The 1,035,408-nt window shown below is 39.2% G+C and overlaps 6 protein-coding genes, 2 long non-coding RNA genes and 1 pseudogene across 14 annotated transcripts; 4 read left to right on the forward strand and 5 right to left on the reverse strand.

Annotated features, from left to right (window-relative positions):
* Positions 1-1,010: 1,010 nt before the first annotated feature.
* LOC124523522 (uncharacterized) lies at positions 1,011-17,845 on the forward strand. Its single transcript, XR_006965006.1, has 3 exons — positions 1,011-2,309; positions 10,758-10,820; positions 17,039-17,845. It is a non-coding gene; the product is annotated as an uncharacterized LOC124523522 (long non-coding RNA).
* KBTBD2 (kelch repeat and BTB domain containing 2) lies at positions 14,960-39,525 on the reverse strand. Its single transcript, XM_047095285.1, has 4 exons — positions 39,249-39,525; positions 27,288-27,798; positions 20,062-20,227; positions 14,960-17,680 (listed from the first exon to the last, which is right to left on the reverse strand). Exons 2-4 carry the CDS (start codon positions 27,455-27,457, stop codon positions 16,145-16,147), a joined length of 1,872 nt encoding a protein of 623 aa, XP_046951241.1. The 5' UTR covers positions 27,458-27,798; positions 39,249-39,525; the 3' UTR covers positions 14,960-16,144.
* Positions 39,526-64,965: 25,440 nt separating this feature from the next.
* Positions 64,966-98,386, reverse strand: LOC124524943 (retinitis pigmentosa 9 protein-like). Its single transcript, XM_047097395.1, has 8 exons — positions 98,235-98,386; positions 93,968-93,998; positions 92,083-92,212; positions 86,796-86,887; positions 79,988-80,049; positions 78,916-79,277; positions 71,540-71,624; positions 64,966-65,111 (listed from the first exon to the last, which is right to left on the reverse strand). Exons 1-6 carry the CDS (start codon positions 98,384-98,386, stop codon positions 79,082-79,084), a joined length of 663 nt encoding a protein of 220 aa, XP_046953351.1. The 3' UTR covers positions 64,966-65,111; positions 71,540-71,624; positions 78,916-79,081.
* Positions 79,986-272,160, reverse strand: LOC124524942 (retinitis pigmentosa 9 protein). Of its 3 annotated transcripts, XM_047097392.1 has the most exons (8): positions 271,998-272,160; positions 259,342-259,372; positions 258,163-258,292; positions 255,236-255,327; positions 253,452-253,513; positions 252,380-252,740; positions 93,968-93,998; positions 92,172-92,212 (listed from the first exon to the last, which is right to left on the reverse strand). In XM_047097392.1, the coding sequence occupies exons 1-6, from the start codon at positions 272,147-272,149 to the stop codon at positions 252,542-252,544; spliced, it is 666 nt and encodes a 221-aa protein (XP_046953348.1). In that variant the 5' UTR covers positions 272,150-272,160; the 3' UTR covers positions 92,172-92,212; positions 93,968-93,998; positions 252,380-252,541. The 3 variants fall into 3 exon arrangements, with proteins under 3 accessions (XP_046953349.1, XP_046953348.1, XP_046953350.1); XM_047097393.1 differs by lacking the exons at positions 92,172-92,212; positions 93,968-93,998 and adding an exon at positions 79,986-80,049; XM_047097394.1 differs by lacking the exons at positions 92,172-92,212; positions 93,968-93,998 and adding an exon at positions 231,516-231,539.
* On the forward strand, positions 108,071-150,218 carry FKBP9 (FKBP prolyl isomerase 9). Its single transcript, XM_047097386.1, has 10 exons — positions 108,071-108,297; positions 121,151-121,296; positions 121,683-121,872; positions 122,526-122,671; positions 125,917-126,106; positions 133,000-133,145; positions 139,633-139,819; positions 143,780-143,925; positions 146,431-146,594; positions 148,840-150,218. The coding sequence occupies exons 1-10, from the start codon at positions 108,071-108,073 to the stop codon at positions 149,014-149,016; spliced, it is 1,719 nt and encodes a 572-aa protein (XP_046953342.1). The 3' UTR covers positions 149,017-150,218.
* NT5C3A (5'-nucleotidase, cytosolic IIIA) lies at positions 155,424-208,765 on the reverse strand. 5 transcript variants are annotated; one of them, XM_047097389.1, is made up of 11 exons: positions 208,592-208,606; positions 175,705-175,800; positions 171,929-171,983; positions 165,825-165,923; positions 163,384-163,453; positions 162,473-162,519; positions 161,459-161,544; positions 159,991-160,080; positions 158,209-158,371; positions 157,297-157,497; positions 156,043-156,815 (listed from the first exon to the last, which is right to left on the reverse strand). In XM_047097389.1, the coding sequence occupies exons 3-11, from the start codon at positions 171,962-171,964 to the stop codon at positions 156,714-156,716; spliced, it is 894 nt and encodes a 297-aa protein (XP_046953345.1). In that variant the 5' UTR covers positions 171,965-171,983; positions 175,705-175,800; positions 208,592-208,606; the 3' UTR covers positions 156,043-156,713. The 5 variants fall into 5 exon arrangements, with proteins under 5 accessions (XP_046953343.1, XP_046953345.1, XP_046953344.1 ...); XM_047097388.1 differs by lacking the exon at positions 208,592-208,606 and adding an exon at positions 176,522-176,619; XM_047097390.1 differs by lacking the exon at positions 175,705-175,800 and having other exon boundaries at positions 208,592-208,631.
* A 6,789-nt stretch (positions 272,161-278,949) lies between the features above and the next one.
* Positions 278,950-732,743, forward strand: BBS9 (Bardet-Biedl syndrome 9). Its single transcript, XM_047097119.1, has 24 exons — positions 278,950-279,629; positions 296,550-296,670; positions 305,607-305,757; positions 308,136-308,200; positions 315,238-315,351; positions 390,818-390,992; positions 401,626-401,710; positions 410,989-411,172; positions 411,829-411,958; positions 460,159-460,340; positions 465,709-465,785; positions 469,757-469,810; positions 475,703-475,805; positions 483,275-483,379; positions 485,691-485,705; positions 492,685-492,825; positions 509,733-509,828; positions 524,275-524,447; positions 528,184-528,336; positions 643,984-644,166; positions 667,702-667,924; positions 731,059-731,169; positions 731,379-731,917; positions 732,553-732,743. Exons 2-23 carry the CDS (start codon positions 296,559-296,561, stop codon positions 731,408-731,410), a joined length of 2,664 nt encoding a protein of 887 aa, XP_046953075.1. The 5' UTR covers positions 278,950-279,629; positions 296,550-296,558; the 3' UTR covers positions 731,411-731,917; positions 732,553-732,743.
* LOC124523449 (NADH dehydrogenase [ubiquinone] 1 beta subcomplex subunit 10-like) lies at positions 286,458-287,015 on the reverse strand (annotated as a pseudogene).
* Positions 732,744-765,405: 32,662 nt separating the features above from the next.
* On the forward strand, positions 765,406-772,343 carry LOC124524920 (uncharacterized). Its single transcript, XR_006965346.1, has 4 exons — positions 765,406-765,441; positions 767,718-767,823; positions 769,638-769,682; positions 772,293-772,343. It is a non-coding gene; the product is annotated as an uncharacterized LOC124524920 (long non-coding RNA).
* The last annotated feature ends 263,065 nt before the right edge of the window (positions 772,344-1,035,408 follow it).

The following is a 1,035,408-nucleotide window of genomic DNA, read 5'->3' on the forward strand; positions in this document are numbered from 1 at the left end:
AGAAGGAGCCTGAGATGCATAGCAACCACCCCGAGTTACTCTTGGTGAGAATACAAGGCTTAAGGAAAAGAGAGTGAAAACCCCAAGCGGCAGATACAGGAAGGAAAAGAAGTACAGTTGACCCTTGAACAACGGGATTAAGGGCACCCTTGCAGTCAAAAATTTATGTGTAACTTTGGACTCCCCCAGAACTTTAATAGCCTACTGTTGCCCACTGGCCTTACTGATAACATAAACAGTCGGTTGATGTATATTTTGTGTGTTATATGGATTCAATATGATATTCTTACAATAAAGTAAGCTAGGGAGAAGAAGATGATGTTATTAAGAAAATCATAAGGAAGAGAAAATATATATTACAGTTCTATATCAAAAAACCCCACATATAAGTGGACCTGACAGGGGCCAACTTCCTCTCTGAGGTGGGAAACTGCTCAAAGTCTCAGATGAATGATGAGTAAGGCCACTCTGACAGAAGTGGACACCCTCCTCCAGCACTTGACCATTTATTCCTTCCTTAGTTGGGTATCCATGCTTCCCGTGGTCTAGCAAGCTCACCCATTCCAACAGTTTTTTCGAGTGTGTTTGAACGTTAAGCTAATACTTGTTTCATTGCTTTAAAAGGTGCCCTTTTAAAAAGCAGGATCCCAGTCACTAACACAGGAATGAACATTTTTATGGACCTGTACCTTAATTAGGGGAGAGCATCGAAGTCATTTTAAATGGACTTAATCTCATCCTAAGCCTGGCCAACATTCCATTCCTAAGGGTTTACATCAAGGAAGTCATCCAAAAGGGGGAAAAAGGTATGTGTATAGAGTTTTATGTCACTGTAAAGGATAATGAAAAATTGGGAACAACAGAAGGATTGCTATGACGCTTAAGAGTAATACTAACAATGCGCACCTGGTGGCTTAGTAAAGTGTCCGACTCTTGGTTTCAGCTCAGGTCACATTCTCACGGTTTGTGAGATCAAGACCTGCAATGGGCTCTGCACTTGTAGCATGGAAATTGTTTGGGATTCTCTCTCTCCCTCTCTCTGCTCCTCTCCCCCTCAAAATACATAAAATAAACATTTAGAAAAACTAATACTAATAAATATGCTCACTTGTAATGTTAGCTATTAATCACTGAAAAGTGAGGTAATGTAGAGAGGAGGAAAATACAGAAAAAAGATTATACGAATACAGGCGGTTCACGGGAGGGCAGGAATCCCAACTTGTTTCCCTCTGCACTTCTTCTTCCTTTGTCTTTTCCCAGTTTTTCCCATGCTGGTTTGAGAACATGGAAAAATGAGTTGATTTTGGAGATCAATGACACTTTGGTGATTTTCTTCTGCTAATGAATGGTAATGTGTTGGAGGGGACAATCCAAGCAGTGATCAGGGTAGAGAAGACATTACACATAAGTAAAAGCCTCTCGCTTTGCCTGTGTCTTTCTTTTTTTCCCATTAGGCCCTGAACACATCTCCATCACCACTCTTAATGTTCTGGGGGTAATAACTATCTAGTATTATAATGGATGGTGCGGGGGAGGGGCTGGCACATAGTAGGCACTTGATGAATATTGTGACATCCCTTCCAGTGCAAGCCTCTCTGGTTACAGTTTACCAACCCCAGGGTAACTGATGTACGTACTGAAACAGCAAAAGGAGCTAAGGAAGCAAAATAAAGCAGCACTTTCAACTATTTCTATTTTACAAAGTGCTTGGTGAAACTGTAAAAGGATATTTAGTACCACAAAAAGTAGGCCAAGGGTAAGAAAAACTCTCCATACCCAGGAGAATTCAGCTGACCAAATTAAGTCTGATCCAGAATAAACAGTTCTCATCTGGAAATCTAGCAGTTCCAGAAAGTACTGTCCAAGTGGAAAAAGGCCCACGATGCTGGTCTGCATAATTATGTAACCCTTTAGGAAAGGGGAAGGAAGTGCCACCATCCTGGGGTACATGGGGAAAAGCAACCATGAGAAAATAATAGTACTCAGGCCTCAAAGAAGGGGATTGTGCTACTAGAGAAACCAGGCCCACAAGCCCTTTCTCATGAACTTGACCAACTTTGGTCATTTTTCCCTGTGCCTACCCGGTGTCCAAAACCTAAAACAAGGTTCCTATTATCCAATCCGTCCAACAGAAATAACTGTCAAATAGGCACGTGAATAGCACTGCACATGAAGGAACCCGTTTGAAATGAGACACGAGCTCAGCTGCAACGGTCAAGACCAGTCACGTCTGTGCTTTCTCTGGAAAAGCGTGATCATCGCCCCTTTGAAGATCACTTAAAAACATCAAACAAACGAGATCCCAGATGGTAAGAGGAATTTAAAATATAACTCTCTTTCCCTAACAAATTGTAAAAATCCAGGCTTGAAATTAAAAGCAGGGATTCAACGAGCTCATGTACACCATGGTCACAGCAGCATTTTTCACAGTAGTTGGGGTGGAAACAACCAAAGTGTCCACAAACAGAGGCACAGACAAACAGAATGTGCCGTGTACAGACAATGGAGTATCATTCAGCCTTTAAAAGGAAGGAAGTTCTGACACCTGCTACAGCACGGATGAACCGTGAAGTCACTGTTAAATGAAATGAGCCAGGCCCAAAAGGACAAATACTGTGTGACTCCACTTGTATAAGGGACCTGGAGTAGTCCTAGTCACAGAGACAGAAAGTAGAGGGGTGGTTGCCAGAGGCTGGAAGGAGGGCGAGTGGGGAGAGGAGATAGTGTTTACTGGGCACAGAGTTTCAGTTTTGCAAGATAAAAAGTTCTGGAGATGGATGGTGGTGATGGTTATGTAACATTGGGAATGCACTAAAGAAAAAAAAAATTTTTTTAACACTTATTTTTAAGAGAGAGAGCATAAGTAGGGGAGGGGCAGAGAGAGGGAGACCAAGGATCCGAAGCAGGCTCCACGCTGTCAGCACAGAGCCTCACATGGGGCTCGTACTCATGAACCATGAGATCATGACCTGAGCCAAAATCAAGAGTTGGCCGCTTAACCACCTGGGCCACCCAGGCGCCCCCTTAAAAATATTTTTTTTAATGCATTTAAAAAGACCATAGAACTAGGCACTGGAAGAGACACTTGGGATCTTTAACTTTAGTTCTCTTACACTTTACCGCCGTTTATTATGGAATATTTCAAATATATACGAAAGTAGAAGAGTTTAGTAAACCTCCTTTTACAATATACCATTCAGCTTCAATAATTGTCAGCTTACAGCCAATTTTATTTCATTTTTACCGTTACTTTTTCCCCTCAATCCCACAGAATTTTTATCTTTTAAATTTTTATTTGGAAATAATTTCAAGCATACATGTAAGGAACAAAAAATGAAAATAGTAAGACAAAATCAAATACCTATCACCCTTTACCCAGATTCATCCCTTCATCTCTCTCGCTTTCACGCACACACACAACCCTCCCCCAAACACTTTTTTTCCACCTATTGAGGGCAAGTTATGTATATCATAGCCCTTTACCCTTAAATACTTCATTATGTATTTCTTTAAAATGAGAATATTCTCAGGGCGCCTGGGTGGCTCAGTCGGTTGAGCGTCCGACTTCAGCTCAGGTCACGATCTCACAGTCCGTGGGTTCGAGCCCCGCGTCGGGCTCTGGGCTGATGGCTCAGAGCCTGGAGCACACTTCCGATTCTGTGTCTCCCTCTCTCTCTGCCCCTCCCCCATTCATGCTCTGTCTCTCTCTGTCTCAAAAATAAATAAACGTTAAAAAAAATTAAAAAAAAAATAAAATGAGGATATTCTCTTACATATAGTACAGTCACCAACTTCAGTAAATTTAACACTGACTCAATTATATCTCTGTTCCACCTTTCGTATTCCAATTTTGTTGATTATGTTCTTTATAGCATTTTTTCCCTTCCAGTTCAGGGCTAGGTGTTGTATTCAGTTGCCAGCCTCCATTTCCAGAGACTTTCTCTTTTATAGCATTGACATTTTGGCAAAATAAATAACCTCTTCCTTTTTTTTTTTTAATAAGATGGTCCTCACTGGGGATTTGTCTACCATTTTCTTATGATTAGATTCCAAATACACATTCTTGCCCAGAATACTGCCTAGTTTATGTTGTGTTCCTCTCAGGATATCACATGTGGAGGCGTATGTCTATCTGCCCCTTATTGGTGATGTTGATCTTGATCACTGGTCAAGGTTGTTGCCCAATTGCATCACTCTACAGTTACTGCCTCCCCCCTTGCAAATAAGAAACAGTCTGTGCGGAGATGCTTTAAGATCATGCAAATAATCTGCTTATCAGCAACATTTCCCTTAGATTCAGCATCTGTATTTACCTGTTGCTGCATAATACATATGTCAAAACTTAGTTGTTTAAAACAGTATTTATGATCTCAGTTTCTGTGGGTCAGGAAATTGGTAGTGGTTAGCTTGATGTTTCTGCCTCAGGATCTCTGGTGAGATTACATTTCAGTGTTGGCCAGAAGTTGCCATCATCTGAAGGCTTGCCTGGGGCTGGAGAATCCATTGCCAAGACAGTTCATTCATATACCTGGCAAGTTGTGCTGAAACTGTCAGTTCCTTGCTTCACAAACTTCTCTCTAGAGTTGCTTCTGTGTCCTCGTGGCATGGACTGGTTTCCTCTAGAGCAAGTGATCCCTGAGAGAGCAATGCCTTTTGTGACCTACTCTTGGGACTCATACACTGTCACTTCCGCTACAGTGGACTCATTAGGAGTTACTAAGTCCAGGGGCGCCTGGGTGGCTCAGTCGGTTAAGCGTCAGACTCTTGGTTTCAGCTCACATCATAATCTCGCAGTTTGTGGGTTCGAGCCCTACATCACATTCTGTGTTGACAGCATGGAGCCTGCTTGGGATTCTCTGTCTCCCTCTCTCCCCCCCTTTCTCTAAATAAATAAACATTTTTTTTTTAAGTGACTAAGTCCAACCCACATTACAAGAAACAATAAGCTCTAAACTTTTTTTTTTTTTTCCCAAGCTCCAATTCTTGAAGGGAGACTATCAAAGAATTTGTGGACATATTTTAGGATCATCACAGCATCTACTGATAATTCTTGCCTGATACAGTTCTTTCTCTGATACCTGGAAAATAACGGTTTTCCAGCTATATCCTATACTGTTTTTGAAGCAAACCCCAGTAGTATATTTCATCTGTAAATATTTAAGATGTATCTCTAAAACAAAGATGTTGTAATGTTATAAGCTGATAACTTAGTATTATCAAGTAACAAATCAGTATTTAAATTTCCATTTGTCTCATGAATGCCATATTTTTTGACATACAATTCACATCCCATAAAATTTATCCATTTAAAGTGTATAATTCAGTGGTTTATAGCGTTTTCACAAAGGTGTACAGTCATGATCACTATCTTAATTCCATCATCCCAAATAGAAAACCCTGTATCCAATAGCAGTCACTTACCATTTCCCACTCATCCCTTGGCAACCACTAATACACATTCTATGGATTTGCCTATTTTGTACATTTCATATAAATGGAATAATACCATATGTGGTGTTTTCTGTCTGACTTCTTTCACGTAGCATAAAGTTTTCAAGATTGATCTATAGTGCAGCATGGATCTTTTTTTACTGCTGAATTCCATTGTACGGGTATACCACATTTTTATTTATCCACTTTTTGGCTATTATAAATAATGTTGCTATGAACATTTGTGTACAAGTTTCTGTGTGAAGCCATGTTAATTTTTGGTTGAATCAGGACCAAAGTAAAGTCTACATAATGCTATGAGTGGATAAATCTTTTAAGTCTCTATTATAGGTTCCTCCTTCTACAACTTTATTTTTTTAATTTGTTAAAGAAATGGAGTCATTTGTCCTGTGCGGTTTTCCAAAATCTGGATTTTGTTGATTGCATAATTTAACGCGTTCTTCTAACTTCTATAGTTTCATAAATTGGTACTTGGGTATAGAGACTTGATCAGGTTTCCTTGATGGAGAGAAGAGGCAAGATGATTATAGGTAGGCTGTCATCCTACCAACCTAATTCTCTCTCTCTTTTTGTTGTTGTTTTCCTGATATTTTGATATTAATGATTATTGCCTAGGTCCATTTTGGAATAAGAAGTAGTGGTATCTCGGGGCGCCTGGGTGGCTCAGTCGGTTGAGTGTCTGACTTTGGCTCAGGTCATGATCTCGCGATTTGTGAGTTTGGACCCTGCGTCGGGCTCGTGCTGACAGCTCGGAGCCTGGAGCCTGCTTCGGATTCTGTGTCTCCCTCTCTCTCTGCCCCTCCCCTGCTCATGCTCTGCCTCTCTCTGTCTCTCAAAAAGAAATAAATGTTAAAAAAAAAAAATTAAAAAAAAAGTAGTGATATCTCATTCTGTCATTCCTTCTTTATCTGTTAGCTAGAATATGTATAAAGAAAAAATTTGCCCCTAACTCTTTTATTATCACATGATTCAGTTTGCATATAAAAGGAAGGATAAAATGCTTGATTCTTTCCCTTTATTTTATCCTCTAATAATGATCAACTATTTGTAGTTTTAAAAATGAACTTGTGGGGGCGCCTGGGTGGCTCAGTCGGTTAAGCATCCGACTTCGGCTCAGGTCATGATCTCACGGGGTTCGTGGGTTCGAGCCCCGCGTCAAGCTCTGTGCTGACAGCTCAGAGCCTGGAGCCTGCTTCCGATTCTGTGTCTGCCTCTCTCTGGCCCTCCCCCCGCTCATGCTCTGTCTCACTCTCTCTCTTAAAAATAAACAAACATTTAAAAATTTTTTAAAAAATAGTAAGTTTCCATATTTTGGCAGGAACACATGAGTAGATATTTTGACATTCATTATGTTAGATGATTAATGACATTTCTTTTGACATAAAGTCCTCTTATTTAGGGTTTAATAAATCAAATATTCTAATGGGTACACTTTTTCCACATAAAAGTAAGAGAGTTTTTGAAAATTTTCATGCTAATGTTTTTATTTTTGAAGAAGATAAAAAGGTTAAATATTTAATAGACCATTTCCAGGGAAAAAAAAAAGGCATTGACCTGTTTTATGTGGTATCCACTAGGAGGTTCAGTAGATTAAGGGTAAAATTAAGGTCCCTTTATGTACCATTAAACAGCTGGCACCCTCATAGAGAGGAATATTTTCAGCATAGAAGATATGTGACACAACATGTGGTTCGTATTGGAAAAAGATCTACTTTCAAATACATATATTAATATTTGCATTTTACTGCCCCACCCCCATCCCCCGCCCAAAATACTGCTTCTGGCACAGTGATGAAAGGCAGCGAAAAGTAACCACAATAAGTGAAGGGGAGATGTGTTATGATTCAGAAGCTTTAATTCGCGAAAAATTATTAACGTGTGTATCTTCTTCTTGGAGTTATTCTTACTGTTGCTCACATTGTCCTCTCTTTGCAATGGTTCTTTTCTTTTTTATTTTATTCTATTTATTTATTTTTTTAGAGAGAATTCCAAGCAGGCTCTGCGCTGAGCAGAGCTCAATCCCACAACCCTGGGATCGTGACCTGAGCCAGAAGCAAGAGTCAGAAACTCAACTGACTGAACCACCCAGGTGCCCTTTTTCTCTTTTTAAAAGAATTCTGTGCATGCTGTCAGTCCCTACAAAGCCAGACTGGGGACTGATCCCAGGGAGCCTGGATGCTGAGTCATCCATCTCTCACAAGTGCAATTTGCTCCCCGCACCTTCCCTCAAGCATTGGGCCATCCTGGCCTGTTGGATGGGGCCTACCCTCACCCACCAGGTCATATTCCTGTGGCCAGCAGTTCCATAGCACTAAGCCATTGAGGAAAAGGTTTGCATGGTGATTACTGTCACACCCCATATGCCTCTGCTTCCCTTATGGGCCCTCGGGCCTTTCCAGCAATCTTGAATCTTAGATGTTTCCCATCCGACGGAGCCCTGGTCAGGCCTGGCCAATGGTTCATGTTGGCTAGTTGGTTCCTAAGTCTTTTGACGTCACTGTAACAGCCTTCGATAGTTTCCTTGGTAGCTGGTATAAGGTGTTTCTAGCCTCCTTTGTACATTTCTTGCCTCATATCTAGAATCAACCTTTTCTTCCAGAATCTTTGGTTCCTTTTATTAGGAAATATTATCTCCAAAACTACAGTCCAGGGGCTAGGATGCTCCCTGCCATGATTGGTAATTGTTTCCAGGCCTTTTCAGTAGAAAGGAGGAAAATATGTTTTGTTCAAGATGTATGGTGAGTATCTACAGATATTTGCACTGCAAACTCAGGACCACAGGGATTTTTTACTTGCCCTCCTCTGTTTTACGTCTGGTTCTCCTTTCCTCCACGCAGAGAATCCCAGTTCTAAAGAGATTCTCGTAATAACAGATTAGATTATTATTCATTTGCTTGAACACACAGTATGTCTCGGGATACGGATACCAACACTACCACTAACAATGTGACTGACAACACTGAAAGATTTTTTTTCCTTACGGTTTGTTCCATTAGGGATGCACAAATTACTGTGTGTAATTTTTTGTGTGGTTATGCCACCCACTGGATACTAATTTAGATTCATTAGCTTCATCCTAAATTTTTAAAATTTAATTTTGCCTTATAATTATGTAAAAGTTTACCTAGTTCTAGTCAGATTTACCAAACAAGATATATTCAAAGTCGAAGAAGACTTTTATTTTTGGCCCTCATTCTGTTCCTTCCCTCTCCCTCTAATTAACCATTTAAAAATGTTTGTAATTTCTTTTTCTACTTTAAACACATAAGCAAATGTTATAGATAAAATAATATATATTTTAACACACACACACACACTTTCTACCTTGCTCATTAATTTGGAGATCTCTGTGGATTTGACATTATTTAACCAATCCTCTCCTGATGGACATTTGGGTTGTTTCTGGGTTGGGTTTTTTGTTGTTGTTGTTGTTGTTTCTTTTTTTTCTTTCTTCCTTTTTTTTTCTTTTTCTTTTTTTTTTTTTTTTGCTATCGCAATTAATGTTCTAAGGGTAACAGCCTTGTGCATATTTACAGTTAAAAATATTTTTTTTGCCAGGTGGAAAAATACATTTTGTCATTTTGTTTTGGGGAGAGATCACTAGATATGAGACTGCTGGTTGAAAGGATTGGTAATTTTATCGGTATGGCCAAATCCCCAACAACTATGATAATAATTTGCAGGACCATTACGAATGTGCCTGTTTCTCCACTAACAGTATGTCAATCTTTTAGATTTTTGCCAATTTAATATATAAGAAATAGTATCTCAGTGTTGGTTTTGTGTGTGTGTTTCACTTAATATGAATGAGGTGAGCATGTTTCAGTTAGCCATTTCTTTTCCTGTTCATTGTTTATCTCACAGAACCGATTTTCTGTAGAGTCCTTGGTCTTTTTATTTTTAAAAGCTCTTTAAAGATATCAGAGATAGTAACAATTTTAAATATTCTCAGATACCAGCAGGTGTCACAATATCACATAGAGGAACTCATCCATGTTTCTTTTAGTAATTCTATGAATATTCATATGTATAAAAACATGAACACATTTTTCAGGCAGCATTTGTTGAAAAAACTGTCTTTCCCTATTGAATTACCTTGGCACTTTGGTCAAAAAATTGATCATAAACACATGAAAATATGTCTCTGGATTCTACTGTATTGTGCCTATCTACATCATCATGTAGTACCACACTGTCTTCATTATAGTATAATTTTGAGATTTAAAAAATTGTTTAATGTTTATTTTTGAGAGAGAGAAAGATCGTGAGTGGGGGAGGGGTAGAGTGAGGGAGACACAGAATCCAAAGTAGGATCTAGGCTCTGAGCTGTCAGCATAGAGCCCCACATGGGGCTCAAACTCAAAGGCTGGGAGATCATGACCTGATCCCAAATCAGACGCTTAACCAACTGAGCCACACAGGTGCCCCAAAAGATTTTAACTAATCTCTACACCCAACATGGGGCTCAAACCTACAACCCTGAGACAAAGAGTCACGTGCCTTACCGACTGAAGCCAGCCAGGCACCCCTGAAATTTTTTGTGTAAGGGCTCTAAATTTGTTCTTTTTGTAAAAATGGTTTTGGCTATTGCAGATCCTTTGCTTTTCTGTAAACATGTTAAAATCAGCTCTTCAATTCTGAGAAAAAAAGTGTACTGGCATTTTGATAGAGATTGCATTAAATGTGTAGAACAACTCAGAATTGCTATCGTAACAATATTGATTCTTTCAATCCATGAACATGCTCTATCTGCACTTCTTTAGGTCTTTAATCTGTCTCAGCAATGTTGTATAGTTATCAGTGTACAGGCCTTATACATCTTTTGCTAAATTTATTCCTAATTTTGTTATGTCATTGTTAATGATTTTTTATGATTGATAGTATATAAAATACAACTGATTTTTGTTAATATGTATTATTCTTGTATCCTTGCCTAAGGATACTTGCTAAGTTTATTCATTCTAGTTGCCTGTTTTTTCCCCCTTTAATTCTAAGCTGTATGACTTTTCCTTTTCTTGCCTTATTGCCATGGCTAGTACAATTCCACATAGAAGTGATGAAAGCAGACATCCTTGTCTAGTTCCTGATCTTAGGGGGAAAGTTTTCAGTCTTTCACTATTAAGCATGACATTAGCTGTATGTTTTTCATAGATGTTCAGTATCAGATTGAGCAAATTTCCTTCCCTAATTTGCTGTTTTTATCATAAAAGGATATCAGATTTTGTCAAATATTTTTTCTATGCCTACTGAGATCATATGATTTTTCTCCATTATTCTGCTAATATGGTGTATTATGTGATTTTCAGATGTTATACCAACCTTTCATTCCTGGGATAAAATCTCCTTGGCCAAATCCTTTTTATATGTTGGTGAGTTATTTTTTTTTTCTTTTTTAAATGCCAGTTCATTTGATGTTAATTTATTTGATAAATCCTTTCTCCATAGTGTCAGATACTCCACGACTAATTACTGCAATTCCAAACTAGTGGTCTGAATTCAAATTCCCTTTGTGACCTCTGCACTCCTTTGTATAGATTTTTATTTTGTGTCTACTACGTGCTAGGCATTTAGATGTTGAGGATACAGAAATAGAGGGTAAATAGCAAACCCTTGCCCTCACAGCAGTGGTGAAGACAGTCAAAACAAATTATAAGATAGCTTGATGAGTGCTGTACAATATTGGGTACAATTGAGATTTAAATAAAAGGAACCCAAGGTAGAATTTTTTTAAGCCACCTAAAGGAAATTACTTGACATGTGAATTGAATTTAACCAGGATCACCATAGCATTTACCATCCAAACAGGAATTTTTAAAAGTCAAAGGGAGAACAAGTATAAACGAGGATGTATGGTTATCTTTGATCTAACCAAAGGGGAAGAGTGTTTGAGGAAGAAAAAATTGTATGTGAAAGAGGACAAGGCCTATTAAAATAACTAAAAAAATCTCAATTTAGTGAGTTTATAAACTGTAAGGAAGAAAATTAGGCTAGGAAAGCAAAGAGATCAGATTCTAAAGTCCTTGTAAATCAGAAAGGAACCTGCAGCACTGTATTCCAAAGACAGTTAAAAGTTCAAAGCAAAGGCATGACATAATTGTTGGAAAAAGATAAGTTGATTGTGGTGTGGAAAAAGTGTGAACAAAGAAGGGGATCAGCAGCAATCATTTGGGGAGAAATGGAGAGTATGTATGGGTTTTTGGAGTCATGAAATGTTTTATAATTGTGTTGTTTGCTATTTGAATTACAGCTCAATAAAGCGGTTTTGTTTTTTAAACGATTTAGGAAATTAAGTTCTCAAGGTGAAATGATAGGGGCTTTAGATTGATGTGTTAGGAATGAAGATGAGTTCAAGAGATATTTAAGAGAAACTAGAAGGCCCTGTGACTCACAGGATATGGAGATGAGGGAGAGAGGAAAGTCAAATTAACTCCCAAGATTCTGGCCTAAACAGCAGGATGGATGATGGTGCTGTTTACTGAAAGAACCTGAACCAGATGCATGTGTGAGGTGTGAGTGGGGGGTAGATCTTAAGACATGTTGGGTGTGAGATAACTGAGATAAGCTAGAGATTTGTTTTGGACTGTTTGTGTCCCTCCAAAATTCATTTGCTGAAACTCTAATCTCAGTGTGATGGCATTGGGAAGTAATTAGGTTACGAGTGTGGAGCCTTCGTGACTCTCATTAGTACCCTTATAAGAGGCCAGAGGGCTTGCTCCATCTTTTTTTTTGCCACGTGAGGATACAAGAAGTCAGCAGTCTATATTAGCCCAGAAAAGGGTCCTCATCAGAATCTGACCATGATCTGACTCTGACCTCAGACTTCCAGACTCCAGAACTGCGAGAAACAAATTCCTAAGCCACCTAGTCTATGGCACTTGGTTATAGCAGCCCAAGCTAAGACAATATCCAAGTCAGGCTCTCAGATGAAGGTCTAGGCCGAAGGAAATCAACAGAAGTCACTGAAGTAAACAGTACTGGTTAAGGCATGTGTGAATATACAAAATCAAGATGTAAAAGAGGTGAAGTCAGCTTCTGAGGAAAGGCCCCAGAGGTAGGAAGAAAACCAGGCGAGTGTAATGTCACAAGTCCAGTTTAGAGTCTTTCAAATAAAGTGTTCAACAGTGTAAAGTGCTATTATGTGTCAAAGCAAACCAGCAGAGTCCAGTCTGGACTTACAAAAAAAAAAAAAGGAAAAGAAAAGAAAGAAAAAGAGGGGCGCCTGGGTGGCTCAGGCAGTTAAGTATCCAACCCTCGATTTCAGCTCAGGTCATGATCTCACAGTTCTTGAGTTCAAGCCCCGTGTTGGGTTCTGACAGCATGGAGCCTGCTTGGGATGCTCTCTCCCTTTCCTTCTGCCTCTCTCCCGCTCACTTGCATGCTCGTGCTCTCTGAAAATAAACTTAAACAAAACAAAGTTCAAGTTTCAGTAGAGTGATAGTGGCAGAAACCAGGCTCACATGGTTCAGTGGTAAATGGTGAGATACGGTTTGTCAAAGGCAATTCCAGGAAGGAATTAGGTTTTGAAGGGGGAAAGAAGGAAGGGGGTGAGGAGGAAAAGACTGTTTTACAAAAAGGTTTGGTCATGTTTAAAGAGAAAGGAAAAGAGCCAACTAGGGAAGTTGAAGGCAGTGAAGGGATGAGAAGGCAGCTTCAGAATCAGGGAGGATTGCTTCAAGCTTAAGGTTTGGGTAGAGTCCGGGAATCTGTATTTAATCCTGACAAGATTCTGGTGCACAAGCAAGTTTGGAAACCAGAGTAATCATAGAGCAGACTTTGCAAGAAGCTTGGAAAAGATGGTATCTTTAATACAGATCCTTGACTCTTTTCTCTCTGAATAGAAGAGGAAGAACTTGTAGTGGAGGAAGGTACAGATTTAGTGATGCAGTTCAGAGTCTGCGCTCTATCATTTTCCTGTGAAATAGTAATCTGCTCACAGAGTTGGGGAAGGTGAAGATTTCCTAAGACTGGAGGTTTCAAATTGCTTCGAATACTGAAGGGTAGCTTGCTACTATTGAGGATCTAGTGGTTGTGGATGGTGACCGCAGATGATACAGTGGCACCAATCTGTGCCATCATGTGGTTTCCTGTGGCAGTGCTCAGCAGCCCAACAGTAATCAGGCAGAGAGCTGAACTCATCGACGATTCAGGTTTTGCCCCACAGTGACAAAATAATGACAGTAAAACAAAGGAGTTTAGGATATTGCCAAGAGAGTGGCCGGAGCATTAAGATGACAGACCTAAACTGGATGGAGAGCTAAGTGAAGAAAAGAGATGACTACTAGTGGAACTCCTAATGAGAATAATTTGGGTTTGACTATTTCAAACTCCAGGCCCTTTACACGTATCAGCTTTTGTTCAACATTTTTATCACCAACTATGCTACACTGCAAGGGGACGCAGCTGTACATAAGAAAACCCCTCCCCTCAAAAACTTCGTTTTGTAGAAGAGTGCCAGTAAGAGCACTCAACAGAATGGTACAATTAACAGGTCAAGGTACAAGGTACTGAGGACGTGTGAGAAGGGACTCTTTCCAGCCCAGGGGAAAGAGGTGGTTAGCAGGGAAGCATTCATTTAAAAACTGCCCCCAAGCCAAATAAGATAAAAACGGAGAGGGGGCAAACCATAAGAGACTCTTGAATACAGAGAACAAACAGGGTTGCTGGAGGGGTGTTGGGTGGGGGGATGGGCTAAAATGAGTGATGGGCATTAAGGAGGACACTTGAGATGAGCATTGGGTGTCATAAATGATGAATCACTGAATTCTCCTGAAACCAATACTACACTACATGTTAACTAACTTGAATTAAAAAAAAAAAACACAAAACAATACCCTGCCCCAAGTAGATCTTAAATACAGAAAGACAGCTACAGGCAGAATAGAGACAAAAAGACCACTGTGAGTAGAGCAAGTAGCATAAGCAAAGGCAGGAAAGAATAGCAAAAGCCCGATTAGGAGTTAAAGTATAGGGGAAAACAATGTTAAGATAAGGCTGTAAAAGTAATTTAAAGTCAAATTACAGAGAACCTTAAAAGTGCTAAAGAATTTGGGACTTTATTCAGTAGGCAGTGAGAGGCAAAGTTCGTAAACATGATTGGCAATGTGCTGTAGGAAGACTGGCAATCCAGAATGAGATCCTTATTTAAGGCCTAAACCAAGGGTTCTTTTTCAATGTGACTGCCCGAAAGAATCACCTGTAGTGCTTTGAAAGACACTGTTGCTTGGGTCCTTGAGTCCACCCACCAGAAATTGTGGTTTGTTTTGTTTGGGATGAGGCTCAGCAATTTAAAAGTACTCCAGATGATCCTAATCTGGGACCAGGGTTAAAGCCTTGTCTCTGTGTCTCTAAAGTTGATGTTGATACAGTAAGGTTCAAATCAGACAATAAAGGAAAGCCAAATGTGTGTGTGTGTGTGTATGTCAGAATGCTGGAAAAAAACAAAAAACCACTTGTAACAAGTTAAACTGCCCCAGTAAAATTAAAAGCACACCGTTGCCATCACAAGAGATATCGTATATATACAATTTATTTAATAAATTAATGTCATTCAAAATACAGTGCCAGAACATGATGCAGTTGAACATGCTAGTGATGTCGTCATGAAGCACCTGTGCTCATGTTAGGTTGGCGGCGCCCCCGCTACTGCTAGTGGTTCCTGGGATTAATGCCAGAGCAGCACTAGTTATCTGCTCTTCTGCACAGCTAGTGCAGAGAATTCCTGAACAGTTCACCTTTCTAATCCTACCCCACCCCCCCACACACATGACAGGTTAAAAAAAAAAACACACCCTGACAGCTAATGGATATCTATACACAATCACTCTACAGTAATGCTTGTTATTAAATTAAGATGTAATGACCTGGTTAACCCACTCTAAATCTTTAAGATGGAGAAATACAACAGCAGCAGGTAGTTATACGCATGAGCCAATGTTAATGTAATACAGAGAGTGGAGGCATTTATTGATTAAAGCTCCACACAGACCCGCACAACAAGGGACTAGCAATTCTTATTGCAAGCCCAGCAACTTAAGTCCACACCTGGTAAATGACCAGCTGATTGGAAGACCTGTATTCTAGATAGACAAGTATAAGTTAGTGAAAAGAGAGTACATGCACCTAATAGTATAGTTAGACTGATCCTGCAGTCATAGCTCTCCCTGTGCAATACCATGAAATGGAAGATCTTCCTCAACTATAGTATAGGATTTAGACAACACTTCTATACCAACATGGACACTAGTGTTAAGTGCAGCTGAATTAATTACACTGAAAAAACAGCTGTATTTCAGGACTTCAGAACAGAAGCACGGGAATGAAATACATATACTAAAAATAACCTCAGCACAATCTGTGATATACCACACTAGAACAGGAAACTAGTAAGTGAACTTTTTGAACTGTACATAACACAGGGCTAACGATGTTAGATAATCCAGATTCTTATGCTCTCATGATACATGTAAAAGTTTCTCAGTTATTGGATAATCTATTTCATATTATGGAAGCATATCTTTCTGTAAGACTCACTGATATATATTATACTGATGCAAATATTAAGTAGGGCATAAAAATAAAATTTATCAAAGATAGATTTTTATGTACTCATATTTAGTCCTTTCATAGCCTCTCTTGTTTAGCAAAGAAAACGACAAAGCACATAAATCAGGCGTGCACTCCCTAAACTCCCCAACTATACAGGTGGTAGTGCAACCATTTCTCCATCCAGTTCAAACTCCTCTGTCCCATCCGGTGAGAAAAGGTAAGTTGGTGGTTTCCATGGAGATTCTTCAAGGCAGGATGGATAAAGTTTCCCCACAGTGCACCGGAAATCTCTCCCTAAGTCCCACAGTACACGTTCAGATATATGCTGCCGCAGAGACCACCGGTCAAGTTCCAGATCATACTGGTAGGTGACGTATTTAGCTCTCTCATTTAAGTGGGTTTCTCGCATGAACACACAAAGAGAATTTGAGATCACAACAGCTCTAACGCAGGGGTCTGAGTACCTCTTAGCAGGGATGTTGGCTGCCATTTTCCACTCGTTTTTATTCACATCGTAAATTTCCACAGTTACTGAAGACCCATCGACAGTGCCAGAGGGGAGTCTTATGCCAGAATTGGTAGCAATGTGCAACCCTCCAATATAGAAAATTTTATCACCAAAAGCTGCAGCTGAAGCAAAAGACCTGGTAGTCTGTCTCATGGCCATTTCCACCCATGAATCAGACCTTGGAAAATAACAGTACATGAGGTTCAGTGTCATCACATAAATGCAGTCATGAACCACAACTGCTGCGCTCCACTGCCAAGCACAAGGCAAAGGGCTTACCATTGTCCACTCATCCTTCTCAGTATCATATCGTTCCACGGTCCTCCGATTAAGTTCTCCACCTACACTGTCTCCTCCAATTGCATAGATATAGCCTTCACAGCAAACCAAAGATGGCTTTATGCGGACAAAAAGCATTGGGGTCTTTGGAAACCAGGTATTTTGCTGTGCATCAAACCAATAAAAGCAATTCACAGTTCTGAAGGCAGTCTGAAGTTTGCTTGTTTTACTGTGATTTGTTTTTGTGTTTTTCAGAGGAACTTGACCACCTGCTATATAGATGTCATTATCAGGAGTTACAACAGTCCCAACCTTCTGCAAATCAGCTGGTGGGCTGCACAGCTTGTAAACTTTTTCTGCTTGGGGGCTGTAACAGACAGAAGAGTAAAGACTACAAGGATTTTCTGAAGATGCCTCAATGAAAATCATCATCTCCTCTTTAGTCATTCCAAGTCTTGGTTTGAAAAACTTGGGCATAGACTTATACAGACCTTGAACCACTACAGACTTGTCATTGGGTGGGAGGCCTTGGAACCAAGCTCTCTGCGTTACTTCTGAAAGTGCATCAATTCTGATTTGGCTAAGAACTGAAGACAAATACTGGGATCGTGATTCTGTGTTGTACTCTAGCCACAGCATAGCAGCTTCGCGAACTGTCTCCTCCTTTTCAACATTTAAATTGTCACTACTGAGGATGTCTATCAGTAGGTCATGTGACAGCTGCATGAACGCTTCCTGGTGATACACAGCAGTGAACTTGTGCTCTACCATTCTTTTAGCACTTTGCTTTAATTCTTCACAACTGAACAGATCAGCAAAACTCAACAATCGCACACAATTCTCTGCATTGATTTTCTTAATTAAGTATTCTCGACAACGCTGTAATACATCTTCTACCTAAAATGGGAGGAAACAAAAGGTTGATAAAGACAGGACAAATTTTACTTTTACTGTAAAACACAAGTATATTAATCAGCTCCCTATACTACGGTTTGTTTTTAGATATGTATGTTTGGGCTAAGAGATAATGCCTTCCAGTAATAATAAAATTATAAGATTATGCATAGTTTTGTATTTCTTCTTGTCCAGTGGCCTACTTAAGTGCCCTATTTAAGAGCTAATAATGTAACATTAAAAAGGCTCTTAAAAATAGCCTTACAGGAAAAGAAAATTTCTGCATAATTTTTTAGGCTTTAAAAAATATATGATTGAGAAAACCAAAGGGAAAACAATGTAAATATATCATAGTACATAAATGATTATCATTTATCATCATAAATGGTTACTGAGGAACCAGAATCTGGTTTTCTCAACATGGACAAGATAGTCATTTATAAAACAAGAAAATCATGCACAATGACTAAGTACCTATTTGCCTTTCTTATCTAGAGAGGTAACAATAAACACATTCATGTGCCGTTGTAAATTACCTACATTTAAATGACCCACCATAGCCATTCTGTTTCCCAGATTTGTTTTTTCTTAAGGAGGAGAAGTAGATCTTGGCTGAATCAGAACTGCTACCTACTATACTTATTCACACAGCACACTAACTAGAAGCAGCTTAGACTGAGAAGTCAGGTTGCTAAGATTGGATGGTCAGTACTTGTATAGTATTAGGGAGCTTTACTTCTCCAAGCTTCAGCTTTCTCTTGTATACAATGGGGAGATCCTTACCAACGATCACAGTAAGGATTAGATGATATCTATATGTCATCTATATAGATAAAGCAGGATATATATCTAAAACATTATACATAACCTAGATAAAACAGTATGTGGCATATAAAAACACTACCACTCCCTGCGTCTAATAATGAAGATCATGTTGGTGTCACAAAATGCCCCATCCCAGGCCTGTCAGGGCAACCCAGTAAAAGAGACAAGAGTCCTGTTTTTCATTTCGTGAGCGTATGCATATGAGTTCACTAACATGTTAGGGAAAAAGTTAGGAACAGTGTTCCTACCTCCAGTAATAAAGTATTCTGAAATTCGTATTTTTTAAATTCCTGGCTTTAAAAAAGGTATTGAAAACTTACAAACTACAGAAAGACAGTGCACATATTGTAGCATTTCCCCCTTTCATGTTTGGATCTAGGTTATGAATGCCCTTGATTCTAAAGCACCAGTGGGCGCCCTGGGTGGCTTAGTCAGTTGAGTGTCCGACTTTGGCTCAGGTCATGATCTCACGATTCATGGGTTCAAGCCCCACATCAGGCTCCACACTGTTGGTGCAGAGCCCACTTGGGATTCTTGCTCTTTCCTCTCTCTCTCTCTCTGACCCTCCCTTGCTAACACTTTCTCCCTCTTTCAAAAGAAATAAACTTAAAAAAAAAAAAAAAAAAAAAAAGCACCACGAAGCTACTATGGCTTCAGTTTCCCCAGAGATGTAGGTACAGTGGGACAATGCACAATTTTCTAAGGAAAAAAAGAGTACAGAATAAAAAAAGGAAGAAAGCTACATAAGACATGGACTATACTCTGGTTCCCAGAATTTCACCCATGTTGATGTTCAGTGTCACTCATACTCATTCACATACGTATGAAGTACCTACTTTTCTAAGGCTTTACAAAAATAAAAAAAGGGCACTTAAATTTAATAAACACTTTTAAAAATTACTTCTACTTAAAATCTAGATTCTCAGGTAAACCAGGCAAAATATGAAACCAGTATGAAATTTTCACCCATCTTTTTAAGTTCCCATCATAAAACTAAAGAAGTTTATTGGCTAATCAAATCCTATTATTTTTCCCATATGCATTTTTTTCCCCTTACACATTTTTTAAAAGTTTTATTTAAGTAATCTCTACACCCAACATGGGGCCCAAACTCAGAATCCCAGGATCAAGAGCCGTCTGCACTTCCTACTGAGCCAGCCAGGCGGAGCTCCCTTATATGCTTTAAAAAGAGAAAATTTGGGGCGCCTGGGTGGCTCGGTCGGTTGAGCATCCGACTTCAGCTTGGGTCATGATCTCACGGTCGGTGAGTTTGAGCCCCGCGTCAGGCTCTGTGCTGACAGCTCAGAGCCTGGAGCCTGCTTCCGATTCTGTGTCTCCCTCTCTCTCTGACCCTCCCCCATTCATGCTCTGACTCTCTCTGTCTCAAAAATAAACATTAAAAAAAAATTTTTTTTTTAATAAATAAAAATAAAAAGAGAAAACTTACCTTCTAAAATCTGCAATAAGAAAATTACATCAATGGAAGACATCACTGATGAAACAATGTTTCTTGACAAAATAAACCAGTTTATGTATATAACAGAGGAAAAACCGCTTACCTGCAGGAAGCAAGCGGTTTCATAAAGCTGTTCGACAGTGCTGTCATTTATTGCCAAGTTACCCGTGTATGCGTATGCTATTATTATCTGTAAGGTGGCTGCATCCACATTCCTCAGGTGCACGTGTGTCTGTTTGCTTTCACTGAGTCCACTCATGAACATGGCCCTACATCAGAATGAGAAACAAAGCTGATGGGTTTAGTGTAAAACCAGCGTAGACCTAAGAAGGACAACTAGATAACATGGGATGTTTATTTAGGGTATTTGCTTATGGACACATTATAAGGAAAGCTTTTGAGGGACACAAGAGAAAAGCATAATAATTCAGTGCCAAAGATATAACTATTCCACCATCTGAGTGGAAACATCAAACTCCTTTATATTCATACAATGGAATACTACTCAGCAATAAAAAGGGAGTACTGATATGTATTATAACACAGATGAACCTCAAATACGTGCTCAATGAAAGAAGCCAGATACAAAAGACCATATGTTGTATGATTCCATTTATATGAAATATCCCTCCCCCAAATAAATGCAGAGACAAAAGGGAATTAGTAGTTACCTAGGGCTATGGGTAAGAATGGTGAGTCATTGTAAATGGGCACAAGGTGAGTGCAATGTTTCAAGTTAGATTGTAGAAATGGTTGTGCATCTCTATAAATACACTAAAATGCATTTAATTATACCCTTAAGATAGGTGGATTTTATGGTATGTAAATTATATCTCAATAAAGCTGTTAAAATTGTGATTTACTCAAATTGATTTCCTAAAACTATATGGGACAATTTCCTAAAAACCTATTATATACAATACATACAATGAAGTATAACTCGGCAATCAAAAAGAATGAAATCTTGCCATTTGCAACTACATGGATAGAACTAGAGAGTATTATGCTAAGTGAAATCAGGGAAAGACAAGTATCATATGACTTCACTCATATGAGGACTTTAAGAAAGAAAACAGATGAAGATAAGGGAAAGAAAGCAAAAATAATATAAAAACAGGGAGGGAGACAAAACATAAGAGACCCTTTATATATTTTTTTTTTAATTTTTTTTTTCAACGTTTATTTATTTTTGGGACAGAGAGAGACAGAGCATGAACAGGGGAGGGGCAGAGAGAGAGGGAGACACAGAATCGGAAACAGACTCCAGGCTCCGAGCCATCAGCCCAGAGCCTGACGCGGGGCTCGAACTCACGGACCGCGAGATCGTGACCTGGCTGAAGTCGGACGCTTAACCGACTGCGCCACCCAGGCGCCCCGAGACCCTTTATATTTAAGAGAGCAAACAGAGGGTTGCTAGAGGGGTTGTGGGAGGGGGGATGGGCTAAATGGGTAAGGGGCTTAAGGATTCTACTCCTGAAATCATTGTTGCACCATGTGCTAACTAACTTGGATGTAAATTATAAACAATAAATAAATTATAGAAAAAAAAAAGAAAAAAAAATCTATTATATACAGGAAACAATGCCAAAAGGCAATTAGTGTTGTAGAGAATACAAAACATAACACCCAAACGTAGGTGAGAGATGAAAAAACAATGCAAAGAGTATTACCGTATGCATAAAAGAGAAAAGTCTGTGGTGATCAAAAGTGGGTATGACAACAGCACTAGCTTGGGCCCCTGAAGGACAAGATGAGGAAGGCCTTCACCAATGGATAAAACAGTGAGGGCAGAACATAACTGTTTTTTTCAGGGGCATGGCTGAACATAAGGGTTCATGCAGGAGACTGGAAAGCAAACTGGAAAAATGAGTGGCAGTCAGATCACAGAGGGCTTTTAGAGGCCTAGGAGGGGCGTGCCTGGGTGGCTCAATAGGTTGAGATTCCTGACTCTTGATTTCAGCTCAGACATGATCCTAGGGTCGTGGGATCTAGGACTGCATCAGACTCTGTGCTGAGCGTGAAACCTGCTTAAGATTCTCTCTCTCCTACCCCTCTCCCTGGCTCACACTCTTTCTCCAAAATAAAAAATGGAGACATAGGAGTCTGAGATTTTTCTTATAGTGAGAACACTGAAGGGTTTTGTGCATGAATTTATCAGTATAATAATATGTATTGTAGAATGAATACTCTAGTGACAGACCTCAAGTGGCCAAAGGGTAGAGACAGGCAAATGGGCTATGAGTCTACTGCAATAATCTAGATGAGGAGTAAGAAGAACCTGACCCAGGGTGGCAGAAAAGGATACAAAAGCTATCACAATGAATCAAGATCTGGTGATTTTCTGAACATAGGGAAAGGAATAGAGTAGGAAGTAGATAGGGAAATAAAGCTACTTATTTTCAAATCATTGCCTAAAAAAATAACTGCTAGCCACGGAGAGAAAAATTTTAAGATCACAGAACTGTAAGTCAAGTTAATCCTGGGAAAAGGAGGAGTTAAATTTTGGATTTAAGGTAAGGGCACTTGAGTCAAGTGGAAATAATACAATAATCGGTTAAGTATTTAATATTAATGAAACTCTGGGGAAGATTAGGAATTAATACAGTAAGCAGTGGGGGTGCATGGTGGTTCAGTCGGTTAAGTGTCCAACTCTTGATTTCAGCTCAGGTCATGATCTCAAAGTCGTGAGACTGAGCCCCACGTTGGGCTCTACACGGAGCATGGAGCCTGCTTAAGACTCTCTCTCTCTCTCTCTCTCTCTCTCTCTCTCTCTCTGTCTCTGCCCCTCTCCCCTGCTTGTGCAAGCTCTCTCTCTAAAAATGCACACAAAAAAATTGGTGGGCTGTGAATTCTCCACAAAGTGACATGTGTTAAAGATGAATATCTGAGGGTGACTAAAAACCTCAAAAGAAAAATGCATCCAGAATCCCAATGACCAACCTGAGGTAAAGTTCAATTACGATAAAAAAAGAAAAAAGAATGACAGAAGGTCAAGAAAAGATTCATCAGAGAAATAAGCAGTCTGGTACCATGCTACTTAGGACAAGAGAGGTGGGGTGTCAAAAACTAGAATCAAGGACCGCAAAGTCACTGGTGACTACCTAATTGCTTTCATGGTATAGCTCAGAATGAGGAGGAAGGACAGCAGCTAAACTTCAGGCAGTGAAGGAGAGGAAGAGTGGCACAAACAAAATCAATCATGGTAGCTAATGACATCCTCCTCAAAAATACAGGATGACCATAAATAAGCCTGAGTACTGGAGAAGAGGAAGTGTTCTTAGAAAATATCCAAGACGTGACGACAAACTCTTTAAAAACACACACACACACACACACACACACACACACACATATTTAATGTTTACTTATTTTGAGAGAGAGAGAGAGAAAGGCAGAGAGAGGGAGAGAATTACAAGTAGGCTCTACACTGCTGGTGCAGAGCCCAACATGTGGCTCAATCCCATGATCCATGAGGATCACAGCCTGAGCCACAGTCAAGAGTGGGATGTTCAATTGACTCAGCCACCCAGGCGCCCCTAAAAACACCTATAACTAACTGGCTTCACCTGTTTGACATGAGAATGGGAGATAACCAAAAGAAGCCTGAAAAAGAACTGTAAGAGCTCTGAGTAAAAATGGAAGACTAGGGATCAGGTGGTTTATATGTCTATTCCAGCAGAAGGCAGTAATTTTGGAAAAGAGAAAGGGCAAGAGAACAGCTGACTATACAGACAACATTGAGACTGGCTATTTCTACATCATGGTTTTATAACACCAGAAATACGGACATCTGTGAAGGAGCTGAGCTTGCTGAAGACCAAAGATAGAAGCCTAGCCAACTGATTATAAAAATTTTCTTTTTTAAAGTTTGTTTATTGATTGATTGATTGATTGATTGAGAGACAGCACTCAAGCAGGGGTGAAGCAAGGAGAGAGAATCTCAAGCAGTCTCAGGCTATCACTGCAGAGCCGGACATGGGGCTCAATCTCACAAACAGTGAGATCATGACCAGAACTGAAACCAAGAGTAAGCTTAACCGACTGAGTTACCCAGGCGCCACATGAAAATTTTAAACGTTTTTAAGAAAGAGTAAATACTGAATTACATATTATATATGAAATATGGAAAAGTACCACAGTGGAAGAGGTGCTGAGTAATTCTCAAGTTAATCTCTCATTTGGGGTCTAAAATGAACTGTAAATGTTACTAAGACGTACTGTTTCAGAGGTTCTACTGATTCTTGGTGGGATGTAACTGGTAACTTAAACTACAAGGAAAGATGTATGTAACCCAAAAGGAAGAATTTCCAATAGTAAATTTCTACGGACTAGTATTATACATAAAGATATACTAAAATCAACGAACCTGAAAGAATCCAACTGAAGAACACTTGGGAAAAGATCAAATTATTATTGTGGAAATACAGGATAATCTACCCACTCCAGAGGAAAGGTATATATGGGAGGAAGAAATATAAAGGACTGTTTTCATCTTGGGGATTATAAAAGCAGCCCAGACACAGGATTTTAAAGATGTGTGGCTTTAATCACAAATATGTATCAGACTATTCCTCCTACTTATAATTATTTCTACTTAATTCTACTTCTTATTATCTGATTTGCTTTAGAGAGAATATATTTTCTCACAAGACCAAGGATGCTAAAAAAGGGAACTAGCCATTGAAAAGGAAATAACAGTAGCCTTAAGAAGACTGTGTTGTCTTTAAGACTGTAACGTTATTGAGGGGCACCTGGGTGGCTCAGTCGGTTGAGTGTCCGACCTCAGTTCAGGTCATTATCTCATGGTCTGTGAATTTGAGCCCCTCGTCGGGCTCTGTGCTGACAGCTCAGAACCTGGAGCCTGCTTCGGATTCTGGGTCTCCCTCTCTCTCTGCCCCCCCCCCCGTCTCAAAAATAAATAAAAACATATAAAAAAAATTAAAGACTAACATTATTGAAAGATTTAAGTCTCCTGGTCTTCAGGAAAATCAATTCTAACCCACTTAGTTAAAGATAAACAGCCTCATGACTAGAGAATTTAAAGAACAGTGTGTTACCTATCACAAATAAACTTAATGAGAAAGGAAAAAAAAAAAAGGGAAGACATCTACAAAAACGCAAGTTTACTTCCTGATCAAGATGATGACCATACAGAGAATATTATAGATGGAATTTCTGCACAGATTTAAAAATCAGACTAGATGACTGCTAAGGTCATTACCTTTACAAAAGATTCTGTTCTATGATTAAAAATATCAATCTGAAAATCCACAACTAAGGCATAAAACTCTTTCTAATAATGGGTAATCAATTTATAATTAATGGCCATTAAAAAGGGACAGCTAATAACTCTTGGTATTGACTGAATCTGTAACTTCAAATTTCTAACACCATCTACTAAGCCAACAGATCTGAAAAAAAACACTGACCATCACAATCATTTGGTAAGTTTTTAAATATATAAAAATTCTTGAACTCTAACCCTGACTCACTGAATCAGAATGTCTAGGTTTGAAATCCAAGAACCTCTATTTGTAGAAGCACTTGAGGATTCTGATGATCAACCAAGTTTTAGAATCACTGTTTGCAAATATGCTAAGCTTTCTAAGAAAATCAATGTCTGAAATTACATGAAAAATCCACAGCTTAACCTGAAACAATCGCAGGCACAGGAAAGATAAATAGCATTGGGCTTTAACTTCGGGAATCATCAGGAGATGTGCCACATTAAGAAATGTAAAGTTCTGAGGCGCCTGGGTGGCTATCGGTGAAGTCTAACTCTTGATTTCAGCTCAGGTCATGATCTCACAATTCGTGAGATCAAACCTTGCATTGGGCTTTGCACTGGCAGTGTGGAGCCTGCTTGGTATTTTCCCTCTCTCTCAAAATAAATAAACATTTAAAAAATGTGAAGTTTCTACACCTTCAAGTATGTTAACCTTATAAAGTCAACATTAAACCTGCCCTGTCTATAGCTGACACTAAAGAACAGCAGAAATTAACTTTCACAGCTGATCCCCACTTATGACTACTAATATTTGTGGTAGTATTATACTGGTCCACATTTAACTCATCTTTATTGACCCTGTCCCTTTCAAATATTAAGTAAAAATTCAACCTAAGGGCAAAACACAAATAAAAGAATTTCTATGACTGTGCTTCCATTCTTCTCACAAAACACACAATAAAGAGAAACCTACTAAAAAGGTTAAAAGTTGCAGAAGATCATAAAAATGAAAAGTTAAGCTTTATTTACTTGCTATTACAAATAAATCAGCTTCTAAATTTTGATGCATAGAGAACAATAGTATTAATTACTAAATATTTAAATCTGGCAAGGAGTCTGGTAAGGCTAAAAGGATATCATAAATGATAATAGTAAACTAAGAGTGAGAAAAAGAAACACATTTTTGCAAAGGAAATAAAGTCGTTAACACGCCTAAACAGCAACAATTATCCTCGAAAAGTTATCGTTCAGCCTACTACAACTCTTACATCAATGACTATTCTTTTCTTTTTTTTTTTTAATTTTTTTTTTTAACATTTATTCATTTTTGAGAGTGAGAGAGACAGAGCATGAGCAGAGGGCAGAGAGAGAGGGAGACACAGAATCCGAAGCAGTCCCCAGGCTCTGAGCTGTAGCACAGAGCCCGACGTGGGGCCTGAACTCAGAGTGTGAGATCGTGACCTGAGCTGAAGTCAGACCCTTAACTGACTGAGCCACCCAGGTGCCCCTGACTACTCTTTTCTGAATGTAATATTTTAAAATCTCAACAGCAAATAAAAATTATTCATTTCTTAAAAAAATTTTTTTTTAACGTTTATTCATTTTTTGATAGAGACAGAGCGTGAGTGGGGGAGGGCTAGAGAGAGACACAGAATCTGAAGCAAGCTCCAGGCCCCGAACTGACGGCACAGAGCCCGATCCGGGGCTCGAACTCACAGACTGTTGAGATCATGACCTGAGCTAAAGTAGGACGCTTAACTGACTGAGCCACCCAAGCGCCCCTCATTTTTCTTTATCTTTTAATGGCAAAACAGCATTCTGAATCTTTTTGCCTCCCCACAATGAAAACTTTACCGGAGTTAATTTCAACAAATTTCTTGTATTTAAACCTTTGCAAAAACTTCTTTTTCCTGTCCTTTACTTAAACATGCAAGGAAGTGATTTGGCAAGCACCATGCCATTGGAATAGAAAGTTTAAGCAAAACATTAAGATGTCGTTTTTTTTTTTAACTGAAACGTTTAAAAGAATTCCCATTAAAACATTAAAATAAGCTAACATTCTACATTTGAAATTACAAGCCAAGCAAGATTTAAGTACTTACCTAAAATAAGAGCTACATGTTGCAAGAACCATCTTATGACAAGGGAATTCAGTGCCCTCAACAATTAACACTATGTCAGTAAACAACTGCTGTTCATAAAACAGTTTTAACTGTTCCAACAAGGACACAGCATATTCAGTATTGATCTGCCTCTCGTCTTGAGTGGACATGACTGTATTCCATTAATATCTCCCGGAACAGATTGGAAAAGTCAGTCTTACTGATGGAAGGTCAAGTGAATGCTTCAGAAATAAAGAAAGGAGAAACTCTGCTTGCTGTTATCTGTAGCATTCAGAATCAAGACTGACACATTCACTAATGAACAGTTTCTTGTTATAGGCTTAGAATCACTCCTAGGTCATCCTGTGTTAATTAGGTTCTTCAGTTTTCCAACAGTCTGCAGACGTCTTGCTCAAATTTACAATTGTTGTGCAGCTCATGAGTTAAAGAGAGTAACACACGAGGTAGATTTTGTGGTGACATCCTATGTTTTGTGGATCCTCTGGAGAAACTTAAAAAAAAAAAAAAAAAAAAAAAAAAAAGTTCAGTTAGAGTATGTAGGCCAGTACATTTTTAGAATACAATGCTTAAAATAGCAGATTTAAATATAAATCATATTTATTCAAAGTTCAACTTCAAACATTACCATAAAAACGAAACATGACAAAAGGTACATTTCTTGATTTTTTTTTTTTTTTCCGAGAGAGAGACTGCACACAGGAGCACAAGCAGGGAGGGGGCACAGAGAAAGCAAAAAAGAGAAAGAGGGAGAGCGAAAGAGAGAGAAAGAGGGAGAAAGAGGGAGGGGGAGGGAGAGAGGGAGAGAATGAATTTCAAGCAGGTTCCATCCTCAGTGCGACACCCAACACAGGGCTTGATCCCATGACCCTGGGATTACGACCTGAGCTAAAATCAAGAGTTGGATGCTCAACCAACTGAGCCACCCAGGGCCCCCTTGAGAAAAGGGATATTTAAAGTCTATTACATTTAAAATTAAAAAGACTGGGAAAAAATAATATTTATAGTCTTAAATTAACTTTTTGTCTTCTCTACAAAATACAAACATCCTAGAAAGTAAGCAGCATATCAATAAGCATATATTTTAAAGTTACTTAAAAATAAAGAATTACCAACAAAGCCAAATACACTAGTTATTTGTTTAGTGGCAATACATGACCATAATTTAAGAGAAAAAGAAAACAAAACAAAACCCTTTCTCTTGCGTGGAGAATCTCATTTTGGGAAATATATTCTAAATATACTTACAAACGCTTTATATTTAATATAAATTAACTATATGGTAAACATTCCATTTGTTAATTTCCAAACTATATATATATACATATATATACGTGTGTGTGTATTTTAAGTTATTATTTATTTATTTTGAGAGAGACAGCATGAGCAGGGGAGAGGCAGAGAGAGAGAGAGAGAGAGAGAGAGAGAGAGAGAGAGAATCCCAAGCAGGCTCCAAGCTGCCTGTTATGGGACTCAACCTCACAAAAGTGTGAGATCATAATCTGAGCCAAAACCAAGAGTCTGACACTTGACTGAGCCACCCAGGCACCCCAAAACTATATACTTTTTAAATCTGTAGTTCAGTTCAGTAAGGGTAGCATAGGGAGTATATCTCTTTGTCCAGTGGTGGTTCCTTCCTAGAAATCTTTTTAAGAGTATAGAATTTTCCGGGGGGGGGGGGGGGGGGTACAGAAAACCCTTTTTGAAACCAAACATGATAAAGAGACATGTGTTCCTACATGGAAGACTCTATATTATACGAATATGAATGTTCTCCAAAATGTATAAATTTAATACAAATCCAACCTAAATCCTATTTGCAGAAAATTCATCTGGAAGAATGCACAGCAGTTGCCAAGATATTTGAGGGGAACGGAAGGCAAGTTTTTCTTTGTGACTCTTGTCAATAGTAAAATGTATTAAAAATCTACAATAAACCCAAGTAAATATAAGAAATTAGATATGCTAAACACTGGCATTTTAAAATAGGAAAACTGGCTTATTTCAACAAATAATGTTGGAACAACTGGCTAACCACTTGAAAGAGGGGGGAAAAAAAACCTCTACATTTTAGTCCTATTGCATACCATTCATCAAAAGAAATTCCAACTGAATTAAAATTTAACTTTGGCAAAGGAATTACAAATCAGGAAAAGAAGAGATAAAACCCACACAGAATTACTAAATAGCTAAAACTATCACTTCTTTTCTAATTAGATGACTCTTAGTTCCCATAATGAGAAAAATCAAGTACTATTGACATGAAACCTATAAATAATACCGTGATTGGAACCACTAACACTTTTTCTCACAAAGTATCTCCCATATGTCAAAGAGAAGATCACATTGTACTTCCTGCCAAACTATACTATTACACGAACTGCTAACTTGATATACACTGTCAAATTTCCAGCCAACTTAACTCTGAACGTAACTAAAACAGGTGCAAAGGCAGAGAGAGACTTTGGGTCATTTAAGGTAACGACTTTGCTCTTCCAGATTTGAAAGTTACACTATAAATCTAAGTTCTACTACTATAACCTCTAAAGCTAGTAATACCTAAAATCACTGGCTATTTTCACATATCAATAATGCAAGGCCCAGTGAGGGTATGGAGAAAATGAGCATTCTTACACAGAAGTGTAGGTCAAGTCATACCTACAAGCTCTTATTCAAAACTCTTAGGGCTAGAGAGGCACCTGGGTGGCTCAGTCGGTTAAGCATCTGTCTTCAGCTCAGGTCATGATCTCGCGGTTCTTGGGTTCAAGCCCTGCACTGGGCTCTACACTGACAGCTCAGAGCCTGGAGCCTGCTGTGGATTCTGTGTCTCCCTCTTTGCCCCTCTCCTGCACGCATTCTCTTGCTCTCAAAAATAAATAAACATTAAAAAAAATTAAAAAAAAAAAACTCTTAGGGCTAGATATGTTCTGGAATTTAGAATTTTTCAGGTTTTATAGAGATAACGTGGTACATGTATCATGTATTACAAGACTCTCTCAAAGAGTCTGGCACAACACTCCATAATTGAACATACTACTATCTTTACTGTGGGAAATATGAACAGTGTGAAAATAATACTATAAATAGCCTCGTGTTACTTCAGGTTGAGTTCTGCTAGTTTTTCTTAAAACTTGATTTTAAGAGTTTTCTGAATTTCAGAACTGCAAGTGAACTATTACAGAAAGCATAGTATTTGGCATTGTAAATGCTGACTATCCCAATCTATTAATTCTACCTCTAGAAATTTATCTTACAGAAATGCATGCATTGATAAACTGAAAGTCCTAACCATAGCTGCAAGATCCAAAATCATCCTCATCCATATTTAAATCAGGTGACAAGAACTGGCAGTCTGGGCCAGGATGGATTTGGATCCCACTGCTAGACCCCAGAATTCCTTGCAGGCTAGCTGTACAGACTAGACTCACTCTGGTTATTTCTTTAACTTCATATTATGACTTGATTTTTTTGTAGTGACTTGATTTTTTGAAAGGACTTTTTTAGGCCTGTTTTGTTAAGTCTCTTACTAGATTTAATTTTTTTTTTAATCATACACATGATGCCACAGTAAAACAACTGAAGATGCTTTTAGAAAATTACACCATGAGCCAGCTTTATGTAATCCTCAGTATGGCTGCATTATACACCCCTAGTCCCCACACCTTACTTTGTAATCTGGAGTACATTTTCTTCCTGATAGGGCATTTTTTATTTAGGATATCTTAATATTAAAATAGGCAGAAAAAAGAGGTACCTAGGTGACTCAATCAGTTAAGTACCTAACTCTTGATGTAGCACAGATCATGATCTCACGGTTTTGTGAGTTTGGGTCCTAAGCTGGGCTCTGCACTGGCAGCACGGAGCCTGCTTGGGATTTTCTGCCTCCCACTCTCTGCCCCTCACCTGCTCGCTTGTGCTCGCTCTAAATAAATAAATAAATAAATAAATGTTTAAAAAAATAAAGTAGGCAGAAAAAGTTATTTAGATATATTAAATAAGTGTAATAATTTGAACACCTGTATCTAGTACAATTCAAAATAAAACTTCTCTGAGACCAGAGACTTTAAATATGTGAAAATATGTAAAAACGTGAAAAGTTGCAAAGTTTAAGATGACCAACCAACAACCTTCAAACGCCCGTAACATGAATATTTACAGAATCCTTTTCTCCTAGAAACAATACTTGAAATCAATACCCTAAAAATATTTCACAAAGCCTGTATTGTATTACTTAACTTCACCAGTGATTTAACATATTTTATGAATTTTCTTTTTAATAAATATATTGTGTCATGTATCACTCTATGTCATACCTAAAATTAGCTTCAAAGTAAGTCACACATCTTGTTATCTGCAGAAGTTAGCAGTTAGTTACCCACAGACTAATTCCCAGGCATCAGGGAATTATTTTTCTATCACAAATCAATGGCTACTTAAATTTAACTCAACAAATGTTTACTGAGTATTTATTAAGTGCTGGTCATTGTACTAGAAATACTCAGACGGAGGGTTGCCAACCACTAGAGCTCCAAAATACCATATGCGTTTATTCTTACTATAGATTACAGCCAAAACCATGATTATCATTTAAAAAAATGGTGTTTTAAAGACCAGTTATTGTAGACAAAAGCTAAAAAGGTGCAAATGGGTAAAGTGAGCTGCGTATAAGAAACGCTTTTCTTAAAATCCACCTGTCTTGATCTTTCATTTCAAAACTTCTGATAATACAAGAAATTTTATTCTTTACCATAAGAAAAACTGTAATACAAGTAAAATGAGCAAAGGAGGTAGTTGGCATTTGATTCCACTAACAGTGGTTCATGTTGCAGAAAGAGGAAAAAACTTAGTGAAGACTTTTTTCAATCCTTCTGTTTATTAACATATGCAATGATTATCTAATTTGAAAAAAAAAACTTTTAAAGGGTATACTACTTTCTCTTATCACGAAGACAAAATATTTCAGAGGCTTTGTAAGTTATAAAGCCTCTGTCCCAAATGCTTAACTCTGTTTTTGTAGTGTCAAAGTGGCAAAAGGCAGCATGTAAACAAATTGGCATAAAACTCATTTCCAAAAACAGGCTGCAGACCACATGTACCTATCTCTGCTTCAGACTGCTTCTTGATCAAATATTAAGAATCAGTGATTAAAATACATAACTCAGGTTGTTATCTCCTAGAAGGTCTTCCCTTTAGATCACAATAACAGGGGGAAAACATACACCTTAAATGCTTAAAAGTTGAATTAAATGTAATTCTTAATCTAACCTGTATATGTTCCACTTTCTCTTCAATAAAAATATTTTAACATCTGTTCCCTAACACACACCTGCTTTCCCCGCCTGCTTTTCCCCAGGTTCAGTGGATTTCTGAAACACTTTCTCTTTTATGCAGTGTGAGTACTCTTTATTAAGGTTAAAAACAAACAAGGGGCACCTGAGTGGCTCAGTTGGTTAAGCAAGAGACTTCAGCTCAGGTCACGATCTCATGGTTCCAGATTCCAGCCCTGCATAAGGCGTGCTCCTGTCAGCATAGAGCCCTCTTTGGATACTGTGTACCCCTCTCTCCCCTGCTCATTCCCTTGCTCTCTCTCTCTCTCAAAAATAAATACTTAAAAAAATAAAAATAAATAAAAATAAAGTACATTCGTCTACAAGATAATCTGCTAGGAAAAAAACACAGTGAGAACTATATAGTCAAAATCACTTATTTTCTATTTTATCAACTACAATAACTACACGCAGTTGAGAAATAGAATATGTATACAAGATAATTTTTGTGTAAAGAGATACATTTTAAAGTCCTATATTTGAGGGGCGCCTGGGTGGCTCAGTCGGTTGAGCGTCTGACTTTGGCTCATGATTTGGCTCAGGTCATGATCTCGCGGTCCGTTGAGTTCGAGCCCCGCATCAGGCTCTGTGCTGACAGCTCAGAGCCTGGAGCCTGCTTCGGATTCTGTGTCTCCTTCTCTCTGCCCCTCCCCCACTTGTGCTCTGTCTCCCTCTGTCTCTCAAAAATAAATAAATGTAAAAAAAAAAAAATTTAAAGTCCTATATTTGAAAGCTGGTCATAAGAAATATTCCACGGCGAAAAATGACGAGAGTAAGAAATGGGAGTTGTACAAACACGATATAAAAAAATTCAGAATGTACTAAAGTGCACTGTAGTTTGACATAAAAACTATGGATATTCTAACATTTTCTTTAAATGTCTATTTTTTTAAAAAAATTTTTTAACGTTTATTTATTTTTGAGACAGAGAGAGACAGAGCATGAACGGGGGAGGGGCAGAGAGAGAGGGAGACACAGAACCGGAAGCAGGCTCCAGGCTCTGAGCCATCAGCCCAGAGCCCGACGCGGGGCTCGAACTCACGGACTGGGAGATCGTGACCTGAGCTCAAGTCGGATGCTTAACCGACTGAGCCACCCAGGTGCCCCTAAATGTCTATTTTTTTTTTAATTTTTTTTTCAACATTTTTATTTATTTTTGGGACACAGAGAGACAAAGCATGAACGGGGGAGGGGCAGAGAGAGAGGGAGACACAGAATTGGAAACAGGCTCAGGCTCTGAGCCATCAGCCCAGAGCCCGACGCGGGGCTCGAACTCACAGACCGCGAGATCGTGACCTGGCTGAAGTCGGACGCTTAACCGACTGCGCCACCCAGGCGCCCCCTAAATGTCTATTTTTGAGAGAGACAGACAGAGGGCAATCAGGGGAAGGGCACACACACGCGCGCGCGCGCGCGCACACACACACACACACACACACACACACACACACACACACACACACAGAATCTGAAGAGGCTCCAGGCTCCAAGCTGTCAGCACAGAACCTGATGCAGGGCTCCAACTCACGAACTGCAAGATCATGACCTGAGCCAAAGTCAGACGCTTAACCGAATGAACCACCCAGGCACCCCTCTAAATTCTTTTCCTAACTTATGGGTTCATTTCAACGTTTTTCAGTGATCTACCTGACAGCAGAGAACAACAACAATGAATAATGTTAGAATGCCACGTACAGGAGATCTTTTCTTCTACTCTCTACCCATGGACTTTCTGCAAAAAATCAGGGGACAAAGTCCAACTTATTCTTAAATCTAAGGACTTCCTATAAAAGTAGGAAATTTATATTATGACTGAGAGAGAAAAAGGAAAGCAAAAGTTTTGGTTCTAATACATTATTTCTCTAGGCTACCCAAGCTTCCAAGGTACTTTGAGTGGATTCCACCACACAAAATAGTTTCAAAAGGAACAAGCACTGCTATTACATGATCATCAGAATTAAATCAGTCAGCAATTCATATTAATATGCACAATTCTATTTAAAAATGTGAAACACCTCATGAGAAATTATTTCAACAGATTTTCCTCAAATAATCAACATGACTATAAAATAAACCTTCATAGAGCCAACCTGTTTTATACTTTCATCATTAAATCAGAAATATAGAAAATCCAACTTTAAAATTACTCGTACTCCAGAAGTTTAATCTAGTTGTCTGAAATCCTCACTTCATTTTCCTAAAAAAATAACAGTATTACAAAAAAGGTGGTTAAGTCATGAGGCTCCAAAAGCCAACATATGCCCCAAAATGTTATCTATAAAGAAAATCTACACAAAGTACACGCTGTAATAATGACAATTAAAGAGATAACAGTAACAATAGGGGCGCCTGGGTGGCTCAGTACTTCTGCTCAAGTCATGATCTCACAGTGAGTGAGTTTGAGCCACACATCCTCCAATATGTGCTGTCAGCACAGAGCCCACTTTGGATCCTCTGTGCCCCCCCACCCCGCCGTCTGCCCCTCCCCTGCTTGTCTGCTCCTCCCCTGCTTACGCTCTCAAAATAAATAAACTGGAAAGAAATAGTAGCAATTTATATTGTATAGATTCTGAACATTGACTTTAAAGGAACAGAAACCAAGATTAATTGGAGAAAGGCTTGAAATATTGAAATTTTAAAAGTTAACTCCAAACACTCAAAAGATTTCAGAGGTTGATGGCAAAGGGTTCTATTAGGGGGAGAGGAGCTTTCAAATTTCACTCTGAAACCTAGTTTTCAACCCCACAGGTGTGTCATTTGCAGTACCCTTCCACTGAGTAGCTAAGAAACACAAATAGAACATTTTCCAACGCTAACCAGGCAAAACCGAGAAGATAAAGGAAAGAATAAAGGATTAAATACCTGCTGCAGGTGAAAATGAGACTGATTAGCAATTAAGTGAGTTGTGTATGTTAAATGAAATTAAAAGATGGAAGGAGGTTGCCAACAAGGACTACACAGAAAATACATAAAGGATGAAAGAGGAAGGGCAGTGAACTATAGATCATGTATGAAGCACTTTCCAGTTTTATATTTTTAACTTAGATGGTGCTGCATCTTCCAATGCCACAAATGCCAATACAAAAGATTGAAGACTTCTTGGAAAGGATCCAAGGCATTCTGAACGCCAAGTATTGCCAAAAAATTAAGAGCATGAACTGTGGAGCTGTGAAAGCCCAATTCTTCAACTAGTTGTGTGACCTTTTGTAAGTTATTTACTTTCTGTGCCACAATATGCTAATTGGTAAAATGGAAGATAAAAACAAATCTCTTCTCAGTGAGCTGAATAAATTAATTTCATAAAGATCTTCGGATGATGCTTGACACAGAACCCTACCACATAAACCTGCAGTTATATTATTAATGCAGTCACTGGCCAGGCTTTTTGTGGCACTTTCCCAGCTCCTGAATCTCCACACCTATACAGGTCCAGGCGTCCCAATTACAAAGTCTCAGTACTCAAACACGGTTCTCTTTTTACCAGGGGTGAAAGGGATCTTAAAAAACATTCATTCAAAGATTTAGGGAGTGTTTTGATGGTACAAATCACAGAACAAACTGGCTCAACAAAGACTAATCTTGAAAGGGCCGATGCCAGTGCAAAAAAACTAAAGGAGAACCAGGAAGCACCAGTCACAAAACAAAACTTTGTTGGTATCAATGAGGCAATAGATTTCTCCTCAGGGAGGACAAAAAAGATTGGTGCCAAGAAGCTCGCTTTCAAGTTAACAAAACCATCCTGACAGTTGAGAATATTTGGAAGACCGCTTGGTCTTTAGACTGATTGTCAACCACTACACAAACAGTATTTTTTGGAGGCGTGACAAACATCAATTAAAAAAAAAATACCTTGCCTTTTAAAGACTTTATAAAGTTTGATAAATTTCAGTATAGCTTCCCCTATTCTAACCAAATTAAGAGCTCAGGTCTATTCCTTTCCAACCACAATGAAAAGACTACAGGACTCCACCAAGTCAATTATGCTCAGCACCCTAAGTAAATTCAGATCACAAGTATAAGCTCCTATATACTACATTACGATTAGTAAGTTACTTCACTTTTTAAAAATTAAACAAGAACAACAAAATATTAAATGAGAACATAAAGGAGATGCTACCTGTGATAGAATAATCATATGAGTATAGTATGTCCTTGTATTTTGGATATCATTTTTCGATTTTTCCTCTCAGCTCTACATAGTGACTTAAGAAAGCTGGAGAAATACAGGCTAAAGAAAAACTGACCTTAACTTTTTCACTAGGATTTCACTTTCCATCAAGTCAAAAATATTTTCAATCACAACAGAAGAAAATATTTCCCAGACATTCAAACATACTCATAAGGTCATTAAGGGCACAGCCAGTTTATGATTATGACTACTGAAGTTTCTCAGTTTATATCCCAAAAAATAAACTGAGGAATACTTAGAATCCTCTGCCTACCATGGAAGCCACCGCCATGTCACCATTTGTCAGAGGTGTGGAAGTAGAGCAAAGAAAGTGAAGAATTTTAAAAGCTTCTCTCATTAAATTATATTTTCTCCAAATCTTCTACAACAATCCCTTCTCCTCCCACACTGAGAAAATCTAGGTCCTGCAAATTCTGGGCAAAGGAACCAGGAGTAATCTTCAAATATTTAAAAAATTATTTGCAATCAACCTGTCATTTTTTATACTGAGTTAAATGTTACTTGCTGTATTCAAACTGCACAAAAGTGAAAACGATAAAGCTGATATATAATGAAGAACTCTGATATTTTCATTCATATATTTTATGACAGTAAGACAAATCCTTTTTCCTGGCCTTAGGAAAGTGGGCAATGAGAAAAACAACTCTTGTCTAAATAAATGTGTAAAATCTCTTGGCTTTTCAGACTGCATTCAAATTTCTAGGAATTCAATGTTCAGTGTTTAAAATTTACGAAATAGTTCATCATTTCCATTAACCAGGAGAAAGAGAATCTATAGAATTGTGTGGACTTAAGCACTATGACCCGCTATTCCAACCCACCTCCTTAGAGCCCCATGAATAACTAAAGCTAACAGATCTTATTTATGGTAACGCTTCCTATGAGAGCAAACAAAAAGGGGAGAAGTTACTGTACTTAAAACTCCTTCCTACAAAACTCCGTGTAGAGAAATTAGCACTAGGTGTCAGGGTGTGAAGATAAAGCATGCACAACAGAAATGCTACAGTCCTGTATAGCTGATCAACAGACAACTTCTTGAGAATTTCAGGGCCCAATGTAAAGGGTTTTCAACAAGCAGCAGAACAACAAAAGATCAGTGTGAAGAATACGCTTAACGTTAGTTACCAACCAGATGAGAAGAATACCAAATATCACACGGCCAAAACTAGAAAATAACGGCCTAGTTGGATTCTTCAATTTATTTCAGGTCAGAAAAAAAAAAAAGTCCTCTTGAAAAAACGTTACCAAAGGTTAACTAAGTCACTCACAACCGCAAGAGATTTGAATACTCAAATTCAGGCAAAAATTCACAACTCAGAGGGAAGGAAAAAACAAAAAGAGAAGAAACAAACCACCCCGGTAATTAGTTGCTTCAATAAAAGAAAATATAATTTTGGTCAGACCACATTACTGATAGGGTTTTGTTTCTGAATGCCTGAATGTTCAGTGAGCCAGACGTACAGATTCATGTATAAACAACACGTGACCAGTCCTGTACCCTACATTTTTACAAGGCTAAGTGATCTAGAAGATAAATACTGCATACAAACGTGCCCTTTTAAAGTTAATTTTACATTTGTGTTCTTTTTCTATTTTCACTTGAAAGGACCACAGTAGTAGCGGACAATTCTAGGGATCTGTAGCCCATGGAGTATGTACTCCTCTCCCTTTAAGGTCGCTGTAAAAGGAGATCTTAGATTGCTAAACTAGAATACAAAAGACGTTAACTCCGGAATAACTGCTCCAAATCAAATCAAAGGATATTCTTCTACTTCACGGTTTGTCAATTCATAGGGAGAGGGAGGTGGTCGAGTTCAAATAAGTTAACGATTTCACAGTCTAAAGTAAACACGTACACAATTTTGTTTCAAAGGGCAGCTTCTGCTTTCTTTTTAAAATCGTTAGATCATAATGGGACCTCTGCTAATTTACACATCTCCTGCTTACTTCAGATATACTGGGAAGAAACAAAATGCAAGGAAGGGCTTGCCCTTCTCCGGCCCACCACCTCGCGAACACGTCGCGAGGCATTAAGGGAAACGGTTTTATTTTGGCAAAGGCGGGCGCCAGCCGGGGCCAGGGAGCCGCCTGGGAGCCCCGCAGCGCCCCAAGGCCGGGGCCGGAAACGGCCCCGCGAGCGGCGCACCCGGACACCCCAGCCCCACACACCGGCCCGGCTGCGGAGGGGCCGCCGCGGGGTGCGGAGGGCGGCGCCGGCTGCCCGCGCCCCTCCCCCTACCGCGGCGGAAGCGTCTCGGGTTTGAAAGATGCCGCCGCCGCCGCCCCCCGCACCCCCCCCGCCGGCAGAGCCACAAAGGGCCGAGCCCCCTCCCACTGCTGCCCTCCTTCCCCAATTCCTCCACAGGTCTTGGCGGGCTCCCCCCGCCCGCCCCTATCTCCCGCCCGGCGTTGAAGACGCCTGCTCACCCGTGTCCCCAGGTTCCAGGGATCGGGATCCGGTGCGGCCGGCGGCCCCGAAAACACTGGGCCCCTCGGGCGCGGCGGCGGGGGCGTGGCCCTCCCGCCGCGGCCAGGGCCGGGGTATCGCCTCCGCCTCCCCCGAGGAAGGCTGGCGCCGTCGCCTCGTCTTCCTTCCGGCTTTCCCTCGCGCCCTCCCTCGGTCGGTCCGTCCTGCGCGGAAAGCAGCGTCCTCTGCGGGCGCCGCCGCACGCTCCTTAGGGCCCGACCACCGCCAGACTCCTCCCCCGGGAGCCGCGCCGCCGGGCCGCGAGACGCCCGGCTCGCCGCTCCCGCCCCGCCCCTGCGGCGCGCGCTCGCCCCCTTCGCGGGCCCCTTCCGCGGCCCGGGAACGCGCGGGCAGCGGACGGCGGGCCAGCCTTCGCCAGGTTTTAACTCCCGCCGCTTGCGCCCGCCTAGCGGCACAAGCGGCAGTTTTGCAGTTTCCCGGGTTCTTGAGACCCCCACCCCTTTCCCGCGCCCTTCCCCTAGCTTCCCCCGCCCTTTTCCTTTGCTGGATCCCACCGGAAAGCCAAAACAATTGGGTCCGCGCAGGCGCAAAAAAGGAAGCGGAAAGAGGAGGAAAGGAGGGGGCGGTGCGAGGTGACGGGGAGGTGCTTTTGGAGGGGTTTCCCGGAGAAGGTCAGCGGATAGCCCGCGGAGGGCGCGTGCGCGACCAGGCGGTGGTCGCTTCCTAGAAGCGCGGGCTTGGGGCTCAGGCTTAGCCTCTCGAAAGGAGAGGCCCGAGAAATTAAATGCTAGGAAATCCAGACCCCAAAGCACCAAGTTTTATGCCGGAGGCTGTTTTTCCCCCCTTGAAACACAGAAATTTGTAGGCTGGATCGGGAATTGGGAATGAGGAGGGCTAGACATCAGACCATAGGAAGAAGGGGAGACGTTGGGGGACTGGCTGAGTGGGCTTTGTCTCAGACCCTGCTCTCCAAACGCGCCTTCCACTTTCAGAGCTTGTTCGGTTTTCCCGATCTCATCAAGAGAGGCTTCGTGTCCGTCTTTCAAGGCCAAGGAAAACCTAAAAGCAACACCTGAAAGGGCCCACAGTTCTGGGGAGGAAGCAGTTTACAGGGTGCGGGGTTGGGGAGGCAGCCGCATACGAAGACTTCAGATAGGTTTGTGCTGCAATGCGGCGGCTACCTGCTACCCCGCCCCCCGCAAGTTCCAAAGGAGCGCCTTCTAGCCTCACAAGCGAAGCTTTTGTAGCAGCAGATGGCTGTGGCCCACGCTGGTTTGGTTAACTTGGTACATACAGCTTGCTAGCAAGCAGAAAGTTGTAGATTTGCTCTCTCATTTGATAGAAGTTATTCATGGATGCAAAATTGTCAGGAATGCCCACACAGACTTCACCTACCTTCGTAATTTACACTCTCGGCACAAACCCAATCTGGAAAATGTACATGACTAATTATAAACTAAAAGCATGTAAGTTACCAAAGAGCTTCTTCCTGTAGGCTAGGTTAGATCAACTGAATGCACGCCAAGATGTGTGTATTTGGGAATACTGGTAAAGGATTTTGCAGTAGAATTTAGAAAATAGATTCATTCAACAAATCTTTATTGAGTGCCACGTATGCTGTTTTGATATTAACAAAAAAAAAGCTATAACAAAGATTCAGTCACTTTGCAGGCTTGAGCACCTACTCAGTGCCAGACAAGAAAGCACAAACAATACTTAGAGTTTGTGTTTCATCCTGCAGACAACAGAGTCATTTAAGATATTTAAGAAGAATATCTTGATAAGATTTTAGAAAAATAATTCTGAAGGATGGTGGATAATCAGACTGGAAAGTGGGGAAACTAGTTAGAAGGCTGTTAAAATAATCCAGGTAGGAGATGGGGAGAGTGTACAAACTAATTTAATGGCAGTGAGAATAGTGAAGCAGAGATAGATTTGAAACCAGCTAGATAGAGTCAATAACACTTGTTTACTAAGAGGATGAGGGAAAATAAGAAGTGAGAGAGGGCTGAGTTTTCTAGTCTGGGTGGTTAGAGAGCAATATCAGTAACTATAGGAAGAGTAGCTAATTGTGAGGATGAAAAAGAGGACTAAAAATTTGTCGTTTTAATAACTGTACAGTTAGGAATACATTTGGCTGCAAGTAAAAAAAGTATTCCATTGCAATGGCTTAAGTAAGGGTCTATTTGGTCACCTAAGTCTGTAGGTCGTCAGTTACCCTGATTTCAACAGCTCAGAAACAGCAGAGCCATAATTTCTGTGATTCTCTTGACATTTCTGGTTGCAGGATTGGCTGTAGCAGTTGTAAGCTTCACACCTTTGTTGAAGGCAGGAAGATGGGGAAAGGAGTGGCCTCAACCATCTATGTTTATTTCTTTTCTTTTCTTTTCTTTTCTTTTCTTTTCTTTTCTTTTCTTTTTTCTTTTCTTTTCTAAGTAGAAGCCTTCTCAAGATAAATACCTCATACCCCCAACTCAGCAGACTTCACATGCATTGCATTTTCCAGAACTGTAATTTGGCCAACGGCAGCTGTGAAGACTTAGTTTTTCCAGGCTCTAATACGAGGCTACAAGGCAGACAAGCATTGGGAATGGATGTTGGGTCAAATAGCAGTCTGCTAGTTTGTTACTACTTAAAGCATCAGTTTTAACATTTAACCAGAGATAGCAGGCTGGATTGATGTTTCTAGAGTTTCAAAAAAAGTCCAATCTTTTTGGTGTTTTAGCTAGGAAAAGAACAGGTTGAACATTTATCCTCAAATTATTTCTACTTGTTTGCCATTTTTTTTCCCTCAAGGCTGCCATCCCTTTAAGTCTCAGAGGGGATTAGAACAAGAAGAGACTTGCTGCAGTCAGAGAAGGCTGACTTCTTGTTTAGCTTTCCGTCTACAGCTGCTATTATACAACTGTAGGATACTTGACATTATTAGTATCAACACCACCTTCATTTTTTTACACATCCTGCCCCTCAGCTTGGAAAGTGAACAATCACAGCTAGTTACAGTGTCTAGTTTAAGGAGATAATAAATCAGCATTTCTAGCAATTACGCTAACTTTTTTGGAATGTATAGCAGGTCCCATGTGATCTATATCCAAAAGTAGGCACATGACATTGTTTTAAGCTCTCCTTTTTAGTTAAGAAGGCATTTTCTTCTAACTAAATGCCAAAAACCATGAAACAGTATCCTTTTAAGACTGCATGTGAAACATTATGATTCTAGAAAACAAATAATGGAAAACCATTATTATAACAACCATTTCTGGATGTTATAAATCATAATAAGTTAAGATAGTAAGGTAATCTAAAATATTATTAATGTTAATTTTAACATTTTAACCTATTTAAAAATCTTGGATTTGGAGAGGAAGTTACCAGGGCCATCTCTGAAGGGGACAGTGCATTCCAGAGCTAATATACAATATATCCTCTCCATCTTGCTTCTCTGTAATAATAGAGAGAAAATCTAGTTAAAATGGACATCATTATTACAGGGGAGTACAAAGGAGTTCTTTGTGGTAACAGAACAGTTCTGTATCTTGATTGTGGTATAATCACGAATCTATCTATATGATAACATTTATTAGAACTATATATAAAACAGCTATTAAGGTGATAAAATCTGAGTAAAGTCTGTAGTCTAGTTAATTTCATTGTGCCAATGTCAATCTCCTATTTTTTATAATGTCCTATAGTTATCTAAGATGTTACCACTGGGGGAAGCTGGGTGATTAGTACATAAGGAATTCTATTATTTCTACAACTTCTTCTGAGTATATAATTATTTCAAGATAAAAAGTTGTAAAAAGTGGATACCATTTGTTCAACAAAGATTTATTTTAGTATCCTGGGGTACAGAGATAAAACATTCATAGAGGAAGAGGAATGTTGTACGAAAAGACCCAAGCAAACCAAGAGTGGAATAAATTCTGTGAAAGCAATATGCTTTCAGTATCTGAGAGCAATATGTATTAGGAAAGTCTATCAGAAGAACAAGCAGGTCAAGAAAGGCTTCTCAGAAAAAGTAGAGCAGGATAGGTGGAAAAAGAAGGGATCCAGCAAAGGAACACAGCATGGGTCAAGGCATAGAGGTTTAAATGAGCTCTGGTAGGTTTCACTATTATATGTTTTCATTTCACAGAGCACTTTTAATCTCATAGCCCTTATAATGATTATAATTAAATGTTTTGTAATGAAAGCTCCGTGAAGGCAGAAACTACTTCTATATCTTTTTTTTTAATTTTATGTATTTATTTTGAGAGAGAGAGAGAGAGAGGTGCTAGTGTGAGCGGGGGTGGGGAGTGGGGGGCCGGGGAAGAGAATCCTAAGCAGGCATCGCACTGTCAGCACAGAGACTGACGCAGGGCTCAAACCCACAAACCATGAGATCATGACCTGAGCCAAAATCAAAAGTCGGATGCGTAACCAACTGAGCCACTCAGGCGTCCCTACTTTTATATCTTGTTGACTCTTCAGTGCTTTACATAGTTCCTGTCTAGGCACTCATAACTATTTGTTGAATGAATGAGATCATTGGCCATGGGAGTAAATATGGGGGAATGACAGGATATCTAGAGAGGAAATCAAGAGATAGATACAGATCATGAAGGGTCTTATGTATTACGTTTGGACTCTATCCTAAAGGTAATGGAAAACTATCAGCAGAAGATGATTTCTTTTGGGTTATAGAAAGATAATACAAAGGATAGTATAAACAATACAAAATGTAGCAATGTTCCGAAGAGGCAAAATGTAGTGTGAGTAGTTTGTATGTTACCAGAGGAAAACAAGATAGGCTGTTAATAATTGCAGATCCCACTCTAGGGATTATATGTCTACCAGCCTCTGGGTGTCCAAGGATTTTGTTTTGCCCCAATAACAACAACAACAACAGCAGCAACAACAACAACGACAAAACAATAGCTAACACTTGGTGGGTGAGTACTTACTTTGTGCCAGACACTGTATATATATTAACTCATTTAGTCCTCACAACAACTATATGAATTTGCTGTTATTGTCTCTACAGTTGAAGTGACTGAGGTGCAAAGAGATTAATTAACTCACTCTAGATTATACTAGTAATAAATTGACAGAGTTAGGATTAAAATCTAGGCTGTCTGGCTCCAGAGTCTATGCTACTCTGTTTTCTTTCCTCCTAGCCAATCGCTTCCTTGATCACTTCAAATATTAGGAACTACCAGTATGTCAGCAACATGGTTTAAGTAGTATGAACAGGAAATAAAAGAAGGTGATATTTCTTTTCCCTTCTCTTGGGTTATCAATAAAAATATTTCCCAAAATGTTCAGCAAAGTTCCTCTTACATCTTCTTGGCAGGAAAATCAGATTGCCATAATTGGTTTCCAGTCATGGGTTGAAGCAGAAGGGGCAAAATTCCACCTTCTCTGAGTACATTGCTTTTCTTTATCTGGACCAAATGATGGTTCTCTTAGCAAGGAATAAGTGGATGAGCCCATTGGTAAGACCACCAACAATGTCTGCCACAAACATAATCAAACCATGAGACCAATGCAGTCAATGAGAGTGTACTTCAGGAAGAGCACTGGACTGGATTCTATTCTCAATCTGCCGTTCAGTAGCTACATGATCTCGGCAATTTATTTAGCCTCTCTGAACCTATTTCTTCATATAAAACTTGTGCATACTATACCTTAAGATTGTATAAGAATTTAAGACAATACAAAGTGCCTAGCACACTGTCATTTAATAAGTTACAGTTGTTAAAGTTATGTTACTTTCCACATGTTAAATATAAAATTACCATATGATTACATCAATTCCATTCCCAGGTATATACCCAAAAGAACTGAAAGCAGGGACTCAAGCAGATATTTGTACACTCATGTACATACATAACAGAATTATTCACAAGAGCCAAGAGGTAGAAACAAATGTCCATCGATGGATGAATGAAATGTCATGTGTACATTAGAATATTATTCATACATATACCACTGGAATATTATTGCAATAGAATAGAATATTATTCAGCCTGGAAAAAGAAACTCTGACACATGCTACAATATGGGAGAAGCTTGACGACATCATGCTCAGTGAAATAATAGACACAAAAGGGCAAACATTATATAACCCCACTTACATGAGCTACATGGAGCAGTCAAATTCTTAGAGACACAAAAGCAGAATGGTGGTTGTCAAGCGCTCGGGGGAGGAAAGAGTGAGGTTCTTATTTAATGGACACAGAGATTCTGATCTGATTAATAAAAGTTCTGGATATGGAGAGTGGCAGTGGATGTGCCACATTGTGAATGTACCTCATGCTACTGGATTGTATGCTTCACGTGGTTCAAATGACAAATTTCATGTCATGTATTTTTACCCCAAAAAAGTTAAAAACAAAACAAAAAGAAAACATTGAAAAAAGGCCTTTGTCACTTACTAGATCTGTGACCTGAGGCAAATTATATAACCTACTCAAGCCTCAGTTTCCTCATCTATAGAATGGGAAAAATAATAGTACCTACTTCCTAGGTTTATCACGCAATTAAAATGAGATGACTTGGTAAAGTACTACTTTGTCTTAAGTTTAATTCTTCCTAGCTTCAAAGGAATATTCTAATATTCTATTCTAATTCTAATTCTAGAATATTCTAATTCTAAAACTTGTGGAAGTCCTTAGTACTTTACTTAGCAAAATTGTTACTAACTATGGCAGAGAGAAAATGTGCATTTAAAAATTTTTTTTAATATTTATTTATTTTGTGAGAGAAAAGAGAGAGAGAGCATGAGCAGATGAGGGGCAGAGAGAGAAGTAGACACAGAATCCGAAGCAGGCTCCAGGCTCTGAGCTGTCAGCAGAGCCCAACGTGGGGCTTGAACTCACGGACTGTGAGATCATGACCTGAGCTGAAGTCGGATGCTTAATCAACTGAGCCACCCAGGCCCAAAATGTGCATTTTTAATTTGACTGGATCGTATGCTAGGAGTATGTTTAGTTTTATAAGAAATTGCCACAGTTTCTTCCAAAGCAGGCATACCATTTTGCATTCCCAGCAGGAATGAGTGAGAGTTTCTGTTACTCCACATCCTCTCCAAGCTTTGGTGTTGTCAGTGTTCAGGCTTTTAGCCATTCTAATAAGTATATAGTGGTATCTCGTTCTTTTAATTTGCAATTCCCTAATGACATAATGATGTATAGCATATTTTTACATTTATTTGCCTTCTGTATATCTTCTTTGGTGGGGTATTTGTTAAGGTCTATAGACTATTTTTTTTTTTTTAGTTTATTTATTGAGAGAGAGAGAGACAGCACAAGCAGGGGAGAAATAGAGAGAGAGGAGAGAGAGAATCCCAAGCAGGATCTGCACTGTCGGCGAGGAGCCTGATGCGGGGCTTGAGCCGGCAAACTTTGAGATCATGGCCTGAGTCGAAACCAAGAGTCAGACACTTAACCAACTGAGCCACCCAGGCACCCCTGTAAACTATTTTTTAATTGGGGTGTTTGTTTTCTTAGTATTAAGAGTTCTTTGTATCTTTTGGTAACAGTCTGTTACCAGATATATCTTTTGCAAATGTTTCCCCCAGTTTCTGGTTGTCTTTTCATTCATTTGATTGTGTCTTTCACAGAGTTTTTAATTTTAATGAAGTCAAGCTTATCAATTCTTTCTTACATGGATTGTGTCATTGGTGTGGCATCTAAAAAGTCTTCACCATACCGTCTTGTGTTATCTTCTAGGAGGTTTTTTTTTCTTGTTTATTTATTTTGAGAGAGAGAGAGAGTAAGCCTGTGTGGGAGGGGCAGAGAGAGGGAAAGAGAATCCCAAGCAGGCTCTTCCACGTCAGCACAGAGGCTGACTCAGGGCTCGAAACCAAAAACTGTGAGATCATGACCTGAGCCACAAATCAAGAGTCAGACACTTAAACCAACTGAGCTTCCCAGGAGCCCTGATCTTCTAGGAGTTTTGTAGTGTTTGCATTTTACATTCAGGTCTGAGATTGATTTTAACTTAATGTTTGTGAAGGGTCTGAAGTCTGTGTCTAGATTCATTTTTTTTTTTTTTTTGCATGTAGATGTCCAGTTGTTCCAGGACCATATCTTTGCTTCACTTTATTGTCTTTGCTCCTTTGTCAAACATCAGTTAACTATATTTGTGTAGGTATATTTGTGGAATCTCTGTTCCATTGTTCTTTTTGTTTATTCATTTGTCAATACCACAGTGTCTTGGTTGCTGTAGCTTTATAGTAAATCTTGGAGTAAGTCAATGTCACTTCTCTAACTTTGTTGTTCTCCTTCAACATTGGTTGACTATTCTGGGTCTTTGCCTCTCCATATAAACTTAAGAACCAGTTTGTAGATACAATAATTTGCTGGGATTTTGACTGGCTTTGCACTGGTTCTATACATAAAGTTTGAGAGAAAAAATTGACATCTTGACAGTATTGAGTCTTCTTATCCATAAACATAGAACATCTCTCCATTAATTTAGTTCTTTGATGCTTTTCATTAGAGTTTTATAGTTTTGTACATAATTTGTCAGATTTATACCTAAGTATTTCATTTTGGGAAGATGTTCATATAAATAGTAATGTGTGTTTAATTTCAAAGTGAACTTTTATTTTATTTTAAATGTTTTATTTGTTTTTGAGACAGAGAGAGAGCAGGGGAGGGGCAGAGAGAGACACACACGCAGAATCTGATGCAGGCTCCAGGCTCCGAGCTGTCATCACAAAGCCCGACACGGGGCTCGAATTCATAGACTGCAAGATCATGACCTGAACCAAAGTCAGACATCCAACTGACTGAGCTCCCAGGTGCCCCAAAGTGAACTTTTAAATTGCCGGTAAATGTGAAAGTGATTGACTCTTACAGAATAACCTTGTATCCTGTAACCTTGCTATAATCACTTACTAGTTCCAGGAGTTTTCTTGTCCATTCTTTCATATTTTCTACACGGCAGATCACGTCATCTGCAAAGACAGTTGTGTTTCTTCTTTCTAATTTAGTATACTTTTAATTTCCTTTATTCATTTTATTGCTTAGCGAGGACTTCCAATATGACATTGAAAAGTGGTGGTGAGAGGGGATATCCTTGCTTTGTAGCAAATATTAGTGGGAAAGCTTCATGTTTCTCACCACTATCTATATAATGTTCCATGTGAGCTTGGAAAGGCTGTGTATTCTGCTGTTGTTGAATAAAGTAGTATATAGTTAAACATTTTATTCAGGAATTGAGAATGTTGTTATCTATGTCCTTATGATTTTCTCCCTGCTATATTTAGAGGGGTATTGAAGTCTTCAATTATAATAGTGGATTCATCTATTTCTCCTCACAGTTCTATTAGTTTTTGCCTTACACAGTTTGACACTTTGCTGTTACACACATATATGTTAAGGATTGTTTGTTTTCTATCTTTGTAATGCCCCTCTTTATCCCTGATCATTTTTTCTTGCTCTGAAGTCTGCTCTATCTGAAATAAATATGGCTACTCCTGCTTTCTTTTGATTCGTGTTAGCACAGTACATCTTTCTCCATCCATTTACTTTTTTTTTAATTTTTTAAATGTTTATCTATTTTAGAGAGAGAAAGACAGAACACAAGCAGGGGAGGGGCAGAGAGAGAGGAAGACACAGAATCTGAAGCAGCTCCAGGCTCTGAGCTGTCAGCACAGAGCCCAATATGGGGCTCGAACTCATGGACCATGAGACCATGACCTGAGCCGAAGTTGGATGCTTAACCAACTGAGCCACCCAGGCACCCCTTCATTCTTTCTTCTCTTTGCTTCTCACTTTTTGAAATCTCTATTGTTACATCCTCAAGCTCAGAGATTCTTTCCTCAGCTCCGTCCAGTCTACCAATGAGTTCATCAAAGGCATTCTTCATTTTTTAATTTTTTTTTTATCTCTAGCATTTCTGTCTTAAGAATTTCCATCTCTCTACTTATGTTACCCATCTGTTCTTGCATGCTGTCTACTTTATCTATTAGAGTCCTTAGAATATTAATCATAGTTGTTTTAAACTCCCAGTTTGGCAATTCCAAGATCTCTGCTATATAGGATTCAGATTTTCATTCTTGTTCTGTCTCTTCAAACTGTTTTATGTCTTTTAGTGTGTCTTATAATTTTTTCTTGATAGTTGGACAAAATGTACTGGGTAAAGTACATCATGGGTACTGGGTGAAGAACTGCTATAAATAGGCCACTAGCAATGCAGTAGTAAAATGTGAGGGTAGGGTAAGAATTCTATTGTCCTATGATTAGGTCTAAGTCTTCTAGTGAGGCTGTAACACTGGTGAACTTCACACATGCTTCTTTGTCTTACACATACCTCCCCAACCCCAACCTTTAGGTGGTATAGGACAGCTAGCACATGCTGGAGTTGGGAATTTTCCTTCCCAAGGATACTATAAGCTCTGATACAACTCCAGCAGATTAGGCACTGGTTAGATAGTTTCTCCTGAAGGAAGACATTGTCTAAACAAACAAACAAACAAACAAACAAAAACCCCAAAATGAGCAGGTATACTTAAAAATGGTTCCTTTTTTATACGAAAATACAAATTCAAAGGGGCACATGCATCCCAGTGTTTACAGAAAAATTATCAACAATAGCCAAATTATGGAAAGAAATCAAATGCCCATCAACCGATGAATGAATAAAGATGTGGTGAGTGTGTGTGATGAAATATTACTCAACCATCAAAAAGAATAAAAGCTTGTTATTTGCAATGACATGGATGAAGCTAGAGTTTATTATGCTAAGCAAAATAAGTCAGTCAGAGAAAGACAAATACCATATGGTTTCACTCATACGTGGAATTTAAGAAACAAAACAGATGAACATAGGGGAAGGGAAAATAAAAGAGAGGGAAACAAACCATAAGAGACTCTTAACTGTAGAGAACAAACTGAGGGTTGATGAAGGGGAAGTGGGAGGGAGACGGGCTAAATGGGTGCTGGGTATTAAGGCGCACACTTGTTGTGTTGAGGACTCAGTATCATATGTAAGTGATGAATCACTAAATTCTACTCTTGAAACCAGTATTACACTATATGTTAACTAACTAGAATTTAAATAACATTTTTAAAAATAAAAAAAATAAAAAATAAAATAAAAATCGTTCCTTTTCCCTTGCAGAAAGCACCTAGGAATTATTCTCTAATGTATACTTATTGGAAGCTGGTAGACCTGCAGAAGGTAAAACTGCCTAAAGGTTGGGGGCCCTGCCAATGACTGGGTCTCCCTGGAGTTCTTGGTTCTCAGATGTGTCAACCCTGAGCCTCCAGCAATTTTTCAGTTACAATTCAGATTTCCTTACTTGGTCCTGGTTTCCACAAAGGTTGCTACTCTTGAGTTTCTACTCCTGTAAATTATAATTCTCTGGATTAGCCTGTCCTAGAATCAACCATTTCTCCAAGTTCTGATTCCTTTTAGTGGAGAATGATATTTGGAAAGAAGATCTGAGGGCTGTGCTCCTTGGTCCTGAGGTATTGTTGCTTTAGTCTCTCTCAGAAAACATATGTAATTATATCCACACACACACACACACACACACACACACACACACACGTATACATGAACATACATTATAGCTGTCCATGTACATATATGTGAAAAACATGAGTTCACACTAATATCTCTAACTCAAATCTCCCATCCAAGTACTAACAAGGCCCGACCCTGCTTAGCTTCCAAGATCAGACGAGATCAGGTGCGTTCAGGGTGGTATGGCTGTAGACTGTCTAACTCAAATCTAACACCACTGGGTTCAATCCCCCTTTCCATATTTGTAACTCACTCCCCTGCTAGTGAGAAGTCTGTCTCATAATGGGAGATTTCAAAGACATGTCACTCAGTTAATTAAGTAGACCAAAAATTAATAAGGGTATAGAGAATTTGAACAGAACAAAATTTGATCTAAAGGGTATTTATAAATAAAGAACATCTAAAGTAATTAGCAAATAAATTTGTCAAATGTGGAGCACCTGGGTGGCTCAGTCAGTTAAGTGTCCAACCCTTGATTTTGGCTCAGGTCATGATCTCAGGGTCGTGAGATCAAGGCCACCATCTGGCTCTGGGCTGAGCATGTAGCCTGCTTAAGATTCTTTCTCTCTCTACAGTTCATGCTCTCTCTCTTAAAAAAAAAAAAAAAAAAAAAAAAAGGAAGAACTTGTGAAATACAGCTATAGTATTTAAAAGGACATTTATAGCTTTAACATATATATGGGGGGCTCCTCGGGGTCTCAGTCAGTTAAACATCCAACTCTTTTTTTTTTTTAATTTTTTTTTTTAATGTTTATTTATCTTTGAGACAGAGACAGACAGACCATGAACGGGGGAGGGTCAGAGAGAGAGGGAGACACAGAATCGGAAGCAGGCCCCAGGCTCTGAGCTGTCAGCACAGAGCCCGATGCAGAGCTCAAACTCACTAACCATGAGATCATGACCTGAGCCGAAGTCGGAGGCTCAACCGACTGAGCCACCCAGACGCCCCTAAACATCCAACTCTTGATTTTGGCTCAGGTCATGATCTTGCCATTTGTGGATTCGAACCCCCCATCAGGCTCCGCGATGACAGGCGAGATGTACTTGAGATTCTCTCTCTCTTTTTCTCTCTGCCTCCCTTTCTGCCCCTCCCCACTCATGTGTGTGTTCTCTCTCTCAAATAAAAATAAAACAAAAATAAACATATATGTGGATATGGATATGGAAAATTAATTAGTTAAATGTACAACTCAAGAAGTTAGAAAAGCAAACAAATAAGAAGTACAAAAATATTTAAGGATGGGAATAAAAGAATAGCAATTTATTACACAGAAAATAGAGGAACAACAAAAGACTGATTCTTTGAAAGACTAATTAAACAGATATATTTCTGAGCACAATGATCAAGAAAAAATACAGAAGAGGAGAAATATTAAGTATCAAAATGAGGGGTGCCTGGCTGGCTCAGTTGATGGAGCATATGGCTCTTGATCTAGGGTTGTGGGTTTAAGCCCCATGTTGGGTATAAAGATTACTTAGATAGATAGATAGATAGATAGATAAAAACTTAAAAAAAAAAAAAAGAATCAAAATGATGAGCCACCTGGCTGGCTCATTTGGTAGAACATGCCACTCTCAGTCTTGGGGTTGTGAGTTTGAGTTCCACATTGTGAGTAGAAGATACTTAAAAAAAAAAAAAGATCAGGGGCGCCTGGGTGGTGCAGTCGGTTAAGCGTCCGACTTCAGCCAGGTCACGATCTCGCTGTCCGTGAGTTCGAGCCCCACGTCAGGCTCTGGGCTGATGGCTCAGGGCCTGGAGCCTGTTTCCGATTCTGTGTCTCCCTCTCTCTCTGCCCCTCCCCCATTCATGCTCTGTCTCTCTCTGTCCCAAAAATAAATAAAAACGTTGAAAAAAAATTTAAAAAAAAAGATCAAAATGAGGACATATTTACAGATATCACAAGCATTTTTAAAAATCAAAAATTATGAAAAATTTTATACCTAAGAATTGGGTAACATGAACAAAAAGGACAATTTCCTTGAAAAAATCGAGCTATCAAAACTAAATCAAGAAATGGAAAAAAACCAAACAAACTTATGAACATTGGATAAACTGCATCAGTAGTCAAGTGTACCTACAAAACAAAATACACAACACACTCTTTCAGAGAAGTTCTACCTAACTTTCAAGGAATAGGTAAATAATACTTCTCTTACACGAACTGTTCTAGAAAACAACAACAAAAAAAAGATAAGTTATCTAACTTATTTTGTGAGGCTGGGATATCTTGAAACCAATAAAAGACAATATAAGAATTGAAAATTGTAAAACAATTCCATTTACAATCTTAGATTAAAAATTCTAAGTAAAATACCAGCAAATGGAATCCTACAATGTATATTTAAATATCAAGCCTAAGTTGGGTGTATCCCAGCAATACAAAGATTGTTTAATGAAAGAAAAACCTATTAAGGAATCTACTTTGTTAGAAAGGGGAAGGAGAAAAAATAGGATTATTTCAATAGATTCAGGAAAACCCATTTGCTAAAACTCAACATTCATTCAAAATTTTAAAACTTAAAAATTTTCAGCCAATTTGGAATAAAAGAGACTCTCCTAACTTGATAAAGGGTATCTAGAAAATAACCTACAATAATTCTTTATGGCAAATCATTAGAAATGAAGAAGTGTCTGCTATCAGTCTTTTTTTTTTTTGCCTTTGAATATTTTTAAATTTAATCATTTATGTTTTCTTTGAGATAGAGAAAGAGAGAGAGAGAAGGGCAGAGAGACAGAGAGAGAGACAGAGACAGAGAGACAGAGACAGAGACAGAGTATCCCAAGTAGGCTCCTCACTGTCAGCATAGAGCCTGACTGGCGGATTGAACTCATGAACTGTAAGATCATGGCTTGAGCCAAGATCAAGAGTCAGACGCTTAACTTACTGAGCTACCTAAGTGCCCCTGTTATCAGTTTTTAAAATTGAATATTGTGCTGAAGTTCTTAGAAGATTAAGACAAATGTGAGAATACATTCATTGAAAAGGAAGAAGTAAAACTGCCATTATTTGTAGATGATTCAAGTGTCCACATAAAAAATCTGGTCAAATCTACCAAAAATCTATCTGAATGGTAGATTCAGAGTAATCTACCATTACTTTGAAACTAATGAGAGTTCAGCAAAGTTGCTGGAATAAAAATATCAGTAGATGGGCTTAGCGGGTATTATGTTAAGTGACTAAGTCAGACTGAGAAAGAAATACCATTGATTCCATTAATAAATGGAATGTTAAGGAAAAAAAAGAATAAACAAAGAGCAGAATCAGAACTATAAACACAAACTGATGGTTGCCAGAGAGGAAGGGGCAGGAGGTTGGGCAAAATGGGTGAAGGGGAGAGGGAAATACAGCCCTTCAGTTATGGAATGAGTAAATCACGGGAATAAAAACAGAGCATAAGGAATACAATGGTATTGTACAGCAATATAATGGGACAGATGGTAGTTACACTTGTGGTGAACTTGTGGTGAACGTATAAGCTTGTCAAGGGACACCTGGGTGTATCAGTCAGTTAAGCATCTGACTCTTGATTTCAGCTCAGATTGAGCCCCATGTCGGGCTTGTTGCTGTCAGTGCAGAGCCTACTTGGGATTCTTTCTCTCACTCTTTCTCTCTGCCCCTCCCACACTCTCTTTCTCTCTCAAAAATAAACATTAAAAAAAAATACCAATTTGTCAAATCACTAGGTTTTACACCTGAAACTAACACTGTGTGTCAACTATACTCAATTTTTAAAAAAAAAAAATTTTTTTTTCAACGTTTATTTATTTTTGGGACAGAGAGAGACAGAGCATGAACGGGGGAGGGGCAGAGAGAGAGGGAGACACAGAATCGGAAACAGGCTCCAGGCTCCGAGCCGTCAGCCCAGAGCCCGACGCGGGGCTCGAACTCCCGGACCGCGAGATCGTGACCTGGCTGAAGTCGGACGCCCAACCGACTGCGCCACCCAGGCGCCCCTCAACTATACTCAATTAAAAAAAAAAAAGTCGGGGCGCCTGGGTGGCGCAGTCGGTTAAGCTTCTGACTTCAGCCAGGTCACGATCTCGCGGTCCGGGAGTTCGAGCCCCGCGTCGGGCTCTGGGCTGACGGCTCGGAGCCTGGAGCCTGTTTCCGATTCTGTGTCTCCCTCTCTCTCTGCCCCTCCCCCGTTCATGCTCTGTCTCTCTCTGTCCCAAAAATAAAAATAAACGTTGAAAAAAAAAATTAAAAAAAAAAAGTCAATAGTATTCCTATATACCACCAATACAGTTAAGAAATGTAATTTAAATGAAAGAACTAACTTTCAATAGCAAGGAAATTTATAACTCTAAAAGATATTTATAAAGGAAATTATAAATTAGAAACTTGTACTTAAGGTTTATCCATGGATGAGTGCCTGGGTGGTTCAGTTAAGCGTCGGACTCTTGGTTTGGGCTCAGGTCATGATCTCATGAGTTCAAGCCCAGAGTCAGGCTTTGTGCTGACAGTGCGGAGCCTGCTTGGGTCTCTCTCTCTCTCTCTCTCTCTCTCCCCCCTTCCCTGCTCATGCTGTCTCTGTCTCTCTCAAAATAAATAAACTTAAAAAAAAAAAAAGAGAGATTTATCCATGGAGACAGATGTGATCCTAGTTCATTTATTTAACTCCTGTGTACTACACCATAATTTATGTATTCTCTTGTTTCATGGACATTTGGGTGGTTTTCAATTTTTTTATGTTACAAGCAATGCTACTGCAACAAGATTTTTTTTTAATATTTATTTATTTTGAGAGAGAGAGAGAGAGAGAGAGCGAGCACGCGCATGAGTGGGAGGAGGGGCAGAGAGAGAGAGGGAGACCCAGAATCTGAAGCAGGTCCAGGCTCTGAACTGTCAGCACAGAGCCCAACTGCAGGGCTTGAACTCATAAACTGTGAGATCATGACCTCAGTCCAACACTTAACTGACTGAGCACCCAGGCACTCTTGCAACAAACAGTTTTAATAGATGGCTCCTTGGGATCATATGCAGAATTTTTTTCTAGAATATTTCTAGATGTACAATTGCTAGTTTATGGAGTATGACCCTTTTTCAACTTAAGAAAAAGTTGTTTTTTTTTTACATTTTATTTATTTTTGAGAGAGAGACAGACAGAGCACAAGTGGGGGAGGGGCAGAGAGAGAGTGGGAGACACAGAATCCGAAGCAGACTCCAGGCTCCAAGCTCCAAGCTGTCAGCACAGAGCCCGATGCAGGGCTTGAACCCACAAACCATGAGATCATGACCCAAGCTGAAGGTGGACGCCTAACCAACTGAGCCACCCAGACACCCCAACCATTGTTCAACTTTTTGATATTGTCAGCTTGCTCTCCAAAGTGATTTGAAGTATCACCAGCAGCAGTCTATACATGTTCCTACCACTTCACTTCTTCCTCCTTAACTCTCGTGTTGTCAAACTGGTTACATTTTCCCCCTCAGTCTGATAGTTATAAATGGCATCTCACTGCAAATCCCAAAAGAATGTAGACTCCCTAGGAATTATAATTTTTTCTTCCCTGCTGTTTCCTTAGGGTTACAGTTGTGCTGGTCCCTTTGTAAATATTTGTGGAGGAAATGAGTGAATGAAGGTTCACTAGTAAGGCTGAGCATCCATGATGTGTTTATAGCACCAATATGTTAAAGAGGAAGCTCAAGGTATGGAAAACAAGACTATTATTATTATTACACTTGGTGTTTAAATTTTCAATATAAAATCCAGTGTGTCAACTGAGGGGAAAGTATAAATCAGGCTGCTTTAATGAGACAGAGACTGTCAGACTGTCAAAAGGAGAGTAACAGGGACCGCCCAAGCAACAGAAAAGGCACTGGGCCTGGGAATCCAAAGACCTTAGCCCAATCTCCTTCCAATTTAGGATTGAAACTTCATATATATGGTTAGATTACTTAACCTCCCTGAATCTCAGGTGTCGTCATCTTAAAATAGAGACAATGATAATAATACCCGTTTGGAATCCTGAGCAGAGAACACAGAGTTCACTAACTGGACCTTAACATAAAAATAGCAACCACCACCTAACCTCAGACACCCCACCCCACACAAAATGCCTCAGTTGGCACAAAAACATTTTTATATTAGAGGTCTAGTGGAATCTATGAGCCAGATAGTACCACTACAGACCAAGTAGTACAAAACTGGGTAGTTTCATCTGTGACATCTTCCAGCACAGCCTCAAATCCAAAGCTTCCAATTAGCTGGCATTTCTGGAACACTCTCATTCCAATCCTGCTCCCTGCTGATCTACCTACGAACCCTCTCGATTATGTAACTTGGAAGCCCTGTTTGGCTGAACACAACCCACTATATCCCTCAACCTACTTCTGAATAGTTGCTGAACTTTGTTTCCTCCCAAGGACACTCCTGTTCTGAGCTGCCCTCATAAGGAGGTTCTTCTTTCTTTCACTGTTCATGCACCCCAGCACTGAGATATGGCCACTAGCTTGTGGAAAATCCCAGTTTTCTGGGGACTGACTATTATAAATTTTGGGGGGTTATCTTCAAGAAAAATATTATAAAATTATAAATGCAAACATCTTCTGATACTTCTGTCTGTCACCTTGTGGGTCACTGTGCCACATTCATTGAGGACATAGGAAACCTCTACATGACCACGATATGAAGGAGGGGGTGAATCATCCAAAACTCCAGCTTCCAAGATCTTTTCCTTCCTCAGTGCCAATGACTCTCACCACACAGCATCTGAGCAAAGCACTACTTGATCACCCGCTGGACCTTGTTATAATTAGCAACAGTTCCAACTCTGAAATCCTAAATTTAAACTGTCCATTCTCTGACTACAACTCCCTGTCATGTAAAAGATTTCCATTAATTTTTTCTCCATTTGATCAGCTCCCCTCTGACATTACTTCCTTTCTCTTCCTGACTATATACTAGGCCACTAAGTAGGGTGGGGTGAGGCACCTAGGGTAAAACTTTAAGGAGGCACTCATGTTCACGGTCATGCAAGTACAGGGTATACATTATGTGTCATGATGTATTAATTTCTCACCATGACACTGAACTTTCTTGAACCCTTGCTCTTCTGTCCACAAGCTCTGTAAAACCACAGTCCTTGGTTTGGATTCATGCAATCATTCAAGGTCTCTCCCAAGCAACTGAATATGACTGAGCAAGTGATACACCACTACACATGAGGGAAAATACAAAGTACTGATCCTCATTCCAGGTCAGCCCTCAACTCTACCAGCAATCCTTTTGCATGTTTGTAGAAGACTGTTTTTTCCCTTCCCTGCAGCAGTATGGCAGACATTGTTAGTTGTCAGCTCAATTAATACCCATTCTCTTCCTTAGTCATAGCATCTCAATTTATTGCAAGTGGCAATACGCCTAGCTAAAAGACAACTTCATTTCAGCCATGGGAAGCCATTGTGGTATAAGCTGAAGTTGGGTAGGTCTTCTAGTAAAGCTCCTTAAAAGCAATACTGATGACAGAAGAGAAGCTGCTGTGTACCTGTTGTGCTCTTTTTTACCCTTTCCCTTCTCAACCCCCTGCTTTCTGCCTGGAACAAGCATCTTGGAACATGTGGCATTTTGAAGATGGAAGCCATTGTAAGGATGGCAGAACAAAACGAAAGGAGACTGGGTTCTTTGTGACAGCAAGGAGCTTCCAGACCTGCCCTGGAATATCTCCATCTCTATGTGAAAAAAAAAAAACTTTATCCAGTTTCAGGCACCAGTATTTCTGCTCAAACACAACTTGACCTGGTAATGCAGACAGTCATCCCAAATTTTCAATGTTCCCTTAAAGTCTTTATTCTGCCCTCCATTGAAAAATATCAAGAGTAGAGCGCATGGGTAGCTCAGTCAATTAAGTGCCAGACTCTTGGTTTCAGCTCAGGTCATGATCTCACAGTTTTGTGAGACTGAGCCCCAGGTCAGGCTCTGTGCTGACAGCAAGGAGCCTGCTTGGGATTCTCTCTCTCCCTCTCTCCTCTCCTGCTCCCTCATATACACACACACACTCTCTCTCTCAAAATAAATAAACTTTAGAAAAAGAAAAATATCAAGGTCATCACATGCTAAAGCACTGAAACTCCTGCCTTCAAAGACTTCATTTCCCACCTATCTCAGTAAATTTCTTCTGTCCAAGGGAAAGCATTGTAACCAGGCTTAGCTAACCTCACCTTGCGCTTCCTCAGAACATCCTAACATCCCTTCTCTCTCCACTATAGGTAACATCTCCCTGTCTCTCCATTCTGGCCTTACAGATACCTAAATCTCTCGCTTTAAAAACAAAACAAAAAACTCACAATAATCCTTGCAACCCCACAACTCCCATTAACTACGATCCTAGGCCTTTCCTTTCTTTCCCATGCAAAAAAAGCGGAGTCCGTGTGTGCCAGCTTCTCTCTCCAACTGCTCATGTACCAGCCCACAGACGACTTCCCCAGGCCCTCTGTTCCTCACTCTCCCAACCCAGGGCGCCCTAACTGCCAGAGCCTCTGCACCCCTGCTTTTACTCTCCGCAGCGGTAGGGGCTGGAGCGCCCCTCCCTTATGAATCGCCCACTTTCAGGTCCACACGGTCCAGGCTAGCCTCCTCCTTCCTCTCTCCTTCTCCTCCGTCAGCTCCTCTTCCTTCGTGTCAGCGGTGTTAGGCCCAAGAAGGAAGGAGACCAGGGGCTCAGAGCAGGGGAGACAAGCTGTCTTCACCGAACACACTCAAATGGAAGGGACAGTCCGGGAGAGCGAATGGGACAGGGAACCGACCCGTCCTCTGGAAGCGCCAACACCAGGGCGTCCAGGCGCCGAAGCGAGCATGGTGCCGAAAACTGCTCCAAGGCTTCTCCAGGTGTCCTTGGGAGGAGCAGTCAGGCTCCGATCCTCGCCCAGGGCGCATGCGTGAGCCGTCTGTGGGGGGCCCGCACAGCGCGCGGAGCCTATGAAAGTGGGAGCCAAGGCCCAGGTGTCAGAGACGTTCCGGGTTGTGGAGGTTGGCTTAGAGCAGGTGGGCGTACCGAACACGGTGAGTGGTGGGGTTGGGTGCCGAGGGAGTGGAGGCGACTGACTTGCAGGACAGGGAGTGGGGTGTGAGTCGTGGGTAAAGAGAGGCTGGCTCCCCCGGGATGGGCTCCTCTGGACCGGGGAAGGGGCGCGGTGGGCACGCCCGAGAGGCTGAGGACGAGGGCGCTGCAGGCCAGGCCTAAGTGATGGCCCTGGAGTGGAGCTCCTGGGCACAGCCCGTCACGTTTGAGGCGCTGCGGCAAGTTCTCTCCTGGCCTCAGTCTTCACTCAGTGCTGCTGCTGCTGCTTGGGGGAGCCGAGACTTGTTTGTGCGAGATGCGGCTCGGGCTTGTGGGCAACGCTGCCCGGGTCCCCAACGCCGCGCAGCCCTGTGTCCGCGATCCCAGGCCAGCCAGAAGAGGTGAGGACCCTTCCACCCAGACTTGGAATTCTGAAAGGGAAACAGGAGAACTTCTCCGTTAACTGTACTGTATGGCACTTGAGTGCGACTGCCCCTTCCTAAATATGAACACCTGTCTTTCAGCCTAGGACATGAACGCCTCTTCAGAAAACGCACATTTCGAGGGGCAGTAACGCCAGACCCTTTTTTTATGTGCACGCCATGGGCCAGCAGCTTTACCTGAGTCCGTGGTGCCAGAGTCCCACCTATAATCCATTCTCTGTTCCTGGGGCAGGTAAGAAATCCAAGAAGTTCAGTGCGGTTAGAAACCCTACCCCCTAAAGCAACGCCTGAGGTTTTCTAATACTTGAATCCATGATCTCCCTTTCCTCACTCTGTCCTGACACAGAAGAGATTATGGCAGCACATAGGGGCAGTGTTTGAAGTTCACCATTTTAATAGGTAACATTTGACTTCTAGCTATATGCTGGTTATTCTGCTAAATACTGGACGTAGGTTCTCTCATTTGACCTCAACAACTTGATGGACTAGGTATTACTGCTGTCTTTGTTTCACAAATGGGGGAACTGAGGCTCGGAGTCTGGGACTTGCCCAGAGTTACACAGGAGTCAAACCAAAATTTTATTAAACTAGTCTAGTAGAGGGACCTAGAGCTCCTAGTCCCTATAATTTTTTTTTAACAAGGCCTAAAGATTCTAAAAGCTATTATGGTAAGGTCAAAAAAAAAAAAAAGTACTCTGGGAGAAATATGGCAAAACTTAAAAGTTTGGGAGGTGGACATCTAGGATTTCATGCATTACGGGGTGGGAGAGGGCTTTAGGCAGTGCAGGAGAATCCATGGGGTGATTCTCCCTTCTCACACCTCCAGTAGCAAAGATAATGTTAAACCTATTCTTCTGTGTACCCTGTTGTAGATAAAGCATGTTGTGTATTTTATGCAACTGTTTTCCAAGGAGAAAACTAGGTGTGATAAGGATTTCTTTTGAGTTCATCAGTCACTGATCCCAATTGAGTAGAATTTTTAGTCCAAGGAGCTCCTGGTGGCAGCCATTTTATAGCTGTAGTCTGAGCAATAAGGAATTCTGCCAGCATGTGGTCTACGGACTTCAGCTCCTCACTGTCTCCAGCAAGACGGCTTACTTGACATATTTTGGACTTGTACGTCCACATGAGCTTAAAGAAATTTTTATATATAAGCATTCCGTTAGCTCTATTTCTCTGGTGATCCCCTAATTAATACAGATGTTGAAATGTGATTTTGGAATGGTAGATGAAGGAATTATATGAGGAAAACTCTTGAGGTCAGAGGGTGGGAAATTCCTAAAAGACATGCATATTGTACCTTAAACTTTCTTTGAATTAAAAGGCTGAGATTCCATACTTGTGCAGTTTGTTCATGTGATTCACTTTCAGGTTTGTTTATTTATTTAAAGTTTGAGAGAGAGTGCCCATACAAGCAGGAGAGCGGCAGAGAGAAAATCCCAAGCAGACTCCATGCTGTCAGTGCAGAGTCGGAGGCAGGCTTGATCTGGCAAACTGTGACATCATGACCTGAGCCAAAATCAAGAATCAGACACCTAACCGAGTCACCCAGGCGCCCTGCACCTTCAGGTTTAAAATATTTGTCCTAAGAGTTGTGATTTAGAATTAAAGTGGTGAGTACTGGAAGTAGGACTCAGATTTGTATTGCTTATTTGCTTGTTTTAATTGCAATCAAACTCAGAGATTTTAGGAATTACTGTCTTGTGTAACCTAGAACTGCAAGAAAGAAGCCACTGCAGGTTGGCTAAATAGGGAATCAAAAGATATAATCCATATTAGTACTTATTTCCCTTTATTTCTAGGTTTTGACTTTCTCTGTATTAATCTCATACTTAGCCATTTCAAAGTGGCAAAGATGGTTACAGCATTCCTAGGCCTGTAATGATTTTATGGCTAGGGGTCTCAGAGAAGAGCCCGCTCTTCCAGCAGATTCAATGAGTTCCAAAGCTCACTGTCAGTGGTCTGGCTTTGTCACATGCCCTCCTTGTTCTACTTACCAAGCCAGGAATATGGACCAGTCTCCTTAATCAGTCTAGGTTATATGCCCCATGTTGAAGGTGTATAAGCCAGTCATATTCCATTTGGACATAGAAGGTCTCTCCATTTTCAAAGGAGCTTGAAGGGCCTATTGCCAAGAGACGAATGGATGCCAGTATGGAAAGATAAATGTTGACTATAGATTCACTGAAGATAATTTACATCATTTTTGGATAAAGTTAAGTAGGAAATGAGAGGAATGTATTAGAACTTGTCAAATAGCTGGATAAAATTGTGTATTAAACACATTTGCATTTCCTTGATGACAGATGATGTGAAGCATGTTTTCATATGTATATTTAGCAAGTTTTGTCTGTGTATTTTCTTTGGTGAGGTGTCTGTTAAGGTCTGAAGCCTCTTTTTTAATCAGGTTCTTTTCTTTTTTCTTTCTTTTTTTTTTTTAAGTTTATTTATTTTGAGAGAGACAGAGGCAGCATGAGCAGGGGAGGGGCAGACAGGGTGGGAGAGAGAATCCCAAGCAGGCTCCACACTGTCAGCACAGAGCCTGATGTGGGGCTTGAATTCATGAACCACGAGATCATGAGCTGAGTCAAAATCAAGAGTCAGATGGATGTTTAACTGGCTGAGCCACCCAGGCACCCCCTAATTGGGTTATTTTCTTAATGTTTTAAGGGTTCTTTGTATATTTTGGGTAACTGTCCTTTATCAGTATTTTCTCCCAGTCTGTGACTTTTCACTCAGTTGACAGTATCAGTATCTTTTGCAGAGTTTTAAATTTTAATGAAGTCAGCTTTCAGTTCTTTCTTGCATGCATCATATATGCCACTAGTATTTTGTATAAGAAGTCATCACTATACTTAAGGACATACAGGTTTTCTGTTATCTTCTAGGTCTTATAGTTTCTGCATTTTGCATTGAGGTTTGTGGTCCATTTTGAGTTAATTTTTGTGAAGGGTGTTTAAGGTCTTTTTCTAGAATCACTTTTTCCACGTGTATGTTCAGTTGTTCCAGGATGGTTCGTTGAAAAGACCATCTTTGCTCCATTGTTTTGTCTTTGCTCCTTTGTCAAATATCAGTTAATTACACAGGTCTGGGTGTGGGCTCTCCAGTCTATCCTATTGATCTGTTGGTAACTTCTTAAGTGTTTGGTAGTCTTCAATGGGCCCTTCTGGGCCTGTACTTTTTGTTCTAGAAGGTTATCAGTTGATTTTTTCTTTAATAGATATAGGTCTATGCAGATGTCCATTTCTACTTGTATGAGTCTAGCAAACTCTGTCTTTCAAGGAATTGGTCCATTTTGTGTAGGTTATGAAAGCTGTGGTAATAGAGTTCATAGTATTCCTTCCATCTTTTTAATGTCCATGGGATCTGAAGTGGCACCCTCTTTCACTTCTGATACTAGTCGTTTGTGTCTTCCCCTTTTTCACTCAGTAAGCTGGCTGGTGGTTTATCAACTTTATTGATCTTTTCAATGAACCAGCTTTTTTATTTTATTTTTTTATTGATTCTGTTGTCAATTTCATTAATTCTGCTTTAACTTTTATTTTCTTATTCTTTGAATTTAATTTGCTCTTTATTTTCTAGTTTCCGAGATAGAGACTATATAATTGATTTTCAAATCTTTTCAATTTTGTAAATTTCCCTCTAATCATTACTTCCATGTCATCCAACAAATTTTGACAAGTTCTATTTCATTTAGTTCAAAAATCTTTTTTTTTCTTTTCTTTTTTTTTTTGAGTAGGCTTTGTGCTTATCACAGAGCCCAGTGCCAGTGCTACTCATGACCCTGAGATCAAGACCCTGAGGTGAGACCAAGAGTTGGACGCTTAACTGACTGACTCACCCGGCACCCCTAGCTCAAAATCTTTAAATTTCTCCTGAGATTTCTTCATTGACTCAGTGTTACTTAGTATTTAATCTCAAAGTATTAGGTGATTTTACAGCTATCCTTGTTTTCTATATTCAGTTGTAGGCTAAGAGCAGACACTGTATGATTAATATACTTTTTAATTTGTAAAAGTGTTTTTTTATGGCCCACAGTATGTACTGTCTTGGTGAGTGCTCCATGTGGGTGTGAGATGTGTATTCTGTTGAATAAAGAAGTCTGTGGATGTCCATTATTTCCAGTTGGTTAAGGGTACTGTTGAGTTCAGCTGTCCTTACTGATTTTGTACACCTGCCACATCTGTCCTATTCTGATACAGGAGTATTAAAATCTCCTAGTGGTAATAGTGGGTCATTCTATTTCTCCATGTATTTCTATCACTTTTGGCCTCACATAGTTTCACCCTCTGTTAAGGGCATGCACTTTAGGGAGGGATTGTTACGTTTCAGTGAAGAATTGATGTTTCATGTAATGCCACTCTTTATCCCTGATCACTTTCCTTGGTCTGAAGTCTGCTCTGTCTGAAAGAAATACAGCTTGTCCCCTTTCTTTTGATTAGTATTAACATGGTACATCTTTTTCCATTCCTGTCTTCATATTTAAAGTGAATTTTTTTTTTGTAGACAATACAGTTTTTGCCTTTTAGGGTGTCTTGTAATGTTTTATTAATTGCCAGGCATTCTGTACTGCATAAAAGGAAGTGCTCTAAATAGGCTTTTAGTGACATGGTAAGTTGTGGAGGTAGGACAGGGACCATAGTGCCATGGTTATAGAAGGACTGTGATTTTAGGTCTCAGTCTTTTAGTGAGATTGTGCCTTTGGACTATGAACTATGCCTTCTGCCATTGGGCAGGGAAGGGTGGTTAGGGTGGTTTGAGATAAGTATTTGCTTACACCCTGATCAGTTAGGCTCTGGTCAACTAGCTTGTCCTGAGGTCTGGTGTTAGTGTTGGCTGGAGTTCTCCTTGTGTATGTCACAGTGGTTCCTCTTCTCTCCTCTTCCTGTGGGATCTTTCTCCTAGATTTAATGTAAGAAACTGGTTGAGCTACTGTAGATAAAATTCAAAAAAAGCAAAGGGCAGCAGGGGATGGGGGAGGATTCCCTATGAATGGATCCCCTTGAAGTTTTTAACAATCAGATTTGTTCTCCTTGAGCCTGCAATTTGTCAGTAACAATAGTTCAGGCTTCCCTGTCCCACTACTAATTCCCATGGAATTTTTATCTCTTGGGTTTATACCCCTCTAAGTTGCACTTATCTGCATTCACATATCTCTCCAACACTGGGGTAGCACTTTGCCTGTAACCTACTGCTATGAAGGGTCTGGGAAGAATTCTTGATTTTTTCAGTTCACCTTTTTACTTTGTTTGGAGTAAATGACTTCCAAACTTCTTACATATCCAGAATCAAACTCTACCAGCTTTTAATATTAATTAGACATGCAGTACTCATAGGTGTGCAATTGAAATAGAGGGACAAATTCATGCTTTTATAAATAGGCTGATTTTGATTCAATAGTAAGTTCTCTTTGCATCCATTCCCTCCTTTGTATAACAAGATGAATTAATTTTCTTTTGACATTGGCCAACATCTCCCCATTTCTCCCACCACCCAGCCCCTGGCAACCACCATCCTACTGTTTCTGAGTTCATCTTTTCTAGATTTTACATATAGGTGAGATGATATGGCATTTGACTTCCTTTATTGAACTGACTTCTCTTAGGAAAAGCCCTCAAGGTCCATCTGTTATCACAAGTGGCAAGATTTCCATCTAAAAAACAAAAGGTTGGGGCACCTGGGTGGCTCAGCAGGTTAAGCATCTGACTTTGGCTCAGGTAATGATGTCATGGTTCATGAGTTCAAGTCCCACGTCAGGCTCTGTGCTGACAGCTCAGAGCCTGGAGCCTGCTTTGGATTCTGTGTGTGTGTGTATCTTTCTCTGCCCCTCCCCAGCTCATGCGTGCGCCCTCTCTCTCTGTCTCTCTCTCTCAAAAATAAATAAACATTAAAAAATTTTTAAGAAAAAAAAAAGCAAGGGGGCATGGGTGGCTCAGTCGGTTAAGTGTCTGACTTTGGCTCAGGTCATGATCTCACAGTTTGTGGGTTCGAGCCCTGCATCGGGCTCTGTGCTGACATCTCAGAGCCTGGAGCCTGCTAAGGATTCTGTGTCTCCCTCTCTCTCTCTCATCTCTCTCTCTCAAAAATAAATAAACATTTAAAAAGTTAATAAAAAAAAAAAGAAATGTTTTAGGGCACCTGGGTGGCTCAGTCAGTTAAACATCGACTCTTGATTTCAGTTCAGGTCTTTTTTTTTTTTTTTTTTTTTTCTACATTTATTTATTTTGGGGACAGAGAGAGACAGAGCATGAACAGGGGAGGGGCAGAGAGAGAGGGAGACACAGAACCGGAAACAGGCTCCAGGCTCTGAGCCATCAGCCCAGAGCCTGACGCGGGGCTCGAACTCCCGGACCGCGAGATCGTGACCTGGCTGAAGTTGGACGCTTAACCGACTGCGCCACCCAGGCGCCCCTCAGTTCAGGTCTTAATCTCAAGGATGTGAGTTCAAGTCCTGCACTGGGCTTTGTACTGGGTGTGAAGCCTACTTAAAATGTGTGTGTGTATATATATGTATACAGATACATATGTGTGTATAACATATATACATACATATATATATATTATACACACACATACAGCTGTATACAGATACAGATGTATCTGTACACACACACACACACACACACACGCGCGCGCGCGCGCGCACACAAAAGATTTTGGTAGCAGTTGGAAGAAGTAGGGAAGGAGGGATTTCCAGAAAAGTGAAGAGAAGTTGGCCTGTGGGGAATCCACATATGGCTAGAGCCTACAGGCTTAGTGGGACAGGGAGATGATACAGATACAAATCAGATAATAAGGGCCTTTATGGTACCCTAAAGAATGGGGTCATTGTTCCTCATTTCCTGAATGGCAGTGATAAGCCCTTCAAATACTGTGCTGGAGTGAGGAGGGGTCACAGTTGAGTCAGAAATAAAATTCTGGGGGCACCTGGCTGGCTCAGTTGGTGGAGCATCTGACTCTTGATGCTCAGGGTCATGAGTTTGAGCCCCATGCCCCACAGTTGGGTAATCTCTACAGTTGGGTGTAGAGATTACTTAAGAAAAGAAAAAGATAATTCTGGAGGTAGTATGGACTACAGACCTGTGAATGTCAGGGGGATGGGTAAAGGAAGTTACTAGTAGTTACTGAGGTAAAAACATAGGAGAGGACTTCAAAGTCCTTCGCATGGTAGAAGAGGGAAGGTATTACAAAGAGTAGCCATGGATTTTGATTAGTGAGTGACAAAACTTTAACACCTATGTTTTTGCAGTAAGTGGCTGAATAGGGTCCTGTGGTAGATTCTACTGGCAGAGATCTGCTATTATGGTATTTTGTTCCACTGTATGATATGGTACAACATATGGTAGGAAGTTATCTGAGTCATGAACTTCATTCTGTTGGCTTCTAACCTCTATAGACAGTGTTGAACTCCCAACGTGAGACTTATCTGTTTACTTTCAATACAGGAAGAAACCCATGAGCTTGTATGTATAAATACATCAGGCCAGGTCTGACAGGCATTTTGATGCAGTCTTAAACAGTGAAATTGAGTTCATAAGATCAACCTCACTATATTGAGTAAACTGCCTCATAAATACTGATCTGAGTATAATTACTGCTTTTATATACTAAGTAGAGGTTTTATCTTAACTTTGTTAATCGTATACATTTGTTTTGCAAAAGCAAATGCCTTTCCTTAAATTAATTTGTATGAGAGAAATGTGTCTGTCATTCCTGGCACCACTGCACTGTTTACCCCTAAAGAGTGGAAAATGGGGGAAGATGTGTGTATGTGTGAATGAATAGTGCTGAATGAACAGGTTTAGAAAGGCTTGTACATACAAAGGACTTTTGTTCTCCTTTGCTCTATAAGAGCTGACATAATTATTCTTTCTTCAGCCACAACAATCCGGAATTATGCTTAGTGGGTGCTTGGTCTCTTTGAAAAACCGCCACTACTAAGTAGGGGTGATTCATGATATGTTATCTGATGGTCTGGCAACCAGTCAGAACAGATGCCTCCTCTTGTAGTGAAGGAGGGTGCTGGAGGCCCCACTGTTCTGGTCATTGCCCTTTCACTTGTTGAATCCTGAGGGGAGAAAGTGGGGGGCCATTAGCTACCAACTAGCATGGAAGAAATGCCATATTTTAACACTTGGTGTGGCCACTTGGCTGTGTACTGGCTGAATGTTGGGACCAGCTGCAGGAGACAGAGTGACTACTGTATTCTCTTTCCAGGTTTCAGAAATGGAAGTCTGTATTTTCCATATTCAGTGGTACTCAGTGAGTATCCTGGCTTCCTTGTTCCTCAGTCACCATTGCCCACTACACTTAACTGACGACCTATGTTTTATAACACAGCACATTTCCAGCACTGTAGTGGTTATAGAAAGAAAAAGAAAACAAGAGAGACTCAGACTGAACCTCAGCAGGCTGAGAACATGACTCAGAAACAAGGCACCCACTCAGAAGGTGATATGGTGACCAGTATCCCTACTTCTAATATTGACATAGAAATGGACGACATTCCTGAAGAAACAGATGGCGTTTTGTCTTCTGTTGCCCAAAAGAGGGAGCTACACGGTAAGAGCCCTTCTAATAACAGCCTGTATAGGACATCACCTCAAGGAAGCTATGCATCTGAGAAAGAGAAAATGAGGCTAGAACAGAGCAAAGGATCCCTTGTAACGCAGTTCTGGAAGACTCTGAAGGAAACTATGCGTTTGTATGACCTAGCTTATGGTAAAGCTATGCCAGAGAAGATGGTGCAGGACAATAGGATTTCACAGAGTTCTTGGGAAAATAGAACTTTCCCTCATGAGGGTACAGAGGGCATTACATGTAAAGATGAAGAAAGCACTGTCTGGTTGGAGCAGTGTCATGATGTAAGACATGATGATGTGGTAAAGTTGGGCTCCATCATGAATATGAACTTGTGTAAAGAAAAAAGCTATGCAGCTGCTCCCCAATTCCTATCTTCTCCAGATGAAGCAAAAGACAGAGATAGAATCCAGGATACCCTGAACTCAAATCTGTGCCTGTCTTCTGGAGATGGCAATAAGCTCCAGCAGGAAATGCCGGTCTGCCCCAGCAATAAAGCCATTGAGGACCTGAGCCTACAGTCCAATCCCAGAGTCCCCTTCGCATTGAGGAAAGCATGCTAGACAATGGTAGTGGGGGCCATGGCTTCCCTGTGAACATAAATGAAGTTGAAGTGATACAGAGCAACAGCTACCCTGAGAATTATGTCCCTCCTCCTATCTCGCTGGCCAAGTTCAACCAGGCTAATGGAGGCATTCAGTGTGATATGAGCCAGTGGCAGGATGCAGAGCTGGAGCAATCCCCTGAGCAAATGCTTTCCAAAGATGAGTCATGACTAGACTACAAAACTAAGGGATCACAGAGAAAGTCAATCAGGAATAGGAAATTGAACACAAATGAAGAAAAAATGACCATAAATGATGAGATTGAGGAGGAGTATCATGAGAACTTCAAAAAGTGTGCCAAAATTAAAAAGACTGTGAAAGGCAGAAAGCAGAAAACCCTGAGCAACTTCTTAAGTGGTAACATAGTGTATTTGTTGAAGAAAATGCTGCCTTGAACACTGTTCTTCCCGAGGATTCAGAAGACTGTGAGTTGGAAGAGGAAGCTGAAGGTGAAATGTATGAGGTAGAATGCCTCTTTGAAGAAGTTAGTCCACCAGACCCTGTGAATTCCTCAAAAAGAAGGATTTATTAAAAAAAAAAAAATTAAAAAAAAAAAAGAGGGGCGCCTGGGTGGCGCAGTCGGTTAAGCGTCCGACTTCAGCCAGGTCACGATCTCGCGGTCCGTGAGTTCGAGCCCCGCGTCGGGCTCTGGGCTGATGGCTCAGAGCCTGGAGCCTGTTTCTGATTCTGTGTCTCCCTCTCTCTCTGCCCCTCCCCCGTTCATGCTCTGTCTCTCTCTGTCCCAAAAGTAAATAAAAAACGTTGAAAAAAAATTTAAAAAAAAAAAGAAGGATTTATTGCAATGCCAGCAGGATAATCAGGATGCCACCTGAGTGGTCTCTCCCTCCTCAACTTATCGTCTGGCCCACCAGAAATAAGGACAGGTTAAAGCATGTTGAATATGAGAGCATCCCTATGGTATATGAAGTGACAGGACAGGATGGCAGGATCCAAAGGGAACGTATGATGGCCATGCAGAAGGGACTGGAGTCTAAGAGAGCCTCTCACAAGTCATGGGAATGTAAGTGACTAATGGGCTGATCCTATTTGGTTGTCTGTGGTGGTTCCATACCGCATCCTGGAGGCAAAGGCAGCCGTACATCAATAGTATTTCTCCATTTTGAAAGTATGTTCTTAAGCAATTATAGATGCCCATGTGTGCAGGATTGGCAGAGATCCCAAGTCTGAGGTCCTGCATTCCAGGAAATTGTAATGTAATTTGAAATAAAGAGCTGTAGCAGATGATGGAGAGCTGGTTGGTCTTAAAGGACAGTGGGGTTGAGAGAGAAAGGAGAGATGGACATTGAGGTAGGTGGTTGCTGAGAATGGGCAGTCCATGTGGAGGCAGTGAATTGTGATACAAATTTGGGGACTGTGGTTTGAAGAGGGAATGGAGACAGCAGCATGAGCTTATCAAAAGGGCAGCCAGGGCAGGTCAAGTGTGTTCCAGGGATTGAGCTTGAGACCAGCCAGGCAGAGGGGAGACCTGTGATGAGTTTAGAAGGTAGGTCTAAACAGAATGGGCTAAAGTAGTAGATATTTTCCTTTCTAGATGTTTTTCCTCTAGGCAATAAGGAGGTGCCAAAGCAAACTGAATAAAGGACAGGAAGAAGTATGCTCTAGGAATCGTCAGCTGGCAGTACAGTGTAGGAGGAATTTGAACTCTGCCTATATGGCTGAAACCCCTGTATAAAGTCAGTTTAAGTGAACTTTGAATATAAAATGATGAGGGTCTTAACTCTCATGGCAGTAAAAGTTTTACATCTCAGAGAATTCATTAACGAAATTGACTCCTTAAGAATAGAAGGCTGGGTTTTGAACTTGAGTACCTAGAAAAAATGGTAACATCTGTGGTAAAGTAAACTTGTGAAGGGAATTTGTTTTGCTTTATGTGTGGCTGTCAGTGGGAGGACTGGACCAGCAGGTCATGCACACCTGGTTGAAGCTGGAGTTTGGATCACCGTATTTTTAGGGAGGGGGCTCAAACGAGTGGGAAGGGTCCAAAGTAGAGCCTGGGGGATGATTGTATCTGGGGTGCAAAAGTGAAATGAAGCAGGTAAGGGTTGAATGGGATACATAAGGACCCGCAGGAAATTTAATTAAGCTCAGTCTTAGCTCCTAAACCAGAACACTGGCCATCTTACCTTTAGTCTTCTTAAAGTCTCATTTGCCTCTGCTGTCATTTCTCATCAGTGTGTAGGAATCCATTTTTTCCATCCTATCACAGCCCTGTGAAGAAGATAACCTCAATTTACTCTTGGTTATGCAGTGAAGATGGTAATTTTCAGGGTGAACCTCTAGATTATGTCTGTTACATTTTTTTATTGCTAAGGACTGTAGAATGATATAGAATAGGATCTTGAAAAATAGGTTTTCTTGAAAGATGTATTATTTATTTATTTATTTATTTATTTATTTATTTATTTATTGCCATTGTTTTTTTAAGCAATTTGGGTTATTTGCTGTATGAATCACTTCTTCCCTCAGGTAACTGTGAGAGATGGAAAAGCAAGGTACCTTACAAAGTTTCAAACAGATTCGAGGCAGATGCTGTAAAGTTTAGGAAACAGCCAGCAGGTATAGAGTTGGTATCTATCCTGTGTCTGGTTTTCAATGTCATGATTAGCTTTTAGGGCTTTGTTTGGGGTTTCCTACTCAGTGCATGTTCTGTCCTCTAAAACTAACACTGCTTGTGGGCAGTGAAAAATGGCAGCATTCTAACTGGGTAGTAGACCTGTATCTATATAGATCCTTGCTCACAAGCAGATTGGAGCCTAAGCCTTTTCATTCTGTGGAGTGTCATTTTTATGTCAGTTTTCCACATTTAATTCACCAGTGCTGTTATGGCAGTGTGTTGTATGTTATATGGGATTTTGTAAGTTATCCTGCTGGTTCAAAGTGTCCCAGATTAGAGCTAGTAGAGCTGGGCACTGGAAGTTCAGGATCTCCCTTAAAAGTTCAGGATCTCCCTTAAAGGTCTAGTAGTTTGACAGGCTTCTCTTCACACTGGGTCTTGGCATTGAGTATCCCTGCCACACCTTCAACCCCTAGGCCTGGGGTGTCAGGGAGAAAGTGCTTATTGGCTTTTTAAATGGGCCATTCCTGCCTTGCAGCGGTCATAAAGTAAAGGTTGATAATCATGCTCCAGCAAAATGTTAAGACCTTTAACTTTATCCTAAAGATGAAAATTAAAGATATTAGTAATGATTCTTTGTATAAGATATCTTGAGTTTTACAGCTGATTTAAGGAACTGTATTACTCTATTATTTTATAGGAAACAAATACTGAGTTCCAGCTACATAAAAGAACTAAATATTGCATCATTATGGTGGTTTAGAACATGTGATCATCCATTGATTTAATCTAATAAAGCTGTTACACCAACAAACAAGAAAATATGACATTGTAAAGCCTTTGCAATTAAAAGATATAAAACAGCAAATAAATTGAATTGTGTATGTGTGTGATTCTCAAGCATTTTGTTCCCGTCTCAAAATGGCCACATCACTGGTAACACCAACTGAGTTGGGTCATTCCTGAATACTTCTGCCATGTCTATTACTGTCTTATAATCTCAGGGACCTTTAAATATGGGGAAAAGGATGGCAGAGTTGAGGACAGACTAAATAGATGGATTCCCCATGAACAGGAACTACCCTGAAGAGAGAGACAGTACCTTTTTCATTTTTTATAAATGGAAACCAGGCATATAGTAGGTCCACTGATGGGTATGTCCCATGGTGGTTTGTAGTATGTTACTTACTTCCAGTATACACTTGTAGAAACAAGGGAAACTTTAGGCAAACAAGAGTTCCTTATACTCGGAACCTATGACCTAGATGGTAAATTTGTGGAACCAGTCTTCTCCCAATAAAAGATACAGGTTAAGTCTGTGGCTAGGTGCCAAAATGTTTATATGTGGATGAAGGCTGTCCTAAGAGTAATTATAAGATATAGGTATTTGGCAGATATGGAGAGGCTAGGGTAACCTCTTGGAAGGGCTCTCTGAGTGATCGTATCAACAATATTTTGATACATATGGATGGATCCACTCAATATTGCCTCTAAGTTGTCCAATGATTTAAACTATATATATATATATATATATATATATATATATATTTGACTATATTTTTATATTTTTAACTCCATATGGTAACAAAGTATCTCTCAAGATAGATTAAGGAGATGGTAAAAAGTGATGGCACTGCATGTTTTCAGATGAGATGCAAAAAGGCAAGCAAAAGATGATACGGTTTCTAAAGCTGGTCTTATGAGAAGATCTGACTTATTTCCTGCCTAACTCCTATTTAAAAGATGGAGTAGATATTCTAGGAGAATATCTGTGACCCCTATCCCCACCCGTGGCTGGATTATGTGACTCTCCTATGTGTCTTCTAGTAACACCTGCATTTTCACTTTCATAGCCCATTATGTGACATATCACAGGACAGTTACAACGTTTTCAACCTTGAGACCATGTATTCCTTAGGGCTATAGATTATTGTCTCCAGTAGATTATCTCCATGGCATAGTTAGTATAGAGCCTGGAACATCATATGCACTCAAGTATTTGTGAATGAATGGCTTAGTGTCAATTTAAATGAACAGTTTTGTCCTTGGCACTGTTCCCACCAACATTCCAAGCCCAGCACATAACTGAAATGGGAAGGCTGGAATAACTGAACAATAAGGAACACTTGAGTCCAGATGATCCAACTTCTGAGCTTATTTGGGAACTACAGGAAGGCATTCCACTACTCTAACTCCCTACCAACAGTTCTGATTCATTCAAATTCCAACAGTCTGATTCATTCACCTATAAATCCCCATGAGAAGATTAAAGAGTGTGGTTTTTCATTAATGTGTTAATAGGGGTTGAATCCGATTGCTTTTTTGACACCTGTGAAATAGGAGTTTGAAGTGTGGGTAAACTAATTCAAGGCATTTAAATGGACCATAACTGGGGCTCTCTGGCTAGTAGGAAGATATTGGACCCTAGAAGTTAGGAAAGATGGTAATGCCGGTATATGGAAGAGGAAACAGAAAAAGAGGACAACTCCAATGAACACTTCCCTGCTTTGTAATCCTTCCCAAAGTCTTTATTCTAGAGGCCAGATGAGAAGTCAAGCATAGGTTTGGAAACTGGAGTCCAAAATGAAGGGTACATCCTGATACCACCTTCTGTTTCATTTTCCCAAGCAGTTATTATACCCCATGGCACAATGAGTTCCTTAGGGTCAGACTCTGACATGAAGATTTGTGTGCAGGGAGTGCTTTAATGGAGAGTGCTTTGGGGAGTAAAATCTCTGAAGGGGCAAAGAAAGGATGATTAAGCATAGGGAAGAAGTTTGGATATGATGCAGCAACAACAAAGACCTCAGCCAATCCAATTGGGAGCTCCTGAGCTGCAATGATCCTGCAGAATTTTCTCAACTGGGGTAAGAGGACACACCTATACCCGTGCACTGACCAGTCACTGATACAGGATGACCCTTAGAAAGGAAGCATGACCTTGGGTACTGTGGCTTTCTTCAAGAAAGATCAAATCCCTGGATAGGGGAAGTCAGTTGTAAGTTGTCAGTTGTTAGCCATCCCAGCAGGTGGGAGGGTAAATATTTTAGTCTGAAAGTCAGCAGTGGGAACTAGGCAGATACCAGTAGCACAACAAAGCATCCACTACAACTTCCAAATCAGGTTCCAACTGGAGCATGTAACCATACTTCTAATAAATTCACATTCTGTTAGAAGTCTAGGGGCACCTGGGTGGCTCAGTCGGTTGAGCATCTGACCAGCTCGGGTCATGATCTCATGGCTCAGAAGTTTGAACATTGGGCTCTGTGCTGGCAGTGTGGAGACTGCTGGGAATTCTCTCTCTCTCCTCTCTCTCTGACCCTCCCCAACTTGTGCTTTCTCTCTCTCAAAAGAAATAAACTTAAAAGAAGTTGAATCTAGAGGTGCACCTGGGTGGCTCAGTCAGTTTAGTGTCTGACTCTTGATTTTGGCTTAGGTTATGATCCCATGGTCATGAGATTGAGCCCCAAGTTGGGTTCCATGCTCAGCATGGAGCCTTCTTGAGATTCTCTCTCTCTCTCTCTCTCTCTCTCTCTCTCTCTCTCTCTGCCCCTGCCCTGCTTGCACACGAACGTGCACATGCAACTCTCTCTCAAAATAAACAAAGTTGAGACTAGAACATGAAACAAGACGGTCTCTGCCCAAAAGAAGCTTCCAGACATGTCACTAATTTCAACAAACGTAGTGGCTTAAAACAGTAACCGTTGACTTCCGGTTTCTGGACTAGCATATGAGGAGATAAGAAGTCTTTTTATTTAGATTCAAGTTAGTTAATATATAGGATAGTATTGGTTTCAGGAGTAGAAGGGAATCTTCACTCTGTCCTGAGAAGTAAAAAGAACTAAAAAATTACCAAATCTCCCCTAAATTCATCAAAGAATGGAGGTCATGACAAAACCACTGATCCAAAAATTGGAGAGAGAGGCAGACACGGAAAATCACAACCTCCCATGGCAGAAGCCTCTGTGGGAGATAGGTGCGCTAGGGTAGGATATCGAATGTAACAAGTGGACCATTCTGGTGTTGATGTGAGAGGTGGGGTTGTGGGTATGTGAGGACACAGAATATATGGGTAATCTCTATAGTTTCTGCTCACTTCCATTGTGAACCTAAAATGGCTCTGAAAAAAATAAGTCTGAATTTTTTAAAAAATGAAAAATAAAAGCATCACCCATTTATCATCTCATAGGTCTGTAGGTCAGAAATCTGGGTAGAATAGATTCTCAGCTTAGCACTTTGTAATGCCAAAATGAGGTGTGGGCAGGGCTAGGCTATTACCTGAAGGCTGTGGAGAAGAATAGTGCCCAAGGTCATTTTGACTATTAGCAGAAGTGAGTTCCCTGCAAGTACTGTAGGACTGAGGTGACCATTTCCTTGCTGGCTGTTGACTACGATTGCTTTTACCTCTTGGAAGCTGCCCCATTTCCTTGCTATATGGCCCCTTCCTTTTTTTTAACTTTTTTTTTTTTTTAAGATTTTAAATAATCTCTACACCCAATGTGGGGTTTCAGTTTACAACCCCAAGATCAAGAGTTGCATGCTTTACTGACTGAGCCAGCCAGATGCCTGGACCCCTTCATTTTAAAATAAATCCACCAACAGCACATCATGTCTTTCTCAAACTCGGAATGTGACTTCCTCTTTGCTACCTGTCAGAAAATTTAAAAACTTCTGGTTTTAAAAACACCATGTGATTTGGTTCTGACCATCCACATAGTTACGAAAAGATCAATTGTGTATTATAATCTAATCATGGGAATAAAATCCATTATAGTAACAAGTTCTACAGATTTGGGCAAAAAATCTTGGAGGTTACTTTATAATCCTGCCTACCACAACCATGATGACAGGTTGATATATACCTTGGTAGAAGGAGTTCTGGTGACTTCTCTTAATTTTCTAAATAGGACTGGAGAGTACTGAGTCTGAAGGGAGAGATTTCAGGATGAAGAACTTTTGATTGATGAGCTTTATGGGCTCAGCGGTCTGGGAATTGGAACAGAGGAGGAAGAGGTTAGTTTGAGGTTCTTCTGGGTAAACCGGGCAAAAAGACAGGTCAAGGGATATGACAGACTGAAGGAAAGGACCACAGAATCTAGGCCAGAAACAGAAGACAGAGAAACCTGGAGTGAGAGAGGAGGAATTAACTTGCAAAGGCTGCAGTGGATGGCAAGATTCCAGTTACAGCAGGAAGTGGAAGAAGGCTTCAAGAAGAGGTTTAACATTTGGAGCAGTGGTTCTCCAAGTCTGGCCCCCAAACCAATAGCGTCAGCATCCTTCGGGCATTTGTCAGAATTGCAAACTCTCCAGTCCACTCCAGACCTAGTAAATCAGAAATTCTAAAACTCTAGGAACAGGACAGAGGAATCTATTTCAACAGCCACTCCAGGTGATTTTGCTGCTCCGTAGTTTAAGAATCATCGATATTATTCTCCCATATTGTAACAGAATATGTTTATCAGGAATGGGTTTCCAGCAGGAGAAAGGAAATTCCTGGAAGGAGAATTTTCCCATTGCATGCTCAGCTAGGATGCCTAGGGTAAATGTAAGACACGGCTGAATGAACTGGCCTTACAGTTTTCAGAAATAACAAATCCTGGTCATTCTAATCTGGGCCAATTGTGTTACTGAGATAAACTTTCTAAGACCAAGGCTAGGAACAGTTACTGAAGGGAGCTAGAGAAGGAGCCAGACTGGACTGCATCAGCCACTCTTTAGAGAGGGGAAACCTCAGGGAAAGTGGCAAAAAGTAGGAATAATGTGTTCCAGGGACCCTGAATGATGAGAGCAGCAACAGATGCTAGTGGAGAGGGAGGGACACCTGCTTATGACCAAGATCTGGCTCCACTTTGGCTCAGCAAAGAACAGACACTCTCCCCTAGCTGCAGGCACCACCCCAAGCAGCTGAGCTGCCTCAGCTGCAGCTGTTCGTAGGTGGGCTGTGCTTAGCCAACAGGATGAGGATGTATTTGAGGATGTGGGTAGCTGACCCAGTACAGTAATCTGGATCACCTTATAATTTTTCTGAATCTACTACTCTAGAAATAATAATAGTTGCGGGAAAATAGCAGTAAGAACTAAGCAAGTTAAATACATAATTTTTCAATGTTATTACAGGGTATCCCACCCTTCCAAAAAACCCTCAAGCAATCATGCCAGGGTTTATGAGCATAGGTCTTTTGAGTGCAGGAAAGCCCAACATGCTTTATACTGTTGAGTTAAAAAATGAAAAAATGGGAGCACCTGGTGGGCTCAGTTGGTTAAGAATCTGACTCTTGGTTTTTGGCTCTGGTCATGATCTCATGATTCGTGAGTTAGAGGCCCGAGTGGGGCTCTTCACTGACAGTGCAGAGGCTGCTTGGGATTCTCTGTCTCCTCCTCTCTGTGCCCCTCCCCTGCTCCTGTTCTCTCTCTCTCAAACATTGTTTCAAAAATGAAAAATTGGTGCCGACAAATGTTCATACCATGCTAAAAAGAGAAAAAACTTTTTCTATGATACATAAATATTTCCTGATGACTTCACAATAAATTGGTAACATTAGACACTGGGGAAGGGAACTGAGTTGCTGGGGGAGAAAAGGAAGAATTGTCATGATTAAAAACCTTATGTACCTTTTAAATTTGGAGCACATGCATGCATTATTAAGAAATAAAAAATTACTACACTTAAAAAATAAATAATGAGCTTTTATTATCCTTGACAACAGAGAAAAGCCATGCCTGGAGTCTCTGGGAATTCTGGGAACGCTCCCAGGGGGAGGGGAAGGCTGCAAGTAGCACCTGGAGCTTCCTCAGAGACTCATTCCCTCAGTCTCACCCCCCTGGCAGAGGCAGCTGGAAGGAATCACAAACTGCAAGGATCAGTGGGAGGAAGACAATGAACAACGCTTTCCTGCCTGAAATCAGCCGCTGTCCAGAGCCAGCACCAGGGAAGACACAACTCACCCTCCGGGGGTCACGTCTTTGCTGGAAGGCAGGTGAGATTCACACGCGTGACACCGAATGCCCTGCTCTCTTGGGGTCTCCAAGTCCTCCCCGATTCCACACCCTCTGGTCTGGGGCCACAGTGTCTGATTTTTGAGAGGAGAACATGGAATAGGTCAAGTCCTTGTCAGTCCGAGTCTGAACTCTCATTCGACTTGGAAGACTTATGCTTTTGTTTTTTCTTCTTCTTTTCTTTTTTCCTTTTCTTATGCTTTTCTTTCTTCTTCTTTTTCTTGTGTTTCTCTTTACATTCTGAGGAGCTGGAGCTGCTCCCATCTTCATCGGAGGTGGAATCCTCCAGTAACTGTTTTAACTGCTGTATCCTAAACAGAAGTTTGACCAAAGAACCATATTTTAAAAAAATTGTAGATAAAAATGATGTGAGAGCAGCAGTGAGGGTAAAAAATGTCATGAATAACCACCTTGAGAAAGATGGTACTTATTTTTATTTGTGCATGTCTTCCCCGTTCTTGTCCACGTCCATGCCTATTTGACAGGACTGTAACCAGTATATGAGCCATTCTGTGTTTTCATTGTCCTAAATATTTCTGCATGTTTCTCGAGTCCTTACCACAGAACTTGTAACAGATGCCTACTTTCCTTACTCACCGCCCCCAACTGCTCAAGTAATCTACCTCCTCAAAACAATTATTACTCAGCGTCACCAGTTTTGGGAAAAACAAACTCTCCCGTTTCTTCACCCTATCTTTGTTCATGTCTAAGGATCATTTTTCACAACAGCTCAGACCCTTAAAGACACTGGAGAAGATAAACTAAGCTATGGTTGGTTGCCAACATCAACTATCAGTGGTATGAGCAGGCTGGGCCAAACACACTGCTTTAAGCCAACCCGGATAGAACAAGGCTGGCCTGCTCATTCCCCACATACTGGCCTTTCCAGTGGTTTCTCCTGCCTTCCACACATTTCACAACTAAATTAAAGTACCATATTTACCAAACCACTCATCTAATACTGGAATAGATGTTTCCAACTTTATATAAGAGGGTATTGTTATCACCAGGACCACCTCACCTTACATCCTTTTCATGTCTTTTATTCTCTCGTATGATGTCATACATGGGATCTTCATGTGCCTTGAGGGTTAGAGAAGGGTAAGGTTGGATTAGGGCTTCATGGACTATTTAGTTAAATTAAAATTAAATCTCTATTTCACTGAAACCAGGTTTTTTTCTGTTTGGTGTAACATTTAATATGTTCTAGGGTCACCTGGGTGGCTCAGTCAGTTGAGCATCCAACTCGATTTTGGCTCAGGTCATGGTCCAGAGATCATGGGATCGAGCCTCAAGCTGGGCTCTGTGCTGAGCACTGAGCATGGAGGCTACTTGGTGTTCTCTCTCTCACCCTTTGCCCCTCTTCCTGCTTGCACATTCTCTCTCTCTAAAATAAAAATGAAAAAAAAAAGTTCTAATCCTTCTTAAGGGTTACCGTCACTGCAAACCTATTGAGGCTTTTTAAAAAAAAAATTTTTTTTAAACGTTTATTTATTATTGACAAACAGAGAGAGACAGAGCAAACAGGGGAAGGGCAGAGGGAGAGGGAGACACAGAATCTGAAGCAGGTTCCAGGCTCTGGGCTGTCAGCACACAGCCTGACACAGGGCTCGAACTCACAAATCGCGAGATCATGACCTGAGCCAAAGTCTGATGCTTAATTGACTGAGCCACCCAGGCGCCCCCCTATTGAGGCTTTAACAAAGAATTTTCTAATTAGAAAATACAGATTGTAATTTAAATATCCTTTACAAGAATATACACCATGGCAGAATCATGTAATACTACTCAAGGTAGAAATATTGAGGTAATTTGCTTTGTTCTGTTTGGAAAGGTGATTAAGAAATGGTATTAAGGGGGCGCCTGGGTGGCGCAGTCGGTTAAGCGTCCGACTTCAGCCAGGTCACGATCTCGCGGTCCGGGAGTTCGAGCCCCGCGTCAGGCTCTGGGCTGATGGCTCAGAGCCTGGAGCCTGTTTCTGATTCTGTGTCTCCCTCTCTCTCTGCCCCTCCCCCGTTCATGCTCTGCCTCTCTCTGTCCCAAAAATAAATAAACGTTGAAAAAGAAATTAAAAAAAAAAAAAAAAAGAAATGGTATTAAGAAAAGCAAGTGAATTACAAAATGATACATAAGAATGGAACACTTATAGGTACACAAAAATATATGTTAAGTACCTCAAACAAAGTCTTCAACTATACCAGAAGTACAGATAATTTTTTTTAATGTTTATTTATTTTAGAGACAGAGAGACAGAGCACAAGTGGGGGAAGGGCAGAGAGAGCCGGAGACAGAATCTGAAGCAGGCTCTAAGCTGTCAGCACAGAACCCGGCATAGGACTCAAACCCACGAACCATGAAATCATGACCTGACTTAGACACTTAACCAACTGAGCCACCCAGGTGCCCCAGAAGTCCAGATAATTTAAAGTGACTTGAATTACTTAAAAATAAGAATACATGTAGGAGGAATGTTACAGTATGTAAACTATCTCAATTTTAAAAAAGAATAAATCTAATTTGTAGAAATTTTAAATGTTACCAAAAAATTATGTTAAGTTTGGCTCTGGAAAGTCCATTCTGCTAGTCTTCTGGCAGTTTTCTGGGTTAGTCTGGAAAACCTCCAAAAGCATGAAGGTTAAAGAACACCCTACTAAAGAATGAATGGGTCAACCAGGCAATTAGAGAAGAAATTTAAAAATATATGGAAATAAATGAAAATGAAAATACAACAATTCAAACGCTTTGGGATGCAACGAAGGCAGTCCTGAGAGGAAAACACATTGCAATCCAGGCCTATCTCAAGAAACAAGAAAAATCCCAAATACAAAATCTAACAGCACACCTAAAGGAAATAGAAGCAGAACAGCAAAGACACCCCAAACCCAGAAGAAGAAGAGAAATAATAAATATCAGAGCAGAAATAAACAATACAGAATCTAAAAAAACTGTAGAGCAGATCAATGAAACCAAGAGTTGGTTTTTTGAAAACATAAACAAAATTGATAAACCTCTAGCCAGGCTTCTCAAAAAGAAAAGGGAGATGACCCAAATAGATAAAATCATGAATGAAAATGGAATTATTACAACCAATCCCTCAGAAATACAAGCAATTATCAGGGAATACTATGAAAAATTATATACCAACCAAGTGGACAACCTGGAAGAAATGGACAAATTCCTAAGCACCGACACACTTCCAAAACTCAAACAGGAAGAAATAGAAAACTTGAACAGACCCATAACCAGTGAAGAAATTGAATCAGTTATCAAAAATCTCCCAACAAATAAGAGTCCAGGACCAGATGGCTTCCCTGGGGAATTCTACCAGACATTTAAAGCAGAGATAATACCTATCCTTCTCAAGCTGTTCCAAAAAACAGAAAGGGAAGGAAAACTTCCAGACTCATTCTATGAAACCAGCATTACTTTGATTCCTAAACCAGACAGAGACCCAGCAAAAAAAGAAAACTACAGGCCCATATCCCTCATGAATATGGATGCAAATATTCTCAATAAGATACTAGCAAATCGAATTCAACAGCATATAAAAAGAATTATTCACCATGATCAAGTGGGATTCATTCCTGGGCTGCAGGGCTGGTTCAACATTTGCAAATCAATCAATGTGATACATCACATTAAGAAAAAAAAAGAAAAGAATCATATGATCCTGCCAATCGATGGAGAAAAAGCATTTGACAAAATTCAGCATGCTTTCTTAATAAAAACCCTTGAGAAAGTCAGGATAGAAGGAACATACTTAAACATCATAAAAGCCATTTATGAAAAGCCCACAGCTAATATCATCCTCAATGGGGAAAAACTGAGAGCTTTCCCCCTGAGATCAGGAACATGACAGCCATGTTCACTCTCACCGCTGTTATTTAACATAGTGTTAGAAGTGCTAGCATCAGCAATCAGACAACAAAAGGAAATCAAAGGCATCAAAATTGGCAAAGATGAAGTCAAGCTATCACTTTTTGCAGATAACATATTATACAAGGAAAACCCGACAGACTCCACCAAAAGTCTGCTAGAACTGATACATGAATTCAGCAAAGTCGCAGGATACAAAATTAATGTACAGAAATCAGCTGCATTCTTATACACTAATAATGAAGCAATAGAAAGACAAAATAAGGGGCGCCTGGGTGGCGCAGTCGGTTAAGCGTCCGACTTCAGCCAGGTCACGATCTCGCGGTCCGTGAGTTCGAGCCCCGCGTCAGGCTCTGGGCCGATGGCTCGGAGCCTGGAGCCTGTTTCCGATTCTGTGTCTCCCTCTCTCTCTGCCCCTCCCCCGTTTATGCTCTGTCTCTCTCTGTCCCAAAAATAAATAAATAAAAAAAAAAACGTTGAAAGACAAAATAAACTGATCCCATTCACAATTGCACCAAGAGTCATAAAATACCTAGGAATAAACCTAACCAAAAATGTAAAAGACCTATATACTGAAAACTATAGAAAACTTATGAAGGAAATTGAAGAAGATATAAAGAAATGGAAAAACATTCCATGCTCATGGATTGGAAGAATAAATATTGTTAAAATGTCAATACTATCCAAAGCTATCTACACATTCAATGCAATCTCAATCAAAATTGCACCAGCATTCTTCTTGAAGCAAGAACAAGCAATCCTAAAATTTGTATGGCACCACAAAAGACCCCGAATAGCCAAAGTAATATTGAAGAAGAAGACCAAAGCGGGAGGCATCACAATCCCAGACTTTAGTCTCTACTACAAAGCTGTAATCATCAAGACAGCATGGCATTGGCACAAAAACAGACACACAGACCAATGGAATAGAATAGAAACTCCAGAACTGGACCCACAAAAGTATGGCCAACTAATCTTTGACAAAGCAGGAAAGAATATCCAATGGAAAAAAGACAGTCTCTTTAACAAATGGTGCTGGGAGAACTGGACAGCAACATGCAGAAGAATGAAGCTAGACCACTTTCTTACACCATTCACAAAAATAAACTCAAAATGGATAAAGGACCTGAATGTGAGAAAAGAAACCATCAAAACCCTAGAGGAGAAAGCAGGAAAAAACCTCTCTGACCTCAGCCGCAGCAATTTCCGACTTGCCACATCTCCAAAGGCAAGGGAATTAAAAGCAAAAATGAACTATTGGGCCCTCATGAAGATAAAAAGCTTCTGCACCGCAAAGGAAACAGTCAACAAAACTAAAAGGCAACCGACGGAATGGGAGAAGATACTTGCAAATGACATATCAGACAAAAGGCTAGTATCCAAAATCTATAAGGAACTCACCAAACTCCACACCTGAAAAACAAATAATCCAGTGAAGAAATGGGCAGAAAACACAAATAGAAACTTCTCTAAAGAAGACATCCAGATGGCCAACAGGCACATGAAAAGATGCTCAACATCACTCCTCATCAGGGAAATACAAATCAAAACCACACTGAGATACCACCTCACGCCAGTCAGAGTGGCTAAAATGAACAAATTAGGAGACTATAGATGCTGGAGAGGATGTGGAGAAACAGCAACCCTCTTGCACTGTCGGTGGGAATGCAAACTGGTGCAGCCCCTCTGGAAAACAGTGTGGAGGTTCCTCAAAAAATTAAAATAGATCTACCCTATGACCCAGCAATAGCACTGCTAGGAATTTACCCAAAGGATACAGGAGTGCTGATGCATAGGGGCACTTGTACCCCAATGTTTATAGCAGCACTTTCAACAATAGCCAAATTATGGAAAGAGCCTAAATGTCCTTCAACTGATGAATGGATAAAGAAATTGTGGTTTATATACACAATGGAAGACTACTTGGCAGTGAGAAAGAATGAAATTTGGCCTTTTGTAGCAAAGTGGATGGAACTGGAGAGTGTGATGCTAAGTGAAATAAGTCATAAAGAGAAAGACAGATACCATATGTTTTCACTCTTATGTGGATCCTGAGAAACTTAACAGAAGATGTTGGGGGAGGGGAAGGAAAAAAAAAAAAAGAGAGAGGGAGAGAGCCAAACCATAAAAGACTCTTAAAAACTGAGAATAAACTGAGGGTTGATGGGGGGGGTGGGTGATGGGCACTGAGGAGGGCACCTGTTGGGATGAGCACTGGGTGTTGTATGGAAACCAATCTGACAGTAAATTTCATAGTAAAAAAAAATTATGTTAAAAAAACCTATTACCTTCTTACCTGGGGATAATTACTATGAACATTTGTCTCTTTCTTTCAATCAATATCATTAAATTTATGAAAAATTATTAATCATATTACATGTAGTTTTTTACTTGTGTCTTCATGAACATTTTTCATGTCTTCTAAAACATAATTTCTGGGGTACCTGGCTAGCTCAGTGGGTAGAACATGTGACTCACGATCTGGGGGGGGTTGTGAGTTCAAGCCCACACTGGGTGCAGAAATGACTTAAAAATGAAATCTTTTTTTTTAATGTTTTATTCATTTTTGAGAGAGAGAGAGAGAGAGCAAGTGAGCAAGAATGCACATGTGAGTGGGGAGGGGCAGAGAGAGAAGGAGATGGAGAATCCCAAGCAGGCTCCTGCTGTCAGAACAGAGCCCATCACAAGGCTCAAACCCACGGACTGTGAGATCATGACCTGAGCCAAAATCAAGAGTCAGATGCTTAACCAACTGAGCCACCCAGGTGCCCCTAAAAATAAAACCTTTTTTTTTCTAAAAATAAAGTCTTAAAATAATAATTCCTAATGACTGAATCATTTGTATGTTACAGAAATTTATGTTGATATATTAGACTATTAAGTTTCCAATTTTTCTTCAGTTTCCATCATTTCAATGATATGAGAGTTATCATTATGCATACATATCCTTAGTCATAAACAGTGTGTATATGTTGATGTTCTCTTATATCCTTAAAATAAATTCTTGGAAATGGGGTTTCTGGTCAAAAAAAAGGAAAAAGAATATGTTCAAAGTTTTTGAGATTTATCATCAAACTATGTTCTATACTATCTGTAAAAACCGACTTTCCACTTAAGTGGAATGATTGATCAAAAAGAAATTATTTCAGATTATTAAAATTAAAACACAACATCTTAAACTCCTTAAAACCTTAAATAATGTTGACCCCAGTTTGACATATACTGATAACCTCAGTATATCCAGACAGTAGCATATTTCACTTGGCAGAAGCAGTTACTGAATGGTTAATTAACACCTTTAGGAGATGACTCTATTAAAATAAAGTGAGGAAATGATAAGTCTATTTTACTGTCTAAAGAGCATATATAATTTATATATACACTTATAGCTTATAAAGACATCTACTCTTTAAAAACTGGGAGGGGTGCCTGGGTGGCTCAGTTGGTTAAGCATCTGACTTCACCTCAGGTCATGATCTCAAGGTTCATGAGTTTGAGCCCCGCATTGGGCTCTGTGCTGACAGCTCAGAGCCTGGAATCTGCTTTGGATTCTGTGTCTCCCTCTCTCTCTGCCCCTCCCCTGCTCGCACTCTGTCTGTCTCAAAAATAAATAAACATTAAAAAAAAATGGGAAACTAAAACCCTAATTATAGTTATGATGTTTTTATATAACTGAAAACAAGTAATTGAATAAATAAAAATGTCTGCTTTAGAAAAAGAATCACGATTCCCAAGGTATAAACAAATAACACTTTAATAAAAAGTTAGTTTTTTGTTAACTAATCTGTCACACAAATGTAATTTAACAAGAGATGTAGTCAATACCGGATATTCTGGCCAAAAATCTCTGAGAATGTGTTCTATGTGAATTTCCAGTTCGCTGATTACTCCCTGGTTCGTTAATATTCACTACTTCTGAAAAATGTAAATTGACAAGGTGGGGTTCTACTTACTACTCTGAACTGTTCTAATTTTTGGTTGCCTTTGATAAAAAAAGGGCATTCTTTGTCGCCTGTTCGGTGACCATACCGCTTACAACGCCAGCCTAAAAACAAAGAAAAAAGGAAATATTTCTGTAAGTAACAGTTTCATTTAATGAAGATGAAGAATCAGTACATCATATTAAAGTTTTTCTTCATTAAACTCCAATTCTAAAAGCAAATGCAATGACTGGATGAACCATGTACAATCCTAGAAAATAAAGGGAAACTGATTACTTCCCAAGCATCGTTTAATCGTGTAGCTTTGGGAGTAAATATTACCTCACCAGATAAGTATTAAGCAATCCAGTGTAAAAGTATTGTGAAGAGTGAATTTTTTTTTTGTCTGTAGCTTACTGTATTTTTCAAAGAGAAGGTCTTTTCTATTCATCAAGTGACTCTGATCCTCATTTACAATTTCAGACACTAGAGCAAATAGCTTCTTCCTCTGATTGAATCAAAAACTGCACAATCCCTCCCCTTTAATTAAACCAAATCACAAATTATCTTAAAATGTTAATTTCATTAGCACTCTAATATGGCTTCACCTGCTGAACAGGGAAATTGTCCTTTGTAAAAAGTATATTATTTAGAAGCAGACAGCTGTGATGAGGAATGGGGAAGAAACACAGTAAGAAAATACATACACATGTTCCAGGACAACAGAGGGAAGTACACAACTTCGTGGAATTTTAGTGACTATGGACATGGCATCAGGCATTGAGATATAGGGAAAATGAAGTGGTGAACAAAGCAGGAATGGGTGAGATGCTTATTATTTCTCTCACCTGGTCCTCTTAGAACCATCTAGATTTGAGGTAAATCAGGAAGTCATATGAGAACAGTGAGTTAAATGTTTGGACATTAAGCAACTCCAACCAAGGAAGTCAGGAAGCAGGTAAAGGGATTACAGCTAAAATCAGCCAGGTTTGCTTCATGCTGACAGCTACTAAAAGCGTGAAGTGAATGAGAAGGGAAGTTTTTCCTTTTTAATTTTGAGGGCTGGAGGCAGGAAACCATTGAAAAAAAGTGAAGTTTGGAGATTCTTTATTGATTGCCTCCGAGCTGTCCCTGTCTTTCATTAACTCTCCTAATTAATTTAAAATTCAGGAAAGAAGGACTATACTCCTTCAAACCAAAGCCTTTTTTTGTGTTCAAAATTGTCGTATCATTAAAGGAAAGGTGATTCTTGCTATTCAAAATGTGGTCATGGACAAGCAAAATCAGCAACACATGGGAGATTGTTAGAAATGTATACTGTTAGGTCCACCCCAGAAATACTGACACATATTAGAATTTTAAAGGATTAACTGGTGATTTATAGACATGTTAAAGTTTGAAAACCACTGTTCTAGATAACACTACAATCAACAAAATCAATGAAAATATGTACATGTACATGTGTCTTTCATCCTGTCTGGGAGGAGTCCAAATTTTGTGGGGCCTGAGCTTAAATTATGGGTTTGTGGAAGGGGGCTCTTTAGAAAGAAAAATACCTTGCCTTGGCAAATTTTGCAAAATCATATGACCGTATCAACACATCACTGGAACTTCTGCAGGTCCTTGAAAATCACAAGTGAGTAAAACTGGCTCTGATCCCAACTCTGACACTTATTTTCCAAGTCAATGTACATAACCATAAAATGGTAATTGAAATGTAAGTAACTACCTCATAAAAGACAGCAGTGGTTTTCAAACTTAAAAAAAAAAAAAAAAAAGCTGTAGACTTCTGGGTAAAGATGACAGACTAAATACATTTACCTGTTTTCACTCCCTTCCTGACAAGTCATAAAAATGAAAATGAAGAGAATTCTTTCCAAGGGGAATAAGCCAAGAAGCACTTCAAGAATGGACAAGTGACAGCCTCCATAAAAGCACTGAAAATAGTTGCAAATTTGCCCACATCAATTTACTTGAAACCCTGTAAATTAATCAAAGGTTTGCCACAATCTGAGGACCATTAATTCAAGAAAAGCTAGTGAAGTTTGGTAAGAACAGAAGGGTTTCTGGCATTTTAACCAGGCCTACTCCCAACCCTCTCTCCTGATTGCCAGAATAATCTTGAAAACTAGCAGCCTTGCAACCGTGACAACTATGAAAAGCAGCAATCCTGCACTCTCAATGGGGTAAGGCCAGGTTTTGAGTCTCTCAAAAATCCCTAACCTCAAAGCACAGAGCCACACTGGCAGGGTGTTGTTGCTATTTAACCAGTCATGTAGTTTACTCTACAGTAAAAGCCCAATCCCTCAGGATATTTGTTGAAAACAATTACCTGCAATTGTTTAATATCACAGCTCCCAACAGCTGTGATATGGATAAATAAGAGCCGAGCTAAAAATTTTAATGATCCAGGTAACGAGATGTCCACAGAGGGCTTTTAAAAATTCTGACACAAACCTGGGAAGCTAGAAGGCTGTGCACATGTGCCAACATTTATTTTGTTTTTTTTTCTTTTTAAGTTTTTTAAATGTTTTATTTATTCTTGAGAGAGAGAAAGAGAGAGACAGTGCATGAATGGGGGAGGGGCAGAGAGCAAAAGAGACACAGAATCGTAAGCAGGCTCCACGCTTTGAGCTGTCAGCACAGAGCCTGATGCAGGGCTTGAATGCACAAACTGGGAGATCATGACCTGAGCCAAACCTGGATGCTTAGCTGACTGAACCACCCAGGTGCCCGTTTTTTTGATAGTAGCCATCCTAACAGGTATGAGGTTGTATTTCACTAATTACTGATGCTGAGAATCTTTTCATGGGCTTACTGGATACCTGTATATCTTCTTTGGAGAAATGTCTATTCAAGTCCTTTGCCAAATTTTAATCAGGTTGTTTCTTTGTTGTTTTTAGGAGTTCTCTATATATTATAGATATAATCCCTTATTAGATATATGATTTACAAATATTTTCTCCCATTCTGTTAGTTGGCTTTTTACTCTTTTGTTAATGTCTTTTATTCACAAAATTTTGTGGTTTTCATGAAGTCAAATTTGTCTGTTTTTTCTTTTGTTGGCTGTACCTTTGGTGTTTCATCCAAAAAATCATTACCAAATCCAATTTTGTGCAGCTTTGCCCTGTTTTCTTCTAAGAGATTTTATAGTTTTAGGTATTATATTTAAGTCTTTGATCCACTTAGAGTTAAATTTTATGTATGATATTAGATAAGGACCCAACTTCATTCTTTTGCAAGAGGATGTCCAGTTTTTTTTAAAAGACTGCTCTTTCCCCATTTAATGGTCTTGGCTCCACCAAAACAAGAAATTAAAACAACAAAGATGAGTCAACATATAGGAAAACAGGAAATTCAAGACAAGAAAGAAGCTAAGGGAAACTGCAGAATGAGTGTCTTAGTTCCGGCTCCCATAATATAGAGTGGGTCACCTACACAATAGGAATTTGTTTTCTCATAGGCTAGGGACTGGAGATCTAAAATCTGGGTGCCAAAAGAGTTGGTTTCTGATGATTACTGTCCTCCTGGCTTGCAGACAGCTGTATCCTCTCATGGTGTGTCCTTACACAGTAGAAAGAGAGCAAGCTCTCTGGTCTCTTCTTAAAAGGAACTCATCAGGGGCGCCTGGGTGACTCAATCAGTTAAGCCTCCGACTTCAACTCAGGTCGTGATCTTCTGGTTTGTGGGTTTGAGCCCCACATCGGGCTCTGTGCTGACAGCTCAGAGCCTGGAGCCTGCATTGGATTCTGTGTCTCCCTCTCTCTCTGCCCCTCCCCCCTCACGCTGTGTCCCTCTCACCTTCAAAGATAAATAAACATCAAAAAAAAAAAAAAAGGAACTAGTCATATCATCGGAGGCACCCTCAATACTTTATCCAATCCTAATTACCACCCAAAGGTCCTATCTCCAAATACAATCCTATTGGGGATTAGGGCTTCAACATAAGAATTTATGGAGGGACACAAACATTCAATTCATAACACAAAGTGAGGCGTGCCTAAGTGCCTCAGTTGGTTAAGTGTACGACTCTTGATTTCAGCTCAGGTCATGATCTCGTGGTCCTAAGATTGAGCCCTTGTCAGCTTCCATACTGGGCGTGGACCCTGCTTAAGATTCTCTCTCTCCCTCTCCCCTGTTCGCTCTCTCTCAAACAAACAACACAAAGTGAAGGGAGATTCCTGGATGATAAGCATGGGAGCAACCATTTTCAGAAGAATGTAATTAATACAATGTCTCAGGCATTTAGAGGTCTTAAGATTCAATCTTTAGAACAATTTGAGACTTGAGTAAAAAGAAATCAGTACATGGAAACCAAAAACAATAATAATAAAACACATGCACATAACACACACCAAAAACAAGATAACTGTTAATCTGGGGCGGGAGGGAGAGGGAATTATTCAGGATGCATAAAGGAAAAGTAATCACTTTACTACATGACTCAGCTCTGAACATAATTATAATAAAGTAAGTACCCAGGATTATCTAACCAAAATTATGAAAAAACTATTTTGGGGAAGATGTGATATAGTAAGGGTACATATGTGTAGTAAGAGCTAAATTCTCATCTTCCATTGTATGATGTTAACAGATACCACCTAAACCTGAAAAATCAATGCAATGTAAATGTGATCTTAGGCATATGAAGATAAATATCAAAATAACCAACTAAAAGAGCTAAAAGTGGGAATGGAGAAAAAGAGATTGGGAACTATTTTAATTATGTGCATGAAGAATCTTTGTACAAACAAACATCTTTAAACGGCAGCAGTACCCTTTCTTCAAATACCAAATACCACTTAAGCTGGATGAAGGTGTTGCGGCTCTGGTGGGGTGGGGGTGTGCACACACAGCACTCCTGCTCTGGACCCCCCCCCCCCCAGGTCACATGGATGAAACCTTAACATCACTGATCACTGATGGCGGGGGGGAGGTGCAAAGGACTGAGGCAAGACACAAAGGGATCTGCCCCCTCCAATGTATCCCAATGTACCTCCTTGTCCCTCCTGGCATTTCTACAATAGAGTATCCTTTCTGTTACTTGAATATTACCAAGGGGTGTACTCCAAAGGCAGCTACGGTCCTGTGGGCAACCACTGCCCTTGGGAGTCAGAAGCCCTGGAGTCAAAGCCCTGCTCTGCCTCTTAGACACTCACTAACATACGCAGCTCAGCTTCCTTAACTATAAAACAGACATCACGCCTTGGCTTAACAGGTCTCGGTGAGGGAAAAAAAAAAGAGGTAAACACTCTCTGTGAGTCGTAATATATAACTTGTGTGTACTGAGGAGTGTTACCTGAAACTCTCCCATACTCACACTGCATAACTTTGACTTCTTTCCCGAGTGGCATCCAAAGTCCTTTAGTTGGTGCGTGAGCCAGAAATTCCCTGGCATGTTCGTTGCCTGGTACATCTGGTATACAGTCTTCCGGCTTAGTCTCATCTTCCTAAAAAAGGAAACAACATGTACACGACGTGGCAAAAGAGCACTGGAATTCTCTCCTACCTGCTTCAGAACACAGCACTGCCTGGCTTTCACATGGGCTGGAAATGCCCACGTCCTGTTACCCTCTCCAGTACTAGAAAGACAAATTATACCTGACACAAAAACCAGAAATAAATATACCAGAAGGACTATATCATGAAAACAAAGTAGTTGTTCTTAGAGAAAAGTTACTAGTAAAGCAGAAATCTGCCCTTCATATAGGAATGATCTGTGAGCTCCAAATTCTAACGTAAATCAGATTTAAAGATCAAAAAAAGGTTCCATGACCACAAAATCTTAGTGGAATGAGGCAAGGTGTAACAATTAAAGTAGGGGCACCTGGCTGGCTCAGGAGATGGAACATGCAACTCTTGATCTCGGGGTTGAGGTTTGAGCCCCACGTTGAGTGTAGAGATTACTTAAAAACAAAATTTAAGGGGCATCTAGGTGGCTCAGTCACTTAAGCATCCGACTTCAGTTCAGGTCATGATCTCACGGTTTGTGAGTTCAAGCCCTGTTTCAGCTCTCTGCTGTCAGCACGGGGCCTGCCTCGGATCCTCCGTCTCCCCTCTCTGCCCCCCGCCGCCTCTCAAAAATAAATAAATGTTAAAAAGAAAAAAATTAAATTAAAAATATATAAATTTGCCTGGCTGTTTCACTTGCTTAAGCATGTGACTCTTTGTTTTGGCTCAGGTCATGATCTAATGGTTTGTGGGTTCAAGCCCTGCATCCGGATCTGGGCTGACAGCGTGGAGCCTGCTTCGGATCCTCCCTCTCCTTGTCCCTCCCCTGTTCTTGTGTGCATGCTCTCTCTCGCTCTCTCTGAAAATAAATAAACTTAACATATGTTTCAAGAATTAAAACAGGATTATCTAGAAAAAAAATGTTATGTTAAAATAGCTTATTATAACTTGAAGACCATTGTCATGTTTTCTAGTCACACACATGCTATCTATATCTGTGAGTTGCATATTCACCACTGAATATATGCATTTACAATTAAATAGGGTTTTTTTTCAGTTTCCATGAATATTTAATCTATAACAGAAGAACATTTTCTAAAACTCTTTTAATTTAAAATTTTTTAATATACATTTTTTATTTTAGGTAGGCCCCACCCCTAACGTGGGGCTTCAACTCATGACCCTGAGATCAAGAGTCTCATGCTCTACTGACTGAGCCAGCCAGGTGCCCCTAAAAATCTTTTCTTTTATTTGAAAGTGAGCATGCATAAGGTTGCTCTGGCCTCTAAAGAGCCCTGTAAGTCTCACTCTCACAGACACTGGACAACATGGCCAGGTTGGCAGGAGTGGTAGGGGGTGTCCTGCACCAGGGGCTGGACTAGAGGAGTTTCCAGTCTCCACACAGACTATTGTTCTCTGAGCTGACACTCAGGAAACCAGCAGTGAGTGAGTCACAGATGGAGCAGAGCGGTGAGAAGATGCAGCCACAGCAGGAGACAGAGAAGGGGACCGATCGCTGAGGAACACGTGGGCCTGCCACCGTTTCTTAGGGAACAGTCACACGGTTGATCACATTTCTACAAAGACACAGGCTGGAGACACAAAGTGTATGGACTGACTGGCAGGGAGAAGCAGGGTTATGAAAAAAGATGTTCCAAACCTTATATAACAGTTTTTCATAACAAGTTACTGAGTCTGAGCACTGAGTCAAATATGTCTGAGAGAATAACCAAAGGTACAAACTTCACACTGACCTTGATAAGCCCCGGAGGAGGTTTTTCATAACTAGAAAGGAAAAGAAAAACTGCCGTCAATCATGTTAACAGGAACACAATACGTTTTAATGAGCAAAAAGCAACTAGAGGTCAAAATGAAAAGAGTATCTTTAGTAAAACCTTAAAACTGCATTAGATCTAAAGCAGTTAGTAAAATATGCCCAGCAGTCAGAGATCTTATAAGTAAACTGATGCTACACCACATCCTGCAGAGATCTAGAACTAAAATTCACTGAAATGATAACTTGGTGTTTGAGCACAATGAATTTATCTTCGAAGAAGAGAGCAAGAGATTGCAGGTGAAATGTCTGGGAAGACCCATGAGCTAATCATGCTTCCAGACTGTCACGGTTGTCAGGTTATTTACCTACCATAACTTCCACTTACTCAGCATGGAGGTTCATGTGGGGAAGGCTGAGGAATCTGTTCTAACCTGAATGGAGGCAGCGCAGGGGGGCAGGAACAAAACAGGAGGGAAGGGCCTGTTGCAGGGGATGGAGGCGATGGTGATCTGTCCTAGAGGCTTCCTTTCCCATATCCCTGCAGCTCTCAGTTCAAATCCTGCCCACTCACCCTGCCCGCAGAGTGAGCCATCCATTCCTCAGTTCTGACAGCCCGCTGTGCCCGTACTGACCTCACTGGACTCGGGGTGTAGGACCCCTGCATGGTGCCTGGACGACATTCTTTACTGAATGCTGCTAGAGCAAGCAGATGTATGATGTGTGGGAATGTACGTTCCCTTGGAGCTCACAGACTCCCAAGGGTCCTAAGGGTACATACGCATCATGTCTATGCTCCCAATTCATTTTCACTTCCTATCACTCTGCCGAAGTGCCCCAGAAGGGTTCTGGATTCCAAATCTGGAAAATCAACACCAAATGCTCATGTTCATTTTTAAGTACTGACACACTACTAGCTATAACACACACTGCGTGGGTATTTATTTGGCTTTTAACTGTGAATGTTGATAGGACCAAAAGCAAAAATAAGAATGAAAAAAAGAAACATTATAACCAAATATCCTGGGCCTATTCAACGCCTGCAAAGCACATTTTACTGAAGATATCTGGCCATAGCAGCTAGCTAGTTTAAAACTGTGAAGACTCCAAAAGTTGTAAATGTGAATGCTTTAACATTGCTGCACCCAAATGGTGAAGCAAGGGTGACTAATTAAATTTTCTATAATGAATATATATTACTTTTATCAACCGATAAACACTGATAAATCTTAGAAGAGTGAATTAGATACTGATATGGAACAATTTCCATTATAGTTTTAAGTAAAAAAAAAAAAAAAAGGTAGGGGGAGGGCAGAGGGAACAAAACAGTGTATTTGGTAAGCTTCTATTTGTGTGTATGGGAAAAAGGAGACTATATGTGGCCACGTGCATGCGATGTGCCTGCGCACACACGCACACACACCAAGTTACCTCTACAAGGATATCTAAGAAATTGGTTACATGCCTGCCTGTAACCAGGGAAAGGAACTAAGGTTCATTAATGGCAGAGACCTGTGTTTCACTGTATTCACACCTACATGTACCAACCTACAAAATGCTTTTTAACTGCAAAAGAAAAGTGGTATCAGTGGTATCTACAGCAATGTTGGTATTAGCCCAGGTTAACGTATCTCTGAGAGAAAAACCAAAGAGAAGTTGGGACTAAGAAAGAAAAATGGCGCCAAAAATATGCTATTAGGAGTTCATATCAGCTATAGAGTTATATAGGCTGCATTTCTCTTTTAACAATGCTGTTTCTGTAATTGTTTCAGGAACATAATCCCCACCCCAGCCCTAACCAACTTGATAGTTTCCTCCCACAAAAAGGGAGCAGGTACAATAGGCAAAACTAAATTTGATATTCAGGTAATATTAAGTGTTCAACATAAAAACTTGCTCCCTGTCGAAGTAACCAATCAATTATTGTCCCAGGCATGTTGCTAGGTACTAGAAGGGAGAACTAAGAGCATAACGATATAACTAGTTACATCCAAAAAAACACATAAAATGAAAAGTACTCTCATAAGTATCAATAGCTCTTTATAACTGCCCTGATAAAAGGAGATGGTCTATCTTTTTGGAGTATAAGACCCCAAATTCTAGTAGGAGTATTTTTCAGTTCCAAATCAGTTGAATGAGAATCCTGTAGAAGTGAAGCAAGGCAGAGCAGAAACTTCACGGGCTTTGGAAGTAAAAACCTTTGAATTATGATTCATTCTCACTGTGTACTTGGGGCATGTTACTTAACCCCCAGGGCCTCAACTTCCACATGGGTGAACATATCACACCATACACTTCACAATGCTGGCTTTTGTCCCTTCTGTTGAAGACAAGTCCATGCTCTCAAGAGCTTCATGAAGCACCTCAAGACTGGAGGGAGCATTAACATCACAGAGGCCGAGATCTGGACCAGCAGAGGTAGAAGAAAACAACGTGCCAGGTGGTAAATGACAAATGCCAGAAGACTATTCTAGAGCTTTTCTGAGCAGAGGAGGATCTGCCCCATGAAGATTACATAGTAAACAACTAGGCATGAATAGACTTAGCTTTTTAGGTGTGCTACAGTTATTTTCCAAAGCAAATGCTTAAAATATTTTCAAACACAAAGTGGTGGCATAACCTAGCAAGAACAATGTAAATCTGCACAAACTGGGGAAATGATACAGTTCATCTGCAGTCATTCATTAGAAATATTGATGCAAAGAGACCAGGGGCGCCTGGGTGGCTCAGTGGTTGAGTGTCCGACTTTGGCTCAGGTCGTGATCTCCCAGTCCCTGAGTTCGAGCCCCGCGTCTGGCTCTGTGCTGGCAGCTCAGAGCCTGGAGCCTGTTTCAGATTCTGTGTCTCCCTCTCTCTCTGACCCTTCCCCATTCATGCTCTGTCTCTCTCTGCCTCAAAAATAAATAAACGTTAAAAAAAAAATTAAAAAAAAAGAGACCAAAGGGAGTTTGGTGGTACAGTCTATGAACCCAATAATCCAGTAACACCTCCTTTGAGCCACAAGAATTGTACAAAAACAACAGATGGCCAAACGCAAATCCAAATTCCTGAAAAATATGTAATTGTTATTGCCAAGATGAAAAGGAGTGTGATGGAACTACACATTGTGAAATCTATTATTAGCAATGACATTCCCTAAAAAAAGTCAATTTACAACTGTTTTCACAAATTTAAAGGAAGGTAGTTGATGGCTGAAGGGTCCCATTGAAAAGAGCAGGCCAGCCTCCAACAACGCAATGCATTTTGCGTCAAAGGATTAATTACAAAGGATTTGACTCCTTTGAAGACTTTTCTTTACATGATCATCTTAGTACAGGTAACAGAAGTGCCTGAAAGAAAAACGTGTCATTTATTGAATAACTCAGGGAACAGCAAACTTATGTTTGCCTTCTGGAGCTCATTACAGAGTGACAATCACAGAAAAGCACCGAAAGGCCATAAATGCACCTCCCGCCTGATGTTTCCATCTCCTCTACAACCTGCCCTTCTCCCACAGCCATGGGCACTCTCCTCCAACCCGCTGGAGCTGGCCTTGCACGGGGCCTCTTGAAGTCAGGCCACGCTGACCAGCAGGAACGGGAGACCCCGGTCCTCATTCTTTCTGCTCAGCTGGAACCGGCCTCTTCGTAGCCCCCACCCTTCATGCTGCTCAAAATCCTCAGGACTAAAGAGAACAAGTCTCCACGCTCTTCCACCTGACAGCCACCTTCGGAATCTTCAGGGACAGTCCGTCACCCCATTCTCCGGCCCTCCCCTCCGGGCCGCACGAACGGTACAGGACGGCTAGTTCTCGTCCCTCCTTTCGCAGCAGATGAAGAGAATGCGGATTTGACCCGGTCCACCGGGGGCCCTCTGAACCGACACCGTGAAAGGGCACGACCGTAGCGCTCACTACACTTGGCCGCGCGTTCAGTCCCCAAATCGCGCCCCAGCGCTTATTAAGTGCCGCCGGATCCTTCGCACCCGCCCCGCAGAGCCCCGGCCGCACGCCGACCTCGCGCGGGGGACTAGAGCCCGCGCTTCCCCTGCCGGCCCCGGCCGCTCGGCGCGCGGGGGGAACGGCCCTTCCCTCCCCGCGGAGGCGCCACTGGAAGTCGGGTGGCCGCGCCGCGCGGGGCCGGAACTGGCGGTCGGCTTGGCCGGGGTCCCGCTGCCCGCGCCCGGGTCCCCCGGGGACCCAGCCTCACGCGCCCCCGCGCCACCCCGACCGCACGCCTCGCGGAGGAGCGCGGGCGGCGCGGACTCACAAGGACTCCAGGTGCTTGAGCTGCTGCAGCTGCTGCGCGTCGTGCCGCCGCCGCTTCTGCTCTCGGCGCCGCTGCAGCTCCTGCTCGGCCGACTCCCGCGGCCGCCGCGCGCCGCCGGCTCGCGCGTCGTCACGCCCGGGCCGGGAAGACATCGCGGCCCGCGCGGCTGAGGCGACCCGCGGCGCGCCTGAGGCGCCTGAGGCGGCCGAGGCAGCGAAGACGGCACTTCCTCCGCGCCGCGCCCGGGCCGGCCCCGCAGCGCCCCCTCCCGCCGTCCGCCCGGGCAGCGCCCTCCGTCTCCGCCGAGGCCTCCCGGTCCCCGTCTCCCGCCAGGCCCTCCGGCCACCTCCCCGGGCCGCGGCCCCAAGTCGGCGCTCGGAGCTCTGTGAGCCCGCCACCTGGCCGGCCGGTGCCGGAGTTCGGCGCGCGACCCCTGGCGGTGGCGGCCAGGCGGGCGGAGGAGGCCTGCGGGGCAGCCGGCAAGCCCCGCCCCCGGGACCCTGGGAGCGGGTGCGAAGTGACTTTGTAGTCCCGGGTGGGATTAGACTATGAGCGCTGCTGCTACGTGGTGCTGGGATTCAAACAGCTTTGAAGAAAGCAAGACTCTCCATAGAAATTCTCTAATTTTCCGGAGCATGGTTAAAACATAGCGTACAGTGTATTTAGACGTTTGGGTGCTGGACGAAAAGCTGTATATACTGAGCGCTTTTTATGTGTTGGTCATTGAGCTAAGCCCTTAAAAACGGGTGATTTAATCTTTAAAAAGCAATTGCTGTTATTATCCTTGTAGATAGGAAGGAGCCCAGGGAGTTAAATAACATGCACAGGCAATAAGTCGTGGAGCCAGGATGCAAAGTGTTAAGTGCTTAACTAGGTTACATTTTGAAAATGTGTCTGATATGTGAAGTTATGATAATTGTTTTAGCTTTAACATAATGGAAGAAACCACAACGGAAGTAAAAGTAACAGCATAGGGGATATATCCCTCAAATGTGGTGTTCAATATAGTTAATACTGAAAATATATGAAGAGTGCCTTCATATTTATTAGAGAAAATCCAAATAAACAAAGGCTATGAACACAAACATATGTTACACTGATTTGTCCATTTGTCCCATAACTTGGAAATCAAGTTTCCCTTAAGAGGGAAAAACTGGTACATATACCAGTCCAGCTGTTGATGTAAGCTACCTGGCCCAATAAGTACCCTGTAAATACCTTGCAAGACATCTTCATCTAGTCAAGAATATTGTCTAAGGAAGAGATGTGACTGAGAAACAAAGAAAGTGTAACTTAATCGTGTTACAGAAGGAAGATGGTCTCTAGAACCTAGAAAAAGAGAACCAAGGTAAAATAATCAGGTAGTGTTTATCCAGTATTGTCCACTAAAGACACAAATTATATAAACACACATGAATGTTCTGATCGCTGGAGAAATACCCACCATGTGGAATAAGGCATGAAATTGACCAAACGTGGCCTCATCTCTTTTTTTAGTTGAAGTGTAGTCGACATACAATATTATATTAGTTTCAGGAGTACAACATATTGACTCAACATTTATGTACATTAAGAAATGTTTAGGGGCACCTGGGTGGCTCAGTCGGTTGGGCGTCCGACTTCACCTCAGGTCATGATTTTGCAGTTGGGAGTTCGAGCCCCGCGTCAGGCTCTGTGCTGACACAGCCTGGAGCCTGCTTTGGATTCTGTGCCTCCTTCTCACTCTGCCCCTCCCCGACTTGTGCTCTGTCTCTGTCAAAAATAAATAAATGTAGAAAAAAAAAAAGAAAGAAATGTTTAGGGGCACCTGGGTGGCTCAGTTGGTTGAGCGTCTGACCTTGGCTCAGGTCATGATCTCACAGTCGGTGAGTTCAAGCCCCTTGTTGGGCTCTGGGCTGACAGCTGGGAGCCTGGAGCCTGCTTCAGATTCTGTGTGTGTCTCTCTCTCCCTCCCCCGCTCATGCTCTGTCTCTCTCTCTCTCTGTCAAAAATAAACACTAAAAAATTTTTTAAAAATGTGTATCTTGATACTTGTTGTTACCATCTGTCACCATGCAAAGTTATGGCAATATTATTGACAATATTCCGTGTGCTGCACTTTTCATCCCTGTGACTTATAGCTGGAAGTTTGTGCCTTTTAATCCCCTTCACCTATCTCACCCATCCCCCCATCACTCCCCTCGAGCAACCGCCAATCTGTTCCCCATTACACTGTTTCTGTTTGTTAGGTTTTTGTGTTCTAGATTCCACATGTTCGAGAAATCATGGTATTGTCTTTTTCTCTCTCACTTATTTCACTTAGCATAATACCTCTAAGTCCATCCATGTTGTCGAAAATGGCAAGATTTCATTCCTTTTTATGGCTGAGTGATTTCACTGTATGTATGTGACACATCTTCTTTATCCATTCATCTATGGATAGAGACAGGTTGTTTCCATATCTTGGTTGTCGTAAATAATGCTGCAAAAGTTGGCCCTATCTTAGGGAAATACCTTTCAAGACTAGCTAAGCTCCTCTGCTCTGATTCCATTCCCACCCAACAACATCCTGACAGTGTATTATACCAGATCCTAATATGAGGAGAAAGGTGTTTTTGTCAGATTTGAGTACTGGGGTGAGTAGAAAGGTAGTTCTCCTACTGTAGATCAATAACTTGACATTGCAATTTGTAATTTAATATCTTATGACATGACTATAGTTATTGTGGCAAATGGTATTATTCAAGTCACCTACAATAATCTCTCCCATGTCACTTGTTTTCTACAAATGACCTTGATACTCTTCCCATGGAGAGGTGGGGTCTATGCCCCTTCCCTTGAATCTAGACCAACCTTAGTGATTTGATTGTAACCAGTAGAAAGTAGTGGAAGTGATGCCTCATCATTGTAAAGATTAGGTCAGAAAAGATCCGATTGTTTCCACTTGGTTCTCGTTGAATATGTGCTCCTAAAGCCTTAAGAAATGTAAGCTGTTCAACTGCCCTGAAGCCACCATACTGTGCTGAAGCCCAAGTTAACTCAAGAGGAGAGATCACATGAAGTGATCTTGAGACTCAATAAACAGAGGAATGCTAGGCCACACCCCAGTGGCCTAACCACCCCGAAACCCTAGTCAGATGAGTCCATGGTACATAGCAGAGTAAATCCAAGTGTCTCACACCAACAAAGCTGGAGCAGAATTGTTCCTCCCCTCCTCAAGAAGCCTTGTTGATGGCCAAGCTATGCTCCTAAATTAAAAAAAAAAAAAAAAAAAAAAAAAAGGAAGAAGAAGGAAGAAGGAAAAGATAAAAATAAAAGACATCAAATGTTCTCCAACCATAACCGGTGATCTTATAGCAATCCAGCAAATAATCTGAATACCTTGGGATATACTTCTAGGCAGAAACCAATTGGGTTGGGTTTCTGTCACTTGCAATCGAAGGAATCACGACCGATTCAAATATTTGCTTAACACAATGATTTGATCTCTCCCTGTAGGGTGGTACTAGGGGAGATGGATACAGGAAGATCCAGGGATTGATAGTGCCACTTTAGCAAGTATCAATCAAGACTCTTTGGAAAATACCAACAGATCAAAATCCAAATCAAACTGTTTTAGGGGGAAAAAAATGAAGGAATTTATTGAGTCATATATGTCAAATGTCATGGGGTTGAACTTCAGGAATGGGTGCATGTAAGGGCTGAAATATTATCATTACAGCTTCTCTCTCTTCACTTTTCTTTTGTATTGCTTCAATTTCATGTTGTTTCTCTCACTGTGGGGGCAAAGATGGCCACTAACTTAGCAGCCCCAGATGAAAGAAACTTTCTCAGTTCCAATAAGACGTCCGTGTATTATACTCATTGGCTTGGTAAGGATTATGTAGCTGTTATGGAAACGGTCACTGTGATCAAGGAGATGTAGTACTCTGGCCAAACCAGTATCATACACCCTCCTTAATTCACAGGGGCAGGATTAACAGACTGGGAAGGAGAGTTCCTCAAAGTGAAATCAAGGTTCTGTTAACAAGGGAGAGAGAGACAGAGAGAGAGAGAGACGGAGTGGAAAGGGATTCTGGACAGGGAAAAATAGCAGATGTACAGTTCGGTAATCTGACAGCCTCTCCCAATACCACCTCCTAGTCTGCATTCTAGGCATCTCTGTTTGATGATTAACATGTTAGAACTTATAAAGCAGTGAAAATCTTTTGATCCTTCCCTCTATGCGAGTCTGGGTTCTTTGTGTATTTTGACACCAAACAGAATTTTCCTGGTCATTAACCCAGTGTGATATGCAGGGTGTTGCAGTCACTTCACAAAGGCCTGATGGACCCCCATCCACCCAAAACTGGTTCACTGTCAAGACTGATGATGCCACAAATGCATCAAGAAAGTAGGAAGAAATTTATTATTCACATATTGATACTTTCTGGAAGAGCAGTTCAGACACCTAAGCTAGTCCAAAAATGACTTCAGCAAAAGTAAGGTGACTGGCCCTGGGTTTTATTGTGTTTAGGGGGTGAAACTGGGTGAGTGTTCAACCCCACACACAGCCCAAGACTTTGTGTAATTTGAACTCCCCACCCCCACCCCGGTGCCACTTGGACTTTCCTATCAGCTCACCCACATGTGGGCCAGAAGCAGAAAGTGGAGATGAGGCTTGAAAATTGCCAGTGGTCAGCATCAAAACTGGAGTCAGATGCTTTATTACACAGCACCACCTCTCAGACTCAGTCCTGTTTCCTCGTTGTGATGATAGACTCAACGTAGTAGCATCTCATTCATTAACCAGGGAAACAAACAGGAATTCTTTCCCTATTGCTTATAATTCTAAAACATTATTCTTACCTTTCCCCCATTATTTGCGCCTGTAGAATCTGGAGGGGTGTGCAGGTACAGTTTCTTTCCAGAAAGAGAGTAAAGTGATTATTACCCAACCATGAATATGTAGGGAGTCAGCCTTCACTTTGTACCAAAGCACTTAACCCAGGTGAGAGATGCTTTATTTGTATTCCCTCCCTGCTGTACCCTCTGCCTCAGTTTTTTGTAACCACTACTCCATCCTAAGATACCATATTCATTCTCAAGGCCATCCAAAGGGCCTCAGTGTGGGCCCAGTTGTGGAGGGGTGGCTGCTGACTCTGTTTTACTGGTTATGTGTTAAGCCTTCCAGACTAGAACGATGTTAAAAAGACTGGACTTTCTCCTACTTATATCGATCACCTTTCGCAGCATAGCTTTGATGCCATTATTTTGCTCACAAGGTGTATTATTTTACCTACCTATTTTTTGCCAGAAGAATCTAGATGAGTGTATTGTCATTCAAATAATTCATAGAAAAAGGAATGTAGCGATAGGTTCAGGGTAGTATGAAAAGAACCTGCAGGTTTGGAGATGTTGCTCTATTTACATCAGAGAGGAGGGTCTCCCTGACATTAGGCACAGCTGCTGCCTTGTCGGATGCCCCTTTGCAGATGCAGCCCTGGGCACACTTGGCACAGCCCGTGGAGCAGCGGGAGCAGGAGCTCTTCCTACAGGATGTGCATTTGCAGGAGCTGGTGCAGGTGTGTGAGCCCCCGGTGGGGCAGGAGGAGTTTGGGTCTATTATGGGGTCCAATGCAAAGTGGTGAAGGGAGGCACTTGGGCTGGCTGGAGGTGTGGTGGTCCACAAGGTGTATTTGTCTAGTTTTTATCTTACTAGTGACCTTTCTCCACTGGGAAGATGGAGGAAGGTAAAAGGTGAGTAAAAGAGAAAGACCACATTCTGTTATATATTAAAGAAACACTGCTAGCTTAGAGGGTAGGATGCAAATCCGTCTTTTTAAAAATTAAAAACACCAGATTTCAAAGAATTCTCTTGGTGAAGTAGGCAGTAAGCTCCCAGGAATACATGTTCACCATTCTCTGCAGCACAGTGGAAACATGTGAGAGACCCTGCATTATTTCTAATAATTTTAACTGGTATTCCAGTAACAGTTTAGTAACTAGTCGGATTGCAGGAAGAATGTCAGACAATATGCTTTATTTGAGGCTTGCAAGTAGAGAAGACTGTGGGAAGAAGGGGAGACACCAAATGTAATTGCTAATCTGTGCCAAACCTTGTTCGTTGCCAACCCAGTTGTCATTTCCCCTTTTCTTCCTTGCTGGAAGCACTCTGATTTTGTTCAGGAGTCTAAGGTAGCTGTCTACTTCAGGGGAGGCTGGTTAGAGAGTAGAGACCCCTTCCATCCTTTTTGGAGGTGAATCTTGATTAGTCTTAAAGCAAACGTAGTAACCCTGTTCCTCTTCCATTGATTGGTTTAGCAATGGACACAAGATTCAATTTTAGCCAATGAGACGTGAGGGGCGGTCTTGTCCGAGGAAAGCTTTATAGAAAGTTCCTTGATCTTAATAAATGATACTTGGAATGATACTAAATGATCCTTCCTCCCTCAGGATGGTTCTCCCTGCATGTGGTGGCTGGATCTGGGGCAGCCATGAGGGCGCAGCAGTGAAACCCCAGGCTGCCTGAGGAGAGGAGACCATTCAGCTCTTGAGGATGTTTTAGAGACATTTGATTAACCAGTCCTGGAGCTGCTTTCCTATTCTGAGAGACAGTATACTTCTTTTTGGGTTAAGTGATTTTGTGTTGGGTCTTCTACTACTCATAGATAAATATGATTCCTCACATTTACATCGTATTTTGCAGACTTCTGCCCCTCATATACTGCTTCAGTTGATCTTTACAGAAACTCTGTGGAAGTAGGCAAGACATTTTACAGATAAGAAAATTGATTGCTCAGAGAGTAGGGGAATGGGTGGCCCTACAACCAAGGGCATCTGATTTCTAGTCTAGGGCTTTTCATCAGAGCATATGGTAATTCCAGGAGTGTTGTCATTACAGCGGGTGGGATAATTTGCTGTAAGCTCTTGGGGAGGGAAGAGAGAGGGCGCTGCTGCAAGCGAGTTTCTCCTGCTTCACATTTGCCTCAGGCCAGCTCAGATGGACTTTCCAGTGATGTTTTTCTTAATGCTGGCCTTTTCTTTATCCCTGCTTAGTGTGTGCCAAGCTAAAGTTAACAGCTTACTTAGCTTAGTCTCCAGGGTTTACTACTCTTGGAAGATCTGATTCATGAGACTTCTTTATTTCAGGCTCAATGAAAAGTGGAATTCTCTCTTTATTGCCTAGCTTGATTTTCCCGATCAACTTCCTGTATAGAGGAGATAGAACAGAACCTAGTTTTCTGACTTTCATCCAGACCAACCCTTTGCCAGATGTCCCTTTTCTTCCTTCTCTTTGCTGTTCCACGCCTCCATTGACCTCAGACCTTTTGGATGTTTCTATTATTTTGTCCTTTTCTTTATTTAAATATTTATTTACTTTTTTATTTACTTATTTATTTATTTATTTAGAGAGCAGGGGAGGGACAGAGAGAGAAGGAGAGAGAGAATTCCAAATAGGCTCCACACTGTCAGCACGGAACCCAGAACAGGGCTCGAACCCACCCACCGTGAGACCATGACCTGAGCTGAAACCAAGAGCCCGATGCTTAACTAAGCCACAACAGGCACCCCATTGTTGACTCTTCTTGAGTATATATTCAGTTTTGAGACATGGGAAGTCCTCACAAAGTCACCCTCAGAAACTCAATGGAAATATATATTTTTTAAGTTTCAGCTTGGGGGCACCTGGCTGGCTCAGTCAGGTAAGCATGCAACTCTTGATCTTGGGGTTGTGATTTCAAGCCCCAAGTTGGTGGTAGAGATTACTTAAATAAACAGTTTAAAACAAAGTTTCGGCTTGATTTTAATTAGGTCTTAGGATAATGCTATCACTAAAGCCAAGAGGTAAATTTTCTCTTTGGTAGATTGCTATAGAAATCCAATGCAAAGAATATGTTGGGATTTAGCAATGTTAAAAAGCGCACATGCTGTTTGATTAGATAATTAACTTTTTATAGTTTTTTTCTTAAATTTTATTTATTTTGAGAGAGTCAGAGACAGCATGAGCAAGTAAGGGACAGAGAGGAGAGACAGAGAATCCCAAGCAGGCCTGGCACTGTTAGTGCAGACAGAACCCGATGTGAGGCTCAAACTCACTACTGGTGAGATCACGACCTGAGCCGAAACCGAGAGTTAGAAGCTCAACCAACTAAGCCATCCAGGCACCCCTAGATAATTAACAATTTTAAAGGAATGACAAGAAATCAAACCGCCAGGAAGCCCTAAAAGGCATAATGGAAGGGGCAGTCACCACTTAGCCTACCTCTTCCTACATCTGTCTTCTATTCTGTCCTGAGTGTTTGCTCTCTCACACTATCGTAGGATTTTAGAATTGGTGGAAGTCTTAGAAATCAACCACTTCATTTTACATAAGAAGAAACTGAGGCCCAGACAGGTGACATGTGTCACCCACAGTCACAGGAAGGGGGTGGAAGATTCCTGTTTGTTTCTGTGTAAACTGGGTTATTTTGATAAACGTGTAATGCAGTCATTAAAAACCAACAAGGAACACTGAAAAGTACAAAGAAGAAAGCAAATCATCACCCCAAATACAACCACTTACAGATAACCAGTGTTAATAGGATGAATTATATTCATAGGTTTTCTATTTCCATAGCGTTAGCTCTGTTGGGAACAATGAACATTTCCTCAGCGCTACATGTAGTTTCTCATTAGATTCTGGGATCTAATGAAATCCATAATTATCTTCTAATTACCATGTTTTATCTTCATCTTACAGAGCACACAGAGACCGTTTATTAATTTGCAGAAGGTCACCTAGGTAGTGCATATAACGGTGTATTATTCCCTTAATAAACTGATGAATTCAATTTGCTCACATTTTATTATTTTGTACTTGTATTTATAAATTAGATTGGTGCCCAGTTTCTCTCTCTGTCTCCCCCTGTGTTGGCCAGATCTTGGTATCAAGATTGTTTACTTCCAGAAGAAGCTGAGAACCCCTTGGTGATTTGCTCTCATTAGTCCAAAATTTTAATAAATAAGAACAACCGATCCTAAGAATTCATTTAAGTACTCTAATGAATTTCTTGGGGCTTCTCGGTCTCTATTGTGAAGGCCAATCTAACTTAGTCACGTGTGGGGGGCCACGTGAGATGTTTGCTACTGAGTACCAGCTCACAGTGCATTCACTAATGGCTTGCGGGAACACTCACAGTAACTTGAAACTTTCTCGTGACAACTGTCAGGGGAGTATCACAATACATGCCTCTCCCTTTCTCTTTAAGTATAAAAGACAATCCTGAAAAAAAATCCTGAAGAATGGTTTCAGTCTTTTTCATGTAGAATACTAAGTAAAAAACAAAACATAATCATCTAAGATTCCCTCCCTTCTCAAAGCAGCCAGAAGTAATTGGATCCGCGGCCACGTAGGAGCCTCTGGTGGCGCTAAATCTGGGGAGTCTCCAGGGACAGGCGGAGACGGGCCAGTCTGCCGGGGCAGTAAACGCTTTTCTCTTCCAACTTTGGGCCAGAGCCCCGTCCCGAGAAGTTCACGGTTTCTCCCCCGGGGACAGGTTCCCTCTGAAGTTGCCAGGCTCTTCCCAGGGCGGGCCAGTTCGCAGGGCAGGGCAAGGTGGGGCGGGGCAGGGCAGGGCAGGGCCAGACCAGACCCGGGCAGCGCGGGGCGCAGCACACCAGCTAAGGCGCGCGGCTGCGGCTCCTCCCCTCGCTCGGATGTGGCCGGGGGGCGGGGGGTGGGAGAGGGGGGTGGCGGCTGCCGCCCGGGGAGGGCCGGGAGTCTTTTCCACGTTTGCAAACGCCGCGGCGCGCCCAGCCCGGACCCGCGCTGCCGGAGCTCCGCACTCCCTCGCCGGCTCCACGCTGCGCCCCGCGCCCGCCCCTCGCCACCCCTGATGGCATTCAGAGCCCGGGGCTGGAGGCCTCCGCCGCCGCCGCTCCTGCTGCTCCTGCTCTGGGTGACCGGGCAGGCGGCGCCCGTGGCGGGCCTGGGCCTCGACACGGAGCTGCAGATCGAGCGGCGCTTCGTGCCGGACGAGTGCCCGCGCACCGTGCGCAGTGGCGACTTCGTGCGCTACCACTACGTGGGGACATTCCCCGACGGCCAGAAGTTCGACTCCAGGTACCGCGCCCTGGACGCCCGGCCGGGCCTCCGAGGCTGCAGCGCCCACTCTCCCGTTTCCTTCTCTCCGGACAGGCCTTTCCCTCCCGACGGACCTCCCCCAGCTCCTCCCAGCGAGCCCCGCGCTCCTCCCTCTCCCTCCTCCTACCCAAATGCTCCGCGACCCTAAATCTGTCCTCCGCGGGGTAAGTGTACCCGCCTTAAAGCTCGCCTTGCCCGCCCGGCCGCCCGGCCGGGACCGGAGCCTTGGATAGGTCCTGGCACAGAGGGGTTGGAACAGTTCCCGTCCTCCCAGCGCATTCACACAACGCGAAATCTATGTAAAATGGCAACCCTGCAAGTAGACCCCCCTCCCTCCAGGAGTAAATGTTGATGTCTGCTTGTCCCTTGAGTCAGACGACGTCTCTCGCAGTTGATGATGATGATGATGATGAGCTGACGATAGCAGTCGTTACATATATGGAGCTATTACACTGTGTGCCAGGGTAGTTCTAAGTGCTTTGCGTATCATGAACCCATTTAATTCTTAACAACAGTTCTCTTAGGTAGCTACCACTATTTTGCCAGTGAGGTTACTTGAGGCCACTGAGGCTAAGAAACTTAAGTGGAGTCCAACTGAAAACCAAGTGACAGTCCAAGGCCAGGGTCTGTGCATAAAGCTACCAATGTCCTTCCTTCTCCGCCACTGGGCGTAGGGTAGTCCAGAGCAGGTCCCTCAGCTTTGCGCTGGGGCCCTGGGCCATGCCCAGGATTCCTTCCCTCAAACTCTGCCCCGGGATCACAATACCTGCCCCCCAGCTTCTCTCCAGTTGAGCTTTAGGGTTAAGAGGTCTCTTCCTCCAGCTACAGTCAGCTCTCCTCCCCAAGACATTGTTCCAAACCCAGGTCTGTGCCTGCACTTCTCTCAGTGAATCACCGGACGAGACAAAGAGAACTGTTTGTTGAGTATTTGCTGTGTGCCCTTGGCTGTGCTAGGCTCATTCCAGAAGTTATCTTAAAAAAATACTCTTACCTTTCTTGACTTTGAGTCAAGACAATGAGTCCAGACAATGAGTGCATTTACAAAAGCTGTTTAGTATGCAAGTGGCACATAGCAAATGCTTAGAAATAGTCATGTTTACTATTGTTTCAGTTGCTTCTTTTTATTTTTAACAGCTTTACTGAGCTATAATTCACATACCATACAATCCACCCATTTAAAGCATACAATTTGGTGGTTTTTAGTGTATTCACAGGGTAGTGCAACCATCACAGCTATCATTAGATAGCTAGAACGTTTTCATCACTCTAGAAAAGAAATACTGGACTCATTAGCAGTCACTCCCCTCCCCTCCAGCCCTAGGTAACCACTAATGTACTTTCTGTATCTACGTGGAATCATATAATTTGTGGTGATTTATATCTGGCTTTTTCACTTAGTGTAATATCTTCAGGGTTCATCCATGTTGTGGCATGTACCAGTACTCCATTTCTTTTTTATGGTTGTATAATATTCCACTCTATGGAGGTTCCACGTTTTGTTTATCCATCCATTAGGGTTTTTTTTTAAGTTTATTTATTTATTTCGAGAGAGAGTGGGAGAGGTAGAATTAGCAGGGGAAGTGTAGAGACAGAGGGAGACAGAGGATCCAAAGCAGGCTCTGTGCTGATAGCAGACAGCCCGATGCGGGGCTCAAACTCACCAACCACGAGATCATGACCTGAGCTGAAGTCGGACAGTTAACGGACTGAGCCATCTAGGCACCCCTATCCATTCATTAGTTAAGGGTCATTTGTATTGCTTACACTTTTTGGCTAATGAACATTTGTGAACAGGGTTTGGTGTGCCTATATGGTTTTCTTGCTTTTGGATATATACCTAGGAGTGGAATTGCTGGGTACTGTAGTAACTGTGTTTAACTTTTTGATGAACTGCCATACTGTTTTCCAATGTGGTTTCACTATTTTACACTCCTGGCAATGGATGAGTGGTCCTAGTTGTCCACATTCTCCTCAACAACTGTAATTGTCTATCTTTTTTATTCTAGCTCTCCTAGGGGGTGTGAAGTGGTATCTCATCGTGGTTTTGCTTCACATTTCCCTAGTGGCTAATGATGCTGAGCATCTTTTCATGTGTTTATTGGTCATTTGTATGTCTTCTTTCATTTGCGTTTTTAGTTAGAAAATAAAGAAGGGGCGCCTGGGTGGCTTAGTCAGTTAAGCGTCCGACTCTTGATTTCAGCTCAGGTCATGAGCTCATGGTTCCTGAGATTGAGCCCTGCATTGGGCTCTGCGCTGACAGTGCAGAGCCTGCTTGGGATTCTCTCTCTCTCCTTCTCTCTGCTCCTCCTCTGCTCTCTCTCGCTCTCTCTCAAGATAAATAAATAAAACTTAAAAAAAGAAAAGAAGGAAGAATTTCCTCCTTGTGCTGATGATAATTAATAATTCCTACTAGAACAAGCTGATACTTTCTACCCTCTAGCTTGGCAGCCACTGTGAGGCAGTGTGGGACAATGGAAGACATTGGAAAGAGGCACTACCATCCCTTCAGCCAATATGCAGTGTCTGCCCCTGAAGGTGTCCTTCCCTGTCCCTACAGCTTATGGTCCAGGCCATTACACAGTGTGATATGTACAGAAGGGATAATAGCATACGCTTTTGTTTCTCGTGTAGAGTTCACACAGTTCTTACCACATACCTTTTGATATATGAATTCATTTAATGTCAAATGAATTCATTTAACCTCACAAACAGTGAAGTAGGTAACTCAACAACAAACGAAGAAACTGAGGCTCAGAAAGTTCAAGTAATTTGCTCAAGGGATCTGGCTAGTAAGTGGTAGAGTGAGGTTTTGAACCTAGGCAGTGTAATGTCTATGGCAGTATATATAGTCTATGGCCTGTAGTCTATGCATATATATAATGAAAAGAAGGCAAGGAGCTGTGGAAAACACACAGAAAGCTTAACTGTATGTTGTGTGGGGATGGAGAGAGAGAGAGTGGTTGGGATGGAGTTCCAGGATTGCAAAGATAAGACCTGAGGATGATTAAAATTGACCGGGGCTGAGCTGAGGGGTGAGGGCTGTGCAGAGAAGAGAGGGTGTGGCTGATGGAGGGAAGAGCCTATGCAGAGGTTTGGCGGTGGGAGTGTTGTGTAGGGGGACGTGAAAGCTGTTCACAGTGGCCTCAGCTTGGAGTGGCAGTGGGGGAATGACCGAGGGGGAAAAGAAAAGGCCAGAGGAGTCTGGGGAGGAAGGCTGGGCCCAGCTTTGAGAGATCTTTTTTGCTTGGCTATTGAATTTGGACTTTGTCTAGGACAATGGAAAGCCACTTAAGACTTTTAGTCATGGGGGTGAGGGGTCAGACTTTTCTGTGGCTGCTGTGTGGACAGTGGAGTGGAAAGGGCAGGATGCATAGTAGGTGTTTCATTAGTGTGAGTTTTTCTCCAGGGCGTCCATTCCTTTGGGAATTTATGAAGTATTAAGGCACAACTTTGCTATTCCTGCCCAACGAGCTTAGGGAAGGAGAAATCTAAGGTGTTTTGGGTTCTGGCTACTGATTTGGAGGTTTTGCTCAGAAGAAAATGGCTGTCACCCTGACCAGAGTCGTAAGTCACAAAGGGCCTCTGTTTCCACAGAGCTTTCTTCCTCTGGGCCACTGGCTCGGGCATGGTTTCATTTTATTTTGGAGCCTCCGTGGGCCTGTTAATATGTTCCTGTGGCTGCAGCTCCAGATCGAAGTCGACAGCGGCTTCCCAGCTACACTTTTTAGGGGGCTCCTACTCTCACTTTCCAGCTCTTGGGAGCTCCTTGTTAGCCACTCCTGATTCAGCATTTTTAGAAGTTCTATAGCATTCCTAGCAATAAAGGTGAGGGGGATGGTCTCTTTGCTCTGATTTCCTTCTGGAGACTGAAATTTACCATGTTGCTGTTACCGTTAGCAGGCAAAGCTAGCCTCTCGTCAGTTCATTCACAGCCTCCGGGCTTGTTTGCAGACACTCAAGGTCCCGATATTCAGTAAATACTATCGTGTGTCTACCACATGTCCTGTCGGGTGGGCTGTTTTAACGCAGTGGTGTTCAAACTGTACATGCATCGCAATCATCTGAAGAGATTATTGTACACAGTTCCTGAATCACTAGGTCTGGGTGGGGCCTGAGAATGTATTTGCCTTTCTAAGTGCACAGGTGATGCTTTTGCTGCTGGTCTGAGGACCACACTTTGAGAACTATTGCTCTAGGGGTGCCTGGGTGGCTGAGTTGGTTAAGCGCTGACTTCGGCTCAGGTCATGATCTCGCCGTTCGTGAGTTCAAGCCCCGCATTGGGCTCTGTGCTGACAGCTAGGAGCCTGGAGCCTGCTTCAGATTCTGTCTCTCTCTCTCTCTCTGCCCCTCCCCCACTCATGCTCTGTCTCTCAAAAATAAACATTAAAAAAAATAGAAGAGAACTATTGCTCTAAAAAAATCAAAGACTTATTAACAGACATCAGATTAATTTTATATATTCATTCATTCATTCATTCCATTCACTCAACAAATATTTATTGAGTACCTAATAGATCGAGTATCTATTGAGTACCCCAACAAATATTTATTGAGTATTGAATGAAGGGATGTTAAGGCTCACCTTCTCTGCAGGATTGGTTCTGAGAAGAGCCAGGGAGCTGGGCAGCATGCCAGATGGTGTCAAGGTGTACTGGAGGAGTTAAGTAGTGACAGGGAGACTAGTCAGGTCATGACAAGGCTCACTTAGGCAAGGAGCTTTTTATTTTCCCAGAGAGAGAGAGACAGAGAGAGAGAGAGGAACTGCGCTCTCATGCCTGAGTTGGGGAGAAGGGTAGAGGGAGGGGGGAGGGGAGAGAGAGAGAATCCCAAGCAGGCTCCACTCTCAGCATGGAACCCCATATGGGGCTGGATCCCATGACCCTGGGTGGTGATCTGAGCCAAAATCAAGAGTCGGTCGCTCAGGGGACCTAGGTGGCTCAGTCAGCTGAGCATCCAACTCTTGATTTAGGCTCAGGTTGTGATCCCAGGGTCGTGGGATCGAGCCCTACATCAGTCTCTGTACTGAGCGTGGATCCTGCTTGCAATTCTCTCTTTCCCTCTGCCCCTTGCCCCCACTCCACTCCGGGCACTTTCTCTCTCTCTAAAATAAATAAATAAACAAATTTTAAAAAAGAGCCATATGCTTAACTGACTGAGTCACCCAGGCGCCCCAAGCAGGGAAATTTTAAAAGTTTGAATTTAAAAAAAAAAAAAAAAAGTTTATTTATTTATTTTGAGAGAGAGAAGGAGAGAAAATCCTAAGAAGACTCCCTGCTGTCGGTGTGAGATCATGACCTGAGCCAGAACCAAGAGTGGGAAGCTTAACAGATAGAGCCATCCAGGTGCCCCTAAAGTGTGAATTTGTATGGCAGCTCTTCCTCTGGAAAAGCCATGTGATGAAAGGGAATCTGCTGCTGGAGTCTTAGCCCAGTGTGGCTCTCCTGACTTTAGGAAAAGAGCCTACCCTCCAGGCAATTCTTCTTAGGATCTCCTGAGGTCATTGGCGGGCTTACTTAGCTGCAAAGACTTGATACATTGCTTTTAACTTTCATTTGTGAGTCATTGTGAGCGACTGTGCATGCATATTGATCATTTAATTTGGCTATATTTTACTCACTAAGAACTTGTGTAGAAGAAGATTTATAGAGATCTAATATTTTAACTTCAGCAGTTGCTGAAAGACAAAACTCCGCAAGAGCAGTGCAATGATTTCACCTTGCAGAGGTTTTCTCAATCATATTTTAACGTGCCAAAAATCATCCAGGCCAACGGCTCACATTTCAGGGTCTGATCCTCTGTGAAGGTAAGAATGAATGTGTTCTTTCTCATTTCCCTCTTCTCCACTCTTACTCCTTCCTCTCTTGTCCCTCACCATCTCTCTCTTCCTCCATTGCAGTGTTCTTCATTTTTCCATCTGGTAGTGGAACTGGTTTGCCAGTTCATTAAGGGCTTGCCTTTTCCCACTGCCACGGCTCATTAGCAGCTGGTAGAGGTAGTTGTTTGGGGGAAATAATCTTGGACAAAGAGTCTGGGAAGCACATGGTGTGTGGAGAGAGACGGGAGACAGAAAAGTCAGACTTGGCTTCCCCCACTTTTTTTTTTTAATTTTTTTTTAATGTTTATTATTGAGATTCAGAGAGAGACAGAGCATGAGCATGGGAGGGACAGAGAGAGGGGGAGACACAGAATCGGAAGCAGGCTCTAGGCTCTGAGCTGTCAGCACCGAGCCCGATGTGGGGCTCAGACTCACAAACTGCAAGATCATGACCTGAGCTGAAGTCGAACGCTTAACCGACTGAGCCACCGAGGTGCCCCATGGCTTCCTGCATTTTCAAGTCTACACTGGGGCCCAGGCTCCTTGGTGGAACTCAGCCAGGGAAAGGTCTTACCTGGCTCATTCCAGAGCTAGGCTAACAGCTGGGAGGTGTCTGCTTTTGTGCATTTCATGCATTTTTCAATCCCATTCACATATGGCTCTGGCAGGACCACAGCCCTTCTTCAGGCAGGTCCCGTATGAGCCAGTCGTCTTGAGTTGGCCTGAGACTGGACCAACTTTGAGGCACCCAAAACATGGTTCCCATGCCCCATGGGCTGGCTCTTTATTATCTTGCTTCCCTCCAGTTACAAGTTCTTAAAATATGGTAGTGTCTTTAATGTTCAAAGAAATGAATTCAGTCTAATATATAGTATTGTGAATGTAGTTAAGAATAGTGTATTGTATGCTAAAATTTAAAAGTACACTTTATTTACACTTGAAATTTACCGACAGGGTAAACCTTAAGTGTTCTCACCACAAAAAAGAAAGAAAATGTTAACTGTGTGAGGTGATGGATATATCAATTAGCTTGATTGTGGCGATTATTTCACATTGTATACATACATCAAAACATCCGATCATACATTTTAAATGTATGCAATTTTTATTTGGCAGTTGTACATCAGTAAAGATGGGAGGGAAAGTAATGTATTCAGCTTTTATTTGTCTACGCTGAATCTAAAATTGGCATACAGAGCCAGCTGACTGGTCCTGTCATAGCTGATCAGGACCTCAGTTCTAACCTGAGGGCGGTTTTCTCTCCCTTTTGTAATGGCCATTTTTCCTTTTTTTCTGCATCTGAGATAAAAATAACCTCAGCAACAAGTAGTGTAAGTGTATATAAATTTTTGTCAATAGTTTTAAAATTAATTTGTATTTTTTTTTTAGTAAAAAAATTTTTTTATTGTTTATTTTTGAGAGAGAGAGACAGCGTGTAAGCAGGGGAGGGGCAGATAGAGAGGAAGACACAGAATCTGAAGCAGGCTCCAGGCCCCGAGCTGTCAACACAGAGCCTGATGTGGGGCTCGAACCCACAAACCATGAGATCATCACCTGAGCCGAAGTCAGACATTCAACCGACCGAGCCACCCAGGTGCCCCTAATTTGTATTTATTTATTTAAAAGTTTATTTATTTTGAAAGAGACAGCGTGCCAGCGGTGAGGGTGGGGTGGGGGGAGGGGCAGAGAGAGAGGGAGAGAATCCCAAGCAAGCTCAATACTGTCAGTGTAGAGCCCAATATGGGGCTCGAACCACGAACTGTGACATCATGAGCTGAGCCGAAGTGGATACTTAACCAACTGAGGCACCCAGACACCCCCAGGCTCCCCAAATTTTTAAAAGTAGTATCATATAGGGGCGCCTGGGTGGCTCAGTTGGTTAAGCATCTGACTCTTGGTTTCGGCTCAGGTCGTGATCTCATGGTTTCGTGAGTTTGAGCCCCACATCAGGCTCCAAGCTGACAGTGTAGAGCCTGCTTGGGATTCTCTGTCTCCCTGTCTCTCTGCCCCTCCCCAACTCGTGCTGTCTCTGTCTCTCTCAAAATAAATAATTAAACTTAAAAAAAAGTAGTATCATATATTATTTTTGCATATGCACAGAGTCTTTAATACCAGTTAAATAATTCCATAAAGCTTAAAATTGTAGTTGCAAAGCTGCTAGGAGTGGGGAAGGGGCTCAGGGTGGGGTGTAGCAGTTTTGGATGCAGACTTAGCTTTAGGCTTCCTTCTGCCCTGCCACCTGCCACTCTTCACCTCTACAGACTCTGGGATGCACAGGGCTTGGCCAGATCCCCCTTTGTTTCACCTAGACTCTGTTTCTTCCCTACTAGGTCAGATCCTACACCTGTTCCCTTTCTGTCTTCCAAAATTTTGTTGCCAGCTCTTGACAGCAATGGTCTCCTCTCCTTTTCCTAAGTTGTTTTTGTTTGTTTGTTTTTTCACAAAGAAGAATGTAGGAACTTTGGGAGGGAATGGGCTTTGGGGACTCTAGGGAGGGAGTGCATTCAGTTTGATATATGTTCTTTTATTTATTTATTTTTAATACTTATTTATTTAAAAAAAATATTTATTTAAGTAATTTCTACACCCAACATAGGGCTCAAACTCACAACCACAAGATCAAGAGTCAAACGCTCTTCTGACTGAACCAGTCAGGCATTCCATAACATATGTTCTTTTAACAGTTCATCCTCGGGGCGCATGGGTGGCTCAGTCAATTAAGCATCCAAGTCTTGATTTCGGCTCAGGTCATGATCTCATGGTTCATGAGATCAAGCCCCGACTCAGGCTCTGTGCTGACAGCATGGCCTGCTTGGGATTCTCTCTCCCTCTCTTTCTGCCCCTGCTTTGTTTGCACTTTCTCTTTCTCTCAAAATAAATAAATAAATAAACATTAAAAATAAGTCCATTCTCATTGAAGATTGAAACCTAAATTTAGAAATAGAGCCACAGTGGGGCGCCTGGATGGCTCAGTTGGTTAAGCGTCCAACTTCGGCTCAGGTCATGATCTTGCGGTTTGTGGGTTCGAGCCCTGTGTCGGGCTCTGTGCTGACAGCTCAAAGCCTGGAGCCTGCTTCGGATTCTGTGTCTCCCTCTCTCTGCCCCTTCCCTGCTCATGCTCTGTCTATCTCTCAAAAATAAATAAACATCAAAAAAAAAAAAAAAAAGAAATAGAGCCACAGTATTTATGCTTTAGGAATGCAGCCACAGAGTTAGTTACTTATCCTGAGGAATATCCTGCAAGTCATGTGTGTGCATGTGTAGACAGTTTCATGAATTGGTTATGATGGGTTTTATGTGATGTCTCCTGTTTTAGTGATCCTTGGGCTGGTAAACTTGAAGACCATCACTGGAGGATGCTGTAGCCCCACCACCTCCCCCCTTCAGGGCGGGGAAAGTAGAAAGAAGTGTCAGGGATAGCAATCAAAGGGTCTATAGCAGTGAATGAGCAGAGGAGAAAAATAAGCTGATGGAGAGGAAAGGGGGATTTTGGACGTGCTAGATGATTTCCATTTGCCTTTCTAGGTCCTTCTGTTCCACTTGGCTTTTTGCTGTGTGCATACTATGGGTTATATAAATGACTCCTCGTCACCTGGCTTCTGGTTGGGTTCAGTCGGTGGGGCATCAGCAGGAGATCAGAGGGAGGAGAGTGAGGTGGAGATATTTATTCCCTGGGCTCCCTGCCTGTAGGTCTCCACCATTTGTGTCCCTGGACCAGAGGTCCTAGCTAAGCTTGTCATGTGGCCCTGAACCATCACCTTCTCTGTACCTGGATCCTTCAAGCCCAGGTCTGACAACAGCACCCCCATACTTGTCCCCGAGGTACTACATTGTCCCTTGTGTTGTCTGCACTCTGCACACTCCTTTGCACACAGCCCCTTTATTAAACTTTCCTGGAACTGCCTAGTTTGGATGTATCATTTGTTTCCCACAGGACCTCAACTGGGACTTCTGCAAAAGGTGTAAATCAGTCAGATACTGGGACAGGCCATATAAGTGCTTATTCCAGAGCTTGCAGAAGTAATTTTCATAACCACTTCTGGGCTTGACTCTGCAAGTGAATTTGTGCCAGTTGTGCTGATCAGCACAGATTTACTCAGAACGACTTTATTTTTCCAGATGGTCAGAGTTTTAAGCAGGAGATAAGACTAGTCTTGCATTGTTAATTTCTCACATATGTAAATTAAAACTTTTCTTTCAGAAAGTTTTTTTTTTTGTTTTTTGTTTTTAGCACTTTGCTTAGGTAGTCATCAAATGAAGAAATTAATACTGCAAGGCAACAACAGTTAAAAAAAATTTTTTTTTAATTTGAGAGAGAGAGAGAGCACAAGTGAAGAAGAGAGGCAGAGGGAGAGAGAGACAGAGACAGAGAGAGGGAATCTTAAGCAGACTCCATGCTCAGTGTGGAGTCCGACATGGGGCTCAATCTCATGACCCTGGGATCATGACCTGAGCTGAAGCCAAAAGTCAGATGCTCAACCGACAGCCACCCAGGCACCGAAACAACTGTTTTTATATACCATCTAGGGCCTGGCCCCATGTTAGGAGGTTAAGGGTCGGATAGACCTGTGTTCTCGCTTTTTTTCCCCAGTTGGCTAACTTTGTGAGCTTGGAAGATTCTTTCCCCTCCAGAGAGCCAGAGTATCAGCACCCACCTTGAAGTGTTGTCTGATGATTAAATGGGGTAGTATGTGGAAAAGCTTATTTTGCCACTGTACCTGACACATAATAAACACTCTAAATAGTAATTATTATTAAAAACTCTTATTAAATTTGGGAACCATATTCAGGTTCTATGGATGAAAAACTTATTTCTAAGGTAGTTTCCAGCCTGTGCATTGTAGCTGTTTGCACATGTTCTGTACCTGGGATGTCTTTGAAGCTTCGAGTTTTGGTCCATTATTAATATAAACCCACCAGTTGGATGATGGTTCAGGGCATGGCAAGGCCCCAGCCAAGTGAAATTAAAGAGCTGGCATTCCAGGGGGCGGGTGTTGGTCCCTGGAGGTAGAGGGTGGAGGTGTAAAGCTGTCTTGGGCACACAGTTGACCATGTGTTTTTGTCCTTTGGCTTGCTGACCTGAACTTGGAATTTTGCTTTCTGTTCACCGACCTTGCAAAAGGAAAGTTATTAAAATGGGTTATAAAACTAGGAGGAGGAAGCTTAAGAAGGGCGGGTCTGAGGAAGCTGCCCTGATGGGTGGGGAAGTGGACTGTGCTGCTCCTCCAGGTTGTTCATTAAGGAAAATGAGGAAAAGGTGGCAGTAATTTACCAAATGAAGAGAGCACATCCCAATGAGGTAAATTCTAACAGCTCTTAATATTTTATTACATGTGTCTTTCATGATCATTTTGAAAATTAAGAGAGAATTAAAGAGAAAACAAGTTAAGCCACCTGAAATCGCCTACTCGTAGAGTACCATTGGTAATGTTTTTATGTGTCACCCTGTGGATTTCGTATGCATCTATGTATGTCAGTTCAAAATGGAATCCTTTTACGCTGTGGCTCTATAGCCTGTACTTTTCTGTTACTGTATATGTCCTCCTGTGCCAATGGACATAAATCTGATCTTTTTAAATGACTACAGAACGTTTTATTGCACGACCTTGCCTTAAATGCAATCAGTGCCATACCTTTGAAACTTCTTATTTCCAGTGTTTCATTGTTATAAACCAAGCCCTGTAGTTGTTTTCTTCAACATAGTATTTGAAACTCTCTGGGTATCTCTGCTGGTTTTTTTGTAATAGGCAAAATCCATGCCTTGGACGTTTTTATATCTCCCAAAGCACCTAGCACAGTCTCCTAATAGGCAAACCCTTGATGGTTGTAGAATTTGACATAAAGAGGATGAGATCATAGATGTTGGTCACGGTTCCATTATTTATCTTCCAACCTAAGGCCATCACCAATCAGCCTTTAAAACACATGTATTAGTGATTCTAAGACTGTATCAGACTTTCTATGACCTGTAACAATTATAGTAATATTGGCATAACTCTTCGGTTTTCAGAGCATGTTACCGATTGTAATATCATATATATCTTGGGATGACTATTATTGTTACTCCCATTTTGGTGGTGGAGGAAATAGGTTAAGAGAGTTTAAGTATCCTTTATTCTATCATGCTACTTCTCCAACTTACAGACCTAAAGATAAAAAGAAAAATCAGGGGCGCCTGGGTGGCTCAGTCGGTTAAGCGTCCGACTTCAGCTCAGGTCACGATCTTGCGGTCCGTGAGTTCAAGCCCCGCGTCGGGCTCTGGGCTGATGGCTCAGAGCCTGGAGCCTGCTTCCGATTCTGTGTCTCCCTCTCTCTCTTCCCCTCCCCCGTTCATGCTCTGTCTCTCTGTCTCAAAAATAAATAAACATTAAAAAAAAAGAAAAATCAGATAAATATGGTAATGGAGCATTAGTATCTTACGTTGTTGCTTTTAAACAATCACATAGGGGCGACTGGGTGGCTCAGTCGGTTAAGCGTCTGACTTCGGGTCAGGTCATGATCTCATGGTTTGTGGGTTTGAGCCCCTCATCGGACTCTGTGCTGACAGCTCAGAACCTGGAACCTGCTTCGGATTCTGTGTCTCTCTCTCTTTGTCCCTCCTCCACTTATGCTCTCTCTCTCTGTCTCTGTCTCTCTCAAAATAAATAAACATTAAAAAAAGATTTAAGCAATCACATAGAAATTGAATAAACTATTTTTAGTGGAAGACTTGATAGCTCTTTTGCAAAATAGACTTAATAATATAATATATTAAAAATAATATATTTTTTTTCTAGGGAGAGTTACATCACTGCTTATCTAACTGGATTTACTGGCAGTATTCACAATAATTAAAAAACTCCAACCCTGAAAGTACTATTGGTGAAGACATTTCCTGTATCAGTAACTCCTCTACAGGCTGATTTTGGGTTGCATTGACCTCACTCTATCCAGGGGTACATTTTCACTGGATGACTTCACTAAGGGAAGGATTAATTTGTACTTTTCTTTTTCTTGTTCTACCTCTTGGGTCTTCAGCTATGACAGAGACTCTACTTTCAACGTGTTTGTGGGAAAAGGACAACTGATTGCAGGGATGGACCAAGCTCTGGTTGGGATGTGTGTAAATGAGAGGCGCTTTGTGAAGATCCCCCCAAAGCTTGCCTATGGAAGTGAAGGAGTTTGTAAGTTTTGTTCCATATTTGTAAACATATCTGCAGATACAACCAGAACATTTGAAGGGTGTTCAGTCAAGCAGACCAGAGGATCTGCAGAGACTTTAAATTGGGGGGAAATGAGAAGCAATGAACACATACACACACAGCACTAAAATTTCATCTTCAGTTAATTTCTTCTAAATATAAAAGAAGTTGTTATTAACACTGGTATATTGAATGTCACCCTTGTTGAGAGGAAAACATTTTTTTCTCTTTTCTATTTCATTTGGAGGAAAGAGAGAGGGAGCATGGCCCATTTTAGAATTGTTCAGCGACCCCCTTGAATCCTAGGTGTTTATTCATCTGGCCCGAAAGGCAGCAACCTCTCAGTGTGAATTCTCTTTAATTTTTAGCTGGTGTGATCCCCCCAGATTCAATTCTTCATTTTGATGTACTTCTAATGGATATTTGGAATTCTGAAGATCAAGTTCAGATTTACACTTACTTCACACCCCCCAGTTGCCCTCGGACCATCCAGGTGTCTGATTTTGTAAGGTACCACTACAATGGAACGTTCTTGGATGGGACACTGTTTGATTCAAGGTAAGTCCTGCCATTCAAGGTAACATTAGTGAAATGCCCCTTACTTCCTTCTGTCTCACCTGCTTTTTATGCCCATCAAGAAACCAGAAGACAGACTCTTCCCAACTTCCATCAGCACCAACCCCTTTCCTTAATGCTTTTGGTAAATGTTTCATGCTCCATAAAGCCAGATCAAAACTTTAATATATTTTACAGAAATGTAAGAACAATGTTTCTCTAAATTAACAGTATCTTGAGAGCTCATCAATAAGTGAAGAGCCCTATTTCCAAATAGGTTGATGCATTTTTTGGTCCATTTTTATAGTTTTCCCATGGAAGGAAGAGGGGAAGGCTGAATGTATGTGAAGCTATGGAGAACTGCCAAGAGTAGGGTGCTAAGCCAGAAACAGTGAACCTTTTGGGCTTTCCTGTCATTATAGTGTATTTGGTTAGATAGAATAGCAGGCCAATTAGACCACTGTGGTTTAATTAGATGGTTTCTCAATTTGAAGACTGCTGCTGTCTTTGGGAGTGAAGATCCAAAAATGCCTGTCTTCAGAGATGGGTATAGGTTCACTATTTAGCTGATAATTGGGTACCTAAAACATTATTGAGGGATGAGTTGGAAACACCCTCATAGCATGGAACTTTTCCCCTTTCTCATTGGTTTTCAGTCATAATCGCATGAAAACATATGACACATATGTGGGCATTGGCTGGTTGATTCCTGGAATGGATAAAGGGCTGTTGGGGATGTGTGTGGGGGAAAAGCGCATCATCACCATACCTCCTTTCCTGGCCTATGGAGAAGATGGAGATGGTAAGTCTTTCTCATTCTTCAAGCTCCTCTCATCTCTCCTTATTTTTATTGCCGTGATTAATTCAATTTACCACATGAAACCCGCCAGACCTTTTGGTCTAGACTTGCACTGTCCAATATAGTAGCCACTAGCTCCGTATGGCTATTTATATTTACATTTAAAATAAATTAAAACTAAATAAAATCTAAGATTCTGCTCTTTAGCTACACTGCCACATTTCATGTACTTAAGAGCTGCATGTTGCTGAGGGCTACTATCCTAGACAGTGCAGGTATAGAGCATTTCCATCACTGTGGAATGTTCCGTTGGGCAGTGCTAGTCTAAATCATCTAGTGTCTCATCACTGAATTGTAGAATCTTCCACTTATTCATGGTCATTGGCTTTTCATAAGTAAGCATCTGCCACTGCCCCATAAACTGTAACCTTGGGCACCAGCCTCTCCAGCCTACATTTTCCCATCTGTGAAATGACAAGTGAACTAGAAAGTCTAAAGACTGTAGATATCAAGGTATAAATTTAGTATATGATGCCAGAATTGCCATTTTTCCCCCTGATTTGTTCTTTCATGGTGGGCTTTACCTGTGACATTAGTTCCAGGTGGACAGATGCAAAGCATGTTAGAAAAAAAACATTAATTTGAATTAGTGTCCTTTTTGTAGAGAGAAAACAGACTATTGTTTGGCAAATGGAATTTCACAGTGACTCATATTTTAATTTCAGGCATATTTAATCACCCTGGCAGGCTAACACAACAAAGACAACCTCCCGGCATTTAAACAAGTAGATATAGGGGCACCTGGGTGGCTCAGTCCATTAAGTGTCCAACTCCTGATATTGGCTCAGGTCATGATCTCACGGTTTGTGACATTGGGCCCTGCATCAGGCTCTGTGCTGACAGCACGGAGCCTACTTCTCCGTTTCCCTCTCTCTCTGCCTATTCTTCTACTTGTGTACTCTCTCTCTCTTTCTCTCTCTCAAAAAAATAATGAACATTAAAACTTCTCTTTAATCAAGTAGATATACGTAGCGAAGAATTGAAATGATAAAATGATACATCTAAGAGTTTACTGACTGTGGTACCTGACTTATAATAACCCTAAAATAATGTTTTCTAAGCTATGTTTCCTGGCTCTGTATATCTACAGAGCAGGAGGAGAGAGAAGGAAATGGGGCTCAGCCTTCTCTCCTGTCCACTTCTACTTTTATTGCTGGGGATCTGCAGACAGTCTCTTCAAAAAGCAGGGGTAGGGATTCCATGCTAAAAGAAAAATAAAATTTGAAAACAACTATAATTGTAATCTGTAAATACAAATTCTCCAGTCTCCAAGACATGTTGTTATTCTTATTACTCAAATGGTCTCATCCTTAGCCAGGGGGAGTTTATTTCCCAGGGCTCTCAAATCCTTTTGACGTCATCCAGGTGCATATGTCATACATAGTAAAACTAGATGCCTGGCCTAATTTGAGGAGTATTATTTATTTATTTTAAATAAATACTGAAGGGGTACCTGTGTGGTTCAGTCAGTTAAGCGTCTGACTTCACCTCTGGTCATGAATGATCTCACAGTTCATGAGTTCGAGTCCCGCATTGGGCTCTGTGCTGACAGCTCGGAGCCTGGAGCCTGCTTTGGATTCTGTGTCTCCCCCTCTCTCTGCCCCCCTCTACTCACTCTCTCTCTCGCTCTCTCTCTCTCTCTCTCAAAAATAAAGAAAACATTTAAAAAAAATTGAAATAGTTATTATTTGGTATTTTAATACTGTGCTCAACTACCTGGGTATGACTTTAAATAGGTGAATTCTGTGGTATGGAAATTAGATCTTGATAAAGTTATTGTTAAAAAAAACATAGATACAATTAGTACATGATAATGCTAGAAAAATTTAAACTCTGGAGTTACATTTAAGGCTTTCTTTTTTCTACTAAATTAAAAAATACAGGAAAGTACAAAAGATTAATATTCTGTCACACCCATACACACACTTCAGGGATTGACCACACCTTGCATTCCAGAGTCTGACTCAGCAGCTGCTTTCAGAAGATTTCATGATTTCCCTGAGGGGAAGGAATAGGGGTGGGCTCTGCCAGAGCCATTGAAGGAGCTCAGGCTTAGTGTACTGTCTTACTCACTTGCCCAGGCCTACTCCTTTGCAAGGTATAACAAATGGCAAGTAAGAGTGTGGAGGTAGGTGGTTTTTGTCAGTTAACTTCCTTTATCTCAAAGTACTGGATTGAGTTATTTATTGCTTGATGATCTTTGCAGGAAGAGTTAGTGCCCAATAATCTCTTCGTGTAGATTATCATTTTGCAGATACTCAGTAAGTCCCCACTGCTGGGAACATCCAAAAGAAGCAGTATGATCCAGAAGTGAGGTGGAAGCGATTTGAGGATTTGTATTTTGTATTTTGCAATGTGGGTGCCATTTTTTTCCCTCTTAGCTAGCTTTAGTTTTATTTATATCTTGTTTTAGATGTAGTTAATACATTGAATTGTGCATGTTGCCTCTTCAAAAAATTGGCTGTTGGTTCCAAAGAACAAGTCTGTGTCATATTCTGCAGAACCAGGTCCAGGGTTTGGAATTTATACCTTTAAATGTCTGTGATTTGCATTTGTATGCAAACAGAGACCCACAGAAGCATTTGGGCTTGCATGTGGGTACATAACCACCCACATAGCACCTTGATTTGTCAGCACAAGCATAGAAAATATGGTTGTAGTAGTCTCGCATGTCATTAATATCGGTTTGCTCCTTTTCCTGAAGAAGTCAGGCTTCAAATATACCTGCCAGCCCATGGTTGGGCACCATGGACACAATGGTGACAGAACATAGTTGGACACCAGGAGGATCACCCAACATGCAGAAGAACATTTATTCCTTTGGCTTGAAAACTTTAAGGAATCAGTAACACCAACACAGTGGGAATTGAGTTGTAGTTAAAAGTACTTTCTAGGGGCATCTGGGTGGCTCAGTCGGTTAGGTGTCCGACTTCGGCTCAGGTCATGATCTCACAGTTTGAGTTCGAGCCCCGTGTCAGGCTCTGTGCTGACAGCTCAGAGCCTGGAGCCTGCTTCAGATTCTGTTTCTCCCTCTTTCTCTGACCCTTCCCCACTCACACTCTGTCTCTGTCTGTCTCTCTCTCAAGAATAAATAAACATTAAAAAAAATGTTTTTTTAATAAAATAAAATAAAAATACTTTCTAAATCTTGTGTCCTGATTTCATCAGCTTCCTCCATTCCCCTCTAGGGAAAGACATTCCTGGACAGGCATCTCTGGTGTTTGACGTTGCGTTATTGGACCTCCATAACCCCAAGGATGGCATTTCCATTGAAAATAAGGTAGTGCCTGAAAACTGTGAGCGGCGAAGTCAAAGTGGGGACTTTCTCAGGTATCATTACAATGGCACGCTTCTGGATGGCACCTTCTTTGATTCCAGGTAAGGAAATAACTGGAGCCTTTACTCATCAGAATGACTTATTAAATACAGTCTACCTCTGGCTGGACCATGATCTGAATACTCTGTCAGTGCTGATTTGTAGTTAGTATTTTCATCTCCAGTATAGACTTCTGTTTTCTGACACTGAATTCCTTCAGAGGCTGTTGGAACAGTCTCCTTCTTGGGGCCTGGGGCATAGAAGTCTACAGGAAAACAGGAGAGGCTCAGCTTACACTCCCACCATCCCCCTATAGTGTCCTTGACTATCCAGTATGAACCCAACTATGGGATCCAGGATGGGAAGTGGCCAGGACTGAGGTCTGGGTGGTAGGAGGAGGAGAGAACGGACTTGGTGCCAGGAGATCTGGGTTCTAGCCCCAGTGTATGGTCTGGCTTCCCTGAACTTCAGTTTTTTTTCCCTGTTATTAGCACCTTTCTCAGAGATGGTTAAAGAGATAAGGGATGTGAGAGTGCTCTGTGAACTTCAAAGGAGTTGGGTGCAGGAGGCCAGTTGGGTGCATTCAGCTTCCTTCTGGTTGCTTCAGAGGCTAATTACCATGCCTCTGTTGTTATTCAGAGTCCTGTTTTGTTTATTGGGCTTAGCTTGCAGTTGTGCCAGTGGCTGGAGCAGGCAGTTGCTGTGTCTTGCTCTTTCAAGTGGTAGGTATGTGCTCTTTGGAAACCACCTCTCTAGCTTCCTGTAGAGCAAACAGGTAGTGACAGCAATCTACCTGTCTCTGTGAGGTAATAAGCTTCTAATTTCTTGAGTCATCCAAAAACAGTACAGAAGAATTTTTATATGGTATTCCTTATAGGGTATTATTTTGTTTGAATAATTTATCTTTCCTATTCTTAGGGTCTCTTTTACAACTTTCATTTGATTTCTGTGGAAAAAGTAATAGCCACATGGTTCAAAATTAAAACAAAGTATGTATTAAGGTATATCCTATTACCTACTCCTGCCTACCTCACATATCCCTCCCCCCTCCAGCCACTTAGAATTAACTACTGTTACTTATTTACTTTTTTTAAAGTAAGCTCTATGCCCTATGTGGGGCTTGAACTCATGACCCTGAGATCAAGAGTTGCACACTCTACCACTCTACTGACTGAGCCAGCCAGCCACCCCTAGAATTAACCACTTTTTTTTTTTTTAAGTTTATTTACTTTCAGAGTGAGAGAGAGAGAGAAAGAGAGAGAGAGGGAGAATCCCAAGGAGGCTCTTCGCTGACAGGGTGGAGCCCAGCATGGGGTTTGATCCCACAAACTGTGAGATCACAATCTGAGCTGAAATCAAGAGTCGGAGGCTCAACTGACTAAGACACCCACTTTTATTAATGAGTTTCTATTTGATTCTTCCAGTGTGTGGATTTTTTCCTAATGCAAATATAAAGAAATACAACTACTCTGCCTCTTGCTTTTTTTTCACCTTGTTTTTTTTCCATATGTAATACATAGAGAGAAATTATTTATTTTTTATGTCTGCCTAGGTTTCATTGAGTGAATATTCCAAACTTACTTAACGTTACATTCCCCTATTGATGAACATTTGAGTTGTCTTTAGTCTTTTTCTGTTACAGAAAACATTCAGTGTGTATGTATTATTGTTATATGAGCTTGGTTCTGTCACACACACACACACACACACACACACACACACACACACACACACACATTTTTTTCTAAGCCCCGTGTGGAGCCCAACATGGGGCTTGAATTCATAACCCTGGGGCTCAAGACCTGAGCTGAGATCAAGAGTCAGACACTTAACCGACTGAGCCACCCAGGCGCTCCTCTGGAATTATATTTCTAATTAAGACCATTTTTTCTATTGTACACCATATTTCTTTCCATATTAGAACTATAATTTTATTAGATTTAAAAAAAGCTTTCCATTGGAGTGACTGGGTGGCTCAATTACTTAAGCATCTCGCTCTTGATTTTGGCTCAGGTCATGATCTCACATTTTGTGAATAAGGAGTCTGCTTGGCATTTTCTGTCTCCCTCTCTCTCTGCCCCTCCCCTGCTCATGCTTTATCTCTTTCTCTCTCAAAATAGATAAAGAAACATAAAAAAAAAAAAAAAGCTTTCCATTTCAGTGCATTGGGATCTAGTCTGTCTTAATAGCTACATAATATTCTTTATATGGATTTGCCTTAATTTAGGTAATCAATCCCAATTGTTTTCTACCTTTTACTGAAGTATAATTAATGTACAGTGTAGTTTCAGGTGTGCAACATAATGATTCAACAATTCTATATATTACTCAGTGCTCATCACGATAATCATAGTCCCATCTGTTGCTTTCTACCTTTTGATATTCTTTTTAAATTTAAGGTTTATTTATTTTGAGAGAGAGAGTGAGAGAGAGAATCCCAAGCAAGCTCCACACTGTCAGCCCAGAGCCATGGGGCTTGAACTCATGAACCATGAGATCATGACCTGAGCCAAAATCAGGTTGGATGCTTAACAGATTGAGCCACCCAGGTGCCCACCTTTTGACATTCTATGTAGGGCTGCAGTAATTATTTTTGCAGCTAAATCTTAACGTGTAAGATTGTTTCCTTGGGATACATTTCTAGAAGAATCTCTGGAACAAAGGTATTTGGGGTTTTTTTTCAAGAATTTTTTTAAGTTTATTTATTTTGAGAGAGAGATGTAGAAAGGGGCAGAGAGAGGATCTCAAGCAGGCTTCCTGCTGTTAGGGCAGAGCCCAGTGTGGGGCTTGACCTCATGAACGGTGAGATCATGACCTAAGCTGAAGTTGGACCCTTAACCGACTGAGCCACCCAGGCACCCCTGGGTCAAAGGTATTTTTATAGTTTTTGTATACACAACCAAGTTTTCCTCACCAAGTCTTTACTCACCATCACTATCTAAAAATGCCCCATTCCCTCAAACTCAGTGACATTGAGAATCATTTTTAAATAATCTTTGCGAATTTATAGGAAAAAAATGGAACCTTATAGATTTCATCTGTGTTTCTTCATTGCTACTGAAGTTGAAATTGTTTTAAATGTTTATTACTAGACCATTTGGATACCTTCTTTTATGATTTACCTGTTTGTGTCTTTTGTCTGTTTTTATGTTAAAGATACTGGTATTTGTCCTTTTCTTATCAGTTTGAATATATGAAGACCTCTATACATTAAAGATAGTAACCCTTTTATGGTTGTATATTGTTGAAGGAATATTCCTTATTTTTTTGCATTTTAATTTTTGTTATTGTGATTTTGGACCTATTTAAATGTAAACTTTTTATGTTGTTAAACACATTTAACTTCTTTATTCTTACATAAATTCTTATATATTCTGTCTTTGGGGGCTTGGTAAAAATAAAAAATCTGTCCCCTCCCCTGGAGTACATAAACATTTGTCTATATTTTCCTTAAGCCTTTTTAATGGTTTTAACGTTTTACCCTTTAAAGCATTTGGGGCATCTGGCTGGCTCAGTTGGTAGAGTATGCGACTCTTGATCTTGGGGTCGTGAGTTCAAGCCCCATGTTGGATGTAGAGCTTACTTAAAAAAAAGTATTATGTTCTTATTGTATAAGTGAAACAATACAATGATGTGTAATAAAATGTAGTAATTTCCCATTAACCCCTTTACCACCCTGAGGTAAATATTAATAGCCTTCCACAGTGTCTCTCCATGCTCATAAATGCTTTCATGTTTAAATCTTAAATCCATCCAGAATTTTTTGTGGTATTCAGTGTGACAGTAAGAATCTAACTTTATTTCTTCCAGAAACGCTATCTTTCCCTCACTCATCTAAAATGTGACTTTTATTGTGTACTAAATTATTTTCCTTTTCTTTTTTTCTTTCTTTTTGTTTTTAGAGAGAGAGAGAGAGAGAGAGAGACAGAGAGAGGACAAGCAGGGGAGAGGGACTGAGAGAGGGGAGAGAGAATCCTAAGTAGGCTCCACCCAGAGCCCAATGTGGGGCTCAATCCCACAACCCTGGGATCACGACCTGAGTCAAAATCAAGAGTTAGATGCTCAACTGACTGAGCCACCCAGGCACCCTGATTATGTACTAAATTCTTACACATACTTTTGGGTCTTTGTCTAAAATTTTTACCCTTTTTTATTGACCTAGCTATGTATAGGCCAATATCACACTTTTTACTATTGTTGTTTGTTAGTTTGTATGGTAGAGAGTATTCTTTTTTCCTTTTCCTTTTTATTTTTATTATTTTATTTGAGAGAGAGAGAGAGCACAGGCAGGGGAGAGGGGCAGAGGGACAGAGAGAATCTTAAGCAGGCTCCACACTCAGTGCTGAGCCTGATGTGGGGATCAATCCCACAGCTCTGGGATCATGACCTGAGCTGAAATCAAGAGTCAGACGCTCCACCGAATGAGCCACCTAAGTGCCCCTCTTCTTTCCTTTTTAAATATCAGGTTTTTAAAATTAAGTGATACATTGACGTGGATCGAAATCCTAAAAGTACAAAAGGGTGTACAATGAAAAATTTCCCTCCTATCCTGTCCCTTAATCACCCAGGTCCCCTCTCCACAGGGAGCCGGTGTTTTTAGCTTCATGTCTCCACATGTACACAGTGAAATACTTATACACATTCTCCCATTTTATTTTTTTACAGGAAGGAGAACTTGCTATATCCTGTACCTTCAGAACATTTTATTTATTTATTTATTTAAAAAAATTTTTTTTCAACGTTTATTTATTTTTGGGACAGAGAGAGACAGAGCATGAACGGGGGAGGGGCAGAGAGAGAGGGAGACACAGAATCGGAAACAGGCTCCAGGCTCTGAGCCATCAGCCCAGAGCCTGACGCGGGGCTCGAACTCCCAGACCGCGAGATCGTGACCTGGCTGAAGTCGGATGCTTAACCGACTGTGCCACCCAGGTGCCCCCCTTCAGAACATTTTAAATAGTTTCTTTTTGCAAATGAATTTTGGAGTCTCTCTTCCCCTCTCCCCCCACCACTCAGATTTTGGTTGAAATCGTTTCAAAATTCATAAATTAGTTTGGGGGAGCATTGACAACTTTCTAGTCCTCAACTTTCCCATTGGGGAAACATGGTACTTTCCCTTTTTTAAAACAAAAATTTTTTAAATATTTATTCTTGAGAGAGAGAGAGAGAGAGAGACAGACAGACAGACAGGCAGACAGACAGACAGACAGACAGAGTGTGAGCAGGGGAAGGGCAGAGAGAAAGGAAGACACAGAATCCGAAGCAGGCTTCAGGCTCTGAGCCGTCAGCAGAGAACCCAACGCGGGTTCGAACTCACGCACTGCAAGATCATGACCTGAGTCAGATCATGACCTGAGCCGAAGTCGGATGTTTACCTGACTGAGCCACCCAGGCGCCCCTCCCCCGCCCCCTGCTTTTATTTAAGTCTTCTTTTAAAGATATTCGAATTTCTCTACGTGTCATGGCCACCCTGCTCATCCATTCTCTTCTTCTGAGGCTCTTTTCTGCCTCTCATCCTTGGCCTCTTTGTTTCCCCAGTCCTTTCCCCTGTGCAGATCCCGCCTCCTCAGTGTCCACTGTCTCCCCCACCCCATGGAACCTTTGCTGACTGTCCCACCCAGTGGCTCTTCCTGCTCTGAAGCACCTGCCATCTCTCCCACTGCTTAGTGTCCCTTTATAAGGGACCCTGTCTGGCAGTTGTCCTCCTCTTCCCTGAATCCCTGGTGGTGGCTGTTCTCTGCTGATGATCTCTCAAGTACTGGCTAGGGAGTAGTAACCTGGGGAAGGTGAGAGGTTGGCTCATGGCTAGAGGATGCTAGGGAGCCAAGCCTGGCTTCCTTGATGGCTGTGTTCCCATCCTGGCCCTCCTGGCTCATGTGAATGGCTGCAGTCTGGAGTTCCTCAGTGTGGGGGGAAAAGGGTATTTCTCCATAGCCTCTTCTGAGGTGTTATGTAGATAATCTGCTTCCTGAGTGAGGAGAATCGTCTGTTATCCTTTTTCATGTCCCTTGACTTTGTGATTGGTCTCTGGGGGTATTGAGAAGGGAGAGACTCTGACAGAGGGTCTTTTCATCCCCCTGGCACCATTCGGCTGGCCATGTATTCTGAGGTAGTCATCATGTTTGAGGTAATGGTGGAACTGACTGGCTCTTTCAGGACAGACTTTTTGCCACATCTGCACTGGGTGGGGGTGAGTAATGAGTGCAGATTACCGTGGTTCAGACTATGGTAGTAGACGTGGCAGATGAAGTTTTATTATTTTATCCTAGAAACATCTGGCTGTGAGGACTTGATTCCTGTCCTCACCAAACTCACAGTAATCGGCTTCAATTGGCAGTTTATACAAAGGCTGGATCTCTCCACTGAGCAGAATGCTTGGGCCTCCTGCCAGTGACACTTGGGAAACCCAAGCACTCATCAGAGGGTAGCTTGGTGAGCAGAAATTACAGGAGGAAGGGTTCATCCAGCTCTGGTAGACACTGCACAGTTAAATTACTGTCTATATGTTACTTTTCAGGCAATCCAAGTATTCATGTCTGACATACACAGATATTCTCTTCTTTAGAAACTGGAGACATTGCCCTTGTGACACATTCTTAGCTTCTAATAAGATGCTTTCTTCATTAACTTCACATGGTTACCAAGCACATTTCAACTTATGTTAGCTGCATTTCTGTGTGTTTGCTTCTTGTCACTGCATCTCATCCATAATCTGGCCAACCCAGAGGGCTGGAGGGCTTGTTTCTGGGAGTGTGTCTGTACGTGGCTGCTCCCACGCTGTGTGTGGGTTCTCGGGGGAGCATGTTTCCAGGCCGTGTCCTTACATTCTAAGGTGTGGTCTTTTCCGGGGTCTGGAGGCCTCTGCGTTCCTGATGCCTCATGGTACTGACTGATGCACACAGCTGCTGTGGTATCGCTCGTGAGGAACCTCTTTCTTCCCTTCCATCTTTTCCAGCTACTCGCGGAACCGCACTTTTGACACATACATTGGGCAGGGCTACGTGATTGCTGGCATGGATGAAGGTTTACTTGGTGTTTGCATCGGAGAGAAGCGGAGGATTGTGGTTCCCCCTCACCTCGGCTATGGAGAGGAAGGAAGAGGTGAGTGCTGGCTGCTTCTAGGCTGGTTTCAAGTTATCAGAGCTTCTTGAGAGCCAGAATATGGAAGCTGAAGTCCCATTTAAGACTTAAGTGTCAGGCGCCTGGGTGGCTCAGTCAATTAAGCCTCCGACTCTGGCTCAGGTCACGATCTCACAGTTCATGAGTTCGAGCCTTGCATTAGGCTCCGCAGTGTTAGTGCAGAGCCTGCTTTGGATTCCCTCTCTCTCCGTTTCTCTCTCTGCCTCTACCCCACTTGCATTCTCTCTCTCTCTCTCAAACCAAATAAATAAACTTAAAAAAAAAAAAGACTTAAATGTCCAAATAGCTTTGGTTTCTAGACATGCTCTATTCTTTCCTCTTGTCCCCACTACCAGTTTCCCTCTGAAAATTCTTAGTTATGCCAAAGTTGGAAGAACTTTGCCATGAACTCTTAGATTCATCAATTGTTAACATCTTGCTATGTTTTTTTTTAAGTGTATTTATTTATTTTTAGAGAAAGAGAGAGAGGGTGAGAGTGTGCATGATGGGGAGGAGGGACAGAGAGAGAGAGAGAGAGGAAGGAGAATTCCAAGCAGGCTCTGTGCTCTGCATGGAGCACAGCTTGGGGCTTGATGTCATAATCCTGAGATCCTGACCTAAGCCGAAATCAAGAGTTGGGCACTTAACCGATTGAAACACCAGGTACCCCAACATCGTGCTATGTTTATTTTCTCTCTCTCCTTACATTTGTTTGTTTGTTGTTGTTGTTGTTGAGCCATTTGAAAATATATTGCAAACCTCCCCTTATCGATTTTTGGTTTTTAACGATTTTATTGATGTATAATTCATATGCCTTAAAATTTACCCATTTTTTAATTAAAAAATTTTTTTAATGTTTATTTATTTTTGAGAGAGAGAGCATGAGCAGGGGAAGGTTAGAGAGAGAGGGAGACACAAAAACCAAAGCAGGCTCCAGGCTCTGAGCTGTCAGCATAGAGCCTGATGGAGGGCTGGAACCCACAGACCGCAAGATCATGACCTGAGCCGAAGTTGGACCCTTAACCACTGAGCCACCCAGGTGCCCCCAAAATTTACCCATTTTAAGTGTACAATTCAGTGACTTTTAGTAAATGTAGTGAGTTGTGTAACCATCATCCATCTAATCTAATCGTAGAACATTTTTGTCACTCTAATAGCAAACCCCCTTTCGAACATTATACAAATGATACATGTTGAGTTTAGAAAAAAGAAAATACAGATAAAGAAAGAAAACAAAAATCTCCCACAATCTCAGCATGCAGGAATAAACACTGTAATGTGGTAGGCAGAACAGCAGCCCCAAAGATGTCCCTGTGCTATCCCCAGAACCTGTGAATATGTTACCTTTCATGATAAAAGGGATTTTGTGGATGTGATTAAGATGGGGATGTGATTAAGATCTTGAGATGGGGAGGTTATCCTGGATCATACAGGTGGCCTTGATGTACTTAAAAGAGCCTTTGTAAGAGGGAAGCAGGAGGTCAGAGAGAGGGGAAAATGCTCAGCTGCAGACTTAGAAGTTGGATGAAGGGGTCACAGGTCAAGGAATAAGGGCAGCCACAGAAAGCTGGAAAAGGCGAGGAAACAGATTCTTCCCCAAAGCCTCCAAAAGGAAAGAGTCCCTGCCAATACCTCGAATTTAGACCTTTGACCCTCCAGAGTTATAAGAATAAACCTGCATTGCCTTAAGCCACCAAATTTGTGGAAATTTGTTATAGTAACAATAGGAAACAAATGAAACTAATAGGAAACAACCATGAAGTGAAAATATATATCCACCTAACTAATAAATACTAACAAAAATGGGATTACCTAGGGGCACCTGGCTGGCTCTGTCGGAGGGGTGTGCAACTCTTAATCTCCATGTTATGAGTTCAAGCCCCACGTTGGGTGTAGAGATTAATAAAAAAAAATAAATTAACTTAAAAAATGGGATTATCAGAGTGCCTGGGGGCTTAGGGTGGCTTTCTCAGTCAGTTAAGCGTCTGACTTCGACTCAGTTCATGATCTCATGGTTTGAGAGTTCAAGCCCTGCCTCTGGCTCTGTGCTGACAAGTCGGAGCCTGGAGCCTGCTTCAGATTCTGTCTCCCTCTCTCTTTGCCCCTCCCCCACTCATGCTCTGTCTCAAAAATAAACATTAAAAAATTTTTTTTAAATGGGATTATCTATACATATTTGTAATTTCTCTTCTTCACCTAATTTGTTGTAAACAACTATCTATGCCAACAGGTATTTTTTATGATTGCATAGTATTTCAAGCCGTATTTTTCTTAACTTTTTTCTCATATATATATATATATATATAGGCATACTTCATTTTATTTCTCTTTGCTTTATAGAATTCCACAGATAGTATTATGTTTTTTTTTTTTAAACAAATTGAAGTTTGTGGCGACCCTGCATCAACAAGTCTATCAGTGCCATATTCCCAGCACCATTTGTTCACTTCACGTCTCTGTGTCGCATTTTGGTAATTCCTGGCAATATTTCAAACTTTTTAATTGTTACTATATTTGTCATGGTGATCTGTGATCGGTGATTACGACTCTGAAAGCTCAGATGATGGCTTACGTTTTTTAGCAATAAAATACTTTTAATTAAGATATGCACATTGTTTTTTATAGACATAATGCAATTGCACACTTGATAGGCTGCAGTATAGTGCAGACAAAGCTTTTATACACACTGGGAAACGAAAACATTCATTTGACTCGTGTTATTGCGGTATTTGCTTTATTGCTGTGGTCTGGAACCAGACCCACAGCATCTTAGAGGTATGCCTGTACCATTGTTTGCTAACCTGCTTAGGACTAGTGGATGCAGTATTAATTTTGCTTTTGTATTATTTTTGCTGGTGGGATTCTGCCTGGTTTGGCTGGCTGTATACATTAATTTTGTTCTTCCAACCACTACTGATAATATGTATCTTCAGAATTTTCTTAGTAGGGTTTATTCAGAGGATCTATGAAGTATCAGGTTGGCTGGAAGCTAGAGTGTACCATGGAGAAACTTTCTTTTTTTTTCTCCCGGACTTAAGTTCCTGTTTTCAAAGTAAACTCTACCCCCAATGTGGGGCTCAGACTCACCACCCCAAGATCAAAAGTCACATGCTCTACTGGCTGAGCCATCCGGGCACCCATTAAATTTCTTTTCTTCTTTTTTTAAGTTTATTTTATTTTTTATTTTTTTTATTAAAAATTTTTTTTTAACGTTTATTTATTTTGGAGAGAGAGAGAGCATGAGTGGGGTAGGAGCAGAGAGAAAAAGAGACCCAGGACCAAACCAGGCTCCGGGCTCTGGGGTGTCAGCATGGAGGCCAGTGTAGGACTCGATCCCACCAACCGTGAGATCATGACCTGAACCAAAATCAAGAGTCGGACACTTAACTGACTGAGCCACCGAGGTGCCCCTAAATTTCTGATTTATAAAGTCATACCAGGTCACAGCTTAAGACACGTTCAACAGATCTTGCTTCATGTCCTGTTTGTCAAGTGTCTTGATGCTGTGTTGTTGTGTATCATGTAAAATTCTGTTCAGATACATACAGAAATAGACAAATACTTTCCGAGTATTCGTGTTTTGTTATGCCCTCAGGATTAATCCTTCGTTTCTCTAAAAATAATATATTGATGGAAAACATTTGCTTAAATTATTTTTTTCCTTTTGGCTTTCTATCAAGTATGAGACAGAGCTCTGCAAAGAATTATATAAGGCTCTGGGAATCATCGGAAGGCTCATAAATTCTGTGGTTATGAGGCTGCTTCGTTCCAAATCCTATGTTGCTGTGGGGCAGGGGCACTCAGATATGTACTGTCTAGATGCTCTTGCATGGGGGCAGGGGAGAAGGGCAGGGGGTAGGGGGGCAGCACCTCTGTCTTCTTTTAAAATTTTTTTTTTTTTCAACGTTTATTTATTTTTGGGACAGAGAGAGACAGAGCATGAACGGGGGAGGGGCAGAGAGAGAGGGAGACACAGAATCGGAAACAGGCTCCAGGCTCTGAGCCATCAGCCCAGAGCCTGACGCGGGGCTCGAACTCCCGGACCGCGAGATCGTGACCTGGCTGAAGTCGGACGCTTAACCGACTGCGCCACCCAGGCGCCCCTTTTTAAAAATTTTTTTTTTTTCAACGTTTATTTATTTTTGTGTCTTCTTTTGAATAGCATCTCCCTGGCCTCTTGGTGATGTTTGCCTAGGGCCTAATGCTAATTCCTCAGGGACTGACCCAAGAAAGATGTCAGGACATAGAGGAAATTTGGGGTTTCCTCATCACATACCACGGGGCCAAGCACATAGTAAACATTCAATAAATATTTGTGGAAGGAATGAAATACTGGGCCCTCTGTGGGGTTCTCCAGCTCCATTCTTGGCATTTCATTTTGTTGAGGCCATTTTGCCCTGCAGGATTGGTGGAGGGGAGGGAGTAGGCCTTCTGGAAAGGCTCTGGTCCTCTCTGCTTATCTGCTCTGTTCCACAGGGTCAGCCCTGAACTTTTGATGCTTGACTATGTTTGCAGCCCTGGAGGGGAGAATGGATTCTGCCTGAGGGCTTGTGGAAGCATCACTTCATGATCTTTCTTTCTTTCTTTCTTTCTTTCTTTCTTTCTTTCATGTTTATTTTTGAGAGACACAGAACACAAGCAGGGGAGGAGCAGAGAAAGAGGGAGACACAGAATCCGAAGCAGGCTCCAGGCTCTGAGCTGTCAGCACAGAGCCCGACGCAGGGCTCAAACTCACAAACCGCGAGATCATGGCCTGAGTGGATGTCGGACTCTCAACCGACTGAGCCACCCAGGCACCCCATCACTTCCTCATTTTCTGTTCCCCAACTTTCATGTTACTTTCCAAGTACTCTTAGATTGGGAATATAGGATTATAATGAGAATTAAATAATTACATATAAAGCACTTAGAAGAGTGCTTGGTACTTAATAAGCATCATGTGTGTCTGTGTGTGTGCGTGTGTCTGTGTGTGTGTGTTACAGAGAGCAACCAAAAATGGACACAGAAAAGTCCATTGCAGGGATGGGGGGAAGGGCTATTGGTGTTCACATATCTCTGTTTGAATTCTTTCTATAGCTGTGTTATTTTCTTCAACAAGTTATATGTGAGTTGGTTTTCTTATCTGTAAAACACTAATGAAAGCATTATACATCCTTGATTCTAAGTAATACTATTTACAAAGTTTTACATTTAATCTTCTTTGAAATGAGGGGTGCCTGGGTGGCTCAGTTGGTTGAGCAGTGGACTCTTGATTTCGGCTCAGGTCACGATCCCATCCCAGCGTCATGGGATCAAGCCCTGCTTCAGGCTCCGAGCTGAGCTTAAAATTCTCTCTCTTCCCTCCATCTCCCCCTCCTTTCTTTCTCTCTCTCTCTCTAAAAAATATAAATAAATAAATACATACACACATAAACAAACAAACAAATAAATAAATAAATAAATAAATAAATAAACAAACTTCTCTGAAATGATCTGGGGGTGTGTTTAACCACAATGCATATGTTTAAGGTGTCCCTCTGGCCCCCTTGAGCCTCCTGAGAAGCTGCCATTAAATTCATGGAGCATCTGCTAATGCTGGGTTTATAGTAATACCCCACAAAGTGGTTGCAGGGATTTAATGAGATAGTGTATGTGAAGAATACATTGTAGACTGTAAAACATTATTCATATGTGAGGTAATGTTTTCAAAAGTGGAGATAATGGAAAAGAAAAGTTTACTAATAATTTTGTGTAGAACAGATAGGATGTGTTGTAAAAGTACTTTGTGAACCGTTAGGCCCTATCACAAGGGGTGTGTATGGGCCAAATTTGGCTGGGTGTTTTTTTCCCTCTGAAGTTTCTGTTAGTTTAGTTCCTCCTGCACAGTGATAGAGGACTGGAGTGATTTTTGACTCTACAGCTGGTGTTCTCACTTCACCTCTTACTTCTGGTAGGAGCCAGGCAAGCCTTAGTTTCCTCATTTGTGATGAACTTAGCCATGCATCTTTCAGGCTTAGTGATTCCATGGGGCAGTAGCTCATCATCTTGAATTATAGTCCAAACTGTGTTCTTAAAGTTTATTTATTTATTTATTTATTTATTTAGAGAGAAATCCCAAGCAGGCTCCAAGCTGTCAGCACAGAACCTGACACAGGGCTCCATCCCAGGAACCGTGAGATTATGTCCTGAGCCGAAATCAAGAGTTGGACGCTTAACCGACTGAGCCACCCAGGCGCCCCTCCAAACTGTGTTCTTAACTGGTTGCATGACCCTGGGCAAATCTTTGCCTCAGTTTCCCCATGTATAGAATGAGGGTTAGGTTACTTCTGACCGCCCTTCCAATTCATTCTCCCAGTATTCCCTAGATTTTCATATTTAGGTCCCTGTGTTTCTCACTGGGGGTCTGTGAGGACGTGCCTGGTGACACTGGGGAGGCACATGTGCTGCCACTTGGAGGACTTGCTCGTTAATTTCTCTGTCTGTCCTTTAGGGAATATCCCTGGCTCGGCTGTGCTGGTGTTTGACATCCATGTGATTGACTTCCACAACCCTTCAGACTCCATCAGCATCACCTCCCACTACAAGCCCCCCGACTGCTCAGTGCTGAGTAAGAAGGGGGATTACCTCAAGTATCACTACAATGCCTCCCTTCTGGATGGGACTCTGCTGGATTCCACGTAAGGACCACTGGGGACAGTAGAGGAGGGAGCTTGGAGGATAACAGCCATAGGTTCCCATGATTCTCCTTTTCTTTCATCAGATACTGGTTGACAGATTTTCTCTCCATGCTTCCCCACTGCAGAGAGCTAGCCTACATCACTGCTCAGGTGCATTATTCTAAAAGTTCCCTATGAATGGTCTCACCTTGCTCCTGTGAAATTGTCTTTCTGAAAAACGGGTATCATCTTATAACTGCTTTCTTTAAAAATTAACCCGCAGCTACATTACAAACTCCTCGGTCTGGCACATCAGCCTCTATTTGTCAGCTCTGTTCTGCTTAAATGGTCTTATCTTGTGTTAGGGCCCATCTTTTGCATCTAGGGCTGCCATGTGCAGTGGTGCAAGATGTGTACTGCTTAAACCCTTCCTTCTGACCAACTTCTGCCCTGGCAAAAATGTCCTCCCTTTTCACAAAATTTTTCCTTAATTCCTAGGAAGAATCAACTGCTCGCACTTCTGTGTCTCATAATGTTTTAAGATACTATTTTTATTAGCAAAAATTATTTATTTTTCATTATTTATTTTAGTTTCTGTCTCTGCTGCTGGTCTGAATACCTTAGAGATGCCCAGCATGCTTATTCACATTTTTATTCTTTTTTTATTTTTTTTTTTTTTTTAAATTTTTTTTTTTTTTTCAACGTTTATTTATTTTTGGGACAGAGAGAGACAGAGCATGAATTGGGGAGGGGCAGAGAGAGAGGGAGACACAGAATCGGAAACAGGCTCCAGGCTCCGAGCCATCAGCCCAGAGCCTGACGCGGGGCTCGAACTCACGGACCGCGAGATCGTGACCTGGCTGAAGTCGGACGCTTAACCGACTGCGCCACCCAGGCGCCCCACACATTTTTATTCTTTACACCTAGCCCAGAGTCTTAACACGAAGGGAGCATTTTATAAATGTTAACTGATTGAGATGAATCTGAAATTTTATTAATAGGAATCAACAGTATAATCTAATATCATTGCCAATTTTGGTAAAAGGAGCTTTGCTTCTTATGTTTCTGAATCTTTAGGTATAGCTGTAAGTTAATAAAATATTCTCTGGGAAAGAAACATTTTCAGCCTTTCTTTATATCTCCATAGAAATCTATCCATTTTCATACCGAGTCTGACTTAGACTCCTGAGTTGGGGCTTGGGGAGAAAGAAGGGCTTCATAAATAAGTATGGGTTGCTGCATTTATGCTGCATGAGGAAGGCCTTCTCTGCCTCGCACCTGCCCCTCTGCCTTCTAGCTTCAGGCAACATTGTGTGTGGCTGGAGAGAGCGAGCCGGGCATGGAGACAGAGCCCTAGGGACACGTACTCTTCAGAGCATTCTCTCTGGGTGCTATGAGATCCCGTATACTAATGCACTTTGTATATTTCATGCAATCTAAAACGTATTGGTTATTAGAAGCATCATGTTATGTATCTCTAAGAAAGTAAAAATGCCCCCAAATTAACATGCTGTTAATTATGAAGTGTATCCCAATTACAGAGATGTTAAAATGTGAAAATGTGTGCATTATAGAATCAGTGAAGTGTATACTAGCTTCCAGAGAGCAGATTTACGCGGACCTGCTTTACAACAAACCTCATTGCATTAATATGAAAAGACTTTGGAGGGCAGTGGGAAAGAAGCATGCCTTGTTGTTTGGGGGGATTAAGCCCGCGCTTATGCACGTTTATGCACGCTTATGCACGTGAAAATGGCCCACAAGGTTAGAGTAGTCTAGAAGGTCAATGGCTTGCTGTTATTGTCTTGCTAATGTTCATATTCTTGTCTGGTGCTCTGACTGCTGGGTGGGGGTAGGTGGGAAGGGGAAGTGGGGGTGGAAAACGAACAAAGGAATTCCTTCTCAGTGGGTTCAGGATATGCTTCTCATGTAGGGTGGGGAGAATCAGCCTTCCTGCCTTCTAATGTGTTTGGTGGATTCACAACATTCCTACAGAGCATCCGGTAGCCATGTGAGGCTCCTTCCTTTTATCAGACTCCATTCTATACCATGAGAGTCGTTTGTGGTACGTGTAAATCTACAATGAAGAGCAACATCCGGCATCCCCGATGGTCTGTTCTGGGCGTAAGCTTCAGAGTAATGGGAAAATGGGATGTAGGGTGGGATGTGTGTGGGAGAGGAAGGGAAGACCTGGTCCCACCCCGAGCCTTCCACGGGCGTTGTAAACAAGGAGGCAGGTGCTGCTGCGGGCGCTTTTTCATCAGCACGGAGAGAAACTGGCTGTGGAGAGGATGGAGGGAAACGTGGGCGGAGAGCCAGAGAGGGCAGCCTACAAGTGGGAAGCAGGAAGCTTGCAGTGGATGGGAAGCCAGGAATGCACAGAAAGAATGAGAAGAATGTCAGAGGAAAACTGGCAGGAAACAAACAAACAACTACACAAGCGGTTGATCTGAGGAAAAACAATTAGTGGGGCTTTCAGAGATGACACGTGAAAGCAAAATGTTTGCTTGGAGGATTTTCTTCATGTGTGTTTAAACTGGCCTCAGAGAGGAAGAATAAACATTTGTTATTTGATAGCTAAATGAGGTTTTTGAATATTCGGGAAGACTTTGAAACAGAGTATTCCCATGGGAGGTGCCAGTGGTCCCCGGAGAAAGGCAGGGTGAAGGTGCCTCTGTGCTGCTGACAAAGGAGGAATTGTGTGTGGGGCAGGACAGAGGATGTCCTGCTCCCTCCCACAGGCCTTGGGCCAAGGCATCTGGTGCCAGAGCTGGCTTTGTTTTGGTTTCGTCCCAGGTAGGACAAAGGCAAACCCTGTTTTGGTTTGTCAGTGCCAGAGAGCCAGCCTGGCCCTGGGAACCAGCTTGAGAAGAGAAAGTAGCCCTGCACCCAGGGGAAGCTGGGAAGCCTGAGAAGGGGATGTGACCCGAGGGGGCTGTCCCCTCCATGTTGCCACCATCCGGAAATGGGCATGAAGGGAGCCCTAAGATACTGGGGAGGTTTTTCTTCCTTGACATTGAAGAAGAAAGCGGTAGTGCCATACTTTCTGGAACTAGATTTATTTTCGGTAGTGAGGGAGGTGATAGAGGCAACTCTCTTGTACGTGGATGTCTCAGGGACCGTGGACATCAAGCATGCTTTAACTGTGGCTCAAGTTAAACTTTCGGTCATTTTTTTAGAGTCAAAAACTATTGCAGACACAAGCACTTCGCATACTCAAGGCCATCCATTTTTTGAGCTCTTTATACTTGTTCTCCTCCGTGCCAGCATCATGAGTTATTTACTGTTGAGAATATCCCTGTGAGATAGCTATTATTACCACCAGTTTATAGATGAGGAAATTGAGAGGTTTTATTTTTCAGCATCCAATCAAGTGGCAGAAGCAAGATTCAGAGTCAGGTCTTGATAAATCCGAAACACATAAATCCAAAACACAGGGTTATGCATTTTTCAAATTCTCATGAAAACTCCTTACTAGGGTATTTATTAAAATATAGAGAAAAGTTGTAAGAGCAGTACGAAGGAAGGACTTCTTTTTTCCCCGAATCACTGGGGATAGGTTGCCACCATGATGTCCCATCACCCATTTCCTACAAATGTCGACATTGTCCTACATAATTCAACGCATACTTTATAACCAGAAAGTTAACACTGATACGTTATCATGTTTTAATCCCCAGACCCCACCTAAGTTTTGCTACTTGTTCCCAGAAGGTCTTTTATAGCAAAATGATCCCACTCCATATTCTCCAATACTCTGGACTGGTTCCTCAGCCTTTCCTTGATTTTCACCTTGACACTTTTGAAGATTACAGGTTCGTTTTTTGCAGAATCGTTCTCAGTTTGCTCTTGTCTGATGTTTCTTCCTGATTAGATAGGGGTTCTGTGTCTGTGGCAGAAGAGATGGTCCTTTTCATGAAAACGCTTTCAAATATCGATGGGTTGATGACCTAACGAGGGACTCTTCTGTTTCATTTTCAGGTGGAATTTAGGCAAAACGTATAATATTGTTTTGGGATCTGGACAAGTTGTGTTGGGAATGGATATGGGTCTCCGAGAGATGTGTGTTGGAGAGAAACGGACAGTGATCATCCCACCCCACCTGGGCTATGGGGAGGCTGGCGTGGGTGAGTAAGCACCAGCATTAAAGGGTTTTGGGGCACGTTCACAATCTGAGTGTTGTGCTTTTGGGGTACCATATTTAGAGCCCCAATATGCTTCTTCCATTTAAAACCCAAAGAATCAGGGGCGCCTGAGTGTCCGACTTCGGCTCAGGTTGTGACCTCACGGTTTGTCAGTTCAAACCCTGGATTGGGCTCACTGCTATCAGCAGAACCCACTTCACATCCTCTGTCCCCTCTTTCTGCCCCTCCTCTGGTTGTGCAGGCTCTCTCTCTGTCTCAAAAGTAAATAAACATTAAAAAAAAACCTGGCACCTGGCTGGCTCAGTTGGTGGAGCATGCAACTCTAGATCTTGGGGTCATGAGTTCAGGCCCCATGTTGGGCGTAGAACTTACTAAAAAAGAAACAAAAAAACAATAAAGTGCCTGCTACTTCCTCCAGTCCAAGAAGAAACACTTCAAAAAATGGGTACCCTATAAGACCTTGTGATATATATTATAAATAATTATAACATAATAATTTTAAAAAAGATATTATATATACATGCATGTATATATATTCATATACTTACATTTGAGCCCATACTACCCATACTATATATACTGTTCTCAAATTTGTGTTTACAGTCATATCTTAGGTCAGGATTTTAAGGCATACTGTTTTATTCTTAAGGTTCTGCTGTAGGATTTATTCAAAAATTCTACCATTGTGGTCTCTTCTAGTGCTTTTCAAACTTTTTTCACCGAGACATACAGTTAAGAAATACTTTTTATCTCCCCATCTGTGTTACACATAAACATGCAATTTATACATATACTCATACACAATTAGTTCTGTATATAAAATTTAAACTCAAGTTTTATGAAACCATACCTATCCTTTCTATGGACAGTGTACCCTGATCTATTTTATTCCTGAATTTAAAAAATTGGTGGTCACCATGCTGTAAATAGATTTCATGACTTACTAATGGTAAGTACCTACAGTTTGGAAAAAACCACTTGCTGGTTTTGAACTTTTTTGTTTTTAATTTATTTTTTAATTTACATCTAAGTTAGCACGTAGTGCAATAATGATTTCAGGAGTAGATTCCAGTGATTCGTCCTCTATGTATAACACCTGGTGCTCATCTCAACAAGTGTCTTCTTTAATGCCACTTACCCATTTAGCCCATCCCCCCCCCCCACAAACCCTCCAGCAACCCTCTGTTTGTTCTCTATATTTATTTTTTTTGTTTTTTTTTTTTTTTTGGTTTTTGTTTTTTTTTAGCGTTTATTTATTTTTGAGACAGAGAGAGACAAAGCATGAACGGGGGAGGGTCAGAGAGAGGGAGACACAGAATCCGAAACAGGCTCCAGGTTCTGAGCTGTCAGCACAGAGCCCGACGCGGGGGCTCGAACTCACGGACCGCGAGATCATGACCTGGGCCGAAGTCGGCCGCTTAACCGACTGAGCCACCTAGGCGCCCCTGTTCTCTATATTTAAGAGTTTCTTATGTTTTGTCCCTCGCCCTGTTCTTATATTATTTTTGCTTCCCTTCCCTTATGTTCATTTGTTTTGTATCTTAAGTTCCTCATATGAGTGAAGTCATACGATACTCGTCTTTCTCTAACTAATTTCACTTACCAGAATACCCTCTAGTTCCATCAACGTAGTTGCAAATGGCAAGATTTCATTCTTTTTGATTGTCGAGTAATACTCCATTGCATATATATATACCACATCTTCTTTATCCATTCATCCATCGATGGACACTTGGGCTCTTTCCATACTTTGGCCATTGTCAATAGCGCTGCTATAAACATGGGGTTGCATGTGCCCCTTCGAAACAGCACACCTGTATCCCTTGGATAAATACCTAGTAGTGCAATTGCTGGGTCGTGGGGTAGTTCTATTTTTAGTTTTTTGAGGAACATCCATACTGTTTTCCAGAGTGGCCGCACCAGCTTGCATTCCCACTAACAATGCAAAAGAGATCCTCTTTCTCTGCATCCTTGCCAACACCTGTTGTTGCCTGAGTTGTTCATGTTAGCCATTCCGACAGGTGTGAGGTGGTATCTCATTGTGATTTAATTTGTATTTCCCTGATGATAAATGATGTTGAACATTTGTTTATATTATAGTCTGTTAGCCATCAGGATGTCTTCTTTGGAGAGTGTCTATTCATGTCTTTTGCTCATTTCTTCACTGGTTTATTTGAATTTTTTGGTTTTTTTTTAGTTTGTTTGTTAGTTTATTTATTTAGAGCACGAGCAGGGGAGGGGCAGAGAGAGAAGGAGACAGAGAATCCCAAGCAGCTCGATCCTACTACCCTGAAATCATGACCTGAGCTGAAATCAAGAGTTGGATGCTTAACTGACTGAGCCACTCAGGTGCCCCTGGTGTTGAGCAGGAAATGCTTGCCATCTGTGAGGCAGCTGGAACCTTGGGTGGGGTGGGGGGGAGGTTGAGATGGGCATGCCTGCTGCCTGGTGGTGCTAACCCTGTTTCCTCCCTTATTGGTGAGGCAGATGGAGAAGTGCCCGGCAGTGCCGTCTTGGTGTTTGACATTGAGCTGCTGGAGCTCGTGGCGGGTCTGCCTGAGGGGTACATGTTCATATGGAATGGCGAGGTGTCACCCAACCTGTTCGAAGAAATTGACAAGGATGGTGATGGAGAAGTCCTCCTCGAAGAGGTAACCGACCTTCAAAAGAGAGTGGGACTAAATGAGCTGGGGCAGCCTTATTGGGGCAGGGGATCCATTCCAGATGTGAAGCCTTCTCAGAGTGAGGAGGACGCACTTTTGTACACACTCTCTAAATTGAAGCTCACAGTTCCTCTCTGGAGAAACTGAGGCCCTGAGAGGTACAGGGCTTGATCCCAGGGCTGACAGATCTAGATTTGGTTCTCAGTTCCTGGGTGCTCACTGTATGCCTGCATTATGTTGAATGTTTTTCATATACATTCTCTTGCTTGGCCCTTGTGGCAGCCATGTAATCATCATCCCCGTTTTTCAGAAGCAGCAGCTGTACGCAGACGAGATAAATGATTTGCCCGAGGTCACAGAGCTACCTAGTGGTTTGAGCCATGGTACATATCTCCATCTTGATCATCTAGGTCCTGGGTGGATTCTTCTGTAGCAGACACCCCTTCATGGAGCTAGAGAAGAGTTGGCTGTCCTGTCACACCCTCCTCAGTTCCAGTATCTGCCTGTTCCACATCTGCTTATTCAAGGACACGGCTCCAGCCTTCTCCCCTTTCTCTCTTACATCAGCCACATTTCCCTGGCTACTGGATTGCTCACATTAGCATAAAAACATGCTATTATTTTCCCTTTTCTTGGTGCATCTTCTCATTTAGTTTCTTTGCTCCCTTTACAGCGAAAATGTCAAAACTTTTAAATCCACTCCTGTCAGACATTTGTCCTTCTGTGTCACTGAGCCTGGTCTTGCTAAGGTGACCAGTGCCTTTTATGTGGCTGCCGCCAGTGGTCACTGCTCACTGTCCTCACTCTTGGACACAGCTGACTGCTTTGCAGGACACCTTCTTTCCCTCGCTTCCAGACCACACTTTCTTGGTGTTCCTTCTACCTCACTAGTGGCTCCTTCTCAGGAATCTTCTCCCTCTCTTCATGCTGGAGTGTCCCCAGCCTGAGTTTTGAGCTTGTTCTCTCCTCCATCTCATGTCACTCCCTTGGTGATCTCAACCAGTCCAGTGGCTTTGTCATCCGCATGCCATGACTGGTCTGGTCTTCTCTCTCTACCTCCTACTCAGACATCTAATTGCCCACCTGACATCTTCATTTTTTGAATGCTGCTGCTACCTCCCTCTCCTGAACTTGCCTCACCCAAAGCCTTCCTCATCTCCTCTGATGGCAACTCCGTCCTTCCAGTTGCCAGGTGAGAGCACTCAGTAATCTTTGACGCCTCTCTTTCTCACATGGGCTATAGTAAACCCACCAGGAAATCATCCTAGCTCTATCCTGAAAATTTATCTACATCTCACCACCTCCAGTTGGTAGCATCTTGGGCCACTGTCTGCTTGGTCTTGCTTGGACCTCTACGAAGGTCTTTGTGCTTTTCAGCCTTGCCCCTCACGGCAGCCGGAGTGATCCTTCTGAAACTTCAATTGGATTATGGCTTGTCTCAGAACCCTGCAGAAGCCCCTCTGTTTCCAGAGTCCTTACAGTGGCCTGCAAAGACCCCAAGAAGGTTCTCCACGACCTGCTCGCTGTAACTTCCTCTTCAGCTGCTTCTCTCTACCAGGCATTGCACACGCTGGGCCTTTGCACCAGCTGTCCCTCCACCCAGAAGACACTTCCCTGGATAACTGTTTGGCTCATTCCCTCCCTTCCTTCAAGCCTTTGCACAGGTCTCTCTTTTTCATTAGGGTTTTACTCTGACCACTGGATTGAGACCTCAACCCACTCGCCGACCTGTACTCTTGATCCTCCTTACTTGACTCTACTCCTTTGTTTTCTGGAGCATTGCACTTTTGAACTTAATATGTGACTTACTTAATTTTTTATGTTCTTTTCTAATTGTGTGTCTTTCCCACTAGGATATATGCTAGAATTACAAGGGCAAGGTTATGTTTTCATTGTATGAAGGAAAGAAGGGAGGGAGGGAGGCAGCAGTGTTCTCAGAGGCAAAGATGGTTAGGGCTTCAGCCTGTGGTGGAGAGCTAAGTGTTGATTTAGGGAGAAGGGATAGCTCCATTCACTGCTTCGTGGAGCCTAGGAACTTCTGGAGTTATTAGTCATTACGGTTATACACCTGCATCTGGAGGGAGAAACACCAGGCAGGTTGCGTAGCTCACAAAATTGCGTCTGTTTTGCAAGCTTAGACTCAAATTCCAGCCCCATTGCCCTCGGGACGCTCTGTTCAGACCCTGGCTCGGCTGCTGTATCTCATGGTCTGTCCTGTCCCCTCTCTTTCCAGTTCTCAGAATACATTCATGCCCAGGTGGCATCTGGCAAAGGGAAACTCGCTCCTGGTTTTGATGCTGAGATGATTGTGAAGAATATGTTCACCAACCAGGACCGGAATGGAGATGGGAAGGTCACGGCAGAGGAATTCAAACTCAAAGACCAGGAGGCTAAACATGATGAACTCTAAACCTGCCTTGGGCCACCTGCGTGATACCAAGCCCCCAGTCATGGCTGAAAGTGAAGCGAAGGCCCGCGGGTCTCTCAGAAGGTGAATCGTCCACAAGTAGTAGATGGTCACATAGTATGTGGGGCATATGTCAGGGATGGGTCGATACACATGGTGAGAATTTTAGGCCAAATGCCAGTGATATGAAAATCAGTGTCAGGTGCCTTAGCAGGGGCTGTGTAGAATATTGAAGAGGCTGCACTGTCAACCATTGTTTTGTGAGCCTTCTGTGTAGTTTTGTTATTAAAGGAAAATAGTGTCATACAGAAGTCATAACCATTTTGGAGGGAACAGAAGAAAAAGCGTCCAGGAGGTCTACATAAAGAGCATTAAAAAAATTTTTTTTAACTTGCTGGTGTTTTAAAAGTGTTCTCCAGATGAGCAGAAAAGACAAACGGCCTGCCCCAGCAGTATTTCCTCAAAAGCCCCAGGATGGGGCCCTTTTGTCAGTGGCCCGTACAGGCTCTGGTAATGCCCAGCTTCCACTTTCCTGCTACACACACACACACACATGCATGCACATGCACACACACCTACTTGCACATGTGTGCTTTGATAGTTAATCATGCTCTACCTGTTGTGGTCTTCCAATTGGCTGGGTGACTTGGAAGTTAAGAAGAAAATCAGTGGACCAAACAAGAGGCATCTTGGACTATGAGTAGAGAATTTGATTCTATGTTTGCCACATAAGATTATCTGCTTCACCCTTTCTTATTCCCATTGTCTATCCTCCCTGAATCTTTTGATCAGATAGATTTGTATAGGGCTTGTGGCTAATCCATGCTCCAGAGTATGTGACCAAGATAGGAAGTATCATCTCAACAGATGAGCATACACAAGGTGACATATTTCTGCTCATTTGTGTCCTGGAGAGGGAGGTGCCCTAAAGCCCATGGGCCTCTCTCTGTGTAGAAAAACAAGGACACTGTTACCTGCCCCCATGTTACGCAGTAACCAACAACCTTGCTGCCTTATGTCCTCTGTTCCCAAGTGGTGGTGGCGTCCACCCTGAAGTAATCAGTAATTTTCCTTTTGAAACTGCTTTATTTTTACTAATTTAAACTGTTTTGTACTGATGTAGCCCTGAGATAGTTCATGAAAATGCTGTGCACTCCTTCAATGGAATAAATGTTGGAAAACTGAACTTTTCATATATAAAAAAATTGAATGATAATATCAAGTGTTGTGGAGTTTTATTTGAAGGCTGAGAGGGTCCTATGAGAATACGTCTTGATTATCCATTGAGAATCGCCTCAAGGTGGGCTGCATCTCATTGAAGGTGGAGGAGTGTGACGGATAGTGTATGGGGGTGTGTCAGTCAGGTCCTGGCAGGAAACACACACACATACGGGCCTTCCAAAGAGAAGCTATGTAAAGGACTTTACAGATGTGTGGACAGGGCCTAGAGACCTAGTTAGGATATCAAGGTACCATGATAGATGTTGGCCAGCAGCAGTAGGGGGCTCTTCTACCCCCCTGGGGCTGAAAGGTTAAAGGGGAGACACAGCCACGCCCAGAAGTGTGGCTGGCGCTGCAGCAGAGGAGGGCAGAGACACCCCATTCTCTGTCCTGTAACTCGTTCCCATTCGCTGAACCCAATCTGAAGCTAAAGGAAGAGGAGCTTAGTGGCTGGTATTCTGAGTCAGCTTTTTGGGGTGCAGAGTAAGGTGAAGGGCTGTAGGCATTGGAGTGGGAGCAAATAGAGGATAACTGGCACATGTATAGAGAAAAATACGTTTTTTTAAAAAAGCAAATGTTACAGTTTACTCTTTGCAGGAGCAATTTCAGGGACTCTGTATGCTTTTGGAAGGCAAAGGAGATGCCTGCCCATGGCCTTCCTGGCTGTTGCTGTCATGGTAACTAACATTCCTTAACCGTCTCCTACCTGGCACATAGTCACTCAAGATTTTTTGTTTAACAGAATTCCTTAAGTGCACGAGATAGGTTAATAATTTTGCTAAATGGAATTGCCCTTTGGAATGCACTTGATCTGTAACACCTCATTATCCTTACACATCTTCATGAAGATAAAAACCTTGTGCTTATTCTGTCCCAGGTTTTTAGTTGGTCCTGTCTGAATTTCTTCACTGGTTGTTTTCTTTGGTGGTGGACAGGTTTGCTGAATAAAAGATATGCTTCTCTGGGGAAATTAAGCACTGTGGGCCTTAGAGCTTCAAGAATAGAGGGAACATTTAAATTTTTTTTTTAACTTTTTAAAATTTATTTTGAGAGAGAGAGAGAGAAGAGAGAGATAGCACTAGTGTGGGAGGGCAGAGAGAGAGGGAGAGAATCACAGCCAGGCTCTATGCTGTCAGCACAGAGCCCGACTTGGGGCTTGATCTCACGAACCAAAAGATCATGACCAGAGCCAAAATCAAGACCCTTAATCAACTGAGCCACCCAGACACCCCTCAACCAATTTTTTTAAAAGTAATCTCTATACCCAACATGGAGCTTGAACTCATGACCTCGAGATCAAGAGTCTTGTGCTCCACTGACTGAGCCACCCGAGAGCTGGGTAGCTTGTTTTTGTTTTTTTTTTTTAATTTTTTTATTTTTTTCAACGTTTATTTTTTTTGGGGACAGAGAGAGACAGAGCATGAACGGGGGAGGGGCAGAGAGAGAGGGAGACACAGAATCGGAAACAGGCTCCAGGCTCCGAGCCATCAGCCCAGAGCCTGACGCGGGGCTCAAACTCACGGACCGCGAGATCGTGACCTGGCTGAAGTCAGACGCTTAACCGACTGCGCCACCCAGGCGCCCCGCTTGTTTTTGTTTTTAAACTGCCTGCTTGACTGCTGAACTGGAACCTTGGTCTTTTTTGGCCTTCAGACTCAGACGGAAATATTGGCTCTTCTTGGTTCTCCAGCCTGCCACCTGTTGTGTTTTTTTTCTTTCCTGAGGTGTAATGAACAAATAAAATTTTAAGATACTTAATGCATATGTGATGATTTGATATATGTACATGTTTACATTGTGAAAGGATTTCTCCATCTATCACTTCACGTGTGTGTGTGTGTGAGAGAGAGAGAGAGAGAGAGAGGGAGAGAGAGAAAACATTTAAGTTCTACTCTTAGCATTTTAAAACTATACAATACAGGGTTACCAACTATGGTTGCCATGTTATACATTAAATCCTTAGATCTTAATTATCTTATAGCTGGAAGTTTGTACTGTTTAACCAAACTCTGTTTCTCCCATCCCCCTGCCCCTGGTAACCATTTTTTTTACTCTATTTCTGTAACTTCAACTTATTTTTTTTAATACCACATATAAATGATGCTGTGTAGTACTTATCTTTCTAAACCTTTGGCTTGTTGTTGAGCGCTACTGGGGCACTTTGATTCTTCCTGCTGCTAAGGAAGGCATTCAATTATCTGTGACCATGACAGAGGCTTTAATCTCTGGCTCAACCAGCTGCTCAGATGGCCTCACCTCATGATGCTGCTGCAACCCTGTTTCTATCTGCGTTATGATTAAGGGTTATAGCTCTGTTGGCAAGACTGTGAGTACTCATTAGGGAGCCAAATACAAGGTAGGGATGCCACAAAGCATTTTTCTCAATCACATCGTATACTCATTTTCTGTGTTGCTGCTTGAGGCAGTTTGGATCGGCTGTAGATTGGGATCACCTAACTTATGACTCATGCAGATTTTGGACTTTGGGCCCTAAAGATGAAGTAGGTCATTGATGCCCAGTGGGAGATTAGAGTATCTCAGAGAACATGACATCTGAGTATGCATGTGACCTGTGTGCTTGAAACACCACTTAAGCTATCTTGCGAGCGTAAGCAATCTGCATTATTTTGTTGAAACCTGGTGAGTTTTGATCTCTCATTACTTAGGAATTTACAATACCTTTCAAAATTATTACTTAAAAGACAGAAAAAAACATTTCATTTTGGCAACAGAGTGGGCCTGAGTGCAATTACACGTAAGTGCTTATATATAGCACTTCAATGTCTTAGGTTTCTAGGAACAAGTTTGCTTTCTTTGAAGTCTTTTTCCCTTGGCTTTCTTGGGGATCTGGTGTCTGTTTATAAACTAAGAATACTGCTCCCAGTTACTTATTGCTAGTTGCAGATATCACACTTTCATGCTTATTAAAATAGTGTTTGAGGGGCACCTGGGTGTCTCAGTCGGTTAAGCATCTGACTTCGGCTACACGAGGGCAGGAAGCATGTCTGGTGTGTTAATTGTTTCTCTAGAACCTAGCCCACAGTAAGGACTTCAATCTTTGGTGGGATGAGTGACTCTTCATTGAATCAATCTTCACCTCAAATTAATACCCCATTTTAGAGATGAGGAAACTAAGGCCTTGAAAAGGTAGAAACTTACGAAATGTTGTAGTTAGAATCTAAGACTCAGATCCAGGTTTGATTTGAAGGCCTGTACCCTTTACACCTCAGCCACACTTTATCTTACCTATTAAACTTGTACTGAAATACAAAAATAAGTATAAAACACAGCAGGACTGGTGAATCTTGAGGTAACCTTGGATAAGTCTCCAAATTATTCAAGATCCCATGAAATTTTTTCTTCCTTTTTAAAAAATATTTATTTATTTATTTTTGAGAGAACGTGAGAGAGTGCAAGTGGGGCAGGGGCAGAGAGAGAGGGAGACAGAGAATCAAAGCAGGCTTTAGGCTGTGAGCTGTTAGTACAGAGCCCGACATGGGGCTTGAACTCATGAACCATGAGATCATAACCTGAGCCGAAGTCAGATGCTTAACCAATTGACTGAGCCACCCAGGCACCCCTCTTTTATTTCCTGATTCTCCATGGTGTATGCCTTGAACCTGAAGTCTGGTTAAAAAAAGTGTTCAATAATCTACCTAATTAACTCTGGTCTTATCAAACATATCATGGAAAGCAGAGTTCCTGTGAAATCACTCTGGAACAAAGTAGTATCTCTGACAGTTTTTGTTTTTCGGTTTCATCAAAATTGTTCACCTCGGCACTCAAAACTGCTTTACCTCCTAAAGTAAAATTCAAAATAAAAAACAAAAAACAAAACTCTTAACAGCTAATGCTTAGACTCTTAAGAAAATGTGGTAGTTACCACACTGCCGGTGTTCACTAGGGCTACAAAATAACTTTGTTTCTTCAGTTCACCCAGACTGTGCTCACACTTTTGCGGACAAATAGCCAGCAATACTGAATACTTGCGCTAAGCCATTCTAAATGGAAATACAAAATTTAAATGCATACGTAGATGTAGATGAGTACATCTCATTCTCACAGGGATGTATCTGGAGGACGTATCATTACCTTCACTTTACAGATGAGCAAACTGGGGCACAGGTTAAATAATCTGTTCTGGTCACACAGCTACTAAGTGGTAGAAGGAAGATCCAAATCACAACAGTCTGACTCTATATTGGCTACATTAAACTGCTCTGAAAATGGAACTTGAAAACAAATTATTTCAAATACCAGTAGAACAGGGGGCAGTGAGAGGTGATAGGGTCCCAGGGATGCAGTGGAAAAGGCAGGGGCCTTGGCTTGATATTCAAGTTATCCTGATAGTGGCTATAAGGGGCTACAAAGACTGCATGCCCTCAAGGCCTTTGTTAGATGGGGAGGTGCCTGACTTCTATAGTCTTAGTAAAGGGCTGAACCAAGACTAGAATGGAGGTCATACCTTCAGTATTCTTTACATTTATACCATGACTTATGCTTATTTGTAGAAGCATATTATAAACTCCTTGGAAAACAGTCTATATGGCAAGCTCTAACTGCAATATGGGATAAAAAGTTCTCATTAGATCAGAAATGCCCAACTTTTTTTCTGTATGAAAAACTCCTCCAGGTAATTCTGATACTCTCATGTGACGCTAATCTGCTTTAAAGCAAGAAGCTTGGTTTCTTCTTCCTCTCTCCCTCTCTTCTTCCTTCCTTCCTTTCTCTTTCTGAATCTTGGTTTCAAGGGGTGCCTCCCTCCCTCCCTCTCTTTCTTTCTCTCTCTTTCTTTTAGAATCTCGGTTTCGAGGGGCACCTGGGTGGCTCAGTCAGTTAAGTGTCCGACTCTTGGTTTCCGCTCAGGTCATGATCTCATGGTTCATGAGTTTGAGCCCTGCATCAGGCTCACTGCTGTCAGTGCGGAATCCACTTCGGATCCTCTGTCTTCCTTGCTCTCTGCCCCTCCCCCACTTGCACTCTCCCTCCCTCTCTCTCAAAAATAAATGAACATTAAAAAAAAAAAGGAAGCTTGGTTTTGAGTTTGATTTTGGAAATACTTCAACAGAGAATAGTCTACTTCTGGCCATTATAAACTTTGTTTCATTGTTTATTATAAAAAGGAGTAGTGGTGGAGGGTAAGGATGGGCAGCCCCAGGGAAAAGGTTTTCATTGTAAGACCTCACCTACCTGCCACATCAAATGGGACTAGAGATTGCCGACCACACTGAGTGTCCGGAACCAGCTGGAATACGCTCTGTGTGTATCAGAGCTCAGATGCTTTATGGAATTAGTGGCTCGGAGACTCTGGAGTGAAACGGTTAGAGCCAGGGTCAGATTTATCACAATGGCAAATCTAAACTTTGTATGAACCATTTATGGGGCAGCAGAAATTTGGAACAGGAAGTCAGAGTGCAAAGACAAATGTCGGTTTAACTCAGCAGTACTCGGTTTCAGTTACCATGAGAGCCAGCTCCACTTTGTTCCCTGCCTGTGGCTATTTCTGAAACTATTAGACCTCCAACAAAGTACCCTCTTTTACTGATATTTTCAATGAGGGAAAACAATTTTCCCAGTCCCTGGTATTTTCTGAAGGGCTGATTAAATTTTCTCTGCAACTATCTTTTCATCCTTAAACTTATAATACGTAAATTTAAAAATATTCAATCTAAATAGCTACTATGACAATGACATAGGATTCATCTCTCTCTCTCTCTCTCTCTCTCTCTCTCTCTCTCTCACACACACACACACACACACACACACACACACACACACAAGAAAAACACTGCAAGAGCTTAATAAATATTTGTTGAATGAACAACAATGGTCTTGACAGTACAATTTAAAAGGTTTTTCACTTCATGTGTATTATCAGTGCATCAATATAGAACATTTTGTAATGATTAGTGATATGTGGATACCAATGGTTTTTCAAACACCAAGTGCCATTATTTTCTGATAAATACTGACTTTCAAGAACAAAATAACCAAACATAATACAATTTCAGGAGATGGTGATATCATCAGCATAATTCACCCACATGACAAAAACAGCAACACTTAAAATCATGCACATTATTTCACCATTTCATAAAACTTCTTTTTAAACTTATACAGACTTTTTTCCCAGAGTAAAAAGTTTCCTCAAAAACCTCATGATAACATTAAACTACAAAATTCACTCTGGAAATTAATTCATGGAGTTATTTTTCAAATTTTACCTTTAAGGTTTTTTTGTTTTTTTTTTTTTTAACTGTTAAAAAAAATATAGTTGAGGAGTGTGTTGAGAGAGGTGAGGAAAAAAGGAGTTTCCAGTTGATGGATTCAATATGTCTGAAAATACCTCAGTAACGTAGAGAAAAAACTTCAAGAGCAAGAATGTATTATAAATAGAAGTCTTTCAGCAAGATGAACAGGTGAGCAGTTCCTGCATCAATTGCACCCACAGCACAGAGGTCTTCTTGAAGAATGCTTGTTTATAGAATCTTCTGTAAGATAGAGTTGGCTACGTCCAGTGATTCGTCTTTTACTAGAACAATATCGTAAGAGTCCATGTACTTTTCTAAAAGCTCATCCACCTAATCAACAACAACAGAAAAATTAAAAGGATATACAGGGAGGAGAAGTAAATTGTTTCAGTGTGGATCTCATTATTACATTCGATCTTTTGGGCTAAAATGAAGTAGATCAAATTTACTTTCATAAGACTTTTGAACATAGCCACAGGGTGGCTTTACTCCCAAAGTCACTTCTCTCTAGTCCAGTGGCTCTCAACTGGGGAGACTGCCCAAGCAACTCTCTGGCAATGCTGGGGACATTTTTGACTTTCATGACTTGGGGGTGCTAAGGTTTCCGGTAGGAGAGGCCAGAGAAGCCACCCTAATACCGATGGCATACAGATGTACATCCCAATTCCCTTAATCACACCAAAGTAAAAGGATAAAGAGCAATCAAACTGTGTCTAACTCCTTTTGCATGTACCTTTAGTAACAACTGCCTATTAAGTTCCATCCTTATTTTTTCTTATAAGAAAATTAAATGACAGACCTGTATACTTACTCTATCATTTAGATATCCAATTTTCAGGATGTGTTCAACATTGGCTACTCCATCTGCCATTCTTATATCTCCTTGGGAATCTCCCAGCAGAATTATATTGCTATTATCTTTTAGCCGATTGAAGTATTCTGTGTTCTTCAAGGCACCATCATGTTTGTTAAATACATGAATTAGTTCGCCTTTAAATCCTTTGAGCACCCCCTATAAAAACATAAATCCTTTGAAACAGTAGGTTCCAAACTGCAAATTCTGTTTGTTCTATTTTCACATTTATGATAGGTAAGAAGGGCTCTGAGAAGTTAATGACTTTCTAGAGAGTACTTTAAATGTTAAACACAGTGAGCTGAACATCCAATTCTAACTTTTCATTTGTTTCCTAACCAGAGGTCCCATTTTATGTACTTCATAATTGTCTTGAATTGAATTCAATTCAATATTGTCTTGAATTGAAAAATTTATTCAAATAAAGTCAGTTCTAATTTACTTTTTTTCCACCTATGGGTATTAAGTCTTCAGAGTTGCTGCACTGAGTTACATTAAAAGAACTTTTCCTAATTTTAATATTAGTCTATAGGTTGGGAAACAAAAGTTTAAGAAAGGCATATTATTTTTAAAACATGGATACAGATAGAACACTGGGAGATGAGCCCCAGAGTAGGCCTATTGACCTGACCTAATTTAATATACGTTATATATATGTTTTATATATATATATATATATATATATATATATATATATATATAAAGTAATATACCTTAAATAATAAAAACCAACTGCATTTACATGATTAAAATATATTCAGATTTTAAAAGTAATTATGAAGAAAAATTACTTATGAAGAAAATAATTATGAAGAATTATTTAGAATGATATATTCAGATTTAAAAAGTAATTATGAAAAATGTTCTTACATTGTCATCAAAATCCATGAAGTTGGACACTACTGTGATGTTTGGGTGATAAACGCCAGCTTGATGGATCACCTCCTCTAGTATATCACCGATACCAGCCGAAAATATGAACACAGGGATACCGTATTGTTGGAGCTTATCAAAGAAATTCTCATACCCTTCCCTGCAAGATGGAGGTAGGAATTGATTGTTAAAAAGCAAGATATAGATATATATCCTTTCACCTAGAAATGAAAAAAGCAAAACATTTCTACCTAATTCCATGGCCCATTTATATTCCCTTTCCAGAATCCTGCCTCAGAGCAGGGTTACTGATGTATATGACAATTTTAGTACAAGTTTTTCCAAATAGTTCACTCTTTGCCTTGCTTTTAATAAATTCTAATGATACAAATTAGATGATTTTAGACTCTCATTAAATATGGACATAAGCCTACAGTTCACAATGTATACCATTTAACAGCAAATAATTAACCACAACTGGAAAAAAGCACACCCTGGAAAACCCATTGAGAAATGGGCTGAAACACTTCCCGCTTGCCATCTTGCTCAACTATTTCCTCTCAGGAAAGCGGAGGGGCAGGAACTGAATGTATTCTCTTTACAACTGGCATCTCTCCTGCTTAAGGCGTGGCTGTAGGTAATGTTTTTAACTTATTAATCTAAGTTTCTTCCCTTACTCTTCCTGGGCTATATGTTAAGCTGCCTACAAAGGAATGAAATGCTTACTAGCTGTCTTCACACTCTTTCTGACATTTAATACCTTCCTCCTTAGAGGTAGATCACCTTAGAGGCATGCCTGGGTGGCTCAGTTAGTCGGTTGAACATCCTGAGCACCTGACTCTTATTTTCAGCTCAGGTCATGATCTCACAGTTTAAGGGATGGAGCTTTGCAAGGGATCCATGCTGACGGCGCAGAGCCTGCTTGGGATTCTGTTTGTCTATCTGTCTCTCTCTCTCTCTGCCCCCTCCCCACTTGACTGTGTGCACACCCTCTCTCTCAAAATAAATAACTGACAAAAAAAAGTAGGTCACCTTAAAATGTAGGTCATTAAAAAACGAAACAAAAAAACCCCCATGACATCATCATATTTACCTAATAAGTCGAAAATTTTTAGAGGTGGTAAACAGTATTGAAAAGAAGCTTAAAAATGTTTCTATCTTATCATTCATGTAATACAAATATTTTTATCATTTGCTAAATCATATTCACCTTTCCTAGAGATAGTTTTCAAGGAAATTTGAGAATTCAGAAAGTAGATTCATGTAATTTTATAAACAGGGTATGAGCAAAAAACTTCTTTTCAACTTGAGTTATAAATGTTCCTTTTATATTTTATGTCTTTCAAAAGAATTTTGCTAAAAAACTCTACAATGGTCCTGGTTTCATAAATTTCTAAGTTAGTCTTAAAAAATATTTTTGAAGTATTTTTTATTTAAGTAATCTCTACACCCAACAGGGGGCTTGAACTCACAAACCCAAGATCAGGAGTCGCACATTCTTCCCACTGAGCCAGCCAGGCACCCCAAGTCTTGAAATTTTTAATGTAGAGAAAGGAAATGCAGATTAGAACTTAAATCTCATAAGGCTCTTACTTCCTACACCAAGATCTAATATATCATTCTAAATTCCTCATCTTATCATTATTTTGTGATAGGTGGCATATTTTGGCTACATTTTTATAAGTAATATAGTTATAGATTATTTTAATATAAATATACACTTGAGTACATATGTAAGTCTGTAGACAGTTAACAGCAAAAAACACTCTAGAAACTTACTTGAGCATAACATCAGATTCTGCCACGATTTCTTTAAGTTTAGCTTTTGGTAAAGCCTGTTCAATAAGCAAGCCATGTGCTTTAGTATACCTGGAGTTCATGACCAAAGAAAAAGAATATTGATTCAAGCAAATCAAAACCATCATCTTTATTAAAAGGCATTTTTCAGTGACAGATAATGCAGTATTTCATTCATCATATTTTGGACTTAAATTTTAGAAATTTAAATTCATCACTAATGAGCATATACCCTATGGTTCTCAAATCAATAGACCATCTTCTTATTGTATTTCCCAGTTCACCCCAAAGTTTTAGTTTAAATGTGTTAATGAGACAATGAAAGGCTACTACGTGTACACCTTTCCTTAGTCTTCAAAGAACTAAATCCAACTGAGAGGCATTCTCCGATTATGAGAATTAGTGCAAAGCCATTTGTTTCACCTGTTTGTAGTCTAAATTGTTGTGAAACACCTCAGTACTAAAGATGCTCTCTAGCACACAAGAGAGAAAACCCTTGTTTTGACAAGTTTGATAAACACATGATTTAAAATTATATCAAAGTACCTATAATCAAAGCATCTCCATAACAGGCCTTTAGAACCTCTCCACCTGATACCCAGTATCATCGTGCAATATTCCTAAGGGACCCCCCACTCTGGATCAGCTCCCATCACGTTGGTGAGCTCATTCTTCCAGGGAAGCTTGTATCATTGCTAGAAAATTCTAATTACTAGGTAGTCCTTTCTTTCATCAGGCTGAAATTGGTCTTCTTAAACCTTCTAAGTCTGCTTCCAGTTCTGCTTCCACAGAGGTCCAACTTTTCAACATTTTGTACCATAAACATTGATTAAGTGTACAAGGCATTCAGTTTAGGTCATAGGATAATGAAGATAAAGAACATCACTCCTGTCCTCTTAAGATTCAAAAACCATAGTTGTTGCTTCTCAAATCACAGCTTTCTCTCTTCAGTGAAATCTTTCCCAAATGGGATGGCTCCAGTTCCTGTGATTTTCTTAGTGGACCCATCTGACACACTCGAAGTCTGTCAACATTTCTCTTAACAGCATTCTCTCAGGACTCAACACAATGCTTTCTGTGTGGTCAGCTTGAAAGGCTCCATTTCCACGAACACAGCCAACATCAAGAGGCCCATTTCTTACCAACTATGTCACCTGCTGGCTCCAAATGAGTTCAGAATCAATTTAAATCCCAATTCTTTTTCTTTACACATGCAGCCCACATTTTGTCCATTAAAAAACAAACAAACAAACAAACAGAACAAAGCAAATTCTACACTGAGTGATTAGAAAATTAGGTTCATTTTGTTGTATTTATTCACTGCTATAACTCCTTAGATAATTTATGAATCTATTTATATACAGCATAGGGAAAAAAATAAGCCATTAGTTGTAACTGCAGTGTTATGTTATTATATTTTTAACCCTCCCCTTACCCGATACATACTTACCATTCTACCATATAGGGGTACTTCTCTTCCATGGTAAGAACAGGATCAATTTCAATAGCATAATATTTTTCCTTTAGTTGCATTAACTAGAAATAAATGAATAACTTAATTATGAAGATGACAGAGTTGTCATTAAATTGCATAGTTTTATAGAAAGCAAAACAATGTCAACAAATGTTTGCCATAAATGGCTGTTAAAAATTAGATCACGAGCACTTAGCTAATATATATATCAACTAAGGAGATCTTTGTTGACCTTGGTATACATGTAACAAAATGTACCTGCAAAAAACTACCTTTCTTTTTTTAAGTACTTTCAGGTCAGCAATTCAGTGAAATCGACTAATAATCAAATTATTACTACAAAAAAGCTTCTGTTCTCATATCAAAGTATTAAATTTGATTCACACCTGCAGTCCTAGATAGACACATACTCAAGGAAAGCAGAGGACTGAGGCAATTTCCTGATTAATTTAAAGGAGCAAAACTGGGGTGCCTGGGTGGCTCAGTTGGTTAAGCATCTGACTCTTTATTTTGGCTCAGGACATGATTTCACATTTTGTGGGATCAAGCCCCACATCGGGCTCTGTGCTAACAGTGAGGAGTCTGCTTGGGATTCTCTCTCTCTCTCTCTGTCTTTCCCCTTCTCTCTCTTTCTCTCTCTCAAAATAAATAAACTTTTAAGTTTAATAAATAAAGGAGCAATATCTACACAAAATCAAAGTACTTTTGTTTTAATGTACACTTAATGTAAGGACATCAGAATATTTTGATAATCAACTAAAAGTTTCTCATGTTAATTTTATTGTCTTTGTTAAAAAGTTAATTTTTTCTTTAAAATAATGTTGAGTATGTATAATCCACACAATAAAATATTTATTCATTGTTTACTATGTGCCAGGTATGGTGATAAGCACTTTATATCCATTGTTTGTGTGAATGAACCTGAAGAAATTCTCAGGCAAAAAGGCTAATGAAGTCTTTGAGTAACTCTGGATTACTGTTAGTGTTTACCTTTTTCCGACATTCATCTGTAACCAGCTTACTGTTGTCAATGACATCTGAAGAGTGAAAGCAAACTAGCATTAAAAGAAATATTCTGATTGATGCTACCACTACTTTAAATAACTCACTACTTTTAAGTTTAAATGCCAAGTCCACTAGCATGGTCATTACAACTTCTGGTCTTAGTGCTATGGTACAAGTGACATTGCTAGAGAATCTGATGGCTTTAAAATCCAAACTGTGACATTGCTAGAGGATCCAATGGCTTTAAAATCCATACCTTGGATCTAAAGCTTTTTTCCTACATTTAGAAGGACTTCATTAAAAATTTTCCAAGAATCGGTGGGCCAAAGGGTATGATTTCTAGTGGTTTTAATATAAATTATCAAAACAATTTCTCAAACTACACATGCAGCGCCAGTAAATGAGAGGACTTGTATCACTGCTTGTCAGGTTGAAGAGGATTATTTTTAACACTGACTGCCAAGTTTGGAAAACACATAACTTGATATTTATTTAGTCACTCTTTTACTTAATTTATAAATCAACACTGCAAAAATTCAGTGACATTCTTAGAAAACAGTAGTTGATAAAAATGCTATTTCTAAGAAATATTAGGTTAATCCAAAGTTTAAAGTCCATTTAAATATTTCTTGATTAAATAATGAACAGACCACATTTGGAGAAAAATTTCAGAAGTCTTCATTCCTTTTATAACCAAAACCATACCTGATAATACCCATTTGTATAACATGGGGGAAAACAAACCCTCGAAATATAAGAAGAAAAAGGCAGGTCCTCTTATTTTCAATGTCCAAAAAGAAGAGCAAACTGCAGTCAATCTCATAGATAATACAGATAAGAGTGGATCTGAAAACGGAATCACTTTCATGAAATTTGTTTATGAACGCCACACTTACAATGACATGTTGGGCATCTTTTGCCTTCGTAGGAAAATCTACTCAGTGTCATATCAAAGTCTGTTATTATCTGTAAAAAAAAGGGGGGAAAGGCATGGAAAATACAGCCACCAAGGCTAGACATGTACTGCACTTAGAGGCATGGGACTGTGCTCAGTCCCTAACATCCACTATTGGTTATTCGCTGCATTCTGCTTTCTACTGCAGCTCTTGATCAAGAATAGCAGCCCCATCACCTGCAAACTCAGATCCCTGTACTGATTAACCAGGTTTTATCTGGTGGCAATGCCAGGGCACTGAAGGTATTGCCGTGCAGTTAAGTCCTGGGAGCTATCTTAACCACAGAGTGATACCTTCAGTGCTCTAGCATTGTCACCAAATAAAATCTGATTAATTGGTAGGGGAATCTTCAGTTACAGGTGATTGGGCTACTGTTCTTGATAGAGATAAAATGTTGCAAAATTTCAAACTACTTAGTCAATGTACAAAAAGGCAGTGGAAGCAATTAAATTATATGAGGCTCTCAACTAAAAAGAAGGACATCCTGTCATACTATACAACATGGATGAACCTTGAGGGGACATTATGCTAAGTGAAATAAGCCACTTACAGAAGGACAAATACTGCATGATTCCACTTATGTGAGGTATTTAAATTAGTAAAACTCATAGAAGTGGAAAATAGAATGGTGGCTGTCAATGGCTGGCGGGAGAGGGGTGTGGGAAGGGAAAGAAATGAGGAATTGTTGTCCTGTGGGGATTGAGTTTTAGTCACACAGGATGAAGAGATTTGAGAGATCTGCTGTACAACAATATACATAGAGTTAACAATACTGTACTGAACACTTAAACGTTTATTGAGAGAACAGATTTCATATAATGTGTTTTACCATAATAAAAAGCATATACTATCTGTGCAAAATAAGTAAATAAATAAATAAATGATATAAAGTTCTTAGTTATTGATACTATCACATTTTTTATTTAACTTGCTATGTAGTTAAAGCATACCAATGAATGAATGATACTGATACATGGAGATAGTTTACCAGCTCTTGAAACTTAGGTGACTGGGTTAAATACTTTTTCAGAAGTGTTTTAAAAAGGGAAAAATTTTGGGGGGAGCACCTGGGTGGCTGTTGGCTGAGCATCCAACTCTTGATTTTGGCTCAGGTCATGATATCACAGTTTGTGAGATCAAGCCCCGGCTCTGTGCTGACAGCACGGAGACTGCTTGGGATTCTCTCTCTCCCTCTCTCTCTGCCCCTTCTCTGCACACCCCTTCTCTCCCTCCATCTCAAAATAAATAAATAAATAAATAAATAAATAAATAAATAAACATTTCAAAAAAAGAGAGAGAGAGAATGAGGGGCCCCTGGGTGTCTCAATCAGTGGAGCATCTGACTTTGGCTCAGGTCATGATCTCACGGTTCGTGGGTTCGAGTCCTGTGTCGGGCTCTGTGCTGACAGCTCAGAGCCTGGAGCCTGCTTCTGATTCTGTGTCTCCCTCTTTCTCTGCCCCTTCCCCACTCACATTCTCTCTCTCTCTCTCAAAAATAAGCATTAATAAGTTTTTTCAAAGAATTAAAAAAATCAGTTATTCACTAATAAAGTTACATCTTAATTTGAACTTGATTTGAAATTTGAGTATTATTCTTTTTTTTTTTTAATTTTTTTAATGTTTATTTATTTTTGAGACAGGGAGAGACAGAGCATGAACGGGGGAGGGTCAGAGAGAGAGGGAGACACAGAATCTGAAACAGACTCCAGGCTCTGAGCTGTCAGCACAGAGCCCGACGCGGGGCTCGAACTCACAGACCACAAGATCATGACCTGAGCCGAAGTCAGACGCTTACCGACTTGAGCCACCCTGGCGCCCCTTGAGTATTATTCTTACAATGGTTTGAAACTGAAGTGCCTGGGTGGCTCAGTCGGTTAAACATCTGACTTTTGATACCGGCTCAGGTCATGATCTCACAGTTCGTGAGATAGAGCCGTGCATGGGGCTCTGCACTAATAGCGATGAGCCTGCTTGACACTCTCTCTCTCCCTCTTCTCAAAATAAATACACATTATTTTAAAAAAAAAAATGTTTTTTAATATTTATTTAGTTTTGAGAGAGAGGGAGAGAGAGTGAGATAGAGTGTGAGAAGGGAAGGGGCAGAGAGAGAGGGGGACACAGAATCCAAAGGGGGCTCCAGGCTCTGAGCTGTCAGCACAGAGCCTGCTTCAGATCCTCTGTCTCCGTCTCTCTGCCCCCCTCCTTCTTGGGCTTTCCCCCAAAATAAATAAATATTTTTTAAAAATGGCTTAATACTTTTGCACAGCATTAATTAGCTTAGTACTTAGTATTACCCAGATTTTAGCAAAACGAGATGAACGCGTGTGCCTGAACATTAAAAATAAAGGTTTAATAGTAAAGACTTCTTGATAATTATTCACCTGAAGTTTGGCAGCTCCTCCCTTAATAAGACCGCAGATAATTTCTTCTACTCTTGCCGGGTTCTTGATTCGAACTGAACTTCTCTGGAATTCTGGCATCTAAAAAATTAAAAGAAGTTAATTAACTACTTTTAATTCCCCTTTTCCCAGGTTCTTTTGATACCAAGCAGAAGCTTATATTAAGATATAAAAACGGTGAGGCACTATTAAAAAAAAAAAAAAAAAAGCAAACCATCATATCAAATTACCATTTATACACACAAAATTTTTTGAAGCACATCAACAGTTTCCATCTGGAAGATTAAAACAAAATTATGTTTGTCAGAAAGTGTAATCCTTCTAATTATAAAAGTTGTGCATGGTTACCACAGAAATAACAGAAAAATATAAAAAAGAAAATAAACATTGGAATTCTATGACCTGAAGATAAGCTAGTATTATTGTCCTCAAGTGTACCTTTGTATAGGTAACTAAAATATTTTTAAAATATATTTAACTTGAAAAGGTGCTTCAATATCTTTGTGCCTTTATATTGTGCTAAATCCTAAATAATTTCATTGTTCTTGGCCTAAATTTTACAAAGTATTTATTTCAAGTTAAGACAACTACTAAAAGGTATGAGACCACCAGCAGGAGACTCTTGATCTTGGTGTCGAGAGTTCAAGACCTATGTTGGGTGTGGAGCCTACTTAAAAAAATATATATATATATTAGACCACCTGGGCTTAGGTTGCTACTAAGCGGTTTACTAAGGATTTAGTGTTGCTCAACAGTGTAACATTAATTATTATTTCTTTTTTCTACCCTATCACAGGGAGAATGAAACTGACCAGAGTAAAACGCACAAGCACAGTGCTCTTACAGCACATGTATAAGAAGATGCAGGGTGTGTGTGTGGCGGGGGGGGGGGGGGGGGGGGGTGGGGGGTGGGGGGGGGGAGTGGGGGGGGGTGTTGTGGTTATGGGGTAGTTAATAGCTCCACAGTATGAAAAGATAGTAAGAGAACCTCAAATCAAGGTTCCATACTGGGTTGTATCCAGTAACCTTTATTTACTTCATATGCTATTATTCTGGGTATGTTACCATCAATAGTAGCATATTTCATGTGTATCTCAGATATGGTCATAAAAAATTCCCTAGACCTTACATCTCTGCTCCAAGAGCATGTGACCAGTTAAGTTTCTCAGGTCCTCTGCTCTCTCTACATAATGACCAAAATTAGAAAATCAGAAAAGGCTAAAATGTTTTCCTAAGACTGAAAGATAAATGCAGAAGTGCACAGGAAAGAGAAATGCTAACATTAACACTTTTTTCCACTAATGAAAGATCCTACAATATGCTTAATTTTTAAAATCCATATTTAGGGGCGCCTGGGTGGCTCAGTCGGTAAGGCGTCCGACTTCCGCTTAGGTCATGATCTTGTGGTTTGTGAGTTTGAGCCCCGCGTTAGGCTCTGTGCTGACAGCTCAGAGCCTGGAGCCTGCTTCAGATTCTGTGTCTCCCCCCTCTCTCTGCCCCTCCCATGCACATGCTATGTCTCTCTGTGTCTTTCAATAATAAATAAATGTTAAAAAAATTTTTTTAAAGCCATATTTAAATAGAATAGGATAACCTGCAATGCAACTAACCTACATACTGAGATTCTTCAACTTAATTGGACGTTAAAGGTGTCAACAGAATAAAGGTTACCTAAATATTCATTTTATAGTGATTTTTCAATAGATGAGAAAAGCAAATAGGCATTTATTCCTATATTCCTTTTCTTCATTTGTTAATCATTTAATTTGCTTAACAAATATTTACCTGTATCTACTTTTTGTCAGACACTAGATGTCAGAGATATGATAATCAACAGTACTTACAACGCTATTGCTTTCCCGCTGAGTTTTAGAAACTGTTGCTGTTTTGGAACATCATTTCTGTAGCTCCCTTACAAATACTTCAACTAGTATGTTCATTTCCTAACAACTAAATTCTGCTCTTACATCTGCCTTAACTGGCAGATGTGTAGTAGTCAGCCCATGTTTGACTTAATAACTAACCCATTACTGAAAACAACAGAAGATATGAAAGCAACAGCAGATATATGCCACTAACTATATTTTCACCAAGAGAATTAAACATTTCGGTGTGTCCATACTGACAAAGATGTCCTGTCTCATGCAAATCACATTCTACAATACATTAATTAAAAAAACACATTTTTTTCCAATAGGATAGTATAACCTGTTTCAGATAACGGATAGGAAAAAAGTACCAAGGCTACTTCAAAGTAAGCCCGTTTCTGCCAGGTTAAAAACTATTAGAAAGGCAACCAGAGGATGGAGGCATTGATATCCCTGCTTCTGTGCAACACAAAGCCATTCATTTTCAGATAAATAAGTAGGAAATACCCAAATAACACCAAGGTGAAATCACAGTGATGAAAACAGACGAAAGAGCAGCAACTTTCTCCAAAGAACACAATAGGAAAGAGGGTATAAGTGTAAGAAATTTTAAAATGATAATTACATCTCTGCTTTGGGTTATATGGCAATAATACCTACATCCCTCCCTCCCACTTCCACGATACACATATAATGTCACCAAAGCATATCGTAAATATCTCTCAGGAACTTGAGATACTGGGCATTTTACTCAAATATTTTAGAATTCTACCTAAGAAATATAATTTTAAAACACTATATGAAATGTGTCAAAGAATATCAGAATACCAGAACATTAAGAAGTATACTGCAGGAATATACATTCATCATACATCACACACTTTTGGTACCTCCTCAAATCCCTTCCATATTCCTCTTGGACAAAAACACACCTATTTGGTAGCACTTAAAATAATGATACTTCAAATCTGAAAGGCGAGTTATTTTGAATTGTCTGAAAACTTCTCAACTTAATTTTATGGAAAATAAATAAGTGGCTAAAAACGTCCATTACGTACAAACAAAAGAAAATAAATTCATTTCATAAGGCCATAATGTAAAATGCTGAAAGAGTAAAGTTTTCCTGACAAGAATCAGGGCATTTTGGTTGACTGGAGCCAAATCTGAATCAATCCTAAAGATGACCTCACAAAAACCTAAAATACACGTATTCTGGCTGATCTTTAATAAAATGTATTTGTACAGATGAAATGATCTCCTAATCATTAGTCTACTTCCTTACTCAAAAAAGCAGTGATTTCTGAAGAAGTTGATTTCAAAGCTATACAGTTGTATTCACAACTCTACAGAAATATTTGATTATTTGATATTATCTTTATCTTGCAGATACACTAAGACAAGATATAACAGAGATCTACATGGTATAGTTACAAAAGTGTCCTAATTTTACCTGTATTTTCTGAAAATGGCCCAATAAAAATTAGTTTAAATGACTTAAAGATCTCTGTCCAAAGTTCTCAGGGGAAATATTTTTTGTTTTCCAGTGTTCATATTGGGTACAAGCAAAAGATTTCATTACTACATTGATACAAAGGAGGGGGCACTACAATTTTCATGTAGCTACATAGAAAGTTTAGATCCAAAGTCACCTATTCAGACTGGTACATTCACCCTCATACATAGATGACTCTATGATTTATTTGGAAGATTATGCATTACTAAATTACAGTGATTGCCATCTCCCCCTGCCTACCATATATTTGGCCTGTCTCTATATTAAGGGAGGGTAGGCCAAATTCTTTGATTCATTCACCATTTAATCATTAAGTACAAGGCAGCTCTGTAAGAAATACAAAAATTTTAGTAAGATAAACATTTTATGCTCCAAGTGCATGTTCTCTAACATGGTCTGTAATATAGGAGCCCAAATAAGAAATCCACTGCCCAGATGTCCAGATAAAATGCAAGAGGAACAGAAGTCACTGAGATTATTTCCGCTGGGGCCAAAAGAAGAACCAACTGAGCTAGGCTTTCAAACAGAAGCAGGACTTGTATATGCTGAGATCAAGAGTCAAAGTGGAGGGTCTAATGTGGGAAAAAGATAAATAGCTCTCTTTGTTTAGAAGTTTAGTGTACATGGAGGGGTGTGTGTGTGTGTGTGTGTGTGTGTGTGTGTGTGTGTGAAGTATGGAAAGAGATTTGGAGCCAGATCATAAGAAGTTAAGAATAACATCCAAAGGAGCTGTCAACCTAAAAGATGTTACCAACATTTTTAGAAAAGCAAAACCAAAGGTAAAAACTGTGCAAATTAATGCAATGAAAAGTAAAAAGTAAATAAATATGTACCTGTTTTTGGGGCTTGTTTTCCTTCAACAGTCTCTTTGTGGGTTGACTACAGTGCTACTTCCAAAGAAGACACGCTAGAGGGTTTTGGACCCAGGTAACAACACATTATACGGTAGGACATTCCTACATCACTAGTATTCATTTTGGTTAAAAAACATCAACTCAATGGGGCGCCTGGGTGGCGCAGTCGGTTAAGCGTCCGACTTCAGCCAGGTCACGATCTCGCGGTTCGGGAGTTCGAGCCCCGCATTAGGCTCTGGGCTGATGGCTCAGAGCCTGGAGCCTGTTTCCAATTCTGTGTCTCCCTCTCTCTCTGCCCCTCCCCCGTTCATGCTCTGTCTCTCTCTGTCCCAAAAATAAATAAACGTTGAAAAAAAAATTAAAAAAAAAAAAAAAAAACAAAACATCAACTCAAGCAAAAAAAAAAAAAGTTTGGACTGACTTAATTCTACATATCATAAACATTCAATAGCAAAGAATCAAATGCTAACCAGGCAATGGAAGCAAAGACCATGCTGAATGATGTATCTGGCTGAACCAATCAAAACTGCCCATGTTGGACTATTCAACATACAAAAGCACAGCAATTTCATATGTTCTATCCTAATAGCAATAACTACACCGATGGCAGCTTAATCAGTACTTTGAGGCAGCCTTCCCTTCGTGTTGCACGCTGGATGAGGACAGCTAAGCTGAACATAGAGATTTATTAATTGTGACACAAAGCTGTTTGCATGCTAAGTCGTGTTCTGGTTTACAGACTCAAATGAAAAAAAAAAAAGAAAGAGGAAGAAAAAAATAGAGAAGAGGAAGAAGGACAACAAAACAGATAAAGAAAATATAAGGTGATCGTGGGACAGTTGTCCTCTTTAAAAGAGAGGGGGAAATTTTGATTTTTAGGATTTTACCATGGTGAATATGCAAAAGATATAATTTTTTCCACACATGCAAATAAATGCTACTTACATAGTTAATTAACATTTACTGAGTGCTTACTTTGTGCTATTAGGCACTTTACATACTTTTCCATTAAATATAAATAAGAACATTTCATTTATAAGATGAATAAGGTCTAAAAATCCAATGTATGCTACAGTGACTATAGTTTATAACACTCTATTGTATAACTAAAATTTGCTGAGAGTAGAACTTCAATGTTCTCCTCCCCACCCCCGAAAAAGGTAAATATGTGAGGTGATAGATGTATTAACGAGATGGGTTCACAATGTATATCAAATCTCAAATCATCACATTGTATACTTTAAATATCTCACAATTATATATAATGTCTATTGTATCTCAATAAAGCTGGGAAAGAATATGAATAAATCAACAAGAGTTTGGTGGTTTCATACCATTTCTTAAAGGTGAGACTGTTGCCCTCATTCAAGGGTATCACAGCTCTTATGGACTACATTAAGATCTGAAGCCAGCTCTGACTCCAAAACCTTTATTTTTCCTTCCTTTTCCTAATGTCTACAATGCAATGAACTCTACTGTGACACAAGAAGTTTTTTTTTTAATTTAAACATTTGTTGTTTTAATTCAGATGCTGAATATAAAACAACTCATGCTGTGTGATTTAAGTGTGTTTTTGCTGAGCAAGGAAAATTTAGCACAAAAAGGAATGGGGTAACCATTTCATATGCTGAGAAACACTACAATACACATTATATTTCAAGCAAAAATTTTTTCAAAGGTAAGGTGAAATTCAATTCAACAAATACTTGAGGTTCTATTGTGTGTGAAACACTGTGAAGGGAGATCTGGATAAAGTTACAGTCCCATAATTAATGATCTGGTTAGAGACAGAGGTAGAAGTGGTGAAGATTCACCATGAATAAATGGAACTGGGAATACTCAAATACCCACCATTTTCACATGCACAGCAGAGTCTTGATTAGGCATTTCTTGGTTATCCAATCTTCTGGATTTCCCCAGGTGATGTCACAGTAAAGGAGAGAGAAAAAAAGTACACGTGACATACATATATTTCAGGCTGTTCCTGCATGTTAATGACATAGTAAGGTGGTACTTTTGGTTTGATTTAAATACCAAGTTACTGAAGGCAACTTTTTTCCTTTCCTAAGAAGCTCAGCAAAGATTTTCTCTATCTCACAAAGGCTGGAGTTAAAAATCTGTATGAAAAATTTGTAGCTCTCCCGTAAGGACTTATATAGTGTTAATGAGATTTGAATAAAGAGTTCAAGTGAAAGTCTACATTTACAAGAAAATACTTTATTACAAGAATATTTTACCAACATTGTCTCTACATAGAAAGATGAAGTTTGTGGGAAAATTACGCATTACTATTACTGAATCAATGAAGGAATATATGAATAGAACTTAAGGAGAAACATAATACACAAAAGTCAAGTTTATTTTTTAATTGTCCCATATTAAACTCTTTAATTTTGTGAAATGATGTGACTAATATCTGAGGTGTGTCTGAATCTAGCACAGTGTCTGGCCCAGAATAAGTATGTGATAGTGTTTGTTAACTGAATGATCATTTTACAGGTTTGGGTGGAATTTATACATATCAGTTTGTTAAACCAAAAAAAGTAGTTTTTAAAATATCTCTTAATAAAATAAAATACTTATCATTATTCTTTTTTTTTTTTTTTCATTTTTGCAGTATCACTCTTAGGGAAATTTACTACTTTTGTTCCTCAATGACTTTACCTTTACTTTAGGTAAGTAAAAATTTTTAACAAAAGCAGTACTTAAAAAGGCCAGTGTTAAGGGCGCCTGGGTGGCTCAGTCAGTTGAGTGTCCGGCTCTTGGTTTTGGCGTAGGTCATGATCTCATGGTTCATGAGTTTGAGCCCCATGTTCAGCTCTGTGCTCTGACTGTGCAGAGCCTGCTTGGGATTCTCTCTCTTAGCCCCTCCCCCACTCACGCTCTCTCAAAATGAATAAAACTTAAAAAAAATTAAAAAGTAAATAAAAAGGGCAACTTTATCAAAAGGGGAAAAAACTTTTTTCTTAAAAGTTGGACATTATATATGTGTTCTTTATAATTAAAATTTATTGTAGCATTTTCTCAAATTCTAAAATTCATTCCTCCCCCTTTCATTTTAAATGCATTAAATTAGGAAATGTCTTATAAAAAGGTATTTCTTGCCCCCCCCCCCGAAAGGCTGTTTGTAAGCTAATGGTTTTATGATTGGTGGCATCTTAGAGCTAAGTAAACAGTATTTCCAAATAGTAAGATACTTCCAATTTTTCACATCTGAAAAATAATGTACTATTCTGCAGAAGTATCTATAACTCATAAAAGCTTTGATCACTACCCTGAAAATGTAATTGTAATGGTAGTTTGGGGGTTAGTAGTCTTTAGATGATCATAGTCAAACTGAAGTAACCCTTCCTTTCTGTCAATCCTTATATAAACAAAGAAGATGTCATGGAAGTTGCCTGCAAATCTGTTTCTTCATTTATAGAAACTAAAGCATACAATATGCTTATGGTTTTCCTTTGATGTTTAATATTGAAAAGGAGTCTACATTTGTCTGAAGGCACTATTTAAAGTACAGTAGAGTTGGGGTGCCTGGGTGGCTCAGTCAGTTAAGCATCCAACTCTTGATTTCAGCTCAGGTCATGATCTCACGGTTCATGAGTTCAAGCGCCACATCGGGCTCCACACTAACAGTGTGGAGCCTGCTTGAGATCCTCTCTCTCTGCCCCTCCCCTGCTTGCACACATGCTCTCTCTCTCAAAATAAACAAACATTAAAAAAAAATAAAGTACCGTAGAGTTTACAAAAACACCACGTACCCTGAAACATCTGAAAAACCCAAAGGAAAAGAGAATTCAAGCAGTGCAGAATACATTTTAATATCTGGGAATCTCAGATGTTTTTGTTACACAGAGCCAGGCAGCCCATTCCTCTTCACCACCCCACCCCCCAATTTTGCTCTTTTTGGAGCATTTATGTTTAGTAATAAAAGAAAAGGAAAAAAAAGCCAGTGTTATTTGAAAAAGTAAGACCATGTCTTTCTCATGGTCTCTTCGTATTTTATTTAAAAAAACACAAACAAATTTGACAATGGCCAATTTTAGGACATATTTTTGATAAGTAAACCTAATAGTTTATGGATACCATGTAAATTTCAACTGAACATCCTTGCTCTCCCCAATTCTCACTGGCAATCTGACCAGAATGTATCCTTGTTGAGAGATAATATCACATAAAGTGATACTGTTGTCCTAATACAAAAATCACCCCATTGTTTCTCTCATTACAAAAGTGTAAAGACTAAGGCATAAATGCCAGCATTCTGGCACTATTCTAAGGAAGACATTGAAAATTAGGGCAGGGTATTTTTAAACCAATAGGCTTGTAAGCCTATACTTGGTATATAATGTTCTGGCTTACTTTGCCAACAGTCATCTGTTGCAGATGCTTCAAGAGAAGAGCTGTTGGAAAAAACACATCAAGTGTAGAAGACATGTTCAAAAATAGAAAATACTACCCTGCGACTATGAACTCTCTTCACGGGAAGTTTTGAAGTTTCAAAGTCTTTGGAATTTTAAATGTGGACTGGAAAATGTGGAAATTGGAATAATTACTTTGTGTGCCTTCACTATGAGGTTAAGGTCTCTGCGCTAACAGTGTTTATTACAAAGAATCTGAAGCAAGAGGTAAGAACTTCGCTTGAATAGCACAAACTGGGTAACTGAATTAGCTATCATGGTTATTTCCTTCTGAGATCATTAACTTTACCTTGAAAAGATATTTACAAATCAATGACTGAAAATTTCTACATCTATATGAAAAAATTTACTTGCCTTTATACAAGTTTTAAAGTATCTGAAGACAAACTGAATACTTTTTAAAGGCCTACTTGACTCTTACGGGAAAAGTGAACAAGATTAAATTCATTAACATTGGTTTAAAAAGTTGTGAGGCTGCTTTAATTGTGATACTTGCAGAAACATTTACACTATACAAGAATAAGGTAAAGAAAGTTTGAATGGTAAACTGCACACTACTTACATAAGATGCGTATGACTATAATATGGACAGGGTATCAATCAGCAACAGTACTAAATTTCCAAATGAATCCATTTTTGCTACACTTTTCCAGCAACCTGTATTACTTATGATATAGCTTACGCGTTTTTAATAATGACACTTTCATAGGACACGGAATAAAACTGTAAGTTTATTATTTCAGTATTTAAATAATTCTCCCTAATTAGATTTTCAAGGCAGCAGTGAAAAAAAATATATACAAACTAGAAAGTGAAACTTTCTCGATACAGACATAAACCAAAAATGAAACTGAACATTCTCAGGTCTTTCCTAAGCCTGTTGGGAGAAAGAAAAAAGAAACGGAATAGGAAAAGGTGGGAAAGGAAGAGAAGGAGATAGAAGAAAAATAGATTTCAAAGGCTAGTTATTTAAAAATTGGGAATTTATAACAATTTCCTTAAATAGTAAAACTTGGCTTCTCGGTCAGACTTTTATGGACACTTAAGAAAATACACAATTTCAAAAAAAAAAAAAAAAAAGAAAATACACAATTTCAGAGCTTAGAATTTATTCATATATCCTCCCACCCCACTGCCTTAATATCTAATAGCATTTTTCAAGAGGAATAAACCAAGGCACATGGAAATTAAGTAATTTATACTGATTACCCTAAGGGTACTCTGAGTTCTTCTGTCCTTGAATTTGTCCTAGAACAACAGCATAGGTGGTAAGCAATATCCAGGGATGCAGGGCTTGGATATACACTGCCAATAAAAACCAAGTAAATTGCTTTAAGAAATGGTGTGCTGTATTACCTAATTTTCCTGATTAAAAAAAAGAAAAAAAACTATAAAAAATAAGGTAAATTCAATTATTTAAATCTAAGTTAACCATAACATTCTAGGCTTTTACAGTAATATATGTTTGAATCTTAATTTTCAATATACAATTTGTTATAAACTTTAGAGATTGTGATCCAGCTTTTATCAATTCCTAAAACACACCAATATAATTACACTCCATGATATCTTGGCTAAAACTCACAGGCATGTAATAAAAATTATCTTTATTACTAGCCATAATAAATGCTTCCTAATCCTAGGGACACAAAGCATAGCAATCAGCAAAATTAAGTCACAGAGCAACTAAATGAACAACAAAATTGGATCTTACAATGTTTTTTTTTTCCCCTTTGAGAAGAGATTTCTGAGGGTACTTTGCTTTTAGTTAACATTTATATGTGAAACAAGAAGCTCTTAAAATTAGATCCTATAAATTGTAATTTCTGAGACCCAAAGCACTGCAAGGTTATACATATTCATATCTTTGCAAATGTTAAAGTTTTGCATTATACTGTTTTATTCTATTTTTATTTCCTTAATTTGTATTTTTAAATGCCTAAAATTTCACCAAGATACTGAACCAAATAAAAGATAAAGTTAAACAAAAGAAACTCATTTGTTTCCATGAACTGTACACACTTACCCTGAAAGTAACCGGACCAGCTGCACCAGCGAAAGAAAATTCTTCCTGTCTGAGAAGTACTAATATAGCACAAGGTGCAACTGAGGGCGGTTCCAAAAGCCTTGGCTAAGCTCTATGCAAAAACAGTCTTGTGACGCATTACTACACAGTGCTTTATTATGCTCTGGGTGACACTTGCTAGCTCTGAGCTAGTCCCCAGCCAGTCAACAGAAAATTATCAACTGAAATAATGTGACAGTTAAGAGAAGGTAAATCTGTACTGTTAGAGCTGGCAACTTGCTCTGCAAAGAAAAACAGAGCCTCCATATTAACACTTACAAATACTCCCTTCCTCATCCTGTTTTTTGGTTGCCAGTGTACTTGTGGTATATGCACTTTTATGTATGAAACTATAGTGCAACAGAAGGTAAAACAAAATAGGTTGTGGTTGCCAAGGACTGGGGGAGAGGAGAATGGGTAGCCACGGCTCAATGAGTACAAAGTTTCAATTTGGAAAATGAAGAGTTCTGGAGATGGATGGTGGTGATGGTTGCACAACCTCAGTGTATTTAATGCCACTGAACTGTACACTTAAAAATAGTTAAAACAGACAGGGGCGCCTCGGTGGCTCAGTCAGTTAAGCATCCAGCTTCGGCGCAGGTCGTGATCTCGTGGTCTGTGAGTTCAAGCCCTGTGTCCGGGCTCTGTGTGCTGACAGCTCAGAGCCTGGAGCCTGCTTCAGGGTCTGTCTCCCCCTCTGCCCCTGTCCTGCTCAGTCTTTGTCTCTCTCTCTCTCTCTCTCTGTCTCTCTCTCTCAAAAATAAGTAAACGTTAAAAATATTTAAAATAGTTAAAATAGTAAATTTGATGTTGTATTTTATCACAATTTTTAAAAGATTACCTCATTTAAGACACATGAAAAAATACATGATGCATTTAAGATACATGAAAAAATACATGATGCATGCTAAGTGGTCACTAGAATGTTATGAGCCTTTACTACAGGGCACTGGGATTTAAGTGATTTTTATTTTTATGTTTTTCTTCATATTGCCTACACTGCAAATTTTATCAAGACCATGCATGGATTTGCTAAAAAAAAAATTTGAACACAATGAAAACTAAGTTTCATTGAAAATTTTGTTAAAAAATGGAAAAACATGCCTTTCCTGTTGGAAATAAGTGGTCAATCTTTTGTGAAGAAAAATATTTTTAACTTTTAAAGAGAACAAGTCTTGTTTTTAACTTGACTAGCAGGACTGCAATATGCTAATGCCATATGTCAGGGCCTCATAGATAAGTTATGCTTACCCCCGGGGAAGCTTTATCATTAGGAACATGAGGAAGCTACACTTTCGTAAATAAATTTTTATATCTGCCCTCTCTTTTCTATGTTCAAGAGAAATCGAACTCACATAACATTTCAGTAATCAAATTTTGTGAAGTAGCATGCTATATTAAAAACAAACTCCCAATTTTTGTTAATGAATTTTAAAAAGGCCACTAACAAATTATCCAAACTTGGTATCTACCAAAGGTTAAAAATTTGGCACAGCTATCTTATTTTAATAAGATGAGAAGACTTACAACAAAACATTCTTCTACAAGGAAAATCTTTTATACTCTACTAATGGAGGCTCAAGGGCAACCAGATGATCCTTTTTAAAAATACTCTGTATTATATATGAATATTATGACTTAATTGTCCTGTAATATATCAATGTAGGTAGCCATAATAAGAATTTTAAAGATACCACTTAGAAAGATGACTCAAGATAAGTCATTCTCAACAACAATACAGGATGCTGGAGTCAGAGTTCTTTTTTGGAGGGCTATTTAGAAATACTATTAAAAACTTTAGAAATATACATTCCTTTTGACACAACAATTTTATGCCCTAAGGATTTTATCCTAAGGAAATAAGGCAGTACACAAAGATCTAGTCGCCAAAGATATACAGTTGCCATCTAGTACACAAAGATACATACTACAGACTTGTTTTATAATACTGAGAAATTGTAAACAACCTAAATGCCCAATATCTAAATTATCATTAATATAAAAGAGGTGAATACACTGTGGTATACACATAAAATACAAGATTATAGTTCCCAACATTATTATTAATTGTTAAAATTTATTGTACGTTTACCATGTGTCAGATACTTCTAAGTCCTTGACATACTTCATCTCATATAATACTCATAACCCTATAATGTATGTGTTATCATTATCTTCATTTGATAGGTGAATTAATTAAGGCTATAGCTGGCAAGTGACAGAAATGGATTCAAACTCAGGTCTCTGACTTCAGAATTCATGCCTGTAAATCACTGGACAGTACTGCTCTATGAGATCAATATTTACTCATGTACTGGAGATGTACATGGTCTACTATTGAGTGAAAAAAGTTATGAGAATATCTACAGCAAGAGTCCAATTTGGGGGGAATTCTTTACACAAGCATAGTAAAGTCTAAAATAGAACACATAAGACAGTATCTGTGATGGGATTATGGGACCATTTTTTTTTCTGAGCTTTATACAATGAATTTCATGGGGAACAAAAAATGATTTAAAATGTTACAGTAGTAGCACAAATGTGTATAATCAGAAAAGAACGTTAAAAAATAAATTAAAAAAACACCTGGAGCTAGTCAATATCATGGACAGATGATTTGAAACAGTATTTTCTTTCTTTTTTTTAACTTAAATCCAAGTTAGTTAACATATAGTGTAATAAGGGTTTCAGGAATTGAATTTAGTGATCCATCACTTACATAACCCAGTGCCCATCTTAACAAGTGCCTTCCTTAATGCCCACCACCCATTTAGCCCATTCCCCCCATGCAACACCTCTCCAGCAATCCTCAATTTGCTCTTTGTACTTAAGAGTCTCTTATGGTTTGCCTCCCTATTTTTATCTTATTTTTCTTTCCCTTCCCCTATATTCATCTGTTTTGTTTCTTAAATTCCACATATGAGTGAAATCACAGTCAACTAATCTTCAACAAACCAGGAAAGAATATCCAATGGAAAAAAGACAGTCTCTTCAGTAAATAGTATTGGGAAAACTGGACAGCCAAGCAGATAAATGAAACTAGACCATTTTCTTACACCATACATAAAAATAAATTCAAAATGGATGAAAGACCTAAATATAAGACAGGAAATCATCAAAATCTTAGAGGAGAAAACAGTCAACAACCTCTTTGGACCTCGGCCACAACAAGTTCAGACTTGACATGTCTCTGGGGGCAAGGGAAACAAAAGCAAAAATGAACTATTGGGACCTCATCAAGATAAACAGCTTCTGCACAACAAAGGAAACGATCAGCAAAACTAAAAGGTACCTGACGGAATGGGAGAAGATATTTGCAAATGACATTTCAGACAAAGGGTTAGTATCCAAAATCTATAAAGAACTTATCAAACTCAACACCCAAAAAACAAATAATCCAGTGAAGAAATGGGCAAAAGACATGAATAGACACTTTTCCAAAGAAGACATCCAGATGGCTAACAGACACATAAAAAGATGTCCAATATTACTCATCATCAGGGAAATGCAAATCAAAACCACAGTGAGATACCACTTCACACCTGTCAGAATGGCTAAAATTAACAACTCAGGAAAAAACAGATGTTGGCGAGGATGTGGAGAAAGGGGAACACTTCTGCTGTTGGTGGGAATGCAAACTGGTACAGCCACTCTGGAGAACAGTATGGAAGTTCCTCAAAAAATTAAAAATTCAGCTACCCTATGACCTAGCAATTGCGCTACTAGGTATTTATCCAAAGGATACAAAAATGCTGATTCGAAAGGACACATGCACCCCAATGTTTATAGCAGCACTATCAACAATAGTCAAATTATGGAAAGAGCCCAAATATCCATCAAATAATGAATGGATAAAGAAGATGTGGTATATATATGCAATGGAGTATTACTCAGTGGTCAGAAATAATGAAATCATGGGGTGCTTGGGTGGCTTAGTTGGTTGAGTGTCCGACTCTTAATTGCAGCTCAGGTCATGATCTCAGGGTTTGTTGAGTTCGAGCCCTGCGTTGGGCTCTGCACTCATAGACCAAAGCCTGCTTAGGATTCTCTCTCTCTCTCTCTCTCTCTGCCCCTCCCCCATGCATGCTTCCTCTTTCTCTCTCAAAATAAATAAATAAAGTTAAAAAAAGAATGAAATCTTGACATTTGCAATGTAGAGGAACTAGAATGTGTTATGCTAAACGAAACAAGTCAGTTAGTGAAACAGTATTTCTAATGGGGAGACAAAAGCAAGGAATTCACCCAGTTTGCTCTAAAATAAAACAAAATACAGGGGCGCCTGGGTGGCTCAGTCGGTTGAGCATCCGACTTCGGCTCAGGTCATGATCTCACAGCTCGTGAGTTCGAGCCCCGCGTCGGGCTCTGTGCTGACAGCTCAGAGCCTGGAGTCTGCTCTGCTTCTGTGTCTCCCTCTCTCTCTGCCCCTAACCCACTCGCACTGTGTCTCTGTCTCTGTCAAAAATAAATAAACATTAAAAAAAATTAAAAAAAAATAAAACAAAATACAGTATGAAAAGAAAGATGACTAGTATATTATCAAAGAGGTAGAAGATAGCTTTGGTGCCCTGGTGTTCTGTCCTGCTAGTCTAAGGAAAGGAGAGAAGAGAGGAAATAGGAGTATGGCTTCCTGACTACAGGGAACTTTTCCCACAGTTTAATTCCACCCAGTGGGTATATGAACTGGGGGTTGGATGGGATGTCTGGTGGGCTATCCCTCCAAATGGGACTAACATTTTTCAAGCACTTTCTTACCTTGTGTGTCAGAGTCCCAGAAGCATGCAATGGCCTTTTATATATTGTGGGACCAAGGGCAGGGGCTACCCTAAGATGGCCCACTTTAGAATAAAGATTATTTTGAGTTAAAAATAATCAAGACCCAGTAGATTTAGGAAAAGCTCTTTACCTCCACCCTCCTACCCCTTACAACTGCCTATAATAATTCAGATAAAAGACCTTCTCCAGAAAGACAGCTATCATCATAGATAACTACACTACTATAAATTAGGTAGAGTGGACAGAGAGGAACCTAGCAAGGCCTCTTTGATCCAAGTTCTCTCTTTGTCCCACCATTTCTAAGTGGCCCAGCAAATATTTGTTTATTCTTCCTCAGGCTTGCATTCCTTCCCTTTGAAGACCCAGACCCCTTCTCCTTGTTCACAATGACATACATACTTCATTCTGCCTGTCTTTGGAATTTCCATGTCTTTGTGGGTTCTCCAGATGTATGCTATTAAGTTTGATTTTTCCTCCTGTTAATCTGTCTCATGTCAATTTGATTCTTAGCCTAGCGAAAAGGACCTTGAGGGGACAGGATATTCTTGCTCCCTGGTAACATGTTCCATTTTAATTTATTCAGTAAAGCCTTACAAAAAAGATAATATTCCCTCTTTATTGTTGATAAGAAATCTAAGGTCTGAAGGGGTTACTTACTACTTATATGACTTTTATTACATCATGCTGTTTCTAGGCAATAATATACACATAACACACGAGAGGGCTAAAGATGTCTGTGAACAAGAATAATGTTTTGAAACTGTGCCACAAAAAAAAAAAAAAAAAAAAAGAACAAGAACACAAACACAATCAAAGTACAGAGAAAAAGAAAATGAATTTTGTTTGAAATCGCTCTCAGATACGATGTTTTGTTTTTGAGAGGGAATATAAAGGTTTTAGAAGTAAGAAGTTGGAGGCTTTTTAGCAGCACAATGAAGACCATTCAGTAGTGGACTTGATGACTGGTCCCTGTTGCCTTGGGAGTTTCTTTACTCCTGGTCATAGAAACAGAAATCACTCATGAAGCTCCTAAAGGAAACTCTACACTTGCAATTGATATGCCAAAGAGCACAGAACTTCTCGTACAGGACTCAAATCGGTGGAAGATTTGTCTCCCCTTATAACACTGAAACTGGCTGTCTATCAATGAGAGAAAAAGATACCCATTTGTACTTCTGAGTAACTAGTTACAACTTTTCAGATACTGTCAATTATTCAATCAATGTGAAAAGCTAAAAATGATCACTTCATATTTGCCATCAAAAAGTTTCTCAAGATTTTGAAATAATGAAAAAACAAAAACTCCACAGAAAATCAAATCTATCTGTTTAAACCTTAATAACTTATTGATTGATTGATTCATTTTCCCTTTAATCTTGGGGCTGAGAAGTAAAGGGAATAAAAGTACTTCATTACTTCATAGTTGTATGTGAAAGAAATCCCTTCACAATTCTACATAAAACCTGTAGTAAGTATACTTTATTTCTCAACTGTTTAATCTAAGACATAACTACTAACTCAGTTTACCATAATCCTATAATTTGGCTATGGAATGTATTTTTAAACTCCAATCTGAATGTGACTGACACCCTAGGAAAGTATTCCAAACAAAACAATAAAATCATATAAGAAAGACCATTCAGTAGGAGGTGAGATGCAATACTCTCTGTAAGGATTCTTGCAAAACTTGTTCCTGCTAATTCCTGTAATTGCTGTATGATATACATAGAAAGATGATTTTTTAAACATGTAAAACATCCATCTAAGCATTTGACTTCTCTTATAACTCCTCTAAAGAAGGCAAGAGTCAACTAACTTCAACACTGTGACTGATCAACACAGAATTGAAACAGATGTTGTTAATGTTTATATGAATACGATTTTAAATGTTTAAGGAGCCAAATCAGAGATGGAACAATGAATGCTTCCATTTTGGGATGAACAGGAAGTAAAGATCTTCTGTAAGTTTCTTCTCATTTAAAATCATTCCAAAAACTTATCCTATTAGGTGACTGTTAGTGAAGTTGACTGCTGCATTTATGAATTTACAGGCATATATGCAAACTGAGGAAAACCTATGGTTCTAATCTCAATGCATTTCCTTTTTTTTTTTTTTAATTTTTTTTTTTCAACGTTTATTTATTTTTGGGACAGAGAGAGACAGAGCATGAACGGGGGAGGGGCAGAGAGAGAGGGAGACACAGAATCGGAAACAGGCTCCAGGCTCTGAGCCATCAGCCCAGAGCCCGACGCGGGGCTTGAGCTCACGGACAGTGAGATCGTGACCTGGCTGAAGTCGGACGCTTAACCGACTGCGCCACCCAGGCGCCCCTCAATGCATTTCTTAAAAACTCTGCAAAAATCTAGGATTGAGTAACTTAATTTTCAGAAACTCAAATGCAGTTCTCAAACATGGTTTATAACTTTTTTAACTTAAAAAGTAATAAATTCTGTAGTTTAAACTCCTTTAGAGGAAATGACATGTATGTTGCAACAGGTAGGTCAAGTTCAAGAAAATTGGGGGCACCTGGGTGGCTCAGTTGGTTGAGAACCCGACTTTGGTCCCCTGTTGGGCTCTGTGCTGACACCTCTGAGCCTGGAGCCTGTTTCGGATTCTGAGTCTCCCTCTCTGCCCCTCCCCAGTTCCTGCTATCTCTCTCTCTCAAAAATAAATAAAAACATTAAAAAAAAAAGTTCAAGAAAACTGGATGTAATACTGTATCATTAATGAAGGGAGTCTTCACTGGCTCTCCTCTGAAAGGCACTATGTTCTAATATTCCAAGATGCTTAGCACTGAAATTGTTGTTTCCATTTTATTATATCTGATCTCTGTACCTGAAATGGAACAAGAAGAAAAACTTTGTTTTAATTTTGGACTCCTTCCACAATCACACAGTTGGTATTCTGTCTGTTGAAAAGAAACAGTATTGTTTAAGATTGTTCTTTTGGTACGGGTTATACTAAAAAAATAGCAAAAATGGTTATGTTATTTATGCTTTTATAGTTCATGTTATTATATCCAATACCTCTAAATGGAGAGTACAAAGACTTAACTTACTATCTTCTTTTTGCTCTGCAGGATAAACTCATTTAAAAAATAGAAAGGTAAGAAAATGATGAAGAAACTTATTTTGAAAGAGATTCAAGTTTATAAATAACTTATAGCAAAGGATTACTTGAAATTATACAGAGGATGAGTGAGAACTTGAGTTTTAAAAGTATGTAAATAGAAAAAAACCACAAAATATAGTCCTAAAAGGACTAAAAAAACTTCCTTAAATATTAATAAACTCAGTATGTTAGACCAAAGTACTTAATTTAACCTATGAAAAGTTTTGGTAACATATGTTCAACAATGGAAAGTGTTCATCAGAATGGAACTTATAAAAGTAGGTTTATCAGAGAATGGCCTTCAAAGTGCTTTATACTTTATAGTCAGGCGTCATACTGGTGATCTCTTTCAAACTTTTAAAGGCCTCCATGCTAGATATAAACTGCTTAACAACACATAAAAAAGAGGTTAAGCTATCCAATTCCATTTATGAAACTAGTATAAAACCCTGAAACAAAAGCCTATCAAAAATAGTACAAAAAGGGGGGGGGTACCTGGGTGGCTCAGTCAGTTAAACTTGCAACTTCGGCTCAGGTCATGATCTTACCTCTGTGGGTTCAAGCCCTATGTCAGGCTCTGTGCTGACAGCTCAGAGCCTGGAGCCTGCTTCGGATTCCATGTCTCCCTCTCTCTCTCTCTGTCCCTCCCCTGCTCATGCTCTGTCTCTCTCTCCCTCAAAAATAAATAAACGTTAAAAAAAATTTTGAGGGGGGGGCGCCTGGGTGGTTTAGTCAGTTAAGCATTCCACTTCAGCTCAGGTCATGATCTCGCGGTCCGTGAGTTCGAGCCCCGCGTCGGGCTCTGTACTGACAGCTCAGAGCCTGGAGCCTGTTTCAGATTCTGTGTCTCCCTCTCTCTCTGACCCTCCCCCATTCATGCTCTGTTTCTCTCTGTCTCAAAAATAAAAAAACGTTAAAAAAATTTTTTTTAAGTAGTACAAAAAAGGGATACATAACCTAAGTTCACGTATGAATATAGATACAAAAGTCCTAGGGGTGCCTGGGTGGCTCAGTCCGTTGAACGCCGGACTTCAGCTCAGGTCATGAACTTGCAGTTCATGGGTTTGAGCCCCGCATAGGGCTGGCTCTGTGCTGACAGCTCAGAGCCTGGAACCTGCTTCAGACTCTGTGTCTCCCTCTCTTTCTATTCCTCCCCTACTTGTACACTATCTCTCTTTCTCAAAAATAAATAAAAATTAAAAAAAAAGTAAAAAACAGTCCTAAATAATAATGCAGTAACAAGCTAAATTCAATAGTATAGATAATTACTCAACATGGCTGAATCAAATATATCATAAACTCAATTAACAGTCATTACAGAGGAATAAAGGATCACAGCTGACTGTATTTTCTTCTTCATATTCTTTGGTATTTTCTAAATTTTCTGTAATAAACCTATCTTATGCCCAGAAGAAAACAAATATTATTTTTAAAAAGTTACATGGCCTGGGGCGCCTGGGTGGCTCAGTTGGTTAAGCATCTGACTTCAGCTCAGATCATGATCTCATGGTTCATGAGTTCAATCCCCAAGTTGGGCTCTGTGCTGAGGCTCAGAGCCTGAAGCCTGCTTTGGATTCTGTGTCTCCCTCTTCCTCTGCCACTCCTCACCTACACTGTCTCTCTCTCTGTCCCCAAAATAAAATTAAACATTAAAAAAAATTTTTAGGGGTGCCTGGGTGGCTCAGTTGGTTAAGTGTCTGACTTTAGCTCAGGTCATGATCTCGCAACTCGTGAGTTTGAGCCCCACGTCAGGCTCTGTGCTGATAGCTCAGAGCCTGGAGCCTGCTTCGGATTCTGTGTCTCCCTCTCTCTCTGCCCCTCCCCAACTCATTCTCTCTCTCTCTCTCAAGAATAAACACTAAAAAACTTTTTTTTTAATAAAAAAAAAGTTACATGACCCAAAATGTAAGAATGAAGAAATACATATAATGCTACTACATCTTTGGACAAAATGGGCATGCCATATGTTAAGCCATATTTATGAAGGTAAAATGAAAATTATCTATTGAGGTAAAATCCTACCTTACTACTTTTTCTGGAGTAGCCTTCCTCATTCTTTGGCTGGGAGGATAAACTAATGAGTAAGCTACACAAACTATTTAAACAATATGTTAGATTCTCCTCCCACTCTGTATATCGAATGAAGTCATAATGTGTAAATGAGGAGTCATATACAAATTAAGCTCCGTAAAGCATTATAAAGAATTAGTACATTGGTTTAAAGAAGGCATTTAGGTGGGTGGGGAATTGGGATAAAAAGATAAAGGGGATTAAGAAGTACAAAGTGCCTGGGTGGCTCAGTCGGTTAAGCGTCCAACTTCAGCTCAGGTCAAGATGTCACGGCTTGTGGGTTCAAGCCCGTGTCGGGGCTCTGTGCTGACAGCTCGGAGCCTGAAGCCTGCATTGGATTCTGTGTCTCCCTCTATCTCTGCCCCTCCCCCATTCACGCTCTGTTTCTCTCTCTCAAAAATAAATAAACATTAAAAAAAAAAAAAAGAAACACCAACTGGAAGTTATGAAATAAAGTCACAGAGATGAAAAGTAGGGCATAGGAAATATAGTCAATAACACTGTATAATCTTGTATGGTGAAGATGACGACTACACTTATCATGGTGAGCATAAACTGTTGAATCACTATGTTATACACCTGAAACTAACAGAATACTGTATGTCAACTACACTTCAATAAAAAGAAGCAGCAGCAGTCAATAGCACACATTTAAAGATTTGAAAGGAGGGTCACTCTTAGACTACTCAAAAATGGAAGTGAAACAAAAAGACTTGGAAAAATACATTCCTAACATACTCTCATGGTTAAAATCATTATAAAACCCCTTGCAAATCAAGAAAAATAACTTAGACAATTCAGAAAAGAAGAAAATAAATGGCCACTACTATTTTTTTTTTTTAACGTTTATTTATTTTTGAGACACAGAGAGACAGAGCATGAACGGGGGAGGGGCAGAGAGAGAGGGAGACACAGAATCGGAAGCAGGCTCCAGGCTCTGAGCCATCAGCCCAGAGCCTGACGCGGGGCTCGAACTCACGGGCTGTGAGATCGTGACCTGAGCCGAAGTCGGACGCTTAGCCAACTGAGCCACCCAGGCGCCCCTGGCCACTACTATTTTTAAAGGTTCAGCTGAATATTTAAAAACATATTATTTGGTAAAAATGAGAAAAAAAAATGACACCTCTTCCCAGGAAAACAGGGAGCTAGGTACTTATATATACTGCTGGTGGAAATGTAAATTGGTACAAACTTTTCAGGGGGTAACCCGAGAGTACATTCAAAAGCCTTAGATTTGTGCATGCCCTTTGACCTAGCATTCTACTTAAACAGTCACTGATTTGCAAAGATGCTACATGAATATTTACTGATCCATTATTTACCATAATGAAAAATGGAAAACAATCTAAATGCTCAACAATGAAGAACCTGCTAAAATAAATTATGATATAATAACATAAAGGAATATAATAATCTAAAATAAGTATAGACCTGGTAAGGAATAAATTAATAAATGAATAATCTTATTAAAAACAATGTTACAGGGGCACCTGGGTGGCTCAGTCCATTAAGTGCCTGGCTCTTGATTTTAGCTCAGGTCATGATGTCATAGTTGGTGAATTCAAGTGCTACATTGGGCTCTGCACTGATAGTGCTGAGCCTGCTTGGGATTCTCTCTCTCCCTCTCTCTCTGTCCCTTCCCTGCTAGTGCTATAGCTCTCTCAAAATAAATAAGTAAACTTAAAAATATAAAAATAAAAACAATGCTACAATATAATCTCATGCTGGGACAAAGGACAATAGTTACATGCATAGAGAAACAAAGGAGTACACTAAAATCTGTTGTTTTTTTTTAAGCTGGTGAAAATTGCTGATTATTTCTTTCTGTTTATCTAAATGTAGTAATTTTTTTATATCAGCATGCATTATATCATATAAAATAAAAAGATAATCAGGGTAAAATTAAGCTTAAAACAGGTAAATTAAAAGGGAGAAATTCTTTATAAAAAACTGGGTCTAATTCAGGTACTCATGAGTCCTTAACTATTAAAACTTCCCTAAAACAGAACCATGACTGGAAATCCACACATGTGAACTTCATGAATAAATTTTTAAACATCTATACTCTATCTATCATATGATATGCTTGTTTTTAGTGTATTAGAGGGGATTCAAAATTAGTGAAATACATGTAGAAGCTTTATTCTTTATAAAAGCCCATGTTTCTCATACAACTTCAGTGAAATTAAATTTCAGTAACTGAAAATGATATTATAATTATATATGCCAAGCCTGTAAGTATGCTACTCAGGTCAATCTAACCATGTACAAATTATGATTGCAGGCCAGCAAGGATTAGGCCCTAGAGGGCTAGGTACTCAGGTGAAAAACTGTTGCTCAACATTCTCTCTCCATTCCGAATCTTTTTCTTTTTCTTCTTTTGAGTTTTATTTATTTATTTTGAGAGATGGGGAGGGCAGAGAGAGAAGGAGAGAGAGAGAATCCCAAGCAGGCTCTGCAGTGGCACTGTCAGTGCAGAGCTCGATAAGGGGCTTGAACTCACTAACCATGAGATCATGACCTGAGCCAAAATCAAGAGTCAGATGCTTAACCAACTGAGCCACCTAGGTGCCCCTCCATTCCCAATCTTTTTAACTTTAAGAAAGATGTATGATGATATAATTAGACATTCTGATTTATCTCCAGGCCTGAGAGCTCAAACAGAATACTGTTTAGAGACAATTATTAAATCATTACTTAGTATGAACCTCCTATAAGAGAACATCATGTCTACAAGACAGCTGTGAAAAGAATTGCTTTACTTCAAGAAGGAAGAAAAGAGGATCAGCATTTATTGAATAACTACTATGTGGTAAACACAGTTTGGCACTATATGCTTATCATCTCTTTTTTAATCTTAACAACCCAGGGTAGATATTTAGAATGCACTGTTGGAATTCTCCTAAAGGCATTATTTAAAATACCAAGTAAAATAAACAATACAAACACAAAGACAGAACATATTCTTAATATAATACCCTGAAAGAAACAAGGGGGCAGAAGAGTTTCTGGTGAATCTTCTCCATTCTGGAGAACTGGAAATTGAGACTTAGAAATTGTCCAAGGCTAGGGGTGCCTGGGTGGCTCAGTCGATTAAGCAGCCGACTCTTGGTCTTGGCTCAGGTCATGATCTCACAGTTGTGAGACTGAGCCCCACATTGCGCTCTGAGCTGAATGTGGAGCGTGCTTGGGATTCTCTCTTCTTCTCTCTGCCCCTCCCCTGCTCATGCTCTTTCTGTCTCTCTCAAAGTACATAAACATTTTTTTAAAACCACAAAATTTTCCAAGGCTAAACCATCAGAATGTGGCAGTGCTGAGTCTGAACCAAGGATTCACCAACTACTACACTCGCAAACATTATATGTTATGACTTCATTCCCTTACCAGATACTCTAGAGTTCAAGTCAGCAATTATGAAACTTGTTAAATAAATTATTTTATCTTTACTATATAAGATACAATACTTATAAATTACAGAATAACTGAATTAATTATTGAACACTAGATTTCCCCATCCTACCAAAACTAAGCCATGTGACAAAACCATCAAAAAGATGAAATAGAGGGGCGCCTGGGTGGCGCAGTCGGTTAAGCGTCCGACTTCAGCCAGGTCATGATCTCGCGGTCCGGGAGTTCGAGCCCCACGTCAGGCTCTGGGCTGATGGCTCGGAGCCTGGAGCCTGTTTCCGATTCTGTGTCTCCCTCTCTCTCTCTGCCCCTCCCCCGTTCATGCTCTGTCTCTCTCTGTCCCAAAAATAAATAAACGTTGAAAAAAAAAATTAAAAAAAAAAAAAGATGAAATAGAATAAAGTATTTAACTTGGAAAGAGAAAAAATTTTTTTAAAAAATTTTAAACATTTATTTGTGAGAGACAGAGAGAGACAGCATGAGCAGGGAAGGGACAGAGAAGAGAGGGAGACACAGAATCTTTGAAGCAGGCTCCAGGCTCTGAGTTGTTAGCATAGAGCCCAGCGCAAGATCATGACCTGAGCAGAAGTGAGACGCTTAACCAACTGGGCCACCCAGGCGTCCGGAAAGAGATAAATTTTTAAAGATCAGCAACACAATAACACTTCATTAAAGCAATTCTTATTCCCAAGTGGGAAGCAGGCTTTCTTTAAGCATACTGAGGGCTGATCTGCTACTTACTAAGCTAGTTCCTAAGCAAATTAATACATATTATGACAATATTATTAGCTGGACTGTGTTTTTAAGGATTAAATAAAGTAAACATGCACAGTGAATTTAGCCATAAGTAGACACCCCCAAATTTTAGTTCCTTTCTCCTAGTCACAGGATGATAGGGCAGTGCCCAGCTAACCCAAATGGGAATCAGTTTCTAAGTGTTTTCTAGTGGTAGCCCCAGGGTAGCCCCCTGTTTTCTTGAAGTCACTTCAGTGGGTTTCTGTTTTGTCACTTTTCACTATGCTGTTATGCTTAGGTTCTCATGCTTTTCCTATCTCCCTCCATCAAAATCGACTGAGGGTCTCATTACCTTAGAACACTAATGGTGTCACAGAGAAATCTAGATAAATTTTGGGTTTTTTTGATGATGGTGTTTTGAACCCAGGCTCTGAGTGGGGCATTTGATGTAAAATAAATGAGAGGGCTGTGCCATGACAAGGCTTCAGAGATAAAATGGGGACAGGAAGGATCTTGCGGGAACCCACATCATGTTAAACATGTGACTATCTATTTCCACCCACTTACAAGCAGGAACTTGCCAAACTAATTAAGCAACCTTCCAATCAACCACTAAACAAAACGCTGTAATCTACTAGCACCTTGCAAATGAGGAAAATAAACAACATATAGGGAAAAAAAATAGACAATGGAATTTACATCTATAATGGCAGAAGAGTGTCAGTGGTTTAAATTTTATAGATTAATGGTTTGTAAGGGCAGAACAATAACTTTCCCTCTACCCTTTTATGTTCTTTGCTGAGACCACCTACACTAAAAAGATTAACAGAAAAGAAATCCTTAATTTCACTATGGGAACTCACAAAGATAAGAGACCTAAAAGCAGTCAGGCAATTGAATCTTATAAACCATCCTGAGCTAAGGAGAAAGGGGTAGAGGTCTGGGGCTTCAAAGGCGAGGAAGGCAATTCCAGGAAAATGAGAAGAGCAATATTTGCCTCCATGCAGGTAAATCTCTCAGATAAAAGCGCAATCTCTGGTAATAGCTCTCTTCCTGGTACACGCCCCTTTCTAAATTCTTTTAGGCAGGTAGAAGGGCAGTAAAAAGCTTTTCCTGACCCCTCTGGGTCTTGACTGGCTTCAGTTCACAATAATTCACATGACAAAGTGGCACATTTTGGGGTGGCAAACCTTTAGGTTTAAGCAGCAATGAGAGAGTAAACATAAAAATGTATAAACAAGAAAGGTAATTTAGAAAGCCAGCACTAAGCCATAGCGGAGAGAAGACTGCCACCTGCTGACACAAAAATGGAATTGTGTAGATTTCCTTGATTGACATTTTTAAAGGTGGGGGGAACCTCAGATAAGGTTCATGGCACTGGATTTCAAATAACTTACTGTACTGAGGAGACAAATTACAATCCCTAATTTAAAAGAGAATAAGGATTAAAATTGGATTTCAGGTTCTTTATAGGCTTAATTCAGTACCTCTAAATAAGGTGATGTCTGAATTATTTTAAATGCAAACAAAAAAGAAATATATGGAAATGATTTAACAAATTGTAGGAAACATTCAAACTGCTATGATGAATTAATGATAATCCAAGATACTTTGTAAAAATTACAAAATCTGTGGGGGAGGAAAAATAATTTTGCCTATACCCTTCTAGGTTCTTGGCCAAAACTCTCCTATAGTAAGAGACAGATTAATAGGAGAAAAACAAACACAAGTTTAATAACATGCATACTTCCTGTATACATGGGAGATACCCAGGAAAACTAAGTAACTCCCTGAAATGGCCCAAACCACCATCTTCAATACCATCTCGAGTTAAAGCAAAAAGAAGATGGCAGATTTTGAGGTTACCAATCCTGTTCCCTTTTAAATCCTACAGATTTCACCTCTGCAATCCACCAATTTTCTGTCCCCTTTTTACTACTACGCCCATAGCAGTCTAGGGCTTCATTCTCTTTAATCCAGGCTTATTTTAATTCCTGCTCCTTGAGTGTGACAGAATATCGCCCCAACATATGCCTCTTTGGCACAAGGATTATTTTGAGCTGATAATTTCAGAGAAACTGTAGACACCGGAGAAGCTCTGAAAAGAGCAGAAGTTCTGTTTTGCAAGGGAAATGTACGTTTATAAAGGAAATCTCCATTTCTGTGTGTGTCTCCATCTCGGTACCAAAAGAGAAGGAAGAGAAAAATGATGAAAGCACCTCAAACTCAAATCAATGGAGAGAATGCATTTAAATCTGCACATCAACCCTTACTCAAGTTTACCATACTTTTCTTCCACCCATCCCATAACAGGCCTCTTTCATGACCTTTTCTCTTTTTGTCTTTAGCTGTAGATGGTATAATTTTAAAGCACCCAGGAGAGTTACTCATTTTTCCCAAGGTATCTCTCATGTACATGTGCTAATAAAACTTGTTTGTTTTTCTCTTGTTAATTCTAACTTTTGATATAGGGTCCCAGCACAGAACTTAGAAAGACAGAGGGAAAATTATCTTTTCCTCACACTGCTCATCTCTTGATTCTAGTTATGCTAATTTCATATACTTTAGTTACCAGATTAAGCACACTAAAATGCATTCCAGATCTTACCACTGATTATTTAAAATGAATATAACACACTCAAAGGCTCTTCAGCAAATTAATTACAAATACCTTACTACTGATAATGAAGATGCTTCTACACTGTGGTCCCAACACAGGTTTTAAAAGGTTTCTTTCAATTAACCAGTTTTTAAAAAAATAAACATGGTCATGTACTTCAAACACTACAGAACATTAAAGGATGAAAAAGTAGAAATCTCCTTCCCCAGTCTCATCCTCCCAAGTTCCACCATAACTAGTAACAACTACAAACAGCTTCTAGTACAGTTTTTCAAGAATTTCAAGTGACATACAAGCATATACATGTGTATCTCTGTCAGAACCACAACTGTTCTAGAACATGCTTTTCTCCCTAGTTACTATCTTTTAAGTTTTTTTAAATGTTAACTCATACAGATTTACTTTCTTATTTTTTAAGCTGCAAAAATATTTTATTATACAAATGCACCATAATGTAACTGATTTTGGAGTGGTGGGAGTCCAGAGCTGATGGCCAAGAAAGAATTCTTGTGACGTCTTTGGTGCAAAACGGTGATTTTCTTTATTCAAAAAAAAATTTTTTTTAATGTTTATTTATCTTTGAGAGAGACAGAGTGCAAGCAGGGGAGGGGCAGAGAGAAAGGGAGACACAGAATCCGAAGCAGGCTCCAGACTCTAAGCTGTCAGCAAAGAGCTTGATGCAGGGCTCGAACCCACGAGCTGTGAGATCATAACATGAGCTGAAGTCAGACGCTTAACTGACTGAGCCACCCAGGCGCCCCCAAAAAAGGTGATTTTACTAGAGTACAGGGACAGGACCCGTGGGCAGAAAGAGCTGCACTGGGGTTGTGAAGAGTGACTGATTATACACCTTCAGGTTGGGAGAGTGTTAGGCATAGCATAAATCTCTAAGGTATTTTGGAAACAAGGTTTCCAGGACTTCAAGGGGCTAGCTGCTATTAGGAAAAGGTCATTTATTACTGTTTAGTAAAAATTCAGTCTTGAGACCCTTTAGATGTTTATTATCAGTGGGCCACATGATTGCTATCATATATCTTGGGGGGATGGGTTATAAAGGAGGGTTCCAAAGGAATTTTTATATGTAAAGTAGACTTACAGGATCCTGGGGTGGGGGGTGGGGGAGCTGCAGTTGGGATAATGTTAAGCTAAGATTGCCTTTTGCCCTGAGCAAAGTGTCATCATTGAGGCAGCTGAATTCTTAAAGGAATGTCACTGCCTGTTTCAAGACTTGTCAATGCATTGTAGGCAGTAAGGAAACTTAATTTTTCATTTGCCTTTCTTTCCCAAAAGTAACCAATGCACTATAATTTATTTAACCAGCGTATATATCATTTCCAACAGAGTAAATGAAAGTGCCCATTTTTCTAAATGCTCCTCACTGATTTCTCTTTCCACATGGTAATTGTTTGGTAGCCCTTAATTGTGACTATTTGTGAACAATTAAACTGGATTTTTTTTTTTTAACAAATTTTGTAAACTTTGAAATTTTGCTGGGGACAAAAATTTGAATTCTTTAACTTCTATGATTCTCAAACTTTAGCTCACATTGGAATCACCTGGAGGGCTTATTAAAGAAAGTAAGGGGTGCCTGGGTGGCTCAGTCGGTTGAGCGGCTGACTTCGGCTCAGGTCATGATCTCGCGGTCTGTGAGTTCGAGCCCCGTGTCGGGCTCTGTGCTGACAGCTCAGAGCCTGGAGCCTGTTTCAGATTCTGTGTCTCCCTCTCTCTGACCGCGCCCCCCCCCATTCATGCTCTGTCTCTGTCTCAAAAATAAATAAACGTTTAAAAAAAATTTAAAAAAAATAAAGAAAGTAAAAAGATCTACGGATATGATGGTTTTTAGCTAGAAAAGATCATTGGTTCTTGGATAATTAAAGTTCTTGGATATTAAAGTATCAGGGCTCCTGGCTGCCTCAATTGGTAGAACATGTAACTCTCGATCTCAGGGTCGTGAGTTCAAGCCCCACAATGGGCCTAGCCCTTACTTAAACATAAAAACAAAAAAACACCCGAAAGGTATTATAGTATCTGGTTCAAGGGTGGCTCCATCTGTTGTGTAAATGAATTCACAACAAAAAGAATTAAAAACTCCAATGGTATCAAGAAGTATTCTGGCTAACATAAAAACAGCTCACTAGATTAGAGCTCACACTTGCTGAAGCTGATGTGGTGAAACTTGCTACATGAGGATAACACATAGGTAACATGGCAAATGTGATTTGAAAAGACAAAGTCATATGCCTGGTACAAATATCTCCACACTTGCAAATTTGGGATTCAAAATGATCTTGGACATATTCTTTGCCAATGTCAAGAGTTTAATATATTCCCCTTATTTTACAATATATATTTTATTCAGACTGGATCAATCATGATTGTCACTCTTCAAATAACACCACATCCATCAAACATTACCCAATGTAATCTCCTATTCCTTTGAATTCCACACAGCCTTTCCTTGCTATCTCTTTCACAAATTTATATTTATTCATTCTAGAAGTACTGTTAGGACTCTAGCTTTTAAGCTAGTTGTGGCACATAATTGGGAGACTAGCTTCTAAATCTTAGCATGCATAAACCCAGTGTGATGTCTCCAGAACTACTGAAGACCTAGGTATTTCAGGTATGAATGAATAAATCTTTATGCTTGTGGTGGACAGAAGAGCAAAGCTATTCTGAGTCTGTATTCTGGACTGCCGTCCAGAATGGCCAAGGACTTGTAGCAGTTGGAATGCTCTGTTTTTCCACCAGCCAACTGACCACCAGTAATCCTAGATTATATACATGCATTTATATTTGATCAAATTTTAAATCAATTTACTGAATGGCAAGTAATACAGAAAAAGAATAGGGAGTATGGTATAGTACAGTAGACTGCTTATTACCTAATTCCTCCCTTTCTTTCTTACTAATAGAATCTTAATTTTATTGCGGGGGGTGATTTCTCAGTCAAAAAAATTCCTCAGCTTCACAATTAGGGTGGCTATATGACACTGTCCTCTCTAATGACAAGTGAGGAGAAAGCTCTGCTTTACTGAAATGAGTATTCTCCTCCCTGGAAGATGGACATGTTGGGCAGGACTACAGAAGCCATTTTGTCACCATGAGAAGAGCCAAGAGAATTTCAAGGACCTCTGTCTTGATACCCATGTGCCCCCTAATTAACACCAGCAACTGCCTATTTTTTGGACTTCTTACATTAGAAAAATAAAATGTTTATTGTTTATTAAAGCCACTGATTTGGGGTCTCTGTTTCTCTTAGTTGGGTGCAACAAATAAAAAAGGCAAATATGTACCAATCTAGACCCTTAAAAACCACACATAACAGTAAACAATACAAGACAGTGTATAAATTGCTCCTTTATGAGAAATCACCAGGAAACGCCACAGGAGTTCAGGGAATATGCTTTACAAAACAAGTCATTAATTCAAAACAGGTCCTAAAAGGTCATAAATCTGTGTACTGATGTAAATTAGACAAAAATTGAGATATAAAGATATTTTCAAAAGCCTATGCAACAGCTGAGCCACTAAAGCAGTTGTGTTTAAATCTTCATTCCCCGCCCTCTCCCTTTTCTAAATATACATTCAATAGTGGGCTTTACACTTACTCAGTATAGTACCCAGAGAACATCTGATGTTACCTTAAAATAGAAGAAAGGAAGAAGTTTTTGTTAGAAGTTTATCTCCAGGAAGGAAACTCACTCAAGTTTCAAAAACACCACCAGCTATTTAAGGAGTAATTGTTGGTGTGTAGAAGGAAGCCGTGAATAAATGGGGTGCCTGGGTGGCTCAGTCGGTTAAGCATCGGATTCTTGATTTCAGCTCAAGTCATGATCTCGTGTTTGGTGGATTCGAGCCCCAAGTTAGGATCTGAGCTGACAGTGTGGAGACCTCTAGAGACTCCCTCTCTCTCTGCTCCTTTCCCACATGCTCTCTCTCTCAGCCAACAAACAAACTTCAAGAAGGAAGCCATAAATAGTTGAGATGTGTTTAAATTAGAAATCACAGTTTTAACTGGCTGTGGAGCTTCTAGTGAGGGGGAAGCCAGTGTCCATCTTGTCAGTCCAGATGAAAGAATGAACACTAGAGGGAGGTTGTATCACCCAAGGAGGCTGAACAAGCCAAGGAGGACACAGAACACATAGGCCTAGACTCAAGAAATGGGAATGCTTGCTTATCATTCAAAAGCATGTAGGAGTCCAGGGCAGGCCGCCCTGAGATGGGCCACTCTGGCAAGAAGATTATTTTGAGCTGAAGGCAAGCGAGACCCTGTGGGCTCAAGAGAAACTTTTGTCCATCCTTTAACCACATAGAAGAACTCTAAATTGGGGGATCTTTCCCAGAATAAGGAGACAAATTTTACGTGAGTGACTCATCTACGTGGCAAGGCAAACGTCTAATTACCATACAGCTGCTCTTCCTTCTGTCCTGTGAAGTGCATTCCTCTCAAGTCTCAGACCCCTATTCCCTTCTCCTGAGTTCAGAATGACATGTACACTTCATTTTGCCTGTCTTTGGAATTTTCATGTCTGGGTGGATTCCCCATACGTACGCTATTAAATTTGATTTTCTCTTGTTAATCTGTCAATTGATTTCTTGTTGATTCTTAGTCCAGTTAGAACCTTTGAGGGGTCACAGTTCAGCCCATAACAATGAGTAACATCTAAAAAAAATCATAGAATGTTAACCTTATGTAATAGGATATTAACTTAGGAATCTTCCTGTTTCGGTTCAATTCAGGGACAGGTATCATACCAAGGTGAGGGGAGAAAAATGGGGAGAATTGGCTTGATGACTCTTGGGCCCTCACCCACTTAAGAAATACAAAAGAGTGAAAAGAGTGAAGAGTTGTTGCTGTGCCCTCTGCTTCTAAGGGAATGGGGATGGTGGAGTGCTACCTTCTCACCAAGCAACAGGGGACTCTCGTGGGGTCTCCGGGAGAACCTGAAATGTGTTTTCCACCTGACCCAAGCTACAAAAGATACTCAGTGGGACAGAAGGGGCTCTGCTATGCTCCACTGGCAGCACATATACTAAACTTGGAACACTAAGGAAATTAGCATGGCCCTGTTACAAGGATGATGGCAAATTCATCAAGTATTCTATCTTCTTTATAGTTGATAACACTGTACTATATAATTGAAGTTTGCTGAGAGTAGAACTCAAATGTTCTTAGATGTTCTCACACACAAACACACACACACACGAAGATAAATAGGTAAGGTGATGGGTGTATTAATTAACTAGATGGGGGAATCCTTTCCACAGTGTATATTATATCCAATCACAATGCACACTTCAAATATTTCATAATTTTGTCAGTCATAACTCCGTAAAGCTGACATTGTTAAAAAGTGGCTTTGTTGTAATAGCCTGTACTCCTAGAGTTTGTCAGAGCCAGGGATAAGTGAATGTTTCCCACAGAGTAGAAGAGAGACCATGCAGGAGGGAACAAGCCAGAAACCTATTTATGTCCAGCCCACAAGAGCCACCTGAGAGGGAGAGACTTCAAAGGCATGAGCCTGTATGGAATGGATCACTTAAAAAAAAAATCAGGTTGAGGTAGAGTGGGGTACCAAAAAAATTAATTGCCCATATTATGGGGCTACAGTGGAAGAAGAAAAAGCCAACTTTATTTAAAGTTTATTTACGTAATCTCTACACCTAATGTGGGGCTGGAACATGACCCCCAAGATCAAGAGTCACACACTCTTCCAACTGAGACAGCCGGGTGCCCCGAGAAAGTCAACTTTAAATATCTTGCAGGCCCAGAAAGCACAAACCTATCGAGTCAAATAAGAACTCACATTTCATTACTTTCTAGTAAAAGACAGCCTTCCTCCTACCCTATTAACCCAAAAGTCTGAAGCAATGGCTAGCAGGGGAAGGAAGAGCATCAGGGAAACAGAGAGGGTGACTTCATCCTCCCATCCAATCTCAGATCACTCGCCACCATTAACTAGGGAGGGGAGGAGCCACCTGCAGTGAGCCATTGCTTTGGGGTAGTGAAGAAGTCTGTGTTAGTCAGGATAGGGTATGGGGCTATAACAACACAAAAATCTCAGTTCCTTACCACACAAAAAAGTTGATTTTTTCATTCACACAAAGTCCAATGTGGGTTCAGAGGGCTCTCCAGGGCAGCTGTCCTCCACATATTGGCTCAGTATTCCAGGCTGCTTTGATATTGTGTTGTCTCCACATCAACATGATGCTTCAGGGTTTACTCTAGTAGTAGGAAAGACTAGGGACAACTGTGTAACTGTTCATAACTATACTGGCCTGGAAGTAGCCATATCATCTCCAGACACAGTCTATTGGCCAGAATAGCAAAGCTTGCCCAAAGGCAAAAAGGGGAGAAGACTAAAAATACTGGTGATACTAGTAATGTCCATTTAGAAGTCTCACCACAGAATTAATATTGAAATCATGACTACTATATGACTAGACATTTGTATTTACAGAAATGGAACTGACTCTGACTTCGGTTCAGGTCATCATCTCACAGTTCACCAGTTCGAGCCCCGCATCGGGCTCTGTGCTGACAACTCAGAGCCTGGAGCCTGCTTTGGATTCTGTGTCTCTGTCTTTCTCTGCCTCTCTTTCTCTCAAAAATAAACATTAAAAAAAAGGTTTGTTTTTTTTTTTAAATAAAAGACTGTCTTTTACCTGAGAGTAAGCAAAAAATCATAGGTTCATCAGCATTTTCACCACTGGCAAGAAAGATTACTATTGAAAGAGGCCACAAGAAAGAAAAATAAAGGCATGTTCTATTTACATCCCTTGCATCATGTATAGTCCACATGCCAATCACATCTTTAGAAGAGATCACAGAAATCAAATTTAACTCCATTTTTCATAATAAAACCTTTAATCTTTGTCTAATTTAAAGATTATAATTCTATTTCCCTCAGTAAATATGTGAGGCTAGAAATGTTTGGTCTCCTTAGCCAGCTCTTTCTGTTTACTAAATAGTCTAATCAAATGAAGCTGTTCTCTTCCAAGAACATAATTTATTTTAGTTTTTAAACTCTACAAGGAAAGGTCTGTTTTCAACTTACTTTAATAGCAAATAGAAGAATAAATCAAAAAGATAGGCCTTAAATTTTAAAGTCAGTTTTCAACAGTGTGGAGGTTCCTCAAAAAACTAATGATAGAATATCCCTACAACCCAGCAACAGCACTACTAGGAATTTATCCAAGGGATACAGGAGTGCTGATGCATAGGGGCACATGTACCACAATGTTTATAGCAGTGCTTTCAACAATAGCCAAATTACGGAAAGAGCCCAAATGTCCATCAACTGATGAATGGATAAAGAAGATGTGGTAGATATATACAATGGAATATTACTCGGCTATGAAAAAGAATGAAATCTTGCTGTTTGGATGGAACTGGAGGGTATTATGCTAAGTGAAATATGTTAGTCAGAGAAAGACAGATATTATATGATTTCACTCATATGTGGAATTTGAGAAACTTAACAGAAGACCATAGGGGAAGGGAAGGAAAAATAAGATAAAAACAGAGAGGGAAGCAAACCATAAGAGACTTTCCAATATGAGAAAAAACTGAGGGTTGTTAGGGGTGGGGGTTTGGGGGGCTGGGGAATATGGATGATGGGCATTGAGGAGAACACTTGTTGGGATGGGCACTGGGTGTTATATGTTAGTGATGAATCATGGGAATCTACTCCTGAAGCCAAGAACACACAGCATGTAGCTAACTTGAGAATAATAATCACTAAAAAGTCAGTTTTCAGTCTTTCAATACTTTGGATTAAAAGATACACAGGGGCACCTGGGTGGCTCAGTTGGTTAGGCATCTGACATCAGTTCAGTCATGATCTCATGGTCCATGAGTTCAAGCCCTGCATCAGGCTCTGTGCTGACAGCTCAGAGCCTGGAGCCTGCTTCAGATTCTGCATCTCCCTCTCTCTCTGCTCCTCCCCCGCTCACCTCTGTCTCTCTCTCTCTCTTAAAATAAAAAACATTAAAAAAATATATGTAACACATGAAAACATACTCAACATCAGTCATCATCAGGGAAATACAAATCCAAACCATAATGAGATACCACCTCACACCTGTCAGAATGGCTAAAATTAACAACTCAGGCAACAACAGATGTTGGCGAGGATACAGAAAAAGAGGAACCCTTCTGCACTGTTGGGAATGCAAACTGGTGCAGCCACTCTGGAAAACAGTAAGGAGGTTCCTCAAAAAATTAAAAATAGAACTACCCTACAAACCAGCAATTGCACCACTAGGTATTTATCCAAAGGATATAGGAGTGAGGATTCGAAGGGGCACATGTACCCCAACGTTTATAGCAACACTACTGACAATAGCCAAAGTATGGAAAGAGCCCAAACATCCACTGAATGATGAATGGATAAAACAGATGTGGTAGATATATATACAATGGAATACTACTCGGCTATGAAAAAGAATGAAATCTTGCCATTTGCAATAAGGTGGATGGAACTAGAGTGTATTATGCTAAGCAAAATAAGTCAGTCAGAGGAAGACAAATATCATATGGTTTCACTCATGTGGAATTTAAGAAACAAAACAGATGAACATATGGGAAGAGAAGCAAAAATAATATAGAAAGAGAGAGGAGACAAACCATAAGAGACTCTTTTTCCTTTTTTAATGTTTATTTTTGAGAGACACAGAGAGACAGAGAGTGAGCAGGGGAGGGGTAGAGAGAGAGGGAGACACAGAATCTGAAGCAGGCTCCAGGCTCTGAGCTGTCAGCACAGAGCCCGATGTGGGGCTCAAACTCAAGAGCTGTGAGATCATGATCTGAGCTGAAGTCTGATGCTTAACCAACTGAGCCACCCAGGCACCCCTAGAGAGACTATTAAATACAGAGAACATACTGAGGGTTGCTGGAGGGATGTTGGGTGGGGGGATGGGCTAAATGGGTGGAGGGGCATTAAGAAGGACACTTGCTGGGAGGAGCACTGGGTGTTATATGTAAGTGATGAATCACTAAATTCTATTTCTGAAAAATTATATATATATATGTGTATATATAAGCATATATATACTTTTCTTATACTGAGATTCTTAAAACTGTAGGGAAGTTCTGTGGTGGATCACTGTAGGACAGGAAAGCTAGCATTCATTCAGAAATAACTAGTAAAAACACTTGCAAGATTTCTCCTAATATAATCCAGAAACGGGGCGCCTGGGTGGCGCAGTCGGTTAAGCGTCCGACTTCAGCCAGGTTCTGATCTCGCGGTCCGTGAGTTCGAGCCCCGCGTCAGGCTCTGGGCTGATGGCTCAGAGCCTGGAGCCTGTTTCCGATTCTGTGTCTCCCTCTCTCTCTGCCCCTCCCCCGTTCATGCTCTGTCTCTCTCTGTCCCCAAAAAAATAAACATTGAAAAAAAAAATTTTAATATAATCCAGAAAGAAGACGAATTCTTATAAAACAGCCTATGTGTATATAAACATATATACATCTGATTAAAATGTTTTTACTTTAAAATAATTGTCATTTGAAAGTGGCTGCATCTTGTAAGGAGTTTCATCGGTGCTGTCCTAATGCCCTGATGGCTAACCGCATACATTTTAAAATTCTCTTTTTTTTAAAAGCCACATTTAGCACTTAAATTTGTACACTGCTGTTTTTTTAATCACTAACACTTAGCTTTATTTAGTTTCAAGCACTGGGTTTTACTTTTATTTATTTTTAAATGTTTACTTATTTTTGAGAGACAGAGAGACACAGAGAGAGAGAGAGACAGAGAGAGAGAGAGAGAGAGAGAGAGAGAGAGAGAGAGAGAGAGAGAGAGATGGTGAGTGGGGGAGGGGCAGACACAGAATCTGAAGCAGGCCCAGTCTCTGAGCTGCCAGCACAGAGCCTGATGTGAGGCTTAAACTAATTAACTGCAAGATCATGACCTGAGCCAAAGTTGGATGCTTAACCAACTGAGCCACCCAGGCACCCCATGGGTTTTACTTTTATAAAGCAAAAATTACAGTTCCTACTATTTCCCTAAAATTTGATTAGATTCCTTAACTTACAATGCTTTGACTTATAATTCTCTGACTTTACTATGGTGAGAGACTGATATGCATTTAGTAGAAACTATACCTTGAATTTTCATCTTTTCCTGGGCTACTAATGGGTGGTACAATACTCTCTCCTGATGTTGGGCAATGGCGGTGGCCACAGCTCCGTCAGCCATGCAGTCACAAGGATAAACAACTGTTACACGGACAACCATTCTGTTTCATACAAGTATTTTGTTTTTCACTTTCAGTAAATTATATTATATATTCAACACTTCACTATAAAAAAGGCTTTGTGTTAGATGATTTTGCCCAGCTGTAAGCCGATGTAAGTGTTCTGAGCATGTTTAAGGTAAGTTAGGCTAAGCTATGACATTTGGTAGCTATATTAAATGCATTACAGACTTATTGTAGTTTCAACTTAACAATGGGTTTATAGGAACATAACTCCATTGTAAATCAAAGAAGACGTGTATTGTTAATGCTTTTATATTTACGCTAAATGAATATGAAAGTAGGTAAGTGCTGTCTGAAAAGAATAAAATATGGAAGCAGTGACGATGAATAAAAATCAGCCAAGTAAAAAACAATAAAGCCATCATGTATCATTCAATTTAAAAAAGTTGTATGGAGGTGCCTGGGTGGCTCAGTCGGTAAGCATCCCACTTCACTGACTTAAGCTCAGGTCATGATCTCACGGTTTGTGAGTTCGGGCCCTGCGTCAGGCTCTGTGCTGACAGCTCAGGGCATGGAGCCTGCTTCGGATGCTGGGTCTCCCTCTTTCTCCCCCTCCCCCGCTCGAGCTCTCTTTCTCTCTCTCTCTCTCTCTCTCTCTCTCTCAAGAATAAATAAATATTAAAAAAAAAAAAAGTTGTGGGGCACCTGGGTGGCTCAGTCAAGTTAAGCACCCAACTTCTGCTCAGGTCATGATCTCATGATTAGTGGGTTTGAGCCCCACATTAGGCTCTGTGTTGACAGCTCGGTGCCTGGAGCTTGCTGTGGATTCTGTGTCTCCCTCTCTCTACCCCTCACCCACTCATGCTCTGTGTGTGTCTCTCTCTCAAAAAAAATAAACATTAAAAAAAATTTTTTTTAAGTTGTATATAAAAAAAACCTGTATGAAAGATATATATGTTTACATTTCCCTCCTTCAGAGTATATCTCTCAAAGCCTAAACATTGTGTTCAAATGGGTTTCTCTGGCTGGTAGGAAACTAGCAATAAATACTTAAGCTTTATTCCAGAATCTTTTTTTTATTAGGAGTAACCAAAAGGGCCGCAAAAAGAACAGGTCCTATCTGAGCAGGAATGTTTGATTAGAATAGTGAGTTAAAACTCAGTAGCAAGTGGTAAGTGATGGTCAATAGCAATGAGGAAGGACTTGAAACCTGCAAGAATTTAAGAGAGGTGGGGGAATTCTTTCCTTAAAACAATTCATCACCAATAGTAGTTTCATTTGTGCAAAATTCTACTGCATATGTATCAACTTCTATACACATGCTTGGCAACTTTAATCTTTTCAGTCCAGTTTATAAAAATTCAAGCCATCCTTACTGAGGATAATTAGAGTAGTTTTTACAATGAAGGCTTAGGAGAGATAAAGATAGAAAATAATACCAGTGGTTAGAAATTATGCCCTAATTGAGTTCATAAGGAAAAAAATGTAGGTTATGAGAGTGGCTGATAGTCTGTGTTTTGGTATAATAATTACATCTACTACTTATTAAGCAGTTACCATGAGTTGGATATTATTAAATTACATTTATCTGTTTTTATAAACACTTCTGACCCCAAATGTGTGGGTTTTCTTCCTCACACCAACAATCTTCCAACTCTTCCAACAATTCAATACAATTCTGACACTATCTAGAGTTAGTGTCTGATCCCGCGAGATAAGGACTTAGTCCACAAGTCTGTCCCCACTTCAGATGCCAGTCACGAGTCCCAGGTTGCCAAACATACTTCCGATGGACTGGGTGTAAATTTGAGGATTTTTATTTATTTATTTATTTTTTTTTTTTTTCAATATATGAAATTTATTGTCAAATAAATTTGACAGTGCTCATCCCAAAAGGTGCCCTCCTCAATACCCATCACCCACCCTCCCCTCCCTCCCACCCTAAATTTGAGGATTTTTAAAACCACCTCCTCAGGTTCCATAATTTGCAAGAATAACTCACAGAACTCAGGAGAGTGCTTAATTACTATTACAGGTTTAATATAAAGAATTTAACTCAGGGGGCGCCTGGGTGGCGCAGTCGGTTAAGCGTCCGACTTCAGCCAGGTCACGATCTCGCGCTCCGCGAGTTCGAGCCCCGCGTCAGGCTCTGGGCTGATGGCTCAGAGCCTGGAGCCTGCTTCCGATTCTGTGTTTCCCTCTCTCTCTGCCCCTCCCCCATTCATGCTCTGTCTCTCTCTGTCCCAAAAATAAATAAACGTTGAAAAAAAAAATTAAAAAAAAAAAAAAAAAGAATTTAACTCAGAACAGCCAAATGAAAGAGAAGCATAGGGCAAAATACGAAACACTTAAAGTTAGAGGTCTCTATAGACATCTGGTATGTAGGTAGGTTTGATTAAATAAATTATTGGCCAGGAACTCCAACCCCTTCTCCTCACAGAAGGGAGAGGGGGTTAAAAGTTCTACTGCTCTAATCATGTCTTGATCTTTCAATCAACCAGCCCACATCGTGAAGCCATCTTGGGGGCCCCCAGCTACCAGTCCACCTCATTAACATAGAAAAGACTGTTAAAGCTTCCCAGAGTACAAGTGTTTTAGGAGCTGTGTGGCAGGAACCTGGGACAAACACCAAATATATATTTCTTATTGTATCACAGATAAAACAAGAAAAATCCGAGAAACTGTTACAGTCAAGATAAGGACACATGATGACAAAATGTATGCGGTGCCCTGGATGGAATTCTAGGACAGAGAAGGACATTAGGTAAAAACACAGGAAATCTGAACAAAGTACGGATATTTAAAGATGTATGAATATTTGTTCATCAATTTCAACAAATGTACGATACTAATGTAAAATGTTAGTAATAGGGGAAACTGGTTGGGACTCTACTTATTTGCTCAATTATTTTGTTAATGTAAAATTGTTCTAAAATAAGTATTTAATAATGAAGTATATTGACTATGAGAAATGGTTTCTCTTCTCTCTTCTCTCTGAACATCCTGAGCATGTCTTCTGACAGGCTTCCTCTGTATATTTATCTCGCTGCCCTAAAGGACCTTTCAGCTGTAGCAGTTTCAGCCCACTAGCCACACCTTTGTGTCTTTTAGTTAAAAATTCTTAAGGCAATGCATAATCTAAGCCCAGTGCCAGAAGTCATTTGCTTACCTACCAGCTAACAGGCCCACCCTGCTTAGCTAGTTACTGCTGGTTCCATTATTTGTGACCAGTTTAAGCTATGTCCACTAGACATTCACAGGTTTGTACAGATTCTCTAGGGTGGGGGTTTGAAAGATGGGGTAGGGGATAGGCAGAACATGACCCCTAAAACACAGCTGTTACAAAGAGATAAAACTAAGATTTGAACCCAAATTTTCAGAATCCCAATCAAATGTTTATTCCCTTTGAAAAAGTAACCTATTAAAATTACAAATTAGAAAAAGAGCTCTTTCAACGTTTTCCTTTTAAAAGCTACTAGCAGGCTGCACATATATCACACTCTGAATTGATATAACATATTATGTATACATACGTATATGTAAAGACTAATTTCTATACTACAAATCATAAGTTGGTCTGCCTGATGGGCTTTTATTATTTTTCACAAAGACAGCAAATAGTTCTTAGGATGGTATCACTGTGGGATTTTATGAAAGCATTGATTTTTAACTCTACTTGGTTTAGAGAAGTGATATAACAGACCAATCCATAGTTTACACACAGTAAGGTATGGCAGTTAGTTCCCCTCCCCTACCACATGGGTTATAAATTTTTGGTTTGGAACAAAAGGAAACTCCCACAGTTCTATAAGCAGGGCAGCAACAATAAAATGAAATTTCTGAAATAAAAATATTTGCTGGGTATAGAGGTGAAGAAAAAAAATAGGGGTTCCTGGGTGGCTCAGTCAGTTAAGCATCCGATTTCAGCTCAGGTCATGATCTTATGGTTGGTGAGTTCGAGCCCTGCATTGGGCTCTGTGCTGACAGCTCAGAGCCTGGAGCTTCAGATTCTGTGTCTACCTCTCTCTGCTCCTCTCCAGCTCACATTCTATGTGTGTGTGTCTCTCTCTCTCAAAAATAAACATTAAAAATAATTTAATTGTAGCAATAAACAAAACTTATCAATATTAGTGGCATATGAGACATGGGAATTGACATATCTTATAATGTTAGTTATGGAAGAATATTTCTGAATTCAATCTGGGGCCAGCAGGACAGTTTCCTTAATCAATTAGAACATGTAACTGACGCTGAAGTATTCCAAGTATATGAACCTAAAATGATCTTACTTAATATGGTGGTAGACTGTCAACTTAACTTTTCATGAATATTTGACCCCAGATGTTCATGTGCATAGCACATTATTGTGAGTAAACATGGGATTATGCACTCCAGTAAGCACGTTAAAACGCAACTCGGTGAGTAACTTGTCTTGGCGAATGGGTTTTAAATAAAAACAACAACTAAAAACATCCCCAATTTTGAAGCAAATATTGTTTATAATGTACCTTAAATAGGTACATTCTTGAAACACTCTTACAATAAAATTGGAAATAAATTTCTAAAAAAATATTATGCAAGAGGTTTGGGGGAAAAAACGAACACAAAGATACTTCCTGGCAGTTTGAGACAAGAAGAAATAACACTCAAATACAAAATAAACTATTCTGAATTCCAACTGGGTTAACTGGCATTGTTCCAACCACTGAGAAGTTACACCTTTTCATAATTTAAGTCATTCTAGCCAGGGTGCAGAAACAACTCTGTCCGAATTGGATTAGTCACAACGGTTTGGCTGCAGGAATTAGGGAACAACCAGTCTAGAACGTTCAGTTTATTTCTTGAGAAACGGGTTTGGCGGCAGGAGGTGGCTTATTTCCGAATCACCTATTTGCTGCCTTTCTGTTTCAAATGGAGACATAGCCAAGGCAAGAGGAGTGACACCACGGAGGGTCCAGACCGGGTCACTGGCCCCCGGGTGGCCGCTCGTGGGGTGAATGGGTCCCCAGCGTGCCCTGTGCATTCCAGAAGCGCCCGCGCGGGAAGGTAAGGCCGGACGGAACACCCTGCGGCCCATCAAGCGCTTGGGCGCACCGAGCCCCGTACTCACCATCTCGATGATCTTGGTCTTCCGCCCTGTCTTCCTCTTCAAGGTGAATATGTACTGGGCCAGTACCACCCCCGCCACCAGGGCGCACACACTGGCGCTCGCCACCGCGCCCATCCTCGCCACGGCCGCCCGGTCCATGAATGGGGGTGTCCTGCTTATCCGGGCCGGAAAAGAAGAGGTCGCTGAGCTGCTGCGGTCCGCAGAGAAGCCCGGACGCCCCGCCCGGCCTCTCTGCAGGAGCCCCGCCCCCGCCCCCTCCTGCCTGAGCTCCGCCCCGCGGAAAGCCCCGCCCCTGTGAGCGGACACAGGGACGGGTAGGCTGGGAGGGGCGTGGCCTGCTTCCCCAGCCGAGGCGCCGGGTCGGTTTTCCTCAGACACTCCGTTTGAGGAAGTATCCTTGAGAAAAAGGAATGGTATTAATTATATCTCTGCTAACGAGGACCAGCAAGTCTTGGTTCACTCCAGGCCCGTCCGGTAGAAATCTGATTCTAACCACTACCCACGCAGAAAAAGTCTTCTGCCTTCCGCCCTCCTCAGCCGTTTAGGACTACAGCCCCCAGAAGGCCTCGGCAGTGGTATGTGCTATGACAAACTGCTGAACATCAAAAGAAACAGTAAAAAGGCCACCTATAGGGGCGCCTGGGTGGCTCAGTCATTTGAGCATCCGACTCTTGATTTTGGCCCAAATTATAATCCCAGGGTTGTGGGATGGAGTCCTGCTTCAGGCTCAGAGCTGAGCCTGGAGCCTGCTTAAGATTCTGTCTCTCCCTCTGCCCTTCCTCCCCTCCCTGCACTCTCTCTCTCAACAACAAATTCAATTTTAAAAATGGGACAAAAGACTGAAAAGATGCTCAGCATCACTAACCACCACGCAAATGCAAATCAAAACTACAATTAGATACCACTTCACACACATTAGGGTAACCATTATTTTTTTCAAAAGACAATTACAAGTGTTGGTGAGAATGTGAAGGAATAGGAACTCTTGTACACCGTTGTTGGAAATGTAAATTGGTGCAGCTACTATGGAAAACCATAGACATTCCTCAAAATTTTAAACTAGGAAAAAAGAATAGAATTACCATATGATCCAGCAATGTGGATATATATCCAAAAGAATTGAAAGCAGGTACTCAAATATCAGCACTCCCATGTTCATTGCAGCACTGTTCAGAATAGCCAAAATGTGGAAACAACTGAAATGTCCATCAACAGATGAATGAATAAAGAAAATGTGGCATATATATTGAATGCTTTGCTATTCAGCCTTTAAAAAGGAAGACATTCTGCAGTATTCAGCAATACTGATGAACCTTGGGCACATATGCTAAGTGAAATAAACCAGTCACAAAAAGACAAATACTTCATTGTTCTACTTATATGAGATAGTCAAACGGTTAGAAAGTAGAATGGTGGTTCTGGGGTTGGGGAAAGCAGAAGACAGGTAGTTGTTCAATTGAGTACTGAGTTTCAGTTTTGCAAGGTGAAAAAGGTTCTAGAGACCTTAGACAAACAAAAATAGTTAACACTACTGTATATTCTAATATGGATAAATCGGTAAATTTTATGTGTTTCATAGCACAATTTTTAAAAAATTTTTTTTTCAACGTTTATTTATTTTTTTTGGGACAGAGAGAGACAGAGCATGAACGGGGGAGGGGCAGAGAGAGAGGGAGACACAGAATCGGAAACAGGCTCCAGGCTCTGAGCCATCAGCCCAGAGCCTGACGCGGGGCTCGAACTCACGGACCACGAGATCGTGACCTGGCTGAAGTCGGATGCTTAACCGACTGCGCCACCCAGGCGCCCCTCATAGCACGATTTTTAAAAATGTGCAATGACAACAGGGTAAAGATGGTTTGAAGTTAGGCAGTGTCCGCCTCTGCTGTCCTTTTCTGCTACATTCCACTCACTGCCTCTTCAGTCATTTCCTCCTTTTTGTAAGCATCAGGACTTATTCTCACCTGCCTGGTCTTTTGCAAGGGACTGATGCAGTTTCCTCTACTGATCTCTATGGGTGACACAGAAGGGATCCAGAGAGGTTCTTTGGAGCTGGTGGTGCTGCCTGGTGAAGCTCTTTTTTTTTGCCTGGGACGTGGAACAAATTGGAGCAGGGGAATAAACAAGAGGGAGCAGTGAAGCTACAGGTTGCTTTTCTCTGTGCCCTCCATTCCTGATCTGGGACCCTGGCAGGAGTTCTTAAAGGTCAATTTGTGGGAAGAGCATTCTTAGAAATGTAAAGGAGGGCCTACCTGATCAGGCATCTGGTAAGAAAGCAAGTCTGGAATTAAATATCAGGTACATGAGTGTGCTTTCTGTGTCTTGTTTTGTGGGAAAGATTAATTCCCTGATGCCATAAAATGATTTGAGGGATATAGAGTGATCAGTTTCTCAGGAAGGATGTTAGCCTTTTTGTTCATTTTAATATAAGCACAATATATGTGAGACCCTGTAACTATATCTGAGAAAAAAATGACACAAATTTTAAAGTATTCCATTGAGGAGTGTATGTGCTGCTTGAGCATCCTTCCCTGTGACCTACACTCAACAAGTCCCCAGCAAATGGTAAAGCAAATTTCATAGGCTGAAAATTTCCTTTTGTGTACAAAGGGAAAATGTTTTGTGTTTGCTTTGTTTGAACCAAATTATCTTTATTAATCCTGTTAAAGACAAGGATATTTAGAAACCTTCAGTAAGTTCTTTCAGATATACTATCAGTTCCATCTTGAAGCCAAAAGGGAAATCTATGTTGTGATTTTTAATTTTTAAATTGTTATTATTTTTAATTAGGTAAGCTCTACAACCAACATGGGGCTTGAACTCATGCCCCCAAGATCAAGAGTCACATGCTCCTCTGACTGAGCCAGCCAGACACCCTATGTTGTGATTTTTAAATCTACCAATTTCTTTTAAGTGTAGTTTTATTTATTTATTTATTTATTTATTTATAACGTTTATTTATTTTTGAGAAACAGAGAGTGAGTGAGCTGGGTAGGGGCAGAGAGAGAGAGGGAGACGGAGAATCCGAAGCAGGTTCCAGGCTCCAAGCAGGTTCCAGGCTCTGAGCTGTCAGCCCAGAGCCTGATTTGGGCCCAAACCCATGAGCCGTGAGATCATGACCTGAGCTGAAGTTGGATGCCCAACTGACTGAGCCATGCAGGTGCCCCTAAATCTACCAATTTCTTTAAAAAGGAAATTAATGGTACGAAATCTTTTAACAAATGAGATTTTGTTATTTCTACAATTACCATTGTAGTCTTTGATTGGGTTAATTAGCTTCTGAATGAAACCAAAAGTAACTTAACTGTACACCAAAAAAGTAATTTGGTAGCCTGATGGAACACAGATAATGATATAAATAGGGTAAATAGGAAGGTTGACTTAAAATTTCATCTCCCTTGCCAACTTTAAGTTCCACTAATTTCTGCCTTGTCTTACTTTTTTCTAATGGCTTCATTATTTATCACTCTTTATATCTACCCTGGCTAATGTCATGGAATACATTTGAACTGGGAGTTTGGTTGCTGCAAGATTCTTGAACATTGGTTGGAATGGGTTTGGTAATTCTATCTCAGTTTTAAATTACACTAAAAGAGCCCAAGTGATTTGAAGTGGGTCCAGGGAAAATATGAGAATATCAACATTGATTCTGCGTTATCAGAGGATTCAGAGTGAGCTAGGAGATATTTCAGGCTGGAAAGTTGGGGAACATTCTGGTCTGGGTGGCAAGGGAATGATGTATATTTGGTGGTCCAATAATAGCACATATTACAATGTTCCTATGCATCTGGAGTACACAAATGAGAATATGGGGACATTAAATACTGGTACTTCTCTTTCAAGTAGTTGATCTTAAAAAGATCAGTAAAGGTGTATTTTTTAAGTTTTTTTTTTTTAAGTGTATTTATTTTGAGAGAGAGAGAGGGAGAGAGAGAATCCCAAGCAGGCTCATCCACTGTCAGCTCAGAGCCCTATGCGGGGCTCGATCCCACAAACTGTGAGATCATGACCTCAGCCAAAATCAAAAGTGGGACACTTGACCAACTGAGCCACCCAGGTGCCCCAATAAAGGTGTATTTTAAGGGTTTATTGCATTTAAGACTCATTGCCAGATCTGAAAGTTTAATCATCTGCTGATCTGCATGGTTATATAACACAATTAGCAATAATAAACAATGCAAATGTTTTTCAGAAACTCTTCCATATATGTTCATATTCATTTCACATTTATTTATCTGCTATGTATTTTTTCTTCAGTTCTACTTCTTAGCATAAAGAGAAGACATTGGTTGGAAGTATCTTGGAAGTAAAAACTTCCTTCCTTCCTTTTTTCTTTCATTTTTTACAGTTTTTTTCTTTTAATTTTCATTTTGAAATAATTTTAGACTCCTATAGAAGTTGCAGACATGGGGCGCCTGGGTGGCGCAGTCGGTTAAGCGTCCGACTTCAGCCAGGTCACGATCTCGCAGTCCAGGAGTTCGAGCCCCGCGTCGGGCTCTGGGCTGATGGCTCGGAGCCTGGAGCCTGTTTCAGATTCTGTGTCTCCCTCTCTCTGCCCCTCCCCCGTTCATGCTCTGTCTCTCTCTGTCTCAAAAATAAATAAACGTTAAAAAAAAATTTTTTTATAAAAAAAAAAAAGAAAATATCCATTTAAAAAAAAAAAAAAAAGAAGTTGCAGACATAGTACATAGAATTCCCTTGTGCCTTTCACACAGGCTTTCCCCAGTGATACCATTTTACAACTATATCTTATAGCCCAATTAAAGTAAGTTGACATTGATATAACTTGGATCTCATCAGTTTTCACGTGCACTTTCTTTTGTTGTTGTTATACAGTTCTAAGAAATTTTGTCAGGTGATAGGATCCAGAAGCAGGATCCATCATCATCCCAAAGAAGTTCCCTTATATGACCACTTTATAGTCACATTCTCACCCAAAACCAACCCCTGGAAACCACTGATATATTTAGTGTAATGTCCTTATTTAGGCTTCATCTAATTTCTGTGTATCAGTGCTTCATTTTTTTTTTTTTTTTTTTTTTGCTGATTTGTATTCCATGATATGGATATACCAGTTTCACCATATACCCGTTACACACTGAAGGGCATTTGGTTTTGTTTTTGTTTTTTTTTTTCTTGAATGTTGCTTTCGAAAAACCATGAAAAGGACATAGCATCAAGAATTAACATTCATTGGGTACGTAATAGTGCCAGGTTGAATAGTTTTATTGAACTCAATCTGCAGCCTTACTTTGTCTCCCCTCCCTGGAGTCTGTGCGGTACGACTGAAAGTTCCAACTTTCTAAATACCAATTTGGTCTTCTAGTGACTAGCCTTCATCCGTACTATCTAGAGGCTCTATCCTGAGCCACTTCATTAGCATACACTTTTTGTGTGGTTCAAAGGGGCTTGTTATGAATAACAAAAACACTCTTCGCTAAGGAAATAACTAGAGTGTTTAGGAGCCAGAAACCAGAGACAAAGACAACATGTATGTTTTTCTTTAAGTACTTTTTTTTTTTAATGTTTTATTTATTTTTGAGACAGAGAGAGACAGAGCATGAACAGGGGAGGGTCAGAGAGAGAGGGAGACACAGAATCCGAAACAGGCTCCAGGCTCTGAGCTGTCAGCACAGAGCCTGACGCGGGGCTCGAACCCACGGACTGTGAGATCATGACCTGAGCCGAAGTCGGACGCTCAACCGACTGAGCCACCCAGGCGCCCCTGTATGTTTTTCTTATACAGGCCATGGATCTGTAACAAAAAAGATTATAAGAATTAAAAGATACTAACATATTACTAGAGTCCATTCAATAATTAATAATTAGTCCAGTCCATTATCCTTTCATTTGAAAATGTCTCCCAGGGCGAGGCTTCTCAGGTTTATAGGCACACATTCTAGATCTTAACTGTTGTAAAACCAGAAATGGCTTCATCCTTTCAGGCAACTAGTACGTGTAATGGAGCTAAGAGACAAGGTTATCTTTTATTCTGATCTACTTTCCAGGTATTAATGTAATATTGGATTTCCGTCACTTACACAACTCATTTACTCATTTATCCTCAGCTACTGTTCCTCCTTCTCTCCATTTATACCCAAACTTTTCCACCTTCTGAAAGTTACGTTGGGTCACTGTGCCAGTCTGTACTGCAGGCAGCAGTTCTGGTTTGGTAGGCACCTCCCCATCAGTCCATCCCCATTCATACCATAGGGTATGAAGACACTTGGAGCCCTCCAGCCAACCTAGTAGTTTACTAGCTTTTGTAAACATCCTTAGCCTGTATGATTGACTAATTAAACCTTTCTTTCTATATCTATAGATCATGCATTCTTTCCTAAAAAAAAGAACAGAGACCTTCTATACATCACCAGACCCTGTTGTACCACTCCCGGGCAACAAGGAACCAGACTCCCTTGCACAACCTCTGAGCACCAAAATAACATCTGTAGCTAGTACCACGAGTCTGCACATAATCAAGAATTGTTACAGACCACTGCACTCCCTTAACTGATTAACCGCTTTAAAAAATCTCTGGGCTGGGCAGAAACCTCAGAGTTGGCATTTGGACAGGTCTGCCTTCTCTCCAGGTGGCCATTCTCTCCTGAATAAAGCTCATATTTCTTTCCAATCAAAACTAGTCTCTTGTGTATTGGCTTTTTGAGTGAAGGGCAGTTGAAATTGGGTTTCAGTAACAGGTAGAGTTACATAGGTACAGAACTGGTGGACTATTTTTACCACCAGGGAATATAGCTGCATTCACTATTAACCTTAATTTTGCCAGACAGAATGAAAGCACAATCCTCCCCTATCAGGCCCTTAAGGAATTCTAACATAATACCTTAAAAAATTTTTTTTAATGTTTTATTTTTGAGAGACAGAATGTGAGCAGGGGAGGGGCAAAGAGAGAGGGAGACACAGAATCTGAAGCAGGCTCCAGGCTCTGAGCTGTCAGCACAGAGCCCAACTTGGGGTTCAAACTTGTAAACCGTGATATCATGACCTAAGCTAAAGTTGAACACTTAACCAACTGAGCCACCCAGGCACCCCAATAATGAAAAAAATATAGTTCTAGTCTTTTGCCTTGGGAAGAATTGCACAGTCCTACTAGCATCCTCCCTCAGATGCTCATAGCCAGATCTACCAGAAAGACAAAGGAATCTATCTAGGAGGGATACTCCCCTTCATTTTGAATGTAAGCACACACTCATGCCTATCTTCCTTCACACCCCCTGATTTAAACAACCAATTTTCAATTGCGAATTCCAATTCTCTATTCACTATTTGTATGTTTAGTAAGTAAGTAAGCTCTACACCCAATGTGGGGCTTGAACTCATGACCTCGAGATCAAGGGTCACATGCTCTACCAACTGAGCCAGGTAGGTGCCCCTCTCTTTGCCCATTTTAGAGATTATGGGCTGTAAAGCATTTTCTTTGGTCTGAAGAAATATGATTCAAAAAAAAATATGATTCAGTGGTCCAAATTTGGTGTAATATCCTCTGTTCAGATTCTATTACTCTGATACATTTGCTTTGAACACTGGTTAAGCAAAGTCCAGCCCCAAAACAGTGTCCATTCTTATCAAGACCCATCTGTAGCCCCAGGGGGCTGGGCATGTCTGACTTGTCAGCCATGCTCAAGGCCTTGCCATTGGGAATCTGCCACATAGCTATCCGCAGTCTCTGACTCTTGGTTGGCAAACAGAACAGTCCTTATTGACATTTCGTACCTCAGAGGGCATGAAGGAATAGGTCTACATTCAGCCCATCTCTGCATTGCTGCAGTCCCCTCAACACCCACTCATTGACTCAGGTGGCCACCACAAGCAAACACACAAGGATATCTACTTGTCAATTTCAATTACTTTCAGAACTTGGAACCCTCTGGTTTCAATGATTTACATTTTTTGCCCTCCTCCGGTGTGCACTACTTTCTTGGTGAGCAGAGGTTTTAGAAGTACTTTCTAGGGGCATGTGGGTGGCTCAGTTGGTTAGGCGTCCTACTTAGGCTCAGGTCATGATCTGTGAATTCGAGCCCTGCGTTGGGCTCTTTGCTGACAGCTCAGAGCCTGGAGCCTGCTTCAGATTCTGTGTCTCCCTTTCTCTCTGCCTCTCCCCTGCTTGTACTCTTTCTTGCTCTCAAAAATAAACATTAAAAAAAAAAAAGTACTTTATGTTGTTCCAGAATAATTATTCTATTTGGGGATGGCTTTGAGCCTATGGACTAAGCTGGGACCAACTAATATTTGAGCTTGGTCCAGCATCAAGGTCCAATCCAGTATTCTCTTTTATTTTCATTTTAGCTATTACAGCTGACAACAACCAAGATGTTGTATATTTCGCATTTTTCTTATTAGTCTTCATTTCCTTATGCATCAAGTGAGCCAACTCCCTGGAAATTGAGTCCATCCCTAAATCCCACTGGTACCTTTTAGTTTAGCAGGACAGCTCTGTTCTGTACCACAGGTGACCATATGGTCAGTCAGGAATCAAAGATAGCTCATCACTGACATTTTGTGCATTCTCTTCCCAAACTGTAGGTTTATCTAAGTGAAGGAAGTTCTAGTGAATCTCACCTTTTTTTTTAACACCAAACGTATATTTTTATTTTTTTTAAGTTCATTTATTTATTTTGAGAGAGAGCGAGAGTGGAGGAGGGCGGAGAGAAAAGGAGAGAAAGTGAATCCCAAGCAGACCCCGTGCCGCCAGTGTGGAGCCTGATGCGGGGCTCAAACCCACAAACTGTGAGATCATGACCTGAGCCACCCAGACATGCCCCCCAAATATATATATTTGAAACAACCAATTCTCTACACCAACTAGGTTCAATTGAATTGGACAATTCAATTCTGACAACACCCAGAGTTAGTGCACTACCCGTAAGACAGCCCATAAGACTGCCCTGACTCAGATGCCAGTTTTGAATGGGGTGGCCAGGCCACAAAACTTCTGCCCAGCCAACTACCAATTTGGTAGTTCCTACCACCACCTCCTCAGGTTTGCAAATTCACTAGAACTCACAGATCTCAGTAAAGCACTTTACTCATATTTACCAGTTTATTATAAAGGACACAGCCAAATGGAAGACAGAGCTAAGAAAAGGTATGGGGTTTGGGGATGGCACAGAATGCCCATGCCCTCTCTTGATGCATCACCTTCCTGCCATATCAGTATATATACAAATAGTCAATTTTTCTTCATATCATTTCTCTTGCCTACTATGAACAGAGTCGAATTTAATGGAAAAAGGATACACCAACCCCAAAGCTCTCTCAATCTCCTGGTTCAAGTTTATTTTTTGTTTTTGTTTTCCCACTCAATCTTCAGCAACCTTCCCCCTCCCCCCTGCCAGGAGGTGGAAAGGGAAATTTAAAGCTCTAATCTTGTTTGGTCTTTTTGGTGACCAGCTTTCACCCTATAGTTATCTAGGGACCTTACTCTTCTCTAGAGAGAGGTATAGGTTTGTGTTGCTTCTTACACATTAGTTTGCTGGAATTCAAAGAAAAATATGAGGTTTGGCTTAATTTGTTAAAAACCTACATCTGGTGAGGGTAGAGCTAGTAAAAACATTTTGAATTAAGAAATTTTATGTTTCATAATACTGTACAAGAATAATCATATTCCCTTTTGTTGGACCAATCATACCAGAAAGCATGAATTATGCTGACTTATTGGATGGCTATAAAAGTTGTTTCTTTTTCATATTACTGTACTGAAACATACAACACACTATCCTATTTTTATATTAACTGCTTCTGCATTAGTTTGCTAGGGCTGCCATAATGAATACTACAGATTGAGCAGTTTTGTTTTTTTTTTAATTTTTTTTTTAACGTTTATTTATTTTTGAGATAGAGAGAGAGACAGAGCATGAATGGGGGAGGGTCAGAGAGAGGGAGACACAGAATCTGAAACAGGCTCCAGGCTCTGAGCTGTCAGCACAAAGCCCTACGCGGGGCTCAAACTCACGGACCGCGAGATCGTGACCTGAGCTGAAGTCGGCCGCCCAACCGACTGAACCACCCAGGCGCCCCCAGATTGAGCAGTTTAAATAACAGTAATTTATTTTCTCATAGTTCTGGTGTCTACATGTCCAAGATCAAAGTTTTGGTAGGTTTGGTTTCTTTTGTGGCCTCTCCATGACCTGCAGATGGCTGCCTTCTCACCATGTCCTCACACTTTCTTTCTGCCTCACATCTCTGGGTCTTTATTAGATCACCAGCTATACTGAATTAAGGCCCACCCAAATGATCTCATTTTACCTTAATTACCTCATTAAACGTCCTATCTCTAAATATTGTTAAATTCTGATCTCCTGGGGGTTTGACTTCAACATACGAATTTTAAGGGGCGCTTGGATGTCTCAGTTGATTAAGCATCTGACTCTTGATCTCAGCTCAGGTTAAGATCTCACAGTTTGTGAGACTGCACCCTGCCTCGGGCTCTGCGCTGACAGCAGAGCCTTCTTGGGATTCTCCCCCTCCCTCTCTCTCTGCCCCTTCCCTGCTGGCCTCTATTTCTCACTGTCTCAAAATAAATAAACTTAAAAAAAAAACATGAATTTTAACAGGACATGAGTCAACTTAATATCTTTTTTGCATTTTTTTATGTTTTAAAATTGATCTTTAACATATTTTAGTTCTTAGGGCACCTGGCTGGCTCAGTTGGAAGAGTATGTGACTGGATCTTGGTGTCGTAAGTTTGAGTCCAATGTTGGATGTAAGGATTACTTTAAAAAAATAAATAAATAGGGGCACCTGGGTGGCTCAGTTGGTTAAGCATCTGACTCTTCATTTCAGCTCAGGTGATGATCTCACAGTTCGTGAGATTGAACTCTGCATTGACAGCATGGGGTCTACTTAGGATTCTCTCTCTCACTCTCTCTCTGCTCCTTCCCTGCTTGCTCTCTTTCTCTCTCTCAAAATAAACAAACTTTGAAATAAATAAATTAAAAACAATCAAAATATTTTATTAAAATTTTTTTAATGTTTATTCATTTTTGAGAGAGAGAGAAGGAGAGGTAGCAGGGGAGGGGCAGAGAGAGAGGGAGACACAGAATCCCAAGCAGGCTCCAGGCTCTGAGCTGTCAGCACAGAGCCCAACATGGGGCTCAAACTCACAAACTGCAAGATCATAAGCTGAGCCAAAGGTGGACACTTAACTGACTGAGCCACCTAGCACCCCAGAAATAATAAAAATATTTTAGTTCTATATCCTTGTTATTTAGAATTTGTATTTGCTTTTTATTAAAATTTACAGGCATAAGTTTTGTTTTTGTTTTTGTTTTCAAAATGCTCAAAGTAGTTAGATTGAATCCAGACAGCTCTCTGGCTACTAAGAAAGCAAACTGATAACTCTGTTGTTCAATGTATATACAAATAGTCCGTTTTTCCTCATCCATTTCTTTTGTTTATAATGAAAACAGCAGAATCTAGGGGGGAAACTGAAAAAATAAAATTAAATAGGGAAAGAAGAAGAGTAAGCGAGATTAAACTGCACTGAACACTTAATACATTATTTCGAAGTATAATCTGGACTTTGAGTTCCTACCGAGAGAAGGTGGAAAGGCCTTCTATTCAGACAGTATACGGTTTCTCAAGGACTGGGTACTCTGTCCCCATACCTAATGATTGTTAAACATTATGGTTCCCCAACTATTTGGCAACATAAAGTAGTTATACCTCAGATATACTGCCAGAAAACAATTTCAAACCTACAACAACTCCACCTGCTTGGCTGGGTTGGATATAACCATCTAGATAACATATTGCCTACGCATACACACCTAAAAAAAGCTTCTCAACTGCTATGCCATGTGTGGAGGTTAACGGTATGCTAGGATGTTGCTTTCTCCCAAGGATGTAAACAAGAATCATCATTAGTGCATGTCCTAACAATAACAAAATCTTCTACTGAGATGTAAAGGTCTGGTAGATACAGTGGAGATTGAGATTTAGGATTGAGCAGTCTGCTAGTTGTATTTGATGCCCTGAGGATGTGTGAAAATGCAGAGAGAAGGTGGAATAAGAGAGAGGAAACATAAGGACCGTAACATAGAGAATGTGAACACTGAAGACAGAAATTTTAGAAGAGAAGCCAGTAAAAGACTTTAAGAAGGGCAAGCAGGAAAAAAGAAAAAAAAAAAAAAAAGAAGGGCAAGCAGAGAGGAAGGAGAATGAGGTGGGCTGGTACCTGAGAGGCAAGGTTTAGTGACATGAGGACTGAAGTTTCCATGCCATTAGCAGCAAGCGGTTCATTAGTGTTCTTGGTGAGGGTGGATGAGTGCACACGGTGGTAACAAAATCAAGATTTGCAGTGAGTGAAGGAGCAGGAGGTGGAGAAGCCTGAGTGTTTATGACCTTTTATAAAGAAATTTAGCTGTGAAGGGAAGAAGGGATGATGATGATTGGACTCCATATAAGTGAAGGGAAGTGGGAAATTACTGATTCTTCCATTAACTAAAGCAACATATAGCAGTTATTTACCTAATTAGTACCTATTCTCCCCTCGTTCTTGGGGACAGCATCCCACCTTATTATAAGTGACAACATGCCCTGCTAAAAGATAAGAGCTCCTCAAAATCCTTTCAGCTGTGGGTAACTAGTGAGATAGAAAATGATCTGAAACTGCAGGAGTTTTCTAGTATTACTCCTTCAGAAAAAGATCAATGACAGAGCAGAAGTTGCTGTGTGCACCATCTGCTCTGCTCTTTATCCTCTCCCATTACTTTCCCTACCTTTGTACTTGGAGCAGGAATCTTGGATCATGATGCAGGTTGAAGAAGGAAACCAGTGCTAAATTCCTAGCACTTAGTTGGAGTAGAAAGAGAAGACATTGGGTACTTTGTGATGCCAAGACACCACCAAACCAGCACTCAGGCAGTCTACCTCCAGAGTTCTTCATGTGAGAGAAAAATCTTTCTTCTGTTTCACCCACGGCAAATTCTGTGAAACACAATTTCTACCAAGTAATGCAGTCATCCCAAATTGTCAATGCTCCCAGCAAGTCTTATTCCTGCCCTCTTTTGAAAAAAAATCACGGTCGTCAGATGCTAAAGCACCAAAATTCCTGCCTTCAGGACTTCATTTCCCGCCTATCTCAGTAACTTTCTTCTGTCCGAGGCAAAGCATTGTAACCAGGCTTAGCTAACCTCACCTTGTGCTTCCTCAGAACATCCTCCTAACATCCTTTCTCTCTCCACTATAGGTAACATCTCCCTGTCTCTCCATTCTGGCCTTACAGATACCTAAATCTCTCGCTTTAAAAACAAAACAAAAAACTCACAATAATCCTTGCAACCCCACGACTCCCATTAACTACGATCCTAGGCCTTTCCTTTCTTTCCCATGCAAAAAAAGCGGAGTCCGTGTGTGCCAGCTTCTCTCTCCAACTGCTCATGTACCAGCCCACAGACGACTTCCCCAGGCCCTCTGTTCCTCACTCTCCCAACCCAGGGCGCCCTAACTGCCAGAGCCTCTGCACCCCTGCTTTTACTCTCCGCAGCGGTAGGGGCTGGAGCGCCCCTCCCTTATGAATCGCCCACTTTCAGGTCCACACGGTCCAGGCTAGCCTCCTCCTTCCTCTCTCCTTCTCCTCCGTCAGCTCCTCTTCCTTCGTGTCAGCGGTGTTAGGCCCAAGAAGGAAGGAGACCAGGGGCTCAGAGCAGGGGAGACAAGCTGTCTTCACCGAACACACTCAAATGGAAGGGACAGTCCGGGAGAGCGAATGGGACAGGGAACCGACCCGTCCTCTGGAAGCGCCAACACCAGGGCGTCCAGGCGCCGAAGCGAGCATGGTGCCGAAAACTGCTCCAAGGCTTCTCCAGGTGTCCTTGGGAGGAGCAGTCAGGCTCCGATCCTCGCCCAGGGCGCATGCGTGAGCCGTCTGTGGGGGGCCCGCACAGCGCGTGGAGCCTATGAAAGTGGGAGCCAAGGCCCAGGTGTCAGAGACGTTCCGGGTTGTGGAGGTTGGCTTAGAGCAGGTGGGCGTACCGAACACGGTGAGTGGTGGGGTTGGGTGCCGAGGGAGTGGAGGCGACTGACTTGCAGGACAGGGAGTGGGGTGTGAGTCGTGGGTAAAGAGAGGCTGGCTCCCCCGGGATGGGCTCCTCTGGACCGGGGAAGGGGCGCGGTGGGCACGCCCGAGAGGCTGAGGACGAGGGCGCTGCAGGCCAGGCCTAAGTGATGGCCCTGGAGTGGAGCTCCTGGGCACAGCCCGTCACGTTTGAGGCGCTGCGGCAAGTTCTCTCCTGGCCTCAGTCTTCACTCAGTGCTGCTGCTGCTGCTTGGGGGAGCCGAGACTTGTTTGTGCGAGATGCGGCTCGGGCTTGTGGGCAACGCTGCCCGGGTCCCCAACGCCGCGCAGCCCTGTGTCCGCGATCCCAGGCCAGCCAGAAGAGGTGAGGACCCTTCCACCCAGACTTGGAATTCTGAAAGGGAAACAGGAGAACTTCTCCGTTAACTGTACTGTATGGCACTTGAGTGCGACTGCCCCTTCCTAAATATGAACACCTGTCTTTCAGCCTAGGACATGAACGCCTCTTCAGAAAACGCACATTTCGAGGGCAGTAACGCCAGACCCTTTTTTTATGTGCACGCCATGGGCCAGCAGCCTTACCTGAGTCCGTGGTGCCAGAGTCCCACCTATAATCCATTCTCTGTTCCTGGGGCAGGTAAGAAATCCAAGAAGTTCAGTGCGGTTAGAGACCCTACCCCCTAAAGCAACGCCTGAGGTTTTCTAATACTTGAATCCATGATCTCCCTTTCCTCACTCTGTCCTGACACAGAAGAGATTATGGCAGCACATAGGGGCAGTGTTTGAAGTTCACCATTTTAATAGGTAACATTTGACTTCTAGCTATATGCTGGTTATTCTGCTAAATACTGGACGTAGGTTCTCTCATTTGACCTCAACAACCTGATGGACTAGGTATTATTACTGTCTTTGTTTCACAAATGGGGGAACTGAGGCTCAGAGTCTGGGACTTGCCCAGACTTACACAGGAGTCAAACCAAAATTTTATGAGACCAGTCTGGTAGAAGAAGTACCTTAGAGTTCCTAGTCCCTATAATTGTTTCAACAAGGCCTAAAAATTCTAAAAGCTTTTATGTGAGGTCAAAAAAGTACTCTGGGAGAAGAATGAAGAGGCTTAGCAGTTTGGAAGGTAGACATCTGGGATTTCATGCATTATAGGGTGGGAGGGATCTTTAGGCAGCACAAGAGGATCCATGGGGTGATTCTTCCTTCTCACCTCCAGTAGCAGAGAATGTTGAATCTACTCTTCTGTATGCTATACTATACATAAAACATGTTCTGTACTTTATGCAACTTGTTTTCCAGGTAGAAAATTTGGTGTGACAAGGAGTGCTTTTGAGTTTGTCATTGCTTCCAGCTGGTAATAGAATCTTTTTTGCTCTGCCTGTTAATGACTCCATCCTCCCTAACCCTTGGCAACCACTAGTCATTTTACTTTCTCCATAACTCTGCTTATTTCTGAAGTAATTTCAGTGAAGAATTGATCTTTCATATAATGCCACTCTTTATTCCTGATCACTTTCCTTGTTCTGAAGTCTGCTCTGTCTGACAGAAATAAAGCTTGTCCATTTCTTTCAATTAGTATTAGCATAGTACATCTTTCTCCATGCGTTTACTTTTCATTCCTGTCTTCTTATTTAATGTGAATTTTTTTGTAGACCACAGTTTATGCCTTTTAGTATGTCTTGTAATGTTTTCTTGATTGGTAGGTATTCTGTTGTAGTGCTCTTAAATAATTTAGGCCTTTAGTGATGTGTTAAGTTGTGGAGATGGGACAGAGATCATAGTTTTACAGTTATAGAAGGACTGTGATTTTAGGTTTGTGCCTTTGGACAATGAATTACACATATACTTCACCTTCCTCCTCCCATTGGGTAAGGAAGGGTGGCTAGGGTGGGTTTGAGATAAGTATTTGCCTAACCCCAAGGTCATTTAGGCCCTGGTTAACTAGCTTGTCCTGATATCTGGCTTGCTAAGAGTAGAGTTTTCCTGGCAAATGTCACAATGCCTCTTCTTTCCCACTCTCCCTGGGGGAAGCACAGAGAATTTTTCTCCTAGATTTACCATGAGAAATTGGTTGAGCTACTGTAGATAAAATTCAAAAAAGCAAAGGGTCCCCTTGAAGTTTTTAACTCTCAGATGTATTGACACTGAGCCTGAAATTGACAATAACAGTTCAGGTTTCCCTACCCTATCACTAGTTTCTGCAGAGTTTTTAGCTATTGGATTTGTGTTCCTGTAAATTGTGGTTATCTCCATTCACATCTCTCTCCAGCATTGGGGATAGTACTTTGTCCTATAACCTACTGCTGTGAAGGCTCTGAGAAGAGTTCTTGGTTTTTCAGTTCAGCTTTTTATTTTGTCCAGAGTAAGTGATTTCCAACCTTCTTACACATCCAGAATCAGGTGTCTACCACCTTTTTTTAATTTAAATTTTAGTTAAGATACAGTGCAGTATTGGTTTCAGGAGTAGAACCAAGTGATTTCATCACTTACATACAACACCCACTGCTTATCCCAACAAGTGCTCATTAAAAAAAAAATTTTTTTTTACTTTTATTTATTTTTGAGAAACAGTGAGACAAAGCGTGAGTGGGGGAGGGGCAGAGAGAGAAGGAGACACAGAATCTGAAGCAGGCTCCAGGCTCTGAGCAAGCGGTCAGCACAGAGCCTGATGCAGGGCTTGAACCCATGAACTGTGAGGTCATGACCTGAGCCGAAGTTGGACACACAACCGACTGAGCCACCCAGGCGCCCCTAACAGGTGCTCATTAATACCCATCACTCATCTAGCCCATCCCCAACCCACCTCCCTCCATCAAACCTCAGTTTGTGTTCTACCATTAAGAGTCTTTTGTGTTTTTTTCCCTCTCTCCTCTTTTTTTCATCCCTTCCCATATGTTCATCTGTTTTGTTTCTTAAATTCCACATATGAGTGAAATCGTATGGTATCTGTCTCTTTCTGATTGACTTATTTTGCTTAGTATAATACATTCTAGCTCCATTTATGTTGTTGCAAATGGCAACCTTTCATTCTTTTTGATGGCTCAGTACTATTTCATTGTATGTATATACCACATCTTCTTTATCCATTCATCAGTCGATGAACATTTGGGCTCGATGCATAGTTTGGCTATTGTTGATAATGCTGCTGTAAACATTGGGGTACATGTACCCCTTTGATTCTGTATTTTTGTATCCTTTGGGTAAATACCTAGTAGTGCAATTGCTATATTGTAGGGTAGGTCTATTTTTAGTTTCTTGAGGAACCTCCATACTGTTCTACAGAGCAGCTGCACCAGTTTGCATTCCCACCAACAGTGCAAGAGGGTTTCCATTTCTCCACATCCTCACCAGCACCTGTTTTTCATGTGTTGTAAATTTTAGCCACTCTGACAGGTGTGAGGTGGTATCTCATTGTGGTTTTGATTTGTATTTCCCTGATGATGAGTGATGTTGAGCATCTTTTCATATGTCTGTTCACTACCTGGATGTCTTCTTTGGAAAAGTGTCTGTTCATGTGTTCTGCCTGTTTCTTCACTGGATTGTATTTTGGGTTTTGGGTTTGATAAGTTCTTTATAGATTTGGGATACTAATAACCCTTTGTCAGATATGTCATTTGCAAATATCTTCTCCCATTCCATTGGTTGCCTTTTAGTTTTGTTGATTATTTCCTTCACTGTGCAGAAGCTTTTGATCTTGATGAAATCCCAGTAGTTCGTTTTTAGTTTCCTTTGCCTCTGGTGATGTGTCTAGTAAGAAGTAGTTATGGCTGAGGTCAAAGATTTTGCTGCCTTTCTTCTCCTCTAGGATTTTAATGGTTTCTTGTCTCACATTTAGGTCTTCCATCCATTTTGAATCTATTTTTGTGTATGGTGTAAGAAAGTAGTACAGTTTCACTGTTCTGCATGTTGCTGTCCAGTTTTCCCAACACCATTTGTTGAAGAGACTATCTTTTTTCATTGGATATTCTTTCCTGCTTTTTTGAAGACTAGTTAACCATATAAGTTGTGGTGTCTACCACCTTTTAATGTTAATTAGATATGCAGTACACAGTACTGTACAATTGAAATAGAGGGCTAAATTGACATATTAAGTGAGATATACAGCATTTGTTTTTCTCTGTCGAACTAATTTCTCTTAGAAAATGCCCTCAAGGTCCGTCTATTACAGAATGATGGGCTTTCTTTTTCTTCTTTCCCTTCTTTCCCTTCCCCTCCCCTCCTTTTCCTCACTATCTTTCTTTCCTTCCTTCCAAGATTTTGGTGGCAGTTGGAAAGGCACGTGGAAGGAGAAGTCCCAGAAAAGGGAAGAGTAGTTGACCTGAGGGGGAACCCACATATGGCTAGAGCCTATAGACTTAGTGGGAGACTGAGATGATACAGTGACAAACCAGATAATGAGGCATCCTAAGGGATGGGGTCATTGTTCCTCATCTCCTGACTGGCAGTGATAAGCCCTTCAAATACTCTCTGGAATGAGGAGGAATCACAGTTGAGTCATAAAGATAATTCTGGTATGGGCGCCTGGGTGGCTCAGTTGGTTAAGCATCTGACTCTTGATTTTAGCTCAGGTCATGATCGTGAGATTGAGCCCCACATTGGGCTCATGCTGACAGTGCAGAGCCTGCTTGGGATTCTCTCTCTCTCCTCTCTCTCCGCTCCTCTCTCTGTTCTCTTTCTCTCTCAATAAATAAACAAACTTAATTATAAAAAAATAATTCTGGTAGTAGTGTGGATCACAAATCTATGATAATATATCAAAGAGGTGGGTCAAGGAAGTTACTAGTAGTTACTGAGGTAAAAATGTGGGAGATCACTTAGATTTTACTGGTTACTGGGAGACAAAAACCCAATTCTAACATCTATGTTTTTGCAAAGGGTGACTCCTGTGGTGGATTCTGGTGGCAGGGACGTCCTATTAAGGTATTTTGTTCCACCATATGCTACAGTACAATATGTATGGTGGCAAGTTATCTGTCTCTTTAGGTATATGAACTTCATCCTGTTGACTTCAAACCTCTGTAGACAATCTTGAACTCCAAGCTGAGACTTGTCTGCTTCTTTTCAATAAGAGAAGAACCCTTATATGAAGGTTGTATGTATAAACATACATTATAAAAATGTATAAATACATTAGGCCAGGTCCAAGAGGCATTTTGATGCAGTACAACAGTGAAATTGAGTTCATAAGATCAATCTCACCATATTGAATAAATTGCCTTGTGAATGCTGATCTGAATAGAACTATTGCTTTTATATATTTAGAAGTTTTTTTTTTTTAGAGGTTATATCTTAACTTCATTTGTCATTTGTATATACCTTTCCCAAAATGAATTTATACAAGAGAAATGTGTCTGGAATTATTGGCACCATTGCACTGCTTACTTCTGTAGAATGGAAAATGGGGAAAGATGTGTCTGTGAGGGAATAGTGCTGAATAAATAGGTTTAGAAATGCTCATACAAAGGACTTTTGTTCTTTACCCTGTAAGACCTGAAGTGAATTATTCTTTCTTCAGCAGTGACTATGCTGAATTATGCTTAGTGGGTGCTTGGTCTCTTTGAAAAAGAGCTGCTCTAAGTAGGGGTGATTTATGATACACTATCTGATGGCCTGGCAACCAACCAGTCAGATCAGATGCTCGCCATTGTAGCGAAGGAGGGTGCTGGAGGCCCCACTGTTCTGGTCATTGCCCTTTCACTTGTAAAATCCTGAGGATATCCAGGGAGAAAGTGGGGCCATTAGCTGCCAAAAGACATGGAAGAAGCCATATTTTAATCACTGGTGTGGCCACATGGCTACGTACTGGCTGAATGTTGGGACCGGCTGCAGGAGACAGAGTCACTGACTACTGTATTCTCTTTCCAGGTTTCAGAAATGGAAGTCTGTATTTTCCATATTCAGTGGTATTCAGTGAGTATCCTGGCTTCCTTGTTCCTCAGTCACCATTGCCCATTACACTTAACCGACGACCTATGTTTTATAACACGGCACAGTTCCAGCACTCTAGTGGCTATGGAAAGAAAATGAAAACAAGAGAGACTCAGACTGAACCTCAGCAGGCTGAGAACATGACTCAGAAACAAGGCACCCACTCAGAAGGTGATATGGTGACCAGTATCCCTACTTCTAATATTGACATAGAAATGGATGACATTCCTGAAGAAACAGATGGTGTTTTGTCTTCTGTTGCCCAGAAGAGGGAGCTACATGGTAAGAGCCCTTCTAATAACCGCCTGCATAGGACATCACCTCATGGAAGCTATGCATGTGAGAAAGAGAAAATGAGGCTAGAACAGAGCAAAGGATCCCCTGTAACACAGTTCTGGAAGACTTTGAAGGAAACTATGCGTTTGTATGACCTAGCTTATGGTAAAGCCATGCCAGAGAAGATGGTGCAGCACAATAGGATTTCACAGAGTTCTTGGGAAAGTAGAACTTTCCCTCATGAGGGTACAGAGGCCATTACATGTAAAGATGAAGAAAGCACTGTCTGGTTGGAGCAGTGTCATGATGTAAGACATGATGATGTGGTAAAGTTGGGCTCCACCATGAACATGAACTTGGGTAAAGAAAAAAACTATGCAACTGCTCCCCAATCTCCCAATGAAGCAAAAGACAGAGATAGAATCCAGGATACCCTGAACTCAAATCTGTGCCCATCTTCTGGAGATGGCTACAAGCTCCAGCAGGAAAGGTCACTCTGTTCCAGCAATAAAGCCATTGAGGACCTGAGCCTACAGTCCAAATCCCAGAGTCCCCTTAGCATTGGGGAAAGCATGCCCGACAATGGTAGTGGGGGCCATGGCTTCCCTGTGAATGTGGATGAAGTTCACATGATACAGAGCAACAGCTCCCCTGAGAATTATGTTCCTCCCCCTATCTTGCTGGCCCAGTTCAACCAGGCTGATGGAGGCATTCAGTGTGATACGAGCCAGTGGCAAGATGAAGAGCACAATAAATCTCCCGAGTCTTCACCAGAAAGCAGAAAGGCAACACAAGAAAAGTCAGTCAGGTGTGGGAAATCGGATGAAGTGGTGGAGAGGGACAGCTACACAAAGTATGTCCCTAGCCCTGCTAGGTTGGCCCAGATGTACAGCAAAGGGATGGATGAAGGGATTCAGTGTGATATGATCTGGTTGCAGGATGCAGAGTTGGAGAAATCCCCTGAGCAAATGCCTTACAAAGATGAAGAGTCATCACCAGACTGCAGAGCTAAAGGATCACAGAGAAAGTCAATCAGGGATAGGAAATTGAACACAGATGAAGAAGAAGTAACCATGAATGATGAGATTGAGGAAGAGTATCATGAGAGCTTCAAAAAGTGTGCCAAGATTAAAAAGACTGTGAAAGACAGGAAGCAGAAAACCCTGAACAACTCCTTGAGTGGTAACAGAGTGTATTTATTGAAGAAAAATGCTACCTTGAACACTGTACTTCCCGAGGATTTAGAAGACTGTGAATTGGAAGAGGAAGTTGAAGATGAAATGTATGTGGTGGAATGCCTCTTTGAAGAGGTTAGTCCACGAGACCCTGTGAATTCCTTGAAAGGAAGGATTTTTTGCAAGGCCAGCAGGATAATCAGGATGCCACCTGAGTGGTCTCTCTCTCCTCAACTTATCGTCTGGCCCACCAGAAATAAGGACAGGTTAAAGCATGTTGAATATGAGAGCATCCCTATGGTATATGAAGTGACAGGACAGGATGGCAGGGTCCAAAGGGAACGTATGATGGCCATGCAGAAGGGACTGGAGTCTAAGACAGCCTCTCACAAGTCATGGGAATGTAAGTGACTAATGGGCTGATCCTATTTGATGGTCTGTGGTGGTTCCATACTGCATCCTGGAGGCAAAGGCAGCCGTACATCAATAGTATATAGATGCCCATGTGTGCAGGATTGGCAGAGATCCCAAGTCTGAGGTCCTGCATTCCAGGAAATTGTAATGTAATTTGAAATAAAGAGCTGTAGCAGATGATGGAGAGCTGGTTGGTCTTAAAGGACAGTGGGGTTGAGAGAGCAAAGGAAAGATGGACTTTGAGGTAGGTGGTTGCTGAGAATGGGCAGTCCATGTGGAGGCAGTGAATTGTGATACAAATTTGGGGACTGTGGTTTGAAGAGGGAATGGAGACAGCAGCATGAGCTTATCAAAAGGGCAGCCAGGGCAGGTCAAGTGTGTTCCAGGGATTGAGCTTGAGACCAGCCAGGCAGAGGGGAGACCTGTGATGAGTTTAGAAGGTAGGTCTAAACAGAATGGGCTAAAGTAGTAGATATTTTCCTTTCTAGATGTTTTTCCTCTAGGCAATAAGGAGGTGCCAAAGCAAACTGGATAAAGGACAGGAAGAAGTATGCTCTAGGAATCGTCAGCTGGCAGTACAGTGTAGGAGGAATTTGAACTCTGCCTATATGGCTGAAACCCCTGTATAAAGTCAGTTTAAGTGAACATTGGATATAAAGTGAGGAGGGTCTTAACACCCATGGTAGTAAAAGATTTATATCTAAGATCTGGGGCTCCAGCTTGAGTACTAGTGAAAGTGGTAACATCTGTGGAAAAGTAAACTTGGGAAGGGAAGTTATTTTGCTTTCCTGTGTGGTTGTTGGTGGGAGGACTGGACCAGCAGGTCATGCACACCTGGTTGAAGGTGGGATTTGGTCCACCGTATGTTTAGGGAGGGGGCTCATATGAGTGCGAGGACCAAAGTAGAGCCTGGGGGATGATTATATGTGGGGTGCAAAAATGAAATGAAGCAGGTAAGGGAGAATGGGATGCATAAGGGCCCCCAGAAAATTTAATTAAGTTCCAGTCTTAGCTCCTAAACCAGAACACTGGCCATCTTACCCTTAGTCTTCTTAAGGTCTCATTTGCCTCTCCTCAGTGTGTAGGAATTCATTTTTTCCATCCTATCACAGCCCTGTTAAGAAGACAACTTTTTTTTTAATGTTTATTTTTGAGAGAGAAAGAGAGAGAATATGAGTAGGGGAGGGGCAGAGAGAGAGGGAGACACAGAACCTGAAGCAGGCTCCAGGCTCTGAGCTGTCAGCACACAGCCCAACATGGCGCTCAAAATCATGAACCGCAAGATGTAACCTGAGCTGAAGTCGAATGCTTACCAACTGAGCCAGCCAGGTGTCCCTGAAGAAGATAGCTTTAATTTACTTTTGGATATGCATTCAAGATGGTAATTTTCAAACTGAATTCTCTAAATTATGTTTACTATTGTTTTTGCCAAATGATTTATATTTTCTGGCAAAGGATGTAGAATGATCTAGGATAGTATCTTGAACAATAGGTTTTTCTTGAAAGATGTGCTTTTGATTTGTTTTTTCCATTGGCTTTTAAGCAATTTGGGTTATGGTATGAATCATTTTTTCCCTCAGGTAACTGTGAGAGAAGGAAAACCAAAGTACCTTACAAAGTTTCAAACAGATTTGATGCAGATGCTGTAAAGTTGAGGAAACAGCCAGCAGGCACAGAGGTTGGTACCTATATTCTGTCTGTTTTCATGTCTCATTGATAGGGCTTTGTTTGGGGTGTCATACTCAGTGTGTATTCTTTTTTTTAAAAAAAATTTTTTTTTTCAACGTTTATTTATTTGTGGGACAGAGAGAGACAGAGCATGAACAGGGGAGGGGCAGAGAGAGAGGGAGACACAGAATCGGAAACAGGCTCCAGGCTCTGAGCCATCAGCCCAGAGCCTGACGCAGGGCTCGAACTCACGGACCGCGAGATCGTGACCTGGCTGAAGTCGGACGCTCAACCGACTGCACCACCCAGGCGCCCCACTCAGTGTGTATTCTAACCTCTAAAAGTAACACAGCTTGTGGGCAGTGAAAAATGGCAGCATTCTAACTGGGTAATAGATCCTTACTTACATGTAGTTTGGAGCCAAAGCCTTTCAAATCTGTGGAATGTCTTTTTTTTTTTTTTTTGAATGATTAATTTTTATTTGAGAGAAAGCATGAGCAGAGGAGGGGCAGAGAGAGAGGGACAGAGAGAATCCTACATAGGCTTTGCACCATCATCACAGAGCCTGATGTGGGGCTTGATCTCAGGAACAATTGATCATGATCTGAGCCGAAATCAAGAGCCAGACACTTAACTGACCCAGGTGCCCCTGTGGAATGTCATTATTATGTCAGTTTTCCACATTTAATTCCCAGTACTGTTAATGGTAGTCTATTTGGATTATATGGGATTTTGTAAGTTATCTTGGTAGTTTCACTCAAAGTGTCCCAGTTTAGAGCTGGTAGAGTTAGGTACTGGAAGTTCAGGTTCTCCCTTAAGGGGCTAGGAGCATGACAGGCTTCTCTTTACACTGAGTCTTGCATTGAGTATCCCTGCCACACCTTCAACCCCCGACCCCTGGGGTGTCGGGGAGCAAGAGGTTATTGGCCCTTCGACTGGGCTGTTCCTGCCTTGCAGTGGTCATCAAGTAAAGACTGATAAAAGCAAAAATGTCATGACTTTATCCTTAAAATGGAGTGTTAAGACCTTAGCGATGACTCTCACTATATCTTGAGTCTGTTATACAACCAATTTAAGAAAATGTATTATGTGATTTTTATTTCATAGGAAAGAAATTTCTGAGTTCCAGCTACATAGAAGAGCTAAATATTACATCACCACGACAGTTTAGAACCTGATTATCCCTTGATTTGAACTAATAAAGCTATTATAACTAGAAGCAAGAAAATGTGATATTATAAAGTCTTTAGAATTAAAAGGTATAAAATAGCAAATAAATTGAATTGCTTATGTGTGTGATTCTCAACATTTTCTTCTCCAAAAATGGCCATATTATCAGTAACACCAACAATAGAATTGAGTTATTCATGAATATTCCTGCCATGTATATTACTGTCTTATAATCTCTAGGGACTTTTAAATATGGGGAAAAGTATGGTAGAGCTGAGGACAGAATAAATAGATAAAAGATTCCCCATAAATAGGAACTACCTGAGGATAGAGACCATACCTTATTCATTTTGTATAAATGGAGAATGGGCATATAGTAAGTCCACTGATGTGTATATCCAGGTGTGGTTTGAGTAGTGTGTTCTGTAGTTATGTCCAGTGTATTCCTTGAAACAAAGGAACCTTTAGGGAAATGATTTTTTTTAATGCTTTTAAAATATAAGACCTATCTGGTCAACTTATAATCAATATTCTGTCAATAAATGGTGCAAGTTAAATATGAGTAGGTATCAAAAAGATATATATGTGGCTGAATATTCCCAACTTTTGAAAGAATAAGGCATGGTAGCATTTATGGTGTTGCAGATGTGGGATTTTACTGATGTGTGACCAAGAATGCCTCCAGATAGGCATATATGAGGATACATGGATGGTACCATCCAGTGTTGTCTCTAAGGTAAGCTCTATGAACATGTACTTCCTGTATTTGTAATTCCTTATACTAACCTAATACTTCTGTAGATATCATAGTGGAGGTAAGCAAAAGGTAGTTTTCCAAGGGCAGTTTTATGTAAAGATATGTGTTTGCATAATTTCCAGCTCAGGACTGCTTTAACTCCAGCTCTGGCCTGTGTACCCACTCATGGCTGGATAAGGTTATCTGCTTGTATACCCAATGTGCTGTTATCTCATGGTATTATACATGAAGTATAATAACAGGTGTACTTGTTGCACCTTAGAACCATGGCATACATGTTTTGTGCCACTGATAGTTGCTATATCCTCTGGGGCATATCCCCATTAAGAAGTTAATTTTTTTAGGTAACTAATACAGATAACAGTTTTCTATACCCCTCCCCCCAGCACACAGATTGTGTCATGAGGTCTGCTACATGTTAGAGCCTTTGACCTCACTACAGTGCCCTCTGTACATCCCCTCACACTATAAAATCTGTGGACTGAGGTCTGGACTTTGTGGAGAGTAGTTGTGTAGCTCCCTGGATCATTCCTTACTTGATCCCCTGTCAGTCAGTCACCCTAAGTAAAACTCTGTAAACGGTATGGTGTTGCTTGCTTTGTTTTTTGGTTTCAAAGTACTTTCTCAGTTTTGGGGGCTAATTTACTGTCCCTCCTCCACCTTCTAACACCATGGGTGGGGTTGGTACTGGGGTGGTTGAGTGGATGGATACAAGTGGCGCAACTGGTACTTCCAAATCATGTTCCAGCTGGAGAATCTACCAATTCAATAAAATTGAACACCAATTTGTCGTTCAGTGTTGGAGGCTGAGGATACAACAGGGAACGTGGTCTGTGCCATCAGGAAGCTTCCAGATAGTGGGCAGTCAGGCAAGGAAATAGTCACCTTAGAGTGTGATATGTGCTTTGGGTATTGAGAAGCACACAGGAGGAGCAGCTGAGGGCTTCTGAGAGGGATCAGGCTAGGCTTCTGACTCAGAACTGAGGTGGTTGGTGGCACCATTTTTAGAATGAAAAAAATGCTGATGGGTATCCTGCTTGAGAACAGGATAGAATGATGGAATGCTCACAGGATTCTAAGTGAAAAAGTCTAGGGCTCAGGAGAGTGTTCAGGGCTGTCATCATCAGAATATTGACACTTTAAGGTCATAAAAGTCAATGATAACACAGAAGAGTGAAGAGAAGGTCTAAGTCACAACTATGAGAAATAGTGATATTTAAAGGACTGAGGCCAAGAGTTACATGGGAGAGGAAGCAGGAGCAGCCAATGAGATAGAGCATCTGGAAAATGTCATGAAATCTTTTGCTAAGGATCTTTCATGAAAAAGTGGTCAACAGTGTCAAATGCTAAAAAACAAAAAAAAGAGAAAGGATTTGTTAGATTTGATAACCATGGCAGTGCTGATGGTCCTAGCGAGAGCACTGCTAGGGATATTTTGTACTGAATTGTATACCAAGCTTCATATGTTGAAGTCCTAACACCCAGTGTGACTACATTTGGAGAATAGGATCTTTAAGGGAGAGATTAAAGTTAAACGAGACCATAAGACTGGGTACCTGATCTAGTAGAACTGTTCTTATAAAAGAGCAAGACATAACAGAGTGCTCTCCCCATGAGGGCATAGAGGAAAGGCCAAGTGAAGGCTCGGAAGGTGGCTGTTTACAAGCCAGAAAGAGTCCTCTTACCAGAAATCAATCTGCTGGCACTTTATGTGGAACTTATAGCTTCCAGAACTGTGAGAAGATAAATCTCTGTTGTTTAGGCCACCCATTCCTTGGTATATTGTTATGGAAGTCCAAGTGGAATAATCTAAGAGGTACATCCAAGACCACAATGGGTAAGGAAAAAAGAAAAGTACGTAAAAACAGCAAATACCATTGACCTTTGAACAACACAGAGGTTGGGGTGCCAACCCTCTTTGCAGTTGAAAATCTGAGTATAATTTAACTCCCCCAAAACTTAACTACTAATAGCCTACTGATGATTGGAAGCCTTAACAGATAACATAATTAACATATTTTATGTTGTATGTATTATATACTTTATTACAGTAAGACAGGCTTAAGTGTTAAGAAAATCAGGGAAGAGAAAACACATTTTCAGTACTGTATTTATTGAAAAAAAATCTGCATAAGTGGACCCACAAAATTCAAACCCATGCTGTTCAAGGGTCAACTGTATAGGCAATTCTTTCAAGATACTGCTCAAGCAATGACTACCAACTCAGGCTGTTTCCATAGATTTTATTATTAAGCCATTTTATTGAGGTATGATTGGTATACAAAAAGCTCTACATTGGTATATAATTTGATGAGTTTGGAGATAGGTATACACCTATGAAAATATAAAATACTCCCCACGATCTATGCCATAAATCTTCAAAAGTTTCCTATTTTCTTTCAGTATACATATACATACACAGTATGTTAAAAACATAAGATCTAGGGGCACCTGGCTGGCTTGGTTAAGCATCTGAATTCAGCTCAGGTCATGATCTCGTGGTCCGTGAGTTTGAGCCCCGCGTTGGGCTCTGTGTTGACAGCTCAGAGCCTGGGGCTTGCTTTGGATTCTGTGTCTCCCTCTCTCTCTGCCCCTTCCCTGCTTATGCTCTGTCTCTGTCTCAAAAATAAACATTAAAAAAAACATAATATCTTCCTTTGTAAAATTTTAATTATATAGTATTGTTAAGTATTTGTTCTGTACTATAAAGTCAATTTCTAGGACTTATTCATCTTATATAACTAAACCTTTACTCTTTAATATCTTCCTTTTGTCTCTCACTCAAGCCCCTGGGAACCACCATTCTACCTTCTTGTTTCTATGGGTTTGACTATTTTAGATTCATCCTGTAAGTGGTATTTTGTCATCATGTAGTATTTGTCTTCAGTGTCTGGCTTACTTCAGTGAGCATAAAGTCCTCCTGTTTCATCAATGCTGTCATAAATTGTAGGATTTTCCTCTTTTTTTTTTATGGCTGAATGATACTACTTTGGATTTATCCATTTATCTGTTGATGGACATTTTTGTTGTCCATATGTCTTGGCTATTGTGAGTAATGCTGCAAGGAACATGGGAGTGTAGTACCTCTTCAAGATCCTGAATCTACTATCTTTGGATATATACTTAGAAATGGGATCACTGCATCACATAGGAACAGTAGTTCCTATATGGATTTTGGCAGCAGTCTCACCCATTTACATTGCCACCAAGAGTGTACAAGGGTTCTCTTTTCTCCATATCCTCACCAATGTTTATCTTTTTTCTTTGATGATAGCTATCCTAAGAAGTATGAGGGGATACCTTTCTGTGCTTTTGATTTGCATATCATATCCCTGATCAGTGATGTTTTTGTGTACTTGATGGTTATTCTTTGGAGAAATGTATATTTAATTTCTTTGTCTATTTTTAAAATCAGCTTGGGGCGCCTGGGTGGCGCAGTCGGTTAAGCGTCCGACTTCAGCCAGGTCACGATCTCGCGGTCCGTGAGTTCGAGCCCCGCGTCGGGCTCTGGGCTGATGGCTCAGAGCCTGGAGCCTGTTTCCGATTCTGTGTCTCCCTCTCTCTCTGCCCCTCCCCCGTTCATGCTCTGTCTCTCTCTGTCCCAAAAATAAATAAACGTTGAAAAAAAAATCAGCTTGTTTTCTTGCTATTGAGTTGTAGGAGTTCTTTATATATTTTGCATATTAGCCCTATATCAGATATGTGGCTTGTAAATATTTTCTCCCGGTCCATAGGTTGTGTTTTCATTTTGTTGATTGTTCTTTTGCTATGCAAAAGCTTTCTTACTTGCTTGTAGTAGGTGTCATATCCAAGAAATCAGTGTGAAGGCTAATGTCAAGAAGATTCTTCCTATATTTTCTTGTTTTCATTTAATGTTTGTTTGTTTATTTAGAGAGAGGGAGAGAGAGAACCCCAAGCAGGCTCCATGCTGTCAGCCCAGAGCCCGACCTGGAGCTCAGTCTCATGAACTGTGAGATCATGACCTGATCTCACAAGAGTCAGGTGCTTAACTGACTGAGCCACCCAGGTGCCCCATTTTCCTATGTTTTCTTTTCTTTTTTAATGTTCATTTATTATTTTTGAGAGAGTGTGAGAGTGTGCTCAAGTGGGGGAGGGGCAGAGAGAGAGGGAGACACAAAATCCAAAGCAGGCTCCAGGTTCCACACTGTCAGTGCAGAGCCCAATGTGGGGCTCAAACTCAAGAACCATGAGATCATGACTTGGACAGAAGTTGGATGCTTAACCAACTGAGCCACCCAGGTGCCCCTCCTATATTTTCTTTTTTCAATTTTTAATTAATTTATTTTTTTAATTTACATCCAAGTTAGTTAGCATATAGTGCAATAATGATTTCAAGAGTAGAATCCCATGATACATCACCTACATATAACACCCAGTGCTCATCCCAACAAGTACCTTCCTCAGTGCTCCTTGCCCATTTAGCTTATCTTCCCACTCAAACCCCCTTGAGCAACACTGTTTGTTCTCTGTTTAAGAGTTTCTTATGTTTTGTTCCCCTCCCTGTTTTTATATTATTTTTGCTTCCCTTCTCTTATGTTCATCTGTTTTGTATCTCAAATTCTACATATGAATGAAGTCCTATGATATTTGTCTTTCTCTGACTGGCTAATTTTGCTTAGCATAATATCTTCTAGTTCCATGTTGTTGCAAATGGCAAGATTTCCTTCTTTGTGATTGGTGAGTAATACTCCATTGTATATATATGCCACGTCTTCTTTATCCATTCATCTGTTGATGGACATTTGGGCTCTGTCCATACTTTGGCTATTGTCGATAGCACTGGTATAAACATTGGGGTACATGTGCTCCTTTGAAACAGCACTCCTATATCTTTGGATAAATATCTAGTAGTGCAATTGCTGGGTCGTAGGGTAGTTCTATTTTTAGTTTTTTGAGGAACCTCCATATTGTTTTCCAGAGTGGCTGCACCAGTTTGCATTCCCACCAGCAGTGCAAAAGAGATTCTCTTTCTCCACATCCTTACCAACATCTGTTGTTGCCTGAGTTGTTAAGGTTAGCCATTCTGACAGGTGTGAGGTGGTATCTCATTGTGGTTTTGATTTTCATTTCCCTGATGAGGAGTGATGTTGCGCATTTTTTCATGTGTCTGTTAGCCATCTGGATGTCTTCTTTGGAAAAGTGTCTATTCATGTCTTTTGCCCATTTCTTCACTGGACTATTTGTTTTATTGGGTGTTGAGTTTGATAAGTTCTCTATAGATTTTGGATACTAACCCTTTGTCTGAAATGTCATTTGCAAATATCTTCTCCCATTCCACCGGTTGCCCCTTAGTTTTGATGATTCCTTTGCTGTGCAGAAACTTTTTATTTTGATGAGGTCCTAATAGTTCATTTTTACCTCTGTTTCTCTTGCCTCCAGAGACGTGTTGAGTAAGAAGATGCTGCAGCCGAGATTAAAGAGGTTTTTGCCTGCTTTCTCTCTAGGATTGTGATGGCTTCCTGTCTTAGGTTTATGTCTTTCATCCATTTTGAGTTTATATTTGTGTATGGTGTAAGAAAGTGGTCCAGGTTCATTTTCCTGCATGTCGCTGTCGAGTTTTCCCAGCACCATTTGCTGAAGAGATTGTCTTTATTCCATTGGATATTCTTTGCTGCTTTGTCAAAGATTAGTTGGCCATATGTTTGTGGGTCCATTTCTGGGTTCTCTGTTCTGTTCTATTGATCTGTCTGTTTTTGTGCCAGTACCATACTGTCTTGATGATTACAGCTTAAAATTTTTTTTTAATGTTTTTATTTATTTTTGAGAGAGAGACAGAGTACTAGTGAGGGATGGGAAAAGACACACACACACACACACACACACACACACACACACACACACACAGAATCTGAAGCAGACTCCAGGCACCAAGCTGTCAACACAGAGTCCGACATGGGGCTCAAACTCACAAATTGTGAGATCATGACCTGAGCCGATATTGGATGCTCAACCAGCTGAGCCACCAAGGCACCCCTAAGATGATTATAGCTTTGTAATACGTCTTGAAGTCCCAGATTGTGATGCTTCCAGCTTTGGTTTTCTTTTTCAGGATTGCTTTGGCTATTTGGAATCTTTACTGGTTCCATACAAGTTTTAGGATTGTTCTAGCTCTGTGAAGAATGCTGGTGTTATTTTTATAGGGATTGCATTAAATATGTAGATTGCTTTGAGTAGTGTCGACATTTTGACAATATTCTTCCAATCCATGAGCATGGAATGTTTTTCCATTTTTTGTGTCATCTTCAATTTATTTCATAAGTTTTCCGTAGTTTTCAGTGTATAGATTTTCGCCTCTTTGGTTAGGTTTATTCCAAAGTATTTTATGTTTTTTGGTGCAGTTGTAAATGGGATCGATGCCTTGATTTCTCTTTCTGCTGTTTCATTATTGGTGTATAGGAATGCAACTGATTTCTGTGCATTGATTTTATATCCTGCGACTTTGCTAAATTCATTGATCAGTTATGGCAGTGTTTTGGTGGAATCTTTTGGGTTTTCCATATAGAATATCATGTCGTCTGCGAAGAGTGAAAGTTTGACTTCTTCCTTGCTGATTTGGATACCTTTTATTTCTTTGTGTTGTCTGATTGCTGAGGCTAAGACTTCCAATACTATGTTGAATAGAAGTGGTGAGAGTGGACATCCTTGTTGTGTTCCTGACCTTAGGGGGAAAGCTCTCCGTTTTTCCCCATTGAGGATGATATTAGTGGTGGCTCTTTTGTATATGGCTTTTATGATCTTGATGTATGATCCTCCTATCCCTACTTTTCTTGAGGCTTTTTATCAAGAAAGGATGAGTTTGTCAAATGCTTTTTCAGCATCATCTATTGAGAGGCTCGTGTGGCTCTTATCCTTTCTTTTATTAAGTGATTTATCACATTGATTTGCAGATATTGAACCAGCTCTGCATCCTAGGTATAAATCCCGCTTGACTGTGGTGTATAATTCTTTTAATGTATTGTTGGATCCAGTTGGCTAGTATCTTGAGAATTTTTGCATCCATGTTCATCGGGGAAATTGGTCTATAGTTATCCTCTTTAGTGGGGTTTTGTCTGGTTTTGGAATCAAGGTAATACTGGCCTTGTAGAATGAGTTTGGAAGTTTTCTTTCCATTTCTATTTTTTGAAACAGCTTCAAAAGAATAAGTGTAACTCTTCTTTAAATGTTTGGTAGAATTCCCCTGGAGAGCCAGCCAGTCCTAGACTCTTGTTTGTTGGGAGATTTTTGATTACTGATTCCACTTCTTTACTGGTTATATGTCTCTTCACATTTCCTATTTATTTATGTTTTAGTTTTTGGTAGTTTATATGTTTCTAAGAATTTGTCCATTTCTTCCAGATCTCCCAATTTGTTGGCATATAATTGTTTGTAATATTCTCTTATTATGGTTTGTATTTCTGCAGTGTTGTTTGTAATCCCTCCTCTTTCCTTGTTGATTTTATTTGGGTCCTTTCCTTCTTCTTTTTGATAAATTTGCCTAGGGGTTTATCAATTTTGTTGATTCTTTCAAATAACCAGATCCTGGTTGATGTGTTCTATTGTTTTTTTTATTTCAATATCATTGATTTCTGCTCTAACCTTATTTTTTCCTGTCTTCTGCTGGTTTTGGGCTTTGCTGTTCTTTTTCCAGCTCTTTAAGGTGTAAGGTTAGGTTGTGTATCTGATACCTTTTTTCGTTCTTTAGGAAGGCCTGGATTACTATATACTTCCCTCTTAGAACTGCCTTTGCTGCATCCCAGAGGTTTTGGGCTGTCGTGTTATCACTTTCACTGGCTTCCATATATTTTTAAATTTCTTCTTTAATTTCCTGGTTAACCCATTCATTCTTTAGTAGGATGTTCTTTTTAAAAAATTGTTTTTAATGTTTATTCATTTTTGAGAGAGAGAGTATGAGCATGGGAGGGGCAGAGAGAGAGGGAGACACAGAATCTGAAGCAGACTCCAGGCTCTAAGCTGTCAGCACAGTGCCCGATGCAGGGATCGAATTCATGAATTGTGATATCACGACCTGAACTGAAGTCAGAGCTCAACCAATTGAGCCATGCAGGCGCCCCTAGTAGGATGTTATGTAATCTCCAAGTATTCTGTAATCTCCAAGTATTTGGTCTTTGCAAATTTTTTCTTGTGGTTGATTTTAAGTTTCATAGCATTGTGGTATGAAAATATGTATGGTATGATCTTGATCTTTTTGTACTTGTTGAGGGCTGATTGTGTCTCAGTATGTGATCTATTCTGGAGAATGTTCTGTGTGCACTTGAGAAGAATGTGTATTTCTGCTGCTTTAGGATGAAATGTTCTGAATATATATTAAGTCTGTCCAGTCCAGTGTGTCATTCAAAGCCATTGTTTCCTTGTTGATTTTCTGCTTAGATGATCTGTCCATTACTGTAAGTGGGGTGTTGAAGTCCTCTACTATTATGGTACTATTATCAATGAGTTTCTTTATGTTAGTGATTAATTGATTTATATATTTGGGTGCTACACGTTGGGGGCATAAATGTTAACAATTGTTAGATCTTGGTGGATAGACCCCTTAATTATGATATAATGCCCTTCTTCATCTTTTGTTACAGTATTTTAAAATCTAGTTTGTCTAAGTCTGGCTACTCCAGCTTTCTTTTGGTGACCATTAGCATGATAGATGGTTCTCTATCCCCTTACTTTCACTCTGAAGGTGTCTGTAGGTCTAAATGGGTCTCTTGTAAGCAACATATAGATGGAGACTGTTTTCTTATCCATTCTGATATCCTATGTCTTTTGATTGGAGCATTTAGTCCATTGACATTTAGAGTGAGTACTGAAAGATATGAATTTATTGCCATTGTGTTGCCTGTAGAGTTGGGAGTTTCTGGTGGTGTTCTTTGGTCCTTCTGATCTTTGCTGCTTTTGGTCATTTTTTTTTCTCTTGTCTCTTCTACCCTTAGCGAGTACCCCTTTAAATTTCTTATGGGGCTGGTTTAGTAGTCATGAACTCCTTTAATTTTTGTGTGTCTGGGAAACTTTTAGTTTCTCCTTCTATTTTGAATGACAGCCTTGCTGGGTAAGGAATTCTTGGCTGCATATTTTTCCGATTCAGCACATTGAATATATCCTGCCACTCCTTTCTGGCCTGCCAAGTTTCTGTAGATAGGTCTGCTGTGAACCTTAACGGTCTTCCCTTGTAGGTTAAGGACTTTTTTCCCTTGCTGCTTTCATAATTCTTTCCTTGTCTGTGTATTTTGTGAATTTGGCTATGATATGCCCTGTTGATGGATGGTTTTTATTGAATCTAATGGGAGTACTCTCTGCTTCTTGGATTTTTTTATGTCTGTGTCGTTCCCCTGATTAGGAAAGTTTTCCACTATAATTTGCTCACATAAACCTTCTACTGCTTTCTCTCTCTCTTCATCTTCTGGCACTCCTCTATGATTTGGATGCTATCCTTTTAAATAAGTCATTGAGTTCTCTAATTTCTTATATCATGTCTTTGCCTTAGTTTCCCTCTTTTTTTCTGCTTCATTATTCTCCATAATTTTGTCTTCTATATCACTGATTCGCTGCTCTGCTTCGTCCATCCTTGCCACCGTGGCATCCATTCAAGATTGCATCTCAGTTATAGCATTTTTAATTTTGTCCTGATTAGATTTTACTTCTTTGATCTCTGCAGAAAGGGATTCTATGCTTTTTTCAATCCCAGCTAGTATTATTATGTGGTTCTAAATTCTAGTTCAGACATCTTACTTATATATGTGTTGATTAAGCCCCATCATGTCTTCCTGTTCTTTCTTCTGGGGTGAATTTCTTCATTTTGTCATTTTGTAGGAAGAAAAAGAATTAATAAAATAAAAAAGAAAATTTTAAATATTAAAAACAACAACAACAAAAATAAAGGAAGCTATATCTTAGGTGTGTTTTGGTCTGGTTGTTGAAAGAAGCTTGATAGACTAGAAAAAAAAGGGAAAGGAGAAAAAAAGTAAAAACTTTAAAAATTAAAAAAATGAGTAATAAAAGAATAAAATGAAATGAAGAAAGTGAAACAGAATTAAACATTTTACAAAAAAAAACATAGTAAAAAGAATTAAAACTTTTTTTAAAAAAGAAAGGAAAATAAAAATAAAATTTTCTTTCTGTATCTGAGAAAAAGGAGAAAAAAAAAAAAGAAACAAATAGACCAGCAAACAGAATAAAACCCGAATGAAGTTGTATCCAGTTTCCCCTGGAACTTAAACTATGAATATGAAGCACTTTATAGTCCATACATTAAACAGGCAGAGGGACTTGTGGTGGTCATGTAGGGCATGTGCTAAGAGGGCACAGTTGGGCAGGGCTTGGTGTAATGGATCTGTTCTCCTCTAGGTGGCCCTGCTTAGCTAGGGTAGATCAGTGTGGTGTGCATGCACATGTATGTGTATGTATGTGCATGTGCAGGAGATGTGAAAATGGTGTCACCCAGCTTCCTAGTTTCTGGCACTGGAACTCTGTGCTCTCACTGACCCACAATCAAGCACCCCTCCTTTGTCTCAGGCTTCTTTCCACTCCCTGCTTCTACACTGTTTGTGTCCAAGCCATCAGCCTGCCAGGTGGCACCTCCTTCCTGAATTTTATCTCAGATGGTGCCGTGTTTCCAAAGCCCTCACTTCTGAGAACCCTGCGGCTTGGCCCCATTCTGACCCTCTGGGAGAGGGTCTTGCTGAGCAATGGCTGGGTGCCAGCTTGCCCCAGGGAATGTTGTGTCATCACGCTATGGCAGAGGTTCAGAGACTATGGACAGTGCTGGCTTGCCCCAGAAAAAGTTCATGCAATTGCACGGCGGCAGAGGTTCTGAGATTTTGGCAAACCACAACACACAGCTGGCATCAGATTTCACTGCACTCTGGTGTCTGTCTCAGTACCAGCAAACATGGCTGCTTTCTGGGGTCTGCTGGGACCTTTGCCTGTGGGGAGGATGTATGGCCTCTACCAAATGTCCTCCAAGCAGGGGAACTGCTTCTCCCTGTGTGGCCCACGAACCCCTCAGACCTAGCTGCTTGCTTCTGGGGATTCACCCTTCTTCCCTAGCAGAGCACTGTCAGGTATTGTGCTCTGGAATTTCCTACTCTGATCTCCCGTGTATAGAGTCGTAATGGTATTGAAACCCTCTCCTTTCTCCCAGACAATGGTTTTGGGGAACAGATTTCTTGCTCAGTCCCTTGTGAATGTTTCTACTCTGTCTCCAACTACTTTTGAGGGGAGTGCTTTTCCTACACTCTTACCCCCCTTTCTCTGACCTCTGCAAAAAACAGCTCCCTACCCTGTGTGGTTTCTGTCTCCTCCAGTTCACCTCTTCATGCCACGTACCTACTGAGTTTTGTGGCTCAAGTTATGCAGATTGTTGTGTTAATCATCAGATCAATTTCCTAGGTATGCAAAATGGTTTGGTGCTGCTGTAGTTGCATTTCAGGGATGAGAGAGGCTGAGAACTTCCATTTGCTCCACCATCTTGTCCCTTCCCACCCCTCCTATGTTTTCTTATAGGAGTTTTAAAGCTTCAGGTCTTAACATCATTTATCTATAACAATAATAATAATCATTATTATTACTATTATTTTAAAGTAAACTCTATATCTAATGTGGGCTTTAACTCACAACCCCAAGATCAAGAGCCAGTTAAGTGCCGCTCAGGTCTTAACATTTAAATATTTACTCCATTTTGAGTTGATTTTTGTGTGTGGTAGAAGAGTCTAATTTTATTCCTTTGTATGTAGATATTTAAAAAAAAAATTTTTTTTAACGTTTATTTATTTTTGAGACAGAGAGAGACAGAACATGAACAGGGGAGGGTCAGTGAGAGGGAGACACAGAATCTGAAACAGGCTCCAGGCTCTGAGCTGTCAGCACAGAGCCCGACGCGGGGCTCGAACTCACGGACCGCGAGATCGTGACCTGAGCCGAAGTCGGACGCTCAACCGACTGAGCCACCCAGGCGCCCCTGTATGTAGATATTTTTAGTTGTCACAACTGAGGGGTGGTAGTGCTAGTGGCATCTAGTGGGTAGAGGCCAGGGATGCTGCTTAATATCCTAGAATGTACAGAATAACCCCCCACAAGTAAGATTTAGTCCCTGAAATCAATAGGGCCAAGGTTCAAAAACTCTGCTATAGGGGCGCCTGACTGGCTCAGTTAGTAGAGCATACAACTCCTGATATCTGGGTTGTGAGTTTGAGCTCCACCTTGGGTGTAGATAGTACTTAAAAATAAAATCTTTAAAAAACAAAACAAAACCCCTGCTGTAAAGGAGAGGAAAGAGCTAGACAGAGATATGGGATCAAAGGAGGAACTTTTTGTTTTTGTTTTTTTTCAAAAGATGAAAGAACCTTGAGGTTGCTTGGTCAGTGAAATGGGCCCCTTTAGACAAGGTAAGAGGTTGTGAAAATTGGTAGAGACTTTCTTGGAGGGCAATTTGGTAGTACCTGTGAAAATTAAAAGATTTCTACTATCAATGACCTATTCTATTGAGATACTTGCACATATACACTAAGATATTTACTCACAGATTTTCATTACAATGTTAGTAGCTAAGTGAAAGTTTTTGAAACCAATTCCAACGTGTGTTTCCCCACACATCCAAGGAATTCTTGTGACACCAGCAGGGTGTCCTACAACTTACCTAAATTCTCATACTACCTGGAAAGAGTATCAGATTCCACAGGTTAAGGGCTCAGTCCAACAAGACTGCCCCACCCCTCTTCAAATGCCACTCACAAGCCCTGTTCTTTGCCAGACCGACTTGCTACAGGTTGGAGGTTCCAATGCCACTTGCCTTGGGTTTGATTAATTTGCTTACAGCAGCTCAGAGAACACCCACAAACACTTTACTTACTAGATTATTGGCTTATTATAAAAGGATGTAAGTCAGGAACAGCCAGATGGAACAGATGCTTAGGGCAAAGTATGTGGGAAGGGGTGAGGAACTTCTATGCCCTATGCAGGCGTGCCTCTCTAACAGGACTTCCATGTGTTGACCCACCTGGAAGCTCTCCAAACCATATGAGAAACTCCATATTACATGGACATGATTGATTAAATCATTGGCCACTGGTGATTAATTCAACCTCTGGACATTTTTACCCTCCCCTGAAATCAGGAGGTGGGACTGAAAGTTCCCTTTGCTATTCATGGTTGGTTCCCCTGGCAACCAGTCCTCATCTTTAGGTCCTTTCCAAAATTCACCTCATTAACATAAGTCTAATGATGGTGGAAAGGGGCTTATTATGAGTAACAAAACACCCGTTTTTGCCTTTATGGTTCTGAAGTGATTTCAGGAACTGGGGCTAGGAGACCAAATGTTAAAAACAAAAACAAAAAACAAAAAACAAAACCCTTATTGCTCTTATCACTCATGAAATTCCAAGTATTTTAGAGAGATATGAGCCAGAAACTGTGGATGAAGGCCAAACGTACATGAGAAATATATTTTGGTCATCTGAATGACCATGTAGGGGCCAAGGCCAGGCTACCCCAAGATGGGCCACTTTGACATGAACATTATTTTAAGTTAAAAGCAATCAAAACCCAGAAGATTCAGGAAAAGCTCTTTATCTCCTCATCAACTGCCTGCCTATACCAGGAAGAGAACTATTGAGATTCTTCTTTTTCTAAGATATTTATTTGTATAGTAGGATCACCTCTGTTTTCTAAACATCTCTCACCTCCCTGCTAATGTTTTGCTCAGCCTCCTACCCCTCTCCTAAGCTCATTTATATTGCTTCACTGTCTTTGGAATTTCATACATAGGAAACTATATTTGATCTTCTCTTGTTAATCTGTCTCATGTCAATCTGATTCTTAGTCCAGCTAGAAGGACCTTGAAGGGCAGAGAACATTCTTCCTCCACAATGACCAAATACATAATTCTCATAAATCACCATATCACAGAAGATAAATAGGAAAAAACTGTACTACACAAAGAAGAATGGTTAAATGGTTATGTGGTACATTCCAACCAGGAATTTTGTGGCCACTTAAAGCTTGTAGTAAGCAGTAAGACTGCCAGGATATAGTGAGATGAGGTCATAGAATGGTGTTCATAGTGTTAGTCAGTTATATAAAACTAATTAAAAAAAAAAACTGTATGATTGTGTTTGGTAGTGTATTTTTTTTTTAATTTTTTTTTCAATGTTTATTTATTTTTGGGACAGAGAGAGACAGAGCATGAACGGGGGAGGGGCAGAGAGAGAGGGAGACACAGAATCGGAAACAGGCTCCAGGCTCTGAGCCATCAGCCCAGAGCCCGACGCGGGGCTCGAACTCACGGACCGCAAGACCGTGACCTGGCTAAAGTCGGACACTTAACCGACTGCGCCACCCAGGCGCCCTATGGTAGTGTATTTTTAAAAAGATCTTGAAGGCTCTACCAAACTATTTTCAGTAGATAGACCCTCCTTTCACTTATTACTCTCTAATGGCTCTGAATTGGGAACTTTTTATGAACATATATTACTTTTATAATTTTATTAAAAAAATTTTTTTAAGTAGACTCCATGCCCAACCTGGGGCTTGAGCTCAAGACCCTGGCATCAAGAGTCACATGCTCTACTGGCTGAGCCAGCCAGACACCCCTGCTTTTATAATTTTAAAACAGCTTTTAAATGATGGTGGCAACAGAGCAGTTGAAAGGAAGAAAGAGTCTGAAGACAAGAGTGATGGGAAAGGAGGAAGATCCCAGAGGGAGCAGGAACAGATAATGATCGTAGCATAAGTAGCAGCAGGAGCAACTAACATTCATTAAGCAACTGAAATATTCCAAACTGTTGTAAATTCTTGATGATTCTGTGAGGTATATATTATCTGTCAAGGAAATGGTAGCACAGAGAGATCAGGCAACTTGCATAGTCGGATAGCTCACATATGGTACAGCTGGGATTCAATTTTTTTTTTTCAACGTTTATTTATTTTTGGGACAGAGAGAGACAGAGCATGAACGGGGGAGGGGCAGAGAGAGAGGGAGACACAGAATCGGAAACAGTCTCCAGGCTCTGAGCCATCAGCCCAGAGCCTGACGCGGGGCTCGAACTCACGGACCGTGAGATCGTGACCTGGCTGAAGTCGGACGCTTAACCGACTGCGCCACCCAGGCGCCCCATTTTTTTTTTTTAATTTTTTTTTTCAACGTTTATTTATTTTTGGGACAGAGAGAGACAGAGCATGAACGGGAAGGGGCAAGTACAGCTGGGATTCAAAACCAGGCAGTCTGGATCGAGAGCCAATGCTCTTTTTTTTTTTTTAAATTTTTTTTTTCAACGTTTTTTATTTATTTTTGGGACAGAGAGACAGAGCATGAACGGGGGAGGGGCAGAGAGAGAGGGAGACACAGAATCGGAAACAGGCTCCAGGCTCTGAGCCATCAGCCCAGAGCCCGACGCGGGGCTCGAACTCACGGACCGCGAGATCGTGACCTGGCTGAAGTCGGACGCTTAACCGACTGCGCCACCCAGGCGCCCCGAGAGCCAATGCTCTTAATCACTGCCCTCTACTGCTGGCTGAGTTGGGGTCCAGAGCACAGGTGGAAGCTGGCCTGACAAGAAGAGAAACTTGTTTAAACCACTGTATTCATTTTCTATTGCTGGATAACAAATTACCACAAACTTAATGGCTTCAAACATATATTATCTTACAGTTCTGTAGATCATAAGTCTGAGCAGACTCCGCTGGGTTTTCTGCTTAGTGTCCCACAAAACCAAAATCAAGATGTCAGCAGGGTTGGAGGCTCTGGGTAAAGATTCTTTCCTTTGGCTGTAGGACAGAGTTCCCCATCTTCTTGCTGGTGTTTGTCAGGGGCCTCTAATTAGTGTCTACTGCATTCCTCACCTTATAGCCCACTGTAGTCCTGTCATCTTTAAATCAGCAATGGTACGAAGGAATGGAATCTGAGTTCCTATATTACTACCAGCCAGAGAAACTCTGGCTGTTATTTGTTTAGGAACACACAGATAATGTCCCTTGCCTTGTGCTTGTAAAATAATCTAATCATGAAAGTAGAATTCATCATATTAACAGTCACGGAGATCAGTGGGGAGAAATGTTGGGACCATTTTAGAATTTTGTCTGACACAACTATTACGATGAATTTGTAGGATGTCTTGGTGAAGGGAGGTCTGAGGGCTTGTAATGCTTTCCTGGATGAGTGGAAATGCTCCATTTGAAGGTAGATGCTTGAAAATTAAGGTTTGAGTAGGTGACTAATACGTTTTTGCTTGCTGGTCAGCTTTATGGGCTCAGTTGAGTTTGAAGATGATGAATTTGTGGGGGTACCAATCTACAGAGCTATGTGATTTTTCTCTAGTAGTCTGGGTATAGATGCAGAAGAGGTTTTTGGTCTTTCTGAGAAAGCTGGGCAAAAGGACCACAGGTCAAGGGAGATGACAGGCTTAAGTGATGGACTCTGGGATCCAGGCCAGAAACAAAAGACAGACAAAACCAGAGTGAAGGAGTAGGGACGGTAGTTGCCTTGCAAGGGTTGTAGGAGATGGCCCGACTTCCAGTTATAGCAAGAAGTGGAGGAAGGTTTCATTAAGAGGTTAAAGATACAGAGCAGTGGTTCCCCAAGTGTGGTCCTCAGACCAACAGTGTTAGCATCATTAGGGGTCTTATTAGGAAAATTCCCAGGTTAACCACAAACCTACTGAATTAGAAACTCTGGAAGTCTGGGAGCACAGGAATCTGTGTTTTAACAAGCACTGCAGTAGGTATTGATGCCCCAAGGCTTGAGAATCATTGACGTAGTCTTTCATATTAAGAGTGCTTTTAGGGGCGCCTGGGTGGCTCAGTCAGTTGAGCGTCCGACTTCGGCTCAGGTCATGATCTCATGGTCCGTGAGTTCAAGCCCTGCGTCGGGCTCTATGCTGACTGCTCAGAGCTTGGAGCCTGTTTCAGATTCTGTGTCTCCCTCTCTCTCTGACCCTCCCCCGTTCATGCTCTGTCTCTCTCTGTCTCAAAAATAAATGTTAAAAAAAAAAAAAAAAAGTGCTTTTATGGTGAATAGGATTCCCGAGGGACAGTAAGAAATTCCTAGAAGAAGAGTATGAGACTGGTAGGAAACACTGAGATATATGGGAGAGGACAAATGGCCTATGTTCTGCATGCTGACCTAGGATGCCAAGGATAAATGTAAAGGATGCCTGAATTAACTGGCCTTAGAATTTTCAGAAATAACAAGCCTTAGCTGGCTGATTCTAATCTGGACCAATGTGTTATTGAGGTACTACTATTCCAAGGCCAAGATTGGGAGCATTTATTGATGAGTAGGAAATGGGTCCATTCTGGGACTGGATTGGCTGTTCTCAACCTCCAGGGAAAGACTCAGAAATGGGAGAAGAGTTACTGGGGCCCTGAAAACCGCAACAGCCCCTGCTGAAGAGGGAGGGATGCCTGTGAGCAAGCTCTATCTCCATATGGCTCAGTAAAAAACAAGATTTACTCTCCCTTGGCTGCAGGCACCACCATGATGGGCTGAGCTGCTTTTGCTATGACACAAAGATAGAGGAGCACAGGTAGGTTGTGCTTAACCAACAGGAAGGAAGTGTGGGATGTATTTTGGGATGTGAGTAGCTGACCCCATATAATAATTCCCCTATATTCTTAACAATTTTCTGATTCAATGACTCTGGGAAAAATCTTGGGACTCAGTAAGATTTAAACACGTGAAATACAATGTAGCCACGCAAGATTTTTCATTGCTGTTACAAGGAACCCTTCCTCATCAATTAACAAACCATCTCAGATGATTATACACACACCTTTTGGTGCAGCAATGCCAAAAGAGATTAAACAGATTAAAATAATCTGTTTTATACTGTTAAAAAAAAAAAAACCAATGTACAGATGAGTGTGTATGTCATTCGTGTAAAAAAAAAAAAGCCCTATATTTGTGATATATAAAATACTTCTGGAAGACTAAACAAGCACCTTGTAAAACTGTACCTTTTGGGGAAGGGAAATGGGTAGCTGGGGGAGAAAAGAAGGAAGAATTTCCATGATTAAAAACCTTATGTACCTTTTAAATCTGGAGCACATGCATGCATTATTAAGAAATAAAAAGTTACTACATTTAAAAAATAAATAATGAGCTTTTATTATCCTCGACAACAGAGAAAAGCCACGCTGGAGTCTCTGGGAATTCTGGGAACGCTCCCGGGAGGAGGGGAAGGCTGCAGCAGCACCTGGAGCTTCCTCAGAGACTCATTCCCTCAGTCTCACCCCCCTGGCAGAGGCAGCTGGAAGGAATCACAAACTGCAGGGATCAGTGGGAGGAAGACAATGAACAACGCTTTCCTGCCTGAAATCAGCCGCTGTCCAGAGCCGGCACCAGGGAAGACACAACTCACCCTCCGGGGGTCACGTCTTTGCTGGAAGGCAGGTGAGATTCACACGCGTGACACCGAATGCCCTGCTCTCTTGGGGTCTCCAAGTCCTCCCCGATTCCACACCCTCTGGTCTGGGGCCACAGTGTCTGATTTTTGAGAGGAGAACATGGAATAGGTCAAGTCTTAGTCCGAGTCTGAACTCTCATTCGACTTGGAAGACTTATGCTTTCGTTTTTTCTTCTTCTTCTTTTCTTTTTTCCTTTTCTTATGCTTTTCTTTCTTCTTCTTTTTCTTGTGTTTCTCTTTACATTCTGAGGAGCTGGAGCTGCTCCCATCTTCATCGGAGGTGGAATCCTCCAGTAACTGTTTTAACTGCTGTATCCTAAACAGAAGTTTGACCAAAGAACCATATTTAACTTAAAAAAATTGTAGATAAAGATGATGTGAGAGCAGCAGCGAGGGTAAAAAATGTCATGAATAACCACCTTGCGAAAGACGGTACTTATTTGTGCATGTCTTCCCCATTCTTGTCCACGTCCATGCCTGTTTGACAGGACTGTAACCAGTATATGAGCCATTCTGTGTTCTTTTCATTGTCCTAAATATTTCTGCATGTTTCTCGAGTCCTTACCACAGAACTTCTAACAGATGCCTACTTTCCTTACTCACTGCCCCCAACTGCTCAAGTAATCTATCTCCTCAAAACAATTATTACTTGGCGTCACCAGTTTTGGGAAAAACAAACTCTCCCGTTTTTTCACCCTATCTTTGTTCATGTCTAAGGATCATTTTTAACAATAGCTCAAATCCTTAAAGACACTGGAGAAGATAAACTAAACTACTGTTGGTTGCCAACATCAACTAACAGTGGTATGAGCAGGCTGGGCCAAACACACTGCTTTGAGCCAACCCAGATAGAACAAGGCTGGCCTGCTCATTCCCCACACACTGGCCTTTCCAGTGGTTTCTCCTGCCTTCCACATATATCACAACTACATTAAAGTACCATATTTACCAAACCACTCATCTAATACCAGAATGGGTGTTTCCAACTTTATGTAAGAGGGTATTGTTATCACCAGGACCACCTCACCTTATGTCCTTTTCATGTCTTTTATTCTCTCGTATGATATCATACATAGGATCTTCATGTGCCTTGAGGATTAGAGAAGGGTAAGGTTGGATTAGGGCTTTGTGGACTGTTAGTTAAAGTAAAATTAAATTCATATTTCACTGAAACCAGTTTTTTTTTTTTTCCTGTTTGGTGTAATTTTATATTTAAAATTTTCTAATCCTTCTTAAGGGTCACCATCACTTCAAACTTGTGGAAGTTACAAAAAAGATTTTTCAATTATACAAATACAATTTGATAAAATATAATCTGAATAGCCTTTTTAAGGATATAAACCATGGAAGATTCATTATTAAATATTACTCAAAGTTAGAAGTATTGAGGTAATTCTATGAGGACAGATGATCAAGAGATATTAAAATAAGTTGGAAAACGATACGTAAGAATGATTCATTTATAGGTGCACAAAAACATATGTATATGCCCAAAAAGAACTGTAGAAGTATACTTATCAAGCTACTTAATGCATATTCACTCTGTAGAGATGCAATATTGCTTTTGAAAAATCAATTGTGAAAAGCCCTAATGTAAAATGTCAAGTTAGTTAAAGCAAATGTATTCTTGTAACATTTGTGTAATTAAAAAGTACTTGTTTAGAATGACTACACATAGACTGAACTTTGTGGTATGTCAAATATCTTTAAAAATATCTAGTAAAAGTTTTACATATGTAAGATAAAAAAGAAGCTAAAAATGTCTATATTTGTACCATCCAGAGATATCCACTGCTAACATTTTAATGTGGTTGTTCCAGTCATCATTCATAATTTACAAAAAATTATAATCATATTATATATACAACTCTATTCTCTTTTTCACTAAGATTTTATTTTTAAGTAATCTTTACACCCAACGTGGGACTCAAACCTACAACTCTAAGATCAAGAGTGGCACGCTCTTCCAACTGAGCCAGCCAGGCACCTCTTTCTCACTTATGTCTTCATGAGCATATTCCTATGATACTACACATATTTCTAAAACATGATTCTTAAAAGCTATATGACTTCTATGTTACAGTACTTATGTTGACGTGCTGGCCACTGCAGTTGTTTCCCAGTTTTCTTTAGTCTATTTTTCAGTCATATAAATAATTCTAAATAATCCCTTATACATTAATAAAAATTTGTATATATTGATTTTTGTTATACCCTTAGGATCTATCCTTAGAATTTGGGTTTCTGAATTAAAAATAAATGAATTTGTTCATTTTTTGAGAGTTATGACCAATTTATCTGTTATAGGAATTGTAAAAATTGTCATTCTAGGTAGCATTGATTTATCCAGAATATTTTCTTCAAATTTTTTAAATGAAAGCACAATTTTTAAATGTCTTAAAATCCCTGGCAAATGTTTGTAGTAGTATAAACTTCTACTTTATAATAGAAAGATATTTAATCTTTAGACAAAGACTGGGAAACTAGAATGATGATTTTAGTTATGAAACAAGATTTTTTAAATATAATAAGTAAAAAGTGACTGAATACATAACAGTGTCTTTTGGAAAAAGAAATCAGTGTCCCCAAGGCATAAGCAAATAACGCTTTAACAAAAGTTAAGTTTTTGTTAATGAACTAATCTATCACACAAATTCAGTTTAACAGAGATGTAGTTAACACTACATATTTTGGCCAAAAGGCTCTGGGAATATATTTTATGTTAACCTCCAGTTCACTGGTAACTGCCTGAGTCACTTGACATTCCCCATCTCTGGTAAATGTAAATTGAAACTCAAGAGTTTTACTTACTACTCTGAACTGTTCTAACTTTTGGTTGCCTTTGATAAAGAAAGGGCATTCTTTGTCGCCTGTTCGGTGACCGTACCGTTTACAACGCCAACCTAAAAGAAAGAAAAGGGATATATTTCTGTAAGATAAAGCAGTTTTACCTAATTAAGATAAAGTATCAGTAGATCATACTAAAGATATTTTTCATTAGATTCCAATTTCCAAAGCTAATGCAATTAGTGGATGAACCATGTAAGATACCAGAAAACTGAGAGAAAACAATTGCTTCCTCAAGCATCCTTTCTTTAATCTTGGGTTTTAGAAATGAGCCAAGTAGGGGCGCCTGGGTGGCTCAGTCGGTTAAGCGTCTGACTTCGGCTCAGGTCATGATCTCACTGCTCATGAGTTTGAGCTCCGAGTCAGGCTCTGTGCTGATAGCTTGGAGCCTGGAGCCTGCTTCAGATTCTGTCTCTGTCTCTCTGCCACTCCCCTGCTCATGCTCTGTCTCTCTCTCTTAAATATAAAATAAAATGTAAACAAACAAACAAACAAACACAAATGAGCCAAGTAGTTACTAAGCAATCCTGTGCTAAAAGCAAAGTGTGATTTTGTTTTAATAGTGTGTTATGGCTTGAACGGTATTGCTCCCTCCACCCTGTCCCCCCATTATGTTTAATGTTCTAACCGCTTGTACTTCAGAATATGACCTCATTGCGAGATAGGATCTTTAGATCCCTAGGCCTGGGACAGATCCTTCCCTCACAGCCTTCAGAAGGAATCAACACTTCTCACACCTGGATTTCAGACTGATAGCCTCCAGAACTGTGAGACAATAAATTTCTGTTTAAGTCACCTGAGAGCCTCTTCATGAATGAAAGACAAGGATGCAAAAAAAAAAAAAAAAAAAAAAAAAAAAAAAAAAAAATAGAAAAGACCATTTTGGAAGAAATAAAAACATAATGAGAAGAAAAAATTAATATCCTTAGAGAACATATTGCAACAACAGAATTAAAAAAATCATAGAAGAAAATCACAGCTTTTGGAATTGAAATAAAAATCTTAACTGAAGGACTGGAAGATATGTTGATGAAACAGTCTAGAAAGCAGAAAAAAAAATAGGACAGGAAAGATCAGAAATTAGAAAATCAATCTAGGAAGCTCATCAGGTGAGCTCTAGCCCCACTTTGGGTGAGCCCCACTTTGGGTGAGCCCCACTTTCTCTCCCTCTCTCTTCTGCCCCCTCACTCACTTGCGCCCTCTCTCTCAAAACAAAACAAAATTCTTCTGTAGTAAGAAGTCAACAGATAATGAAGAAACCTGAAAAATCAAAAGGCAGGAATATAATCATATAATTTAGATACAGAGATAAACTTGAAAATATGTAAATTTTATTTAAGTAATCTACACCCCATGTGGATCTCAAACTCACAACCCTGAGATCAAGAGTCACATGCTCCTGGGGCGCCTGGGTGGCTCAGTCGGTTAAGCGGCCGACTTCAGCTCAGGTCATGATCTCGCGGTCTGTGGGTTCGAGCCCCGCGTCAGGCTCTGTGCTGACAGTTCAGAGCCTGGAGCCTGTTTCGGATTCTGTGTCTCCCTCTCTCTGACCCTCCCCCATTCATGCTCTGTCTCTCTTTGTCTCAAAAATAAACGTTAAAAAAAAAAAAAAAAAAAAAAAGAGTCACATGCTCCTTTGACTAAGCCAGCCAGGCACCCCCCAAAATAATCTTAAAAGAGGTTTACAAGGTTACCTTTAGGGTGAGGTGAATGGGGCAAGGAACTAGGAACTGCTATTTTTTTTTTTTTAAGATATTTGTTGTATTCAAACAGTTTTCTCTATTTAAAAAAATTTTTTTTTTCAACGTTTTTTTTATTTATTTTTGGGACAGAGAGAGACAGAGCATGAACGGGGGAGGGGCAGAGAGAGAGGGAGACACAGAATCGGAAACAGGCTCCAGGCTCTGAGCCATCAGCCCAGAGCCTGACGCGGGGCTCGAACTCACGGACCGCGAGATCGTGACCTGGCTGAAGTCGGACGCTTTAACCGAATGCGCCACCCAGGCGCCCCCAGTTTTCTCTATTTTTATTTTTTTAAGTGTTTAAAAAAAAATTTTTTTTAATGTTTATTTATTTTTGAAACAGAGAGAGACAGAGCATGAATGGGGGAAGGGTCAGAGAGAGAGGGAGACCCAGAATCCGAAGCAGGCTCCAGGCTCTGAGCTGTCAACACAGAGCCTGACACAGAGCTTGAACTCATGGACCATCATGACCTGAGCTGAAGTTGGACGCTTAACAAACTGAGCCACCCAGGCGCCCCTAGGAACTGCTATTTTTAATTATGTACATGAAGAATCTTTGTACAAACAAACGTCTTTAAATGGCAGCAGTACCCTTTCTTCAAATACCAAATACCACTTAAGCTGGATGAAGGTGTTGCGGCTCTGGTGGGGTGGGGGCGTGCACACACAGCACTCCTGCTCTGGACCCCCCCCTTGTGGCCGTAGCTCCTCTCAGGTCACATGGATGAAACCTTAACACCACTGATTGGGGGGAGAAGGGGGCAAATCACTGAGGCAAGACCCAAAGGGACCTGCCCTCCAATGCATCCCTTGTCCCTTGTGACATTTCTACAACGGAATATTCTTTCTGTTACTTGAATATTACCAAGGAGTGTACCCCAAAGGCAGCTACGGTCCTGTGGGCAACTACTGCCCTTAGGAGTCAGAAGCCCTGGAGTCAAAGCCATGCTCTGCCTCTTAACTCAGACACTCACTAACATACGCAGCTCAGCTTCCTTAACTATGAAACGGAGATCATGCCTTGGCTAAACAGGGCTCGGTGAGGGGAAAAAAAAAAAAAAAAAAAAAAAAAAGTAAACACGCTTTGTAAGTCATAATATATAACTTGTGTGTGCTGAGGAGTGTTACCTGAAACTCTCCCATACTCACACTGCATAACTTTGACTTCTTTCCCGAGTGGCATCCAAAGTCCTTTAGTTGGTGCGTGAGCCAGAAATTCCCTGGCATGTTCGTTGCCTGGTACATCTGGTATACAGTCTTCCGGCTTAGTCTCATCTTCCTAAAAAAGGAAACAACATGTACACGACGTGGCAAAAGAGCACTGGAATTCTCTCCTACCTGCTTCAGAACACAGCACTGCCTGGCTTTCACATGGGCTGGACATGCCCATGTCATCCTGTTACCCTCTCCAGTACTAGAAAGAAAGACAAATTATACCTGACAGAAAAACCAGAAATAAACATACCAGAAGAATTATATCATGAAAATGATATAGCTATTCTTAGAGAAATATTACTAGTTATTGTTCACATAGGAATGCTTTGAGCTCCAAATTCTGACTCTAGATCACAAAAATTAGATTCTAAGATTACAAACTGTTCTGCTAACTTAAAAGCCTTGTGGAATGAGACAAAGCATAGAATTAGAAAAGATTTCCTGAAATAATAAAAATAACCTGTTAAAATTAAAAAAATTATTATACCATGGAGATCACTTGTCATGTTTTACAATCTCATACATGCTATATTTGACATGTGCTCTCATCACCAAATAACTTCAGTACACAATTCAGGTGTTATATTTATATTTTTTTACCTTCTGATTTTTTTCAGTTCATGTGAATATTAAATTTATAATGAAAGAAGGTTTTCTAAAAATCTTTTCACTGAAAGGGAGCAAGCAGAAAGTTGCTCTGGCCTCTAATGAGTCCTCTAAGTCTCGCACCAGGGGCTGGACTAGAGGAGCTTCCAGTCTCCTCACAGACAGTAGTCTCTGATGACGCTCAGGAAACCAGCAGTGAGTGAGTCACAGATGGAGCAGAGCGGTGAGAAGATGCAGCCACAGCAGGAGACAGAGAAGGGGACCGATCGCTGAGGAACATGTGGGCCTGCCACCGTTTCTTAGGGAACAGTCACACGGTTGATCACATTTCTACAAAGACACAGGCTGGAGACACAAAGTGTATGGACTGACTGGCAGGGAGAAGCAGGGTTATGAAAAAAGATGTTCCAAACCTTATATAACAGTTTTTCATAACAAGTTACTGAGTCTGAGCACTGAGTCAAATATGTCTGAGAGAATAACCAAAGGTACAAACTTCACACTGACCTTGATAAGCCCCGGAGGAGGTTTTTCATAACTAGAAAGGAAAAGAAAAACTGCCGTCAATCATGTTAACAGGAACACAATACGTTTTAATGAGCAAAAAGCAACTAGAGGTCAAAATGAAAAGAATATCTTTAGTAAAACCTTAAAACTGCATTAGATCTAAAGCAGTTAGTAAAATACGCCCAGCAGTCAGAGATCTTATATAAGTAAACTGATGCTACACCACATCCTGCAGAGATCTAGAACTAAAATTCACTGAAATGGTAACTTGGTGTCTGAGCACAATGAATTTATTTTCGAAGAAGAGAAAGCAAGAGATTGCAGGCGAAATGTGTGGGAAGACCCAAGAGCTAATCATGCTTCCAGACTGTCACGGTTGTCAAGTTATTTACCTACCATAACTTCCTCTTACCCAGCATGGAGGCTCATGTGGGGAAGGCTGAGGAATCTGTTCTAACCTGGATGGAGGCAGTGCAGGGGGGCAGGAACAAAACGGGAGGGAAGGGCCTGTTGCAGGGGATGGAGGCGATGGTGATCTGTCCTAGAGGCTTCCTTTCCCATATCCCTGCAGCTCTCAGTTCAAATCCTGCCCACTCACCCTGCCCGCAGAGTGAGCCATCCATTCCTCAGTTCTGACAGCCCGCTGTGCCCGTACTGACCTCACTGGACTCGGGGTGTAGGACCCCTGCATGGTGCCTGGACGACATTCTTTACTGAATGCTGCTAGAGCAAGCAGATGTATGATGTGTGGGAATGTACGTTCCCTTGGAGCTCACAGACTCCCAAGGGTCCTAAGGGTACATACGCATCATGTCTATGCTCCCAACTCATTTTCACTTCCTATCACTCTGCTGAAGTGCCCCAGAAGGGTTCTGGATTCCAAATCTGGAAAATCAGCACCAAATGCTTGTGTTCATTTAAACAATTATTTTTTAGATTGAGATACAATTGGCATATAATATTATTATTTTTAGGTATAATCACGTTGATTTTTAAGTACTGTCACACAACTGGCTATCAAACACACTGGACACACCCCCTTCCCTCTACAAAAAAGCAGCAACTGCAAAATCATGTGGGACAACTGAACATCTTAGGTCTTGTCAATGACTCTATAAATAATATTTGGAGAGGGCATCTGGGCAATAGGCTGTTTACAGTTGTGATTTGAGAGGCGTCTGAGTGGCTTAGTCAGTTGAGTGTCTGACTCTTGACTTTAGCTCAGGTCATGATCCCTGGGCAGTGGTATCGAGCCCCATGTTGGGCTCTACACTGAGCATGGAGCCTGCTTAAGACTCTCTCTCTCCCTCTGCCCCTCTCCCCGAAGCTTATGCAATCAATCAATCAATCAAAATTGTGTTTTGACCCTAAAAGTTTGGAAATGTGGGAGTCCCAAAACTGCTGCACACAGGTAGTGGGTTCAGAGATGATTAATTTTCTGAATTTTGTATAGTGAAAATGTCTTACTTTTAGCACCAGGAAAACATTAATAAATGTTAAAATGGTAAATCATTTATCTAATAGTCAAATAGATATCGACTATCCCAAAAGGAATGTAGGACAATACTGCAAACAGTTTAAGTTAATAAAAAAAATGAGTAGGGTAAAGTATTTGGTGTGCTTCCATGTGTATATATGGGGAAAAGGAGACTATATGTACATACATACAAACACAGATATGCCTTGTTATGAATAGCATACCTCTGGAAGAGTACCTGAGGGAGGGACCTTTAGTTTTCATTACATTTATTTATATGCAAATATATCAACTCAACGTTTTTCATTACAAAAGAAAAATGAAATTAATGGCATTTTCCTTATACGTATGCTGGCATAAACCAAGGAAAAATTAGCCTCTGAAGGAAAATCCAAAGGTAATTTGAGATATGAAAGAAAAAAGGGCCAAAAATATGCTATTAACAGCTCCCTTCTGCTATAGAGTTATATAGGCAGCATTTTTGTTTTACAGTTATAGTGTTATTTCTGTAATTTTTTCCCACGAATTAAGTCTTGACTCTAGCTCTATTCAACTTGGTATTTTCCTCCTAACAAAAAAGAACGGGTAAAATAGGTGAAACTAAACTTAACTATCAGGCAATATTGAAGGTTCAACTTAAAAACTTACTCCTTGCAAAAGTAGCCAGTCAACAATTATGCCAGGCATGGGGCTAAGTATCAGAAGAGAGAACTAAGGGCATAGAAAACTTGCTTTTGCCAAAAATTCCTAGGAAGAATGAGGCATGGTACTCAATCCATGGATTTATTTCCCTTGAGTAAAGAACATCAAACTCATTACTAAATTGTATTATTTTTGTTACTTGATTCTCTGTATAACTGTGCAACTGTCTTGATGGAGAGGTTTGGTTTTTTTGAGTAGAAAACCCCCACATTGCAGGTAGAACATTTTTTAGTTCAAGATCAGTGTGAGTGGCCTTTGGAGGTGTTAAAAAGAAAACCACAGGCCCAAAATGGAGCCAGTTAGGCCAGGTCACCAAACTGGGCCTTAATACAGACTCTAGTTACAGTTTCAACCTCACCCATAAATGTAGTCTTCACCTTCAGCAGTAATTTTCTGATCAGCACCAATAAACTAATCTGTCACATGGGCCCTCCTACCCCCCAAGAGAAAGATGAGGTAATTTGCAGGATAAAACTCCCTGCTCTTCCAACTAAGGCAAAGTGACTTTGCCTGGAACAATTGTTTCTTTTCTTTTGCTAATAACTTCATTCACCACCCTACTTATAGAAATGTTCCGTTTTATACAACTCTTTGGAGCACCTCTCTACTTGCTAGATGAGATGCTGCTGGATTCATGAATCAATTAATAAAACAAATTAGATTTTCAAATTTACTAGGATGAATTTTTGTTCTTTAATACAGGTAAAAAAAATTTTGGTTTGAATGGACTCATTCTCACTGCTGTGTACTTTGGGACAAGCTATTTAACCCTTCAGAGCCTCCATTTCCTCATGGGTGAATATGTCACAGCACGTATGTAAAAGGCACTTTGCAGTGGTGGCTCCTTCTGTTGAAAGCAAGTTGCTCTCAGCAGTCTCATGAGGCAGGTCAAGACTAGAGCACTCGCATCACAAAGACCAAGATGTGGACCAGTAGAGAAACCTGGCCATCCCAAGCCAGACTTCACATCTTTGTGTAGATCTGTAGCTTTGTAAGGATTTGCCAGCTGCTTCTAAGTGGAGGTGGGCATCAACCTGACAGTGGACTTCCCAGACAGCATCCCCAGCTGGGTTTACTGCCTTTCTTTTTAAAAATAATTTATTGTCAAGTTAGCTAATATACAATGTAGTCTTGGCTTCGGGAGTAGATTCCCGTGATTTATCACTTACATACAATACCCAGTGCTCATCCCAACAAGTGCCTTCCTCAATGCCCACCTCCCATTTTCCCTGCCCCCACCCCAACCTCCCACCCCCATGATCCCTCAGTTCTCTGTATTTAAGAATCTCTTATGGTTTGCTTCCCTCTCTGTAACTTATTTTTCCTTCCTTTCCCCTATGGTCTTCTGTCAAGTTTCTCAAATTCCACATATGAGTGAAAACATATATCTTTTTCTGATGGACTTATTTCACTTAGTATAACAGCCTTCAGTTCCATCCACGTTGTTATGAATGGCAAGATTTCATTCTTTTTCATTGTCGAGTAGTTTCTAAAGCCATGAGACTCAGAGACTCCTCTTCCATATCTGGCTTCAGGGATCACTGCCTTTTCCCCATGCAGGTGGTACATCAGCATTCAGCCAAGTCTATCGTCATGTCCTGTGAGGCTCATAAAATACGCCTTATTATAGTTATTAAACTATCTTGATAAAATCACATAAGAAAAGGGCAGGCCAGGGACTCTGACCGTCAGTTTTTTCAGTATCAATTCCAACATTTTCCTTCACTGATTCCAACAACTGAACACTAAGCAGTAAGCAGCTGAATTGGGACAATCATCCAGACCTCGTGACATTCGGCATTCTTTCACTGAGTTGCAGCCACTGTTCTGGGCCAGCAGTGTATCTCCTGTATTAATAACTGTTCCTGGGTTAAATAAATTGTGCAAGGGCACACAGCCCAGAGTCCATGTGCTCACCTGTATATGACTATCAGTACATGTTTAGCTGAATCCAGTAATCAGTCTAGCACCATGTTTATCACTGGAAAACAGAAGACTCCAGTAACACTTTAAATTCAGAGCTTCAGTACAATTTGATTTAGGCATAGATACTATTGTGAATCCAGTCTTCCCTAAAAATTTCCCCCCACATTGCTTATTTATCCTTATTTGTGTAAAATTTACATACCATACTTCCCTAGGTTTTGACAACACTCTCCTCCCCAAAGCAAAATACCATGAGGCTGTGGGAGGTAGTAACAAGGACAATGACCTCACACTCTCTCTGAGGCAGGGATCGGGTTGAGTGTGTGCAGATATTAAATGTATATGCACTTGGTTGTTGATGCTAGGAACATCCATGTGGAGGCAGATAATTCTAAGGAGTTTGTGAGGGGAAATGTCAAGCTACAAGGCAACATTTGAGCTACGCCCTGACATATATACCAAGTTAATGGGAAACTGAGCTATAGGGTTTTTAATCATGGATTTTAGTAAGGATAAGCTTTCATCATCTGGTTTGCAGACCAGGAATCACCAGTGGAAAACATACCCTGCCTGTGCTCAGCTGCATGGACTGGGGAGGCCCTCCTTATTTCTGGCCAGGGGCTGAACTGAGAGAGACCCAGAAGCCTGAGAAAGAGGAAGCAAATTCTGAGGCTGGGTGTCTGTGTACTCAAAGAGCATCTCAAGCTCTTAAAGGGATTTGTACCTCTTCTATAAGGAGTAATACATAAAGATTTTAGCTCAGATCTGTACATTAATGTTGTAAATCTCCAGGGAAGGACTCATTTTAATACTTCAGAATGGCTGCAAAGTATAGAAACACTTAATGATTTAATGTTTTCTTTATCCTGACCCTCTTCTTATGCACCAACTTTAAAGATCCTTCAGAACAGGGGCACCTGGGTGGCTCAGTCAGTTAAGTGTCTGACTTCAGCTCAGGTCATGATCTCATGATTTGTGAGTTTGAGCCCCGTGTCAGGCTCTGTGCTGACAGCTCAGAGCCTGGAGCCTGCTTTGGATTCTGTCTCCCTCTCTGCCCCTCCCCCACGTATGCTTGCTCGCTCGCTCGCTCTCTCTCAAAAATAAATAAAACATTAAGAAAAAATAAAGATCCTTCAGAACAGGGTGAATATCAGAGGTTACAGGGGTTAGGGAGAATTGACCAAGGGAAAAGTGAAATGCTTTTTCTTTGTCCCTTCTCTTAAGATGTGAAAGAAAACAACTGTGGTGGATGTTATATTATGGCTTATAATAAGACTTGTAATTTCCTATATAAAGGTTATAGGAGCATCTTATGTTTAGTTTTGTTCCTAGTTCCTGAAATAGGTCCAAAACTATAAAGGTGAAAAGTTTCTTTTGTTAGTCATAACAAGCCCCTTTCAACCAAACTGTTTATATTAACGGAGGTGACAAAGCTCCTAAAGATGAGGACTGGTTGCCAGGGGAATGGATTCTGTGATTAGAGAATTGGAACTTTCAGCCTTACCTCTAGGGAGACTGAATTAATCACCAATGGCCATTGATTAAACAATCATGCCTATGTTATGAAGTTTCTATAAAACCCCCCAATAATGGAGTTCAGAGAGCTTCAAGGTTTAACACATGGAGGTGGGGTGTACCTGGAGAGGACATGGAAGCTCCATGCCCCTTTCCATACACCTTACCCTATGTATCTGTTCCATCTAGCTGCTCCTGAGTTATAACTTTTTATGATAAATCAGTAATCGAGTAAAGGCAGTGTATTCCTGAGTGCTAAGAACTGCTCTAGCAAATTAACCAAACCGGAGGAGGGTGTTGGGGGAACCTCCGCTTCACAGCCGATGGGTTAGTAGCAACCTCCACTTATGAGTGGCATCTAAAGTGTGTGGAAGGGAGCAGTCTTGTGAGACTGAACCCTTAACCTGGGGGTTCTGATGCTGACTCCAGGTAGGCAGTGTCTGAATTAAATTTATAAGACATTTACTTGGTGTCCTCTGAGAATAGGAGAACTTCTTGGTGGTGTTGGAAAACTCCCACACAGACTAGTGCTGTGAGTGTAATATGAATGTATAAAAGGAAAACAGGAATGTTTTTTCCTTCGCAGCAGATTAAGAATGAGAAATGCCATGAATTGTTATAGCAAGGAAAACTTCCCTTTGACTTCATCTCTGGATGCTTCCAAATAAGATTGGGATGGAGGCTTCTCTGCTCTCATCCTCACCATTATTAACCCAAAGCTTTTCTAAAGGGAGGACTTAGAGGACTCAGAGGAGGACTTAGTCCCTGAAGATTACATGGTAAATGACTGGGTATAAACAGAATTAACTTTTTAGATATGGTATTTCCAGAGCAAATACTTAAAATATTTTCTGATGGAAAGCTGTGACATGTCATATGCCCAGGCTTCTCTTAGCAAGAATAATGGAAATTTGCCTGAATTAAGCAGGTGATACAGTCCCATCAGCAGCCATTCATTAGAAACATTGATGCTATCTATCCCTTATGGATTGGGACTTAAGGGAGCTTGGAAGGGAGGAGGTAACATTTACATAAATACCCAGTAATCCAACAATATTTTCTTTTGCCATAGGAGGTGTACAAATAACAGATGGCCAAAGTAAAATCCACATTCCTGGAAAATATGTAAATGCTTTTGCATAAGTGGAAAAAGAGTGTGATGAAACTGACTACACATTTTGCAATCTGTTATTAGCAACATTTCCCTTCAATGATTCCAACAGTTGAACACTACACCAAAAAAGTAGTCTTAAAAAGTCCATTTTACAACTGTTTCTCCAAATTTAAAGGAATGTGGTTGATGTTTTTTCCTAGGGCTGCACAATTCATTATTTTATGTAACACGTTAAAACAATATTTCTGGGGCACCTGGGTGGCTTGGTGGGTTAAGCGTCCGACTTTGGCTCAGGTCATGATCTTGTGGTGAGTTCGAGTCCCATGTCAGGCTCTATGCTGACAGCTCGGATCCTGGAGCCTGCTTTGGATTCTGTATCTCCCTCTCTCTGTTCCTCCCCCACTTGCACTCTGTCTTTCTCTCTCAAAAATAAATAAAGATTAAAAAAATTTTTTAAAAATAAAAAAATTAAAAAAACACAATGTTTCTCAAAATCTAAAGTAATATTTAAAAATAACAGATGTGGGGGCATCTGACTAGCTCAGTCAATAAGCATATGACTCTTGATCTTGGGATTGTGAGTTTTAGCCCTAAGCTCCACGTTGGGTGTAGATTTACTTAACAAACAAACAAAAAACCAGACCTGGAATAGGAGTGTGTTTATTGTGTAGGTTGGCTTCTGTGCTGTAACAGTTAAGAAGTCTGCACTCTTTATAGTTAATCCTGAGGAAAAAAAAAAAAAAAGTTGGTGGAGGCCCATTATTTTGTACCATCTGTGAAGCCTTGCTATTATATCATTCAGATTGTAATAAGTTTCTCTGAGCAGTGTGAAGGCTAAATTTAGATAAGAGAGGAAAAACTTCATCTTCCCAACTGGGTATGGAGAAAGAAATCTTTATTTTGCCAAGTACTTAAAAATAGTCTTGTATTTCTGAGTGCTGGCATAGGATTTCTTTTGGAAGAGTCCTTCATGTAAGCATACTCAATTCCAGGTGTTCCCACAGCTTGTTCCTATGGTGTGGAAGGCAGAAATGAAACTACCATATACCTACAGAATCTCTATTCTGTTATGTCCAGCAGACAACGGACACTTGAGTAATACAGCTGGAGCATGGGTTAGAGCACAGGGTGGAAGACTCAAATGCCCTTGGGGTCCTGGCAGGTTTGGTGAAAGGGTAAAAAAAGGTAAGGTCAAGTGTAAGAAACTGATTAGAGGAGTGGAAAGGGAACTAAAGAGGGAATACCAGGGGGTAAACGAATTTGAATTCAATTTGTAAAAAACCACTATGGAGCTTCCCATTTAATGTGGCTGGCCAGCCAACTTGCTTGTTTGCCTTCCTTTTCCACACTCTTTTATTTATTTATTTATTTATTTATTTATTTATTTATTAAATTTTTTAACGTTTATTCATTTTTGAGACAGAGAGACAGAGTATGAATGGCGGAGGGTCAGAGAGAGAGGGAGACACAGAATCTGAAACAGGCTCCAGGCTCTGAGCTGTCAGCACAGAGCCTGACGCGGGGCTTGAACTCACAGATTGCAAGATCATGACCTGAGCCAAAGTCAGACACTTAACCGACTGAGCCACCCAGGTGCCCCTCCGCACTCTTTTAAAAAAATGACAGTAAAGAAATAAAAAAGGTAAGCACCCACAAAAAAATCTTGAGAGGAGATACTAGCATTGAACAATTTTGAGACAAAGCTGGGAAGACCATGGAAAGTGGAAGAAAGGGACTGACTTCTTTAGCTGGAAGAAGTTATAAGCTTTGGAAGACAAGGGTTAGGAATATGAACACTGAGTGGTTGAAACCACCAGTGTTCTCGTGCCCCACAGCCAGGAGACTCTGTGTGCCCTCACCCTTGAGAGAGACTGCAGGTGTAGTCCCCTGTGAAACTTAACTGGAGAGGCCCAGATGAGAACACTGGCATAGCTCAGAATGGGAGTGAGGGTGAGCACTAGATGAAAAATGAACTCTGGAATCAAAGCCCCCTCCTTCTCCATTCCAATTCAGGACACTTGCAGGCAGGCATATTTCTGGCACCCAAGCCTGAGAATGAAGGGTTCTTTGGACAAGCTGAACAGGCCTCAGAAACCCTCTACCTCCTGATACGTGGGTGTCTCCCCATGTAAAAGGCAGATCACAGTCTGATATCCCTATGGTGAGACTTACCAGTCAGTAAACCAGCACCTTTGCATTCTCCCTCTCTCTCAACTGCTCCTTTCAAAAGAGCTTTATAATGCCTCACTCTTAATGGGGGAGGTCCAAGGATCCCTACACATTAGGAAAAAACCTCTAAGTGAAAAAATCACAGGAAAAGGCAAAGAAGACACAGACAAAAGGAGAAGAAAACAAACAAAAATGAGTATCCTCAAAGATGACAGATTTGTTACTGATCAAACAACAGGATGCTATGAAAAATAGAATTCTCAGGATAAATTCTTTAATGTTAAAAATTGAAACTTAGGGGCGCCTGGGTGGCTCAGTCGGTTAAGCGTCCGACTTCAGTTCAGGTCACGATCTCGCGGTCTGTGATGAGTTCGAGCCCCGCGTTGGGCTCTGGGCTGATGGCTCAGAGCCTGGAGCCTGCTTCCGATTCTGTGTCTCCCTCTCTCTCTGACCCTCCCCCGTTCATGCTCTGTCTCTCTCTGTATCAAAAATAAATAAACGTTAAAAAAAAAAATTTAAAAAAAAAATTGAAACTTAAAAAAAAGTGCAATGGTGGAAGGATAGGAAGATAAATCTTATAGGATGAAAAGACAGAAAATAAGAGTGAAAAGAGGATCACAGAAGTCTTAGAGTAAGAAAAAACAAAATGGTGGTAAGGAAATTAAAACAGAGTTTATGTATGTATAGTAAACACCCACAAAGTATCTAGAAAAAAAAATCTGAAATCCAGTGAGAAAAATTTCACATCATGAAACAGCAAAATACTAGAAATAAAGAATTCTTTAAAGCTTGCAAAGGTGGGGGAGGTAGAACAAGTTCCTTATAAAAGAAAGGGAATCAGAGTGACATCAAATTTCTCAGCAATACTGGGAGCTAGGAAATGGTAGCATATCACCTTTGAAACCAAGTGAAAATTTTTCTAGCCTAGAATTCTATACCTAGCCAAACTACCTATCATGTTTGAGGGTAGCATAAAGACATTTCCAGATATGTAAAGACTCAACATATTTACCCCTAATGCACTTTTTGTAGGAAGTTATATAATGTATTTCAACAAAATGAGCTAAAGAGAGAAAGAGGAAGACATGGGGTGCAGGAATGGGATCCAAGACAGGAGACTGATGAGGGCAGTTGTACACCAGGTCTAGAAAGCAACCAGAGTGTACTGGAGGAAAGTAGAAGGAAGATTTTAGGTTTTAAAAATAAACCTGATAAACCATATCAGATTGTCCGATATATAGGAGCATGGAGAAAAAGTACCTTCAGCTTTTAGAGGCTTTGGAATAAAATTAGCAGGCGAGAATAAGAAATCAAGCAAATGAAAAAAATTGAGGCTCTAATTAACTAGTTAAAAAATACAGTTGTACTAGAGAGCTAAAGAAATCACAGAATACCATTTGGCTCAAAAGTAAACAATATTGGCGTGCCTGGGTGGCTTGGTCAGTTAAGCTGCATACTTCAGCTCAGGTCATGATTTCATGGTTCATGATTTAGAGCTCCGTGTCCGGCTCTGTGCTGTCAGCTCAGAGCCTGGAGCCTGCTTCGGATTCTGTGTCTCCCTCTCTCTCTGCCCCTCCCCCGCTCGTGCTCTCTCACTCTCAAAAATAAACATAAAACAATTAAAAAACAAGTGGGGGCGCCTGGGTGGCGCAGTCGGTTAAGCGTCCGACTTCAGCCAGGTCACGATCTCGCGGTCCGTGAGTTCGAGCCCCGCGTCGGGCTCTGGGCTGATGGCTCGGAGCCTGGAGCCTGTTTCCGATTCTGTGTCTCCCTCTCTCTCTGCCCCTCCCCCGTTCATGCTCTGTCTCTCTCTGTCCCAAAAATAAATAAACGTTGAAAAAAAAAAAAAATTTTAAAAAAAAACAAGTGGACAATACTGAATAGTTATAATAATGCTAATACCAACTGAACCAATACTGATTGAACAAAAATTATAACGAAACTATATTGGAAGGATGGACGCAAGAAGGGTAGGGAAAGAGAACTAAACCCTCATTTATGTGACATTAGGTTTATAGGTAATGTCTATTGTCCAATCTAAAAGGGCAGTATAAGCATATCATTGAGAAATTAGTTAAGTCCCAGAAGAAAAAACTAAGTTTCCTTGTTGAAACCTTGGTGCTGGGAATGTGTGGGTGACTACAGAACAGGGATGCAAACCACTATTTCTTGAATTCAGTCTTTTAGTACTATGTGATGTTTAAATTAAAGTATTACTCTAAACATTTTGACTTAAAAGCAAACAAGTCTCTAAACTAGCCAAACCAAATATGGCAACAGTCCAGAAGGTTTAAATCCCTGAAGTGGAAAAATCCAACCAATCTGGGTATCAGATGCCTGGGTTTCTCTTTGGTTTTGCTAGTTTACAGGTCAGTGTATCCTTGATCAGGTTACTTAACTCCTGAACCTGCATTTCCTCATCTGCAAAAGGAGATTATAGTCTCTCCAATGTCTACAGGTGCTTTGTGAGTTACAAAATAAATGTATGGTGTTAACCAGGATCTGGTATCCCACAGTTAAAGACAATGTTTAACTTAGCCCTGCTAAACTCAAGCTTATTCTAGGCAAAGGATTTTGAAAATCTGCGGTGCACAGGACAGGGCCACTGAGGGCAAGAAGAGGCCAGGACTGTACCTGCTAACAATACAGGGCCTGTATCCTGCAACCACTGCCTTACTAAGGTGAAATTCAGCTCAAGGGTCACGATGAAAACAGCTGGCCAGCCTCCAATAATGCAATGCATTTTGTGTCAAAGCTCCCAGGTTAATTACAAAGGATTTGACTCCTTTGAAGACTTTTCTTTACATGATCATCTTAGTACAGGTAACAGAAGTGCCTGAAAGAAAAACGTGTCATTTATTGAATAACTCAGGGAACAGCAAACTTATGTTTGCCTTCTGGAGCTCATTACAGAGTGACAATCACAGAAAAGCACCGAAAGGCCATAAATGCACCTCCCGCCTGATGTTTCCATCTCCTCTACAAACTGCCCTTCTCCCACAGCCATGGGCACTCTCCTCCAACCCGCCGGAGCTGGCCTTGCACGGGGCCTCTTGAAGTCAGGCCACGCTGACCAGCAGGAACGGGAGACCCCGGTCCTCATTCTTTCTGCTCAGCTGGAACCGGCCTCTTCGTAGCCCCCACCCTTCATGCTGTTCAAAATCCTCAGGACTAAAGAGAACAAGTCTCCACGCTCTTCCACCTGACAGCCACCTTCGGAATCTTCAGGGACAGTCCGTCACCCCATTCTCCGGCCCTCCCCTCCGGGCCGCACGAACGGTACAGGACGGCTGGTTCTCGTCCCTCCTTCGCAGCAGATGAAGAGAATGCGGATTTGACCCGGTCCACCGGGGGCCCTCTGAACCGACACCGTGAAAGGGCACGACCGTAGCGCTCACTGCACTTGGCCGCGCGTTCAGTCCCCAAATCGCGCCCAAGCGCTTACTAAGTGCCGCCGGATCCGCCGCACCCGCCCCGCAGAGCCCCGGCCGCACGCCGACCTCGCGCGGGGGACTAGAGCCCGCGCTTCCCCTGCCGGCCCCGGCCGCTCGGCGCGCGGGGGGAACAGCCCTTCCCTCCCCGCGGAGGCGCCACTGGAAGTCGGGTGGCCGCGCCGCGCGGGGCCGGAACTGGCGGTCGGCTTGGCCGGGGTCCCGCTGCCCGCGCCCGGGTCCCCCGGGGACCCAGCCTCACGCGCCCCCGCGCCACCCCGACCGCACGCCTCGCGGAGGAGCGCGGGCGGCGCGGACTCACAAGGACTCCAGGTGCTTGAGCTGCTGCAGCTGCTGCGCGTCGTGCCGCCGCCGCTTCTGCTCTCGGCGCCGCTGCAGCTCCTGCTCGGCCGACTCCCGCGGCCGCCGCGCGCCTCCGGCTCGCGCGTCGTCACGCCCGGGCCGGGAAGACATCGCGGCCCGCGCGGCTGAAGCGACCCGCGGCGCGCCTGAGGCGCCTGAGGCGGCCGAGGCAGCGAAGACGGCACTTCCTCCGCGCCGCGCCCGGGCCGGCCCCGCAGCGCCCCCTCCCGCCGTCCGCCCGGGCAGCGCCCTCCGTCTCCGCCGAGGCCTCCCGGTCCCCGTCTCCCGCCAGGCCCTCCGGCCACCTCCCCGGGCCGCGGCCCCAAGTCGGCGCTCGGAGCTCCGTGAGCCCGCCACCTGGCCGGCCGGTGCCGGAGTTCGGCGCGCGACCCCTGGCGGTGGCGGCCAGGCGGGCGGAGGAGGCCTGCGGTAAGCCGGCAAGCCCCGCCCCTGGGACCCTGGGTGCGGGTGCGAAGTGACTTTGTAGTCCCGGGTGGGATTAGACTATGAGCGCTGCTGCTACGTGGTGTGGGGATTCAAACAGCTTTGAAGAAAGCAAGACTTTCCATAGAAATTCTCTAATTTTCCAGAGCATGGTGAAAACATAGCGTACAGTTTATTTAGATAACTTTTGGGTGCTGGACAAAAAAGCTGTATATACTGAGCGCTTTTTATGTTGTGGTTATTGATTTAAGCCCTTAAGAGTTGATTTAATTTTTAAAAGCTTACTCAGTGCTCTTAATTACCCTTATGTACTACCCTTACCTTATTGTGTAGATAAGGAAGTTTAGGGGCGCCTGGGTGGCCCAGTCCTTTACACATCCTACTGTTGATTTCCACTCAGGTCATGGGCTCCTGGTGCCTGAGATCCCCCAGCCCTCCCCCAGCCCTCCCCCAGCCCTCCCCCAGCCCTCCCCCAGCCCTCCCCCAGCCCTCCCCCAGCCCTCCCCCAGCCCACTAGGCTTTGTGCTGACAGCAGGGAGCTGCCTTAGGATTCTCTCTCTCTTTCTCCGCCTTTCCTCCACTCATTCTGTCTCTCAAAAATAAATAAACAAATTTTAAAAAGGCCCAGAGTTAAATAACAGGCCCAAGGATGCAGAAGTAATTCCTGGAACCAGGATGCAAAGTGTTAAGTGCTTAACTAGATTGCATTTTGAAAATGTGTCTGATATGTGAAGTTATGGTAATTGTTTTAGCTTTAATGGAAAAAACCACAGAGGAAGTAAAAACAGCATAAGGGAGTATTTCCCTCAAACGTGGTGTTCAATATAGTTAATACTTAAAAAATATGAGGAGCTCCTTTGGATTTATTAGACAAAGTCAAAATGAATGAACGTATAAAGGCTATGAACAGAAACAGAATATTAACACTGGTATGTGTTAGATCTTGGAAATCAGATTCTCCTCTGAGAGGAAAGAACTGGTGCATTAACCAATCTAGTGGTTGATGCAAGTTGCCTGAACCAGTAAGTGCCCTGAAATACCTTGGGTGTGAGGTGTTAGAATCTGGTTTTCTGGGTTTGATGAACTACTTGATTGCCTTGAAACTAGTTTTTGTTTAAATCAGCTAGAGTGGATTCTATTGTCTATGACTAAAAATTGTCAGAAACAATGTTTGCGAAGTTAGTTTTTATTTTTTTAATGTTTACTTTAAAAATTTTTTTAATGTTTATTTTTGAGAGAGAGAGAGAGAGACAGAGAGAGAGAGAGAAAGAATGAATGGGGGAGGGGCAGAAAGGGAGGGAAATACAGAAACCAAAGCAGGCTCCAGGCTCTGAGCTGTCAGCACAGAGCCCGACACAGGGCTTGAACTCACAGACCACGAGATCATGACCTGAGCCAAAGTCAGACGCTTAACTGACTGAGCCACTCAGCCACCCCTAATGTTTACTTTTTGAGAGAGAATGTGAGCAGACGGGAGCTGGAAGTGGGGAGAGAGACAGAGGACGCAAAGCAGGCTCTGCCCCGAGAGTGGAGAGCCTGATGCAGGGCTTGAACTCACAAACGGTGAGATCATGACCTGAGCCTAAGTCAGATGCTTAACTGACTGAGCCACGCAGGCACCCCACAAAGTTAGTTTTTTTTTTTCTATTTTTTTTAACGTTTATTTATTTTTGAGACAGAGAGAGACAGAGCATGAACGGGGGAGGGTCAGAGAGAGAGACACACAGAATCTGAAACGGGCTCCAGGCTCTGAGCTGTCAGCACAGAGCCCGATGCGGGGCTTGAACTCACTGACCCCAAGATCATGACCTGAGCCGAAGTCAGCCGCTTAACTGACTGAGCCACCCAGGTGCCCCACAAAGTTAGTTTTTAAAATGAACATGGATAGGGGTACCTGGGTGGCTCAGTTGGATAAGTGAATGACTTGATCTTATGGTCTTGAGTTCAAGTTCCCCCCACCCTGCTGCCCCCCCCCTTTGCACTCTATGCTGGGTGTGATGCCTATTAAAAAAAACCAACCTGCATGTCCTGATAATAAAGAAATATAATGGTAGTATAATTCATTATTTAGAAACATAAAGTTTCCTTCTTACATTTTACAGCAACTTCTTATAGTTCTCCCACATGAAAGGTGAGGGTACTCAGTAACTCAGTCATTTGAAAAGTGGAGTCCCTGGTCCCGGCTTGTGTGGAAAGCCCCTGCTACTAGTGTGATTCTGCATGTTTGAGCACATCTAGTCAATGTTTGTGGTGAGCTTTCCAGGATCCTGACAGTATCAGGGCCCATGGAACCTCCTGAGCAAGAACCACCCATAGGTCATAGGCATCAGGCACCCAAGTTTGGCCAGCAGCAAAGTCACCTCAGGAGGGAAGGAATAATTCCAGTCATTTGGTTGGTGTAAGCCACTCAGATTCATCTCTGGTATGCACCATGGAGTTGTCTGAACTCTGGACAGAGTGCCAGAAGCTGTGAAGTTACAAAGGTGGAGGAAAGAGCTAATAAGAATTTCAAAAAACGTTCATTTATTCATTTATCAAACAGTAAATTAGACCTGCTATGTAAATAATGTTCTGAGTGTAGGGGAGAAAGCAGTCTTTGCCTTTGTGAAGCTTATATAAGAAAAATGTTGAATTGACAATTACCCACATATTAAAATTTCAATTATGATCTGTTCTATGGAGATATATGGGGGTATCTATTCTGGTGGTGGTACAGGAAGTCTTCCCAGGGGAAGGGGCATATCAACAGAGGCTTAAAGGATTTGTAGGAAGTGGTGGAGCAAAGAAAGGAAAGCATCCCAAGAGGCAGAAGAACAGCCTGTGGAAAAGAGGCTTCATGTACAGAAGAAACTGAGAGAGAAGGCCAGTGTGGGGCTGGAGCCTGGGGAGCAAGAAGAGCCATGAAATGAGACTGGAGAGGTAGACAGGATGAGATTGTCCAGGTCTTTTAGACCTTGGGAAGGACCTGGATCTCAAAGTAAGTATGGTAGGAAGGTAATGAAGAAAATAAAATTCGAAGAAGTGATTATCATATTTGAATTTTAGACATTCCTCTAGCTACCATCTGGTACCACACTGAGTGATGCTACACATATTCTGCAGCTGTTGATGTGCCAAATCTGCCCTTATGACATTCATTCATTCCAGAAACATTTATTTGGACTGCTAAATCCTATATTCATGTTGTTCAAACTTTGGGTCAAGAGTCATTAGAGGATTGTGAAATCAATTTAGGGAGTTGCCAGCGATATTGTAAACTATGAAATAAAACAAAAGAATAGAAAGAAATATCAGAGTGCATCATACATAAATAAGTTAGGTATTATCTTTCAAAATTAATTTTGCTTTATGAGTGAAAGCAAAAAGTTGAGCAATTAGCTCAATAAATAATTGGTCTTGGTGATGGGTATAGTTCTTCATGTCTCTAACATGTATGAGGTTTAAAAAATAATATCTGGGCACACCTGGGTGGCTCAGTTGGTTAAGCGTCCGACTTCAGCTCAGGTCATGATCTCACAGCTTGTGAGTTCAAGCCCCGGGTCGGGCTCTGTGCTGACAGCTCAGAGCCTGGAGCCTGCTTTATGTTCTATGTCTCCCTGTCTCTCTGCCCCTCCCCCACTCATGTCTCTCTCTCTCAAAAATAAATAAACAGTAAAAAAAATTAAAAAATAATGTCTGTTGGGTGGGCAGTTCTGCTTTGGGTTGGCTTGATGGATCCCAGCTCTGCGGGGCTTGGTTGGTCTAAGGTGACATCACTTATGTGTCTAGTGGGGCAGTGGAGATGACCTGACAACATGTTTCTCATCATTCAGCAGGCTTCTACAGGTCATTCACAAAGAGGTGGTGGCAGTATTTCCAAGAGAAGCATGAGAGGGAGAAGCACTTTTTGTGGCTTTGCTTGCATGTTTACTAATGTCTCATTGACCAAAGCAAGTCACGTTCAGATTTAAGGGTAGACCTGCAAATTCATATTGTAAAGAAATGAGCAAAAAATGCAAAAAAACCCCTACAGCTATTTTTGTAAACTATCACACTCGTTAAGAAGAATTATGGCACCAGCTGCTGAAAATAAACTTTTCATGCTACAAATGATAAATTACCTTAGCTTTCCCAGCAAATAGTATTCTTTCTACTATCCTATGTTGTCACTGAAATAGTTTGAATTTGGATATCACAAGCTTTCAGAAGCTTCTCCTGTCACAGGGAATATGTATTAAAAAAAAATTAAGCAGTTACATGGGGGCACCTGGATGGCTCAGTCGGTTAAGTGTCTGACTCTTGAGCCTACTCCCATGGTTTGCAGGATTGAGCCCTGAGTTGGGTTCTGTGCTGATAGCATGGAGTCTGATTGGGATTCTCTCTCCCTTTCTTTCTGCCCCTTCCCCACCCATGCTTGCTCTCTCTCTCTCTCTCTTTCTCTCAAAATAAATAAACATTAAAAAATTAGGCAGTTACATATCCTAGCAGGTTGAAATATAAATTACTAATTCAAGATAATTTTCATTTAATTATTTTACATTATTTCATTCTATTATTTAATGCTTTTATTTATTTTTTTGAGAGAGAGAGAGAGGGAGAGAGAGACAGAGTGTGAGCGGGGAAAGGGGCAGAGAGAGAGAGGGAGACACAGAATCTGCAGCAGGCTCCAGGCTCTGAGCTGTCAGCACAGAGCCTGACATGGGGATCGAACCCACAAGCTGTGAGATCATGACCTGAGCTGAAGTCAGACACTTAACTCTCTGAGCCACCCAGGTGCCCCTTATTCTATTATTTAAAAAAAACTTTTATTCTGGGGCACCTGGGTGGCTCAGTTGATCACGTGCTCAACTCTTGGTTTCAGTTCAGGTCACGATCTCACAATTTCTGGGGTTTGAGCCCCGCATCAGGCTCTGTGCTGGCAGCCTGGAGCTTCCTTGGGATGCTCTCTCTTTCCCTCCCTCTCTCTGCCTCTGTCAAATAAATAAACTTAAAACAAAAAAAGAAAACTTTTATTCTAATTATAAAGTTAATGCATGCCATTGAATGAGTAATGGAAAACAATGAACATACAAAGGAAAAATCAAATCACTCCTAAGCCCATTGTGTGGCCACAGTAAAGGTTTTTGTGAAAATTCCAACATTTTTCTTATGTTTTTCTTTTTTTTTTTTCAACGTTTATTTTTATTTTTGGGACAGAGAGAGACAGAGCATGAACGGGGGAGGGGCAGAGAGAGAGGGAGACACAGAATCGGAAACAGGCTCCAGGCTCTGAGCCATCAGCCCAGAGCCCGACGCGGGGCTCGAACTCACGGACCGCGAGATCGTGACCTGGCTGAAGTCGGACGCCCAACCGACTGCGCCACCCAGGCGCCCCTATGTTTTTCTTTTAAAAAATAATATCAAATTGCATACATCTTTTACACTTTTTCTCACATTATGAACACTCAAGCCAAACGTTCAATAATTTGAATTTTAATAGTGGAATAGAATTTCATCATAATTTGCCTAAGCTCCTATTATTGTCAATCCAAGTAATTTCCATTTTTATTAAAAAAATTTTTTTTGAAGCTCCACGCCCAACATGGGGCTTGAACTCACTCATGATCAAGAATCAGACGCTCCACCAACTGAGACAGTCAAGTGCCCCCCCCGTTTCTTTTTTTTATAACAAATGTTGTGATGGTTTAATAATATCAAAATATTAAAAATTAATGATCTTGATGATTTTCATGAAATTCTTTTAAGAACTGTAATAACTTAGAATTATATTTTCTAGTCAGAATGTGAAAAACAAGTATGGTGAAAAACAGGAAAAAAATCCAGTGGAAAAAACAGTAAGTTTCAAGGTTGGTGACTTTTAGGGTATTACACCTATAGTGATTTTGAAAGCACAGATACAAGTTTGAGAAATTGGCATAATTCTTATGTTCAATTGTAAAGTTGAACATATATATACCTATATTCCAGGCAATCCACTCCAGGGAATAGACTACAGAGAATAGCTGGTGTGATCAGGGAATAGGTACAAATAACCTCATAGTAGCACTGTTTCTACTAGGAAAAAATAAACACCTGAAAATTGTTTAAAGGCTCCACCTCTTTGACGATTTTGATCTTTAGCCCCGTCTTCCTCTTCAGGGCGAATTTATGTACTGGGCCAGCACCACCTCAGCCATCAGGGCTCACACAATGGCGCTCACTTCTGCGGCCACCTTGGCCACCGCTGCTAAATTCAAGGTCTGGGCCTGTTGCGCCTCAGGGCGGGAAAAGTACCGGATCCCAGAGGCTCGGAAGCGCGTGCCCGCGTAGAAGCCCTGACACTCCGCCCCTTCTGCCGGAGCTTCGCCCCCTAGGAAAGCCCCACCCCCGAGTGCTGACACGCGGGACGGGAAGGCGTGGAGGGGGTGTGGCCTGCGTCCTCAGCAGAGTCGAAGGCGGGTCTTTCTCAGAGCCTAAGTCTGAGGAACAGTCAAAAGACGCAAAAAGGAATGGTATTAATTATCCCTCTGCTAATGAGGACCAGGGAGTGGTTCACTCCAGCCCCGTCCGGTAGAAATCTGATTCCAACCACTACCCACGCAGAAAAAGTCTTTCGCCTTCCACCTCCTCAGCCACTCTGGACTACAGCCCCCAGAAGGCATCGGAGCTGAACCATCCGACTTGCGCAGCGGCGTTCGTTGTAAAGTGCTATGACAACAGGGCGAAGATGGCTTGGAGTTAGGCAGGAGTGGGGAGGTGTCCCTTCCGCCGTTGGTGTCCTTTATCTTCTACATCCCGCTGACTGCCTCCCTCACCATTTCCTCCTCTTTGTGAGAAGCGGGACTTGCCGTTGTTCTGGCCTGCCTGGACACTTCCAAGAGATTGATGCCGTTTTCCCCGCTTGTCTCTGGGCTTGACACAGAAAGGATGCAGGTTTACTCCTCGTGGGTGTCACTCCAACTCTGTGGAGGTGGTGGTGCTGCCTGGTGAGGCTCTTTCTCTCTGCCTGGGACGTGGAACAGGTTGGAGCGGGGAAACGACAGGGAATAGTGAAGCGAGGGGTTGCTTTTCTCTGCACCCTCCATTGGTCTCGTCGTTCCAGCCCTGGGACCCTGGCGGGCATTCTTAAAGGGAGATCTGCAGAGAGTTGCCGGAAAGGTGGAGCAGGACCCACCTGATTCGGCATCAGGTAAGAGTGTGTCTGGAATTAAACACTGGGAGAGTGAATGCCCTTTCTGTGTTTCGTTTGGGGGGCAAGATTGATCCCTGATGCCATGTAATGGTTTGAGGGGATATTGGATGATAGGTTTCTCCAGAAGGATGTTTGCGTTAAAAATAAGACAAAGAGCAAATACGACACAATGTGTGTGAGATTTATGGACATTTAAGAGAAAGGGTGATAAGAAATTTTAAAGATTCCAGTCAGGAATGTCACGTGGTGCGCAAGCAGCCTCCTCCCCTGGCACTTCAACAGGTCTTGGGAGCAAATGGTCAAAGCAGTTCTCAGCCTATGACTGAAGTAGGATACATGCACTAATACCCTTTAATTCTTCTTGCAATAGGATTATTGCTTCTCCTTCTCTGTGTATTGCAGACCACAGCAGTTTAGATGACCTGAGCTGATTTTTATCAGCATCTCCTTTCTCCAATCCAGTCCTGCAACTGACTTGAATTTCCTGGAGAGATTCATAGTTTTTCCTTTTTTCTTTTTTCCATCTCACTTATACTTTGAACATGAAACCGTATCACACACACACACGACTTGAAGATGCTAGGGGAAAACTATGGGGCTTCACTAAAATCTGCCAGCATTTAGAGTGGGATAGATTTTCTAACTTGTTAGAAATATGTAAATAGAATAATTGCTGAGATTTGTGTGTGTGTGTGTGTGTGTGTGTGAATATTTAAAAGAATTAAAAAAAGCTTTTCATTTTGCAAATAATTTATAAGTTATTTATTAGAGTTTAAGGAATTTTTCTTTTTGTGCAGCTGTGTGTAATTGCTCTTAAGTTGCAACTACACACTTATGTTTGTGGTACAATTTCTTGATGGAAACATTCACTGAGGGGGAAAAATCCAGTATCAATAGTATATAGTATTATTTATTGATTTTTAATGTTTATTTTTGAGAGAGAGAGAGACAGAGTGTGAGCAGGGGAGGGGCAGAGAGAGGAGGAGACACAGAATCTGAAGCAGGCTCCAGGCTCTGAGCTGTCAGCACAGAGCCCGACGCAGGGCCCAAACCCACAAGCTGTGAGATCATGACCTGAGCCAAAGTTGGACTTTTAACCGACTGAGCCACCCAGGAGCCCCTATATAGTATTTTTAAATCTTTTAAACCTTTTGATGTATGTATCAAATCTCATCCCTCAGAATAAAGACTTTCAAATATTTTTCAAAAATTATTGAAACACGTGGAGTTACTATAAAACATCTCTGCCAACTAACATTTCAGTGAAAGGTTACTGTCAGTTTTTTGAATATCCCATTTAAATATTCAGTCCAGAGGTTCAGACTGGCATTTGTAACTTTGTCTTGCTCAGGATACATTCCACCACCACCACCACTTCTATTACTACTACTAGGTTACTAGTGACATTTATCTGACATTTATTGAGTACATCCTATGGGTTGGGCATTGGGTAAGCAATTACATGTGTTAGGTCATTTTATCTTTCCGTTCCGCAGAACAGTTGGGAGACTAGAAGGTGAGGGACTTGTCCAAGGTCACTCTGCTAAAGTGTGAAATGAAAAAGGGAACCCAAATCTGTCTAACTCCCTTTCCTGTGTTTTGTCTTCTGTGTCTTTTATTGAAAATTCCAACACTGATCTCTTATATTATCTTCAAAAGCAGCATTCTTCTAATTCTACATACACTTGTCATCTTTCTTGCACTGAATGCCCTGATTCCTACTTTCCAAAATTTGAGGCAGCACTAGCATGACCTGGAGAAAGCAAAACTCCAAATACGAACAACAATAGTGTTAGTGTGCCTTCTAATTCCAGGATCTGCCTTCTTTCCACAGGATTCTTGGGGTTATTGTTTCAGTGATTGTTCTAGTCATCCTTCCTTATTGTAGGACTAGGCCAATCGGGTGTGAAAACATCCATATCTTAAAGAAAAACTAAATCTGAGTAAACTTGGTGTGGAAGATAACATATATATAAGCAAGTATTAAAAATTAAAAAAAGTGTCAAGTGATAAATATGGAAAAGCATTTCTGGAGTTGAGGGGATAGAGAGATTATTTTCTACTTATTATTCTAATAAGGCATAAGAAATCAATCTTTTGTGGCTCTTTATAGGTATGGACCTTTTAAAACCTTCGAATTATTGTTTTCTAGTCATCCTTTAAAAATTTAATTACGTGTATAAAATACTTTCCTGCAGTTTGAACTTGCAATGATTAGAGTTAATATTAACAGTATAGCTTTTTGGTCTTTGTGGAATAGTTGCACTTGTTTAGGGTTCTGGAGTAGACAGAATGGTTTTGGATGCTACTTGTTACTACTTACTAGTTGTGACCACTTGGGCAGGTTTCTTAATCTCTCCATACCTGAGTAACAGTACCTACCTTCTGTTTTGAAGATTAAAATAGAATACTTGCAAAGCACTTAGAACACTGCCTGGGACTTAGTAAATGATTAGTAAATGTTACCTATTTGGGAGAAGAGATAATAGCCATTGAAAATCTTATCTTTGGTTTTTGTTTTTCATTTACTTAAAAACAAAACCACTGAGGAGCTGGAAATCAACATTGAATGAAGAGTGGATAAAATGCAAATTCTTGTTTCCTATTTTTATTCAAGACAGTTAACTAAACCAAATAAGAAAATCAATTTATATATATTTAATTTTTTGTCATTCAGCATACTTTTTGTTTTTGTAGTAGAAAAACCAGGTTTCACAGCTGAAAAATGTCCCATGTTTCTTAGTTTCCTTCTTCCTAACCTGCCGGTAACTGACCTTCCCTGCCTACTACTTGCCTTAATATCTTAAAGTCAAGGCCTGTATCTCTTTGAATTTGGAAAATGAATCAGAATTTTATTTATTTATTTATTTGTTTAGTAGGCTGCATCAGGCAGGTGCCCCTAGAATTTCATTTATGTCTTAATTTCTGGTTAAATTTTTTTTTTAAGTTTATTTATTTTGAGAGAGTGCGAGTGTGAGCAGGGTATGGAGAGATAGAGAATTCCAGGCAGGCTCTGCACTGACAGTGCAAAACTTGAGCTCAAACCCATGAACTGTGAGATCATGACCTGAACCCAAATCAGGAGTTGGATGCTTAACCAAGTGAGACCCAGGCACCCTTGTAGTTAATTTTTCTTTCTCTTAATGGGGTGGGATGTCCTTCTAGGAGAAAGGTAGGGTTTATTTTGCTAACCTTCTGAATTTAACTTGCTATCCTTTTGTTCTGCTGGAGTGGTAAATGGGGCCAGAATATGGGAATATCCTACTTTAAAAAAAGTGAAAGTTTATTATTTTTTATTATGGGATATTGTACACATAAGCAAAAGCATAAAGAATGGTAAAACCACTCCTCATATGTCTATCACCATTTATTCTTTTAAAAAAAATAATAGCTTTATTGGAATATAATTTATAGGGCCGGGTGGAGAAAGGGGCGGCGGCGGTGGACGGCAGGCAGGAGCCCAAAGGGGACCGTGAGAGGAGAGCCCCTTTCTGCCCGGGTAATTTACCAGATTAAATATGGTTGATGATGGTTCAGAACAAATACAGCTTTTATTTGAGGTATGCCATTTTGAAGACTGAGACCATGGAGTTTTATCCTTGAGGATAAAGGAAATATTTGCAAAAGTCTATTTTATATAGCAAAAATGTGAATCCTGAGACTGAATTCTCTAAAGGGCCTATACAACGTAATAGATGTTGGTGGAACCATTTACACCCAGTCAGCTTGAAGAGTCTCAAATGGACCCTACCACTGAGAAAACAAGATGGCAGTCCACTATGGGGAATTGAGGAAAATGGATTAATACAAGAGTGCTGTGATAATATACAACCAAGACAGGGTTCTTTTAACATGGATTTCATGAAATGAATGAAGACATAGGTTTCTTACTCAGCACAAATGGACTTTCTAAAGACTTTTTGTATCATTAAAATAAGTACATTTTTGACATTTGGAGAAGAAAGATGGCACATTAACACAGATGATAGTTTGTATGCCTGGAACTTTTGGCAGTTTGATTTGTATGAGTATGACCTTGTGAAATGTTAACTTTAATAAAATTTCTAACACTTAAAAAAAAAGAAATATAATTTATAGAACATACAATTCACCAATATAATTTGTACAACTCAACGTTATTTTTGTATATTTTACTTTGTATATTCACAGATATGTGCACCCGTCACTTGCGCTGTAGCCAATTTTAGAATATTTTCATCACCTCAGAAAGAAAACTTGGCACTCTAGCTGCAACTCTCTTGTCCTTTATTTCCCACTGGAATTTATTTTCTTCCTGTATGGATTTGACTATTCTGTACATTTTGTCTATCTATTTATTTATTTGTTTGTTTGCTTATTTATTTATTTTTAGTTGAAGTAGTATTAACATGCAGTACTTAGTTTCAGGTGTTTTCTATATATTTTACATAAATGGAATCACAAAAAAAAAAAGGTCTTTAGTGACTGGCTTCTTTCTCTTGCATAATTTTTCAGGTTGTAGCATATATCAGTACTTCTTTTTTATTGCTGAAGAGTATTCTATTTTATGGACATGCCAACTTTGTGTTCATATATTCATTAGTGGATAGACCTTTGGATCATTTCTACCTTTTGGATATTATGAATGATGCTACTATAAACATGCATGTATAAATTTTCATGTGGACATATGCTTTCATTTCTCTTGGACTGGAATTGCTGGATCATATGATTACTCTGTTTAAGTGTTTGAGGAGCTGTCAGATCACTTTCCAAAGTGGTTGTACCATTATATTCCCAACAGCATTGTATGAGGACTTTGATTTCTCAACATCGTTGCCCAAACTTGTTTCTGTCTGACTTTTTGATTCTAGTCATCATAGTGGGAACAAAGTGGTATCTCACTGTAGTTTTGATACGCATTTCTCTGGTGGCTAATGATACTGAGCATCTTTTCTTGTGTCCGTTGGCCATTTGTATATCTGACTTGGAGAAATATATATTCATATCCTTTGCCCATTTTTAAATTGGGTTTCTGTCTTTTTATTATTGAGTCATAAAGAGTTCTTTGTATGTTACAGATAGGTATCTTTTATCAGAGATATGATTTGTATTTTCTCTTGTTCTATGGGTCATCTTTTCATTTTCTTATTTGTGTTCTTTGAAGTAAAAAGTTTCAACTCTTGGTGAAATCCCTTTATTTTTTCTTTTGTTACTTATGCTTTTGGTGTCAAACTTAAGAATCTGTCACAATATCTGATATCATGAAGATTTACTTTTAAGTTTTCTTCTAAGAAGTCTTCTAGGAGTTTCTAAGAATTTTATAGTTTTAGCTGTGTATTAACATACATAAAGGTCTTTGATCCATTTTGAATAAAAATTTTTATATTGTTTTAGGTAAGAGTCCAACTTCATTCTTTCACATGTGGCTATCCAATAATAATCATTTGTTGCAATTTCTCATTGAATGGTCTTAGCATCCTTGTTGAAAATCAATTTACCATAGATGTGTAAGTATATTTTCGGACTCTCCATTCTTTTCAATTTATCTATATGTATATCCTTATGCCAGTACTTACTGTCCTAATTATTATTGCTTTATAGTTAGGTTTTGAAATGGGGAAATCCTTCAACTTTGTTCTTCTTTGTGAAGATTGTTTTGGCTATTCTGAATTGCTGGCAATTCTATATGAATTTCAGAATAAGCTTGTCAGTTTGTACTAAGAAGTCCTATGGGGATCTGATAAGGATTGCAACGAATCTGTAGATCAGTTTGGGAAGTATTGCCATCTTAATAATGTTATGATTTCAGATCCATGAACACGGGATATTTTCCTGTTTATTTAGATCTCCTTTAGTTCTTTCAACTATATTTTATAATTTTCAAGGTATACGTTTTACACTTCCTTTGTTAAATTTATTCCTAGGTATTTTATTCTTTTGGATGCTATTGTAAATGCAGTTGATTTTTGTATATTAATATTATTGTGTCTTTCAACTTTACTTAACTTGTTTATTAGCTCTCATAGTTTTTTACTGAATTTCTTAGGATTTTCTATCTACCAGATCATGTCATCTGTGAGTAAAGATAGCTTTAGTACTTCCTTTCCAATCTTGGAGCCTTTTAGTTCTTTTTCTTACCTAATTGCCTGACCTAAAACCTCTGGTACAATGTTGTTGTTTTTTGTTTTTGTTAATAGTGCCTTTTGTTTATTTCTCTTACAAGTTTAGTAGTAGCTGGATTTGAAGGGAGATGGGGACAATACGATGAATTGATGAAAGCTCATCAATATGTCAAGGTTGGGGGCTGAAGGAGACACCAGAACAGGTTTCTGTTACTCTTTTTTTTTTATTTTTTTATTTTTTTATTTTTTTAAAAATTTTTTTTTTTTTTCAATGTTTATTTATTTTTGGGACAGAGAGAGACAGAGCATGAACGGGGGAGGGGCAGAGAGAGAGGGAGACACAGAATCGGAAACATGCTCCAGGCTCTGAGCCATCAGCCCAGAGCCCGACGCGGGGCTCGAACTCACGGACCGCGAGATCGTGACCTGGCTGAAGTCGGACGCTTAACCGACTGCGCCACCCAGGCGCCCCTTCTGTTACTCTTTTTTTAAAAAAATGTTTATTTATTTATTTATATTTTATTTTTGAGAGAGAGAGCGAGCGAGCAAGAAAGCATGAGCAATGAAGGGGGAGAGAGAGAGGGTAACATAGGATCTGATGCAGGCTCTAGGTTCTGAGCTGTCGGCACAGAGCCTGACATGGGGCTTGAACTCATGGATCGTGACCTGAGCCGAAGTCGGATGCTCAATGGCTGAGCCACCCAGGCACCTCTGTTACTCTTTATTTTAGTAATAGTTGTGTGAAGGGGCTCAAGTTACTGCCAGAGGCAGCAGCGGCCTCTTTAGTGGCTTTTCTCTCTGCCAGCATCTGCCGCTTCTGTTTTGCCAGGTACTTCCTGGTAGAATAATGGGCCCTAAATCGTGATTGTGGTCCTGGTAGGCCTTGGCCACCTGGGTGAACCACTCCAGCTCCTTGACACAGTTCTGCCTGTAGTTCTTGCCTTCCCTCTGCTGACAGGCCTTCAGCCTTTCCTGGATAATGTTGACAATTTCTTGGTCAACTTTAGTGTCTCTTCTCCATTGCATTTCTGCTTCAAACATGCACAAGACATTCTTTTCCTGGCACTCAGTGATGTCTGGCACATGGCTGAACTCCTGGTGGTAGTAGTAATACCTGTTCTTTACATGCTGCTGTCTCTTAGGTCATGGGCCGGTCCACGAGGAGGTCTAAGGCCTTCGTCAAATATGTTATGGGGTTGGGCATTGAGAGCTACGGCGAGGGCAACAGTGTGTGGCATGATGCCTCCGGGTACATGTCCTTGTCCCAACTGTCCAGCATGGCATGGCGGTGGTGTGTGGGGGCCTCTGATCTCTGACACTCGAGCCTCGCCTCTACCTGGGTCCCACACCTAGGTTGGCACAGTGTAGCAGCCCCTCCAGTACAATGTTGAATAAAAGTGGTGAATATGGACATCCTAGTCTTGTGTGTGGTCTTAGGGAGAAAACATCTAGTTGTTCATCCTTAAGTATGATATACGCCATAGGTTTTGCAGTTTGAGGAAGTTCCCTTTTATTACTAGTGGTTTTTTTAGTGGAAGAGTGTTGGATTTTATTTTGTCAGATGCTTTTTTCTGAGTTGAGACGATAATGTGGTTTTTAATTTTTGTTTTATTGATATGGTGTACTATTGTAATTCATTTTTGGATGTTAGACTCACCTTGGATTCTTGGAGTAAATCTCATCTGGTCATGGTGCATAGTTCTTTTATATATTGCTTGATTCATTTGCTAGTGTTTTGCTGAGAATTTTTACATCCATATTCATTAGAGATATTGGTCTGTAGTTTTCTTGTGTTTGCTTACTTTTGGTATTGATGTAACACCAGCCTTATAAGAATGAGTTGGGAAGTATTCCTTCCTCTTTTATTTTTTGGAGTAGTTTGTGAAGAATTGTTATTTGTGTTTGGTAGAATTCACCATCTGGGCCTAGTCTTTTCTTTGTGGGTAGTTTTTTTTTTTTTTTTAATTTTTTTTTCAACGTTTATTTTATTTTTGGGACAGAGAGAGACAGAGCATGAACGGGGGAGGCGCAGAGAGAGAGGGAGACACAGAATCGGAAGCAGGCTCCAGGCTCTGAGCCATCAGCCCAGAGCCCGACGCGGGGCTCGAACTCACGGACCGCGAGATCGTGACCTGGCTGAAGTCGGACGCTTAACCGACTGCGCCACCCAGGCGCCCCTGTGGGTAGTTTTTTGATTACTAATTCAATCTTTTTACTTGTTGTAGGTCTATTTAGATTTTCTATTTTGTTTTTAGTCAGCAACAGGTAGCTGGAAGCAAGATGAATAATGCTGATGTCCTGCTCCTCCAGGGAAAATAGTTCTCTGACTAGGAGCTGTGGGGAGAAGGGTGCCTTATTCTTGGCTGTACCAGTCTGGAGTGGAGTTTCTATCTTGTGAGCCAGGAGTGAGGAGAGAATGAGTGAATCTCGTTTTTTAAAAATACTATAGACTTTTAATTTTCTTACTGAGTTTTAGGAGGTTTTTAATGTTTCTTTATTTTAGGACAATATCCAGAGACTTTAAATGGTTGTTTTAAAAAATAATTTTCACCAATTTTCCTGGGGAGTGGGTCCATGGAGCTTCTCACATGTCATTCTAAAAGTGAAATCTTCTGAAACTTTAAATTGCATAGCATAATGGTTATGGGAGACATACTTACGTTATCAAAAGATTTGGTGGGGCGCCTGGGTGGCTCAGTCGGTTAAGCGGCCGACTTCAGCTCAGGTCACGATCTGGCGGTCCGTGAGTTCGAGCCCCGCATCGGGCTCTGGGCTGATGGCTCAGAGCCTGGAGCCTGCTTCCGATTCTGTGTCTCCCTCTCTCTCTCTGCCCCTCCCCTGCTCATGCTCTGTCTCTCTCTGTCTCCAAAATAAATAAAACGTTAAAAAAAAAAAAAAAAAAGATTTGGTCAGAGTTCCTTTAGGTATCAAGGTACTCTATCTAGTGTTTGTAAAACTGTTAAAGAGTAAGTTAAAAAGTTATTATATACATGCTTATTACGAAACCAACTGCTATGTGCAAAGATAAATTTTTTGTATGTATGTTTTATTTGAGCCATAGGATTAAACCTTTTGTAGATAAACAGGGATATTCAGCAATCTTAAATTATTCAGGCTTGCTGTGGAACTCATCTTTGAAGCCAAAGTGGAAAGGAGCTCCTTTTTAAAATCTACTGTTCTTCATGGGGCACCTGGGTGGCTCAGTCGGTTAAGCGTTCAACTTCAGTTCGGGTCATGATCTCACAATTCGTGATTTTGGGCCCCACGCCGGGCTCTGTGCTGACAGTTCAGAGCCTGGAGCCTGCTTTGGATTCCGTGTCTCCCTCTCTCTCTGCCCCTCCCCTGCTCGCACTCTGTCTCTGTCTCTCTCTCTCAAAAATAAATAAACATTAAAAAAAAAAAATCTGTCTTTCAGCTTAAGTTGTTTTAAAATCCACCAATTTTTGCAAAAGGAAATTAATGGTATGCCAACTTAGCACAGTTCGTGGTTTCTTAATTTCTTGGGAATGGGCAGCATGCCTTTCTTTGCTTCTGTCTTTAAAATCAGAGAGAGAGAGAGAGAGGCATTTGGGAAGCACATACTGGCTACTGACATCAGCTCAAATTGTTGGTTTTCTTATTGTTTATTAACTTTATAGAGATGTAAGTCCTTACAGTTCAATACATTATTGTCCACAATGGTACGTGATAGTGCCTGGGACATGGAAGAACCAGTATGTAGGATTTTGATGTAATGGAATTTATGCAGTTCTGCTATGTATTACCTTATGTTTGCCCTGGTAGGAAAGTCATTTGGTCCGAAATAATTAAATAGCTATGGTTCTGTGAGGAAGAGCCGTTTGTTGGACCTGTGTTTAAAATCAGCACCCTTCGCCCCTCTTAAGAATTACAACAAAGCAAAACAAAATAACCCCTCTACTGACTCATGCTTTTCAATTTTTTTCCTGATATTAAATTGCAGGCAGTGGCAGCCTGAAAAGACAAGGATCTAGAGACCAGGGAGAGGGCACACAGAAACAAGTTTCTGCCAGTAGCTGTGTGACTTAGAGGAATCCTACAACTAACCTTTCTGGGCTTCTCCTACAGAATGAGAGGACCAGCTGATTACTAAGTACCTTCTAGCTGTTCATGCCCTTTGGCTTGAAAAATAAGTCTTTTTTTCCCAAGCTTTGGAAAGGTAACTTGTAGCACAGGTCCCAGGAAAAAAGGAAGTGGTAAAGTAGAGCCCTAATATAGGAAAACATTTACTTTGGCTATCAGGTATCAGGTCACCTGGTGCTTTTTATACTTTAAGGTGCATGTGAATCATCTGGGTATTTTGTCTGACATGAGGCTGAGATTTTGCATCACAAGTTCTTGGGTAATACTGATGCTGGTCCAGGGACTACACTTTGGGTAGCAAGGAGCTGAACAGTGTAGAAAAGGAGGGCTTTCAGCAGCTAGTGAAGTAAAGGGTGACTAAGGAGAAACTGAGAGCAGGAGAAACAGAGTTGCCTGTGTTGTTTTGTTAGTAAGAATAGATCTTAAATTCTATGCTAGAAGTCCTTGAAAAATAGTTTGATGTAGAACATTTCCATTTACAGACAACTCTCTATGTTGGAGAGTTAATTTTTCATATAGGAGGGTTTTTTTGTTTTTTATTTTTATTTTAGCAAGTTGAAAAAATTTGTTCATTAACTCAGGATTTTGAGGCCATTTTCACATAATAGCTATTTCAGTCATGTGTGTTTATATTCAAACAGTAGCTCTGTCTTTTGTGGTCACTTATCTTAGCACTTTGATTTTTTAAAAATATCATTTAATAGCATTGATGGAAAAAACTCTTCTCTATGACCATCACTTAGGCATTTAATCTGTTCTATAGAAAACCCATGAGGTTTTCTCTTCTGCGTGCATGAGGTGAAAGTGACCCTTTTGGATGCTGAACATATAGATCTTCCCTTTCTATTTTCTCACTGTAAGAGTCCTTTGAACTGGCTGATGCTGAATGTGTGCAAAGGATCTCACACTTGTTGGTTAGCCTATTGATTCTGTTTTTGGCTATGTCTCCAAATGGAGATTGTGCCTCTAAGTCTTTATTCTTTATGATATTATCAGCAGCATTTCATATAGCTGGCCATTCTCTTTTTCTAGATATACCTTTTTTCATTTCCTTACAGGTGGCTCACTCCTGGTTTTCCTTTGGTCTCATTTGATGCCCCTATTCAGTTTTCTGGCCATCTTGCCTTTTTTTCCCCCTGGCCTCTGACCACAGAGCCCAGGTTTTCTACCTTGAAAGCTTGTGTCTGATTTCCTTTCAGCTCCCCCACACCCTCCTCCCATGCACCTTTTCCTTTTTCTGATTATACTTTGTATTCTTTTGCTGTAATAAATCATAGCCATGATGACAACTATATGATAAATGCTGTGAACCCTCCAAGTAAGTCTTTGAGTGGTACTGAATTTGGGTAACACTCTTCTCTGGGCTGCAAGAGAATGATGTATCTTTATACTGGTAGTCTAATGATATGGTATATTACAACTTTCCATATATTTCTGAATATATAATGAGAATATATGGCACTTATTAAGTACTGTTACTTCCCTCTCAAATAAAAAAATCTAATAAAAGTATAATAAAGTGTTTATTACATTTTTTGTATGCTTGCTGCCAGATTTGAAGTTTAGTCATCTGGCAATTTGTATGGTTATATAATGCCATTAGTAATAACAAGTGATGCAGATGTTTTTCAGAAACTCTCCCACATATGTTAAAACTCATTTTAAGTTTATTTACTTATTATGTATTTTTCCCTTCATGTCCATCAACACCTTGCCTTTATCTGATTTCTTTTTTAGTGTAAATAGAGGCCTTGAGTGAAGCTTGCCTTTTCTTTTCTTTTCTTTTCTTTTCTTTTCTTTTCTTTTCTTTTCTTTTCTTTTCTTTTTTTCTTTCTTTCTTTCTTTCTTTCTTTCTTTCTTTCTTTCTTTCTTTCTTTCTTGTTGTTTGTTTCCTTAAACTGGTCATTGAAATAATATTATACTCACATAGAAGTTGCAAAAGTAGTGATTTCCTAATAATAACAGAACAATTATCAAACTACTAAATTGACATTTATACAATGCTATGACTAAACTATAAGTCTTATTTAGATTCACTAGGTTTTACATTACATACACTTTTCTTTTTGGAATATGGCTCAAAGAAATTAAAATTTATCCCATGAAACCACCACCAAAATCAGGGTACAGAACTTTTCCGTCATCTCAAAGAAATCCCCTTCTACTAGTCTGTTAAAGTCACGCCCTCCCTTAACCCTGGCAACTGCTGATCTGTTTTCCATCAGTTTAATTTTGTCATTTTGAAAATGTTATAGAAATGGGATTATTTAATATGTGATCTTTTGGGATTGGATGTTTTTAAGACTTTTTATTTGTTTTATTTTTTTATTTTAGAGAGATAGAGTGTGAGCACAAACGGGGAGAGGCAGAGAGAGAGGGAGAGAGAGAATCTTAAGCAGGCTCCATGCCCAGTGAGAAGCCCTCTGCCAGGCTTAATCTTGAGACCCTGAGATCATGACCTGAGCCGAAATCAGGATTCAGACACTTAACTGCCTGAGCCACCCAGGCACCCCTGGGATTGGGTGTTTTTTTTTTTTCACTCAGCATAATGCTCTTGAGATCCATCCAAGTTGTTACTTCATTTAAAAAAATTGCTGAGTTTTATTCCATGGTAAGGCTGTACCATAGTTTGTTTATTCACACATTGAAGGACATTTGTTTCTTTTCTTCAATGTAGGTTTTAAAAAATATCATAAAAAGGGTAAAAACCATAGCAATGGCTAACGTTTATTGAGTGCTTATTTGTGCCAAGTGTTGTGCTAATAAAACCGTGTTCCTTTTTTCAAACTAAGTTTTTATTTTTTATTTTGAATTGTGAGAAAATATACATAACATAAAATTACCACCCTAACCACTTAAAAATATTTTTAAAGTTTATTTATTTATTTTTTGAGGAAGAGAGAGAGAATCCCAAGCAGGCTCTGCGCTGCCAGCACAGAGCCTGACGTGGGGCTGGAACTCACAAATCGTGAGATCATAGCCTGAGCCAAAATCAGAAGTCAGGTGCTTAACCAGCTGAGCCACCCAGGCACCCTACTGTCTTAACTTTTTTATTTTTTATTTTTTTATTTTTATTAAAATTTTTTAAAACTATTTTTTAAAAAGTTTATGTATTTTGGGAGAGAGAGTGAGAGAGTGTGTGAACAGAGGAGGGGCAAAGAGAGAGGAAGAGAGAGAGAGAATCCCAAACAGGCTCTGTGCTGTTAGTGCAGAGCCTAATGTGGGGGTTGAGCTCAAAAGCTGTGAGATCATGACCTGAGCCAAAACCAAGAGTCAGATGCTTAACTGACCGAGCCGTCCAGGTGCCACATCTTAACCATTTTTAAGTGTACAGTTCAGTAGTGTTAAGTACATTCACATTTTTGTGCAACCAGTCTCCAAAACTCTTCACCTTGTAAAACTGAATCTCTATACCCATCAGCTAAAGCTTCCCATTCTCTCTCACCCCAACCCTGGCAGCCACCATTCTACTCTCCATGAATTTGACTACTCTAGGTACCTCATATAAGTGGAAACATGCAGTATTTGTCTTTTTGACTGGTTTATTTCACTTAACATAATGTTCTTAAGGTTCATTCATGTTGCATGTGTCAGAATTTCCCTCCTTTTTAAGACTGATAATACTCCATTGTATGTATATGCCACACTTTGTTTATCCACTCATCCACTGATGGACAACCCAACTTGGGTTGCCTCTACCTTTTAGATATTGTGAATAATGCTGCTGTGAACATAAGAGTGCAAATGTCTCTTTGAACTCCTGTTTTCATTTCCTTTGGATATATACCCGGAAGTAGAATGAGTGGATCATATGGTAATTTATATTTTTAATTTTTTGAGGAACCACCATACAGTTTCCATAGTGGTTGCACTATTTTAGATTTTCATCAACAATGCACAGGGGTTTCAGTTACTTCACATCCTTGTCAACACTTGTTATTTTCTGGGTTTTTTGTTTGTTTGTTTGTTTTTTTTTTTTTTTTGTAGTAGCTGTCCTAATGGGTGTGAGGTGGTATTTCATTATGTTTTTGATTTGCATTTCCCTAATGATTAGTGATGTTGAACATTGTTTCACATGCTTTTTGACCATGTAACTCTTCTTGGGTTAAATGTCTATTCAAGTCCTTTGCCCATTAAAACGTTTTTTGTTGATATTCATGAGTTCTTTATGTATTATGTATATTAATCATAATTAGAAAGATAATTTGCAAATATTTTCTTCCTTTTCATAGGTTGCCTCTATGCATTCTTATTTATTCCTCTTTATTTTATAGATGAGGAAGCTGAAGTATGGGGAGTTTTGGTAACTCTTAGTAACCTGTCCTTGGTTTCTTGGTTTGTATGGAACATATATCCAAATTCACACTGACCACCTCCGGAGTCTGTACTTTTCACCACTGCATGATTCTCAGCTGATTTCTTGGCCAACTTAAGGAAAGCAAGTGGTCTTGCTTTCTATGATTAACCTATGTGGAAGGCATACTTTAAGAAGCAGATTGATTTACATTTTTTATTTTTTATTTTTAATTTATTTTTAATGTTTATTCTAGAGAGAGAGAGAGACAGAGTGTGAAGGGGAGGGACACAGAGAGAGAGGGAGACACAGAATCTGAAGCAGGCTCCAGGCTCCAAGCTGTCAGCACAGAACCTGATGCGGGGCTTGAACCCAAGAATTGTGAGATCATGACCTGAGCTGAGTCAGATGCTTACCCGACTGAGCCATCCAGGAGCCCCTGATTTACATTAAAAAAAATTTTTTTTTTAATGTTTATTTATTTTTGAGACAGAGAGAAACAGAGTGCAAGTGGGGGAGGGGCAGAGAGAGAGGGAGACACAGAATCTGAAACAGGCTCCAGGCTCTGAGCTGTCAGCACAGAGCCCAATGTGGGGCTCGAACCCACGAACGGTGAGATCATGAGCTGAGCCAAAGTTGGACACTTAACCGACTGAGCCACCCAGGCGCCCCTGATTTACATTTTTTAAATGTATAGTTGATCCTCATTATTTGCAGATTCCATATTTGTGAGTTTACCTGTTTGCTAAAATTTATTTGTGATACCAGAGTCAATACTTATGGTGCTTTTGGGTCATTCATGGTCATACACAGAGTGGCAAAAAAATTTAAGTCACTTGACACACATGTTCCTGGAAGATATCAATCACAGTGATTCTTTGCCTTCTTGTTTCAGCTCTTATACTATAAATTTTTTTTTTTTTAACGTTTTATTTTTATTTTTGGGACAGAGAGAGACAGAGACACAGAATCTGAAACAGGCTCCAGGCTCCGAGCCATCAGCCCAGAGCCCGACGCGGGGCTCGAACTCACAGACCGCGAGATCGTGACCTGGCTGAAGTCGGACGCTTAACCGACTGCGCCACCCAGGCGCCCCCAGCTCTTATACTATAAATAAGTGTCCTTTTTGTGGCCTACTTAGTGCCATGTTTTCCACATCTTTGTTGTTTGGATTTGTTTATTTATTTATATGCTCTGATTTTTGTTTAAAATCGTCCCCATATAAAATGCTTAAGTGCTGTGTAATGTTTCTAATTAGGTGCAAGAAGGCTGTGATATACCTTACAGAGAAAATACATGTATCAGATAAGCTTCCTTCAAATATATGAGTTATAGTGTTGCTGACTGTAGAGTTGAATGTTAATGAATCAACAGTATATTAAATAAAGTAGTTTTAAACAGAGAAACACAAAAAACAAAGTTATGTATTGATTGGTTGATGAAAAAGTTGTGACTAGAGGCTCACAGGAGCTTCTCTATTTCCCCTAGAGGCAATAGTTCAGTATTTACTAACTCAGTGTTTGCTGTGACCTTATAGAATGGAATGTCTTTATAAATAAGGAAAATTGACTGTATTTCTTATTATTTAAATCAGGGTAGCATGAAGGAAAGGCTTATTTATGTTGGATAAACGAACTTTCATAGAATCTCAGGATATGTGATGTTTGTGTTATAATTTGGGGTCCAGTGGGCATTCACATTCACCCATGTCGGTAACTTTGTGGTAGATGTTGCTGGTATACCCTTATTCTAGATGAGAAATCAAAGCAGAGAGAAGTTTTATGGGTTGCCAGTGTCACAGGTGGTTAGTGGTATAGTGGTATAAATGCACCTATACCTGGTTTTCCTGGTTCTTTTTTGGTGTGCATTTTCGTCTTCCATTTTGCCTTTCTACAATTAGAATGGGGAAAGGGTGTGAATGCTTTTCGAGTCCTTGTAATATACTAGTTCCAGTGTTAGCCATTTGATACGTTTGACTTCATTTGCTTTTCTCAGCAACTCATTGTGGCATGAGATGATGCAGTCTTTTCAGTGACCAAACTGTAGGAAAATTGGGTATTTTGCTAAGGAATTATGTACTAACAAGTGCTATTAGAATTTGAATCTTGATCCTACAAAGAATATTTTTTTTGTTACTGTGTGTCATTGTCTACTACATGTCCCAGAAGAGAGAATTGGCCCAACATACACGTATAATTTTTCAGACTGACTCTCCAATGGCATTGCAAAATATTTGATTATGTTTCTAGCCATTTGATTTGTGGTTTCACATATGTTTGCAAAATACAAAATTAAAGTGAAATTCAGAAATGTTTTAGTATTGTCCAAGTTTAATTTGCTATGCCTTAAGAAATAATTAATTCATAGTTCATGGTGTGAAGTAGATTTTTACTATAAATAAATGCTTTCTTTTTATAGTGAACGAAAATGTCTTTATTTAAAGCCCGGGATTGGTGGTCTACTGTTCTGGGAGAAAAAGAAGAATTTGATCAAGGCTGTTTGTGTTTGGCTGATGTTGACAATACTGGAAATGGACAAGGTAAGCAACTTATGGCCATGCATCTTGGAGCAAAGCTTTACAGAAATAAAATAAAAATGACTTCCTTTTTAAAAATGTACTTTATAGAATGTAAGTGAACTATCGAATTATGCCCTAATTTTTAAGGTAGTTTTCCTTATAAGTAATATTTAGGTAGCAGGCTAACAAGGCTAACAAAGATAGTTTTTACTTCTGTTTTGCTCTTTTTTTTTTTTTTTTTGATTTGTGTTGATTCTGTCATATTATTTGGAAGTAGAGCCACTAAAATATTTTAATTAATTAATTAATTTATTTTGAGAGAGAGAGAGAAAGGAGGCGGAGGGGCGAAAAGGGAGAGAGAGAATCCCTAGCAGGCTCCATGCTGTCAGCACAGAGCCAAACATGGGGCTCAATCCCACGAACTATGAGATTATGACCTGAGCCAGAATTAAAAGTCAGATACTTAACTGACTGAGCCACCCAGGTGTCCCAAAATATTTTTAATTTTGAAATTTTTTAGAAATTGTTTTCAAGGAAAATTATATTTTCTTTTTTTTTATTGTTTATTTATTTTCGAGAGACGAGACAGAGCACAAGTGGGAGGGGCAGAGAGAGAGAGAGACAGAGAGAGACAGAGAGACAGAGACATACATAATCGAAGCAGGCTCCAGGCTCCAGGCTCTGAGCATTTAGTACAGAGCCTGACGCAGAGCTCAATCTCACAAACCGCAAGATCATGACCCAAGCTGAAGCTGGACGCCCAACCGACTGAGCCACTCAGGAGCCCCAGAAAATTCTATTTTCTAAAAGTTGAATCTGAAAGCCATTCATACCAGAATGGAAAAATTTTTCTAGTTCTATTGGATGGTAGAAAAAATAATTAAATCATTACTTTCATTTTCATATTATGATACTGAAAACAACATTCTGTCTTATTCTTATATTGATTTGCTCCTCTTTGCATCTTCATATTTTTTGAAGCAGTCTTTAAAACATTTTAGTTCTATGTCATTGCTATTTGGAAATTGTATTATTATTTTTTTTTTAATTTTTTTTTTTTTTAGAGAGGGAGCGAGAGCATAAGCTGGGGAGAGGGGCAGAGGGAGATGGAGAGAATCTTAAGCAGACTCCATGCTGTATGGAACTTGACATGGGGCTCGATCCCATGATCATGGGATCATGGCCTGAGCTAAAATCAAGAGTCTGACGCTCAACCGGCTGAGCTACGCAGGTGCCCCTGTTTTAATGATTATAGTCATGAGCTTTTTCTTTTCTTTTTTGTGATCCAGATAGTCATTAGCTTTTTTTTTTTAATTTTTTTTTTCAACGTTTATTTATTTTTGGGACAGAGAGAGGCAGAGCATGAACGGGGGAGGGGCAGAGAGAGAGAGGGAGACACAGAATCGGAAACAGGCTCCAGGCTCTGAGCCATCAGCCCAGAGCCCGACGCGGGGCTCGAACTCACGGACCGCGAGATCGTGACCTGGCTGAAGTCGGCCGCTTAACCGACTGCGCCACCCAGGCGCCCCTAGTCATTAGCTTTTTAAAAAACAAACTTATTATAATCATTCTTTTGTTCAGTGTTTATAAATATTGTTCCCTTACATTTTTTTGTTATTTTATTTCCCTTTCCTGTAACAAAAACAATAGAATCTTGGGGACAAGGTGAAAGGAGAAAAAAAATTTTTTTTTAATTTACATTTTAGTTAACATACAGTGCAATATTTGTTTCAGGAGTAGAATTCAGTGATTCATCACTTATATACAACACCCAGTGCTCATCCCACTATGTGCCCTCTTTAATACCCATCACCCATCTAGCCCATATCCCACCTATCTCCCTCCACTAATCCTCAGTTTGTTCTCTGTCGTTAAGAGTCTTTTGTGGTTTGTTTCCCTCTCTCCTCCTTTTTTTCCCCCTGAAAGAAGAAAATTATATTGACAAAGAAGAATGGGAGGTACTAAGCTGTACTGAGCACCCAAATTATTTCTAAGGAAAATCTGGGCCCTGCCCTTCCACTGATAGGATATGGGAAAGTCTTCTACTCAGAGGGTGTTCTGAGAGTTTCCTCAAACATTATGAACCTTATCTCCTGCCTGTTTGTTAAAACTTATGATTCCTTTATTATTTGGCAGCATAGAATGCTGAGACTACAAAAATATATGCCATAGAGAACAATTTCAAACTCATTTATGCCCAAACTATCTGAAGCTCAACTTGGTTGGAAACTATCCTGATTGATTGTCTTAATAGGCTACTGTTCACTCATTTCTTTTAGAGCTCTTCACTGAGGTGCCACCAGTGGGTTACCAGTTACTAGTTTGCTTCTTCCCAATTTTTGGCCAGCTGTGAGCAGTTTCCTCTGTTTTCCCAAGGATACTATACAAAAATAATTTCCTGTGTGTGTCCCACATAGGAAAAAAAAATCTCCGATTATTATTTCTCAAAACTTGGACCACCAGCATTATCATATTCTGGGGGTGATTATTATATATGAAGATTTTCTATTTCACCTATATAAAATCCTATAAGGTCATGTTTCCTGGAGGGAGGTGGATTACAGGGGGGTGTAGGTATCTGCATTTTTTTTTTTAATTTTTTTTTCAACGTTTTTTTTATTTATTTTTGGGACAGAGAGAGACAGAGCATGAACGGGGGAGGGGCAGAGAGAGAGGGAGACACAGAATCGGAAACAGGCTCCAGGCTCCGAGCCATCAGCCCAGAGCCCGACGCGGGGCTCGAACTCGAGGACCGCGAGATCGTGACCTGGCTGAAGTTGGACGCTTAACCGACTGCGCCACCCAGGCGCCCCGGTATCTGCATTTTTGACAAGCTCCATTGTTGAATGGTGGTACACTACAGTTGAATAATTATTGTTGATCTTAGGGAGTGGAAGGTAGATGAGAGCAGTTTGGGACCTGCTCTGTTTGAGAAAGGAATGTCTAGTAGGCAGAATAGAGGTAGTGATTTTGAGGTGAGCCGTATGCTGGTTGTATTTGAAACCCTGGAAATGCATGAAAATGCACAGGGAAAGAAGGTGGAATAAGGGGGCAGGAACCTTAGGACCATAACCTTTAGCATACAAGCATTAAAGGGGGAGGTTTGGGAAGGGTAGATAGTAATAGATTCTGAGAAGGGCAGGCAGAGAGGAAGGAGAACCAGTTGGGCTGGTACCTGGGAGGCAAGGTTTAGTGACCTGAAGACTGAAGTTTCCATGCCATTTAGCAGCAAGTAGTTCATTAGTGTTCTTGGTGAGGGTGGATGAGTGGGCACAATGGTGACAAAATCTAGATTTGTAGTGAGAGAAGGAGTGGAAGGTGCGGAAGACTGCATGTTAATGGCTCTTTAAAGAAACTTAGCTGTGAAGAGAAGAAGGGAGGATAATAACTGGGGGGCAGCGTAGGGTAAGGAGAAGTGGGAAAAATTCAGTGTATGGCATGGAGGATATAATAGAGCAGGGACGGGACACCTGGCTGGCTCTGTAGGTGGAGTGTGTGATTCTTGATCTGGGGATTGTAGGTTTGAGCCCCACGTTGAGTGCAGAGATTACCTAAAAGTAAAATCTTAGGGGCGCCTGGGTGGCTCAAGTCGGTAAGCGTCTGACTTCGGCTCAGGTCATGATCTCGTGGTCTGTGAGTTCGAGCCCCGCGTCGGGCTCTGTGCTGACAGCTCAGAGCCTGGAGTCTGTTTCAGATTCTGTGTCTCCCTCTCTCTCTGACCCTCCCCGGTTCATGCTCTGTCTCTCTCTGTTTCAAAAATAAATAAACATTAAAAAAATTTTGTAAAAAAAATAAAATCTTAAAAAAAATAGAGCAGGAATTCAGAGAAGATAGAGATGGGATCAGGTGTGCAGAGGGAAGAGTTACCCTTAAACAGGTGTGAGCACTTTTTTTTCCACTGTGACAGAAGGCGAGAGGGTAAGAATGGATACAGATGAAGAGAAATTTGCAGGTCAGGTCAGGAAGTTGAAACAGTAATGACCCCTACTTTCTTTGGGGTGGTCAGAGAGTGAAAAGATGGTATTAGGCATCTTGAAATCATTGTAGGCAAAGCCAACTTGATATATAGAAGGATTCCTTCCTAAGTCTTGAGATCCCTGTTGAAATCGGACACCATGCATTTAAAGTGTTTTTCTTAATTCAAGATTCCGACTCGTGAGAGAGGTAGTGAGAGGCTGAGAGGGAGACTCTGAGTGGGTCAGCTTAGGTTTCATGCTGGCCTGTGGTCAGGCAGGAGAGTTAGTTTCCTGTAAGAATCCTGAGTAGAAAACATAGGGCTGACAGAAAAATAGCTACTATGTTTATCTTTTAGCTACTCAGCATTGATACCTCACCTGTGGCAGCTGTCCCTATATAACTGCAGAAGCGTGTGTTCCTACCCATCTGCAGTGGGAGATAAACCATGTGCACCTACTGCTTCAGAGACACTTTCAGGGAGCCCTGGCTCTGCAAAAGTCCAGGATCTTTGGGTGATATCCCTTTCTCCTGTCATTGAGTCATTACCATGTTCGGCCTTTAGACTAAGTGGTATGTATGTACAATCTGTTCAAAACCTATACGAAAAGAAGAGAAAGAAAAATTTTAAAAATTAAGATTAAGGAGTAGAAAAAATTGTATGGTAACTTAAAGAAGTCATAATGGGGAAATACCTTCTGTTTTGTGTCTGGTCACCAGGCTATGTAACTATGCTTTTTCTTTTCTTTCTTTCTTTTTTTTTTTTTTTTTAACTTTGACCAGCTTATTAGGGCTCTTGGTCTTGAGTGGAGATTAAGGAACTGGAGATTTGGTGTAGGCCTTCATTCCTGAGGGATCTAGAACACTAACTAATGCTCTCCTGAAGAGGATTGTAGTAGTTTCATTTATTGCTGCTCCCGATAGTATGGGTGAGGGTCCTTGGAGATTCCTGGGTTTCACTCAGATTTCTTTCAGTCCTATTTGGCTGTTAAGAGGTGATGAGGTAGTCCTGGTTCCTGCAGATTGGGTTGTGGCAGTACATTTAAAGATAAATGCCTTTTCTTGTCAGGTGAAAGCCATCTGTTTCTGTTGTTCTGTGTTTACTGGAAAGGAAAAAAATGCATTATCAAGATCTAGAACTGTATTCAAGCAGATGAGTCGTATCAGTTGGCTCCAAGAAAAGATAAGATGTGGAATAATAGAAGAAATTGGGATTGCCAATTTATACAGATCAACCCTAACTCTTTCTATAAGACCCATTAGACTTCAATATTGGCACATTTGGTTATAGAACATGGATGTGATGGGAATCACCACATGTGCATATTGAAGCTTTTTGGCATTGAATTTTGGAAACTACCCCAAATCAAGCCTAGGAGTGGTATTGCTTTTGATTTTCTCCCTAACTGGGAGATAGAGTTCCAGTGGTTTCCATAGAGCTGTCCCAATATAATATCCCTCATGTAAATGTTGGGGAACCAAATGGGTGTTCTACTGTTTTCTGTGGAAATAAATTTCTTTTATTTAAAATCTAAAAAATTTTAATGTTTATTTTTGAGAGAGACAGAGAGACAGAGAACAAGTGAGGGAGGGGCAGAGAGAGGGAGGGAGACACAGAATCTGAAGCAGGTTCCAGGCTTTGAACTGTCAGCACAGAGCCGGACGCAGGGCTCGAACTCATAAGCCATGAGGTCACGACCTCAGCCGAAGTCGGATGCTCAATCAACTGAGCCACCCAGGTGCCCGCAATACATATCATTTAAACTCTCAGAAACTGGGTGAGAGAAATCATAGGCTGGCTTTGCTCTCTCACTGGTTGAACTAAGTTAAAAAATTCATTTATTACCTAGTCTCCATAATTAGAAACAATAGTATATTTCTGGGCTTTGAGAGTTAGTAGTAACTTGAGCCAATATTCATCATTCTCACACAATTTAGGTATTTCCCTTCCCTCAGTGCACCTGAATAAATGACTATTGGTCCTGTAAGGAAGGATCTGAGGAAAATTTATATTAGGAATGTGTGGTGTTATAGCAACATCTATACACTGTGTTGTCTTTATTCAAGGGGCTGTGAATCTATAAATTGACTTAAGTGTGGAAATGAGTGAGATGCCATGACTGTCTATATGGTGGCTTGAGTTAGTCCTCTTTTTCATGGACCTAGAATATTTTTAGTTATAGATTTCAAAAAAAAGACTTGAGTTTAAATTTTTTTTCAACGTTTATTTATTTTGAGAGAGAGAGAGAGAGGCAGACAGAGCACGAGTGGGGTAGGGACAGAGAGAAAGGGAGACACAGAATCTGAAGCAGGCTCCAGGCTCTGAGCTGTCAGCACAGAGCCTGATGCGGGGCTTGAACCCACAAACCATGAGATCATGACCTGAACCGAAGTCGGATGCTTATCTGACTGAGCCACCAGGTGCCTCCCAAAAAACTTGAGTTTAATAAACATGTTATACGACATTCTTACAATTGAATACTACTTGGTAATAAAAAAAATAAGTGAACCACTGGGAAAAAAAGGGTTTTAATGAGTTGCCTATTCATTTCATTCCTGGGGATCCCATTAATCATAGTTAGAAATTAGACTATTACCAGAGATCTGGTTACTATAAAAGTCCTGCTGTTTTAATTATCATACTTACACCTTTTGATTTTAGGGGTTAAATTGTCGTTATGTGGGCTTTGCCATCCTGCCTTCCTTTTATCTCTGAAGATAGGGCTGTGTTGAAGTTGAATCTTGGTTATTTAGTGCGTGAAATAGGGATTAGGGCATGGTGGGATACATAGCAAGCTCAGTGGGGGAGTGTTTTAGAAAAGTTTGGAGGTTTAGGTATATCCAAGACTTTGCCAGTAACTCATTATGTAACATTGTAGTCACCCTCTTTCTGATGAATGTCTTTACTCTTTTTTTTTTTTTTTGAGGGAGGGGGAGAGAGAGAGAGAGAGAATGTATAAGTGGGGGAGAGAGGCAGAGGGAGAGGAGAATCTTAAGCAGGCTTCACACTCAGTGCATAGCCTGACTCGGGGCTCAATCCCATGACCCTGGGTCCTGACTTGAGCTGAAACCAAGAGTTGGACTCTCAAACTGACTGAGCCACCCAGGCATCCCTGTCTTTACTTTTATGCAGGAAACCTGAAGAGACTGTGAACTCACTTGTTACTGTAACTTAAAACCTATAGAAGCAATCCTTGAATTAGATTCTTAGTGGTTAAGCCCCACTGATGTAAGAAGTGAGAAATTCTTTCTGCAGCGTCCCAAGGACCCAGAGTTTTATTCTTTACATTGAGATGGAAATTTTGAGGTTTAAACTTATCATTCTCTTATTTTAACTTATCCAGTGCCTTTATAAAAGCCATCTTATATATGGTTTGGCATTCCTTCTTCCTGTTCAGTTGGCCTAGGCCAACAGCTATCCAGTCCACTAGAGCGCCACCTGCAATGGGCACAGAGTCTTAGATGCCCATTAACTGGAGGTGTTAACTTGATTGGCCATTCTGTCACTGTGTACAGTGTCTTTTAACCCTGTTTACAATGTGAACAGGAGTCTTACTGCTTTTGTGCCCCAACTCAGCTAAAGAGCCAATTTCCAAATATCCCTGTAGGAATCGATACCTGCAATTTATTCTCTGCTGCCAATTTTTAAAAATCTATTATTATTATTATTATTATTATTATTATTTTTTGGCCATAGGTTACAGGAAACAGCTATGGTAAATACAAATGAAAAGGGATTGGAGTAAGAGTGACATAGATCTTCCAAATGCAGGAGGAGTTGAATTGGCCAAGCCTTAGTGGGGGATGGGAACAGCATGGCTCTAGAGACTTTGTAGACCTCCAGGGGGCTGCCATCAGATCATCGAGCAGCAGATTCCTGGTGTCTCTATTCAGGATTGAAATTCCCAGGATAGTACCTCTCTCACTGGGTTATTATGAGGATTTAGTGAGTTAGTACATAAAAGAACTTACTTAGACCATTGCTTGGCACATAATAAACTCTCAGTAAATAAGTATATAGAACTCTTACTTTTAAGTAGATGAGAAAAAGTCAATATTCTATACTAATACAGCACTTTCAAAACCCAAAGTATTAGTTTCCTAGAGCTGCTATAACAAAGTACCACAAATTGAGTGGCTTAGAGCAACAGAAATTTATTCTCTGACAGTTTTTAGAGGCTAGAAGTCTGAAATCAAGGTGTTGAAAGGGCCATCCTATCCCTAAAGCCTCTGGGATCCCTCCTTGCCTCTTCCAGCTTCTGGTAGTCCTAGGCATTCTTTGGCTTGTGGATGTATCATTCTAATCTCTACCTCCATTGTCACATGATCATCTTCTGCTTGCATGTCTTCACAGGACATTCTTCTTCCCCCGCCATCTCTACTTCCTTTTCTTGTAAGAGAGTCCTGTTGCACACCTAATTGAGTGTGACCTCATCTTAACTTGATTACGTCTTCAAAGACCTAATTTCCAAATAAAGTCATGGATACTGAGGGTTAGGACTTCAATATATCTTTTTTGGGGGACACACTTCAACCCACAACACCTATCTTAACCATTTCTCCCTCTTGTGTCCAAGTGTAGACTTTGTTAATCAGAGCACTCTACCTAGTGAGGCCTCAGAATCCTTCTTACAACCAGCTGTAGAGTTGATACTCTATGATGAAATCAGTTTACAACCTTATACTAGTCTTTTGTAAAAGGACTTACTTTGACTGAGTTAAATTATAAACACTGACACCAAAGCAAGGCTTAGGAAAAACATGTAATATGTTAGTATGTGTGAATATTGGTGATATAAAAAAATTCTTTTTGAAAAACTATGTTATTAATATAAGTTCATTTTAATTACATCATCTGTTGGCAGATTGGCCATTGTATATGAAACAAGACTTGATTGTTTAATTTTTAAATTTCTTTTTTAGACATTAGAAAGTTTATTTCCAAAGAAATTTGTTGGTAATGTTTGTTTCTTCTTATATCTTTTAAAAAAATCTCTCCACAGATAAAATAATTGTGGGTAGCTTTATGGGATACCTAAGAATCTTTAACCCCCATCCTGTAAAAACAGGAGATGGTGCTCAAGCTGAAGATATGCTTCTAGAAGTGCATCTACGAGATCCAATACTACAAGTGGAAGTAGGAAAGTTTGTTTCGTAAGTACAGCCCACTAATCCTGGCATTTTATCTTACTTAGAGTGTCATTTCCCCACTGTGTCATTTTTGTGGATTCTTAAATGAAAGAAAGACCATCTATAAGTTAATATATTTTTTGGATATTTTTACCTGGGTGTGTGTTCCTCATGTACTGAACTTTTTTTTTTTTTTTAATATGGAAAACAGCACATTTAAGAGAATGATTTAGGAATTTTTTTTTTTTTATAGAAACAGACTAAGATCCCTGACACATCAGAGGTTTAAAGGAAAAGAGAGAAGCTTTTGAAAATAACCAAATAAAGAAAGTAATCACTTACTTAAAGCACTAATTGTACAGATTATATAAATGTCTGTTTAAATAATTAGACAAAGTAGCAGTTTGGTATTTGGTAAATAACTTTGAAGCTTTAAAGTCAATTAGTACTTATTTGGTGTAGAAAGGTCCTTAGTTTCTTTTATTTAATTTTTAAATTAAATTAGTTAATTTACTTTTGAGAGAGAGAGAACATGCGTGTGCACAAGTCGGGGAGGGGCAGACAGAGAGAGAGGGACAGGGGATCTGAAGCAGGCTCCATGCTAACAGCAGAAAGCCCAATACAGGACTTGAACTCATGAACTATGAGATCATGACCTGAACTGAAATCAGATGCTTAACCAAATGAGCAACCTACGTACCCCTATCTTTCCATTAAAAAAAAAAATAATGTTTATTTATTTTTGAGAGAGAGAGACAGAGCGTGAGCGAGGGAGGGGCAGAGAGAGAGGGAGACGCAGAATCCGAAGCAGTCTCCAGGCTCTGAGTTGTCAGCACAGAGCCCAAAGCAGGGCTCGAACCCACAAACAGCGAGATCATGACCTGAGCTGAAGTCAGACACTTAACCGACTGAGCCACTAGGCGCCCCTTTCTTTTCATTTTTTAAAAGAATGAAGTGCTGTTATGATCATTCTGTTCAGTAGTTCTAAGTAGGGCTGTTATCTACATGGTCACTTGTTGGAAGAGAGGTTAACATTCATGAGTGGATACTGAACTGGCATTAATTAACTGGTACTATTTCATTAATCTTATCTATACGATGTGATCTGTATTTAAAGATAAGGAAACTGGCTAGAACTCAGAGCTTTAGGTCACACAGCCTGGATTCAAGACCCAGGTCTATTGACTCCATACTCTATTACCTTTCCATGACATCATGTTCTTTTCCTGTGCATGGTAGAAAAATTGTTTTGAGTGTTCAGGGCAATAAAATTTTTTTGAAGTCAATATTGAGTATGCGATAATTGTATATATTTGCATTTTCTGGTAGTAGAGTGAATGGTGAGCATTTATATTCATTATAATGATATTTTTCAGGTATTATCTAATAGAATTTATATTTTGTAAATGAGAGACTAACACCCTGAAAGGTTAAATGATTACACGGATACCAAGGTGCAGAGTCAGGACCCCACTCCAGGTCTTCAGATTTCAATTATAGTTCTTTTAGTTTAGAACAAACAGAGTCTGTATCAGAGGTCATGCCTTGGAGGATTGCTTGCAGATGTGTTTTAAATTTAAAAGAGTTGCTGATATTTAAGAACCAGGGATTTCACATAAAATCCCTGCTTTCTTGCTTTTCTTGGGGAAAAAAAAAAGTGGAGATTTGGCCACAAGCCCAGAACTGAGTGGTGGGTGCTTCCTTTAGTCAGGCCCCACTCTGCAATGGACCACACCATTTACACTCTTCACTCATTTCCATCTACTGACCTGACCCTTGAAGACTGGATTTAGGATTTCTAGACTGTATTATGTCTTGGAAACTAGTTGATAGGGGCTGAGAAGTATATTGGTGACAGTGGCAGTTTAGTCCAAACTGACATATTTTCAGTGCCTTTAATAAAATTTCTGAGCTGGAAGTGACTTATACCATTTACTGATAATGATTAGCATTCTGTAGTGCTTTATACTTTACAAGGTACTATCACGTGATTTCATTTCATTTAATTGAAATGTCTTATTTTCCAGGATGGGAAACAGGTTCAGAAAGATTAACTTACTTGCCCAAGGTCACAGGTTAGTTAGCCAGAGAGACAGGTCCAGAACTTGGATCTCTGTATTATGAGAGAGCACTTATGAAGCGGCCTCTGCTTCTACTTTTTCTTGGAGGCTCTATTGGCTTCAACTGAAGGAAGTTCCATGAGGCAGAGTCCTTGAGCCTCTGGGGTTGCCAAAGTGGTGTTTGTTGTTACATTTATTTTTCAGTTTCTAAAATTATCTAGTAAGTTTTTAGTTAACTGATTATAGACTGTGGTTATAATCTCTTTTTAAAAGTATTTTGTATCTTTTTGGGTTACATCTGAAGTTAACATTTAAACTTTTAAAACTTTTCCTATTTTTCAGAGGTACTGAAATGCTTCATTTGGCTGTGTTGCATTCTAGAAAACTTTGTGTCTACTCTGTCTCAGGTAAGAAACATGTTTTTCTAATGTAGAATTTGTATTAAAAATGGCTTCTTAATATAAGAATAGATGCTTGTTTATGTTCACTTGCTAGAGAACACAAAACATTTGGTTGAAGATTTTCTTATCTGGGTTAACATTCATTTATTTTTTCAGGTACTTAGGCTATTGCCTTTTTTTTTTTTTTTAATTTCTAGTAGAAGGTTCCTTATAATCTCCTTCCCAGGAATTGTGTCCAGGATTGCCTATGACTATTGGGGCCAATTCTGTATACTTAGGACACTTGAGTGTTTTAAAAGACTTTTGTTTATTTTTTTATTTAAGTATAGTTGGAGCTCAATGTTACATCAGTTTCAGGTGTACAGCATAGTGATTTCACTTCTCTGTATGTTATGCTATGCTCATCACAAGTGTAGCTACCACCTGTCACCATACAATGCTATTACAAGATCATTGACTATATTCCTTATGCTGTACCTTTTATCCAGGACACTTGAGTCTTAAGAAATGTTCAATAGCAACAACAAACTTCATTAGGTGCTGAGTCATAATGGTTTAAATTACCTTTTCTTTGGTGAACCTCAAGTGTTGTCTCTTTACACTTCAAATTTCTTGGCTTTTGGTTGTTTTTACTCAGCCTGACCTGAAGGCACTTATTTGAGGCTTAATCAGATTTCATTCCTTAACATTTTTCTGTGGGCACAAGTATGATAGTTAATTGTAGTTTGGTTTTAGCACTTTGATTCTTATTAAATACGAAAGGTAACTTTAAAAAATTTTGTTTTAGTTATTAGATAAATTTTAGTTCAAGCTGAGTTACTTTAATAGATATCAATATTGGGGAAATTTTTTATTGGCACAATAAAGCTAAGTCTCTATGGGTCTATTCCTTATACAAGAAGTGTTCTTTGTAGTTTGCTGTAAAATTTAGCTTTAGGATTTGGATTTTTCACACTCATTCTCTTTATTTGGGCTTTATTTATATTTTGCATTTAATTTGAGTAATGATTTATATTTATTGTCACTGAGCTGGATATTCTTTTTTTTTTCTGGGTTATTATTATTATTACTATTGTTTTGGTTTCAGGAGTAGAATTCAGTGATTCATTACTTACGTACAACACCCAGTGCTCATCACAACAAGTACCCCCTTTAGCCCACCACCCATCTAGCCCATCTCCCACCCACCTCCCTCTGTCAACCCTCAGCTTGTTCTCCGTCATTAATAAGAGTATCTCTTATGGTTTGTTTCCCTCTTTTCTCTCCCCCCCATGTGTTCATTTGTTTTGTTTCTTAAATTCCACATATGAGTGAAATCATATGGTATTTGTCTTTCTCTGACTGATTTATTTTGCTTAGCATAAGACATTCTAGCTCCATCCACGTGGTTGCAAATGGCAAGATTTCATTCTTTTTGATGGCTGAGTATAATATTGCATTGTGTGTGTGTGTGTGTGTGTGTGTGTGTGTGTGTGTGTATACATATATACCACATCTTCTTTATCCATTCATCAGTTGATGGACATTTGGGCTCTTTCCATAGTTTGGCTATTGTTGATAGCACTGCTAGAGACGTTGGGGTGCATCTACCCCTTCAAATCTGTATTTTTGTATCCTTTGGGTAAATACCTGATAGTGTAATTGCTGGATCATACGTTCTATTTTTAATTTCTTGAGGAACCTCCATACGGTTCTCTAGAGTGGCTGAACCAGTTTGCGTTCCCACCAACAGTGCAAGAGGGTTTCCCTTTCTCTCCATCCTTGCCAACACCTGTTGTTTCTTGTGTTGCATATTTTGCCATTCTGACAGGTGTGAGGTGGTATCTCACTGTGGTTTTGATTTGTATTTCCCTGATGATGAGTGATGTTGACCATCTTTTCATGTGTCTGTTAGCCATCTGAATGTCTTCTTTGGAAAACTGTCTATTCATGTGTTCTGCCTATTTCTAAATTGTATTATTTGTTTTTTGGGTGTTGAGTTTGATAAGTTCTTTATAGATTTTGAATACTAATCCTTTATCAGATATGTCTATGTCATTTGCACATATCTTCTCCCATTCTGTAGGCTGCCTTTTAGTTTTGTTGATTATTTCCTTCACTGTGCAGAAGCTTTTTATCTTGATGAAGTCCTAATAGTTCATGTTTGTTTTTGTTTCCTTTGCTTTCAGTGACATGTCTGATAAGAAGTTGCTATGGCTAAGGTCAAAGAGATTGCTGCCTATGTTCTCCTCTAGAATTTTGATGATTTCCTGTCTCGCATTTAGGTTATTCATCCATTTTGAATTTATTTTTGTGTATGGTATAAGGAAGTGGTCCAGTTTCATTGTTCTGCATGTTGCTGTCCAGTTTTCTCAACACTATTTGTTGAAGAGATTGTCTTTTTTCCCATTGGATATTCTTTATTGCTTTGTTGAAGCATAGTTGACTATATAGTTGTAGATCCATTTCTGGGTTTTCTATTCTGTTCCACTGATCTATGTGTCTGTTTTTGTGCTACAAAAACAGTAGTATACTGTCTTGATGACTACAGCTATGTAATGTAGCTTGAAATCCAGAATTGTGATGCTTCCAGTTTTGTTTTTCTTTTTCAGGATTGCTTTGGCTATTTGGTGTCTTTTGAGGTTCCATATAAATTTTAGGATTGTTCTAGCTCTGTGAAAAATGCTGGTGGTGTTTTGATAAGGATTGCTGAGCTGGATATCCTAAAGCAGTGTCTTTTTGGGGTTGAAGGTCTGTTAGCTTTCTAAGGCAAGCTTGATAACCTGGCCTATGGTGTATGGTAGGCATATGTTGACTGCACAAGTGAACTAATTTCTGGGTGGGGCTGAGGTAATTGGTAGTGGCTCTTTATTACTCTGTTATTTTTCTTCTTCCTTCTTTTTTTTCCCCTCTGTTACCACTATCATTTTCTTTTCCACTTTTTTGTTTACATCAAAAGCCCAATATAGTACCTCTCTGTGTCATTGGTAAACCGCTCCCATTGGTTTCATGGTAACAGATGTTGTTCTTCCTAGTGATAGGGCAAATATTTAGTTTTCCAGAGTAAATGGAGAAGATGTGATATAGGTTACTTTATTACATGAATCTAGTTATTTCTCCGTTAACTGTGAGGTGATACTATTAACTGAGTTACACAGGACATGGAACAGAGGAAGTTGCACGCAATTATCCCTGAATACTTCCTGGGGAATTGGTCCCTTCTGAAGGCTCTAAGAAGGCAGGAGAGGGAAGGATCCTACAAACTAAAAATTGGGTAAGACTCTTGGTCTTCTCTGGTCCCATTTGAACGATGGCTCAGAAAGTCAGAAGCTTTTGAGTTTCCCTGGGGTGTAAGGCATAGATTAGTGATAAAATGTGTGTTCATCAAAAAGGCCTGCTTAAAGAAACTGACATGTTTGGTCACAACTTGTTTATGAGACATTGGTATTTTCCTTCAAATTAGTGTTGAAAATGAAAGTTATTTGTCATGGGAATGGTGATTTTTATTGCTCTTTTATTCTTTGTATTCATTTACAAACTTTGTATACTCTAGGGACAAGGAGTTCTCCAAACAACGTTCCCTTATGCCCCATCTCACTTCCCTTTTCTGTCTCTCATTTCTTCAGTCTCTTATTATATTCGGAAGCTGACAGTTTGTGTATTTTTTCTGACTTGGCTTAAATTGAGAAGCAGAGAAGTTAATGTTTTTGTTCTCCTGAATATGTTTCTTGAAGTTCCAGACTGAATTTTTATTTAGATTTTACTGTAACAGGGGAAGCATAAACATTTTTTAGTTTAAGTAAAACCACTGCTGTCAACAGATGAAAGTGTTAGCTGACTTGACATGCTCATTCTCAACTGTCTCTTCCCCACATATTTCTTGTTTTCTTTCATGTGCTGTGTGCTTCTAAAAAAGATTTGAGGCAAACTAGGGGAGACCTTCTGGACACACCAAACAACCTTAATAGTCAGAGGCTGCTGTGCTGACTTCTTTTTGGAGGGTGATATGTCATCAAATGCATGCTTAATGTAGAGAAATACCAAGGTCTTGCTGAGCTGAAGTTAGCCCATCTTATCATACTTTGGTAAAGGAAAAGCATCACATAGCCTCTCAGATTCCTTTCTGATGGGCTTCAGTTTCTAAATAAATGGTTACAGATGTGTGAGCTTAAGTCATCCTGATGATGTCCTCTTAAATATTCTTTTCCAAATATTGTGTACTTCTTTTTTTTTTTTAAGGTTTTTTTTTTTTTTAATGTTTAATTATTTTTGAGTGAGAAAGAGAGCATGAGCGGAGCAGAGAGAGAGGGAGACACAGATCCGAAGCAGCCTCCAGGCTCTGAGCTGTCAGCACAGAGCCCGATGTGGGGCTCGAATCCATGAACCATGAGATCATGACCTGAGCCAAAGTTGGACACTTAACCGACTGAGCCACCCAGGCGCCCCCAAATGTTGTGTACTTCTCATCAAGTAATTGCTAAGCATTTGACGTATTTATAGAATTTTAATGTTTGCTGTGATTGAAAAAAAAATGTGGTTTTTTACTTTTGATAGGCTTCTATAATCTGATTATTTAACACAGTGAACCTTTTAATTGTCTCTGTAACGGCTTTTATTTCATTTAACTTCATTAGATTCCTTGGCAGTTATCTAAAATTGCACCGAAAACTGTAGTTGGTGGCCTTTGATTTTTCCAGAGAATTTTTTGTTTAAATCAAATCTTCTTTAAACAAGGCCAACCGCATCAATGTTCTGATACTCATTTAGTTTCTAATTGCTGAAACTTTATGTTAATTTTAGCTGTAAGTAGACTATAGATACTATACTCAGTCTGTATATCCCAGAACAAAGCCTGTGTAAGTTATTTTAATCTTGTATCATTGATACTTCTCTAGAAAAAAGTGGTCAGAAATTTTAGATTTTTCAGATACTACCTTTATTTCAAAGTAGTATCTAAGGAAGATAAATTGTCTTTTGTTCTCCATAGTTGCACTATTAAGTTTGAGAGTGCTATTACCTGAAAATTGAAAATTACCAATGCCTTTGCAGCTTTTTCAGAACACAAATCCTAGTGTCATTTCATGCCAAGTTTGTGAAGTATTGACTGCTGACCCCTGTGTTCACTGACCGTCAGCTAGTAGGCATGTGTAAGTGCATTTCTTACTCAGAGGGGTTGATCTGGTTTTAGGTATAGGATGAAATTTGTAATTTCTGTAGAGACAAACCAAATGTTTCTAGGAACTTCTGTTTCTGGTTTCTTGGAGGCTAGACCTCTTCTTAGGTTGGGGCTGTGAGTTATTTAGTGTGTATGTTTTTCTTTTTCTTTGGCCCATGTGGTTGTGATTACCCCTCAGTTTCCCTGGACCTTACTGATTTTGCTGCCATTTAGATTCCACAAAGCTTTCATCTCCTATCAGGGTTAGCTGGCAAATTTGAGTCTTTTTCTTTCTTTCTTATTCTGTTGGTTTGTTAGGTCTGTTGTTACCATTCTCAGGGGCATAGATCTGAGTAGAAGTGATTTTTCTCCATGAAATCCTCCCTTATTCGTTTTCTCTTTCAACCCTTCACCTTCCAAATGAAGAAGAAGCCAGGTTGAGAAAGGTGGAGGTGGAAATGATGTTTTTGATGGCTGGTTTATTTAGGGAAATTGTCATTAGCTTACCAAATTTTTTGAAAGTTTGAAAGTTGTGAAATGATGGACAACTAAGTACCAGGATATATAGTGCTAACTCTAATAAAGACTTAGTTTGAGTACTTTGTCCTTTATCAGCTGTGTGATTTGGGGGGAAATTTCTCAAACTGTTTTTGAACTTAGTGTGCCTGACTTCTAAAATGGAAATAGAAATATTTTGGTACTTACAACCTCCATGTACATTGGTAAATCCTTTTGGGCAAGAACAAATAAATGCTCATGTATAAATATGTATGCACATATGTACATACAGACATTCTTAGATTGTTTTACTGATCTAGTATCCAGTTTGGGGACTGCTTTATATTTAAAATTTTTCTTTAAATTTTCCATTTTTGAATGAAAGACAAAGATGCTTCTTAATGGAAACAGTTGCATTCTGAATCTTTTTTCTTTCTATCACCTCTTTTAACTGTAATGTTCTTGCCTGATTACTGGGGTATAGCTCCAACTGTAAACTACTCTAGAAAACCTAACAACCAGAGTGTAAAATATGGATAAAGAATCTTTTCTTTTTTTTTTTTTTTAATGTTTATTTATCTTTGAGACAGAGAGAGAGACAGAGCATGAACAGGGGAGGGGCAGAGAGAGAGGGAGACACAGAATCTGAAACAGGCTCCAGGCTCCGAGCTGTCAGCACAGAGCCCAACGCGGGGCTCGAACTCACGGACTGTGAGATCATGACCTGAGCTGAAGTCGGACGCTTAACCGACCAAGCCACCCAGGCGCCCCTAAAGAATCTTTTCAAACTTGGAAAGAAACAGAGAGTGAATATAGCACATATGATCTATTAAATGCAGAGAAAGTATTTCTCTTTGTTTTGAAGGAGATTCTTCACAGTCTTCAAATAAAACATATTATCCTATTTACTTGTTAAGGCAAACTTAGAATATCTCTTCATTAAATTAGAATATACTGTACTAGGGGCTTGAGTATTTTGAGAGTTTGGACAGGAAACTGAATTGCTTGAAAGTGTGGGGAATTTTTTCTAAGACACTTTGAATCATGACTTTGCTCTATTGTTTAAGTATAAGGAACTTAACCTCATTTATTTTGGAACTGAAATTGGATGGTTTTGTTTTTATTTAAATAATTATACTTTACTCAGATAAAATGGAAATAGATAATAAATGTCATCCATGGTAGTATTTCATCTAATGATGTAATCTAGCCAAGACTTAAATTGTTTTAACTGTGCTGGCACTCTATATCATCAGTGTGCTAATTGTTTGTAATACATATTGTTTTAGTGCTTTTTCATTTTAAATTTCACTGAAATTGAATTACTTAGAGATGGTATAGAGGATGAGAGGAAATTAATACTTTTAATGTAAACAAATAACAAAGCAATTCTTTAATTTTTCCTCCTTAGGAACCTTGGGTAATGTGGAACATGGGAACCAATATCAGATCAAATTAATGTATGAACATAATCTTCAGAGAACAGCCTGCAATATGACTTATGGATCATTTGGTGGTGTAAAAGGTAATTTGCATTAGTCTTGAGTATGCTATTGCAAGTACCAGATTTTGGGTTTTGGCCATATAAAAATGGAGGATCACGAGGTATGAAATCTCAGTTAAACATATTTTATCGAAACCCCTATATTCAAATAGTCAAGCAAAATAACGAAGAAAGAAAACGTTAAACAACAAATGTGTTTGATTTTCACATAGTCATTTTTGTATGGTCTACAGAGATATTTCTAAAAGTGTCTTTTCATCAAATTTTGTCTTCATATCCTGAGCTGACTGAAATTGAGGTTTTTTGGGTAAACTGTGTGATTGCCTCTCTCAGTGGAAGAAGGGTTAATCTCACTGATAGAGTCCCTCTCCTACTTGTGATAGGCAGGGTGAAGCTGCAGAAAGAACACTCTCCCCACCTCACCCACCTCCAGGGCCACAACCAGGGTTGTGCTGGTGGTTGTGCTGGTTGTGCACGAGGGCACCTGGACTAAGGATAAGTGGAGACTGAAATGCAGACCTGATCCTGCTCATCAAGCCATGTGCCTTGGCCAGGAATAAACCTCTCCAGAGGAGGGGTGCCTTTTTAAATTTCACAACAGCATTATATTTACCAGTGAGGTTGGGTTCCTCCCACCTTGGGGGTATCTTTTTCTAAGTAGCATGCAGCCACGTACAGCCTGCCCACCCTAATCCCAGAACTTCCTGAGTTACTAGGGCTTGATGCTTGCTTGGGTACACTGTTACTGTTGGCACGGGAGGGTTTTTATTTACCACCTAGCTCCTCTCACTTCACTGTGACAAGGTCATAGAGAAGCTGCTGGTACTGGAGTGAGGACAGGAAACCAGGTAGTGACACTTACCTGTGTGGTTTTGTGTGTGTATGTGTGTGTGGCACATGTGGAACATGAACTAGGGATTTCATAATATTTTAGCTCTTTCTGAGCTCATATTTTTTATGAGTTTATTGTTTAATCATTGTATTAAAAATGATCTGTGTTAGATCTGTCTTTAGTGATGTGAAAAAAACAACTATTTTGGAAGTATCCTTCATTTGTGTGAATTCAATTCTTTTCATACATAGAGGTAAAGGTGAGGAAGAATGAATTTGAGCATATCAATTAACAGGAACATTTCAGGTGGTGGTGTACAAATAAATATTTTGCATAAAGTGATATGAAACAAAACACTTGGCTGGATTGCAGAATTGCTTAAGTTGAGTAATAGGAATGTTTGGATTGTTTAAGGAATATGGAAGATGTCCAGAGTTGGATGAAGAGGGGAAAGAGCTATAATTTGATGAGAGGCTAACTTTTATCAGTGAAGTATCCCTTCCTAACCTCAGCTGTTAGAACTGATTTTCACTGTTCTTTAAACAAGATGTCTGACATGATCAAGGGACCTAGGTCTCTATTGTTTAATAAATTGTTTCAATTATTTTCCTCCTACTAAATCTTTTTTTTTTCCTACTAAATCTTTAAAAGGCAAATTGCTAAATTCTCTGCATCGGGGGTCCAAAAAATTATGATATGATAAAAAAGTGCTTTGGCTAAATGAAAGTTTTAATTTTTTTGATAGCAACAAGACAATTCTTTAAAAAAATTTTTTTTAACATTTATTCATTTTTGAAAGGCAGGGAGAGACAGAGTGTGAATGGGGGAGGGGCAGAGAGAGAGGGAGACACAGAAACAGAAGCAGGCTCCAGGCTCTGAGCTGTCAGCACAGAGCCCGACACGGGGCTCGAACTCACGGACCATGAGATCATGACCTGAGCTGAAGTCGGCCGCTTAACCGACTGAGCCACCCAGGCGCCCCAACAAGACAGTTCTTTAGACCACAAATCAAATGTTATATCGATTGCACTGTATTTTTTTTTTAAATCAGATCAAGTTAACCCAATTAAAATAAAGTTTTAAATAAGTAAAAAGGGATTCCTTGCTTTTGTGTGACATTTTTGCTGGATTTAATAATGGTCTTCCAAAGTAACGATAGTTGCTACTAGTTTAGAAACGAATGTATGACTTTGTGCTTATATGATACCTCTCTTAGTTCTTAAATTATGCCTTACACTTAAAAAATACCTTTTGAGGGGTGCCTGGGTGGCTCAGTCCGTTGGGTATCTGACTTTGGCTCAGGTCATGATCTCTTGGTCCATGAGTTTGGGCCTCATATTGGGCTCTGTGCAGATAGCTCAGAGCCTGGAGTCTGTTTCAGATTCTGTGTCTTCCTTTCTCTCTGCCCCTCCCCCGCTTATGCTCTCTCTCTCTCTCTCTCTCTCTGTCTCTGAAAAATGAAGAAATCTTAAAAAAAATTTTAAAAAGTACCTTTTGAAAAAACAGGATATTCTGACATGCTTTACTTTCCTATGGTTAAGCAGATCATTTCACAATTTGAAACAAAGAAATGTCTGAGTAGCAGAATTAGATATTCCATTTAATGGGTTTGAAACACTTATGTAATATCACTGAGGCATCTACAAGAAAATACGAAAAAATAGTGGGGTTGGTAAATTAGTAAAAATTAGCCATATTGGGAGGTTGGCAGAGGTAATAGGGGGTTACTATTAATGGGTACAAGATTTCTTTTTGGGATGATGCAAATGTTCCAAAATTAGATTATGCTGATGGTTGTACAGTTCTGTAAATATCCTAATTACTTAAGCTGTATACTTTAAAGAGGTGGTATATAAAATGTGTCTCAATAGCACTGTTAAAAAAATTAGCCATGGGATAAAATCTGATGCTAGAGAGGTGATAGTACAGTCTGTATATCCTATATATGTAAAATGACACAACACTCTTAAAGGAGGTTGGTTATTGAGAACCACGAAAATATTCTTGGATGCTGATATGTGACTTACAGGGATGTATATTGGGAAATGATCCAAAGTATAGAAAATAGAAAAATCATATCAAGTTACCATATATTTATTTCTTTCCTCTTTTTGTCATTCCTTTCTTCCTTTTGTGTGTGTATGTGTGTGTATGTATATGTGTGTGTGTGTGTGTGTGTGTGTGTGTGTGTGTGTGTATATAAATTAGAACTGGTCTAAATGAGTAATAGGGGAGAATGACTAGGTAAGTTTTGATGCATAGATTTAGTGGGTAATTATGAAGTTACTAAGATTGCTGAATTGTACAACTTTGTACATAATTCTTTGTCCACATTTCTCATTATTTCCTTAGGATAGAATGTGGAAGTGGAGATTGAGTCAGAAGGTTATATAATTTTTTTTCTCAATCTGAAAACTTCCCCCAGCAAATATGAAATAAATAAATTGTAAAAAGTACAGAAGTTAAAAGGAAGAAAGTAAAAGTGACTCCAAGGTATTCACATTTCAAAACGAAGCCCATTTTCTAAGCCTGTCATAACTGTGTGTGCCTAATATGCACTTTTCCAGGATTGAGTGGGTCAATCTTTTAATTTGAAAACCTCCCTAGAGTTGATCTGAATTTAAAAAAGGAAACTTAAAAAAATTTTTGTCTTCTATCTTCCTCTGTATTTAAGATGCCTTCTTGTGGAATTTAGTTGTGGAATCATGTCAGTAGTCCTCAAGAAAGGAATTAGGCAAGAAGAAACCCTGGCCCCATTTTAAACAAATGTGTTTATAAGGTATGGCAAGGCAGAGTGAGTTTATTTTGCATGTGCACCAGAATGAACTACCACTAGATGGCAGTCCTGTACAACCTTGGACTTTAGTTGGTTCCTCCTTTAAATAAAGTTTGCTAAGAGATCACCAATGGAGGAATTTTGAGTCCAAATAATACTTTGCCTTTTATTAAAAATAAATGTAACTTCTGGGGCGCCTGGATGACTCAGTCCGTTAAGCGTCCGACTCTTGATTTCGGCTCAGGTCATGATCTCATGGTTTGTGAGCTCAAGCCCCAATTGGGCTCTGTGCCTTCAACACAGAGCCTGCCTGGGATTTCTCTCTCTCTCTCTCTCTCTCTCTCTCTCTCTCTCTCTCTGTCTCTCTGTCTCTCTCTCTTCTCTATCTTTTCTCTATCTCTGTCTCTCTCCTTCCCTGTCTTGCTCACTATCAAAAAAAAAAAAAAGCATTAAAAAAATAAATGTAACTCCTTCATGTTGCAGAAAAGTAATGAAGTAGTTTTTAAAAATTTTAATTATAATAAGTGATATCTTAGAATATAAATTGAAAATGCTTTCTAGCTGTGCTTCTCAAACTTGAAGTTGCATTTGAATCATAATGGAATCTTGATAGAAATTCAGGTTCTAACTCTTTAAGTTTGTAATTGGAGAGTTTGAATTTCTGAAACTTTCTTCGTTGATGCCAAGTCTCAGAGATCTAGAGATATGTTGCTGCTCTGGATCTACCGAGTACTGTTCTATATGTTCTAAGTACTTTGCAGGTTGAATAACTTAAGATATACTAAGCAAGTGGTAGAGGAGAGATTCTAACTCAGACTCTGCTTCTAGAATCTTGTAGTGTTAACCATACTAAACTTCTTCCTTGTCTGGACTGTGAGTAAATTAACCTTCCTAAATCAGAAAAAAAACTTTCCTATCAGAAAGGGGTGTATTTTGGTTTGGCTGAAGTTAGTGCATAACTTTGATTCTTCATAGATTATGGAAAACATATTGAGTAACTGCCGTTTCAGGTACTTGCTTTTTCAGTTTGATTTTTTGGTTTGGTGCTTTGGTTTCTAAGAAAAGTCCTCCCCCTGCTCCACAATAATAAGAGAGGTTATATATGGGAGGGTAATATATGATTTGAAATTAGCAAAAGAGTCATTACTGTTTTTCTTTAACCTTTTTTTGTTTGCTCGTTCATTAAGAAAATCTTTCAAAAACACCCTGAATACATTTGCAAAAACTCAAAAGGTGCATTCATTTGATGTGGTAAGGCTTGGCTTTACCTCAAGCTACATGCAATGTCTATTAATGAGAAAAAAATGGTAAAGAAATAGGAAATCTAGTTTTATGAACTAGTTAAAGAATATATGCTTAATATCTTCCATTATTCAGACTACTACATACCATTCCAGAATTTAAGTTAAAATTCTTTCCATATTGTACTTTTTAGGGGAAGTGACTGATAACAAAGACTATATTGGATCCTTTTTTTTTTTTTTTTTAACACAAAAGGATGTGGGAGATGTGCTTGGAATTAAAGAATTTTTGTAGTTTCTCTAAATCTAAAGTACTGTTTTGAAGGAATGACTTCGGGTTTTTATAAAAATGGTAGTTTAAAAAAATGGTAGTTTATCTTTGCCTTTTATAATAATGACAAATTAATGCTTGCAAAATTTAGTGAGTGGTATAAGCATGGACAATCAAATTACAGTTTGGAAATATATTAAATTAGTTTTGAAAAGGTGGATTTGAATTGATCTAAAAATATGTTATTAACATTGATGGAATTTATTTGATTCAGTAATTTGAACTCTACTTGTTTTTGAAAAAAGGAATAAAGAATATCCCTGCCAGATTTTCCTCTGCTTTAGTTTCATTATGTCACTTCAACTTCCAATGGTTGTTGATATGGTACTTTACCTAGTTAAGATAAGCTTTCCAATTCAGAATAGTATTCGGAAAAGGACAGCATTAATATTGACTGACAGAATGCCAGTGGTAGAGTGAAGAAAGAATGTTACTGTTTTGAGGTCAACAATTGCAAATACTTAGCTTAGTAAAATAAGATACTTTATCTAGTTTATGTGATGTATCTTGCTACCATCAAGATATTTGAGCTAAAACTTCCTTTTCTCATAATATGATTTAGGGACCTATAGTTAGTTTACTTGCTCAGTTACCACAAATTTGTCCTGTAGAGCTGGGACAAGTTGACAAGCCTTATAATGTATATGGCTCTTTCAAGTGTGTGAAAGGGACGTTGGAAAGAAATAGTTGATTTATTAGAGATGTATGGGGACTTTCAGGGACTAGAGAAAGTCTGGTGTTAGTTCTTCCTTGCATCATCTTTCTTCCTCCATCCATCCATTCATCCATCTATCCATCCATCCATCCGTCGAATGTGTATTTACTGAGAGTCTTTTGAGTACCCAGGCACTGTACTAGTTTACTGGAATAGAAAGATGAATAAAAGACAGTTTAAGTTCTCAGGAAGCTCACAATGTTGGGTACAATAAAGACTAAGAATTAGCTATGATATAATGAGGTAAGTTGTAATAAAGATGGATATGTACGAAGTTAAACTGAAGCCTTGAGGAAGGAGCAGCTTCCTTAGGCTGAATAAATATGTGTGCATGTATGTATTTGTGTATGGGGAGGGCAGTACTTAAAGGTGAGGGAATGTGCTGTTACCTATTTTATTTCAGCTCTTCATTTTTATCCACTTTAATCTAGAGGTCACTAGCCCCAGTTTCCTATAAATGAACAGTTTCATAGTTTTCAGTATAAAGCTTTCATTGCTCATAGGCTGAGCCATTCAGATTCCCTCTGGGATAGTTTGTTCCTCTTGAGAAGATTATTTTTCAGACTTTGGAGCACTTAAAAATTATTTTGCTTTAAAAAACCTTGGCATTTTCATGCTACTAAATGGACTTTCTTACCTATAGTTTAAAGCCTTCAGTAAGGCAAAATTATCTTCTTTTGCTACCAGCTGATTAAAAAAAATTTTCTTTAATGTTCTTTTATTTTGAGAGAGAGAGAGAACATGAACAGGGGAGGGGCAGAGAAAGAGGGAGAGAGAGAATCCCTAGCAGGCTCCGTGCTATCAGCATAGAGCCCAATGTGGGGCTTGAACTCATGAACCATGAGATCATGACCTGAGCTGAAACCTCCAGTTGAGTTGGACGCTTAACCAACTGAGCCACCCAGGTGCCCCTTGCTGCCAGCTGATTTTAATGGAGGATATAGTGCTCTAGAGACAGATAGATAGAAACATAGTATGACTATGTTTATTAAGTATGACAAATTTAAGGGTAGGGATAGGAGATGAAGTAACACAAGAGATTAAGAGATATAAATGGAGAGACAGAGCATGTCATGAAAGGAGAGGGAAGAGAGTTTCAAGAGGTGGGAGTCAGGAGAGTCAGAGGTTAAGCAGCTGGAGTGTTGAAAAGAAAATACTGGGTTTAGCTGCTTGGAGGTCATTGGTGATCTTTGGGAGAACAGTTTTAACAAAAGGATGGGCACACTGGTCCAGTTGCCTCAGAATGAGGACTTCATAGAAAAGAAATGGAAATCACAAAGGAAAGCTGTTCTGTGAAGAGGTAAGAGAAGGGTAAGAGAATGATATGGCCACAGCTGGAGGGGAAAAGGTTTTATAAGGAGGGAGAAATCTTTGAGGAGGTAGGATGGAACCTTGATCTGATGAACAAAATGCCTTCCATAATCTTTTGTTGAAAAAATTAACTTGAATATATTTTTATTTGAAAAATTATGCTGTTTGGATTATGATGGGCCAGTTCTTTAAAATTTTATTTCTTATCACATAATTGGTGCTTTATAGTCATGTTGAATTTTTGTCTTCTCTTCATAATGAATTTGTGGTTTATGGGAAAAAGGCTTTTTAATACTTCAGTAGAGATTATCAGCACTATCTGGTTCTTTCTTCAATTTTTACCCTTCTCTGACATTTTTTGCTTCTTTACTCTAATTTTTTGGCTCGCTTGCTTTCTTTCTTTCTTTCTTTCTTTCTTTCTTTCTTTCTTTCTTTCTTTCTCTTATCTATTTGTCTACCTACCTATCAGCCTACCTATAATTTTACTGTGGTAAGAACAATTAACATGAGATCTACCCTGTTAGCAGATTTTTAAATTGAGGTACAGTTGACATACAATGTTATGTTAGTTTCATGTGTATAACATAATGCTTTGATATTTGTATCTCTTAACAGATTTTAAATTGTATAATATTGCTATTTATGGGCTGTTCTAATTAAAAAAAATTTTTTTTTCAACGTTTTTATTTATTTTTGGGACAGACAGAGACAGAGCATGAACGGGGAGGGGCAGAGAGAGAGGGAGACACAGAATCGGAAACAGGCTCCAGGCTCCGAGCCGTCAGCCCAGAGCCTGACGCGGGGCTCGAACTCACGGACCGCGAGACCGTGACCTGGCTGAAGTCTGATGCTTAACCGACTGCGCCACCCAGGCGCCCCTAAAATTAGTTTTCTTGATTATAAATTTTTGGTTTTCATAGAGATGTTTATATTTTGAGCTTACTGGGTAACAGACAACTCAAGATTTAAAGAAATGTTACCATAAAAAACCAATACCACTCAATTTCTGTATATGCCACTATTTTGCTTTTCCATTGGGTGTGCTTCTTTTCACTTTCCAGCCTTGCCTTTGGTTAACTAAAGATCCTTTTCTTTTAAAGATTTTATTTTTAAGTTACCTGTACACCCAAAGTGGGGCTTTGAGTTCACATTCATGACCAGCCTGCTGTGAGGTACTAAACAAGGGGCCAATATATAGCGGCCACCTTTAACCAATGTATGTAACATTAACTGAATAGGGCAAAAGAGGTGCTGGGGAGCCAATACACTGTAAATGTCCATCTTCCTTTTGCCTTCACATTCTCTCCTAGAGCCTTCCTGGGGTGCTCTTTTAGAAGTGACAGAAGAGGCAAGCAGTGGTGATTTGAAAGGTGTTTGTGGACTGGAGGAGGCAGGGGATGAGCAGTTGAAGAGTGCTCTGGTTTGGGCTGCATGCAGTCTCATTCTGGCCACACTGTAGGGGATAATTGCTCCGAATGTTTGTTCGTATTTAGAGATTTGTTGCAGTTTCATTTAATTGAATGCATTTCAAGGTCATTTGTCACGTTTTTAGTTCTGGGTTTAGTCCATGTTAGATTTGGTGGCATGTTCCAAGTTCTTTATAGATAAATTGAAACTCGAAATGATGTAGGGCATGATTTTTACTTCATCTTTTTCTCTTTCAATGCTCTCCACACCAAAATGTATATACTTTTATTATAAAAGTAATCATGTTCATAAGGGAATATTCTAAACATATGAACCTGTAGACAGGAGAAAAAAATGATTTAGCACTATCTCCTAAATAGAACCACTGATTACATATCAGTGTAGACTATAACATAGAATATTTCAACCTTAGTTAACCCAGAGTAATTTTATATTTCTGGAATTTAACTATCTCACCATCAAAATGGCACTATCATTGAAAAAATATGTTTATCATGGGAAGTCTGGTGCTATATGATATGGGATGTATGTAAGTAATGGCAATAAATATGTGAAATAGACATATTTCTTAGCAAAGCTTTTACTTCATACGACTATAATATCTTGGAGTCAGTTGAAGAATTTGTTAAATATTGGTCTTCAGCTTGTATCAGTTGAAAACATGATGGATTTACTAGCAAACAGAAAAAAACCTCATATTACTTGTGTTTAGCTATAAATGGAAAAAATAGCATGGTATATGATATTCCCAAATATTTGGTGATGGATATATTTCACCTGTCAATTATTTTTTTTTAAGTTTTATTTATTTTTTTGAGAAAGTGAGAGCGTGAGCAGGGGAGGGGCAGAGCAAGGGAGACACAGAATCCGAAGCAGGCTCCAGGCCGTGAGCTGTTAGTATAGTGCCTGACGAGGGGCTCGAACCCATGAGCTGTGAAATCATGACCTGAGCCAAAGTTGGATGCTTAACCAATTGAGCCACCCAGGTGCGCCCCAAACTGGCCTTTCCTTTAAAATGGCAAGTAATTTTTATACAGTGATTTTAATTAATCAATTAATTAATTAATTAAAAATGTTTATTTATTGGGGTACCTGGGTACTGACAGCTCAAAGCCTGGAACCTCCTTTGAATTCTGTGTCTCCCTTTCTCTCTGCTCTTCCCCAGCTCACATTCTGTCTCTCCTTCAAAAATAAATAAACATTAAAAAAAATTAAAATATTTATTTATTATGAGAGAGAGAGAGAGAGAGCTAGAGAGCACAAGCAGGGTAGGGGCAGAGAGAGAGAGGGAGCGAGGGAATCCCAAGCAGGCTCCACGCTATCAACACAGAGCCCAAAGGAGGCCCAAATTCACGAGGGGTGAGATCATGACCTGGGTCGAAATCAAGAGTCAGATGCTTACCTGACTGAGTTACCCAGGTGCCACCATACAGTGATTTTAAACCTCTGCGCATTTTATATTCTGGGGAAGCCCTCTTGAGCTGCACATAGGGTATGTCCAGTCACAGCTCAGGATGTCTGGTAACAGTGTCTGCAGGAGAATGGGGAGTACCCTATATCAGTACTCCAGGACTGATGGGGAGTATCCTGTGTCAGTACTCTGGGACTAATGGGGAGCATGTATAATAGCACTTCTGCTAGTCATCAGTGCCTTTTGCTTGTTCTTGCTACTTTGCCTTTTCAGGTTCCGTTTTCAGCCTGTATACTTGGACCATCACTTGTAAATGACTTTGTTCAATGAAATTTGAGATTTCCTTACATGCAGTCATCTCTGAGGGTCTTTTTGGATCTTTTCCTTTTACATCCTGGTCGTATTATGTGGATCATCCACTGATTACTTGAGATTTGGTAGATGACACCATAACCATGTCTCAGTTGATAACAAATTGTCTCTCAATTATGATAATGTTGTATTTCATATATATGTATATATTGCTAGGGTTTTGTTTGTTTCTGTTTGTTTCAGTTTTGTAGCCTCCTGTATCACCCTGTCATTGATTCTTGTTTTGTTTAATTCATACATTTATTATATTGCTCAGTAGTGTGAAATGTTTTCAGAGGACTTTCTTCTGACTCTAGGTTTTGTTTTCTTTCCATGTATTGTTTGTATGTTATCTCTCTCTCTCACTCTCCCTGCTATTTTCCTATACTGTGTTTGTGGATTTACCAGGCCAATCTCTTTTTATCTTGCTCAACCCTAGCCTGGCCAACTCTGTCTGGGCCAGCTTGCTTTTTTTATAAAAAAATTTTTTTTTTCAACGTTTTATTTATTTTTGGGACAGAGAGAGACAGAGCATGAACGGGGGAGGGGCAGAGAGAGAGGGAGACACAGAATCGGAAGCAGGCCCCAGGCTCCGAGCCATCAGCCCAGAGCCTGACGCGGGGCTCAAACTCACGGACCGCGAGATCGTGACCTGGCCGAAGTTGGACGCTTAACTGACTGCGCCACCCAGGCGCCCCATGGGCCAGCTTGCTTTTTATGGTGCTGGTGAATTTTCCTTCCTTTTGCTCCCAACCAGTCAAAGACAAGTTTGTTTCCCTTTTTCACACCCTGATTTGAGAGCTATATATTGCTCAGTGTCTCTGCCTGCTTCTTGTCTGTGGGGGAAGTATGGATGGGAGAGGAGGTGGAGGGGGTATCTGTGGCTATGGAAGCCTTCCTGGACAATCTGGCTTCAGCCCTGTCTTTTGTGGTTTTCTGAGGTATCTTGAATCACTGTTCCCTCTACCTGGATGGTCTGTAACTTGTTATCTTGGAAGGTAGGGAGGATGTTCTCAGACTTTGGATCTTCTCTGTGGCTTCCTCACCAGGTTTCCTCAGAGTCAGCTCCATTTGCTCCTTCTTCTGTTTGACTATCTCACCAGGCTCCATTTCCATTCCCCCCTTTCTTTCTTCCTGTCACCCCCTTCCCCCTTTTTATTCTGGTTCCTTGTGGGTGTGTGTGAAGCCTCATGTGGCATTTCCATCTCTAGCCTGTCTTCCACTCCTCATCATTGTGGAGATCTTTAACCTGGCTGCTGTTTTTATGGTCTGTGGCTTTTACTGTTACCTTTATTTTTGCACAAAAACACCAACATGGTAAAATTTATTTTTCTTATCTCATGGAAAGGGACTGTAGTGAAGGTGGTTGTTTTTCTGGGCATTTTGATTTCTCCAGGCTGTCTACATCCCCTCTGGATCTGTCTTTCTCTAAATTAGAGAATTTTAGTAAGGTTTTCAGAATTTTGGTTATTCATGACCTCATCACCCCTCCTCTTTAAGTGGAGTCTAGTTAGCACCTTCACAAAATGCACAAAGTCTAGCCCTGAAGATTCTTGGAAACGTACTTTTCTTGATGATCATCATTTTTTGAAGATATGGGATGAGGTTGGGTCTTTTCCCTTGTTTCACTGCTGCTGGTGTATATTTCTTATGCTTTGTCATTGGCTTATTTACTTGTTTGTTTAATCCACAGTGTTATATTTTTGAAAGTGTTTTTTGAAAATAGTCCTTGGGCTGCCAGATTTGAAAAATGGATGTTTATCCTAAAAATTCTTGTGGATTCAACAGTTCAATTGTTTGGATGATGCTGGTAGACATCTGGATAGATAGTCTTTTATTTTTATGGTGTGGGCTATTTATTTAGTACAGATTATTTTTTGTACATGATGTGAATGTCTTTTCACCATATTATTCTAGGGTTTTATGTTGTGTGTGTGTATTTTAATGTCAAATTGTTCCTTTCCTGTATAATTTATTCTGTTTCCTCTAAGCTTAGAAAGTTCTGTCATCTGAGTTTTAATGTTTTTGTCTCCTGTGGATTGATCTTCTAGCAGGAATGTTTATATTTATTTATAGAGAAGACTATGTGGAGAGAATGCTACTGTTTATTATCTCCTATATGTTGTGCTATTGTATTTAACCCTGTAAGATAGGTAACTTAATAATATTTCCCACATTGGGAAATAGAAACTCAGATAAGATAAAGATCTTGCTGCAGATCATACCTGGGCATAGAGAGGCTTTGAATCCAGAGTTGTCTGATTCCAAAGCCCATGTTCCTTGTAATACATTACCACTTATTCGACTGCCTTCCAAGTCAGAAAGAAGGTCGGTGTGAATTCTTTGAGAGGAAGGAGAGGGTGGCTTTTCTGTAAGCTTAATGAGGGCAGAGACCATTTCTTTTGTTCATCATGTGCTAATGTCTTGTGCAGTGCTTGGCACATAGTGGGATAAGTAGTATTTGTTGAGTGAATGAACCAAAATAGACATGTGGTTGGGCAGAACTGATGTTATACACATCAGGTTTTCAAGGTTACTTTTCAGAAACAAATGTTACCACAGTGCACTCATTCTAATCAGCTTCTGAGTTTTGTTTTCTTCTTTAGCAAGCACATGTTGACTAACTGCTACAGTGCATGGGTTATAGTTACCGTAGTGGTAAATGTGGAGGTGATTACTTGGGCCTCCTGGATTCACCTTTACACAAAATTATTTCCCCATATGCCAGTGAGGCAGTATTTATACCGGCCAAGCTTACCAGTAGAAATACTGACCTTTTTCATCGATTTGGAGTTTTGTTTCTATACATTATTCATCCTTTTGTTATCAATATGTTTTTTTTTTGCATAAAATGTGATATTCAGGATTATTGAGTATTAATGATAATATTCACAAATCAAAAAAGGTTTTGGTTTTTAATAATTCTTTAAATTCTTAGATATTTAGCAGAAAAGACATTTGTCTCTTTAACTCTCTTTATCTCTCTTCTCTCTGTGCCTGTGAGAGCTTATTTTCCTTGAATTCCTCCAGTTCTCTTATTATACTTTGCTTTTCTTCACCTAATGAAACTTCAGAAAAGTAGAATTTTTATCAAGGAAAGTTTAAAGTTAGATTGTAGACATAATATGGGCATGGTATGGACTATAAAGGTCTGATAGCACAGTAGTCCCACATTTGCGATTGAAGTGGAAAGAAAATGCTGTATATAAAAGGTTCAGTATGTTTGGATGTAATTGTCAGTAAAGGAGGTGAACAGATTTTACTAATAATATATACGAGCATGGTGGAATACTTTTTAAATCGTCAAATGACTTCTATAAGCTTGTATGGGATTATATTGTCACATAAATAAAAATTCATGCATTCTTTGGAATAAAAAGCCCGCCAAAGAAAACAGTGAACTGAAGAATAAGTAAGTCACCTTTTGCCTCATCTTGAGGCAACCCTAGATAATCAGATTCTCAGCCTTCAAATAACTTCTAATTGTCTAAACTGAAGCTTTTTTTCTTGTCTGCTAAGGAAATGTATTAGTGGCCACATGTGGTTGCTGAGAGGCTGTGCTTCCCAGAGCCGTCTGGATTCTTTGATAGTCATCCAGAGAGTGAATTGATATGCTCAGCTGGGGTGAATGAACAGCCAGAACACAGTCTTGCTTTTTTGTATAGGTATATTAGTGCTAATAAAAGATTAATGCTATTTTTCTTATAGGGAATCAACAGATAATGTTTTGATAACCCTTGTCTCACCAGTGAACCATATGGCCCTTATTTTCTAACAGATATGGTTGAAATGTTAGAGAATAATGTTAGAAAAGGATCCCTATGGCGTGCTGGCTCCTATTCCTTGCCTAAGCATTAAAGTGTAGGTGTTTTATAATATTGGAGAACGTCCCTCATTTGTTTTTAAGATCCTTTATGGATCCACAGTGAGAAGTCGGAAGATCAAGGGGATAATAGGATTGATTCTCATCCTGTGCTGGGTTTTCTCATATATATGGTATTCATTTATAAAATCTTTGGTCCAAGACCCATAAAACAATGTTACTTTCAAATAGCGTCTTCCTGTATATTACATTGTATAAAACCTTTAGTTCCTGGGGGAAAGTTATAAAGAGGGTTCCCTGTAGTCTGCAAATTCATTTTTTACGTGATCATTTAAAGTTGTTACTTTTCCTGAAAGGTGAATTCTGATTCCTTCTATATATATATGCTATAGAAATTGGTGGTTAAATGTCTCCTTGCCTACTGTGGCTAAGAGGGGAAGGGCTAAAAAGAATATTTTAAGTTTCTTAGTGTTGTTTGAAAAAAACAATAATTTCTTTCATGGTGGCTGAATGCCAAGGCTGGAAAAGTGTTATGGAAATGTTTGTGGTCAGGACTGCCTTTGACAAGAGAAAGGTTAAATATGGTAGTTTTGATAGGATTTGACAGCCATTTTTGATATCTATATATCTATATCTATATCTATCTATCTATCTATCTATCTATATATATATATATGTTTCATCATGATTCCCTTCTTAACAGTGGAGTAACTGAGCTATTAAATATTTTACTCAATTGAGAAGGAGAATGATTACCATAAAACTACTTTACTTAAATGACACTATGATATAAAATGTTCCAACAGTTTAAAATATTCATCTACAAAACTTATTGCCATGGGAAATGAACAATCCTCCTCTACCCCCCAGTCTTTCTTGAATTAAATTGATTCAGTAACCCTTTTTCATTCTATCTGGCAACTCTTGCCTGCAGATTTAAATTCTAAAACACAGGGTAGAGATATACGTTAATGCTTAATATGAAAAACAAATGTTTTTTGGCTACTACCAGGTTAAAGTTATTTTAAGAGTACATTAGTAGTACTCTGGGTAGAGGATATCTATCTATCTATCTATCTATCTATCTATCTATCTATCTATTGACATACGTGTGTGTGTGTGTGTGTGTGTACATATACGCAATAATATATGCAATAAACTTTAATTAGATTATCTTTTTGATGTACCTTTGGGTGGTTTCCAGTTTTCTACTAATGTGAATAAAATTGCTGTGAACATTCTTATATAATTCTTTATGTGGACAGTATAAAAATTAGGTGTTTACATATGTAGGATGATATAAAAATTACATTGCTAATTTTTTTCAATTTTTTCACTGTTATAAAATTTTAAGTACTCAAAAATAGCAAGAATAGAGGTCTTATATTAGTGGGCATGCTTTGCATGGAAAAATGGTATCATATGTAATACTTCTTAAACTTCTGAAGATCTAAAATTTGCACCATCAGTATTTCATACAGTACATAACTTAAGTCACTTCTGCCTAATTTAGAATATCAGAAATGATAAGCTTGGTATATCAGAATAAGTCCTCCCATATTATATTAATTTCAACTGTATTTGTGCCTAAGCTAAAAGCAAGCAGGGTTTTAAAGCCAAATTTCCTTACATTGAAATTTGTGAATAAGAAACCATTTCTAGATCTTTGCTAAAATAAGACAGTATTATTTAATATGGAAACAATAACTGAGAAACTAATTTGGAAAGTTATATTCATGATTTTAGAGTACTATGAATATAAAATGTATGAATGGAAAATTAAGATTTCATATGGCTTTTTGCAGCTGGTTGATTAAGTCCTATACAGTTCATTGTCTTAAAGATGAAATTTGTACAAGGTTTTGGAAGGCAGGAGTTGTATATTAAAAGTTCTTGTTTCAAAGGTAGTACAAACTGGTTTTTAACAATCTATCATCTTTCATTTACCAAAGGAAATATGTAAAAAGAAAAGGAAAAGGTTCAGTGGGAACAAAACATTGAGATGATGAAAAGCTACATGGAAAGTAAAAAGACTTTGGAAAGACTACTAAAATGAAACTAACTTTTTTCCTCAACAATCTGTCTGAATTCATTTTGCTTTCATTATATATCTAGCCTGGAGGCAAAGTATGTTGAGCATTACAACAAAGAGGGTGTTATAAGGAGGGCTTTAAAAAAAATAATAAAGTATAACATATGTGTAAACCATGCAACTTTGTAACAGGAAACTTTATAATAAGGGAGGACTGTGCTTAGCTTTTCCACAATTTTGGAAGAATGAGTTTTATTAGGTGTTAGACAAAGAAATTATCAACTGACTTTTATGCTGTAAGGTTGAAAGATTTGTTATGACCATTCCTAGACTTTAACAGTGGTTTTAATGTGGGTCCTGATATATTAGAAACAGTGCCTAGCACTGTTAATATGTCTACCGTTGCTAGTTCTCTTAAGGAATATGATGTTTAACTTTGGCCTTTCAGTGAAAGATTATTCAAAATCCTGTTATTCTGTGGTTTTTCTCAGCAGTATTAGGCTGTTCTTGAATTGATCAACACATAATATAATTTGGGAACCCAATCAATGGTTCTTTTATTTTTGAAAGATGGTGACAAATTCTTTTGAAACTTGGGAAATTGGCTCCATCATTCATCCCTTACTCTTTGCTTTTCCTGCCCAACTTCCTAAAAACTATTGTTTTGATGTCAATGTGTAGAATAGATTATCTATAGGGGAATCAGTGTGTATTAATTATATTGGAATAAATGTAAGCTTGACAAATGATATGAGTTAGTAGGCACTGTGCCTAATAGGTTATTCAGTTAATGAGGACACTAAAATTAGGGACCTCTAACATGCCAGAACCATATTTCTTGTAAATTTCCCCCAGTTTTGAGATTAACTGGCAATGGCTATATTTTTCTGGCTTTTTAAAGTCTAATATATTATGGTAGAGTTTTAGGATTTATATAGTGCTTATTATAGAATAGTTGAGCTCTTTGTATTTATCACACTGTTATTGAAGTGAGCTAGAGGAGTAGAAATAAGTCTTTTACCTTTTGGTTTTTCAGTAATCTATCTTTTAAAATATTATTCCATACTCATTTTCCTGTCTTCTCTCTCTCACTTAAAAATGATTACATACCATGCACATTTATGTACTGTTTTCATTGAAGGTGGGGGACTTTAATGACACCCTTTAATATCCAATCCACTGCAGGGATGTTAGAAAATCTGGGTTGAAGTTTCTAGGTTTAGGAGAGAGATGTTAGAAGTATGTTAGCAAGATATATTATTACATATTTAAAAATAGACCATTTATTTTAAACCTTGTAAGATCACAGAATAACTTTTAATCATGTGCAATTCATTTGACAAAAAGTCAAATAGTACAGACAAGCTTATGAAGGCATCATTTCCCCCCATCCCCTGCTTTTTTTTTTTTCCTCATGGTTAACTCTTTATCTCTAAATAATGTGATTACACCACTGTTATTGGATTCATCATATTTAGGTTTTGTCTATTGATGTACCACAGTGATCAAGAGTTTTGATTAATGACACATCCTTTCTCGTATCCTTTTTCCAGTTAGATCACTATCTAATTTCCAATGCTGCTCTCACTTCAACTACAAACAGGATACTCAAACTCCTATTTCTTTTTTTTGTTGTTGTTGTATTAAAAATTTTTTTTATAAAATTTTTTTTTAACATTTTATTCATTTTTGAGAGTGAGTGAGAGAGAGAGAGAGAGAGAGAGAGAGGAAGTGAGAGAGTGTGAGCAGGGGAGGGGCAGAGAGAGAGGGAGACACAGAATCTGAAACAGGCTCCAGGCTCTGAGCTGTCAGCACAGAGCCCAACGTGGGGCTCGAACCCACAAACCGGGGGATCATGACCTGAGCCGAAGTTGGCACTTAACTGACTGAGTCACCCAGGCACCCCAAACTTCTATTTCTTATTCCATCAGCTTTCAATCCCTTGATTCCACATTTTGTAAAACGAACACGTTAGCTATTTTATCTATACAATTATTACTGTCTACCTTAAGTCTCTCAACTTCTGTCAACTCCACCTTTATTATTCTTGCTTTGTCAAGAGTAGTAATATGTACCTACTGGTCTGTAATTACAACTAAATCTTCTGTGACTTGTCTATAGATGATTCTAAAAGTTAAAATACATACTTTTATGTATTTTATGTAAATATTGTTCAGTATAGTATACCAGGATCATATTTCCTTCTTTATGATTACAATGTCCTGTGCTACTCAAAGGAAAATGTTTTAGGGGATTCTTTTTAAAAAAATCCTACATTTCACTTCATAGCCTTGTAATTTCTCAAGTTTTCTAGGTTTTCAGTCATACTGTTGAATTTGAATCTGTCAATTCCTTCTGCTTCCTATCTTCCTGTTATCTGGAGGTATGAGATTTTTCTTTCTCCTGGTTTTTTACTTTTGAATTATCTAATTTTGTCCTGGAGTAATTTTTATTTGGTGGTGGTGGTGGTGGTGGTGGTGGTGTGTGTGTGTCTTGGGCTTTTCTTATTGCTGGCCTTCCTCAAATATCTTACTGTCAGTTTTTCTTTGAGGGCTAATCAATAGAAAGAGTAGGTACTATGAAAGTTGGGTTGGGCTTTTGACCAGCTGGCTTAGCTTTAAAGTGAGGGGATGAGGAGCTAGTGTAAATTAGGGATCTTCAAATGTCAGAATGAGGAGAAAAGGCCTATACATTCACAGGAACTAGCACCAGTATTAATTACTATAGTTCTTCTCAGGCAGGTCAATATTTCTTTCTTTCTTCTTTTTTTAGGTTTATTTATTTATTTTGAGGGGGTGGGGAGGGCAGAGAGAGATGGAGAGAGGGAATCCCAAACAGGCTCTGTGCTTCCGGTCTAGAGCCCCATGTGGGTGGGCTCAACGCATGAACTGCAAATGAGCCAAAATCCAGAGTTGGATGCTTAACTGACTGAAGCACCCAGGCACCCCAGGTACATATTTCTTTAAAGAGAAAAACCCTTCTCTCTCTCTGTTTTGTTTTGAGGACGATGGGCAGTAAATACCTAGTTTCTGAATATATGACAAGTGGAAAGAAGGAAGGAAAGGAGACAGTTGGCTAGCTGGCCATCCTTGGCTATCTACATATTTAGTCTTTTTTTCAAGACATTTTTAAAAAAATTTTTTATTTTTTTATTTTTATTTTTATTTAAAAAAAATTTTTTTTTTTTACGTTTGTTTATTTTTGAGACAGAGAGAGACAGAGCATGAACAGGGGAGGGTCAGAGAGAGAGGGAGACATAGAATCTGAAGCAGGCTCCAGGCTCTGAGCTGTCAGCACAGAGCCCGACGCGGGGCTCGAACTCATGGACCGTGAGATTGTGACCTGAGCCAAAGTCGGCCACTCAACCGACTGAGCCACTCAGGCGCCCCTAAAAATTTTTTTTAATATTTATTTATTTTTGAGACAGAGAAAGACAGAGCATGAATGGGGGAGGGTCAGAGAGAGAGACACACACAGAATCCGAAACAGGCTCCAGGCTCCGAGTGGTCAGCACAGAGCCCTACGCGGGGCTCGAATCCACGGACCGCGAGATCATGACCTGAGCTGAAGTCGGATGCCCAACCGACTGAGCCACCCAGACGCCCCCAAGACATTTTTATTGAGCTATAAGTTACGTACAATTCACCTATTTAAAGCACACAATTCAGTGATTTTTATTATAGTCGCACAGTTATGCAGCCATCACCACATCGATTTTAGAACATTTTTACCAATCCAAAATAAACCTCTTACCATTAAAATGATTTTGAGACTCAGTGGACTGTGTGGAGTGGGGATAGGGTATGGTTCCCACGCAGTACCAAATGAATCTCTAGATACCAGCCTGGGGTACTACAATTCAACTCAGTTCTGACACTGTCTGGAGATAGTATCAGATTCTACAGGTTAAAGGGTCAGTTCTATAAGATTGCCCCCCACCTCCATCCCACCCAATCACTTCCCCACTTCAGATGCTAGTTGTAAACTCATGTTGGTACCTGTGCTTCTGACCCACCAGCTACAGATTGGAAGTTCCCACCACTCCCTTCTTAGACTTTGGACACCAGTCCCAAGCCCAGGTTGGTACTTATACTTCTGATGGCAGCTATAAATGAGAGGTTCCCATGACCTCCTCCTTAGATTCAATTAATTAAGTTGTCAGAGAGACAACTTACTAGATTACTGATTTTTGTTTGTTTGTTTGTTTGTTTTTGCATAAAGGATATAACTTCAGAATAGCCAGATGGAAGAGCTGCTTAGGGCAAGGTATGGGGAAAGGGCTTGGAACTTCCATGTCTTGCCCAGGTGTGCCACTCTCCCCAAATTTTCATGTGTTCACCAACTCGGAAGCTCTCTAAACCCTGTCCTTTTGGGTTTTTATGGAGGTTTCATTACTTAGGCACAATTGATTAAATCATTGGCTGTTGGCTATCTATTCAACCTGCAGCCCCTCTCCCCTCCCTGGAGGTCAGGGGATAGGAATGAAAGTTCCAACCCTCTAGTCATATGGTTGGTTCTCCTGAAAATGGCCCCCATCCTTACGTGAGGTCCAAAAGTCACCTCATTAACATGACAAAAGACACTTTTTATTGCTCCCAACACTTAGGAAATTGTGAAAACCTTTGGACATTTCACATAAATGAAATCATACAATATGAAGTCTTTGTGATGGCTTTCTTTCACTTATGTAATGTTTTCCAGGTTTATCCATACTGTAGCATGTGTCAGTATTTCATTCCTTTTTAGTGCAGAACGGTATTCAATTGTATGGATATACCACATTATATTGATCTATTCACCAATTGATGGAAATTTAGATACTTGATGTTAACCAAAAGTCTGAGAAGAGATATTTGATGGACATTTAGATTTTCTACTTTATGGCTATTGTGATTAATGCTGTTATGAACGTTCATACACAAGTTTTCATTTCTCTTTTGGATATAAACCTAGGAGTAGAAAAGCTGGGTCTTATCATAACTCTATGTTAAACCTTTTGAGGAACCGCCAAACATTTTTACAAAGTTGCTGAACCTATTTTCATTCCTACCTGTAATGTATTAGGGTTCCACCCAAGAATGAGGTTCTCCACATCCTGGCTAATACTTGTTATTGTCCATCTTTTTGATTATAGCAACCCTGGTGTGTGTGTGGTGGCATTGCACTGTGGTTTTGATTTGCATTTCTTTGAACTGTGTGTTCCTGGGGCTAGGGCTTGTCAATTGATGTCCTTTTCTTTAGGGGACTGCCTAGCTATTTTACTGGGTACTCAGATATCTGTAGCTGTAGGTCTTTGAGGTTCTTCTTTCTCTATAGGTGGTCTTCTTTCTCTATGAGTTTCCTTAACTTCTTTCTGGGGAATGTGAGCCTAGTTTCATGGTTGGGGAGGGAATTAGAGAATTGACTATTCAGGATGGTAGATTTTTTCTTCATCCATGTATTTTCAGGTACTTGCCCCATTCCCACGCTATTCTATGTCTGGTTCCTCTAATCTGGAGTCCCTAGTTTAGTTCAACTTCTCTAGAGATTATACTTTCTTAAAAATTTTATTTTAATGTTTATTTATTTTTGAGAGAGAGAGTGCGCGCGCGAGTGAGCATGAGCAAGGGAGGGGCAGAGAGAGAGGGAGACACAGAATCTGAAGGAGGCTCCAGACTCTGAGCTGTCAGCACAGAGCCTGTCATGGGGCTCCATCTCAAAAGCCATGAGATCATGACCTGAGCTGAAGTCAGATGCTTAACCGTCTGAGCCACACCCAGGCACCCTGAGATTAATACTTTCTGTTTTGTATTACTTACATAGGTTTTTAAATAACTCTCTTGTTTTCATATCCTATCTTACTCAACTTTCTCTGGTGCTTTTACTTCCAGAGTAAAATTCCTTTTTAGGATTTTATGGACCTTGCTGTGTCCTTTTGTATGCTTTACCTTTTCTCTGTTCACTTCGCATCTTCATAGATTGTGCTTAGGCTTACCACAGGTCTTTTGATTTCTTTGAAGGAGTTTATTTTACTCTTTGTTGTTTGGGTTTTTTTTTTTTTTTTTTTAGAGGAGAAGAGGACATAATAGTCTTTAATTAACAATCTTGAAAAAGGAAGTCATACTAGTTCTTTTGATATAATGCCTTAGAGTCACTAGTCAGGTAAAGAAAATGTGAGTGGCTGTCTCCACAGGCTCTTAATTTCTGCCCTGAGTGAAATAATAATAAAGGGGGTCAGAATGCTTGCCAGGTCATGATTACAGAAGCTTGGCTGTAAGTCATGGGCAAAAAGCTTGGTTGTCTGCCCCCACAGTTGAGTGAGTTATTTCACCTCTGGGACCCAGTGAATGTTCAGACGGTTGAGTAATCCCACCTCAGGCACACGGTTGGCAGCAGGGCAAGTAATATCTGAATACTTGGCATGATAATTAATGGGAATATGGGGGAGTATAAACATTTGACATGACTTTGTCTCTTAGTTTCTTACAGCTTCATTTTCATTGCTATCAATAGGATTGGTTTTACTGAGAGAATGAGGGTATTCTTAATTTTGGCAGATGCAAGGATTGCTATCATTCTAATATGGTTTCTCGAGGGAAAGGAGATGAACATTATGTTAGTCCATGATTACTATAAGAGCATTTTTTTACCAGTTTATTTTTATTTTTAATAAATTCAAAACATTTTAAACTTTTTTTTAAATTGAAGTGTAGTTGATATACAATGTTACATTAGTTTCAGGTGTGCAAGATAGTGATTCAGTAACTGTAAAATTATGCTGTGTTCACCACAAGTATAGCTATCATCTGTCACCATACATTGCTATTTCAGTATCACTAACTGTATTTTCTATGCTGTGCCTTTTATCCCCAAGACTTATTCATTTCATAACTGGGATGAACCCATCACTAAAGTCAGAAGATGATATACTTTTATAGGTAAGGTCTTGGTTAAGTTCTTAGCTCTTTGGTAGATGTTGTGGATTGAGTTAGTCCTGTTTGGATCATATAGAATTTGGGAGCAGATGTTGGCTGACAAAAATCACATGTTTGCTATACAGAGAAGAGACAAAACTCTAGAATAGTGGTTCTCAAACTTTAGTGTCCACCAGAATCTCCTGGAAGGCTTATTGAAACATGGATTGATAGGGCCCCTCTCAGTTTTTAATTTAGTAGGACAGAGGTGGGGCCCAAGAATTTACATTTCTAACAAGTTTCTACATGATGCTGATACTGCTTGTGTGGGGAACCATACTTTGAGAACCACTGCTTTTGAACAACGGTTCCTAAACTTTAATGTGCAAAGAATTTTCTGGGAAGATTTACTGGAAATGTTGCTTCTAGGGCCTTCCAGAAATTCTGATTTGGAAAGTATAGGGTGGGGCCCAGGAATCTGTATTTTAAAGTATCCCAGCTAATTTTGGTGTGTGTATGTGTGTGTGTTTGTGTTTAAATTCCATTGTATGGATATATACCACATTTCATCTATACGTTCATTAGTTGATGGACAACCCCAGATAATTCTTATACAGTAGTCACAGGAGATGAGCATACTATACTATGAGAAATGCTACTCTGTAGGTTTCATGTAACAAAGATTATAAATTAATTATCCTGGGGCCAGCCTGGCTGGCTCAAGTAGAGTGTGCGACTCTTGTTTTTTTTTTTTTTTTTAATTTTTTTTAACGTTTATTTATTTTTGAGACAGAGAGAGACAGAACATGAACAGGGGAGGGCAGAGAGAGAGGGAGACACAGAATCGGAAGCAGGCTCCAGGCTCTGAGCTCTCAGCCCAGAGCCCAACGCGGGGCTCGAACTCATGGACTGCGAGATCGTGACCTGAGCCGAAGTCAGACGCTCAACCGACTGAGCCACCCAGGCACCCCTAGAGTGTGCGACTCTTAATCTTGGGGTTGTGAGTTCGAGCCCCATGTTGGGTCTAGAGATTTCTTAAAAAAAATCTAAAAAATTAATCACCCTTATTTATTTTTACTAAATTGAAACGCTACTTGTCTAATTTCCATACATGCTTTTGTATCATTCAGTATCCCAGCAGGAAATAGAATTTAGATGGTTTGAATGAAGATATTTTAGTGAAGGGATCATTGACAGGTGTAGGCAGAGTTAAGAAAGAAATAATGAAGCATCTAAGTATTATCAGCAGTGGAAGCTTTTACCATTTCTAGGGTTGAAGGGACAGGAGGAAGTAACGGTATTATTTTGAGGGTTTATTAAGAGCAGGAGCCATGGAGAAGGGTCCTTTCTTTTATTCTTTATTTAGACAAAAACTTCTCATCCCCAGACAGAGGAGACACAAAGTTTCATCAGTCACCTTTTGTTATAGGGCGATATTTTAGTCATTTTCCCATCTGAAATCAGATTTGCAATGTAGTCATCACCAGTGCTCATCATATAACATAGCGGCAAAGGGATGGGATGGGTGGAGAAATAATTGATTAATATAAAATATGCTTAGCTGTAACATTCTCCATGTTTGTAGTTGGTCAACAGACTGAGGTTGATAATCATAACTTACTTTCTCCACTACATGTTTTATATCCTCCTTGTATTTTCCCAGCACATTGGCTAGTCAGACTTCTTTGCCTTCATATCCCAAAGATCTGAGTCCTTAAGTATCCTATGTTTATTGGATTAACCTAGTTTTTCATTAACTTTATTGTTGGACATAGGAATACTAAGAGGCTGCCCAGTGAATCCCTTGGATTTTAGATGTAGTTTACCTGGTCCTGTTGTATAACACCCCCCACTTTCCGCTTAGTAATAGAGAGAAATTACTCTGTCAACACATTACTTTTTTTCTTTTCTTTTCTTTTCTTTTCTTTTCTTTTCTTTTCTTTTCTTTTCTTTTCTTTTCTTTTCTTTTTTTTTCTTTTGCCTATCCTGTGGTGGTGGAATCTCAACAGGGGCAGTCTCAGCTTGAAATTTAATAGAACTGTGACTGTGTTCCTTGCTGTAAGCTTTCTTTTCCTGGGAATGAGGGTCTCTAATATCTTCACAAAGTATGTCCATTATGAGAAATCTTTCCACACAAATCCTTCTGGACCTCCTTTTTATCAATATTTCAGTCTTGATTCCAACCCATTAACTATTACCCATGTATCATTGTAAATGTGAATCTCAGGCTGTCTCACATCCCCAGTAAAGTGACAATAAGATACATTGCTCAAAATTAAACTCATTGGGAAGATTTTCATTTGTTACTGTTTTTCAAGGATACCTTGGAGTAGGAAGCTGATGTTATAGCTTACCACTGGTGACAACATATCATGTAGACCCATCTGTAAATCAAGTCTGTGGGTTTTTTCCTCTTCTGTTTATTGGTCATGGGGAACTCCATATGAGGTCATGGGAGAGGCAGTGAAGCAGCTGGAGTATGTACTATGCGAATTTGAGCCATTGACTCATTCAGTTTATGCTTTCTTTTCTTATTCATATATTTCGTTTCTCTTCAATGATGAAATACTGCTTCACATACTTAATCTCATGACTCAGTAGATTGGGTAACCCATTTCACAATGGGTAGCTCTGGTCATGAAGTTACTTGGTGTCCTATAACTAGATGTTCAATCTGTATCTTTGCCCTGTAGAACTAGGAGCTATTTCTCAAATGGAGAATAATTGTTGACAGAAGACCCAAGGGTCTGTGCAGTGACTCTTCTTTTGGGGGTTTCCAGAGGCTATATAGAATAGACCTACCTAATTCGAGTACCACTGGGTCTGCTGGGCCCAATGACCTGTAGAAGATCAGTTTACATTGCAGCCTTTATGAACCTCAGAGCCCTATCTTGCTCTGGGGTCTACTTAAAAGTAGCAACTCTACTTGAATGTGCTATATATTGCTTCTAAGATTCAAGGACACTCTCCGAGTTTCATGCTTTTTTCTTTTTGGAAGGCAGTGCAAGGTGAAGCAACATCTTTTTTTAGAGGGCATATTCTAACATGCCCTAGATTTTCCTGGAAACTTCACAGTGTGGCAGACTCTTGAATTTTTATGGGGTACTTGCCACTTCCTGCTTACCAGATTTATTTATAATGTCATCAGCGTATTGGACCAGCACTAAAAGAAGATACCCTTTTTAAAAAATTTTGCATGATAAAGAGTTTTTACTTGTAAATGCTTATCAGTACATCAAGCAATAACATGTAACAAGTTTTTTAATCCCATCATCTAGTAATTTTGATTAAGAGAAACTAAAAGTGGCCCAAACAATTATGCTAGTATTCTTTGTGCTAACCTTATCCAGAAAGGACTATTTTAAGGCTGGTTGCTGCTCCACAGATTATAAATAACTATTTATCACTTTTTCCTAGATGAAGCAGTTGACCTTCAAGAAAGATTTAGGGGAAAAAAATCTCTTTCTTTCTCTTTCTTTCTTTCTTTCTTTCTTTCTCTTAATTAATTAATTAATTTTAAAATTTCCATCCAAGTTAGTTAGCATATGGTGCAACAGTGATTTCAGGAGTAGATTCCTTAATGCCCCCTACCCATTCAGGCCATCCCCCCTCCCACACCCCCTCCAGCAACCCTCTGTTTGTTCTCCGTAGTTAAGAGTCTCTTATGTTTTGTCCACCTCCCTGTTTTTATATTATTTTTGCTTCCCTTCCCTTACGTTCATCTGATTTGTATCTTAAATTCCTCATATGAGTGAAATCATATATTTGTCTTTCTCTGACTGGCTAATTTTGCTTAGCATAATACCCTCCAGTTCCATGTATGTAGTTGCAAATGGCAAGATTTCATTTGTTTTGATTGCCCAGTAATACTCCATTATATATATGTATATATACACACACATACCACATCTTCTTTGTCCATTCATCCATTGATGGACATTTGGGCTCTTTCCATACTTTGGCTATTGTCAATAGTGCTGCTATGAACATTGGGGTGCATGTGACCCTTAGAAACAGCATACCTGTATCCCTTGGATCAATACCTAGTAGTGCAATTGCTGGGTCGTAGGGTAGTTCTGTTTTTAATTTTTGAGGAACCTCCATAATGTTTTCCAGAGTGGCTGCACCAGTTTGTATTACTACCAGTGTGCAAAAGAGATCCTCTTTCTCTGCATCCTCGCCAACATCTGTTGTTGCCTGAGTTGTTAATGTTAGCCATTCTGACAGGTGTGAAGTTGGTATCTCATTGTGGTTTTGATTTGTATTTCCCTGATGGTGAGTGATGTTGAGCATTTTTTCGTGTGTCTGTTAGCCATCTGGTTGTCTTCTTTGGAGAAGTGTCTATTCATGTCCTTTGTCCATTTCTTCACTGGCTTATTTGTTTTTTCGTTGTTGAGTTTGATAAGTTCTTTATAGATTTTGGATACTAACCCTTTATCTGATATGTCATTTGCAAATATCTTCTTCCATTCCATCGGTTGCCTTTTAGTTTTGCTGACTGTTTCCTTTGCTGTGCAGAAGCTTTTTATTTTGACGAGGTCCCAATAGTTCATTTTTGCTTTTGTTTCCTTTGTCTCTGGAAACGTGTTGAGGAAGAATTTGCTGCAGTCGAGGTCAAAGAGGTTTTTGCCTGCTTTCTCCTCGAGGATTTTGATGGCTTCCTGTCTTACATTTAGGTCTTTAATCCATTTTGAGTTTATTTTTGTGTATGGTGTAAGAAGGTGGTTCAGGTTCATTTTTCTGCATGTTGCCGTCCAGTTTTCCCAGTATTATTTTCTGAAGAGACTGCCTTTATTCCATTGGATATTCTTTCCTGCATTGTCAAAGATTAGTTAGCCATATGTTTGTGGGTCCATTTCTGGGTTCTCTATTCTGTTCCATTGATCTGAGTGTCTGTTTTTGTACCAAAAATCTCTTTCTTTCTTAAAAATTGTTTAACTATATCTAAGAAAGAAAATGCCAGATATATATGTTGCTTGTGTTAAAAGGCATGAGGCAATGTATACTTGCTGAATTTCTATGACATATGAGGTAAAAAGATGAAGACTTTGGATAAGCTCTAAGTTTGTACCAAAAAGCTAGATTTGCTATTCTCCAAAAGGTAAAGGAACCTATTATATCATGTACAGCAATAATTTAGTGCCTTTTTTAGAAGAATATAATTTGAGCTTTGCTAAAGCTAGCTTCATATTCCATGAAGGCATCTGAAATGCCAATCCATGGAACAGGGTCTTCTTTCTTTTTCCCCTAAGCATTCTTGGGGCAATTTCCATGGATTTCTGGTTGGATGTGGTAGACTAAGAGGTTATCCATGACTTTATCCCTGTTCTGCTGGAAGTAGTTCTGGAGGATGGTTATTCCCTGGGTCTTCTCCACTTCAGTGCTGCACTTGAATCCCAGACCTCAGCTTCCTCGGCTTTGAAACTCTTTCTCCCTTTATAGGTGAAATTGTTTAATTGTAGCCTGAGCGTCTTTGGCCTGCTTCAGCCTGAGGTTTTTTTGCTTGTGGGCCACAGGCATGTTCTCTGTGGCCTGCTTCTTGCTTGCAGCAAACAGTTGTTGGATGTGCTGGGACTGACTGACTGTGGTGGCAGCCTATACTATCATCTTCTTTTTTTTTTTTTAAACTATACCTGCACCCAGAGGTTTCTTTCTTCTTCTTCTTCTTCTTTTTTTAATGTTTATTTATTTTTGAGAGAGAGAGGGAGACACAGAATCAGAAGCAGGCCCCAGGCTCTGAGCTGTTAGCACAGAGCCCGACACAAGGCTCAAACTCATGAACCGTTGAGATCATGACCTGAGCTGAAGTAGGACGCTTAACCGACTGAGCCACCCAGGTGCCCCTGTACTACCATCTTTTGACAGGCAAAGGAAACTACTTGTGATTGTCTTTATTCATTTCTTTGTCATAAAGAAATGTAATAGATTAATAGATTTGCACCAGGTTTCATGAACTGTGTTAACCTTTTCCATTAAAATATACCTTATTTTTGAATAGCAGCTGTAATTGGAATCTCTCCTAAGTTTATGATAATCCATAGTCGTTATCCAAGATCCATTTGGCTCTTTCACACACCAAACAGGGTAATGAATGAAGATGCATCGTAGTTGTGTTTTTTAAGTATTTGATGGTGGCACTAATCTCTGTAATTTCCTTAGGGATGAGTTTTGCTTTTGAGAAATATGTTAGTTTGGTGGGTTGGGGGCAGTTCCAAGGGATTCCAGTTAGTCTCTGGTATCATAATAGCCTTCATAATACTCTTCCTTAGGTAGAGGCTAAGGTAGGGATTCAGCTAGTTTATGAGTATATCTGTTCCAACTTTTAATTACATCAGTGGGAAAATAATGGCAGGATGGGTCTATGCACCCACAGAACTTACTGTGAGAAAAACTTGGGTCAAGTCTTCATTGATCACTGGAATTCCATAAGCCCCACTTTGAGTAGTGATCACATGGCATTTAACATTCTCAGATATTAATGAACCTAGAACCTAAAAGCTTTCTTTTGTGTACCATCACCCTATTCATATGGCCACCATAGATACTTTTAGGTTCTCTGCCTGTACCTTAATTTGGAAGTTCAAGGTCCTTTTTTTATTTTGTAAGTGCTTAAGCTGTGTAGGTAGCCGACTAAGCAGTCTTTATAATTACTGTTTTCATCAAACAATCAAGTGCAATAGCCATTTATCTCTCAAATCCATGTCTTCACTGGCATTTTATCCCACACTGCACTAATAATATTTTGAACAGTTGTGATTCCATTGTATGCCATGTATTTCTTTTGTTTTCTTTATTTCCCCTCTGCATGGAAATCACCTGTGTGTTCATCAGATATGTGAGCAAACCAGTCCTCAAATCCCTGAGTACTATATCTGTTAAGATCCCAGCAGGAAACAGAATTCATGGCAGATGGTTCAAACAAAGGGACTTTCAGGGAGTAGGATTACTTATATAGCTGTGGGAAGAGTTAAGAAATTGTCTCTATCGTAGGCAAAATAAATATAAACTATCTAATTTAAGTAATTGTATTTTGGGGTATTTTTGTTACGACAACTTGGCCTTTTCCTTAACTAATACAAGAATTTACATTATTATAGCTGTGTAGGCACTACTGACATCTGAGGCATAAGTACATTGCTTCTCTTTGTTTTCTCTGAAGTTAAAGATAATTTAAAGAACATTTTTACACTCTTTAACCAGATTTCTCCATTGTTAATATTTTTATCTAATTTGTTTTTTTGTTCTTTCTTTCTTTTTCTTTTCTCTTTTTTTTTCTTTCCTCCTCACACTCTCTCATGCATACACAATTTTGTTTTTCCTGAACCATATGAGAGTACATTACATATATCATGGCTCTTTATCCCTGAGTACTTTAGTGTATATTTCTTAAGAATAAGAATATTCTTATGTAGCCACAGTACAGTTGTTAATTTCATAAAATTACATTGATATAATAATTTTATCTATTCTAATACCCAAATTCTGTCAGGTGATCTAATAATGTAAAAATGTGCTTTATAGCATTTCTCCTCCCTCTCCCCCACTATTACAGGATCTAGTTTAGAGGCAGGCACTGTATTCATTTGCATGTATTTTTAGCCTTTTTTAAGCTGTGAAATTGCCAAAGCCTTTCTTAGCCCTTTATGACATTGACATTTTTGAAGAGTCTCCGCCACCACTTAAAAAATAAAACATTTCTCAATTTGTTTATCAATTGCTTCCTTGTAACATTAAGATTATACATTCTTTTAGCCAGAATACTGCTAAGAATAGCTAGAATTGCATTTTCCTCACAGTATCATGTATAGTCACCTTCACTGATTAATTTTTTTTAAAGTTTATTTTGAGAGAGAGAGAGAGAGAGAGAGTGAGAGAAAGAGAGAGAATGAGTGGGGGAGGGGCAGAGAGAGAGAGAGAGAGAGAGAGAGAGAGAGAGAGAGAATCCCAAGCAGGCTTCATACTGTCAGCGGAGAGTCTGATGTGGGGCTTGAACCCACAAACTGTGAGATCATGACCAGAGTTGAAATCAAGAGTCAGATGCTTAAATGACTGAGCCACCCAGGCACCCCGGTGATTAATTTTGATCTGCTGGTCAAGAGGTTGTCTGATTTCTCCACTGTATAATTACTGTTTTTTTTTTCCTCCTTGCTACTAGTAAGCAATGCACATATCTTGCTTTTCATCAAAATTTCCCCTTAAATTTATCATTCATTGATGATTCTTGCCTGATAAAATCTTTACAGTGATGGTTGCAAAATGCTTCTTCTACCTCAGTACTTCCTTTATATTTATTATTTGGCCCTTAGTGTTCTATTAAGCAGTAGATATCCCTTCTCCCTCATTTATTCATTTGTTTATTATTATTAGTGTGGACTCATGAATTTCTATTTTCCCCAATAGTTTATAACTCAATATTGAGCTTAAGAGTTTTGGTTCTTAAATCATTCCAGATTTGGCCAATGTGAAGCCTCTTTAAGCTAGCTCCTGTGTCCTTGTGACATACCTTCCCCTACCCCTGCTCCCCTTTTTTTGTTAGTACTTTTTAAACTTTATAGCACAGCAGGGTGTTCCAGGATCATATTATACCTATCCTGCTCTACCCATGGAATAAGCTATATCTCCGAGAAGCCCTGGTTCCTTTTAGTGGGAAATGGTATTAGAGACTGAGATCTGAATGCTGGGTGTGCTCATGTTCCATGGTGTTTTTGCTTTTAGAGGACAAAGTGACAAATATGTACATGTAAACATACTTACACGTACATACAAATGTGTAAGCACATACATACAGACATGTACAGAAATAGATATATGCACATCAACTTAGACATATACATTATTTCGATATCGTGAGTTCACACCAGTGTCCCCAATTTCACAGTTCTTTCTTGGCTTTCCCATTCCATATTTATATCCCTTCTTTCAAAGTGGATGCTGGCTCCCAACAACATTCATTTGCTCATTCCTATAATACATGTAGTAGTTTCAGAGTGTCTTCTGACCATATCACTACAAGAAACAAATCTCTGTTCCTTCTCTTGGTGGATAACTCACTCCCAAAATCAAGCTTCTCTAAGACTGCCACTTGGATCCTGCACACTTTCAAGCTCCTTCCCTGTAGCCAGACCCATGAACTCCTAGTCCCAATCCATGTTGAGTATTTTTACATTTATTGTTTCACTTTTTTTCTTGGATTTTTGTCTGTGTTTTCCCTAAGATCTCTGCTTCCCTCTGTTCCTTTACACAGAATCTTATCCGCCTTTCCTTCTCTACTTTCTATACTTTCAGGTCTCTGGTAGTAACAATGGGCTGATGGTGGAATTGCTGTTGGAATTCCTCTGCCTACATATGGTGGAGGTTGCAGTGTTCTCTTTATCCCAGTAATGTAGAAGGTACAAGGATAATGTAGTTTTATGGTTTTTTTTTTTTTTTTTCCAGGAGAGTAAAGGAGGGAGGGTTTTGGACTTAGGTGACCACCATTATTCTGTGTATCCAAAAAACTCTGTTTTTTAAAAGATACTTTTAGATCTCAGACATGTTAAAATGAATATAAAGGGACATTATGAACAACTTTATGCCAATATTTTAATAACTTAGATGAAATAAACAAATGACTTTAAGACCACAATTTACTAAAAACTGACTGAAGAAGAAATAGAAAGTTTTAGTAGCTATGTATCTATTAAGATTTTTGAATTCATAATAAAAATCATTTCAAAAAGAATATTCCTAGCTTAGATAGTGTCACAGATGAAATACAGTAAATGTTTAAGGAAGAGATAATCCCAATGTTATATAAACTCCAAAAATAGATGAGGAGGTAATGCTTCCCAACCCATTTGTGAGGCCTGAATGGCCTTGATACTAAAGCTGTCAAAGATATTATAAGAAGGAAACATTACAATCAGTCTCCCTCATTAACACAGATGCAAAAATACTAAAATAATATTAGCAAATGGAATCTAGCAATATGCAAAATGGATAACCTGTCATGAGCAATTGGAAATTTATTCCAGGAATATAAGATTGGTTCCACAATTGGAAATAAATCCATAAAAAACAAGAAAAACTGTAATACTTAACATAAAATGAGTTATAGACCTAAATTTAAAAGCTGAAACTATGAAACTTGTACAAGAAAAAAATAAATATTTATTTTTATAGAGAAAATTTTTATTACCTCAGAGTAGGCAAAGATTTCTCAGGCATACAAAGCACTAATCAGAAAAGAAACAAAATGGCAAATTATACTTCACCAAAATTAAAATCTAGTCTTTGAAAGATAACTTCAAAAGATAACATTTTTATAAGAAAATGAAAAGGCAAGCCTTAGACTGAAAGAAAATATTCATAATGCATATAGGTGACAAATGAGTTGTATCCAGAACATATGGACTCTTAAAACTCAATAAGAAGCTAAACAACCCCAATTTTTAAAAATGGACTAGTATTTGAAGAGACATGTCACAAAAGAAGATATACCAATGGCCCAATAAGGACATGAAAAGATGCTCAGCATCAATAGGCCCCAGGGAAATTCATATTAAAACCATAACGAGATAGCTCTGCATATCCAGCAAAAAAAGCCAAAATAAAAAAAGACTGAGGGGCACCTGGGTGGCTCAGTTGGTTGAGCGTCTGACTCAGGTCATGATCCCAGGGTCCTAATTCTGTTTAGAGTATCATGCTAAGTGTGGAGCCTGCTTAAGAGTCTCTCTCTGTCTTCCTCTGCCCCGCCCCACTGCTTGCGTGTGCTCTCTATCACAACAAAACAAAAAACAAAACAAAACAAACAAAAAAGACCGAAAATAACAAGTTCAGTTACTGGCTGATCACATTGAACTTGTGACAGCTTGATTTTATGTTCTTGTATGTAAGATGTGTGGGAAGTCCAAGGTACGTAAAACCTTGGATTGCAGGTAACTTGTTCTGTGAGTGTTCTGCAGATGGGCAAACATTTCTAATACATTTTAACTTGATAAAAGACGTCTTGCAATACAAGTAGTACGTGACACATGATCACAAGTGAGTCAATGGTTCTTAAAATTCGCTTTGATACACAAGTGCTTTGGATAACAAGCATGTTTCCAGAATGAATTATGCTCACAAACCAAGGTTTTACTATATTTCCTAAACTTATTTGACTTGAGGTATCTTAACTCCCATTCCCTGTGGCTCTTGTTACGGCTTGGTTTTAGGCTTTATTAGGTGAGTCTAGAGCAGGGTTTACTCTAGGGCATCGTTCTTACTTTTAAAGGAGCAGACTTTCTCAGTGTGTTTACAAGGTGTTAATGAAGCCTCTCCATATCAGCTGGGCTAGACCTCTAACTAATCGCCCAGCACTGCTTGACTTCTGGTATCTGTTCCATTCCTTCCCCTGTAGCAGTCATCCTTTGGTAAATCCTGTCATCTCTCCATGTGCATGCTCAGGTCTGTGCTCAATTATGGACTCTCAGGAAACTATCTCACAGCCTTATGCTTTTCCCACTGTAGGGCTCCTTTCTCTCTGCTCCACAGGTTCCAAGTTCCTCCCCCAAGTGTGACTTCTGCCTCCTCAGTGTAGTGGCCACTGTGCTCTGCTTGAGCTCCAGCTTGCTGTGCTGCAGTTGGCAGTTGTCTCTTGACAGCGAGCTTGGGCAGTGGTGGCTTTGACCTTATGAGTTTCCCTTCTCTTGGAATCATAGGTTTGTGCTACCTGTTGTCAAATGCTTGCTGACTGTAGTCTGATACATTTTGTTCAGTTTATGGGAGGTTATGGTAGGAGGGTATATTATTCCATTTTAGCTGGAAGTAGAAATCCTCCCAGAGAGTCTTGACTTCCTAATACTTGGAAAACAAGATTATTCTTAGTTTCCTGAAGGAGAATAGAAAAGCTATAAGATCTGCCTTAAATTTCCTCCAGGAACAGGGAAGCATGATTCCACAGAGCAGATTTAAAGGGACAATATGAGAAAGAATAAAATTGTGTCCTACTTACACTCTGCTGAGTTCAGGTAGGAAGGAGATGTTATCTTTTCATTTGGTACTCTTCTGACTTCTCAGTTTTACTACTTTATAGTTTTAAATGGTTAAAAGTGAACCCAGTTTAGAGGCACCTGGGTGGCATGGTCTGTTAAGCATCTGACTCTTGATTTTGGCTGAGGTCATAATCTCACGGTTCTTGAGTTTGAGCCCTGCATTGGACTCTGTGCTGAGAGTGTGGAGCCTGCTTGGAATTTTCTGTCTCTGGTCTCTCTCTCTTTCTGCCCCTCCCCTCCTTCTCTCTTTCTCCCTCTCAAAAATAAATAAATAAGTAAACATTAAAAAATAATAAACCCAGTTTAACAAGAAGAATTGATTCCTGAGAATAGTCCCTTCCAAACCCTCAAATATCATATGATAGGCCTCTATGACTTCAGAGGTGGTTTTCAGTCAGCCCTTTGATAAACACAAAAATTATGTTTATAATCATTACATGGCTTTGCCAATGACAAAAGATAATAATTTGAATTTTTTTGTTATTCTGAGTATTTGACTTCTGGTGATCTTTCCATATAACTTCTTTCTTTTTCTTTTAATTTATTTTTAAGAAAGAGAGAGAGAGAGAGAGAAAGAGAGAGTGAAAGAGAGAGTGAAAGAGAGAGAGAGTGTGAGCAAGGGAGGAGCAGAGAGCGACAGAAACACAGAATCTGAAGCAGGCTCCAGGCTCTGAGCTGTCAGCGCAGAGCCTGCTGCGGGGCTCGAACTCGTGAACCACGAGATCATGACTTGAGCTGAAGTTGGCTGCTTAACTGACTAAGCCACCCACGTGCCCCTCCATATAATGGGGCGCCTGGGTGACCCAGTCGGTTAAGCATCTGACTTCGGCTTAGGTCATTGATCTGGCGGTTTGTGGGTGCAAGCCCCGTGTAGGGCTCTGTGCTGACAGCCTGGAGCCTGCTTTGGATTCTGTGTCTCCCTCTGTCTCTGCCCCTCCCCCACTCACTCTTTGTCTCTCTCAAAAGAAACGTTAAAAACAAAAAAGAATGTTAGACTTCATAGGCTTCATAAACATCTTTCATCACTTAATTTTTTTTAATGTTTTACTTATTTTAAGAGAGTGTGTGTGCTTGTGCATGAGCGGGGACAGGGCAGAGACAGAGGGAGAGAGAGAATCCTAAGCAGGCTCATTGATAGCACAGACACAGGGCTCGATCTCACGAACCATGAGATCCCAACCTGAACCGAAATCAAGAGTGGGATGCTAAATAAGTTCCTGGCCTCAAGATCAGTTATATATTTGTCGACTATGTACATGTAAATAAGAGCATGCTTGTGATTTTTTTTTCTTCATTTTATTTTTAGTGTTTTTACTTGGAAGGAAAAAAAGAACAAATGTTAACATTTAGTTAGACCCCTGATAGTCTCTAGTTCTTAAGATATCAGAATACAAATAGAAACATTTTTAAGTGGGTAAATTATCACTCTTCAATGCAGGGTGAATTTAAGATGAAAATAATATCAGAATTATAAAATAAAATTCCTGTTCTTTGATGAATTGGATAAATCACTTTTTTTCTCCAAGTAATATTGGATGTATTTAGAAGGACAGTTTTTTGGGAAACTGCATTAATAGTAATCAATTTAACATACAGATTTTCAAATTATATGTTTGCTAATTAAGTTTTCTCCCTTATTTTCCTATTCCTTGGCTTCCCCTTAGCCTTTTCTTTTCTATCTTATATCTAGTCTTCTTTTAAAATTTCATCCACTTATATGTGTGCAAATTCTAAAGGATGCCACGATGGTAGGGATGTTTGGTATAGGGGAATAAAAGTGCTTTAAGAGTCCGGGGTACCCAATTCAAGTGGTTCTGACAATGCTATACCTGTAGGTGGGGCTAATTAACTGCACCTGTCTAATTTTACGAATCCATTTTTACCATTTGGGGATTAAGTAAAAGGTTCTGTTTGGTGACATAAAAACTTATTCTCATGACCAGGGAACAGTTCAGAATGCATTTATTGCTGACTGGATCCATACTGTTATATTCATTTGTGAATGGAGGTACCTCTTCTCAAATAAGCGGCCTAACATGTACCCAGTTTGCTTTACTTTCCCATTCCTCTATTTGCAAGAGGAATTAACTGCATGTTTTTCTCACATTTGTTGGAGCCAACATGCTGAAGCTATAGAGACGATAGAAGCTGGAGGAGAAGAGAAGCTCTGGAACCATTTTATCATTAGATTAAATATACATAAATACAAATTATGAGATATTTTCTCTTTGATATGTATCCCATCTCTTTTTCTTGAATTTTCTTCTTAGAAAAGTTTCATGTTTTAGGAGACTAACCACATAAAAGGGAAAATCTGAATGCTGATTTCTGCATTAGACAAAGAAAGGGTTGTTATTACCATCTGTAATTATTGTTACTAGTTTTCTCATTCTTGCCCATTTGAGGATCAAAGGTTTTGTTTAATGTCATTGAACTCTGATCCCTTACAAGGCAGCATACACTTCGGACACTAGGCCATCAGGCCTTCTGTGTTCTTGTTAACATGTACATTGTCAAAATGTACATAGTGTCCTTTTGGCTGGTGTAATGGCATCTACACTTCTGCTTTTAATAAGAATAAGAATGACCCTTTCTGAATAATGCCATTAAAAAGAGAAGAGGTTCTCCATTAGTTGCAGAAGTTCTTCACTGATGGTTGGCACAATTTTTTGGTTCCTAAACCTAGGCCTCAGTCCTATCCTTGCAAAAGGCCAAGCTGTTTACTAAGGAAAAGGATTAGTATCTGTGTATATAAAGAAATTATTTTCCATGTAAGAAAAGTATGGGTACTGTATTCCATTCAAGGGAACAAACCACTGAGGTAAAAAAGAATTATCTTTTAACAAGCCAATTAATCCTTGATCTTTAAAAAGAAAAAAAAGGTATTGGGAGTATCAATCAGGTAATAAACCTATTACAAATCAATTTTTTTTAAGATTTTTTTAAGCTTATTTATTTATTTTGAGAGAGAGTGAGCAGGACAGGGGCAGAGAGAGAGAGAGAGAGAGAGAGAGAGAGAGACAGATAGATAGACAGACACACACACAGAATCCCAAGCAGGTTCTGCACTGTCAGTGCAGAGCCTGATGTGGGACCCGTACCCATGAAACACGAGATCATGACATGAGCCTAAGTCAGATGCTTAACTGACTGAGCCACCGAGGTGCCCCCGAAAATCTGTTTTAAGATCAACATCAAGTTTGCTATGCTTGCCTTCTTCACATGGTGGTAGTTTGTGGGAGAACTTTGACTTTGATGGAATAGATGTGTGTGTTTGCCTAACTTATTGCTGTGTGTGAAAGAAAGGATCTCTTGGATGGACCAAATTGCTTTCTGTTTTACTGATTTTTTTTTAATGTTTACTTATTTTTGAGAGAGAGAGAGAGAGAGAGAGAGACAGAGCATGAGTGGGGAAAGGGCACAGAGACAGGCTCCAGGCTCTGAGGTGTCATCACAGAACCTGATACGGGGCTTGAGCTCATGAGATCATGACCTGAGCTCATGAGATCATGACCTGAGCTGAAGTCGGAGGCTTAACTTACTGAGCCACCGGGTACTCCTTATTGATTATTTTCTGAAACTGAGATTGCCTTATTAAAACTAAGGAGTATGTTTGGTGAAATTTGATACTTCATTTTTAATAATTGATATTTTCTCATATATTGATTTATTTATGGTAGTTTTTATTAAAAACAGGCATTTGTTATGGGACAGAGAATAGCATACTTAAGATTATTTGCAGTTCCTAATTTTTAACGCTAGAAGTGATTGTTTTGACATTTAGTATTTCTGATCACATGAACCATTATTGTATCTGTGGAGTATTTGGGGCTTCCGCTTTGAAAACAGTGGAAATGATTAAAATTCAAAAATTTTAGTTCCCCAAATATTATCTGTTGGTTACTTAAATTTTGTATTGACTTCATACAATGTTTATAATGCAGATACATTCCAATTATCTTTTGATACAAGATAGCATTTATAATCCTCAGAATGTACATATATCCTAACCATGCCAAGATAACACTGATGTTCAAACAACAGTAGCTGGTCTGATGTTTAAAAGAAACACTTGCTAGCTGAAGGACATTCCTCTTGAGGCATGGACTGGAAACCATGTTGAGTATGTTAAGTGATTCCATCTGACCTGCAGAAAATCACTATTGGTTACATTTTCACTTTGCACATATGTCACTGACAAAGCCAACTGGCTGAAGTAAGTTTTTTGCAATGGACATTTCTGGCTGAGCTTTTGGAAGACTGCATTTTAAAATATGAAACATAAAAAAACATACCATTCACTGGCTGCACATCAAAAGCAAATGGCCAGAGGAAACAAGATAAACTATAAAACTCGTAAGATGAAAACATTAAATTTTGTGTACAGTTTTATTATTTGTAGTAGGTTTAAAAATAATTACACTTAATATAATCCAATGCCCCTCATAGAGCAAAAAGATATGGAATCAACCTCAGACATTGCAGCAAAGGATATATTGGTATAACTTAATAAAGAAAAGATTTTGACATTGTTCCTTTCATGAATGTTTAATCACAACTGTATGTAGGTTTTATATGCACTGAGTGAAGACTTGGAAAATTGATGTGAATCAATGTTACTTTTGTCCTTTGAGGAAATTCAATCTGGGCTGGAAAAAACTATCAACTTGAGGCAAAAATTTTGGAGTTTGAGTCTTTGTTTTGCCATTGAATGACTTTGTCAGCATAAAACATATCCTCTTTTTAGCCGTGGTTTCCCTTAGAATATGGTTGTGTATTTGTCTGATCCTGTCATTGTCAGTAATGAACTATTGTTTAGAAGTGGCTTAAGCTCCTGATAAGAAAGCCACTTTTTGTAAATTCAGAGTATTATTTTTATAGCGCACAGTAACTGAACTGATGAAGCCAGAGCTATGAACCACAGGTGACATTCAAAGATTGCTGAATATTTAGAAGTAGTTACGTCTTATTTAGTTAGGATTTATACAGGCTTCTTCTGGGAATCTCTTTGTTAGATACTGTTAGAGTTATAAGGTAAATAAATGCTAGTGTCCCAGTCCTAAGAAAGGAAAGAAACCAACATCAGAAACTGACATGAGTTACATGCTGACTTGTGCTAAGTGCTTTATTGGTGATTAACTGACCTCATGTAATCACCTGTATCAGTTGAAGGTCTCGTAGCAGCATTTATTTAGTGCTTCCTATTGCCACTTATTTTGCTGAGAGTTGTATAACTGTAATGTGTTTAATGAGGAAAGTAAGGTTTAAGTAATTTCTTTAAGGACATATAGCTGACAAATGGCAGAGTGCACATTTCACACCTCTGTTGCTTTTTGGGGTCAACATATCTTCAAATAAGAGTGTGAGTTGGTGTCATGACAGTTTCCATGTTGAGTGATTCAGAATGGCTGCCAATGATACTTTTTGACTGACCCTGTATTGCTGAGTGTGAAAAGCATTGGTGGGTTGGGATGTTGGGGCTATTCCCAATTGACTTGCACTTGGCATTTGCTTTGATATTAGCCAGTTTGTTGTGGTTAGACTGTCTTCACCATTGAGGTGATTTTTGTTATATATAAAACTATGTTGTACACAATTATGTCCATAAACATAAAGGTTGGATTTAAGTTGTTTTGAGCGCAATCACGTTTATGAAATGTGAAGATAGTTGATTCTCAGGCATACTATGATTTTATTAGTAAAGTAATGAGATGTAGGTGTTACCTTCTTTTATACATATATTATTTGCCTATTGTAAGGTACCCAGTTCATGTGTTTACCAACTTATGTTTAATCTTATACCAACTAGGGCAAAACAAATGCCAAGGCCCTTCTTAATTCTGAAATTAGCATGAAGTAACAACAATAAAAAGAAACATTCCAAGCCCAGCTTTTAAATGCAAATTATAAGATTTCACTTGGCGAAGAGTAGGGGAAAGAAATCATGTTTTATGGTTTTGATTTAGACTAAGAAATTTGTTTTACAACTACAAAATTAAAGCCATGTACCTTTTCTAAAGTGTAAGAGAAAAATCTAAAGCCTCTCTTACAAGCTTAGCAGTGCTTTTTGTGTGCTGAATTTCTCCTGTCTGAGTTGCCTTTACCAGCTGATGGCAGCCAGAGCCTTTTTGAAGGTTCACCTCTGTTGGTGTCACTTTCTCCATGAAGCCCTCCTGTCTGGCTTCTGGTTTGGTTATTTCTGCTTCTTTATTTCTAAGGAATTTGTTTATACCTTGCCTTTAATTATTGCATGTATTAAGTTATGGTGTAATGATTTGTTTCAATATTTCTTAATCCCAGTATTTCTTTCTTGAGATCAAGGTCACTATATTTTATTCATATTTTAAAATCTCTATTACATAGCCCAGTTCCAGACATACAGTAAGTAATCAATGTCTGGAATGAATGTATATGCTAATTATATTTTAGTTTTTAAAAATATGTATAAGATTGAAGTCACCAAATACAGTGAACTCCATTCAAAAAGTAGTTATTTTAAAATAGTTTCGTTTGGGTGGCTCAGTTGGGTAAGCCTCTGACTTCGGCTCAGGTCATGATCATCCAGTTTGTAGGTTTGAGCCTCTTTTTGGTCTGTGTGCTGACGGCTCAGAGCCTGGAGCCTGCTTCAGATTCTGTGTCTCCCTCTCTTTCTGCCCCTCCCCTGCTCTCTCTCTCTCTCTGTCTCAAAAATAAATAAACGTTAAATTTTTAAAAAATAATTTTGTTTGGAATTAAAGTGTCTTCTGTTTATTTCATTTTAATAATAAGAAAAAAATAGGGGAAACTGCTTTCTATTGTGGGAGATTATGTCCTTCATGAGATAACTCCCTTGCTTTTAAATTAACAACTTTGCGGGGACAAAAACAGACACTCAGATCAATGGAACAGAATAGAGAACCAGAAATGGGCCCATAAATGTATGGCCAAAATATTTGACAAGGCAGGAAAGGATATCCAATGGAATAAAGACAGTCTCTTCAGGAAATGGTGCTGGGAAGACTGGACAGCAACATGCAGGAAAATGAAACTGGACCACTTTCTTACACCATACACAAAAACAAACTCAAAATGGATGAAAGACCTAAACGTAAGACAGGAAGCCAGCACAATCCTACCTAAATGTAAGATAGGAAGCCATCAAAATCCTAGAGGACAAAGCAGGCAAAAACCTCTTTGACCTTGGCTGCACATTTCTGGATGCAAGGGAAACAAAAGCAAAAATGAACTATTGGGACCTCATCAAAATAAAAAGCTTCTGCACAGCTAAGGAAACAGTCAGCAAAACTAAAAGGCAACCGATGGAATGGGAGAAGATGTTTGTAAATGACATATCAGATAAAGGGTTAGTACCTAAAATCTATAAAGAACTTAACAAACTCAACACCCAAAAAACAAATAATCCTCTGAAGAAATGTGCAAAAGACATGAATAGACACTTCTCCAGAGAAGACATCCTGATGGCTAATGGACACATGAAAAAATGCTCAACATCACTCATCATCAGGGAAATACAAATCAAAACCACAGTGAGATACCACCTTATACCTGTCAGAATGGCTAACCTTACCAACTCAGGCAACAACAGATATTGGTGAGGATGTGGAGAAAGAGGATCATTTTTGCACTGCTGGTGGGAATGCAAACTGGTGCAGCCACTCTGGAAATCAGTATGGAGGTTCCTTAAAAAATTAAAAATAGAACTACCCTACGACCCAGCAATTGCACTACTGAGTATTCATCCAAGGGATACAGGTGTGCTGTTTCAAAGGGACACATGCACCCAATGTTTATAGCAGCACTATCGTTAATAGCTAAAGGATGAAAAGAGCCCAAATGTCCATCGATGGATGAATGGATAAAGAAGATGTGGTGTATATATACAATGGAGTATTACTCGGCAATCAAAAAGAATGAAATCTTGCCATTTGCAACTATGGGGATGGAACTGGAGGATATTATGTTAAGTGAAATTAGAGAAAGACAAATATCACATGACTTCACTCATATGAGGACTTTAAGAGACAAAACAGATGAACATAAGGGAAGGAAGCAAAAATTATATAAAAACAGGGAGGGGGACAAAACATAAGAGACTCTTAAATACAGAGAACAAACAGGGTGGCTGGAAGGGTTTTGGGTGGAGGGATGGCCTAAATGGGTAAGGGGCATTAAGGAAAATCCCTGTTGGGATGAACACTGGGTGTTATACATAGGGGATGAATCATTGGTATCTATTCCTGAAATCATTATTGTGCTATATGCTAACTAACCTGGATGTAAATTAAAAAAAAATTAATTAAAAAAATAAATTAACAACTTTGTTGCTAGACAGAAATTGTAGAGCATTTTAATTTTGGAGTAGATCTAGAGTGCTTCAGGTAATTCATGTAACTGAAAATAAAGCTTTTGTATTGTTCATATACTAGAGTGAATTGCTTATAATTGCTTATAACCTCTTAAAAATTTTTTTGGTACAAATTGCTTATGTCATTATAGAATTTAAGTCCCATTTTTTTTCTTTTGTGAGAGCGAGAGAGCGAGAGAGAGAGAGAGAACATGTGCACAGGGGAGGAGTAAAAGGAGATGGAGAGAGAGAGAGAGAGAGAGAATGACTCTTAATCATACCCTACACCCAGCTCAGAGCCTGAAGTGTGGTTCAGTCTCACACCGTGAGATCATGACCTCAGCTGAAATCAAGGGTTAGATGCTTAACCAACTGAGCCACCCAGATGCCCGCTCTTGAAAAAATTTTAACAACCTTAGCAAATCTTGCCAGAATTTACTCTACTTCACTGAGGTATGTGGCAAGTTTGAATTTGGAAATGCATTTGTATTTTTGTATTTTAAATAAGGAGAGTATTTTAAATGGCAATCATGTTTATATTTTAGGAAAAAACAACCATCTCTGTTTCTATCTCTATGTCTGTCTGTCCCAATATATAATGTATATATATAAAGATACATATATATACACATATATATATATGGGGATATATACATATTGTTTTATATATATATATATATATAAAAATCAGTAACACTTCTTATATATATATTTTATTTATATTTATAGTATATATATTTTATTATATATATTTATATATATATAAAAGAAGTGTTACTGATTAAAGATCAAATAACAGTATAAGAATTTGAACCCTAAGAGGAAAACATTATAGTATATACACAGTGAAATGAGGGGGTCTTTGCAAATGAAAGGAAGCCGATGTATGATTAGCAGTAGCAGATGTTGTGGTGCATATGACTATAACTTTAGTCTCTTATCTATGTAGCATGGACTCTGTTGAAAATGGAAAAATTTTCTCATTTCCAGTTGTAGGTCTTTATGTGTTTGTTTCTTTGTCTAAGAAGTCAAAGACTCATGCACATGACTTTGGATAGGGATGATGGAGATTATATGGAATTCTGTCTTTAAAATTGTTTTCTTTCTGTTATAATCAAGTCATCAAATTGTTTTATGGTTGAGTTTCAGAAAAAAATTGGGGAATAGTTTCTAGCTATTCCCATAATAGCTAACATAATGGATGGGGTTGGGTGACATCTTTATTACCCCATGAATTGAAGGGTTAGGGTTTTTGGCCTTGATTTCTGGTGGTTCTGCAGGTTCCCCAACAAAGAATTCTAATCACATAGAAAATGGAGGAATAATGGGGTGCCTGGCTGGCTCAGTGGAAGAGCATGTGACTCATGCAACTGTTAATCTTGGTGTTGTGAGCTCAAACACCATATTGGATGTAGAGATTATTAAAAGAAATAAATAAACTTAAAAAAATTGAGGAATAAGTTGCCTCATCATCATTTCTACCATCATTGCCTTAATTTGGATTTTCTGTTTCTCATCTACATTAAAAGAGCCTCCTTACTCTGTGCCGCTTATCTTGCACTCTAGGCTCCCTGTTTATTCCTTCCTTCCAACTCTCCATTCTGCTGCTTTAAGGTAATCTTTCAGAGCACAAACCTGATCATGTCTTTGCCCTGCTTAAAATTCCTCATGGCTCCCATCACTTGTAAGAAGAATAAGAGGGCTTATATGAGTGGCTGGCCCTTCTAAGCTCTCTGGTCTGATCTTACTTCAGATACTTTCTTATACTTCTGCATACACAGTGAAATACATCATCGTCCCTCAGTTTTTCATTTAACCAGATCCCACTCCTTCAAAATTTAATTCAGGTTTCACTTTTTTTTGGTAGGAGGACTTGGAAATCTGTTACACCTACCTTTGCCCTCTTTCTCCAGTCTTAGGTATGCCTTTTATGTGAAACTCTAAGACCATTTGTGTGCTTCTATATAACATATATCATACTGTCGTGTAATTTTTTGTCTGTTTCTTTCACTAGACTATAAGTTCCTTGAGATCAAGGACTTCTTTTCTCTCTTCATCTATGATGCCTGACATAACTTCTGTTAGTTTAGAATACTAAAAACTCAAGTGGTTATTTAATATTTATTATAGGTGAGTCTGTTTTGCAGATAGCTTTTGGTCCAAAGGCTTGTGCCACTTAATAGTGAACTAAGTAGTAACAATTATCAATTTGATTTTCTAATCTCTGTAGTTAGTGAATGTTTGTCCCTATCCATTAACATAGATTTAAAATTGACTGAGGCATATTTAAAGTTAATTGTTCCTCTCTCTTCATGTTTTCTTAAATGGATCTTAGGTGTGAATGTGGTATTTACTTTTGAATACAGTTTTGTGATTATTTAGATTTGTATTTTAAAAATTCTAATATGAGACATTTTTTATTTATAGTACTGCTAATAATAGCTACATTATTAGGCATATTTTATGAAGGACTCTGTGTTAATGTCTTTGTATGCAGTGTCTTATTTAATTGCCCAACAATCTTGTCAAATCAGTGTGATTAACTTCATTTCATAGATGAGGAGACTGATGTTTATCAATCAAAATTTCTTGCTTGAGTTTACACAGCTACTAAGTGCAGAGCTGAAGTTTGGACCTGAGTGGATAATACCAAGTTTTATTGGCTTTTATTCCTTTAAATATCTTAACAGGTGAAAATTGGGTTCTTTGTCTCTTGTCTCTCTCACTCTCCTCTATAAGATATTTGTTGAGTAGGTTAAATTGTTTGTCCTCTTAATTCTCACAGTCTGGATATTGCTCCTTGTGTCCCATAGTGTCTTATAGATTAGTTCCTCTGTCCTTCATGTTTATAAATTTGTGATTCAATCTGGAAGGTTTATCAGCCTCAGATTAGATTTTTTGGCAAGACAGCTTCACAACTGGTATGTGAACCTCTGTAAGGAGGCACAAGATGCCTGGTTGTCTCTCTTTTTGTCTTGTCAATAGCCATTGATGATCATTGCCTAGATCATTATTTTATTAGGGATTCTAAATGGTTATATTCTGATTTTACTATTCCTTAATTATATATTAGCTGAAATACATCTAAAAGAATAAGTCTTTAATAAATTATCAATAAATTAACCAACTCTTTGGTTACCCACAGGTACATTTCATGTAAGAAAGCCAGGATAAATGCTTGGTTCTCTGTTTTGAAATAGAGTTGGCTCCCTAGCATCCTCCAAAGATGATAAATTAGTTGTTGTTTTTGTTCTTTGCATATTATTATGAACTCATGGATTTAAATATTTGAAGCATTTTCAATTTATTGAAGTTACTATTTTTATTGATGCTAATAATCATCTCATGTTTGGCCAAGGGAGCTTCTTCAAGTTGGCCCCTGAGCCCTTTGACATAGTACCAGTAGTCTTTGTCAGCTTTCTTTCTTCCTGTTATGAGATGTCCCAGCCTCATCTTCCAGAACTGGAATCAATAATTTTTTTTAAAGGAGGCTGTTTCTTTTTATCAAATGCCATTTGAAGATCACAGTCTGGGCACAAGGGGTACTCATTGTGCCTGGTTGGTTATTGCTTTTCGGTTGTTTTGGTGCATAGAGCTATTTTGGAAGATAAAATATATCACAGGTTCATTTTTTAAAGTTTATTTATTTATTTCGAGAGATTGTGCATTGGTGTGCACTTGCTAGGGATAGGCATAGAGAGAGGGAGAGAGAAAATCCTAAACAGGCTCTGGGTTGTCAGCACAGAGCCCAACATGGGGCTCGATTTCACGAGCCATGAGATCATGACCTGAGCTGAAATCAGGAGTCCGACACTCAACTGACTGAGCCACCCGTGTGCCCCTAAACTGTTTTAAAAAGTAACTAGTGTAGGTGCTTGGAAAATCTGAACTAGTGTGTGCTTCAAAAGCAGTGGATAAGAATGACTTTTTAAATGAAAATTAATTACTGTTGTCATTAGGGTTTTGATTTATAATTTAAACATAAGAGGTTTATTTTCTCTACTTCAGGGTTTCTTACCCTTGGCACTGTTGGCACTTTGGTCTAGATGATTATTTGTTTTGGAGGCTGGCCTGTGCCTTTGCAGGATGTTGGTCTTTACCCATTAGATAGTAGTAATACCCACCTCCTCCCCCACCCAGTGTGACAACCAACCAGGGAGCAAAATCACCCTTGCTACTCTACATTATAGGATTAATGTTAACAAAAATTAAGGACTACATCTTAGGTATAACTTATACCCCTCCTTTTTTCGTTTAATTGATTGATTGATATTTATTTTAATTCCAGTATAGTTAACATACAGTTTTATGTTATTTCAGGTATACAATATAGCGATTAAGGAGTGTACTTGTGATGAGCACCGGCTGTAGTATGAAGTGCTGAGTCACTGTATTGTACATCTGCAATTAATACTACAGTCTATGTTGACTAAGTGGAATTTAAATAAAAACCTAAAAAAAAAGTGATTCAGTAATTCTCTATATTACTCAGTGCTCATCAGGATAAGTGTACTCTTTTTTTTAATTTTTATTTTATTTGAGAGAGAAAGAGAGAGTGAGCAGGGGAGTGAGTGGGGCAGAGGAAACGAGAGACAGAAAATCTTAAGTATGCTCTATGTTCACCACAGAGCCTGACATGGGGCTCATTCCCACGACCCTGGGAACATGACCTGAACCAAAATCAAAAGTCAGATGGTCAACCAACTGAGCCATCCAGGGGACCCAAGATAAGTGTATTCTTAATTCCCGCCCCTGTTTCACTCATCGTACTTACCTCTCCTCTGGTAACCATTAGTTTGCTCTCCATAGTTAAGAGTCTTTTTTAATTTGTCTCTTTTTTCCTTGTTCATTTGTTTTGTTTCTTAAATCTCACATATGAGTGAAATCATATGGTATTTGCCTTTCTCTGACATAGTTCGTTTAGCATTATACTTTCTAGATCCATACATGTTATTAGAGATGGCAAGATTTCATTCTTTTTTATGGCTGAATAATATTCCATTGTGTATGTGTATACATATACACACACATCTTCTTTATCCAAATCTATTGATGGACACTTGAGCTGTTTGGCTATTGTAAATAATGGCTATTTATTTTGGCTATTGTAATTTGGCTATTGTAAATAATTTTGGCTATTGTAAATAATGCTATAATAAACATAGGGATGCATATATCTTTTTGAATTAATATTTTCATATTCTTTGGGTAAATACCCAGTAGTGGAGTTAGTGAATCATGTGGTAGTTCTATTTTTAATTTTTTGAGGAACCTCCATACTGTTTTCTTTAGTAGCTGCACCAGTTTGCATTCCCACCATCAGTGCAAGAGGGCTCCTTTTTCTCAATATCCTTGCCAACACTTGTTTCTTGTGATTTTGATTTTAGCCATTCTGACAGCTGTGAGGTGATATTGCATCGTGGTTTTGATTTGCATTTCTCTAATGTTGAGTGATGTTGAGTAACTTTCCATGTGTCTGTTGACCATCTGTGTATCTTCTTTGGAGAAATATCTGTTCATGTCTTTTGCCCATTTTTTAATTGGATTATTTGTTTTTTGGGTGTTGAGTTGTATAAGTTCTTTACATATTTTGGATACTAATCCTTTATCAGATATGTCATTAGCAAACTTATTCTATCTTCAGTAGGTTGTCATTTAGTTTTGTTGATTGTTTTATTTTTGTTGATTCTCCTTTGCTGTGCAGAAGCTTCTTATTTTGATGTAGTCTCAATAGTTTATTTTTACTTTTTTTTCCCTTTTCACAGGAGGCATATTAGAAAAATGTTGCTATGGCCAGTGTCAGAGAAGTTACTGCCTGTGTCTTTTCTAGGATTTTTAGGTTTCAGATCTCATATTTATGTACGTATGTATATATGTATGTATGTATGTATGTTTGTTTGTTTGTTTTTTTTGAGAGAGACAGAGAAAGAGAGCACACGTATGAGTAAGTGGGGAAGGAGTTGGGAGAAGGGGAGAGAGGGAATCCCAAGCTGGCCTTGCACTGTCAATGCAAAGTTCAATCTCACGAACTGTGAGATTATGACTTGAGCTGAAATCAAGAGTTGGATGCTTAACTGACTGAGCCATGAAGGTGCCCTGCAGGTCCCACTTTTAGGTCCTTTATCCACTTTGAGTTTATTTCATTCTTTTGAATGTAGTTGTCCAATTTTCCTAACACCATTTGTTGAAGATACTTTTTTCTCTCCCATTGTATTTTCTTACTTCCTTTGTTGAAGATTAATTGACTATATAATTGTGAGTTTATTTCTGGACTCTGTTCTGTTTTTTTAATCTGTGTGTCTGTATTTGAGCCAGTACCATACTGTTTTGATTACTACAGCTTTGTAGTATAACTTGAAATCTGGGATTGTGATATTTCCAGTTTTGTCCTTTTTTTTTTCAAGATTGCTTCAGCTATTTGGGGTCTTTTGTGGTTCCATACAGATTTTAAGATTATTTTTTATAGTTCTGTGAACAATGCTGTTGGTATTTTGATAGGGATTACATTAAATCTGTAGATTGTTTTGGGTATTATGGTCATTTTAATAATATTTGTTCTTGCAATCCATGAGCATGGGATATTCTTCCATTTGTTTGTGTTGTTTTCAATTTCTTCCATCACCGTTTTATAGATTTCAGAGTAAAGGTCTTTTACTTCCTTGGTTAAGTTTATTCCTAGGTATTTATTATTTTTGGTACAGTTGTAAATGGGATTGTTTTCTTAATCTCTTTCTCCTGCTTCATTATTAGTGTGTAGAAATGCTATGGATTTCTGTATATTGATTTTGTATTTTGTGACCTTACTGAACTAATTTATCAGTTCTAGTAGTTTTCTGGTGGAATCTTTAGGGTTTCTATGTATATTATTATGTCATCTGTAAATAGTGAAAGTTTTCCTTCTCCCTTATCAATTTAGATGCCTTTTGTGCCTTTTTCTTTCTGATTGCTGTGTATAGGACTTCCAGTACTATGTTCAATAAAAGTGGTGAGAGTGGACATCCTTGTCTTGTTCCTCACCTTAGGGGAAAGGCTCTCAGTTTTTCCCCATTGAATATAATTTTAGCTGTGGGTTTTTCATTTATGGCCTTTATTATGTTGAGGTATGTTCCCTCTAAGCTTGCTTTGTTGAGGGTTTTTATCATGAATGAATATTGTATTTTATCTAATGATTTTTCTGTATCAATGAAATGATCATATGGTTTCATCCTTTCTCTTGTTGGTTATACCCCTCTTTCATTCTTCTATTACAACTCTTAGATCTGAATTAGAATTTAATATATGTTACTTTTGACAAACTATGACAACTATTAAATTCATAGGTTACCCCTTTGGTATTGCACATTTTCTTTTGAGAGAATGACCAATAATAAGCTTTTTGATTTATGTTTCACATTCAAGTGTTTTAACTATTGCTTTAAAATTACTTCTTTTTTAAATTACAGAGGTCATCTGTAATTTGAAGACAGTTTAGAGGAACACGGAAAATTATTAAGAATAAAATATAAATCACCCTTAATCCTAAAATTTAGATATAAACCAAAATATGTAGTTGTAAATCAAGTATTGATAAAAATGCAGAGTGATTTTGGTGAACTGTTAGAGAAACTAGATTAAAATAGAATCTCCCTTTCTAGGTTAAAAATGACAAGCAATGACTATAAATAGTTCTTGAATTTTATTTTATTTATTTAAAAAAAATTTTTTTTTTTCAACGTTTATTTATTTTTGGGACAGAGAGAGACAGAGCATGAACGGGGGAGGGGCAGAGAGAGAGGGAGACACAGAATCAGAAACAGGCTCCAGGATCTGAGCCATCAGCCCAGAGCCTGACGCGGGGCTCGAACTCCCGAACCGCGAGATCGTGACCTGGCTGAAGTCGGACGCTTAACCGACTGCGCCACCCAGGCGCCCCAGTTCTTGAATTTTAAATATAATAAAGGTGCTAGAGCTCACTAGTATTTTCATTTAACTTGATTTTGACGGGGTGCCTGGGCGGCTCAGTCGGTTGGGCGTCCGACTTTGGCTCAGGTCATGATCTCGCGGTTTGTGAGTTCGAGCCCCCCATCAGGCTCTGTGCTGACAGCTCAGAGCCTGGAGTCTGGTTGGGATTCTGTGTCTCCCTCTCTCTCTCTCTCTCTCTCTCTCTCTCTCTCTCTGTCTCTGTCCCTCCCCTGCTCACGCTGTGTCTCTCAATAATAAGTAAACGTTAAAATAAATAAATACAGTACCACTAAAAAAAAAATTAACTTGATTTTGACTGAGTTGTGTAAATAATTTTGATAGCATGTATTGAGGATATCTGTGACATTAAAAAAGGCTTGTTTGTGAATGAATTATCCATTTGAGAGATTAACATTAACTTCCTCATATGTGTGTAAAGTACCTTCTTATATAGCACATAAAACCTTTCAACTGTTCATATATAATATATAGCCTAGGTGCCTATGTTTACCTATGTGTGTGTCTATATGTTTCTATATATATCTGTATCTGTTTCTAATTTTATAAACAATAAAATCTAGGTTTGAACAGAAGCCATAGTCTGGTATATAATTGGAAAAATGTGTAGGGAAATCTAAGGAAAGTAGTAATTCAAACAATTCATCTGTTTAGAAAATGCTTTCAGGACTTTCCATGTTAAATCCATAATTCTATTATGGTTATTGAATTTTGTTAGAAGAAGCATTTATTCATTGACTTAAACTTGCAACAGAATTTAACAATTAGAAATTTCCCTGAATGATGCATGCCATGTCTATTGGAGAAATAGAGGGGATTGAGAAGTGAGACATTATCTGGAAAACTGAAGTAATCTTATAGGTTAAATCTGGATCTTGGCGTTGATAGTTTAGGTGGTTAATGATGCTGCTGAAATATTTATTTATTTTTGCTTTTATTATTTTCTGTTAGAATCTACTGCAGCAATTTTGACTAATTTCAGTAGTTAGTAAAATGTTACCAGGTTGCAAATAGATTTTTTTTAGTTTCAAATAATCTGTTCAAGGTTGTATGTTATTTATTTTATCTAGGAAAGGGGAGCTCTCATTATTGACTTTTTGCTATCTTTTTTTTGGAGTCAGTAGAGATTTATTGACTAATGGCCTATTTTATTTTGTGTGATATTAAAGATAGATACTTTCTATAAGAGTAACAACATTTGTGTTTTACACATTTATGTTTTTGTTAGACCAGCCGTCTTTTTTTTTTCCTTAAGAAAGCTTCTGGTATTATATAACTGGCATCCCAAAATGTAAAGTCAATAGAGAACCATTAAAATATCTTAGATGGAGAGTGTATTTGATTTAAGAAGGAAAACTACAGATTTTTTTCTTTTGTTAAAGATATTTTTAAATCAAGACTGTTAACTTCGAAATTTCTATTGTTTTTCCAAAGGCTAAGAAAAACCAACATTATTTTTGATTTCAGGCTGTAGTTATGTATTGGGTATTCTGCCATGTGCCTTCATCTGTTTCCATTTAATTTTTCTAACAACCTGCAAAGTAGATACTTTTCCCATCCTACAGATAAGGAAATTGGCAGTCAGAATTCTGTGTATCTGTGTATATTGTGTATATGTGTGTGAGTATATATACATACATATGTGAAAAAATGTGTGTGTGTGTGTGTGTGTATATATATGTATATATATATAAATACATATTAAAAAGTTTGAAGATTTCAGGGTTTAAATAGTATAATGGCAATCTCAAGGGAATAGAGAAAAAATAAAGTTCTTGGGAAATACTAATGTTTTTTTATATTCATGGTATCATCAGAGGAATTCGTGTGAATGGATGATAATAAAAGTAGTGGTTTTATAATATAATCTTTTTTTCTCCTTGATTTTATCATTGCTGATATATTTTGGTTTTAAATTCGACATATGACAAGTACATTTTAATATTTTCTTAGAGGGATGCCATCAAGTATTTTACTATGCCAAAGGATTTTACTAGTTCTCTCAGAACATGGACGCAAAGAAGAGTATGTTTTACTTTTTTGGAGAATGAGAATTTTGCATTAGGCAGCATTGAGGAGGTTAAGTGACTTTGCTTACCTTTCCACATGAAAATAAATATTTTTCTTTTCTCCTTCCTCTTTCTTTAAGACAGGATTCAGATCTGAGATCTTTTGAAAGTCCACTGGAGGTAGATCACGAAGGACTTGACTTTCTTCAGTAGGAGGTAGCAATCTTAGCACATTTACTTGTAATTAAAGCCAGGGCCCAGTGTTTCACTAGGGAATTTATTATTACTTTTAAGCAATGAGAATTTAAAACTTGGGAGTGGAGTTTTCTCTTATAAACCTTACAGTACATTTGGGCCTCAGGATTTAAAAAAACTGTTGACTGCCCATGGTGCATTAAAAAGATTGAAACTCATCATTTTAATAGTTTTGTGGCATTTTCTTTCATTATAATCCTTATTTTATGCATTTTTATAAAGGTCCATTAGAATGCAGCAGCTTCTGTTGGAAGGACATGAAATTAAATTCTTGGCTTTACTGGCAACTTTTTTATCCTTGACAAAATTGATTGGTCTTTTAAAGTCTATACATGACTGGAGATGGAAACGTTTTGTGCACTGATGTATACAAAGTAACAGATTGTGTGTACATATACAGGAAGTGAAGTGGAAAAGCAGAGGTGCTCACCTGGACAATTCTTACTCTTAATGTTCTTTACCTGAAATAGTTGGCACTTGGCTATATAGGTATATAGTGTATACATATATACAATTTTATTTTTCCTTTTACTTTGTGTGATTGTAAACTATTAGCAATTACTTATTCATGAACTTTAGATTTATAGTTCTTTTATATAGTGTAATAAAATTGCTGTAAGGAGTATTTTTCCTTATAATTATTTATAAATCGAATGAATAAATGAATAAAAAATGAATAAAAAATGAATAAATGAAAAAATGAATAAATGAATAAAAAACAGTTACATGAGTGGGTTAATACTAAGTTTTATGATTAATTGTGCTTATTAATTGATTTTATAGATTAATTTATACACACATGAGCTATACTGTCCAGTCCTAGCTTTTTTGTGTTATAAATTCTTTCCATGTCAATAAATATAAATATAAATGTACATCATTTTTAATGGCATAGAATTCATGTTTTATGCATACATAAAAATCATAGTTAATCTCTCTATATATTGCTTTTAATGTTTTTCTTTTTATAACCTTTTTATAAACTTTTTTGTAATTCTTTATATATATTAAAACATAAAACTGATATATTCTTTTAAAAAAATTTTTAATGTTTATTTTAAAGAGAGAGAGAGAGAGAGAGCGAGAGCGAGAGCGAGCATGACTGGGGGAGGGGCAGAGAGAGAGGGAGACACAGAATCTGAAGCAGGCTCCAGGCTCTGAGCTGTCAGCACAGAGCCCAACACGGGGCTCGGACTCATGAACCATGAGATCATGACCTGAGCTGAAGTTGGACGCTTAACTGACTGAGCCACCCAGGCACCCCCAAAACTGGTACATTCTCGTAAAAGAAAGAATAAGAACTGAAAGCCCCTTTTTTATTTGCTTGCCGCCTATGAAATTTCACTCTTCTCCAAGGGTAAATAGTTTGCTGAGCAACCTTGCACTGGCATACCTTCAATGAGCATACAAACATATTTGTTTTTGTTTAATGTCAATGGGATCACTGTGTATAAGTTTGTACCTTGCTCATTTCATTTACATGGACATCTTTCCATGTCCAAACACAATAGACTTACCTTGTTCTTATATGAGCTTCATGGAATTCTGTACATAGATATTTCATAATTTATTTAGCCATCAAGATTTCTTCCAAAATTTACTGATGTGGACACTTTTTTTTTTTTTTTTGCATCCACACAGTCTACTTTGATATACAGACTCAGAGTAACGTTCACAGGTGACTATATGATTGAACACACTGCGACATGTATTTTAGTAGCATTTATATTTTGTTTCACTTAGGAGTTCAGCTCTATGTATTGAACTTACTGTGGAGAGCAGAAGCAGTTGGCTGAGCTAGGATGAAAGTTTGCAGAGAATTTGATCAAATAAGCAGAGCATAGGAGTTTCCTCGCATTTACCACATTTATCTAGTACATCCTTTAATAATCGTTTTAATTAACCTTCTCACTGAAAGCCCATTTGAGTCATGGAAGAGTTCTGGAAGAGTCATGGGTTTCCTACTGAAGGAAAACCATAGCAAATTGGCAGGGATGAAAAATGTAACAAGATTCAGTGAGACAAATATCTTTTGAATGATTGTTATTCCTTCCCCAAGGATCTTTCCACATGGCTGGAGATATGAGAGTAACATACATAAAGCTGATATGATAATGAACAACAGAAGTCATTGCGTAATGTTTCCTGCTGATTAATTTTGAACCTAGTCTTGTCTTGAGATGCTGGAAGTTTGAAGCACAGTTATTCTACTCTTGATGGCCCTCAGCGTATTTATCATCTTTTAGAGAAATAGCAATGTTAGGACTTATTTTCTGACCTTTGTTGATTTTTACTCTGTGAAAAGAAATGTATCAGTTCTTTCTAGGTAAGCTACTCAGTAATTAATGCTTGTTCAAATCTTTCTATTTTTCTTTTAAAAAAAAATTTTTTTTTAACGTTTACTTATTTTTGAGACAGAGAGAGACAGAGCATGAACGGGGGAGGGTCAGAGAGAGAGACACACACACAGAATCCGAAGCAGGCTCCAGGCTCCTAACTGTCAGCACAGAGCCCGACGTGGGGCTCGAACTCACGGACCGTGAGATCATGACCTGAGCCGAAGTCGGACCCTTAACCGACTGAGTCACCCAGGCGCCCCTCAAATCTTTCTATTCAATGCTTTTATCCTGGTGAAGAAGATCAGTAGGAATCTGGCATTTTAGTGGCTCAGATGACATTTTACAGTGAGTAGAAACAGGGCTTCTCTAGAAGTTGTATTAAGTACTTTTTGATGAGCTGAATGCAAGATCTCTCTGTTCTCTCTGCAGTTTTCTTCCCTCCTCTCTCATCCATAAGAATAAAGAGATATTTCATAGACAGAGGGCATTATTTTATTTCATGTAATAAGAATAGCCTTGTTAGGGCCAACTGCTTATTGTTTACTTATTTCTGGAAAGAATATAAATCAGCTATTTTAAAATTTAGGTCGTCCTTTTTGCCCAAAGTCTTCTAACATATTTGCCTTCTTGCCAGTGTTCAACTTATGTTTGGACATGTGTTTTTTTTTTTTTTTTTTTATGTTTGCCTGGTTTATTTAATCAAGTAAATTTATTTCCCTTTTAAAATATTTTTATTTTGTTTTTTAAAAATATTTTTATTTTTTATTTGAGAGAGAGAGAGAGAGAGAGAGAGAGAGGCAAAGGGAGAGAGAGAATTTCAAGCAAGCTCCACACTCAGCATGGAGACCTACGCAAAGCTCTATCCCACAACCCTGGTATCATGACCTGACCTGAAATCAAGAGTTGTACGGATGCTCAACCGACCAAGCCACCCAGTTGCTGCCACCCCCATTCCCCCCCCCGCCCCAGCCCAAATTTTATTTTAAATTCTAGTATCATTAACATATGTTTGCCTAAACTTTAATTTTTATTCTCCACAGCAGAGCCAGTCATTGGTGATACTTCAGCTTCAAGAATGGTAGAACATTTGATGGATTCCTGCCTCTTCTAACTTTTTAAAAAATTTTTTTAATTGAAGTTGCATTTTAATTGTAGAAAACTTTGGATGAGGTTTATTTCAGGAGGGAAATGAAATAATCTCTACTCTTGCCACTGAAAGCTCTCTAATCATTAAGACTATGTTAGTGTATTTATTTCATCTTTTTTACTCTTGAGTTTTTATGCCATAAACCTGGATTCATATTGTTTTTCCTTTTTTTTAAAAATTTTATTTATTTAAATTCAAGTTAGTTAATATACAGTGCAGTATTGGTTTCAGGACCAGAACCCAATGATTCGTCACTTACATATAATACCCAGGCCCGACAAATTCTTTCCTTAATGCCCATCACCCACATCCCATTCCCCCACCTATCTCCCCTCTGGCAGGCCCTAGTTTGTTCTCTGTATTTAAGTCTCTTATGGTTTGCCTCCTTCTCTGGTTTTATCTTAGTTTTCTTTCCCTTCCCCTATGTTTATCTGTTGTGTTGCTTAAATTCGACATATGAGTGAATTCATATGATATTTGTCTTTCTCTGCCTGAGTTATTTCACTTAGCATAATACATTCTAGTTCCATCCACATTGTTGCAAATGGCAAGATTTCATTCTTTTTGATTGCTGAGTAGTATTTTGTTATATATATTCACATCTTCTTTATCCATTCATCAGTTGATGGATATTTGTATTAATTGTTTTAAGATCTTTTTCCTCACTTAACAATATCATGAGTATTTACTAAGTCAATAAATGTTCTACTGTATATAATTCTGAATGATTATAGAGTATTTTATGATATAGCTCTATTGGTGGAATTTTTTCTAATATTTTGCTTTTAAAAATTCTGTGGTCAGATTAAAATGTGTATGGATCTACAAAAGATCCTGAGTAGCCAGCAGTCTTGAAAAAGAAGAACAAAGCTAGGAGTATCATACTTTCTGATTTCAAACTACATTAGAAATCTATAGTAATGAAAACCATATGTCATGGGCATAAAAATAGATACATAGATCAATGGAACAAAATAGAGACTCAGAAATTAATTTATGACAAAGGAGCCACGGATGCGACTGACGAAAGGATAGTCTCTTCAATAAGTAGTGTTGGAAAAACTGATTGTCAGATGCAAAAAAATGTCTTATACCATACAAAAATCAACTCCAAATGGATAAAGACTTGACTGTAAGACCTGAAACCATAAAACTCCTAGAAGAAAACATAGGATATAAGTTCTTTGATAGAAGTGTTGGCAATGATTTTTTGGATTTGACACCAAGAGGAAAGGCAACAAAGCAAAAATAAACAAGAGACATACAGTACTGTATAAGTTTAAAGTGTACCGCATAAATTATTTGACTTACATATTTTATGTAATGCTATACTATTAAATGATATATTATGATATATTGATATGATATAAATGATGTATTATGATATATTATGATATATTCATATACTATGAATGATATATTATGAAATGATTACTAAAATAAGTTTAATTGACATCTGTCGTCTCATATAGATGCACAAAAAATAAAAACAAAACTTTTTTTCCTTGTGATGAGAACTCAGGATCTGTTCTCCTAACAATTTTCAAATATAATTTCTTAATAAAAATAGAAACAAAAAAGAGAACATTTTAGCACCACAAAAATCAGAAGAGAAAGAGAAATACTAGAAATTTTATACTCAAAACAAAGTTGCTTAATGAGCAAAAGTGAGCATTAGTAAGAGTAGTGGAGAGTAGCTAGCATACATTTTTCTTTTTGAGAAAATGATGACCATCCAGATTTATTTGTGACATTTTTGATAAACTCTGGAACTCATTTTATTTTTGTTCTCAAATTATATCTTGTTGTCCAAGCACCATTTATAATTTGTTTTTTTAAATTTGGAATGCCACTTTTCTCATTTGCTAAATTCCTATATAGTCATTAATTTGTTCTTAGGCCCTATTCCTTGTCCTTGGTTTATTTGTCTATAAATATTGTATCTATAAGGAGTGCCAATACCATATTTGAAAAAGTTAACATATAGTATGTTTTGATGTGTGGGAGGGCTAACCATTCTTCATTGCTCTTGTTTGAAAAAATTTATAGCTTAAAAAAAATAACAACAAAAAAAGGGGTGCCTGGGTGGCTCATTCGGTTAAGCTCACAGTTTGTGAGTTCAAGCCCTACATTAGGCCCTGCTTTGACAGCTCAGAGCCTGGAGCCTGCTTCGGATACTCTGTCTCCCTCTCTCTGCCTGTTACCCACTCATGTTCTGTCTCTGTCTCTCAAAAATGAATAAACGTTAAAAAAATAAAAAATGTGTGGCTTATTTTTGCTGTTTTTCACTTCTGACTCGTTAAATTTTTTTTTTTTACATTTATTCTTTTTTGAGAGACAGAGAGAGAGACATGAATATGAGCGGGGGAGGGGCAGAGAGAGATAGAGACACAGAATCCAAAGCTGGTTCTAGTCTCTGAGCTGTCAGCACAGAGCCCGACGTGGGGCTCGAACCCTCGGGCTGTGAGATCATTACCTTAGGAACGCTCAACCGACTGAGCCACCCAGGTGCCCCACTTCTGCCTCAAGTTTAAAAAATAGTTTATTGAGTTCCATGAAAAAAATCAAACTAGAATTTTGTTTGGCATTGTATTAAATCTATAGATTATTTTACTGATGGATTGATTTTTTAATTTATTAATATGAAATTTATTGTCAAATTCATTTTCATACAACACCCAGTGCTCATTCCAACAGGTGACCTCCTCAGTTCCCATCACCCACTTTCCCCTCCCTCCCACCCCCCATCAACCCTCAGTTTGTTCTCAGTTTTCAAGAGTCTCTTATGGTTTGCCTCCTTCCGTCTAACTTTTTTTTTTCCTTCCCCTCCCCCATGGTCTTCTGTTAAGTTTCTCAGGATCCACATAAGAATGAAAACATGGTATCTGTCTTTGTCTGTATGACTTATTTCACTTAGCGTAACACTGTCCAGTTCCATCCACGTTGGTACAAAAGGCCATATTTCATTCTTTCTCATTGCCAAGTAGTATTCCATTGTATATATAAACCACAACTTCTTTATCCATTCATCAGTTGATGGGACATTTAGGTTCTTTCCATAATTCGGCTATTGTTGAGAGTGCTGCTATAAACATTGGGGTACAAGTGCCCCTATGCCTCAGCACTCCTGTATCCCTTGGGTAAATTCCTAGCAGTGCTATTGCTGGGTCATAGGGTAGATTCTATAGATTATTTTAGTGCATAACTGACATGTTTATTATATTGATTCTTCCCATCCAGGAATATAATACGTCTCACTATTTATTTAGGTGAACTTTCATGTCGTTTAGTACAAATTGTACTTTCTATCTCTTTTAGTTATTAATTTGTTGGTTAGATCCTCCCTACCTCCTTCCTTTTTTTTTTTCTCTTTCTCCCCCTCCCCTCCCAGCTCCTCTCTCCCCTCCATCTCTTCCTCCTCCCGCTCTCTCCTTTCCTTCCTTCCTTCCTTCCTTCCTTCCTTCCTTCCTTCCTTCCTTCCTTCCCTTTATGTGCTAAGCACCCTGGTGGATGGTATGGATACAGTGGTGAGTCAAATATAGAGATCTGTGGCCTCATTAAATTTGGAGAGAGAAACATTAAGTAGATAATCATAAAAATAGGTTTAAAATCACAAGTGCTATTAAGGAAAAGATGCCATGTTAATGACGATCTGTTTTAAGGGTATATTGCTTTGGTAACTATTGTGAATCGAATCTTTGTTTTATTACATTAAAATTTTGGGGGGTAGATGAAGGGAAGGCTGGGTATATAATGCTTTTTTTTTTTTTTCCCTGTTACACAGGAGATATTCTGCTTTTCTGGTTTCCACTGGTGTTAAGTTAGTTTTCAGTCTAGCTGTTATTCTTTTGCTAATCAGTCTGTTCTCTCCATTGCTTTTAAGAGAGTCTTTGTCTTTGTGTCCTGCAGTTTCTCTATTGGGTATCTAAGGGGGGATTTATTTTTACTTCTCCTAATTAGAATTTATTTGGCTTAAAACTAGATTTTAGGATTGGTGCCTTTCAACAGTTCAGGAAAGACCTCTGTCATTATTTGAGTATTGCCTCTTCCATATTCTCTCCAGTGTCTCCTAATGGAAATCCAACTAGGTATATATTGGCCCATCTTCCTCTATTGTTTATGTCTCTTAAGTTCACTTGCATTTCTGTCTCTGTGTTTCTCATTAGTGCATTTTAGATTATTTCTTTATTTTCTTGTTTCCTAAATCACTGCTATTTAGAGACTAATTTCTATTGAAACTACTTTTGGAGTTCTGTTAACTTTGTTAAGTCTAATTATTATATTTTTATTTTTCAAAGTTTATTAAAAAATCTTCTTGGTCATTGATAGTCCCTTAAGCACATTTTTACTATCTGTTTTTATTTCTTTAAATATAAAATATAGTATTTTTATATTCTCTGTTTATAATTTTAGTATATGAAGTCTTCATTGTTCTGATTGTGTTCTCTATTTTTGCTGTCTTTTGCTCTTATTGCCTTCAATTCCTTGTATATTGTGATTTTGCCTGTGAGGTCATATTCTTTGGAACTTTATCCATGGGAATGATTGGTGTGTTCATTCAGAGATTTCAGTTTTCTTTTGTCAGGTACTTGGTTGTTCTGTTAACCCAGGATCCCTTTATACTAAATTCATAGATTAAGGCTTCTTGGGCAAGCCAATAGAGTGAATTTGGTCTGAAAACCCACATTAAGATCAGGCTGGGGGTTATGAATTCTTAGGAGAGATTTTTTTTTTCCTTCATCTGATTCCAAGTTTTTAGATGTGCATTTTATTTTGCTTTCTCTTTGGCTTGAGGGGGAATGCTATTTCTAAGTTCTCCTTACATGGAGGGTAGAGCCCTGTGTGGTTTTAGCTTTCTACTGCAGGGAGGGAGATAATGTACAGGATCAATTAGATTCCCTACATAGAGTCGGCCCCAAGGTTTTTCTCCTTTACCATATGTCATTTGAGACCTTGAAAACTGAAGCTGAAAGTTATCTAGTTTAGGAAAATGCCCACAGGCTCTGTTTACCTTTTTCGGTTCTCACTTTCATTTACTGTTTGGCTTCTGAATTTTATTTCCTTTTTCTTTGTTTCTTTCTTTTTCTTTTTTTTTTTTTTTTTGGGCAGCGTATTGATGTGCTTAAAAATACTGTTTTAACAAACGTTTTATTCAATAATTTAATGGGAAAATCAGGGTTTTATCTGTTACTCTCATATACTTACTTAATAATTTAATTTTATTTATCTTTGCAAGCAGTTCTTTTGTAAATAAGACAAGAGTGAAGGAAGATACTATATCAAAGAAACAGCAAGTGGTTATATCAAGCTTTGTCTGCCAAAGTGAAATAATTGACATTTTGTATTTAAATGTGATGAAAGTTATAAGCGTACAAAGTGCAGTTGTGATAATAGGCCATATTGAATTTGTAATCACAGAGGGATTTAGAGATTATGTCATTAGAGTATTACTTTTTGCTTAGTTTTCACTTGGAGGAAAAAGACTAGAGATAAGATTTATAGGGTTGTGTTCCTGTCCCGCTACTTCTCAGCTGTACGTCCCTAACAAATCATTGAACTTTCTTGAGCCTTTAGTCTGTCCACAGTGACATGAGAAGGATAGTTCTTGACCTTCCCTAGTTACAGAATAGTTGCTAAAGTTGGATATACTAATTATCTATGTGTCAGCACTTGTAAACTGCTATCATTGTTGATTTTGAAGTTTTTAATTTGCTCCTATTAATTTAATGAGATTTCTATGAGAGGTCATCAATGAATTCATACACTGCTTCCTTTTTTCCATATAACCTCTTGAAACCCTCAATTCTTTATCTTTCTTTGTTTAATATCCTCTTTGTATGATGTTATAGTTCAGTTAACCTTTAGAGTATAGAGCAGAAACCAAGAAATTTGAAAGCTGGTTTAGAAAGATTTATTGAAATACTCAGTGTTACCTAGTTATACATCTCTTTCATGTTCATATCAGATGGCGTTATATTCCAGTGTTTTAGGGCATAGAGTAAAAATTAGTCTTTGATAAAAAAAATAGTAAGAGCATGCAATATCCAGTCAATGTTGGGAAGATTTTTAAAAAGTCAATTGCCTTTTGATAGGATTAGATTCTTTTCTACTTGTCAGCAGAGGGAGCCTTTGCCTCACTTATGGATTCCAGAAGCCTGATAGTGGTGAGATTATAAAAAGCCAAAATGTCTTTGGAAAACGCTTGTTTCCTCACCTAGGTCTTAATAGGTTTTGGAACAAGTTTTTCCTTTGTTCTTGTAAAGGAAAAACTTTCTGTGCTTGTTTTTCTGAGTTCTTTACAATAGCGCCTGTTAAGTGCTAGTGTGGGAAGTTCTTTAAAAATGGTTAATGCTTGGATAAAATAGTCGTTCTCAAGTACTATCCTGTGTTAAAGTTTTGAATGATTTTAAGGCAATGAGAAAAATAGCTAATGAACTAAATTTTTTTTTTTTTTAATTAATTTTGGGACAGAGAGAGACAGAGCATGAATGGGGGAGGGGCAGAGAGAGAGGGAGACACAGAATCGGAAACAGAGTCCAGGCTCCGAGCCATCAGCCCAGAGCCCGACGCGGGGCTCGAACTCACGGACCGCGAGATCGTGACCTGGCTGAAGTCGGACGCTTAACCGACTGCGCCACCCAGGCGCCCCCTAAATTTTTTATAAAGCTAAAAAAATTGCTCAGTTAAAGGCTGTACTTAGTGCTAACATTTTCTCATTTTGTACCTCCTACTTATTTGTATTATATTGTCTTTTTAAAAAAATTTTTAATGTTTATTTATTATTATTGAGAGACAGAGACAGAGCATGAGCAGGGGAGGGGCAGAGAGAAGAGGAGAGACAGAATCTGAAGCAGGCTCCAGGCTCTGCACTGTCAGCACAGAGCCCGATGCAGGGCTCAAACTCACAAACCGCAAGCTGAAGTCGGATGCTTAACCGACTGAGCCATCCAGGTGCCCCTGTATTGTCTTAATAGAAAAATGTTCGTGATAACAGTCTCTGTTTTTAAAAATATCTTCTGATTGGGCAGTTCACAAGGTTGACAATCTATGATGATCAGTGAAATTCAAGAACCTGGAATCACTGTTTTTAGCAAGTAGTTTCACAAATAGAGATTGGAATTTCTGAACTGAACCATTTCCAACTTCCTGGTCACCTTTTGTTCTAACTTTCCCCTGAGATGTTTTCTACCCTTTTGTATCTAGGAAGTGAGACTTAATGGCTAAACTATCTGAGATACAAGTAAGTGTAGATACTAAGGAAAGTTAGTTTTTTAAAAAAATTATTATTATTATTTTTTAGCATGCAAATTTTGGGATTAAGACTGGCATAATTCCTACCATGTTCCAGATACTAAACTGGGTATTTGGCATATGTCCCCTTTAATATTCATAGCAACCCAATGAGGTACAGAGGTTTGTGATAAGGTTTATTTTGCATTTGAAGAAACAGACTGAATTAAGCAAAGTAGTCAAAGCCACATATCTAGGTTGTGTCAGAGTCAGGATCCAAAACCTTATCATTTTTTTGTTGTTGTTGTTGTTCAAAATCATTGCTCTTTCCACTATATATTAATACTTTAATCTGCATTTGATACTTTTTCCAATTTGTTGTTTTATGGTATACAATCCTGCTCTGGGAATAGGGAATAGCCAGAGAGTCTCCTATTTACTATCCTTTTTTGGGTACTTTTCCTCTGGTAACAATCCCTTGTTTCATATTACCCAGAAAAAGACTTTGTACACAGAATTCTAATAATTACTAAAACTTTAGGGCTTAATCTGTGTATGTTTTTGAAGTTAGAGATTTATGAAATACTGATGGATCCAAAGATCATTCTATTCCTTTGGTATCCTCTTTGGGCTTCCCCAGTTCTCTATGGTTGAGTGTTTTTCACATTCATTTACATATTTTCCTTTTGGGGTCCTCTCAACCCTACCTTTATTTCCTGTGCCTTTCCATTAGAGTTTTCCTTTTTTTTTTTTTAAGTGTGTTTGTTTATTTATTTAGGGAGAATGTGCACGTGTGCACAAGCAGGGAAGGGGCGGAGAGAGAGGGAGAGAGAGAATCCCAAGCAGGCTCTGCTCTAACAGTGCACTATTAGTGCAGAGTCTGACTTGGGGCTTGAACCCAAAACTGTGAGATTATGATCTGAGCTGAAATCAAGAGTCAGGTGCCTGACTGAGCCACCCAGGCACCCCTAGAGTTTCTCTTTCTTAGGAGCTAAGTTATCCTTAACCTTTTCTCTTTCTTCAATATTTCTTAGTATATCTAATGTTGGACATACAATGAGTACTGTGATTTTTTACCATAGTACTAAGACCTAAAATAATTTAGAATTCTGGGGGCACCTGGGTGGTTCAGTTGGTCAAGCATCCGATTTCAGCTCAGGTCATGATCTCACAGTTTGTGAATTTGAGACCTGCATCGGGCTCTGTGCTGACAGTGCAGAGCCTGGAGTCTACTTCAGATTCTGTGTCTCCCTCTCTCTGCCCCTACCCTGTTCATGCTCTGTCTCTCTCTCTCAACATAAATAAACACTAAAAAAATAAAAAAAATAATTTAGAATTCCAATTATTATTATTTATTTAAATATTTATTTATTTTGAGGAAGAGAGTGTGCAAACGGGAGAGGGGCAGAGAGAGGGAGAGAGTGTGAGAATCCCAAGCAGGCTTCGCACATCAGCATAGACCCCGATGTGGGGCTCGACCCCATGAACTGCGAGATTACGGCTTGAGCCGAAACCAAGAGTCAGACGCTTAACCGACTGAGCCACTCAGGTGCCCCTAGAATTCCAATTATTAAATGTCACATATTAAAACTATTTCAGGGCCTTTACTATACCATTTTTACTTTGGCACCATTCATTCATTCATTCAAATATTTATTGAGCTGTTGAGCTGTACTATATACTAGGGACTGTTTGGGGTAGGGAGATGTGGTAAATAATGCATACTGCCAGATCTTAAGGTGTTTTCTTGTGAATACGGTGATATTGTTAAATATCTTGGCCCACTTGAGGATCATTGGCATTCTGGTACCTAGTACTACAGTCTGACATGGGTTTTTAATTTTGTGATGGTTTAGTTGATTTGAACAGATGTTTTGGGTCCCAACATATAAGGGATTAGTCTCAATACTGTGAACTAGATAATGAAAGTAAAATATCTTCAAGAATTTTATGCTTCGTTTATGGAAGTTTGATATGGGAGGGAGAGATGCCAAATTTCACCATATCACCAGGAAAAATCTTGTTAGTACTAATAGTGAGTGATGCAGAATGTACTGAGGATAGAGGGAGACTGGGTTATTTATGCCTAGAAGGGATTGGAGAAGGCCTCAAAGTGATGGGGATGTGTCCTGAGATAGAGGAGGTGTAGAAGGATTTTGTGATGTTAAGGAAGAGAGTGACACCTGAGATTAATTGAACTACACTAACAAATGCATAAGGACATTTAGGGCAGGCTTATGTTACCTGAAGCGTTTGGTGGTTGGGACTGGATGAGAGGGAGTAGTCAAAGTTCATTTGGCAGACACATTAAAGAGTTTTTTGGATTTCCTGCTTTTTAATTTATACTTATTTCTGGAGACACTGGAGTACCTTTGAAGCTTTTGAATGGGTTGATAACATGATTGTATATGTATATTAAGATGATGGCTTTGGTATATTTGTTTTTATGAGTTTTATTAAAGATAAGGTATTTTAGCTGCTTCTTTTAGAAGAATCCAAGGAAATTTATTAGACCAAACAATGGTTAAATGGCACATCAAACTTTGTGATAAGAATTGACAGTTCAGGAAATTTAAAGTTACCATTGTCTTTATCCCTAATTCTTTTTTATTTACTTTTTAAAAATTGTATGAGTTTAGATGAAGCTGAACCTCAGCTGGGAATTTCTTGCCTTTAGTTATTTTTTTCACAACCTAATTTAATTGGCTTGACTGACTCTAGTGTAGACTATAGTTTTTTTGTTCTTTCTTTGGATACACTCATGATTTTAGGATTAAGAGAGTTAACAATATATAAAAAGCAAATGTTTAGCTTTTGGGGTTATTGCTTTATGGGATGGATAATATTGCAAATGAAGAATATTTGTACAAAATGAAGAGGTATTTAAAATGTTTTCTGTTTGTTAGTATTTTCTTTTGGTTTTGGTTTCCTATCATGACTGACAGGAATTGCCTTGAGACATCTACCTCACTTTGAAACTAGTTACTTAAAAATTTTATACCCCCAACATTATATTCTTTAAGGTTTTTTTTTTTTTTTTTAATGAGAGAGAAGAAAAGAATGCTGCTAAGAAGCATCCTGTATGACATCATCTGTCTTGTCTTTCTTATGTCACTCAGGGTAATCCTGCATAAAACATTAATAAAAGAGGTGAGGGAAGATTATAGATATGTGTGTGTTGGGGGAAGGATGCGGAGGCAGGGACAGTGCATTCCCAGATAGGGCTTTCTGGCACACTCATAATACGTTTCTTTTCTTTTCCTTTAAAAAAAAATTTTTTTTTAACATGTATTTGTTATTGAGAGACATAGAGACAGAGAGAGACAGAGCATGAGCATGGAAGGGGCAGAGAGAGGGGGAGACACAGAATCCGAAACAGGCTCCAGGCTCTGAGCTGTCAGCACAGAGACCGACGCAGGGCTCGAACTCACAAACCACGAGACCATGACCTGAGCTGAAGTTGGATGCTCAACCGACTGCGCCACCCAGGAGTCCTTCACACTCACAGTACATTTCTTTAGAGATTTTAATGTGAGGGAAATTGCTGTTTTGGGGAAAGTAAACTTAAAATAGGCAAAAAATCATCTTGAATAGCCAGTAGTTCACACAGACCTAAGCTTTGAAAGATTTTCCATAGTTTTTAAATTCTTAAAGACCCTTTGCTTTGACAAAAAGGATAATTTCCCGATTGAGTACTCCTTCTTATATTAAACTTGCCCTTTTTGCTCTGAAGCACCTTTTTCCTCTCAGCTTAAAGGTTTTTTTTCCACATGATTTGGTCTGTAAGGAAGAGGGCAATCCAATAATCTTACTTACTTACCACTTACTGAATGCTTATCAGGATCAGGTGCTATATATTTTCATTGTATTTTACCTTATAGCAACATCATATAATCTTTTCATACCACTACTTTACAGTAAGGAAACTGGCAGAGCTTTCAGGGCTAAAATAAGGATGCAGCAACTCTGGTCTCAAGTTGTGGTTGTGACTTTGCCATCAGTTCTGATGAGCATCCCTGCCGTATTCATCAGCAGTCTCCCTCCACTTAACACCCTCCCCCAGAGTTCACTGTTCTCACTCCTCTCCCAAGGTAGTTCTCTTATGATCCATGTGTTGTGCAGTGTGCCCTCTCTGCTTTTGTTTCTCTGATAGTCTGGCAAACTTTCTCAACCTGCAAGACCCAGGTGTTATCTCTGTTTTGAGGCTTTTCTTGATTCTTCCAGACGCTGTTAATCAAGTTGCATTGCCTGTTAACTTAGTCTAATACGCCTCTGTTCTTACATAATTATAATATTTAACTGGCTAACTCCCATATTCACTGACCTTTCTGAGGGTGGCAGCTGTGGCTCTCCTAGCATGTACTAGGTGTAACAGTGAATGTTTGTGGAATTTGTTCAATGAATGTGAGTTCTGGAGAATGTTATCAGACCTTTCATGATCATTACATTGGACAAAGTAATTCACCCAATATCTTATGCAAGTGATAATATAATGTTTAGGGCCTTCATTTAAACTCTAACATTGCATTCATATTGAATCCATCACATATAATGCTAATTTAACGAATGGTTGTAATTTCGTTATAATATGTTATTAAACTTGTTCACAGTTTAAGGGGAAAATTGTGATAAATAGCTTGGTCGAACACACACTAGTGGTCTTTGTAAGGCTATTAAAGTACCTATTAAAATGAGACACATTAAAATGTCAAAAGGCAAGTTCATAGGAAGAGTTAGTATGTAGACTCAACTTTTATTTTCTTGAGTCTTAAAGTAATTAGTCTCATGAAGTTATTTATTGGGGGAAACTCTTGAATAATAGTTGAGAATTTGTGTAATTTTTCCCTGGTACATATTTAAAAATATTAGCTATTTAGCTCAACACATGTGTTCTATTTGTTGATTTCCTCTGTTTGGTTAGGGCTTTAAATTTTATTTATTTATATATAACTAAGGTTTTAAACTTAGAATCTCCTTGAATATTACATTATTATCAGACACTAATTGCTTTTAGAATGCTCAAATAAAAAAATATGAGGGAGAAGGTAATAAGAAAGAAGCTAGCTATTCTTTCATTCAATTAATTGCCAATTATTAGTTATTAAGCATAATCAAATAGTATCATGTATTTCAAAATTATGGTAGTTTTATTTATATGATGATATGAATTAAAAAGTACAAAAATGCTTTAAGAAATAAAAAATAAAACAGGTTAAAATAAAAAAAAGTACAAAAATGATATTTAATGGTGAATTTAAAATCTTGCAAGCTCTAGGGGCTCCTGGGTGGCTCAGTCGGCTGAGTGTCTGACTTCAGCTCAGGTCATGATCTCACAGTTCGTGGGTTCGAGCCTCATGTCGGGCGCTGTGCTGACATCTCAGAGCCTGGAGCCTGCTTCAGATTCTGTGTCTCCCTCTCTTTCTGCCTCTCCCCTGCTCATACTCTGTCTCTCTCTGTCTCAAAAATAAACATTAAAATTTTTTTTTTTTTAAATCCTGCAAGCCCTAGAAATGCATCCACCATTTGTTTTTAGGTCAGTATCTGTTGAAATTCTACCCTTAACATTTTTATGTCCTTGCTCATAGCAAGCATGTTGTATGATTTTTGAGTTAGGTTTGCAATAAAGATTAATGAGTTAGTGTTTCAGTTTTTCTGTAACAACAACAACAAAAATTTTTCCGTGTGTGCATGTGTAAAAGGAGCAAGCGGAAGTTCCACAGACTGTTGGACTCTTCTGTTCTTATGTATCAGTCTCTTGATGTTTCCTGTCTGCCTTTTTGACTACCTATACAGCTGTTTTTCATGTGTTTTTCAGGCTTGGAGAAAGACCAAGTATTTTTGACAGCTGCACACTGAAGTGCAATATATGCTTGGCCACAGGTCACGTTTGCATTTCTTCACTTGTATTTTTACTCAATGTGTAAAAGAAATATGAGCATAGAGAGATTCAGAAAACATATAGCATGCTGAGTAATGGTAGTCTTCTTTTATGTATGCCATTCTACTTTGCTGTGTAGATTCCACAGGAAGAAAAAGACAGCAGAGAAATGGAGGAAATGGTGTTCAGGACTGCCCACCATGGGGCCCTTGTTGCTATAATAGTGAATGATGGAAAGTGCTCTGGGTCATGCATGGTAAAAAGAACTTGTGAGCATGGGGACACACACACACATGCATGCATGCATGCACACACAGTGCTACACACCACTTTAATGAATAGATTATAATTTAGTAGAGAAAACTGTTAATTAAACAGTCAGTTCAACATGTTTGTGCATCATGTTAAAGCCTTGGCTACATGATATTTTAACACCAGGAAATGAAACACAGTATTTATTGTGTTCATTTTGCAAGGCTGCCATAATAGAACTTTCGTGCCTCCATCTCCCCATCCCCACAGACACGAAATTTTTCTTTGCCTTTGAAAATGAAAAGAGAATGATTTTTAATACCCTTTCAAAATGATTTTGCTAAGTCCTTTCTCAACTCTTTCCCAGATCTCGCAAATAAGGTTTGAAATCACAATGGTTAGTTTTTTCTCATCATGGTTAAAGATCAATAGGATAAATATCCAGATTTTAAATTCTGATGAAATCTCCAACCTTCCTAATTATTTCAACTTTAAAAGCTATTTTATTTTTCTCTGTATAGTTAAGTCATCATTTTTGAGGAAGCATCATTAAGATATTGTCATCTTTTCAATCTACTGCTTGCTTTTATGTTTCATGCCCTGTTGGTAAAACTTGTTGCATTGCACTAGGTCAAGTCTAATTGCTTCTGCATCTTCTTCTAGTATGTTCCTTTTCCCTCCCCAAAACTTTCTCTACTCATACCTTTGAATGCTCTTCATTATCCCTATCCTTCTCAGTCTAGGGATACATCCTACCTCATGAAATCTTTCTCAGACTGTTCACTGTAATGAAGCTCTTTGATGGTCTGTAGTACTTAGTCTGTTTCACATCACTTCGATTTTATATGTTAGCTTATGTTAATTTTTAAAATGGATCTAGTGTGGTATAATGGAGCCTCCTCGGGAACATGTAAGATATAACAGAGTGAGATTTCATTTGAGTCCTAGCTCTGTCATTTTCTCACTCTCTGGCATGAGGCAAATTATTTAAGCTCTGTGGTTTTCAGTCTTCTCTTGTCAAATGGGACTGTTGTTCGCCATTTGGAGTTATTAAAGATTATAGCTAATTTGCTGGGTAAATGTTTAGTACAAAGGAAGGAATAGAACAGGTGCTCAGTAAATGTCAATAGTAATTTTTATTCCTGTTGTTCTATATTTCTTACAGCTCCTAATAGAATACTGAGCATGTGGTAAGGACTCTTTGAGTACAGTTCAGGGCTAGGTCATTTAAATAGCTCCTGAAATCCTATCGGTTTTATGAAGGCTTCCTGTTGGCTGTGTTTTATCAGAACTACAAAACTTTCATGGCTTCTCTGGACTGTTCTTTCTGTTCCCATTATCTGTAAGGGGAGCCTTTGGTATGTATTCTGAAGTGGCTTCCAAAGCAGCGATTTGAAGGATTTATTTATTTATTTTTGAGTAATGTTTTGGATTGATCCCTACATTTTTCTAAATATCAGCAGCCAGGATTGTAATAAATAAAGCATTTTTCACATACTTCAAATGCAGTATGTGAAACACATAGAATAAAATCTCAGCCAATCTGAACTTTAGATGAATAAATTATTTTGCCTAGCTTACTTCAGTTTAAGAGACATTTATTAGTGCATCTGTTATGTGCCAGGCATTTTATCGCTGTTGGATTTACAAAGATGAGTAAGACATGGCTCCTGCCTTTGCGTTTAGTTTAGGGTGAACAAGAAACACAAAAACAGATCATTTCAATTGATGATTAGTTGTAAGATGGAGGTGAGGATGGGATCACACGTGGAGGGTGGTTGAGGGGGAAAGAGATGAGCCTAATGTTGTGATGTCTCTCAGAGGACAAATGGGTTGATTGACTTGATTCAGGGACAGAGTGGCTCAAGGTGGCTTCAGTATTTATGGAATTTATTCCCTGAAATGTTCCCAGGTAGGTTTGGCTCCAAGTGAGACCTGATACTGTGGCTCAAACATGTCTTCCATGGCCTTCTCTTAATTGTTCCTTTGCAAAAGCCAAATGACCTCTGTGGTTTGAGACTTTTATCTTCCTCACATATTCCTCAGGGGGAAGAGTACGTTTTTCTCTAGTTCTAGCTAAACCCAGAAAGTTAATTTTAGCTGTAAATTATACCTATCTCTGAACCAATCACTGTGATTAGTGAGACACTAATTGGTAAGCCAGGGCCTATTGTCAAGCTTAGAATATAGTCAGTCTTCTTCATATCTCATGACTAGAGATAGGAAGAGAGGAGAATGGATGACCAAGAGGCTGCCAGCAGATGTTCATTACACCAGGAGAATAAATGTAAGAATTTTTTTGGGAAAGGTCATAATATAAGCAAAATCAAGGAACCATACACCATTATGATGTATGTGGGAATCAGCAGGTAGTTAAACATTAATACACATGTAGTATGAGACTTAGAAAATACTTATAAAGTTATAATGTGATGGAGTATTTGCCACCTGCTGGATTTAGTTTTCATCCATTACTTCATTTAATTCTCACAAAAGCTAACTAAGGTAGGTGTGCCATCTTGCAGATAGGGAGACTGAGCCGGGAGCCCACAGCTAATAATTGGTGGAGTTAGACTCAAAGCCCAGATTATCTGACTCTGGAGGCAGCCCATGTGGACATTGCAGTATAAACACTCTCTTCTATATTGCTAGAATTTCAGGAAATAAGACTTCATATAGTGCCATGCTAAGGAGCCAAGTTTTCTCTGGGTCTCAAGTTTTTTTCAAGCTCTAGCTCTTTGTTTTACCATGCTAAGGCAGTGGTTGTCAAACTTTAGCATGCATCAGATAGCCTCTAGGGCTTGGTAAAACCTAGAATTGCTGGACCCTATCACTAGAGTTTTTGATTTAGTAGAGCTAGAGAGGAGCCCTAAAATTTGCATTTCCAAGATGATGCTGATGCTGGTGGTCTTGGAACCCACATTATAAGGACTACTTCTTTTAGGTCTTTGGGAGTCTGAAGATTTGTAGTTCAGTGACATTCAACATACTGAAATGAATTCAAATTTTGTTGGCACTTCTACTTGGAAATACACATACTCTGACCTCATATTCTTTAATAATACAGACATCAAGAATACATTTTGGTTACAGTAATATTCGCCATCAAAGGTCAGAGTCATTGCATAAATTTTTTATTGATTGGATTTCTTTTGTCTCTTTGATTCCTTTTTTTTTTTTTTTGTCTCTCTGATTCTTGACTTATTAAGATTAAATTTATTGTTCTCCTCCCCGGTCCCACTCAATTCACTAATGTTCAGTTACCTCTCTGATTGTTAAGAAAGTGCATTTATATACAAAAGGTATATATTTAAATGCTGTATTTTGTTTGTCTATATTTTTATTGTGAAGAAATTTGAATTCCAGAAAAAGTAACATGAACACCATATTTCCACCATCTAGAGTCAATAGTTGTCAATGTATATATGCATGTGTATACACACACAGATGTTTTCTAACGAACCACTTAAAAGTAAGGTACAGATCTTGTGCTACTTCACTCATAAATATTATAGCATATATCTCCCAATAAAGAACGTTCTCTTTCATAATCATAATACCATGATCACACTTAAGGAACTTAACAGCCTAATTTTTTTTTTAACATGTGGTCATATTCCAATTTCCCCAGTTGTTCCAATGTCTTCTATACCTGGTTGTTTTTTGGTACCAGGATCCAATCAAATGAAACTAAATTTTAAGAGTCAGCAATGCTGATGGATCTTTAGGTTCAGGTAAGTTCTGTGTTATTTACAATACAGACATTTGAATGCATTAACAAAGATGCAAAATTAATGATGGTTTAAACAAGAAATAAGAAAGATAAGGAGATAAAGTGGTCCAGGGCTGTAGTGGGGGTTGGGAGGGGGAGGAGTCTGTTATCTTCAATATGTGGCTTCTTTCTGTGAGGCCAAGATAGCTATTCCAGCCCCACCGTCATGCTGGGAACAGCAGAGAGAAGTGTATACTCAGTCCTTTTAAGGGCATATCTGGATGTTGTACTTCTCACCTCTGCTCCTATCTCACTGGCAAGAACATAACCATATAATTATATCTATAAGAGGCTTGTATCTGAAATAGGAAAGTAAGCTTGTGTGCTGCATGACCATGTGTCTAGTGATAATTCAGGTATCAAAAGAATGGCTACTAGAGGAAACAGCATCTCTGGCACAAGTTTTTTTTTTTTTTTTTTTTTTTTGGCAAATGACTGAGCAATACCAAAGTATATTAAATCCATTTAATAACTCCTAATACCTTATAATACGACATTTCTCTTTTTCAGATGGATAGGGCTAGTAATTGCTCCTACTCGGAGCCCAGACTGAGCCCAGACTGTTAGTCTTTTTTGAGTTATTTGATATGTATTTTATAGATGTTTTGTCTGTTTCTAGGGCAGGAAACAATTCAATCAGTGAATGGTATTTTTCAATATTAGTATTTTTCATTTCTATTAGTAGTTAACACTGTGATTTGTGTACAACTTGTGCCTAATACATGTCTGTGGATTTGGTCTGTTGTGTTTAACTGATGTGTAAGTCATTTGAAAGTATGAGATTGACCTATGAAGAAGAGAAGTAGCCTCTGCTGAACAGTTTTATTTCTGATTTTGGAAAAAATGATATCTTACAAGGGTCATGATTTTTCTTAGAGGTTATCTATCTTGAGCTAGAGATTTTAGCATTATAGTAAATGAAAATAAGTATACTTAAAATTATAGACATCTGAATAATTTAAAAATTGGGAAATGTATATATACTGATATATAGTAATCTGATAGCTTTATCAGTTTGTAATTTAAAATTTAAGCTGCTTGTATTGACCCTGGGGATAAATTAACTATGACATATTTGTGATGGATAGTGATGAATGAAAACCATTATAAAAAGGTCACCTAATTTCCTCTAATTTTTCTTTAGGTCGAGATTTAATTTGTATCCAGTCTATGGACGGGATGCTGATGGTGTTTGAACAGGAAAGCTATGCTTTTGGGAGATTTCTCCCTGGTTCTCTTTTACCTGGCCCTCTTGCTTACAGTTCTCGTACTGATTCCTTCATTACTGTCTCTTCCTGTCGACAAGTGGAAAGTTACAAGTAAGTTTGGATGTTGAATCTTTGGAATCATGACTTTTGGTGTGTATATTGCTGATTATTTTTTTTTTTTTTTTACAAAAAGCTGAATATTAAAAAAAGACTAATTTCTTTGATAAAATTGTAATTGTGGTGATTTAGAGGATATCATTTATATGTTGTAAAATATTTGAAAGGCAGTATAGTGTAGAGATTGATAAAGGATTTGGAGAGAGGTCGACCTGAACTGGAATCCTCATTTTGCTATGAGCAGCTGTTTGATGGTCAGTGTCCTTATCCTGGCTGTAAAAGGGATAATAATGGCTATTTATTTATTTATTTATTTTGGCTTTTAAAGTTTTTCTTACAATTCCAGGTGGTTAACATACAGTATTATATTAGTTTCAGGTATATAATATAGTGATTCATCAATTCGTGCATCACCCAGTGCTCATCACAAGTGTACTCCTTAATCCCCATCACCTATTTAACCTGTCCCCCAACCTCATTCCCCTCTGGTAACCATCAGTTTGTTCTCTGTAATTAAGAGCCTGTTTCTTGATTTGTCTCTCTCTTTTTTCCCTCTGCTCATTTGTTTTGTTTCTTAAATTCTGCATATGAGTGAAGTTATATGGTATTTTGTCTTTCTCTGACTTATTTCACTTAGCATTTTACTTTTTAGCTCCATCCATGCCATTGCAAATGGCAAGATTCCGTTCTTTTTATTTTATTTTATTTTTTATTTTTTATTATTTAAAAAAATTTTTTTTTTTTCAACGTTTATTTATTTTTGGGACAGAGAGAGACAGAGCATGAACGGGGGAGGGGCAGAGAGAGAGGGAGACACAGAATCGGAAACAGGCTCCAGGCTCTGAGCCATCAGCCCAGAGCCCGACGCGGGGCTCGAACTCATGGACCGCGAGATTGTGACCTGGCTGAAGTCAGACGCTTAACCGACTGCGCCACCCAGGCGCCCTATTCCATTCTTTTTAATGGCTGAATAATATTCCATTGTACATCTCTCTCTATACACACACACACACATACATATATACATACTGTATCTTTTTTATTCATTCATCAAAAGATGAACACTTGGGCTGCTTCGATATCTTGTATATTGTAAATGATTCTGCTATAAACATAGGGTGTATGTATCCCTTTGCATTAGTGTCTTTGTATTCTTTGAGTAAATATCCAGTAGTATGATTGCTGGATCATAGCATAGTTCTATTTTTAACCTTTATAAATTTTTTTTGACTTTTTGAGAAACCTCCATACTGTTTTCCAGAGTGGCTGCTCCAGTTGGCATTCCCACCAACAGTGCAAGAGGGTACCTTTTGCTCCACATCCTTGTCAACACCTTTTGTTTATTGTGTTGTTGATTTTAGCCATTTTGATAGATGTGAGGTGATATTTCATTGTAGTTTTGATTTGCATTTCCCTGATGGTAAGTGATGATGAATATCTTTTCACATGTCTGTTGGCCATCTGTAGGTATTCTGTGGAGAAATGTCTGTTCACATCTTCTCATTTTGTAATTGGATTATTTGTTTTTTTGAAGGTTGAGTTTTATAAGTTCTTTATATATTTTGGATACTAAGCCTATCGTATATGTTATTTGCAAATACCTTCATCCGTTTTGTAGGTTGCCCTTTAGTTTGTTGATTGTTTCCTTTGCTGTGCAGAAGCTTTTTATTTCGATGTAGTCCCAATAGTTGACTTTTGCTATTGTTTCCTTTGCCTCAGGAGACATATCTAAAAAGAAGTTGCTACAGCTGATGTCAAAAAGGTTACTGCCTTTGTTCTCTTCTAGAATTTTTATGGTCTCAGTCCTCACATTTAGGTCTTTAGTCCATTTTGAATTTATTTCTGTGTATGATGTAAGAAAGTGGCCCAGTTTCTTTTGCATGTCACTCTCTAGTTTTCCCAACACTATTTGTTGAAGAGACTTTTTCCCATTGGACATTCTTTTCTGCTTTGTCAAAGATTAATTGCCCATGAAGTTGTGGGAATAATGGCTATTTTGACAAGCTTGTTAAAAGGATTGAATGTATGTCAAGTTGCCACCCCATAGAAAATGCTGATTAATTGTTGTGACTATCCCTGAATTAAAAATAATAGGGTACAGTATGAGTGAAAAAAGCCAGATACAAAGATGCGTATATGGAATGATTTTTATAAAAAATATGTGACATAGAAAGAATACTGGCAAGAAATACAAGTGTTATTATGAATATTTTTAAAAGAATAATTCATAGTAGAAATGAAGTACGAAAATGACCGTATGAAAACCAATGATCGTTTTTGCTAGAAATTCTTACTGATTTGGGGGAACTGTGTTGGAGAGAGACTTTTGTCTCCTCTACCAGCTAAATTTCAATGAAAATCAAGATTTTGAGTTTTTGGAGGGTGTGTTTTTTGTTGGAAGGGAGAATAAGGAAACGAAAGTACAAATTCATGCTGGGAAAAGAAACAGACTTGGAGGATTATGGTATCTTCAGTAACTTTATTGTTGTTATCGTACTGATGGCAATATTTAGAATTTAACATCTAGGCAACACTTCATTATAGATTTTCATTTTATTATTTTTGGTTGCATGATTTTTCCCAAGGAGGGAAGAAAATGTAAATTCATCAGGCAACAGCTATAAATTTTTGTCTACATGTTTCAATATTGTGCAAATAGCAAGTTAATGTACTATCCTGTTCATAAGTGGCAATCTACCTTTTGTGAATTATTGTCAAGGTTTCTTAGATTCAAAACTCTGAACATAAGCAAATGTTTGTGACTAAGCAGAAGTTAACTGATGGAGGTAGTATATCATTATATTATATTCCTTCTTTAACTTCTATGGCTCTTGTCCAAAGGGGACGAATGAATTGTGGCATTGCTACTGGTAAGAAATAAAATATACTTATTTTGAGAGGTTGAGAAAAATATCTGTATAATTCATTCAAGCCTGCCAGAGCTTAAGCAATATTGAGGAGATCTGCTTTTCAGTTTTCCACCCAGGTCTCTGCCTCAACTCCTGCCAAGTAGGGATACTGGCAGTGCTATGCTGGGGTCACAATACAAAGATTTGAATGCTCCATGACTTAGTCTTTGAAATATGTGCCTAGGAATTCATTTGGTAATAACTCCAGGAGTGACTGGATGAGGAAGCAATGTGTAGGTTTCCTTAATGTGTAAGTTTAATCTCAAAGAAGCTCACTCTCTTTGAACTATGGTAATTTACCAACATACCAATCTATTAAGTCTATCTCCATCTAGGACTAAAAATGCACACCATATCCATTATGTGGATCTTTTATAATGGTAAAAATGCATGGGATATGTGATTATTGTGAAATGATGACAATTAAGAGGATTTATAATGTTAAATAGTATATCACATTTATATATGCTTTCAAGTTTAATAGGTTAAATTAAATGATAATCACTGGTGCAATTTAGGATTGGAGGAAGCTTGAAAACTGTATGTTTGTTCTTTTGAGGCTTCATCTATTTATACTCAGTTAATAGAATGTAATCAGTTAATATGAAAGGCTTATAAGACATAATTTGTTTTCACTTTTGATACTGATATTTAATTACTTTAAAGCAAGCTCAATTATATTCAGATAGGAATAATGAAGGCTGTGAATCTCAAACTTTAGTCTGCATGAGGATCACGTGGTCAGCCTGTTACAAAATGCATGTTTATAGATTCACAATTGCCAGTACACTCGATTTTGATTTAGTAGTTTTGGAGATAAGACCCAGGAATCATCACTGCAAACACTTACTCTAGGTGATTCTAATTCAAGAATACACTTTGAGCATTGTTTTTCTTTTGAAGTGAGAGAATTGTTTGCTTTTTAAGGGGGGTGGAAGGGGCTTAGGTACCACCATTCTCTTAGCAATGTTTGTCTAAATTTTGGATTGTCTTTTTGGATTATCTCTTTTTCTTTCCTTTACTTGTCAGAGTTATTTAGTCAGTAAATCCTCATGCTTCTACTTTTTTCCCTTTTGTATTCAGCCTTTGCTTCCCATTTCCATGGGCATTCAGGCCTTTATTTCCTCACTTGGATTTCTGATTTTCTTCTGATCTAGACTTGGAAGGATCCTTCTCATAATCTACCCTTTTAAAATACCTCTTTAAGATAAGTTTTGTTTCCCATTAAAAAATTGAAAGCTTCATATCTTGACATTCAGTGATCTGTATGATCTGGTCACATTTTTCCTTCATTGATGTGGACATTCAGATTTGGAAGCGACTTTTAAAGTTAACTGGTTCAGTTATCCTCATTTTTTTCACCTCCTTGATATATTATTGCCAAAAACACTGATTTTTGCCAAATACCATATATTGCCTTCTTGTATTCTGCTGAAATATTCCAGAGTATGTCTTGCTTTATCAGATTCCTGAGAGCAGAATCTATCTTAAACATCTGTTCACTGACTGAATAAGTTAGTTCATTTATTCAATTATTCATTCAGCAAATATTTTTCTTTTTTTTTTAAATTTTTTTTTCAATGTTTATTTATTTTTGGGACAGAGAGAGACAGAGCATGAATGGGGGAGGGGCAGAGAGAGAGGGAGACACAGAATCGGAAACAGGCTCCAGGCTCTGAGCCATCAGCCCAGAGCCCGACGCGGGGCTCGAACTCACGGACCGCGAGATCGTGACCTGGCTGAAGTCGGACGCTTAGCCGACTGCGCCACCCAGGCGCCCCTCAGCAAATATTTTTCAAGAGGCTTCTTTGTGTCAAACACTATGCCAACTACCAGAAATGCAGAGTCAGATCAGAGCTCTCTCTTGTCTTCAAACAGTATGCAAGCAAGTGTGGGAGGTGGCAAGTCAATCAACTGAGTTTACTGTGATAGAGGCTCTAGTGAGCTGTGCATAGGATACTGAGGAGGCCTAGAGGTGGGACCTCTCAGTAGGAGTTCAGTGGAGGGAGGTTCCCTGAAGAAGTATACCTATGATGAACTTTATTTTCTCCTTGTCTTTGCTACACATCTTTCGCCACACTCCTACATGTACCTAGTACATTGCTAAGTAGATGAGAGGCTTTAGATAAGTGTTTTAAAATGTACTTGTAGTTAGACCAATGGAAGAGAATAGAAACGACAGAACTAGACCCACAAAAGTATGGCCAACTCATCTTTGACAAAGCAGGAATGAATATCCAATGGAAAAAAGACAGTCTCTTTAATAAATGGTGCTGGGAGAACTGGGCAGCAACATGCAGAAGAATGAAATTAGACCACTTTCTTACACCATTCACAAAAATAAACTCAAAATGGATAAAGGACCTGAATGTGAGACAGGAAACCATCAAAACACTAGAGGAGAAAGCAGGAAAAGACCTCTATGACCTTAGCCGCAGCAATTTCTTACTTGACACATCCCCAAAGGCAAGGGAATTAAAAGCAAAAATGAACTATTGGGACCTCATGAAGACAAAAAGCTTCTGCACAGCAAAGGAAACCATCAACAAAACTAAAAGGCAACCAACGGAATGGGAAAAGATATTTGCAAATGACATATCGGACAAAGGGCTAGTATCCAAAATCTATAAAGAGCTCACCAAACTCCACACCCAAAGAACAAATAATCCAGTGAAGAAATGGGCAGAAAACATGAATAGACACTTCTCTAAAGAAGACATCCAGATGGCCAACAGGCACATGAAAACATGCTCAACATCGCTCCTCATCAGGGAAATATAAATCAAAACCACACTCAGATATCACCTCATGCCAGTCAGAGTGGCTAAAATGAACAAATCAGGAGACTATAGATGCTGGAGAGGATGTGGAGAAACTGGAACCCTCTTGCACTGTCAGTGGGAATGCAAATTGGTGCAGCCACTCTGGAAAACAGTGTGGAGGTTCCTCAAAAAATTAAAAATAGGGGCGCCTGGGTGGCGCAGTCGGTTAAGCGTCCGACTTCAGCCAGGTCACGATCTCACGGTCCGTGAGTTCGAGCCCCGCGTCAGGCTCTGGGCTGATGGCTCAGAGCCTGGAGCCTGTTTCCGATTCTGTGTCTCCCTCTCTCTCTGCCCCTCCCTCGTTCATGCTCTGTCTCTCTCTGTCCCAAAAATAAATAAATGTTGAAAAAAAAAATTAAAAATAGACCTACCCTATGACCCAGCAATAGCACTGCTAGGAATTTACCCAAGGGATACAGGGGTATTGATGCATAGGGGCACTTGTACCCCAATGTTTATAGCAGCACTCTCAACAATAGCCAAATTGTGGAAAGAGCCTAAATGTCCATCAACTGATGAATGGATAAAGAAATTGTGGTTTATATACACAATGGAGTACTACTTGGCAATGAGAAAGAATGAAATATGGCCTTTTGTACCAACGTGGATGGAACTGGAGAGTGTGATGCTAAGTGAAATAAGCCATACAGAAAAAGACAGATACCATATGTTTTCACACTTATGTGGATCCTGAGAAACTTAACAGAAACCCATGGGGGAGGGGAAGGAAAAAAAATGAGGTTAGAGGGAGAGAGCCAGAGCATAAAAGACTCTTAAAAACTGAGAACAAACTGAGGGTTGATGGGGGGGTGGGAGGGAGGGAAGGGTAGGTGATGGGCATTGAAGAGGGCATCTTTTGGGATGAGCACTGGGTGTTGTATGGAAACCAATTTGACAATAAATTTCATACATTAAAAAAATGTACTTGTAGAGTTTAATTGGCAATATTATAGAAAGAATATTGTATTCTTCACTAGCCTTAGGCTCTGGCCAAATTGAAATGTTTGTTTTCCAGATATGTTTACGGCTTTTCTCTTTCTCCTCTTTTGCTCACGCTACACTCTGAAGTTTTTCCTTTCTTTTCTGTATATGGAAATTGTGTCCGTAAGCCTCCCCTCTCTCCTTCAGTTCTTTCCTGACCTAGCTGTAACACCTCTTTCTCAATTCGCGGAGTAGTTTTTCTGCTCTTTCCACAAGTAGTCATTACACTTTAACTGATATTACATATTTGCTTCTTTTTCTCATTGACAGGGCTGATGGCAGGGATTTTGTGACTCCTGTAATGCCTAGCATTGTACATTGCCAAACATAGATGTTTAACCATAACTTGACGAAGGAGTGAAAAGTTGTAAGGAAAGTTTCTATTTTGTTGCTGGTATCTTTCAATTAAAGTGATCCTGGCATAACTAAGAATGTTTTAGGTCTGTTTGTAATGAATTTAGTAATGCTCTGTATCCGGAGCTTCCATTTCTAGTAGAGTTCTCTGGGTTAAATATCAAGTTTCCAAAATCTCCTGGTACCTTTGAGGTATATGTTTCATTTGAAAATAAATGATTTTGGAGGGTTTACTTTTGTATTCTGTGACACCTCAATCCATATTTTAGTTACTTGCTGCTGGTTTTTACGATGTGGCATGGAAGAGCACTAAATTATATGGTTGAGTTTGTCATTGGTGCTCCACAGGATCTGCTAAGCCTTTGTGGCTATTCGGTCAAAAAGTGCTACCATTCATCTGGACTTGATGTATTTGTGATTAGTGCCTTTCTGTTGAGAAACACATAGGACACACTCTTTCGTGAAATCTTACTACACTGTGCCTGATTATTCTCTCAGCAGTCACAACAAGGGAATTTTATTCTTCAACTTCTATCACTGAACATTCAAGTGGTAAGAAAAAAAAACACCAAATGTTTTCTTTATTTTGAAATTTCCTATTCTGCCTGGAATTGTTTGGTTTTGGAAATAAGTTTCCATGTACATTATTGGTCACAGAAAGAGGATTTAGGGAAGAACTATAAAATAGATGGTATTGTAAGTTTGTCATCATCTAAATTTACTGTCAATTACGTTTAGTAATAAAATGCTCTTGTGAGTTGTCTTCCAGGAAGAGAAATGGTCTGGATTTGGAAATCAGGAGTCAATTTTGGCTGTGTCTCTGCCTGCTGTTTGATGTTAATGAGGCCACTTTAGGGGCTCACTTATTCCTGGATGAAATAATAATGCTTTGTAGTTCTATAAGAAGCTTCAAACAGCTCAAAAGCTTTGGATGTTTACGACAATCTCATTAATATCCATATCTTCCTCTAGTAGGTTGGTGTGTGCAGGAAATGAACCGCCTATGTAATTAATTGCCTGAGGTTGGATCTATAGCAGGCCCAGGTCTGGGCTGATGTTTTAGTCACCAATGCATACTATTTCTGATACTGTGAACTGGGAAGAGTAAAACAACCCTATATGAAGGTTGGAATGTGAGGTCTAATTATTTGGCACTGTTGGAGACTTAGGGATTTTGCAGGTCACTCTCAAATGGTATGGACATATTTGCTGAAACTGCCCATGGAATTTCTTAGCATGGTTTTACAAGGCTGAGATCTTTACCCTCCTACCTTTTTAGTCTCGTTTCCCATGACTCATTCCTCCCTGCCATGCATCTCTCCTAAACTCCTGTTGTGGCCTTTCATGTCTCTTTTACTGCATGCCTTTTCATGTGCTGTTGGCTTTGCCATAATGCCTTTACCCCTTTACCAGTATGATGGGTTTTCACTCATTCTTTAAAACCTAGCTTTCTTCTCCTGAACCTATATCAAAAACATACATATTTCCTCCATTCCAATTACTTGTGTCTGCCATCATGTTCCCATGGTACTATGTGTATATCTTCTATTATTGGCACAGGGCACTCTGAATTGTACTTATTTGTATATGAATCTCTACAACTACTTGGGAGGTCCTGATGGATACAGACCATATAATAGTTTTTTTCTTTGTCAGAGCTTAGATATATTAGATGTATTGGATCACTACTATATCTTTGCTAAATTGGTAAAATTCATATACATTAAGCTTTCATATTAACCATAGGACTGATTTTAATAAATACCTTGCAAGATCTGCCTTAATTCATAGTCATTCTGCATCCAACTGCAAGTAAAGGCTTTTTTTTCTTTACAAAGTATTCCTGATTGAGATAGTTTAAGAGTTAGTATATGACATTTGCATACCAGTGTACATTTCAATGCCTATTTAGGTATTCCATGTTGCTTTTATTCATTCAGGGCCCTGAGTTTTATACTTTCAGATATCTTTCTCTTAGACAGTATGAGATGTCCAGATATATCTACTGATTTTCCTCTTAGCTGCGGAAGAACAATGTAAGAGTTTTGATTCATAGGAAAGAAAGGAATTTGTGAGCCTAAACTTTCTTCATTTAGAGTAGGATTATTTCTTTAACAATATAACATTATATTATGGGAAATAGGGAATTTAAATTTTATTTGTTAAATTAATCATTTCTAGATCAAATGATATTTATAATTTTTTTAAAGTTTATTTATTTTGAGAGAGAGTGTGAGCAGGGTAGGGGCAGAGAGAACGGGGAGAGATAGAATCCCAAGCCCAGTGTTAGGCTTGAACTCAACGAATCGTGAGATCATGACCTGAGCTGAAATCAAGAGTCTGATGCTTAACTGACTGAGCCACCCAGGTGCCCTGTATAAATTGTTTTAAAGAATGCTTTGAGGGGCGCCTGGGTGGCGCAGTCGGTTAAGCGTCCGACTTCAGCCAGGTCACGATCTCGCGGTCCGTGGGTTCGAGCCCCGCATCAGGCTCTGGGCTGATGGCTCGGAGCCTGGAGCCTGTTTCCGATTCTGTGTCTCCCTCTCTCTCTGCCCCTCCCCCGTTCATGCTCTGTCTCTCTCTGTCCCAAAAATAAATAAACGTTGAAAAAAAAAATTTTTAAAAGAATGCTTTGAACCAAATGTTACTAATGAAATAAAAACTATAAAATACTTACAGAAAGTCATAATGTCTGTAATGCCCCCTATTGAGAACTTATTACATACCAGATAAACTACTAGGTGATTGATCTTTATATATGTGTAAATCTGTATCTGTCTGTCAATCTGTTGGGCACCTAATATATGCCAGTTACTGTACTAGGCACTAAATTATTTTTAAATTCTTTTATCCATGTTTGAGTTAGAGACTATTATTCCCATTTTATAGATGGGGAAGATAAGACATGGAGTAATTAATTTGCCAACTAGTAAGTGGCTTAGCTGGGGGTTAAACTCCGGTCTTCTGGGTTCCATAGAATATCTATTAACAGTTTCTACTACACCTGGCTGCTTTGAATTATTTACATTTTTTTCTATGTGAAGTTTTGGTGCCGGATCTTTCTTAGCTATTGTTGTTCGTCATATAAAATTCTAATGGAAATGCTTTGACCGTTGGCAGAGCTCTTTACCCAATATTGAATTTTAGGATATAGTTATAATTTCTTTATCATGACAGGTTTACATAGTCTCATGTCACAGTGTCATTCAAGAAGAATTCGATCTTAAATTTCAGTTTTTTAAAACCAAGAAAAAAGCAATTAATTTTTTTTTAATGTTTATATATTTTGAGAGAGAGAGAGAGAGAGAGACAGAGAGAGAGAGATACAGAGAGAGAGAGATACAGAGAGAGAGGGAGACACAGAATCCAAAGCAGGCTTGAACCCACGAACCACCAGTATCATGACCTGAGCTGAAGTCAGACACTTAACCCAGTGAGCCACCCAGGTGCCCCCCAGAAAAGCAGTTTGTAAAGTTTATAGATTATGTGATTTTAAAGTTTAAAATAACTTATGCTTTTTAACTGTAAAATCATTTATAATTATTCATGTCTTTCAAACAGGTACCAGGTGCTTGCTTTTGCAACGGATGCAGATAAAAGACAGGAGACTGAACAACAAAAACTTGGTTCTGGAAAAAGACTTGTTGTAAGGCCTTTTTTAATATATAAAAATTTCAGTAATATTGTATCTAATCACAGATTTTCTTCAGAATGCAGATTCTGGAAAGAAAATTTTAAAAAATATTTATTTTAGCTATTTTTCTTTTCTATGTTATGATTCTATCAATGGGAAAAAATTCAGTTGACTATTATTGAGCAATGGAGACACATGCCTGGCTGTGTCATAATTTATCAGATTTAAAAACAAAGTTTATTTATTTTGAGAGAGAGAGAAAGACTGAGAGAGTAAGGGAGGTACAGAAAGTTTATTTATTTTGAGAGAGAGAGAGAGAGAGGGTGAGACAGTGAGGGAGGGGCGAGAGAGAGAGGTAGAGAGAGAGAATCCCAAGCAGGCTCCCCTCTGTCAGCTCAGAGTCCAACAGAGGGCTTGAACTCACAAACTTTGAGATCATGACTTGAGCCTAAATTGAGAGTTGGGAGCTTAACTGACTGAGCCACCGAAGCACCCCATTTTTCAGATTATAAAGTTGCACTACTAGAATTATAAATGTCCAGATGGAGTTGCTTTTAACTGAAGTGTTTATAAACTAATGTAGGAAAAGGAGAAAAATTTAAAGAAACCTTTAATAGGCAAAAATATTGCTACTAGTAGGCGTGTGATTAAATATATAAGTAAAAGATAAAAATTCACAGCCCACAAAGATAAAATTGGCCAAATGACAAGGTGGAAGTTTGGCAACTTGAAAAATAGTTTGAGGAAAAATTGTAAATGGTAAATTCTCCATTTAATGAAAATTAGGGGATAAATGATGATAGGGAATTCTTTATCTGGAGAACCACCATCGACAGGAAGGCAAAACAGAAGGAACTGAAAGTTATGATGGAAACAGTAAAGTGAATTTGAAATGGCCACATATGAAAGAAACTACATGAAGAAATAATGTGGAATTTAGAATACCAAGGAAGTAAAAATATTAGAGAAAATCAATTTTCTATATTAGGATACAGAAATTAAGATAGGAAGGCAGGCCAACTTGAAGAGCCAAGAATGACATGAAAACATTTTCTTAATACTAATAAAAAGTGAAAGAGAGCACAACAAATACAAATATGGCATATTTTTTTCACAGAATTTGGAGGCACCATACTAATAATAGTTCAAGGATAGACTTTGGAGTCAGATCTTGAGAGCTGTATTTACTACTAATTTTGAGCAAGTTTATTAACCATGCTAAGCCTTAAGTTTCTTAGTTGCAAAATGGTGACGATACCTATTTTACAGTGTTGCCTTTGGAAATATATATATAATGCACTTAACAAAGATGTCTAGATGATGAAGATGACAATGATAATGATGATCAATTTGTCCTTGACCTCCTCCTCAATAGTAGTTGTCTTCCATTTGTCCCATATATTCTGCACTTCAGCCACACGGTCTTCTCTTGTTCTAAATATTCCATGGCTGTTCTTGATTCAAGGCTTCTGCACATAGTTTTTATTTAGTCTGGAATATCCTTTACTCATTTATTTGTACATGTTTATTGATACTACTCTGTGCCTTGCACTGAGAATGTGTTCTGAAAGCAATTACAGATGAGTGATTTTCCCATTCTCCTTTAATTAATGAATAGAGTAAGAAATAGCAGTAAAACTTCCTTTCGTTACACCACAGTCACTTGGCAGGACTGTGATGCCATGGAACATTAAGTATATTGCAGAGAAACAAAATTTATCCAGTGGAATGCTTCTAATAAGGTAGTTGTGGGAAGGCAGTTAAAAGCTGCCTATGTTAGAGCTACCTCTTAACTACTTGTTGATTTCTAATTTATTTCTTTTGTGGTCAGAGAAATACTTTGTATGACTTGGAATTCTTTCAGAGTTTTTGAGATTTGTTTTATGACCTAGAATATGATCTATCTTGGTAAATCTTCATTGAGCACCTGAAAAGAATGTCCTTTTTTTTTTTTTTTTTTTTTTTTTTTTTGCTGTTCTTGGGTGTTCTATAAATGTCAGTTAGTTAGATTGGATGATAGCATTGTTGAAATTTTCTATATCCTTGTTAATATTATGACTAATTTCTGTCAATTATTCAGGCAGGGATATTGAAATCTCTGACTGTAATTGTGGATTATCTGTTTCTCCTTGCATTTTTATCAGTTTTTTGCTTCATTTATTTGAAATCCTTTTATTAGGTACATAAGCATTTAGGATTGTTATGTCTCATGGTGAACATATCCCTTTTTCATAACCCTCTTTACCTTTTTGAAAATAACCCTCTTTACCTTTTTGCTCTGATAACATTCTTCTTTTAATTAGTGTTATTCTGATATGTTTCCATATTTTTACTTTTATCCAATTTGTGTCTTTGTACTGAAAATGCATTTCTTGTAAGCAGCACATAGTTGAGTCTTGCTTTTTTTGTTTAGTATGATATGCTCTGCTTTCTAATTTGTGTTTTAGACCATATACATTTCATGTGATTATTAATATGGATAAATTTAAGTTTGTCATCTGGCCATTTGCTATTTGTCCCATCTGTTTTTATTTCCATTTTCCTGTTTTTCTGCTTTCTTTTGGAGTTATTCAGTATTTTTTATGATTGCATTTTATCTTTGTTGGCTTATTAGCCATAACTCTTTGTTTTGTCATGTTAGGAGTTGCTTTAGAGTTTACAATATTTAACTTACCATGATCTACTCTCAGGTGATAGTATACTATTTCACATATAAGAGCCATACTTCTGTTTTTCAGCCTTTGTGCTAATTGTCATATGCTATATTTTTACATATACTATAAACTCCATATTACATTGTTACTATTTTTTGTTTAAATATTCAGTATCTTTTAGTGTGATTTAAATGAAAAGAATAATATATTTTTACCCATGCAGTTACCATTTCTGGTACTCTTCATTAAGTTATGGAGGCCATATTTCCACCACATTTCTTTCAATGTGAGTTCACTGGTAATGAATTCCTTCAGTTTTTCTGTGTCTCAAAAAATATTTTTGCCTTTTTGTTTGAAAATATATTTTTGGCATAAGATTTTAGTTTGACGGTATTTCCTTCCCTGGTATTTTAAGAGGTTGCTCCACTGTCTTCTTGCTTCCATTGTTTCTCATGGGAAATCTGCCTACATTCTTGTCTTTGCTTCTTTCTTCATCATATCTTTTCTGTGGCTGCTATTCAGATTTTCTCTTTTCATTTTTTTGAAGCAATTAGATTATGATGTGCTTTGTGTAGTTTTCTTTATTTTGTGCTTAGGATTTGTTGAGCTTCTTGTATCTGTGAATTTATAGTTTTCATGAAAAATAGAAAAAAAAATTTTTAAAAAATTTTTTTAATGTTTATTTATTTTTGACACAGAGAGAGACAGAGGATGAACAGGGGAGGGTCAGAGAGAGAGGGAGACACAGAATCCGAAACAGGCTCCGGGCTCTGAGCTGTCAGCACAGAGCCCGATGCGGGGCTCGAACCCAGGGACCGCGAGATCATGACCTGGGCTGAAGTTGGATGCTCAACCGACTGAGCCACCCAGGCGCCCCTAGAAAAAAAATGTTTTAAGAAAGAGAAAGAGAGCATGAATGGGAGAGGGGTAAAGGGAGAGAGGGAGAGAGAGAATCCCAAGCAGGCTCCGTGCTGAATGCAGAGCCTGATGTGGGACTGCATCCCATGACCCTGGGATCATGACATGAGCTGAAATCAAGAGTAGGTTGCTCAACTGAGCAAGCTACCCAGGCACCTTGAAAATTAGAAAATTATTGACTCTTAATTCTTCAGACTTTTTTTTTTTTTTGTCTTCCGTCTTTCTCTTCTCTGGGGACTGCAGCTACACATGCATTTAGGATACTTGAAGTTGTCCCACAGCTCACAGACTTTATTTTCTCTATTTTGTTTTGGATGACATGTACTGTTGTGTTTTCAAGACCAGTAATCTTTTTTCTGTATGTCTAACCTGGTATTAATTCCCATGGGTTCCATCTTTATAAGTTCAATTTGCTTTTTTTTTTTATTATATCTTCCGTGTCTCTACTTAACTTTTTGAAGATACAGAATACAGTATAGTTATAATAATTGTTTTAATGTCCTTGTTTTCTGATTCTAACACCTGCATCAGTTTTGAGTCAGTTTCAGTTGATTTATTTATCTCTTTTTTTGTAAATCATATTTTCTTATTTCTTTACATACCTGGTGATTTTTTATTAGATGAGAAATATAGTCATTTTACTTTTGAGTGCTGGATATTTTTGCATTCCTAGAACTCTTCTTGAGCTTAGGCCTGGGACACAGTTAAGATACTTGGACAGTTTGATCCTTTTGGGTTTTTAGATAGGACCAGAGCACTGCTCATTCTGGGGCTACTTATTCCCCACTCCTTAGGCAAAATGCTTCTGAGTGCCCTGCTCAGCTCCCTTTGAATTATGAGGTGTTCCAGTCTGGCTAGCAAACACAGGCAGTATTCCAGGCAGTATGAATGCTGGGCACTGTTACCTCTAATCCTTTTGGGTAGTTCTTTCCCTGGCTTTGGGTAGTTTTCTTACATGAATGTGCTGATAAGTACTCAGATGAATATTTGAGAGGATTCTTCACAGATGTCAAAGTTCTGTCCCTGTGCTGCTTTCTCCCCTTTGGCTTGCTGTCTTATGAACTCCAGCTGCTCTGGTTTCTCTGAACTCCCAGCATCCATATCCTTAATTCAGGGAGTTTGCTGGGCCTTGCTTGCATTGCTCCACCCTGCGCCATGGCCTGAAAACTCCTTCACGGATGGAACAGTCCTACTACTCACCTCATTTGTTTGGTCTTCAAAGGGTTGCTGTCCTTTGTGGTCTGATATTCAGTGCCTCGCAAGCTGTTGTTTCATATATTTTGTCCATGTTGTGTTGTTTCAGGTGTGATGGTAAAGTCTTTTCCTATTACTCTCTCTTGACTGGAAGTAGAAGAACTTTAAAATTATTATTCTTAGTAAACTTCTGTGTTTTTTGAGACTCATTCATTTAGAATGTGGTATATTTCTCTAAGGGGAGGTCACAGAGAGGGGCGCTCATACCTAGTGAATTGAAAGAATTTAATGGCTAGATGTCATCCTTCAGTCTCAGAAACTTGATTTGCCTGAATCCTGAATGAATCATCATCTCAGAATCAGGGACACATCAGCCCAAGTTACAGATAGTGATATTTAATGCTAGAATGCCAGCCTATTAAAATGCAATGAGGGGCACCTGGGTGGCTCAGTCAGTTAAACGTCTGACTCTTGATTTCAGGTCATGATCTCACGGTTTGTGAGATCGAGTTCTGTGTCAGACTCTGTGCTGACAGTGCAGAGCCTGCTTGGGATTCTCTCTCTCCCTCTCTCTCTGCCCCTTCCATGCTTGCTTTCTTTCTCCACCTCTCTCTGTCTCTCTCTCTTTCAAAATAAATAAATAAACTTAAAAAAATTAAAAAATAAAATAAAGTGTAATGAGAAGTGTGATTGTCACAGGACTGACATTTATGTTTTGTATACAGTGGAATCTTTTTATATAGATAAGTTACACTTGAATTTAACAGTAATGAAATGATTTCTTGGTGTTGAATCCTGATTAAGATCCAAGATAATCTTATTTTTTTTATATTTTTTTAACTTGTAGAAAATCCATTTGGATTTCATACTTTCTGCAGATATTTTAGTAAAGTAGATAAATATCTCAATGATATCTTGATGGCCAGAAATTTGTTTGTATCTTTAATGTGAGTTTTCATATCTCTTCTTTGATCCATTATTTGTTGATTATAACCTAACTTTGAGGACACTCTTATTTCCTCTCTGTCCACATGCTTTTGTGCAGCCATCTCACTGTTACTGCCATTTTCAGTATATGTCTGTCAGCTGATGCCTTTGCTCTTTTTTTTTTTTTCAATTAAAAAGCATTAATTGAGTGGGGACTGAATTCTGAAAAGTATGTTAACTTTAAATTCATTCCTTCATTACTTTAAGAAGCATTGTTTGAACATTGACCGTGTTCCAGAGATATGGAGTTACCCTGGTATAGTTCTTAAGGTGTTGAGGGTCCTGCCTAGGCAACTGGGACAGCTTGTTGGCTGCTCTGTGTGTGTGTGTGTGTGTGTGTGTGTGTGTGTATAGATAGATAGATTGATAGATTTTTAAATTGTCTTTATGGTAAAACATTATAGTTACATAAATATTGGTTAGGTTTTACTGCTTATTAAATTTGATTTGTAAAGTAAACACAATATGGAAATTTTTCTTATGGAAATTTTGCAGTGAAGCAGATAACTTCTTTATGTGTATTATTATTTTTTGAACAAGTCACGGTCCCTCCTTTTCTGTCATAGGATCTTTGTACAGCCAGCTCACTTTGCATAGGGCATTCTCCCACCCAATCCTCTGCCTGTCTTTTTTCTGCCTCCAGCTTTATTGAGGTATAATTGACAAATAAAAATTATATAAATTTATGATCTTTTGATATATGTACATTGTGAAATGATGACCACAATTAAGCTAATTAACATATCTATCACCTCACATAGTTCTGTTTTCTTTTATGGTAAGAACATTTAAGATCTATCTTAACAAATTTCAAGTATATGTACAAAACAGTACAGTAATATAACTATAGTCATTAGACTGTACATGAAGTCTCCAGAATTTATTCATTCTGTGTAACTGAAACTTTGTACCCTTTGACCATTCAGTATCTTCTCATTTACGTCTTCCCTCAGACCCTGGCAACCACCATTATACTCTCTGCTTTTATGAGCTTGTCTTTCAAATATATTTTTTTAAGTATTTATTTTATTTTTGAGAGAGAGAGAGAGAGAGAGAGAGAGAGAGAGACAGGGTGTGAGCAGGGGAGGGGCAGAGAGAGAGGGAGACATAGGATCCAAAGCAGGCTCCAAGCTCCAAGCTGTCAGCATAGACCCTGATGCTGGGTTCGAAGTCATGAACTATGAGATCATGACCTGAGCTGAAGTCTGCGCTTATCTAACTGAGCCACCCAGGTGCCCCTGAGTTTGTCTTTTTTAGATTCTGCATATAAGTGAGATCATGTAGTATTTGTTTTTCTGTGCCTGACTTATTTCACTTAGCATAATGCCTTCCAAGTCCATCCATTTTGTCACAAATGGCAGGATTTTCTTCTTTTGAAGACTGAATAATATTCCATTATATTATACACATTATATAGTATATTATATAGAATATCTCACACATTCTGTTTATTCGTTTGTTCATCAATGGACAATTTGGTTGATTCTATATCGTGGCTATTGTGAATAATGCTGCAATGAACATGGGATTGCAGTTATCTCTTTAATATTCTGTTTTCATTTCCTGTGACTATATGCCCAGAAGTAGGATTGCTGGATCATATACTAGTTTTTAATTTTTTGAGAAATCTCCCTATTGTTTTCCATAGTAGCCGTACCAATTTATATTCCCACCAACAGTGCAAAAGGGTTCCCTTTTCTCTACATCCTTGCCAACAAACTTGTTATCTCTTGTCTTTTTAATGATAGGCATTCTAACATGTGTGGGGTGATATCTCAAGGTGGTGGTTTTGATTTGCATTTCCTGATGATTTAGTGGTTGGGCATTTTTTCATATAATTGTTGGCCATTTGTATATCTTCTTTTGAGAAATCTGTTCATGTCTTTGCCTATTTTTAAATCAGGTTGTTTGTTTACTTGCTACTGAGTTGTCTAGTTCCTTATGTATTTTTAGGTGTTAACCCCTTATTGGATAGATGGTTTGCAAATATTTTCTACCATTCCATAGATTATCTCTTTACTTTGTTAATTGTTTCTTTTGCTGTGCGGGAACTTTTTAGCTTGATGCAATCCTTTTTGTCTATTTTTAGTTTTGTTGCCTGTGCTTTTGGGGTCATATCCAAAAATTCGTTGCCTAAAACAATGACAAAAAGCTTTTCCTTATGTTTTCTTCTAATGGTTTTACAGATTGAGGTCTTATGTTTAAATCTTTATCCATTTTTGAGTTGATTTTTGTATATGGTGTGAGATAAGGGTTCAATTTCATTCCTTTGCATGTGAATATCAAGTTTTCCCAATACCATTTTTTAAAAAAAGTATTTATTTATTTTTGGGAGAGCACAAGCTAGGGAGGAGTAGACAGAGGGAGACAGAGGATCTGAAGCTGGCACTGCACTGACAAGCTGACAGCAGCAAGCCCAATGTGCAGCTCAGATTCATGAGCCATGAGATCATGACCTGAGCAGAGATCAAGAGTCAGATCTTCAACTGAGTGAGCCACCCACTCCAGGTGCCCCTCCCCCACCACAACACCATTTATTAAAGAGACTGTCCTTAGTATGTGCTCTTGATACCTTTGTTGAAGATCAATTCATTGTAAATGCATTTATTTCTGGGCTCTGTTCTGTTGCATTGGTCTAGATTTTTTTTTTTTTTTAAATGCCAGCATGGTGCTATTTTGTTAAGTATAGCTTTGTAGTGTATTTGAAAATCAGGTAATTTAATAAATTTGATGCTTCCAGCTTTGTTCTTTTTGCTCAAGATTGCTTTGGCTATTTGGAGTCTTTTGTGGTTCTGTATGAATTTTAGGATTTTTTTTCTATTTTGTTGAAAAATACCATTGGGATTTTGATAGGGATTTGAATCTGTACATCACTTTGGGTAGGGTAGTATGGGCATTTTAATAATAGCAATTCTTCTAATTGATGAACATGGCATATCTTTCCATTTATTTGTTTTTCAATTTCTTTTATCAATTTTTTGCAGTTTTTGTTTTACACATCTTTTTATTTATTTTTTTTAACATTTATTTATTATTGAGAGACAGAGAGAGAGCACCAGAAGGAGAGGGGCAGAGAGATGGGGAGACACACATTCTAAAGCAGGCTCCAGGCTCTGAGCTGTCAGCACAGAGCCTGACGTGGGGCTCAAACCCATGAACCACAAGATCATGACCCGAGCCGAAGTCGGATGCTTTACCGATTGAGCCACCCAGGTGCCCCAAGTTTTGTTTTACACATCTTACACCTCTTTGGTTAAATTTGTATGAGTCTTTTTTTTCCCTGCCCCACTCCCCAAATTTATATGAGTATTTTTGAACCACTGAATAGCTTATATCATCTGGCAAAAGATGGGACAAAACCTGTTAGAGTATATAAAATATCAGAAATACGGTTATCGCAAAAAAAAAAAAAAAGGGAAGACTAGCCAATCTTTCTGTCTGCTTTGTTGCGAAGCAATTTCTTAATTGTATTGATATGAAAGTAACTGAAATGCTTTGTTTTTAGCAACTAAATTGATTTTAGCCTTTTCTTTGTAGGTGGATTGGACTCTAAATATTGGAGAGCAAGCCCTTGATATATGTATTGTCTCTTTCAATCAGTCAGCATCTTCTGTTTTTGTTCTTGGTGAGAGAAACTTTTTTTGCCTTAAGGATAACGGACAGATTCGATTCATGAAGAAACTTGATTGTAGCCCAAGTTGTTTTCTCCCATATTGCTCAGGTGTGTAGAAGTATTTTTCTTTTATCTTTTCCATATGTCAAGGCTAGTGATATACATCAGAAAAAGCCTAATTCACACGCATATATTTTAAACATCTAGGAAAATAGTTTTATACAGAACATGTAATGGAAATTTTAACTTCAGAGTTTGAATAGAGGTTTGATATAAAGCACACATTTGGTTTTGTCAGTCATTTTACTTTGTACAGAATGACTTGGAGAATTGGCCTCAGATATACATTTATGCTTTCCAAAATGTGGCTGTTCAAGATGTTTCCTAAAGAACACCAGACTCTTAAAAGCAGAATGAAGCATATAGTAATGTCCAATAGAATGACTTATCTGTGGCTGATGCTCGGTAAATCATTAGCTTAAAGGTGTTAAATATTAATGAAATTCATACTTTCTAGATAAAATGCAAAAGTGTTGGCTACTATCTACTTCTAGTTCCCAAGTCTGTAAAATCATTGTGTAATTTTTGATATTTGTGCTTGAAGTTAAAAACTAATGTGTTACTAAAATAAATGCTTTTTTACTTTAGGCATTAACATCAAGACATTAGAATTAATTTGTATACTAAATCCCTTAAAAGTGATTCAATATACTGTTGCAGATAACTGTTTTCTTATTATCTTCTTTTCTGTCTTCAACATACAGTTTCTGAAGGAACAATAAATACTTTGATTGGAAACCATAATCACATGTTACATATTTATCAGGATGTGACACTGAAGTGGGCCACTCAGCTTCCCCACATTCCTGTAGCAGTAAGAGTGGGCTGTTTACAGTAAGTGATTTAATGTTTTTTTTTTTTTTTTTGATCTTAGTCAAGGAATTCTGTAGAAGTTTTATGAAATAATAGCAAGTGATTTTACTGAAGAATGACAATTGACATTGTAGTGTGAATATCAACAATAGAAATAATTTAAAATATAACTTGTATTGGAAAAGGATGTAAAAAAGTCTTACTTAGCACCATCAATCATTTTTATGTTATTTTAATTCCCATGCAGTTAACACACAGTTATATTAGTTTCAGGGGTACAATATAGTGATTTGACAATTCCATACATCACGCAGTGCTCATTACAACAAGTGCACTCCTTAATTGCCTCAATCATTTTTATTTAGTATCTCTAGGAAGACATCATTTGTAAATTAAAGATTTAAAGAAAATGGTTTACCTGAGAGATTATTTTCTTTAAAATAGAAAAGGATTTCTTCAAGCATGTGATGGGTCCCATTGAGAGCATTTATTGTTAGACTGAGAGTACTACACATGGAAACTTGTTTCAGACCTTATTATGTCAAGTGGTGCAGAATTGCTGATTGTGTTTAAGACAGTTTAGATTATAGTATATGTGCTGCCGAAGCGAGCACAAGACAGTTTAGATTATAAATTGGGCCAGTATGCATTTAAAATGAAAGATAAAACACATGTCCTAAATTTACAAAATTTATCAAAAGGAGAGAAATGAGACATAAGTGTGTAATTTTTCTAGGTTGTTGGTATAAAAGGCAAGAGCCTGACAAACTTTTAGGATTATGTTTAGGAATTGAAAATCTCAGTGAATATGTAGAAACACAACTTTTTTTTTTTTTTAAGGTTTTACTTTTATATAATCTTTATACCCAATGTGGGGCTGGACCTCACGGCCCTGGGAGCAAGAGTCGCGTGCTCCACTAACTGAGTCAGCCAGGTGCCTCTAGAAACACAACTTTCTATAAAGCTTTACAGATTCCCTAGATCTATTCAGTTCTACTTATTTAGATCATTTGATTGAACATTTAAAAACCATATGTAGAGTTCTTCAATGGCACCTATCGTATCTAATCAGAATGCCTAATTCCCACGAATTAAGATACTGGATGTATAATATTGTTGAAGCTCAATGAAGGGTATTCATACTTGTATTAATGGTTAATCTAAAGCCTGAATATTGGGAAAATGGAAACAGTGTTTTTAAAACATCAAATATTTTAAAAAGAAGTTGCTTTCTCATGTTTTATGAGAAAATATCATCATACTTAACACAAATTATGGTTATTTTGTATCTGAAGAAAAATTTAAAATTTGAGATTGGCTTTTACAACGTCTACCAGATAGTCTTTTAAGTTCAACCTAACACTTAGACACCCCAGACATTTTAAATCAGATTTACTTAGGAGGATTTAGAACAGGAAAAACATCTTGCCAGCAGGGCAACGTCAAGTATTTCTCTTCTGGGAGAGTCATTCTTGCAGCAGTCCATATATCCATCCAAGAGCTGTTCTCTTTGGCTTCCCAAGTGACAGCTCAGGTGCAAGAAGACAGATCTACACTGGTGGGTATGTGGCCCATCTTGGCTTATAATCCCCATGCCCTTCAGTTTTAAATACTAAGAAGTCATTGTGGTTTTTGTGTGTATGTGGGGCATAGGAGGTGATGGATAGAAAGACCTATTGAGACTATTTAGTTGAAATACTTATTTTACACATATATTCTTTACTGAGACATGCCTATTTCAAGCGTCCCTATACTCAGAAGCTCAAAGATAATGTTTCTCAGCAGATATTTATGGTTAATTTATAGTTCAGATGTCCAGATGCATCTTTTATAAGTCAAGGGTCCAGAAATAACTGAAATTATTAGCAGTGAAAAACCAAATTTCCATAATGTGCATCGAGATGTTTCTATTCAGAAGTAGTCTGTCGCATCTAAACTTAGGTATTAGTGAGTGAAACTTCCTCTATCTCATAGCTTTTTCAAGATCAGGATTATAAATAATTAAATGCAAATATTTCCATTAATGATTTCTACGGTTAATTTATAGCAATAACTTTTAATTATTTGTTGGAAGATTTTTCTTATTTTTCTGTAGTTTAGCATTAAAGTATATAGTTAGACTGTTCGAAAGAATTTCAGTATAATTTTTATTAGAATTTTAAAAGTGATTCTTACTGACTTAGCTCTAGCATATTTATGTTTAGAAGTTATTATTTGAAATTAGAAGCAGTGAAATAATTTTGCTTCTGCTTTTTATTACATTTAGAGTTAAACTTTTTGGTGGAAGCTTCCTTGGCTGAGTGTGTTTATTTGTAAAGGAAATTGCTGCTATTTTAATATGTTTCTTTTCAATGAATAAGAAATACTGGATTTGAATCAAGTTGATGCAATTATACTTAATAACAGTATTTTGCTCAGAAACTAAGATGCTTTATTTCCTCCCACTCCCATCTACTTGGCAGCCCAAGTCTTCTCTACCTTGTTTATTATAAACCGATTCTGAATCTGTTTCCTTCTTTCAACGACATTCTTGATTAGAGAGAGTTCCTTTGGTTTAATTATTTTAATTTTTGTGGATTAGACTATGGGAATGTGAAATAAGAATATAGTGACATGTGTGCATGTTATAATGTTCTTCAAATTCTCTACTATTAACTATTTTCCTCTCATTGCATGAAGTAGCTGTGGAAGCCTGGCCAGTATCTTACCTCTGCTGTGGTCAGTCTCCCAAATGGCAAATAAAGATCATTATTTATCGGTAATGTTACTCTCTCGAGAGATATGAAATATACCTCAAAGTTGAAGTCTATTTGAATGAATGTTCAAAGTGATGAGAGTCTTTCCAAACTTTAGCTGGCAACCACAGCCATTGTGCCTTAAAATCTTATTGCAGTTCATTTTTTAGCATAAACAGTTTGGTCTAGTATTTGAGTGTATTTCTTCCTAGGCTGTATCTACTATAGTAACTTGTTGTAACTGTCAGTATTTAACTGTTTCATTCTTTAACCTTCATGGTTGTAGTATTCTTTACTAGAATGTTTTCCCCATTTCTTCTCTGGATTCTCCAGTCTCTTTTATCTCTGAGTCCTACCTGAAGTCACATAAAGAAGACTTCCCTCCCTGCTTTGGTCTCCTCTTTCTCTGAATTTCTATAATATTTACATTATTTTGGTGACTGCTGTTTGATTTTGCTAACTCCTCAACTCAGTCACACACTCCTTTAATGTGGGGGACCCTTTCTGCTTTTGCATATCACACTGAATCATCAGCCCCAAAGCTGAATATATAGTATATACTTGGTAAACTTGTAAAAAAACCTGTGATTTGTGCATGTCAGGGGGAGGAATGGCTAAAAACACCTTGTAAGAGCTTTCAATGGAAGTTCCTTTTCTTAAAAATATGAAACAATTGAGAGTCCTAGATGGAAGGCTATTATTTTTTGAAAACAGATTTATTGGGAGAGTTTTCAAATTTCAGTGACTTTTTTTTTTTTAAGTTTAACTTTTGCTGTTACTTTGTCATTTCTCTTTTTGTGTGCTGTGTAGAAAGGGAACGTGGACCTATATATACACTTTTTACTCTGTTGTATTTTTAAGGATTTACTTTGTGGCTTAACAGTACACATAAAATTTGTAAATATTCCTGGAATTACGGTAAAGCATAAATTATGATTTTAGAGCTTCTGCATTCCTTTTGATATTTTCCCCTATTAATCTGTTGCAGTTCAGGAATGGAATGTTAGTCTTTCATTTCCATATTTTTCTGTCTTTTTGTTGCTGTTGAATATCTAAGCATTTTGATTTATATAGTCTAGTTCAATGAATTTGCCTTGTGTTTATGATATTTTACTTTTTTGGTGAGTTAAAAAAATTTATCAATATAAAATGACCTTCTTTGTGTTCTCATTTAATATTTCTTTGTTTTTGTTTTGTTTTATTTACTGTAAGTACAGTTTGCTATTCATTACTGGTATGCCATGGTCTGTGCTTTTCTTTAATCTGTAATTTTATCTTGGATGTATCTCGTATACACAGAATTTCATTGGATTTTTTAACCCATTCTGAAGACCATTGCCCTTTAACTGACCCATTTATAATTGTTATAATCCATATACGTGGCCATTTTTCTTTTATGGTATGTTGTAGTTTTAATAGTATTTCCTTTGCCCTCCATCTCTATGTGAGTTAGAGTTCTCTGTACTTGGATATCCCATGTATTGGATAGTATATACACATACGTATCTCTTTTCTTTATTTCTATTAGTGTCGACTTTTCAGTTTTGCCATAATCCAAGAACAAAATGAATCTTTCTCCCTGTGATAGGCAAGGGATTTAATACAGTTTCTTTCTCCTTTCCTATCCCCCACCCTGCTGTCTGTACCAGCTCCACGCATAGGCCTGGGTGTAAACGTGAGCTTGTTCTCACACATATCGCCCTACACATCCACACACCCACACACACTTTGTTACTGTTTGTTCTTTGCTACAGTAACATAAGGTTTTAGCTATAAATTATTGTTAAACTATTCTAGTGCTTTTTTGGAGAATGTTTTCAAATTTGTATTCACTTTTTATCTAGACCTATACTAATTTTTGTTATTTTTCTATATCTATTAAAGGTTGTAAATCTTTTTATATTACAAATTGCAATTTTTAAAATTTATTAATTTCACTTCATCTCTTAATATGCTAATTTAATACTAAACTAATGGTGTAGGGTGTTAATATTGCATGGTAAAAATGTATTGTCACATTTCCCCCTCAAACTTTATTGATGTTGCTCCTTTATTTTTTAATTTATTATTATTATTTTTTGATTGTTTAAAAAATTTTTTAAATTTTTTTACATTAATTAATTAATTAATTTTTTTAATATATGAAATTTATTGTCAAATTGGTTTCCATACAACACCCAGTGCTCATCCCAAAAGTCCTTTATTTTTTTAAAAAGAACTTTTGTGAAAAAGAATAATCTTGTGATTTTTATAAAAAGCATAGAACTGAACTATTTAAAACTCAAGAACTATTTGAAAGTGCAAGTAAAAAACCAGAAAAATAAACTAACTCTGCCACCAAAGTTATCTCAATATTACCACCTAGAATTAACATGTGTTAGCACCTATTAAACGTGAAGCTGATATTTTTGTCTACACATATGCATATTTAGGCATAAAATAAAATTTCCAAAGCAGAATAATTTTTTTTAAGTTTTTACTTATTTTATTTGTACTTTTAAAAAAGTAAGCTCTGTGCACAATGTAGGAGTGGAACTCATGACCCTGAGATCAGGAGTCGTGAACTCTACCAACTTAGCCAGCCAGATGACCCCGGAATAATCTGTTTTTTAAACATATATTTATTTCATTATTTAATTATATACACACACACACACACACATATGTGTATATATATATATGTGTGTGTGTATATATATATATAATTCTAACACAAAAGGAATAGATGAAATGGAAGGAATAAGTGAATTTCATGTAAATGTTTATTCACAACAATATATTTTAGTTTCTAAAAGACCCTACTAAAGAATAGAAAAAAATAAAAGGTTATTATTATTTTGTTTGTTTCAAGTAATAAGTTTATGTTTGTAATTTGTTACAACAGACAATTTCAGTTTTTTTTCAAGCTGCATTTCAGTGTTTGGCAGTGTGCATTGACTCCCTGTTATCAAAGATAAGGAAAGCAGCATACTTAATAATGTACTTCTTATTCCTCTCTTTTTGCCAAAATTGGTTATTGTCGGTATACTATTATTGTTCATTTTGTCAAAGTTTAAAACAGTTGCGTATATTTTAGTAATCACAATTTTCACAGTCCTTTCATCTTATCCATGTCTCTAAAAAAGCTTACTGTCAGTGTTTTTTCTTTGTTTCTTTCTTTATTTCTTTTACTGTTCCTGAATTATCTTGATTCACTTCTTGGTTGGTTGAATTTAATCATTCAGCAGTCTTGAGGAAAGCCTCTAAGTCTTCCTGCATTCTTGAGAGTTGTTTATTGCTGTTATACTTGAAGATTATCTTAGCTTCCCTCAGAAATTTGGACATTCCATTTGGTGTTGACAGTTGCTGTGGAAGGCCTGAGTCTGACTTAAATATATTTTTAAACTTCTTATTGAATGAATACTTTTTCTGTCTAGATGCTCATGTCTAGCTTATATATTTTTTTAATCCTTAAAGGACCGTAAAATTGACTAGCATTACTGACAGTTGATTAATTTTGCATTAATATTGTTCTGGGACAAGGTGAGCTTTGGTAGATTCATGTTTTTATTCATTTCAGGAATATATTATTCCATTGTAACTTTGAATATTGGTTCTGCTCTACTAGTTTAGTTTCCTTAATATCAGTGTTATAAATGTTAGCTCTACCTTGTCTTCCAAATCTAGCATCTCTTCATTAATTATTTGTATATTATTTTCTTTCCATTTTGATTTGTGTGATTTTTTTCCATGTCTGTCTATCATGTTCTTGAGTTTGTTTTTATTTTATTTTATCTTATTACTACTTTTAATGTGGCCTTCATCCCTATAGCTTTTGTTTGATCTTTTCAAATGAAAAAATTATGTTGATAATTCATTGATACAGTGCTATTTGATTTCTCCTTTTGTTTTCTCAGGAAGTTCTTGGTATGGATATTTTCTGCCTTTTGCTTATGTTCCTATTTTCTTCATCTCTTTGTTTCACCTCTTTTACTTTATTTGCAATTTCTATACATAGGTCCCCTGTTAATTACTCTACAATTATTACTTTCTTTTTTTTTTTTTTTTTTTTTAGATGGAGATAGTGCGAGTCAGGGAGAAGGGCAGAGGGAGAGAGAATCTTAAGCGGGCTCCACCCTCAGCAGCATGAGGCTCAGTCCCATGCTCCTGGGATCATGGCTTGAGCCGAAATCAAGAGTCAGATGCTCAACTGACTGAGCCACCTAGGCACCCCATTGTTACTCATTTTAAAAAGGGTGATAGTCATTTGCTGAAGAATCATGTGGGAAAGAGGGGAGAGACTAATGAGCTCAGACCACCTGAGTCTTTTTTACCTTCTCACTGCATTTATTTTTCCTTTACCCTAGTGACCCATTTCACTCAGCTTTTAGGGTTTAAGAGGTTGGTCAACCTAACAGAAGTCCCCCTAGATCCTCAGTCACAGGCCCTTGGTGCTAAGAATTAGTGGCTGCTGGTTGTTTTGTGATCTTCATTGGTTAAGAAATGAACTGATAGATAAACGCATCTTTTATTTACACTGCGTTTTTGTGATGTTGCATCTCCTGCATCCCACCTATGGATTTGGATCCCATCATGCTAGTATAGGACCTGACCATTCTGTCTGAGGTCTGAGGAGCATGTGCCAGCTCTTGCAGCCTTGTTATTTTGGCCCACAATTTGAAATGTTTGGCAGAATAGATGTGTCTCAAAGTTTGTTAATTGTGATTATACTTATTTCCTTGTTCCGCTTTCCCTTTTTGTGTGTAGGGGGTGAGTGGTTGTTATTGTCATACTTTCTGATGTTTTTTGTCAGTTTTGAGGAGTTCTGCTATACTGTTTTTGAATGGAAGTTATTTCTTTTTTAAAAAAATTTTTTTAATGTTTTTACTTATTTTTGTGACAGAGAGAGAGCATGAGCAGGGAAGGGCAGAGAGAGAGGGAGACACAGACTCTGAAGCAGGCTCCAGGCTCTGAGCTGTCAGCACAGAGCCCAACGCAGGGCTCGAACTCACAGACTGTCAGATCATGACCTGAGGTGAAGTCGGATGCTTAACCAACTGAGCCACCCAGGCGCCCCTGGAAGTTATTTCTTTATCAGTTAATGTTTATTGTTGCTGGGGAGAGGATTGATTTTTGGACAAATTTGATTTTTGTTCTGTTAAGAGTAACTAGTTCTTTATGTCTGATGACTTATAGAATGTTTATCATTTTTCTCTGTAAATGTCACATTTGCCACTATATATTTGTCTGATATTGTTTTTCTTGATTTAGTTGGGAATGTAGTGAATTTAGTTTGTTTAAACCATTTGTTTAGCAGTTAAAGAAAGCTTCCTTATGTTTTATCTTTGATTATTCTTTCAGTTCTGTTTGATGTATTCTTTATTCGGGGATATTAATATCTTTTGGTTGGCTATTTTCTGTTCCTAATATATGCTATCTTCTTCCTGATAATTTTCATTTCTGCGTCATTTTATTTCCTGTTTTCTAGTACAGTGTCTGTATTTTGTGTTCTTAATCATTGGTTTGAGTTTCCACAGCATTAGTTTTGTTCTTTTCAGTGTCTACCATTGGAGATTTTTTTAGTCTACTGAGACAATATCTTTCTACTTCTCATGCCTCATACCTCCTGCACCTTTGTCATGAGTACCCATAGTAGTACACAACAGGCTACAATTTCCATGATGCCCTTGTACCCGGTATGTCTTATTTTGAAACATGTTGATAGTGTTTATTTGAGGACTCTATCTCTGAGCATATTAAGTACTACTACTAATATCTGTCCCTTATGTGGCCAATTGTTTTATAGAATTTGTTACCCCTATATGGATGTGGATAGGTAGTATAGGGGGGGTCAAGGGCAGTGGTAAAGGTGGGAAAGGTTCAGGTGAGTCGGGTTAAAGTATATTACTTCAATCATAGGTCAGATTTGAGTAGTAAAAGATACCTGCATAGTTTTATTGTTCACGTAGAACCTGGGTTTCTGAACCAGACTGAGTCAGGGATGGGGATTAGGGAAGAAGAAACATCTTCCTCTCTTTGTTCACATGGTCTTTATAAAATGAAGCTGGCGTGTGGCATGAGCTAAAATAATACTGTTGGCTTCATCTACCTGGTAACCAGTCTAAATTTCTTTTGGGTTCTGGATTTATAATTTATGGGGTTGTTTTTCTCTCTCTCTTCCCATCTTTCTGCCTTTTTCCAATGACTTTTGTGTTGGTGTCTTTGTCTCTTTTCAGTTCTTGCTTGGTTATTTTAGTTAGGTATTGGAAAGCTTGCACTGAAGGCTGTTGCTATATTGAATTGAATATTTCAGGAGAGCCTTAGGATCATATTATTCAATTGAAAAATCTATTTGGGAAATAGATTGGAATAGTACTGAATTTAGGAACTCTTTTGGAGAAATTGGCTCCCCCCTCACCCCCCATTCTAAGTGCCTTTTAATTTCCAGAAATAATTCTGTTCAAGCTAGACATTGCACAGTATAGTGTTTTGTTATTTTGAAAAAAAAGTTAAAATAAAATGTCAGCCTTTTTGGACAGATGTGATCCTTGAATGGTGGCTGAACTCTTGAGTTTACACAGAAAATATTACCATCTTTAGTAATTAGATACCCCACTATCCTCCCTTCCCAGTTAATATTGGTCTTACTTTGTGCAGTGTTCATTATAGCGGAATTCTTGTTCAATGAAAGAATTTGTATCCTTTCACGAAATTTGACATAGTGGGTTTAATATTAATATTATTATTTTCCTAACTTTCTCATCTCCCTATCGTAGTGTAGTATTTATATTCCTTTGGTGGTTTTTAGAAACTAGTGTTTTGGTTGTAACTGATGCTTTTGGCTTTGTAATTAAATTAAGTTTATTTAGCTCATTTTACTGTTTTAAAATACTGAATTTCAGTGTTTTCATGATTATTTTTTTCCTGAGAAGTCCATCTTCTTCCCCTATTTTTTGTTTGTTCATTTTTTATTTTGTTTTGTTTTGCATTTTCATTCTATTTGGGAAGTCAAAGAATATTTTCTTTTCTGTATTAATAGTGGCAAATCAGTTTTAAAGAAACCCATTGTAACTTAAGTGGCATACGGTTATAATTGGGTTTTTAGCCAGAAATGTTGAATAGGATAAGAGAACCCCCAACCAGAAAATGGGGGCTTCACTTGGGGCCTGGTGGGCCTGCTAATGCAACATAACAAATTGTTACTTAACAAATATAAGGAGTTGTGGGGAACAGAAGAACAGAATTGATTATATTTGCTATTTTTTTCTTCCTCTTACTGTTAATACCTCACTAACCATGAAGTGGATAAGTTGTTTATGCCAATTGTATCGAAAAATTTTTGGAGTAAAATGAATTGCATTACTTTTGATGGTTACCATTACTTGCATGCATGTATTTCCATTGTGTGAGGTCAAAGCTTTAATGAGGTTATCTCTAGGTTTTATATTGATTGGATTTCGTGCTGCTTGAACAAAAATTGTGCTTGTAATGTCTTTATTAACCATGTGGCTAAGCCATGGCCGACATATTGCCTGTGATATGGTATGCTACTTTTATGAACTTCAGTATTGCTACTTTGATAAGTGTTTTATTCACATGGAAAAGACTTGCACTCATCTTGTCAATAAATTAAAAAGCCATGTCTTTGTTGTTATTTGTCAGTGGGGGTTATAACCCTCAGAAAAACTCTCCTTATGAAAATTAGAAGTCTTTTGCTTGGTCTCATGTTCTCATTATCATTTTATTTTTTTATGTAATAATGTAAAACACAGCCTCCTCCATTCTCATGAAAAGCTTAATAGTAATTACAGTTCCATATTGTTTGACTTCGTTACATTCCATAGTAAATGTTTAATTTGCCTGCCAGAGGTTTTAGAAACACTGTATAGCCAAGGATAAGGAGTTGCACTTAGAATGCTAGTTGGGTTTGTATTTTTCTGTTTTATAGATTAAATGTTTCAATGGTAGAATTCTTCTTATTACCATGTATTTCCACTGAAACATTTCTCTAGACATACTATCATTCAGACTATGAACTTGTCTTAAAAATGAAGCCCTCAATCTGAAAGAAAATAATCTCTGTGGAAAAATACCTTTGTGTTTTGGGTATGATTCTCTGTCCCCTGATGGATATAGGAGCTAGTTTGATAGTAGATATGGGGGATATGGGTGGAGGTGGGGGAGTCAGTTGTTCAATAGAGTTGTAGCCAGCAGGAAAGTATTTTGCTTTTTACTAGTTATGGTGGATTTTGCTTTTTAGCAAGCACATATCTTCTTGACTCTGGTTCTGGGAGATCATTTGTATCAAGTTGGTGACTTGCTTTTAGCTTTCTTGGAAATCCATGCAATTTTACGTAATCTCCCCTCACGTCAAGAATTCTGGTTTCAAAGATAGAGTGAGGCTGTTTTGGTGTGTGTGAGGCTTTTTTGGGGGTATGTGTGTATGTCTGTGTTTAACATCTCTATTTCCCAGGGAAAAAAGGTTATGGTTTTCTAGGTTGCTTACTGGAGAATACAAGAGTGAAACGAAGTGAGTTTTTGGGTGACATTAGGTTTATATGCTGCTAAGAACTTTGGAACTTTGGATGGACTTAGTTCCTTTAGCTCGTTAACCAACGTATGGCCTGTATTTCGGAACTCGCTTTGGCATATAAATCTGGGTTATTGCCAAAATAAAAAAATATGTTTGTAAATGTATAAATCTTGCTGTGTAGACTAAAGCTGGATGAATTAAAATTAGAATCTCTTGTTATCTGAAAGGAAATGCAAGAAATATAGCAGTATTTTATTGCCTGCTGTGCACTGGCATCATTGCATTCTTAGAATCTTAAATCTAAAAAGAACTGTGTTAGCAGCTAATCCAAAACTGTTGATGTGTTTCCTGTATGAGGTTTAGTAGTTTAGAATCTTTTATTAACTGCCTACATCTTCAAAAAACAGATTTAGGAGAGTGACAGTATATATTTTTTTAATTTCCAGAGAACAGAATATTAATTAAAATGATTAAAAACAAGGTTAAAAATATAATACAGTCAAATAATCATGTCATCAATAAAGTCTTTTTTGTAACATTAACTTGAAACTTGTAAGTAAATCAAATCTTACCTGGTAAAATAGGGCTTTAATTCTCAATTGTCCGACCTCTGTGATCATCAGGATATGCCACTGAGCAGATAGGACGGCTTGCATATAGATTCTAATATGGATATTTGTGTTCAGTGGTTTTCCTACCTGTAGGCAAGAGAAAATCTGCTGCCTTTTTTTTTTTTTTTTAAGTTTTTATTTTTATTTTTGAGACAGAGAGAGAGACAGAGTATGAACGGGGGAGGGTCAGAGAGAGGGAGACACAGAATCTGAAACAGGCTCCAGGCTCTGAGCTGTCAGCACAGAGCCCGACGCGGGGCTCGAACTCACGGACCGCGAGATCATGACCTGAGCCGAAGTCGGCCGCTTAACCGACTGAGCCACCCAGGCGCCCCTGCTGCCTTTTGTTCACTACACTGCAGTTTACTATTTAAGTGTAAAATAAAAACAGGGTTACTACAGGTAGTAGAGTACAGATACCCATGTACTTTAAGTGTATAATATTTAAAACAATACAGGAGAACTGTACTAATTCAAAGTTTAAGTGTTTTTGTCTTATTTAAGTAAAAGGTGATAGAATGCCAGTAGTGAACATCAATTCATTAATGTAGAGCCTATGTTCTAATTAGAATTTATATTCAAATCTTGATAAGGCTTGGTTAGATAAAAACTTGGCTTAGTATAGAGAGAAAGATTTATTATCCTTTTATTTTCCCTTGTAGTTCATCAAAAAATGTCTTCAATTTTTAAATGATTTTAGAGTGAGAGCATTTTAATATTTGTAGCTAGTTATAATGTATTATATATTATGAAGATATTTTAGAGCATACACTAATTAGTAATGTGCTTTTACACCATAACACTGTTCTAAGAGTACAAATAATAAGAGCTAATATTTATTTCACATACTGTGCACTGGGTACCATTCTAATTCTCTGAAGAACAGTTACTGTTACTGCAATTATTACCATCCCTATTTTATAGATGATGAAACTGAAGCTTAGAAAGATCAAGTAACATGCCCAAGAGCATACTCAAACATGTGAACAACTAACTATAGTGTAAGTGGGTTAGTGTTATAATATAGAAAAAAAGAAAATGTTAGGTCCCTTCAGAGTGTTTTGTCCATCATACAGGTAGAAGTAGATGTCCCAACTCTTTTTGTTTCTACTAAAAAACTCTCATACCTTTCTTTTCTCTAAAACAATTGCTTCCCTTTTAGATTAGTGCTACCCAATATTCAATCTAATGAGAAGTATTTGAAGTTGTAGTTGGTAAACATCTGGAAAGCTAGAAAGCAGAAGCCTAAAATAAGTGATTACTTTCAGAGGGGTGGAAGAATCTGGATATGTTCTCCAAATATCTTTAAAAAAGTTTCAGGTATCCTAAAAATAAACTCCAGTCTTCGGAAAAATAATGATACTGCCAAAACTCTTTCATTTAATTCTTAAATAATTAAAAAAAAATCTTGAATAGCTTATATATGTTAGATTTAAAGAGAAATCTTTTGGTATAAATGAAAAATGAAAGGTAACTTAGTAAACATTTTAAGAATAGTGTTGTAGAAAATTATTCCTTTTTTACTTAAAGGGTAATTATGGTTTGTAAATTAGAAATTACTAGTGTTTCAGTAGTCAAATAAAATACAAAATAGTACCTTTTGCTATTGGATGCAGCATTTTAGAATGCTATTTTTAGAATGCTTTTATCTTTCATTTATATTAATTTCCAGTAACAAATTACTCTCTTCTTATACCATTTGTTACCTACATATTTTAAATAAGTAAGTACAGTTCATGTTAATTGAACATTTAAAAATTTTTCTTAGAAACAAATTATTCTGATTTGGACCATATAACAATTTACACTTAGCAGTGAGTTTTGTAATAATTTTTAACATTAGGAGTATAAAATTTTGTATTCCCTTAAAAAAAAAAAGGCAAAAAACTGTAGTTGGAGGGGCGCCTGGGTGGCTCAGTCAGTTAAGCATCTGATTTTGGTTCAGGTCATAATCTCATGGTTCGAGTCCTGCATTGGGCTCTGTGCTGACAGCTCAGGGCCTGGATGGAGCCTGCTTCTGATTCTGTGTCTTCCTCTCTCTCTGCCCCTCTCCGCCTTATGCTGTCTCTCTCTCTCTCTAGATATATATATATATATTACATATGTAAATATATAAAAATATATATAAATTTATTTTTATATATGTAAATATATAAAAATATATAAATATATAAACATATATATAAATATATATCAACATATATAAACATATAAATATATATATAAATATATATATATCTTTCTCTAGATATATATATATATTACATATGTAAATATATAAAAATATATATAAATTTATTTTTGTATATGTAAATATATAAAAATATATAAATATATATAAACATATATATAAATATATATCAACATATATAAACATATAAATATATATATAAATATATATATATCTTTCTCTCAAAAATAAATATTATTAAAAAAAATTGAAACTTGTAGTTGGAAAAAAAAAATTCTCTCTTTTCAGAGCCTCAGCTATGCCCATACAGTGTGTTTGTAGCATGGGAGTAGTGTATTATTAGTGAGTAAGCAGCAAGAACAGTTTCTTTGGAAACAATATCCAGAGTACTTAAAGTTAGTGGAAATATACGAAAAATTAAAACACAGTCACATTGGAGTAATGGAGGAATGGAGTCAAAAAAGGTTATCTTACTGGTTTTTCAATTTCTGCAGGCTTCCAGATGGTAGGAAATGCTTTGTTCTGCCCTCCAGCCCATCTGTTGTTCTTTAGTGTAACTGACATCACCACCAACTGCAACCATATAAGCATCACCATATAAAAATGGTAAAATTTAGAACTTAGTACACAGTTTTATGGAAAGAAGATTACAAGAATCAAAGTTATAGTTTGTTGAAAGATTCGCTCTTTTATTTTTTATTGTTTAGTGTGTGTGGCATAGTGGTGTGATAGAAGTAATGCCCAGGAATGACGTACTCTAAGATTAGAACAGATTTCCCTTACTTGAGATGGTCTAGAAAATTTTTCATGGCTTAGAATTAAACGTAGGGATTTCTTTAAGTACCATGGAAATGAATTACTTACTGAGTAAGGGAAATAGTATACGTGATTTGCTAAACCTATGCATTTGTTTTATTTCTTTTTTTTTCCCCAGACTATTGTATTTTTGCCAGAAATGAAAATGTATATGACTGTTTTCTACACAAAAATTACTTTTACAAAAGTAGTTATAATGATGGTTATTTGTGCCAATTTCAGTTCAGCAAATATATCATTTTTGTAGTTTAAACATTTTAAAAAATAGAGTGTTAAGCAAAATAAATATCTTTTTGGATAACATGAAATATTATAACATGATTTTTATTTATTTGTGCCTACCCAGATTCAGACCTCATAAATTCTATTTATTAATATTTGGTTTATAAATAGAACTTGTGTTTGCTAGCATAGACTTTAGACAGTGAATCTGTATTTTAATCAACAGTTAGATGCTTGGGGTAATTTTGGATTGATTATTCATCTTAAACTTCTTTTCCTTTTCTATTCCTTAATTACTTAGGAAACTAAGTAAAAACTCATCTAAGAAAAGTTAAATAATGTTTTGTTAAAATCAGAGTAATTCTTATCTGGATTACTTTTACCCATTTGTATGTACCAAAATATAAAAATACTTAAGAAGAATCAAGCAATACAGTACTTATCTGTTGCTTTCAGGGAGACCTTTGTCATCTTTCTTGTGTTATGAAAATGAATTAAGATAGGACCTCCAGTTTTGGCAAACCTCATTTTTAAGCCATTTGAACCATACAAGTGACATTCTGATTTGCAGTGAAATTCACTAGCCCCTAGAAGCCCAGTGAGTTCTACAATGTTTGGTTTCTTAAAGACCAGCTAAACCAAATAGCAGTGGTAGATGTGGTTCATTCAGAATGTCATGTAGCACAGAAACAAAGTATTTGTTTACCTGTGTGAATTCTATTATGTTTTAGCTCCCTGACTGAGGGTCTCTCTGTGGCTAGGATCAGGGTCCTGTGATGTGTTGTCTTAGGGCCACTCTAGTTTCAAGTCTGGGGAGCCTACATTCTCCAGCAGAGGCTTTCTCTAGGGAATTGGCTTATAGAGTGGGCATTTCTGAGAGTTGAGTGGGGATCTTGGGGGTGGGGGAAGGTGGAGAGATGCAGGTTAAAGGACACAAGTCTTCAGATATGAGATGAATAAGCTCTGGGGATCTAATGTACAGCATGGTGATTGTAGTGATTAATAATATATTGTGTACTTGAAATTTGCTAAGAGACTAGATTTTAAAAGCATTCTCACCACAAAAGGAAAAAAAAAAGACAAATATGTGAGGTGATGGATATGCTAGTTAATCTGATTGTGATAATCATTTCACAAAGTATTTGAATGTCAAATCATCGTGTTGTGTACTTTAAATATATACAATTTTATTGTTAATTACACCTCAATAAAGCTATAAAAAGAATAGGTGTTTGGCCTTCTGCCCTAGGGACCTTTCTTACTCAGTTTTTTCATGCTTAGCAGTGAGTTGGTGTTCAGTGAATGCTGATTAAATGACTGAAGGGATTAGAGAAGGAGTGGCCTAAAAAGGGACTCAGAGGGACTTCAGAGCCTGAACACTTTGGCTGTGGGAAATTAAGATAATTTAATTTGGCTACCTAAAATAATTGTTGACCGTATTTCATTTGTTACAGGTGTAGGTTAAAACTATGGCCTAAAACAAGGGTTTTCGATTTTATGGGAATTTCATTTAATTTTAGAAATCTTGTCACTTCTTCTGCAGATGATAAGGATTTGTTTGTGGAATATTTGTTTCAGTGAAACATTTTACTAACCTTTTTTATTTCATCAGACATAGATGAATACCTCATGAAGAGTCTTAGATCCATATTTCATAAAGGGCCTGAATGCAAGTTGAATTCTTTGTATGTACAATTATTCACTATCCTAATAGTATGCCTGTACTGTACTTTAGATTGCAGAAAAGAAATTTTAAAATAATTATGTTTTTATTGGCATTGACTTTATTTTGTCAGCAGTCATGAGTTCAAGTATTTCTTACGTACAAATGTCTCATATCACTTTATAGAAAACACATTTGATTGTCTTCTAGTGGATTATGTAAAAATTTCTTTTACTGATATATTTTGCATAAAAATATTTAATATTCTTTATCAAACTTATATACATTTATATCAGCACTGGCCACTTGAATTATATAATTATAAGAAAGTGAAAATAGAAGGGGTTATAGCAAAACAAAAATCAGAAGTACATAGTACTCTGTGCTACTTGGGAAAAACCTTAAGAGTTTTTAAATCATGAATTAGGGGATGCATAGAGAAGGACAAAGGATTTGTAATTTGTCACAAGAGAGGAGATGAGTCAACACAGGTCAGAGAATGTTTAGATTTTTACAAAGGCACAGAATAGTTTCATTCCTTATAATGTAAACCTCTATTGTTTCTATTGAAATACTGTGTCTTGAGGTCACATAATATCATCTAGGAAACAGTGTAAGTAATGCATATTTATAATAAAATTAAATATCTTGTAGGATAAATAACACTGATTCTTTCCATTTTTCCTTCTTTGTGTGTCTAAATAATGCTGTCTTAATCAGTAGATAAAAACCTTTGTCTGTAGACCAGATCATAGTGATTTATATACTTTTAATTTTTGTATTTAATAATGAGTTATTATTAATTTCATTTTCCCCCAATATCTTCTTTTATTCTCCATTATATACCTCTTAACTTTTTCCCCCTTTATGAAGAGATCTGAACAGAATTTTACATGTGGCTTTAACTTAACTGCTATAAATGTTTTCATGCTATTTCATTTCTCAGTGGAATACAAGTTACATTGTCCTAGTATGGAGGTGTCTTAAAGACATTTTCTTTCTTTCTCTCGAGTGGCCTAGAACCTCTGAACTGAAAGTACAGAAACATAAGACTGTGAATCTTAGTTTAATATATATTTTCTTAGAAGCCACTACAGGTAAGTAATTTATTTGGTCTTATAGAATGCTGTTTAAGTTTGATCTGGCCAATTAGTAGCAGTAAGATTACTTCTAAATATCTTTCCATTTGGAGATACTTACTGCTATCATCATCAGCAATCCCCTCCTCTTCCACACAGAAAATAACTTCCCCCACAAAACTTAGGTACATATGTGTATATGTGTGTATGTATGTATGTATGTATGTATGTATTTCTGTATCTGTCTTCCTCTTCACAGTTGATGGGATGTGGGTGGCTTTCTGGAGAGGGGTCGTGGAGAAAGGCCTTGGTTGGGGGCTGCTGTTGATTTAAGGCAGTGGGCATTCTTAACAGGCAGCATCTGCCCTCTCGCTTTGGGTAATACAGCTGACCCTTTTAGCTGCTGGATACCAGAGCTGTAAGTGGCAACTTTAATGCGGTACCTTAGAGTTATGTTCTTACTAAATAAATCACATTTGGAAGCTTTTATGCAATCATAGTCATGCTTATATTTTAAAAAGTCTAAACATGATAAACATTAAAAATGAATTCATATTCATGAAGCCAAATTTGATTTTCTAGGTAATGACCAATTCATCTAGAAATTCAAATGATTGCTTTTAGTGTTCATCTATGTAAAGTGACACAATCAAAAAAGTAAGCTATACAAAAAAGTGATACCCCGTGTTTCACTGCAAGTACCTTTCTTGATGATAATTTTGTCTAATGCATTTTTCAAATAGTCTCTTCTCTCCTAAGCAGAACTTGCTCTAGTTGGAAGTTACAATGTTTACTGTTAGAATGAGACCAATATGATCTTTTGCTTAGTCTTTTATTTAGGGGCTTTTTCTTTAGCTAGTACCACCTGAATGGGCAAATGTAATTGTAGATTAAAGGATTTACGGAGACTTTATGTAATCTCGTAGATTTCAACCTTTAAAGCAAGCAGTGTTGGAATTCGTACTTAAATGATGTTGGATCTAAAATTGGGTTACAAGGGGCGGAAATTCAGACGCATTTATTTCTCCCTAATTCATAGTGAGAAAGAGAGAGAGAGGAATTGCCGCTGAAGTTTAACAGTAAAATTCTTAACTGTAAAAGAAAATTTCCTGATCTTTTTCTTTTTGTATCATTCTCTCATTGTTATTCACACACAGCTTTTGGTATTTAATTTTAGATTTGAAATGGGAAATTGCCAAAAAGCATTTTTTAAATAGAACTTCAAAGATAATAGACTACATACTGAAATATTTAAAAAACAATGAATTGGGCAAAATTAAGAAATAAAGTTTTTAAATGTTTATTTATTAGAGAGAGAGAGAGAGAGAGAGAGAGAGAGCAGGGGAGGGGCAGAGAGAGGGGGAGACAAAGAATCCCAAGCAGGCTCCGCACTGTCAGCCGGAGCCTGACGTGGCCTTGAACTCATGAACCTTGAGATCATGACCTCAGACAAAATCAAGAGTTCGATGCTTAAGTGACTGAGCCACCCAGGTGCCCCAAGAAATGTATTTTTAAAGGAATCAGAATTTTATGTGATACCTAAATTTTAAAATTTACTTCTGAATTTGCTTCTTAATTATATTTCCAGTTTTCCTCATCTTTTGGAATTTCCATAGTTCCCTCCCCCAACCACTAGGTTTTTAAAGTAATATCTATTATTATTTCAGCTAATAGAATTAAAGAAAAAAACATGGTCCCAGATAATTTTGGAATAGAATGACTTTCTGTTTCAGAAAACACGGACATGGAAAAATAAATGTGAGAATTTAAAACACAACTAGAGTAGTCAGATAAATCAAGAAAACTGTATCTGCCTACCTGGAAATACATTGTAATGTGATTTTTTTTTTTTTTCCAACGTTTATTTATTTTTGGGACAGAGAGAGACAGAGCATGAACAGGGGAGGGGCAGAGAGAGAGGGAGACACAGAATTGGAAACAGGCTCCAGGCTCCGAGCCATCAGCCCAGAGCCTGACGCGGGGCTCGAACTCACGGACCTCGAGATCGTGACCTGGCTGAAGTCGGACGCTCAACCGACTGCGCCACCCAGGCGCCCCCATTGTAATGTGATTTAATAACCACACCCAAAGTGTTTAATTCAAAGTGTTGACAAAATAGCCCAGAAAATATTATGATTGCATTTTTTTGTTAGTGACTCTTGATCGTAGTTTTCTGAGTGTATCTTAGAATTGAATAGAACTTTTAAGTTACAGATCTGTGGGAAATTTTATATACTATATATAAAATACTGACTGTGTCATTAGAATGTAATTTGTGAATAAATAACATTTCATTATATTTTGATAAAATTTTATTGATATTATAAACAAACTTGACACCCAGTTAACTTAAAGCAATTATTTAATGTTCAAAAATTGCATTATTTGGCATACTTCCATTTTGGATTTATAATTCAGAAATTCTTTTAAGTCAGGGAATGATCACCTGCTTCATTGAGGTTACGGTAATCTAGAAGAGCAAGATGGACTCGTACTTAAATTAGACCTCTGACCCAAACTTGGCAGTTCTCTCCCGCTTGCCAGGGAAAACACTTGCAGTGTTCATTACTTTCTTCCGTCATCTTGAGAGATTCTACCAGGTTTTTCTCCTTCATTGACTAACCTTTGACTTCCTAGAAACCTGCATTTCTTTACAATAGAGCCGAATAAACACTTCTGGTATGTGAAGATTAAAGGTCCATGGCCCTTATAGGTGCCCTGAAGCAAATTTGTTCAGAATTAATTTGGCACCTCCAGTTGTGGTTTGTTTAGGATAGGAAGCCAGACAGAAGTCAATAGTGTATCTTGAATCTTGGGGCTTAGTACTTTTGTTACAAACAATAGGGGTAAAAAAAAAGGCCAAATGCCAGCAACATTTACTCTTCAAAAGAAAGTTTTTGTCTTTCTGTGCCTGGTTATCTTCAAGAATTGCAGAGTAAAAGAGAAAACTTCAGTGGAAATGTATTTGTTCCTCTGATACAGAAAAGACCTTTAAAAGAGTCATTGTTGACATGAAAGGGAAAACATTCTGATTTTCTGGGATGTAAGCCTTAGAAAACAAGCCAGAATAAAAGAACATGTAGAAATGAAAAACTTACGACTCCACGAGGTGACTTGTTGTGAATTATTTCAGAATTCAGTGGGTATCTCAGATGGTCAGTTTTCCTCTACATTCTTGCTCCTATGAACTTACCTTGCTAAGCAGGTAGCAGCTTTGTTTTTGAGTGACAAATCACTGTAACGAATACCACTGTTATGAATATATGAAACAATTGCCATAGGACATACTGTAAAGTATGTAGTATAAAGAACAAAATAATCTTCTATATGACTAAATGAATATAAGGGAGAATTTCTCTAAGAAATTGTAATTATTAATTGGTCTTTAGTAGTAGGTGACTTGGCTAGCAGATCGTAGAATCTAAAACTCGTGTCTGCATTTTGCCAATTTCAGTTAGGTACTTCTGGCATCATATATGGTAATGTGGAAGCAATAGAGGAATCAAGAAACAGAAGAAAAGAAGGAATAGACCCTTTCTTAGGCACATTTTTCTACTTTTTTGTTAAAGTGGGCAACAAGATATATTTCACAGTACTACCAATGCAGCTGACTCTTGGAATTTAGTTGATTATGTTCTGTTTAGGAACAGAAAAGCTAAAAGCAGGCATTTGATAATATATTTGATAAGTTCTGAGTAGGGTTGGTAAAATAGTACATTCAGAATCACGAAGGGATGCTTCTCTTTAAACATCTAGCATGGGAAGAATCAGTTTGTTAAATATAAATATTATCATGTTATTGAAAACTTCTTGAATAGTTGGGTAGCTTATAGTTATCAAAGACAGTTTCTCAATCTCTACAGTTTACCATTTCTGAAATTTCATTGGATAGAAATTATATTATGTCCTTCTCTTATTTTAGAAGAAGTATGCTGACTTCTCTTTTTTGTTTGTAAATCTAGGCTTTGAGTTGTTAATTTGATAATAAATAGAATAGAGAGGAGAGACTAGAGCTTTAGAAGAACCCTAATCAGTAATGTCATGGTTCAGGAATATTTTTAAAAGCCATGGTTTTATTGCTGGGATATCATGATGGTTAAATCAGAGGACTCTGGACAACATACTCACTAGCCTTCTCACTAGCTTTGAGACCTTGAGCAAGGTATTTAAATTCTCTTTGCCACAGATCATCTTTCTGTGCAATGGGGCTAATAGTAGTACCTACACATGAAGTTGTTATGAGGATTGAAAAAATTAATATAGGCACTTAGAAGAGTGCCTGGCAATAGGACTCTGTATGTTTTAGCCAACATTATTATTAGATTTGGTGCATTTGCCAATTTGTTCATTTTGGCAATTATTTTGCTTAGGGGCCTATAACTATAGTTATTGAATTAATTTTTTTTTTTTCGCAGAAATACAGTTGTCTTTGAATTATATCCCTCTTAGAAGATTGGACCCAAGGTAGGAAGGCTAGGCAAAGAGTTAGGTACTTCCTGGTAAATATATAATGGGTCACTTAGTCAGCAACATCATTTAGTGCCATGTGTACAGAGTTTTGTTTTAGCCCTCACTGTTTACTGGATTGCATGAAGTTCAAACGGTTCAAAACAGAGGGATTTGGAAATTGTGTTTTTTAGAGGGATTTGATTTTAGGAAGGCAACTAGTTATGGTCCCTAAGAGCAAGGATCTGAACTGTAGTCCACATGGAAGCCACATTGAACTGGTATTTTGACGCAGTACAAGGGAGTATGTAATGGTTTTCTTTTTCTACCTATTGAACTGGTACTATAGCCAACCTGAAAAAAATAGTTTTGTTTGTGGTTTAAATAGCATTCAGCACTCTTCTATTGTTGATAAGTGTTTTTCACTTAGAGAAAATTTGGAAGATGGTTATCTGTTTAGTGCTGCCAAATATATTGTTATTATGCAGACCCTGCAGGCACCAGCTGCAGTTGTTTTCCAAAGGACATGCAACCAATCTAGTTATCATGCACCCAGCTGTAGTATTTCTGTGGCCTATATGTGGTCTTTTTACTCACAGTTGCATGCATACTAATAACACTTATGGTTACAAAATTAAAATTGAAGGATGAATACTGTATTTTGATGTTGTTGATCTTCTTTGCCATCTGTTCTTTGGTTTAGTTCCTAAATTTCCTGCTATTGATCTTGGGCATTTCTGATCACAAGTATATATTCATATTCTATCTCATATACCCTTTTTTTTGGGTTCAGGGCAGTTATGTAAGCATATGATATACTGAAATGATTTGCTTTGACGTGACCCAATTAGAATTTACTTTAGCCCTGAGCCAGCTCAAATAAGATTGAGCTAATTTATGCCACTATTTTTTCCAGTAATGTTGAACTGGAGCAGAACCACTTATTGTGCTAATGCTCTCTTCTGAAATGTACAGATGTGTATTTACACAGACAGAAAACTTATGCTTGCTACTTGCATTTTAATCTTGTGGTAGGAAGTGTTTTGTAAAAGGCAGAGTTTGCATCTTTGACATGATTTTCTTGTATGAAACATGAAGTATTAAATATTAATCAAAATAAAAAGCTGGAATGGTATGGATATTTTTATTCCATAGTTACAATCATGTGGTCAATTTTCTACCAGAACTGTGAAGCAAATAGTGGTAATCCATAGTAATAATAATAATGATAATAATAATCATTGACTATTTATTAAGCCCTTACTTTGTACCAGGCACTGGGTTAAGCTGTTTACGTTAAATAATTCACACTAAAGAACAATTTTTGAAGCAGGTACTAGTATAATTTTTTTATTTTACACACAGAGGTAAAAGGGGCTTAGAGATGTTATCATACTTTTTCAAGGTCACACACTTTTGGAGTAGAGATCTAATTCCAGTTGTTTTTGACTTTAGAGTCTGAGCTCTCAGTGTCTGTTCTATTTTTACTGCCTTCCATGTTACAAATTGCCATGCAGACTATGTAGATCAATGTCTCAGCAGCAAGTAGATGGCACCCTCAAATGGGGTAATTGAGAGAGTAGTTGTGAACAAGGGTAAGAGATAATAATAAGAGATGGTGAGGCTAGTAACAGTGGGAACTATTATCATCCCTAGATATGAAGGGACAAAATAAGGGATTGGTTACTGGATCTTGCAGAGTGTAGCTGTAGTCCATCTGATAGGAACTCTATTGCCTTAGATTGAGGAACACAACCACCTTGGTGACCTAGGAGGGAATGAGTTGAGGAAATAAATACCTGACCCCACTTTCCTCCCTCTCTCCAGTCTCTTGCCAGTGATTCTCAATGGCCAAACTCAACTGGAAGCCAGAGGAAAAGGGATCCTTTGATGCAGTGGTCCGCTGCTTCTGGCCCAGAGCAGATTGGAAACAGATGGAAAGTTTTCAGGGCAAATGGAAAATATCCAGTTCATAGATGCATTACCAAGAAAATAGTTTCTCAATGTCAAAGCACCAGTGAAGCCAGGATTTTTTACTTCTGTCTCTAATCATTTGACCTGATTTTTTTTTTAATTTTAATTTTTAAATTTTGTCTTCTCAATTACAGATTTCAGAAACAGCATGAGTTGTTAGGGAGAATGTAGACTGAGATTTCCAGAGTTACCTTTAGTGAATTTAGGGTATTCCTCTCCTTGTTTTTTCCTTCTTCTTCGAAATATGAATAACAATACCAGTACTATTCCTGTTCTAGATAGATACAATAAGGGGTTGTGAGATAGTAATAAACCTTGGACATTTAATAACATTGATATATCTACATATTTACCTTTTTCATAGATCTTCTTCCTAAATTTTCAAACTTCTATCTGAGATAATTTTCTTTCTCTGACTAAAAAATACCTTTTACTATTTTATTTAGTATGGGTCTGCTGGTAAGTAAATCTTTCAATTTTTTCTTTGCCTGAAAAGACTTACTTATGTTCATTTTTGAAAGATATTTTTGCTGGGTATAGAATTCTAGATTAGCAGTTATTTTCTTTCAGTGCTTTAAAAATATCAGTCCTTGGTCATCTGATGTCTATAGTTCCTATTGAGAAGTTAGCTATGTTATTATAAGTATTACTTCTTTAAGGGTAGTCTGTCCTTTTTTGGTTTATTTTAAGATTTTTCTCTTTTTGATGACACCAATTTTAATATTCTAGGCTTAAAGTTACGGATTTATTCATAACTCACTTCTTTGTAAGCTCTTATTTCAAGAGGATCCAAGAGGTTGGGTGCTAATTAATGGTTACTTTTTAAAAATGAAATTGGTGACAGAAACCAGTAGATAGTGTGTGTTGATGTAGGTAAGTTAACAGGTGTCTGTTTTAGGTACTTTTATATATTCCTTCTTAATATTTCTTCTCCCCAACCCCCAGCTGTATTGAGCTATAATTGATAAATAAAATATATATATTTAAGTTGTACAATGTGATAGTTTCATATACATGTATTGTAAAGTGATTACCACAATCAAGCTAATTAACACATCCATTACCTCACAGTTACTGTGTGTGTGTGTGCATGGGTGTGTATGTGAATACTGGTTTTTGACAGAAGATGATGGTAGTACAGGAAATAAGGAAAGTTCAAAGAATCTAACAAGCTTCTCTTTTTCCCTTATCTAATGCCAGAAAAGTAGAAGAAGAGAAAGAAAGCATAGACATCCTCCCTGTCTCCCCTTTACTCAGAGTATCAGGAAAGAAGACAGAAAAGAAGCAGGTGATTGTTTAGGATCTCATTGCTTATTACAGTGTATTATAGACTTATTAGCATTCTCTCCTGTCTTTGTCACTTTGTCACTAATGAAATAATACATTGGAGGGACAAATGCTTTCTAATGAAAAGCATATCAATTGAGGAACATTATACAAAATGAGGATCTTAAAAAGGGTAGGAGATTGTTTATTGTAAAAGACAAATTATTTTATCCAGTGCATGTCAATCTGTAGCAAAGGCCATCATGCTACTGAAGCATTTTTCCTTCCAGACAACAAGTTCATTTTATATTAGCATCAGTGAAAATCCAATAAATAAAGATAAACCAAATAAATAAGATAAACTCAGTGAAGTCTCCCATAGACAATTCTGTTACTTAGGACAATGTGGAAAAATGAAAAAGAATTTTATGATTTAAAATGCAAACATCTTTTTTAATCACCAAACTCTATCGGAGTAAAAATGATGAAATACTTTTCTTTTGATAGTAATCTGAAAAAGTTTGTGTACTAAACCCTGTAAGCCAGATATTTGAGTTATTGGATTGATATTGTACAATGGAAAGTATCTGAAGCATTTTTATTTTTTGAAAGGTTATGTTATGAAAAATTTGTTTTGTAAGAGTAGATATACAAAAAGCATATGCCATTGTTATTACCTAGAATCCAATAAAAGATAGCTTTTGCAGATTATTACCACATGTGTGTAGGAGTTGCTTTCATAGTTAGGTTATTTTAGATACCAGAGTAATTTGTTTCATATTTTAAGCATTGAAATGCTTCTTCAAATTCAGTATTCCTGTGACTCTAGCATGATATGTAATAGAAATAGCACAAAGTAAAATACCTCAGCAAGTAATTGAAATAACGAATTCTATGGGCAACCCACTGAATGAAATGATATTTGCAGGGACATTTTGTGAGTGCAGTATCTCTGAGGAGCTTCCCAAAAAGAGAGTCCTTAAACCACATAATTCAAAAGAACAAAAACACAAAGCAGTTTGATTGAATGACAAGCAACATGTTCGTGACCACAATATAGTATACTTTTTAACTTTCAACTAGTAACATATTTGCTTATAAAGTATCACTTAGCTGTGTACATGCAGTAAAAAAATTAGGATTTCTTCTTGGGGTCTGTATTTATTGGATTTTAAGTGATGGTAAAATTCTGAATTCATTTGAACCCTAAGGTCATTTACAATCAGTAGTAATAGTAGTAGCAGGAATAATTAGTAATTATAAAGAAGGCCATTCTCATTTCCCACTTTGAAGGGCATGTGCCTTGTGTGGATTGTTACTATTAATGGGTTATCATACCATCTAGAATGAAAATAATTTTTTTAATTAGCATGAAATGTTTTTAAAAAATGGCTGTCCAGTATTGGACTACAGTTTTTGCATTATCTCTTGCATTTCTTGTTGTGTCCCTAGTAATTCCTCAGTTGTAGAAGCTAATAGACATTAAGGAATATTTTGCTTTTATAACTTAAAGATGTTGCTAACTTGGGCTAAGTTCCAGTAGATTTAGATGATTTGTTTATTTTTAATGTGAGTGCAAAGAAGTAAGTCTTGTAGACCTACATAAAAGGAGACAGATTTGTGCTATAATGAAACCATTCATGGAAGCTATTCAAATTATATTATTTTTTGTTGCAGTATTGTCACTTTACTTTACTATTGAGGTTGAATTATTAACATTAGCCTAAACACTTTGGAAGGGTAACAAATACTTAGAGACTGAAGAACATCCTACTAAAGAATGAATGGGCTAACTAAGAACTTAAAGAGGAAATTAAAAAGTATATAGAAGCCATATACCCAAAACCTCTGGGACACAGCAAAGGCCATCATAAGAGGAAAGTATGTAGCAATCCAGGCCTTCCTAAAGAAGGAAGAAAGATCTCAGGTACACAACCTAACCATACGCCTTAAAGAGCTGGAAAAAGAACAGCAAATAACACCTCAAACCAGCAGAAGACAGGAAGTAAGAAAGATTAGAGCAGAAATTAATGCTATCAAAACCAAAAAAACCAGAACAGATCAATGAAACCAGAAGCTGGTTCTTTGAAAGAATTAACAAAATTGATAAACCACTACCCAGTTTGATCAAAAAGAAAAAGGAAAGGACCCAAATATATAAAATCAAGAATGAAAGAGGAGAGATCACAACCAACCACAGCAGAAATAAAAACAATAATAAGAGAATATTATGAGCAATTATATGCCAATAAAATGGGCAATCTGGAAGAAATGGACAAATTCCTAGATACATATACACCACCCAAACTGAAACAGGAAGAAATAGAAAGTTTGAACAGATCCACAACCAGTAAGGAAATCAAATTAGTAATCAAAAATCTGCCAAAAAACAAGAGTCCAGGGCCAGATGGCTTTCCAGGGGAAGTCTACCAAACATTTAAGGAAGAGTTAACACCTATTCTCTTGAAGCTGTTCCAGAAAAATGGAAGGAAAACTTCCAAATTCTTTCTATGAAGGCAGCATTACCTTGATTCCAAAACCAGACAGAGACCCCACTAAAAAGGAGAACTACAGACCAATTTCCCTGATGAATATGGATGCAAAAATCCTCCACAAGATATTAGTCAACAGGATCCAACAATACATTAAAAAATTATTCACCACGACCAAGTGGGATTTATACCTGGGACTCAGGGCTCATTCAATACCTGCAAAACAATCAATGTAATTCATCACATCAATAAAAGAAAGGACAAGAACCATATGATCCTCTCAAGAGATACAGAGAAAGCATTTGACAAAAGACAGCATCCTTTGTTGATAAAAACCCTCAAGAAAGTAGGCATAGAAGGAGCATACCTCGAGATCATAAAAGCCATATATGGAACACCCAACACTAATATCATCCTCAATGGGGAAAAACTGAGAGCTTACCCCCTACAATCAGGAACAAGAAAAGGATGTCCACTCTCGCCACTGTTATTCAGCATAGTATTGGAAGTCTTAGCCTCTGCAGGTAGACAACACAAAGTAATAAAAGGCATCCAAATCAGCCAGGCAGAGGTAAAACTTTCACTCTTTGCAGCTGACATGATACTCTATTTGGAAAACCCAAAAGATTCCACCAAAAAAACTGCTAGAACTGATTCATGAATTCAGCAAAGTTGCAGGATATAAAATCAATGCACAGAAATCAGTTGCATTCCCACACACCAACAATGAAGCAACAGAAAGAGAAATCAAAGAATTGATCCCATTTCACTTGCACCAAAAACCATAAAATACCTGGGAATAAATCTAACCAAAGAGGTGAAAAATCTAGACACTGAAAACTATAGAAAGCTTATGAAAGAAATTGAAGAAGGCACAGAAAAATGGAAAAAGATTCCATGCTCCTGGATAGGAAGAACAAATATTGTTAAAATGTCGATACTACCTGAAGCAATCTACATATTCAATACAATCCCTATCTAAATAACACCAGCATTCTTCACAGAGCTAGAACAAATAATCCTAAAATTTGTTTGGAACCAGAAAAGATCCTGAATAGCCAAAGCAATCTTAAAAAAGAAAACCAAAGCAGGAGGCATCACAATCCCAGATGTCAAGCTATACTACAAAGCTGTAATCATCAACACAGTATGGTACTGGCACAAGAACAGACAGTAGAGCACAGAATAGATCAATGGAACAGAATAGAGAACCCAGAAATGGACCCACAAACCTATAGCCATCTAATCTTTGAACAAAGCAGGGAAGACTATCCAATGGAATAAAGACAGTCTCTTCAGCAAGTGGTGCTGGGAAAACTGGACAGTGACATGCAGAAGAATCAATCTGGACCACTTTCTTACACCATACACAAAAATAAACTCAAACTGGATGAAAGACCTAAATGTAAGATAGGAAGCCATCAAAATCCTCTTGGAGAAAGCAGGAAAAAACCTCTTTGATCTGGGCTGTAGCAACTTCTTACTCAACATGTCTCCAGAGGCAAGGGAAACAAAAGCAAAAATCAACTTCTGGGACCTCATCAAAATAAAAAGCTTCTGCACAGTGAAGGAAACAATCAGCAAAATAAAAGGCAACCGACAGAATGGGAGAAGATGTTTGCAAACGACATATCAGAGAAAGGGTTAGTATCCAAAATCTATGTAGAACTTATCAAACTAAACACCCAAAAAACAAATAACCCAGTGAAGAAATGGGCAAAAGACATGAATGGACACTTCTCCAAAGAAGACATCCATATGGCCAACCGACACATGAAAAAATGCCCAACATCACCATCATCAGGGAAATACGAATCAAAACCACAATGAGATACCACCTCACACCTGTCAAAATGGCTAACCTTAAGAACTCAGGCAACAACAGATGTTGGCGAGGATGTGGAGAAAGAGGATCTCTTTTGCATTGTTGGTGGGAATACAAGGTGGGGCAGCCATTCTGGAAAACAGTATGGAGGTTCCTCAAAAAACTAAAAATAGAACTACCCTATGACCCAGCAGTTGCACTACTAGGCATTTTTCCAAGGGATGCAGGTGTGCTGTTTTGAAGGGACACATGCACCCCAATGTTCATAGCAGCACTATCAACAATAGCCAAAGTATGGAAAGAGCCCAAATGTCCATTGATGGATGAATGGATAAAGAAGGTGTGGTATATATAAACAATGGAGTATTACTCGGCAATCAAAAAGAATGAAATGTTGCCATTTGCAACTATGTGGATGGAACTGGAGGGTATTATGCTAAGCGAAATTAGTCAGAGAAAGACAAATATCATATGACTTTACTCATATGAGGACTTTAAGAGACAAAACAGATGAACATAAGGGAAGGGAAACAAAAATAATATAAAAACAGGGAGGGGGACAAAACATAAGACACTCATAATTATGGAGAACAAACAGAGGGTTACTGGAGGGGTTGTGGGAGGGGGGATGGCCTAAATGGGTAAGGGGCATTAAGGAATCTACTCCTGAAATCATTGTTCCACTATATTCTAATTTGGATGTGAATTTAAAAAATAAAATAAAGATTAGCCTAAACATTTATGCAGGAGTAGGTGAGAAAATAGACATCAGTGAGTTTCTGAAATTCTTTGTCTTAAGTGGTTTTTTGCTAAAGAATTATCACGGTTAATATGTCCATCCAGTCATTAGATATGGTCTAGCCCAAGTCATTGCCAAAGACCTATGTCAAGGAGTTTACTACCTGTGTTTCTTCCCCCCCCCCATGAGTTTTGTGGTCTTGTGTTCCAGTCTTTCATCCTTTTTTGAGTTAATTTTTGTGTATGATGTAAGATAGTGGTTGTGGTTTTTCATGTAGCTCTACAGTTTTTCTAGCACTATTTATAGAAGAGACTGTCCTTCCACAATGTACATTCTTGGCTCCTTTGTTGTAAGTTAATTGACCTTGTATGTGTGAGTTAATTCTGGACTCTCTACTGTGTTCCATTGATCTATGTGTTTGTTTTTATGCCAGTACTGTACTATTTTAATTTCTATAGCTTTGTAATATAGTTTGGAATCAGGCAGCATGATGCTTCCAGTTTTGTTCTTCTTTCAGAAGATTGCTTTGGCTGTACAGGTTTTTTTCTGGTTTCATATAAATTTCAGAGTTATTTGTTCCATTTCTTTGAAAAATGCCATTGGAATATTGATAGGGATTTCATTGAATCTGTAGATTGCTTTTGATATTATGGACATTTTAACAATATTGATTCTTCCAATCCATGAGCACAGACTATCTTTCTATTTATTTGTGTCTTTGATTTTTTTTCATTAATGTCTTGCAGTTTTCATATACAGATCTTTCATCTCCTTGGTTAAATGTATTACTAGGTATTTATTCTTTTTGATGCAATTATAAATGGGATTGTTAATTTATAAATTTCTTAATTTTCTTTTTATAGTTTATTAGTGTGTAGAGATACAACAGAAGTTTGTGTGTTGATTTTGTATCCTGTAGTATTCTTGTATTGAATTTGTTTATTGTCTTTTGATGGAGTCTTCAGAGTTTTCTATATATAATATCATGTCTTCAGTGAATAGTGAAAGTTTTATTTCTTCCTTTTCCATTCAGATGCCTTTTATTTCTTTCATGCCTAGGACTTCCGACACTCTGTTAAATAAAAGTGGCAATAATGGGTCTCCTTTTCATGTTCCTGACGCTAGAGGAAAGGTTTTCAGTTTTTCACTGAGTATGGTATTAGCTGGAGGCTTGTGATATATGATGTGTATTATGTTGAGGCACATTCCCTCTATATCCTCTTTGTTGAGAGTTTTTATCATAAATGGATATTGAATTTTGTCAAATGCTTTTTCTGGTGCATTTGGTGACTTTTTTTTTTTTTAAAATTTTTTTTCAACGTTTTTATTTTTGGGACAGAGAGAGACAGAGCATGAACGGGGGAGGGGCAGAGAGAGAGGGAGACACAGAACCGGAAACAGGCTCCAGGGTCCGAGCCGTCAGCCCAGAGCCTGACGCGGGGCTCGAACTCGCGGACCGCGAGATCGTGACCTGGCTGAAGTCGGACGCTTAACCGACTGCGCCACCCAGGCGCCCCGCATTTGGTGACTTTTAATATAGAGCCATGAAGCACAGAAAGAATTATGGTCATTATTTGGGACATGATGGTGAGGTTAATTGTAGAAATATTGAAAGAGATGGAAAACTTAGAAAAAGAACCAGTTTTATGAGAAAGAAAAGTTTAGTTTCAGCATGTTGAATTAAGATGACTGAGGTATATAGTTGGAAATAAATGTATGCAAAGGTCCTTTTTAAGCTGTAAAGACTCATACACATGTCAGTTAATATAATTCAAGTAGAAATATTCAGAAGCATCTGGCTACATGATTTTTTAGATTACGGCTAGGAATAAGGCTGGCAATTGTTAGCATGGTTGTAATAGCTAATAGAATTTTGAATTCTCAGAGTTCACAGTGAGTGGGAAGAACAAAGGTATATGAATAGTGTTTAGGGAATCTCTTAATTAGGAGGCAAGAAGAAGACTCTTGAAGAAACCCAAATAGTAGTTAGAAAAGTAAAGGAGGTCCAGTGGCAGTAGAGCCAAAGGAGTGGAGTGGATCATGATAAAGATCTGTGTGTCTACAAGACTGTTCTTCCACACGTCTGTGGGGGCCGGGGGGGGTTCACCTGAGTATTGAGGAGGTGCCTCAAAATGCAGCCTTGCTATCTATTTCACCTCCCCATTTACCCCACAAAATGCAACCCTTCTTCTGTTGTATATCTAGTCTTCATAGATGGATTTACACCCAGCTTTCCCAGGCTAAAACTTAGAAATCTTCTTTGACTTCTCTCATTCTTTTTCTACACTTGATTAATTGTCATGTTCGATTATACATTCTGTCCCTGTCATATTTATTTTGTCCATTGTCATTATACTGTTTCTATGAATTCCAAACCCTACTACATAGATAGGTTTTTTTTTTAATGGTTGTTTTAAACCATATTTGTTGGAAATAATGTTAATGATATCATTTCTGCTGTGTTAGAAGTAAAACCATGGTCATCATGCACATAATAGTTCACTTATTCTGGGCAAGAGAACCCATAAAGATACATCGAGATAAGATGACAGTATAACTTATCATCCAAACTGGGATATTCTGAGAATAAACATGGGTGCTATTAATAATTTGAAAGGACTTAAAATATTGAAAAAAAGGGGTGCCTGGGTGGCTTAGTTAAGCATCCAACTTTGGCTCAGGTTATGATTTTACGATTTGTGGTTCAAGTCCCATGTCGGCTTGACAGCTGACAGCTCAGAACTGGGAGTCTGCTTCAGATTCTGTGTCTCTCTCTCTCTCTCTGCCCCTGTTCTGTTTATGCCCTATCTCTTTCTCTCAAAAATGAATAAACATTAGGTTGGCTATATGTCTCGGTTAAGTGTCTGACTTTGTCTCAAGTCATGATCTCCCGGTTTGCAAGTTCGGTTTGTGAATTTGAGCCCTGCATCGGGCTCACTGCTGGCAGTTTGGAGCCTGGAGCCTGCTTCAGATCCTGTGTCTCCCTCTCTCTCTCTGCCCCTCCCCTGCTCTCTCTCTCTCTCTCTCTCTCTCTCTGTCTCTCTCTCTCTCTCAAAAATGAATAAATGTTAAAATTTTTTTTTAAAATGAATAAACATTAGAAAATTAATTTACCAGGACAACAGGTATAAACAGAGACTGTCTTGTACAAAACCAGGATGTATAATCACCTACCTCAGTGGTTCTCAACCGGGAGAGATTTTGTCTTCCAAAGGACATTTTTAGTTGTCATAGTGAAGGAAGAAGAGGGGTGCCTGGGTAGCTCAGTCAGTTAAGCATCTGACTTCAGGTCAGGTCATGATCTTAGGGTTTGTAGGTTTGGGCCCCTAGTTCAGCCCTGTGCTGACAGCTAGAGCCTGCTTTGGATTCTGCATCTCCCTCTCTTTGCTCCTCCCCTGCTCATGCTCTGTCTCTCTCTTTCAAAAATAAATAAACACTAATTTTTTTTTAAAGTGGGGAAAGGAGAGTTATTACTGGTATTTAGTAGGTGCAGTCCAGGGAAGCTGCTAAACATCCTGCAATGCATGGGATAGCCCCCACAACAGAATTATTTGGCTTGTCTTCATTTAATTAATTCAGTGGGTGTTTGTTTAGCGTCCCTCCCTCTCTTTGCCACTTACTGTGCTAGGTTCTGGGGATGCATTTATGAGCAAAGCAATCATGGTCACTGAATTCATGGAACTTGTAGTTGGGGAGACCAAGATTAAATTTATAATTACAGAAATAAATATATTATTTCAACAGCAAAAAACTCTATGAAGGAATAGGTAGTGCTTGGTACTTTTGGAGCATATAACAAGAGGCCTGACCTAGAATATGAGGTCAGGGGAAAATTTTCTGACATTCGGGTTGAAATCTGGAGAATGAGTAGGCTTGAACTGGACAAAGATACTTCATAAGGAGAGGGGAGGAAGCATGTACCAGGCACCAAAAGGGCATGGAGAATGACAATCCCGAAGAAATGGAATAAGGCCTGTGTGGTGGAAGGCTGGGGTGTGTGTGTGTGTGTGTGTGTGTGTGTGTGTGTGTGTGTGGTTGGAATGGGGGATGGGAGAGTGGATGGGGGAAGGAGCTGACTAGAGAGGCCAGTGAAGTGAGCTGGGGTCAGATCATAGCTTTGTTTATAGGATTTGAAGTTTAATTGGGAAGCAAGGCATAGGAGGTTTCTAAGCCAAGGAATGTAGTGATCAGATTTGCATTTTATTTTATTTTCCATTTATTTAGTAAAAAAAAATTTATGTTTACTTATTTTTGAGAGAGAGAGAGGGAGAGCACGCATGCGAGCAAGCATGAGTCAAGGAGGGGCAGAGAGAGAGGGAGACACAGGATCTAAAGCAGGTTCCAGGCTCTGAGCTGTCAGCACAGAGCTGGAAGTGGGATTCAAACCCACAAACCGTGAGATCATGACCTGAGCCAAAGTCAGACGCTTAACCAACTGAGACACCCAGGTGTCCCTATTTTATTTATGTGAGAAGCGAAGGGGCAGAGAGAGAGGGAGATGGAGAATCCCAAGCTGACTCTTTGCTGTCAGTGCAGAGCCTGATTTGGTGCTTGAACTCAGGAACCAAACTGGAACCTTGACATCTTGACCTGAGCCAAAACCAAGAGTTGGATGCTTAATCAAAGCCCCTAGATTTGTATTTTACTGGAGATTCCATTTCGAAAATGCCCTCTAATTGTGTTACTGCCTTACTAAGAGACAGTGCTCACAGCATTCAGGAACTATCCTGGTCTGGCCCATTTGCATTTGTAGTCTTCCCTTTGCTCTGCACAAGTTTCCTTACACACATACCCTGCTAACTGCATGAGCTATTAGATAGCTGGTATATTTTTCTCCTCAAAAAACAAAAACCAAGTATTTGTATTTTAACATTTCAGTGGCTTAAAAACAGTGACCATTATTCCCGCGCCCCCCCCCCCCCATGACATTCTTCTGTTCAATAGAATGCTAATTTAAATAGTAAGAAATATACTTTCCCCCATGGGGCATATTAAAGCTATTTTAATTTTGAAAGAAGAGTAATGTGGCCTAGAAACATTTGCATTTTTTCTGAATTAACTCTTAGGCAAAAAGTTTCTTGCCATGCTTTACCTATACTGCACTTGCAATGACATGATTGTGTACCTCTAAACCTCTGCTAATGCTGCTTCTCTACCCAAAATACCTTTATTCTGTCCATCCCTTTTTGTTTGAAAAAAATTTTTTTTTAATGTTTATTCACTTTTGAGAGAGAGACAAGTAGGCAAGGGACAGAGAGAGAGAGGGAGACACAGAATCTTAAGTAGGCTCCAGGCTCTGAGCTGTCAGCACAGAGCCTGATGCAGGTCTCAAACGCATGAGCAGTGAGATCTTGACCCGAACCAAAGTCAGGCACTCAGCCAACTGAGTGACCCAGGCACCCTTGTCCATCTCTTTTTGTTTAAATTCTGTTTGTTTTTCAAATTCTCCATGAAGCCTTTTAGCTTCACAAGATTAACTTAGTATTTTGTGTTCAGTGACTGGACATGAGCCACACCTCTGTAAACTTTTATGATGCATAATACAGTGTTACTTTAAAAATATTATTTTTGACATAGTATCAATAGCTGCACAATGAATGCCTATTGAGTGAGTGAATGGGAGGGACACGATCAGTTCTGTCAGAAATCACATGGAAATTGAGGGAGACTGAGAAAATTTGTTGTTTTTCCTCCGCTGCAATCTTTCAGTGGCTTTCCATTACTTGTGAGGTAAGACCTACAATTCTGTGTAAGACATTCAAAGCTACCTTTAATTTTTATCATCATTTTTCTTGCTTTCTTCTTCTTCTTCGTCTTTTTTTTTTTTTTTTTTTTTTGGTAAACACTTGATTTCTTTTTTTAAGTTTTATTTATTTATTTATTTTTTTGAGACAGAGCAAGCGAGTGAGTGCAGGGGAGGGGCAGAGGGAGAGGGAGAGAGAGAATCCCAAGCTGACCCAGCACTCTGAGCATAGAGCCTGACCTGGGGCTTGATCTCACAAACCATGAGATCATGAGCTGAGCCAAAATCAAGAGTCAGTGGCTTAACAAACTGAGCCACCCAGGTGCCCCTATCAACTACCTTCCTATCTGAATTCTTTTAGGGAGAAATAGACTTTCTGGCTGATAGAAACAGGGGCATTTTTATACTTATGCTCATGCTATTCCACTTTTCTGGAATGACCTCCCTGGTCTTAACACCTGTGAAGATCATGCCCTTCCTTTTAGGTCCAATTGGAGTCTTAACTTTACTTGCATTCTTTTTCCCCATAGCAATTGTCATCTTTGAACACACTCTTTCTTTCTTTCTTTCTTTCTTTCTTTCTTTCTTTCTTTCTTTCTTTCTTTCTTTCTTTCATTGTATTTCTCTTTACTAGAATGTGAGCTCCTGGAAGATAGGGATTTTTGTGTGACTTCTTCACTGATTGTCACTCTGAGAACTGTGCCTGGCATAACTTTGATACCAAATAGGTACACATATTTTTTTTTAATTAAAAAAATTTTTTTTTTTAATTTTAGAGAGACAACATGAGTGGGGAAGAGGGGCTGAGGAGAGAGAGAGAATCCCAAGCAGGCTTCATGCTCAGTGTGGAGACTGACGTGGGCTCCATCCCATGACCCTGGGATCATGTTTCCATGAGCTGAAATCAAGAGCCGGCCACTCAATCAACTGAGCCACCCAGACACCCCATGATACTCAATAGATATTGAATGAGTGATTCTAGTCTTACTAAAACACTTTTCTTGAATGTCTGGTATTTTGTGCTGTGTGTATGTCTCTTTCATCGAGAGCATTTGGCTGTAATGCTCTGCTCCTTTTCTTATCCAGTTCCTGCTTGTGTTATTTCCTCTAGGAAACATTCTCTCACTATCTGATTTGATGTTTCTCATTTGTTTCTTTTTTGTTTTTAAATTTGTAAAAGTTTATTTATTTATTTATTTAGAGAGAGCAAGTGGGGGAGGGGCAGAGAGAGGGAGAAGGAGAGAGGATCCCAAACAGACTCCTTGCTGTCAGCAGAGAGCCCAATGTGGGTCTCAAACCCAAGAATCCTGAGACCATGACCTAAGCCGATGTCAGACGCTTAACCGATTGAGCCACCCAGGTGCCCCTCGGTTGTTTCTATTGGCTCCCTTGCTTACATCCATTATCCATCAGAGTGTGCCTTGTACATTCTTGCTTGATTTACGTGTCTGTATTGCCCACTGTACTCTAAGGTCTTTGAGGGGAGTGACCAGTGTAAACTGCTTATCTTTAACATTTAGAATGGTGCTTGAATATAGTAGGTGCTAAATAAATACATATTTTTTTCAGTAATGAAAGAAGTTAGAGTTGAGTCAAATCCTTATAAATATAATTTGCTTCCCCAGTGCAAAATAGGCACTTCTAAGGAGTTACGTCTTTTTTTTTTTTTTTTTTTTTTCTGGTTAGCAATTTACTTGTTTAGTCTGTGAACATAATTAGATTCAGTATGTAGTCTTGTGTTGACTTTGTAGTAAGTCTAATAAGAATTTGAAAGAAGTTTTGAAAGAACAGGCTAATCTCTTGAGTTCTTGATGCTTTGAAATTACTACAGGAGATATTTTGTTCTGTCTACCCAGTGAAACCTCTGTAATTTCTGCAATTTGCTGTGACAACTTATTTTTGCAGAGTTTTTGCTACTTTGATATCTTTGGAAGCTGGCCTTGGCTCCCACATTTTACTTGTTCTTCTCTTAGACACTCTAATTACCATGTCTCTCCCATTAAATAATTGAGCTCTTGATTATCATGAGGCTAATTATAGATAGCAATAACTGAAAACCATTTACATAAACCTCAAATTGCCCCTTAGAAATTGTTTTAAATTTTTCATTCTTCGGAAGTCAACATGGAATGGTGGGTAAAAAAATACCTCATTGTGAGTTGGGAAATTTATATTCTACATTTGATTCTTCTGGGACCTAAATTTTCATATGCAGTATGAGCTAAGTATATCAAAGTATATTGGTATGAATCTTTGCCTTAGGAGCATCTGGCTGGCTTACTTGGTAGAGCATGTGACTCTTGATCTCTAGGTTATGAGTTTGAGCCCCATGTTGGGTGTAGACATTACTTAAAAATAAAATCTTTAAAAACAAAAAACAAACAAACAAAAACAACTGGCAGGTATGAAGCTTTGCCTGAGAGACAGTCATGCAGGAAAGGACAAACAAGGCATAATTATTTTTAAAAACTGAAAAATTAACTCCTCAGCACATATGTGCTAAAAATACACAGGTGGTTTGTTTAGTGCCTGACTTAATTCCTGTAAGGGCTTAATACACTGGAAAATCATGGCATAGAATCATGTCTTTTTTCATGTGTCAAGGAAGGACTCCAATATCTAGTTTTACTTATGGAAAAATTTATTGTGTTAAACTTGTTGTTTAGAAAACTTTCTTCTTTTCCATGGGAGAGAATATGTTTGCATACTAGCTTTCTTGGTGTGTCCACACGGAGGGCTCAGTGTCAGGTGGCAGCTACCACCTGCATACTGTATCTTCCCACTACTTTTGGCATTGCTTTATTATTTGATAATTAGAAGGAATATGGAAGGGATATTAGAAAACCATAATAAAACTGGAAATAAAAAGTTGGATATATTCTATTATTTGACAGAGAGGGAGAGAGACAGAGACATAGAATCCGAAACAGGCTCCAGGCTCTGAGCTGTGGGTACAGAGCCAGACATGAGGCTTGACCTCAGACGGTGAGATCATGACCTGAGCCGAAGTCAGATGCGTAACCGAATGAGCCACCCAGGCACCCCTCAAGAGTTTCTTTTCGTAACTGACTGAGCCACCCAGGCGTCCTCAGCTTGTTCGTTTCTTAAAAAAAAAAAAAAAAAAAAAAAAAAGCTGAGGGATTTTATAGGTCGTTTTGGTGAGAATCAACCTTTCTGTTTTTAAGCTATATTAAGTCTTTTAAGATATATCTTTTTAAAGCATATTTTTGCTCAAAATGCCTTCACTTGTTCCACATTCAGGCTTCGTGTTCTTTCTCATATGTAGTCTGAACTTTTCTCCTTTCGTGTTGTTATTCCCTCATGTCCTTCATACTTGATATTCTTTATACCTACTCTCTAAGTTTAATAGGTTCAAATATTACAAGTGTTTATGTTTTAATGTCATAAATTACAAATTAGCTGCAAGAAGTTTTGTTTTTTTTTTTAATTGTGGTATAGTTGATACACAGTGTTAACATTAGTTTCAGGTATACCAGTAAGAAGGTTTTAAAAAATAAATTTTCATGAGACGAATCACTTAAAATTTATATAATTTTGTAATTGGAGCACCAAAAAAGTCAGCAAAACAAAACCCACCAAATGAAAAAGAAAAAAAACAAACCATAATAATAATCATAATAAAATAGGACTTTACTTTTAAATAGAAAGGTGAGGGTAGCTTGAAGGAAGTGTTGAGGAGACCAGAGCAAAGTGCACACTGATCTTCAGAACCATAGGAAACACTGTCTGTGCAGGACATGTGTGCAAACTGGGCTGTGAAGGACAGCAGAAGAATGGCGCATCGTGTGCCGACACGTGCTCTGCTTTCTTGTGGCTGCGTGGAGGTTCAGAGCATTCAGGTAGCAACAAAAATTGAGTATGAACCAACCTCAGGGTTCTATTGATATCATTTCCTTGCTTCCAAATCACAGTATGAATTAATTCAGGTTTCAGAAAACAATCACTGAAGAATAAGCTATATTCCAGGGCCTCCTGGGTGGCTCAGTTGGTTAAGTGTCCAACTCTTGGTTTCGGCTCAGGTCATGATCTTGGCTCAGGTCATGATCTCACAGTCTATGATTTCAAGCCCTTGTCAGGCTCAGTGCTGCTCTTGCAGAGCCTGCTTGTGATTCTCTCTCCCTGTCTCTCTATCCCTCCCTCGCTCTCGCATGCACTCTCTCTCTCAAAATAAATAAATAAACTTAAAAAAAAATAAGCTATTCCAGTGTTCCAGATTCAGTTTCATTTTCCATCAATGAAATTTCCCTGATCCTCCTGGCTAGAAACGACACTGCTACTTTTGAATACTAAAGTACTTTATAATTGTCTTATGACACTTATGTCTTCCATGTCATATTATTCTTATCAGGGAGCATGTTTTATTCCTTTATAGGCTTGCAATTTTTTTGAGCTAATTTCTGGTTTCAATTAATTTGTGCATGCTCTGTAGCACCTCAGATGGTATCCTGCATATAGTAGGTGTTTGAAGATGTTTAATGAATGAATGTCTAGTAAATGAAATACAGTAGAGAAATGAGAGGTAAATAAGAAAGAAAGTAGAACAAAATTGTGCGCTCTCTGCTTTTGTTTTCTGTTTCATTGTTAGTTTGGTAGAGGCACTAAAGAATCTAAAGCTGGTTTAATCATAAGAGTAATTATAATTTGAGGTATCTCTAACATGAAAATTATTTCTTTTTTGTTTAAGACATCCTTGTGTTCACAAAAACTAATGAGAGAGCCACATCCCTGTTAGATTCTGTAGATATTCATTCATCTACTTTAAAACTCAGATAATTTTAACAATTGGTAACTTTCATCAAGAGATTTTAAATTTTTTCTGAATGTACAAAGTCAGAACCTGCTGACAATAACAACTTCTAAATGGTATCAAATGTGCTCTTGCTATAGAATTCAACCAGGTGTGTCAGCTAATTCCATTTCAACATGAGGAAATAACTATAATCATTTCATATTTAACTTTGTAGATTAAAGGCAAATATCAGTTACATGACATTTTGTGTAGAATTGGCCTCTTTTCCTTTTATATTTTCCTTATTTTATTTTATTATTATTATCATTATTATTATTATTTTTGAGAGAGAGAGTGCTTGTGTGTGTGCATGTGTACAAATGGGGAAGGGGCAGAGAGGAGGAAGAGAAAGAAGATCCCAAGCAGTCTCCACACCCAGCACAGAGCCGGACTTGGGGCTTGATCTCACAATCTGAGCTGAGATTAAGTCAGATGCTTAACTGATTAAGCCACCCAGGCATCCCTATTTTTCATATTTGATTCTTTAACACTTAGGTATATGCTTAGAAAAATAATGAAATGAACCCCCTTCTGTAGTTTCTGTATTTAAAACACAATTCTGTTAAATACATTTAGCATTTTATATGTGCTGAATGCATAGTCTACTCTAAAAAAAATCATTTGTATGAAGCATCATTGACTATCTATTGTGGGCCACTATGTGATAGTGCATTGCTTCTGATCTGAAGTGAGACAGCCTGCAGCTTTCTGCTCCTCTGCTTCTCTGCTTATTATCTCCAGGTAACCATGGTCTATTATTTTCTCTTCTCTGGGTTTCATTCTTTTTTTTTTTTTTTTTTTTTGGTAAAGTAGAGGCAGTGTTTTTTCCTCATAAGATTATTGGGGGGATTAACTGAAATGATGTGGTCATACCTCCTAAATATGTTTTGATCTATCCCCTTCTCTCCATTTCCATCATTTTTCCGTGGGCCACCACTTTCCTCACCTAGACTTAGTATATTAACTCCACTCAGAGTGGTTTCTCCACATTGCAGCCAGAAGAGATCTTTGTCAAAGATGAATCACTCCTCACTCCTATACTTAAAAACCTTTTGTGATTTGCCATTGCTTGAGGATAAAATGCACAATTTTTAACAAAGTTTACAAGAGACTCTATGATTTAACTCTGTGTAATTTCTTGGCCCCGTCTTTACCTAATCTTCCTCTGAACTTTCTTTGTTCCAGCCACTGTGGACTTCTTTATTTCACTGAATGTTTAATACATCTCCTTGTCTTGGAAATATGTAAGCTTGAGGGAGGGACAGGTTTGAGTTGGAGGGGAGGAGTCAAAATCAGGAACTCAGTTGTAGCCATGTTCAACTTCAGCTGTTGTCTGGCCTTCCAAGTGGAGATGTCACGTAGGCTGCTGGATGTATACAGCTAGACTTAGAAACAGTTCTGTCTGGAGATATAAATATGGGAGCTGGCACAAAAAGGGTATTTAAAGTAGTAAGACTGAGTGAGTTCACCAAAGCCAGAGTCTGCCCTTTTTGGTTTGTTTTTTTCCATGTCCCAGGATTTACTTGTAGGTCAGGATTCAGCTTCTGTGCCTTCTACCTTTGTTTTGCTTCCACATGCATATTAACAGCACTGTCTTCCAACTGTGCCATAGCACCTGCAATGTTATATCGCAGTTGACCAAATCGATCTCTCTCCATATATCTATATATAGATATCTATATATAGATATATATAGCTATTTAATGGCTTCCCAACTTTCCATTATATATACACTATGCTTTAAAAAATATTTCCTCTTTTTCCTACCATTTGGGTTGTTTCTAAATTTCCTTAATAACTGTGGAAGTCGATTACTGTGTAAAAGGCAGTGAACATTTTTAAGGCTTTTGATTTTCTTTTCTTTTTTTTTTTTTCAACGTTTATTTATTTTTGGGACAGAGAGAGACAGAGCATGAACGGGGGAGGGGCAGAGAGAGAGGGAGACACAGAATCGGAAACAGGCTCCAGGCTCTGAGCCATCAGCCCAGAGCCTGACGCGGGGCTGGAACTCACGGACCGTGAGATCGTGACCCGGCTGAAGTCGGACGCTTAACCGACTGCGCCACCCAGGCGCCCCAAGGCTTTTGATTTTCTAAAATGAACACTAACAGCATATTTAACAAATTTACATTTACATTGGGAGTGTATGAGAGTTTTTATCTTCGTGTACCTTTTGTAACAGCAGGACTGATTATTTTTTTTTTTTTTAAATTTTTTTTTTCAACGTTTATTTATTTCTGGGACAGAGAGAGACAGAGCATGAACGGGGGAGGGGCAGAGAGAGAGGGAGACACAGAATCGGAAACAGGCTCCAGGTTCTGAGCCATCAGCCCAGAGCCCGACGCGGGGCTCGAACTCACAGACCGCGAGATCGTGACCTGGCTGAAGTCGGACGCTTAACCGACTGCGCCACCCAGGCGCCCCACAGCAGGACTGATTATTAAACACAATGTTTTCTAGTTTAAGGTATTCAATAATCAAATACAGCTTTTTAAAAATAATTTTAAAAATATGTATTTCTTTAATTTTGAAAATTTTTCATCTATTGACTTATTTTTGTTAAAAATTTTTTTTTTACTTTTTTATTAAAAAAGATTTAATGTTCATTTATTTTTGAGAGAGAGACAGAGCATGGGGAGGGGGGCGTGGGGATTGCAGAGAGAGGGAGACCCAGAATCTGAAGCACGCTCCAGGCTCTGAGCTGTCAGCACAGAGTCCACTGTGGGGCTGGAACCCACGAACTGCAAGATCATGACCTGAGCTGAAGCTGGACACTTAAGGGACCGCGCCACCCAGGCACCCCTGACTTATTTTTAATTATGAATTGTACATTTCCTTTTACCTATTCCTTTTGGAACATAATCTCATTTTCATTGATTTGTAAGGTTTTTTTTGTGAGTTCTTTAGATATTAGATGAAACATATAAGATGGTTTTTATAGGTCAAAAACGAATATTCACAATGTCATATGTTTCAACTTAAATTATGTAGTTTTCATTGGTTGCCAATGATTTCCCAGTTTGTTTGTCTTTTGTTCTTTTTTACTATATTTTTTAAAGCATGTAACATGTTTAAATTTTTTTTTGTTGTTTAATTTAGTGATCCTTTCCTTTGTAGTTTTCCTCCATTGCTTTCTTGCAGTAAAAGGTCTTTCCATCCCAAGGGCAGATAAATATTTTTGTAGTTTCATATTTTAAAATTTAACTTTTAAAATCCATCTGGAATTTTGGTCAAATGTATTGTTAAGGCAGGGATCTGTTTACTGAGTGATGAAACAATTACTTTCAGATTCCTGAGCAAACTCTGTTGTTTATTTTCATGCCCCATTGCTAAATACACAAAATTATTATGTGTCCTAGGAATATAACATCTTTGACCTTGGTTCTTCATAAAATACATTATTTTGGTGCCTTGGGTTAGCTGATGTGCTTCAAGGACCAGTAATGTGGGGACCTTAGTTTTGGCGATGTTAACTGTTAAGATATAAGTAGTAGTGTACTCATTACTTGATTTACTTGATGACTTCCTCCAGCATAATATTCCATCATCCACAGAACCTTACATATTAACTCAAATGGATAATATTGTTAAACAAAATGTTCTTTAAGTAGATTGTTAAAAAATCTTGATTGTGTTTTTCTTTTTTCTCTTTATACTTAAATTTGGCTTAGTTTTAGGAATGATACATATATTTTAAAATTTGTTCTTTGATTTAAGATACCAAGTGATGACATTACTTATTTATTAAGTAGTGCTATAGGCCAGAGTCAAAGTGCCTGTTCCATCATAGGTGTTTTAGACAGAAATTCCACTCATTTATTTTAGAATTTTTAGAGCTTATTCTAGTTCCTGTGGAATAAACTGTGCAGTGTTAAATGAATTCATCTGAAGTCTAAATTTCTGTTATTTTATCTAAATTATATGTGGTGAGTCAGATGCGGTTGAAGAAAAAATAAATTGCTTTAAATTTTATAATTTATTGTTAAGACATTCTGGTGACCTTTGTTAAATTCTTCCCATGAGGGAAAGACCAAGCCTGGCTCCTCCCTTTTATATTTGGGCAGGTTGAGTGGTAGTAATATATGTATTTTTTAGAGTCTGAAGAAAGAAATGTATGCACTACTATTCAAACTCTTTCTATCTGGACTCAGAAACTTAATAGGTTTAGATGCATTTTTAGATAAATCTCTTGTGTCAAAATTGTTGATACTTGCTGTGTAAAACAATGGAACAAAATTGATTCAATAATAAGCTATTCAACTTAAAGACCAAATAAATTTGGATACTGAGGGATACTTGTATTGGGTCATACTAGGTTTCATATATTATGGACCACTCAAAGGGTGAAGATAAAATGGAAATACTCTTTTGCATTAAGAAAACTGATGATCTCATTCTCTGAGAAGCCAGCCAAAGATCTTGTCTTTAGTGTTCTAGAGTTTCCTGAAGACTCATTGAGTTTCCAGACCTCAGTGGGGTTGGAGAATGGGGAATAGACCACAGTCATAACTCAGAAGGGACAGAGGGTTGCCCTGTTGAAATGGGCTCCTCAGAACTGGAAGGTAGGATTTCTGTGGCCACTAGGTGGCTTCAGCTGCCTGCAAAGAAAGAGTACAGCTCAGAGGTACTATGGGGTTGCTTTTCACACTATATTTTGGAAAATAATTTTATGTTGGGAGTGCTTATTTTCTGAGCTAGATTGACAGAACCAGTTCATAAGACTTAAAGATTTTTGAGGATCATATAGTCTCACTTTCTCATTTTAGAGATAACATTTAGGAAGACTTCTCTAAGTTGACTCTGCTATATAGGGGCAGAGCCAGAATTAGAACCCTAACCCTAAGGTCCCTGACTCTTTTCTAATATTTTAGCTGTTGAGTGTATGATACCAATTTATTTTTTGTTTCTCTGAAGTCATACCAGAGGACTATGTGGCACTGACCATGCCTAAATTAAATCCTGGAGAAAGTATATATATAGGAATGTTGTATCTAGAGGGGAGGTAGATGGGGAGGTGGGTAAAACAGGTGATGGGGATTAAGGAGTGCACTTGCTTAGATGAGTGCCAGGTATTGTATGGAAGTGTTGAATCACTATAGTATACACCTGAAAGTAATATTACAGTGTATATTAACTTACTGGAATTTAAAAACTTAAAAAAAAATGTTAGTTCTAAGCAGAAATAACTTAAAGAAATAGAGGTAAAATTGAGGCACTTTTTGACTTCTGTGTCAAATATAAGAACTGGGTATACATACATAGTATTTAAACGTTTCAAAAAAAATAATAAAAAGAATGTTGTGTTGAAGACAGGTGGTAAAGTGGATGCTGGTGACTTTATAGGAAAGACAATATCTACTTTAAACCAAGTTAAGCCTTTAGAGTAATGAGCTGACCCCTTGCCATGATCCAAAATTGAGGAGTTTTAAGATTTCATACTTATTCTGAATAAGGCTTAGACTTGTATAAGTCATCCTTTTTTTTTTTCAGATGAATTTGCAACATTTTTTTCAAGTTATTTTTCTCTCAAATTTTCTGTTAATTTTGATTAATATTTAATCTTTAGAACAGGGTTAGAAATCTTTTTTTAAAATTAATTTATTTTTTTAATTATTTTTAACGTTTATTTACTTTTGAGACAGAGAGAGACAGAGCATGAATGAGGGATGGTCAAAGAGAGAGGGAGACACAGAATCTGAAACAGGCTCCAGGCTCTGAGCTGTCAGCACAGAGCCCGACGCGGGGCTCAAACTCACATACTGTGAGATCATGACCTGAGCTGAAGTCGGTCGCTTAACTGACTGAGCCACCCAGGCGCCCCAGAAACCTTTTTTTTTTTAAATCAAAGACCATTAGAAAACAAAAGAAAATCAGACAAATTCCTTATGTATCACCTCAAAATGACATATGACAATGTGACTTCTTTTTTCTTCTGAGTAGGCTAGGGAAGAAGCAAATTGTGTTCATTTTAATGAAATTCTTTTAATAGCAAGTTCAGGAAAACTTAGAACTTTTAAAAATAGTATCCTAGCTTTATGTATAATTTATATATTTGGGCTAGTTTCTAGAGTAAAAAAGAAGGGCCCCTGGGTGGCTTAGTCTGTTGGGTGACTGACTCCTGGTTTCGGCTCAGATCATGATCTCATGGGTTCGTGAGATAGAGCTCCTGTGCTGTCAGCATAGAGCCTGCTTGGGAATCTCTCCCCCCACCCCCTCCACAAACCCTCTCTGTCTCTTTCTCCTCTCTCTCTCTCTTTCTCTCTCTCTCTCTCAAACTAAATATTTAAAGTAAAATAAAATAAGTGGTGTCATACATTAAAAAAAAAAAAGAAAAAAGAGATAAGGGAGCCTAATGAAGAAGGAAGAGTAAAAGAATGAGGAGGAACAGAGATAATCAGGATTTGAAGAGTGGTGGAGAAAGAGCCATAAAATGAGAAAATGGGATACTTCTCCCTCAGAGTCGAGAGCAAGAATGACTGTGGCTGCTTGAGTAGCAGTGTGTGTAAAGGAAGCTATGGTGGGGTCCCGGGGCAAAGCACAAACACAGGTCCCCAAGGTATAGAGAAGGAAAAGGAAAAGATCAGGGAGTGCATTTCTCTTCAAGGTCTTGGAGGCCTTACTTCACTAGCATTTTTCACCATTTCCCGGATTGTCTTGTCTTTGCTCCTGTGCCTCAGCCATGGTCTTCACCAGCCCGTAGACCAGCTCTTGATCCACTGTAGTTCCACAAGTGTTCACATGATTATTATGAATCTGCCAAGTGAAAGCTGGAGCGAGGATTAAATGATACAGTTACTTGAAAAGCTCTTGGAGCATGATTTATCATGTTGTTAGGTCCCCCAAATTGACAGCTATTATAAGAATTGTTAAGGTTTTCTTCTCCCCCTGTAAAATGAATCCTAACATTGGGAGTGCTTATATAAATATAAATCATGTTTAAAACATTTGAATTGAGTCTTTGATATAAAACTTTAGAAATAGATATGTGGTCATTTTCTTAATGGCATGTTGAAGCTGAATTGAATAAAAATATTGCTGGTCAAGTCTAAATACACCAAAAATTTGAATTATATCTCATTTTCTCTTTCTCTTTGTAGTGATTTAAAGGGAGTGATAGTCACTCTGAGTGATGATGGTCACTTGCAGTGTTCATACCTGGGGACAGACCCTTCTTTTTTCCAAGCTCCAAAAGTTGAATCTAGAGAACTACACTATGAAGAACTTGATATAGAATTGAAAGAACTTCAGAAAATCATCAAAGATGTTAATAAATCGCAAGGTATCTCATTTGCAATTCTGTATTATGTGATTTTAGTATTCATTATAAAATTTATATGTGGATAATGTTTTGAATATATTAGTTAAATTTCTCCTCCAGGCTTAATTAAAATCATATTTGTAAAAACAGTATTGCTGTTTAGCATACGAGGTCTTTGTACTTAGTTTGTATTTTATAGCTTGTGAAAAAAAATATCCTATTTAAGGTAATGTTTTTGTTAGTGTGTTTCAGGGACAGTACTATCTAATTTTTTTCTTTAAACTCTTTTTTTTTTTTTTAATTTTTTTTTTTTTATCAACGTTTATTTATTTTTGGGACAGAGAGAGACAGAGCATGAACGGGGGAGGGGCAGAGAGAGAGGGAGACACAGAATCAGAAACAGGCTCCAGGCTCCGAGCCATCAGCCCAGAGCCCGACGCGGGGCTCGAACTCACGGACCGCGAGATCGTGACCTGGCTGAAGTCGGACGCTTAACCGACTGCGCCACCCAGGCGCCCCGCTTTAAACTCTTAAGAAAGGAACAAAGTATTTATTTGGGTAGTGGTTTCAGGACATGAGAAGAGCATTATACTCTAGGGTGGTCACTTAGTAACTTCTAATATCCCTGAAAACATTTTAGTTGCTTCTTTTAAAAGAAACCAAAGCAGTACATGAGTTACCACTTGGTTGCTAAAATGGTGGTCATTTGTAGCTTTGCGATATAATTTAGCTCTGCAGTTAATTAGCCATCTAAATGGCGTGTAGCCTGCAGTATGCTGATTTCTAATGAGTCAGAGGCTGATATTTTCAGTTTCTGGGTTTTGAACAACTCAATACTATCTTACTTTGAGATTCACAAGGGTATAATTTTATTGTAAATTAAAAGGAGAAATAAAATACCAATCTTGCAGTTTAATTGGACATGTGAAAGACATTATTTTAAGTTTTCTTCTCACAGTCAGGTAAAAGTATTTTTTTAATGAGAAAAAATATGAACTATTTTCACATAAGAAATGTTAAAACAAGTAGTTACAATAAAAGCGCAGGGCATTAAAAGCCAGTCAAAACACCAGAGCCAATCTTAATCCTGATCCAATCACTTTACTAGATTTAACTATTTTTGAGTCTGCATTACCAAGACAGATTTAGAGGAATTTAGATAATATACTTTAAAAATATGATTATTAAAGTCAAATTATTATGCCTTGGCTTCACAATGTCCTTTTAGAAGTTTTGAAAGTAAACCAGTGAAACTTAGGTCTCTTAAGTACCTCTAATTACAGAAAACCTGTTTGTTGTCTACAGCCCCCTGTCAAATGGAGAATGGTTAACATTGGATGTGTCACATTGCAATATACAATCCCCCCCCCCCATTTTTGATACTGGTGTTTTGGGGATTAATGAAATTATAAGTCTCTTTTTGTCATTTAAAAATATAATTGGAGAAGAGTGGCATATATATGAAATGTGAAATTTCCAGAGTTCATTAAATAAATTTAATGTGGCTTTTCACATTAGATTTTGTGTCTTGAGATTTTGCCCTTCCCATAAACTATGTGCTAATGATATTTTGATTAACACTCAATTGTGTAAAAGAGTTCTCAGAAAAATCCTTTACAGCTAAAAGTTTTTTTCTGTGACCATAGTGATACCCTTGAGTGAGAAGGGTTGGGCTACTTTTAAAGTTGTCATTACCTTGATCCTTCTGTGTACTTGAAATAACTGCTAATTAAGCTAGGGATGTGCCCACAGACTTGGTGTAAAGTTCATTATTTACATAACCTCAAATTTTACTTAATATTTAAAGTTTCCTGCCCCTTCTTTGCCATCATTTAGTCGTACCAAAAAAACAAAACAAAACAAAATAAAAAAGCCAACAGTAACAACAACAAAAAAACCCAAAGAGAAACTTGTAAGAAAGAGGACTTTTAAAATATACTATTTCCAGATATTGAAAACATTTAGTATTGTGTAACCTTATATAACTGTGGTATATTTGTTTATTAAAATACCTGTAATTAGGGGCACCTGGGTGGCTCAGTCGGTTAAGGGTCCAACTTCGGCTCAGGTCATGATCTCTCAGTTCATGGGTTCGAGCTCCGCGTCAGACTCTGTGTTGACAGCTCAGAGCCTGAAGTCTGCTTCGGATTCTGTGTCTCCTTCTCTCTCTGTTCCTCCCCTGCTCGTGCTCTGTCTCTGTCTCTCTCTCTTTCAAAAATAAAGGTTAAAAAGTTTTTTTAAAAAAACCTGTAATTATATAAAAGCACCAAATCATTTCATTGCAGAAGATTATGAGAAGTTAAAACTCTGAACTTTTTGATGACCTCATTATTCGTTTAAATGCCACTTATTTTAGTATAGTGACTTTAACTTGCAAAAATAAGTTCACAGTCTTGTGGATTATTTTCAGTACTTAGAGCTTTTTTATTTCTTCAAAGCAAGAGTTTCAGCAAAATTTAAAGCCAATTTAAAGAGTACATTTTGTTGTACACATGGTGTATATTATCTACTGTAATAAAAGTGTTTTTGAAGCTGATTTTATGTGTGTAACTTATATGAGGAATGTATGTTGTAAGCATGAAATTATAGTAATAATTTCTGTATGGCTCATGGGTTTTGAAGCTTTTCATACTCATTAGTGTGAATCCTGCCTAACATTTCTTTTACCAGTAGTCAACAACATCTGTCGGTAGGCACTTTCAAAGACAGAAGTTTCTTATGATTTAGCCAGTTGATCATGTTCTCTGCTGGGGTGGGTGTGAAGGAATGGGTATGGTATTGAGATAGCCTCCTACACAGTTGTGTATTCAGGAAGGGAAAGAGAACAGTAAGAACGGGGCATATAGTTTGTGTGTGTTTTTTAAGTTTTTAATGTTTGAGAGAGAGAGAGAGAGAGAGAGCTCAAGTGGAGGAGGGGCAGAGAGAGAGGGAGACACAGAATCTGAAGCTGGCTCCAGGTCCTGAGCTGTCAGCACAGAGCCAGACACAGAGCTCGAACTCAAGAACTGTGAGATCATGACATGATCCGAAGTTAGATGCTTAACCGACTGAGTCACCCAGGTGCCGCAAGAAAGGGGCATATAAATGAAAGTCTGTACCCCATTGGAAATAAGTCTAGGGTAACTAAATTGTCTTTACCATTGAGTACTAGAAGTATTTGTGCTTGGTGACCTTGTTGGGAGATGTATTGTTTAGGGCTATGTCTGGCTGCACGTAATACCATACTCAAATAAGGTGGCTTAAACAAGGCAGAGGTTTATTTCTTTCCCATGGAAAAGAAGTCCAGTGATGGGCAAACCAGGGTTGGTTTGGCAATTCCACTGTCATCAGGGACTCCAGTTCCTTCTATCCCAGGGTCATCTATTGGTCCAGGAAGGCTTCTGGAACTCCTGCCCTCACATCTGCAGCTGAGTCAGCCCCCTTAAGGATCTTTCCTGGAAGCCACACCCTGAGCAGCTTCTACTCACATCTTACTGGCCACTCCAAGCTGCAAAAGAGGCTGGGAAATACAGTGTTTCAGCTGAGCACTTTGTTGCTTAGAATAAAATTGGGCTTCCTTTAGTAAAGAATTAAAGAGTGGCTATTGGGTAGGTGGTGAACAGTCTTTTGTACTCTCTGTGTAAGGTATGGAAATTCCTACACCGAATATTGCAATACTGGTGGGAATGCCTGATGGCAGTCGTAGGCAGTTCTTCTCTTTGTGAGACAGCTGATTCCTGTGGCATCATCCAAGAACTTTCCATGTTTTTAGTCAGTCATCCTTGGTGAGTAAAGGACGTTTCCTCTCAGGGTCACAGGGTAATTTCGGCAGTTCCAGGTATTATGTGCAAATATGATTTCCAGGGAAAAGAGAGATATTTCTCCCAGGTCTCCCATTTTATTATGGGGAAATAGCTTTCCTAGAAGCCTGTGCCAGCATCCCCCATTTCTAACTTCCCTCACCTCATGTCTGCCAGGATTAAGCCCCACACTTATGCCTAAAACAACAAATGGTCCAGGGGAATGAAATCACCATGATCGGATCTGACCAATCCAGTGACTTTGAGGTGAAAGTGAATGTCTCAGCAGAATTAGGGCTATGCCACAAAGGAGGAGGAGTGGAAAGTGCATGTTAGGTGGGAGCCAGTAGTTGGTTTTATACACACACACACACACACACACACTGTTTTTAAAAAACAGACTATATTGTGTATATGTACATACATATATATATTACATATATGTTACACACATATACATGTGTGTATATATTGTTTCCTGTTTATTTAGGATCTCTGTCACTTATTCATCATATCTCATTGTGCACTGTAAATATTTTTTTAAATTGTGAAATTTTAAGTTGTGAAAAAACCATGAATATGGTGAAAATAATTCTAATCATACTAAAAGGGTAAACCCCCAGATCCTGGTTCCACTAGATTATTTAAAGGTAACCTTTATCAAGAGTGTTTGTGTATTCTTTAAAAAAAATTTCATGTTTATTTAATCGTTTTTACATGAATATGTGCATGTTAGATCCATTGTACTACATTACAATGTAATTGCTTTTTGTAATGAATAGGCACATCTTGGAGTTCTTTTCTTATCAGTGTATAAAGTTGGATAGCACTTTTACTTATACCTTTGGGCTTTGGATCATTGCACATTGTGGATAGTCCACCATTTCCCTATTAATAGAAATATAGAGATACAGGTTGTTTTTGTTTTTTTAAAGAATTTATTTTTAAATGATTTTTTAATTTTTTTTTTTTTTTTGAGAGAGAGAGACAAAGCATGAGTTGGGGAGGCACAGAGAGAGAGAGGGAGACACAGAATCCTAAACAGGTTCCGGGCTCTAAGCTGTCAGCACAGAGCCCAATGTGGGGCTTGAACTCACATACTGTGAGATGATGACCCAAGCTGAAGTTGGACGCTTAACCAACTGAGCCACCCAGGTGCCCCTGTTTTGTTTCTATTAGCTACTAGCAGCCGAGAACCTCCTTGAGAATGTCTGTGAGTATTAGATAAATGCTAAGGAGTAGAATTGTTAGGTTACAGGATATATATGTTTTACATTTTGATGGTTCTGACCAACTTACCTTCAAAAAGATTGTACTAGTTTGGCTTCTACCAGCAGTGTTAAGGAGAGGGCATTGAAATTCCCAACACTGGTTAGTCACTGGGTCACATCTTAGCTAATAACTTTGAGAAAGATAATTTCTCTTTAAAATATTATAGCCGGGGAAGAATTATCATCAGGTTTCTAATTCTGTAATGTATTAGTTTTCAACTGTGACTATGTTTGTGGGATTGCTTTTTGATAATATGATATAGAGAAACCTTTTTTTTTTTAACTATATACAACAGGTTTACTTTATGATTAAATGTTATTTTTCTTTTTAAATTACAGGTATCTGGCCCATGACTGAGAGAGAAGATGACTTGAAAGTTTCTGCCATGGTTTCTCCTAAATTTGATTCAGTGTCTGTAGGTTTATTTGCAGACTTTAAAAGGGTTTATGGTAGTGTTGGACTCTGCTGATTTGGGATCAATGTGTATTGATTCAAATTTCTGGTCCCAGATAGAAACTTTAAGGAGGATAACAACTTTTAGTCTTTATTATTTTCTGGAACAAACATTTCCAATCTCTTAGCGAGGAGTTCCTTAGGCAGGATTTTAGTCTAAAAAAGGGGGAGGAAGGGACAGAAATAGAAGAGCTTTTCTTACTCTACTCAAAAAAAATTTTTTTTTTAGTGTTTATCTATTTTTGAGGGAGAGAGACAGAGACAGAGTGCAAGCTGGGAAGGGGCAGAGAGAGAGGGAGACACAGAATTCAAAACAGCTCAGCTGTGCTGAGCTGTCAGCACAGACCCTGACACAGGGCTTGAAGTGACAAACTGTGAGATCATGACCTGAGCTGAAGTTGGACATTTAACCAACTGAGCCACCCAGGCGCCCCATTTAATCAACTTTTTAAAAAAACTTTTCAGTACCAGAATATTGAGATAATCTCAATCCAGGTGAATAATACCACACAAGAGATAATGTCCATGAAAGGCCTAGCTCAGGGTTTGCTAATGTACAGTCTGTAATACATTATAGTGGTTATGTTGGTGGTGGTGGTGGGGGGGGGGAGAGGGGTCTTTGTGTGTTAGTTTAACAGTAAACAGTTGGACCAGGAATTATTTTTCCTTATTTCTATCTGTGTGACCCAAGGCAAGGTATTTAATTTTCTTAGTCTCAATTTTTCTCATCTGTAAAATGGGAATAATAATAGAATCTACTTTGTTGAATTGTTATGCTAATTAACCCCCACAGCAGCAGCAGCAGCAGCAGCAGCAGCAGCATCATCAAATTACATTTTAGTTCTAGCATTATCATTATCATCACTACCACCACCCCACCATGCGTTCCACTAGTCTTGTCCACTGCCATATCCTTAGTGTCTGTCACATAATGAGTGCTCAGTGTATTTTGCTATATAAATGAATGGAGATGAGAAACCAGAAGCATGAAGGAGGGCCTGTCCTTTGTTGTGTTGCCCCATCTCCTTGTTTAGTTTTCTGTAAGTACTCGTTAGATTATAATTGATTAGGTCTCACTGCCTGCAGTTTGGGCAAATCTATTATCTGTGTCTAAACCAGAAGTTGATCAATTTTGGCAAGTGATCAAACTCACTGGTTTTTACTGTATTAGGAGTTCATGTCCTATAATTTTACCTAGGAAATGACTTCGATATTTAGGTATCAGAGCATAATATAGTAAGTACTTGTCCTAAGTTTTCAAAGATTAATCTTAGTATGAAGAGCCAATCCAAGCAGTGACAAAAATCACGTTAACATTGCCATAATATAGTAAGTTGGGTATACTTAAAAAAAAAAAGTACTATATATGAAAGAAACATTCACCCAGCTGAGTCACATAGTAGAGGCACTGTTTTAAACATTGGCTATTCAGCACACACCATTTCTCACTCTACCTGAAGGGTGTAGTCTAAGTGGAACATTTTTGCTTAGTTAGCTGACGAATGTACACACATTTTCTTGCCTTGGAAATGATTCCTATTTTCCTTTGGGCAACTTACATAATTTTTTCTAGGTTCCCTTAAAGCAGGCTCTTTGGTAGGAGGAATTCCCTTTCCTTTCTTTAGCAACTTTTGATCTTTGTAGGAAAAGGCCTTAGGTAATAGCACTATATTGTAATGTATATTTCCCTATTGGTAACTCAGAGTACTGTTTCCTCTTAACTAGGTGTCTCTTTCCAGTTTCATTTTCTGTGTCTTACTGTTTTTTTTTTCTTAAGAGATTCCTGAGAGTATCATGTTCATCCCATTGGAAAACACTAGCCCAACGATTTATGTGGCTATGGTGCCATGGTGTCTTTGTGTAGCTATTTCTCTTTGGCTATAATTTTTGGTTCCCAAAGGACTGCTGTCCTTGAAGTATCTGGGTGTTTAGACATGGATTGAAAAGAGCAAGAAACAGGAGAATGTTGGTTTCTCTTCTAGATCTGTGGACAGCTAAAAGTAAAACATTTCCTGGATTTTAGGTTATACTAGAGCACAAAGCTTGGCTAAATATTTTATTTTGTCATTATTATCAAAGCACACATCTAAAAAGTAATGTAATTTATAATACAATGAGGTCTTTTATAGAGGAGACAAGCATTGCTATTCTAGCTTCTGGATTGAGAAGATGGATCAGAGTTCATATATGGTTTTCTGTGGAATCATATATAAAATATGAGCCTCCCAGCTCTTTTTATAATAAGAGCAGTAGCGAGCCTGATGTGGGGTTCAAACTCATGGACTCATGAAGTCATGAACCATAAGATTATGACCTGAGCTGAAGTCAGATGCTCAATCAGCTGATCCACTGAGTCACCCTGAATCTCTCAACTGTTAATTATGCTGGTACCCATTACACTGAAGCAATCCCTGTTGCCTAGTAGTGGATTAGTTTTTCTTAGTAAAACAATTTCAAATAAGTTAACTAAAAACACAATGGATCTATTCATTGGTTGGATTAGTGATTTTATGATCTTAATTGTTCCCCACAAGTGGGTATTATTAGAAAATGTTACCCCTTGTTCTTATTCTGTTATCGAGTGAGCATTTTTTCCTCTCAATCTAGAACTCTAATATATAAATTATAACTTATAAGGAAATGTTTGCTTCATTATATTATGCTCTGAATTATTTAAAAGGTAGGATCAAGTAACCCAGGCTGATGCTGAAAGAGTGACCTAGTTTATGATATGAGCTCATAAACAAATAGATTTATTTTCTAGGTGTAAGGCTGCTGAAGCTTTATATCATTAGTTATATGTCTTACATATGATTAGTATTTTTTAATTTTTTTAATGTTTATTTTTGAGAGAGAGACAGAGTATGATCAGGGGAAGACCAGAGAGAGAGGGAGACACAGAATCCATAGCAGGCTCCAGGCTCCCCACTGTCAGCACAGAGCCTGATGCAGGGCTCAAACCCATGAACCGTGAGATTATGACCTGAGCCAAAGTCGGACGCTTACAGGACTGAGCCACCCAGGTGCCCCACGTATTAATCAGAATAAAACATACCTTTGGCAAGTTGAAAATACAAGGACCGGGGCACCTGGGTGGCTCAGTCGGTTAAGTGTCCGACTTCAGCTCAGGTCATGATCTCACGGCTCGTGAGTTCGAGCCCCGCGTCGGGCTCTGTGCTGACGGCTCAGAGCCTGGAGCCTGTTTCAGATTCTGTGTCTCCCTCTCTCTCTCTGACCCTCCCCTGTTCATGCTCTGTCTCTTTCTGTCTCAAAAGTAAATAAACGTTAAAAAAAAATTAAAAAGAAAATTCAAGGACCTAAAAAGAATGGCATAATGCTTATCTGTGAAATACAAGGAACCCTTCTGCATAATATAAAGAATGAATTAATAGAATTAGTTTCAACATTTAAGTAAATTTGGCAAGAGAGTGGTTTGACAAAAATACTATTGACAAAATATGTGACCTTCTCTTTCCTTTTTTGGAAAAGGTTTTTATCAGTTCATTACTTTGCAGTTGAAGGCATTCAAAAAGCCACATTGACCCTTTTAGTCTGCCATTAGAGTGATAAATCCTTTATTGTTCCCTATTTTTTTTTTTAAATTTTTTTTTTCAACGTTTATTTATTTTTGACAGAGAGAGACAGAGCATGAACGGGGGAGGGGCAGAGAGAGAGGGAGACACAGAATCAGAAACAGGCTCCAGGCTCTGAGCCATCAGCCCAGAGCCTGACGCGGGGCTCGAACTCCCGGACCGCGAGATCGTGACCTGGCTGAAGTCGGACGCTTAACCGACTGCGCCACCCAGGCGCCCCTATTGTTCCCTATTTTGATGGTGGGAAGTATATATTGCACCCATTGTGTTTACTCATTGACGGACGTGTTAATTTGAATCCATTCTTTCCTCTCTTCTTTTCTCAATTCTGTGTTTACAGCAAGCTGCTGATGTTGAAGTGGGAACTGACCTTGTCCCTTCAGTCACAGTGAAGGTATTGTGCCATGATTCTAGACTATAATGTGCAAACAATGTTACACATTTCATCACATCTGTCAATGTTGTCACTCTATAAGTAGCTTTTGGAAATGTAAAACAAGCACTTGAAATTTGTACATTTCCCTTAGCTTTGGGTAGCAAAGATAACCTTTATTGTTTCCGATGAATATAAAACTGACAATTGTATTCATAGTAGTGTTATGTAATATTAATAATTCTTATGACTTATGCTTACTATTACATTTAAATGATGCAGGGCCTTTTTTCTGGAAACAAAATTAACATTTTGAATATGTTAAAGGACTTGTGTCATGTGCCTACCATTTATGATAGACCAACCAGTTGATTGCATCATTATATATATTTTGGGGGATTACATGAATGCTAATATCTTTCTTGTATGTGTAATTATGTGTGTGTTTGAGAAGAATTTCCAGTCATCTACCTGGCATAGCATTAGCTTTAAATGGATGTATTTATAGCAAGAAAATATTAAATGAAGAAGCCACAAAGTAGGGTAGTGACAAATTGATAGTACTAAAAAAATAGAATATGAAGGATGTGGTTTTGGTTAAAATTTTTAGTCCTGTCGTTGTAGAATTTTAGAACTAGAACTCAAATGTAGAACCCTCTTAAGGCATTTAGATTAAAGTGTGGTAATCAGTCAGCACATTATTAAGCTGAAAATATTTATCACTGCCCAGACGTTGGAGCCAGGAAAAGTTGTGGATCTTGGCGATTTGCTTAGTCAAAACTTGGACGGGGCTTTATATTTTCTTAGATTATGGGTTGCTGTCCTTGGAGGAGCTTGACAGGGCACCAGGCTTTACCAATTGTGTTCGCTTACACTGGACCCAGCGGGTGGCCCAAGTGTGGGGATCTTTGGTAGAAGTTGAAGGGAGCCCAATCTTGTAACAGTTTCCTAAGCTAATTTTTTTGGATTCTTGCCACTGGAAACAAGGGTGGTCTTTCCCCAGTTCTCCCTCCCCCGTATCCAATCAAAGCCTCTATCTCATTAATACTTTTGAGTCTGGAAAAGTATTAGTGGCAAGAAATCAAACACTTAAGAAAAAAAAAAAAAAAACCCTGCAGAGTTCCAGGAATGATCTATAGACTTTTGTGTAGAGAAACTTCTTTTATATCTTTCTACTGATACTGTTCATACACACACATAATAATTTAGGAACACACTATAAATCGCAAAAAGAAATCTTGTACTTAAATCAGATGATGTTGCTCATGCTAATTCCACCCCCCTCCCCCCCCCCCCCCCCCCCCGCCCAACTACTAGTTATTGCTATAAGTAAATACACCTTTCTCTCCCATGCAGTTCTTAGGCTTTAATGTGTAATAATAGCCATCTTAAAATGATGGTATGACACCACTGGAAAATTCTCCTTCGTTAGTGGAAGTTAAACTGTATTTGAGAATGACTAAGTCTCCACTCTTTTCCTTATTGCCATTATAAGAGTATGAGAAAGAACATAACACATGAGGATTGCATAAAATCAGCTGGGCTTATACAGCAGACACAATGACTTCCTGATTCTGTCTGACAGTTTCTATACAAATTTTGCTATAAATCTCTCCTTATAGCCTTTTATAACAACAGCAGCCAAGATATATAACCATGCAAGTTTCCATCATAATAAATCCTGTTAATTGAGAAAATTTTTCCATCCGTTCCAAGTGAATGAAGATGTGGCTACCTTGAGTATGTGTGCATGATGCGTAACCGTCTATTCCAGGCAACTAAGGCAGAGTGGTTGCTCATACCTGGCCTTTGGAGCCATATTTATATATCTAGGATAAATATTTGTTATTGTATTTCCTAAGGATGATATTTCATTTTGTTAGAATCAGAAAACAACATGGAAAATTCTTGTATTAATGTTTTATATTTTCTCCTTGATATTCTGTAATTATTTTTCTCTTAAAATATGAGGTTTATGATCTAGCCAAGCCTTTAACTCTCTTTTTTTTTTTTTTTTGGCTCAAACACAGGTCTTCTTTGTTCCTCTAGGTGTTTTTTTTTTTTTTTTTTTTTTTTTTGTTACACATCTCCTTGATTCACATTTGAAAGTGCCTAGCCCATTGTTGGGATTTAATAAATCTGTGCATTAGAGATATCATGATCTTGCTAACAATGTAAAATTGTGTGATCATTGTCTAAGTCCACATTGTTATGCCAGGTAGAGTCAGAATGTCTGTTTTCTTACAAGTGGCTTATTACTACTTTAAGGATTTTTTATTTTCACTTTTAAAACTAAGCTCTTATGATACATTCCTGGTGATGGTTTTCAACTCTCTTGCACATATTGGCTTGTTGATCTTGGGCATGTTATTTCTGAACCTCATTTTTTAATTTTATTACTTTAATTTTCTAAAAGTTTATTTTAGAGAGAGAGAGTGTAGGGGAGAGGAGCAGCAGAAATGAGAGAGAGAGAATCTTAAGCAGGCTCCATGCTTAGCTCAGAGCCTGATGTGGAGCTCAATCCCATGACCCTGGGATCATGACCTGAGCTGAAATCAAGCGTGGGGTGCCCAATCGACTGAGCCACCCAGGTGCCCCTCAGAACCTCTGTTTCAAAAATTTGTTTTTAACATTTATTTATTATTGAGAAACAGAGCGAGACAGAGCATGAGCATGGGAGGGGCAGAGAGAGGGGGAGACACAGAATCAGAAGCAGGTTCCAGGCTCTGAGCTGTTACCACAGAGCCCGACGCTGGGCTCTAACTCACAAACCGCGAGATCATGACCTGAGCTGAAATTGGACGCTTAACCGACTGAGCCAACCAGGCGCCCCTGAACCTCTGTTTTTAAACTGTAAAATGGGATTACTTTGTTATTTGCAGTTATTTTGAGGCTTAACCACGGTTGAGTAAGAGCATGTGCTCTGGATTCTGGCAGACAGAAGATAAATTCTTAATCAGAGTGGCCTTGGGCAAATTATTTAGTCTCTCTGAGACAAAGTTTTCTCTATTTCAGAATGTTGTGAAAATTAAATGAGATAATGCACATAAATAATTTATTAGCATGGTTCCATGAATATAGAGAGCTGCTACTGGTTATCATTAATATTATTAATTTTATTTTAAAATATATGTATAGACTTGCATGGTATTATTATTAATAGTGAAATAGTTGTATCCTACTTATGTAGTAGACTTAGCTATTTGGAGGAATGTTGTCTGTGGTGCTTGTGTAGTTTCTTCTTCCCATAATTACCATCAAGATTTTACTATGTTATGTTGTTTATAATGCTCAGACATCATGAAGGAAGCTTTGCTTTGTGGTATGCAGATTCCCTTCATTCATTCCCAGAGCTTGTAAAGTAAAAATTGAGGATTCATGGTTCATTTGCTATTGAACAAATGGCAAATTGTATTTATTTGCATCAAGAGTTATCCTTTAAAAATTTCACTTTGCAAGTCAACATTTTTGTGTTTAACTTATTTTTTAAGTTGTACAGAATACCCACATCATTTAAAGTGAATACGAGATGGTTATTGAATCTAATTGTATGTATATAATATTTATGGCCCAGTTAGATATTCCTGTATATTGTTTCCTTCTCTATAGTATGTGTGTGTATGTATACATTATATATGTATATATATGCAAAATATATATTAAGGAATAAGTGATACATGCCTTTTACTTAAGAGAAATTTGAAAACTACTTTTTTTCTTTTAATTTTTATTTATTTTTGAGAGAGAGAGACAGAGCATTAGCAGTAAAGGGGCAGAGAAAGAGGGAGACACAGAATCCGAAGCAGGCTCCAGGCTCTGAGCTCTCAACACAGAGCCTGATGTGGAGCTTGAACTCACAAATTGTGAGATCATGACCTGAGCTGAAGTCAGACGCCCAACTGACTGAGCTACCCAGGTGCCCCTGAAAACTGCTTTTCTTAAAAATAAATATATCCTTGCTTTATATGAATTAATCATGAAATGTATCTGTCTCATATATTAGAGTTCAATAACTAGACTGAAAACTCCTCCACAGCAAAAGCTCTATAGAAGTATGATTCTTAATTCTGGTAGTACATGGTTATCATCTGGGTAGCCAAAAACAAAATACCAATACCCAGGTCTACCTCCCCCCCCCCGCCCCCCACAGAGATCTTGACTCAGTTGGTATACGAGCCCTACCTGTGCAGTTGACTATGATAAGTCTGCTTTGTAAACTATGTGGATGAATTCATCTAAATGAGACTGTTCAAAGACTGGGACTTTAAGGAGACAAAATCCAAAGAGAGAATATGCCCAGTGGAAGTCAGATCTTTAAGCTTTTTCTTTGATAGCCTCAAAAAGATGCCCCTTAGTGCTGTGGCCCAGTAAAAATCCGTGGGCCTGATGTTTTCTGCTGATGCTTCTCCTCCGGGGCAGTGAGAGAAGCCCTGGCCTTCTGTACCCATGCCCGTCCTGTTTCCCAGTCACACTGTTACCCCAGAGTTCTTAGCTTTTGGTTCTAATTTCAGTGGGAGGGTTTTCTTAGCATCACCATATAAGAGCACCAGTTTAGAATTGCAGCCAGCTGAGATGTGCAGCAGTCAATATTGCCATTCTTTGATATTTTCTAGAATTAGTTATGTCATGTATTTTTGTGTTAAGCCATGGAATAAAGTGTGGTGCTTTGATATGTATCTAGACTAGTAAATATCCACTTAGCAAGGAAATCATTAGAGAATAATTAATTTATGTAAAAGGTGGTTTACTGATACTAGATAAATCAGTTGCCACATCTATATATGAAAAGAAGAATGAACACCAAATATTTCATGATGTAATTATTTACCAACCACAGGGCAGATTTTTCCTTTGATTTTGCTAGAACATTTTTAATAGCTTTATTGAGATATAATTCACATAGCATACCATATACTTATTTAAATTCAGTGATTTTTACTGTATTTGCAGAGTTGTGGAACCATCACCACAATTTAATTTTAGAACATTTTCGTCCCTCCTGAAAGTAACCTCATACCCATTAGCTGTCACTTCCTGTTCCTTTTCCCTGTCCCATCCTCCAGCCCTCCTCTACTTCCATCCCTCAGCGACTTCTAATCTATTTTCTGTCTCTATTGATTTGCCTATCCTGGACATTTCATATAAATGGGATCCTACAATATGTGGTTCTTTGGGACTAGCCTCTACCCCTTAGCATAACGTTTTAAAGGTATACCCATATTGTAGTATGTGCCAGTACCTTATTTCTTTTGATTACTGAATGCCGTTTCATTGTAAGGTACCATAGTTTGTTTATTCATTCATCAGTTGATGGATATTTGGGTTGTTTCTATTTTGGCTGTTGTGAAGAATGCTGCTGTGAAACTTATGTACGAGTTTTTGGGTGGGCATATGTTTTCATTTCTCTTGGCATGGAATTGTGAGGTTGTATGGTAAATTTATGCTTAATTTTTTAAGAAACTGTTGTTAAATTATTTTCTTGTGTGGCTATACCATTTTACATTCCCATCAGCCATATACGAAGCTTCTAGTTTCCTCATATTCTTGCTAACACTTATTTTTGTCTGTTATTTTGATTATAGCATTTTAGTAGATGTGTAGTAGTATCTCATTGTAGATTTAATTTGTATTTCGTTGTGATTAACAATATTGAGCAGTTTTTCATGTACTTGTTTGGCTATTTCTATTTCTTTGGAGAAAAGTCTGTTCAACTTCTTTGTCCAGTTTCTAGTGGGTGGAATCCACCACTTCTCTACTTACCAGTAACTACTACTTACGTTGTGTTTTAAAAGACTACTCATTTTTTTCAGATGTTTCCTAATTATTTGCTAGTGATTTTTTTACATATTTGTGCTATCCTATCAATTTGGATAAAATTTAATTTTTTATTAATAACAATTTCTATTTCCTTAGGTTACATTGCAGAATCGACTGGCTTTGCAAAAAGCCAAATTATCAGTTTATGTGCAACCACCTTTAGTATTGACTTGTGATCAGTTCACCTTTGAATTTATGGGTAAGTGTTCTGTTTTGGCTTAAAATATATCGTGGTGTGATGTTTTCTATTAATTAAAATTTTTTTGTTAGTATGTTTATTTGATGGCTATATTTTTTGTCTGAATAGTGAGACTGGTATCTTTCTAAAAAGATTTCAGTGATTGTGTTGTTTTGCTTCTGTTTTCCCTCCAAACATCGAGCGTGAATGATACTTTTTAAAAAATAGCAACATTCAATGAATGGTTGTTGAGCTGAAGTAATTACAGATTTTCAAGTGCTTTCCTCAACTAGATGGGCCTGTAATTGTACTTAAATGCTGTAATTTGGAAGGCTTTCTTTATTGGTGTTTGTCTAGTCAGCTGTTTATTGAATCAGTAATGTTTGAAGAAAGGACATTGGCTTCGGAGTCTGGTCTGAATTTGAATCATGGCTCTTACATGTACCCGATGTGTAACCTTTGGCAAACTACTTGAGTAATTACTCCGAGCCTCAGTTTCTTTTAATCTGCAGAAAGGGGATATTGATATCTGTCTTGCAGGGCATTTTTGAGGTTTAGTTAGAAAATGAATCTATGGATACTAGGAAGATGGCGGCGTAGGAGGACGCTGGGCTCACCGCGCGTCCTGCTGATCACTTAGATTCCACCTACACCTGCCTAAATAACCCAGAAAACCGCCAGAGGATTAGCAGAACAGAGTCACCGGACCCAAGTGCAGACGAGAGGCCCACGGAAGAGGGTAGGAAGGGCGGCGAGGCGGTGCGCGCTCCACGGACTGGCGGGAGGGAGCCGGGGCGGAGGGGCGGCTCGCCGGCCAAGCAGAGCCCCCGAGTCCGGCTTGCAAAAGCGGAGGGGCCTGACGGACTGTGTTCCGACAGCAAGCGCGACTTAGCGTCTGGGAGGTCATAAGTTAACAGCTCTGCTCAGAAAGCGGGAAGGCTGGAGGACAAAGGGAGGGTGAGCTGCGGAGCCCCCGGACGACAGAGCTCAGTTTGGCGGGGAACAAAGGCGCTCTCCAGCGCCATCTCCCCCGCCCATCCCCCAGCCAAAATCCCAAAGGGAACCGGCTCCGGCCAGGGAAATTGCTCGCTCCGCGCCAACACCCAACTCTGTGCTTCTGCGGAGCCAAACCTCCGGCAGCGATCTGACTCCCTCCGGCTGCACAGGGCCCCTCCTGAAGTGGATCACCTAAGGAGAAGCGAGCTAAGCCTGCCCCCCCTGCCGCCGTGCACCTTGCCTTCCCACCCCAGCTAATACGCCAGATCCCCAGCATCACAAGCCTGGCAGTGTGCAAGTAGCCCAGACGGGCCACGCCACCCCACAGTGAATCCCGCCCCTAGGAGAGGGGAAGAGAAGGCACACACCAGTCTGACTGTGGCCCCAGCGGTGGGCTGGGGGCAGACATCAGGTCGGACTGCGGCCCCGCCCACCAACTCCAGTTATACACCACAGCACAGGGGAAGTGCCCTGCAGGCCCTCAACACACCAGGGACTATCCAAAATGACCAAGCGGAAGAATTCCCCCCAGAAGAATCTCCAGGAAATAACAACAGCTAATGAGCTGATCAAAAAGGATTTAAATAATATAACAGAAAGTGAATTTAGAATAATAGTCATAAAATTAATCGCTGGGCTGGAAAACAGCATACAGGACAGCAGAGAATCTCTTGCTACAGACATCAGGGGACTAATGAACAGTCACGAGGAGCTGAAAAACGCTTTAAAGGAAATGGAAAACAAAATGCAAACCACCACAGCTCGGATGGAAGAGGCAGAGGAGAGAATAGGTGAACTAGAAGATAAAGTTATGGAAAAAGAGGAAGCTGAGAAAAAGAGAGATAAAAAAATCCAGGAGTATGAGGGGAAAATTAGAGAACTAAGTGATACACTAAAAAGAAATAATTTACGCATAATTGGTATCCCAGAGGAGGAAGAGAGAGGGAAAGGTGCTGAAGGGGTACTTGAAGAAATAATAGCTGAGAACTTCCCTGAACTGGGGAAGGAAAAAGGCATTGAAATCCAAGAGGCACAGAGAACTCCCTTCAGACGTAACTTGAATCGATCTTCTGCACGACATATCATAGTGAAACTGGCAAAATACAAGGATAAAGAGAAAATTCTGAAAGCAGCAAGGGGTAAACGTGCCCTCACATATAAAGGGAGACCTATAAGACTCGTGACTGATCTCTCTTTTGAAACTTGGCAGGCCAGAAAGAATTGGCACGAGATTTTCAGGGTGCTAGACAGCAAAAATATGCAGCCAAGAATCCTTTATCCAGCAAGTCTGTCATTTAGAATAGAAGGAGAGATAAAGGTCTTCCCAAACAAACAAAAACTGAAGGAATTTGTCACCACTAAACCAGCCCTACAAGAGATCCTAAGGGGGACCCTGTGAGACAAAGTACCAGAGACATCACTACAAGCATAAAACATACAGACATCACAATGACTCTAAACCCGTATCTTTCTATAATAACACTGAATGTAAATGGATTAAATGCGCCAACCAAAAGACATAGGGTATCAGAATGGATAAAAAAACAAGACCCATCTATTTGCTGTCTACAAGAGACTCATTTTAGACCTGAGGACACCTTTAGATTGAGAGTGAGGGGATGGAGAACTATTTATCATGCTACTGGAAGCCAGAAGAAAGCTGGAGTAGCCATACTTATATCAGACAAACTAGACTTTAAATTAAAGGCTGTAACAAGAGATGAAGAAGGACATTATATAATAGTTACAGGGTCTATCCATCAGGAAGAGCTAACAATTATAAATGTCTATGCGCCGAATACCGGAGCCCCCAAATATATAAAACAATTACTCATAAACATAAGCAACCTTATTGATAAGAATGTGGTAATTGCTGGGGACTTTAACACCCCACTTACAGAAATGGATAGATCATCTAGACACACGGTCAATAAAGAAACAAGGGCCCTGAATGAGACACTGGATCAGATGGACTTGACAGATATATTTAGAACTCTGCATCCCAAAGCAACAGAATATACTTTCTTCTCGAGTGCACATGGAACATTCTCCAAGATAGATCATATACTGGGTCACAAATCAGCCCTTCATAAGTTTACAAGAATTGAAATTATACCATGCATACTTTCAGACCACAATGCTATGAAGCTTGAAGTCAACCACAGGAAAAAGTCTGGAAAACCTCCAAAAGCATGGAGGTTAAAGAACACCCTACTCACGAATGAGTGGGTCAACCAGGCAATTAGAGAAGAAATCAAAAAATATATGGAAACAAACGAAAATGAAAATACAACAATCCAAACGCTTTGGGACGCAGCGAAGGCAGTCCTGAGAGGAAAATACATCGCAATCCAGGCCTATCTCAAGAAACAAGAAAAATCCCAAATACAAAATCTAACAGCACACCTAAAGGAAATAGAAGCAGAACAGCAAAGGCAGCCTAAACCCAGCAGAAGAAGAGAAATAATAAAGATCAGAGCAGAAATAAACAATATAGAATCTAAAAAAACTGTAGAGCAGATCAACGAAACCAAGAGTTGGTTTTTTGAAAAAATAAACAAAATTGACAAACCTCTAGCCAGGCTTCTCAAAAAGAAAAGGGAGATGACCCAAATAGATAAAATCATGAATGAAAATGGAATTATTACAACCAATCCCTCAGAGATACAAACAATTATCAGGGAATACTATGAAAAATTATATGCCAACAAATTGGACAACCTGGAAGAAATGGACAAATTCCTGAACACCCACACTCTTCCAAAACTCAATCAGGAGGAAATAGAAAGCTTGAACAGACCCATAACCAGCGAAGAAATTGAATCGGTTATCAAAAATCTCCCAACAAATAAGAGTCCAGGACCAGATGGCTTCCCAGGGGAGTTCTACCAGACGTTTAAAGCAGAGATAATACCTATCCTTCTCAAGCTATTCCAAGAAATAGAAAGGGAAGGAAAACTTCCAGACTCATTCTATGAAGCCAGTATTACTTTGATTCCTAAACCAGACAGAGACCCAGTAAAAAAAGAGAACTACAGGCCAATATCCCTGATGAATATGGATGCCAAAATTCTCAATAAGATACTAGCAAATCGAATTCAACAGCATATAAAAAGAATTATTCACCATGATCAAGTGGGATTCATTCCTGGGATGCAGGGCTGGTTCAACATTCGCAAATCAATCAACGTGATACATCACATTAACAAAAAAAAAGAGAAGAACCATATGATCCTGTCAATCGATGCAGAAAAGGCCTTTGATAAAATCCAGCACCCTTTCTTAATAAAAACCCTTGAGAAAGTCGGGATAGAAGGAACATACTTAAAGATCATAAAAGCCATTTATGAAAAGCCCACAGCTAACATCATCCTCAACGGGGAAAAACTGAGAGCTTTTTCCCTGAGATCAGGAACACGACAGGGATGCCCACTCTCACCGTTGTTATTTAACATAGTGCTGGAAGTTCTAGCATCAGCAATCAGACAACAAAAGGAAATCAAAGGCATCAAAATTGGCAAAGATGAAGTCAAGCTTTCGCTTTTTGCAGATGACATGATATTATACATGGAAAATCCGATAGACTCCACCAAAAGTCTGCTAGAACTGATACATGAATTCAGCAAAGTTGCAGGATACAAAATCAATGTACAGAAATCAGTTGCATTCTTATACACTAACAATGAAGCAACAGAAAGACAAATAAAGAAACTGATCCCATTCACAATTGCACCAAAAAGCATAAAATACCTAGGAATAAATCTAACCAAAGATGTAAAGGATCTGTATGCTGAAAACTATAGAAAGCTTATGAAGGTAATTGAAGAAGATTTAAAGAAATGGAAAGACATTCCCTGCTCATGGATTGGAAAAATAAATATTGTCAAAATGTCAATACTACCCAAAGCTATCTACACATTCAATGCAATCCCAATCAAAATTGCACCAGCATTCTTCTCGAAACTAGAACAAGCAATCCTAAAATTCATATGGAACCACAAAAGGCCCCGAATAGCCAAAGGAATTTTGAAGAAGAAGACCAAAGCAGGAGGCATCACAATCCCAGACTTCAGCCTCTACTACAAAGCTGTCATCATCAAGACAGCATGGTATTGGCACAAAAACAGACACACAGACCAATGGAATAGAATAGAAACCCCAGAACTAGACCCACAAACATATGGCCAACTCATCTTTGACAAAGCAGGAAAGAACATCCAATGGAAAAAAGACAGCCTCTTTAACAAATGGTGCTGGGAGAACTGGACAGCAACATGCAGAAGGTTGAAACTAGACCACTTTCTCACACCATTTGCAAAAATAAACTCAAAATGGATAAAGGACCTAAATGTGAGACAGGAAACCATCAGAACCTTAGAGGAGAAAGCAGGAAAAGACCTCTCTGACCTCAGCCGTAGCAATCTCTTACTCGACACATCCCCAAAGGCAAGGGAATTAAAAGCAAAAGTGAATTACTGGGACCTTATGAAGATAAAAAGCTTCTGCACAGCAAAGGAAACAACCAACAAAACTAAAAGACAACCAACGGAATGGGAAAAGATATTTGCAAATGACATATCGGACAAAGGGCTAGTATCTAAAATCTATAAAGAGCTCACCAAACTCCACACCCGAAAAACAAATAACCCAGTGAAGAAATGGGCAGAAAACATGAATAGACACTTCTCTAAAGAAGACATCCAGATGGCCAACAGGCACATGAAAAGATGTTCAGCGTCGCTCCTTATCAGGGAAATACAAATCAAAACCACACTCAGGTATCACCTCACGCCAGTCAGAGTGGCCAAAATGAACAAATCAGGAGACTATAGATGCTGGAGAGGATGTGGAGAAACGGGAACCCTCTTGCACTGTTGGTGGGAATGCAAATTGGTGCAGCCGCTCTGGAAAGCAGTGTGGAGGTTCCTCAGAAAATTAAAAATAGACCTACCCTATGACCCAGCAATAGCACTGCTAGGAATTTATCCAAGGGATACAGGAGTACTGATGCATAGGGGCACTTGTACCCCAATGTTCATAGCAGCACTCTCAACAATAGCCAAATTATGGAAAGAGCCTAAATGTCCATCAACTGATGAATGGATAAAGAAATTGTGGTTTATATACACAATGGAATACTACGTGGCAATGAGAAAAAATGAAATATGGCCTTTTGTAGCAACGTGGATGGAACTGGAGAGTGTGATGCTAAGTGAAATAAGCCATACAGAGAAAGACAGATACCATATGGTTTCACTCTTATGTGGATCCTGAGAAACTCAACAGGAACCCATGGGGGAGGGGAAGGGAGAAAAAAAAAAAAAAAAAGACGTTAGAGTGGGAGAGAGCCAAAGCATAAGAGACTGTTAAAAACTGAGAACAAACTGAGGGTTGATGGGGGGTGGGAGGGAGGGGCGGGTGGGTGATGGGTATTGAGGAGGGCACCTTTTGGGATGAGCACTGGGTGTTGTATGGAAACCAATTTGTCAATAAACTTCATAAAAAAAAAAAATAAATTAAAAAAAAAAAAAATGAATCTATGTAAGATATCTGTAATAATGCCTAAAATAGTAGACTGGTCATAAATGGCAACTCTTAGTAAGATTTCTTTGCACAGTATGTCTCAGGCCCTACGATTTATATCCAAGTTGTCATTAGTCCTATTAAAAAGATTTATGATTTATCTTTCTAATCTTTTTCTTTCTTCATTTACTGCTGCTGATCCTATATTGTATTCATGAAATCAAGAACATATTTCTCTCTTTTGCTTTTGTATAACCAACCCTTACTTGAATGCCTGGCATATACGGGGAACTTAATAAATATTAACCAAATCGCTGAATGAATGGATGAATGGTTGATATAATCTTATAGGTGATATCCAATCATTGGATTCAAACTTTATTTTCTAATTTTTTTCAGAATACTTCCAATTTGTCTTTCTAAAACATATTCTGAACAATTTAGTTTTTCAATTAAAAACGTCTTAAGTCTGTCTAACACAGGTTGGAGGTCAAATACATGGATATAGAAGGCTATGCACAATCTGCAAAGTCGCTACAGTTATAGTTACATCCATACGGAGTCCCCCCTTCCATTTCTCCCTGTAGTTTGTATTCTAGCCATGATAAAGTATACAATTCCCCATTCCCAAATTCTCTTACCTTTTTGTGTACCTTTTTCTCTGATCATGCTGCCTATTCATCTGAATAAAGAGAAGCAAAACTTCGTTGTTTTGGACTCAGTTACCAGTATATATTAGCTATATGACCTTGGACAAGGTTTTTAATCTCTCTATAGCCAGGTTCCTCATGCACAAAAGTTGGGGACAATAATAGTACACATATTACTGGGTTGTTGTGAGGATTAAATGACTTAATCCATGTGAAGTGCTTAGGAGAATAGCTGGCATACAATGTAAGCATGATTTTAACTGTTGTTAATAATAATTGTCCAAAATTTTGTAACTTCTATTACTTTTAAATTTCTTATAGCGCCAGAGATGAGCAGAACAGTAGCCTTTTCTGTTTATCTGAAAGGGAGTTATACACCGTCTGAATTGGAAGGAAATGCTGTTGTTTCTTATTCCAGACCATCAGGTAAATATACAGTTGTTTACATATTTAAGCCTAATCACTCCTTTTAAATTGGAGTTATGAGTTAAATGTTTAAGTGTTTTTCTTTCAAGTTTATTTATTTATTTTGAGAGAGACAAAGACAGCACAAATGAGGGTGAGGCAGACAGAAGGAGAGAGAGAGAGAGAGAGAGAATCCCAAGCAGTCTCTACAGTGCCAATGCTGAGCCCGATGTGGACCTCAAACTCAGGAAACCATGAGATCATGACCTAAGCTAAAACCGAGAGCTGGACATTTAACTGACTGAGCCACCTAGGCACTCTTAAATGTTTAAGTGTTTAAGATTAGAAAACACATTGTAGTATATTACTAAATGGAAAAATATTCTTTCCTAGTGTTAAATAAAATTGTCCAGATTACCTCTGTGTCATGAATTATTAGAGAGAAGTCTGTTTAGCTGATTTACACATATAATGTTTGATGCTGTCTTCTGAATTAATAGCAAATATGATATATTTTTATTCACACTAAAAGAATGATATTAGACCTCACTTATTAAACCAAGGAGAAAAGCCTAGTCTGAATTGGTGAAAAAGAGTATTATGGATTGATAAATCAGTATTCATAGACTGACACTGTTTTAATGACTAAATAAAACTCTTTAGTATCTTACATATTAATATATTTAAGAACAGATTAACTAAAATTTGATCTGCATATTTTCAAGGAATTCTTTTTAAATTAAAAAAAGTTACCTTTAGTCCAGTTGAGATTCAGTTATTGTAAATTTTAACTTCATTGGGTCAAATTTTATAGTTTGTATTTTTCCCTGTATAGTGAAACATTTTGACAATACGTTTATTGGTAGAATACAAATAATTAGTCATTGCTTTTTTTTTTTGTCATTGCTTTTTTAACAATGTTTTAATATAGAATAACTGATAATAGGGTACTTAAGAAATGTTGCATTTTTTAAAACAATTTCTATACAGTTTTTTAGTTCTGAAGTTTTAGAGATGACTTAATTATCTTTTTCTCCTCTCTTGTTGTCCACTTTGCTTCTTTAGCAATGCTTTTTAATAATTGTAGTTTTAATTTTGTCTAAGTAAATTTTCTGGCTTATGCCTTGACAACTGTATACTCTGAGATGATTTTATAACTTTAATACATGTTTTCAAAGTCTTTCTTCTGTTTTGTCAGTTATTTTGCTTTAAGTTAAAAAAGTTCATTTTAAGGCAGAATTGTCCTCTTTCTTTTTTTACCTATATTTTCAAAATTTGGGGTTATGTAAATATTTTCTGTTTAAATGGCTTTGAGAAAGCTGACTTCAGAAAGAAATGCAAAACTTCCGTAAAGGATCAAAGAGTGATAGACTTTTTAGTTGGAAATTTCTGAAAAGAACACTGAAAATTTTAATGTTATCTTAATTTTGATTTATGAAATAAAAATAAATATTTGGCTAAAATCTCTAGATCATTTATCATTAATTGAGTGTGTCAATGGTGATAGGCATTTGTATATATTTTTATCCCTGTTACACTTGAAATACGCAGTTGTAGAGACCGTCGGTAGCTTAATTAAACTAAGTATTTCATTTCCAAGGAAAATTAGTGACACCGGTTGAAAATAAATTTAAAATAGAGAAATGGGTTACATAGCAAGTTTTCAAAATTCTTTAAAAATACATGATAAAGTTGTAAAATTAGCCTGTGAACTTATGGTTGTACATGCTATTTTTTAACTATTATGCTTTTCTATAGACGGAATGTAAGAGATTATAAATTATTGCTAAACCGAAAAGCATAGAATTAATTAGTTGAAAGTTAATTAGAAATTAAAATTTTAAAAAAGTCTATAAAAGTGAGAGAATACCAAGATAAGCCTAAAACAAAAAGACATTAGTCCATAGTAGTGTCTACTGACTGAAATAATATAAGCAAGAGTAACTGGAAATATTACGTATTTGGCCTTGTACTCAAAAATTTTCCCAATTCATTTAATCCTCTTGATGTCATTTACAAAGCAGTCTGGTTTTCTCTTGGTCTATATCATATAACTTACCTCCTTTTTTTTGGGTGGGGGGCATATTTACACTGGAGTAATACACTCTCGTGGACTCCTGAAACTGGATGTATAAATATATGTTAGATTTCACTTATTCATGTTGTACTCTTCAGTTGTGAATTGACTGACTTTTATTGGGGGGCCATTAAATCATCTGAGAGAATCTTCAACATTTTAATTTATATTTTTAAGCAGATGTTTATTAAATACACAAATAATTTGTTGCATTCTTTCTTCCTTACACCTTTTTGCATTGCCTCTGATGGATAGATATAAATCCTGATGGTAAGTGAAAAGATAATTGAGAACAAAATGAATTTCAGAATTAAAGTTTGGTTGGTAAATTGAATTGGTATTGTACTCTTTTTATAGACTCTTATTCTGACAATAGAATACTCTTTAGGATGATTCAATGCCGTCATCTGGCTATGGAGAGGATCATAAATGTTTCCTCTCATAGAGATTTGTCATTCATTACTAGTTGTTTCCGAGTCATGAGAAAGAATGAAGCTCTGTGACTTTTTTGGGAAAAAAAATCTGACGTGTCATTGACCACTTATTTCTGTAAGTTATTGGTGGTTTACTTATATGCTCTGTTATTTTACTTAAAATAAAATAAAGAATAAGGAAAAAAGGTGTTCATCACTGAATTCTAATTGTTTTCATTTTCTATCTTTTTTTTTTTTTATTGATTGAGAGCTGGTGTAAAGTGGTCAAAATTAACTAGGGCATAGGGAAAGGATAGGCCATGTGTGCTTCTTGATCATACTAGTGACTTTGGTGTTTATTCTGTGACTAAAGGTCAGCCACTCAATGGTTTTAAGTATGTCATGAAGCGCATGGATGTGAATACGCACACACATGCTTTTGGTCTGGGTATGACAGGAACAGGTTTGTATGCTGGAAAGATCACTATGACTACAGTGTGTGAAGCGCTGGTTGAAGGAAAGCCAAATAGCCTGTCAGAAGATCAGCTGGAGGTTATTGCAGTGGAGTTAAGTAGAGGCAATGGAGATGGACCAGAGACCTGGTTAGGTTTCAGCTCATTAACAATGAGCGTATCTATTACACAGGTCTTAAGATCTGAGTACCAACTCTAGTAAAAGGGATCAAGGTTCTTAGGAAAAGGCTGTTTCTAGGTCTGGAGAAGGGAAAATCAGAGAGCCTGTCCTATATTGTTGGGTCAGAAAGTAAAGACATGGTCAAGAAATGATAATATTACATTAAAATGATTCAGGGGTACCTGGGTGGCTCAGTGGGTTAAGAGTCTGACTCTTAGTTTCAGCTCAGGTCATGATGTCACAGTTAGTGAGTTTGAGCCCCACATCAGGCTCCATGCTGACAGTGTAGAGTCTGCTTGGGATTCTCTGTCTCCTCTCTCTGACCCTCCCTTGCTTGCTCTGTTTCTCTCAAAAAAATAAATAAGTAAATAAAATAAATTATGAGAAAATGATTCAGAAGCCAGTGAAGGAATTCCCACTGGGTAGATATAGGACACTTTGAACATCAAAACCATAATAATGGTAATGTATTATAATATATTGAAGGCAGAAATAGAATCTGTGAGTACAGTGGTATAATAAAGGCATATGTAGAGTGAAAACTCTTCTTTAGCAAAGAGTGTCAGCTAATTAACATAGAATGAGTGATAGAATTAGAGAATCACTTTTTGCAAAATCTTTGTAATGATTAGTTCAAGCAAGCTTCGTCCATGGACACTAAATTCATTGCAATGATAGAATATTCAGTCTCAAAACATCACCCCATAGATTACTTTTTAATTACAAAGAGAAAAAAGTATCTTTACAGTAGTGATTTGGTAACATTACCATAACCAAGTGATCAATGTTAACATCATTAATATAGGAACAAACTGACATTAATATACTTCCTGTACTGATGCACACATCTTTTGAGACACACAAATTGTTTTCTCTATGTCTATTGTTTGTTTTCTAAATTGTCAGTTTTCTCTATGCCCAAATAGATCCACTGGTCTTTCTGATCAGAACATCATGAATACTTATTCTGTGGGCCCCTTCCTTCCTTACTCTTCTTTTCTTTTTGTTTCTCTTTTCTTTTTGTTTCTCTCTTCTCTTCTCTTCTCTTCTCTTCTCTTCTCTTCTCTTCTTTCTTTCAGAGAGAATGTGAACGAGGGTAGGGATAGAGGGAGAGAGAAAATCTTAAGCAGACTCCATGCTCAGTGCAGAGCCTGACACGGGGCTCAGTCTCAGAATCCTGACATCATGACTTGAGGCGAAATCAAGAGTGGGACACTTAACTGAGCCACCAAGTACCCCTGTGGGTCCTTTCCTTCCTCCCTTCCTTCCTTCTTTCCTTCTTTCCTTCATTACAAATTTCTTTAATGTTTATTCTTGAGAGGGAGAGAGAGACAAAACATGAGTGGGCGGAGGGCAGAGAGAGAGGGAGACACAGAATCTGAAGCAGGCTCCAGGCTCTGAGCTGTTAAGACAGAGCTGGATGCCAAGCTTGAACTCACGAACCGCGAGATCTTGACCTGAGCCGAAGTCAGATGCTTAACCAACTGAGCCACCTGGGCACCCCACCATGGGCCTATTTCTTACCTTGTTTAGAATTTGTGGGGCAATGTCATCAAGGTTATGTCCCCTTAAACTTGCCTGGGTCAATGTTGATTGTTACCTATTTTGTTTTCCCCAAATCCTTTATTTGTGAGTCTGCTGTAATACCTATCATAATATGAATTTCATTAAGTTTGTTCCTTGGGTTTGCCTAAGATTTTGGGTTCTTTGAGAGCAGAGTTCAAGTACTCATCTTTGAACTGTGCAATATCACGGTAGATGACAGGTACTCTCAAAGTATATTCTACTTTGATTATCTTAGTGGTTTATCTCAGTCTATTAGATATTTTAAGATAAATATTAGATAACAATATTAATTAGTAATAATTAAATAAATAAAATACTTAAAATATAATGGCAGTTTTTTACTCATACAGTTTTGGGGATGCCAACAACCTGAGTTGCATTGTATCTGGGAGGTGAAAATATATTTATATGAGAAATATTTTACTAGAAATAAATGTTTAGCTTAATAACATGAAATATGCTTGTTAAATTAGAATTTGGGTTATTAAAATAACTCATCATTCATAATGAATATTTACATTTTACTTGCAAGATTGTATCTAGCTGGTGAGATTTTATACTAACTTTTGTAAAATACCATATTATGATTTAAATGATTTATTTTAAATTAGAAAAATATTAGTAATGGTTATTTTTGAAAGGAATTTACTCCCTCTTACTGTAAATTCAGCCCAAAATATGAGAAAAAAATTATAATACATGGAAATTTTTGTATTTGAATACAAAGCTAATAATTTCTTATGAAATATTTGTAAATTATAATGAAGCTTTAGGAGATTGAAATATCCAGCTTCACCTGGTTGGTAAGATTGAATAATATGTTGCCACTTAGATCTTAACTTACACACAAGGCTTCAAATTTCAAAGACTGGTCCATTTTATTAGCCTGATCTGTTCAGGCTCTTTGCAGATAAGCAGTCTTGCCTTTACATGTGGAAAAAGAGAAGCAAACGAGGTTTTATGTTGTCCCATAAGAGTTAGTCTCCATTATGTCTGCATTAAAGTTACATGACATGGGCAGTGTAAAACATGACTGCAGATGGGGCACAGTACGTAGCCAGACATAACAGGAAGGGATCAAGGAAGTTCTGGCTTCCAGACATTGCTACTGCTTTGGAGTTCGTTGTTTTCAATATGAAATGACTCTAGCAGGCCCTGGAAAGAGTTCTGAAGGCATTATATAGATGTGTGATATATATAGTTATTCTACTCTGATATATATGCTGTTTTTCCTTTTTTTTTTTTTTTTTTTTTCCTAAGCACGTTTTGGCTTCCCTCTTGACAGTGATACCGGGCTTCTGGTGTGCCAGGTGTAATTAGAATTCTCTTCTGGAGAAATTGTTCTGTCAAGAGTGGTTTTGATGTGAATTTTCTCTCCAAGTGTTAAATAATTTTGTGATTAATTGCACCAGAGTAGTTGCAACTATCCATTTCCTCTCTTAGGCTAGAAAGGGAAGTGTCTGAAGGAGAGGTGATTATATTTGGTAAAAAACTGCAGAACAAAGTCAGTCCGATGAAAGAGTAGGCCAATATTTGAGTATTATAAATGACCAAATTTTTCTTTTCTCTCAGCATAACACTCAGAGAGTTGAATAAGCCCAATTCAGAGACTGTTTTGCCAATTACATAGAGAAAGTATCAGTGATGGTAGGCAAATTTAGGACCAGTTAGACTCTTTCAACTAAGCTGAAAGCCATTCTACTAGCAAATTTGAAAAGAGTTTAAATACATGTAATTCTTTCCTTCCTTATTATAGGTACATACATGCATGCATTCACACATACCTCTATGTGTTTCTGGCTTCAGGTTCTTAGGTGCACTCATAGCCTGAAGAGTAAATTGGTATCCAAATTTACATTTCAGGTTTCTCAAGAAAATGTAAATCTCAATTGAAATGTGCCTCTTATAAACCCCGTGTCTAAATACTGGAGGTTCTATTTTAAAAGACTAGGGTTTTAATTTGATGGGAAGTAATGTAAAATACTGGCATTGTAATTTTTCTCTTGAAAGATGTGGTTTCTTTAAATTGGTTTCTAAAGGATTTCATACTCTTTTTTCTCCCCAGTGGTAAAACTTTTCAGGCTGCCAGCATTTAAAAAATAGCCATAATCATTTTATTAAGTATGAGTGTCATCATTTTTCAAAATAATGTTTTCCAAATGTCCTATGAAACAGGTTTACAATTCCTGGAGAGAAAAGAAATTCTGGAGGGTTTCTACAAATCTTAGCAACTGCAGACCATTGCCCTAGTGTGTGATGTTGTCATTAACTGACCTAACAGAACTGTGAATTGAGTTATAATGTATTTCCCTTCTTGGGTTCATTAGTGCTTGCAATCCATTTGTTTCAATTTCTGGAAACATATATATACCCCCGGTTTCTTTAGCTCTGGGTTTTTGGAGATTTAGGGTAATAATCTTTAAATATATAGACTCAGTAGCATAAGGCCAGTGATGTTGATCGTGATTTATTTTATTTTATTTTATTTTTTGCTACAAATTCAAGCAAATTCAAGTACGTATCTGATCCAAGTGAAGGAGAACCACAGTTTTAGCAGGATAGTTTTGGAAGAACATTTACAGCCAAATTTTGTTTGAACAGTTAACTCAGACTTTGGTTGAAAGTATATAGAAAGTAGCTTCTCTTCATGCATGTGCAGAATTATCAAAAGAGGAAGGACTTTTTTCCATTACTGTATTCATTAAAAATGAAGGAAATGGAAACAAGTTTTCGTTTCCTTGTTCTTTGCAGGCTGCATCTATTAATTGAGGCTGTAAATTATATATTGTAGAGGAAACATTAGTAGGTATATTTCCATAACTTGGGGATATATGGAATATATGAAGTTGGAAAAAATAATGCTTTGCAATATTTTTTATGGTGATATTGATAGTTGTGGTTTGAGCAGTAGCTTAGATCATGTTACCATAATATTTTGAGTAAAAACATTTCATCGTTGTAAAGTACAAATACACATGCCTCTAAAACCTCACAGAATGTCAGGAAATAATGCCTTGGGACTTTTCTGAAGTGACACTAGTTATAATTTGCATCTAGGACCAGGAGAAGTGAATTTAACATTTGTTGGTTATGAGCAAAAAATGAGCTATGTAAAATTTAATGGATAATTGCTTATGTTGAAGAGAATCACAAATATGCTTTATATGCTCTGAAAAAGTATTTAATTGACCTCATATATCGATATGCCTGCCATTGTTGATGATCTGTTACTATCGTATTAAATAAGTAGTGCTGGAAAGTGTCTCCCAGCTTGGATATTGGGTAAGCCCCACAGCTCCAATTGGCATTAACAGAATATATTGCTAATTCTAGGATTCCTGCTTTGGGGTCATGTCCCCAAACTTTATCTCCTTCTGCTTTTTGTACTTTTAAGCTGCTCACTGACACCACAATGAAGAAATAAAGGCATAAGTGTGTTGATATATCAAGTAGAGTAGAACATTTTAAGTTTTTCACTTCTTTACAGCAATATCTAAGATAGAGGTTTCTGTATATTCCCTTTTATCTTATCCAATCAAAGGTAGAATCCTAGAATAAAAGGAGAAAAAATTAAAGTTGTTGAATTGCTTTTCTAGATTTATAAGTAGATAGCTTAACTTGCTTTGTTTTCAGTTTTATTCTCTGTAAAAATATTGAATGATCTTAAAAACTTTTAATTCTGATATAAACGTCTTCATTCTTATTTATTCAGTTAGCTATTTCATTATGCCTGTAAATGTACTGAAAAAATTCAGTTGATTGACCATGTAATACTTTAAAAATGGGGGCGTCTGAGTGGCTCAGTCAGTTAAGCGTCCGACTCTTGATCTATGCTCAGGTCATGATCTCACAGTTTGTTGGATCGAGCCCTTTGTTGGACTTTGTGATGGCAGTGTGGAGCCTGCTTGGGATTCTCTCTCTCCTTCCCTCCCTCCCTCTCTCTCTCTTTCTTAAAATAATTAAATAAACTTAAACTTTTAAAATGTTACTTAACAGCGATATGTGAAGTTAAATGGATTGAGAAAAATTTAATTCATATGAAAGTAATATTCTTAATATGAATGTGTAAAATGACATGAACTTCAGTAGAACTTCAGTAGAGCAAATTCTACTTTCATACTTATAATTTATTATAGATTTTAATTTGAATGTTCAATAAGTTAAAAAAGCTAAAGATTAAAAAGTTTTGGTGGTAGAGAAAGTTAGATAAGGTCGTATAACTCTTCCTGATACAAATTTCACATACATATTTGCTCACTTCAGCTGATAGTCTTGGATTGAGGCTAGAGCTTTGATGTTCTTAGTTTAAAAACAGTTAAGTAATTGAATATAAAGCTATACATACCATTTTGTATGGTGTTCAACCGTGATGATTTTTAAAATATGTTATTAAAAACAGACTTCATGCCTATGCTCTTTTTTAGGATTTTATTTTTCCTAAACTTCTTGACAATAATATGAAAATATGTATTATGATACAACTTTGCAGTTTTTTCAGTTATGCTAAACAAAGTGGACAGGCAACAAAATTTTAAACTAAGATACATATTTCTACTCAAACTGTTAGTAATACAAATTTTTTTTGGTCAAATTATCTGTCAAATGTATGAATCTACATTTCTCTCTTTTTATTTCAGGCATTCCTCGGGTTATCCAATGTAAATTTAGACTTCCCCTGAAACTAATCTGTCTCCCAGGTCAGCCTTCAAAAACTGCAAGCCACAAACTAACTATTGATACCAACAAATCTCCAGTCAGTCTTCTCAGTCTCTTTCCAGGTAGGACTTTTGAAGTAACATGCCTGTACCACCAGAAATGTTAAGAATTCAGAATGGAATCCTTCATGAACAGGTAATGATGGGGTAATTATCAGATAATTGTTAAGTCAGAATATAAAAATGCCTCAAGGCTTTTTCTCTCGTTTGCCTGTTCAAAGGCAAATAGCTTATATCAACAAGGTAATAAGGTGTACCTTTTAAGTTTGATTAAAATTATTATAATCATTATTTTGCTTTCAGTATTCAGAAATGAAAACATCAAATATGTCTTTTTAGACTGTGGAATTTTTTGGCTTGGAATGTAAATATTTATTATTCATCTTTATTGTAGGTTTTTGGCTATGTACGTTTTAAAACTATATTCTTATGCCCCAAAAGTAATCCCATAAGTAGATGCTCTTTGTGGTTTTGGTTTCTCTAGCAGCTAGAGGGGGCGATTGTTCATTCTCTGGCTCTGATCCTTTAGAAAGGGCTTCATATATAAAGCTTGAATATCACAGTGAATTTGGGGTAATTTGTGAAGGTGTGACTTTCTCCAGGTGTCAATATTTCTTTCTGAATAGCTTAGAAAAGAGAGAGGTGTTGATTGGGTAAAATAAAATATCTTTAGTAACCAGAGTTTCTAAGATGTAGCATCTATTAGCTTTCCTGGTAATGGGGTGGAATTAAAAAAAAAAATTCTGGGAATTAAATCAACGTTTTAAAATCCCTCATTAAAGATTGGCACTGTTGACTACAATATGCATCCTCACCTTTGCATTAGTGGATAGGATTTAGAATACAAAGAGTATTTTCCACAAGGTTTAGAAATTTATGGTAAGTCAACTTTTGCGTTATTAACTACTTAAAGCGCTTAAAATTTATTTTTCATTAATTTGAAGTGTTTAAAAAGCTTTATTTATATTGAATCAGTGAAAAATCTCCAAAATTAAATACTTTTTATTACAATTAATCTGTTCTTCAGTTTGAATTGAGTTTGGGTGTGTGTATACATAATATATATTTATATACATATTTGTATATTTATATATATATATGACACCATGTTAGCAAATAGTTGTGAACTATTCGGTTTCTTTCTCCTTTCCCTTCATTTCTCTTTCTTTAGTCAATTTTCCTATAATATATTTGGGTTATAGAAAAAGGCAGAAAGAGTCACTATGCTTACAACACCTAATACGAATATATTAGTTCCTTGAGTCTCCTATACTGCCCTGGGAATATAGTTGGAAATTACGTGTTGCATACTTAATTTGAAAAATGTTTAAGACCCTGGCTTCTGAGTAAGTGATATTTTCTCTAGATGGCTAAAAACTCACAGAGATTAAATGAAAGTGGATGCTTTTAACCAGAGAGGCAATCTCTGTAAGATATGAATTAGACAAGAAGAACTAAGGAAAGCTTAGATAAGCTCATCCATTTTCCTTCTTATTTGGGGCTCAATTGTTTTTGTGTCACAGGTTATCTTAGGCTTATCAGCATATATTTGCTTCTTAGTCACTTTAGAAATGGGATTCAATGGCAAACTTAAAAATTTCGCCCAAGATCCAATGTATTTGATGTAGCATGTTCTGTTTTGGAGTTCTTGGATGGGTGTTCATATTGGACATGATGAAATCCTGTAATTATTTAAAATAAGTACTCTTGGTACTTTTTCACTTTTTACTTCTTGAGAGTGCTTTTCACCCTTGGTATATAAGACTTTTATATGTTGATGTCAGATAAAGTTATAATTGCGAATTTGTTTTTTAACTGAAGTAAACAAAATTAATGAGCTTCAGAGAAGAAATAAAACTAGCTTTAGTCTGCATGTCTTCCTATTTGTTTATTTCACTTCTTTGTTTTGAACAAATATAGGTATATTTAAAATAACTTTAATTTTTCTGATTACAAAAAAATGCGAAATTTAGAAATGGACAACTAAAAAGAAGAAAACAAAAGTTATTGGTAATTCTGTTATCCATCATTGTCTACTTATTTTTCATTATATTTCCCTAATCTTTATAAAAATATCTTTCCTAAGTATTTAATTACCCTCAAAGGATTTCACTTTGCATACTGCTGTGAAGTATTTTTCTACAAAATTACATATTTTTATTATATGATTATAAGGATGCCATAGTATTCTATCATAAATTCATACTATAAAATCATTTGGCCAGCATTATATTTTTGATATGTATGTTGTTTTCAGTTTATTAATATTATAAATATATTGTAGCAGTACTTCTCCAAATTTATTATTATTTCTTTGGTGAATATCTAAATGTGGAATTATAGAATCACAGGATAAGAATATTTTTAAAACTTTTGAAATATAATGTCAAACTGAGTAACTAAAGGGCCCTATCAGTTAACCCTATTAACAGTACTTGAATGGAGGTATCTAGTAGTACCCCAAATCCATACCTTTAGAGAATATTGTAATTATAAAAAGCTTTAATATACTTAATGGCTGTGTACTTATATGTGTATATATAAATAACTATCTGGGTGCTTTTGGCTAAATGTTATTTAAGCACTAAAGATACACATACATACACATATACATATATTTTCTCATATAAAAATTGAGGTCCAGAAGTGGGCAGTAGAAGCTGGTGTAGTGGTTTTATGAATGTTATCAGAGACCCAGCTTTTTTCTTTCTTTGCATTGTGCCGTTTCTAGTGTGTTGGCTTGTTCCAGGGCAATAAGCTACTTCAGATTCAGTCATCATAACTGACTACAAGGCAGGAGGTAGGGGAAAAGAGATAGCTATAGCAACAGCTGTAACTTTTATTAGAAAGGTATGTTTCTGTAATGTTCTTAGGAAATTTTTATTTAAGTTTCAATAGCTGTAATAGCATCACATAGCCTCTTCTAGCTGTAAAGGAGACTGAAAACTAATATAGATGGATGGAGGGAAGGGAGGAAATAGATGTTAAATTAGGTGACATTCAGGGTATGCCATAATACTAGTAATTTTACACAAAAATTTTACTTTAATGTTATAACAAATAGCATGCCATTGTAACAGTCTTTTCGCTAGTAGAATATATGGCTATCTTGTCAATAAATTTATTTATTTATTTTATTTATTTATTTATTAATGTTTATTTTTGAGAGAGAGAGAGTGAGACAGAGCACGAGTGGGGGAGGGGCAGAGAGGGAGACACAGAATCGGAAGCAGGCTCCAGGCTCTGAGCTTTCAGCACAGAGCCCAAAGTGGGGCTCGAACCATGAACCGGGAACCAAAGCTGGACGCCAAACTGACCGAGCCACCCAGGCGTCCCAGTCTTGTAAATAAATTTATATTTTAATGATTACATAATATTCCCTTTTTTGGAGGTACCATGTATATAGTTCTTTTTTCTTTTGTTTTTTTTTTTTTTTTTTGTTTGTTTTTTTTTTTTGGACTTCTCTGTTTCTTTTCTGAGAAACTGCTTGAAGACAAATGACTGAGTTAAAGAGCAAGCACATTTGAAAACTTTCTTTAAATGCCAGCCTTCCTTCCAGAATAATTTTATCAGGTTATGTGCCCAGCATCAGGGTTCATACTAAGGGTAGCAGCTAGATTTTGGAAATTTTTGACATAGGTGAAAAATGACATCTTTTTTAAAAATTTACATTTCTAAATTATTAGCATAGACATTTTATAATTTTTATTAACTGCTTACATTCTTTTTTAACATATAAGGTTTATATTTTTACATAGTAAAATTTAAGATTTAATTTTATTAATTGCTTTCTTTATAGTTTCAGGTTTGTTTTCGTGCTTAGAATGGCCTCTGTTTTAAGAGTATAAAACATTTACTTATATTTTCTTCTGGTACATTTTAATACATTCTTTAATTCTCAAACACAGCTCTAGGTGTATTTTTTGCTTTTTTATTTTTATTTTTTTGATAATTTATTGCCAAGTTAGCTAATATACAGTGTATACAGTGTAGTTTGGGCTTCAGGAGTAGATTCCTGTGATTCATCACTCACATACAACACCCAGTGCTCATGCCAACAATTGCCTTCCTCAATGCCTATCATCCATTTTCCCTGCCCAGCCCCCCACCTCCCCTCCCCTCCTACCTCCAGTCCTCTCCCCAGTCAATCCTCAGTTTGTTCTTTGTATTTAAGAATCTCTTATAGTTTGCCTCCCTCTCTGTTTGTAACTTATTTTTCCCTTGGCTTTCCCCACGGTCTTCTGTTAAATTTCTCAAATTCTACGTATGAGTGAAAACATATGATATCTTCTCTGACTTATTTCACTTAGCATAATACCCTCCAGTTCCATCCACATTGTTGCAAATGGCAAGATTTCATTCTTTTTCATTGCCGAGGAGTAGTCCATTGTGTATATATAAACCACATCTTCTTTATCCATTCATCAGTTGATGGACATTTGGGCTCTTTCCATAATTAGGCAATTGTCGATAGTGCTGCTATAAACATTGGGGTATATGTGACCCTGCAAATAAGCACTCCTGTATCCTTTGTATTAATTCCTGGTAGTGTTATTGCTGGGTTGCAGGATAATTCTATTTTTAAGTTTTTGAGGAATCTCCACACTGTTTTCCAGAGTGGCCTCAGCAGTTGGATTCCCACCAACAGTGCAAGAGGGTTCACTTTTCTCCACATCCTTGTAAATATCTTGTTTTTTGAGTTATTAATTTTAGCCACTCTGACAGGTGTGAGGTGGTATCTCAGTGTGCTTTTGTTTTTTATTTCCCTGATGATGAGTGATGTTGAACATCTTTTCATGTGTCTGTTAGCCATCTGGATGTCTTCTTTGGAAAAGTGTCTATTCATGTCTTCTGCTCATTTCTTCACTGGATTATTTATGTTTTGGGTGTTGAGTTTGGTATGTTCTTTATAGGTTTTATTTTATTTTATTTTATTTTATTTTATTTTATTTTATTTTATTTTATTTTATTTATAGATTTTAGATACCAACCCTTTATCTGATATTTTCTTCTGATACATTTTAATACATTCTGTAATTCTCAAACACAGCTCTTGGTTACATTTTTTGCTTTTTAAAAATAACCTTATTGGAATATAACTTATGTACAAATGTTTGAAGTATACAGTTTGGTGAGTTTTGATGTTTCTATATGCCTGTGAAACCATCTCCACAATTACAATGCTAAAAATATCCATCACCCCCAAAAGTTCCCTTGTACCCCTTTGTACCCTGTATCCCCCATTCCCAGGCAACCACTGGTTTGCTTTCTGTCACTAGAGATTAGTTTAAATTTTCTGGAATTTGATAAGATGGAAATTATTTAGCATATGCTCTTTTTCATCTGCCTACCCAGTGATTTATCTGATTATATGAATTGCAGATATTTTCTCCCAATCTGTGGGATGTCTTTTCATTATTGTAACAGTGTCTTTGAAAGAGGAGAAGTTCTTAGTTTTGATAAAGCCCAATTTAAATTTCTTTCTTTTTTTATTGTTTATTTATTTTTGAGGGGGGGGAACAGCATGAGTGGGGGAGGGGCAGAGAGAAAGAGAGAGAGAGAGAGAGAGAGAGAGAGGGAGAGAGAGGGAGACACAAAATCCAAAGCAGTTTCCCGGCTCTGAATTGTCAGCAAAGAGCCTGATGTGAGGCTTGAACTCAAAAGCCTTGAGATCATGACCTGAACTGAAGTCGGATGCTTAATCGACTATAAATTTCTTTCCTTTATGACTTGTGATTTTAATGTTATATCTAAGAAATCTTTGCCTAACTCAAGTTTACAAAATTTTTCTTCTATGTTTTTGTCTATCAGTTTTCTAGTTTTACATTTGACATTTAGGTCTCTTTTTCATTTTGAGTTGACATTTATGTATGATATGAGATATGGATAAAATTCTTATTTTTGTATATGAGCATCTAATGTTCAGCACTGCTTTTGAAAAGAATGTCCTTTTTTACTGGATCATCTTTGCAACTTTGTTGAAAATCATCTGTGTATCATAGGACTATAGAAGTCATTTGAAAAAATATATGTATTTCTGCTCTCTTCATTTTATTCCATTGATTTGTCTTTTGCTATATACCAAAAGCATAGTGTCTCAATTACTGTAAATATGTATGTTAAGAAGTCAGACTATAATTTCCCCAACTTCATTCTTCTTTTTTAAAGAGTTGCTTGGATATTTTAGATCCTTTGCATTTTGATAGGAATTGTAAGAATCAGTTTGTCAAGTTAAAAAAAATGCCTTCTGGGATTTGTTTGGAAATGGGATTGCATTAAATCTGTTGATCAATTTGGAGGGAAACAACATCTTAACAATATTGAATGTGGTACAATTTGCTCTACTTATCCTAGTTTCTTAAGATGAAAGTAGAGACCATCATTTATTTAGGGTTTGTTTAATTTTTCTCAGTCAGAATTTGTCATTTTCAATGTACAGGTCTTACAAATCTTTTGTCAGATTTGTCCCCAAGTATTTACTATATTTTGATGCTATTGCAAATTATATTGTTTCATTTCGATTTCAAATAGTGCTTTTCTATTATAGGCATACCTTGTTTTATTGTGCTTTGCAGATAGTGTGCTTTTTACAAATTGAAATTTTGTGGGTCAAGCAAGTCTATTTGGCACCATTTTTCTAACAGTATTTGCTCACTTCTTGTCTCTGTGTCATAGTTTGGTAATTCAAAATTTTTATTATTATTATATTTGTTATAATGATCTGTGATTAATGTCACTATTGTAATTGTTTTGAGTTGTCATGAACCATACCTATTTAACATGGCAAACTTCATTGATAAATGTGTGTGTTCTGACTGCTCCAGTGGCCATTCCTCTGTCTGTTTGTCTCTCTCTCTGGCTCGCTCTCTCTCTCTCTCTCTCTCTCTCTCTCTCCTCAGGCCTATCTATTACCTGAGTCAAAGAAAATACTGAAATTAGGCCAGTTAATGATCCTCCAATGGCCTTTAAGTGTTCAAGTGGAAGAAGGGGTCACACATCTCTACTTTAAACCAAAAATTAGAAATGATTAAGCTTAGGGATGAAGGCATGTCACAAAAGCAGAGATAGGCCAAAAGCTAGGCCTCTTGTGTCAAATGGTTAGCCAAGTTGCGTATGCCTCAGAAAACCTCTTGAAAGTCTGCTTTAGTGAACACATGAATGATAAGAAAGCAAAACAGCTTTACTGCTGCATGTTTGCTGACACAATATCCATTTTACAGCCCATAGATCAAGGCATCATTTTAACTTTCAAGTCTTATTAAAAAAAATTCTTAAGGCTGTAGCTGCCATAAAGAGTGATTTCTCTGATGGATCTGGACAAAGTAAATTGAAAACCTTCAGCAAAGGATTCACCATTCTAGAACTTTCATGATTCATGAGAAGAGGTCAAGATGTCAATATCAACAGGATGATTTGGAAGTGTTCAAGACTTCAGTGGAGGCAGTAACTGTAGATGTGGTGGAAACAAGCAAGACAACTAGAAGTGGAGCCTGAATATGGGACTGAATTGCTGCAATCTCATGAAAAAGGGATTATAAGGAATAAGGAGGTGCTTCTTACTGAGGAGCAAAGAAAGTGTTTTGTTTTTTTAAAATTTTTTATGTTTATTTATTTTTGAGAGAGACAGAGTGTGAGTCAGGGGAGGGGCAGAGAGAGAGAGGGAAACACCGAACCCGAAGCAGGCTCCAGGCTCTCAGCTGTCAGCACAGAGCCCAACGTGGGGCTTGAACTCACAAACCATGTGATCATGACCTGAGCCGAAGTTGGACGCTCAACTAACTGAGCCCCCCAGGCACCCCAGAAAGTGGTTTCTTGAGATGGAATCTTCTTCTGGTGAAGATGCTATGAAGATTGTTGAAATGAAAGCAAAGGAATTAGAATATTACACAAATGTAGTTGATAAAGCAGTGGGAGGGTTTGAGAGGTTTGACTCCAATTGTGAAAGACGTTCTACTGTGGGTAAAATTCAGTCACGCAACATCACACACTACAAAGAAATCTTTTGTGAAAGGATGTGACAGATTTCATTGTTGTCTTATTTTAAGAAATTGTCACAGGTATCCAAACCTTCGGCAACCTCCATCCTGATCAGTCAGCAGCCATCAACACTGAGGTGGGACCCTCAACCAGCAAAGTCACAACTTGCTGAGAACTCAGATGGTGGTTAGCATTTCTTAGCAATAAACTATTTTTTCATCTTTTCTCCCCTCCGAGAGTTCCCCTTAAAATTTCTTGCAGGGCTGGTTTAGTGGTCACAAACTCCTTTAATTTTTGTCTGGGAAACTTTTTATCTCTCCTTCAATTTTGAATGACAGCCTTGCTGGATAAAGAATTCTTGGCTGCATATTTTTCTGATTCAGCACACTGAATATATCCTGCCACTCCTTTCTGGCCTGCCAAGTTTCTGTGGATAGGTCTGTTGCAAACCTTATCTGTCTTCCCTTGTATGTTAGGGACTTTTTTTCCCTTGCTGCTTTCATGAGTCTCTCCTTGCCTGAGTATTTTGTGAATTTGACTATGATATGCCTTGTTGATGGTCATTTTTGTTGAATCTAATGGGGGTCCTCTCTGCTTCCTGGATTTTGACGTCTGTGTCTCTCCCCAGGTTAGGAAAGTTTTCTGGTATGATTTGCTCATATAACCCTCCTACCCCTATTTCTCTCTCTTCCTCTTCTGGGACTCCTATGATTCTGATGTTGTTCCTTTTTAATGAGTCACTGATTTCTCTAATTCTTAAATCATGCTCTTTTGCCTTAATCTCCCTCTTTATTTCTGCTTTGTTATTCTCTATAAATTTGTCCTCTATATCGCTGATTCTCTGTTCTGCCTCATCCATCCTTGCTGCTGCTGCATCCATCCATGATTGCAGTTTAGTTCTAGCATTTTTAATTTCTGGCTATTTTTTACTTCTTTTATCTCTGCAGAAAGGGATTCTAATCTATTTTTGACTCCAGCTAGTATCCTTATTATTGTGATTCTAAATTCTGGTTCAGACATCTTGCCTGTATCTGCGTTGGTTAAATCCCTGGCTGTCATTTCTTCGTGCTCTTTCTTTTGGGGTGAATTCCTTCTGCAGAATTCTGTGGTTCAGGTTGTACAGATTGTTGTGTTAATCCTCCGATCAGTTTTCTAGGTATGTAGGATGGTCTCGTGTTGGTCTGGCTGTATTTCATGGGTGTGAGACACACAAAAAACTTCCATGCTGTTCCTCCATCTTGGCTCCTCCTCCTCCATCTCAGCAATAAACTATTTTTAATTAAGGTATGTACATTGTATTTAAGAAAAAAAATTTTTTTAATGTTTATTCATTTTTGAGAGAGAGAGACAGAGCACGAACAGGGGAGGGGCAGAGAGAGAGGGAGTCAGAATCTGAAACAGCCTACATGCTCTGAGCTGTCATCACAGAGCCTGATGCAGGGCTTGAACCCACGGACCGTGAGATCATGACCTGAGCCGAAGTCGGATGCTTAACCGACTGAGCCACCCAGGTGCCCCTGTACATTGTATTTTTATACATAATGTTATTGAACAATTAATAGCCTACAGTATAGTGTAAATGTAACTTTTATATGCACTGGGAAACCAACAAATTCATTTGACATGCTTTGTTTGTAATAGTCACTTCATTACAGTGGTCTGGAACCAAACCCACAGTATCGGTGAGGTATGCCTGTACATAGAAATATAATTGGTTTTTGTATATTGAGCTTGTATCATGCAATGGTGTTAAACTACTTACTGGTTCTACTAGCCTTTTTGTATATTTATTCAGATTTTTTTCTATAAGGATTATGTCATCTGTAGATGAAAACCATTTACTTCTCCCTTTCCAATCTAGAGATTCTGTTTGGTTCTTGGCCAGAACCTCTGGGGTGATGTTGAATAGACACTGCAAGAGTGGATGTTCAGACTTTCACCATTGAGTATGTTTTAGCTGTAGGTATTCTGTAGATGTCCTATACCATTTGAGGAAGTTCTCTTCTATACCAAGTTTGCTGAGAGTTTGTTTTAAATTTTTTTTAAAAATTTCTTTAAAAGTTTACTTCTTTATTTTGAGAGATAGAGATAGAGAGAAGAGAAAAAATGAGTGGTGTAGGGGCAGAGAGAGAATTCCATGCAGGCTCCATGCTGCTGGCGGAGAGCCCAACATGGGGCTTAAACCTCAAAATTGTGAGAAAATGACCCAAGCCAAGATCAAGAGTCATAGCTCAACCAACTGAGCCAGGAAGGCACCCCTGAGAGTTTGTTTTATGTTGGATTTTTTTCATTGCTTTTTCTACATCAATTGAGATATTTATGTCGTTTTTTTTTCTTTAGGCTATTTACAGGTTGATTACATTGATACTTTATTTTTGGGTTTTTAAAAAAAGTGTAGTTGACATAATGTTACATTAGTTTCAGGTGTACAAGCTAGTGATTCCAGAACTCTATATCTTATGCTATGCTCACAAGTGTATACATTGATTAATTCTTGGATGTTAGCCAGATTGTGAATTCTTGACATAAATCACACTGATCATGATGTATTATCCTTTCAATTTACTATTGGATTCAATTTGCTAACCTTTAGAATTTTTACATCTGTGTTCATGAGGGTTATTGATCTATAATTTTGTTTCTATATAATTATGTGCCATTAGTATGGAGTTTAGGAAATGAGTTGGGAAATATTTTCTTCCTTTCAGTTTTTTGAGGAATATATAGATTTGATATTATTTTTTATTTAAATATTTGGTAGAATTCTCACCAGAGAAGTTGTCTGGACCTAGAGTTTTCCCTATGGGATAGTTTTTAAACTACAAATTCAATTTCTTCAAAAGATATAGGAATATTCAGGTTATCTATTTCTTACTGAGTGAACATTGTTAGTTTATGTCTTTCAAGAAATGTGTCCATTGCATCTGAATTGTTGACTTTATTGGCATAAGGATGCTCATAATATTTCTGTGTTATCCTTTTAATGTCTCTAGAATCTGTAGTGATGACAACTCACTCATTAATAGTATTGGCAAATTGTGTCTTTTTTTCCCCCTGATCTGTTGACTAGAAATTTATCTATTTTATCTGTCTTTTCAAAAAAACAGTTTTTTGGTTTTATTAATTGTTTCTTTTTCATTTTCTGTTTTTTGGTTTTCTCTGATTTTCCTTTCTTCCACTTATTTTGGGTTTAGTTTGCTGAGAGATAAGGAGAGTATACTTTTTAAAATATAGTTGGTTAATGCCATAAAATTTCCTCTACTACTGCTTTAATTGCATCCTATGAATTATGAAATGTTCTGTTTCCATTTTTATTCAGTTCAAAACGTTTTTAAATTTCCCCTTTCATTTCTTTTTTTGACCCTAGTGTTATTTAGAATATGGTTTATAGTTTCCAAACACTTGTGGAGTTTACATAGATCTTTTTTGTTATTGACTTGTAACTCAATTTCAATGTGGTAGGGGAACACACTTTGTATGATTCGAATCCTTTTAAATTTATTGAGACTTATTTAAAGTCTGCTTTTATAAACTGTCTTTATAAATGTTTTGCATGCATTTGGAAATAATGGATTTTCTGCCATTGTAAGATGGGATTTTACATAAATGTTACTTAAGGCTAGTTTTATGATAGTGTTTTTAAATTTTGTTAATGTTTATTTTTGAGAGAGAGAAAGTGAGAGCGAGTGTGAGTTGGGGAGGGGCAGAGAGAGAGAGGGAGACACAGAATCTGAAGCAGGCTCCAGGCTCTGCGCAGACAGCAAAGAACCCTGAAGCAGGACTTGACCTCACAAACCATGAGATCATGGCCTGTGCCAAAGTCAGACACTTAACCAACTGAGCCAACCAGGCACCCCTGTGATAGTGCTTTTAATTTTCTGTATTCTTACTGATTTTCAGTTTACTTGTGTCAATTATTGAGAATAGGGTGTTGAAATCTTAAGCTGTAACTTGCTTCTCTTTTTGCAGATCTTTCAGTTTTTGTTTCAGTTATTTTAAGGCTTTTTTTTAGGTGCATGAAAATTTAGGATTGTTATATTCTCTTGAGTATAATGAAATGGTTCTTTATCCTTGTTAATATTCTTTAATCTGAAATCTATTTAATGGTAATTAATATAGGTATCCCAACTTTCTTTTGCCTAGTGTTACAAGGGTTTATATATTTTCTTCTTTTACTTTTGTTTATATCTTTATGTTTAAAGTAGGTATCTTAGAGGTAGTATAGCATTGAGTCTTGCCTCTTGTAATCCAATCTGAAAGTATCTTGTTTTTAAGTTTATTTATTTATTTTGAGAGAGAGAGAGAGAGAGAGAATGAGAGAGCACCCGCATAATAACATGAGCTGGGGAAGGGCAGAGAGAGAGAGGGAGAGAGACAATGTCAAGCAGGCTCTGTGCTAACAGTGATGCTTGGTCCCTGAACAATGAAATCATGACCTGAGCTGAAACCAAGAGTCAGACTCAACCTACTGAGCCATCCAGGCAACCCAAAAATATCTTTTAATGGGATGTTTAGACCATTTGCTTTTAATGTGATTATTGTTATTATTGGTTTCAAATCTACCATCTTGATCTTTATTCTTTGCTCCATTTTTTTGTTTTGCCTTTTTTGCATTCTCTGGATTGAGTATATTTTTTGATTCGATTTTATCTCCTTTGTTGTATTATTTACTGTAACATCTACTGTTACTTTAGTAGTTTCTTTGAACAATAGTAATGTTTATAGCAGTGTCTTATAGATGTGTTTCTCAACCTTTTTTTTATTATTGTTCCTGCAGAAAGTCTTTGTGGATATCTTTTTCCTAATCAGCCCCTCCATACATTTTTAATTGCAGATATCCTGTATTTCTGTTTATGTTCTATATAAATATCTCTTTTTATAGATTAAATGAGTAGGATTTTTTTGAGCTCCATGAATTGATTTTTGCTCCTTTCAGGACAGAATTTCCTTATTAAAAATGCATGGATGCCTGATGCAATGTACAACTGTCACTTATCACAATCTATCTTTAAGTGATATTATAGTGCCTCATAGATAGTATAAGAATTATACAATATTCAACTTCCATTTTTCTCCTTTCAGCCTTTCTGCTGTTGTTGACTTATATTTTACATCTACATTTATTATAACTTGCAATACATTGTTACAACTTTCGCTTTAATCAGTTGATTATCTATGAAAGAGATATTAATAATGAGGACAATAATTTTATATATTTACTAATGGAATTACCTTTTCCACTGCTCTTCATTCCTTTGTGCAGAACCAGACTTCCATCTGTATCATTTTCCTTTTTTTTTTGAAAATTTCCCTTATTGTTTCTGTTATTTCAGAGATACTGATGATTTTTTCAGCTTTTGTATGCCTGAAAAAAATATTTTTTTCATCTTTTTGAAAGATATTTTCATTGAGTAAAGAATTGTAGCTTGCCAATTTTTTTGTTTCATTGTTTTAAAGATTGCTCTGCTGTTTTCTGGCATTGCATTGAGTAGACATATGCTGTTCCTCTGTATGTAGTTTGTCTTTTTTTCTTTGGCTGCTTTAAAATTTTTTTTTCTTTAAGCAATTTAATTTTGGTGTTCCTTGGTATAATGTTTATTTTGTTTTATTTTTTCCTATGCTTGGAGTTTGTTAAGATTTCTTGATCTTTGTTTTATAATTTTTATCCAAATCGTAAATATTTTGGCCATTATTTATTCAAATATTTTTTCTGTCTCCACTCCTTTTTTTCTTCATTATTTTAAAGACTCCAATTATATGTATATTTCCCATTTGAGGCTGTCCCAGCATTCAGTGGTGTTTTTTTTTTTTTTAAATCTTTTTCTCCTGGGGCTTGATTTTGGATAGTTTCTATCACTATACATTCAAGTTATTTACTTCTGCAGTGTGTAATGTGCTTGTAATCCTAGATATTTTATCCCAGACATTGTAGTTGTCATCTTTCAAAGTTTGATATGAGTCTTTTTTTAAAAAAAACTTTCATGTCTCTAATATAGCACCTTTGAACATGTGTAACAATATAACTGTTTTAATACTCTTGTCTACTAATTTTATCATCTGTGTCATTTCTGAGTTAGTAGAGACTGATTTTTCTTCTTGTTATGGTTTGTAATTTCTTCTCTTTTTGCACGTCCCACAATTTTTGATTGAAGGACTGAACTTATAAACTTTACTTAATTGTGTGATTAGTATTTTATTTTTCCTATAAACATTCTTGAGCTTTTTTTCTGGGACACATTTAAGTTCCTTGAAATACTTTGATTCTTTAGCTGTTGCTTTTAAGCTTTGCTAGGCCAGATGGGAGCAACATTTATTCTAGGGTAAACACCTACCATAGAGGCCAAATTCTTCTATGTATTCTACCTGATGCCTAGTGATGATTTACATTCTGATGAGTTAGAGCAGGGGCTATTTCTGGCCCTGTAGGGCTCATGGATTATTTCTTGTAATTTATTTGGATGGTTCTTTCCCTAGCCTCAGGTAGTTTCCTCACAGGTGTGCTGGTTAGTATTCTGCTGAGTACTCACGGGGCCTCTGCAGATCTCTGGAGTTCTCTCTCTGTAGCTCTCTCCACTATAATACTCTGCCCTGTGAACTTTTGATACTTCAGTATTTGCAAACTCTAAACTGTCTACTCGGTCTGGGGAGAATGCTAGGTTGCACCTGGGTTTCCCCTCCCTGTGTTGTGTCTTGGAAATCTTCTCTAGGTAGTAAACTGGTGCAATCAAAGCTCACTTCATTTTTTTGTTTTTCAGGGATCACTTTTGTTCATTGCCTGATCTTCAGTGTTTTTAAAAATGTTTCATATATTTTGTCCCATTTTTTAGTTGTTGTAGGTAGAAGGGTAAATTTGGCCTTAGTTTCTCCATCTTGGCCTGAAGTGATAGTCTCCAACATTGTAATTTTTTGTTTGCTTTGAGTCAGGATTTAAATGTGTTTTGTTTATCGCAATTTTGATATGAATTTCTTTGGTATCTCTTTTTCTGTACGTATCACCTTTCCTTTCTCTTTTTAATTTGCATTTGATTTGTTGAAGAGTAACAGATGATTTTTCCTGTTAGTTTCCCACACTGAAATTGCTGATTACGTCTCTGTGATGTTGTTTAATATTTTCTCTGTCTACTTTGCTGCCTGTAAACTGGTAGTTACATCTAGTATTGGTATTGGAGTCAGGATTGATTATTTTGGCCATACTACTTCCATAAGTGGTGGTATATAGTTTTAGCAGGTGGTACATATTATCAGTTTGTCTCTTTTTTTTTTTGGTATGGTAACAGCCATTGATTTCAATGCTGAGATCCATTAAATTTATTGAAGTTGAAAAATGATAACTATTTCTTTCAAGCTTTCTTCAATATTTTGCTGGATTATTTAAAAAAATTTTTTTTTTCTTTCAACGTTTATTTATTTTTGGGACAGAGAGAGACAGAGCATGAACGGGGGAGGGGCAGAGAGAGAGGGAGACACAGAATCGGAAACAGGCTCCAGCCTCTGAGCCATCAGCCCTTTTTTAGTATCAGTATGAACACATGCCTTTAAATATTTTTTAAAATTTTATTTAAATCCAAGGTAGTTAACATACTGTGTAATAATGATTTCAGGAGTAGAATTTAGTGATCCATCACTTACATACAACACTCAGTGCTCATCCCAACAAGTGTCCTCCTTAATGCCTATCACTCATTTAGCCCATCCCCGCCACCCAGTATTCCTCCAGCAACCCTCAGTTTGTTCTCTGTATTTAAGAGTCTCTTTTAAAAATTTTTTTTCAACGTTTTTTATTTATTTTTGGGACAGAGAGAGACAGAGCATGAATGGGGGAGGGGCAGAGAGAGAGGGAGACACAGAATCGGAAACAGGCTCCAGGCTCCGAGCCATCAGCCTAGAGCCTGACGTGGGGCTCGAACTCCCGGACCGCGAGATCGTGACCTGGCTGAAGTCGGACGCTTAACCGACTGCGCCACCCAGGCGTCCCTCTGTATTTAAGAGTCTCTTAATGGTTTGCCTCCCTCTCTGTTTTTATCTTATTTTTTCCTGCCCTTTCTGTGTGTTCATCTGCTTTTTTTCTTAAATTCCACATAGGAGTGAAATCATATGATAGTTGTCTTTCTCTGACTATTTCGCTTAGCATAATACACTCTAGTTCCATCCATGTTGTTGCAAATGGCAAGATTTCATTCTTTTTGATCGCCCAGTAATAGTTCATTGAATATATATATATATATATATATACACACACACCACATCTTCTTTATTCATCAGTTGATGGACATTTGGGCTCTTTCCCTAATTTGGCTGTTGTCGATAGTCGTAATTTGGCTGCTATACTATAAAAACTGGAATGCATGTGCCCCTTTGAATCAGCATTTTGGTTTCCTTGGCATAAATGCCTATTAGTGCAATTCCTGGGTTGTAGGGTAGTTCTATTTTTAATTTTTTTTGAGGGGAACCTCCATACTGTTTTCCAGAGTGGCTGCACCAGTTTGCATTCCCGCCCGCTGTGCAAAGGGGTTCCTTTTTCTCTGCATCCTCTCCAACATGTGTTGTTACCAGAGTTGTTAATTGTAGCCATTCTGAGGTGTGAGGTGGTATCTCATTGTGATGTGTTTTGCTTTTTTGATACTCAAATATTTTCATCTCTGGCCAGAAATCTCCTTAAATTGGCTTTTACATCCTTTCCACACTACTACTCACTGATAGTTTCCTTGCTTTCTGTTGTGACAGCTCTTCTAGGTTCATCTTATGTATTTCCTGCCTCAAACCTGGAATGAAACAGAAGGAAGGAAATGAAATGATTTCAGAGTATTATTTTGAGGCACAAATGTTAGCAATTGGGAATTACCATGGAAATCAGCTAATATGTTCTAATTCATACACAGGCTTTAAACACGACTAGTGACATCAAAAACACTTGTCATCAACTGAACTTCCTATTTCAAACATGAAGTGTTTTCTTTGTGGTATGTAAAGTGATATTTTTCTTTTCTTTGTAGGCTTTGCCAATCAGTCAGAAGACGATCAGGTGAATGTAATGGGTTTTCGCTTCTTAGGAGGTTCCCGAGTTACTCTTCTTGCTTCTAAAACCTCTCGTAAGTAAAACCATGGTATTCTTACTTTTGAAGTTTTCTATTGAGGACACCACATCATAGATCATCATATCAAGGATTTCTGCAGAGGGTGTGTTCAGTTAGATATTGAAAACTAAGAGTCATGTTATTAAAAGTACGTAGGACATTAAAGTTACGAAGATAGGATCCTGTTTTATTAGAGATATGTAATTTTGGTGGTGGGGATTAGTAGAGTTTGAGAGAACAGTTTAAATAATTGAAAATAGTTTGGATGTTTGTTTGTTTATTTATTTATTTATTTTGAGAGAAAGAGACAGAGTGTGGGTGGGAAGGGGCAGAGGAGACACAGAATCCTAAGCAGTCTCCAGGCTCCTAGCTGTCAGCGCAGAGCCCAACATGGGGCTCGAACTCACAAACTGTGAGATCATGACCTGAGCCAAAGTCGGATGCTCAATCGACTGAGCCACCCAGGCACCACGAAAATATTTTTGAGATAGGTATTCGGTGAACTAGGTTTTAGTAACTACTAGAAACTGGAGTTAAGTTATGTGGGTATGTATGTTCATATACCTGCCTTTTGGACATTGGCAAAGATGAAGGTGAAAGTGTGAATAGCTTTTGCTGATGCTAATCTCAGTAGAGTGAAAAGTAGTAATTATATAGTCAAGTTTGAATTTCATATTTAAATATTCTTTATTGATTTGGTTGCTTCATAGGAGAATAATAGTTGAAACTACTCAATGTAAAAGTGGCTTCTCATATGTGTGTGATACCAAAGCTACTAAAGTCATTGAGTTATATATATCTTCATGGAAATAAAGTATAATATTAAGAAACAAGTGTTTAACAAATTTTCAGAACACCAAGGGTATTAGGGAGAATAAATGCATGTATGTATATGTTGAAAAGTTTGGCTGAGTGCACTTAGCACATGTTTAAAATCTCTGCAATTTGTGAAATGAGTGTTTACTTTCTACTTTATACATTTTCTGTTTTAGTTGGTTATTTCTTGCATGATCAGAAAATACAGTAAAATAAGGATATATTTCTTTTGAAAAATGAAGGTGTTAGGAGGAAGATAAACACATCCCTATTTTAGAAACTATAATGATGTTACAGTTCTGGAATATGTAGAGTGGTGGCTAGTGAAATAGACTTGGATACAAATAAAAATTCTAGAATAAGGCATAGAAATCAAAGATAGTTCTTAAAAGAATGAAGGGATTCTGTACTTTTTATGGTCTTTGTGATTGGTCATGATTGTAGTCTTGTTTGCATTGGCACCATTTTGTTTTGATTAGATTTAATCTTCATTTGGATGATGGAGTTAGTTTGGTACATTTCTTTTTGTTAAACTGTTCTCTTTAGTTAAACTAAAAACCTATTGCCAGCATTTCTTTGGGAAGTTGTACACATCTGTTTGACTTCAGTTGATGTGCCATATGATGAATCTGCAGTTGAAATTACTAAAACAAGGCAAAAAGTTATTCTTGGTGCAAATGTGGATACTTATGTCCTAATTTGCTCTTTTTTAGATAAAGTAACTCTTAGAGCATTGCTATTGCCCATGATTACCTTACCATTTCTGAATTTCACCAAATATCCAGGTATATAACTGATATATTCACATTCATCTGAATATATGGTAGTGCCTTCACACAGCCATACTGTGGTCAGACAGAGTAAATAATGGAATAGGACAGAACCTTTTAAATAAGAAACCAGGGGCGCCTGGGTGGCGCAGTCGGTTAAGCGTCCGACTTCAGCCAGGTCACGATCTCGCGGTCTGTGAGTTCGAGCCCCGCGTCAGGCTCTGGGCTGATGGCTCAGAGCCTGGAGCCTGTTTCCGATTCTGTGTCTCCCTCTCTCTCTGCCCCTCCCCCATTCATGCTCTGTCTCTCTCTGTCCCAAAAATAAATAAACATTGAAAAAAAATTAAAAAAAATAAATAAATAAGAAACCAAATGAGCTATATATGCTGAAACCTGAGGTACCGTCATTATAATTCCCTGATGGTGTTTAGCCTTCAGTGATACGGAATTCTACCTAGGAAATGCCTGTGGTGATGAAGGGAGGTAGGTATGAAGAGAGTAGTTTTCTGGGGTTGAGGCGGATGTTGAGGATCCTTCCTGCTATATCAGAGTGTTCTACCCCAAGACAAGAATGACGTAATTTGTACCCAGTCTATGTTTGGCATCTTTTATTTTTGGTGAAAGGCACATAGTTTTTAGTCTAGAAATCTGAATTCACAGAAAAGCCCTACATATGGAAAGAACCCAGTATTTCTTCCCTGGTAAACAGTCAAGTGCTTTGTAAGTCATATAGAGTTGCCTTCGGATATTGGATAGTATTTTCTGTGGACTCCACATATTCATCTCTTTTTAAAACCTGCTTGATAATCAGCCAAACCTTGAACTGTGCTGATGGTAATTTTAGTTCAATTTCCTGATTAGTTATGGATCAGCCAAAGCAGACAAGAGAAAAGCAAATGCAGCTCATTTTCTCAGATATCAAGTCACATTCTCTTGGGGGGAACTCAATAGGTTTTTATTTTCAGAAAGTAGAGTAGTCCTTCAATGTAATTAGAATTTATTATGTGAATCCTTAAAAAAGAAAGCATTGAAGATAAGTAGGAAAAATACTCTACACTAGAGAAATTTCTGAAAATGATTTCCGGAGTCCTAAATTGAAAATAATAAGAGAAATGATGGCTGTGTCTGTTACCTTGATTGTAGTGATAGTTTTACGAATGTATGCATATGTCCAGATTCATCAAACTGTGCACTTTAAATATGTGTAGTTGTTTTGTATTATCAGTTATACCTCTCTAAAGTTGTTAAAAGTAATAAAACAGGTCAAATTTTATGAGATCAAATATTTTTATAATCAGAGTTGTAAACATTTGTATATGAAAGTCAATTATTTTGATTCAGTACAGTGGGATTTCAGAAGAAATATGCTGTTGTCTAAATATGTGTATATATCCCTGCTATGCCACTTTTTTAAGCTCCGTTTTCAGTGACTTATTACCTCACACAATAAATACTGTCACCTCTCTCTTTCCTTCCTCCTGTTCCTTTCTGTCTATAATTTTCTTTGTGTTCCTTATCTTTATTTTGATCTTTATCTCTATTATATCTCTTTGTGCCTTACATTATTCTACTTGTTTTTTAAAGGATTAAAAATAGATTATAAAATTTCCAAAATATGAAAGGAGAAGATAAGTAGTTGAAGGAAACAGAGAGAAAAGAAAAGCAGGAAATTAATAAAGATAAGAATAAGATTAACACTCAGAAATATATACTGCACAATTTATAGGGTGCCTAGCAGACTCAAAGTGATAAGAAAACATTTTAGTTCCAATTTTCAGAATGTTCAAAGGATAAAATCAAATAAGTTGTTTAGGAGATGCACAGCCATTTCTGATGCTGAGTCCAGAATGGAGTTTCTCTTCTGAATTCACAAGGACAACTTCTTTAATAATGTCTTTATAGCTTATTTTTATAATAATAATATTATGTAACTATAATTTATGAGCAACAGATTTCATAGAACTTTAAAAATAATAATGAACTCAATTTACTAAATATAATTCTGTCTCAGCCAAAATCAGTAAACTCTGAGCAGCAGCTTAATCCAAGGATAAATTTAGAGTTGCTAGTGTTGCAAGTTTTTAGTATCTCATATTTTCACTAAGAATTGTATAACCCAACTCAGTAATTCAGAAGTGAGATGTGGGAAGGAGTTGTGGGTTTTGTTTTGTTTTAAAATGAGCACTATTAGAACATGCTTCAATAATAATTGAAATGATTGAGTTCAGTGGGAGAGGCTGATGATCAGGAAAAAAGGGGACTCACAAAGCAATGAAGTCCTGGAGAATTAGAAAGAATGTGGGTTTCAGAGTTTGGGAGCAGGGGAGATTGAAGGATAGGCGTTTGTAACTTTACTATGACAGGAGGCGTTGGATGTAGGTCCAGAGAAACTTTAGATTTGTTGGTGGGAAGATAAAGCTTTTTTTTAAAAAAAAATTTTTTTTTTTAAATCTTTATTTATTTTTGAGAGAGAGACAGAGTGTGAGCAGGGGAGGGGCAGAGAGAGAGGGAGACACAGAATCTGAAGCAGGCTCCAGGCCCCGAGCTGTCAGCATAGAGCCTGACACGGGGCTTGAACTCATGAACCGTGAGATCATGACCTGAGCTTAAGTCGGATGGTCAACCGACTCAGCCACCCAGGCGCCCCAGGAGCTTTGATGTATAAATTTGAAAAAAAGATATGACATTGGTGTCTTGGAGAATAAGAAAGCAAACTCATGAAGGGTAAGGCAATGTCAAGTTCCCATTTGAAGTTTCTGATCCTGAATTTTGAAGTGAAACCAAGTCATCCTTAGACAATTTTCTCTGGCAGTGATTTGTTTATTAGCATCCAGGCAACTAAAGTCAGGGCTGGGATTTTGAAACAGATTATTGCAAATAAAATATTTTTGTGAGAATGATTTTAATAATGGCTACCACATCTAAACTGATAAGAAGAAAAGTAAAGGTTAGAGAAAACTGACACAGGGTGAAAAATTAATGGGTTCAATGGATCACAAGTCTTTTTTTTTTTTGTTTTTTTTTTTGAGTGGGAGAGAGAGAGATTGAAGGAGGGAGAAAGGGAGAGAGTGAGTAAGTGCAGGAGCGTGAGTTGGAGAGGGATAGAAGGAGAGGGAAAGAGAATCATTAGCAGGCCTCATGTCCAGCACGGAAGCTGATGCTGGGCTTGATCTCCCGACCATGAAATCATGATCCGAGCCAAAATCAAGAGTAGGCTACTTTACCGACTGAGCCACGCAGATGACCCTGGATCACAAGTGTTAATAAGGTTGAAAGAGTGGTGTGGTGGGAGTTGTAGAACAACTGAACTAGAAAAACAAAAGGTGGTGGTCAGAGAACGAATGAGATATTGATGTTAGAGTCCAGCGGAACTACAGATTCTGATAAAGACAAAGGTGTGACCTTGTGGAGTGCTTTGTGAAGATGCCAGAAGATCAATGGAGACAGGGTTTTCGAGGAAATCAAGTGTCACAGTTGTGGATATTTAAAGAGCCTATTTGATGTTAGCACAATGAATGAGAAAAAGAAGCACATCCAGATATATTATTGTGAAATTTTAGAGCACTAAAGATCTGGAGCATATCTTCAAAGATTAGAAAGGAAAAAACAAGCTCCGCAAAGCAGATGAATCAAGAAAGCATTTTAACTTTTCATTAAAATCCTTGGATGTTAGAGAACAGTGGAAAATTGTCCCTAACATCAGAAGGAAATGATTTTCCAATAAAAATTTTGTGTCTCGCTAAACTGGTAGTTAGCAATATATGCTGAGTAAACACATGCTCTCAGCGTCACAAGTAGGGCTAAGCAAATGCAGATAGCAAATTTATGTAGCCTCAGGTAGGCCTTTGGACAAAGGGAAAGATAACTAATACACTGAAGATTTCAACATCCTTAAAGATTTTAACCTACTGGAAAGAGCGATTGGATTGAATAAGGTCAAGTATAAAAGTCATTTGCTTGTCTATTTTGATTATTTTCCTTTTAGGTATAATGAAAAATGTATAGTCATGTATGTGAATAAGTGTTGGGCCTTGAAAAAGGCTTTCTTCGTGCATTTGCCCAAAAGAAAACATATGTGATCTTGAGCTATCTTAACCAAAATATCTTCAGAACAAGGAAAGTAAGAGTCTTGCTCTATTTCATCTCAGTAGACTATGCCTTTGTTCATTTTTCATTCAGCAGATATATTAGATACAAAGATTGTCCTAGCTTTTCTGGAGCTCGTGGACTAATGGGAGAGACAAACAGAGAATCAATAATAGAATGCTTGATAAGCCTACAGAAGTACACTTTAGGTGCAATTGGAGCACAAAGGAATGAGGTTTCATAAGAGATTTTATTTGTAAAGATTCTTGAGGAATGAATAGGAGATTGTCAGGTGAAGGGCATTTTAGAAAGAAGAAAAGGTTGATAAAGCATGTGGTTTTTAGCGATTAGTAAATTTTCTTCTGTACCCAGAAGTACATATAGTAGGGGCTCTGTGATAGTCCTTTAATGAAGCCAGAAATTTAGAGACAAATGTAATGATCAAATCTAATGTACACAGTGATTCATCAATATAAAATGACTATTAATGTTAGAATTTCTTAGCAATATTACTAAGGGGCAATGGGAATATTATATGAGTCCAGATTGGAAAAAGCTTCTTGAAAAGTAAATTTAGAGAAATGATCCATAATTTCTACTAATATTGAAGAAGTTGTATATTCGGAATATTATGCTAATACCTACTGAAATTGTTTATATTATTTCCTCCAACTTTTTTGTTTTAAAATGCATCCATTTACTTATCTGTCTCACATTTTAAAATGTCCAAATAGCATAAATTATATTGATGCTTTGTTTATGATATGAATACAAACATTATTTATATTGATGAATTTCAGATGTTCTGACATGAATAGAGAATGACGTGATACATTTTTGTGCCCTGTTTAGTTAAATATATTATTTTCTCCATTTGTATTAGAGTGGAATGGCAATTGACTGGGCTCCAGTTATCCAAATTTATTTCATTTGGAGGCTGAAATGGTTATTTCCACTGAGCTGCTATTACAAGATGCAAAGGAAAAGAGATAAAAAAAATAAATGGAATGTTCGTTTTGGCAGCTGTTTTAATTACGAATATTGTAAGGGTGTATTTTAAAATACAACTTTCTTCTTTCATGTCATATTATAAATAGAAAATTTTATTTCTCTTTTCCATGAAATGTATACTCTGGAAAATCTCCAGGGCAATATTAACCATCTTTGAGTACTAATACTGAGAAAATGCTTAATAATAAAAATAATGCCTTATAAATCTTTGACTCACAGATTCTTTCTGATTTTTGGTAATCTGAAAAAAATCAACTTAAAAATTGTGTTTATATTTCTAAATCGCGAGCTCAATTGTAAAATTTTTCATTGCAAAAAGTTTTTGTTTTCTTTTTTTTTCCCTGCATGTGTTGATGAAAATAAGAAAATAATTGAAGCCAGCATCTTAAAGTTACAGAAAATATCACACCTATTTAAATGTTTATTATGGTTTTTACATTTCTGTTATTTGGTGACATTCCTGTACTATACTTGGTCACAGTAGAGTTCTGTCTTAGTCCATATGGGCTGTTATAACAAAATACCATAGACTGGGTGGCTTTTGTACAACAGTAATTTGTTTCTCATAGTTCTGGAGGCTGTGAAGTCTAAGATCAAGGTGCCAGTGGATTGGGTTCCTACTTCCTGGTTCACAGATGTCTGTGTTTTTGCTATGTCCTCGCATGGCAGAAGGGGCAAGGGGGCTTTCTGGAGTTTCTTTTATAAGGTCACTAATCCCATTCATGAGGGCTCCACCCTCATGACCTAATTACCCAAGGGACCCATTTGCAAGTACCATTGCTTTGGGCATTAGGATTTAACCTATGAATTCTGGAGGGGACACAAAATTTAGTCTACCATAAGTAGATATTGCTGGATGTCTGAAACTTTACTTATTATTGGGTTTTTCATTGAGTTTTAGATTTTTTACTTGTTTTACTCTGTACTGTTTTTATCAGATAGTTTTAATTTTTTCAACCAATGTTTTTGAGCATCTTATTTTGCTTGGTCTAAATTTAAAATACAAAGGTAAATTGCATTTGTATAGGTCTCTTCCATACATTATATCTTTTATTTATTAAAATTTTTTTTTATGTTTATTTATTTTTGAGAAAGAGACAGAGTGTGAGCATGAGCATGGGAGGGTAGAGAGAGAGAGGGCAGGCTCTGGGCTCTGAGCTGTCAGCACAGAGCCCGACGCGGGTCTCAAACCCACAAACGGTGAGATCATGACCTGAGCCAAAGCCGAATGCTTAACTGCTTGAGCCACCCAGGGTGCCCCTCTTCCATACCTTATTATATTTGATCTTCATACTAACCTGTTGAGCTATGTGTTATTTTCCCATTTGTGTATATGAAGAAACTGAAGATTGGATCATTTATTTGTACTAAAGTCACAGATTTAAAAATTTACTAGATTTTAAGTTTTTTGATCAGAGGATAAGACTTGAAAAACAGGATTTTCTTCCTAACGTGATGCCTTTAATTACTAAATATGCCACCATCTGTGACTTGGACCATGGTTATAATGTCCTAACTGTAAGTCTATTTTTGCTCCTTTCTGATTCATTTTCTACTTGGCAGCTCTTGTAATAAAAACAAAGAAACAAGTAATCACAAATTAAATCATGCCACTTTCCAGCTTGAAATCCTTTGTGTTTATAGTAATATCAAACTCTTTACCAGTCTTTATAGTTCTCCTTGTATGTTCTGGCCACAACCTAACATCCAGCCTCATCTAAGGACACTCTCTTCCTCACTCTGGTCTTCTCTCAGTTTCTGGTACCTGTCTGACATTTTCTGCCTTGAGGTCTTCGAGCTTGTGAAATCCCTCTGCCTGAACTGGTCTTCCCATCCTTAGAGTCTGGATTTTATGTATAGGGATGTGGGATCTAAACTCAAACTGATAGTTGAAATCCCAGCTCTCCTTCCAATTTGTCTGAATGATTTTGGAAAAATTTCAAAGCTTGTTTTTTCATCTACAAAATGGGAATAAAAACATACAATTATAGTATGTAAGAATCAAATGAAATAATACCTAAAGAGCATGTAGCAATTTCCTGGTATACTCTAAGTACCAGGTAAATTTTAGGTGCTATTGCTGTTTTCATCATTATTACATTTAGTACTACCACTGATGTCACTCAGTGTGGCTTTCTATGACCATGGTATCTCAAGAAAGGGCAACCATTTGTCTTTATTATGGCACCCTTTTTATTTGCACCATAGTTCTTTCTTGTGACTATTTGTTATTTACTTATTTACTTATTTTCTGTCCTTACCACTAGAATTAGAACCAGGAGCAGTATGTGTTGTTCCTTATTGTCTTTTCAGCACTTAAGGGTTTTTCAATGGATGAATAGATATAGTATTACCTTGAATCTCCTTGAGCTTATCAATCAAAGATAGTCTTGCACTGTCGTCCTCAATAATTCAAATCCTGATAAAAGGAGAAGGGAAATGTTAGACTTGCCCACACATCATTTCGTCAGATTGGGAATTTTGTTGTGTGCCAGGGTAGGAAAAGGATTTCTAATTGTAGGCAGCAGAGATCAGACACTTTACCTCTTTGGGGAAGAGTTCTGGGTACTGCTGCCTTTCTTAGCACAACACCCCCCTGCTTTCCTTATTATAAAACACCCATGCCCAGCGTAAGCTATGAATGTGGACTGAGCCCGGCACTTCCTAGGAGGCATTAGGACAGGTGCTAATTGGATTTATCTTGCACAGTCAACCATCAGCCAGCCCCTGGTCAGCTGAACTGTTGGGATACTGCTAAGAATCCTGTCCATGTTTTCCCCAGTGATAAATTCTGATAAATTTTTACACTAACTTTGGGGGACAGACTTGCCTGGTCATTCCTGAATATGCCTTGCTTCCAGCTTTTCTTGCCCATACCTTTAGGGACAATTTAACAGAAACTGGTGTGATAATCTTGTTATAGCACAGCATACAAACTGCTCACTCAGCTGCAGCCATAATAGCTTCCTCAGGGTTCCTGAAAGCACATTGCTGCCTTGGGGCCTTTATGCTCACCATTCCCTGGTCTTGGAATGCTCTTCCCACAGACATCTCTGTGGTTTGCCCCTTCACTTCATTCAGGTACCTTGAAATATATATTTTTTATATCTTGGGCCAGTATATAATTCTTTCACATGTGTTATAATAATCCCAGTTGTTTACGTATATCTCTTTTAAGATACGTAAGTTGTGACATTTGTATTGGAAAATGATACTTGAATAACTTTCTTTCTGTAGTTTTATTTCATTTTCTATATAAGAAATTTTATTCCTTAGGTGCATTCAGGCTGCACCTCAGGTTTTTCTACGTGCTTGTGCAAGCCTCTTCAGAATCTTTCTAGAACCAGAATGAATTAAATTTCCTTTGAAATATTAGCAATGTACTGTTTATATAAAAAATTTATAACTGTATCTAAAGTGACATCAAATTCTATGCTTAGGAAAATATATTTTATATAAGCCACTTTTTTTTTCACATCTGCTATTTGAAAGTTACTGGGTTAGTAGGTTCTGTGTGAGTCTAATCGGGTTTATGATGGAATCTCTAGTTTACATATTCTTGGGGGAAATAATAGTGATAGTGATGATAGTAGGTAACATTTATTGAGTCCTTACTTTGTGGCAGGCACCATTTTATGAATTTTACTGAAGTGAGCCTATTAAGGCACTGTGTCTTTTCACTTTCAGAATCTCAGAATCTGGGAGTGGTAATAAAGATCTTGTTCAATATTATGAATCCTGGAGGGAGCTTTTCTCTAATACTATTGGCAGATATTCTTACAGGATCCCCATGGAGGTTTACAAGAAGGGCAGGGCTCTGAGCTCCTGAAGGAGGAGCTCACATAACCCAGAAGGAACGGAATCTGAAAGATGAGGACCATGAGCAGTGGTAGGAGGTGTGGGAACCACAGGAACAGGAGCTGGAGCTGGAGGTGTGGCTGATGGCCATCCTCTCTGAGGAAGCCCACAAGATGGTGTGAGAAGCTCACACGAAGTGGGTGGCATCAGAAAAAACTGCTGAAGCAAGTAGGGGGCAGGATCGACATGCTGCAGGTGGAGGTGACATCCTTGAAGACATCAGTCGTCACGTCCACACCCAGCCTATCCCAAGCATGAGCTCCACCTGCAGCTGCTGAACCCTACTAAGCCTGGGCCCCACAAGGGCCAGGAATACCGGCAGCTCCCTCTGCCAGGCTGTGTGCCCCACTGTGAGACATGCCCTTTCCTTGGACGAAGAGGACAAGGAGATGGGTATGACCCTTTCTGCAGAATTCTATGCCTGGAGGGAATTACTTATCCTGGACAAGCCCTGTTCCTTCCTTGGAAGGGTGTACCCAGAGGATGTGGGCCCTTGACTGGACTTTATAATGCAAAAGTTCTTGATGCTGTTGTAAGCTGGAGGACAGCGAATGCTCACCATCTAGCCTGTGGCTCTGCGGATGCTGCTGCAGTAAGAGTGGACACAGTAAAGTTTGGCAGTGCCGACTTATGTGCACACACCTGCCGGTACCATATCTTGCTCTGTCACTTTGAGAGCCCCACCTACATCTCACCATCTTCTTAGCCTGGATCACTGTAGTGTGCAACTTTGTCACCTTCATCTACCACGTCTAGCAAGATCTGTTGCAGAAGAATCTGAAGCGAATGTTTTGGGAGATCATAAAGCTGTAAAAGGAGATGCAGCTGGCCCAGTTCAGCTTCTTCCTCTGGGAAGCCTGGGGCGTTGGCCTGGAGCCAGATGTGAAACATCTGCCTAGGAGGGACAAATGGCCAGGACCTGGAGGCAGCACTGAACTGGTACCAAATATCTGTCCCAAGACAGATGAAGAGATAGACAGATCTGTACATGAGAAGATGACCTGTGTTTCTTCCCCATTGTGTTCTATACCAAACACCAGGGAGCTTGGATCCTTAAACACTTCCATTGGAGTGAGGTAGTTCCCTGTTTCCTGAGGCAGCTAATTCTATGAATATCTGTAATTATTACACAATACTTATTGTGCTCTCTGCCCTTTGCCGCTCCCTTGCTATTGTCTAATTCCTGTGCTATGTGATAGGCTCTCACATGCTTGGAAATAGTAACATATCACTTGCGGGGAAGTCCTGGCACTTTTGTGGCAACATCAGCCTGCATGGGGTATCCCTGAATTGGTAATGGTAAAAGCAGTGTTTACTCTTCCCCAATAACACCCATCTTTCCAGGTCTGCAGTGAACTCCTTAAGGGCAGAGGCTCTTGCTTTATCCAGGGTTTTATCCCCAGCATCTTGCATTGAGTTATATAAATGAATGAAAGAGTGAATAAATACCAGTCTGGGTTCAGTATGTTGGGTCCCAAGCTTACCTTGGATAGGACCGTAGATTTAGAGAATTGTAATATTGTATGTTGTTATCATCATTCTTCCTTTTACCGCTTTACTCCCACGCCATCACAGATGTGCTCTCTCCATTCTTAGAGCATTGAGCTTTCAGTGACACTTGCAAAGAAAGGTAAAAGCTGTTTTATCTGACCATGGCCCTGTTATCTTTGATGGGGAGAAATGAAACCAACCGATTAGCACCATAGGCAGAAATCAGACTTCAGAATAAGACTAGGGTGAAAGTAGGGCAGAAGGACGCTCCAGAGGAAATGATATGGTAGCAGAGAACATCGGGGTGTTTGCCATGCACTATGGCAGGCATACACAGTGTATTTTATTCCTCATGTTGAATATATTGAAAGAGAGATGACTAGGAGAATGAGAGGAGATATATTTTTGGATTCTGGTGGAGGATGACAAATTGAAGTCCTAATAACCAAGTTAAAGGTGTCATATATTCATAGAATTTGTCAAGGACCATGGGGAATATAACAAATATTTCATATGTCTACATGTCATGCTACCTTAGTAATATCTTAGTCTCCTTAAACAAGGAGATTGAATTCCTCCTTGTACTCCCAACATTTCTCTCCATGTGATTGTACATAATAGATGCTCAATAACTGGTGAATTAAATAGAATAGAGGAATTGGTTCTAGATCTCAAAAAGTGTATAATCTCTTGGAGAAATGGAATATAATCATCTGGAGAGTTAAATAGGAATAAGAAAAAGTATATGCCACGATCAAATTGGATTTATTCCAGGTATGCAATGTTGATTCAACCTTGAAAACCAATTGGTGTAATCCATGTAACTTTTTGTAATCCATTAATTTTAGTTAATAATTACAGTGTATTGTATTCATCATTAATCATAATCATACATAAGTATGTATCATAATAATGTAAGATATTAATAATTGAGGAAACTGGATGAAGGGTGTGTGGGAACTCTATTATCTTCATAATTTTTCTGTAAATCTAAAACTGTTCTAAAATAAATGTTAATTAGGGGCGCCTGGGTGGCTCAGTCGGTTAAGCGTCTGACTTCGGCTCAGGTCATGATTTCCCGGTCTGTGAGTTCGGGCCCCGCATCGGGCTCTGTGCTAACAGCTCAGAGCCTGGAGTCTGCTTCAGGTTCTGTGTCTCCCTCTCTCTCAGACCCTCCCCCATTCATGCTCTGTCTCTCTCTGTCTCAAAAATAAATAAATAAAAAAAAATTAAAAAAATAAATGTTAATTAAAAAATGCATAGTTGTATGTGGTTAAGTGCATGGTGAACTGTAGACTAAGTGTATATATGAATTTAAAGAGGCACAATATTGTGAGGTGGTTAAGATTAATAGCTAATCTTTGGATTAATAGCTAGAGTTCTAATTCTTGCCTGTTACTATGTGGCTAGATGATCTTGCAGATTATTTAAACTCTTCTGTAAAATGGGGATAACAAGATTTCCCCCATAAGGGTGTTGAGTTTTGAATGCAGAGTGCTCAATGCAGTGCCTAACACATAGTAGGCTGCTGTGAGTGCTAGAGAAATAAAGATTTCTTGGGGTAGGTAGGATTGAAGCCAGGTCCTGAAGAATAGGTAGGATTTAGACAGGTGGGGAAAAAGAATATGCAGTATATCATGAATTCTAGCTCTGACGTTTAATATGCTTTGTGACCTGTCTCTGAAGTTCTCTGTGCCTAGTTTTCCTTTTTTTAGAAACGGGGTTGTTGTAATCACAGTGCCTGGTTCATAGTTGGTGCTCAACAAATAACAGTTGCTCTGATCATAGATGTAGTTACTGCCACCACTGTTATCACTGTCATCATTGTCAAATTAGGGTGGGGGATGGACAAGAATTTGACTGTTTTTGAGCTGAGGTTTCAGCGAATGGAGGCAAACAAGATTTACATTTAGGGAAGGGACTGATTACAAATATAAATAAAAGAAATATTAGAAAAGTAGAAAACTTTGATCATGATTACGGTGATTTAGCAGGCTACAATGTCCAGGATGTGGGACTTTCTGCATAATAAGTTTTATTTCACAACAATATTCTGAAACAAATTAATAAATACCAGATTATACTTTTGCAATGGCTTTTTTTTTACCTTGTAAACAAAGCTTTCTTATTTTCTTCCTTTTTTTGTTTTTTAAAGAAGGACCCTAATTTGGGTGTTGTTATTGAAACCTATAAGAAACATAGGGAAAAGGACCATACTCTACACCTTGTCACTGTGACCACATACCTTTGGACTTAAATTAAATGTTATGTGGTTGATGTAGAAAACTGCAATAAAGCAGTAGAAATCCTATCTATAACCCCCCCCCCCCAATCTTTTCCTTTTTATTTGGGTATTCATGTCAGAGTTAGTGATAATCATGTAGTTTCAGCTAGTAATTATGTGTTAATAAGCATTTTTTCTCTCTTAGAACGATACCGCATTCAGAGTGAACAGTTTGAAGATCTTTGGCTCATAACAAATGAACTTATTATCCGCCTTCAAGAATATTTTGAAAAACAGGGAATCAAAGATTTTGCATGTTCTTTTTCTGGAAGTATGCCCCTTCAAGAATATTTTGAGTTGATTGATCATCATTTTGAGGTATGTATGATCATAACTCATATTGTCTATAATTTTTCAATATATGGAAGAGAAAGAGATGCTAGAGGAAAGAATTCTAGTATATATGCTAGTAGATTGAGTGCTTCAAGTAGTTATTTTATGTGGATGATAGGCTTTGTGTATCTGTTCCTGCCCTCTTGCCCATTTTGTGATCACTTGCAGACCTTAACAGAGTGCCTGCCCAGAGCTAAGCATGTGGTCTGGCTTCAGAACAAGCAGATTTAATTTTCCCACATGGAGACTTAACCTTTGACCCCAATAACCCAGTGTTAAAACTATTTGAGCTTATCGGCAGCCATTTGGCTAACTAATTCTAGCAGGCCATAAATGAGGTGTGATTATAAAGTAAAGTGATTTTTCCTTTTCCTTTTAACAAGCACACCAGAATTTCTGCATCTGAATGAGGGTTAACCACATAAAATATTCTTCAGTATCTGGCACAATGGGCACTTAGCAAATGCTGAATGATTAAATGTTTACACAAATGAGATCTGACAGTGACTTTGTAGCCAGAATATTTTTGCATTTCTTCTTTGGAAGTACCTTCAGAGCCTGCATTAGATTGTTTTGAGTATCATGATGGTATAAAATCTTCATCCTTTGAAGACTGATTTGATATTTGGAAATAGCCAAGAGTCATGTCTTGTGAATGAATTAGATAATGAAATTGTTTTAAAAATCTCATGTGTTAAAAAAAAAATCACCAGGTTCAAATACTTATGTGCCCATAAATAGGCACTGTAGGTGATTACAAAGAGGGGATTTCAAAATTATTTTGAGCATTATTTATGGAAGCATTGGTTCCCTAGAGTAACTACATTTTAAGTAATCAATAGGTTTTTGCACTTCAGTTTATAAACTATGATGTGTGACTGTGTGTGTGATAGAGAGAAAGAATATGTCATGTAACTTGTCAGTCACATGAACATTCATTCTACTTAATGTTCAGTCCCTCAGACATTCTAAGAACACTGACTTTAACCTATAAAGACTTCTTTTAGTATAGTGTGAAAATGCAGGGAAAATTTTAGTGCGTAGAATCCAATTACAAATAACATTTGTCATTATCAAATAAATTGAGCTTACTTGGGTTCTCTTTCACCTATGCTGATAATATTTTATAGGACAGTGTGCTTTTGACCAAATCACGGCACCAAAACTGACCGTTTGGGGAATATATTTAGGTATTGTAAGGATTGAGATCCTTTGCAGTCCTCTAGGATTTATTTTATTTTATTTATTTATTAAAGATATATTTTAAAAATTCTTGCTTTACTGTGCAAAACTGGGATCTAGTGGTTTATGGAAGGGTCTACGAAAAGACCATATTAATTATATATTTGTAGTATTTAAAACAGAAAATATTAGATTCTGAATGGCTATAAGTTTGACACAGTTTCACCCCTTCTTTGCTGTCTAGTAAGCCCGTGGAGATTCCACATCAGGGGCATTTCCTTTCTGGGGAGGGATTTAGGGAACATGATGAACTACAGGCACTTCCATTTGTTATACAGTTTAAAAGGAGCATCATTATACTTCCTTTCTCTCTGGCCCTGCTCTCTGCTTTTTTAAAAATACATGATTTTAATCTTTGAATCAAGATAGTTTTTGGAATCCAAGTGTCCCTTAGTGTAAGCTCCATGAAGGCAGGAATTTTTTGTCTGTGTTATTCATTGCTATAATTTCTAGCACCTAGAACAGTGCTTGGCCTTGGGATCAATAATATTTGTTAATTCTGACATATGAAAACAATTCAATCACTGATGTTTGGTTATACATTCAGTGGAATGATAACTTGGCTGATGTGTCAGTATTGAAATTTCAGGTCTTTTATAATTTTTCTTGTGTTTCATGAATGTAATGAATAAAATATAGCTGGAAATTGTACAATTAAAAGAGTGAATTATTGATAATTAAGCTAATCCTCTTTTTAAAAAATTCAGTTATTTAAAAAATTATCATTTAACTTTTGGTAATGAAAAGTTTTTTTCCCTTCAAGAGAATATTCTGTGATTTAGTTAGTTACTTAGTGCTTCTGAAATTGGAATTAAAAGACATTAATAAAATTTCAGGCTTTTTTTTTTTTTTTTAAATGACGTGTCTGGAGAATACATACACTTGCAAGGGAAGTTGGATATGAGAAATGTATACTGTAAAAGCTTGATTTCTGAACACTTTGAAAATGCTGTTTATTTCAGGACTAGTTTTTGACTGTTTTGTAAAGTGGAATTAGCAGTTCACATAATATGATTTCATGGAGTGTTTATTCTACCCTATGGCCCTGATTAGCTTTCTTTTATTTTAATAATATTAAACTCAGGGGTTATAAGAAGAGTCACAGTAAAAAGAGTCTATTTCTGATTCTCCTCCTCCTGCTACTCAGTCTCTTTGGAAGAAACTTTTGGTGTTCAGTTTCTTGTTTATCTTTTTAGAACTATTCTATGCAGTCTCAACTATGTTAATGTACAGATTTCTTTTTTAAAAATTCATGAATGGTAACAAATTATAATACTATTCTATATTTTTTTGCTTTGTTTCAGTCACTGTATCTTTGTATAACATTGCATATCAGTACTTAGTAGTCCTGCAAAGTACTCTTTATTATTTAACCTGTCCCCCTATTGATGAGTATTTTGATTATTATTAATATGTTACTATAATACTATAATAAATAATTCTATAATGAATAGACTTGTATGTACATTATGTTTTGCAAGTATACCCCTAGGATAAATTCCTAGAAATGGACTTGGTAGATCAAAGGTATATGTCTGAGAGCTATATGTATTAGCTTTTCTATAAATTTTGTCCTTTTTTTTCCCTATTGGCTTGATACTCTTTTTCTTACTGTTTTGTATTGGATTTTGGTCTTTTTCTCATTGATTCTTAGATGCTCTCTAGCTATTATGGGCTTGACTTTTTGTCTGTGTGGTTATTGCTATTATTTTTACAGTTTGCTCTCTGTCTTGTCACTTATGTTTCTTTTTTTAACTATATAGAATTACTTTTTTTCTTTTTTAGTTACAAATTTATCAGAGGTGTGAGTATGTGTGTGTCTGGCTTTTGGCTTTTTTGTGTTTTTAATTTTTTTAAGTTTATTTATTTATTTTGAGAGAGAGATATAAAGCAGAGGAGGGGCAGAGCGAGAGGGATGGAGAGAGAATCCCAAGCAGGCTTTACACCATCAGCACAGAGCCTGATGCACGACTCAAACCCACGAACCATGAGATCATTACCTAAACCTTACCCAACTGAGCCACCCAGGTGCCCCTGGCTTTTGGCTTTTGACTTAGAAGGGTCTCTTTCATGCCAAGATTATTGAAAAATTCTAATTTTTCTAGTTCTTTTATTGTGTCTAAACTTATTCCAACTGATTTTACTGTAAGGACTAGAAAAGAAATTCTTATTCTTTTTTCTGATGTATTTAATCAGTTATTACAAGACATTTATTAAATAATCTGTATTTTCCCCAGTGATACTGGGTTATCTTTACTGAGTTTCCACTTGACCTGTCCTACTCTGTTGTCTGTGTATGATCTATGTATCTATCAATTCATGTACCAAATATTATAGTTTTAATTCTCTTAACTCTGTAATATGTTTAAATTTATGTTATTACTGTCTTTCAAACTTTAATTGCCATTGCCTGTATTCTTGCTTTAAAAATGTTTTCTTGTACACATGTAACCTGAATTTAAGAAATTCTTTATTGTAGTTGCGGATAAATGGTGAGAAATTAGAAGAACTGTTATCTGAAAGAGCTGTACAATTTCGGGCCATTCAACGCCGACTATTAACAAGGTTCAAAGATAAAACACCTGCCCCCCTCCAACACCTGGACACCTTGCTAGATGGAACTTACAAGCAGGTAAGTGTGATATCAATTACAGTTTTTCACTACTGGATATAATTTTTTTCTTTCACCCTAGAGTCATGTACTAGAATAGCAATAAAAGGTATTTCTTCTCTATGTACTATGGAGCAACAGATAGCACACAAGCTTTAAAATCCGAAAACCCTAGGTTTATAGTCAACCTTTGGGACTTTCAAACTATGTAATCTTGAGTAAGTTCCATAAGACCCATCATTTTCCACATTTTACTTTCCAGACTTATGAAGATTTTTGATCGCTTATGTGAAGCAGCCATCACAATGCCAGGTGCATAGTATGTGCTTGGTAGATAGCAGCTGTTAATGCTCAGTGTTATTGTTAGACAATTCTTGGTGCATTTCATGATTATCACCATAGTTCATTAATTGTCCTACTGGCTTACACTTCCAGTATTATGTCAGTTGATGTTTTGAAATGGCATTCTTAAACAGCTCTTTGTTCTAGTTCAGAAAGATCTTTTTCTTCTTCTTCCTGATTCTTTTTTTCCATCTGATTTACCTTTTGCATGGCTAGGGTGATCTGACTCTCATTCTTATAGTATTATGTCACCAATAGCTGTTCAAAATTATCATCTCTGGGTTAAAGTCATAATTTAAAAAATTTTAATTTTACGGGTAAGACCTCTGCCAGTTCCACTGTAACAGATTCAGCTTTGAATGACTAAAAATACCTTCTTATGTTTCTATACAATATCACTAATGTGTTTCAAAGTCAGTGTTGGTAGTATGAATATTCTGTTGATATTTTAATTGAATTTTTTATTGAGATAGTTATATATTTACTTGCCGTTTAACAAAAAATACAGATAGGTCTCATGTATCCTTTACCCACTTTCCTGAAGTGGTAATATTTTACAAACCTACAGTATAATATCACAATCAGGATATTGGCATTTCTAAAATCCATGGATTTTATTCAGAATTCCATAATTTTACTTGTACTAGTTTGTGGGGGGAGGTGTGTTTTAAGTTCTATACAGTTTTATCACAGGTTCATGTATCCACCACCACATTCAAGATATTGAACAGCTCCATCACCACAAAATTCTCTCATGTTGCCCTTTACTACCATCTCCTCATTGCCTTCTACTATATTCTGTTTTTTTAAATTTTATTAAATATAATTTATTGTCAAATTGGTTTCCATACAACACCTAGTGCTCATCCCAACAGGTGCCCTCCTCAGTACCCATCACCGCCCCCCCCCCCCCCCCGCCACCCTCCATCAACCCTCAGTTTGTTCTCAGCTTTTAGGAGTCTCTTATGTTTTGGCTCCCTCCCTCTCTAACCATTTTTTTTTTTTCCCTTTCCCTCCCCCATGGACTTCTGTCAAGTTTCTCAGGATCCACATAAAAGTGAACACATATGGTATCTGTCTTTCTCTGTATGACTTATTTCACTTAGCGTAACACTCTCCAGTTCCATCCACGTTGGTACAAAAGGCCAGATTTCATTCTTTCTCATTGCCACGTAGTACTCCATTGTGTATATAAACCACAATTTCTTTATCCATTCATCAGTTGAAGGACATCTTTCCATAATTTGGCTGTTGTTGAGAGTGCTGCTATAAACATTGGGGTACATGTGCCCCTATGCATCAGCACTCCTGTATCCCTTACCATATTCTGTTGACCTTGAAAGGACAAATCAGATATTTTTTTTCAGTTAGAGGAAAGAATAGCTTACTACTATTGATAAAATAGTTGTTTTTTGAAATGTTCATGGTTATGTGAAAATTAGAAGCAATTTGAGGGGACAGTCAGTAGTAGCAGTAGGGTATTAGAAAGAACACTGGGCTTTGAGTGCAAAGATCCCAGTTCTGTGGCTTTTGGCAGTTTCCCTTTCAGATCTTCAGTTTATTTCCATAAAATGGAGTAAATACCATGTTGTTACAAAGAGTCTTTATTGGGAATACACGTGGAAATGCTTGGTAAATTGTTCTACAAATCTTGCCGGCCAGTTTCCTTTGTGCTGGAGCCATTCTGTGACTCCTGAGTGAGTAGGCACTAACGCTGCTCTTTCTGTTCCACACTTCTTTTCTTCCTTAAGTATGCTTTTCATTTTGGTTTGTTTTTCATTTTCTTTCTTTTTTTCCTCCTCTTCCTTCATGTCTCTTTGGTGACTTAATCTGTCTCATTCTTAGGCCATACCTGCTGTGCTTGGGGCTAAAGATAAGCTGCCTCTTGTCTTTAATGATACTGATTTTGTGGACACAATGGTAGAGGGGTTTTTAAAGGAATTTGATGAGGATGCTTGATTTACTACTTTCCCTGTTTTCTATATAGCAAGACTTCCTTTGTCTTTTATATGTTTAAAGTGCTAAGCTTTTTTTGGTTTTGTTTTTTTTTTGTTGTTGTTGTTATTTGTTTGTTTTTGCTTAGTCTTAAGGTTGGGTTTTTTTTTCCATGATTTGTAATATTGTAGACAAAATGATCAAAACCATGGGTTTTTGCTTGAATCTATAGTTTTAATTCATTTTAGATTAGATTAATTCATTTAATTATTTTTAGATTAAAAAGAATGAACAAGCTTTTGAAAGATGAATACTATAAGGAATTTGACTTAGTTTTACTGTAACTTCCTACTCAATTTTATTATATATTCATATTAAATTATAGTGAGAAGTTGATTGTTCTCTATTTTAACTCCCTTCAGTTAACTTTTAATCATGTAGTTAATACATGAATATAATTTCCTGAAGAGAAGTATAAGATAATACATAGTGCTAAATTCTTTATCATGGCTCTTTTTTTTTTTTTTAAATTTTTTTTTTTCAACATTTTTATTTATTTTTGGGACAGAGAGAGACAGAGCATGAACGGGGGAGAGGCAGGGAGAGAGGGAGACACAGAATCGGAAACAGGCTCCAGGCTCCGAGCCATCAGCCCAGAGCCTGACACGGGGCTCGAACTCACGGACCACGAGATGGTGACCTGGCTGAAGTCGGACGCTTAACCGACTGCGCCACCCAGGCGCCCCTATCATGGCTGTTTATCATGGCTCTTTATCATCTTCTCAAAAATGTAATCACTTTTATGTTTTTGTCTTTCTAGACCTTTCTTTTTTTTTTTTACATTCAGAAATGAAGTACTGTTTTGTGAGGCTAAAGTAATCCATAAATAACATCATGCTGTATGTATACTTCTCTTTTCTCTTTTTCTTTTAACAGTATGTATTAGAACTCTTTCCATATTGATGTATAGATCTACTTCTCTATGTGTTATGTAGTATGTAGATATTCTGTAGTAGGGACAAACTACAGTTTATTAAAGAAGAGATCTTAATAGTAGTTTTAATGTTGAGCCTAACAGTGAGAAAAAGTCCGTTTTAAACAAGTCTACTGTGACCAAACAGGGATATAACATAATTCACTATCACATACCTTCCATACCTAGTGTGGATTTTTCTTATCTTTATACTTTGCCTGGATAGGGGGCATGATTTAATTGGCAGATTAGCCAAACCCATGAAATAATGAGCCATGTTAGAATGTGATCTTACTTTCCATAGCATGACTGTCAGTAGATTTTTAGCGAGTTTTCCTGGAGTGCCTGGGTGGTTCAGTCAGTTGAGCATCCAACTTCAGCTCAGGTCATGATCACTCAGTTGGTGAGTTCAAGCCCTACATCAGTCTCGCTGCTGTCATCCTGTCAGCACAGAGCCTGCTTTGGATCCTCTGCCCCTCCCCTGCTTGCAGTCTCTCTCTGAAAATAAATAAATAAAAATAAATTAAAAAAAATTTTTCCTAATATGGCAGTTTAAAATTAGATCTGTTGCCTATATAGAATCCTAGTTTTCTCATGTGCTGGGAGCATTTAATTTTTTTGTTAGTCCTTTTGTGGATCTTAGTGCCACTTTAGTTTGATCGGGGTCAGTAAGAGAAGCACTCTGAGGCATCCAGTTAAAGATTTACATTTTATTCCATTTGTCATCATGTATTTGGAATGCTGTATTGTCAGCATTTAATGAATGGTGATCACTGGCTCATGTGAAAATAGAAGCAGAAGCCAGTGTCCTCCTAAAACTAGTGTGTAAACTCTGTGAAGGCAGGAACTATTTTTTTTTTTGCATTATTCATACCACTCTATTTTTAGGATGATACATTTCTTGCCACTTTGTAGATGCTTGATAAATATTTGCTCTGTGAAGGAATTCTTTATTGACACTAAGATAATTGCTGAAACTGTGTTTTTGATAAGGGAAGCACTACAAAGAACAGACTGGTAGATAATTCTTTGAGTTCAGGCTCATGAATCATTGGGATGGTTTATTCTAAAATCCCCAAAAGCCACTAAAAGAAACTCTCTTCTGTCTTCCTAAATAATTTAGTTGGAAGATTCAGGTAAACTGTCCCAACTTAGAAGGTTTTATAGCTGTAAATTCCTGACTGAGAAAATATTTTCTCCTCCTCCTCCTCCTCCTCCTCCTCCTCCTCTTCTTCTTCTTCTTCTTCTTCTTCTTCTTCTTCTTTTTTGTGAGTATGTGTGTGCCAAAGTAAATTTGAAAGAATTATCATTGAACTATCTCTATGCAGGTACGACATTGTTGAGATTGAATCCTATCATATTCTAAGTGGCATAAGAATTAAGTGGGCTCTTTAAGTATAATGTATGTCCAGAAACATGAGAAGTTTGATTCTCTTCATGTCCTATTTATATAATTGTTGAGTTCTTCCTCTTGGAAGGCAATTTTTTTTCACATCCTTTGAGCAGCTAGGATAGGATATAGAAACATAGAAGTAGAGGAAGTTTGGGGGTCTTATGGGTACTAGGTGGTCTAGGAACTGCTGTAGTTTCTAATAAAATTCTTAGGACAAACTGAAAGTGAAGACCGAGGTCCTTCAATGATTGAGTATTGATGAGTTGGCTGTAATATGAGTTAGTTTGCATAGTATATCCATTTATGTAAACAGTCAGTTTATCAGTTACAAAAATAGGTAAGGCCAGGGCACACAGTATAAGATCTGTACCTTTGGGGTTTAGCAGAAAGGCCAGGAACCACTAGCTTACACAGTGAGCCTATGAAGTAGGCCTCTGATCTTTAACCTGAGGTTTAGGTGACTGATTATGGTCCACAAGAGTCTATAAGAGAAAGCCACTGCTTCTAAGGTTGCAGGAAGACATCCAGAATTGTTTCTTTTAAATACATGCTGATAAATGCTCTAGGGTTTCAAGTGGCATATCTGATGTATCCTTGTGAAATGATTAAGAACTCTATGTCTAGAATTAGCTTGTTTTATGTTTCAGTTTTGTCTCTGTGACTCTAGGTCAATTACTTGAACAGACAAAGAGGAAACAAAACCATTCCTAAGCCTCAGTTTTCCCACCTGTAGAATGCTGGCTCTTTCATGGGGTTGTTATGAGGACTGAAATGTGTAAACATATAAATTGCTTAGAGTAGTGCATGGTACAGAATAAGCTGTTAACAAATGTTAACTACAACTCTAGGGAACTGTTCATCATTTTTGTTTTTCTAATAAGTTATGCCATCTCAAAAATGGCACTATTCATTTTTCAGACAAAAGAGGTTTTAATGATACCTCGTCTTTCTGAAACTCTGCTATCTGGCAACTTCATAAATCTAGACCTGAGGTAAGAATCAGGAAGATCCTGTGTCCTCAGGGGCATCCTCACACTCCTTTAGGTGTTGTTTGGTTCCAGAGAGGATACGAAAAGGGAAGGGGCATCAGGATCATGAAGCCAAGTAGCTGTCTTTCCTGAATGCCTGGTTTCACCTGATGTATTCCTAGAAGTAAAATAAAAAAATATTTCACACACAAACACACCTGCACGTGTACTTACACTTACGTATTGCTCTGTAGAAATGTTGTATCAGATTATAGTTCCACAAGCAGTATATGAAGATGTCTGTTTTCTAGGTATTATTGTTTGATTTTTATCATTTTTAACTGAAAAGAGAATTTGATTATTGTTTATCTTTCTTTGCTAACTAGTGAGGTTGAATATTTTTAAAATGTTAATTGGCCACTTGTATTTGTTTTCTAGTGATTTACATATGTAAGTTTTCTGTTCAATAGTCTATCAGGTAGTTCAGCTTTTTCCATGTTATTTTGTGTATATTGAAGTGGCAATCTTTTATCATACTTTTGTCATGCATAAAAAATACATGTATATGGGTTGTAATCTCTCTTCACATATAAAAAAAGTTTTACCAATTTGTCATTTGTCTTTTATTTTCATTTATAATGTTTTTTTGACATATAAAATTTAAGAAGTATTTACATAGTAAAATTTATTCATCTTTTTCCTTTAGGTTTCTATGCCTAGGAAAGCCTTTCCCATGCCAAGACTACATGAATATCAACATATAATTTATTGTAGCATTTTTATGCTATCAATCTTTATATATACTTGTAAAATCCATCTGGAATTTATTATACAATTTAGTGGGAATCTAATCTCCCTGCCAAAAATGGTGAGTGAGTTGTCTCAGCCCGTTTATTACATAATCCATTCTTCCCCTGCTGAGCTAAAGTACTACCTGTATCATTTATTGATTTTGCTGTATAGCAAACCACGCTAAACCTTAGTGACTTAAAACAACAGTAATTCATTGTTGTTCATTTGGGCAGTTCTGTTGATCTGCCCTATGCTTGATTGTTCTTGACTGGGCTCAGTCATGTGTCCATCAGATGGTGGCTCAGCTGGAGACTGGATGTTCCGGGATGTACTTACTCACATATTTGGCAGTTCGCTCACAGTTCGATGGGATCATTGTGCCACAAGTCTCTTCTGGCCTAGCAGGCTGTCCTGGGTTTATTCACATTGTGGCTACAGGTCCCAGTGTACAAGCACTCTTCAAGTCTGTGCCTGTGCCATGCCTCTAATTCCCTATAGGTTTTGTCCAACTCAGATCAAAGAGGTAAGGAAGTAGACTCTCCCTCCTTACTGGATGAGTAGAGGATTGTGGGAATTTTTATAATCTATCCTACTTTTTTTCTTTCTAACATATACTAAATTAGCAAAATGTTTTTGAAGACAGTTATCTTTCTTTCCATAACCCTTGGACTTAGGTTTTCTATACTTTTGACTTTCAAATCTAAATTTTTATTGTCATTATGGTATTATTTATTCATAGTCAATTTTGGTCTATGAACTCTAAAGAGAATGTATAATTAATTAGGTTGTCAAGAGTTGTTAAAAGCAAACAGATCATCTGTGCTGTTTATAGGTTTGGGAGACTGCCTGAATACTTGCCTGTATGCTTAGTTATGGTCCATTGTTTGGGGGTGGAATCCACCTGTCCAGGGTGGGTTTTGTGGGCATGCAGCCTGCACAGTCACACACGACCCTTGTTTGGTTTAAAGCTCTGTGGTCACCATCTTGAAATTAATTCTTAATGCTGTTTGAAAAAGAGACCCTCTATTTTCCTTTTGCTTTGGGCCCCTCAAGTAATGTATATGGTCCTGGCCCTATTAGAATACTAATTTCTGATGAATAGAGTAAGACAACTGGGAGTTCAAATATAGAACAGAGTTCAAAGAGAAAACAGCTTTATGACCACCACTCCAAAGCCAACTGTAAGTTTCCCTGAAGTTGAAGAAAAAGGAATACAGCTCAAGGGTTTCTTTCTGGGAAAGGCATCTTGGTTAACTGATGATGAGTGATAAGGCTTTTCTGAGTATCATTTGGCAATTAGTTGTCTCTGGGCATGTTGTGAGTACCAGCCTCTTTTTAGACTTCCAGCAGTTACTGGCTCCAAGATGTGCCATCAATGAGTTTTGGTGTACAAAGGGGTCAGCCAAACCCCTTTTCTCCTCTTTTCAACTAGAAGTCATTTCCTTATCCTGTATTTTTGATTGGATAGGAACCCCACAACCTACATCTCCACATTAACATTTTACTCTTACCTTTTCTACATAGTATCTACCTTCCATCATATCACACTCCATTGAGGGCATCTACCCGGCACTCTTTCCTGAGGTCAGCCTATGGCTGAAGCAAGGAGAGGAGACTGGGGCTGTCACTCTGGAAAAGCATCTTGTGATCCTTACATCCTCCAGTGAGTGAGGACTTTCCAGTTGCCCACTACAATTTCAATAATTTATTCTCGAATTTGGAAAAAAAAGTCTTGCTTTTTGAAAAAGATTTCTCTTTTTCTTCTGGCTCTAAAGGTACAATGTTGAAAGAAAGTAACCATGTCAAGAATTTCTTTTTGTGAGCTGTTAGAAATCTAGATTTCCTCATTTGTACAATCAGAATACTGCCTGTCAATCTGAATATATTTTTGGAGGACCTAAGAAAAGAAGTAAGGGAAGGAAGGGGAATTCATGTTTACTGAGCATCTGTTGAGACTGAGGTAAATTTCATTTATTACTTCATTTAATAATCACAGTCATATTGTGAAGGTGGCATTATTGTTTCCAAGAAGGGATCCCAAGTTATGGATAAAGAGCTTGAGACTCCAAGCAGGATTAAGCAACTTGCTCAGTGTTACACAGATATTAAGCCATCTATTCCAAAGTCCATGCTCTCGTATGTCATGTGACATGTTTAATCATTTTCATGTGGGACATAGACATCCTAGATTTTTTTTTGCAAAACCACAGTGAGATCGAAGAAACAGGAGATTCATGCAAATTATTTGCACATATTCATATTATATATCAGTGTATATTCACGATCATCCAATATCCATTGGGTATACACCTATCAGAAAGGGAGCAAAGTCTTCTGGAGAGTTCCCCAAAGTATGTATTGCATCTGAAACTTCAGTATCAGAGGAAGAGGTAGCTTTGTTAATTTATTAACTTATACTGAAATTAGATTTCTTTGCTATCAAATTCTAATGATTATTGCCTTTTGCAGAAAACCTTTGGAAAATAAGTTCTCTTTCATGTTATAAAAATTTCATGTACATTTGTTAGTCAAAGCAGGACTGATTGGTTGAATTGAAATCGAGGAGATTTAGACTTGCCCTACAGTTTGGCTTGTGTTTTGTTGCTTTTATGTGTACTGGTTTTCTCCCCCTCCCACTTGAACACTAACCCTCTGTTGTAGCAGAGGAAAAATGTTTACTAATCTAAAAGTTTGTGTCAGATGACATATGTGTGATGTAATGACTGATAGTCATTAGTGTTGTAGAAAGGCACTTGGCTGATTTTTCATTTCTGCAAAACAGAGGTTGTATTAGGCATAATTTTAAACAGAGATCCTGTGGTTTGGAGTTTGCTATTTGTTACTTTTTCTGTACTTAAGACTTCCTTCCACTTTGTTTATTTGTATGGTATTGATGTTAAAAATCATTTTAAGTCACGCAGAAGTCTAAGAGTTTTTTGGTCCATGACTTTTTTTTTTTTTTAATTTTTTTTTTTTTTCAACGTTTATTTATTTTTGGGACAGAGAGAGACAGAGCATGAACGGGGGAGGGGCAGAGAGAGAGGGAGACACAGAACCGGAAACAGGCTCCAGGCTCTGAGCCATCAGCCCAGAGCCCGACGCGGGGCTCAAACTCACGGACCGCGAGATCGTGACCTGGCTGAAGTCGGACGCTTAACCGACTGCGCCACCCAGGCGCCCCGGTCCATGACTTTTTAAATGAGTGTGATTTTGGCTGATAACACAAAGGAGTATGTGATGAAACGTTCAGGCTTAGTTTCCTCCTTGCCACTGGCAAGTAAAAACAATACACTGATAGATTGAGAAGGAGGTATCAGGGATGTGGTGATGTTGCTGCATTTGTTTTTTTTTTTTCTAACTACTTAAGAGCTGAGAAGAAGTTCTTTCTCTTATGAAGGAGATAGAGTAAACAAGTGAGAAAGGGACACAGAAATTTACAGCCATATGTTTGGGGGCAAATGGAAGTGGTAAGTTAAAAAATGGACTTTGTATGTTTTTACCCCATAATGCTACTGTTGGCTATTTACCTAAGAAAATAGTTCACGAAGGAAAAAAATATATCCTACAGGTTGGTCATTTGTAACATTAATCAGTATAAACCAGCTTTTCATGGCTAGAAAATTATTGGGTTTATTTTAGTGCTACCATTTGATATGATCTCATTTCATATCATTATTTCATTTCATTATTTAAAAAACTAGAATAATAGAAACATTTCAAATAATTGAAAAAAGCAGATTAGTATGTAGTAACCTTCCAATAATGAAATAGATGTATCTATAGTAGGTGAGTGTGCAAAGATTTAGAAGGAATGCAAAATATTGAAAATGATGTGCATTTGTTTTAGATGATTTTAAATTCTTAAGCAATTTTCCTTAATATTATGGTGACAATTTGATAAGCATGAAAATAATTTTTCACAATATGTGAATGTTCTTAATACTATTGAACTATATACCTAAAAACGGATGATATATTTTATGTACATCCCTTGTATTTTACCACAATTTTTAAAAATAATAGCTTTTTAAAAATTAGATGTGATCACAAACTCCTGGTCTTCATTGGTATTTTTCTGAAGGAAATATTTTCTCTCTCCCCTATATACCCTATACACTTATTTCCCTATTCTCTGAATGCTTAGAACTTCGGATTATTGTTCCATACATGAGCTAGTTTATTTCTATTCAGTCAAAAGGGAGCAATTAGATAACTGAATGGTATGCTTGAATGAATATATGAATAAGGATGAGGAGTGTCTTATTCTGACTCTGCCCTCACTAGCCCCTCAGTGAAAGTAGCGAAGTGTAGAAAGCTCTTCTAAAACTATGTAAATTTTTCTTAATCTAGGTCAGAGTGCAATCTAGAATGTAATGTCCGAAGTGTGTTTGTTATAAATTTATCACTGACGTATTCAGTATATGTGTGTGGCTGTAAGATCTACTCAGACAAAAATGTAATTCAAGTCACCAATACAAGCCATGTATGTAATTTTAAGTTTTCTTGTAGCCACATTTAAAAAAGTCCGATGAAACAAGTGAAATTAATCTTTTTTTAAAAACTAAAAAAAGTGTTTATTTATTTTTGAGAGAGAGAGAGAGAGAGAGAGAGAGAAAGAGAGAGAAAGAGAGAATGGGGGAAGATCAGAGAGAAGGGGAGACACAGAATCCAAAGCAGGCTCCAATCTCTGAGCTGTCAGCACAGAGCCCGAAGCGGGGCTCAAACTCACGAACTCATGACCTGAGCTAAAGTCGACACTTAACCGACTGAGCCCCCCAGGTGCCCCTACAAGTGAAATTAATCTTGATAATGTGTTTTATTTAACCCTACATATCTAAAATATTATTTCAACATGTAATCAAACCAAATTATTGAGATATTTTGTATTTTTTTCATAGTAAATCTTCAGTGCACGATTTATTTGGAGCACATTTCAAGCTCTGAATAGCCATATGTGGTCAGTGGCTACCTTAGGAGACATTACAATTCTAGCTAGGTAATTGTCAACTCATTTTATGTTGTTTCTTATAATGTCTCTTTTGTTATGTTTTCTCTTTCCTTTAATCCTTTTAAATTCTAGTTCATGATAAGACTATTATTAATGCAATTATTTTCACTCAGTAGATGTGAATATCAGTAGTGGGAAGTACTCTTAGATGGTTAGGGGACTATCAGGAACATTTGTTCACATAAACCATGCCTTCAGGCATTGTTGAAAAAAAAAGCATCAAATTTTGTGTGCAGAGACTTGGGTCCTAGTTTCAGCTCTTTCTGGTTCTTTGATTTGGGGCCAGCCACTTGGCTCCTCCCCTTTCATCTTTCGATCCCTGAGAACCTGTCTGAGCAGCATCTAGCATGGTGCTTATCTTCTAGTAAAATTTTTAATAAATATTTATTGTATTTGCATAATGGTTAGGGCATCAGTTCAGAATTTTGGAAACAAATGGGCCTTCACAGTCGTTTAGTGCCAGCCTAGGGTGTGTTTTGGCCAGTCAGCATTTGTTTGGTGGACGCTAATGATAGTGATCTAAGTAACACAACTTTTTGAAACTGAATTAGTTTTCAAACAAGATATATAGGTGCAGAGTAGTATTATGACATTGGATTTATGCTTCCCTGGATTTACGTATATAACACTAATTGACATTAATGGGGGTTGTACATAAATCAAGGGGAAAACAGACCTATTAGTATATGAAAACATTCTACTTTTAATATCCATCTGGTTTGCTTTACTTCCCTGGGGGATATGTGTTTTTTATAAACCGAGTGCATACTTCTTTATCTGCGTGTTCTTTAATCAGCATTTGTGCTTTCTGCTTGCTAGTGTTAGTTTGAATACCTACTTAGACTGCAAATTCAATATTAATATTTTATTTTGGCAAATTTTTCAGATTCAGAAATTTGATCACCTGTCTGATATATAATAGTCTGAACCAACAGTAATCAGGGGTACTTTTGCTAAAATTTCTATTTGTTGTTTGATCTTAAAAAAAATTAGGCCTTTGAGATACACTCAGAAACAAGATATTTCTAATATTACAATAAAACTATTAATGAACCCACTACAAGGAAATGAAATCTTATCTTTTTGTGTCAGTGATGAGAGAGGAATATATAACTGGCCTCTAATTATCTGTAATTTTATGAGTTTTCTTTCATTTATGTTATCTATCTTCCTGTTGCATCCCATCTAGCACAATTATTCCTTTTGTATTAGTTTTCTGTAAATGGAGTTCTGAATGGTTTGAATTGTGAATTAACAATAATCATCATCCTCACATCCCTCCTCTTTACTTTCCTTCTCTTCCCCCACTTTCTCTCTTTTTTTTCAGTAATGGAAAAAAAGCCAGAGAGATTATTTTTTATTACTTAACAAAAGGAAAAGATATATGGTCTTTATAGGATTATCTATGAACAGTTAAGTAGTTATATCAGTACTGATATGTCTTTCCCTGTATATTAATATACAGAAGGCTAATAGTGCCCTCAGGGTTGTTTGAAAGTACCAAAAGTAACCAAAGATAAATTGAGGTGATATATATTTAAAAAGATATTTAAATTTTTTTAAGTTTATTTACTTATTTTGAGAGAAAGAGAGAGAAAGAGAGAGGGAACAAGAGTGGGAGGGGCAGAGAGAAGGAAGGAGAGACAGAATCCCAAGCAGGCTATGCACCATCAGCGCAGAGCCCGATGTGGGGCTTGGACTCACGAACCTCGAGATCATGACCTGAGCCCAGATCGAATCAGAGGCTTAACCAACTGTGCCATCCAGGCGCCCCTAAAAAGATACTTTTGTGAGACTTAGCTGTATATTCAGGAACAAGGCAGTATTAGGTAAAAGTGGTTTAATTTAAAGAAATGAATTTTCAACATTGGACTTTATGTTTTCAAGTTCCAAAAAGGCCTTTAAATACAGAGGGGAGGCGTTCAGTTCTTCTTGGCTGCTGCTTTTTTTCATGGCTGCCAGGATGTTGCTCAGCTCCTCTCCCTTCCTCTGGGTACTGTTGTGTGTCCCTGCCCTTTTCTTGAGGAACTTGAGGGTGAGCTTGACCTTAGAGACCTTGAGCAGCTCTGTGGCTCGGACACTAAGTCCTATGGGGCGAAGCTGCACACCTCTTGGATCATGTCCTGCATGTACTTGATGTGCTTGGTGAGGTGCCCACGGTGGTGGCTGTGCCTCAGCTTGTTCTTGTTCTTGGTCAACTTGTGGCCCTTTTTGAGGCCTATGGTGTTAGGGTAGCACAGAGCAATGGCTGCTGCTCCTCTGTGGCTTCCTTGCCAGAAGGAACATTAGACTTTAAATGGATTCAAATATATTGTCACTGTACCTGGGAATCATTAGTAGAATGTTGTACAGTAAAATCAGCAGATATTTATCTTCACTATTTTCCCTGATGGACCACCCTATATTATTATTATTTTTAAGTTTCCTTTTATATGATATCTAAATCTCTTATAGCAAGATATTAGATTCAGGGAAATCCAACCACCCCTCCCATCCAAATACTGATTCTCTGCCTCCTTCTGCCCCTATGTATTATTGGCTTCTATCCAGCACTTAATATGCTTGGTCAGTTGATTCCCCAGTTGGAATGATGGCCTCAGAGGCCATTCTTAGAGATGTTTTTTTTCCCATGAAAGTGATAACTTTTCCTGGGCCATCTCCCTCTGTCTTTTATCCCACCTTTGTGATTCAAGGTAAAGGTATGTAAGAGAATCAGCTCTTGCTAGTGAGGCCATGGACTCAAGAAAGCTATAGGTCCTGTTCTTTATGATCTAATGTATCAACTTCTTATCTGACACATTACATAAAATGAATCTTCCAAATGTAATTATCTGTATTTTTTATTTGTTTTTGTCCTATCCCATTCTGAGACCTTCAGAGTATCTCCTTTGTCTATCTGGTTGAGACTTCTCACTCTGGCATTCAAAGATCTCTGAAGAGTTGAAACCAGGTCCTTCTAATCTTAACTTCCACTTCTGAAAAATATTCATGCCAGTCAAGTTAACCTATTCTCTTAACAAAAACACAACACTTTGTTGGTGTATAATTTGCATACTGCAGAATTCACCCATTGGAAATGTACCATATAATGAATTTTAATGTGTTTATAGAGTTGTGCAAACATTGCTCCATTTTAGTTTTAGAACATTACCATTATCCCCCAAAGCTCCCCTGGTCCCACTTACACTTAATCCCCTCATCTACCCCTAACACCAAGAAACTACTAATCTAATTTTGTCTTTTTACATTGGCCTTTTCTGGATATTTAATATAATTAGAATCATACAATAAGTAGTCTTTTGGATCTGAGTTCTTTTACCTAACATTAAATACTGTTGAGGTTCATGCGTGTTGTAGAACATGTCAGGAGTTTGTTCCTTTTTATTGCTGAATAGTATTTCATTGTGTGGATACACCACATTTGTTTTTATCAGTTAGTAGATATGTGGATTGTTTTCAGTTTTGACCAATAAATGAATAATGCCGCTATGGACATTTATTCCACATCTTTATGTGGACATATGTTTTATTTTCTCTTGGTAGCTTACTGGGAGTAGAACTGCAGGGTCATATGGTAAATTTATGCTTAACTTCTTATGACATACTTTTTCCTCAGTGTTGTATCATTTTATATTCCCATCAGCAGTGTATGAGGGTTCCTTCCTCTTCTTTGAGATTGGTCCTTCACTTGATCCTTTTGAACTTCCACTAGTTTCTGGAAAAATAACTTATTTGTCATTTATCCTGGGAGTTACATGTTTGATCTCTCCCTCTCTCTGTTCCTTTCCTATAGCCTATAAACATGCTGAAGTTTATCCTGATACAGACCTGCTTCCTGCAACTTTTCTTTGTGTTTCTCTTCTAGATGTAACCCATTTTTTCTTTTCTCCCTTTGCACACTTGTCTCATCAGAACCTGTCTACTTTTTATTTTCTCTATTCTCTCATCTTCCACTTTATTTATCTGTCTACTTTTTTTAATTTTGTTGAAAAACCCATGTAATAACTCTATTAACAAATTTTTAAGCATACAGTTTAGTTTTGTTGACAGTATGTACCTTGTTATATGGCATATCTATAGAATTTTTTTCATTTTGCATGACTGAAACTCTTTACACACTGCACAGGACCTTCCCATTCTACCCTATCCTGCTTCTACCCTATCCTGTTTCTACCCTTGGCAACCACCATTCTACTTTCTGCTTCTATGAGTTTGATTACTTTAGATATCTCATATAAGTGGAATCATGTTAGTACTTGTCCTTCTGTGATTAGCTTACTTCACTTAGCATAATTTCCTCAAAGTTCATCCATGTTGCAAATGGCAGAATTTCCTTCTTTTTTTATGGCTGAATAATACTACATTGTATATACATATACCACATTTTCTTTATCCATTCTTCTGTTCACAGACATTTAGATTATTTCCACATCTTGGCTATTGTGAATAATGCTGCAATGAATATAGGAGTGCAGGTGTCTCTTTGAAATCATGATTTAAATTCTTTTGGGTACTTAAAAGTAGGATTACTGGGGCGCCTGGGTGGCGCAGTCGGTTAAGCGTCCGACTTCAGCCAGGTCACGATCTCGCGGTCTGGGAGTTCGAGCCCCGCGTCGGGCTCTGGGCTGATGGCTCAGAGCCTGGAGCCTGTTTCGGATTCTGTGTCTCCCTCTCTCTCGGCCCCTCCCCCGTTCATGCTCCGTCTCTCTCTGTCCCAAAAATAAATAAACGTTGAAAAAAAAAAAAGAAAAAAAAGTAGGATTACTGGATCATATTGTAGTTTTATTTTAAATCTTTTGAGGAACTTCCATGCTGTTTTCCATAATGACTGTACCATTTACATCTGACCAAAGTGTACAAGTGTTTCGATTTCTCTACACCTTTTGGTCCTACTTTTAAGTATCCAAAAGAATTTAAAACATGATTTCAAAGAGATACCTGCACCCTTTCTGTTTTGGTAATGGCACTCCTAATAGGTATTATTATCAGATTGTACGAGTTCCTTATATATTTTGGATATTAACCCCTTGCTTTTATATATATATATATATATTTTTTTTTTCTTCCATTCCGTAGGTTGCCTTTTCACTCTGTTGATTATTTCCTTTGCTGTGAAGAAGCTTTTTCATTTGATGTAGTCCCACTTGTCTATTTTTGCTTTTGTTATCTATGCTATTGGTGTTATATCCAGGAAATCATTGCCAAGGTCAATATTACGATAGGGAATACATTGACTCTGTAGATTACTTTGGGTAGTATGGACATTTTAACAATATTAAGCCTTCTAATCCATGAACATGGGATGTCTTTCCAATTTTTTGTCTTTATCCATCTACTTTTAATGTGGTTTTTGCCTTTACTACTGTCACCTCTGACCTGCTGATTTGTTAAATATTTTTTTTTGGTTATAATATTACATGGTCTTTCTACCATGTTTAGCTTTGTTGTCCAATCTTACTTTTTTGAAAACATTCCTGGCTGCCTTAAATGTATAGCCATTCATATAACTCTTTCTTCTTTGCCCTCCTCATTGGCTACCCTTCCTTTTCCTACCTTTAAATGTTGATGTGCCATCTGACCTGCTGCTCTTCTCTCTTCACATGCTCTGTCCAGATGATTTCCATATGATTCATATGTTCCCTTATGGGACATGTTAGTGTTTACTCATGTTTAAAGTCCTATGTTAGACATTGTGAGGGGAGAGGTGATAAAAATTAACCAAGATAGTCTCTACCTATTCTCATAATCAATTAGTATATATTTCAACTAGATTATCCCATCTCATCATATAAAAAATGCTCATAACTCATTTAATTGATTGCACATACCATTGATGGGTCATGAGTCATTGTTTGGGAAGCCTTGAGGATAGAGTAGAAAACAGGTCTGAGGACTGAGCCTGGTGGTCTTCCAACATTTAAAGCCCATTAAGTATTGCTCATCCCTCCAGTGAATGGTCTAGACAAAATACTATTTAAAATTCTTTTGTTGGGGCACCTGGGTGGCTCAGTTGGTTGGGTGTCCAACTTCAGCTCAGGTCATGATCACACGGCTTGTGAGTTCGAGCCCCACATTGGGCTCTGTGCTGACAGCTCAGAGCCTGGAGCCTGCTTGAGATTCTGGTTTCTGTGTCTCCCTCTTTCTTCCCCTCCCCTGCTCACACTCTGTCTCTCAAAAATGAATGAACATTAAAAAAAATTTAAATTCTTTTGTCTACCTTAAAAAATACATATAATCTGACTTCTTTCTTTCTGTTTGATTTTGGGATGCTATTTTCTGTTTTTTTCTTTTCCTGATTTGTAATATCTACACTCATTCCTAATTTGCTGGTTCTAGAGGTTTAGCAAACAGGTTACCAAAGTTTTTTTGGTATATATATTAATAAAAGTGAGTGCTAAGCAGAGGCCTAAACTTCTTGTTAGTGCTTTATGTGAATTTGTTTTAGGACATGGGCTTTTAGACATGGACTCTATTTTGAGAGGTCAGGCATATTTTTCTCTTACTCTGTCTACTATCCCCTCATACTTTTTTAAAAAAATATTTTATTTGTTTTGAGTTATCTCTACACCCAACGTGAGTCTCAAATTTACAACGTTGAGATCGAGTCACACGCTGTACTGACTGAGCCAGCCAGGTGCCCCCTCCCTCCATAATTCTTATTATTGTTTTCGATGGATGACATTACTAGAGAATTGAGATCTAGATAGCTAACATTTTACTGAATGTACACACCTTCACACACATCTGTATACATACACACATTCTTTTAGCTTGTTGCAAAATTTTCACACAGAAAATAAACTGAAAGCAATTTCAGTGATACTTTGCTACTATCATAATGACATTTTTTGCTGGTTCTGAATAAATAAATATCGCTTGCTCTAAAATTCTAGTCAGAAAAAATTGTATGCTGTGTTTAATAACATAGCATTAATATAAAATTTGATACTTGATTTAGTTGACATGGGATGAAATAAGTTATTACAACCTAGAGCCACATGTATATATTCTGTACTAACCAAGTTGCCCACTCTTGAGAATTTCTTCTTCCATTTATGAATAATTCCTACTGATTGACAATGAATTGAATCTTTTCTCCTTCAAGCCACTATTATTTTGGAAATTTTCTTTGAAATAAGAGAGCCGGGTACATAAATAATCTGGCTCAGAATATCCGAATTGCTTTTAAGCTTCAGGCAAGCTAAAGGCAATATTTGATGATGAAGCTGTTTTTATTTGTACTTTTTGAGTGGAGTGAAGGCATATAGAGACTTCCTTTGACATTTATACCATTTAGGTAGTTCAAAACATCACATATTTAAAAGAAGACTTGTGTTGGCACATTTTTAATTTAGAAAAGAAGATAAAATTATATACGAGGTTAAATTTGGGTTGTGCACATGTGGAAGTGAACCACAGAAGAATTAAAAAAAAATTTTTTTGCCATATATACCTCTGGTATAATGCAGGCCCTATGTATACATAAGGGAATAATTAAATACAGAAATGGAACCTACTTGTTAGCCAGAAAGTGTGCCTGGAACATGTGGATAAGCTTGGATATTTGTCTAATGTTAATTGGAATATTGGTTTTCGGTTGAAGATGCCAAATCTTCAGAAAAGTAATTGGATTTAGCTTCCTATTTAGCAAACTACTTCAAATCCCTGAAGTATCCCACATCCGAAACTAATTTTTCTTGATTGTATCAAGCTTAGTCATGAACAGAACAAGGGTTGACATAGTTTTTTAATATTTAAAATATTTCTTGACAAGGTTTCAACACTGTTGCTTGTCCACAAACCTTGTTAGGTTTGCTAACAACAGATGAAATCTTAGATTGTATGGAATCAGTTTTACAACTTTGCAAAACGGTATTCTTGAAATAGTCCATTATATTCTTTTTTTCCTATACATTTAAATTTAAACTCAGATTTTGATCAGATTTCAGGAAACAACACAAAATGGTATCTTTCTTATTACTTTTCATATAAACTTATATGTGTGCTTAATATAACTGCATTAGATTCAGCCTAGGAAATGTATTTTGTGGTGATTCTTAAGTCTTGAAAGTGTTATTCAGACTATAAGTGTTTAATGTGGGTGTCAGAATATTTGAAAATAGTTAAAAAACTTCAGATAGAATAGGATATTTGATCATTGAAATTCAGGAATTAAAAGATTCAGTTTAGGAGGTTACTCTATAAAATTTTTATTGAGCAACTAGTATGTATGGGTTTCTTTGTGATTGGAAGATGTATGTAAAGATTTTTATGATAATGGCTGATAACCTCAAGGAACACGACTCTTTTATAGCAATGATAATTATAAAGATAGATACTATCTTTTAGTCTAGTCTTTGCATTGAGGATGATGAATATTTGAAAAGATACAATGGTGCTTAAGTGAAATATGGGCAGATATACAATGTATATTATATATATAATATATATGAAGCATATAATTTTTAATTAAAATGTATTATTGAAAATCACTTTAATTGATATTAAGAATAATGAATAAGAGCTATAATAATTCAACAATAGATTATTTTAATGAATTTTTGTACTAGGACCCATCTTGTTAGAAAAAATTTATAGCCATGCTTCATTTGTCTTCCAGGACCTCAAACTTATTTAGCAGATAAGTGCTATACATGTCAGTTGAAGTGGATTTTCCATCTGTTTTTTAGTCTGTTTCCAGGATAAAAGTAACTACCAGACCTAATGTTGTTCACTTGTGCCCCATTGCCTAGCACAGAGCCTGGTGTGGTGCATAGTAGATGCTCAATATATTATTTCTTGAACTCAAGGGTCCTGCCCCAGGGTTAGCTGGCATTTCTTCTGGGAGCTTCTGAAGCATGCATTATGTCTCTGGCAAAAACTTTCTCTGGGAACAGGATATTATTTTGCTAATGAGATATGCACTTTACAACTTGTCTATTTAGACCTGTGTTTATCATTCCCACTCCTGGAGTTGAGTGGTCATTGCAGGTACTGTGGGCAATGCTCCTAATCCTCCTTTGCTATGATTGTGTTTTAACAATTTTGTCACTGTGGAATTTTTATGATCTCTTTGTACTTAAAAAGCAATTATCATCTTGGAACAAAAATGGGCTGTATCATCATTTCTGGTGTTAAGTTACAAGTGTTTGAAAGGTTTATGGTGTATATCATTTGAGGTAAATTATTTTTTACATTCTAGTTTGGTTTACAGTTCTTTTTTAAAAGTGTTTTTCATGAACCTGAATCATTGGTTCCGATGAAGTACTTCATCTTTTCAAATTTTCGTTTCTAGTTTGATAGCATTCTCAATTTTGGCTCTTATTCTTAAAATAAAAATTATTTGCCATAAAGTTTTGACAGCTGATGACTATAGTGTTTGACATAGTTTAATAGGGGGTTTAGGAAGTAATTGGATACCTAATATCTAGAAAAAGCTCATTTATTTTTTACTTTGAATTAGTTCTTCTGGAATCCTCATAGTCAACACTAGGTTATGAGCTAAATGACAGTTCCTTTAGCCTCCATTCAAGTACACGTCCAGATACAATATGTCTCTAGTAAATGCATGGAGAATCAGGTGTTCATCCCTACAACTCTTGGTGCCTGAGAAAACTTACAGGGTCACTTCTACTCTCAGCCATTATAAATTTCAGCTTTGTCAAGATGGAGAGTCCGCTGGGACCATGAATGATGACTGAGTTAATCATTTCCCTTGTTAAGACTTGGGTTGAGTTTAATTTTTTGTTTGAACTTTTTTCTCCCTAAATTAAAATTTTTTTTCTTAAGAGAGACTTCCATAATAGTAATTACCAGCTCAAATAACAGGAACTTTTTTTTTTAAGTTTACTTATTTATTTTGAGAGAGAGAAAGAGAAAGTGTGTGTATGCCTGTACATGCAGGGTGGAGGAACAGAGAGAGATGAAGAGAGAATCCCAAGAAGGCTCTGCACTGTCAGCCTGGAGCTGGACTTGAGGCTTGATCTCAGGACAATGAAATCATTACCTGAGCCAGAAATTAGTCAGACACTTAAGTGACTGAGCCACACAGGTGCCCCAGGAATAGGAACATTTTTAAGGCTTTAATCTAAATGACCAAACCACAAATTGCTAATTTTGTGAATGAATAGTGCCACCAGCAGCATAGAATGTACAAAGGTGATTCTTTAATTTTTCCCTGACAGTATCTTCCCTAGTAAGTATGTCAGGATTACTGTTTGCAGGGCACTTTACAGAGGGTCTGCAAAAGAATGTGTCTACATAGTCCTGTCTTAGAAGACCTCCCAGTCCAATTAGAGAGAGCAAAGAATTGCATATGAAAACAAATATGGACTACTGTCATGAATCCCTAAAGACAGGGGCTGGCCATTGGCCCCTTGCTTACAGCAAATTAAAAACCAAACCCAACAAAACCCAGCTTCTCCGAGTGGACTGAGAAGGAGGCAGCACGTGAGTACCCCTGCAATCATACCTCATTTTGGGACTTAGATCAATTAGTAGGAATTTTTCTGACTGCTTCAGGCTTACAAATCTCTCCGTTTGCTAGGAAAGACAAAGGGAGAAAGGAGAAAATGACTGAAAAGGGGTAAGCAAAGATTGGCTTTTAATTGGATTATATAGTGAAGTGAGTTTAAATTATACACATAAAGAAAATTTTTGCGAAAGTCTGTTTTAAAACAATCGTAAATAATTTCATTTTATGTACCTTTATAAAAAAAGGTAATGGGGCGCCTGGGTGGCTCAGTCGGTTAAGCGGCCGACTTCAGCTCAGGTCATGATCTGGCGGTCCGTGAGTTCGAGCCCCGCGTCGGGCTCAGTCTGACAGCTCAGAGCCTGGAGCCTGTTTCAGATTCTGTGTCTCCCTCTCTCTGACTCTCCCCCGTTTATGCTCTGTCTCTGTCTCAAAAATAAATAAACGTTAAAAAAAAATTAAAAAAAAAAAGAAAAAAGGTAAGAATTGCATTAAATAATTTACTATCACGGTGGAAAATTTGCAAAATTCAAGCAAATGCAAAACACAAAAATTAAAATGAAAAACACCCATAATTCCTTGTGAACATTCATTCTTCTTTCTCTTTTTCTGTGGGTATACATGCATTATTTTAAAAATTGATATCATCATATAAAAGATGCACCTGTAGTTTTTTTTTTTTTTTTCCTCTTCATTTCATTTTAGGAATACTTTTCATGTTACTATAAATATCATTATAACATCTTATTTAATGTTACAGAATGGCTATATCAAAATCAGTTTAACAAACTTTTTAGTGTTAGATAATTTGGTTGCTTTGAAGATCTTATTTCTACAAATAATGCTGCAGTAAATATATTTGGAGGTAAAAATCGGTCCATCCATGACCATTTCCTCAGCATAGATTTCCACATATGGAATTGCTGGGCCAAGGTCCCTATGTATTTGTAAAGACTTCTAAGACATGCTTCCCCTCAGGAAGGTTGTATCTGTTTACTATCTCCCAAGCAGCACATGAGGAAGTCCATGGACACTGGGAATTGTCATTAAAAAAACAAAAACTGTTTTCCAGTTTTATAGATAAAAATAGTGTCCTGTATATATTTTGGTGTGAGTCTGTAGTGTGGTTAGGCCTTGGTCCTAATCTTTGTCAACATTTTGGATGAACTAATTCTTCTTTTGTGTCTAATGTTGGATGTGGTGATTAAAGCACAAGACCCCCATTCAAATTCCCAGTTTCTCACTTATTTTATGTATTTTATTATTTTTTATTTATTTTTTAAAGTTTTATTGACTTGAGAGAGAGCCCATGCTTATATATGTGAGAGAGAGAGAGGAAGAGAGAGAATCCCAAGCAGGCCATATGCTATTAGCGTGGAGCCCAACATGGGGCTTGAACCCATGAACCGTGAGATCATCACCTGAGCTGAAATCATTAACTGACTGAGCCACTCAGGCACCCCCTTAGTGATTTTGTATAGTTTGTTTCTGGGCTTTGTTGTGGCATCTTCTTTTATACATGCTTTCTGAACTTAAGGAATATGGGGAAAACTGCGGTTCTCGGCTTGCTAGATTTCTTCTTCCCTTTGGCTCTTAACCACAGCACTTTATAATGGAACATTTAAAAAAAACTTATTTTTACTTCAGATTGTGACTTTTAAGTCCATCTGCTTCATGGATTTGCCTTAGACTTTGTCTCTTTTCCTCTCATTCTTCGAAGCCCACTATCACAGCCATTGGTTTTCCAGAATGACTTCAGTGGAACCCCAGGGCTTCAGTGGAGTTCCTTGGGCCATCAGATAAAGGGTGGAAGGTCCGCTGGAATACCTCAGTTTACTTTTTGTAGGTATTGGGCTTCACTTAGGATTTCAGTTCTTTAAAAGTTTGAAAACTGTTGCCCCAGTTATTATAGTTTTTCCAACCTAGAAGTGTTCTTTGAGACCCTTTGTAGTTTTGCTTAAATACTCACAGGGAAGTGGAGTGCTCTCTTCCATTTTTTCTCTTTTGCCTTTAGTTACAGCAAAGGAATAAATCATTTTCATCTTCTTGATTAGGCAGTAGCCATGGCTATTTTTTATTAAAATGTTTATTGCCAAAATTAAAAACTAAGAGATTTTACATTTAAACACTTGACTTTGGTTCCTCTTGAAAGGAAGTCCTAGCCACACTGGGCCTGCGTTTCCTCCTTGGTGTCTATCTGGCTGACCTCTCAATGGGAGTCCTTGCCTTTTGCCTGGTAGCCTCCCTCTCTGGCATTGTGTCCTGACACTAAGCCCATAGGTCAGTTACTTTTCATCACATTTCTGCTGCTTTCTTTTTTTTTCTTCATGTTTATAAAGTTAAAAGGAAATAGAAATTGTTATTTTACCCACATTTATAAAAATTAGAAGAATAAATGAGAGGCTGAGAAGTTATATACATTTTAGAGTTCAAAACACCATATAGTAACAATTCCAGGGGCTTGCTAAAAACTGTTGCCTGAACACTATAGTCATTTATTCATTCAACAAATATTATTTGACTACCTGCTATGTGCCAAGTCACTGAGGTAGTTATCAAGTCTTTAGCAGTTCACAAGACAGTCATGGCCCTCCTTACTATGGAGTTTACAGTCTAGTGGACTTTGCAATGTTATTCCAAATCCATAGCTTATAAGCATCAGGCAGGTACAAATGGCCATTCCAAATCACATGGAGGCAGAGGAAAAGGTAGCCAAATGGCTCCTTTTAGTGAGCAAAAAAAAATGATGCTGAAGCCCCATTGTTCCTTTTTTCTTTTATGTGTATAGAAAAGAGGAGAGGCGTTTGCCTCCCTGATGCGCCTAGGTTTCCTGCTAGGAAATTCTGTCATTTATTTATACTTGCTTAATATTTATCAGGGACAGTAGGTGGGGGACTTAGGGATGGGTACAAAATGTGTTAGCAATGGTTACTCTCCTCAAGTGGTTTCTAGTCGATGTGGGAGATAAAATATGCACCCTAACAGCTTCAGTAGACACAGCAGTTTAAGTAGTTGTTAGATCTTGGGTCTAGTCCACAACACTGTCTTAAACTTTTCCTGTGAGTAGTATGCTAACCCCCTGTAAGTCTCTTATTTTCTTGTAGTTTATCATTTCAAATGTACTGGTTCAGTTCCATTCTGGCACATAATGGGCTGTAAGATGTAAGAGTCTTTTGAGGACTGTTTTGTGACATTAACACAATTTATAGTATTGTCTCATTGGGAAAATTCTTTCTATGGGTTTAAATACCCTACTAATAAACATACTTTTGGCATATTGTAATTAATTTAAGTTGGATACTTCCCATTTTTAGAATTTCATATTCCAGTATTCATAACATTGCAACTGGCCTTAGTCATTTAGTTCAACTGTCTCAGTTGGGTATAAGCAACACTTTCATTTGCACTAGCAAATAATTTTTATCTCTTATGCCAATTCTGAACAACTGGTGGCTGCTGCCTAAAATGCTAACTGGAGAAGGATTCTGAGGTTCAGGCTCTTATTCAGGCTCTAAGGCAAATGTTTCCATAACTGTTTAACAGGGTCAGTCAAGGGGATGGGAATTAAGAATGTTTTAGTATATGGCTGACTACAAGAAAGGAGATTTTTGGGCCTCTGGGTGGCTCAGTCGGTTGAGTGTCCAGCTTCAGTTCAGGTCATGATCTCATAGCTTGTGGGTTCGAGCCCCTCATCGGGCTCTGTGCTGACAGCTAGAGCCTGGAGCCTGCTTCAGATTCTGTGTCTCCCCTCTCTACCCCTCCCTCGTTCATGCTTTGTCTCTCTCTGTCTCTCAAAAATAAATAAATGTTAAAAAATATTATAAAAACAGAAAGGAGATTTTCTGGCTAGAGTGGGTTTTCACTGTCAACTACACCTTTTGGAAAAAGTCTTAGTGTTTTGTCTTTCTAATGGCCAGTCTTTCATCTAGCCAAATTCTTTAGGAACTTCACCAAAGAATTAAAGCCCAGAAGAGAGAGCCTATAATGAAGTTAGATGGAAATAGTGTTTCTTCTGACCTGTGTTCACTGCTTGAGCTTGGGCACTTTCCTCTTTACCAATGGTGAAGCTCAAGTTGGTTGAGACTATCTCTGGTATATGCAACTACTAGGTTTAGGTCCTGTGAAGACAGGAACCTGTGTTTACTCTGTCAAGCATAATGCCTGGCCTAAGGTAGGTAACTCAAAGTTTATAGAGTGAATAAATGAATATAGTCCCTGACATCTTTGAAGGAAACTTAAGATTAGCCCTTAGTGCTCTTGAAAGTTACATGGCATTGGTTCCTCTGGTGCTTAAGCATGTTTTTGATTACAAATGTGGTCAGCAGAAGGATGATGGATATTTTTTCACCCCTGATTATAATGAATAAGAACTGACCATGTCACTGACCCTCTCCCTTGAGAGACAGAAAGTGTGGCCAGTGTGGCACAGTGACTTATTGCAATGCAGTTCTGAAGCTTGGGCACGTACTCCATCCATTCCTCTTTTGTCAAGCTTTGGAGCTAGGTCACGGGGACTTTTCCACAGTTGAAACCATTTCGCTCAATTAATTGGATGAAAACAAAGGCTGGCCCCATGCCCTGTAGTTATTGCTTTACAGGCAATAGGCACAGATTGAATTGCGGACTCCCTAGGTCCAGGACGGGAATGCTGTGGTGGCTTTGACGCTGTGGAGAGAGCTGAGTTTAAGAGGATCTTGTAGCCACCTTTCTGGTTGACTTAAGAGGGGAGAAGGTAACCCTGCAGGAGAAGCTTTTCCCAGCATAGGGAAGTATTGAGAAATTCTGGGAACAAGCTAACAAAATTCCTTAAAGGTTTTTGATCTTTTCTTCTCCTTGAAAAAGAAACAACAAACAAAACATGCCAATCAGATGGCAGAATGCAGTCTTTCATGTCACAATGTGTCCATTTACTACAGCAGTTAGTAGGCCAATAATGCCTTTAGCTTGAAGTAGTTAACAAGCATACCTTGCAGTGTTACTTTTATTTTCTGCTCCCTGTAGCACTTAGCAAAATCCCATTATGCAATTGGGTATTATTAAATGTTAAAAAGTTAATTTGTTCTGCATTCCATTAAAATTGCACTTTTTTTTCATGCGCATTGGTCCTTACATCTTGTTTAAAACCTATAATTTAAGCTCACACCGTAGTAAAGTCTTAAGTAACCTTTGCCCTTGCTACCTTAATTATTCTTCATCACACACATTATTTCAGGAGGATTGTGGTAATGGGTTAACTTTTTGTTAGTTAATGAAAATATCTGTCATTTAAAAAGCAAAATGTGGCCTTGGAATTCTAATTAAAATTGTACATCAATAATGAAATAAAATGTACCTTTTATTAAGGAAAATGGATTGTAAAAGTGTTGCTTGCTTTCTTTTTGAGATAGCTATGCTTATGTTAAGGCCAAACAATTGGTCAAACAATTGATGGGAATGGGTAACTTATTTCCATTTAAAATAATAAAATATTTGCTTTTTAAATGTAACAGATTTCCTATTAAGTTCATTGTCACCTTATATAAATATGCTTAGTAATTACGATACAGTGATAAAATGCTGTGAAACTAGATCTTAATGGTGGTGTGACAAAAACTTCATTATTTTATCTTAAATATATTAGATAATTTTGGTGGAGTAGTTGCTTTTGCAAAGTTGTGAATAAAAAATTTCAGGGATTGACATTTCTTGAGACCATGCTAAATATTTTTGTAGTACTTGGTGTCTTATTTGGCTCACTTTTATTTCATAACCAGCACATAACACTAAACATGACCAGGTGTAGAGAGAACATTAGTGACAATTGAAAGCTATACTCTCAGTGGAGAATGTCTGACATCTGACAACTTTAAGGATTACCTTGATTTTTTTAGCCTAGAGAATTTACATCCTTATGTCACTTCCAAAACTAAAAAAAATTAGGGAGGTGGGCAGAGAAAGATATGAGTAGTTCCTGAGAATAATGGATTTTTGGAGTTTAAGAAAGTTTTAGAAATTATGTTCAGTTACCTCATTTTACAAAAGAATTAAAAAAAAAAAGTCCAAAAAAAAGTATCTGAGATGGAATAAGAACTGGGGCCTCTGAGACAGTTTGATGGACTTGAAAGAGATTTTGGGGTCAAACAGACCTGGCTTTTAACCCTGACTTCTCTGTTAACCACTTGTGTGACCATAGGCAGATTATTGAAGCTCTCTGAGCCTCAGTTTCTTCTTCTGTAAAATGGGGATAATTTTCTGTTTTAGGAACATTGAGTGATTTTATGAGATACTGGGTTTGGAGAGCTGGTTTCAGGTTTGGCCTTTCTAAGTGGTCAGTTGATGGGGCTCCTTTACCTTTGCCAGGCCAGTGTTTTTTCCTATAACACGGGGTTGTCTTATAGTAGGTCATTTATGCCAAACAAGATTGGTTGTTTTGGCCCTGAGGTGTAGGTTTGCAGCTGGCCCAGTACCAAACACTTGGGGGCACTAGAATGCATTCGGCTTTTAACCATACTATTGGAAGGTTTGGTCAGGGATCCACTCCGAGGCTGGCCCACACGTTTTTTTCTGTGGCCTGTGGACTCCTGAATTTCCCTACTCTCATTTGATAGTGCAGCAGAGAAATCTGTAGAGAGGGAGATGATGTTGAGGAGGTCGTTGCTTTTTTTCTTTTCTTTTTTTTTTCGCAAAAGAAATGTTCCATGGAAACTTTTCCTGTGAACCTTCTTCAAGAGATTTATGCAGATTATAAAGTCAAAAGACGGGTCATCCCAGACTTTTCTTTCCAGGCAAAGAGGCCAAAACATAATTTTAGCAGGTATTAGTAAAAATTGAGAAGTATTTTGTGTATGCTGGGATTCTTGCCAACATCTGTGTTTGCAACTCCCAAGACAGGGCTAAGGTGAAAGTTTTTCCTTACTGCCCTCAGAAGATTGTTGAAACAAGCCTGCCATGGTTCTTTTCCATTGCATCTGTGTTACTGAGGCCTCTCTGGACACTGTTTTGTGGAATCTCAGGCCAACACAAATTGATTTACTTTTCACCGAAAGAGCTTCATGCTGAATGTCGAATGCAGGTGTGTTTTGGAGAAGGCAGTAAAAGACTGAAAACAGGGATTGGTAGGTAGACAAATCAGGTGTACGTTATTTGACTATTTCCCCACAAACTGCAAACTGCTCTAATTTGGCAAGCTGTTTTGTTTTGTTTTGTTTTGTTTTGTTTTGTGTAACAAATGATTCCACATAATGTGAGTCCTGTTAGGTACATCTAGGGAATTTACAATATTGAAGATCTTTAAATTTGTTTATTAGAACAGTTGAGAAAAAAATCTGCCTCTTAGAGGGTACAAAGTATATTCTTAAAAATAATCAACTATTGCTATTGTATGTACAGCCACTTATTGATATGTGAGCATGGTGATCCTTGGTGTGTTGTTTGTGAACTATATCCCTTTTTTTAGATAATGAACATTCTCATTTATCCATAGAAATGTGTAAAGTTCCACGAGGACATTTTAACCAGATATAGCAAACACCTAAGCATTCTTTATTGATCATTTTGTACAGAACACCAGAGAATGTTCCAGCAGAGTGCAGCAAAAGCCAGTTATTGCAAAATATACTCTTGTCTTTCCTTAGTCAGTCTGGAGTGTGGAGACATAGAGGAATTTCAGACTGAAAAAATGATGAAAACAAACAGTTGAGATCCTTGCTCCCGCATCCTAAGAGTAGTCCTGAAAAAAGAAAAACTTTCCCTAATTTACTCAGCAATACTGATCTTGAAGAAAGGACGTAGTGGTGGCTGAGGATAACCTTAAAGTTAGTGTGGCATAATTTTACTTTCTTTTTAAAAAAAATATAGCTTTAAAACAACCACACATACTACATATCAGAATTCTTCGTTAGAAAATATAGGTAAGTAAAGAAAAGGAAATAAAAATAAAAATTATCCTAATTCTACCACCCAAGAAGAAATCCTTTTTTAAATTTAGTGTATATGCTTCCAGATTTTGAATGTATTTTAAAAAATGTTTATTTACTTGTTTTTGAGAGAGAGAGGGAGAGAGCAAGCATGCAAGCCTGAGTAGGGGAGGGGCAGAGAGAGAGAGGAAAGAATCCTAAGCAGGCTCTGCTCTGTCAGCGCAGAGCCTGATGCAGGATTCGATCTCACAAACCATGAGATCATGACCTGTGCCGAGATCAAGAGTCAGACACTTAACTGACTGAGCCACCCAGTTGCCCCAAATTTTGAATGTATTGTATTATGTGTAAATATAAATAAAGAATAGAAATATTTAAAAATAGGGTCATAAGGTACATGCTATTTGGAAAGTTCTTTTTTCCTTGTCAAAATGAATCGTTAACATGTTCCATGTCAACATATGTAGTTATAGCTGCTATAGCTTATAATAAATACAGTTACTCTAGTTGCTAATTTCAATAACATTTGTGTGGTATGTTTCTGCCTTTCAAGAAATGTGGCATACTGTTTCATAGTAACAAGTAAGTAATTCATTTCACTTTGTGAATAAATATTATTCTGATGCAGACCGCTGTATATTTGATGTGTACCACAAAGAATAAATATTTACTATTGTAGATTAGCTGATTTTTCTTTCTGTTGGTGATTTACTTTAAGAAGCTTCTCATTCTAACTTGCAGGCCATTTTTAGAGAGAGTGATATTTTTTACTAGAGTGTGATTACATGGTGATAATACCTTAAATTTGGTGATTTTTAAAGTATTGGTTAAGTAGTAAAATAGATGCCTGACTTTTCTTGCTTTCTGTCTACCAAAATTCTATTACTTTTGACTATCCTGTTTAAATTCCTAATTTAAAAGGATACTTTATGTTCACAATATAGCTTTTCAAGAAGCATAAAAGATTGTATTTGGCTTTCTGCAAAGAGAAAGGAGCTGATTACCAGAGAAAGAGCGATCAAGGTTTAAAAAAATGTAACTAATAAATGTATGAAGAGAAGTTAGGGTGACCCAGTCAAGGACCCCTCCATCACAAGTTAGTGCCACTTCCCTCAACAGGCTAGGGCAGTGGTCACAATGAGTGCCTGACATCCTCATACTTTGTTGATTTAGGGGGCAGGGAGATCAGCAAAGTAGGAAACTATAGCCAGGTCAGAGAGATTTTGGAAGCCACCCACTGAGGGCCTGAGGGTTTAGCAGGCCTGGCTGCTGGATATAAGGTATAAGACTGGATGCAAAAGCACAAGTGTGAATCTGGCTGCATTGTAGAGAACATCTGCCTCTACTACTGGGGCGGGGAGGGGGGGGGGCGGGGTGGTGGTGGACCAGCCCTGGGCCTGTTGGAACACAGAATGGGAGGTATTCAGAGTCAGGGCTTATGGGTTGGCACATCTGCTTCTGGTAGTTAGCAGGGGCTAAGATTAAGGGAGTCTTTTATATGGTGTGTAAAGAATATACAAACGTAGAAAACAAACAAAGCATAGGAATACCTTGGATTGTTTTAGCAGCAGAGTTCAAAATCGGGAAACTTCAAAAATTATAGATGCCCTGGAAAGTAAATTAAAGGGCTAGGGATAGTCACTTTAAAAGAATGAGTATATCAGGACATTTAGAAACCAACCTTAGGGGCATCTGGTGGCTCGGGGGGTTGAGCATCCAACTCTTGATTTTGGCTCAGGTAATGATCTCCCAGTTTATGAGTTCATTCCCTGCATTGCGCTCTTCGCTGAGCATGAAGCCTGTTGAGATTCTCTCTCTCCCCTTCTCTTTCTGTTCCTCCTCCACTTGTGCTCTCTCTTTCTCTCTCTCTCTCTCTCTCTCTCTCTCAAAATAAATAAACTTAAAAAAAAAAAAAAGCACCCAACTTTAGTTTGTGCTCTCACTTAAAAGCTGAAACAAGTATTCTTTTTAAGACTAATTGAGGCTCCCTTAAAAATCTTGTAATTGGGGTAAGCAGCCACCAGGGGGCAGCCATGACTTGGTTAAAATTACATGTCTGCACAGTATTTTCTCTGGTGAGAAGGTTAAAAGGACCACTTTTATTTCTTTTTTGAACTAAAGCAAATAAAAAGAAAATTCAATAAGTTTACAAAACTTAGAATTAGTTTCTTGACTTGGCTTAAAAGGCTCATTCTTTGACTTTTCAGATACTAAGTGGCATTTTTTGCTTCAGCCTCCAGCAAGTCCCTCTCTGACTTGACTTTACCTGATGATGACTTTTGTTTTCCTCATTACCTGGTATCTAGGAAACCACACACATACACCACGAATATGTATTATTTTTAGTTTATAATTCTTTTTGATTCTCTATGTGAAGAACAGGGGTGATAATATAGAGGAACAGAAGAAAACTCCTTGGTTTATCATTTCAAAAGAATAGAGAGAGGACTGCTCTCTGTTGTTAGAAAAAAGGGAACCATCCCTTTTCCAAAATGTAGTTTTCTCCTGCCAGCTAGATGCTACTTAAAACATACAGTGTTAGGGCACCTGGGTGGCTCAGTTAGTTAAGTGTCTGACTCTGGATTTCAGCTCAGGTCATGATCTCATGGCTCGTGGGTTTGAGCCCTGCATTGGGCTCTGCGTTGGCAGTATGGGGCCTGCTTGGGATTGTCTCTCTCTCCCTGTCTCTGCCCCTCCCCAGCTCTCTCTCTCTTTCTCTCTTTCAAAGCAAATAAATACACTTAAAAAAATTTAAAAAAATTTAAAACAACAAAATGTGTCAATTATTTAGTTGTTCTAAAATTTGCTTTGTGTTAAATCTAGAGGGGATCATTTCGAAATAAGATTTCTGAGTTCCCCACTCTAGATTCCCTGAATTTTGAGCCAGAAGGAATGGTTTTTAAAAGGTTCCTTGGTGATTCTTTGCAAAGTCCAGGAAAATGCCTGGCAACTTTTTTTTCCCTGTAACTTGTAAGAACTACAGTAGTAAGAGAGTTTCTTAGAACTAACTTTTAAAAAAGTTAAAATATCGGAAACATGTATCTAGAAATATCTTCTAATACATATAGTAAGGTTTTAAGCAGAGGTTTTAATACAATTTTGTAAGAAATTTTAGTATGTAGACCACATTTTAATGAAACTTCTTATTTGGGAGTTTCTTCTTCACACAGATTGCTATAAAGTCTAAGATTTTTTTTTTAATTTTTTTTTCAACGTTTATTTATTTTTGGGACAGAGAGAGACAGAGCATGAACGGGGGAGGGGCAGAGAGAGAGGGAGACACAGAATCCGAAACAGGCTCCAGGCTCTGAGCCATCAGCCCAGAGCCCGATGCGGGGCTCGAACTCCCAGACCGCGAGATCGTGACCTGGCTGAAGTTGGACGCTTAACCGACTGCGCCACCCAGGCGCGCCAAGATTTTTTTTTTTTAATTTTGGAAATGGAAATTTAATTTCTCATTTAGCTTTATCTACTATTCGAGAAAGATTTTGAATGCCAGAGTAAAGGAAGTTGCTTTTTATAACTTGACTTCGAGATTTGATCGCTCTGAGAGTAACATGTGCAAGTGGATATTTACCATCATGTTTGCAAGAATATATCATTTATGCTTTATTTGATATAAAATTAATATTTTAGGGCCGCCTGGGTGGCTCAGTCGGTTAAGCGGTCGACTTCGGATCAGGTCATGATCTCGCGGTTGTGAGTTCGAGCCCCGCATCGGGCTCTGTGCTGACAGCTCAGAGCCTGGAGCCTGTTTCAGATTCTGTGTCTCCCTCTCTCTGACCCTCCCCGTTCATGCTCTATTTCTCTCTGTCTCAAAAATAAATAAACGTTAAAAAAAAATTAAAAAAAAATAAAATTAATATTTTATAAATGTTCATTAATCTCACCTCTAAACTATGAAATAAGGGCGAGGGGCGCCTGGGTGGCTCAACCAGTGAAGCATTCTACTTCGGCTCAGGTCATGATCTCACAGTCCCTGAGTTTGAGCCCCGTGTCCAGGCTGTGTGCTGACAGCTCAGAGCCTGAGGCCTGTTTCAGATTCCGTGTCTCCCTCTCTCTCTGCCCCTCCCCCTGCTCACACTGTCTCTCTGTCTCTCAAAAATAAATATTAAAAAAATTAAAAAGTAAAAGAAAGGGGGAAATTGCATTCTAGTTTACAGACATGAAACTGGGCAGTAAGGAGGAAAAGCCTTTATTTAAGGACATTCTGTCGTACTGCAAACACACAGAATACCAGATTATTTTGATTTCCAGGTCATTTTGTTATTCACCATTCTGGTGTAATTGGAGTTGTTCTCCCTCCCTGCCCCACATCTGGACTTACATACTGGTTATAGATCCTAGACCTTACTTTATTCGGTGGTTTATCGTTAATTAATTCGAAGTATGGTGATAATACAAACAGGCGCACTTTTGAATGACAGTCTGGCCAGGTGATGGGTGTCTGTTAGAAATGGATGCCAGCTTGTCTGCCAGGTCTCCCCTCCTCCAAAGGCTCAGAATAAAAAGGTACTATCATGAGGGGAGCCGGAAAAACCAGGGCATTAGAAATCTTTTTGGGGACCTACACACACTAACTCGACACAGCCTTCACTTTGAAGTGCCAAGCAGGGCTCACTGTACTTTATTTTAGTGCTGAGCTTCGGATAGCCAAGCCAATGTCTTTTGCCACTTGCTCATGAGGTCCAGCTTGACCTTTCAGCGGCAGCCCTGTTAAGAGAGAAAAAAAACCGAAGAAAGCACAGACACTTAGACTTTGAATTCGTTCTTCTAAACAAATGAGGATCTCATTTTTTACATTAAAAGGAAAGAAAAAGGAGGACTGGATTTGAGTAACATTTATCAAAGTTAGACTAAAATAAACCTAGAGACTTGTAAGGTTCAGTTTGTGGAATAAAATATTGGCATGAGGAGAATGGAAACATTGCATGTAGGAAAGTGTATGGTAGTAGAATTAGAGAAGGAAAAATCACTAGTCATGACCCGATGTTACAACAGCCACACCAGCTTACTTATAATAGGAATTCAGTGTGTTATAACAAAGAGGGTTCTGTAAATGCACCATGATAAAATGGCTAATACGTATAATTGCTGCTATTTTTTGAGCACTTTCCATGTGCCAGCTAGTACTAAGTACTTTACTTATAGTATCTCAATTATTTTTAAGGGTTCTTTTGCACAGAGGGACTCTATAGTTTTTTGCTTTCAATAATTTAATACTTTTAAAAAGCATTTCTTTATGTAAACATTTCTCTGTGGATTTGGAATTTTAGGAAATAAATGGGAAAATATTAGCTAAGCTTATACAAGAGAGAATGATGATATTGGGCACATGGTATAAACTCTCCCCAGAGTTCCCAAACTGTGATCCAAGGAATATTCTTTCGGGAGGTATTTATAGGTGTTTTGTGAAAGAGGAGTTTTCCAACACTGCATTCTGTATCCTGTTGAGGATAAGCCATGTAAGGCTCTGAGAAGTTCTGCTTTAAGGAAATTAAAAAAAAAACACAACACTACACTGTATTTAATAGTTTCCTAATTTATCTAAGCACAGAACATTGTGTGTTGGGATGGGGGCGGGGGGCACATTCCATGTGTGCCTGGTGGTGTGGGGAGACAGTTCTGCATGGTGATTCAGGTTTCTGCATGTCTTGTGATCGGAGATACTGCCTTCTTTTGCTCTGAACTATCTTTTTAAGGATATCTTTACAGGGAATAACCTTGGATGATAGAGATAGTAGCTCCCTTAAGAGCAAGGCATAGATTGTTTATTGTCCAGCATAATAAAGATAACCACTCCTTCCACATGTACTTACCATTATAAAAGGGTTCCCTGAGCTCTGGGTTCTTCTGCTGTAATCCAACTCACAGTATGTATAGATGTCACTTTGGCCTTTTCTGCATCACTTGTGGGATTTGGGCTTGGGGAAGTAGCACGGATGCTGACATTCTGGCTACTGCTGTTGCTTTAAGTAATACAATCCTTTGCCTTTGATTAGGAGTCTTGAGTCTTCTGCAAGCATCCATGAAATAATGGCAGATTAACTTGTTAGTTCACAAGTAGAGTAAAATCTTGGACCTTTCATGATTCTGCACAGTTAGGAAATATTGAAATATGTCCTTAGAGGTAAATGGGTCTAATTCTGGGTGAGTAGACTGGGGTCGGTTGGGGTGGAGTGGAAGGCCATGAGGAATGTTGAGGAAATAGAAGTTCAACAACATATGTCTCCAATTTGCAGACACCTTCTTAACATTCTGGAATATTGAGTCTCCTTGCGGTTTTGCTCCACTGAGGGAAACTCAATTCCTGTTGCGTTCCTTTTAATTTTTATTTACAAGACATATTTTGTTACTGTTCTTTTCTGTGTTTTATTTTTCTAAGTGTAGAATTTGTATTTATATAATGAAACACAAATTATTGGTGGGTAATTAGTACTGCAGCCCTTGTAGATTTAGGGAAATGAAGGAAATACACATTTATTGACCACCTTTTGTATATTTGACACTCTGCCTGGCACATTACATGGGGGGTCGTCGTCTTCTTCTTCTCCTCCTCCCTCCTCCCCTTCTCCTCCTCCTCCTTCTCCTCCTTCTCCTCCTCCTCCTCCTCCTCCTCCTCCTCCTCCTCCTTCTCCTTTTTCTCCTTTTCCTCCTCCTCCTCCTCCTTCTTCTTTTTATTACATGGGTTTTCTAATATAATCTTTCACATCACTCAGGATTTTGGTATTATACTCAATTTATGTGTGATAACAGTTGTGGCTCTGTGAGGCGGTCGTTACAGTTTTCATAGCTAGTGTTTATAGATATTATATTTATACCAGCTACCAAGACAAGCATAGTATATTTTCTTATTTTGTCCTCATGTGACCCTGAAATAGTTATCATTATTATCCTATCTTATGCATGAGAAGACGGAGGACCAAAGAAGAAGAGATCTCTCTTAGGTCATATAGTTGGCAGAGCTATGATATGGATGCAGATATGTATGACTTCAATATCAGCTCAACCCTCAACCTAGACTTGAAGTTTTATGGCAATAATGGTACTATGTGGTTTGAGCTTAGGGTAACTATGTAGTTATAGTCCAAACTAGACATTTTGGAGAGGAGAGAGAGAGGGGCAAAGTTAATAATTGTACCCGGATAGCAAGTGTAAGCCTACACTGTCCTGGAAAAGCAGGGTGTGATGTCATTCTACCATACACAAAATACACAAGTAAATACCAGGAAAGCTTGCAGTCATGTTTGCACTGCTGATTTTTGACAGCGTGGGATATTATCTTTTATTGAGTCAATATGTTGAATTCCAATAGTTTAAAATATTGTGCTTTTACAAGTGTTTTATTGCCAAGGTAGACCCACCCTTATTGACAGTTCCAATATAGATAAAATGGATTACTGCATATCCTTTTCTCACACCTCAGTGTTTTATGGGTTTCCAGAATTTAGTGCAGCCCAAAACAGAGGGAGTATTTATGACATTTTTAAAGCAGGTCGTGAGAGAATTACTTTCTTCTGTCTCCCTCCACTCCCTCAAACTGAGGAGCATGATTGACTTGGTTTTATAGGGTCTACATTTCTCCTCTAAATGAAACCCATCTGAGGATGGAAAATTACAACCCTATTTTGTCCTCCCAATGTCAACTGACAAAGGCTAAAATACTTAAACTTTGCTTTCCTTGACATCATTTTTCCGAAGAAGTTAAAACAAAGAGAGAATAATACTTAATATGCAGATCTATAATAACTGTGGTATGGGATGCCTGGGTGGCTCAGTTGGTTAAGTGTCCAACTTTGGCTCAGGTCATGATCTCATGGTTTGTGAATTTGAGCCCCGCATTGGGCTCTGTGCTGACAGCTCAGAGCCTGGAGCCTGCTTTGGATTCTGTGTCTCCCTCTCTCTCTCTGCCCACTTGGTGTACGTGCAAGCGCGCGCACACACACACACACACACACACACACACACACTCTCTCTCTCTCTCTCTCTCTCTCTCTCTTTCTCTCTCTCTCTTTCAAAATAAAAAAAAACCAAATGAATAAGAAAAAAAATAACTATGGTAGTTTTCTTGTTGTGGCTTACACATAGTTGTTTAATTAGCCTCTACAGGGTATTGTAGTAGTTTCCAACTGATTATCCTCTACTGAGAATAACTTGTTAGGCTTTTGATATGAGTGTTAGGCTAGCTTTATAAATATGTTTTTTGCATTTTTTCCATACTGAAGTATTTTTTAAAATATTTTTCTTTTTTTAATGAAAATTTATTTTTTAATGAATTTTTTTTTTTTTGAGAGAGAGAGCACAAGAGAGGGAGAGGGGCAGAGGAAGAGAGAGAGAATCTTAAGCAGGCTCCACACTAAGTGTGGAGCCCAACTGTGGGGCTCAGTCTCACTGCCCTGGAATCATGACCTGTGCTGAAATCAAGAGTCGGATGCTCAACCGACTGAGCCACTCAGGCACCCCATAAAATATTCTTTTCTTTTCTTTTTCTTTTTCTTTTTTTTTTATTTTGAGAGAGAGAAGAGAGAGAGGGAGCAAGAGAGCATGTATGTGCAAGTTGGGGAGGGACAGAGGGTGAGAGAGAATCTTAAGTAGATGCAGGGCTCAATCTCATGACTGTGAGTTCATGTCCTGAGCTGGAATCAAAAGTCAGAAGCTTAACCTTCTGAACCACCCAGGCGCTCTTAAAATGTTTTTTAAAGGTGTGAAATGATCCTCCTGTCAAATAAAGAGTCCTTTGGAGATTAACAATAACCTCTAGCAGATTAAAGATGAGGAGAAACATTAGAAATAACTGGTTCACTTTGTTGAGCCCAGAATTTGCCAAATTTAGACATTGAATGCTTTCGTGTGTGTGTGTGTAGCATCTATTAACTTTCTATAGAACACTGGAAGCACACTTTGACATACATTGACAAAGTGTATTTCTCCCTTTTAAAGAAAATACCACCTTTATTTGTTGTTGTCTTTTTCTTTATTAGCTTTGTGTTGTCTTCACTTGCCCACTTTTTTTTGGAGAGGGGTAATTTTGCCATGGGATTTTAAAAAATTTAACCAGAGCTATTATTTATTTATCAATAATCATTATGTTCTGAATCTGTTAGTTTTTCTCTTTCTGTCTACGCAGGTTTGCTTTGTTCCATTTCAAACATTTTACTGGAATGTTTGCATCATGTATTTTTATTTTTCTTTGGAACTCTGAAAGAATTTAAAGCTATGAATTTGTCTTTGAGTATAGCTTTGCCAACATACACATTTAGGTACAATAAAGATGTATTATGGCTTGGTGAAAATAGCATAGGCTTAGGAGGCACCTAGACTTCTATTAGGATCCTGTCACTTATTTCATGACCTTAAGCCTCAGTTTTTTTCTATTGTAAAATGGGGCTATTGAACATAGGTTTGAAGATATAATTAGGGGCACCTGGGTGTCTCAGTCGGTTAAGCATCGGACTTCGGCTCGGGTCATGATCTAGTGGTTTGCCGTTTCTTGCCCCACATGGGGCGCTCTCTTCCGTCAGCGAGGAGCCTGCTTCTGATTCTCTGTCCCTCTGTCTCTCTCTGCTCCTCCCCCACTTGTGCTCTGTCTCAAAAATAAGTAAACATTAAAAAAAGTGTAATTAGAAAAATGTAATTTTGTCTGGGGCACCTGGGTAGGTCAGTTGGCTAAGCATCCAACTCTTGATTTTGGCTCAGGCAATGATCTTGTGGTTCGGGGGATTGAACCCTGCATTGGGGTCTGTGATGATAGCATGGAGTCTGCTTGCGATTCTCTCTCTCTCGTCTCTTTCTGCCCCTCTTGTGCTCATGCACTCTCTCTCTAAGTAAATAAATAAATAAACATTAAAAAGTTTTTTTTTTTTGGTCTGGAGAGTTCATAGCATAGTACCCGAAAGGTAGATTATTGACCAGTATGTGCCTATCTTCATTATTTTTATGATTTTACAAATAGTCTATAATTTCAACTTTGATTTCCCTTTGACACAGTAGTTGTGCAGTAACTATTTAGGAGAGTGATTTTACTTGCCTAATAGCAAGATTTGAAAGCATGCAGCTTTTTCACTTTTTAGTTGTTTTAGCTGGCCAGACCATTTGGCCATGAAAATTTCTCCTATCTAAACCTATATAGGCAAGGGATAGACCTGGAGTTTGGTGGACATGTTTTGTGAAGGTCCAATGAACTCTCTCTGCTTAACCCCGTTTTCCTGTTCGGAATCTGAACCACATGTTGAGGAGAAATCTCTCCTGATGTATGCTGAGTAGTTGACAAATATTCTTACTTTGCATTGCTTTGTAACTGGGCTTATTTTTCTATGCTTTCAAGAGGATTAACATTGAAATAGGAGAAGGGAGCACATCAAGTACCACTTGCGAGCTGATGTGTCAACCAGAAGGCCCCTCAGGGCTACATTTGTTCTTGTTAAGATCACCAAAGCAAAGGTATTTTATAATATCCCCAACAAACCCATTCTAGTTTGTCCATCACTTGCGTCTGAAATGTTTTCTTAAAACTATTCTAAAAAATCTTTATTTTGCAGTATAATTCCATTATGATATGATTTTATAAATCTTGTTTCTTTTATGATAAACCTAGGAGGGTTCCATGGAAAATTAGTGAATATCAAATTCAGGGTGTTCTTTTTGGTCATAATATTAAAGTATTAAACTGCTAAGATGGCTTTGTTTCTTGTTTTACAAGAAGGAATTTAGCAGATAAATGCTCTTGGAAAATCAAATTTGTGTATTTTGTTATTCAAAGTGGAGGATTTGAAATAAAAATATCGTTTTTAATTAGGCTTAACAAGAGAGATACTGTGAGCATCTGTAAGCAAGTTTTTATGATAAACAGGCTTTTCCTTTTTTCCAAGATATTTCCCTCCATTTGTATCATATATGGAACATTATATCCTCTGCATTTCCCGTGTAGGATTTGAGATTAAGGAGCCATTTACCTGGTAGTATTCAGAACCTCAGTTGGAAAGGAACTGACATATATGTGAATAAGAGAGGGCTCATGTATTCTTTGAGACATGTTCCATCAATCACCCAGCCACTTTACTTAGAGACTGAAAACTGTGCATCATTTCCTTCAGAGTTACATGCTAGAAGACCCTTGACTTAGGAATATGGATAATGTGTGCATGCTACAATAAACTTTTTAATAGCTGTGTTATTTTTGGTTTTTAACATACAGCATATAATTTTATACTAATTGCAGAGATGGACAATTAAAAATTTGCATTTCCTGGCTTCATGATGAGTCTTTTGTTAATGGTGCACATAGTTACATGAAAACACATGTGTATCAATCAATAATTTACCTCCAGTGACAGTCAGCTGTATAATGCCTTTCCTCAGATGCATCATGGGCAGAATACAACTTTGCAGTGAGAAAGCAACAGTTGTTATCGATTTTGCATTCTTTTGGCAGAGTTGCAACAATTCTCCCATACCCTGGTCCAGTAGAGATACTAGATGGATTGCTATACTGTACTTGCATTTGAAATTTCTTCCTCTGTTTTTACTCTGAACATTTATTTTCCATCAGCTTGTAACATTGTAACATCGATTGGTGAAAGTAATGTATTATTCATGCCATCTGGTTTCATTCCATTAGTGCTATCAGCATTAGTATTCAGTCTAAAGAGATACAATTATGTCAAGGGTTCTCTGTGTCAGCTTGTCCTGGTTTTGCATTTCTTTCACATTCATAGGAGAGTCTTCTTTTGTGGGGTGTATCTTTTTATTTTGTTGGTGCTAGCAAGAATTATATAAGAAGCTAAAATAAGGCTGATATAAATGTAACCTCTTAAATAATTTTTCAGTTTACCAAAAATCATTGTACCAAATTTGGAAACATATGGAAGAAAATAAAATCATCTGTAATTTTATCACCTTATTTGCATGTTAACCCAATCAATGTCTTACCTTCTGGTCTTTTTTTTTTTTTTTTTAAATAAAGTTAAGTTCATGTTGTATATATGGTTTTGAATGCCAAGTTTTTCTTTAGCAATTATATGTAATAACATTTTTGGAAAACTTACTTTTTGATATATTTATAAGAATTGTTCATATTGTATCATTTTCAAACGTTTTTAATTTTCAAACATTTATATTTTTGCATGGTTTTATTTTTATCAGTAGGAATGTACATCCTTGTTCATAAATCTTTGATCATATCTCTGATTATTTCCTTAGGATAGATCCTAGAAGTGAAGGTACTTGGCCAAAAATTAAAACATTTAGAAAGCTCTTGATTCATGGTGCCAAACAACTTTCTAAAAACACTGAACCATTATCTCCTGTTTGTTCAAAAAATTAGTCTTTGTGTTTTTACTTACGTTGCCACAGTCATTTTTGATGTAAGGTTGTCTATCTCTGCCTTTTCAGTAATATATTCATTAAAATAGACAAATTAGGATGTTATTAGATTGCTAAAATAACCAAAGCAACTCGTTGGAGAGCTTCCTAATGCTAAAAGCTGCCTGACATTTTGGTGGACCATCTTTTCTTAGCATGTAATTTTTGATGACTTAAATTGCTAGATCCTGTAGCTAAATGTATGAGCAGAAATATGGTGTGGGTTTGAGCATTTAGACAGATAACGACAGTTCTGTTTGTCTGATGTGGAAAAGTAGGAGCTGCTGTCTACTGCTTCCTGAATAATAACTGAGATTTTATTATATTTTAACCTAGTTCATAGAACCATTTAGTGACCTAGTTTTTTATTTATAAATATGTCAAAATCAGTAGAAAGTCTGGGTAATCTAATCAAAAGAGGTTACATTTGAAATAGCATAACTGCTCATTTACTTATTGGATCTTAAGTAATGGGGTCCAAAATGTACAGTGATGGTTATGACATAATATTATATGAATTTAAACTAATTTTGTGGCTTTGACCTCATAAAATATGCAGAAAATACTAAGTTCAAAGGAAATGTTTTAATTAGAGGGTTGTGACTTTATTACTTCCTTTTAGCTTTCTATCAAGATATTTTAAGAAATATTAGGAAATCTTACATCCTCTGTAAAGACTATTTGAAATGAATAATAATTTCTGTTTCTCTGACCAGGCTGGTGGGAATACTGTTTTTACTGCATTATACAGTAACTCTGAAACCTGAGTATAATATAAATACTGCATTTGGGGAAGGTCATTTTTGGCACTTTTTCTACTTTAGTATACTAATTCTGCCTTTGTGGGAAAGAAGCTTTGGAATTATCAAATTTAAAGATTCTGTCTATAACATTCACTGGCTTTATGACCTTCATCAAGTTCTTGATACTTTCTAAGCTCTAGTTTTCTCATTTGTTAACGAGGGATGACATTACCTCAAAGATTTAAGGGAATAATGAATGAAATGCTCCATTTGTAGAATATCCTTAGCAAAAGTTTGTCCCTTTCTTGTTCTTACATGTAAAATATGTGGAAGGTTAGGGCTAGACCGAGGACTCTGTTTAAAGGAACCAAACCATTAAAAATGCATCATTTAATACCTTCAAAAATGTTTTTGTCCTTTCTCTGAAATATAGATGCACCAGTAGGCATTGAATTAAATGCCAAGCTTCAGATATGGGGTGACAACATCTTGTGTTTGCAGTGGTTGGAACTGGTTTGCACTACTTATAGAAATTATAATTATAAATATGTTATTCACAAAATAGCAGTGCCGGTTCATTATGCAGATATATTTTCCATAAAAATTATTAAATTGGTTCCAAGAGGATTTCATGTGCCCCCTTATGTCCTTGAGTATTTGGTTCCTTCTCTTTGTGATGTGTGAAAACTTTAGTGCTTAGAATTATCAGTGTGATAATTGTGTGTAAAGCAAGGGTACCATGAAGAGTTATCAGGGCACTCTTTGTGGGCCAGAGGGGGCACCAGGTGTTCACGTGGGGCAAGTGTCCTCAGTCCTCCTCTGACCTCTAGCAGCCTTCTCCAATTCTTTGATATGGACAGATAACATATTTGCAGGGTTTTTATGGAAAGTTCTGTACAAGTACAGCGTCAAGATGAGCCAACCTCCTAACTTCCCAGCAGGTTGCCACTCTAAAGCTGGAGCCACTACAGTTTAGAGCTGTCTGGTTTAAGCACGAATTGTTGGTTTGCCACCACCTACTGTCTTTTTGCTACTTAACTCTTAACTCTTTCCTGAATCTTAAAGAGTCCTATGACAAAAACATATGGCCAACCTTTATGGTTCAACTTTTGATATGAACTTAGGTCATATTTTTGCATGCATGGAATAATTATAGTGTACTTGAAGAAAGCTGCCTTTTGATTAAACAAACTTTAGTCTGTTGCTGTTAATGATGGATGCAGTATTTTTATGATCATTGTATCAATTTTGAATCATGTGACATCAAGTTCAGATGATCATTGCTCAGAAAATTAGTATTTTTTTTAACATTTTTTTTTTTTTGAGAGACAAAGCATGAGCAGGGGAGGGGCAGAGAGAGAGGGAGAAAAGAATCTGAAGTAGGCTCCAGGCTCTGAGCTGTTAGCACAGAGCCCAACGTGGGGCTTGAACCCACGGACCATGAGATCATGACCTGAGCCTAAGTCAGATGTTTAACCAACTGAGCCACCCAGACACCTCAGAAAATTAGTATTTTAAGGATCATATAATTGACCTTTATAATTAAAAAATTTAAATCTCAAACTCTCATACTAGAAATAATGAATAAAAGCAATTAGTTTTTTTAAGTCTAAACCATTAGACCCACTGAAATTATTTAAGATCTATTCATTTAAGACTCTGATCAACTGCTAAGTCTCGATTTGCTATCACACCTTTTTAGGTCCACCTTGACTACAGCATTTATGACACTGCATTGTGATATTTGGATTACACATCTGTGTTGTTGACAAAGCTGTGAGCTATTCAAAGGGAGAGGGTCTGTCTTCTTTAGTGATATCCGTAAGTGTTAGTACATGTCCGTCTTGTTAACAAATGCCAGGTAAATGTTTTCCAAATAATCTTGAAATGACTTAAACATGGAATACTATATGAAACACTCAAGCATTAGCAGATCGAGATAATTTTTGTGTAACTTGACTTGCAATTATGGCATTATTTATTTAACATGAATTTTGGTGGTGATATTTATATGTGAATAAGGAAATTTAAAAATTTTTTTTTTTCAACGTTTATTTATTTTTGGGACAGAGAGAGACAGAGCATGAACGGGGGAGGGGCAGAGAGAGAGGGAGACACAGAATCGGAAACAGGCTCCAGGCTCTGAGCCATCAGCCCAGAGCCTGACGCGGGGCTCGAACTCACGGACCGCGAGATCGTGACCTGGCTGAAGTCGGACGCTTAACCGACTGCGCCACCCAGGCGCCCCGTGAATAAGGAAATTTTAATAGATGATTCAAAATACCAGGAATTAAATTAAGAACGAGAAACAGTCTACGACTTTTATGTGTTGATTGGTCCAGACTTCTGGAAGCCATCTCTGTCCATCACAGTGTTATCTCTGCTTTAGACCCATCTCAAACATTTAATTCTTGTCTAGAAGGATAATTAGGGACCACCAAATATAATGTCATTTTTGCTGAGGTAAATTGAATTAGGGTAAACTGAAACTTGGCTTGACATTACCCTTTTTAATGTCAGAGCAAGGCTTGCATATTGTGACCTCTCTGTTTCCATTCCACTCTTCTAAACAGTGGCTTAAGCATGTTCATTGAACAAAGCCAGGTGCTGTATCTGGTTAACTCTGGGGTATTTTGAGTGGCTATACACGAATGTTTGTTAGACTATTAGTATGAATTGCCAAATTTCAGAGACCCATTAGTGTGCTTACCTATGAAACTTCCAATTTTGGGGGGGAAGGTTCTTTTGAATTTCACATTAATTCTTTAGCTAGAAACACAGATCGATTTATATTGAGGGTTACTACACACAAGAAGTGACAGCTTCTTAGATAATAGTGTTCATATGTTTTTGGTATATCTTTAGAAATAGCTTTTGTACTTTAACAAGTAATTCATTCAGTATTTTTGCTGGCATGGTGTTAGGTTCTGAAATACAGAAATGGAAAAGACACAGACTCTTCTTTAGCAATTCAAATCTGCTGGCAAAAACAAATGAACAAATAAAAAGCACATTGCAATATCTTCTGATAAGGGCCACAATAAAAGTTGTGTGTGTGTGTGTGTATGTTTTTTAATGTTTATTTATTTTTGAGAGAGAGAGAGAAAGAGAGAAATGAACACGAGCTGGGGAGGGGCAGAGAGAGAGGGAGACACAGAATCTGAAGCAGGCTCTGGGCTCTGAGCTGTCACCACAGAGCCGGACATGGGTCTCGAACTCACAAACCATGAGATCATGACCAGAGCTGAAGTTGGATACTTAACCAACTGAGCCACCCAGGCACTTTTTTTTTTTTTTTTTTTTTTTTTTGAGACAGAGACAGAGCATGAATGGGGAGGGTCAGAGAGAGAGGGAGACACAGAATTTAGGCTCTGATTCTGATCAGAAAACAGGCTCCAGGCTCTGAGCTGTCAGCACAGAGCCTGACGCGGGGCTCAAACTCACAGACTGCGAGATCATGACCTGAGCTGAAGTCGCACGCTCGACTGACTGAGCCATCCAGGCGCCCTGGTTTTTTGTTTTTTAAACATAGAACTAAAGTGATTGGTTATCTGTATATAAAAAGTTCAGTTGCATCCTTACCTCACACCAGAAATAACAATAAATTCTAAGGGAACTAGATACTCAGAGATGAAAGGTATAGCTTTTAAAGAGAAGAGAGAAGTACATCTATATTACCTCAGATTTGGGAATGATTTTCTAAAGAAGCTACCGAAAGCTCAGCTAGTCCTTAAAACAAAAGATTGACAAATTTAATATATATTAAAACATGAAACCTTTATACAGCAAAGGAAACTGTAAATAAAATTAAGATGAAAATATTTTAGTTTGTTCTACAAGCAAAGGTGTATGGAAAAGAACTATGTAAAATAAGAAAAATGTGCAGTGGGTATGTAAAGAAAATTCTAAAAGAGGAAATGTAAGTAGCTAAAAAAACATATAAAAAGTTGTTTAGCCTTGGTAGTAATCGAAGGTTTGTAAATTAAAATCACAGTGAAATTCCATTTCATACATATCAAACTGAAAAAAGTTGAAAAGGTCTTATAGGATGAAATGTTGGTAAATATATGGAGCTGTGAGAACTTCCCATACACAGCTAATAGAAGTACAAATTGGTACAATATTTGGAGAGCTCTTCAAATGAATTAACCAGGGCTGAATGTGTCAACATTTAAAACAATCTCAAAAATACATTGTTGAGAAAAACATAACGCGGAGAAATACCCATGGTGTGATTTTAAAATTTTTTTTTTTTTCAACGTTTATTTATTTTTGGGACAGAGAGAGACAGAGCATGAACGGGGGCGGGGCAGAGAGAGAGGGAGACACAGAGTCGGAAACAGGCTCCAGGCTCTGAGCCATCAGCCCAGAGCCCGACGCGGGGCTCGAACTCACGGACCGCGAGATCGTGACCTGGCTGAAGTCGGACGCTCAACCGACTGCGCCACCCAGGCGCCCCCCCATGGTGTGATTTTAAAGTTTAACAACATGCAGAAAGATCAGACATATTGTTTAGGGATACGTTTACAGTGAAAGTATACGTGCTATTCAAAATACTGAATAGAATCCTTACTTCCAGGGGAAGAAAGAGGGTGACATGATGGGAGCAAGGCCCACAGGGGGTTTTGGCTGTATCTAAAATGTTTAATTTCTTAAAATAAGTGACAAATGCGGGACTTACAAATGCTGGGTGTTTATTATTTTCTGTACCACCTTGTGTGATTTAGCTATTTCATACTAAAAGGAAAGGGAGAAAAAGCACAGTGGAGAACTAATTCTCTGAGGGAAGGTCAGGGAGGGGGCTCTTTGGAAGAGATGACCTTTAAGCTGGTTTTGGAAAGGTTGTTCAGTGTGTAAAGAGGCACAGGGTTATGAAATAGCATTTTATGTCAAGGGCCCTATATGCAGTTTGCAAGACTGAGGTGTGGCTGGAATGAGAAAACAGGAAGGTTATCAGAGATTAATCTAGACAATGAGCCAGAGATCAGATCATGTGATGGTATTAATTTCTCCACAACAAGTAAAATTTCTTGTACCCTGCTATTCTCTACTTCAACTGGGACAGTCAGCTCATTGAATTATGATGATTAGAGCCCCTGAAGAAGAAAGACTCTTATGACCTTAGTTTATAATAGCCAGTAGCTCCTCACAGGGTTTCGAACAGTCTACCGGTGTTTTGGTAGATGAGCAATCAAGAATGAAAACCGAGCTTTTCAGCTTTGAGCTGATTTACAACCAGGATGCCTATACTGTTGAGCAAGCTTTATGGGCCATCCAGTATGAAAGCCTGGGGCTTGCTCAACTCTGAGGGTCATGCCTAGTTATCCTTTTTGGGTCAGCTGGGAAAGGCAGTTTTATCTTATTGCCACTCACATGGCTCTCCCATGAATGTTTTGTTCCACTCACTTTGAATACATTTGTTTCTTGCAAGAACTGTACTGGGGTGCTCTGGAGTGGAGTGCCTTGTTTTTTGAATGACTGCCTATGTGATCTTTTACTATGTTTTGCTTATATCAAATGGACTTGTCCGGATTTCAGAGAATGCCCTTTTACTCTTATTATTTTTGGGGAAAATGCTATTATCTTTCTGTGCCATCCATAATTTGATAGATTCAACATTTTCCTTCCCAGCTTTCCACACTGAATCCTTTCTGTCTCTATAAGGCTGTACCCACACCCATGGTCCCTCTTTCTTTTTGCTTCTTAAAGGAGCACCTTCTTTAGTCTTTTCTGATATCTAGAGTAGGGCACAAGGAACTGGCTGTGAGATGGGCAAAGCAGATGACATCAACATTAGTGGGTAGGTTTTACATGACGTGCTTGTCTAGAACATGGTAAACCAAGGGGAAATTTGATGTGAAATCAGTAAACATTTTCCATTAGTATAGTACAAAAAGATTTGGAGTTTAGGGCTGGCAGTTTTCTAGCTATATAATCTTGGAAAAGTCTCTTAGTATTTCTAAACCATAGTGTCATCCACTGAAGAATGGAAATATAAAACGTGTCTCATAGAGTTGTGTAGTTAATTTATTTTAAAGTGCATTGTAAATTATAAAGTACTGTACAAATATGAGATATTAGTGTCATCAGTATTCTTCTTAATGATACCTAACATTCTTTGGCTTTTTTTGACCTCATCAATATATGATGTCAGTGTGGTCATAGCCAACATAGAGCAACTTTCATCCCTATTTTCTTAGTGGCCTTTGTTTTATAAGTAATGGGCCAATTATAGTATTTATTTATAAGTGAATTACAGCTGGGGCATCCCTTTTAACACATAAATGCTACTAAATGTGGGCTAGTGTTGGTGAGGATGCTACTGTGTAGTGCATGCAGGGTTGTGGGCTATAATTCTCAGTTTTAGGGGGCTTTGGATGACCTCAGGGATTTGAGGTCAATAAACTTAGAATTTCAGTATTTACTTTCCCAAGAAGTCATTTATCAAGAAGCTAAAAAACTACTGAATTACAAAACATTAGGCTAATTCATGTTAGAGAGACATTAGGCATTCTTGAACAAGGAAGAATTCCAGGGTCCATCAATATACCATTAGATGAGGTAGACCAAACTCATAAGAACCAAAAATATTTCAAAGAGAAGTGTAATTAAATAAAACTATCCAAATCTGGAATCTAATCCCTATCTAGCTAGTTGAGAAAGAAGCAAAAAGACTTTGCACACAGCAATATCTTTGGATTTTAATAATGCTTAGTAGCATGCTGGATTTTGGAAAAAGTGGGCACCATATGAATTTCCAGAGAATAAACAAGGAAATTGAAATTTTGAACACAAGTCAGCTTTTTCTTGGGTACCTGCAGCCTGAGATAGTGGAATGAGAGGAAAAAATTAATGCTGTTGCCAACAATTTGTAGGGTGATTTTGAGCAGGTCAGCTACTATTTGAATCTTTTCTTCATCTATAAATTGAGAATACCACTTGTCCTTGCCTACTCTAAAAGGCTGTTGAAGATTGATTTAGACAATATGTGTTACTTGCCATGCCAGTGTAAGGCTTAGGATTTTAAGACTTCTTTTTTTTTTTTTTTTTTTGAGAGAGAGAGAGAGTGAGTGTGTGCACGTACAGATGAGGGAGGGGTGGAAGGAGAAGGAGAGAGAGAATCTCAAGCAGGCTCCTAAGCCAAGCGTGGAGCCTGATGCGGGGCTTGATTTCAAGACCATGATATCGTGACCTAAACCAAAATCAAGAGTTGGATGCCCAACTGACTGAACCACCTACATGTCCTAGGACTTAATTTTTATGTAGTTTAAAATAGTTCAGTTGTATTCTCAAAGACCATGTTGCCTGTGTCACCTAATCAAGAAGTGTGATTTTAATTTGCATTTCCCTAATGATTAGTGATATTGAGCATCTTCTCATGTAACCTGTTGGTTTTTTGTATATCTTCTTTGGAAAAATGTTTATTCAGGTTTTTTGCCCTCCCCCCCCTTTTTTTTTGCTATTGAGTTATGTGATTTCTTTGTATATTTTGGGTATTAACTCCAAATCAGATATATGGTTTGAAAATCCTTTCTCCCATTCTATAGGTTGTCTTTTCACTTTGTTGATGGCTTCTTTCGCTTTATAGAAGCTTTTTAGTTTGATGTAATCCCACTGGATTCTTTTTGATTTTGTTGCTTGTGCTTTAGGCGTCATATCCAAAACATCATTACCAAGATCCATGTCAGGGGGCTTTATTGGTATATTTTCTTCAGGAATTTCATGGTTTCAGGTTTTACATTTATGTCTAATCCACTTTGAGTTAATTTTTGTGAGTGGTGTGAGATGGGTCCAGTTTCATTCTTTTACATGCCAATATCTAAGTATCCCAGCACCATTGAAATAAGTCACCTAGAGAGAGACAGATACTTTATGATCTCATTTATATGTGAAATTAAAAAAAAAAAAGAAAACCATCAAAAAACAAAAACACAAACTCATAGAAAAAAAATCAGACTTGTGGTCGTTTACCAGAGGTGGTAGGTAGGAGAGTGGGAATTGGAAGAAAGTGGTCAGAAAGTACAAACTTCTAGTTAGAAGATAAATAAGTACTAGAGATATAATGTGCAAGATGATGACTACAGTTAATACTGCTGTGTGATATATAAGAAAGGTGTTAGGAGAATAAATCCTAGGAGTTATCACGAACATTTTCTTTCCTTTTTATTATATCTATATGAGATGATGGATCTTATTGTGGTGATCATTTCATAGTATATATAAATCAAGCCATCATGCTGTATGCCTTAAACTTATACAGTGATGTATGCCACATTTTTTAAATAAAAGTGGAGGGGAGGAAGAATAAGTGCAACCTTTTATATTGTATTTCTTTTTATTTATGATGGAGTAATTAATAATACTTTAATGTGTTTGTTCATAAAATGAGAATCCCAATAACAGCTAGTGGAAACTTAGTCATTCAGTGATATTTTGCATTATTACTACATAAAATATATGTGCTTTTTTAGAATGTTCTTTTTGAGATCTTGAGTATTCTTGTAAGTAAAGCCTGTAGCTTAAACATCCACTTTTTTTGCATTTCTTGGTCTGATATTTCTATTATACCAGAAGGTTAGTATTCATATGGTTATTATCCCTTTCAGTTGGAACTAATGTGCACTTTGATGACTTTTGTTTTATCTCATTACCTTCTTGATTTGTTTTGTTTCCTAAGAATCCAGTATGAAGACTTTGATTCATTTTTTGTGGAGCTCAGAAAGTTTAAGATGAATTAAAGGCATTCCTTTTGTAGGTTATCTCAGCTCAACCCATAAAAATTGCCCATCAATTATAGGAATGTTTTCAACCATCCCTGGCATATACTTCTAAGAAATTTTCACATTCAGTCAGTTTGACAGTTGAATCCATGAACTCTTGGTCTAAAAGCCCTTGATACTAATTATTGTATTATGTTTGTCAAAGAACAGGAAAGAGATTAAGATAACAACGGTTTGCATAATTCAGGCTGTAACATAAAGCATAGAGAAGAAGCAAGTGTGGTTTGTGGTGTGTAAGCTATATGTAGAATACAAGTAGGAACTTTTTAAAACTAAAACGTTCTCAAGATAGTTTCAGTGGTATGTATTTGAAGTACTTTGGAAACATTTCACCAAAGTATTAAGTTTGTAGTGGAATTAGGGGGAGTAAAAATTAATAATTTTAGAAAGTTTTTTTTAATTAAGCTAAAGTATTTCAATTGATTCAAATGGAAGCAAGTCTGATTTTGTGTGACAAATTATTACTTTCATTTGGTTGGGAAGGAAAAGGTAATTAGCACCTCACAAATCAACGTCAATGATAGGAAGCTCCATTGTAAATACACCAAATTTGAGGATTACTGTCCCTCAAAGAAGGTATACATTAAAGATGACATGATCACTTATATTTATTTCATGAGCTTGATCCTTATCAGATTAGCCCAGGTCTGGTTAGAGTTATAAGCTGTTTTCAGCTGTATTGGTCCTTATTCAGTTTTCACAGTATGCAAATATACGCAGAAATAAAAAAAAAAGTCTTCCTAAGAAATAGCTTTGAAAACTAAGAAAGTCTATTGGAAACATAAAGCATTTTTGGCATCTTATATGTCATGCATGAAAAGTTAATGGAATTAGTTTTTACAGTGGCTTATGGAATTGGTCTCCTTATTCTACAGTCACACCTTGTATATGGGTAAATGGGTGGTTCATATAGTCATTTCTATGAAAAATTAATTCTTTTGTAGGAGAGCTGGCAATTTTGTCAAGAATTTATGATTTGGAGGTTGGTTTTCATGAAAATGGACTTTGTCTTAGCCAAATGCCTTAATAGCCAAACCTTTCAGTGTGTAACTATTCACCGGAACTACTTGATTTGGGTTTGATAAAAAGATGGAGATGGGAAAGGAGACTTGCTTGTAATTCTGTCTGCTGATGCACGAAAGGAAATATGGAAAACTTCATCTTTGCATATTGTGAGCCTGGTGGAGGACTAGTTTTGTCACTGCAGTTCTCTTAAATCCAGTTATCCTATCTTCTGTTTCCAACTTTCCCTCTGGGAACCTGTATATCATCCTTATCTTTGGACTCCATACTTTAAATATTGTTTGTCTTCCAAGGATATTATATCATTTTTAGTATGTTCTTACTAATGCAACATAGAATTACATATAAAAAAAGTTTCTGATCGGTGTGAAATCATCTGTAGTGCTACAAAGAATCTTAGCATTTTATTCCACTTTGGAAGCCATATTATATATACATAAACATGCACATTGTTCTTAAAAAATATGGAAAGTGTTGATTCTCATTTTCACTTGTAAGGAGTTCATTTTGGAGGCATTTTCCTGTAGTCCTGTTAGCAAGTATTGACCTGTAATCAAGCCAAAACAGGGTACATGTGACACCAGTCCCTTTTTTATGTGAACATGGATTGTAACTTTTTCAAAAAGTGAATGCCCAAGAAAAGAAGTCATCAGCAGAGGTTTATGAGTTACCAAAATAAAGAGTTCAAGCTGTGCTCACCACAAGGAGAAGTAGTTAAAAAATTAGAGAAGGTGTTTGAATTGATGAGCTGTTTGAATTGGTCTTCTGACCTCTGAAATGACCTTTTCCATTACCTTCTCTGGTTTGAAAGATAATTACTCTCTTCTTCTCTCGCCCTAAGGCAACCCTGGCCAGAATTTCAGCTTTGCCTTTTGAAGGGTGACGCTGTGGTGCAGTGTATTGGGTCAGGGTGTGACCTTACACATCTGTATTTCACTAGGACCACCGAATAGAGATGACCACCACTGTTGCTGGTGTCTCCCCAAATCCAAACCAGTCTGCATCTTGATAGCTCTTAAGAGCAGGAGGATCATTCTATTCTGCTGTAGAACTGTTTTTTTCATTGTCAGTTTTGGAGAACAGTGACTCTGTTATTCAGGGAGATAAAATGAAAAGTTATTTGAAAGAGGTTTAATATGGTATTATAGTCATTTTATACAATATACATTAGTTTACAGTTTACCCTATTTTTCAACATGTTTAGCTACTGTCTTATCTTAGCACCTCTGGAGTTGCAGCAATGAGCAACTTAATCAGGGCATATAAATTTATTGTACATTGCTAAGGACTTTAATGGGAAGTATAATAAATCCTTTAAGTAAGGACTAGTCATTATAGAAAGCTGATTTGCAACAGCTAAATGTTCACGTTATACTAGAGTGAGATATAAACACTCCTTTGTAACTTGCATGTCATTATAACACACAGATGTCTTGGCTCCAAGAGCACGTGTATTATTAAATGAGTTCCGGCTTGGATTTATGCCAGGGTCGAGGCTTAGTGATCTTAAGTAAGAGCCCAGAACATCACACGATGGGAGGACAAACTGACTTTTTATTAGGGGAGTTCTAGTCCATGCTTTAGAGTCTGTCACTGGTGAAGAATAGATGCCCAGTATAGTCTGTTCTACAACATACTTTAAGCTCTTTCATAACTAAAGAAAAAGACTTATCAGTGCACGGAGACCTTGAGATATAAGTTGAAAATCTTGCAGAAGGCTCTTACTTTAACACAAGTAGTGGCTTGTTTAGTTGCTTCAAGAACTGCTGCATTTTCCTCTGTAGTTACCTGGGGAAGCTGCGGGTAGAGAGAGTGCATCTTTCCCTGTGTTTAAAAAACAGTGTGTAATGTTGTGGGGGAAGGGAGTAGCAGGAGGGAGAGGAAGAAGAGGAGGAAGGTTATATTCTAGGTCAGATCCCTAGGCCAGATTCTGAATTTTGAGGCCTCTGGTCTCTACTAGAAATGAATCCATGCAAGGACCTGGGTAGGAAGGAGGAAGCATGAGCCTGGGTTTTAAGGCTGTAAAGCATTGACTTTGACATTGCTGGATGCAAATACCAGTGGATATTGAACTGTGCTAATATTACTACTAGAACTGTTACTATTTTAGTTAGAGCTCTGATTACAGAATTGCATAAGTTTTGAGTGGTTTGCCCATAGTCCCTTTCCTTCTATATGCCCCGTTATTTTCAGTAGGCAGTTTTGCAGAATAGGAAGTTCTGTAGAAACACATGTATTGATTTATATCAGAAATGCTGGTATACCATGGTAAGTATACTTTGTATACTACTTGTATGTTGATTTATAAAGTTAATAAGACCTCTGTGACCAGAGTGAGAAGCTGGAGCATAGAAAGCTCATGTTTTTATCATATAATTAGAATGTTCTCTGTTTTATCAAACTGCTCCTCACTTTGTTAAAACTGTGTTAACCCATCTAAATGGTATTAATACATTTTTGAAGTTGTAATGTATAATTATATTATCATTCTTTCAGTAATACACCAGACGTAGAATCTCAAATTTATATCTATTTGACATGAGCTTCTGGCATACGGTTGCTTGAGATTAAGACAACAACAACAACACCACCTCTTTTATCATAGAGACCAAGTCACAATATTTTATAAATGAATATAGGAGGCCCTAAAAGTGCAATCCTTGTGAGAGAAGAGAATAACTTACATGAGCCAAAATTTTCTGTGTTCCTGTGTCTAATATCAGGATATAATTCCGAGTCCAGAGTATTACCAATCAGTTAATATTCTAATATTAAATATTAAGTGAATATTTAAGCATTAGTATTTAGTTAACTAATATTAACGATCAATAATAAAATTGAATATTAAATCTATTTTCTTGAAAGAGCTCAAAACTCCCTTACGATGTTAAATGTCATAACTACCATCAAATCAAATCTAAAACCAAACGTTAGTTTGGTACGTGCTCAGTCTCATGATCATATTTGACAAACAGCATATCTGAAAGAATATTAAGGCCTTCACTTAAGCTTTACTTATAGTTGGAAACCTGGTGTTTGGCCAAGAAAGGAAGAAAATGATTAAATGAGAAAGTGGCTTAGTTCTTGCCTTCTCCAATGTCTTGTGTGTATTTCTGCCATTCTGTCAAAAAGACAATACCACATTTTCCAGGATCAGCCACTTCCTCTCATGCTGTTGGGGTGAGTGGTAGCAGACCTAGCACGAAGACTCAGGCTGACTGCCTTGGTGTGAGGCACATCAATTCCCAGACAGGATCTAGTGTTGAGCACATCAGAGGTCTTCCAACTGGCATCCGGACAAGGCCTGAACATGTGGAGAACAGATTTAGTCTGAGTTGACTGTGAGGCTCATTTCACCCTACATTAGGCCAAAGGTGGCAAGCCCTGCTACCAAGTGAAAGTTGCTTAGTACTAGTAGTGGGGGCAGGGGGCAAAGATGGGTGGTAAAGAAACTAATGAATTTATAGCATAAACAAAGAAGCATGTCATATTATCAAAGGCCAGAATCAGACCTTAAGAGCATCCACCCAAAGGCCATGCGAGTATTTTTAAGATTTTGTTTTTTGCACATTATCATGGAGGAAAAAAACAGATAAACAAAGATTGCTAAAGATGTGAAAGAAGAGACAAACCATAATATCCCACTTTATTCTTAATTGGCAATCTTCTCTCTTCACTTCTAGGCCAGATGGCCACAGACTGATATTATAATGAGAGGCCTGTGATCCACAATTAATTATTGAAGCTGCAGAAAAGCAACCCCAGTGGGCACATCACCAAGAAACAGACTTCAGAGGAAGTCAGACCTGATATTGCAGAGGACAAACCTCATTACAATTAACATTTGCAATGCTTAATACACTAAATAATAAACAAAGTCTACATTTTCAGTAGTCATGGCTTGAGTTGACTTTGGTATTGTTTTGACATTAAAAAAATTTTGTGTATAGAAAATCTAGATCTGATTTGGATGCTTGGTAGAAGGTTAATCATCTAATTGTTTCCAGAAAGACTTTTCCCATAAATATCTTCCATCATTTGCTACTGAGTATATTTACTATTGTTTTACAGAAATTTACCATTGATCTGCTGAAAAAAAGGTTTTTTGATGTGGAATGATTAGGTTGGTAATCTGAGATGGATGCTATCTATGGGTCATGTGTCTACTAGAGAATTTCTGTGAATTTTAAACCAATGCTGACTTTGGATAGCTTTAGCCCTAGGTGCAATAGATACATTCCTTTTGGGAGTTTCCAAAAAAAGTATTAAAGAATCATAGCTAATTTTAATGAAGAAGGAAAGGTGAATCCGTGTTGTTCAGGCACTTCATGTTGCCTATATGATATCCAGTATTCTTTTTCTAATTTATTAGTGGAACTCCAATTTTATGTGGGGGTTGGGGAAAGGAGTGGGTGGGTGAAGTTTTATTGGTACCTCATTTTTATTTTTATTTTTTTATTTTTTTAATTTATTTATTTTGAGAGAGAGACGATAGCAGGGGAGGGGCAGAAAGAGAGGGAGAGAGAGAATCCCAAGCAGGCTCTGCACTGTCAGCACAGAGCCCGATGCAGGGCTCGAATCCACGAACCGTGAGATCATGACCTGAGCTGAAACCAAGAGTTGGATGCTCAACTGACTGAGCTACCCAGGTGCCCCAGTACCTCATTTTTAAAGCTCCATATTCTAGGCTCTCACTCAGCTCAGAGTGGACATGTGCTACAGTTCTGGCCAGTGAAATGGAGGTGGAAGGCCTCCTGCCTTTGATGTTCCATCACTCCGATTCCTAGCTGCCAGGTTTCTGGCCTCTTTTCCCCTGTCAGCTGCAGCGTTGCCTACCATAAGGGATAACAAGGACTTGCGTTGATGGGTGTTCTTGCCAGTTCCAGGGCCACCATTCCTTTGGCTCTCCAGTGCCCTGATCTCAGCTCTGTTCAAACCTCCAGATATTTCCTCAGCTGAGGACTCTAATGTATATCCTTTGTTTCCTGGGCTTTCTAGTGACCTACGCACGTTCTCTTAGGCTGGGATTGACTCTTCAGCTTGAGATATAGTCTGAGTGGATTCCCTTCGTCTTGGCAGTTTTCCACTTCAAGGGCTCTTGTGTATAGTCCCTCATTTGCTGTTACGAAGGCAGCATGGGGTAGGGATCTAGAATAGTGGCTCTAGAGTCAGACTGACCTGGATCTGAATTCTGGGAGTTATTTGATCTCGCCATTCCTCAGTTTCCCAAGCTGTAAAATTAGGATAATATGATACTGTTGTAAGGATTAAATGAAGTAATACTGTAAGGCAGTTGGCCCAATGCCTGGGCATGTAATAAGCACTCAGTAAAGTCGAAATGATTGATGTGTTAATGATGATTGTTATACTAAACCAAAACCGAACATTGAATAGAGTTATTTTCTTCCTTCTAAAGAATGCGAATCTAAGACAGTTTGATCATATACTGTCAGAACTGGTGCCAAATCTGTGGGTCTAAAACTCCATGGGGCAGGACCCATGTTAGTCTCATTCATTGCTGTCTCCCTAGTATCTGACAGAGGGCCTGGCATAGAATAATAAGAACAATAAGTAACATTTATTGAACACTTAATTTGTATTCAGTCTGTTTAAAGTGCTTCACATAAATCAACTCATTTCCTTCTAAAGAACAATGGGATAGGTATTATTATTATTATTCCCATTTTGGAGCTAGACTCAAGTCTAGAGAAATTAAGTAAGTAGCCCAAGGTCACATGTCTTAACTGGCAAAGCAGAATGCCAGTAGTCTGGTTCCAGAGCTCCATTGTCTTTCATTAAGTATTCATTGGCTACATGGGGGCAGGAAAGGCGGGAGAAAAGGGTGAAATCCTGTATCTTGGCTTCTTGTATTTGAGGTTGGTTATGGTACTTGCATCATAGAAGTGGATTTTTGCCTCTGCTTTAGAAAGGGATGTCACCTTGAATGATTAATTTTGGGGAGAACATAATGCATTATTTATTCCCTGGGGCTTCTGTAAAGTCAGCAGTAAAGTGGGTGGGGGGCAGGGGTGTGTGCATGAATTACCACCCATAGCAAGTAGATCGGTACTAAAATAGTGTTGGTTACAGGCAGGTTGGTTTTCCAAAACATGTAATTTCACTGTTTGAAACTCAGCATGCTTCACCAGTAAATAGCTAAGTTACCCAGTAAAGCATAGCTGGAGTGGTCATAGGGCCTAGAGCCCTAGGGAGGCATTGGGGGCTGGGTGGAGAGAGGTCTCAATGACAGGAAGCCAACAGTGAGGGCTTAGAATGGCCTCAAGTTTGACTGTTTTTGAGACTTTTACTATGAAAAATTCCTAAAATTTGATTAGTAAGATTTTGTATCATTGGAGGGCATAGCATGTGTCTGTGTTAGAGAACAAGGGCATTTTCTGGGACCTTTTTCTCCATATATAATCTGGAAATGAAACATATTTAAGATGAGGTAAGCACACCCATTCAGATGTATTTATTAGGCCTGTTTCCTTTTTACAATAGGAATTAAGAAAACAAATTATATCATGTTTGGCCAATAATAGAAGTACCTCTTTCTTAAACGCCAGTTTATAGAATTGAATTTATTTCTGAGTTTACCTTCCACAATAACACTGTCTTTCTGAAATTTTGATCTTCTCTTTTCTCACCAAGAACCGTAATATTCTGAATAACCAAAATGGTATTTGCACTTTACCTATAGGAAGATTCTGTATATCCTCATTTCAGACTTTGCCGTAACCTCTGTCTAACCTTGGGAAAGTCACCCGGTTTACTGCAGCCTCAATGTTCTCATTTCTCTAGTAGGGATAATAGGGTTGAGTACTAAATGACATGATGGACACAAAACTCTGAATGTAACTAATGCAACATACCAAGTGTTCAGGAAATGATATTTATTATCAAATATTATTAAAAACAATGCATTCTTAGTGTTTCATGTATTTAATAACACACTGTAGAATAAATGTAATAAATTTTAAAGGTAAGAGGGCTATTATAGGTGGACAATTTAGCACCAGTGGGAAGTAACAACTGATTGTGTGAATAGAAGAAAGAAGACAGCAGCTATAAAATTAGATACAAAAGCAACAATTGTGCAATAGTTATAGCTATGTAGTGTAGGATCAAAAGAGCTTTCCACCTCTTTATAATTTCTTCCAGCTGGATGAATGTACAGCCTAATACAACAATTGATGTTCATAATAGTGACTTCTTTGAGTCATCAGGAAAAGATTAAATTATGAGAAATGCACTCCATTTAAGAAGGCAGTGGAGTTGGAGGACAATTTAGAAAGATTTTCCTTTAAAATAGTACCTGCTTTACTTATGGCTCTATAAACCCTCAGCTTTTGTAAAAATCCCTGCTGTTGCATATGACTGAGATTTTAAAGGGCTGGAAACCAGGCTAGACCTCAACTGCAGTGCTGGGGTAAGAATGGCTGTGCCATTAGACAAGGCATGTTCTTTATGCTTTTCAGATGATGTTATGTTCTGGAGGGTTCATCTCTGTCTCCATCCACAAAGCAGCTGAGCTAAAGGGAAGAAGGGCTGAGTGGCCCTTGCTGTACTGACAGTGCCAGACTGGATCTAAGTACATGTTTTACTCTGGACTTAAGCAGGACTTAAGAGCCTTTTGACTCCTTGTCAGGGGTCAGGTTTGCCCCTGCCCCTCACGTCTTCCTGCCTGCTCTGCAAGGAAGGCAGTGTTGTCTAGTGGTTAAGAGTGTGGGTTTTGAGATCTACCAGTTAGGGATGCTTTGGATTGTCAGTGACTGAAACCCAACTCAGACTGGCTTAAACAATAAGGCAGTGTGTGGGCCCATATAACTGAAAGTCCAGAGGATTCAGGGTTGTCTGTCCAGTGGCTTCCGTTCGGTTGCCTGGTGACTCTCTTGGCTTTGCCTTCCTCTGTGTTTTGGTTTCATCCTCGGGCTGGTAGTAGTGAGATGTCTACAGCCGTGCTGGATCCCACAGCTGCATGTGACATCTAGAGGCTTATTCTTGGAGGAAGTAAATTCTAAGAGCCTCCAACAGACTTTTCCTTATTTCTTTCTGGCCTGTATTGGGTCAGCCGCTCATTTTGGAGGCAATCTCTGAAACTGGAGTAATGATGAATATTGGATATCTTAGGCTAAGTCCCTGAGACAGTCATTGCCAAGAGGGATGGGATTATAATGATTGCTTTAGACAAATCGTGATTTATCTCTAGTGTTGGAGTCAAACTACCTAGATCACAACAGCTGCTCTGCTGTGGGTGAATAGGTGTCAAAGATAACGCAGTATTCTCTCTAGAGTCAAACAGACTTGTTCTCAGGCTTTAGCTCTGCCATTTACTAGCTGCAGGCCCCAGCCTAACATTTGTGGGGCTTGAGGGAAGAATCCAAGTGATGGCTCACATATGCTATGTGGACACATTTTTAAAAGTTATAAATCAAGCCAATTGTTTCTATCCTGACAAATATACCTTTATAATGATCTGGCAGGTCATGTTTGAATTTGAATACTTGGATACCTCAGAGTTCTGCGTACAACATGGTTACATAAGGAGAGTGGGACCCAGGCTTGCATTCTGTGTCTGTAGCTTTCCCCTGCCTCTGTCTCACACTACAAAGTGTTGACATGCCAGCTGACAAGTCCAGGCTATGTCTTTCCTACCCAGAAAGCCACCCCTTGTCCACCCCTTGGGCATAGACTTGTGAGCATGTGGCACCTGCTCTAAAGTCATCTCTAGGGAGGGATTTGGGGAAGAGGCCCACAGAGGCTGTGGAGATGAACTTAGGGCAGTTTGGCAGGGAATTCTGAGCTAATCAGAGCATGTCTAGAAAGGGAATGCAGGATTCTTGGTTAATACATTTCCTTGACCTTATGGACTATTGTACCCACAGAGAGGAGTACAGGGAGGACTCTGGCCTTTCAAAACTCAAACCCAGGGTAAAGGTTTCTCTCTCTGGTATCAGGACAATTCTGATGAACTATAAAGACCACGGCAAGTGACAATTCTGCTGAGACTCGGTTTTCTTCTGTAAAGGGGGTTAATACCCCTGATACCCAGTTCACCAAGTTGTGAAGGTTAAGTGAGGTGAGGTATGCCAAGTACTCACAAAAGGCCAGCTACTTTTAGTGTCTTTGGGCACCCAGTGCACAGGTGTTCCCTGGCTCTGATGCTCACTTATGCAAAGACCTTGGGCAAGCCACTCCATCTCCCCAAACCTTACTTCCTCATCTTTGGATGGTGATGCTGAATTAGGATGTAAATGGGAGGGAACATAAAATAACAGCAGCACAGCCTGTGCAGTGGTCGTGACTGTCAGGAAACTTCTGTGTTCCTGATGAGATAAAGTAGAGGTTCTGGATCACTAAGGCCCTCCATAATTTTCCAGGTAAAATCTGCTTCTGACTAGATAATATGTTTGTACCATAGAGAAAGTCCATTTACTAAACCAGAAGGAAATCTTTCACAAATTATCCCCTGTTTCCCCCCTACTTCAAAGTATTGCCTCTGTGTCCCACCTCTTACCCATGGCAGTCTGAGAAAGTTAAAGTTGTTTTTCCTAGATTTTATTTCAGCAAAATTATCCCCATAGCAATAATTAACAATGGCATTAGAGACAATAGAAAACTGTTAATGGTGAAAACCACCCCCATGTGGTGTGGTAACTAGGCTGTTGACTTTTTCAAAAAAGGCAACATCAGTGTTGAATTGGAGTTCCAACTAACACAAGATCAGAACCACAGGGGATTGTAAGTAAAATCTGGGTTGGCCTCCTTTGTGTTCTGTTCTAACAGAGCTGTTAGTGATAAGTGGTTGCTTATTTGGCTCAACATATTTTGTTACAACATAAAAAAGGAAGTTATTTAATTAGTACTATTGAGTAAATCAATATATCTGCCTTTATGTATTTAATAACAAGCTATTTCAGGAGGATTTCGAGTATGCGGAGATAATAAAATTATTGTGCTGAGGACTAACACTATCAAAGCAGAAGCATGGGATCAGACACAAACACATGCGTGTGCATACACGCACACACACACCCCATTAATTTAAGATGTGTTTATGTGATATTAGTGTTCTTTGGTAAACAATGTCTGTTTTATCTTGGAGATAACAAGTATTTTTAGTTATAGTACACAGAGGAAAGGCAACTAAGTATCTTGGGACTGAATTAGGGATGGTAAGTTTTAAAAATTGAAGTTCTAAGTTTTAAGTCCTTGAAACTATTTGGTAACTTCAAATTTCTCACAGGTTTTGAATTTGAATGTAGGAACTGGAATTGATTGTGTATGAAAAGAAAAACATGCAGGGCACCTGGGTGGCTCAGTCAGTTAAGCATCTGAGTTGGGGCTCCGGTCATAATCTTGCAGTTTGGTTCCTGGGTTCCACCCCCACATGGGGGCTGGGGCTCTCTCTTTCCCTCTCTTTCTCTGTGCTCCTCGTCCACTTGTGCTCTCTCACTCTCTTTCTCAAAAGTTAATAAAAAAAAACTTAAAAGAAAGAAATACATACCTTTAATTAAGACAGCATTATTTTCACAGTGGCAGCTGTATTGCTGAAATTATGAATGGAAGGAAAGACATGTAACAAAAGAAATAAGATGAATCTTTTCTCTAACCTGTGCCTGTACTCATTTATATTAGTCCTTTACAAAGAGTCATTTTTAAGCTGTAATTGGAAGACTCTCTTACTTTGTTCTATGACTATTTTTTAGAGTTAAAAAAAGCAAAATTCGAGTCAGAACCAGGATGTCCCTTGTTTTTTCTCTCTCTCCCCTGAAGTATTTGTTTTTTGTATCTTAGGTATGGGTAAATAGCTATGTCTTTTAGATCAAATGGAAAGTTTAGGATTGCTGTCAGAGATAACAAAATGAATGTAGGATCATGAATATAGAATCTCATTAAATAATGTCTCTGAGTTTCCCACAGTGTCAGATGAGCCTTTGATTGAAAAGTGGCAAGATGTAGTATCACCCAAAGAGTTCAAGTTTTTCTTTTTTCTTTTTCAAGTTTTTGAATAGAACAAATACAGATGCCATAAATATCAATTATTTTAACTGGAATTAAAATAAAAATTTAAAAAGCCAAAGAAACCTGATTCTGAATTTGAGATGATTTTTCTTAATAAAATATGTTTGTAGAACAAATGAGTCATACTGTTAATTAGTAGGATGAGAAGTAAGTAGGGCCAACACTTGGTCTCCATGGTGTGCGGTGGAGAATGTGTATGTAGCCCTTGAGCGGGAGCTATAGGTACACTCCAGAAGTATTTTAAACTTCGTTTTCTGGGAAGCCTCTTCTTTGGCTTCTGTGGGGCTCTTCAGACATTGTTTACACAGAGGGTCACCTTTCTGGAAATCCATGGGATACGCTGATGAATGAGTCACAGAAGCAATTAGCTTTGTAATACTGAGAATTATTGGCAAGAGTCCACATATTTTCTAAGATACAAGAGGAATGACAAGAATGAAATTAGCTTATGCTTGCTTGCTCAGAGGAGTTTTTACCTCCACAAAACTTGTCTCTTATTATAGATACACTCTGAGAAGCGATGTGGGGCAGTTTGTGGTGCCTTTCTTCTGCTTGACCTAAGAGGATTTTGATTAAGAATTTCTCTGAACCAAAGAATAAGAACTCATGAATCTTGGCTAACAGTATTAATAAGCCCTTCCACTATGTTTAATCAATGAGAAATGTCACTATGCTCATTTCCATACATTATGACATCAGATGCCTTCTGAAACTAATTTGTTGATGGAATAAAGTATAATTTTTGTACTTAAACTATTTCACAAAATATACAGAAAGCATGTATCCTAGGATAGTCCTCTGAATTTTCCTCAGCCAGCTGACAATTTTGAACTCAAGATTAATTTGTCTGGAAACATGAAAGTTTTATCTGCAGCAAAACTTCGCTGAAATTGTGTCTGAAAAGAGTGTTATTGAAAGAACCCATTATCTCTATTTAGAGTTTAAAAAATACAATCTAACTTTCATTTAAGAACTTTTAGTCAACACTCTTAAAAGTGTCCTTTCCATAAATGACCCTATCATTTGCCAAATAGTTGCCATTTGTAGATCAATAGAAGTCCACAGAGGTTAAGTGACTTGTCAGAATAACCCAGCAAGTGGCAGAATCAGAAGAAGATTCGAAGCTTTTAATTTCTAGTCTTTTGCTCTAAGACAATTAGCTAGTTCTCCCCTGAGTTTTAGCACACGAAAAGTTACATGGAGCTTCCAGATGTACTTTGTGAAAGGGACACTTGTCTAGCTTGGATGAATCTGTGCTTTTTTTTTTTTTTAATAGTATTTATTACAGAAAATTTCTAGTTTGGGCTAAACTATTTATGTTACTCTTTATCTAAGAAGGAATAGAAAACTCAGCTGAGGAAAGGTGAATGAAATACATCTGTAAAGTTGATTTTCTGAATGAGAGAAAAAAGTGAAAGCTAAAACAAACTTAGGTGACTTTTTAAAAACCTGGCTCTCAGAACATTGTGCCAGTGTACCTGTTTATTCATTTGATGCGTAAGTTTTTTCTTGAGAGTATCTCACATCAGTGTATATAATTAGACTTGTACTTAAAATTCTAGTCCATTTGAAGAATTTGTAGAGTTAGCCTACCATTTTGGAGAGAATGTTTATATTAATTATTCTGTACCCATTTCTCTTTGTGAAAAATCCTTCTCTGCTTTTAGGCTAAAATAAGTAACAAGAAGCTGAGGATTGTAGCTAATTGTCTAGAACACAGGATTAGAAATCCAATTCTGACAGAAGCCAAATGAGTTACACTGAATTTGGCACAGGGTGTAAAAGGAACTGGTCTCTGTTAATGACATGTTCTTGTTCACAAGCAGGTGTTTGCCCAAGGGGAGTATACTTGCACTTCTTTGTAAATGTTACGGAAGAGTGGTTCACTGGAATAGGTGAACATTTCTCAATTTCACACCCAGGATATGTCATGGTGATTCTTCTAGTGCTCTGGGTTCAGTGGGCTTTTGCTAGGAGTAGAAGAGATAGGATTCCAGAAACTATTTGGTGTTTCTGACTTTAAGGGGAGGCTGTTGTCCCTGTCCTTAATTAGACTGCTTCTCAACCCAGTGTCTTTGAAAGGCAGCATTTGTGAAGTGTGTCAAGTGCTAGGGTTTTTCCCTTTTCTGCCAGGAGGCTTTTTGGACGCAGTGGGAATGGAATTAGGGGATCAGGAGTACAGTGCTAAAATAGTTGTTAGAAAGGCCTCATTGTTGATTGCTGAGGGGGAAAGAAGAGAAAAGTTCAAGAAATGAAAAGCAGCTCCTTTCCCCCTTGAGATCTCTCTTTCCGTTGCTGTATGGCTCTTTACACCAGCCAGCATCTCTCAGCATTGTTCTAGCAGTTTGTTTAACTATCAACTTTTATTTAATTCATCCTTTTGGAAGTTTCTCTAGAGCAGTGGTTCTGAATGCTACTGGCATTCAGAGGGTAGAGACCAGGGAAGCCACTAAACTTCCTACACTGCATAGGACAGCCCCAACTCAAGCAGGGGGCCCAAGGTGTCAATAGTACTCACATTGAGAAACTCTGCTCTAGATGAAGAAATTAAAAGACTTTTGAAAGGACTGGCCTGTCTTTGCAAATTTATAGCCGGTTTGTACAAGTAGTTGTTCAAAATATCCCACTCCAGGTAGTGTAGGCACTGAGTTGTTTTGTTTTTGTTTTGAGCACTTCCTTACTTCCTGGTACTATGAGACACTCCAGGCTCATCTTCTCTATTTCCTGCCCCAGCCCTAGAATCAGCTCTTTCCGCAGGGAAGCCTGGTTCTTTTGTGGGAGAGTAGTATTAGAAGCCACGGTCTGGCTGCTGGGTATGCTCACTGACATGGAGTTTTCAACTCCATAATCTAAACTTGGTTTGTTCATTAGATCATTTTTTAAATCTTGGTCTTTACCATATACACGCATTTACTTTAAAAATATTTTTCTGATGTTTGAGCTTATATGGAACATTCAGATTACCCAAGTAATACTGAAATTTGAAATAACATTTTTATAAATGAATGAAATCTCTAATAATGTGATTTGTAAACTTTATTTCTTCTTTTATAACATAGTGATGGTATTTGAGACCATTCTTGCCTTAAGTCAATTTTTGTTATTAAGCATGTACCACACGTAGTTTTATTTCATGTTTCCCTATAGCAGGAAGGTGCTTAGTCCTGCCCTGTTAACATACAGATAAGATATTCTTGTTTTTAAAGTTTATTTATTTATTTTTGAGAGAACAAGTAGGGGAGGGGCAGAGGAAGGGTGGGAGATAGAATCCCAAGCAGGCTCTGCACTGTCAGCACAGAGCCCAGTGCAGGGTTTAAACTCACAACTGAGATCATGACCTGAGCTGAAATCAAGTGTCGGATGTTTAACCAACTGAGGCACCCAGGCATCTCTGTTCAAGATATTCTTAAAACTTTCTTCACGTTAAGAATCTGTTTGAGATCACTTTAAAACTTAGAGTTCTCCATGTTTATATTTTTCCGAACAGTATTGTCCTTTGTGTCATCCGCTGGTTTGGTAATATACCATTATTAAAAAAGAACTTATTGAGGTGAAGTTCACATAACATAAAATCAACCATTTTAAAGTGAACAATTCATTGGCATTTATTACATTTACAGCGTTGTTTAATAATCACTTCTATTTAGTCCCCTAAAATTTCTATCACCCCAAGGGAAACCCCTTACCCGTTAAGCCATTTCTCCAATTGCCCCTTTCCCCTAGCTCCTGGCAACCACCAATCTGAGTTCTGCCTCTATGGATTTATTTATTCTGGATATTTCATATAAATGTAATCCTATAGCTTGTGACATTTTCTGGCTGGCTTCTTTCACTTAGCATAAAGTTTTGGAGGTTTATCCACATTGTAGCATGTATCAGTACTTCATTCCTTTTTATGGCTGAATAAAATATTCCATTGTGTGGATATATCAATTTGTTGATTCATTCATTTGTTAATGGATATTTGAGCTGTTTCCACCTTTCGACTACTGTGAATAATGTTGGTGTGAACATGTGTGTGTATTTGTTTGAGTACCTGTTTTTAGTTCTTTTGGGCATATACTTTGGAAAGGGATTGTGGGATTATATGATAATTCTATGTTTAATTTTTGAGGAACTATTAAACTGTTTTCTACAGTAGGGGAATAATTTTAAAAAATTATTCTTAACTTTATGTCTGTTACCTAAATCAAAATAGTTTGGAAGCATACTCTCTTTAGTGCTTTGATTTTATTAAAAAATAGATTATTCTATAACATGTCCATTGTTTTTTACACTTAAAAAAACATGTTTGGATAATTCCCATGTTCCTCTCAGGAGAGTTTGTAAGACTCTCAGAAAGAGTGGGGGCTTAATTCGTCTTCTGCTCTAAGACAATTAACCAGCTCTCCCCAGAGCTTTGCATAACCAATTTAAATGTTCAGACACAGAATCTGCTTTCCGTATGATTTGATAAAAAACAAAACAAAAACAAGCAAAAAATTTTACTGGGTGTTCAATAACCTTTTATATAGTATACTTAAAGAGATTGTAAATATTTCATTCACTCTGAATAGGAAAAAAAAGACATCAGCACTTTAAGACGTACCTATCCATGAAATAAAATGCTGGTTTCTCCTTTGTCATTTTGTTGGAGTTGTTTTTTTTTTTTTTTTAATGTTTGCTTATTTTTGAGAGAGAGGGAGAATGTGAGCAGGGAAGGGGCAGAGAGAGAGGGAGACACAGAATCCAAAGGAGGCTCCAGGCCCTGATCTGTCAGCACACAGCCCGACTCGGAGCTCAAACTCACGAACCATGAGATCATGACCTGAACCAAAGTCTGACGCTTAACTGACTGAGCCACCCAGGTGCCCCTATGTTGTGGGAGTTTTAAAGATTGGCCTAAGAAAGATATTCTTTTGCACTGGACTCTTGTAACTTCACACAGCATTAGTCCTTACCAAGTGGATTCAGATATAGTGCCTGCGTTCTGTGGTATTTACTGTTAGCAGCTGATACTTTGTATTGTTTTCTAAGTTCTTCATTTATATGAGCTTTATATTTCCAAAGACACAGAAAAGGAGTCAGAGATCCTATCTATATTAGCTTTCTGATATCCTTAAATGAGTCAACAGGGTACTGGTTTATTACAGATGTTTACAGTACTTTACTTGCTGAACTGAATTGATGGTGAATTCTCCAGACAGGAGACCTCATGAATGCAGGAAGTGTGTTTGTCTGGTTCATGGGGATATTGCCAGCACCTAACACTCATAATAAATAATAAATATTTACTGAATGAGTGAACAAACTCTAATGTGTAACGCTAAGTATTTTCTGAGTACTGGTGGAGGCCAGTTTTCTGAAGCTGATTGTTCTCATATCAAAGGTCATTTTAATTTTAATCCTATATTTGGTATCTATGATATTTAAACATGAAGATATGTAATTTTTCCTTGGGTTAGGTACATCATGTTAATTGTTAAGTAATAAAAATCAATCTAAATTAAAAACCTTCACTCTAGTTTGATTACACAAGAACATTTTATTGGGATAATACTTGGTTCATTTGTTTGCCTCTCCTATTGTGAAATGTTTCCATTCTATTTAATATATAAAATATTCCATATTCGTATTCATAATCATGGCTGTGTTTTATGTCCCAGGTGTATTTTGTGTTTATATTTGAAGTCAATCAAAGCTCTTTTTGCAATCATTTCCTTGATTAAATAAATGTATGAAGTTTTTGACAAAAAAATATGTGTCGTTATAGGAGGTGGAGCCATATAATACTCCTTGAGGGTTGGCATTGGGAGATGGTCCATAGTAAATTTAACTCTAAGTTGCCGCAATTATTAGTTACTAGAAATATTCCCCTATGGAGAACACACTTACCTGAAAACACCATGGGCTGACAGTAAAAACTATTACAGGATATTGACTTGGGAAAGCAGTTTAATTTGAAACTACGAAAGTTTGAAGTGTTCACATTATTTCTGGCAGTGACAAAAAGTGATGAGTTCAACTTGCTTTTAACTGAACTTTAAAAGAAAATCTGTGCTTAGGCATATACTTATGGAAAAACATTTAAAGATTCTAAGTGGGTTCTTTAAAACCTACTTCACACAAATGAAGATATTACTTGGAACAAGCCAGAATGAGGATACCTAGAAAAAGTGAAAGAATATATCTGGAATGGCAGCTCTTCCATAATGGAATTGCTCTTCTGGATTTGGCTCAAGAAACACCCATGAAACCCCTGATCTGTCCACTTTAAAAAAATGTTTTTTATTAGGAAACATTTAAAGAAAGTCTGAGTGAGTAGATCAACTACAAAAACTACATTTTGCATGTTAACCTTTTTAGAACTTATAACTATAAGGCCAAGCCAGGAGAAAATGGGTGATAGAAGGGTGTGTGCTTGTGTGTGATGAACAAAATAGAAGGCCTGGGCCAACCCTAGCCTGGGGAATCCAGAGGGTCTGCATAAAAAGTAATGGATTTATATTTTGTTAGGATTTACCAAGATCTTTTCTTTTCTTTTCTTTTCTTTTCTTTTCTTTTCTTTTCTTTTCTTTTCTCTTTTCTTTTCTTTTCTCTTCCTTTCCTTTCCTTTCCTTTCCTTTCCTTTCCTTTCCTTTCCTTTCCTTTCCTTTCCTTTCCTCTTTTCTCATCTATCTATCTATCATCATTCTTTTAAAGAATTTGTCAAGATTTCTTAAAGAAAGTGGTGTGCCCAGGCTTTCCTTGTGTTTAGTTGTCTGTGGCCTGAGGATTGAGGTTATGTTGTTTAGCTGAACAGACAATTAATTGAGAAGACAAAATCAAACCAAACTGGTTGCTTGGAGTCATGTAGTCCAAAACACAGATGTGCAAAGGCTTAGGTTTTCCCATTGCAACCAATTGTGCTGGACTTGTAGGTATGGAAGTCAAATAGCAAAGGGAATTTCTGCATTAACTTTCAGAGGTGGGAATGCCTATATCTTGCTTTGTAGATCTAGTTTCAATTAGGGTCCATATGAAAGAAAAAAATTATTGTATTGTTTGGAACAGTGAATGAAGTAGGCGGTGAAGTATTTCCTTGTTACCATGATACCTTCCAGTTCTAAAAATTCTGAGATTCTAAACTGTGAGTTTATACAGTATCTCTGGGAACCATGATGTCCTCTTACCATTGCCCTTAATCTTTTATTTTTGTTTGAAATGAAGTTAGTCAAATTCCTCTACACTGGAACAAATTTCAGCTTGTGAAGTGGGCTGTTGCAACCAGAGGTAAACAAAGTTAAAGTAATGGTTTTCAGGTATTTTAGGCTTTTGAGCTATTCTGTGTTAGCTAATCAGAAAAGCTCAATGTATATAGATTGATATCTATCAAATATTATACAAATGTAAAGATGCTCAATTCACTTATGGAGAAATTAAACTTAAAATTTTAAGTTTGATCTTTCTGTAGATACAGTGCTCTCTGAAATTCTGAATTGACATTTCTGTTTTATGAAAGTGTATGAAAGTTTTACTTTTTATTACTTTGTTTAATGTTTATTTACGTATTTTGAGAGAGAAAGTGAGAGAGAGTGCATGTGAGAGGGGGAGGGGCAGACAGAGTGGGAGCACAAAGCCCAATGCTAGGCTTGATCCCATGAACCCAGAGATCATGACCTGGGCTAAAATCAAGAGTCTGACGCTTAACTGACTGAGCCACCCAGGCATCCCTGAAAATTTTACTTTTAAATTATGTAATCTTTTTCTAGATGTATCTATTGCCTGTGGTTCAATGGCCATAAGATAAATCTTATGGTATAGTATCCTCAAGTATTTTTATATGTGCTAACTTTAAAGTATGCTTCATGCTTTTATTTATTTTTAAAGTATATATTTATTTATTTATTTGTTTATTTTCATAGGGAGAGGGAGTGTGAGTGGGGGAAGGGAGGAGAGAGAGGGAGAGAGATAGAATTCCAAGCAGGCTCTGTGTTGTCAGCACAGAGCCTGACAGCAAGGCTCAATCTCACGAACCGCAAGACCACCACCTGAGCCGAAATCAAGAGTCGGATGCTTAACTGAACCACCCAGGCACCCCTGCTTCATGCTTTTATTTATTTATTTTTTTTTTTAATTTTTTTTTTTCAACGTTTATTTATTTTTGGGACAGAGAGAGACAGAGCATGAACGGGGGAGGGGCAGAGAGAGAGGGAGACACAGAATCGGAAACAGGCTCCAGGCTCCGAGCCATCAGCCCAGAGCCTGACGCGGGGCTCGAACTCACGGACCATGAGATCGTGACCTGGCTGAAGTCGGACGCTTAACCGACTGCGCCACCCAGGCGCCCCTGCTTCATGCTTTTAAATGACTATTGTTGTTATCTTGTTAAATTAAAATTATACTCCATCTATAATATATCCAAATTATATTATATGTATATATATCCAATATATAATATATATATTATATCCAATATATATACATATATTATATTGTATAATATATCATGGGACTCATTCTATAAATTTTGCTATCTGCTTTGGCTAATAGAATTGCTTAAAAGCCTAAAATACTTGAAAAACATGATTTAACTTTACATAGAGGGAGACATCATTATCAGAAAAGCTAAGTCAAGATGAAACAAAAATAAGCCTCATGAAAATGAGGGACTTTTTTTTTTGACAGTGTAGATGAGATTTCAGATTTATTTCTTGCTTTTCCATGTACTCTCTGATTCAGTTTCCTCTTCTGTGAAAGAATAATAATAATAATCTATGTCGTTCATAGTACATAGGATGAAAATAATAAATATGTAGTGGGTATGAAACTATAAAACTTCTTTACAGTTATGTAAAGACTTTTTTTTTGGAAGGGTGAGGAGTAGTTTTCATGAACTTAAGTTTTTCCTCAGAACTTTTAAAGGTCTCCATTTAAATGATCCAATTGAAAATATGATAGCAGCTGGATAATAATAATTTTTTCTGCATTGGAGTACAGAAAGATACATTAGTATTTTTAAAATTATTTTGAGGGGCGCCTGGGTGGCGCAGTCGGTTAAGCGTCCGACTTCAGCCAGGTCACGATCTCGCGGTCCGTGAGTTCGAGCCCCGCGTCGGGCTCTGGGCTGATGGCTCAGAGCCTGGAGCCTGTTTCCGATTCTGTGTCTCCCTCTCTCTCTGCCCCTCCCCCGTTCATGCTCTGTCTCTCTCTGTCCCAAGAAAAAAAAAAATTAAAAAAAAAATTATTTTGATAGATTGTAAATATGGAGTGCTAGTGATTTCCTCCTCCATTTTTATACTACATATTCCATCAATATTTCATTATATATGGCATATTCACCCAGTTCTTGTTTAATTTTATTTAATTTGGACAATGAGTTCATTACATGGCTGTTATTATCACTATTTACAGTGAGGAAACGTAGGCTTACAAACTCATTCTTTCTATTACTTTCTCTACCAACCCCAGGTTCCATGATGGTATGTGTCACTGATCAGGCTTTACAGTCTAATTGTTAATTATGTTGTTCTTTTAGAACCTGCCAAAAGCCAGTTCTCCCATAAAAGCCACAGCTCCTGTGTGTTTCTCAGTTATTTGGTGGCAGCTTTATATAGAGATAGGGACCTTATTACCTGTAGTTTTATTTCAGAGATAAGCCTTCAGAAAGGCTGAGTCTGTATGGAAAAAAGTAAGTATGAATGGTTCTGCTTTCTTCAACTTTTTCCCATTAATCCTTCCATTCATTTCATGATCCTTATTAAAACCATTCCCAAAGCAATTCTCACTGGGGAGGGGCACTGTGAACAGTGCATTTGCAGAGGAAGGCCAGTAGGGGGAAGCATGAGTGGTTTAGTGCTAAAAGTACTTCAGTTTGTAAAGTAAAAGTTACTTCTTTGCCTGTGTCTTACATTGAAAAGACAAGATGGACACACCATAAAAATTAATTTCAGAACATTTTTATTCCATCCAAAATGACTGGTTTTGAATTATAAATCTCTTTCTGGGACCTGTCTGGGGTTGAATTCTGGCCCTCCTCACTAGCTTTGTATCCTGGTGCATGTTGTTGTCTCAGTTTTCTTGTATGTAACATGGGGTAATAATAACCTCACCTCTTAAGATTGATTTGAGGATTGAGTTAATATATATAAAGTACTTAGGGCATGGTACATACACTTAATGTATGCTTAATGAACGTTAGCTATGAATATTATTGTTGTTGTTATGTTCCTGCTTTGTTGCTCATAGTTAACTGGACTAATAACTTTAAAGAATACCTGTTCTAACAATGAAAATAGTGATTTCATTTTGTACTATATTTTATGAAGTATAAAAATAAATCAAGATGATATAAATCAAGGAAGATCATTTAATTAGGAGTCATTGTAGTCTTTTAAAAAACATTTATTTATTTATTTATTTTGAGAGAGAGAGAGAGAGAGCGCACAAGCAGGGGAAGGGAGAGAGGGAGAGAGAGAATCCTAAGCAGAATCTGTATTGTCAGTGCAGAGCCAGACTCGGGGTTCAATCCCATGAACCATGAGATCATGACCTGAGCTGAAATCAAGAGTGAGATGCTTAACCAACTGAGCCACCTGAGGTACCCCAGGAGTAATTATAGTCTTGAAAGACACTAGTTGATTACTGAGTAGAAGAGTAAGAGTCATGACATCACAGTTGAGATCCTTAAAAATACAAAAATGCTAAAAAGAAGGATAAATGGCAGTTGAAGAGAGGTATTTCATAACCAGGAAGAAATGGGCCAGTACCAAGTATTGGTCATATATAAGTCAGAGAGAAAAAGAGGAAAGCCTAGTAGATGCAGACTTGGCCCAGGGAATTTGTCATGGATGTGGGCCTGCTAGGTGCTCTGCTTTAGTGTGGAAAGCTTTGGGTGAGGATGGGGGGTGTTGTAGGCAGAGGTCAAGGGTGGGTTCTGCTCTGGTACAGCTTCCTGGTATCAGAAACGGTGCCACCCCCCGCCAACTGCTCCCTTTCTCCTCCTACCCCATCCCCCACCCCAGTGACCACTGAACTCCTCTTTTTGAGAACCATTCAATGACAACAATTCAAGGGCTTGCAATCATGAAGAGAATATGGGTTACCTTTTTAGTAGGGGTGGAGGCAGTGATTGAAAATGGCCCAAAGACATTTGCTGCAGGCTTCCTTAGAAATGGAGTGTGGGGGATAGGGGATAGTAGAGTAGTCAGGGTACCTCAGTGACACAGTGGTAAAGAGAAAATATGATAGCTCCTGTTATTGGGGAGCTAGGTGAGGAATCAAGTGATAAGAAAGCAAATCAGTTCTTAGGCTGAAATCTAACTATGTTGCCTCACAGAGTTGGCCAAACCCCTGGCTGAAGAATACCATGGTCACCTTAAAAAAGATTTTGTCTGTTACTTTGCTGATGATTGGTCAAGCCTTGGACATAACTGTCTGTGATCTAAGTGTTCAAGTGATTTATTTATATTTATTTATATTTAGGGAAAAACGTAGCCATAGGAAGATACATGTGTTCTTTCACTCTGATGTTATAGAAAACAGTGGGAGGAGGAAGATGAAAAGAGGGAGGTCAGGGAGTAGATAAAACAGTTAGATGGGTGGCTCAGTCTGTTAAGCATCTGACTTTTGATTTCAGCTCTGGTCATGACCTCATGGTTCCTGAGTTTGAGCCCTGCACTGACAGCCAAGCGCCTGCTTGGGTTTCTCTGTCTCCCTCTCTCTCTGTCCCTTCCCCACTCACATGCTCTGTCTCTCTCTCAAAATAAATAAATAAACTTAAAAAAAAAAAGATGTTGCATGATAAAAAGAAAAGGACTCTCCAGCATTAATGGGAGTAGTGTGGACATAGTGAGTCAACTCATGTTCTTTCAAATCCAGATATTTTTCAGTGCTTTTTGAAAGCTGTTATAATAGATCCATTTCACTATGAAGGTTGACCCCATTAAACAGTGATAAATGCTTGAATTCCTCACTTCTGATAGGAATTCAGAGGTCTCCCTTTTGGAGTTTGTATTAATAACCACTTATCATAGTGTAATAAAGTGAATGTGCATTGGCAAATGGTGTCAAACTGATCATTACTCTTTACAGTGATTCATTGGTGGAATCTGAGGCACAAAAGAGAGACTAATGAATGTACTGTTTTCAAAACAAGCTCTCTTTTCCCAGGTAGGGGAGAAAAAACAATATGAGCTACAATTTATGGCATCCCAGACAAGGGTCTACCTCATATAGCTTTCATTTGGTTCAGACCTGTAGAATGGTCAGTATAGTCAGTCTGTACAGACATCACTGCATGTTTTTGGATAACAAGATCTTGGACTTGATCTTAAGGTCTGCTTTTCCAATTGACATCAATTTTATTTGGCTAAATATCTTGGATATGCATTATATCATAAAGTCCTGTCTCTTTACAGACAGAAGGCATATCATTACCATATTAAATAATATAGCAGTTGATAAGAGGGAAGAAGATGTTTCTCACCTAAGATGTAACATGAACTGGTTGACAAAATGGGAAAGTATCTGCAGAGTTAAATGAACTACAAAAATGTGAAGTCTTTTTGAAAGTTTGCAAAACCAAGCAAAGCCAAAACAGTAACTTTTGGACCAGGCACCTTACCCCACAACTTTCCCAGCTGTTACAAAAGGCTAAAGAAAAGAATAAAGCTGCTGGGCCCTTTTTGCTGCCGGAAAGCATGTAACCCAGGTTTATGACTTACAGCACCCTACTATTTTTTGCTTCTACTTTTCTTCATTGTGTGCCCTTGAATGAATCAGCTGGCTATGTTGTCTTGATCTTCTTACAGTATTATCTTTTTTTTTTCTCAAGAGTATATACTTGGGAGCATATTTAAGGAGACTTTAATTACCATAACTAGCAAGATGTTGATGTTTTAGATTGGATTAATTCTGAGAGAGCTTTTGTTGAATGTAAGCTCCTTGAGGGTAGAGGCCATGTCACCTTCGTTTTTGGAATCGAGGATCTGGCACAATGCCTGGGGCCATGATGGACCCTACAGAAATGCTTATTTCCCTGAACTAAACTGTGTTATTATTTTGCCTTTTCATAACAATATAGAATTACATGAATTCCCCCCCCCCCCCCAGAATTTCACATTCATTTTTGTATTAGGTTTCTAGATTTTTGTAAACATTGCATACCAGCAATCCTTTTTCTCAGATAAATGATTTGATACAGGTCACTCAACTAATTGTTTATATACTAGCCAATTAGAACCTAGACTTAAAACAAACTTTCAAAAAATATTCAATTTATTTTTGAGACAAGGAGAGAAACAGAGCATGAGGTGGGGAGGAAGAGAGAGAGATGGAGACATAGAATCTGAAGCAGGCTACAGGCTCTGAGCTGTTAGCCCAGAGCCCAACGTGGGGCTCGATCTCATGAACTGTGAGATCATGACCTGAGCTGAAGGTAGACGCTTAACTGACTGAGCCACACAGGTGCCCAGAACCTAGATTAAAAAAAAAAAAAAAAATCGTGTCCAGACCTCCTAAAAGACACTACTTTTCTACTGATAAGCTTTCTCCATAATCTGCTAATGTGAATTCCATTTCTTACCTTTGCTTTTGTACCAATCCTATTTATTTCTCTTCTGTAGGTCATCTCTAGTTTTTTTTTTTTTCATGAAAATAGCATGATTTTTTTCCTCTTCTGATATGTATGATGCCAGTGCTCTGTGAGGAATCACCTCTTTTTAGAATCACTATTCAAAAGATATTGGACTTCTGTCTTAGCATGACAAGCCTTAGATGATGTAAAGCCAAGGGGGGCAGAAAATAGCAACAAGTATATGCTTAGGTTGTCATCCTTTAATTAGTTTTCAATGTAATATCTTCACATGTGGAATAAGCTGAGATATTTAGCTGGTATCATTAAAAAAATGTTTTGTTTTGTTTTTAGCATCAATTCAGGCACCTTTTTGTTGCCTAGTGGCTAGTTATCTCATCATTAACTTATCCAAACTTCTTGTTTCTCCTGTTTCATCCTCCTTTGACCTGATGTTTAAATGGATAGTCCTATTAGACAAGGGAAGAAAGACAAAAGTGATGGTCTTTCATTTATTCTACAATTGTTACCTATTTGTTTATATAGAAGTTGGTGGAGATGAAGTTTTAAAAGAGTTGGCCAAAATAAGATGTTGGAATTGATGTTGGATTTATCAACAGCATTTCTGTTTTTAGCATAAAAGATGGCAAATTGTGTACTGAATCAGAGAACCGTTAAGACTCTGAACTCCTGGAGTGTTGGGTTTCAGGCTTGTGTCCCTTGTTATACATCTAGCCCATAAATAGGTACTCACTAACTGCTGTGGAGCCATTGTCCAACTACAGCTAGAAAGGAGCTTAGAGATGCGGAAACCAACATCCAGGAAATTCAAGGGCGTTCTCATTAGTAGCACAAGTAGGACTGGTCCCAGGTCTCCTTACCTTCCGTCCACTGTGCCTTCCACCACACCAGATTGCCAGAGGCAATGGCAGAGCTAGCTGTGGAGAGCCCCACAGCCAAGCTGGAGACTGTGCCCAGGGACAGGAAATCGGAGGCAGCTGGGGTGAGATGGGTGTCTTGCCAAATTTGCAAATGTTCGTTGTCAGCAAACCAGAGCTACAGAACTGTTTTAGAAAATTTCCAGTTAAAGTGGAATTTCAAAACCATGAACTGCCACCAGGTCAGTGAAGTTGATTTTATGGTAAGCCAGGGCTCTGCACAGCTGGTCGAGTAGACTGGTAATGGTGGCTCACGCTGGGGACTTCCGTCAGGCTAGATTGCTTCTGACCACAAGTGCCTAAAATCATCCACTCCCAGGGATTGTTCCCTAGTCATTTCTCAGGACAAAAACTCATTTTATTCTCCAAGGACTTTTGACTCACAGAGTAACTTCTGCAGACATTTATCCATTTAATTTGTCTGTAGGCTCTGAGAATTAGTGAATTAAATAAGAGGGTGTAAGAGCAATTGCTCAATGATAAATAATGAGTTGTATGAAGATTTTATATTTTTAGTCCCTCAGAAGCAATAAGCATATCTAAAATGCTCTAAGGTTGTCCAGGTGAGTTTATTAAGTTTTGAGAGAAAAGAAATAGATGAAGAGCAGATGAGAATCTTGGATGAAGGCCTAGTCCTTGATCATGGAGAATTTTATTTATTTTTTGATATTTAGAGTGGATAATAGCAAAGCAAAATTCATAAGGAGGATCATTTTCCAGAAAAAATGTAGCACTGATTTCTTATGCAATACTTGAGAAAATATCTCCCAGAGAAGATTCTGGATCTAATTCTAGTAAATGGGCCAAATGTAATAAGTAAGCTTGAAGCTGGGTGACCTCTCAGATCTAATAAGATGAGGGCATGATGTTAAATAACCTGGGGGTTGGCTAGTATTTACGGACATACTGTCCCTAGCAGGTCTGGCATTAGTTAACTGCTTGCGAGGTTCTTTAGCAAAGAGGTGATTGCAGGGTGCATGGACAAGCAGAGTTTGTAGTTGAAGTTAATGGAATAGTTAATGTGTGAACCTGTTTGGGCCAAACAGCCTCTACTTATCCTGTGACCCCTTAGGTCCTAATGTGCAGTAGCATTAGCCCCATCCTCTTAACCACCCTTGCTCTTCTCTTCTGGTGAATATATAAATGTTATTGTTTATGGAAATCACCACATGATAAATATTATCAATAGGCCCATAACCATGTAAGAAATTGCTTTTCCAGTTGGTCCAACATGTAATGAAATGCTTCATCCTAGATCTTTTCTTCATGATGACTTGATGGGGTATTGGCTGATTCCATAGGGTTTTGGACTCTATAAGCCCAGGCTCTAATTTTGTTGTGTGGACCCTAGATGGCTTTGTTAAGCTCCAGCTCTGGCATGGACACTTATTTGTACTTGGGAAGACTTTCATGAAATTGGGACCATCCTTATCAGTCTTGAAAGGTGAGATCTTCCTCTATCAGGTGTACAATGAGAAATTAATGAAGATAAATCTCCCAAGTACAGTGACCTTTGAGGAAGAGTAGTGTTTGCAGATAAAAAATATCACCTGCAGACTAATGTGTTTTAAATAATTATATTCAAATTAATTTGCAATAGAAGCTTTATAGTAATCTGTATGCAACATTTAAAAATACTAGTTTTCCAAATAGCAGCTTCTAAAATATTTGTATTTGTGTGGTAAGTTACAGTTTCTGTAGTCTTTTCTCACTCATGACGTTGATTCTGACCAGAATGTCTGCTTCTCTTCTGTGTTTCCAGAACACTCTGTAAACGTCTATACTATTATTTCTTGTCTTATAATTCTATATGTGTTTATCATTTTCCCCACCAGATGAAAGCTGCTTGAAGGCAGGGGATTGTGTCTTTTTTGTTTTTGTGTCTTTAGAACCTAGTACAATGCCATTTGCATTATATATTATGTAGATACGTTCTGGGCTTCTTTATATTCTGTGGAAAATGAGGTTCTTTACACTTTGAAGATTTTAAATATCCATTTGGGTTTGGTGCAGCACAAATTTGAATTGATTAAAATCTAACTTGTGGTCTCTTTAGTTGCTGTTGATTTCTTGGAGAAAATGATTGCAAGTAGAATGAGCTTGTGCTGTGTGCTCTCTGTGGTAAACCTTTGATTATATTTCTGCAAATGTGGCCTGTTAGTTTAAATTGCTCTGGTTGGAGTGGAAAAGGAAATAGTTATTCTTCACTATTGTTGGGGGAAAAATTTAATTTGCTTCAAACCAGAATTGTTTTACTTTAGAATTTGTATGGATTATGGGTCCAAACATACATTCAGTAAAGCATAGACTTAAGGTAATTAAAAACTCCTGTGGTTATTTGGGTTCAGCCTTTTTTTTTTCTTTTTCTTTTTTCTTTTTTTTTTTTTGGCTTCCTATCCAGTCTTTTTACCTCTTGATTTAATTTCTTTTTTTTTCTTATTACTCTTGTAATACAGCCTCACTGTGGAAAAAAATTTTAACATCTAGAAATCAGATTCTTTCTGTCTCTCACTTCCCCTATCTTTGGAATATTGTACTTGCCTTGAGCCTGGCTTTCCCTTTGGTTACAAGATGGCTGTGGCAGTTCTGTCTATAACATCCAGACAATGGAATACCCAGTGGCAAAAAAAGACATCCCTTGCTGTTTCTCCAACTTAGAAATAAAGAATCACTGGGTTCTACTCCTGAAACCAATACTACCCTGTATGTTAAGTAACTTGAATTAAATTAAAATAAAAAGGTAGTCAACAAGAGAAAAAACAGAAATAAAGAATGCTTTCCCTAATGTTCCACCTTCATTTCTGCCAACATTTTTCTCCTATCCCATTGATCCTTATAATCTTATACCTTCCTGAGCAGTCCTTCCTAAATCAATAACTGGCAAGACTTACAAAATTACCACAACTGGCTTCAGGGGTTGGCAGACTTTTTGTAGACAGCTAGATAGTAGATATTTTAGGTTTTGCAGTCCATCTGGTCTCTGTCACAATTATTCAGCTCTGCTGTTGTAACAACAATAGACAAAAAGTAAATGAATGGGTATGACTATGTTTCAATAAAAATTTACAGAAACAGGTGGCAGGCCCATGGGCCATAGATGGCCAACTCCTGGAGCTGTAGACTAGTGACTGAAACATTAGCATACGTCAGAATCATCTGGGAGTTTTTAAAATATAAGCTCCCCCACCCAGAGTTTCCAATTCTGCAGAATTGGGGTACAGCCATAGATTGTGCATTTCTAACAAGTTCCCAGGATATACTGGGTTTAAGATCAAGGTGATGCTGGTTCAAGAACATCACTTTCAGAATCGATGGCTTAGATCAGGTTTTGGTACCTCTTTATTGTATGAGGGGCTGTCCTGGGCATTGTAGGATATTTAGCAGCATCCCTGGTCTCTACTCACTAGATGCCAGTAGCCATATGCCCCTTCTCTAATATGATGACCAGAAATGTCTGAAACGTTGCCACATGTTCCCTAGGGAGCAAAACCTCAGATTCTCCCTCCCCTTAGACTTACATTATTCACATCTATCCCCTGGATCTGGGCATAGGTTCACCTTTTCTTGTAACATTTTGGGGAGGAGTGTCACCATTCTGTGAGGAAAGGAGAGAAATGATGGCTGGAAAGGCAACCAGCAGTGTGGACCGCTGATCACATCATGGCTCCTTGGAAAAAAGACTTCACTGGCCAAAATATTTCAGAAAATGGAGCAAACATAACCCATTTTCTAAGGTTTTCTTGGGCATAGAATCTAACTGCAGAAGTGGAAGAACTTTATGGGGATTCTGGCAATAAATACAGACAGGTGGACAAATAATTAATGAGCAAAACATCCCATTAAGTAAAACCTTAGTTAAAGGTGACATCTGTATTTGGTTCTTATAGGATGCTTTTCATGCAGTCTGTTAAAGAATTAATGTTAGGTTTATAAAATTTTGTTGACCTTTCAAAAAGAACATTAACATAATTTATTTTCTGTTTTATATAGTTATGGGCTTTTTGTTAAGGAAATCTTTACCCTTGGATACTATCTGGACCAGAAATTTGACTGTTGATATAGGTAACAAGGCCATAGTGGAAAGCTGTGTGGTTACTGAGTCATTCCATAGCCTTCTCAAGCTCCACTCTGTGTCAAAGGGTTGTGAGCTGCATCTCTCAGGAACCATGTCAACTTGGGGGGGGGGGGGCACTGGTAGGAGATCTGAAGGCAGCAGGAATTTTGATGTGATTGTTCCTCCTTGTCCTCATCTGCTTTGGGCAGCATCTCATTTGTGGCTGCATTTTCTCCAGAGCTCCAGCTCCCTCTGAACAAGTCTGCCATTGTTTTGTCAGGTGATCTCAGGTCCCTGGGCTCTGATACCTCTGTCTTTTCCCATTAGCCCTCCAGCCTATGAGGTGGTAGTAGCTTCCTGCTGTTGCTGATTTCTAGGTAATGTCACCACTCACCCCCTGCCTGGCTTCTCAGCCCCTCCATTATTAACCGCTCCCCCCCCCCGCATTAAACCCTATTTTAAGATACCTGAATTGTGAATACTCAAAATGGTTTCTGTTTTCTTGATTAAGCCCATACTGATACAAAACCCAGCCCTAACTGTCTTGTGATATAAACCTAAAAAATTTATATCTCATCAGGAGATTTTGCTGTTTTTGAAATAAAGTACAAGTAATATGTCTATTGAAATTGTCAGTAATAACTCATATACTGAGCCATAGTCTTGATAGCTATTAGTTTCAGATTATTTTAAACAGAAAGAGAAGTTAAAAAGTTGCTAAATTGTGTCAACTGGAGACCCATTGTAACGTGGATACAAAGAACGCTGGTTCTGAAGTTGAACTGCGCAGGTTGAAGAGGGCCCTTCCATTTACTAGTATTGTGGCTTTAAGCAGATGATTGAGCTTCTCAGTATTAGTTTTCTTGTTCATAAGCTGGTGAAAATAATGGTACATATTTGTTTCAAAGGGACTGTTGGGAGGATTAAGTGACTATTAACCTCCAAAATAATTTGAGAAATGCTTGGCATATAAAGCATCCAATAAATATTAGCCATCATCATCACTATGGTTTTTATACTTATCCTAGCCATAACTGATTGAGTCAGCCTGTTAGAGGAACTACAGGCCCTAAAAGTAAGATTGTACATGAAATAAGGAGGCAATGTGTATCAGAGGGAAAAGTCCATTTGAGTGTGTGCTTTCTGAAGTACCTCTTTTTCCTCCTAATTTGTTTACCATGAGTTTGATTGCTTTAAAGCATATGTAAATTAACATATATACTCATACCTTAATATCTCATAATAGAGGTTATTACTTAAAATTTTTTAACATTTATTCATTTTTGAGAGACAGAAAAAGACAGAGTGTGAGCGGCAGAGGGGCTGAGAGAGGGAGACACAGGATCTGAAGTCAGGCTGAGCCTGACGCAGGCTGGAACTCATGAACTCCAAGATCATGACCTGAGCCAAAGTCGGATGCTTAACCGACTGACCCACCCAGGCTCCCTGAGGTTATTACTTAAAAAAAAAAATCTTTTGTGAGTGCCAGGATTTCAATTTTAAGAAGAGTAAGAAAAATTCTCTCAATTCCATGGGTATAATTGGCCGATGGCAGGTATAATCTCAGCATGCCTTATCATACAATGTCCTGAAGCACTGTGAATAAGCAAGTGTAGCCTTAGGTTTTTCATCACAGATAGGTCATTGACTATCAGGCATTTTAATCAATGGGTAAGCAGTGGGCTTCTAGAAGAGCATTAGCTAATTCATCAAATTGGTTATGTGGTAACCACGAATTATGCAAACACAGGACCTAACAGTGGAATAGGTGTCAGGAATGGGAGGGAGTCTCAACTGAAACTTTTACAGGATGTGTTCCATTGTGGTTTTGGTTTTTGGAAGAAGAGAGGTCTTCTGAAAGAGACAGGGGGTGAGGGTGGGGGGAAGCCAGGAAATACTAATCATGATGTGTTAATTATTAAAATGGTTGTTAAAAAACAAAAGGTCTTCTATTTAACATTTCAGCTTTTCTGTGGGTGGCAGTGCTATTCATTTGTTAGTCCTAAATTTCTTATAAGAGATCCAAGAAATTGGAAACATTTGGTGTGAGATGTGGAAATTTGTTTTATTTGTCATTTATATTCTGCTAAGTTCCTAAAAATAGTTTGGGTTGCCTGTCAAATTTATCAAGTAACTTGCCCTAAAGTAAAATTGAGGTAATAACAAAGGGAGAAAAGCAACATTTACTGCATTTATTTAAGATTGTACATATTATTTATGAATTTTAACATTAATTGCTACTGTGTAGATTTGAAGACAGATTTTTATTGGGATTCATTTTAAAGCTAAGTTTATCAGCTCGATGCTGATATGGTGTGACATAAAGGGTGATGTAGGACCCTACCTGCCTTAAAATACCCTATTATCCCAGCTTTGGATGCTTACAGTTTTTATCATTCAAGTTATGATTGTTTCATTTCAGTACTTGTCTTGGAAAGTCCTTGTAACATGGCAACCTGGGGAATGTGATCCAGAAAAACCTCTGTGAACACATTTGCCCACAGTTCAAGGGGACTTGCCTGGTGTTCTTGACCAGTTAGTTAGCTGTGCCATCTGTCAACAGTTGAAGATTGGTAACTCTGATACATCAGGGTGAATTGGGTCAGTGAGACCTGGTAGGCAGAAGAGGGAATCTCAAAGAGAGCTTTGTGAGGGTTAGGGCATTTTTAGTGAAGGAAATCATATGTCTCTTGCTTCAAGGCAGCAGGTAGGTTTTCTTGACTGCTAGAAATTCCAGATCTGTGAAATAATAATGGATGTGGGCCATTAAGTATGATGGAGGTGTTGAAAGGGGAATATTAAAATTATGCTTGTGAACCTTTTTGAGGTCAGAGACTCCAATGGGACTGTGAAAGCTTTAGGCTCTTTCCTTTAGAAAAATACATAAAATCACTCAAAATGTTACTTTCAGTTTCAGAGGACTTTCTGACCCCCGAAGCCCATTCTTGGGCCCAGGATATACTTCTATGCTAAAGGAAAAGTTAGTGTTTTTAGAAACATGTCAGTTTTTATACTTTTTTTATTCATTTGGGAAGCAATTGGGAGCCACTGTAGCTTTCTGACTATGGCATAGTCATAGTAATTCTTACATTTCTTGTAGAAGACCTATAGAATTCTGTCATGTAGAATACAGTAATTGATGCAAGTTGCAATAAACTTACAATTACTTAACTGAAAAAAGAGTAAGAATTTTAATTTTTAAAAAGGGAAACCAAAAAGTACATTTAATGTAGTTTACTTCCAAATTAGGGGTGTTTTTGAATAAGGGTGTTTTGACTATCAAAGCAAACAAGAAGTTTTGTTAGCAATTATTTGTAATTTTTTTTACTTGAAATATGATTCCTGGTTTTTTTTTGTTTTATTGTTTTTATTCTACATAAATTAGAACATGATTCATTAGAGCCAGATATTTTGCTTTCGTTACTGTTTGTATACCTTCATTTAAACAGTCTTGACGTGTCTGCAAAATAGTCAATATGGTTTGTTCTTCCAAATCAGTAATAGTAGCGTAGTTATTAGTGTGTTTTTGGAGCTCTTTATATATGGTGTTTTTGTTTACCCCAAACAATTTATTCTTCACTGATGATGTTGCTTTATTGTCCGTTTACTAGTAACTTATAGTCCTAAGATCAGTATTGTCAAGTAAACCAATCAGGCCAGGTTCAGGGTATGGCTGTGCAATGCAAGCAGTTCTGTCTTTTTTGAAGAATGTCAAAGACAGATCAGGTTTGCGGCAGACCTATCCACAGAAACTTGGCAGGCCAGAAAGGAGTGGCAGGATATATTCAGTGTGCTGAATCAGAAAAAAATGTAGCCAATAATTCTTTATCCAGTAAGGCTGTCATTCGAAATAGAAGGAGAGATAAAAAGTTTCTCAGACAAACAAAAATTAAAGGAGCTTGTGACCACTAAACCATCCCTGCAAGAAATTTTAAGGGGGATTCTCTGAGGGGACAAAAGATGAAAAAAATATACATGTATACATATATATATATATATATATATACACACACACACACACATATACATATATATACATATACATATATACACATATATGTATACATATATACATACATATGTACATATACGTACATATATTTACATACATATATATATGTAAATATATATATACCAAAAGCAACAAAGATTAGAAACAACCAGAGAACACCACCAGAAACTCCAACTCTACAAGCATCATAATGGCAATAAATTTACATCTTTCAGTACTCACTCTAAATGTCAATGGACTTAATACTCCAATCAAAAGACATAGGGTAACAGAATAGATAAGAACACAGGATCCATCTATATGCTGTTTACAAGAGACCCACTTTAGACCTAAAGAAACCTTCAGATTGAAAATGAGGGCATGGAGAACCATCTATCATGCTAATGGTCAAAAAAAGAAAGCCAGAGTAGCCATACTTATATCAGACAATCTACACTTTAAGATAAAGACTGTATCAAGAGATGCAGAAGGGCATTATATCATAATCAAGCGGTCTATCCACCACGAAGACCTAACAGTTGTAAACATTTATGCGCCAAATGTGGGAGCACCCAAATATATATATCAATTCATCACAAACAAAGAAACTCATCTATAGCAATACCATAATAGTAGAAGATTTCAACACCCCACTGACAGCAATGGACAGATCATCTAATCAAAAAATCAATAAAGATACAATGGCTTTGAATCACACACTGGACCAGATGGACTTAACAGATATGTTCAGAACATTTCATCCTAAAGCAGCAGAATATACATTCTTCTCCAGTGCACATGGAACGTTCTCCAGAATAGACCATATACTGGAACACAAATCAGCCCTAAGTGAGTACAAAAAGATCAAGATCATACCGTGCATATTTTCAGACCACAATGCTATGAAACTCGAAGTTAACCACAAGAAAACATTTGGAAAGGTAACAAATACTTGGGAGACTGAAGAACATCCTACTAAAGAATGAATGGGCTAACCAAGCCGTTAAAGAGGAAATTAAAAAGTATGGAAGTCAATGAAAATAACACTACAACCCATAACCTCTGGGATGCAGCAAAGGCAGTCATAAGAGGAAAGTATATAGGAATCCAGGCTTTCCTATAGAAGGAAGAAAGATCTCAGATACACAACCTAACCTTACGCCTTAAGGAGCTGGAAAAAGAACAGGAAATAAAACCCCAAACCAGCAGAAGACAGGAAATAACAAAGATTAGAGCAGAAATTAATGCCATGGAAACCAAAACAAACAAACAAACAAACAAACAGTAGAACAGATCAATGAAGCCAGACGCTGGTTTTTTGAAAGAATTAACAAAATTGTTAAACCACTAGCCCGTTTGATTTAAAAAAAAAAAAAAAAAAAAAAAAAGGACCCAAATAAACAAAATCAAGAATGAAAGAGGAGAGATCACAACCAACACAGCAGAAATAAAAACAATAATAAGATAATATTATGAGCAATTATATGCCAATAAAATGGGCAATCTGGAAGAAATGGACAAATTCCTAGACACATATACACTACCAAAACTGAACCAGGAAGAAATAGAAAATTTGAACAGACCCATAACCAGTAAGGAAATTGAATTAGTAATCAAAAATCTGCCAAAAAACAAGAGTCCAGGGCCAGATGGCTTTCCAGGGGAATTCTACCAAACATTTAAGGAAGGGTTAACACCTATTCTTTTGAAACTGTCCCAAAAAATAGAAGTGGAAGGAAAACTTCCAAACTCTATGAAGCAAGAATTAACTTGATTCTGAAACCAGACAAAGACCCCACTAAAAAGGAGAAGTATAGACCAATTTCCCTGATGAACATGGATGAAAAAATCCTCAACAAGATATTAGCCAACTGGCTCCAACAATACATTAAAAAAATTATTCACCACGATCAAATGGGATTTATACCTGGGATGTAGGGCTGGTTCAATATCCACAAAACAATTAACATGATTCATAACATCAATAAAAGTAAGGGCAAGAACCATATGATCCTCTCAATAAATGCAGAGAAAGTATTTGACAAAATACAGCATTCTTTCTTGATAAAAACCCTCAAGAAAGTAGGGATACAAGGAGCATACCTCGAGATCATAAAAGCCATATATGAATGATCCAACGCTAATATCATCCTTAATGGGGAAAAACTGGGAGCTCTCCCCCTAAGGTCAGGAACAAGACAGGGATGTCCACTCTTGCCACTGTTATTCAACATATTATTGGAAGTCTTTGCCTCTGCAATCAGACAACACAAAGAAATAAAAGGCATCCAAATCAGCCAGGAGGAGGTCAAACTTTCACTCTTTGCAGATGACATGATACTTTACATTGAAAACCCAAAAGACTCCACCAAAAAACTGCTAGAATTGATTCATGAATTCAGCAAAGTTGCAGGATATAAAATCAATGCACAGAAATCAGTTGCATTCCTATACACCAGCAATGAAGCAACAGAAAGATAAATCAAGGAATCTATCCCATTTACAGTTGCACAAAAACCCATAAAATACCTAGGAATAAATCTAACCAAAGAGGTGAAAAATCTCTACTCTGAAAACTATCGAAAGTATTAAAGAAATTGAAGAAGACACAATAAAATGGAAAAAGATTCCATGCTCCTGAATAGGAAGAACAAATATTGTTAAAATGTCAATACTACCCAAAGCAGTCTACATATTCAATGCAATCCATATCAAAATAACACCAGCATTCTTCACAGAGCTTGAACAAATAATCCTAAAATTTGCATGGAACCAGAAAAGACCCCAAATAGTCAAAGCTATCTTGAAAAAGAAAACCAAAGCAGGAGGCATCACAATCCCAGACTTCAAGCTATACTACAAAGCTGTAATCATCAAGACAGTATGGTACTGGCTCAAGAACAGACACTCAGATCAATGGAACAGAATAGAGAACCCAGAAATGGACCCGCAAATGTATGGCCAACTAATCTTTGACACAGCAGCAAAGAATCTCTAGTGGAACAAAGACAGTCTCTTCAGCAAGTAGTGCTGGGAAAACTGGACAGCAACATGCAGAAGAATGAACCAGGACCACTTTCTTACACCATACACAAAAATAAACTCAAAGTGGATGAAAGACCTAAATGCAAGATAGGAAGCCATCAAAATCCTCAAGGAGAAAGCAGGCAAAATCCTCTTTGATCTTGGCTGCAGCAACTTCTTACTCAACACGTCTCCAGAGGCAAGGGAAACAAAAGCAAAAATGAAGTATTGGGTCCTCATCAAAATAAAAAGCTTATGCACAGCGAAGGAAACAATCAGCAAAACTAAAAGGCAACCAACAGAATGAGGAAAGATATTTGCAAACATCATGTCAGATAAAGGGTTTGTATCCAAAATCTATAAAGAACTTATCAAAGTCAACACCCAAAAAACAAATAACCCAGTGAAGAAATGGGCAAAAGACATGAATAGACACTTTTCCAAAGAAGACATCCATATGGCCAACCGACACATGAAAAAATGCTCAACATCACTCATCATCAGGGAAATACAAATCAAAACCACCATGAGATACCACCTCACACCTGTCAGAATGGCTAACATTAACAACTCAGGCAACAACAGATGTTGGCGAGGATGCATAGAAAGAGGATCTCTTTTGCATTGTTGGTGGGAATGCAAGCTGGTGCAGCCACTCTGGAAAGCAGTATGGAGGTTCTTCAAAAAACTAAAAACAGAACTACCCTATGACTCAGCAATTTTACTACCAGGCATTTATCCATGGGGTACAGGTGTGCTGTTTTGAAGGGACACATGCACCCCAGTGTTTATAGCAGCAGTATCAAAATAGGCAAAGTTTGGAAAGAGCCCAATGTCCATCGATGGATGAATGGATAAAGATGTGGTGAATATATACAATGGAGTATTACTCGGCAGCCAAAAAGAATGAAATCTTGCCATTTGCTACTACGTGGATGGAGCTGGAGGTATTATGCTAAGTGAAATTAGTCAGAGAAAGACAAAAATCATATGACTTCACTCATATGAGGACTTTAAGAGACAAAATAGATGAACATAAGGGAAGGGAAACATAAAGAATATAAAAACAAGGAGGGAGACAAAACATAAGACTCATGAATATGGAGAACAGAGGGCTACTGGAGGGGTTGTGGGAGGGGGATTGGCTAAACTGGTAAGGGGCACTAAGGAATCTACTCCTGAAATCATTTTTGCACTATATGCTAACTAATTTGGATGTAAGTTTTATTTTTTTTTTTTAATTTTTTTTTCAACGTTTATTTTTTTATTTTTGGGACAGAGAGAGACAGAGCATGAACGGGGGAGGGGCAGAGAGAGAGGGAGACACAGAATTGGAAACAGGCTCCAGGCTCTGAGCCATCAGCCCAGAGCCTGACGCGGGGCTCGAACTCCCGGACTGCGAGATCGTGACCTGGCTGAAGTCGGACGCTTAACCGACTGCGCCACCCAGGCGCCCCTGGATGTAAATTTTAAAAAATGAAAAATTAAATAAAAAAAGAACGTCAGACCCTTGGGTTCCAAGCTTGTTGACTTTTAGCCCCATAGGACTGAAAGGAAGAAGAGTCAGAGCATTGTTTTCATGGGTAGAGAGTTACCTAAACTCTAAACTCTAGAAACAACTTAGAAATATGAGGAATAGCTATAAATGATAAAAATTCTTCTGAATTATTAGAAGCATGTAATTTCTAGTCCTAGGCAAATTCTTATTTCTTAGTGTTAGCAGTGACAGTAACAATACACTATTGCTTATTTTGTGCAAGGCTCTATACTGATTTCTAGGAGCACAAAAGAAGGATACAGTAAGTTCTTTATTTGTAAAGAACCTAATTGTTTAAATGCAGAAGAAGAACATGTACCCCAAAGGTAAATTACATTGTAGGAGAGCATAGAGTAAGTTTCAAAATGAATAGCATAGTAATAAACAAATGACAGAGGAATTCTGCTCTGGAAGGAGACACCATGGGCTGGGATGCCTTGTCAAAGTTTCACAGAGCAACCCCATAGGTCTTTGTCATGCATCTTGACCTAATGTCTGTCATTTTTCTGTGTTATTACTTGTGTAGTTGTCTTGATTATTAGTGGCTAAATTGCTAAGGGGGAGGGCTGGTGTAGGTGTTGTTCAACTCTGAATCTTTCGCAATGGGGCATAATACAGAGTAAATATATGTGAGTGAATGAGTCATGAATGTATACATGAAGGCAAAACTTGTATTTAATCTTGAGGGAAAGGCACACGTTGAAGAGGAGATTAAGAAGGATTTATAGGCTGAAGGAAGAATGCAAGTTAATGTATGTTAGTGGAGATAAGATATTTGGGAAATGATGAGTGTACCAAATTTTTTTTGATAAAAAGGCTGATATAGGAGAGTAGCATATATTAAGATTAGGTAAGATAAACACTGGCAAGATTGGGAAGACTTTGAATATTGTGACTAAATTACTTCATAGCATGGGCAAGACCTATAACTTCCACAAGTATTTCTTTTTTACAGAAGGATGGTAAGAACAGATCAGTTAGGAAATACAAGTACATAAAATGATATTTTAGAATTAAATTATATTATGTGTGATATTTAATTATGTGTGATATTTATTGTATAGTGTTGCATAAGATAAGCAAATCATCTAAAATATGATTGCATTCATGTAAACTTGTATACATATCTGTATGTGTGTAGCTAGTTTCAGAAAGAATTGTCTGCAAAGGTATTTCCTGAAATATTAATAAGTGCTGTCTCTAGCATAGTTTGAGTGATCTTTTCTCCTCTTTTTTCAGGTTAGATGAGTCTGCTTCAGTGAATTAGAGGTGATTTGAGGAGGAGTGGAGGGTAGGAAATATATATAGGGAGATACTTTGAAGGTGGAACTGAAAGTACTTAGGGTTTTTCTCCATATTTAAGTGGATAAAGGAAGGTTTGTGAGTTAAATATGATGTTGAGGTTTTGAGGCAGTTAGCATCACTAATAGCAAACTTGGGAGGGATGTGCATCCTGTGAATTGGGACACTTTTCATTTGAACATTGGCTTATTAATGTCAATATCCTGAACTATTATGTAAATTTATGAAGCAGCAGCTGGAATAGTAGCTGCGAGTGAATTCAAGTAAAGCAGAAATTAGTGTATAAGCAAGAGGCTGGTGGCTAAATTGTGATTTTTCTATCTCAGAATTCAACAGTCTTGAAAAAACCAAATGTCTTCTCAATTCTCATATATTCTCATATATTCCTGAAGAAAATGGACAAGTATGGTTTGTACTCATTTTAGAGACTGAGGAAGTAAGAGTTTAGGAAATAGAGGAATTTCTGGTTATGCTGAGGTGCTTACTAAGTGGAAAGGAGAGAGTTTCCCTGTTGGTTGACTACCATGTTGCCTTGGTTGGGAAGAAAAAAGTCCGTCACTGATACTCATGTAAACCATTGTGATTGGTCTTTTGGTTGTAACTCTTTTCTTTTTCAATCCAGATTTTAAAAAAAGGAGAGGGGCTCTATTTCCAAAAGCTGTGGTGGCCTATTTTTTAACTGATAACATAGGTGAGATGCCATGAAGGGTAGCTGAAAATAGAAAACACAATTGTATAATTGAGACAAAAAGGGATATCCTGGAAATAACATTATGTTTAGTAGTAGGTTTTAGAGCTTCTAATTATACTGGTCTTTTCCCTCTCCTAATTACTAATTGTAGAATATGTTTCTTTCAATTTAAGAGTTAGTCAGCCTTAAATTTGTCTGCTGAAACTATGTTAGAAACCACACTATTTCCAGTTTAGTTGAAATTATATGGTATTAAACCTTTATCTTTCCAGGTTCTATAGACTTCAGCAGAAATGTTGGGATTCAAAGCATTAGTGCTTCAATGGCTTTCAGAGGATAATACCCTTTTGTTGTTTGGGCCATACACACTTTACCATTTCTGTTTCTGGGCTGTTCTGGAATGGGATTTATTCATTTCCCTTAGATAAAATTGTGTTACTTATCTCCATTCTAAAGGTGGATTAGTAAGCAAGATTCTGGATAGAAATCAAGAAAAGGGACAGTTTTACATTTTAATCTCATGTCTTGAGTAAGTCATGAATTCTACATGAAGAATAAACACCTTTATTTTCTTCTGGGAAATAGCTTAAACACAGACTGAAATATTTGATAATTGATAGCCTATCTTGAAATAATCTGGTTCTTGACCTTCAACAAAAAATCTTTGTACTCCATAAAGAGAAGTTGTTAGTTTCAATATCGACCTCGACCAAGATGGAAATACTGGGCACTCTTCTTGGACACTCTAATCACCAAGCTCAAATCTTTTTTTGATTTGTTATGTCCTCACCTAATTGATTTTCCAGAACTTTCTACTCTATAACTTTTGCCTTAAAATTTTTTTAAATGTTTATTTATATTTGAGAGAGAGAGAGACAGTGTGCGAGCAGGGGAGGGGCAGAGAGAGAGAGAGATGGAGACAGAAAATGAAGCATTGCCTTTTTTTCCACATGGCTTTCTTCATTGCTTTATGAAAACATGATGTCATTAGCCCACAAAAACAGAGTCTTACGTCTTTGCCTTCACTGGCATACAGACCTTGCTTGGAATCACCTCTAATCTTCTTCAACAGAACTAATTTAGGATCTTCAACCTCCAAGGAATCTTTTTTAACAACTCCAGCCTTCATTTATTAAACTCATCAAGATCAATTACAGGAAATATTTTGAAGTTTACCACTGAACGTAGTATCCTGTGTGATATTTTCCTTGGTTTAATAGATGTTAGTTTGATCTCAAACTTTTACAGAGTGTTACATTTAAGCTTTTAAATACAAGAATCATCTTTTTGAGGAATGGTATCAGGCACATAGCAAATGATCAACAAGTACTTGACATTAGTATTAAGGTAATATGGAAAAAAAGGCCTTGTAAGGAGACCTAAATATTACTGATACTATTTGAACTGAACTGAGACTGTTTTGATTGTGCTCAGCCAGGATGAATCACTTAAATCAAATATAGCAAGAAGTTGCACTTGTTCATTAGAAGAGGCAGCCCAGTAGTACTCAAGAATATTGGGGGGAAAAAAAGTAGGTTAAATCAAATTAGATTTCTCTATATGTCTCAAGCAGTCTGGATGAAAAAATATATAAAATATTCCTACATTGTCAGACATGGGCCACAGATTTGAGTTCTCTCTAGTCAGTACAAACTTGGAATCACAGCCATTTTTAAAGGATGCTTAATGTTTTAAGTGTGCCTTGGTGGCTCAGTTGGTTAAGCATCTGAATCTTGATTTTGGCTCAGGTCATGATCCCTTGGTTTTGAGTACGAGCCCCATACTGGGCTCTGCACTCAGAGTGCAGAGCCTGCTTGGGATTCTCCCTCTCTCTCTCTTTCTATCTGCCCCACCCCTGCTTTCCTGGGTGTTCGCATGTTCCATCTCTCTCTCTCTCTCTCAAAATAAGTAAACTTAAAAAAAAGATTCTTAATATCTTAAAGAAACTGTGGACATTTCTTTTTCTTGTTTTAATTTTTTGTTTGCTTATTTGCTGCTGTTGTTTGGATTTTCAATATCAGATTGACTTCTCTATTACTGAGGAATTTTTCTTCTGGGTCACATTCTAATGTGGACATGGTGGGATGCAGGTAATAATCAGCCTTGATAAGAGTGGGAAGATACAGTCAAATTAGTTGGTACATTCAGATCTAAAATCAAATAGTTGATTAGGTGTGAACCTTAAGAAGGTCACTGGCTCACTTTACCCCAATTGTTCATTCTTGCCAGTTCTTTGCTGCAGTGGAGATAGCCACTGGGAAAAAGATGAATTCATTCACTGATTGAATCCAGTGCCTGATGACTCATGAGTAGCTGGGTGTAATTCTAATGATCACACAATGGTGAGCTGAAGCCTGATTTCCTAACTTTGGAAATTTATCTTTTTTTGTGTTCTTTCAGGGATGGGGGAGCTCTGTAGGGGAACAACCACAATGGTTTCTGTCCTCTCCAAAATTCAGGGACATAATTTTTTAGCTCAGGACTCCCTGCCAAAGTTGAATCTGGAGCCGTTTTTTCTCTGAATCTAAATTATCTAGGCTAACTTGTTTTTAAGCTCACAATCGGGAACAAATGCATATTATTCAATTGGGCTGTACATGGGTCTCCTCATGATTGTGTGGGTCAGGAGCAACCCCACTGAGAACCCATGGGGAAAGAAGTGCTGGAAATCAGGGAGCCAGCAGAGTGTCTCCTCTATGGCTGCATCCCTGCGCTTCTGAGAAAAAGCTATCAAGAAATGAAATTTGTTTAAATCAGATTCTGGTTTTGTGTATTTAGGGAGTTGCTGAACATAGAAGTGATTCTGTTAAGATTTATTCTTTAAAGTGAACAGATTTCTTCAATACTGTATCATTTCTATTTCCACATATTCAGGAGATCCTTGACTAACTTTTAAATGTGTAGATTTTAAGGTGTAAGTTTGTTTCACATTTGTGAGGTTTGGGGAACAAAGCCAAGATCCTGCTCTTTTCCCTAACCCAAATCAGAAGGTGTCTTGTTGTTGTCATTGTTGTTTTTATAGACGCTGAAAAAATCTCACTAACTTCTGTTGGTTTTTTTTTTTTACCCCAAATCAAGAAATCTTTTAAGTATTCTTTTTTTGTTTTATATATAATTTTTTGTCAAACTGGTTTCCATACAATACCCAGTGCTCGTCCCAACAACTAACTTCTGTTTCTGCAACAGAGCAGTTGCCTGTTCAGAGGTGACCCTGGTAGCCAGTTAGGTGGAAAGCTGAATTCTCCAGGGAAGCTTTTTTTTTCCTTCTAAATCTCCTTAGCTGCTCGACACCAGAGCTGATACTCACTGGTGCTCTTACCAGCCAAGAAAACATGCTTCATTGTCCTAACCAGTGAACAAGTTGAGTATGTCTTCATCATGTGCATGTCTCAAGTCATTGACATGTTTGATTTTAGAAATTGAAAGCCAATACCAGTGTTACAGAAGGCAAAAATTATTTCTATAAAATGGTTTTATATTGAAAATCCTTTTATCTTATTAAATGTCTCCTCTACCTCTGTATAATCTGGAGAATCTTTAGTCTTTAAGGACATATGCCAAAGATTCATTGTAATCCATTGGTATCCTCATGTCTTAAACAGTAATTTGTTCTAGATGCTATTTTTTCCTAGATAAGGTGCTGATTTTATATTCTTTCCTTATAAAGTAGTTGAATAATAGGTCTCAGTTTGGAGTATATTAGTTAAGAATATTTGGAGAAATTTAAAACTGGTTTGAAACTCAGCAAAACTGGGAATCAAATTATTAAGTTGAAGGCCTGTGTTCTTTGTAGCACACTAACCAATCTTTATGCAGATTTTTGCTGCTGGAAGAAGTGGTCTGGGCCATTACTTTTCCCCTTTCATCCCATGATCACACTTTGGTTTCCCTTTTCCTAGTAACTCTGGCCAGAATGGCCAGTTGATGTGACTGGGTCTTTGTCCTTTATAAATTGTGGTTTTCTCAACCATTAGGGAACAAACACCTTATGTCCAACCTGAGAAGGGTTAGATAGAGGCTCAGGGCTCTCCTCTCACTTGCCCCTGTCCCTTTTAATATCACATCTCAACTTGATGTCCCAGTATCACAGCCTGGTGATTACAGGGAAAATAATTGTCAGTGTCAGAGATGTGGTAGGTAGACTATAAACTATACATGAAATCACCTATATAGATCATGAAACTGTGACTAAGTTTCCAAGAAAATAGAAAATCAAAATAAAGCTGATTATGATCTCATTTTATGGAGAGACTTACTGCTACCAGCCTCAAAATCTCCTCCTTCCTCCAGCCAACTATACCTATGCCCTCCCTATCCGTTTCTTTCTTTCTTTTTTTAATGTTTATTTTTGAGGGAGAGGGAGACAGAGTGCAAGTGGGGGAAGCGCAGAGAGAGAGGGAGACACAGAATCCGAAGCAGGCTCCAGGCTCTGAGCTGTCAGCACAGAACCCGACTTGGGGCTTGAACCCAGGAACTGTGAGATCATGACCTGAGCTAAGTCTGCCACTTAATCGGTGAGCCACCCAGGGTCACATATCAGTTTCTTTTCATGCAACATTTATGTTTCCCCTTTCTTCTGCCAGAATGGATTTCTGACTCCTGGAACTCTTGTGGTGAGCAGTCTTCTAATAATGTGTATAATCTTTCATAATATTATTTTTTAATCATCAAACCATATTTTTTTCTAAGGATTGCTAAACCCTGCTTTTCTAAGGTGCTCTTAGGAGAATTAAAATGATGGCTGCAGGGTAAAACTCTGGAGAGCTGAAACAAAGAACTGCTTCCTGAGGGTTCACAAGCTAAACTGTAATCTTTCCCATCACTCATGTGTGCCTCAGGTGCCAACATGGCATTCTATCCCCAGATTTAAAATCTCTTCTCTGGATGGTTGGTGTGATACCTGTTATTTTATCCAAATTCAGCTCGTTATCACATTTTTGGATATTAATACCAAGAATTTAAACAAAAAGTCGCTGTGTGAATCAGTTACTGCTGTGATGGTAATCTTTTTGAAAAGTTCTTCTCTGAAAATGGATTCAGATTTCTGGTAAATGGACTCTATTGGAGGATTCTGATTTAAACTGTGGCACCTATTTAAGTAAATTAGAAAGTGAGTTATTTTTAAAACTGGTTTGAAACTCATACCTCTCTCGTTAGATACGATCTTCCCATATAGTCTATTTCAGCTACTTAGAAGGAAGAAATGATAGGTGTTGGGTTCAGAGGGACCTCTCATCCTATCAAATCCAAACTTGGACATTTCAGGAAAAGATCTCATTTTAATATATACCACATTTACTTGTGCTTGTAGACTTTTTTTTGTTTGTTTCAAAGCAAAAATTTATTTTTTCTTTTGTTTTTCTGCCCGTTTTGTTTTTGTTTTTGTTTGTATTTTTTCACAGAGAAACTTTAAATTAGGATAGTAATGCCAGGGCTGAAACGATTGTGGATTCTTTTCCTTTTTATGTAATTCTAGTCTGTATTAGAAATGTACATAGATATTTACTACCTTTTGGCTAGTTTTGTAGTTCAAGATCACTTTGAAAACAGTCATTAAAAATTACTTTGGTAAGTGTAAAAAAGTCACTATCTTACAAATGTTTGTTAGGGTAAATCAACCTTAGCCTCTATTGAAAAGAAATGTACTTTATTACCTTCCCAAAATGGACTTTTTTCATTGAAATAATAAGAAATCAGAATTAATTTTTTAAAAACTAGTGAAAAATTTGCAGAAGTGAATTTTCTACCTCCATTCTGCAGCAACAGGAGGACCATGGGCTTTGCAACCGGACAGGTTTGGGTTTGAATCTGGCTGCATGCTTGTGGACAGTTAGTCTTTTAAACCTTTCAGACAGGCTTCAGTTTCATGAAAGCTGGAGTGAAAAAGTTTGTTATGGAGATCATAAGAAAGAACTCATGCTTGGCCTATACCAGGTTCCACTGAGAATGTAGAGGAGGATCTGGGGGGGCCTTTATGAAAATGGCCCAACTGTCCGTCAGCTGATAAATGAATAAAGATGTACACACACATGCATGCACACACACACACACACACACACACACACACACACACACCAGAATATTATTCACCAATAAAAGGAATGAAATCTTGCATTTACAATGACATGGATGGATGGGGCTAGAAAGTGTTATGCTAAGCTGAAATAAGTCAGAGAAAGACAAATATCATATGATGTCACTCATATATGGAATTTGAGAAGCAAAACAAATGAGCAAAGGGACAAAAAGGGGAGGGAGAGAAAGAGAGAGAGAGAGAGAGAGAGAGAGAGAGAGAGAGAGAAACCATGACTCAACCATAAAGAACCAACTGATGGTTACCAGAGGGAGGTAGGTGGGGGGATAGGTTAGATAGGTGATTGGGATTAAGGAGTACAGGTCTATGAGCACCAGGTATTGTATGGAAGGGTTGAATCTCTATATTGTACACCTGAAACCAGTATTAATACAGTATGTTAACTAACTGGAATTTAAAGAAAAACTTTAAAAAGAAAAAAAAGAAGAAGAGAGAGTGCCCTACAGGGCAGCTAGGAAATGCCATTGGAACAGTTATTCTCTGGGAACTGGATTCCCAGAACCTCAAGATTCTCTGGGAACCTTGGCATTGGGAGGTATAATTCGAAACAAAACACCAAACAAAAACATATTTAATAGATTGTAAGATGTTAATTTTAAGGTACATTATTGATTTTATTACCTTTGAAGATAAAAAGTAAAATTAGCACATTAAATGAACACCGAGATAAGACACATTATGATTTGAAAATCATTAGAATGTGTACATATGAGGGCACCTAACAAGCAAAGTGCATTATGGAATTAAGGAAACATGCTATTTGCTGGGCATCACAACTGCTATGCTAGGTATTAGCTGTACTTCAGATAGTAGTGTTAAGCCAGTATGGTACTTTTCCAAGACATAACAGATGGCATTTATTTCTGTTCACTTGGAGAGATATTTGTTGATCCCTGCTATGTGTTAGACCTTGTACTATGTACCGGGAACACAGTAGTAACACAAAACACACGGGTGCCTGGGTGGCTCCATCAGTCACGTGTGTGACTCTTGATCTCAGCTCAGGTCTTGATCTCAGGGTCTTGAGTTCAAGCCCAGCACTGGGCTCCATGCTGGGTGTGGAGCCTACTTAAAAAAAAAAAACAGACAAAACACAATTTCTGCCTTCACATAGCTTAAAATTATCAAACAAGTAATTCTGAATGTGATGGATGTAATGGAAGGGGACATACAGGTGCTTTGAGAGTGTAGGGTATGGAAATTATGCTATACATGTTGGTAAATAATGTATATAACTTGTGTGACAAAACAGTCCCATGAAGAGATGCTGAAATTAATGGGACTGTGTAAACTAGAGATGAAAAGGCAAAGAGAAGGGTTGCTATTCAATGTAATAGTTTTTTGTTTTATTTTAATAAAAAAATTTGGCTGGGCATTTAGCTAGGTTACAAAAACTAAATTAGTAATAGTGTTAAGCTCTCTTGAGTGCTTTATTGTGTGCTAGGTGTCATGACAAACACATATGCTGCATCTCATTTGAGCTCCACAGCAAATACCTCTCTTTTATGGAGGAGAAAACTAAAGTTTAAAGAGATTAAGGGACTCTCATAGCATCAGACTCCAGTGAGTGGTGGGACAGGACCAGAGCCCAGATTCAGATTTAATCATTTGTGATGTAGATGATTTCTGCTCTTCCATACTTATTGTGGTTGTTTCATGTTGGCGGAGTTTGTGATTATTGCAGGGGTTGTAAACCCAAATGATTACAGGGCCAGTCAGGTAACATAGATAGATGGAAGACAATAGGAGTGATGTTCAGGATTGTATGTGCTTTTCTGAACCAAAGACATTCAACTAGTCAAATGTGGATTTATTTAAAAGAAGGACAAATGGGGTGCACCTGGGTGGCTCAGTCCATTTAAGCATCTGACTCTTGGTTTCGGCTCAGGTCATGATTCACGGGTTTGTGAGTTTGAGCCCCACATCAGGCTCTGCACTGACAGCCTGGGGCCTGCTTGAGATTCTCTCCCTCTCACTCTCTCTCCACCACTCCTCTGCTTGCATTCTCCCTCTCTCAAAATAACATAAAAAAAAAAACAAACAACTTAAAGATAAGGACAAAAGAGTCTGTGGGCCTTCATCCTCAAGAAGTCAGGTTGGTGGTGAAGGCTTGTTTATAGATTTTTCTTATATTAACTCAACCCAACAGTCTTGTATAACACTTATCATCTAGTGTGTGTGTGTGTGTGTGTGTGTGTGTGTGTGTGTGTGTATCTAAAGATACAGTATGACAGGTTGGGAAATGCTTGGGCCTTGGAGGTTTTAGATAGACCTGGTTTGAATTTGGGCACTGCTGTGTGATTTTGAACAAGTTGCTTAACTTCTCTGAACCTTGTTTTCTTCATAAGTCAAAAATATTAATTATCTAAATTGTTGTTGAAAGTTTTAGGAATAATAAACATTGATTTCTCAGGACTGTGCCTGGCACAAAGTGGGCACACAGTAAGCAGCAGTTGTTGTTTTTATTAATATATTTGTTTTCCTTGTTGTTGGTTCTTTGCAGGCAGCTCTTAAATCACATTTATCCCCATCACTTAGCATTGACTTGACATTGCACACTACTTTTGCCAGTTTGGTCATGGGCAATCTTAAATTCTTTTCATAAGTAATGATACACATCAAAAAGCTTGAAGGGGATAAGAATGAACTGTTTTCCTGTAACCATTCTCCTTGGCTATAATGGAAGTAAGTCTTCGGTCAAATTTTGCCATACACAAAGACATTTATTAAATAAACGTTTATGGGGCACATGGGTGGCTCAGTCGGTTAAGTATCCGACTCTTGATTTCAGCTCAGGTCACGATATCACAGTTTGTGAGCTCAAGCCCCACATCAGGCTCTGTGCTGAGATGCTCTGTGATGAGAGCACTGAGTGCTTGAGATTGTCTTTCCCTGTCTCCCTCTGCCCCTACCCCACTCATGCTCTTTCTCTCTCAAAATAAAGAAACTTAAAAATTTTTTATATAAACATATATAAGTATGGAACAATTCATACAGCCTACTGTAGGCTGGGTGAAGGCTCAAACTCCATCTTTTAGGCACTAGAATACAACCTTTCTAGACAGGTAAGACAATAATTCAAGACAGAATACACTTACCCTCATAATGGGCATCAGATAGCTAGAAATCTGTCCCAATGGCAAGACACAGGATCATTTAGACTCAAGCCTTGGACTATATCCCCTCAGTGCCTTCCTGGTTTCTTATACACTTTTCAAAGGAGAGTATGAATACAAAAATATTCAGCCAGTTCATGTATTTGATACTGTTAATAGCAAACAATTTCAATACTGTTTGATACAGTGAATCTCTTTCTAACACCCATAATGCTGATTTTCAAACCTTTGATCTCCCCAATCAAAACCTATTTCTGAAATTCATTATAGTAATTACAAAGTCTTTGGTATTGCTGGAGACACCAATAGCCCAAGTGCTAGTGTAGCCCCTTCTGACATGTGAGCTTTGCTTGCAATTATAGATGGATAGCTGTTTTGAGCCCAAACTCAGACTCTAGAGCAGTGTTTCTCCATTAGGGTGATTTTTCCCCTAAGGAGATATTTGGCAGTGTCTCAAGGCATTTTTGGTTGCCATAGCTGAGGGGAGGGTGTGTTTATACATCCACAGATAGTTTATACAGTTCAGAGTGCTGCTAGACTTTCAACAATGCAGGGAAAGTTCCCACAACAAAGATTTGGATCCAAATGTCATTAATGAGGATGTTGAGATACTGGTATGGAGTGTAGCTTAAACTGACTTATCTGCTTATTACATCATATGATCTTGTCTATGATGATTTATTTTAAAGCTAAATTACAGGCTTTATAACATTCATGACATAACTTAATGGTAAAGACTTGAATTCACTAATTCATTGTAATGTAATACTTGTGGAAAGTATTAATTTAGAAACTAGTTACTTACTATCTATGGTAGACCTAAATAAATAGCATAGCCTATAGAAACTTTTTAAAAATGGTAGGCCTTCCTGTTATTCACTGGATTGTAGGAATGGATTTCCATTGCCCAGGTAGTGCTCCTATAAATTACTATCTTAATAGACACTCTTGTGCTGCTGAGTTATCAGGGTTTTTAATTTACTTCACTATAATAAACGTACATTAAATGTCTTTGGCCTAGAGGAGTTTATAGCACAGAAGAAATCAGGCACCACATATCTTCAGCAAGGCCACTTCCAATTGTAATGTCCCAACAACCTATGGTCTGTTTCATTCCATGTGAAACCAGGAAGCTCCACTCATTGCGTTTTGTACTATTTCCATGTGGTCTGAGCTATGGCTTATATGGTTGCATGCAGCTTTATAAATGTCTTGCCTAAGTACTGCCAGATAGTAGTGGTATAACTATGTATTTTATCTAAGAAAGCAAAAATAAATATAAACCACAGGTGTTCGAGAGAAATGGCCTTTAAAAATGTTTTAAAAGAAGATTCATAGAAAGAGAAAACGATTTCACTTTATTGGGAAAATGCCACATTCACCTCTTAAACTCTGGAATGAAGGAAATGGTCAACAGCATCGTCAACACTGTTGGGGTCTCCAGTTTCTATTTTTGCCTTTTTGGGTGGATTATCAACATGCCTTAATTGATCACATGTAATAATGTGTCTTCGTGTTAACGGCCTTACTAAAGGAATGCTCTTAGGATAACCAACCAACTACCCAGCTATCCATCATTTGCCTTCATTGGAGATGGCACTCAAGGCTGTGTGGGTGGCTACATAATTACTGACATCTCTGCCTGTAGGAATGTGGTCTGAAATATTCTAAACTTAGGAACTATTCACATCGGACCTCTTGGATGTTGTTTTTGGACAGTGATAACTGTGGCATTCTCCAGGGTTTGTAAAACGAGCTCTGACTTTGCCAACCATAGATTCCAGCTTTAACAGCGATCTGTTCAATGAGTAACCATGGTCCAGGGAACGTTCATTCTTTTTTTTTAACAACTTGATTTCATTAATTATTATTTTTTAAATTGGGGTTTTACTTGGCTTTAAGTAGTTCATTTTATGGAAAGGGGTAAAAATTTGGTCAGCAGGGGAGTGGAGGGTAGGGGGAAGGTAAAAATAGTAATCAGGTTTGAGATCAGTTGTATTTTTAACATTACATTAGCCAAGCATTGGAGTTAGTTTCCTTTTAGGTGATTAAGTTACATGTCTATTTTGTGAATAAACTTTGCAGAAATAGCAAAATTTGTCTCTATGTCACTTGCAAATGATTTATTGTCTTTCTCATTTAATATTTTTATGTATCAGTGGTATATGTTTTAAAAGTCCCAGCCAAAGTCTATATTCCAGCACTGCCTACCTTTCATATTCTTCTGGGCAGAACATTAAAAAAGAAGAAAAAAAGGGTCCTATAGTACATAGTATAAGGAAATTTCTCAGGAATAATTTGTTTTTGTAAAAGAAGTTTTAAATGAATTCTCAAGGCATTTGGCAAGTGTGGATTGGTGTCAAGGAAAATTATAATCCTAGACCAGTAAAACCATCATGACTTCTAAGAGTCACAGCGATCATACCTTAGTGTTCCAAAGCATCAGGTGATTTGGCCAATTAGCAGGTCTCTTTTTATGAAGACAAATCATGTGTGACTGAAATATTTTACTAAAGGGTACATTTTCCCTGTTATTTTAATAGCTACCCAAATGATAGCATGGTTAAAAATGTATTCTAATCCTGGGTTTGGTTTAGGAATTTCAGCTAAATGCTCGTTATAGGGGAATCTTAAGATTTTACTTTGTGAGAGGTGCAATAGAATGTAATCTAGTCCCCTATTCTATTTGTACAAAATAACATAGTAGCAAAAGTAGTTTAGAATTGGAATCTTCCTATGCCTTCCAGTTAAAATCCCAGGGTTCTCTTTTATCTAGCTAAATGTTCAGCACATAGATAATGAAACACTTCTTATGTGCTTATCTGGCGTTTAAATCATCCCACCATTTCTCTTTTCATTTTGAACCTTATTTCATTGTTTCTGTTAAAAGAACAATTCTTTGGGATACAAATTGGATCTTTTCAGCCAAAGTAGAAGTTTAGACATGGTAAACTTTTTCTTCTTCCTTATTGCAGGGGCTTTCCCAGTCTGTAGCAAACACCATCGCCAATAATATCGTTGAGTGGGAAGCATGCCCTTTTTCTTGCCTGCTTCCAAATCTCCCCTAGACTGAAAGTGTATCTTTCTTTCTTTCTTTTTTTTTTGGATTTAGTTTTTTAAATTTACATCCAAATTAGTTAGCATATAGTGCAACAATGATTTCAGGAGTAGATTCCTTAGTGCCCCTTACCCATTTAGCCCATCCCCGCTCCCACAACCCCTCCAGTAACCCTCAGTTTGTTCTCCATATTTATGAGTGTCTTCTGTTTTGTCCCTCTCCCTGTTTTTATATTATTTTTGTTTCCCTTCCCTTATGTTCATCTGTTTTGTCTCAAAGTCCTCATATGAGTGAAGTCATATGATATTTGTCTTTCTCTAATTTTGCTTAGCATAATACCCTCTAGTTCCATCCACATAGTTGCGAATGGCAAGATTTCATTCTTTTTGACTGCCGAGTAACACTCCGTTATATATATTTACCACATCTTTATCCATTCATCCATCGATGGACATTTGGGCTCTTTTCATACTTTGGCTATTGTTGATAGTGCTGCTATAAACATGGGGGTGCACGTGTCCCTTCGAAACAGCACACCTGTATCGCTTGGATAAATGCTTGGTAGTGCATTTGCTGGGTCGTAGGGTAGTTCTATTTTTAGTTTTTTGAAGAACCTCCATACTGCTTTCCAGAGTGGCTGCACCAGCTTGCATTCCCACCAACAATGCAAAAGTATCCTTGCCAACATCTGTATCCTTGCCAACATCTGTTGTTGCCTGAGTTGTTAATGTTAGCCATTCTGACAGGTGTGAGGTGGTATCTCATGGTGGTTTTGATTTATATTTCCCTGATGATGAGTGATGTTGAGCATTTTTTCATGTGTCGGTTGGCCATTTGGATGTCTTCTTTGGAAAAGTGTCTATTCATGTCTTTTGCCCATTTCTTCACTGGGTTATTTGTTTTTTGGGTGTTGAGTTGGATAAGTTCTTCATAGATTTTGTATACTAACCCTTTCTCTGACATGTCGTTTTGCAAATATCTTCTCCCATTCCGTCGGTAGCCGTAAAAAATTTTTTTTGAATATTTGTTTATTTTTGAGAGACAGAGACAGAGCATGAGCAGGGGAGGGGCAGAGAGAGAGTGAGACACAGAATCTGAAGCAGGCTCCAGGCTCCAAGTTATCAGCACAGAACCTGATGTGGGGCTCGAACTCACAAAATGCGAGATCATGACCTGAGCCGAAGTCGGACGTTTAACCGACTGAGCCACCCAGGTGCCCCCGTTGGTTGCCTTTTAATTTTGCTGATTCCTTCACTGTGCAGAAGCTTTTTATTTTCATGAGGTCCCAGTAGTTCATTTTTGCTTTTGTTTCCCTTGCCTCCGGAGACGTGTTGAGTAAGAAGTTGCTGCAGCCAAGATCAAAGAGGTTTTTGCCTGCTTTCTCCTTGAGGTTTTTGATGGCTTCCTGCCTTACATTTAGGTCTTTCATCGATTTTGAGTTTATTTTTGTGTATGGTGTAAGAAAGTGGTCCAGGTTCATTCTTCTGCATGTCACTGTCCAGTTTTCCCAGCACCACTTGCTGAAGAGACTGTCTTTGTTCCATTGGATATTCTTTGCTGCTTTGTCAAAGATTAGTTGGCCATACATTTGTGGGTCCATTTCTGGGTTCTCTATTCTGTTCCCTTGATCTAAGTGTCTATTCTTGTGCCAGTACCATACTGTCTTGATGATTACAGCTTTGAAAGTGTATCTTTCTAACCGAAGGGCAGCCACGTGAACAAAACATTCATTTCAGCAGTCATTAGAGCTGTCTGTATCCTGGTGTTAGGCAGCTGTGGCTAAAGGTGAATTGGAAAGATTTTTTGTTGTTGTTGTTTTAAACAATTTTTTTTAATGTTTATTTTTGAGAGAGATGGAGATAGAATGTGAGGGGGTCAGAATCAGAAGCAGGCTGCAGGCTCCGAGCTGTCAGCACAAAACCCGACACGGGCCTTGAACTCACGAGCTGTGAGATCATGACCGAGCTGAAGTCGGACGCTTAACCGACTGAGCCACCCAGGTGCGCGCCCCCCCCCCCCTTTTTCTGGTAAGTAGATGACAGATATATTGAGGTAGATCTGTTGTTTCCATATGACATCTCTTGGGTTCCATTCACATTGGGAACCTGACAATGCTTGATTGAGTGTGTCTGGGATTTAAGAAGCAGTTTAGTTATGCCGGAGTTTTAGGTGGACTGACTTTGAGTTTCATTAATTCAGGCAGCATTTCTGGGATACCCACTGTGTACCGAGTACCAGAAAATTGAGGGCATGGTGGGGACTTATCTATTGCTTTTTTTACACTGGAATTTTCTGGAATGAGTGTGAATTTTGTTTTCCCTCTTCCTTCCCATAGTGTACTTTACAAACCTTTTATTTAAAACACTAAATTTTGTACATTTTGAATAAGGTATAAAAGAAAAATAACATCTAGCTCCCTGATTAACAAGCCTCAGAGGATTCTTGGAGAGCAAATTATAGCAGCCAAGTTGAATGTTTGTATGTGTGTAGTATGTGTATTTTTTTAAAAAAAATTTTTTTTCAACGTTTATTTTATTTTTGGGACAGAGAGAGACAGAGCATGAACGGGGGAGGGGCAGAGAGAGAGGGGGACACAGAATCGGAAACAGGTTCCAGGCTCTGAGCCATCAGCCCAGAGCCTGACGCGGGGCTCGAACTCACGGACCGCAAGATCGTGACCTGGCTGAAGTCGGACGCTTAACCGACTGCGCCACCCAGGCGCCCCAGTATGTGTATTTTTAAAAACAAATTATTATTACTATTTTTTGAAGTTTGTGTGTATTTTGAGAGAGACAGAGATAGTGCAAGTGGGGGAGGTACAGAGAGAGAGAGAGCGAGAGAGAGAGAGAGAGAGAGAGTGAGAGAGTCCCAAACAGGCTTCATGCTGCCAGTGCAGAGCCTCATGAAGGGCTTCAATTCATGAAACTGCAAGATCATGACCTGAGCTGAAATCAAGAGTCAGACGCTTAACTCACTGAGCCACCCACGTGCCCCGTGTGTATATATTTTAATAGAATTCCTAAAGGACTAAAAAAAGTCATCCAAAACTTGTAACTTTACATGGCTTGTATTATGTATTCGATACATGGTCTCATGACATTTTACTTTGAAATTTGATTAAATGTGGCTACAAATGAGCATTGTTCCATTGAGTGACCACACAGAGAGAGCCGGAAAACATTTCAACATAATCAGCTGTCCTGCATCACCTTAGGTGGCAGTAGTAATGTGCCTCAAGTATTGGAGAAGGAGCTTCCTTTTTTCATTGTCGCTGTTAACCTGACAGAAAAAGTAGAATTGGCCTGATATTACTACACTGAAATGAACCCTCAACTATGGAGTATTCAGAAAGAATAACCAGGAGCCAAACAAATTAGGAATGCATAGAAAGGATGTTAACTACTTGAGTATTATGTTATAGGTGAAAACCAAGTCTGAGGAAGGTAGAGGAGCTGGCCAAATGTTGTACAGCTAGTAAGTAGCGTTACCAGCATTCACACATATCTACCTGACTCTAAAGTTATTTGATTATTGCATCATCCAGAATGTTGCTAAGCCCAAGTTATACAATATGGTATAGCCATTAACATATCAAAGTTGTTTCTTAAATAAAGGTGCCTTTGTGTTAATTTATCACCCTTACATGAATTATACTTTCACAGTACTTTTTACTTATTACTTTTAACAGCTTTATTGAGATACAATTTATAGGTAAACAATTCACTCAATTAAGGTGTACAACTTAATGATTTTTAGCGTATCCACAAGGTTGTGCAACCATTAGCAGTCACTTTCCATTCCCTCCTATCCCACACCCACCCCTTGCGCTAAGAAGCCACTAGTCTGTTTACAGTGTTTATAGATTTGCCGATTCTGTACATTTCATATAAATGGGATCACACAAATGCAGTCTTTTGTGATTGGCTTCTTTAACTTAGCAGAATGTTTTTAAGGCTCATCCATGTAGTAGCATGTGTAAGTACTCTGTTTCTTTTTATGGCTGAATAATATTCTGTAATATTGATATGCCTCATTTAATTTATTCTTTAGTTGATGGACATTTGAGTTGTTTTTCCTTTGGGGGCTATTATAAATATTGCTGACGTAAATATTTGTGAACAAGTGTTTGAGTGGACATATATTTTCCTTAATCTGGGGTAGAAACCTAGAATTGTCATTGCTGCCTCCCCTGGCAACTCAGTGTCTACCTTTCTGAGGAACTGACAACCTGTTTCCAAAGCGACTACCTGATTACATTACCACTCTCAATGTTTGAGGTATTCTGATTTCTCTGTGTCTTTGCCAACACTTGGTATTATGCATCTTTTTACCTCTTTAATTTAATTCTCATAATGATATGAATTAGCCAAAGAAAATATTCTTACTGCCGTTTTATAGATAAAAACTCCAAAATCAATAAACATTAAATGAGAAACACAGGATGAGTGCAGAGGGGAAGTGGTGTGGATCATTCAAAACAACATATCATCCAAAAGGAATTTAAGTTTTAAAATCTGACACAGCTATGTTGGATGTTATTAATCCTGTTTCCCACCCCTGCATTTTAAAGGTGATGAAACTAGAGCCCAGATAAGGGAAGTGAATTGATCACTGACTTAAAGCTGCTTGGTAGCGTGGTCAGTCCATTGCATGGCCTATTGCATTCAGCCCTCAGGGATGTACAAACTCATCCATGTCATAGCACTCCATTTTCTTAACTCATTCATCGATGCTGGACTTTTATTAAAATAAATACATCTCAATTCATTTGGGGTATTAGAAGGTCAGTGAAGTTGAAACCTCCCATTGGGGAGCTTCTGATAGAATTTGTTCCACATTTTGCCTACTATTACATTGATGTGAGGGCAGGAAATTAATGTGGGTACTGTTACTTGGTGACATTCTTGGATCAGATGGCTTGGATATGAATTCTGGTTCTGTCACTGACTAACTGCTTGACCCTTTCTGTATTTCTGTCTCTTTATTTTTAAATATGGGCAATAATAGTGTCTATCTCATAGAACTGTTTTGAGAATAAAATGAGCTAATTGCTGTAAGGAGATTAGCACAGTGCTTGGCTCCTAGAAAGTCCTCAGTAAACGTTGACAATTATTATTACATAACATCAGCTTGCTTAGACCACTGAAAACATTGTAGTCTGAGATTTGTAGAAAATAAATGAATCATCCTTTTTCAAAAGTAGCTTCACTAAAGGAGCAGGCATAGGAAATAGCTAATTTCTAAAGTCTTCATAATTTTGAGCTATGTGGAACCTAATGCAATTAAAAATTAGTTTTAATGTTTATTTCTTTTGGGAGAGATAGAGAGCAAACAGGGGAGGGCCAGAGGGAGAGGGAGAGAGAGAATCCCAAGCAGACTCTGCGCTTCTCTCTCAGAGCCTGATGTGGGGCTTGATCCCACAAACTGAGCCGAAATTAAGAGTCAGATGCTCAACTGATGGAGCTACCCAGGCGCCCCCACAATACAATTTTTTTGAGAAACAACTCCCCAATCCTTTACAAATTATGCACTCATTTCCTCTTACTGTAACTTTGGTCAGAAACCAACCTGAAAATTTCAATTTCAGGTGACCTCATCTCCAACAATGTGGAAGTCTCACTAAAGCACCTATGCCTGTTATGAATGTAATATATTAGTAGTGTTTATCCTTAGTATCTTTGTTTGTTTATCAAGATGAAAACCCACTGAATTATTTTAAGGTGCCTACTGTATATATTTGTGTTCCATTGTGGAAGAAGGAGCACTCAATGGGCAATCAGGAGATAGGATTGGAATCCTGGCCCTTCTCTGCTGTAGTTCAGGACTTAGCTCATCTGAGCCCTAAGCTTCTGTTTCCTCATCTGGAAATGGGGGCTGTAGGGATCAACAATTTTTCCTCAGAGGGTAGTCATTAGGACCAAGTGATAATCTGAATATAACAGCACTAGCACAGTGCCTGGCCCACAGCGAGGGCTCAGTAAATGACAGCTAAACAGCAGTGTAATGGGGTTCTGTGTGCCACACATGAGATTTGGAGGCAGATTCGATGGTGAGTTTAGGTGAAGAAATTGGACATGTCTGTGTTCACATAGAGCATGATTCATGTCTACTCTGCTGTTGCTGCTGCTGCTTTCCTGTAACCAATTTTAGAGCCTATCTTGGCAGCTGGAAGTATTTGGGATTAATTTCACACTCACTTTATGAGTTGAGCATTTTCCTGCAAGCAGCTCCCTGGGCCTCTGCCTCATTACTTTGGCATCAACTGATATGGCAGTTGGACATAGATGTCCTTTGGGGTCTCCATTTTATTTGGAAACCTTCAATTTGAAAAAGAAAAACAAAGACTATCAACACATTTGTGCCTGAAATCGTTAGCATTTATTGTTTCCTAAACCCCTCCCTTTCTATAGTTCTGTTGAACACCAGGGAACACACATCTTGCACAGCCAGTGATAAGCACTAAAAAGTCACACTCCTTCAGATTCAAATCCTAGCAGCTGGTTGGCCTCATTTCACATTTCCAGGTGAGCAGCAAGATCCTCTAGGCCTTGGTGGGACAGATCTAAATCTTGATGGGTCTAGTTTTTCCAGCCTTTTTTACTATGTTAATTCTGCTAAATTCATTTGGCTCTCATGGAGAACAAAGTAAACTTGGCTGTTACGTGTAAAACTAAATTGAGAACATGGAGATCTGTTTAGTATTTCATGCTGGCCAGTAGGTCAGGAAGATTTTCCTTGGGGGTAATTTACATAAGGAATTGTTTATCCCATTTCTTTCCAATTTCTGTGACCATTTGGGGATAGCAGACTTTCCACAATGGCACAGAAATATAACCAGCGAGACCGAAACTTAGAGAAATGAAGCTTCTCCCGGATTGATGTATTTTGGGCCTTGCCTAGGAAAGATCCTGTGGCTTGGGCTGCTGTCTCACTGAGAAGTCATTCTTCTACCACAGCTGTGTTTAGCAAGTTGGGTGGGTCCACGAACTGACATGCTGTTACACTTAGTAAGAATTTTCCCTTGATAGTGAGGAACGTGCATAAAAGCCTCACTTAAGTCCCAGCAAATGCCCAAATGTTTACTGTGACCGATAGCTGCTTTGAGTGCAGCTTCCATCAGGTGACAGCCCCAAGTCAGAGTACTCCGTGGCCACCCAGTACCTATAGTGTTACATGCACGCTCTCCACCTTGACATTCTGCTTCCTCTTCAGCAGTTGCCCAGATGACCTTTTTTTGTCTCATCAAATGCTTTTCCCAAACTGGAATATTTGCTCCTTCCTGAACAAGCAGCCTCTCCTTTTCTGCTTTAATGAATTTGCTCAAGTTGTTTCCTGTACTTTTAAAGCCCCCTCACCCAATATCTGTTCTTGAGGATGAATTTTAGGTACCTCTTCTCAGTGGCACACTGGTAAATATTTGACAACTGGTTCTCTGGGAAGGTGGGAGTTTGGGAGGAGACCTGGCTCTGTAACATTTGTTGATGTTCATGTGGTAAATACTTCCACCATGGCTGATTTCAAGCTACCAACGTGAGGTCACTGAAGGTGAAGTTGGGAAGAAATGGGCAGTAGCCCACCATTGCAGAGTGTTTCCAACGTGCAGATACGGTAGGCATAAGTGACCTCAAGGGCCTAGATAATAGTGAACTAATTAAGAAGTAATGAGTTTTGAGTATTTATCACCTTTGTTTTGGTGTAATTTCTTTAAGTTTATGTAACTTAAGTTTTAAGTAATGGTCGTGTTTAACAGCTGGCACACAAAATTGAAAACAGGACAACCTGTCCTTTCTCTGGAGCCTGTAGGAGCTGGCCAAGTTGCTTCTTCCTCCACCTTTTCCTTTGTAAAGTGCTCCAGACTCAGTAATAGTTAAACCTTTCTCTGAACCTGGCAGGTGCTTCAGGTTGCACGCAGGCTTTGGATTGAGAGACTCCAAAGTGCGACTCCTGGTCTCTCACTTGCTATGTGATGGTCAAGCTGCCCACTTAATTTGCACTTCCCAGTGCAAAATGAAAATGCAGGGCCCTTGTTAAAAGTCAGGAAGAAAGTGCTGTTAAGATAGACACTAAAATCTAAAGCCTTTTCCTTTCTTCAGCAGTCTCTCTTTCACACTTTCTCATGGTGTTTTTATTTTCTATTTAATGTCATTCCAAGTATAGAAAAATTACGATTATTTGCATGAATGTTACCATCAATCCTTATATTGTTCAATGCCAGTTTTAAATGCAAATATAAGAGCATTTAACCGTGAGTTAATGAACGTATCTCCCCTGCTCATGTGTATGTTCTGTTGCCCCATCATTGACTTCACGTATAAAACACAACTTCAAAAATAAAATTATTAAGAATTTAAAGACAGAGGCAGCAGGGCATTAAACGAAGCATGGAGCCGTTCGAAGCACAGGCACAGTTTACATCCCTGTGCACAGTACGGGGCAAATTTCTTACATCTGCTGAGCCTCAGAGGCCTCATCTGTAAAATAGAGATATGCCAACCAGGTGGAGGTGTGGGGATTGAAGACACTGGTACCTGTATGGCACAGCAGAATGTTTGGCATGCAGTCTGTGCTCACTTAATTACAGGGATTATTATTAACCTACTAATCATAATATTAATGGCATTTTTCCTTTACAGTTCATAGGGTCTTCCCTACAGTGTCGCCACTTGCCTCTGACGTATTTTCCTTTTTCCATTATTAACTCTCTGAAAGTAGAGATGAAATCTGTCACCATTGAATTCCCTAGAGTGGTTTCTGCAACTTCTTGCATATACCTGGCACTCAGGAGGTGTTTATAACCTTGATCTTTGTATGATTTGGGCTTATTGACAATACACATCTGTGTCATAATATGATGGTTCCCACAATGAGGCTTAATTGGTAACACTCACAGGAAAAAAAGAATATAAATGTAGACTTTAACAGGAGTCAGTTGTAATCATGGTGAAGCTGGGGGAAGAAGCAGATGATTCCAGGTGTTTTGGTTTATGGAAAGTGTGGCCTCTGTCTCTTAGAGGAGACTTCTTGAAGTAATAGGGAAGGGATGAGTTCCAAGCCTCATTTGAGTAAAAGAGGCCCCAGGGATATTAACTCTGGCCCATAGTAATCTGTCCCTTTGCGAACTTCTTTTACACTTATTTTCTGTTCTGCACAATTAGGACATTATTACAGTAATGTTTCTTTCCACTAATTGGTTGGATATTTATGTTTCCTTTCCAAAAAATTATAAGATCCTTATGGGCTAGAAGATATCATGTACTGTTTTGAACACCTATGGAAAGAAAGTAGCACAGTACTAGGTACGTAGTAAGCAATGCACTTTATTACAATGCTGACCTTGGTCCAAACTCCCAGGGTTCCCTGGAGAGCTGAATGGGAGTTGTGATTGTCTTTTATAACTCTTGCAGGCCCTCAACCAAATGCCAGAGTATCATGGTCTGCCTGGCATTGTCAGGCAAACACCTTGCCTCGACAGCTTTGTCTTTTCCTAACCTACATCTCTTTTCCAGTGTCTCCCAGACACTCTGAGGACTGTCCCCCAACAGCCCCCGTTGCTACATGGAATTTGGGAGACCACACAGCTGTAAACTCTTACTTGTTTGAATGATGATTTTTTAACAAGCCCTTTGGGCCAGTTTCAATAAGCCATGAAATATCACCAAATGGCTCATCTGCACTAGAGTTCTGAAAGTCATCTGAGCTCTAGTCCCTCAAGCTGGCAGGGACTGACAGAAAGGAGCACACATTGCCCTAGCTTTTCCTATTCCTGTTCTGGGGGCTGTAAGACGCCTTGAGCCTCTGGGCCAGTCAGTTCATTACTTTTAATGAGCACAAAATTCACCGAGACATTAAAATAAAACACCAATGGGCAGTCTTGGATGTTCTATTCAATTGTTGCTTTAGTTCTTTTTTCCACAAGATTATTCAAGAGGATGAAAAAAAAAAAGCCAATTCTACTCCTGCCAGTTTTATCCTAAGTAGATTTGGCATTGTAAAGCTAACACACCCTAAACGTTTTTTTTTTTTCTTTCAGATCCCTGTGGGCTAGTGCCTGACATTTGTGTTAAAAATGACATTACTCAATTGGTCAAATGTTTGAACATTATCTACCTTTTGGATATAATAAAGAAATACTGGATATCTCAACACCATGTAGCATATCAAGAGTAATAATCAGAGGCAGATAATTACTTTCTGAAAAGGATGTAATGAAATCATTATTTTAAATTACGCGGCAAACGTGGTTATTTTGATATTTTTTAATTGATCCATCTCTAGTAATAAAGACTATAACAACTGTATTAGAGGTTACTTATATTATCATATATTGTAGAAGGTCAATTGATGGTGAACCAGACACAGAACAATGTCCCCATTAAGCTGATTTCATGGATATTTTCATCCCCTGGCCATATGGATTTGGAATTACATCAGGGATTTTTTTTTTTTTTAAAGAAGGAAGTGAGCAGATGAATGATAACTATTTTATTACTCAACATAGCTTGTGTTTGTGGAAGACAAAGTTCATCAAGCTGTTTTAAAGAAAAACACAAGTGTGCCAAATGTAATTTGTTGAGGGCTCAAGCATTGTGAAATTATCCCTAACTGAAGTTTGTCATTTCTGCAGGTAATCGCTCTCGCAGATGCAGTAGAGGAAAACCAAGACAGTCTGTTCCAGTCATTCACCAGGCTGAAAAGTGCCACCCATTTGGTGATTCTGCTGATTGGGCTGTGGCAGAAGCTTAGTACTGACCAGATCGCTATTCTGGAAGCAGCATTTCTGCCCCTGCAGCAGGACACCCAGGAATTGGTAAGGACCCACGATTCTGCAATGGTAACAGCCATTATTGGAAAGATTGTGGTTTTAAGAAGATATCACATGGCTGTTGTATTTTCTAAGGTACCTGATGGAGGCTTTTTTTTTTTTTTTAAACCCAGATCCTGTTTTCCTTTTCTTTAAATCATAATAAAAATGTCAAATGAAGGCCTTTTTTTTTCTAGAGCTATTTTAAAAATAGGTATAGAGTCCATTTTTATGTGGTATTCAGTCTATTTTTTATGTGCTCTTCAATCACTTAGAAGCCAGGGAAACAGTCATTTGACTGCCTGAGTGATGGCAGTAAACCTTCAGATTAGCTAATCCTTTCCTTTTCCACCAGAGAAAACAGTTCAGCCATTTTAATTTGCTCAGTGTTCTTAAATTTAAGTGTCAGTTCAAGGGTTAGGGAGAACTGAGATAGCCTTGCCAAATGACAGGAATATTTTGTCACATTTATATAGTTCTTAATACATAGTGTATAAACTTTTTTACTCTTGACCCTTTCAATAGGCAGTTTAGAACCAAAGTGGGGGGGAAGATGAGGGTTCATATTTAGAGTTTTTGTTGAAAGAGTATATGAATAAAAACATCTCAGACCCCTCGAATTGTAGAGGTTTGTATGACTACCAGGTGTCATCATGAGGGAACTTTTTGCATGCTTTTATTTACAAAGAAATAATATACTTCTTGGAAATTAGAGACTCTTGGGCTCATTTTTTTGTATTGGAAGAAACCGTTTTATGAAAAAAGCCATTTCAAACATAGCCATGAGAACATAGGGCTAAAAATGATAGTACTAAAACTAACATTTCGGAGTACTTACTAAATAGGCACGAGGTGATATTTTAAGTGTTCCACAAGGATGGTCTCATTTAATCTTAAACATGGGCATAGAAGGTTGTTAAGGTACTGTTTTCACCTCCATTTAACATATGAGAAAATTTAGGCTTTGAGAGTTAAGTACCTTTTGGAAACTAGTGGATATAGAGCCATGGTTTGGGCCCAGGTCTGGCTGCTTTCAAAGCACATGTTTGTTTTTTTGTTTTTTGTTTTTCATCAATACACTGTATTTTAGCAAACAAAGTCATGAACAAGATTTTGAAAATCGCAGGCTTTGTTCAATGTAATTTTCTACAATTGGGTCAAAGTATTGTCAGATGAAAAAAAAATTCAAGCTGTATTTTATATCATAAACAAAATGCTAATAAATAAATTGGGAAACAATTAAGAGTATACCTTTGTTTTAGATTCATAAAATGAAATTACTGCTAAAACTGATCTTTGAGAAGCCAGAAATGTGGACATTGTAATAACAGAGAACAAAGAATACAATTTGGGTTGTATTAGTGAGAATGATAACTGTGAGCTCAGATTTAAGTAGTCAGAAAGAGTTTGGTGGCCTCAGTTCCTGGTTCCACCACTCGATGATAAAGTCCTTCTGATCAGGTTTTCTGGCTGTTCTAAATCTCTACTTCTGTATTTCTAAGCTAGAAACAATAATAGGACCTACCCAAGTTGAATAAGAATTAAATGAGATAATGGAATAGAGTGGAATTATATCTTACTCATTTTTATATTCTCAGCCTCTGGCACAGTTCCTGACCATAGCACAGTCAATATTTGTTGGGTGAATGACTAGAGAAAGGGTGAAAGCTAATAAGAAGTGACTTGGCAGAACAGATGTAGTAGATACAATCTGGAGCATGAGGAAGCAGGGCAGGGCCAGCTGTATAATTTACAGGACCCAGAGCAAAGTGAAAATGTGGATCCCTTGTTCAAAAAAGTAGAAAAATAACCAAAATATTGTGAAAACAGATTCTAAAACAAAGCTCTTTACTTTCTGTGTCTCATCATGATGTTTTTATTTGCTATTTTATGCTATTCTAAATGAAGAAAAATAAAAAATTTAAGTTGTCAGCAGGAATTTTACCATGAATCTTTATAATGTGCAATGTCAGTTTTAACACAAATATAAGAGCATTGGACCTATATGCAGAATCGCCAAAATTATATAATTTGTATTTTGTAGCTCATACATGCATATGTATTTTGTTCTTATAGAGCTGTGAATCACTGCACAAAATTAACTGCTTTTACTTCCCTTCTTGATATGCACACATCTACCAACACTTTCCACCTTCAGCTTACTGATGAGTAGGGAAGGAAAGAAAAAGGAGCTCTGTGTTACTCTATTTCCCTTTCCGTCTGTTACCATTTTCAGTGTAAGTAGTCGGATAATACAGGGAAGTAACAGGGGTGTAATGGACTTCCTTAGTCATTCCTGTTTCTTTGAATCTATTTGCTGACTTTCTTCATTCAAAACAAGTTTTGGTGCGATGAAACACCTTAAAGGCTGTCAGTGCCCCCACTTAATCAGTCTAGACATGCCCTCCTTGTATTTGTTTTGAGTCTCCCTGTCTCCCACTCATTCTGGGGCCATAGAATTCTAAGCTTATGGGGCAGAAAGGTAGAAGGAATGCGTACCGCGCATGTCTTCCCTTCTTACACATAATTCACTGTTCCAGCAGACATCACTTACAGAAGACAAGTGCAAGATAACATTAAGAATTTCAGGGGCACCTGGGTAGCTCAGTTGTTAAGCATCTGACTTCGGCATAGGTCATGATCTCATGTTTCAGGCCATGATCTCACAGTTCGTGAGTTTAAGTCCCACATCAGGTGAGCTCGAGCCCTTCTTTGGGTGAACACGAGCCCCGCTTCGGGCTAACACAAGCCCTGCTTTCTCTCTCTCTCTCTCTCTCTCTCTCTCTCTCTCTCTCTCTCCCTCCCTCCCTCCCTCCCTTTGCCTCTCCTGGGATTCTCTTTCTCTCTCTGCCTGTTGCTCACTAGCATCCCTCTCTCTCTCTCTCTCTCTCTCTCTCTCTCTCTCAAAAAAAAAAAAAAAAAAGAATTTCAAGGTGGCAATGGCAAAACATTAAATCAAGCGTGGGGCCCTTCAGAACGCGGGGCCCTGTGTGACCACATGGCTCACATGCTCCTGAAGGTGGCCATGAAGTGTGGTTAGACCCAGAGGAAGAATTTCCTTGAAATAAAGGTTCTCAAATGTAGGGACTGAGTCCCCAGAGAGACTGTGGAATTTCTGACTCTAGAGATCTTTCAAAACAGCCTCCTTCTGCTGGGAATAGTGTGTTCATCCCTGTAGGCAGGTGAATGGACTAGGCATCCTCTCAAAGATTCTTTCTGCCTGCCACTGTGTTCTTTGCTGTCATAACTCCCAAAATATAGAGGGAAAAATTCTTTCAACTTTCTTCTGAATTTGGCGAGATTAGAAGGGGTGTATACTCGTTATGTCTATTGAAGCCATTAATAAGACAGGACATTTGATAAAAACATAACTTGGAAAAGAATGAATCCAAAAAGACATTTTAATACTGCTTGTTATGCTCTTCATCTTTAATTAGGTTGTGGTATTCACTTTGGACTTATACTGTTGAGACAGCTTATATATCTTGAGAAAAAAGGAATCCTTTTTCATTCTTTAAGACGTACGCATGCAGTATGTGGTTTTGACATGCTAGTTCACAATCCCCCACATTATGCCTTTGGACCTCACAAATAAATGTTATGTGATGGGTGTCCCACTGAGATGTGAAAATGAAATATGCAAACCTGAAATAACTTGGAATGAGGGTAAGACGGGGAAGAAAGGAGTCTCTGACCAGAATGTTGAAAATATATCCCATATTGAAGTTATTATGATACCACAAAAATCTGAATGTAATTTAGACGGTTTGGTTGGAAGTGGATGGCAGAGTACATGTGTGAGGGGGAGAACTTCAGACATGTGGACAACATTTTCAGAAGAGACTCTCAGTTCAAGGTCAGATGTCCCCACAAGTATTGAGAGGTGGAAGAAAGTGCTCAGAAGATGTTTTATTTATGTTGCACATAGCACTGCACAATGGTTTGTTGTATTGTTATTTAGATGGCATGTGTCACAAACGGCAGGCTAAATGCCGTAGTTCACTCTGGAATATTTTCTGAACTGGCATCAGGTTCACAAAGCATAAATATTTAGAATTTATCATTCCTAATGAAAAGTGATGTTCTTCACACTATCCTATCAGTATTTTTTTATATGCCATCTCATTTGGATCAGAATTCATCATTGTTTTCTTTGATCTGTTTCTTAAATGATTTTCTATTTTTGTCACTTCTCATTACTATTTGGGGGCAAATAAATGCTGGTATTGCAGACTATTATGTGTGACTTTTTCAAGGTGTTGAAAGTTACATATGCCAAATGTGTTTTTGTAGGGATACTTCCCTTCACTTTAAGAAAAACATTAACTGTTCTATTTGGCATCTCCAAAAAGAGCTCTTTAACTCAGTTCCATCGGTGGATTTGATAATATAGTATTGTCCCTACCATCTTCCTGTGATGGAGAAGTTTTGCCCCAAATAACGTGTTCTATCAGTGTACCTGATGCCGCAATTCTAAAACTGTTTTCTTTTCAGTTTAGGGGCTGAGGATTTCAGAGTATCTGCAATGCAGAATTTAAACATACATCTACTGACCCTTTATCTACATGAAGTTCTATGGAAAATACTGTCTACTTAGGTCATGAAGGGCTGTGTAATGGTTTGAGTCTGAGGGAGTGTTTAATTGTGATAGCACACCTCTCTCATGATGTTATACAAAAGCCAAAAACTGCAAAACTCCACATACCTCAGGATTGGCTTAAAATCTTTTCATCCGGTCATATTTGCATTCAGTGAATATTTATTAAGTACCTACTATGTTTCAGGCAGTGTTCTAGGTTCTTGGCGCATTTTAATAAACAAAACAGAGTTAGAGCCTATCCTCCGTTGATTTACTTCAACATTGTAAGCAAACATATTCCAGTCACAGTCAGCCATAAGCATATTGGCTATCTGATTTAGTAGCCTCTTGTCATATGTGGCTATTTAAAGTGAAATTTAAATAAAGTGAAATAAAATTAAAATTTCAGTTCCACCATTTCACTAGCTATATTTCAACTGCTTAGTAGCCACATTGGAAAGTTCAAATATAGAACATTCCCAGAAGCGCCTGGTTGGCTCAATCAGTTACGCATCCTACTCATGATTTTGGCTCAGGTCATGATCTCACAGTATGATTTTGAGCCCCACGTTGAGCTCTGCATTGACAGTGTGGAGCCTGCTTGGGATTCTCTCCTTCTTTCTCTGCCCCTCTCCCACTCTCTCTATCTTTCTCAAAATAAATAAATAAACTTTAAACAAAAAAGAACATTTCTTTCATTGCAGTATGTTCTATTTCATAGTACTCTCTATCATTAAAAGAGAAAGGGTTTTGTCAGTTGGGTTAAACAACTTGAGCACAGTTTAGCAAATTAATGAAAGTAGGGTAGGACACTGACATTAAGTTATGCCACGGTGTTTGCTTTAGCAGCCCTTATTTCTGGTATTCCGACATCATCAGCCTGGTCACATGTGCAATGACCAGACTTTTTCTAGGGAGATGAATGCATCTACATAAAAGGGAGGCAATAAGCTGGCACAAGTGCTGCTACTCCCCCTTCACATGACCTTGGTAGACTTATGATCATCACAAATTCTTTCCTGTTGAGCCTGAACATGATCTCAGAATCCTTTTGAATACAGCATTTGAGGTAGTCACTATCACTTGCATTTAGTATATGGATAAATCCTCTTTGCCCTTCTTGAACTCTGTACAGATCTGCTCCTCCTTTTCTTAGCCAACAGCTTAGATGACTAAGATTCTTTAAGATGAAGTTTAGAAGATGGCAAGAGAACAAGTAGGAACAATAGTGTTATTTCCCAATGGGCTTTCTCAGACTTAGGCTCTAAATGTTCATTTATGTTCCACCTGACTCCAGAGGAATCCCCAAGGAAAAGAGAAACGGAGCACTGGTTTGGAGACCTGATTATGCACAGTCTTAGATTTGGAAGGAATGTTGGCACATTGCGTAGCATTTTGCCTTACTTTTTCTTTTCTTTCAAAGTTCACTTAATATCTTTAGTAGATATTATCTACTATTTGAAAAAGAAAAGCTTTATTGCGTTCTTAAGAGTTTAACAGTTACCTTCCTTAGCACTGAACTTTCAGATCCCCTGAGAAAGTTAAGGTGGAAATTTACATCAGTGGGAGAGGAGATTTGGACCTTCAGCCTTACTTTTTGATTGATTATTCCTTTTACAAGCTGATATGGAAAGAGAGACTTATTTTTAACATTTTCAACATGGTTCATGTGAGAAAACAGATGTTTATAATAGGAAATCCTATTGTGTGGAGGGACTTATCAAGACTCACTTACAAGGCTTGAAGGCTTCTACGTCACAGGTCAGATTTGATGTAAGGGCCATTGTGCCTCCTGTCTGGATTGAGTGATGACTGAGATGGCTAATCATTGCTGTTATTAATGTCCTCTTCTTAGAAGGCAAACAAAAGGAGGAAGTCTGGTGTCAGTATCAAGTCTGCCTTTAAGACTGTTGAAGTATCATCACAATTATAAATGTCTATGGGAACATAGTGGAGAAAGTAAATATTTCGGTAGTTCCCTTGATCTTAGCCAACAAGATGAACATAAAAGAATTAGTTCACGTTCACAATGGCCACATACTCTGTGCTGTTCCTAGTTGCATGCAACTGGGGTGTTATGTAGTGGTATAGTTTTCCACTTCACCGGTGTTGAGTAATGCTTATCTCAGAGCCTTTCTGATAACTTGCTTGCTGTTTTAAAAATTGAAATACATCAGAATAGGAGCCAAGTAGAATGCAGTATACAAGTGGTGATGTGTAATCTTTGATATTTCCCTTAAGTATATCAAATATGAAGCAGTACTTTAACGGATGCCTTTAATATTATCTATGCATTCAAGGGTAGAGAGACTAAATAAATGAGCAAAGAATTGATTAATTGAAGCTTCACTCTCACTATATGCCATCCCCAAATCTTTGTGAAGCGAAGTGTGGTTTAAATATAAATGACTAAGTAAAATTCACACAACCATGGTGAGGAAAATAATGATCATCATCATCCTCATAATGCCCACCGATTTGATTCCTGGCTAGAAGTGTATTTATAGTAATGTAATTTCCCTAAAATACCTTTACCGAACTTAGTTTGAGTCTACTAATTATAAAGAGATGATCTTGACATGTCTGGGACATTACACGCTTTTGGAAATGTACATGTGGAAATTGTGGACTCTTTCCTCTAAAACTAGCGTTCTCTGTGTGCTGTAACCACACACAGAGCTGCTCCAGGGTCACTCAGTCACTCTGGACTGCTGTTGTTCATTTGGAAATGTTCCTCAGAAACCCCTTTGGCTTGCGTCCTTGTTATTCTACCTGGCTTTCTGTGGTGGCATTTGTAGTAGCCTTTCTGCCCATGTCTCTGTTCTGGTACTCCCTGCACCTCGCTGCTAGACTCAGCCCTATGCTCTGTCGTCACACATCTGCTTGCATACTTTCTGTGGCTCTCTGCTCCTGGTTCAGTTTGCGCTCCAGTGCCAGGCATTCAGGCCTTTCAGTCACTTGGCACCACCGCATCTTCTTTCTGAAACTCAGCTTCTGTGACTCCCCAGCTTTCCTGCTCGGTTCTGGGAAATCTGACTTACCATGGGTACACAACTTCTTTCCAGCATGCCAGGGCTAAGAGTGCTTTTTTCTTCACCTAACATAGTGTCCTCTGTTTACCCCTCTATCCACCCTCATTAAGAAGCAGATCAATTCTCATTCCCTCCTTATTTATTCTGGCTTACATCCTTTTCTGAATTTCACTTGGGGGTATGACATAATTAAGCTCTCATTATGTATTCTGAAATTGTCAATGTGCTTGTCTTGTATTCTAATAAATGTGGGGACAGATTCTTTTACATCCCCACAGACTTAAAGCTTAAATTAAGCATACAGTTGGACATAAATATTTAGGGATTGCTTGATACCCCATTTATTTTCATAGTGTTCTGCACATTTACAGATTTGTCTTCAGCAACTGTATAGTTTTATTAGAAAAGGAAGCATTCTCCTTCCATTTTGTACCACCCCCTTTTTTGCAAGCAACTTCAAATATTTTGGAGTTCTGCAAGAGTGCATCTTGAGCACTCCTGTGTGGATGGCAAAAGATATAGGTAAATTGATAGCCAGACCACCACACATGTATTTATTTATACCTATATTCATTCACATGTCCTGTGATTTAATCCAGTAAGCACAGAAATTTTTAATCTGACCAGTGATGAATATATGCAAGTGAAAACATTAGGTATGCCTCACCCATATTGATTTAGTCAAATTTAGCAATAAATAGTGCTGATAGATGTGTAGTAAAATTTACATACCCACTTCTTTCTATAGGCTTTCCAAAGCATCCTCTAGGAAAAGGTAAGTCATAAAATGAATCTAACACTTGGCACCAATAATCTAAGTTAATGCACTGGAAGTAGTAAACTAAAATCCATTTAGTTTGTTTTTATAATTATGGAATGCTGAAAGCAACCTAAATGCTAATAATTGGACAATACAAACTGTGGTATATCAGTTGAATAGAAGATTATGTCACAGTAGGGTTCAGATTTTTTTTTTTTTTTTTTTTTGAGCAAATACTTAACTAGCTCTATGTCCTTAAGCAAATCATGGAACTCTCTAAGCATTGGTTTTCTTATCTGTACAGTGGTGAGCTAGACAAGACCCCAAGGACTGGTTTTGCTTTGAAGAGATGTGAGAATGGTGATTTGGATTTTATTTCAGCTTGCTTTCATTTTATATTCCTACTGAACCAGTAAACAAATGGTACAGAGGGAGAACATGAGATTAAGAAAGGGAGTGAACTTGGCTCTCCAGTGCCTTTCTCATGAAGGCATGCCCAGAGTTTGATGGAAAACACAGTTTGCACAGGGTGAGGAATCTGCCAGTTCAGAGGTGTTTAGAACCAGAGGCTCACTGTCTTTCACACAGTTAGTCTGGGAGAAGGGCCACGTCAGTGTCTGAGGAGTTGTTCCACATGGAATTTCTTTTTTCATTGCAGGTATATCCTTTCCTCTACTATATTCTTTTTATTGTGTAATCTGGCCTTCGTTAAGTTTGGCTGTGGCCTACTACAAATGATTTACTGAAACACAATAAACATTGAATGAAAAAATACATAAAGCAAGGTTTTTCTTCCTCAAGAAGACATATCCAAATTCTTTTTATTTTTATTTTTTATTTTTTTACACAAAGTAACTGAAAATTACCTTGCTTGTTTGGTCTCCGTGAAGTAGACCGCATGCTGAGCCTCCCTTGGGTGTCTTCACCATCATTTTCAAATTCAGGGTTTGATGTTTAGTTATATATATCATCTGGAAGACCAAAATACCACTACTGTTACTCCTACTACTGCTAGTACTACTACTATTACAAATACAGAGGTGCTAAACCATGTTTTAAAAAATTGCATTACATGTGTGACCTCAAAGGTGTGCAGGTATTATGAGGAGACCCTTTGTATACCTCTGAAGAGTCCTATGAGGACTGATTGAGATAATGTACATGAAATGCCAAATGTGGGGCCGGGCATATGATGATCATCCAAGAATTATTAGCTATTAATAGTACTACTGGCTTTCAATAATAATGTGCTGTAAGTTACAGCATTATTTTATAGACCACTTAGGAAAAAAAATACCTGTCAATTAAACTATGACATAGTGCTTTTTCTCTTTTAACTTTTTTTTCCCCAAAACTCTGAAGGGTCATGTAAAGTTTTTAGTAAGTATTGAAGGAATTCTTGTAGACTTATTTAGACATAGTTTATCATAGGTTTCTCTCATGTCTGAAGATAATAAGCAACATAAATTGGTTAAAGTGTTCCTGAAACTTCCCCACATTCAGAATTTGATTCTTTCCACTCATATGTTTTCCCACATAGCATTGTCCTGTGTGCCATATGTGTGTCCTATGTGCCGCGAAGAGCTCTGTTGCTGCAGCATTTAAGAGTGGGCCACTGTTGCCTTCCTGATTTTCTTCTGAGCCTCTGATATCCATTTAATTTTAATTTTTTATTTGAGAGAGAGAGAGAGAGAGAGAGTGTGTGTGCACGCACACGAATGGGGGTAAGGCAGAGGAGAGAGAGAGAGAAAGTGAGAGAGAGTGAAAGAGTGTCCCAAGCAGGTTCCAAGCTGAGTGTGATGCAGGGCTTGATCCCATGACTCTGGGATCATGACCTGAGCTGAAATCAAGAGTTGGACACTCGGCCAACTGAGCCACCCAGGCATCCCCTGATATCCAGTTTTAACACTTTCCTTTTTGACTAAGCTCAAAGCTTTACTTTTTCCCTCGGTTGAATCCTGTGTTGCTGGAAGTTAAGCAGCTTCCATCTAGAGTTAGCAGGAAATTTTAGGCAAATTGATGTTTATCGCTTAAACAGTAGTTCTGTGTGATACATTAATTAATCAAACCACATCTATTCCAGAGATTTGGTCATTTCTCCTACTTCAGTTACATTGCTTGGCATAGATTTTTAATGTGGGTGCAGGTATCTCAGTAACAAAGGGTAACACATTTCTTCTATCTGTATCTTCTTGTCTTACCTCCTGGAAATCACGTAGCTTTTGCTTTTGCAAAAAAATACAAATTGTTGTCATTCTTCTGTCATGAATATATGCTTCACTAATTTCAAATTTGTACTTCCGACTGCCCTATTCCAACTTTTTTATTCAGTGAATCATAGTATATTTTAAAAGACAGAGGCTCCTGGGTGGTTCATTTGGTTAAGCATCTGACTCTAGATTTTGGCTCAGGTCATGATCTCATGGTAGTGAGACCAAGCCCCACATTGGGCTCAATGCTGGACATGGAGCCTGCTTGGGATTCTCCCTCTCCCTCTCTCTCTGCCCCTTCCCTGCTCTTGCACTCTCTCTCTCTCTCTCTCTCTCTCTCTCTCTCTCTCTCTCTCACAAAAAAATGTATATAGTATGACAATCAGTTAAATAGGAGAGTCTGAGCATTGTATATATGCCAGGTGAAATGATAATGTAAGAACAGCTGGGACAAAGGCTGTGCATACACAGGAACTGACAGTGATAGCATAGCATGACTGGAGCCTAGAAGCCAGCAGTTGTTAGATAAGATACTTCCCTATGTCAGAGATGTTAAAATGTGCGGGGAAAACCTAGAATTGGTGGAATGTAATTGTAAGAACAGAGTAAAAGAATGATAATTTTAGTCATTCTTTATTACGAGTTAATTTGTGAGTAATTTGAGTTGGGGACAGGAAGTTATTGAAAAAAGGAAGACGTTGGTTTTCCATCTTGAAGCAGGCATCCCTGACCAGAAGCAGATTTCACATAAATCAGAAAAAAATCTTACCAGTTGCTACTTTTTGAAGAAAAAGCCATGAATAAGCTGTGAAAAGTAATGACTGTTGAGTACCTATTGCTATAACTTTTAATCTGACAGATTTATAAAATCTGAGTTTAAATTTTGCTGATATGTTATTTATGAGAACTGCAGGAACCCAGATCTTCTCTCCCACCACAGTGAATAAGAATATGCAGATGAAATAACTGATATTGTTAGTAGGAATATGCTTCACTTTCTGCATTTAGAGTAGCAAGAGTTTCCATTTTCCTGGAAATAAAATCTGATTTCTGTGGTTTAATGGCAGTGGTTAGTTGTAGTTGCTTTCTAACCCATTTGTTCTAAATTCAAGGTTATAAAATTTCTATATAGTTTTTAGCAATCTCAGAACCAAGTCCTATAAGCTTCACTAAAAACAGGATTTCCCCTTTTTGTAGAGAAAAAAGGAGAGAAATCACACACACGCACACACACACACATACACACAGAGGCCTGCCTCCCACAATTCAAAATAATAAAATTAACTTTTTTTTTTTTTTTTTAAATTTTTTTTCAACGTTTTTTATTTATTTTTGGGACAGAGAGAGACAGAGCATGAACGGGGGAGGGGCAGAGAGAGAGGGAGACACAGAATCGGAAACAGGCTCCAGGCTCCGAGCCATCAGCCCAGAGCCTGACGCGGGGCTCGAACTCACAGACCGCGAGATCATGACCTGGCTGAAGTCGGACGCTTAACCGACTGCGCCACCCAGGCGCCCCTAAAATTAACTTTTATTGAGCATTATTATGTGTTAGATATTGGCCAAGGACTCTGCATATGCTACCCCATTTAATCGTATGTGTCTTTGAAGTAGAGGGTTATAGCAGATGCTGTGTGTGATCTGCCCATATCTCTTCGCCTCCCACCGTTCCTACGAGCTTCTGCCTTCTGAACATCTGCAGTTCTTTGCCTGTGGACTCTTCCTATTTGGCCAAGTCTGTACAGCCTCTGTGTTCAATCAATGATTGATGGGAATTGGTAGATTAATACCCCAGCCCTCTCGTCCCTCTGGCTGGGAAAATTCAAGGTATGTTCTACACCACCTCTCAGAGTAGTCCGACAAGGTTGCACCAGTTGCCTGTAGTGGTAATTGCTCGAACGCACAGCAGTTTATTGGCTTCTCTTCCTTCCCAGTCTCACTTCCTCACTACCCCCTGGCACTTTTTGGATCAGCTCTCAGGTAAACCATTTGTGCTCACATCCTTGTCTCCTTGTATTAGTCCCAGTTTACAGATGGGGAAGTATGCCCACAGTCACACAGACAGAAAATAACATCCAGGCTTTGAATCTAAATTAGGGGGCTCACAAAAATTAGCAACCTGATTTAAGGGGGAAACTTTTTTTTATAAGTACAAGTTTTAAATTATTACTACTACTACTATTATTATTATTATTATTATTATTATTACTAGAAAGTGTGAGCAGGGGAGAGGGAAAGAAAGAGAGGATCTTAGGCATGCTCCACACTTAGTGCATAGTCCAATGCGGGGCTTAATCCCACAACCCTGGGATCACAATCTGAGCCAAAATCAAGAGTTGGACATTCAACCAACTGAGCCACCCAGGCACCCCAACGGGAAGACTTTGACCAGGTGATCTTACTGAAGTTTTTTTTTAATTTTTATTTAAAGTCATGTTAGTTAACATGCAATATAATATTAGTTTCATGTGTACACTATAGAGATACAACAGTTCCATACAACACCCAGTACTCATCACAACCAGTATGCTCCTTAATTCCCATAACCTATTTTACCCATCTCCCTTCCTACCTCCCCTCTGGTAACCATCAGTTTGTTTGCTATACTTAACAGTTTGTTCCTTGGTCTGCCTCTTTTTTTCCCCCCTTTGATAATTTGTTTTGTTTCTTAAATTCCACATGACTTTTGTGGCTTAGGAAAACATTTGCTAGCTCCATCCACGTTGTTGCAAGTGGCAAGATTTCATTCTTTTTTTATGGCTGAATAATATTCCATTACATATATATATACTATGTCTTCTTTATTCATTCATCAGTCGATGGACACTTGGGCTGCTTCCATAGTTTGGCTATTGTAGATAATACTGCTATAAATATCAAGGTGCATATATACCTTTGAATTAGTGTTTTTGTATTCTTTGGGTAAATACCTACTACTGCAATTGCTGGGTCATAGGGTAGTTGTGTTTTTAACTTTTCAAGGAACCTCCGTGCTGTTTTGCAGAGTGGCTACACCGGTTTGCATTCCCACCAACAGTGTAAGATGGTTCCCATTTCTCCACATCCTTACCAATACCTGTTGTTTCTTGTGTTGTAAATTTTAGCCATTCTGACAGGTATATGATAATATATCATTGTAGCTTTGATTTGTATTGCCCTAATGATCAGTGATGTTGAGCATCCTTTCATGTATCTGTCAGCCATCTGTATGTCTTCTTTGGAAAAATGTCTTTCATGTCTTTGAATGGAAGAAGATATTTGCGAATGACATATCTTATCAAGGGTTAGTACCCAAAATATATAAAGAACTTCTAAAAATCAACACCAAAATTGAATAATCCAAATAAAAAGTGAATAGAAGATCTGATCATACTGTAGTTTCACTCTTATCCAACTTTTTCAAGGTTAAGTGTAACTTATATTTTGTATTTCTGCCTACCTGTGTTGGATTCTATACTAGAAAATGCTGACACATTTGACTTATTTATTTCACATAGCACTGGAATGAACTCAAACTATATATCCATATATATATATATTGATTTTCCACAAAACTGATGGGAAGTTACCTTATTATGTAGACAAGTATAAAGACATTCTATCTTGAATAACTTATTGACAGATAATTCTTGATGTTATTCTAGGAAGGGGGTTAAAACAAAATCATTCCAAAAGCACTTTACCTGTAATTCTCTCTAAATTTTGTTTTCTGGATCAGTATATTTTGTATACATTCTTATGTTATTAGTTGAGTGAAAATTACTTGAAGGTAGGATCCTTATCTGATTCACCTTTTTTTTAACCTCACAATATTTAGTACAAAGTCTTGTATCAGTTGGCTCTGAATAAATATTTTTAAAGTAAATAAATGACTGTATGGACTCAAATTCGTATTTTATTTTTTATTTTATTTTTAAATTTTTTTAACGTTTATTTTTGAGACAGAGAGAGACAGAGCATGAACAGGGGAGGGGCAGAGAGAGAGGGAGACACAGAATCTGAAACAGGCTCCAGGCTCTGAGCGGTCAGCACAGAGCCCGACGCGGGGCTCGAACTCACGGACCGTGAGATCATGACCTGAACCGAAGTTGGACGCTTAACCGACCGAGCCACCCAGGTGCCCCTCAAATTAGTATTTTAGTAAATGGACAAAGACATTTAAAGTTAGGATCAACATAGTGATAAACATACCATCTCGTAAATAATTACTATTGAACTTTGAGATTTGTGTTGCTGTATTTCTGTGATCATTGTGAAAAATGACACTAACACTGAATCTTGTGCCACTCATTAACTTCAGATAACATTCTAGATACCTTTTCTCCAGACTTCTCCAGAATTGTTTGAAAGAAAACAGAAACCTAGTATATGGACCTTCTTGTAGCTGTTTCAGATTTATTGGTGGCCTTGACTAAGAAAGAAGTAGGTAGTCACAACTTAAAATAGTGAAGCTACTGGGTGGTTTTGAAAAATCCAAACTAATTAAATGGAGGAGACAAAAACAAAGAAAAGGATCCTGTACTTCTCACACTTTAATCAGTGGTTTCATGTATTGTTGGACATTTTCTCCTGAGTTTGGTCATTCCTTGTTCTTTGTTCTTTGATATTGTTAAGAACACAGCATCATCAGGGGAGAAGTTGATGCCTTTGTTCACATGTTCTTCTCTTGTCCTAGCTTTGTTAAATTTTCCCCAGATTCCATCAGATACATGGGTACTCAGGGAGTCTATAACCCCACGTGTCTTATGATTCTTTAATGGGGTGGCTGCTTCAGGTATTCTTAATAGTGAGTCCCTGAAATGACTATAATTCAGAGTCATCAGATTCAAATCTGACCATTGTTATGTTTTTAGGGGACATGGTGTCCTAAGACTAGTCCTACATGTCAGTTTCAGTAGTTTATGCAGGTGCTAAAGCTTTGGTGGGCTCTTCTATAAGTTTGACCCATCCAAACTGGCATAGATCATACTCAGCAAAATTTTATTTAATTATATGCAGATTATTCATTCACTTGAATCCAGAAGCTGATTTAAATTTTGGTTCTGTGAATGTGTTGTGACCATAAATTTTCTGGGAGAAGACTCATATGATATTTTCTAAAGCCCAGTTTAGTAAAAGGAGCCTAAGGTGATATGATAATAGATTGAAAGACACACAATGAAATAGGAAAGAAGTGCTCTGTAGCATAAGTGATCAAGATTTATTTTTCAATTTTATTATTATTTTTTAGGATAAAAGTAACATTTATTTATAAAAGAACAATAAACAAATACACAAATGTATATACCAATCCATCTAAGTAACTAAGTATATACCAATCCATCTAAGTAATTGCTTAACTAAGTTAAGCAATTGTGGTAGTTTACAATGTGATCTCAGGCTGATCTCTGAAAATACCACTTGTGTTTTTACTGGATATTATACAAGACATGAGTTTTCAACGTAATGTTAGGTAAAAGTTAACAAATTTAATTCTCTGAAACCAACATTCTTTACTTTCTCCCTCCCATCTCCACCCTTTAGAAGGCTCTCATTTTTTTTAATGTTTATTAATTTATTTTGAGAGAGAGAAAGAGAGAGATTAAGAACAGGGGAGGGGCAGAGAGAGGGAGAGAGAGAATCCCAAGCAGGTTCCATCTTGGGATGGAGAGCCGGACACAGGGCTGGAACTCATGAACTGTGAGATCATGACCTGAGCCAAAGTCAAGAGTCAGACACTTAACCAACTGAGCCACCCAGGTGCCCCACAAGTCTCTCATTTTTGACATGGAACCATATAAAGCTCTGTTCTGTCTTCTTCAAAATCCAGAGCATAAAAGGCAGATAAAAGCGGGGGATAAAAGGCAGAGGGTTAGAGCCCCGCAGTCCTGGATTCTGTCACAACTCTTCCTTTTAATAACTGTGTCATGCAGTGAAATACCTCATATCTAGACCATTAGCTGGAAGTTGTAATGCCTGCCTTCATGGGATGATAGTAAGAATTAACCAAAATATATTTGCAAAATTTTCAGCACATTTTCTAGCACATAAGAAATTTTTACTATTGTTGCTCTTGTTGCTACTATTTCTGGGGCTATTTGCAGGAACCAGCCCAGATTAGGTACCTTTTAGAGAGAACTCTTACAAGTAAGAATGATAGTATGGAATTAAGTACATACAATTGCCAAATATGTCTGAAATCTATGAGCATCTGCCAAGGAAAAACCATCTTCTGGGTTTTAACTGATAAGGAAACCAAAACCTAGAGAACTAAAATAATTTTCCCAGAAACAAACAGCTTGTAAGGAAAGGTGTCACAATTCAGCTTAGGTCTTCTGACTTCTAATCCAATGCATTTTTCATGATCCATGCTGCCTCTTAAATGGAAAGTTTAAGCAAGCATAAGTCATTAGCGAGAGGTGGTATAAGTGAAGGATCTGTGATGCATGCTAGGCTAATGACTTCAGTGGGAAAAGCAGCCTCACAGTCAGGACTTACCTTCTTGGGCCTCCAGTGTCTCCTATCACTAATTTGTAAGCTTTTCTGTGCCTTAAAAAACATGATTTTTATGTATTTGTTTCTAGTTATTTTCAGTAGGATAATTGGTCAAAATGATCTAATCTACCATCGCCAGAGCAACTTTCTTCTGGAATCTTCATTATCAATCTATTTGATTTTCCAGTCTTAATGTTTGTGTTTTGTTTTGTTTTGTAAATTCCTTCTGAATAGTGCTTGTTGATCAGGAGCTTTTCCTGAAGCAAACATTAGTGCTTAGTGAAGGTGTTTGGCTACTTGGGACATCACTGATGTTTTGTTTTGTTTTGTTTTAAAACTGAACATTGTCTATCTGGGATCAAGTTTTATGGTAATTCATGTAATCTACCGTATATAGCATTGGAGTCAGAATGGGAATACCAATCAAATGCAAAACATAAGCTTAAACAAACAATCAGAGTACCTTGGTTTGAAGCAGTCTTGTGCTTTCTGCTTGTATTGCAGCTAAACTCTATGAAGGTTACTTGTCTTCTGTTCATCAAAGAATTTTTAGATTGTCATCCATTAGGAAGCAATGTGCTTCATTTTTCACAAAGCAGTGGTGATAAGCCCAGTACCCTGTTTTACTTTTGTTTGAAATGTGAATTAGACTTTTACAGCTTTTGAATCATGTCAAGGAAGTAGAGAACTCCAAATGTCCAATAAATCACTTCAGATTAAAATTTTAAAAGAATGATATTGGGGAATGTTTCATTTTATTGGTGATGGGTTGAAAATTTAAAGCTGATTTTTTGCAAAGCTTTATTTTACAAAAACTGTTGAATATAATAATGTGAAACTTATTAAGATGCCATAGAAGCCATATAGCTTGGTGTCTTTTTCTTTTTTTTTAATTCTTGAAAGTTTGTGTTCATTATTTGGTCATTTTTCCCTGTTTTTAAAAATTCCAGTATAGTTAACATTCAGTGTTACATTAGTGTCAGGCATACAATATAGTGTGATTCAGCAATTCTAGACATTGCTCAATGCTCATCACAATAAGTGTGCTCTTAATCCCCTTTTATTTTATTGTGTTTTAGTTTCAAAGAGCTGTTTTACTTTTCAGGGTAAACTGCTCAACATTTTGAGCCCTCTGCATGAGAGAAAGATTCACTGAATATAATCTATTCTTTGGAAATAAACTGAACCCAGATAAATCCTGAAAAATTCTCTCATCTTCCAGAATGTATAATTTACAAGTATAGCACTAAATTTTGTTTGTACCTCAATTTGCAATGACCCTTCCTGTGATTATCTTTAGGGTATCTTGGCTAAGTATGAAACTCTACGATATAGCACAAAGTAATAATGACCATAAGGCTCCATAGAGCAATCATAAATACCAAAGACTTTTCCTTGTGCACCCTTTACATCTTTTCAAGAGGAAATTTACTTCTCTTTGATATAGTTCTCTTTTTCAGATAAATGAGTATGATGTAAAGGTTATCTTACCTTCAAATGTATAATGTAAGACAAGCTATTTCTGAGAGTTTTCTCTCCTCAGCTGAAATCTGGGCTATAGCTGCATAATCTCCATTTGCTCCTTTAGACAGATCTCCTTTTTTTTACATTTCCTCTCTCCCTTAGAACTGACTGTGTGCACATTTGGTGATGGGGTTTTGTGGTATTTCCCCCTATACTACTATAGTTAAGGATGTGGTAGTGCTTCTATTATAAACATACATTTGCAGAAGTTTGTAATTTGAATAAAAGTTTAAAGATGTTACTTTGAATATTGGACTTCAGTGGTGTGTTTGTATTTTCTGATTTTTTAAAAGTAGGATTGAATATGCATACTTTTTTCATAGTATCTTCCACTTACGATTTCAGAGTGCCTTACCATTCACATAAGATTGGGATGGCAAATAGTGTTATTCCTGTTTTATGGTGATGTCAGATGTAGCCCACAGAGATTAAGTGATTAACCTAAGGTCTTACAGAGAAGGGGAAGTTGAGGTGAAGGAGGTGAAGTTGGAACCTAGAAACCTAGAAGCAGCTGTCTTCAACCCAGTTGTTTTAATACACAGGTGGTAGGAGAATACTCTTCTGGTTTAATTTTTTCTTTGGTTACTTTGGTTGATACCCTAGGAAATTAACTTTACAAATGTGGTCAAACTTTCTGCTTCTCACTATTTCTCATAAACCGCTTGCTTGTGCTAGTGTTTAGGCACAGTGACCAGGGCAGACTAGCAGAGCAGTTAGAGCAGAAGTTGGAAATTCAGCAGTGGCTGCCTGCTCTCTGGATAGCAAAAAGTGTAGCTCAGTTGACTGTCTTCAGTCAGGAGGAGGAACAGAGAAGAGAAGCCAAGGCCTTGAATTTATAAAGCTGACTCATAGAAATGAGGCATCATCTGGTACAGAGAGGCATCTGGAACCAGCATGGGGTATAGCAGCCTCAACACAGGCAGGTGAAACATGAAAACTGAGCACTGGGAAGCCATGTTGGCGGATGTGTGCAGCAGACAACTTGGCATTAGAGAAGTCAGACAGCAGGGCCACACCTGTTGGGTCCAGTTCCGTGGAGGGCATTTGGCAGGGGTAAGGCAGCCCGGTCCATAAAGGAGTAACTTTGTAAGCAGGCTCCCAATGTAGGGGCTCAGGTAGAAAGGGCTAAGACAAAAATGAAGTTACCACATGGGGTTGAGCCTAGTCCTTGGGAACAAAGGAAAATCCAAATTATCAATATTAGACTAGATAAAGTAAGCACCAAAAACCTGGTAAATAAATTAATTTCTAATACCGACATGGATTATAAAGAAGATAAAACAGAGTAACATGTGCGTTTAAATTTATTTATTGACACATTATTTATTCACACGTTAATTAATTAGTTTAACTTCCCACCTGCTATTGTTTTCTAAAAACCACACATGGGATTTGAGAAGTAAAATCAAATCAGTTCTTACTAAAGAGCACATGCTTAGCAGTTTCTCCCCTTCTAGATAACTTTTAGCACAATTTTCCCGAAGTTAGGATTTTCTTTCACTCTCACAGTTAGAAGAGGGAAAATATTAGTACAATTGATACTCAACTGTAAAGGATAAAGAGTAGGTATGTGCATGGTGTCTGTGTGTGTGTGTGTTTAGGCATTAAGACTGAATATTAGACTTGTCAATTTAAGAGCTATAAATAAAAGTGCTGGATTCAAACACCAAAAATATGGTTAAAATAGCTTACCTTTAAGGTACTTCTCACACTGGAAGATTATGCATTTCCACATAGTTCTGGTTCACATTTCCTGAGGTAAGTATGCTACATGTTTGGTCGTTGAATTATCACTGTATTTTTATTTAATAAAACTCATTTCAAAGGCTCTTCATTTGTGTCATAAACTTTCCTTTTATTATCATATTTGAGTTTATGTAGCAATATAGTCCTTCCAAATAATAATCTTATATTTTAGTAGAAATCCTTCTAAAAGTATTGGCATCGTGCCTCATTATATTAAAGAAATAGCCATGCCAAATACCTAAACATGACATGGTTTTTGACTTGATCTGCAAGTTGGCAGTAAGAAAGAAAATTCGTAGTACCTCCATGTTAACTAAATGCCATATCTACTTAAATGATCTAATATGCTACTGTAAGTTACGTATGAAAATAGTAGTTTGCTTAAACAAATAGTCTATAAAATTGTAGGAACTGTTTCAGTGCTGAAATGACCACAGAGCACACAAATGCCAAATTATATGCAAAAGATCTTTCCTTCTTATACTCCAGAGGTCTTTGTCAATGGCTCTGAAAGAACTTGAAAATATATCCTCTCAGATGACATCTGGTTTACTATTTTGTCTTAATTCACCTTTTCCCATTATCATTGAAATACAAATTCCATTTTAGATATTTGTCTAGATTTTGGTAGTTGTATAGAGATGCCTTTGTGGTAACTACTGGTTCATTATTTAGTGGTTTGGAGTAGGAAGCTGTTTTTACAGTTTTTGACATCTCTTGAAAGGATATTCAAGATGAGTGTAAAGTAATTAATTTGTATCCTAATTTGCCTAGCAGTGTCTATAATGGGTCAGTAAAGTAAAATACCTTGATTTCGGCAATTAGTGGGGAGTTCTTCAGTGGACATGTATAGAGTCTGCCGTTAGGTCTAAAGAACCAACTGCACAAGCCTAGAAGGAAGATGTGTGGCAAGTATGAAAAAGGTCTAGAGTTTAGTTTTCTAGGAGTTGATACAGTTGCCAAGAGAGCAGAGACAACCAGAGGCCAGGCTGGCAGGGAGAATTGCCTGTAAATGGGAAGGGTGGCTATTTCCTAACCTGTACTCCCATCCTTAGCCTGGTGTCTTGGGGTCAGTTTAGGGTTCTCTAGTTAGCTGTATAAATTTTTTAAGTGTTTAAAATTGGAGCTCATTCAAAGACAAGTGGTCAGGATGGAGAGAAAACTTGAAACCATGTTTATATTAGGAAGAGCTGGAGGAACTGAGGCTGTTTATTCTGGAGGCGAGGGTACAGAACTGCTGTCTTCACAGATATAAAGGGCTGTCATGTAGAAGAGAGGTTAGATTTATTGTGCATGGCTCTGGAGGGTAGACTAAGGGCCAATGGGGCAGATTTTGGCTCGGTATAAGAATAGCTTTCTGCTGGTTACACATGTCCCTGGAAGTAGTGAACTGCCTCCAAAAGTTGTAATTTTGGACTGTGTGAAGACAACCATGCCTAGACAGATGGTTGCTATTGTATATGGGGTCCTAGGAAAATCCCACAAGACTGGACTAAAGATCTCCAAAGTCCTCCCAGCTCTAATATCCTAGTTCTCTATCTTACCATGTCTCTCTCTGTCTAGCTAACATATTTCTTTTTTTTTTAACGTTTATTTATTTTTGAGACACAGAGAGACAGAGAATGAATGGGGGAGGGTCAGAGAGAGGGAGACACAGAATCTGAAACAGGCTCCAGGCTCTGAGGTGTCAGCACAGAGCCCAACGGAGGGCTTGAACTCACTGACCACGAGATCATGACCTGAGCCGAAGTCAGCTGCTTAACCGACTGAGCCACCCAGGCACCCCTTTATTTCTTGATCACCCTCTGTTTATTAAACATAGTGCTAGGGGTATGGAGAATGCCAGGCACTCTGGTGGGGAAACCAAATACACAGCCAGCCACCACAGCAGAGGGTAAGGAATAACCTAATGCAATTTGCGTATTTGAAAGACAGCTCTAGCCAATAAGGTTGAGGATGGAGCAATGCAAATAGTAGATCTCTGTGGCTGGGTGGGGCATGGGGAGGGAAGTGGGGAGGGCGAGGAGGGTGGAAGGAGGTGGGGGGGAGTTTTCTTTCTGAGTCTCAGGTTTCTCACCTCTTATATAAGGGGCTTGGAATATTCTGTAGCATTCTGTGTGAATAAATTCACTCAATGTCTTCCTCTGTATTTTCATTTTGATTGTCAGGCCTGTGGAGCTCTAGGTTTTGCCAACCTCTGGGTATAAATGGAGTCACAGTGGCAATAATACCCAGATTTCACTCGTGCTTTCATATTCCCACTCGTGCTGTTTAGGACCTACAGACCTCTATAAAAGTTGTACCTGGCTGTCTCTAGGACCCCCCAGGGATGTGCAATGGGAGCTTATAGCCGACCCCTCCTGCTTCTTGCCCTGTTGTTATCTGAACCCACCTGCGGGTGGTTCCTCCTCATGCCAGTTCTGCCAGTGCTGATACCCTCTATGATCCCGAAGAGGTCCCTGCCCAACATTGTTATTCCTAGAATTACAGCCTTCATGGTGCTAAAGGGACACTGCACTTCTTGAGGTTTTCATTGTAGCACAGCCATATGGTCCCAGCAGAAGTGGTGTAATGTCCCACTTTCTCACTTTCTGTCACTTTCTGTCACCTGGGCAGTGAAGTGGGACTAGATAGGCTTGTGTCTCACAAAATCTCCCTTGAAATAAACTCTTCTGGTTTCTGCCTACAACCCCAAGGCTGTGGGACCAATAGCTGTGAGAGACGCCAGGATTTTCTCTACATTCCAGTTTCCCCCAAGATATTCAGAGGACCTCCCTGTCCTGGCCAGTACTCTTTCAGCAGAAAGATAAGGCAAAATGAACTATAATCCTGGCAGCTTCAGGATCCAGGTCATCAATCATACCTATACCTGGGATTATTATTATTGTTATTTATTATGTCTGGCACAGGGCTAAATGCTTTTCATATAGCATCTCATTTAATCACCCCAGCCTTTGGAGCTGCAGACTAATATTAGTATACTCATTTGTAGATAAGGATGTGACTAAGAGGAATTAAGTAACTTGCTCCTGATCAAACAGCTGTTAGAGCTAGAATTCAAAACCAGACTGGTATGAAATATTCCAGAAACCAGACTCTCAACAAGTCCCTAACACGTGGACGTAAACACTCAATCTTCTAACTTGATGAACAGTAAGTGCCTACTTTGCTCATTTGTCATCTTTGCCTAAATTCAAAATCGGCTCTTGTATCTAGGGCTGGGAAGAAACAGTGGATGCTGCCATTTCCCACCTCTTGAAGACTTGCCTCTCAAAGAGTTCAAAGGAGCAGGCTTTGAACCTCAGCAGCCAGCTGACCATACCCAAAGACACAAGCCGACTAAAGAAACATATCACCTTGCTCTGTGATAGATTAGCCAAAGGTGGACGGCTCTGCTTAAGTACGGATGCGGCAGCCCCACAGACCATGGTCATGCCAGGTAAGAGCTTCATCCATGCTCCTTAAACGCAACTACTTTACTCAAATTAAAGGAATGCGCCTGAGGTTGTATTTGGGGTTTACATTTCATATTAAAGTGATGATAGCCAAGAAAATTGCTTTCACATTTCCCCTCAGATATCCCAGGGTAACCACTTGGATAAATATTCCTGGGGTATTTGCTTGCTAGACATTTCTAGAATGGTATGTCTTTTTTCTTCCCTCTGTTTTTAAATATATGAGCCATTTTGTTTTGCTTCTAACCAATAAAAAGTGGATTAGCGAATAAAACTATTTTTAAGGAGAAGTTTTACTAAATGTGGTCTCGCGATACCATATTTCATAAATGTAAATAGCATAATACAAGCACTTAATGTAATCCAGATGAGTCCTATCCCTTCTGGTGTTTGCTTGGATTGTGGTCATCAGAATAAAGGGGAAGAGACAAAGAAAAAGACTGGGATCAGGAGATGTGAACAGGCTCCAGAGTCATGGCACCTATAAGTCAAGGTAGAGAGAGACACAGCTTGCCCTACCAGGAGCAAAGTGATGGCCGTGGTCATCCAGGTCAGCTCTTCCCATGGTCAGAGGGGCTAAGCAATCAATGGTGGTGTACTTGTGTCCCTCATAGGCAGCAGCTCCCACGTCCTGCTTCCCTCATGGTGTCTGTCTTTATGGCAACAACAAAGGACTTCAAGTATATAAATGAATTAAATGCAGTAGCTGTAGTATCTATTTCCTTCTAAAGCAAGCGCCCTAGTATCAGAGAGAAGTGGTGTGGTTTTCTCTTCTTCCTTCTTTCAAGTATTATGTGCTCCTTCCCACCCCCATGCTGATGCCCTTCCTCTTGCTTCCTTTTTCCCTCAAGCAGCATTCCTAGAAGTAAAAAGGAACGCAAACGAAAACCTAAAAAGATAAACATAGAGACAGCATAGCATAATCTAATAAGCACAGACTCTGGAGACAGACAGACCAGTGTTTGGGTCCTGCCTTTATCCCTTACTACTTATATGACCCTGGATATGTTAGTTAACTTTCCAGAGTCTTAGTTTCTTCCTTGTGAAAGGGGTGTAATAATACCTCCCTTGTCACTGGGGCCTTAGATGTTTGTCAAGTGCCTAGCACGATGCCTGGAATAGAGACACGCTCAAAAAATAAAGCTATAATTATTACCATTGTAATATTTAATTATTACCTGTTTTTTTAAGTTTTATTTATTTAAGTAATTTCTACACCCAACATGGGGCTCAAACTCACAACCTGAACATCAGGAATTGCACGCTCCAATGGAGCCAGCCAGGTGCCCCTTAATTATTACCATTGTGATATATGTGTAATTCAGCCTGTAAATTTGGGGGTGGGAAAATAGCTCATTTGGGGTCATGGGTTTCTATATTCTATGATTTGAAATATTTGAAAAAAAATTTTAATGTTTATTTTATTTTTGAGAGAGAGACAGACAGAGCATGAGCAGGGGAGAGGCAGAGAGAGAGGGAGACACAGAATCTAAAGCAGGCTCCAGGCTCTGAGCTGTCAGCACAGAGCCCCACGCAGGGCTCAAACCCACCAACCATGAGATCATGACCTGAGCCAAAGTCAGATGCTTAACCGATGAGCCACCCAGATGCCCCTGATTTGAAATATTTTTTACCTTACTTACGCATGGACAGAACCTAACTTTTATTCCAAAAGAATATTTTTAATATGACATTTCAGAATAGAAATGTCTTTCCACCTAGAAACAGTTCTAATACAGTTTATCTTAATCTACGCCCTCTCCATCTTGCCCTTGTTAACATCATCCTAACTAGTCCTTTGGCCTCTACTCATCTATCTTCTGTCCACTATTACAGATTTATTTTCATTAGAAATAAATATTTAGGTTTAATGAGATAGTAAATGAAAAACATTTACCATGATCAGCACTCAGTACATGGCTTTCTCTCCTTCCTTGCTGATTGGAAAAACAAAGGAGGCTTGAGGGAGAGGGACAAATATGTGAAAGAGAAAACTGAAGAAAGAGATGGGATCAGCCCCCGATTGGCTGGCACATCTATAGAAGCCTCAGCAGCCCTGCCTTCTGTTCCCCACCTTCCTGTCTCCCTGTCTGAGCCTCTTTAGAAACAGCCATTAGGATGCCAGTGACAATGCTGTTAGCAAAGACCTGCACGCCTGGAGAGAACACATGCTCCCTTAGTCACATTTGTTGATTATGGAACTTTAGTCATTTGTTTAAATACCTAGGTGTAGAAACAGCTTGAGAGCTGTGTCCATATAAGCCCTTGATGCAAAACTTTTGAATGTGTGAGGGAAGGGGCAGAGGAATGGAAGAGGAGAAGGGAGGGAGGGAGAAATGAAGAAACGCAGGAAGATGGAGAATGTATTTGTTCACAAAGCAGGCTCCTGTAAGCCAGGTCTATGCCTCTCATGCCTAGTCTAGCCAAGTTCAGTCCACTGGGGAGGGTTTGGCTTTCTGCTGTGCTGTACTGTCATTGTCTTCATTGCTTCTGCTTACCCATGACCCAGTTTTTTACTCTGGTTGAGTGACTCTCTATCCCCACTGGCTTTGATCCAGTCATGGTAGTGAGTTTTGAAAAATTGTTAAATCAGTGTTCTTTGTTATTAACATGCTCCATTATTACCTATAATACCTTTCCTCCCTAGAACTCAAATTTTTCACACACTTCTTTCTGTCCTTAGCACATTTCTCAGGTGGAAAAAACATGTAGGATTATTGCTTTTTATAAACAGAAAATGAAGTTAGGAAAAGCTAAATATCTGATCAGAGTTACATGGTGACCAGAAGGATTAAGTCTAGAATCTAATCTAGCCTACTGTGCTTCCCTCTAGACTACACAGACCATAATGGTACAAATACATTTCTAGCCCAAGCTTTCTCCTGTGTAAGCTGTTCTTGATCTGCCCTTCTTTTCACTTAAATTAGTCCAGCACTGTTGGGGGTGGGGGGGAAGAGGGCAGAAATAGTTTCACGCTATTTTGCTGTGAAGAACATGTTAAAGATTTGTCTTCGCTTGTGGTTTATTTTTATCATCTCCATAGGTGATATGATACCATTATCACAGAGATAATAAGAAATACTGTGTTATTTTCTGCTTCAAGCCAGTAATTATGCAATTTACAGTGTTAGTTTAGTTAATAATAATTGGTTTCAGAATACACGATGGTAAGTGGCATATTAGAAAGGAATGAGTTTCTGAACACACAAGCGTGCGACCATTTTTCATAGACCTGATCTTTTTTTTAAAAGCTGGGCAGGAGTGCTCGCTTCGGCAGCACATATACTAAAAGCTGGGCAGGAACTCAGAAATCATCTGGTTCACCTCCCTCACTTAACAGCTGAGGTAACCGAGGCCTAGGAAGATGAAGCGACTTAGTGGTTGGTATTAAAAGGCAGGAGTGTGTGTAATTTTACCATGTTCCTTATTAAATTGCAGATGGATAAACATCTCAGAATAAAAAACCCTTGGTCTTTTCTAGCCTCATGACTTTATGAGCCCGGCACCTTGGATGTGCCCTTTCTTTGCTCCAGTAAAGGCCATGATGACAACATCCTCCCTGGCATCCAGAGTTTGAAAATCTTTCCCACTGGGAATTACCTTGTGGACTTTTTGCCTCACATTTTTTCTGTTTGCCTTTATCAACCTTCAGATTCTCCATCAAGATTTAGCCTATCCCTTTCTGGGTAAATGATTTTTTAAAAATTATTATTATTTTTAAAATTTTTATTGTAGAACCATCAAACTTCCATGCCTCCTGCCTATAGCTCTGGTATTCACATTTTTTTCTGATGGGGAATATTGCACTTCCATTAAATGTCTTCTTTCTAATCTCAGTTGTGTGCATCCCCTTAGAGAAAGAGTCACACAGGACCAGGGCAGTGTTTTTAAAAAATCTGAATGTGAATGCCTGTAAGTGGCCTAGCTGGCTTCTTATACTTGTTTGTTATCTGCTTGTCCCTGCAGGTGCTTGAAGCTGAGAGATTTGCCTTAGATTGCCAGAGGCTTCCTTTTATGACCTCACTGTCTAGTTTGACATTTCAGGGGCTCTAATTATAGCTAAGACTTGACTCCCTTAAGCACATTTATGCAGAACTTAATGCACATGTGGGTGGGCCTAACTTATGGCATTTGCAGGCAAATCATTTTAACCTCATGAATGCTGGAGCTTTGTATCATTTCTGTATGGGTTTTTAACCTTCATGTGTCTAGGTGATGCTTTGCCCCCCAAGAAATGGAATGATGACCCATCAGCTGGAAGCTTGGAGAGCAAATGGTGTGGGCCCCACAGCAGGGCAGGTAGAGTAAGCTGGGCAAGAAAAAAGGCTTAAGGGCCATCCAGCCTGGTCAAGTGCCTCAGGGGAATATTCTCTTAACGTGTTCAAATGAGTCAGACATTGCAATGGGCCATAGCTTCAGCTGTATTTGGTTTGGCACTTTCGGATTCCTGGACCTCAAGGAAGCTGATTTGGGGTAGGGGGAGAAAACAGTTTTATAAATAAGGTGAGCCTTTTCTCAGGTATGGGTCAGAAAACATACTTTGAAATGTGGTATGGACCACCACAAAATTGGTCTCTTGTACGTCTTTACTCTGTTAAGTGGGTAGAAGAAAACGGAGAATAAAAATTTGAATAAGGTATCTATTCTATCCTTTGGGGAAATATATTTAAAACTCCCACTTTTTAGTATTTTAAATTTGAGTTAATGACCTTTTTGCCTTAAGGGTTTGATGTTATTTCAAGGCTTTTTCCAAATGACCCATTTCAGTAGTATTTTAAGTTAACTTTCTGAGGTCTCACTTTAATGCTTGGTAAGACATTTGGTGTTTACTTTCATATTGTCAGTGTGATTTAGCTGTTGGTTTTACACTTTATTTGAACTTTTATAAGTTTGAAGTTTTTCATTTAAGAAATTTAGACAAATTCAATATAGGAAAGGCTTCTGGAAAAGTCACTAAATGGCTTCTGAATCTATTTGTTCATTTTTTTGTTTTTTTTTTTAAAAGGAGTGAGTTCCAAAATGGTAGAATACAGTTGACCCTTGAACAACACAGGTTTGAACTGCATAGGTCTATGTTAACATGGAATTTTATATATATACATATATATACAGTACAGTGCTGGTAATGTATTTTCTCTTCCTTATGATTTTTTTAAGGCTTGTTTTCATTTATTTTGAGAGAGATAGTGGGCGGGGGAAGGGCAGAGAGAGAGGGAGACAGAATCCCAAGCAGACTCCGTACCCTCAGCACAGAGCCCAATGCATGGCTTGAACTCAAAAACTGTGAGATCATGACCTGACCCCAAATCAAGAGTTGGACACTTAATGGACTACACCATCCAGGCGCCCCTCCTTATGGTTTTCTTAATAACATTTTCTTTTCCCCAGCTCACTTTATTATAAGAATACAGTGTATAATCTATACAGCATACAAAATGTGTACTAGTCAGCTGTTTATGTTTTTGGTAAGGCTTCCAGTCAACCATAGACTGTTAGTAAGTGTTTGGGGAGTCAAGAGTTATATGTGGATTTTCAGCTGCACAGGGTTCAACCCTCCCAGCCCCTGCATTGATCAAGGGTCAACTGTGCAACTGTGAAGTGGACTTTGTCTTCAAGAGTACATGAGCTAGCTTGGCCCTTTATCAGTTAAGTTGTATAATACAGGAAAAGTTTCTTAGCTTGTTAGCTTCTTGATTTTTTTAACTACAAATTGGAATAATAATGGTACTTTACCGGAGTTTTTAGCCAAATTAAATATGGCAGTACTTGAAAGATGCTTAGTAAGTGCCTGACACAGCAAATTCTCACTAAATGTGAGCTTCTATTAATAATAATTATGAATACTGATGTAAAATCTAAAAGGCACTTGTGAGGACAGAAGTCTAGAGTTAGAAGAGAAAAATGTGAGATCAGATAGGAAATTTTAAAAAAGAAGAGTGTAAAATTTGCCTTTTTTGAATATTTGTTATAAAGTAACAGTAAATGGCAGTGTTGCGGTTATAACATGAGAGCTTGATACACCAAATAGAACATTCAAAATTGATTAAAGTATGAAAGGTTTGAGACTAATTGGTATCAGAAAAAGACTACCTGAAACTGGAACCAATATTTTACTCTTTTTATTGGGGACAATAAACAAGGTTTAATTGAAAAATAAGTAAAATTAAAATTTACAGTAAGTTTATTTGTATTTGTATTTCATTTGTCTTTATCATGTATTTGCCAAAACTTATGTTCATGCCTACAATTATGTGCTAATTCTTAAAAACAGCAATGAAAGAATTTTGTTGGGTTTTTCTTTTTGCTTGTTTGTGGCATGTTGGTAGACACGTTTGACCTTAGAATCACCTTTACAAAGAGGGTTTGTTTGTGAGCAGCAGAGGGAGAGGGAGAGAGAGAATCTTTTTTATTTTTTTTTTATTTTTTTTATTTTCAAATATCCATTTTCTTTTCTTTTTTTTTTTTTTTTGAAATTTATTTAGGAAAAAATATCCCAAAGCATCATCCATTTCCCGGGGGGATGGGGGGGTGGGGAGGGGTCTTTCTTAATTGCTTGATATGCAAATCACTTTCTCCAGAAACATCTATCTTGTCATCTTCTGGTCAATTTTCTTCTCTTGATTAACTGGAATGATTGCCAGATTTTCACTGGTCACTGCCTTGTGTCTCTAATTACATTATAGCTGTTTTAAATCTTGCATCATTTGCGAGAGTTACAATTTCCCTCTGCAGCCTATTCATGCTGATTTTGCAATAATTTCCAACAGTTGGTGAGAGATGAACCCATGTGAAAGGTGATAGCAGGCGGGATTCATCTAGTGTTAAATGTGGAAAGATATTTGAGGAGAGACTAATTTTATAAGTGGTCTCTTAGTTTTTGAGTGAATATCTTTGTGTTATACTTTTGCTTTTCTGTGACTACTTGGGATCATTAGAACTTCTATAAGGAATAGAATTCACCTCCCTGTCTCCCAATTAAATATATAAGAATGTAGAATGTACTAATCTGAACTCAGACCTCATGTGCTAATATGGCATTTCAAAGTGGTGGAGAGAGGGCAAGATGAATTTAAAAATGGTGCTGGGAACTGGCTAACCATTTGGAGAAAAAAAATAGATTGCTTAGTCTATACCATGTGCTACAATACATTTCAGATAGTTAAGAGGTTTAAATGTAAAAAAATGAAGTCATAAAACACAGAAGGAAATAAAGGCAGATACCTAGATATGCAGGCAGGATAGGTGTTTCTAAGTAAGTCAGCAAAGGCAGAAAATGAAAGATTGAGCTTCAGCTATATACTTCTCAAAATGTGGTTCAGAAACATATAAACCAAGGTATGTATTAATAGTAATTACTTTGGGTGGTGGAGTTACAGGTACTAAGTATCATTCTCCTCTTTCTTTTCCATATATTGTATACATTTTCCTACAAAATATATATATAACTCATAAGAAGGGACCATGATAGAAAGCAACCGGATAATTGTATCAGAAATGGTGGTAAAGAAAAAACAAGGACTAACTTCATAAATTGGGAAAATTAATGTTTTTTTTTTATTCCCCAAAGGAAATAAGTTGTTCAAAGGCAATGACCATGTATTTATGGGGTTATTTGTATTTCTGGTATGAGAAATGAACCTAAGTCCCAGCACTCCTTATATAAATGTATGCAGCTAGTTCATGGACTCTGTCTCCATCCTATCTCCTTTCCTGCAACTCCTCTCTGAAAGTAAGCCAAATTATGCCTATTCTTGATCTCTGAGTAATATTTTCACTCTTTCATGAGTGACTTCATCGTTGCTAAATCTAGTGAACACTTTGCCTATAACTCATTTGGCTACTCTGTACCCTTTTACACTGAGACCATTTCGTCGTAACATTTTCGTTCCTTGGCTTTTCTTTCACTATTGGAAACTGTCCCTGTCCCCTTAAGGCCTGTATTTTCCAGTCTGCTTTGTGGCTTCCTGTTGCTTTTTCTGGCTCTTGACTATTGGTGTTCTGTCTTCATGCTCTCCTGGACAGTCTTATCCAACTACTCCTTGGATTCTATGATTTCTACGTTTGGACCTTTCTGTCTGGCCTCTCTTCCAGGATTCACATTGTCTCCATCAATACCCCACAGGCCTCTCCACCTGCACATGGCTGAACTCACTTGAACTCCCCTCCTTCTGCATGTCTCATCTCAGTAGATGATGTTACTCAATGTCTAGGCCAGGGGCCTCAAAACAGCTTTGACTCTGTTGCCTTTACTGCCCATGTTCAGTCAGTCACCAAAACGTGATGGTGGCACGTCCTAAATATATCTCCTTTTACTGTCCACACTGCTATTACCTTACTTAATGTCCCTGTGTCCTATTTAGGATCTTTAAATGACCTACCAGTAGTCTTCTTGTACTAACATTCCTTCATTCTTTTTAGTACTACCATAAAAAGCAAACATCTTGTGAGTATTCATAGCAGCATGATAGCCCCAAAATGGAAGCAATCCAAATATTTATCAGTTGATAAATAGGAAAAAAATATGGCATATCCATATAGTGGAATATTCTTCAGCAATATAAAGAACTACAACATGAATGAACCTTGAAAACATTATGCTAAGTGAAAGAAACCCAGTTCAAAAGACTGCATATTATATACCATATGATTCCAATCATATAAAATGTCCAAAACTGGTAAATTCATAGAGGCAGAAAGCATACTAGTGGTTGCCTAGGGCTGTGGGTGAGGTAGGGGTGGAGAAATGGATAGTGATAATTAAAAGGTACGGGATTTCCTTTGGAGTGAGAAAAATATTCTAAAATTAGGTTGTAGTGATGGCTGCACGGCTCTGTGGATGTTCTAAAAACCGCTGAATATATATTTTAAAAATGTGAATTATATATGTGAATTATATTGTAATAAAATTGTTAAAAGTAACTCATATCTTTAATACACAGATAAAACATGTTTTGTAGAAATTTAGGGGATAAGAAGATTAAAAATCACTAATAATCCAACCACCCTGAAATAGATATAAACTCTGCTATATATAAATTTATGTATGTGTATATACATAGATGTATTCTATGTGTGTGTCTGTGTATACATATCCTTCCAATCTTTTTTCTTTGGATATATGTATTTTTTTTATAAAATTGGGTCATACTACACCTATTGCTTTATAACCTACTCTAAAAACTTTCATTATATCATTATTGCACTATTAAATACAATATATTATTTTAATACCTACATAATTAATCAGTTCCCTTTTGTCAAATATATAATTTTTGATTTTAGGATGATAAATAATTATATGTAAGTATTTTTGTAGCTAAATCTGTGTGCGTCTCTAATGAATTTATAGTTTTCCGTGAATATGAGTTTCTTTGCAAAAATAGGGATCTGGGTATGTTACCTACCTCCTTGAAAATATTCTACAGCACTCTTTTACCTACCACATTAAGTCAAAAGTCATAAGCCTAAAATACAGCATTCTTTATGAAATAGACCAACATTATCCTCCTAGCTGTTATCTCCTGCACTTTTATCCTCAAAATCCTTTACTGATACTGCATCAAATACACTATGCTTTGCAGGCTTGTAGTTTTTCTTGGCTTAGAGAGTCTGTCTTTGGATGGTGGTAAAATTACCACTAACTTCTGAAGACCCAGCTGAAATGATGTTCTACGAAGCATTCCCTAGTCTTCCTGGCACTTCTGTTTTCTATGCTCCTTGGTCTCTGGGCATATGGCTACTATAGTGCTTATCATATGGTACCATGGTTTAATATTTTTACTTCATCCCTCACTCCTGTATTAGTTTGTTGAGGCCGCCATAACAAAACACCATGGGCTGGGTGGCCTCAACAACAGAAATGTATTTTCTCATAGTTCTGGAGATTGCAAGTCCAAGATCAAGGTGCTGGCAGGTTTGGTTTCTCCTGACTTCTTTCTCTTTGGCTTGTAGATGGTCACCTTTTATCTGTGTCCTCACATGGCCTTTTTCTCTGTATGTGTACATTCTTGTGCCTCTTGCTCCTTTTGTAAGCATACCAGTCCTTTTGGATAAGGGCCCCACCCTTATGACCTCATTCAACTTTAATTACTTCTTTAAAGGCCCAATCTTCAAATACAGCCATATGGGGGGTTAGTGCTTCAATCTGTGAATTCTGGGGAGGTCACAGTTCAGTCCATAACACTCCCCGATAGGAGGGAAACATGCACGGAAGGCTCAGTATGTTATTCTTCTTTGTGACCTCAGCACCCCACTTATGCCTGGCACATTTATACTTATATAGTTGATGTCCACTATATATTTTTTAAACTTCTTACTTCGAAATAATATAAAATACCTATAATATTTTGAATAGTGGACTCATAGGAAGATGTAGAAATACTGCCTAGAATTCCATGTTCCCTTCATTCAGCTTTCCTTAATAGTGACATTTTATAGAACTGTAGTACAGTATCAAAAATAGAAAATTGACATTGGTTTACTTTACATTTTTAGAATGAATCAGTGGAGCTTTTTATAAAGCAGATAAGTCTTGAAGTAGGTATAAGTTGTGGACTTTTAAAAAGGGTGGTGGCAGATATTATATATAGAGAGTTAGTGAGGCAAGAAGATGTGGGTCTGTAAGTAAACTGGTGAGTTTCAGATTAGAAATTCAGTCGGGTAGATCAGTAAACACTAATTAATATAAGAACTTGAAAAGCTAGATAAAAGAGATCACACATAATGCAGATGGTAATGGGAGCTATTATAGGTTCATAAGCTGTATGAAGTACTAATATGACAGTGGTATGCAGGATAGGGGAAGTATGACAAACACAGAAGGATACAGATAGTATATCACAGTTTTTAGTTGCCACTGATAAAAATGATTAAGTTGGCAAGTGCATTTTGTTATGGATAATGTGCTTCATTTCAAATATGCTTGAGATGTATCCTTGAAGGGATGTGTGTCAACAGCTGGATGTGAGGAATTCTAGCTTCAGGGAAAGATGTAGGTCTGCAAAGTAGATTTTAGTATCCTGAGCTTAGAGTTCATCATTAAAGCTTTGCAATTGGATGAAACCAAGGGTGTGCATAGGGAGGGAAACACTGGGTTTGGGATTTAGCTGCAGAATCACAAATCTGGGAAAAGAAGCCGTTCTGTGGGGAGGAGTGAATTTTAAGCAATTCCAGAAGTGATGCCAATACTCTCAAGGATAGAAGAAGCTCAAGCAAAGATTCTTCCATAATTGGAAGGTACAAGGTAGAAGAAGAAGTTTGTATTTCTTTTCTTGTCCTTCTGTTCAAAAACTATGTTCAGAGGTGTTTGAAGGTCAGGAGGTGGTGGCAAGATGAGAGTGCTAAAATGCAACATTCTTGTTAAATGGGAAACTTTGAAGAGGCAGAGGAATAATCTAGAATATAGGTAGACTGAATAGAGTTAGTATTTGAGAAGAAATAAGAACCTTGATATAACTTGGGAATATGTGGAGATTTAAAAAAAAGAAAAGTTTAATAAAGCCCAGATGCTGAGTAAAGTTTTATAATGTTCTGTGAGAGAGCAGGAAGGGGTGAATGATGAGACAGTGAGTTAAAATGATTTGCAAGAGCCAGTCTGGGAAGGAGAAGTCAGCCATTTAGTAATTATGCAGATACTTGTTTGGAGCCATAATTTTTTCACTTGAAATATTGAGATAACACCTCCTTGTTTTGAAACATCAAAACCTTTCAAAATTGTTTTGAACATCAAACTGTATTGTATAAGGAAAGAAAACATTCAGTTTTTAGTAGGATGCTCCTTCTTATCCATTGTAATAGGGAGTCCATAATGGGATGAATGGAAATTTAGTGCAAGAATATTTGAATCCAGGATTAGAGTTGTATTTGACAGGAGAAGCAATTAAGAGTAACTATAGGGGAAGGTCTACCATCAAAGACCTAACAGAATAACATTCTCCCTGTGTGTACTTAGCAAATACTTGTTGATAGACAAGCTGGCTGGTAACTAATTACAATGTGATGACCAAAGCTGTGTTCTTGGAAGTAGGATTGTTAATACAAGAATAAAATACCAGGGGAGTTTGAGGAATTTCCTTCCTTGCAGATGTTTAAACTAATGTGGATACTCAACAGTCTAAAGATAATTTGGGAAAAACCCTGCCTGAAACAGGGGGATAAATTAAATAACTTTTAAAGCATATCACTATACCTCTGTCTCTAGTCATGTCATATGGATAAATCTGTAAAATGCCCATTTGTACCCTCACCCAGTTATAAATGTGAGCTATCTTTTCTGATATGAAATATTACAATCGAAAGCCTAACTCTGTGTAATATGTGGCATCTTTAAAAATAACATAGATTGGCCAAAGGAAAAAGTATCTCAATACTCTAGAGCATCCCTCAGGAAGATATTTATCTCTGAGGCATGCATTATTTAAAAAAGAACTTTTCTTACATATTCTATTCATATTTGGGGCTGTTTTGTCTTCAAATATAAGGATGAAAAATGGGCATTTATCCCAGCAGTTGCTAATATGAAGGGATTTCTACAGATTCACCACAAACCGGTAACAGTTTTTCCAGTTTTCTCCCCTCAACTTTTACCCCACCTCAGCTTTTGCTACCCCAGTGACTCTGTCTTCAGCAGTAAGGTGTAGTGGTTCACCTCAAAATTATAACAAACATACTTCCTGTTTTCTTCCTTTCAATTTTTACTCCCAATACCCACTATCTGTCCAGGGAATTGCATTTTCAACAATAAGAAGAATACATTTCTTGGGGCACCTGGATGGCTCAGTCAGTTAAATGTCCAACTTTGGCTCAGGTCATGATCTCATGGTTCATGGGCTCGAGCCCTGCATCCAGCTCCGTGCTGACACCTCAGAGCCTGGAGCCTGTTTAGGATTCTGTGTCTTCTTCTCTCTCTGCCCCTCCCCTTCTTGTGCTCTGTCTCTCTTTCAAAAAAATAAATAAACATTAAAAAAAAATTAGAAAACAAGAATATATTTCTCTCCTTTCCATGTAAATTGATGAATATTATTAAAGTTTTATTTATTTTTCATTTTCCTTTAGATTTTAGGGTGACTGGGTAAAGTATTTCAAGTGCTTAAAAGCAATTCACTCATCAGAGGCTTACATGAGACAGTCACTAAAAGTTATTTTATATCACATTATTTTCATTTAAAAGTGTTAAAATATATGCAGGATAGATTGGCCAGTCCATACAGTTTGGCCCATTCCTGTGTCTTAATCATTTTTAATTCTGGCCAACACACCTGCTCTAAAATAGGAACAGCTCTGCTGACACTGAGCAGCCATAGCAAGTAGAGAGGATGTTCTCCCACTTTGAGCTGTCGCGCTGAATGAAGTCAGGTCCATGCTGCCAACCTTTTAGAGAATCCTTTATACTAAACTTTGAAGAAACTCCATTTTTAATGTGTTTATTCAAGTAAATTGTTGGAATAGTCCATCCCTTCTGATTTATGTGTAATTTGGGTATTTCTTAAACAAGTATAAATTAAAATGAGAAACAATTCTCTTGTTTCTGGTGGTTTTTAGAGCATATAAGTTTCTAATTCTAAAAAGTAAAGCACCTTTAGTTGTATTCCTCTGTATGATATGTCTAAACTTTATGTTTTTTAAAAAGTAGCTTTTAGTTGTTAAAATCTTTAATTTTTTAAATTTGAAAATAAATATTTTGGTTATTCAGAATTTTTGTATTTTTTTCAAGTCTGCTTTTAGGGCCATGGTCCAATGTCATGTGGAAAATGTTAGCAAAAAATAAAGTGATGTCACTCTCTAGCTTTCAAAAGCCATGATTTATGCTAATACCGATAGGATGGTTTTTATTTAGTACAGGTGTTTGCATGTTGGTTGCTCTGAGATACTTTTGGCATTTGTTACAAATAAACTTGGAAGTGACTGCAACCGTAAAACAAGAAGCAAAAACATTGTTATGGCGAATTGCATGGCAGGGGGTGCAAGGCTCCAGCTTACTGGCTCTCTAATTATGAGCAAGGGCAATGGCAAATATTAAGGGCTCAAGTATAGAAGCCTGGTGGGTTTCAGTGAAAAAATAAAGTTAACCTTGTCAAGGTGGACATTTATCAGTGTATGCGACTGTGTATTATACAAGTAAGTTACCTGATATTACGTGTTTTGTATATTTTAAAAAAAAATTTTTTTTTCAACGTTTATTTATTTTTGGGACAGAGAGAGACAGAGCATGAACGGGGGAGGGGCAGAGAGAGAAGGAGACACAGAATCGGAAACAGGCTCCAGGCTCTGAGCCATCAGCCCAGAGCCCGACGCAGGGCTCGAACTCACGGACCGCGAGATCGTGACCTGGCTGAAGTCGGACGCTTAACCGACTGCGCCACCCAGGCACCCCTTGTATATTTTTAAGAGATAAAAAAGTCTTTCAAAATTAGTAAAACACCAGACTGTGATAACTTACACATTTATAAACTCATGAATTATACACTTCATACTTCATTATTTCCATTGAAAAACACATCCTGTACCACACCATAATTGAGACCCCAACCATAAACCATTGTATCTGTATCTTTCTTCTGATTAAAGCCTGTTTCTCTTTTTCTTCATAAGTGAAATGGAGGGAGAGTATAGTTTATTATTTGGGAAAAATTCCTTATGTGACTAGTTAAAATAATTGTTTAGTTATATAATATTATAGTTAAGTATTACTATTAATGTTATTTGGGCACTATATTTTTCAAAGCTTTCTGATGCAAAAATGTATTTCCATTTTTAGAAAGGAATCCAAAGTAATTCTTGAGAAGTTTACCTAATAAATAAAATTCCTAGCTATCTGTAGTGATCATTAACACATTGTATATCATAAAAACAATTTTCATCACATTTTTATTTTGAGTTTATTCTTATTTTTGTGTTATACCATCAATCATTATTAGATGTCTACCCTCTATTGACATCCTCTTATAAGACTGACATCTCTGAGGGCAGAGACTGTCATTCATTTTCCTAGAATCCATCCCTAGAATCTAATATAATTGGAATGTAGAAGATGCCTAACATAATCTTGTGAAACTGATTTGAAATGAATCATTTTCCTGAACATTATAGCATCTTTCCCAGTTTCCTCTCACTCAGTTCTCCTCCTTCCAACCCCCAGCTTCCAGCGTACCCACTCCACATCTGTCTGCCTTTCCACTAGCCCTTTTAGCTCTGCCTTGTAGAACTTTGTGGCTTTTCATCCTAGATCCCTGTCAATCTCCAGTCCTGAGTAAATCTTTGACTTTTCTTGGATCTACTCTGGGGCTGGAAATTGTTGCTAAAGTTAATCATAAAACTGGCCCAACTACTTTTGTTTCCTCTCACACTGTGTGATTTCACCTGGGCCTTCCTCTGCTAACCAGAGTTCTGTTTACTTGGTTCTGATCTCATTCCCAACAGAAGTTAATCCTTGTGATTTTGCTCAAGCTCCAGCCTCTCCTCCTCCCCCAAACTGTACAGAAGCCATCATTCCATGAAGATCAAGGTTGTCCAAAACAAAACTCTACTTCCCATTGGCTTATATTAAATGTTTATAATTTTATTCATCTTTTGTTTTTCTCTTCTTTCTCAGAAGACACATTTGGCCTCAGGATGAAACTCAGACTTATCACCTTGCCCTACAGAACTCTGCTTCCTCCTTCTTCCCATCCACTTCTCTGCTATCCATTTCCCCAGAATTCCCTTTGGCCCACAAGTCCCCCTTTCAGTTTTGCTCATCAAGATTTTTCCTGCCTCTGGCCTTTGCATATGCCCTTCCCTTTGTCTTGAATACTGTCCTTTTTCCACCTCCCAAAATTACCCCCTGCCACACATCTACATGTTCACCAGCTAATTTATCCTTATGTCCCAAATTATAGATCTCTTTCCCATGAGAGGTCTTCTGTGACCCTTATCATTCTTGCTCATGGCCTCTCAGAGTTTTTCTTTATAGCATGAAGCACAGTTAGTAATTATACCTTCGTTGTGGGTTTGTTTAATATTTCTCTCACTAAATTATAAGTTCCATGAGGAGAGGGACCATGTCTGTGTTACTTACCACCATATTCTCACCTCAGCGTCTGTCATGTCAGTGGGTATCTGAAAGGCAGCTGATGGATGAATTGTATCCTCTTCTGTTTTTCTGTTTCCTCAGGGATCTTGTAACTCATATTCATCTTAGTTGAGCTGTCTAACCTTTCTTTTCTGCTGCCACCTTCCCCTTTCTAAACTTTGCTCAGTTCTCTGTTTCAACTATATTAACTATCTTCTTTTCCTTCCTCTTTAGACTTGTAAACTCTACAAATTGTACTGTGGTTTCTTAAATATAAATTTGGAATGAAGCTAAATATCACCATCTGTAAACAATTCATCTTTTGGCCCAGAGACCAATATTAGGAGCATAATGGATACATGGAAGTTCTTAAAAGGGGGAAAGGAGTTTTATTCATGAAATAGGACTATTTTTTGTTCATTTAACAGACACTTGTAAAAATACTACCATGTTCCAGGCGCTATACTGGACATTGGAATATGTTGATTAAGAGCAGAGACAGCATTCCTACCCTCATGGGGCATATATTCTAGTGGAGAAGCTGGAGAGTAAACCATTGTGAAGCTAAAGAAGAGAGTTTTGAGTTGTATTATGTTCACTGAAACAAACAGGGAGTTGAGAGAGTTGGGGGTAAAGGCTACTGTAGACAAGGTTATTGGGAAAGGCTTCTGTGAGCAGAGGGTTGAGAAAATGAAGAACCAGGGACATAGTGCTCTAAGCTGGTGGAATAGAATTTAAAGGCCTGGATTTGCTGAGAGAGTGGAACTTAAACATTTACACACACTCTCTCTCTCTTTCACACACATGCACACACACACAAAGGTAAATATGTGAAGTGATGGGTATGTTAATTAACTCAATGGGGAAATCCTTTTGTAATATATGTGTATAGCAAATCATCACACTGCACATTTTAATTAAAATTTTATTTGTCAGTTATATCTTAATAAAACTGGAAATAGAAGAATTTAAAGTCCTGGAGTGAAGAAAGGACTTGGTGTATTCAAAAGACACATAGCCTCCCTGGCTTGATCTTAATGAGGAAGAGTGGCAGGGAGAGCCAAGTCATGTATTCCTTACATTCCACAGTAAGGAATTTAGATGTCATCCTGTGAGTAGTGGGAAGCCATCAAATGGTTTTTAAGGAGGGAAATTATGTGATCTGGTCTGTGTTTTTAAGAATTACTATGGCTACTGTTAGGGAATGATTTGGAAAACAGCTGGAGTGGAAATACCGGGAGAGCCAGAGAGACTATTGTAGAAATGTAGGCAATAGACAATGATGACTGGGGTTGTGGCCATAGAGATAGAACTAGACAGCTCTAGGGCATATTTTAGAGGCCATAGAATACATGGTGATGGATTACAAGTAAGCAGTGAGATGAGGGAAGAAGCAGAGAGGACTCCTGGAATGTTGGTTTTAGTAGCGAGGCGGACAGTAGTGGTAGTGAAGATAGGGAAGTTGGAGGGAAGAACAGTGTGTGTGTGTGTGTGTGTGTGTGTGTGTGTGTGTGCATGTGGGCTAAGTGGGGGGTACAGAATAAAAGATCTGTTTGGATCTGTTCTACTCAGGAGGCCTTGTGGACACCCACTTGTGAATGTCAAGGTGTCTGGAACTCAGGGGATAAGCCAGGGCTGCAGAGAGACAGTCAGGAGACAGCAGCCTCTGTATTGTATTTGAAGCTGAATGGGCTAATTATGTGGAAAGAGAAAAGAGAAGGGGGGGGGGGGTGGCTCATCTAAACCTTGAGGCCTTCCAGCATCTAGAGGTCATGAAGAAGGGCAAGAACCAACATCGGAAATTGAGGAGAAGCAGCCAAGGAATGAGTAACAGGAAAACTGTGAGAAAGTAGCCACGTGGAAGCCAAGAGAGGGGAGGGTTTCCAAGGTCAGCATTGTCACGTGCTGCTGAGATGGAGCGAGACGAGGGCAGAGGTGGGAGCTGACATACTTCTACTGAGCTCTTACAGATTTGGTAGCATTTCTTCTTTTATATATTTTATGTGTATGAATTATTCCTAATTGTTAAGGGAAATAAAGTTTTGTCTTGCTAACCTATTTTTTTTTAAAGAAATAGCAAATTTCAACGCCTTATCTAACAAATCAGTTCTTTCTCCTCATCTTGTTATTTCTTCAGATGGACACAATATCAGTCATATTCCTAATTAGAAAAATACCAGGTTTTTTGTTTTAGGACCAAGCCCTTCATAATCTGACCTAGTTGTTCTTCTTTATCTTGAACCTTAGCTCAATTTCTTTACTTCCTTATGCTCCAGGTACTGTTGAAAGCAGTGGAAAGCTGATGGTGAGCAGGACAGACATGGTCTCTACCATCACGAAGCCTATATTGTCAATTAATTAAATAATCCTATAGATATTCAGTTGCAAAACAAGGTAAATACTATGAAAGCAAGAGATGATAGAGGCCCAGTCTTGGGAAGTAGCCATAGAGATCAGGAAGAGCAGATAGATCTAAGAAATTTCTCAGGATTTCAGGATTTTTCAGGATTCAACAGAATCTGGTAATTGATTGAAGATCAGGGTTGAGTATAAAAGAGAGGTATTAGGGAGGGCCCCTGGATTGCTTGTTCCAGTTGGCCAGTGCGCCATTCATAGAAAAGGCGTCTTTGGAAGAGAACAAAGCTTGAGGGAGAACAATGATAAGTTTGGTTCTGTTTATGTTGAATTTGAGTGTTGATCTCACGTCTACTTTTCCTGCAGGAAGTCTTCTCTGAGAATTCTCCCCTTTGCTAATTAATCTAACTCCTGTAGAGTAAATAATGTTAGTAATGTCACGTGCTTAAAGCTAATATTTATAACTTTTAGTACTACCCACTGGCACTTCGTGTTACACTGTCTAGTTCTCTAGTTGCTATATGTGCATTCTAAGTTAAAACATAAAATCCATGTGGGTGCAAAATATGTGACCACTCTCTTTGTTTATACAACTGATAACACTTAGCAGAGCATGATGTTATGTAGGAATACATATTTGGATTCCCAGTGTCACCAGGTGATTTTTCTTGAGACACAATGTAATTTCTTATGGGTTAATTAATAATCTATAAAGATTCATTAGATAACAAGTGTCTTCCAGATCAATAGGAATTAGTAAGTTTGTTGACTAAAGTGAATTATATACTCGGACTTACATGCTCTCTATCTGGAACTACTTTCTAATTAAAGTTGTGAGCCCCCTATCCCTTATTGTTTTGAATAGTATTTAACTGAACTTCAAGTAAAATAGAAATACGGTGAGCCCTCAAGAGTTTTACCATCATAAAATTTGCTTTCCGTGAGTTTTTTTCTTTAATATGTTATGAAACATCATCTAAATTTGTGTCTGTAACAGAATTTGATAGTGCTCTTCATACTTCAAATTGGCCTCAGAGATTTCAGCCTTGGAAAGTTAGGATTTTATTTTCCCAGCTGTTTAAATGTAATATATTTGAAGACAGAGGCACTGTCCTGTAAGTTTATAGCCTAAATAAATCTATTTTAAAGGTGTGCTGGTCCGAGGCCAGGTGGCATAATGGGATGACATATGAGCTATTCACATTTGAAGACCTGGCACTAAATTCATCTCAGGATGCCAGGAAAATGACTTTAGAGGTGTCAATTTGCTGGACTCCTTGGTGGGCATCTGAGAACATCACAGAACCTTTGTAAAGTCTAACATAATGTATCCTCTGTAAATTATATTGCCACGTTAGCCGCCTAAGGTACAAAAGGGCAATTTGAATGACTTCAGTAGGCATTCCAAAATCTTGTTTTCATAAGTAATGAGAAGTACAAGCCTGTCTAAAAGAAGACCAGCCTAATCTAAAGGTTGTACGTGAGTCTGGGAGTTGAAACTTAAGCTTTCTGTTCCCCCTAGTGTTTATCTGGCTCATCAGTTATCTAGCAAATATTTACTTAAGCCCCCTTTTCTGAGCCTTTATCATTTTAGGCATGGATTTTATAACAAGACCAGTTACCTTTCCTCTCCCTGGCTTCAGGTCTCCTACAAATGCCAATAATAATATTTCAAAGAAGTGTGATAAAAAAAACTTAGTACTCCAAAAAAAAAACAAAAAACCCCACAATAACCCTGTCTCGAAAACTTGTAAAATTATCTCTCAATAATCCCAAGGTGCTTAATTGGACTACTTATCTGAAGATCTTTTGCTTTTTTTCATTTGCATTTGCCAAGAATGTCTAGTAATTATGCACTCAGTTTCCATTTGAGTACCTTTTTGAATTACTTAAAAGGCCATCATCATTAATTCATATTTAATATCTGAATCTAAGGTTTCCTTATTGTAGTAACACACTGTGTGCTAGCCAGAAACATCACTTAATTTGAGAAAGCATACAATGCTCAAAGGTACCAGTCAGACTTTTATTTTTATTGTGAAAATATATTTCAGTAACTCTCAGACTTTAGTCTCTATTAACATGACCTATTTATTTAGTTCCTCTCCTTTTGCATGTAGCATCAGTGTGCACAAAATGGTCTGGCTAATGATCTGTTTAGAGGAGATGCTAACCAGGAGAGGAGTGATGGTGGACCATGACAGTTGAGGAGGGGTGGTCCTTGGCAAAGTGTGTCCTCTTTCTCTATCCAAGATGGGGGTTCAGTCTGAAACAAGCTGCACATAGGTTTGTGGCATTTCTAAGGAGTCAATCCAAGTTGGTAGTACTCCAGACTGCTTCTAGGATCTCTTCTTTTCACAGATCTTACAGTTGGCTGGAGGCATCTTCCATGAAGCACAAGATGCTGAAAGACAGGCAGATGGGTTTTTACTCAACTTCTCTGAACCTCAGTTTCTTTTTCTGTACCTTTAACTGTTAGGATCTCAGGATCCTTCCCAATGAGAGTCTGTGATGCAGTCCTCTACTCACAGTTGTCCCAAGTTCTAGGTTATGGCCTATGGCTCTCCTGATTACTTGGATAGAGTAATGAGCATGATGGCTCATGCAGTCAGTTCATAGAATGATGTGAGGAAAATTGGGGATAAATTGTACTTAATTAACTGAAGAGGTGATTTCAGGATAAAATAGACTTCAATTATTGTCTCCTAGAATTACAAATTCATGTATTTTATAAATCTTTATTGAGTACCTACTATGTGCTTATTGCCGTACTAGAGTCTGGGTATACAGGCTTGAACGAAATAGACAAAGAGTCTGCCAAGCATCCATCCTGGTGGGGAAGATAATACACAAACAATAAGAAAGATATTTACAAATTGTGTTTAGTAATATGAAGATAATAAGTACAGTAGTGTTAATAAAGGGTGACTGGCAGGGGGAGGAGATACTTAGGGAAGCTTTCCTGAGGAGGGGTCATCTGCGGTGAGACTGAAAACATAGGAGGGAGCCAAGTGTATGAAGGTGCATGTGGTGGTGTTGGGAGTAAGAGCAGCGGGAACAGGAGACATCCAGAAAGTCGGAACAGGAAATGCAAAGGATTCAAAGGAAGTAGGAAAGAAGGTCGAAGTGATTGGGGAGAATGACCGGAGATTGGGTTGGTAAAGCAGGCAGGGGCCAGATCATAGAGGAGGACTTGTTCAAAGTTTAGGTTTTATTAGGAATGACAATGCTAGAAAAAGGACATTTTTTATAAACCTGTTATCTCTTAGAACAAATGGAAGGTGGCAGTCCTAACCTTGAATAGCCAAGCTGTATTCATAAACTGGAATAATTGTGAGACGTCAGTAACATGTTGAAAAAACACTTTATTGTATTCAAAGACTTGAGGCCACTAAGTTCTTAGGCATTTATCACTTGAAAGTGGAGGAATAGAAAAGTTTAAAAGGCTGTAGCAATGACATTTGAGAAAATGAATAATTCAAAGTGAATGAAATCATGAATAATGAATTGTAAGAAAAGACTCCTCACTTGTGATTAGAGATTCATAATTTTCATTTTACAGCAAAATATAGTTGGCTGCCATGCATTCCTTACTTACTTCATCTAAGTACAATTAGGCCCAACACATTAGTGCCTTGATGTGCAGACTTATGACTGGCTTCTTGTGTCGAAACCATTAAATTTTAATGTATTCAGCTTAAGCATAAGTGGTCACAGATGATTCATAACCCTTCTCCCTGCTTTTGGTGAAAATGATCGTCAGCAAGAGAATTGTCCCCAATGGCCACACTTATCTTCGTAGTTGATTTCCTAAACATTTTTGTGTCTGTAGGAGACCAGGAATAAACATTGCATAGCTGATGGGTAAAGCACAATGATAATTGCTCTCAAACCGCAAGATATTTAATGATGATAAAGTAGAACTCTGTAACTCTTGACATTTTCTTTTTTAATTCCTGATGTCGGGAGGATATAAGTGGTATAAGCTGCTCTTTAAGAGTGGAGTTAGCCAACTATGATTTTTTTTTCTTTAAGCAATAAATGCCAAGAGTTGCCCACAGTTTTATCACCTCATCATTTAGCTATCAGGCATAGAGGCAGGATGAGCAAGCAGGCTTGCCTGACTGAGGCTTTAGACAGCAGCTTAACCCAATAAAAATAGGACCGTGGCTTGGGTGTATGACTCTTACCAGCCTGGTAATTATTTGAATGTTCATCTGACCCAACCACCATCCAGGTACTGAGAAATCTCAGCTCACTATGCTGCTATCTGAGTTTACTTATCTTGTGCAACCTGTGTAGACATATGTGATCCAATCATCTCTCTCTAGAGTTTGAAATCCTGGTTGCCTTCATGATAAACTCACAGTTATCTGCCATGGCTCATGAGTCCCTTCATGATCGGGCTTTTGTGTCTCTAGCCCCTTCTCTTGTGCTTGCCGCTAGCAATGTTTCCAGCTACAATTCTGATCTACTTGCAGCTCCCAGAAGGAAGCAGGTTCTCTCCTGTCCTCAGGTCTCCCTTGTCCCCAGACATGTAGCTCTTCTGCCTAGGATTCCCATCTTGCCTACTCAGCCAGCTGACTTCTGTCATCTTTTGCAGTATATGCAGATTTTTTCTGAGACCATTCTTGCCTCTCTGTGCACTTCTAGTACCCTTCTCCGACTAGGTCATGGCTTCATCCTCGTTTGCATTGCTCCTTGCATTGCTTGCATTGCTCTTATTGCACTGTATATGGGATTGCATTGTATTAGAGAGATCCATGTTTCCTAGCCCAACCCAGCTGTGGGCTCCTTGAGGACAAAGGTTTTGTTTGTGCTTTTGGTACCCCCCCTCACTGTTAGCACACAGTCTGCACACAGTAGGCTCTGTGCTGGATGGATTGGTGTATGCAATATGTCTCTTTTCTGGCCCTGAAATGATACAGGACAGCTGGCTGCTCTCCAAACCAGTCTAGGTATCATACTGGATTATTCTTGGTAATAACAAGATAAACAAACTTCAGTCTCTGCATCACATTACAAACAATTTGCTTCCCTTTCTAAATGAAGACATTTTTACAGTCCTTTTACTTAATGAAGGAGCATGGTCCAAAGTTGCTGTACCCTGTGAAATCCTCAGGAGACTCATGAACTACTAGGAGATTAGCCACACCTGGGTGCAGGCTTTTGCTCAGGTGCTCTGAGAACCGCTCTGATCAAAGCAAGGTCCAAAGAAGAGCATTGCTGCTTGCTTCCCATCCCTGGCCATTGTCACTTCAGTGGACAGATGCACCCCTGCACAGCCTGTCTCATTACGTAAACACAGTAGTGTTTTAGGGCTGGAGGGTAAATCTAAAAGTCTCCATTCTAATACTCCAGGCCATTCTGTATGTAAAATGACCTGGGAAAGATAGATGTTTATTCTTAAACATCTCCAGGGATAGAGGCTTCCACAGCCTTCTCAATTATGTGTTCCATTATCTCACTAGCCTTCTCATCAGGAAGGTTTTTTCCCTTAATGTCTAACTTCAATCCCTCCTGTTGCAATTTAAATTCATTTCCTTTTGTCTTGGCTTCAGTGGGAACAAAAGAACAAATAACTCAGCAGCACCCACCTACCCTATTTGTAATAGGAGATGCCTGACTTCCTCCAGACAGCCTTCTCTTTCTAGTGTTAAATGGACCCAGTTGTCCCATTTTCTCCTTTTGCCATTTCTTGGAAGCTCTTCCTTTTAAAAAACTTGCATTGCTCTTATTGCAGCAGATATCATGGACCATGCATTTCAGTTCTGTCACTTTAATCCTGCAGTCATCTTTTCAACCTGTCAATCTGTATAGCCTTAGTAAGCCACTTAACACACTGAAAAAGAATCGATGACTACTATTATAAAGTGCTTTCGAGTTGTGGAATTCTCTTTCTCTCCAAGTGATCTATTACCGTTATCCAGTACCTTCCCTGCCCTTATTTCCATGCTTAAGGATGAAATTTTTTTCCTGTGTATTTCTCATTTCTTCATACATAAGTGTCATGCAACCACAGCTGTAGTGTTTTTGGGTGGTAGGTCTACTCACTACTGTGCCAGGTAGCTCAGGGTATGGAGGAAGAAGGAAAGGGGACAGTTTTGTCTTTTCCTCGTACCTTTCCCAGATCCTAGAGACACAGTAGTCACTAGAGTTGGCAGAAGCTAGAAATTCCCAGCTCATGGACCACTGAGATAAGGACTTGGGAATAATATGAAAAGGAAAATGAGCAGGAAAGTAAAAATACAACTGTGTTCACCACCTTAAAAATAGGAACTTCTCCCTAAAAATTTCTGAAAAGGAGATAATGTTAGATGTGAATGAGGATTCAGTTGAATTAAACAGTAAGAGAGAAAAGGAAGCAGAGCAGGAAGAAAACACAGATGTGATCAAGTATGAAGAAGAAAAAAAATGTTTTAATTTGTGATCCTCAGGAAAATGTCATGGTAAGATTCCTTAGCAAAATTAAAAAATAAACAACATTAAATTCCAATAAAGAACAGTGACTCAAATTTATAATATAAATATGACAAGATTTTCTGTTGATGGCTACATAACCTATGCTATTAATTTAGTAACTCCTCATAGACATGTTAACAGCAACTGCCTATACTTTGTGAGAAGATAGGTGTTATTAATTTGATACCTTAATAATTCTACATAGTCTGATTCTTCGGGAATCATCTTTGACTGTAAATGGAGTTGCCATTGAAATTAGAATAACTTCAAAGTAATTTCAAATTCAAAATAGAAATATAAGTAGCATTTTGTTTTCTTCCATGCTTCAAGATTTTATTAATAATACTCTGTCTTCTGTTACAGAAGTGCCACATGAGGCATTTCAAGGAATATGTAATTGGCCCTTAAATTTATGCTTGAAAATCAAAAGAAGAAATTGATGTTCATGGCTAGTGGACTTAATATTAAGTCTCTGTAGTATGCAATAGAGGATATCAAACATTAGTAGGCACTTTTGGAGGATTCTGTAGGGAGGGATTTCTTGAAAAATGTGTATGTCTGTTACCTAGGGCTATTTAAAATCAATGATAACTACTCGAAAGGAAATGAAACATGTATTTCTTTTGCTTCTATGAAAAGGTACCATTTGACTAAAGTTTCAATCTACAGACAGGGCAGAATGACATCTTCCACCTAAATTAAGCTAATTGGCTTCCACTAAATCAAGTACATGCCCCATTGTATGGCACAGCCCTTAATCCTGAACTAAACTGGAAATGTCTAAGGTACAAAAACTTAAAAAGCCTAATATCTTAGAAACTTAGTGATAGGAACCATAGAAATGAGAAAGGAGATATTTTTAATATTTTTTGTACAACCTAAAATATGCCCATGTTGGTGACATATTGCTGGTACAATGGAGAGCATGAGTAAACTGTAATTATTATTATGGAGTGGATTTTTTTACTTACCTGGCTTAGACCTAGACACAATGGTCTTAGGAGTGGGTCCTAGGACCCTAAGCCATGGGTCTTAGGAGTGTAAATCAGAAATAGCGTCGAGGGGCGCCTGGGTGGCTCGGTTGGTTGAGCGTCCGACTTCAGCTCAGGTCATGATCTCGCGGCTGGTGGGTTCGAGCCCCGCCTCGGGCTCTGTACTGGCAGCTCGGAGCCTGGAGCCTGCTTCGAATTCTGTGTCTCCCTCTCTCTCTGCTCCTGCCCGCCTCATGCTCTGTCTCTCTCTCCTTCAAAAATAAATAAAAACATTAAAAAAAAATAGTGTCGAAACGGTACTCTAGTTGTGTTCTCTCATCTCCAATATCAAAATGGCAAGTTCAGATCAATAATTAAATAAATAATTTGCAGGATAATATGTAGGTTCTTGCCTAGATTTAGGCTCTCAGATTTTAAAACATGTGTACATTTCACTTCAACTTTAAACCAAGACCAAGACCACTGGAACCTGAGATGTAAAAATGGGCTTGTTGTAGGATCAGTAAGAATAGTTTCATTTTAATTCATTGTCACGCTATGACTATCATCCTTTTAAAAGACTACTTTTAGAAGCATTTATAATCCCCACAAACACAGGAGGTAAAGTCTATGCAGAAAAAAAATTCATTCCATTTGAGCCACTTCTGACATCATTCTGATCCGAATTCAAGACATTGATTAGAAAATTGAATTTTAATAACTTTTTTTTTACTGCCCATTTTACAACTACCCCCTATCTTAGAAAAGAGACAATGTGGTGTTTTTGCCTCCAAAGAAATGCTGTGTATATTTGGCTTCTTATCTGGCACTTTAAAAGCAACTTTTTATTTTAGTCTAGTGTAAAATTGATTCTCATGTGAGTAACTCAATCCTCTATGCCTATTGAGTTGCTCGTACGGGTCAGTTTAGCTGCAGTGCATACTGTAAATGATGGTGAAGGGAAGGAATGTCTGAGTAGGAGTGCAATATAATATCTGTGCCAATCTCCATTCGGTGCTAAAGCATGAGATGAGTCACGGGATGCAAAGCGAGAGCTTCTTTGCACAGTGTTTACGGTGGGCCTTATTGCATGATTGGAGTATTTGAGAAGGAAGCTAGGTTAAAACTTAAGGTCTCAGTATGTTGCTGCCAATAAGACCAAGTACTTACTGGAACTTACGCTTTTTTTCATTTTAGCTTTGAAAGATTTTTTAAATCTTGCCTGGAATGTCATCAATTCAAAAAATATATTTTATTAAATTACTGTGTCTTCATTTAAAGATAAGGATTGTCTTCTTTTATGCTGTCTCCTCATTGTTTTATTGGGAAATGAGAGAGAGAGAGAGAGAGAGAGAGAGAAGGAGGGAGGAGAAGAGAGAGATCTTTTTTTTGAGAGAGAGAGAGAGAGAGTACAAGTGGGGGTGTGGGGCAGAGGGAGGGGAGGCAGGGAGGGAGAGAATCTCAAGCAGGCTCCATGCTCAGTGCTCAGCACAGAGCCCGACATGGGGCTCTATCCCACAACCCTGGGAGCTGAAATCAAGAGTCAGAAGCTCAACCCACTGAGTCACCCAGGAGCCCCAAGAGAGATCTTTTTTATTTGCATCTTGGCTACACTGTAATGTAACTTATCTGCTATGGATCTGCTTACACTGTTCACTCTATGCTCCTCTCTCACCATATTTGTAACTCTCACCTATAACACCTCCTGCATTTTAATATTGGAATCATTTTAATATAAAGCAAGCAACATATAATTAGTTGGAGGTTATGTGTTGGGTTTTTGATGCATGAGATATTAAGGCAGACCAACATGGATTTGTATTCTAGTCTACCACTTACTTGCCATGTGATTTTTTTTCTTTCTTTTTTATTGAATTATATTGACAAACAATATTAGTTTCAGGTGTATAAGAGAGTGATTCAATTATTTTATATATTATAAAATCATCACTAAGATAGGTCTAGTTACCATATGTCCCCATAAAGAGTTATTAAAATATTATTGACTATATTTCTTATGCTGTACATTACATTCCAGTAATATTTATTTTATAAGTGGAAGTTTGTACCTCATAATCTCCTTCACCTATTTCTACCATCTCTCCACCCCCTCCCCTCCGGAAAGCAACAGGTTGCTATGACCCTGTTTCTGTTTTGTTTTGTTTCTTCATACGTTTTGTTTTCTAGACTTGCCTTATTATTTTGAGCAAGTAATTTAACCCTTCTGAGCCTCTGTCTTCTCAACTGATAAAATAGAAGCATTGTGAGGACTGATTGAGATAACGCATGGGACAGCATAGGACCTGCCCCATGGGAAACACTCAATTCATGATTATTTTTTGTTTTATTATGATTATTATGATGGAAAATGATTTATTCCTTTTTGCGTCAGATGTTCTAAAAGTGCTGTGGAAGATTACATAAAGAAATTCTTGGCTGTTACTTTAAAGCCTTGATCAATCTCTTCTGGAAAAGAGGTGAAAATGCAATGTGTGCTCATTCTATGATGAGAATAACAATCTCACAAATATTTCTGTGTTGCCTTACTAGGCATTTGAGATTGAAAGCAGAGCCAGCATGTTTCTCCAAAAACTGAACTCATTGCTGGGAGATAATCTCTCTTTTGAGGTAAAGAATGATTTGTACTAATTTTTTGGAACTAACACTTAAGAATCTCTGGCTGTGAAACTCTGATGTAGATATAACCTCGAAGGAAATATTTGCATAGTGTGATGGGTGAGGCTACGTGGACAAATGGAAGTAGCTTAAAGATTGGTATTGGGTGAACCATTTAAATCCAGATTCTACCTAGTAATTGTAGATCATTTGCACCAATGTCATTTCTGAAATGATGTTTATAATGCCTAATTCACAAAGGTATTGAAATATCAAAAAAGAAAATACACATAAAGTAGCTGAACCTCAAATCTGTCTCAAAGTAGATGTTCAATGAATCCCCTTGTCCTCTGTCCCCCCTACAGTGTTTGAGGTAGTTCCATGTTGAACTTGCCCTGCTTTCTAAGCCCTTGACTTTGAGCCTTCGTGTCTGACCCATTACTATATTTGCCTATGTGGTGTGAGGAAGCCTGGTCCTGGCATATAAGTTGCCTAGGAAAGTTTCAGGAAAATATGACTTAAAGGGAAATAAAGTAGTACCTATTTACCAACTAAAACGTTTGTGAGCTGGCCGGAAATTGCATCAGGGCTAACTAATGACTTCTTCCTTACTAAGTGTCTTGCACTCAACAAAAGGATGTTATTTAACAGTGTATTTTCTTCTGTTCTTTCTCTTGATCCCTCGTCTGTTTTGTTTTTCTCATGATCCATGAAGATAGCAGAGATCAGTTTAGATTCTATATTTAGTTCAAAGCTGCCAGGTGGTGGGTATTCTCTTGCCACTGAAGGAGAAAGACCATGCATATCATCACTTCAGTTTTAACAGCCTGTCTTCAGGGCAGACTTGCAGACTTGCATAGCAGTCAGTATCCAAGAAGGGTCAAAAGCACAGCCCAGATCAATACAGAACATTAAAGCTATCAGCTCTCCACATGAGGGATCTGTTGTAAGTATGACAGTACAACGTAGCTATAAATAAATCAGAACACTTCCTAGACAGCAGCTACAGAGTATTTGTTTATACAGGTACAAGGTGGGAAGTGGAAGGGACTGTGTCCCAGGATCTGATTTGGATCACTTATTTATTGTTTAAAGAAAAGCACAGGGAGTGTGGTCTGCAGATAACATCTGGACCAGTTTTATCTCCAAATGTCTGTTTAGGTTGTTTCCTTTAGACATAGATTCTGTTGATTTCTGCCTTATGGGTCACAGACTCCACTTTAGGCTTCAAACATTCACATATATATGGACACAATTTTGATAAACACTGATGAGAAAGGTTTGTTCTCATGATTGTTAAGATGATGTCATAATGTTAGGTTTGTGATCAAGAAATGCTAACAGATAAGTGATTTTTTAAAAAAAACACATTTGTAATTTTGAAAGATCTCACATTGTGTATATGTGTGTGTGTGTCTATTATGCATGTATAATCTATAATATCTATAACATATGCATCTGTAATATATATTACATTATATATATGGAAGAGAGTAAATTTTGAGAGTAACCTTAGCCTTAAAGTTCCCATTAAATGAAGAGACCAAACATTTCTAATAAAGGCTTTCTGACCTAAAAATGAAAGAGGAGTTGCTCTGTTGATTTGTTTGTTTGTTTCAAAGTAGTATCTTTGATTTGGAGGGTAGAGAAAATAATTAGTGTTCTCCAAATTTAAACACTTGTTTGCTATTTTTACAGCCCTGGTTACTATCAGAGTGCTGTCTTTTTCTTTTTTAACAAGGTGAATTAGTGAGTCATTACTGTATGTATACAGTACATTTTTGCCAGAAAGTTATAAAATACATATGTTATTAATATAAAGACAAAACTTTCAAATGAAAGATTCTAAATTGGCTTAAAATTTCATTGAAGAAGAATGTACATTGACAAATTAGAGACACGTTTTCCTAAAGAAAATTATAAGAACAAATATTAGATCCTTTATGTTAAGAGTGTAAACAGCTGCAATTCAAGAATATAATAACATAACCATACGAGGAACTAAATTTCCCCAGGTTGTGTGTTCCTTCCAGGTGGTGGTGGTTCAGTGGGATAGTGAGGCCTATACAGGGAAAAAGAGACAGTAATGGTACTCAGGTTCTTTCCCCCTTCACAATGGAAGCCTGATATCATGTCTAAGTAGATTTAATTAGATGTGTGTTGCTTATGGGATCCTTAAATCAGATCCACTCAGTTCTCTATTAAGTACTTTGGGTACGCCTTCCTGAGACCTTATCTTTGTGCTTTTCTTTCCGTCTGATGATACAGAGCTCTTTATTTACTCTTAAAATATACCAATTCATTCTTTTCCCCAGCAGTATTCAAGCCCAGCAGAGTCTCTCCCTTCTTCTGTTTTGAGTATGTACATTTAATATTACACATATTTCGTTGAATCCCAGGACTCTTGAGAGATGTCAACATTTCTTTCTTCTTCTTTCAAAGTCAGACCTTTCAGAAACCGTCTCCTTGTTAACTTTGTGGACCTTGAACAGCATTTGGTGCCACTGGCCGCCATCCCTGCCTCTTTAAAGGAATCTTCTCCTGATTTCGTGATCTTACTCACTCCTGGTTGTCTCATCTCGTTGGCTGCTCCTTCTCAGCCCCCTCTGTGGGCCTCTCTTCTTCTTCTAGTCTGAAAAGTTGATACTCCTTCAAGCTCTGTCCTTGGCTCTCTTCTCTCATACTGGCTGATTTTAATTTCTGTCATTAGTTTCTTTCTGTATGCTGATGACTTCCAGATTTGTATCCTCACTGCGTGTCTCCCAAGCTCTAGCTCCATATATCCAGCCACTTGTTGGCCACCTTCACTTGAATGTGACATGTGCATCTTAAGCTCACATTTTCAGAAACTGAAGCTATAATCTTCTGCATCCCACCCTACCCCAAGCCGTCTTCTCTCTGTACTTCATTTTTCAGATTAGTACTGCCACCTGTTTAGTTGCTTCAGCTAGTCACATTAATGCATCACATCTCTTGTCGCAAACCTTTCCTCTGTATCCACACTGCCTCCAACGTTTCCGGGCTACTACTCTTGCTACATTTGCTTTGTTGCAGCAGCCTCTTTTTTCTGCTTGTCTTTCTTCTTCAATACATTCTCTATATTTCAGAACATGTAGGAAGAACCCCCTTGGCTTAAATCTTCACTTCAGCAGCTCCCATTGTTTCTAAGATTAAGTCCAACTTCCTCACTATGGTAGCAGACCCTGCATCAATCATCTCATGATCTCATCATTGCCTTCTTTTCTAGCTCTTCCTCCTCCATGGCACAAGCAAGCTGAATTTTCTCCTTACTGTAAACATTTGCATATGATTCCTTCTTTGGAGTGCCTGCCTCTTCCTGCCTTCCCACTTTTGTCTAGCCAATTCCTAATTGACTTTCATATCTCCACTTACATGATATCTCCTCCGGAAGCTCTTGCTGACATCGCCTCTTCCTTCCTCCCACTCACCAAATCAAGGTGTTGTGTTTCTCCTTTGTAGGCCTATAGCTTGCTCTATCACAGCACTCAGCTCCGTGTATTTGAATTCCTTTTTGTTCTCAACATTCACCTCTAAACTATAGGTTCCTTAAGGTTTAAGATGTTGAAACTTGCTAGTGGCTCCTGGAATATAGTGATGTTTGAAAAGTATTTCTTGAATCAAGTGTATAAATTACTGTGACTGCTCCTTACTGCTTCCATGGCAGTTTTGCCAGTGTCATCATTTATCATATCTGCCCTCAGTTTCAGAATCTATCTCCTAATTTCATATGAGAGCTTAATTTCAAAATATGTTGAACAGTATTGCACGGGTAAGTAAAGTAAAATACAGTATTTTATTACAGTTACCTTTCCTCCAGGTAAGAAGGAAGGAATATTAGAAAATATATGTGTGTGTGCTCATATATGTGTGTGTGCTCATTTGTGCAAAAGAAAACAGGAAGGATAAATATAAAAGTAAAAAGATTGGTTACCTATGGGGAGTCAGTGGTAAAGGGGGAAGTAATGGTGAATGGGAAAGAAGGGGGGACATGGGAACAGGATAGCAGGGATGAGGAGGGAATAATTATAAGAACCCATTTTTATATTATTTGATTACCAGAACCATCATAATCTTCTGAATACTCCTCTGAAAACTGACAAATAAAACCAGGATGTGGGGGAATACAAAATGTAACAGATAAGCATAACTCTATTGTGAATTAATAACGTAGCCACACTGAAGAGAGTGGGAAAGAAAAGCATCAACTTGAGTAATTTTAGAAAACAGTATTTTGACTAGAAATTGTGAGGCTAGGGACAAAAAAGAAGTGTACATAATTATGTCCACTACTCAAATTAGAGAATTTGTTTCTCAGAGAGGTATAGGTATCAATTCTGAAACTGCTCTACTGAAATTGAACAAAGAAGTTAAATTATGGGAGGGAGAACACTGTAATTGGACTGAAATCACAAGTAGTAGTAAGAACCCATGGTTTTATCCATATATAGATGTATATACAGGTACACATATACAAAAATAAAATTGTGTGTGTGTGTGAATGTGCGCGCACCTGCACATGGTTAGTACACATCATGTTTCCGTGCTCTGTTTATTGAGAGGGCCTAGAACTGAAGACACACAAGCAGAGGTGAGCATTCCTGGTGCACAGGTTTTGGTTTCTAATTACTGTCTCTAATAAAAAGAACAAGTTTAATTATATAGGTAATACATGCTTTTCTTTAAAAGTAGCTCTATATTCTGCCTTTCTTACTTTATCAAAAGTATCATCTTGTGTCTAAAAGAGCATTTCTCAAGATTCAAAGTACATGTATATGCAAGAGATTTTTACATTAAAAATAAACAGTAAAAGCCCTTTCTACAAGACAAGACATATATAAATTTTTATAACTTGAACAATCTAAAAAGGAACCAAAGCTCCTTGGAGAAGTAGATTCTAGACCAAAGGCGGGAAACATGAGATGAGCCTGGAGCATCTATTGTGCCAGAAAGCCTGAAAGCATATTCAAACGACAGAGAACCCATCTTGAAGGAGCTCCCAACAACCAAAGCTGGAAGAATTTTGAGCAACAAAATAAATAGTGATAGTATTGGATTATAACCCAGAGAATTAAATAAATATCCACGAATCCATATTGACCTAAGTAGATAATTGCATAAATGGGTGAGAAGGGACAGATCTTCCTTTCAGTCAAAATCCACTTAACAGATGTAGATGGAATGAGGGATATGCTCAATCACCATTAGGCAAACACCACAATAATAAATTGGTATAGGTGAACTCCATCACTGGTTGCCAACACTGGTGGGAGAAAGTTTGAGAGACAGGATATCTGCATAGTCTTAAGGTATCCCCAATATGTTTATTAATTATAAAGGGGAAAATGTGACTTAATAGCAGAGAAGACTGGTAGACACACCTTAACCAAATGATCATTGTTAACATCATTTGTAATAAACATATTAATGTCACGTATCCCTGATACGAGGTGCTGAGAAGTGCACAAATATCACTTCTGGGGTGTAGATGTGTATTCTTAACAAATGCACGTATCCCCATGAGGAAGTATCAAACAAAACCAAATTGAAAAATGTTCTAGAAAATAACAGAACACTTTAAAAGTGTCAAGGTCACAAAAGACTGAGGACCTCTCACAAATCAGAGGAGATGAAGGAGATATAATGACTAAATGCAGTGTGGAATCCCAGATGGTGTCCTGGAAGAAAAAAGGGCCATTTATGGAAAAACTGGTGAAATTTAAATAAAACCTGTAGGTTAACTAGTTAACAGTATTATATCACTGTTAGCTTCCTGTTTTGATAATTGTACTGTAGTTGTAGATGTTATATAGATGAAGAGTATATGGGAACTCATAGTATTTTTTGTTGACTTTTCTGTAAGTCTAAAATTATTTAAAATAAAACTTTTGCTAAATAAGAGCAGGGGTGCTTGGGTGGCTCAGTCATTTAAGTGTCCAACTCTTGATTTTGGCTCAGGTCATGATCTCATGGTTGGGTTCATGAGATCAAGCTCCACATCCAATTCCATGCTGACAGCACAGAGCCTGCTTGGGACTCTCTCCCTCTCTCTGTCTCTGCCCCTTCCCTGCACATTTGTGTGCTCGCTCTCTCTCAAAACAAATAAATAAAAAACATATATACATACATACATACATACATACATACATACATAAATAAATGCAACAAACATGTTCCAGGATTTCCTCTTAAATACAAACAAATACAAGCAGTTTGGATAAAACTGTTAGGGTTAGCCTTGACTCATTTGTTCTACCTTATTTTTAATCCCTCATCTACCCTCTGGTAAGGGTGGTAATGGACAGTGAATAGTCAAGATGCAGCTGGCCAAGGAGTAGAAACAAAAGCAAGGTATCAGAGCATTAACTCCTAAATAGCTGCAGGTTGACTATGTCGTTGTTGTTTCCAATTTGCACGTACAAAGCTATTTGCACCTAGCTTGGTGATTTTAGTTGCTGGCACCTGATAGTAATGATGTTGTCCTTTGCTTTGAGGTCATTCACTGGTAGAATATTAAAGCAGAAGGGGGCCTTGAACAGCTCCTCCATGGTGTATGTGTGGTCCCAGTGCCCAGAGGCACTTCTTGCCCAATATCCCATAGCTGTTTAGCGGTGAACTAAAACGAGAGCCCAGGTCTCCAAATACCTGATCACATGCTCCTCCCACCTACACCATATCATCTTTTCTTTTACAAACATCAAACCCTGGTGTGAAGTTGGAAAACTATTTTCAAATTGTAATTACAAGAAAAAGCTGAAGAACTTGTTTTTGAATTTAACCTTGAAGCTCCAGTTAGCTGCATCTTTGCCCCTTGCTTCATATCAACCTTGTGTCATTGGGGTGCAGCAAATAATGTAGTGCTTCCGGTGTGCCAGACACTTTTCTAAACACATTATAAATATTAAAGCATGTACTCCTTATATCATCCAGTGAAGTAGGCACAATTTCTTTAAAAAAATTTTTTTTAATGTTTATTTGTTTTTGAGACAGAGACATAGCATGAATGGGGGAGGGTCAGAGAGAGAGGGAGACACAGAATCTGAAGCAGGCTCCAGGCTCTGAGCTTTCAGCACAGAGTCTGACGCGGGGCTCGAACTCACAGACTGCGAGATCATGACCTGAGCTGAAGTCGGAAGCTCAACCGACTGAGCCACCCAGGCACCCCTAAAGTAGGCACAGTTTCATATGAAGAAAACAAAGCCCAGAGAAGTGAAGGAATTCATTCAAGGCCACATAGTTCTTTAAAGTCTGGTCTATTAATTGTACGAACAGGTCCTGGCAGCATAGGTAGGAAGATATTTGCCTATATCTTTTTTCTTTTTTGAGTCTTTAGTGACAGAGGCCAAGATCCTTGGAATCGCACAGGTAATCCTAGTAGTTTCTGGTGTAGGGAAGAATATGTAGATCTATTGTACTGGGAGTCATGGGGAATATATATAGTTTTAGGAGAGGTTATGTTTTGGAGGGGGTAGAAAGACTGTTTAAGAAGAAAATGTGAAAAGACATTTTTAAGCTGTTTTTTCTTTTCTTTTGGCAGTTGATTATCATTTTTAAATTTAAAGTATGCAGCCTTTGAACTCCATTTCTTGAAGTTACAGCTTGGGTTTGTTTCCTACTCGTAATTAAGAGAAGTGATCTTTCTATTCAAAAGTGGGGTGCTTATCTGTCTTCTGTTGTATAACCTTATCTGACTTGACCAGGGCTGGCAAGAGGTTGATTAGCCACTCTTAACTCCAGGATTCCAGGCTGGTAAATATTTGTCTTTAAAAAACTGAAATTATTTTAAAAATAGGTGTTCCAGCCTGTCTCAAGAAGAGGAGGACGGAGAAGAATTGATGCTATGTGCTCTCTGTTAGCTCAGTATTCCTTTCAACTTTTTAGAAGGTGAATACGAGTGGTGCTCTCCTGGATTTAAGCACTATGAAACAGTTCCTCAGTGTTTTGAAAGCCTTACAAAAGTGTCCCCATTTCTGAGAAGGCTTAAAGCTGGACTCTGACATATCTTTGCTCTGTCACTTTATTTTTAGTATCACTATTTGTAATAACTTTGTATTATTATAGTGCTTTCACATAAATTATCAGTTTGAGTTCCACATCACCCCTAAAATAAGGAGGGAAGTTTTACCACCTATGAATGGAGAAAACAAAGGCTTGGAGATGTCTAGCAGCTTGCTCAACATTGCACTGATACTCGTTCTACCCTATTATGCAGGACATCTCCTTAGGGGGATTTCTTCCGGAGCCCAGAAATAACAACAATTGTTCAGCTTTGGTCTGGTACAGAGCAATACAGTGTCAGGGATGGCCTCTTTTTTTCCACGGGTAGTCAGTCGTGTGCTTGTGCTGACTCTTTGAGACCAGTTTTGCACTTCTCTGCACGTTTCACTTCTTTTGGTAGAGAACTCTGCTAAAAAAAATTGAAGCCTGGTTTTGGCAAGTTCTGGAAGACAAGCCAGAAATCACATAGGAAGTAGAACGTGTTACCACTTAACCTTGCAGAATCTCTTATGCCACAGCCTACAACAAAATATTAACAGGGTATCAGGTAAGAATTTCTGTTTTTATGTTGCATGCCTTTTAGGAAGGATTCATCACAGCCATGTTCTGAGATTCATGAGCTGTTAAAATCTATCCCATATCAGTGTATAAGCTTTCATATTTCCTACATCTGGGACAAAGGGAAATGGTGTAGTCTTCCATCTGGATTCAGAATATACTTAGCAAAGAAAAAACATATGCAAAAAGTAGGATGAAGCATTGGAGCAAAGTCTGAAGGAAGTATGCATGAAACATACCAGAACATGAAAATCCTTAGTGTTCAAAGGAGACAGTTCAGCCTAGCTTCAGGCTGCCACCTTTTTTCGGCTGTGCTTTCCCACCAGTCTGCAGGGCTGTCTGTCTGTCCACATTCAGAAGGCTAAAGCTCGCTCTTTGGCCCAAAGTCCTAACAGCTTGAAAATCTTAGTGTTGGATATTTCTATTTGAAATCCCTAATAAAAGTGGGAAAATTTTGAGGGGCCATCCTTTTCAGTGTTTAGCTTGGAACTCATCCTGTCCTTCAGGGGCCTCCAAGGACTAACCACTTCATCCTTTGAAACACTTCATTATGAGCTGAAAAGGAGCCAGAACAAAAGACCCTATTCTATCTGAGATGGAACAGGATAGTATGTTTGTCTTGTTCCCAGTATTGCCAGGTCTTAGGGTCACCAAGCCATTCACAATCTCAAGTTGGTCTTATTTATTTGTGTCATGCAAGGGAAATTTATTTTCTGAATTGTTAATAGTTTGAATATACTTCTTACACTCTTTGGAAGACTTGTCCTGAGGTATTGAGGTTTGTTTTCCATCAATTTGAGCCTCAAACTTAAAAGAGTTTCAACAGTGGCTGGGATATTACCTGTCATTTTAATGATCAGTTGAAGAGCAGTTGAATTATGAGATGACCTGGACAACAACCAGACTTCAGAATCCATTTCAATAGAGTGTTAGTGAGTTGCCCAGAACTCTTGATGGTGGTAAAATAAAATAAAATAAAATGTCAGCCAAGCTTTTCAAGACAGATTAGAGCATTACCCAATTCTCTCAACCTCCTCACTCTATTCTAAGGCAAATGTTTGTTTAAAAATTTTAAACTAAGCAGTTTATGTTCAACTGGATTAATTTCATTCATTTGGGACAGAACAATAACCAAAAAGATGTAGTCTATAGTGTTTGTTCTGTTGCTGGTATATTCCTAATGAAGAACATTCTTTTGTACGACCAGCCCTCAAAATGGGAACACCATAAATGCAGCAAAAAGTTTTATTTAATTGTCATCTGGTTTTAACTAATTCATTTATGATAATAAAAATAATAGTTGCTAACATTGGTGACCATTTTTGTATGCCTGGCCTATCCTTATGTAGTTGTCTCATTTGATCTTTTCAAAAATCCATGAGATAGGTTCTGTGGTTCCCCCACTGTATAGATGCCAAAACAGAGGCTTCCATTGTTTAGATGCCATACCAAAGACCTACAGCTGTGGAACTCAAGCTGAAGGCCTGCAAGTTTAACTCCAAAGCTGTGCTGTTATTAGTACATAAATGGTTTTCTGTTTTGAAGCTCAATTCATCCAGGCGGTGTGGTCAATTGATGATAGGTTTACCAGATGATCCCTTGGGAACAGAAAGTTAATCATGGGACATTGCCTAGCAGAGAGAGTGGAAGAAATTGACAATTTTAAAATGTGTATATTTGGCATCCACAAAATACAGTGGTGGGCACTTTAGAAGTAAGTTCATGCAAGTTAAGTAGAAATGAAGTTACATAGTAATCAAGAAGTAAGATTGCTTATTTGGGTGCAGAATGATTGCTATTCATTATGTTCCCAGATGAGACTTTGTTTTTCTTTTTTAAGTGATGGATACCCATATGCTGCTCATAAGAGATCAGAGAAGACATCAAAGAATCCAACAAAAGACTGAACAAGAGAGTGTCCTGGGAGGTTGTTAAAGGATAACTTCACCAGGGGAATATTTTTTACAGATAAAACTGGCAGATGGGGGTTATTCATTTGTCTCTCCTAGAGATAGGTGAAAGGGATATAACAAATTATTCAAGTCCAAATATATATATGGAGAGAGAGAGAGAGAGAGAGAGAGAGAGAGAGAGAGAGAGAGAGAGGGAGGGAGGGGGAGGGGATATGGATTCAGCCAGGATGCTAGGATAATTTAAATTTTATAGATTGAGGGTTTCCATGAATATCACCTAGACCCATAATTCAGTAACTAAGAGGGTTAGACGTTTGTTTCATCCCCTCTGTAGTATAAACCATATTGTTTGGGACAGAACCTTTGAAAAAAGTTAAGATTGTTTTTTAACACTGGTGAGTAACCATGCCAAATTGTTTCATACAACGAACCATTGGTCATAGCCTTCAGTGAAAATGTTTTATTTACCACTTACTGAACATTGTGTATGTGAGAAAGACCATTTCTTCAGTTCTACAATGATCATTTGGGGTCAAGACGTTTTGTACTCAATTTGGGGGGAAAGACTACATATAAAGCACATTATTCTCAAAAATAAGTAGTGTTTCTGGTAGAATTAAATGATACTAGAGTAAGTTCTTCTCACTGGCAGAGTAGAAAATCACTTTATGTCCTAAGTCTTTAATTTATTTCTATAAACATCATGCCCAGCACATTAAGCCCATTTTCTTATACATAAAAAGCTACTTTACCTCAGCCTTGCCTTGTTTCTATAAAAACAGAGGTTTGTTTTATGGCCTGTCTAACTGTATCTCTACTTGACAAATAGACATCACATAAAGAACCAATTGTTGTAACTTACTCGGAGACTTTGGCTAAATCTACTTACCTGAACAGTCCTTGGTAGTAACAAACAGGGCCCAGCTGATAGATGACTGGTTTTGTTTTCATGAAAGTTAGGAGAAGTATTACCTGCCAAGAGGGTTTATCTGGGAGTTTTGGGGCAAAAGCCTTATTGGTTCCAGAATGATGACAGTCCCTAACATTTATATGACATTCTAACTTTTCCAAAGTCATTTAAATGATCTCATTCTACCCTTACAGTGTTTTTAGAAAATAAAGGCCATAATATACATAGCATATACTATTTCAGTTTCTTTTTCACTCACATGAATTTAAATGTACACACACGCACATGCACAGTTTTCAGAAATATTCACTACCAGCTTCTTAACAGATTAATGTACTCTTATTTTTTCCTTTCCTTCTCTCTGTCTTTTTTGATATTCTCTGGACAGTTTTTCTTCCAATTGTTTTGCACAGGGTCAAACACCATTGAGCCTTCCAGAGAGCCTTTGCTGAACATGGTGATTATTTTTTTCCTTTCTTTTTCATAAGATTTGATATCAAATTGTGACTTGTGTTTTTTTCTCTTTGGTTCTCCCACCCATCCTCAACCCCATTCTACCTTGCCAAATATTGACCCAAAGTCCTTGAGTCAAGTACAGTCAGAGTCAGGGGCCAGGAAGGAAGGCCTGTCCGACATTTGAGTAAGTTTGGGGAAAACAAGTAGGAGTTTAGGTCAAGAAGAAGGGAAAGGCATTCCTATCACAAAGGCACAGAGATACAGTGGGATGAGTCCCAGGAACCTATATAGACCAGTAAGGCTGTAGTGAGAGGTGGTGCCCATTAGGGGAGGCTGGGAAGAAGCCAGTGTGAAGGCCAGACCAGGCCAGATTGTGAGAGCTTCAGCCTCTACCCTGAAAAGCTAAGTGGAGCCAATGCAGGCTTTTTAAATAAAAGAAGGATATGGTCCCTGTCCTCTTTTCATATTTATACTTGTTTTACCTTTCATATTATACCTTATTTCTACAAAATTGATATATGTTTTATGAGTCCACATTTCTGGACATCTTTGTCCCGTTAGTTTCTATTTCTACTCACCTGCTGCTGCTCATTTCAAATTCATTCAATTCAGTAAACATTTACTATGGGATGTCCTGAAGCCATCAGGAACTGATGTGGCACATCACATATTTATGTGGACTTAAAAAGAATGTGAGGATTTGAGCAAGCAAATACTTTTTTAAATTTAGACTTAGCACACATCCTTCCTATCGTGTGTTGCTTTGTTGAGTGGTTCCTGTTATGATTGCTGCAGTGTGTCTGTCCTATTGGTGGGAACTCCATTCCTCACCTATTTATGCCTGCTGCCATAGGTTCCAGCCTCTGGAACAGAATTGCCAGACCAGGACTTAGTAATGTGGTGGCCTGTACCCCCTTATTTATATTTTTTAAATTATCTTAGCTATATCCTGTTGCGTCATTATCCTGGTATCTACAGTTTGACCTACTTGTCAGTGAAAATAGAAATCTATGTTTTCCTCAGACTAGCCTCATCAGTTCTGTAGAACTCAAAAGGAGCCTTCAGACCCACCAGTATGGAAATATTCCTTTTGGCTATTACATTACATGTCTTATATGAATACATTTAGCACACGGTCTGATGTAGTAGATGCTCAGTGTTGACTTCTTATTCTCCCTGTCTCCTCCCTTTTGTTTTTGTTTTTGTTTTGGTGTTTTGATTGATATTGTGGGATCAGCCCACATATGATATATAGGTAGATAGGTAGGGAGGGAGACAGGCAGATAGGTAGATAGATCCATCTATCCATCCATCCACCCACCCACCCACCATTGGTCCTTGACTCGTTCTCTATATAGAGTTCTCCCCTTTGATCCTTGGTATTCAGTTTCTCTAATTTTCTTGTTCATATACTTTGTTTTAACTTATTTATTGGATAAACATATACTGAAAGCCATTGTTGTTCCAGTGATTGTGCTTAATTGTGGGATATACAAGCCAGAGCAAAATAAAGAGTCTGGTGCAGGAGATGCACAAATGAAGATACTAAATCATGTGTGAAGTGCTCTCATAGGGATTTTTATAGGAAATATATAGGGGGTTTGAGAGCAAGGGTCTGACTCCAGGCTTGGGGCAGGAGGAAATTTTACAGATGAGGTGGCTGGCCTGTAAAGGCCCGAAGGTAAGAATGTGGACCTAGAGCCACATTTTTGGTTGGATTTGTATCATAGCACCACCTAAATAGCTGTGTGACCTTGGGTTAGTGATTTAACCCGTATATACCTCAGTTTTCTTCTCTGTATAGTGAAAATAATAAAAGCATTATCTTGTAGGGGTGTTACAGTATTAAATATTATTATATATAACAGAATAGCAATTGCTTCTTCAAAGTTCTTGATAAATGTTATCTACTGTAATCATCATTATTATTTCTATACTTTTTATCATAGTTATTATTATTATTCTTTAAACTGATCCATGAAGAATAAGACTTTAAAGGAAATTAGAGGAGGACATTCCTGGCAGAGGACATAATTTAAAAAAGAGCAAAGGAATGTGGAAAACCGGAGCTTGTTCAAGAAAGTACCTGTAAGATCTTTCTAGAGCGAAAGGCATGTAGCAGAGAGTGTATGGGTGTCGTAACCCTGATAACTGGACACTTAGTTTTATTTTTTAACTATTATAAGTACTGCTGTTTCCAACATCTACATGAAGATATTATACCCATTTTTGATTATTGCCAAGAGTAAAGGCCTAGAATTGAAGAACCGGCTTCTGCTTCTGGCTTGCTTTCCAGGAATTTCTTCTTGATTTAAAAGTTTACCAGTGATGGGGCACCTGTGTGACTCAGTTGGTCAAGTATCTGACTTCAGCTTAGGTCATGATCTTGCAGTTCATAAGTTCAAGCCCCTCACTGGGCTCTCTGCTGTCAACGCAGAGCCAGTTTTGTATCCTCTGTTTCCCTTTCTCTCTGCCCCTCCCTTCCTCTTTCAAAAATAAACAAACATTATAATTCTTTTTTTTTATCTTTGTTGTTATCAAAGTGGAAACAGGAATTTTAATTGTGCATCTGTGGTTATTAAGGTTGCATTAAAAATATTTGTAGCCATTTTTTGGTAACTTTGTAATAATTTGCATTAGTCCTATTGTTTATTATCCTTTTTATATTTTTCCTTCTGAGTTACTTTTTTCATGCTTTCCCATGTTTCTGTCAATCAGAATTTCACTTTTTATTATTGATTGAAGAGTACTGTGTATCAAAGAATTTTGTAATGTTTATTTGTTATTTTTAAAATATAATTTATTGTCAAATTCGCTAACATACAGTGTGTAAAGTGTGCTCTTGGTTTTTGGGGTAGATTCCCGTGGTTCATTGCTTACATACAACACCCAGCGCTCATCCCAACAAGTGCCCTCCTCAATGCCCATCACCCATTTTCCCTTCTTCCCCTACCACCCCCCCCCCCATCAACCCTCAGTTTATAATATATGTTACAAATATTTTTTTCTGAGGTTTTATTTTTGTTTTAAATTTTTCTTAATTTGTTTGGATTTTTTGTTTGTAACATGACTTCCCTTTCGATAGTCAAATCTATTCATTTATTTCTATATTGATTCTAAATATTTGCTTTTTCTTACTTCTTACATTTTTACCATAAGCTATTTTAATCATCTGAAATTTATTTGGTTTATCTAGCTTTCATTATTCCCACTATTTTACCCAAAATTCCAGCACAATTTATTGGATAATAGATCATTTGCCACTAATTTGAAATACACTTGTAAAATATAAATCTCTTTATATAAATGGGACTATCTCAGGTGCTATTCCATTTTCCTCTCCATCTGTTCTGACTTTGAAAGCAATACTGTTGTAATTGTCATAACTGTATAATAGCATTTAAAGTTCGTGAGACAAAGTGTCCATCATTGTTTTTTCACTATTCCTGGTTCTTCTCAACCATTTATTCTTTGTTATGAACTTTAGCATCATACTGTTATGTTAAAACATTCTTTTGAGATTTAGAGTGGAATTGCATTACAATTTGAAGTCAATTTGTGGAAAATTGACATCTTTTTATATTGAATCTTACTGTATTTTCCTTTGTGTAATCAAATGTTTTATGTTTGTCCATAAACATTTAGTTCTATGCCTATAGGCCTTGGCATTTCTTCTTAGCTTTTTTCTAGTTATTTTTATTATTAAAAAAAATTGGAGCACCTGGGTGGCTCAGTCGGTTAAGCGTCCAACTTCGGCTCAGGTCATGATCTCGCAGTCTGTGAGTTCGAGCCCTGTGTCAGGCTCTGTGCTGACAGCTCAGAGCCTGGAGCCTGTTTCAGATTCTGTGTCTCCCTCTCTCTGACCCTCCACCGTTCATGCTCTGTCTCTCTCTATCTCAAAAATAAATAAACATTAAAAAAAATTAGTTGGTATCCTTTTGAATGTAATAATTTCTCTATTACATTTCTTTTTTTTTTCAATATATGAAATTTATTGTCAAATTGGTTTCCATACAACACCCAGTGCTCATCCCAAAAGGTGCCCTCTTCAATACCCATCACCCACCCTCCCCTCCCTCCCACCCCCCATCAACCCTCAGTTTGTTCTCAGTTTTTAAGAGTCTCTTATGCTTTGGCTCTCTCCCACTCTAACCTCTTTTTTTTTTCCTTCCCCTCCCCCATGGGTTTCTGTTAAGTTTCTCAGGGTCCACATAAGAGTAAAAACATATGGTATCTGTCTTTCTCTGTATGGCTTATTTCACTTAGCATCACACTCTCCAGTTCCATCCACGTTGCTACAAAGGGCCATATTTTGTTCTTTCTCATTGCCACGTAGTACTCCATTGTGTATATAAACCACAATTTCTTTATCCATTCATCAGTGGATGGGCATTTAGGCTCTTTCCACAATTTGGCTATTGTTGAGAGTGCTGCTATAAACATTGGGGTACAAGTGCCCCTGTACATCAGTACTCCTGTATCCCTTGGGTAAATTCCTAGCAGTGCTATTGCTGGGTCATAGGGTAGGTCTATTTTTAATTTTGTGAGGAACCTCCACACTGTTTTCCAGAGTGGCTGCACCAGTTTACATTCCCACCAGCAGTGCAAGAGGGTTCCCGTTTCTCCACATCCTCTCCAGCATCTATAGTCTCCTGATTTGTTCATTTTGGCCACTCTGACTGGCATGAGGTGATATCTGAGTGTGGTTTTGATTTGTATTTCCCTGATGAGGAGCGACGTTGAGCATCTTTTCATGTGCCTGTTGGCCATCCAGATGTCTTCTTTAGAGAAGTGTCTATTCATGTTTTCTGCCCATTGCTTCACTGGGTTATTTGTTTTTCGGGTGTGGAGTTTGGTGAGCTCTTTATAGATTTTGGATACTAGCGCTTTGTCCGATATGTCATTTGCAAATATCTTTTCCCATTCCGTTGGTTGTCTTTTAGTTTTGTTGGTTGTTTCCTTTGCTGTGCAGAAGCTTTTTATCTTCATAAGGTCCCAGTAATTCATTTTTGCTTTTAATTCCCTTGCCTTTGGGGATGTGTCGAGTAAGAGATTGCTACGGCTGAGGTCAGAGAGGTCTTTTCCTGCTTTCTCCTCTAGTGTTTTGATGGTTTCCTGTCTCACATTCAGGTCCTTTATCCATTTTGAGTTTATTTTTGTGAATGGTGTGAGAAAGTGGTCTAGTTTCAACCTTCTGCATGTTGCTGTCCAGTTCTCCCAGCACCATTTGTTAAAGAGACTATCTTTTTTCCATTGGATGTTCTTTCCTGCTTTGTCAAAGATTAGTTGGCCATACATTTGTGGGTCTAGTTCTGGGGTTTCTATTCTATTCCATTGGTCTATGTGTGTGTTTTTGTGCCAATACCATGCTGTCTTGATGATGACAGCTTTGTAGTAGAGGCTAAAGTCTGGGATTGTGATGCCTCCTGCTTTGGTCTTCTTCAAAATTACTTTGGCTATTCGGGGCCTTTTGTGTTTCCATATGAATTTTAGAATTGCTTGTTCTAGCTTCGAGAAGAATGCTGGTGCAATTTTGATTGGGATTGCATTGAATGTGTAGATAGCTTTGGGTAGTATTGACATTTTGACAATATTTATTCTTCCAATCCATGAGCAGGGAATGTCTTTCCATTTCTTTATATCTTCTTCAATTACCTTCATAAGCTTTCTATAGTTTTCAGCATACAGATCTTTTACATCTTTGGTTAGATTTATTCCTAGGTATTTTATGCTTCTTGGTGCAATTGTGAATGGGATCAGTTTCTTTATTTGTCTTTCTGTTGCTTCATTGTTAGTGTATAAGAATGCAACTGATTTCTGTACATTGATTTTGTATCCTGCAACTTTGCTGAATTCATGTATCAGTTCTAGCAGACTTTTGGTGGAGTCTATCGGATTTTCCATGTATAATATCATGTCATCTGCAAAAGGCAAAAGCTTGACTTCATCTTTGCCAATTTTGATGCCTTTGATTTCCTTTTGTTGTCTGATTGCTGACGCTAGCACTTCCAACACTATGTTAAACAACAGCGGTGAGAGTGGGCATCCCTGTTGTGTTCCTGATCTCAGGGAAAAAGCTCTCAGTTTTTCCCCATTGAGGATGATGTTAGCTGTGGGCTTTTCATAAATGGCTTTTATGATGTTTAAGTATGTTCCTTCTATCCTGTCTCCATTACATTTCTAGGTGGACATTGTTAATACAAAGGAAAATGATCAATGTGTGTGTGTGTGTGTGTGTGTGTGTGTGTGTGCACGCCACACACACATACAATCTTCTACCTATTCAGACAGATTTTATTTCATATTCTTGGAATATATATTTGGTACATATTTTAGGTATATAATCATATCATTAAGAAATTATGATCATTTAACTTTTTTTCTAAAACATACTTTTTTTTTCCTTTTTTCTTACCTTATTACATTGCCTTGAATTTCTAGAACCATGTTAAATAATGGTGGTGATAGATGGCCAAGATCCTTATCTTTACGTTGACTGTCTTTATCTTGCCTTGAATGTCTTTATCTGCTTTACTCATAAATTTGATGTTGCCTATGAATTTCAGATAGTTGTTCCTAGTTCTCTAGGTGTCTTTAAATCAGAAGTTCATGTTGAATATTATCCTCTGTTGAGATTCCTTTCTGATAAATCGGTTTGAAGAATTACATAATCAAATAATTTTGTATTCCTGGAATAAACTTTTCTTTGTTATTGCTTTTTGTAAAGTTTATTTATTTATTTTCTGCTGTCAGTGCAGAGCCTGATGTGGAGCTTGATCTGACAAACCATGAAATCATGACCTGAATCGAAATCAAGAGTCAGACGCTCAACTGATTGAGCCACCCAGGCACCCCAGCCCTTTTACTTTTCTTTGGAGCAAGAGATAGGGATAGGTGGGTTTTGAGGATATAAGATACATGCCATGATCCTATTTTCCCAATCTAAGATTCGTACTCTTCAAACAATAATTCAAGATCCATTGTGTCTTTTCTTTCTGTCAGGGAGAAGCAAGATAATAGAATGGATTAAGACTTGGATTTTGGAGTCAGCATATAACAGATTCTCCCACAATGTGTGTAACTTTGAGCAAGTCAATTTTTAGAGCCTAGGTTCATCACTTGTGAAATGAGACACTAATAACCACTGTTTTAGGTTGCTGAAAATGAGCAAACATGTATAGAAGTAGTACTATAGCTAACGCACAACAAATACTCAAAATGGTACTAACATAATTATTATTCAACTATCATAAAGAAGCCCCTAATTTTGTCCCTTCATGTACCATGGTCTTCTTTTTCATATTCCTGTGCAAAAATTGCACCCAGTTTTTTCTCCTCAGAACCCACAGTTTGGAGTCTTTAGTCATCTGCACTATCTGTACTGCATGTGTCTACCTTGTACCCTTGAACTTCTTTGAAGCCCCCTCAAATTCCGTCTTATATCTTTCTCTCTGCACCACAATGTGCTTTGCTGGAAAAATGCTCATGGCATGGGAGACCCAGTTTCTACTCCTAACAGCATCATCATTGCCTCATTGTCTGACCTTGGGTCATTCAGTCTTCATAGTATTTATTATAATAACTACCAATTATTGATCATGACTTTGGTGTTTTATATAATAAGGGATTGTACTGTGAGCTGGCCATCCTTGTTCCCTCTGCCCTGTGTACACCCTTTGCTTTCCTCCATCTCTGCCTCCCTTCCTTTCTTCCCCTGTGGCATTCCCCGTGAGCTGCTTCTCCCAGCAAGGTCTTGCTCTGGATCTCCCTTTTTTCAGCCAGAGAGACCTCTCCTCTCCCTGATGTTTTCTTGCCTCACCACCTCTTTCAACCTATCTCCTTTATATTTGACACCATTTAAAAATTGTTTCCATAGTTAGTTGTAGGCAGACACCTTCACATTTCCCCTCTGTTTATAAAGGTGTGGTTTGAAAAAGGGCAGCGCGGGATGCATAGAAGGTAAGAAAGAAGAGTGTTGGGCAGGGCTGCTGTGTTCCATCTTCAAAGGCAGGAGAGCTGGGGTTAGTCCAAGTTGTTTTACAATTGGAAGAGACTCATAGTACCATAGCTTGGACGAAACCTGGCTTTTTATTGCCAAAAAAAAGTGTAAAATGGAAATGGAGGTAAATGTGAATAATTCACAGTAATGTTTAAACTTTAAGGATATTTCACCTTCTCTGGAATTAGAGATTTATGCTAGTGAAGAGTTAGGGAGGAATTTGAAATGTTTATGTTACCAGAGTGTAAAAAACATTGTCCAATTATTTATCTAATCTTTCATTGGGCTTGCTTTTAAAAGCACATTTAGATTTGAAGTAGCCTGAGAAAAATAAACTGTTCCAGGCTATAACTTGATGCCCCAGTAGAAATAAGATGGATCCTTTTTCATTTGGTTTGAGAAATTTCTCAAGCAGACAGAAGTCTTTGTACCTTCCTTTACAGTTCTTTCATCCACAAATGACTATTATCAAGTACTAGAATTACAAGTGCCCCAGTGGTTCTTTTTAACTTTAGCTCCCATGCAAATTACCACTGTGATCTCACTTCTTTTCTGGGCTGGACATTTTGTTGTTGCATCTACTTAGTAGGTCTCACAGATTCTCCATGTATTATCATCCAGTAAGGTTCACTTCTTAAAGATAAGTATCAACTAACATAAGGAACTTTTTGAGAATCCACTTCTGTTTCACAGAGCAACGTGGTGTGCTGGAGAGTAGGCATAAGAGTTTCTATACTACATTCTGCTGTAATTACTTTCTAGCCGCCCTGTGGCAAAGGTAAATAATATTATGTAAAAAATCGAATGAATTTTGGTTTCCATCACTTCCTCCTAATCAGGAAAATTAAGTAACTAATTAAAAAACAACAACAACTAATAATGGTGCGTCTGGAATTAGAACTCAGACAGTCTGGCATAATATGTTATACTCTTGAAGTAACTTGAGAATTTTAAGAGCAAGACGTTAGCCAGAGAGACTTCATTTCATATGACATGAGGATATGCTAGAGTGGATAGGTGAAGTTGTTTGGGAAACAAGATAGAATACATGACCCAACTGGGCATTTCCCCACAGTGACTAGCCTGTACATTCATGGGCTGCCACCAGCTGCAATCCTGGAATCATGTGGTAGAACATTCTTCAAAGATAACTTTTTAAGGCACTGTTTCCTATGTGTTTCCTCAAGTTTCATGAATTTCTTTTTGAATCTCTGTCTATATTATAGTGTATATATTCGGTACCTACTCTTTGCATAAGAGAAAAATAATTACCTCCTTCTCCCTATGTGTTTATTTTCCCATGGGAAGCTTATTTGTTTTTACCTTGCAGGCTAGAAAATCATCTAGAAACTGAAATAGAAAGGACTGCATATATGAATGTAATACTTTGCTGTTTTTTTAAGGATCTTAAAATTTCTATATCTTTAGAGATGAGGGATGAACTAAATGACTCTTTGTTAAGCACTATTTCGTAGAGCACTGGTGAGCAGTTGCCACTGAATCCTTCATTAATAATCCCTTCCTTTTCCAGAAGGACTTGCCAACACCTATAAAGTATTCACTAGGAGAATTAAAGTCATATAAAAATAATTGCTGTTTGCTTCCTTCAAGGCATACATTTAAATACGTTGCTTTATTCCTTCGCTCCTTGGCTGCCTCCTATGTTTAGTAACACTAGGTCAGCAGACTTCCTCTTTTAAGGTTCATCTGCTGGCCATTTCAATTTCCCATGAGAAAGCAAACCTACCACTCTTTTACCCTTTTATCTTAATGTTTCATCCATTTATGTCATGTTATCTTGTGGGTTTGCGTTTCTCAGTAATAATGGCACTGCTGGTAAATAGAAAACAATGAATGTGATTATGCACCCCTGATGATAATGACGGTGATGATGATGATGATGATCATGTCATCATGTGAGCCTTTTTTAAAAAATTCCTTGTGATCTCAGGAGAGTAGTTATCTATGACGGTAACTTAATCAGTGATGTTATCTTTTTAAAATTGTTTTAAAAATTTTACTTATTCATTATATTTTATTTCAATTCCAGTGTAGTTAACATACAGTGTTATATTAATTTATTTCATCTTAAAAGGAATGCATGCACTGTTTTCAAGTGAACTATTTTAATGCCATGTTGACAGTTTTGGTATTGGCCACTGGGTCCAGCTGGAAGCATTCCACCATTGGTCTGCTTACCCTATCTTCAGTTTTCACTTGAGCGTTTTTTAGATTGTCAAATAAAAATTTGTGCTGTCCTCATGGCTTGCAGTTTCATGTGTAATGGGCTGTAACTGTAATGACTAATGTATGTTTGGGGTTAATCATGAAAATAATAGCTAACATTTATTTATTGGGAGCTTACCGTTTGCCAGGCTTTGTGATAACTCTATTACGGACATTAACTAGCTTAATCTTTTTCTCTCATGAGGTAAGTGCTATATTTTCTGCTTTTCTGGGAAAAGGAAACTAAGGCCCAGACATATGTAACTTTGTTCAAGATACACTGGTATTTGCCTTGCCACTCCCCTTTTCAGGATGCCCCTCTCTGCAATCAGTGGGCTAACTTACCATCCTGTGTACATTTCCCTTTACTGCAAGAAATGACATTATTTAACGGACAATTACAGAAATATATCACTAGACAATAAAGTTGCTTTGGAATGAGTCCTGAGGGTTTATTCAGGTTCCTCATTGTATGTGAAGAATATGATGAAACAGGCACTCTCCAGAGCCATTGGGCTCTTTTCTCTTTTCTCTGTCTGTTTGTAGCCGGAGTGACCCAACTGAACTCTTCATTTCATAATCACCACCTAGACTCTGTAATTATTAAAAACAACACAATTTGGTCAGGATTATGGCTTTTAATTGGGTTGTGGAAAGAAACTTAAGTTGAAGAAATGTTGCCAGGGTCATTGGGGGAATTAACAGCCACTTGATGCAAGAGGGAAGCTGTGAAGAACACTGGCTCTCTTATTATGTGGTGTCCAGGCAGAGTAAAGTTATGCTCTTACTATTTCATTTCATTTTTTAAAAGAAATTATTATTGCAGAACTATTGGCTTCCTTTCTTTCTCAACTGTGGCTATAATGTTTTATTTGTGCGTGTGTACTTTTGAGAGAGAGTTAGTCTCTGAAGTGGGAGTTAGGAGAGGAAAGTATTTGAAATGGAAATGTCTTAAAATCATGTCTCTTTCCAGTTGTACATTGGATTTCCTTAGAGTTTAGAAACAAAATGGAAATTAAAAACCACAATCACCTTTTTGAACAAGAAAATACTGTACTTATCAGTATAGAAAAGATCTAGTTGAAAGACAATAGATCTTGTATTTCATTGCAGAGTGCTCCAGACATTGATCAACTGGCAAGGAAAAACAAATATTAACTTTCTCTTCTTCCCCACCTTCTCACAATGGCTGGGTAATACTTTTGTATTCCTGTTTGGAGGATTTAATAGCCTTGTTAACATGTGGGAAAACATTATGATTGGATACTTTAACAAAATAGTGGGTAGGGTTTTTTCATTTTTTTTTAAGGTTCATGTTTATGTTCTTACTGGGTGTGTGTCTTTCCAAGTGCTCCAGGTTAAGAACTAAATGTGTTAGAAAAACAGATGTAATGCAAATAAATAGGAAGAGTTCTCATTTCCTTCAGCTCTGAGTTCCTGAGCAGTAATTTTATGGTATCTTCTTTCCATATCAGAAGTTGTGCTGACCCCAGATTCTTTCTCCTGAGTTGTGTCACAACTGATTAATGATCTATAGGGCCAGACAACAATTCACCTACATATGGTAGGGGGTCATAATGCATGTGTGTAGTGTAAAGATCACTCTTGCCAACAATTAATTGGGGAATTCACTTTATGAAACCCTGTTTACAGACTGACATCTGGAGAAATTCTTAACCTGGATCCATTCCAATCTGTAGGATTTATGGACTGTGCTTGGTTTTTTGTAAATAAGACTTTTTCTGCTTGGTACATTCTGTTTACATAATTATCAATGGATGAAAACGGCTATGGTCCTGTGTTTCTTAATTCTCTGTACCAAGTGGACCTAAATTATAAATGGTGGTCCAGCTAAAAGAATGCTTGGACACCTATCATTATTCAAGTTGTGGAAACATCTTAATGCCAGGAGCACCCTGCTCTCTTAAGTCCAGACTCTCTGACTGGAGCCCTTATGCCCCAAGGGACTTAGTATTTAGCCTTTATGGGGATTTTAAAACTTGTTGAGACACATGCTAGACCTCTTAAAATATATTAGACTCCCTTTTATTCACACACTTGGTCTCTGCTGTGAGGTGTGAAATGGAAATATTTTCAAACATAGGTACATGCATAGTCTTGAACACACTTCAAGTTCTCACTGTGTGTGGGGGGATCAAAGCTTATTATTAAATAGCAGAATTGGATTCCCAAACATTCCATAGGTCGTCATGTCAGACACACATTACAATGACCTTCACCTGCCTCTCTTGGGTAGCCATTATTTCTGTTGCTGGTGGATGAGCTACTGCCGACATGGTCAGCATGGCATCTGCAAATACTGGGAGAAAAAATATTGTAGAATGGGTGAAACAGATCATAGGAAAACAAATACTGTATGTTGGAACTGGACACCTAGGACTAAATAGAAGGGCATTTTCTTCTTCTGCTTTGCTGAATTTTGAAACTATAAAATTGGACCAGGTTAAGGGTTGGGTGATTCCACATTACAACAAAGTAAAGGGTAGAGAAGCGCAGAATGGGAGGGTGGAGATGAGAAAGATATGGACTTATGTCCTCCAGTTCCTCCTTTATTTGTAGCAGCATCATCATATGATATCAACCTGATTTTTCGTGCTCAGCAGTACAGTACATTCTTCCTTTCCAAGATGTATTTTGATGTATGTTAACAATCATATATATATATATATATGTGTGTGTGTGTGTGTGTGTGTGTGTGTGTATACATATGTGTATATATATATACACATATATGAATATATGTGTATATACACATATGAATATGCTTTGTTTTTCTGGAACACATTTGTTCAGTGAGCACCTTTCTTTTTTTTTTTTTTTTCTGGTCCCAAATGAATCCGTAATGTTTTATTTATTTAAAAAAAAAAACCCAAAGCATGCAAGATACTGACATTTGTTTAAGTCGAACAATGGTTGCTTGTTATATGTCCCCATAATTTTCTTTTTTTTTTTTTATATATATGAAATTTATTGATAAATTGGTTTCCATACAACACCCAGTCAGTGAGCACCTTTCTAAACCCAGAATGGCTCTTAAGCACAGAACAGAGTTACACACATACACACACACACACAATTTCCAACCAGCATCGCCTTACCAATTTTGATGTACTCTTAAGGAAAGGTTAAGTCCAAGTATGGGGCAGACCAGACACTTTGATCTGAAGTTCAATTTGGAAGAGGAGAGGTCAGTGGAGGATTGATCAGGGGAAGTGTAGCCCCACTTTTCCATTAGAGCTTTTTGCTTTTTATCTCCACCATAGCCCTTATGTAAGTCCTTAATCTGTGTTTTATCCATGACTCTTCCTAGCTATACACCTCTTGTTTTTCATTACATTTTCTTAACTGCTAATGTATTTTTTATGCTCAAATAGTTGATCATCTACACCTTCAATTAGATACCCCAAATATCTTACGTAGGAATGTGTACACAGAATCATAGACTATGTTGGTGATTCATCCTTTCCCGTCCCCTTTCCTTTTCATCCTCTGTCTCCCTGTTTCTTCTACCTGCTGCCTTCCTTCCACTGGCCAAACTCTGCCTAAAAGTTTCTAAATACTCAGCTAAAATCACTACACAAACATACAGTAGGATACTTGGCTTTCTACGCTTACATTGTCCTTGGGTTAGAAAAAAAATATATTTAAAAACAGTTAGGGGGTGCCTGGGTAGCTCAGTTGGTTTAGCATCTGACTCTTGATCTCAGCTCAGTTCTTGATCTCAGGGTGGTGAGTTCATGCCCCACAATCGGATCTGTGCTGGGTGTGAAACTTACTTAAAAATAACAAACAGACAAATAAAAATAAAAACAGGAATGAACGCACTAAAGGAGAATTATCAGGAAAACTCCTATACATGTCTATATGCCTGTGTGCTTGTATGTGTTCACACACACACGCGCGCGCGCGCGCGCACACACACACACACACACACACACACACACATGTAAATAGATAAAGAGACGAGGGGGGGATAAGGAATAAAACATTTCCCAATGGCTATATTTGTAGAGAAATTTTAAACTACTCATAGTCTCTTTGGGAAACACCTCATATTTAAAGTAGTGAAATATTCTTTTCAAAGTGCCCATTCCCCACACTTCACATGAATTATAAACCTTTGAAATGAAATCTGAATGTTAGCCTCAAAAAACACTCTATCCACCAACTAAATCTTGATTAAATGAAAAATATCACTTGTGTATATTTGAGGTTTCTGCTGTTTTTAATTCTTAGTAGCAGTTCAGGCCACATAAACAGACAATTCTTTGGCTGGCAAGTCAGAGCAGCGTCTGGGGTCGTTTGTGATTCTCAGTGTCACCTTGTTTGATTTCTCTTTCATATATGAAGAAAAAAGAAGAAAAGATTTTTTTCCTCCCTGAAGGAATGGAACATTCTCACCCATACACCTAATTGACTGCAAAGGTCACTGTAGCAAGAAAATAAATCAGCAAAGTCCTAAAATATACCCAAAGAACAGCTTGCCAACCTGCTGGATTTTCTGTATCATTGAAAGGAAGTACTAGTTAGGACTGCCAACACACAAACAAATCCATTGAGATCTTTCTGGAAAAGGAGGTGTTCTTGAGAAAGCTCTAGTGGTGTAGGAAGCAGGGGAATCAGAACTCGCTCTGGGACATTCGGGGCATGAACTACAATCTCTGAGCCTCTGTTTTGATATCTATTAAATGAAGGCGGTTGAACTGAAAGCTGAAGTTCTTTGATTCCACAAAAGTGGTGCAGAATGTACATCTATGCTAAAAAAAAAAATTCATAGAGGGCAGAGGTGATAAAGTGGACTGTGTGCTGAGCACTGTAGTAGGTGTACGTGGTCTCATGTAATCCTCCCAATAGTTCTCGTTAAGACTCTGTTTTTAGACATGGAGCAACTGATATTCTGCCCTGGGTGCTGCAGCCAGATCCAGCCTGGTCCACTCCTGTGAACTTCACAGTCTAGGTTAAGCCTCACGGTTGGCCTCTTTCCTCTTCAGTGGCCTCTCCATTCACTGCCTACTCAACTTTCACTTTTGATAGAAGGAAAGATAAACACCTGGAGACAATTCTAAAATATTGGAAACCTTAAAATTTTATAAAAAGAAACCTCCTATAAAAAATTTTCCCCAGTCTAATCATGAGAAAAACATCAGACAAATGCCAGTAGAAGGGCATTCTGTAATGTATTTGACCAATCCTTCTCAAAACTGTCAAGGCCATCAAAAACAAGGGGAAATCTGAGAAACTGTCACAACCAAGAAGAGCCAAAGGAGTCATAACTACTAATGTCATTTGGTGTCCTAGATGGGACCTTGAAACAGAAATAAGATACTAGGTAAAAACTAAGGAAATTTGAATGGACTGTGGACTATGGTCAACAATAATTGGTTCACTGATCATAACAACTGTACAATACTAACGCAAGTTATCACAATAGGGGTAACTGTGCAGAGGATATATGAAAATTTGCCATACTATCTGCTAAATTTTTCTGAACATCTAAAATAATTCTGAAAAGTAGTCTATTAAAAAAATAATTTATCACTGCTCAAACCAAAAGAACACTGTAGCAATAGGGAAAATAATATGCTTTTTTAAAAGTGTTTACTTATTTTTTTTAAAAAAAGAGAGAGAGGTCAGGGGAGGGGCAGAGAGGGAAGGACAGAGGATCCGAAGTGGGCCCTGCAGTGACAACAGCTCAAACTCATGAACCATGAGATCTCGCTAACTGTTGAGATCATGACCTGAGCCCAAGTCAGGCACTCAACCCACTGCGCCACTCAGGCGCCCTGGAAAAAATATGCTTTTAAACTACTACTTCTCTTTCTCCTCCTTTTCATCCTCTTCCTCTTCATCCTCCTCCTCCTTCTTCCAGTTATTATAGTAATACTATAAGGTGATCTACCAGTGTTAAATGCCTCTGGATACTGTATGAAGAGTGGCTTTCTGTGAGCCTTGGATTAGGCCAGGGGTTGGCAAACCATTTATGGTCCATAGGCCAAATATGGCCTCCTGCCCATTTTAGTAAATCAAGTTTTATTGGAACACAACCAGGCCTCATTCATGTTTACATATTGTCTTTGGCTGCATTTACACTTCAGTGGCAAAATTGAGTAGTTGTACCAAAGATCAGATGGCCTGCAGACCTTAAAAAATATTTGCTATCTGGCCAACCCCTGGTTTAGGCTATTTGGGTTATAAGGTGGATAGTGAGGCAGGTAAGCTGGGCCACCAGGATTCACCTGGGGGTAAAATCAAATATTCAAACTCAGCTAATCAAATAGAAGGAAATATGTAAGATAGGGCATGAGTAAAATAGAGTAGTCAACTTCAGAGGTGGCCATGTGTTTAAGGTTTCTGCGTACTTTCTTTTTTGCTGAAGAGCTGTGTCTTTGACCCATTCGTGCATCAGCCTGTGTGAACCTGCCCTTTCAGACTCCCACCTTTAGGGACTTTTATCTTGGCCTATTTACTCTTCTTTTAGAGTTCCTAACTTTGATCTGAAAATAAATAGTCAAAACTTAGTTGTGTTTTTCAGTGTGCCAGGCACTTATACGCCCTCATCAATTTCTCTCTAATGAAGTAGGAATGCCATAGTCTCTATTTTATACATAAGGAAACTGAGGCTCATTTAAATGAAATAACTTGCTCCAGAGGGTTGGTTGGCTCATAAATGCTGTGCCACAGTTTGAATTGAGGGCTCAAAACATAACATTAAATCTCGTATACCATGCCAACTTTCAGTGCTAGAGCTGGCTCTCACTAGCTCGTGGCAGCCAATTGTTGAATTTTTAGGAATTCTGTGAGCTCGTTGATAAATTCAGGCATTATTAAAAACTAAATTATGTAAATGTATAATCAAATACATTGTATTAAGAACAAAGGTAATATACCTCAAAACTCTTCACTAATATTTTACTGCAGTTTACTATTATCTGTGCTCTTGAGGTTGGTGTCTACAGAGTCTGTATGGTGAAAGTGCTATCTAATTGTGAGGTCCTGTGCCGCTCTGCCAAGCACCTTACTTGTGATGTCACCTTGCTTACTTGAAATTGGCCGTGATGGGAGTATTGACACCATGGAAATGGGCAGACACTACAGATTGCTTTTCTTTCGTGACAGCTAGCTGGTTACACCTTTGTCAGCCTTCCAATGCTTACCTTACATTCTGATTTTGATCTCTATGTGGTATTCTAGATGATAGTCCCATTTGTTTCTTCCTGGCCCCCTATCTTGACCTTTGAACTCTATAAGTTTTATAATTAATGCCACAGTAGCAACCTACAGATAGGGCCCAAGGGTCTTTTTTTTTATCATTATTTTTATTTGTTTACTTTTCTGACAGCGGGTAGAAATTCCTTAGTGGTGGAGAATTCCCTTGTTGAGAAAATGTATTCCACCTGATAAGGAAGAAGTTCAACCATCTGATAATTTGCTTTTAAATTCAGGAACATGTTGGAGGATAGTTTGGACTCCCTAAAAAAAAAACAACCACCTAGAATTGAATTATCTTTATAAATATAGGGTGAACTCCTATTTGGAATTTTAGGTAAGGTTTTCTACATAAATAATTTTCTGGATACATGGGGATTGCTATATGTGTTAATGTGTTATTAACTTGCAAAAAACTAAATTTTTACATATAGGTGTGGTTAACACAAATGAGCTTGCACATAATTCGCTAACAGTTCAGAGGAATAGGCAGCATGGTAAAAGGCCTCAAAAACATCCTCCTAAACATGTAATCTCCAATTTATAAACCATCTTGTTTCAAATGCTTCTATGCTGATAGTTCATAATTCATCATACATGCTTCATGTTTTAAAATTTTACCTGCAGGAGTAACCTACCACTTACAACATTGCTCTCTTATGAATATGTACTCAGAACTCCAACTCCTGATCCCAGATTCTCTTAATGAAGCTCCTCTTATACAAGAGTACAGAAATAGAAGTAGATTCCCATAGTTGTGACAGCAGTAGGAATTGGGGAACCTGGACACCCTCCACTGGCAGGGAGAAGGGGACTGCCCTGGACACTGTACATTGAGAGAACTGCCCGCCAGATATTTGAGGAAAACAGAGATACATATGTTGTGATAAGCCCCTGGTGCCAAAATGAGTTTTCTGGCTATCTGAACTTTAGATAATTAGGAGTTTGCTGAATTATTATTTCTCTAATTCTGTATATCATATTAATTAAGGTAGATCATAACTTGTGGCCAGAAGACTGGCATCTGCTTGCAGATGTTTTGTTACCTAAAATCTAGAGTAAGTGTTTAGAAACTTGCAGCAACTGACAGAGTACTTTTCAAAGATTGAATCTACTACTAACGGACGAGGGTTGCTTTTTTATTCATTTCGTTTTTCTAGTAATTCCTTTTATTGTTATCACATTTTAGAAAAGTACTTTAGTAGTTTGTTTAGGTTGGAGATTTTAAAAACTGGTCCTTTTGAGAAGCATGGCTGCAATGGAAAGAGCTAGACTACAGCTCATGTAGACTTGCTGTGTGACCTTTGGCAAATGATGTAATCTCTAGGTTTACATTTAATTAATTGAGACTTTCTAGCAGGCCTGACACTTAGTCTTGCAAAGCTAAGTGAGGGATGCAAAAAATGTCAAAAGTTTTATTTTATTTTCTTTCCTAGCAGGAAGGTGGGAAATTTAGTCTCAGTTATTATTGCCCACCCCACCTTCCTTGGCTCCTATCTCCATATGGGACTCAGAAAACGAGGCCGCAGTACTGTCAACAGCCTCATTGCCTAACCCCACAGCAGAGGCCTGGTGCATAAGGGAGTCCTTGCTGAGTTTGGGGCTCCTGATGTCCAGCCCTCCTTGTGTTGATGACTCCATCCCTTGATGCCTTGCTCCCTTGGGGTCGTCCAGCCTGGGTCTCTTTAATCCTCTGAATTACTAGAGAAAATCTTTCCCCAGAGGCACTTTCATATCTTCAGTGAGCTCAGGTCATGGAAGACCAAGGCTAGAAAAGAAGGTATCTTCAGTGGACTTTTGATTTGGCCCCAGTGCAAATTTCTGAAGCAGGGAAGCACAAAATGGCCTGCGGAAACTTTGTGGAAAGAGGAACAGGGGAGGGAAAGCTGAGGAAAAAACACAAATTAATATCAATACATTTATAATTATAAAATGGGGCCAATAAACCCTTCTTGATAGGGTTGTCTGAGGATTGTGTGAGCTAATGCATTGAAAATTCATAGCCAATTGCCCAGCACACACTAGGTCCATAGGACTATGATTTCCAGATCAGGAGATCCCCGGCTCTCACTTGCTTTTGCCTGTTGGCTCTTATGTGTTGCACACACCATGTGTGTTTGGATGATTTCATCCAGCTGTGGTTTTTCTTTCCCTTATCCTTTGATGGGACAGGCTCTAAGCCAAGGGCACTTCATCTAGTGTCTGTGGAAACCAGGCTCCACTTCCACGGATAGGCTTCAGAGGGTCTCTGTTAGTCTGGAAGTTTTATACTTTATTTCTGTTATTTTACTGCTTACTCTTAAGTTTTCAACAAACAAATATTTTTTTTTCCTAATGAAAATCTCATCAGATATATTCATCTGTCCTTCTTAGCAGATTCAAATTCGGTAACTGCGAGGTGAGGCCTAAGATTCTGCATTTCTAAAAGGCTCCTTGGTGATATCCAGTGCTGTGGGTCCAATGATCTCACTTAAATTAGCAAGGCCAAAGTAGGCTTCTGACTTTCCGGATGTGCCTTTCATTGCCTATGAGCTCCCCCAAACTTTGCCATTTTCTATTTTTCTGGGATATCTAGTCATCAGAAGCAGCCACCCTATTCTGGCATGCTTATAATTATAAATATTTCCACTCCACAGCTATTTGATCTGTCATTCTTGACCTCTACATGCACTTCATTCTAGGTAGCCATGGATGAAAACTTACATAATTACGTAACAGGGTTATTCCCATCCTGTTTATCTCCAGTCACAGAGCCCCTATTTCTTTCACATAGATGGGCATTCTAACCTCAAAATTCTATGTTGAAGGCCAGCTTTTTAGAACTACTTCCACTATCAATGATTTTTACAATAAATCATAGCCCGAGGCAAGGATTAAAATGATGGTTTATTTGGCAAACTGAGGGATGAGGAAAAAGGCAAGGGGATCAAGGAAATATGTGATGTAAAACAAAGGGAAGAGACCCAGCAGGTACATCTACCCTGCACAGGGAGGCACTTTTCTAGGGGTTGACAAAAGTGAAATAATAGTTCAGAGTCTACCCAGGAGAAGCAGGAGGGGAATTTTCTTCCCTCTTTTTCCCTTCTCCTGTTTGCCATTGGTCAAAATTCCAGATCCCATACCTTATTGTTTCTTCCAAGCTGGGAGGGCAGAAACTCTGGGCATATGGTTGGTCAGTATGGCTGCATGGAGGCATCTCCAAAAAGGGGGGATGGGATTCCCAGGGCAAGTGACTAATCAGCCCTGCAGTGGGATTTGGGAGGTCTTTATCGTCTGTGTTGCCTCAATATTGAGTCAGCTAGAATAAAAGGTGGACACTAATTAATCAGTGGAGCCCTACCTCTCTCCACAAACATGGCAGATACCACTAACTGATCACTGCACTCTTCCCATCGGTTAGCTGGGTACACTTCTTCCCCATGCCTGAAGTTTCCTTGTGTGTGAGGATAGCTACATGAGTAGAACATTCCTGGCCTCACCCTACTTCCTCCCTCCAACTGCCCCAGAGATGCCTTAACCTGATTTTTGACTTTACAATGAGAAACCAAACCATTCTTGGTCCTTTTTTCTTAAGATCAGGTTCTGTTCTGCAGGGAGCACATCCCTTCTTTCTGTTCTTCCCTATCATTAGTCTTAGAGAAGTATTTCTCCCTCATCCTACATACCCCCTTTTTCCCCTCAATTGAATGAGGGGCCAAGAGGAGAAGAAGGATGGTATTTCTTGGTCTTCTTCAAGGTCCCAGCAGCTTGGGGCCTGCCCTGGCCTCACAATACTCTAAACAGCACTCCTGGCAGCCACACTCAGTGGCTTGCCATGTGGGATAAACCCTCACTGACACCTGCAGCCACAGTATCTCTTTGGCTAATGCTGCAACTGAGAGCCATAAAGTAAGTGGTTAGATAACATGGGCTTTAGGAGTCATCAACTTGGGTGTGAGTTCGGTCTTACTCCTTAGGAGCTGTATGACCTTGGCAAGTTACTGCATCTCGTGAGATCTCAGTTTTCTTATGTGTAAGATGAGAATAATAGTATCTATTTCATAGTTTCTAGGAACTAAATGAGATAATATGGACAGAGTTTCTAGCACTTAGAAAGTACTTAATAATGATAGTTATTGTTACCATAATCTACAGACTTTGGAAAGAGATTAAAAATAAGTCTGGTCCTCCTTCTGGATGGGGCCCATGCCATTTTCAGATATAGCCAGGCAAGTTCCATTGCACTGATGAAGAATTCTAACATTTCCTGCTGGGGAACCTCTGAGGTTACCTCTGATTCTTATTTTATGAATGTGGAGATGCTTTTCTTTCAAGTTTCCCTGGGCATTGGTTTCTTTTTCAGAGTTGATGCAGAGAGATGAATTGTAAGGTGTGTTCTCCTTTAGACTTGGAGAACTTCATGCCACTTCCTCTTCATTTGAAGGATGTGGTTTGCAAATCAGTGCTGAGATACCCTCTTTTTCCTCATAAACCCCCTCCTACATAAAGCCAAACTTGAGTACAGAGGCTTTGGACTCTGTGTGAGAAGCCTCAGAAAAGGAAAAAAAAATTCACACTTCATTAACAAGAAGAATGGCTTTGGAAAAAAATATGTATAGTATACAGCATGTCAATACCTTTCCAGGAAATGATGGCAAATTAGTCAAATCAAGTTGCAGATATAGTCAAGAAATTCTCACATGAGTTTCCCCTACAAGATTTTGGTGAATAAAATCAAACGACTTATACCCAATATTTCAGAAGTGCAGTGGTGCTGGCTCATCCTCAAGTCACTGTGGAATTGCCTTGGAATTGAAAGCTTCCACAGTGCAGCTTATGGCTTTGCTGCTGAATTATGAAGTGTTTGTGTCTGTGCTGTGAAGTGCTGGGATGCAGGGATAGACTCAAATTCCAGAGAAATACCACCACAATCACCGTCTCAGAATACCAGCACCCTTCCTCTTTGCTCAAGAAAGGTTTTATTCCCTCGTGGTCAATGTGCTTTGTTTTTTATAGTTTCTGATGCTGTGGTATTAAAGAGAATTCCTGCTGGGGCGCCATTATATTATGATATCACATATGCAATAGGTTTTGTCCTTTCTGACTTAAAAAAAATAAATTTAAAGGCAGCACCATTGCTGCTGTTGCTAAGTGATATTGGCATAATATGTCTTTGGGGGCAATAACTCATTCCTTGTATTTTCACCAAAAAGAGAGACATTTAAGATTATTCTGTTTGGTCTGCTCCTGAAGATTATTGTCACATCATTTGTTATCTTTATGATTGGCACGTTTTTAAGCTGCGGCAAGCTGTGGTTGCCGTGTGGAGAGGCAGATTTTCCTGCATATTGCTTAAAATACTGTCTGTATTTTTCCAAGTAGGTGGCTGTACTACCATCCCAGAATCAGACTTAGAAGAAAGATCAATAGAGCAAGACTCCACTGAACTGTTTACCAACCACAAGCACCTCATTGTAGAGACGCCCTTGCCTGGTAAGAAAATGGGTGGTCTTCACCAATGATATGTCAGGGACAGTGGCACTCTGGTCAGTTCTTGTCATACCAGAGAGCATTTTGCAAAGCTGCTTGTTTTCCAACTTCATCCTTTGCCTCAGCACTGGTGCAGCTGAATTTGATCATTTGTATACTCCTTTCAATATTCAAACCTTTTCTCTCTCTCTTGCCCTCTTTCTTTTTTCCAGAAGTTTCACCCCTCCAAGGAGTCTCGGAATAGTTCAAGTAGAGTTGTCTGGTTGAGGGGAAGATGGCTTTCCCAAGGCTGATCCTGTGTGGACCTCAGGCCAAGCACAAATGTAGGGCTGGCCCGGTGCTTCATCCATCTCACCTGCTTGGAGATGATATGTAGACTGGGGATTGGGATTTTTTTCTTATTGTGCTAGGAGGATTTGTAATACCCAGGGCAAATCAGTTGAAACCTAGGTGGGAAAAATATTGCTGCTTTTTGGTCATCTGTATGCTTGCAGCCATCGGATATAGTGAGAGGACATATTTTGGGGACAGACTTTATAATGCAGAGGCCTAGATCCAAAGTAATTTGATACCCCATTCTTTTCACAGAATTCTTATATAGTAAATGTATCAAATTTAATAAAGCATCTCATTGTCCAACAATATCTTGGATTTGATTTATAACTAGAGGGTTATATAGATGGTTTCTCCACGTTATTTCTTCAAAGGAAAGAAACGGAAAGGAACTGAAAACTTTGCTACTCCACGCCCGGTAAGACTCAAATATGATTGTTTTATATATAAAGTAAACTACAGAATTTTTATATGATTTATTTATTATGCTAAAAATGGAAGAAAGTAAGTTTTTAGAATTGTATGAAAATTTTCAAATATTTTATAGGAATGCAGTACATTAACATCCTCTTTTCATTACCCCATGGTGGCACCTTTTAGAAATTCAGGTTATAGTGGTGCCTGAGTGCCTCAGTTGGTTGAGAGGCCGACTTCAGCTCAGGTCATAATCTCATGATTTGTGAGTTGGAGCCCCGTGTTGGGCTCTGTGCTGTCAGCTGGGAGCCTGGAGCCTGCTTCAGGTTCTGTGTCTCCCTCTCTGCCCTTCCCCTACTTGCCCTCTGTCTCTCTCTCTCAAAAAAAAAAAAAAAAAATTAAAAAAAATTCAGGTTGTAAAAAAATTCACTCATTACAGTATGCAAGAAATGAGATTTTGCCAATTTTCAGTTAAAATTACAGTTGCAAGACTGATTTATGTAAACCAAAATATGTGCCAGTTTTGGAATGCCTCTCTGTCAGTATAAAGGGGGAATACAGTTCATGGTTTTTCTATAAGTGAAATGTCAAAAAATTGAAGAGGATGTATTATTTATTATTTCTAGCGTTCTTTTTTAGGAGATGCAGCAGAAGATAAAATATTATTAATTGTCATGCATGGAAGTGGACAACTTTTAACCTTTGGATGAGAATAACCATTAGGTTAATGTCACCCAGCCTGTGGGGACCAGTAGAAGATGTCATGGCTCCGCATGTGACTATACTTACAAAAACGCTACACTTCTGGTCATCTTTAACAGCTTCATTCAAGAAAGGTTACAAGACAAGTATATTACTTCTTTAAAATGTGTTTCTGTGTTATGTCTCTCTCTTTTTCTCTCTCTTTTTTCTTTTCTTTTGTATGTTTGTTTCCTGTGGTTGTTTTTGTGCTATGCATATGTGCTAGTGCTAATCTCTGTTCTATTTTTTTTTTGAGAGTCATACCTTGTTTGTACGTGTCCTTCTGCCTTCAACTCTTTTTCTTTTTCTTTTGTGTTTCTACATTCATGTGCCTTGATCAGTTTTTCTCTCCCTTCACTTACTCCCCCAATTCTTTCCCTTCACCTTTTGATTCTTTCCCTTTATTTCCTGTGATACAAAACCGAAGCATATTGTTTCATTAAAGGGTTACTTTAAACATATATGAATGTAGTGCTTTCTCTCTCTCTCAAATCCCTCCTCCATTGATTTCCTTCTGTATATGCCCTCCATTATTGTTCCATCCTGTGGGAGAGTGACTACCAGTCCAAATTCAAAAGGCTTCCTATCTCCGGTTTGGGAGTTTAAGGTGACTTTTGTTGTTACAATTACATGTCATACTGAGAATTTTTCTGTTAAGAAGTATATTTGTAAAATGTTTTCCTGGAAATCATTATCAGTATCTTAAGTCTATTGGCACAATTACTTGACCAGATAGTTTTATTTTTTATTTGAATCACTAGTACAGAACTCTATATACATATAGCATACATATATTTTGAGAAATCTAATTTATTATCATTTGCATTTTACTAGCTGCCAAAAGGAAAGAAGTTACTAATTAACCTTTTCAACATTATCAAATATCAAATATAAGTTCTAAAATGATAAAATAGGGGCATCTGGGTGGCTCAGTCGGTTAAGCGGCCGACTTCGGCTCAGGTCATGATCTCGCGGTCCGTGAGTTCAAGCCCCGCATCGGGCTCTGTGCTGACAGCTCAGAGCCTGGAGCCTGCTTCAGATTCTGTGTCTCCCTCTCTCTGACCCTCCCCCGTTCATGCTCTGTCTCTCTCTGTCTCAAAAATAAATAAACGTTAAAAAATAAAATAAAATAAAATAAAATAAAATGATAAAATAATTTGATTCATGATTTAAAAGTATCCTTTGCTTAAAAAAATTTCTGAATTTACGTTATGTAAATTTAAGTTATGTCTTTTACCCCTGATGTTAGTATGATTTAAAAACATACATAAAGTGTTTCTGCTAACAGCCAAGAATTACGTTACCCTTTGAAGTGGCTTTTTAAATATCAAGACATAAATAATTGTTAACTCCTATTATTTTGGCACTAGTATTTCAATCTTTAATAACGATTGTCTATTATCTCTTTCCTGTGTGTGTGTGTGTGTGTGTGTATGCATGGTCTTGAAATCTTAGAGTAACTCACAAAGCTTTAAGAAGAAAGATGATCCAGGTTTCTGATTAGCCAGATAGTCTCGCTGTTACCAAATATATCAGAATAGATACTTATAAAATAGCAAACCATTTAGTAAATTCTTAGTATGTGCTAGGTATGATTTCATTCACTTCTTCCAACATTACTGTGATGTAGATAATGTTATCTCTATTTTGCAAGTAAGAGTACTGAGACTTATACAGGCCAAATAACTTACCCAGTATCCCACAGTTAGTGTGTAACAGAACTACAGAACTGGGATTTTAATCCAGGCTGATTCCAAAACCCAAATACACACCCAAATGTAGAGATTATTGGTAAGACTACAGTAAAATACATTTTAAACCTGAAGGTTTTTAGTCTAAGATAACTATCTATTTTTGATTTCTAGTGTGGTTGTACCTTTAAAAAATACACCTATTTGCTATACTTCTCCTTTGGTGAATGACCTGTTCATGTTCTTTTCTTTTGGGGGAAGTGGTGATGGTGGTAAGTATCTCCTTATCGAATAGCAATAGCCTTTAAATAGAATAGCCTTTAAAAATGGTATTAATCTTTGCTTGATTGGATATGATATTGACATTGTTTTCAGTTTTTCACTTATCTTTCAATTTTGTTTCTTTGTTCTTTTAAGAAGTTTTCTAAATTTTAAGTAGCTAAATCTATTAACCCCTTTCTTTGTGGTTGCTAACTTTGGTGTCCAGCTTGGGTGGTCTGATACCAGGGTCTGCTACCATCTCCTGCCTCTTCTCTGTGCCAGTCTGTTGTGTTTTGTGCTATGGCAAGCTTCAGTCATATCCTCCATGGGAATGCACTGGGTTTTATTTTATTTTAGTTAGTTAGTTTTAAATGTTTTTATTTATTTTTAAAGGAGAGAGAGACAGAGCATGAGCTGGGGAGGAGCAGAGAGAGAGGGAGACATAGAATCCGAAGCAGGCTCCAGGCTCTAAGCTGTCAACACAGAGCCCGATGCGGGGCTCAAACTCACGAACTGTGAGATCATGACCTGAGCCAAAGTTGGACGCTCAACCGACTGAGCCACCCAGGCGCCCATTATTTCAGTTTTTTAATTGTAAGTAGGCTTCATAGCCAGTGCAGAGCCCAGTGGGAGGCTTGAACTCATAAACCTGAGATCAGGACCTGAGCTGAGATCAAGAGTCAGATGCTTAAGTAGGCGCCTGGGTGGCACTTGGTTAAACATCCAATTCTTGATTTCGGCTCAGGTCATGATCTCCCAGTTCCTCAGTTCAAGCCCTGTGTTGGCTCTGTGCTCACACCTCGAAGCCTCCTTGGGACCCTCTCTCTGCACCCCCATCTCAAAATACTAATACTAATACTAATAAACTTTTAAAAAATGCTCCAAGAGTTAGATGCTTAGGGGTGTCTGGGTGGCTTAGTCAGTTGAGCGTCCAACTTCAGCTCAGGTCATGGTCTCACAGCTTGTGAGTTGGAGCCCCATGTCAGGCTTTGTGCTTACAGCTCAGAGCGTGGAGCCTGCTTTGGACTCTGTGTCTCCCTCTCTCTCTCTGCCCCTCCCCTGCTTGCTCTCTGTCTGTCTCTCTCAAAAATAACAAACGTTAAAAAAACAACAACAACAGAGAGAGACACTTAACAAACTAAGCCACCCAGGTGCCCCTGCACTGGATTTTATAAGCCACAGAGCTGTGTTCTCTTCTGCTCTCATCTCACAGAGGTTTACATGAAATGCCTCCTAGGTTTTACCCAGCTCCTTCATCCTTGGGAGAATGACACAAGTAATAGACCCCACAGCTTTCAAAATCCTGCTCCCTTCTGATGTTTGGCCCATCCTGTGGGCTCTCCTTTAGGATGATTAGCTTTCCCCAAAGGTTCTTTAGCACTATTGTAATTACCCTTACCCACTCCCACACCAGCTCTCCAGACATGGCCAGACATGTTCCCATCCCATGTGAGCTCAAGTTTGGGTGTGCTGTGCCCACTTAAATCTATATGTACAGAGGCAAGAGAGGCAAGTCAGTTATGAAGCCTGTGCCCCATTCCTCCCATTCTCCAAACTTTTTGGTTCGCCAGCCTCATGAGAAACTGCTTGGTATTTCCATAGGTCAACTGTACCCGGAGCCACAGGGGTTCCCTCACGTTGAGGAACATCAGATCGTGTTACGAATAGCTTTTCTATAATTAGCATTAATCAAAGTTATTCTCTGGATTAAAAATGGCTAAGCAAAGAGACCTCTTTTTCTTGTTTTTGTTTTTTTTTTAAAAATCTGCCTCTGACTAGTCAGTTGTCTGTGTCACAGTATACACAGTTCCCTGTCATATAAAAATGTAGGTGAGGATGAGCAAGAGAATCAAAATAAAATATATGTGAGGATGTTCAAACTCCTTGAAAAGCATTATGTAAATACAGGATTGACAGCGGTCATCTACCATAGCACCAGTGTCTTTTGTTGTGAGCCAGCAGGTGTCATCCATGGCCTCCTGTTCAGAGATTAAGGGTGTGTCCACAACATTCAGGGAGCTGATGAGGGGCAGGCTGATGGGAGGCACCCAAAGGTTTTCAGCCTTGGTTATACATTAGGATCTTTAAGTATTTCCAGAGGATTCTTTAATAACTATTGCTCTTGTAATAAACAAACAAATCCCATCTTTGTATCATTTAGGATATCAGTGCTAGTGATACAAATAATTATTAGTAATAGATTCTTGTTACTTAGCATTTGGTATATTAACAGCAGGAGTTTTAGAGAAAACGCTTGGACATCGTGCTCCAATAATTCTGAAAGATCCAGAGTGGAATGTATTATCATCAAAATTACATGATTATTATCATTTATAGCAGTAACATGCGCATAAAATTATACTGATAATTATAGTTTTTTCTTTATGTCCAACAGCTTCTTTTTTTAATGTTTATTCATTTTTGAGAGAGAGAGACAGACAGAGTGCTAGCAGGGGAGGGGTAGAGAGAGAGGGAGACGGAATCCGAAACAGGCTCTAGGCCCTGAGCTGTCAGCACAGAGCCGGTCGCGGGGCTTGAACTCGTGAACCATGAGATCATGACCTGAGCCGAAGTCGGACGCTTAAGTGACTGAGCCACCCAGGTGCCCCTATGTTCAACATCCTTTGATGCAAAAAGCAAACATTATCAATTAAATATTAAAACAGTATCGGAGAGGTTTCTGAAACAGCAATACAAGGTTCAATACACAATTTAGATTGTGTCAGATGCGGTCCTTTTTATAGTCTTTTTGTGTACACCCTCTTGAATTAGCTGGTGTCATTTTTCTATTTTTATGGCTGAATTATGGAAGCTCTGTGACATCCCATGTGTTGAGGGTTTTGCTGAATTGGACTTTAAAAGGTATAACTTACATTGTAGCACAACTGCCAAGACCTAATCAGAGTAAGATGCCTGTGAGCGTGGTCACATCCCCCAAGGCTTCATCTGTGGGACAGAGAGAGGGTCTCCGTTCCAGCTGATGTGGGAAAAACATGGCAAAACCCCTCATTCTCAGGTTTGCTACTGTTTCACTTTAATTATATTCAGCCCACACCCCAACGCATCCTCCAAGGCTCAGTCTGAATAAATTTATCTCCTCATCTGGACACCAAGAGCTGCATTTGAGGCCCTCTTAGAACAAGTGGGGGAGGCATTGTGGATTGTTGCCTTTTAGTCCCATTTTCTGGCTCCTTATTACATCCTTTTTCTTCTCTTTTTATTTTGCTCCACTTTTCAGTGTCTTCTTTCTTGTTGTATTGGCAGGTCCTTGTAAGTGCCTTAACTCATTTCTGTAACAGGTGGGGGTGAATAAACCAATATTGGCACCTCTCAAGATTTTTCTAATCATATTTGCTGGTGGTCATGTTTCCCTCTTGAAAAGTCCTGAACTTCCTGCTTCTCTTTAAATGTGCTTATCACTCACTCTATTTCAGAAGTTGAATTTTCCTTTCCTGCTGGGATGGATTTGCAAACTCTTTGGACACACCTCTTCTTGGATTCTTTCTACTGTTCAGTAAATTTTTTGCTGTATCAGTAAATCAACCTCTTAAAAGAAGTCAACAAGGGGCGCCTGGGTGTGGCTCAGTTGGTTAAGAGCCCAACTCTTGTCGTTGGCTCAGGTCATGATCTCACAGTTCATGAGTTGGAGCCCTGTGTCAGGCTCTGCACTGACAGTGAGGAGCCTGCTTGGAATTCTCTCTCTCTCCCTCTCTCTCTGTCTCATCCCCACCGGTGCTCTCTGTGTCATAATAAATAAATAAATTTTAAACAAAAGAAAAAAAAGTCAACAAGTCACAGAGAAATGGAGAAATCTGTGATCTTAACTTTCCTAATTTATTTTTGCAGATTGTGCTAAGATGCTAATAAGACTGTCCTACTATATTTACTTAGATTTGGCTTTAAAGAGAGGTATGATTCTTTTTTTTTTTTTTTTTAATTTTTTTTTTCAACGTTTATTTATTTTTGGGACAGAGAGAGGCAGAGCATGAACGGGGGAGGGGCAGAGAGAGAGGGAGACACAGAATCGGAAACAGGCTCCAGGCTCTGAGCCATCAGCCCAGACAGAGCCTGACGCGGGGCTCGAACTCACGGACCGCGAGATCGTGACCTGGCTGAAGTCGGACGCTTAACCGACTGCGCCACCCAGGTGCCCCGAGAGGTATGATTCTTAATTCAATACTTGCTGACATTTTTTTCCGTGAGTACTTAGGTGACATTTTAAAAATATTTATTTATTTATTTTGAGAGAGGGAGGAAAGGGGAGGGACAGAGAGAGAGAATCCCAAGCAGGCTCTGAGCTGTCAGCACAGAGCTTAACACGGAGCTCGATCCCACGAACCATGAGACCATGACCTGAGCCGAGATCAAGAATTGGACACCTAACCAAATGAGCCACCCAAATGGCCCTTAGGTGACATTGATTTGAACACAGAATTCAGTTTTTGTGAGTATATGAATCATGTACAATTTTAGAGCACCTTTAAAGGAAAAGAATATATAATTCTGGGGTACCTTGGTGGCCCAGGTGGTTGAACATCCAACTCTTGATTTTTACTCAGGTCATGATCTCATGGTTGTGAGATCCAGCCCTGCATTGGGCTCCACGCTGAGTGTGGAGACTGCTTAAGATTCTGTCCCTCTGTCTCCCTCTGTATCTCTGCCCCCTCCCCCATTTATGCTCTCTCTTTTTCTAAAATAAAAAATATAAATAAATACATAAATACAAACATACATACATACATACATACATAAATGGAAGAATATCTATTAAAACATTAGATACTACAGTATGGGTGCACCTGGGTGACTCAGTTGGTTAAGCATCCGACTCTTGATTTTGGCTCAGGTCATGATCTCAAGGTTCGTGAGCTTGAGACCTGCATTGGGCTCCACACTGGCAGTGTGGAGCCTGCTTGGGATTCTCCCTCTCGCTGTCTCTATCCCTCCCCTGCTTGCCCTCTATCTCTCTCTCTCAAAATTAATGAACATTAAAAAAAAGAAATACAAAGGTATATGTTTATAGAATCAGAAAGAACGACAAATTATACATGTGTAAAAAGTTGACAACTTACACAAATATCACAAAATGCATAAAAATAATATACTTATTAACTGCTTCATACAGCTTTTTAATACTTCTGCATATTTTGGATGCTTATTGTTTATTCACCTCTTCAATTATCAACAATTTTATAATTTTATTTTCTATAGAATAAATTAAAAGATAATTTAATTTTCCTCTGGCATTGTTGATCAAACATTTGAAAAATTACTGATTGTTTATAAAAGTTTCTTTCTGCTCTATAACTTATTAGTAATGTGTAAGTTTTTAGGATTATTAACAAATTTATGAACACCATTATCAAGCTTCTTTCATACCTACAATGTATGATTTCAGGGCATTACCAGTTTTATTATTCAGCAATAAATTTTAAATAGCCAATGAATTGATAACTCTCCTTAACCAATTTGTCATCAGTGTCCTCATTGAAGTTAATCTTCATCACTACCAGAATTTTATGTCAAAGCAGCCAGGTACTAAATATTTTCTCATTGTCTTCATTATGATTCACTCTTCTTCATTAGCTCAGTTGTTATGCAATTCAAGAGCCTATTTATTCTATTTGAAATTTATCATCTCATCTTAATGAAGTAATCTGGGTATGATTTGAAAATGTTTTTGTTACAATTTTCTTGTTTATATGAGAATAATTTATATTGATTTTATAGAGGAGCTGTATGACAATGTTCTTGTATGAGAGGTCTGTAATTCTACACTCTGAATTATCAAATATTTCTGACAGCGCAGAACTTCTACTTTCCCTTGGTGTTCCTGAAATAGGTCTCTCCTTACACTCTTAGATGTGTGGTGTTCAGAACATCAGATTTTGTGTGTTTCATACTGTGATTTATCTCCACCAGACTTACACTTCTGATGCCATTTCCCATCTAGCACTGCAGCCTTTTGCTTTGCACCTTCCTCTCGTGACATTAGGTAAGTAGGAGCAATGGACAGTAGTGGAGTTCCTGGAATCCATTCCTCCAGCAGAACAGCTGGTGATAATCTAACCGTATTCAGAGTGGACTGCAAGCCACATAACTATATCCCATTAACCCAAATTGAATGTCTCCCAAACTCAGTTCCCCTTAGCCAGATCCAATGCCTAATACTAGGGGAGGACAAATGGAAGAGACAGCAGTCTTTACCACTCATGATTAAAATGGTCTTTTCAAATTTTACAAAAACGTGACCATGTACCTCGCTAAGGAAAATGTCCCAAAGTTTAAGCCTTATTAATGTCATAGTAAATCCACCTCTATTACAGCATGAAAAAATAGAAAGTATGCTTTAAAGAGTTCATTAGTTTTTTATTTTTTTCCATAAAATATAACTGCAAAAAATGTCCAAGGCAAGAGTATGTGTGTGGGAGTGGAGAGTGCAGATTTTGTAAGAATGTATTAAAACTTCCTTTAAGTGCATTCTAAGTCTCTTCAAGTGTGCCTATCTTTGGGCTCAACTGTGAATACAATTTCACTTTTCATTTTTGGTAATTAGTTTTTCCCCTAGAGCTATTAATAAGCTGTATGGACTAGCAGAGCAATTCTCTAGTGTATGGCCTTGATTCTATAGAGAGATGTTTCACCTTATATATACAGGGACAGTTCTGCTGATCCTTACCTCTTGGCAACCATTCCAAGAGTCGCCCCCAAAGGGATTGAATCAGTCCTTTATCTCAACTGGCTGAAGGATATAGATAAAAAGGTAAAAAAGCACAAAGCAGGCTATTAAATTTAAACGGGCCATAGCCCCTTCATTGGCTCTAGGATTATTAGGTGGGTGAAAGTGAAGAAGTTTAAAATGCTGTTAATTTAACTAAACTGTTTAACTGGCTACGGTAATTAATGTTTGTTCCATCTGGTACCAGGTCCAGAGAGAGAAGCTCATTGTATCACCTGTAAACTCTCATTTCTATGTGCTAGGCATTCCATAAAAACATTAAGATCATCTGAATATGGGGAACAATTGGAACCGAATGCTTTTATGTAAACAAAGAATGTAGAAACTTTATCTTCTCAGTTAAGGCAGAGTAATAATTAAGCCTGGATTCCCATCACTTGGCCATTTAGTAAAGTTTAGGTCTGTAATATTGACTGAGTCTTTTAATGTTACTTTCCTATGTTTAGGTGAACTGTTATTTATTTAGGATGAAAATTAAGAACTCTCTTTAGGTCTGGAGTCATAAGTAAGGGAACTGAAGCTTTTATTTTACTAAGTCTTCTGGGATAAAATTAAGGAGTTACTCATTCCTCTGGGAAAAGGATGGTATGTAATCCTAGTTTTTCACACTCAGCAGCTCACAAAAATGAAAAAAAGCAATTAACAAGTAATTCTGCAAGAAAACATTAAACATGCTCCAGACTTAGGATGGATAGAGAATGAGAATTAAGATTTATTGTCAACTTTTCCCAAAGTGTCAATAACAAATCATAAAACACACACACACACACACACACACACACACACACACACACACCCCTTCTGAAATCAGTGCTGTCTGGGTATGTTTTTCCCTTTCCATCCTAGTAACAGTGATGTACTTTTCTCCAGGCTGGTATCCAATTTCATCACCTCCTCTGATGCCTGGCAGCCTTTGTTCTTCATTTAAGTCCCTCCCATCATTTGCATGTATATAACTTATTCCTACGATGGCATTAGTTTATGTCATCTCTCTCTTAATCTTTGATTATACAGTCTGTAGTGCTGGATCCACTGGATATACACATGCAGAAAGAAATGAATTTAGACACAGATCTTACACCTGACAAAAATTAAGTCAAAATGGTTCATCAATCTAAGTGTAAAGCACAAAACCATAAGACTCCTAGAAGATAACATAGGAGACAATCTTGGTTGTCTTAGGTATAGTGATGGCTTTTTAGATGCAAAACCAAAGATACAATCCATGAAAAAGAAAACTGATAAGCTGGATTTTATTGAATTTAAAAAACTTAAGCTTTGTGAAAGACACTGTCAAGAGAATAAGACAAGCCACAGACCTGTCTTCATAGACAAAGAACCATTAATCCAAAATATATGAAGAACTCTTAAACCTCATCAATAAGAAGAAGAAGAAGGAAAAAACACCCTGATTTTAAAAATGGACAAAAAACCTGAACAGACATGTTACCCAAAGAAGATACACAAATGGCAAGTAAGTGTATGAAAATATGCCCAAGAACATATGTCACTACAGACGTGCAAATTAACAATGAGATACTATGACACTTATATTGGAGTGGCCAAAACCACAGCACTGGCAACACCAAGTGCTTGTGAGAATGTGGAGTAACAGGAACAATCATTCCTTGTCTGTGGGAACGCAGTATGTTTTGGCCACTTTAGAAGACAGTTTGGAAGTTTCTGACAAAGCTAAAGATAATTAACACACAATTCGGCAGTTACACGCCTTGGTATTTACCCAAATGAGTTGAAAATTTATGTCCACACAAAAACCTTCGTATAAACATTTATAGCAGCTTTGTTCATAATTGTCCCCAAATGAAAGCAACCAAGATGTCCTTTAGTAAGTTAATAAATACACTGTAGTACATATAGACCATGGAACAGTAGTCAGTGCTAAAAAGAAATGAGCTATCAAGTGATGAAAAGACTCTAGGGATCTTAGGTGGCAAAGGCTGTGAGTGTCGGTGGGTGACAAAGGCTGCTGGAGTCCTCCTGCTCTTCCTTTTTCTCAGAAAGGGAAGTTGTGGCATCAGTCTGGGCTGCCCTGAAAGATGGGGCAAGGGTCGATGCAGGTAAAGTGTTTCCTACAATTTCTCTATGCCGCCATCCCTGGCTGTTGTGCTCCACTGGGTTGCTGCAGCTTCTTATACTCTGGAGCTTTCTCAGAACTATTTCCCTTCCTGAGTAGTTGTTAAAATGTTTCTATGGGGGGATGAGGGTTGGGACCTGCTGGTCTGACATTACCCATAAGAAACCACTCCTTCAATTTCTTACAGGAGGTATCAGTCAGAGGTAGAAAAAGAAAGCAATTTAAAGGTATGTGGATTGGAAAGGAAGGTACAAAACGGTCATTATTTGCACATATTATGATTGTCTATATAGAAAGCACCCCATCCAAATTACAGATGAATTACAAGTAAACTATTCTAATTGCTAAGAGTTAGCAAATTTGTTGGGCACTAATCCAATATGTAAAAGTGAATTTTATGTCTCTGCAATAGCCATTAGAAGTTAGAAAATGAAATTTTAACAATAAAGATAGTTCTTAAAATAGCAATAAAATATAAAATATATAGGGAAAAATCTCACAAAAGACATGCAAGCCTTTTATGTAGAAATTCATGAAACTTAAATAAGTGGAGAAAGAGAATATGTTCTAAGAAAACAAAAATGATAATGATTTATAGATTTTAATGCTATTCCAAAAAAAAATTCCAACAGGACTTTTCATGAACCTTCACAATCTGATCCACCCCCAAACAGTCACTACTGAACATGTTCCACCAATGTCAAGTCTGATTATAAAGGTGAAGGCAGTGTGCAGTGAAATTCAGGGATATACAAATAGGCCAATGTAACATAATAGTGTGTCCAGAAACAGGTATGTCCAAATATGACAAAGATAATATTGCCTAACAATGGGTGAAGAATGGACTTTTCAACAAATGCTGTCGAAGCAATTGTATAACCATATTGGGGGAAAAATGAAATTATTGAAGTACTACTCATACTTTAACATACAGAAAGATCAATTTCAGTCGGATTAAATAATAAATGTGAAAGGATAAAGCTAAAAGCATGTTAGAAAAACATGTAGGAGAATGTCTTTTTATGACCCCAGTATCATAAGGTCTTATTTCTTAATTTAATAAATTATAGTCATAAGGGAAACTATTGTTGAATTGGATTGCTTTAAAACTAAGAATTTATAATCATCAAAAGACACCATAAGGAAAGCAAAAATTATCTCACAAAGTAAGAGAAAATATTTCCAATGCATATAACCAAAGGATTAGTATCCAGAATGTATGAGGACCCCCAACAAATGAATAAGAGATACCTTAACAGAAACATAAGCAAAAACATAAATGATGTTTTGCAGAAGGGAAATGATTAACATGCTAAAAATGAAATTTTAAAAGCATAATTTCATTATTAATCAAGTGCAAATTAAACTACAATATGATTTTGCACCTATTGTTAGCAAAACAAGAAAAAGTCTACAAATAGCAATGCTTGGAAAGGATATGGAAGAGCAAACACCCACATCTGTCGGAGGTAGGAGTTTTCAGTTGGCTCTGGCCAAGAGTTTGGCATTTCTTAGCAACGTTGCACATGCACATAACCTACAACCAGAAATTGCATTTCTAAATATGTACCCTAGAGGAATTCTTGCACTCATGCCCAAGAAAAACTTACAAGAATGGTCACAGAAGCATTATTCATAAGCAAAAACCCTTCAAACTATCCAAATATTCAGCAACAGTAAAGTTGACCGATTTTAATATATTCTTATAGTGAATTAACTAATATACAGCAATAAAAGTTAATTAAAGCTCCAAGGATTATGAATCTCACAACAGTTTTTTTAGCAACAGAAGCAAATAGTAGAATGCATACCTTATGATTCTGTTTATAAAAAGTTCAAATCAGGCAACGCGCAACAACATACTGTTTTGGATTATATACCTAGAGGAAAACTGTAAGGCAGATATAAACAAAGTTTTAGAATTGAGGTTATCTTTTGTTTTTGTTTTTTTATTTTTTTTTCTCAGTTAATTTATTTTGAGAGAGAAAGAGAGAAGGCATGAGTGGGGGAGGGGCAGAAAGAGGAGAGAGATAATCCCAAGCAGGCTCCATATTGTCAGCACAGAGCCTGATGCGGGCTCGAATTTAGGAACCGTGAGATCATGACCTGAGCTGAAGTCAGACATTCAACCAACTGAGCCACCCAAGTGCCCCTTAAGGTTGCCTTTTGGAGATAGAGGAAGGAGACAATACCACTGAGGAGGAGAATCAGAAGACCTGTTTTATTTCTTGAGCTGGCTAGTGCGCAGATCTTTTATTCATTTCATTATTTTAAAAACTCCTTATAAAACTATTTATAGGTTTTATGTACTCTTCTGGTTGTGTAAATTATGTCACCATAAAAAATTTAAAAACAAATAACCTCTTGTACCTCATCTCCCTCAAGATTCTGATGAGTTTCAGCCCTTGAGAGATGTGCCCCATTTTACAAATACCTATGTAGCCTTGCCAAAACAGATTTTGGTTACTTTCCTTGGTTTAAGAAAACAATGGGTATTTTTGTTTTTCAAATGTAATATTAGATGTTATACCATATCGAATATGCCTTATCTAATTGTGTATACCTATCCTCTATTTTTTCTCCTCCCACCAACTACCTCCTCCCATATCCACCCTCAACCCTTGAGAATTTCCATACAGTAGCCATATTTGCAGTCAGGGATTAATAGTAGAAAATTTTGCAAATATTAACTTTCTGATCTAACAATCCCATCTGTGTCTCCTCATCCTATAAACATTCTATTTGACAGTACTGTTGAAATCTAGTTTTCCTCTTTCATTTTATAATTAACTTGCAATGTATTGTCTCTAAATCCACAGTGAGCCTGGGATATAAGTAATTTGCTTCACAAGGTCGTGTTTCTCACATTCCAGATATTAATACAGGTCTTAACCCTTGATCAGCTTTAAGAGTAACAACAACACACTAATACTTATCACATCTATCACATGTGTTGCAGAACCATAGTTGGTAAAGAATAACTATAGATAGACTAACCATATGATGGATTATCCAAACACTTTTAGGAGTGAAAGGGGGCACTATTAAGAATTGTTCTGGGATGACAGGCATAAATTAGAATAGTGCTAGGCAAATTGGGATGTAGGGTCATCCTAATCATAGAGAAATCTAGCTCAATGAGTGTACAGATGAAGACACATCTGGTTTAGTGCAGGTCCCATTTTAGCAATTAAAACATTGTAAACAGAAACTATCCTGGCTTAAGAAATGTGCCCTGCCATCACTGTAGTTCTTAACCAGAACTCTTGGCAGATGTGTTTGCTAGGCTTCATTGACACCAATAATGGAATGCTTATTTATCAAAAGGGTTTTTCTCAGCATCCATGCAAAGTAACATGTGCCCAACTAATCTATTACAGAAAGATGGTTTTGTATTTTTTATCTTTTTAAATGGCTGATTATTACCTGAAGCAGCATAAATATAGTAACTTGGGTCCTATTCTAAATGGGCTTAAAATCTAGATAAATGGTTTAGATATAAGACAAGAGGAATAAAAATTCTTTCTGGAGATGATATGGAAAGTATTTTTACAGGTTTATAAGTAATAATAAAATAATGAGAATGAGCCTTTATGGAGTTCATACTACGTACCAAACACTGAGTTCTATTCATATAGCACATAATCTTCTTAACAGTCATATTAAAAAGTTATTATTTCTCTCATTCAGGTGAGGAAACTGTTAAGGAATTTGCCTAAAGTTACATAAATTGTGGAATTAAGGATATAAGTTCAGGTCTGTCTGATCAGAAGTCTGTCTACTATCTATTAGGCCTATTGATTGGGTTTTTTCCTTTATGATTTATATTGCCAATGTATCTCTACTGATACAGAGGTCAGGCTTCCTTTGGACATTCATAAGGTGGCTCTTCCATTTCCACTATACAACTACTATTGGACTGATCAGGTTGATTTTAGGAAACATTTTCCCATGATTTGGAATGATTTTTATATGTTTCACCAATGACACCTAAAAATCAAATGAGGAAACAAACAAAATATTTTTAAAAATCAAATGGAACTTCTAGGGAAAATTACAATATATGAGAGAGAGAAAAAAACACTGGGTAGGCTTAACAGAATATCAGACACTATATAAAATTAAAAATTAATGAATTTGAAGACATAGCAATAGATACTACCCAAATCAAATTTCAAAAGAAAAAAATCTGAACATAAACAGACCTTCCATGACTTGTATGAAATATCAAGGGTGCCTGGGTGGCTCAGTCATTTGAACATCCAACTCTTGATTTCAGCTCAGGTCCTGATCCCAAAGTCATGGGATCGAGCCCTGTGTCAGACTGTGCACAGAGCATGCAGCTTGCTTAAGATTCTCTCTTTCTCTCTCCCTCTGCCCCTCTCCCCTGCTCACTCTCTCTTTCTCTTTCTCTCATGTATAAATAAAATAAAATAAAATAAAATAAAATAAAATAAAATAAAATAAAAATACATATAACTTGAGTTCCTGAGGAAAGTTAGTGGTTGGAGTGTGAGGAGGGAGAAAACAGTATTTGCAGACTATAATAGGTGAAATTTTCCCAAATTTGATGCAAACTGTAAACCTAGTAATCCAAGAAGTTCAATAAATGCCAAGCAAAATATAAATAAGATTGTAACAGGCATGCCATAATCAGCTTGCTGAAAACCTGTGGTGTAGGGGGAATTTTAAAGCAGCCAGTGAAAAAGACACATTCCATATAGGAAAGACAAGATAACTGCTAACTTCTCTGTGGAAACAATGCAAACCTGAAGACAATGGAATGTCACCTTTAATATGATAATGAATAAATCTGTCAGCTGAGAATTCTATATTCAGTGAAAATATCCCTCAAAAACAGAGTTAAGATAAGATTTTCCTACAAAGAAAGTTCATAGTTAATTGTCAGCAGATCTGCATGACAATAAATATTTTAAAAGTTCTTCAGGCTGAAAGAAATAATTTCAGATGGAAACTCAGATCTATACAAAGGAATGAAGAGTGCCAGAAATAATGAACATTCAGGTAAATATATAAAATTTTTCCTTCAATTTTTTTTCATTTAAAAGAAAATTGGATGTTTGTAGCAAAAATAACACGTTTTGGTATTTATCCAGACGGACACTCAGATCTACACAAAGGAATGAAGAGTGTCAGAAATAGTAAACATGTAGGTAAATATATAAAATGTATTCCTCATTTTATTCATTTAAAATGCAATTGGAAAGGGTTGCCTGGGTGGCTCAGTTGGTTAAGCATCCAACTCTTGATTTTAGCTCAGTGCATGATCTCAGGGTTCATGCGATTGTGATTCTCTCTCTCCTTCTCTTTCTACCCCTCCTCTACTCACGTGTACTCTCTCTCTCAAAATAAATAAACTTTAAACAATAAAATAAAATTGGATGTTTGTAGCAAAAATAACATATTTCAGTATTTATTACATATGTAGAAATAAAGTATACAGTAGTACCAAGGATAGAGGGAGAATTGAAAGTGTACTGTTGTAAGCTTCTCATATTACACACAAAGTAATACTATAATATTTGAAGGTAGGCTGTAATATGTTTAAGATATATGTAGTAAACCCCAGAACAAGCACTAAAACAAACAAACAAATAGGTGTAGAAGGGAATATAGGACACAGAATACTAAGAAATACTCAACTAATCCAAAAGAGAAAAAGAACTGAAATAAATGAAAAATAGAACACAAATAGCAAAATGGCAGATTTACATCCAACCTTACTGATAATTATATTTATTGTGACTTTTTTCAGACTGGATAAAAAAGGCAGATCTAAATAAATACTGTCTATAATATACAAAATTTAAAAATTTTTTTTTTCAACGTTTATTTATTTTTGGGACAGAGAGAGACAGGGCATGAACGGGGGAGGGGCAGAGAGAGAGGGAGACACAGAATCGGAAACAGGCTCCAGGCTCTGATCCGTCAGCACAGAGCCCGACGCGGGGCTCGAACTCACGGACCGCGAGATCGTGACCTGGCTGAAGTCGGACGCTTAACCGACTGCGCCACCCAGGCGCCCCAATATACAAAATTTTAATATAAAGGCACAGTTAGGTTAAAAGTAAAAGGAGGAAAAAGATATACCATGCAAACATTAATCATATATAAGCCAGAGTGACTATATAAGTGTCAGAGAAAGTAGACTTCAAAACAGATTGTCAGAAATAAAGAGGGACACTGAATAACAGTAAAAGGACAATATGTTAGGAAGACATAACAATTTTAAATGTGTATGCATCCAATAACAGAACTTCAAAACACATAAGCAAACACTGGCAGTTAAAAACAAAAACAAAACAAAACACAAAACAAAAAAACCCGATCTACAATTAAAATTTGGAGATTTCAGTAATCTCTCAAAAATTGAGAGGACAAATGGACAGAACATTAATAAGGATATAGAAGACATGAGCAACCTTATCAGCCTAATTAACATCTGTAAAACAGCACATTTAACAATGACAATACACATGATTTTTTAAGTGGCCAATAGAATATCCACCTAGGTTGATCACATGCTTGGCCATAAAACAAGTCTTAACAAATTTCTGAAACTCCATTCTTAGCATATGTAAAAAGAGTAAAAACACCTACCTCAGCCAGTTGTTGTGCAGACTAGGCTTAGTTAAAATATATCAATCTTTTGGTGTCAGGTTTGCCACATAAGTAGAAACTCAAATGATTCTATTTCATTTCTTTCCCTCTCACATATTTTAAAATATAGTCATTAAACTTTATCAGAAACAAGGTATTTAACCTCACAGGTCAAGCTATCAAGGTTTTATTTAATGTTATTTAGTGTTAAAATTACATTCCTATAAAGCCATGTATTCAACTGAATATCCCTTAAATAAATACAATCTTTCTTATATTATCAGCAAACTAAACATCAACAATTACACTTGCTACTGTGCTTACCTTTGAGTTCCTCTAAAGCTCCTCTGTATTTTATTGCTGTATAAATATTTAGAAGACTTTAAAAGGCTAATTTCAGATTTGGGCCTTCTCTGTTCAACAGTTTATATTTTAAAACCTTTTATACCGTTCATATTCTTATTTGTGAAACCTAGTGCAGCTCTCATATTGATACTGTTTACATTTTGGGGGGGCGTAATGTGGCATAGGTTTATAAAACTTTCCATTTAAATTTTTGATGTGATTAGCTGCTTTTAATTACATCTGAAAATCCCTTGCCAAATAATGATTACAACATAAAGGGTATGGTTGAGACATAAGCAAAGCAAAACAGATCTATGTGAAAACTGCTTCAAGCAGTGTAACAAAAGTAAAACCACTTAATTTGTACATATGTGGAGGATTTAATCCAAATTGAAATAGAACAAAAGATAAGTAAAGTGAGAAAGGTAGATAAGAGAACTTTAATGTGCACAAGTTCAAATGCTGTTTTGTTTTTTAAAATCAAAGCATAATTGATTCTTCTGGGGAAAGTTTTGGAGGAAAAAATAAAACTCATATATAATTATGGTTCACAGCAAATTGCATTTACTGCCTATTGAGCAAACTCAATTGGTTTGCTAAACCACAGTGTTTCCCACCTCTCTGTCAGTGAGAGATCCAACTCTCCCATCACTGGCTCTCTAAGAGGCAAATACTTAAGCACATTTTGGGTCTTCTGTGTGTTAGGTTTTTCAGGCAGTCACTCTCCTCTTTTTCAGTGGATCCCCATAGCTTTCATATTAAATTCAAATTTACAACCTTGGTGGGTCCAGGTTCTTCTCAACATTCTCTGGCTTCTCTCCCAGCATCCTCCACCCACCACACATACCCATCACTCTGGCCACACAGCACTCACACTTCCTGGGCATATGGTTCTATGCCTTGTGGGCTCACTCACTCATTCATCCTTTCAGTCATTCCATCATTCATCCCACGAAATATCTATGGGCACTATGCTTAGTGGTGGGGGTATAATAGGAAGACTGAAAGAAACCCTGTCCCTGCTCTCAGGGGGTTACATCCAAGTGGAGGAAATAGACACTAATTGAAGAATCCCACAGGAACTGTAAAATGACTGTTCTCATGGGTGATGCAGCCCCTGTAAAATACAGGGACTCCATGTGGTTGGAAAGTCGGGAATGCTTCTCTGAGGAAGTGAATGTGGCCCTAACACAGAAGAAAGAGCAGCAGTTGCCTGGGAGAAGGCAGAGCCCTGTGGGTTAGAAGGAAGGAGAGAAGGCAGATATAGCAGGTCCACAGAAGGAAGAAAGCACAGTGAGGCTGGCCTGCTCAAAGGGAGATAGACAGACCAGGTCCCCTGAAGTCCTGTGATATTTATCCCATTAGTAATCCATTCCAGTGGCTCTGCCTTTCCTCCAGACATTCCTGTCCTATCACCTTCATCTTTTGGGGCTCAGCTGAAGTGTCCCCTTCTCTGGGAAGACTTTGGCACCCCACCAACTCTGGAGGGTGTAGTGTCCTCCTTTCAGAACTCTGGCCTGTTGACCTGTGCATCCTCAGCTGCTTTTGCAGGCTCTGCCATGGAGGAATGGGTATGTGAGAAAGCTGGGTTAAGCATGATTGGAAGCTTTGTTCACTGAGCATGTAGAGAGGCACCTTGGTCGTGTGAATGCAACTTTCAGGGGGTCTCCCAGCGGGTGACCCTAACTTTTCCAGCACGAGTTCAGGGCCTCTTTCCCCCCAGAAGATCCCTCTCTTTTAATTCAAACCAACCCCAGCTTGATGGAATTTCAGATGGTAAGGAAACACTGGATATGATGTGGAAGCATGTGGTTTGTGCAGAAGAACTCAACCATGACTTACTCCACACTACGGGTGCCATCCCGATTCTCATCAGCTTTCCCAGCTTGGTGTTCTGATGATGAAGATTATTAAAAGGATCCTGGAGAGAGAGGCCGTTCCCTGTTGGGAATGTTCCAGTGAGCAAGTGGGGAACCAGGATGGAGAATCACAGCCACTAATTGGGGCATAGATGGAACAAATTCCTTCTTATTGCAGAAAGGTATTGTATTTCACATTGAGGGAAAGGAGAGATTTGCCTACAAATTAGGCTGGAAACTGTAGAGAAGAAACTGTTTGCTGGCCAAACTGGTATGCCAGGACTGTAATGAAATATGACATAAGGAGAAGGCGGTAGGTGCTCAAATAAGAAAGTGCATTTTCTTTAGTATTTCCTTTACTGTCCTTTTGAAGGCTTGAGTCCCTTCTGTTGCTGTGTTTCTTGGCACTTACCAAATATTCTTTTCGGTGATCATTAACTCCTTTGCTCAGCAGTTGCTCCCAAGAAGAAGCATCAAAAACTCTGAGAAATGTTCATTACTCATGGTTCTGCTGATGCCATAGAGAAGAGAGTGAAAGCTGCTTTACGTTTATTTCAGAATCATAATGTGAATGGAAAGGTTTTTTGAACATTATTTTTTGTTTGAAAACAAGGTTAGACACACAGCCCAGAGCCTCTGGTGCCACACCTGCCCAGCACTGATCCTCCCAGCAAACCCTTATTCCCACCCTGTATCTTCTCCATCCTGCCTGGCAACCCCTCCTCCCCAGAGTCATTGCTCTCCACCCGTGGGTGCCCCTGTGGCTTGTTCATTTGTTCTGGCTTGACTTGCCTCTCTGCCTTGCCCTCCCTTTGGATTTGCCTGTGCCTGGATTTTCCTGTCTCAGAATAACCCATTTGGGCTTAGGGGTTGGGCTTCAGAACTACCACTGCCCATCATCCCCAGACTCTTGGCCACAGTACTTCCTCTCCCATCAGTCCCAGTCAGTCCATGACAGTAAATGAAAATAATTACCTAAGGTCCTTTGTGTGTTGGCTTTAACATATACAACTTATAAAAAAGCTACACTTCTACACTCAAGGTATTCTTTATTGAAACACACACATACACAGTGGAAATACAGACAGATGTTAAAAGTATTGAACGGATTTGTGGTTTCTTTAGGGGTGAATTTGAATGAAGGGGATGCCTAAAGTCTGTTAAGACTTTGTTTTCCTTTGACCATTAAGGAAGAATTTCTTTGGTTTGTGACAAGGGAGCACTGCAACCTTTCAAGTGGGTGAGTGGTGGGCATTCTAACCCCTTCTAAAGCACTTGCATGACCCAATCTAACCAAACAAGGGCAGTGAATTAAGACATTTTGCATGGGGGATATCCCTTGCCTGAATCCTTAATCCCTGAAAGAGCCACTGGCATGGTGCTCAGTGAAGCATTCATTGTCTTACGGGGAATTTTTTTCTCTTCATCTGTTACTTCTGATTCAGTTGAACTGGTTTTATTTTTCTTAAGGCAAAGTACAAATACAGTCACTGATTTCACTAGAAAACAGTTTTATATAGTTTTTTTTTTTAAAGCTTAAAGAAAAGACTTGGAAAAAACTTTTAAAAATTGATTTTCTTTATAGAAAACTGCTAGATCTATTTTAGGGGACTGCATTTTGGGACTATTTCTCAGGAAAAATTGTAGTAATCAGCAGACAGATTTTGAAAGCTGGGGACTCATGAACAATATGAACACTTGTTTTGCATTTGAAGTTGGTAAAGTTAACTTTTTTTTTTTCAGGCTTGAAAAATATTGGGATAGGGATTAAGAGAGGAACCCTTTGTCAGGTAAATACCAAAATATATTTATTGTGACTTTTATGGTTTTTACCAGTATCTCCCAAGATCTTTGGGATAGTTTCCTCATGAAATAATAAAGGAATACTTGTAGTATTCCATTGGATATACTTTACAAGTTTAATTGCAGTGTTATGAGGAAAAATTATTTCTTTCCCTCTAGTAAAAACTGTGTTCATATAACTATCTCGGGAAATGTGGTTTGGAGGTCAATAAAAGACAGACTTCTTGCCTGTAGACTACCTTCTCTCCATGTAAACTGGAGTTTGTCACTTGGGCATGAGAGCCATTTTCCTACCCACCCTCCCCTACCCTCTGCCAGCCCCATCTCTAAGTCCTTTCTGAACTTGTGAAAACAGCTGCTGCCCCTAGTGTCACAGCTCCTTTCTTCAGGGTTCACAGTTGAGTTTACAGGAGTTGTGAGAATCACAGGCACTACATAGCCTTCTGATTTCCAGGTGCCTGGCCTCCCCACCTCAGAAGCTGCACAGACACCTTCCTCACCAGGCCCCTGAACGATGTAGGCCCACGAATGAAAGCCTGCAGGTTCCGGGCTCTCCCAAGCCCCCTGCCTTGCCCAGAAGTGCCTGTGTTTCAGTTGAGAGTTGGGTCAATTTTGGCTAAAGTGCTCTGCTGAAAAGGAGATTGAGACCCAACAGAGCATACAAGCTTTTGTTCTGTGATGTGTGGGGGTGGGGTGGGGGTGGGGGTGGGAGTAGAGTAGCTTAGGGTGGAAGATCTTGCTTGGACTCTGCAATGGGGCAGCCTGGGGTCTGGATAACCTCTCTGAGCCTCATTTTCCTTATCTGTGAAACGGAGATAATAATACTCACATGACTGTTGTGAGGATTAATAAGTGTAAAATACTTTACATACTTCCTGGCATATTAGGAATCACAAAAGAGAATTTCCAGACTTTTCTACTGACGCCTGTCAGATGCTTCCACTGTCAGCAGTATCTTAGATTGGTGGTGTTCCCTGAGGTGTGTGTTACTGTCCAGCGCAGGGTATGTTGGGTAAAACAGATCTAGTGTGTGTTTGTAGGAAACAGCTCAAAAAACAAACAAACAAAACCCAAAACCTACAAGGCACCATTTGAGAAACTCTGAGTTGATATAATGTATAAGTACATGGTATTTGTTTTTAGAGGATTGGCTATAAATAAAAGCTGAGGCAGGTCCTGGTCAGAATTCAAAACCTGTCAGGTGAAGGTAGGATGATCTGGCTCCACAGTTTGGCTAAATGATGACATCAAGAAAAGGTTCTGCAACTATAGGTTTATTCCCGTATGCTGGGTTACAGAGGACACAGTGGACTCCTCACACGCTCACTGTCATGTCAGAAACAGGGCACGGTATGTGCAGTTGACTGCTCTTCTCTACTGATGAATTTAGGGACCAGAACCAACTCTGAGAAAAAATGCAGAGTGGGTGACATTTTCCTTTGGTGTTCTTGGCCTCACCATTGCTACCTCCCTACTTTCAGTGACTCTCTCTTCTAAGGCATCAGATACTCAGTGTGCTTCCCTTTCCCTCCAGTAAATGCTGTGCTTGGAATTAGATGCTGTAACACATGTGAAGATTTCATACTGGTTTGTGGGAGCTGTGGCTTTTAGATGCCCTGCATACCTTTACTCCCACTCCATCCCAATCTGGTCATAGATCCTGCATCTGGATCACCCCCGCATCACCCCCAGGGGTGAGCACAGGACCTAGATCTGAACTCTCAGAGTACCCCACCCCCTTGGCGAGTGTCTCCAGCTGACAGTTGACATAATGAGCTTAAAGATCAAGCTGGGCCAATCAGAGACCTTCCCTGGGATGGTTGCAACTGGGACAGGCTGATGGAGAAGGTCTTTCTGTTTGGGGTTGGTGAAGTTGGAAACAATGGAAGCTTATCCTACTGTGTGGAGAAAGCCTGTATGCCCAAGATGGATCTAGGGCTGAACCAAACCAAAATGAAGGCTGGAGAAGGCCTGCCAGTATCAGGCCCTGGTTCTAGCCCCTCAAGGCCCCAGGACCAGCCTGTTTCATGCAGCTGTGGCCCTTCCTGTCTCAGAACTACCCAGTGTTTTTACAGTAACTCTTCCCATCCCTGTTTTGCTTTAATCAGTTTGCATTGTGTTTCTGTCACTCCTTTCTGGAAAACTCCTGTGTGCTTTGACTGACTCCCAGGTCTTCCTCCCTGCGGTGGGTTTCTTAAAGTCACTCTTAAGGATCCAATTATAGAAGAGTCTGTAAGGTGTTTTTCTTTAAACTATCCATATAACAAATGACACTGAGGAAGTATAAGTAGCAATTAAACTCATTGTAAAATTATTGGTCTCTATATCCTTTTTTTTTTGGTCTAAAATTCTCAAAGTATAGATATTAGTTAGCTGTAATAAAGATACTTTGTTTTTGAAAGAGCAAAGACAATGTAATTTAATTTTAGATCATTCCAGACTGAGTTTGAATCAACATGCTGATGACTGGAAATCTGCCAGAAATTAAAAGCTGATTATTGGGTCCAACTTTAGGTTATGACTCAAGTTAGGGTCACTGAGGGTATCCAAAAGGCCTGCACGATTATAACAACAACAACAACAACAACAACAACAACAGCTTGACATGTTGTTTTTACCTCTGAGCTACATGAGTTGTGGAAGGGTAATTTCTAAAGGCAAAGGACTCTGGGGAAGAAAGTCAGCTAAGAGAAGCCAAGCCTAGGATGGCAGTGATGCCAGAGGCCTGGTCAGGGGCATTGTCCAAGTGGAGTGTGTATCAGAGATAAGAGTTTGCATGTGTTCCATTAATTTGGAGCAGGGTAGAAGAAGTTTCATCTTCTATGATAATTCTTGACAGATAATGAATACTACTCAGAGAATTTATTCAGAAAGAGTCCAAGGCTGAATGTAGACTCACTGGGTCAGCCATGGCTATTTATTAGTGATGTCTGTCTCGGGCACAAGTGGATTCTGGTCATGCTGCGTGGATTAAGTATTTCCCCTCCCCAATTCAGATTCTCAGCAGCAGGGGGAGTAGAAACATTCCACCTCATTACGACAGAGCCATACTTGAAGAGCCCCCACTAGTTGTATGGAATTGGGCAGCAAGAAATTCATATCAGCCTACATGCAGAACTCAGAGGGGTAGTCAGCAGAGCTATGGAAATCAGTATATTGCTGGACGTTGACACATATTGGGTTTAGATAACGCTCCCTATAGAGGATAGAACATTTTAAAAATTCTAATGGAGACTGGTGAGAAAAAACTATAAAATGAGGTAAAGGGAACAGTATCTTAAAGACTAAAAAAACTACTGCAAATTCTACAAGAAATTTTTAGAAAGGTGAAAGGGTTCCAGCAAACCCTATGGTTTGTTAAAAACAAACAAGACAAAAAACAAAACATGGTGTCTGAAATAAAACAACACTCAAAGGAGAGATCAGGCTGAGATAAAGAGACAATGGAATAAGATGAGATTTACTTATTCTATTTTCTACAGGTTTATTTTGTTCTCTTTCTTCCTTCTTTTAGCTGAATGGTTAGTTCTTTAGTTTTCAGTATGTCTTATTTTCTAGTACATGTAGTTAAGATGATAAAATTTTCTCTGAGTACCAATTTGGCTGCATCCCATAATTTTTGATATGCCACATTGAAAATAGTCTGAGGTTTGAGGTTTGATTTCCTCTTGTATCCAAAGTTATTTAAAAGGTACTAAAATCTAAGAGAAGGGAATTTTGTTGTTATCTTTTCACTGTTACTTTCTCATTTTATTATATTGTGATTAGAGAGTAAATGATATGATTTTTACTTTTTAGAATTTATGGGTTTTTTTTTCTCTTGAGGACCATTACATCATCATTTTTTGGTAAATATTCTGTAGATTCTTACTTATGATTGTCCTCCATGATCTGTTGATTAGCCTAAAGTTTTTCACTATAACATTGGATTTGGTAATATCTCCTTATTCTAACCATTTTTACTGTATATATTACTATTTAGGTGCATAAAGATTCCTTAAAAGGCTTCTACCTTTTGTAAATGCATTCTTCCTTTGTCATGTTTAATATTTTAATTTTTTCATTGAAGTATAGTTAACATATAGTGTTATATTAGTTTCCGGTGTACAATACAGTGATTCAATAATTTTATACATTACTCAGTGCTCATCATGATAAGTGTACTCTTAATACCCTTTATCTATTTCATACCCCTCTCCTACTTCCCCTCTGGCAACCACCAGTTTGTTCTCTATATTTAGGAGTTTGTGGGTTTTTTTTGTCTGTCTCTTTTCTTTGTTTCTTCATTTGTTTCTTAAATTCCACACAGAAGTGAAATCATATGGTATTTGTCTTTGTCTGTCTGACTTATTCTACTTGGCATTATACCTCTAGGTCTATCCATGTCATTGAAAATGGCAAGATCTCATTTTTTTTTTTTTATGGCTGAGCATATACACAAGTGTATGTGTATCTTCTTTATCCATTCATCTATTGATGGATACTTGGGTTGTTTCTATATCTTGGCTGTTGTAAATGCTACAGTAGGCAGAGGAGTGCATGTATCTTTTTTAATTAGTGTTTTCATTTTGTTTGGGTAAATACCGTGTAGTGGATTTCTGGATCATATGATAATTCTGTTTTTAATTTTTTTGAGGAACTTTCATAATATTATCTGATATCACTCAATAATATTTTCATTTTGAGTATATTTTTGAAAGACCAATATTTTACATCTAGTTCTTTTTTGAAAGCATTTATCTGATATTTTATTGTTCATCTCATTATTTTTAATCCTTCTGAATAATTTTGTTTCAGTTTATCTCTTTTAAACATCAACATATATTTTTAAAAATTATTTTTGCCCAGTCTGTGTCTCTTTCAGTAGATGATTTTTTTTTGTTCTGAAATTGCTTTTTTTAAATTTAATATTGTATCAGGGAGCACTTTCTATATCAATATTATAGAACTTACTCATTTTTGTATAGGTACATAGCACTCCATTGTGTGGACATACTGGAGTTTATTAAACTAGTCCACTGTTAATGTCCATGCTCTTTTTGTAGGTAAACTTTTTTTTCTTTTTTTAGTTTTCAGTAGATGATTTTTCTATTCAGTTTTTCTATTATGGAAAATTTCAAGCACATGCAAAGGAGGAAAACAATGACTCACTTTCAAAACAATCAATTCTAACTAATTTGGATTATTTTGAAGCAAGATATTTTTTAAAGTTTGGAAGAACTGACAGCAGGGATTTTTTTTTCAGTGTTTATTTTTGAGAGAGAGCCTGTGAGTGGGGGAGGGGCAGAGAAAAAGGGAGACAGAGGGTCTGAAGTGGTCTCTGCACTGACAACAGTGAGCCTGATGCAGGGCTCAAATTTACAAACCGTGAGATTATGACCTGAGCCAAAGTTACACGCTCAAATGACTGAGCCAACCAGGCACCCCTGACAGCAGGGATTTTTATTGCAGATGAGAATCACCCAGGAGAAGGAAAAAGAATTTTCATGTTTACCTATGACTTTTTCTAATTTATTTATTTATTACTTTTCCTCATAGCCCATATTTTCTTCTTTTCTTGGATTTGTGTTTTGAATTTCTTTTTATTTTTCTAGAAGACATCTTTTAATGATTATTATATAAAGTGTTCTTGATTGATAAACTTTCAGTAAATAATATTTTCCCTGTCAATAGAATTCCAGTTCAAAATAATTCTTTCCTCTGAAATTTGGAGTTATTGCCTTTTGTCTTCTTGCATCTGGGGTTACTACTTCTTCCATTGCAGGTAAATGATTTTTTTTCTTTCTTGTTTTGGACCATCCAATATATTTTTTTAAATAAATACTTTAAATTTTATTTTAATTTTTTAAATTTTTATTTATTTTTTTAATATACATCCAAGTTAGTTAGTGTATCGTGCAACAGTAATATCAGGAGTAGATTCCTTAATGGTCCTTACCAATTTAGCGCATCCCCCCTCCCACAACCCCTCCAGTAACCCTGTGTTTGTTCTCCATATTTAAGAGTCTCTTATGTTTTTGTCCCCTCCCTGTTTCGTATTATTTTTGCTTCCCTTCCCTTATGTTCATCTGTTTTGTCTCTTAAAGTCTTCATATGAGTAAAGTCATATGATATGTGCCTTTCTCTGACTAAATTCGCTTAGCATAATACCCTTTAGTTCTATCCACGTAGTTGCAAATGGCAAGATTTCATTCTTTTTGATTGCTGAGTACTTCTCCATTATATATATATATATATATATATATATATATGTATGTGTGTGTATATATGTGTGTATATATACACACACATACACACATACACATACATACATATCACATCTTCTTTATCCATTCATCCATTGATGGACATTTGGGTTCTTTCCATACTTTGCCTATTTCGATAGTGCTGCTATAAACATTGGGGTGCATGTGCCCCTTCAAAACAGCACACCTGTATCCCTTGGATAAATACCTAGTAGTGCAATTGCTGGGTTGTAAGGGGTTCTATTTCTAATTTTTTGAGGAACCTCCATACTGTTTTCCAGAGTGGCTGCACTAGTTTGCATTCCCACCAGCAGTGTAAAAGAGATCCTCTTTCTCTACATCCTCGCTAACATCTGTTGTTGCCAGAGATGTTAATGTTAGCCATTCTGACAGGTGTCTCATTGTGGTTTTGATTTGTATTTCCCTGATGATGAGTGATGTTGAGCATTTTTTCATGTGTCGGTTGGCCATCTGGATGTCTTCTTTGGAGAAGTGTCTATTCATGTCTTTTGTCCATTGCTTCACTGGATTTTTTGGTTTTGGGGTGTTGAACTGGATAAGTTCTTTATAGATTTTGGATACTAACCCTTTATCTGATATGTTGTTTGCAAATATCTTCTCCTATTCCGCCGGTTGCCTTTTAGTTTTGCTGATTATTTCCTTCGCTGTGCAGAAGCTTTTTATTTTGATGAGGTCCCAATACTTCATTTTTGCATTTGTTTCCTTTGCCTCTGGCGACGTCTTGAGAAAGAAGTTGCTGTGGCCAAGGTCAGAAAGATTTTTGCCTCCTTTCTCCTCGAGGATTTTGATGGCTTCCTGTCTTATATTTAGGTCTTTCATCCATCTTGAGTTTATTTTTGTGTATGGTGCAAGAAAGTGGTCCAAGTTCATTCTGCATGTCGCTGTCGAGTTTTCCCAGCACCACTTGCTGAAGAGACTGTCTTTATTCCATTGAATATTATTTACTGCTGTGTCAAAGATTAGTTGGCCATAGGTTTGTGGGTCCATTTCTGGGTTCTGTATTCTGTTCCATTGATATGAATGTCTGTTTTTGTGCCAGTCCCATACTGTCTTGATGATTACAGCTTTGTAATACAGCTTGAAGCCAGGATTGTGATAATTCCTGCTTTGGTTTTCTTTTTCAAGGTTGCTTTGGCTATTTGGGGTCTTTTCTGGTTCCATACAAATTTTAGGATTGTTTGTTCAGGCTGTGTGAAGAATGCTGGTGTTATTTTCATAGGTATTGCATTGAATATGTAGATTGCCGTGAGAAGTATTGACATTTTAACAGTCTTTGTTCTTCCTATCCAGGAGCATGGACTCTTTTTCCACTCTTTTTGTGTGTGTCTTCTTCAGTGACTTTCATAAGCTTTCTATAGTTTTCAGTATATAGATTTTTCACCTCTTTGGTTAGGTTTATTCCTAGGTATTTTATGGGTTTTGGTGTACTTGTAAATGGGATCAATTTCTTGATTTCTCTTTCTGTTGCTTCATTTTTAGTGTATAGGAATGCAACCGATTTCTGTGCATTGATTTTACATCCTTCGACTTTGCTGAATTCATGGATCAGTTCTAGCAGTTTTTTGGTAGATTCTTTTGGGTTTTCCGTATAGAGTATCATGTCATCTGCGAAAAGTGAAAATTTGACCTCCTCATGGCTGATTTGGATGCCTTTTATTTCTTTGTGTTGTCTGATTGCTGAGGCTAAGACTTCCAATACAGTGTTGAATAACAGTGGTGAGAGTGGACATCCCTGTCTTCCTGACCTTAGGGGGAAAGCTCTCAGTTTTTCCCCATTGAGGATGGTTTTAGCCTTTGGTCTTTCATATATGGCTTTTATGATCTCAAGGTATGCTCCTTCTATCCCCACTTTCTTGAGGGTTTTTATCAAGAAAGGATGTTTTATTTTGTCAAATGCTTTCTCTGCATCTATTGAGAAGATCATATGGTTCTTGTCCTTTCTTTTATTGATGTGATGAATCACACTGATTGTTTTACAGATATTGAACCAGCCCTGCATCCCATGTATAAATCCCACTTGGTTGTGGTGAATAATTTTTTTAATGTATTGTTGGATCCGGTTGGCTAATATCTTGTTGAGCATCCATGTTCATCAGGGAAATTGGTCTATAGTTCTCCTTTTTAGTGGGGTCTTTGTCTGGTTTTGGAATCAAGGTAATACTGGCTTCATAGAAAGAGTTTGGAAGTTTTCCTTCCATTTCTATATTTTGGAACAGCTTCAAGAGAATAGGTGTTAACTCTTCCTTAAATGTTTGATAGTATTCCCCCTGGAAAGTCATCTGGCCCTGAACTCCTAGTTTTTGGGGAGATTTTTGATTACTAATTCAATTTCTTTACTGGTTATGGGTCTGTTCAAATTTTCTATTTCTTCCTGTTTCAGTTTTGGTAGTTCATATGTTTCTAGGATTTGTCCATTTTTCCAGATTGCCCATTTTATTGGCGTATAATTGCTCATAATATTCTCTTATTATTGTTGTTTTTTCTGCTGTGTTGGTTGTCATCTCTCCTCTTTCATTCTTTATTTATTTGGATCCTTTTTTTTTTTCCTCAAGCTGGCTAGAGGTTTATCAATTTAGTTAATTCTTTCAGAGAACCAGCTTCTGTTTTCATTGATCTATTCTACTGTTTTGTTTTTGTTTTTGTTTTGATAGCATTGATTTCTGCTCTAATTTTTATTTCCTGTCTTCTACTGGTTTTAGGTTTTATTTGCTGTTCTTTTTCCAGCTCATTAAGGTTTAAGGTTAGGTTGTGTATCTGAGACCTTTCTTTCTTCTTTAGAAAGGCCTGGGTTGCTACATACTTCCCTCTTATGACCATCTTTGCTGCATCCCACTGATTTTGCGTGGTGGTATTATCATTTTAATTGGCTTCCATGTACTTTTTAATTTTCTCTTTAACTTCTTGGTTAGCCCATTCATTCTTTGGTAGGATGTTCTTTAGCCTCCAAGTATTTGTTATCTTTCTAAATTTTTTCTTGTGGTTGATTTTGAGTTTCATAGCATTGTGGTCTGAAAATATGCACAGTATGATCTCGATCTTTTTGTACTTGTTGAGGGCTGATTTGTGTCCCAGTATGTGATCTATTCTGGAGAACATTCCATGTGCACTAGAGAAAAATGTACATTCCACTGCTTTAGAATGAAATGTTCTGAATATATCTGTTAAGTCCATCTGGTGCAGTGTCATTCAAAGCCATTGTTTCCTTGTTGATTTTCTGTTTAGATGAACTGTCCATTGTTGTAAGAGGGGTGTTGAAGTCCCCTACTATTATGGCATTTTGTTCGATGACTTTCTTTATGTTGATGATTAATTGAGTTATATATTTGGGTGCCTCCACATTTGAAGCATAAATGTTTACACTTGTTAGGTATTTTTGGTGGATAGACCCCCTAATTATGATACAATGCCCTTCTTCATCTCTTGTTAGAGTCTTTATTTTAAGGTGTAGATTGTTCTGATATAAGTATGGCTACTCTGGCTTTCTTTTGTTGGCCATTAGCATGATAGATGGCTCTCTATCCCCTTGCTTTCAATATGAAGGTATCTTTAGGTCTAAAGTAGGTTTCTTGTAAACAGCATATAGAGGAATCTTGTTTTCTTACCAATTCAGTTACCCTGTATCTTTTGATTGGAGCATTTAGTCCGTTGACGTTTAGAGTGAGTTCTGAAAGATATGAGTTTATTGCCATTATGTTGCCTGTAGAGTTGGAGTTTCTGGTGGTGTTCTCTGGTCCTTTCTACTCTTTGTTGCTTTTTCCCCCATCTTTTCTCCCCTCAGAGTGTCCCCCTTAAAATTTCTTGCAGGGCTGGTTTAGTGGTCGCGAACCCTTTAATTTTTGTTTTTCTGGGAAACTCTTAATCTCTCCTATTTTGAATGACAGCCTTGCTGGGTAAAGAATTCTTGGCTGCATATTTTTCAGATTCAGCACATTGAATATATCCTGCCACTCCTTTCTGGCCTGCCAAGTTTCTGTGGATAGATCTGCTGCAAACCTGATCTGTCTTCTCTTGTAGGTTAAGACTTTTTTTCCCTTGCTGCTTTCATGACTCTTTCCTTGCCTGAGTATTTTGTGAATTTGACTATAATATGCCTTGTTGATGGTAGGTTTTGGTTTAATCTAATGGGAGTCCTCTGTGCTTCCTGGATTTTGATGTCTGTGTCTTTCCCCAGGTTAGGAAATTTTCCTGCTATGATTTGCTCACATAACACGTCTACCCCTTTTTCTCTCTCTTCCTCTTCTGGGACCCCTTTGGTTCTGATGTTGTTCCTTTTTAATGAGTCACTGATTTCTCTAATTCTTAAATCATGCTCTTTTGCCTTAGTCTCCCTCTTTTTTTCTGCTTCATTATTTTCCATAAGTTTTTCCTCTGTATTGCTGATTCTCTGTTCTGCCTCACCCATCCTTGCTGCTGTGGCAACCATCAAGATTGCAGCTCAGTTATCACATTTTTTATTTCATCCTGACTAGCTTTTACTTCTTTTATCTTCGCAGAGAGGGATTCTAATCCCTCCAGCAAGTACTCTTATTATCATGATTCTACATTCTGGTTCAGACATCTTGCTTGTATCTGTGTTAATTAAGTCCCTGGCTGTCGTTTCTTCCTGCTCTTTCTTTTGGGGTGAATTCCTTCATTTCATCATTTTGAAGGAAGAAAAGGAATTGATAAGGTAAAAAAAAATATTAAAAAATTAAAAACAACACACACACACAAATCAAATAAGTGATGCTAGATTATAGGTGTGTTTTGATCTGGTTATTGAAAAGAACTTGATAACTTAGAGAAAAAAGGGGAAAAAAACAAAAGGAAAATGTTTGAAATTTTGAAAAAATGAATACAATGAAATAGAATAAAATGAAATGATGAAAATAAAATAGAATTTGAAAATTTTACAAAAAAATAAAAATATTTTTAATAAAAATTGGAAAGAAAAATAATCTTTTTCCCTTTCTGTATTCAAGATAAAGGAAAGAAACAAAAAAGAAAAAGAAAACAAAAAGAAAATTGAATAGATGGACCAGTGAACAGCCTGAAATACGATTGAAATGACATCCGTTTCCCCTAGAAGTCAAACTATGAAGCACTTTATAGTCCATAAACTAAGCAGGTGAAGAGATTTGCTGTGTTCCTGAAGAGTGAGGTTGGCCCAGTTGGGTGGGGCTTAGTGTAAGGGCTCTGTTCTCCACTAGATGGCGCTGCTTAGCTTACTGGGGTGCATTGTTGTGGCGCTTGTAGGTGTGAATGCGCATGCGCGGGAGGAGGGAAAATGGTGTCTCCCAGATACCCAGTCTCTTGTACGGCAACTCTGTGCTCTCCATGACCAGCAATCGCGCACCCGTCCTTTGTCTCCAGCTTCCGTCTGCTCCTTGCTTTTACATTGTCTGTGACCAAGCTCTCATGTTGCCAGTCGGCACCTCCCTCCTGAGTTGTATCTCAGATGTGGCTCTGTTGCCCGACCCCCTCACTTCTGAGGGACTGTGGATTTGACCCATTCAGGTCCTCTGGGGGAGGATCACTCCAAGCAGTGGCCAGGTGCCGGCCACCCCCAGGAATGTTCGCAGGACTGTGCTGCTGCTGCCCAGAGACTGCGGCTGGGCGCCAGTCCACCCAGAAAAAGTTCACACAGTTGTGTACAGCAGCGTTTCAGAGATTATGGAAAATCACAACACACGTCTGGCACCAGGCTTTACCCTTAACGACGTTGATCAGCACCAGTGAATGTGGTTGTTCTCTGGAGTCTGCTGGGACCAGGTGGCTGAACAGCCGCTACCGAATGTCCTAGCAGTGGAACCAATTCTCCCCATGTGGCCCGAGAACCTCCCGAACCCCAGTCTGCTCCTGGGGATTCGCCCTTTCTACCAGAGCACCACCAGGTATTGAGCTGTGGAGTTTTAGACTCTGCACTCCCCCTGTTTATAGAGTCTTAATGGAATTTAAACCCTCTCCTTTCTCCTTTCTCCCTTTTTAGTTCAGTCCCTGTGGCTGTTTCCACTTTTCTACTTTCTCTCCAGATGCTTTTGGGTCGGGGGGGAGTGCTTTTCCCAAACATCCCCCCCATCTCTGTCCTCTCTCTGCAAGCAAAAACAGCTCCCTGCCCTCTGCAGCTTCTGTCTCCCCCAGTTCACCTCTGCGCCGCGTACCCGCTGAGTTCTGTGGTTCAGGTTGTGCAGATTGTTGTGTTAATCCTCAAATCAGTTTTCTAGGTATGCAGGATGGTTTAGTGTTGATCTGACTGCATTTCATGGACGCAAGATACAAAAAAATACCTTCCATGCTGTTCCTCCATCTTGGCTCCTCCTCTGGGACATCCAGTATGTTTATAAGTAAAGTTGTTTGCAGTGTATTAAGGCAACAGAAAGGTGTTCTCTAGAGCTCAGAAATTTTTAGTACCCATGTATCTGATTTTAAATATTTACTTCAAGATGTGCTTTAGCCAGTTGAGACATGAATTAGTCAACAATTCAGGGGATTCATGATGTATTGATTCCTCCACTCACTGAATTTTGATCCCCCTCCCCCAAATTATGCCTTTGCATGGATTATTTGTTGTCAGATAGATTCTGCTCTTGCAGGGAGAAGTTGGTCCCGTGGTGTCTCAAGCAAACATTTTCCTTCTACCTTTGTTTCTTTTCCCACTTGGGAGGAATGTGTTTTTCAAGCTCTGTCCTTCACCCTTGAAATTCAGAAGCAACTTCTTTCCTCTCTTAATGATTGCTTAAAGCAATAATGGTGCCATTCTGTTCTAGCAGTAGCTAACACTGGCTAAATATTTTGCCGAAAGAGAGATGGAGAGAGACAAAAATCCCCTGCCATTAGCTCTTTCTAGCAGAGTTTCCCTCTTCCCGCTTATTGCTTTAGAAGTACTTCATTATTTTCCTTCCACTTCCTTCTAGTTTGAAGTAACTTAATGCCTCTTCTGTCTCATTTTTCTTGAAGAATTTGTAGTATTTTCAGTTGACCAAAGCTAAAAACTATTTGAGAACAATGGAAGGGCTAAAGTTGTATTTTTAGTTTTTGGTACTGAGAATGTGAATAATTAAAAAAAAACACAATCTGAATTTGTTTTTAATGAGATAGATACAGTTTCGACTTTGTCCCTAGCAGAATACCAGGAGACAGAACCATGAGCCACAAAATAAGGCCTCAAGCCGAGAATAACAACGATTTTGTTATGTTGTCCACTCCATCCTCAGTGCTGCCCATTCCAGGATCTCTTCTGCTATTTTCATAACACTGGAAATGATTTCACATCTGCAAGTAATTAGTTGCAAAATAATCTATCTTGGGACTGTGGGCTAGAGAAGGGTTGAGAAATAGGAGTTCCAACTGTGGTATAACAATGTGTAAATCATGTATTCCTTCTGCTTTTGTCTACATATACAGATGTAAATATATTACATAGATATAGTCTGGTCTTGCAAAATTATGAACATGGCCCTTTGAGAAGCTCATCATTGACAAGAACAACACCAACCACCATACCTTACAGGTGTATATTATCTCTTATTTTACAAAGCTCTCTCTCTCAACATTCTTAATTCTTTTCCACAGCAACCCTGAGAAATAGGAGAGGGTAAGATTTCCATCTGATACATGAGGAACTGGTGGCTGTTAAGCTAAGTAGTCAATAGGTGACATGATTTTGCCAACATGTTATTAACAATTTATTACTCTAGAAACACATGTAAAGAGAAGTAAAACAAATTGTACCATCATGGCTTGATGAATTATCACAAAGAGAATACTCATGTAATGAGTTCCCAGATCAAGAAGCACTATCAGTACCTCCATACCCCTTCCAGTCACTCATTCACAAAGGTAACTACTAGTCTGACTCATAGGTAGGTGACAGGCTTATTTGGATTAATTTTGTATGGCATGTGAATCAGGACCTTGCAAACCATGGATGCATTATATATGTGTACTTGATATATTTAGAAATATGTCTTTACACGATGAAATGCAATGCACATGAGGAAATAATAAAGGAATGAGGATGATCCAACCTGAAGAAGTTTCATCTGAGTTGGAACTTCATAGCTCCAATGTATGAGGGATGAAAGTCCAGAAAAGTACAAGAAGCTTTCTCCATTTCTATCAAGAACTTAGAAAAACTCAGTTTACATAGAAAGAGAAAAATATCTTTCTTTCATTCTTAGAACTTTGTGGACAAGGAGGAATCCATTTCCTACGTATATTTAAAAATTGTAGGCTATACGTGCTAACTCCAAGTGACTTTGGTTCTATCTTAACTAGACGCAAGGAATGGACAAAGTAATTTTTCAGAAGGGTTCCTTTCCTTCCTGATATTTGGCTGAGCATTTCTATCAACATCCATGGGAGGATCAGCACTATGTTCTTTTAAAGGAAATGATGTTTTGCTGGAAAAGGGAGGGAGTGTCTAATTTGCCTCTCTCCTTTGGAGGTAGGAGAGTCTCCAGAGATGAGGTTTTTGCTTGTGAATGTGCTACATCTCCTTCAGAAGGGCAGAGCCAACGACTGACAGTAATTGCTCCAGCTGGTATCCTTCATCAGATGAATTTTGGAAGCTTCCCCTCCCATGTCCTCACCACTATTCTCTCATTTTTCTCTGCTGTCTGGAGAATTAGAAGCCAACGGGCAACCAGTGACTTGTTTGAATTGGTTTAGGGCTCACACACAGGAATACAGACTAAGACTGAACCCAGGTTCTGTGCTGCCTTGAAATGGAATCCTAGACTTTGTTTAGCAAGGGCTTTGTTGACGTGGCCTCCATTAGAAAAGATTTGCTTTCTCTTTGGAGTCTGTGTGTGTCCCTCTCCTTCACCCCCAGACCCACTGAGCTCAGAGCAGAGGAATGTTTACATGAAAAGAGACTGCCAAGGTTTTAAATTGCATCCATTAGGAAACGAATTATCCTCTTAATCGTTTTTTGTTTCATTCCTGAAAAGATTAAAATGCTTTTAATTTAATAAAGTTTTGAAAAATAGGTAAGTTTATAATTTTACAAAAATGTGTTCAGAGATGTAAGAATACCCAGGGAACTCTAGAGGATATTGAAAATGACCTATTTAGGTCTCACTCATCTGTTATTTCTATAGTACAAGGATATTGCCTAATTTTGATCTCTGTTCTCCTAGAAGCTCTTGGGCTATTTTTTTCCCTATCAAATCAATTAAGTCAGAGTGTTCATCAGAATTAAAAAAAAAACCCACAACAACTGGCATTTCTGCCCCTCAAAATGTTGATACTATTCTCTAGATAGCCATACTTGCTTAGAGAGAAATGCTATTTTTTATTCACATTCTCATTTTTATCCTGCAGATATGTGAAAATATAGACCATATTTCTGCAGTGTGGCATTACAAGGTAAGTTCTGAAATGGATGAACATAAGGATAAGGACATATGTATTACTCTGATTTGATTATGAATAAATATTGTAAATTTGCTCAAGTTCGGAAAGAAGAATAGCAGGTCCTGGTGTTGGTGCTAACCTAATTTCTTTGTCCACAGATTTCTGGGTATGGCAGATTATTACTAATCTGAAAACAGAGAGCTTGTAGAAAAGCAAATGCTCACACACAATAATCACTTTGACCAAATAGTACAAACAATTTTTCAATAAGCCATTGTTTAATCGCCAGGAAGTAATGGTCATTTATCTCCAAAGAAAAATTTTTAGAATGCAAACCTCTCTTGTTATTACAAGATGGTACCAATGGAATATTTGTGTCCCCCAAATTCATATGTTGAAATTCTAACTCCCAAAGGTGATGGTGTTAGGTGGGTCCCTGGGTAGGGGATTAGGTCATGAGTGTACAGCCCTCGTGAATGGAATTAGTATCTGAGAAACTCCCTTGCCCCTTCCATCACGTGAAGATACAGCTAGAAGGTGCCATCTATAACCAGGAAGCAAGCTGTGACCAGACACTGAGTTTGCTGGTGCCTTGATCTTGGCCTTCCATGCTGCAGAATGGAGAGAAAGAAATGTTTGGTATTTATAAGCCACCCAGTCTGTGGTGTTCTGTTGTAGCAGCCCAGATGGACTAAGACACAAGGTGTATGCATAAATGTAGTGAATTACATTTGATAAGCGCTTATGTCAACCCTTCTCTGAATAACAGGAAATAGTATCTGGACACCTTGTTATAGCTTAGACTATTCATACTGTCCTGCATCTCTGAAGAGGAAAAGGAAGATTTAAACTTTACAAAATTCATAAGCATTTGAATGATAAGAGCTAATTATTTAACTGAAATTTTGAAAAAGCATACAAAAGAAAGTAACAAAAGTTTCTTAGCCTGATGACTATTGCCTTAAAAAAAAAACCCACTTTTTATTGAGGCGTGATTCAGACAGAAAAGTTAAATTGTATGTTTACAGCTCTATGAATTTTCACAAAATGAACACCCCTGTGTAACCAACATCAAGAAAGGAAACATTGCCAACCCCTCAGAAATCTCCCCCAGAAGTGCCCCTGCCTCCTGCCTGGTCCCTTCTCCATCCCACCTCCTCAGGTCATTGTTAGCATGGTTTCTCTGCTAGTTTTGTCTGTTTTTCTTTTTTCCATATTTTTTTTATTTTGAAAAATGTCAAACCCACAAGAAAGCTGAAAGAATGGTACAATAAACATTCATATTTCCATTACCCAGATTTCCTTATTGTTAACATTTTGCCATTTTTTAAAATTTCTGTGAACCATTCTAAAGTTGAAAACATCATGTTTCACCCCTAAATACTTTACCAGATATTACCTCCAAATAAAGACAATTCTCCTGTTTAACTTCAATACCGTTTTTACACTAAAAATTAAACATTGATGAAGTAATTTGAACTAATGTATCCAAATTTCCCCAGTTGTTCCAATTATTTTATAGATTTTTTAAAAATCCATGATATGTATTATATTTTAATTGAGTTATCTCTTTAGGTATCCTTTAATCTGGAATGGTCCTTTTGCTCTTTAAATGATATTGGCATTTTTCAAATGTCCAGGTTGGTTGTTTTGTAAAATGGCCTTCAGTTTGAATTTGTCTGATTGATTCCTAATGATTCTATTCAGATTAAATATTTTTGGCAAAAACATCACTACTGACATGACTTCCTCTTTGATACATCTGTCAGGAGTCACATATCAGTTATCACATTACTGATGATGCTAAATTGGAAAAATTTGGTTAAGAAGGTATCTGCCAGATTCCTTCACCGTGAAGATATTTTTTACCTTTATAATTCATAAATAATATGTAGGATAATATTTTGAGACTATGTGAATGCCCTGTTCCTCTCAGAATTTTTACTTAATGGTTTTAGCATCCACTGATGATCTTTGCCTGAATTAATTATTACATTAATGGTTGCAAAATGGTGGTATTAAAAATTATATTATTCCTTCTACATCGATTCCTGCTACATCATTAGCATTCTTCTGTAAGGAATCTTTCAGTCCCCCTCTGAAAAAAAAATATTTATTTTTATTTACTTATCATTTATTTTGATGCCTCCAAATCAAGGGCATCATTGATAGTCCCTTCAAATAAGCCCATGAGTCCTTTTGATGTTCCAGAAGTTTCTGAGCACATTTTTCCTTCTGGCATGAGACACTTTTCCATTTATTTAAAAATAATTTTGCATAATTTAAGAGGATTTTAAATTTGTTCTCATAAAGCTTTTGCACATTACTTTTTAAGTTTATTCCAAAGTATATTATTGTTTTCCTCCACTATTATGCCTTCTGTGTGTGTATATATGTGTATATATATCAATAGTATATATTCTGTCAATTTTTTGTATGTTAATTTTATGACTACCTATTTCATTGATTTCTTGGTTGAATTAGTCATTGATTTATTTGGACTTTCCACATATATTCTACTATCTGAAAATTAAGATTGTTTTGTATCCTTTCTAATTCTTAAGTTCTGTCTTTCTTTTTTCTAATTGCATCAATGAATACCTCTAACACAATGATGAATAGATGTTTTTCACATTGGTGAATATGCCTCTAGTGTTCCCCATGAGATACTGTCTTCAGAACTGAAGTATGTATATTATGTATTTGTGAATTGGTATATATTATGTATGTGCGTGTGTGTGTGTGTTTGAGTGTGGTGTGTGTAAAATCATATAAGAAAGTATCCTTCAATTCCTACTAATGTGGGCATTTTCATCAGGAATGGGTTAGATTTCTTCAAACACCTTTCTATATCTTAAAAAAAGTTATAAAAGTTTCTTGTTAATAGTAATATGGTCAATTAATAGATATCCCACTTCAGATTTAAGGACAGAGATAGTCTCCAAGTGAAGACGTGGAAAAAGATATCCCATGCAAGTGGAAACCAAAAGAAAGTGGAGGTAGCTATACTTATATCAGACAAAATAGACTTTAACCCAAAAATAATAACAAAAGACAAGGGCCATCATTAAATAATGATAAAGGAATCAATCCATCAGAAAGATATAACAATTGTAACTATATGTGCACCCAACATTGAAGCACCTAAATATAGTAAGCAAATACTAATAGATATGAAAGGAGAAATAGACAACCATACAATAATAGTAGGGACTTCAATATCCCACTTGCAACATTGGATAGATTATTAAGACAAAAATCAATAAAGAAACAGTGGATTTGAACCATACATTAGACGAAATGGAGATAATGGACATCTATAGAACAGTCTATCCAACAGCTACAGAATACACACTCATCTCAAGTACACACGGGACATTTTAAAGAATAGATAAGTGATAAGATACAATACAAGTCTTAGCAAATTTAAGAAGATTGAAATCATTCCAAATATTTTTTCTAACCACAGTAGTATGAAACTAGAAATTAATAACATGAGGAAAGTTGGAAAATCTACAAATATATATGACACTAAACAGTACACTCCTGAGTAACCAATGGGTCAAAACAGAAATTAAAATGAAACGAAAATACATCCCAAATAAAAATAGAAACACAAAATCTATGGGACATTGCAAAAGCAGTTCTAAGAGGAAACTTTATAGTGATTAATGTACATACTAAAAAAATGAGAAAGTTTGCAAATAAACAACATAAGTTTACAGTTCAGTGAAGTAGAAAAAGAAGGGCAAATTCAGAACAAAGTTAGCAGAGGGAAGGAAATAATAAATATCAGAGTGGAAATAATGAAATAGAGAATGTACAAAAAGCAATCAAAAAGATCGATGAAACTAAGAGCTATTTTTTCAAAAAGATAAAATTGACAAGTCTTTAGTGAAACTAGGGGGAAAAAAGACAACTCAAGTAAATAAAATCAGAAATAAAAGAGGAAAAACAATAACTGACACTACAGAAATACATAGGCTCATAAGAGACTACTATGAGCAACTATATGCCAATAAATTAGAAAACCTAGAAGAAATGGATAACTTACTAGAATCATACAACCTACCAAGATTGAACCAGGAAGAAATAACAAGTTGGGACAGACCAATAATGAGTAAGGAGATTGAATCAGTAATAATTAAAAAAACCCTCCTAATGCGGAAAACCCCAGGACCAGATGGCTTCACAGGCGAATTCAACCAAAATTTTAAAGAAGAATTAATGCCAATCCATCTCAAACTCTTCCAAAAAATTAATGAGGAGGGAAGACTTCCAAACTCCTTCTATTAGGCCCTCATTATAGATACCAAAGCCAGATAAGGACATTACAAGAAAACTATAGACCAATACCCCTGATGAACAAAGTCAATGTAAAAATTCTCAACAAATTGTTAGGAAACCAAATTTAAGAATTCATTAAAAGGATACACACCATGACCAAGTGGAATTTATCCCTGGGATGCAAGTATGATTCAATATACACAAAATAAAAGAAAGATAAAAGTCATATGATTATTTCAATAGTTACAGAAAAAGCATTTGACAAAATACATCTCTTCATGATAAAAACCCTCAACAGATTGGATATAAGAGGAACATACTTCAACATAATAAAGGCCACATGTGACGAACCCACAGCTAACATTATACTCAATGTAGAAAAATTGAAAGTCCTCCAATACCAGGAAAAAGACAAGGGTGACCACTGTCTCCACTCCTATTCAAAATAGTGCTGGAAGTCCTAGCTAGAACAATCAGACAAGATAAAGAAATAAAATGCATCCAAATTGGAAAGGAAGAAGTAATATTGTTGTCATTTGCTGAACATGATTTTATATATCAAAAACCTCAGGCTCAACTAAAAAAAAACTGTTGGATCTAATCAATGAATTGAATAAAGTTGCAGGATATAATGTCAGTACACAGAAATCAGTTGTTTTTCTATACACTAACAATGAAGCACCTGGAAAAAAAAATAAAACCGATTCACAGTAGCATCAAGAACAATAAAATGACTCAAAATAATAGTAAGATGACTCAGAATAAATTTACCAAGGAAGTGAAAGATATGTACAATGAAAGCTACAAGATTTTGCTGAAAGAAATTAAAGAAGATGCAAGTGAAATGACATCCTGTATTCATGGGTTGAAAGAGTTCATATTGTTAAAATGTCCATAATACCCAAAGCTATCTATAGATTCAACACAATCTCTATCAAAATTCCAATGGAATTTTTCATAGAAAATAGAACAAACAATTCTAAAATTTGTGTGGAACCACAAAAGACCCTAAAATAGCCAAATAGCCAAAGCAATCATGAGAAACAACAACAAAAACTGGACACCTCACACTTTCTGATTTCAAACTGTACTACAAAACTATAGTAGTTAAAACAGCATGACACTAGTATAAAAATAGACAATGGAACAGAATAGAAAGCCCAGAGTTAAACATCCACATATATATATATAGACAACTAATATTTGATGAGGCAGCATGGAACATCCAGTGGGGAAATGATGGTCTCTTAAAAAAATGGTATAGAGAAAACTGTATAGCCACATGCATAAAAATGACATTGGGCCTCTATCTTATACCACCCATAAAAATTAACTTAATATGGATCAGAGACTTAAACATAAGACCTGAAAGCATAAAGTTCCTAGGTGAAAACATGGGGAAGAAGCTTCTTGACATTGGTTCTTGACCATCCCTTTTTTGGGTATAACACCAAAAGCACAAACAAAAGAAAACATCAACAAATAGGATTACATCAAACTTAAAGGCTTCATACAACAAAAGAAACAAAATGAAAAGGCAACCTACAGAATGGGAGAACATTTTTGCAAACCATGGATCAGATAAGGGGTTAATACCCAAAATTTATTAAAAAAACTCATACAACTCAGTAACCCAAAGCCAAACAATTTGATTTAAAAATGGGCAGAGGAAAAAGAAAATGGGCAGAGGAACTACATAGACATTTTTCCAAAGAAGACCTTAAATAGTCAACAGTTACTGAAAAGTTGTTCAATATCGCTACTCATTATGAAAATGCAAATCAAAACCAAGAGGAGATATCACTTCACACCTGTAAGAAAGGCTATCATCTGGAAGATAAAAGATAAGTGTTGATAAAGGTGTGGAGAAAAGGAAACCCTTGTACAGTGTTGGCGGATTATAAACTCGTTCAGCCACTATGGAGAGTAATATGGAAACTATTCAAAAAATTGAAAATATAACTACTATATGGTCGATACAGCAACTCCACTTCTGGAGATATATATCTCCAAAGGAAATGAAAACAGGTTACCAAAGAGACATAATGCACTCTCCTGTTTATTGCAGCATTATTCACAATAATCAAGATATAAAAACAACCTAAGTGTCCATCAGGGGATAAATACATACAGAAAATGTGGTATTTATATACAATAGAATACTATTCAGCCATGAGAATAAAAGGAAATTCTGCCATTTTTAATAGCATAGATGGACCTCAAGGACATTATGCTAAGTAAGATAAGTCAGACAGAGAAAGACAAATACTTAAACATAAGACCTTATGGAATATAAAACTGTAACCTTAAAAGCAGAGAGTAAAATAGTGGTTACCAGGGCCTGGGAGGAGGGAGAATGGGAGAGATGTTGTTTAAAGGTACATGTGTGCAACCAGTAGATAAACAAATCCTAGAGACCTAATACACACTGTACTGATTATACACAACAAAACTGTATTATAAACATTAAACTTTCTAAGAGACTAGATCTTTACTCTTCTAAACACTAGAAGAAATTGTATTATGGGAGAATGGTAGAGGTGTTAGCAAACACATAGACAATCATACTGCAATACAAACGTATCAAATCAATGTTGTATACCTCAAACTTACACAATGCTGTATGTCAAATATATCTCAATAAAAAAGGTTTTAAATTTCTAGATGGAAAGGCTGTTTTGTTTTAACAAATTTGTTATTAATTTATATTTTCATTGCATTGTAATGAGAGAATGTATTTTTTTAATTTCCCCCTTTAAATTCCTCTTGTCGAACTTACTGAGGCTTTCTTTGTGAACCAACATATGATCAAGTTTTGTGAATGTTTCATGTATATTCTATGAAAGTGGAGAGATCAAGAAATATACATTAAGTCTATATTACTATTTTGTTTATGTCTTCTGTATTATGTTTTTTCCATTTGATCTTGGTTTATTCCTTCTTTCCTCAAATCTCTTGAAGTTGCTAATCTGCTATTCTCTTGTTTTCTACTATTTCTACTGTCGAGAAATCTGATGCCAAACTGATTTTCTTTCCTTTGTAAATGAGTTGGTCACTTTGCTTGGAGGCCCAAAAGTTTTGTTTCTGTTTTGTTTTGTTTTTAATTTTCTTTAAAAATCTAATAGCCTTAATAGGATATGTCTTGAAGTTGATCATTCTGTCAGTCTTACTAGTTACACAGTGGATCATTTCAATATGTAAATGATGATGTAAATTTAAGTCTTTTATCTCTAGGGAGTTTTCTTGGGTTATAGTTTTAAATATTCGTTTGATTCCATTATTTTGTTTTTAATTTTTCAGTGACTTGAGTTGTCCATACATTGAATCTCTTATATTCTACCTCAATCACTTTCTCTCATTCTTGTTATATGTTGTAATTTTTTTCATTCTTTTGTTTTTATGCCTTTCCTGGGCATCTTGTAATTTAGTCATAATTTCTAAGATGACTTTGTATTTTTCTTTGATTTCCTTCCTAATTTGTATCCATTTATATTTTGAGTTTCAAAATTTCTGAGTCAGGATGTTTATTCCTTCTTATCTCCAAATGCTTGTTTAAGGATATTTAATTCACATTAGGTTGTTGACATTTTCTTCTGCTTGCTGTTTGGGAAGGGAAAATATTCATCAACTAAAACATTTTGATGCTTATGTTGTATTTTCTTCTTTTTTTAATATAATTTATTGTCATATTGGCTTCCATACAACACCCAGTGCTCATCCCAACAAGTGCCCTCCTCAATGCCCATCACCCACTTTCCCTTCTCCCCCACCCCCCATCAACCCTCAGTTTGTTCTCTGTATTTAAGAGTCTCTTATGGTTTGCCTCCCTCCCTCTCTGTAACTTTTTATTCCCCTTCCCTTCCCCCATGGTCTACCGTTAAGTTTCTCAAGATTCACATGAGTGAAAACATATGGTATCTGTCTTTCTCTGACTGACTTACTTCACTTAGCATAACACCTTCCAGTTCCATCCACGTCACTGCAAATGGCATGATTTTATTCTTTCTCATTGCCAAGTAGTATTCTATTGTAGATATAAACCACATCTTCTTTATCCATTCATCAGTTGATGGACATTTAGGCTCTTTCCATAATTTGCCTATTGAAAGCGTTGCTATAAACATTGGAGTACATGTGTCTGAATGCATCAGCAATCCTGTATCCCTTGGGTAGATTCCTAGTAGTGCTATTGCTGGGTCATAGGGTAGTTCTATTTTTAATTTTGTGAAGAACCTCCACACTGTTTTCCAAAGTGGTTTCACCAGTGTGTATATTTTCTTTTTTTTAAATTTTTTTAATGTTTATTTATTTTTTGAGAGAGAGTCAGAGCATGAGTAAGGGAGGGACAGAGAGAGAGGGAGACATAGAATCTGAAGTAGGCTCCAGGCCCTGAGCTGTCATCCCAGAGGCTGACATGGGACTAGAACTCACCAACAGTGAGATCATAACCTGAGCTAAAGTCGGACACTTAACCAACTGAGCCACCCAGGTGCCCCTGTATATTTTCTTCTTATAGTTACTTTGGTAGACAAGGTGAAGAGATGAAGATTTAGGCAGTGTATGAGATTTCTTAATTCAAAAGCTTCCTCTTCTGTTTGTTTATAAATTAGTTTCTTTTAAAAAATGTTTATTTTTGAGAAAGAGAGAGAGAGAGAGAGAGCGCACAAAAATGGGGAAGGGGCAGAGAGAGAGAGGGAGACACAGAATCAGAAGCAGGCTCCAGGCTCTGAGCTGTCAGCACAAAGCCCCATGCAGGGCCCAGACTCAGAAGTGGTGAGATTATGACCTAAGCTGAAGTCAGATGCTTGACCAACTAAGCTACCCAGGAGCCCCTATAAATTATAGTTTCTTAAAAATTGCTCCCTCTTTGGAGGGTGGTGGTGGTGTGTCTTCTGATTTTGTGATTCTCTTATTTTTGAAGTGCTCTTAATTTCCAGTTCTTTCTCATTGTCTAAACACCAAATATCTGAAGGCTGCTCTTTCCTTTTCCTCCAGGACTGGTGCTTTCCCAAGATTTCCACTCCTGTTCTTGCAAACTCTGAAGCTCCTTCCTTTTGATTCATCAGTTACCATCATCTACCATGTCTCATACCTATTTTTAGTATTTAAATAGGGGAGACATTCTCTTTCTGGAGGTCATTGTATCTGTGTTTCTGTACCTAGACCCCTGATTTCCTTTTCTCTTTTCTGAACTGGCTTTTCTTCTCTCTCTTTCTCTCTCTCTCTCTTTTTTTCTTAATATTTTATTTATTTTTGAGAGAAAGAGCCTGAGTTGGGAGGGGCAGAGAGAGGAGATGGAGGATGCAAAGCAGGCTCTGCACTGACAGCAGGGAGCCTGATGGGGGGCTTGAAATCATGAACCATGAGATCATGACCTGAGCTGAAGTCAGATGCTCAACCCACTGAACCACCCAGGCTCTTCTGAACTGGCTCTTCTGAATTGGGTCATTTATGTACCTATTTGGATATACTTTGAATTTGTAGTATTTTGCGTTTCATGGTCATATTACAGGTGTGGGTTCAAATGGTTTTAGTGGCTCATCTTGTTGATTTCTCTGGTTTCTTGGAATATTTATGGAGAGATTCAGAATATACAATATTTCATTTTGATATTTTCTTTTCTATATTTTGTATGTGTATATGTGCATAATTTTACATGGTTACCACCTTGGGTTTATTCAGTTTTGTTTCTTTTTAACTTAATAATAATATCTTAATTTCTCCAGTTTCTTCCCAATCCTATAGATGCTATCATTATCTGTGAATAGACCCATAATATTTTGCCCAAGTGGATATGTCATGCTATATTTCATTACTTTTTTATTGTTGGATATTTACATTGGAAAAGAAAGATTACAAGTGTGTTTGGCATGAACAAATTTAGCTCAGGCCATTTTGAGGGATGAGCACTTGGCTTAGAATAAGCATATAATCAATCTTTGTGGAATCAATGATTCAAAAGAAAAATAAAACTGGACAAAACGTGCCCATATGGGAAGAAAACTGAAGTGTCCTTTAAAAAGTTCATTTAAAATATATAAATCTCATATTCTACAGAAATTTTATTAACTGCTTAGGACTTCACTTGGGGTACACCAGAAATAAATGCTCTGGGAATGTCATATTGAATAAACTTGACATTAAGTTAGGTGTGTGGTAGAGTCAAATGCAACAACTGTGCCTTAGAGTAAAGGTCATGAAAAAGTGCTTCAATCTGAGGGTAACTTATTCAGGGTGACTCCTGGGGATAAGTAACTGTATGACCTTGTCATTTTGTTCCCTCTCCTTCACATGGGTGGTGATGATTGAACAAGGGAAATGAATGAGGCTTGCAGTTCTGGATGTGGTCAGTCTCCATAAATCATTTCTTCCATTGTCTGAATACATTTGGGCATCCACAGTAGTTTATTTCCAAAGTATATAAAGAAGCAGAGGCCAAGGGTGTAATCTTGGAGCTATTTAAATAGAGTGGTTCCAGTCAAGACAAGCAGCTGTTCCCAATTATTAGTCCATATATTCTAGGTGCCAGGGAAAACCCACAAGGGTGTCACTAAATTGAATTTTAAAGTGACCTCCTGTTCAGATGAAAATCTCCTAGCTGTTGTTTTTTTCCCCAAAGACTGGTCTCCTATTGAACAAGTTAGCAACACTCTTGTTATGAATGAATCATTGCTACTGCCTATAGAGGAAATCTGAATTACTTCATAAGGCTTCCAAAGAACGTGAATATTTTTTATAAATGCTGTTAGGCTAAAAGCCTGAACACAAGGACAAGGACAAGTCAGAAATCTGCAAAAAGAGCAAACTCTAAGGATGGAGAGTGGTTGTAATATTTTAAACTTACGTGAGTTGTGCTAAAGCATGATTTCAAGGGGTGTCTGGTTCCTGACACACATCTTGATGGTCCCTGTGGGAACATGGGACTTGTGATCCATTTCTGCTTTGGGAAACAGGCCTTTCTGTCTTTCTCTCTTACCACAGGTTATAGGAGAAACTTCTGCCAGAGCAGTCCATGAGAAACATGAACCCCTACAGAATGAATGGCAAGCACTCTTTCAGCACAAAACCTTACCACAGAATGCCTTCGTATCCATTCCACCTAATTCCATAAACTCTAGGGTTAAAGAGCACAAGCTCTGGAGTCCTAGTACCTAGGTTTAAGTTTTGGCTTCCTCACTTACTATGTAGTGTGACCTTGGGCAAGTTAGTTAACCTTTTTTTTTTTAATCTCCATTTTTGTATCTGTAAAATGGAGGTAATAAACTACAAACTTAACAGGATTGTTGTGAGAATTTAATGAGGTTATCCATTTAAAGTGCTTGCCAAATGTTTATGGCCGATTTCCTCCTCCTCCTCTCCATTATCATTGTCTGTTGTCATCCCTCTCAAGGGATATATACTTGAAATTAAAACACTGCTTCCATTTATCTGACTCCCTTTATTGAAGTTATCCATGTGCAGAACATGGACTATTTAAGTTATTCAAAGCCAACTATTTTCCTTTTCCTCCCTCCACATGTGTAGACATTACAGAGAGAAGTCTGAGCAGCTATTTCACAATTCACAAAGCTAAAGGTGTCCTTTGTTAGGCTAATGGAAATATCTCCCAGGGTCACTGGCCAAACCAGAACATCACCCCATACAGGTTTTGAAAGTGACCTCAGGTCAATGAAAAATTCCTCATTGTGCGCGTTTTCCCTTGGTGATTTTAAGAATTGAAGTTTGAGGAAAACACATTTAGTGCATGTCAACGTAAAACATAAAAGCAATGTATATAATTCTATATGCCTCAGAGAGATATATCAGTAGAATATTTATTTCACAAATATGAAAAAGGACCATTTAATTAGTTGTCAGAGTTAGTGAGTTTATATTTTAAAGCACATATGAAAGCTCTTTGAACAGCAGCATGGTTTATTTAGTTGTTCTGTTTTACTGCGGTGAGGTGCCAAGTTGACTCCAGAGAAATCTTGCAATGTGGTGCCTAGGAGTCTAAGACCTAAATTGAATGCCTAGGCTGCTCTCTGTCCTTGCCATGTCAAGAGCAAGAAAGCAACCTCAAGAGCAGCGGGCCTTTTATTTCACACAAATGAATTCTTAATAGTTGATGTTTATGATTGTTTTTACATACAGTTTTTATGACTTACTTTATGTCTACAAGTTTCCTAGATTATATGTCCCCGAGTTCAATATTTCCCCCTTTATTCTCTCAGGCCTAACTGTGTTTGATATGCTGCATTTGATATGCTATCTTTTATTATGCAGAAGCTCTTTGATCTTTGCAGAGGAAAGGCGCCATATAAATGCAGAAATCCATTATAATCATGCAGAAGAGTGGCTTTATGGGTGAAGTCCAGCTTAGCGATGCTGTTGGATGGAAGAGTATATTAGGCTCTGGAATGTTAATGCCAAAGTATATATTCAGATAAGAAGGTTTGTTTAAGAAATTTATTTTTAAGTATGCTTTTTAGTGAAGTAAACATACATACACAAAAAGGTACAGATCATAAGTGTTCAGCTTGATGAATTTCAACACGGTGAACATACCCATGTAATCAGCACCCAGATCAAGAAATAGAACATTACAGTATCCCACATGCTCCTTCTCATTCCCTACACTGCGACAAGGTTACTACTATTCTTTTTATTTAGTTTCACCCGATTCTGAACTTTACCTAGATCAAATCACGCACAATATACTCTAGGGTCTAGCTTCTTGTTCTTAGCATAGTGTCAGCAAGATTCATCCATGTAGCGATTTTTCAGTTCTGTTTATTGTACCAGTTTTATTGTATGGCTTTTACTGTATAAATATACCACTATTTACCCATTCTGCTACTGAAGGGCATTTGAATTGTTTCTAATTTTTGGCTATTATGTGTAGTGCTGCTAGACATTCTTTCAGATGTCTTTTGATGAACATATAAATGAATACATGCTGGATGTGCACTTAGGAATGAAATTCCTGGCTCATAAAGTATGTATGCAAATGCTTGCCTTTAGTAGATATTACCAAACCATTTTTCAAAGTGGTTGTACCAATTTTTACTTCCGTAGGTGGTGTGTGAGTGCTCTGGTTGCTTCACATCCTTACTAACATTGGCATGGTCAGTTTTGTAAAAATTTAGCCATTCTCTTGGGTGTAAACTGGCATCTTACTGTAGTTTGATTTTCTCTCCCCTGGTAACTAATAATATTGAACATCCTTACATATGTTTACTCCATTTTATGATGTGCCTCTTCAAGTCTTTTGTCCGTCTTACTGTCAAGTTGACATTTTTATGGGTTTATGGCTATTAGTCCTTTGTCAGATATGATATATATATTGCAAATATCTTCATCCATTCTGTGGCTTGAGTTCTCTTTCTTCATAGTGTCTTTTGATATCATCAGTTCTTAACTTTAATGTATTTCAGTTTATATATTTTTTTTCCTAAGGGAAAAATTGTTCAATACTTTTTGTGACTTAAGAAATCTTTTCCTGTTCAAAATCATGAAGCTACTCTTCTGGGGTTTTGGTGTTTGTTTGTTTGTTTGTTTTTGTTTTTGTGCTTTTGCTCAGAAGATTTGTTTTATATTTTATATTTAGATCTACAAACCATTTGGAATTAATTTTTTGTTTGTGGCTTAAGGTGGATGTCAAGATACACGTGTTTCTCCCCCGATATAGATTTGCAATTTATCCAACATCTTTTTTTTTAAAAAAAGATCATACTTTCTCCACTGAAATTCACTTTTGAATTCATGATTGGAATTCATAACAGGGGGATCACTGTCTTCTCATGCATAGGTTTTCAGGCTGTTGTGCATGGGAATCACTATTGGAATGTGGTTAAAATGTAGATTCCTAGGCCACACTTTCAGGGATTCTGATTCACTGCAGTTGATTCTCATACTTAGGGGTCTGGCCCATACTCTAAGGATTGGTGTTTCTCTCATACCACCCCGAACTAATCAGACCCTGCATCTCTCTGCCTCATATATCCAGGTATACACATTTGTACCACCTATAGATTTCTGTGGCAGGGAAGACCAGTTAACAAATCGATTTGGGGGGATCCTATTTCTCCTACCAACTCTAATGTTTTGATTAATATTTTCTCCCTTCATTAGTCATTCATCAGTATCTATCAGTTAGTGATTGTTGATTTGAATTTCACATGGGCACACCATACCATTCTGGAGCTCTGTAAAGCTCATTGCAAAAAAAATCATTTGAGACAACAGCTTTTCTCTTAATGTAGCTTAAAACAGTTGTCTTCCTTTTGTTAGGATCCATAGCATTCAATTAGCCTTTTTTGAACACCTACTAGTTCACACCAAACATTATCTTAGAATCGACTGTTTATCCTCAAGGTTCTTATAGTCTCTAGTGGGGTGAGGGAGGCTGACCAACTTCTTAGAAGATGTGAAGCAACTTGGGATGGTTGAAGAGCTGCATGTAATCTCATGTGTGCAGCCCCTTCAGTATCTTGTAAATTGGGTGGCAGGAGCACTGTACCATTGACTTTTGAACAAAAACCGATCCAAACTGCCAGACAAAATTCCAATTTAAATTAGTGAAGTTTTGGGTAACGTGGTATGTAAGCCACAGGTGCCCATGGTCCTGGAGGTCAAAACCCATCTCCCCTCAGAGGACAGGCATAAGGACAAATATGGAAGAGGAGACCTTGACAATGAGTGTATTACTCCCTTGCTCAGTGCTGGCTGCTGATTTTCCTGGCCTGTCAGATGACACCACCCAGGATTGTAGGGTGCTGCTATCCATCTTCACCCTCCTTTGCTGAAGAGGCTCAAATACGGGGAAGGGGAGCACCCTTAATGAGCCGTGTAGGTGGTGGAGGGACACACAAGGCTCCTGATGACAGCTGCCTTACCCGATGAGATCATGAGGACCTCGATACTCTATAATATGATGGGGAAGGATATGGCTGCTTTTGTATCATAGATAGTCAAGAGGAGGAAGCCCTGCTAATTCGGTGTAAAAATAATTCAAAGTCATAAATATCCCAAACTGAAAGCAAACACCAGAAAGGCTAGTTTTGAAATTGGAGGTAATTAATTCCTCATGCAATGTGCTGAAATTCAAGCCAGACATGCCTTTTTCTTGTTTCTTTCAGACAGTTTACAGTCCGGTGGAAAGTAAAACCATGCAATCCCTTGGTGTGGTACAGTTTTACTGTGTGTCTCTTTTTATTATTTTGCTCATTTTGACCATTTTTTATGTGAATGTGCATATCATGAATTCAGCTCCTCTTGTCCATAAGATTATTTTACCCTGAGGATCTTTTTTCCTCTTAATCAGTGGTCAATGTATCCCTCTATTGTTAGTACATTTCTTGCTAAAAGAAAAAGATCTTGAATTTAAAGTCAGAAAAACAAGGTTTAAATTCCATTTCCAAAAAGGAATTGTAAGCCTCAATACTGTCCTGACCTATCGTGGCCTTCCACTTGAACCCTCTTCTACAGTTAAGTTGAAAATCCTTTTAGTCCCTAAGTGTGTTTTTCATTTTCCCAACTCTATACCTCTGTTTCCTTCATTCTCTGAGCCTGCCAGACCCTTACCACCTCTTTCTTTCTGTTTAGTGGGGCTGCCCACTGCAACTCAGATGCACGAGAGAAAATATATTTTATTTTTCTAGAACTGTCTTGCACTCCATAGGATCCTTCACCATTTTAGGTGAGAAGAAAATAACTAAATACACAATCTACCTCAAACCTTAGACCCAATCAGTAATTTAGAGTGTTTCTAGTTAAACCTGTCTTTGGGGATGATTGCTCTAATTTCCACCCCAGGTTCTCTGTTGTCTTTAGACAGTGGTTGGGTGCATGGAGTGGAGGCCACATTTGCTCTCACAGGCTGGTCTCTTAGGTCTTACACTGAGATGGTGCCTGGATCTGTCTACATGAGGAACTCCCAGCTACACTGTGGCTGCTGGCATCTCTAGGAAGCCTTGCCCCCATGTGCTTCGCTGGCCTCATTCCCTGATGTCTGCAGCCAATAAATGTGTCATCTAGTGTTTCTCAGGTTGGCCAGTGATGGATGGCCTCTCTCTGTTGATGAGACCTTTCCTTGGTCCTGCACCCACCCTCTGACTCAGGTGCTCTGCTTAGGCTGTGCTAAGAGGTCAGCATGTGCCCTACAAGGTCCCAGGGCAGGCCTGGCGGCTCTCAATCAACAGTGTCTACTCTACTTAGCCTCTGGAGTAGGTACCAGCCCTCTCCACCTGACTGCATGCTCTGCCCTCTTTGCTCTGCTGGGTTGCTCCATGTTTCAGCGGGACTCCCGAATTGCATTTTGCCCCTGACTCAAACAGGGAGGAAAGCAAGAGCCCATTCTGCCCCTGGTGTTCCCTACAACTTACCTGACAGTGCCTCCTACAAATTCTCATTTGGATCATGTTTAAAATAAAATGATTTCAGAGTTTGGTCACTGCATGTAATTAGTCATTTTAACATATTTGGAGGCAAAGGGAAATCACTATTGTTAATTAAGTCTGGTGAATGAAGAACTGAGTATCCCCAAAAGTAAATTTGTGTGTCTTGTTATAGCTATTTGTTTATGTCTCTCCTGTGGACAACTTCTCAATCATTTCTGGCTGTCCATTGCCTGGCATAGTGTCTGACACTTGGATAGATGCTCCGAAAGATGCTTTTGGAATTGAACTGTATTGTGAATTCCTTTTGGTGAGCGAGTGCATACTTGGATTGGCCAATAGATGCCAATGACTGTTATTTTCTCAAAATTGTATTAAGTTCATTATTGCTGCTCTCAGAGACAGAGGGGTCTTCTGATCCCAGAAGCCTGGCTTTGTTTGTTGTTTTAACTTGCTAAACTCTCAAGTCTCTCCAATAAACCACCCCCCCCAGTCTGAAATGCCAGAATTCATACCTTCATGGAGTGCTAATACCTACATTTTAAGGAATGCAAAAAGAAAAAAAAATTGAAAATAAAAAGTACCCCAGGGTGTACCGGAGGTTTTGTTTTGTTTTGTTTGAATATATTTGGTAGGAGAGAGAAATGAGTTTATGATTTACTTACTTTCTGATTTCTCCTTCTTTGTTGTTGTCAATTGAATCTCACTACTTGTAGAAAAAGTTCCAGACAGCACTCCTATGTGGAGAAATACCTAGTTTGAAAGCCAACCCAATGAGTTATCTAGATGGTTTGAGCAGAAATTTCCAGAGACTCTGGGGAAATTAGCTTTCTCCTGCTGATTGTAAGGCAAGGTGGAAGAGATACCCTGGAGATGTGGTGATGTTGGCTAATTAACTAATTCACAAATATTTATCAAGTGCCTTGTGTGTGCCCACCACTGTTTTAGGCTCTGAGGTAGAATTATCTTCAGGAGAATGATCTCTCCAGGTGGCAAGGATGACAAAGGGAGGCTGTCATGGGGGAAGGATGAAAACAGATCCCAAATATTTGCTAAGAGGTCCACACTTTGAACTTAGACCACAATCAAGCTGACATCTTGTGACATAGCAGTCAAAAGACAAAGTGCATTGGTAGCACCATGCATGTATTAACTGTTTCTGGTTTTTTTTGTTGTTGTTGTTGTTTTTTTAACAGAGATTTCCTTTTAGAAGTTTTATACTCTGGCATTCTTTGTCAAGAGCAGTGTGCTCCTTTTATCCATGAGTTTCTTTCTGACTTGAGACCATGGATGGTTTGTTTTAGCATTTTGAAGTTCAGTCCTAGATAGAAAACTAATATTGAAATTGGAAGCTGATCTAGAAGAATCCTTTTGAATCATATGTGCTTTGTCACTTTTAAATTTGTGTTAGTTTCTAGTAAAGGAGGTAAACGTGATTTATCATCATCACTGGGATTCCAGACCAGGCTTGGACATTCAAAATAACGTTCAAAATTAATGATGTCCTCTCATAACAACAATGTCTTCCTGACTCTGTTTATTTTAGGGGTATTTAATTTTTAGGAATGATATTCTTTCCTGACTTTATAGCAGTTTAAGTGGCTTTAAATATGAACACTTTTATTCTTTTTCAGCATAGTATTTCAAAGTTTATAGTAAGCTGAGTTTTTAAACTTTCAATTTTTGTATGCTTAAGCTTTTTATAACCATGGTGAAGAAAGAAAATATAAACATTTATGTTTGATTTTCTTCCTGCGTAGTATTAGTATAAATTCTCACATCATTTTCATTCAGAATTATAATTTTGATTAGAAGCTCATGTATGTAGATATATCCACATATTAGTACTTTTTGAGAAAGAAAATGAAAATAAGTAGGATGGTGGAAAGATAGGGGCAAGATGGTAGGATCTTTTTCATGAGGCAAGAAGGTAGGTGGTCCAATTTGCTTCACTGTTGGTACCCTGCTAAAAAGGAATTACTATTCATGGAATAGTAGATCTTTTGTATCCATTTCATCTTTATTATTTCAATTATCTAAATGCACATGGTAAATGACACTGATTCATGAGCTTGGCATGGGCAAGAGTTCAAAGGCCTCATCAGCAAAAGACCCAGGAGCTGAAATGGAACAGCACCCCGCCCTTACCCTACCACGCATTTACTATATAATAAATTAATTGCATCAAGTAACTTCATAACTTATGGGGAGAAATCGGAAGACTCAATTAACATCGTTGTCTTCCTCCTTTGATGGAAGTCACTTTAAAGCATGGCAAGCTTAGAGATTGGGTAGATGGAATAGAATTTGTGGTTAACAAGATTGCTGCTGTTGAAGGCAAGCAGAATTTGCAAGAGAAGTATAAATCATGATCACTTGAAAGTCAAGGAGTAGAATTGGTTTATTTCAAGGTAGAATGATGTGGGAAAGTTCTATGGAAAACTTTAATTGCCGGTGTCAAGCCCTAAATGCCCATTCCAGCTCTGCCACAGATCGACATGGCTGTCCACTCCCCACGCTGGACCTCAGGAGATAGTTTGGTAAGTTGGTTTCCAGCTCAGGACGGCTGCATCAGCAGTAGATGCATTCCATGACAGGACAGTAACCAATTGGGCACTAGATGTTATTTCCTCACAGGAAGCTTCGTGAGGGTCCCCATGTGTTGTTAGTTCTTTCGGCAGGAGGGGCCAAAGTCACGTGCTGACTGGTTGTGGACCAATCAGGTACTAGCCCCTCTCCTAACTTGGATGTCTGTTATTTGGGCCTATTACTTGTTCATAAGGGGGACTCTGGGATATAGAGTCCATCGGTCAGAATCCAGTGCACTCGAATCACTGTAAACAACATAATGCAACTGAACTGTCAACAGGCACCATCTCCCCGCATGAAAGACACCATGGCAGAGTATTGGCATGGAACTTGTACCAACATCATATGATGTCAATAGACTTTAAAATCTGCGGGAAGAATTTTTTTTAACAAGAATTTATTTTTTTAAAAAAAAAATTTTTTTTTTCAACGTTTATTTATTTTTGGGACAGAGAGAGACAGAGCATGAACGGGGGAGGGGCAGAGAGAGAGGGAGACACAGAATCGGAAACAGGCTCCAGGCTCTGAGCCATCAGCCCAGAGCCCGACGCGGGGCTCGAACTCACTGACCGCGAGATCGTGACCTGGCTGAAGTCGGACGCTTAACCGACTGCACCACCCAGGCGCCCCAAACAAGAATTTATTGATATACCTTTACTAATCAGTTTAGCTGTTATATTACCTATTACAAATTTTTTTTCCTTCAGGATTTTCTCCTTTTTTTTATTTGTAGAGTTTTGACTTCAATTATTTTAGCTGTTATCTTATATTACTTGAGGTTTTTAAGAACTTTGGAAATTATTTTTTAAAAAAGGGCCTTAACAATGATCTAGTCTGAATACGTATCCACTGCCTGGGTCCTGTACACACACAGCTCTGACAGGGAGTTCCTCCATCCTCTTTGAAAACCTCCAGTGAGGAAAATAGTCTCACTTTCCAGGAGGTTCACTGCATTTTTAAAAATGACTTTACTGTTTAGAGCAGTTTTAGGTTCATGGCAAAAATGAAAAGAATGTACAGAGATTTCCCATATATCTCTGCTCCTACTAATACATAGCTTCCCACATTATCAATCCCCCCCCCCCCACTATTATGATGCGTTTGTTACAATTGATGAACCTACACTGACACATCATTATCACCCCAAGGTCCATAGTTTACTTAGGGTTCACTCTTGGTATTGCACATTCTATGGGTTTGGACAAATGTGTAATGGCACATACCCATTTCGTGCAGAGTATAGTATCAGATGTGCATCTTGTCCTAAGACTCCTCTGTGCTCCACCTTTTCATCCCTACCCAACTTCCCCTACCCCAACCTCTGGCACCTATGGATCTTTTTACTCTTGGTTGTGCCTTTTCCAGAATGTCATATAATTGGAATCACACTACTGTATGTAGCCTTTTCAAATTGGCTTCTTTCACTTAGTAATAAACATTTAAGTTTCTTCTGTGTCTTTTTATGACTTGATAGCTCATTTTTTTTTTAGTATTGAATAATATTCCATTGTCTGGATATAGCACTGCTACAGCTTATTCATCCACTCACCTACTGAAGGACATCTTAGTTGCTTCCAAATTTTGGCAATTAGAAATAAACCTGCTGTAAACATCCATGTGCAGGTAGCTGGAAGAATTTAAATTTGAATTTTAGCAGTTTCATTCCAGACCTTTTAATTATTTTCTTCTATTATTTTAAATCACAAAGCAATAAACCTTAAGTCTCAAATTTTGCTAAAATGTTTTGGCATCTTGAGCTTGTTTTTCTCAATAAAGTTATGAGATATTCTTTGCCAAAACAGACACTGGGGTTTGTTGTGAAAGTTGTTAAAATATAATTGAAGCCTATTGCTATTTTGAGTCATTTGGAATTTTTTTGCATTCCCCCGCCCAGTGGTCTCGTTTCAAATTTAATTAACTTGGAAAACTAGGTTGCCATCACCTATGTGATCTTGAAAAATACATTTGAAAGAAATAATTTCCTACATATCTTATACAAATAGACCACAAAATGGGGTTAATAACTCAAAAATTTAATAGGAAAATCATTCTATTTTAAGTGTTAGTTAATATGCTCTGACCATTGGTAAGTAGACAGGAAAGAATATGAAACACCAGAGGGGAAAAGTCATACTGCGAGCTTCAGCTAATGCCAGAGGGGAAGATCAAACAGCAGGCTTTCAGTCTTATGCATGATCATCTCATACTGCCTCCTTTTAAAAATAGATGAGGGTGAAGATCTAAATAAAAAGGTATGAAAGGCAAAAGCAAGAGAATATAGGAATGCTGTATATTGATTTAGGTCTAACAAATACAAAACCAGTCATTGGTGAGGAAAGGATTTTGGACTGGTCTTTAGAATTCTTTTTAATATATGTTTCTGTAAAGTTGGCTGTAGAAAACTTTTTCCTGTGGAATATGGTGTTAGAGGTGTACATTTTCAAAAAGAAGGAAGGAAATGGTCCCACTATGCAATAAAAATCAGTGTTGAGATTGAAGCAACTTTTATAAATCACATATTTTAGGATATATACTATACTTTCCTGACTAATAGTCCTAATGGTCAGATAGGTAGAAATGCAGGCATGGAAACTGAAAATATTTTATAATCAGTTATATTCTCTGGAAGCTTAAGTTTTGGATTTCCTGATCTTCAATGTGACCGAGAATTTTGCTGAATTTAGTCTTTGAGATAAATAAATAGTCCCTTGTGGGGATTTCTAGCTTTTAGCTGCCTTTTGGTTCTGATAGGATTCATTTTATACTCTTTGGGTACTATGGAGATGCGTGTGCATTAGTCTCCAGGAGCCATCCTTGCTTCCTTTTAAAGAATCGACTTATCTCTGTAAACTGAAGAAGAGGTTTCTGAAGAATGGGTTTCTCCTTTTAAGCAGGGGTCACTTCACACACAAAAAATGGCTTCTCGTATTTACTCATATTTTTCCTTTTCTCACTGCCAGGAAACAGGGAAGAGTGGTAGAGTGTCATTCATTCAACAAAAATTTGTTGAGTGCCTATTTGCACCAGGCACTGTGCTAGGTACTATCACACAGTCCTGGCACTCATGGAACCTTCTGGAAAATGTAACAGACCTTTCCCAGATGGCCTACAAAACTTAACAATTTTTCTCCTCAGAACACCAAAACAAATATTATCAGTGTAAATGGCTTAATGTTACACATAAAGCAATTTTGCCAGTTGGTCCCTAATTGTTTCGTGCAGTACACTGATATTAAACTAAATGTATTTATTTTGCCCTATTAACTGCATAATTTACCTAACATATTTTTTAAAATTTAAAAACAAGAGACAATTTAATGGGGCTTATTGGATACATACTTGTTATGTTAACTGCTGTCTTTAGAGCTTCTTTGCCCACTGCAGGTAGCTATGATGTGGTGTTGGCTCTGGTCTTAGATACTTAGAATCACAAACATTTGTGACTCTACAGTCTAATAACAAAGGAGGGAAGAGATTTCTCCCATGATGTAGAATTCTGGGCATTTCTAAATTAAGTCTCACAGCCCTTAATATGTTTTAGAGACAGGTATATGATCCAGTCAATTAGATTAATTGTAAAAAGGATAATAACAAGAGCTGCTTCATTACTAGGTGTGAATATGACCTGAGAGAACACATACCCAGAGCCTGGCCAGGCTGCGTACCCAGGGGCAGGCCCAGGAACGGTAAAGGCTGAAGCTTTTGCAATTGAGGTAAAAGCATAATAAAAAATACAAAACTATGAATTAAAAATATATTAGAATGAAGCAAATCTCAAATTAAAATTTTTTTAATCTTTATTTTTGAAAGGGAGGGAGGGAGAGACAGAGTCAAGCAGGGGTGGGGCAGAGAGACAGGGAGACACAGAATCTGAAGCAGGCTCCAGGATCTGAGCTGTCAGCACAGAGCCCGATGCAGGGCTCGAACTCATGAACCATGAGTTCATGAACTGAGCTGAAGTTGAATGCTTAACCAACTGAGCCACCCAGGCACCCCTAGAAAATCTCACATTAAAAAATGTAAAAGCCAACAATTGTCATAAATATCATAAAATCCAGAATAACATAATTTTTAAATTAATTAACTGCTGGATCTTTGACTCCATGCTACTTTTTCTTTTATTTCTTTGATCTGCATACTATTTGGCTGCCTCTTTATATGACATTTTGAGTTACACTTTTCTTTGGAGAAAAAAGGTAGATAATTTTGTCTTTCCTCTGGCATGGTTGATCAAATTAGCCATCCTCCCTTTTTTTTTTTTTTTTTTTTTTGCTATTCAAAGTTTTCAAAAGTATATTTTTGGCTTCACAACTTGCTATTGGGATTGTTGTATAAAAGTTTAGAATTGTCAGATTTAGGGAAGACACCATTAAATTTATTTTAGAGCTTTTCAAATTTTCTTTTGAAATAATGAATCCTAATTTTTTTTTGAACTGACAGCACTCATTTACCAGTTGGTCACTGATGTTCTCATTTCATTTGAACATTATTAATTTTATGTGACCTTCATCCATAGCAGTAATTTCATGTGAATGGGCCAAAAAGTGCAACATCTTTTTCTAATCTGCTCTTCTGATTTATTCTTCATTAGATGGATTATCAAGAAATTTAAGAGCTTGTTCATTACTTTGGTTCAAAATGTATCTCTCCTTGTAAAAGAATTAATGATTTTTTGCATGCTTGGAAAAATGTTTTAATTACAATTTGCTTCTTTATGTCAGAATAGTTTCTATTTTGATGAAGTCCCAATAGTTATTTTTGCTTTTGTTTCCCTTGCCTCAGAAGATATACCTAGAAAGAAGTTGCTTTGGCTGATGTGTTTAAAAAGTAACCTGTCTATGTTCTCCTCTAGAATTTTTATGGTTTTAGGCCTCACACTCACATTTTAAATTTACATTTGTGTGTGGTGTAAGAAAGTGGTCCAATTTCATTCTTTTGCATGTTGCCATCCAGTTTTCCCATCACCGTTTGTTAAAGTAACTGTCTTTTTTTTCCATTGGATATTCTTTCCTGCTTCGTTGAAAATTAATTGGCCATATAGTTGTGGGTTCATTTCTGGGTTTTCTATTCTGTTCTACTGATCTATGTGTCTGTTTTTGTGCCAGTACCATGCTGTTTTTATAACTACAGATTTGTAATATAACTTGGAAGTCCAGAATTGTGATGCCTTGAGCTTTGCTTTTCTTTTTCAAGGTTGCTTTGGCTGTTTGTTTGTTTGTTTGTTTTCTGGTGGTCCCATACACATTTTAGGATTGTTTATTCTCGCTCTGTGAAAAATGCTGTTGGCATTTTGATAGGGATTGCATTATTAAATGTGTAGGTTGCTTTGAGGAGTATGGACATTTTAACAACATTTGTCTTCCAATCCATGAGCATGGAATGTCTTTCCATTTCTTTATGTCATCTTCAATTTTTTTCATCAGTGTTTTATAGTTTTCAGTGTATAGGTCTTTCACCTCTTAATCAAAATAAAAAGCTTCTGCACATGAAGGAAACTATCAACAAAACTAAAAGGCAACCTACAGAGTGGGAGAAGATATTTGCAAATGACATGTCTGATAAAGGGTTAGTATCCAAAATATAAGAAAGACTTCTAAAACTCAACACCCCCAAAAATGAATAATACAATTAAAAATGGACAGAAAATATGAATAGACATTTTCCCAAAAAATACATACAGATGGCCAACAGACACATGAAAAGATGTTTAACATCACATTGATCATCAGGGAAATGCAAATCAAAACTACAATGAAATGTCACCTCACACCTGTCAGAATGGCTAAAATCAACAACACAAGAAACAACAGGTGTTGGTGAGAATGTGGAGAAAAGGGAACCCTCTTGCACTGTTGATGGGAATGCAAACTGGTTCAGCCACCCTGGAAAACAACATAGAGGTTCCTCAAAAAGTTAAAAATAGAACTACCCTGTGATCCAGCAATTGCACTTCTAGGTATTTACCCAAAGAATACAAAAATACTAATTCTAAGAAATACACACACCTTGGTGTTTACAGAAACATTATCTACAATAACTAAATTATGGAAACAGCTGAAGTATCCAGCAACTGATGAATGGATAAAGAAGATATGGTATTTATATACAATGGAATATTACTCAGCCATAAAAACTAATAAAATCTTCCCATTTGCAATGATATGGGTGGAGCTAGAGAGTATTATGCTAAATGAAATAAGTCAGAGAAAGACAAATGCAATGTGATTTCATTTTTCATTGTCATGACTGAAGAGGTAAGGCAGTACTAGAGACCAGGGATACTGCTAAACATCCTTCAATGCACAAAATAGTTCTCACCATGAACAATTATCCAGCCCTAAATGTCAACAGTGTGGGACTAGTAAAGTCTGACTAAATGGATCCCTCAGAAGTCACAGCCATTCTAATGCCACCTGATGTGAGCATCAGTGTGACAGAGGGGAAGTCAAAGTGGAATCAACTGCTGTCATAACTGTGGTTAAAATATTTTACTTCTGTGAATGTTGGGAAACAATGACCATGTGAACACATTCCTTGGTCTTGGAAGGGGCTGGGGAAAGTGAGGTGCCCTGAAGCCTCAGCTTCATTAGTTTCATGGTAAAGTCTCCTCTTTGGTGCTTTGTGTTGGATCCTTTTTTCTCTCCTCTGTGCCCTGCAAAGGTAGGACATCTGTTTTGCAGATAAGATGGGCAAAGCCCACAAGCATTGAGCAGTGAGAGTTTGCCATTTTTCTAATCAAATAATGTTCTGCTGGAGACAGGAGGTACCAGTGGCTAGCCTTCAGTTTTCACCTGAATTCCTAGCCGATCTCTCACTGATTTCTCATGGGCTCCACTTCTCAAGGACGATACAGGTTTCCTTGGCTGGGAAGATATTAGCACTTTATATCCTTCCCTTCACCAGATGTTTCCTCAAAGGTATTGTCTTTACTACATCTGAGCCCACAGTAGCTCTTTAAAATAATGCTTTTCCCTGTCTGATGGTAAAAGCAACCCATGTGTATGGAAGAACATTAAGAAAGTACAGAAAAGATAATGAAAAATAAAACATTGAAAAACACCACAACTGCTATGACTGATCAATGTTTTGGTTTGTTTCTTTCTAGTCATTTCCTGTGGGATGTGTGTGTGTACGTGTGTGTATTTAATTAGTATATCATATAGTTTTCTATCCTTCTCATTGTCTTCTTTTATATTTTTTAATTTATTGTATCTATCATACTTTCCTTGTCAGATATTTTTTGAAAATGTGTTTTTTCATGACTATAAGACATTTTATCTTATGATTACCATAATTCATAGAAGCATTTTTTTTCTTGTAAACATATCTACACCCACCCCTAGTGTTCCCACTTCTATAAATGATGTTGCAATGAATATCCTTGTACATAAATCTTTGCCTATGTCTTGATTCTTTCTTTAAAATAGATTCCCAGCATTGGAATAACTGGGATAAAAAATGAACATGTAAGGTACTTGAATTGAAATTATCAAATTACTTTCCAGGACGCAGTGTAATTTAAATTGTATTCCTAATGTCATCTTGATGATTAAGAGGAGGAATCTAAGCCTTCAACATCCTAGTTTAATGAGAAAATCAGATCTCAATAGAAATAGCCATTATTATATAGAATGTATGAAACTGCCCTGCAGAGAGCATGTAATTTGGGCCCGAAGATGACTTTAGACACTGCCACATTTTATGTGGGTCTGTACTGAGAGTCCTACAGAGATGAAGTTACTCACCTGAGGATGCACAGTGGATTGGTGTCGATGAGGTGAGAGTCTGTGGTGCTAATATCAGCACTTAAAATTTATAATACATACATTTTATGTGTTTTTCAACTTAACTAATGTAAACATAGTGACCCTGTAAAACAGGACAATCAAGAGTTCTGATGGCCATTTCACAAGTGAGAAAACTGAGGCCCCAAGAAATTGAGAGCCTTGTGCATAGCCCTATAGCGATTATGGTCCAGCTTGGACATTCTGTTCCACTCAGCCAGTGTTCTCAATCTTGGTGATGCATTAGAGTCACTGGAAAAATACTTATTCCTGGACTCTATCTCAGACCAGTTGATCAGAATATTGAGACTGAGCACTCATATTTTTAAAAGCTCTCCAAATGATTCCATTGTATAGCCAAGGTTGAGAATACTGCACTACCTCTAGGACAGCAAAGTTTCATCTCTCCTGCTATCTCTGATATTTTGATTATCTTGCTTCAAGCCTAGTGTTAAGAAGGATTCTGAGGCCTCCTTGTCTTGGGAGCATCACTATAGTGTCTGCCATAAGCTGGGACTGGACTTGGAGGGACATCACAGATGTCCTTGCTATCCCGACATTGTACCATGTTGCCATTCAACTCATAGTTTCTAGAAAGTATACTATCCATAGAGATACATGAAGATTAGGGCACAAACAAGAGTTAGTGTTAGGGTGTAAATTGCAAGCAATGACAAAAGGTGTAAAGCAAATTGCTATGGCATTGTACAGGTTCAAAAGTATTTTTCTCACAATGGTTATGCCCCTGCCTGTGAAAAGAAACATGGATTATAAACAGCATTGTCCATGAGTTAACCTTTTATTCTGCTAGGCTTAGATTCGATTCTGAAACCTTCTATGGTATGTTCTAAACGAAATGGGAGAATAAGGGCAGAAAGCTCAGTGTGGCTCTTTGGAGCTCGTGTTAGTTTTCCAGGGCTGCCATAACAAAGTACCACAGACTGGATGGCTTACACAACTGAGATTTATTGTCTCATACATCTGGAGGCTGGGATTCTAAGATCAGAGTGTTGGCAGGGTTAGTTTCTTCTCCTCGGCTTGCAGATGGCCGCCTTCTTCTGTGTCCACACGCGGTCTTTCCTCTGTGCATGCATCTTTAGTGTCTCTCTGTTCCAAATTCCCTCTCTTAAAAGAACACCAGTCAAATTGGATGAGGAACCATCCTAATGGGTTCATTTAACTTAATCACCCTTTCAAAGGCCCTGTCTCCTAATACACTCACATTCTGAGGTATGAGGATTAGGACTTCAACATAAGAATGTGGGGGGATACAATTCAGCCCATGACAGGGCTGGTCCTTATATAAAATATTGAAAAATAATGCCTATCCTTGTTTATTGGGTGCTCAGGCTTCGAGTTGGAGCAGTCTTAACCAGGGGCAGTTCACTTCTCAGAGGACATTTGACAATGTCTGGAGACGTTTTTGATTATCACACCTGGAATGAGAGGCTGCTCATGGCATCAAGCAGGTAGAGACCAGGGATGCTGCTAATTCATACAACACACAGGACACCCCTCAATAACACGGAATTATCTGCTCCCAAGTGTCAATGGTGTTGAGACTTGAGAAATCCTGAGTTAGAGAGACCTTAGTTGGAATCCCTGTTATGATATCTAGTAGATGTGTGGTCTTGTAATACGCTCCATCTTTATGAATATCCTGATCTGCACAGTCCTCATAGTGGGTTAAATGAGATAATCCATTACATCTTTTAGCACAAGACCTGACTCCTGGAAGCTCTCAACAACCTTTAAGTGCTTTATAGATTTCTCCCCCAATAGATGCCTCACTGGAATTAGAACTGGGAGGTGTCCAGCGTGAGGCAAGAGGTAGGGCCACGCCAGGCACAGGTAAGTAATCAGGCCACAAGAAGGCAAAGGCCAGGACTTGCAGAAAAATATTGAATTCCATATTTTCTTTGGATGTTTTCCAGTTTCAAATATGTCTACTTCACTGGGCGAAATATGGCTTGAATTAGGGACAGCCTTTTCTCTGAATGTAAAAGGTTACATCATGCATTTCCAGTATCTGTGCAGCCTGCTTCTTCTTCCTCGAAATCATTTAGAAAGATGTGTCGGGCACATTAGATTTCCTGCTCGCAGTGTCAGGTCTGGAAGGCCCCAGAGGGGGAGGAAGGAAAAGCAGAGGTGTCGAAAGCAGTCTTTAGAGGAAGGGACTGTTTGACCCACACCAATACCCTCAGAGTTTTCTGCAAATTAAAAATATATTAGAATGCATTTTTATGTTAGGACCCACACTGCATTTCACGAAAAAGTTTAATTACCTGGGCACTAAAGTAATATTTTTATGCTCTTACGTTAGCTTCCTCCAAACTTCTACATAAAGTGTGGTTCCTGGGCCAGCTGCATTTGCTTCACAGGGTGTTTGTTAGAAATGCAGAATCTAGGCTCTACTCCTGAGAAAACGAGTAAAGCAGAACCAACACTGTAATAAGGTCCCCAGGTGATTCTACAGTGAGAGAAGCATGTTCTAGTCTCTTTGGTATGGTTCCCTCTCCCTTTTACTGGAATTTTGTCTTTCACCCTGCTTTAACGGCTCCACAGACCTCTTGTACACTTGTCTTTCATTGTGAGCCACTTCAATCCTTTCTGGGCCTCAGTGGGGTATAAATATTTAGTAAATGTAAAGTGTCATCTGTCCTCCAAACCAGGGTCTGGTATAGAACTCGTCCTAACTGTTCTCTTCATTTTACGGGTGAGGAGCAGAGGCTCACAAAGGATAGCCCTGACTAAGGAAGGTACTGCCATGCTACGGCTTTAAGGCCTTCATTAGCTTCCTAGTATCACCCCAAGCTACTATTCAGAATTAACTAATTATAATAAAAGGGTGAAAATTGCACATAATAAATAAAGTTGTACAAACCCTGGAAATCCATTTCAAGACATTCCCCTGTCCTCCACCCCTTTCAACTCCCTCATGGTCCCTCTTGCCCTTCCAAATGGAACTTGGAGAGTGACACTGCCCCCAAAGCCACGTAACTTCACCACATTGCCCCAAGGTTTCTTCTGAAAACTAAGGAAGAAAAAGTTTTAAGTAACTTGCCAAACACTTTGAATCAGAAAGGATTTTGGAAATTTCCTGTAGCTTTATGAGGGACCTTCCAAAAGAAAGTGTCTTAACTGGCTATTCTATAGTCCCTTCCTGTCCAGTTCCTTTAAACAGAAGGAATTTGACTGGCTGTCGTAGATCAAGTTATCCCCCTTCCACACTGTCCCACAATGTATCAGATAAAGAAATGAGGGGAAGTGCACAGTGGAGGAAGACTTAACTCTGTGTCAGCCATGAAGACAGTCCTTTAAAACATGATGCTGTCACACAGGCTTATTCTCTTTCTGTCATACTCTGAGGGTCCAGTACTAATTTCTGTGACTGAAGAGGGGCTGTGAGGATCTCTGATACCAAGAAGTCAAGGGACCAACAATGGGAGTGTAGCAAGGAATTGCGAGGAGAGCTGGGGCAGGAGTGTTGCACAGTCAGATTAGAATCCTGGTTTTGCGAGCTTACTGGAAACCAGGTCGTGGGTAAGTTAGTTCATCTCACTGAGCATTCTGTTTGCATTCATCGAGTGTGGATAGTTGTGCATTGTGGGTTTTTGTGTGTGTGTGTGTGTGTGTGTGTGTGTGTGGTTGTGTAATCAAGGACCTGGCGCATAGTGCAGGCTTAGTAAATGGTAGTTCTGATGACAACCATGATGATGATGATGGTGGTGATAGTGGTGGTAGTAACTTCAAAATCATCTGAATTGGGGCGCCTGGGTGGCTCAGTCGGCTAGGCGTCCGACTTCGGCTCAGGTCACGATCTCGCGGTCCGTGAGTTCGAGCCCCGCGTCGGGCTCTGGGCTGATGGCTCAGAGCCTGGAGCCTGCTTCTAATTCTGTGTCTCCCTCTCTCTGACCCTCCCCGTTCATGCTCTATTTACCTCTGTCTCAAAAATAAATAAACGTTAAAAAAATTAAAAAAAAAAAAGAAAATCATCTGAATTAAGAAACATTAAAGGCCTGGGGCACCTGGGGCACTCAATGGGATAAACATCTGACTCAATTTTTGCTCACATCGTGATCTCACTGTTCATGAGATCAAGCCGCACATGATAGCACGGAGCCCGCTTGGGATTCTCTTTTTCCCTTTCTCTCTGCCCCTCCCCTGCTTATGCTCTCTCTCTCTCTCTCTCTGTCTCTCTCTCTCTCTCTCTCTCCCTCTCAAAATAAATAAACCTTAAAAAAATTAGGGTGCTTGGGTGGCTCAGTTGGCATCTGATTTCAGCCCAGGTCATTATCTCATGGTTCATGAGCTTGAGCCCCGCTTCAGGTGAGTCCTGCTTCTATCTCTCTCTCTCTCTCTCTCTCTCCGCTCCCTCTCTTTCTCTCTCTCTGCCCCTTGTAGGACTCTCTCTCTCCCTCTCTCTCTCTCTCTCTTTCTACCCCTTGCTCACTTGCGCCCTCTCTCAAAAGAAGAAGAAGAAGAAGAAGAAGAAGAAGAAGAAGAAGAAGAATTAAAAGCCTGTGATTCTTCATCCATGAGGAGAGAAGTGCCTTAGGGACAGTCTTAATTCAACGAATTTTCATACAGGAGTAGTGCTGGCTTTTTCTTGTGTTCTTATAGATCAAGTGTGGAGACCATGGAGACCAGCCAAATGCAGTGGATAAGAAAAGGTGCCTGGAAATTAGACAGCCTGGGTTCAGTCTGGGTCAATCATACCCTAACTCCAAAAATAATCAAATTGGCCAATCCAAGTCTCAATTTCCCCATCTGTAAAATGGGGATAATAATAATAGGGGACTCAAAACTTTTTTGAGGAATGTGTTTAATACAGTGCTGGGCACAAAGTTAGATTGCTGTTATTTGCATTTTCATTTAAATACCAAGCCAGTTTTTAATGAACATTAGTGAGCATTTAATGAGCAAGGAAGGTTGTCTTAGTGTGGAATGGTTCAGATGGATTCCTAACTATAGTAGAGACTCAGAGAAAGAAGCTACCTGGCTAGCCTAGTACACCATGGAGACAGGAAGCCTTTCTTTCTTTCTTTCTTTCTTTCTTTCTTTCTTTCTTTCTTGCTTTCTTGCTTTCTTGCTTTCTTGCTTTCTTGCTTTCTTGCTTTCTTGCTTTCTTGCTTTCTTTCTTGCTTTCTTTCTTGCTTTCTTTTTCTTAAGTTTATTTTTATAGAAAAGAAAGAGCAGGGGAGGGGCAGAGAGAGAGAGAGAGAGAGAGAGAGAGAGAGAGAGAGAGAGAGACAGGGATTGAGAGAATCCCAAGCAGGCTCCACGCTATCCCATGACCTAAGCCTAAATCAAGAGTCAATGCTTAACCAACTGAGCCATCCAGGTGCCCCAGGAAGCCTTTCTTATGAGCCTGAACTGCAGGATTTATCAGCAGATCTGTTGCTAAGAAAACTGGTAATCTACTTTCTAATTTTTCTTCTTGCCAAAGGACTATACAGTGATCATTATGGGCTAATCTGGGTAATTTCCATGTACAGTATTTAAATACTTTCAAGTTGGTTTCCATTTTGATAGCATGCTGTTCCTTCATGTTTATCAGCCTGTGTAATCAGAGCTTCTTATACAGGGAGATTTAGGATGAGCTCTTACAAAACAACCCTATGAACACATATGTATCATATGAATACTAGGATTCTTTTTTGCTTTCCCCATTGTGTCAGATACAGGACTAGAAATAAGACCTTTATTACTACAATTTAATATTTTTCCTCTTTGCTTCTATGGTTTATTACCCATTTGACATGTTTTCTGGATATAGGGGGATATTGTAATTTTCTTTCATGCCTACCAAGTAAAGACTAAGCATTCTGTTGGAGGGGGGCAGATTATGATCAGAAGTAAATAAACTCTGTAGCAATTAATACCTTGTTTTTCTAAAAATAGTTTGGGAATAAAAAATAAAAAGAGAATGCGGAAAATATGATCTGTAATCTCAGATGGTTTCTAAAACAAACTGTTTTCCAAACTGTAAAGATGAATTTTTTTTCTATTATGCAATTACTCTGGCCTACATAAATCCAGTGAACACTTTCAGCTGGGCATACAATTCCCAGTTTGTATAAGTTGCAAGAAATACTGTCTTCATTTCTTTCTGGCACAAAGGCCACTTATTCATTGATTTGTGAACTGATTCAGTCATTCATTCAACAATATCTATTGAGCATCTATTGTACAGAGATGAATGAATCCTGGACCCTACATTAAGGAATGCACACTCACAGGGAGGACAGACCTGTGCATCCACTATAACCAGTGTGGGGATTATGAAGCACAGGTTTGCAAACACGGAGTAGAGATCCCCATCTCGTTTGGGACCCTCAAGGAAACTTTCTGAAAAGTGAGTGTTGAGCTGATTCTTGACGAATGAAGAATAATCAGGTAAGTTTTGGTGAAGTAAATGAGAAGAGAAAGGGATTTTGAAGGGGAGAAAGAGCACATGCAAAGGCACAGAGATCAGAAAATGTGATGGGTTCATGGAGCAAAACGAAAAGCAAAGCTATTCCAGGAGGCAGTGGGTGCCCTTGAATGTCATGAACTGAATGCTGGTTAGTGCTATTGAAAGAGAGGGAAGAAAGAAACATAGTTCTGTGACTCCTTAATAGATCCATGCTTCCACCAGATTTCAAGACATGTTTTCATATGTGTTTAATCCTATATTGAGAAGGGTCTATTGTTCTCTCTTCTCCAGGAAATGCCCATAGTCAAAACATCACTTGACATTCCATCCTCTTGCAACAAGCAGGATGACTGAAGCTATACTTTGTCTTATAGTTATGATCCATGACAATTACATTACCAAGAATAACAGTCTTTAGAGCAAGATCCACAAATTTATCACTAGTGTTTAAATCAACGGCCAGTCACTTAAATAAATATCCACTTTGCTAAATTACTTTCTCTGTCCATGTCAGGGAGAAAAAGAGTGCCTGAGAGCTTTTGTTTGATGTTAGAAATGAAGACCCAAGGAGCAGGGATGGGCAAATTGAGAAATAAATTTCTCAAATAGTTAAAATATCAATGCTATGAAGTAAGAGGAGTATTTCTGAACATCTTTGTGAAAAGTATTTGGCTCCGGGGTGTGAACGAGTGCCCTAGTCATCTGGAGGTAGAAATCAGAAAGAGAACAGTTTAAAAGCACTAAACCCATTTTGACACATGTCTGTTTGGAGCAGTTGGGAGTTTTGTGAATACCTCGCCAGGTGGCTTTTTAAGCTCTCCCTAATCTCTAATGAGTCTGCTTTCTTCTCTCACCACTGGGGCAGCTGTTGTTCCTCTCAGACTTGGCAGAAGGTATTGTGGCTAAAGGAACCAATGAGGCTGAAAGATCTTATGAGCGGCCCTTTTCTCTTCTGTCTCCTAGGACGGTCTGCCCTTTAATAAAAGGAATAGCCAACTTTATGTTGTGGCATCTCAGGCATTTTATAGATGTGATTTCATTTCATTCTGTATCAACATTATTACATAGCTATTGTCATCTCCGTCTTCACAGGAAAAAACTGTAGTTCAGAGGAGTGTAACTAACTTGCCAAAGTCACCTGGCCAATAAGTGGTAGGACTGGGCTTGAACCCAGGAGTCTGATGCCCAAACCATGTTTTCCCAACATAGCATACATCTCCCTGTGGTATCTGGACTTGTAGCATAGGATTTGTGTCCTAACCTCTTAAATTCCTAAATCGGGTTTCTTCGAGCATACTCTTTCCCACTGAAACACAAGTTATCCGCAGGGAGAGGATTAGAGATAAAAATTTAAAGCCCTAAGACTTATGCCTAAGATGTTGTGGCTATAACAGAAAGTATCCATGAATCTTCCACTACAGACAAAGAGGTTTTGAAAAGGTCACTTAACTTCTCTGGTTCTACATCTGTAGGCTGAAGGAATGGGGTCAGATGTTCTCTGTGATTCATTTAGTCTTCAAATCTATAAATCTGATTTTCTCAGCAACAGAGGCTTTTTAGGCTGCAATTATAGAAACTCAACCTGAACTAAGCTGCTCATGTTCAAACCATGTGATTTTATTAATTTCGTGATTGAGGAACACCATGCACTCTGAAGACTTGGAGGCAGCTGGCCTTCAGGAAGAGACTTTGCAGTTGGAGCACTGAGAACTGCCAAGTCCCTGCCTTCTTGGCCTCTCTTCTCTGCTTCTCCTGGATACTTATTTCCTCTTTCTTGCAGAATAGTCTTCCCTGTTTAGCTGTCCAGGTGGCAGAAAATCACTGTCTCTTAGATCTGATCCAAATTTTGCAGAAACTGATTTCCCTGGCTTGGATTTCATTGGACCAATCAATAGCAGCTAGAGGGTGGAGTCACATAGAGGGACAAGTTGCTCCCATTCATTTTAGAGGGTAGAGAAGAGCTATAGGTTAATAATCAGCCAGGTTGAATCACTCCACAGGATGAGAACCATGGCTCCCACTTATTCAAGGTGATGGCTAAGATGAAGAGATCCTGGAAGACTTACACACTCTCATATAGCAAATGACTAGATGGATGAAGACTAGAACACAGATTTTAGCTTTTAGTTCTCTCTGCCTACTTGACTGTATTTCGTTAGATCACATGACGGAATCTACTACCTTATTTGAGTTGATTCTGTAACTGCTTTGAGAGGTAATTCTAAGTACCAGAAGAAGGAATCTAAAAAATTATACCCCCTTCCCTCTCTAAAACGTACGTCTTTTCTTATGCACATTCAGTTGATCCAAAGTAAAGTTAAATTGAAATTTTCCCCTTCCACAGTAAGCTTTCATTCAAACCCTAACCTTCTAAGACTGTTAGGAAAGATTTTATCAAACCATTTCAGAGGTGAGCAATAAATAGATCCCACATTTCTTATAAAGCTTGAACTTCATACCTCTTTAGCCCTCAGAGCATGACTGCAAGGTATCATTGTGGCTTTCTTGAAAGGCCTTACGTCTCTACCAGTAGGATGTGATCTTGTTTGAGGGACCCAGGCACTTGGAACTATGGAGGAATTTCCTTTGTGTGAAACTTAGCTGAAACATGCTCTGTCACGCTTGATGGAGTTGTTTATGGGCTACTTCCTTTCAACCCCAACCAGCAGGCTCATGGCTGCATTTCACAAGCTATTAAAAACATGAGCGCTCTCTTTTTTTTGTGTGTGTGGCATCTAACCATTTATTTTGAATATTACATATTCAGAAAAGCATTCAAAATAGAAAATGACGGCTTTGGGGGATTCTGACTATGCCCTAAGTAAACTAGATCTATAATCTGAAACATATTCACATTATGCAGGAATGATGACCATAGTCTGTTGCCATGATTTTTTTCAATACTTGAAAGCTTCATTTTTCTGTTTTCAGGGAATTATGTTTTGATTTCTGTTTTCCATAGACAGTAGCAGACACTCACCTCCCTTAATGATTCATGACCTTCCCTTACTGTTTTTATTTTGGCTCCAAAGAGTTTCTCCTTCTCCAAAAATACCCTCCAGAGCACTCAACATTTTTCTCAGTTATCACTTAAACCAATACAATCTTTTGTTAAATTAAATTCTTACAGTTTATGAAACACTTTTAGGAACATTTTATCATTTGATCCTCTCCTAAACCTTGTGAAATAGTTATCGTTCTCATCTCCATTTTACAGATGAGGAAACTGAACTTCAGAGAGTCACCGAAGGTCACACAAAATGGGATCTGTGCCCAGACCAGGCCACTGTCTATAGAGCTTGTGACTCACCCATTCCTTCATTCATTCATTCATTCATTCTTAAAGCAATAGTTTAGTACCTTTAATATGTAAACAGATAAACAAGCATATCCCTGCCTCTAGATGCTCAAGGAAATTCAATGGAATACGATAGATCTTGCGGTAGGGTTAGTACATCAGGTTTGCTTAAGAGGCGTTAGCTGTGTTGTGTCTGATAGCACTGCACTTGACTATGTTGTGGGCTATTCCCACAAGTACTTGATCATGTGTTGCACTATGCCTGTTGCTTGTTTTCCAATGAGGGCTAAAACCAAGTAGATGGCTACAGAGCTGAGAGGGGAGGGGACTTGTTAGCCCTTCCGTTTGGCTCAGCTGACAGTCTTAACCACAATATCATGCTGATAGCAAGACACACACTCTGCTTTCATCTTTCTCTGCCTTTCCTTCAAGCTTATTCTCAACGGCTGCTGCTTTTATTTCTTACTAGAAAGACAACTGTGTTCAACTTCTCCACATTGTAGCTAAGGGTTGACAAACTTTCTGTAAAGGGTGATAAGAGCAGGACCAGGTGAGTGAGGCACTTGACTGGGTAAAAAATATAGGAGGGAGTAAAAAAAAAACTTGGTAATTAAGATAAATAATATTTCAATACAATATTTAAAAAAATCAAAGTTCATACAAAAAATCCATGATGAACAACATATCAAAAACTTCAACAAAGATGAGATGAGTTACAGTGCTGCGCAGAGCCATGTAGGAGCCTGGGGCAAAAGGAACGATTAGTGATACAGATCCTTTGCTAGAGCATTGAAATTCTATGCAGGTTTTGGCCTTCATTTGGCCTTGTTGTGCCCAGGACACCTCAAAATTCTTCTTATGCTTTTCCTCAGTGGGTCTCCTTGGGAAATCTTTTTTCTGTTAAGCATGTCTCACTGCTCATAACTATCTCCAATTTTGGAAAACCCAACTTGTGATTTCCAAGAAAACCTTAGAGTCTAGAAAATGTTTCTGAGGTTTTCCTATAGGAGTGGTCATTTCTGAGAACTGGAAAGACAGGAGCACCCATGGCTTCCTGGACCTTAGAAGCCTGCTAGAGATCTCATTATACTCTGGATATGGCAAAAAAGAAGGCATTTGGGCATCTATTCCCTTATGAATTCTTGTTGTTGATCCCAAAGTTAGAGTTCAAAAGGTGATCTTCATTCCCACAACTAACATTTAACCTATTTTTGATTAATGACAAATATGTTTAGTTTGTTTACAACATCCTTTTAATAGATTTTGAAAGGTATTACAGATATTATCACTGACAAAACAAGGTGAGGGTCACTTCATTGATATGTTTGCTATGGTCCCTGTTCTGTTGGTTGTTAATTAGATAGAAGAGGAGTGCTATGGTCTGAATGTTTGTATCCCCCTAAAATCCATTTGTTGAAGCCTAACCCTGAAGGTGATGGTATTAGGAGGTGGGGCTTTTGGGAAATAACTAGGTGTTGAGGGCCCTAGGATTTGTGCCTTTATAAAAGAGGCCTGAGAAAGCTTCCTTCCCCCTCCCACCATGTGAGGTTACAACTAGACGGTGCCATCTATGAACTGATGTCATAGAGAAGCGGGTCGGGTGTCCCATTTCCCAGCCAGGTGAGGTGAACAGAAGGCTACATGATATATGCAAATGAAGGGTTGGCTATTTTCCTATAAATTCACATCTTTATATGAATCTACATCTTTATGTGACTAACTCTTTTCAGCCATCCTCTCTGCCTGGCAGTAGTTTCCCGTGAACCCCACCACACACTATGTGTGGCCTCTTTCATGTATCTGCTGCCTGTGCTCTGAGCCTCATGCCTGACCTTCAACATGGAAATCCACTCCAGGCATGGTGGATGTAGGGGCAAGAACTGCATTCCTGTCTTCATTCTCTAGGTTGGCTTCTCTTGGTTCATATCTGGGTGAATAGCATTTTGCCTTCTTGAGAAACCTGTGGTCCCACAGCTGCTTAGAGAGTTTCAGCTGTTATTCTATATAGAGGGACCACATTTTCTAAAATAAAAATTTATTGAACTATAGTTCATGCACTGTGATCTTGCACACTAGAAGAGAGTACTTTAAAGCAGGAGTCTCTAGTAAATTCAGTATGAAGCTCTATATTTTTGATAAATGTGTGGATTTAAAAATTATTTATTAATTTTTATTATGGTATTAGGACTTATATTGATTTTATAAATAACAGTGATATATGATGCCTGCAAAAATTTCCATAATCATGTTAATATATAACTCATTCGGGGGGCAAGGGGAGGGGAATAAGCATTTTTCCTTGATCCTGAATATCATATTCAATACCTTCTCCTTTAGAATTTAACTGTCTTTGAGTTATGTTTCAGAGCTAAATCTGATTGATTTTACAAAAGGAATCAGCATATAAATGTGCATTTTTAATACTTACAGGGGACTCTTTATTCTCTAAAATGTAACAGTATTATAGTTAAGCTAAGTGAATCAGATTCTGCTCATGGTTAGGATGATTTGAAGGACTGATCCAGTTAATGCCTGAGTTCTAAGGAGGTTCCCCAAGAGTAATATACCATGAGAGGGACAGGGTTACAGTGGGAGGGAATGGCTTCTCCTATAGACCCTGGTCAGCCCAAAATAGCAGTGCAATAAGTACTGTCACTAGTTAAAAAAAGTAAAACAACAACAACAACAACAACAAAAACAAAAACAAATGCTAGATCTCCTCTCAAGCTCATAGCCCTTGACAGTTTCTGTCATTCTTTATTAAACCTGTGTGACTTGAAAAATAAAACCAGTGCTATCTTGTGAGATGAATCCTGGTTTTCTGTTTGCCCTTTTTTCTTTCTCTGTTAAGATAAATGTCCCTTTCAAGTTGTTTTGTACCCATCTTAAGAATGACTCCTGAAAATTGCCCACAGATAAAGCAAGAAATGGCTTTTTTTTTCCCCCAAACCAATTCTTTGGCACAGAAATCTGAATTGATATGTGTCTGGTTTGAAATGCACAGCAAACAAGGAAAGAAAAGCTACTGGACAATTCTTATGAACTCCCCCAACCGAGATGCACTGCGTTTTCTCTCTGAGAATTAGGACTGGAGAGGGAAGCTGCCAGAATCAGGCAAAGAGAAGCTGTAAGAAGATCCACACTCAGTATTTCCTCCTGTGTACTGGATAGAAGAGGCAATTAGTGGGACATGTCAATGTTTGTTTAACTTTTGAAAAGGTGACCAAAGGGTAATGCAGTATCCAATCAATACAGTTGAGATGGTCTTCCAAAAGGGGAAGTAGACTGGGTTCCTAGGTTTCCTCCCACTTAGGGGGGGATCATCTCAAGGAAAGACTGATGCATTTGATAAGATCGCTGCATTCACAGAGAGATGAAGTGAACTTTAGTCTTCATTCTTTGTTTTTAACATGAGTTTCCCCTTGAGTTAATTTTTCAGAGACCTTAAGGTGCTTGAGAATCAATCTTTCCTTCCTTGGGAGATGGTGCTGCATGCTAAATAGAACGGGGGCTTTGGGATAGCAGACCTGGCCTCAAAGTTTGTTTGAGCACTTACTATCTGTGTGACCTTGAGCTAATTACTTCATTCCTTTGAGCCTCCACTTTTCCATGCCATCTATAATATGGGTAGAACAGTCCTCTGTTCACAAGACTGTTGTAAGACATAATGATTGACATTCACTCATTCCCTTACACCCCTCCTTTTAAATGTTTCTAAATGGTATTTCTGAAGAAAAAGATAAATTAGCCAAATATGAATTTTCAAATGAGGTTTGTTTACTAGCATTATGAACAAACACATATTTAATATTTTAAAAGAGGGAAAAAGATGGAAATAAATTAAGCCACAAATCTAACTTACTTTATTTAAAGATATTTCAGTTTTTATTTGTCTATTTATATCTGGATTTGCTATGTTAGCCAGTGTCTTCTTCTCTCTATCAAGCAGGTGCCATTGTGCCAAATATGTACTATGTTTTGTATTTATAACCTTCACACAGCTAGAACATTAGGGAAACGAGCTGGTTTCAATTAAAATACATTGCCGATTTTAAAAAATCTTTCTGATTTGATAAATCAAGAGGAGGTCCAAGAAACTTGGATGCAGCTTAGCCTTTTTGGAAAGAAATCCCTATTCCACTTTGGAACCAGGTATAAAGAAGACACTTATCCCAGATAACACTTCTTTTCTCGTGCCTGGCCTTGACCACAAAGAAAGGTATGGCTTTGGGGGTCATATTTTCCACAATAGTCAAGTCTTAATGATTTAGGATCAGGAATATATAAGGTATACATGAAATTTATGTAAAATCTCAAAGTTTCATTATTAACCACTGATTCCAATTTCCCACCACATCAAGCTATTTTTAAAACTCAAAGGGAGGGGCGCCTGGGTGGCGCAGTTGGTTAAACGTCCGACTTCAGCCAGGTCACGATCTCGCGGTCCGTGAGTTCGAGCCCCGCGTCAGGCTCTGGGCTGATGGCTCAGAGCCTGGAGCCTGTTTCCAATTCTGTGTCTCCCTCTCTCTCTGCCCCTTCCCCGTTCATGCTCTGTCTCTCTCTGTCCCAAAAATAAATAAACGTTGAAAAAAAAAATTAAAAAAAAAAAAAACTCAAAGGGAAATGAAATACTTAGGCATGAGATTTCCCCCCTTTACTTTCTCTTGATAAGCCCTCTGGAATCAGGTATTAACAGTACCAAGCAGGGAAGAAACAGAGCCAGGAGATAAACCCAGTGAGGGATAGCTGTGTCAACAAGAGTCAATGGATTCATATCCGGGCTCTGTTCTTACTAACTCTATGCCAACTGACAAGTTATGTAACCTCTCCCATCATCAGTTTCCTCATCTGTGACCTGACAATAACAAAAGCAACAGAAACGGATTACTTACTTGCCAATTAATATGTCAAAATAATTAACTGGCTGAACATTGGTATTTTCTGCCTTTGTTCAATTATCAGTTGTTTGTAATGTTTAGTGTACTTTGAAAGCATTTTTAAAAGAATGTTTGTTTTAAAATCTTTACTTTGTGACTTCTAGGATGATTTAGCAACTTTTAATGTGCTCTAATGCTTTCTCTGCTTTAGAGATTCCTTATGTTTCTAATTTATTTTCAGTCATTTATGGAAATGAAGTTAGAAATAAAAGACAAAGCTAATAGAACAATAAAGACAAAATTAATAAAAGCAAAATTTTAAAAAAGCAATAAAAATAGTGTCCATTTTTGCCTCTTTAGCCAGTATTTCTGCACATTTTAAAAAATTTTTATAGTTTTGCACAATTTTTGCTAGGTATTACTGAGGTCACTCATGGGTTACTTTTAAAACTGGAATGTGAAATAAAAAGCTAGGGAATATTTGTTTAGACTATTTCTTACTATTTGAGCATTCTAGTAGGCCTTGTTGTGCCTTTTTCTCAAGATCATTACTATACATCTAGATGGTGCAGGTCCTTGAATTTTTTAGTTTCTAAAAAGGCAAAGTTGGCATAACGGCCTGAAAATGTGTTTAAATTATTTGTAAAGCAAAATACTTAGAAAGTGGTACAATATCTAAGGAAAATTAGTTAAAAATTAAAAATCTAATTAAAATAAAATCATGGGGTGCCTGAGTGGCTCAGTCAGTTTAGTGTCCGACTTTGGCTCAGGTCATAATTTCACTGTTCGTGAGTTCAAGCCCTGTGTCAGGCTCTGTGCTGACAGCTCAGAGCCTGGAACCTGCTTCAGCTTCTATGTCTCCCTCTCTGTCTGCCCCTCCCCCAGTCATTCTCTGTCTCTCAAAAATAAGTAAACATTAAAAAAAAGAAGAAAAAAGAAAATCATTTTGGGATGCATAGACATCATCAATATATGAATTACTGATCAGATACTTTCAATCAGTTCACTTAGAATTGGACATAAAATTTTTAAACTCAAAAAATATTGCTGGACAAATAGAGCAGACAGAATTGGGTAAAAGTAAATAAAATATTTGAAAACCAATAATCTGGATTAGACAAAAATGTAAAAATGCATGTATAACGTTGGAGTGCTCTCCAAATTAAAAAAAAACCTACAAAATGCATGAAAACTCATAAAAAGTACCCAAACTGCTTAATGATACACCCAAATGAATGATATATACCCAAAAAAATCTATATCTAGATTTTTACCAAATTAATCCCTTAGCCAATTTATTTCAACCAATTCATTTTAAGCAATTCATGTATAATCCTAATTTCCTACCTTGCAAGATGGTGAATGAGAATGAAAATAGATGTTTGTAAAGTAACTGGTTCAAAATACACACATAATAAAACTTAGCTGTCCATATTTTCTGAGGCTCAAAAAGCTTGATGCCAAAAAAGTATAACAAAAGTTAGTGTAATAAATTAAAATAAGCTTTAGGATTTGAGGATTGTTGAAGAATAATTTCTCCAAATTATCTTTTATTCATCATGTGTGATGTTTGCACACTTAATGAAACTCCTCTTGGGCAGAAAGAGAAATACATATAGTTGATTCAATTTGAAAACTCACTGATTTGTCAGTTTATGCAATGAGTATTTGGTAAGCCTTGTTAGCGGAGGTATATATAACCAGAGGCCTACCAGATTCAAGGCTGTTTTCTGCATTCTCATAAGATACTTGCCTTTCTCTGACTGATTAATTTCGCTTAGCATAATACCCTCCAGTTCCATCCACATAGTTCCAAATGGCAAGATTTCATTCTTTTTGATTTCTAAGTAATACTCCATTGTATATATGTACCACATCTTCTTTATCCATTCATCCATCGACGGACATTTGGGCTCTTTCCATACTTTGGCTATTGCTTATAGTGCTGCTATAAACATGGGGGTGCATGTGCCCCTTCAAAACAGCATCCCTGTATCCCTTGGATCAATACCTAGTAGTGCAATTGCTGGGTCATAGGGTAGTTCTATTCTTAGTCTTTTGAGGAACCTCCATACTGTTTTCCAGAGTGGCTGCACCAGCTTGCATTCCCACAGCAGTACAAAAGAGATCCTCTCTCTCTGAATCCTCGCCAACATCTGTTGTTCCCTGAGTTGTTAATGTTAGCCATTCTGACAGGTGTGAGTGGTATCTCATTGTGGTTTAGATTTGTATTTCCCTGATGATGAGTGATGTTGAGCATTTTTTCATGTGTCGGTTGGCCATCTGGATGTCTTCTTTGGAGAAGTGTCTATTCATGTCTTTTGTCCATTGCTTCACTGGATTTTTTGGTTTTTGGGTGTTGAACTAGATAAGTTCTTTATAGATTTTGGATACTAACCCTTTATCTGATATGTCATTTGCATATATCTTCTCCTATTCCGCCGGTTGCCTTTTAGTTTTGTGATTGTTTCCTTTGCTGTGCAGAAGCTTTTTATTTTGATGAGGACCCAATAGCTCATTTTTGCATTTGTTTCCCTTGCCTCTGGAGACGTTTTGAGAAAGAAGTTGCTGTGGCCAAGGTCAGAAAGATTTTTGCCTCCTTTCTCCTTGAGGATTTTGATGGCTTCCTGTCTTATATTTAGGTCTTTCATCCATCTTGAGTTTATTTTTGTGTATGGTGTAAGAAAGTGGTCCAGGTTCATTCTAATGCATGTCGCTGTCGAGTTTTCCCAGCACCACTTGCTGAAGAGACTGTCTTTATTCCATTGAATATTCTTTACTGCTGTGTCAAAGATTGTTGGCCATAGGTTTGTGGGTCCATTTCTGGGTTCTGTATTCTGTTCCATTGATATGAATGTCTGTTTTTGTGCCAGTCCCATACTATCTTAATGATTACAGCTTTGTAATATATCGTGAAGTCTGGGATTATGACTCCTCCAGATTTGGTTTACTTTTTCAAGATTATTTTGGCTATTCGGGTCTTTTCTGGTTCCATACAAATTTTAGGATTGTTTGTTCAGGCTATGTGAAGAATGCTGGTGTTATTTTCATAGGTATTGCATTGAATATGTAGATTGACGTGGGAAGTATTGACATTTTAACAGTCTTTGTTCTTCCTATCCAGGAGCATGGAATATTTTTCCATTTTTTTGTGTCTTCTTTAATGTCTTGCATAAGCTCTCTGTAGTTTTCAGTGTATAGATTTTTCACCTTTTTGGTTAGATTTATTCCTAGGTATTTTATGGGTTTTGGTGCAATTGTAAATGAGATCAATTCCTTGATTTCTCTTTCTGTTGCTTCATTTTTAGTGTATAGGAATGCAACCGATTTCTGTGCATTGATTATATATCCTGCGACTTTGCTGAATTCATGGCAGTTCTAGCAGTTTTTTGGTAGATTCTTTTGGGTTTTCCATAGAGAGTATCATGTCATCTGCGAAGAGTGAAAGTTTGACCTCTGCCTGGCTGATTTGGATGCCTTTTATTTCTTTGTGTTGTCTGATTGCTGAGGCTAAGACTTCCAATACTGTGTTGAATAACAGTGGTGAGAGTGGACATCCCTGTCTTGTTCCTGACCTTAGGGGGAGAGCTCTCAGTTTTTCCCCAATGAGGATGATATTAGTGTTTGGTCTTTCATTTATGGCTTTTATGATCTCAAAGTATGCTCCTTCTATCCCTACTTTCTTGAGGGTTTTTATCAAGAAAGGATGCTGTATTTTGTCAAATGATTTCTCTACATCTATGGAGAGGATCATGTGGTTCTTGTCCTTTCTTTTATTGATGTGATGAATCACATTGATTGTTTTGCAGATATTGAGCCAACCCTGCATCCCATGTATAAATCTCACTTGGTTGTGGTGAATAATTTTTTTAATGTATTGTTGGATCCAGTTGGATAATATCTTGTTGAGGATTTTTGCATCTGTGTTCATCAGGGAAATTGGTCTATAGTTCTCCTTTTTAATGGGGTCTTTGTCTGGTTTTGGAATCAAGGTAATGCTGGCTTCATAGAAAGAGTTTGGAAGTTTTCCTTCCATTTCTATTTTTTGGAACAGCTCCAAGAGAATAGATGTTAACTCTTCCTTCAAATGTTTGGTAGAATTCCCCTGGAAAGCCATCTGGCCCTGGACTCTTGTTTTTTGGGAGATTTTTGATTACTAACTCAATTTCTTTACTGGTTATGGGTCTGTTCAAATTTTCTATTTCTTCCTGTTTCAGTTTTGGTAGTTTATATGTTTCTAGGAATTTATCCATTTCTTCCAGATTGCCCATTTTCTTGGCATATAATTACTCATAATATTCTCTAATTATTGTTTATATTTCTGTTGTGTTGGTTGTGTTCTCTTTCATTCTGGATTTTATTTATTTGGGTCCTTCCCTTTTTCTTTTTGATCAAACTGGCTAGAGGTTGTCAATTTAGTTAATTCTTTCAAAGAACCAGCTTCTGATTTCATTGATCTATTCTGTTTTTTGGTTTTGATATCATTGATTTCTGTTTTCATCTTTAGTATTTCCTGTCTTCTGCTGCTTTCGGGTTTTATTTGCTGTTCTTTTCTAGATCTTTAAGGCATAAGGTTAGGTTGTGTATCTGAGATCTTTATTCCTTCTTTAGGATGGCCTGTATTGCTATATACTTCCCTCTTATGACCATCTTTACTGCGTCCCACAGGTTTTGGGCGGTTGTGTTATCATTTTCATTGCCTTCCATAAAATGTTTAATTTTCTCTTTAATTTCTTAATTAGTCCATTCATTCTTTAGTAGAATGGTCTTTAGTCTCCAAGTATTTGTTATCTTTCCAAATTTGTTCTTGTGGTTGATTTTGAGGTTCATAGCATTGTGGTCTGAAAATATGCATGGTATGATCTCAATCTTTTTGTACTAGTTGAGGACTGATTTGTGTCCCAATATGGGATCTATTCTGAAGAACGTTCCATGTACACTGAAGAATAATGTATATTCGACTGCTTTAGGATGAAGGGTTCTGAATATATCTGTTAAGTCCATCCTGTCCAGTGTGTTATTCATAGCCCTTGTTTCCTCGTTGATTTTATGTTTGGATAATCTGTCCATTGTTGTCAGTGGGGTGTTGAAGTCCCCTACTATTATATTATTACTATTGATGAGTTTCTTTATGTTTGTGATTAATTGATTTATATATTTGGGTGCTTTCACATTTGGCACCTAAATGTTTACAGTTGTTAGGTATTCTTGGTGGATTGACCCCTTAACTATGATATAATGCCCTTCTGCATCTCTTGATACAATCTTTATTTTAAGGTGTAGATTGTCTGATATAAGTATGGCTACTCTGGCTTTCTTTTGTTGGCCATTAGCATGATAGATGGCTCTCCATCCCCTTACTTTCAATCTGAAGGTGTCTTTAGGTCTAAAGTGTGTCTCTTGTAAACAGCATATAGATGGATCTTGTTTTCTTATCCATTCGGTTACCCTGTCTTTTGAATGGAGCATTTAGTCTGTTGACGTTTAGAGTGAGTTCTGAAAGATATGAATTTATTGCCATTATGTTGCCTGTAGAGTTGGAGTTTCTGGTGGTGTTCTCTGGTCCTTTCTACTCTTTGTTGCTTTTTTTCCTCATCTTTTCTCCCCTCAGAGTGTCCCCCTTAAAATTTCTTGCAGGGCTGGTTTAGTGGTCACAAGCTCCTTTTATTTTTATTTGTCTGGGAAACTTTTAATCTCTCCTTCTATTTTGAATGACAGCCTTGCTGGGTAAAGAATTCTTGGCTGCACATTTTTCAGATTCAGCACATTGAATATATCCTGCCACTCCTTTCTGGCCTGCCAAGTTTCTGTGGATGGATCTGCTGCAAACCTGATCTGTATTTCCTTGTAGGTTAAGGACTTTTTCTACCTTGCTGCTTTCATGATTCTTTCCTTGCCTGAGTATTTTGTGAATTTGACCAAGATATGCCTTGTTGATGGTCGGTTTTTGTTGAATCTAATGGGAGTCCTCTGTACTTCTGGGACCCCTATGATTCTTTTTTTTTAATTTTTTTTTCAACGTTTATTTATTTTTGGGACAGAGAGAGACAGAGCATGAACGGGGGAGGGGCAGAGAGAGAGGGAGACACAGAATCGGAAGCAGGCTCCAGGCTCTGAGCCATCAGCCCAGAGCCTGACGCGGGGCTCGAACTCACGGACCGCGAGATCGTGACCTGGCTGAAGTCGGACGCTTAACCGACTGCGCCACCCAGGCGCCCCGTGGGACCCCTATGATTCTGATATTCCTTTTTAATGAGTCACTGATTTCTCTAATTCCTAATTTGTGCTCTTTTGCCTTAGTCTTCCTCTTTTTTTCTGCTTCATTATTATCCATAAGTTTGTCCTCTATATCTCTGATTCACTTCTCTGCCTCACCCATCCTTGCTGCTGTGGCATCCATTTGAGACTGCAGCTCAGTTGTAGCATTTTTTTTTTTTTCAACATTTATTTATTTTTTTGGGACAGAGAGAGAGAGACAGAGCATGAACGGGGGAGGGGCAGAGAGAGGGAGACACAGAATCGGAAACAGGCTCCAGGCTCCGAGCCATCAGCCCAGAGCCTGACGCGGGGCTCGAACTCACGGACTGCGAGATCGTGACCTGGCTGAAGTCGGATGCTTAACCGACTGCGCCACCCAGGCGCCCCATTTGTTGTAGCATTTTTTATTTCATCCTGACTAGCTTCTACTTCTTTTATCTCTACAGAGAGGGATTCTAATCTATTTTCAACTCAGCTAGTATTCTTATTATCGTGATTCTAAATTCTGGTTCAGACATCTTGCTTGTATCTGTATTGATTTAAGTCCTTGGCTGTCATTTCTTCCTGCTCTTTCTTTTGGGGTGAATTACTTCATTTCATCATTTTGAAGGAAGAAAAGGAATTAATGAGGTAAAAAAATTAAAATTAAAAAAACAACACACACACACACACAAATCAAATAAATGATACTAGATCCTAGGTGTGTTTTTGTCTGGTTGTTGAAAGGAGCTTGATAGATTAGAGAATAAAGGGAAAGATAAGATAAAAAAAAGGAAAACATTTGAAAATTTGAAAAAATGAATACACTGAAATAGGATGAAATGAAATGATGGAAGTAAAATAGAATTTGAAAAATTTACAAAAAATAAATATAGTACAAAAAATTAAAGAAATATTTTTAATAAAAATTGGGAATAAAAATAATTTTTTGTCTTTATTCAAGAATAAGAAAAGAAAAGGAAAATAAAAGAAAATTGAACAGATGGACCAGCAAACAGACTGAAATATGATTGAAATTACATCCATTTCCCCTAGAAGCCAAACTATGAAGCACTTTATAGTCTGTAAATTAGGCAGATGGAGAGAGTTGTAGTGTTCCTGTAGAGTGAGGCTGGGCCAGTTGGGCAGGGCTTAGTGTAACGGCCCCATTCTGCACTAGATGGCACTACGTAGCTTACTGAAGTGGATTGTTGTGGTACTCGTAGGTGTGTATGTGCATGTGTGGGAAGGGTGAAAATGGTGTCACCTGGCTACCAAGTCTCTAGTATAGGAACTCTGCTCTCCCCGATTAGCAATTGCCCACCACCCCTTTTTCTCTGGCTTCCGTCCACTCCCTGCTTCTACACTGTCCATGACCAAGCCAGTCAGTTGCCAGGCGGCCCCTCCCTCCTGAGTTTTATCTCAGATGTGGCTGTGTTTCCCAACCCCTCACTTCTGAGGAACTGCAGCTTTGACCGGCTCAGACCTTCTGGGGGAGGGTCTCACTGAGCAATGGCCAGGTGCCAGCCGCACCCAGAAACGTTCATGGGAGTGTGCTGCTGCTGATGCTCAGAGACCGTGGCTCAGTACCAGCCCGTCCCAGAAAACGTTGACACGATCATGTAGCAGCAGCGGTTCAGGGATTATGGTAAGTCACAACACACATCTGGCACCAGGCTTCCCCCTTAACATCTTTGTTCCAGCACCAGCAAATGTGGTTTTTTTCCCAGGGTCCCTGGGACCTTTGGCTGTGGGGTGGCCATACAACCTCTACTAAATGTCCTCCCAGCAGGGGAACTACCTCTCCCCATTTTGCCTGATGACCCCTCAGACCTCACTCTCTGCTCCTAGGGATTCGTCTTTCCCACCAGAGCACCACCAGGTATCGAGCCACGGAGTTTCAGACTCTGAACTCCCCCTGTTTATAGAGTCTTAATGGAATTTAAACCCTTTCCTTTCTCCTTTCTCCCCCCCTTTTTTTCCAGTCCATGCATCTGTTTCCACTTTCCACTTTCTCTTCTGCTTTTGGGGTGGGTGTGCTCTTCCTGTACTCTCCCCCCCATCTCTGTCCTTTCTCTACAAGCAAAAACAGCTCCCTGCCCTCCACAGCTTCTCTCTCTCCCAGTTCACCTTTCCATGCCATGTACCTGCTGAGTTCTGTGGTTCAGGTTGTGCAGATTGTTGTGTTAATCCTCAAATCAGTTTTCCAGGTTTGCAGGAAGGTTTGGTGTTGATCTGTCTGTATTTCATAGAGAAGAGACACAAAAGAAACTTCCATGCTGTTCTGCCATCTTAGCCCCTTTAGCTATTGGATTTTTAATATCGAATAACCCCTTCTTCTTCTCTGATTATTCCCCTTATATAGCAACCTGTTCTTGTTTCATGGTTTCTTTGAAATTCTCTATTGCTTCAAGCAAGGTCTCTGTTATCTCTGAGTTCCCTTTTGTTTGCTCATTTGTTTTTGTCTCCCTTGTTCTTCTTGGAAGCTTTCCTCAAATGCCTAGCATCCTTGGATGTCTTTTCATATGTTAAAGATGGGCCACTAAAATGATGATTGGAAATGTATATGCACAATGTCTCACTGTAGTCTGGTCTAGTTGCTAATTGGCCTTTTCACTGGTGACTCAGATGTGAGTAGCTATAGATCTTTTTGATGGGATGGTACCTCTGGGAAAAATCCTCTGATTTCCTACCTAAGAGTTTTAAACTTGGCTGCTGGTGATCAGAGGTGGGTGGGAAAGCTTGGGCGGGGGTGGGGGTGTATCATTATTCAGTATTCAGAGTTTCACTTAACTGCTATGTTTTTAATCTGGTATCCTTCTGAATGTCTGAGTCCTTGCTTCAGGAGCTTTTCTAGTTCAATTTCTCCAGGGACCACACGACTTATCTCTGGTAGAGGGAGGATTTCAGCCAATAATGGTGGAACCTAGAATTATAACTGACTCTAAAATAGACTTCAGATAACCTCCCTGTTCTCCCACCCTCCTTGCCCCTGCCTTCTTGGTGTTTCCAATGCCCCAGCATTTCTAAAGTTTCACAGAATGACTCAGCTTGCTTCTTATCAACAGAGCCATCTAGATGGAGGCATTTGGTCCAGCCCCCTGTTGGGGCAATCCTCTTTCTGTGTATATTATGGAATAAGGTTATAGATGTCTCCTAATACTGTTAAAGATAGTTTATGTTTCTCCTTACTTTCTGGGGGATGATTTTGAAAAAGACAAGGAGATAGAAATGTCTTTATTATATCATCTTGAAACATTAAGATTCTGGTGTTAACTTCTATATCAGAACATATTAGAACATTGCTCTCTGCAACTACAAATTAATATCTGAACACTAAAGAAACTGACCAAAATTTCTTTCTTCTTTTTATAATAATTGGGTTTGATTTTCATGGAATTTTGAACTTGTGCTGAATATTGACTCTATATTTAGTTGCCTCAGATCCTCAACATCAAGTTAGCCAAATATCCCAAGCATTTCTTGGAGGAGAATTGGCAATGAGGTAAACAGAGCCTCCTGGTCAATGGGCCTTTCAGTTTGTGGGTCTCTTTTTAAGACCAGTGCCACATGCTGCTTATGTCCATTTGAAAGAGTTCATGCTCTTCATCTTTGCTTCCAATTATCTTAATCTGGTGCAAAGGAAAGATAATTGGCTCTCTAATTATTTCACAGTATGAATCCTGATTGTTCCTTATGAACTCTGCGAACTTGGACAACTTAAACAATTTTACAAGCTCAGTCTCTTCTCTCATAAGCTGGGGAAACTAATACCAGAGTTCTGGATAATATTAAGCAAATTAAGAAGTTAACTCATTTATTAATTTAACAAACATTGCCTAGATTTCTTTTAAGGGCCAGGCATTATGCTTGCCATTGTGCAAAGATGCAATGATGAGTAAGCCAGAAATCTTTGATGCAGCAGAGCAGGGGAGGGAAGCACACAATTGGTTGTAGGGTGCAAAGTGGTGAGTGCTGGGATAGATTGTAGAAGCACAGATGATGAGGAAGCAACCCAGTCCTGGGGGTGTAAGAGCATGTAGGGATTGTTCCCTATATAGTGATACCTGAGATTGAGAGGCAGATCTTAACAGAAAAGCAGTAACTACCCAGATGAAGAGGAAGTAAAAGAATATGTTACGGAGACAGCATAAACAAAGATTATAGAGGTGAGAATCAACATTGTTTGTACAGGAAAGCGAAAATGATTTAGTATTAATGAGCCACCTAACAAAGACTCCTACACTCCAGAAATGTTAGTCACCTCCCTCCCTGCAGCCCTAAATGTGGTCTTACTAAAATTTCCAGAGGTTCTCAATTCTTGGAGTCAACATATAGAGATATCTGTCATATAAATCAGGTATAGCTGCTGCAAGATGTGTGTATGTGTGCGTGTGTGTTTATACACGTGTGTGTGTGTGTGTTTGTGAGTGTGTGTTGTGTATGTGTGTAGGTGAGCTTGTGTTTTGTTGTGTATGGCTGGTTTCACAGAGGTTTCATTAGGGAGCCAATTTCTTCCTCTTAGCAGTTGAGTTTGACCCCTGCCATTAGTATATTAGATTAGAGTATAATCTAATATGCATGTATATATAATACACACAACATATACACTAATGTGGTCTATTAGGTTACACTCTGCTGTACTTCTCTATGAACTCTCTGTGTAATTCTCTATGAAAACAGCTGTCATGTTTGATGAAAATCCCTGTGCACAGACTGATACTACAAAGGGGACTTTTTCCTAGCACTGAGTTAGGTTTGCCTATTCCTGAATTCCCTGAAAAGGTATTCCAGCCAACGACTGCAATGGAATTGAGATATAACCCTCTCATGTAAGGCATTTGGGGAATTCCAGTTCAATATTAAAACTCTGCTGTTGAGGTTAACATGGACTTTTCTAATTAGATCATTCACCAAAGGGGTTGCATTCACCACCTATAAGTTCTCAATCTTCTCCTTAGAATCAGGGACAAGTTGACATGGACATCATACAAGTTGCTCTACTCGTTTTTATAGCTTTGCTGATATTTTATATGGGAGCATAGTGCAGCTTTACTATTGCTGAGCTTAGCTTATGTCAAGATAGTGGTTTTCTCCTATTAAATGTGTCTAGAAAGGGATGGTAAAAATCATAGAGATGAATATGGCCTCCGTCGTGGTATTCCCTTGGGAAGGTGGATTCTGAAGTCAATGCTGCCTTAAGATCCTGAAGCACAGTCATTAGATATTGTCAATTAATTTCATCCTTTTAAGGAAGAATTCCACTGTGGAAACCACACAATCATGTCTTATGGATAAAGCATGGAGTATAATTTTAATTTGTGCATGTGGTGTCACTATGAAGTAATGAGAACCATTTTCTTGGATGCCTTGTAAAAATGGTTCTGAAGGTAGTTTTAAAAGAGTTTCAGAAAGAAAAATTTAGCATAATTGAATAATTTTTTGTTTATTCACTGGCTCACTTATTTATCTAATATCTGTCATGGCCTATTATTATTATTCTGATACCCTATTAGGTACTAGAAATGAAAATGATGAGACAGCCTATCCTTTGATGAGTGATCCATCCACTTTGGGTGGTGGGAATGGGGGAGGCATGCAGGAAATACAAGAAACAGAGTATGATAAATGCTATAGTGTTCATATATTCCTATGTCTTATATATATTATATGTTATTCAATAGTGAGCAGTTCCTTGGTTGTTAGAGACGGCTCCATAGAGAAAATAAGGATGTCCTCCCAAGCTGAATTCCCTGAAGAACAAGACTGTACTGGGAATATTTAAGTTCTGCCTTTCTTTTAAAAGGCAATAAATACCATCACTTTGTAGATGTATTTACAGTGACATATTTGTACTGGATATTTGATTTCAAGTGGTATATCTATGGAAAGAAAGATTTCTGAACAAATTACAACAGAAAGTCATCTGCTCTGCTTCTTTTAGAAGTAGTAAGTGCTATGATTATTTTTTTTTTCAACGTTTATTTATTTTTGGGACAGAGAGAGACAGAGCATGAACGGGGGAGGGGCAGAGAGAGAGGGAGACACAGAATCGGAAACAGGCTCCAGGCTCTGAGCCATCAGCCCAGAGCCTGACGCGGGGCTCGAACTCCCAGACCGCGAGATCGTGACCTGGCTGAAGTCGGACGCTTAACCGACTGCGCCACCCAGGCGCCCCAGTGCTATGATTATTTTGCTAAGACAACAATAAACATGAAAATCCTTTTCATATTGTTCAAATAAGAGTTGCAATTATTATTATTATTTCTACCCATATCCATTTGGCTTTAAATCAGCTATCAAACACAAAGTTATCAAAATGACTAATAGTGGCCCTTGAAGTCTTTTTTTTCTTAAGGCAAAAAATTCACGAGTTGAGATGAAAGAAGAGAGAAAGTAATAGAAATTATTGAAAAACATATTTTACCGCATATTTTTGGGGAAATGCTATTTTATTACTTTAGGGTAAGACAGAGAAGCCATAATCCATTTGCCAAGTGAAAAAAGTTTAAACCAGTTCTAAATTCTTTATTTACTTCTATTGATCTTGTTTTCATCATTTCATGTCTTTTATGCAACTTTCTTAGGAAGAGATGAGTATCTCAACCTAAGATAAATGTAACAAAATTCATAGTATATTTGTTGATCATGGCATTTTGGAGGTGAAATATTGCCTTCTAACCAACAGCAAGATAGGTTGCAGCTAGTGCAGGTCCTAGAGGCATTAAAAAGACAGATAAGGCTTAGGTCCTTTCTTAAAGAAAGAGAAGTCAAATGAGAGTCTCAATAATGTAACGATACTTCCAGATTCATGTTAAAAGCTGTGGTATACCTATGCTCTCTCATGCAAAAACTCTTAGAACTGAAACCTTGAAGCCTTTCAAGATTGACTCACGTTAGTATGACATATTCATTTATTCACTGCTAAGTACAGATCTAACATTTTCCAGGCACCGAATTCTCTGAATTCTGCCCTCATGAAGCAAATGTACTAGCAGATTAAAGGAATAATTGTCTTAGTCATGGTATATACTTCTTGTTGATGAAGCAACATACATTAAAATTCAGTTTAAGAGAAGGGTGATTTCTAGGGCATGTGGCACAGAAAACAGTAAGTATAATGGTCTTAAAGTTCTAAAACTAGACCCAGTTCATCATGATGATTGGGTTTGAGTCTGGAAACCTCTTAGGAGGGGACAGCTAAGTTTGCATGTCAAAAAACTGTGACCACAGCTCTGGAGTCGCCTTCTGACATGTTATTGAATTTCAGGGCCTGGACTCTGGCCTGAGAAGTGAGTGTTTATAATTACATGTTTTCACATATGTTTTCCTGACTGCTGTATATTTTGGATGTTGTTTATACACACACTGCATAGGAAAAAAATACGCTTGACAAGAAAATTAACTAAAAGATTTTGATGTTAAAAATGACAGACTTGGGGCCTGAAATCTAGTGAGAGATGTGGGTAGTGAAGGGTTAACCCAGCCAGTCTTCAACATTAAGGGAAAAAAATCTCCTTAGATGTGTTCTTAGGTGTATAGACTAGTCCTTCCACAAAGCCACCACACATACGAACCTAACATTCTTTGTAAGTCCCGAACAATAGACACTCTAAGAAGATTACATCACACTGCATGTTTTTGGTCAGGAGAAGGCATATTTGTGAATAGGTTGGCCTGCAGCAGTCTTCTGCCGGTTTAGTCCTGTGATTGACATGTACAAATAATTCCTCTAGTGGCTACATAATCAGGTATCACAGCTGCTGTGTGTGGTGCGCGTGGCTGAGAGCCCAAGTGAGATATTTGTGAGGCTAGGGATTGGTGAGGCTGATTTTTAAGGTGTTCCTTCTTTTGTTCCCGTTAAACCTCTTTCAGAATCTGTCAGAAAGACAAGCTTTATATTGAGAGAGATTACGCTGAATCCCATTCAGTAAGCAACGAGGTGGTAACGTAACAGTCTTGCCACATGCTTTGGACTTAGCTTGCCGATTCCTCACTGAATGATGTTTGGTAAATACCAAGAGACCGAAAGAAGTCCAGAATGCTCCCCAAGTCAGCCTGTAACTTAACTCTGCTTGTAGCAAATCTAGATGAAAGACCCTGAGTTGTTAAATTGTTTTTCTCATGCCAAACACTCCTCAGAAGTTAAAGGTAGAAAAGTGGAAACAGGAGCATGGACCATAAAGCCCAGGAGAGCTGGAAGTTTTAATAGCAGGTACTAGGGCCATGCCAAGGCAACCATTCAAAGAATTTTGTTGCAACTCCCTGCTATTATTTTATTTTCCTTTAAACGCAGATCCAAAATTTGAATTCCTTCATAGCTACCTAAGTTACCTCTTCTGCCTTGTTTAGAATCTTCTCTCGTGGGTAAAGATTAATCTCCAGGAAAAAAGGGTGGTCATGAAGTGACTTTACCTTAGAGTTGTCTTTATTTTCTGCGTGTTTGGCCTCTGATATAATTACCTTTTCTAATTTAATAAACATATGGAATTACTTTTTCTAAAAATGACTAAAGGGTCAGAGTTTATGTTGCCTTTAATAAGATTACAAAACTTCTTAAAGTTGAGAGAGAATTTTTTTTCATGTGATAAAAAAATTCCTGAGAGATTCTTGATTTATTATTATTTTTTGAATGCAAAGCCTTGAGCACAATGTTTTAATTCTCATTAAATGCCTGTGTATAATTTTAACTGTTCTTCATTTGATAGTTTACATCCTTAGGAGACGTTACATAGTGTGCTGGTCCCAGATCCCCAAGTTAAAGGTGGGGAACTTTATTTATAAATATTCTGGCATTTGTTTTTAGATTTTATTTTACCCAAATATCCCAATATAATTGTATATTTGAAAGTACATGTAAAAATGCAATATGAAAGTATCTCCTCAAGTTTGTTTTATTAGAATAAGATAAGAATCCCAAATATGTGTGTAGAATTATAAGCCTGCAATAGCAGCTGATTTGCAGGTGATTTTTTTTTTTTTTTTTTTGCGGTAGAATTCTTTGCTTTATAAAGTAACTTTCCACAGAGTTGATTTAAGTAGCATTCCCACCCAGTTTGCTTTACCAGAGGATTATGAATATGAAAAGTTCCAAGGCACTTTGATGTACATTTAACTACTTAAGAACATTTCTATGGAGTAAAGTAAGGCATTTATATATTTGTCTTTCATTCAATGAATATTTTTTATGTACTTGCTATGTGCTGAATGCTGGACTAAGTGCTAAGTGTGCTATAATGGCACACCCTTGTATTTAGTCTGGAGGGGGAGGTTGGCATGTAGGGTGAATTTACCATTCAGCATGACAAGAGCCATGGTAAATTATGCATACGGTGTTGAGAAAGCACAAGAAAGGAGCGTCTAACTCAAACTCGAAGAGAAAGGTGGACTTCTTAAAAGTGATGATATTTGAAATTAATTTTGAAGGATGAGAAGGACTTAACCAGTTGAGAAAGGAGCAAAAACCTTCTACTTACAGAGATCAGCATGTAGGAAGCCTCCTCAAGGTGTGACATATCATGACACTGACCAGGACCTTGATATGTTATTGAGAAGGTAAACATGGGAGAATGATAGAAGATAATAATAATCTCTGGGTTTTATTTCTACTCTTTGGTTACTTCTCTGTCTTCTTGACTGGTTCCTATTTTTTCCCCCTAGTTCCTAACTTCAGCCTTTCTGAGAGCTCAATTCTTAGTCCTCTGCTCTATCTACATTCACACCTTTAATTTCATTCAGTCTCATGGCTTTCAATGCCATCTCTGTGCCAAGAACTCTCAAATGTTTATGTCCTAGCCTCAATGCTCTTCCAAACTAAAAAATTGCATACAAACTATCTTTCTGACATTTCTATTTGGGTGCTAATAGACCTTTCAGAATCCACATGTCCAAAACGAAACTGTTAATCTTCCCCCTCCTAGGCTGCCACAGCCTTCCTCACCTCCATTGATGGTCACTTCATTCTTCCAGTTGCTCAAGCCAGAATACTACAAGACATTTTTCCTTTAATTGAGGTAAGATTCACAGAATATAAAATTCATCATTTTACACCACTTTAATGTGGTCAATTCCGTGGCCGTTAGTGCATTCATAATGTGCAAGCATCACCACTATTAATTCCAGAATATTTTCATCATCCACAGAAGTAATCCCTTAACCATTACCAGTCATTCCTCATTCTCTCCAGCTCCCCAGCTCCTGGCAACCACTAATCTACTTTTCTGTAACAATGAATTTGCCTATTCTGGACATTTAATGCAAATAAAATTATGTAATTTGTGGCCTTTTGTGTCTGGCTTCTTTCACTCAGTGTAATGTTCTCAGGGTTCATCCATATTGTAGATTAGGAGTATTTTTGATTCCTCTTTTTCTCTCATACCTCAAATCCACTCCATAAGGAAATTCTATTGGCTCTATATTCAAAATATACCTGGAATCTGAGCACTTCTAAATTCTTCCACTGCCACCACCCTGCTGTGACACACTGCCATGTCTCCTCTGCGTTATTACTATCACCCCTGTCTCCCTACCCTTCCCTTACCTCCCCTCAGTGGACTCCCCACATAGCAGTCAGAAGGATACTGTTAAAACCCAAGTCAGCCAGTGGTATCTTCTTGATCCGCTGGGGTCTTATTAGTAGTTGAAAAATAAAAAATAAATAAAATGATTGAGTGATAATATACATCTGATATTCAACTCTAATTAAAAACTACATTATTCTGTACAAATATTCAAAGATGAAGCAAATATTTAATCAGATCAATAATTATTTTTTTCCTAGAAGACATTAATTAAATTAAATTAAAATGCAAATAGTATTTATCTAGGTCACAAACTAAACAGGTGATGACTTTGAGGAGGGCACCTGTTGGGATGAGCACTGGGTGTTGTATAGAAACCAATTTAACAATAAATTATATTTAATAAAAAATAATTAAAATAAACAAGTGATGACAAAAAAAGAATCTCTGTAATTCAAGTTTAAAAGAAAAGTCTATTAATTAATGGCTGCAATTTCTTCTCTGCAGACTCTTTGTTACTGAGAAAAATTTTTCTGATAGATGAATAATTATTAAATAATTTTTGGACATATTTTTTTCACCATTCAAAAAATTTCAGTTAATAGTGTCAGTTCTCTAGAGAGCATATCACCAAGAAAATCAAAAGTTACAAATTAGGCACTACATAGGAATGCAAGCTGGTGCAGCCACTCTGGACAACAGTATGAAGTTCCTCAAAAAACTAAAAATAGAACTACCCTATGACCCAGCAATTGCACTACCAGGCATTTATCCAAGGGATACAGGTGTGCTGTTGTGAAGGGACACATGCACCCCCATGTTTATACCAGCACTATAAGCAATAGCCAAAGTATGGAAAGAGCCCAAATGTCCATCGATGGATGAATGGATAAAGAAGATGTAGTATAAATAAATATATATATATACATATATATATATATACATACTCCATATATATAATGGAGTATTACTCGGCAATTAAAAAGAATGAAATCTTGCCATTTGCAACTAAGTGGATAGAACTGGAGGGTATTATGCTAAGTGAAATTAGTCAGAGAAAGACAAAAATCATATGACTTCACTCATATGAGGACTTTAAGAGACAAAACAGATGAACACAAGGGAAGGCAAACAAAAATAATATAAAAACAGGGAGGGGGACAAAACAGAAGAGACTCATAAATATGGAGAACAAACTGAGGGTTACTGAAGGGGTTGTGGAAGGGGGGATGGGCTAAATGGGTAAGGGGCACTGAGGAATCTACTCCTGAAATCATTGTTGCAATATATGGTAACTAATTTGGGTGTAAATTAAAAAAAATAAAAAATAAAAAAACAAATTAGGCACTACAAAGGATCACTGTGTAAGATTTCTCAAGCTTTCGACCCTGTGATTAATCTCTATCTATCTCTATCTATCTATCTATCTATCTATCTATCTATTACTACAAAGGATCACTGTGTAAGATTTCTCAAGCTTTTGACCCTGTGATTGATCTATATCTATATATCTATATGTCTATATATCTATATATCTATATCTATATCTATATCTATCTATCTATCTATCTATCTATCTATCTATCTAATTTTTCTCTGCTTTTCTAGGTCTCCTGCCTATTTTCTAAGATAAATACACCAACAATAGGGGGAGGGTGCACTACATTAAAGTTTGTTGTTGTTGTTGTTGTTTTGGTTTTTTTTTTGTAAAATTTGGTTAGAAAATGGTAAGCCATATTAGCGGCACCTGGATGGCTCAGTTGGTTAAGCACCCGACTCTTGATTTCAACTCAGGTCATGATCTCACTGTTAGTGAGACTCAGCCCCCACATCGGGCTCTGCACTACAGCGCAGAGCCTGCTTGGGATTCTCTCTATGCCCTTCCCCTGCTCTCTCTTTCTCTCTCTTTCAAAATAAATAAATAAACATTAAAAAAAAAAGAAAATGGTAAACCATATTAAGCCTGAACCAATTTGATATGGTTGAAGCTAGAGATTAGGCATAAAGATGTTTATAAAGTAACATAAAACTTCAATTTTGAGCACTATGGCAAACATGACACCTAGAAATGTTAGATAAAATAAAATGTCTTTAACAACAACAACAACAAAATAAGCAAGCCAACAAAACCCCCAAAACACACACAAAAAAACAATTCAGAGCATGTCACTATTTTGCTCAAAACATGGCAGTGGCCTCCATTCCATTCAGAGTAAAAGCCAAAGTCTCTACCATGTCTATGAGGCTCTTGGGATCCTTATAACTTTCCAAAGAGTAGCATTCCCATCCAGAGTGGCTTACTCTCACCCTTTCTCACTGGGCCATTCAGGCCTGCTTGCTGTTCCTCAAATGTGGTCTTCATCTCCCACCTTACAGACTTGGCACTCACTCTTTCCCTTTCCCTCTGCCTAGAATGTGAACTCACTCATTTCCTTCAGACCCTTGCTCATGGGTCACCTACTTCATGAGGCTTCCACTGGCCCCCACCCTTCATCTGTAATTGCAATAGGACCTCCCATTCCAGCACCCAATCGCCCTAACCTTGCTCTTGTAAATTTTTCTCAAACATGTATCACTCTCTAACTTGCCCTTCTCTTTCTTTCTTTCTTTCTTTCTTTCTTTCTTTCTTTCTTTCTTTCTTTCTTTTCCTGCTCTTTCTTTCTTTCTTTCTTTCTTTCTTTCTTTCTTTTCCTGCCTTTTCTTTCTTTCTTTCTTTCTCTCTCTCTCTCTCTGTCTTCATTTCTTGTGTGTGTTTATTTCTCACCAGAATGTGAACTCTACAAGGGTGAAATATTTGTCTTTTTTTTTTTTACTGATGTTTAATATTTTTAGGACTAACTACAATCTATTGGTCCTCTTTTATGTGCCAGAAACTCAGCTAAAGGCTATACTTACATTATTTATCTCATTGAATCCTCACCAGTAACTCTGTAGGATAGATGATCATTTCTCCCACTTCTAGATGGGAAAATAAAACTTATAAAGGTCAAATAACTTGCCTTTAGGTTTTGTAGCCCCTAAAAACCCATATTGCTAGACTCTGAGTATGTAGTCTCAGTAGTCACTTTGAACTGCTAGAGAAGTAAGCAGGATGGGGTCATGAAGGGTGCTGGGAGTTCTTGAACTCTATCCTGAAGTACAAGGAGAGAGCTAAACATTTTTCATCAGAGGTGTGATGGAATAAACTTGTGTTTTCCACAGAGTATGGTAGAATGAATAATGGTACCCCCAAAGATGGCCATATCCAAATCCCCAGAACCTATGATTATGTTATCTTTCATGGTAAAAGGGATTTTGCATATGTAATCAAGTTAAAGATTCTTAAATGGAGAGATTATCCTTGGTTATCCATATGGGCTGTATATAAGCACAAGAATGTTTTTTAAGAGGGAGGTAAGAGGATCAGAGTCCTGGAGTAAGGATGGAAACTGAGGTGGAGTGATACACTTTGAGATGGAGGAAGTAGTCATGAACCAAGGAATGTAAGCAGCTCCTGGAAGCTGGAAAAGGCAAGAAAACTGATTGTCCCCTAAAACTTTTAGATGAAATTTCAGCCCTGCTGACACTTTTCATTTTAGTCTAGTGGAATTGATTTTGGACTTCTGACCTCCAAAACTGTAAGATAATAAACTGAGTTGTTTTGAGCCATTAAGTTTTTGGCAATTTGTTATAGCAGCAATAAGAAACTAATACATGGAGTTTCCCCTTATTTCTTGAATTTAATAGAGAACTGATAAAGAGTAGGTTGATCCAAAATAAAAGAATAGCTCATCTTCTTCATGGACAGAGCCTTGCTCAGTGGAATGATTTGTAGAGCTCACAACAGTATTAGTAAAGGTTAAGATAGGCTATGAGGGTTCAATGAAAGGGTGGGAGGGGGTAGTGGTCTGAAGGGGTTCAGGTCTCAGTATTCTGATTGCACATCTACTCTTGACACTACCCTCCATGGAGCAAAATAAGGATTTGTCTGTACTGCAGTGGACTAGCATGTTAAATAACAGCTGTCTTTTCTTCTCCCAAGGTGAAGGCTAGATAGCTTAGCCCCAGAACAGTGCATATATGGAACCAAGTGTATGAGAGGTGAAGGGAATCCTTTTTTTCCCCTTAAGTGCTTAGAGTTCATCTGATGAAAATGCCACTGAATAAGGAAGTAATTTTGTAATGTTTCCTTTCTTCTGCAATTTGAAGAATGTTGTCAAACTAAGACTAATTTAGACTCTTTATGCAGAGCACATCATCATGGGATCCTGGAACACCTCTCTGAACTTCTTTCCATTGAATTTGAATTTGGATACAAAGGTAGCTCAAGAAGACACTTGAAGACAGCACTTTGGAAGGCAGTTAATTCAGAGCTGCCACAAGTTCAGCCACATGCTGAGCTAGTTCAGAGATGGGAACCCAAATGGAGTCAACTTTTCCCCTCTTGGCATCACTTATAGTTGATAAGGAGTTAATATAAGTTTTCCTGTTGCTTACTGACCCAACCTTAACATGTGAGAAAATTTAGTTTCACAAAAGCAAATTTAGAGAAAACAGAATTGTGTTAATAAAATAACAGTCCCTTTAGACTTGGGTCATTTCAAAGATTCCATTTCAAGAGTGTTTTAGTGTAAACACATTTCTAAAGTTTCCTAATACCAGCTGATATAGTCCTTTTGGGAGAAACCAAATGTGCCCAAATAAAATAGGGGAAAATGCCACAGAGATATTCTCATAAAAGATAAACTATTGCAAAAAGATATATATATTCTTTTACTATCTGCTTTGGCCAGAGATTCAACAAAGATAGCTCAAGATAAAGGAGGACAAAGATTAAAACATACTACTTTTGATTAAAAGAGACTCAAAAACTGTTTAAAAGAATCTTTCCATCTTCACAAGGGGGTCAGCTGTGGTCTGTGCTCTCTGATATGTCATTTGTGTTCCTCCCAGCAAGGGATTGGTGCAAACAGCCAGCACCAAGCCCAGGGTGAGATACTTTCTGCTTATTCCCTCTGTGGTGTCTTCAGGAAAAAATGAGGACTGGCCATTCCTTTCTATAAAGTAGGGACACCCAGGTGTACACAAACTCTAGCAGAGTCTGCTATCTTAACTCAGCAGACACTTACTGAACTCCTTTCATTTAGCAAATGTTTACTGTATTCTTCTTTAAATTGTGGCTGTAGAGATTAACTATGGTCTCTTTTCCTCAAAGATTTCATAATCTTCTGAAGGAGACATGTCAGTAACCCAAGAATCATCATGCCTAAGTGACTCAGGGTGCTGGGGAGGCCAGAAGAAGGCAGGTAACTCAGCTTGGTAGTAGGCAGCAGAGGGAGGTTTCTGAGGAAAGTATCCAGAGAATGCCACATGGGACTGACTCTAATAATCTGAATTGTAAATGAATTACATAGAATAAGCCCCAAACCTTTGTTCCCAGTAGGAAATATTCATGTCTTAATAATGGATTGTGACTCCAACAGAATAATGTGTCTACATGTTATCTTACTGGTTTCCCATCCCCAGTCCTGCTGCTTCTTCCTTTTAGTTCCAGATGTTAGATACTCTCCAAAGCAAGGTAGACATCTTAAGTGTCAGGGTGCCATTTTGGAGCTCATGACTATACTGGCTGGGAGTCTGTTTGCTTAGAGGAAATAATTTGTGAAGAGATGATAGAGACAATACCACCTACTTTTGTATAATAATTAGCTCTTAGAAAGTATGTTAATGGGCATGATATTATTTGGCTAATACTTCACTCATCCTCTTAGTGACTAGAACTAACTTTTGTCAGGCAAAATTTTAGAGCCATAATTCAGTGTTATGGATTGAATTGTGTCTCCCCCAAATTCATATGTTGAATTTCTTACCCCACACTGTGATCTATTTGGAAATAGGGTAATTGCAGATGTAATTAGTTAAGGTAAGGTCATCTTGGTGGAGGTTCCTAATCTGACGCTATTCTTAAAAAAAAAAGGTGGCATTTGGACGCAAACACTCTTGGGGGGAAGGCTATGTGGAGAGGCACAGGGAGAAGATGGCCATCTATAAGCCAAGGAGAGAGGTCGGGAACACATCCTTCCCCCACAGCCAGTGGAGGGAATCAATCCTGCCACAACCCTTACTTTGGACTTCCAGCCTCCAGAACTGTGAGACAACACATTTGTATTGTTTAAATCTCCCAGTGTGTGCTGCTTTGTTGTAGTAGCCCTAGTAAACCGGTATGCCCACCAACTCTGGCATCATGGCTTCCAGTGGAGGCAACGAGTCTACTGAAGGGCTGCCTCATTCGGTCAGAGCTGCTCACTTTCCTCTGCACCTGCCAGGAGGGAACTTGAGTTTTTCTCCAAGAGATGCCAAGCATGAGTTGTGAATTTAGTATGGCTCAGCATGGGGACCTTTTGTCTTTAAAAATGGGATTGGAAGAGAGTAAGACCTCACAGATTAGCTTTCTTTTATTTTGTGGAATGTTGGACAAGAAAGAAAAAGCCCTTGGGGCACTTTAATAATACTAACTTTTAACCAGCAGTGAAAAGAATTCACGAGTTATTAATGGGATAGATATTTTTAAGGAGAGAAGGTATTTTTGTGGATTTATTTTTCAAATAACCAAAAACAAAACAAACAACCAAAAAAGCCAAAAAAAAAAAAAACCCCAAACCCAAACAACAACAACAAAACCTCATAACCCCAAACCAAAACCTTTCATTTTATTTTCTTGCAGATTTCATAGAACTCTGTGATCTTCATATCAACTCCCTGACTTGGTTTTTAGTTTTTATCTGAATTTCAACCCTTAATGATGATATTCTTAATTCTGTGCTTAATTGTCACTAGTTGCTTTGAGGCACATAATTTGCTTTCCCTGATTTGCAAAAGCATGTGTATTTGTCTAAGGGACAAATTATAATATGATTCCACTTTTTAAAAATTTATTTTTAATTTTTTTAATTTTAATTTTTTATAATTTTTTTTTGAGAGAGAGAGCGAGCGAGCACATGAGCAGGAGAGAAGGGCAGAGGAAGAGAAAAAGGGGGAATCTCAAGCAGCCTCCATGCTCAGTGCAGAGCTCAACATGGGGCTCCATCCCACGGCTTTGGGATCATGACCTGAGCCAAAATCAAGAGTTGGATGCTCAACCAACTGAGCCACTCAGGCACCCCTCCACTTTTTATTTTGTAATATTATAAGCCATTATTAGTATTAATAAAGTCTATGCATACAATAATCTGAATTTTGAATATAACCAAGTAGGAATTAAGTGTCTAGAAAGAGTATGGACTTGAAATAAGAAATTTTGAGTTTAAATACAAACTCTGACACTTCCTACTTTGCAACTGTGAGCTGATCATAGAACCTCATCGAACGTATCAAGGCTACAAGAGAGATGTCTCCTCCAAATGTTTATACTGAGAATTAAAATTAGATAATGAACATCAGATTATCTGGCATGATGCCCACATATAGGTACATCCTAAAAAATAGCTGTTGGGAATTCGTCAAATTGAAAGCTCTGTTAGAGTAATAAATGGTGCTATTTTCATTCCAGTTGTTCTGTTTTTTAAATAGCATGTTTTTGTTCAAATTTGAAAGCTTCTTAAAATAAGTAAAAAGGACCTAATCTGTAATCTATTTTTCAAGGCACCTAGTTTTAGGATGTCATTTAATATTTAATGAGGGTTTATGGTATACCAGAAACTCTTTAGTACCTATTATCTCATTTTGTCCTTATAAAAACCTGAGGAGGATGACACTAGCATTACTCCCATGAGGAAACTGAGCCTCAGAGACTGACTGTAAGTGCAGAGCCCCCCTGGGAAGGGAAAGAAGTAACTAGGAAGGGGGTTCAAACCAAGGTGGCATGGGGCCAAGACCAAGCTTTTAACCTTGGCACTTGCTGCCTCCCTGTAGTGAAACAATTATCCCAACCAAGCCCTGTCCTCTCAGTGTCCAGAGGACAGGTTATGGATAAAATGGTTTTCATTGAGAGAGATAACCAGCAAAAGGGATTAGATTTATTATTACCACCGCATAAAGAATGAAGACTTCTCAGAGATCACTGCTGTCTTTAATCTCTTCTTGAAAGAAAAATCTTGGGAAAGATTAAATGAAAGTGAATGATGCCCAGCCTTGGGAGAGAAATGGTTTCCCACATATGAGATGACTCACATCTTAACCTTTTTGCTCTAATTTCTCTCTTTGTACATATCCTGTGATTTACTCTCTGGATGATGGCTCTGTAGCAAATTCCCGGCCAACGTATGCAGTCATTATGCATTTCAGAAGACACATGCACTCTGCTTTTAAGTGGTCACTCTCCCCTGGCTTCCCATATTTCTTTTCCCCCAAGAATACATTGTCTATCATGAAGCAGGTTAGGAAGCAGAGCCATTTCATGCAATAAAAATGGCAGGTTGATTTTGTAGAATTTTGCGATGTCGGTTACAGCCAATTGATCCTAGGTAGCAGAGACTCTGGTAACTTCCTCCTGGGACTACAGTGGTGCTTATGTGATGCTGGTTTTGTAATGCAGCTTCGTGTGTTGTGTACCTGGGCTTGATCACTGCCTGATAATTAGGGACTTATTCCCTTGATTTTGTCTCATCAATCTGGTTCATTTTGCCTCAGACACATTTTTCTCCCTAAGATTATCTCCACAAAACGCCAGTGCTGAGAAGAATGAATTCCAATAAAACCCAATAAATCTGACAGAAAAATGTGGAGTTAGAGATCCACACAGACCATGAGGACTGTCGCATTAAAGGCTCCTGGGGATTTTTTTTATGACTTCTTTTCCCTCCCTCTAATGCTTGGTCTCTTGCTTCCATAAATTCTGCAGGCTGGCTTTTCATTAACTCAGAAAGCTGAAATAATTCTTTGTAAAGAATTCTTTAGTCACACATGATTCAAAAGTTCACCAAGATCAAAGCCAGTCGGCTTTGTGGCGGGCCCAACACCGTATATTTCATGTAAATGGTGTGGCTTGCTGCATTCTCAGCTGGAGTTGTTCCAATTTCACATCCCTTCGGCAGATAATGGGACCCTCTTATGCCGTCCCCAGCACAAGGGGCTGCTCTGTGTCTGATCCTGTCTCCCTCAGGAGCCCATACAGATGCTGTCTGTACGGGCCAGCGAAGTCATTCTGACATTCCCCTCAATATTATATGAAATTTCACGAAGCATGGGAGTCGTTCTTGGCCCTAGGGGGTCTGGGGCAGTGGGGTGGGGGAGGTGGGGAATGGAGCAGAGAAATGCTTCATTGTTCAAGCCTCCTCTGTCTCTCTGATTTTCCCTTTAGGAGGGTGGGATGTATTAAAGAGACCCAAAGGTGAGATTAAAGTAAACCAAAAACAACAAGAACAGACAGTCTTCCTTGTTGGGGATATGACTCTCTCTTGTTCTTAGACTGTCTTACTGTCCTTACATTTTTCATTTAAAATATATGGGCACGGGAGGAAATGATGTGTGAGAGATATGGGAGAAAGAGCTTGACAGTTGGCCCGTAACAATAATAGCCCTGGGATAATAGAAGACCTTTCAAGGGGCTGACCACTTCCATGCATACCCTCATCATGAGCAGAGAGGCTCAGAGCCATTAAAAGATTTGCTACACACTCAGGTGGAAGCAAGGATAGAGAGCCATGAGGACAGTAAATTCTTCATGTTGCAGAACAGGGAAAGGGTGTCCTGGCAGGCAAACTTCTGAGGCTTCACACAGTAAACAGGGTGCCTGTTGCCTGTTGTACTGATTAACTGATAGCCATCTAAGTCAGTTTCCAGATGAGACCATGGGAAGCATGCGCATCTGGTCTTGTGCATGGTCAGCAGTGGCTGTGGTATCTGAGAGAGCACTTCCAGGGGCTTGGTGGAGACCCAGAGATGAGGGGCAAGCACAGGAAATGATGGAGAGGCAAGGGATGTGCCTGAGACAAGGAGAGCGAGAACTCAAAGAGGAGAGATGGGAAGTCAGCCAGTGGCAGAAGGGTACAACTGACATCCACATCCAGCACATCAATCACTGTGTGCTGAGTGGAACTGGCAGTCCTGATCCATCTGGTAGTCTGGGTAATTTCTGGAGGGACTTCAGTAGCCTAGCTAATATGGCCTTTCCATGATACCACAAAATTCAAGCCCTAAAAAAATGTCAATTTCTGGTGCATCTCTCCCTTAGTTTGCATTGACCCCTTCTGCCTTAGTTGTCACATCTCCATTATAGGATCATGGTAACTACACCTTAGCCTATTTCATCAGCATGTTAATGAACACAATAATGTAGAGAGTCATTTGAACTTGTAGACAAATGCTCTGTTTGCCAACATGATGGAAATATTGACAGTGAAGTTAGAAGAAAAAAACCTGGTGTTCGATTCCTCCAACAACAGCCCATACATCACAGAAGTTGAAAGTCAGCCTCCCCTCCTTCCTCCACAAGGAGCAAAATATATTTTCAAAAATGGAAGCATCTGGTTAAATATTAAATAGGAGAGTCATTCTTCTTGAGGTCTTGCATTGCCAGCACTTAGGTAGTAGTTAAGTAAGATGGCCGTTGGCTTTGACAGCCACGCATTTATGATGCTGTATAAATAATAACTGACAGCAACTCCATGGTACTCTTTTCACCAGGCTTGCCTCTTTGCTCTTTCTTTAGTGGTCTATGCACACACACACACACACATGCACACATACATACGCACACTTTGCCCGACTATCATAATAGCTATTGTCTTCTCCCCTCCCCCTTCTTTCAACAGATGTGTCCATTTTTAGTTAATGTGAAGGAAATGGTAGCTCTTAAAGGTAGCTTTTCTCACTGGGAAAGAGCTGCATTAACTGTGAAAACCTTTTAGTTGCACAGTTTTTATATTCAGACTCCCCTCCCCAGACATTGCTTCCCCAGGTCTGTATTTCCCTTTAAGCTTGCTGGCTGTCAGAAGGGGCTGCTAAGGGGCTGCAAAGGAGCAGCTCGAGGTTCCCGGGCCAGGGAATAGCAGCATTTAAAACTTCTGACAAAGTAATATTTGTGTGTTCAAAAACGTTTTATGGAAAAGTTTGTTGTGCCAACCTGTGCTCGAAATGCTAATGGTATTTGTCTAGGCCACTGGCCAGATAAAAACAGATTCACACGTCTGAAGTAGAAGGACACTTGAAATAATAACTTACATTTTCAGACTATCTCAAACTGTGGTTACTATATGGGTTCATGACACTGTGAGATCCACAGGGCCACTGTGGGGAGAAGCTTCAGCCATAAACTGACCTCAGGTGAGTCCATACAAGAGAGAAAACTTGCACACTTGCTGTGTGGGAAAATCTCCCGTTTGAGTTTTCAACTGGAGTCACTAGGAGAGAATCCACACAGGGGCAATCTCAGGTGTTTGGAATGTGGGAAATACTTTCCAGGCAACGGAGAATGACGGGTCATCGTGCCTAAGTCAGAGGTAGCAGAGAAGGCCCAAGAATGCAATTCATGTGGGAAAGATTCTGAAAAGTGATCACACTGAACCCACCTGGTATCTAAGGACTCACACTTAAGCCAACAAATGCATCTTACAGGCTTTATTCAACAGAGTAGGTCACCATAAAGACAAATGTCCCTCCCTTCCACCTTGTTCTGATAACCAAGTATTAAGAATGCACAAAGTACTGTGAGGATTCTAAAACACTCTCTGGAAACTCATAAATGCAGGAAAGCCAACTATTAGCCCACGTTGTAGAATGTCAATTCCATCATGGCTGAAGGACTTAAGGAAAAGTCTGGCCACAGACAGTCTTTCCACACTACCCTCCTCCCCATTTCTGAGAAAAACCTTCTCTGTCCTCCTAAAGGCTGCTCCCAGAAAAGGTGAGCAGGGGGCCTTTTGTGAACGTACCTGATTCTTACATTAGGAAACTTTGCAGTGTTTCCACACTCTTCCAAGTGGAACTGAGAATCACTGACCGGATGGGATCTTCATAAACATTTTGAGCACCAACTATGTGCCCTGATAAATTCTGGGGGATACGAAAGTATTCAAGACAGATTATGTCTGCACATTTCTCTGTTGAATAATCCATGTCAACAATAGAGATAAACCCAACAAAACAACCTACCAACACCTGAATATGAGTTTTTGTTCTTGAGCATTTTCTTTGAGTTCTACCAGGAAATGAAATCTTCCCCCAACTAGTCAAAGTTTATTCTACCCTCATGTCTAACCATGGTGGTTTTCAAATTTGGCTTTCATTGAAATCACTTGAGAGGCATAAAGCACATTGACTCTCACCTTCCTGAGATGTTGATGTAATTGGTCTGGGATTTGGCTGGTGAACGGGGAGTGCCTAGGTTAGTGTTAGATTCAATGCCCGGGATGAGAATCTTGGAGGACATCTTAGAATTCTGTCTACCACAGTGGTAAATTATTAGAAAGGACAGGGAACTCCTTTGTGGACAGTAATTTTCTAGAGGTCAGGGCCAGAGTCAACCAGTAGATGAATGTTTTGAAATGATTATTATTATTATTATTTTAGCAGTGACCATAAACATCTACAGATGATGAACCAAATTGGGGACAACAGACCCATGTTTATCACAGGCTTTGCAGTTAACAATGACTTTTCTAGAGTTGGCTTAGGTGTATGAATGCTGGGCTCTGTGCAGAGTGGGGTGGGAGATCTCAGAGGTGCCTCAGGGACAACTGAGATGTCTAGAGGGTTTGACTATCAGAGGTTAAACAGGCAGAGCTCTGCGCTCTTCCTTGGCACTCAAACTGGAACAGCTCTGTTCTGATGTATTTTGGGTATTAGACTAGAATACACATAACTTCTGGAGAAATGTTTCTTCATGAAATGGCCTTCAGGGTGCCTAGTGGGGCAGGTGGTTCACCTGTTAATTTCCCTGTCTTACCAGTGAGGAAACAAGTTCCCTCCATTTCACAATGTCCCCAGAACCCATTTAGCTAGTGATGCTTCATTCTGCTCAGAATATGTTGGCCCTTGCTGCCCTGAAATAATTTGCAGGGCCCACCTGTAAGCCATGTGATAAAAATCAACTTATTTTTTCTCTAGTACAATCTAATTTTGACCCTCAAATGGTATACTCCAGGTTGATTATTTTTTTTAAGACATCAGACATAGCACTCAGCTTCTTGGACTTTTCCCACAAATCATACTATGCAATCATAAAGGATATTCAAAGAGATGAATGCAATTGCAAAGCAATTTCTCACACCAATAGATAACTGTGTGTGTGTGTGTGTGTGTGTGTGTGTGTGTGTGTGTGCGTGTGTTGGGGAGGAGTGGGGAGAGAGGCTTCACTGAAATAAGTCCAAGTCCCATATAGTAATCTGCGTTGAAGAGAATAAGACTTATTTGGATGCATATGCTTTTCTAGTGTACTTTTTTTTAGAAAAAAAGTTACCTAATTTTATCATATTTAGGTTTAATAAAGACCTTTGAAATCACTGGAAAAATAACAAAAAGGAAATGGAAAATACTGAGTCCGTGGCATATCATCAACCAAAACATTAAAGTTGTGCGTTGCTAAGCTTTCAGACTTTTCTCTTGCTGTTGGAAAGGGATGGGTTTTCCTCCTTGCTGCAGAATTTTTACGGTGTTTTTGAGGCTGGCTAGTATTGCAGTAAGAACTCTGCTGTCTATACGAACAGCATTAGCAGCGAGAAGTCAGCGAGGTGGTTGATTTGCCAGGTATTTCCTAGAGAGAAAATCATGCTCATCTGTCTTTTCTTCCTTTGAAGTGTCCCTCGTGTGGTCTCAAAGTGGGGAGGGGGTGGTTTCAGTAGGAGGGGATGCTGGTGGGAGAAAGGGAAGTCAGGCCAGGGAAACATATCTGGGAAGAGCAGCCCCGGGCTGCCGCTCTCAATCCCCTTTCCTCTTGCCGCACACACACAGACACACACACATTAGCAGTCAGTTGAGCTGCAATATTCACAGCACATTTGCTGGGGTTCAATTGATTGCTTCAAGCAAGAGATAGCATCAGCAAGGATGTGGTGCGGAGAGGCCTGGGGCTTGGGGGCTTCCGCTCTCACACATCATCAAGCCCCATTTTGAAATGGTTTGAATTAATGACACTTATTCAGACAGACAAAGTAGATAAATGGAAATGTTAGACAAGGCTTTTCACCTACTTCGCTCAACATTTCCCGTTACCTTGAGTGCTGGAAACTCTCTGTGGTCTTGCTCAGCCCGAATGGGAGCTGCATGAGCTCACACCCCACACCGCCTGAAGCTGGATGTGCATATGCCCATGCAGGGAGGGTCAGAGGAGGGTAAAGGAGGTTGACTCTGTTGGGGCAGATGGGGCCCAGCATGGAGAACATGCTTGGGACATAAATCCTTCTTCTCCAGCATCAGGGTTACCCCTTGCAGGGTGCCATTCATCCTGTAGTTTTTATAATGATTATGACAATTTCCTGGCAGTTGGCAGGAAGGTGTCTGGAGCAAGGGCACCTTTGACAAATTTGTACAAAGTGGCCTTTGAGGCTGGTGGCCGGGCTGCCGAGCATCACCAGGCAAACAAAATAAGGGCTTTGGAGTCCGAGCCCAGCTCAAATCCCCACTCTGTTATTTCCTGCCTGTGTGACTTTCAGCACGCTACTTAAACACTCTGAGCTTGGATTTCACCATCTGTAATCATGGATTTTATGTGAGGCTCAAATGAGGTGAGCTGGGAAGATGCTTATCATGGTAAGAATTGTGTGAGCTCATGGTAGGTGCTCACAAATCATCAGGTCTTTGCCTTCCTGTTCCACTCTCTACTTCTTCACTAGATCAAGTAAACCACAGACCACATGACCTGACAGGGGCACCAAAGCACTGAGGCCTAAACATGACTTGTCAGGACATTGTTCATTTGCAGGGCTGGAGTTTGACAGTCTGCAAAGCCATCCTTGTGCTGGGCCCAGGAATTCGTTTCCAGGGAAGCAGCCAGCTCCCTTCTCCTGATGGAATGTTTGAAGTTATCCCATTATACCCTTTACCATAGGTGAGGGGCCAGAGGCCCCCAGTTAAGGCAGGCCAGGAGTTGAGTTGGGCAGTAAAAAACAAGTGGGATAGAGGGCCCCTTTATTTTAGAAACTTGTGGGGGTGTGGATGTGGGGTTGTGAAGAGAGGGGAAAGGGAGTTAGTGAATTTTGCTTCATCTGCTCCTAGGACTTGCTCTGGGAAACTGCTCTGGGTTTCTGTTTGTCCCCTGTCTTGCCTTTTTTATTTACATGGGAAAGCAGGGTAGAGCATGATCTGGAGTCAGACACCCTGGGTTCCAATTTAGGCTTCATGTACTTTCTGGCTTTGCGACCTTGGGCAGGTTATTTAACTGTTCTGTGCTTCAGTTTCCACATCTGTTAAATAGGAGTAATAATAAAATACCCACCTCATAGGGTGGTTGCAACAATTACACAAGAAGGACTTAGTTTAGTAAGTGTTCAGTATATGTTGACATCTTTTATGTGCTATTTATTACATCATGTCGTCTTCTTGCATTTCTAATTTATGTGATTTTAAGATGCATTCAATGGATTTTACATGCAAAGTGATATTTTATGATACCAACAGATTATTCATTTGGTTCTAGCACCCGTTGTTGGGACAGCGAATAAACCTGTCTGCTAGGCTTGGGTTCCCCAAGAGCCCCCTCTGTTCCCACGTCAGTTGAAACTTTGGCTTACTTTCTTCATGCTAAAGTGTAAAACTCCTTTACAGATTGAAGGATTTTTATCCTGAAAATATTATTTTCATCCTCCTTTCCAATGGGGGTTTACTCTTCTCTAATGGAACAATCCAAGTTCTTTTTCAGATTACATGTTTTTAGTGTAACTATTCTAAGGGGGAAAATGTATGGTTAGATGAAAGAGCTCAGTCCAAGTTCCGTGTGTGTTGGTGGAGGTTTTCAAACGCAAATATTTGATAAAAATATGTGGTTTTGTTTATTTACATAGATCTATATATTAGAAATGTTAACTTGAACTGAACCGTTTAACATGCTTAATCCAAGGCAGATGGAATGGTCAGTGAATTATTTTTGTAAACCACTTCTGTTGGCATTCAGTGCTTCCTTTCGTATTGATTCCATTCTGGCCGGCCATTCGAGGTTTCACCAGAATAAGCTGGTGCCAGACTCCACTTCAATGACATATGTGTTCATTCCCCTGAAATACAACACAATTGCAAATTTCTTCAATCCACAGAACCACTTTTGTAACTAATTAGACCAGACAGGGTGCTATGGAGAAACCCCCGGACACAGCACTGCATCCTGATAGATATTCATACAGGCCAGCCCCTTCACAAAGTGAACAATTGTCCAAATAATTATTTCCTGCTGTGGACTCCTTTTTTTAATGCTTTGTTTGTGAAATCCTATTTTTCCTTCCTACTTTCCTGTTGACTGCAGCTAAATTGAATTTGGTCCAACTCATCTCACACCAGGTCAGCAAAATGCTTCACTCTGTGGGGGAAAGGGGTTAACCCTTTGAACACTGCCTTTCCCATGGGCCCAGGATACCACCTCTGGTTATCTTTTATTCACTAGTAGAGCAGGAGGAGAGGAAGAACTGTACTGATCTGGGAAGGGGGTGGATGGGAAAGGAGGAATGAGATAGACATGAAATATGTTTTATTAGGATCGTGACCATTTTTGGTAAAGAAAGCTCATGTCACTTTCCCTATTGCCATCCAGAATATGCAATTATGAGAAGGCAGAGAAGACAGCGTGCACATATTTGTAAATACAAGGAAGGAGGACACTTTCGACCAAAGGTCTTCTCTAGCTAGAAACATGGAATAAATTTGAAGTGAAGGGCAGGCTATTAAACAAAATTTAGAAAAATGGGGGTAATCATCCCTGTGTAACAAAATTAATAGAGAGTTTGAATTAAAAAGCGGGGGAGGGTGACTTTAATTTATATCACATCTTAGGCCAGTCTGTGGTGGGAGCACCTGTCTCATTTGTGTTTTTTCACCATTTGGATTCAGAGGTGCTGTGTCATGAGATTGAATACTGGGGTCTGTGGAGAGGTGCGAGATCCTGAGGAAAGAGAACCAGCTGTGAGAAATATTCTGGCCAATATCAGCAAGTGTGATTTTGTCAGCACATTGTGGCGCCTATCCTCCATTGTGTGAAAACTGTCCCCATCCGTTGAGAGTTTGTGGAACTTGCTGGAAGCAGAGATGGTGTCAGAGGCTGCATTTGCCTGTCAGTTCTGAAAATGTAGCTTGTTTCTGCAGGTGGAGTGTCTGGGTCAAAGCATTTTCCTGTTTGATGGGGAGACTCAAGTTTTACTGCTTAGATATTGTATGAAATTCTACCTCCACCTGTAGTATATGAAAGTACCTGTTTTTCCCAGCCCACCCCACAAAGAGTATGTACTGAAACTTGTGGATTTTGCCAATATATGTTTAAACAATGGTATTTCGCTTATGTTTTAATGTGCCTTTCTCTTATGAGCGAGGGAGCATCTGTTCCTATGTTCAAGAACCATATGTAATGTTTTTTCCGTCAGATCCTTTGGTAACTTTTCTATTGGATGTTGGTCTTTTCCTTTGTATTTACAGAAGCTTTTAAAACTCATCTCATACATTTATAAGGATATTAATTCTTGATTTATTATGTAAGTTACAAATGTTTCCCCAATTTGTCGTCATACTTTTGACTTTGCTTATAGCAATTTTTGCTATGCAAGGATTTTTAAAAAAATTCATGTGGCAGAATTTACCAATTCTTTTATTTTTTTATTTTCAATGTTTTATTTTACATTTGAGTGGGTGGTGCACACAGGAGAGGGAGGGAGAAAGGGAGATAGAGGATCCAAAGCAGGCTCTGTGCACAGAGCCTGATGTGGGGCTCAAACTCACAAACCCTGAGATCATGACCTGAGCCGAAATTGAATGCTGAACTGACTAAGCCACCCAGGTGCCCCTATATCAATTTTTTTTATGCATTCTGGATGTTAAGTCATAATTTAAAAAGTTTTTGTCTTGTACTCTAAAGTTAAAGGATTTTTCCTATTTTTCTACATAAATGTGAAATAATAAAGGAAGATAAGAGAAATAGAGCAAATATGAATCATAAAAGACTGTATTGTTCAACCATATGCAAACAATTTAGACACTGGATGAAATGGAAAATTTTCTAGGAAAATGTAATTTTCCAAAGCTGACCCTAGAAGAGAAAGAAAATCCAAACCAATCAATTTCCATAAAGTTGTCAAAGAGTAATCCCCCACAAAAGAACCATGCCTGCATGGTTCCACTGGGCAATCCTACCACATCTTTAAATAAAAATAATTCCATAGCATAGAAAAAGCATAAAGCATAGAAAAAGAAGAAAAACTTCCAATTTTGTTTGATAAAATGCATTACATTGATACCAAAACCCTAAAAAGATTGCAAAAAATAGTTAAAGAATAATCTCTTATGAATATGTATTCTAAAATCTTAAATTAAATATTAAGAAACATGATTCAACAGCACATTAAAACAATGATGTATCATATCTAAGTAGGTATTCTAGGAATGCAAGTTTGGTTCAATATTTAAAAATTTACAAGTCAATTCATCATATTAATGTAAGAAAAATAATTTAAAAAATATTTTCATAGATGCTGAGAAAATCATTTGACCTGCCACTTCCATTCTTAACAAAACACTCTATGAGTTAATAACAGATACTTCATTGACATATATCTCAAACTCCAAAGCTAGTACCATACTTAATGCCAAGAGCATTCTCACCAAAGTCAGGAATAGTATATAGATATTGTTATTATTTATCACTGTACTGGAGGTGCAAACTGATATAATCAGACAAGAGAAAAAGGTTATAGCTACAGGGGCTCCTTGGTGGCTCAGTTGGTTGAGCATCTGACTTTAGCTCTGGTCACGATCTCACAGTTTGTGAGTTAGAGCCCCGCATCAGGCTCTGTGATGACAGCTCAGAACCTGGAGCCTGCTTCAGATTCTGTGTCTCCCTCTCTCTCTGCCCCTTCCCCGCTCATGCTCTGTCTCTCTCTGTCTCTAAAAAATGAATAAACGTTAAAAAAAAAACTCACAAGATTATAGCTACAAAAACTAGAAAGGAGGAAAGACAACTATCACAATTTGTGGAAAGTGTTATTGTAACTCAAGAGCATAGCTGAAAAACCATTGAAAGTGAGAAAGTTTAGTAATATATCAGGGTACAAAGTTAATAAAAAGAAAAAAATAGCTTTCAAATAAAACAATACTCAGAAAGCATAATTGAAAAAATCACGTTTCATAGTAACAGAAGAGATAAAATACTTAGAAATAAACTTCATAAGAGTAACAAAAACTATATGAAGAAAACTTTACAATCACTTTTGAAGAGCATGCATGCATGCATGGGCACATATACACCCACAAGCAAATGGGAGACTACTGGTTCTTGGATGGGAAGACAATATCATAAATATGTTAATTTTCACTAATTATAAGTTTAACATGATCATAACAAAAAATAACCCATAGGACTTTAAAACAATAGCTGAGTTAATTCTAAAGAAGATCAGGAAACTTCCAGTTATAAAATAAATAACTCTCAGATTTTAAGTACAGCATAGGGAATATAACCAATAATATTATAATAACATTGCATGATGCTAGATGGTAACTACACTTATCTTGGTGAGCATGAGTAATGTATAGAACTATGGAATCACTACATTGTGCACCTGAAACTAATATAACACTGTGTGTCAGCTCTACTTTAATAATAAGTTTTTAAGAAAGAACAAGAAAAATCTGAAAACAATAGAGCAATAGGGAAAATTGTCATATCAGATATTAAATTATATTATAACTACAGTAAAATCTTGGTTTGTGAGCATAACTCATTCTGGAAACATGCTTGTAATCCAAAGCACTTGTATCAAAAAGCGAATTTCAAGGACCATTGGCTCATTTGTGATCATGTGACATTTGGCATCACGTACTGCTCGTATCGCAAGACATCGCTCATTTATCAAGTTAAAATTTATTAGAAATATTTGCTTATCTCGCAGAACTTTGCAGATCAAGTTTAGGGCCCAACTGGATAACCTAGGAGAATCTCCCCATCTGAAGATCCTTAATCCCATCTGCAAATTCCTTTTTTTTCTTTCTTTTCCATATAAGGTAACATTCACAGGTTCTAGGGATTAAGACTGAGACATTTTGTTTTGGAGGGGGAGGGGGCATTATGGCATTATTTATGTTCTTGGAAGTTTGTAGATCATTTTAACCCTGGAAAAATTTTTAGCAATGTTAATTTCTATGCAAATTTTAGGCACTTGCCAAATGACTGGGCTCCTCCTTCCTCTTTCCTCCTTCTCCCTCCTCCCAGTGTCCTGCCCCAAGCCTCTCCTGTTCCTGCTCATGAAGGATGCAGGGCAGCTGAAGCCTGTCTTGGTCTTACTCTTAGGCCACCTGCTCATGCCCTGAGGGTGATTTTTCCAGGGGCTCATCATAATGTCATGTTTATCTCTTCCTTAAGAGGATTTCTTTTTGGTATTAGACGTTTCCTCCCCGCTGCCCTTGGTATGTAGCTATTCATTTTATAATCATCACTTTGCTAAATGCTCCAGTCTAATGGTACTTTATTCATTTCTCTTGCAGTTTCTAGCTAAACAAACTGTATTATCTACAGTAACAATAGCACCGTCTCTCCCTTTCCCAACTTCAGGTCTTGGCAACTTTAACAGAAAGGAAAAATAAAAACTTTTTGCAAATCATATGTCCTCTGCTCCTCCAAAAAGTCTCTGGCTCTGTTTTTCATGCCAGGCAGTCCTTCTCTACTTATCACATGTGCTCTTTTTTTGCCTCCACAAAGAGAGAGACCGGAGAGCACCCTGACCCTCCAGAGCTGAGTGCTTTGGTGGAAATCTTGCTGATCATGCTGTGGGTGCAGGTATCTGCCGGTCAACTTCCTGCTCACTCCATGTTCTGTCTTGGCAGCCTTCAGGTTTGTCAGCAGGGACGTTTGTTTAATAGGTCAGTGATGCAGTCCCCAGCCCTGGGACAGATTCTGAGAGTAAGCAAGCAGGACATTCAGTGGTAAGACCGTTCCCAGATATTGGACGGTAGCAGGCAGTACAGGTCCACGTCGCCCTGCTTTTCTGTGCAACCTCCTCCAGCATCTGTACAGAACCTTCCTTTATTTCTTCATTTCTGAATTCAGTGTGCTCCAATGTAAAGAAGATGGACGTGCTTCAGACCAGCAGTGATTCAGATGCTGGAGTTTCCGTTGGCAGATATAATCATTTTGTCCAAATTATATGATGTGATTCAATCTCTGTTTCCCAGTCAGTGAAATAGGCCCAATGAAATCATGTCAAAGATTGCCCTGGGGATTCAATGAGACAAAGTAGGTCATGCACCTAGCACAGTTCCTGGCCCATGGGGGCATTTCAATACATATTCCCCTTTTAACTCATGCTCAGCCTGAAGCCTTGTTTTTCACTCTGTATTTTCCCTCCTGAAGTTCAAGTTCCCCTCTTTTTCTATACTTAGGCAGCCACAGTATGCACTAAATAATTAACTGATATTTCTATTTATTAAGCCAGTTACTATACCAAGTGCCTTTTATGCATTTTCTCACTTAATACAACCTTTTTTTAAAAAAATCATGGAAATAGTTGAACCCCCATTTGTATCCCTTTCCAATCTCACCTGCTTCCCTCAAACACGGGTTTAAAATTGATGAAGATATTTTCTGGCCCTTTTAAAAAAAATACCTTTGCTGCATTTCTGTGGATAATACATATCTATTAGATAATTAGTATTGTTTTCTATGTTTTAAAAATGTACACAATTTTTAAAAATTATACTGTACATTTCCTTCTCCAACCTTGTCTTTGGAACCAACAGTGTCTTTTAGCTTTAGTTTATGAATTTTAACCAGTGCAATAGCTTATTGAATGACAACACTACTATTTACCTAGACATTCCTCTATTAACAGGCAAGTAGTTTGTTTTCAAATTTATAAGCAATTCTGCAATGACTATTGTTGTGTCCGTCTCCTTGTTCTCAAATTATTATTTTTATTTATTTATTTTTCAACGTTTATTTATTTTTGGGACAGAGAGAGACAGAGCATGAACGGGTGAGGGGCAGAGAGAGAGGGAGACACAGAATCAGAAACAGGCTCCAGGCTCTGAGCCATCAGCCCAGAGCCCGACGCGGGGCTCGAACTCACAGACCACGAGATCGTGACCTGGCTGAAGTCGGACGCTTAACCGACTGCGCCACCCAGGCGCCCCTCAAATTATTATTTTTAAAGACTATTTTATTTACGTTTATTTATTTATTTTGAGAGAGAGATGGAGGGAGAGCACAAGTCAGGGAGAGGCAGAGAGACAAGCAGAGAGAGAGTCCCAGGCAGGCTCCGCACTGTCAGTGCAGAGCCTGACACAGGGCTCGTACCCATGAACCGTGAGATCGTGACCTGAGCTGAAGTCAGACGCTTAATCAACTGAGCCACCCAGACTCCCCTGAAATTCTTTTTTTAAGACAAATCCCTCATAGTCAAACTGTTTGCCACACTTTAAAGACTTTTGTTATCTACTGTCAAATTTTACTCCATCTCCAAGCCATCATTTATGCTTTCACCAGTGAAGAATGAGAATGCCCACTTCTCTAGATTGTCACTAACATTATGTATTCTGACTCATTTAAAATTTTGCTGCTCTGATAAAAACAAAGCCAAAACAAAAAGCCATCATCTCACAGATTTAATTTTCATATCTGAATATCTTTCCATATACTTAATGGCCATTTGTTATTTTCATTTTGTGAATTGCCTATTCTTGTCTGGCCCATTATCATTATCTTCCACATACTTTGCTAATTTGTTGCCCAATTTGCCATTCATCTTTTTGCCTTTATGGTGATTTTTATTCTGCAAAACTTTAAACTCAAATGGTCAAGCTATCAACATTTTCAACCAATCCTTTCTATTTTTAAAATTATTGAGTTTTGTTCAATTAAACTTTATAATTATATCCGCTATGCGAATGACCCCAAGGGTTACAAGCTATAGTTACAATTTAGGGAGAAACTGTAATTTAGTTGTGAGACATGATACTCATAAAGCCATAGTCAATAATACGAGCTATGATGGGAGTCAAATACTTGGCACACAGAAAAGGTGACTTCCCTGAAACTGAGGGCAAAAAGCACGAGTGCGTGCTGAATCACAGTGACTTGATTAGCTTAGGTGACTCACAGAAAGGCAGCACAGTAGGGCCGGAATAGCCCTTAGGGCCATCTAATCCAAAATAAAAATATATGCCTTTCAGAGTTGACTGAATTCCCACCAAGGTGTCCCGCCAGCAAACCCAGCAGCAGCGCCAGCCCCCACCAAGTGTTCTCCAAAGTGCTCAAGACCGTGCCCTCTCCAGGCTTTTCCTGCTGTGTTGCCAGCTCTTGAAGCAGCTGCCACATGAGCTGCCACACCCCCCCAGAGATCTGACCTGACTGCCATGAGTGGGGCCTGTGGGTGCTCTGGCTGCTGCCCCAGCTCTTGGCCCCACAAACCACAGAGGAGCAGCACTGAAGAAGAGGTCAAGGGCGAAGGACCTGTCCCAGCCTTTGCTTCCCTGCCCTCGCTCTTTTCTCTACTGCCTGGTACTGACAGTCCTTGTATTGATGGGTGAGTTTTCCACACAGAACTTTGTTGTATCTGAAAACTCAGTGTTCATCATGAATCCTGATTTCTTCTTTCTTTGTCTCTTACAACTCATATGACATCCTCACCATTGTCAGATTACTTGCCCCCCATATAAACCTCCAAAGCCCAGGACCCTAATATGCTCCTCTTTAAGGGAAAGCAGAAATGATGAAGTGGTGAGCCAGTTGGGCAGTACCAAGGAGGCCACCTTCTTCTTGTTCTTGTTCTTCTTGTCATTCTTGCTCTCGTTCTCCTCCTCCTCCTCCTCCTTCTCCTCTTCCTCCTTCTTTCTTCTTTCTTCTTCCTCCTTCCTTCTTTCTTCTTCCTCCTTCCTTCTTTCTTCTTTCTTCTTCCTTTTTTCTTTTTCCTTCTTCTTCCTTCTTTCTTCTTCTGTTTTTCTCTTAACTTTTTCTTTTGAAATAATTATAGACTCACAATTAATTGTAATAATAGCACAGAAAGGTCCCATGCACCCATCACCCAGCTTTCCCCAATGATGCCCTCTTACAGAACAGTACATTATAAAGCAAGGAAATTGGCTCAAAATCATCAACTAGACCATAAATCTTATCCTATTTCACCATTTCACCTATTTCACTGGGCACCTTTTTGGGGGCTTTTTAAATTCAATTTAATTAACACACAATGTTATATTAGCTTAAGATGTGCAACATATTGATTTAACATTTTCACGCATTACTCAGTACTCACCATAAGCATAGTCACCATCTGTCATTATACAGCATTATTATAATGTTATTGACTATATTTCCTATGCTGTACTTTTCATCTCCATGGCTTATTTATTTTATAACTGGCAGCTGGTACCCCTTAATCCTCTTTATCTATTTCACCCATCCCCCCCCCATCCACCTTCCCTCTGGCAACCACCAATTTGTTCTCTGCATTTGAGAGTACATGCCCACATTTTTTGTATGTCTTTGTATATAATTCTATGATATGTTATAGATTTGAATAGATTCATACAGCCACTACCAAATCAAATTCCAGAACCGTTCTGTCACCACAAAGGAGCCACCCTCTGTAGCCACAACCTCCTTCTCTTTTCTACCCACTTACCTATCTCTACAGTTTGTCACTTCAGAAGTGTTGTATCAGTGGAATCATACAGTGATATGACCTTTTGAAATTGGCTCATTTTCACACTGCATAATTCCCTAGAGATCTATCCAAATTATTGATGTATCAGTAATTTGTTTCTTTTCATTTCTGAATAGTATTCGATGGTATGGATCCTCTACAATTTGTATTAGCATTCACCTGTTGAAGGACATTGGGTTGTTTCTAGGTTTAGGGTATTACAAATAAAGCTTATCAAGTCATGTAACTGGTTGAACACATTAAATGCATAACAGTCATAGAGATATTTTAGAAATGAGCTCTCTTAATCTTTATCAATAGAAAAATATACACATTTCTAGGGCAATTCTTTCCTACCTATATGCTTCGGGACTTCTTAATGGGGTATCTAGACAAATGCCCATTTCTAGGCCACTTTTCTGATATCTACCAATGATTTTCAGATTTATGTTTGGGAAGACCAAAGCTGGTCTTCTGCCATTAGAGGTCACCTTTCTGAAAACACTAGCTGTCAAAACTTGTCATTTACTATTCACATTCTCACTCTGGGGCCATTGTATATTTTCACCTTGTTTCATTGCCTCCCAACCATTTATCACTCTGACCTCACGATCCTTATTTATTTTTCTCCCCTTGTTTGTTGACTGACCCTTCCATGAGAGCTGGACTTTGCTTTATTCTCTGCTATCCACCAGTTTATAGCTTGAGGACCAGGAACAGAGCAGGTGTATAATAAATGCTTGTGAATGAATCATGTCTTCGACACATAAAGAAGACTTTAAAAACTCTCCTGAAAAGACTAGATTGAAGTACATATAAGTAAAGCCCTTCAAGTAAGTAGATTGAAGGAAAATCATTCCAGGGTTTGGATTTAGAAAGCTTGAGTTGGAATCTCAGCTCTTCCCCTTACTGGTTTTGAATCTATGGGCGAATGCTTTAACATCTTTGCCAAAGTCTTTTCATTTGCAGTACCATCATCTTCATGGGATAATTGTGAAGCTCAAGTAAGATAATTTGTATGAATACTATTTGTAAGACACTAAAGTGCTATATAAATCTAAGGGATTCTCCCCCAGTGTCATGGATATTATCTCTTCCTTCTCCCTCTTCGTCTCTTCCTCCATCTCCTTCCCCATCATCATTCTCATCATTGCCACCATCAGGACCATCTGCACCCTTGGAAGCATGAAAGCATCCAGGCTACTGCAAATATGAAATCATGATGGTAATGTGACATTCCATCCAGTAGAGGGCAATAGTTCCCATCAGCTAAGCCTAACGCCTTAAAACATCAAACTGAAGTTCAATCATGGCAACTTAAAATCATTTATATTTATTGTTACAGGAAACAGACACATCCATCCTAGTAATCCTTCCTTTCAGTGATCTCTGGTATTCTTGTCTGATGCTTTGCCTTGTAGCCCAAGCTTCTTTTGGATATGTCTGTCTTCCATAAAATTATCTTTTAAAAAATAGTAAGATTTACATTCTCTTCCTTTCTCCCTGGTTGGCTGGCCAAAATGCAGAAAAAAAATGTGGCTCAGAAATGATAACATAAGCGTGCTTCTCTTTTGAATATTTATATCCTTGGCACTGATGTTATAAGATAGAATAATTGTTTGGCTTGGTTAGGTCATCTGAGAATCCTCACACTCCTTAAGTGGGAATTTTCCCACCTGTATTCTCTGTTTGTTGGATTTTCACTGTATGTATTTCAGACAAGGATTGGTGGGGAGGGTCCTTCAAAGAAAATGACCTCTGGAATCTATCTGGTAGGTCTAGGAACTCCCTCCCATGGTGCCTGTCAATAGTAAGTTCATTGGTGCAGAGGCAGGCAGGCTGGGAAATTGCTGAGGGGCTTCACTGCAGATAGTGAGTACAGTTGGGTCTTTGATATACTGCTTTAATCTGCTGCCAGGGGCACAACACTGGAATAAGGCAGGGTAGCCACCCCTGGTAAGCAGAGAGAGAGAGAGATACACAAGGTAGCTCAGTTCTTTTCAGTTAATGAGAACTAGTGAGTATAGTTCGGAATAGTTCTGGGATACCATTTCTTCTTTATGGAACTCTATTAATCTTTGCATCATACCAATCTCTTAGTAAAGGAGGCTCAAGGATATTTAAGTAGGATGGTTTTATACATTTGAGTATTATTCATTCATTCATTCATTCATTCATTCACTCATCTAATGTCAATGGAAGGTCTACTGTATGCCAGGAATTGGAGATTCAAAAGGCAATAAGATCAAGACCCTTTTTTTGAGTAGTTCCCAGTCTCCAGGGGAGGCTGACGTAAATCATTAATGACCCTACAGAGGAGTGAGTGCTGTAACTGAGCTAAGGGTGCAGGGTCAGGAGAGAACAGTGGAAATGGTGATTGGCTGCATCTGCAGAAGGTTCGTAAAGAGGTGGAAATGTGTCTGAGTGCTATGTGACTTGTTTCAGGAGGTGTATTTTTCATCTTATTTCACGCTCTAAGCAAACCTTGGTTCATACCTATAGAATTCTGGATGAGAAGAATATAGTCAATTTTTACTGTTGTCAGTCCCCCTCCAAGTCTTCCCAGCCCTTCCTGGTACAAAGTTGTGGTCGGACTTGACAGTAGTGAATGGATGACCCCTGTGGGATGTGCTCACCACACACTTCCTGAGAGCTAAAGATGAGAAACCTGATCTTGGTGCCTTTGGGAAAATGTCACCTTCCTCCATCTTCCTTGTTACTTGTCCAAAGAGAAAAATAAATGGAACTTGTTTGGATTTCTTTGGCAGGGACCACACTAACTTTTCCCCAAGATGGGGCATGCCTCTCAGTATTCTGCCACAATTGCTTTTGGGTCATTTAGAAAAAGTATTGACCTTAGGGAGAGGACAGTACAAGCTTTAGATGGGGGAAGAGGCCCTACTCCATAAGAAACCCCTCTCCCTCCACACTCCGTTGAAGCCTTCCATGACTGTGGGTAATTTATTCTCTCTTCTTTGGGACCATACTACCCTGTATATTGTTCTCTATATTACTTTGGTCATTTTGCCAAGTATCACCCTCTCAGTGTTAGATCTCTAAGATACCTTTAGGATATGCCTGAGGGCAGAAGTTTGGCCTTCTAGCACGTTGTATCCTCTGGAGTCCTGGTCTTTGGAGTAGTGGGTGTTGAGTGGCTGCCCCTTGGCCGAGCAGAGATGACAGTCCTACAGAATGCCCAAAGCTTCATAACTTCCAAGCTATGACCAAGGTGGGGCCAGAGCCCAGGCCCGGGGACAGTGCAGCCCACACTCCTGGGCTAGGAACATTTCGGACTCATACTGGCTCAGCTCTGGAGCTGGCTGTGGCCAGCTGGGACACTGAACCGTTTGCTTGTTCTGTCAGCAGCCCTGCAGAACTGGAGTCCTTCCCCTGTGGGTGAAGTCTAAATTTAGCCCCGAAGAAGCTGCCTTCCCATTTTGCTGGAGAAAAGCTCTTTTCACTGGAATGAGCCTCTGCTTTGATTAAGTGGGAGGACCCCCATCTGGGAATACATAAACTTTATTGTCCTTGGATGACAAAACAGTTTCCTTGCCTACTGGTTTTCCGCCTTTTTAGCCTAGAGTATGATCGCCTCTGCTTACGACTGTGTTGGCCAGGGCAAGCCATTTGGCTATGGACTGGGTTCCCATAGCCCGAGTGTAGGCTGCAGTTGGCACCTGGGGACGTTGTTGTATCCCCACTTCACCTCTGGAGGCTCAGTTCTCTGCATGCAGAACAGGACAGAGCGCAGGAGGCTGGGTCTCTTGCGAGATCTTGGAAGAACATAAGGCCCAGATTTGTTCCCTTGTAGAGCAGATCCTAGGATTTCAGAGGGTCTGAAATATCCTGGGGTTTCCCTATAAGACTCCAGGGTTCAAGGTCTCGAGGGCCATTTTGGACCCACACTAAAGTGAACACGAGATTCCTATCTTGGACGGACACCAGACCTAAGGGGTTCTCTGTGCAGAGAATGGCTTCTAAGGCTTCTCCTGACCCGGAGCAGTCTCCTTAAGTGATTCCCACCATAGAAGTCCTCTGCCATTTGAGTTTTAAATGAACAGTTGGGTCATCAACAAGTGAATGTTCCTTTAAAAGTCAATTCCCCTAGTGTACGGTCACATCTCTTTTGATAAATGTCTCCCTTGCTGTCCAGTGATACAAGCTCTGGCTAATTCATCCGTGTGAGAACTTCTGAAATATAGGGCAGAGAGCACTGGACTTGGATTCAGAAAAGCTGGGTTGCTGGGTGGTCTGGTTTTACTGCTTATTAGCTATGTGACATTGGGCAAGGTACCTTCTCCAAACTTCTGTTTCCTTGTCTGGAAAATGGCAATTATAAGTCTGTACTCATAGCTCTGTTGTCAGCAAAAAGTGAGAAGATGTGTAATATATTTTTAAAGGCTCTTTTGTACAAGTAGATTGCCTTCTCCACCCAGTGACCTGGGGTGGTAGCAAATTGTTTGCTTGAATTTGATTGGTTCCCATGCCCCCCTCCCCCACCCCCTTGGAAATCTCTTTTCTCACAAAGAGCTCCCCACAGGACACTGGGGGTTGGTAGATGGAGGGAACTCCTGCTCAATTTAGACCCTTCTGTCCCCATTTTTGTCAGATCTCTTGAGTCTCTATCTTTTCCTGTAGAAGGATGGTGAGGAGGTCTGGGGGCAAGGCAACATGACTTCTGCATTGATTGGGCAGTTGTTTTGCTGAATGCCCACAGGCAGATTGCATCTTGTCTGACTTTACCTCAGTTTCTTGGTCTGTAGCATGGATACACAAGTACCCATAAGCAGGTGTTAAACAACCGAGTGGGAACTCAAGAGGAAAATTGTTATAATTGCAATGCTGTGGTCATCATCCAAATCCACTGTATCTTCTGATCAGAGCCTAGAGGTTGGTAATTTTCCTGGGCTACCTGCTCTGCATTCAACATTAGTGCTAGAACAAGTCTCCCCATTTAATAATAATTGATAGAATGGAAAGACATTAGACTATGTCTAAGAGAAATTAGGCTCTGGGTGAGGAAGAATTGGAAAGATACCCTCTTGCTGTAATTTTCCAGGATGCCCTGGACAACCCCCAGAAGTCGTCAGTATGGAAAAAGCTCAGGAACATTTTACAAGCTAGTAAAGTATTGTTGGGGGTGGGGGGAGTGGTAGATTCTTTGGAATTTATCTGTATGGCTGACGTCACTTTCTCAGCACAAGGAGCCAAACTGTCTCGATGTCTGTGGCCTCTTTCTGGAATCATTTCCCAGTAGTTAATCCCAGGTGACCCTTGAGGCCACTTCCCTGTCAGAAATTGTTGGCTTGCAGTGAGAAGTGGCCCTTTTTGGGTCCCTGAAGTTGGAAAGGAAGCTCCTCCTTTAAGCCTAAGTGGAAGGGAAATTGATGACTTCTCTGGGCTGAGGTTCTCTCTCCTGCAGACCCATGTCTGGGCTGTCCAGCCTCATATTTTAAATCTTTGACTCTTTGCCTCTGCCAGTTGTAACAACTGTCACCCTCACTAGCTAAGCACCATCCATAAAGGATCAGCACAATTTTCTGTTGCCAGGTTGGGGGACAACAATAGATTGGGCAGTATCCTGCTGTCTCTTAGGACCAAGCCAACTCCCTGGCTTTGTCGTGGAGGACAACGTCGCATCATCTTTCCTAAGCTTTAGTTATTACAAAGTGGTGTTCATTTTAATTTGGACATTTAGAGGGTGTGACAATGGATCCAGAAAAGGGAGGGGACAAAGAATAAGGGAACGAATTAACATTTATTGAGCAACCACTATGCACTAGGCACTGTGCCGAAATATTTTAATATACACAGCCACATTTAGCTCTCAGAACAACTCCCTAGGCCTGGACATTACAAATCTCATGTTATAGATGTGAGGATTCAGACTTGGAGAGCTAAAAACAAAGTGAAGGATTACATGGCTTTTTCTTGATTCTCTTAGGGCTTGGCTTCTTAATAGAGATGGTATCATCTTGTGCTGGGAAGATTAGAACAGTGATCCCAATGTCACAGTAACAGGGATCCACTGAGATCCTCTTTGACAGACCCAGTCCCCTCAAGAGGCCAACATGAAATAACCCAATAGCGTGATAGGATTTTCTAGGCAAACCACTGTCTCCTCCAACAGGAGAGTTGGGGCAACCAAACTCCGCCATTCCTCACCTCTAGGACAGGATGACCCTTCAGAAATCAGCTGTTCCCAAGAAGGCTCTATAGGTCCCCAGTGCTGGGTGCCAACATTGTTCCAAAATCTTTATGCTGCCCAGACCAGCCTTGGGAAATAGGCATACCTCTCCAGCTGGCGAGACCCAGGCTGACTCATCTGGCGGCAGGAGCCTGGGCATCAGCAAGCCCTCCTGCCCGCAGCTGCCTCTGCCATGACCACAGTGGCCAAAAGTAGTGGCAGAGGCTGGGGTCCGATGCTGCATGCTGCTGGCTGCCCAGCCCTGAGAGGGAACATTCTGGAGGTAGTAAGCTTAGCCAGCATGCCCCTGCATTCCATGCCTGCCTTCCTTGCCTATGGCTCAATCCCCCATGAGCTAGAGTGTGGAACATGATTCCCTTCTCCAGAAGCCCCGTGCCTGAGCTGAGACAGGAGGGATCTGCAGTTCCTCTTTAGTCAGGGACAGCAAAGATGTTTATCCCCCGGAGACAGGAATCCTCTGGGTGGGCGGTGGCGAGCCTGGGGAGCGGCTGCTGCCGGCTCTGTCCTCAGGAAAGGTCTGCCACTTTCTGACCCGGTGCTGACCTTAACTCAAGTGGCAGCCAGTCCCCTGCCATTTGCTCCTGCGGTCAGAGAGTGGGACAGATGATGCCATGGCACTTTTTGGAGTGCTGAAGTGAAGTTTTGACAAATTCCAAAGAACATCAAAGTGCAGAACAACAGCCAATACATCATAGTCTGTCACCAGGGCCCCCGCCCCTGATTATCACATTAAATCAGCAATGGGCATATTTCAGCTGTAGCTCAACGGACGCCTACTGGAACTCATAGTTTCTCCTTCCAGAGTTAAATAAATATGGCAATGGTTACATTTAAAAATCTGTGCTCTATATTCAGCAGCTGGGCCCTTCATCACACACACACACACACACACACACACACACACACACACACTCTGACAAAGAGAAGCATATTGCTAAGAACGGCAGATAATTGGGATACGCAGCCCAGTAGAACAGAATGCAGAGGTGGGTTCTAATCCTAGCCCGGCCACTTCATAGCTTGAAATTGTTAGCAAGTTAGTTAATGCCTCTGGGCCTCAGTCTTCTCAGGGTAAGATAAGGACAGTGACATCTCTATTTCCAAAATGAAGAGTTTAGTTGGTAGCAAATATTCATTCCTGACTGGGAACCATGGACAGTGCTTGCTAGTCATGATGTTTTGTATTTGTTTCTTGATGTGTTTATTGGGTGTAACTTTTTGGATGTAAGAAAGATAAAAACATTCTCCTCCACTCAAGATTTGCTGCGAAATATGAGTGAGTGAAGGGAAGGCAGGCCACTCAGGGTTTGAGTTTCAGATTATGAAGGAAATGCTTGCTGGGTTGGTATTTCCCTGGGTAAATTCTCACTGGGGGTGGGAGCGGAAGGTAACTCCAGAAAGAGCTTATGCTGATCTTTAAAACTGTTTCTCCTAAACTCTGAAGCATCCAAAGAAAGCAGAGTTATCTGCTAGAATGTCCCAGAAAGAACAACAGGCATATGAATTCTGTGCCACATGATCAGGCATAAGAAATGTCACATTTCTTTTATTACTTTAAATTAAATCTGATATGCTATTGTAGCCGTCCTGCCAGGCTGGTAGGAAATCTAGTCTCAGATCCTCCTGGAATGCCCCCTTCCTCTCTGTTCCTGTGGCTGTCCACCCAAAGCGTTCAGTTAGGGCTGTCTGGTCTTTCGTCCACATGGGTGACTATGGATGTATTCATTTGCAAATCCTCATCATCCTTGGAGGCTGGTGGCTCTACCTTCTCTTGGCAAAGCTTTACCATAGCTGTAATTTCTCCCCGAGGCCCTGCTGTCTCCCTAGAGGGTTTTCAGGCAGGTAGAAGCTTTCTGCCTGGGGACCCAGGTCTCTAGTGCTTTCTGGTCCTGGATGAGGCCCTAGAATTCCTTTCAGCCTCCTTCTCTATCTTCTGGTGAAGATAACCAATAATCTCCCTTCAGAGAGCCTTTGGAAACACAATGACAGCCTCTGCTTCCTGGGGCTGGGGAAAGATAGGTTGTCCAGGTTAACTAGAATTAATCAGTTCTGTTGCTGAGAAAGGTAACAAGATAGGACTGGGGAATTTGGGGACTCAGTGAGGGAAATGGAAGAGAGACATTTAAAGAATCACATGTGAAACTGGATAAGATTCTGGTTCCTCTAAAATACGTGTCACTTTCCTTCCTTCCAGTTGCACCTTTACAAAGGTCACCAGGGTATGGGGGAAGGGCTGGCTGGGCAGCAGAGGAAGAAGGCTTCTCCGGGGAGCTCCCAAACAGCAGAGGATACTGCCTGCCCATGACATGGCATTAAAATCCTTGTAAATTTAGAAGGTGCTTGCTGGGGGATGATCTTATCTGACAGAGCCACTCTGCAAGATAGGTGGAACAATTATTAATCTCACTTTCCCGGTAAGAAAACTGAGGTTCAGACAGAGCTGAGTGGCAGAGCAAGATGACGCATTCAAGTTCTCTCGAGTTTTTCTTCAAGAGTCCGCTGTGTCGCTCACGATCTTAGATTAGCCTTCAGCTACATCCATCAGTGACTTGGGATATTTGCTTTTTGCCAGTGATCTTGCAATATGGAAACTTGCTGATAGACTTCTTCTAACTCTTGATCTTATGCTATTCTTTGTTACTTTCAGGAAGAGGAGCTCGAAGCAGAATGTATTTCTTATGAGAGAATCTACTCCAGACTTTGATTCATATCTGGTGCGTCCCCAAAGTCTAGGTTATGGCAAGTTTAAGACCATGTTGCTAATTCTATGTGCATTCAATAGAGTACCTTAGTGAGGGGAGTAATTTTATAAAACTATTAATTCAAGTCTCAAAGAAGAATTGCAGGAAACGTACTTCTGACTATTTAGAAGTGACTCATTACGGGACTATTTGAAAACTATATATTATTTTTATCAGTAAATAGAATTGCCTATAGTCAATGTTATCTCGTCACATCCAGGGATTCTAGGTTCCGGTTACCCATTTCCCTCAAAACAACAGACAGCAAAACCGGGGAAGAGAGAAACTCACTTCAGTCTCTGCAAGACTAAACCCGCCCCCCACAAGTCCCACTGCAAACTGTAACGCCACACCCTTCCCTGCCAAATAACAGAGGGCAGATAAGATGGAAATTTTCATTCCAGTTCTCAATAATTTCCACAGCCAGTGAGATATCAGGATCGGAAGAGGTTCCATAACCAGAAAATCTTGGCTGGAGTTTCATTGTTTGGAAACAAAAAGGGAAAATTAAGGAGTGCCTCAGATAGCCTTTCTTCGGGGGCTTTGTCAGGATAGGGGCTTTTGAATATTTAGATTGAAAAAAAGGATGGCTAAGAGTTCATGTCCCAATTAAATATCAGATGGTATAAAGTGTTTTTATAGAAAGTACAGGATCTGCTTTTCATCAGCTGGTGTTTGGCGGCACCAATGTGAAGCAGGAACATTCTCCTCTACGTGTGTCAGCTGGCTCCTCTGACATAGGTATTCGTTCACCACGTGAAGCACTCTGGGCCCTGAACAGGTGAACACAGCTAAACTCTGCTGCTTCCAGAATAACCATCATGGAGCAGGGCTTCCAGCTGGAGAATGATGGGCCAGCCCAGGCAGTTTTCTGGGCTTGCTTCATGGGGAGGGAGGTGGTCCAGGTCTTTGTCTCCCAAACAATCCCTGGTTTTGACGCTTCCTGAGAAAGCAGGGGTTGTTCCCTAGTGCACCACAACTCTGGAAAGCAGCTCTTCCTGTTAGGAGGACAATGGTCCTTATGGGAAGGCTAGGGTTGCATGGAAGAAAGATTTGAACAGCAAGGAGAAGCATGCCAGCTTTGCTGGCAAGGGAAATGGCAGGCCCAGAGCCCTGCAGTAGGTTGAGGGAGGTGTCCCGAGGGCTAGGATTGTGTGCCTGGAGCAGAGCAGAGGTGTGGGGAGGAGGAAGTGAACAGGAGGTAAAGGAGGTTGGAAGGGTAGTGGGGGGAGGTAGGCCAGAGCGTTTAACACCCTGTTGAAGAATCTGGGACAAAGGGGCACCTGGGAGGCTCAGTCTGTTAAGCTTAACAACTCTTGATTTTGGCTCTAGTCATGATCTCATGGTTCGTGACTTTGAGCCCTGCATTGGGCTCTGCGCTGACAGCACTGAGCTTGCTTGGGATTCTCTCTCTGTCCCCCTCTCTCTGCCCCTCCTGTGTTGGCCCTCTCTCTCTCAAAATAAAGTAAACTGAAAAAACGAAACAAACAAACAAAAAAACTTGGGGCATACCCTATTGGTCTTTGCTACTCAAAGTGTTTTCCAAGGACTAGCAGCATCCTAGTCACCAGAAAGCTTTTAGAAATGCAGAATCCCAAGGCCCACCCAGACCTAGGAGATCACAAACTACATTTTGACAGGAACCCCAGGAGATCTGTGTCTTCATTCAAACACTGCTCTAGGCTAAGAGGAAGCAAGAAAGATTTTGGAGCGGGGAGGGGTGGGAGGTAATGTGATGGTGTGAAGGTGTTTGGGAATGAGTCCACTGGAATGGGTAGAGAACTCTCACTTAGGAGCCCATGGCCACAAGCCCAGGGTGGGTAGGGAGTGAGGAGGAGGGTCAGATGAGGTAGGTCCTGTCACCAGAGCAACGACAGCAAGACAGGCCTCCACCTTCCGGTTTCCCTTCAGGCAGTAGCAATCTTGGTGATCGGCCCAGATGTCGCACAGCATTAGGAAATGTATGTTTGGGAAGTGGACATCCCCAGGATCTGTGTTTTTGAAGTCAGATTTCATCGCTGTGGCTGATTATCTGCCCGACCCTGGGGAGCTGGGAGAGCGGCGAGGGCTGCCAGTGCCCTGCAGCCACACAAACACGCTCCTGCTACTGGTAGGGCCAGAGCTTCTGTGAAAGACATTTCGGAAGTTCCCTGTGGCTGCGACAAATTGTTGGGGTCTGCCCCGCAGCACCGCTGTGACCTGCTTTTCTCAGTCTTAGGGCAGCCAGCTCCTGAAACTGGACACTCCCTGGGCCTCACAGGCGGGCTCTACTTCCAATGGGACAGGAGGAGCATTGCCTATAACACCTTCTCTCTCTGTTCAAGCATGGCACCCCTTCCGATTGGGCAGCACAGACTGAGTTTCCTGGGCCTCTTGCCCGAGGGAGGAGGTGGTTGGTCCTTCCCTAGACGTGGTTATGAATAAGGGAGGCAGCGGTCTAGGTCTGGGACCCGGCTAGGTCTGCATCTGCAGGGAGAAAGAGATGGTGCATGGCATGGAGGGAATTCTTTTTTTTTTTTTAAGTTTACTCATTTATTATTTCAGAGAGAGAGAGAGAGAGAGAGAAAGCGCACAAGTTGGGGAGGGGTAGAGAGAGGAAAGGAGACACAGAATCCAAAGCAGGCTCCAGGCTCTGAGTTGTTAGCATGGAGCCCGACATAGGGCTTGAACTCACAAACTGTGAGATTATGACTTGAGCCGAAGTCAGACACTCAACTGACTAAGCCCCCCAGGCACCCCAAGAGAACTCTTTTAACTGGAGGATTCTGGGGTTCTCAACTTGAAAAGAAAGGGCGTGAACTTAGTTGTCAGTTAATTTCTGCCTTTTTCAGTTGCCTCCTCTGAGTCTCAGTCTTCTAACAGGGGAGGATAGTAGCTTCTTGAAAGTCATGAGAGCCTGAGCATAGCACTCATGGGCATGTGGATGGCTAACCAATCTTACTCCCTTTCCTTCCCCTCTCCAGAGTTGCTACCCCTCTCCTGCTGTTTCTTGCAAATAAACTTCCCAATTAAATAGTTCCTGTCTGGTAATTCAGATCAACTAGAGGGAGTATAAGTCTTAAATACATGACATGTTGAATTTGAAGGCTACAGTTTAGAATAAATGTGACCATTTGCTGAAATCAAACCGTTTCCTAGAATGGAGTCTTTAGGGGACCTGCTTCATGAACAGAACTGTCATTAGCACATTAGTTATTTGATAGCAAATGGATTCTCTTGGGACACAAATGTAATTAAAAGCAGTTTGTTCTAGTGTCTCTGGTTTAAATGTTGCCCACCACATTCTTTTTTTTCTACTCTTGCTGAGTAAAATCCATACTTTGTGAGTTCATAACCTCCGATGAGCTTTGCTTATTCTAAATATATTCTCAAACACTGGGTCCCACAACTGAAGGTGTTTTCTGTTCTTTGTTCTCTGGAGACTGAGAGGTTATCAAAAACCTCCCGTAAAGTTTTCTTCTATGCAGACCTTGGAAACACAGAAGACTCCTTGAGTGGTCAGACTTACCTTTTCCCAAGACCATAAAGGAATATATTTTTGTTTCCTACCCCAAACACAGTACAACTCATTTCCCGTTTTTCCTGGGAGATTGTGGTAATATGGGGAGGCCTGGGGGGTCTCCAGGATAAAGCAGCTTGTAAAACAACCGTGGGGGGATTCCAGATCTGACTTAATCAACATTTCTCAAGATCCGTAGACCAATAAAACTGTTTGCTTTCTTACCACAGTTCAGCCGGCTGATTTATTCCTCTCACCCTGCTGAAGCTGTCGCTGCTCAGAGCAGTTCATTTGTCAGGTTGAGAGAATTACAATTCACAGGACCCTCACTAGTGCTATCTCAGTTTATAAATTTCACGAATTACAATTTATTGCTATGCACCCTGCAGAGTCTCATATTAATAAATTGCGTCTCATCTGCAAAAGCACGTGTATATGGCTCCCTTGGACATAGGCTTATGGTCCTAGAGTTGCGGCACATCTACATGTGGCCAACACACAAACATAGCTGCTCTGACTGAACCGGGCCCCCAGTCAAGTTCCTGCTGCCTCCGTCTGATTTTCCCTTCCCTTGCAGTGACTGTTTGCGGGCCCTGATTTCTTGTTTTTATCTCCACAGGGATGCTATGTAAAGGAGGCCAGACACCATCTGTGTATGTTTGTGTTGTGGTGGGGAGGGTGTGGTGGTAGGGAGAACTTAATACCTTCCAAAATGCTCAGATTTTACCTTGCAGATTTTATCAACCTGTGGGTACCCATAAAAAAAAAAAAAAACCCAAACATTAATAATGCAAAACTTTCTTTTGCTAACTCTTGTCCTTACCAGCCACTAGAATCTCAACTGAAGCTTTCTGGTAGTCCTTGCTGGGTCCTCACATGCTCCCAGAGGCTACTGTTAACTGTCCATGTGGTCAGATGCCATAAGGCATCTTCCTTTTCCCCTGCTCTGGCCTTGTTCGCTGGGCAGGGCTGCTGTCACCTGATGAGCACCTTACAGTTTCTACCAAGTACCCCTGACTCCATCCAGCACCTTTGTTTTTTATTGAACACCTGCTGACTACATCTGATTCCCATTGGGCGTGCCATGATTCTCATTATCTCTGTCTGCCGTGGGTATATAAGTCCTTTTACGGGCTGATTTGACTTCATATATTGAAGTCCCTAACCCCAACTACCTCAGAATGTGAGTGCACTTGGAGACAGAGTCTTCAAAGGGGTAATTAAGTTAAATGAGGTGATTAGGGCTGACCCTAATTCCATATGACTGGTGTCCTTCGAAGAGGAGGAAATTTGGACGTGGAAACGTACAGGGGGAAGACCATGTGGAGACATGAGCTGATGACAGCTGTCTACAAATGAGGAAGCACCCTGCCAATAACTTGATCTCAAACTTGTAGCCTCTAGGACTGGGAGAAGATAAATTTCTGTGATTTAAGCCACCTAGTCTGTGCTACTTTGTTACGGTGGCCCTAGCAAAGTAAAACAGTCCCCTGCCAGGAACTGTCTAGACACTTCATGTGACTGCGCTGGGTACCAGTGGATGTCAAGTCAGGGATCAGAACCCACAGCTCCTGTTGAGATTTTCTTGGTCAGAGCAGCCTCAAAGCTCTGCTGCTGGTGTCCTGATGGCTTTCAGTGGATGTGGACTAGCCCAGCCCAATCTGGCATCAGCCTATCATTCTCCTTCCCCTCCCCACAAAGGCCTGTGCTCAAATCATAGTGCACTCATCATTTTTGGAAACTATTGTGACTTAGAACCAGGGGCTAAGATCACTCAGGGAGATGTGGAATCACAGAGATCCTATTTGGTGGGGATGCAAGCCAAGGCAGAGACACAGCTGCTGCAGGTACCTCTGGAGGCTGAGAGAGCAAGAAGAAATACCCTGGATGCTCCCTTCTTCACACCCCCAGTCTCCTGCCAAGTGCCTCCCATTGGCTGAGCCCCTGGAAACCACAAGAGTCTGGAAAATGCAGCCTGCAGGGCTCAGCCCCTGCCACAGAGAGCAAAGCAGGAAAAAGGTGAGGGATGGACCTTGGGGCAGGCAGGGCCGGGACCAGCCTTCTTCTCACACCTCTGCACTCATCTCCTGTGGCTGCCACAACACATTACCGCAAAGTTGGTGGCCTTAAACAACAGAAATGTGTTCTCTTACCATTCTGGAGGCCAGAAGTTCAAAATCAAGTGTCAGCAAGGCTGACAGAGGTTCTAGGAGAGAATCCTTCCCTGCCTCTTCCAGCTTCTCATGGTTTCTGCGGTTCCTCGGCTGTGGCTGCATCCTTCGAATATCTGCCTCCCTCTTCACATGACCCTCTCTTCTCTGAGTAGGTCTCTCCTCTGTGTGTGACACTTGCCATTGGATTTGGGACCCGCTCAGATCATCCAGGATGACCTCAGCTGGAGATCCTTAACTCATTTACATCTTTTCCAAATAAGGTTGTATCCCCAGATTCCAGGGATTAGGATGGGGGTATACTTTGGGGGACAACCATTGCACCCACTGCAATCTATTTAGCTTTGTTTGAGCTCTTCCCCAACCCTTCCATAACTAGAAAAATCCTGCCAGTCTCCACTCTGGGGCAGCAGAGGCAGGGGGGTGGGAGAGGATCACCTTCAGTATGATACCTTGCCTGAACTACAGTATCAGACAGACTCACAACCCCTCCTGTGCCTGATCATTCTTTGTTCACATGCATGATGCTTATTGGTTTGCTGGTCCATTCCATTAGACCATGAGCTCCTCAGGGAACATCAGGACCTTTGTCCTCTGTTCCAACTTCACATAGCTTCTCTCTTCCATGAGGACCAAGATCTTTCTGTCTGGGCCCCAGTTCTCTCTTCCTGTTCTGGGTCAGATAGCTCTCCTTACTCTTGAACTGCATATGGCTCTGTCCTCCATCTGACACGCACTTGCTGAGCACCTCATATGTCTGGAATTTGCCCCCACACTTTGCCTGAACCCCCTCTTTCCTGGACCTATATCACACAGGACTCCCAGCAGAATCCTTGTTCAAGAAGTGCTGCTGTTAAGGAAGTCTGATTAGAACCAAATAGGTCCAGGGGCGCCTGGGTGGCGCAGTCGGTTAAGCGTCCGACTTCAGCCAGGTCACGATCTCGCGGTCCGTGAGTTCGAGCCCCGCGTCGGGCTCTGGGCTGATAGCTCAGAGCCTGGAGCCTGTTTCTGGTTCTGTGTCTCCCTCTCTCTCTGCCCCTCCCCCGTTCATGCTCTGTCTCTCTCTGTCCCAAAAATAAATAAACGTTGAAAAAAAATTTTTTTTAAATAAAAAAATAAAAAAAAAAGAACCAAATAGGTCCAGGGTTAGAGGTGGGGAAAGAAACATGTTTTCATCACAGTATTTCTGGTAGAATGTGATCTGGAATTTGGGATAAAGGGGGGGTCCAGTCTTTGAAAACACATTTAAAAATAATGGGCAGGTGCTTTTCTGTAGTGAGTGATTTTTGCATTTTGTTCTGAGAAGTCTTGTAAAAACCTCCTAAAGTCCCAAAGAGAAAAACCTTGATTACCTGTAATACTCGGGAAATGGGGAGTTTTATTCTTTTAATTTAGCCTAAGCAAAACCTCTTTTAGTTTTTAATTATTAGTTTTTAAAGTTTATTTATTTTGAGAGAGAGAAATAAAAAGAGCATGAGCAAGGGAAGGGCAGAGAGAGAGAGAGAGAGAGAGAGAGAGAGAATCCCAAGCAGGCTCCACACTGTCAGCACGGAGCTTGATGCGGGGCTCAAACCCATGAACTGTGAGATCATGACCTGAGCCAAAATCAAGATTCAGATACTGAACTGACTGAGCCACCCAGGTGCCCCTAGCTTTTAATTCTTGATGCTATTTTGCCTAAACTACATATCTCTTTCCCATTTCAGTAGGTGAGGGAGAGGCAAATGGGACGCTCACTTTCTGCTCATAGGACAGAGGACTAGAGATGCAGGTTTGGGAATGAAGCTGAGTAATCTGGGGCATAATCTTGATAAAGTCCCATTTATCTACTTGTTTTCTGGGGATTTTGTATTTTTCTCCAAAAGTAGAGAGCAGAAAATACTCAACCAAGTAAAGGTTAACTTTCCTTCTGCAGTGCTAAGAACATTTTGTTAGCAGTGATTAACTGCATCAATGAAGAAGGTAGAGAATATCATAAACTTTGTAAAAAAGAGAAGTTTTAACCACTTTTCCAAGCTTTTCCAGCTTGCATACTTGTATTTAGGTGTGAATGTGTGTGTGTAATGGAGTGTGGGTACAACCGAGTTAGCCTAATGTGGATAAAACTACAAAAGAATGAATGAGAAAAGCAGTGGATTAAATGTCAGAAACCTGTCCGTTTTATCCCTCTCTTTGCTACGGACCAGTGCTATGACCGTTGACAAATAAATTTACCGAACTTATTTTCTCATCTAAAAATGAGGCTAGCTCTCACCTCTACCTTCTTGCTAGGATTGTTACGGAAATGCGATCAGATGTTTTGAAAATGCTTAATAAATAAAATACTACGCAGACTTCCCATGGCATTTCCTTGGCACTGAGCCCCGTGAAGAAGCAGTAGATGTTTTTGTAAAGGACTACGATTGTGAATTGGTATTGTTGCTGTTTTATTTGCTAACGCTGATTCTGCTTTTATCACATCTGAGTTTGGGTGTGAAGGCTCATCACACAGTCATGCATCACCAGCCTGCACTGCTCTTGTACACATTCGTTATGTGCCAGGGAGAAGCTAGACTCTGCTCATTTACCCCACATGAAACCGTGAGGTCTCCCTTGTGTCAAAAAAAATGAGACAGAGAGAGAGAATGAGACGCCAGAGAGACACTATATATAGTTTTTCTTTGACTGCTGGAAAAGATAAGTGGCTGAAAAGAGACGGGAATTGTTTGCCTATAAATTGAGTGCCAGCAGGTTTATCGCTGAATGCTGTAGATTATGTTGAGTGGAATAATCAGGAGGAAGAAGGGAGGCTACAATAACACTGCGATAGGGACTATTTGGAGTCCACAATCAGACCCTCCTTGACTTATGCACCCTGTGTGGAAAGTGCTTATGTTACAAAACAGCGTGAGGTCCTGGCCCCAAGATACTTATGTGTCTCATGGGTAGTGAGGCGGCGGTTGCCAGTTTGATTGGTATGCTCCTTGGCTGGGTCCAGTGTCACTTGAGAGGGCTGGATGGGATGGTGGAGATGGCAGGGGCTTCCTCCCACGGAGGAGGGCATGGTGATGCCCCAGAGCCGGAATCCAGAGCGTTGCTGAGAAGGGCAGTAAATGCCTGGCGCAGAATAATATTTGGGCTGGGTGTTCCTTGAACCATGGGACAGTGGAGTTTTCTAGGTTTCCCTCCTCCTGCAACCCTGTAAGCTGCAGGCGATAAATAATTTCTTCAGTCCTGGTGGCGCCTGGTGTCTCTATGGAGCACCCAGGTTGGCCCCCGGATGAGGCCACCATGAGGACTGCAATCACATCATTGGAGCCCGTGATGGAGGGGAGACTCGTGACAACTTTTGTGGACCCTAAAGCTTTCCTGCTTGGTTGGTGCTATGGTCTGAATGGTGCTGTTCTACTTCCAAATCATACTGTGCAGGGTCAGGAGGCATTCCAGTGGCCAGGGACCAGTGACTGACTGGAACATGAAACACAGTGACATTAGTTTTCTCCCGGCAAGTGTAAATCAACTCTAGGAGCCTTCTCCTCTATTTTGGCAATGGGTTTGCTTTCTCGATAAATCACCCTCAGGACCAAATGGATTAAGTGTCTTATGGTCATGTAGTTTACTCACATTATTTCTCATTTGAGACTCCAGTGGGCTGGAGGACAGAAGGACAGACTCAGTCCGCAATAAAATGGATACTCGCATTCCCCATGGGAGCCCGCTGTGTGAAGAACCCCAATCCTGTAAGACTGGAGGAGCCATGGTAGATGCCTCTTCCAAAGTCCAATAGCTGAACATAATGTTTACAGACATCCCAGGTGCTTCCCTCCACCTTGAAAATTAAGCCTAATCTCCCTGGTGAGGGTCTTTCTTTCCAGCTTCATCCGTTGCCACTCTCTTATACACGCCTCCCTCTGGCAGTGCTGAAATACTTTACATTTCCCGAACAGTTTGCATGTCTATACTCCTGAACATTACTCATGCTAACCCCCTTTGGCTCAAATACCTATTTTTCTGGTGATCTTTCCACTCATTCTTCAAAACCAAATTCAAGTGTGCCCTCATTACACCTTTGGGGGCCACTCTGAATAGCCTGAAATACTCCCCTGTCTGTGCTCCTCAGGGCAGAGTGTTTATCCCTCTAGGGTAGGGCTTATCGTCTGGCATGATTGGTATTTGTTCAAGATCTGACTCCCCCCACAAAATACTCCACTCTTCCAGGCTGAGACCTGGCCTATTTATCTTTTTAAGTACCCAATAACCAGCACATGCTAGGTCTTCAATTTCTTCCGAATTAAAATAATATACCTGTAACATAAGTGACAAAACCAAGCGCTAATTTCTTTTTACACACTGAACAGTTATGGGAGTAAAAAGAGATCATTCTTAGAAAAGCACATCACCTTCTATCAGCTGCCTTATGACACATTATGACTGAGAGCAAAGACTAAAGTAAGTTGGATCAGAGATCTGTAAGTTGGAAGCAGGGGAAAGAAGACCAGAAATCGTTTTTGTGGGAAAATCCTTTGCCCTTATTTTGGCTATTCATATCATCTTTCACTGATGCTTCTCGACTTTTATTCTTACCGCCCAGAAAGAAGTGACAGCGTGATTGCCTGGCTGCGCGTTGTGCACTCACCCGTGGTGAGGTGCTGCCTAAGTAGCAGAGTGTGATTCAGGCCTGGGTCTAAGTTCAGAGGCCAGGCAGGTATACTCTGCTCATTGTCCCCTATTTTCATTTTGGGTATAAGGATGCCAAATATCCTGTTGTTTTTAGGCCTTGTGGAACTAGCCCACAGTCTCTGCAAAGCACCTTAAAGCCATATGGTTGCCAAATATTGTACATCTAATTATACAAACAGAATGTTCTTTTAACTGTCCTAGGAAGTCTGTGTTTCATTTGTGTTCCCCACTATTTCCAGGGTGATCTTTTTCAAATATAACGTTATCATGACTATCCCATCCTAAAAACCTTCAACGGCTCTCATTTGCCTATAAGATAAAACCAAGATTCCTAAGAAGAATTTCAAGACCCCTAATGATCCAGCTCTTACATGTATCTCCTTCTTCTTTTGTGTTTCTCTCCCCACCTCACCTACCTCCATGCCACCAATAGATGGAAGCAAAATGGAAGTGGTGGTGTTCCTTCCAACTCCCCGTGACCACCCCGTGTTGGCTCGGTGAGCTGTACGTGTGTTCTGTCTACCTAAAAGGGGTCCCCCACCTGCATAGTTAGTTGCTCAATCTATCTTCCCTCCATCTCTTCTTTCTTATTTTCCATATTAGTTATCCATTGCCGTGGAATGAATTGCCTCCAAACTCATTTAAAACAATAATCGTCACTTAAGGTGTCACACCATTTCTGAGGGTTAGGGATACAGGAGTGGCTGAGCTGGGTGGTTCTGGCTAAGGGTCTCCCATGCAACTGGAGTTAGCTTATAGGTGGGTTGCATTCATCTGAATGCTTGACTGGAGCTGGAGCACATGTGTCTAAAATGACTCCCTTGCATGGCTGGCATAATAGAGCTGATTGTTGGCAGGATGCCCTAATTCCTTATCACATAGACCTCTCCACAGGGCTGACGGAGTATCCCCACAATATGATGCTGGCTTGTCCCAGATCTTCATTTTTATTGATCTCAATTTTCCTCAGTGTAGTGATGCACTCACCTTACAATCTTGAATATCTAGGCTCACTTGCACCTAAGGCAGCCCTGTGACACCATTCAGACTAGTGAAATGTAAGTGGAGCTTATACTTCCTGGGTGGCACTTCCAGGACAGCTGTTTCTTTCTTGGTCAAAAGGGACCTTCTCACTTGGCACATGCCTTTTAAACTTTGTGTTTCCTGCCCCAAATTCATATTTGGTGTCTGGATATGCACGCAGCCATCCTGCAAGCAAGATGGTGAAAGTCACAAATGAGGAATGGCAGAGGGGAATGATAAAAAGAGTTTGGTCCCGGATGGCTTCATGGAGCTTCTATGCCTGCCCTAGACTGCTTAACCTCTGCACTTCTTGTAACTTGAGAAAAGTGACCCCAATTTGCTTATGTCACTGTTTTCAGTTTCTTGTTACATGCACCTGGCCACAATTCTAACCAATACACTCCTTTGTCTTTTTCTAAACTTGTAAAATTTCTGTTACTATACACATCACACTTAATTTTCATTACTTACTTACATAGGCTTCTCCTCAACTCTTCAGTGAACCACTTGAGGGCAAACATTGAGTTATCAATAGTTTTTTACAGTACATTTTTATTAAACTGATGAGTTTATATTAAAAAAAAACTTTAGTGAATTTTTTGAGCTGTGACCTCGGAGAATAAGCTCCATCATTCTATTGGTGATCAGTGAATCTGGTCTCATCTTGACTTTCTTTCCCACCAGTGCCAAGACCTGGGTTAGAGAAGAAAGACATCAAAGGCAACAGGGGGTTGGGGGTGAGGAGGGGAAAGACCTGTTTGATGTGAAAAAAGAGGGAGAGGCCTTTCTAGGTTGACTACAAAGAAGCACTTCTGTGAAAATGGCTGCTAGCTCACCAGGTCATTATTTTTGCCATTCACCTTGCATGGGTCAGAGGACTTGAAGACAGATTCCTGCAGCCAGAGAGTCTAAGCTCATCACGAACATGACTCCAGCCTGTCACTGGGTGCCCTCCCCCCTCTTTTTAAGGCCTCGGCCTCAAAGGATAAGGAAGGAAGAGTCAAAGTTGATTCCAGGGTGATGAGGTGACTAGGAGGGAGACTTGTCATTAAGAGAAATAGGTGGTCAGGGGTTGGGGGCTGAGTACACAGCTGGCTTGCTTCTGACGTCCAAGTGGAGATGTACAGCAGGCTAGTGGGGGTTTAACTTGGAGAGTTGTTAGGATGCAAGTGGTCCCTGAAAATGTGGGGATCAAAATGGTCCCCTAAGGGAGAGAATAGAACAAGAAGAGAAACAGGTCAGGATTGAAACTTCGGAGAATCGTTTGACTTGGGTGAAAAAAGAGAAACAGAGGGTGTTTAGGGTGGTGAAACTGTCCTGTCTGATTCTGTACCCGTGGATGCATGTCATCAGACGTTCTTCAAAACCAACAGAATGTGTGAGACAGAGTAAACTGTAATGTAAACTATGGATTTTAGTTAATAACATTACATCTATATTAGCTCATCAGTGGTAACAAAGGTATTACACTAATGCAAAATGTTAATAATAAGGGAAACTGGGGGAAGGAGTGGCATGTGGGAATTCTCTGTATTCTCTGTTCAATTTTTCTATAAACCTAAAACTGCTCTAAAACAAAGCCTATTAATTCTTTTTAATCACAAGAAAACATAGAGAAAGAAAAATGGGTAGGAGGAGAACAAAAAGAGGTCAGTGTCTTGGATACTGAAGAAGAAAAGAGAGCGGGGTAGGAAGGAACACTATGAGTTAATGGGGCTGACACTAAATTGGGAATCAGAACAACCTATATCAAGCCATTTCCCATGTGTGACCTTGGGAAATTCACTTATTATATCTATTGTGTCTGGGATTCAGTGTCCTTATCTGTGTAACGAGTATCTAAGATATTATGAGAGTGTTTTCTTAAAACTTGGTAAACATTTTACTGGTGGTTTTGGAGATGCTGGAATGTGACCTTCGATAATATTGAATCACATGGAGAGAAAGTTATCTGCTCTCCATTTCAATTTCAGTCTTGATTTGGTCATGCAGAAAGTCTCAATTTAGGGCTAATCTGACTTTAACACCTTTCTAACATATAACTGCTGCTCTCATTTAAAAAAAAAAGTGTGGTAAAATATATATAACAGAAAATGTACCATTTTAACTGTTTTTAAGTGTAAAGTTCAGTGGCATTAAATTGATTCACATTGTTGTGCAACTGTCATTACTGTCCATCTCCAGAACTTTTCGTCATTCCGTACTGAAACTCTGTACCCATAAAAATAACTCCTCATTCCTCCCTCCCTAGAGCCCCTGGTAACCAACCTTCTACTTTCTGTCTTTGTGAATTTGGCTACTCTAGGTATCTCATGTAAGTGGAATCATAGAGTATTTGTTCATTTGTGGCTGGCTTATTGTACTACACATAATGTCTTTCAGGTTCAACTATGTTGTTGCATGTATCTGAATTTTATTCTTAATTAAGGCTAAATAATGTTCCATTCTTATGTTGATGGACATTCGGATTGTTACCACCTTTTGACTATTGTGAATAATGTTGCTACAAATAGCTCTTCAAGACCCTAGTTTCCATTCTTTTGTGTAGAGGAATTGCTGGATCACACGGTGATTCTAAGCTTAATTTTTTTTGAGGAGCCACCACACTGTTTTCCACAATGGCTATACCACTTTGTATTCCTAACAGTAATGCACAACAGTTTTAATTTTCCCACATCCACAAAAACCCTTGTTGCTTCTTTTCCTTTCCTTTCCTTTCCTTTCCTTTCCTTTCCTTTCCTTTCCTTTCCTTTCCTTTCCTTTCCTTTCCTTTCCTTTCCTTTCCTTTCCTTTCCTCTTTCTTTCTTTCTTTCTTTCTTTCTTTCTTTCTTTCTTTCTTTCTTAATAACCATCCTAATATATGTGATAATCTCATTTTTAAACAAGATATGAACGGTCTTTGGGCTCAAAGCCTTGGCAAGTGATAGCTTCCAGCTAGAATTATAGAAGTAATGTTAACAACATGGCCATCTGAAGGGGCCTTTACCCCAGTTCTTTGCCTCCTCTAGGGCCATGGCAGAAACCTGTGGGCAGCTGGATGTGAGTGAGGCCGCTGAGATCTGCTGAGATCCTTATGGGAAAACAGGTGTGGTGCTTCTTCCCCCTGGCTGGACACTGTTTGGGGAGCAGTGTCTGGTTCTAGGTCCTGGGAAAGGCCTGGTATTTGGAGAGGGAAAGGGGTAGATATTGACCCTTTGTGAACCCAGAAAGGCCATGAGGAAACTCAGTAGAGCTGGGTCTTTCTACTCCTTGGCTCCCTGGGTGGGAGCAGTGGGAAAACAGGACAGCTGACTTTCCTCAGGGGCTCAGAAGTCTACCTTTGACTAAAGGCCTACAGGCCAGAGTCGCTTTGACTTTAAACTTTAATAACATTATTTTCCATTCACTGAACTTCTTTTAATGGTTTCTCTCATTTATGACAAATGATAGTGATTCTCCACCTACATACATTTTTGTTTCAAACTAATCAAGTTAAGATAGGAGTCATTTTAAGAAAAACACTAAGGACATAGTAATGCAGGGGCAAATATATGTGACAAAAATTGGGCAGGTGGTGCAGTAATCTAGACTGAAGTTTGGGAATCTCTGAGATATTACATACTTCTTCCCCCCCACTCTCCGCCCCCCACAGGGTCATGATGTCCAAATGACAAAATGTGTGTGAAAGTACTTTATTAGGTGTAAAGTACCTTTGGGTGTAATATATCATCATTTTCATGACAAATGCTGCGGATTTGATTCAGGAGGGTGGTGTGGGCAGACGTCTGGTGGTGGAGGCTTTTTAAAGAGTAAGTAGGAGGGAGAGAATGAGGGGAACAGGTGCAGGCAGGAGGTTTAAGAGATTTGATTGTGAAGGGAAGAAAAACCTGACACTTGTTCCTGTTCTCATGGTCGGAGGAGGAGAACAGGAACCTCACTGGGCAGTACCTGTGGGTCTAAGTTCATGTGATGGAGCAGTATCCTGGAGGAGGCTGTACAGGTGGGATTGGGGTGAGAGCAGGAAGGATCCGACTCTGCCTCGGAGGCAAGGTCCCACTGGCTTGGTGGACGTCTGGGAAAGAGCACCAACGGGTAGCTCTGGTGTTCTCAGGGCAGCAGGGGGTGAGCACGTGGGGTAGGTCTGCAGTTCACTCTTGGTTCTTGGTGGGAGGGGTGACTTCCAGGAGCAGAAACCCCAAAACAGCATTCTTTTTTTTTTTTTTCATTTCTAAGCAGCTTTTGGGTTTTTTTTTTTGTTTGTTTTGTTTTTGTTTTTGTTTTTACAGCATTCTTCAGACTGTGCGTGGGGAAGCATCTCTTGGGCAGAGTTCTCAGAATACAGATTCCCGGGCACTTCCCTCTAACTCTGCTTTGCAATGTCTAGTGAGGGGCCTTGGCATTGTGCTTTAAAAAGTACCCCGGAGATGACGATGATGCAAACAACTAAACACACTTAGGAGATACGGTAAGGAAACCAAAGGTGAACAAAACAGACTGCTGGCTACTGGGTTAGAGTTAGAGATCATAAATGCATTATTGCATGTATTTCATCCCATCTCACCGATTCGAATTATTGTTGAGTGCTGAATTACTTGCATCTGTTGAGCTCCAGGATGGCGGTCCTTTGGAAAACACAGAGGAAGGGGCAGTGGTGCTCACTAATGATCCTTACATCTATGCACTAATGGAGTGACAAATGCCAGATGATGCCATAGAAGACATCCAGCACCCAGGATCCCGGACTGCCCCTTCCTCTGTGTTTCCTGTGGCCAGGCCTTATTCTGGGGATGAAAATGGCTCCTTCTGGTTTGGAGCTGACAGAGACCTTTCCTGGTGTTGGTGTAGCAATCTTCCAGATGAGATGTAAAACCTAAAATGCATATTTAGTGTGTCTTAGAAATATCTCACAAGCAGTCCTGTCTGCTGAGCTCTGTGCTCAGTGAGCCCCCCGGGATGGAGTCTAGGGGTTTTAGGCAGAGGCAGGTGTTACATTTGGAGTTGGTGTTGAGGCTTGAAGACTAAAGCATTACAACATTCAGTTGGATGCGATTCAGAGCAAGTTCAGACAGTCTCCCCTTCAGAAATTTATGCAAATCTCAACTCTATTTGCCAGGAAGCTTGTAGGCAGTTGGCTGCTAATGTGCTCGTATGGATTTTGGACAACCATGTATCTTGCCCCTCTGGACTATCGTTAAGCACACACTTCAGTTGTTTGTCTCACTCGTTTGGTTTCCTCCACTGTATTGTCTTTCCTCACTCTTTCCCTTCAGGCCACACATGGCATGCCCCTCACCATCCTTCTCTTTAGTTGTACCAGGTCAACTATTCAACTGCAGTGACTGTTGAGCAATCAGAGGCTGTCATTTCTATTGCCTTCCCAGAAAGAGGCCATGACTGTTTCAAGTAGCAAGAGATCAGAAGTGGGAGGGGCCCGAAGCTTATGCAGGGAGAGTGGCACTGGCCCTGCCCAAACTGGTGGGTCTGGTGCATATGATGAGGCAGATGATGGAACAGTCAACCCTGGAATGGCTCCTCTTCTGGGGAGTAAGGAGTCACTAGAAGGTCAGTTTTAGAAGGAACTCTACACTATAGCAGGGTTCCAATGGAATAAAATTTCTGCATCCAAAGGGACTTAGAGGTAGAAACCTCACATCTGAAAGGAGCCAGTTCTTGTTCTGTTCTCAGATTTGATCTTCAGTGCTTCACCCGAGACAGATCTGTTCCACGGAGCCCCCTTGTGGAGAGTCACTATATACGGCTTAATGTTAAAGGCTCTGAGAAGTCCTGCAGCGAGGAAGCCTGTTTCTATTCATTCTGCCTTCCCTAATTTTGTTAAACCAAATAACCCCCTTTGTCCACTCTTTTACCATGTACTTCCTAGAATGCTCATGTTCTACAAACTATTCTTTGGGAAACATTGTTCTAAGAGTTTGATAATCCTGAAAGCTTTCCTGCTTTAAAAAAAAAATCTTGTTCCTCTGTGATTAATAATAACAAGCTATAAAATGTTAGAAAGGCCTATTTTTTCTTTCTTTAGAAACAGCAAGAAAAATTGATATATTAATTAGTGTCTGCTAACTGCTATAGCAAATAATTTCCTACATCTCAGTGATCTTAAACTGTAAAGGTTGATTTCCCCACCATGCCACCATCTAGTGCAGTTAGTAGGGAGCTCTGTTCCACACAGTCATTGAGGGGTCTCTACTCCTCTCACTCTGTGGCTATGCCATCTTTAGAATGGGACTTTGAAGCTTCTGTGGTTTGATCCAGCTGTAGATGAGGAAAGAGAGAAAGAAAGGAGAAACACACGCTCTTGGCTCCCTGGGCCTAGAAGTGACCTGGCCGATTCTCTCACATTTCGCGGGTGAAATGCAGTCCTGCACTGGACCTGGGTGCCTGTGTGCTAGAAAATAGAAAAGGTGGCTTTGCTGTGTGCCTAGAAAAGTGAAGCAGGTATGGTGAACATCTAATTCGCCTCTGCCACTGTGAGAGAGGAAAATAGTGAGGTCAGTTGTCTGAATCCTACTCTGATGCCAGGCTTGGTGGGAGAGCAGAGGGAGGAGACCAAGGAGATGGAAAGGTGGATACTACCGAGAAAGTCTTGAGGGAGGCGGGCAGAGTTTGTGGAGCGTGCAGCAAAGAGAAAGGGATACCCAGGAGTTAGTTGAGGAGATAAAGAGCCAAAGAATTCACGATCTCCGTGAATAGAAAATGCCAGCTTTAGGCTCTGAGAAGAGCTTGAATACTGTTAAAGGAACATGGGGGAAAAAGGAAGAAAGGATATGCAGGCACAAATTCCAGGAAGGATGGAAGGGTAGCAGCTCTCCATAGGTTGTTTCCATACTGGCGAACTGTTCTTATTGCATTTGTAGTATAGCTAAAGAATAAATATTTCTTTGGGGGAAAACATTTCTTTTTAAGTAGGCACAAAAATGGAATGATTTTTATTTTCTTCTATTAGTTTTACTCTTGTGAGGTGTTTTTTTTTTCCCCACCAGCCTGGTACCTCTCAAGCTGTGTGCCAACAATGGGTCTTTTCTACCTTGGGAAATGGGACAGGGTAGGTATAGGACCCCCTCAGCAATGTCCTCTGCCTCTGAGCATCTTCTCCATTTACCTCAGTAATCATACCAACATCATCATTTTCAATGTTCACCATGAGGTGAAAAATTCTTGGAAGTACCACATTGGCTCAGTATCAGTGACTGCTAAGGCATTGGGCGGCACCAACCATAATGAGCCACAGTCAACTCATAGATTACCATATTTTATTTATTTACACCCAGCGTTGCATAAATGCCTGCCAAACAAGATGCAATCCAATTTAAAAAATATGAAGAAAATATGACAAAGGGAAATAAGGGTTGGAAAGATAAGAAGGAGCCAAGAGTGAGGTCGGTACACAAATAGGCATGTGGGATAAACTGGCTGGAGGTTGGGAGGAAACACTCTGAGCTTTCTAGCTGTTGATTAAAAAAAAAAAAAAAGACAACACAGTCAATTGCACATTGCATGTTATCAATAAGATAAAAATAAATCGGATATTCATAAGAAGCACAGCTATTCCTAGTACTAAAGTCCTAAGAAAAGGCATTATTTTTCATAATGACCCAAACCCTTCACAACATTCTTGCAGTGAATCCAAACACATGTGTTGTGGGACTTTCCTTCACAGTGTTGGCCAATGTACGTTCAGGGCAATACTCCAAAGTTCAGGCTGGGAGAAGCAGTTTGGGAAGGGATGAAGGTGGAGCCAGGAACGTGTCTGTGTGAGATGTTCGACATCACTGGGAACCTACAAAAGGCAAATGCAGTACCGCTTCCCAGCGATCACATTGACAAAGGCCATAAAGAATAATTCCAAAGAATGGGAATGCCTCATGCCCAGAAGGGTGTGTAGAAACCGGCACTTTTTACGTTACTGAATTGCTACAACCTTCCTGCATGGCCGTTAGGCAATACATACACACATACACAAAAACACATTAAGATGTGCAGTCTTGAGGAAGGCTCTTTCTAGGAAATTCACTGAAGGAAACAATCATGGGTGTGTCCAAAGATGTGGCTACGAGGATGTTGGTTGCTGTACTATGTCTGATATCTAAAAATGGCAAGATAGGAATCACACAAACTATAGTTCACCCATGAAATGGGATAGGCATTAAAAAGCATACTGAAGAGGGGTGCCTGGGCAGCTCAGTCAGTTAAGTGACCGACTTCAGCTCAGGTCATGATCTTGCAGTTTGTGGGTTCGAGCCCCGCGTCGGGCTCTGTGCTGACAACTTGGAGCCTGGAGCCTGCTTTGGATTCTGTGTCTCCATCTCTCTCTGCCACTCCGCTGCTCACACACACTTTCTGGCTCTCTGTCTCTCTCTCTAAAATGTAAATAAACATTAAAAAGTTAAAAAAAAAAAGCATACTGAAGAAAAAAAATAAAAAATAAGTCATGTTGGATGAGTTTTCCTGATGTGGATATGTATTTGTAATTAAGTAAATGAGATAAGTGTATTACCTTATAGTATGTATAATATAATCTTATTTTCTTAAAAGAGAAGATGCACACACACACACACACACACACACACACACACCCTGCTCCTACACGTGGAAAAATTCCCATAAAGTCTGTTGGATACAATGTCAGAAAGAAAAAGTATTGTAGTAACTTATGCGTATGTGTGGAAGGTGTCACAGAACCATCCCCTGGGAGATGTTAACCTATTATTCTCATAGGCAAGTTTCCTTTCTCTTTCTCACTCTCTTAATCCATGCTTTAAAGGGCCTGACAAATCACTGGTGGAGCTGGGGAGGGAGCTGGGTTGCAGGAATGGGGAGAAGAGCTCAGGTTCATTTTCAGGGTGGCTGAGAAGGGACTGCAGTTACCTGAGAAGGACATTAGCCCCCTTTGTCCATGGGCAGCTTCTTATGGTGTTTCCTTCCCAATTAGCATTTGTCTTCTCAGACATTAAAAACCCAAATGCAAACAGGGTAAATTGGAAGATGAGGAAGAAGGCAAAGAGGAGCAGGAAGAGGAAATTGAGAAAAAGAAGAGATTCTTTTAAAAAATTTTTTTAATGTTTATTTTTGAGACAGAGAGAGACAGAGCATGAATGGGGGAGGGGCAGAGAGAGAGGGAGACACAGAATCGGAAGCAGTAGAAAAAGAAGAGATTCTTAAAAAAAAAAAAAAAAAAAAAGGAAGCTAGAAAGTCACAAGAATATAACTACCACATTGCCATCAAGGCAAGGAAAAAAAATGTAAAGGAAAAGGAATGGGGGATTAGTTAGAAATCCACTTAAAATCTTTGTAAGAAAAGATACATGAAATAAAATGGATAACATTTAAAATAAAAGATAAAAGGCTCAGCTAACAAGATAAAAGGATACAAACATGAAAGCAGAAGAGGTAAAATGTTAAGATAAAAGGCTCAGGGGTGAAAAGCTGAAAATACAAAAGCAGGTGGGGTTGGTGATTACATTCAGGAATTCAGGATTGAAACCACTAGGCTGAAAATACGAAAACTAAGATTTCAGAAGTCCTTTATAGTTGAGTGCTTCAGGGGAGTGATAGGTTTCTTGGTGGCTCCCACAAATTTTCTGGTGGCTTCTGTAAGAGCTGGCTCCTGGAACCTCCCACTGTCCAGCAGCAATTGTGGCAGGGATTGGTTTCCTGCTTGTGGGTTTCTTTCTTACCTGTGCTTCTAAAGATTCTGAAACCAATTCCAATGTGGGGGGGGGGGGCGGGGAGGAGGGGTTCCCCACACACCCAAGCACAGAGCTTCCGGAACCCAGCTGGGTGTCCTACTATTCAACTCAGTTCTGACCTTACCTACTCGGACACAGTATCAGATCCCATAGATTAAGCGGCTCAGCCCTGCCAGACCCCGCTCTGTGCACCCTCAACACTTCAATTTTTTTAACGTTTATTTATTTTTTGAGACAGAAATAGAACATGAGTTGGGGTAGGGGCAGAGCGAGAGGGAGACACAGAATCCGAAGCAGGCTCCAGGCTCTGAGCTATCAGTACAGAGATGATGCAAGGCTCGAACCCACCAACCGTGAGATCATGACCTGAGCCGAAGTAGGAGCTTAACCGACTGAACCACCCAGGCACCCCTCACCCTCAACACTTCAGGTGCCAATCTCAAATCCAGGTTGTTACCTGTGCTCTAGACCAACCAGCTGTAGATCGGAGGTTCTAACAATCCCCTCCTTCAGTTCAATTAATTTGCTACAGTGGTTCACAGACCTCAGAGAAACATTTTACTCACTAGATTACTGGTTTATTATAAAAAGAGAGAACTCCGGAGGAGTCAGATGGAAGAGTTACATTGGGCAAAGTGTGGGGAAAGGGCACAGAGCTTCCGTGTCCTCTCCTGATGCCCCACTATCCCCATATCTCCCTGCACTGGCTCCTTGTGGGTTTTTATGAGGGCTTCATTACATATGCATGGTTGATTAAGTCACTGGCCATTGGCTGTGGGTTCAACCTGCAGCCCATCCTCTCTACCTGGAGATAAGTGGGGTGGGACCGAAAATTCCAACCCTCTAATCTCCTGCTTGGCTCTCCTGCCAACCAGCCCCATCTTAAGGTGAGGCCCCCAAATCACCTCATTTATATAACATTAGCCACCTTTATCGCTGTCAGCACTTAGGAAATTCCAATAGTTTTAGGAGCTCTGAGTCAGAAATGGGAATGAATATCAGATATATAGTTCTTATTATAAGTCACAGCATCACATCCTCCATCGTTGTCATTTGGTTTGAATTGAAGAACCCAAAGTGCCCTTGCAGGCTCTTCATAGCTCACAGCTTTCAGAGCACACGCAGGCTCCTCACTGTATCCTGCCAGACCCAGCAGGGTCTGCACGGGGCCTACGTCTTCTGGCCTGAAAGTTGAACCACACGGAGCAGCCTGATCGGCGTGCACCAGGCCCTCACGCCTATTTGCTGCTATACGTTCCAATCCCTTCACCTGGAATGCCATCCCTCCCTTCTGTAGCCTGGCTATGTTTTACCTGTCTTATAAAACAGCTCGACTCATTTCTCCTGAGAAGCCTTTTCTGAATCTCACCACCATGTGTCTTCTCACCCCCGGTTTGGTTTGGTTTTCAATTACACTGCAGAATAATTGTTGATTTCCTTGTCTGCTTCCCCAGGAGATCAAAGGTCGGAGACACTGACTGCTAATGGAAGAACTGCTACTTGAAAAGCACTATCCGTCCATTTTCTCATCAGATCCTCAACAACTCTACAAGGTAGGCCCTGATAGCCACATTTTACAGATTAAGAAACCAAAACTTAGTTATTTATTTCTTTGGCATAGCTTCATTGACCTCCTACTTTGTGCCGGTTTAAAGGGGTTAAATAACTCACCCAAGGTCACTCATTTACAAAGTTGCAAAGCCTTTTATTGAACTCAGGCTCATCAACTTCCAAGCCTGTGCTCTCACTACTGTGCTTTCTTCTTCTCCGCATAGATGAGGTGCTCAACGAATGTTTGTCAAAAAAAAAAAACGAATGAACGAATGATTGTAAGCTCCTCAGGCAACATGCAAATGAGAGTAAAGGCTTTGGGGGTCCATCCCCACCTTGTCTGATTCACCTCCTCTAACAATTGGCTATGATACCACTCTTTGAAGGCACTTTGTCTGCATGTTTTGATACATAATGCTTTAAAATGAAGTGCTGCTGGGCATGTGTGTTAGAAAGATATCAAAGGTAAACACATAGGTTGCAATGAAGCTTTCCTGGGAATCTTCCTTTGAGAAGGCAAACAAGACATAGGCTCTAGACTTCTCAAGTCTTTGAGATTTCTAGGGTTCATTTTTATGGTGTGGGAGTGGAATGTATGGTTTAAGCAAACACAATTAAATCCAAATTACCCGTGGCCAAGCGGCTACTTGCTGTCTTTCAGTGTGGGGAAAAGGAGGGCTTTTTAGGGCTAGAAGATATCTGTTAAAAAGCTATGAAATCGCTTTGTTCCTTTTCCTTTTCGTAAATGTGCATCTGAAACCCGCCAAATTCCTGAGGAGGCTGCCATTTTATTTGTTTATTTTTTGATTTGTTAGTGTCATAGAGCATGAAATCATATTTAAAAGGCATCTTTCTTGAGAAAGATGCCCAGGATTTGTATTCTCAGAGTCCAAATCCAGAAACCAAACACAGCTTTTGCCTCTTTGGGGCATCTCTGTGCTCTTTAAAATATGCTGGTGTTGTTTTTTTTTTCTGCTAAAGATTCTTCAGACACGGAGTGCAGGCAATTTGTTGTGACTCATCGTGAGTTGATTTATGTGGAGATTGTTTTAAACATAGTGTATCCCTTGGTACACAGTGTATGTGCCAGTGTGTTGTCTCCATATGGTTGGTGTGAGCCATTTGAATAAAGTACCAGATGGAAATCATCGTTCAGGTTATTCCTTTCCCATCACCTAAATGCAAACAGTAAAATGGGAAGTCATTTTCCATAGCTTCCAAAATACTACTACTACTACTACTAATAGTCTTAAAAATTCTGACAGATATCTTCAGATGGTATGGTATATAATGACCGTAACTGGTATAATGGGACTCTTACAGATGGCAGCCGAGTCAGATCAAACTCTTCATTAGTCCTTCTGAAAACTGTCATATACTTTCTCTTCTTTATGGTTCAAAACACAAAAGGCCCTTTGTGCCTTTAGAAACTTAGCTGCAATTTCAACTAAAAAGAGAAGCACATTAGCTGCTATTATGCATGAGCCATATCATCAGCATAAAAATGAATTTGTAATATTTTGCCACATGTGATGTATTATTGCTGGGCTATGTAAACAATACCGGGTCTGAAATCGAGCCTTGGGGACTCCCTTTACAACTGACAAATTGAGAAACAAGGCCATCAACTCTCACACATTGCATCCGGTGAGTAAATAACTCAGCCAAGATCCATTTCCAGCCCAGTCTGAGATAATCTCTGTCCTGTAATAATAAATCATAGTCAAGGGCGTCGGACGCCCCAGGCAGATCTATAAACCTGTAAACACTGCTATGCTACACAACTGATCTCTTGCAAAAACTCAAGCCAAACCATTCATGGGTTCAATCTTAGCATTGGTCATAATTACATTCACAGCTCCTGTCTGCCCCTTCAGACACAGCAGGGTTGCTCTTTAGAAATAGATCAAGGTAGTAGCCTTCTCTCTTTGTTGATTCTTTGGTTTTCCCCTCTACGCTTGTGAGTTCAGTGAGGGCTGGTATCTGCTCGGAGAATCAGGTCATGCAGACCCTGGACAAGCTCTATTTATTCCAGAGGAAGGAAGCAGAGGAAGATTGCATGGTGAAGTTGGATTGCTGAGGCAAATGATTCTCTGTCACAGGACCTGGAACAAAGGTTTGGGCCAGAAATGGCCTAGGGAATGGTGGGTCTGCTCAGTTCTGTCCCCTAATTGCTTTTCTTCCCTTTGCTTTCATGGCATATGTATGTGATTTCATAGGTTTAACCATCTGTTTAGTGCCTACATTGGGCACAACAGGACTGTTAATACTGGGTCGTATAGGGTCAAAGCTGATCCATAAAACTTAATGTTTGGCATTTCTCAGTCTGTATTTAGTTTCTTAACATACCCTTAAATTCACAAGAGTTTATGTATTGTTCCTTTCATACCTTTACTTATCAGCTGAATCTAATACACTCATGAGCTGAAGAGCCAAAGAGAATTTGGAGTTCTAGGGGAGGTGCCCAACTGCTTTTGTCATTAATACAGGAATTAGCATTTGTTAGACACATACAAAATTCCAGGCACTGTGCTGCTGGGCTTAAAATGTTCTCTCACTTAATCCTTACAGTATTCCTGTTGGTGGATGACACAATCCTTGTTTAAGAGAGAAAAAAGCCAGGACCCAGAGAGGCAAAGTAACTTGCCCAAGCACACACAGCTTGCTGAGTGACAGAGTGGGGATTTGACACCAGTTTAATGTGATGGTGGGCCCATGATCCTGGGCCGTACTGCTTCCCAAGAGCGCTATCTTAAGTTTACATGACCTCTTCATCTTTAGGCTGGGTAGGCAAGTAGAATTTCTGCTAACTTCAGTCAGTTAGTAGTAAGTGTCTGGAATGCTGCTTTGAGAGAGATCCTTGTTGGGATCTGTGGTCGCTTAACAGTGTCTGCCGTGCGTGCTTGGGGGAGAATGAGCATCCCCTGGCCTTCTCCTCAGGTTGCCAGGAGACACAGCCCACCTCCTGGCAGAATTGTGCCTGTGTGAAATTTGTATTGGGTGGTAATGTGTATCAACAAGTAGCCTGATGCTTAGAAGTTGGTAGCAATGTATGGTTCACAACCGGTCGGGAAGAAACTTCGGCAAAAAGAACACTTTCCCCTCACCACTCTGGACAAACTATCAAGTTGTAGTCAATCAGCACTTCAGGGGCTCATTCTGGGAGGAAGAACGCACCTGAAGGTACCCTGGAAATACCTAGGGTATCACACCCCAGAAGCATTCTATTTAGAGAACCACTACTTTCCTTTTTAAAAAAAGTTTATGTATTTTGAGGGGGAAGGGAGAGAGAGAGAGAGAGAGAAAGAATGAATCCCAAGTAGGCTCTGTGCTCTCAGCATCCCAACATGGGGCTCAAACACATGAGCTGTGGGATCATGACCTGAGCTGACATCAAGAGTCAGACAGTTAACTGTCTGAGCCACCTCGGAACCCCTACTGTATTTTCTTTTTATATTCATGCTAGATTTCTACCCCACTTCTTCAACCCTCCTCAGAACCAACTCACCACCCAATAGTCCAGTGAACAGACATCTGTACCAGGTACCCTTTTAAAATAATTTTTTTTCCCTTATAGATAATGCTTCAGTCTAGCAAACAAAATTAAATTAGTAATACAATTTATTTTTGGATGTTTTATTAATCAAAGACTGTTTATCAGAGCTTCTGCTCAGAATACAACTACTACCAGTTGAGTAGAACTTTAGATAGTTTGCCTACACAGTCTTACCAAGGATCAACATGCAGCTTCCACCTGACTTTTTGAAGTGTTGGAAATTGTTCATTGATACTCATTACTGCCTCTGAAGACTTCTGAGAGGGGACATCTTTAAACCCAGTTTGAGAACCAAATCATTAATTCCTGGGTGCCTCCCTGCAAGTAGTTAATACCTGCTTCTCTTTCTTGGCCAAGTTTGGTTGTAAATTCTAGCTCCTTGTGTAGGATTAAACTCTCTATTTCAGATGCGTATGTGCATATGAATAATATCTTTAATTCTTTTTTTTTAATGTTCACTTATTTTTGAGAGTGGGGGAGGGGCAGAGAGAGAGGGAGACACAGAATCCGAAGCAGACTCCAGGCTCCGATCTGTCAGCACAGAGCCTGACACGGGGCTCAAATCCACAAGCTGTGAGATCATGACCTGAGCCAAAGTCGGACGCTCAACAGACTGAGCTGCCCAGGCGCCCCTAACATCTTTAATTCTAAGCTCTTAGGACTCACTGGGAAAATCAGGACACATTTAGTTTACATTAAATCACCCAAGGACTTGATTGATGAGTTGCTAACAGTGAAAGAGACTAGAACCCAGGATATTAGGGATCATTCACAATTTTAACAATTAGACCACACTTCCTCCAAGATATAATTTTTAAGACTTTTAAACAAAAATAAACAGGTTTTCTGGCTGCAAGATTTCATCATTTATTTCATTCTCAGTTTGCCTGGAACCCAGCCGTCCAGATGTGTCTGGGAGAGGAAAAGATGGTAAGACCAAATGTTGCTCAAAACCTCGGAGACAAGTTTAGTTCCAGCATGAGCTGTAGTTTTGCTAGATTGGGAATCAATACAGGCCACATTCCTCACTTCCTCTACATTACTTCTCACTGCTTTGTGAGTGCTGTGACTCAAGAGCCAATGGTGCCAATGCGTTAGACATTGACATTTGTGAATCCAGTTACAAAGCTTGCTTATTATTTGGTTTCTTTCACTGACAGGGGGACTAAGCTTAAAAGAGGTGAAAGTTTTATGGCAAAAGTGATTCCCAGCCAGTCTTCGCTAAGATTAGAAGCTAATCCTAATTAGAGTCACTTCATCATATCCACCAACTCCATCCTTGACGAAGCATCTTCCTTAATGAATTGTCCCAAATGGTTTCAGGTGGACTCATACTGGAGCACCTGGGAGACATGATTTTGTTTTATTTTCTCTGAAAATAAAGGAGCTACAAGGGACTAAAGTGTGAACTTTACCAAGAAAATTAAAGAAGACCTCCAAAACTTATAATTTGCCATTTGATCAGGGCCATGGGATTACCAATCTAATAAGAATCTTTCTTATTAGGGATTCTTGCAGGAAACCACTGAGAAGAGTCCAGGGCAAGAAATTTTAGAGCCTGGTTCATTGTATTCTCAGTGTCTAGATTTTAGAGAATTCAGGAGGACAGCAAAGTACAACTATGTCTGAAAAACCACCCAAGAAGTCCAGAGATTGTTGATGGGTCAGTCCATGCAGACCCAGAATAAATAATGGGCAGATTTCAGAGCCATTACATTTATGATCAACTGGGATTCTGAAAATGAAGAGTGTGTGAATCAGTGACATCTGGTAACCTTCAAAAAGGAAAGGAGGACCTCAGCTTCCCAGAATGGTGCCAAATATGGCCAAGATGTAGGTAGGTGTCTGCCAGCTGCCATTCAGGCATTATCATGGAGGCATTATCCAGACTGAGAGCCCCATCCTGGTGCAGAAATTAGGAACACCAAACTAGAGCTTTGTGACTTTCTTTCCCAGGCCTGGAGATAAAGATGTTTGGAGGAAACCATAAATCCGTGACCCTGGCTTCAGCCCAGCACCTCTCACCTCCCTAAATCAGGTCTCAGAGCAACTCGAACATAGTGCAGAGGAAGATAATTCTTCTGATTGTGGAAAATATTAGCCAAGGAAATAGATGACAAAGATTGGCTGTAAAATCTCTCTAAGAATTAGGAAAATAATTATTTAGACCAGTCCTCTGTCTGCCTAATAATATATAAGCATAATTATCCCTATAAGCCTCAGTTTCTTCATCTATAAAATGGGGACTATAATAATATCTACCTCAAGTGGTGACTGTGAAGATAAAATGAATAGTGTGTGTAACGCCATGTTACTGTAAGTGATCCCTTAGTGACCTTATGGGAAGAGGTCTTTTCTTCCTGTCTTTGAAGTGAGACATTCTAGCTAGTCATTATTGAGTTCAAGAAGACTCTCTTGTTCTGTCACTCTGCACGTACACACACACACACACACACACACACACACACACACGCATGCACGTACACCTAGGGGTGTTAAAGAAAGTGTTTCTTTAAAGCTGTATTGTGCTTAATCTTTTAGGGCTTGGCAGAAAGCTATAGCCTCCCTGCTTGGACAGTTCTGAGGTTCAGAATGATCTTGAAAAGACTGAATGGTAGAGAATGAAATACTGAACCAGTTCTCCTTGTACTGCAATGTATCATTTCTTGTGCTCATTGTTAAGAGACAATGTTCTCAGTTTTATCGTGCATGCTTGCCCTGAGCCTGGTCAAATGTGATGACGTTACAAGGATCATAGTTCTTAACGTTATGGTAACTTTTAAGCACTGTGCTAAGTGTTGCACACACATGAGCTCATATACCTTTTTGTAAAGACTGTAAGGTGGCCACTATTTGTCTCCTCATTTGAATAAGGAAATTGGGGGGCGCCTGGGTGGCGCAGTCGGTTAAGCGTCCGACATCAGCCAGGTCACGATCTTGCGGTCCGTGAGTTCGACCCCCGCGTCGGGCTCTGGGCTGATGGCTCGGAGCCTGGAGCCTGTTTCCGATTCTGTGTCTCCCTCTCTCTCTGCCCCTCCCCCGTTCATGCTCTGTCTCTCACTGTCCCAAAAATAAATAAAAAACGTTGAAAAAAATTAAAAAAAAAAATAAGGAAATTGGGCTTCAGAGAGCTAAGTCATTTGGCCAAGCTCGCAGAACCAAGATGCATAGACCTTGGATTTGAACTCAGGTCTGTGAGAATCAGACCCCAAAGCTCTTAACCACTCCCTTTTCTTCACTGCTTCTCATGTGGCCATGCTGATATGATTGGAGCAGCAGCTCTCTGATACTGACTTGTCTCCAAGTTTCAGAAGGGGGACTTGAGGAAGTGGGCTGTCATATGACCTGTCAAAAGAGTTGTCTGTTCCTGTCCTTTTCCTGAAGAGAGGTGTTTTGTTGTACCAAGCTCAGCAGGGTGAAGACCCTTCTCTTTGACCTTGGCTTGCCTTCTTTCTATTTCATGACTCTAGCTGTCCCTTACTTTGTAATTTAAGAGATACCATCTAAAGTTCCTAGCATCTATCCCTCTGCCTCTTAGTAGTCAAATCAAAGGAGCCGAGATCAGATTTTCACTGTGAATTGGAAATTTGTTGAACATCTTATGTATAATAACTCTGCAATCTTGCTTACTCCATCCCTGTGATGAGGCATTCTAATCACCATTCTGCAAGTGAGGAATCCAAGCTCAGACAGGTTACTAGATACATCTGAGGTCAGATATCCAGTTGGTAGACAAACTAGCATATAGATCTTAATTCTAATGGAATACAATGCTCTTGCTTTTTGCTTATGCTGCCTCTGAACACTCTAAGGCAGTGGTCCTCAACTAGTGGCAATTTGGCCCTGCAAGGGACATTCGGCAATGTCTGGAGACATTTTTGGTTGTCACAACTGGAGGCAGCTATAGTTAACTACTGGGTAGAAACCAGAGATGCTGCTAAGCATCCTACAATGCACAGGACAGCTTTCATGATGAAGAATTATCAGACTCAAATGTTAATAGTGTCAAGGTTGAGAGACCCTGACCTGAGGCTATACAGGAGAAATTGTGTGATGTAGCTGGAGAAAGAACAAGTTTATAAACACTAGACCATCCATGGAGAGCTCATCTCAACTTTTTAGGGGAGGTCTAATTACCTCTATTCACACACAGGGAAACTGAGGTTCAGGAAAGTTAAGCAACTTGCCTGAGATCACACAGTTAGCAGTTATTGGAGTTGGAATTCAAATGAAGGCCTTCTGATCAAATCCAGGGCTTTTCTCCTTTATCATAATTATACTTCCCTGGATTCTTACTTTTCTCCTTAAACTTAGACTTTTAAGTCTACCTAAACATTATTTGGCTGGGTCAGTGGTTCTCGGACTATAACATGCCACAGATTCACATGGGGGCTTGTGAAAACACAGATTGTGCAGCCCCACCACAGAGTTTCTGATTCGGTAGGGCCCTCATAGGACCTGAGAATTTGTATTTCCAACAAGCTCCTGGATGCTGCTGCTGCTACTGGTCTGGGGCCACGCTCTGAAAGCCACTGTTAGGTCTGAAGTATGTTTTCCTTTCTTCTTCCCTTTGGAGTCTTCTCCTGCCTCCTCCTCACCTCTCGCTCCCCCAACTTTCCAAGGACACAGGAGTGCTGAATGTGTAGCCTGGCTCCCACAGACAAGCTGAGGCTGACAGGTCAGTGAAATATTAGTGGAGCATGTGAAGCCTACAGCTTTACGCACGCTCACTGCAGAGCTCAGCGAGATTACATGTGTTACTGGTCCAAGTGTTCCTTACAGTCTCCTGGGAGTGAATTAAAATCCTTTGCTGGTGACATAGGCGGGTAAACTGGTTCTGGGTCAAGTCTAATCTGGGTCAGAGAGCACAAGCTGATCTGTCATCTGAAACACTGAAACGTCTTCCTGGTATCTCCTGGGGAACCATGGCTGCCCTCTTTGTACAGGGGCAAGGGGGTGGAGGTGCAGGTGGAGACCTATCCCCTGTCCTTTTGTCTGGCAGCTGCTCTCCTCACAGGGTGGCTGTTTCAGACAGCAGTAGGTGGTCTGCTTAAGAGGCTGGGAAGCCAGGCTTCCCACAGCCCTGGGGACTCCCCCAATTTATTACCCCTGAATGCTTGGAACATCTGAGGTGCCAGAGGTCCAGGAATTTGTGATGAAGGTATAATCAAGACATATGCTGTGCTCAAACTAGCACTACGTAGGCCAAGGAGTGGAGATAGAAACTAGTATTTATTGAGCCTGGTTATGTGCCAGGCATCATGCTTGATGCCTTACAACAATCTCACTTAATCCTCATGACAGTTTTACACATTAGGTGTTCTTACTTGCATGAAGAAACCAGGACTTTGAGAAGCCAACTGGCTTACTCATGTCCATAAGCCTTGTAAGTGGAGTCGGGATTTGAACCCAGGGTAATCTGACTTCAACAGCCATTATCTTTCCATTTAATGAAAGAGAGAGAGAGAAGGGGGGGGGGGAGGGAGAGAGGGAGAGAAGGGAGAGAGGATGCTTGAAAATTTGAGGTTCAGAGGAGGTGAGGATGCCTTATGTCTGATGACCTACTTGGCAGTTCTTAGGTCACTTTTGACTTTACCCAACTTTTGTCGAGTAATTTTGGAAAAGAACTCCTTTTGCTTAGTGCATAGAAATTTAGAATGGGGGGAAATAATGCGTTAGTATGTACTGTGAGGGGTTTGTTTCCATAGTTAGGTAAGTGACATGTGGAATGAAGATTTGCCTCAGAGCTTTGCAGGAGGCACAGTAAATTCCAATAATTTTAATGGAGTTTTAGAAGAGGGATAATATAAAATATTAGAGGGATAATATAAAATATTAGACTTGGTCAGGGTAGAAATGCAATTTGTTCTCCTCTAAACCAAAGTTTACCGTCTTAGAAATAGACAGAATTCCACTGTTTTTTTTTCTTTCTTATGGACAGGAAAAATAAATCAACTTGCTCCCTATAGTTTCCCTGACTTACGAGAATAAATTCAAAATAGACCTTTGTAATTTTATCCTAGCCCAGAAAAAGACAAAAGAAACATGAGCCCAAGAAATCGCCAACCCACTCTCTGTGGTCCCCAATGCCTGGGTCTTAATTTCAAGTAGGGAAGGCACTTGAATCAGTACGACATTTTTGACATTCACTCATCTGGAGCAAATTGTGACATCCATGGGGTGGGAGGAATCAAACATTTAAACCAGTGCTGTGGATAATTGGCCTTGAGCCTCCTAATCCTATAATATGCTCAGTGGTGTCAGCAACAGGCCTGACTTCCAGCACTGGCCAATTGAAATGAGACCCAAGTCACAACATAAGTAATCATACCTTTCATTACTTAATGCCTTTCACAATCTTGCAAAGCATTTTCAGTCACATTATCTCGTATAATCCTCCGAACAACTCTATGAAGGAGATATTTTCATCTTCAATTTATGGATAGGGACACCAAGTCTTAAAAAGATCACACAGTAAGGGGCAAAGTCTCAACTCAAATCCAAACTCTTAAGTCTTATCTGAGCGCTTGTTCACTCTTTCTATCTGCCTCTTTGTTTTGTTTTGTTTTTTTTTTTTTAATTTTTTTTTCAACGTTTATTTATTTTTGGGACAGAGAGAGACAGAGCATGAATGGGGGAGGGGCAGAGAGAGAGGGAGACACAGAATCGGAAACAGGCTCCAGGCTCTGAGCCATGAGCCCAGAGCCTGACGCGGGGCTCGAACTCACGGACCGCGAGATCGCGACCTGGCTGAAGTCGGACGCTTAACCGACTGCGCCACCCAGGCGCCCCCCTCTTTGTTTTTTAAGTTTGACTTCATTCTTTTAATTTAGAGATTCGATGTAGTTTAAAATAGCTTTTCTCTGATATAAAATAAATCTGTGTTCTCATTGAAAATATAGAAAAAAATCAATGAAGGAATTCTATTCAACTTAATTAACACAACTACTGTCAACATTCTGGTGTATTTTTTTTCTATGCATATTGAATTAGTATCTCTTTATTTGCATTAAATTCAACTTGTAAATACATCTTTCAAGAGCCTCTAGCACCATTTCTAAAACCTTAAAGTTGCTCTGAAAAGATCTGGAATGGCTCGAGGGATGGAAGAATGACTGCATGCATTCAGACATGTGTGGGACGCATAAGAATGAAAAGAAGTTGCCCCTGCACTTGAAATGTTTGCCATGTAAATATGACAAGACTGGACGTTTGCTCATGCAGCAAGTTTTTGGAACTAACAAAAACATAAGGAAGCACCTAAGCCCAAAGTTAATAATGTGCTCTGAGTTTTATATGTAAGTGTTGAGAATGGGATTGAGCAGCATGAATCAGGACAAGTCCAGGGGAGAGTCCCCGAGGGACATAGTCTTTAGTTAAATCTTGAGAGAAATAATATTTGTGGTTGGCAGAAAGGTGTGTGGCCGTCCAGTCTTTTCTAAAATGATGGCCCACAGAAGAGTAACTGTCCCACTATTACCTGAAAATAGGAATTCCTTGTATTCTGACAATTGTCCTTTGGTGTTCGCGCTCCTTTAGTGAGAGCATAGTACATTTGTGGGCCAAGGAAACCTATTGTTTTAATCTATTTATTGAAAATATAACTGTGGCCTGTGTTTCTAAAGAGTGCCTCTTTCTAATCACTTGGGGAAATAAGAAAAGAAGTGGAAATAGCTGCTTTACTATTTAAACTTTGGGAAAAAGAAATAGCACAAGCTGAATAATTTACAGATTAAATATCTGAGTGTTAAGGAAGAGGTCAGCTTTGTTGCTTTTAGAAGGATGATTTACGGGTCTATTTAGCTTTTAAAGTCCTGCTGTGACATTTTGGGAACATGCTTTTCCATTGATAAGTAATACTGTCCTGTGATAGATGAGGGAACAATAGCAGGAGTTTGGCCAAATAGCTGTTCTTAATGTTTGTCTAACAGATAAAGAAGTCAGGTGACATTTTCTATCTTTATGTTGTGCAATACTGCAAAACACTGCTCCAAGATTTAGGATAGAAAATGAGAAATTCCCAGGGCAACTCTGGGTTGGCAGTTTAAAAAGGCCACCCGACATCAGTTGGATTCCTTAAATATCTTTTCCTATGGTCTTCACGATTCAGTGGAAAGTGCACAGACTTTGAAGTCAGATCTTTGTTCAAATCCCAGCTCTACCACTCCTTATATGTGAAAGCCTTTGGAGATGTTACTTAACCTCCATTAGCCACTTCCTTACCTTCTAAATGGGGTTAATAATAAAGCTATGTCACAGGGTTGTTGAAAGAATGAAAGCAGTTACGTGTGTAGAATGGCTTACATAAAACTTGATGTCTAGTGGAGACTTAATACATCCATTCATTCGGCAAACATTTGGCACTATGCTAGAGGCTGTGGAGTAGAAGAATGATTAAGATGAATAGATTCTGCCATCACAGAGCTAACATTTTAGTAGGAAAACAGAAAATAAAAGTAAACAGATAAATATATATATAATCACTACAAATGTGGGCAAATGTTATTAAGACCCCAAGGGCTGAGACTGAGAATATTTGGAGTAAGTATGAAACTACTTCACATAGGGTAGGAGAGGAAATGCCTTTTGAGCATGTAACTTTAACCAGAGAGCTAAAGCATGAAAAAGAGCCAGCCACAAAAAGGGTGGGGTATAAAGCATTTTGAGCAGAAGGAATAGCATGTCAGTGGCCCTGAGGCAGGGAATACCCGGAGTGTTTCAGGAACTGAACAAGACCAATGGCTGTGGGGCGCCTGGGTGGCTCAGTCGGTTAAGCATCTGATTCTCGATTTCAGCTCAGGTCATGATCTCATGGTTCATGAATTTGAGCCATGCATTAGGCTCTGCGCTGACAGCATGGAGCCTGCTTGGGATTCTCTCTCTCCCTCTCTAGAGTGGAGAGATGCCCCTCCCCTGCTCATGTTTCTAAATAAATAAATTAATTAATTAATAACTTAAAAAGAGAGAGAGAGAGAGAGGGGGAGAGAGAGAGAGAGAGAGAGAGAGATCAATGGTTGTGGCCTGCAGAGCAAAGAGGTGAACTGCTAGGGAGGAATGAGGCAGGAGAGGTCAGCAAAGATGGGTCACACATGACCTTGGGAGACAGTTTGGATTTCATTCTAAGTACATTTTTATCATCAGTTTTGTTCTCATCCTGTTGTAATTTCCACCATTATTTAGCACCAAGGACCTGCCAGCTGTCATCCAATTTTGCAGGAATTCCAAAGAGTTCATGTGCTCCACAGATTTTGGGAATAAGTACCAGGGTGGTGAGAAAGCATATCCTGCTACTAGTCCAGCATTTGTCACTAACTCATGAAGTTAGGAACTTCATGGACAGTGGGCATAGAGTTCCTCCTGTCCTGCTCCATCATTGTATAGATGGGAAGGAATGTCTGCGCCAAGTATGACTTTAAGCTAACTGGGAGAAAGAGATGTAAATGCTAATTTATGGACAGTTTTTTGTTTTCTAGGGAGGGCACTGGTATTTTCTTGTTTAGTTACTTTAGTCTTCACGGGTACCAGTAAGGTAGTCACTTTAGTCAGATTTCCCATATGAGAAAACTGAGTAAAATGGGCTAAGAAAGTGCCCCTATGGTATAACTACTTTGGAGAATAATTTGATTTTATTCTGTTAAATTGAACTTTCACATACCCTTACTGCCCCAATTTCAACTTCTTGGTATATTCCCAAAGGAAATTCCTACACATGAGCACCAGGAGACACATATAAGAATGTTCAAAGAAATATTGTTCTTAGTAGCAAAGAACTGGAAATAATCCAAATGCCCGTCCTCAGGGAAATGAATGAATAACTTATGGTATAATCATACAATGGAATATCACACAGCAGTGAAATGGAGTGACCTACAGCCACCTACAACAACATGGATTTCATTCAGTATAATATTAAATGAAAACAAGTCCCAAATGACTTCTTGGAACATTATACTCTTCTTATAAAGTTCAAAAACAAGCAAAATCAAACAATACATTATTCAGGCATTCATATGTATGTGATCAAACTTTAAAGCAAAGGGATGATAATCATAAAATTCTGGATCCTGGTTACCTCTGGGTGGGAAGGCCGGATATAGGATAATAGGCACACAGATAAATAAAGAAAATATATTCTATGTTCATAAATAGAGTAGTGGGCTCATGAGTATTCATGGCATTGTAACTGACTGACTGAATGAGTAAATGAATGAGTAAAATAAAAGTTCACCTTACATAAACCAAAGGTGACAATGTGTTTGAATTAATATAATGAATAATTCCACTCCATTATTGCAATCCATTAAAAGACAAAAACAAAAAAAGTGACTTTTATGGGTTTGCCATTATGCTGGGATGCATTAAAAACAAATGTAACAAATATTTGACATTTAGTAGAACTCTGAACTTCTCACTTGGGATAGTTTCACTGTGTGTCTACAACCACGACTACCCATATACTCCCAACAATATCACAGTATTTTTGGATATATATTGTTTATTGCATAGATTTGGGGTCTTTAACCATTTCTGATCAAATTGTAATCAGTAAAAAATTGGGGAGGGGGCAACCACTCCTAATATCTGTGAATTTATTGATAAATGATACACGTCCTCTGTTATTAATAGCTATGTATTTTTGCTCTTTCAAAGGTAAAATGAAATACAAAAATAAGTTTGAATAATTAATTTCTTCCTTTACTCCAATGTAGTGTCCTGTGCATCCCACTGTGGGGAGATCTGCAGATCACTAAACCATATTAACAATGACTTTACTTTTGTATTTCAAAGTCTCTCCCATGTCCCCCACCATAAATTTCTTTGTTTGAGGTTCATGCTATTCCTGAGAGGCCCAAGGGGCAGACAGTGTTATTCCCATGGCTCCACCGGGCAGAGTGAGGCCCAGATAATCTCACAGCATTGCTGTGGCCCCTCCCTAAGGGCCCCTGAACCCTTAGGGGCCTAAGGCTCATCCTACTATATTTGGGAGGTTCTAGTCGAATATCAACAACATTTTGTGATTCTTAAAGTTGGACCAGCTTGGCTTCCAATGCCAGCTCCAGTGCTTGGTTGCTGTATGTGCTTGAATGGGTTACTCAATCTCTCTGAATCTCAGCTTTTTCATCTGTAAAATGGAGAGAATTCTGTCTGCCTCACTGGGTGGTTTTAAGAAATAAAATAAGATCAGGGCACCTGGGTGGCTCAGTCGGTTGAGCACCCGACTGTGGCTCAGGTCACGATCTCATGGTCCATGTCTTCGAGCCCCACGTCGGGCTCTGTGCTGATAGCTCAGAGCCTGGAGCCTGTTTTGGATTCTGTCTCTCTCTGCCCCTCCTCCACTCACATTCTGTCTCTCTCTCTCTCTCAAAAATAAACAAACATTAAAGAGGAAATAAAATGAGATCAAATAGAGTAAGGTCTAATGTAGAGGACAAGGCAGTCAATAAATGTTAGTCTTCTTTTTCTTCTTATTCCTGTTTTCCTAGTCCATTATGTTGGCATATGTGATAAAACAATTTTGGGAAGGCAGGGGAAGAAGCAGTAATGGTAAACAGCATATGTAATGTAGTTTTATGTATTTAATTTTAAGTGAAGAAAGTCCCATGAACAGTATTAATCTTGTGTCTAAATCTGCCTCATATTTAGATAGGACTTTGGCCCCTAGGTGGGCAGTGCAATTCACAATGGAAGCAAAACAGGCCGAGGCCACTATAGAGCAATACAGTCCACACAGACCTTGTGTCTCTTCTATTTTTTTGGTATCAAACGAGATGCCGCATTGAAATGTTTCAAGTGTTCCCATTATTTAGCCAATGTCTAGCTCTTTAATTTATAATAGTTTTTCTTCCTCATCTCTATCTGAAGGAGAGGAAAAGACTTTTTGTATCTTAAACAACTATACTGGGATGGAAAGAACCCGCTAGCCTGGGCACCAGAGAATCATACAATTCATATGTGGCCTTGTCTGTGAATAAAATTCCTATAAACATAAGATATAATAACACATCTTTACAGAGCTGACCTACGGAATGCCTGCATGTGTTTCTAATTTATGTGGGATTGTTCTCTCAGGAGATTCCATTCTCCCTTAAAAAACACACATGTACAAACACAAAACTTGATTTAAATGAAACAGACACCTTAAGAATCTTAACAAGTAGGGTTGACCTTTGAACATAATTCTACAAAACTGTATTGTGCTCCTCAAGTATTGCCAGGAGGCCTCGGACAGATCAATGCATTACAACCCCCTTCCTGAACTTCCACGGGCAAAGACAGTAGATCCAGAGGGAAACAGATTCTGTGAAACCCACACACAAGTGCGACTTGGCCAAAATCAGATGACCCTGTTTTTCCCACTGTGCCGGGCTATAATGAGAGCCCTTCTCATTAGCCTTTTCATCATGTGCTACCTCTCAGCTGATAGTAACAAAGCCTTTTAGTATAGAAACCATGGGAAGTCACCTTTCTGTGTTCACAGAACATATATGTGTCGTAACATAACACATGCATATGCAGCGACATATTTAGACACGTGGAGCTGTCCATGCGTGCATGCTGTTGATCTGTGGCATCTGCAATGCCACAGATGGGTTTTAGGGAACGAGATAATAGAACAAAATACACTAAATCTACTCTGAGGGCGATTTACTGTTTTGCTGAAGACATGTTGATATCTTAAAAAGGGTTGGGTCATCTTTTGAACTTCATTCCTCATGGTTTTGCCAAGCGTTCCACAGTGCTGCTTACGAAGGCCACTTGTCCAGAATAGGCAGATCCATAGAGACAGAAGTGGATTAGCTGTTGCCAGGGGCTGGGGGGAGCAGGGAGTGTGGAGTGGCTACTTAATGGTATGGGGTTTCTTTGGGGGTAATGAAAATGTTCTGGAATTAGAGAGTGGTGATGGTGGCACAACATTGTGAATTTACTAAAAGCCCTTGAATTGTACACTTTAAGATGGTTAAAATGGCAAATTTTATGTTAAGTAGATTTTACCTCAATTAAAAAAAAGAGAGAGAGAGAGAGAAGGACCATGAACTAAGAGAGTTAAGCCAGGGAACAAATGTCAAATCTCCCAACTGCAAGGGAACTGAGGACTGACGCATCCTGGAGGTGGCTAAGAGGTGCTCCCAGGGCCTGGGGCAGGGCTAGGGAAGAGGATGATTTGATTCCAGCACCAGAAAGAGGCAGGTGAGGAATCTTGGGGTCAGGACTGATGGGAACACATTGAAGCAGTGTGCACACAGGGGTGTCCAGAAGGTACCCACTCACCTTTCCCTGGCTCACCTGCCCCAGTTTGGTTGTTTTATCTGACACTAGATTATGTTCTGGAGACTAACAGCAGGGAATGCTCCCTAAAATGCCTCGGTCTGATGTCCCAAAGTGCAGCCTCTGCCTTTATTTGCCTGGGGTGGAATCCAGCCTCAAGGGGCCCTAGTTCTGACGCCATGTGGTATCACCCTAGCCTCTGTGCAACAGCCCTGGGGTCGCTCCAGGTAGCCTGGGCCAGCAGGGAAGTGCAGGATGCCAACTCTCCCGGTTTCTGTGCCTAGAACTTTACCCACACATGTTGACATAATGTGTGTTTCTCCCTGACAAGCAAATCCAGTGTCATTTCTGAGTTCAGTTCAAGAGGAACCCAATTTATTTCTAAGGTAAATGAAATTATGCTTTTTATTTGGGTAATGAGACAGTTGAGGCTGAGTGATGAATTTTTTTTATCAGCTCTCTTACAAAACATTAATGTCCACCCTGAATTTGGAAGTGTCATGTAAAAAGTTTTTTTATTTTGCACGTATAGCAAGACTGAGACGGTCTCCTCTGGCATAAACTCTTTTGTCTTGAAAAATACCAGTAATGAATGCTATGAATTTCTGTGTTGGAAAATTTGAATCACCCTGGGATCCACATGAGTTCCTTGATGAAAATGTGAAATTAATTTTGTACTAAATAAAACTTGAAAATGGTTTCAATTACAGGGGGAAAAAACGTGAAATGAAGACAGTAATTCCACTGTATCGTATTCTCGTTTCATTATTCTGAATTTTTTTTAAAAAAGTCATCATTTCTAGATACTATACTGTCTCATAAAGACATGGAGATTGTGAACTTTGGAGGTTGTGGTGATGCTTAGTACAAACCCTAACAAATATGTACGGAGGGCATAACAAATATGTACGGGCAGAAACAAACATATATGGATCATCCTTTATATGCCAAGCTGTGGGCTAGGAAATGTCACGTATGTTCTCTCATTTAATACACATGACCATCTGAGATAAATATTGTTATCTCTGTTTGTTTCAGATGGAAAATGAAGGTTCAAAGAGGCCATATAAGATGACAAAAGTGACAGAGGTTGTAACTGGCAGAGTGGGGATTCAAGCTCAGGTGTTGCCCTCCTATTCTCAAGCCTGCTTTTCTTTGCAACCCCTAACCCATCAGTGAGGAAATCCAGACAGCAGCCTCCCCAGCCCCGCGCAGAAGGCCTTTCTCCAGACCTTCCCCCCATCAGCCTGCGCACACTCACTGACACCTTACACTTGCCTGAGTTTCTAATCGCAGTCATCATCCCTGTACTCACAGAACTGACCCTTCTGACAGAGTCCCCCTGAAATGTCAGGAACTATGGTCTGGGGACAAAAGTGAACACAGCACGGTTCCACTCTCCAGGAGCTTCGTCATTTGAGTGATGAACTCTGCAGTGTTTAACCTCAATGTCTTCACCTTAAAGTGGGGTTCCTGATCCTTGGCCCTAAGGGCTCTTGCATGGGTTAAAGTGGTGCCACGTGTCTTGCACTGGGCCTGGCTTGAAAGAAGAAATCAAAATATATCAGTTTTCTTACTACTACCTCCAGCTTTTGGCAAGAGGCAGAACAGAAACTTCCTTAGAAATGTTAAAAGGTAAGATGGAGGGGCGCCTGGGTGGCGCAGTCGGTTAAGCGTCCGACTTCAGCCAGGTCACGATCTCGCGGTCCAGGAGTTCGAGCCCCGCGTCAGGCTCTGGGCTGATGGCTCAGAGCCTGGAGCCTGTTTCCGATTCTGTGTCTCCCTCTCTCTCTCTGCCCCTCCCCCGTTCATGCTCTGTCTCTCTCTGTCCCAAAAATAAATAAACGTTGAAAAAAAAAAAAATTAAAAGGTAAGATGGAATCGGAGGTCAGGCAGCATTTGGAGGTTTTCTTCTGTTAGTTGCTACCAAAGCTTGGTGTACTCATAAAATCTGAATGTAGTATAGCTTCCAACCATCGGAGAAATTTAAAGACAGCTTTGTGGTGGAATTTTATGGTTTGCAGGATGAGGTCTGAGTGGACATGGCTTCTTCGCCATGCTTTGAATATGATGCCACTTGGGGTCTAGGTCTCTCCCAGTCTGTCAAAGTGGGTCCAAATCAGAGCAGGAAAGGGGAAACATTTTCCTTACTCTAACGTTCAACTCCATTGTTGGTCAAAGGAAACCCTTTCTAAGGAGCCAGTTTTTTTGGAATGAACTGGAATCTGCCCTGTTCAAGGCAGAACAAAGATCACCATTGCAAGTGGTGAAGGGCCCCTCTCAGAGGCCCGACAAGTGAGTAAAAGACAAACAAGCTGAAGGAAGAAAGAGCGAGTGCTGGTGTGTGTGAAGATGAAGAGCTGCTCACACAGGTTGGCCACGGCCCAGTGCAGGACTTTCCCTACGCCAACCACTCACCTACTCTGAGTTTCCTGAACTATGCAGTGCGTGTCCACTCTGTCCTCTCCTGTCCCCCCGAAGGCAAGGAGAAGGAAGGACAAAAGAAATTGAATTTCTAGGGTGTGTTGGGCACTGCAGTCGAGAACTTTCTTGTGACCTTATTTCCTTTGGTCCCCAGAGCTGCTGTAGGAAATCCCTGGAATTACTCTTCCCATTTGGCTGGTATGGTAAGGAGACTGAGTTTCTGGTGGATAAGGGTCTTTTGTCTTTTAGGTGTGTCTGCTTATATATGGTTATAGAATATGGAGGGCAAGTTGTCCACTTTGAGACATGGGCAGATATTGGAGGAAAGCAAAGTAAAACCTTAGAACATATAAAAGAAATCTAATTTGGCGTTGTGGGTGAGGGAATACCTACTGTTTATGCTAACTATCACTCCCCAAGGAATGTGTCCCTTAATTCAGTCCTTAATTCTCAGTCACTGCTTGTGGGTCATGTAATACAGTCATCTGCCGACACAGCAGGATCATTACTTTGCAACCTAGAAAATGCTAGGGAGCTGTAGTAATGATCCAAGTCCATTTAGTTTGGCAAATCAACAAGCTCTTCAAGCCCATTGAAAACAAATCCGGACAAAATGCAAGGGACTTGAAAATGATCATTATGATTTGGGAATGGAGGGAGAGGTTTAAGTAGACTCTTTTCATACCAAGTCTCCAGTGTCCTAGATGCAAGTTGCCTTTAGTTTCCTTATCTCAAAAAAATTTTTTTAATGTTTATTTGTGTTTGAGACAGAGAGAGAGAGACAAAGCATGAGTGGAGTAGGGTCAGAGAAAGAGAGAGAGGGAGACACAGAATCTGAAGCAGGCTCCAGGTTCTCAGCTGTCAGCACAGAGCCCAACGTGGGGCTTGAACTCGTGAACTGCAAAATCATGATCTGAGCTGAAGTCGGATGTTTAACTGACTGAGCCACCCAGGCACCCCTAGCTTCCTTATCTTAAAGACAATCTGAAATATTTTCCTGCCACTCTGGGCTTACTGGCAAAATGGTTTTTAGACTGTGTTCCTTGGAATCCCCGGGTTCCTTGAAGGATCCCCATGGATCCTGTGCTTGGAGAAAGGCTATGGTTAATCTGAAGGGGCTCCCAGCTGTCTCCCCATCACATACATCCTCCCTCCCCTCACCCTCCCTACACTTTAATCAGAACAACTGCTTTTATTGGTTCTGTGTATTGGCCTTCCCCCTTTAGTTTAGAAAGCTACATTGCAACTAATAACAATTTTAAAATCAAGGCTTTAGGAATGGTAGCTCTTGGAATCTAAGACAAAAAGCCCTCCTCTGGGGAGATTTACCTTAAGGTTAATGGCTTAGAGAGTTTCACCTGAGGGGGTATGGTCCAGAATTTAGGGAAGCACGTTCACTTTCCAAAATCATGTCAGCTCTCAGAACTGAAAAAGAACAAAACCACTGTGAATACAGAACATATCAGAGAAAGAACAAAATGTGGCAACACCACCAGTGAGATCAGACTCCCTTTAGCCCACAGACTTACTGATTGGAGTTTTCTGATGAGGCAGACAGACTCATGGAAGGCTGCCAGGAAATTCTGGACATCAAATTGCTTTTGCTAAGCCAGCCCAGCGGTATAGTAAAGAGCTAAGGAGTCCCAGGAGAGGGGTGGGAAAGGATTGGTCTCCGTTTCTCTACCCCTGATGTGGGCCTTTTTCGATTAGGAAGTGGAGTGTGAAGGAAGTTATCGGGGGTGAAATCAACTCAGCAAGAAACCTTTTTAGACCAAAGCCCAAGGAAAACTAATAAAACCAGTTGGGCTGCTTCATGCTTATCATATGTTGTGCATGTAGGTCAGCTCGCTTTACAGCAAAGACAGACACCCCCAAAACAAAACACTCAGTTCTACAAAAGGATTTCCAAGCCCCTAAAGGATGGCCTGGTTCTTTCAAGGGGGCATTTGCTACGTGAAACTCTAGTACAAGCAAATATCTGACACACTATTTCTAAATTAATGATCGAAATGAAATGTTGCCTAGTTTATGAACTGGGGATTATGTTCGGCTGAGAGAAACAAAGCCCCCCAAAGCAGAGCCTTAAACAAATTACTGGTTCTATTTTTCTTAGACAATGAGCAGTCTGGAGGCACACAGCTGCTGATCTTGGACCGTGGCGCAAGGGATGTTAGCATCCAGGTTCTTGGTGATCTCTTGGCTTTCTTCCCTGCAGAGTAATGGTTATTCCCCATTCTCCTCAGGCATCTCTTTCATGTTCTAGGCAGGATGAAGGGGGTAGACAAAGAGAGAAACCGCAGAAGATGGCTCCATCTGTGTTCCTCCTCCTTCTGCTCCCATCCCCACATCTTAAGAGGCTCTCTGGAAACGTCATCCGACCTCAGCTTACCTAAGTTCACTAGAACTATGCCATATGCCATTCCATCTGAAGAGGAGGTGTGGAAGTATAGTCTTTCGTCTGGGCATCTTGTTCCCAACAAAATCGGGCCTTCTTTCTAAGTTAGGAGGGGAGAGGGCATACCATTCTGACAGTGGCAGTGTCTACCAGACCTATGAGAAGATTCCCTCCTCTTAACTCCTTGGATGCATCCATAACTCCCCCCTGTCCTGCTCTACTCAACATTTTCTAGAAGTTTGTTCTCACTGTGGTTTTTCTTTTTCTTTTTGTAACGGGCCCTGATGTTCTTCATGACCTCAGGTTCCTCACTGGAATATTGCACCGTGCGATATCACATCATTCTCTGGCTAATGAGGGTTACAAGTGTGGCTCAAGCTGAGTCACATCTCTGTACGTGTAGAATGTTGAATTCAATCCATTGCAGATGAAGCAATTAGTGCCAGGCTTGGGAAAGCCTACCGGTGACTACAGGGCTTCCTTTCGGGTTTTGCTATCATGAGGTCAAAAGGGCACTGATGTCAAATCCAGTTTGTTCCAGTGTAACCACTGTCCATGGATGCAGCTGTGAAATGTTTCAAACTCAAACTCTGATTGTATTTTTGTACCCTCGTTAGGAGTAGGTGACCTCAAATCCTACTTTGCCAAACAAAGATGAGGTCGTTTGGCTTAGGTCCTTTGTGCTTTAGAAATTGCTGGGATTTTTACCCTTCTCTTTGTTTTACTTTGATTCTGAGGAATCCAGTCATGTCTTGTTCCAATGCTGGCCCTTCCCTCCCCTTCCCCTCCCCCCCCCCCCACTGCAGCTCTTGGCCCCATCCCTCTCACCTCCTCCAGTGCCTTGTTTTACCATCTAGCCCTTTTTCCCTTGCGTTTTCAGTCTACCTCATCTCAGCTAGCATCCTCTCATTTGTACAGATGATCCGATCCTGCTACTCTGGTCTAGATAGAGCTTCACTCTGTTCCACTACTCCCTAAACTTTTGCTCTTTGTCCCTCGCCCTTTTCCAGCCAGCACCACCCTGTGCTTGCTCTCTCTCTCTCTCTCTCTCTCTCTCTCTCTGTATTCCATTACCCACTTTCTCCTCTTCACACTTGTGAGTGGTAAATGCTCAGGAAAAGGAAAAACAAGGAAGGCTAAAGATACAACCATTTGCTCTGGATTGGGAAATTATTGTGATTTTTTTAAGGAATCTCTTTTTTTATTCTTGTATATACTTTCTACTTTTTTATACCAAGTATATTACTTTTAATCAGAAAACTAGCTTAAAGTTGAATAACTATCTATCTACTTAGAAAAGCAAGTGTATCAAAGCAAGAGAGAGAATAGAATTCAAAAGAAGTGGGGTCAAACCTGATTCTTTCCTAATTCGCCAAATATCGCTGGCTTGGTTTTCTCATCCATAAAATCCATAAAATGGCAACTGTAATGCTTACTCTCCATATCTTCCAGGGCTTTTGCAAGTAGTGTAGCTTAGAATGATTCTTCTTAAATTATTTGCGGTAAGGACAAGTTTGTTTCTTTTTTAAAGAAATGAATGTATTAAAGTGCATGGTTATTTAGATTTCCTTGGTTTTTACCTAATGTCCTTTATCGGTTCTAGTATCCCGTCCAGGATACTACATTATATTTAATCGGCTTGACTCTTTAGCTCCTCTTGGCTATGGTAGTTTTTCAGACTTGCCTTTTTTTGATGACTTTGACAGTTTTAAGGAATAGTGGTCAAGCATTTTGTAGAATGTCCCATTATTGGAATTTGTCTGGTATTTTTTCTTAAGACTGGGGTTATGAGCTATCAGGAGGAAGACCACAGAGGCCATCCTCACCACATAACATCAAGGGTACAAACTATCAATGTGGTTTATGACTATTGATGCTGACCTTGATCATCTGGCTGGAGTGTTCATTTCTTTCTGAGTTCCATTCCGTTTATATGTGGTCCTATTGTATGTAACTCAGACACAGTTTGGTGCCACATGCAACTCATCAGGCAAGTGCAACAAGTGAGGCGCCTTGTCACACGCTTGGGTGTCACATCCATGTCCAATTGCCAGAACTATTCTGATGCTTACTCTCAACTTTGCCTGCTTATCTCATCACAGGCTAGTAACAGTCTGGAGATGGGCCTGGGTCCATGGCAACACTTTGAGTAGTTCTGTGCTAACAGATACAGCACCGGGGGTTTTAATAAATCATTTGAAATCAAACTGAGCATGATTCAGAAACAAAAGGTAATTTGAGTTGAAATCTTGAAGTCATGGCAGTGATAAAGTGAGGGGATCTTGGAGGAGAACATTTTTGGTCCCCTGATTCTACATATGTGGAGTGTGAGCCTTAAGGGAAATGGGAGCTTGGCTTCACATGGGAATGTGGTGGCAAGCCAATGCTAAACCAGGTCTCCTGTCCCTAACCAGGGCTCTTGCCACCATCTGACTCTGGTCAGAATCATTGAATGTCCTCCCACGAGGAAGAGCAGGGAAGAAAACAGAGGTGGAATGGGGAGGGGGACTTAGATCTACAGCAAAACTAAATTCCTCCCTGAATTTCTGACCTTCTACTACCTTGTGAAAACTTTAACCAGCAGCTGAGAAAACCAAAATGTTTAAGGACAGGCAGAGGTGCTCACTTGGATATAATTGGTATCCTGATAATTGGAGGTAATTTATGCTTTCAAGATAAATAAGTTAGTCTCCCTTTGGCACTGTTCCATCTGTCCTGTCTCAGTGCAGGTCACAGAGAAAGAAATGCAGGGCTGAGGATGGAAAACAAATTAGTAAGTGGCGGAGTTCCCCCCTTCCCTCCCCTGTCCACTTTTACTTCCCTTACAAAAAAAGAAAAAGGAAAAGAAAAAAAAAACAACAACGATGGAACGGAGATGTGGGTGAAGGGCTAGGGAAACAAGAAATCAGGGACATAGGAGAGGTTTACTCATTTGACTCCTTTTTCTGTGGAAATGTATTTAGGATTAAATTAGACATGACATTTAGTAGACTCCCAATGGAAAAATATTTTCTTACACCTGAAGGGGCTCTGGGAAAATGGAACAGCCTGGCAACCAGGCTTGCCCGCCCAGGGTATGGCAGGAAGATTAGGTCCCACGCAGTACAGTGTAATAATAGGCTGCACAGCATCTGTAGTGTGGTGGACGAGGAGACTCTGGGGCCACCTAGTTGTTAGCCATCCCTCATTTGCTTTTCTCTGATTTTTCAAGTTTTATATTTAGAAGGGAAAGGGGGTATAAGAAATGGATATTATCGGACTGGGGATCATTCCTGCTTCACAGATTTCCATGACCACCCATTGCCTATGTGATGAAGTTCCCACTCCACACTTTGGCACTGGCCAACCCCCACTATGTCCCTTTTCACCTCCACCCACCCTCTGCACTTGTTCTTTCTTCATTCTGGAAAGCCCTCCCTCCTCACCAGTTGTTGAAATCCCCTTCAGTCTTGACGCTCCAGTTCAAACATTACATCCTCTGAGAAGCCTAATCCAACTCCTTAGACTCAATCAATAGTTCCAGCCCCACCCCCTGTTGCCTATTGAAAATGTCTACAGCTCAGCACTTACAACATCATTTTCAACAATCATTTATATGCAAAACATCTACAGAGTGCTAATGTGTGTCAGGCACAGTGTTAAGGGCTTTACATAATTTTCTTATTTAATCCCACCAGGATCTATCAAGTAGGATCCAGGATTACCTTCCTTTTGCTGGTGGGGAGTAAAGCCTCTAAGAGGCCAGGTAGTTTGCTCACAGTGATATGGTCTATGGAAGAGGAGTTTAAACCCAGGACTTTCTACTATAGAATCCTCCCCCTAGCCAAGCTGCCTCACTCACCACATTCAGCCCCAGGTTTGTTATCCACAGACCTCACTCAACCTCCAGGCTCCCTCTGGGCCATGGCCTTCTTGGGAGCAGGCCAAGATTGGTTAGATTGTTTTCTGAGTTCCTCTTGACTCTGGCACACAGGAGCTGGGGACCATTTGTTGGCTGATGTAAACTTGCTTGCTTGAGCTCTCTCACGAAATCTTATCACGGTAAAGGCGATAGCTTGATGCTGCTCTCATCAAGAACAGCCTAGCAGTCAGAAAAAAAACTGCAGTTGAGTCTTCGTGGCTAGTGTGTGATTTCCTTGATACTCAGGGCTTTCATGGTTACAAACAGAAGGCTTTTGAGTGCAAATGAAGCCTTTTTCTTAAAGACCAAACTAACCTCAGCTGTGACCATCTCAGATCTACTCCAAAACTTGAAACTTCTCACATCACTCTCTTACGCTTGGTTTGGGCAGCGGTCTGTTTTGAGTCTAAATCACCACCAAGCAGTTGACAGCTTCTGCACCACCAGGGGCGAATTTGGGAGCCACTGGGGTGCCTCTTGTTTTCTCTCTTGTCCAGGGACAAATTCCAACTTCCAGACTTTTGAAGTAGCTCAAGAAATGGAAAGGCATGTCTAAAATTCAAACACAGTCTCTCTCTCTCTCTCTCTCTCACACACACACACACACACACAACTTTCATTTGTGTGTTCATGGATATATGCTTACCTCATCAGCTTTTATTAAGTCTCCAAATGGAGTTCTGTGTCCTTGAGAGGAAACAGAAATGGAGGTCTTTGAAGCGAAGATTCATGGCATCCTCGGAGCCAGAAGAGGCTTCGCCACCAGGCTCCAAGTGTGCTTCCCTTACCTTGGAAAAGTAGTTCTCGGCTATTCCCATGCACTTGTTTTCCCTCATGATGTTACCAAGATTTCCCCACCCAAAACCCCGCTGGGATTTTAAGAGCAATTGCAGGACATTCATAATTTAATTTGGAGGACGGGCCTCTTGACAATGCTGATTCTTCCCATGTAGGAACATGGTGTATCTTTTCATTTTTTCATGTCCTTCAATCAGAGTTTAGGTTTGTCTCTATGTGGGACTTGTGTATTGCTTTAACTGCATTTCTCAAGGCTCAAGGTTTTGTATTGTTATGGCCATAGTTGGGATTTAACATTGAATTGATGCTGTTTTGTTTTTGAAAAGAGGGTGTCCTGAAATTAGGCAAATGGGCTAGATTCCTGTTGTAGGGTTTCAGCTGCCTTACTCAGTGGGCATTTGCTTGTAGACAGCAGGGCCTGCTACATTGCAGGGATTCGGGCTCTGAGAGTGATAGGTGGGGAGAGGGGTCCTTGATCATCAGGTAAAGGTAGGCCTGCAGCAGTTGCTTCCCCAAACCCAGGGGCTTCCACAGTCACCTGTTGTTGCTCACACACCTGCAGATTGGTGGCAGTGTAGCTCGTCTAGTTGGGGCTTGGCTGGAGTCCTCTGCTTCAGGCTGTGGCTGCTGGGTCATGTTGAACTTACTCTATCTCTTCAGTTCTGCACAAGATGACACACGTGGGCAGGTGGAACTTAAGGTCTCTTAAGTTCTGGATGTTAAACTGGTGCACCGTCAGTTCTGCCCACATACCATTGGCCAGAGCCAATGGCTGACTTTGAACTTAGCTAAGTGGCTTAGCTAAGTTGGAGCTATGTTTCTCAGAATGGTCTTTCTCACATGATTCTGGAATAGGGCTAGCCCCACAAGGGCTACACTATCTGGAAGGTGGAAGTGAAGCAGACATGGTCATGTCTCCAGCTGTTGCTCTCACTGGCAATCGGTTGGCTTGCCTTGTTGGTGTTGGGGAGCAGCCACCCCCCAACTCCTTTAGTTCCACCAGACTTCTTTCTTTCTTTTTTTTTTTTTAATTCTTTTTTAAATATTTAGTTTTGAGAGAGAGAGAGAGAAACAGAGCATGAGCAGGGGAGGAGCAGAGAGGAAGACACAGAATCTGAAGCAGGCTCTGGGCTCGGAGCTGTCAGCACAGAGCCCAACGCAGGGCTGACCTTGCACTGAAGTCGGACGCTTAACTGACTGAGCCACCCAGGTGCCCCAGTTCCATCAGACTTCTTTCTTCAGCGGTTCTGAACCGTGGGCCGGGCTCACGGGCAGCCCCGTGCTGGGAGGAATGCATCGACTCTTCTGCAGGTCTGCCTGAATGCTGGGGTCTTGGAGGCAGTGAGACACCCATGTAGGAACTAGCTCATCCTTGTAAGCTCCAGTTGGCCATTTCTCCCCTGCTTTGCATGCAGATTTCCTTCCCATGTGCTGGTCCCACTGGCCTCAGGCCTGGCGCCAGATGTGAGCACAGTGCATCAATGGACTGCTTAACTCACTCCCTAGATCGCATAAGTTCTCATCCCTGTGATCAATCCAGCCTATCCCCCATCATGATTCTGCTTCTCTGATGGAACACTTACCGATATAGCTAGGGACGTACACTTGGCCCATGACGAGGCCAGGGCAAGGGAGGGTGAAGAATTTGGGCGAGTAATTTATTCTCCCAGGATCACTATGTACTCCTTACAAAGACAGGAGCGCACGTGCAAAGCCTTTCTGGATATTTTTTGTAAGGGTTAAGGCAAATGGAACTTTTAAAACACAGCGACTTTAAAAACCAGCGTGTCACATATTGCTTAACTACAGATTTAATCCTGCTGCAGTGTCCATTTTAAATGATCTGAGAGACTTCCAGACAGTGACCCCTCAAGAGAAGTTACCAATACTTCATTATAAAGGGGGTTTTTTAAAAGTAGGCTCTCTTTTCAATCAAAGCTGAAGGTCAAATCGCATTTTAACAAATGCTTCTCCAACAAAATTATGTATAATAATTGAATTTCTAAGGTCTAAATCCTGACCCACTTACTTGAAAGAATATTTGATAGGGTAATAGGGTAGAATAATTAAACAACCCTGGTCTCTTCAGAGTTCTTCTTAACAGGATTTGATCTTTCGTATAAATAATTTCTTCTCTCATTTGCCTACCTCCATCCTGGATTCCCCATTTGTTACTGGTCGAAGCTGTGGGCTTAAGTAACACTTTAAATGTGAATTTCCTAAGAAGCCTTTTGTGCCTTTATTTTTTCTTAAAACAATTTCGGCTTGCCTGGCCTGGGACAGTGGCTTTGGGGCTTTTGCGGAGATAAGACGCTTCAATGTTTTCCTGACAGCTGAACTAAAGAAAACCTCTTACACACACGTCATCTGATTTGCCTCATGTCATTTTGATCTCTCCTTCTGACAGTTCCGATCTAACTTTTCTTTCTAAAAAGGGTATCAATTTCAAGGTTTAGAGTTCTCAGGATTTAGAATCTTTGATTAAAAAAGTGAAATTTAATCTCGACTCAAGGGTAGGGAATGTGAGCACGTTTAGTAGGCTTCTCCTTCGATAGAAGACTCTTGTGACCAGTATTTATTATGGTAATGCTTTGTTATTATAAACCTCCTACGAATAATATTTTGGGGAACCACACAACAAGGCATACATTCTAACGCCCCGGTTAGGAGGGGGGTGACATCAATGAACTGAGAAGCACAATTATCTCATGGTTATGCATGCCTACGAAGTGTGTTATTACTTTTGTTTTTTACAACTTGTGGAATATTTTCATTGGAGGTGAAGCATCAGACACATTTTTATTCAAAGGAAGAGAAACAAGACGAAGGTTGTGTGTGCTGTGCGTCTTGAATAGTACCCTGGTGGCCCCAATTCTCTAGCTGGGGAGCTAATTTATAACGGAGCGTCTCACGGGCGCCAGGACATTCTGCTTTATTGTCTGTGTCATGGTCTTCTGACATCCATGGCACAAAAGGAGTCGTTATTTGGAAATAGTGATTAGTCAGTTTCAACAGGAGGGTTTGCTGGTTTGCCTGCAGCGAATGCTGTTTTAGGTTGATTTAGTAGAACAACTTAGAAAAGCTTGGTGTTTGCTTGCTCGGTGTCCTAAAAAGCAAGTATTCATGCAGTCGGCATTTACTTCTTTGCCAGAGGTTTTAAGGCCATGCAGATAGGGCTCTAGGAGAATAATAAGGAAATACTGGGGACAGAAATTGAATTCGTGACTAAATACTTACTAAGTGTCAAGTGATTAACTTAAGGTATCTCCTTTAATCTTCATAGCAACCTACCAGGCGGATACTGCTGTCCATTCTTGCAGAGGCAACGAAAGCCAGGCTGTAAGAATCCAAATGAGCCGCGCAGGCTGCTAGAACATGGTAGGGCAGATACTCAATCTGGGGGCTGCTTGATTCTGTAGCTTAAATGTACTTTCCTTAAACTAGCACTTCTTAAAATGTACTTAGAATGGGAATACTGTGGATGATGATGTTGTGGAAAAGAAACACAAGGAAGGATGGGCCATAATCCAATGTATTTTGGGAATGTTAGATCAAAAACATTTATACCTTTTAAAAACAGCTGCAGAACTTCTCAGAGCTTTTAATATACAATAATGTACAATTATGCAGCACTTCTCAAATTTATTTGACCTGAAAATACTTTCTTCCCCCAGAAAAGATAATATTAGAGAACTTACAAATCCATTTGCCCCTCACATGCTTTTCAGTGGAGCATTTGGTGGCATTACTATTCTGAGAAACATATCCATACTTCTGCTGTTGCTAGCCTGATGTTCTTTCGCATCTGCCTAGAATGCCCTCAGTGTCGTGCTTGATTTGAATCCAGAAAGAGGATTTTTTTTTTGCCACTTAGGTTGACCTACGTCACCATTTTGCTCTGAGAAAAGAGCAAGTGAGCAAGCCTAAATCTGTATCCAAGGAGGTAAATGTGTGAATCCACTCCTTTGCTTGTCTTTTTATTTCAAAACTGAGTACTCTTTCTGGCCACTTGTGCATGCTTTCCTCTCAGGCTTCTGCCCCAAGTTGGTGTGGGAGGTAGGCCACATTCATGGATGATGCTATAATGTGATGTCTGGTGGTGGTGGACAAATGCCCAGAGTATAATGGGAACACAGGAAGGAGGGACTACACTGGAGTGGGGCAAGAAGGGCAGGAAGAGGTGCCTAGGTCTTAGGGATGGAGTAGGATTTAGTCAAGTGTGTAAGACAAAAAGGGCATTTCATGTTGAGGGAACAGTACTAGCAAAGGTCTGGAGTGTGAGACAACATGATCCGTCTGAGCAAACAGAAGCAGTCCCAGACGCACCAGAACATAAACTAGGGGGCAGAGAAGGGTAATAGCTGCGGCTGCTGAGATAGATGGCAGGCAGGCCCTCCATGGAAGACTTTGTATGTTTTTTAAGAAGGGAGATTTATCCTGTAATTTTGGGGGAGACACTGTGATGTTTGAAAGAAACAGGCAATAGGGTCAGATCTGGGTTTTGACAAATTTGCTCAATGGATAAGGCCAAAGATAAGGTGACTGGTTATGCAGCAGTCAAGGTGAGGGAGGATGTCACCTGCACTGTGGCAGTGAGAACAGTAAAGAAGAGAAGAAACAGATTTGCTCCATATTTAGGAGGGCAAATGATCGGGGATTGATTGGAACTGAGAAATGGAGAAGAGGAAGAACGATAAACTTCAGCCCCAACATACTGGGAATGCCTGTTCATTCTGATCGTTTACATCAAAGGGTGTGAGATAATTCCAAATGCGAAAGCCTCTTTGTTAATATTCTCATATTCTCCTTGTTCTTTTGTTTCCTGCTGAGGCAGGGAGAAAAGTGCAAGGGCAACTTAGGAAGTGGTCTTAACTTGGGATTGTATGCTAATCAGTCAACAACTTAACCTGGGATGTGGAAACGCCACAGGATGTGATGTCAGACCTGGGCCCAATTTCCACATGTACCATGTCCGGGCTATGCTAACTTAGACGAGCTCTACAAATATCAATGCCATCATTAGGAGAATTGAAGATAGCCTCTGCTCTGGGGCGCAGGTGTGAAGATGACTTACTTGTGGCCTTTCTCTCTGTGTGTTGGCAGGGACCGATGCAACCTATCTGGCTGGCTAGGCAGGCAGCCCCTTCCTTCCTCACCTGAAGCTTTGTGCTCAAAGAGGTCATTCTCCTTCTCAAATAAACAAGGACCATCTTTCGGACTTGAGTATGTGGGAAATTGTGCTCCTCTACTAATCCTTCCGAATGATCCCTCGAGGTCCAAGAAGAAACTTGCAGGGTGTTTGTGAGGGTTAGATGACATCACAGATATAAAACACTCTGTAAACCCTAAGGGTTTCTTGCATTTGGTTGTTATTATCCTGGACATGGATTCTGTTCTTTTTAGTCATAAAACTTATCTGGAGAGAATACCCTGGTAGGTTTTCCTTTCTGTTCCCTTTGCTTTATTCCACAATTGCTGTGGCCTTTGTGAGTTGCTGTGGTGCCTAATGATGGTGAATTACAGCAGGACTCCTGCTCATTTGATTCCATAGCAAATGAAGGAATCACATGGTCTTCATCTGACACCATAAAGGCCCTGCATTAGTTTTATTTTACTTCATAATAAATTACCACCACCACCCCCCCCCCGCAAATCTAGCATCTTAAAAAATAACAAATATTTATCTCACACTTTCTGTAGGGCAAGTGTGGCTTAGGTGGGTGTCTCTGCCTCAAGGTTGAGGCACAAGGTTGCCATCATGGTGTCAGTTGGGGCTGTGGTCTCATCTGAAGGCTGAGGGGGGACCACTCCCAAGCAGAATTAGACTCCTTGAAGCCTATGGATGGAAAGCTTTCTTTCTGTCCACTGGAGCTCTTTTTCAGTTCCTTGCCATATGGACCTCTCCACAGGGCAGCTCATAAGATGGCAGCTGAATTCCATTAGAGCAAGCACATGAGAGAGCAAGAAGGGTATGCAGGACAGAAACCAGTTCTCTTTGTAATGACCTTACTTGACCTAACTTGAGTCAGGCTCCTCTAAGTCCTTAAAGCTCAGACCTTGGCTCTGTCTTTGGCTGGCTTATTCCAGTTTTAGCAAAAATCCTACTGAATCAGTTTAGCGAGAATCCCCTACCCTTGGTATCTGACCACTCTTGATACCTGATAAAATCCTCATTCCCAACCCTCCATATCTTATCACCCTGGCTTGCCTTCAGCAAGAATCCTGCTGGGTCAGGTTAGCCAGATCCCCCTCATTCCTCATGTTTCCTCTTAGTTGTTTTCTATCCACTGATCCCCACCCAGCTCTGTGGCCATAAATCCCCATTTGTCCTTCTTGGACTCAGAATCATGCCCAGTTCTATAGCGAGGCCACTCTTCCTCTATTGTAATCATTCCAGAATAAAGTTTTCCTTCACTCCTCTAACTTCTGTTTGGCTCTGGTTTACTTTGACAGTAATCTCATCTGGAAAATAGCATCCCATCACTTCTGCCATATTCTCTCAGTTAGAACTAGGTCCAGTTCACGCTCTGGGGATAGGATTGCACAAGGCTGTAACACCAGGAGGTAGGGATCATTGGAGGTCATCTTAGAGGCTGTGTACCACAGGTCTCATGAATAGTGGCACGAGACTCCTCCTCAGGGGCTGTCTCACAATCTCCAAACCATTGCTCTGCCTCCAGTGGTCCCTTTCCACTGCCCCCAGTTGAGCAGATGGTCCAGGCTTTAATTTTAGCAATATTCATACAAAGCTTTCTCCCAGGACCATGAGCCCCTTGGCTTTCACTACCCAATGCACACTTGGCCTGGGCTCCTGCCAGGTTACTCTCCTCTGTGGACCAGAGCCCCTGGCTCCTGCTTGTCTGGGAGAGGGATCAAAGAGGAACCAAACTCAGTGTAGCACCCCAAAGGGTCACATTTGATTTCCTGAGCTTGGAAGACTATGGGTTCACAATCGATCCAGACTTTCTTTCCTTTTTTTTTTTTAATCTTACAGTTTATTTTTGAGAGAGAGAGAGACAGAGAGACAGAACACGAGTAGGGGAGGAGAGAGAGAGAGAGAGAGAGAGAGAGAGAGAGAGAGAGAGAGAGAGAAACAGACACAGAAGCAGACTCCAGGCTCTGAGCTGTCAGCACAGACCCCAATGCAGGGCTCGAACCCACAAACCAGGAGATCATGACCTGAGCTGAAGTCAGACACTTAGCTGACTGAGCTACCCCAGGAACCCCTCAATCCAGACTTTCTTGATCACCAAGGCCTCTTTGCCCCCACACAGAAATCTGTAACACGCTGTGGCAGATGTTCTCTCTTATCGTGTGGCACTTCTCTCATCCCAAATCTGTCTCAACCGTCTCCGAGGAAAGTTTGCAGGCAGAACCGCTAAGGCCTATGATCGCGGTAAAATTCCTAAATGAATCTTTAATGCCTTGAGAACCTGGAGTGACCTGCTGTTTCCACAACATGTAAGCAATCCTCTCTAACGAAGTTGAACATTTCCCTTGTGGGCTTGCTAAGTTGTGGAAAATAAATATGAAAGAGCTTTTAAGATGCCTCCTGATCCGGGGTGAGCACAATCGCCCTTTTGTTTACCTTAATGTAATAGGATCATTATCTGGCCGCCCCATTTGGACAAAGCCTTGAACACATATTAACCTGTTGACTTTGTTAATAGTAATTTAGGATGACCTCTCAGGCTCCAAACCCAGCTTTTTAAAGCCAAGTGTAGAGTGGTCGTTCCTTGTTTTCTCTGTTGACTCTCATTAAAGATTTGCGTAAACATAGCTGAAGGATGACTACGTTGCTTTTTGGTGCCAGCCAATTATGGAAATTGGCTTTTGCTGGTGGAGGGTGTTTTTGATCTATAGAATCTGTAAGAGGTGGAGTCGTTTGGTGTTGGTTGATCTTGACCCTTAAAAGGGGAGGACTTACCTCTGTATCTCATGGTCCAATAACAGAGACTGCAGTGGTAAATGTGGGGGAGCCAGTGGCTTTCCATCCCGAACGTGACAGAGTCTCACCCCAGAACCACCGCAAGTGCCAAAAAGGAGGTTTTGTGCTTCTCTTCTCACTGACCCTCCGCCTGCCTCAATCTGCCCAATTAAAGCAGCGAGGCCGCGACCTGCTGGCCGCTTTCCTGGTTTCACTGAGCCGACCCACCCTCTCTGCCTTTGGAAGGCATGATGGATTGGTTTGAAACAAAACCATCTCATTCCCAAACTGAAAGGTTCCTTTTTACGTTTGGGAACAACTTGAAACCACCGGAGAAAATCATGTGCCAATTATGTATAAACTCCTTTACCACAAGGTATAAAGGAAGCCATAATTCGGGGGACTTATGTTTGATTGAATTCATCTGTTTCCATTTTGTAAATAGAGAGCAGGGAGAATCCATAGTGGTGGACAGTTGATATAATGCAGCTTCTATTCCCCGGGCGAAAGAAGGGGTGGCCCTGTCGTTTCACTCCCTCAGAGCCAGCCTTCTTAGGTGCAAAGAATCACATGAGAGTCCTCAGCTGGAAGGGAGGTCAGCGCTTTTTTTGAGGCAGCACCAGACCCTCCCAGAACCATAGACGTAGAAGGGAAGGGACCCTGCTTCGTCAACCACCCAGCCAAGAACAACAGCCTTCAACTGGGGAAATCCCCCCACCCCCTCCCTTGGTCCAGGATGAGATTTACACTGATGGGTCTGTGTTTGCCAGCAGCTGACAAGTCAGACTTCACCCTTAACATCCCTAAGTGTGTTGGTACTAATTAGGTGAAAAATGAGATGCATTGTTAAAACTGGCTTTCCTTTCCTGCTTGGCAGCTTGACATTATGGGACACTGAAACCTCATATTGTCTCACAGAAACATGCCCAAGGGTAGCTACATTACGGGAGGGGGTGGAGAGGGAAGACCCAGTAAGGGAAAGAATAGAGGTCACTTTACCATCATTTCTATCTGTCATTAATGAAAGACTGGCTTGTTAAGGGGCATAGTAGATTAACTGATATATCTTTCCGCATGTGTGGGTTAGTGACCTGATGTTTGGATGCACTGACTTGGAAGTCAGACACACTTGAGTGTGATCCCAGCTTTTCCACTTAACTTGTGTCCTGACTTTGGGGCCCTTCCTGAGCCTCACTCTCCTCATCTGTAAAATGGAGATACTTCATTGAGCTGTTGTTATTTAAATAATACTTGAGAATCATGTAATATCTTAAAAAATGAATTGTTGGACCTTTCCTTTCCATTCTGGGCCTCTCATTTCCTGGGAAGTCTGGCTCCCGTATCGTCTATTTTAAACTCCCTCTGATGAACCAGGAGGATTCCTTGCTGGGTAAAGAGAATGGCCATGTTCAGAGACTGCCGATAAACCTTTTCTAGATCTTTCTTTCTGCCCAGGCCACTTTGAATCACTTGCCTTTATTTTGGCGACCGTGATGACTGCATTGCTACCCATCTGAAATCATTTTCTCTAATGATTGCTAATTTTTAAAATAAAAAAACCATTTTTCTCCAAAATGAAAATGAATTGCTGTTGAATAGTCACTACTGTTTTCATTAGGTCAGCTCTTGATTACCCAAGGACCAAGGGCTTAAGGCTTACGTTTCATGGATTCTGCAGAACCTTGTTCTTTCTTTCTCCTCATCCCTAGTTTATTCTTAATTCAATTCTGCAGGTATTTTATGAGAGCTGAGTGGTTTACGTGGATGATCTAATTCAATCTTCTTGACTGCTTTCTTTTTATTCCTGAGAATAAAATTTCACTGAGAAGGGGAGGAGGTATGGAGTTATTATGCAACTTCCCTGAGACTATCCGACTGAGAAATGGCAGGGCGCAGGGTGCCTGGGTGGCTTGTTGGTTAGGTGTCCACCTTTGGCCCAGGTCATGATCTTGTGGTTTGTAGGTTCGAACCCCACATCGGACTCTGTGCTGACAGCTCAGAGCCTGGAGCCTGCTTTGGATTCTGTGTCTCCCTCTGTCTCTGCCCCTCCCCTGCTTATTCTCTCTCTCTCTCTCTCTCTCTCTCTCTCTCTCTGAAAAATAAGTAAACATTGAAAAAATTTTTTAATTAAAAAAAAAAAAAGAAGTGGCAGGGTGCAACTTGAACCCAGGCTGTCTGACCTCTGAACCCAAGCATGAAGGACTGTGCCTTCAGGTGTTGGTTCACCCCATTAGGAGAGATTGCACAAATGAAGAAATGAGGGCCCAAGTCATGCAGCACAATTTGGATAAATCAAGACTTGTATGTGAACGGGAAGGACACCAGGAAATGGAACGTGGGATTCAGACACAACTGGATGATTTGCAGCAATATTTAATCCTTCAGGCGATTCTCTCCTTCCTGTCATGGTCAGTGGAGGTCTGGAGTACCCTCTACTCTCAGAAGGAATCAAGTCCCAATTTCTTTTTTTTTTTTTTTCAACGTTTATTTATTTTTGGGACAGAGAGAGAGACAGAGCATGAACGGGGGAGGGGCAGAGAGAGAGGGAGACACAGAATCGGAAGCAGGCTCCAGGCTCTGAGCCATCAGCCCAGAGCCTGACGCGGGGCTTGAACTCACGGACCGCGAGATCGTGACCTGGCTGAAGTCGGACGCTTAACCGACTGCGCCACCCAGGCGCCCCAGCCAATTTCTGGAAGATAAATGTTACTGTCTTACAAACTAGACAAAAGAAAAAGGAACTCATCCTAGCTTCCCAAGGCAAGTCACTCCTGACATCCTAAAATAAGTGTGGTTACAAACTGCCTGCCTCTCTGCAGTGAAAATTGTATTCAGTAGTTATCAAGAGTTGTACCTGCTGCCTCTGTCGTCTTCTAATTGTTTTTTTGTTCATGATGTATGCTGCAGCCATACATCTGACATATATTTCCTGTTATTTGTTTCAGGCACCAGAATCTCTCAGGTTTTTCCTAGGCCTGAGACATAATGGCTCTATTTTGCTTTTAGGATTTCCACCCCCCTTGGGGCATTCAGACCTTCCTGGGTTCGCTTGGTGATTTGAATGTAACCCTTCTCACGAGGCAGCATCTTGGACCTTCTGGGTAACCCTGTCCTCTTCCACCACCCACTTTCTGAGCAGAGGTGGCCCATGCTTGCAGGACAGACCTAGCTTTTTGGAGGGTCAATCCTATCAGTGTTTCCAGGGTAATTTGTCTTTGTGGGATGGATGGGTAATGAAGGGGTCTCAGAGACTGAGTGGCACGATAATTTGTTCCTTTCCAGACAAGGTTGGTCTTATCAGGCTTGACTATCCATGCTACCGAGACGGTGGAGCTCTGACAGTATTTGCTTTTGAAAGGCTGGGAGTCAGCGAACCCCAGCGCTCTAGTTCCCTTAGAGGCAGCTGACCTAATCTTACCCTGATGTAAGCAATTTTAATTCATTGAGATTCTGCCTAATGATTCTGGTGATTTACATTGTTGTCATTCTTGAGTGTTATTATGTTTTCAAAGAAAAGGATCAGGCCTGTGGAGACATTTTCCTCTAAATGCTTCCTTTGAAGGACACTGCTCACCATGGAAGGGAGAGAAATGATACAAAGGAGAGTCTGCTCTAAGACAGCCAGGGTCTCTCCTAAGAACTCTGGAAAGAATAGTATCTATTGTACTCACGTGGCGTTTAGGTATCTGTCATTCTATGTCTCTGGTACTGAAGCCTCAGAGAAATGCTTGGGTCTGAGGGGATTTTTAGGATCCCCCTGTGCTCGTCCAGCTTGATACAGTATTATTCTCCAAAGGCAGGGTGCCCTTGATTCCATGGAATGGGGTTCCTACCACCCTAGACATGGAGGCGGCACTCTGCAAAGTGTTTAGATTCAGAGAGCATGCTGTGAAGGGAAATTGAATGAGCCTAGTGTTTATTTGATGACTTGGAGGAAAATTAGAACAAGGAATAGAAGATAGAGACTGTAACTATTATTTGAGCGTTGTCCTTGCTGAAGGAGGGAGGTTTGATCTGACCAGATGGTAAAGAATATCACAAGTGGATGGTATAATGCCCGCGTGTGTCCTTCCTTCAACACTGATTGTTGGGGCTTGGGTTAAGAAGCCCACATCATTGTCTTTTGAATTATTGTTAGAGACCCCCAAACTGGTCTTCTTGCATCTGTCCCTCCTCTTCCCCTCGACAATCTGTTATCAACAGAATAGCCAGAGTGATCCCATGAAAATGTATGTTCAGATCACGTCACACCTTTTCCCACCACCCACCAGAGGCTTTTTCCATCCCTCAGAGTAAAAGTCTGTATAGTGGTTGACAAGACTGCACAAAGAGCTCTCCCTGGCGCCCCATCCCCCAAGCCAGCACCTCTAAACTCTCATTTAGCTTCTGAGATGCAGCTCACATGCCGTCCCCTTGTGGAGAGGCCGTTGGACCTGTGTGTACCCCTTAGCCCTCTGCTCAGGTCTCAGTCACCTAATTTTTCTTTCATCCTTTCCGCTTCCCCCCTGGTCTCTGAGGTTCTTGTGAGAGGAACTGAGTTTTACTTCTCCCAGAATCATCCCAAGACCAAGTGCTCGGTAAGTTATTGTTGAGTGAGTGAATGAATGAATGAATGAATGAATAAACGGACGGATGAACGAGGCTGTGAGTGCCTCTTCGGCGCAGGTGTGCATGTGGTTTGTGGCTGAGGTGCTATGTGACAGGCAGCAGACAGCCTCCACAAACGGGCCCCGTTGGTGCTTTGCACCACACCTTCTGTGCCGAGATGCTCAACAGGCTGCATCCAGTAGCAAAAGCACTTCATTGTCTCCCCTCGAGAGACACCGAGGGTCTGACCACAGTTCCATTCCCAGCTCCTGGGAAAATGAAGCATGGCCAAAGGATCCTCGCTTACTTCCTCTGTCCTGGGCTGGGCCCCAGGAGAGGGTGGGCGGGATGAGGGGAAACACCTGTGGAGTCTGTCCTGTGCCCCGCCGGCCTGCTCGGGGTCAGCCCCCCAACCCCCAAGCTCTTGTAGAGCTGGGCTTTGTAGCCTGGCCCCCCACGCTCTGTGGCTCCGTCGGCATAAATATTGTTCTTTGAGGCACTCCACTGTGGTGGGACAGGGAAGGAAAAGTCATCACTGGGGGACACGTGTCTGCGTGCCTTTTCCAGAAGACGTAGTGCATGCTGGGCAGAGCCAGCTTTGCAGTCAGGCTGCTGTAGCCTGCTCTCGAGGAGAGACACCGGGAAGGCTCTGCAGGTGCCCTCCACCCCCACCTCCTCACCCCTCATCCCCATGCACTGGTGGCACCTACTGTGGCCAGGCCTTCCTCCAGGGCAGGCACATGTTGTGTTCCTGGCACCAAAAAAGTTTGGAAAAATTAAAGGGGAAAAGCCATTTGCTCGTGGCACGCTGCCCAGGCGGATTAATCCAATCCCTCAGAGAGAGCTCTTCCTAAACAACTTGTAATTAATCTGGGGAACTCATGGCCACAGGAGTTTATGAGGCCAAATTCCTCAGTAGGTTTCAAAAAAGGGAGTTGTTGTCCATGTGTAAGAGTAGTGTCTCTCCTCAGATAAGCTGGCAATAAGTCTGCAGGAGCTGTCAGTGTGTCCGCTGGGCCAGAGAGGAAATGCAGTCCTGGGGAAGAATAAAGGTAGTGCTCGCGTTCATCATCACAGTAGCTAAGTTTTGGCGAGTAGTTGTTATGTGCTTGACTTCCTGAGCTAAGCACTCTCTTTGCATCTGCTCCTGTAATTCTCACAAGCAGCAGATACTGGTGCCATCCCTATTTGATAGAAGAGGGTAAAGGAGCCCAGAGGCATTAAATAATGTGTCTGTGGTCACACAGCCAGGGCGTGTGGAGCTAAAATCTCAACTAAGGCACAACATCTCTGGATCAGCTCTTAATAGCTGGGTCTTAGTTCCTTCACCTCCATGGGTTGGAGTGGCCTTAGCGAGGCCACGCACGTCTTTGCCCTGTAACTTAGTGCCATGTGTTAGAGTGCTGGATTTGGAAAGTGCATTTGGTCTTTAGTAGCATGACCCTACAGCAAGTCATTTAATCTGCGAGTCTGTGTCCTCATCTGATAAGGTAGGGCATAATAATACCTCTCTTACCTATTTTGGGTGGTTAAATGTAATGATGCATTGAAATATACACAAAATATACACTTTTGTGATAAATACGAAAGTGCTAGTCAGCTGTCAGGCTTTGTTATGAAATTATCTACAGTCATGATAAAATGAGAGCATTAGATCCAGGCTGTTCAACAGGTCTTTCTGCCGTGATGAAAATAGTCTATCTGTGCAGTCCAATATGCTAGTCACCAGCCACATGTGGCTATTAACGCCTTTGAAATGTGAGACCGAGGAACTACATTTTAAATTTCACTTAACTAATTTAAATTTAAACAGCAATGTGTGGTTAGTTGCTACTGTAGTGGGCAGCACAGGAGATGGTTTCAGCTGGAAGCCCACTTAATCCAACCCCTTTGTTTCATACATGAGGAGACTGCGGTCCGGTCCGTAAAGGGGCAGGAACTTGCCTAAAGTCACACAGTGAGTTAGCAGACAAGAGGCCCAGAACCATGTCTCCTAACACCCTGATAGTCTCCACTTTTAAAAAAGTCTGAATATCATTGATTGAGACCAGGAGATCAGGAAAGAGGATTGATCATTATCAACCTGAAGCCCGTGTGAAATAAGCAGCTAGTGAAATACTAGGAAGACTAGTTTTGAGGGCTCCCTGAGGTCAGAGAGAGCTTTAAGACTGGGTGCCCACACCCACTTGTGTGAAACAGCGTGTGACTGTCTACCCTGGGAACCTAACTCGGGGCTGCCTTCACCAAGTATAATTCTGACTCCTTAGAGCCAGCAGACAGGAAATGCTCTTTGCGCTCAAAGCCCATCCTGACAGTGACGGAGACGCCTCTGGCTTGGTCCATCTCACCGAGGAGTGGCTTTGCCAGTAACGGAGGGCTCAGGGCTCCCGTGGACTGTAACGGTATATCTGTGGAAAGAAAGAAAAGGCCTGTGGTGAGCCTGCAACCCCAGTGCCAAATCACAATGCATAATTGGCCCTGATTTTTTCCATATGTATCAACAAAAACAGCGTTGCTTTCATGAGAGATGAAAGCGACCCTTTTCTTTGGTCATATTTCCTCTTTGTGTATAGTTCCCAGGTCTCCACTGGGTTCATCATTCTCTGTGTAAAGCAAACCTAAAAGAGAAAAAATCAGAAATTAGGGATATGGAAGGACTTATGGAGAAAATACCTTTCTTTATGTTTTCTATGGCAAAGAGGCTGTTTTCTTCCTTTTCTTAGCCAAAATGAAATTAATTTGTCAGAGTTTTGGTAAAATCATACTCTCGGTGTAGTGAAAGCATGTAAGTGCTTAGGAGCAGGGGATCAACGGATACGTGTGAACTATCTCTCGTAAAGGACACCTATTCATTCATTCAGCACTCCTTTTGTGTTAATCTGCTCAGGCTTCCACAACAAAATGCCCCAGGCTGGGAGGCTTAAGCAACAGAATTTTTTTTTCTCACAGTTGTGGAGGCTGGATGTCCAAGATCAAGATGCCATCAAGCTTGGTTTCTCCCGAAGTCTCTCTCCCTGGCTTGCAGATGACTGCCTTCTCTCTGTGTTCTCACATGGCCTTTGCTCTGTAACAATGGTATCTCCTCCTCTCCTTATAAGCACACCAGTCCTATTGGCTTAGGACTCACCCTGTGACCTCATTTAACCTTTTTTAAAACAATGTTTATTTTTGACGGGGGAGCAGAAGAATGGGGGGCGGGGGTGGCCGAAAGAAAGAGAATCCCAAGCAAGCTCCATGCTGTCACCCTGTCAGCACAGGGCCCGACCTGGAGCTCAATCTCACGAACCGTGAGATCATGACCTGAGGTCGAAATCAAGAGTCAGACACCTAATCAGCTGAGCCACCCCAGTGACCCTGACCTCATTTAACCTTAACTGCATCTTTAAAGGCTCCATCTCCAAATACAGTCACGTTAGGGTTCAAGGGTACAGCATATAAACTTTGAAGGGACACAGTTCAGTCCTTGACACGTTTACTGAATACTGTTGTGCTGGGTACTGGAGATACAGAAAAAAATTACATAACAAGCTGGACTCTGGGAAGCTGGGAGTCATATAGACTTGTAAAAAAAACGCATGAAACATGATACGCAATTTGTATACACCAAAGGCATCAAGGGAGAAATTCTACTTTGTTTCGGTGAATGGATGAGGAGAAGAAGCCTTCAAAGATAAGAAGCAGAGTGAACTGAGTTTTGAAGGAGAGCCTGGCATAGGCAGGATGACAGGGAAAAGAATAAAGAATATGGGTAAAATAAGCCAAATCTCTCTCCTGTCCTCTGGAAGCTTCTAAAAATACTCTCTCAACTTCAAAGGCCTAAACTTCTATAATTAGGGATAATTTCTTTCATTAAGGCATTCCTTCTTGAGAAAAAACAAAAACAAAAACAAAACTGTATTGGTTGGAATGATCTCGGTTACAAACAGCATAAAACCGTGATACAAGGTGGCTTGAACAGTAGGGACAGGAGTTATTTTGCATGAGCAGAAAAGATCAATGGAGGGATGTCTTCCAGACATAGTTTGATCACTAACTGAAGTGTGGCATGAAGGACTCAGGCTTTTTCTGTCTCTCCAAATTGCCTTCCTTACCACTGACCTTCGCCGCAGGCGGGATCTTCTCTTGGTTATAATGGCTGCCAGTGGAAATTGGGTTTATGTGATTACTTATTCGCACCCTGCAGGAGAGAAAAAGAAAACCTTGCCCCCAGTCATTGGTGTGCTGGTGTTGGCTTGTACGGGCTTGTGAGTACCAATTGCCAAATTTTTAGGAATTTTGCATGCTAGTTGTTAAACATAGTTGTTACTAAAAATTAAATTATATAAACGTAAAATGAAATGAATTATATAAAAAAACAAAGATAATAAAAAGTCAAGGCTCATCACTTCTCGCTACTTTCACTATTACCTATGCCCTTGACATGGTTTACATCTATCCTACCTGTATGAGGGTGACGGTAGGTAGCGATGTACCATTCTACTTCCCTCTCCAACCCCACATCAGTGGCTTGAAATTAGCCATGGTGGGAGTATTTATAGCTCAGAAATTGGCAAATGCTGTAAATCAGGTCGTGATTTATTGTGTTTTGGTTGTCTACTAAGAAAGTGATGGAGAAAGGCAAACAATGAAGATTAAACTTTAAACAGTGTTGTTCTAAAACTGTTACATTGTGAATAGTACAAAACTCCAGGGCTATTCTTCCAGTGTTATCTGATTCAGCAAAGAAGTCATTCACATCATGGACAAATGAGTGGAGTTCTGACTATGTTTCTTCATCGTCTTGTTAACATATACGAAAGCAGCCAACACTCGTGTCAGTATTACACTTGCTCATCTGTTCGTTGTAAACATAGGTTGGTTATAGACGTAAGAATGGCAAGGCCGATTAAAATATTTTCTAAAAATCAATTGGCTGTGTGGAATTGAAACTAAAGAGCAATGCGTGTTTTATGTTTGTGTGTGTGCCTATTGGCTTCCACACATCCATTAGATGAGTGAATACTTGTAATAAGTGTATATAGGTATACACATAGGTATATATACATACAGGTCTCTAGGCATAGGTGTCTACATGTATGTATGAATACGCTTTCCTTTGAACAGACTATTGTTAACATTCATTAGTACTACTCTCCAGTCCTTTAGTTTGCTTGGACCAATATAGTTTCCATGTGCACCCCAAAACCTGTATTGCCATGTATTAATTACCCTTTGTGTCTTGGAATGGGTGGTTTTCTGAAGTAAACAGAAGGTTTGCTAGGAAAAAGGAAGTGGAAGATAGATTTTGGACAGGCAACCAAAAGTACCATCAGCAAACATGACACATTAATATAATGTCAGTCGTCATAGTGTGAATTAATGAATGACACATTTTCCAGTAGAATAGGTGTGTCAGAGCATGTTGTATAGAACTATTGGCAGTTTGTGCTGTTTAATTCTTTGTTGCAGGTCCTATACATTATTGGATGTTTAGTAGCATCTCTGATCTCTACTCACTAAATGCTAGTACCCTACCTCCAGTTGTGACAACCAAAAAATGTTTCCAGGCATTGCCAAAGATCTGCTGGGGAGCAAAATAAAAATAGACCCTGGTTGAGGACTGGTGGCTTAACCCCAAGACTTCCTGGTTCCAAACCTGAAAGTTTTTCGTTTCCTATTCCATTCTCTCTAAGGTAAAGCTGTCTGCAATTGAATGTTAAGTTGATGGTTCAAAGGCAGCGCCAGAAGATGAGGCACATTCCTGAGAGCTGGAACCCTGGGCTCCATAAAAGTAAGTCTGGGGGCAAACCTTCTGGGCTTAGGAGAGAGGGTTGTTCCACTTGGGGAAGTCAAAGACTCCAGATGTTATCCTCTCCTCAACTTGGCAGATTTCACTATGCCTTTTCCCACCTTTGGAACTCAAAGGATATGAAGCTCTTGACATTAAGATCTATATGTAAAGATCTTTAAAAGGCCTTGGTACATTTTTGGAAACCTTAAGAAGATTTTTACATGGAGTTAGAAGGAGCATTTCATTTTGCTTGCACTTGGGTTCCAGAAGCATCAACCTTTCAGACCATAGCAATGATGTACATTCCAAAGGAAGCAAACAAAGGCTTCTGAGTGATTTGCAAACTGTCCAAAGTCTGGGAAATGTCCTCATGCCAGTCTATTGACATTTGTGTAAAATAAGCTTACCCTCTCCTCAAGAAAGCCCTCCTTAGACCTGCTTCCCCTTCCATCTGGTCTTCATCTTTCCTTAATTGCTAAAGATCTCAAAGGATTAGTCTTAATTTGCTGTCACAATTTGTTCTTCTGTTAATTCCTTGGGTTCTGTCTGCAAATACCAACAGTGATGTTCTGATGTGTTCAGTCACCTCCTCCCAAACATCATAATTCTGTTTGACTTTTAGGACAGCTTTTGATTCTGCTGGCCATCCTCTCTCTCCCATACGTCTTTTGCCATCTGTTAGTTCCGTAATGCCATGATATTCCTCCTACCCTCCTGTTGAATTCTTCACTGGTTCTCTTTTCTCTGTGTGCTGCTTATGTTGACATGTCCTTCCCAAGTTTCTGTGTGTTTCTGTTCTCTCCTTTCCTCTCTCTTTGGTCCATCATCTTCTTATCACCTCTCCACTCCAGGAGAATGGCTCCCAAGTCTAGGTGTCCAGTTGAGATGTCTCTCTTTGGCTCCAGAGACGATGAATCTATTCGTCTTCACATGTATGTGCTACAGGGTTTCAAAAACAACACATCACTCCTTACCTTTTTGCCTAGCTTGTCTTCTTCTCATCCCTATCTCAGTAAAATTGGTTTCCTTTATGTCTCCCAGGCTAGAGAGCCTAAAGACACCTTGAATTAAACTTCCCATGTCAATGAATCCCATGGTACCATCAGTCTCTGAATCCTGTGCATTTCACTTCCATCATTTCCCTGGTGTGCATTCCACCCTTCCTGCTCTTACCACTCTAGACCACAGGTTGGTGACCTTTTTCTTAAGACCACTTTTTCTTAAAAGAGCTAGATAATAAATATTTTGGGCTTTGTAAGTCATACTGTCTTTATTGCAACTATTTAACTCTGTCCTTGTACAGTGAAAACAGCCATAGATAATATGTGAATGGGAAGGTAGGCCTGACTGTTTCAATAAAGTTTTAGTTACAAAAATGGACTGTTGGTCCCAAATAGCCCATGGGACAGTTTGCTATCTCCTGGCTTAGAGGGTTATCACTCACTTAGTTTATCTAATTATTCTAGGAGCTGATCTCCCTGTTCCAGTTTCATTTTCCTCTAACCAATTATTTTTATCTTGCTGTCCAAAGTAAATATTTGTTGATGAGTTCATCCTCCTAAAATGCAGGTTTGATTAGACACATCAGACATTAAGACACTAGATAACTTAACTTTCTTTGAATATGCCACACACTCAAGCTCTGTAATTCTCCCTTAAGTGTGTTTCCTACCCTGGAGTGCTCTTCTCTGTTCCTAAATCCTTATAATTGCCAATGCATTAGACTCAGCTACAAGTTACTTCTTCTAAGGTGCCCTCAATACCTCCATTCCCAACTCAGAACTCTTCTTTCTCCAATACCGTCAATAATATACCACTCTCACAGCGATATCACCTTACAAGTCTCATAGTAAAGTTACTTCTACCTATGTTTGTCTACCTCCCTCGATCAAAAGGACAGAAAGTGTCTTTTTAAAAGATCATTTTTACTCCCCAACATATTACTCTGTTCAAGTAGACTAGTTTCGCTACTTACACACTCTCCAATCTCAGATACAAAATATATACGTTTCCAACCTACAGATGCAAAAAAGTTACATTCCAGAGCCAAAGCAAGTCCATTCCACCCACCACCACCAATCTCAACCACTGCCTCTTCACCAGCCATAGTTTACATACTGAGTCTACGATTAGTGTTTAGGTTTGTTTTAAAAAAAAACTTTTAAATGCTTATTTTTGAGAGAGAGAGAGAGAGAGAGAGAGAGAGAGAGAGAGAGAGAGAGAGAATGAGAGGGGGAGGGGCACAGAGAGAGGGAGACACAGAATCCAAAGTAGGCTCCAGGCTCTGAGCTGTCAGCACAGAGGTGGATGCGGGGCTTAAACTCACGAACTGGGAGATCATGACCTGAGCCAAAGGCAGACACTTAACCGATTGAGCCACCCAGACGCCCCAGTGTTTAGGTTTTTTTAAATTAAAAAAAAAAACTCATGAAATTATATTGCAAAAATGAATATGTTGAAAGGTCTAGGGAAATGAGGCTATGATGGAAATAAAAAGAAAAATTTATTAAAAAATGAAAATGGCAGGAAAATGGAGAGTGCTGAATGCATGGATTGAATCATTTGTCTATAAACATAATTTTAAAGGACCAAGAGTGAAGCAGATAATGTGTGAAGAGTACAAAGTCAATGTGATGCCAATGCAATTAACCAAAAGCAGTAATAGGGGAAGGTATATACTGAAAAAAATGGAAACATATTTTGAGGGTTTATCTAGAGCTGGCACTATTCAGTGTGATAATTACTAACTACAGCATGGCTGTTTAAGTTTGAAAAATTGAAATTAAATAAAATTTAAAATGCCATTCCTCAGGGTCATTAGCCATATCTCAAATGTTCCCAGCCACTTATGACCACCATTTTGAACAGTGCAGGCATAGAACTTTACTATCAACACAGAAAGTTCTATTGAATAGTGCTGGTCTAGGATCAGCAAATTAAAGTGCCTCTTAGCTGGAAGTTGAGTGAAAAAAGGGTGGGGCTTTGAGAAGGTAAAGGCCAAACACAGTAAATGGGCTGGTGGTGAAAATTCTTTCAAAAGCGACATCTGGTTCCACAGAGTTGAGTCCTACTGGAATCTGCTCAGTGTCCATGTGAAATGAGAGATAATCAGCCCTGAATTGATGACCTCAGAAATTCAATAGTTCTCTATATAGTTGAGAGCGTCAAAGCATTACCAATGTTATTTGCTTTCCTCAATGTAGGTTGAAATGTATATTTTAGGAAGGGATGCTCCGCAATACTATTTGCCAAACTGTGGGTCAAAATCAATTAGTGGGTCATGAGTCATTTAGAAGGATACAAGCAGACCTTTCTTAATGAAATAGAACAGACTGGGAAATATCAGGCATGTTGCACGCTGTAAGGGCAAATGGTGTTTTGTGAGACTTTTGTTTCAGTAATATTTGTATTTTTTAGTGTGAGTCGGGCCCCCAAAGTTCACAAGCCAGTGCTTTTCAGAACATAGATTAGCAAGGGAGGAAAAAGTATGTTTAGACAAACCCCTGCTTCGTGTAGGGCCTGTGTGTGAAGAATACAGGCTTGGACCCCTCTCAGTTACTTGGGCTTATGAAAAAGTCACACCTAGAAAACAGCCTGGTAGAATCCAACTGGTTTATTCTTTCCTCTCACTTCTGGAAATGGGTAGATTGTTACCAATTCCTACATTATCCCGGAAGAAAGATTTTTTTTTTTCCTACCATAAGAGGTAGCTAGCTGCTGAGCTGGCCTGCCAGAAGTGGACTGACCCCATGAGTCAGGGTTAGCTACTTAGAAAGTGGGTGTAACCTGGGCATGCACAGGAGAGGCAAGACCAGAAAGTCCGAGATATGTTCCCTAGCCACACAGCTCAACAGTTACCTTCCTACTTGGCAAAAACAAAAGCTCTATTAAATTTTGAAAGAAGAGAATAATGCTTGTCTTATTCACATATTAATATGATTTATTTAAAAACCCTGATCCTGTTGCCTCAGAACGACTTATAATATTCTGTTTATCTCTTGGAACGTTGACAATGAGAGTTCAGATTTCTCCCTCTGGCCTTCTAAATGATCTCTTTCGGAGCTGGTGGGAGCCCAGCGTACTTGCTACCCTATACATTACATAGTAACATGGAAACCTTGATTGCTGACTTAGGCCAATTTAATTAAAAATTAAAAGAAAAAAAAAAACCCTAGCTTAGTGAAAATTCCTATGGATGGCCACCCAAATTTGCAGAAAGCCTGCAAACTTGATTAGTCACTTGAAAAATTGCATTGATTACTTATAATTGTCATTAAAAGTTCAGTTTCAAAATTCTTTCCTCAGGTTAAACATCAAATCAGTTCTGACTGAAATATATGCATCTCCTTGTTCTAAATTATCTACATTTTCATAGGCAAGAACTTTTTGCTTCGATGGGGGTAGATATTAACTAAAATTTTGGAAGTAAGTTTTCTCAGGGCATTTGGATGGATGAGATATTCCCAAATTCTTTGCCCCTGAATTTTTACTATACGTACATGTATGTTTTTAAATGTTTAACAAAACTGACTTCAGAATGTTTCTATATATCCGCACTTAACTCTTTAGTTTTCTCTATGAGACACTGTATTATTAGCAGGACTCAGCTGCCAACTACATGCATTATTCACAGATCACATCGATCACAAAGTCATATCTCCTAATGGATTTAGACTCCTGGGTCCTATATTCTGAAGACCATCTCCATGAGCACCTCAAGTTCAACATGTCCAAATCTGAGCTCGTCATTCTTCTGCCTCTAAGCTTATCACCTCCAGCTGTATTCCCTGTCTTGGGGAATGGTATCACATTTGCCTCATTTCTTTTTTTTTTTAAATTGTTTTTAAAATATAATTTATTGTCAAATTGGCTTACATACAATACCTAGTGCTCATCCCAACAAGTGCCCTCCTCAACGCCATCACCCATTTTCCCCGCTCCCCCAACCCCCCACCCACCCTCATTTGTTCTCTGTATTTAAGAGTCTCTCATGGTTTGCCTCCCTCCCTCTCTGTAACTATTTTTCCCCCTTCCCTTCCCCCATGGTCTTCTGTTAGGTTTCTCAAGAGCCACATATGAGTGAAAATATATGGCATCAGTCTTTCTCTGACTGACTTATTTCACTCGGCATAATACCTTCCAGTTCCATCCATGTTGCTGCAAATGGTATGATTTCATTCTTTCTCATCGCCAAGTAGTATTCCATTGTATATGTAAGCCACATCTTCTTTATCCACTCATCAGTGATGGACATTTAGGCTCTTTCCATAATTTGGCTATTGTTGAAAGTGCTGCTATAAACACTGGGGTACATGTGCCCCTATGCATCAGCACTTCTGTATCCCTTGGATGAATTCCTAGTGGTGCTATTGCTGGGTCATAGGGTAGTTCTATTTTTAATTTTGTGAGGAACCTCCAAACTGTTTTCCAGAGCTTGCCTCATTTCTTAAACTAGCAGTCTTGAAGTGGTCTTGAAGATTTCCAAGTCACCAGCCCCTCATTAATTAAAAACATTAACAATTTTAATGAAAAAACATTAGGGTTTTATCAGTTCTTCCTCAGAAATGCCTCTTATGTCTCAGACTTCCCTGGCAGGCCTGAGGCAGGCTCACTGTCTCTCACCTAAATTACAGCTACAGCCTCTTAGCAGGCCTCCCTCTCCATTCCAGTTCCTCATCCATGCTTCCTCTGTGTTATCTTTCTAAAAAACAAACAAACATACTCCTGACACTCCACTGCATGACTCTCCCCTGTAGGATACTCTCTGTTTTCTGCTGTTGCCTACAGGTTGAAACCAAACTCCCCTGAAAGGCAAAGTATCCTCTACAGTTGGCCTCTTGCCCTCTGCCACCTCTCCTCTCCCTCTGCCCCTCCCAAATATGGTGCTTCAGCCACACTGAATTTCCCTCCACTCTTCAGATGAAAGGTGTTTTCCCATTCTCTGCCTTCATAATTCCTCTTTTCCTAGAATGCTCATATCCTAGCTCCCCAGAAAGGTACCTTTCATCCTTCAACACTAAACTCAAATGCTACCTCCTATAGGAACTTTTTGTAATTACTCCATAAAGGTTGTTAGTTTATTGGTCCCTCTTTTTTCCGTTTCTCTATTATAACACTTTTCACATGTATCACAATTATCTGCTAACGTGTATGGACTATTCTTTAAAAAATATTTTTTTTAATGTTTTATTTATTCTTGAGAGAGAGAGAGACAGAGACAGAGCATGAGCAGGGGAGGAACAGAGCAAGAGAGGGACACAGAATCCGAATCAGGCTCCAGGCTCTGAGCCGTCAGCACAGAGCCCGATGCGGGGCTCGAGCTCACAGACCATGAGATCGTGACCTGAGCTGAAGTCAGACGCTCAACCGACTGAGCCACCCAGGCACCCCAAGGACTATTCTTAAATGTTTCCGGATCTTCCCAAATCTAACTGTAAGGTAGAATTGCCCTTCCTGGTTTCCTTGTGGTTGGGTGAGACCAATGACTAGTTCTGGACAATGAATTGAGAGTGGAAGAGAGGAGTGTCATTTCTGGAATGGACCATTTCATTGCTTCTGCAAGTCTCATCAGACATTTTTCTTCTAGCATATTGACTGGCAATGTTAAAGATGGTGACTGCTTCATCAACCAAGGCAAGTGCTGACCCACAATGGGCATGTAACATAAGTGAGAATCTTTGCTAATTTTGGCCAGTGAGATATTAGGGTTGTTTGTTTCTGCAGCATAAGCTGGCTAATCTTTCCTGCTACAGTGTGTCATCCCTATGGGACAGTGAACTCATTGGGCCTCAGTGTATTATCTAGGCATTCCTGTTGTCTTGCAAGTGCATAGTAGTTGTTCAATGAAATGTTAATTGAATGAAGGCATACATAAATAAGGTATTTAAATCCCAGAGATAAATAGAAAGCCATTAATAAAAATATAGTATTTCCACGCCTGTTAAAAAAATAATGGCCACTCGAGAAATGTACTTAAATGCATTCAAAACCGCTCTCTTTGATAACAGTTTTCATTAAGTTTCCTATGCAGTTTTGTATTCTGGCTCTGGACTCTACACTGCAATGAGGCGAATGTTTGTTAAATGGCATAGGAATAACATGTTTCATTTGTAACTCTCTGTATGGTTGGGTGCTTGGTCCTAATGGACCGTCAGTGCTTTTTAGAAAACAGCCCTCAGTAATGTGCACACTGCCTTGATTAGTTGAGCTCCCAGACTGTCCTGAATGCTGTGGAGATCCAGTAACCGCCTTCAGATGTCTGTCTCGTCATCCCCACAGAAGTTAAGGGACTAGATGTTTTGAAGCAACCAGTTACTGGTATTTGCATTTTTTCAGTGATGGAAAATGACAAGCCACTGCCCGTGAGCCAGCTGTGTGTTTGCCTTTGTAAGTGACCAAAACTTTGTGTCAAAGCCCCACACACAAGCTAATCACTTGCACTTGGAGCCGCTTCCTCTGTCTTCTGGCAGAAGCTCAACATTAGGAAATTGTGACTAATGGCAAGGGGAAAGAACCCTGGGAGGCTTATCTAGCAGGGGAGAGCTTCAAGGAGATCTTTACAGGAGCCAGAGAAAAGTAAAAGATGGCTTGATTAACCAAGATAAGATAGGAACGAGCAAAGTGGACAATCTTTCAAAAGGGGACAAGCATAGACACAAGGGACTCCTGAAATGAGTCATGGTTATTATTAGCATCAGGGTTATTATTTTATTGCATTGGAGCATGCACAGTTTATGATTCTCCAAACCTGTAATCCAGGCTTCCAAAGCCTTTGCAAGCTATGAAACTTGTCTCAGTATGACCTCTTTCCATAGACTAAGAAGGGGCAAGGGAAGCAGGGCACTTAATAGAAGAGGATTTGGTCTTGAAATCAGACCCATCTGGCTGGAGGTCAAATCCCACAGCTACCACCTACTAACTGTGTGATGTTAGGCAAGGCACGTCTCCTTATTATACCTCAATTTCTTCATCTATAAAACGCTGTGTTTATGACGCCAGAGTGTTGTGAAGATTCAATGAGGTTATGCATGTGAAACCTTTACTTTTATTAAGCTTATAGTAAATGCTCCAATAAGTGTTAGTAGTCATCCAGTTCTGAAATAGCTTTGGGAAGTCCATTTCTTACAAATGCTCTTTATAATGATCAGAGTGGAGAGCTTTATGTGACAGGGATGAGGACCAGAAAGGTGAGGCATTGGAGGTCAAAGACCCTTTTTGGACAACTCATGCTTCTAGTTTCCTATGAGGAAACTGTCCTGTTGTCCCCGCAGCAGGCAGTAGCAGCTCAGAATTGCAAGCCTCCCGCTGACGGTAACAGCCTGGTAATCGAACAAAGCCCCACAGTCTTTGCCTTCACAAAGCAGAGGCCCGGGAGTTGCTGTTTTTTCAAAGGCTGTGTTTGAGCTTTGTCAGCTGGCTGGGCTGAAGTTTATCCTGTGTCCACTTCCCTTATCAGCCGCCCATGGCAGGCACACGTTTCTTTGCTCAGTGAATGGCAGGACTTTAGGACTCCCTGTTGACAGAGGTAATCCATCTTTCTCCTGCTGCCATCTTGAAATAACTTTGGAGCAGCTTGTCCAAGGAAATGGAAGCAGCCATGACGACTAGGAAGTTTTCGCAGGAATGAGGAGCACTTACTCCTAACGGCCTTTTTCCGTACAGAAACTCTGATGAGGATATATTAAAGAGGTGCCCAAAACATCTGGGCTCATTTACGGGGCGAGTGGGAGGCATTTTCACAGGACAGGCCAGAGTACCTGACTCATAAACCATCTTCACACAGTGTCTTTAAAGGAGGTTTGGTGAGGAGGAGACAAAGTCTGACAAAGTCAAGACTGACAAAGTCAAGACACTCTGCATCCCTCTCAGCCTCTTGGAGCTACTTATTGCTCAGGTCACACACTGTCACCAGAGCAGAGGCAGGGCTACCTGCTGTCCCTAGAATGTGCCTCTGGCACTGCCCCACCTCAGAACCCCCATGACTCCAGCACCTGCCAGGTGTTTGGCAAGTGTTGTGCTATCCGGTCCTTCCCATGTGATTGGCCCTAGGCTTTGATTATTGTTTTCCTTTGACAACAGAAAACAAGGGGGTGGAGACATCCCTTATCATCTTTAGTTTTCCCTCCTGTACAGATGGATTGTACTCTGTATTAAAGATCTCAGGCTCATAAGAAACCAAGTTATCCTAAAGACTGATTAGGGTGAAAACCAGCATCCCTGTTTTTCCCTTCTTCCCTACAAAGTCAGAAAGTCAGGTTAGGGGACTCCCTTGTGAAAAACAGTCCGTGTAGTTTGGCCACAAGGAAGGTTGTAGGGTGGAAGTTTAGTCTGGTCAAAGCAGGTATGTGAGAAGTTCCAAACTGGTTTTAAAGTCCAACTTGGGCAGGCTCATCTCATTACACAACTCCAGGGGGCATCGTTCATGTCACAGACTATGTGAATGGCACCCTCTGGAGCTGTGTAGTTTACAACCTGCAAGGCAGGATGCAGCAACCTGAACTTGAGCCTCCGTTCCCACATGACCAATGAATCTTAGCCTCATGTTAGGTTCCGTGTGCTGCTGTGTCAATACACTAGTTGGTGGTTGCAAGTCACTGCCGTCTAATAATAAAGTACAAACATTTTCAAACATGTTCCTTCTTTGTTATGAGTTAAAGAAAGCCAAGATCATCATTGCTAGTTCACTGTTACTGTGAGTGAGCTATGCTGGTTTTGCTTTCCTTATTCCAACATATACACATCTGAGAGAGATAGAGATAGAGATAGGGATAGAGATAGGGATAGAGACAGAGACAGAGACAGAGATAGAGATAGAGATAGAGATAGAGACAGAGATGGAGAAAGTGATGGAGGTATAGTTCCAGAATGTGAATTGGGTATAACTGAACATTGCAATCACTTATCTTAGTGTGCCAGGGATATGAAAGTCATTGGCCATGTGTGTTTTGATAGAAACAGAGTCAAAGGTCTCCAGAAAAGACCAGGAGCTCTTGGGGGTAAGGACTATATCTTGGGCATCTTTTGTCTTAAAGTTAACAAACTGCCTGGCACAGATTAAATGGTCAGTGGACACTGAATTTAAATATTTATCACCAATACTCCTGGCACCACCTTGCCTTTGGAGGCTAGTGACTCTAGCTCCCATACTTGAAAGACAGAGATTGTGAAGCACTCAACCCATTCCTTATCCTTTGCTTTGGATTGGATTTCTCTGCTTCATACTTAGTGATCAGCATTTTTAAAAGAATACTTTCAAAGAGTGGTGATAACCTTGCTAGATTTGGCAAAATAGTTTATTCCCTGCTTTTTCTCATGACATTATAATCAATCTTCATTTTTTGTTTAGTTATAAATATGCCTCTCAGGAATGTAGGATATATTTAGAGAGAAGCAAGTGGTAGGCTTGGCACGGATTCCTTTTTTTTTTTTTTTTTTTGAAATGGGAAAATCAAAGCTGTTAATTCGGACTTATATCAGAGGTGGAATAATAAAGGCAGTTTTCTCTACCTAAGCGGTTTTGTGAAACCAGCCCCATCTTGGCTTAAAAATCACATTAAGCCTCTGGCAGTGCTAGAATTTACAGGGTCCTTGGAGATCACCTCATACAGCCTTCCCTTCACAATGAAGGTCTTGGGAGCGCAAGTGAAATTGATCCTTGAGGAAAATTAATTTAGGCAAAAATTATCTGCCTTCTGCAATGTGGGATAGTAGACATGTGGCTGGGCCTGTGAGCTGACAAGTTGGTGGTCACATCTTGACTCTTCTGCTGTCTGTTTGAGTTCTGGCAAGTTCCTGAACTCCATTCTTCTCATATATTAAGTGGGGTACAGTCCTTCCCGGTCTGGGGGGGGTTGTAAGGAGAATTAGAGGAGTGTGTCTTTCACTGTGCTGGCCACAAGAAAGTACTCTCTACAAGTATCTCTAAGGCTATTCCTCACCCCTGATGAAATCAATAACTCTATATTCTCCGTAAGAATCTTTCCTGCATAGCCAAAAATTGGCAAAGCTCTTTCCCTATCACTGCTACCTATGTACTTGTGGAAAAACTTTCTGGACTTGCTTAGGGACTGACCAAAATCCAAAACACTGACAACACCAAATGCTTTTGAGGATGTGAAACAACAGGAATTCTCATTCATGGTTTGTGAGAACACAAAATCGAACAGCCACTAAGGAAGGCAGTTTGGCAGTTTCTTGCCAAACTAAACATATTCTTACCATACAATCCAGCAGTTGCGTGTGTTGGTATTTCCTAAAATGAATAGAAAATCTATGTCCACACAAAAACCTGCACATAGATGTTTATAGCAGCTTTATTCGTAATTGCTAAAGCTTGGAAGCAACCAAGATGTCCTTCAGTAGGTGAATGGAAAAATGAACTGTGGTACATCCAGGCATAGAATAGCATTCAGCACTTGGAAAGAAATGAGCTATCAAGCCTTGAAAAGACATAGAGGAATCTTAAATGCATATTTCTAACTGAAAGGAGTCAATCTGAAAAGGCTACATACTGTATTATTTCATTTATATGCCATTCTGAAAAAGGAAAATCTATGGAGACAGTGAAAAGATCAGTGGTTGCCAGGGGCTGGTGGGAAGGGAGAGATGAATAGTGGGAGCACAGAAGATTTTTAGGGCAGCGAAAGCAATCTGTATGTGCTATAATGGTGATGTGTGTCATTATACGTTTGTCAAAACCCAGAGCATGTACATCAAGAGTAAACCCTAATGTAAACTATGAATTTGGGGTAATGAGGATATGTCAGTGTAGGCTCATCAGTTGAACGAATGTACCACTCTGGTGGGAGATATTAATAGAAGGAGAGACTGTGCATATGTGGGGGCAGGGGAGAGTACATGGGAACTCTCTACTTTCTGCTTGATCTTTCTGTGAATCTAAAACTCCTCTAAAAAATAAAATCTATTTCTTATAAAGTCTAAAATTCGATTTTTTTTCTAATTCAAATTGCCCTCTCTCCTAATAATTGCCTTAGAGATTTGCAGCTTTTTGATACGAAACGGGTGGATGCCATATATCATTTGATAATAATTCTCACCTTTCATATCCATGGTACCATAGATCCTCCCCCTCTGGCAAACCTTAGATGAGATTGGCCTTGAAGATAGTTGGTTTGTAGCCTGTGGGTAAGACAGACGTCATAGTGAATGAAAAGAAGCCCCCATCTGTGGTACATAGTTTGTACTAAGGTGGAAATGCCAAACACAGAAAAGTCTTAACCACCAGAGCATTTTCCACCAAAGGCTTGCATCCAGGGGGGCCTGTTGACTTGTTCCCTAATTTTGTCCTGTGGTTTTTTTGAATCCTCTATTTGAGTCAACCATTATGAAGAGCTTCATCTGGGCCTTTGAGGATGAAGTCACTGCACCCTAAAATCCTTGGTGGAGTAAGTCAGGCTATAAATGCATCTCTATGTGAACACACATTTCACTAGCTCTTCTTGCTCATTTTCTTAGGCTGTTCTCATTGCTACCTAGAAAAATTGAGTTGCCACAAGTTCACTCAAGGCCTGGGGGGAGCTGTATGGGTGGGGTACTAGGACTCTGCATGGGACCCTATAAGACTTGGTCATTTGTTTCTTATACCTGTCTCTTTCCACACCCAAGAGCTCTCCCCTGAGTACCATGATGGTCGGGACAGGGCAGGATTAGGTAGGAGAGGGTATGCCCCTGTGTCCCCTCCTGTCCTGTTGAATAAGGACACTCAGTTCCTGGGGCATTCCTTACCAAGTGATGAAATCATAACAATCAGGAAGGAAAGATAGTGTTCACACCACCATGGCCCCATTTTTATTCTCATGAGTGCTCCATGTGTTCTTGTGGAGGATTTTTCATACTGAGTACATCCAAGAAAAAATTCTTGCATTTGCATCCTTAGTCAGTGGGCATTTAAATGCTCTCAGCACCTTCCCCCAGAATTTGGGTCCTCAGTGGGAGAAATAGTGCATCAGGTACAAGAATCCTTTCTTTTCTATCTCCTTTGCATTCACTCAATAACGTGGAACCTTATGAACCCAGATGCTTCCCTAACAGTTAAAGCTTTAGAAGCATCACTAATACCCTCTCCCCTAAATGCCTGATGCCCAGTTGGCTTGGTGTCACTGTAAGGGAACTGGGTTTTCCAGAGAGATTTGTCCTGCCTTCATTTTGAATGCACTAAGAAAATGGGACCTATATAAAAATGAAAGCAGCCCCTTTTCCACAGGAAATCAGGTCTTCTGAAATTTGAGTGTCTTCGTTTGTGTTGGCGTTGAGTTTTGGGTGAAGGTTCAGCTAGATTTTTGTTTTCCTTAAAATGTTCCTGTCCATAGATATACTGGCTAGTGAAGCCGAGTCATGTGATCCAAGTTGGCAGATGTTTTGCTTAAGTCACTAGAGTTTGGCATGAATAAAGATTGAACAAGGATTTAGGATTAACTTCCTTGGTCCCAAAAGATGAACTAAGTTTTTGAGACCCTTGTTTAAGGGATTAGCATCCAAATTGCCATCCACCATCTGGGTATTTGACAAAAAAAAAGTTTGGAGTTTTTTTTGTTTTGTTTTGTTTTGTTTTTTTCTAGTTCTCCCTTTGGTCCACTTCTAAACCCACATAAAAGCAGTTTGGGACTGGTCAGAGCCCCACAGAAAGAAATAGGAGACTGCGATTTTTGGATAAACGTTTTTCCTTTTTATGGAGATAATTTGCAATAATACTGACTTTCAGCATAGTCTCCATAGCCTTTATCTTGATCAGAAAACATTTTGAATAGGGTGATGGGGAGGGGGTGAGCTCATTGCCTGCAGTGACTCCCGCACAGGGACCCTGAATAAGACATTCATTGGCGGAAAAGCAGTGGTAACCGAAAAGGGTTGGGGGAAGGGTGGAGAGAAGGCTGAGTAGGGCTGGGGTTCCTTCCTCCTCAGGGGAGCTATTTTTTGCTTTACATGCAAAGAATTGCTTTGTACAGCCAAGTTGGTCCTGATCTTGTTTACATAAAAGAAATCGAACATTTATTTTGTGCCGGGTAATTTTTTTCTTCTTTTGCCAGTCAGAGGGTCCTAGGCAAATCAATAAACAAAGACCCTGCTCTGTTTTCACTTTGTGGCTGGGGGTTTAGACGGGGTAACCCTTGAGTGACTGGATTAGCTACTTCTGTGGGTACTGAGTCTTTGGGCCTTGGTTGGGTGGGTTGTCAATGACACACTGGTCCTGCTGGGAACCTGGAACCCCACAAGACAGTGGGGGGACCTCTGGATTCTTGGGTTCTGTGACAGATGGTAAAAGTGACAGAAAGAAGAAAATTCCCTCTTTGGCCTCAGCAGAAACCAGCTGAAGCCCCGAAGTGCATGACTTGGTTACTCTAATCTTTGCCCAGTCAACAGCCAGCATTGGTGTTGGGCATTAAATCAAACCAAATGCCTTTAAAAACTATAACTCTGAAATTTGGCTCTGCAAATATGGAATTCCATAGAGAGGCTCCATGCTGAGAGGAAAAAATATTTTTTTTTTCCTAAATTTACCTGCCATGAACTTGGACTGACCCTTTGTTCTCTTGTTTTGGGACAACATGAAAAATAAAAGGAAAAAATGTATTTGTTGTAAAAGCATTCCCTTAACCAATGTTCAACTGGCTAGCTTTCCCCCTTTTAAAGTGCACAACAGTGAATTTTTATGGTGGTTCATCATCTATAAATCCTAACCATTTAATTTCTTCTTTAATTTCTGTTAGCTTTGGTTGAAGCAGCATGGTTGAGGAGGGGAGAATAAGAGCTTTGGAATTAGACCCGGACTTGGATATTCATTTCATCTCTTACTAGTAGGTTGACCTGCAAGAAGCCATACAACCTCCCTAGGCCCCATTTTTCCTCTTTGTAAAATAGGAGTGATGAGACTTAACTTAGAGATAATATTGATAAAGAGCTTAGCATACCATAGGCTCCCACTAAATGGTACTCATTATTGGTTTCATTCTTCAGACTTGGGAGTTTGTACAAGAGGACCTGTGTCGTTAACTGGTTGTGGGGACTCTTCACTCTTCCTAGTGGCCCTAGAATAGCTTTTAGTGGTATGATCAGTAACATGTCAGTCATACACAATAATGTATTTGTGTGTATGTATGTGTGTGTGTGTACAATTATATTAAACATGCCCCACAGAAAGCCTGCACTAATGAAAATAAATTAAATTAAGCAGTCTTTGCTTTTTGCCAAATATATATTGTTACCCAAACTGGACATAGCTCATTACCTTGAGTATACACATGTTTGAGCAAAGATAAAATAGTAGACACGATTTTGAATTGGTCAAGAAGCCTATGAGTCTAAGTTCAGCCACTTACTAGCTGTATGTATTTGAGTAAATTATCTAACTACTTAACCAGATGGAAAATTCTGTGGAGTGCTAATTAAAATTAATAGCTACAGTGTTCTGAACTTTTCACATATATCAAACTCTTTTAACAATTACCTAAACACAATTTCATGGGATAGGTATTATTCTCAGCCCCATTTTACAGATGGGATCCCTGAAGCTCAGAGGGATTAAGTATTTTGCCCAAGATCACACAGATGAAACCTGGTAGAGCTAAGATTTGAACACAGAGAGCTTGACTTTAGAGTCCATTATTTTAGCCACTGTATTATTCCCCCTCCAGTAGTGATGGAACGGTCTGTGGACAATAGATATGAGTGTGAGTCCCAGCTACATCCTTTCCATCTATGTGATCTGTGTGAAATTTCTACCTAGAACTCTAAGGCTGAGCTCAGATAGTGGGATCATGGCAACTTGAGTGTAATAAAATGACATGATAAAAACTATGTGAAAGGACCAAGTTAGAGTGAAGTTATGTCATGAAAGAATTAGAATATGGAAGTCATTGCCAAGGGCAAAAATCATGCAGAGTCAAGATTACCCTTGAAAATCCCTTGAATTGCTCACCATGTTCTATGTACATATCTGTGCACACAGCCTGTTACAACAATGATAAACCATGAGGTGAGGGTTCTCTACAGATTGCGCTGAGCACTCCACACATTCTGTCCCCATGACAATCCTATTTAAATTGATATTTTTCTTTCTTGCTGGCTGCATAGAAGTGAAGTCATGTTCTCAAATACAAACGATGGGGCTCAAATGAGCTGTGCAAATTTTGGATGAATTAGAGCCACTCTTCGCTGGTGGGAGCATTCTAGCATTTTCTACCCTCATAATTGCTACAAGGATCAAATAAGGTGACTTAAAATCTGCATTTGTGCATTTGTGTTCACCTTAAGTCATCATTAGATAATGTTTGGCAATATTTGCTTACACTCACAACCATCCTACCCACTGGTTTGCTTATTTGCTGCTTTGTTTTATCTGCTTCCTCTTCTGACTCTAGTTTTCCTTCTGTCCTGTAAATAAAGTATTCAACAAGATTTAGGGATGCTCCGTGAATATTCCCTCTTCTGCAACATGGTTTTCAGCTCTCACATCCTATCAAACTTACCGCTTATTCAGTTCAACGTCATACATTTATCAAGGGTTTCCTGTGCACCAGGTTCTCTGTTTTCTGCAATTCTCACTCTCAGGAAGGATCTATAATCACCTTCAGAACATTTCCACATAGAAGTCACACCATCTCTTGATCTCAGCCTGTTTAAACCTGAGCTGGGCATCTCCCTTGCCTTTTAGGAGCTGTTTCCTGACTTCCTGGTTTCTGTTGGTGGCAGCGGCTTCTCCCTGTCAGAGGAGCTTGACAGATCAGCAATCTCGCAAGAGCCCCCCCCCCCCCCCCGCCACCGCCCCCCCCCCCCCGCCGTCAGTCTCTTGCGTCCTGTGTCTCTCCAGTTTCATTAGTGTATGTGCATTTGTGAGACTAACTTTCCTTAAAAGTGCTTTGTACTGCTTCTAAGAGAAATCTAAATGCCGTCTGGCCACAGGCTAATGATGCAGTATCATCCGTCTCTCTGCTTCTACAGGATTCTACAGGAATACTTTCCATCAATCGTACAGGTGTGTTTGTTACCGTTTCCCCAGATACTCAGCATTTCTGTTCCTGAATACTCTGTCTTTATTAAGAAGATGGCAGCTCTCCACAAAATTTATCTACAGTAGTACCCTCTTATCTGTGTTTCACTTTCCATAGTTTCAGTTTCCCACCATCAACTGCGGTCCCAGAAGCAGATGATCCTCCTTCTGATGAATCATCAGACGGTCAGTAGTCACCGAACTTATGCCACGATACCTACATCATCCGCCCAGCTTCACCTCATCTCGTAGGCATTTTATCAGCTTACCTCATGGCAAGAAGGGTGAGTACGGTACTATAAGACATATTGAGAGGGAGAGAAGCAGCATTTTCACATAACCTTTATTATAGCATATTGTTATAACTGCTCTATCTTATTAGTTATTGCTGTTCATCTTGTACTGTGCCAAATTCATAAATGTAACTCATCAAAGGTCTGTATGTATAGGAAAAAGCAGTATACATAGGGCTCATCACTATCCATGGTTCAGGCACCCACTAGGGGTTTGGAACATATCCACCTCAGATGAGGGGACAATTGAAATGCAAATAGATTTGTTTTTGTAACTTCTAAAGTTTATCTGCAAGAATAGGTGCACATGAATAACAAAAACACATTTAAAAGGAAGAAATTGGAGGAGAACCTTACAGTGAAAGATAGTAAATTGTAACATAAAGTTGCATTCAAATAAACATGCAGAACCTGAAACAGAACAGATGGAATAACTAAATGGACCCCCAAAGCAAGGATATGTCTATTTTCTGTACCTGGGGAAAAAACCGAGCATTTAAAAATAATGTGAATGAAGGATTATCCAATAAATGGTGCTAGAATAATTTTTACTTAAAAAAGTAAGTTAATCCTTTACCTCTCACCATACACTGAAAGAAATCCCAGGAAGATCAAAAATCAAAAAGATAAGCATACCATAAAAGCACTAGAGGAAACCTTAGTTAAATATTCATGTAATCTGGGTATGTGGTGGGTCTTTTCAGGCATTACCCCAAGACAGAAACCATGAAAAATGTTTAGATATGGAACTACATGAATATAAAATTATGCATAAAAAGTTATCATAAACAAAATGAAAAGCAAATAGTAAAACTGAGAAAAATATTTATAACATATCAGACAAATAGGAAATTACTATCTTCAATATGTAAAGAATCATCACAAGTTTATAAGAAAAAAATAAACACTATAATAGAAATAAAGGGGCAAAGGCTATTAATAGGCAGTTCACAGTGAAAAAAATAGAAATGGCAATACAAATATGAAAATGTATTTAATATTCCTTATAATCAAAGAAGTGAAAATTTAAATAAGTTACCCCAAGGAATAAGATATTTTTTTTACTTTATAAATGTCTATATTCCTGAATAAATTTAAAGAAGGACATTCAACTAAAATAACAAGAATAAAGCATGTTACTGTGAAATCTGTGTAAATCTGTAAAGCACTTACCATCTTTTTGATGGTAAGGCAGCCTAGGATTTTTCTATCTTGTGCCTTGAGAGTGACCTATAGGAGTATATTTATTGGAAAAATTATCTGCCAATAAATACATCGTTAAGAGAAAAAAGTAGCCAATAGATCAGAATGTGTGATAAGACATTTCACATTTTGGCAAAAATATATGTAGAAATATAAAAAACCATGTAGAAGAAAATCTTAATACATATAAAATAAAATGTTGACAGGTGTTGTCTCTAGGTATTAGAAATATGGGTAGTGAAAATTTTTTAAATTTAAACATTTTTCTTACTTGTGCTTGTCTATTTCCTAATTTTTCAGCCATGAGTTTGTATTGCCCTTTAAAAAAATGTAAGTGTAACGCATGTACATAAAATATGTAACTTGTAAGCACCAGCTTGATGAGTACATTGCAAAGCGAGCACAGCATGCCTGTTGTGTGTTCCTATGGATACACCAAGAACCTCTCGCATCATCAGGTGCTGCTTAGCAGTTCCTTTCCTCAATTTATCCCTTTCCTCTTGAATGTCACTATAAGCAGCAAGGAATGACCAGGCTGCACCTTCTACACTTTGCCTGGAGATTTCCTCTGCTAACTAAATATCCAAGTTCACAGCTCACAAGTTCTACCCTCCACCCAACAGCAGAACTCCATTCAGCCAACTTTTTTCATACTTTATACATGGGTTGCTTTTTCTCTGGTTTCTAAAGACATGTCCCTCCCCAGAAGTACCTTTAATGTTTGCCTTTCGTTCGAGACTCTATTTATGATAACATACGTAGTTTTAAGAGGTTAGAGATTTCCCTTTCTTGACCTTCACTTCTCCCTGAGCTTTAGCCAGAATCACCTTTAAAGCCCATATTTCCACCATCTCTTCAAGACAACCTAGGCTTTTTCTATCTTTTGCCTCAAAACTCTTCTAGCTTACACCTATTATCCAATTACAAAGCCACTTCCGTATTTTTAGGCATTGGCTACAGCACCACCCCACTGCTTAGTACCAAAATCTGTACTTGTTTCTCTAGAGCTGCAATAACAAATTACCACAAACACGATGGTGTAAAAACAACAGGAAGGTATTCTCTCACAGATCTGGAAGACTGAAGTCTGAAATCCAGGTCCTTAGCAGGACCATGCTTCCTCTGAAGGCTCTTGGAGTGAATCCTTCCTTGCCTCTTCCAGCTTCTGGTGGCTGCAAGCATTTCCTGGCTGGTGGCGGCATCCCTTCAGTCTCTGACTCTGTCTTCACAGGAGTCTTCCCATGACCCTCTCCACTCTGTGTCTGTGTGTCTTCTCCTTTTCTGTTTCTTATAAGGACATCCATCGTGGGCTTCAGGGCCCACCCTAATCCAGGTGATTTCTCGTCAGATCCTTACCTTAATTACATCTGCAAAGACCCTTATTCCAAATAAGGTTGGGGTTCCAGGTGGGTATCTTTTGGGGGATACAATCCAGCCCGTATTACCAATATGGCTGCCATCCAGGTCAAGAAATAGAATGTCCTCATGTCCCCTGCCAGTCTCTACCCCTCTCTGATCTCCATAGATAATTATTATCCCTCCTAAGAGGAGAGGTCATTTTTAACCTATTTAAAAATTATATAAATAGAATTATACACTATGTTGTCTTTTTTTTTTTAAGTTTTTAATGTTTTATTTTTGAGAGAGAGAGAGACAGAGTGAGAGCAGGGCAGGAGCAGAGAGAGAGGGAGACACAGACTCCGAAGCAGGCTCCAGGCTCTGAGATGTTAGCACAGAGCCCGATGTGGGACTTGAACTCACGAACTGTGAAACATGACCTGAGTCAAAGTCAGACGCTCAACTGACTGAGCCACCTAGGTGCCCCCACTGTGTTGTCTTTTACATCTGGTGTCTTTTATTCAACATCGTATTTAAATACACCCATGTTGTTGCATGTAGAGTATCTTGTTAATTTTAGTTGACATATGGTATATTTCATCATGTATCATATACTTTATTCATCCATTCTACTGTTGATGGAAATTTATGTTGTTTCCAATTTGGAGTTATTATGAATAATGCTGTTTTGAAAATTCTTGTACATCTTATTTGGTGGTGCACATATGTAAGCATTTTTGAGAGGTGTATACTGAGGAGGAAAACTGTTGGATCGTAGGGTGTGTGTATGCTCAGATTTAGCAGTTACTGCCAGACAGTTTTCTAAAATGGTTGTATAAATTTGCACTTCCACTGGGATGTGCTTGACAATTCCAGTTGCTTTACATTTTCACCTTCACTTACTACTGTCAGTCTTTCTTATTTTAGCCAATCTGCTGGGTGTGCCGCAGTATCTCATTGTGGTTTTAATTTACATTTCCCTGAAGACCTGAGAGTGAGCCCTTTTTCATATGTTTATCTATTACTTTTTCTATTATAAATACAAGAGAGAAAATTGTATTGAGAAATTGCTCTCTTGTCATAAGCATTTCAGTTGAACCATCCAGGAGTGCTTCCAGTCAGGTGATACCTCAAAAGCAAGCTGGTGAGAGAAGGCTCACTTTAGTCTGAGATAAGTCACTTTTTCTTCTTTGCCAATTTGCCAATTTTCTCCTCATTTCCAGTTGGGAAAAAGTCATCTAGGCGATAATATGGGGCTTTTTTTTTTAAACCTGTTAGTGGCAAAATTCTCCTGAAAAATTCTTTTTTTAAAAAAATGTTTATTTCGGGGCACCTGGGTGGCTCAGTCGGTTGAGCGTCCGACTTCGGCTCAGGTCACAATCTTGTGGTCCGTGAGTTCAAGCCCCGTGTCGGGCTCTGTGCTGACTGCTCAGAGCCTGGAGCCTGTTTCAGATTCTGTATCTCCCTCTCTCTCTGACCCTCCCCCATCCACACTCTGTCTCAAAAATAAATAAACGTTAAAAAACGTTCTTTAAAAAAATGTTAATTTATTTATTTTGAGAGAGAAATGGCATGAGCGGGGGGAAGGGCAGAGAGCGAGGGAGAGAGAATCCCAAGCAGGCTCCATTCTGCCAGTGCAGAGCCCAACACAGGGCTCGGTTCCACAAACTGTGAGATCATGACCTGAGCAGAAATCAGGAGTCAGACGCTCAATCAACTGAGCCACCGAGGCACCTCTCTCCTGAAAAATTCTTAAAGTTCTCAAAAGTCTGCCCTTTCTCCCTGATGCCCATCCTACTTCTGCAAGAAGGGGTCTTCGATGTCGCAGAAGCCTTAAGGGAGGCATGGTTGCCTCATGTAGTCTCTGCCTATTTGGGGTTGGCTGTTCTTTACCACTGCTTATTTCCCCAGGCTCCTGGCAGCGGGGCACCTTTTCTGCATCAGACTGCAATGAATTATATCAGTGGCAAAGAATTTGCCAGTTAAAGAGGACAGGTGTGGCTCTGAATGACCTAAATCTGGAAAGACTGGTGAGAATGTTGGGTGACAGCTTGGGAACAAACAGTGATGATGGCTAATACTTACCTCATGTTGACTCTGCGGGGCACTGTGCTGAGCCCTTCACAGACCTGACCTGGGTATTCCCTACAATAGGCCAATGAAGGTAAGGATGGAAAATAAGACGCTACTTCCCAATTCCTCCCTCTCTTCTGGTTATAAAATTATACATCCTTCCCCTTGCCATGTGACTTTGCAGTATTAGTGTAGGCAGAGTGTGAGCTCCCACCCCACCGATGTTTGCTTTGGCCAAGAGACTTGCTGTGACCAATGGGATGTTAGCAGACATCAAAGGAACAGTTTATGTGACTTTGGGGCATTTGGCTTGGTTTCTTTCACTGCTGTGATCTGCATATGAAGAGCAAGCCCCAGATAGTCTCTAGCCCTTTAGCTTACGTACCAGTTTGGACTTCAGGTAAAGCAGATACGAATGCAACTGGGAGCCTGAGTCCAGCCCTGGTTGCCAGAGCACAGCCAATCTGTGGACCCATGACTGTAAAAATAAATGGGTTGCTGTATGCCATTGAAATTTGGAGAATGTTTGTTATTATTCAACAGAAACTGACTAAGAGGGCAGTACTCTTTTTCCACCCATCTCCTCAATGAGTAAATTTAGGTTTAGAGAACTTAAAACAATACCCACAAATCACACACCTAATAAGAGAAGGAGCCAGGACTGGAGCCAGGACTGTCTGCTTTCTGAGCCCCTGCCTCTTCACCGCTACAAGGTATCTCCTTTCAAACTTGCAACAGGCTGGGGCAATGGGCCAAACGCAATAGGATGGAATTTAATTGGAATGAATACAAGGCCCAACATGCCAGTTAAAACAACAACAACAAAAATAGCAGTAACTAGGATACAAGCAGAGAATGAGCAAGGTGTCTTTGACTCCAGAACTGGTGCTGTGGCTCTAAGACTTGAAGCGCATCCGGGAAGGAAATGGTGGTTCAGCACTAGGGCCATGTTGGTGGAATATGCTGTCTGGAAGAGGGAATTGACAATTCTTTCTACTCTGGCTGGTCAGAGGATACCTGGACTATTGCATACAGTTCCAGGAAACACATGTTAAGATGAATATTGACAAGCTAACTCTGCAGATGAGCGTGAACAGAAGGCTCTTGAAGGAGCTCAAGTATTTAACTTGAAGAGAAGGCTTCAGAGGCGGGCAACTACTATCTTGGAACATTGAAAGGACTAACAGGGAACAAGGAGGCCAAGTTAACATCACCTCTCACCTGGACCACTGCCATTGCCTTCAGCACCCCATTCCACTCACCATATGCGGCCACATGTGACCTTTACAAAACATGAATGTTTTGACTCTGCATGACTTTGTCATGGTCCCATCTCCTTCTCTTCTCACCACATACACTGGATGCATACACATGTACATACACACACACGCCTACATAACACAATTTCTCCAGAACACAGAGCCTGAGGCAGAACTTTGTTGGAGGTCTGGAACAAAGAGCCAGGTAGAAGAGAAGTAAGGTATGGAAAAAAGGAAGGAAATAGGAGATGATGGTGTGATTATGAGGCTAGTACAGCTCCACAAAGAGACCCAGGTAGTGGCTCAATCAGCTGGGCATCTCCAGACAAGCCATGTGGAACCAGCAGGACTCTGACATTCCATAAGAGGAAGGATAAGCAGGGTGAAAGAATTTCTTTGTTGATTCCTTCCCATCTCCTCTGGATGCAGCTCCTACAGAAGTCAGACCCCAGTCCTAAGACATGGAGTTTCCTCTGGTCCCAGAAGTGGCGGGAGAAGGCAAAGCCTCCATAGGGGCCAACTGGAAGGACTAAGCCAGCCAGGGCCATTGCTGGAGCCTATGCTGGAGCCTGACATGCATGCAGTGGGGGGCAGGGGGAGCTTAGAAAGTGGCTGGTGCTAGGGGTGAGGTGGCAGCTCCCATGGCTGTGTCATCTAAGGCTCCCCAAAAGTAAGTAGCCAGGGGTTGGGGAGAGAGTTGAGGCAGGAATATGAGTAGGTGCATATATTGCATCCAACACACACACACACACACACACACACACACACACACACACACACACCTTGAATTGTTCCCACCACTTAGCGAATAAAGACAAAATCCTTTGGATGGTCTACTGGCTCTTTCACTTGCCTTACATTGAAGTCATGTGGGCTATCTGTTGGTTCCTTGAGTGCATCATGATCCCTCCTGCCACACAGAACGAGCTGTTTTTTCTGGCATGTCCTTGGTCCCTACCCCCATTCAAGGATTAACTCCTATTTTTAAAAAAATGTTTTTTTTAACATTTATTTATGTTTTTGAAAGACAAAGAGACAGAGCACAAGTTGGGGAGAGAGAGAGAGAGAGGGAGACACAGAATCCGAAGCAGGCTCCAGGCTCCGAGCTGACAGCACAGAGCCCGCGGGATACAGGGCTCAAATCCATGAACTGTGAGATCATGACCTGAGCCAAAGTTGGACGCTTAACCGACTGAGCCACCCACGTGCCCCCAGGGTAATGCTCTAACAGAGAGCATTTCCAGCTACCTCTCCCCTGTCCTCTTCCCTACAGCCTAAGTGCCATGGAACTATCCTTTCTCCTTCCTTCAGAGTACTTATCCCATGCCCATCAGTCAAGTTTGAGTAATGTCTGTCTCCCCATCTAGACTGTAAGCTTCACGAGGACAGGGAATGTGTCTCTTGTTTCAGAATTCCCCATTGCACCCCCTTTGCCCAACACACAACACCGCAACAGGTGCTCATTAAATACAGAGATAGTTTCAATATGAAAGAGGAACTGCAGGCCAGTTTGTATAGTTCTTACAAAAGGGGTGTGGGCTGCCTCTCAGGCAGGTTTCATTTCTCTGCTAGTGAAAATTTTCTGAGATTGATTTATCTACCAAATCAGGGCTGGCCCAAACAACCTTTAAGAGTCAGCTCTGCGAATTTGTGCTTGAAGGCTCCACATATTCAAATCATACCCTGGAACCGAACTTATTTGGAGGTGCTCTGCCTTTCTGCTTCCTGGCGCTCTCCCTTCCCTCTTTGAATCTCTAGCCTGGAGCATTTCAGAAGCATTTTGATGCTTCCAGCTGGTGATTCAGGAGCCTTGACCTTATTGATCTTCCTTGTTGGTCTCTCTGTTTCTGGTGGTGGAATCTGTGATCTCAAGAATGGGGCTAACTTTGTAACCAGTTCTGTTTATTCTGCCTCTTTCAGCACCTAAATTTGGAGAGGGTGATGTGGTGGGAAAGCTCACAGAATATCGAATTCAGTCGGGAGGATGATGAATGGAGACAGGAAGGAAGTGAGCGGGAGGTGAGAGGGACAGAACAAGGCGACGTGTCCTTAGCTAACAAAATCTGAGAGGTATCTGCAAAAAGCAAGAATCACCAAAGGCTGGCCTGGGTAGCAGCGTATCTCTTTAAGAGTTTATTATTTTTGCAAAGTTCTAATGTTCCTCGCCTATGGTTTACCCTGGTGAATGCTTGTTAATGCAGTTTCATTGTTGCCTGGGGAAAAAGAACCCCAGTGACCCACTATAATAACCGCTTTAATGTGGGGCCTCTGCTTTGGGCCTGCGTAGTATCCTTTAACAAATGAGCAAAAGTGGCCAAAGTTATATTAGACAATGCTGCCAGAGGTTTATGATAAAATCTCCAGTCACTGCCAGGGACAGTGTGAACCCTGTCAGTCTGAGGATTAACTTTTCTGTAGTAACAACTAAGATCTTTTTTTTTTTTAAGGTCTCACTCTATGCCAAGCACTGTGCAGGGGAGTGAGGCTGGGGGTGGGGGTGGGGGAGATGCTTTCATATGCGTGATTTTAATTAGTGTTCCTAATAACTCTCTAAGGTGGATATTATTATTCCTTCTTTACCAATGAGCAAATAGAGACTCAAACTGTTTAGATGACATACCAAGGTGACACTGGTGACAAACACTGGGGCTGAGAGTCCATTCCAAACCCATCCCCTGCCCTGTACCAGGCTGCCATTAGGTAACTTGATATAAGACTGCATGTCCTAAGCCTCATTATTTGTCACCTGTTGATCAACAGGACCTACTGTTGGCTGTTTCCTACTTTACCCGAGATCATGTGAATAGAGTGAATTAGGGGTGGGAGCCATGAAACTTTCAGTTGGGTATTCTCCACCTTTCCTAGGTAATATATAGAAGGTGTTGACAAATGTTGAAATAAATTAGGAAATTGTGAACCAGTCATTTCTATGTTTGTTCAGCTGTCTCTTGTCTTAAATTCCCATTCCAGTGCTGAACCAGAAGTTCTCTTTTGTCTGACAGATTCCAACATGAACTTTAAATCCCCTAAATAATACCCACTTCACTTGTAAGGAGAAATTGAAAGTTATAATGAAATATACAAATGATCTTATTCTCACCTATCATCTTGTTACGGTACACAAACAGTTAAGATCTGGAAAATGCAGTAAGTTAAAATGTGAATATGTAGACAAAAGAGTCTTACACAATTTTTAATACTGAACAACAAATTTGGCAATTAGTTGCCTGCTGGTCAAAATAAGAAGGGAAACAACATTAGGTATATAATACTAATTTTTATAAAATATAGTTTCTCAAGGGAGACAGAAAGTTTCCTGGCACTTAAATCTGAAATAAATTCTCTAGAAGATTAAGGATGACACTGGAGTAGTGTCAATATAGTGACCATTGTCCTCATCACTCCCCTCCTCCCTGCTAAATTCAATAGTATCGTTACTGTGTCTTCAGTATTACAGAAGGGCAAAATACCAAAGCCCATCCACTGAAAAGAATTACGTGAAAGCACTAAAAAATTTCATCTATTGGTACGTATTTGTAGAGCTCCAATGAATCCAGGATTAAAAGCTAAAATTTAGAAATGAATAAAATGCATGTTTTAATCCATTTTCTATAAATGGCATTTTTTATCAATGGAGCTTCAATCAAAAGTTGGGCAAAAGACAGTGTGACGTTATATAAGGAAAATAGTGACCTCAGAATTTCTTCATGGGGTGGAGGCTTAAGAGGGACAGTCTGGTTGACAGTGTGGATGCTGGGTAGAGTAAGCAACTATTTCCAGTTTGCCCAGAACTTTCTCAGTTTCGGGGCTGAAAATCCCTCATCCCCAGATGCACCTTGGTCCCAGGCAAACCTGCATAATTGGACAGCCTCGTGCTAGGCCAGGAGTTTCAAAGCTGCTGTTACGCAGCAAGTGCTCTGCTCTTACTTGGATTGTATGTTTATTTAGAAGTGGCTTTGGGGATACTGATGGATGTGTGTGTTCTGCGTGGCCAAATCTGAATGCTTTTGCAGACTAATGATTGGGTGGTAGAATCAGATCCTTCTGTGAAAACTGAGAAACCTCAAAAAGACCAGTGACTCAACCTTGCCTCAGGGTGGGTGTAAAAAAGCTAGTGAAAACACACACAGTGGGGCTGGGGGGTTCTTCTCTGAAGTTCTTTACAAATTAGAGAGAACAGCCAAGTAGAGTGAAAAAGCCATGAGCTCTCGAGTTGGACTGACTGACCCAAGTTAAGTGACCTGGCTTTGCCACAGATTGGTTGTGGGATTTTGAGCTGTTCATTTAAGTCTCTGAGACTTAGTTTTCTCATCTGGAAAGTGGTTGCAGGGACGTTATGAAAATTAACTGAGACCATTGAAAGCCCCTGGCAGAGCGCCTAGTTCAATGTCTCTTTCCTCCCCTTCCCTTGTTCTGTCTATAATGAGGCATTCTGGGGTGCCTGAGTGGCTTGGTTAAGCTTCTGACTTAAGCTCAGGTCAGGATCTCACAGTTCATGAGTTCAAGCCCCGCATCAGGCTCTGTGCTGACAGCTCAGAACCTGGAGCCTGCTTCGAATTCTGGGTCTCCTTTCTCTCTGCCCCTTCCCTGTTTGTGCTCTCTCTCTCTCTCTCTCTCTCAAAAATAAACACTTAGGGGCGCCTGGGTGGCGCAGTCGGTTAAGCGTCCGACTTCAGCCAGGTCACGATCTCGCGGTCTGTGAGTTCGAGCCCCGCGTCAGGCTCTGGGCTGATGGCTCAGAGCCTGGAGCCTGTTTCCGATTCTGTGTCTCCTTCTCTCTCTGCCCCTCCCCCGTTCATGCTCTGTCTCTCTCTGTCCCAAAAATAAATAAACGTTGAAAAAAAAAATTAAAAAAAAAATAAATAAAATAAACACTTAAAAATTAAAAAAAAAAAAAGAAAGAATGAGGAGTTCTGCTGCACGTGGGAGAGTTGACCCCAAGTAGTAATTGCTCTTTAGATGAACCTCAGCAGTTAGGATATTCCCATGGCACCAAAACGATGAATGGACAGATGGACCTCTTAGGGGCTATTCCTATATGCAGACTTGAAAAAGAGATATTATTCGCAAAGTACTTTTTAGATATAAAATATTAGTTCAGGTTTATCTAAACATATTTGGATTCTAGTCTCTTGTTCGACAGTAAAATGTGTAGATATCGTTCCTCCTTCCCTTCCTTCTCTCTTCCTTTCTTTTTCTTTTTCAATTTTTTTCTTTTTGGCCAGAACTGCTTTTTCTCCACACTAGATATGTTTGCTTTTTTATGCTGATCACCTCTTCTGTCTCCTATGGTCTTAGATTTAGGAACTGTGGGCTCTCAGGTAAGCGATTTCCCTTCAGCAGGCTCAGACACCTCCTCTGTGAAACAAAGGATGAAAGCACGTAGTTTATAAGTCTCCTTACCGCTCTAGCATCCTGTGATATGAGGAATACTATTCTTCTCCTTATTCAGCAGATATTTATTGAGCACTTAGTAAGTCACATGTAGTAACTGAGGACGCAGCAATAAACAAAACAAGAAAAGCCTCTGCTCTTGTGGAGCTTACACATTGGTGAGAGAGACAGACAATAAACAAATGCAAATGAATATATAACATACAAGAATATATAACTGCTGGGAATTAAAGCAAAGTAGGGTAAAAGGCTAAGGAGTGAAAGTGATAGGGGGGGCAGGTGAGGTCTGATGGTGCTATCTGATGGTGCAGTGATTGGGAAAGATCTTTCCAGGAAGTTGACATAGGAGCAGAAACCAAATGATGTGAAGAACAAGCCATGAAGGTATCTGGGGAAGAGTATTCTGAGTAGAGGAAACAGTAAGTACAAAGGCCCTGGGGTTGGAACATGCATGCATTTTCAAGGAATATCACAGAGGCCAGTTGGCTCTGGATTGTGTGAAGCCAGGGGAGAGTAGGAAGAGACGAAGTCAAGCAGGCATTTTGGTGTTGGATTCTGTAAGGTAACAAGAATAACTCTCAAAAATTGGCCCAGCACAGGTGCTCATGCGAACCTTGGCAGAGGATCAAAGGCCATCTGGAGCTCTTATCTAATTTCTAGGTGCTGACTTCTCACAGTCTCTCTTTACATGGCACTGTGTCATTTAACCTCATTGGGGTCATAAGGAGGACCATCTTCAAAGACCAGCAGGCAAGTTAGGGAACCAGAGGCCCTGAAGTCTGAATGTCTGGCTTGTTACTCCCAGTACTTAGGGGGACCAGGGCTTGCCCCAAGTCCTTCCTTTTACCCACTCCTCGTCTAGACTGGTCCTCAGAGATTTGGAATATAAACAATGTATTTAGTAAGAAACGTAACACATGGTATTCTCTGTCACATTAAAAATGGAATAGTGTGATGGAAAGCAAACTTTGGGCTAAAGTAAGCCTCAATTTTGTTAATACCTACACGAAATTTCCCCTAATCTATTTGTCCCTCCCCTAAGCTGGATATCCACTGTGCCCAGCCCTCCCAGCTCATTTTTCTGTTTTATAAGAGACAAAGTATCCAGAAAATCTGACTGAGCACTTGCTATGACAGGCTGAGAACCCCCAAACCTTTGTGTTTTCCATTCTCTCTTGAGGCACAAAGGACTGTGGCTAAGGCCTCCTACATCCTGCTAAAGTGACATTATGTCCTACAGCGGGATGTGGAAAGTGAAGCCCCTATTTGTCAGAGCAACTGTGAAGGTATTAGAATATTTCTCTCCTTGGGGTCGAGTGCCTTTTTCTTATACTCCATGGATCTGGTAGAGTCTAGGACCAGCCACTCTGGTCTCACTGTCCCTACTCATTTCGTGTTCTGGGAATTCTCTGTGTTCAGGAAGAGGATGTTAATAGCATATTTTCGAGGGGCTACAAAGTTCTAGAAACACTGCCAGGTCCTGTTTACATAAATCATCTCCTTCCGTCTTCACTAGACTAAAGTGGTAGACATGATGATCTCCACTCTCCAGGTGAGGCAAGAGGCCCGATGAAGCTCCTAACATCACAGAGCTGGTGCATGAGAGGAGTTTTTCCTTTCATTGCCTCCCTGTCATTCTTCTAGCCATTATCAACCTTGACTCCTGGGAACACTGGCTTCTTGACCCAATCCATTTTGCCATTTTGCCTCCAAATGCCAGCTGGGTAGGAATGGAGGCTTTTAGGAAGATGTGGTGGGGCAGAACTGGTGTCTTAGATGATGCCATTTATTTATGTATACATGTGTATTTATTTTTAAGAGAGAGACAGACAGAGAGTGCGCACAAGTGGGAGAGGGGCAGAGAGGGAGGAGACAGAGGATCCAAAGTTGGCTCTGTGCTGACAGCAGAGAGCCCAATGCGGGGCTCGAACTCACAACTGCAAGATCATGACCTGAGTCGAAGTCAGACACTTAACCGACTGAGCCACCTGGGTGCCCCTAGATGATGGTTTTCAAATAAAGATAAGCCAAGTGTGGCGCCTCCCCTGACCTGGACATTCCCAGCCCAAGCAGAGAGAGAGATGTGTAGCCCTCAGTCAGGGAAGGGCCACCAAGCAGTGCTTTCTGCTTTCTCACCTTGCAAGCCAGCTCCAGGAGTTGCAGGAGCCATACCAGGGACATTTGTGTCCTTTGCTTCCCTTAGCCTCACTAAACCCCCCAGCAGTTGTTCTCCATACAGAGCAGTGGGAGGCTGAGACAGTTATGTGGTTGCTCTGGCTCAAACAGCGGGGGAGGTGGTTTTTGATGTTGGTTTCCAAGCACCCAGATGTTTCAAAAGCCAACACGTCCTCCTGTTAGATTTCACCTGTATGGGAACTTGTCTGGTGAAGTATGAGTTAAGCGAGCCCTGCTGTTTTGGAGATCAGGTCCGCCGAATTGTTCTCTCTGGGCTCTTGGGCCCATTACTTTGTGTTGCAACACGAATTTCCCCCGCAGCTGCCTGCAGAGAGCTCAGCTGGTGTCATCGCTGCGCTCCTGGCTCCTCAGCATTCACTGACACACAGGGAAACTGGATCCGTGTTGGACACAAATGTTACTCAGTTATGTACTTTGTCTCTCTGTAATCCCTCTGGTATTGACACATAGAACTTGGGGACACGGGCGGCGGTGACAGCTCCCTCAGACAGCATGCATTAGCATCGGCATTACTGTCCTTGGCCCTGACACCCTGGGCGCTAGCAAGAGGATTAAGGGATTAGTGTGTGTATGTTACGACGTCTTTTTATTCCTTGTGACTTTTCAGTTTTGCTCACTTCATAGAGAGGTAAAAGGGGGCTCTGATGGGTAGCATATGTCTCAGACATTTGGGCAGTGTTGAAACATTATCAAATTTCTCCATGCACAGAGCAAATTATCTTGCCTTTGCAGCGAATATTGGTTTAAAAGGGGCTTCGGGGTATTTTGTATATATTTAGAAAATAAAGATCTGTTCGAATCTCTAGCTTATTATATTTGATGGCTTGGTGTATGTAGGTTAGATAATCTTTAATGGACTTTGTTCCCTGGACATTTAGTAGAAGGTAGATAGATCTCAGAGGATTATGCCCCTGAAATGAGATTAATATGATAGTTAGATATAGCTTTTTTTTTTGCATTTATTTTGGATTTGACCAAATTCTCTGAAATATTAATCCACAAGAAATAGCCCAAAGGAATGTCAATCATATATCTCAACATCATTTCTATGTGTGATAGCATTTTATGCATTTATAGGGTAGAAAAGTTTAGTATAGTAATAATAAATTAGGGCCTTTGGTCTTTATCATTGAGTGTGATTCTTAGATTGTAAAATGCTGACCTCTTATATCCTATACATTAAAACCTTGGATTGTGAGTAACTTATTCTGTGAGGGTTCTGCAAGACGAGGAAACATTTCTAATAAATTTTAAACTGACAGATGAGTAATGTCTTGCAATACGAGTAGTATGTGACACCGAATGTCACATGATCACAACTGAGCCGGTGGTTCTTGAAATTCGCTTTGATATACAAGTGCTCTGGATACCAAGCATGTTTCTGGAATGAATTATGCTCTCAAACCAAGGTTTTACTGTATTTTAATGTCTCTCCATTTATTCATTCATTCAACAAACTTTTTATTGAGCACCTACTTTGTGGAAGTGGCAGAAATCTAGAACAGTCTAAAATATAGTCTTTGCTCCCCAAAAGCCCACTGACCGTAGAGCATAGTTATAGTTTATAACTAAGTGCCAAATGAGCTATGGCAATAGTAAGCAGAGTTTATTTGTTGTAGGGATGAGTCAGTAGTGATGGAGAAGGTAGACAAGACTTTATAGAGGAAAGGAAATTAAGATGGCCCCTGGAGAAGGAAAGGTATGCAGCAGAGAAGGGGGTGGCTCTTGGTGGGTTATGGGAGGCAATTAGTAATTCATATTTGGGGCTCAGGGTAAGGTTGGAAAGGGAGATGAGAGCAGATTGTGTCAGATGTTGAATTGTCACATCTGAGGGATTTGGGTTTTATCTGGTGGGAAGAGAGAGACTTTAAAGGTGTTTTCGAAGAGATGTGAATGAAATGCTGGTTTACAAAGACATTCAGTCGGTGTTCACAGGACAGATAGGCAGGTAGGATGAGACAGGTGGCATGGAAACTAGATAGGAGACCACTGCCACAATCCAGGGGTGCAGCAAAGAGGCCCTGAACACAAGCTATCACCGAAGGAGAGAAGGGGGAGGTTGTACGGGAGGGGAAGTAACTATGCTGAGTTGTCAGGGGTAGGAGTAAGAGCCAACCTTTCTGGACTGCTTGCCGTGTGCCTGCCAAACTGCTAAGTATTCTGCATGCATTTCATCTTTACAGAAACTCTGTGAAGTGGGAACTGTCACCAGTCCCATTTTCAGATGAGGAAACTGAAACTCAGAGGGGTCAAGTAACTTGGTCAATGTCACATTGTAGGAAGTGGAAGAACTAGGATCTGAACTTACGCTCCTAACTCCTAACAGTGTGCGCCTGATATTGGAGGAGATTGGAGAAGGGGAGGAAAAAGGGGAAGAAACTTCTAAAAAGTATCGGATATGTAACATTTCAAAAGGGTTATTAAGTTATTATTATTTTCTTGGCCTGGAAAAAATAGCCTGAAATAGAAATGAATAAATTACATTTTCATATAGAAAAAAAGACTCTATGGAGTGAAAGCAAAGTTCATCCAAAATGTCCTGTCTTAAAATAGATGCAAAATTCAGAAATGCAATGCATGATGTTTATCTTAATCTCTTTATTTATATGTTCTCATACACAGAGTACTGTATAGCGTGAGTCTGCCTACGTGTACATGTGTGTAAATGTCACAGAGGGACGCAAACGAATTGAAACTGGATGCAAGCTTGAAGTGAAAAACGACTGTAGTTTTGACTTTTAAAAAATTATCTGTTTATTTCCCTTTCTCTGCCGATAACTCCTGGTTGAAATGCTGAAATCTTATAAATACGGCACAGTTAACTTGCAAAATGAGCTTAGTGTTCTCAGAGCAGTGCAAGTTGAACAACACATAATTTGGCACAATTTGGTGGGCCGGAGTTTAAGACAAATACAAGACTGAGAGAGCATAGAGGCTTTATTATTTCTAAGTAAGTTCATGTAGTGTACATGGGTTGAACTGATCAGAAACCCCCACGTGGCCCTTTGCCACATCCAAGGCATTCAGTCTTTATGCTTTCATAAGCCGTATTCACAGCACAACATTTCTCCTTCCCAAATAGGAATGTTGTTGTTTCAAATTACCATCTGTGCTTTCGGCAGAATAGTGAATGCCATCCCCCCACCGACCCCCACCCTGCCAGCCCTGTTGGTATCACAGAAAGGTTGGAAGGGCAGTGCGAGCAAGGCAGGGTGCATGGAATCACACAGCTCTAGTGTTCTGTAGTATTAGGAAAGGACTGGTGGAGGGAAGTGTTACCTAGAGCTAGTAAATGGGGGCCTCACTGTCCAATCAGAGTGCTTGAATGACCAATTGGAGTACAATTGGAGTATATTTAGAAACGAAAGAAAAGGGCCTTCCTGTAGAATTGCTTGAATTCTTGAGAAAAAGGAAGAGAAAGAAAACTAAGCTTTGTCAAGTATCTTTGTGCCACGCACCCATGTTGTATAACTTGGGTGGCCATATACCATATCCCTGATTTTGCTTATTGGTTCTAGCATAAGTAATAATGGAACTCCCTTTACTTTCAGAAGTATCCTGGTTTGGACAATAAATTACATGGTCACCCTATGCATAATCTGAGTAAGAGCTCTCTAGGGAAAATTTCATTATTTCCATTGTTCACATCTGGAAACTTTGTCTCTGACCACTAGTTCAACACACACAACTCAACAAAACACAAAAAGGATCCGACAACATAGATTATTTCTGCTTCATCATGATACCTCTCAAAGACTTTTATCTATGTCGAAACAATGGTACTCATCTAATAATAGGGCAAATTAGTTTATTATCAAAGCTGTTTGAAAGAGGAGCATATTCTTTCAGTTGTTTTCCAGTGGTGAGGAGTTGGATTTATCCCATACTTCCATATGCTCTCTCTCACCTTGTCTTCTTGTGACTAGGGGTAAAGTTTGGGAAATAGATAAGAAATTGATTATCATAGTTTAGGATGTAATATGGGCTCATGAACTACAAGAAAGGTAACAGATCTGTACAGGAATTAGACCCAGAACTGCTTCTCTCTACCATGAAATAAGTGGGTGACCCAACCCAGGGATGAGAAACAAGGAAGCTAGTATTTATAGTACCATGTTTGTATATCATTTTGTGTGAATAAGTAATAAAGTATTCTCATTCGGTGGGTGTTTGATAGATCTTAGCCAGTCACAGGCACCTAAGAGATTCTTTCAGGCCTTTTGGGTATAAGCTTTCACTCTAGAAAAATAGCACAGAGAATAAAGAGCTCTATGAAGGGAGTCTGGAAACCCTGATTCCTCCTCCATATCTGTTATTAGCCATGGGACCTTGTGCAAGTCAAATCCCTTTCTGGGATTCTGTTTCCTAAAGCAAAGAGAAGTGAAGCGAAGTGAAGGAAAGGAAAGGAAAGGAAAGGAAAGGAAAGGAAAGGAAAGGAAAGGAAAGGAAAGGAAAGGAAAAGAAAAATGAAAAGAAGAAAGAAAGAAAAAGAAAATGAGGATATTAGGTTATAAGGAGTCCTGCCTTTGGGTAGGTCCTGCCTATTGCTAGTTTTTACGAATAAAGTTTTATTAGAACATAGCCATACCCATTTGTTTACATATTGTCTGAGCCAGTTTTCTAGCTACAGGAGCAGAGGTGAGTAGTTGCAAAAGACTGTATAACCTGTTAAGCATAAAATATTTACTGTCTGGCCCTTTGCAGAAAAAGCTTGCTGATGCCTGGTGTAAATGACCTCCGAGGACATCTTTACTTTTTAAAGTAAAGTCTCTAACCCCAGGAAAGAGGAGAAAGAGAATGAGAAAGGGAGGAAGGAGAAGTTAGAGGTATAGGTCTGAGTCAATGAACAAGAAAGCAACTTATGAACAATCCACAAGCCAATTGTCCTAACAGTGACAGATTGCAATGCCCCCTGCTGGCCAGGAGGACCTTTTGCATATAATGTACACTCAAGGACCACAGGAATCAGACTGGTGGACTCCTTTTCAATATGTTGGTCACAGGCGGTCAGCAGAAAAGTTTCCGTTTGCTCCCAAGTCCTTTGAATTCATAAAACACATGCTTTAATTGGAGAAACAAGGGGAATTTGGGTCTTTAAACTAGGGTGTAAAGCTCCTTTAGAGAGAAGTAAAACCAAGAGAGGACAGGAAAAGCATGCTTGAAAATAACTTGATCATGGTATATGAAGCCAAAGGTAATAAACAGTGCTGGATGGGCTCTGGTGGCCTCAGACAGTAGGTGAGGATGGTTATTGTTGTGATTGCATTAAATCATGCTAATCCTAATGCCAAAAGCCACTTTGAATGATGAAGTTAAGTCACTTGCAGTGGTGACCAAGAGGCTCTCCATTGCTGTTCCAGCTGGGCAGGGCTGCTGTCAACCCTCTCCGGCAAGCTCTGCATCCTGTCTTAGCGGCCCAACTCAGTGTTCAGAGGAGACTTGCAGAATTGGCAGATTTCAGTTTGGTTTGGAGTTTTGTTGTGTGTTTCTTGGCAGGAGGGGACCATCCTCCATCCATGGAGCGCCCCGGATTAATGGCTAAAGTAACACCTACTGGCGGGATCAACCCAGGATGGGGGCAGCCTTTCAGCTGTTGACTCATGACTCCTCTTGACTCACAGACTCACTCCATTTTGTTGGCTGTTTATGGCTCCTGCCCTAGAGTTCAAATTGATTGTTTCGTGATGTGGAAAACATACAAAAAAAGTACATGTGACTTCCTCTCCAGAGTGAGGCATGTGCTCCTTGGTGGGCAAAACTTGGGGGAGTCAAGGGGAAGTTGTTTTGCACTATGGTGAATCCGAAGGCAAAAAGTATATTAGCTTTGACCCACAAAATCTTGACTTGATTGCTTTCGTGTTAAGTTTCCTTGAACTTCTGCTCACAATCTTGGAAGATGGTTGAGATAAAGTCCTAAGAACCCAAATCCAAATAGAGGCTTGGGTCTTTCCTTTTAACCTCAGTGAATTGACATGGAAGTTGCCATAATCTTGGTGCGTTTTCTTCTCCTCCATGGTAAATCCTTTCAGGAACAAGGTAGGATACACAAATCTATGGCTGTATGTTTCTGTGCTTACTTTTTTTTTTTTCTTGGCCTTTCTCTGAACCCAAGTTGTGCCAAAATGTGCTATTTTTTTATGCTTTGTAGCAGGGTGGAGATATTTATTTTCTCAATCTTTCTCTCTTGGGATTCTAAAGAAAATCAACATGTTTCCAGTAAAGTTTTAAAATGGGTTAATTTAACTTAGAGTATGGCAATTATACTCTACTACATATAAAACATTTATTTATATCATGGGTAGACATTGAGTAATGCAAATTTTCTTCATTTTTGAAGGGATATAATACACAAAACAAAGGAATGGTGAAGCATCTGTTGAATCGCCTTAGTCTCCCCATTAAAGTGATGCTAATACATAGAAAAACTAGGAATGAAAAATGAACTGAATTTCAGGAAAACTAAACAATAAGTTCCTATGCAAAAGGGCATGTAAAAAGGACCTGCTGGGCATATGACTCATTGTGTGTGGGTGTGTGTGTATGTGCACACATGAGCTTGTGCAGTGGCATGAGAAGCAGGGGAAATCTGACTGAGGGCACCAGTACTGGCACAAGGAAAGAGGATTCTGGGATTCCAGGTATTAGATGGGAATGGATACCATGTCTGCCAGAGTGGGCCATGCCTGCTCTCTTATGTAAGAGAGCATCACCTCCGATTTTCCAGGCACCAAATCTGACCTGGTCTGCATGTCCCCCTAAGAAAAGAGACCAAAGTTTGGAACACACAGGGGAATAAAATGGACTAGCATGATAGATCTCTGAGAAAAGGAAGGCAATGGGATCCAGCTCAAAAGCCATCCCCATCCCACCACCTCTTACCTCTTGGCCAAGAATGGCTGACACTGGAATATGCTCTAGATTCCCAAATAAAGCCTTACCTGATGAGTTGCTTGATTGCCCTTGTCTGGGGGAAAATTCTTTTTTCTGAAGCAACTTATTTCAACTGAAATTTTCCTTTTATGGGTCACCTGAAAGCCAGGATTTCAAAGATGTCAAAACCACCTGCTAAAGTTAATTATTTTCCAAGTGACATAGACCTCAAAGAAAGAGATTTGTTTTCATCTCACCATCTCACCCTCCGTGAGTGGCAGCCATATATGGACTATGGGAACTTATGCAAAGTTGCCATTCTGGGAGGAAAGTCTAACTGAAGTGGTGACCTTGTCATTGGAATTCATTTCAAAATTGACACTCCAGGGGAACTTTCCATATGTCCCACCTCCCAGGCACAGTGCACACTTCTAAAATCTCCAAAGACATTATTTATAACAGTGTCTGACAAATGGTGGCATTGCACCAAAATGTGTAGCTGTGGGGTTTCCTCTTATTGGCTGTATTTGTAATGCTGAGCTTCCCAGGCACGTGGAAAAGTCTTACTTATGACATGAGCCAAGAAATTTCATCAAGCTGGTACAGCCTAAAGGAACTGAGAATTGAGGACCTTGTTTACACAAGCAGATGGTCAATACATGTTTATTCAATCAAATATTTTTGCTTTTAAGTAGAAGTTGAGGAACTTATGGGGAGGTATTATTTTAAGAGAAAGTGATTGGCAGATGGATCCACTCTCTTTAATTGGATTGTTTAATTTTGAGCAGTACGTTATGAAGTTGATGTTTTTTTTAAAAAGATAGCACCCGACATTAGTGAGGGGTTTGGAAATGTTCATACTTCTAAATTGCCGGTAAGAGTGTAGATTGTTATGGGTTTTTGGATTAAAGTATTTATACACTGCCACTCAGCAATGCGTCTTTTAATAATTTATCTTAGGGACATAATTAGTACTATACATAGAGGTATATATACAAGGATTTTCATCACACTATTTATTTATTTATTTATTTATTTATTTATTTATTTTTATATGAAGTTTATTGACAAATTGGTTTCCATACAACACCCAGTGCTCATCCCAAAAGGTGCCCTCCTCAATACCCATCACCCACCCTCCCCTCCCTCCCACCCCCCATCAACCCTCAGTTTGTTCTCAGTTTTTTTTTTTTTTTTTTTTTTTTTATGAAGTTTATTGACAAATTGGTTTCCATACAACACCCAGTGCTCATCCCAAAAGGTGCCCTCCTCACTACCCATCACCCACCCGCCCCTCCCTCCCACCCCCCATCAACCCTCAGTTTGTTCTCAGTTTTTAACAGTCTCTTATGCTTTGGCTCTCTCCCACTCTAACGTCTTTTTTTTTTTTTTTTTTTTTTTCTCCCTTCCCCTCCCCCATGGGTTCCTGTTGAGTTTCTCAGGATCCACATAAGAGTGAAACCATATGGTATCTGTCTTTCTCTGTATGGCTTATTTCACTTAGCATCACACTCTCCAGTTCCATCCACGTTGCTACAAAAGGCCATATTTCATTTTTTCTCATTGCCACGTAGTATTCCATTGTGTATATAAACCACAATTTCTTTATCCATTCATCAGTTGATGGACATTTAGGCTCTTTCCATAATTTGGCTATTGTTGAGAGTGCTGCTATGAACATTGGGGTACAAGTGCCCCTATGCATCAGTACTCCTGTATCCCTTGGGTAGATTCCTAGCAGTGCTATTGCTGGGTCATAGGGTAGGTCTATTTTTAATTTTCTGAGGAACCTCCACACTGCTTTCCAGAGCGGCTGCACCAATTTGCATTCCCACCAACAGTGCAAGAGGGTTCCCGTTTCTCCACATCCTCTCCAGCATCTATAGTCTCCTGATTTGTTCATTTTGGCCACTCTGACTGGCGTGAGGTGATACCTGAGTGTGGTTTTGATTTGTATTTCCCTGATAAGGAGCGACGCTGAACATCTTTTCATGTGCCTGTTGGCCATCTGGATGTCTTCTTTAGAGAAGTGTCTATTCATGTTTTCTGCCCATTTCTTCACTGGGTTATTTGTTTTTCGGGTGTGGAGTTTGGTGAGCTCTTTATAGATTTTAGATACTAGACCTTTGTCCGATATGTCATTTGCAAATATCTTTTCCCATTCCGTTGGTTGCCTTTTAGTTTTGTTGGTTGTTTCCTTTGCTGTGCAGAAGCTTTTTATCTTCATAAGGTCCCAGTAATTCACTTTTGCTTTTAATTCCCTTGCCTTTGGGGATGTGTCGAGTAAGAGATTGCTATGGCTGAGGTCAGAGAGGTCTTTTCCTGCTTTCTCCTCTAAGGTTCTGATGGTTTCCTGTCTCACATTTAGGTCCTTTATCCATTTTGAGTTTATTTTTGTAAATGGTGTCATCACACTATTTAAAAAAAATTTTTTTTAATGTTTATTTATTTTTGAGAGAGAGAGTGAGACAGAGTGTGAGCAGGGGAGGACCAGAGAGGGAGACACAGAATCGGAAGCAGCCTCCAGGCTCTGAGCAGTCAGCACAGAGCCCGACGTGGGGCTCGAACTCATGGACCGGAAGATCATGACCTGAGCTGAAGTCGGACGCCCAACCGACTGAGCCACCCAGGCGCCCCTCATCACGCTATTCTTAAAAAATGTTTATTTGATTATTTACGTATTTGTTTATTTATTTAGAGAGAGGCAGAGACAGAGGGAGAGAGAGAGAATCTATGCACTGTCAGGACAGAGCCCGATGTGGGGGCTCCATCTCAGGAACCACAAGATCATGACCTGAGCTGAAATCAAGAAAATGGCACTTAACCAGCTGAGCCACCAAGGTGCCCCTACATCACACCATTTTAATGAAAAGTTTGCAAATAATAAAATTCCCAGTAAAAGAGGGTAGTTAAATAAAGTTTGACATACATATTCTGAAGACACAAACATCATTTTGAAAGACTTCTTAGAGATGGAAAAAGGAATATTCTCCCAATATAATGTTAAGTGGAAAAAAGCAGGGAATGAAATGAATTAATTAAATAACTTTGGTAAATAATATACGTATAAGAAAAATACCAGAAGTACATAATCAGTAATATGTTTTGGTTTATATCTGGCTGGTGGGATTATGGTAGGGCTTTTTTTTCCCTCTACTTTTCCATATTCACCACAGGAAACATGTTATCCACAAGAAATATGCCTTACTCTTATAATTTAAAAGTTTATAATTGTGGGGGGTTTTTTGGAAGAATTGAGCAGTTCATTAAAGAGTGTGACAAGAGTGACATTATTCAATTTAACTACACCCCAATTTATCCATAAAAGATTTGAGGCTAATTACAAGAAATGCGTATGTTAAAATGATTAAACACAATTAAAAAATCGGGATTGAGGGACACTTGGGTGGCTGAGTTGGTTAAGCATCTGATTCTTGATATCAGCTCAGGTCTTGATCTCAGGGTAGTGAGTTGGGCTCCACGCTGTGTGTGAAGCCTACTTAAAAAGAAAAAAAAAAGCAGGATCGAGGAAGAAATGAATATGAATACAGTGTCAAGACTAAAGATAAAAATAGAACTCACATCTACAGGCCATACTGTCCCACTTAATTGCATTAGCCAAGCTAGAGATTGGATGATATTTCCTAGTGGCTGAAGCAAAGCCCCTCGGTGGCATAACAGGCAAAGTTCTGGAGCCCTCACCTGAGAGACATTAACGTGGGACTTTAACTGATAGACATCAAGAGATAAGGCAGGGGCACCTGGGTGGCTCAGTCGGTTAAGCGTCCGACTTCGGCTCAGGTCATGATCTCGCGGTCCGTGAGTTCGAGCCCCGCGTCGGGCTCTGTGCTGACAGCTCAGAGCCTGGAGCCTGCTTCTGATTCTGTGTCTCCCTCTCTCTCTGACCCTCCCCCGTTCATGCTCTGTCTCTCTGTGTCTCAAAAATAAACAAATATTTAAAAAAAAAAAAAAGAGATAAGGCAAACATATATCCTGGCAATATCTCCAACTGCAGGAACTGCCATATGACTGTTTTTATAGCATCCTCAATGAATGTCAGTGGAGGAACTAAAAATGTGACTCAGTTGAGCAATTATACGGGATCTGTCTTAGTTTTGGTTCTGCTTAAAGCAGAACGCACCACGGACTTGGGTGAAGGTAGTTTATTTGGGAAGTGATCTCAGGAAGCAGGAGTATGAAGCAGGGAAAACCCATATAGAGTCGGGTGTTTTTTGGTGTGTGTGACTAGCTTTATTGAGATATAATTGGAACATATAAAGAGAAGCTTCTTTCTCTTACATTCTTAAGTGAATACCATAGAATTCACCCACTTAAAGCATACAATGAAATGGTTTTTAGTACATTAAAGAGTGTAATCTCAGAGGTTTCATCATGCTGGGATCTCTGAGGAACTAGATAGAAAACTCTTCAGAATTGACCCCCAAAGGATAGGAGCCTGGGGCATCGTCTTCCTCTGGTTGAGCGAAGCCTGTGTGTTGCTAACTCTCCTGCCCTCTGGCCATGCCTGGGGACTACACCGTCCGTCACTTCTCTGCTCCTTTCCTCCTTTAAGACACTTTTCTACTCTAAATATAATTAGCTCTGTTTGTGACTTTTTAATCACTGTTAATACCTTTATTTAAGCTCTTTCCATATTGAATTGTAATTTTCTGTTTATTTATATATCTCTCTACTATTAGAGGATGAGCACTTCAGGGACAGGGACTGATTCATTTCTGTCACTTTGGCACCTAGCCCAGTCCTGACACACAGGTTCTTTGGAAATATTTATTGAATTGATGAATAATTAATTGCTTTACAGGACAATGTAAACAAATCAACAGTTCAATTCTGAAATTTTTATTGGTGTCTGCCATGTGGCATCTACTGGGCCAGATGCCAGGGATGCAAACATGAATAAATCAGTGTTTCTTGCCATAAAGTTGCCAGCATCTAGAAGAGGAGATTGAAACATGAAAAAGAATGACAACACAGAGCAGTAAACAATATCAAAGAGGTGTTAAGTTGAACCATATGGAATGGTCATCTTTATAGGTCAGAAAAAAATGAATATGGGCCATGCCATGTGTTTAAACCTATTAAATATGATACTGCCAGAACAGAAGGTAGAATGATTAATGAACTTGACATGGTCTTGACCTGCGAGGGCTTTAATTCTAAGGCTTGGGAAAATGGAAAAGGCACTTGAATCCTTAGAAGACAGAGGATACTTTGAGAAGATAAACTCAAGAACAGATTACATTGTGAACAAGCAGGGTGGTTGGTACATCAGTAGAGGTGGGGAGTAAACAAGGATGAGGTTTGAGGCTGCCCACTTCTGAAAAAAGCATTTTCCTTTTCAGCGTCTTACTTCCCTAAGCTAGTTATCAAAATAAACTGTAAAAAGTTCTCCTGTGAAATTCTGGATCACACAATTTGTAGTGTTACCTATTAAGCAAAACATATGCCAAGTATATTAGTTATTTCTTGTTATGGAATGAGTCACCCATAATGACATTTATTGTCTCATGTTTCTGTGAGTCTAGAGTCCAGGCACAGCTTAGCTGGGTCCTCAAGCTCTCAGTCGCTCGTAAGGCTGCAGTCAAGATGTTGGCCAGGGCTGCATTCCTCTCAAGGTTTGACTGGAGCAGGACCCACTTCCAAGCTCACTTATGTGGCCGTCGGAGTGAGGGCCTCAGTTCCTTGATGGATTTTGGAAGAAAGGCACCCCTACTCCTAGCCAAATGGTGTCTCTATAGGGCTGTGCACATCATGAAAACTGAATTCTACCGGAGCAACAAGTAAGAAAGCAAAACAGGACAGATAAGATGGAAGTCGCTGTCTTTTATAACCTAATTCTGGGAGTAACTTTTGTAGTATTCCATTTGTTAGATTTTGAAGTCACCAGTCCAGCCACATTCATGTGGAAGGAATTACACAAGGACACGAATACCACAAAGAGGGATCTGTGGAAGCCATTTCAAAAGATGTCTAGTATACATCAAGGAATTTTCAGAATCTACCAAGGACTTTTGTTCCCTGGTCAGAATTTCCTGCTCCCTGGGTGTTGTTCATCTCTTGCTAGTCTTCAAGAGAATGTTCTGGCTACCAGGGAAGAGGACGAAAGGCTTGCATCCAGGGGAACAACAATCATTGCGTAAGACTCAGTCATGTAGTTAGAATCATATCATGACATAGGGGAAAGAAATTCCAAGAAAAGTTGATGTTCCCTCCTTCCCAACCCATTTACAGGTGAGGAAACCAAAAGACCTGATTGATCTGAGCCAACACATTAAATCTGCACGAGACCACAGTGTGTTAGGATAAAGCTCAGGCTGTGTAAAATGAGTTGCGGTGACCACCATTGAGTTATGGTGCTCAAGGGGTCTCAGAGTCTGACCACTCCTGAGAGCATGTGCTTACTTCTGGGCACTAGGTTTTAAAAAGGGACATTGACATCCTGGAGATTACGTAAAGAGGACGAACTAGGATTTGGATAATCTAAAGAGAAGGAGTGGGAAGCACTGGCACTTCTTACCTGTGAAAGAGAAGACCACACACACACACACACACACACACACACACACACACACAGCACCAACCATGAAAGTCACCTTTAAGAAGTACAGTAGTGAGCGAACTATCTCCGCATAGCTCCAGGGGATAGTGTGCAGGAGCTGTCAGGGGGCTGATTTCAAGACCTCTCTCTCACTGTAGGTGGTTAAGCTGAGGCTGGGCTATGCTCAGTGATGGTGGCACTCTTTTGGTTAAGTGACCGAAACCTAACTCAAGCAAGCTTGGGCAGAAACTGGTTCTCATAATCTAATGGAAGGAGAGCAGAGATAGGAAATGGGCTCAGGATTCTCCACTGTTCTCTAACTGTATGCACACCAACTTTTCCATGAGGTGGGACCCAGGAATGTCAGCAGATATGGACTCAGGTTTTTATAGCTTCATGATCACATAGGAAAGTTCTCTCCTAGCTCCTACTCAAAATCCAAAATCAACGGAATGCCTGCCATGTACTGGGTACTGGTCAAGACATCGAGGATGCAGCAGTGAGCAAAACAAGCATCCACGTCCACCTGAGGGTGACATTCTAGAGGAATTGGCCTGGGGCAGTCTAGGTGCCCACCTTTTGACCGCTCCAGGCCATCACACACACACTGCTGCCCAGGGAACTTCTGACCATAGGCCTGCCTGCCCTCACTCAACAATTCGCATGGCTTCTCTTTCTTACAGTATCTGGTTCAAGATCCTCAGTATGGTCACCAGGGCCCTGTATGATGGGCTCCAACTTACCTCTCTGCTTTCTCCATCGTGCAGTCTGCTAAAAAAAGAAATGAGGGGCACCTGGGCGGCTCAGTCAGTTGAGTGTCTGACTTTGGCTAAGGTCATGATATTGCAGTTTGTGAGTTCAAGTCTCACATCAGGCTCACTGCTGTCAGCCTGTCAGTGCAGAACCCACTTGTATCCTCTGAACCTCTCTCTCTCTCTCTCTCTCTCTGCCCCTCCTCTGCTCATGCTCTCTCTCTCTCTCAAAAAATAAATAAAATATTAAAAAACAGAAAAAAAAACAAAACAAAAAACCCCAAAACAACCATCATTTTAAAAATTTAGAAAACAATGAAAAAGGGCTCTTGTAGTTTCCCAGATGTTCTCTGTGCTTTTGTTCTCCATGTGTTGTCAAAATGTGTTTTTAGACTGGACTGACACATTTCCATCCCTCTCTGAATATTCAACTTTCTTTTAAGGTGTATCTCAAATACTTACCAATTACTTATTAAGCCTTCTCCATTGTCTCCCCAACTTCTGGCTATCTACTTTCTCTCTCACAGTAGTTTATTTCTTCACTAAGCTCTAACTCATCTTTATATCCTCTGTGGTATGTAGGCCAGGCTCAAAGTTTCTACCTTTGTTCATGCTGTTTCCTTAGAAGCATCATCCTTTCCCTTTTATTTCTGCTTGTGGAATGAAAACTTTCTTTCACCTGCCAGATATTCTCTGATCCTCCTCACCTCCTCACCACGTAATGCTCCATTTATACTTCTCTGTATTTGAGCACATCCTCCTTTGTCACCAAATGTTCTGAGAAGGCAACTCAATCTCCCATTCAATTATAAGCTATTTAAGGGAAGGAGCCTCATCTTTTCATTTTTCCCAATCTCCAAAATGTGAAGTTCTGTTCTCTGTTTGTGGCTCTCATTCAATATAATGTTTATTGGTTTGAATTTAATTGAGTTGAATATAAATCCCTGGAACGCTGTACTTTTTGTGGGCCATGTGTCCATTGTGAGTGCTCAGAGAATGTTGAATCACACTAAAACAATATGGATAATTTTGTTAGTGAAGTGTATTTTCACATGAACAAAACTGACATGTAACAGGCCTTGTAATATGTTTTCCTTATTATAATGTTGTTGCCGAAAGTCTTGCTTGTTAATGCAACAGGAAAGTTCAATATGGCAAAGCACCAGTGTTGTCTTTTTGAGGGATAACTAAGGAGCTGAGGAAAGTATGAAACTAATAATGTCTTTGATCCTGTGAATAGGTTCTCTCTCTTTACTCTCTCAGTCAAGCAAGATGGCCTATAACAACAGGTTCTTAAATTGATCAAGCTTTTGGGATGGCCTTGAGCTAAAGTGGTGAGCATTTCATTCATGCTGCTAATGTTTATTGAACTCCCACTCAGTGCCACTCACTGCTCAAATGCTGGAGATGCACTGATGTTACGGGTTAAATTGCGTCCCCAACTATAGGTTGGAATGTTAACCCCAAGTACCTCAGAATGTGACATCATTTGGCGATACAGTTGTTATAGAGGTAATCAACTCAAGGCGAGGTCATTATGGTGGTCTCCATTCCAGTGTGAACTATCTCTTTATAAAAATGGGAAATTTAGACACAGAGATACGTATAGAGGGAAGATGGTGTGAAGGGACAGTTAGAATATCGTGTGAACATGGAGACAGCCATCTATGAGCCAGGGAGAGAGACCTGGAACACATCTTTCCCTCACAGCCCTCAGAAGGAACCAGTCTTGCAAATGAACACCTTGATTTCAGACTTTTAGGCCCCAGAACTGTGAGCTAACATATTTCTGTTGTTTAAGCCACTCAACTTATGTGAATTTGTTACAGCCACACTAGCAAACTAATATAAGTGGTGAATGAAATGGATAGGTTTCCTGTAGCCACAGAGCTTACAGTCCAAGGGGAGGAACAGATATTGCCCAAACAACCAGACAATGAATGTGTAATTGAAAACCGAAAGAAGTGCTCTAAATAGAAGATCAAGGCCCAGTGACCACATAAAGGAAAAGATCCCAACTTAGCCCTACACATTCAGATCTGAAAGTATTAAGGAAGTAATGACTTGCATTCATTTAGCACAGATTCCTAGACGATTCTGGATAAAGCTTTGTTCAGGAAAATTCCGGTAGGGAAAAATATAAACACTGGATCCACAGGGCCGCTATGCATTTCGAGGGAAAGGACGGAAATCCCATTCCTCAAACCATTTCAGATGGCACAGGGGAAAGCACTTCAAAGTTTATTCTGGGCAGTCTTATGCTGGCTGGTTGATTTCATCTGGATCTTTTTCACTTCTTTCTCTTGTAAATCCCTTGCTGCTTTTCAAATTATGACCTGACAGTTGAAGGGCTTATAATACCTCCTTTCCATAGTCATGACATGTCTTTCTTTTTTTTTTTTTTTATTTTTTATTTTTTTTAAATTTTTTTTTTTCAACGTTTATTTATTTTTGGGACAGAGAGAGACAGAGCATGAACGGGGGAGGGGCAGAGAGAGAGGGAGACACAGAATCGGAAACAGGCTCCAGGCTCTGAGCCATCAGCCCAGAGCCCGACGCGGGGCTCGAACTCACGGACCGCGAGATCGTGACCTGGCTGAAGTCGGACGCTTAACCGCCTCCGCCACCCAGGCGCCCCAACATGTCTTTCTTAATAAAACTAATCGGGGCGCCTGGGTGGCGCAGTCGGTTAAGCGTCCGACTTCAGCCAGGTCACGATCTCGCGGTCCGTGAGTTCGAGCCCCGCGTCAGGCTCTGGGCTCATGGCTCAGAGCCTGGAGCCTGTTTCCGATTCTGTGTCTCCCTCTCTCTCTGCCCCTCGCCCGTTCATGCTCTGTCTCTCTCTGTCCCAAAAATAAATAAACGTTGAAAAAAAAAAAAAAATTTTTTTAAAACTAATCATGCAGGGCTAATAATTTAAGACCCCCAACCCAAATAAAATAAGGTGGCATTTAAACAAAATTAAAGATATTTAGGAATTTCCACGTTCTGAAGGAGTATAAATGTGTTAAGAAGTCGAACCCTGAGGTGAATTTGGCATTTGGCAGCCTGAGAGGCTCTTTGCAAATGTAACATTACTTGGCACCCCAAAGGTTGCAGAAGCCGTACCTGTAGACGGTCTCAGAAACCATTTTAATTATCTCATTGAAAATCACAGTCTTGATAGTTGATTCTGCTGGCGTATGAGTCATCTAGCCTTTTTGAACTCAACACCCCAAATTGTGGATGCTCAGATTTCAGCTGAATTGAACTTCAAAATCTGGGAAATGTCGAATGGTTTTAGAAAGCCAAAGGCTCCCTTTAATTTTCCTATATACCACTCAGAACGGATAAAGTTAAGAGGACCGATGGTCTCTTTGCCACATGGGCCTATGTCAGTGTGATCCAATCTGTTGGTGACATTAGATTGTGTAGACATAAGTGTCAGGCTAGATTGACCCCAGAGTTATACAGGCAAGGGCAGCCAACTAGGAACAAGCCTCATGCTCCCTCATTCTGAAACCTGGAGATCTCAGTCTGAGCCACGAGGCAGGGAGAAGAGCCCTGATTCCAAGCCAGTTGCTTTTCTATGTCTAGCACCTTTCTGCCCTGCCATATTGGCCTGAATGTGCTGCCTTCTCTCTGTCCACTGTAGCAGCAGCCACCTTTTCCCCTCTATAACTGCTTGTGGGCTATCATTGACCTTTGTAGGACTGGAGCCTTGTTCATGTTGGATATGTTTCCACACATTCTCACTCAGATTATCTGGGTGACTGACACTCTCTTGCCAGCTGCTATAAGTATTACATCCTGTGTTCAGCAAAAGATATGTCAACATGGGGAAACCTTTCTATTGTGATGGACCCAATGAAGTGCCAATCATTGATTCCAGCCTGCTCTGTCATTTGCCCCCAGTTTCTGTGTGGCCTCTCATAATTAAGGATCATAAAAGAAAGGTCCATATGGGAAGGGAAGTTCAGGTCCTTTCTGGGTTCCAGGCAACACAGATTTGAGGATAGGTAGCCCATGGACTCTTTTATGCTACTGATGTGCTTAAAAATGATTGTGTCAGGCTGCTGGTGTTTAAATGTGGTCTTGAGCCCTATATCTGTATCTTGGACAGCCACAACGACAGCATGAAATCTGAGATTAAACGTTTTGCTTGGGGCAGAATGACAGCACATGCTGAGGGTCTTTTAAATTTTCTGTAAAAGTCTACTTGACTTTATGTTCCTGTTCTCACTATTTCTCCCTTGCGCATGCACACGCGCACACACACACACACACACACACACGATCAAGATTAAAGTGAAGTGAGAGAAATACTTGCCCTGGGCACAGAACTTAAAGGAATACCAAAAAACACAGTCATCAACATAAATAATATTTTCATGCAATATTTTTAAAAATCAAAATTAATGCAAAAAAAACCCCATCATGAACAGCATATAAAAAACTACAAGTAGAAGCAGGGTCAATTTTATTGATTTTTCCTTTGCCTCAGGTTCCAAAATAGTTCAGCAGGGTATGGCACTATAACTGATCCTGTATTCTTTTAAAATTTTGATATTTTGTTTATTATGCATTTTTGTATTAATTTTTATTTTTCAAATATTGCATTAAAGGATTATTTTTATTTTAATTTTAGAACAATATATAAATATTATTTTAATTAATATATAAATATTAATATATAAAACTTTAATTTTAACATTTAAAATAATTGTCTATCTTGACTACTGTGGTTTTGGGGCCCTCTTCTACTCCTGGCCCTGAAGCTACATGTGGACAGATAGATATACACACACACATACATATACACACACATACACACCTTTCTATAGTTCACAAGGAACAAAATATTCTTTGCCTAAAACCTTATGATGTCCATTATTTTGTAATCTCTTTCTCATGCTCTGATGAGCTCATATAGCAGTTCTTGTATGAGAACTGCTTTGCCAGGAAAATATATGATATTGTTTTCTTTGTATTGATACCATATTATCAACTTATAACCAAATTGTGCTTTGACTCCAAGTAGGAATCTCTGATGATGTAAACATTTTCCAAGCCTTTCTGTCCAAAACTCACCTTTAGAAGTCTGCAGTGGGGGGCCCTCTGGGGCGTTGAAGGTAACATGTCCCAAAACAAACTCATTACCCATTGTGCCAAACCTCCAGCAGAGCTAAAGCCTTCATCAACATTCACACGTTAACCCAAATTACACACTTGGGATTCACGTTTCCTGCTCTCTTTCCCCATGAGACCCTTTCCATTCTGCTTTTTCAGGGTCTCCTGATTGCTACCATCTTTCCCATTACCAATGCCACTATCCCATTTGGGCACTCCAGTCAGTTCTCCTTCTGACAGCATGATGCCTCTGTGCTCCCCCTCTCCAAACCATCCTTCCCTTTGCAGCCAGGGTGGCATCTTTAAAAATCAAGTTGAAAGAGTCCCTGTGCTGGTTGACTCTTCCTTTGCCATGATTGTTGGAGGGGTGGTTGAGCTGTTTGGGTTTATTGGATGTCTTCATATGGGCAGTTTAGGGCAGGGAATGCAGAAAGCCCTGCTGACTGCATTCACCTCTCCTCCATGCACCATGTGGTGGAGCCACACTGCAGTCACCAGCTGTGGTGGCGATGTCCTGTTCAGGGTGAACAGGAAGGTGAAGTTCAGAAATCACTGTTCTCTTGACTTTAGTGAACAGTTCTCCAAATACTACTCCAATGATTGGGGGCTGTATTTAGCTTCATTGTTTCCTAAAGCTGATCATTTCTACCTACAACTGTTTGGTTTGGTGCAACTACAGATTAGCTTAGGTTTTAGGATAGGAAGAAGATCTAGTAGGAAGAGAGAAGTAAAGGAAGATATTAAGAATGATTTGTCCAGGAGAACTTGTTGGGGCCAGGGCTAGAGCTGGTGTTTTGTTTGTTTGTTTGTTTGTTTTCTTCAGACTATAAAGGACAACCCAACTAAGAATTAAATGAAACTAAGAATAGGCTTAGGGAGAGGAGGAACTTGAAGCCTAAATCTTCAGAACAGGAAGCTGGAGAGTTGCTGACCAAAAGGTGTCACATGTAGATATAAGAGCATAAGTAATAGAGCCAGAAATCCAGGAACAAATGGGATAAAAGCAAATGCAAGGACATCAAGAGTGGTCTGAAAGAGGCATTGAGATTATTGCCCAGGTTGGGGAGGCCACAGGTTTTACCTACTGTCTGGGGCAGCTGTGGGCCAGCCATATCCAAAATCTGGAAATAGGGTGTCTCAGTTATGATCCAAAGTCATAGAAGTCCACTTGTTAGAGGGCCAGAAGGAAAGATACGCAGTTGGCTTGGGCTGCTTATCTACTACCTGTACCCTTGGCCCATCAGTTTTCTGCAGCTGTCTTCCTTGGACCCTTCCGAGATGCACTATTGATAAAATATCATTGCCTACTAAAATGGCTCCAGGGGCACCTGGGTGGCACAGTCGATTGAATGTCCAACTCTTGATCTTGGCTCAGGTCATGATTTCGTGGTTTGTGGTTTCAAGCCCCGCATTGGGCTCTGCACTGATGGTGTGGAGCCTGCTTGGGATTCTGTCCTTTCTAACCCTCCCCTGCTTTTGGTCTCTCTCTCTCTCTCTCTCTCTCTCTCTCTCTCAAAATAAATAAATAAACTTAAAAAAAATTAAATGGCTCCAGAAGCTTCTCTTGGGAAGAAAGAGGGAATTTGAATGATTTGACATGCTGTGTTTAGCACGTTGTGTAAATTCCATAGAGTTGGATGAAAGAGAAAGTGGAAGTTACAGTAATACTACTTTTCAACACATTTTGTTATTCTCTACATTCCAGTAGACCAAGAACCAAATCTCATCCCTGCAAACATAACTATACATCATAGACATTTCTACATTTTGGGTTAGTCTTGAAAGATGGACAAGGAGGCGATACTGATTCTAAGTACCAGATTTAAGCACCAGGATTGTTTCTCCTCCAGCATTTTTCAAGTCTGTTTATTGCCTGGCGAATGACCCAGTGATATCAGAAAGAGCAAGGGCTTCATAGCTAGACACAATGGACTGTACAGTGTGGCTGGTGACCTGAACTCCATCCCCCCTTGAAGGTAGAGGTAAGGAGCCTGAAGTCCTGGCCACACCACGCTAAGAGATGCTTAAACCATTCATATGGATGTGTCCAGCCATCTTCCCCTAGAAGAAATCTATGGGCTCAGTTTTTCTTCTGTGGTTGGGCAGACTCTTTAGGGGCCTGCAGGGGAGTTATTTGATAAGGGGTGGAGATCCTGCAAGGGATAGGGAAATGGCAAGACATGGAGCCAGACGTGTTGGGAGAGAGGAGAACCTGTCCATCTGGCTTACGATTGCATCCCGGGATCCCACACAGCACTTAGCACACAGTAGGTGCTTAGAAAATATTTGTTGAATAAATGGATGGGAACTCTTTACCTGTCTAGTGAACCTAGGCATATTTAGCCATATAAGACTCAGTTTAATCACAGATAAAATAGGGACATTAATGCCTTCCTGCCTTTATTACAGATTATTGTCAGAAAATGCTTTTTAACCACGTACAAATGTAAGTTATTATAATTAGACTTTCTCCATAAAAGCAGTATATTGATTATACAAATGAAGCAGATGTAAGAAGAGAAAAATTGCCCAAGAATAGGACAGTAAAGCCTTGACTAACAAGAACACTCAGAGAATGAGGTGTTCCAGTTAACTGAATTACTGTTTAAGTAGGAGATAAACAGAACAACCTTTGTTTCAACTCCCAATGAGTCTGTAATTCCTTGCCCTAGGAAGAACAAACTGATTAAGTGTTCCATTAACAGTTAAGGATACGGCTGCATCTTTTGGTCATTGTTCTGTATACCACCACTTCTATAGTGCTAAAAGTCACATAGACATAGTTGAGATGTGGACATAGTTGAGATGTGGCTCTGTTATCCTGTGGGCATGTATGGGTGTGATACATTATAGATATTAGAAACACAAAGTGTTGAGGAAGGTGGAACTAGGCAGGGTGGAATATTCTCATTGGTAAGTAGTTCATATACAATATTAAGGCATCCCATACTCAAAGTCCAAAGAGCATCATTGCTGTTTTATTTATTTATTTTTTTGCTGGCAAACATTTATTGGGTGCCTACCACATGTGAAGCATTGGGCTGGGTTCTGCATGCTACGTGGTCATGACAAATCAACATCACATATTATGGTTAGTGATACGACAGGACTGATCACAGGATGCCGGGTGAGCACAGAGGCAAGATTGCTCAGCTGGACTTCTGGCAGGAAAGAGAAGACAGACCTGTCAGGTATGGTTCATCCTGCAGTTGCTGAATGATACTCAGGTGGGCTAAAATAGTGTGGCTCTGGTGGTTGGCTGGATTCCACAATAAAGCCTATTAAGTTTCGAGTCAGTTGCTCTGGGATTTGGAGAAGGGCTACAAGCCCTAAGAGGTAGCAGAGTTGTGGGCAGAGAAGCCAAGGCATGCAACGTTCTCTAGATTTGGCTAGGGACATGGTGACCAGGTTTGGCCAAGCATGTAGACCCTTGGACACATCAGATACCATGACCCCTTAACTCTATACAGCATCACGTTTATTCATTTGGTGGTTTAAATTTTTGAATGTCTGTTGTCTGTGATTTGGAGATAATAATATGGTAAGCACATACTGTGTCTGGCACATAGCAGATACCCAACGGTAGCTGGATACCAACGAGTTTCCATCTCTACCTTCACCTGTTTTCCTTTTTCTCTTCTGGCAGCTCCCCTTCCTCTCCTTCTAATCCTCAAAGGAAGATTTCTTATTGCCTTATGGCCAGAGTGTTTTTCCTTTTGAAGCATCACTATGTGGTACATTTTCTCCTTCTCAGTTAGAAACCAGAGGAGAATGAGGATGAGGTGAGAAATATGCCTGTGACATGCTTTTGTTAATAAGAATGTGACATCTTAACTTGATTTAAAAAAATTATCTTAGAAAGGAAGTAGATGCTTGAATCTAGCATGTTCTTGATTAACTTTATTAGGGAAAATACTCTGAAAGAGATTCCCCAACTTGAGAGAAGTTTTAAAATACATACACAATTTTAAATTAAGTTGACACCACACCAGTTTCAGAGTGAAGAGGTACACTCCTATTGTCATGGGCAATTCTAGTGGATATTTCTTGTCTCTTGGCTTCTAATGTCCAAACCCCCGATCTTCCTACTGGCATTCCAACCTTCCGTTCTTGCGGGGAATGCCCTTTTGAAAGTGGGTTAACATGAGAGCAATTCTAAGACTGTGCCTCATGTTATGGAATCTAGGAGTCCAGATTCTTCCTCTCTACTACCCATTGTCATGTTCGAGGGCCAGGAATGTGACCTAAAGGCCAAGCATGTGATCTGAGGGCCAGGCACATGACTTGGGCTTGACCAGTCAGAAACTACTTCTGGGACTTTGAATATCCAATAAATACCACAATAGAGAAGAAAATACTTCAAAGTTAGTTGCATTGCTGAGCCAGCAGGGGTATTTGGTGGTCCCAGCCACATGACTCTTCTCACCCAGTTCTCCATGCTCCATTGGTTCTTGCCATTGCCTAGACCTAGTTTCAGCATCCATTTGATCTTAAGACTTCTCCCAATTTCTTTCCAAAATGTCTTATTTCTGCTTGAGTTAATAAGAGTTGGACTGCTATACCATTACTGTTTAGGTATTCCATTGGTGATAAGGAAAAATCAGGTGGAAAGGTTAGCCTTTCTTTCATGTCTCTCTTTAAGCAATATTTCTTAAACTCTCCTGGATTGTATCAGCTCAGTGATTTGGTTGAAGAAGGTGAAGAGGTGATCCTGTTTCAGGATATGAGTCAGTGGGAATGTTGGTTATAGAGACGTCTGGAATCCAGAGCATTCTATATTGTATTTATTATATATCTGAAATTCTCAGTCTCTTTTGAGGCACTTAGTGTGAATCTTTGCATTGGCTTTATTGACATTTTAATTATTTCATGTTTCTTTTGCTGAATAAGATCTAAATAGAGCTTATTTAAGTAAATATTTTAAAAATAAGTGTAAAGTGCCAAGATACTGAAGTTCACAAAATGATATGAGTCGGTCCACAGATGGAGGTTATTATGAACATGCATTTATGTCTTATGAATCAGTCCATTGCAGAGGAGAGAGTAGGAGGAAGAAGTCTCAGCAAAGGAAGAAACATTGGTCAGCATTTGCTCTCTTAATGGCATTTGGCTCCCTTCTATTCCAAGCCCTGTCATTCTTGGATTATGTTGTTTCTGAGAATAAAATATAGTAATATGTAACTGAGATGGTAGTGGATGGGTCCCAATCACAATTCCTGTGGTTTTTTTTTTTTAAATAAAATATTTAAAAAAATGTTTTTTTGGATTTGAGTACAGTTGATCCAATGTTACATTAGTTTCACCAGGTGTACAACATAGTGATTCAACGTCTCTGTACATTATGCTATGTTCACCACAAATGTCGTTACCACCTATCACCATACCACACTATTATACTATCACTGACTATATTCCCTGTGCTGTGCCTTTTATTCCTGTGACTAATTCATCCCACAACTGGATGTCTGTATCTCCCACTTCCTTTCACTCATTTTGCCCATCCCCCACCCTCCTCCCTTTAGCAACCTTCAGACTGTTCTCTGTATTTATAGGTCTGATTCTGGTTTTTGTTTGTCTATTCATTTGTTTTGTTTTTTAGATTCCACATATGAGTGGAGCCGTGTGGTATTTGTGTTTCTTAGTCTGACTTACTTCACTCAGTGTAATACCCTCTAAGTCCATCTGTGTTGTTGCAAATGACAAGATCTCATCCTTTTTGTGGCTGTGTAATATTCCATTACACATAAATTATATATATGTGTATATACTTTATACAGTATAATACCACACCATCTTTATTCATCTACCGATGGATGCTTAGGTTGCTCCCATATCTTGGTTATTGTAAATAATGCTACAATAAACATAAGGACGCATGTATTCTTCCAAATTAGTGTTTTCATTTTTCAATCACAGTTCTTTTGAAATCTCTTTGGCTGAAGGAGGTCGGGGATCAGAAGGAAAAAATGATTATAATTAAGGTGAATGAATGAATAATCATTCAACATACATAAATTCAACAGGAAATTATCGGAGCCCTACTCTGGGCCGGAGTAGGGCAAGAGGATACGGAGAAGGAAGACAACTAATTCCTATCCTCAGAGAGCTTAGAATCTCATATAACTTCCAAGTGTGGATAGAGTAAATTTATTTCACATAAATAACTTCAGACCAGATGCTTGCAGGATTTGAGGTGCCTCTGTACAGAGGCAGGAATTGTTTTCCCACTCCAGACCTGGCATGCCCTTCAACTCTGACCACAACTGTTTGTCTACCACCCATGGATCCTGTAGGGTCAGCTAAATCTGTGGGTAAAAGAGACAAAAGGACAGGAGGAAGACACAGTGAGAAGATTATTGCAGAGCCAGCTTTAAAATAGAACCAACTCTAAAAAGGAGAAAAAGGAAGAACAGACTAAGAGGCCATTTCAAAATTCTAACCAATGGATTGGTGCCATCTTGGTAATATTTTATAATCTGTGGCAAAATGACTGTAGTAATTTACCATATGCCAGTTTAAGGTTGGCGAAGGCCCTTTGTGAGAAAGACTTATTTATTTTAGGAATATCTTCTCCCAAATTTAAAATGTCCCCTCTTTTATGGCAGAATGTACTCAACAGACAGTTCTGAGAATCCTTCAGAATACATTTCTTAGTCTGCAAAATCTGGAGGTCAGGAATCACAGAGAAATTAGAGCATAGTTCCCACGACATGAGATACTTCAGCTCTTCAGTAGACAAAGGCATTTCTCAGAGTGAAGTTTCTCAGGGAACAACCCTGCCTTTTTAATGTAGAAAATGAAGAGGAATGATAGATAGGATTCTAGAACCAAAGCTTGCCTCACAGTCTGAAGGTGGAATACATTTGGCCCCTCAGAGGTTTGAATTTCAGAAGAAGCTGGCTTGAAGGCACAGGGTCAGACCAGCATTTACAGGGCTGGATAGAATTGAGGGACACAGGAATAGATGAGTCAAGATCCATCATACTGGAATGAATGTCAATCTTCCTAAGCTACATCATTGACCAACTAGCTACATCAAGACTAGGAAATCCCTCCAACAGCTGAGATGCCAGTTAATTTTCCCAAAAGGAGTTAATATCCTTTTATCTCTTCTTCATGTAAAGCAACGAAGACTCCTGAAACCAGAAACCTCTCCTGATGTAAAACTAGAAGCCACTCCCAATAGCACAAGCCTCTAAAACAGTGAGCAGTCACCTCAGCACTTCCTCTTGGAGCCTGCAGAAGTGACCTGTGCTTTTCTCTGGGCATTAAGGAAGGCCTCAAAGAAACTGCTGATCTGCCTGAGGGAGTAGATTCACTGTGCTTCTCTTATTATACTGGGGAGGGCTCATCTTGCCCTCTTCTTTCTCTGTATGTTCAACTCAACTGTAGGCTAAAAGCACAGAATTAATTTTCTCCACAGGAATAAACTATTGTTTTGTTAACGTTATTTACCAGTGCCATGGACTGAAATGTGTCCTCAAATTCAGATGTGGAAGCCCTAACCCCCCCCCCCACGTGACTGTATTTGGCCTATACAGGGCCAAACAGGACATATAAGGAAGTAATTTCAATTAAATGAGGTCATAAAGGCAAGACCCTGATTGGATAGGATTAGAGTCATTATAGGAAGAGGCAACAGAAAGCCTACCCTCTCTTTCTCTCTTCCTGCCCTGCCCCCTGAAGGACACAGCAAGAGGGTGGCCATCTCCAAGCCAGGAAGAGAGCTCTCACCCGAAACTGAACCAGCTGGCATCTTGATCTTGGATTTCTAGCCCCCAGAAGAGTGAGAAATTAATATCTGTTGCTTAAGCTAACAGCCTGTGGTATTTTGTATTAGCAGCCAGAGGACACCGATATAATTAGTAATTATCATGTAAATTGACCTTTGTTTCTTAGGAATGTTTACCCAGAGGAAGTGATTTAAGTCTCTTTGGGCACCACATTGTCATTAGAAGGAGAAAGGTACTAACATTATTTGTGTCTTTACCTATTTGCTGGGCATGCGCTAATCATTTTCTGTGCCCTAGATAAGAAGCTGTGGGTTAAAGGGGTTGTATCACTTGCCCAAGGACACAGAGCTAGTAAGTTGGAGGCCCCAGTGGTTTATTACAGGTTTGCTGGGCTCAGAAGCCAGGCTGTGCCTGTTTGCTCTGCCTTCTGCAGAGCCTACATCAGATTGTGTTCTCACCTTTGTCATTTAACATTGCACTTTTGCTGTAAAGATTAAAACCACTTAATAAACTGGGGAATGTTCTTTTGGAGATTTACCAAGATCCAGTGTTTACATGATCCAGTTTTGCAAGGATATAGAAAGAACAAAAGAAAATATGTATGGTATATGTTGCATTACAAAGCCTGGAAGAATGGCATCAAATGGTGATAGGTTTTTTTTTTTTTTTTTTTTTTTCCTGAATGGTAAGATAATGACCAATTTTATTTTGCTTTTATACTTTTTTGGAAGCCTTCATTTTTCACTCACGACTTTTAAAATCAGAAAAGTAATTTTTAACAATGCAAAACAAGACACCCTGTCCTCCTCCTTCTCTGACACTTGTGTTCTCTGCCACAGCACAGGGGTGCCGAATGGCTCCTGGTCTGAAAGCCTGGGCACCAAGTTCAAGGCTGGGAAGAAGCACAGAAAGAAGTAAATGACAGAAGCTGACCCCAAATAATCCCATTATAGAGAAATGGGATTTTCAAGAGTGTCTGCTCTTAGAATTAAGAATGCTGACACTGGTTCAGTTCCAAACCTAACTGGGAAAACATGAAAATGGTTACCATCTGTAGCTGTCTGGTGTCAGGAGGTGAGGTGGGGAGGCGGTCTGTGGCCAGGGCGCCTACGCCTGTGACTCCAACACGGGCGTTGCTTTCTCCCTACCCCTGCCTTCCTCTGTACACCGGAGAAGGAATTACACCTCTCGGTGACCTTTAGGTGACCTAATGACTCAAACAGGGTGGCCACTGTTACAGTGACATTTCCAAATAATGGAGTGTTCCATAGAAGCCAGACTGTATCCTTGTAAATCTGTCTTTATCGAATAGTAAAGAAATGAAAAGCAAATCCTCTGCTTGTGTTCTAGAGTGTGTGGCCTAGATGGGTGGTATTATCCATGAATATCTTGGCAATAATCAGTTCTTGTTCCTTTCTTACATCTTACATTTTTGGCAAAGGAGCACAGGAGAAATATTCTATTCTGAGGGCAGGGAAACAATAGGGTTCTCATCCCCAGTTCTCCCCTCAGTTTAATGAGGAAAAGTAGTGAATAGTATGGAGCTAGAATTTCTTTAGGGGGAAATCATGGTGAATGAAAGCTTCTTGTAAGTGCTAGAATGTTCTGGAGGGGACCTTGCTAATTAGAAAGTAAAAGGGCTATTGTGTTTTCTCTAGGGAGACTTTGGAGACAGGCAGTGACTGGAGCACAGCAGTACTTCTAGAAGGATTTGCAGCTTTACCAAAGCTGGGCTCTTTTTTGGGTAACTACTTGTGGAGGTGTGTTGTGAAAGAACGAAGTATTTTGCAAGGGTCTAATTCTATATGAATTTGTCCACATTTGCCATTAATATTTATAACTTTAGAAGTCAGGGGTCCTTTCCTAGTTACCTATTTGCTCCTTCAGAAACTGTTTCTGTTATGTGAGCAGCTCTATGCTACACACTGAAGATATATATGTACGAATACATTATACATATACTCTTTAATTTGTATTATGTATGTACACAGGAGGGGGCTGAGTGGGAATTTGTGAGAACATATGAGACAGATTTAATCTCAGGTCTGGCAAGGCTTTCCTAAGGAGGGGTCATTTAAACTGAAAGTACAAGGACAATAAAAGGAGTTAACATTTATTGAGTATTTGCTTTGCACCAGACGATGTGTTAAGGGCATTATATAAGTTATCTCATTTAATCCTTTAAGGTAGGGGCCACTATTATGACCATTTTACAGGTAAGGAAACTGAAGCCTAGAGAATAAATTACTCAAAATTGCATACTTAGCAGGTGTTAGGATATGGACCTACCTTTTGGGTGAATTGTATGTATATGTATATATGTATGGATAAATGTGCACTAGTTTCTCCAGTACTCCAACTCTGGAGCCTTGGTTTTTCACCTTTTTTTTAAGTTTATTTATTTATTTTGAGAGAGAGAGTGAGTGAGTGAGCAGGGGGAGGCGCAGAGGGCTTGAGAGAGAGAGGTACAGAGAGAATCCCAACCAAGTAGCCTCTATGCTGTCAGTGCAGAGCCCAACTCAGGGTTCAGTTCCACAAACTGTGAGATCTCTCCTCTCTGTGTACCTTTTGGAAGGATTTACTTTGGTCTTCATAAGATTGAATGTGAACGTGGGTCCTCTTTGTGTGGAAAATTGTTGCCAAACCCTCCTGAAGGAGGACCTGAAAGTGAGGGGATGGGGGCCGGAGGGAATGGATCTCTTTGCTCACTCATGCTGGTGGCAAAGATCTCTTTCTCAGGGAAATAGGGCCCCACTGAAATGAATTATTGGAGGAAGGAGGGAGGGAAATGTGTTCTTTACCCATCCAAGAACTCTCAACATCCATAGAGAGAAGGTCATTTAAGAAACCTCAAAGGAATTTCTGGAAGAAGAGATATAACCACATCTCTGTAATCCCTGCTAGGGATAAAATGAAATAAACGCCACATTTTTGGAAGCAGTAGCAGAAGTGAGCAGCTTCAGAGGTTGATTCCCAAAATGGGGCAAGGAATTCCTGGGAGGTGTTGAAGGTTTAAGTTGTCTGAATGTCACAGTGTTGCCTAGTGAGGGTGGTGGCTCTGAGACGAGCTGCCCTTGCAGTGGAGTGGGGATTGGCAGATAGGGCACAGGGAAAAGGTGGTGGGGAAACAGAGGATTATGGGAGCCCTCTGGGAGAACTGGGAAACAAAACAACTAGAGACATGCTGTTCTCACCTGGTGAGAGAAGATGTCTAGGATGTCAAGATTATGTAAATAAGTGTTTAATAATAGTTATAAAGTGTATTCATAGAAAGTTTGAGGTATGGTCAGGTCGACAGATCAGGACGAAGATTGTCATTGAAAAGACAGTTTCTCACTCACAGTTCCCAAGAGGAAGGGGTTTGCCACATAGGGGGTGGGGGTGGGGCAGGGGGGCATTTGGAGAAGAACTGATCAGTTGGAAGGCAGAGGGAGAGAGAGAACCTCAGACAAGAGCTTTTATTGTGGTTTCTGTAAGAAGGAACAAGCAAGTTAGGGTAAGCAGATTTAAGATTGGCCAGACTAAATAATTTCAGTGGACTGAAGGGCAGAGGAGCTGTCCCTAGTTGTCTGGTACCTGGCCCTGAGGTGACCAGATGTACTGTGGCCTGGAGTGTGAGAGCCTGATAAAGGAGGTGGTTGGAGTATGGGCTCCGGAATACTTGGTGTGCGTTTGAAAAATGTGCTCATGGGTGGGTTGTTCCTATCTAGGAATTAGCTAACTCTGGGATGGGTAGTCTCTCCAGGGTCAGTAAGGCCCCAGAGGTCAAAGCATCAGAATACAGAAAATAAAAGACATGGTTAATACAACAAGCCAGCTGGGAGATGGTGAGCACCATTTTTTCCTTTTTCTTTTTCAACTTTTCACAAGAGGTTAAAATACTTTACATTTTAAGTCATGGCCCCTAATGGCCACATAGACCGGCTCTAGTGTATCTACTCATGAAGGGAGATGGTTATGTTTGTCCCAGGCCTCATTTAGAAAGGAATTTGAAATCCCTCTCTGGAGAAGGCCTCATATGCATAAATACAAAACCTTATTCATTAATAATAAACTTCAATGGAAACTTTTAATCATGCTTTTAAGGGCTGCTGTTTCAAAGCAATCCAGTAGAACCAAAGCCTTCATTATTTGAGAGATGTTTTTATGCAGAATCTGTTGAAAGAGAATTAATGATGAGCTTGGGTGAGTTGGGTATTCGAAAAGATGTCAGGGAGAGTTCTCCATTAGAAATACGGGACACAGTGTGGTATTAAATGGGGTTCCTGTACCAGCCCAACATGTTGCAGCTCTGAACTCTGGTTCCCCTCCTCTTTTTCTCTCTTGCGTTGCCCTGCCGATAAGAAACCAGTTAGGGAATTACACAGAACACTGCATTTAACTATATGGCCTGATTGTTACTTCCATTTGCATATCAATTTTCTGGAATCAGATAGCAGTGCAACTGCATACATAACACCAGGGAGTGTATGAAGAAGGAGTGCCTCGTGTACTGTAACACATAGATTCCTGTGTTTGACCTTAAAAAAAAAAAAAAAAAGCAATGACTACAAAATGTTTTTAAGTAGGGGGAACTTGAAACCTCAATAGACCTTGGTTCTTCATCCCGTTAGGACAGTTTGGTCTCGGAATCGCTGAGCGAGCTGAGCTGAGCTCTTGGAAGCAGGAGCACAGGCATGTCAAAGCCAGCATTGGCTCTGGGAGCTAAGGGTATCCTGGTGTGGGGCAGCATCCAGGAAACATAGCCAATACTTCGCTGGTGTCCAAAAGCCTAATGGTCACATTGGGAAAGTCCTCTCGGGTCACCTAGTGCAAAGCAGCCCTCTTCATCTCCAGGCTCTTGGACACTGGCTACTCCCACCAATTTTAGCCTCTGTCCGAGAGCTGCTGATATGGAGACTCAGCTCTCAGCAGACTGTGCCTCATGGGGACAGTTGCACTTTTTTACTCCCCCATAGTGGCTCTCCACCCCCATCCCTGGACTTGCTGTGGGCTCCCAGTACTTGTCAACAGTGTTTCTATGAGTGCAGAGTTGACTCTGGTGTGATGCTGTAAGAGGGACAATGCACGCCACTGGCAGAAGAAAATATTCTCATCGTCACTTTTTCGACGGCAGGCATTGTGGGGTGAGTAGAGGGAGAACAGTAAGAAGTGTTGCTCCACTCTGCTTAGGCCTTTTTCAGCCAGCCCAAGTGACCCAAATACCCACAGACCAGAAATACAGGCCATAATCACTGCTGAGCATTCACGGTGTCATTCTTTAGGAAAGCAAAAAATAAGCCGTAGGGCATATGGGGTTGCTAACATTTTAATTTTGCCATACAGAAATTAAAAGAAAAATTCTTTTCCATTCTTCCTGCCATTTCACAATAAAAGGGCATTGTAACACCCAAAAATATGAATACAGTGTCCTAAGTTTTCTCATTTACTCACAGTCTAGAGAAAATGTTGGCACGTTGCTAGGCTAGGTAGAACTATTTGACTCCTGTTTATTGAGTGTTTACCAGGTACCAGGGACTCTTCTAAGCCCTTACATATATTCTCATTTTTTTCCTTTTTAAAGTTCTTTGATGGCTTCACATGGTCTCTTGCAGTGATGGCAAATTATCATTTCCAGATCCATTGATAAGGCCTTGTCTAGGGCATTGTGTAGATAGGAATCCAAAGATTAACAAAGGCTCAGCTGGAAAGGGTAGTTTCTTGGTTAACAGTACCTGACATGGAAATGTGGGGTTGAGTGGGTGAGTAGATAGGAAGGGTATTTTTCACCCCACAGCCTTGCAAAAATAAGGTTTCAAAGTCCTCAAGGGGAAAGCCAAGTGCTTTACAGTCCTTGGGATACCTTTCCAGACTTGCATCCTGTCCCTTCCTTTAAATTCAGTGCCTTTGCTTCTCTAACTACATTATGCACGTGAATCTCCAGGGATTCTTGTAAAAATGCAGATGCTTATTCAGTAGGTCTAAGGTGTGGTCTGAGACTTCACATCTCTGTCAAGTTCCCAGATGTTGCTGGTCTCCAAGGACCACACTGTGAGTACCCAGAGTGTGGGTACTTCCCATTCATTCCTAAAACCTGCCTTGTGCTTTTACTTGTCAGTTAATAAGGGGTTACCACTCATTATTTACTAGGTGTGAAACCCTGTGCTAAGTACTTTTTTTGTTTTACATTTAAAAAAAATTTTTTTTATCTTTATTTATTTTTTTAATATGAAATTTATTGTCAAATTGGTTTCTGTACAACCCCCAGTGCTCTGTGCTAAGTACTTTACATGAATCATCTTATTTAACCTTAACAACAAACCTCTCACGTAGCTAATGGTATTATCATCCCATTTTAAAAATGACTAAAACCAGGGGCGCCTGGGTGGCTCAGTTGGTTGAGTGACTCTGGATTTCGGCTCAGGTCATGATCCCGGGGTCATGGGATTGAGTCCTGCGTTGGGCTCCATGCTGAGCATGGAGGCTGCTTGAGATTCTCTCTCCCTTTCTCTCTCCCTCTCTCCCTCTGTCCCTGTCCCCCACTGGCACTCTCTCTAAACTAATATTAAAAAAAAATAAAGAAACTGTCTCTCATTAAATAAATAGATAGATAAATAAATAAATAAATAAATAAATAAATAAATAAATATTTTTAAAAATGACTAAAACCAGACTCCGAGCTTAGTAAGTTCCTCAAATTTAGAGAACAGCAAGGGTCTTGAACTCCAGCATGCAGGACCACAAAGCATGTATTCTATGGCCTTGCTACTCACTCTGTAGATTAGCAGTATTAGTTTCATCTGAGAGCTTGTTAGAAAAGCAGAGTATCAGGCCCCGCCCCAGAGCCACTGAATCAGAATCTGCATTTTACTAAGACCACAGGTGATTTGTGTGGATACTAAAGTATAAGAAGTACTACTTTTCATACTTTTCTCATGCATCTCTTCCAAAATACAAATCACGATTTTTACCACACCAAAATCAAAAATATTTTGCAGTTTTGATCCCACAAACTTGACCCAAAGGACATTTTTACTAGGTTGCTGGGAAGATTTTTGGCTCAGCAGAAATAATCAACACAAAATAAATTGACAATGCCTAAAGATGCAAGTGGTAAAATTTAATATACTTGAAAACCGGCTTAAAGGGTCATATGTTGGTCATGTCGGATACTGCAGAAATGGGCTCAGGAAAAAAATTACACTTGGTAGAAATAATCAACATGAAATAAAACTGTCAACAGCTAAAATTGCACATGGCAAGATACAGATTACAAAAAAAAAAAAAAAACCTGATAGAAGAATCAAGTCTTCTTAAAAAATAAATTAAATCTCAAAATTGGACCCAGAAACACTGAACTTGTTAGAAATAGTGATTTCAAAAAGAAAGTTTACAAAAGTATAGGTTATTACTCTGAAATTATTTCTAGACAAGTACTGATTAATGATTCAGTATTAAGTTCCATGAATGCAGGAATTAATATCTGCCTCATTTACTATGTATTCCCAGCATTTAAAACATTGCCCAGCATATAACGGTACCTCAGTTAAAAGATGTATTGCATAAGATCTTAAAATGTATAAGGAATATAATCTGATAAAAAAAATCAGTAGGACAAAAATGAAAATGGGAAAAATATTCAAAAAGGTGTAAATGTGTGGTATAGAATTTGATCAAAGAAGTAAAATGATTTAATGGCATTTGATCCAGAGGATGCCTTGCATCTGAGAAAGACTGCATGAGAAGATGGTTAATCAGTGTTCGCACAATTAGGGTAACAGATTCATAAACGGGAGTCAAAGTAGGCTGGAAGGGTTAGCTCATACCTTCCACCTGTTCCAATGGTGGAGTGAAAACGATGGGGCAGAGCAGCTGCCCGAAGACAATCTTTATTCCTTCCCTCCGGCAGCAAAGCTTAATTATCCTTCAATGCCCAACTGAAATGTAATGTCTTCCATTTGGCCTTTGCTGATCCAAAGTAGGACATTTTGCCCCATTGTTTTTATCCCTACCATTCTGACCCAAGGATGTGCCGATGATGCCATACAACCTATTGTGATTCATCAAAGTTGAAAGAAGACTTTTGAAAATAAGGAATGTATTTTCATAATGGAACAACCTTCTGATATGTCAGAATTACTTACAATTTTATCATAGGTTAGCCCAGAAATAAATACAAACTATCAGACTGCTATTCAATTCATTATATATATTACTAAGGAAAATATATAAAATATAAAGTGTTATATGTGTTATGATTCACTGCCTGAAAAGTCACCTCTTGTTTATAATATTGAAAACTACAAAAGTTCGCCAAATAAAGAATTTGTAGAAATATTCAATATAAAATAAAATGTTCATGCTGAACTATATACATGGTAACATTAAAATTGATGGGAAAATAAAACGGCTTTCAAAATTTAGATCTGAATAATTAAACATGGGAAATTGGACTTGATGAAAATAATCACAGGATAAAGTTTACAGTGGGATTCAGTATGTATGCTTTTAAGTATGTTCCATAGAGATATAAACTAAATATGAAAGAGTTATGTACTATAATTTTCATTAAAAAGTTGCTTATAATAGAGGAAAATTAGCAAATACTGTTAAATATGGAGTATATTAGGGGAATAAAGCAAACTACATCACTGTCTCTTGATGGTCAATGGCTGTATCTCAGAGCAGCATCTCTGTGTTTATATCCGCTCATTTTTATTCGTATGGAAGTGAAAATAATATTTTCCCCATTCTCCTTAACACTTCTGCAAGTTGGCCTTTTTGTGGATGGTTGTGTGATGTCACTAAGAGTGAGAGCCTTGGAAACACAGAGGCTGCTGCTACTATTGTTTCACGCCAAATACCAAAGTGGTGTCAGGGGCTTGAGTTGGGCAGTACTGAAGGATGAAAATGTAATCGTGGTAACTGCCTAGCATCCTGGGATCTAGAGTCTGAGAACGGAAGAGCAAGATCAAGAAATATAAAATACATCCCACAGCCTCAAGTGAAAACCTGACATCTTGTCTTTCTTGATTCATTTCCTAAGTCATTCAACAAATATTCATGGAGTGGCTACTTGGCACCAGGAACTGTCCTGGACAATGTTCTAGATTTAGGACACCAAATCTAGAGACTGAATCATGAACAGAAGAGACAAAAGTTTCTGCCCTCGGAGTAGAGAGAGATAGTGATAAAACAAATGAGTAAATTATACAGTATGTTACTTGAGATGTGATATGGAAAAAATAAAGCGGAATAGGGGCATAGGGAGTGCTTGCAAGTGGGACTGTAATTTTGAATTGGGTAGTAAGAGGGGGATCTAGTCAGGAGATGCCATTTGAGAAAACTTGAGGGAAGCCAGCAAGCCATGCAGGTATCTGGGAGAAGAGGTACCAGGTGTAGGAAAGAACTTCGCTCTGATAGTCTCTAGCTTTAGACTTCATGTCTGGTTCGGTCTATCGTGTTAATAAGCCAGACCTTGGAAATGGACTCTAGATTAATGAAGTTCTGGAATTTTGGAGAAGGAAACCTCAGGGTACAAAAGTACCTTAACCCTTGTTAGAAATTATTTCGAGTCTGTGGCTTTTCAACTGGGCTAGGAGCTTTTGAGTCCCCACGAACCCAATCTCTGCCATTAGAATTTATGTTAGTGTTTCCAAAATGTGTTCTTCATCCTGAGTGATAGCTGCTGGGTGACAAGGGGTCTCATTCTTAAATAAACTTGGGAAACACAAGGTACTGTCTTCCCAGTTTGAAAAGCCCTGCAATAAAGAAACCTGTTGACTTTGGTTTAACCCTGAGCTTCCCTAACTTATTCTCATGCCATGGCTATTAATATACCACAGAACAGATGCTCAGTAGAACACCCTGGCCCACACAGTAGTGTTCCAGCTGGTTGCGGACTGTCTGGTAATTGTTCTTTCCCTTTTCCAGATAGTCCGTGTTGTTGAATTGTAAGGCAGGGCTAGGTGATAAAATTCTCTTGCATAACCACTTGGTCCTGGACACAGACCAAATAACAGAAAATCTTTCTGGATGAGATTGACTTGCTGGCTAACTATTGCTTTAAAAGGAGTCATTGATGATTGGAAATGTGGCCCTATGAAAGAGGTCAGTCAGGGTCCTCTTAAAGAAGTCTAAAGACTCCAACAGAAACAGTATACTCCAATGTATTGAATATAGAAGCAGAGAGAATGTAGCTAACTTTATTGAACCAGACATTAAAGAAATTTGCAAATATGTAAAACAATGTCACCATTTTCTCTCTCTTTTTTTTGGTTTTGAAAAATATAGTTGTTTTTCATAAAAATGTCATTTATGCTAACATGTATTATTTTTAATTTAGGTAACTAATATTTAAACATTTTCTCAGTTTCAGTTTCTAATTCTATAAATATTGCTAGCTATAACCCACATAAACTAAAGCTCTTTGGGGTCCTCAATTACCTTTAATAATGTAAAGTCCTGGAACTGAAAAACTTGAGAACTGCTGAACTAGGCAATCCTTTTTTCATTTCTAAGAAGTCAGACTACTGGTTTGAGACTCGTGAATGCAATGCATTGAAGGCAACTCAGAAGACCCTCTCTACTCCCAGCCCATTCTGAAACAGGGAAAAAAGTGATTTTGATTTTTGCCAATAAAAGTCTTTTCAGTAAGTCTTTTTATCATGTACTTACCCTTCCCCACATGAGAACTCTGCTTCTTTCTGTTGTCGATATAGAATGTTTGAATTGCCATGAGCTTACTGTCTAATCCCAATGGAATTTAGTTTTCTGTCTTTGGCAAAGTCTCATGCATCCCTGTGTTGTTTTTACCTTAAGGCTGTACGCATGTTTATTGAGTGCCTCCTATGTACAAGGCACTTTTCTCGTGAGTGGGGAGACTATCCTGCTCTTGTGAGTTGACAGCCCAGTGAGAGACTGGGTAATATTTAATCAAACACTTAGCCTGTGTCAAGATCTGTGCATTTTGCATGTGGTGTCACCATTTCGTGGTCACAATGATTCTCTGAGGTTAGTTGCTAGTGTCGCCATTTTACATGGAAAGGATATAGACTCAGAGAAGGTGAGAAGTTTGCCCGGTCACAGCAGTGGCCACTCTTGGTACACCCATCAAATCCTCTCAGTTTCCACCAGTGCTGTGCATCCGTCCCTCAGTTTGGTGAATCTTGCTGCTAGTGGCTTGTAGCTGCAAAGTTCTTCAGAGGATCGCCCATGGGCTACCACAGCCATCCAACCTGTGTCCAAGTGCTACTAGCTGATGACTGACGCCCAAGTACAAAAGCTCATCTTCTTTTGCCTCTGGATAAACTCTGGATGTAATTTACCCTGCAGATCTTTTCAGGGATCAGGCTGATGCTGGTCTTTAAGTAAAACTAGACCTTTGTTTAGCTTCTTTTTCCCAGGTCTCCCTCTCAAACTTTTACCATTTTTTCCCTGGGAGCTCTTTGTTGATAAGAAACCACTTGAATTTGAATCTTTGGCTTAGGGTCTGGTTTTGGAAGAATCTGACTGAAGACAATAAGCCACCTAAGTGGCAGAAGTCAAGAATTGAACCCAAGCCCATTTAACTTGAGCACATGTGTTTTTTTAACCAGCAGGCTTGAATGTGGGTTTTCAGTTTATTGGTGTGGGCTAGTGGTGAGTTGGTCCATCCACACGGCAATTGTATATAACCACATTTCTTATTTTGCCACACACAAGGGTGTTTCTTTTTACCTTGAGGGTGTGTGTTCTTCACCTTCTTGAAAAAAGTTCTGCACAGAGGACAAAGTAACATCCAGGGAGGTTGTCATACTTATTTAAAACCAGGCAACTGGTTTTAAATACTAGCTTCTTCCTTCCCCAACCAAAGTAAACATAAAGGAAATATTGATAAACTCTTATTTCCTACCCTCCCCCCCATGATGGCAATATATAAAGCAAATGGAAAAATAGTAGGTTGGTAATAGTATACTCTGGGCTCCTTCCATAGGATCAGCATCAGTAGCTAAAATGTCATAGGCTGATAGCACCTCAAGACAGAAGCAGTAGCCTGGTGTTTGGGTGGCAGTCACACCATCACTGTTGAGCTCTGCCTTTTGTGTTGAATGGAAGGGCTATTACTCCCCAGTGCCCTAGCCACCCCTTGGTGTGTTTCCCCTAAACTGGAATCAGAGTGACTGTAATTACCCATCCATTCCCTTTACAGAAAATGCTTCTGTTCTTGACTATTGGTAGCCCCCTTGTATTGTGGGGTCCTTGAATTTGGTGTTAAAATTCACAGGCGGCATGGGGACACATATCCTTGCAGCAGCCTTAGCATCAAAGACATTTGTGTAAAAAGGGCCCTTCTCCATTACTACAGAACTGTTTATTTTTTCAATTAACGAAGGATAAGGTGGTCCACTGGGGAATTTTGGCTTAGAGTCCCAGAATTTAAATATGTATGCTCAGTGGGAGGCTAGAAAGACCTTAGATTAATCCAGTTCTTTCGACATCTGGGGCTGGGCTTGCAGTGGGGGTGGCTAGTTTAAGTGCTGACTTTGGAAGGAGCCATTCTGTCCAAGTTTGGAGCCATGGGCTCAGGTCGCAGCTGCAGGCTTGGAATATTTCACCGACTTACACTCAGTTGAAAAGTTGATAGTACACCCTTTGACATGCCTTGGTATCTACTCTCATACCTCTGTTTTACCTTTTCTCTCCTCCTCAACAAATATACCTTATATCTAACTTGATATTTGGGGCACACAGACTTTATTTAAGATCCAGTCTGGGGTTTTTTTTAAGAAAGAATGAGCCCCAATGTGAGACTTAGGGGGAGCAGGGGACCCCTCAGTGATCCATACATGCCCCTTTTAGGTTAGGCTGAATGCAGAGGTTTTCTTCCTTCTCTCTGCTAGCTGATCTATTGAATTTTAAAGCAAATATATATGTAGAAATTCAATAAATTGCATAGGTCTGCTCTGGGAAATTTTCAATTTCAGTAATTGGCAGGACAAGAAAAAGGTGGGAGAGCTTATCAGGAACTGCTAAGATTACAAATGAAGGCAGAGAGAGAGGCCACACTCTGAACACTTTTTATTTCCTTCTTTACCCTATGTCTTCCCTCCTCCAGTCTGGAAATACAGATGCTTCAAACTTCCCTAGGGTAAGGATGACCAATGGTCAATCTGATCATGGGAGAGACCAGACTTTGCCATGGCCTTCAGCAGAGAGCCCCAATAAGATTTTTAAAATTTACCCTCGAATTCATGAAACTGAGAAACATTTACATCAGTTAGTGATTTGTAGATTTGTGTATGTCAAGTCTTTCAGAGGAGATACTTCCCTCCATTGTGGCATCGATCCAATTTATAATGGATGGCATCCAGTCCCTGACTTTGCCTCCTCCCTTCCACTTCCATTGGTGTGAAGATCTTAACACCACTGAACAAAAAGTGTGTGATGATCTTAACACCACTGAACACACTGTAGTCTTCTTACAAGCATGGCATGTCTCTCTTGGGCATTGTGGATTCAGGTTTACATAATGAAATTTAAAGAAACGGAGGGGGAAAGCTTCTGGCTTAAAATTCAGTTTTAGGATTTGCATTACCCATAAAATACCAACCGCCTCCAGAAGGTGGCTTTCCATCTCAGCTCAGAAAATGCACAAGTAGACGGGGACTAGGAAAAATGGAAAGGTGGGAAGACTTGGTTTGCTTCCCAAAGCCTCTCTCCTTCCCAGCAAGAGTCCTGATTACTTCTCTTCCTCATTTCACTTCATTTCTTTCTGCTGCCCTCAAGCCCATCAATTCTGATATTAGATACACTTGGGTTTTCAGCCCAGTGCCAGTGAATTTAGTTCAACATGTTAACTTTCCTCTGCATTTGTCTTGTCTTTAATTATGAAAGGAAGGGTTCTATCCTTTTAAAGGCATTGTGGGGAGTCTAGGGGGTATAGTAGACCCGGAAAGGAAACATCTTCAGGAACTTTTGACCAAGAGAAACGCCATCTGAAAATGCCTAAGCTAACAAAACTGGGTTTAGGACATCTGCTTTTGGCCCATTCTCATTAACCACCATATCCCTGGAGACTGGTTTTCCTCCTAATATGGTGAAATATGCCAAAAGCAAGTAAATTCTCCTGTGGGATTTAAAGGATTTAACTGAATCACATGGAAAGTTACCAGATCTTCTGAATGATTTATGTGGTGGAGGCATGGTTCTATTTGGATGAACTTCTTGCTATATCACAGGAAAAAGAAAGTGAAATATTCAATATATACTCACCAAGTGGTTCCAAGGACCTTGCCTTGAAAAAAAGACAGTTTGTTTTAAAAGTTAGTTTAGAAATGTTAAAAAAAATTACATTTTTAAAGTAAGGGTTATCACATTGCCAATCCTTTTCATCAGTGCTGTAAATAAAGTCACTCTTTATTTATTTGTTGTCGCATCATTTCATTGCTCGTAAGTAAGAAAAAGGTGTATAAGTTTGGTCTTAATCTAAATCTTAACACATTGGATAGAAATGTGAAGTCTCATAAAATTTATACCAAACGCTTAAAACACATGAGATACATTTTAGAAGCTGGAAACCACATGGGAATCCTGGGTCCCAGATATGTGTCCTCATTCCCTCAAATATCTACAGCATCTCTTAAAAGTTGAAGCTCGGTTCCACTTAAAAAGTGATCGTTTCCATTCTCAGCCTTATTTTAAAATGGAACTGCAGAAATGAATTCTTCTGGGTTTTATTCACATCTCAGTGACTCTAGGAAAGTCCACAGAAAGCACACTTCTCAAAACATTTAGTTAACCATGTACTACAAAGACCTCAGAAAGTGTGTGGTATTTTTCAACATTGCAGCAAAACGTATTGCTAGAGAGTTAGGAAAAAATATACAACTTAAGTCTTGCTCTTCAAAGACATCTTCTAGTGGACAGGCAAGAATTACCAAAGATTCTTACAACATAATAAAAGAATGATCTGGGTTTTTAAAAAAAATTTTTTTAACGTTTATTCATTTTTGAGAGACAGAGCACAAGCAGGGGAGGAACAGAGAGAAAGGGAGACACAGAATCTGAAGCAGGCTCCAGGCTCCGAGCTGTCAGCATAGATCCTGACATGGGGCTTGAACTCACAGACTGTGAGATCATGACCTGAGCCAATGACCTGATGCTTAATCGACTGAGCCACCCAGGCACCCCATAGAATGATCTGTTTTTTTTAAAAAGAATAGAGTGTGGGGGTCCAAATGGAATTCGGGTCATTGCGGTTATGTTCTGCACTCCAGTATGTACTGCATGTCTCAGATGCATTGGGAACACTATAGGACCTCTCAGTGTGCCTGCTCTATATGTTCTACCTGGCAAGTCTCTACTCAGCAGTGTCCCTCATACCGTACAGAAAACAGCAGTGGTCCAAGAAAGGCATTTGGATGCTTCTTTAGAGTAAGTAACTAATCTTGGTTTAGAAATGTGGTTTTTATTTTTTGAAGTTTATTTCTTTATTTTGAGAGAGAGAGAAAGCACGTGCATGTGAGTGGGGAGGGGACAGAGAGAGAGGCAGAGAGAATCCAAAGCACGCTGAGAGTGCAGAGCCAGATGTGGGGTTCAAACCCATAAATTGTGAGATCATGACCTGCACCAAAATCAAGAGTGGGTTGCTTAACCAACTGAGCCACGCGGGTGCCCCAGAAGTGTGGTTTTTAAAGTCTTAGGTGTATAGATCATTTTGAGAAACTATGATTAGAGTCAAGAAAAAGGGAACATACATATCACATACATGTTATATTTTGCATTTAGTTCTAGGGTTCCAAAAACATCAAGGCTAGAAGATCATTATGGGAGAAATTTCATTAGGTCTACTTAAAGAACATCAGTGATAGGCAGGAAGAAAGAGGAAGGGTTCTGACCTTGGACAAGGATGTAATTCCTTGTACTAGTGACCAGTTAATTCCACCCATCAGAATAACCTTTGCCCTTGCTTTTCGGTGGTTTATAAAAAGGAGTAACGGGAAATGGCACTGGTAGGAGATTTTCAGAACTGGAAATACAATTCAATTGGCTCCCCAAACAGATAAAAATAATATACACCTAATTCAAGTTTTAAATGCCATTTAAGCCAGAGAGGGAAAGGATGGAATGCTGATTATTTGGGGGAGAAATAGTGGGGAGTGGGGTGGGGAGGGAAATAGAAAGGGAAGGCCAGATGTTCAATTTTCAACATCAATGTTTCTGAAGCCAAGAATATATTGCTGACCCAGGCATGATAAAATGTGCAGGGATTTCCAGCAATCCAGAGTCAGCTGACTTGTTTAAGGAGGAAAACAACAATTTTAAAATAATAAAGTTAGGCTGTAAATATAATTTTCTTATCTGGGATTCTAGTTATTTATACCACAAAATGAATAGCCACATAAAGATCTTATTGTTTCTCATCAGAGCAAGCAAGCTTCATGCTCAGAGAATGCCTTGACTTCACGAGGTTATCAGAAGAAAATGTTGTATTTTTATGTGATAGACGGACATGAATTGTATTTAATAGCCAATCTGATGTGAATCAAAATACTATCAATTATATCAAAAACAATAGAAATCTTCATCTTATTGCTGGTTATATGGCAGTACTGTTCTCCTTCCAAAAGCCGATGGGAACGATTTCTTTTGCTTTTCATTTGAGCCACTTTACAAGTTTGTTATTGTTGTTAGAATAAAATATTTTAGCAATAACACTGAGTGACCTATACATTGCCTTAATAATGTGACGTTTTATAGGTTTGGCCGCCTAATGACACCATTTAGAAGTTTGCGCTCTGCCCGCTGTTGATTTGCCTTTGCAATTACCAAACTGAAGAAAAATGGCTTTTATAAATACATGAATCCAATTGAAACTTTGCAAGGTTGGAATCATTTAATTTTTGGAGTCTGTATCGCATCCAAAAGCCTTCTGTGGTTTGTGCACCCCAAGAATGATTTTCTATCCAAGTCATATTTGAATAAAGCAATGGATAACAACATGTCCTGTGTTTCCAAGAAACCTAATCTGGTGCAGGGGTGGGAGTTCATTATCTTCTCTTGTACCACCCTTCAGAGTACAGGCTGGTAAGAAGTTTGTTTGAAAGCTTGTCTTCAGAAAGATAATTTTATTGCATTAAAGTCATACAACGGAAGTTATCAATTCTATGTCAGGAATTAAAAATTACATCACAAATAAGTATATTTTCTTTCTTGTCAAAATATATAGTTTGTATTTCTCAATACCCAAGAAAAAGTAGACTATTTTCAGCAGAAATAATCCTGCTATCCTTTTTTTCTTCTCTACTCAAGACAGACAAACATACTTTTGCTTTTTTCTTCGAAATAATGGCCTGAATAACAACTGTTTGTTCCCAGACACAACTTTGGTAACTTCAATAAATGCATGGTAACTTTGCTTTGCCGTTCATTGTTGGTGTAAACCTTTTATAATACTAAAAAATCCCAATTTTCTAAGACTTGGACCTATTTATTTCTGCATCTTAACCTGCCCTGACTTTCCTCCAGACAAACTTAAGTCCTAAGGCCTCTAGAACTGATCTGCTAAATAAAATGGTCAGTGATCATAGAGAACTTATATGAAGAAATAAAATGATTTTCAGTAAAAATCTGGAAAAATATGGTTTGTGTCAGGTAGAGGGTGGTAGTGCTTGGTATATTGTTTACAATTGATTTTAAAATATTTCAACGTGGACTTTAAGGTGGTAAATACTTGTGTTAATTTCCTTCTCTGCTACTTACTACTTACTAATTGAAGCTATCTAACCAGGGGTGGTTGGTTAACATTTGAAAAAGTCTAATCAGGAGTGATGGGTGGCTCAGTCAGTTAGGCATCTGACTCTTGATTTTAGCTCAGGTCATGACTTCAAGGTTGTGAGATCGAGCCCCACGTGGGGCTCCGTGCTAGGTGTGGAGTATGCTTGGGATTCTCTCTCTCCTTCTCCCTCTGCCCCTCCCCCATTTGTTTTCTTCCTCTCTCTCTCTATCTGTCTAAAAACAAAAAACGCTAATCGAAAGCTTCCAGGAAGTTAACACAGGATGTGGTAGGCAGCTTCCCAGTATTCTTCTTATACAACCTTCTCCCCTTAAATGTGGGCTAGACCAGACAACTTGCTTTAACAAAGAGAATGCAGCAAAAAAGGATGAGATATCACTTGTGAGATAAGCTTAGCAAAGGCTGTGACTTCCATTTTGCTAGCATTCTCTGTCTTGCTGGCTTTGATGAAACAGCTGTCATGTTGGAGAGGTACACATGGCAAGGAACTAAGAGTGGCCCCAGACACAGAAACTGAGACCCTCAGTCCAAGAACCCACGAAGAACTGAATCCTGCCAACCAGAACCTGAGTGAACTGGAGGGAGCTACTCCTTCCTAGTTAGAGCTATAAGGTAAATACAGACCCAGCCAACACCTTGGCTGCATCTTGTGAGAGGACCTGAAGCAGAATCCCCCACTGAACTGTGTCTGGAATCCTGACCCAACCAAAACTTAGGAACTCACAAATGTTCTTCTAAGCCATCAAGTTTTGGGGTAGTTTGTTACACAGCAGTAGATAAGTAATACACAAGAACTACAAGGATCCTGTTTCAATCTGTACTAGCTGATCTAATTATACTTACAATTGAATTATACCTCAATAAAGCTATTTACAAATGTAGACTAGAGCATTTGTTAAATATCGTAATATTAGAAACACATGTACATATATCTATAAAAGGAGTGGTGTACAAAATATATATATTGGCTAGAAATAGTGTAGAGTGCCTCTGCCTTTGCATGTAAGAGGCATAAGAATATGGTAGGCCCAGAGCCCAATACTCTTCTCAATAGTACCCTAGCCCTAGGATTCTTGTTCAGCCCTGGATTTGGCCATCACGTGGAGGGATTATGTGGCTTGATTTGACTCACGTTAGCTAGGATCTATTGCTAGAACATTGTGGCCTTTGTCTCAAGTAAAACCTTCTAGTAAGCTACTTGCCAAAGAGTCTGAAGTGTGGAGTTTATACTTTTCTGAGCTTACAAGAGTGGATTCCAAGGCCTCTTTATGCCTGCATGTTAATAGTTGCTTGTGGATGAGGCAGAATTTGATGGGAGACTTGCTTTCATTGTAATGTGCTGCTCCTGAGGATATGAGAGATCTGTAGTTCCCACCTTTTTCTAATAGAGGCTAAAGAAATCGACCAAAACAAAAGGGATGACTGTGAATGACCAAATTGACTTGGGCAGTTCTGTAACAGTGCTGATGTGCCAAGAGGTTAAAGCATCAGACAACTGACTGACTCCCATGCATGATAAGGTGGCCCCTGTGTCTCCTCTAGCATCTTTCTTTGTTATGGCAAATAACTGACTAAACTGGTCCCTCAGCAGATCCATAAGTTAATTTGAGCAAACTTAGAAAACTAATGTAACTGTTATTTTCTCACTCGGAAACCTTCCATGGCATCCTATTTCCCCCCAAACTAAGTCCACCTCCTTTTCTTGAATACAAGGTTCTTATAACTTTTGTTTTCTACCATCTTTCATACAAAATTGGAAAACTTAAATGTGAGTCATTCTTGTACTTTCCTGCTTCTCTGTCTTTGCTCATTTAATTCCAACAGTCTGAATGATCTTCCCACCCATTAGCTTTGGACAAACGGTGTTTATTGTATCTCAGGCCATTGGATACAAAGATGAATAAGGTATGTTATGCCCATAAAAAGCTTATTCTGTATTGTATGAGTTGAATGTATCAACAAGCAATTTTAATATAATTTGGTGAGTGATATGATTGGTTTCCAGGGGTGGATTAAATATAGCCTGCAATCCTTTTGTGGCTCCTATTAAAAAGTGGACTCTTTTTCCCCAACTCTTGAGCCTGGGCTATCCTTGTGTCTTGTTTTGACCTATTGAATGCAGTGGAAGTGACATCACGTCATTGTTGAGTCTTGGTTTCTAGAGATCTGCCTTCCCTCTTGGAGCCAGCCACCATGTAGGAAAGCCCAGTGTGCCTGCTGGAGAATGAGAGGCCATGTGGAGTAGAACTGAGGAAACTCAGTGGATGGCAGCACTGTATCAATCATGTTTTTTTTCTTTTTTGTATCTTGTAATGTTTTGACACCTCAGGGGCTTTCAGACCTGGGGAGACACTGCCTCTCCCGTGGCCAGCTGACTCCTAGAGGTGGTGGTCAGCTTGCCCGGAGCATGTGTTTTCTTTGCAGATCGCTTGATTCAGTGCCAAGTCTCCATCTACCTGCTTATCTCACCCCCACACTCCAAGCCAGTATTTCCCCTGCTCCAAATCACCCCAGGGCCAGCTATCAGACAGCCAGGGACAGCACCCCAGGCCCCAGAGCCTATCGAAAATATTCAAACTCGACAATCCTAAACCTCAGTAAAGGCTCTGGCACAGGCTTGTCTTTTGCCCCTGCTTTTGCCTCCTGACTAAAACTTCGAACTTCCCCATGCAGCCATGCGTGGTGTGGCATGCCCCCTTCTCTTACGAAATGTAAGTAGGGAAAATCTTCTTTCAGTGGTATTAGTCTTCCTGTGTCATGACTCAGTTACCACCATACATTAAAATCCTGCAGGTACAAATTTTAGAACAAGCAGCAACTGGCTGGGTTCTCCAGCTTCAGTCAAGCCTTCAGATGATGGCAGCACCAGGAATGACCTCAGGTGAACCCAGCAGAGTCCCCTGCCCAGCTGAGTCCAGTTCAAATGATTAAGTTATGAGAAACTCAGGGTTTGTGGTACAGGGAAAAAATGTGCTGTGGTGGAAAATGACATTGTATGGAGTACACTCTTTCAAGTTACCAGATTCTGGTTCCTTGGGAGCAGTTTAAGAATTCTGTGAATTGTTGACAGCTGATCTCAATCCAAAATAATTCTTATTGTAGACATGCAAATGAATTCTGTCCAGTGGATGGACCAGCCTTCCTTTCTGCCCCCCCCCAAATTTAATGTTATCTCCATTTTCATCTTCATTTCAACATTCCTTTCCCCTATATAAATTTATGTTTCTTTGTCTTCTCTTTTGAATCAGTTATAACATTTACTATTTCCCTCATTTAATTGATGAGTTAAATAAAATCCAACACATGTTCACTTTATATCTGTATGAGGGTGATGAGTTTGCCATATTTTTTTTTTTTTTTTTTTTTTTTTTTTTTTAATTTTTTTTTTTTTTTTCAACGTTTATTTATTTTTGGGACAGAGAGAGACAGAGCATGAACGGGGGAGGGGCAGAGAGAGAGGGAGACACAGAATCGGAAACAGGCTCCAGGCTCTGAGCCATCAGCCCAGAGCCCGACGCGGGGCTCGAACTCACGGACCGCGAGATCGTGACCTGGCTGAAGTCGGACGCTTAACCGACTGCGCCACCCAGGCGCCCCGAGTTTGCCATATTTTGAAAAGTACCCCTTAACATAACAACCATGAAAATTTGAGGTAGAGCAATAGATAAGTAAAAGCGACTATAGGCAACTGAATTGATTGCTGATACCCTGTTTGCCTAGATTTCTTTGCTACCCATATGACTAATAGAAAATGCTATTTTTGTGGTATAAATGCTGATAAACATTTATAAAGTAAAATATTGGGATCATAGCCCTGTAACATTCCAACTAAATGGAAGTGGTAAAGTGATGAGGTTAAGGGCTTTCACCATTTAATATGCTTGAGTTCAAACCAGACTTCACTATGTATCAGCTGCATAAACTTGGGCATATTTGTTAATAACTCTAAGCCTCAATTTCTTCATGTATCAAAATCATCCTTAAGGCATAGGATCATAGTAAATGTTAAATAAGATTGTGTAGCAGACACCTTTCATTGCCCACCTGACATCCACTTCCTCATTTCTTTTTTTTTTTTTTTTAATTTTTTTTTTCCAACGTTTATTTATTTTTGGGACAGAGAGAGACAGAGCATGAACGGGGGAGGGGCAGAGAGAGAGGGAGACACAGAATCGGAAACAGGCTCCAGGCTCTGAGCCGTCAGCACAGAGCCCGACGCGGGGCTCGAACTCACGGACCGCAAGATCGTGACCTGGCTGAAGTCGGACGCTTAACCGACTGCGCCACCCAGGCGCCCCCACTTCCTCATTTCTGAACAGAGTCCCAAGTTAGTCTAGGGGTCCACATTATCTCCAGCTCCAGAGAAATGTCCTGACCTGTATAAACCAAGGAGTCCATGGCCTTTCCCTGGCATCTGAATTTGTTTAGAAGAGGGCAAAAGATTGACGTGACCCAGTCATGCAAACAGGAATGATTTACATCCAGGATGGGAGAGATCATTGCCTTTTTTCCTTCTTTCTTCTGCTGGGTGTGAATGAGGAAGCATATGAACACTTACTGCTGTTGGCAACCATCTTGTAACCAAGAAGCAAAACAGCCTTGGAATAGAGCCTCTGCTGACAGTCAGAAGAACAGAAGGACCGAAGCTGTAAGCTTAAAACGTGACCTTAGTCAGGGTTCAGTGCGTGGGATCTAAGCAGCCACCTAGGTTCTATTGAGTTGGAGAGGAACCCTCATTTGAATCTGCACCAAAAGGACTCTGGAGTGTTGGCCAGTGAGGATTGGAAGAGATACTCTATTTCCCGTATATTGTGTAAGGAGAGTGCAGTTTTATCATCTAACCATCCCTAAATGATTGTTCCCTTCAAAACCAAAAATCAAGTACAATTGGGACATTGGCCTCTGTATTCATTGCCTATAGTCATAATTTATTTGTGTCAAAAATATGGTCCTTTTTTTTGCCAAATTGTTGAAATTACAATTTTTAAGAGTCTGGCGAAGAAGCTTTTTCCCATCAGAGACAGCATTTTTACTGCGATTTTTGCCCGTTACATTATAAAATAATAATAGTCAAAGGCTTGCTTCTGGTAATAGTGTATCCTTAGAGTATCTGTTAGCACCACCACAAAGTGACATTTCCAATTCAAGCCCTCTTTTGGGGATGTGATAACAGAGTTGGAAATTTTTGCTGCTGGCTAACACTTAGCATATTAGATTTAAGCTTCCAAACATTCTTCTGAATACAGTTTTGCCAAAATGCAGGCATGCACGCATCCACACATACAGGCACACACATGCGGTCTTTCTTTCTTTTTCTTTTTTGAGAAAATAAAGACAAATGAACAAAAACGCATGAAGGAGGACGAAGCACACTCTTTGACAAGGCACAGAATCTTGTTTGATTCCAGCCTCTTACAAGCAACAATCTACTTTTAAGATGTGGAATGAGGGGTGCCTGGGTGGCTCAGTCAGTTAAACATCCGACCTTAGCTCAGGTCATGATCTCCAATTTGTGAGTTTGAGCCTCGCATTGGGCTCTGTGCTGACAGCTCGGAGCCTGGAGCTTGCTTTGGATTCTGTGTCTCCCCCTCTCTCTGCCCCTCCCCTGCTCATGCTCTCTTGCTCTCTCTCTAATGAATAAACATTAAGAAAAAAAAAGTTGTGGGATGAGACAGAGGCGTCACCTAAAGTGATGCCTTTTTAAATGTTGCTGGAGTTTTGAAATATAGAGACCAAATTGAAAACAATGTGTAAATTTTGGGAAAATGGCATTAACATGCTTTTGAGTCACAACACTGATTCTTGTCACAGGATTCCTGTGATTTTTATGATGATCTGCTTCCTCTCCTAATGAGATACTATTCTGCAATTTCACTTGGGTGTGTTTTAGCACTCCTCCACAGTATCTAGGAAAATCACCACAGTCAATTGTCGGCTTGGATTCTCCACTAGAATCTAGTCCTTCTACGATCAGTCAGTGCCTAGAAAGTCAAAGACCCAGTCAGAGTTAAATGTAAAATCCTGTCTGTTGGTACAATTCATTAAGAGACAATTTGCCTGTAATAGCTACTTAATGTGTCTGCAGTATATTTTCACCCTAGACAAAATCAATAGAGATGATCGATAAAAAGAATTATCACAAATTTCCTGACAACTCCAGGGTGGCAGCAGCTGGGAAGCCACGGCAAAAGGGCGGGTTGCTTTATTAGCCTGCACTTGGGGGGGGGTGTCTCCCAGCCATTGGAACACAGTCTAGACTGGTTATCACATAGTGATAGTCTTGTGGCTCCCCAGGAGAGCTCACAGTTCTCTCTCTGGTTTGTCCACTAGACCAATACCTTGATCTCCTCCTACTTTCTGCGCTGGGTCTAAGCCCTTCTCTGGGTGGAGATGGGTTGGGGTGAGGCCCTGAGCCTGAATTGTTTTGATTTTCATTCTTGTTAGCTCCATCTAGGAAGCTCTTAAGAACAAGGAGAGTCAACGGATAATTCAAGGTGAGGGAGGTTGCTACATGGAGTTACAGCAGAATGAACATACTCTTTTATTCTTGAATTCTCCATATTGTTCAGGGTGTGTGTGTGTGTGTGTGTGTGTGTCTGTATACCTACTTTTATCCATGTTCAAAGATTTGAACCACCTTATAGTAATGACAGCACATATAAGACAATATAAATAGAATAGGAAGTCAAGGTCCTGGACTAGGACATATGGACTATTTAGTGCTACAGCTGAGTTACACAAAAGGACATGAGGAAAAAACAAAAACAAAAACAAAACAAAAAACACACAAACCTTGCTACATGGTTCTTGACTAAGAGGAAAAACGCACCTGTTTCCCTGTCTTGCCTGGCTTCTTCTTCCTTGCTCACTGAGTCAGGTAATTCAGATAGGGAAGATGTCCAGGTCTCAGGGAAATCCTTTTTAAAAGCCCCACCGGAAGCCTACCATGGACTTGAATTTCCATTCTCTTGGGAGCATTTGCTTCAGTCCTTTGCAGAGGGGGTTGACTGTGTTCAGATCAGTGACATGTACGGTGAGGTCTCCCAAGGTAGCATTAACAGAAACCCTTGTGGGAAGAGCTTAGTGCAGCGACTCTTTCCTTTCTTCTTGTGCCCTTTGTGTGGAAGCTTGAGTGTTTTTGATGCCATCTTGCAACTTTGGAGGAAGGGCTGGTGGGAGTGCAAAGCTGCAGAACCAGACCACTCTGGGATTACCTGCTCCAGCCTTCTGGTTTTGTGAGAGGATCAAATGCTCTTATTACTGAAAACACTACTGGGAATTCTGCTTACTGCAGCTGACCATATCCTACTGATGCAGGTAGGTACTATCATTATCTCGATCACATAGGACAGTTGAGGCTTCCCTGGGTGACATGCTAGTGAGTAGCAATGCCTGGGTTGGAAGGCTCCTTGTCTGACTAGTCTGACTCCCTTCCCTGGTAATTCTTTAACTTCACCTGAAACCCCATCAAAGATGGCGGCTCTTGACTTCACCCCCAAAGATTCTACTTAGTAACTCTGAAATGGGGTTGAAGGAATGTCCGTTCTAAGCGAGCAGCGTGGGCATTTCTGATGCAAGGGCTTCCTGAACCCCAGTTTAAGACTCACTGCTCTATGCTACCTAACTGCTCAGTCAAGCTCACCTCTGTCCAGAGCCTACTCTTCTTCCCACCACTTTGGGCTGACCTCACTACAGCATCGTCACCCCCACTCCTACCCCTCACCCCCCCCAGCACATGAGTACATTCAGAGACAGGTCTACCTCAGCATGAAAACATCGGGTCTCAATTGGAGATCTGAGGCTGGAAAGAAAGAACAATCAGAATCAAAGATATTGTAATAGTGTTGTATGGTGACAGATGGTAGCTACATTTGTGGTGAACACAGCATCACTTATAAAGTTGCTCAATCACTGTCTTTGTACACCTGAAACTAATGTCACATTGCATGTCAACCATACTCAAAAAAGAAAAAGGGTGAGACATCTCTTCCTTTCTCTTTTTTTTTAAATTTTTTATGTTTTATTTATTTTTGAGAGAGAAAGAGAGAGAGAGAGAGAGCAAGCATGGGAGGGACAGAGAGAGAGAGGGAGACACAGAATCTGAAGCAGGCTCCAGGGGGCGCCTGGGTGGCTCGGTTGGTTAAGCGGCCGACTTCGGCTCAGGTCATGATCTCACGGTCTGTGAGTTTGAGCCCCGCGTCGGGCTCTGTGCTGCCGGCTTGGAGCCTGGAGCCTGTTTCAGATTCTGTGTCTCCCTCTCTCTCTGCCCCTCCCCTGTTTATGCTCTGTCTCTCTCTGTCTCAAAAATAAATAAACGTTAAAAAAAATTAAAAAAAAAAAAAAAAAAGACAGACTCCAGGCTCTGAGCTAGCTGTCAGCACAGAACCCGACGCGGGGCCCGAGACCACAAACTGTGAGATCATAACCTGAGCCCAAGTTGGCCGCTTAACCGACTGAGCCACCCAGGTGCCCCATTTCCCTTCTCTGTTTAAGCAGAATTTTCTCATTTGTTAAATTGGACATCCTGGGTGATCACGGACAGAAACAACCAGCTCTAAGCCTTACTTATTCCACCAGTGGCCAGCTCATTACTTGGATGTCCTCTTCTTGAACAGTACGAAAGTGAAATCATCGTGAGTCTTTCTTTTGGGGAAACACGTAGGGAAGGGGTGAGGGAAGTAATGCACACATTCATTTTGTTTTGTTTTGAAGAAACCCATGTGGTTCATTGTCATTCACTATAGATTAGTCCCTTCTGGCTTTGCCTGAGAGACAGAGTCCAAACTTAATATTGTAGGAAGCTGTGAAACCAAAGTTTTGAATTTTTCTCAAGAATTTTATTTTTAATAATAATAATAAAAACCCTGAGCCCATGTGTCCCATAAAAATAAATGAATGTTTTCACTCTTGAACCAATAAAGCAGAAGAAAGTTGGAAGCCACATAATGCTCTCTGTGTAGCTCATCCTGGCCATGGAAAGACTTGGAGAAGCAATGATTTTATGTTTTGCAGACGGGGGAAACTGAGGAAACACCAGGTTCATGTCCCCGGGTGTGACTGTCAGCAAGTTGCCGGCCAGGTGTTCTAATTTGGAAGAGCAGCTGTCTTGAGAGTTGGAGAAAAGCCCAGATTCCGTAGCATGGCAGGTTCCAGCCTAGCCAGTGAATTCAGCTACATTTCCAGCTAAGTCCTTCTTGCACCTAATGACCTGTGGTTCTTCACAGGGTCAGGTTGCATCATGCCTTTGCACATGCCGCCCTTTGCTGAAACACTCTCTTGCTCCTTTCCCACCCAGCAAACATCAAACACCCATTCATCCATTGCTCATTCATCACCAGAAGCTGTTGATGCTCCCGTGTGGCTGCTCGAATACCTGATGACATTTACTTGTTCTCCTGTATCTGGCCATCCCATCATCTCCTACCAGAGCACACAAGGCCCATCTTGAAGGCTGGATCCTGTTCAGTTCATTTTTATGTGACCAAGGTACATAGCCAGACACTGAATAGATGCTCATTAAATGCTCATTGAAGGCATAAGTCAATGAACTGATGTAGACAGGGGGTAATGTGGGGGAAAAAGAAAAAAAAGATGACACCTGCAACCAAATAGTGTTTCCTAAAAGAAGGTGGAGGAAGAAACAGGAAAGAGGATGCCCCTTTAACTTTCTGGCCAGCTTTTTCTTAGGGGCTGTTCCTTTCTCTTGGTCTAAGGAATGTAAACATTCAGATTCCTTTCATTGAAAATAACTTCTTCCATTTGAAAAAAAAAAAAAAAAGGAAGGAAAACTGACAGTTACTTGGGGGAATGATTTCTGCTGGGCTGCCAGGGACCATGTTTGTGGCTATGATGGGTATTTGAGCAAAGACACTATTAGGAGGGCTGGGATCACTTAAGGCCTACCCCATTTGGTGGGGAGAAATTTTTAAGGCTTTTTTTTTTTCCTTTGGGAGGAAGTCACACCCCGGCAGCTGCTGTCACGCTATGCTCTGTTTAGTCCTGCATGAGAAAACCCTGGGCTTTGGTAACATTGCCCTTCTTGCTGCTTCAGTACAAAGGCTGGGAATTGAGTAACAGTCATCCAGAAAGAGGGATTTTCCCTTTAGCCCGCGGGTGTCAGCCTCCCCACCAGGGGGCTGGAGTCAGGCCTGGTTAACATATTTACCCAGGCCTCCAGGCAAGGCAGCCCACTGTGATATGGGTTGTCCCGTGGACTTTCTTCTCCGGGATCCCCTAGGTCATTCTATCTCTAAGCAACCTCCCGTTGCAAAAGATTCAGGTATTTGAATTTTCCTAGTGGGAGACTGGGAAATTGAGAAAGATTACTGATAAAAGAGGCTCATGAGATGGAGTTGGGAAGAAAGTTCTGAATCTTTTAGAGTGAACTTTGCCCACTTCAGTGAGGCACAGTGGTACCAAAGTCAAAAAAAATGGGGGTGCTGTAGGGGGTGAAATGGGACAGGGAATGGAATTAGCCTTCACAAGAGCCTGGTCTTGTGGTGCTGCTTTTATATGTACGATTTCACTTTATATACCCAAATACCCTCGAGGTCTGTATTATTATCCATTGTACACAGATGACAAACTGAGGCTAAGGGGATCAAGGGACAGCCGAGGCCACCTACCTAGTAGAAGTGGGGGTCAGGATGTGAATATGGTCTGGGGTGCAGACCATGAGTGAAGTATAAGGAGTAGGAAAATCGTTACCAAAAAAGAGAATTATGTTTGGCAGTTTAAGCCCGGGTCAGTTTACAATTCTTGAGTGGTTATTCTCTGCCAACCATCATCCCTTTTAATCCTTATAAAACTTCCATTTTGTCAGTGAGGAAACTGAGACTCAGTGAGGTCATGCCTCTTGTCCAAAGTCAAATGACTAAACATTTCTGGAGTCAGGACTCAAACTCAGGTCACCTGAAATTCTAATCATTGTGGTAAGGCAAGGAGCAAGAGAATATAAGAGTGAGTTTGCAGATTCTGATGAACCATTAGGAAAATAATATCCTCCCAAAGCCACCAAGTTAGGTAGGGCAGAATCCATGTGGTTTCAGAGAATAAGTAAGGGGGAGCAAGGGCCAGTGGGGAAGGAGCAGAGAACAGATAGAAGCACTTCCTGCTGCAGACAGACACCCGTGCAGGTCGTAGCACCCTCCCCTATCCTCCCAGATCTTGGGATAAGTGCAGGCTTACCAAATGCCAGGATATTTAAAGCTCCTCTGTGGTGGTTTTAAACATGCAAACAAATTCTTAGATATTTGTCCTTTACCCTTTGGTCTGGGTGGGCTTGGGATTTGCTTATAACTAGTAAAATACCAGGAAAATACAGGAAAATTGACAGCAAGAATTTTGAGGCTGGGTCATTAAAGGTAACCCCGCTGCCACCTTTGTTGCTGGGACACTCACCTTTGGAGGCTTGAACTTCCATACACAAAATCTGACTCTCAGGTGGCTGCCATGCTCTGAGGGAGCCCAGGTCATGTGTTCTGGCCAACAGTCCTAAGTGAAGTCCCAACCAATAGCCATTATTATGTACTAGATATATGAGTGAAGACCCTTCCAGATGACTTTAGTCTACAACTTGCATATCACCTTGCCCCCCAATCTTTGTATAGTCCTAGGAAGACCCCAGATGTTGTGGAGCAAAGGTAAGCTGTGCCCACTGTAACCTGTCACAATTCCCAATACATGGAATCCATATGCATGATAAAGTCACTGTTTTATGCCACCAAATTCTGGGGCGGATTGTTGTGCAGCAATAGAACACCTTCTCATTACTTATTTTTGGAAGCAGCCCATGTCTCCTTCCTTTTTTTAAGTTTATTTATTTTGAGAGAGAGCGAGAGAGAGCATATGCATGCACGTGAGGGAGGAGTGCAGAGCCTGATGTGGGGCTCGATCCCACAAACAGTGAGATCATGACCTGAGTTGAGATCAAGAGTCGGATGCTTAACTGACTGAGCCACCCAGGCACCTGTTCCATGTCTCCTTCCTTGTCTTCCACACCAAGCTCTTAATTTCCGATAACCTGTAGATACACATGATGGCAATCCTCCAAGTACGTGAACTGATCGCATTCTTTGATGGGGGCCCTGTTAGAACAGGGAAGATGAGCCAGCTACTTTACAACTGCCTCTCCTAAGGAGGCTCCCAGGCCTCATTCCCAGACCCCTTTCCATCATTCACTTCTAGTCGACAGCTCCTCAACCCCTTCCATCCCCATCTGGATGGCAGATACCTTTCAGTCCATTGGGGCCCCAGGGTGAAAGCCTCCCATCAACTGGAGAGCCATTTATGTAGTCCATGCCTCCCATTGCTCACAACCCCAGGGGCAACTATGGGCTTTTTGTGAAAGTGGCTGGTAGGAAGCCACCTTAGTGGGTATCTCTCTGTCTCGGGTTCTACCCTACTGGCATAATCCCATGGTTGTTAAAATTCTTCAAAGAACGAGATGAGCTCATTTCTCTTCAATTAGTGCCTGGTAGGAGATCTCTCATTTTCCCAGCACAAAATTCATTGTGATGCTGCAGTGCTAGCACACCATTAGCAACCCTTTCGGTTAATAAACAGAGAAGAAAGTTCAGAGTCCAAATACGACTTTTCTCACTCTCTTTTGTTTTATTTTTTTCAGAGTTGACTCTGAAATCTAGTATCTATCCAGTACAGTGTGCTGGGACTGACATAAATCAATGTCTGCTCTACTTACTAGATAGTGTCCTTAGCAAGTTACGTAAGTCCTCTGAGTCCCATTTCCTCATCTGCAAAATGGAGATAATAACACTTGCCCAGGGTTATTGTGAAGATGGACTGAGTTCACGCTGGTAGCCAAGTTGGCCAGAAGTTAGGCTTGTTGAAGGATATGGTCTAAGATCTTGTTAATATTTTTGTCATGGTTATTGTTACTATTTGTGGTTACCCTTCAGCAAATCCCGTCAGCTCTACCTTCCAAATAAATTTCAAATCCGGCCACTTCTCATCACCTCCAGTGCCGGGCATCTGGTGCAAGCCATGAGCATCTCTCTTTGCATGGTTGCCATACTCTCCTAACTGGTCTCCTGGTTTCACCCTACTTGCCTTTTGCCCTTCCACACAGGAGCCAGAAGAGTCCTATTCCATCCTGTCCTGTCACTTCTAGGCTCAAAACTTTTCCATCACTTCCCTTCCTGCTCAGACTAAACTTTTTTCAGCAATCTATAAATCTGTGTAAAATCAGGCTCCTATGACTCGATGCCTTCATCTTCTCCTCCTTTCTCACTCTCTCTCTCCCTTCTTGCTATTCCTCCAACAGCGCACACCTGCCCTAGAGTCTTTGCACCTTCTGCTTCTCAGCCTATGAGTGCACAACCTGAACCTTTATTTCCTTCAAAGCGTGGCTCACGCGGCATCTTCTTTTGAGTTCTTCCCCGACCATCCTATTTAAAACATCTCCACTGCCATTTCTTTCTGCTTTATTTTCCTAGAGTCAGTCCCTTTCTCATGTGTAACTGACTTAATCATTTTATTTATTATCTATTTCAACTAAACTAGAAGCCCATTGAAAGCAAAGACTATGATCTCCTGCTAATTGCTACCTCCGGTGTCAAACACAGTGCCTGGCATTACATACTGAAGTGACCACAGACCACAGAAACAGATTACGTGGCTGCTTGCTGATATTTTATATGAATGAAGACGACTACGTGCATTTACTGCATCATCAGTGTGGTTTTGTTTAAGGTGCCGCCTTTATCTGGTTGGGAAATATGCTGATGATAAAAAACCTTGAGTGAAAAACCAGTTGAAGTCAAAGGATGTAGGAATAAGACCTAGGTCTTCTGCGTGTTGATTTAGAAGGCCCCCAAGAATCAAGTGTGGATCTCACTCTCTGGCCCAACCATACAATTGGCAGGGCCTAGTGCAAAATAAAAATGCAGAATGGCCCCTTGTTCAAAATTATTAAGAATTCCAAGACATCAACGGGAGAGCATTAAACCAAGAGTGGGGCCCTCCTGGGCACAGCTTGCACAAGTATGATTCTGGCCCCGCTCACTTTCTACAACCTTGTATCTTTTTGCAACCAATTGAAACAAACCTTAGGTGTACTGAGTGAACTTTATCCACACTAGTATCTATTTAAATTGCCATGATGCTAGGGCAGTTAAGGGTGTCCATTCTGCCTGAGGTCCAGTGGCATTCAAGCTTCAAAATAATCCCTTTTGTTTTGTACTAGATTATACGACAACCTCAGTTTTAGAGCAAGGAGATTGAAAGATACCTAAATTGTTACCCCTACCCTTTGAGTAGGTTACAATCTTACTGTGAAGACGGTGCTAAAAGCTGGGGTCAGGCTGGAAGTGCCCTGGGGCGAGGCAAACAGGAATTGCTGCCTCTGAAAGAGAGTGGGGTCATTTCTGTTCATCTTCACTGTCATCCTGTGGTCTGACCATCAGCAGCAATCTCTGGCTGAATGGGTTGCAAATATGGACCAGCCTGAGGGATGGTCTGAAGAGAGAATGGCAGTGGGGACTGAGATACGGTCCAGGCTGGAGGCAGGACCCCAGGCCTCCAGGTGCCATCAGGTGACTAGTGAATGAGGAGGACACCTGCTAGAATTCACCAAGGCCTTGCTGGCCAAGTCAGATCCTTTCCTTGGGATTTATTTTTTCATCTTTCAAAAGACGACTATATGGTTCAGAGGTTATTTTTGAATATCAACCAGACTTTAAACATTCACTTGGGTTTTTTGGGGTTGGATATTATTTTAAAAAAACAACCAAAACCAATAAAACAAAACACAAACTGCTGACCCCTTTTATTCACATTTTCTTAAAAACCAAAAAGAAGCCTTTTGCGTAGTTTCATTACAGGACCATCTCAACCTCTCAAATATTTTTAATGATCTGTTCTTTGGCTAGGAATATGGGTTAGTTGATTGAGGCTGCTTCTAGGCCCTCCTGTGAGTATTTTTTTTTTTTAAAAAAACCAAATTACAAACATCACAGTTGAAATAAAAAAAAATGTAATAGAAATGTATTACTTAAATTCCAAAATTATTTCTAGACTTTTAGAAATTTCCAAGATGAGCTGATTTAGCCACAAGGTTTAAAAACTATTAAATGAAATGAGCAAAAACATTAGTTCCACATTTCAAGGCCAATTTATCACTAAGCAAATGGATTTGAACCTGTGGAGATCTTTCTTACAAGACTTGAAAGTCTTCTCGTAAAGATAGCTAAAATAAACATCATACACTATTTTAAAAATTGTATGTACACTTAGTGTGAGTTGTTTCTGGTGGGTCAGAAGTAACCCATTTGTGTAGGAAGACATGTGACCATAGTTACAAGGGTAGCCTTTTCTTCACTTTTATTTCTGTCTTTGGTAGCAGCTGTTAACATTTGAAGGGTAGTTTGGCTTGTGGTGGTTGTTTAAATGTGTCCATTAAACTGTGGGTATCGGTTTAACAGGGAGTGAAATGTCACAAGGTACTAGCCTCTGGCACAGACATAAGAATTTAGCCAAACACATTTGGAATCATAGATTCTTCCCCTTAACATAAATATTCTGGGGATTTAACTTTCTCTCTGGTTCTACACCAGGTTCTCATACAAGTAAGACCAACCTTCATTTTGACCCTTCTGATTCAGAATATTGTCCAGGGCAGGAGACTGGAAGAGAGGGCATCCATTGAAGAGGAAGAGACTGGGGTATGAATTGCCATGTTTCTCTGCCACCTTAACAACACTGCTGCATTTTTAGGGATGGCTAGCAGACAACAAGGAATTCCTTCCCCTCCAGAAAAATCCCCAAAGAAAGCCAGGGTTACAAGGGAGCTGAGCTGGCTTATCTTAACGGCATTGTTGTCCTTCTATCTCCACTAGGAGAGATATCCCTGCAAGCCAGGAAGCCAGGGCTAGCTTCTGTCCCCCTTTTCCAAGCCCCGCCCTCAAGACTCCCCTTTTGATATCCACATTCTTTCCTTAGATATGTTAATGTCCTCAGCTAGGAGCTACCTGGGGCCACCTCTCTGGCTCCTGGAGAGGATTTTTATATCTCTAGATGATTTATGGCTCCCATAGAGTTGAAGGCTCAGAAAGCAGCCTGGTTTCCCAGTTTTCAAGTTCTGGAGGGCTGTAGGCAAAGGGAACCACTTCTGTGCCCCAGATATGTCTGACAGGGGTTTTCAAAGCTTTCATACTTGGATTGAGCTAAATTCAGGGCTAGACTCCTCAATAGCCATTGTTTCTAATTGATAACAATTGAGAGTAAAATTGATAAACTAATTGATAATTGATAAAAAAATTATTAGGTTGAACCATAGGAAAATGCCAGTATGCAACCATTTTGACTCAACAAATGTAGCAATTTCCTATGGTTCTACGTAATACTGTAAATTGTTTTCACACATCAATGAAGAGATATTGAAAGATTTTTTTTTTGTTTTTTGTTTTCACTGTTTCACATCCCCTAACTTCTTTTCCTGTACCCTGCATACCTGTAATAAGACTGCACAGGCACACACACACACACACACACACTATGACTTAATCTTCCTCTTCTGGGACTTCAAAGAATTAAGAAATGAGATGAGAATGAGGTAACACATTTACATGAAAAAAAGGCTTGGACAGTTCTACTCCTGATACTCTTCTCCTTTGTTCAGGAATATCCACCCTCTTTTTACCCCTTCTTCCTCAGCTCTGCCTGCAATCATCTTTTTAGCTTGAAAGAAATGAAGACAACCTTGCTACAGGCTTGGGGGCAGGCTGCTTGTGTATGGAACAAGCCCCAACTTTGAGTTACAAAGATCTGGATTCTGCATTTGGCTTGATTATTCCCTGGGAGTGAGCATATGCATCCCTAAAATGCTAGCATCCCTAAAAATGAAGCATACCATACCTTGGGCAACTTTCTTAACCACAGTGTTCTTCGGTTTCTCATCTGTAGGTTAGGGATAATGCTATCTGCTTGAGACAGTTGAAGGAGTCGAATAAGATAGTGTATGTAAACTTCCTAAAACTGCTGATGGAACAGGTGCTCCAAACTTATGTAAAACCAAGATTAAATGTCCTATCCCTTGGTGTTTCCAGCCTCCATGCCCACCTGTCTACCACACGTGGCTCAGAAACCAAAGAGCCTCTTTAGCTGAAATGACATGTGGCCTGGGACATTGGCTGTCTCAGTGGTAACCAGTCAGCCGGGTGAGTCATGGCTAGCAGAATCTCTACCGCTTTGGGAAGGATAACTTGCAGCTGGGGAGGCACATAAGTGGCTTTGTGGCGTCAGTGACACTTGGGTTGGTCCCTAAGGATGGTTAGGATTTAGACATTCACTCTAGGCTAGCAAGGTCTCGTGAAACCTTCTGCAATGATGGAAATGTGCTATAATCTGTGCTGTCTAAAAGGTGTGGCTACAGAGCCCTGGCAATGAGGCCAGTGTGACTGAGGAGAGAACTTCAAATTTAATTTTAATTAATTTAAACAGCCACGTGTGGCTAGTGGCTATGGTATTGGACAGGACAGGACTCCCAGGAGTAGGCAGAGGAAACAGAAAAGTGAAGTGATGGAAGAGGAAAACCGTGGGGGCAAGCGGGTGTGCAGCCCGTCCTTCAGTTGGCTGAAGCCCAAGCTGTGTGAAGGACACTGGGTGTATCGGCAACTGGAGAGGGACGCGCAGTAAACTCTGATAGTCAGTGTAAAGAGTTCAAATGTTCTTTTCCGAGCCATGGGAGCTGGTGAAGGTCTGTGAACAACATGCAGAAATGACAACATGCTGCTCTACATCAGAGCAATTGATCTGGCAGGCGGTAGGGGAGTGGGGTCTCTGTTTTGACCAGATAGAAGCTGGAAATAGAAGTCCTTGAGACTGTTACTGCAAAAGCCCAGGAGAAGCTCTCACTGCATCTGGGTACCATGTGAACAGCTCCATCTGGATTATCCTGTGTTACTCTGGGGCAGGTGCTAGCAAGAGATCCATTTTACAGACAAAGAAATGCATTTACCATCAGTGAAGTTACATATCCTCATGTAAGCCCAGAAATACAAATTGGAACCCTGGTCTGTTGGAGTCCAAAGACCATAAAAGAATTGAACTCCACTCTACCTCTATTTTAGATCTCCCTGGGAAAATAAGAAAAGGGTCTCCCCGCAGCGGTGTGATGGGATTGAGGATACAGAGTCGACGTCAGGACTTGACATTAATCAGACTGGGTGTGGCTTTACTCCTGACCTGTGAAAAGGAAACTTCTTGTTTTTCCAAACACTTGTGAATGGGACTCACTGTTTTGTTGCCACACCCGGCCTCTCTCATCTCCCTGCTGCCTTGGTTAAAGCCCAAATTAAGCCATTGCCGAGCCCATTAGCTTGTGTATTTGTGGGCCAGAAGAGTTATTATCTGCATTTGGGGCACTCCCCGGAAGAATAGAGACTTATGTCCTTTTTGAGATGTCTTCAATTTGCAGGTAGTTACCTGATGGCTTGAAAATTTTCTTTTACAATCTTTACATAAGAGGCAGCTCAGTGTGATGTTAAAAACACCAGTTCAAGAACCAGGATGCCTGTGTTTGAACCCTGGTTTGCAGTCTGACTTTGAGCAAGTTACTGACGATACTACCTCTCTCGTGGCCTGGCTTTAAGGATTGAATGAGCAAAGGTACCTAACGTGCCTAGAATGGCGCATGACGTTTATTGTATACGGTTTACAATTTATTATACACGGTTTGCCAAAAACTGGGTGGGGATGGGGGCAGGCGTGCCTCAGGATGATCAGGAGGAAGAAGCCACTCTCAAAAGACCACTCCAAAGTATTTGGGTTTTAATTCAAAAGGAACCGGTCAGAAAGAGAATGGAATGTCAATTTTCTGAGTTAAGTTTAGACTCAACCTAATAGAGAAGCCAATCAAATGTAAACACAGAAAGAGAAGTTAGGCTGCTCCAGAGAGAACGGAAAAGGAAATCTTGACAGGTAGTGGAAAGAACAGTTTCTCCATACGTGGGAGCAAACTCTGCACTTTCGGGGTCTGGGCAGATGACCCGGCTGAACCACTCACTAGGTCTAGGCTGGCGCTTCTGGAATCGCTACGCGTTGGGCTGCGGACTCCGGCAGTCTCAGTGCTGCCACCTACAGGGCCTTCGAGGCAAAGCGCTCAGTCCTTGGTTCCGGGGCGGCTGGGCGCTGTGTCTCCGCTCAGGATCCATGGCCGCCTCACCAGCAATCATTAGCTCCTCGCTCTTACAGGTTTCACATGCTTCTGCCCTAGATAAAACAGTTCTGAAACACTGTTTATTTCTCAAAGGGGGTTAATGAAAAATAAACTATGACAAACTCCACACACGGAAATGTACAAATGTCACACTGAGGCTGCACCATGTGCCGGGCACTTAGTGGCTTGGGATATGCTGTTGCATTTAATCCACGTAAAAGATAGCATCAGCATTATTATCCCCATTGCAAAGTATGTTAGGAAATCAAATACACAATAGTTCAGAATCTGTGCCACTCACATTCCACAGTCTCATAACACACTATCCCACAAATTATCTTTCCATCTTTCCCAAGTATAAAAGCGTAGACAATGGAGCTGACCAAACAGGAACAAGTCACAAAGAGCTTCTGTTTGCACACGGCAAATGCTGCTTACCTTGAGCTATTGTTTTGAAAATCTGGGCTCCTCAAATGAAGATGCTATAGCAGAAATGTTCACTTATGTAAGTGAGTCAGGTCTTCACTACCAGGGCCCAAATCTTTGTCCATTTGTAAATTAAGTTCTTTCTATGCAAGCCAAACTTAATGAATTAGTATTGTAAACTACAAAGCAAAGTGCCACGCCTTGCTTTTACCAACTAAAACTCTATTAATTCATTACAATTTGGGTACGCTTACGCTATATTTATGCTACAAAGGTCGTGTTTAAATTGACCATCCTGGGGCACCTGGGTGGCTCATTTGGTTGAGCCTCCGACTTTGGCTCAGGTCATAATTTCATGGTTCATGAGCTGTGCTGACAGCTCGGAGCCTGGAGCCTGCTTCAGATTCTGTGTCTCCCTCTCTCTCTGCCTCTCCCTCGCTAGCACTCTGTCTCTGTCTCAAATATAAATAAATGTTAAAAAAAAATTTTAAATTGACCATCCTGTGGTACTAACAGTGCTTCTCAAACTTCTGTGTATATACTTTTCACCTGGGGACCTTGTTGAAAGGCAGATTCGAATTCAGTAAATCTGGGATGGGGTCTTAGATTCGATTATTTCTAACTATCTCCCGGGTGATACAGATGCTGCTGGTTCAGCAACGACACTTTGAGTTTCAAGGAATTTAAAGATTTGAAGTTCCTTTGAATCATCAAAATAAAAATTTAATTCATGGCATATTAATTATATTTTATTGTTTCCCAAGGTTTTGAGAATCGGTATGCTATATATTTCAACTAAAATATTTTATCAACTAGAACACCGAATGTACCAGAATATTCTATTCCTTCACCCAGGCTGGATTATAAAGTGTTTACTGCAAGATAAACCTGAAGGAATTTTGCTTTCAATCAAAGAGTAATTTACGCTCCAGGAGAATTATTTTCCAAACCCTAAGAGAAAGTAATGATGATATTAACTTAAGAAAAATGTGTTAAAGTTACACTTACCACTTTTTCAGGTTTTTATACTGACTCTTCTGTCATCTAGGGAATTCATTACGTGGAAGAGTAGAGCAGGAGACCCAATGACACACTTCAAAATGAAAAAGCATCTTTTCACATCATTCGCATCTGGGAATTCATTTATGCTTATGCTTATCAGAGTGTCCAGACATTGAGTAGCAAAAAGTAACACATTCACATGTGATACAGAGCAAAGACTTATTATAAGGCCCAAAGACAAGCTATTTATAGCAGTAGAGACTAAAGTGACCCATAAATAGACTGCCATTTACTTGTTTGTTTTGTCTGGGGTCCATTTAATGGCATCTGTCAGTAGTACAATAGCTAATGCCCAGCAATTATTTCCATCATAAACCTCACCAGGAATGAGAAATGCAGTGGAACTAGATCCTCTGGAATTGATTTTTTCCCCCACATCAGTTAAAATATTCAGTGAAGGTGTTGGGTTCTCCCCTACTCCTGTCTACACAAATAAAGTATACACATTTCGATAGCTAAATATAGGGGTGGCTGCAGTCAGGTAAGCATGCAACTTCGGCTCAGGTCATGACCTCGCGGTTTGTGGGTTCAAGCCCCCCGTCAGGCTCTGTGCTGGCAGCTCGGAGCCTGGAGCCTGCTGCAGATTCTGTCTCCCTCTCTCTCTGCCCCTCCCCCGCTCATGCTCTCTCTCTGTCTCTCAAAAATAAATAAACATTAAAAAAATTTTAAATAGCTAACTATGAATGACAGCTTTATATGTCTCTATATTCTAGAGAATATAACGTCTCAGAGTAGTGGAAATTATGGCAACTTGAACGAGAAGAAAATGAAAGAAACTATGATAACTTCAATGGGAACAGAGCACCTGTTACCCACACAGTAGTTTTTCAATAAATGTGGATTTACTGCCTTGAACAGCCTTAAGACTGATTTCTAGGCTTGCAAAGACTGATGTGGATTGTGAAGATAAGGGTAGGCTAAGAGTGGGGAAGCAGGTTCCTGGTATCTCCGTCCTGGATCTGAGGGGTCCTGCAAGGCCAGTCTCCTTCCTCCTCTGCAGATCTTTCTCTAATGTCCCAAATTATCTACCTTTAGTTTTAGTGCTTTAGGTTCAGGCATTGATGATAGCAGGTGCTGTAGTACATAGATATTGGTATATTAACTTTGAGATTATTATCGTTAATAACATCTATGTTGGCCAACATTTATTCAAGGCCAACTATGTGGCAGATTTCAAACAGAGAACAAAAGGTACTTTCCCCTCAGCTGAAGTTTGAAAAATCCGGAAGAGCTGGGGTCATGTTTTCAGTTCCTGACCAATGAATGTGGTCAGAGGGAAGAGAAGTTATAATTGGCCCAGTTTGGGCCACATGATCTCCCTGTTTGCAGGGAGGGTGTGTGGGGAGGGTGGGGAGAAGAGGCTAATAAAGTTCAGCAGACCTCAGTAAAACCATATATTTTGAAGAATATTTCCCAAAGAAGGTCCTCGCTTTTCTGAAAAAAAAAAATCATGTCCAGCATAGCTTTGGGCAAGTTACTTTATTTATTTGAACCTCAGTGGAAGAGTTTGTATGATGGAGTAGAATTAGATGCTTTCTGAGGGTCCTTTCATATCCCAAATCTCTAGTTTTCAGTTCCTTTTTTTAATGTAGTGCTTTATAAAATGATTTCATACCCAATCCTGACGAGCAAGCCGAGGTGATGCTATTTCACCCACATATTCGGTGGAGAAACTGAGCCTTACAAAGTTAATTAATTTGCTGCAAAATCATTCAAATGTCAAGTGGCAGAACTAGGACCAGATATTAAGTCACTGGATTAGTTTCAAAGAATTCCCTTTGAATGCTTCCCACATTAGTGAAATTAATTTTCTTCATTCCGTAATGACCACTAACTAATCTCATGGGTAGCAAACTACTATAAATTAAGCTCGAGTTAATGGGATAGTTTTGATGGATTAAATCTTGGGCACTGGAAATTTTTATTTTGTTGCCTTCTCAGAGATGCTGCAACTGTTCATTAAATATGATTCCTGTCTTTCCGGTGGGAGGTACTGGAAAGTATGGCTTGGGGAAGGAAAAGCCACTGCAAATTCAAGTTGAAAGAGGATGCTTTTAGGAAGGGATTGAGGAGAAAACTGGGAGGAACTGATCGTTATCTTCCAGCTCACAGGCACTTGATATTGTGCCTCGAAGCTGATAGTTGTTAAATAAGTCACTATTGTTTGTTTTAAGATTTCCTTAAATAAATATTTGCACCACACAATCAATGGAGTCTAGAAAGTCAATGGGATGTGTTTTATTTTTAACAAGCCTTAAATTAATTGTATATCCTCTGCATCTACAAACATCTATTAAGATAACACTGAGAAACAGCTCAGAGCTCCCGATGCTCCCACAGAAGCACGTCAGTCTGGCTGATTTCTAAGACTGAAGGGGAAAAGAATCCTTGATTAAGAATGTGTAAAAATAGGACTCAAAAGTCTTAATGCACATGCCTTTGGTCTGCCAGTTAATGAAATTTATCCTCAAGAAAATAAATATGAATAGTAAGAGGATGTTCACTCAAGCATCTCTTATAGTAGGAAAAAACTGGGAACAACTTAGATGGAAAATGATTTAAGAGAATTATAGTACTTTCATAAAATAGAATATTATGTAATTACTTAAAATGATGTAGCCAAAGAATGCTTAGTGACAAAAACATCCACAATAGCATAATTAGTAAGAGCAAGGGCTCCAGAGTTGGCCTGCCTGGATACTAGTTGTAGCTCAACCAACTCCCTGTTGTATGACCTTGAACAATTTATTTGACCTTTGGTGCTTAATGGCACTTAAACGTAAAATGGGGCTAACAATAGTACCTGCCTCATAAGCTTGTTGGGTGAACTGAATGAGGTAATATGTAAACTGCTTAGCACAAAGCCAGTCACTTTAATAAGATTATAAAACAGGACAATGTTTTCTTTCTTTGATAATCTGTATTTCCTACTTTTGAGGCCCGCCATTATGTTGATTTGGTAATGAAGAAGAAAATATAAAAGTTATCTTTTAAAAAAATTATCTTGAACATTTTAATTGTGGTATGATAGACATAGCATAAAATTTGCCATTTAACCAGTTTCTTGCTTCCTTCCTTTCTTTCTTTCTCTCTTTCTTTCTTTCTTTCTTTTTTTTTTTTTTTTTTTTGAATGAGAGTGAGAGAAAGAGAGGAGAAAGTGAGAGTGCACAAGCCTGCACTAGGTGGGGAGGGACAGAGGGAGAGGGAAAGAGAGAATCCCAAGCAGGCTCCCCTGCTCAGCGAGGAGCAAAACAACGGGCCTCGATCTCACAACCCTGGCATCATGACCCGAGCTGAAACCAAGTGTCAGGTGCTTAACTGACTGAGCCCCCCAGGCACCCCATCTTGACCATTTTTAACTGTACAGTTTAGTAGTGTTATGTGCATTCACGTTGTTGTGTAACTAATCTCCAGAACTCTTTCCGTCTTGCAAAACTAAAACGCTGCCCATTAAACAACTCCCCTCAGCTCCTGGCAATTACCACTGTAAACTTTCTGTCTCTATAAATTTGACTGCTCTAGCTACTTCTTAGAAGTGGAATGTATGGTGCTAGTCTTTGTGACAGGCTTACTTCACCTAGCATAATGACCTGGAGGTTCATCCATGTTGTAGCACATGTCAGAATTTCCTTCCTTTTTAAGGCTGAATAATATTCTAGTTTATGTACCTGCAACATTTTTGCTTATCCATTCATCCGTTGATGAGCACTTAGGGTGCTTCTACTTTTTGGCCATTGTGAATAATGCTGCTATGAGTATAAATCTTTAAAAGTTGTTTTTTAAAAGAAAGAATAAGTTCCCCCTGAATTTCCTGAAACTCATTAGAAGTAAACAGGCACCACAGGTGATTGACATCCTAGATCTGTTCTTTGGCTCTGAAAGTGCTTCAATCTTTAAATCATAGATCAATCAATGAATACAGTTGACTTTTTGTTGGGTACTTCTTCTTCTTCTTTAGTTCTAAATATTTCAGAAGATTTTATGCTTAGTTGAAAATAACAAGGAAATAGAAAACTAAGAAGACAGATTCTGCTTTTCCTCTCAGATTCAGGAAAGTCAGAGGGAGTCAGCCCAGGGCTCATTTTGCAGTTCTTGTCAGAGTTCAGTCTTCTGTCTTCTTTCTTGCTCTTCTTTGTCCTTAAAGCTTCCCCCCCCCCCCCATTAAAGCTCTTTTCACGGGACAAGGTGGTAAGGTGGTTGCTGGAGTTCCAGCGGCATTATTTATGCTTATACTCCAGCCATCAGGAGGAGGGAAGGGAAGGAGGAAGAGCACGTCCCTCCTCTAAAGACGCTTTCCATTCTATCCTACGGCTACAAGTTCCTCATGGGGTCACTATCTGTGAGAGGCTGAGGAAAGTGGTGTTTATTGCTGATAAGCCGTACATGCACTGCACAGATTAGGGGTTCTGTATTGAGGAAGAATGGGTACTGGAGGACAGCCAGCCTCTGTACATGTTACCTAGCATCCTGGTGGTATACATTGTTACGTAGGTAGTGTTGAACAGTTTTTCTCTGAGTCTATAGATCATCTCAGAAAACAGTTCTGAGGCAATGGCGACATTCTCTCCTATGTTGATGTTTGAACGGATTTGAACAATTCAATGAGACTGATTTAAAATCTTATAGGAGGGCTCATGCAATCTAGGACAAAATGAGCACGGCATTAGCTTACTATTCTGGTGTCTAAGGTTTGTGTCGTGCTTCCTTCAACTATCCCCCACTTCGGATAGATAGACAGGGCTGCAGCTATGGTGCCCATGAAGCTGGTGATTGGGCAAAGTTGGTTTGCGGAGTGACTTCCCAGATAGAATGTGGGGTAAAGGACCCTTTCTCAAAGTTATTCTCTATAAATGAGCAACATGGTGCCTTCCTAGTGATGGAGTCAAATTTATGTCTGATGTTTATAATCTCCAGTATCAAAATGACTTATTTATTAAATATTTTAGATATTGATGGAGATTAAAAAACATCTTTGAACAATAGCCACTTTTGTTGTACTTGTAGAACTGGAGAATCTATGACACTCCAAAGCAGGTGTGTTGGCTCATGGATGTTTAAATGAACAAATGCTACGTGAAACAGGTGAACCTTATCTCGTTACTCATGAGGTACCATCATCCTTGAGGCAAGAATTGAGTAAGGTTGGAGGTGGGTGAGAGCCAGGGAAGAGTAACAGGGAGTTTATGTACTACGATATTATTTCAAAAATTAAAAAAGGGGTGCCTAGGCGGCTCAATTGGTTAAACGTCTAACTTTTCATTTTGGCTCAGTTTCCGGAGTTCAAGACTTGAGGAGGCTGGCTCTGTAGCTGGCTGGGCAGCTCGCTTGGGATTCTCCCTCTCTCTCCGCCCCTCCCTCGCTCGCACTCTGTCTCTCTCAAAATAAATAAATAAACTTAAAAAAAACTAAAAATAAAGAAAAGTGATTTTGTTATTTTGATAACAAAATAACAGCAGCTGTGTCTCAAAATACCTCGGTTCTATCATCTTTATCAAAATGCCCTGCTTTAGAAATGGATAAACTCTTTTAGTGAGTATAGTCGTATGAAAAGAAGCTTAAGGTTACAAATAATGAAGAAAATGATTAATTGAGAAAAGATCAGGTTAATCACTTAGCAGTTCAATCTTAATAATGATCATTTAAGTAAAATAGAACAATGACACTGAAAGGATGCTTTTGTCATTGTCCCCACTCTCCCCACCGGCCACAAAAAAGTAATTTCAGAGACCCTGACTTCTTGGAATGACAGGAGAGCCCTCTGGCAGAATCTGGAGGACTTCTCACCAGCTACAATGGTGCCCACCCCTTTCTGAAGGAACAGAAACGAAGCAAACCAGTAGCAAAGCCCAGAAGAGAGTACAGTTAGTTCTTTAACATTTTAGTCTGGTGATCTAAGAGTATATTCACTGTACAGCTGCTAAGCTAAGTCGTGGTCTGCTTTTTATGGTCTTAGAATTTGTGTCTTTGCTGCCAGTTCAGTTCAATAGATTTTTGAATATTGCATCAACTCTGTAATTTTAATTTTCATTGTATATAAAACATCCAGTGGTGCTTTCCTATAATTCCTATGACTTAAGAAGGCAGAACGTTTGTAATGGAAAGCACCATGTCTGAGAACCAGAGGAACTTTGTTGAAATGGGCTATGCCATTAACTAGCTGTGTGACCTCGGGAAAGTCATTTATCTCTTAGCTCTCAGATTCTCATTTTTAAAGTGAAAGGGCAGGAAGTTGGTTTATATGATGTCTAAGATCTCCAGTGCTTAAAAAAATAGTTAAAAGCAACATTTGTACTTTCATTCCAAGCAGAATTATGTAGCCATTGCTAAAAAGGTTGAGAAACAGATTCATGTGTATTATGCATTGTATCGTCCAAACCCTTTCAAAAAGATGTAGTGGAAATGATGCTCTCCCCATGATTAATAATGACTACATGTGCAGATTGCTGAACATACCTGCAGAAATAATTTCCTTTCTCCAGAAATGTAGTTTGGTTGTTTTGTTTTATTTAGTTTTTATTTATTTACTTATTTTTTTTTTCATCTGGTGGTTTTAAAGAAGAATTAGGCACTTACTCCATGGTAAACTTTATATTGCTCATCAGGGGTGGACTCTTTAAGTGCTGCCGGTAGATTCCTCATGATTTCCCAGGTTTCCCACAGCTCCTGCTCTACCAACAAATAGAGCCAACTGGGTGGCTGCTCCCCATTCTCTATCAACCACGTGACTCCTGGCTGTTACTCTCTGCTCTTGCCAGATTGCGCTTCCCCTACTAAAGCTTCCCCTTTTTTCAAGGCTCAGCTCCTGTGCCACTTCCTCCAGGAAGCTCAATTTCTTCTTTCTTTAAACTTCCACCGCAGGGCGTGTTATCGCCTCCTTTTACACAGTCATGCCCCTTGATCTGTGGTTTCGCTCTCTGCAGGTTCAGTTGCCAGTGGTCAATTGAGATCCTGAAGCAGATGATCCCTCCTTCTGACGAATCATCAGATGGTCAGCAGTTGCCTAACTGAAGTCATGAAGCCTGCGTCATTCACCTAGCTTCATCTCATCGCATAGGTGTTTTATCAGCCCGCTTCAGCAAAAGAAGGGTGCATATGGTACCATAAGATATTGAGAGAGAGCATATTCACAGAATTTTATGATAGTATACTGTTATAATTGTCTGATTTTATTATTAGTTATGGTTCATCTCTTACTGTGCCTAATGTAAATTAAACTTTATCATAGTGTGTGTAGGAAAAAACATAGTATATATAGGGTTTAGTACTATCTGTGGTTTTAGGCACCCACTGAGAGTCTGCAGACAAGGGGAAACTTCCACATTCATTCCTACTTTGTACTGCCTTCATTTACAAACATGCTTTATCTCCTTCACTAGATGGTAAACTCCTTAGGAGCACCACCCCTTATCCTTATCAAGTCTAAAAGGCGTAGCCTGATGTCTTTTATAAAGCAAAACCTTCACACATTTATGGAATACTTTCGGCCCTCCCTAGTGGTTGGTATCACTATTCCTTTACCCTGCTGCCTTTTTGATGGATCTGTTTGTTTCTATTTTTAGGATGCTGGTTGATATCATCTCTTTGGCTAAATTATATATTAGTTGGATTTTTCACTGCAACTTCAGTATCACAGTTTTGCAAGAGATGAGGAGAATTTATCCTACCACAGGCCTGATTTCCTTTTAGTAAGATTAGGTGATATATTTTATTGTAAAGAGGACGAGACAGCACTTTATCTGAGAATGGAATGGGTCATGAGTTAAGCAATAGTCTTTGAGCCCCATTACCTCCTTTCCTTGAAAAATGCTATAAACAAAGCTAAACATTCATTGTCTTCTTTCGATTTCCCTCAAGAGCATTTTGGGATTTGGGTGGTACCACCATTTGTTTTAATTGTGAAAGCAGATTTTATGTGTCATTCAATGAGGCCTTCTTTTCTTTCTTTTTGGACCCTGGAATATCTCAGCTTTGTGTAGATAGAGACCAACTGGCAGCTGATAGACCTTCCCTTGAAGGGGTAGCAGCAGCAGCAGCAGCAGCAATGAATGTGTGCAGGAACATTCTGGTAAGTCCTCTGGGGAGTCGGATGCTTTGGGGAGTAGGGTTTGCCAAAGGCTTCTGTACATCTTTCACATTCATAAACTTCCAGACAGATGAAAATGTTTTTCAGGTGGTTTTTGGATTTGTACCTACAGAGAGGGTTTCAATGCATCCTAAATCACCACGCCCCTTGTTAGACAAAGGCCACACACACCTAGATTCCATCATGAAGAATTTCATCATGCAAACCTTTGAGGGTGTGTGGCTGGTGCCAGAGAAGGCACATCAGAGCAACTCACAGGCCTTCTTCAAATTTCCTCTGGTTCCTTAATATGTGTTTATCCAAATCTACTGCTGAAGTCTGCAGCAATAAAAGGTCTCTCAGTCTCCCCATTATTCTGTTTTTCCCTAGTTAAGTTGTGATTAACATCTTTTTCTAAAAACCCCATGCAGAGATAATCTTTTTAGATTGAGAAGATAGTGGTTTCAACGGATTGTGCTTATCTAGTAATAAAAGTTTTTATTTTATTTTTTAATCGGTCACTATGAATTGGGAGGTAAGATTGGGTTTGGAGGGTTTTTGTTTCTTACAGTTTCCCTCTTTATGGTTAAATACGTTAAACACATTCTGATTTTCAAGAAGCTGCCTGGCCACGGCCGGTTTTTTGGTGAGGGAGGGGGGACCCCCAAAAGGGCCACACATCATCTTTCTTTTCTTTTAACTTTTATACTAAAAACCTGTTTTGAGAGGGAAATGGAGCGTGCTAGGCTAATGACAGCTCTCCCTTCCCTTATTTTTTCCCTGTCGGAGCAGTGTGCTCCAATCAGCTCCTTGATGTGCGGGACGTGGGCAATGCTGCATTAAAACATGAAAACACATAAACAGCACCCCTCACTCCCGCCCCAAGCGCGGAGGGGATAAGATGGAACTAGACTAAATGTATTAGCAAACAGACTAATTCATTTTCAAAGATTTGGTTTCTGGGGCTGCAGACAACCCACTTCGCCGGGAGACTAAGTGCGTCCCGCTAGGAAAAGTGCTTGGCTAGGCAAAGATTGTCTTGGGGATCCTCCCAGGCGGGTCTGCCAGGAGGATGGGCGCGCAGGACCCGGTTTCCATTCTTGGGGGGAGGAAGCCGGCAACCCAAGGTGAACTCCGAAGACAGCTGATTATCAGCTTCCAGCCCAAGCTAAATGTGCCCTAAATCCCACCCCGCGCCTTCACAATTTGGTTACAAAAATTCTTCTCCATTGCAACCCCTCTTTGAGCAGAGGCTGGGTGCTACTGCTTGGGCAGGAGGCCGCGATTCGGGCGGAGGTATCCGCGGGGCGTGCCGGACTCGCCGACACCCAGGGCTGCAGAGGCAAGAAGGGCGCCGCGAGGCTGCGGCGGCGACAGAGCTGCGAGCTGCGGGGTCCCCGGTGGCGCCCCCCGCCAGAGATAAGCCGCCCGGCGCGTCCCTCCCTCTTTCGCGGCTGAATGAATGATTAGTCAAAGGGCACCTCCCCGCCCCTGTGCGCCAGAGGTTGGAAGGGAGGAGTCTTGGAGCGACTGTTCTTTTTTAAGGGCGAAAAGCGTTCGCCTCTGTGCTTTTATTAATCGACCTTGCCTGTCGTTTCAACTTCTGTCCTCCCTAATGTCACCACGAGCAGACACTTAAGCACTGAACACTGATGTCGGAGGTGCCTCGCCCCTGTGTCCGCTCAGTCCGGCAGTCCACTGCCGCGCCCCCGCCAGAGGGAAGCAAAGCCGGGAGTGAAAAGTTGCTGGGCCCCTCCTGCGCCCCGTTTGTCGCTCCTTCCCAAAGCTGGGGCACCTGGGAGACAGCAGGGTGGTGAGGCGCCCCTTCGCCCCATTTTCTGCTCTCTCATAAGGTTGGGGCACCCGGGCGTGAGCAGAAGCGGTGTGGCATTCCCCGTTAAGGGAGGGTTTCCCCGGGAAAGGGAGGAGGCACCGAGCGCGCCGGGCCGTGGAGACACGCCTGCCCGGCTCGGATCCGCGACCCGGGGCCGGCGGCCTCCCTGGAGGGGCTGGGGAGCGGGCTGGACGCCCGGCTGAGACGTGTCCGGGGCGCGGGGTTCCTGCACCCGGGCGCCCCCAGCGGGTTCCGGGAGGCGGCCGGTGCGCCCCCGTCTTGGGCACGGGAGCGTGCGCGCGCGCCGGCCGGCCGGAGAGCCGGCGGGGCCGGCGGGAGGTGGGGAGTGCAGTAG

This window comes from Lynx rufus, unplaced genomic scaffold (assembly GCF_022079265.1).
Source record: "Lynx rufus isolate CCGP_SWC_20201006 ecotype Redwood Valley unplaced genomic scaffold, mLynRuf1.p SCAF_4, whole genome shotgun sequence".
NCBI lineage: Eukaryota > Metazoa > Chordata > Mammalia > Carnivora > Felidae > Lynx > Lynx rufus.

Coding starts and splice junctions, on each gene's coding strand:
- KBTBD2 (XM_047095285.1), bottom strand. CDS start 27,457: ATGTCCACTCAAGACGAGAGGCAGATCAATACTGAATATGCTGTGTCC. Junction 20,228..27,287: donor ACATGTAGCTCTTATTTTAG/GTAAGTACTTAA, acceptor ATTCTGATGTAG/GGCCATGTTCATGAGTGGAC. Junction 17,681..20,061: donor AAACCGCTTGCTTCCTGCAG/GTAAGCGGTTTT, acceptor CTCCCATTTTAG/GTAGAAGATGTATTACAGCG.
- LOC124524943 (XM_047097395.1), bottom strand. CDS start 98,386: ATGTCTTCCCGGCCCGGGCGTGACGACGCGCGAGCCGGCGGCGCGCGG. Junction 93,999..98,234: donor CTCAAGCACCTGGAGTCCTT/GTGAGTCCGCGC, acceptor TTTCCTTTCTAG/TTATGAAAAACCTCCTCCGG. Junction 92,213..93,967: donor CTCCTCCGGGGCTTATCAAG/GTCAGTGTGAAG, acceptor TTCCTTTTTTAG/GAAGATGAGACTAAGCCGGA.
- FKBP9 (XM_047097386.1), top strand. CDS start 108,071: ATGGCATTCAGAGCCCGGGGCTGGAGGCCTCCGCCGCCGCCGCTCCTG. Junction 121,873..122,525: donor GGGACACTGTTTGATTCAAG/GTAAGTCCTGCC, acceptor ATTGGTTTTCAG/TCATAATCGCATGAAAACAT. Junction 143,926..146,430: donor CTATGGGGAGGCTGGCGTGG/GTGAGTAAGCAC, acceptor TTGGTGAGGCAG/ATGGAGAAGTGCCCGGCAGT.
- NT5C3A (XM_047097387.1), bottom strand. CDS start 208,729: ATGGACCGGGCGGCCGTGGCGAGGATGGGCGCGGTGGCGAGCGCCAGT. Junction 162,520..163,383: donor AAGATGCCCAACATGTCATT/GTAAGTGTGGCG, acceptor TTCACTCTTCAG/ATGTCATTGACAACAGTAAG. Junction 160,081..161,458: donor TACCCCTATATGGTAGAATG/GTAAGTATGTAT, acceptor CATGAACTCCAG/GTATACTAAAGCACATGGCT.
- LOC124524942 (XM_047097393.1), bottom strand. CDS start 272,149: ATGTCTTCCCGGCCCGGGCGTGACGACGCGCGAGCCGGAGGCGCGCGG. Junction 259,373..271,997: donor CTCAAGCACCTGGAGTCCTT/GTGAGTCCGCGC, acceptor TTTCCTTTCTAG/TTATGAAAAACCTCCTCCGG. Junction 252,741..253,451: donor AGACATGAAAAGGACATAAG/GTGAGGTGGTCC, acceptor ACTTCTGTTTAG/GATACAGCAGTTAAAACAGT.
- BBS9 (XM_047097119.1), top strand. CDS start 296,559: ATGTCTTTATTTAAAGCCCGGGATTGGTGGTCTACTGTTCTGGGAGAA. Junction 305,758..308,135: donor GAAGTAGGAAAGTTTGTTTC/GTAAGTACAGCC, acceptor CCTATTTTTCAG/AGGTACTGAAATGCTTCATT. Junction 411,959..460,158: donor GTAAGAGTGGGCTGTTTACA/GTAAGTGATTTA, acceptor TTCTCTTTGTAG/TGATTTAAAGGGAGTGATAG.